Below are 1153433 nucleotides of genomic sequence, written 5' to 3'. Positions count from 1 at the left end.
CATTGCGGAGCACGGGCTCTAGGCACGCGGGCTTCAGTAGTTGTGGCACGTGGGCTCAGTAGTTGTGGCTTGCGGGCTCTAGAGTGCAGGCTCAGTAGTTGTGGCGCACGGGCTTAGTTGCTCCGTGGCATGTGGGATCTTCCTGGACCAGGGCTCAAACCCGTGTCCGCTGCATTGGCAGGTAGATTCTCAACCACCGTGCCACCAGGAGAGCCCCATGTAAGCTCTGTAAAAGCGGGGAGTTTTCTCTAACTGGTAGCAGAAGGGGAAATCAGGGAAATTAGAAACAAGAGAAGAATTTGATGCATGGTTGCTATCATGGAAGAGGGGGAAACTTAGGGTGGTCTCTAAAAGTTGAGAGCAACCCCTAGCCAACAACCCACAATGAAATGGGGACTTCAGTCCTACAACCACAAGGAACAGATTCTTCCAACAGCTGGAATCAGCTGGGAAGTGTCTTCTTCCCCAGGGCCTCCAGGAAAGAGCCCAGCCACACCAACACCTTGATTTGGGCCTGTGACACGCTAAGCAGAGAACCCAATTGAGTCTGTCCAGAGACTGTGAGATAATAGGGGGTGTTGTTTCAAGCTACTAAGTTCATGTTAATTTGCTAGGGCAGCAGTAGAAAACTAACACAGGCAAGTTGAAGATAAAGTGAGTTAAGTAGCCTGCCTGGTGCATAGTACAAAAAGAACAACTTGTAAATATGAAACTCATTCCTTCCTTTAGAGCCGCATTTCTCAAATTTTAATGTATGCCTCTATTTCCTGGGGATCTTGTTAAAACGCAGATCCGGATTCAGGAGCTCAAGGTGGGGCCTGAGATTCTACATTTCTAACAAGCTCCCAGGTGATGCGGCTGTCACTGCTCTGCGGCCCACACGTGGAGTGCAAAGCTTGGGAGCTCACTTCCGCCAGTGGATCTCAACCCTGATTACACAGTAGCATCTCCTGGGAGACCCCTAAAATGCCCAGAAGCTGGGGTCCACTTTTAATTTAACTGGTCTCAGTTGGAACAGAGGCCTCAGTTCTTACAACAAATCTCCTCTGTGCAGCCAGGGATGAGAATTATTGCCGCAGACCTGTGCTCTCGAAGGCACGGCTCCTAGACCAGCAGCAGCAGCTTCTTGTGGAAGCATGTTAGAGATGCAAATCCCCAGGCCCCTCCAGACTCAATGAATCAGAATCTCTACGTGTAGGCACAGGAATCTGTGCTTTCACTAGCTTTCCAGACGGTCCTAATGCTTCCTTAGTGTAAAAAACATTGCCTCAGGGGCTTCCCTGGTGGTGCAGTGGTTGAGAATCTGCCTGCCGATGCAGGGGACACAGGTTCGAGCCCTGGTCTGGGAAGATTCCACATGCCACGGAGCAGCCCATGAGCTCACGGGCCCGTGAGCCACAACTACTGAGCCTGCGCATCTGGAGCCTGTGCTCCACAACAAGGGAGGCCACGATAGTGAGAGGCCCGCACACCGCGATGAAGAGTGGCCCCCGCTTGCCACAACTGGAGAAAGCCCTCGCACAGAAACGAGACCCAACACAGCCAAAAATAAATAAATAATAATTAAAAACATTGCCTCAGATCAATACTCTCATTCTACAGGCGTGGAAATGAAATCCAGAGAGACTGAATGATTATCTAAGACAGAGGCTGGCACACAACAGACAGCCTGTGGGCCAAATCTGGCCACTGTCTGCTTTTGTAAATACAGTTTTATTGGAACACAGCCATGCCCATTCATGTACGTGTTGCCTGGGGCTGCTGCAGTGGCAGAGTTGAGGCGAGGCCACCAAGATGAAAATATTTACTATCTGGCCCTTTACAGAAGAAAACTTGCTGATCCCTGCTCTCATAATACATTTTAAGTTAGTGAAAGACAAGGCAGAATTCAGCTGTTTTGCAACAGTAGCTGATGCAGACTTAAAAGGAACAGAACTCCCAGATGAACGGTGACTGGGATCTGCTCCATCCCTGTGTCCACAGGGCAGGCCGGGCTCTGGGTCCTGATCCTGGGCACTGGTGTGGAGATGATCAGGGGTGGCAGGGCAGGCCCCCAGGAGAACGGGCATCATCCTGAGGAGCACTGGCCTCAGGCCAGGTCTTCACACATCTCCAGTCTGCCCTCGGCTGTGGGAGATCATGGGTTCCTTAAGCCCTCCCTAGAGGCCTCTGGCTTTCACAGCGAGCCTGGAGTTGACAGCTGGCTGATCCAAGGGTATCATTTTCTTTTATTAAGGCTTCAGTGAAGTTAAACCTAGCTGACTCTGTGATTCTTACAGCTGTCATTGCCCTCATATGGCTGTCAAAGCCCGGTCACCAATGACCACCAGGGATCACCTGCAGCCAAATGAATTAGCTGAAACTTAGCAGCTTAAAACATCACCCACTGATCATCTTCTAGCTCTGTGGGTCACAAGTCTGCGTGGTCTCAACCGGGTTCTCTGCTGGGTCTCACAGGTCCAAACCAAGGTGCTGGCAGAGCTGGAGTCCCATCTGGGGACTCCGGGGAAAACCCACGTCCAAGTTTATTTAGCTCATGGCAGCAAGGGGGACGCACAGCAGAGAACTGAGCTGAATACATGGACGGATGACGGCCAGACCACATACTGCAGTAGAACTGACCCACACCCTCCGGCAACCAGCCCAGGAAGACAAACCACAGCCCCTGAAGCGGAACAACAAGGACTTGATTAATAGCTAGCAGCTTCCTTAACTTTTGCCCACACTTCCAAGTCAGGACCAAGCAAAGAAAGCCAAATATGCTCCCCTAACCAATCACATGCATGCCCGCTTCTAGTTATCCCGCCTACAGCCTCCCCAGGCGCCCGTCGGGGCATTCTCGAAGCTTTCTCTTGTTATTCTCAATAAAGCCTCCCATTCGCTGCTTCCCACTGGGTCTGCCAAACACCAGTGATGGTGGCTGACTCCCTTCCCAGAGCAAGTTCTGGGTAGACAGTCTTTTCTTGTTCTCAGTTGGGTGTTCTTGTTTATTTCCGCAGACCCATTGGCTATCTTAGTCATGGGGAACTGAGAGGGGGCTTCTTACAGTTTTTGCCCCTGTGCTGGGTGATTCTACAGAGAGTTTGAGGAAGCAAGGGCAGTTCAAGACTAAATGGGTAAAGACTAAATCAGGATGGGTGCACAATTCACCCATCAGAATGGGTACTGGTCACCTTGGTAATTTTTAACTAGGAGGCAGGAGGTTTGAAGGTGGGATAGAGTAACAGTCAGTAAGAAGTGATAGTCTTTCATGTTAGTTGGAAGAGTGGAATGTTTAGTTATTTGGGGAGAATTGCTAGTGTCCTTGTCTCCATGTTGTCCCCGTACCATTCTAGAATGTTCTTCTCTCTGTCTTGTTCTACTACGGCCATGGAGTTGCCTTGTCTCATTATTGTTTATACCCTGTGTTGTTCATGTTCATTGGTAACATCACAGCGTCATAGCTTTCGTGGCCATTTCTCACTTTCTCATTGTTCAAGTGGCTCTCAGTCACCTAAGCCAGAGGTCAGCAAGCTCTGGCTGTAAAGGCAAGACAGTAAATATTTTAGGTTTCATGGGCCACATACACTCTCTGTAGCATATTCTTTATTTTTCATTACCCTTTAAAAGTGTGAAATCCGTTCTTACATACAAAAACAGGCCACAGGTCATAGTTTGCCAACCCCTCACCTAAGTCATCTTCCACCGGCAGCACATCTCACTCAACACAGGTGAGAACGGTAGTAGCAGGAAGCCATTGGGTACCAAGGATTATCAGCACCCCTCTTATCACCACCTCTTATCTTTATTGCTGCCTGACCTGAGTCACCCGGCTCTTCCCAGGCTGACTCTCTTAGCCTCAGTTTCCCCCAGAGCTGAGCGCAAGGATTGTACTGGGGAAGTGATCCAAGGAGTCAGAGGAGAACAAGCAAAGCGGAGAAGGGTCGAGTCCACAGGGAGACGTCTTTATAGAGTTGGAGTCGGCTGCCACTGTAGGCAACGAGCTGTCCCATTCTGCACAACCCTTGTTCCAGGGGAACAAAAGAGGACATGTTTATCCATCGGCTGCTCTTCCCCCCACCCCACCGCTCATACAACGGCTACCGCACCCGGAGATCCCCCCGCTGCACTGAGTTAACTCAGCGGGCGTGGAGCAGGTCCTAGTGGCCCCACCACGTGCCAGGGCAATGGCGAAGTCCAAGGTGCAAAGCGAGAGTCAGGTTGCTTAGTCGCACGGTAAGTGCTGTCAGGCTCACCTGCTGGAAGGTGGCTGGAACTGTGCACAACAGCTTGCCCCACAGTCGCCACAATGAAAGATGAGACCTAGAGGAGACGGAATGGTGCTCAAGAGATGACCAGCATGCCTGCTAACTCTACCCTTCCTCCAAGCCAACCACTGGATGAAAGCAGAGAGGGAAAGCTCCGTCCCCAGGTGGGACCCCCAGGAAAGTCCTTGGCAATGAGTCCAGAGGAAGTTAGACGGAGCATTCCAGAAATCCGCACCTGGTCCTAGCTACTCAAGGATCATAGACTTCTCAGCAGCCCCGGCCACTGCTGCTTGAAACTCGTCCTTACCCTGGATTCCGTGGTGCCTCTCACTCCTGGTTTTCCTCTCACCTCTCTGACTTATGCTTTCCTCTCTCTTTGTAGGCTCCTTCTCTGAATCTGAAACGTGGATGTTCCCCAGGCATCTTTCCTAGGTTCTCTTTCCTTCTCTTTCCAAATGTTCTCCTGGGGGGACCTTATATAGATGTTCATGCTTCAACTACCACCTATGGACAGACAACTCTAAAACGTATGTCACCATTTGTCAAATGGAGCACTAGGTCCCTGATCGTCAGCTCAGCTTCCACATCAGCAGCGGAGTGAAGGCATGACTCTATGTATCTGCAAGAATAGGCATGAAATGACAGCAAGAAAACCTGAACAGCCAGTAAATGTTTTCCTCTAATTAATACAGCTCCAGAGGAAGGAGGAACAGAAGCATCTTGTACTGAACAGACCCTTGGCTCTTTCAGCAACCTGTAACCTGGCTGTCTCTATCGCTGATGGCGGGCCACAGCTTCCCCTTGGGTCTTCTGTGAAATGTCTTAAGGGAGATAGTAAAAGGGATCTTTCATGGAACTTATTGAGATTTAGCTTTAGTCAGGCTTGAGCAAATAGATGGTTGCCTTTGGTGCCAGCACCCATTGAGAAATGCGTAGGAAGTTGCATATGAAAGAAGAATGCATTTTTGCTTCTTAACAAGAAAATGGTTTGGAAGAAGGAAAGAATGTGTGTGTGTGTGTGTGTGTGTGTGTGTGTGTGTGAGAGAGAGAGAGAGAGAGAGAGAGAGAGACAGCTGACAATTTGAATTACTATCATCTAAGCTGACACGGGAAATTCAGAGATGTGAAAAAGGAGGAAAGAATAAGAGTAAAAGCATCTGTAATTTTATTTTGGAAAATAAGATACACATCTATTATGGGCTGAATTGTGTCCCCAAAATTCATATGTTGAAGGCCTAACCCCAAGGACTTCAGAATGTGACTGAATTTGGAGACAGGGTCTTTAAAGAGGTAATTAGGGTCAAATGAGGTCATGAAGGTGGGCCCTAACCCAACAGGACTGGCGTCCTTATAAGAAGAGATTAGGACCCGGACAAGTGCAGAGGGAGGACCATGTGAAGACACAGGGAGAAGACGGCCATCCTCATGCCAAGAAGAGAGGACTCCGAAGAAATCAACCCTACAGACACCTTGGTCTTACACTTCCAACCTCCAGAATCACAAGGAAATGAATTTCTGTGGGTTAAGCCACCTGATCTGTGGTACCTTGTTATGGCAGCCTGAGCAGACTAATATAACACTTTATATTCATGTTCCTCAATTTCAGAAATGACCTTACTTGAGAAGACATTTCTTTTCCAGTTTGCTCCTATACAGAAAGGATTTATTCCCTTTGTCAAAGGGTTGGCTGAATGGAGTCCCCAGAAAATCTAATACTGAAAAACTCCAACTAAGACTTCCCTGTACAACTTCAGGTGTGCTGTGGGCAAGTCCTGCCTTCTCTGCCGTCTTCCCTCCCAGCCACAGTGGGGCAGGCTGGAGGCTGCTGACCTCCCACGAATCCCCCTGGGTGCGGCGGAGACTTATCATGTCTCTTTATCTGAAATAACATTCATAGCCGTGGACTTCTACGATCTGAAAACCTAACTCTTTCAACAGAGTAGATTAGAAAGGTAATGTGGGAGATGCAGGAGGGAGGGGATATGGGGATATATGTATACGTATAGCTGATTCACTTTGTTCTACAGCAGAAACTGACACACCATTGTAAAGCAATCATACTCCAATAAAGATGTTTTTTAAAAAAAAAAAAAAGAAAGGCAATGTGGAAAACGTAACAACCAATTACTTCAAGAAACTCCCCTTTCCCTTCCCCTTTTGACTTATCTCAAAATTTCAGGCAGTTTATGCACACAATCTTCCAATTTTTTAAATTAATTATAAGTGCCTGAAGGTACAGAAGCCCTGAACATTTACGAGACTACATGACCAGACAGAAACAGAAGGACTGCTGATTGTCCAACCAGGCAACGTAACTTCCCAATTATCTTCCTCAGGCAAACTGTGGATCTAAATATAACATATTGTAATCTTTGCCACTTTTCCACAGGGCTGAAGCATCAATGCTTGATCTCTTGTTTTCTCTCTTCTGCTCAAGAAAACAAGGCTGAGTGAGGGTGATCTAGATGCTTGTCAAATAAGACATTGCTCACTTAAAAGGGAAATCTTCATGGCATTACCCTGCCAGCAACAATGAGGGGAAATGGGAGGGCTTGAGTTCCTTGTGCCCCGGACACCGGGAAGGAATAACGGTTCTGAATTTAGACCCTTCAGGCAGCATCTCTAAGTGGAGGGAGATGGCTGACTCACAGGAAGCCCTAGCTTGTTATTTCAGGATGACACTAATTGACAGACAGTGGGTCCCCACTAAGCATAATGTTTATGGCAGCTGATGAGAGCCCCCGGAGCAAGCCAGAAGTGGTCCACTTTCCCGAGATGGACCCCCAGACTGTTGGGGGTGGAGGCAGGCTCCAGCAGCATCTGAATGTGGCTGACTTGTACCTCTGTGCTCGAGGGAAGACCTCCCTTCTCAGCTCAAACCCTGACCCGCAACAGCTTCCTGGAAATCTCCAAGTGCGAGTCCTGAAGGCACCTTCCTCGTGGTAGAATCCAGAGCCACTAGACCAGCATCTCCACTGCTCTGTATTCAAATAGTTCTTGACCCCCTACAGTCAAGGAAAACATTGGGGGTCTATCGAACCCCTCCACGTGGCACTCTAGCTCCTAAACGCCTCCTGGCCACCTTCCTCATGCCTGCTACCCACCTTCTCAACTTTTCTGATGCTGCATTTTGTTTCTGAACCTGTTTTTGCCCATGTGGTTTGAATTTATGTTCTAGTCTTTTGCCTCCTGTTATGGGCTAAATTGTGCCCCTCCTCAAAGCTATATGTTGAAGTCCTAACCCCCCAGTAACTCAGAATGTGACTTTATCTGGAAATGAGGTGTTTACAGAGGTAATTAAGATTAAATGAGGTCACTGAGGTGGGCCCTAATCCATCATGACATGTCCTTATGAGAAGAGGAGATTAGGACACGGACACACACAGAGGGACGACCATGTGAGGATACAGGGAGAAGGTGACCATCTGTAAGTCAATGAGAGAGGCCTCAGAAGAAACCAACCCTGCCAACATCTTGAGCCTGGACTTCCGGCCTCCAGAATGGTGAGAAAGCACAATTCTGTTGCTTAAGCCAGCCAGTCCGTGGGCCTTTTTATGGCAGACCAAGCTGACTAAGACACTTCAACAGCCTTCTAAGACATACGTTTCTATGCTTTCTTTTTTTTCTTCTCTCACTTCAACCACGGGTGAGGGACATCCTCCCCACAATGCCTTCATCCCTTGGGACCAGGGGTGGTATTCAAAATATTTAAAAACTGTTATAGCATGGGCACTTCCCAACCAGAACTGACTCCTGTTACAGCGATGGAGCCACCACTTCCATCTATTAATAAGTTATGAGTGGATCAAGGGACCCAGAGGAGGTGATGATGGTTGGGGGGTTTCAATGGCATGGGACTTGTGATGGAAGCTATTTGCCATGGAAATATTTCAGTATTTCAGTGTATCCATAACCTTAGCGCCACCCCAGCTAAACCAGCTGAGCATCAGCCTGCTTGATCTTCACAACTGAGCAGCTAGAGCTTCCTCATACTCTGTCTTCCTCTGTCATGGGAAAGAAGCACCATCATTTACACACTCAAGCAGCCTAGAAATCTCCACATCACCTAGATTCTTCCCACTTCTTTGTATCATTGGTGACCCTTTCTCACTGATCGTATTTCTGAATGTTCCCATCACCCCTGTTGAACTTCACTTCATTATCTCTCACCTGTACCATACAACGGCTTATACCTAGTTCTTCTGACTTGATCCTCTTCCACCCCATCCAATCTTGGCACTCATTCTAGAGCTAATCTGCCAAAGAATGGTTCTGATGGAATTACCTCCCTCCTCAAAAAAACAAAAACAAACAAACAATAAATAGTTCCCTGTTGTACACCAAGGAAAGTGAAAATATGCTAATTGATTTTTTCAGGATTATCCACAACCTGAGCCCAGCCCACCTTTCATTCAGTTCATTCGTTCATTCCACAAATACTCTACTGAGTGACATGTCCTGGGCTAGGCACTGGAAATCCAATCATGAATGAGATGTAGCCTCTGTCTTTGAGTTTCTTACATGCTAACAGAGTAGACAGGAAATTATAATACAGTGTGAGAAGTGCTATGAGTGGCATAAGCAGTGTGCTCCGGAACACATAGGAGGAGCGTCCAGATCAACTCACTGATGACACCTGAGCTTGTTCCCAATGGATCAGAAAAGTTGATCACTTGACCAGAGGGAAGGCAGTTGAGCATTCAAGACAGAGCGCACAGTTTTGAACAAAGGTCAAGAGCATTATCATTTTTGGTAACTGCAAAGGATTTACTAAGGTTGTATGGTAGATTTCAAGGGAAAGAATGGTAAGACCTAAAACAGGAGAGGCAAGCAGGAGCCAATTCCTGAAGGGTCTTGTGACTCATGCTAAGGGATCTGGACTCACCTGAGAGCAGTGGGAACCACTGATGGTCCACAGAAGGGACAGAACATGGTCAGACCTGCATTCTGGAAGGGTCGTGCTGGCCTCAGAGGGATGCAGGGACTGGAAGAGGACAAGACTGGAGGGCATGTGAGATGATCATGTGGGCAGATGATGAGCTCAGTATTGGACATGTTGAGTGTGAGACGGAAATGTCCAGTATGCAGGCGGAGATGTGGATCTGGAACTTAAGGGGAAGATGTGAGCTGCAGATGTAACTTGAAGAGTCATCCGTGTATAGCCACACCCATTAACCTTGTCTCCTAATATAACTTCCTAATACCCTATGCTCCAGCCACACCAGACCACTCACATTGCCCCCAAACACACTAGGCACCTCCATGCAGCTCTTCCTTTACCTGTACATTTCTTCTACAAAGAGTCACTGTTACCACTTCCTCCCCTCCTTGAGTCTTAACCTGTCAAAATTCTACTCATCTTTCAAGGCTCATCTCTATGAAGTCTTAGCAGATTCCACTATTCAGAATTCATTGCTTCCAGATTTTTTCTTTATACACACACCAAAAAAACACATCTGTCTCCCTCACTGAAATATCTGTCCCTTGAAGATGCTTATTTATCTTTCCGCCTCCTATCACAATGCCCAAAAGAGAGCAGATAAACAATATATATTTTTTAAAAAGGAGTTCCCTGGTGGTCTAGTGGTTAGGATGCAGCACTTTCACTGCCGTGGTCTGGGTTCAATCCCTGGTTGGGGAACTGAGATCCCACAAGCCACGCAGCATAGCCAAAATAAAAATAAAAAAAAAAACAAACAAAAAGCCCAATAAATTTTAGTGGAAGGCCAAGATAAGCCTGAGAAAAACAAGGATTGGTGATTTAGCCAGGGTATAGTTAGAAAAATAACCACCCTAGGTAATTCGAAAATGGAGAATTGGTCCCACAGGTAAAGGAGAAAATAAGAAGCCAAAAGGGGATAGTGAGGGAACCCAGCAATTATCTACAGCAGGAATCCTCTGCTATTCTTCAGCTTCCGGGACAGAAGCAGTGTTACCGTATCCCAGGAACTGGGCTCATCTGGTAGATGCCGGGTCTACGAGGACCTTTCAGTCTCATAGCAGAAGCTGGACTCCACCAGGAGCTAGAGCCACAGACAAGACACAGTTTCTGGTGAAGAGGTTCCCCCAAGGTAGAGAGTGGAGGGGAAATTCCCTTGATTTCTCCTTCTCTCCCACCTAATACCTCCCATAAGTATCTCCCATTGGCCAAACCAAATGGAAGCCAGTTGATGTGGGAGCTTGGGAAACACAGCCTGCAGGATCTTCCATCTGTGAGAGGATGAAGACTAAAGTAGAGGCAGAGTAGAATGGATCTGAGCACACGTAGTATAAATGGTCAGTTTCACTAATAACCAAATGGAAGTTCATTCCACAAGCTTAAGTTTAAGGGGTTTATTTTCTAATAAGGGGAAGAGATGACAATGACCTCAAAAATGTTTGCTCTCTGGGGCAATGAGCTGGGGCCTGGAATACAAAAGGAAATACATTTCACTGTTTAGCATCTTAAGATCTATAACAGGGCATATGGAAATGAAATGGAAACATAGGAGGGTAAGTAAAGGCCTAATTGTGAGGGGATATTTGAGATGGGTTTTGAAGGATACCCAGGAGTCCTCAAGTAGACAGAACATCATAAGGGCCACTAGAAAAAAATATTTTTTTAATGTTATAGGAGTTTAGAAATGAGAGAAAGTATTTCTAGCTGAAGGGCTTGGGGAAAATATCTTTACAGAGAAGTTAAAATTTTCATCTAGCCTATTTTAAGAGGTGGCAAATGAGGTGAAGGGGGAAGCAAAAGCTAAGAAGTGAGCAAAAAAATTCAGAGAAATGCTCAATTGTTCACTGGGAAGTGGTACCTCCAAATCAAGCAAGCAATTCTCCCTGGTGTTCCTTCCAGAAACAGATATTTGTGCTCACTGGCAAGCGTGGCTGAGAGAACAGTCCCAGCTCCTGTGGTCAGTCAAACCTCTAATATGGTGCCCCCAGACACCACCCAATGAGTCTAGATTACCCAGCAGGACAGACCCCAGCGGGACAGGCCCCAAAGCACATCTCCATGAGCTGTACTCTGAGGCAAAGGGACGCTGATCAGGTGGGTGTCCCCGTCTCTCTCTAAGAAGTAACTTTTGTCCTTCAAAGTTGAGCAGTGGAGACAACAGGCTTCCTCATAACTGCTTGGGAATTATGTTTTTTAATCCTTTGGAAGCTTTGAAACTTGCATCAGCCCTTTCCTTTTGCTGTCCGCACACAGCAAAAACTTCCTAAATCTAACAGCCAGAAGAAAAGCATAGAGAAACCTACAGAAGCTCTGTTTATTGTCTGATTTGAATCTTCCCTGGGAAAGATATTGCTATTATTATTCAGTTACATGATTGCTCCTTCTTAGACATATGACTACAACTAAATATATTCCATTGGTAATCGATTCGGTGGTTCTCCAGTGAAACTCACACTCAGTGTCCCTGTAAAATGTCTTTATGTATACAGAGGACTCATTTAGGGAGACAGCAGTAGAAAGGTCCAAGGTTCCTGATTTTTTTCTCTCCGATTCTCGGAGAGAATAGAGGTTCGCTGCCCTGCAAACATTGTCTAAAGGCTCTGTCAGCAGAACTGCATTTTGAATGCAGGTAACAAAAATTATTTTAGTATATTCTGCACCTGTAGCTCATTTCATCCCTAAATAATAATATTTCTATCACTTTGCTCTTACTCAAGAGCTGTAGCTCCTTTCTTCCCCCAATGAATAGACAGCTGCAGTTTTATTAGGCATGGACCTCAAAAAATATATTTGTATATTATTCCACGAGGCTAAGGTATGTTCACTCCAGGCATAATATTTCAGAGACAACTAAAATAATTATATGTGAAATGCTAGCAGAAGAATTCAAGGCTGCATGTCAAGGTACAATGAAGCAAAGACACTGTCGAAAGAACAATTGCAAAACTTAATCCTATGGTAAATATCTATCAGATCACAATTCTGTATGAAAACAGATGCACCTAGAGTTGTATGTCATGTTGAAAAGTAAGATAAATTTAAATTAAGCAAATAAAAGGGGAGGGGGCAAAGGCACATTTGGGAGATATATAGGACTCTTGGGGCTTTTGTTTGTTTTTAATGAATTGGAAAGTCAGCTGGGGAAAGAGCCACAGGTATGAAAAGAAATGTGACCAAGGTAAGAACTTTAGAAGGTAAAAGAAAGCTCTAACACAGAATATGACTTTAAAAGAAGCAAATAGTTGAATTTTTCATTGGCCAGATAAAATTACAGATCACAGATTTTAGAGAAGACTTGCTGAACAGAGTTAACTTTTGATTTTTCATTTGGGAGATGTGGTGGGGCATGGAGTTTGTGGTTGATACATACATGAACCAAGTCCAAGGTCAATGTCATCCCTAATTTTACACTCCATGTTGATGCCTGCTCCAGGAAAGACAGCAAAAACACTGAATCAAATTCAACACATGCCATTCAACAGAGACATGGCTCCTCAAACCTCTTGAGAAAGAAGAACCTCCCCCCTTTTTAATTCTCCCACTTCCTTTGCAAGCTCCTTTTTAGTCTTTCTGGTAATTAATGCCCAAATTCTGACCAGGTGAGTAGATTTCTTAAAGTCACCAAAGATTCTTTTTGATGGGAAAAGCTACAGATCACTTTTTCTTATCACATGTAGCTCATCTTAACTTAAAGTAGGGCTAAAATTCCATGCCCCTGCACTGGGGCTTCCCAACCCCTCTCACTCTGTGACAAAGCACCACACACCCACATGTCAACTCCTTCCTGAAGGATCCCCCCTTCAGGAAGGGATCCCCTACCATGGACAGTCAAAAGTTCTCACTTTAAGTTCTATGTAAGCTGGGCTTCCCTGTGGCGCAGTGGTTAAGAATCTGCCTGCCAACGCAGGGGACACGGGTTCGAGCCCTGGTCCGGGAAGATCCCACATGCCACGGAGCAACTAAGCTCATGCGCCACAACTACTGAGCCCGCGCTCTAGAGCCCATGTTCCGCAACAAGAGAAGCCACCGCAGTGAGAAGCCCATGCACCGCAATGAAGAGTAGCCCCTGCTCGCTGCAACTAGAGAAAGTCTGCGCGCAGCAATGAAGACCCAACGCAGCCATAAATAAATAAATAAATAAATAAATTTAAAATAAATAAATAAATTATATGTAAGCTTCCTCTAGCCCCTTGATATGCAAGAGTCATGAAGATATTCAAAACATGCATTCACATTTATTATCCTCAATAAAAAGCAACAATTTATCAACTCTCAACTCTTTTGTTCTCTGATCTGATCCACTAGCCTGTAACTAGTTTTTAAATGCTCAGAGACAAACTGTACCCCTGCAAGTCACACTATAGTGAGCAAATGAAATATGTAACCATAGTTTTACATAATATTCATATGAAAAGAGATGGATACATCTCTTAGAAACATAGTTTAATAGACTGTTCTAATAATACACTGGGGAATTTTAATGTATTACACAATAGCAATTCCAAATTCAATAAAAAAGAATAGTGGATACACTCTCTTGAACTAATAAGCAAAATAGAATTTAAAATTCTTTTCTTTGTGCATTTTTGTACAAGAGTTTATTTTTTCCTTCATCTCTCACAATAGGGTACAAAGAATGATAAATTGTTTGATTCTGCATAAAGCTTGAAAATAGAGTATTAACCTTAGATTGAAGTAAAGGATATCCTATAGTGTAAAAGAGCAAATTGCAGGGAAGGAATGAGACTATGTATGGTTATAAATTCTGAATACCTGTGTAATGTTATGCTCACAGGGATACCAAGTATGATGAATTAAAGTCAGGTTATTCTTCAGAAAGAGGTCCTATGTCCTTTCCCAGCCACATGGGGAATAATTTTGAAGGTATGTTAATATATGTCCCCAAATGTCCTCCATTCATAGCCAACCACCCAGTCTTTACTGTTTGCTAGATTTTATTTTAGTTTTATTTTATTGTGATATGGTTTCCTGAGTATTATCCTGAAAATTCTCATTATCACCACTGCTATCAATCCACTGCTATTAGCAAGCAAAGTAGGTTAAGTATAGGATCAACTGGATATCCACATGGAAGAAAACAATCTTGACCCCTACGTCACACCATAAGCAAAAATCAATTCCTATAGATTATAGATCCAAATGTGAAAGGTAAAATTTCAAAGTTCTAGAAGCTATCATAGGAGAATATATTTATTCTCTTGTGGGATAGCCAGGATTTCTTGAATAGGTGCTTAAACCACTAACCCTAAAGAAGAATATTTATAAATTTTGACTGTATTAAAATTAGGAATTTCTGTATATCAAAAATTGACATTAAGTAAATAAAATGCCAAAATACAAGTGGGAGAATATATTTGCAAAACATAACTGTCAAAAGATTTAAATCCGAACTTCCCTGGTGGCGCAGTGGTTAAGAATCCACCTGCCAATGCAGGTGACATGGGTTCAAGCCCTGGTCCGGGAAGATCTCACATGCCATGGAGCAACTAAGTACACATGCCACAACTACTGAGCCTGGGCTCTAGAGCCTGAGAGCCACAACTACTGAAGCCTGCACGCCTAGAGCCCGTGCTCCGCAACAAGAGAAGCCACCGCAATGAGAAGGCCTCGCATTGCAACGAAGAGTAGCCCCCGCTCGCCCCAACTAGACAAAGCCCGTGCGCAGCAACAAAGACTCAACGCAGCCAAAAAGATAAATTAAATAAATAAATGAATGAAATAAGATTTAAATCCTGTTTATTCTTACAAAGAAATATAAATAACAGAAAATTGTGCAAACGACTTAAATAGGCGCTTCACAAAAGATGGTACCCAAATTGGCAATAAAGAAGAAAAGGTGCTATGGGAATTCCCTAGTGGTCCAGTGGTTAGGACTCCGTGCTTCCACTGCCAGGGTGCCCAGGTTCAGTCCCTGGTGGGGGAACTAAGATCCTGCAAGCCGTGTGGTGCAGCCAAAAAAAAAAAGAAGAAGAAGAAGAAGAAAAGGCACTCAACCTCGTTAGTCATCAGGAAAATGAAAATTAAGGCTACAATAAGGTACCACTACACACTTGTTAGAATGAGTAAAATCTTAAAAGACTAAGAGTAGCAAATATTGGGAAGAATATAGAGTGATCGGAATTATCACTGCGTGCTGGTGGGGTCTATGAAAACTCTTATGTACTGTCTATTAAGCTGAGAGTGTATATAATAGAATTAATTTTTATTTTTTTAATTAATTTTTTATTGGAGTATAGTTGATTTATAATGTTGTATTAGTTTCAGGTGTACAGCAAAGTGATTCAGTTATACATATACATATATTCATTCTTCTTCAGATTTTCATTCTCATATAGGTCATTACAGAGTAGTGAATAGAGTTCCCTGTGCTATACAGTAGGTTCTTATTAGTTATCTATTTTATATGTAGTAGTGTGTATATGTCAATCTCAATCTCCCTAGAATTAATTTTTAAATTGTGGTTTATTCATACAATATAAACAGCAATGAAAACATGCTGCATTTAACTACACTGATGATCTCAAAAACAAAAGTAGACATAGACGTGCACACAAAATTACATATTGTATGATTCCATTTATATCATATGCAAAAACAGGCAAAACTGCCTTCGGTGTTAGAAGTCAGGATAGGGGTTACCTTTGGGAAAACAATAACTAAAAGAGAGCATGAGGAGGGCTCCTGGGTGCTAATCTTCTACCTCTTCATATAAGTTGTAAATATATAGATGCGTTCACTTTATGAAAATTCATCACACTGTGCCCTTATAGCATGGACACTTTTCTTAATGTATGCTATACCTCAATAAAAAGCTATTTTTTAAAAAAAGAATGCATGACAACTTTGTTTCCATACTTAAAATGAAGGAGGTGGATAGTGGCAACTACAGACTAATGATATTCATGTTGATTTCATGGGGGGGGGGTTAGGAAATAGAAGTGGAAATCACTTCTATAAGACACCTTTAATCAAACCTATTTTCTGGTAGACCTTTTATATGTTCCTGTAGACAGGTCGATCCTGAACAGTATTATGAAACCAAAAACCAGTCAGTTTTAAGAAAAACAATTAAATTAGTTTATTTTATACAACACGGTACAATTAACTCTACACTCCTATAATATCTTAACTCCCCAGAAGTTGACCTTAGGAGTAACCTAGACCTCCTGGGGTGTGTAGAGAATGGAGAAAGCGAAGGTACAGGCTACTTCATGCCCATCAAGTCTGTTCACTGCAAACTGAAGTCAGAGACTTTGAATATTTGGTGTATTTTCTCTACATTTCTTTTATTAGTTGCAGGATAAAGATTGATTGTCTTAGACTGGAGATAAGGGAACCCCGTAACTCACCCCTCTCTTTCTTTCAAAGAAAAAGACAGAGAACTAATAAAAAACTTAGGCAAAAGTCTTAAATAGGCACTTCACAGAAGACAGGGAGGACCGTGGCTGGAGTGTTCAGGTATTCCGGGAGAGGAGCCTGAGGGAAAAGGGCCCAGTCAATGGGAGCGGGCCCCGGCAAGATAGCAGAAACCAGAACTACTGCAAGAAAGTGCACGTAGAAATATAGTGTCTGGACTTCAGATGCTGAGAGATTTTTTCCTTCTCCATTTCTGATTTCCTTACGCTATCCTCAAGTCTCCACTGGGGATGCAGCCGCGAGAAAGCTGCTGGTGATGAGAGACAGCCAGGAACGACAGCTTGCAGGAGCTCAGCTAGTTGGACGCTGGTGGCTAGCAGAAGGGAAACTAGTGCTGCGGATCCTCAGAGGCGCACAGGGAGGGAGGGTGACTTCCCAATCACGTGGGACAGGAGCTCACATGTGACTGCCACATGGTAGATGGAAGGCGTCAGAACACCTGGCTGATGTGTATAAAGAGTCTTGCACACAGTAGGTACCAAAAGCAGGTAGCTATTATTCTGACCATCTAGATAATGCCACAAGATTGTCATGACAGCTTTCACAATACTGTTCAAAATGGAACGGTCTATAGGAACCTATACAAACTCCGTCAGAAAACAGCTTGAGGGACTTCCCTGGTGGCGCAGTGGTTAAGAATCCACCTGCCAATGCAGGGGGCACGGGTTTGATCCCTGGTCCGGGAAGATCCCACATGCCGCGGAGCAACTAAGCCCGTGCGCCACAACTACTGAGCCTGCTCTCTAGAGCCTTCAAGCCACAACTACTGAGCCCGTGAGCCACAACTACTGAAGTCCGTGTGCCCTAGAGCCTGCGCACCACAACTACTGAGCCTGCATGTTGCAACTACTGAAGCCTGCATACCTAGAGCCTGTGCTCCGCAACAAAGAGTAGCCCCTGTTCGCAGCAACTAGAGAAAGCCCACGTGCAGCAGTGAAGACCCAACGCAGCCAAAAATAAACAAATTAAAAAAAGAAAATAGTTTGAATTAAAGACATCTTATAATACAGACACGATATCATAACTAAAGAAAGGCACTGTTTGAAAAATAAGACATTAGTGCAAGAACAATGACTCTCAAGAAAGTGTGGAGGGTTTGTCAATGAGGAAAATGCTGGTAGAGATAGGAAAGAATTTCAGAGGGAGATTTACCTACAAACTGTCAGGACTGTGGAAAATTGTGTGTCACCATAGAGATGCTGCTCTGTGACTTGTTTTTCTTGCTAGTTCTTCTCTGATAGTGAGGATGCAGGTGGCAAATCAAACACCTGATGCCTTTTGCAATGTGAAACTGTCAGGAAGGAAATCTGACACATCAGCAAGGAGCATAAAATTCAAGTTTTTAGTAGATTTATTAAACTATAAAATTTCATCCAGGCCATCACAAATCCCCTACTCCACACATGGTTTATTGTTCAGTGTTAAAGGGTGGAAAATATTCATTAAGCGAGACAAGGCCATGGATGCAGGGTGAGCAGGGATATGTACAATGTATCACTTGGTGCTTAAGAGATGAACTCTCTAGGAAGCACAATGTGAGTGTAGTGTGTCTGGGGCAACTCCGGTGGGCTGACTCAGCTGTATTTAGACGAGGTCTACAAGACAGCAAAGGCAATGAGAGGTTACCAGGGAAACCAATGGAAGGACAAAGCTAGTAAGTGTGGCTAGATAATAGTGATGCTTATGACTTGTACATGAAGTATGTACATGAAAACTTGAAACATCTGGGATGGGGCCTTCTGAGTAAGTCTAGGGAAGCAGTAATTAGTAAAAGTTAAGAATAAAAAGAAAAAAAGTATTGGACTGTTACTTAGACTTTGCTCTGTTTCATTCAACAATTATTTCCTGGAAATCTTTGCAGCTGGGGTAAGCATAAGGACTTAAAAATGAATAAAATACAGTCTCCATCCTCCAGACACTAACAAGGAAGTGGGGACAGATGCAGACTTTCTGGGTGTGTAGGAAACCTAGACACAGGAGGAACGTACTTCATGCAAACCAAGTGGAATGTGATGGGAACAGAGTAAAGAGAAGCAAGCTTCCATGGCATCAACCTTCATTTTCTTTAATCAAATAGCCATAATCCATACTTGATTACAACAGGCTCAACCTGCAGGATTTAAAGCCACTCCATGGTTAAATATGCTTCCGTTCAAAATGGCATTCTGAGTGTAGACATCTGTCCTCTTTCTCCCAAGGCTCTATTAAAATGTTAAGAAAACAATCGTTTCATTTTTAAAAGTATAAGCCCACAAGATAAATAACAATGGGAGAGGGAGATAGCATAAAATAGGAGATTGAACAAGTAAACAGAAATATGCACAGAGGAGGCTGCAGCTGAGGAGGGAGCCAACCTTTCTGGGGGCCCTGAGAGCAGCTCCCTAGTCAGGTGGCAGCTGTGATGGACAGCAGCAAGGGGCAGGGGTATTAATTAAAGTTCTGTATCTGTAATGGTCAAAAACCCCAATCCCATGTAGAATGTCTGGCAGCCAGATATTCACTCATAAAGAAAATAGCAAGTGGGGGCTTCCCTGGTGGCGCAGTGGTTGAGAATCTGCCTGCTAACGCAGGGGACACAGGTTCGAGCCCTGGTCTGGGAAGATCCCACATGCCGCGGAGCAACTGGGCCCATGAGCCACAACTACTGAGCCTGCGCGTCTGGAGCCTGTGCTCCGCAACAAGAGAGGCCGCGACAGTGAGAGGCCCGCGCACCGTGATGAAGAGTGGCCCCCGCTTGCCGCAACTAGAGAAAGCCCTCGCGCAGAGACGAAGACCCAACACAGCCAAAAATAATAAAATAAATAAATAAATAAATAATTTTTTAAAAAAAAGAAAATAGCAAGTGTTTTCACCTAAAGAAATAGAAAACTATCAAGGGATAATCAAAACAGTTAATGTGGGTTTTGTCATCCCGGAGTGAAGCCCACCACATTCCAGTGTTAGGGTAACCCTTCATTTCATCACTAGGTCTCCACCATAAAAAACATCCCTGCCAATTGACAAACCCCACCAGGAAAACAGGGCGCTAGTCAGTGTTTCCATAAGGTCAATATGAATACGACTGAGAATGCAAGAATGACCAGAAAGCTAAAGGAAGCCTGCAGCATGACAGAAAACCACCATGACAAATCACATAGAAAAGATAATCCCAGAGGAAAAGGAGGTGAGCTTACACAAATTTCTGATGCATATGAAAATTGATATTAATATGAAAATTAATATGAGAATATATTACATCCAAAAAAGAAGGGGGGAGATACTATGAAAAAAGAACAATTGCTTAAAAATCATACCACTTTTTAGTTGCTTCATATTTGGACCAGGGCTACTTCTGTTTAATTTGTTTGCTTTGGAAGAGACTAAGAAAGACATGTTCAAAGGATCAGTTTGAACTTTTTTCTTAAGTTGCACGGGGGTCATGACATTGGAACCATAGGGAAGCAATGTGATCAGAAGCTACTTGATTCTCAGTTCTCAATAAGTAGTGTTTATATAATCACAGTAATGGAAGTTGTACTTATTCATTCAACAAATGTTTGTTGAGTATCTGCTATGTGCCAGGCATTGTCAAGGCACCTGGGCTAGATCAGTAAACAAGATAGGAAACAAAACGAACAAAGCATCTTCCCATCTAGAGCTACATTTTCATGGTTTAAGTGCAAGAGGAGAGTTGAGGGAGCTGAGTCGAGGGAGGCAGGCCCGTGTGTCGAGCTTTATAAGCCCTTAGAAGGACTTTGGCTTTTACCCTGAGTGAATGGGGGCCATTGCAGGGAATGGGGCCAGAGGAGTGACATGATTTTAACAAGATAGTTCAGGCTACAGCATCAGTAACAGACTAAAAGGGGCAAAGTGGAAGCAGAGACCAGTAAGGAAGCTATGACAGTTTATTGTTTTCAATCATCTATACCCAAAGCACCAGAGACTTAACCCAGACTGTAAATATCAGCAACATGGCAATATCAAAGTAAATGCAGCGCCCACGAAGTCAGGAGGTGAAGGAGGGAGGAGAATGCAGAGAAAACTGTGAGCAGGGACCACTGCTTTTCCCTTCAAGCCCTTTTGTACTCTCCTGTTTTTCAGCTGCCTTTATAAATAACGGATTTTTAAAATGTAGGTCAAAGATGCCCACTTCATTCTAGAAAGTAGTTCAGGTAAATGTCACATGATTAGATCCAAATTGCTCTTTTTCAGCATTTGGGGCAGGACTCATTCTCTAGAGTGGCTCTCCAGGTGATTTTAAAACATTTTATCACCTCTTTGCAGTAATGTGAGTGTTTTCTGTCCTCTTCATTTACACATCTGCAATTCCTAGTATTAAACAGCTGATGTTATGGTGCAAAGCAAGGACCTTGCCAGACTTAAATAAGCAGCATGACATGGTAGGAAGAAAACACAGGGATACCAGGCTCTGCCACTTAAGAGCAACGTGTTTTGGAAAACCTCCCTAAATCTCCCTGAGCACCTGTAACACAGGCAGGAAATAAATGTCAGATTTGAGCATTCAGTATGCTAATAGATGTGAAACACTTTGTCAAAGAAAAAGTGCTAAACATTTACGCTTACATAGTTAATGTTTCCTATGCCACCCACCATGACTGCATTGCACAGTGCTTCGTAAGTTCTACACATTTTACTCTTCTTTGATCCTTTATAATAACCTTTGGTGAAGGCGTGCTATTAAAGTAAAACAGAAATTACCTTGAACTTTGATCCAGGTAGGACAGGTGGCTGGGCCCATCAATCACTTTGTGATGCTTCAAATCCAGCTTCATCCTCTTCCAGTTTTAGGTAAACATAGTTTCTATAATGAATTCTTCATAGTCAAAAGAAACATTTTAGAGGACTGTACCTTATTCCATGCAAAAGTATTCTCATGCAGATGACTTTACTTTTAATCATATAACTAGGATGTTGGTCTTTATAACATGATATTTTGACATATTATTTGAAATTTAAAGGGAATTATTTCAGTTACCACGAAACATCTCTACATATGTCTTATGTCTGAGGCCCCCTACGGTCAGAATGCATAATTCATCCTTCCAACACCCTAACCATTCATGGTATCAGGTCACTGAATGTTTAGAAACCAAGCTTCCACTAGCTTGCAATCAAATAATCTTCAGGCTGGCTGACAACAGCCTATGGACTATACATACTTACAAGAAAACAGAAAAGATGGCCTCGTATTTTCCCTGAAACTTCATTATGGTGCTAACCTTTCAGCAAGAAATGGCATTTTAGAAATGCCACATGCATTTTAACTCTTGTTCCAGTTGCTAATGGCAAAGATGACCTATCAAAAAAAATAAGAGGAAAAAAGAGCATCATTAACCGTGTAATAACCTCAGTCCTTCAGGGTCATTAATATCCTATTTTTACTCAGGCCAATGTCATTTTATTTGTCAATTCACTCCAAAAAATATTACTTTCAATCGCTATCAGAGAATTGGGGTATCCCGGGAGACTTTATAAAGTCCTATAAGAATCTCACTTCCATTATATTCCTATATGTCTGTCTTTTCCTAAACTTCCTCTTGTCAGGTTGATTAGCAGGAATTGCTTCTGATTATCAATTTCTGAGCCCAAGTTCATATAGCAGACAATGAAGTATGGAGGGTTTTTTTTTTTTCTCATCCGCAAATATCTTTCCAAAACATTTTCAGAGATTCTAAATAGAGAGCAAATCTTCTTATCTGTTCTAGTTTGAAGAATCTACAAGCAAGATAATCCACCCCGCTGGACCATCCAGTTTTGGGAAGGATATAATTAGGGTAACGAAAAAGTTAAGAAAGCCTCTTGCTGAATCTTGCATAGTAGCTAAATCAACCCTGACCACTAACAGGATGGTAGTTGAAGCTTTCCATGTGGTCAACATTTGGAACTGCCAAGCATTCAAATCTAAGGCCCTAATTTTAATAAACACTCAAACAAAGGCATTCATTTTCAAAATTGTTTGTTCATCAGATACCAGTTGAGACATAAGTATTTAAGTCAAACACCACTCTAGGTGGTAGGATTAGCAGTGACCAAGAAACCACGTCATTGCCTTCATAGCACTCCCATTCCTGATGGGGCTGAGTGAGAAATAGAGTGAGGAGCTTTGGAGCGCCTGGTGTTGGGGGGATATTGCCATTTTGTACACGGTGGTTAGAAATGTCCTCTCTGATCAAAATGACTGCCTTAGTCCATTTGGGCTGCTATAACAAAAATACCATAGAGTGAGTGGGTGCCCTAAACAGCAAACATTTATTTCTCACAATTCCTGGAGGCTGGGAAGTCCAAGATCAAGGCAGATTCGGTGTCTGGTGAGGAACTGCTTCCTGGTTCAGAGACAGATGTTTTCTCCCTCTGTCCTCACATGGCAGAAGGGGGACAAGAGAGCTCTCTTGCAAGACACTAATCCCAATCCCGAGGGCTGCACTGTCATGACCTGATCACCCCCCAGAGGCCGTACCTCCGAACACCATCATCTTGGGAGTTAGGATTTCAACATAGAAATTTTTTTTAAATTTTGATTGGAGCTTAGTTGATTTACAATGTTGTATTAGTTTCAGGTGTACAGCAAAGTGAATCAGTTATACGTATACATATATCCACTCTTTTTTAGATTCTTTTCCCATATAGGCCATTACAGAGTATTGAGAAGAGTTCCCTGTGCTATACAGTAGGTCCTTATTAGTGACCTGTTTTATATATAGTAGTGTGTATATGTCAATCCCGATCACCCAGTTTATCCCTAACCCCCCTGAGCCCTGCTTTCCCCCCAGTAGCCATAAGTTTGTTTTCTACATCTGTGAGTCTACTTCTGTTTTGTAAATAAGTTCATTTGTACCATTTTTGTTTGTTTGTTTGTTTTTGGCTGCATTGGATCTTCGTTGCTGCGAGCGGGCTTTCTCTAGGTGTGGCGAGCAGGGGATACTCTTCATCGTGGTGCGTGGGTTTCTCATTGCGGTGCCTTCTCTTATTGTGGAGCATGGGCTCTAGGCACACGGGCTTCCATAGTTGCAGCACGTGGGCTCAGTAGTTCTGGCTCATGGGCTCCAGAGCGCAGGCTCAGCAGTTGTGACGCATACACTTAGTTGCTCCGCGGCACGTGAGATCTTCCTGGACCAGGGCTCGAACCCGTGTCCCCTGCATTGGCAGGCGGATTCTTAACCACTGCACCACTAGGGAAGTCCCTGTACCATTTTTTTAGATTCCACATATAAGCGATATCACATGATATTTGTCTTTCTCTGACTTACTCAGTATGACAATCTCTAGGTCCACCCATGTTGCTGCAAATGTCATTATTTCATTCTCTTTTATGGCTGAGTAATATCCCATTGTATATATGTACCATATCATCTTTATGCATTCCTCTGTCGATGGACATTTAGGTTGCTTCCATCAATATAGGAATTTTGAGGGTACACAAACATTCAGTCCTTTGCAGGCATGGAATGAACATTTATTAAACGCCTATGACATTTAATGCTAGGAACCGTGGTGGGTGCTCGACATATATTTCTCAGTTAATTCCTGGAATAGTCACGTGAGACAACTATTGGTGTCCTCCTTTTGTGAAGGAAATACATCTCAGAGATGGCAGAAAGGTAGCACAACCAGCAAATGACAGAGCCCTGATTCAGACGCAAGGTTGAGGGGCTCTGAAATCCATCTTCTTCATGCCTTTTCCCTCTAATGACAAAAGGAGAAGAATCCACCGTAATAACTGTAACTGAATGGGCCCCATATGCTGCTTCCACTGCTGCCCCTCCTGCGAGTTCTCCACGGGGCAGCCGACGGGGCCTCTTAGAGCGCGACACGTTCATCCACAGTGCCTCCCTGCTCGCCGTCCTCCAACCCTTTCCACGTGGGGCAGGAGGGGCAGCTCTCCCCACAGCCCGCAGGCCCCTCTCGTGTCACCTCCTCTTCAACCTCAGTGCTCACCCCCCTTTGCCACACTGGGCTGCTTGCTCTTCCGGGAGGGAAAAAAAAAGCCAGCCTTTCCTGTCTGCAGACCACATCACTTTCTGGAACACCTGCCCCTATGCCTTTGTGTGGCTCATCCCCTCACTTTATTTGGGTTTCTACTCCAATGCCATCTCCGCAGAAAGGTCTTCCCAAAGACCCTACCTGAACCATAGCGGCCTTGCATTCTGCAACACCTGCCCCTGCTCTATTTCTCTTCCTAGCACTGCCACCATCAGATATCAAATTACATATTTTTTGTTCATTTGTTTATTTTCTGTCTCATCCAAAAGCATAAGCCCCACGAGGTCAGGACCTCATATCTCTCCTTCATGGCTGTCTCCCAGATCCCAGAAAAGTAAACAAATGGATGGTGGATGGATGAATAAGCATACTTCCCAGCCAAGGAAATTTAAGGATGCTCTTCTGGTCTTACACCTCTGCCTCAGAGGTGTTTTGTTTTGTTTTCCAGGGCTGTTGCTAATTCTGTTCTATGTCGCCTAGTTCTTTGGGCTTTGGGAGAAAGCAGGCAAGCACCTGCTTCGTGTCTTTGCTCTTTCGTGGCACTGGCATCATCCGCAGAGGCCACCTCCACAAGTGTTTTGCACTTTTCACTGAAGCATCACTTAAGCATTCCCTTTCAGGTTCACCATGCACTCCTAGAAACTTGTTATTTCTGAATCAAAGGAGGAAACTATTTTGTTTTTTTCTGGTACTATCTTATGCCTGGATTTTTTTAAATGTTCATTGAACAATTAACTTCTTTGAAAAACTAAATAGCAACCAATTCTCAGATTAATTACTTACTCCTGTGGAAGATTTTTGATGACCTGATCCAGAAGCTACTCCTTCTTCCTTCCTCTTCCTTTTTCTTTTTCCCTGGAATGCAGACACAATGACTGGAACAGCAGCAGTCATGATGCATCCATGAAGACCAAACCATACACTAGAATATGATTGTAGGAAGGTAGAAGGAGGCTAATATGAAGGTCAGCAAATCCAACTTGCTGCCTGTTTTTATTCAGCCTACAAGAATGGTTTTTACCATTTTTTATTTTTATAATTTTTAAATGGTTGGGAGGAAATCAAAAGAAGCATAATATGTCATAGCACATAAAATTATATGAAATTAAAATTTCATTGTCCATAAATAAAGTGTTATTGGTAAGCTGCCATGCTCATTTGTTTACATTGTCTATGGCTGCTATTCACTTGTCTATTTGTATATTGTCTCTGGCTGCTTTTGCATTACAAGGGCAGAGCTGAGTGGTTGCGACAGTCTGTATGACCCACAAAGCCTAAAATACTTACTCTCTGGTCTTTTACAAAGTTTGCCAATCCCTGCTTGGATAACATCCTCGACACCTAACTTCAGACTTTTTGTTGTATAAGAAAACTAAACCCTTTACTTATGTAATTCACTATTTTTTCATATTTTTATGTCATTTGCAGGCAAAGGCCATCTAATTGGCACACAGCTAAAGGAGACTTGCTATACTGGAAGAACCACCACTTGGCTGGTGGACATTCTGCAGATGTCAGGGCTCTATTTTCCCATAATTTTCCAAGAACTTTAACTCTTTCCTTGGAATAGGCAGTGGCTGGAAGGCTAGAGAGGAGGGTAGAGGTGAAAACTTTAAAGAAAGATAAATCCCTACAGAACTTGGCAGCCAAGTGGATGTATACAGTCGAGGAGAAGGAGGTTGGTGCAGTGGAATAATAATACTTCAGTGTATTAGTTAATCTCTTGCTGCAGAAACAACATTTATTACTCATATTTCCCGTATGAGAGGGGCCCATTGGAAGCCCTGTCAGAAATTGCTTACCACACACATCAAAATTAGTATTCAAAACATTCACGGATTATCTTCACTTGGATCATCTCTGCTGTCAGTCTTGTTGAGAAAAGCCAAGAAAACGGACTTGGGACCATAACGGAATACATTCAAATGGCGCTCCCTGTGTCCCTGAGTAGAAGGTGGTGCCCATTCCCAGCTCCCTACAACACACGTATAACCCACCTCCACCCACTCCATTCCCACCTTCAGAATTCTTATCTCAGCCAAACAATGAGAACATTTCTAACCCTGTCACCTATAATCTAGATACTCTGGGGAAAGTTTTCCTTGCAGGTAGTATACCCTTTACCTTTTGTCTTAAAAACAGTTGTTGGTTTTCCCATGAGCTGAATTCGGAAATGCAGACTGGCGTTCTCCTGAGTACCTACCTGCCAATAAAGGTGACCTGAGAGTCTTTAGCTTACCCCTTCTTCCCCAGTCTCGGTCTTTCCCAGGCTCCAAACTTTCCTCCTTAGCTTTCCTCCTCCAAGAGAGGGCTCCCTCACGTCACATTCCCTCCTCCCTGTGGGAAGCACTTTCTGAAACAAAGAATCCCTCGCCAAGCCCTAAGACTGCTCAAGTGGCCACTTCTGACCAAACAGGCTTCAGGTTGGTGCTACAACCATCTGAGGTCTTGCGATTAGACTCTTTAAAATGTGTAACGCTGCTCTGATCTTGGCAGACAACAGCCCTCATTTCAATGCCCCCTACCTCTTCACTTAAGTGGACACTTCGGCTTCCCTTTGCTGGGCCCAACCAGAGTTAATCAAACCCCTGAAATGAGTCCCAGGGAGTTGGAATCATGGCATTATGCCCTGCCTGCCTATTTCACAAATTTAAAACACTGGGCTTCCAAAGAGCTAATACTGGAGGGTCTTTTAAACGCAAAGAACACTGAGGTTGGGAGGGGGCGGTTTCTGTCATCAGCCTTGAACAGCTGAAAGGGGAGCACAAGAAGGAAACATAAAGTATTTCATTTTCTCCTTTTGGCCAGATTCATGTCTGATCTAAAAGCAGAATAAACCAATAGGCTCAAAAAGAAAAATATGCACAAATGTATACATACCCAATAGTTATTCTCAACTGTTGGCAGAGCTTTTTATCTTAATTCATCTTTTTTTTAACGCAACAGTATGCGAGACCTGTCCTTCCCGGCCACCCAGGAGCAGGTCACGGGGGCAGTCACCAATGGACCAGCTTGCCTGAGAAGGTCCCCAGAGAAACAGAAACAGGAAAAAGATTTTGAGGACTGATGAGATTAAGACTTTCAAGGGAACCAAACTGTAGAGATAAATTTTACCCCCAAGTCTCAGTGGGAGAGGTGCCCCAGGAGGACAGAAGGTCTTAGCTTCCAGGTAGGGAGGATGTTGAGGGAGGGTACCCATTCTCAGGGACAGGTTTATGGTCAGGAGGGAGGGAGGCTTTTAAATATGATAGGAGAAGGAAGGAAGACCACCTCAAGGAAGTAGTCTGTTTAGAAAAAGTAATCATAAAAATAAACAAACAAATGACAGACTGAATATACAAATGGACGATGAGCAGACCCTTTATGCAAATGAACTCTGACCCACAACCTGCAGCAGCCTGTGAGGAAGCCAACCCCCCATCTACAATCAGCAGCCCGGGAAGCCAGCCTGCTGTCAGTCAGACTTGCAGAAGCCAGGTTGCCATCCCTAGTGACAATCCAGGAAGCTAAACAGTAACTTCTGTAACAATCTACCCCAAATGGCCAGGTCTTGATTAATAAATCATAGTTTCCCTAATATTCACCCCTGCTTCCACCTTCCCACCAATCAGAGAAAGCCAAACAGGCACCCTACCCAATCACATAGGGGCCCTGCCTCCGACTTAGCCCACCTCCAGCGTCCCAAGACAACAGGCTACAATCGGCGCACACGCGGGGCCTTCCCTCTTCTCCGCTGCGAAGCTCCCCCTCCCCTGCCCGCCTTTGAGTCTCTGCAAACGCAAGTGACGGTGGCTGCCCCCCTGCTGTAACAAGCTCTGAATAAATAACCTGTTTTTCTCACGTGGCTGGTCTTCTTTTATTTCCACAGAAATAGCCTGAAAGGACTCAGGTCTATTTAGGAAGCCTAATAAAAAGATCTCTAGCAAGAGCTCAGAGGACCTCCTGGATTGGGGGAAAAGCACAGTCACTTTGCCTGTAACCATAACCCACGTCTCTGTGTCCCCCGGGCCTGAGGCAGCCTCAGAAGGAAACCTAAATCAATTCAGCTCCATGAGTTCGAGTACTGGTTCCTCATCTCAGTTTAGCTCCTGGCTCTCAGTGCGGCTCTCAGTGTGTCTTTGGCAAGTCTCAAAATTCCCCAGCCCGTCCTGTAACAATTGCTTGAGTTCTGAACATTAACCTCCACAGTCTACGTACTTTATTCATTTATCCTTGTTTTCCTGTATTCCTTTAGTATCGTATTTAGTCTACGACCATCGTCTCTACACAACGCCTTCAAGAATGCTTTGCACACGGAGGCCTTCTGATCACTAATATTAACTGACCTTTAAGAAACTCTTGTCTTTATAAGGATTTGGAATAGATAACTACTGCAAATGCATAGACCTCTATTTGTTTTAACAAAGGTGAATCTAAAATTGCTTGCCGTGGTGAGCCAAGATGTCAGTACGCATTAAACTTAGGTATATGCTGGTTTAGAGTTTTAGTTAAGGAAGAACTAACTAAGGATGTAACAGATAAAACCCTAAGTCTCATGGCTTCAGAGAACACACGTTTATTTTTATCAGTAAAGCCTACTCCCAACCAGTGGGCATTTCCCCACCAAGAGGTGATTCAGGGACCTTAGGGCTCCATCATTTTCAACACCAGGTTCTCAGCGTTACCACATTTGTCTGCATCAAGCCAGAAGGGAAAGACTGTGGAACCAGGCATAGAGGTATGAATGCGATTTCTAGCACATTCTATCAGCTTCATCTCAATCATGTGGACATACCTCACTGCAAGGAAGGCTGGAAAATGTGATCTAACACTGGGCTCAGAGGGAAGAGAAGTGGGTTTGGTTAAGAGCTACCCAGTGTCTGCCTCATGTATTAGGGCAAAACATCACTTCTGTGAAGACCTCCTTGCAAATACCACTCCCCTATCCAAACACCTGGCTTAGTTTCTGGAAAATGTGCACAGGCTAAGCTCTCAACTGGATTCTTCATACATCAAAGGATACAGTCAGCTCAGCAGCTCAGCCTTCTCAAACATGAAGGACAGCTAGCAATGATGACAGCAACAAGAAAAAGCCCTGCCAATTCTCTCTGCCCTTTAAAAAATGTGCTTTAATTTTATTGCGTCTAGAAGCAGTACAGCTTTCATGAGCCAGTGAACTAGTTAATTGGCTGCAGTAATAACTGGGTCTTGGAAGGTGGCACTTAACCAAACAAATATTAAGAAACTGTGAGTCTGGAGTATGAGCTTTCATGGGTGTCACGGGTCAACATGACACCACACATGACAGTTAAAGACGAAGGAGGAAATGACATTTTAGAAAAGGGAAAACTGTGGCAATGCTTAGATTTGCCTCACATTCAGAGCCATTAAAACCAGACGGTCCTATAAAGCTGATTTTTTTGAGCTACTGTTAAAATACAAAAAAAAGGCTTTTTTTTTTTTTTTTTGCTTGACATTCTGTGTCTGCCTTTTTTCCCATTTATATATGTACATCCTGAGCACATATGATGAAAAAAGTAACTGAGATTTTGGTTCTGAAGCAGATCTTGATTTATGAGACTTATCTGCTGAGTCTAGCAAAATGATCTATGACTTCCCACGGAAATGAGATGTCAAGATGCAAAGAATGCTGCGTGCTGTCCTCAGACAGCCACAGCCTGTCTCCCAGCCTGTCCCATGGGCAACCTTCAAGGACAGTCAAGATGGGGTTCCTTCGTCAGACTGCTACATGCCAAGCTTCACGTCCATTTCTACAGGAGTAAAAGTTGGGAGCCATACTGCATTCGAATTTTCCCTGGAGTTGACCAAAATGTAAGGTCTACTTTCAGGTGATTCACTGAAAAATCAGTTATAGAATAAAAGTAGTCTGGCAATTTTTTTAAATGAAAAAAAATGGGACATGATGTATGAACCTGGCTCAAACACAGCCACCTGTTTCCCATTGTCGTTGGCTGCAAATCCGCTCTCAATTTTCTGCTTCTTGTACAGCTCCCACTGCCTCTGCCAGTGATCACAATGTACACTGTCCCTGGGCAACCTCACTTCCCTACCTTCCCGGTCCCAGACCACAGACCACTCCAGTTGAATTGCAAAGTTATTATGGCAGATATTTATAATATTTGTAATATCTAAAAAGCATGTAGGCCTATGTGGTCTCTTTCCTCTGTTTCTCTCTTACTGTTCACCACCTTGTATTACTAGTGCCTCTTCTCCCCTCCATTAGCACTGGTAAATAGTTGTTGATTAGAGTCCACTTGCTTTTCTAGTGGGTTAAGTGCAGTAAAATGAGCAAAAAAGTAGCAAACAAGGCCTCAGGGTGACATCAACAGCCTATAATGGCTTATTTTTACCTCTGATATTTTTGCAGATGATTCTGCCTGAAATTCTTCAATTTGGGGTAATGATGCTGAAAGTGTGTAATATGAGAAGTTGGGGTAGAAGCAACAGATGATGATGATGGTAACAGAAGGGTTATATGTAGATAAAAACCTAGCTCTGTGGAAATGTTGGTCGGGGCTAATAACCTAAGAGCTAAAATGAGCCTCGATTCTACGGTTCCATTAGTAAAAAGATGATGTTTTCAAATTTACTTTTAAAAAATGAAAAGAACATATCTGACAGTATATTTAGAAATGAGGGACCTGACTTCTGGGTAAAGAAAACCATTCTGGGGCTTCCCTGGTGGCGCAGTGGTTGAGAATCCGCCTGCTAATGCAGGGGACACGGGTTCGAGCCCTGGTCTGGGAAGATCCCACATGCCGCGGAGCGGCTGGGCCCGTGAGCCACAATTGCTGAGCCTGCGCGTCTGGAGCCTGTGCTCCGCAACAAGAGAGGCCACGATGGTGATAGGCCTGCGCACCGCGATGAAGAGGGGCCCCCGCTTGCCGCAACTAGAGAAAGCCCTCGCACAGAAACGAAGACCCAACGCAGCCAAAAATAAATAAATAAAAAAAATTAAAAAAAAAAAAGAAAACCATTCTGGCTGTAGCTCTCCAGGGGCACAGGGATCTTTCACCTGGAGTCATCAATCTTTTTAAGACCCCCCCCCTTTTTTTTTTTTGCATTAGATTGTTGGACCAAATGTCATGGGCTTCTGGGGCTTGATGGCATCTCTAGACATGAATCCATATTTATGTAACCATGAGGACCACTGCTACATGGTGGCCTCATGAGCGACTCATCTCTTCTTTAAAAAAAAAAAAAACAAGTTTACCCCAAGCTTTCTTTTTTTTTTTTTTTTTTTTTAATAGCTTTATTTATTTATTTTTGTCTGCGTTGGGTCTTCCTAGCTCCATGCGGGCTTTCTCTAGTTGCGGTGAGCGGGGGCTACTCTTCGTTGTGGCGCAAGGGCTTCTCATCATGATGGCTTCTCTTGTTGCAGAGCACAGGCTCTAGGCGTGTGGGCTTCAGTAGTTGTGGCACGCAGGCTCAGTCATTGTGGCTCACGGGCTCTAGAGCACAGGCTCAGTAGTTGTGGTGCTCGGGCTTAGTTGCTCCACGGCATGTGGGATCTTCCCGGACCAGTGCTCGAACCCATGTGCCCTGCATCGGCAGGCGGATTCTTAACCACTGCACCACCAGGGAAGTCCCCAAGCTTTCATTTCTTAAGGAGCTTTATGTAGAGTAATTACGGTCACAATAAAATGCTCTGGAGTAAGGGGAAAATTAGGAAGGACCTGAAATCTGTGCCAGGGGCCCCAGAAAACTTGGTTTTGTGTCTCCCCCATTCTGTGCATGGACCAAACTCACCACCTGTTAACCCCAACCCCTAGCCCCCTGGACCCTCTCTAGTCTCCAATTTTACATTGCCCCATGCTACTTCAACTAATTCCTGCCAAATAGCTCTGGAGAATGTGCAGAGCTATTTTGTAATGGACGTTCACAACCCCCTGGAATTGCTCACCTTTTAGATCTTGACTTATGTCCAACATTGTCTGGGCAGCTCTTTGACCACTTTCTCTCCATTCACCCTGAACTCCAAAGCACTGCACCATAAGACCATGGTAGCATGCCAGTGGGGTCCCCTACAGGTTGATGCAGAACTTTTATTCCTCTCTTGTCTCACAAGTATATTTATTCCCTGCTGATGTTATTGCTAATTTTTCACTCTTATCAAGACCCATGTCCACACCCACCTCCCATACTTTATCTTCTATACTGAACTTAGGTACCTCCAAGATCCTCAATATCCTATTTCCCTGCCCCTCTTATTTCTAAGGAAGAAAACTTGATGATCTTGTTAAGACCCACACTTTCTACCTTTGCCCCTGATCCCATCCTCACACCGTCTCTGGGACTTGGTTCCATCATTCCTCCTCAACTGTACTTCAAATTTCTCCCTCCTTGATAATGTAGGAGACCACGATGTGCCACCTCAAATATGCCTCTTTGGCACAAAGATTATTTTGAGAAACAAGACACAGGAGAAGCTCTGAAAACAGCATAAGTACCTTTTGTAAGAGAAATTTACATTTATAAAGGATATCTCCATTTGCAAGTGTCTCCCTCTTTGTACCAGGAAGAAAAGGATGATTCTAAATCACAAGAAAATCTTATCAACAGAGAAGAATTTCACTTAAATCTACATAACTAACCTTACCCTGTTTACTGTCACCTCCCCTTAACCAGCATCCAACACGATCTTCTTCCTTTGATTTGGCTGAAGATGGTTAAGCCTGAATTCTAAGCCATCCCTTTGAGCCATACTCATTTCCCTGAGTATCTCCCATGTATATATGAGATAAACATGTTTAAAAACTTCTGTTTGTTTTTCTCTTGTTAATCTATCGTTACAGGGTCCCCCAATGAGAACTTAGAAGGATAGAAGGAAAACTGCTTTTTTCCTCCTGTATAATATCTTTCTACTCTTGAGTTATTCCTTACCTTTAACCAAAAGGAAAAAAAGTGAATGAAATAAAAATCTTTCTCTGACCCAGTTATGCTGAAGTTGCTCTTTTTTATTCCATTTACTGCCAAACATCTTGAGCTAGACAAAAACCTTCATATCTCCTCCTTCTTCCCACCAACAGAAACTCAGAGCTCTCTTCTCTGCAAAATTGCTTTCTCAAACACCAATATACAGTTTTTTTAAATGTTCTTAGGTCACACCACCAGAATGTTGTATCACTTCATTACCTACTAAATTTTATTGCCTTTTAAAATGCCTATTGAAGAACACACATACAGGAAAATGGGTAAGTCATAGCTGAAAAGCTCAGTGAATACTGAATGTGTACAGACTGCACACGCAGCCACTATGTATCAGCACCCAGACCAAGAGACAGAACTATTACCAGAACTCTGGACTTCCTACCCATGTGCTCTAGCACCTACTGCCCCCTCCCCGCAAAAGTTAGCTGCTCTTCTGACTTCTGAAACCTCACACTGGTTTTACTGGTTTGCAAGGTTTCTATAAATGGAAATATACAGTATGTAGTCTTTTGAGTGTGTCTTCTTTCACCAAACCTTGTGGTCATATGTTTATCCATGCCCTTGTGTGTAGCTGTAGTTCATCCATCCTCAATCCTGTAAATTTCCATTGTGCAAATGTGCTACAATGTGTTATCTATTCCACTTCTGACGGGCATTTGAGTTGTTTCAAGCCTGGGGGATTTTATGAATAGGGCTCCTGTGGACATCTTTCAGTGAACATATGTACAAATTTCTGTTGAATATACATCTAGAGATGGCATTTGGGGGGCCACCGAGTATTCACACCTTTAGTTTTAATGTTATAAATATTGCCAAACCACTTCCAGAGTGGTTGTACCAATTTACACCACTACTATTACACCCCTACTAGCAGTATGTGAGCGTTCCTGTTGTTCCTTATCCTCATCAACATCTGGTATTTTTAAAAATCTTTTTCCCTTTGCAATTCTGGTGGGTGTACATCAATGATTTTAATGTATCAGACCCAGCAGCCTCATCCTCCTTCAATATTTAACACTGTAGGTGCCCTTCCTTACATCATGAACGCACTTCTTTCAGGTTCGCTTTATGCTGATCTTCATCGTCTTTCCTGCCATGTCTTGTCCCTCTGTTATCCCTCCCAGTTTGCAGCATTTTTCTTTTTTTTTCTCTACAGACTGCCTCTCTCTCTCTGATCATACTCTTTACTACAGCTTCATTTGCCAACTCTGAATATCTTAAGTCCTGATACCCTCAGACCTTGACAATTTGAGCAGTTTTCTATCATTTTATTCATTTATTCACCCGTTTGTTATTTGATCCTTTAATAATTGTTAATTGCTTATTGTGTACCAAGCACTTTGATAGGAGGTAGAGTTGGGGATTCTAATAAGAAATAGTCCTTGCCCTCTGTTACGAACTGAATTGTGTCTCCCTCAAAATTAATGTTAGAGCCATAACCCCTAATGTGACAGTATTTGGAGATAGGACCTATAAAGAGGTAATTAAGGTTAAATGAAGTCATAAGGGTGGAGCCTGGTCCTACATGACTGGTGTCCTTATAAGAAAAGGAAGAGACACCAGGGATGCTTCTGTGCATAAAGGAAAGGCCATGCGAGGGCACGGTGCAAGAAGGCAGCCACCTACAAGCAAGAAAAGAGAAGCCTCAGAGGAAACCAACCCTGCTGGCACCTGGATCTTGGACTTCTAGCCTCCGGAACTGTGAGAAAATCAATTTCTGTTGTTTAAGCCAACCAGTCTGTGGTATTTTGTTATGGCAGCCCTAGCAAACTAACACACCCTCAAACAGCTTACTATCCTGGGGAGACAAGAAGGAAATCAACATTTACAGCACTATGTGAAATACACTGTGATGGAGGTGTACGGGGATAACATGGAGGTAGAGAGAAAGCACCAGGACAAAAGGATAAGGGTAAGAAGTGACAAAAGAGGTCTTCCCTTGGAAGAGGATGCCCAAACACAGTCTAGAGAAATTAGCAGAGTTATCTGGGCAGAGGGCAGGGAAGGGTATTCCACAGAGAGGAAGCTACACCTGCAAAAGTATGGAGAGCACGGCACATACACGGAAACTAAGGAGTTCAGAATGGGCTCAGGGTAGGTGGTGAGAGAGGGCAGACTCAAAAGATGAGAATGGAAACACATATTGAAGAGGTTCCCTACCTTGTTAGGAAGTGACTGAATCAATAAATCAAGGAATCCATGAATATTTTGGGGTAATGCTGTTTAATTTACTGGAAAGATCATGACTAGGTGTTGGGGCCCAGGGCAGGCCACCCCAAACTATGCCTCAATGGCATATTATTTCGATCAAAGTTATTTAAGAAACAGCTGGTGTAAGAGGAACACTTTGACCCTCTTCTCTGCCTCCTTGCAAGCAGGAAATTAATCTTCCATGTGAAAGGTGCCCTACCTATACAAGAGGTAGAAAGATATCCTTATCACCAGAGAAAGGGAATTCAGGGCCAAGAAGTCTATGAACAAAAACCTTGTTACTTCTAATTTACTACTCAAGCCCAAACATTGCTTAAATTCCTTACTAACTAAAGCACCCAAACCTAAGTTTCTTTGTCCTGTCAAATCCTCACAGATTTATTTTTTCTTTGTATAAGAAGATATTAAAGTTGCCTGCTTTTGGTCACTCACTGAGCATTATTTTATGATCTCCCATGGACTCGAAATTAAATTAGTTTTTCTCCTATTAATCTGTCTGGTGTGTCCATTTTATTATTAGTCCAGCCACAAGAACTCAAGGATAGAAGGAGAGATTTCCCCCATCCCCGACATAAGGAATCCTATTTTAGCACCAAAACTAAGGCAGCCATATGTCCTGGGTTTTACAAGACTCTACTGATTTAAAATATTTTGCCTTATCAGACCATGTGTCAGAACACAGCCCAATTTAGGGTTAGGAAAATTTTGTTACCATAACCTTGTTCCATCCCACACACCATATTGTTTTTTCCAAATAAATGGTGACATCGTTTCTGTTTGGTATCCTGTACAGAAAATAATCCTAATTTGTGAGTTTGCAATTCATACTTATGAATATTCAAGTGCACAACTCCAGTTAAAGCCAGAGCTGAGCAAGCCTGGGCTACAGGCAACAAAAATAATCCTCCCACAGTTACATTTATTTTATTAACAGGTTACAGCCTGAAGTCCTAAGAAAAAAGAATTAATGTTTTATTATAACCTTGTCTCTAATTGAGTGGGAGGTTTTCCCCTTCTTTCATTTACTGAAGTATTAGGGATTTCGCGACTAGAATAGCAGAAACTTTAGCTACGTTGGCCAATTCAGGTGTAATTCCCATGTATCCAGGGGCTTCTTATGACTCAGTCTCTGCAGGGAATCAAATGCCAGAACCCAGTCCAATAATCAAGAGAAAATTTAAGAGGAATTCCAAGCTTTAGGCTGATCTGAGAACAATTAGCGGTTCCAAGTCACACCCCAGAGCAGTAACGTTTCTCACAAGCTTCCTTCCCCACAGCTTCTCGCATCCCGAACCTGCTCCAGTGCCTCTCCCTTGCCAAGACGCCACATTCACCTCCTCTCTCCTGCCCTACCTCTTTCTTATGGAGATTGTCTTAGTTCTTGGCTTCATTTCTGCTTGTCTTCGCCCACCCCCCCACCAACTCTCCTCCACAAAAGGACACCTAGGGCTTAACCAGGCCAGCTGGAACCCGTTCCATTTTCTTCCCATAATTTCATTCTTCTCTCTACCCATTCTCCTCTATCTACTTCATAAGCAGCCTGGGAATTGAGAGAGCAGAGGTCAAGCACTCCCTAGAGAGTGAGGAGAAGGTGAGCAAGCAATAATGAAATTTCATTTAAAATCTAGTGAGAGTATGGAATTTCCTTAAAAAAATTAAACATAGAATGTCCATATGTTCTAGCAATTCCATCTCTAGGTATATTTGGGTAAATACACCCAAAAGAATGAAAAGCAGGGACTCAAACCGGTCTTTATACACCAATGTTCATAGCAGCATTAGTCACAAGAGCCAAAAAGTAGAAGCAACCCAAGTATCCATCAACAGATGAATAGTTAATAAAATGTGGTCCATCCATACAATAGAATATTATTCAGCCTTTAAAAGGAATACAATTCTGATGCACGCTACTACTTGGATGAATCTTAAAAACATTATACTAAGTGAAATAAGCCAGACACAAAAGGACAAACACTATATGATTCCACTTATATGAGGCAGTTAGAACAGGCAAATTCATAGCGATGGAAAGTAGAATAGTGGTTGCCAGGGGTTGAAGGGAGGGGAGTACAGGGAATTGTGCAATGGGTACAGACTTTCAGTTTGGGATGATGAAAAAGCTGGGGACATGGATATAGGTGATGATTCCACAATATTTTGAATGTATTTAATGCTGCTGAATTATGCATTTAAAATGGTTAAAATGGTAAATTTTATATGATGTACACAATTTTTGAAAAGGATTTTTAAGCTCATAAGAAGGAGAGAAGAAAGGTTACTAATAGCATTCTCATCATACAGAAAAATTTTAGGTAGAAATGAACAGAGCTGTCTATTGATACCATAAAACTTCTTAATTTGATGAAACTAAGACTATTACTCACTGGATAAAATATCTGCATGATAATTGTTTTTAACCTATGACATGATGTAGCCTCCTTATTCGTAATACACTTTGTTACTGTGTTCATGATCATCGACTGACTGCTTTTTAAGGTTATTATTGTTCGTGTTTATAATATGTGTTTCCCAAGTATAACATTCTGGAAGAAGTTAGAGAGGCAATTTGAACAGAATATTTTGTGTCCATTTCCACCCATAATTGCAGAAATTCCAGCCACCCTAAAAATTTATCCCCAAATACTTCTAGGAGTCCCCAAGACTCACTTTAGTTGCACTCACAAGTACCCACGGCAACCATTTTCCTCCTCTTTTAATCTGGCTATTAGGGTGATGTCTTCAATTGCTATAGAAGCTACTGTGCCTGGGTCTACCAATTTTGTGTGTATAAGATGTCCTCTTCTGCTTCCTCTCTCTCACATGAAAGATGATCCAGCACCTTACTCATACTCATTATGTTCTCAGATAATGATTTTAAGATTTACCCATGTTGTTGCATGTATTGGTTGTTTGATCCTTTTTATCATTGAGTTGTATCCCCTTGTATACATAGACCACATTTTGTTTACCCATGGGCATATAGGTTGTTTCCAGTTTGGAACTATTACATATAAAGCTGCTATGAGCATTCATGTACAAGTTTTTGTGTAGACATAGTTTTCACTTCTCTTGGGTATATACGATGTAGTATGGGACTGAGTTATATGTTAGTGTGTATTTAACTTTTTAAGAAATTGTCAAACTGTTTCCAACTTGTCTGTGCCATCTTACATTCCTGCCAACAGTGCAGGAGTATTCCAGTTGCTCCTTATCCTCACCAACACTGGGTGTTGTCAGTCTTTTTAATTATAGCCCTTTTCTTGGGTATACAGCGGTATCCCATGTGGTTTTAATATGGATTTCACTGATGGTTAACAATGTTGAATATCTTTTTATGTGCTTATTGGTCATTCCTACATCTTCTTTTGTAAAGTATCTGTTCAAATCTCTCACCTATTTAATTTGTTGTTGGGCTGTTATATTTTATAGTTATACAGGGTTTTTTTGTTTGTTTGTTTTTATATATTCTAGGTAAAAGCCTTTTGTTTGGTATATGTGTTGCAAATATTTTCTCCCAGACTGTAACTTGACCATCACCAGTGGGCTCAATAAATCTTTGCCCTTTTTTTCTTAAGTCATTCAACTAGGTGGATACTCAAGTAATCACTGGAAGAATGCAAAGTAAGCCTGGGAAGTGTTACCAAACTTGGTAGGAGCTCCAGGTGGCTCCAGGTTTAAACAGCATCCTTCATGTTTTTATGGATGAACATTATGGAGATTATTTTCTGAAGCTTCAGTAGAAGTGCTATTGGAAAGAACATTTTCCATTCATAATATTTCCTTTTATCAGATAATGGACATAATATTATGCTGTTGAATGTGTGGGTAGACATGAAAGCTCTAGCAGATGGTTTTGACTCAGCTGTTGTCACCGTGGGGGAACACTGTGAAGAGGTAACAGTGATGGGTGGAAGGTGAAGATATGTTGATAGATTTATGAGGGAGAGAGTGTCAAAAGGGAAATAAACTAGAAATTCATCTCTTCCCAGAAAGAAAGGAAATAAAAATAACAAGCACCAAAAAAGCCACAGCTGTGGGAGGGAATCAAGCCACCAGTCACACACACACACCCACAAAAAGAGTGCGAATACAAGGATAAATGAACAGCAATCTGCTTTCTTTATTTCCTACTAAAATCATGCATGTCCTAATGGTGGATTTTGGTATATTCTAGATAATAGAAGGCACAGCTGACTATCATTCTTCCTCTGAATCCTGAAAAAGTCAGAGAAAATGTGCAAGATGAAGACTTCAGGGAAGATGAATGACACAAAACCAGTGATCAGTGAGAAACCAACCCAGGAAATCTCCCCACGTCTGCAGCCAATGTCAGCAAAGACAAAAACATTTTAAAAAATAATGATTTAGGCATAACTAGACATTTTGTAGACTCTCTGATCCCTGTTCACTTAATGCCTGGGGTTAGGCAAGGTGTTTGGATATTGGCATAGAAAGACCACGAGCTTTGGCATCAAACAGACCTGGATTCAAATTCTAGACCTAAATGTTTAAATGACTCTGTAAATTTAGTTAAATTTCCTTAAACTTAATTTATTCATCCATAAATAGGAGATAAATAATATCTATTTGATAGAATCATTGAGAGTATTAAATGAAATCACATATGCTCATTTCCTACAACAGATCTCAGTACAAACTAGACACTCATTAAATTTTAGTCATTACCCTTACCCAGCTTCTACTTGCCCTTAATAAGAATGCTATTTGGGAATTCCATGCCTTTTTTCAACATCATAAATTCTTGGGGTTGCACTCTGGCAATTGGCCAGCAAAAGCCACATTTCATAACACATCAGGAATTATCTAATTTAATGTATCCATATTTTTCCCTGGCCTTCCAGGAAACTCTAAGTTAAAAAGTAAAATCTTTGGAACTAGAGATGCTTGAGATTTGGGTACATTTATTTGCTCTTCTAAACACGGTAACAATAGCTTTAATTTTTTTTTTAAGTTGTGCTAATGTGATAGCATCAAGCTAAATACTTTGTCACAATAACCCCAAGGTGTAGGTACGATTGTTATTTCCAGTTTATATATAAGGGACTGGGTCTGAGGGGGTTAATTTTCCTACGGGTGTCTTATTTCAAAGACACCCCTGTTGTTTGTAATGTTGATAGATTTATGAGGGAGAGAGTGTCAAAAGGGAAATAAACTAGAAATTCATCTCTTCCCAGAAAGAAAGGAAATAAAAATAACAAGCACCAAAAAAGCCACAATTGCAGGAGGGAATCAAGCCACCAGTCACACACACAAAGAGTGCGAATACAAGGATAAATGAACAGCAATCTGCTTTCTTTTTTTCCTACTAAAATCATGCCTCCACTATACAGCTTCTAATTTCTGACTACTATTTTTAAAGTGTTATTATCATTGCATCTTTTACTGTGTGCTGCTCAAATTCTTTTGGGAAGTGGGAGTGGTGTCAATTATAAATAACTATTCCCAAAACAGACAAATCATCAGAAGCCCACAAACCAAAGCTAGAAAAGAAGAAGCAAACTAGGCAACCAATGAACTAGACCTGGACAATAAAACTACCAGTTTGAAAATAAAACCCATAGATATTATTCTCAACTTAATGTTCACCACCACAAGCTGTGTTATTTATGGAAAACAATACAGAACCTATGTTTCTAGCCCAAGCAGCATGTAAGGCTCCTATCAGACATCTAGGAATAAGATGATAGAAAAGGTAAAACTTGAGAAGTGAAATCAATACACAAAGTCTAGAAAGACTAACAATGTATCTGAGTCTGTGCCCTGAATATGATAGTATTTGGAAAGGCCATACGCTTTATCTGTCCTCCTACCCTGGCTGATACCAAAAACGATACTACCTCATTTCTTCAGCTTAAGACCTTGATTCCTGCCAAAATGCATAGTCCTGGGAGGGCTAACAAAGTTCCATCCATCACTGAGAACGTTGTGGTGAAAAAATTCCCTCCCTCAGAACAGAGGGAGAAAAGCAGCACAAAACTCTGTGTAATGCACATAACTACAGATAGGGAAGAACTACTTCTCAATTTTGCCTAAAGTAGGCATAAGATTGAGCTGACATTCTTCAGCCTTCAAGCTTTCCAGGAAAATAAGCTGACAGAGGGTTAAGTGTTCTTATTTACACAGAAAAATGCTGCCAATAACCTTAGATGCAGGTAGGATGGAAAGAGTTGATTTTCCTTTTTTCTTTCATGATATTTTGTTAGAAGTTTTGAAGACTGACTAGAAAGGGCAATTCTGCAATGGTGGCCACAGAAGGTATTGCATCCAACTACTCTGCTACACCTGGCTCAAAAACAAGATCACTAAATGGCAACATGAATAGACTTGAGTAAAATGTTTAAAATAAGTTTTAAATGGATTTCCTGAAAAATATGATTGCAGGAAAAAAGGGAAAAAAACATTTGAAAGAGAACATTAAACATTAATGTAACATTAGAATATATTAAAAGAATAAAATAACTGTAACATAGCTTCAGGAACTTCCACTACTGATCAGTAGATCCATGAATGAGGGGGAAAAGTTTGTTGCTTTAAGTCACTGAGAAATAGTATGGTTGTTTGTTACGCAGCATTACCAGAGCAAGAACTGATTGACAGAACTCATGGCACAAAATGATTATGGGACAAGACAGTTCCATAACTCCTGGCCTGTGGAAGCAGAGGTAGGCTCAGTAACTGATGAACCAAGGTGAAGGAAGCCATGGCTCAGAATACAAGTGGAGGACTGGCAGACTAACCAGTGAGTCTCTAGAGATTCCCCACACTCAGAGACGCTAAAGACAGCAAAATAGTGGGAGGAGACATGGAACTCAAAACGGGAGAATCAATTGAAAGACATAGGTAACTCCTTCACTCACAAGTGCAGAACTAGGTGTCTGCTTTCCATGGAGAAAGAAAGAAGGGGGGAAAGAAAGAAAAAGGAAAGGATATGGAAAGAAAGAAAAGAGAAAAACACAGATTTCTCCTTTTAAAAAACTGAATCTGGGTAAAGCTGGGGCAAATTTTGGGAGTAGGATCCTGAAATCAAACCCCTCCACATCCTGTATTAATGTATGAATGTTGCCCCAACCTACTGGCTGACTCCATGTCTGCTCAACATGAACTGAAACCTGACAGCTGACATGACCCAAATGCGGCCAACATTTTAAGGCAAACGTGAACATGGCAGATCAAAAAAAAAAAAAAAAAAAATTAACCAAAAGAAAAATGACACTGGTAAATATAAAAGCTAGTACGATTATATTTTTAGTTTGCAATTCCCCTTTTGTTTCCATTATGATTTAAAACACAAATGCACAAAACCATATTTATAAATGGATGCTGAGGGACCCACAATATATAAATATGAAATTTGTGACAACATAAAGGGAGGTACAGAGCTGGATAGGAGTAAAGTATGAAGCTAAGTTGGTATCAATTCAAACTAGATTGGTATTAACTTATGATATTAGCTGTAATTCCCACAATAATCACTAAGAAAATAGATTTTTTAAAATACAGAAAATAAAATGGAAAAAGAATCAAAATTGTTCATAAGCAAAAAATAAATAAAAAAGAAGGCAGTATTGGAGGAAATGAGGAGCAAAAAATATACGAGGTCTATTTTTTAAAATGTATAGCAAAATGCAGATGTAAGTCCTGCATCATCAGTAGTCACTTTAAATATAAATAAATTAAACTCACCAATTAAAAATCAGAGATGGCAAGATAGATTTTTAAAAATCAATCCAACTATATGCTGCTTACAAGAGACTTACTTCAGACCCAAAGATAAAAAAAAAAAAAAGTGAAAAAATAATGAAAGAATAGAAAAGATATTTCATGCAAATAGTAACCAAAAGAGAGCTGGGTGGCTATATGAATATCAGATAAAATAGATTTTAAGTTAAAGACAAAGTACATTATATACTGATAAAAGTGTCAATTAAACAAAAATATATAACAATTATACACATCTATGCACCAAATAAAAGAGTCCCAAAATATATGAAGCAAACATTGACTGAATTGAAGGAAGAAATAGTTCTAAATAATACGTGGAGACTTCAATATTTTCCACTTTCAATAATGGATAGAACATACAGACAGAAGATGAATAAGGAATTAGAGGACTTGAACAACACTATAAACCAACTAGACTCAGCAGACATATGTAGAACATTCCAATCAACAGCAGCAGAACACACAATCTTCTCAAGTGCACATGGAACGTTCCCCAAGATATACCACATGTTACATCTTAAAACAATGAATTAAAAAGATTGAAATCATCAAAGTACCCTCGCTAACCACATGGAATGAAGCTAGAAATAAATAACAGGAGGAAAACTGGAAAAGCACAAATGTATGGGAATTAAACAACACACTCTTAAACAACCAATAGGTTAAAAAAGGAATCACTAGGAAAAATAGAAAATACCTTGAGACAAATGAAAATAAAAACACAACATTCTAAAACTTATGGGATGCAGTGAAAGCAGTGCTCAGAGAAAATTTATAGCTGTAAATGCCTACATTAAACAAGAAGAAAGATCTCAAATCAACAATCTAACTTTACATCTTAAGTAACTCAGGAAAAGAAAAACAAAATAAACCTAAAGCCATAAGAAAGAAGGAAATAATAAAGATTAGGGATAAACAAAATAGAACATAGAGAAACAATAGGGAGAATCAAGGAAATAAAAAGTTGTTTTGAAAAGATCAACAAAATTGACAAACCTTTAGCTAGTCTAAGAAAAAAAGAGAGAAGATGAAAATAACTAAAATCATTAATGAAAGTGGGGACATTATTACAGAATCCTTACAGAAATTTAAAGGATTTTAAGAGAATACTATGAACAATTATATGCCAACAAATTAAGATAATCTATATAAAATTCCTAGAAACATACAAATTACCAAAACTGGCTCAAGAAGAAACAGACAATCTTAACAGATCTAGGGATCTGGTCTTAGGGAACAGAGGAGAATAAGCCCTTATTGACACGCATAGGAGAAGAAGCATGCTCCAGAAACCAGCACAGACATAAAATCCGAGGTTGGAGGTTGGAAGCAGGGCTACATAAATACCACGCTGTGAACTGAACATCGAGGAGGTTGATGGAATCAGCTCTCTGAGGTCTCCGTCACCACCCCTCTCCGGGGGCTGAATCCATCATCCTTGGTCTGAGTCTGGATCCATTACTAACGTTCTGTCAGGTGTCCTCATCTAGTGTCTATGAACCTGCTCCAGAAATATCTCACCACCCTCTTGAGAAAGCATAAACCACACATCTCATCCACCTGCAGACAAGTGTCAGTTCTACTTCCAAAGTGTGTCCAGTGGATTTTCTTTTTGCCATCTTCACTGCCAACAATGATCACCACCACCACCGCTGCCACCAAAAACATGTCTGGACTAGTGCAGAAGCGTGTTGAGGGCTGCCACCCATCCCCACTCCACATCCAGCTCCGTCTCCACTCACCACCCAGAACGATCGTTTTTTTTTTTTTTAATTTTTATTGGAGTATAGTTGATTTACAATGTTGTGTTAGTTTCAGTTGCACAGCAAAGTGAATCTGTTATACATAAACATATATCCATTCTTTTTTTGATTCTTTTCCCATATAGGCCATTACAGAGTATTGACATATACCAAAATGATCTTTTTTTTAAATAAATTTATTTACTTTTTGCTGCGTTGGGTCTTCGTTGCTGTGCGTGGGTTTTCTCTGGTTGCGGCGAGAAGGGCCTACTCTTTGTTGTGGTGCATGGGCTTCTCATTGTGGTGGCTTCTCTTGTTGTGGAGCATGGGCTCTAGGCATACGGGCTTCAGTAGTTGTGGCACGTGGGCTCAGTAGTTGTGGCTCGCGGGCTCTAGAGCGCAGGCTCAGTAGTTGTGGCCCATGGGCTTAGTTGCTCCGCGGCACGTGGGATCTTCCCGGACCAGGGATCAAACCCGTGTCCCCTGCATTGGCAGGCAGATTCTTAACCACTGGGCCACCAGGGAGGTCCCCAAAATGATCTTTAAAAATGAGTAAAATCCAATCACATCACTCTCCCGCTTGACTCCTTTCAATAGATTCCTCTTATTCCTGAAATCATCCACAATTCTTCCCACGGCTTACAAGGCTCTGCATGGTCTGGCCCCCTGTGGAGTGTTGCCCTTTTCCTTCCTGCTGTGAGGTTCTGGGTGTGTTGGTCTTCTTTTCATTCCTGTTCACCCCAGGATCTTCACACACGCTCTCCCATGCGCCTGAATGTGCATTCCTCCCGCAAGCCCCCCGCTGTGTCCTTAGCTGGCTGACTCCTTCAGGTCTCAAGTGAAAGAACACCTACTGTGGAGGGTTCTGCTACCTCTCCCTTCACCAGCTTAGGTCTTCTGCTGTCCAGTCTCTTGCTTTGTCTTGGTAACATTTAGCAGAATTATAACTAAATTGTGTTTAATTATTTACTTGACTTCCCTCTCTCCCACTAGACTGTACACTCCATGAATAAGATAGGATCTAGAGGGATTTTCAGGCTACTGATTCTTCATCCCTTAACACAGGGTTTAGAACATAGTAGATACCCCATAGATAGTTGTTGAATGAATAAATGAATGATTAAAAATTATTTCTATCCTCTCTAGAAAAAGCCTTATATTTATGGCTGAATGTCTACTACTTTTGCAAGTAAACATTTAAAATTTTAGTTTTAAGCTGCTTAGAAATCTTAATTTCTTAAAGGACAAATGAAGGCATGTCACACAATGCGTAAAGGTAGGAAATGTTAAAAATGAAGAAAAATCCCTTAAAATAAAATTCTTAAAATTCTATCTACCAGTGAATCTGCTCTAATTACAAAGCATCAGTTTGAGGCCATGACAAGGGATTTTGATGCAAGTGCTTTAATAAAGAACTTATTTAAAAAATTTTGTTACCCCAGGTAACAATATATTTTTAAATTTCAGAGCACAGTCACATCATTAAAACAAGGCTGAGGCACAAAGACATTAATAATTTGATGTGTGATTTTCAATATTCCAAGGATCTAGCTATATCATTCTGGCCAGTCACTCTCAGAATGCTACACATGTAAAGCAAAGTGGGAAGTTTCCATAGCAATGGCTTTTCACCAAGAGTATGTAAACATTACTGCTGCCTAGTTCTTCCATGGTCCAAATTTTTCTTGGTTCAGTCAGACTGCAGCTACACATTAGCCCTAAGCTATTGCAACAATAATTTTTCAGAGCAGCTCCAGAGATGGGCATGAGCCCACTGGGCTTCCACACATCTGCAGCAGCTGCCCCTTAACCACATGACATTTGCATAGTGAGGTCTATTTTTTGGAATGTTTTCATGAAAATCTGAGAGTCACCCCGAAGTCATGAAGTAGGAGTTACAGACCCTAGTCTCTCCATATGTGAAAAAAACAGACTTCAGGAGATTGAAGTGTCTTGTCCAAAGGTCCCACAACTTCACATCCGAGTCTAGAACTAGGACTTTTCAGCTTATTCACTCATTAAACTAATATGCAATGAATACCTGCTATTTCCAAGCACTGTTCTAAGTATGTATCAGTTTTTTTAAAGATAATAATGTCTGCTTTCATAAAGTTTACATTCTAGTAGAAAAATACAGGGATTTCCCTGGTGGTCTAGTGGTTAAGACTTCGCCTTCTAATGCAGAGGGTGTGGGTTCGATCCCTGGTCGGGGAGCTAGGATCCCACATGCTTTGGAGCCAAAAAACCAAAACATAAAACAGAAGCAATATTGTAACAAGTTCAATAAAGACTTTAAAAATGTCCACATCAAAAAAAAGACACTACGGGTAAAAGCTCTATCTGTACACAAAAAGCATCCTCAAACTATTCTGCATTCATACACAAAGTAAAGCAAAACTTTCAGCAACCCTAGGTTCAGGAAATAGGCTCCAGCCTGGGGAAAATCACAAGTAGCTGAGAGATCCAAAAAAGCCACGCTCAATGCATCTAAATAACCTTGTCTTTGTTTAACAACGAATTGATGCCAGTGGAATGATCATATTTTAAAACTTTTCCTATAAAAGTAACATATGCATCCCCATGTGTCAGCATAATCTCTGCTGATAACATTTCAGTGAATGACAAGTTGATTGGCCCCAATTTGAAAAGCACAGTGTATAAAAACATAATTTCAGTGTGGCCAACAATATGACAGATTCTATATTTTGCTCATACACAGAACTGGTTTGAACTGTTTGGGGAATTTTGATAGTCTGTGAATGCTTTCAGCAAAGAAAATTGGCCAGAAAGGAGAGGGAGGAAAAAGGAGGAATGGAGTTAACAACTGTTGGACAACGATTATAAGCTAGACATTATTGGAGAGAAAATGATGGGGTAAGTGATTGACTGATAAACACTGTTTTTTACAACCAAAGGAACAGCATGATATAGATGGAAAGAATATTGGCTTTGCAAGTGAAGAGTAGTGCAAATCTCAGCTTTGTCACTACTTTAGTGAGATACCAAATTATGTCATGTCTTTGACCTCCAGTTTTTACATCTGTAAAAAGAGGATAACAATAGATACTTTCTAGGTAGTTGTGACAATTGAACTAGATTTTACTTGTGTACACACACACACACAGCCTGGTTTAGTTCTAATTTCACTCTATTACAAATGGTGTATTAAGGAGGCTTCAATGTGATGTGGAAGGTATTCAGTAACGTACACACCATGGTGGTATAGACAACTAAAAAAACTCCAAAAACCCACAGGTCATTTCTGCTAAGGTGCCATGCAGGGTCTTACTGATTCAAAAACTTAGAGACTTGAAAAGATAAACATAGGTCCCTTCTCTTCTGTCCACTATATGACATCAGCCACATTGGGACCCTTTCCTGTGGTCTCCTCATTCATTTTAATGAGTTTATATAAAAAGCTGTGGCCTTGTGGGTTAAAACCCACCAAAAGAAATGTTAGAAAATAAGATATAGTAGTGAAAATGCACCTTGATAATTTGGGGAGTAGAAGACATCAATAACCTGTTAAATAATCCTTCAACAGTTTTCTATCAGTATACATCTTGCCCCCATATTAAGGAGAAACAAGGGGTCTGTTCTGTAAACTGCTGACTTGTAAGGAATTTGAATCCATTTATTACTTTCATTTTCTTCCACCTGCTGTGAATAACAGTAAGGATGAGGGCCAATTCCAAATCCTGAATCCCAAATAAAAAGTCCAAAAGAATGGATGGCATATGGAGGTTGGGGATTAAGTGGAAGTTAAGATGGCAACAAGAATAAAAACCCTGGAGAGAGAGAAAGGAGGTGGGCCAAAAATGAGGGAAGCTTGGCTTTTCTATTTGATACCATGGGGACCTTAACTTTCAAATAAGAATGCTGCCTCTAATTTGTTCTTTAAACAAGTACTGATTGGGTTTTCAGATTGGCTTTAATGTGAGAAATTCCATGGTGCTGTTAGAAGTAAAAGTGGATAGATCAGCTCCCTTTCAATTGAATTTGCCATCAGAGCCAGATGAAGATATAAAAAATAACAAGTGAGAGGGTAGGGTGAGTAATTGAATGACTTTTCTTCAAATGTTTTGTTTTGCACTAGTCTTCTCTTGCATAACAAAATCATCTCAAGAACTAGGTTTATATTAGCATCTGTATTTGGGGAATTGAAGAAAGAAAACTGAAGTGCCAAACTGCAACATACTTGCTGACAATGAAGTGCTTTCATTTTTTAAAATCTGAGCTACATAAGGCAAACCTCACTGGGGAAGGTAGGACAAATCGTGTGGGACAGGCAGACTTGCAGTGGCACAAGCCGAGAGTAGATGAGAGCTCAGGGCCACGTGCAGGCACACCTGGGAGACGCGTCATGCAGTAGGGTCAAGGTCAAGGACGAAGAGCTATGGTGCTAGTGCTGCAGCTTAACTGTGACCAGACAAGATGTTCAAACCCAGGTCTCTGCATGGAAAGGCGTCCGCCTCTGGAGCATATCCTAAATCAGCCCCCGGTCTGGAAGAGGCAAAGGGGGCTTCAGCCATCTCTGCTGTGTGTTTTAGAGGACAATCTTTGCCCTTGATGCTCTCTTCCTTGGGGTCCTCTTTTCCCGTCTCTTTGGTCCTAAGAGGACTAAGAGTCAAAGGTAAGACCAGGTGTGAACTGAGAGGAAAGGCGTCACATTTAGCAGAGATCCCAAGCCAGGAAGACTAAAGTAATCATTATAGCCTCATGTACTGCAGCCTGGAACAGCGCATGAGCAGTGTGGGAGACGCATTCAGAATCGCTGGGGGATCCCTCTTAGTAAGAAGGGCAGGGTGTACTTCTCACCTAGCAAACTGGCTACACATACACATTTCTGTGCTTCCCATGTTTTCTACCACGAACATATTATTTTGACATCACAAAACTACAATAGGTGCCATAAAAATGAAGACTAACAGCTAAAACACGTGAAATCTAAAGTATAGATACTTTAGGTTATTTACTTGGCTAACTACACTCCATAATTTCTCAGATTAGCGTCTCTCCCAGCGCTTATGGGGTTTGAACCATTCAACAAATAAATGCCACCCATCGTTCACTGTGAAATATCCATTTATCACCATTGGATGCTGGAGCAGATACAACCTATCTTAATATCAGCACATTCCTTACTATGAATCAGTTGAAAGCACTACATAGTTGCTTTTGTTTTTTTCCTCTTTAAGCAAATATTGAAAACTACTGTTTGAGTTTAAAGAGTACAGATAGGTATATACCCAAAATAATTGAAAGCAGGGTCTCAAAGATATTATTTGGGTACCCATGTTCATAGCAGCACTAGTCACAATACCCAAAAGGTAGAAGCAAACCAAATGTCCATCAGCAGATGACTGGATAAACAAATGTGGTATATCCATATAATGGAATATTATTCAGCCTTAAAAAGTTAGGAAAAACTGACACATCCTACAACCTGGATGAACCTTGAGGACATTGTACTAAGTGAAAAGTCAGTCACAGAAAGACAAATACTGTAGGATTCCACTTACATGAGGCACCTAGAGTAGTCACATTCACAGAGACAGAAAGTAGAATGGTGGTTGCCAGGGGCTGCTGGTGGGGTGGGGGAATGGAGGGTTATTGTTTAATGGGTATGGAGTTTCAGTTTTGCAAGATGAAGAGAGTTCTGGAGATCCACTGCCCAACAGTGTGAATCTACTTAACATAAATGAACTGTACACTTAAAAATGGTTAAGATAATAATTTTTATGTGTATTTTACCACAATTAAAAACAAAAAATAAATAACATGTACAGAGTATTTTTATTTATTTATTTGTTTGTTTATGGCCACACCGTGTGGCTTGTGGGATCTTAGTTCCCCAACCAGGGATCGAACCCAGGCCCTCGGCAGTGAAAGCGTGGAGTACTGACCACTGGACCACCAGGGAATTCCCCCAGAGTACAATTTATTACTCTGTTAGATGAAAGAGCTTTGAGGGAGAAGTGAAATTTCAGCAGGTAATCCTTGACAGGAGTGGGATTGAGGGCTGGAAGTTTGGGGAAGGGATTCAGAGGCAAAGGGAGCAGTATTCAGAAATCCATTTGGAATCCACTGCATGCTCCCCATGGATTCCTGACATAGTGAGGAATGGTGCTAGGACCAATGTGAGTGCATTTGTATCAGAATGCCGAATAGGTCTAGAAGGTGAGAGACCCTAGAGAGTGAGGGTCTTGAAACCAAGGGGACGACTTTGGGTACGACTGGACATGAAGGGTAAATAGTGAGCCACCATGAGGGTTGGGGAGAGAGGTGACACTGTCCGAGTAGCAGGTGAGAAAAATGCATTTGGCAGCTGCGTGAAGGATTGACTGCTGGGGAGCAAGGCTAGAAACGGAAGCCGGTGAGGAATGGGTTGTATTTATTGGTCTTGGAACATAAGCATTTCCTTGCCATTAAATTGATCTTACCACAATAAGTCACAGTATTTATGCAGCCCTACAATAAAATGGCTCAGTATTTTACAGTAAGAACTCTCCAAGGAAACTCCAATATTCAAGTTCCAACAGATGCAAAGGGGAAACACTGAAGAAAGGGAGACTCAAAAGAGAAATAAAAAATGAAGGAGAAATATAAAGACTAACAAACATGTCAGGGAAAGAATTGCAAAACCAAGTGATTTGTACTTTTAGAGACCTAGCATTCTTTCTTCAAAAATAACTGAACGATTGAACACTAAAAAAAGGTAATTTATTAACATCTCATACCTTGATGCACATTTTCTCCTAACACTCTAATGAGAAAGAACAGCGTGCACACAAAAAAAGCACAGAAGAAAGAAAGCACTGAACATTTTATGGAACAGGAAGGGTCCCATTCCCAGTGGAGTGTAGGGTACGAGTGAGTTAGGGGCAGAGGAAGGGGTGAGTGTGTGCACGCATGCGTGTGTGAGCATGTATGCAGCACACACGGCTGGTGGGTGCATATGGTGGGAAACACAGGACAGAGCCAAACGGACCCAAGGACAATGTGATGGTGCTGATTTACATATAGACTTTACTGTCAAAGACATTTGCTGGGAAGAATGAGGTCATGATTCAGTTATACATATACACTTGAAAGTAACACAACATTGTTAATCAGCTGTCCTCCAATATAAAATAAAAATTAAAAAAATAAAGAATGAGGTCATGAAAGAGCATGAACGTGGCTGAAAGTAAACCTACTTTTAAACCCCAGTTTGGGACACTTTTTTGTGCCTTAGACAGGTAGCCTCATGACGCCTCAATAAATACGTGTCTAAAACAAGATGAACACACTTAATGAAAGTGTTGAGAGGATTAGAAAAAAAGGATGTAGGGTGCCTGTAATAATGCCTGACACATAATAGGTACTGAAAAAAATAACAGTATCATGAAACTAGGATTGTATTATTTATATATACATAAAATATTGTTGCTAATGATCGTTTCAGGAAATGTACCAAGTCACATGCCTTTAAATTTACTGAGCATTTATTGTATGTCAAATGCTAGGTACTTAAGGGATATGGCCGGGTCCCTGTCCTTAAAAGCAAATGCAACCTGATACAGTCCTTTATTAAATCTGCAGAGCCTCCTATATTGATATCAAGAAGGTCAAGTGCCTGAAAATCCCAGGTGACGGAGGATGGGAGAGCCCTGGTAAGCATCCACGGCAGGACCCCAGCCAAGGTGCTGGTCAGCCTACGGGAGGGCAGCACTGCCCCCTTCTGAAGGGACGACTCGGTGACCAAGGGGTCTCAGACCTCCAGAGTCACAGCTGTGCCCCCCAGACTGTTCAGCCACAGTACATCAGAAAGTGGGGAAGCGGAGGAAGAACACAGTGTAGAGGTGTGTCATCAGGTGAGAGTGGGATAGCCAGCTGACCCAGGGAGGAAGGGCATCTGCTGGCTCTCCCTTTGCAGACACAAGCCATATCCCAAACCCACAGGGATTCCTCGCAAAAGCTAAGATCCAGAGCACTGAGGGTGCTGTGGCCAGAACAACAGGATCAATGTGAAGAATGAGTGTTTCCACCCCAAAGGCCAGCCCACATCGCTAGTTTGATCTCATGTTGCAAACAGAGATTCAGCAGTCTGCAGGGCCCATGGACTGGATGTGGACCATTTTCCTTCAGCCAACCACGTTCATGTCCCTCAGCTACACATGACCACCCCCTTCATGTCAGATGCCCTCACCTCCATCAGAGACGGTAGAACACAGACACACAGAATGACATGTGATGTCACAGTGCTGCTCAGGGGACATTACCGTTAGGTGGATTATCAAGGCAAGTCATATAAGGATGGTGAGCTTCAAAGGAAAGGACTCACAGACAAGAGGAATGGAGAGGGTCACAGGAAGGCTAGAGGGTTCGTGCAGAGGAGTTGGGGGAGAGAGAACAGAAGAGCAGGGCAGGTCTCAAAGATACAAAATGCCAGGCTCACTCTATAGACGGTGGGTTCTTTTCTGAGATGAGCATGATCAGGCAGAACGCAGAATTTGAGGAATACTCACTGGACCATTCCAACAATGAAATTATTGTCCCTCCCTTCCATCCCTTCTTCTGCTTAATTCATATCTCACTTAATAACACCACCGCCCACCAGTTTCCCTACATAGACACTTGCGAGTCATCCTTACCTCTCCTTGTCCCCGAACTCAACATCTATACAGACACTAAGTCCTACCTATACTGTCTTCTCTAAATATTTCTGAAAATCCTCTTCCCCTCGACATCCTGCTACCACCTCTATAATTCAGACCCTTATTATCTCTTGGTCATCTCGCCTCAAATTTAATGCGCCTCAGTTTATCCGCCAAGCTGATTGCTCTCAAATTCAAATATGACCATGCTATCACCTACTCACACTATTTTACCAGCTCCCCGTTGCTTGCATAAGAAAGTCCTTGGCTTGTCATATGAGACCCTTTGTGGTCTAGTACTTACTTACTTGCATCCCCTGGCTCACCTACCATTGTCTCTTCTAAACAGCTTGTTCTCCACCTTATCAAACTACCTGCCGTTCCTTGTCCCTAAAACAGGCCAGGCTGTTTCACATCTCAGGGTCTTCGCGTGTGCTGCTCCACATTCTCAGATCCCCATTCTATTCTCTGCATGTCCTTCATCCAATAATATTTACTTATTCCTGGAGGCAGGAATCCAGGCACAGGCATTACCTCTTACCTGAGGCTCTTCTGGCAGCTCAGGCTGATTTTAGAATCCCTCTTCTCTCTCTCCATGGTACACCCTACTCCTTCATTACAGCACACATCACACTGGGTGAACTGTGGACTTAGATGTCTGTTTCCCCCCTCTGGGCCATTTTATCCAGTCCTGAGTCCCCAGCACTGTGGTAGATGTTTAATAATTATATTGCATTTAATATAAGAGGAACATAAACACATTATAAAAATCTGTGCCAAACAGGGATAAAGCTTGGAACTCTCAAGATGTCATAACCTGAGCATCCCTCTGAATGGAAACTTCCAAGAGCAAAATGGAGCCATATCCTGGAGAGAAGTTTCACTGAGGCCCAGGTGACATGGCCCGTTGTGTGCAACCACTTGCAGGGTCAGATTATAAAGGTGGAAATACTTATTCTCCCAGGTATATGTGGTTTGTTTTATTCTGATTGTACTCTGATTGGGCTCAGCATGACCCCTAAGTATTTCAGTTTGGTACATACGGGAGAATTGAAGTTATCTTGCGCGTAACCCAAGATGTCTGCTCAGTATCTTTCATCCGGCCAAACTGGTGTCCCCATTGAGCCCTCTCTCCCACCTCTGCCACCAAACACTCTTCCCATCCTTGGATGTGAAAGTGCACCAGAATGTCAGGACAGATGTCCTACCAGACAGGGCTCTGAGACATCCTGCTATTCTACAGAGCCAAAGAGCTCCCTGCATTGCCTCAAGTGCTTCAACGTGAACCCAGAAAGACAAGTGGAGGGCAAACACACCACAAATGCGCACCTGTAAAAATAACCCTGTAATAACAGCCGCCCATGAGCTAGGTGGGCGCAGTAACAGATGGCTACATCTGTCTCATTTTCTAATCCCTGAGGTCGTACCTCTCTACTTTCTTTCCATATCTTTTCCTGGAACATGGTTTTGGCAGGCAGTGGGTCCCTTGGAATCAACAGTATCCTTCAAAGTCATTCCAGGATGGTATGCAATCGAAGCCAACCCACATGCTACCAAGAATCAGAAACCCAGAGTTAAAAGCATGAGTCATGCCCCAAACATGTCAGTGGCCTTGTCAGGACATTCCTACATTTTAACAAAGCACATCGGTTGATCAATGTCCCTTTTTTTTAAAGCATTTGGGCTCAGATGAAAGTCAAGAGATATGTAGGCAATGTTATTTGCTGGTTGCCAGCCAGGTGCCTGGGTGCAGACGGGCCCCGCTGTCCTAAATCCCGCTTCCGTGCTGGCTCCTACCTGCCCACCACTAGGGCACCACCTGTGGTCAGTCAGTTTCCTCATTTAGAAAAGAGTCTGGAACTCTGGATAAACATTGACTAAAGCTGATCTTCCTGATGGGTGTTCCCCAGAACAGACCACCAGTGTCCTGGCAGTTATTAACATGTGTAAACATTTTATAGTGATTTTAAAAAAATGTAAAACAGAACGTTTTCAAAATCACTCAAACTTATTTTTGAATTCTATTTTGATAACATCCTCTGTAAACTTCCTGAGTCCAGTAATTGAAAGACTATAGCATTTTAAAGTTTTATACAAGTAAAATATTTAATATGTTTCTCAGCATTTAATTTTCCTTATTATAGTTAATAGGATAAAGGAAATGTACTCAATTTCGCCAACTGAGGTTGATGCCCCCAGATCTCCTTCAGGTGACCCTAGTGTTCCATACAAATATTATCACTTTCTGTGAGTACCAAGAGATGAACAAATTTGGGAGGTAATATGCTAAGAAAACCGGGCTTAATCTGTTAGACGTTTATTGAGCACTTACTAAATATTGTTCGAGGCCTCCTAGGAGGATAAGGGTGTCAGCCCTGCCCTCACAGACCTTTCCATCTAATGAGAGAGATAACTAACTCTAATGCCTAGCAGGATACAAGGGGTGGGGATGCACTTACAGAGAACGGAGCATATGCAGAGAACTTAATAGTCTTACTTTGCTTAGTCCCCACCACTGCCCTCAGATGTGGATATTATCACCTTCCCAAATTAGGGAAATCGAGTTCCTGCGAGATTAAGTGACTTGCCCAAGTCCCCACAGAGTAAATCATTGATTCTCCGTGAGCCCAGGTCTGCCTGACTCCACATAGCCCACATTTTTTCTCTTAACTGAGCCGTGTTTCTTCTCAATAAAAGTAGTAAGAGGCTGGGGTGACTAAGCAAGAAGCAGCTCATTCCAGTGGGGTTGCCGCTGTAGGTATCAGAGAGGGAAGAGGTGGCATTTGAGCTGAGACTCGAAGGAATATGAGTTCAATAGGGAATTCATGGGGAAGAAAATGTCAGACTAAGGAAACTGAAGGCGTGTGAGGTTGTGAGCTAGCAGTTGGTGTGGTGTGGCTCTGGAGCGAAGGGAACCTGGAGGGATGGAGTGAGACACGGGGAACATGGAGGGTGGATGAGCAAAATTACCCTGCCGGCAAAGGCACAATGTGGCAGCTCTGGCATTTTCTACACAGCAACCAGGCAAAGCATGTCCATCCTCCATACCTCCTTCACGCTAGATTTAACACTACTAGTTCCCTCCTCCCTCTTTCCAAAATGTTCACCTCTTGTCCTTTCTCCCTATCCCAAGCGGACTTAATGAATGTTTGAATATCACGTCTTCCCAAAACAATTCAGTTGAGCTTGCACAGCATTTTTGTCTCCAAGCTACTCACAACATTTATCTCTAACCAGCTACAGGAGCTACTTCCAGACTCCTGGAATAGCAGCTTGGGACACTGTAACCTTTGTGCCTTTGCATGAGACATACATGGAGCCCAGATGACTTGTAAAATCCACCCAAGAGATAAGAACAGGAGTTACTTTGCTGGTTTCTGTGCGAATTCTACGTCATTATTTGTACCACTTAGTCCTTAGGAGGAACATAGTGGTGCAGATACATGGAAGAGACCATTTGCCTGTCCCACCTCCCAAAGAATGGATCAGGGGCAATGGTCCACACTTACTGTAGCCTAAATTATCCATCAGCATAATACAATGGTGATCTGGAAAAGAGGGTTTTTTTGGTGTGGTAGGAATGGAATAAGACTGTGTAGAGTTATGGTGTGAACAGGAAGAACAGGATTAGATGAAATATATATAGAAAACTGATTGGAATGAGATAAGACAGGATCTAAAAAAAACATGAGGGAGATGGTAGGTTTGGGGGGTTTATTTTTTTCAACACTGGAGAGATGTGATCATGTTTCAATACTGATGGCAAAAGCAACACGAAGGAAGATGCTGAAGCTACAGGAGCAAGGCTAATTGAGAGAGGGATGTCCCTGGGGTGGGGGGAGCCCAGTGGAGGGCATGTGCTCACCTAGGAGAAGGGAAGTCCAATTCATATTGAAATGAATGAAGGGTGTTAGAATGAATGAAGGCAAGTGTTAGAAAGAGGGGACCGTTGAGATAATTTCCATCTATCTTTTGTTTCCCAAGGTGCCAGCAGGAGCATGGGGAAACTGAGGAAACCTTGAGGCAAATACGGTGAAAGCCGGGAGAAAAGTAACTGAGGACCACCAAAGGGCTGTTGCCCTCAGCTCAGGTTAGGACCATGATCAAGGATGGGTAGTAGTTGCAATCCAAGCATTGCACGATTTTCTGCAATAATACTAAGCAGGCTGGGGCACGAGCAGGGAAACTAAATGGACAGATAAACCAAGCTTGGCCTTTTGGTGGGTGAATGGGGCAGAAGTTAGACAGCAAAGGTGTTGAGGGTATTGGCAAAAGAATTCATTCAACAGATATTTACTGAGTGACCAATAGGTGTTAAGCGTTATTCTAGGCATTAGAGACACAGTGGCAAACCAAACAGACAAGGGTTGTTGGTGGTATTATGCTGTGGAGACAAACAAGAAACAAATAGGCAAACAAGAAAACCATAACTGCTGATGGTGGAAGGAGCTCGAATGAAATGCCGTGCTGAGGAGGAGCCTGCATACTGGTGGGTTGTCCGGAAAGGGCTCTCCGAGGAGGTTGAAGTGATGACCCGTGAGGTCTAGGCAGGGTGGGGACCAAGGGAAGACTCCAGAGTCTGGAGGATAAGGAGACTGAAAGTCTTGAAGGGATCAAAGAGGATGGGACTGCTGGAAGACTGGAGAGCTGAGGTCGGAGCAGGGTATGTATTACATGGTTTCAGAGACTGAACAGTTCCTAACCAATAGCTTGAAAGGATGACATCAGGGCTCAGTAAGATTTTTCTACTTTTCTCAGAATTGCAACTTAGGTCCAAAGCTGACTACAAAAGTACTAAGAGCCCCACATTTTAAGTTCAGAGAAACTTCCAGTTATTGGGAAGCTACCTCCCCTTCAGGTTTGCTGGGAGGTATCCCTGCAAAGAGAAGAAACAAAGCACAGAGAGGCTGATGGCCTGGACATGAGCCGGCAGTCAAGTAGGAAAGGTCTGTCTTCTTTTCACCCTCACACCAAAGCCCCACTTGTCCCTGCCCAGTAGAGGGCAGAGAAGACACAGGTGCTATAGACTGAATGCTTGTGTCTCCCACAAGACACATATGTTGAAACCCTACCCCCATTGTGATGGTATTAGGAGATGGGGCCTTGGGAGAAAATTAGGATTGGATGAGGTCATGAGGGTGGAGCCCTCATAAAGGGGATTGGTGCCCTTATAAGAGTCACGAGAGAGTTTGCTTCCCCTCTGCTCTCTACCATGTAAGGATACAGTAAGATGACTGCAATCGGAAACCGGAAGAGGGTTCTCACCAGAACCTGACAGCTAACTCCCTGGTCTCAGACTTCCAGCCTCCAGACTGTGAGAAATAAATTTCTGTTGTTTATAAGCCCAACCTATTGTACTTTGTTAGGACAGCCTGAATGGACTAAGACACTGGGATTAGAGTCACAGACTGGCCTGCACTAGGTAAGAAGGAGGCCTTTAAACCATAGACAAAGATTAGAAAGGACAGGACTGGAATAAGCCTACTCTAAGACCAGAGAGTGAGCACACAGTTACGAGGGTCATGTTGAGGAAGTCTGCTCTTCAGTAATAACACTTTTGGGAGAAGAACTTGCGTTTTATGTCCATACCCTGAGTTGAGACTTGTTTTCTGGCCTCAAGACAAGGCGACCGAGGAAGGGCTTGTTTATTCATTCATTCAACACACATTTATTTAGCACATATGATGTGCTGAACTCAGCTCTCGGTGCCAAGGAGACACAGGTGAACAAGACGGGCGAATGCCTTCCTACACACGTGGACATTGTAACTGGGGTTGCAAAGTGTGCACGGCTTCAGGTCGAGAGTGATGCTGGGGACCGGGAGAAGAAGGGGCTATTCTATACAATGATCACGTGGTTCTCTGGGGCGAGGACACTCAAGCAGGGAGCAGAACAGAGTGAGGAGCGAGCATGGGGACGTCCTCCGGGGAGTTCTCCAGGCAGAGGCTGTGAGGAGAGGTGAGCTTCGCAGGGTTGGAGGATTCCAGTATGACAGGAGCAGCCCAGCAAGGGGGACATTGTGGGGGATGAGGCAGGGAGATGTGTGCATGCCTACCCCAGAGGGCTTTGGATTTCAGTCTAGTGTGATGAAAGCCCCTAGAGGGTTCTGAGGAGGACATGACATGGCAGGATACATCTTGGGGAGACTCCTCTGGTGACTGAGTGGGAAATCGACTACAGGGGCAAGAGGAGAAACAGGAAGCCAACTTATGAGGCTGTAGCGCCTCAGGTAAAAGGCAGTGGTAGCCTGGACTAGGTGGAAGCAGTAGAGGCAGAAAGTAGTCAGCTTTGGGATATATTTGGATAGTAGGTCCTACCAGGTTCCTGGTCTGTTAAGGAAGAAAAGGAGTTAAGAGCCTAGGATGAAGGGTGGATTCTACATACCTGAGATGAAAAGCTTGACAGTGAGCCCAGGGGCTCCCTGACAATGACCAGGAGGTACTGTGGAGGAGGAAAGATCTGCAGGTGACTTTGGGAGCCAGGAAGGCCCCAACCCAAATGAGAGTGTCTACTTGAGAGGAAAGGTTTCAGTGAGAGCTGGGAAATGGATGTCGCACCTGTGACTAGGTTAAGGGTGTGGGGAAGTGGTTTGCAATTAGGTAGAGGTTCCGAAGAGAACAGTGGGAAAGGTTAGGAGGGAAACAATGACATCTGGTCCAGGGAGAAGGAGGCACAAAGATACAGGAGGCTGGGACTTTGGAGAGGTGGGGAACTGGAGGAGCATTTTTCAGCCTGGATGAAAAATGTGGATGAGTCATGCACAAGATAACCAGCCTAGAAATTTCCAAAGAACTGGACCTGGAAGTCTCAGACGGATTGAGGTCTCTGATGGATTGAAGGACTTGGACTTCTCTGGAACAAGTCAGCTGCTCCTGGAAATCCTAGACCAGGTGGGCTGGCAACAGCATTGTTTGGTTCCCAGGAGCCTCACTGAGTGCTGGAAATAGCATTAGCTTCAGATGGATGGCAGGTCTTTCTGGATGGAATCCTTCACAGCTTGTCTAACTGTGAGTCCAAGGGAATGCGTGGGAAATGGTGTCATGGATTTTAAAATAACTCTAGGTGAGATGATTGTACTTTCTGTTTCCCTTGACTCAACTCCCACTCACTTCTCAATCCACAGAAATCTGATTTTCACCCATTTCATTTCACCAAAACAGCTCTGGCCAAGTTCACTAGTGGCCTCCATGTTGCTTGATCCAGTGGGCATTTTGCAGTCTTCATCCTTCCTGACATCTCAGTCCTATTGACCACACCCTTCTTCGTGAAACACTTTCTTTCTTTGGATTTTCTTTCTTTCTTTCTTTGGATTTCCACTTTCTTTCTTTGGATTTCCACAGTGACTTTCTTCCTTTGGATTTCCACAGTGACACCGCCCTCTCGTGATTGCACTCCTACTCCTCTGACCACTCATTTGCTCTGTCTCTAAAATCCTCATTTACTTAGCCTTTAAAATGTTGGGGGTCCTTAATCCTTGAATGTAGCCCCTCTCCCTTTCTTACTTTATCTATTCTCTCCAGGCCACCTTGTTCAGATGCCTAATATAATGGAGACAAGTTAAAAATGCTATAGGAGTGTTCAGAGGTGTGCATGACTAAGGCATAACCAAGGTTGCTTGACTTGGGTCATTGCTACCCAAATGATAAGTGTAACCTTGGGTGGATAACAAAGCCCAAGGAAAGTTTATGTACAGGCAGAAAAGAGAATCCCAGCTGGAACTCTGGGAAAAACTATTCATTGGGTTGGAAGATGAATAAGCACCAATAAATAAAAGTAAGTGCTGTTATCACGTGTCACAATTACCATTATTCTATAAGTTAAATTAAGTGCTTGTCCATACATTTCAAGACCTGTATTCATTACCTATGCATTAACTTTTTATTAGCATTTCCTACATTCCACCCATTGCCTTTGTCCAGAATACTCATGCCTACCTTCCATTCAGCATACCACCACGCTTTGGTTCATCAATTCAATCCGTCATCAGTCATTTTTATTGACTGCCTTTAGGATGTATGGTGATGTTTAAAGCACTGTAATCGATCTCTATCCTCAGAGATTCTGATGGAGTACTGCAATAATCCTACTACTTATTGTTGTCAGCTTTTCCATCAGCATCAATCAGAAAAGACACAAAGGAGCCATATGTTTATCAATTATTTTATCAAGGGAACAAGTATAGTAACATTACTTGCAAATGATCAACAATCATTACTGCATGAAACTAAAAAGGGTATGTTCTACTTATTAAAAATCCACAATATAGCCAACTCTCATGTATAAACAAGGCAGTTATCTACAATGTATCTCATGGCAATCCCGCTGTTAAGCTTATTGATCTGCTCTAATGAATTACCTGCTTTGTTGACATCTGCACTCTTCAAAGTTAACCACATGTTTCTTTGATAACCATTCTCTCTATTTCCATTTATTTGCAGACTGTCTGCAGTGACAATCCAGTATAAAGGGGATAACGCTCACTTTGGGACCAGAAGGCTCAGGCCCAAGCTTTGACTTGTAATTCATTCAATCATGCACAAAATCTCATTTTCCTCATCTCTGTATCTGTGTGAATAATCCTATACTTCTTCCTCACCTCCCTCCAAAAGGCAGGTGGTGAGAGTATTACTATTAGGAAAAGCTTTGGAAACCCAAACACAGCCATTACGCTTGCTCGCTGGAAAATTTAAGACTCATCTGTTCTCAATAGCTTTATGGCGTGGACTGCAAGAAACTGCCTCATCAAACAACAATCAATTCATTACGCGTATATTTGCAGAATATTAGACATACCTAGTTTCAGGTCTAAACTTGAAGATGCTTTCCACCTAATTAGATGCTCAGAATTGCCCTGGGAGATAAGGAGGGAAGGGCCTATTTTTCCCATCTTGCAAATGAGAAAAAAGGAGGCTCAAGGTTTAGCCAACTGACCAAGAGCACACAACAAGAACATGGCCAAATTAGGACTTAATCTTTCAAATTTTCTAATTCCTAGTTGCACACCCTTCTTTAACAAAAAGGAATAAAGCAGTGCATAAATCCCTTCTCAGGGCAAGGCATGACAATTTAATAGCCAGAGAAAGTTAATGTACCTCCAAAAAGATTCATTTCTCCCCTACTTATACTGAAGAGTCAGGTTTATTCAAAATCCTCACAAATTGATTTATAACAATCAGGAGAAGGCTCACTAAACTTTCTTTACACAATAAAAATAATAATACTTAGCATTCACGTATAACTTCATACTCTGTAGATACTGACAATAAGCAACTAAGAATGTATTATAACAGATTATATGTATTAATGTATTATAATAGATGGCTATTATAATTATTTCACAACACAAAACACCTAGACAGGCTTCCTTTTTATTGGATAGAGATGTTTTAAAGATCAGTCTAACAATACCACTTTAAATGTGCAGCGCTCCGAGCCTTATTCTGGTGGAATGCATTCTTAAAATCTTGCACATTTAGGGGCTTCCCTGGTGGCGCAGTGGTTAAGAATCTGCCTGCCAATGCAGGGGACACGGGTTCAAGCCCTGGTCCGGGAGGATCCCACATGCCGTGGAGCAACAAAGCCCGTGTGCCACAACTACTGAGTCTGCGCTTTAGAGCCCGCGAGCCACAACTATTGAGCCCGCGTGCCACAACTACTGAAGCCCGCACACCTAGAGCCCGTGCTCCGCAACAAGACAAGCCACTGCAGTGAGAAGCCCACGCACCACAACGAAGAGTAGCCCCCGCTCGCTGCAACTAGACAAAGCCCGCGCACAGCAACGAAGACCCAACGCAGCCAAAAATAAATAAATAAAAATCTTGCACATTTAATTTACAGTGAGCTTCCATAAATTGTTCTCCTTAGCCGTCTCACGTGATGGAGGTCGGCACACAGGCTGAAGCTTAGCTGTAGACAGACACTATACCGTGCGTTCTAGTCCTTTCCAGCATTCGACACAGAAGATTCCAAACTCTGACTAAACGCGGACAATCTCTTGGACCCAGTGAACTGAAAAGCTATCGACCCCGGTTTAAATCCTCAAGTTTTCAGGGAGAGAGAGTGATTCCAAAGCAGCTACCGTAGGAGTTTATCTGCATGGGTAAGATATTACATAGCCTGACACTACTGTGATGCTTGGGAGGTGAAGGACGGGTTGGAGACAAGAGGGTTTTGATGCGCAAAGGGGCAGAGACAGAAGGAGACTCACGTGCAAGCTCTTCATACTTGACTTGCCAGATCCTGGCTGGGCTGCCCTACTTGGTTTTTATGAGTGTTCAGTTCATTAATAAATGAAATGCAAGATCCAAGCCCACCTTTTTAATTACAAAGTGCTTCTCCCTCCCGACAATCAGACTTCTACTCATTTCAAGGCTGAAAAAAAAAAAATGTCATCATCATAATTCCTAGTAGCTTGCTCCTGTTTCCGCTTCGATAGATACCCTGTAAATGGGAAGTCACATAACAGCTTTGCATCCCGTCAAGTTGCCTCCACACAAAAACAGCTGCAATGCTTATCTAATTAAACCCCAACGCCAAACTGTGAGCTTCTGCATCAATCATTAATATTGTATTTTGGATCACTTTAAATTCTGACTGGGAGTACGCGGCTCCCCACACACTGGTCTCTGAAGGAGATTTTTCAAATAATCTTTAAGCGGCGTTGAAAAAATAAAACCAGCCACCTGCTGTTTGATGAGAGCTCCACTACCCTGCTGCACCCTGATTAGCTGTTAATACTAATTGAGAGAGGAATATTGCTTATTCCAAAATGTGAAATTTTTTTTTATTATTATGAAAAGGAAAATGCTGTTCTTCTTGCCTCGAAAATGTGGCTCCTTGCCCAAATTTTAAACAGCACCAACAGAATAGCGGTTTCTGGGTCTCTCTTCTATAGTCTGCAGAGCCATTATACTGAATCACTTCTTTTCTCTGGGGGGCCATCCACAAGTTAGTGAGCTGTGAGCTCTACGTGGGATTTGCACATGCATACCCTACATCTGGAACATGGAAATGCTCTTCACAGAGATCTGATGGCCCAGAAATATTTATGTAAATTTCTGTCCTGCTAAGGCACACGCTGATGAACTTGGGTTCAAGCTCATAAACCAAGAGGAACAGATTCCTACATCGCCATTCTAATAGACTAAAGCCAACAGGCCAAGCCAAATAGGACAATTTAGACAAAGAGAGACTGGCAAAAACCAAATGAATGTCTGCTTCCTTCTAGCATTCTAGGAAAAATACCAAGCAGCTGTGCCAAAGCATACTGCTCTTCTTTGTTAGGAAAAATACTTTGACCTACTCGAAATCAGGGGACGCAGTCACCTGGTTTAGTAAATATATATGCAAGACAGGCTTCCTCATGAGGAGCAACTGACTGCAGAAACACAACATGCACCTAGCTCAGCATAAATACAGCTTAAAAATTATAGGGCAGTAGGATGAAGCGTGGGAACCGTGAGGTTCTCGTTCCCAAAAGCCAAGAACGACTGGACCCCTGCCAGGGTACTGCCTGGCAGTAAACCACATCTGCTGCAGAGTGATGGGGAGTCTCCGGGAATACGAATAAGGGAAAGAGCACGATTCAAGAATAGCAAAAATAGAAGGAAAAGACAGAGGTCTGAGGGTGGCTTACTGCAGAGAAGAGAAGGCTAAAAGATTTAGGCACAGTTTGAAAGCCCATATGAAAGACCTTCATGAAGGGAGTAATCAGAGGTATCTCCCAAGTCTGTTGAAGATTTGGGTGCAGGGATTAGGACTGTCAATTTAACTAAGCTGAAACTACATCTCCCAGAATTCATTTGCGTGTGTGTGTGTGTGTGTGTGTGTGTGTGTGTGTGTCTGAGACTCTTGGGGGAGGGAAAGAGACATCTTGCTGGAGATTAGGAAGATGCAAGTGAAGTAGCAGCCATGCTACCGTGCAGGATTTGAAGGTCAGAGCAGGGCTGGAAGGCAGCTCTGTCGCAGCCCCTGACATTGCCGTTGACCTGCCTGCTTACCTTGTTGGCCTGAAGCAACTCTAGCTCCTGCTAAACCCGCTCCTTCAACTTCTGTGACTCTGAGGCCAGGAGAGTGTCTAGGTCACTGACAAAGGGTGCCTGCTGCTTCTGGCAGACACCGCCACCACCAAAGTGGGGGCTTAGAAGGCTGTCAGAGGCCACAGATCCCAGCCAGGACCCGTGGCTCCCAGCTGGTCCTTCTTTCCCCACTTCCCAACCGTCTCCCTCCCAGCCCCTAATCTCACCTACCCTCCTACGAGTGGCATCACCTTGGCCACGCTCAGAAAGAAGAGTACTTTTCTTTGGCCCATAATGGTTTAACTACAACATCTTAGATAACTTACCGTGCAGCTCTGTAGGGATTGGGGTGGGGTTGGGAGTCCGTCTACAACACTTTGTGAGTCATAAACAGTCTGATCCAGAGACCTCATGCTTGCTTCCTGTAAGAATATACATAATTGTTTCAGACTAACCTATTAAGTTGTAAAGCAGGGTGAAATCTCACACGCATCTCAGTTTCAGACCTAACACTGTTTACACAGATCCCCATCATGTCCACATCCTGAACCCATTCTTTGATAATGAGACAAACCAGCAGAGCAATCCCCCTTTCCCTGTTTCCTCTATTTCCTAAGCAAGGCAAAACAAGAATGTGCCAGATTCTCTGCTTCTACTAGAATGAACCCTCAGAGGTGACTGGGAAATGGAAGACTCCATCAGTTATACTTTTTCTCCTCCGTGCCATTTCTACAATCCACACGAGGAAAGAATTCTGTGTCCTTCTTCCAGAAGACTCTTTTTCAGTAACATCACTCCAGAGTAACATCACTCCTCACTAAGTGTTCTGCATCAATGCAGATTCTGAATCCAGCTTCATCACCTGTCAGCTCAGGGACCTTGCGCAACTCATTTCTGAGCCCCAGTTTCCTCACATGAAAATATGAGAGAATGTTACTTGCTCTGCCCACCTTACAGGGTGGGAGCATCAAAGGAAATGGAGTCTGTGCCCATGGTTCATAAATGTAAAGGGCTCTAGGGCCCAGCTCACTCTGGTTACTGAAAAAGATCTTGATCTAGTGAAGCAATAAATTGGGAGTCTCTACCTGATTATCATGGTATCCCCGGGGCCTGCATACCAAGGGTGAGCCTCTCAGCTGTGACAGACCCTTCTGCATCCCCATTTCAAGAGTCCATTTATTTCCCTGCCTTGTACTCTAGTTTTTTCCCACTGTAGGATAGAACCTAACCTTCAATCTCAACTAGTATGACTAGGGCCTAACCCTACTAGTTTTCCTTCAGTCTTTCTCTAGAGGACTGGATTCTGCTCCCAATATCCCCTACCTACTGGATGAGTTCTTTTCTAGGAGATGACAAATTATCCAAAATCATAATATCACACACCCACCCTTCATTTTGCTGTCTGGCCTATCTCCTTTATGGTCGGGTGACCTGCTGCTGAACTGGAACCCCACCGTCTCTTCTGATATCAAAAGTTGATAATTGCTTGTGATTTAGAAAGTTGTACTTGACTCCCAGTTGAGCACTGCGTCTTGGAGCACCCAACTGTCCTTCATGGGCCAGCATTAGAGGTAATGTCCTTTCTCACTTTCCATCCATGCATCAATTACTCTAATGGCCTTGTTCTTTACCTGTCCCGCTATCCTCACCTTTTAGTGGACAGGGTACATAATTCCTTACCCCTGGACCGGCCATGTAACTTACTTTGGCCAATGGTTGTTAGCCAGTGTAGCAGAGAGTCCCAAAAAGCACTTGCACATTGGTGTTCGCTTGCTCTTGGGCACAGCCATGACCGTGCGAACACAACCAGGCCAGCCTGCTGGAGGGCGAGAGGCATATGGACCAGGGTTAAGTTGCTCCAGTGATCAGCCAAGGCTGTCCTAGAACAACTAACAGCCAATCAACCTCCAAATATACAAGCTCACCCAAAAACAGTAGCATAGGTAATAAACACTTTATTTTAAGCCATAAAGTTTGGAGGTGCTGGATAGGTAGCACTACTATGGCAATAAATAACTGATTCAGAAGTTGGTACACAGAGTGAGGTGTTGCTATAACAAAAACCTAAAGTATGTGGCATTGGCTTTGTGACCAGGTGGTAGGTTTAGCCTAGAAAAATGGAAATGAAACTCTTGTAGGAACCTGGAAAAAATGGCAAGAAAACTGTTATAAAAGGATGGAAAATTGGTGACTCATGCTATCATAGTGGCAAACTGTAAAACGGAAGACAGAAAATGTTCCTGATGAAACTCTGGACTTTGGTAATGAAATTTCAAGGTAGAATATTGAAAGTGTCAGTTGGCTCTAGCTAGCTGGGTATAACAAAGTATTACAAGGAAAAAAATGAACTCAGAAAATAACCGGACAACTTGCAAGTTGAATTCAGAATATAGAGATGCCATTCTCTGCTAATTTGGAAACTAAAACTGTTTTTCATCTCCAGCCTTTTAAGCCAATAAAATATTCTCAAGTTAAGACATGGCCATGGGTACAGACCAAATTATGGGTGTACCCATGAGACCCTTTGTTAAGACTTCTTGGAGCATTAAGGAGATGCCTTGTAGTCCCACTAAGTTCAACAAAAGGGCTTTCAAGATTCTTAAGGACATCATCCCACAGCAATATAAAAAGCAGAAAACATCAGGGATTAAAGAGACAGAGAAGCATGTTTCTAAAGACTGTGGGCTTTGGTTTTTGACACATGGAGTACCTGAACTAAAAGGAACCAAGAGTGTTTAAAATGAAAAAAAAAAAAAAAAATTAAAAAGGCTTCTGCATACCCAACTTTCCACAAGAAGCAGGCTGAGAACATTGTTCAAAGGGTACCTCTTCCAGGGACTTCCCTGGCGGTCCAGTGGCTAAGACTCCATGCTCCCAATGCAGGGGGCCCAGGTTCAATCCCTGGTCAGGGAACTAGATCCCACATGCTGCAACTAAGAGTTCGCATGCCACAACTAAAGATCCCACGTGCTGCAACTAAGACCCCACGCAGCCAAATAAATAAATATATTTTTTAAAAAGGGTACATCTTCCACTCCCTTTTCAGCAGTGATCAAGGAGTAAAACTAAGGACATCTCAGAGGACAGAGATAAGCGTAGTAAAGAACAATGGATTGGGGAACCACCCATAAAAAGCAGAATCTAGGTCTAATCAAGGAACACTCCCCATTCCCGAGGCACATTTGGCCTTGTGACTTGCTTTGGCCAATGGGTATTAGCAGGTATATTGCAAGTAAAGTTCTGAAAAGCACTCACGCTTTGGTGCTTGCTCACTCTTGCCCTCTGCCATCCTCATGAGAAGATGCCTGGGCCAGTCTGATGGAAGGTAAGAGATGTAGGAGCAGACGGGAGCCTCCCCAGTCATCCCAGCTGAACTCATTCCAGATCAGCTGACAGCCGGGCAACCACCCCAGACGCATGAGCAGTAAATTCTAACCATGTTAAGCCTTGAGTTTCGGAGCGGTTTGTTGTCCAGCACAGTTCCCAAACCACCGATACACCACTCCTCCTGGTCCCACGTGCCTTCCCCGCAGCCACAGTCTCAATGTGCCTCTTACCTGTGGCCGCTCTGTTTATAATTTATTTTCATCAGAACCCTCACTTCTATCCTTAGTAATTTTGTTATAGATTTATGCATGCTTGATACAGAGTCCCACCTGAGCTACCTTCCTATCAATAGAGATGTTTTCTATAATCAAGGTACACCCCTCCCCACAGACTCTGTCTCGGCCACCACGTTCCAACCACGTGTCCATTCTTAGGTAACTGAAGACCTTGAGCATGCTGGTGAGACAATCTGTGTCTCATTTTCCTCATCTTTACAATGAGAATATTGGAGGATACTTAGACACAATTTACACTTATTTAGGAGTCCCTTCGTATCATGTTAAATGTGTTTTTATATGTCATTCATTGTCCTAAAACAGGACGTGGTGGATGTTGTTATTTCTATCTCACAGACGAGCAACTATGGGGTACAAAACTTTTCCAAAACTCCCAAAGTCATCGCGCAAGTGAGCAGCCGAATTAAAGTTGTCTTCGCCTTGCCAAAAGAAGAGAAAACCAGAAGTAGAACCAATAACAACAATGCCCCCCTCCACAAAAACAGAAAGAACTGCTAAGTGCTTCCATAGGAAGAAGCCCAAGCTTAATTTATTCTTCTCAGAATTAAGAATGATTTGTAATATTTGGCAGTAAGGACTATAATATGTTTGACGTTTAATAGACTTGGGAGATGTAATTAGGAACAGCCTTGCTTGGAAGTGACTGTTTTCTGTGAATCAGGAATTTTGCCTCTGGGCACTTTTTCTCCACTACTCGTAACTAAACTCTGGAGTTGGCAAACAATTCCTTTACAAGTACTGCTCTTTTCCCTGCTGGTTAATTCAACACAAGCATTTATCGATTAGTGTCCACGTGCCAGGCACTGTGCACTCACTTTGCCAGGCATGCAGTTTAGAGCCAGACAGTCTGGTATCTGAGCTTTGAAGGCCAAGAATCAAACACTTATGTCTGGCATTTTCTAATTAAGTAAACCACTTCTATGTAATGAGTGCAGGGTCTCAAAATACAATGCAACTGGTGACAAGCTGAGTGGCCTCACAGAGAAGGTGGCGTGAGCGTCCCGAGACCAGATTAGTAGTAGAGGAGATGATTCCCAAGTCTAATTTTTTCCCTCCTGTGAGGCTCCGAGCACGATGCCTGGCCCACAGCTGGCTCTTGTTTCTCCCGCTTGCTATGCCTTGGAGTCTCCTAGGGAACTCTTTAAAAACAGAGGTGCCCAACAACCCTCTCCTCCCAGGAGATGCTCATCCAGTGGATGGGGGGTGGGAGGAACTGGTCTGTAGTCTTTCAAGCCCTGCAGGTGATTCTTTACACAGTCAGGGATGAGAACCACTCAGTGTGAGCTCTATACATACTTTCAATGTATGAAAAATGGATGAGTAAATATTATTAAAGTAAATGGGTACCATACTTTTTAAAGCCATTTGGTACACTGCTGAGTACAAATTCTAAAGGCAAGAGAGGAATAGGAGAAAGTGTAGGATCAGTATTATATGTAGGGGCAACAACATATATTATAATAGGGCAAAAATCTTACTAGAAGAGGGAAGTAACATGGAGTTTCTTAGGTTGAAAATGAGGACCCTTTTAACAGCAAAACATTTCTTAGGTAAGATAGTATTTATATTTTTATAACCTTTTTATTGAGAAAATACATTTTTTAAAAAGCCTCTATAAATTTGTCAATGTTTTCAAACGATTGAATTTTATTAATTTTAAGTGTCTACTTTCATTTGAAAAATACTCATCCATACATACCCAAGACATTTTTTATTCAGCTTACAGACAATGTTTAGTGGGTATGTGGACTCAGTAAGTAAATCACTGACCCAGTGGAATTCATGGTCCACAAATCAGGAACCTCAGACACAGACCACCTCATCAGCAATGAGACTAGAAGGAAATGTTTACTTAAACTGAAGAAGAGGCAGAATTAGACTATTTACTGGTAAGGAGCATTTTAGATTTCTACATAGTGAAAAAAAAATTCACCAGGACCAAATACAAAAGTTTGGTGTTTTTTGATGAGATAAGTTACCATTTCATAGAATAAGTCATTTTAGTATACTAGAGCAAAAGAAATAAATTAGACTAGGTCCTGAGCAATAAAAAATGACACAGAGAATATCTGAGATAAATCTGTAATATTTTCTCGGAATAGGATCAAATTTAACATGAGAATATCTGGAGGGACATGACCACCGGGAGAAAAACCATTTGATTATTCAATTTTGTGAAAAGGTACTAATATAAAATAATAGCATTGGTTAAGGAAGTAATGTCAAGTGCATAGTTGAGAAAAGTAAACAACAATAACAAAAATCCCATAAGAAGCCAAAAGATTATATTTTAAAAACTTATCAAAAGTCCAGGAGAAAAATGTATACTCAAGATCAAAAAGTGGTTCTTAAATAGAAAGCATTTGTGATTGAAAGGCAAAATAGGAGAGGCTGTCATAGAAAAAGAAAAAATCATCTTATTATTGAATGGATAAGCCACTGATGCATGAAGTTCACAGAAATCACCCAGTGACAACAGAACTGTTGCTCTGCCTTTTCGTGTCTTCGTGCCTTGTCACATGGCCCTGAGCTGTTCTCAGGAAATTATTAAGTTAAAGAAGTGAACAAAGTGGTAAGGTTAGGGTTCAACAACATCCAAGGCTCATAATTCCACCTTTTTTTCCCCACATACACTTCACCATATTATTGGCCTGGTCTGGCAACAGGGCATGATTATAATCGGGGTGGGACATGACTTTACATAGGAAAGTCAGGAAAGGCTTTTTTCAGAGGTGATATTTGAGATCAGATCCTTATTATGTTCACTTTGTTTTAATATGAAGTGTATTTTTCTAGTTGTTTGAAAATTGGTGATTGAGAAGTAGTAAGACAAGATTTGCATTTCAGTCATATTCGGTGAACGAAAAAAGTTGATTAAACAGAGCTCTCATTCCCCATCTGTACCACTCACACAAGCACAGGTTACAAGTGGGTTAAAAAGTTGTATCTCTCGGGATCTCACATCAGCTCTCAGAGCAGGTGTATAGGGACATCTCTGAGCCGAAGCATTCAGTGGCAAACCAGGTTTCTCATACAACCAAGAAGCCGGTCCACTCTGTGGGCGCTGCTGTACTTCTGCCTTTCACCTTCTCTGAGCCAATGCACACTCACAATCAGACACCTGGGAACTTCTGTATGGCAAACTGACAAAGGATAATCATCTTAGTGGCTTGTAATTAAGTAGAGTGGTAATGTTGGGAAGTCAAGTTTGGCAGTACTTAAACTACAAACCACTTTTCACTCGCCTCAATTCCTGCTGATTGCTCATCGGAATGACTCCCAAAACTCTTGGGAAAGCAACAAGGAAGGTTGCAAAAAAATTCTGTATTGTTAAGGCACTCTGTAATGAACCAGTTCCTCGCCACAGCAACAGAGCTCTGCAATCCAGGAAAAAGCTTTTAATAAATGTTTTGGTAAATAATCTTCACAATGATCATTGTGTTATTGGCTAAAATGGTGTTGAATAACAAGGCCTCCCCACTAGCCAAAAGGCTTCAAAAGACAAAAAGGCACTAATTCAAAGGAGGCTGTTGTTTTTAATTCCAACATGTTTCTGAGAAATCCACTTAAACATTTGCAGCAACAATGGAAAATCTTTAAGCAGACAAATGAAAATTTTCTTCTCATTGTGCATTGAGTAGTCAAATTGCACCCAGTATCATAAAATGAAAGCAGTTTGTTGCTAGGCAATTCCATGAATAATCCCAAATCGGGTTTTAACCAGACTGATGAAAGTGCGCCCCCTTAATTTGTTTTTTCAGTAGAACACAGTTTTTGCTTGAGCAACAAAATATATGAACTGATCATATGGTAACAGAATTTTGTGTAGCAATAAATAAATCTTACCCCAACACTGACTAATGTTTAATGATCTGCATAATTATTGCTGTAATGCATGGAAATCAGATGTAAATGAGATAAAGCCTAGGCAATGATTGCACTTGGCATTATGTTAACACTGCAGGTAAAAAGTAGCTCTGGGATCAGCCTGGGAGAAGAAAGAATAGAAAGCAGCTCTGAACTGCTCCAGAAAGACCTACTAGATTCATGGACCAAATCATGGGTCTCCCTGATTTGAGAAATGGCATAACTATTGGCCTTTGTTTCCAAGGAGAACATTGAAGAAGGCATCATTCCATTGGTTTGTAGGTTTTAATATATTTGTTAAAGGTTAATCAGGTAATTGGTAGTTACATCTGATAATGAGAAACTTACACCTTTCATGTTATTTAAAAACAAAGTAGGGACTTCCCTGGTGGCGTAGTGGTTAAGAATTCACCTGCCAATGCAGGGGACACAGGTTCAATCCCTGGTCCAGGAAGATCCCACATGCCGCGGAGCAGCTAAGCCCGCGTGCCACAACTACTGAGCCCACGTGCCACAACTACTGAGCCCACGTGCCACAACTACTGAGGCCTGCGCTCTAGGGCTGTGTGCCGCAACTACTGAGCCCGTGTGCTGCAGCTACTGAAGCCCGCATGCCTAGAGCCCATGCTCTGCAACAAGAGAAGCCACCGCAATGAGAAGCCCACGCACCGCAACAGAGTACCCCTGCTCGCCGCAACTAGAGAAAGCCCACGCACAGCAACAAAGACCCAATGCAGCCAAAAATAAATAAATTTATTAAAAATAAATAAATAAATAAAAACAAAGTAAACAGATATATAATCATACTGAATTCAAAGGGAATAAAGGTGACTCTAACTGAAGTATTATCAGTATATAAGTATTTATGGTCTTAGTTTTCTTCACTATCTGTCTGCAAAGTTTATGCATTTATTTGAGGATGCAAATATGAAAAGTCACATAAACAAGTATGGAGATAAATGTTAAGGGCAGCCTTCAATCTTTAAACCAAGTATAAAGCTCTTTCAAATTTACAGTGTAATATAGTTCCTTCTACTTATATGTTTATTAAATACCTTCAATAAGCAGTTGATGGGTCAGAAATCTGCTTTTGTTGAGATTTTGCTTGCTGACGGTACAAATGAAACAGTGTGGACCATTTTGCCATTCTCCTAAAAACACAATGAAGCTTTCATCCAGGCTCTCACAGTGGCTTTTAGTTGGATTTGGGTTTTAACTCCTAATGTCTATCAGCAATAAAGGAAAACTAGAGCAGAACATTTCCAAGGATATTAGGGGATTTAATGAACAAGAATAGCATTTAAAGGAAGAGGGGGAAAGAGGAGCAAAATGAACTTTCCTATGCTTTTCCCTGTGAGAAGTACCCTTGTAATTATGCATGTATCTTAATTAAAATCGCATATTCATGTTTTACATTTTCAGTTGGCCTTGTATAATTAAAACTGCATCACATCTGATGTATCTATAATTATAGCCAAATGGTTATGTTAATGTTCATCTATTCCATGCTAAAAACCAACAAAAACCCACAAAGAACATTTCTTTAAATTGTTTCTACCAGAAATTCAATCTCCAGATATAAAAGCTCAATGACCATGTGTCTTGAAAATAAAATATCTTTGAGATCAATAGTCACAGCTTTAAGTATGAGATCCAAAAATCCTGGTGCTTGCAAAAGCATAACCCAAACTGCTTTTAAGAGATAATCTATAGAGGAAAAAAATAAAATGAATCATAGAAGGTCTAATTAAGGTCTTATAGGAGATTTCACACTAACTTAAAGGAATTAACAGGAGACAATCATATCTCCTCAGGCTACAATCTTTGAGCTTTAAACCCCCAAATCTTTCTTTCCATTAAAAAAAATTCTTGTATTACAGGATCAGTGCTGAATGTAAAAACCATGACCAAATTGAATGCCTATTATTAAATCTTTACTGAGAAATCCTTTCCTAACTTTTCCCAATAAAAGAATCACAAAAATGAAAGCACTTCAAAATATAAAGGTTTTGTGTCGGATATAGTAACACTTGACTTTGGACCTTAGGCTGCTTGGGGGGATTTCAGGTGGGAGATCACCTGGACAAACATTCAGCACTTAGGTATTCTTGTGGATTGAATTGTGTCCCCCCAAAACGATATAGAATGTAGGAGTCCTAACCTCTGGAATCTCAGAATGTGGCCTTATTTGGAAATAGGATCATTAAAGTGTAATTAGTTAAATTAAGATAACGTCGTACTGGAGTAATGTGGGCTCTTAATCCACTATGACTGGTGTCTGTATAAGAAGAAGGAAATTTGGACAAAGAGACATCCAGGGAGAAGGCCATGTGAAGATGCAGGAGAACTTTGACTGAGGAATCTGCAAGCCGAGGAACGCCAGGGATTGCCAGCCGCCACCAGAGCTAGGAGAGGAGCACAGGACAGATTCTCCCTCAGAGCCGCCACTAGAAACCAAGCCTGTCGGCACCTTGATTTCAGACATCTGGCCTCCAGAACTGTGAGAGAATAAATTTCTGTTGTTTTAAGCCACCCAGTTTGTGGTACTTTGTTAGGACAGCCCTAGGAAACTAATACAGATGTCTACGCAACTTGGAAGCTTGTCTTACCAGAATTTCAACTTGTATCCACATCCTACAAGCTGCATTAACCAACATTTTGCTTCCTTATAAATTCAAGAAAGAGTCTTGGGTTCTGGAAACCTTAGAAGCCACCTTTCTTTCCTTAGTTCTCCAGGAAACAGGCAAGAGGAAAACGTTCTCCCTGCACAGTTTATCCTCCAGTATTAAAATCACTCGCGGTACCTGCCTGAAAGGTCTCTAGGTTTGAACCCCAGGAGCCGAGACCTGGCGTTTGAGGCAGTGTAGCTGGTGTCGCTCTCCCTCACGCCGGAGGCCATAAGGTACAGCCACTCGACAGAGAAATGAGCCTAAGTGTCAGGCTGCCTTTCAGGCTCACACGTCAAGTCTGAGGGAAACTCTCTTGTGAACCGGTAAACAGAACAAAGAAAAGAAAATCTTTAAAATGAGTACCTGTTCACAGACGCTGATGCAGAAACATTTTAGACTAAGAAAGTGATTTGGAAGCACAAACCCAAAAGAACCACACACCTTGAACCTACTACACACAGATCAACATGCCGATCGCTCAGCTGGGCATCAGCACCTCTTACATTCCAAGAAATGTTCATAGATGTTTTTCTGTGGATACACAGAGGGGCTGAATGCACAAATCCACATTCCAACACAATCCTAAATAGGATGCACATAAACAGAGGCCTTGGGGAGAAGGTAGTAGGAATCACAGATTAAATTCTATAGCGTTTTTTATTTTACAGAGCATTTTCACATATATTTCCTGGTTTACTTCTCATAACAGCTCTGTTAATTCCACTATTTTAGAGATGTAGATAGTCAAAAAAAAATTAAATGACTTGCCCGTGGGCACACAAAAAGTGTAACTCACATCAGGCCTTCCAACCCACATCTCCCGATACAAATTCCCAAGAGAGAGATTCTCATTGTCCAAGGTGATAAAGTGTCCAGTCTGATTCAGTTGCCGCCTGTAGCAGACTCTCTAGGCACAGGCTTACCTGCTCTTCTTAAAATTGTTAGGTGGTCCTGTTACTGTGACATCACTTTTTTTTTTTTTTTAAACTTACTAGGTCACTGGTTTATTATAAAAAGATGTAACTCAGGAACAGCCAGATGGAAGAGATGCTTAGGGCAAGGGATGTAGGAAAGGGAGCAGAGCTTCCATGCCCTCTCCAGGCATGCCAGTCTCCCCAAATTTCCACATTTTCACTACTCTGTAACAGGTTCTGTAACACTACTTCTGATAATGTCCTTTGCAGGGAAATTTTTTCATCATCACGATCATCAACAAACAGCATTTTTCCTTGCTCAAATGAGAAAGCTTTATATTAAATTGTTTTCTTCTCAAAGTAAAATTCTAGGGATTATCTCACAGAACTGTTTCTGAAGAGGGGAACTGGGATTATGGATGGCCCTAGCCCTACCATGATTCCAGATGTCACCTGGGGTATCAGAAATATAAGAGATCTACATGATTGTATTTGACTGTCCTATAGACCATCCTATAAACCAAGAGACTCAAACTTGATTGTTCACATACCCCATAAAATTATTCGGAAAAATAATGTATCCCCTTTGCACACTTTCAAATTGACATTTATACTTCTTTCTTCATAAGCTTAAATAGTTGTAAGGAGTGTGACTTCTGGCAGATTGTAAATGCTAAAGTTTAAAAATTAAAGCTATGGCAACCTTTTAAATATATACTACGAAATCTAAGTTGCATAATGGTTTGAAAGCCACCTGTCAGTAAACAGTTGCTTCTTCTTGTTGCTTCTGACCCTGGTGACAAAGGTACCCTACAGAAGCCAGGCCCCTTCATCACAGAAGTGAACAACAAACCTGGCCCAAGAGTCAGAGAAGCTAAAAGAGCATCTGTGGGGAGGTGGAATACCTGCAGACCCAGGTGCTGCCTCACACCAAGATGAATTAGTAGATCAGGAACAATGTGCATGAAATACAAAATAGCTGTCACTTCCCATCCTAACTAGAAACATACAGGAAAGAGAATCCTGAGAGACATAGTTCAGCCTAGGCAAGTAGACACATTCCAAAGTCATCACACCATAGCCCTTGCCGGGCACGAGGAGCCAGCCCAGACATGAAGCACATGCTGCCCGCTGTACCCTGAATAATGAAGTCTTTTGTCTCTGACCCAGGAATCTTTTGTCTCCTACCAGCATCCATGAATGAAACTGTGGCAGGCTAACTTGCTAGCTTGCAGGGAAAGTAATATCTCAGACTCTTCACAGCTCTTGACACTACTATTATCAATTTAACAGAATATAAATGAGCTTTCTAAACTTTCAGAAATGTTTATATTTCCTTTCTTTTATTCATATTTCCATTACTTTTCCTTTAGATTTGAACCCTAATGTAAAAAAGTTTAATGCTTGGAAGTCTTTTATTGATCACATCATCACTCTTTATTCAACAGAAATATGTCATAGAAATTATGTTTTTAAAATTTGTTTCATTTCCTATGATTATTATGTCCTAAGTTTTAAAAATTCTTCCATATAATGTAATCATTAAAATTACTATTAGTAAACACCAGATCAAAAATGTAAATGCATTTCAAATTTTAATAAATAATAATCATTAAAAGAAAACTTTTATTGGAAATTAATCATCTATTAATGCAATACTGCTAAAAAATCAATCCATTCAGAAGCTACCATGTATATTTTTGTTAACAAGAAGTTGAAAATATTAAACATTTTATAGCATGAAGTAAGATTAAGACTGACTATACCTAGGATAAATATTTTGTAATATGATATGATAAAATAATTTTTAATCATCTAATTGAAAAACACATCCTGAATCTAAAAGAAATGGCATAAAAGTTTTGCCCAAGGGTTTTATATAATGTATTCTAAAATTTTCGGTTCTAGAAGCATTCCACTTACATTTAAAAGGTTCTGCAGAACTAACCTGTCAGGCTGTTCAAAGTTCTCTTCTTTCTAGCTAATAAAACAGACTAAGGATGAGTCCTAAGAATAGCTAAAGAGCTGCTTACAGTAAAATACATGAAAAAGGTCATTTTTAGCATTCATTATGTCTTAAAGTGCACTTTGCTTTTGCTCTCACAGAATCTTACATTCTTTGGCAGAAGGAAAGGAATGTAGGAAATGAAGTCATTAAACAAAAATTGTCATAAGTCTCACTATTCCTATATCTGAACCAGAACATCCCACCCTGGCCTAAAACACCAAATTTTACCCTCAATAGCCTAGTGATAGAGAAATACAGGAATCCTTACAGGTTTACTGACATTTATTAATATTTAAAGAGGGCCTCCCTCCCTTTGTTGGAAGCCCAAGAGGTTTGCACATTTTCAATCCTTGAATAAAATTTGGGAAGGGTTAGGGGCCTGATTCTGGCTTATCAACTGGAAGAAGGACTACCGTGAACTCAGGCAAGTCCTCCAGGAATGAGTTATAGAAGAAAGGACCTATGGAATTTAAGGATCTAAACACTGATTCCCTGAAAATTTGCCATGGCCATATACCCCTTGAAAAACATATTCCAGTTGAAACCACTTCTATGAGCGCCTTGAGCTTCTACCAAGAAGCTCCACCATTGGGCGATAAATCACAGGAGAATGAGAATAGTGGGATAGAATAGAAGAATAAAGCTGGCAAGAATGCGGCCATCTGAAGGGGTTAGGGGGTGGCTTTCAGTTGGCCAAGGGCAGCGTGAGTTGTGAGCTCCAAGGCTCCCAGGAGGTGGAAGATGGGTATACTGGCTTGGTAAAGGGGTCTAGGTGGGGTCCCAATGGCGCCCACTGCACACCCATGCCCTGGGCTAAGGGCTGAGGATGCAAACTTAAGACGAGCCCGTGCCTTCTGGATGCACTCAAACACAGGATGTATACGTGTAGATAAGTAATTCCTCTTAGATCTTTTTTTTTTTTTTTTTTTGTAAAATAGTGCCCTTTCTGTCCTGTTCTTTGAGAACACGAGTACATCTTTTATTTCATTCAGTAAACATTTGTCTGCCCACGATCAGCCCGGCACTGTGCTCAGAGCTAGGAAAAAGATTAGAAGGGAAAGCAGGTAAAAGAAGGAAGTAGGGCAGCATCCCTGTCTCAAGGAATCTTTACCATCTCCCTACCTGGCACAGTGTTCATGCCTAACCAACATTTATCAACCCTTGTTTACAGGCTTACTCATTTTTTCCTACATATTTTTTATTGTGGTTAAAATATATATAGCATAAAACTTACCACTTAAGCCATTTTTAGGTGTATGATTCTTGCTTACTCCAAAAAGCAGTGCTCTCTTCTACCAAGAGCTGGACACTTACCATGGTAATAATTGGAGTCAGATGACCCTGTCTTTGAGCTTTGGGGGAAAAAAATCCCTTAGGCTCTGGAATTCTTACTGCAAAATGAGTTTTCTGCCATGCTACCAGTTATGATTTTTTGGTACAAATATCTCAGGCATTCAACGTGTCCATGTACAGAGGGGAAAAATTAAATTACCCTTCACTGGGCTAACAACATCAGCACTGCATTCTGATCCTCTAATCTCCACACGCACTACCATCACAACGGATGGGGTTTCTGTTTGCTGAAAGAATATAAATAATTAAAATCCTGCAGGGAGCAGATTTTTGTTTACAGGGCTCCACTGTCATTCTTGTACCTGGCGGGAGTATGGCAAAATTACATGAGTTTATTAAAAAAACAAAAATTGATGGTTCCAGCTCCGTTCCTCTGTCCCATGGAATGAGATCACACAACGGCTGCACAGAAGCCAGAGCTGTCAGTATTTAAAGTGCTGTCGTTGGAATGAGTAGGGAAGCTAAATTTGGCGGAATGAGTTCTCAGATGCACAAGCTCCCCATCGTGCCCAGCACTTCCTGGACATCACCACCTCTTGGAGTTCAGATGTTCACGCTAGGAAATGTTGCCAAGCCCAACCTTAGCCCTTGTTGGATGTTCTGTTTCATCATTCCCTCCTATTTATGATCCCCCCGCATTTCTTAAGATAGAAGCTTACACTGCAGAAACAGTCTAAAGCATACCCCCTACATACAGACTGATCTCCAGATTACCAGTGCAATTGCTGCCTTTGTATACTTATGGACTGATGTGATAACTGAAAATAACTTCCATTAGCACTATAAAAACTCCAGCTGATACCAAATGAATTTCATTTGATACCAGCAGAGACAAATATTGGCTACTGAGATATTCTTTGTTCATGGTTATTTACAGTTAGCTAGAATCCATGTACAATTCAGCCAGCCAGAAGGCGCCAAATGATTTTCCTCACTCGAGGACCTTGTGTGGAAGGACTTCCACAAAAGGCTGGCTCATCTTTATTTATTGAAACATAGGGACCATTCTTGTCACACCTGGTCCACTACAATACATGGAAATGTCTAGCAATTAAATTCTTTGGCGTAAAAAAGATGTAAACAGGTGTTTGAGAGACGTGTAGTACCTGGACTCTGACATTTTCCCTCCCCATCACCATCCTGTTTTGTAAATTTTGGAAATAGTCAACTAAATGATCAGAGCATTCCCCCAAAACTCTGATTTGGGGCATTTTTAAAATGTAAATATTTCAAATGAACATGTATCACCACTAAGAATTAAGGGCGAACATTTTGTTATGTTCCCTTCAGAACTTATACATTTTTAAGAATCATCACAGATACCATTGAGGTCCCTCCTTTTGTACCCTCCCTCTCCAGGGGAAACCATTGTCTTAAAGTTGTCTGTTCATGTTGTTATACTTTTAACACATATGCATGTATCATAAACAATTTTACAAGTCTTTAAATAATATGTGTACCTATCTGTCTACAAATTGTCTTCTTCATTCAACATTAAGGATTTTTAGATTCTTTGTTGTAAATATACATGCGGTTTACCATTTTAACAATTTTAAGTGTACAATTCAGTGACATTAATCACATTCACAATGTTGTATGACCATCACCAATATCTGTTTCCAGAACTCTTTTGTCATCCCAAAGAGAAATTCTGTACCAACTAAATAATAATTCCCCATTTCTCCCTCCCCCCAGCCCCTGGCCACCACCATTCTACTTTCTATCTCCATGAATTTGCCTGCTCTAGGTAGTTTATATAAGTGGAATCATATGATATTTGTCCTTTAGTTCTGGCTTATTTCACTTAGCATCTCAACAGTATGTTTTTGAGGTTAACACATATTAATACATACTGATCTAGGTCATTTATCTTAAATATTGTATAGTATTCCACTATATTAGAGACAATAACTTATCCATAACTCTATAGATGGACATTTAAGTTTCAAATTTTTTTGCTGTAACAAAAGCAAAGTTGCAGTGAACAGGAATGATTCACTGGAAGTGGAAACGCAGGTAGGTACAACTTCAGCATTACCAGAGAGCTGCCAGGTTGCCCTGTATTGTCATTGAACTGACTTACAATCCTACCTCAGTGGATCCAAGGTCCTGCTTCCCCAAGTCCTTCCTTGCACTGACAGAATTTCATTTAATTTTTGACAGCGTTATGGATGTGAAATGGTATATCATTTTTTTAAATTGTCATTTTTCCTAATTAGTAGTGAAGCTGAGCATCTTTTCATGTTTATTAACCATTTCATGTTACCTTTCATTTGAAATATCTGCTCATAACCTGTGTGCTCTTTTATTTTTATTTTTTTTAAATTATTTATTTATTTATTTATTTATGGCTGTGTTGGGTCTTCATTTCTGTGCGAGGGCTTTCTCTAGTTGCGGCAAGTGGGGGCCTCTCTTCATCGTGGTGCACGGGCCTCTCACCATCGTGGCCTCTCTTGTTGCGGAGCACAGGCTCCAGACGTGCAGGCTCAGTAACTGTGGCTCACGGGCCCAGCCGCTCCGCGGCATGTGGGATCATCCCAGACCAGGGCTCGAACCCGTGTCCCCTGCATTGGCAGGCAGATTCTCAACCACTGCGCCACCAGGGAAGCCCCTGTGTGCTCTTTTAGAGTATTTTTTGCTTTTTTATTGATTTCTGGAGGAGACAGATACATACACTCAAACATAGAGATACCTAGACTATATAGACAGATATTCTGCATAATAATCATTTGACTGCTGTATAAACTTCAGATAACTTTGCTAAACATCCCTGTTATTTCTTTGTTTTCTAGTTCATTAATTTCTGATTCTATCTTTACTACATTTTCCCTTCTACTTTGGTTTACTCTGTTTTTCGTTGTCCTTTTTCTTGATTTGGACACATTTTTTCCAGTTTTTCTTGTTTTCTAATTTGTGCATTTAAGGCTACAAATTTCTCCCTAAGTAAATTGCTTCAGCTCACCCACAAGCATTGATAGGTCATATTTTAAAATATTTTTTAATGTCCCTGTCGCTGAGTCCTTCCTTTTTATTTCCTTCAGTAGAGGCCTGGAGGCAGTAGAGTTTCTCTTCCTGTGTAGATGTGAGTATGTCTCAATTTGCCTTAACTCTCGGATGGTCAGGATGATGCATGTTCTCCCCCGACCTCTTGAAGACAGTCTTCGGGCACCTCTTGTTGCTGCGGGGAAGCAGCTGTCAATCCATGTGCCACGTCTCTCTAAGTCATCAGCCTTCCCTCTCAGGTAGAGCATATGATGTTCTTTTTGTCTTTGATTCTTTACATGTTAATTTTGATGCATCTGGGCTGATTTATTTCATTACTCTTTTAGGACTTGGATATTCCTTAAATCTGAGAACTCAACGTGGAATATTCTCCACCATCATGTGTCTCCTCCAACCTTTCCATTTTAGGGTAGTACACAGGAGATGGGTCAAAAGAAATGAATGATGCCAGAAGTTAACTGCAATGAGTTTATTTGTATCTATAAAAACAGCCCACAAATTTATAAATAGAATGCAATTTTATACTGTGATATATCAGCATGGTGCTAACAAGATGGCACACTCATAACAAGATAATTTGAGAGATAGCCTCATCCACCAGAGGGCAGACAGCAGAAGCAAGAAGAACTACAATCCTGCAGCCTGTGGAACTAAAATCACATTCACAGAAAGATAGACAAAATGAAAAGGCAGAGGGCTATGTACCAGATGAAGGAACAAGATAAAACCCCAGAAAAACAATTAAATGAAGTGGAGATAGGCAACCTTCCAGAAAAAGAATTCAGAATAATGATAGTGAAGATGATCCAGGACCTTGGAAAAAGAATGGAGGCAAAGATCGAGAAGATGAAAGAAATGTTTAACAAAGACCTAGAAGAATTAAAGAACAAACACCTAGAAGAATTAAAGAACAAACAAACAGAGATGAACAATACAGTAACTGAAATGAAAAATACATTAGAAGGAATCAATAGCAGAATAACTGAGACAGAAGAACAGATAAGTGACCTAGACCACAGAATGGTGGAATTCACTGCTGCAGAACAGAATAAAGAGAAAAGAATGAAAAGAAATGAAGACAGCCTAAGAGACCTCTGGGACAACATTAAACGCATGAACATTTGCATTATAGGGGTCCCAGAAGGAGAAGAGAGAGAGAAAGGACCCGAGAAAATATTTCAAGAGATTATAGTCGAAAACTTCCCTAACATGGGAAAGGAAATAGCCAACCAAGTCCAGGAAGTGAAGAGAGTCCCGGGCAGGATAAACCCAAGGAGAAACATGCCAAGACACATAGTAATCACATTGACAAAAATTAAAGACAAAGAAAAATTATTAAAAGCAACAAGAGAAGAACAACAAATAACATACAAGGGAACTCCCATAAGGTTAACAGCTGATTTCTCAGCAGAAACTCTAAAACCCAGAAGGGAGTGGCACAATATATTTAAAGTGATGAAAGGGAAGAACCTACCACCAAGATTACTCTACCCGGTAAGGACCTCATTTAGATTCAACGGAGAAATCAAAAGCTTTACAGACAAGCAAAAGCTAAGAGAATTCAGCACTACTAAACCAGCTCTACAACAAATGCTAAAGGAACTTCTCTAAGTGGGAAACACAAGAGAAGAAAAGGACCTACAAAAACAAACCCAAAACAATTAAGAAAATGGTCATAGGAACATACATATCGATAATTACCTTAAATGTGAATGGATTAAATCCTCCAACCAAAAGACACAGGCTCACTGAATGGATACAAAAACAAGACCCATATATATGCTGTCTGCAGGAGACCCACTTCAGACTAGGGACACATAGAGACTGAAAGTGAGGGGATGGAAAAAGATACTCCATACAAATGGAAATCAAAAGAAGGCTGGAGTAGGAATACTCACATTAGATAAAACAGGCCAGAAAATAAAGAATATTACAAGAGACAAGGAAGGACACTACATAATGATAAAGGGATCAATCCAAGAAGAAGATATAACAATTATAAATATATATACACCCAACACAGGAGCACCTCAATACATAAGGCAAATGCTAACAGCTATAAAAGAGGAAACTGACAATAACACAATAATAGTGGAGGACTTTAACACCTCACTTACACCAATGGACAGATCATCCAGACAGAAGATTAATAAGGAAACACAAGCTTTAAATGATACAATAGACCAGATAGATTTAATTGATATTTATAGGACATTCCATCCGAAAACAGCAGATTACAATTTCTTCTCAAGTTCACATGGAATATTCTCTAGGACAGATCACATCTTGGGTCACAAATCAAGTCTTGGTAAATTTAAGAAAATTGAAATCATATCAAGCATCTTTTCCAAACACAACGCTATGAGATTAGAAATCAATTACAGGGAAAAAAACGTAAAAAACACAAACACTTGCAGGCTAAACAATATGTTACTAAACAATCAAGAGATCACTGAAGAAATAAAAAAAAAAACCTAGAGACAAATGACAATGAAAACACGACAATCCAAAACCTATGCGATGAAGCAAAAGCAGTTCTAAGAGGGAAGTTTATAGCAATACAATCCTACCTCAAGAAACAAGAAAAATCTCAAACAATCTAACCTTACACCTACAGAATGAAGAACAAACAAAACCCAAAGTTAGTACAAGGAAAGAAATCATAAAGATCACAGCAGAAATAAATGAAATAGAAACAAAGAAAACAATAGCAAAGATCAATAAAACTAAAAGCTGGTTCTTTGAGAAGATAAACATAATTAATAAAACTTTAGCCAGACTCATCAAGAAAAAGAGGGAGAGGACTCAAATCAATAAAATTAGAAATGAAAAAGAAGTTACAATGGACACCACAGAAATACAAAGCATCATAAGAGACTACTACAAGCAACACTATGCAAATAAAATGGACGACCTGGGAGAAATGGACGAATTCTTAGAAAGGTATAACCTTCCACAACTGAACCAGGAAGAAATAGAAAATATGAACATACCAATCACAAGTAATGAATTGAAACTGTGATTAAAAATCTCCCAACAAACAAAAGTCCAGGACCAGATGGCGTCACAGGTGAATTTTATCAAACATTTAGAGAACAGCTAACACCCATCCTTCTCAAACTCTTCCAAAAAATTGCAGAGGAAGGAACACTCCCAAACTCATTCTATGAGGCCACTATCACCCTGATACCAAAACCAGACAAAGATACTACAAAAATAGAAAATTACAGACCAATATCACCGATGAATATAGATGCAAAAATCCTCAACAAAATACTAGCAAACAGAATCCAACAACACATTAAAAGGATCATACACCATAATCTAGTGGAATTTATCCCAGGAATGCAAGGATTCTTCAATATACGCAAATCAATCAATGTGATACACCGTATTAATAAATTGGAGAATAAAAACCATATGATAATCTCAATAGATGCAGAAAGAGCTTTTGACAAAATTCAACACCTATTTATGATAAAAACTCTCCAGAAAGTGGGCATAGAGGGAACCTACCTCAACATAATAAAGGCCATATATGACAAAACCATAGCAAACATCATTCTCAATGGTGAAAAACTGAAAGCATTTTCTCTAAGATCAGGAACAAGCCAAGGATGTCCAATTTTGCCACTATTATTCAACACAGTTTTGGAAGTCCTAGCCATGGCAATCAGAGAAGAAAAAGAAATAAAAGGAATACAAATTGGAAGAGAAGAAGTAAAACTGTCACTGTTTGCAGATGACATGATACTATACATAGAGAATCCTAAAGATGCCACCAGAAAACTACTAGAGCTAATCAATGAATTTGGTAAAGTGGCAGGATACAAAATTAATGCACAGAAATCTCTTGCATTCCTATACACTAACAATGAAAGATCAGAAAGAGAAATTAAGGAAACAATCACATTCACCATTGCAACAAAAAGAATAATATACCTAGGAATAAACCTACCTAAGGAGGTAAAAGACCTGTATGCAGAAAACTATAAGACATTGATGAAAGAAATCAAAGATGTCACAAACAGATGGAGAGATATACCATGTTCTTGGATTAGAAGAATCAATATTGTGAAAATGACTATACTACCCAAAGCAATCTACAGATTCAATGCAATCCCTATCAAATTACCAATGTCATTTTTTACAGAACTAGAACAAAAAATCTTAAAATTTGTGTGGAGACACGAAAGACCCCAAATAGCCAAAGCAGTCTTGAGAAAGAAAAACGGAGCTGGAGGAATCAGGCTCCCAGACTTCAGACTATACTACAAAGCTACAGTAGTCAAGACAATATGGTACTGGCACAAAAACAGAAATATAGATCAATGGAATAGGATAGAAAGTCCAGAGATAAACCCACACACTTGTGGTCAATTAATCTATGACAAAGGAGACAAAGATATACAATGGAGAAAAGACAGTCTCTTCAATAAGTGGTGCTGGGAAAACTGGACAGCTACATGTAAAAGAATGAAGTTAGAACACTTCCTAACACCATACACAAAAATAAACTCCAAATGGATTAAAGACCTAAATGTAAGACCAGACGCTATAAAACTCTTAGAGGAAAACACAGGCAGAACACTCTTTGACATAAATCAATCAACAGCAAGATCCTTTTTGACCCACTGCCTAGAATAATGGAAATAAAAACAAAAATAAACAAATGGGACCTAATAAAACTTAAAAGCTTTTGCACAGCAAAGGAAACTATAAACAAGACAAAAGACAAACCTCAGAATGGGAGAAGATATTTGCAAACGAATCAACGGACAAAGGATTAATCTCCAAAATATACAAACAGCTCATGCAGCTCAATATTAAAAAAACAAACAACCTAATCAAAAAATGGGCAGAAGTCGTAAATAGACATTTCTCCAAAGAAGACATACAGATGGCCAAGAGGCACATGAAAAGCTGCTCAACATCACTAATCATTAGAGAAATGCAAATCAAAACTACAATGAGGTATCACCTCACACCAGTCAGAATGGCCATTATCAAAAAATCTACAAACAGTAAATGCTGGCAAGGGTGTGGAGAAAGGGAACCCTCTTGCACTGTTGGTGGGAATGTAAACTGATACAGCCACTATGGGGAACAGTATGGAGGTTCCTTTAAAAAACTAAAAATAGAATTACCATATGACCCAGCAATCCCACTACTGGGCATATACCCAGAGCAAACCATAATTCAAAAAGACACATGCACCCCAATGTTCATTGCAGCACTATTTACAACAGCCAGGTCATAGAAGCAACCTAAATGCCCATCAAGAGACGAATGCATAAAGAAGATGTGGTACATATATACAAAGGAATATTACTCAGCCATAAAAAGGAACGAAATTGGGTCATTTGTAGAGATGTGGATGGACCTAGAGACTGTCATACAGAGTGAAGTAAGTCAGAAAGAGAAAAACAAATATCGTACATTAACGCATATATGTGGAATCTAGAAAAATGGTACAGATGAACTGGTTTGCAAGGCAGAAATAGAGACACAGATGTAGAGAACAAACGTATGGACACCAAGGGGGGAAAGCTGGGTGGGGGGTGGGGGGCGGGGGGAAGGTGGTGGTGGGATGAATTGGGAGATTGGGATTGACATGTATACACTAATATGTATAAAACAGATAACTAATAAGAACCTGCTGTATAAAAAAATTATTTAATTTTTTAAAAAAAGATAATTTGAGGAGGTTTACTTGGAAAAGGTCTGTTTACAAAGGCCTGGGCTAGAAGGAAGGGAACCACAGGAATAGCACAGTAACCTGGGGTTAATAACCAGAGCTATTAACACACCTAGGCCAAAAGGATGAGTGAAGAAAGCAGGTACATGCAACTGGAAGGGAAGCCACCTTGATATGAGCAATGACCTTTGATTCAGGGACACAGCCAGCCTGACGTGACTTCACAGGGGGGAAGCCAGGGCTTTTAAAAATGACCTCATTCTTCTGCTCCCTCCAGTGTCAGGACAATGTTCCTGTAGGTCAGCTGTCTAGACAGAGAGCATGTGCTAGCAGAGAAAAGAGCTGCAGAAACAGGTGGAAAATATGCATTAGTGTGTTTACTGTATCTCCTAAAATAGATAAAGTTCCCTATGGATATTTGAAAAGTGTCTACTTTCTGTAAACCTGTAATCATGGAAATTAAAAGCAAATTGGTGCATCTTCTTTCTGCATTCCTGAGCACGTACAAACCCAACTTACACCTTATCATTTTAAAAAGACATTGGAAATGCTGTGCTTGTTTCGCTTCTCTATTGATCGTGGCAAGCTGTTTCTGAGAGGGCATCAAGAGACATTTAGACCTTTTGTAGAATACTATAGGTTCTTTCCATGAACTTATCTCCAAAATTTAGGGCCATTCTCCCAATCATCCACAGCATGAATAGGCTCTTTCTTCAGCTTTTGTCTTCTAGTCACGGTATGTATTCAAACAATTTTTGTTGAATAAATTAATGAATAGTTGAAAAATTCCTGATATTCTTTTCACTCTTTCTTCCAGTGGATCATCCCTGATACCCCAGAATTTCCAGCATGGCCACGTCGGAGGAGAAACCCAAGGAACCACAGAAACATATTACTTTATAAGATACTTTTGTTATTATTGTTATTACTGTGGATGAGAGAAAGGAAATTATGGACTAGTAAGTAAATTATAAATTTCCCAAGAAAGGGATAGTTTTGAATTACTCGTAGATTTCCCATTCTCAAAAAAAGTAGTAACATCCTCCTCAAAGTGTTCCTATCTGGTTAATTGATTTAGATGTCAAATGGCCTCTAAGAACCTGATCTAGGACCCTTAGACGCCTTAAATTAATAACCAAAAGATGAATAAGCAGTTGTTTTTTTCTTCTCATTATTTCCCCCAAATTTATTTTAGTGACATTCTGGAAACTCTGATTTTGAGACTGTGAAATTTGTTCAATTTCCTAAAGCCAGAAAATAATGGTATAATGTCTCATAAAAGGTAATTGGTACTTCCAAATCTCCACATACTTAATGAACTATTTGAAACTATAAAATAAAAAGACATTATGAACGGTAGAGAGATTGTGCAAATGTACAAAACTGACTCAATAGCTCATCTAAAACAGGAAGCAATTGCAAACAGCCTAATGTATTCAGCTAAGAAGCTGAAAGAGGATCTTCTCCAAAGCCTCCTGTTTAGAGGATTTCTACTCTGAACTATTTGCACATATAGGGCTCCAAGTATATTTGCACAGCACTCTTACAGATGCAGTAAGGAAAAAATAAGACACATTCCCTGTCCTCAAGGAGCTGACATCCAGGTGGTGAGACAAAACCTCCAGATACAGAGCACTAACGTAAACAAGATGTCCGGTGGCACGCAAAGATGAGTGTGGTGAACACCATATACAGCAGCCACTCAGTGGGGAGGGAGACGCTGATGGGCAAGGCGCAGTGGCCAGGAATCCAACCACCGGCAGAGTTGAGCCATGGACTCAGGGCTGAGCATGGCGCTCTGGGAAGCTGACGAGGAAACCAATGTGATGGGAACAAGAAATGTTGGAGAGTGGTGAAAAAATGTCTACAGACATTGGGACATGGCAGGAATAAGCAACCCACAGACTGGCAACACATATATCAGACAAAAGACTTATATCTGAAATACACAATGAACTCCTACAACTCAACACTAAAAAGATAAACAATCAGTGTGTTTTGAAGGGCAAAAGACTTGAACAGGTACATCAAATGACAAATGTATCTACAATGGCCAATGGTCACATGAAAAAGTGCTCAACATCATTAGTCATGAGGGAAATACAAATTAAAAGAAAAATGAAATGTCACTTGGCACCCACAGAATGGCTAAAATGAGTAAAACTGACAATACCAAGGGTTGACAAATGTTGTGAAGCAACTGGAATCCTCATGTATTGCTAACAGGAACAGAAAATGGAAAAACCAGTTTGGAAAACAGTTTGGCTGTTTCCTATAAAATTAAATACACACTTACCTTGCAACCCAGCTATTCTACTCCTGGTCATTTGCCCCTAAAAAACTGAAAACGTATGTCCAGAAAAAGATATACACACATCTGTGGCAACTTTATTAATAATAACAAAAAACTAGAAAAAAACTCAAACTTCCATCAACAGGAGAATGGATAGTGTAGATATATCTACACAATAGAATATACACAATAAGAAAGAACAAACCCTTGCACAATATGGATGAATCCCAGAAATAGTACGCTGAGAAGTCCAGAGTAGGCAGTTATTGATATTGCCCAATAGTTCAGTGATGCCTCAGGGACCCAGGCTCCTTCTCTCTTTCTGCACCACCCTTACCATCCTGACTTTCATTCTCATGATCACAAGAGAGCTGCCACAGCTCTAGACATCACATTCATGTCAAAGGGGGGAGAAAGAAGGGAAGGGCAGCACCAGCTCCATCTGTCTACTTCTTATCAGACTTTCACTTAACAGTTCTGTTTTATGGCTTTCATATGTTTTGCCAGAACTACATCACATAGCAACCCCTATGAAAGCCAGAAAGAAGAATTACCCATCTTGATTTACATCAATTTTGATTTCTCTTCTTAGAGGTAGAGGGCATATTATCACCCAGAGTAAAATCAGAGTTCTTTCAGCAAGACAGACAGGAGGAATGGATCTCCCACCAACAACTAGCAGTGTCAGCCATACAACTTCAAAGTCGAAACATATCAGTCTAAGTCCCTTGGGCCTGGGACTAGGAAGAAACAATAAGGAGATCGAATGGCCTGAGCCACATTGGAGGCACCCTCTAGGAGTCAGGGCACTTCCTCTCAGGCAGACACCAAGAAATTCATTCAATACAAAGGAAGAAAACAGTGGCATCCTCAAACAGGATATTTTGAAATACTGTAGCTGCTGAGTAATGAGAAGCAAGGACCAAGATGTGTGAAGTCCCAGTGCTATGTGTTGACATTAAGAAACAAGTTAGATTAAGGAATTTAAAGAAGGAAAAACAAGGGTGTATTAGTCAGCTGGGGCTACCATAAGAAAATGCCAGAGATTGGGCAGCTGCCACAACAGAAATTTATTTCTCACAGTTCTGGAGGCTGGAAGCCCAAGATCAAGGTACCAGCCAGTACGGTTCTTGGCGAGGACTCTCTTCCTGGCATGCAGATAGCTGCCTTCTTGCTGACACTGGCATTAGCATGCACACTCGAAGAGTGCACCATGCACTCCCAGCAACTGAGTTCTTTTCCCTCCTTCCTATAGGAGAGACTTTGCTGTTCCGAGGCAAAGCCATCAGAGCTGAACCCTCTGTGCTTCGCGAGCCATACTTTATGTTCCATACAATGAAAAAAATATAACTGCCCCTTTGTCATTGTCTCATAAGAACATGGACGCATTTTAGCTGAAACAGGTTTAATAATCTTCTAATCCAGTGGTGTCCAAACTCCCTTTAGCAGCAGAACCCTGTTTTCCAGTGAAATATTCTGCAAAGCCCCAGTAACTACAAGAGAGGAAAGCAGTGCCACTGGGCTAAAACACAGATGCAGACAATTCTCACAGCCCCCCAGGGAGGCCCTAAGTGCCTTCATGATACTCTAGATCTCAAAAGAGCCTGGTTTGCAAAGTATTTCTCTAGTCTGTTTCTGAGACTTCTTGAGCCTCTTTTGACTCCTTATACATCTTGGGGAATAGAATCAGGCCTTTCCTGTCAATCGTCAGAGTCAGGAGCCTAGTAGGGAAGACTAGGCAAGAGAATTAAGACTGAAAATTTCCCATTACCTCTTAGCTGAAATCAACTGAGAACTCTGCGTGCTAAAATAGCTGAAGGGAAAAGTAGAGCCCAACTCTCCCAGGCAGGAGATGAACATTAAAAAAATAATAAAAGTAAAATATATATGGGTGGATTACTGACTTAGATGGGGCAGGTGTGAATCCAGTTTTGAATCCTGGTTGAATGGGGTGGGGGTAAGAGGCCTGAGACCTTGTTCACTGGTCATCTGCCCATCCCTACTCAACAAAAGTGGAAGTCTCAGAAGCACCTCTACAGAACACTAAGTCTCCACAGGACACGTTTTGAAACCCATCCTTCAACACTAATGCCCATGATACTAATGGGCATAGTAAATTACGAGCAAGAAGTAATGCTTCTCAGTGGGGCTATCCAAGAGAGATCGTGCCCCAAATCAGGTTGGCCTTAGCATTCTTCACTCTTCCTTCTGCCCTCTTGTCTACTCTCAAACACAAAATACTCTCTCCTGCTGAAGAGAAAACATACCAGATGAACTTGCTTATACGAAAGTATGGGGGCATCATGGCTCACCCCATTCATGACAATTCTAGAGAGACCAGAGGAAAGAGGACAAACTTGAAAACAAGCAAATAAAGCATCTAAAGAAAAACTGAAAACACAGGGGGTAAGGAAATTCACAACCACAAGTCCCCTCAAGTCACAGCTTAGAGGAGACACCTCCTTCAATTACTAAAGTAGAGTTTAAGAAGCTGGTATGAAACAGCCTCGAGGAGACTCCATTCAAGCAGATCTCCATGCACTTATAGTTTAATCAAGAGTTTAACAAACATTTATTGAGCACCTACTATATGCAGAGCACTTTTTCAGCACTGGGGAGACAGAGATTAAGGACACTGGTCCCTTCCTTAAATGAACTCAAAAATCCAATGAAAGAAAAAAGACAAATAGTTGAAGGGAAAAGAATGTGAAGATATATTTTTAGAGAGGAAGACACTAACTCATTTGGGAAGTTGGTAGGGTGAGATATGCCTTCACAAAGGGGTAATGTTTAAGGAGAACTTTGAATAATAAATGAAAGTTCGACCACCAACTAAGAAAGAAAGTTTATTCCAGGACCCAAGACACGTGTAACTGGGAAACTTTTGAAAGCATGAGTGGCATGCTATAGTTTATTTAGATACATTACCCCAGTGGAATGTGGAACATGTATTTGGGGGTATGAAAGCAAACTTGGGTTTAAGGAGCCTGGTTAGAAAGCTGATTTAATAATACAGGCAATATATGATGGAAGTCTAGGGCAGTAGTAGAGGTGGTGGCTTTAACATATCTTTAAGCCATAAAATGGGGAGAAATTGATGACCAAGGGGGAATGGATGGAAGAGAAATTGAAAACAACTCATGCGCATCTCCTCCATCTCCCCATCACACCAAGTTGCTTTTTCCTCTATGTCACTGTCTTCATTTGCACACTATCACTCACCCAGTTCCCAAGCCAGAAACTGGAGAGACAGTCTTAATTCTTCTCTTTTCTTTATCCTGACATTCAATCAGCAAATCCTGTGGAATCAACAGCTGATTATTTCTTAAATATGGTTACTTCTTACAACCCACTTGACAATGCTGAATTTTACTTGAGTCCCGTGTTCATGTAAATCATGGATGATTAATAAGTCCCCCTACCCTGTTGTTTTCTGGGCAACAGCTTATTGCAAAGAACCCCCACCCCTTCCCCAGATGACACAGGCAAGACTCATGGACGTCCCCTTGTTTACCTATGACAAGGCTACACACAGACCCTCCAAATTCCCATTCCTTGCCTCATAAAGGATTGCTTGTCCCCACTGATCAACCAGAATAAAATGCCCATTAATATGACTTGATCAAACTTTAGTCCAGCTTCTCTCCTTCCTTTAGAGCCCTGAACTTGGATTCACCCTCGGCCTGAGTCAGCATACAGCCCCCTCCTTAAAGGTTAATCCCAAAATAGGCTGAACTCAGGGTAAACCTGATCTACTGTCCTATATCATGCCACCCTCCTTGTTCATCCCACTTGCCCACAGCTGGTTCTTTCCAGCCTTGTTCACTCCTCTCTGTAAAAGAGAAACCTTTCCTGCCTGACCTTGGAGATGCTTAAAGGTCTCAGAGCCAGAGAGTTCTCTTTATTGCAATAGCTCCCATTTCTCCCTGTTGCAATAATAATTTCCAATAAAGTCTCTCCCTCCTTAATTTGAATTTGTTTTATTTGGCACAATGCGTCACCCTTGGCCAAGTCATCATTCTCTCTCTCCTGATAGACTACATTGGACTTCAAACTGCTCTGGCCACTTCCCTTCCAGCCAACGTGTTTCATTTCCCACACTCTGCTCACAAGACTCCACAGGGCATGATCCCTGCCTACCTTTCCAGTCTCATCTCTCACTGCTCTTCCCCATGCTGGGGAAGCCATTCTAGGCTATCTCTCAACTACTTAAACATAACACACTCTCTTGTCTTTGGACCTTCCAACATGCTGATTCCCATGCCTAGCTACTCACTGTGGCCAAATAGCTATTATCTGAGCTTTGAGGTATGAGCTTTGAGGTCTCCTGATATGTAATCCCATAGCTCACTTTAATAATAGTTTGTACTCTACTAGATAGCAAACTATGCAAAGCAAGGACCATGTCTATCTTATTCACTTGTCTGTGATATCTCAGACATAGAGCTCAGTTAATATTTGTTAAGAAGATGAAGATAGAAGAATGGGTGGAGAATAAAGACAGGCCATCAGAGAGGGAAGAATGATTTCCATGAGATGAAGTAGCCATAGAGATAGGAGGAAAATCAGGAAGCCACGGTGTGTGAGAGTTTCAAGGAGGAGAAGTTGTTCAACAACAGTCTAGGACGAGAAGCCAAGTAGGGTGAGAAGTGAAAGGAGATAAATTTTGAATAGACTAAGAGATCATTGATGAACTAGGTGAAAGCTGTTTTAGTGGAGTGGTATGGAATAGAAGTCAGATGGAACTGGGTTGAAAACTGAATGAGTGATGAATTAGGAGAGGAAACTACCAAATAGAGACTGATCATTCAAAAAGAATAGATGACAAGGGCAATGGAGTGATAGGACAGTTACTGGAAGAAAAAGTCTCTTCTTTACCCCCTGCCCATCCCCATGCACTACTGCCTTGGTGTGTACAGTCCATGCATAGAGAGACCATGGTTTGAGTAGAACATGTCAGAGTGCTTATGTCAGCCTTTCTTCACATAGAAAAAGGAGTCTACCCAGCTTTCAGCTGAAAAATCTTAATTGTATGACCCCCCCCCCCCAACTCAACAACATTCGCATCACCGGAGTTCCGCAAAAGCCTATTTGTCCGGGGTTATTAGACATGTACCTTCCAGTCTTCTTCACTATCCCCTCAGCCTAAAGTAATAACACACTGGGTAACCACAAAGAGAGGAGCATTTTACTACTGTGCTGGTGCTCCTGACCCATGTAAGCTGTTGACTTCCAGGAAACCAACGGTGGGGATCCTTCTCTAATCAATAACAAGGTCAAGATATGAACCTAGACTTTTATTTCTGGTGGAATGGCCAAGTAGGTAAACTGAACGACTCTCCCAAGTGAAACCACTTTTAAAAAGGATAAAATTTGAGAAATACCTTTTTAAATGAGTTGGCCCTAGTGAAAGAATCCACAATGGCCAAAAATAAAGTAAAAGCGAGAACTGTGGCAGACAAGAAAGCCTCAAGCTAGCTCTTTCATTCGAACAGTTTCTGCTGAACTCTGATTTATTGAGTTTACACTCTGATGATTTCAGGTGTTAGAAGATTCAAGAGGAGATGAAACCTGGACTCACCAAAAAGTGGGGGAGGCCAAGAGGAGGCTCGCCACCTAAACTGAGACACCAAAGAACTACACCTTGATGGTAAAGGCAAGGAGACATAAACGGGCCAATCAGAAGAAGACATCAAGGAAATATGCATGTCTTGACATTGGTGCTTGAGAGAAGAGGGTAAAAATTTCCTTGAGAATTCGTAACCAAAAAATACCCTTTTGTAAGTCTATGATCTAATTCATAATAATTGAGAGTACAAAAAGAAGTTCTAGATTATTTCCAAGGTTGATGGTTCCAGGTTATCAATACCTGCAAGAAATAAATTGAAATCCACTCTGAAGAAAGTAAGGCTCCTTGGAAAAATGGCTGATTCTAGGGCCGGGGCAGGGATTATACAGGACGGGCCTGGAGCATCTTTTAGTCTCAGAAGGTAAGGAAGTGCTAAAAATCCCCAAATGATGGGGTCATATCAAAGGGACACAGGAACCAACCTGAAAGAATTCCCAATAGCCAAGGTTGGAACAATTTGAGCAACAATATAAGTAAGGTAATATTGGATTATAAACCCAATGTATAAAATAAATACCCATGAGTCCATATTTGTATTAATGAATGAATGAATAAATAACTGGGAAGTGGAGCATGGCTCCCCATTCCTTAAGTGTGAGCTGCACACAGTGATTTCCTTCCAAAGAATATGGTGTGGAAAGGAAGAGAAAAAGATTAACTTACAGCGGAGAAGCCTTACAAATACCACCTGAGCCAGGTGATCAAAGTTAACATCAACGGTGGTAACTCAGGTTGATAATACATCCCCTGATATGATGTGACGAGGACGGCATTTCATCTCTGTGGTCTTCCTCCTAGAGCCCCAGAGCCCCAGTCTAATCATTAGAAAAACATCAGACAAATTCCGGTTGAAGGATATTCAACAAAACATTTGATCAAAATTCTTGAAAACCATCAAGGTCATAAAAAAAAAAGGAGGGAAACTATAAGAAACTGTCAGCCAAGAGGAGCATAAGAGATGTCATGTGGTATCCAGGATGGGATCCTGGAACAGAGAAAGGTCACTAAGGATATACTAAGGAAATCTGAATAAAGTATGAACTTTAGTTGATAATAACGTATCCATATTGGCTCCTTGTGAGGAACGTCTCCTGCAAGGCTCTTCCCCACGACTTCTGCGTGGCTCACTCCTTTGCTGCTTCCACATCTCTACTCGAACATGAAGTCTTTCCTGACCACCCTATTTCAAGCAAAACCTTCTCACCGCTATTCACTATCCCTCTTCCCTGGTTAGTTTTTCTCCATCACCAATGAACTTGACACATAATTTAGAGAAACTTTGTAGTTTAAAGTCATAGACTATCAGGAACTTCACTATGTAACATTATATCAATAAGAATGAAACATTCCACTCTTGCCTAAGAATCTAAATCACTTCGACACAGGGAAGCATTCTTGATTCACAATCAATGCAGAGCTTCAGATAAGAGGCTTCTGGACTCAGTATTCCTTGTCTAACCTAACTTTGTAGAGTCCAAAGAAACAGGTCCTTGCGTTCACTTTGCAGTCTAGATCTGACAATGCTTTGAACCTAAATTCTACCCTCCCCCCATCCTATACTATCTCCATCTTTTCCTTTGTTTGTTTTGACACCTAATGATTCTTGGTGTATGGTTCCCTCATGGCAGTGGGTCAATGAACCTGATTCTGTCAGACTATAGGTCTCACAGGGAAGCTTCTAAGGTACTGGTACACAGCTATTCATTTATTATTTTTTAATTTGTACATATATATTTTGTGGCACTCACATTGAGGTTTTTTAAATTAATTTTTATTGGAGTATAGGTGATTTACAATGTTGTATTAGTTTTTGCTGTACAGCAAAGTGAATCAGTTATACATATACATATATCCACTCTTTTTTAGATTCTATTCCCATATAGGTCATTACAGAGTATTGAGTAGAGTTCCCTGTGCTATACAGTCGGTTCTCATTAGTTATCTATTTTATATATAGTATTGTGTATATGTCAATCCCAATCTCCTAATTTATCCCTCCCCCCCTTCCCCCTTGGTAACCATAAGTTTTGTTTTCTACATCTGTGACTCTATTTCTGTTTTGTAAATAGGTTCTTTTGTACCATTTTTTTAGATTCCACATATAAGTGATATCATATGATATTTGTCTTTCTCTTTCTGACTTACTTCACTCAGTATGACAATCTCTATGTCCATTCACGTTGCTGCAAATGGCATTATTTCATTCTTTTTTATGGCTGAATAATATTCCATTGTATTATGTGTGTATGTATATATATTTATTTTACATAAACCACTCACATTGAGGTCTACCTGTTAAATAAATTATGTTATCTTCATTTACTAGGAGAAGTCAAGATTAGCATAATTATGTCTCTGAGGTAGATACTCAAATAGACCTTGACATATCAAAAACTTCTAATAATTTATATTTTGTTCTCAATTCATGGAATGTCTGACTTTCCCAAAGAGTGATGCCTCTTCCTTTGCTGATGCAGTCCGACTGTGAGTGGACGAATCAAACCATTCAGTTCAGCTGCAAGGAAGCCAACATCCTCAGATGAGTGGGTTCCCTCCTCCTAGAGCCAGTGATAGGCTCTGGAAAATTGGCCCCCACCACTGCATTACTATTCCATCATGTCCTTGCCAGACGTTCTGTCAGATTGATAGGGTGCCCATCCCTCTTTATGTCTCATATTCCTTTAGTAGTCATTACACCAACCTGTCTAGGGGCCCAGACATTCTGTACTCGTTAGACACAGACGTGTCTCAGAGATAAATTACGCACATTAGATTTTTTTTATGTGACTAGTTTATTGAATCACTGTGAATGATAGTGACAACACAGTAGGGCAATCTTTTCAATGAATCACTGATTTGCTGAACATCTGTTGACTTTTAGTGAGAATTCATCATTGAATGACATAGTGTAGTTTGTCTTCTTTCTTCATGTTTTCATTAGAACTTATTGACACATCTCAACTAGAGAATTCCAAGGATTTTTTTTTCCTCCCACGAAATAAAAAGCTATTCTCCTTCAAGAAAGAATTAATAAATTTTACTATGTGTTTTAACATTTTGACTCTTTATGAAAACCTTCCGTGGGTCCCTGTTCCCTGGCTGGGATTCTTTAGAAATCCTATTTGGAAACACTATTTAGAAAGTGGTGTCACATATCTAAGTTCTTTTCAGCAGTAGCATGGTAATAACAATAATCTCTAACATTTGCTGTGTGTTTACTATGTGCCAGCTAATTTACATACCTGCATGGTCTCATTTTATCCTTACGACAACCCTGAAAATGTTGTATCCTTATCGGCTTCTGAGGGTGAGGAAATGTTGGCTGAGAGAGGCTGGGTGACCTGCTCAAGGGCACAAAGCTGAGTCAGGATATGGACCCAAGTGTGTCTGCCCCAAAGGCCTACATATCTTCCACTAAACTCAGGCTCCAGTATTGATGCTAAAGCTAATTAGCTGATAGCTAGACCTTTGGCTCGCTATGAAGAAACAGGACTCCATTTTTATTTTTCATTTTTGCCAGTCATTAGGACACTCTCAAGCATGAGGCATGCTAGGACTTCTGAAGTATGAGTCAGAGAGAACAGAGAGGAAACCAGGACCATGCTGGACGGAGGTGAACAAGCTGCCCTGGTGCAAGAAAGACGAACTTCTGTCCAGTGCTCGGTGTCAGACACACACGATGAAAGGAAGTCCAGACTCCAGCTGGAACTGGCAGAGATGAAGTGAAATCCCAAAGGGCCACGATGTGTAGTTAGCATCACAAGGCCTGCACCACGCGATGCTTTAAGTCAGAAGGGGGCACTGGGTTTCCAGGACTGCAGCTGGGGGCCATGGGAGGCTGAGGCCAGCCCCCAGGAGTGCCAACAAGAAACTGGAGAACTAGCAGGGAAAGTAAAGGATCCTGGTGCGGTGAAAGGACACGGCCAACAAGAAGCTCTCAGTGGGTACCCGGCTCCAACTGATGAACTGATGCTTCTGCTCACTTCCGCTGGTCAGAACTGGCTTAGAAAGCAGGCAGGACTAATGTCACAGATGATAGACACCTGAGAATTGAGCTGGGAGGGTGGAGGAAGACCAGGAATCGGCCTTTGGAGGGATGGATGGGGTGATTGTTTTATTGTTTAACATCTTAGAGGAGGAAAGTTTTTGAAATAGTACATCAATAAAACATTTTAGAAGTCAGTGAAGGTGGCTTGAACCTCCTCCCTCCCACAGATTGAGAGAAGATTTCATCAATTCCAAAGTAAGCAATAGCTCTCCAAATTATTTTTAATGCACAGAAATGCCCATAACAGTGAAAGTCTCCACTGACTCCCTCAATTTCTCCCATCTCCACCTGCCACGCCCCCTGCAAAAATTCAGAAGTATTAATGAAAATACTTTCTCATTTTAATGTGATATAAGTTTTAAGTCTGGAAACAAAGATACAACTATTATTGTGTTGTAAATATTAACAATTCAAAAGGCCAACCCAAAGACCATCCGGAGGATGCCCCCTGAATGCTTGGATAATAACAATTATTGATTACTGCATCATGCTTGTGCTTTTACGTGTTCTTTCATTTAATAACCACATTTTAGGAACATTCTTTCATTTACCCACCACATCTCTACAGTGGTTTAATTACTGTTTCACATTTACAGATAAGGAAACCCATGTCCAGAGAGTTTGATTGACTTGCCCAAGGTGACACAACCAGCAAGATCAAGGCTGGGTCTAAATCCCAGTTCTCTGACTCTATAGTTTATGCCTTGCTTCTCTCCACCACATTGCACTACCTCCGCCCTTCAAGAAGAAACAGAGGCCAGGTTCTGTACCCACTGCAAGCCTACTTGGTCCAAGATGGACTTTTTTCGGAGGGGGTCCATCAGGAAAACAGTGATGAAGCCCTATGATGTCGTTAAGACATAAATATGATGTGTGAGCCATAGGGATTTTGGAGCCTCAGAAAGAAAGGAGCATCCTCGATTTCAATTGTGGACCATTCACTCTGTGATCACGCTTTTCTAGTCTGGTGTGTCGTTCCTTTTTAATCTCCAAATAACTCAAAATGTCACATGTCGTAAAAGCTGTGAAATTCTGAGCCTGCCATGGAAATACGACCCCTCACGCATGTCAAAAGAAATTGGTCAAATCCAGCAGAACTTCTTCCAAGGGAAGCTTTGCATTTTTCAGCCCATTGTTTTCACCTCTGTATCAACTACACTGAACATAACATTATAGGTTAAATGGTTACTTTTACACATATTCGTTAAAGAAGCACCATTTATCTATCTGTGCATAATTCTGGGTAAAATAAATTACTCTATCTAAGACTCTCTCTATTCAAGAGTCTCTTTCCATTATATGAGATAAACTGTGAAATCTGTCGTTTTTCCATGACCATACCATAAAAATCTATTGTCCTTCTCCATGGTTTCCACCTTTCCTTCTGACTTTATAGATAAGATGGACTTTTCCCAGAATATCAATGGAGTTAGATCAGTAGCACAATTCATAATTGCATACATTTGGCCAAGGAAAAAAGCTAGAATGGAGACATGAGGGTGTTTTCCCTCTACTTAAGGCAGGTTGGCTGAGGCAGGTTGGCTGAGGATGAGGGGAAAAGATCATTGATTTACAAGATATACACTCAGATTCAACCTCAGATGTTTCCAGGAAATTCTAGAAGCCACTGGCAAATGAAAATGAAATGGTTCAGGGCACCAGCCTTTACGTCATATGAGAATGGTTTCTCCTCAATGCTACACTTAAGATTACGACTACCGGGCTTCCCTGGTGGCGCAGTGGTTGAGTCCACCTGCCAATGCAGGGGATGTGGGTTCAATCCCTGGTCCGGGAGGATCCCACGTGCCGCGGAGCGGCTGGGCCCGTGCGCCACAATTGCTGAGCCTGTGCTCTGGAGCCAGCGAGCCACAACTACTGAGCCCGCATGACACAACTACTGAAGCCCGCGCTCTGCGGCAGGAGAGGCCACCACAATGAGAAGCCCACTCACCGCAATGAAGACCCAATGCAGACAAAAATAAATAAATAAAATAAATAAATTTATTAAAAAAAAAAAAAAGATTACGACTACTACATCTCAGTTAGTTATGAAGATTTACTCACATGATGCTTTTGCCTTATCGGGGCAGTTGTGGCACAGATATGGCCCTGAGCCTGAAAAGAAAGCTCACAGTGCTCAATGATCAAAAGCTATTGATTTTGATATAAGAACTTAAATCTCTTTGTAAATATTGTGATAATGCTGAAGGTAAGTTGTCCTTTCTGCCATATCTTTTATTTACAAAGTATTTGAAACAATTAGAATCTTTATTCCCATCACCATGGGACATGAGCTGTTTACTTTCATTTACAGGAAAAGGAGATTTCCCTTAAATTCCACAGGGAAAGGAAAAAGGAGAGTCAGCAAGGTGAAGTGATTTCCAAAGTCAGAACTTGAGCTTGGATTAGGAACAGTTGTTTATCCATACAATCATTTGTCGACTGATACTCTCATTACTCTCTGTACCCAGGAGATCCTCAAAATTACATTAATCTCCAGAGTGGCGGAAACATAACAGGGTCAATTGCTAGGTGCAAAATGGGACATTGTCTCACTCCCTCCTGACTCCACAAATAAGGAAGCTGTGGCCCAGACTGGAGGAAGAGTGTCCTCCCGGCAGCTTCTTTAGCCGGGAGGGCTCCGAGGTCTTCTCCGAACTAGAGGATTCTGAAGTTATTGCAAGGGTCCCAGGGTAACAGCTAGGAGGACTATATACCCCAGTTTCCTGGAAGATCTCAGTGTACGTCTGTTGAACTTGCATAGTCATTAATAGTACCTCCTCTCATTTTCAAAAGTGAATATTGGCAAAATATTTGGACAATATACTATATAGCCACCTTAGTCATGACAGAAACCCTAATTCTATCTGGGTTTACTCTATTAAGAGATTCAAATTCTCTAAACTGTTATAAGAAAGCAGTAAAACCAATCACTATAACTAAGAAAAAATATGAAATGCTCTGCTTCATGCATTCAACAAATATGTATAAGACATAGTACTTACTTAGCCTTATAGTGAATATGAAGATGTGTAACACTATGGTCCTTGCCGTTTTTATGAGTTAAGCAAAATTTATCCTAGCTTGTAAGGTCTCATTGTCTCATGTCTGTCCTTCCTGGCTAGCTGTTCCAAAGCCCAAACTCCTGTGAGTTTGGTTTTTATTATTAGAGTTTGGATTCTCCATATTTCTGCTCATGTGACCTGATCTCTGCTATTCCTATCTTGTTCTTGATATAGTGGGAATCCCCTAAGATGGACCCTAGTGATTCTGTCTCATGGTAGACAAATCATTGTGTAATCCTCTCCCCTTGAGTGCTGGTAGACTTACCAGCTCACTTCTAAAAAGATGGGCTTCCCTGGTGGCGCAGTGATTAAGAATCCACCTGCCAATGCAGGGGACACGGGTTGGAGCCCTGGTCCAGGAAGATCCCACGTGCCGCGGAGCAACTAAGCCCGTGCGTCACAACTACTGAGCCTGCGCTCTAGAGCCCGCGAGCCACAACTACTGAGTCCGCGTGCCTAGAGCCCGTGCTCCACAACAAGAGGAGCCACCGCAATGAGAAGCCCACGCACCACAACGAAGAGTAGCCCCCGCTCGCCGCAACTAGAGAAAGCCCGCACACAGCAACGAAGACCCAATGCAGCCAAAAATAATAAAATTTTCTTTAAAAAGTCTTAAAAAAAAAAAAAAAAGAATGTGGCAGAAGTTACTGGATATCACCTGTGAGATTAGGTTGCAAAAAGACTGCTTCCATCTTGGGCACCCTCTCTTGCTCTCATTTGCTCATTCTGAGGAAACCAGCTGCTCTATGGAGAGGCTCATGAGGCAAAAAACTGAGGGAGGTCTTTGGCCAACAGCCAGCAAGAACCTAAGCCCTCACTCAGTGCAAGAGCCCATGAGAATCTAGCTGACACTTAGACTGCAGATTCTGGAGAGACCTAGAGGCAGAGACACCTAGCTAAGCTGCACAGATTCCTGACCCACAGAAATTATGAGACAGTAAATGTTCGTTGTTTTAAGATACTGAGTTTGGGGATAACTTTTTACCTAGCAACAGATAACTAATACACTTGACCTGTCTCATCCTATACCAAAGAGCTAGGCTTCTCACTATGCCAGCACTGACCTTATTCTCACTCTTAGTAGAGGCTAGTAAACAGGCAGCCCCAGTTCTACTCTGTCCTTCAAAAAGACTGGAGATGACCAAGGAAACTTCCATTGCACAGCAGACTAGTGACCATAACCTTTCCCTGTTTCTTGCAGACCCAAGATTCTGGTGCCAGTCTCTGGGCTCAGTCCAGCCTCCAGGGCTACTGGAACAATGTAGCAAATGCCTGGACCATCTCTTAGGGTCCTTCTCTTTCCTGTTTTACTTTTATAAAAAACCAGATGTAAAGCTCATCTTCTATGTTCTTTTTAGCATTCCTGAGGCAGACTGATGGCTAATTATCTTGCAAGATCAGTTCACAGAGTTTCAAATTCAATTCCCAGCAGGTTTTTAATCCTTTTTCATGAAGGTGAATAAACAGTCGCGACATTTGTATATTTCTGTGGTACTATGGTAAATACAAAACCAAGTGTGTTAGAAAGATGCCATTGTTTCCATTCAGGAGTTAACGTTCTTTTTAAAAAATAAGTAAATGAGCCCAAGGGCATATATAACAAGGAGAAAACAGTGAACAGCAAAGAGACAGCACCTCCAGAAGAGCACAGCTAGAAGGTGTATGTAGGTGTGCAAATTTTAGTGTTGGTGGGTTTCACACGAAAGACTAGACTGACTTCTACAAGGAACATTACATCTTGTCCTCCTATGAGAACAATTCTCCAAGCACGTAAAAGTGCTTCTGCATCCATTAACGCTTCATTCTGAAAAGCCTGACTATGACAGAGGGAAAAGCTGAAATCTCATCTCACCCTGAACTCATCCTACTTGTTAAAGATCAGAAAACAAAGATTTCTCTTCAGGAGAGCGCAAGGAGTACAGCTTTTATACTCTCAGGTAAGAGCAGAATTACACAGAGGCAGAGTAAGATTTCCTTTGGGGAAATGAATGTCTTTTTCCTAACAGTCATAAACAATTCTAAATACTCTGGCAGGTTGCGTATCTCATGCAAGGCCCAGACACAGAGCCACTGTGAGCCACCAACAAGAGCAGGAAGACTCAAAAGTGGTATAAAGCAGAATTCCCCTCCCTTTGCACTGTATCCCCTTGGGATAACTAAGGAAGCTCTGTCCTCAACAAAAAACTGCAGTCATCATGTGATCTTTATCAGACACAATGTGCTTGTGTTTTGAGAACAGGAAGGGTGACCTGGTCAGCTGCATAACACTCAGCTTGATTTCTTCTAGAATTCACATCCAGTGGGCAGGGCAAAGCTGAGACAGCACCATTAGGATGTGTGTCCATTTCCAAAATAGATACAGATGAGCCCCTCATCACAGTGTTTTCCAAGATCTGAGACTGGAAAGAGGCAATGGCAGACAGAATCTGAGCCTCAGAATGTTTCAAAGTTCCACCCTTAGGAAAATGAGAAAAGAAGCCAACTTGGGACCTCCATCCTCTGAGAGCGCATCACTGGTCTCAGAGATTTAGGTTTAGAACTCTGTGTCTGCAAAGGTCAGCAGGGCTAACACAGATGGCCTCTGGCCTTCCTTTAATGGGTTCTCTTCCCCCTGACTGAGGACTGCTGTTCCTTGTAGGTCATTCCTTACCTCTGTGTCCTTGATTTGCCCGGCTCAAACACATCCCCCACCCCACACCATACATACACAGACCCCAAAGCCTGTCCCAGATCCTTTTTCCTTTCCATTCAAACCCAATCAATATAAAACGTGCCCTCCACATAGCTAGTGACACAAAAGCTTCAGTGTACCAGCCCTCACTTATCATTTATACCAGGTACTGTGAAGAATCTGAGTCACTACTTCCAATTCCCAACCACCCAATTATGTTGCAATTTTTATCCAATTAATCTCTAAATAGTCTTTTGAGACAGGAAGGAGCAGTGACTCAGATCAACCAAATACCTTAAATCCATCTTTTTCATGTAGCCCTTTGCACACCGAAGCCAAAGGCAGCCGTGGCTCCATGAGCCCGCTATTGCTATCAGTTGACACTTCCAAGTTCAGCCTTAAAGAGGATGAATACAAATCGGGCACAACTCAAACTCTGACTCAGCTCCTGAAATGCCAGTTAGAAGGATTCAAACAAAGGCCACATCCCCAAAATAAACAGTACTGCAACCTTTTAGAAAAACAAATTGGCTGCATATCTTTATGGGCTGGGTTTTATCCCTTCTAGAATTCATACATCAAAGTCCTAACCCCCAAGCCTCAGCATGTGACTATGTTTGGAGATAGGGTCTTTGTACAGGTCATTAGGGTGGGCCCTAATCAATATGACTGGTGTCCTTCTGAGAAGAGGAAATCCGGACACAGGCATTGTACAGAGGGAAGATGATATAAAGACACAGGGAGAAGGCACACCTACAAGCCAAGGAGAGAGGCCAAGAACAGAGCCTTTCCTCACAGCCCTCAGAAGGAACCAACCCTGGAGACACCTTGATTTCAGACTTCTGGCCTCCAAATCTGTGAGAGAATAAATTTGTTTAAAGCACCCAGTCTGTGGTACTTCGTAATGGCAGCCCTAGCAAACTAACACAATATCCATTTCCACATTAGGAATCAGCATGGTTCCCTGGGTAGAAGTATGTCTTGGGGATCAGATAAAGCTTGGTTGGAGTTACAACACCACCACTGCCTCACTTTGTGAACCGGGGCAAGGTGCTTCACTTTTTGAGACAAGTTTCTTCATCTTTGAAATGAGGATAATAATGCCGAGCTCACTGAGCTGTTGTGAGGATTAGAGAAGACGATGCACACAGAATGCTGAGCACGTGCTAAGTGCTCAGCAACAGTGACTCAGCGTTGATGGCTGCACGAGTCCTTGACCTTGACAGACCATGAATATAAACAGCAATGACATTAAGAAAATAATCTCTCTGGATGCTGGAAATGTCAGTCTTTGTAGTTTATAAGCAGTTCAACATCAAGGGAACATGAGTCATCATGAGTTGAAGGTGTCTTGGATGAATTATGAATAGTTCTGTTGACAGCCTCATAAGTTAAATATGATACTTTCAGGAATAAATTGATGCAATGGATTCAATAAATTTTTACAACTTTTCCAAGAGATGTTGAAAACTGAGAGATAGCCTTTAATTGCAAAACTATTTAGGTCCTAAAGCCCTAGCACCTAATCCAGCCATTGTGCCTTATTAGATTGTGGTTTAGTTTACTGGATGAAATAAGATTTCTCTTTAGCTTCCTCTACCAAAAATAGAGAATTCTCTTGCCCATTAGAGGATAAGTTCTTGCCCACAACTTTTTCTTTGCCTTATGGATTTTCTGATGCTGCCTTCTTTTTACACTTTACCCAGTGCAGTCCAGCAAACAAGATAATCAAAAGACATGGAGTAAATGTTGTTAAAGGAAAAGGAAATGTCAAGACACAAACTTTCTTCAAGTGAAATCATCCGTGGTAAATGGTCCAGTGTCCTAGTGTTCATCCCCTTATCTTGGATTGCTCCATTATTTCTAGCAAGAGGACAGGACCAGGCCTAGTACAGTCTGAAATCACTCCAGTATTTCCGGGTTAAGGTTGTATTAGCTGGTTGGTGCAAACCCCCCCATTCTTCTGGTCCCTGGAGGAAGATGGTTCTTCTTCTCTCTTTTTGTCCCTTCACTCTCTCATTCATTCACCAAAATCTGTGATTACTTCTTTAGTCAGGGAGGGCTAGGATCTGCTGTCAAAAGAAACAACTCCAAAATCTTTGTGTTTTAACACAACCGAAGTTTATTTCTCCCCCTGCAAAGTCAAAGTATATCTCTAGGGCAACTGCCCACCACGTGGCAACTGAGACATCCAGGTTGCCTCTACCAACATAACACAAGGCTTCCTCAGTTGCCACGGCAAAGGAAAAACCTATCAGGGGGTGGCTTGCACTGACAGCTCAATGCTTTGACCCCAAAATGGCACATGTAACTATTGCTTGCAGCCCATTGGTTAGAACTAATTATGTGCTCTCCCAACTGCAAGAGGAGCTGGGAAACGTAGTGGAGCACGTGGATATTTGGTGAGCATTACTGTCTCTACTACAGTCTCCTACTAGATTCTAGACCTGCACTGTAATATGGTATCCAGTATGCTATCTAATATGATAGCCACTAGGCACGTATGGCCACCGGGTACTTTGTACTATGGCTGATTCAAATTGAGATGTGCTCTAAGTATAAAATACAGACTAGATTTCAAAGACTTAGTATGATAAAAAATACAAAGCATCTCATTTATAATTTTATATTGATTATATGCTAAAATGGTAGTATTTTTATATATTGGATTAAATATACTATATTATTAAAATGTATTTCACATGTTTATTTTTACTTTTTTAGTGTGGCACTAGAAAAATTTAAATTACAGATGTGGATCTCATTATATTTCTATTGCACAGCACCGTTCTAGACTCTATTCCAAGCTCTGGGGATGGAGAAATTTAAACATGGCACTGCCTCTGCTTTCAGGGTGCTCTGCAAACCCCAGGCCTTGAGTGGTACTTAACCCTTCTAATCCTCTGCTTTCTCATCTGTAAAACCTGGATCCTAACTGTTTTCCCTTCAAAGGGCTGCAGTGAGGACTAAATGAGTTCATGCATATGAAACACCATGATGGGCTCCTAGTGAGCATTCATAATTCTGAGTCATTTTTTTCTGTTGCAATTCTTACCTCTGGACAAAACAAAATACTAAAACCCTCTTCTCCTTTTTCCCATTTTATACTATTCTAGTGGTTCTGCCCTTACTCCTGTCAAGTAGCAAGAAAACTATCCTACCCACTTTTAAATGTATGGAAGAGGCATAGAGCTAAGAACACATGGGGCAAGCCTCAGTCTGCCCCACTGGGATGGGAATTTGGACCAAGCCACATGACCAAGAAGTTGACAAAAGTGTAGAAAGAGAGATTCTGGCTAAAGGAATACAAAGAGTAATTTGGAGAACATTGCCATATGTCATATTTTAATCAATCGCTTTGAATTTTGGTAGTCTTAAAGATAATACTGTTATAAGCTTAGTAAAGTTTGAATGAAAAACACAGGATTTCAGCCAACCAAGAAGAAGACAACTGCTTGGAGGAGGGAGTGTATGTGTTGGCATGGGGGTGGGGCTGTAATTAAAGATAAGGGTCAGATGGAGACACATGGGTAAGCTGGAATAAATATAATTTGGAAGCTTCCAAGCCAGCATACTTTAAATATTTGTTCACCACTTACCTGGAGGACAGAATGGGCACCAACATTGGGAGAGCAGGAGAATAGGGGCTGTAGTAGGTGGCTCTCCAGTTAGCAAAACAGTTATCCTTACAGCTAACCTAAGCCACCTCTTTTAAAGAAAGATTATATTGATACAGCCACTATGAAGAACAGTATGGAGTTTCCTCAAAAAACTAAAAATAGAACTACCATATGACCAGCAATCCCACTCTCTGGGCATATACCCAGAGAAAACCATAATTCGAAAAGATACATGCACCCCAGAGTTCATTGCAGCACTATTTACAATAGCCAGGACATGGAAGCAACCTAAATGTCCACAACAGAGGAACGGGTAAAGAAGATGTGGTACATATATACAATGGAATATTACTCAGCCATAAGAAGGAAATTGTGCCATTCGCAGAGACGTGGATGGAACTAGAGACTGTCATACAAAGTTAAGTAAGTCAGAAAGAGAAAAACAAATATCACGTATTAACACATATATATGGAATCTAGAAGAATGGTACAGATGAAACTATTTGCAAAGCAGAAATAGAAACACAGACGTAGAGAACAAATGTATGGACACCAAGGGGGGAAAGGGGGGTGGGATGACTTGGGAGATTGGGATTGACATATATACACCACTATGTATAAAATAGATAACTACTGAGAACCTCCTGTATAGCACAGCGAACTCTACTCGGTGCTCCATGGTGCCCTAAATGGGGAGGATATCCAGAAGGGAGGGGACGCATGTATACATATGGATGATTCACTTTGCCGTACAGCAGGAACCAACACAACATTGTAAAGCAACTATACTCCAATAAAACTTTAAAAATTAAAAAAAAAAAGAAAGTTTATAGCCTACTTTTGTGACTAAAGTATGCCCTTTCGGGGTCTCAATCTTACCTCCATAAGAGTATCAAATTTCCTGGGGGAAGTTCTCATAAGGAACAATTTCTAAATCTTATCACCTTTCCCATGAGGCTTTAGAACCCCATATGCTGCCTGTCTTCTCTCTTAATCCAAGGAGACTGGGTCCCAGGTCAAAGAGCAGGCTTGATGGAAGTAAATCCATGGCACAATGCACAATAAATGAACTTTAACTGGGGAGGTAGACTGTAGTAAAAAGAACTCTCAGAACTCACCTGGTATGTTGTTAGATAAAGTCTGACCAAAGTCCCCTCAAGGCCTTTTCAACCCTTGGATGATGAGGAGAAGAAAGGATACAAAGACGGTTACCCTCTAAGAAGATGGAGGTAGGGATGTGATAGGCAAGAGAGAACCATTCCAACGGGTTGATCTGGCCTGGCAGCTGCTTGCCTGGCAACCCCACAGTGGTGCTGATGCCACAGAGAGACTAAGTTGAAAAGCTTCTAGCAGTGGGGTGGTACAGGGAGTTGTGTTGAACACAGCTCTCAGACTGTGAGTTCTATGGCCTGAACTGTGCCTCCCAAAGTTCATATGTTGAAGCCCTATCCCCCAGTGTGACAGTACTGAGACAGGGCCTACAAGCAGGTAATTAATGTACAATGAGGTCATAAGGGTGGGGTCCTGATCGATAGGATTAGTGTCCTTATAAGAAACACCAGGTGGTGCAGTGGTTGAGAATCTGCCTGCCAATGCAGAGGACACGGGTTAGAGCCCTGGTCTGGGAAGATCCCACATGCCGCGGAGCAACTAGGCCCGTGAGCCACCATTACTGAGCCTGCGAGTCTGGAGCCTGTGCTCCGGAACAAGAGAGGCCGCGATAGTGAGAGGCCGCGATAGTGAGAGGCCTGCGCACCGCGATGAAGAGTGGCCCCCGCTTGCCACAACTAGAGAAAGCCCTCGCACAGAAATGAAGACACAACACAGCCAAAAATAAATACATAAATAAATAAATTTTTTTAAAAAATGTATATCAGAAACTAAACTGTTCCCCCTTTCTAGATCTCCACTCCCGCTTTAAAAAAAAAAAAAAAAGAAAAGAAAGAAAGAAACACCAGGAGCTCATGCTCTTTCCCTCCCTCTCCCTGCCATGTGAAGACACAGAGAGAAGAAGGCCATAGGCAAACCAGAAAGTGAGCCCTCACCAGACACCAAATCTGCCAGCACCTTGATCTTCAACTTCCTAGTTTCCAGGACTGTGAGAAATAAATGTTTGCTGTTTAAGCCATTCAGTCTACGGAATTTTGTTAAGGTAGCCCAAGCAGCCTAAGACAGAGTGTAAGGATTTTATTTAAAATAAGAGGTATAATTCTCCCCGTAGAAAGTAAGGGGAAAGATTCCCCTCCCTTCTATTTTCATTTACTTTAGAACCCCTAAAGCTGTAATTTCTTCTCTCTTTGAAACGTAGATAAATCCTTTTGAGAACTAGGTAGGTCTTTTGTCAGCTTTACAACCCAGAAATGCCTTTCTCAAAGACTGGGACCCATCTCTTTAAAATGTAAATGTCAAGACAGACAGCGCCCAGATCTCCCATTTTCTGTGAGCACCTGGCTCCAAGCTGTAGGAGGGATCTCATAAAGGGATGAGAAGTTTGTTTTCCCTCTATATAAGGCCAATTAGCTAACACAGATAGTCACCCCAATTACTGGATAAAGTTAGTGACAAATGGTGCTGTCAAGTCCTCTTACTTGAGAACTAGTTACTGTTTATCTTGAGAACGTGTCTGTAATGAGTTGTATCTGCTTGGCTATATAAAAGGTGAGATTACTTTCTGCTTTGCAATCTCTAAGCGGGTTGCCTGTGATGTGCATCACTTGCTGGTTTAATGCTTATTCAATAATAAAACTGGTTTCTTTCTCTACTACCTTTGTGGAGACAATTTCTGGGCTGGAGGAAGATTCTGTTCTTAATTCTATTTCCCCAACAGAGTTCAGTTCTCGGCACCCTCTCTGCAGCCTGAAAGACAACAGGCCGTGTAAGATGGAAGGACTCCAGGGAGGGTATAGGACTAGCAAATCCATTGTTAGGACTGAGCTCTGGAGATGTTTTCCATCTTCTGATTTCTCCTCTGGGCTGGCGAACCCTAGAGAAACACAAGCATTTGGTGACTACTCACTCAAAGAGTATGCAGCCACACGCTTGCCTGTACCCAAGATGATAAGAATGGTGTGTTGCTGCATTTGTGTGACCTCTGAGTCACTCAAATACCAGGTCTCAGGTTGGACCCTGGTTTCCCTCCTCCAGGGCTGTGAGTCTTAGAGATTAGCATCAGAATCACCTGAGGAATTTTTCAATCTGCAAATGTCCACTTCCCACCCCAGACCCACCAAATCAGAAACTCTGGGGATGGGGCCAGGCAATCTGGGTTTAACAAGCTCTCCAGGTTATTACACTGTTCATTAGAGCTTGAGAACCACTGCCTTAGAGCAACAGTTTAAATCTGAGGAGCTTTCAGAAGACTGATGTCTGGGTCTCACCCCCAGTGATTCTGATTTAATGGGCTTGGAGTCAACCTGCTTAAAAATTCACATGATTTTTTAAAACTACCCAGACATTTTTAATATGCAACCCAGGTTGAGAACCTCTGTCTCAGAAAGTCTACACAAATGGACTCCTCATGCATGAACCCCCTGAAATTTTGTGTAAAATTGGGTATATGTGCATATGTGTACTTTTCTGGAAGAGGATCCATATGTAACTTTCATCAAATTCCCAAAACGGGTCTGTTACCCAAAGTGTTGAATAATACGAAACAGTGCATTTTCTCTTGTTTACTTAGTAATGGGGAGACTTCATGAAGAAAGTGGTTCAAAATTTAATGAGTGCCAGAGGTGCTAATTTAATATTAATTAACCTTTTACAACCAATAACAATATGGTTTCATATATCTTAGAGCAGGGAAGGGAAAAGTGAAGATAGCTGTTACTTCATACTGGTCTCTATCATTGTCATCATTAGAATTTATTCAACATCCTAGAGAAAAGGCTACCATATGTTAGGGAAGTTAATAAAAGTAGTCTTCTTCAGGCTTCAGAGGCAATAATAGGCCTTTGACTGAACAGAGACCCTGAAAAGAGTTACATGCCAAAGTGCTAACCAGCAGAAGTCACGAAATTAGGTCTTGAGAACCAACAGATAAGGAAGGGAGTAAGTCCAGCAAGTCTTGAGAACCAGCAAAGGGAATAAGTCTCAAAGCTTCCTAGGCCCTGGGAATCTGGCCAGTTCCCGGCGATCAGCGAACACTCTGAGACTTATGATTAGAAATAAAAACATTTAACATAATAGCCAGAGCTGCACATTTGCACGTAAGCTGGTGATTATCAGCTTGCGGCTTGGCGATAAAAGCAGGATTCCTTGGGACGACACTTTGAAGTCTCACCCGTGGGGTGGGCGCACTGCCCTGAACCTTCCCAACTGGGACTCCAGATTGCTGTCCCAGGGATCTCCCAACATTGCTTGAATCTGGATGAAGTTCTCCCAAATTGCTGATGTATGCGCTTCTATCTCTTTATATATATTGCTTGTTCTCCCAACCTGGTGATGCAAATTCTCCCAGGTTGATGATGTTCCTCGTTCTCTCAATTTGGTGATAAATGTTCTCTCAAACTAGTAACATACTTGGCAATGTAAATGCTCCCAAATTGATGACGTATGTACATATATATCTATTGCTTCTCATACTGTAACCTACTACTAATATAATAAATTTCCTTATTTCTTGCTTATTGAAGTGAGGAGTGGTCATTTTACCAGTGAATCCTCTGAACCTGAAACTGAAAGTAAGTCTTTGAGCAGAACATAAATCTTTTGGCAAAACACCACACTGTGTATTTGTTTATCTCATCTGACCCCTGGCAACCCTATGAGCTGTGACAGGGCAGGTAATACGATCCTACGTATACATGAGAAATTGAGTGACTTGCTCAAGGTCACACAAGTTGTAGCAAAACAAGAACTTAAAGAAAGATATTTGTCAGTGTTTGGTCTCAACTATGAGAGACTGAATATAAAATGGATGATGAGCAGACCATGTATAAAGATAGAACTCTGACCCACAACCTGCAGCAGCTTGTGAGGAAGCCAACCCCCCATCTACAATCAACAGCCCAGGAAGCCAGCCTGCTGTCAGTCAGACTTACAAAAGCCAGGCTGCCATCTCTAGTGACAATCCAGGAAGCTAAACAATAACTTCTGCAACCATCTGCCCCAAATGGCCAGGACTTAATAACTGACAGCTTTCCTGATTGTTGACCTCACTTCCAACTTAGGGCCAACCAGAGAAAGCCAAATATGCACCCTAACCAATCACATAGGAGCCCCGCTCCTTAGCCCACCTCCAGCTTCCCAGGCCAACAGCCTACAATCAGGGCGCACCTGGAGCCTTCCCTTTTCTCTTCTGTGAAGCCCTCCTACTCCCCTGCCTGCCTTTGAATCTCTGCCAAACACAAGTGACGGTGGCTGACTCTCTTGCTGTAACAAGCTCTGAATAGCCTTTGCTGTTCTCATTGGCTTGGTCTTCATTTATTTGCACAACTATCAACCCAAGCTTGCCCTTCATAGTTTCAAAAACAAAGAATATCACTAAGAGCTAAACACTTCACACTTTCACACTGATACATGAAGAAGAAGATGATACTTTTTCAAGTTAGCCCAGACTTTTCCCAAAGAACTTTCTAAACACTCTACCAGTGTGTGGGTCAATACAGCAGCTGGATCCACGGAATAGATCCTAATCCCAAAGTGATTCCCAGAGTAAGGATCTAAATCAGATGTGAAATGAATGTCCTAGATGCCACCTCCTTCCCCCCTTCCCCTGGGGCCTTATCAATCTGACCTTCACCTTTGGACTTCACTCTAGGGTAATAGTTATTTCTTAACTATGTATAAGTTTGTTGTTGTTGTTTTTGTTGTGGTGGTGGTTGTTTTTACTTTTTTCAAAGCATTCCTTTTTTAATTTTTTTATTGTAATATAGCCAATTGACAATATTATGTTAGTTTCAGGTATATAACATAGCGATTCAGTATTTTTATAAATTACACTCCCGAAGCATTCTTTGTTATCATTCCTCTTATTGATGTGAAGTGTGTGGGGCAGAGAAATGAGAGGAAACTGATCCAAAAAGAGGTTGCATAGGTTCCTCAAGGTCACATGACCAGGGCCTAGGCCTTCCAACAAGGTTCTCTGGTTCTTTCCTGAAAACACGCAGAGCCATCCAAGGCAGAAACACGGGACACTGCTGTCTTCACATTGCCAGCCCACATCTTGCTCATGGGGCCCTCCTGCTCCCAAGGAAAGGCATCCTCTTCCCTCATTACCTGCTCACCTTGTCCCCAGGGAGCCTGGAATAAGTTTCTTTCACAACCTCTTAATGACACAGTGGGGTTGGGGAAGAACATTGCTGAGTCATTTCCAGCCAAAGGAAGGTGTTATTTATAGCAGTCTGCACAAACCAACTGTGGTATTAGCTGAAATGCCTTCCTTCTGGCACAAGATAAGTACCAGGCTAATTGTCACCTGTACCCTTTAAAACAGCTCACTAAGCATATATAGGCTGCTAATTGCCTCCTTCAACTTTTCCCATCTCTCTTCGCTGGACATAATCGGGTTCCTTAGCCTCTCCCAAATGGGTTGCATTTCATACAACCTCAGAGGTTTCTTCTTCCAATATAGTTTAAGTCAATATGGTGCATTCTTGGCAAAGGATGACTATGGGGGAAAACAGAAATCTGCAGTATTCCCATCAATGTACGGTCTGTATATGTTTACTTTATAACTGTCATTTGACCCTCCTCCCTGCGTTTCTACCTTTCAGCCTTTCACACTGCTTCCTTTCCCTTGCACATTATCCTCCACTGTGATCCCAGGTATTTCATCTTTCCCACGTACCAAATGGAAGTTGACTCCAGGGAGGCGGGACTCATTTATTGTTCTTGAGCTTCACATCAAAGTGTCTAGTTGAGATTTATGTGCCAGAGCACAGGTTAAAATGAGCAACAAGATAGATGTTCCTTGACATTGACTGAGTTCTAATTACACACTGTCTTGCATTTTACCCAGAGAGACCATAAACCAAGTTACTACCATATCTTCCCTTTATATTACAGCCCTATTAGTCATCACTGAGTCAGTGCCGAAAGAATTTGGTTGAATCAATGTCTTTATTATATAGTACACCCAGTTCCCAGTATTTGGAAAATAACCCTGTGTGATTTTTCTAAGGTTCTCACACATTCCCATTTTCTTTCTTTGCTTGTTCTTAGATCTGCAGCAGTAAATAATAAGTTTAAATTTTCTCTTTCTCCAACTGACTCATTTCATCTAGCATAATACCCTAAAGGTCCATCCATGTTGTCACAAATGGCAAGATTTCATCTTTTTTATGGCTGAGTAGTATTCCATTGTATATACCACATTTTATTTATCTATTTACCCCTTGATGGGCACTTAGGTTGTTTCCATATCTCGGCTATTATAAGTAATGCTGTGATGAACATAGGGCCAGATAATTAAAAACTTTTTTTTCTAATTAAAAAATAAATAAATTTTCTCTCACATTTAACTCTTACTAATAAGAAATATTATCAAAAGTCTTATGTTTGAAATTTGGAGTAGACATATATACGTATATAAAACTTTACTTGAGATTTCAAACATAGCTAAATGCTTGAAATTTCCATTACTACACTTGTACACAAATATTACAAACTTAAAGAGTATGAAAATTAAAAGAGGAAATGATCATTGAAGTGATATTTTACCTTGGCCATGGGACAGATTAATGTTTGAGGTCTTTAAATGTTAAGATAAAGTGTTTAAAGGAGATAACATGAAATCTGTAGGACACCACATACGGAATGATATTATTTGCTCTGTAATGGAGCTTATTGATGCATGGAAAAATACTTTCACTCTTTACTTTTCACTCTCTTTCTGAAATTTTACAAATGGGTGTAGTTATATTCCAAAAAAACTTTCTTTACAAAAACAGGCAGCAGGCTGGATTTGGCCCAGGGGCTATAATTTATCAACCCTTGGTCTAAACCAATACTGTAGCCACTAACCACATGTGGCTATTTACATTTAAATTAATAAAATTTAAAACTCCTTTCCCTGGTTGCACATGCCACATTTCAAGTGCCCAATGACCACATGCAGCCAGTGGCTGCCATATTGGACAGCACAGATATAGAACATGTCCATCATCACAGAATAAACTCATCTCCCAAGATATTCAAACTACATTAGAATTCTTTCGATAAGAGTGAAAAAAAAGCATTTTATTCCCTAAGATACTAAATCCGAGTCATTTTTTACACTTTCTCAATATGAATGATTTAGAATAGTGTCAAGTCATGTGAAAGCTTCATATTCTGCACAAAATTGCCATGGTGTGATTTTAAGCAACATTTTAATTTTCACCAGAGACAAGGTGTTAAAAAGCATGTTGGGGGCTTCCCTGGTGGCGCAGTGGTTGAGAATCTGCCTGCCAATGCAGGGGACACGGGCTCGAGCCCTGGTCTGGGAAGATCCCACATGCCGCGGAGCAACTAGGCCTGTGAGCCACAACTACTGAGCCTGTGCGTCTGGAGCCTGTGCTCCACAACAAGAGAGGCCGCGACAGTGAGAGGCCCACGCACCGCAATGAAGAGTGGCCCCCGCTCACCGCAACTAGAGAAAGCCCTTGCACAGAAACGAAGACCCAACACAGCCATAAATAAATAAATTAATTAATTTTTTTAAAAAAAGCATGTTGGAATTTTATTTAGGAAATTTAAGAATGGAAAACCAAAACTATCTATACAATAAAGATTATAGAGTTGGCCTTCTGAGGAAACTGAAGTTTGAAATACAGTAATTTTTTAAAAAACCAAAAATCTGACATCATCATGTCTAGGAAATGTTTCATTTAAAACTACCATCTGGTTCCAAAAGCATTTGAAAGGAACTTTGTCCAAGTTTTACTTCCTAGCACTTCTACCCAAGAGCTTGTTCTGGTTTCCTTAGGAATCAAGGATGGAAGCAAGATGGAACAGGGCCAACTCCTTTTTAAAACTGTGAGTCGTAAGAGGCTCCAGCTGATGACAAGGAAGCTTGCAAAGCTACACAGGACACAAAGAATAAGGGGAAGGACTTTAAGAGAAAATAACATCATAGCATTTCCTGTGCATGAGCTGACATTTTTCCCGTGCATTTCTTGGTGAGTTAGGTGGACATACTTCTTATTGCCCACCTGTAATTCCCTTTATAGAGGGAGAATTCACATTCCAGCAAAAACAGAAATTCAGAACCAATGGCTTGAGAGCAGCTCAAGTTCATCCACTCCCCTAGCAGCCAAATGAAGTTAGTCTCCTCAGCAGCCCATTTGAAAAGGGGTACATAGGCAGGCGGCCACAGCAGCAGCAATCAGCATTTGTGCTCAAAAAAAGCATGACTGCCAACTACAGAAGGGAGGATCAATTGTGGGGAGCAAGGCAGTTTGTTTTTCACTTTGAAGCCCACACCATGTCAAGAAACCAGTGAGAAATGTGTTCAGTTAACCCTGGCACAGGTAGGGCGGGGGGCAATAGTCTCCTTCCAAACTGCATAATTTTATAATTAAAGATCGGGGTGGCCAAAATAAATAGAATGACATTAATCAAGGCTTAAAAATACCAGTGTACAAATCAGTCTCTTCCCTTTCAAAGAAACTTAGACAGCTTCCAAAGGGCATCACCTTGTGCAAATGACATCCTGTATCCTAACTGTTTAACTAGCTCAGGTATCAAAAGGCTGTTCTGGCTCCGCGGGGAATCCCAACACCACAAACAACAAGCCGGGAAACGGCAACAGCTACCTCTGCGTGATTACGGTCATAGAACAAGCCAGGAAACGGCGACAGCTGCCTCTGCGTGATTACGGTCGCATTCCCTACGACAGTCATCATTCCCAGTCCTTCATCAAGCCCTCTTTTTCTCCGACTCATTTTCCCTTTATAAACATGGCCAAAGTGTGAGTGTCCTCGTGGGAATTTTCTGGGATTTGATGCGGTTTCCGGAGACATGCTTTGAAGATGAAGGCAGTGAATTTCACATGAACAAGCAAAAGTGAGTTGTGGTTCCCTAAGGCTGTGCTTCTCAAACTTTAAAGGGATGCACATCACCTGGGAACCCTGTTAAAATTCTGATTCTGGAGGCTTGGGTGAGGCCTGAGGTTCGGTATTTCTAACCGTCTCCTAGGTGACGGTGATGCAGCTGGTCCACTGAGGACACTTGGGCAGCAAAGCTAAGTAGCACATTAATTTTCCATGATCAAAGAATGATCTTTAGGTGTGGGATTAATAGAGGGTATTACTCTTTAAATGCAGAATTGGAAAATGCTAGAGTGAGATGGGACCTAAGAGTTATCTAAGATAAACTTTTTTTTTTTTTTTTGGCCATGCCATGTGGCTTGCAGGATCTTAGTTTCCTGACCAAGGATCGAACCTGTGCCCCCTGCAATAGAAGCACGGAGTCTTAACCATTGGACCACCAAGGAATAGCCAAACTCTTCATTTTTAAAGGATGTTAAGGTACTCACCCAGAGTCTCACCATAGAGTAATGAGAGACGCTGAGTCTGGCTTCCTTTTAACAGACACGATAGCACAGATCCCAAGTGCTGCACAGCAGGACGAGTGTGTGCTGTGACAGAGGGGAGTGGAGGGGGGCCGAGAAGGGAGAGGAGAAGGGGAGAGCATCTTATTCCTCACCCATCTGCATAAATGAGTTAGATAAAAAAGAGCCTGGTCCACAGCTTTAAGAACCATTGAAAACAGTTCTCAGGCTAGCTAGGTTCCCATAAAATTAATCAACCCTCAAAGATTGTATCATTTCTACCACACTTTTCCTTGTAAGCAATACTATCACATTGTGAAAAAGCAGGTAAGGTGATGTGGATCCCATGCTCACTGTCTAGTAAAAGTCTCATTTCGCTCCACTAAAGAGGAAAGAAACCGACTTGCACTAACACCTACTCTGTACCTAACACACTGCTAGTTTCTTTATGTATGGGTATCCCATTTAATTCTTGCAACAAATCTGTAAAATGGATAGAATTATCCCTGTTTTTTAGATGAGAAAAGTGAATTTGAAAATGACTAAGTACCAAGTCCGTGGTAAAACAGCTAGTAAGCAGCTTAGCTAAGATTCAAATTCATGGCCGCCTTCCCCAAACCCTGAGCTATATTTTTGTTTTCAAGCCTAAAATCATATCAGGCCCATAGCTTAAGTCAACCTATAATTAGCCTCCAAATTTATACAGGCCTACCTCGGAGATACTGCAGGTTTGGTTCCAGACAGCTGCAATAAAATAAATAGTGCAATAAAGCAAATTACACGAATATTTTGGTTTCCCAGTGCATATAAAAGTTATGTTTACACTATACTGTAGTCTATTAAATGCACAATAGCATTATGTCTTTAAAAAAAAGTACATACCTTAACTAAAAAATACTTTATTGCTAAAAAATGTTAGTCATAATCTGAGACTTCAGTGAGTCATAGTAGTAACATCAAAAATCACTGATCACAGATCACCAAAACAAATATAATAATGAAAACGTTTGAAAAATTGCAGGAAATTACCAAAATGTGACAGAGTAACACAAAGTGAGCAAATGCTGTTGGAAAAATGGTGCCAATAGACTTGCTTGACACAGGGTTGCCAAAAACCTTCAATTTGTAGAAAACATAGCATCTTCAAAGTGCAATAAAATAAAGTTTAATAAAATGAGGTATGCCTGTATATGTTCCATTCTAAAAAGCTAGAGTTATTTCTAAAAGAAACTTCCTGTCCCACACTTCATCAGCTGTTGGACCTAGGCTTTTAATAACAAGTAACCCAATTTCATCTTTCCAACTCTCCAGCCCATGAAAGTTCCCTACACACTTGAGTGCTTAAATACCTTTTTGTAATGGGCAATAAGAACTTTAAGCTCACCAAGAACCACCATCAAAACTGATGAATAAATCAATTTCTAGAGTCCACTCAATCATGATAGGTGGGTGTAAAAGGACAAGAGAACAGGAAGCATTGCATGTCTGAAAATGCAAGGCCCTCAATGAGAAAAGCATTCAACAGTATGAATGATTTCCAAGAGACAGTGTCTGGTAATAACAATGGTGACTATGCATTAGCTTGTATCATCTGAGAGCTTAAATAGATCATTCTGATTAAAGTCTATCCACAGATGAAAAGTTATCTCCTACCTGGCCCTTTAAAACATTCTCCAGTAGAAGTGTAACCGAGCAGAACCCTATGAGGCCTTCCCAGAATAGACCCCCACCGCCTGCCTTTTGTCTGTAGAAAAACTTTAATCAAAGAATAAATTTAATCGGAGAAGTGAGAAAATGCAGAGAGAAAGGAAAACTGTCAAGCAAGACAAAATAATGATACTTTAGCCATTAAACAAAATCAGGGACTTTTAGTCCTTCCTCAAGGACTATAGATAATATTCTGAGCCATGGCCTTTGAGCTGTTTTGCAGATACTGAAACCCCCAGCAGGTGGAACAAGTTAACTGTATGCTGCCGACAAGCATGTAGACCACAGACCAGTTGGAACCAGAAGGTTGATGATGCTGACTCCCAATTACCTCACCACCAACCAATCAGAAGAATGTCCATGAGCTGATCACGCCCTGCTCCTTGAACACTACAAGACTTGTCACTACCCCCTCCATGGCAGGACACAGTTTTGAGGGCATTAGCCCGCTGTGGCCCCCTTTGCCTGGCAAAACAATAAAGCTATTCTTTTCCACTTCACCAAAAACTCTGCCTCGGCATTTCTATTTGGCACCGGTGAACAGAAGCACAGAGAAATAGGGAGAATTGAGGCTCATAGGGGGACTGGGTCAGCTTCCTCCAGGCAGGAAGGGTAATAGCCCATCAGTGAAATCAGGATTCTAAGCCTCAGGTGGGGTCTCTGAAGGACCAGAGGAGGAGGTCATCCATTAACTAACTTTTTTTTTCCTTTAGGATCTTCAGTACATAGATTTTAATCAATCATACCTCTGTGTTGAGGGCATATTATAATAGTTATTTCGTGTAGGAAATAACTTGTTTTTTCCTGTTTGATCCCCAACCCTCATTCCTATTTTTCTCCCCCGACAGGCTTCCAATGTGATTTGTTTGATATGCATCTTTGAATAATTTTATAGATGAATCTGTCTCAGTCAGCTCAGGCTGCCATACAGTGGTTCAAACAACAGAAGTTTATTTTCTCACAGTGCTAGAGGCTGGAAGTCCAAGATCAAGGTGCCAGTATGGTTGGTTTCTGATGAGAGCTCTCTTACTCTCTTACAGATGGTCATCTTGCCATGTCCTCGTATGGCAGAGAGAGAGAAAGCTCTCCAGTGTCTCTTCTTATAAGGGCACTAATCCCATCATGAGGGCCCCAGCCTCATGACCTCACCTAAACCTAATGACCTCCCAAAGACCCCACCTCCAAATGCCAACACACATGGGGTTAGGACTTCAAAATAAGAGTTGGGTTGGGGGACACAATTGGTCCATAGCCAGATGCAAATTAAAATTTGTATAAATTATACTGTTCTCTTTTTTTTAAACAAATATTCCCCAAAGAACATGCCCTGCTTACTGCTGCCCAGGGAGCAGTTTTAGCCATTTTACTTGGGCAGAATATGCTTGAATAGAAGCAGAGAAAGGTTGCTTCAGGAATGGAGAAGAGAAGGGGGCCAGGGGAATTAATTTCTCTCTATTGGCAGTTTTGCCTGATCCTTGGTGTCTTCCCTCCTGGACACAGCACTGGAAAGCCAGAGGTGGATACAGGTGAAAATTTTGCCCACAATCCACACATAAAATTCAGGCATGACAAACTGTCATAACAGATTGATTTTATGCCATCTAGCTCTTCTTTTAAAAATTTTTACACTTTTAATATTCACAGCATGAGAGCTACTTCTTTTTACTTAAATAAAATTCCATTATAAAGATTCAGGCCATAATTACCCAGGAAACTGTGTGAGAATGATCTAAGACCTGGAGTCTTAGACTAGAGCTTTATTGTGAAACAGACCGTCACTGAGATAATGGAACAGAAATGTGAACGATGTGTAACCATTTATTTTTCTATTGCCTGGAGGACATCCAAACCAAGGAAGGTAGGCTTCTGAGGTTAGATGTGCACCAGTGGGTCTCACACTTGAGTTGGCATCAGAAGCCCCCAGACGGTGTGTTAAGTTTGGGCCCATCTTCAGACGTGCTGACTCGGAAGGTCTGGGGCTGGGCCCAGGGATCTGCATTTCTCATAAATTCCTACTTGATGCTGATGCTGCTGATCCAAGGCTCTTACTTTGAGAATCCCTGTTCTGTCAAGATGCAGATGCACTGAAAGGTTAGAAAATGGACTGGGATTCCCAACTGAATCTTTGTGTTTAGACAGTAGATATAAAACATATGATTATTTTTATCATGCCCATGTGTGTCTCCTTGTTTTTTAAGTCCTTGTGATTCTCTAGATATATATTTGGAGCACAACTTTTACCCAGTACCCAAGAAAACCTATAATGGGGTATTTAAATAATCTTGTGCCCTCAATTTTTGTCTAGTTGATCTGCCAGGTTCTGAGAAAGGGGTATTAAAATCTCTCACTATGAATGTAGATTTTCAGTTTATTCCTTTGCTTTATTTATATTTCAAAACTATGATGAAAATTATAAATTGCTTTATGATTCTTCTATTTTCCTGGTAGGTGTTTTATTAATATAATTCATCTTTTCTTTTTCCTTCTCAATGCTTTTACCCTTGAGTTATATTTTGTCATTTTAACATTGTTACTCCTGTTTTCTTTTTATTAACATTTGCCTGGCATATAATTTTCCTTCCCTTTACTTTCAAACTTCCTGCACCATTTGGTTTTATATTTGTCTCTTTTAAACAGCTCATAATGGGATTTTTAAATTCAATTCTGAGAATCTGTGTCGTTCACATAGATTGTTATTCCTGACATGCTTTTACTTTCTGCTATCCTGTTTGGGTTTTCTGTTTAATGTGCACCTTTTTAACTTTTTTCTTTCCCCTGTCTCTTACTGGTAAAAATTTCCGTATTCTATTTTTCTCCTCTAATTACTTGGAAATTAAATCTATTACTTACTCTTTAAATAGTTACCTTAAAATTTTTAACATGTACCTTTAAGCATATTTTCCAATGCTTTCCAAAAATTAATTAATTTTTTTATTCAAGATATATTCAATGCCTACTTACTCTGTATGAGGCACTGTCCTGGAAGCATGGATTCTGCAAAGCATGACATGGACAATAATCTCATGGAATGTACATTTGAGTGGGAGTAGAAAGATAATAAAGATGGCCTGTGGGTATTTACAGTCCAGCAAGGAGACCAGTGACAAAGAAAGAGGGCAGTGGGAGGTGAGGTCAGGAAGGTGATTGGGGCCAGGTCACAAACGGCCACGTGGGTCAGAGTGAGGACCTGGGCTTTTGCATTAAGTGAGTTTGGAGCCATCGGAGGGTCCTGATCAGAGGAGAGAAACCCTCTGACCTGGGCTTAAGCAAGGTCAACTCTGGCTGCAGTGCTGAAAATCTAATGAAGGGAAGCAAAGCGAGAAACAGGAAGCTATTGAAAAAATCAGGTGAAATATAATGGTGGCTTGGACCAGAGGAGTGGCCAAGGTGGTGAAAAGTAGTCAAATTCTGACTATATTTTAGAGGTAAGGGCCAAAAATAAAGTTTGCTGGGAAACCAGATTGTCTAGGAGTAAAAGAGAGGAAGACAAAGACTTTCTGTGACCTAACTAGTCAGGGTCCCCTGAGCCTTCAGACCCCAGTCTTCGTCTCTGTCCTTGGCCCATTTAGCCCAGTTTTATCAAGAATTCTGCTAGGTTGGTTTAGTGAAAATCTCCCACCTTTGATATCTGTATGGACTGAATGACTGTCCCTCCCCCAAAATGCATGTGTTGAAATCTAATCCCTAATGTGGTGGTACATAATTAAGACATGAGGGTAGAACCCTCATGAATGGCGTTAGTGCCCTTAAAAGAGTCAGGAGCGAGCTTGCTTCCTCTCTGTCGGCTCCCTCCACCACGTGAGGATACGAGGAGAAGCTGGCAGTCTGCAATCCACAAGCGAGCTCTCACCAGAGCTCAACCGTGCCAGCACCCTCATCTTGGACCTCCAGCCTCCAGAACTGTGGGGAATACATTTCTGTTGTTTATCAGCCACCCGATCTATGGTGTTTTGTGATAGCAGCCTGAACTAAGACTTATCACCCTCACCTACCTTCAGCAAGAATACTGTTGAGTTGATCTAGCATGAATCCCCCTAGCCTTGATGTTTCCTCTTAGAACTTTCCATCCACTGACCACCCCCCACACACCTCCACTCTGCCCTTTGGCTATAAATTCCCACTTTTCCTTGTTGTATTCAGAGTTGAGCACAATCTCTCTCTCCTCTACTGCAAATCCCATTACAATAGTCCCGCCCCCCCCCCCCAATAAAGTCTGTCTTATCAACTTTAGCAAGTGTCTGAATAATGTTTTCTCTAACCAGAATAACACTAGAATGTTTCGTCTGAAGACTGAAGGACTGGCATTGCCATTAACGGGAGGAAGAACCTCTTATTGAAGGGCAGGTTGGGAAATATTGGGAGGTAAGTTCAGAACATGTTAAGTCTGAGAAATCTCTTACACATCCAAGTGAGATGGAAAGTGTGCAGTTATAGAGAAGGGACTGCAGGCTATGGGACGCAGCAGGGCTAGAGATAAGCATTCAAGAGTGCTCAGCGCAGGGGTGGCATTTGCTGACACAAACGTGGAGGCATCCAGGAGGCAAGCAGTGTGGAGAGAAACGAGAAGGTTCTAAGAACTGAGCTTTGGGACAGTGTACATTCAGAGGTCAGCAAGAGAAGCCAGGGGAAAACTTAAAAGCATAAGAAAACAGTCAGAATAATAGGGGGGAAATCCGTGAGCGCATGTCCTGGAAGCCAGGTAAAAACAGTGACCTATCTATGAAAAGGTGAAGTACGATGAGACCAGAGATGGACCGTTGGATTTAGGAATGTCACCAAGATCCGTGGAGACATTCATAAGATCAGTTCAGTAGAGACAAAAACCTGTTTGGATTGTTTTCTAGAGAGAATGAGAGGAGAGAGATTGGAGGCAATTATAGACATATTTCCAAGGGTTTGGCTGCAAAGAAGGGAGGCCATTGGTGGCCACTGTCAGACCAGGGGAAATTCTTTTTTAAGATGGGGAAAAGAGTAACATGTCTGTATGTTGATGGCAAAGATCTGATTGAGAGGAAATAATCCATGCTTGCAAGAAGAGAGAGAAAAGAAATAATGAAGAGAAGGTAGACTATATAGACATATCCCCTTGGAATATATTTGTCGAAAACACCAGATCATTTATTCCATAAAGTTTCCCACAGTCTGGATGTTGGTTGTTGCATTTCCATGTATAGTTTAGAATGGTGGTTTCTCAGCATAACTCTTTAAATAGCAAAACTCTCTCTTTAAAAAAAAAATACGATGTGAGTGATATTCACAGTCGATAAACTGTAGGAAGGCACAGCTTTCATGTTGAGGTGCGGCAGGTTGGGAGAGCCCAGATGTGCCCACTCACGTGCGACCCCTCGGGCCACACCAGAACCAAGGGCTGCACCGCAGTTGCTGTGAGGGCTTCGGTATGAACTAATCTGGGGTGGAGAACCAGTAGATAAGCACGGATTTCTGTTCAAAGTGAGATTTTGAACATCTCCACTTGTTTATGGCATTGAGCTGGAATGAGATCAAAATATTATTTCTTGAAATAAACAGAATGCAGATTTTCCACTTAAAGCTACTGCCGTGACTAGAGATTATTTTCTGTAGAGAAGAATCATAAGTAACCATCCTGTTTTGGATTTGTATCCCTCTTTGCATTTTGAGAGTTTTCACAGACATGATATCATTAAATCCTAACTGCCAAACTCCTGATAGCAAAGCTGAGGCTCTGAAAGGTCAAAGGCCATTATCACACAGCTAATAAATGGGATTTTTCCATATAATGTTCTCTTCTTTGGCTGTCGAGAAAACTGTACTGACCACAAACATTAATAGGGTTTCTTGTGCTTTAAGTCGTTTTGCAGAAGTGGCGATGCATCCGTGCTCAGACATTCCGTTTCCTTAATGATTAAGGGGACATGTTCTCCAGATGACAGTGCAGAACCAGAGGAACAAGCTGTGGCTACTGAACTAAGCAAGATTAACCAGGTCCGAACGCGGCCCCTTCAGGGCACTCTCACTAACTGAGCAAGGTCTGGGGAACCTTCTAATTCTAATTAAAATTAGAGAGGGGGTGTTTTTCTTGCTTGTTGTCCATTCCAGGCAGGACGCAGAAACCATTTTACCATGTGTCATGTTGTCTCTGATTAGAGAATGCATAGATTCTGTTGAAACACAGCTTCGGGGTTTCTTAGAACAGTAATGAAACAGAAGGATATCAGCATGTCAAAAAGGAGAGAATTCCACAGGAACATTTCTGTACAGAAACAGAGACCTTATTCAGAACTATGGGTTTCTTGTCTTCTCCAGACTTAACAGTAATGACTTATGTGCCATCAGGAGCTAAGTTATTTTCACACCCTCATATTAAGAAGCAGAAAGTTCATAAATATTTACTAGATAGTTGCCTGTGACATATAACTTCTTCTGTCCCCATAAATTATAAAATGTGTTCACATTTTATACGTCATTGGGGGGAGAAAAGTGTAGGAAAACAATAGACAAAATAGGTCAGTGAAATGGCTAGCCCCACTTTGGTGGGCTGTCTGATTCTTTTCCCTGACAAAACCCCACTATGGAGAGAGAAAGATTCTCAAAGCTCTGGAAGGCAGTAGCTTAAATGAAAGCTCCACATTCCAAGATGAAACTGATCAATCCAAGTGACTTCCTAACTCGGAGTTCTCACACTAACAAAAGTTCAAATAATTAACCACTGAATACTGTTCCCTAACGTAAGCTTCTAAACTGGGCATCAAGTCACATTTTCCAGCTTCCCTTCTGATACTGAAATCTTCACATTGATTTTCTTCTCCTTTTCTCTTGTATCCCCTACATTCTAAACTCATTTTGATTACCTCAAATAATCAAAATAACCTCAAATGATAAATAATAATCAAATAATGACGAAAATCTTAGGCCATTTAAGGACATACTGCCATGATGCCACACCCCCAGAGACAGAGCACATAGGTTAAAAACTGGTGGTTCGCTGTTCAAATCTGTCCTACAAACATGTATTATCTATGCCACAAAGTGTTTTAAAATTTTTAGTTGATTACTAAAATTTACAAATTGGAGGATTTCTAATGATTTTATGGTGCAACTTAAAAATGTGGAAAATCTGGCAATACTAGGGTCACTGATTCTCTTGGTGTTTCCATGTTGTCACAGTTCTCACCACTCCCTATTGTCCTTACACTCAGTCTATTTCACTTTATAGGCATTTGAGCTTACAATCTCTTTCCAAATGTAATCCCTACCCAAATGCACCCCCTTCAATAACAGAGGAACCTCTAAGATAAATTTTAAAATCACATTTTCTTGTTCTATTTAATTATTCATTGATTCATTCCAATATTGGCATGCCAATGCTAGCCACTGAGGCTACAAAAATGATTAGAACCTCTGTGGATGCTATTTTATATATCTAGTACAATGGCTAACATCCCCAAAAACCTAATACCACCAAATGCTGATGAGGATGCAGAGCAACAGAAACTCTCACTCATTCCTAGTGGAAATTCAAAGTGGTACAGTCCTTGGGAAGACAGTTGAGCAGTTTCTTTTGTGTCCCCTCACAATTCATATGTTGAAACCCTACCCTGCCAATGTGGTTAGTATTAGGAGCTGGGGGCTTTGGGAGGTGATTACGATTGGATGAGGTCACGTGGGTAATCTCATGAAGAAGATTAGTTCCCTTATAAGAGTCACAAGAGAGCTTGCTTCCCTTCTCTGTTCTCCATCACGTGAGGATACCGAGAAGTCAGCAAACCTGGAGGAGGGCCCTCACCAGAACTCGACTGTGCTGGCTCCTGGTCTCAGACTCCCAGCCCCCAGACCGTAAGAAATGCATTTTCATTGTCTATAGACCCCACCTATGATGCTTTGTTAGAGTGGCCTGAACTAAGATCCATGCAACTGTTTGGAGCAGCTTTATTCATTAAAAAATGCACAAAACTAGAAATAATCAAGATGCCCTTCAGTAGTAAATGGATAAACTGTGATACGTGCATAAAATGGATTATTAAGTGATAAAAAGGAACAAGTTATTACATACACGACATGAATCTTAAATGTATTTTGCAAAAGAAAAAGAAAAACTAGTCTGAAAGGTTATATAGATATACTTGACATTGTAGAAGAGGAAAAACTCTAAGGACAGAAAACAGATCGGCGATTGCAGGGTTTTGAAGAGGGGGCAGGGGGGGCAGTGTTTGCCTAGTTGGAAGCACAGAGCACTTTTTAGGGTCATATAACTAATCTGTATGGTACAGTAGTGGTAGACACATGATGACATGAATTTGTCGGACCCATAAACTTTATAGTACAAAGAGTGAATCTTAGTGCAAGAAAGTAGGAAAAAAAAAAAGACTTAGGTGGTCAGGCCATCCCAGGATGGAACAGAGACAAAAGAACCTAACTTTACTACGAATGTATGAAATAACTTCAGTACGGAGGTGGTAGGAAAAAGGTGCCGACCTAAGTAACTTTGGAAATGAGTAGAGGTTGCAGGACTAAATTAGGTAAAAGGAAGTTTACATAAGCACAGTACTCGAACTGATAAAGTTCTCCCATCGGGGAAGAGGTTAACAATTTTGAAGCCATCATAGATAGATAGATAGATAGATAGATAGATAGATAGATAGGTAGGTAGGTAGGTAGATAGATAGATGATAGATAGATAGATAGGCAGACAGATTTTGGAATTGAACAATTAAGTAAATGGATGGCAGATGGTGGGAGCCAGATTTTTCACTACTGGAGTGGGAGATTACGGACAAGCAAAAGAAGACTAGAGTGATCCAGGTAGTAATGGATTTGAGTTCAAGAACATCAGTATGACTTCATGTTTAGCTTAATTTAGATACAGAAGGATACATATAGAAATATTTATAGATATACGTATACACATGAGTTAGTCTACGTGCATATATCTTCTTGCTCTCTCAGCTGGGAAGGGCTGGAAGCAGTGACACCCCAGTAGCAATGAGCACTCCTAGGGCCACCTATTAGCTTCTAATACCACTGTCCAATAAAAGGAACCAGGGCTCCTTGAAGAACTGGCTGATTCCAGGGCTGGGATGGGGATTACATAGGATAAGTCTGGAGCATCTTGTAGTGCCAGAAAGTCAGGAAGTGCCCAAAAAAAAAAAAAAAAGATGGGATTATGTAAAAGGGACACAGGAGCCAACCTGAAAGAGCTCCCTATGGCCACAGCTAGAAGAATTTGAGCAACAAAATAATTTAGTACTGGATTACAACTCAATGTATAAAATAAATATGCACGAATCCATACTGATATAAATGACTGACTAAATAAATAAATGGGGAAGAAGAGAGATATCTCCCACACAGAAGAATCCCAAATAATTTATGTAGATACTCCCCCATCAAGGAGGTTGAGTGTGGGCTGCACTTAGTGACTTGCTTCCAACAAGTAGAGAAAAGCAAGTGGGGAAAAGAAGTACAGTGGAGAATCCTGGCAAATACTACCTGAGACAAATGATGAAGGTTGATATCATGTGATAAGTCATGTTGATAGCATGTGACATGTCCCCTTGATCTGATGTGATGAGAATGACACTATACCTCTGTTGTCCTCCCCAAAACAAAACACCAAACAAACAAACAGTTTAACTATGAGAAAATAACATCAGACAAAGCCAACACAAGGGACCGTCTACAAAATACCTGACTAGTACTCCTCAAACTGCCAAGGACCTGAAAAACAAGAAAGTCAGAAACTGTCACAGACCAGAGGAGGCTCAGGAGACATGCTGACTAAATGCAATGTGGTTTCCTAGACTGGAACCCAGAACAGACCATGGACGTTAAGGGAAGCCTGGTGAAATGTGAATAAAGGCTGGAGTTTCATTAATAATATCTACCAAGTTTGGTTCCTTATTTGTGACAACTGTATCATGATAATGTAAGATAATAACAATATCTTACTGAAACCGGGTGAGGGGTACATAGGAATTCTCTGTACTGTCTCTGAAAATCTACCTCTCTACTATCTTTGAAAGCCTATCTCTGTGCTATCTATAAACCTAAAATTATTCTGAAGTTAAAAGTCTACTGTATAACCTTCCAAGACTGAACCAGGAAGAAACAAAAAAAATGAACAGACCAATCACAAGTAATGAAATTGAAACTGTGATTAAAAATCTTCCAACAAACAAAAGTCCAGGACCAGATGGCTTCACAGGTGAATTCTATCAAACATTTAGAGAAGAGCTAACACCTATCCTTCTCAAACTCTTCCAAAAAATTGCAGAGGAAGGAACACTCCCAAACTCATTCTATGAGGCCACCATCACCCTGATACCAAAACCAGACAAAGACACTACAAAAAAAGAAAATTACAGACCAATATCACTGATGAATATAGATGCAAAAATCCTCAACAAAATACTAGCAAACAGAATCCAACAACACATTAAAAGGATCATACACCACGATCAAGTGGGATTTATCCCAGAGATGCAAGGATTCTTCAATATACGCAAATGAATCAATGTGATACACCATATTAACAAATTGAAGAATAAAAACCATATGATCATCTCAATAGATGCAGAAAAAGCTTTTGACAAAATCCAACACCAATTTCTGATAAAAACTCTCCAGAAAGTGGGCATAGAGGGAACCTACCTCAACATAATAAAGGCCATATATGACAAACCCACAGCAAACATCATTCTCAATGGTGAAAAACTGAAAGCATTTCCTCTAAGATCAGGAACGAGACAAGGATGTCCACTCTCACCACTATTATTCAACATAGTTCTGGAAGTCCTAGCCACGGCAATCAGAGAAGAAAAAGAAATAAAAGGAATACAAATTGGAAAAGAAGAAGTAAAACTGTCACTGTTTGCGGATGACATGATACTATACATAGAGAATCCTAAAACTGCCACCAGAAAACTGCTAGAGCTAATTAATGAATATGGTAACGTTGCAGGATACAAAATTAATGCACAGAAATCTCTTGCATTCCTATACACTAATGATGAAAAATCTGAAAGAGAAATTATGGAAACACTCCCATTTACCATTGCAACAAAAAGAATAAAATACCTAGGAATAAACCTACCTAGGGAGACAAAAGACCTGTATGCAGAAAACTATAAGACACTGATGAAAGAAATTAAAGATGATACCAACAGATGGAGAGATATACCATGTTCTTGGATTGGAAGAATCAACATTGTGAAAATGAGTATACTACCCAAAGCAATCTACAGATTCAATGCAATCCCTATCAAATTACCAATGGCATTTTTTACGGAGCTAGAACAAATCATCTTAAAATTTGTATGGAGACACAAAAGACCCCGAATAGCCAAAGCAGTCTTGAGGCAAAAAAAACGGAGCTGGAGGAATCAGACTCCCTGACTTCAGACTATACTACAAAGCTACAGTAATCAAGACAATATGGTACTGGCACCAAAACAGAAACATAGATCAATGGAACAAGATAGAAAGCCCAGAGATTAACCCACGCACCTATGGTCAACTAATCTATGACAAAGGAGGCAAAGATATACAATGGAGAAAAGACAGTCTCTTCAGTAAGTGGTGCTGGGAAAACTGGACAGCTACATGTAAAAGAATGAAATTAGAATACTCCCTAACACCATACACAAAAATAAACTCAAAATGGATTAGAGACCTAAATATAAGACTAGACACTATAGAACTCTTAGAGGAAAACATAGGAAGAACACTCTTTGACATAAATCACAGCAAGATCTTTTTTGATCCACCTCCTAGAGTAATGGAAATAAAAACAAAAATAAACAAATGGGACCTAATGAAACTTCAAAGCTTTTGCACAGCAAAGGAAACCATAAACAAGACGAAAAGACAACCCTCAGAATGGGAGAAAATATTTGCAAACGAATCAACGGACAAAGGATTAATCTCCAAAATATATAAACAGCTCATTCAGCTCAATATTAAAGAAACAAACACCCCAATCCAAAAATGGGCAGAAGACCTAAATAGACATTTCTCCAAAGAAGACATACAGACGGCCACGAAGCACATGAAAAGCTGCTCAACATCACTAATTATTAGAGAAATGCAAATCAAAACTACAATGAGGTATCACCTCACTCCTGTTAGAATGGGCATCATCAGAAAATCTACAAACAACAAATGCTGGAGAAGGTGTGGAGAAAAGGGAACCCTCTTGCACTGTTGGTGGGAATGTAAATTGATACAGCCACTATGGAGAACAATATGGAGGTTCCTTAAAAAACTAAAAATAGAATTACCATATGACCCTGCAATCCCACTACTGGGCATATACCCAGAGAAAACCGTAATTCAAAAAGACACATGCACCCGAATGTTCATTGCAGCACTATTTACAATAGCCAGGTCATGGAAGCAACCTAAATGCCCATCAAGAGACGAATGGATAAAGAAGATGTGGTACATATATACAATGGAATATTACTCAGCCATAAAAAGGAACGAAATTGAGTCATTTGTTGAGAAGTGGATGGATCTAGAGACTGTCATACAGAGTGAAGTAAGTCAGAAAGAGAAAAACAAATATCGTATATTAATGCATGTATGTGGAACCTAGAAAAATGGTACAGATGAGCTGGTTTGCAGGGCAGAAGTTGAGACACAGATGTAGAGAATGGACATATGGACACCAAGGGGGGAAAACTGCGGTGGGGTGGGGATGGTGGTGTGCTGAACTGGGCGATTGGGATTGACATGTATACACTGATGTGTATAAAATTGATGCCTAATAAGAACCTGCAGTATAAAAAAACAAACGAACAAAACAACTAATACTAACCTTTCATTGGGTTATTTTTATGGAAATATGTTAATATAAATGTTTCAGACATTACATGAAATTTCTAAAAATCTAAAAAAATATATATATATATATCATGATCTTCAACTTCAAGTCACTGCAATTTAACAAATGTTGCAGTGCTTACTACATGCAAGGCACTGTGCTAGCTGGTTAACTTCCCTCCTCCCCCACTCTCAGTGTTGTCAGACATGTGTCAGACATGGTCCTTTTAAAAATCCATTGTTGCTTTTCACTTGCCTCTCAGAGAGTATTAAAGATATGAATCGTGAAAAAAAAAAAAAAAAAGAAGACACTGATTTTCTGAGACAAACCTCTTGTACAAAATAAATTGAGAGAGAATAAATCTCTATATAAAAATGATTGTACACACACACACTTATATGCCCACAAACACATATTTACCTTTCATTTTAAACGAATCACTAGGAAAATAAGGGTTGAAGGAAAAGTTCCTTGCTCCTTTACAAGGTAGGCAAATCAACATAGGGTAAAAATAATACCCCAAGTCACCTAATCTATTTTGGAATAGTAAAACCAAAAGAGATGAAGAATCAGTTTTATCTTGGGGAAGTTGTTTCTGATTTTAAAATGTAAGCACAATACACATGATGATAAAATGGACTTCTCAACTCAGAATAAATGAACTTTTATGAGTGTACATAACTCTAAAGTAATGATAATGAAGTAATTCAAATAAAGGGAAGGTTGGTGTGTGAGATGTCTCCAAAATTTTTCATAATATTTGGTTTTCCCTTTACTTAGGACTTCTTTTAAACAAGGCGAAAACTTAAGGTTTTCTGGCCTGTTTTGGACAAGTTGTTATGAATTTTAGCATCTCATCTTTAAATCTCTATTCTTGATCTCCAAATGTTTCCCTCGATTACAGTGTACAGTAATAAACAACTGCTACTCTCTGCTTGTTCCCACCCACTTGTACAAGTAAGTCTGTAGTATTTCAGGACCTCTGATTTGGTTTTCAAGAGGCTTTTTCTTGTCACTGGCTCTCCTCCATTTCTGCTGACCCAGGCTTCCAAGAGTGTGAGGGATAACGGGATACACTCTCTGAAGAGTTTGATGCCGCTCTTTTTATTTGTTTTGCTCATCACTGTATTAAAAACATAAAATTCTAACTGAGTAAATTTGAAGATCGAATTGGCTTTATTCAATGATTTATGAATCGGGCAGCATCCCATTGAGCAAGTAGAAAGGAGCTCTGCGGAGCTGTAAAAAATGCAAGAACTTTACAGGCAGGAGGGGGCAGAAAAGGGAAGTTTCTAGCTAAGAGTGGATTGTTTCAGGCAGGGTCACCTTCCTTTTGGGGGAAGGTGGGGGGTCACACCTCTAGTGCTGACCAGGTAATTCCAGATCTATTGGTGAAAGGTCCCATTCCTGAGAGAGGCTGAAACTGCAATTAGGTTAACTATTAAGTCTTGGTTTGCTGACGTGGGACTTAGCACAAGTGACTCCATTTGGGGTTTGTTGTTTCTTTACTAACAACTGTATCTCATTCCTAGCTCTTAACCCCAGTACCTAGATACTTGCTGGTGAATGGATGACCAGACCATTGAATTCAGAATTTCAGAGAAGTTCTTTATAATGAGAGACAGGCAGAGAAATGGCAGTTCTACCACCCAGTAAGTTTTGAACTCTTGCAGGTCTGATGCCCAAATCAAGCGTGGGAACGTGAACAGTGAGACTGAGTGAAAACACAGCAGTTCTTTGTGTTTCTGTTAGAGAAACAGTGGTGGGAGACAGAGGACAAAGGAAGGAGACACAGGACTGGAGTGACCTCAGCTGGGGGCGGGGTTTCACAGTGTTGGGTGCTGCAGAGAGGTAGTCAGCAGGAGCACGGGCTGTGTACGTCATCAGAGGCATTTTTTATTTTATTTTATTGTTTTTATTGACATATAGTTGATTAACAATCTTGTGCCAATCTGCTGTATGGCAAAGTGACTCAGTTATACACATATAGACATTCTTTATATTCTTTTCCATTACAGTTTATCACAGGATACTGACTCTAGTTCCCTGTGCTGTAGAGTAGGACCCTGTTGTTTATCCCTCCTATATATAATAGTTTACATCTGCTAATGCCACACTCCCAGCCCTTCCTTCTCCCACCCCCCTCCTCCTTGGCAACCACAAGTCTGTTCTCTATGTCTGTGAGTCTGTTGCTGTTTCATAGATAGGTTCATTTGTGCCATACTTTAGATTCCACATGTAAGTGGTATCACATGGTATTTGTCTTTCTCTTTCTGACTTACTTCACTTGATAATCTCTAGTTGCATCCATGTTGCTGCAGTCATCAAAGGCATTTTAGAAGAGGCTCTGCTTGCCATAGCTTCTGGCAGCGTTGCTTCCTACAGTGGAAAGAAGAATGTTGTTGATGGGAATTCCCAAAGTTAGGCTAAAGTGGGGGTGAAGTAACTTTTCTAGGTGAAGAGGTGATCTTCTTTTTTTTTTTTGATTTGTATGTGTGTGTTTTATTATATATTAGTCTCTTAAATCAAATAGAAGACAAAAAGTGGAGCTACAAACCAAAGTTACAACAGTACTAGCTTTTCTCGTCGCCCATCTGTCTACTTTTACCAGAGGTCTTTATTTCTTCATAAGGCTTTGAGCTACTGTCCAGGGTCCTTGACTCCAACCTGAAGAACTCCCTGTGGCAGGCAGGTCTGGTGGTTAAGAACTCTCTCAACTCTTGATTAACTGGAAATGTCTTGATTTCTCCCTCATTTTCGAAGGAAAGTTTTGCTAGATATAGGATTCTTGGTTGACGGTTTCTTTCCTTCAACACTTCAAGTACATTGAGTCATGCCATCTGGCCTCCGAGGCTCCTGATGAGAAATCTGCTCAATGACCTTCCTGGCAAACCTTCTCTCAGCTTCATAGACTTTCATAATGTACCGTATCATGTCTTATGCAACAGAACATTTTGTATAGTATCGTGAAGTCAGTTAAGTTGTAACGTTATTTTGAGACCAGAATTTAAGGAAAAGGAATTGAACATTTCAAGTGTAGACATTATGAGGTCTTTAAAATTATTACACACTTTCAAACTAGAAATAAAAAGGCCACTGAAGTATCCTGCAGATTTTTATTTATAACAAAGTGAATACCAATATCTAATAACACATGTAAAGAAAAATTTCTTTGGGATCCTTTTTCCTAAGTGTAAAGGGGCCTTGAACTCAAAAAGTGAGAAAACCACTGTGGTGTATCCCCAGCGGTGATGGGTCCATTTCTTGCTCTGACCTCAGAGTGCACCATTGTGATGTACTTCACAAAGCCCTATGAAAGAGAAAGGTGGGCCCAGGTTTTTGGTCCTTAGAGCCCAGGAAGCTGCTTTTGGTGACCTGACGGCCTTGGACCTACAGTTAGCTTGTGTTTTCCTTGTTTCTGCCATTTTGTTGATTTTCGTTTCTCCTTTCTCTACTCTTTTTTATTTGTGTCATTGTTCTTTCTACAGTTAGCATAGTGAGTATTGTTGGTATAGTTAATACTTGATTAGCATAGTTAGTGTAGTTAGTACTCGTTAGCGCTGTTGGTACAGTTAGCGTAGTTAGCGTTGTTAGTAGAGACAGCACACTTAGCCCTGTTAGTACAGTTAGCATTGTTAGTTAGCGTAGTTAGCGTTGCTAGGTAGTGCTGTCAGTCAGTGTAGTTAGCAGATCACCAGGATGCAGGGCCTCACAGCCAAATCTGCTGGCAAGAAGGCTCATATTGATGACTTCCAGATCCTCCACACCATTGGTGAAGGCACCTTCGGTAAAGTGAAGTTGGCCCGGCACATTCTGACCGGGACACAGGTGGCTGTGAAGGTCATAAAGAAAAGGCGTCAGAGCTTCTCAAGTGTCCAGGCACTTTTCCGGGAACTGTGCAGTCTGAAGGCTCTGAATCACCCCAATATTGTAAAACTGCTGGGGGTGATTGACACGGAGGAGACAGTTTTTCTAGTGATGGAGTACCTCAGTGGGGGGGACATGTACCGCTACTTGAAGATCCATGGCCGTATGACAGAGGCGCAGGCCCGCGGCCCGTTCCGGCAGCTGCTCTCCGCCCTGCAGCACTGCCACCGGAGGGGCATCGTGCACCGGGACCTGAAGCCACCGAGCCTCCTCTTTGATTCCAAGATGAATATCAAACTTACAGACTTTGGCTTCAGCAACAAGTGTGATGACATTTTCCAACTGGACACGATCTGCGGCACACCCCCTTATGCTGCCCCGGAACTCTTCCTGGGGCAGAGCTCCAGCGGCCCTGCGGTGGACGTGTGGAGCTTGGGAGTAGTGCTGTACACCATGGTAACTGGGTCCCGGCCCTTTGTGGGAAAAGACTTCCAGGAGCTGAGGAAGAAAATCCTACAAGGGCAGTACCCCATCCCACCTTATCTGTCTTTGAAGATAAGGGATCTGTTACAAAAAATGATTGCCCTCAACCCCAGTGACAGAGGCACCTTACCTGACCTCATGAGGCATCCATGGGTCAACATGGGCCAGAAGGAGCCACTCCAGCCACCCTGTGAAGAGGACCTGGAGGTGACAATGGTGAGGACTCCGGGCTTGACTTGCGACCAGATCCAGGACACTGGGACAGGCAGTGTGAGCTCCAAGAAACCCAAGGTGGAGGTCTCCATCATAACTCTGAAGCCCTTCTCTTGCGGGGACCTCTGTGGCAGTGAACTTGAGCCTTCTCCGAGCCCTGTGGTGTCCTCCCTGCAAACCAGGTGGCTCTACCACAGAAAAAGTGTGCAGCTGCAGGAAGACCAGCAGGCAGGGCAGAAGAGCGGTGAGTCTGCCTGTCCCCCACCCAGCCTGGAGGCGAGGACTGCCACCCCCAGCCCAGCCCCCCAGTGTGGCACTGGGACATCCACCTCCAGCAGCAGCAGCAGGATTGGAGCCCCAGAGGGAAGCAGCTGCCCCCTGGGTGTGTCCAACACTGGAAGGTCCTCCCACGCTGGGCAGCCTGAGAGTGTGTCCTCATCCACTGTCTCTGGCCAGAGCCAGAAAAAGCAAGGGGTGGCTCGGAGAATCTGGACCTTTATTTTGAAACATCTTTGTTGCAAGCTGCCCAGCAAGAGGCGTCATAATAAAGTGAGCCCATGTGAACCCCATGGAAGACCGAGGCAGGAAGGTCAGGCCGCCGCGCTCCCTGGGGCCCGGTGCAGGGGAAGAGGAGTGCGTTCTCTGCACGGCCTTCAGAAGCATCGTATCCAAGACCCTGGCCAGCTCAGAGGATGGTCCGGAGCAGGCCGGGCGACCGAAAGCGAGGCCACCGTGGCTGCAGGTCTGCCCCTCAACCCCCACCTGGGTGAAACTTGAGAGACTGGACTGTCATTCCTGGGGCACGTCTCCCCTCCCCTACTCTTCTGTCTTCCGTGTTGGTGGGGGAGGGGGATAGTTCTTGTTCCAAGAACTCCTTGGTTCTTCCAATTCTAGTTAATAAACTTGATGCTCCAGAAAAAAAAAAAAAAAAAGTCTACTTAAAGCAAACAAACAAAAAGAAATCTTGAGAACTTTTCCGATCTAGAAGGCGACATATTTCTTCTGCTTAGAACACTACACCCCTGGTAAACTCTTAATTCTTCCTGCAGATCTCAGCTTAAGCTATTCCTACACCCTGAACTGGGTCCCTTCTTTGTTACTTCTCATACAGTCCTTTTCTCATTATTCCCAGCAATTATGCCACTGTATTTTTATCTGGGGAACACTGGTTAAAATCTGTCTTCCATGAGGACAGATACTGTGTCTGTTTTGCTCCCCACTGCATTATCGCAATACCTAGCAGAGAACGTAGCACACAGCTGATGCACAATAAGTAGTTTTGGAAAGAAAGGAGGAAGAAGGGAGGAAGAGGGTGATGGAGAAAAAGAGGAGGAGAGAGAAGGAAGAGGGGGGGATATGCATTATGATAGAGCAACTATCATAAGATGAGGCAAATCAGACTGGGCAAGTGGAAAGTGAGTGATGGGCAGATAGGGCACAGAGGACTTTTAGGACACTGCAAATACTCTGTAAGGTATTCTGATGGTGGATACAGGTCATTATACGTTTGTCAAAACACGTGGAAGATACAATATAAAGAGTGAACTTTAATATAAATTATGGACTTGAGTGATAACAAAGTGGCAAGTAAGTTCTTTGATTTTAAAAATTTGCCGCCCCAAAATGTCTCTCTGGCATGTGGATTATTCTGCACTGAAAACAATCAAGGCCCAAAAGACTCAGGAAGAAACTTTGACCTTCCCTCTAACTGCCTAAAAGAATGTAGATAGAGGACCTATCCCAGGAAGGGAACTGTCACCATAGACAACTATAATGTAAACCAGGTAAGGTAGACCAGGAGGAACCTAGCAAAGTCTGTTTGTTAGAATTCCTCCCATTGTCTCTGCAGCGCCCAGGCAAACATTTGCTCTTCCATCTCCCATGTGAATTGCCTTCCTCCTCTTGAAGTCCCAAACCACTACGCCCAACATCCTCTTTTGTGTTTAGCTGAAGATGGTATTTAAGGTGAAGGTTTTGGCCATTTTGGTGAGTTACTCAGTTCTTCTGGGTCTCTCCCATGTATACATGTTATTAAACTTTTGTTCTATTTTCTCCTGGTAATCTGTCTCATGTCAATTTAATGCTTAGTCCAGCCAGAAGAACCTAGAAGGGTAGATGAAAATTTCTTCCCCCCAACAGTAACAAACATACCACTGTGGTGGGAGGTTTGGTACCGGGGAAGGCTATGCATGTGTGAGGACAGGGGGTATTTGGGAACTCTCTGTATCTTCCTCTCAATTTCTCTGTAAACCTAAAACTGTTCTAAAAAATAAAGTTGATTAAAAATGCAATTAACTTTCCAAAATATGAGCTATATGTTTTATAACATTTATACAAATGGACATATACATTTCGTATTTGTATACAAGTATACGTTCTTACACACATAAAACATTTCACACACATATATAAAACATGCGTACAAAGTCTCCTTTCCAAAAGATCACCATTGGACAGTTGTTTTTGCTTCTTTGTTTTTGTTTTCTTTTGTTTACTTTTTGCCCTCTAAAAACAACATTGCAAACTCCAGGTCCAATGCACTGATGAAATCCATAGTTTGCCTGAAATACAATCTTTTATTTTAAGCCATGCCCATTTTTTTAATCGTTTTACATATTTCCTATGTGTCTCTAAAAACATATTTTATACCACCTTGCTATTAAATCTTTAACAGATACAGTTCAACAACATCCAGGGGCAGAAAGGGACGCACTGACTCGTAGGCGATAAAAATTCACAGTAAAGCCACAGATGTAGCAGAGTGAGAACTGCCACACCAGCAGGAACTGGAGATAAAAGAGGATTACACGTGATGAAATGTAGTAACTGACAGAAGTCACCGAAAAATACCAGATGGATGTCACTGCTCTGTATATCTCTAATGAGCCTGTAGACTTTATTGAGTATCACTATAGGCTCACTTTTAGTATTTTATTGAGTGTAATTGAAGTTTATTGGTATGCTATTTTTGCCCAGTTTAGATGTGACCGTAAAAAATACCGTTTGATATACTTGTGTCTCCATAGAAATCTTGGGTTTCTTGCTTAAAATGAAAGCTCATAGTAATAACTGCCATAATATTTATTCCTCTTCCTCCATCAGACCTTTACATAGACTATGAACAGTAACTGCTCCAGATAGCACTGAAGTTGCAGGGATATTTTCAGGAGCGATTGGCACATAAAAGATCAGACGTGCAATTTTGGATACTACCAAGGGAGACAAAGGATTTTTATGTCGAAGGTAAAAGAAAACAAATTTATATGCTGAAATGAGTTGCCATAGGTGGTGCGGTTCTCTATTAGTTATCATGAGTTTATTTCCCATTTAGTTTTCAATATAGGAAGAGGATAAAAATAACTGTCCGTCTGAGCTAGAATATTTATTCTGTAAACACAGAAGCCTCAGATATCAACAAAAGACCTCTCAGCATAATAAGCAAAGGGCATTTCCCTCCACAACAAACATATTAAATTAAGCTGGAAATAATGCGTGTGAAAATGATTGCTTCTCAGAGCAGCAAAGAAAAACTCTCTGTGGGAATTCCAGGTACAGCTTGGATCATATCACAGTTGAGTTCGTATAAACCGATAAGAAGCTGCTCTAAGCCCCAGGTCAAAGGGCCATGTGACTTGACTGTATTTTCACAAGCTGAAAACCAAATTTCCTTATTAAGGAAAACACCTGAATTCTGAACTCTGGTGAGGTGCTTGGAGTAAAGTAAAGCTGACAAAGCGATGTGTGGTCTAGGCCTTGGGACCTAAGGCTTCCCAGAGGCAACAGGCAGGGAACGGAACTCCCAGCTGAGGGAGGCTTTCCTTTTCCCCACCCCCTTCCTCCCTCCAACCCACAGACACATATGCCAGCCGCGCTGGTGCGCCCCGCAGGCCCCACCCAACACACTTTTTCCGCGAACTGCACCTTCAGTGCTGAGAGCAACGTGCCAACATTGGCTCAAGTCTGGACGGCGCCTCAACCTACACTTCCAGCCCTGCTGCAGCGTTGCTCAGAAGGCTTGGTCCGTGGGCCACCTTTATGGGACCCTCTGGAGGATTCGTTAAAATTCCAGATGATTCCACACCACACCATTGAACTGAATCAGAATCTCAGGAATCTCTGCATTTTTAATAAGCTCCCAGGGGAAGCTCATTTACAGAAAAGTATAAGAAGTATTGACTTAGAGTTTCAAAGACCTGCTTCTGGACAGAACAGAAACCAAGTAAAGGGTGAGTGGGTACAACATTACAAGAAGGAGAAATCTTCTCGATGTATGGTGCCTAACTTTGTATTTGGCATGTAGTAGGCTCTTGATAAGTCAAATGCATGCATGAATAAAGAAAAGAACAAATTCAAATGAATAAAAGATTCACTCCTTTCATGTAGGCATCAATGAATGTATTTTCACAAATTATGTTAAACATGTCTGCACCTACTTCTTATCTATTTGGGGGAAAATTAATTCAAATGTGTAAGCAGTTTGCTATTCTGAAAATGAGATAGCCACGGGTTGGCCCAGAAACTCTGTAGAGCTGGCTGGATTGGAACAACCAGCCAGAGGGTGAGAAGAAGAAAGCAAGAGAGACGTGCTGAAGCCTTGAGTGACTCCGCACGCCGGAGGCTGTCTGCACACAAAAACCCCCAGGTGGGCAACATGTCTTCTCCCCTTGTTTTCTACCACCTCATGGTCTTGATTATGAAACAAGCCTCATAACACATCCATGGGCATATTCCCGTTTTGCAAGTATCACAGAGTTCAGAGCATTACACCGAGAACCACAACAACAAGCCATATGCTATTACTGTTATTGTTACGCACGGGCATATCTTTCCCATCTGGCGTGTCTGTCTCTTTTCCCTGTTCACCCTCCTCTTCCCGTATACAGGTTTTCAACATGTAATCTGGATTTCAGTTTGGGACCGGGGGCTGTGTACAGCAAACGTCAAATTTGTTTTTGTTTTTTGTTTTCCCCTTAGGAATCAAAGCACATTCATTCAACAAAAGGGTTGAGCACTGACTTGGGGCCAGGTTCTATGTTAGGCTCTGCAGGTATCAGTCCTTGCCCTCTAAGAGTCCTTCCTAGTCATGGGAGATGTTAGGGGCTGAATTGTGTCCCCCTAAAATCCACAAGTTGAAGTCCTAACCCCCAGTACCTCAGAATCTATTTGGAAATAGAGTTTTTAAAGAGATGATTAAATTAAATTGAGGGCATGGGGGTGGGCCCTAATCCAATATGACAGGTGCCCTTATAAGAAGAGGAAATATGGACACAGACATACACAGAGGGAAGAGCACGTGAGGACACAGGGAGAAGATGGTCGTCTACAAGCCAGGGAGAGAGACCTCAGTGGAAACCAGCCCTGCCGACACCTTGATCTCAGACTTCCAGCCTCCAGAACGGTGAGGATATAAATTTCCCTTGTTTAAGCGCCCAGTCTGTGGTACCTTGTTACAGCAGCCACAGCAAACTCATACAGGGAAAAACACAAACACAAGAAACAGCCAGTCTTTCCTTCCATTCCCACTGTGACTAGGTTTGCAAGGCCTGAATAAGGAATTGTGCCTTCTCTCTCCTGTGGCCCTTGCCGAGAACAGCAGCAAATCCATATAACATCCGAACGCTCCGAGGGAAGGGCTCCCTGTCTTAACCAAACCCAACCCTTCACCTTCACCTCTGTGGAGTGGGAATCAGAAGTGCTGGATAATTACCCAGCTTGTGCCTTAAATCCTTCTGGGGAATGGAATTGCTCCTTTCAAGGAAGGTTCAGTTATAGAACAAAAGGCAGAATCTTAGCAGTTCCAGAGCCTGAGGCTTTTGCCTGCAACATCTGGTGTCCCCACTGCAGACGGTGGCACAGAGCACCCCTAGACTGGCTAGTGTGAGTAGCTTGACATCATTCATCACAAGGACTACAAATGCAAGCTTGAGGGTGCGACTCACTAACGGGGTACTCGGGAGAAAAACATCACACGCGCGTGGGCTTCAGGTATCCACTAAAGACGCGATTCAAGGAGAAGCCGTTGTGGTTGTGCGCACTGTCTTCTCCACGGAAGCATGTCAACGGGAGCCTGGAGCCACTTGTGGTCAAGCCACCCAGGCTCGGAGAGTGGACAGCACACAGGCGCTGGTTCAGACAAACCCAGGTTCAAATATGCTTGAGAAGAACACGTAATATCTCTGACTGTTGAGTTTCCTGACTTGTAAACTGGGATTGTTAAGAGGCTCTGGGGAGTTTAGACCTTCAGAGTCTCAAAGAAGAGAAGTGACGAGACCACATTACAGGCATGAATGCTTCCGTGTTCATCTCATACGGCTGCCAGAATGAAGTACCACAAACTGGGTGGCGTGCAACAAGAGAGATTCACTGTCTCACAGTTCTGCAGCCTAGAAGTCTGAAATCAAGGTCCCTCTGAAGCTCTGGGTAGAATCCTTCCCTACCTCTTCCGGGTTCCCATGGGGTCCGTAAATCCCTGGTGCTCCCTGGCTCACAGCTGCATCCCTCTAAGCTCTACCTCTAGCATCACGTGGCCTTCTCCCTGTGCATCTTCGCTCCATCTTTTTATAAGAACACCAGTCCCACTGGATTGAGCACCTACCCTGCCCCATCACAGCCTCATTTAACTGATTACATTTGCAATGACCCTACTTCCAAAGAAGGTCACATTCTGAGGTTCTGGAGCTTAGGACTTCAACATACCTTTCTGGGGGGCACAATTCAGCCCACAACAGCCTATTTCAAACATATCCAGTGTGATGTACTAGAAAGAGAAATGGCCCCCTCAGCAGGACACTCACCACAGGACCCTCAGCCAGGATTTCCGGACTCACACGCACAGCCGGCATCACAGGCAAATAAGGAAGATTGCTCAACATGACCTGAGACAGCAGCAAGCCTGACCTGAACCCAAGCCTCATTTCATTGTTTTCTCTTTGTTCTTCCACGACGAGACCATAACGAGTTAATTTAACATCTCCCTGACGTTTAGAGTGATTCTCTTGGGCAAAGGAAGTGCTTCCATTTCAGGGTGACTGGGACGCCTTGTCTAGTCGGCCATTTCGTGGCCAGAAGAGCAGCTGGCGCCACCCACCTAACACAGTACCTGGATCAAACTCTATGTTTGAATTAAAAACAAAAAACTAATTAGAACTTTTTCACAAGGAGAATCATAGCTATTAAATGTATTATCTCATTTAACCATCACTAAAGAATCATAGCTATTAAATGTATTATCTCATTTAACCATCACTAAAGAATCATAGCTATTAAATGTATTATCTCATTTAACCATCAGATATTTCAGTCCAAGGACAGAGAAAGGAAGATGGTATGACTTACCAAAATTTACATTTCTAGAAGTATTGTTTATATACATAAATAATATATAAATTTATTATTATTTATATCGCTATTATGTATATTTATATAGTTTATTATATAATATATAATATATAAAAATATATAAATAGTATATAGCACTTATATATTATATAATATATAACAAATAATATATTTATATTGATAATTATTTTATTATTATTTATATTTTTTAAATGAGGTATAGTTGATATACAATATTATATAAATTACAGGTGTAAACATAGTGATTTACAATTTTTAATGGTTATACTCCATTTACAGTTATTATAAAATATTAGCTATATTCCCTGTGTTGTACATATCTTTGTAGCTTATTTTATACATAATATTTTGTACCTCTTAACCTACCTCCTTCCCCTATCCTGCCCCTACTCCCTTCCTCTCCCCACTGGTAACCACTAGTTTGTTCTCTTTATCTGTGAGTATGCTTCTTTTCTGTTACTTATTTAACTTAGCATAATGCCCTCCAAGTCCATCCACGTTGTTGCAATAGCAAAATTTCATTCTTTTTTATGGCTAAGTAATATATATATATATACACACACACCACATCTTCTCTCTCCATTCCTCTGTTGATGGACACTTAGGTTGCTTCCATATCTTGGCTTGTAAATAATGCTGCTATGAACATTGGAGTGCATGTATCTTTATAAAAATATATATATTTATATTATATATATATATATATATATATTTTTTTTTAACAGTTTTTAGAAATGAGGAAACCTAACTGGAAACACACGAAAGGAGAGTCTTCCTATTTGCAACAAGCTGCACTAAAAACTGAACAGATCTTTAACAATACCTTCAGTTCACCAAATTAGTGAGTTAATTATGTCAACTCCCCCTTCTATTCCAGGTAACTACAGAATCCACTTTGGGTACTTGGAGCCAAGGTTAATTACCCCCAAAGGTCAGCAGCTGTGGCATCAGCCTTTGGACGACAAGTCTACCTACAGTTAATTAGGACTTAGGGACTGAGAAAAAGTCAAGTGGGCCCACCCAATCCTTGAATGGGGTTGATTCACAAACTGCCCCATTTCAGCAGCACTGGGTCCCTCTGACGCTGGCAGGCCATCCTCAGGAGTCACACACACAGACCTCAGAACCCACAGACTGGCCGGTCACAGCCACAAAGATCTTGTCATGTATAATGCTGGAGACCAAAATCTGTGTTGCTGGTCCTGAGTGCAAGGTTCTGTGGGTTGCCATTCTTAAGAGTTGTCACAGGATACAGATCATGATGATATGAAATTATTATTATTATCATTATCATTTATAATTCTCTTCAGGGTCAACTTGTCGCTTAAAGCACTTAAGCACTTATTCATTCAACAGTATTTGTGGGGTGCCTGCTCTTTTTCAGGGACTGGAATTGGAAAGTCTCTCCACTTATCCTGACAGCAGTGTGTGTTGAGCACTCAGTGCCAGGCACCTTGATCTGCGCTGGATTTGGGGAATCAAAGGCTTGGCTACTGCACTTGTGGGGCTCACATTCTCGGGGGGCGGTGGGAAATGTGCCTTCCCACCGCTGGTTTCCATGAGGAAACCACACCGCAAACACTCCTGGCCTCCTGATCCGCTACTAACCCCTTCCCAAACAGGCGGAAGGACTTAGCCGGTTGGTTTGGTTCAAGCCTCCATTGTGTGGAGCTAATTCAAAGATTCCATGCAGGCGGAGGAGAGTGGGATCTGCCCTCTTTCTTCTCCACCTGGATCAGCAGGAACAGCCCTCTAGTTGAGTGCAGACGCTCTAAAGACTCTTCCTCCCACGAGGGCGGCCCAAGGGCTCAACTGAGGGAAAGGAAGGTGCACACCCATCTGGGCACAGACATTAACCTACACCTTCCAGCCCTACATCCCAGCCTCCATCGGTGACAATGGTGATACTTCAGTTTTCCCTTCATAATGCTTTGTACCATATTTTCCAGCAAATCCAAAACTTAGATGAAGATGGGGTTGTGTAATAGATTCCCTCAAAGATACCAACAGCATCTGAATAGAGGAAATAGATGGGAAAAAAAAGTAAGCCAACACCTAATTATACAGTCACTAATTGTGTAATCTGGCACGTGCCTTGCCTTCAAGGACCTTACAATCTATTAGGGAAAATAAGACATGAGTACACGGGGTTTTAATAAATAACACACCGCGGCACTAAAGACACAGAAAGTGCTATAGGACTGACAGAGAGAAAGCCAGGCATGAAATTTACACAGAAACCAAATCACATGATCAGCCAGCCCCCTTTTGGTGTGTGCTTCTTTGGCAACGCCTATATGTCTTCTGTGACAATGTCACTCAGGATTTATAACAATGAAGGTGCCAGGATAACTCTGTGTTCCCTGATGAATCCTGGCACCATTGTGGCTTCTTGTATTATCTTGCTTCTTGGATTCAACAGAATTTGTTTTGATTATTCCTTGATAATTCATGTCATAATACAATAATTAAAACTTCACAGTTTCAGCTTTTCCCTTCCTCAGCTTTTAATCTCACAGCTTATAAAAGAAAATGTTTGCAGCTTTCGAGAATTACAGGAAAATACATGCCAAAGAGCATGCAACTTCATTGCAACAAATTGGGTGAAAAAGAGGGAGAAGAGAGTTTGAAATAATAGGACAAAGAAGAAGCTGAAATTTAGGAGATTGGAGGGAGTCACAGATAAAACTGGTGGCCCTGCCTTCAAAATTTTCGTTATCGCTGTAATAAGGACAGTCTTTATGTGGACCACTCAGCCTATGACGGGTCTAATTCCAGAGGGCTCTCTGACCAAATCCTTCTGTTCTGTAGAGAGGGAAATGGTGTGTGGGCTTGATCTACTTCTCAGAAGCATCTTGGGCTCAGCCTGAGAGATCTCGACTTTTTTCTGCTCCCTTCTAGCTTGTCAACTCTGGGTACCAGACTGGTTACACCAACGCCCTCCTAAGTGAAGAGCATGCCATGTATTTCGAGCTCCCTTGGCTTTAAAAAGATACATCACCAAGACCTCACCACTGTGGTCCTGCTTCTCACAGTGCTCTGCCTTATTAGGGAACTTCCTAATGGAGTCGACGAGTGTGTCACACCTAAAAAGAGGCAGAGAGACAAGGGCACCTGGCGTGGATGCCATCAACTGTCCCCACCAGCCCACAGTCGTATTTGTCAGCCCGGCCTGCTCCCACGTGCAGATATGCACCCACACTCTTGCGCGCTCACAGCCCCGCACCCCGGGCCACAGCTGGTTAGACTAGGGGTAGGCAGTGGATGCAGGCCAGGGCAGGGTCCCCTCTCTGAGAATTTGGAATTGAGGGGTCCAAGGAGCGACAGAGACAGACACAGACGGGCTTTGAGGCTAGATCCGTACTTGGGAGATGTCAGTGGCCTCCGGCTTTGCTTGCTCCATAGAGCAGCACGGAGAGCCAGTCGGCCCAGAGAAAAGAATGAAGAACAAACCACAGAGAAACAGAGACCAAGAGGTGAGCAAGAATATGCCCTGGAATTTTAGTGGAATTCCTGGTTCCTGTAATGATCGTTTCTGAAACCCAGCCCATCCCTGACCTTAAGTTCTATGACCCATACCTGCCTGTTGCTAAAAGATAAACCGAGGCATATTAAAAAGTTTAAGAGATTATATGAGCAAAAATCATTTCAGGCAGCGCCAACCTGGTTAGGAGGGCTCCACCATCAGGAACTGGGGCAAAGCAAAGCAAGGAAATGATTGATTGGCTGGAGCTTAAAGCCTCGTTGGCTGTTTGTGATTGGTTGTCCTTAGGTTTCGATTTTGTAACCTTTAGGCGTTTACAGGCTTCACGGATTCTGGTTTGCTTACGAGGCCACCACACACAGCATTAGAGCCATCTCAGCCTAATGGGCTCCTTGTTTAATTAATTTAACACTGTGCTCTTATGATAAATTCCTCTTTTTTTATGTAAGTTGTTTTGTTACTTGAAACCCAGAAACCAATACAGTGCAGAGCTGTTGTAACAAGTCCCTGGGCATGTAAGTTGTAGCAGAAGTCATCATGAACAGTGATGCCTCGATTGTGTGTGAGGTCACTCTCCCTGCGAACTCTCTGGGATACCTGAATAGTGCCCGCACGCCTCTCACTTTACATCAACGTTCTCCGGCCCCAACCCGAGCGCCTCCAGCCCCTCCTGGAAAGCACGGCTCGTAGCTGTTGGCTGGGATGTGCCCAGTCACTCCTGTCGCCATGAAGATAATGGACAGGGACAGTGCAACTCAGATAAAAACTCGAGGCTCAGCAGCGTCCAGCCCAGAACATCAAACACAATGGCAGTCGTTTACATCAGTCACAAGTGGCTCCACTTAACAGCCTTTTTGAAGAAAAAAAAGGAGAAAAGAGCATTCTTGTTGCTGCATTGAAAAGTGTGAAAATGATCATTTGTATAACACAGCTTCTGCCTTGAACACTGAGATGCCCACAATGTAAATGGAGATCAAAATAGCGGCCGGCAAACAAATAATGCAAAAGTGTCTCAAGAAGAACACCCAGGGTTTCGTTTTCAGATTTATTTAAAAGGCTCACGGGTTGCAAGCATCCTTTCTTTCTCATTTCCAAAGGGTTTGTCATGCCTGTCCTGTGCCAGTGTGACTGAGCTGGGTCTCCAGTGCCCTTCTTTAAAGCATGCATAAAGCAGAGGTGCCCAGGGCAGGCCCAGAGCACCAGACCCAGCTGCCACAGTCCTGGAATGCAGGCCACCGTGGGCCGCAGGGCGATGAAAGCCCAGCATCAGGCATCTCCAATGCTTTGATTTTCAAGAACAGCTTGACACCCATAGCAACGTGGCTAACGTGAAAAACACAAGATAAAAACATTCCATTTAATTAAAAGCTCACAGTTCAATGGTAGTATAATTATTACAAGTGCATTTTATGGCTGTCTGCATTCATTTTGGGTACATAAATTAATATGCAAATTACCAGCCCCTCTCGCGTTCTTAAGAAGTTCCCCTGTCAGTCTTTTCTCCTCCGACATGTCAGTTGCATAAAGCGTGGCTTTTTAAATGCAAAGTAAAATTCACATTTATGGTTCTTCTGAAATCTCCCTATGCCGGCGAGCTTTGCTTTAGATGAGGAGTGTTGAATTAACAGAGCACACCTCTCTCTGAAGGCCTTCAGGACCACAGAGAGGAGGCCGAGACACGCATGGCCTTCTGACTAATCAGGGTGAGAGACTATTTTCCATCTCAAGGACCACCTATCAAGGTATTTGTGGTTCTCCATTCATCCCTTCAAGGACTTTGTTATGGGAAAATATTGTTCTGATGTACAAAAAAGCAAATTCCCAAACCATAGACAGATGAATTTAATATTATTCACCGGGAAATCCTGTAACGAATTACTTAACAGATGGTCTGTAGGTATTTAGAAAATACTTTGCACACGGGCAGCAGACGCTTAGAAATGGTGTGGGCTCTCAGAACACGATGTGCCCAACTGACCTCATTTCCCTCTTTGAGAGAGTTACTAAAATGGCTTAGCAGCAACATTCCATAAGCGTATCTCACTGTGAATAAGGCTTTCAGAAAAATCTTTCGTGACTTCCTAGTAGACATATACAGAAGACGAACCAGCTGTCTGAACAGTCGCATCCGTTTTTCTTGGGCTACCAGAGACTAAAAGGTGGGACTTACAGGTGAGCTCTGATTCTAGGCTTGGTACCGTTTCATCAGTATCTCTACAGTTGGCCTGAATAAAGTGAAGGAAACCAGAATATGTCACCCCACAATATGCCTCTCTGACATAAGAATTATTTTGAGCTGAAGGCAATTAAGAAGCTGCAATCACGGAAAAAGTTTCCTGCCCTTCCCCTATTTGCTAAAAGCAGGACATAAGTTTACAAAGGGGTCCCTCCTCCCCTCTCTCAGGAAGGACAAAAGCTAATCTAATCTAGACCCTCATCAGCCTGGAGATGGCACCAGAGGAATCTGCATAACAAACTTTACCAACTAGCCTTGATCTACCATTAGTTTTCCCTGCTTCTGACTTCCCTGGGGCCACAAGGTCCTTTTCCTTTGTCTTGTTGCTTTTCTAAAACTTATTGTTCCTATACTAAGATGCTATAGAAACTCAAGTTCTAAACAAACCTTTGAGTTACTCATCTCTGGTCACTCCATGTGTTACATGGGCAGTGCACATGTTAAGAAACCTCTGTTCATTTTTCTTTTAATCTGAAAGTCTCATTTAAAGGGCCCCAGCTGGAGAACCTAAGACGGGTAGAGGAAGAGATTTTTTCCTCCCCTACAAAAGTCAGAGAAAATATGCTTGAATGATGTATAAGTGTCTCAATACTAGAAGGGACAACTAATGTACTCTTTGTCAGAATTAAAACTCCTGAAGTAAAAACATCTCAGGAGACTTAGCCTATTCAATGAAAAAATTCACTTTTGAAGAACAAGAATGACTCAGTTCATTTGAAAAAAAAAAAAAAAAAAAAAAGTTTTGGCTTCCAGTGAATCCAAGAGTGCCTGTTAGCTTGACATGGATGAATAAATAATGATAACAGATTTCATTAAATAAGAATTATAGAAAATAAGCTAAATGAGGGCAAGGGCTTGGTCTTTCTCACCGCCAATGCCAAGAACAGTGACAAGCACATAGTATGTACTCAATATTTATTGGATAAATAACATATTTTCCATCCAGCTTTTAAAATTATAAATAGAATTTACATTGATTGTAGAAAATTTGGAAAGCATAGAAAAGCACAAAGAAGAAATAAAAAATTACCGAGTCCTGAGATAATCTCTCTTAATATCTTAGTATAGTTCCTTCAATTCTTTTCTCTATGCACTTTTCACATGGTCTAAATAAACAATTTTCTATCATAGCTTATTTACATTATAAAAAATTATTTTCTAAATCTCTAAAATCTTCATAAATGCAATTTATATAACTATATAACAGTCCAATTTGTAGATGTACCACCACTAACTGTTGGCTATTGAGATCGTTTAAAATGCTTTATATATTTAAAAGATGCTGGGGAAAGTACCCCTGTGTGTGAAGGTTTTCTGTTTCAGAATGCATGAAAACTTCGCTGCCGTTAGAGATCTCCAAAAGTAAATAGAGTTCCCTTATGAAAATAGCCAAGAAGGCAATCGTTCCTCCTAAAATACAATGCCTGCCAGGAAAAGTGACAGAGAAGACAGTTAACTTGCGTGAAGCATGAGCTTTGGACAGATTTCTGTCTGATTTTGGCTCTGCTGTAAACCAGCTCTGTACCAAGTTTTCTTGCAGCCAAGGCTCAGTTTCCCGTTCTGTAAAATGGGAGTGATAACATGGACTTTGCTGCATTGCTGTGAAGGAAAAAGGGAAATATTGCCTAAAGTCCAGATGTAATAACTTAGGACATGGTGGCTGTTATTGTAAACGTGGACATGACTATCCAAGCTTCAAGCGTCTGTTAACAGAGTTCTGTAACTTTGCTCCCTGGAACACATAACCAGTCACTGTTGGCCAGAAAGTTCCTCCAACTGAACAACGAGAAAGCTTTGAGAGCAAGCTCATTTTTTAGAGGGCATTAAATTCATACCACATGTGCCTCTCCTAACAGTCCCCTGCTACCTTCCATGGTACAGTGTTCCATCTTTGCCTTAAATTTTTTCCAGAAGATTCCAGAACATTTGTTATTAATCTATATCAGTGGCTAATAATTCTATTCAACAACAACAACAAAAACAGTGAGGCTTTCCTCCTTTCTCTAGAATCTAAAGCAGTATTACTGTGGTTTACGTGAACTATAGGGGGAGAAAAATCATTTTCCTTCTACCCTTCTGAGTTCTTGGCTGAGACCCCCTATAGTAAAAGATTAACAAGAGAAAAACAGATTGAAGCTTATTAACATGTATACCTCATGTACACATGACAGAGACCCAGAAAAACTCAGTAACTCCCCAAGATGGTTCAAGCCACCACCTTAAACACCATCTTCAGCTAAAGACAAAAAAAAGAAGGGAAGAGGAGAGGCCAGTAAGGGGAGGTGACCAGGAAAAGCACATTTAAATCTAAACTTTTCTCCTTTTATAAGAGTATCTTAGATTTAGAGCCATTCTTCTCTTCCTGGTACAGAGAGCTATACTCTCACAAATGAAATTTTCCTTTACAAAGGTAACTTCTATTCTATCTTCAGAACTCCTCCTATGTCTGCTGCTTTTCAAAAATAATCAGCTCGAAATAATCCTTATGCCAGAGAGTTATATTTTGGTGTGGCATATTCTGCTTCAGAACAACAGGTGGGACTGCTAAATATCCAAGTAGATGTTGTTGAGGAATGGCTGATTACCAAATTCATATCTCTTCCTACAATCAAAAAAAATTTTTACTATATCCTTATATTTTCTTCTACCAAACTTTCATTTCCCAAGTTTTTCCTTCTGTTCAATATTTCTTTCTGAAGAAACTACCTACAAGTATTGCTTCCTCCATCAAATAATCAAGGTAAATACTGGATACATTATTCCATGAAGGATCCACTTCCCCTGCCCAACCCGATTTCACATTCTTTCTTCAAACCTAGGTCTTAATATAAAGTGTCCCTATGTGGTAAGCTGAATAATGGTCCCCAAAGATGCCTACATCCTAATCCCTAGAACGTTTGTATAGTACCTTATATGGCAAAAGGGACTTTGCAGATGTGATTAAGTTAAGGATCTTGAGATGGAGGATTATCCTGGATTATCCTGGTGGGCTCTAAATGTAATCACAAGGGTCCATTTAAGAGGGAGGTAAGAGGGTCACAGAAGGATGTGACAACAGAACATGAGGATCAGTATGAGGGAGGGGTCATGCATCAAAGAATACAGGTGGCCTCCAGAAGCTGGAGATGGCACAGAAACAGATTCTCCCCTGGAGCCTCCAGAAGGAACCAGAATTGTTGACACCCGACTGTACCCCAGTGAGACTGATTTTGGACTTCTGGCCTCCAGAACTATTAAGAGAATACATCTGCATTGCTTTATAACACTAAGTTTGTAGTAATTTGTCACAATAACAATGGGAAACTAATAATCCTCTTTGACTATCTATTATCCTTCTTCCAGAAAATCTTTACTTCATTACCTATGTCCTGTCATCTTCTTTTGTCAACCTTATGAACAAATTACTTCTATAGGGAAAAGAAATTCTCCAATACCACTGGTATTAATTTAAATAATTATCGTAATAATTTTTCTTGTAATGGTTTTAAAACACAAAAAATATTGAAGTATAAATTCCTTGTGCTTATAGCTCTAAGACAACTTTCCAACCAAAATAAATTTACAAAGTAATTACAAATAAAACTACAACACCAATAAAATTTTTCAAAACTCATTAATGTGATGGATGATGTTTACTGAGAGCAAATCATCAACTTTGAGGTTAAGAGAAGAAAGATGCACACATGCCTTTGGGTTTCACTTATTCTGGAACCTCTTGACTTTAAGCAAGATGGATCATCATTGAAGATTTCACTGTTACCTCTGTTGTTATTTTTCCTTTCCAGCACTAAACTGAAAAATAACCCTGATCCATTTTATTGATGGGTCTGACAATGTCATAGTACCTTTGAAAACAAAATACTGGAATCTTCTACTATGTTATTTAAAGGAAAAAATTCATAATTTCACATTTAATACTATAATTGTTGCTAATCAATTATTGAAAAGAAGTATGTACACATTCAGGATCACAGCAACATCAATCAATACTTTAACATGTTGGTTCTTTCATGTTGAGCAGCTACACGCCATATGTTAATTCAACCTTCACTTTTTTATATTTGAACTCCTACAAATCCCTTTTTCATCCAGTGTCTTAGCACATTTTTTGGCTTATGTTTAGTACAAATATGATGGCAAGTAGAAAAACAAACACAGGCCTGAAATTTCTAGGCAGTACCCAATTAAAAGATAGTCATGCAGGTCGCCCAGCTTGCCATCAAATAAATAGAAGTGAGAATATAAAGAAGGGAACATTTCATAAAACTCATGGACCCTGGAGAATGTAACTATAAGTCCCAGGGGCCAGAGAAGCCATTTTGGAAATTTTTAATCTAGCCTTTTCTCATTTCTCTACCTTCTTTTTTCCTCTCCTCCAGTTGCTGTAATTATTTTGTTCCCATACATTTCCTTTCCTTCCTTAAGGTGGCCCAATACGTTTTACTTCCCTCTCTCTTGCCTAATGGAAAATCCCACAGGTATTAATCTCCCACCTGGAAGTCCTTCCCTCCTCATGGCTGGCAGAGCCCACGCCTCCTGGATGAGCTGAGGAGTGTAATAAGCCAGAAGCCGCCTACTAGTGACTTCAGTGAGCATCATTCCAATTTCGTCTCTCAGCAGGTGCACGGATGATACGTTTTTCACGGTGTTCCTTCCACTTCAGTTGCTTACACGGCATTCGAATGACTTACACCACATTATTACCTGACCATGTGGTTCTAAATACACTGACCCCTTGTCCAGGGACTTCCACAGGCGTGACAGTGAACATCTGCTGGTCTCTCCTCACCCTGGATATCAGTTGGAGCACCTTGTGAGAGAATCCATGGCTGGAACACAGCAGCTACATGTGCATCAGGCCTGGGACATCAGCCTCACCCCACTCCATCCAGACAGCTGTGCTCTATCTCCCGAACAAAACAGCTGGAGACTAGGTGGTGACCATTTTTACTCAATTAATATGACTGCTAATGTAGCTGTTTCAGAAAAGAATTTTGAAAACACCCAAATAGTGCAAGCATACTGTCACACATTTTAGAACCTGAACAAAACTACTCAATGCCAAATACTCAAAATAAATATTCGGTTGACTTCAGGTAGAGAAAGCTTCAGACTCATTGAATGTCTTCCACTTTGCGTTTGAAACGACTGCATCCTTGTTCCCGAGTCTTCATCCCTCCCTGGGTCCTTGAATTTTGTCTTGTGACTACAGTTTTTTCTACTGGAGGCAAAGTTTATTCCTTGTCCTGCCAAAGTTAGGTTAGGCTATGGGATTTGTTCCAGCCAATGGAATGTGGGTGGAAGTGACAGTGCAAGTCCTGAGCCAAGGCCTTAAGAGGAATTTCATGTTTCTGCTCCCCTTTGTAGACGCTTCCAACTTCTACCATGAGACAAATATGCCCCAGCTACCCTGCTTCTCCAGAAAATCCAGAGACAGGAGACCTGCCAAGCCCACCTGAGCCCAGGTTAGATCAAATAAACCCCATCTGTTAGGGGCTGGATTGTGGCTCTTCACATTTCATATGTTGAAGTCCTAATCCCTAGTACCTCGCAATGTGACTGTATTTGGAGATAGGGTCTTTAAAAAGAGGTCATTAAAGTCAAACGAGGCTTTAGGAGTTGGCCCTAATCCAGTATGACTGGTGCCCTTATAATCAAGGGAGATTAGGACACACCCGTGTGCACACACAGAGGAAAGACCATGTGAAGACACAGCAGGAAGGTGGCCACCAGCAAGCCGAGGAGAGAGACCTCGGAAGAAACTAAAGCTGCTGACACACTGATCTTGGACTTCCAGCCTCCAGAACCCTGAGAACATAAATTTCTGTTTAAGCCATTCAGTCTGTGCTTATTTGTTATGGCAGCCCTAGCAAACAAATACACACCGCCCAATTCATAGACACCTGAGTGAGAGTAAGTGATTATTGTTTGGAGCCATTGAGTTTGTAAGTGGTGTGTTACCAGTATCACTGTGGCCATAGCTAACCATTATATAGATTTCCAATTTTCATCCACAGTATGGTGTCTTGCAGTCACAGTATAAATGCTATGACTGTATAACACAAAACCAAAGTTCCTGGAGGGCAGGGACCATCTTCCATTTGGCTTAGTGCCTTATACCCAGGACAAGGCCTAGCACAGAACAGGCACTTCACAAATGATGGTGGAGTGAATGGACAGGCGAGGAACAAGGGAGTGTACAAATAAATGAATAGATGCTGCCCCTGCATAAACGGAAAACAACCATCAAGGAAATATGAGAGATGAAAGGTACTCCCAGTTCTGAAAATTTAAGGGCAAAAACTGGCATGTGTTTTAAAGTCGATGTGCAAAAAATAGAAAGGGGTATTGTTTGCTTATTTGTTTGGGAGGGTTTCTTCCCCACTCTGTCCATGAAACTGCATGTTCACTTTTTGTTTCTGTTTAGTCCTTTTAAGTGCTGTATCTCTGGAACAAAAGATTATCTAAGAAGCAAGTTAGCCATTTATCAGGCAGCAACAGGGGCTGCTGCAGAGGCAGCAAGAATGTGACGTCCCTAAGAGCTGAGCACCAGATACTGAGAGCAGCTATCCGTCACCAAGGACTGCAGGATGCTGACAGCACACTTCAGTGAGAAGGGAAAGGAATGATGACAGCAAATGTTCACTGAGGCAGTGCACGTGGCTGCTGTCATTTTTTTTCATACCCGTGACTCATTTATTTTGTAAGTGGAAGTTTATACCTCTTAATCTCCCTCACCTGTTTCTCTCATATGGCTGCTGTCTTATAATAACCAAGACTGACTTCCTCTGAGTTCAACAGTTTCATAATGGTTTCATACGATTCATAACATTCCTCTCGGATATGGTTTTGAAGCAATAATCAACTTATTATTACACTCTATGGACAGAACACCTGTGTCTCTCCCCTAAATTCCTGTGTTGAAACCCTAACCCCTAAGATGATGGCATTTGGAGGTGATGCCTCTGGGAGGAAATTAGGTTTAGATGAAGCCATGAGAGTGAATTATATTATCCATAATTCGATGGAATTAATGCCCTTATAAAAAGAGGGTACACCAAGAAGAGGCCATGTGAGGACATAATCAGGAAGAGGCCCTCACCAGGCACCTGACCATGCTGGGACCCTGAACTCAACTTTCTAGCCTCCAGACTGTGGGAAATAAATGTCGCTGTGGTTTAAGCCCATTAACACCTGTCTATGATATTCTGTATAGTAGCCCAAACTGACAAAGACATTATGTGCTAATGACTGATGACAACAAACTAAAAGATAAGACAATCATAGCTTACGTTTATACTATACGGTGGGCAGTTTGGCATAGTAAAAAGTGCACAGAATTAAAACAGGTCTGTGTTCAAATTGTATCTCTACCACTTACCAGCTGTATGACTTCAAATGTTATTTTGCCTCTCTGAACTTTGATTACATATCTTTAAATGGTATAGTAATACCTGTGTTATCTGGTAGTGTGCCTGGCTTGACAAGTACTTAATAAATGAAACCTGTCTTAGGATCACTGTCTTTATTATTTGGCTTTGCTACAGAACAGAACTAATTAGCTCAGAACATTTAAACATCTATTTCACTTAAAACTCCTCAAAGTTAGAGACCAATACTCATTCAGCACATTCTTTTTTATTTCTTAACTGAGGACTTTTTTTTTTTTTTTTGCCACACTGTGCGGCTTGCGGGATCTTAGTTCCCGGGCCAGGGATCGAATCCTGGCCCGGCAGCAAGAGCGCGGAGTCCTAACCACTGGACCACCAGGGAAGTCCCTCATTCAGCATATTGTTATTGGACATACATACACACCTGTATTTTCCATAGGAAATGAGTCACTATCACTAGGGATAACTGACGATTCAGAGAATCCATTCATAGAAGGAATTTCCCTCACTGGCGGTGATAAAAACTTAAATAACTAATTTTAAAGAATGCATCCAAGATGAATATTTTGCAAGCATTGGGTAACTAATTCATTTGAGATGAAAAATAAGTTATTTACTGATTTTAGCTAAATAGCTTAGTGACATGTTTCTGAAGTTTTTGTTCCCTGGTCACATTCTCATTCTGGCTACATGACAGTATTTTCACTGGCTTCGCCATGTTCTCATGTTAAAACTGAAAGCTGTAATTAAACTTAAATTTTTCCATTTTCTTTATGGCAGAAAATATCGACATATCTTCCATCCCCACCAAGGTTGTCTTACAAGATTTTTACTACAGGGTGGGTTCTAAAACTTGCATGTAACATAAGCAATAGCAATGATTATACATTGGGAATAGGTAGTGAGGGTTTAATCAACCATTTCTGCCTTCAGATTTGCACTTTTAACTTTCTAGGAAATAAAGGAGGAAAAAAATCCTATTAACCCTCTGCGTCAGAATGTTATCCTAAGTCTATCACCTGAAAAATAGAGATCTTTTTATTTGCTATCCTCAAATTCAGGCATAATACTTAGCAATTAGAAATCTTCTGTATAATAACACTTTGTTTTCTTATTTATTTGTGTTTGTTTCTTGGAGGTATTTATGGATATTTAATAGTTTTATGTTATTTTAGATTTATATAAATGATATAAGCTCATTGCCTTCCCAAAATCAGAAAATACAGAAATTTTTAAAGAAGAAAATAACAATCACCCCAATCCACAACCCAGAATTAACCACAGTTAATATGTTGGTTTGTAGTCTTTTAGACTTTATATATTCATACACAAAAATTGATTTTTATGAAATAGTCATATTATACATGCTGCTTTGTATGTATACACACATGCTACAGTATATAGTTATATTATACATGATTTTTTCCCTTAATAATTTACTGTGGATATCTTTCCATGTCAGTAAATATAGATCTATGCCATTATTTTCAATAGCTTTATAGTATTCCACTGTATAGACCAAAGATTGGCAGACTTTTGTTTCTGTACAGACAAAAGGTGGGCAAAGTGGATCAAATTTGGCCCACTGCCTGTTTTCATATGGCCCACAAGCCAATGATGATTTTTATATTTTTAAATGGTTATTTTAAATTATCATATTAATGCCCATATAATAGCCTCAATTTTGCCTTTTGACCCCAAAGCCTAAAATATTTTTATCTAGCCCTTCAAGAAAAAGTGCTGACCCCGGTACAGGTGTATCATAATTCGCTTAGTCCATCCCAGACTGATGGATGTGTTTGGCATTTCCAGCATCTCTCTACGGTAAACACCGCTGTAGTGAACAACCTGTAGGTATACTTTTGAATGCAGGTCCAAGTTCTTTCTTAGGATAAAATCCTACTAGTGGAATTGGGGAAGCAAAGTAGCTTCGTTGTTAAAGTTATGATACACATTGCCTAACTGTCCTAGAAAAAGTTGACCTATTTAAGTTCGGTTATGGACTGAATGTTTGTTTCCCCCCAGAGTTCATATGTTGAAGCCCCAACTCTCAGTGTGATGGTATTAGAAGGTGGAGCCTTTGGGAGCACATTAGGTCATGAAAGTGGGGCCCTGGTCTGATGGGATTAATGCCCTTCTAAGAAGAGAGAGCAAGAGAAAATCTCTGCCATGTGAAGACGTGGCAGGAAGGTGGCCATTTACAAGCCCAAAAGAGAGCCCTCACCCAGAACTGAATTGGCTGGCACCTTGATCTTGGTCTTCCCAGCCTCCAGAACAGTGAAAAAATACATTTCAGCTGTTTAAGCCCCCAGTCTATGGTATTTGGTTATGGCAGCCAAGAAGACTAAGACAGACTCTCATCCACTTCTGCAATCCTATGGGGGTGAAAGAACCCCCCTTCCCCTCACTCTAGCCTACCAGGGGGGAACAGATCTTTTCAACCTTTGCCAATATGGTATGTAAACAATGATTCCACATTTTCTCTTAATTTTCATCTTCTATTACTTGTGATGTTGACTCTTAATAAGGTAGAATAACCATTAGTTCTTTTGAGAAAAATCAGCTTGTCTTTTCTGCATTTACGCATGTGGTATGGAAAACCAGTAGGCTTCCAGAGAATTGTTTCATCTCCTTGGTCTTGTCTTGTGAATAATTAGAGATCCTTCTTAATATACCCTCTTTTCCAAGATTTTAAGCATTTTGTGATTCTTCTCTGAGCCCTTTCCAGCTACTCTCTCTCCACCCACAGGTTTGTAGACAGATGTTTTTAAATGGCTTCCGTCACGTTAATTACTCCTGGCTGATGGTAAACTCTCGCAGGAAGTTCTTGGGACTGGAGGCACAGAAACACGTAGTGAGGGTGAAATGAGGTTATTTCACTGTATTTTCCATCTGAAACCAAGTCCAACAACCTAACAGCCTACTCCTCCCACTATGAGGATGCAGTCAAATTCCCCTCATACATCAGCCTTAGAACTTTTAGCCAAAAGAAAACTCAAGAGAATTTAGTCAGTATCAGCTCATTTTTATCCTTGGAAATGAAGGTGCTTCTGTTCAGAATTTTCTTCAATGCCCAAAACTATAAAAATCTCACTCTCTCTAGCTAGTGAAAAATCAGTATATTCTCCTAATCTCAGAGTTCATTTGAAAACAAATTTCCACATCAAACTACAATATGTTACTATCTAGCCTACTTGGACGACTATGGTACGTGTCTGATAGAATTCAGTAGCAATAACAATCTCCAAATTCTATTAGGAACTGTCAGTTACACCCCTCAAGTGTCACGACTTCATAGGAATATCTCCACACTAAGTATCTAATACTGCATAGAATATAAGCAGTTGCAAGAAAACAAATTTCTAACTAAACCCACCTATAATATAAAAATGGTGAATCCTGAAAGATCTTGGAAGAGAGCTTATGGAAATCAAAGTAAGCATCACCCCTTCCCACCCTCACTGGGAATTTCATTTACCCACACCAGGAAAGCTAAACCTGAAAAATCAATAGATAACTAATTAGTAGTCATTACCTGTCTGCTGTGCTTGAAAAACCAACCAGAATTTAGATGAGAAACACTGGGAGATTTCACACTGGTGCTTTAACTTCAAATGAGGCCACATTAAAGACTGGGCTATTTTCAGAGTATTAAAGAAAGCTGCACCAGGTTATTTGTGTTTGGTTTGGTTGGCTGATTGGTTTGCTTTATTTTTATTCAGTATATATGTTGTTCATTTACTAATCCATTCAACAGACATTTTTTTTAAGTAACAAGATTAAAAGCCTCTGTATGCTTGCATGCAAGCCCCCTGGGACATGTGCAATTGACCCCTCCTGCTTTAGCAGCCACCTCCCCACTTTCTCTCTAGAAACTCTGTAGCAGAAGTATGATGTATCTGAAAGAGAAAGACAACTTGTCAAATGCTTGAAAAATGTAGAAGGAGGAAATCAAAGAAAAGGCTGGAAAACCTAAGCTCTCAGTTTCTTCATCTGTAAAATGGGAATGTCAGTATTTATGTTTTAGATGTACCATGAAGATAAAATGAATTATTACATGTGGGGTTCATAGAACAGTGGCATGTGGTAAGTACTCAATAAATGTTAGCTATTCTTTTTTTTTTTTTTTTTTTTTGGCTCAAATTTTGAGTCAGGTACTATACATGGTGCTGGGAAATACAAACATAAGTCACAATTATTGACTATATGTTGCTTACGGTCTAGAGCAGGAAGACATTCAAGTAAATTACATATTACAGCCCCGTGTGATACCATTCAATAAGAACACTACATCCCAGACTCAGTGCTAAATGCTTTACGTGAATTATCCTACTGAATTCAATTATCTTATTAAACTTATCTTTATCTTTTAAATTCAATTATTATCCCCATTTTACAGATAAGGAAGCTGAGCCTCCGAGAGATTACCCACAGTACTCTAAGGGATACAAAATGCCATGTCAGGGACAAAACAAATACGAGAACTCAGGTCTATATGGACACAATGCCTACACATGCTCTCTTAACGTCATGCTCTACCTCCTTGAGCAGGTGACACTGGGTAAACAGAGTCCTGAAGACATGCAGCTGTGGGTCCAAATGAAAGGATGGAGAGAAGATCCCATGGCAGACACACAGCCATGGGAGTCCAGGGGGTAGAACTCCTATCTTGCTCTGAGTCAATTTACTAATTAGCATTGGAGGGTTCAAAATATTCCTAAAGATTTTGAAGTCTAAATAATCTCTCCATCTGTAAAATAATGATTTTGTGAGCATGACATGGGGCAAGGAATGCTGGCCCAAGGGTCGGAAGAACAGAATTCACATCCTAGCTCATTCCCTACTTTGTTCTCTGAACTCTAGCGATTGTATCTGTTTGAGCCTTTGGGTGCATCGCCTGAGAAATGAAGAAGCTGGACTAGATGACTCCTAGGATTCCCTCCAGCTCTAACACTCTCTCTTCTCTATTTCATGGCTCTGTGTGGGCAGGATGTGTTCAATCAATTATCCTTCTGAGTCTAGACAATTCTCTTAACTCTGATTCCTAAGACACCCACATACACCTCCACTTCCAACTCCATTTACTCTTTGAGCCATTTCATTGGCCATTTCTTCTTTTTTAACTTTGGGCCCCATATTAGATTCCCAATGCTGCTGTTAGAAATTAACACAAACTCTGTGCCTTAAAACAACACACGTTTATTACCTCACAGTTCTGTAGTTCAGAAGTTGAAATGGGTTTTACTGGGCTGAGGTCAAGGTGTTGACAGAGAGGCCTCCCTTTCTGGCGGCTCTAGGGGAGGATTCTAAAAGCTGCCCACATGCCTTCTTGCTCCATCATCCAAGCCAGCAAAAGCCATGGCCACCTCTCTGGTTCTCTTCCGCCTTCCCCTTCCCTTTCTAAAGGCACGTGTGATTACATTGAGCCTGCTTGGATAATCCAGAGTAATCTCCCTAGTTTAAGGTCAGCTGATGAGCAAACTTAATTGCACCTGCAACCTTAACTCCTCTTTGCCACAGAACGGTTCCAAGGATAGGGAAGAAGACATCTCTGAGGCCGTTACTCTGCCTACCCCAGGACCCTTTATCCTTCAGAGTCTCTGTGTTACTTTCAGCCAGTTTGGATGACACAGTAGTAGCTGTGTAAGTGGCAGCTGCCAGGGATGTACTACCTGGACATCTGAGGTAAGCTGCCGCCTACCTCCACACCTGTCCCTGAAGTTCACTGCCACCCTTTGATGGGAGAATATGAAAGACCGCCATGCTTTAAGGATGGAAACTAAAAGCGACCCAAGGATTACTTGGCTCGGTCGCAGGTGCCACACTCCTCAGTCTCCTTCTTTCCCATCACACCCCGAACAGTCCCAGCACTTTGCTAGGGCCTCATTCCCACAATGTCTTGCTCTCAGCTAGGCGTCATCAAAGCCATTATTTGCCTATATATTATTGAAGCTTAAACCAATATGTTAATAAAGAAAAGCCCTAGAAAACTAAAAAACCCCTATAAGAACCACAGGAATGAAACGAAAGAAGATCTTTTAGGTAAGGTACCCTACCTATAGGGTTACAATATAAAATGCCCAGTTAAACTTGAACCTCAGGTTAACAACAAATTATTTTTTAGTATAAGTAGATTTCAAATATTTGATGGAATTACTTAAACTAAAAAAAATTATTTGTTGCTTATCTGAAATTGACATTTAACTGGGTGCCTTGCATTTTCATTAGCTAAAGCTAGCAACCCCATCTATCTGAACCTCTTCAAATGATAGTATCTTACCTCCATATTCCTTCTCGCCAAAGGCTAGATATATTTCCAGGGTTCACTGTTCCCTAGTCCAGTAGAGAACTACATCATACAGATCCAAAAATATGATAATAATTGTTACCAGAAAAGTTTAAAGCTACTGTATGGCAATCATTTTTCCTGCATTGTTTCCACACAGATGTGTTATAACCCTCCAATCAGTCCCATAAGGAGGAAATTCAGTCCTGGAGAGTATCTTACCTTTTGTTACCCAGCTACTTAAAATGCAGGCTGAGAGTTCAAACCTGGGTCCTCCGGCTTCCAGACACTAATGCCATCTCGCCCCGGGAGCCACAGCTTCTGCTCCGTCACATGTTTCCTTGGTTTTGCCATCCACACATTTTAATTCTCTTCACCAGAGCCTTCTTTCTCTGGCACTAATAAAGCCATATTTGACTGTTGTCAAACTTGAGATAAATGTACACGTGGGTCCCAGACAGGAAAAGATGAAAAGCGCAACTGAACTACAGGACCGCAGCGAATACCTTCTGCTGTCACATAGCACAGTAGCTTAGCTATTCCTGCATTGGTAGCTTTTTCTGTATTTCTGTTTTTAAAGTCTGAGGCATATCGTTAGCTAGGCTATATCTTTGACTAAGTTGACAGGATCAACTTTTATTTAATCCCATTCAATACTGGATGTGCTCCAAAGCCTACCTTTGATTATCTGGACTAAAGGAGGGTATTGCAAAATGCAAGGCAAGGCAAAAATTAAATTTCCCTTCAGAATCTATTTCCACACTTAACATTCTGTCTACCACTGTGAAGCAGTGAGCCAGAGATTCCCTCACCTGAATTCTGTCTGGCTCTGCCCCACACACCCCCAGCCCTCCCTGCTTGACTCTTCACAACCCCAGGCTAAGAACAGCTACCGTATGCTCTGGTCTTCCCCCAAGACACAGGGGTGGGGTGAGCTTTTGGTCTCCAGAGGGCTGCCCTATTAGGGCACAGCTGAAAACAACAGCTTCATCTTTCAGGACTATAGATCCAGGTCTACTAGCAAGTTCAAGTGCCTCCAAGTGATGAAAGAGCTATAACTCCTTGCCTATCGTTGAATTATCAATAAAAACCATTTATCCCTTCTTTTCTCCAATTCCGCAGGTGCTGGGAGAACAAGATACACTATATATTATCTCTGCCCTCCAGGGACTCATAGTCTGGAGAAGAATTAGAATAACAAAATACAATGTAATATGAATGGCTTTAAAAAAGTGGTACATACATACAATGAAATATGTATTTGGCCTTAAAAATAATGAAATTCTGTTATATGCTACAACATGGATGAACCTTGAAAACATTATGCTAAGTGAAATAAACCAGACACAAAAGGACAAATACTGTATTATTCCACTTATGTAATGTGATTAGAATAGTCAAATTCATAAAGACAGAAAGTAGAAGGGGTGAGGGGGAAGTGAGGAGTTATCGTTTAGTGCGTATGGAGTTTCATTTGGGAATGCTAAAAAAAGTTCTGGAAATGGATAGTGGTGATGATTTCACAACATTGTGAATGTACTTAATGCCACTGAATTGTACTCTTAAAAATGGTTAAAATGGGGACTTCCCTAGTGGTCCAGTGGGTAAGACTCTGCACTCCCAATGCAGGGGGCCCAGGTTAGATCCCTGGTCAGGGAACTAGATCCCACATGCATGCCGCAACTAAGAGTCTGCATGCCGCAACAAAGATCCCACTTGCTGCAACTAAGACCCAGTGCAGCCTAAATAAATAAATAAATAAATATTTTTTAAATGGTCAAAATGATTAATCTTACGCTACCTATATTTTGCTACAGTAAAACTCTCACCAACCTGAAAATTTCCTCTTAAGGTAACCAGAAGGCTTACAAAAAACTAAAGTCTGATTATTTCCTTGCCAAAAAAGAAAAAAGTGCTATAGCAGATACATTTTATAATTACCAAAAAAAAAAAAAATCACCTGAATATATAAATAAAAGCAGGCTGGCTGCTTAATTCAGTAGGAGGCCAGTATGATTTTGCTTTATAACATTCAAAGCATAGGAAAGAGTATCTTTCATTTAGGAAACTAGATAGCATATGACTCAGCTACAAGCTGCTACAGTGGGATGGAAATTAAGTCTCATTTTTGCGAGGGGTAGGAAGAAGAAGCTTTCTTGAGATGTTACAAGAGTCTCAGGGAGTTAGTCATGTCCCTCAAGGAAATCTATCAGAGGTCATAGCTCGGCTGTTTTCCCTAGGACATGGACTCCCTTCACACCTAACTCAGCCACTAGTGTTCAGTCCCCAGTAATCTACATAGTGACCCCTCTCCCCAGTTCTTGTTATCATTGATCAGGGTTTTTCCAAAAAAATTATACATAATATAGCGGTACTTGTGATCTATATATTTCTAAATTGTTCCATCTTAGATTTCATTGGCAAACAACATGTAGAACAATAAACATGAAAGTGTCGCTTTCCTTGTGAAAACTAGATATGAAATATGAAAAGAAAAACTCCATATTGTTATTTAATGCCAGTTTGAGTTAGATTTTGAAAATATCTTGAGCCATAATAAAGGGACTGCCTGTACAAGAGTATTCCCCTTTTACTGTATTCCTTTGCACATCATATGCAAGATATGGGCTTATGCTACTCAGCATCAAAACACCAGGCTCAGCTGTCAATACATGTGAAGGTGATATTTGCAAATGGTAAGGCAGAATTAGGATACATTCCTTTAAAAGTATCTTTGAGCATGTTACTAAGAATAAGAAGTATAACAAAAGACCACTTTAAATACCACACAAAGAAATACAAACTCTATTAATACTGAATTCTTGCAAAGCAAGGCCAAGGAACCTGGGACTTTTGGTAGCTAGACAAGACTGACCTTGGCTTCAGTGATTTAAAAACAAAGAGAAGATTATTGGCGATAAAAGCAGGTTCTCCTAGGTAAAGCTGTCTGCCCTTTTCGGGAATCGACAGTATTGTGCATTCCTCCTACAGTTTTCATTTTATCAACTTGCCTAACATTGTTTTCTTATTTGTAACGTGTTGAAAATACTGTCCTGTTACGGTTGATTTTATTAAAAGTCAGAGAGAAGGATATAAAGTGATTAATACAACTGATTATAAAATGCTTTACAAAGCATCATAGATTTTATTTTCCAAGTAATTAATTCAAAACATTTTACTGAAATGCTAAATGGCCTGGAAGAAGCAGCATCTTACTAATCAATGGATATATACCTTAATCTGAGTTTCCCAGAGAGCATTCTGTTTCCCACATAAGATATGTATATGTTCAGGTCCCTGGAGTTACATCCCCAAATTAACAACCTGAAAATTATGTGACCATTTCTCAGGAATGAGCATCACACTCTGATATCAATTCTGAAAGTACACTTGCCATGTACCCTAAAAAGATCTTCTACCCCAGCGGTAAATCATAGTAATACTCTGCTGCTGATAATGCCCATAATGTCAGCATCAATCAAGATTATTTGTTGCAGGCAAATATTTGCTGCAGAAACGATCTCTGATTTAAGTAGGAACAGCATGACTGAAAAAGTATTGAGAAAATCACAAAATTACTGGAAGGCTATAGAATGGCATTGTCCAATAAAATTTTCTACAGTGATGGGACATGTTCTATATTCTTACTGTCCGATACACATGTAGCTATCGAGCACTTGAAATGTGGCTGGTGCACATTAAACAAAAATTAACTGTAGTTAATTTAAATTAATTTATATAGCTATGTGTGACTTGCATATATCATATTGGACAGTCCTGCTGCAAAACTAGGAACCAATGTGGGTAGGCAGAAGCCACCACAGCTAAATCCCTCCCTAAAAACTAAGGCAATGAGGACTCATTTCCCCACAAGACAATGCAGCCCAGGACATGGAATACAGCCACTGTAACTTCTAGAAACCAATGCTGCTTCTCCTGGGACAATCTGCCACATTGGAACCACTGTGATCCCAGTATCTTTGTACAGGATGGAGGCATCATGTTGGTTAAGTCTGGGTTAAGGGCCCACTTCCTTCCTCTCACAGAGGAAAGAAAGCAAGTATCTGGCATTCAACGCTTCCATAGTGGAAGACAACTTGGCATAACCCTTAGCCACTTTTTTCACCAAGATTTATAAGGTAGGGCACTCCTCTAACACAGAAATGGGATCCAGATGCTAGACCGCCAAGCAAAAGTGACAAGTGTCCACTGTGTCAGCCTTTTGGTTGTCTAAGATCATCATACACTCTTCTTCTTTGGTAACATTTGTTGAGAGCTCATCAAGCCTAAAATTGTTCTAAAAACTTTACAAGAGTAAACAGATTTAATTCTCACAACAGTCTTAGGAGGTAATGTAGTAGGTTAAGTAACAGCCACCCGAAGACATCAGTCCTAATCCCTGGAACCCTTAAATGGTACCTTATAAGGAAAAGGGGTCTTTGTAGATGTGAGTAAATTAAGGATCTTGGTATGGGGCAATTATCGGGGATTATCCTATCCAATCACACGTGTCTTTATAAGAGTGAGGCACAGGGAAACTTAACTCACTCAGAAGAGGAGAGGGGCAGGATTGGAGTGATATAGACTGAAGCCCAGGAACGCCAGCCGCCACCAAAAGCCAGAGGAGTCAGAAAGGATTCTCCCCGCGAGACTCTGACGGGAGGAGCGTGGCCCTGCTGACACTGTGGTCTCAGACTTCAGGATCTGAAGTATCAGGCAGGGGTTAGTCACACTCAAGCAAGGACAAGACTCTACTAGTGATGCCTGGGTCTCCGTGTTTTGTGTCACGTGATCCCACCTCTTGCCCCAGCCATGTCCACTCTCAGAGGTGGGCATCTGACCAGAGACTGGACAGGGACAAATGACACAGTCTAAAGTGAAATAATGAGCTGAGACCCTCGAATTCCCCCTCTTTGACACTTAGGAAACGTGGAGAATTGGGGCCAATTCAGAGGGAGCTAAAGCCGCAAGGGAATGAGCGGGGGCAGGGCAGCCATGATGGGCCCAATTCAAGCTGGAGTCAAGAGAAGGCACAAGCTGTAACTAAGCTGGGACAGTCAGGCTTGGTGGAAAGGAGGAAGCTGACGGGCGGTAGAGCAGAAATGCCTGGAGAAAGAACTATGCGGTCGTGAGAACCGTTAAGACAGCGGGTCCTTCAAGCTGCCTTCAATTCCAAATGTGTTCCTATAATAAACACCCTTTTCATGAAGTAACTCAAGGGAGTCTCTTGGAACTCATATTCCCACCTAAAACAGTAGATCCTCATGCCAGGAACTCCTCCCACCCTGTTATTTGGGCCGGATATGCCTGGGGTGGGGATGGGGAACTTCCAGCTGAAGGTTGGGTGGCCCTAATTTCAAGGCCAGAGTTAAGAAGTTGAGATTGAAGCAGCTAAGTTCCATTCTCATTATTCAGAGATTCCGTACTTGCAAATTCACCTACTCACTGAAATGTGTTTGTAACCCCCAAATCAACACTCAAGGCACTTTCACGATCATTTGTGGACATGCTCAGAGCAGCAAAAATTCAAGTCGCCTGGCGTGCACATTCCCAGTGGAGGTGGAACAAGGGGATGCTCTGCCTTCTTATTTCAGGTCAGGCTGTAAACAGGTGTCCTTTTCACTGTATAGTCAAAGCCACTTGTCTCACATCTTTGTGTTTTTTCTTGGTGGTTTCACCATTTTAAACGGCCCCCAACTGCAGCACTGAAGTACTGCTTACAGAGAAGATGTGTTCGGTAAGGTTTTTTCAGGTGTGAGTTATAGTCTTTCAACAGAAACACACATAAAACAAGGTTATGTGTTGACCAGTTGACAAAAGCGTTGTGACCAGAGACTCATAGGAACTTAGCTCTGTATTTCCCCTGGGCACAGTGGTGAAGTACTCACTAACTCAGTGTTTTCAGTGACCACAGAACAAAACTGCCCTGAATACAGAGAATTGACTCTATATTTTGTTAATATCTGGATGGGAAATGACCAGGTCAGTCATAGTCACAGATACCCAGTATACAGTAAGTATGTAGTAAATATTGTTTGAATAAAGGAAGAAACAAATTAATTCATTCACTAAAGATCAAAGCAGCCAATAGCTTGTGTCAGAAATTTTCTTTGCTTTTGGGAATTAGTTCTGAAACAATGGCAATGAGTATCACCTACATAAGGGTGATCACACAGGGTTTTTAAAATTACATCCTATTAACTGCCACCACTGATGCAAAAACTCCCAAACTGTACTCAGCACTCTCCTTTCTACAAATGTTTGACAGCGTTTCACAGCCAATGCATAAGCCCCAGAGCAGCGCTTGCTGCTAAGCATTGTTGCCTGTAGAGGGAGAAACTGACATGGTGAGTCTAATGTGCTTGTCTGAGGTCAGCAGTAACACAGGAGGACGGATTTGAAGCTCCTGGTGTGTGTGTCGTAACCCTTAGCCAGTATTCACTTCTTCAAAGTGAAGTCAATTTCCAAAGAGAATTACTTCACCTCCATATAACTGGAGGTGTCACTATAACCAGAATTGCAATTTTAGTGCTTCTGTGTTGGGGCAATTTGGGACTTAAATTTTACTTCATTATGTTTCATTATAAACATTTCCACTGTCAAAACAGAGTTCAGTTGGCAGTCTTTGCCCAGAAGCATCTCAGAACTAATTTAGCATGAGGAATTGAAAGCTGTCTTCCTCCAGCCTTGTTTTCTAGGTCGCCCTGGAAGCCACATGGAACAGGAGGACGGAGGGGCACTGCATTCACAGCTCCCGGCGTTCACTTTAATCTTCTCCCCAGCGCAATTATCTTACTAGGCACTGAAAAATCTATTACCCGAATTTACAGCAGCTCTGGAGTCATAAGACAGCACAAATTGTTCCCATTTTGATTGGAAACATAAATTGCAGTCACTTCAGAAGGAAGCTCCACATTGGAAGCCCTTGTCAACCAGAGTGATTTTCATTGGGAAAGAAAGCTGGTCACAGAGGATGGCTGGGGAAGGAAATGTTTCTAAGGTATCATGGTTCCTATCATAGGTAAGGCTGAATGTATTCACTGAGCAGGCTTCAAGGAACATCACCAAATGTAAATTTAGAGGGATTAATAAATGACTCATATATTGTATGTCATGTTCATATTAGCCATAATGAAACAGATTGCAAACACTGAGTAAAGTCATCAGCACAATATCTGTCATGCCCAGAGAAGCCAAAAATAATATTATAGTTCTCTCCTCAATTTTAAACATGAGCATTAAATCACAGTTTATGCTAAAAGATTAAGCACACATTAGCCTCTTCCGGGGCATATGGATTGGGGGAAGGAGGAAAAACAACGAGAGAAGTAAATGCCTGCAGCCTTATAGGAAGACAGATTTCAGAGTAAGCCATGGAGGCCGTGTAGAGCAGTAGAAGGAGCACTGAAATAAGACTATGAAGACCAAGGCTTGAGCATCTCTCCGCCTATCGTAAATGGCTATGCCCTTTAAGACCAGCCACTTAGATTTTCTGGCTCTCAATTCTGTCTTCAGTGAAATGAGGACAATTAAAAACTTCCCTCTCTATGAAACAGAGTTAGGAAATGCTGTGAAACCATGTCCAAGTTTTTCAGAAGTCTGTATATTACCTGCATATGACATTTAAAGGTGGGAGGAAAGTACCCCAGTGTTCATAGCAGCACTATTTTACAACAGCCAAGATATGAAAGCAACCTAAGTGTCCATCGACAGATGAATGGATACAGAAGATGTGGTATATATTTACAATGGAACACTACTCAGCCATTAAAATGAATGCAATTTTGCCATTCACAGCAACATGGATGGACTTGGAGAGCATTATGCTAAGTGAAATAAGTCAGACAGAGAAAGATAAATACTGTATGATATCATTTATATGTGGAATCTAAAAAATACAACAAACTAGTGAATATAACAAAAAAGAAGCAGACTCACAGATATAGATAACAAACTAGTGATTACCAGGGGTGTGGGGGAGGGGAAATTTAGGGGTGGCAGAGTGGGAAGTACAAATTATTGAGTGTAAGACAGGCTACAGGGGTGTATTATACAACACGGGGAATATAGCCAATATTTTTGTAATAACTGTAAATGGAGTGTAACCTTTAACAATTGTAAAAAAATAAAATAAAAACTTAAAGGTTGGAGGAAAGTTATCTAATGAAAATTTGGATTTTTTATAAATGTAAATGTTCATAAAGGGATTGTTGGCTCTGATACTCTCTCTATCCCCAGTCAAGGCAACTGTGCAGGAAGAAATTCAGTCAAGACACTCAAATTACTTTCCCAGCCCTGCTACTAACTAGCTCTGAAGTTTGAGCATGTCACAGACTTTTTGGATATGAATTTACTCATCTGTAAAATGAAGTAACTGCACTAGGTGGTTTCTAAGGCCCTTTCCAGAAAGTTCTAAGATTTTATGGAGGACTTTTTCCATCGGCTGTTCTGAGTAACAGATACTTCCAATCTCTTCCTATGTTCATGGGTCTTGTCCATTCTAACTTTCTTGGAAATAACACTGCCCTAAATAGTTTTTGGGCAGAAAGGGGACCACTGAAAGCAAAAGAATGAATTTCCTTTCTTCTCCATTTCTGAGGTCCCATTAAAATTTGTAGGAGTTGGAAATGGGATGATTAGGTTTAGGATTCCCGATATCTTGATAGGAAGAGGGTATTTGGAAGGAAAGTTGACTTTGCCAAGTATTACAAACTCCTGAAAGTGATGATATCTGAGCTGAGTGCTTCTATGAAGCAGGTTCAATAAAAGCAAATCGATTGGGCAAAGCAGGCTTCTACGGCTGAGAAAAGAGGGTACAGCGATCAGAGTACAAAAGCTGCCCAGACTTCAATAACGTATTGTTAACTGGCATAATCTTCTGAGAAAGTGTGAGCCCTCAAATTAACAGCACTGAATTGAGCCTAATAACTACATTGCATGACATCCTCTCCCCTCCTCAATCAATACTTAATTTTCTCACATGGCCCTCAGCCTCCCACAAGCTTTTATTATGTTTTGCAAGCAACAGCATTGACCGTGGGGTGTGCCAGTCACCTTCAACCTTAAAATCCCCAAACAGCCAAGTGTGTCTGGAAACATTCCCCAGACAAATAGAGGCTAAAATCTATACCCAGAAAAAAAAATTTTTTTCCTACAATATTCACTTCATATTGTGTCAGATGTGTCAGATCTTCATCATACAGTAAGCCTAGAATGATTAAGATTTGGAAATCAGCCTGTGCTTTTAGAAGTAACTTTAAGAGACTTTGCTTGAGGTCACAGAAGTCGAATCAGCAAACTCACACTCTGAGGTTGCATTTTGCTGTCTAAACTTCACATTCCACAATCCTGGAGCTTCAGTCACTGAAACTCAGCCAGTCTTGGGGGAAAATGACTTTTTCCATTTCAATTAACAAAGATTACTCCGGCGTGTGACGATGGGATTAACTTTGAATCTTTGGGGACTTCAATATTTTGTTCTAGCATGTCAATGTTGTATATTACATAGGAGAGCTACATTTTAAGGTAAGGGGAGAATTTCTCAAAATAAATCATCTTCTCTCTATTTACTCATTTAATTCATAAATGAAGCACTGAGTTGACATTTATTCACAAGGCAAAAAAACCTTAAAGAGACACCTCAAGTTCCATTACATCCTCCAAAATGTTCTATGGTTAACTCTATAATAAAATGTTGCCATTCCTAGCATCTGTATTAGATTTGTATTAGGTTTCTGTTGTTAACAAATTACCACAAACTTGTCCACATCCAGCAGGAAATAAGTGCATCTTTGTCTGAACATTTCAGGAATAATTCTTGAGATTCACTATGATTAGACTGGCTTAGGTCTCATCATGTCCTCTGAACCAGTGTCTGGGACCAAACCAGTCTCTGATTGGTTTAACCTATGTCCTCTGTTCCACCTCCAGAGCAAGACAGAAAGCAAGGCTCTTTTATTAAAGTAAGCATAAATGGATATCAGGCAGCAAAAATGTTGTGCAACTGTCCACTATATCATTATATTTGAATGTTTTCATCAGTTTTGTTGTAAAGGGATGAGAGTACGTTATGTTCTTTTGGGTTTTTAAATAAATTTATTTATTTATTTATTTTTGGCTGTGTTGGGTCTTTGCTGCTGCGTGCGGGCTTTCTCCAGTTGCAGCGAGCGGGCTCTACTCTTCATCGCGGTGCATGGGCTTCTCATTGCGGTGGCTTCTCTTGTTGTGGAGCACGGGCTCTAGGCACGCGGGCTTCAGTAGTTGTGGCACACAGGCTCAGTAGTTGTGGCTCGCAGGCTCTAGAGCGCAGGCTCAGTAGTTGTGGCACAGGGGCTTAGCTGCTCCGCGGCATGTGGGATCTTCCCGGACCAGGGCTAGAACCCGTGTCCCCTGTGTTGGCAGGCAGATTCTTAACCACTGCCACCAGGGAAGTACCGAGAGTATGTTGTATTCTTAACTACTACCCCACTGTTGGATATATTAGGTTATTTCTAGTGTCTTGCTATTCAAAAATAGTCACCCAAACAGCCACTTTGCCCTGGAATATTCATTGTATTTGAGAAAATTTTCCTAAAATATATTTGCAGGAGCAGAACTACTGAGTCAAATACAATAAGCATTTTTAAGGCTCTGAATACATATTGCCAAAGTTCCTTCCAGCAAGCATATATCCCTTTACACTTTTGCTAACATTCTGAAAGAATTTCCACTTCAATGCCTTCTTACCAACATGAAGCATACTCATCTTCCTCCATCTGTGCCAGTGGGATAGACTCAAAGAAGACACAGAGAGAGCTTGATAAAATCAGCACATCTGATCACGCAACCTTCCTGCATATAAGATTTCAGTAACTCCCCATGGCCTTGAGGACCTAAGTCCAAACAACTCCTTAGAATGGCACAGAGTGAAGTAAGCCAGAAAGAGAAAAACAAATATCGTATATGAATGCATATATGTGGAATCTAGAAAAATGGTAAGATGAACCTACTTGCAGGGCAGGAATAGAGACGTAGACATAGGGAACGGACTTGTGGACACAGTGGGGGATGGGAGGGTGGGACGAATTGGGAGATTAGGATTGACATATATACACTACCATGAGTAAAATAGCTAGCTGGCGGGAACAGGCTTTAAAGCACAGGAAGCTCAGCTCTGTGCTCTGTGACGACCTAGATGGGTGGGATGGGGGGTGGGAGGGAGGTCCAAGAAGGAGCGGATATAGATATACATACAGCTGATTCACTTCATTGTACAGCAGAAACTAACACAACAATGTAAAGCAATTATACTCCAATGGAAAAAAAAAAAAAAGAATGGCACACAAGGCCTTCTAATGGTCTCTCCACCTCCCCCACCCCCTGTACCCCGCCCCCTGCTGTTGCTTCCCAACCCACCCCGGCAGACTGAACGACTTAGAGTTCCTCAGTAGCCTTGGTTTATGTTTCTGTTCATATTTCTGTCTTTGCGTATACTCTTCCCTTCTCTACCTGTCATTCTATTTCCACCTTGTACATACCATCTGATCTCAGCCTCAACCACACAGTATTGCATCAGCCCTTTACATGGCCCCTTCCCATAAAAAATATCTCCTTTCCCTTTTTTACAGTAAAACAGAGTCTTTATCCATTTTTGTATATCTAGGCCCTAGCACAGTGTCTGGCACCAAAATAAGACATAAAGTAAATAACCATTGAATAAATGACAGGCGGTAACGGAAAGAGAATGGATATTGACAGAAGAAAGTGGGAAGAAAACTGGTATTATAAGAAGCAAATTCAAATTTGACCTCTGTGATTTCGAACACAATACTTAACCTCTCTGAGCTTCATTTCATTATGTGACATGAGGCTAATCCTTACCATCGTATCTTCTTCACAGTATTAAAGATCATATTGAGTGTATCAATATGCTATATGACTATCAGATGTACAACAAATAATAAAATAAAAAATATTCTTGGGACTTCCCTGGCAGTCCAGTGGTTAAGAATCTGTGCTTCCAACGCAGGGGGCGTGGGTTCATATTCTTGGTAGGGGAACTAAGATCTCACATGCCACATGGCCAAGGGAAAAAAAAGAGAAGGGAGTACAATTATGTTGTGGATGAAGGAATAAAACTTAAAAATATATATATATATAAATATATATATACACACATATGTATATATATTCTTTAGGATTTTAGGAAGCACTGGCTCTGCAACCCTTCATTAGAAGCCTGTCTCAATGTTTTATCCCCTTCATAGACCTCAAACAATGAGATGGGAAAATAAAAAGTATATAGGAATAAGTTAACCAGACAGACTACATTCTGGAGGTTCTAAGATGGACTCCAATTACCCAGTATTGAAGCAAATCTAGAGTTGCAGTGGACACAGCTGCTGGAACCCATTAGCCCAACATGTTGTTGGAGCTGAAATGGCCCAAAGGATGTTTAACATGATCAGGACCAGAACTGCACAGAAAACAGAACCCACAATCATCATCAATGCAGCCAACCTAGTGATGATGTCTCCCGCCTCACAGGAGATAAAATTGGGAAAAAAGCAGAAAAGGGCAAGTAAGTGATAACAGAAACAGAGCAACATCCAAGAAGGAAAAAGATTCATTCAGGAAGATGAATTGGCTGGAAGTCTCTGACACACACCCCTACCTACCGACAGGCCTGGCTCCAGCCACGATAAGAGAAAACACAGAATTATACGGAAGAATGAATCTGCAGATTATGCATATAGTTGCCGACTGGCGGGGTTTGGCCCTTCGGCTGGTATACGCTGACCCTGGCACTGAAGAGAGACTGCATTCACAGCTTCTGGGAAATAGAGGCTGGTTTCAATAGCCGCTGTCACTTCCCATAAGTCGCACCCAAAGATCTGCCACATGTACCTAGACGGGGCTGCCTCATCTTCCGGCAGATGAGGGCCTGGAGCTTGTGGACATTACAGGCAACCGAGGAGGATTAATTAGACCGTGTCTCCAAAGCACTTGGAGTTCCTTGGAGGGAGGCCTTTTAATTATAGTATTGGCCAGGAGCAAGTGGGAAAATAGAAAGGGAAATAATATCAATTTTGTCAGGAGTACAAAAGAATAGTCTCCATTTGGATCATTTTCTTGCCTCAAGTAATGCATCTGTGTTTTCCCACCTTCTTATTCTAGAACTCAGAGTTTTTTTGTTTTTTTTTTTGGTCTGCATCGGGCCTTCGTTGCTGCACGCGGGCTTTCTCTAGTTGCGGCGAGCGGGGGCTACTCTTCATTGCACTGCACGGGCTTCTCGTTGCGGTGGCTTCTCTTGTTGTGGAGCACGGGCTCTAGGCACGTGGGCTTCAGTAGTTGTGGCACGTGGGCTCAGTAGTTGCGGCTCACGGGCTCTAAAGCGCAGGCTCAGTAGTTGTGGCGCACGGGCTTAGTTGCTCTGCGGCATGTGGGATCTTCCCGGACCAGGGCTCGAACCTGTGTCCCCTGCATTAGCAGGCGGATTCTTAACCACTGCGCCACCAAAGAAGCCCTGAACCCAGATATTTCTTAAATAAGACACATTAATCTTATGTCTCCATTTTCTTGTAGGGTGTGCTGTACTATTCTTTTCATTGATATTATTCAGACACATTATTCAGCTCAATTCATTTTTGAAAACTGCCTTTTAAAGAAAGAGAGATGCTTCTTTTTTCTGCCTATTTTGAATTGTATATAAAATGAAGAGCAAGAGAATATTTACACTAACTTGGTTGCAGGATTTGGTTAGAAATGTAATTTGTTTGTGAATTAATTCTATTTTCAGAAGTAAACATCAGTTACTACCACCTGAAAGAGGCACACAACACAGTTTAAATTTCTAGGAAATTTAGCTGTACTTCAAAATTCAGATAAGAAAGCCAAACAGGGCTTTCTAGTTGTAATACCTTTAACAGGTCCAATCCCACCTGCACAAAAAACTGGTTTAAAAAGTTCATATTTATGGGCTTCCATGGTGGCGTAGTGGTTGAGAATTTGCCTGCCAATGCAGGGGACACGGGTTCGAGCCCTGGTCTGGGAAGATCCCACGTGCCACGGAGCAACTAGGCCCATGAGCCACAACTACTGAGCCTGCGCGTCTGGAGCCTGTGCCCCACAACAAGAGAGGCCACAATAGTGAATGGCCCGTGCACCGCGATGAAGAGTGGCCCCTGCTTGCCGCAACTAGAGAAAGCCCTCACACGAAACGAAGACCCAACACAGCCAAAAATAAATAAATAAATAAATAAATAAATAAATAATCCTTAAAAGAAAAAAAGTTCATATTTATGTACCTTCCACAAAAGATTGAAATAATCAGCATTCGGGCTCATGCAGGTATTTGTGCATTTAATCATTTGCATTTGGGAAGTGGGAGGTTTGACTTTGTTCCATTATAATTTTATTAATCATTTAGGATTAATTATTTCAATTAATGATATGAAGGAGTTCGATTTGGTGACTTAGGAATAGAGGAAAGATTCTCTAGCATCTACATACTTGTGTTCTAATTTTAATAAGTTGAAAAAGAATTTGGATTGGTGGGTCCTACCCTGGCACGATGGGATATGGACGCAGAAAGCAGCATAGACTCTAGGTGGACATACTAGAAGATTAGGGTTGAAATGACAGGGGCTCATGGACTTGCAGGTTTGCACAGAGCTTGGCACAGACATGCCCCTCATTCTTTGCAATCTGTTAAGGCAGGAAAACGAATGCAGGCTTCTCCTACCCTGCCCTCCTCCAGGGAAACTAGGAGAAAGTGGAGGAATGAAAGTGGACTTTGGAAGGAAAGAGAAGCCCAGGGTACAGTCACTTAGCTCACCAGTTCAAAGGCATTTCACCTGTGAGTCTGACCACTTGAGTGGAGGATGACCTTCTTGATAACTAAATTGCAGCCAGCTGGCTTCAGGCATCAAATGCCCTTTCCTGTGGTGCCTAGAAAGCCCTGCCTGCACGTTAGTAGCCATACAACAAACTACGGATGCCTACTTAGGGCTTACACCCCAGCAGGCATGCCCAAAGCCAGGTTGGGGCATCCTTCCAACAGCTACAAGTTCTGCTCAGTGTGCTCTTTTCCCAGCACTATGCAATGCAACACAGAAATGTTTTTATCCTTTTTAAAAATATATATGTTTGTTTATTTGGCTGTGCCGGGTCCTAGTTGCGACATGCGGGATCCAGAAATGTTTTTATCCTTAAATAGAGAGGAAGCAACCCGAGCCAGGGAATTTAAACCATTTGCCCTATCAATAAATAGAACTGAAATCTCCACAGGTCAGGTATTTGGTTGCTCTTGCCGTAATTGCTTCAGTGTCAGTCCTTCTATGAAGCTTCCCAGAGCCATTGTCAGGCCCTCACGGTCATCCGTCCCACCTGGTTCCCTGGATCAAGGGCATATAAGACTGGACTGGATGATTCCCAACTGTAGATCATCTTTTTCATTTGCATTATGATTTCTTCTTTGATCCACTGAGCTATTTAGATGGGTGGTTCAATTTCTAAATGTATGGGGATTTTTCAATTTAATCTTCTTACTACTGATGTCTAACTTAATTACACTGAGGAAAGAGAATGTAGTCTGAATAATACCAGTTCTTTGAAAGTGGCTGATACTTGCTGAAGGCCTACTATATGGTCTATTTTTGTAAATGTTCCATGTGTGCTTGCAAAGAATGCACCTTGGGACTGAATTTTACATACGTTCAATAAATCAAGAATGGTAACTGTGTTATGCAAATCTTCTTTGCCATTTTTTAGTCTGCTTGGTATAACAATAATTGAGAGAGACGTGTTGAAATCTCCCACTGTGCTGATGCATTTGTCAGTTCTTCAGTTTAGTCCTGTCAATTTTGATTTATATATTTGAAAGATATTTTATTATGTGTATACACATTTAAAATATTAAATCTTCCTAGTGAATTAAATATTTGTCATTAAGAAGTGATGACACTGGGCTTCCCTGGTGGCGCAGTGGTTGAGAGTCTGCCTGCTGACGCAGGGGACACAGGTTCGAGTCCTGGTCTGGGAAGATCCCACATGCCGCAGAGCAACTAAGCCCGTGAGCCACAACTACTGAGCCTGCACGTCTGGAGCCTGTGCTCCGCAACGAGGGAGGCCGCGATAGTGAGAGGCCCGCGCACCGCAATGAAGAGTGGCCCCCGCTTGCCGCAACTGGAGAAAGCCCTCGCACAGAAAGGAAGACCAACATAGCAATCAATCAATCAATCAATCAATCTTTAAAAAAAAAAAAGAAGTAATGACACTAATAATTCACTAATAATGACTTTTACCTCATAGTCTATTTTGTTTGATAATAATCTGGCTGTTCAGCAGTCTTTCTAATTGTATTTGACAGGAATGTATTTTTTCACCCTCTTTCAACCTTTCTGTTCTTATAAATGTGTTTTGTGAAAACATCATAGTGCTAGATTTGTTTTGGGTTTTCTTTCCCATCTGACTGTTTTTCTGACAATCTTTTAAGTTGTAAGTCCAGTTTATTTCTTGTTTTTGAGATTAATGAAATACTTGAACTTGCCATCTTACTTTTTAATTTTTATTTGTCTCTCCCTTCCTATGCATCATTTAGTCTGCTTCTGTACCTTTCAATGCCTCTTTTTTCTTCTTTTTTGGTCTTCATTTTGAATTGACAGAGGATTTTTGTTTGTCTTCATACCACTTTTCCATTTATCACCTTTACGAGCTTGGAAATTAAAGCATCCTAAACCTATTCTTTTAGTGATTCCTTTGAAATTGTACTATGTATATTTAACTTAACAAAAGTCTAATAATAGATTATATCTTAACCTCTTTGCCAAAAATACAAGGACTTCAGGGCAGATTTACTATCTTTTCCCTAATATCATTAACAACCTTTTAGTTGACAAGTACTTTCATTCTGGGTCATTTTTAAGGACAAAAATTAATCATTATTCACTTATCTAGAAACACTTTGCGTAAATTTACCATTTTACTGGCTCACCGTTCCTTTTTACCTTGTAATCCTTCTGCAATCATTTTTCTTCTTCCTGAAATATACTTTTCAGAGGGTTGTTTAATGCTAACTTAGTGGTGGTAAATCCTATGCATTTTTATCTGAAAATCTCTTTACTTCTCTCTCACTTTTAAAAGATTATTTTGCTAGGTACAGAATTCTAAGATGACATTTATTTTCTCTCATGAAGATGTTATTCTACTATCTTCTGTATTCTATCATGGCCTTTGGGACATCTACTCTCTGTCTGTCTTTATTAATGATCTATCTTTTTCTCTGCCAACTTTAAAGTCTTCTCTTTGGCATTAGTATCTGAAGTTTCATTAATCTGTGTCTGGAAATGGAATCTATATTTTCATCTCTTTCAACATTCTGGAAAATTCTCAGCAATTATCTCTTCAAATATTGTTTTATCCACTCTTCCCTTTCTTCCTAGAATCTCTTAGACTTGTTGTATTACTTCTCATTCTATTCTCCCTCTTAAATTTCCTGCCATATTTTCCATCTCCTTTCTCTGTGTGTATACTGAGTAATTTCTTCAAACATATCTACCAGTAATATTCTCTTTACGTGTGTCAAGCTCACTGTTCCTTTATCCCACTGAAGTTTTTCTTTTTTCTCCCAACAATTATAGTCTTCATTTTTAGAAGTTCTATTTTGTTTTTCCCTGAATCTCCCTGATCATTCCTGATGTCTCCTATTGCTTCCTCTGAGTGGTAAGGGTTAATGTGTCCAAAGCAGATTCCCTGAAAGCTGGCCTCCTAGAAAACGACTTGGCTGCCTGAAAAGTTCCGTGGAAACCAGCCACCAGCTCATTGCTTAAGGCAATCAATCCTAGTCAGCCTCAAAGTTTGGCCTGTAGCCCTCTGACCATGCCAGGGGATGGGCTACACTTCCTCATCCATGAACACTGAGTTGACAGTCCAGCTCTGGAGCCAAAGTTCTGCCACATCATATTGCTACTGTATCCCTTCCCAAAGCATGCAGCTTAAAGCCCCCCAGCCCAAGGTCAGGGTCCTTCTTGTGATGTCTGGCTCTGTGCTACCCTTAATCTATGCATTTTACCCAATAAACACAGCTGCAATGAGACAATGCCAAGTCTTCAGGTCAGCTGCGCTCCAGCTGCTGGCCCTCAGTTTGGTACCCACTCATAGGTCAAGATGCTGCTGTTGGCATTTGCTCCCCTGATAACCCTTTTCCTCCTGCTAACTTACTACTCAGAGTCACTCACAGTTTGCTCCTTTGGGGAAAGCAGGGAGAGAAAATCCCCTCCATCCTCCAAGCTAAGCAATTCTTCAAAAAGTAGGTCTTACTTAGACTCTTATTTAGAATTGTTTTTCAGTAGGAAGATCCCCCCAGAGTATCTCAGCCTCATACTGGTAGAACAGAAGTCTAGGGAACACCTTAAAATTCATTCTAGTTGTGAAGCCTGACATGCAGCGGTGGTCCCAATATGGCACCCATCAGATCTTCTGTCTCTACTTAGCATACCCACCTTGTCCCCCACATACACTGACTTTACAGCAAAACCAAAGCCAGAGGTTGGCTTCAGCACCCTCCCCTCCATCTCTGACATCCATTTCTCAAAGTTTCTCAGGTGCTGGTGAGACTGCTGGGAAAATTCTAGGATCTAAAATATTGTTGGAAGCTGTTGTTCTCAACCCTGCCTGCAGGTTAGAATCATGGGGGAGCTTGTTTTTTTTTTTTTTTTTTGACGTGGACCATTTTTAAAGTCTCTATCGAATTTGTTACAACACTGTTTCTGTTTTATGTTTTGGTTTTTTAGCCATGAGGCATATGGGATCTTAGCTCCCCGACCAGGGATCGAACCCACACCCCCTGCATTGGACAGCGAAGTCTTAACTCCTGGACCACCAGGGAAGTCCCCATGGGGGGAGCTTTTAAATATCCCAGTGCCCAGGCAGCACCCCTGATCAATTGCATCATGATCTATGTGTGTGGGACCCACGCATCAGCACTTGGATGCAAAGATAAATAATTCACAGTGCTGGTCCTAGATGAGCTCCTCCACCAGAGGAGGACACAGATAAGCAGACTAGCAAAATAATGTGACCTAGGCCATATACGAGAGCTGAAGGAGATCAGAAAATGCCATCCCAAAACATGTCACTTTGGCATATGGATTATTTTGAGTTGAAGTCATTTGAAAATAAACAGGTGCAGAAAGAAGCCTTCTTAGAACTTCCCTTATCTGAATAAAAGCAGAAATTTCTGAGAAGTGAGGACTGCCATAAATCTCTTTTCCCTGGAGTTTTACCACCAGCAAGAAGATGGAAAGTCAGCTGCAAGATAAGTCTGCACAAACAACCCTTACTAAAATAATCCTTATCTTCCATTAGTTTCCCCATACATTTACCTTCCCATAATTTACCATCCCTAGAAGCCCAAATCCCCCTTCCCTTTGTGCAGTCACTTCTCCACAATTTATTGCCCTTTGTTAAGATGGTATATAAGCTTCTGAGTCTAACCACTTTTTTGGGTTTTTACTTTTTTCTTGTGAAGCCCCAATGCAAGTAAAAATGTTAACAACAATTTTAAAAAATATGTCTTTTCTCTTGTTAATATGCCCTTTGTTGATTTAATTTTCAGGCCCTCAATCACTGAACATGAGAAAGTAGAAGAAATATTTTTCCTCCCCTACAGAACTGTGTATATGTATTAAGAGCAGAGAAAAAGGAGTCATTATTTCTATGAAAGGATGAGGGGAGAAAGGTCAGAGCCAGATTCACAGGGGAGGGAGGAGAGGCCCGTGCTGTCTCTTGAAGATAAAATAGAAGTTTGCCAAGTGGAAAGAATTCCAGGCAGAGGGCACAGCAAAATACAGAGGCATGAAAGAGCAGAATGCCTCAGGAAGCATCAAGCATTTCACTATGGCTACAGAATGTGGTATATATTGGAAAGCCTCTTAGAAAGATATGAAAGTCGTGATCAGAAAGCTCAGACTTTATTCAGAAGGCAATGGAGAAATACTGATGGATCAAAAACAGTAAGGGACTTGCTTGCATTTGCATTTTAGGAAGATGTAAGGCGATAACACCCCTGCTACTGTCCATGTTGCTCTTGTCACGAGACCAAACTCTCATCTTTGAATGTAGTTTTATGCTGAGACTGCAGGGCCAGGCCACACCCTGCTAGGTGAGGGGGTGCCGTTACTCAGAAGGAAGTGCACTCCCAGTCTCACTCCTCTTGAGAAGACTGAGATTCCAGGCCAGGAATTAAGGACTTAGGAGTTTATTGTGAGGTCAAAGGGAAAGGAGATCCCTAGACATGCTTGAAGAACTCGCTGCCTGAAGAGGAAAGAGGTCTCTGCCCTGGTTCAGGAGCACAGAAGCCAGCAGGGAGCACCACAGGTCTCACCAGGTCACTGAGCATCTCCAGTAACCAGTACAAAATGGCTCCTTGTATTGTCATCCCCTGTTGTTCTCATAAAGAGAACAGGTTTTTTAAGTGCTGACATGTCAGTCCCGGTCTCAGCTGTGAGATGGAAAATTAAACAAAGGGTCCACATCCCGAAGTGGCGGAGGGAAAGCGAGCTGTGGACGTAGCAGAGGTAGCAGCCATGACTGATGGCAGCCCCCGGGAGAGGCGGCATATGAAGTCCAGATAACACTCCCCTCTGCCCCCAGGAGCCTCTCCCACCGTTCACTAGGCGGATTGGAGTGTCACTTTATTAAGAAAGCTCAGGGGTCTTCAGAGTAGGGCTATGGACAACAAGGGACAAGCCTGGAGTCAGGAAACTCCATTAGGAAGATCCACACCCAGTTAAGAAATGATGATGACCTAAGACAGTGAGCATGGAGAGGAAGGAGAAGACACACTTAGGAGGTAGACTCCACAGGGCATAATGAAATGGGCCAGATGCCAGGAGCGCAGGGGAGAGTGATGATCTTGCAAACTAGGATCAAGGGAGCATGCATGGGAAGCAGCAGGAAAAGCTCCTGAAGAGAGTGGAAGGAAATGACTGACGCAGCATTTTCTGGTCCATAGTACCAACCTTAAAAAATGTGGGGCTTCCCTGGTGGCGCAGTGGTTGAGAATCTGCCTGCCGATGCAGGGGACACGGGTTGGAGCCCTGGTCTGGGAAGATCCCACATGCCGCGGAGCAACTGGGCCCGTGAGCCACAACTACTGAGCCTGCGCGTCTGGAGCCTGTGCTCCGCAACAAGAGAGGCCACGATAGTGAGAGGCCCCCGCTTGCCGCAACTAGAGAAAGCCCTCGCACAGAAACGAAGACCCAACACAGCCAAAAATAAATAAATAATTTTTAAAAAAAAATGTGACGGGGTGCAGATTTGGCAGGAAATACAGGAGCCCACTCCTCTGAATGATGAGGACAAAAGTCATGCCCATATTTATATCTGCCAGGGCCCAGCTTGCTGCAGAATACATGTTTAATAGACAAACAGAAGAAAAGGGCACTTTATATTTAATGGAAACATATCAGTGCAGCAACAGTGAGCCTGCTGCCTGACAAGAGCCAGGACCCAAATCAGTCTTGCTCCCAATCCTGCGTTCTTTCCACCATCCAGTGCACTGGGGGCATTCAGTTTGGGTTTTGTTTTTGTTCTTGCTTTTCCAGTTTTTTTTTTTTTTAACTGGGGATGGTCTCAATTTTGTTTAATCGGCGCTGTTCTCCTAATGAGGGCCATATGCCACATGGCAAACAAGGTATATGCGTAAGGAAACTGAAGCTCAGAGGGGCCAAGTGTCACACAGCTAAGCAGGGTATGAACCTGAACTCACACCCTCACCTGTCCTGTTCCAAGCCCATGTTCTTTCCACTGTGAAAGGCAGGTTCAACTCCTGCCTTGCTGAGCTTCTACTAGTCACTGTGTCAGCCTTGATTTCCTTGTCTGCAGTGCCTGCCTCACAGTGCTGGGCATGCACACAAAGACCGTGGTGCAGCCTCCGGTCCAGAGTAAGTGTGCCAACCCGTTGGTGCTCGTGGGAGGCGGAATACTGGCCTCCAAAGACCACAGTCCTAATCCCCAGAACCTGTGGCTGTGCTGGGTTACATGGTAAAAGGGACTTTGCAGATGTGGCAAATTAAGGACCTTGGGATGGACCTGGATGATCCTAGATTATCCAGGTGAGCCCAGTGTAATCACGAGAGTCCTTAAAAGTAGAACAGGGAGGAAGAAGTAAGGCATAGAGTTGAGGGAGAGAGTGAACGATCACTGAGTGAGTTGCCAGGGACCCTTCCTCACAGAGGTTTGGACAGGCCATCAGGTCAGGCTCAATGTGAGTAGCCGAGGATGCAGGAGAAACTGAGGTAAGCAAACAGCACAGGTACATGGTGTGAGGACATCCCTCCAGCTAGGAAGACAGCATCTATCATTGAAACCGCCAGCCCATGGGTCCCAGGTTCTCTTTAGTTCAGCCCACACAGCGAAGCACTTTTTTTTTTTGCCTCAAAACAAAAGGATTTAGTAACAGAAAAAATGTCTCCACAGTTAAGTGTCTGTCAAAATTTTAGAATTATCAAAACTGTGCAAATGCTCAAATCAATGACATACACTAAGCTAGTAAAACTTGTCTTTGTAGCTGCAAACTGAAAAAGTCACCCACTTATATTTATGATCACACAAACCACCTAATTTTCTCAAGGTTCAACTTAAAGCAACATTTAATAGACGAGTTCAAAAAGGAACACATGCTTTGTTTTAACACAGCTGTGCTCAGACGTCTCCATTATGTCCTCAGAAACCATCCTGGACTAAGCCAATTCAAAAAATACAGTTCACACACACACAAAAAACAACTACAGTTCAAAGCAGCATCACACTAGCCGCCTGAAGGTATCCTTGGAGATACTGGAGCGCTTCTGCTTGAGGCTTGTGCTCACCACTGAGGGAACCCTTCCTGGACAGGCAAGAAGCGCTTTTTATTTTTAATTAGCTGCCAAAGTTAAAAATTGGAAGATTTCATGTAAAACTCCAGGCAGGCTGTCAACACAGGCTCACATTCCACGAAACAAGAGTGAGCTGGAGAGCAGAGGCTCCCTTTTACAGAGACTATCGCCCAGTACCCACCTGTACACCTGCCTGGCCCCAGAGGCTTGAGGGCTCAGCCCCGATGCTGGAAGCCATGGAAGTGGTGAAGAGTGGCCAGGAGGGGGCAGCTGAAAGCCAGACTGTGGGGTGTTTCAGTCGCCCACTGAGTAGTCAGGAGACACTGGTATTGCCTCCTGTTCTCGTACCTTTCATAAAATGTGACTGGAAATCAAGAAACGGGAGCGGTGGGGAGCACAGTAGAGATCTCCACTCTGTAAGTGGCTGAGAGGCAGTAAATGCCTTTGGAAAAAGCAGGGCCCAGTTTACCTGTAGGAGGCCAAGCTGGCCCAGCCCCTTTCCTTCTGTTCTAGGCTGGGAGGGCCCCATTAGAGGTTACTGCTCAGTAAACCCATCCTCCAACCTACACACACAGCACGTGCTGTCAGGGGTGGAACTGTGTCCTCCAAAATTCATATGTTGAAGTTCTTACGCCCAGTACCTCAGAATGTGCCCTTACTCAGAGTTAGGGTCTTTACAGAAGTAACCAGGTTACAATGAGTTCATCAGAGCAGGTCCTGATCCCACGTGACTGGCATCCCTATAGAAGAGAGAGATTTGGAGACAGACCCTCATATAGGGAGAATGCTGTGAACACGAAACCAGCCACCCACAAGCCAGGAAGAGAGGCCTGAACAGATTCTCCCATACAGCCTTAAAAGAAACGACACCTTGATCTCAAACCTCTGGAGCCAGGAGACAATACATTTCTATGGTTTATATAGAAGTTCAATAATTCTGGCTCCAGGACCCATGTTTATTACCTCTATCTAGCTTTTCACTGTGCCCTCATGCCCCTTCCCAGGCTGTCAAGAGCTAGCCAGCTTCCCAAGGGCTGATGACATATTTTTTTTAAAGTTCAACTGAGGAAGAGTGTAGTTGTCATTCGTGCTGCTCACCAAATATTTCTAATTCTCCACTCTTCCAGGGGGCCTGGAGCACCACACGTCCCAGCTCCCAGAGAAGTCAGGCAAAAAAAAAAAAGGTCAGGCATGACCACATGACTGGATGGGGACAGTGAAATCGGAGCAGAGGTTTCCTGCATCATTTCCAGGAGGAAGGGTTAAAGGGCCCGTGCACATGTCCCTACACCCCTTTTTCCCACCGTGGTGGCCTTGGAAACACATGTTGAGATGGATAGGGTCTCCGGGTAGCCCAACAGTGTGAATGGACTTAATGCCACTGAACTGTACATCTGTAAATGGTTAAGATGATAAATTTCATCTTACATGTATTTTGCCACAATTAAATAAAAAAAAAAAAACAAGGTAGGTCCCTGTATGACTACAATCAGCAAAGCTCCCTGGACCGTTAGCATGAGCTAGAAATAAACTTCTGTTGGTTAAACCACTGAGATTTGGGGATTGCTTGCAATCTTGCTGCATTTTACTGAACACAGAGTAGATTTAGCTTCTGTAATTCCTCTTGAAAACTCTAGTATTTAACCACAGTTAAAACTCTTACTCTTAAATAGTAGTTTAATTCTACTGTTTATTAGAGTTACTACAAATAACATACTTAAGAATGAGAATAGCGGTTTTTGGTTTCAATACTTTCTGATAGCATTTTTGTTAGATTTTTAAATCACTCCAACAACAAAAAGTAGAGGTAAAACGCTACCCTAACATCAAGGCTTAAACCTACATTGCAATCTAATGGTTACAAAACTCTTTCACCTGTGTTTGTCATGTGCCCCACTAAACAACCTGAGCTAGGAATCATGCCTTCTTACCCCCAACCAACAGCTGAGAACACTGAGGTCCAGAGGGACCAGGAGGTGACAGAAGTAGGACAAGAACCCAAGTTCAAGGGGCCAAGGGCTTCCCTCTCCGTGCCTCACTAATTAGGAGCACTGCAGAGACTATGTTTCCGTCCCATTTCTAAACAGCAGTGCCCTATAGTTAAGACAATATAGCCAGCAATAAGAACTAAAAGTACCTTAATCCAAATTATAGCAATATCTTGCAAAGCTTAGCATAGCATTACAAACAGCTCATTGAACCAAGGCAGTTTGTTTGCAGGGTAAGCAAGCAGATTCTCCGACTACAGCAGTGCAGCTGGCAATAGCAGGCGCTGAGATAAAGGATGAGGTGGGGAGTAAGGGGAGCTCATTTAGCAATAAGCAGTAGACTCTAATGAAATTGCATTTTGGCCCTATCATCATCCTTCTGAGAAAATTCCCCTCAAGGTTTTCCATTTGAATCCTGGGCATATTTATGAAGATCAAAGTAATGGCTTTTCAAAATTAATTACGTGAATTTGTAGCTCAACAACATTGAGTGGAAGGCGGGTGTTGTACCCCATGCCTTGTTACAGCTGTACATCACACACATCAAAAGCCCAGGACGCTCGTGAGAGCATGTTCCCTGCTACATCAAGCCCCAAGCAGCCGGGACAGACGGTGGAAAGAGTGCACAAGATCAGTCCCCAAAGTTGTTGTGACAGCTTAATTGTATTACAGCGCTCGGATAATTCCCATTTATTTGGCTTTTTCCTCTGAGCGAATGCTGGCCCCCCAAGCACAGCTATTACCAAGAGAATTAAGATTCACAACTCTGATGGTTCCTCTTGCTCCCTCTAATACCAGCCCTGCTCAAAAGTCCTGGTAATTGTTCCTCGGCCATCAGACTTCCCCCCAGCCTTCGGCATGCTGAGACCCAACAGCAGCTAACTAATTGCAATTAAAATCTGCCACGTGAGTGGAAGAGAATAACATAAATTAATCAGTACATTAGCAGAATTACATTTAAATGTTCAAGTGTGCATTCAACATAGTGGGACATTTTAAATTATAAAGCAAAGTACTTCATTATGGATGCTGATATTTTAATGAGGAAATGTGATGTTTGGTTAAATAGGAGTACAATATAGAGACTTCCTTAAAATTAGCATCAATGATGCATTTTTAATTCAAAAGACAAGTTGTGGTCTGTATAATTCCTGCATATCAATGTGGAAAAATTGCCTGGAGCTGTGGAAACAGTTGAACATCTCATTCTCTGAAGACTTAATAATTTCAGCTGTACTAACTAGCACTTTATGTAAATTGTCAGATAAATCACAGCAATAAATACAGGTTTTAGAAGAACAGAACAGTATGCCTATCCTTAATTTATTCAATCATCAATTCATGTACGCTGAAGCTAAGGGATATGAAAGATTAAACGTTTCAGGCGGAAAAAAAGAAAAGAAAGGAAAAGAGGAGAAAATGTCTTTGATAGCCATATGGAAGGAGACTCCAGAGTAAAGGTCCCATCCAATTTTACAAAAATCTTGCATATTAAAATCACTCTATGATGCACCTAAATATAAAAGATGGGTTACAATTTTACTGTTTGCTTTCAAGTACACACAGTCAAAGCTTAGTAATCAACATATACACCGGAGTTTTAAAAAGACTTCCTTATAAAATCATTATCGTATTTAATTGCATAAAACATAGAATTTAGGCAATGCACATATATTTAAAGGACTGTGTCAGGTCGTCTTTATAATTTGTATGTATCACTTGAAGCTCACAATGTCGGAGGCACAGATCCAAGGATAAATGATAGAAGCTGCCAGACACTTGGCTTGCTAGTCCTGTCACTGGTTAGAGATGGGGCAAGCCAAAATGGGATTTTTGTCTTCTCCAGGACTGGCCTCTGATTTTATTAGCTGTGAGATGAATTCTTGCCGGTTTCTGTGATATATCAAACCCAGGGCAGAGCAGGATTTTGGCTGCGCCGCGCAGCTTGCGGAATCTTAGTTCCCTGACCAGGGATTGAACCTAGGCCCCCAAGCAGTGGAAGTGCCGAGTCCTAACCACTGGACCGCCAGGGAAGTCCCAGAGCGTGTTTTAACAACAAAGAATACACACAGGACCATGCCATTTACTGTATACAAGTATCCAAGCAAATACAGACCAGAAATGGACATCACAAATAAGCAATGCCAAACACAGACCAAATGAAAATGCAAATAAAACCCGTCTTCCATGATATCCATTCTTAGCGTTGGAATCACTGCCCACTCCCCATCTAAGCCCCACTCATGATTCTCTGTTAAAATTGCCTTATTAAGCATGATTTTGCTTCTCTTTCGCAAAGAACAGCAGGTGCTAGCTGGCTCCTTCCTTGGGTTTCAGGAGAGTTTTTCTCTTTCCAAAGCAATCTTTCTCCTTAAACAAAAGGCTTTCCTGAGTGTAATCACTCCTGTGGTTGACTTTCCTTATGATAATGTCATCATTTTGCCCCAGCTGACAGGAAGCCACCTTCTCCCAGGTAAGTTAGAGCACAGCTCAGCAACCTGACATTTATAAATACACCAGCTCACTTAGAAGCACAACCACTGACAATGTTGGATTTTACCTGAGCCCAGAGATCCTGGAAAACAGTGAAGGTTAATAAATCCCCACACTCTTTGGCTTACTGCGAAGCACTCCCCTTCCTCACGACTTAGATAAGACTCATGAATGCCTCCCTTGATTTCCTAGGACAAGGCCACAGACCCTTCAATTCCAACAGTTGGCCTCATATAAGACTAGCTGAACTGCTTGTGCCCAATGATAAAAATGCTTTTTAACCAAACTTTGGATAAGCTTCACTCCCTCCTCCAGGCCCAGAATGTTGGCCCATCCTTGGCCTGAGCAGCAGACGGCCCCTCCGGAGAACTGGCTGGCCTCTGGGTCAGATATTCTCTGATCCATTATCCCATCACTTCCCCAACACCCGATCCTTCTAACCTTGATTACTCCTCTCTGTAAGAGAAAAAACCTTTTTGCCTAACTCTTGCGACACAGACCTTACGGTTATAGCATTCCCCCTGCCCCCCACTCCTGCACTCCTTTGGAATAAAGTCTCTCCCTACTAAGTACAGACTTGTGTTTTATTTGACATCAATAGCCAGTGGTGTCTAAGTGCCTCAGCCGCATGCAAAGAAGTCTCATTCTATTCCACGTGAATTATGAGTACTAAACCTCAGAATGAACCGAGGCTACTGGAAATTACTACACACAATGGGATGTTCTTAGGTACTATGAGAGTTAAAAGCTCATTATTTTTGTTGACCTGCAAACACAGCAGCCAACCTTTTACACCAGTCTCCGCTCACAACAGCCTGAGTCTAGTCTGAACAAAGAATTAGAAAGGAGTGAGTGTGTCTGCCATTCCACAGCTCCCATCAGGATAAGAGTGAATCCTGAATAGTTGGAAGGAAAGTAGGCACAGTGGGACTTTGTATATTAATATGGCAAAGCTCCGAAGCAGGTGTAGGAACAATGATGGTTACAAAAGCTATCATTTCTTTATGGTCTTAGGTCTACTAATTAAAGTGTTAGTTATGAAACTTGCACTTGTGTCTGCATTCATAGATATGTCTATAAATCATGTTTCTTTTATTTTTATATTCCACAAATATATATATAGAAATATTCTCAGGAAAAAAAATAATCATATTAGGGCACATAATTTCCTCAGTCTACTAATTAGAATGGAGTATTTCATCTCCTCCAGAAATAGCCAAAAGTGAAACCAAAAACGAAATGGAAACCAAAGCTAAGAATGCTTTCCATATAGTAAGCTGGAAGTTGGCTGTGTCCACTGGTTTGGGCTTAATAACGTGATACCATTTTCCCATGAGTCTGTATTTATTGTGAATTCCATTTTTCACCAAGGGCAAGAAATGATATTGAGCAAAGGCAAAATTTTAAAAAGATAAGTTCTGGTGACATTTATCTTTTCTCATCTTTCCAGTAGAAATGTTGTACCATATACACCATTTTAATAATCCAAAACAAAGCCCTGTGTGGTAAAATAAACAAAGAAACAAAGAGAAAAAAGCCACTGGATTCTATTTTCAGGGCCCATGGGAATGACAAAAGAGGTATGACAACACTTCAGAACATAGTAAAAAGTTTGTTACCGAGAGCAAAAACTAGGCAGATGGTGAATGAGAATCATATACATAAATTAAAAGTTTTTTGTTGTGTGGAGCTTCATTTCAAGTTAAACTTCTCAATAATTAAAGTCCTCTTTACTGTAAACATTTTTGTGAACAGAGCGATATTCACTTTCTCCTCACCCTTTTTCCTTAGTGGGGTAGGCAGTTGGATGCAGAGAGGAAGATAAAAGCTCTTTGACGCAGCCCAAGATCAGGAGAAAGATTTGGGAAATATGTAGTTTCACTCACCCAGGCAACAAAATTTTATAAAAAGATCCCAAATAATCCACAGAAGCACAAAGTTCTGTCGACTTTCAGGACCCTGATTCTAGCTCACCCCCTGCCCTGATGGTAGTCACCAATTCCATTTTTTTGACTAAGCTGGTTCTGTTTGCACGCAAGAGTCTTTAACACATACCTGCTGCATGATTATTTACTGTACTAACTACTACCTAGCGCTTTCTATATGCCAGGCACTCAAAGTGCTCTTGGTACACAACCAACCAAAGGGAGGACTGACCGTTCCTGTTCTACAGACGGGGTATCTGAGGCTTAAAGAGGTTAAGTAAACTGTCCGAAGTCACTCACCTATGAAGAAAGGGAGTAAGGACATAGACTCGGGACCACCTGGATCTTAATCACTCTGCTACCCAGCTTCCCAGGACAGCAGGCCCAGGTCTTGCACCTGCACCTCATGGATGTATAGAAGGTGCACTTCTTCACTGGTTTCCCTACACTCCCTTGTCTCAGCTTCCATAGCTGACTAACCCAGCATAACACACACACACAGAATAACACAGTGTTGATAAGGTTGCAGTTTTGTCTTGGATTAGGATCAGCTTTATTTCTTTGGGTTGACAGTCCACCTCTGCAGTAACTCACTGTGTATAGTTTAGCTATCAGAGGACACTATTTCCCCCTCTTTTTGCAACTTCTTGCTCAAAATACCTTAAGGTCGTTTCCTTTTGTCCTCTATAACAGTGACATGGGAGAAACAACACAACTGCAGAAAGATTAATGTGCTTACAGTAAGCTGGGTATTATAAAATCGAACTGTACCCACCCCCCCAAAAGACATGTCCTAATACCCCGCACCTATGAATGTGATCTTCCTTGGACATAGTGTCCTTTCTGATGCAATTAGTTAAAATGAAGTCATAACGAGTAGGTGGGCCTTGAATCCAATATAACTAGCATCCTTATAAGAGGAGGAGAGTGCCATGTGAGGACAGAGACACACAGGGAGAAGACAGCCATGGGAAGACAGAGGCAGATGTTGGAGTGATGCTGCCACCAGCTGAGGAATTCACAGGGCTACCAGAAGCCAGAAGAGGCAAGGAAGCATCCTCCCCTACAGCTTTCAGAGAGAGTATGGCCCTCTGACACCTTGACTTCAGACTCCAGAACTATGCCTCCAGAACTGTGACAGAATAAACGTTTGTTGTTTTAAGCCACAAAATTTGTGATACTTTGCTAGGACATCCCTAGGAAACTAATACACAGGGTGACTTAGAAAGGCTGGACGCAGGTACATTAGTTTGGAGGCTTTTGAATTTGACAGTCCCTACGTGAGATGAGAGGCACCAAGCTCTGGGCCAAGGTGGTTATGGGCAGTGAGAATAGAAAATTTATTGACTAAGAGGAGCCCCACCCATTAAATCATCAAGAAAAAACTCTGCTTTAATAACTATTCAAATAGAAATTGGCAAGAGCAAGCACTTGAGTTAAGAATGCCCTGGAAGTCAAACTGGAGAGTCACTGCAATTGCTGTCTACCAGCAAAGATAAAGACATAGTGCATTTATTTGATTTCTGCTCACAAATTAGACAAAGCATGAGAATTTGATAAAATTTAAAACCTAAAGAAATAGAATAAGGGCTTCCCTGGTGACGCAGTGGTTGAGAATCTGCCTGCCAATGCAGGGGACACGGGTTCGAGCCCTGGTCTGGGAAGATCCCACATGCCGCGGAGCAACTAGGCCCGTGAGCCACAACTACTGAGCCTGCGCATCTGGAGCCTGTGCTCCGCAACAAGAGAGGCCACGATAGTGAGAGGCCTGTGCACCGTGATGAAGAGTGGCCCCCGCTCGCCGCAACTAGAGAAAGCCCTCGCACAGAAACGAAGACCCAACACAGCCAAAAATAAATAAATAAATAAATAAATAAATAAATAAATTTATAAAAAAAAAAAGAAATAGAATTGGAGGAATTAGATAATATAATCCAAAATTCTTATAAATGGGGGAAGAAAATAAGACCCTGAGGAGTTGGGTCTCATAAAGTTTACAGACCTAGATGGACACAGAGCCAAGTGGCCTCCAACCCCAAGTGCAATGCTGATTCTTAACAAGCATGAAGAGGGGACCTGGGAAGCCTGACATCAGCAAGATGGCAAAACAGGAGATTCCAGCCCTCATACCCCCACAGAAACATCAATTTTGACAACCATCCAGAGACATACTTCTGTGAGAACCTGGGAGTCCAGCGGAGAGGTTCCAAAGCCCTGTTTAAGCAAAAAATTCACAGAAATAGAATAAACGATCCTAAAATTCATAAGGAACCACAAAAGACCCTGATAGCCAAAGCAACCTTGAGAAAGAACAAAGATGGAGACATCACACTTCCTGATTTCAAATAATATTACAAAGTTGTTGTAATCAAAACAGTAATGGTACTGGCATAAAAACAGAAACATAGACCAATGGAACAGAATATAGAGCCTAGAAATAACCCTATGCATACAGAGTCAACTAGTCAGCAAGGGTGCCAAGAATACACAGTGGAGAAAAGATAATCTCTTTGTGTCTCTTTGCTGTTGGGAAAACTGGACAGCCACATGCAAGAGAATGAAACTGGACCTTTATCTTACACCATACACAAAAATCAACTCAAAATGAACTTAAGACTTAAATGTAAGACCTAAAGTCATAAAACTCCTAAAAGAAAACCTCCTTGACAATCGTCTCAGCAATAATTTTTTTGCATATGACACCAAAAGCACAGGCAACAAAAGCAAAAATCAGCAAGTGGGACTACACCAAACTACAAAGCTTTGGCACAGCAAACAATCAACAAAATGAAAAGGCATGGGAGAAAATACTCACAAACCATATATCTGATAAAGGGTTGACATCCAAAATATATAAGGAACCCATACAACTCAATAGCTAATAATAATAATAACAGTAATAATAATAACAATAATTTCATATAAAATTGGGCAAAGGAACCAAATATACATTTTTCCAAAGAAGACATACAAATGGCCAACAAATACATGAAAAGGCGCTCAGCATCACCAATCATCAGGGAAATGCAAATCAAAACCAAAATTAGATATCACCTCACACCTGTTAGATGGCTATTATTTAAAAAAAAAGATAACAAGTATTGGAAAGGATATGGAGAAATAATGCGGTACGCTATTGGTGGGAATGTAAATTGGTACAGCCATTATGGAAAACAGTATGGAGGGTCCTCAAAAAAATAAAAACAAAACTACCATATGACCCAGCCATCTCCCTTCTGGGTATTTAATCCAAAGAAACTGAAATCAGGATCTCGAACAGACACCTGCACTCCTATGTTTATTGCAGCATTATTCGTAGTAGCCAAGATATGGGAACAACCTAAATGTCCATTAATGGATGAATAGATTAAGAAAATGTGGTATATACATGCAATGTAATATTATTCAGTCTTTAAAAAGGAAATTCTGCCGTTTGTAGCAACATGAATGGACCCGGAGGACATCATGCTAAGTGAAATAAGCCAGACACAAAAAGACAAATACTGTATGATCTCACTTATATGTGGAATCTAAAATAGTCAAACCCACAGAGGCAGAGAGTAGGAGGATACCTACTAGGAGTTGCAGGGGAGAGGTAAATGGGTAGATGTTGGTCTATATATACAAAGTTTTAATTATGCAAAAAGAATAAGTTCTGGATATCTAATATGTAGCATGGTGACTACAGGTATACTTGAAATATGCTAACAGGGTAGATTTTAAGTGTTTGCACCACAAAAAAAAAAAAAAAGGTAACTATGTGAGGTGATGGATATTCACTAACTCACTAACTTCTCTGAAGTGATTATTTCACAATATATAGATATATCAAATCATCAGGTTATACGCCTTAAATATATGCAATGAGAACAAAAACAGGAAGAGACTTTACAGACAGAAGTACAGCAGGGTAAACCACCAAATCTTACCTGGTGGGGTGGAACTTCTAGAACTTCCTCACTTTCCTGATCACAGGAGGGGTGGGGATGGAATAACTCAAGAGGAAAATGTGAGAGTATTTTTCTTCCTTTGGGATGGGGGAGGGGGTTGATTCTCACCATATTTTCAGGGAAGGTAGTAACACCTGTGTTTCTAACATTGTTTAAAATGTAGGTTTTATTATTATTCAGATATGAGGAGGCCAACAGACCAGGAGATGATTATCACTGAAGAGATAGTTTGTTATACTTACAGAACCCAAGGTTGGGGCGGGGGGGGGGGGTGAACATCCCATGGCGCGAGGCCATTCGGGGAAGAACTAGGGTTGGGCAGGGCATAACGAAGTCGGTACGTATAGCAATCATGTTGCTTTAGGAATAAATGAAGGATAAGCTTACTACATAAAATAAAATCCAAACAATTCTCTTCGGTTAGTGTAAATTGCAAATAGTTCCGATAATTCTGGTAATAAAATGACGTGCGCGCCGAACCCTGTTACGGTCACCATTCTAATGCATGTAGCATTTTAAATCTCCTTCCTTGTAACTTTCAGAGAGCGCCATCTTATTCTTGTGTATTTTTGATGGTATTATCACAGATAAAGACAAATTATATTACATATTGCTGAAACTTGGTAAGTAGAAATATATCAGCTGTAATTACATAGGCTCTGTGGAGAAAAATGTGGTTTCTGTGGGAAGGAACATGCAAGGCAAGGTAAGTGGGTTTCGGCTTGGCGGGTTTGAATAGTTTTCGCAGGCTCTGGGGTGCAGGGCTGTCTCCGGTTGTCCGGTACCGGCCCTGGGTGACAGGCAAACTGACAGTGGCCCCGACTGTAAGAGCTCAACAGAGGACATGGCCAGGGGCACGGGCTCTGCAGTGATTGGTCTGCATGTGAAAGGTACACTCACACGTGTCATTAGCTCTCTCTAGCAAGCGGCTAATCCCTCCAGGGCCAGCAAGCAAGGCCGCTTGCTTAGCAAATTACAGAAAATAAAAAGGCAGGATTAATACAAACTGTCGCCGGCAAAGCCTATTAACAATTCTCGGGAAATAAAAGTGGAATCTGGGTAATAAAATAAAGTCTAACCTTTTTCTTTTCCTTCGAGTTGAGTTTCGTTGCTCACAGGGGGCCGCACGCCGAGGCCTCGCCCCGGGCCCTTCAGGCCGCAGTTGCCGGTGCAAAAATGGCTGCGCACGCACCTCAGCTGGGCGGGCCGTGGGCAGAGAGGCTGCGCGGGGCGCCCAGCGCCTGCGCCCCGCCCCGCGAGAACCCCGCCCCCTCCCCGCTGCCGAGATCCCTATAAAGCAGCCCCACCCACTGCCTGCTGGGTAGGACTTGTGCTCTAGAGCGCGAGCTCGCGCCTGTCCATTTTCTGGCCAGAGGAGGAAGCTCCCCTTTGCTTCTGACCCAAATTCGGGCTCATTCTGTTGGCTTGAATGACACCAGGCAAGAGAACCCTTATTGGGGACTGACTTGGGATCGGTAACAAAACATCTAAGCCCTTGCTGGTGGGCCCTCAGGAATGAACTGTTTTGTCAGCCGACCTGAAAACGGAAGGATAGGACCCTGAGGGATGGGGAGGCGGGGTGATGAAGAGTCAGGAAAGGAGGAAGGGTCTTGAATCTTTGGAAACTAGATACTTCAGCCCTATCCTGAGAACGCTCTGGGGAGCTGTAAGAGCCAGAACCTGTGGACGAGGACAGGTGGGCAGGGCGGGGAATCTTGCGGGAGACTAGCACCCTTGGGAATAAGTAAGAATGCCCAAACAATCAGGGTTGGCATCCTCCAATTTTTAAATAACTCAGCAGTAACGTGAGAGGCGATCTGTTTACCAAGTCAACCATCTGAGGAGTATCGGGTCAAAAAGAGTAACTCAATTCCCCATATCATCAGGTACAATTAAACCTAGATTATTAATATGAATGTTTTCATCATTATAGACCTATCAGGATGGTTCAGAGCAGTCACATATTGATATGTAAAGGTTGGCCTATTAACTACTAACAAATTAATTTTTAAGATTTTTTTTTCCCCTCAATTTAAAATTCCCTTGTATTTAAAATATTCCTTACTGGTTAGGTAAGAAAATCCTGGAGAATTGTCAGTGTCCTTGATGACATAAAGGTTTTTGCCCTCAGGATAATCAATCATTCCAAAATAGTCAGATGCTATGTTCCCATGCTGGTTACTAAGAACTCCCACGTGGCACAAAGAACTCGTCAGAACACTGTGCTAAGGGACCTGACTAACCTTTAGCCTGGCTTCTACCTGTATAATGCTATATCCCTAAAGGTGACCCCAGCCCTCCACGCTGCGTTTTCCTTCAAGAAAACACAATGCTGCTAAACTGAAAAATGTACATTGTCCCAACCCACATTGCTAAATCATTACTAGTAATTCTCCACTTACTCTCCTTCTGCAATTTTCCATTTCCCCATCTCCCTCCTAGTCCCTTTTTGTTCCCTCCTTTTCACTTCCCCACAGACCCCACTTCCCCTACTCTCTTTAAAAACCTCAGTCACCTTGTCTTAATTGGAGTTGAGCTCAGTTGACACTGCCGTCTCTCTTCCCTACTGCTGTCATCTGAATAAGAGCTATCTTGCTGGGTCTTCCCTGGCGGTCCAGTGGTTAAGACTCCGTAATTCCAACGCAGGGGCACAGGTTCAATCCCTGGTCGGGGAACTAAGATCTCACATGCTGTGCAGCCAAAAAAATAAAAAGCTGTCTTGCCACTAGCATTGAGCATCCAGGGCTGGTTTTCTTTGACATTGCTGGAATAAATTAACCAGAATCATTCAGTCTCATCACCAAAATGTGGCTCCCTTTTTCCCTTATGCCCCTGCTATAAGCGACAGATCAAGCATGGAACCTTCTGGCAGAAATATCAGAAGAATGATAGCCTCAGGAGAGCACTGTTCCAGATATTCATGAGGCCATGACATCACTGTGAGGTGATGTCTCCACCTACCAGACTGTCCCTGGGACCAAGATAGGATTCCCAGCACTCCTATAGCCCAGCAGCAGGCAACTCTGTGACAGCCAACTGCTGACCCAAGATCTAGCAGAACATGAATCAACTGTGTAGGACTAACTGGAACTGAAAAGTGTAGTTTAATTGTGGTCAGTGTCCTTTTTCTCACAGCTGTTGACCAGAAACAAATAGACTGCCAGATATTTCTCTGGCAAAGTTGAGTTTATTTGGGATCAGCGGAGAATTGCAATTCAGGGTCTGCAACCCCTGTGAGCTGTGTTCAAGTCCCCTGCACAGCAAGGGAAGGAGAACTCTTTTATAGAGGGGAAAAGGAAGTTGGGAGGGCTCTAGTAAACAAAGAGTCCATGGCTTTTCATTGGCTGAAGCCCTGCCAGGGAAAAAGGAGTCTTCATTCTACTTATAGGGGTTGGGCCTTATCTTTGCAGGGTGTCAGAGCTCCCCCTTCTGGTCTCCCAACTCTATCTAATCTGTTTAATTAATTTTTTAATAAACAGATGTCTGTTTATTAATTTTTTACATAGCCACAGGATAAAACGCTTTTCTTTCACCTTGCTCTATCTTTTCTTTCTAGTATTTAGCAGGCTAATCTTGTGCAAGCTGCAAGAAAACACTCATTGAAAGGTATGTTGCTCCAAATATCTCTTCAGAATTCAGAGGAAATACTGTATGAGAAATCCTAGTATAAGTTATAGGCTAATAAACTAACAAGAGAACTTAAGGATGATGAGTCTGTAGTCCCTGCACTGAGTCCCTTTATTTCTCATGGCAATGTCGTTATTTACACAGGTGCAATAAAAATCTATCTTTGTAATGATAAAATTGGATAAACCAAATTTAACCATTCCAGAAATGTCTTATTTAAATCTCATTTAATTGGGTATGACCAGCCCATTATTAAGAAAAAAAAACAAGGACTGTACTTCACGTGTGGAAATGATGCCTGCAAAAACCGTGAGGGAAACTGCCTAAGGCCTCCTCTCTGATTTATGGGGTCCCAGCCTTAAAGGAATTCAAGACTTGCCCTTCCTGGCAGGCTAGGACAGGCAAACATGCTGTTATGGACTGAGTGTTTGTGTCCTCAAATTCATATGTTGACATCCTAATCTTCAATGTGATGTTATTAGGAGGTGGGGGTCTTTGGGAGGTGATTAGGCCATGAAGGTGGAGCCCTCATGAATGGGATTAGTGCCTTTATTAAAGGGACCTCAGAGAGCTCCCTCATCCCTTCCGCCATGTGAGGACACAGTGAGAAGACAGTAGTATGAACCAGAAAGCAAGCCCTAACCAGACACCCGATGTGCAGGCACTTTGATCTTGGATTTCCCAGACTCCAGAACTGTGAGAAATTTCTGTTGTTTATTAAGCCACACTGTTCGTGGTAGTCATTATAGCAGCCTGAACAGTCTAAGACACATGGGATCTCAGAGAAAGAAGATAAACTTTACAGCTACAGGTGCTGCAGGAGACACCCAGTTAGCATTCTTGGTTCCTAGACTGAAAATAGATGAACAGTAAAGCAATACAGAGTACTTCTGGCATAATGAAAGTGATCAAAAATATGACTTCAAGGGCTTTGTAAAGGACACAGATTCATTCTTTAACCTGTTGACGAAAAGTTAGTATATCTAGGAATTGGAAAATTTTATTTGAGCCGAATTTGAGGATTATAGCCCGGGAAGAGCATCTCAGAAAGCTCTGAGAACTGTTCCACTGGTTAGAAATGAAGGAACAGTTATATAAGTTTTTTGAAACAAAGGACTGTACCTCAGATGACGTATTATTGACAGTTTACATAATCCAAATCTAAGCGTCATCCTGGTGGGTCATGAGACCTCTTACAAGATCAAGAAGGAATGTTGTTTTTTTTTTTTTAATTAATTTATTTATTTATTTATTTTTGGCTGTGTTGGGTCTTCGTTTCCGTGCGAGGGCTTTCTCTAGTTGCGGCAAGCGGGGGCCACCTTTCATCGCGGTGCGCGGGCCTCTCACTATCGCGGCCTCTTGTTGCAGAGCACAGGCTCCAGACGCGCAGGCTCAGTAGTTGTGGCTCATGGGCCCAGTTGCTCTGCGGCATGTGGGATCTTCCCAGACCAGGGCTCGAACCCGTGTTCCCTGCATTGGCAGGCGGATTCTCAATCACTGCGCCACCAGGGAAGCCCGAAGGAATGTTATTTTTAAGGAGCATCTTGTTAATGCTGGGAAAATGTTGCTCTTTATGGTTAAGCAGGTATTCCTGCTGATGGAGGAGGTCTGGTCGATGCACAATGCAGATACATGATGCACAGTGTGGGGAGAAAGGAGGCCAAAAGGCAGGGAAGGATTTTTATATCTAAATTTTTCTTGTCTTGCCATAAAATATGAATTTTATTTCACAAACCATAACATCCAAGCTTAAGACAAGCAGGTCTTAATGTAATTATCATCTCTTCTTTTTTGTTCGTAGGTCAGTTAAGCCATCCAAATAGAACAAAACATCAAGTTTAATGGTCTTCTATCAGAAAATCTAGAACAGACACATTTGGTCAAATTTATACCATCAGGGTAGAATTTGATCATAAGGGGACTTGAAAAAATGAAACTGACATTCTTTTCCTTAGCTTATCTCTCTGTCTGATACAAGAAGACCACAACTACCACAGCTCAGGAAAGATTTACATTTTTAAAAGCCATGCATTCCCTGAGATAAGCCTTGAATTACAGGGCCATTCTGAAGCCTTGCAGAGATAAACTCTGATCCTGTTTCCTATTGTCAGAGACAAGACTTTCAATCAAAACAGAACTGTCAACTGCTACAAAATAATTTGAACTATAAATACAACCTTCTCTCTTTATTCTGGGAGTCCAGTTGCTCTGAAAGCTTGACTATGTGATGAAAAAATTGTCTGAGTGGAGTTTTTTATTAGGGACAGAGTGGATAGATTTCTTTAGAAAATAAATAATTTTTTTAAATGAGTGGGAGGGCTAAAACCAACTAAAGGTAACTGCCCCGCCGTCATCCACAACAACTAAAACATGGTTCGTAGAGCCTTTATTGTAACGGGTAAAGAAAATCAAAGTTGGACGGTAAAGCAGTAAAAACAGATTTTACTCAGGAAATATCGCAGTGGGGGAAAGAGACCTCATTATAGAACTTGCTCGATTCCAAATAAAGCAGAGATCAGCGGGGATTTACAGCGAAGGAGCAGGGTGGAGGGTCAGTAGACGGGAAATTACTGAGAGAAAAGCACCAGGGACAGAAGGGGATTCGGGTCAAAAAGACCTAACAGGACTCTTGCTGAAGGCAGATGGGGTGATCTGACACCCCCTGTGGCATGGTGGAGGATGAGGAAATTCGGCCAGATACCCAGGGTGATCAGGGACGAAGGGTGGGAGATTCTTGCTAGACTGACCTAGCAAGGTGCTTGCTACAACTGGCCTCTGCCGGACAAGGCCCAACAGTAGGACTGAGTCAAAAAAGGGCTAAGAGGGGACTGTCTAGAGTTTGGTCAAGGAGAGAGTCTTTGTCAGTTGCCGAGGGGCCGTCCTGGCGATTGTCCTCAAGGTTTATATAGTCTAGACACGAGTTACCCTGACGACAGAACCTCCCCAACTTGGGAATTTCTGCCGCCTTGACCGTGAAAGGTCACACAGAACTCTGTAACTGTCGGTGCCTGGCTTTGGGTCCGTGGTGGGTACAGGTGGGCTCAGTCAAGGGAAGTTGAAGCTTCCTGGAGAGGGAGCCATGGCCAGGAGAGAAAGAAAGGAAATGGGGAGGGGGCGGGGAGGGCCAGGCTGGAGGAGCTGGTGCAGGGATTCGAGAAGTCAGGAGGAGTGACAGGAGTGTGTCGGTAGCCACCAGCTCACGCACCTTCTCTGCTATTAAAGCTCATCCAAGGGACCCTTAAGCTCCAAAGACAACCTTCTGCGGGGCAGAATTCCCCTTCTAATTCAGCAAAACAATTCCAGGGAGAAGGGACACCCCAGGAGGCCAAACCACAGATGGGCTTCCTGCCTCCTCTGTCCGACCCGATTTTGACCTTGAAGGCCAGCTGGCCAGCGTGGTAACCAGTAGTGCTGCCTTGAGCCTAGCAAGGGGCGGACACGCTGGGCAGCGTGTCCCCGGCCAGCTCCTCGAAGTGCTGGCCTCCACCCCGCAGCGACTCACCATCAGTACCCCGCAGAAACCGCAGATGGACCCAGCACACGCCCCTAAGTCAGTACTCGAGAGAAACTCGCTTTTTTCCTGAGACAAGCGGCGAGCTGAATGCTCAGACACAAAGAAGTGAAGCACCGGATACCATCTCTTCTCAGCTGCTTGGCAAACAGAATGCAGCCGCTGAAGGCCAGGTGTCTTAAAAAGGTACTCAGGCCTCAAGACTTCACCATTAGCCATTTCGGAGTGCAAGGGATACTTTCAAACAGAAGGTGATTGGCCCCGGGCTGCCTGACTTCCTCTCATTGAATCTTGACATGGGTTAAAACTGGCAAACTGATCAAAAAGACGATTGATTGTTACTAGCTCATGTTTATCGAGTGCTGCCATGGGAAAAACTGACCAGGACTTAGTATAGAGAGACTTGTTCAAAAGGATTATTGCAAGGAAGGAAAAGGTACTGTGGCAAAAGGGGGATGGGTATAGCTGTGACCGCAAGCCTGTAAGCGTCTCAAAATCAAGCAGAAAAAAGAGGTTTCTTGGTAAGGTGCGGGAGAGATGAGCAGAATCTTTGGAGAGGAATCTAAGCAAGCAAGGGGAAGTGGCCAGCGGGGTCTGACCAGAAGGGGTCTGGCTGTGCTCAGCTGATTCCCAGGAAACACTGATAAGGGGAAACAGTCCACCGCTCCTGCTAGAGGGCCAGCAGAGTTCAGGGGCCTATAGGAAAGAGAGGGGGCTGACCAAAATTTGGCAAAGACAAAGCAGAGGGTAAGAAAGGGGCAGCTGTGTGCTTCCTAAGGGCAGTGGGCTAACATTCCCACGAAGAAGGTGCTGCTCTCCTTTTTCCCATTTTGCAGAGGGAAACCGATTCTGAAAGTTCAAGCAATTTCCCCAGAGTCACACAGCTAATAAAGTCCATGTAACTCTTGTTACCCAAAGGGAGTAATATAAATAGGATATTTGGAGGGTAATATGGAGGAATTGGACCTTTTCTTTCATTTCACTTCCTCTGTAATGTTCAACACATGTTTGGGGGCGAATAGAGTGAATGAAGAGGCGGAGGGGCTACAATTCTACCAATCCACCCTCACTTAATCCCATGAGTCTTTTCATAACTGGTGTCGTACATCCTATGCTTTTGCTCTCCTAAATCTGAAACTAACTGAGCTTTGACTGAGCTTTTTCTCCCCGAGTTGCCTACTAAGCTGCACCGGGACACCCCAGAACCATCACGGGAAGACGGAGCCAAGGGCATTGACCACGTCGACACGTCTTTCTCATGAGCTTTCCCAGGGAGTGGGGAGAGGGATCAGGAGTTGCTCCCTGCCAGGTCCACCCTCCTGAGTTTTATGCACCCGGACGGTGGATGCCCTGACCATGTAGCTTCAGCCACAGTGACTTTTACACTCTTACTGTGCACTTAAAAATCCAGATGTGCCTGTCTTGGGGCCAGGCCACCCATGTCACTGCCAACACTGCGTGAAGCTCCTCAGACAGGCACCTCCATCCTTCCCTGCCCTGGGGGAGGCTGGCCTCTTCCCCATGAGACCCCAGCAGTCTCTCAGCTGTCTCAAGACCTCCATGATTCATGACGCTGAAACTGAGCGCACCTCCCCTCAGCTGCGTGGAATAAGTACAAACCTCTGTGCAGGGTTGGCCATGAAGAAATTCGATTTCTTTGGGGTCTACACATACACAAAACCTCAGTTTTGGTTCCTGAAAGTCTGGCACCCAGAGAGGGACAACACCCTTAAGGGACGAAATCAGAATTATCAAGTCTTATCCACTAGCTCCTTTCAAAAGGAATCCCACATCCAGAAGGGAGTGTTTCCCAACAGGCTGCACACACCTTCTAGCACTTTCCGAGCTCCTCCTTCCACAAATGCCCCATGAGGCTCCTTGAGTTATGGTCCCTCCCCAGCCACCTCACGTCCACAAGATCAGGCAGTTGTATACGAATGAGACTCAGAGACTCTGGGTTGCAAACGGATGCAAATCTACCTGAATTCTGGCTTGACCAAAAAAACAGGAATGTTAATAATACCTGTTCATAAGTGGCTATAAATTCCATGAGGTTGGGACCAGATCCACCTGGTTCACCATTGTATCAACAGCACCACACAATGTGCCCTGAACCTGCTAACAATTAATGTGCATTTGTTGAGTGAGTAAAAGAACGGAGGAATGAAGCAATGCTGCCTCGTTAGGTTTTTGTGAATATCAGTTAAGATCCCGTATAATTTGTAAACAACACTTCTCTGCAAATAGCAGCTAAAAATAAATTCGCTGTTATCGTTACTCTCAGAGGTCTGTACTGTAGGCATGGTTTATTACAAAAATTAAAATGAACCATATTTATTGTAGAAATCATTCCCCAGAAAGAGCACATTTTTCTCAAATGTTAAAAATGGAAGAAATTCCTAATCTTGAAAGGCTCAATATTTAAGCCACTTGCATATGATAATAAATAAACACATTTTATACTGAAGACATAAATACCATGTGCAAAGAATTAACAGTGAAATTAAAAGTATTTTCAATCTTTAGAATCAGTGCAGAGAAATAAAAATAATAAATGTCTTACAAATAAGCATCTGGCCATGTTTCTTCTCCTCTGAACAACACATACACAAACACACCCCACACACAAGTAATAAAAGAAGGTCTGTTAGCCATTGTTAGATGCTATAAGCTGGGAAGCTAAATTGTTATTCCGGAATGGAGGGAGAAATTGCTAGAAGCAGCAAATGATGGCTAGAATTAGGCATCTCCCAGAACATTCCCAGAAACAAGCCTTCCTGTGGTGTGATGGGGAGAAAATTTACTGATGACTTGGGGTGTCCAGAAGTAGCCATTATAAAATGTAACTAAAGTAAATTAAGTTGTCATCATAACTATGACACATAGGAAACTAGGGACCCTGAAAAGTCAGGTTTCTCTAACGCATAAGAAATGTCACCATACAAAAGGAGTGCTGGGGCTTAGAATTTGTCAGCATTTTTGCTGCACAGTCCCGGAAGGAAAACACTGCCTGATGGACACAAGGAAGGTAGCTCTGTAATAAAGTGGAAGAAGAAAGCCTCAAGCAGCCAATAGAATTCTCCACCTCGACTTGTACTGATTCAGTAAGCAACTCTCTGGAGAGTGATTTCCTTCACCAGACACCTCAGCACTGGGAGAGTGCCCTAGATTTTTCTCCCTTCATGCTATCAGGGTTTTCTCCTGGGGCCTTACGCTTCACGTGTAACAGGAGAAATTATCGTGTCCACATTCTCCTCCCTGAACAGACCACGTGGCCACGGCCTGGGAGCCAAGGAACAGAGGCCGCCAACTGGCAGACAGCCAGAGCCACTCAAGGGCGGCTCGTGTCTCACCCTGTACTTTCTGGAAGGAAAACGTCTCTTCTCTACATTCATCCTGCACCAGCTGGTGTAAGAAGTCAGATCTGGAGTTGTTCCCAGATCAAAGGAGTTGCTTGTTGTAGCCTTGGGAGTGGGAGCAGTTGTGTGTGTGTGTGTGTGTGTGTGTGTGTGTGTGTGTGTTTTCCTCAGTTCCGAGTCGCTTGCCAGGGCGCTGACAAACACACAATTTGCCTTCTTTGGCAGCTCAGCCTTGCTGAGATCACAGACTGAGGACAGTCTTCATTCAAAGCGAAAGTAGATTTCTCTCTGTTAAATGCTTAGGTGAGAGGTATTTCTGTTTAATTACAATAATTTCTGATTTCCAGCATACAGGCTTCAAACCATAGCAGAAGGCGACTTCAACTTGTAGGAAGTCTCAAACGTAAACAGATTGGGTTCTCAAATTTTGAGAGTCAGTCATTTGAAATTCCTCACAGGAATTTAATGTAAACCAGTACATGGAACGTACGTGGCGACAGAAGCATCTTCTAGCTTTGGAGTCATCTGGCCGAGAAATGGGCTTTCTTAGGAGGGATGGATTTCTCGTCAACAGAAGAATGGGCCACCACCCTGGCAAGCTCCAAGGTTCCTTCTCCAAGGTGTTTCAAGTATTACTTTTCTAGATACCTTGTACATATATTTAGAATTAAAAAAAATAAACGCTCATATGATTTCAGTCATCAAACAAAAAAATAAATAAACAAATAAAATGGAAATGGAAACCATTCTTGAATTACCTTGACTGCTAGTGCTTGAGGGAAAACAGTTTAGTTAAATACAGGTGGGACAGCATGGAGACGTTTGTGGATCTTCCAGTGAAACTTAGAGAAACGCTGTCCAACTTTCAAGATACAAGTCCAGCACTTTGTCACATGACCCCTCTCCCTCAGTGCAGATGTCTCGATAGCCTTAGTTTTGAGCCCTGACTGCGGGGACCCCAGCCCATAAATGGCTGTGCCCTCTGCACATGTCATAGGGCTTTACCCTCTAAGGGTCAACAGCTCTGCCCATAATCTTCATTAGACAGGGATCATGTATCTAAGTCAGCAGGAGAATGAGGTCCTCTTTTTTCCAAAATGGCTAATGAAATAACTCGCATAGACACAAACCCCTTACCATTATAAATAAATAAATAAATAAGAACTGAGAATGTAATGCAATGATGGCACTTTATTGATAACCTTGTCTGGCCCAGTTATTGAGCAGGGAATTGTTGAGAGAAAAATATTGACATGTTGTGAACAAAACAGATTTGTCACAGAATCATGTCCTGGAAAGGAGCTCAGAAATCACCCAGTTCATGTCCTGCATATATACCCCTTCCTAAACAGTTGTTGTCTAGTGCCACTTGTTGCTACTCTTATTGCTATTGTGAGGTTATTATTTGTTTTAAGGCTCATCTCTTCCCTGGAAAGAAAAGTGCCATAGTTCTTTCTCTGGTTCCACTTTCTTGCTCTGTCTCCATTTCCCATGCTCCAGATTCCCAACTTGGGGAAGCTGAAATAATCATTACACTCTGTTTTACTCCTATGTGTTCAGATCATAAAAGACAGACACACTATAGCCTTTGATACTTGACTTCCATCATAGCCCTATCAAGTTACCTCTTCTGCACAGCTTGATACAAAGCTAAACTGTGTATATTTCACGTCAGTCAGATGGAATTTGGAAGAAAATAAATGTTCACGAAGATTATATCACTTTGGTGATCCAGTAATAAGGGAGGAATAAAATATTTGCTTTCGGTCTTCTGAGAATTACATCATTGTGAACTAAGATGGAATGGCATAAAATATGTATTGAAATTATACCTCCAAAAAACATTTCATTGAAACATTTCCCTTGAATATGATCTCCCAGCCATAGTGAGAAGAGGTTCTAGGCAAAGTATAACCCGAAGGGCCAAATCCTACCAGAGGTCTGTTTTTGTACAGCCTGCAAGCTAAGAATGGTTTTTACATTTATAACCAGTTATAAAATAAACAAAGAAGAACATGAGACAGAGACCATATAAATAAATAAAACAGCAAAGCCTAAAATATTTACTATCTGGCCCCTCTACAGAAAAAGTTTGTCAAGCCCTGAACTAGACTATCATAGAATAAAGATGTAACCAAAATCCCCTCTGCTATAGGTAAAGTTGACGCCATTCACATTTCCAAATTGAAAAATTGAAGCAAATCACTTAAACAGATTAGGTGAAAGGAGTAATAAGAGATAGTATATATAATAATTAGCCATTGACCCTATTTGTTCTTGTCATATTGAGAGTTGGTAAGTTGCACCTAAAAAGATGCTTTTTTGCTATAATAGAGGAGGGGGGAGTCCCCCCGCACTGCACCAACAGCCAGCATATATTCCTCACTCATCCTGGTACTAGTGATTCTGTGGTCACTACTACACTTAGAGAAAACAGCCCCGTCACCTGGCTGATGCCTTGTCTACAAGCAAGCATCCCAGATGGTAGGGACAATCCCTGTGCTCCTGTGAAAGCCCCAGCCTCCAGAGACTCCATATACCAGGAGGGCTAGATCTGTAGCCATTTGCCTGCTTATTTGCTCTGATCAGAAAAGTTAATAAAACTTCTCTTGTCTCCCTAAAGGCCAAACCATGACATCTGGGAATAGGCACCAGAGTTAGCTCCAAAGGTGCTGGGGGAGGCTAGAGTGTTATCTTCCTGAGCATAAAATCAAGTCACACACAGCTGCCCGGCTCCAGGGGGGATTTTATTTACACACCTAAAGGCTGGAGTTAGGTTAGGATTAAGGACAGCTGCTTCCTTCCCCTTTATAAGCAGCGATGAATCATTTGTCCTCCCCTCTCATCTATGGAGTGTCCACTACTCATGTAGGAAAAATCCCCATTGGCTCTCACATGTAGCCCAGAGGAGAGCACTGGTACAAGGGGCCAACACATTTATTATTTACTGAGCGGTAATAAATCTCTCCAATCCAGAAGACCACATGTGTGTATTCAGAATAAAATTAACAGAGATGAATATTAGAAACCCAACAGACCCTTTTAATTGTGTCTGTTGGTCATTTTACTTCGAGTTTTCGCTAGAATGAGTCCAAAATGCACCATTAGATATTAGATATTTACTTGGCCAGAGATCCCAGTGCAAAGATGTCTGTGAAACATAATAGATCTAAAGCTTTCCTATCCCATTGTAAAGAATCTTTTTTTCTCTAAGTTTCCAAGGAGATTTCTAACATAAAGATTAATACAATATCAATAATCCTGACAACAATAGGTATAAATTTTTTTTTATTTCTTAAATATGCTGGAACATGGTATGTTCCAGCCCTTCCCAGTCAGCTGGGAAAGGTCAAAACTATTGAAAGCTATAAAAACAGAGACATGGGAATCTGCAGGCTAAACTTCCACTGGAAAAATGTCGTAACCTACGGCTTTTTAAATGTTATTTTGTTTTATTTTTAGATCAATGTTTTCCTTTCCTTGGGGGAAATTAAAAACTGATAATAAATAAGTAATTAATTACAGAAATGTTATCTAGAGTTGCCTTGTGCCCCTCCAATGGAAAAAAAAAATCCTATGAAACACAAAGCGATAGTTTGGGGGTTTTGTTTGTTTGTTGTCTGCTTGGTATTGGCCTGAAAGTAGCAATGAAGGTTTTCATATGTTGTCTCAAGCTGATGTTGTCTTTGAGTCCCTGTTAGTTTTCTCAAAGGCAGTCAGGACCAAAATCCCTTAGTCCTTCAAGTGTGTCCAGTCACCTCAAACTCCCCAAACAAAGCTGATAGATGAAAGCAGCTTCCTTGTTCCTAAGACAACTAGGATCTTTCTGAAACTGAAATGAATTCTCAACTCCTTCCTTCCTGAAGCCTTCAGTGTCTGAGGATAATTTTGGAAAGCCATCTCTGCACCAGGTCTTGTTAGCTATACTACTTCTAATCCCCAGAACTGGATGAGGTAGTTATTGTTATTCTTGTCTTACAGATAAGAAAGCTGAGGGTAAATAACACAAAGCCATCAATGACTAAAAGAGTGAACTAAGACTGGGACAAATGGCCTAAGTCCAAAGCCCAGACCTTTTCTTCCATGTCTCTGGTTTGGAAGTCTCACGGTCAAATATTATCTGGGGAAATCAGGTGAGAGGTTTATTGGTTTGGTTAGTTTGTTTATAAGGATAATTAATCGGTGAAACATCAATAATACAGCCATTCAAAATTTGGGAAGTTCTCACATATAAGGTCACTTGCTTTATAACAAAACAACAACTGCAGGGCAACAGTGATGGAACAATAAATGGGGTGGGACAGTTGGATAGCCACATGGAAAAAAAAAGTGAATCTGTTCCTCCTACCTCACACCATATAGAAAAATCCTTCCCAGGTAGATCTAAATGTGAAAAGTAAAACAATATGTTTATAAAAGATGAAATAGAAGAATAATTTATTGCCTCAAGGTAGGAAAATTTTTCTTTAAAACGACACAAAAGGTACTAACCTTAAAATAAAAGCTGTATTAACAAAAAGACAGACATCAAAAAATACAAACTGTCAAAGTGTTGAATAGAGGCTCTTCACAAGAGAATATTCAAGTGGCTAATAAACATATTAAAAGGAGTTTAACTTCATTAGTCATCAGGGAAATTGCAATGTAATACCATTTCACATCTGCCAGAAGAGCTGATTTAATAGATCAAAATATTGAAAGCTGGCAAAAATGTGGAGCCACTTGAACATCTGTATATTGCTGGTAAAGTGTAAATTGGTACAATTGAAACAGGAGGGAAGGGGGCAGGGCACGACCTTTAAAATAATGACATGGCCATAGCACATGACAAAAACTGGTTAGAGGACTTCGCTGGTGGCACAGCGGTTAAGAATCCTCCTGCCAATGCAGGGGACATGGGTTCAATCCCTGGTCTGGGAAGATTCCCACATGCCACTGAGCAACTAAGCCCTTGCACCATAACTACTGAGCCTGCGCTCTAGAGCCCACGTGCTGCAACTACCGAGCCCGTGTGCCACAGCTACTGAGCCCGCGTGCTGCAACTACTGAAGCCCGTGCACCTAGAGCCTGTGCTCCACAACAAGAAAAGCCACCGCAATGAGAAGCCCATGCACCGCAACAAAGAGTAGCCCCCACCCGCCACAACTAGAGAAAAGCCCGCGCGCAGCAACAAAGACCCAATGCAGCCAAAAAAAAAAAAAAAGAAAAAGAAAAAAATAACTGGTTAGAACCAACTAGGTCCAAGATGGTGGAAGATTCGACTTCCAGTGGACCTTGAGCCTCATATAATACATTAGCATCTAAATGACAAACCCACCAGCACCATGACAGTTCTGAGGCTAACTATAAAAGGTCAAAAAGTGGGCAGTGGCCCAATTCCTAGAAATCCCTGACCCTTCCCACAAAATAGTTGGAATAATCTTCCCACTCATTAGCCTATGAAATTACTCAGCCCATAAAAACTAACCAAGCTGTATTTCAGGGCCTCTCACCTTCTGAGATGGCCCACACTATGTCTGTAGAGTGTGTTTCTCTCTAAATAAATCCACTTCTTACTTATCACTTTGTCTCTCACTGAATTCTTTCTGTGATGAGATGTCAAGAACCTGAGCTTCATTAAGTCCTGAGACAAGGTATGTGATCTCAATTAAAAGACCATGGGTTCAAGTCGCAATCTAGGTTCTGGCCAGGTTCGAGTCCTGGCGCATGAGTTCACATCCCAATCTGGGTTGCACGCCTTCACGATCTCTTGGAAAACTGTTAATGTCCATCACTAGTGAACCTCTGCATATGACACAACAATTCCACTCCTAAATCTATCCCATGGAAATATATACATAACACCACACAATACGTGTACAAGGAGGTTCATAGCAGGGCTGTTCTAAGGGCCTAAAACTGAAAACCCCCCAAGTATCTGCCAGCAGTAGAACAGGAAAGTACATTTTGGTATAGTCATACAACAGAATATTATACAGCAATGAAAAAAGAATGAATTACATACAACAACATGATTGAATCTCATAGACATAATCTTAAGCAAACACACAAAAAACATAATTTTGTATGATTCTATTTACGTGAAGTTTTAAAACAGGCAAAACTAATTTGTGGTATTGGCATTAGGATTTTGATTACATTTAGAAAAGAAGGTGAGAGTAAATGAGGAGGGGGGCTTCTAGCGTTCTAGGAATGTCCAATTTCTTGATTTGGGTGGTAGTTACAAGGGTACATTCACTTTGTGAAGCTTCCCCAAGTTATACACTTATAATGTGTGCACTTTTTGATAGATGTTTTATTCTTCCAAAAAAAATTTATTAGAAACAAAGGAGAGAAAATTGTTAACCAGAAGTGGACAAATTATAAATAGAAAGGGGGGCTTCCCTGGTGGCGCAGTGGTTGAGAATCTGCCTGCCAGTGCAGGGGACACGGGTTCGAGCCCTGGTCTGGGAGGATCCCGCATGCCGCGGAGCAACTAGGCCCGTGAGCCACAATTACTGAGCCTGCGCGTCTGGAGCCTGTGCTCCGCAACAAGAGAGGCCGCGATAGTGAGAGGCCCGCGCACCGCGATGAAGAGTGGCCCCCGCTCGCCGCAGCTAGGGAAAGCCCTCTCACAGAAACGAAGACTCAACACAGCCAAAAATAAAAAATAATTAATTAACTAATTTAAAAATAATAATAAATAAATAAATAGAAAGGGGCAAGAGAGAGAGCAAACAAAGGACAAGGGAGGTGAGGACAGATGCAAAGAAATCACTGTGACCCTGGAGAGATTAGCTTCATGAGACTGACAAAATCAAGCATCACTGTCAGGGAGCTAAGGAAGGGGAAGGGAGGAAGGAAATAGAGGAGGTGGTGAAGATTGTTCAGGAGAGAAAATAAAGCAGAAGGTGATGTTTAAAGATAAAAACCAAGTGTGTCTGAAAGCATAGAAGATGAAGGTTCAAAAGCACCAGTAAAAGGAGAATGAAGGAACTAAGGGGTGAATGAATGGATAAATGAATGATCACTTATTGAGGGCTTCCTCTGTATCAGACACTGCTATTAGGGAATTTCAATTAAAAAAGAAAAGGACAGAAGGTAGAAGAGAAGAAAAGAGAAGAGCAGTTTTGTTCCCTGAAATGGTCAGGCTGCAGCCTGAACCGATGACACTTCCAGCATCCATCACATCCACAGCTAGTGCGTCACCTAAAGTCAAACTTGTCACCACATGTAAGGCAAAAACAGTCTTCTCCATAAGAAGCACAAGACAGACCAGCAGCCTTTGAGGTAGCTTGGTGCAAACTCCTTTCATAAGGGCTGCGTTCGTTTGCTAGGGCTGCTGTTACAAAGTACCCCAAATTGTGTGTATAAAACAACAGAAATGTATTGTCACAGAGTTCTAGAGGCTCAACGACCGAAATCAAGGTGTCAGCAGGGCTTGCTCTGTCTGGTGGCTCCAGGGAAGAATCCTTCCTTACCTCTTTCAGCTTCCAGTGTCTGCCAGAATCCTTGACCCTCCTGGGCATGCAGAAGCCACTCCAATCATAAGAGCATCTTCTCCTGCAAGTAGATAAGGTAGGGGGTCCCCAGAGGAAAAGAACTAGACAGAGCTTTTTGACATAAGAGAAGCCATTTTTGGCCTAAGCCATTTTGTGATCTAAGCCTGGCCATGATGCTTGTCCTTGAACAGGTCTCGGTAATTAATTAGCTTAGGAGAACAAAAGAATGCAGAAACGAACAACTGTTATCAGGCAAAAGAAGTAACAAGAGCAAAGATAATATATATCATTGTAAAGACTCCCAGTTCTGTTTCAATGGTAAAGATTTGCCTGAAGCTCTCAACCACCAGGTCCACTGGAACCTGAGGAATGATAATGTTGACGCTTTCTGAACCTTGGGGCTTTCAGTCAACTTAAAGCTTGGACTCTGTCAACCTTTGCCCCAATGCTATGCTGAATTCTTCTCTGCTCAAGCCCCTTCATGAATATGCATGGACCCTTAGCTTAAAACTTCAGTTTTGCTGTTTAAGGAGAGACTGCTTTGGGAAAGATCCTCAGCATTCTCCTTACTTGCTCTAAGTAATAAATCCTTCCTTCTCCTGCTCTTTGGCTTGGTTGTGTCTTTTGGCTCGACACCCAAGAGGCAAACCCAGTTTTGGGGGTAACACTCTCTCATGCTTGTGCTTATGTAATGGAAATCTTGTACATGTATTTTGTATTGTGTAGTTTTTGCCTTGAAAACATAAGAAAATTAAGTTAATCATGCATGAAATATGATAAACAGAGTATCTGCCACAGCGAACACTCAATCACTTGTCCTAACCATAATTGGTACAAATGGTATTTTACATTGCTCTCCTCATGCTACTATAAATGCCTGTTTTATTTTAGACACGCTCAATAAATGTTTCTCTCGCTAACTCAATTACAGAGCCCATGTAAATGAAATCAAAAGCAACTTGGATTTGTTGTTTTCCTAAGAACTGTGTAGCAGGATCCTCTGATATTTGTAGCCTGTACGTTTTTAATTAATTGCAATCAAGATAAACAGAAAACTCAATCAGGAATCAGCCTCTAAGAACAAAACAGGAAGCTATTTGAGCTGCTGTGGATGACTGCATGGGTGGTCTGATGAAGCCATGTCCACAAATCCAACAGAAAACATTCAAAGGAAAATCAAGAATCAGTTTCAAAGGATGCACGCACCTGCACTGTTATTTCGTCTACAAACTCTGAAAGAGAGCTCGGCATCTCCCAAAGCTTGTGTCAGAAGGAGAGTGAAGAGGAAACAGGAAATGCCAGAGGGAGATGGACCATTTCTCTGTGTCAGGTGTCATCTTAGCTGAATTCAGGAGGACACAGCAATTTGTTTTTCATATATAGCATTTTAAAAATTTATTTATTCATTTATTTTTTTTTTGGCTGTGTTGGGTCTTGGTTTCTGCGCATGGGCTTTCTCTAGTTGCGGCGAGCGGGGGCTACTCTTCCTTGCAGTGTGCGGGCCTCTCAGTGCGGTGGCTTCTCTTATTGTGGAGCACGAGCTCTAGGCGCGCAGGCTTCAGTAGTTGCGGTATGTGGGCTCAGTAGTTGTGGCCCATGGGCTTAGTTGCTCCGTGGCATGTGGGATCTTCCCAGACCAGGGCTCGAAACCCCTGTCCCCTGCATTGGCAGGCGGATTCTCAACCACTGCGCCACCAGGGAAGTCCAGGACAGAGCAATCCAAGAAAAAGAAACAGCAAGAAGCAAATAGTTTAAAAAGAAGAAGAAGAATTTCACCGGATTTTAATTTGCTCAGACAAGGTGTTCCTTCCTTTGCTCACTGCTCACTGGAATGGAACGTAAGGGGTCCATCTTGGAGCTTCCCTGTCTTCTTGTTTCTAATCCTTTATTCAGTTTGTAAATAGGACCATATTCCTCAAACACTATAATTCTTCCCACTGAGACAGGAGGGAAGGGGACAGGGCGCAACCATCAAAAGAATGACACAGCTGTTAAGGATACAACAAAAACTGGTTAGAACCTACTAGACCCCATTCTCTCTCATGTCCCATTCTCCTGCAATGCCATTTGTCTTTTTTAAACCAAATTGAATTGTAAATTCATGAAATAAAAATTCATTTTCTAAGGCAATTCAAGGAAAATTTGAACATAAAAATGTTTCTCTGCCCTTGGCCTCCTCTCTCCCCTCTGCTGTGCATTGAATATTTGCATTTTGCATCGACCAGACCTCCCCATTGGCAGATACACCTGCTCAGCCATAAAGAACAACATTCTCCTAGCATCAACAAGATAACTCCCTAGGAGGTAACCTTCCTGCTTAATCTCGTAAGGGACCACAGTGACCCATGACCCACTACTCGCTTTGTACAAATAGACCCGGACTGTGTAAACTGTCAATAATACATCATTGAACGTACAGCCCACTGTCTCAAAACCTTATATAACTGTGCTTTGACGTGTAACGGGTGGAACAGTTCTCAGAGCTTTCTGAGAGCCTCTTCCCGGGGTTATAATCCTCAATTTGGCTAGAATAAAATGCTCTATTTCTTTCTTAGATCAACTGATTAATTCTTTTGTACAAAATCAGCTCAAATCTCCTATTAATAAGTAGCATCATGTTAATAACCTTGGAGGCTGCCCAATGAGCGGTGCTTCCCCAGCTGTAGCCAGTTCTCTGGCTGCTGCCTTTCTTCTGGTTCTGGCAGAACAAGCCCCAGCCTATCAATAGGACCTTTCCTCACCCTCAGTCCCCTGTACCCATTCGATCCTATCTCTACCTCCCAAGGGACGCAAGTCATCCCCCACAGGACCTCAAAATACTTTTTTTGTTTAGTGAATAGCAAATGGCAGAACGCTGCGTGTACTATGATCTCATTTTCATAATAAATTTTTTTCAATAGATAATCAAGTATGTGTTAAAAATTTGCAGGGCTTTTGTACAACACAATGGGAAGGCATGGTAACATGGGAAACTTTCACTTTCGTTCGTGATATTTAAACTTCATATATATTTATACATCTGTCATCTTTAAAATAAAGATCAATTTTTCTAAGACAACCTCTTCTGATTACTCTTTTTTAACACTATTCACTCTCATCATTTCTGTAATGTTTTTGACAGCTGGATATCTTTGCCACTGTTTAAATGTATATAGTTATGCATATATTTTTCCTTCTTTCTTTTTTTTTTCTATCTGTTATTGTCCTCTCTCCTCCCTTATATTAAAAATCTCCTTAAGATTAATGTAAATTTTATATCAGATAATAGATGAGATTGCCTACAATCAAGAGACATGAATGCCTCTTTTAATACTCCCTAGAACCCAGTTCATGGTAGACACTCTGTTGAATAACTAAATGATGAGTGAGTATGTGTAGTAATGAAGGAATCACACCAGCCCTTGGACCTATGTAAAACCTGCTTTAATATTCATTTTTTTCATCAGCAGTTGTGCATTTTCTCCAAAATATATATAACATGTGTTAAATTATATAAGCCCCAGTAATTCTCGAAAACCTTCTTCTCTTTGTTTACAGCTGCCAACAAATTTACCAAAGGCAGATTTTCTTACCAACAATTTCAGTCACTCCTGACGACTGGTCAAAAACCCAGGACCCTTTTCAAAAGATCAAGAGATGTGGCGATTTAAGAATTGCCGTGCTATTGCAAACTCAGCCAGGGTCAATAGTGATGGATTCCACTTAGCTTTCTCAGGTTGGATGAAACAAGATTTTACAGCTTTTTATTATCACCTGCTTTTCCAGCCTGGTATTTGTCTATCAACATTTAATTGTACTTCCAGTGGCTGGAGACAAACCATCTTTTCTTCTTTCCAAATAAGAATTTGTAGGGGTTTTCTAGTCCCATTTGCCACCAAGTGCTCATCAGAAGATGAACATCCTAGCGGGAGGTCAATGATAACGAAGGAAAAAAAGAGTTCAGCTCCCGGGCCCAGTGATGGAACCAGCAGAGGACCTTACCCAGCTCAAGTTGCCATGGCAAACCACCTAATGAAAAAATGCTTCCATTCTGAACTCATCACTAGAGGGTGATTAGAATGTAAATAATGGTGAGATATGTAGGTGATAACATTTTTCTATTAAAAGAAATACGATGCAAAGCACATTCCCTTTGATTAGTCACCTGCAGTAGGTGTGGCTACTGTTTATCCCACACCGAAGCCCTGAAGCCTTTTACAAAACCTACTGTTTTCCATCGGATCTTTCTGTAAACTCCCATTATATTGCATAAAAAATATGCAATAATTAAGGCAATTTAAAATTTAAATGGTTTTGGGGGCAAGTAGAGTGAAGTCTGTCATTTTTCTCACTGTAGGGTATGCATAGTGTATGGGTAAGCATCTGTTCTCAGTAATTCCTCCCATTCAATTACACCACATTTGGAAACTGCAGGGAGATGCAAGGCATCGCTTGAATCACAATTTATCTTTTTTAAAAATTTAATTTATTTATTCACATAAAATTCAGGATATGTATCCCTAACCAAAAGTTGGAATTTTACATTTTCCATTCCCATCTATAAAATGCCCCCAGTATTGAAAACCACAAGGCCCATTGCGGTAACACAGCCCTCTTGTTAAACACAGCTTTTGCCTTCTGGATTACCTGCACACCTACCACAGGAACTCATCTCCTGCATTGGGAAAAGTCACACTGTAACTTCATTTTGGCATTGAGATGAGGTGAGCAGGGTGAACAGGGGCATCAGCACGCTGAATAATCCAAAGAAAAAGAGCTCGGTGTGTTTGGGGCACTCATTTATGTCTTTGTGCATGTGTTCATTTGATAAGCATTGCCTGAGCACCTAGTATAACTGTCATCTGTAGAGTAGGACTGGGTGTGTCAATTAAGCCTTATACACTTGGCCAAAGGCAAGAGGCTACCTTCTCAAAGTTTATCGTCATTCTCTTTGTCCATGACCTCACAACAGGTAATAAATCTCATCCTGTAACTCTACCTACATACTGCCACTGATGCTACAAAATAAGGTTTAGTTCAGTGACCTAATTCTCTCCAAGGATGCAGCCGTGAGTCACTGCTAGCATCAAGTCACATTTGTGAGAACTACAAAATCGCACCCTCTGAATGAATAAATTACAAAAGCCACTCCTTTCTCAGGATTTTAGCGCCCACCTTCCCCCTCCACCAAGCTACTTTGACCACGTGCTATCTGCACACTGCAGAGGGATGATGGTTCCTTCCCACTAGTCCAGATCTGACCCCACCTGCCCCAGCAGAAGCCATTTCCTGCATATCCTGTATCTCTGGGGACTAATGCTACCTTGACTGCTCAACCCAATCCCTGACTTCTTGTGGCTGCCACACCCCCTTCCTCCTTGGTCTAAAACTGTCCCTGGCTTCCCAGGTGTCTTCTGAAAGGCGTCTTGGTTGATCCTTACAACTGTTCTCAGTGGATTCCTCCTCCTTTTTGAGAGACCCTCCATACCCCAAAATGCCTTGAGGTTTTCTTGCAGGAAAGAGAGTGGGGTGCGAGAGGATGGTCATAACCCAGGTCTTGGTCAAGTCCCTGGGACGGCTGCCAAGTGTGTGTTCTTGGCTTTGCACAGGAAAGGATTCAAGAGTGAGCCATAGTAAAGTGAAAGGTTTATTCAGGGAGAAACAGAGTGTGGGCCATCTCAGAAGGAGAGAGAGGCACCAGGGTACGGGGTGGTCAGTTTTAATAGGGGTGGGTAATTTCGTAGGCTAATGAGTGGGAGGAGTATTCCAGCTATTTTGGGGAAGGGGTGGGGATTTCCAGGAATTGGGCCACTGCCCACTTTTTGGCCTTTTATGGTCCGCCTTGGAACTGTCATGGAACCTGTGGGTGTGTCATTTAGCTTGCTGATGTGTTACAATGAGCATATATTGAGGCTCAAGGTCTAGTGGAAGTCAATCGTCCGCCATCTTGGACCTAGTTGGTTCTAACCAGTTTATGTTGTGTCCTTGGGCTATGTCATTCTTTTAAAGGTTGGGCCCTGCTCCCTTCCTGTCTCAGTTTAACAGTGCAAGTGCCCTTGATTCTTTACATAGCTCACAGGATGCCTGCCTCACCCCAAACCTATACTTCTTCTAACTCTACTGATGGAAGGTAGAGCACCCCATCTCCACACCTGACAGAAGTGTGATACAAAACAAAACCCCACCGGAATTAGCCTATGGAGACCGAATGGTCATTATGCTAAGAGCATGGGCTTGAGAAACCTGGAGGAAGATGGTGGTTTGAGTGTGTGTCTCAGATCCCTCTCCATCTCAACTCCAGAGCAACACAACACCAGTCAAGCTGGAAGAGTCTGGAGGGTGCACTGGAGGCCATGGGTTCCCCCAACATCTCTGAAAGAGAGATGTCTCTTCTCCTTGGTGTCTGGGGAGACCCAAGGAGCCTGTAGCTGAATAGAAGGGGAGTTTAGCAACTCGAAGTGGGGTATTCCCTAGGCGCCAGAGCCTGGATTGTTTTCAGGGAAGTTCTTTATCTGCCCATTTGTAGCACAGGTTCTGGAAGAATGTGCGCATTCCTGTTGACCATGAAAGCTGAGGTGATTTGCTAAGTCCTTCTCTGGGGAAGGCTGTCACTTGAATCACTCTCAGAGAGACATTGCAACGTTCTAGTTTTGTTCATAGAGGGATCACCAGCTTGACACTGTTCAGGAGGCCTCGACATCCTGACCAGTGTGAGTGCTGAAGGAACAACCAAAGTGAGCAGGTTAAAAATATACAAATTTGTATCTAAAAGGTCCCAGTAACCTAGGAAAGGGAGAGAGAAAGCCAGGGAAGAAGGCCAGGTCATGGAATATCTGGATAGGGGCTCCCACTGGAGGAGAACTAGGGAAGATCCAGAGGATAACTTTGAACAGATGACTGATAGGAAACCCAAGGAGATTTAAGTAGAATACCTGAAATACATTCTGGAAGTTTAAGAGAGAAAAAAGAAAACTTGATGCTATGGACTGAATTGTACCTCTCCACCACCCCCCTCAAAAAAAATTTATGTTGAAGCCCTCACCCACAATGTGACAGTATTTGGAGATGGGGTCTTTGGGAGCTAATTAAGTTTAGATGAGGTTATGAGGGTGGGGCCCTCATGATGGGAGTAGTGCCCTTAGAAGAAGAGATATCAGAGAGCTGAGCTCCCTCTCTCCCTCTCTCCCTCTCTCTCTCTCCCCCTCTCTCCTCCCCCACCCCCATGTGAGGACACAGAGAGAAGGCAGTCTTCTACAAGCCAGGAAGACAGCTCTCACCAGAACCCAACCATGCTGGCCCTTGATCTTGGACTTCCAGCCTCCCAATGTGTGAGAAAATAAACTCCTGTTGTTTAACAGCCCCCCCCCACCACCACCCACCCAGCCTAAGGTATTTTGTTGTGGTAGCCTGAGCTAATTAAGACACTTGACATCTTTATTTTAAAATTCAATATATGAATTGGAAAAGAAGATGATCATGGCTGGGAACCAAATTAATGGTCCACAAGATCAAGAACTCATAACCCAAAGCAAAAACACAATGAGATGAAATCCCAAGGGAAAACACGAGGTTCAGAGGAGCAATCAGGCCTTGATATCACTCAGATCTCAAGGCAAATGCATATTTTCACACTTGCAAGGATATATACCATCAATGTTCCCTAGCCAATGAAAATAGGAAGTACTTACCCAAATGCCAATTGACTGAGATCACACACCCCAAGAGAGGAAAAGATGAGGGGAGAGGAAATGGTAGTGAGCAATGATTCTTTCAATTGATAGCTACACTAAATGGATAGTGTTAGTGTGTCAGGGAATCTATACTATGAATGGCACAGCAGAAAACTTCACGTAGAAGGGATATGCTTAATGGAAATACAAGGACAACTTTTAAAATATTGTAACAGGAGAGTGTAACATACATCTTTCAGAATTTGACAAATCAAGCAGAGAAAAATCAATAATAATAGAGAGGACCTGAATAATATAATCAACAAGAACAATTTAATAAGTATAGAGAACTGTGCTTTCCAGAGAATACAACTTTTCTCTTGTATCCATATTACAAAAATTAATCATGTGCTTAACCACAAAGAAAACCTCCCCAAAGTAGAAATCTCACAAGCCATATTCTTGGTTCCTACTCTAACAAAATGAGAAATAAGCAATAAGAAGATGATCCCAAAACTTACATTATTAGAATTAAGGAACACTCCCTTAATCAATCTTTTATCAAAAGCATATCAAAATTTGTTTGCAGCTTACCTGGAAATGCATCCGAAAACTAAGCAAGATTGATGGATGGACAGAGGAATGCGTAGTTGGGTGCATATGTGGTCCAATAAATAAAGCAAAATGTTCATTGTAGAATTTGGTCGTGATGTTCACTGTATGATTCTTTCAACTTCTCTGTATGTTTGAGCCGTTCTGTAATAAAATATTGGAAGAAATGTATAAAAAACTAAAATAAACAATCATCTAGAAAGTACTGAAAGGAAGGTTTTATACCAAAACCATAGCTTAAAATGTTTTTTTCTAAATAATGTGATCCCCTTATTTATTATTTAAAGGGGTTCATTTGTTTTCTTTCCAAATATTTTTATCAAGTAGGTACTATGTGCCAGGCATTTTCCGAAGAGCTTACATGTACTAACTCATTTAATCTTCACAACACCCCATTTTACAGAGCAGAAAACTAAGGTACAGAGAGTTTAAGTAACTTGCCCAAGGTCACACAGCTTATAAATGGCAAAACCAGGCTTTGAACAAAAGCAGCTAGTGTTCAGTCCATGTACTTAATCACTGCATTAGATTGTCTCCTCTAAGTTTTTCAAATTAAGAAAATAGATTAAAATTGTTCAAAAACAGAGCTAAAAGGATTGATTTAAAAAGATAAAAGCTGAAATAAATCAACTATACTACAATTAAAAAATAATAAAAATAAGGACATTTCATCAATTTAAAAAAGATAAAAGCTGAAATTAATTAAATAAATATTATGGAAAAAAGATAAAAACTAAAACGTTATTTAAATAGATTTCTAAAATAGAAAATCGCTAGAAAGCATAATTACCAAAAAAGAGAAAGCTAATATATAATTCTTAGAAATGAATAAGTCAATTTTACTACAGGTGTGGAGTAAATTAAAATATCAGAAAATATTAGCTGCCCTTTATAGTAATAAATTTGAATATCTAAAAGCAAATTAGTATAACAAAAGTCAATCAGTAATAAAGAGAACACCTAAACAGACCAATAATGAGAGATTACATTAGAATATTAAAGTGCTCCTATTTAAAAAGGCACTTGGGGCTTCCCTGGTGGCGCAGTGGTTGAGAACCTGCCTGCTAATGCAGGGGACACGGGTTCGAGCCCTGGTCTGGGAAGATCCCACATGCCGTGGAGCAACTGGGCCCGTGAGCCACAACTACTGAGCCTGCGCGTCTGGAGCCTGTGCTCCGCAACAAGAGGCTGCGACAGTGAGAGGCCTGCGCACCGCAATGAAGAGTGGCCCCCGCTCGCCACAACTGGAGAAAGCCCTCGCACAGAAATGAAGACCCAACACAGCCAAAAATAAATAAATTTAAAAAAAAAAAAAAAAAGGCACTTGGTCCATTTGGTTTTCTTGCTGCTCTCAAACTTTTGAATAAAAGTAAATTTTTTCCTTTTTGGCCACGCTGTGCGGCTTACAGTATGTTAGTTCCTCGACCAGGGACTGAACCCGGACCACGGCAGTGAAAGCACCAAGTCCTAACCACTGGACTGCCAAGGAACTCCCAAAAGTAAACTTTTATTTCTTAGTCTTTTCTAGGTCTTTGAAAAAGATGGAAGATAACCTTAATATAAGTTTCAGAGAACTATGCAAACAGTATGTTTGTTCCATTTTCATAAAAGTGAACAAAAATGTAAACATTACTCATGGTTATATATTTTGTTCAGGCATAAAAAGTATTGTGAACAGTGACAAACCAGGTTGCTAGAGTTGTTTATTTCAAGAGGATGAAAATTGGGAGGGGTGGAAGTTAAAATGGACTTTGAAGTCAGCCAAACCCGAATTTGGGTCCCAGCTCTGCCATCTACTCCTTGTGTGACCTCATTCATTTGTGTAACCTCTGTCTTCATAAAGGGCTTATAGTGATCAATTAACATAATGCATTTAAAAGCCTGATCCATATATGGTAGTAAAGAAACTCTGGCTATCAGAGCTAGAATTCCCTTTTCCTCCTAATGTGCTCGTCGTAGCAGTAAGAAGTGAATGTCTGTGTCACCCAGGTTCACACCTCTAAATGTCAGCTATATCCTGAAATTCATATTCTGCATGTTTCAAAAGGCACATAGGCTTTCTAAAGTTTCCTACATGGTGCCATTAACTTGCAAATTTCCAAACCATGTCACTGAGACCCAAAACTAATGGGGGGTTGGTTCCACAAGATCTAAATGGGACTCATGGAGGAGGGTTGCCATCAAACAGAATATGCCTGTTTCCAGTTCTGCAAAAATCCGTCCCCATGAATCTGCAAAGAGAGAAAATCTGGTTAACTGCCCCCTTTCTATCATTTTTAGAGATGTGGGGTACAAGTCCTGGCCACCACAATCACAAGGTCTATTTAGGTATACTTCTTCCCCAGTGATGGACTGAATTTTGTTCCCCCCCAAAATTTTATATGTTGAAATCCTAATCTTCAGGGTGATGGTATTAGGAGGTGGGGCCTTCGGGGAGTGATTAGATCGTGAGGGTGGAGTCTGCATGATGGGATTGGTCCTATAAAAGAGGTTCCCACAGAGCACTCTCGAAACTTCCAGGTGAGGTTATAGCAAAAGACTGCCATCTAGGAAGCAGGCTCTCTTGCCAGACACCAAATAGTCTGGCGCCTTGATCTCAGACTTCTGAGCCTCCAGAACTGTGAGAAATACTGGGTTTTTGTTGTTCTTGTTGTTTGTTTGTTTATAGGCCACCAGTCTATGGGATTCTGTTAGAGCAGCCCAAACGGACAAAGGCACCCACTAAAGACCATGCCTCCACCCAGACATCAAAGGCCAGTGAGGCTTTACAAATACACCTTCACAACTCTCACCAAAGACAATCAAATGTGAAGCACAACTTAATATTTGGTAGAACACAAATGCCTTGCACGCATGCGTACTTCTAACACACGATATATTGGAAACTCAGAGTGTAAAAGAACTGGAGGGAGTTGGTGATAAGCTAAAGGCACATCTTCTAGGGGAAATGCTTCTGGAAACAGTTTTGTCCCGGAAATATGGGCCCTCTCTCCAAATGCCAAATAAACTGAGGAGATGAACCATATAATTCAGGGTTCCCAATTACTTTCACTAGAAGGAAATATCCTGCTGATTGGGCAAAAGTGTTTTCTGTGAGTTGAATAATGTGGGTAATTTCCTTAACTCTATTCCATTTTGCCCATTTCCATGCCATCCAATCAGCAACATGTGATCTCACTTAAGCGTCAAGTCCATTGCAGTGCAAAGGTTGTCTTCTCTCCACACAAATCAGCTCCGAATGATCATGAATGGCACGTTGCTGCTGCGGGGAGCCTGCAGTACTGGAAAGCAGCCAGCAGCTGTCACAGATGCCACAACAGCTCGTGGTCCTCGGTCAATGCCTGTTCCACAGACCCTTAACTTCGGGGACGCGCCATTCGTCCCGGCACCAGCTGGCACGGTGACAGGTCTGTCTGTGGAGGGGTCTTCGCTAGCACCATCCTCTCGGCAGGGTTTTGGAGCATGAGGTTCTGCAGATACTCATCTTTCACTTCAGGACATGTCATCCTGCTAAATGAAGAAGCCCAACCCCCTTTGGGGTTCCCTGGATCTCCAGCACAGAGGGACACATGTACCGTCACCTTCAACGGCTCCACCCGGCCTTGTGAACAGCTGTTGTCCAGCAGCAGAAGCAGCCTGATTGCCTGCACCCCGCTCACGGTGGCCGTAGGGGTCACGGCCCCCCATGCCACTAGGTGAAAGGTCTTGCGACCCCCTACAGCTTGAGACCATCAGCAAAGGCAGCAAAGAGACGCGCGCCCAGTGAGGAAGCAAAGGGCGCAGCGCTGACATGAAGTACCGCTGAGGAAAATGAAAAACGATGTTTCGCTGACCTCAGCCCAACCCTCTGTCCATTGTCTTGGAGGCGTTCCAAGCTTGCAGGCTTCAGAGGAAGCCCTGGCAGAGGCCAAATGGGCTCTGTGTGCTCAGAAGTTCATCAAGGTCTCTCCTTGCAGTCCCAGGCCCACGCAAGGAGCGGTGGGGCTACAGGGAGGTTCCAGGGTGAGGGATGCAGGGGCCGGGGAGTGAGTGAGGGGGAGAATGGAGATGTTGCAGGAAGGGGACCCCTTCCAGGGCCCGAGAGTGGGCTCTTGTCTAACACTCGGAAATGAATTGTCCGAGGAGACACATGTGCTGACAAAGCAAGAGACTTTATGGGGAAGGGGCGCCTGGGGGCGGGGAGCAGCAGGGTTAGGGAACCCTGGAGAACTGCTCTGCCACGTGGCTCGCAGTCTCGGGTTTTACGGTAATTGGGTTAGCTTCCGGTTGTCTCTGGCCAATCACTCTGATTCAGGGTCCTTCCTGGTGGCACGCATCACTCAGCCAAGATGGATTCCAGCGAGGAGGATTCTGGGATGTTGGTAAGACATATGGACTGGGGTCTCCTCTCTCCTTTTGACCTTTCCCGAATTCTTCCGGTTGGTGGTAGCTTGTTAGTTCCACATCCCTTACCAGGACCTCCTGTTGTAAGATAACTCATGCAAGTGGTTACTACGGTGCCTGGCCAGGGTGGGCGGTTTTGGTCAGTGGTTCCCCTAACAGAGTGGGGTGTAGGCTGAGAAGAGGCAGCGCTGTACCTTTTTAGACCTCCAGGCAGGCTGTAGATGGGAGAGGGGAGCGGGTGACATGCAGGATGACGGAAGCCAAAGGAGAGTCAGAAAATATGCTATGTGTCATTTATTTTTGCCCAAGTTCCAGCGGGGTAGCAGCCTAGAAGCTCACAGAGGGCTGCAGACTTGCTCCTTCGCACCAGAACCCAGTAGGCATGGTTTGATTTACAGTTGAAAAGGTAGCAGAAGAAAGGATTTGCCTTTTTTTTTTTTAACAACAACAACAAAAAACGGGTTTTCTAAATCTCTGTTCAAAGCAAAGAGCCTGAGGCAGGGAATGAGAAACACATTGATCTGAAATCAAACCACCATAATGGCTATCTTTGGGCAGCTGTGTGTGAGTGTGTGTATATTTGTGTGTGTGTGTGTGAGTCTGTGTGTGTGTGTAGCCTGGAGGTAAGTAGGGACAGGATGTTATTTGTGTTGGATAAGATAATTTTCAGATATTCTTTGCAGGGGTAAGAGGGAATCTTTGTTTCACATGTGGGTGAATTTCTTGCTTTCATAACGTGAAATGCCAGCACCTTGCTACCCAGATCCCGTAAATTTGAGCAAGATTCACTGACATGACCTGTGAGGGCTACTGCTCCCCTCCGCTCTCACCCCAGCCCACCCGGTCTCTGGCAGCACTGTGTTAAGAAAAACAAGCATAGACCTAAGGAGGTACACAGGCCAATTCATAACCACTGCAAAAGTTGGGTGATTAACCCAAACTCCTGGTCCTCACATAGAGTCTATTCACTGAAGTTTAGAAATGGGTCTAAAAGTTGTACTCTGCACCATGCTAGGTTCTAGATATATAATAGTAAACACGAGTGACGAGATACTTCCCCTCATGCAGGCTGTGGTCTAGCTGGGGAGAAAGACTTTATACAAATGAATATGGGATTTAAAATGTGGATAGCCAAACAGAGAAAGTTAAATACCATATGATATCGCATATATGTGGAATCTAAAAAAAAAGATATAAATGAACTTATTTACAAAACAGAAATAGACCCACAGACACAGAAAACAAACTTATGGTTACCAAAGGGGAAAGGGCGGGGGGAAGGATAAATTAGGAGATCGGGATTAACAGATACACACTACTATATATAAAATAGATAAACAACAAGGACCTACTGTATAGCACAGGGAATTAGACTCAATATTTTGTAATAGTGTATAAGGGAAAAGAATCTGAACAAGAATATAAATGTATATGACTGAATCACTGTGCTGTACACCAGAAACTAACACAACATTGTATTTCAACTATATGTCAATAAAATAAACTTTTTAAATGTAATTTAAAAAAAAATTTTTTTTAATGTAGATAAATGTGTTGAAGAAAAAGTGCAGGACACTTTGAGAAAGATTTGTATGAGAACTTTGTTTAGGTTGTGAGGCCCACAAAGGCTGAGGCCTAAATAATAAGGAGCCAGCCAGGCAAAAGGGGTGGGAAGGGTGGTCCTGGCAGAGGGCACAGCATGAGCAAAGGTCTTGAGGTAGGAAGGAGATTGGAGAATTTGAGGAACTGTAAGAAAGGAAGAGTAGAAGGAGATAGAGACGTAGAGGTAAAGAGAGGCCAGATCACATAGGGCCCTTTAGTCATGGTACCATTTTTGTATTTTGAAAATAGTAGCTTCACAGTGAAAAAAACCTGACAGACACCATGTTGACCAAATAATAAAAGTTAACACCAGCAGTGGCATATAGAGTCATTCTACACCTCCTGGTAGGATGTGCTGAGAAGGGGACAACGTCATTTCTCTGATATTCTAGCCAAAGCCTGCATAATCTGCATTAATTATGAAGAAACATCAGGCAAACTCAAAATGAAGGGCATTCTACAAGACAAGTGGCCCATAATTTTCAAAAATGTCAAGGTCATGAAAGACAAAGATTGAGGAACTCTTCCAGATGAAAGGAGACTAAAGAGATAAGAGCACTAACTGTGTGATCCTAGATCCCAAAAACGAGGTTGGTGGGCCAATTGGTGACAATCGACTAAGGTCTACATATTCGAGAACACTATTGTGACGATGTTAATTTTCTGATTTTGACAGCTGGACTGTGGTTTTGTAAGATGTTAACATTTGGAGACGGGACTTCCCTGGTGGTGCAGTGGTTAAGAGTCCACCTGCCAATGCAGGGAACATGGGTTCGAGCCCTGGTCCGGGAAGATCCCACATGCCACAGAGCAACTAAGCCTGTGCACCACAATTACTGAGCCTGCGCTCTAGAGCCCGCGAGCCACAACTACTGAGACCGCATGCCACAGCTACTGAAGCCTGTGCACCTGGAGCCCGTGCTCTGCAACAAGAGAAGCCACCACACTGAGAGGCCCGTGCACCACAGCAAAGAGTAGCCCCCGCTCACCTCAACTAGAGAAAGCCCGCGCACAGCAACGAAGACCCAACGCAGCCAAAAATAATTAATTAATTAATTAATTAGTTTCTTTTAAAAATTGGGGGAAGCTGGGAGAAGTGCCTATAGGAATTATTTGTACTATTTTTGCAAGTATTCTTTAAGTCTGAAATTATTTCAAAGTGAAAATTAAAAAATAAATTGAAAGAAATGTTTAAAAAATTTTTTTTAAGTTTTAGATTTCAAGGGAATGTTTAGGTTTTTAAACATTGTCTGACCAGTGCATGGGAAATGGACTGGGGGCAGGACCACAAGGAGGTGGTCATGGTGCCAGGAATTTTGAGTAAATGGCATCAATTTCCTCAGCTGTCAAATGAGAGGGTCCAGCTATCTGTATTTACAAGGCAGGTTCACGACTTACCTGCATTGGAGTCACCTGGGGAACTTCAGACCTTCAGATCCCTGGGGCCCACCCCTTCATGCTGATCAGCAAGAGAATAGTGGTGTCTTGGTCAACTCCAGCTGCTCTAACAAACTACCACAGATGCAGGGGCTTAAACAACAGACATTTTCTTCTCATAGTTCTGAGGCTGAGAAGTCCAAGATCAAGGGTCCTGGTGAGAGCCCTCCTCCTGGCTTGTAGACGGCCACCTTCTCGCTGTGTTCTCACTTGGCAGAGAGAGAGTTCTGGAGCCCCTCCTCTTCTTATAAGGGCACCAGACCTATCAGATTAGGGCCCCACCCTTATGTCCTCATTTAACCTTATCTCCTTATAGGCCCTATTGTTACCCAAGAACTGGGTTCCCCTCTTGGTGGGTGTCAAGCCAAAAGACACAACCAAGCCAAAGATCGGGAGAAGGATTTACTCCTTGCAGCAAGTAAGGAGAACACCGGGGATCTTTCCCAAAGCAGAGTATCCCTGAACATCGAAATTGGGGAAGTTTTAAGCTAAGGGTCCATGCATATTCATGAAAGGGCTTGAGCAGAGGAAAATTCAGCATAGCACTGGGGCAAAGGTCGACAGAGTCCAAGTCTTGGCTGATTGAAGTCAGGAGGGTCAACATCATCATTCCATCCTCCACGTGGGTGGGGGCCTGAGTTCCTGCAGAACTCAAAGATATATTAGTATGTCTATCCCTTGAGGAGGCACTAGACTCTGCTTTATCACTGCACTGTTGTTTGACTGCCTTCTCTCCATTCCTGCACTTCTTCGTTCCCTCAAGTTTGTTGATTACTGAGACCTGTTCAAGGCCAAGCATTGTGGCCAGGCTTAGATCACAAAATGGCTTAGGACAAAATGGCTTCTCTTATGTCGAAGAAAGCCATTCCTGGTTGTCTTTCTCTGGGGACCCCCTGACCTATCTGCTTACTCTATCTTCAAATACAGTCACATCGTAGGGGTTAGAGCTTCAACATATGAATTTGGGGGTAGGAGGGATACACTTCAGTCAATAGCACATGGAGCCTGGGAACCTGTCATTTTGTGTTAGAAACTTTCCCGGGAAATTCTGATGTTCCTCTGAGATTGGCACCTGGTGGCTCTGGGTTGGGGAATTCTGTAATTCCCCACCTTCATCCCCACTGTGAGCGCTGCAGGCCCTTGTGGGCTGCTTGCTGTGCCTCATAACCCATCTTGCTCAGTCCGCTGCATTTCGTCAGAGCGCACAGTGTGGCTCCAGGCTCTGCCGCCACCCTCCTGCTCACCAGCCATGTGAACCTGGGAAGGTCACTTCCTTCTCGTGGCCTCAGTTTCCTCATCTGAATAGTGAGGGCATTGCACAGTTGATCTCTTCAAGATCCCTATGTGCTATAAAACTCTGATCCCTGAGACTAATGTTCCAGAGGCTTCCATTAGGCCCAATTCAGGGGTTAGCAGAGAATCTTAAAAAGCACTCAGGATCCCTCACCCCATGGTAACTAAGAATATTCTATCTCCCATGCAAAATCCACCCTCTCCAAAAAAAAAAAAAGAGCCTCTGGCATATTACCACCTTGTAAAATCTAGGTATCAGGGAAACCTCAAAACAGGAGTTTCCCCCTTGTTTTGAAGCGTTACATGTCAGCGGTCCTTACCCAGAGTCAAAAATCCTCCTCTGCATTGAGTTCAGGTCTTACGTTTCTCTGGCCTCCCAGGCTCATGGATTTGCTGCCCTAAACAAAGAACGGTGCTCCTCCACAACACCCCACAGCCTACTGTGTTGGACAGGGAACATGGGGAAGGATATTTAACCATTTTAACAGCGTGGATAAGTGATACCTAAGACATACAGTACCCATGTCAGAATGCCAAGAGGGGCTGAGCGGCGAGCGGAGCTAGTCTCTGCTTTTGCCGCCTCTGTCCAGCTTAAGCATTGCCTCATCCAGGAAAGCCTTCTCTGAACCACTCCTGTCTACACGATCTTCCCCTTCTATAAATTATTGTGGCATTTACGATCCCTGATCATCGTCCCTCCCGTCTTCGAAGCCCAGAGAAGCTAAGACCATGCGGGTTTTGCACAGCACTGAATCCCCGGTGTCCTACAGATTGCCTGGCCCAGAGTGAGTGCACAATAAATATTTGTGAGGTAAGTGGATGAGCCATTTTTACCTGAGGGACCCGCCTCCTGTTTCAGTCTGTTTCAGGGACCGTGTTTTCATGTCTCCTTCCTAAGACAGGCATAGTCCCTTCCCTTTTTTTTCTTTTTATCCCCAACACCTGCAAAGAGCCTGGTCCATTGGAAGCACTCCACAAACGCTCCCGTGGAGGAATGGAGAGTTAGAGCGAACTAGCGGTGAGCACTGAAGGGGGACACCTCAGCGGAGGTCTCCGGCGGAACTGAGAAGAGGCGCTGGAATGCGGAGAGCGGACACCCACCAACACGCAGCACCCAGACGGCCTGGGCTGGTGAGGGCTCAATGGCATGGCCAAACTGGAGCTTCTAACAGAAGAGTTTATTGGACAGATTAAGCAGGTGCCTCTTGGGCCCGCATCACCTCGGATTCCTGCTGCAGCTGCGGACAGCAGTTCTGAGCCACTTTCACTCCATTTACTGTTTTCCCAGAGTCTTCAGTCTCACCCCACACCTCTCTGAGAACTGGAAAGGGGCCCACTTTGTCCATCTCCATGCAGAGCATATGGCAGTTCTGGGGAAAGTTCTCCACCTCCGGGGCAGCCCAGGATGGGAGCCGCAGAAGAGATGCTTCTCCAAGACCATCCTCGGGTGGACAGTTTTCTCCAGGTCCTCGGAAGGGCCGGTAGGACTGCGTCCAGGTGCCCACAGCAGCGACCAGCCCAGTAATCTTCCCTCCTACTGACTTCTCCTCCTCTTTCACTCTCCCTGGCCCCTCACTTCTACTCTTTGACTTGGAAAATGAGTAGGTTTAGACAGACAGAAGAGAGCACATCTTAAGCAGAAAGAAAGGCAGAGTGGAGGCAAAAAGGGAGGGAGGCTAGAAAGACAAAGGACGAGAGACATCACTGTTTGCTGTAGTTACGTGCGAGATTCAGGGTGGAGCCTGTAACCCAGATCATGGGACAAATGAATGCAGGTACCAGACCCACACTGGTTATCAAACGCTGTAAATGTGGCAGGAGGGGTGGGGAAGAAGAAGATCACAAAACAGCCTAGACACGTGTGTGTGAGGGAGCAACGCTGGCAGAGAAAGTCACCAACATGGGTCCTCTCCTGTTTCAGAATGTGAAGCTGCATCGCCAAAGCTGTTCATCGCACAGCTTGCAGCTTTCCAATCCGCTCCGCGTTGGCTTGATCAGTCCCCAATAAGAAGACCACTGTGCCACCCTCATGTACCAGGACATAAATATGTAAGCAGTTTGATATTAGCATAAATTAGCAGCGATAGCCTGGAAATGCTTCACCTAACACCAGGAAAGGCTGATGGAATTGTGCATCTTTTTCCTGTCGCAGGAGTAGTCAAGAATCATGCATAATGTAAAAGCACAGAGTGCAGCTGGTAGCAACAGGCTGCATCACAGGAGGTTATTTCAACTTGTTTTTTTTTTTTTTTTTTTTTTTTTAATTTATTTATTTATTTATTTATTTTTGGCTGTGTTGGGTCTTCGTTTCTGTGTGAGGGCTTTCTTTGGTTGTGGCGAGCGGGGGCCACTCTTCATCGCGGTCGCGGGCCTCTCACTGTCGCGGCCTCTCTTGTTGTGGAGCACAGGCTCCAGACGCGCAGGACCAGTAGTTGTGGCTCACGGGCCCAGTTGCTCCGCGGCATGTGGGATCTTCCCAGACCAGGGCTCGAACCCGTGTCCCCTGCATTGGCAGGCAGATTCTCAACCACTGCGCCACCAGGGAAGCCCTCAACTTGTTTTTATGATCATGAAGGACTACCTTTCAATCAGGGCCCCAAAGCGTATACTATCCTACAGCCCCGGGGTGGTGCGGAATCGTAATACACAACAGTAAATACCCATCCCGCTCAGAGGCCCCAAAGCTGGGCTCTTTATTGATGTTCAGTCCATATTTATAGAGTCTAGGACTGCAGCAACATAAAGCAGGTTGCCACCTGACCAGCTGTGAGGCTGATTCGGACGCGTGGACGAGAGCTGGCAGAGAGCTGCTCAGCCCAGGAAAGCCGAAATTGTTCAGACCCGGAAGAGACGAGCCACAGCTGAGGAAACCCTGTTTCATGGTGTCAGCTCACCTCCTGGTCCTAGAGCTTCCGTGGGTTAGAGCATCTCCGAGGAAAAGTGAGGAAAATCCCAGCGGGCTCCCCCGTGTAGCCTGTTGTTTATTGCCCTCCTTTTCTCAACCGCTAGGGGTTTGGGGTTCTTTTTCCCCAACAGCTTTATTGGGATATAAATCACATCCCATACAACTCACACCTTTAAAGTGTATAATTGAATGTGTTTTGGTATATTATTCATTTTTTTAACTTGTGGTAAAATTTATATATAACGAAATCTGTCATTTTAATCATTTGGGGTAGAATAATTTTTATTGTGGTAAAATACACATACAATTTGCTATTTTAACCATTTTAAGGCATACAGTTCTCTGCCATTAAGTACAATTCAAATTGTTTAACCATCACCACCATCCATCTCCAGAACTTTTCATCACCCCAGACATAAACTCTCTACTCATTAAGCAATAACTCAGCATTCTCCCCTCTTCCCCCCAGACCCCGGTAACCTTGAATCTATTTTCTGTCTCTATGAATTTGGCTGTTCTAGATATTTCATGTGAGTGGAATCATGCAATATTTGTCTTTTCGTGTCTGGCTTATTTGACATAGCATAATATCGTCAAGGTTCAGCCATGTTGTAGCATGAATTAAAATTTCATTCCTAATAATGCCATTTGCAGCACATGGATAGACCTAGAGATTATCATACTAAGTGAAGTAAATCAAATACAAATATCATATGACATCACTTATATGTGGAATCTAAAAAAATGATACAAATGAACTTATTTACAAAACAGAAACAGACTCACAGACTTTGAAAACAAACTTACGGTTACCAAAGGGAAAAGGGGGGAGGGATAAATTAGGAATGTGGAATTAACAGATACACACTACTATATATATAATAGATAAAAAACAAGGACCTACTCTATAGCAAAGGGAACTATATTCAATATCTTGTAATACCCTATAAAGGAAAAGAATCTGAAAAAGAATATATACATGTATATATGTATGTGTGTGTGTATCTGAATCACTTTGCTGTACACTAACACAACATTGTAAATCAACTATCCTTCAATTTTTTAAAATTCATTCCTCTTTATAGCTGAATAACACTCCATAATATGTATGTACCACATTTTGTTCATCTATTTATTTGTTGGTGGATACTTCAGTTATTTCCACCTTTTACCTGCTGTGAATATTGCTGCTATGAACACTGGCCTTCAAGAATCTGTGTGAGTCCCTTATCAATTCTTTTGGGTATGTACCTAAAAGTGGAATTGCTGGATCATACGTTAATTTATCTTTTTGAGGAACCACCAATCTGTTTTCATCCATAGCATCTGTACCATTTTACACTCCCACCAGCAATATATGAGGGTTCCAATAGACTTCTTATTCTCTGTTTGTTTGTTTTTAAATTATAGCCATCCTGGTAGTTGTAAAGTGGTTTCTTGTGGTTTTGATTTTCGTTTTTCTGATGACTGGTGATATTGACCATCTTTTCATGTACTTATTGGCCATTTGTATAGCTTTCTTTGGAGAAATGTGGTATTAGTTTGCTAGGACAGCCATAACCAAATGCCAAAGACAGGGTGGCTTAAACAACAGAAGTTTATTCTCTCACAGTTCTGGAGGCTGGAAGTCCAAGATCAAGGTGTCAGCAGGTTTGGTTTTTCTGAGGCCTCTCACTAAGGCTTGTAGACGGCCACCTTCTCTCACCTTCACATGGACTTTCTTATGTGCCTGTCTGTGGCCTAATCCTCTTGTAAGGACACCAGTCCTATTGCATTGGGGCTCACCCCGATGACCTCATTTAACCTTAATCACCTCTTTATAGACCCCTATCCCCAAATACTGTCACATTACGAGGAACTGGGAGTTATGCCAACATATTCATGCAGGAGAAGGGGGGACACAACTCAGCCCATAGCAGGTAACAAATGTCTCCTTAAATCCTTTGCCCATTTTTTAAAATTGGGTTGTAACCACTGAGATTCAATGTTGAATGTGTGGTTTAATTTTTATTTCAGAGGGGTGAAGGTGGGGTTAGGAAAAGAGAGAGAAAAGTGATTACTAGGTTTTTAATCTCAAAATTTTTTTCATTTGATCAGATCTAAGCACACTCACACTGTCCCAAAGGACATATGTCTCCTTCTCTCCATAGAGCTTCAACCATACTAGCACTAAAATAATGCAATACTATCCATCAGCGGTAAGCAAAAAATCACTATATTATGCCTCAGTCATATAGTATATCAGTTTTCAAATGCCTGCTAGACTGTAAATTACTTGAAGGCAAGCATTATTTTGTACTTAACTTTGATTCTGGCTCCACGTTTGTTGAGTAAGTCATAGTCCCAGGCCATAACAACATTTTTTTCATGTAATAAACACAATAACGCATGTGGTAGGTATTATTACTCCCATTCCACAGATGAGGAAATAGGGGCTCAGAGAAGTCAAGCAGCTTGCCAAGGGACACACAGTAAGCAGCAGAAGGAAAAGGTGTGCCTGGATCTAGCCAACTCTTCTTTCCACTCTACTATGATTCCTTTCTCCATAAAGGTGGAAATAAAATATAAGTGAACTGTAAGTGAGAAGCATTTATTCCAATGAGATTTCTGACTGAGCTGAGCCCATCTCCAAAAGGTAAATGTTTGCCTTTTAGAAGATATCATTGTCTGTCTTCACAAAGGTTTTTCTTCCTTTCCTTACTCCCTAAATTTTTATTTTAGGCCTTGCTAAAATCAAGGAGAATCACATCTCTGGGTTAGCTTTGCCTACCAAAGGGGCTTAACAAAATAATGGGTCCTAAATAGTTGTGCAGTGTGTTAAAAAACAGTCTCCTGTCTTCGGTGGTAGAAAAACACAACTGTCTAATCAGGCCAATTTCTCCATATTGCTTCAATTTCGTACATTCACTGACAAGAATCCTCTTAGTATTGATACCATAAGCCAAACTTATTTTTTGAACTAAAGTTTTCTAATGTCAATCATAAAGGAGTATGTTTTAATTTCTTATGTACATATGAATTAAATAAATATTATATTAATAAACAAGAACTCAATTTCAATCAATATGCTTTATTCATGGTAATTGTAGTAAAGATAGAGGATTTTTTTTTAAATAAAAAATGATAGGATGGAGGGCAAAAGGTTATGAGATGAAAGTTTTAATACACCAAGAAATTGAAAATAGTCAACGATTATTGTACTTTTTAAGAAGTCTCAATCTAAGACAATGATAACATTCACAAATTATCCACACTGGTTTCAGCCCTCTGCTGGTGAGATGAATTTCTTTTTTTGCAAACATCCAAGTAGGCCTGGGCTTTTCTTGGTAAAGGAATAAGAAGCTTTTGCAGACAAGTCACAGCCCTCTCCCAGGGTGCTACGGAGCTGCTTCACACAGGGAAGTGTCTGACCTCTTTATGTCCCCCATGGTGGTGACCTGAGCCATGGTGAATCCAATCAGCACTCTCATCTCCTCTGATGAGGTCTAATGGGCAGCCCTTCTCCAATGGCTCCATTAACCATCAGTCACCGAAATTGTTAGACAAAGGAGAAATCCATCTAAGGAATTTTGCAAATGTTACATGTTCTTCCCTTGCTGAGATAGTTTTCTTTTGAGGAAGGGCATACAGAACCTTGTGGTCACTTGTTTAATAGAGTTTGTTCATTCCATCTTTTTTTTCTTTAAGGGGAAAAAAATAATCGCATGTATAGAACATGTCAATGAAGTCCTTGGTTCATAAAGAAGAATCTGACCAAGGAAATCCCAGAACATCTTTTTATGTCTATATGTGTTTTTATTTTGTGCTTTGCTTTACTTTATGTTGCCAACATGCTAGCTGCTCCATGGGGCATAATCCACTATAGCACACAGTGGGGAATGTCAGGAAGACACATTACACTCTCAGTGCCAGAAAGATCTCTTGGTAGCATGTAGCCAGCTCTGATTGATTGGGGTCATATACTCTGGACAGTTTTATAGACCAAATCACACATAATCTATCAAAATCATCTGGTTCTTAGTTTTCTATAGTTCTTCTGGTGAGGGTTCAGTAACCAGCAGGGTAAGATTAACTTCTCTGATCGAGTTGGACAATTGCTCGTAGTGCTAGATTCAAAGTCTGGCTTCATGTGTGGGCTTCTAAGAACAGGGATTCTAGAGCAATCCTAAAAACTGGTTTGGGCTGGGCAGTCAAGCAGTCCCCGTGGTTCTTATTTTCTTACCCTAGTTTCAACCAGTGGTGTGCTGATAAATGTTCAACAGCTCTCAAAAAAACATGCAGATATATGTACAAAAATCTACTGCCTTTTAAAAATGTATCTGTTTTAAAAGATGTGTAACACACAATGTACAAATGATAAAGTATACAGTATTCTTCATCGTAAATTCCATCTAGTCGACTGATTCTCAGAACGCTTTCCTTGATCTTTTTCCAAACTCTCGTATCTCTAGTCAACCCACGCTTGCAGCTGATAAATGATGTAATTTTGACAAGAATGTTGGTTGATATTTTTGTTTCCATTAACAAGTAAGGTGAAACAATGAAGATGTCGAAGGTTCACCTGATCGTCAACAACACGATCAGCTTCTTTGCTGAATCAGATCATTTTCTCATGCTGGAAGAATAATAGTTCCTCAAATTTTTGAGCTATTCACAATGTAACGGTCACGGATGTGACAGTCTTAAAGTTTACTCTGCATTATTAATATTTTCCCCATCTCATCCTAAGTCTAGACAGTCATTAAACCAATAAATCAAGCCCTACCTTGTAGCAGTTGTCAACTTGCATGGCAGATTTCAAGCTATGAAAGTGACATTGAACGTGGATTTGGGGAGAGAAGCACAGTAGCACACGATCATATGCTATTTGTATCACATAAACACAATAGATGTCAATAACCTCAAACGTTAGGTAGTAAAATAAGTTGGAAGTGATGAGTTTTTCTTAATACAATTGATTTAATGATAAATATATATAATTTAATTTTTAATAATGGCTCTGTTTAACAACTGATTCTTGGGACTTCCCTGGTGGTGCCGTAGTTAGGGCTCCGCACTCCCACTGCAGGGGCACGGGTTCGATCCCTGGCTGGGGAACTAAGATCCCACATGCCGCAGAGCCCAGCTGAAAAAAAAAAAAAATGGTTCTCAAAATTTCTGAATTTAACAATCAGCTCCTGCAAGCTGGTAGCAGCCAGATCCCTCACACCACTGTACCCAACCCTCAAGAGATTAGGTTGTAATACCAACATTGGGAATGCTTTAAACTACAGGTAACAGTATCTGGCTAAGTGTGGAGCATGTAGCTCCATGAGGGTAAGGATCTTTGTTCACTGATGTCTTTAAAGTACTTTAAAGTGCTGAGCATATTATCGATGCTCAACAGACATTACTGAGTTAAATTTATTGAAATAACAGAAGCATTTAGTTATCACACATAGTGAGAAGTCTAGATACAGGTGGTTCCAGAGCTGATTCATCCAGGGCACTGGGTCAACCACTCTGTGAGGTTCTGGTCTTTTCCTTATGGCTGGCAAGGTGGCTGCTACAGCCCATCAGACTCTCACAACACAATGTTGAAGGAAGGAAGCAGCCCCAACCAGGCCATGAGAGACATCTCCTCCAGTGCTTTCCTGTTTTCTCAAGTAGATAGAACACGATCTGCAGCAAGGAGGCTGGGAATGCCAGCAACCCTCTTTTTAGACTCTGTGATGGGCGGTGGATAAAGAAAATTAAGGTCAGGTATCGTTATGACAGCCAAATAATTTCCTTGGTTTCCTGCCAGACCAATTCAATGCAAGGAATCAAGCAGTACAAATATTTACTTTGGTTCAGGTGTCTTGTGAATAAGGTATAATCATTACTCTGGAATTTTCTGTCTTAATTGAGTTCCTTGAAGTATTGTTTTAAAGTAAAATCTATGATGATTCTTCCTTTTGAAGGACATTTAGGAAGACTAAGTTTTATGTACAATTTGACTAAACAAGGTCTGTATCAGATTATCGCAAGTCAGATTCCTGGTATAATAAACACAACTACAAAGAAAAAAAAAAAACTCCCTTGTAAAAAGTCACTAGTCCATAGAACATTCCAACAAAACACAATAAATACAATAAAATTCCACAGGGAATTTAGACAGTTCTTTGGAGCATACTTCCCTGGGTTTTGATCCACATTAGTATTATTAACAAAGAGAGCAACTGAAAACCATTCACACACGAAATGTTTGTATTCAAGCAACCCTCAAATATTTTAAGGAGCCTCCTTCCACCTAATTTTCAGAGTCCAAGGAAACAGAGGCAGCTGACTTGGGGCTCCCAAGGCTGTCGGGACAGATTCTGGTCACCGAAGAAGATTCTTTCCCATCTGTCACTGTCCAGACACATCTGTGGCAGAGAGAGTCCCTCAGTTCAGGGAAAGGCAGCAAATAAATGTCAGAAATAATAGCGTCTGGGGTTGACTCTTTTCAGACTCAGAAAAGAATCACAGGACTTAGAACTGCAGCAGACTCTAGAGAGAATGTTTTTCACTTATATCTGAAACTGTGTTCTCCAAGGTCAGTTCATTCTGGGAAATGGTTTTATACAGAAGAAAAGTGGGGTTTTTTAACTGAGACTTTTCAGGGGACTTGTGTGCTGTAAATCTCAAAACAAAACAACCATAATACCTAGATTTTCCAAACATGATGTAAGCATGGAACAATCTCCCTTTGTTTTGAAATGAGCATGTTTTTAAATTTTTTAAATTTAATTATGGTAAAATATATATAACATAACATTTACCGTTTTAACCATTTCAAGTGTACAGTTCAGTAAAGTATATTCACATTTTATGCAACCGACTTCCAGGACTTTTCCATCTCGCAAAACTGAAACTTTATATCCATTAAACAGCAACTCCCTACTTTCCCTCAACACCTGATAACCATCATTCTGCTTTGTTTCTATGAATTTGATTTTTCTAGGTACCTCATGTAAGTGAAATAATACAGTATTTGTCCTTTTGTGTCTGGCTTACTTCACTTAGGATAATGTCCTCAAGGTTCATCCATGTTGTAGCATGTGTCAGAATTTACTTCCTTTTTAAGCCTGAATAATATTCTCTTGTATGCATATACCACATTTTGTTTATCCATTCATCCATTGATGGACATCTGGTTTGTTGCCACCTCTTGCCTATTATGAATCATGCTACTAAGAACCAAGGTGTGCAAATACCCAAGAACCTGCTTTAAATTCTTTTGGATATATATCCAGAAGTGGAAATTCTGGATGTCGAAGTTCTATTTTTAATTTTCTAAGGAGTTGTCATACAGTTTTCCATAGCAGCTTTGCCATTTGACTTTCCATCAGCAATGCTCAAGGGTGGAGCCCCTTTTTCAAAGAACTCTTAACATGGAACAAAGTTGGGAAACACCTGTCTCATCCAAAGCCATCATTTTGCAAATGAAGAAATGGAAACACAAGAGGTAAAGGCTTTATGCAATAGGACACAACTCTTTGATAGTGAGTCAGCCAGAGGCTCAGCCAGGAACATGGAGCACTCAGATGAAATTATGGAGAGAGTTTAATGTAGGAATTATTTACAGAGTTATGGGCATCCTTGAGGGACCAGCAATGAATAGGAAGACACCCAGGAGGAACAGTGAGAAGCAGTTCCCACCCCTCACCCACAGAGGAAGAGGGAGGAAATGATGTAACTGAGCCCAGGGAGACCTGCCATCATGAGGTACGGCAGTCACCTCCAGAGTCACGGCACTGACAGACAGGGAGAGAAATACCCCAGCCACTCTCTCCTCCAGCCCATCATCTCCAGCCAGTTCCTCCACTGGCCAAACCTAAGCAGAAGCCAGATGGCAGGAGGACTGAATAGGTAGGGTCAGTCCTCAGGGCCAGGAGGGGAGCAGAGAAGAATAAGGAAGAAAAAGGGTGAAAGAAGGGAGGATGGGTATTGGGTAGAAAATCCACAGTGTCTGACACAGAGGGCATCACAGGTGATTTTTTTATTGTAGAAAATTGAAAGATTGGAATGTTCAGGCTGTTATAAAAAATGAAGAAAAAAAAAAAAACAACCAATAATCTCATTCCCCACAGATATCTAAGCTAACATTTTTGTCTCTAGTGTCTAGTGTACGGCAAGGTACTTGAGGTTTTAGGTTGGGTTTGTTTTCAGGGCTGTGCAGTGGCAGCTCCAGAACCTCTCCCCAGGAGGGGCCACGTGGCTAAAGGGGGGCTAGGAATGAACCTCGATGCCATGCTTGCACCAAGCACGCTGGTTTTAATCAGATTGTATGTTTATTTGGGGGCCGTTCTGGGGCAGCTGATAGCACTATCTTTTTTCTACTATTCTGAAGACATTTCTAATACTTCTAGCATCTGCAGAGATGCTGTTTTTACTTAGATGGCATGTTTATTTTGGGTAGGTCTCAGGAGGAAGATTATGACATACGTGGTAGGCAAAACTCCCCTACTCAAGCCTCCTCTTGACAATGCTGTCGAAGAGCTAATATGGGGCTTCCTGGGGAAGAGAGGGAATATATTTACATGTGGAAGGAAGATGAATTGTTGTGGCCAAAGGGCAGCCTCTGCCAGATGGTGTTTTCCAAACACTGCCACCACAAAGTGTTCTATCGCAAGCGTTCTTCGTACAATGTTTCCTCCCATGGTGGGTGGGTCAGTCCCCTCCCCTTTGACCACCTTTACCAATATAGTAAGTGCACCTTGTGACTTCCAAGCCTTGACAACGCCATACATTCCTGCCTTGAGAGGCTGGTGCTTGGAACCCAGGCACCGTGCTGTGAGGAAGCCCAAACTAGCCCCTGCGGAGAGATGCTATGAAAAGGACAAGTATAGGTGTCTGTCTTAATAACTTAGCTGAGATCCTACCTGACGGCCAGCACCAACCACCAAACATGTTACTGAAGATGCTGCCACATGATCCTAGCCCCTGGCCTTGGGTTACCTTATCCATAGCCTCCAACCTTCCCAGCTGAGCATCTAGGCATCATGGAGCAAAGACAAGCCATCCCTGTTTTTCCTGTCCAAATTCCTGATCCACAGAATCTGTGAACACTATAGAATGGTTATTTTACACCACTGAGTTTTGTGGTTTGTTACAAGGCCATAGAAACTGGAACAAATAAGATTGAAAACTACGTATTTTATTCTCTGGATTTTTCCTTGCCCACTCCAGGGAAGCCTTTGTGTTCCCTTTCCATAGAAGTAGACTTTTCTGGAACCCTATCACTCTTCTGCAGATTAGATCCTGAGTATGGAAAGGAAGGAAAATGAGTGTCTGGGGGGGGGGGGGGGGGAGGGGCGGTTTTGTAGAAGGAATGAAAAAAAAAATAAGGGTGAGTCCCCTAAACTAGAAAACTAGAGCAGGGACAAAGGCTGGAACTTACAGCCCAGCACCACCAAGTCCCCCATAATGACCACGGAAGGTGGCCAGACCTCGGGGGGAAGTCTGATGTCGTGCACGGAGAGACCGGGCCCCAGGCACAGGGCACAGCCTTGGCAAGATCTCTCAAGCGGTACAGAAGTAGCAGAAGGAGAAGTGGGCTTCTCAGGGGTAGCCAGGGCGGACCCAAGATCAGCTCCCAGAATAACTATCTCTGCATACGACACCCCCCCAGGACGTTGCTGTATAATGAAGTTACCCCAAAATGACTGAATGAGTTTTTTGCCTACCAGATAACATGGTGGCTTGAAGTTTAATTTGATACAAAGAAAATGTTTTATGACAGACTGTCAATCCCTCCTATATGAAATTCATAGAAATTAGACATTAAAAAGTAAACAAGTAAACACATAGTCATGATGGAAAAGAAAGGAAACTCCAGATCAACCAGAAACTGCGAAGAAAGTAGGCAAGAATAGATTAAAGAGGAAAAAGGGGGCTTCCCTGGTGGCGCAGTGGTTGAGAATCTGCCTGCCAATGCAGGGGACACGGGTTCGAGCCCTGGTCTGGGAAGATCCCACATGCCGCGGAGCAACTGGGCCCGTGAGCCACAACTACTGAGCCTGCGCGTCTGGAGCCTGTGCCCCGCAACAAGAGAGGCCGCGACAGTGAGAGGCCCGCGCACCGCGATGAAGAGTGGCCCCCCCTTGCTGCAACTAGAGAAAGCCCTCGCACAGAAGCGAAGACCCAACACAGCCATAAATAAATAAATAAATACTTAAAAAAAAAAAAAGTTAAGGATGTACCTCACATATCTTAAAAAAAAAAAAAAAGAGGAAAAAGTACAGCCCAGGATGAAGGCGGAAGAGTTCTGCTGAAAGCCCAAAGGGTCCCCCAGACGGAGAGGGTGTGGAATCCAGCAGAAGGAAGAAGCAGCTCAGAGCCACCAAGATTTGAAGAGCAGGCAGGTCAGCCCTGAGCATCGCACCTCTTCCCTGGGCGAGGCAGCGGGCAGCAATGGTGGGGTCCTCCCCCCACAAGGCGGTGGGCACAGGAACTCTGGGAGCAAGAGGTGTGTAGTGTCCGGTGTGTCTTAAAGACCATCTTACCCTGACGTATCACAGAAGCCTCTGCCCCGCTCACTAAAAACAGCGCGTACAAGCCCAGTGGCGGTCCTCACACCCCTTCAGCCAATCTGCATAAATTGTTACAGATTTTGTAACAGGGGATCTTAATATTAAGGCACATAATCCAGAATCAAATATTTGGGGAGAACCAACATCATAGGATAGAGGCGGGGGAAATGAATAGAAAAAGGAGAACTAAAGAAGCAGACTGAATAGTGCCATCACTGAAGTTTGTTTGTTTGTTTGTTTTAGACAACTATATCAAGGTTGAAGGAAATAGTGCAGATGAAAGAATACAGAAAGAACCAATAAAAGCTACTAGGCATTAAAATTATAGTTACTGGAGTTGAAAACTTAATATGATGGGTAAAAAAAAAAAAAACAGAATGGGCACAGCTGAGGAGCAAATCAATCGGAAAATGGAGCCACAGAATTTGCTCAAAAGGCAAGATTAAGAGGGTTGTTGAATAAATCTAGCTCCAGCATCCATATAATAGGAATTACAAGAGCCTAGAGAAAATAAAATTAAAGAAATAATTGATTAGAAATTTAGAGAACTGAACCAAGACATGAGGTCTCTGAAAAAAACTCATTACCCAGCAGGATAAATTTTTAATTAATCAGACACAGCTGAGACTAGAGAACAGTTCATTGTATCCACATAGCTTAACTATTGGGACCAAGAACTAAGACCACCTGTTCCAGCATGACTTATTTGTTCCAGGAAATCCTTGCCCAGAAAGATAAGGCTGTAAATCAACAAATAATTGCTGTTTACCTCAGGAAGTTCCTGAAAACCAAATTGTCTGGGCAAATGGCTTGTACATTTGGGCAAACAGTTTTTCCTCTCTGGATAATAGTGTCTACACCTGAGCAAACAGCTCATTTATCAAACAATTTACATATCAATTCTTGCTTTGAGCTTCACTGTGTCCACCAAACCTAAACTAATAGTTAGGAGCTTTGCCCAGTCCCAATCAGTTCCCCGCCTTGAAAGTCCTGCCCTAAATCCCTAAATCACATGAACTCTGACCCCCCAAATGCTGTAAATAACTCCCCCTGACTGTCTCCTTCCAAGACATTGCTCAGATCCTCTCAAGGTGATGGTCTCTTACTGCAGTAGGTTTAATAACCATCTTTGCTTTATCAAAAAGTTACTTTCAATAGACAATTTGTGGGAGTTGGCAGTTGAAAATCCATGGAGAAACTTCATTAAAATAAAAGAGAACCCTAAAAACCTTCTAGAGAGGAATAAACTAGTTATCTGTAAGGAAAAAGAATCTGGTTTTTCTGGCAACAACAGTGGATACAGGGAGACATTGGAAGAATTCTCTTCAATTTCTAAAGGAAAATAACTTGGAACCTAAAATTCTGTATCCAGATTCTATATCCTTTAAAACTGAGATCAGCAAACTATGGCCAGTGGACCAGACACCTGTTTTTATAAATAAACTTTTATTGGAACATGGCCATACCTATTCATTTATGTGTTGTCTTTATATATATAGTCTAGGGCTGCTTTTGCACTAAATGGCAGAGTTGAGTAGTTGTAACAGACCTTATGGCCTGCAAACCTAAAATACTTATTTGGACCATTAAAAAAAGGTTCCTGGGCTTCCCTGGTGGCGCAGTGGTTGGGAGTCTGCCTGCCGATGCAGGGGACACGGGTTCGAGCCCTGGTCTGGGAAGATCCCACATGCCACGGAGCAACTGGGCCCGTGAGCCACAATTACTGAGCCTGCGCGTCTGGAGCCTGTGCTCCGCAACAAGAGAGGCCGCGATGGTGAGAGGCCCGCGCACCGCGATGAAGAGTGGTCCCCACTTGCCACAACTAGAGAAAGCCCTCGCACAGAAAACGAAGACCCAACACAGTCATAAATAAATAAATAAATAAATAAAAGAACGTGAATTTCTTTAAAAAAAAAAAAAAAAAAAAGGTTCCTGACAACTTCTTTCACATAAAGACATTTACAGATATAAGATCTCAAATTTTGCTACCCAATGACCTTCCTTGGAAGAATCACTATGAAAATTATGGGGGTGGGGAGAAGGGAGGAAGAGGTGAAATTTATAAAGGAACAAGTCACAAACACAGAAGTAAAATTTATTGTTACATTTTTAAAAGTATTAAAAAACCGGGAATTCCCTGGCGGTCCAGTGGTTAGGACTCCGAGCTTCCACTGCAGGGGGCACGGGTTCGATCCCTGGTCAGGGAACTAAGATCCCGCATGCTGTGCAGCATGGCAAAAAAAAAAGTATTAAATAATTAAGTTTTAAATAAAACGTCCCATACAGCGTGAAATTCCATGGAGGCAGGTGACATTGCAAGTAGGGGGACTAAAAAGGACAAAAAAGTTCTTATCTTTTTGGTGGGAGGGAGGAGGGTAGAGGATAAATATAATTCCAAAGTTTATTAATTCTTCATTATTTCTAGATAATTATTCATTCTAGACAATGTTAAATACTTATGGGTAAGTAGTAGAAGATTGGATGTAAGATGTATACATTTCCAAAAGGAAAAATGAAAAAAAAAATGCTGATTAGCTCAGTAAAAGGCAACTAGACAGCATAGTAAGAGAAACACAAGTTAAGACAGCAGGAATAAACCCAAACATATCAGTGAAATCAGTAAGTATTGATTACACTGGTGCTTTTAGTTCAACTTCCTATTTATTACATGCATAATTTGTGGCTGGCATTATTATAGACACTAGATAGACAAATAACAGCTCTCATGAAGCTTATGTTCCACTAAAGAAACAGACGGTAAACCAATACGTATGTAATATAATCTCAGATATAAGTGCTATTTTAAAAAGGAAATAAATCACAGTAAAGGGCTGGAGAGTGATTTAAGTTGGTCACCTTGGAGGCTACTGCATCAGTCCAGGCAATATGTGATGGGGGCTCAATTAGGGTGGTATTTGTAGAAGCAATGGCAAGTGATAGAATGGGGGCAGGGGTGGCTAAAGAGAAAGATGAGAGGATTTGCTGATGGAATCTATAAGAAGTGGGGGAGGAGTCAGGGTTTATTACAAGGAACATTCAGTTTTGTGTTAAAACACATTCAGACAAGCATATAATCAACTATATTTAGTTTACAATAGAAATGCTGCAAACGCCACGGGGATCTCACCCACGCCCCTTTTCAGCTGGTGCGTCCACCCCACTGCTGTGAGTGTTGGTTCTCAGGCTGCCCCCCTTCCCTGGGGAACTGCTGACGGCAGCTGCCTCACCTGGGTGGTTATCCAACCAAAAAACCCTCCAGGTGCCAAACAAAAGAGACTTCTCCAAAGATCAGATGCCACACACACATGCATACGTACACACACACACACACACACACACATGCACACCATAGGGCCCCCTGGCTTTCCTGCATTGTACACATTTCTGTTAACTGTTCTCTTGTAAGAAAGTAAGAATTTTGAGCCTTGTTGGGGCATTCTGAATTTCGATAGGGAGTGGAAAGTCACGGTGAGAATAAAACATTTCCTATCTATGATGCCGCTAATATCCCAGACCATGGTCAAAGGATGTTTTGGGCTTGAAGGAGAGTTCTCAGGAAAGCAAAGCAGAGAGCTTTGTGAGAAATATTGGATGCAAAAAATGGCTTTTTTCCTTATTTTTAAATGTAAGCAATTCCTTTCAGCTGCTCTCAATACCCGTGACTAGGATATTTTAGCAGCTAGAAAGAAAAACATCCAAATAGTGAAAGCTGCAAGTGCTGTGATTTTTTTTTTTAATGTAACTGGATTTTTTCTGGATTTTCAACATGTTTCTGACAAAATTCACAACTGAAGTTTTACGTGATTTCTTGCAGATCGAGGCAGTTACAAAATTTCATGAAATCATACTATGAAATTTTTATTCCAACTATAGTCACTCCTCATACTAGTTTATATTTAGTTTTCTTTAAAATTCTCTAGTTCCTATTAAAAGAAATAAAAATGAAATTGATGCTGCACCCTATCTCATTTTAGCAATAGATTATAATCAACTATCAGATTCCCTTCCTATTGCTGCTGTAACAAATTTCCACAAATTTAGTGGCTTAAAACAATGCCAATTTGGGGGCTTCCCTGGTGGCTCAGTGGTTAAGAATCCGCCTGCCAATGCAGGGGACACAGGTTCGAGCCCTGGTTGGGGAAGATCCCACATGCCGCGGAGCAACTAAGCCCGTGTGCCGCAACTACTGAGCCTGCCCTCTAGAGCCCGTGAGCCACAACTACTGAGCCCATGTGCCACAACTACTGAAGCCTGCAAGCCTAGAGCCTGTGCTCCGCAACAAAAGAAGCCACCACAATGAGAAGTCTGCACACCGCAACGAAGAGTAGCCCCCGCTCGCCGCAACTAAAGAAAGCCCGCGCAGCAACAAACACCCAACTCAGCCAAAAATAAATAAATTAAAATTAATTAATTAATTAAAAAAAAAAAAACAAGGCCAATTTATCCTCTTACAGTTCTAGAAGTCAGAAGTTCAAAATGGGTCTCACAGCGTTAAAATCTAGGTATCAGCAGAGATGAGGTCCTTCTTGAGGCTCTAAGAGAGAATCTGTTTCCTTGCCTTTTCCAGCTTCTAAAGACTGTCCATATCCCTTGACTCGTGGCCCAATCCTTTATCTTCAAAGCCAGCATCATTCGGTAAAGTCCTTCTCACGCTGCCGTCTCTCTGGTTCTCTCTTCTGCCTCCTTACTCCACTTATCATGAGCTTTGTGATTACACCGGGCCCACCTGGGTAATCCAGGATCATCTCCCCTACTCAGAGTCAACTGATTACAAATTTAACTTCTGAAACCTTAATTCCCCTTTACCATGTAACCTAGCATATGCACAGGTTCTGGAGATTAAGAGTGGCCATCTGTGGGTAGCCGTTATTCTGACAATCCAACTACTAAGAAACAACCCAAACAAAATGGAGTTTATGTTTAACAATTATTTATCAAACTCTGTAATATATTGTTGCTTTGATCAATTGTGTTCTAATTTAAATTATAACTAAATACAGAATAAACTTCTCATCAGTAAGAGCCTGATAGAGGAAACAAGATTTTCAATCAGTAGGCATAATTGTATTGCAAACATGTATAATAGGGTGAGCAATAAAGACTCTCAAGCATAAAATTGTATTATTTTAGGATAAAATTTGGTGGGAGAGTGAAATAGAAATGCAAATCAAGGAGAAAGAGGAAATACAGGTGTTCCCAGTGTTTCAGAACGGTTTGTGTATGTGTTTGTAAAGGATGATGGTGTATATCAAATCATGATGACATTTAGGTTCCATTGGATATAGTTAAAAGTGTAATTAATAGGTTTCCTTTAAAATGTTGATACAGTTGAACCTCGAAAACTAATGTTAATAATGTATATGTGTCAATCCCAGTCTCCCAGTTCTTCTACCTAATGCACTGTGGTAACCTAAATGGGAGGGAAGTCCAAAAGGGAGGGGATCTCTGTATGGGTATGGCCGATCCATTTTGTTGTGCAGTGGAGGCTAACACAACATTGTAAAGCAGCCATACTCCAATACAAATTAAAAATAATAATACTAATAATGTTAAACAAAAGTTATCTTCTTTTGCAAGTTTGAGCCATCTTTAGGATGTGTGATGCCACCCTTAGGATGTGTGATGCCACAGTCAAGGTTTTATCAGCATTTTTTTCTGAAAACTCCCCAGTGCAGCTTTCAAATGGGATATAGAAGAGACATCTCTTGTTTTCTAAAAGGCTGTATCAAGGAAAGCAGATGGTAGCTGAACGAGTCCTTCCCTTCTCAACCCGATGTTTTATTTTACTAGCTGGTTTCCTGGAAGGGTGTTAACTAATCGCAAGAGAATTAGACCCAGGACAATTAAGCTTGAGAAAGAAGAGTAACCACAAGTAGAACTGATTCTTTTGCCATCAGGTACAAATGCTATTTCCGTGTGCTAATATGACTGATTATCCTGCCACCCACCGGGATCGAGGCAGCCGAGTTAGAAGTCCCTGAGCCTGCAGAGAATTCTGCCATCCTGAGTGCTGTCCTCTCCTGCTCTTGGCTAGTGTCTCTGCCTCCTGGCCCTGGATTCACAGATGTCCTCAACCCACAGATTCAGTCCCATACCCCCGTGTCCCCCAACCCAACCCCACCATCAAGCGAGACTGGATTCACCACCCTGTGCTATGGACTGAAAGTGTCCCCCCAAATTCATCTGTTGAAGCCAAAATTCCCAAAGTGATGGTATTTGGAGGTGGAGCCTTCGGGGGTGCCCCTCATGATGGGATTAATGTCCTTATAAAGGAGATGAACAGACAACAGACCCAATCTCTCTCCCTCTCTCTCTCTCTGCTATGTGAAGATACAGCAACAAGACAGCCATCTGTGAATGAGGAAGAGAATTCTTACCAGAACCTGATATGCTGGCCCCCTGAACTTGGACTTCCAGCCTCCAGAACTGTGAGAAATAAATTTCTGTTGTGTAAGCCCCCCAGTCTGTTGTATTTTTGTTATAACAGCCCACATTTACTAAGGCACCTCTAGCCTTATATTCATAGTCTATCGCTGCTGTAACAAATTACTGCAAATTTAGCGGCTTAAAACAATACAAATGTATTCGCTCCAGGAATTCTGGGTGGGCTCAGCTATTTCTCTGCTCTGGGTCGAAGCAGGCCAAAACCGACGTGCTGGCCTGCCTGAGGGCTCTCTCATCTGGCTGCCCCAGGGGAGAATCTGCTTTTAGGCTCATTGAGGATGTTGGCAGCATTCAGGTCCGTGCAGCTATAGGACTGAGGTCTCTTTCCAGAAACCTCTCTCGTCTGCCTAAGGCCACCTGCATTCCTCGTCACGTTTCCCCCTCCGTCTTCAACCCAGCAATGACACATGGAGTTCTGCTCACACATGGAGTTTCTCTGACCTCTCCTGATGCCCTTTCTCTTGGACTCCAGCTAGAGAAAGTGCTTTCAGGGGTCATGTGACCACATTGGTTTCCCCCACGCCTATCCCCTTTGATCCAGGATGTCAACTAGAAATCTTTATTACATCTTCATGGCTCTTTTTGCCATATAATGTAACTTCACAGGCTCCAGGAATTAGGGTGTGGACATCTTTGGGGAGACCACTGTCTACCACCAAACCCCGAGATTCTTTTTGCTGCCGAGCAGATCCAGAGCAAGCCCTCTGCATACAAGAAAGCCTTCCTGTGCTGGACCAAGCCTTGGAATTCACCTCCTGCCTTGAGTCCTTAATCTGACCCATCGTCCTGCCAAGGGCTCATGTCTCCTCCTTACAACGTGAACACCCATCTGAGAAGCTGGCTCTTCTCCCTCCTCCCAAGGAGCTCGCCTATAGGCTAGTGTTGTGCTACAGCTGAACAGCACTCCAGGAACTGACTGCCACCCCCTAAAATCTTCCATCCTGGTCAACTGGCCTCTGCCATGCCCTGCCCCCAGGATCTGGTACCAACAATTGCCAGAATCATACCTCAGCCTCCATTCCCTCCCCACTACAGCCACAGCTGGTGGCAGGAGAACAGGAACAATTATGGGTAACAAAGTTTCAGGTCACCTATGTAAGGCATAAATCAGGACCGGTTAGTTTTTCTGTTGGAAATCCAGTCCAATATTTTTCATGAAATCACATTTCGTAATTTGTAGATGTAGGTGATATGTTCCCCTAAATCTTGCCTGTTTTGCAACATTTGTCCCCCAAAAGAAATACGTTCCAGCTCTCTTTTCTCTAAGCCCAGGCAACATAAACACACCAAGAATTCCTGTAATAAAGATTTAATGTTTCCCCACCTCCTCATCATTTCTACTTTGCTTTCTACTGCTACTCAATGCATTTCCCTGAGGAAACTTCTTACTTCTTATTGGTAACTTCTTACCCAATTCACAAACAGAATCTTGACACCAAGAACAGGTGCAAAATCTGTCGTAAGAAAAAGGGAGAGAAAGAGCAAAGAAATCTGCCCACAACGGGAAACTGGTGTGCTTCTCGACACCACCTAGCACCTGGTGGATGGATAACAGAACTATCTCCCCTACTTGGTCTCCATCTGCCCAAGACATGAGTGTTTCCATACACACAGTCCACCCTGAACTTGTACACACACACAATGTGAGGTGATGTGTAAGTATTGCTTCTATGGTCGCTTTGTTTTTGTTTACTTCATGTAAGTATCATGTTCATACATGAATCAGAGTCCACAAACGCAGGTGCAAGAAACACCCCATCTTGATATCAATCAGCCTGATTTCTGATTCCAATGCCAACAACGCAAGGCTGGTAGAAAATGTAACATCAACCACTTTCAGAGTTTCCAGACGGTTCCCTGGAGCTATCAAAATGTTATAGAGGTTTGTCATGCTTCCCTGACCAGCCCTCTGCGCAAGCTTCGGGTGGTTCACACAGGTTATGGCTGAGACATCCTCGTCTCCCTGCAATGCCAGGCAGGTCCATGGGGCTCTGCTGCTGCCGTCCACATGTGGGATTCCACCTGCCCACGTGAGCTGTGTAGACGCCGTCACTTCCCCCTTGGGTCCTCCAGTGCCTCCAGGTACTTCCAGGGAAGCTATAACCAGCACCCCCCTCCTCAAAGCCCCCCAGGCTCCCCGCTCTTCTTACCAAACTCTTTCTAATCCATGGTGTGAAGTGTCTCAGATGGACCGGGGGACCCTCCACCATACCTCTCCCTCCTGATTCTCCATAGTATCAGATCTCCAAGCAGAACCCTCTTATTGGAGGTTCCCCCCAGGGATGGACAGCCTTATCTCCTCAATGAGTTTACATTTTGGAAACAAATCAGTCAACAAGCCTGCTCTAGACAGGGAACATCAGCGTCTACTGCCTGTTGGAATAAGGGGGATAAAGGGAAAAAACTGGGCTGAAAAACCATAATTATCTCAAAATGCCGTTTAGCCAATAGTAATGAAAACACTGTCTTTGTCACCCAAACCACAGTTTGCGCTCACCTCCAACAGAGAGTTCCTGAAGTCTAGTTGAGCCCCCGCCAGCTGCAGTGATTCAAGTTTGTCATCGAGTCCTGAGCTAGGAGGGCGGATCAAAGCCGTAGCCGCCAGGATTACTCTTTCCCTTTGGAGGTCAAACAGCATCTCTTCCCTTCGTGAAAAGTCTACACGTTACTTTAGCATTAGTGTCCAAGAATTTAAAAGAGAAATTATTTAGGAATGTATGGGTGTTTTCAGCTGGTTGCTGCAACTTTGCTTTCCCAACTTTCTCCACCAGGATGAATTACTCTTTCCTTTATTCCCACACAGTGCGAAATTTGTAGGTATTTTTGGCACTTACTTTATTCTGCCTTCTCTCTGTGGAAATAAATGAAGACCACCCAAATGGGAAGAGGCAAAGACTGTTTATTCAGCACTTGCTGTGGCAAGGAGTCAGCCAGCGTCGCTTGTGTTTGGCAGAGACTCAAGGGCAGGCAGGGAAGGGGGAGAGCTTCATAGAGGAGACAAGGGAAGGCTCCACCTGGGCCCTGATTGGAGGCTACTGGCCTGCGGAAGCTGGGGGCGGGCCACCTAGGAACAGGGCCTCTATGTGATTGGTTAGGTTCATATCTGGCTTTCTCTGATTGGTGGGAAGGTGGAAGCAGAGACAAAAAAATTAGGGAAACTGTCAGATATTAATCAAGCCCTGGCCATTTGGGGCTGGTCACTATAAGGGTTACTGTTTGGCTTCCTGGACTGGTTGCTAGGGATAGCGGTCTTACTTCCTACAAGTCTAACTTACAGGTAGCAGCTGGCTTTCTGAGCCAGTTACTGTAGATAGTGGACTGGTTTCCCGGACTGGTTGCTGCAGATTTGGGGTCAGAATGTTATTTTTATAAATTTTACGCCATAGGTCTGGCCATTGTCCCTTTGTATATTGTGTCTCAGCTATTAGAGCTGGCTATTTCTATTCATGATGATAAGCTCCTTGAGGATAGAGATGAAGTCTTTGTATTTCCATGCACAGGGTCTATGACACACATATTTTGAAAATAAAATTGAATCCATACCTCTTTGTGGAAGTAAACTGAATACATTTCATTTTCCCAAGTACAGTCATTGGGTTTACTTTTCCCTTTAGCATGAAATTCTAAATAGACAGTATTGCACTAATTTCCATTTAAAGCAAGTCTCCCCCCACATGCTAAGTCTCCAAACTCCACTTATGACCAATCTGCCCTCAATTACAGCTCTATCCTTTCATCATCTTCCTATGTCTTCCCTGGGCTGGATTCTGTCTAAATTAAGGCAACAGGCCCTGAGATGTTGGGTGTGTCCATCAGCATTTTATTGTTATTAGGAAATCGAAGTGTGTCTACCTTTCCCACATTGGCTTAAAAACGAGATGCATTTGTATTGAACCAACACTTTCCAGGTATAATTTTTTTCTGGAACATATTTTCATTAAACTACACATTTTCATGTTTCAGTTTTGATTGCCTATGTGGGACTTACGTACCCTCTCTGAGCAAAGTGAGATAGGATGGTTTCAGGGACAGAAGAGGTGTTTCAGAGATTTTTAACATTTTTTCTCTTTATTTTTCCACATAGATATCCACGCCAGAAACCTGGGAGGAATCCTAGTCTCTCTCCCCTCCCTCATTACCCACATCCAGGCATCAAATTCTGCCATTTTTACCTAAATATTTCAAACAGTTCCCTTCTCTTTCTTCCCACTGCCACTGCCTTAGCATGGCAGGCAGCCCTCAGCCTCATCCTAGACGGCTGTAAATGCATCCTGGCTGGGCCCCTGACTCCAATCTACTTGCCACACTGGCAAAGAGGATTCTTCTACAATGAAAATCTAGGCACATCACTACTCTGCCTATAGCCTATAGTGGTTCCCCACCGCCTGCCAAATAAACCAAAATTTTGGCCATGGTCTTGGTGATTGGCACCCAATGACCCTTCTTTGGTCTCTTCACATCCCCAGAAGCACCCAACTTCAGCCACATGGGACTGAGTGCTGTTCTCTGAAAGGACACAGATTCTCTTGCTCACTTGCCTTTGTACATCACTTCTATTCTACTTCATAATTCAGATTAATGACTAGTCTTCCTGACCCCCCTTTCCCCAACACTGAGTTCTATGTGTTTTTTAGTTCCTAGTGCTTTGCAAAGTCCCTAAGGCAGAAGAGGCAGTCACTATAGGTATTTCTTTGATATATAAATAATAAATGAATCCGTAATTCACTATCATCTTATCACCTAAAGCAGGAACTCATCAGACATCTTTCCTCCGACTCCCCTAACTTTCCGATCCCCATCCAATCGCACCTCGAAAATTATGCCTGTCCTCGAAAGATCTGCCCTGATTTGTAGCATTTTCCAATTTCTATAGTGTAAATTCTCTCACCCAGGACCAGCTACATAATTTCTAGGGCCAAGTACAAAATTAAAATGTAGGGTTACTTGTTTAAAAATGATTCAGAATTTCAAGACAGCGTCAAGAGAGCATTAAACCAAGCGCAGGGCTCTGTGCAAATACACAGGCTGTACGTCCATGAAGCCCCTGCTATGGCCAATTTCAAATGACCAATGTGACATCACCGAACTCAGAGTTGGGAGATATGTACGATCAGCTTGTGCACAGGTGAGCTCTTTCTTGAACACCACTGCCTTCAGGGTACCTTAGCATCACATAAAAGGCCTTCCGTTCCTATCTCTACAGCCCCATCTTCCGGTCCCTGCCTCACCTTCCCATTGAGTCACAATGACCTGCCTGTGGCTCCTCCCATCCACCATGTTTTTTCATGCTACATTATTTTGTTCATGCTGTTTCCTCTGACTGCCATTCCTTCTCCCCCTCCTCCTTCCCAAATTCTTCATCTACGTGGCTCCAGTTCATCCTTCAATGCTCAGTTCAGACAGAAGCTTTCTTCTCTGGAAAGCTTGCCCTGAAATCTTATGAACCAGGAGATTCTTCGAGAACAAGAGGTCAGTCTGTTACACATTTCTCCCCCTGCAAAAGGAACGGTAAGAATCAGACCACCTTTGTTTATATTTCAAAAAGTGAGTATAACTGCCAAATGTGAAATAGATAGCTAGAGGGAAGCAGCCGCATAGCACAGGGAGATCAGCTCGGTGCTTTGCAACCACCTAGAGGGGTGGGATAGGGAGGGTGGGAGGGAGACGCAAGAGGGAGGGGATATGGGGATATATGTATTCATAAAGCTGATTCACTTTGTTATACAGCAGCAACTAACACAACAATGTAAAGCAATTATAGTCTGATAAAGATGTTAAAAAATTAATTAGTTAGTTTAATTTTTTAAAAGTGAGTGTATTTTGTCATAAAATGTACCAGGAACCACAGATAACTTTGAAGAAATCCTTCTTGCTGGTGGTAATGAATTTTCCCAGGTGAGAGGATGAAGAATGCCTGATTGGTGTTCCCTCAGCTTGGTATGATCACTCAGATAACTAGGTTCTCTCCCCATCTCTCTCGCTCTCTCTATTTGAGGTAAAATTCACATACATAAAATTCACCATTTTGAAGAGTACAGTTCAGTAGCATTTAGTACATACACTTGTGTGCACCATCACTTCTATCCAGTTCCAGAACATTTTCATCACCCCAAAAGGCAACTCCATACCTACTAAGCAGTCACTCTCCATTCCCCACTCCCCAGTCGCAGGCAACTACCAAGCTGCTTTCTATCTCTTTGGATTTATCTATTCTGGATATTTCATATCAATGGAATCATACAGTATGTCAATATGTGATCTTTTGTGTCTGGCTTCTTTCCCTTAGCATCAAGTTTTCAAGGTTCATCCACATTGCAGCCTGTGTTAGCGCTTCATTCCTTTGTATGGCTGAGTACTAGTCACTGCGCGGATAGACCACATCAGTGTAGCCATTCATCTGGTGATGGGCATTTCCGTTGTTCCCACCTCCTGGCTTCTATGAATAATGCTGCAACAAGTTTCTGTGTGGACATGTTTTCATTTCTCTTGGGTGTATACCTAGGAGTGGAATTGCTGGGTCATAGGCTTATTCTATATCTAACTTTTTGAGGAATCTTCTCTCTTTCAAAAGGAGTGCCCAATCCAGTTGAAACACGCAGGTAAGGAGGGAGACCTGGAATGGGCTTTCCAGTGAACTCCGAGTGCTCCCTCCTCTCTGCAGCCGAGTGAGACCTCTGGGTACCCATTTCACTCTGTAACCTCGACCAGCCTACAAGTCCCTCTCGGGCAGGGGCCACACTTCATTTCTTCATGTGTGTAAGCCGAGTGTTTAGTGTTTAGCACTATGTCTAGCACATAAGAGTTGATGAGTCTAAATCAATTCATGAATAATTAAACTAATTAAAGCATCATTCCTTCCGAGGTTTGGTCCTCGTTTTCTAACACAAGATTCTTCCTCAGATTTCCCACAGAGAGCTGCTGCCAGGGCACAGCACCATCATCCAACAGGAGGAACGAGTAAATTTGGATAGAAATAAACCCCGGATGCCCTGACAACGATGGTGATAGCTCCACTTTGTACCTTTAACTTGGGTTTAAATTAAAAGTGAGCGCCTTTGAGAATTTCCCATTTCTTAGTACCAGGGCTCATTGTCTTAAGCAAAATACAGCCTCAGATAACACTGACACTAAAGTGCAGTATTGTTTGTGTCTGTAAGAAAAATGATTTCAGTGATACGCTGGTTATCTTGTGTCTTTATTGCTCAGAATTTCTGGGTCTGCAAATTCACCCATTCTGCTTCTGCAGAATGATGAGTGTACCAAAGGACCGTGAAGAAGGCCACAGTTAACTTTTTAAATATGCAGGAAACTCAGCCCTACTGTTAACTGTAACCATTTAACAGCTCAATTCTCACAGCTGACTGCTGGGTTGGCATTAGGTGTTATCTAAATGCAGTGCCTGCCACTCAAGAACCTAGAAAAGAAGCCAACACACGGCTCTGTGTAACTTGCTGTCATTGCAATGAGATCTCTTCTTTTTCCCCCCCTGTAAATTCTCCCTTGATGTTGAAGAACTGAGGCTAAAAATGATCAAACACCAATTAAACCATAGCGATCCAAGAATTAGGCAAGATGATGACTTGGAAAGGACTGTCTGCTCCCGAAAGATAAATCAAGAAGCATGCAAGGGAAAGAAATCTTAATTCCAGATTAAAACGTGTGACTTCAGTGTGGCAGACCATAATCAGAGACCAAATTCACCATTTCTTTCTAAGTCAGCCCTTCTTTCCGAGTTTCCCATTTCTGTACCCGGCACCCCGTCTCCCCACACACCGAGACTCGGGACTTGGCATCAGTTTTGACGCCTTCGCCTCTCTTGTCCTCAGAGTCAGTTTCCGTATCATGCCAACACAGCCTCCCGAATCCCGCCCGTGGGTCCCTATCCCTCCCTCCTGCTGCCACATCCTACAAACCTATTTGAAGCCTTCGGTAACCCAGGATTATTAAAATAGCCTTCGAGCTGGCTTATTGCCTCCAAATTCCCTCCACTCTGACTTCTTTATTAATCCCCTTCATACACAGGCTGATTCAGAGCTGAGAAGCTGCTAATGACCCCCCATCCCCTGCGGGATAAACCACTCCTGCCTTGCCTGACGTTCAAGGCCCTCTGCCCTGACTCACCTTTCTTCTCTGAAGTTAAAGCGAGCTATTTCTCTTCCCCACACGCATTCCTACCATCTTAGGTGGGGTTCCCCAGGGCCCCTGAGATGAGGAGTCATGTGCCGGTGACTTATTGAGGAAGCTAGACGGCGGAGGGGATGAAGTCAAGAAGGGGGGTGATTTCTGACCCAGGGGAGCAGAGGCAGCCCAGGCCTGACCTGGGCAGGGAAGTCTAGAGTTTAAATTAAGCCTCAGAGGCTAAGTTTGCTGGAGCCTCCTGCTCTCGCAGTAGCCAGCTGTTGGCGAAGGGCTGGGTGGATGGGGGAGGGAAGATGAGCGCTTACCCCCCCTCCCCCGGCGCTCGGGGAACTCTGCGTGAGGAAGCAAATCTGGCTCCAGCAGTCCGAGGGCAGGCCTCTCAGGGTCACAGGGGCAGAGCTGCTGGAAGCAAAGCACACCAAAGTTTGTATAGAGGGTGGGAGTGGGGTGGAAGAAGAGGGAAGGTACAGGGACCTAGAGGATTTGGGTGAATGGTGACAGTCTGCCTCACCCACTTCCCTGCCTGGAGTCTCACTCAGGTCACCAGGAAAGACCTTCTCAACTCCACTTGCCCCAATCCTGACCAGTTTCACAGCCCAGCTCGAAAACGTCAACAAGCCTTCCCAGCTAACACACACACACACACACACACGCACGCACGCACGCGCACGCGAAGGAGGTGGGCCCGGCCAACCCTGGTGCGTCAGCCAAGTGAACAAGGCACAGAGCGTTCCCAGTCCCAGCCCAGAGGTGGTGGGCGTCTGGGACATAAGGGGGAGCAGGCAGCCCAGCAGGTGTCCTTATTAGAAAAGGAAACTTGGACACAAAAAGAGACACCACAGGGCAGAAATAAAGTCACGGATGTAGAGAATGGACTTGAGGACACGGGGTGGATGGGGAAGCTGGGACGAAGTGAGAGAGTAGCACTGACATATATACACTACCAAATGTAAAACAGATAGCTAGTGGGAAGCAGCCGCATAGCACAGGGAGATCAGCTCGGTGCTTTGTGACCACCTAGAGGGGTGGGATAGGGAGGGTGGGAGGGAGGCTCAAGAGGGAGGAGATATGGGGATATATGTATACATATAGCTGATTCACTTTGTTATAAAGCAGCAACTAACACAGCAATGTAAAGCAATTATACTCCAATAAAGATATATTTAAAAAAAAAAAACAGAACCCGAGAGAGAGACACCAGAGTTGTGCACAAAGATCACAGGAGGACACAGCAATCTGCAGCCATCTGCAAGCCACAGAGAGTGGTCTCAGAAGAAACCAAACAGGCGACACCGTAATCTCAGACTTCCAGCCTCCAGAGCTGTGAGAAAATAAATGCCTGTTGTTTAAGCCACCCAGACTGTTGTATTTTGCTATGGCAGCCCCAGGAACCTAACGGACCAGCCTTTCTTACCCGCCTCAGAGTTGGCTCACAACCTGCAGGAGTTGGTTTGAAATGTGTGCCCACAATATGACTGTCTTCATTTTCCCACCTAGGATGCCAGAAATCAGGGCGGTAAAGTCCACTAATATCCCTTTATGTGGGAGAGGCACACAGGAGAACAGACCATCCGTCAACCACAGAGATAATACACTGGTGTCCATTAAGATCTGAGCCTAAGCCCCCGCTCTTGTGTGACTGAGGGAAGACAGCAGATACCAGAGGCATTGGCTCTTCCAGATGAGAAGCTGGCTCAGCTTGATAACGTGTATACGTCAGCACTTAAACGCATCAGCTCTGATGGTTGATCTAATGGGGATCACACAAGTATTAGGCACCAGTGATGTACTGTCAGTTGCAAACCCCACCGTCGATAAAGGCAGGACCCACTGGAGGAAATATAAAATGGGTGAGATACAGTTGACAGATTTTATATGAGTTTTGTTGCCAAAGTTAAGAGCTACAATCCTTTTCTACTTATTTGGAAATATACTGCTGCACGTTATGGAAATCTGATAACATTCTGGCAGGTCTTATGAAAGTGATTGAATAATATTTGCTTCATTGGATTAATTGCCTGCTATAATTATCTGGAGAATGTCTTCATCCTTATCTCCCTTCTTTCTTCTCAGCTCTTTCCTTCCAGAGTGTTTACCAGTGGGTGGTATGTTCGAGATTATAGGACACTGGGTGAGTGGGAGAGGGGAACAATTACTGAGACACTCGTCACTCTAAGGACATTTGCCTAAGCTCCTTCCCTTCCTCTGTACACCTCTGGGCCCCTGGGACCCACCTCCAAGGAAGCCAGCATCACCTCTGGGAGAGACATAGGGTTTGATTTGCAGCTGGAGATGAAGGGGAGGCCAGTCTGGGGTAGAAGTGCCTGAGGATGGAGGATACAGACGTGTGGACAAAAGGGGAAAGTTTTAGAATGGGGAGGAGAAGCTTAATCAGAGGACAGGAGAAAGAAGAGTTGTGGGTTGAATTGTGACCACCCCCAAAAAACCCATGTTGAAGTCCTAACCCCCGTTCCTGTGAAGGTGACCTTATTTGGAAATAGGGTCTTTGCTGACGTCATCAAGTAAAGATGAGGTTATACTGGAGTAGGGTGGGTCCTAATCCAACGTGACTGGTGTCCTTATAAGAAGAGGAACATTTGGATACAGATTGACACAGAGGGAAGACAGCCATGAGAAGGTGGAGGCAGAGACTGGAGTGATGCTGCCACAAGCCGAGGAAAGCCTGGAGCCACCAGAAGGTGGAAGAGGCAAGGATGGATTCTCCCCTAGAGGCTTCAGAAGGAGCATGATCTGCCAGTACCTTGATTTTGGACTTCTGGCCTCCAAAACCACAAGAGAATAAATTTCTATTGTTTTTAGCCCCCAGTTTGTGATACTTTGTTACCATGGCCCTAGGAAACAGATACAAGGAAAGTGTGTAAAGAAAGGAGTTTCCTAAAGGCGCATACTTCTATCATGCCTGATACATTGGGAAGACTCAGTAAATGTGTTTGAATTAACAAAGTAGAACGAGAGTTACTGGGATTGTACACAAGGTGTTGAGAACAAAAATGGGAGAGGAAATAAAGTGAGAACCAATTTCATATATCTTTTATTTATTCCCCGTTGGCTAGCTCAGTGCCTTGCAGAAAATAGGTGTTTAACAAATGTGTTAATCAACTGATGAATTCATTTCCATCATCATCTAACGCTTATTCATGGACTCTGTGTGCACAGTTCTGCAGTGAGGTAATTTGTTTTTCGGAATTAGAACAGCGATTGATCTGAAAAAAATGACTGGACATCTCATCATTGATAATTTTATCTCCTCATGCTGTACAAACGGATGAAGGAAAGGAGAACCAGGAGTCAGGAAAAGAGGAAGAAGAGGAGGAAAGAGACGGGAGAGGATGGAAAAGGAGAAGGAAGAGAAGGAGAAGTTGTTTCAGCCTTGAATGTAGGAGAAGTGGTGAGCGTAGCTTACTCATGGTTCATTGGTAGAGAAAATTTCACTCACCACAATCTTCCTTCAAGAGAGAACTGACTTTATTTGGAAGAATGCCTCAGTAAGTTCCTACCCACTGAGAACCTGGCTCAGCAGACGTAAAGTTTTCAGAGCAGGGAAAGATATTTTAAACGAGACCAGAGGAGGAATTTTGCCAGTTTGCCTCTTGAAAGGAAGAGAAGTGATGGTGGTGGTGGGGAGGAGGACTAGAGATGGGGAGAGGATGGGTGAGGGCCACGAGGGATGAGGGATAAACTCAGGGATTGGACGGCTGCTTCCAGTATGTATTGCTCTCTAACAATCCCCCCAAGTCTGGACCCACCTGGGTGTTTCTTTTGCCCCACATGATGTGATCTGGGTCTGAAGGCATCTAGGAGTTCAACTGACATCTTAGCCAAATTCATAAGTTCATTAGATAGTTTTTTCCATTTTCACATCATCACAGGCAGCTGGGGCTGCAAACACGTGGGTCCTCAACTAGACTGGAATATCCAAGATGGCGCACTCACATGGCTGGCAGCGGATGCTGGCCGTTTGATTGGGGGTTCAAATGGGCACATGTTGTCTGGAGCTTCTCACATCATGGTGGCTGGGTTTCAAGAGGGGACATCCCAAGGACAAGCATTCTAAGAGAGAAGAAGCAGAAGCCACCAGTCCTCAGAGAAACCGACACTGCTTAATTTCTACTGCATTCTCTTGGTTAAACCATCACCAGGCCAGCCCAGATTCAAGGGGAGGAGAAATAAACCCCATCTTCTAACAGGATGGGAAGTGACAAAGAATTTGTTGCCACCTTTAATTTTAACTGCAGGCAGCTGATGAGGCTTTTAAAAACAGGAACGTAGTCTATGCCCATTAAACTTGTTTGCTTTGCTTCAATATGAATTTATCTCCAGTCTTCTTCAGGAATGTGCATTGTTTATAAAAAACTTTGTGTGAGTGGATTTTTTAAACTAAACATATATTGACTTCTACCTCTATATTAATGTGGGATAAAATAGATACAGCCAGAGTTAATGCAGAAAAACAGAGGCAGAAAGGACCATAAGAACATATGTCCCTGATAATTCAACGGAAGTTAATATGTTCTCTACCACTTATAAATAAATATAGATATAACAGTATTATCTTAAGTCACGGAAATAGTCATTATGAATAATAAAAATAGAAATACTTGAAATAGGGGATCTTAGGGAGTAGAACTGGATCCCAAGATGAGACAAAAGACATATGAATTTTAAATTCTTAATTAGTAATATTTTTGAAACAAAATTAAACTTCTCCTGCTTATCAAACTAACAAAGATTAAATATATTGACAAAACCAGTTTGGGCAAGAGATGGAGAAATAGACTTTTAAGGACTATTGCAGGAAACAAATGGATATAACTTTTCTAGAAATGTTTTTGCAAAATGTTTGCATATTTTTACTAGCAATCCCACTTCAAGGAATTTACCTTAATATAATAATTTCAAAAATGTTAAAAATGTAGGCACAAAGATATTTAGCGTTGTTTATATGGATGAAAATCGGAAGCAACCGACGTGGCCTTCAATAGGGAACTAATTAAGTAAATTATGGTACAGATAACCTGATGATCTCCAACCACCATAAGTGATTTCTAGATCTAGATCTACAGAAATGCAAAGATGTCTACGACAAATTATTGAGCAATGATGTCAGTTGCAGAACATGTATAGTATACATTTATGTAAAACTGTGTACATATACTTGCAAGGGTCTATATGCACCAATGTGACCACCGTTGTGAGGTAGAATTTCTAGTGTTTTCTCTCTTTATTTTTCTGCTTTATATTAAATATTTTGAACATAAAGTAGCATTTTTAAGCATAAAGCTAATTTTGAAAAGAGCTAACAAAACAGCAACAATAACAGCCTTTACAACTCAGATTGTACCTAAACCTTTTGTATATCAGCTACGCAGGAAAGATGACAGCATCTCTGCCTTTTATAAAACAAATGCTATAAAGAAAAACACAAAGTGCACTTTGGCAAATGACAAAAGAAAACTAACAGCTTGTGTGTCATCGTTTGTTCTGAATGAGATCATTCTACCCAGTTCTCTTGAATGTTTTTCCACAAATAAGAGTAACACAGTTGTAGGTGGAAAGCCAGAGTTTTCATAACAAGAAGGGAAAAAAGAAAGATTCACTTACCTAGGGGTGTCTTATAGTAAGATGAAAATTAGGCAAGTCACTGAATGCCTTGTAACTGGTTGAGCTATTTTATCAACCTGGAGAAAACCAAGGTCATTATCCCTTTTATTCTTCTAATTTCTTGCTTGTGCCATTACCTCCCCTATTACTCCGAAATGTCATTATCTCCTTCTGGAAAGCTTCTGCATACGTGCCATCTCAGTGCAAAGAATTCAAAGTTGAATTGCTCAGCCCCCAAGGACCAGGCAGAGGAAAACCTGAGTTTTGCAGATAAAGCCCAGCACCATCTCTCTGGGGCCACCATGCCTGATAGATGCCCAGTTGGCAGTTATGGCTTCTTGGTCTTGGACACAGTTGTACCCCACACCCACACCTGGACCTTAGGTGACATCACATTTAATTCAACCACATGCTCAGCCATTTCTCCAGCATGACTCTTGGCTGGAACAGTTAGATTTGGGAAACCTGCAAATATTTAAGTCTGTGCTGAACCTAGTTTACCAGCCCAGATATCTTCCCTCACCAGTAGATCAATATAGATAGATAGATAGATAGATAGATAGATAGATAGATAGATAGATAGACAGAATGATGAATGGATAGATAAATGAGTTCCCATCTGAGTCCTAGGTGGCCTTTCCCATCAACTGACTTCAGCTGGGTTGGGGCCATTTTGATTCATCAGAAAAAGCCTCAAGAACATGGAATCTCAATAGTGAAAGTATAGGAAATGAGTCTCAATCCCTTTCCTCTCAAATCTACCCACCTTCTAATTCAGTAATCATCTCTGCCAACTAGAGATGTTGTTTGTTTTTGGAACGAAGTCTAAAAAAGCTCCTGTTAAATTATGCCGGAATCTTCCCCCAGGATAAATGATTCCTATTCATCTAACATTTGTATCACTAAGAGGGGACTTTGAAGTGACTCCCTTCCCCACCCACCAAAAAAATCTGCTCTAAAGAGACTTGCTACATAGGCTAACCTAGATGAATGCTAGTAAGTTCTCTGTTATAAAATCCTTAATTCTGCCTAACTGGACATCCTATTTAAGCTTTCACTTAAACAAAAAAAGGAGGGCAGGGAAGCTGCGTGTATAACGTAAAATCCCCTCCCCTGTTTTTAATGTGTGCCAAGACTGACTCTCTTGAATCTGACTAAATAATTCCAGGGACATGTTACACACCAAAACAGCTCATGAAAATGATTTCTCCCCAAATAGTAAGGTCACTGAGTGACCTGAGACCTGCACTGGACATGAAGCCTTTGCATCATTACATTCAAGTATTCTTATTTTATCTCTACCTTATTCCTCTGTTAGACACATACTTAGTATCTTTCCTTTGTATTTTATGAATAAATATAGAGATAGTTACAGCTGGTGACTAACATTGAAATACACAAGACATCAGTGGAGAGACTAGAAAAGTAAGTGACTGCCACAGTTGAGAAATCTTTAAAACTTGGAAATAAGGTTCAAAAGTAGGTGGCATATCCTTTTACTGTCCTAATGGGTGTACTGGCTTGAATAGCATCCCCTCTATCCTTCCCAAAGTCACGCACTTTCCAGAACCTCAGAATGACCTTGTTTGGAAATAGGGTCTTTTCAGATGGAATTAGTTAAGATGAGGTCATGCTGGAGTAGGGTGGGCCCTAAATCCAATATGACTGGAGTCCTAATAAGAGAGGACACCAGGGAAGACACACAGGGAAGAACACCACATTATGACAGAGGCAGAGAGGCGATGTGTCTACAAGCCAAGCAACACCAAGGATTGCCAGCCATCACCAGCAGCTAGAGGAGAAGTGTGGATTCTCCCTCACAGCCTCCAGAAAGAACCAACGCTGGTGACACTTTGATTTCAGACTTCTATTCTCTTGAACTGTGAGAGAATAAATTTTATGTGGTTTTAAGCCACCCAGTTTGTGGTAATTTGTTACAGCAGCTCTAAGAAGCTAATACACTGGGGCATTGTTTAACAGGCTTGTCCACATATTAACTTTTTTAGAGGACTGTCACTGTATTTGCTTCTTCTACTTACTATTAGGTAAGGGCTCTAATCTCTGTGAAGTTACGTTAACCTGTAGACCTTGTCCAGTGGAGATGCAAATCATTTCTGTCTGGTAAAAAAGATAACCCTAAAGGTTACAATTTTATTGCCTTGAAGGACATTAACTAGTTTTGTCTCAAACTCAGCAAAGTTATATCAGAATGTTTTATATATATATGTGTTATATCTGGTGGAGATAATTCTTATTCCTCTAATTCTTGTTGAACTGGTTTTACCATGTCTCTAGTTGCCTCATCAAAAGGTTGAATAAACTCTTTAACACTTCTTCATTCTTTACATGCATGGTAGTCATGTTTTCAACTTTTGGGAAATTATTCTTTAACAGCACCAGAACTGTTAAGATCAAAACACCCTTCTGAGGTCATCTGATTCAATATCCTTCTGAATGCTGGAAAGAATTCCTTCCTCAGTACATTTGTCACAGACTTGTTCAGCCTATGCTTGAAGGGAACTGGGGAACTCATGATTGTTTGAAATGAATGGGGAAATGAAAATCATGGGGAACTCATGATTGTTTTTAGGTAACCTGTTCTATTATTAGATATTCACTATTAGAAAGTTAATTCTTAAACTGAGACAAAATGTCCTTCCAACTTTTACCCACTAGTTTACATTGTGCTTAACTAAGCACAGAATCTGACAGGCCTTGGGATATTTAAGCTCCTACCCTCCTTGGTATTTTCTCCCCCAGGCTAAACATACTTAGATCCCTATGTGCACTAGAGGTAATTCTACTGAATTTGGAAGTTCAACAAACATTTCTGAGTTTCTACTGTGTTAGGCCCTGAGAACATAGAAAGGGAATCAGATACCATCCAACTCATAGAGAAAACACTATATTTATGAAGAACAAATAAAGAATTTGTAAGAACAATTAATAGGTTGGAAAGATTCTCACAACTTTGTGGAGGACCCAAAGGAAGATATGATTCATTCTTCCTGGGGGTTTGAGAAAGGCAGACTTCACAAAGAAAGTACTCCTTGAACTAGGTCCTGAAGGTTACGTGGGAAGTCTCCAGGAGGTCAAGTTATGATGGACATCCCAGACGAAGGTAGAAAGTAGTATGAACAGAAAAGCCAGGAGAAAATCTTCAAATAATCACAAGGTATTAGAGTGCCCTCCAAATTCCATGAGAGCTACAAAAATATAAATGTAATTCATAAAAAATAAACAATAATCACAGAAACGTAGCCCATTACTAAAAATGTAAGCAGGAGGGTGGTGGTCTGCACAAGGACCATAAAACTTGAGCTGAAGAGCAAGAATTTGACAACCCAAAGAAAGGGGAGCAGATTGGGAAGATCCTAGTATTTTGCAGGGGAAAAGCAAAATATGAAGAAGCAGTAATCAAATGGGAGGCAGTCCTGTGTAATGATTCAAAACATGGGATCTGGTGTCATGCTGTCCAGTGCAAAGCCCAGCTCTGCTCCGTAATTTCCACGTGACTTTGAGCAAACTACTTAACATCTCTAAGATTCAACTTCCCCATCCATAAAATCAAGTAATAAGAGAACACTCCAAGGGGATATTAGGTTCATATAAAATAATCCATGAAAGTGTGTATCATGGTCCTGACACATACTAAGCTGTCAGTGAGGATTAACTGTTATTATTGTTAATTATTACTTTATCATAATATTTATTTTAAATAGAGATTTAAGGTGAGACAGTTGGGATTAAGAGAAGAGAATAAGATGCTGGAAGAGGGTAAAGAAGAAAAGGCTGAGGAGATAAAGATGCAGGTTTTGAGGAGTTTTTATAATTCTTGGTTGATCTACACTCCAGGCCGTGTAGGGGCGAGAGAGTGAACTGATAAATCTTGACCTGTTCCTGGCCAAGCTGCCTGACCTCAAATCCCAGCTCTGCCACATCCAGCTGTTACACTCTCTGTGCCTCAATGCCCACATCTATATAAAGGGGGTAGTAATAGTAGGTCTACCTTATAAAGTGTTGTATAGGCCAAATGAATTTATATATACAACATGCTTAGGACAGTACTAGCACAGAGCAAGCTGTACATGTTACTGTTTATTTCCTTTTCTGATATCACACTGCTTTCTCCAATTGTTTCAAGACACAGTTTAGATTCAAATATAACCACATAGGCTACACAAGCTCAGTTGCTTAATTTTTGATTACACACCTAGTGTTGAAAACGTACATTAAAAATGAAAATTTATGGAAATACCATGTGAAATACGAAGCTTTTTAAAAAATATGATGCTTTAAGATCAAGCAGATGAAACCATTTGTCATTCTTCCCAAAGCATTTTTATAAATATAAAAATACCAAAAAATATCTACACTAGGCAAATATTGACTGACCTACAAAAGTTCTCACCACCTCTTACAAAAATCAGGGAATTCTAAAAATAGAAATGATCATGGGTCTCTTGAAAAGAGGAACACTAAGGAGAAATAAAGAAAGGTGGCAGTTAATTTAAGGAGAGAGCAGATAGATAGCTAACTTGTTAACTTGGGAGAACAGGTCAAAATATAAGATGTTTCCAAAAAATCAGACAATACACAAATGGGAAGTTTATGTTATTTAGCAACATTAAATATTTTTTAGCTCAAGGGGAAAAAAGTATCTATTCCAACCTGTCTCTGGATTAAATTTTTTCTTAGTTTTCCAGAGACCATGATCTATATCACATATTATTTATTTTTTTCTCCTTTAACTTCAGCCTTTCCCTCTCTTCTGGTTCTTACTTCTCAGCATACAAGCAAATTAAAATCTTTTACATGTTAAAAATAAAATTCTCGGGACCTCCATGGCGGTCCAGTGGTTAAGACTCTGTGCTTCCACTGCAGGCGGTGCGGGTTTCATCCCTGGCTGGGGAACTAAGGTCCCACATGCCCTGCCGCACGGCCAAAAAAAATCTCCCTTGATACTCTATGCCCTTCCAAGGGCCATCTGGTAAAACACACTGACGGTATCCAACCAACATTTATTCCCCCCAATAGAACCCCTAAATTGCCAGCCATACACTTTCCCCCATCCCCCATTGTTTAGGGAAAGAAGACTGCATTACAGCTAAGCCCTGATTGGTCCACACTGGTCCTCTTCCTTTTACCAGTGAATGGCTTAGGCGTGGGTATGTGCCCAGGATCTCTGCTAGGCAGTTTCTAGGAAAAATTTCCTCCCTCCTAAAAATGAGTCATCCTAGGAGAAGGTTCCTTCCTGCTTCTAGATGTAGTCACTCCAAATAAGATGCCAGCACTGAGAGAGCCGTTTAATACCATGAAGGGAACTAGACAGTCATCACAGCAGGAAGCAGAGCAAAGACATGGAAAGAAACCGGGTCCCTGATGAATGAGCCAGCCTGGAACAAACCACCTCTGTTTTTCTTGTTAGGAACACAGTAAATTCCTTTATTGTTATGCCAATTTAGTTGAGATTTTCAGTTGTTTGTTCATGAAGATATCTTACTTGATACACACCTTTTCTTCCCCTTTTAGGTAAACTTCTCAGAAGTAGTAACATATACTCACCATCTCCATTTCCTCTCCAGTCCTGCATTCTTCACTCCATGCAATCTGCTTTTTTCCTGACCCTAAAGGGCCTGTTGCACAGTCTGCAATGTCCTCTTGGCCAAATTTGAAGGACATTTCTTAGCTCCCACCTCACTGACCAATTTGGCACTATTATTACCCTCCTTCTTGAAGTTCTCTGCTCTTGGATTCCATGGCCAGACTTGTTCATAGTTTAGGCCCAGTTCAGTCAAAGAATCCTATTCTCTATTGTGGAGTCTTTCCTCGCCTGACCCTCAAATGCTGGCCTCCTGGGCAGTAAAGGATTAACCTTGTACATGGGAAGAAAGGTTTGGCCCTTACCCTGTTCCTGGGAGGTAACCTCAGACTTTGGAATATCCCGTCTGATAAGAATGTCTTTGTTTACCAAGGACATTGGCATGCTGTGTAGTCTATGCTAACAATATGATGTGGGACCACGTGGAATCCGCTTGATATCTGGAGAGACTGGAAATTCACATCAGCCATGCAGGTGGACAGCCATGCCTACTGACAAACCTCCAATAAAAACTTTGAACACCAAGGCTTGAGTGAGCTTCTCTGGTTGACAGCTCTTCAGGTGTGTTGTCACACATCGTTGCTGGGAGAACTAAGTGCCATCCACATGACCCTGCAGGGAGAGGACAACTGGGAGTTTGTGCCTGTGTCTCCTGGACCCTGTCACAGGCACCTAGTTCCGTTGCTGGTTTCCATCTGTATCCTTTGCCATAATAAACTGTAACTGTGACAATAACAGTTTGCTTACTTCTGTGAGTCTGTCTAGTGATTCACTGAAGCTGAAGGTGTTCTTGGAGGCCCCCAGGCACACCTCCCACAGGCCTGTGCTTAGTTTCTTCTACTGCGCATGCCCTCTCTGGGTAACTGCATACATGGGGGCAGCTTCAAATGCTCTTAAATCTACAATGGTGGCCCAGACCCCTCCCCTGAGTTGTAGACCAAAATAGCCAGCCACCTCCTATACATCTCCCTGATGGCTCACAGGAGTCTCAAATTCGGCTTATGCCAACCAGCCGCTTGTCCACATCCCCAAACTGCCTCCGTCTGTACTGGCTTAGTGAACAGCCCCACCGTCTACCCAACTGTCAGTTAAAAATCTATGTGGAGGGCTTCCCTGGTGGCGCAGTGGATATGAATCTGCCTGCCAATACAGGGGACACGGGTTCAATCCCTAGTCCAGGAAGATCCCACATGCCGTGGAGCAACTAAGCCCGTGCGCCACAACTACTGAGCCTGCGCTCTAGAGCCCGCGAGCCACAACTACTGAAGCCCACGCGCAACAGCTACTGAAGCCCGTGTACCTAGAGCCCGTGCTCTGCAACAAGAGAAGCCACCACAATGAGAAGCCTGCGCGCCGCATCGAAGAGTAGCCCCCACTTGCCGCAACTAGAGAAAGCCCGCGTACAGCAATGAAGACCCAACACAGCCAAAAAATAAATAAATAAAATAAAATAAATTTTTTTAATTTTTTAATTAAAAAAAAAATCTATGTGGAAATCATCCTAGACTTCCCTTTCTACTTTGCTTCCTATACCTAATCAATCACTAAGCACTGTTGGTTGTACTTACTAAATATTTCCCAATCTCCTTCTCTTTATCTCCAAAAATTTATTTTCTTAAGTATCACTTTTCCCATGGACTATCGCAGTTAACTGCTTAGATCTCTTCCTGCCTCTAGTTTTACCCCATTATAATCCATTTTTTTAACACTGCTGTCAGAGTGGTCTTTCTAAAAACATAAATAAGGTCACGTCATTTCCTGTTTATTAACCTTTCCATTGTGTTTCACTACCTTTAGGGTGAAATACAAACTCCTTACAAGGCACTCAAGGCTTTTCTTCTTTGACTTCCCCTATTTATATTGGTCAGAATAAACAAGGTTATGCTGCAGTAACAAACAATCCCAAAATCTCAGTGGCTCAACAGATGACAGTGTGTGCATCTCTCCATGCTACAAGTCCATCCCAGGTGGAAAGAGAACCTTGCATGTTTTATTTCTCAGGGACCCAGACTAATGGAGACTTTACATTGACATATGTTTCCGCGATCACCTCAACAGTAAGAATGACTTGTGGCAAACTCACATTGATCTTACATCCTCCACTCAGAAGCAACACATGTCTCCTCTGTGTAACACATATTTCTTCTGCCTACATTTCATTGGCCAAAACAGGTCACATGGGCTATAACTATCTGCAAAGAGGACAGAGACCAGCAATCCTACTAAGTGTCTGGGAAGCAGAGAGCTGAAACTATTTGGCAATTTGTATTGATCGCTACTCCATTACCTGTTCATACTCACTTATTACCAGTCCCTCAGGTAAGCCCTGTACACCAAGGCAACCAGACACTTATAGTTCTATACATGTATCACACATTTTCATATCTCTGTATTTTTTTTTTAGTCTAAACATTTGTTTAGGATGCCCTTGGAATTTATCTGACTCATTGATAACTATTAATCTTTCAAGAACCAACATAGGTATCAGCTCCTTTGAGAAATATCCCTTAACTTAGAGTTTCTCAAAGTATCTGTGGTGGAGACTTAGGTTTTTATTTCCAGTCAATCATGAACCAATACTTTTTAAAAATACAGTAAAAATAAATTACAAGAAAATAAAAGTTAAGCAAAGACACAGAAAATATAAGCCCAAATTTGTTATTAATAAATTCTGCAGGCATTATCAAATTATTACAAAGTTTCTGATGACTCACAATGTCTATGCTTATCTCACAACTGTGTTTCCTGTGTCAGGAACTGTGTTTCTGAGTGACACTGCTCTAACACATGGCCTGTTTTCTCCCTTTCTCCAACCCTACCCATGGGGCCTTGGGCACACTCACAACTCCTTAAGCATACTTCTGTCAGACCCTCATTAAACTTGATTGTAGCTGTTGGCTTATTTATCTATTTCCTCTGTAATTGTTACCTCCTTGGGGTCATGAACCATTTGGCTCTGAAACCTCAGGATCCAGGAGAGTAACCAGCAGATAACTGTCATTCAGCACATTTTTGTTAAATGAATAAAGAGGTAAATAAATAATTAGCCCACCATTTAAGAAAATCTTATTTCATATAGACAAGAGTACTACTCTCTTGGAATCTGCAAGGTAAAAAAAAAAGAAAATTTATTTAAGCTTAAGAGTGAAATAAAGTCAAATAAAGGTGATTCATTAAAGAACACACCTGTTTTAAATATTGAAGCAATGCAATTTGCCACAACTTGAGTTGAAAGAAATGGCAGAGTTTATTCGTAGGAAAAGATGGTTGTGTTCATTACATTTTACTGAAGAACATGGAAATGTCAATGTAAAAAAATATGGTGTAGTTTCAAGTGACGAGGAGGGAGAGAGTTAGTGGGTAAAACATCCTAATATCTGGAAGTTCCAGGCTGCGGATGAACCACAAGTGAAGTACAGGATTACCTATAGGATGCGAAACAATGTGGTACAAGGCTTATTATAGGAGCCTGCCTGCCCGCACATACTTTCTCCACCCACTCGCCAGGTGGTTCCACTCTCCTACTTGCCTTGAAATGCCCCCATTGGCCATCCTCTGCTTTCGCTGTGGCAGTCACTGTTAAGTGCATGTATGTTACCCAGGGGTGGTGGGAACAGGCTGAGTTGGGTAAGAATGAAATGCCTTTGTCCCTTCTCAGTGCAAATGTCAAAAGGTGTTGGAGGGAGATGGGCCATTTGAGCCTTTTGGGGGATAACTACCCTCAGCTGGTTTGGTTACGGATCGTGACGGGTGGAGCTGAGATGTTTTGGCTTCTGCGAAGTCTTGGGGCTCTGAAGTGTGTACACGTGGGGTGCCTTGCCATTTGTGTCCATGGAGCCCTCTGGAGCTGTGCAGGGCACAGCTCTCACAGGTGTACACAGTGTCACTTGATTTGGGCGACTCTTGATGAGCTCCCCTTGACCCCGGGAAAAGCGTGAGAGTAAAGAGACTCTAAGGCTTCTTTCCTGCTTGCCAGTTAGAAGTTCCATCAAGGAACAGCGTGTGCACTGGATAGAAACTACAACCCTCACGATACACCAGCCAGAGACTAAAGTGTGGCAGCTGGGCAAGGGACCCACAACACCTGTCCTCAAAAAAGTATGTGGTTACCCCCCAAAAGGCTCAGATGGCTCATCTCCTCCAACAACTGTTGACATCTGCAGCTGAGAAGGGAGAAAGGAAGCAGGCATGGGGGGAGAAAGATGATGTTTACCATCTTCTGTGTTCTTGTTCTTCACAGCCCCAAGTATCAGTCTTGTTAGGGATTTCAGGGGTTCTCTAAATCTCCAGCATCTCTCAGTCTTGGCTCCACTGAGAAATGCACTAGCTATTTGACCCTGGACCTCTGTGCTTCTTTTTCCTATAGAGGAGGATAATGATATTTACTTGGTAGAACTTTTGTGAGAATTTAAAAAAATAACATATGCAAAGGGTCTAGCACAGTCCCTGGCACACACTAAGTGCTTTCTGTGAGTGATGGTGACCCCAGAGATCCTGTCCAAGGGGCTGAGGCCAAGGGGTGGGTGTCAGTGTATGGTCCAGCAGCAGGGAGATAGTCTCTGCACCTAATACTTCTTATTAAACCATACATTGTGGAAGGCAGAATCAGCACCATATTTACCTTTATATTCTCCCCAGAGCCTGCCCCTGTGCTCAGCACATAGTATGATATCATTTTGATCACAGCTCGCTCAGCAGTTTATGGATCAAAACACCCCTGGATTAAGTCAGGAGATTCCAGTTCTAACTCCAGCATTGCCAATAACATGCAGAATGACTTTCAGAAATGTACTTCTCTCTGAGAGACTCTGTTGACTGTCTGCTATGTGGTGGGCATGGCAGCTGCAGGGGGTACAGTCGTTAAGACAGATGTGGTCCTTGCCTCCATGGAAATCTAATGATGGAGATAGACTCGGTATAATGATCACATGGTTAGTTAGTTACAACTGTGATAAGAACTATGAGAGTATATTCAGAGGGACCTAAGGATGTTTGGAGAGAGAATTCAGGGAAGACTCTTCCGAGAAACTGACATTTGAGCAGAGACCCAGGTATGAATTAGAGTTAGTTGTGTCACGGAAGCGAGCAGGAAAGGAGCAGAGCACACTGTAGGACTATACAAGGCCAAGGTGGCTGAGCTTAGGAAATAAAGGTGACAGGAGCAGCAGGCAAGGGGCCAGGTCGGGCAGCAGCATCTGGGGCTTCAATCTAAGAGCAGTGGGAGCAGTCACGTGACCAGCGTGGCCACAGTGAGAGTGAATTGTCCTGGGGGTAGGCAGTAAGGAGTGCACTGTCTACAGTGAATTGAAAGACAATAGTAAAACTAAGTAGAACCTTTAATTTTCACCATGCACTGGCAATTCTATGTCAATCAGTAGTGTGTTAGTAAATGCTTAACAACTGGTTCTCTGGGGAAAATAAAAATGTATGTCTATATATACACATGTGTGTATTATAAATATTACAAATGTTTATGTTATAAATGACATACAGGATTTTAGTACACAGTTTACAGGTAACGATAAAATATGCAAATACTTTCCTGCAAATTCCACATGGTAGATGGATTCTCACGGAATGCTTTTGTTGATTTTTGTTAAAGGCTTATATCTGTATCCAACCAATGCTTGTAATGCAACCACGATTTCACAAATGGAATTGCATCTCAATCTGCCCTTTTCCCAATACATTTATTGTCATTAAGTCTGATATGTGAGGGACCACCCTAGCAGTCCAGTGGTTAAGACTGCACGCTCCCAATGCAGGGGGCTCGGGTTTGATCCCTGGTCCGGGAACTGAGATCCCACGTGCCACGTGGCACAGCCAGGAAAAAAAAAATCTGATGTGTGATCAGCTCGACTATTTTCCCCTCAGTCGTCAGATGATGAACTGGCACCTGACGCTGAAGCCTCGGCTTCCCCAGCGTGGTGCAGTCACAGGGATGGCAGGAGCGGGCACCTGCGTCCGAAAGGGACGTGTCCAAGGGAGCCATTTCCAGGCCTGCTGGTCAGGAGCCCTCCCTGAGGATGTTGTCAGAGTGAACGCTGACTCCACAGCCTAACAAACACCACAGGTGTGGGAGGGGGAGGGGGAGGCTTAAAACCACAGAACTGTACTTCTCCCAGTTCTGGAGCTTCGAAATCCCAGTGTTGGCAGGCCTGGGCTCCCCCTTCCCAGCCTCTGGTGGTGGCTGGTGTTCCTTGGCTTGTAGCTGCACCACTGCTGCCCCTGCCTCCGTCACACGGCTGCCTTCTCCTGTGACTTCAGGTTGTCTTCCCTCTGTCTCTCTGTGTCCAAATTCCCCCTTTTGATAAGGACACCAGCCGTATTAGATGGGGCCCACCAAATGACCTTATCTAAGCTTGATTATCTCTCTAAAGACCCTATTTCCAAAAGAGGTCACCTTCTGATGTGCTGGGGGTTTGGACTTCAATATATCATATCTGATATGTGATCAGCTCAACCATGTCTCACCCTTGTACAAATTAAACCCATTAAACTAAAATCTTTTCATGTCAGCACTAAGTGCAGTAGTGTGTTAGTAAATTAAGTTTAATCTGCATTATTATTTCCGCCATCACTTTCTTTAGTCTAGCAAAAAAGACAATCAGCAAAACATCAAATCAAGCTCCGATTTGCATTTGCCAATTTCCACAGTGTAAATACTCCCACAGTGGCCAACTGCAATCTACCAATGTGACATCACTGAATGTGGGTTACAAAGACACACACAGTAGCACAGCACTGAACGCAGCAGTGGAAATGGAAAGAAGTGTTCATGTTTGACAGACATGTAGCAAGTAGAATCTTGGTGACTTGTTAACATGCCAAGGGTGAGTGCAGAATTGGGGAACTACTGGACCCATCACTATGACAGGGAGACCTGAAGAGGAGCAAGCAGTGAGAGCACACGTCGCATTTTGCATGTGCTCCATGCGAGGTTCTTGTGACAACCAAGTGGAGAAGCTGAGTGCTCCATGCGAGGTTCTTGTGACAACCAAGTGGAGAAGCTGAATAGGAAGCTAGATACTCGGGTTGGGTTTGGAGCTCAGAGAAGTCAGGATCCGAATTGCAAATTTGGAAGATACTCATTGAAATGGTGGTGGTGTGTTAAATCATGCAGGGAAAAGCTGTGGCTTGTGAGGAAAGGGCCAAGACCTTTAAAATATGTCATTTGGAGGTTATCAAGAAGCAGATAAGCAAGCCAAGGAGACTGGGGAAAAACAGGATGCAGAGTACCGCTCTCACCAAAAGTGTTCTAAGGAGGAAGAATGAACTTTGCTAAAAGATCAGGTAAAATGAAGTAGGAGAGTGTCCTTTGTATTTAGTGATTGGGGGTGTTATTGGAGACTATAGCCAAGGCAGTTTCAGTGGAATGTGGAAAGCAAGTGAATGCGAGTTGGGAAGCTAGAAAAGTGTGGGCAACCTTTCAACAACTTCAGCTATGGAAAGTAGAAGCAAGGCGGGGGGGGCAGCTGGAAGGGTACGTGGAGGAGAGAGGAAGGCTTGGGGCTGATAAATGCCCATGATACGGATCCAGTCGAGAGGGAGATACTGAGCTTAGATCGGACTCTGTGATACTGGGGGAAAAGGCGGGATGGGGGGAGGGTTCGGAATCCGTGTTTTTAGGAGTAGCTTTGTAGGTTTGGCGGTGGAAAGTGGGGAAAGTTTCCCTTTTTCTTGAAGCAGGAGACAGAGTAATCTACTAAGAATGGGGGTTATGAAATGCGCGGAGTGGCAATGCCGTTGGGAGTGGAAGTTTAGGACACAGTGACTTGGTGAATGGTCGATGGATGGATGGCGGATCTGGCCAGGTGAAGGGCCACAGCAGGGTTCGTCGGTCAGCAGGAGAATGAAGACCAGGGCCGTGGAACAGGATCTGCTAAAAACAAAAGCCCGGGCAGCAGGACCTTGGATGGAAGAACGCAGTTTCAGTTCTTTCCTGAGAGGCAGAAAGTGGAGACACACACTTGAAACAACTCCTCCCAGACAGGAAGAAGTCTAGAGTTCTGGTCGTTACGACCCAGCTCCTTTTCCTGCAGGGACCCTGCAGCACCTCCGCCGAGCGCCACCGACAGCGCGAGGACCGCGAGACAGGCCAGGAATAGGCTCCTGCGCGGCGGACAGCAGGAGGGAGGGAGATGCGCCCGCGGCACCCCGCTCGGGCCCGCTCCCGCAGCACGCCTGCCGGGGCCAGGCTGGGGCCGCCCCTTCCCGCCGCGGCCCCGCCCCCGCCCGGGCTCCGCGCCCAGGGCTCCGCGCCCAGAACTCCGCTTCCTCCTCGACCACCGAGTCAGTCTGTCCCTGCGACTCCTCCACCGCGACTAGCGCCCTCTGGCCTGACGTCACCGGCGCGCCCACCAATGACCTGAAGAGGGACCGGCGGCGGCGTGAAAGTGACGGCAGAAGCAGCCAATGGCCGCGAGGAGGGGGCGGGCCGAGGCGGGAGTGTGAGAGTGAGCGCCAGTACGCGTGGGGAGTTGAGGACTGTGCGGGAGGCGCGGGGCGCCGCGGGCGGGGGGCGGAGAGCGGGGGAGCGGCGCGGGAGGTCCCTCCCCCTGCCCGGCTCCGGGCTGGTACCGAGAGCCGCCGGACTTTCAGCGCCGGGGAGGGAGATGTGGCCGCCGCTCGGGCTCCTAGCAGGTAACGCGCGGGGCGGCCCCTGCAGGGCCGAGCGCGGCCGAGTACCGCGGGGCGAGCGGAGTTGGGTGCGGAGCGGACGCGGGGTCCTTCCTCGCTGCCGCCGCGCCCCGAGCCCCGCGGTCCGGCCCGGGCCGGGCGGCTACGCTGCTGGAGGAGTTGGCTCCGGGACCCGGGCTGTGGCCGGGGCCGGGGTCACCGGGGATGCGGGCCCCGTCGCCATGCGCCCGGGTGTAAGCAGCACGCGGGACAAAGGGCGCGGCGTGGAGAGTGCACGCTCCGCCTGCCCGCGCCCCTGCGTTCTCATCGCCGCCCCTGCTCGCTCCAGCAGCGTGGCGCTCCGTCGACCCCGGGTGCACGGGCGCCTTTGGCGTGTCCCCGGAGCGGCCACCGGGCCGCGGGGCCCCGCGCCACCCCGCGCCTGGCCGCCAGCTGGCCGCAGTGCGGGCGGTGGCTGGGCGCAGGCGGGCCGCTCGGCCGCCTGCTCTGGGTTAAAGGCGGCTCCCCTGCAGCGCCGCGAGTGCCAGCCACTCGGCGCTGGCTACCGGGCAGAGCGGCGTGCCCTGGGTCGGGGCGCCCGGAACCACCGAGCTGCCCCTTCTCTGCGCGGGCTTGGAATTTGGGGAAGCAGAGCAGGTGGCGTAACCGCCGTCTCACCTCCAGCGAACTCCGCGGGGCTTCTGGTCTTGTTGATGTTGTGACTGTAGGCTGTGTGTATTTTCTTTTTTTTTTTAACCACACACAAGAGAAGGGAGGAGTTAGAGGAAAGATCTAGCCGGAGCACTGTGAATCGTGCCACACTGCTCTTTCTCTCGGAGAGCAGATGGATGGGGAGAATTTCTTGAGAAACAGTGAACAGTGAGGACTGACTGGATCCCCTCCCTGTCCCCTCTTCCCGCAGTCCCGACCGTGCCTGGCGCGCCCCAGATGGAGGTGGGGTAAAGTGACACCGGCCGACTTAGATGGGAAAATGGCTACAAGCTAGCAAGCTGGAAACTTTCTGGGACAGTGGAACTGTGAATGTCAAACCTCCGCAGTCATTCTTGCTATTGGCAGGCATGGCCCTCATGTGTTACTGAATTAAGAAACTGGGAAGGCAAGCACAAGAGGAAGATACCTCGAGTAGCATTGTGTTCAGCGCTGCGTGGTGGAGAGCGGTAGAGATGATTGTCTCCCGTGCCTTGGGGGCCCCAGGAGAGGAGCAGCCAACTCAGGTCTCCACATGCTGGGCCGGAAACGGCTGTGTTCTTTATTCTGATTTCCAGAGGCACTGTCTCATCTCAGCCTGGCAGAGGGCAACTGGTGTGTGGGTGGATTGTTACTGATGAGGTAGAAAGGCTAGCCTGATGCGAGAAGGCCCTTCAGTGTAGGGGGAAGAATATTCTTTAGTAGGTGGCTGCTGATTTTTCCATGGATCACTTAGGTTTGATCTGCCGTCCTCTTTACTGCAGTCCAGGCTGCTGTGTCAGCTGTCACCAGGTCCCCAGGGTTCTCAGCTCAGTGACTGATGTTTGTTTGCTTTTGAGAGGTGGCATAGGATCCCTGTTCAAGGTCTTTTTGACCTTTTCATTGATGATCGGTTAATTTGTTTTAACCCCCTGAACATAGAGGCTTGATATAAGGAGTTTGAGAAATTGAGAATAAAGAGACTTCTGCTTCGTTCCAAGTCCAACTACTCATAGGCGCTAGTCAAGTCTCAACACAGTGGGAGATCGATACAGGAGTCAGATAGGAATCAGAACGCCAGCATTGTCACTGGTAAAACTGGCTGGAGCTCTGCTTGGGCTGAGCCTGAGGCCACTCTGTTGCTCCCTTATTCTCAGTTCGTAAGGCAAACTTACTATCCACCTGGGGCTCCTGGGCAGGACATCCCCTGGAGAAGGGGAATGGGGCCATGCCTCCCAGGGCCCATCCGGAGAGAAACAGAACGTGTGCCTTCCTGGTTCATGGCCTGGATACAAAAAAGGTGGAGGGGACCCGTCTCCCTCCATGTACCACCTCATGCCGGCAGGGCTGCTTTTACCTGAGCACCAAGCCTGGCTGGGAACATTGCAGAAAAAAGGCCATCTACTGTTGGAGGAAGAGGATCAGGGTGTACAGCTGTGCACTTTATGCAGGACATACAGATGCCTGGCCAGGGAAGCAGTGCACCGGGTCTGCCCAAAAGAAGGGTGCCCTTTTCTCAGTTGTATCAGGTCACCTGATGGGCTACTGCTGGCCTTGGTTGGTTAGCGCATCTTCAGGAATGGCAACACTGGTGATCCCAAGACAGGAGGTCAGGGGCTGGTCACTTGGTACTAATCTCTCCAAAATGATTACAGTCATGGGAGCTAATTGTTTCCACATATGCTTTTATTTAATCCTTAGCACAACCTGCTGGAGTCAGTAGTGATACCCTATTGTGCTGATGAGGAATGGATCCTTAGAGAGACTAGGTAGCTCAAGGTCATGCCAGTAGCCAGTCCAAATCTGTGTGCCTCCAGAGCCTGTGCTCTCAACCACTGGGCTGGACCGAGGTTCCTAACGCACTGTACCTGTATCGCATTTGCTAATCCACAATGTTTTCCGAACCATCCTCCTATACCCATTAACAATCACGCCTGAAGTGGAAAGGGCATTTGTGAGTGTTCTCAGGGGCAGCAGAGATGTGAGAATCTTGGCGACCAGGGGAGGGACGCAGCAATGAGGAGGGAAGAGCCAGCCGGGATGGGGACGGGACAGATGCTAGTCTTCCTAATCTCCCTGCCAGAGAAGAGGGGGCGCTCATTCTGAGATTGCCTCACCCATTCTGTTGACTCCCCCAGGAGTCCAGGCCTGGCCCCCCCGGGCACCCCAGATGTTCGGATCTGTAGTCTGCCTTCCGTCTGCCTCGGCTGTTGCCTGAGTACCAAAGCGATTGGTGTGTGTTACAAACAATCTGAGCTGAAAAGGGAGGCTCAGCAACTAATTTAGGAGCACAAATTATTTCCTGACCCAGTATTCTTCCTGGAGGGCCATTTGAACCTCACAGAACCGTTTGTGAAACACTATTCAAATATTTGGGCCTGAAGCAGATAACATCAAGATGAGTTATGGGACCGTTTATCAGCTCACAGCTCTGTTTTGCATTTAAAATTGATAAAGAGTATTTGCTTTCCTTCACATTCACTCTGTAAATCAAAGAACGCTTTTATTCCCTCCATGTTAAGTCAGGGTAACTTCCTAACTATTCAGTCCTTTTCACTTATTTATTTTAGTTTTAGTAGCAGGGGTAATTTCTTTCGCTGAAATGTACACACAGTGGTTGGGGCCTGTGTCCCCTGTGACCTCTGTCGTGTTTGCAAGTGTGATTTGGATTTGACCAGTGGTTTATCCTTTCAGTGAAAAAGAAAAGGAAAAAAAAAAAAGCAGCAGATAGTGGCTGGAATATTCCTCCCGCCCCCCCGCACTTGCTGAGAGCATGAGTTACATCAGGTGGAGAAGCTCTAGGGCCCAGTGCCGAGACAGTTGCAGAGCCTTTCATTTCCGGATTGTAAACTTGAACCGCTTTCCAGCACCTGTGACCTCGGATGGCCTCTTGGGCTGACTTCTTATTGATTCCATAATCTGGGGTATTTCCTTGGAGACCTGTAAACAAATACAGTTGACCCTTGAACAACACGGTTTTGAACTGCGTGGGTGCACTTATATGCAGATTATTTTCCGTAGCAAAGACTACAGTACTAAAAACAAACAAAACAGAACCGCAGGGGTCGTGGGTTTGATCCCTGGTCTGGGAACTAAGATCCTGCATGCCCCATGGCGAGGATAAAACATAAAAAAAGGCTACATTACTATAAGATCTGTGGTTAATTGAGTCCCCGGATGGGGAGGAACCACAGATACGAACTTATAATAAGTTATACATAGATTTTTCAACTGCGAGGAGGGTCAGTGCCCCTTACGCCTGAGTTGTTCAAGGGTCAGCTGTACATCTAAACTGCCTCTCCAATCAAGGGGCCTGGGGTTTTCTTCCATCTCAGCATGAAGGAGTGGGGCCCTGCTCCCTTACTGGGGAAGATGAGAGCCTCAGTACCAGTACACCAAATACTCCAGGGGATTCTCAAAAGAGAATAGTTCTGTGCCTGTGTTTTCTCCCTCTTTGAAGAAAGTACTAGTAATAACAGGTAACCTTCCCTCAGCGTTCATTAAACCCAGGCAGTGTTTCTAAGCACTCTAGGTGGGTGTGTTGCTTAACCTTCATGACGACCATGTAAGGGGGGGGCCCAGTTATCGTCCCCATTTTAGAGGTGAGGAAACTGAGGCCCAGAGAGGTGAAGTAACTTGGCCAAAGTTACACAGGATTGGAACCTCTAAGCAGTTTGACCCAGACGTGATCCTGGTAGAACCAAAGGAAGTGCCTATTGAGGATGTGGAGAATGGGGACAGATGCAGTGTGATTGGAGGGGAGGGGGAGTTTGATATTTGTTTGGGCAAGTTCCAAGTCAGGAAGCTGTTAGGCAACTCTCACTGCTGGAAAGTTCTTTTGGTTTGCAAAGTACACAGGAAGTGGACTCTTAAGGATAGATGGCACACACAAGGCCACAGAACTAAGAAATGGCAAGGCTGAGAAACGAAATTTCTGGCTTTAACATATGCCCCTTTGAAGGAAAAGTTAAAAGAAGTGTCTGTTTTTAACTTCACTCCTTCACCAATATTGGAGGTCGTGTCCTCACCTGGAATAGCTCCCCCTGTTCTCCTTTAGGGTACAGTTCATCCTTCTGGAATGATGCTGTCCCCAGCCAGTCAGTCTGCAGTGTGCCCTCCTTCCTCTGTCTGTCCCCTGTGTGGGAACCACGGTAATGTGCCCTGCGACCTCACCTCTATTAACTCTCTCTCTCCCAGATTATCATTTAACTGGCAGGAGTGTCTGTGTTCTGCAGATAGACTGTAAGCTCTTTCAGAATCAGGACCATGCTTCACGCACACACACGAACACACACAATGTGCTAAGACCCAACAATGAATATTTATTGATTTTTCTTGGTTGGAAGAAGCAAGATGGTAACTTTTTTTTTTAACTTTGTAAACTGGTTCAAGGACTATAAAAATGATTTGCCTTATGGGACTGATAAACATAGGATTCCCTTAAATCAGTGTTTCTCAAGGATAATCCAGCATCAGAAGCCCAAGGACTTCTGACTTGGTAGGTTGTATTTGGGCCCAGGAGAATCTACATGTGTCCCACGTGATTTTTCTGTCCACTCGAGTTTTGAAACCATGATGTAAAGCTGTTAATGATCACATCCTATAAACTCACAGCATAAATGAATGAGACTATCTAGCTCTTTTTCACTTGAGGTAAACATGTCTACTGTATAAACATTCCTAACAAGGCATTGATGAATATTTATGTCGTGTCACTTTTCTTGCAGGTTTCTAGCCAGCATAATGCTGGAGCGAGAGGCCGGCGGCCCGCAGTTTTCAGGATGGCCGAGTGGGATGCCAGTTTGGATCACATCATTCCGTCTTCTGTTCTTCCTCCTCTCTGGGCTAAGTTACTTGTGGGATTTGTTTCCCTCGTGTGTTTCGCACGTAGCTACGATGGAGACTTTGTCTTTGACGACTCTGAAGCGATCGTTAACAATAAGGTTAGTATCTTAACGTCTCTTTGGTAAACTGACATTAACCACGTGCCTACGTCCCTGCGTGATGCTCTGCGTCGGTGTTGAATGATTCTCTACTGAACTTCGGCTGAGCCTTTGCCTGGGCCCCCATCGTGCTCTGGATTTCCCATCTCTTTTAGAGAGCATCTCCTTGATTTAGGGCCCCTTTTATCACTGGCAGCAGGGTCTCCAAGCTCTGCCTAACCTCAAGCTTTACCCTGGCTGTGTGCCCTACATGAGGCCCCAGTCCACGCACGTATCAGAGAGACCATTATTCTAAGATGACAAGGCCAGGGTTTTGCAGGGCATTGCAGACTATTTCAGGTTTTGTGACAGATTTCCAGAACTCTAGGCCAGAACAGTCGCCCCTTACACACACACACACACATCATGCATTTTTCCCCTGCCGAAGGTGCATCCGCAGCAGCAGGCAGCGAGCTGGCTTCTTTGTCCTTCGCTGAGAGCATCAGGACAGCCTGCTGACAGCTGCGGAGGACCAGGATCTTGCTGCCCGCAGAAGCTGCAGTTCCTGCTCATGTTTCATGTTTGGAGACTCAGGTTTGCTGAGTTTGCAAAATCCCAGCCACTTTTGCTCACCAGTAGACGCAGGGAAAATGATATTCTCCTTCACTCGCTGACTAGAGGAAGGGAAGAAGAAATAGGTTTGTGGGAAGGGGAGAAAAAAGGTTTCAGCGAGCTAAAAGAAAATCAGAACAAGAAACTTGGAGGCAGGGAGAGCCCAGAGGAGAAAGAATGTGGAAACAGCACAGGTTAGAGCCTTTGTGACCATCTCACCACTCAGCAGATATTCTGTGCGAAGAGAACTTGAAGGAATTTACTAATCTCTTTCTCTAGTAGATGAAATTGTAGCATCTCTTTGTAACACTGTCCTTAAATGCTCCTAAAAAGTTTGAAGTCATGGATTTCCCAAATTCGGAAAGAGTCGTTTTCATATTGAAAGTGTTGAGAAAAATTCTCTACGTAACAAACAGGTGTTCTGTGGGGCGGGGAAGAGAGGGTAAGGGGTAAGGAGATCGCTGTTTTGCAGATATTTTATTTGTAACATACTCTAAATGATTTTCTGATTTTCTCGATTTCCACGGCAGACTCCAGCCTTGTTGATGTTTATTTTGAATCCAAGTTCTTCACTTGTAATTTCCCTCAAGTTCACCCAGCAGTTTACTGCAGATGTTTCTGTTTCAGTTCTTTTTGAAACAGTGCTTAAAACAAAAAGAAGTAAGTGTGTAGCTCTAAGCAACTATGTCACATGGGTGGCTTAATAGCTACAGAATTGCTTTTCTAACAGGGATATGAGGCTATGCCTTTATTTTTAAAATTCCATTTGGTGAGAGTTTCTTGACTCTTCCACTCTTATAAAGTAGAGGATATATGAAGTGTTAACGCAGGACCCATGTCGAAGAACTTTGGTGAGCGAGGCAGGGGAGACAGGAGCTGTGTCGTACATCAGATGCCCAGGTATGAGGTTGTAATTCTCTTTCTTCTGCGAGGAAAGGCAGATGAAGCCATTTTGTGGCCCTACCGCACATTGTCTTGGCAGTGTTTTCTAGAGCATCACACTGTGCCCCTTTGTTAACTTGCTAGCCCCCTTTTTTGCCTTTCCTGTTTAATGAAAGGCCCTCCTCTGTTCATTGGCACCATGCCTACGGTAATGTGAAACAGGCTGTTACTGGATTTTATTGGTGTTGAAGACTGTTTTCCAGATGCTTCCTTGTAGTGTTGAGTTGCCTTTTTTCATCGAGATGATGATTTTCTTTGAGACCGCGGAGTTAGCAAGAATTTGAGACACGACACATCTTTTCCATAAATCATTAGGAGGAAAAATTGACCTTTCTTCCTGTGGCGTGCCTTGCTGTGTGTAGGCTACACCTAATCAAATATTTAGAGCTTTGCTGGTGTTCATTTTCTGCTCAAATGGAGGGAAAGATCTTCTGCTCAATTCCTTCACAACTGAGCAGGTACTTCTGGGACAATGCAAAAGTACACGGACTTCCAACATGGTCCTGGAGTAAACTAAGTTAATGGGTGGATCCCACGACCTTCGTGAAATATCGAATCAACTCTTAGAGGGAGGTCCAGACACTCAAGGCCTCTGAAGCTGATACCCAACGGAAGTGAAATTCACCCTCAAAGTGGGTGTCAGGTGACCAGCTCACCTCTGCTGCCTGTCCCCAAGCTTTTCCCTTTGGGTCATTAAGCTCCTAAGTAACAAATACTCACTGAATGCCACTGTGTGTCCTGGACACCGGTTGCTCTCTTGGACTGGCCATGATGTGACACACTTCTTCCATTTGGGGCCTTCTCCATCTTCAAATACTTGTGAGCCGCAAAGCCTGTCCAGTTTGGATGCAGACCCAGGCGAAGGGGCTCCTATCAGATACGCCCGCCTGTTGGAGGCAGGAGCTCGTCCTACAGAGACGAGGCGTCTGCGGGCAGCCGGGCAGCCTCAGCAAGGTGTTCGGCGGTCTGATTTGTTGGTGCCCTTCTGGCTGCACAGCCCCAAACTAGGTCTTCCAGCCCACCTGGGAGTCGTTGGGCCTTGTGATCTTTTTTAAGGCATTCCTTTTTTCACTTAAGTTACTCAGTTGTTTTGGTTGCTGCAGCGAAGAATCTTGACTGCTACACCCTGCGGTGCTTATTACATCATAATTTCTAGATCCTAAAATATTCCTATTTAATTGTGCTGTGCAGAGAAAATTAACATTCAGTTTTGATACCTACTCCCAGTGCCTTTCTTGTTAAACGCAGTTTAAGTCATCTAGTTTCATACTTAAGTGTAAAAAAAACAAAAGATTCATTTTAAAGTATCTGTAGTTCAGTACCAAATTAAACTACCCTATATGGTAGGTATCATTTTAACATATTTAGTAATTTTTTTCCTTAAAAATTAGATGGAAATTGTTTTTTTCTGTAATTTTACTATCTGCTTAGCTCACGATCAAAAATGGGAAACTTTAAAATCTATATGCTTACTCTTATGTTTGAACTGGGATATTTTTGGTAAATTACCTTAACGTATTGGGTATGAGAGAGGGTAATAGTGATCTCACTTAGCTATATGGTCCATTCATGGCGTTCCGCGTGGATTGAGCACCTTCTGTGTACTCCCACCAAACGCAGGGAAGCCCAGGCCTCGAGGAGCCTCAGTCCAGTGGGGCAGACAGATAGGGGTCACATGATGATAAACCGCCCTGCAGCAGGTGCTGTGAGGACAGGCGCGAGATGCCCCAAAGGGAAGGGAATCGCGTCAGCTCAAGAAGGTCGTAGCCCAGTGGCCGAGATACAAAGGGCGGAAGGAGCTGAGCTGTGGGGAGCCGAGGGGTGACCGTCTGGGCAGAGACCTGTGCGCGCACAGCCTTGAGGTGGGTGGCAGCGGGAGTCGCGTGGGGACCAGACGAAGGCCAGGAGCAGAGCACAGAGTGTGCAAGATGAGCCTGCAGAATTCAGCAGGAGCCAGGGCACCGCACACTGGCGTCCGTGTCAGGACGTCGGCTTTGTCCTGGAAGGGGAGGGTGGGTGGGGTGACACGATTTGCATTTCGGAGGGATTACTGGAGAGCAGGCAGAGGGCGCAGCGCACCCGCGAGGAGGCCTGTCTGGGTCCTGGGTGAGGATGACGGTGGCTTGACCCAGGACTGGTGGGAGAGACGGAGAAGAGAGGACTTCCGCCCAGGGTGAGGGAGGAGCCCTGATCCCTCTTCTGGTGTGTTCCCGCAGGACCTCCGAGCAGAAACGCCCCTCGGGGACCTGTGGCATCACGACTTCTGGGGCAATCGGCTGAGCAGCAACACCAGCCACAAGTCCTACCGACCCCTCACGGTGCTGACTTTCAGGTGAGGTGCGACAGGACGGCTGTGTGGGAGGGGCACCCAAGGCCTGTGCGTGACGTTGTACCAGGTGGTATGTGACAGGGGTCCTGGGTCAGTGGTCCGGAGGGACGCATAAGCCACTCACTACATGAGTCTCCAAGAAATACATGCTAATTGCAGCCATTAGGAGTTAGGTTGCAGGAGGACGGCGAGAATGTGCCTGAGGAAGCATCGCTTTAGGGTGATGCCGCTTTGGCGGGGCGGACACTGACGGTGGAACCACACCGAGAAGTTTAGCCTGGGTCTGGGCAGGGATAACTCGGTGAAGTGGTCCATGTTTTTGCACAGTTCTTGGAGGTGGGACCCTTTGTGAGTTAATACTGAGGAAACAATATGTCAAGGCAACATGTAGCGTCTGATGAAATTGTGATTTTTTTTTTTCATTATGAAAAACTAAGGTATAAATCCTCCTCCTGTGACCACATCAATATGCAAAAACAAAATGAAGCTTAAAACAGTCTCCCCAGCCCCCATTAATCAGGGAGCCATTTGCATTAAATAGATTTGTTCGTCTCACAAAAGTTCCCATGCGTAGCTGTTTCTTGGATGCGTTAGATACCTGTGTGTAGATCTCTCAAAGAAGCATGGAAATGATGAATTGGAACCACTGGTGATTGAAAAGCAACAGGAATAAGAATCCCTGATTATAAGGAAGTAGCTCCATTGTCTGGAAGGCTGGTGGACAAACTGTCAAGGAGTATTTGCGGGGGGTGGGGACCGGGTGGGGTGGGGGAATCAGCAAGTCACATGACTATCTTAAATCCAGGTCCCTGTGGGGTAGCCTGAGTAATGTGTGGTCTGTTATATCTTCCTGGGAGACAGTCTTGCCTTTATCGCACCTAAAAAACTGTCTAGCTTTCCTTTCGCGTTTCCTCTCCAAGTATTTTCTGTCCCACTCCTCTGAGATGCCTTTATCTTACATTTTCCGCTCTGCAGTTAATTATGTTCTTACCTCTTCTTCAACCTTCTTAGCTTGACAGGCATTATTTATCTTGACGCTACTTTTATCAAACTTGCACACTTTCTCTTCTCCCTTTAGTATTTTCATGCACCAGGGTTTTCCTCCAGCTGGTTCGCATTTTGTTTCGCGTGCTTCTGGACCGCTGGTGTGAACACCCTTCTTTCACTGCAGGATGAACTACTATTTGTCGGGAGGCTTCCATCCCGTGAGTTTCCACGTGGTCAACATCCTCCTGCACAGCGGCGTCTCCATCCTCTTGGTGGACGTCTTCTCCGTGCTCTTTGGGGGCCTGCAGTACACGAGTAAGGGCCGGAGGCTAAACCTGGCCCCCAGGTCGTCCCTGCTGGCTGCCCTGCTGTTTGCTGTGCACCCGGTGCACACCGAGTGTGTAAGTATCGTCCGCCCACCACCCCGCCTCTGCACTGGTGTAAGGAGAACAGGCTGTCCACGTATCGGCTCGTTCCCTAAAACAGGCTTCCCTCGGATACTCGTATGGCTGTAGAAAGCCCAAGCTTTCAGACATTTGGAACGATGATTTGTAGGGCCAACAGGTCCCTCTTAGGGCAAACACAGGGTCCCCTATGGGCGAAGACTGTATAATGACCGTGTGGTATGATCTCTGGTGATACTTTCTGTTTCCTTATATGACCACATTGTGAAGGTATGAATGTTGAGTCTTGCCCAGCTTTGGGGTCTAAAAACCAGAGTCTGAGATTACTTTTCTTCCAGGTTGGGTCTGATGCAATTTTCCGATGTTAGCGGAGAGCTTTATAACTTCCTAAATACTTTCTCATACTTAATATGATTGTCACCAAAACCCCGTGGGATCAGCGGGGGCAGCCTAACAATTTCCACTTTATAGAAGAGGAAGCAGCCTGGGGGGACAAATTCAGGACTTACCCAGGTCAGTCACGTAGCTGGTGGATGCAGGGATAGAACTTAAGATCTGGTCATCCGAGCCCGAGCCCAGGAGAGGCCAGCATGCTTTGCGTTGACCTGGAAGGCGGGTCCCCGCATCCTGTTGGGACTTGCTCGTGAATTCTCCCCACCTGGCTTCTCAGCCCATGTAGACAGGCAGCTCCTGCTTTGAATCCGTTGAGCTGCTGCTGAATGTGTTCGGTGCAAACTCTGTTGGGATTTAACCAAACACTTGTGAGGTTTTCAGGAACCACCCTACCCCACTGCCATGGAACCCTTTGAAAATGTAAGTCAGCGTGTTTGATTTTAGTTCTTCGTTCTGGAAGTGTGAAGTACCTAGTATAAAATACCACATGGACCCTCTTGCTTCTCCACAATAGATTCCTGCGTTCCGTATGTATTTAAATACCTGCATTTTGACCAGTTGCATTGAGCATCTTGAAGTCAGTCTCAAAATATTGGGCGGAATTCCTGCCTTTAGCATCTGATTTTGTTAGTATTGTTAAACTGTCTGTTCTTTGGTATTAAAAGGATTGCAGGATTGTTCTCACAACCTCCTTCTAATATCTTACTACTTGAAAACTTTTTTAAAAGTCTCATAATTTTTTTACTTCAGCAAATTCAGAGGACTTAAGGGATTGGGAACTGTTGTAAGATAAATACCTATCGATAGATAGATAGATAGATAGATTTGTGATCAAATTAGAATTTGTTTCCATGAAAGTTCTCTTTATGGTCTAAATGATAGTGTTGTGCACATTGATCAGAAATAAGGGAATTTCTGTCAAAAATACTGGTTTACTGTTTTGGTCCTTGTCTAATTTTGTGTAATCTTAAAAGCAAAATGAAATAGTTGAGTTGTTAACCAAAGAAATGTTTCTAAAATTCTGCTTTTGAATATGAGAAGTTAGTTTATAGAAAAATTTGAAATGCCAACAAGTATAACTGGATGTGTGCAAACACACACACACACACACACACACACACACACCCCAGCTAAATGCAATGTGGGAACATGTTAACCCAAGGGAGGTCCAGCTACAGGAGAGAAGGGAATATTTGAAAAATGTCTTCATCTCTCCTCTCCCTCCTTTCCATGAAAGCCATTCAAACTCAAATTGCAAGAAAAAGTTATGGGTCATGGAAAAATAGCATGTCTAAAACAGATCATTTGTATGTTCACCTTTCCTCGTTTTGGCAAATAGTCAGTATTTGACTGACTGTTTCATCTTCGCTATGCCCCGCTGTTATTTCCCACTCTACGTTTAACCCACTTTAACAGCGAGCAAAAACCAGGCCCACCCACGGAAACCCTGGAAGGAGAGTTGCTCAGAGCTTTCTGGGCCAGTACTGAGGAAGCACCCTGTGCTCTGGGCTGTGGGTTGGATCACCAAGGGAGGGAGAAGAGCTAAGAGAGGGGGTTTCCTTGCCCCTTGTCTGTTTAGAGACCAGGATGGAGGCCCCAGGGAGTTCCCTGAGGACACCAGTGTTACTGTAGGTTTTCCTTTTCCACCAAGCATTGGTGAACATTTCAAATCGCTTGAATTCGGGTGTCAAAGAGGGAAGCTTGGGTCTCCTTAATAACCCTGCCCATCCAATGAACCCAGAGTTTAACACTGAAGGAATTAGATGGTGAAACATTCCCCCTTTCCCCTTCCCCTCATTCCTTCTATGGCAGATTGTTCCCTGTGGGGAAACGCCACCACCTCCTGCTGTACAGATTCTCGGAGTTGCAATGACTTCTCTAGAAAACTCTGATGTGAGTGCTTCAGGTTATTTGTAAGAAAAAAAAATAGCCTTTGTAAATAACTTTGCCTGAAAAGACATATTATGCAAATATCGGAAAAGAAAAATAAAATCTCTGCGTACCCATGCCCATTCCCCAAACAGTTAAACTCAGTGCCTCCTTGGGTAGCCTTTAAAATTTTTTTTCTATGAAATCTCTCTTTAATTACTATGCCAAAAATTCATTGAAGGACTAAATACTCTTTACTCTGAAACACTTGCCATACTTTTTAAAACTTGTTTTTCTTCATGTCAGACGATGTGACGTACATTGCTTAAGACTTGGGAGTATCTTCAGTTAGCCAAAGGCAGACTATTTGCTTTAAAAATGAGTTTATGATGTTTAAAGTTCATTTTAGTGGGAGTCTTTTTTTTTTTTTTTTGAGGTTTAGCTGATTTACAATATTATATACGTTAGTGGGAGTCTTTAATGTACCTCAGCCACTCAGATAACAAGTGGTTCAGGCTGGCCTTTTTGGCCCCTATTCCTGGTATTTATCCAAACCACTTCCCTCCCCCTCACTCAGTTCAAGAAACCTGGTTCCCTGACCCTCCATATCCCCCAGCCCCTGCTTCCTCGACCCCCTTGCTCTAGGACCTTTTTAGATATACTTCTCTGGGTTGGCTTTGCTCACTTCATCCTCTGAAAGGCTTTGGGATTCCCCGCCATCCTCAGGGCCTGTAGAGAGCCACAGCTCCCACCTATCTCTGGTCCTGATGGGAGGCCCAGAGCACCAGCCCCTCCCTCCATCACTCACCCCGGGGCTGCAGAGCCCGTACCTGCTTCACCCTGAGCTGCTGTGTCCTCTGTCCGCTGCTTTCCGCCCCCCTGCCTCCTCCCAGTGTTTACAGAAGCATCTTTGGGATTCACACAGCAACGGACAGCGACCCAGCACCCACTGTGTGCCCAGCTCTGTGTTGGGTCTCGCTGCATCCCCGATTTCACTGTGTCTCTGAGTGAGTGAGTTACAGGCCAGAGGATTCCAGAAGTCTGATTACATATTCACTGCCTTCATGAAGTAATTGTACCGTTTAACCCTCTGGCATGCTGGCATACTTGGCCCAGATCTGTTCAACCTTTGTTTGTCCTTAGCTTCCTTCCCGGGAGGTTGTTTCATGTGCGTGGCATTCACAGGTTGGACTCAGCTGTCAATCTTCTTAGCAATTGCATGACACCCTGGGCTGCCACGTGCCCCTCTGTCAGCAGTTCACCATCGGAATGGATGATTGCCTCAGAACGTCCTATCTAACCAGCGTAGCAGGAAACTGCTCCTAAAAGGCATTCCTTTTAGCTATTGCTTGTAGACGCACCTGGGAATCGTATGTAAATATAGTAATTTTCATATTCATTGTATACTCTCTCATCTCCATTTGTAGGATAGTCTTTACTCTGTGTCTGACTTATCATATATCTCACTTTAAGAAAAAATGAACTTCCCAGCCATTAAAGCGATACCTAGAGAATCACAGTGAAGGGTTTGACATATGTCCCATCCAGGTGCTAGTTAGTCAAGAATGCCACGTAATCTAGACCAATACTCAGGAGTGGAATTCTGGGTCTTTCGTTGCCATGAAAATCTGGAAAGCAATTATTGGAGTGATCAGCTTCAAAGAAATGAAGCACAGATTTTATATTGCTTCATTGTCACTAAGGTGGAGAAGAGAAGGGCAGTCGTCAGATGTAGAAAATGAGGGGGTGGGGAAGAAATGGTAGAAGTTGTATTCTTTTTTTCATCTTACTCATCAACCACTTTTGAAGCGTTCTGCTTTCCAGGTTAACCCACTTCATTGGTTTTGGTCTGAAGGGAGGAAGAGATGGCAGAGGCAGCTTTGAACGTTATCCCTGTGTCTTATTCTCTTTGCCTGATGACTTGTAACATGGACTTCCCACCTTTCCTTCATGTTTCCAATCAAGGTTTCTTTTTTAAATATCGTGCCCTTTGAGCTGCTACCATTTTCCAGTTGAAAATCCACCGTGGGGACCTGATCAGAGCAGAGGCCTCTGGAGCTGCGGGCGCAGCGTGCTGAGTGACGGGCTTTCACTGCCCGTGGGCATCGCTGGCTGCGTGTGGCCCACGAAAGAACCTTCCCTGGGTTCGAGCCAACCCAGCCTTCCTGTGGAAGTGGCTGACCCAAGTCCTAGACCAAAAATGAAAAGAAAATCAGTTGTCAGATCAGACCACAGGGAAGCGTCACAGTTGCAGGGATTGTTTTAATAGATGGCCGAGTCTGATAAGGTTTTCGTTTTCTATTTCTAAGGAATTTTTTTTGTATTTCCAAGGTTTTGTTTAAATGTTTTTTACATACATATTTTCTTCTGCCCCTTCTTTTAAGGTTGCTGCTGTTGTCGGCTGTGCAGACCTCCTGGCTGCCCTGTTTTTTCTGTTATCTTTCCTTGGCTACTGTAAAGCACTTAAAGAAAGTAAGCATGACATTTTGCCTTCTTAATTTTGCATCTTCTTCGTGTTTCTGTCCTGCTGAGCAGTGTTCTAACAGATGGGAAAATGTCGGTTTATATAAGTTTATCACTTTGAGGGAATGTGGGTCAAAGATGTCAGCTCTTTTTAGTGATGTCTGTAACTCCATTGCTTTCTTAATAACACAAAGGCTTGTGCTTCGATGTTCACCATATTCAGGGAGCACCTTGTTGGGTACTGAAACCCAGAGCTTCTGCTCTTGGTGCTGAAGCGGTTGTGATTGATTTTTGTGGTTTTTATTTCCAGCAAAATTGAAGGGGGAGGGAAAAAAACTTATGATTTTTTTTTTTTTTAAATTAAAACCTGTTGGCGAAAAACCTTGAAAAATGGTAAAATGTGTAGCTATGAATATGCACCTGAACTGTGAGGTTCTTATTTTTTCATTGTTGCGTCATTGATACTTACAGAGAAAGTCGTTGTTGGAAACAACAGAGTTGACATGACCAGTTGTGCGTGTGTGGAGGGGAGGGGAATTGCCTGGTCATTAGTAGCAGTGCAGCCGTGCACTGATAGAGTTCTAGGAGAATCCCTGTATAGCTCTACTCATCTGGGTTCTGATTCCCTCCAAGTCAGATCATACCTTCCAGATTGCTCTGTAGTGGAAATTGGATACAGTATATTCAGCTTACATAGCATTTGTACATGCTGGCCCCAGCAACGGTGTTATGCATTCAACTTCTGTTATAAAGTCAGTTCCTGACTGTAGAACTCTCTTTATATGTCACAGTCAATTTACATTTGGGGGGAAGAGGGGAAGAAAAGGGGAAGTGAGAGGGATGATCCCCGTGGAATGCTCAGGCAGGGCCGTTTCAGCGGACGCTGGTGTACTTAGGTTTCCGTGAGTCTCTTCCACAGTATTTCTCAAAGCTTAGGTTCAGTCCCCTGCCAGGCCTTGATGTTATTGTTCACGTACTAATGCTTGTACTTGGATTCCTCCGGTAAACTGATGTCTTATTCATAAGGAAGGGCAGACCACTCCTTCAGGATTTTGTGTCTGCTGGGGCTGGTGAAGTGGGGTCACTCAGGGTTGGTGAACAGGGGCCCATGAGCCAAATCCAGCTCCCAAGCTGACAATGATTTTTTCCGGTTTTAAATGATTGGGGGTAAAAATCCCACAAGAATAGTGTTTGGTGACATATTAAAAGTTACATGAAATTCACATTTCAGTGTCTATATATGAAGTTTTATTGGAACATAGGCGCATCCATTTGTTTTTGCAGAGTTAGGAGTTTCAGCAGAGACCTCCTGGCCTGTAGAGCCTAAAGTACTTACTGCCCTGTCCTTTGCAAAGTTTGCCAGCCCCTGGGACATGACAGACAGGTAACTGTCACCATCCTAGTGCTTCCAAAAGGTTTTTTAGTAAAGAGTAATAGGGAGTTTCCAGCAGGAAGTTTTTTTACTTATGAAGGTAGATGTTTGCTGTTAATATAATAGTTGCCATTTATTGACTATCTACTGGCACATGTGTGTGTGTGTATATTTTTCTCATTTAATTATGTTACAGTCTTTAAGATAGGTTGACTTACTTTCCCTGTTTTTCAGATGTAAGACTCAGAGTTTATGTAACTTACCCAGTATCACACAGCTATTTATGGCAGAACTGGGTTCACCTTTGAGTCTTAACTCACTTCAAAGCCTGCGCCAACTACATTGTATTCTTCTGCTTCCCTGTACTCAAGGGACCAGCGAGGCAAGCCTGTCAAAACAATCATGAAAAATAAACAGGAGGTCCATTCAGTTCTGTTAACAAATTGTTAAAATGTTAGGTGTGATAGTGCATCGAACGTATGTGTTAAAAACAATCCCTTTCGGGCTTCCCTGGTGGTGCAGTGGTTGAGAATCTGCCTGCCAATGCAAGGGACACGGGTTCGAGCCCTGGTCTGGGAAGATCCCACGTGCCGCGGAGCAACTGGGCCTGTGAGCCACAACTACTGAGCCTGCACGTCTGGGGCCTGTGCTCCGCAACAAGAGAGGCCGCGATAGTGAGAGACCCGCGCACCGCGATGAAGAGTGGCCCCCACTCGCTGCAAATAGAGAAAGCCCTAGCACAGAAACGACCCAACACAGCCAAAAATTAAAAAAAATAAAAATAAAAAAAAAAAAAACCAATCCCTTTCTTGTAAAGACACATGCTGAAATATTTATGGATGAAATGGTATAAAGTCTGGGATTTGTCTCAAAATAATCTGAGAGGAAGCAGGAAGCTTGTTGGCATTTAGTTGAAGCCAGACTGGTCAGGAGTCAATGTTGAAGCTGAGTGATGGAGACATGAGTTCCTATATCAGCATCTCTACTTATATATGTTTTTTCTTCTTCACGAAAGGTGTTTTTTAAAAAGAGCAATAGATAACTTTTAACCCTTTATGTTTTTTCTACAAAAAGACTTAGGCAGGACTGCAAACTCTTCTAGGACAGGCTATACTGTTTTGATGTTCTGGGTATTCATAGTTATATACCTAGAACATCTGTATGAAACTATCCATAGTTTCCAAGGGTAGATTGGGAAGCGCCCCTCCTCCATCCTGTCCTGTACAGGTGAACACAGGGCTCAGGTTGTATATCTCAAAGTACCTGTTCCCTCAAACCTGCAACTCTACTAAGACACAGTGCGAGGGTGACTCCAGTAGGCCCACACCTCCATGCTCACTCAGGACTGGGTCATACCTACCCACTCCCCAACCTCTTTTATTATTATTATTTTATCATACCACCACTTTTTCCTGTGACTCATCATTTTTCTGATATGGCAGACAGTTTGGGGACAGCTAAATAGAACATCTTCAAGAACAGAAAATAGTGGGAGTAACTTTTCTTCCCAAGACTGAAAGTTAACTTAGCAATAAGGCATGTCCAGCTCTTCTGGGGTTGGGATCTCCCCACCTGTGATGATTGTAAAACTCCCAAGAGACACACAGCCCCCAGGGATCTGGGGGTGGGAGATGGGGATTGCACCAGCCCCAGCCATTTCCATAGGTAATGGGAGTGGGAGCGGGTTCATTTACTTCTCACCATCGTATTCATTACGAACAGTGGTATTGTTTGCATTGTTATGGGGGGGGGGTTTGCATTTTATTTTATGTATTTGTATTGTTATATTGTGTTCTTAAGATGGCAATTAAATCTGAATTTGCTGTTAGGTAGGATAACAACTTATCAGTAGTTGTATTTTTCTTGAAGAAAATTAAAAATTAAGTCTGTTGGCTTTTCTCATAGACATCTCAAAAGTTTGGTGCAGTATCATTTTATTAATTTTAACATATCTTCCCTTAAAGTAACTACTCCCTTATTCTGAATGGATTTCAAAGAAATCAAAAGAGCTTTTTGAAGAACGTACTACATGTTGATAGATTCAGCGTTCGAACACACATCATTTAGGAGATGTAATACAATTTCTCACTACTTCTAAAGGTTGCTCTTATTGAAATGATGGAAAAATTATCAGAAGACTAAAAATTCTTCTAGCAAGTGAACTGATGCATTTATTAGCCTCCTTTAATGGAGTGTCCTCACAGGATGGCGAAAGACTACAGACATGTTATATTCTTTCCCTGGATCCTTTTGCTAACCTTTTCTGTGTTCCAGTTCACAAATGTACATATTCTGAACTATGTGTCTCTTTTTCATTCGTTTGTAAATTATAAAATTATTTCCAAGAGCCAGCCACACAAAAGATAGATTTTTAAAATAAGGCCTTTGGAAACTGATACCAAAGGAAAAAGTGCTTAATATATGATGTTTTTTCAGTTAATACTTTGATTCAGGAGAAATTGGTGAAGTATATTTTAGTACTAATGGAACTCTAGTATATTAACTCTTAGTAGCGATATAACCTTTCTTTTTTGGTCTGGTAACATTCTTTTAACATTTATAGCATGTTTACTTTTAAATTGGAAAGAGATTTTGTAAAGAGATTGTTATAGGCCTTTAATGTTAAGTACGTAAATGTTTTCGAGAAAGCTCACCTGGAAATACTTAATGTTTGCACACCTGTGGCAGTGGTAGGCACGGCTTTTGTGGAAAGCCTTTAAGAATATGAATAGATTTTCATTTGGTTGAGTTACTTGGAACAGTAAGAAGATGCATAGATCGATTAGGAAGCCTTTGAAGAAGCCTCTCCGTTGACCTCTTGTTTACAGGCTGTCCCACCTTCCCGTGCACTTGAACCCCCTTTAAGAAAAGGAAAGAGTCAATTAAAGTGGGACCAAGGAACCCACCTCCAGACTGGTACCGCCCTTTGCCCTCACCCGCAGCTTGTTTAGTCTTTGGAAAATGCAAAGCTACAGGAGGTTACCTGTCTGCACACAGCCAGGCCTCAGTGTCTTGCCCTGGAAAGTTATTATTGGCTGTGGACTTTTGTGTCTTCTCTGTCCTCTGACTGTGTTCACCTGCCCACGCAGGCTTTGAGTTGCAGATCATAATCGTTCTTTCTTGGGAGTTTAAAGTTGATGGAGGAGAACAGCCATCCCTCAACTGCACTCTCTAGCGTTTGAGTTGCTTTTCACTGTTATTTCCAGTGCCCACTCACTGTTTCCACATCACAGACTATCAAGGCAACGGTTGAATTCTGTCTCCCAAGTTCATTGCTGGTCTTGAGGCACAGAGTGACCTGGTTCTTTTTTTTTTTTTTTTTTTAATTAGGGTATAGTCGATTTACAATGTTGTGTTAGTTTCAGGCATACAGCAAAGTGAATCAGTTATGCATATACATCTATGCACTCTTTTGTTGATTCTTTTCCCACATAGGCCATTACAGAGTACTGAGTAGAGTTTCCTGTGCTATACAGTAGATCCTTATTAGTTATCTATTTTATATATAGTAGTGTTTATATGTTGATCCCAGTTCTTCCAATTTATCCCTCCCCCTTTACCCCCTGGTAATCATAAGTTTATTTTCTACATCTGTAACTCTATTTCTGTTTTGTAGATAAGTTCATCTCACCCTTTTTTTAGACTCCACATATAAGTGATATCATATGGTATTTGTCTTTCTCTGTCTGACTTACTGCACTCAGTATGACAATCTCCAGGTCCATCCATGTTGCTGCAAATGGCATTAGTTCCTTCTTTTTCATGGCTGAGTAATATTCCATTGTATATATGTACCACATCTTCTTTATCCATTCCTCTATTAATGGACATTTAAGTTGCTTCCATGTCCTGCCTATTGTAAATAGTGCTGCAGTGAACGTTGGGGTGCATGTATCTTTTCGAATTATGGTTTTCTCTGGATATATGCCCAGGAGTGGGATTGCTGGGTCATATGCCTGATTCTTGAGAGAGAGAGACTTAGATTCAGTTACTATCCAGCTTGGGGGAAGCTGGCTAGTAACTCACTAGCCACACCTCAAGCACTTCTCTGTCCCCTCCTGACAAGGTCCTGTGCCCTGAGCCCCACCTGCTGTAACCTCAGGGCAGCAGAGCAGGGCAGGACACTGGGACCTGATGCCCAGCCCTGTCCCCCTTGCTCCGCTCAGCCGGGCAGCACCGAACAGCCCCTCCACTCTGCCAGCCTCCTCCCTCCGCTCCCCAACTCCGAAATCCCCCTTTGTCTCAATACCCTGGAACCACTGCTAAAGTCCGGTAGCACCTTTCCTGGTCTCTGTGGATAGTCACTGTGTTTCAGCAACTCTTCTGTGTTTTAGATTTTCCGTCCTCTTTCAACAGGCTTAGAACAGAGACTACTTCTTTTATAGAGAACAACTCTCTGGAATAATTCTTAAACATCATGTTAATGTTCAACTTCATAAATATGGGGGCTGAGAGTCCTTTTTTAAGCTGAGCAAGGGCTTCAAAACTAATAATACCTTCACAGAGAAGAAGCAGTAATAACCCTACCCATTCATGATAAGACACTTGTTTCTGATTCTGTTCTAGAATCACATAGAGGCTTATCAGTTTGGGTCATTCATTCTTTTACCAATGATGAATCAAACATTAAGGGCATCCTGTACCAGGCCCTGTGTCAGAGATGTAGTTTTTGCCCTAGAAGGGCTTAGAGCTCAGTGTATTTGGATTGAAAGGGAGTGTCCATTATTCAGAGTGCTCAAGGAGAAGAGTGCTCTGGTTCTCCATTCCTCCCTGTTCTCTTTTCCTCCCTGTGACCACCTCAGAGCAAGCACTCAATAAGTATCCCCTTCTCTTCTTAGTGCATTTATGCAGAATTGATGGCTATAACCTGGGGACTGCCGATTTCTTTTTTTTGTTTGTTTGCCGTGGAATGTACATTTTATTATTTTTTTCTTTTTTATGGAGATATAATTGACATATAATATTGTATTAGTTTTAGGTGTAAAACATAATGACTCGATATATGTACATATTGTGAAATGATCACCACAATAAGTCTAGCTAACATCCATCACCACACATAGTTACAGAACTTCTTGTCTTCTGATGAGAACTTTTAAGATCTACTCTCTTAGCATCTTTCATATGTACAATACAGTATTGTTAACTATAGTCACCATGCTGTACATTACATCCCCAGGACTCATTATTTATCGTGCAACTGGAAGTTTGTACCTTTTGACCGTTTTCACCCATTTCACACTGCTCCCCCATCTGTTCTCTGTATCTGTGAGTTCAGTTTTCTGTTTTTGTTTTTTTTTTTTAAGATTCCACATGTATGTTAGATCATACAGTATTTGCCTTTCTCTGTTTAACTTATCTCACTTAGCATAATGCCCTCAAGGTCTACCCATGTTGTCGCAAATGGCAAGGTTTCTTTCTTTTTACGGCTGAGTAATATTCCATTGTGTGTGTGTGTGTGTGTGTGTGTGTGTGTGTGTACATATTTTCTCTATTTATTCATCTGTCTATAGACACATTGTTTTTGTGTCTTGCCTGTTGTAAATAATGCTGCAACGAACATGGGGATCTAGATATCTTTTCGAAGTAGTGATTTTGTTTCCTTAGGGTCAATACCCAGAAGTGGAATTGCTGGATCATATGGTAGTTCCGTATTAAAATGCTAATTTCTCTTATCTACTCTCTATTAAATTTCCTTCAGTGCAGTAAAGCAGGACCCTTGATACTAATGAACATTCAGGTGTATATATTTTCATTTGGACTTTGAGATACCCTATGAAATAGTCACACGTCTTTATTTTCTGCTGTCTCGTCAGTGTGGGTTGTACAAAAAGCCAAGGGCAAACACGTGTCATGGCAGCAATGAGTCCTCACCCCAGCTACTCGGGTCGCCCACATGTTTGTAAGTGTGCAGCTGAGAATCAAAACTTTTTTGTGGTAGAAGTTCAGTCCGGTACTTATTGGATACAAATAATAATAAACGCTGTTTATTGTTTAAACTTACGTTTAAAGTGACCTGGTCTTTGTTCTTTTTGGATCTGAACATAAATTGAAAGAAAGGTCTAGCATTCATTACTCATAAACTTGAAGTTTAAGAAAGGGTTTTTACAGAAGAACAGATTTAGTATTTTTTATAAGGGAACAAAAAATTGAGTGCTCTGAAATTAATGATTTAACTAGTTAGAAAGCTCTTTCAGAGGATACGTTTCTTTTTGATAACCTCATTAGCTTTCTTTATAGATGCAGTGTCTGTATTATAAAGCTCTGGACAATTTTTAACTGCCTGAGTTTATTAACAAGCAATTCTGTGCTAACCTCTGGAATCCTAGCATTTTTAGAGAGTGAAAAAAAAAAATCTCATGTAACATTTCTGTCGGCCTCTTTTTTTTTCCTTTTTTTGGTGCTTACATAGAATATCTCCAAGCAAGATCTTTTAGAACAGAATCTTTTTTTAAATAAGAAGATATCCTTATAAAGAAAGGATAATTATTCTTTAAAAAAATAAAGAAAGAAAAACACTAAATCAGATGAAGTTGATGGTGCACTGGTTATTTTTTCTGAATGCCCGAAACAAAAAGTATTATTCTAATGATAAGACATCCTATCAACATTTCTCTCTCTGTTAAAGCCTAGTACATATTTTGGATTGGAAACAGGTAATCTCTTTGCACGATAAACTTGATAGAATAGCCAGAAACAATTTCTTTTATAAACTAATACCTTAAAATATTGTTTCATGGGAGTTCGGACGATGAAGAGAAATTTCATTAGTCTCATTTATAGTGGGAAGGAGAGAATCTTTTCAAGAGGGGAAGGAATTTGCTACAAACCTAGAATAACCATTTTAAATTCTAAACTATTATGAAACACAAGATCTCAAATCTCTGTTCTAAGTTCTTAAACTTTATTTGTTGTGTTGCTCTCCTTACCATAGTTCAGGCAGCTAAAACAGGATAACTCTTGACTCTTGGGGTCTCATTTCCTCCTGTTTTCCACTGGGATTCAAGACATGTTTTTCTTTGACTTAGAATTACACAGCTTAAAAGAAATTCGGGCAATCGTGTAACTCACATAGTCTAGGACACTTGTTTTTAGATTTGGGGTCGTTGCCATCTGAATTGTGACATCAGTATTCATGTGTGTTCTCTTTTCTCTCTTTCATGTTTCGTGGTTCGTACATTGCTCGATTCTCCCAAAACGGTCCTGTATTTTAGGACGGCAGTGTCTGACTCCTCTCATTCTGCGGGTGGACGCACTGCTTGGTTGGCTCCCAGTTTTGGAACGAGAATCTGATGCTCATTGTGTCGCTCTGGCAGAGGGAGTTGGGGCCACCTGTCAGGGCGGAGTGATTCCCCCACACACACACCATGCCGTGCCAGTTTTAAGGCAGCAGAGATGCCAGGCATCAAGTGGTGAAGAGGGTAGCTCCTACAATGTGATGCTTTTTTCTGAAAGAAGAGCCTCCCACTTGAAAGCAGTGCCAAATCCGAGGCGCCGTGCTTCATTAAATTGATCACATCTGTTGGCACTTGTGGGTGTTGGCACTGACAAGTGTCTTTCTGTTAGTGCATGTGGGTGTTTTATTTTCCCCCCCTGTGCTCCTTCCCCCACCCCCATCCCCACTGCCTATTAGCCTTTGCCTCCCTTTACCTAAGTGATTGGATTATCTCAGGTAACAGAGACATATACTGAAACAAAGAAAACACTTTCTAAACCAGTCTTTATTAAGTTCTGGATTATAAAGTGTTGATGTTTGCAAATGCTGCACAATTATCCTAGTTGTGTTCTTAAGTGATGAGAGTTGTTGCATGGTGTAATAGCTTTTTAGGGTTTTTAAAAAAATTTCCTCTCCTGGGTCATTGGTGCTTAAAATTTAGCAGACTGGATGGAGATGAGATGGAGAACTCTGTCTGAGCCTGAGATGCTTACACAGAGCTATGCACCAGTTCGAATTCCCTATTTGGGGAAGACTTTTTTGAATAAAAATAATTCATAAATGCAACTGCACTGGAGGCGATATCTGCCTCTTAGGATTTATTTTTACTGTTTTTAACAGTTAATTCTAAATTTAAAACTAAAATAATCAGTTTCTCTTATGCCTTTTTAATATTACTTATGTAATTTTTAAAAAATAATTTATTTTAGGGAATGCCCTGGCAGTCCAGTGGTTAGGACTCCACACACTCACTGCCGAGGGCCCGGGTTCAATCCCTGGTCGGGGAACTAAGTTCCCACAAGCTGTGCGGTGCGGCCAAAAAAATTAAAGTAAAATAAATAAGTTTAAAAAATAATAATTTATTTTGAAAAAGAGTCTCTTACATGATGGAGATTCTTCCATTGTGAGGGGGTTCAAAGACTAAATTAAAAGTGAAAAGACGACTTCTGGCTGTATTTGTTCACATTAGCAAATTAATAACTTTTTGCTATTAAATTCCATCTCATAATTGCCTTTAAAATATAGTAATATAATAAGGCTTCTAATAGACATGGAAATAAATGAAACCATTGACTCAACAAATATTTACTGAGTGCCAACTGTATGCAAGGTGGCTTCCTGTTATGTTTCAGTTGCCTTATTAAAATGCTCAAAGTTGGGAATAAAAGAGTAGCTTGCATTAGTTATTAAGTAAAAACATACAAAAACACAAGTCCAAATTTATCTAGATTAGCTGTATATATTGGCAATTATTAGCGTTAGTCACCTTGACAAATTAATACTCAAAGAAAATCTTAATTTGGGGAATTACATGGGTAAAACTGTGCTAGAGGGGGTCTTATTACCAGAAGTCTGCTAGGCTGGTCTGTCCCCAAACTCAGGACCACTTTCCCAGTTGATTAATTTTTATGAGGCCTTTCTTGATTGCCCCCAGTACTAGAAACACTTTATCAATGCTGTGTAGGTTGGCCTTGGTTTATCATGCACCTATATACAACACATTTGTAAAGAGAACCCCTTTGATTTATATGAAATAGTTTAAAACTACAGTTAGCTCTTGAACAACATGGGTGTGAACTGCACGGGTGCACTTGTAGGTGGATTTTTTTCTATACGCACTTCGGTACTACAGGACTGGAAGTTGGTTGAATCCGCGGATGTAGAACCTCGGATACCGAGGAACATGGGGCGCCGACTGTGAAGTTATACCGAGGTGTCGGGCCCTGAATCTCCAATTCAGGAGTCATCTGTATTAGTTTTACCCAGTTTGGATTGTGGGAAAACTGAAGTGTGTGTGCATGCTTAGTCTTATGACTCCTGGTAACATATCAAGTGCTAATCTGGTAGGGATTGGGGGAGAAAGAATTGGATTTAAATAGGCAGCTAATTTCGTATTTTCCGAGTTTTTCAAAGGCAGACTTGGAATGCAAACACAGCTGTGCAGATCATTTCTTATATGAGCTGGGTCTCAGCACATGGTGTAAACAGTGCTGTGCAATAGGAAATACAGTGTGAGCCATTCAGGTCATAACAAGATTTCTACTGGCCACATTATAAAAAGAAACAGGTTAGATGAATTTTAACAATACATTTTTAGCCCGATATATCAAAAATATTATAATTTCAGCATGTAATCAGTGTACAAATGATGAAATGTTTAACATTCTTTTTTTCATACGGAGTCTTCAAAATCAGGTGTGTGTTTGACCCTTCCAACACATCTCAATAAGTAAGAGGTAAATTTCAGGTGCTCAGTAACTGCCATGCCTCCTCTTGGACAGCGGTGGTCTAGAATTTGGTTTTCTGAATGTGAAGCCATCACTGGGTTTATAACTGATCCCTGAAATTGCCACTGTTGAGAAGTGACACTCATATTTAATAAACACTGAAACTGAAGAAACTTCTCTAGCAAAGAATCATCTTCATCTTTCGCACGTTTCCACACTGGACATGTTTGAACAAAATCAGAAGTATAAGAGAAAATGAAAGAGTAGGGCTGTCCCAGAAGAGCTGTGATAAAGATTTGAGAGTTGGAGGGAGTCTGAGTCCCTTATAGAAATTTGGGATTTGAGAAGTGTGGTGAAATTATGGGGTGAGATTAGGGAGAAGGCTATCAATGAACCTGAAGGTTGTGTTTTTTATATGTTATTTTTCTGTATTCAGTGAAATCTCTGATTTAGCCAACTAAGGAGAAATCCATTTTAAATTCCAGACAAGTGGAACGTGAGCCCATCACTTTCACAGCCCTGTAGTAATCTAACTTTGCGTTAATGCAGTGCTTTCAAGAGCAGTCCTTTGGGTGTTTTAATGGAGGAACTGGGAATTTTTTTCCAATCCAAAACCACTGGTCCGTGGGGGGGAAATTAATCCCTCTTACAGTCAAGTAAAACACAAGCTAATTCAGTTTTTCTAGGAAGAAATGTAAAATAATCAAGGGACTTGCTTTTAATGTTAAGAACAGGGAACATTACATTGGGAAATCATATTATGTTTCCTTAAGAGGTATGAACACAGATTGTGGGAGTAGAAGCTTAAAAAATCAAATCCAGGTAAAGGGGCGAGGAAGGGAGAAGTCCATTTGGTTTTTTTTTTTTTTTTTTTGGCCGCACTGCACAGCTTGCAGGATTTTAGTTCCCCGACCAGGGATCGAACCCATGCCCCCTGCAGTGGAAGCGCAGAGTCCCAACCACTGGACCACCAGGCAAGTCCCTCCGTTTGGTTTCTAGTGAACTACTGAACCTAACGCTTGGTGGACATGCAAACAAATGGCTGAGGTCAGCCTACAACGCCATCTCCCATGCAGGGAGGTGTGGAGCCGGTAGGGGCATAGGAGCTAGGGTTGGGGTGTCTTTTACCCTGTGGAGGAGACTCCATGGTAATTAATGGGTTTGTTTAAGGGTTCTATTTGCATATAAACTGCTGATATGAGAAAATCCTGGAAGTGGTTGGATGCAGACTCAGGACGACGTGTTACCAGAGGAAGGGCTAAGTGAACACATGTACGCCAGGGTGGAGAGGACAAGCCTTACGCTGTCACCCTCCATCCGTCACTGTCGTATGTCAGAAGGCATGGGCGTACCCATGCTCTGGCGTGGTGCATTGTGAGTGTCATCACCTCTGCTTTGCCAGCTGGACCCTTGTGCTCACCTGCTAAAACACGTGAGGCCTTTCTTGAAATCATATCCTAAAAGGAATTACTAATACGTTAGCTTGGGTTATTTTGGCCATTTTTTTTTTTTTTTTTTTTTTTTTTAAGCCTTGGTGTCTATGAACACTTGTCTGCTAATGATTGCTACCAAATGCCCAAAGAAAATAATAAATTCCTGGGACTTGCCTGGCGGTCCAGTGGTTAAGACTCCGCGCTTCCAATGCAGGGAGTGCAGGTTCGATCCCTGATCGGGGAGCTAAGATCCCACATGCCAAGCGGCGGGGCCAAAAAATAATAATAAATTCCAATAAATATGTAAACACCCCGGCACAGTCACGTCTAATGTAACAGGGCTCTGTTGTTGTGGTTCGTAACTGTGATCTCTTGGTGTTACATATAAAACGTAATTAATTTCTACAAGTGAAATTATCCGTAGTTTGCTTGATGGAACTAAATGTTCCGATATACAGTGGTTTGCGATAAAGCGAACTTGGCTCCCAGGCACCGTGCCACCTGGGCTGTTGGAGGGGCACCGCTCTAGGGCAGCAGGAGCTGGGGGGAGGCTGGCGTGGGCTCGCTCTAAGAAAGCGTGTTACGCGACCCAAAGTTAAAACCGAAATGGGCTGTCATGGGAAGTGACACCCATCACTGACGTTCCTGAAGTCAAGGCCCCGTGGCCCCCTGCTGGCAACGTCTTGGAAGGGATTCCGGCCTTCCCATCACTGCAAGGGAGATTATAGGCACAACCTCCAAGAGCGCTCCAGCTATTCCTACACTGTGGTTCTGTGATTCGTCAGTTCCTTGCCCCTTCCGGTAGATAATCAGGTGCTGCGGATTCTGGAGCTTGGAAGAGTTGCTCCAAAGAGCCAGGCCTGGTGCCCGGGATGCAACGGTGAGCAAGCTTCCCATCTAGGGTGTATGAACACAGATTGTGGGATGGGAACACAGATTCCCATCTTTGACCTTTAGCATCAGAATCACCTGGGGGGCTGGTTCAAAGGCTTACAGCTGGGCTCCACCCTCGAGTTTCTGAGTCCGAGGTTCTGGGTGGGGCCTGAGAGTCTGCCTTTCTTACAAGATCTCAGGGCAGGTCCATGGACCACATGCTGTGAGTGGCACTGGTTTAGTGCCATGGTCTCAACTGGGCGTGGTCCCCTCCCACCCCCCAGGACATCTGGCAAAGCCTGACATTTTTGCTTGCCACCACTGAGGGCCAGAAGTGCTACTGGCATCTCATGGGTAGAAACAAGGGAGGCTCTAAACATCCTACAATGCAGAGAATTGACCCACCCAAATGTCAGCAGTGCCAAGGGTGAGAAACCCCATCTGGGGAAAATACAGAAAAATCAAGCATTTGCAATAAAGTGTGAGAAGAACGTAGTGATTGATTGTGCTGAGGGCAGTTTAGGTGCTACGCTGGGCCTAACTTAATCTAGGGGGTCAGTTAGGGGCACCGGGGTGTGTGAGACAGACCCTGCTCTTGGGCAGTCAGGCGTGCACACAGTAGGACCACTTGCTGTTGTTCTAACTGTGAATAAAGCCCAGTGAACTGGGAAGGGAGGCTGCCCAGGAGAGTGGGGGTGGGTCGCACAGCCTAAGTGACCTTTGGCAGCTGAATAAGACGGCAGGATTCTGCCAGGAACGTTCTAGCCTAAGAGAGTGGAATGTGCAAAGCCCAGTGAGCAGGTTGACCCGTGTACCTGGAATATAGACCCAGGGAACCCGGAGAGAGGCTGTGTCGCCCACCAGCAAGGCCTTAAATGCCATTCTCAGCATTGAGACCCCTTTATCATGTCAGCAGCAGGAAGGATTGGAAAGGCTTACAGCAAGAGTGTTCGTTGTGTTTTATGGGACAGTGGATTCCAAATCAGTGAGGCTTTCTTGTTTGTTGATCATTTGGCCTGGTGAAAAGCCTTCTGGTGCCTCAACTATGCAGCCAAATAAAACTTTTCTGTATTCTATTAATTCTGCCTGTTTGTACATTAAATTTGGAAGTTTGACATACGGAGAGTCCCAAGAAAAGCTGAAAAGGTCAGAAAATGTTGGCCTTTGTGTCCTTTTGCTTGACTTCCGAATCTCTCCAGCCATCATAGCCTGTTTGTGGCTAGGACATTTTCCCCGCCAGCCTACTGGGCCCTTGGCAGCATGGGGTTCAGTCCTGTTCACAGTTTGTTGAGAGTCCAGGGGGCTCGGCTGGATGCAGACCCTCGATATGTTGAGAGGAGTCTCCACCCACACGTAGAAAGTTCAAGGCTAGCAGCACTTCCCAACCCAGACCCCACAGCTGTTTCAGGACAGGGAGCCCAGGACTTTCATCCTGGGGTTTTGCTGACGATTCTTACGTATTCACTTCACTCAGGATCTGCATCTCACACACACACACACACACACACACACCCCTTAATTGTTGGTTTCTTGCTCAAGCAATTTAATGAGAACCAAGGTGCATCTTTTCACTGAATAACAAGCTTGGCACATTTTGGTGACAGGGTGACAGATCAGCCACCCCCTTTGCATCAAAGCCCCGTTGGAAGACCCTCTCCCTCAAACCTGGGGTGGTTTTGCTGATTCATGTGCAACAAACACTGAATGCTTTCTGGGGTCCTGGCACTATACCAAGTGATTTTTTTTTAATGTGTAGTTTTTAGTATGGTTTTTAATACATGCACATAGTTAAGAAAATTTAGACAGTAGGAAACATTACCCGGTGAAAAGTAAGACTTCCTCCCTCTCCTACCTGAATTTTTCTTCTTAAAACTGTTCAGAAACTACTGTAGTTAGTTTCATGTGTGTTCTCCAGAGATATGTTTTGCATTTACAAGCATATATATGTAACTTTTAACACAAGAGGCCAGGTATTTCTATATATTTTTTCTCTCTCAAGTAGGGGATATATAGGTAATGTTGCCTCCATTTTATTGATGAAGTCACTGAGACAGTTAGTAAAAGTAACTTGCTCAAGGTTACTTGGTAAATGGCAGAGCTGAAATTTAGACCAGGAGTTCCGGTTTTAAGCAGAGGTGACCCAAGATTGATGGGCACTTCCTCCAAGCAGGTTCACTTTGCCCTACCTCAAACTTAGGCGTGTTTTTAATTTTCATTTTATTTTTTTAATTAATTTTTTAAATTGAGGTATAGTTGATTTACAACGTGTTGATTTCTGCTGTACAGCAAAGTGATTCAGTTATACATATATATACATTCTTTAATATTTTCCATTATGGTTTATCATGGGATATTGAATATAGTTCCCTGTGCTATACAGTAGGACCTTGTTGTTTATCCATCCTATATATAAAAGCTTACATCTGCTCACCCCAGCCTCCCACTGCATCCCTCCCCCAACCTCCTCTCCCTTGGCAACCACCAGTCTGTTTTCTATGTCCATGATTCTGTTTCTGTTTCATAGATAGGTTCATTTGTGTCATATTTTAGATTCCATATATAGGTGATAACATATGGTGTTTGTCTTTCTCTTTCTTTCTTTCTTTTTTTAAAATTTTATTTATTTATTTATTTATGGCTGCGTTGGGTCTTCCTTGCTGCATGCGGGCTTTTCTCTAGTTGCGGTGAGCGGGAGCTACTCTTCATTGCGGTGCGTGAGCTTCTCATTGCAGTGGCTTCTCTTGTTGTGGAGCACGGCCTCTAGGCATGCGGGCTTCAGTAGTTGTGGCACATGGGCTCAGTAGTTGTGGCTTACGGCTGTAGAGCACAGGCTCAGTAGTTGTGGCATGCGGGCTCAGTAGTTGTGGCGCATGGGCTTAGTTGCTCCGCAGCATGTGGGATCTTCCCGGACCAGGGCTCGAACCCGTGTCCCCCGCATTGGCAGGTGGATTCTTAACCACTGCGCCACCAGGGAAGTCCCATGTCTTTCTCTTTCTGACTTACTTCACTTAGTATGATAATCTCTAGGTCCATCCATGTTGCTGCAAATGGGATTATTTCGTTCTTTTTTATGGCTGAGTAATATTGTGTATATTACTCAATATACTGTGTATATTGTGTATATACATTGTGTATATATACCACATCTTCTTTATCCATTCATCTGTCAGTGGACATTTAGCTTATTTCCATGTCTTGGCTGTTGTGAATAGTGCTGCTATGAACATAGGGGTGCTAAACTTAGGTCTTTTTTAAATGTTTGTTCACCATCTACCTCGATGAGGAGGTGAGGGTGTCACAAAGGAACAGAGAGGAGCATCACATATGCCCTTTCTTCTCCTCCTGAGCAGTTCAGCTCTGGCCCCCAACTTGCATCCACCAGACACCCGCCAGTGGATAGCAGACCCTCCCTCCTCAGAAGGCCATTTAGGGACCATCAGTTATTACTGGAGCTCAGCCCCACCCAAGCTGCTTACTACAGCGGTCACATTTCTGGTGATGCTTTGGCTTCCCATTGATGCTTGAGTGTCCATGCATGTGGGCTCAGTGGTCCTGCATCCTGCATCCTTCAGAGCTATTCCACGATGGTAGCAGAGCAGACGTTCCTAAGCCACCAGGTGTTCAGAGAGCCCAGACTCCACCCGGAAGGGGTAGACACTCTCAGAGCAGTGCTGGACTCCAACCCCGGGAGTTGTCGAGATTCTCAGAGCAGATTGGGGATTCCCGTCGCCCCCTGTTGTGACAGCAGCAGCGACTGCTGGGTCCTGTGCAACCAGATGCAGTGCATACACCCCCAGTGGGAGTTCTCGGCACGCCCTGTCAGAATGGCCTGTTAGGTGACTGGCCAGGTGGGAAGAAGGAACTTGCCCCCTGGGGACTCTGCCTTGAGATGTCTTTGTGGCCAGGACTGCATTACAGTGCCTCCCCAAGGCTCTGGGCACCTGCCGGGGTCCCCTTGAGAAGGGGATGTGTGTGCCATGTAGAGGGTGCTGTCTAACCAGAAATGTGGGTCTACCACACTCACCCACAGAGCAATACTGTCCGAAGACCAAACTGTTTTTAAATTGTGGCTGTTGAAGGTGCATGCTTAGAATTTTAGTTGCAGGTGTTAGCAAGACTGAGCTATGTCGCATGACTTTTGTATTTGTCATTTCTCCTGATTGGCAGCTAACAAGGAGGGGACGCATTCCACGTTCTGGGTGTTGCTAAGTATCCTTCTGGGAGCAGTGGCCATGCTGTGCAAAGAGCAAGGGATCACTGTGCTGGTAAGACCCGAGGTGCCCTCGGGGCCTGTCTCCCTACACCCCCTTTCCCTCCCGTAAGGACATTTTGGGCTGCCCTGCCCCTGTGACCTCCTCTACTGCACCCCGTTACCGGCCTTCAGTCCTACACCGTTCTGGACCAGTTAATTACCTGTGCTGTCATGCTCCTGGCGGTTTGCGTGGGAGTTGACTATCTCAGTCGCCTCTCATTGGAGCTGGTGGACACGGAGTGGGGACAGTTCCTGAAGAGCGGTGAGTAGCCCTCTTGGAGAGGTCCTAGGGAAAAGAGAAGCAAGACTGCTGTGGCTTTTCTGGGGTGCTCTCATGTTTCGGCAGTCCTAAATAAAGCAGTGTTCTAAATACAGCAGTGTTCTGACCCCACCCCTGGTCCCGATTTGCTCCTGGTCCCGATGAAACATGCATTGATGTGCGTTATGTTATACCCAGCTTCAACCGGAAACATCAGAGAGGAGAGGGCTCTGAAGAGTCCAGGCATGCGCCTCCTGTGTCCGATCTAAGTTGAAGCCCCAAAAAGAGAGAGGCATTGAAATGCACTCTCCTTTTTCTCCATTCTAGCCAGTTTCCCACCTTACATTATTAGAGGGAAACTGAGACATTAGGGATGTGCACGGACGTAGAGAAATGGAAAACAGAGATGTGGGGTGTGTATGGCTCGTATCGGAAGCTGTGGGAAAGAAAGAGCGGTCCGAGCTCTTTGGGGTTTGATACCAGCCGAGGCAAAGATCAGTGGTTTTACTGGGCTTGGTTTGTAAGATTAAGGTTAGCCGGCTAGGAAATGGCATAGAATTACTGTGCAAAGATACTTGAATTTCATGAGTTATTTTTTAAAAGTTTGCTCTAAACCAGTGTTTCTCAACCTTGGCAGCACTGGTATTTGGGGATGAATCATTCTTTCTTTGGGGCGTGTCCTGTGTATCATAGGCTATGTTCCTGGTCTCTACCCACTAGATGCCAGAAGGACACCCACCCTCAGTTGTGACAACCTAAAATGTCTCCAGACATTGCCAGACACCCCCTGGTGGGAGGGGGAGGACAAAATCAACCTGCGAGAAGCACCGCCGTAAACCCGTGCTTGTCTCAAAGTGTGGGTTTTGAGGGCCAGTAACAACTGCACCATCCGGGAAGGTGTTAGAAATTTACAGTCTCAGACCCCACCCCAGGCCTGCTGAATCAGAATCTCCCCTTAACAAGGCCCCCAGATGACTCCTACGTCCATCCGTGTTTGAGAAGCACTAGAAAAGTAGGTTGAATTTACATGAATAAAGATACGGTGAAATTGAGCAGCTTTCAAAAAAATCTGACTAGAATGTGGACATTTCGATGATGAATTTCAACGAGAAGGAGGAGGGAGTGCCAAACTCGTGTTTGGCTCAGTCCTCGTGACAACATGACCCCGTCATCCCTGGGTGACTGTCCTATAGCTCCCAAGCGGAAAAACAAGTGGTATAAGAAGACAGCACAGCTCAACAGGGAGCTTCTGCCTTCTAGAAAGTGGTTCAGACCCAGGCAGAAATGGCCCTCTGTGACCCACTAAAATCATTCATCGCATGGGTGGATAAAATCAGGATTCTGTGAAGTGATTAACCCAGCACTGGCCTGTGTATTGGATAATTAATGGCTCCCAGCATTTATGGGAGGGGGTTAAGTAGGGGTGCCACCCTTGCTCTGAAAACCACAAATTACCACTGGCTTCTGATGATTTATGATCTTCTTTGCCACGAAGCCCCATACTAAAAAGAGCCCTGTCATTGAGGGACAGCTTGAACCGTCTACGCAGTGTATGTTCTGACCGCTTTACCTGCTTCCGGCAGGGAGTTTGGCCACATGACGTTGCTTGCAGTGGCCACATTTGTAGGAAGTCCACTACAGGGTAGAGAGTAGAGTCCAAGGCCAGATGAGCCTGCAGCCTGTGAGCGTAGGTGTCATAGCTTCAAGAGCAGCCATCCCCTGCTAGGAAGGAACTATCGTGATGCTACGGGAAGCCGTTAGCGTCAGTGGAGCTGCGGTATCACACCCCCAAGGGCCAGTGGCTCCACATCATTGGAGTTATTTGTCATCCCCCTAAAAGTTGTGGGCAGAGGTGGCTGTCCTCCACACAGTGGGGTCAGGCTGGCCGAGGCTCTGCCGTCTTCAGGGTGTGGTTTCCAGTGTCACTCTGAATATCTCCATCATCTCTGCCACAGCTGGACAGGAAACCGAGGGGGGCCGGGTGCCCCAGTCTGTGCCCAAACCTCCAAGATGGCACGTTATCACTTCTGCCCGCATCCCATAGGCTGGAACTCAGTCACGTGACCATGCTTTCCCGCAGGGCTGGCTGCGTGCCCAGCAGGAAGGGGGACCTAGCGGACAACCAGGAGTGTGAACCTTGGAGGTCTCCGGAGCCCCACCGGAGGCTCTACGTTCTGCTCCCACTCGTCCATGGCATTTGCCCAAATCAGGCAGCACCTGGGGTTCCGGAAGTGTAATTACTTACTTGGCGGGATTTTCAAGGTTGATGACTGCCTTTATGTTCTTAGGCATGACCACTGCACAGGTGTTGGCTCTTACAACTAAGGGACTCTTCTATAGTAAAGAAAAAAATGGAAGAGGGGCCTCTGCAGAACTTCTCCTGGGAACCCCAAAGGTCTAGCTCTCCTGCATCTTATAGTACTCTTACATGCAGACTAACAGGGATTTACTAGATAATAGATTTGATATAATACATGAGCTCATTTCATAGGAACGATAGGATTTTTTGGTTTTGTTTTTAGAGCTAAAGAGGTCATCTGCGATGATCTAATCCAGGACATTTCTTGTCTAGATTCAGCAATAAAATTGTGACGGATAATTGTTATCTAATCAGAGTTAGGCTGTCCCATTGCTGATTCCTTGCTTTGCTCCCTTAGGGTTTGAATGCCATCTTTGACATCTTGGTGATAGGCAAATTAAATGTTCTGGAAATGGTCCGGAAGGTACTACGTAAGGACAAATCATTAGAGGTGAGTATCTGCTTTTGTCTCCAGCCCAGATGTGGAAAGTGTCAAGTACCAGTGGATTTAAAATGCCATTTTCAAAGTATTTCTTGCGACTTTGAATTCTAAAATAGCCAGCCCTTTAAAGCACGGTGTCAGTGCGGTTCAGCCAGAACTTGCTGCACCTTTGTACCTGGCATGGCTACACTTTTATCTGAAAACTCTGTGACGTCAGGGGCCTTGCGGTGTCCTTTCAGAACACTGGCGTGCTGAGGACTGAGGGCCTCCTCTTCAGAATGAGTCTCCTGGCCTTGGGGGGAACAGGGGTGCTCTACGTGCGCTGGAAGATCATGGGCACCGGCCCGCCGGCCTTCACCGAGGTCGACAACCCTGCCTCCTTCGCCAGTAGCGTGCTGGTCAGGGTGAGTCCTGAGTCTGCCCTCCGATGGGTCCTCTTCTTTGCCCACCAGATTCCCAGCTCTCCTCCTCCCTCCCTCCCCAGCACCCACAAAAGCTCCCATAAGCAGAACACCTCCACGTGTGTTTCCTCTCACCGAGGATGTTCTAGGATGGAACCAGGTTTCTATTAGGGCATTGAGAAGGTATAAACCCTTTGTATTTCCTTTCTAAACAAAATTAAAGAGGAGTGGTTTAGAAAATGTCAGATTTCTTGCCAGCCTCCTTAAATTGTCCCCTAACCCCATCACTTTCGTTATAAAGGAAATTGACATGGCGGGGTTAAGATAAAATATAACCAGATTGGCAGTATCTTTTTTTTTTTTTTTTTTTTTTTCTGGCCACACCTTGCAGCTCGTGGGATCTTAGTTCCCCGACCAGGGATCAAACCCGTGCCCCCTGCAATGGAAACATGTAGTCCTGACCACCTCCTGTGGTCTCTTTAAAAGTCTATGGTGTCCAGACTTTCTTGGAAAGGTTTGCTTTTTCTGAAGGCAAGGGTATCTTAGCTGTGCTTTCAGAGGCAGAAATCAAGGACCGTAGGACCCTATACTTATGTTGTCAGGCACATGGGTGACCCCTGGGCCTCAGATTTCCTGGGTCACAAACTTCGGGCATCAGTGAGTAATCAGGACATAGTGTCACCAGAAATATAACAAATGTATAGCAGAGTCTGGTGGCTTTGCTATATATTTTTTTTTAATTTATTTTATTTTTGGCTGCATTGGGTCTTTGTTGCTGCATGCAGGCTTTCTCTAGCTGCCGTGAACAGGGGCCACTCTTCGCTGCGGTGCACGGGCTTCTCATTGCGGGGCTTCTTATTGCGGAGCACAGACTTTAGGCGCACGGGCTCAGTAGTTGTGGCTTGCGGGTTCTACAGCGCAGGCTCAGTAGTTTTGGCGCACGGGCTTAGTTGCTTCGCGGCATGTGGGATCTTCCCAGACCAGGGCTCGAGCCCGTGTCCCCTGCATTGGCAGGCGGATTCTCAACCACTGCGCCACCAGGGAAGCCCTTTGCTGTATTTTTATCTGTTAAAAATCTCAATGCATTTAGTAAACTGCAAACTACAGCCCGTGCCCAGTGTAGAACGTGGCAACATCTTATTTTATACAGCTGCTCTCCTTGAGCAGAAACACATGGATGCCTCCAAAGTGAAGCTAGGATATATATATTTTTTTCCAAGTTCAGTATCAAATAAATGTTTGTTTTTCTTTTGACTGACAGGCCGTAAACTATAATTACTACTATTCCTTGAATGCCTGGTTGCTGCTGTGCCCCTGGTGGCTGTGTTTTGATTGGTCAATGGGCTGCATCCCCCTCATTAAGTCAGCCGGGGACTGGAGGGCAGTTGCTCTAGCAGCACTCTGGTTCTGCCTAATTGGCCTGATACGCCAAGCCCTGTGCTCCGAAGACAGCCACAAGAGACGGTAAGCGGCCCAGCTGAATTTTAACTTCCACACGGGGTGGAGTCAGAGCATTTTGCTAAATCCAGCACTGATCATCTTAACGATTTTGTGGAAGTAATATCTAAGGACCTTTATTTCAAATACATGTTTATGGCCAGGATGAGTTGTACCCGTTTGGAATCCATGGCTGGCTTCAACTAGCGGGGAGTGAACTTGGGGGGGGGCTGCAGATGACTGCTTTCTCTCTCCCTCCCTCTTTCCCCGTGAAGCAGCATTTTGAGATCCTTTTCGCTGTAGGTGGTAAAGAGTAATTTATGGTCAGAACTGAGAGTGTAATTGATGTGTGTTGTGCCCATTATTTCACAATTCTGCTTCAGAAAACCCTAGTGGATGCTACAGTGATTCCTCCTCTTGTTATTTGGTACAAAATAAATTGCCACCCCAAAGAGCCTATTCTTTCTCACACCCCAGAAAAGGGAAAAAAAGGTTATTGAGAGAATAATTGGGAGAAAAACAAATGTGTTTTATGAGAAAGAAAACTATTTAAGATGATTTCCTTTAAGCGTAAGTGCTGATGGAATTAGATTAGTAATTTCTCAAAATAAATTCAGTTTTAAGTTTTACCTGTGGCTTAAATGGGTACGTAATTCTAAAGGGCGACAAACCATAGTCCCAATCCACTATACACGTGCAATAGGATTTTTCTAGTACTACAGGCACAGGGTCTGGGAAGGAGCCACCAAATTTGACCTGGCTTCTTTTTTTTGTTTGTTTTTTAATTTTATTGAAGTATAGTTGAGTTACAATGTTATGTTAATTTCTGCTGTACAGCAAAGTGATTCAGTTATACATATTCTTTTTCATATTCTTTGCCATTATGGTTTATCGCAGGATATTGAATATAGTTCCCTGTGCTGTACAGTAGGACCTTGTTGTTTGACCTTGCTTCTTAATTCATCCTCTTACATCTGTGGGAGATTTGGAATGATTGCCTACTTCCAAAAGTGTTCGTTGCTCTTGGCTTTCTTTTTTTTTTTTTTTTTTTTTTAAACATCTTTGTTGAAGTATAATTGCCTTACAATGGTTTGGCTTTCTTTTTACTTGACTGAAATTTATGCCATAGCACCCGAAAATGGTATTAGTTTATTTCAGATTTCATGAAATTTAAACCAGTTAAGTAGCATTACTTCTGTTAAGTTTGGCGGGGAGGGGGGACTAAATTGGTCTAATTGGGACCAATATCCATTGAGCTATTCAATGCCTACACAGTTTAAGGTATAGTTAGGAGCAGGTGCATTCATAGGCCTCGCAAAGTAATCATTCTAACTTTATTCATATGAATTTTGTGACTTGTAAGTTTTATCCTTATGCTTGACGTGAAGTGCCTTAGTAAGATTTTTATATCTTATCCTAATGCTGCCTGGTTAGACCCTCTCTACTGATGCCATTTCCCAGTTGCTGGCATGAAAAAAAAGGGGGGGGGCCTTTATCGTGAATTTAATGTTAAGGAGGACATTTTTCTTGAACAGTCTAGAAGTAACCATTTTAATTCTCATCTTCCAGGATCCTCACACTGGGCCTGGGATTTCTCATCATCCCATTTCTTCCTGCGAGTAACCTGTTCTTCCGAGTGGGCTTCGTGGTGGCAGAGAGGGTCCTGTACCTCCCCAGTGCTGGGTACTGCATGCTGCTGACGTTCGGATTTGGAGTTCTCAGTAAACATACTAAGAAAAAGGTATCGGCCCAGAGCGGTGGTGCCATTCCTGACCAAGACGATGGGTGGATTTTACTAATGACATTTCCCATGTCCCTCTCTTCTTAAGAAACTGATTGCTGCTTTCGTCCTGGGGATTTTATTCATAAACACGCTGAGATGCGTGATTCGCAGCGGCGCGTGGCGGAGTGAGGAACAGCTTTTCAGAAGCGCCCTGTCTGTGTGTCCTCTCAATGCCAAGGTATGTGGGCTGCCATGTTTTAACTTCGACAGCTGAGTAAGGAGAATGTTTACCTTCACGTGGAATCCGGCATATGACCTTGATCATATACTTGGGGTTTTTCTTTTTTTTTTAATGATTTTGACAAAATTTATTAAAATTGCACTTAGCCAAAATAATACAAAAGAAATCATTAAAACCAGACAACGTCAGTGAAACAGCAGATTACCTAAACAAGTTTTTACTCATCTTCCAGTTGGTCCAAATCATGGATTAAAGTGGTGGCAGGGAAGGTAACTCCACATATCTAGTCTGGGGTCCGGGGAGGCCCACAGTCGAACCATCTATAGCACACTTTTCAAAACACGTGCTCCGGCCTCCTGAAAGCTATAACTGGAAGATGATAATACCTGTGAGTGGACAGCAGTTCAGTTCAGGAAGTTTAAAGGACCCTGTGGGGTGTTCAGTAGCACACATTTCTATCACCTGTGGCTTCTCTACTTGGGATTCTTTTTGCCAGATTAGGTAAAAATAAATGTACAGACTTTAAAATTGGCAGTGTTTTTGTTGACACAGTCTGGTACGAGTTTGTTTCACTTGTATCCTTGATGAATTCAGTCTCTTCACTTACCCAGCTGCGCCTCTTTGGGCAGAGGGGCGGGGGGATTGGTGGGGGAGGGACACGGGACGACAGTGCCTATCTCCTGGGTTTGTTGTGAGGCTTTAATGAAATGTGGCCTCTGAAGTGCCCTGACATGGTACTTAGAACATAGTAGGTGATCCAGAAATGTTTGCTTTCATAGGCTCCTTTTAGTTTTGGTTGTGCCATTAAATGAAAAGAAGGGAATGATATTTGCTCAAAATGGGAGACCAAGGAGTTAGGTTAGAAGAATTCTGTTAGGATAGATCATTATTATTATTAAATAATGGTCCCGTTCTCCTTTGGTGTCATCAGAATTGGAGCTTTCTAGGATGCTTAATTGTGATGGGGGAGTGGGGGGAGGATAAAAACTCCATGGAATTCTGTCTCATTTCCACATTCTATATTTAAGAGAAAAACGGTGATTTCAGGCAAAATTATATGAAGAAATCTAATGAATAGTTGATGTCTTATTGTGACCGTGGAGTGAGGGATAGTATAAAAGGTGCTGACTCCTTGTTTGTCTTTTCTTTGATTTAAAAAAAACCTTGTTCGTGTTTTATAGTTAGAGGCTGAGATAAAAGAGTGAATTATTTCAAGCTTTTATTGTTAATTTGATTTGCTGACCTAGCCATTTATTTTATGCTATTAAAAATAAATTGCCTGTGATTTAATTTCATAATGTTAATAGATTTGCTTTATTTTTACTTTTCTGTTTGAATGGCAGTAATTACCCCTTCTATTTATATAGTTCTTCCCCAGAAGGAACTCAGATTTCTTTGTAGAGGCTCTATCATTAATCTCCATTATCCTCCCTCGAAGGTTGTCACAGAGAGGTTATTTTCTTTAATTTTCCAAATGAAAAAGGCATGGAAAGATGGAGCTGACTTCATCTAAGTTAGTAACTTAGGTGGTAGATAGAGGCCTGGTATAGTGCTGTGCCCAGGTTACCCTAGTAAATGAGGGGGGATGGGACATATGTGATGTTTGAGCCTATATGTCTGCCTTATGATTTCATATGTCATAGGCTAGAAAACACAGGGGGTGTGCAGATGGTCATGCACATAATCATATGTCTGTGTGTGTGGTTTTCTCTTTTAAATTTACGACATACATACAAGACCTCATCTTCAGAATGGGCCCAGTAGTGATAAGCCTTTCCAAGAACATTTTTCAGTGGTGCCATTCAGTATGAGCAAGATAGGTTTCTTTTTTTGTTTTTTACTTTCCACTATAAACTGAAGTATAATAAAGTTCTCTTTACTTCCTTTTTCGGGATGGGGGGAGCTAGGTTGATTTCAGGGAAGAGATCTCATTTAGAAAGACACTGGTTTCATTCAACTGTATTGCAGGAGATACATTTTCTGCACTCATTTCCACTTTACATTCACTGACTATTAAGTAAGCAATTGGCACCTGGCTGTCAGTTAGTCCCAGATTTACAAATGAGACTCAGTGCTGTGCCTGGTCTGCATTTGAATTATACCCACAGTGCCTTGCATATGGTAGGAACTCGGTATTAGTGACTGAATTGAGACAATAGAAATTAAATTCCTACTATGGATGAGACACCAAGTATCTGATTGTATTTGCAGCCATTCTTAGTTTTTGAGGCTTGAAAGTGTGTGACACTTTGTATCAACCCTGGGATACAATTCTAAATTATTTTAACAATGAAAGGGATCATATACTACAATGATCATATACCACATCCTTTCCTTAAGGATGAGCCAGGATGGGTTATAGGATTTTTATGTGTTTAAAACATTTTAAGTTTAACATGAAGTTTTAACAGGAAATTTGAAACAAACTGGTTTTAGCGTTGCTGTTGAATGTACCTCCTTCCCTTATGGATGCTTTCACTTCGTTTGCATTTACATATCCTTGGGTTGCAATGGTGGGTTTTCTCAGTGGCTTCTGTGCTGGTTTGTTGCCTCAGCATATGAATCACAAAGGCAGGAGGGAAAGTTCAAGGATAAGTAGGCTTTTTCAATCCTTTACATTCCCGGGAAACAAAAATCACTCATTCTTTAAACTCTATTTTAGGTAAACTGTTTCGTAGGGGTTTGCTTTGGTTTTTCACAATGGGTTATCTAGGCAGCTGTTTTCTTTTCAAATACTTCCCTCCGTGTCACCCATAGGATAAGGCTGGCCTCTAGGTAAACCTGTTTACCAGTCTTAATTATGGACAGCTTGTCTTCTAGGGGGCTATCCAATTTTTAACTAGTTCCATTGAATTCACTGCAGTCTGATTTTGCAAAGCAACCCTCCGCCCTCCCCTGATCTCCTGGTCGGTGGCGTCGGGTCTAACAGAACAGCGGCTCTACTGCAGAGGGCAGTTCAGCTCTTTGTCTGAGCTTTTTATTGAGAAAACAGAATTTCCCCGTAACAAAGGAAAACAGCAGGAGCTCAGGGGCGGAAGAGGCAGGAGCTGTGTTGAAGTCTGCGTAGAAGCTGTGTTTGTATTCTGGGGACCACAGGCACATACGTCCTCACTCACAGGTTGGAGTCTCCAGATTCGGTCCCTTTGTGTGTGGGGCGTGAGGGAGTGGGTAAACACTTCCAGACTGGGGCTGGGGGAGGCACAAAATCAACCCACTTAGAGCCCACTTTTCAAAACCCACGATCGAGCCATAGCATTAACTAGTCTCCTGCAAGCTATAACATAAAGACGGTAACACCTACAGGTGGACAATAATTTGGTTTAGGAAGTTTAAATTATACAGGGTGTGCTGCGCAATATTATACATTTCTATCGCCTGTGATTTCCCCGTTTGTGATTCCTTTTGTCCGATGAGGTAAAAATGGATGTGTAGACTTTAAAATTGACAGTTAAAAAACAAATCTTGGGCTTCCCTGGTGGTGCAGTGGATAAGAATCCGCCTGCCAATGCAGTGGACACGGTGGGGTTCGAGCCCTGGTCCGGGAAGATCCCATATCCTGCGGAGCAGCTAAGCCTGTGCGCCACAACTCCTGAGCCTGCACTCTAGAGCCCGCGAGCCACGACTACTGAGCCCACGTGCCACAACTGCTGAAGCCATTGCATCTAGAGCCCGTGCTCTGCAATAAGAGAAGCCTGCACACCGCAACAGAGTAGCCCCCACTCGCCGCAACTAGAGAAAGCCCGGGCGCAGCAACAAGGACCCAACGCAGCCAAAGATAAATAAATTAATTAATTTTTTAAAAAAAATCTCTGTTACATAGTGCTTAAAGAATGTCGCAGTGCTCTATACCCTTCCAGAAATATCAGTAGTTTTGAAGACGTGCTATCACTGTAGGTTAAGATTGATAAGGCAGGATGTGATTATTCTTTTAAAAGGGGTTTTGAATGTTCAGATATAATGCTACTTGATTGTGCTCAAACCATTATTGTGATTCACCATGTGTCGGTCTGCTAGGGCTGCCGTAACAAAATACAATGGACTGGCTGACTTAAACAACAGAGTTTTATTTTCTCCCGGCTCTGGAGGCCAGAAGTCCAGGGTCAAGGCATCAGAAGAGCTGGTTTCTCCTGTGGCCTCTCTCCTTGGCTCGCAGATGGCCACCTTCTTGCTATGTCCTCACACAGCCTTTCATCTGTGTGCAGGCATCTCTGGTGTTCTCTGTGTGTCCAAATTTCCTTCTCTTATAAGACCATCAGTCAGATTGGATCAGGGCCCCGAAGACCCCCATCTTTCAATACAGTCACATTCTGGGGTGCTGGGGTCTAGGACTTCAACATATGAATTTTGGGGTCACAGTGCAGCCCTTAACACCCAAAAGAAACATTATTTTACCTTAAAAAAATAATAGGTGGGGTAAATGAGTGGGTCTAGAAATTGTCTTGAGCAGCCCGGCCCCATTTTCACCCAGCACCTTGATAAATGGGTGTGATATAGTGAGAAGAAACACAGGCTTTGGAGCCTGGGTTCAAATCTAGTACCACAACCTAGGGCAAGACACTTAATGATGCCGAAGCAGTCCCTCAGTACCTGCCAGCCGCTGCTGTTAGTTATTATTAGTCACCCTGCACACACCCAACTGAATGAATTTCTGAAACATCATCTCCTCTGAGATTGCTGTTGCCCTTTACACTGTAAGCCTCCAAGAGGAGCTTGATGATTGGTAAATACTTCTGGTAATAGTCCTCATGAGTCCGTGCAGTTCTGCTGCCCTGGGCTCTTTGCTGCCTCAGTGTTCCTCAGATCCCCCCACTTCTTCACCACCACCCAGCTCCGTCCACCATCCTCGCTCTTGGGGCCGCAGCTACAGGCTCTCCCTGGACCCCCAGCATTGGCTTTTTCCTGACTCACGTGAGTTTCCCAGTGTGACTTACTTTACATAAACCTAAATCTGATTCTGACCCTCTGCCACCCTCCTACCCCTCGCTTTTGTTATGGGATGAATTGTGCCCCCCACCCCCCGCCGCCAAGATGTGTTCAAGTCCTAAGCCCTGTTTATTTGGGAAGGGGGGTCCTTGCAGATGTCATTCAGATGTAAGTTAAGATGAGGTTATACTGGAATAGGGCGGACCGTTAATCTGCTATGACTGGTGTCCTTGTGAGAGAGAGCAGAGACACGGACACACAGCGGGGAGAGGGCCACGTGAAGACAGAGGCAGATTCGAGTGCTGCAGCCGCAGAGCAAGGTACACCAAGGATGGCCGGCCACGGTCGGAAGATGAGAGAAGCGTGGAAGTTTTCCTCAGAGCCTCCAGTGGGAACCAGCCTTGCTGCTGCTAATTTCTGCCTCCAGAACTACGGCGGAATACATTTCTGTTGTCTCTAAGCCCCCAGCTTGTGGTCCTTTGTTACCGCAGCCCTAGGAAACTCAGGCACTTGCAGACCCCGCACTGGCCTCCCACTTCTCTTGGGGCAAAGACTAAACGGGACCCAACGCCTCTCGGGGTTCCCTGTGTAGCCTGGTCTCCCCTGCCCTCTGCGCTCAGCGACGCCAGGCTGCCTGTAGCTGCTCCACCAAACGTACCAGGCTTCCTCTAGGCCAGGGACCCTGCCCCTTGCTGCTGCACCTGGGACGCTCGCTCCACTGCAGCCCCTTTACCGGGTGATCCCCATTCCGGTCTCTGCCGCAAGGCCCTTTATAGGACAGCCTTCCTGACACTCAACCAGGTGCCGTCCTCAGACTCACCTTCCTCCAGAGCCCCGGCCCCTTCGAGTGACACATTTACTAATGAGGGCATCTGACTCCCATCCAGGGCTCAGGAGGCAGGGGTCTGAATGGTTTGCCCACCATTGTATCTGTAGCTGCCGACTTGGTGCCTGGGATGCGGTCGTTATTACCTAAAGGAATGAGGGAGGGAGAATTTGATTAGTGTAAAGTGGAACGATAGTATTGCTACAGAAGAAAGGTGTCATACAAGAAAGTGCTGTATTTGTTTAAAATACAGAATCGTCATTGTTTCCTCACATGCACGTGTGGTTGGACTTTGCCACTCAGCCCTAGTGGGTGCAGGTGTGTGAGAAGGAGGGAGAGTCAGGGTTTCACGGTAAAAACCAGCCCAGCTTCCTAACTTTCCAGTTTTCTCTGTTGAGTTCTTTGGTCAGTATCCTGCTGTCACACTTTAGTGTTACCATCTGCTCGTCACCTCCCTTCCCTCGAATCTTTTCTTACAGGGCAAGGCACTAGAGCACCAGCAAGCTCGGCCCAGCCTCTGTAGGGGTTTAGCTGAAGTTCTGCAGGGGCTTGTTTTTTATACCATTATCTTTTGCTTTCATCTAGAACGCATACTAGGCATCCCAGGTCTGAACAAAGAAGTCTGGCAGCTGATGGCCGATTTTTCTCTCTCTTTTCAGGTTCACTACAACGTGGGCAAAAACCTGGCTGATAAAGGCAATCAGACAGCTGCCATTAGATACTACCGGGAAGCTGTGAGGTACTGCAAGCGTCCTGTCTCACGGAAGAAATGCCGTCTTTACAGTACACGTGTCTTATTTTAACTTTCTAGCGTTAAAAACCTGTCCCCATGAGGACCCCAACTTTAAGATAAATTTGCCAACTCCTGAGAGTTTAGTGAAGACTACAGGCTTGGTTTCTCTCTCCACTTCCAGATTAAATCCGAAGTACGTTCATGCCATGAATAATCTGGGAAATATCTTAAAAGAAAGGAATGAGCTCCAGGAAGCAGAGGAGCTGCTGTCTTTGGCCGTACAGATACAGTAAGCGTTGTTTCATAATCATGCTCATGGCATGGAAATGCGCTCCGGCGTTCTGGGAGCTCAGCCGTTCTTTTCCTTGTTTATCTTCCAGGCCAGACTTTGCTGCCGCGTGGATGAATTTAGGCATCGTGCAGAACAGCCTGAAACGGTTCCAGGCTGCCGAGCAAAGTTACCGGATGGCGATCAAACACAGGAGGAAATACCCAGATTGTTACTACAACCTCGGGCGTTTGGTAAGCACGTGGTGCCCTGTGGCTGCGGAAGAAAAGCTTGGTTTTGTTTCTTTCTTTATAGTAAAGTGAGAAGAGCAGCACCCATTCTATTCCTCTACAGCTTATGAAGTTCTTGCACATACTTTTATCTCAGTTGAAGGTAGCTATTTGATTTCCTCCTATGTAGTTTTTTTTTTTGTTTTTTTTTTTTAATTTTTATTATTTATTTATTTATTTATGGCTGTGTTGGGTCTTCGTTTCTGTGCGAGGGCTTTCTCTAGTTGCGGCGAGCGGGGGGCCACTCTTCATCGCGGTGTGCGAGCCTCTCACTCTCACGGCCTCTCTTGTTGCGGAGCACAGGCTCCAGACGCGCAGGCTCAGTAGTTGTGGCTCACGGGCCGAGTTGCTCCGCGGCATGTGGGATCTTCCCAGACCAGGGCTCGAACCCGTGTCCCTTGCATTGGCAGGCAGATTCTCAACCACTGCGCCACCAGGGAAGCCCTATGTAGTTTTTTTTAGCTCTAATTAGAGAGCAAGCCAACTTGAATTAGCCAAGTTTAAGAGATCATAAAGGCAACAGGTTAAACTAAGGAATAAATTACAATTTTTAAACTCCCTTTGTGCCCTGTAAAACAGTATTCCAAGGGGTTACTTCCTGATAAACACTGGTCTCTCTGTTTTTAAAACACCAATTGAATAAAAACTGAAATTTAAAAAAAGCAAACCCATAATGTGACTTCTGAGCTTTCCTCTTCTGCTGCCTCAAGGGACTGTTCCTGCATTTTTACAGGTAACTATCCCCCCATAAAAGAAAGCTCAGGAGCCCACAAAAGGGCTTTGAGATTATTCAATGGAAATAGAACATAATGTATTCCGTAGAGACTTTCTCTTTTTGGTCACTAACAGGATATTTATAAAGCTGTTATTGCTCTTGACTCTTTTTTTTAAAATATAGTTTCTTTCTTCAAATAAATAATACAGCAGTAGCTCATACAGTAAGTTCAATAATCTTAAAATCTGAAAGCATGGGGCTTCCCTGGTGGCACAGTGGTTAAAAATCCACCTGCCAGTGCAGAGGACATGGGTTCGAGCCCTGGTCCGGGAAGATCCCACATGCTGCAGAGCAACTAAGCCCGTGCGCCACAACTACTGAGCCCACGTGCCACAACTACTGAAGCCCGTGCGCCTAGAGCCCATGCTCTGCAACAAGAGAAGCCACCGCAATGAGAAGCCTGCGCACCACAACGAAGAGTAGCCCCGCTCGCTGCAACTAGAGAAAGCCCGTGGGCAGCAACAGAGACCCAACGCAGCCAAAAATAAAATTAATTAATTAAAAAAAAAATCTGAAAGCATATATTGCTAATGATAGTGAAATAGATTTTGTTATCATTTCTGAAAGGCCTCCATGAGGACTCACAGCTTAATTATTAAAGCTCTTGCTTTCCTTAATAAAGAAAATAAGCGCACACCCAAAAAATGGTAGTTCTGTGAGGTGATGGAGGTGGTAACGAGAAAAACAGTTTATTAACGTGTGCAGCGGGCAGACAAGTGGGGTAACTCAAAGGGATGGTTAGAACTTGGGCTTATGTAGCATCTTAGCAGAGAACTATACATTTGTAGAGAAATGACAAGACAAAGAAAGAGGTTTCAGGCTTCCAAGCTGACGAACTGTGGGAAGGTAAATATATGGGGGAAACCTCACATATATAATGAAGTGAGGTGTGTTTGTGTAGGTTCGTCTTCTCCATAGCCATAAAACTTCCCCAGGAGGGGAGGCCGTCCTCCTTTCTCAGAAGTTTCTGCTTTTAGTCAGATCAGGGAAGCTCCAGGAAAGCTGCTTTCTGCATCTGTTGACTCTCAAATGCCTTCAGTGCAATAATCTTTATGCCAAAATGGTATATTTGGGGTGGCATGTTTGGGTCCTCTATCTTGTTTTCTTGGAGTAGGGGAGAGACAGTAAAACTCCACTGTAATAATATCAGTAGAGACCAGAAAATCCAGTCACACACAGAGCAGGGTGGGTCCCTGCAAAGTTAATGAAGTGAGAATGGGGTCTGGGAACAAATTGGGTATTATCCAAATACTTGCATTGGTGGTGATTGCAGGGATTACTGTTTCTATTTACTGTGTCTATACTAGGACTTGCGTGACATATTATACTTGAGATCCACACAAATTCTTCTTTCATTCTTTTTTTAAAATTTTTTTGGAGGCAGCTCTTTTTTCAGGGTATTGTTTGTGAAGTGAGTGTATCTGCCTGGAGCCCTCGGTTATACTTTAAAGCTCTAATACTTAGCGGTCTTCTTCCTTCCCCCAGTAGCTGCCTGTCACTGCAATTCCTTGGGGTTTGGAAAATTGAGAATTAATGCTAAATGAGCCAAGTTACATCCAAAGAAACGAAGATAGAATGCAAAATAGAGGATTTTAACATGTGCTCCAGGCCCTGGAACTCATCCCCACTCTCACTTAGAAGATCACCTGTAGTATTGACTATATTGAGACCTTGTACTGTTCTCTGTGTACTGTTTACTAATTATGCTACCGTGAAGTAATCTTTCTGTGTTCCCTCCTGCCAGCTGTTCTTGCTTATTTAAAGATTTTGCTCTCCTTTGTTGTTCAGTTATCCAGCTTTTGCCTGCTTGACAGCTTAAAAGCATTAAGAGCTTAATCTTTAACAGCTCAACCAGTATATTTTTATATCGGCAAATAATAGGAACTTAATAACTGAAGAGTTTCTTTTTTGAAAAAATCTTCCTTAGTCACTCTTCAGTAGTGGGAGACAGAAATGTGTTTTGATTTCTGGATACAGGAAAGAAGGGACTATAATGAACTTCTCTTGTGATGTAGGAAATTGGGAAGAGCTGGATTATTTGGGACACATTACTGACATTAGAAAATTATGGTAATAGTGACTGGAGACAGTTCATTTTGCAAGGACTAATTGCATCAGGCAGGATCCATTCAGGAAAACCAAAACCATGCTAAGTATGTTTTTTTAAAATAATCTCTTTTTTTTTAATATTTATTTGTTTATTTATTTTGGTTGCACTGGGTCTTAGTTGTGGCATGTGGGATCTTTTAGTTGCGGCATGCAAACTCTTAGTTGCAGAGTTTGCAACTCTGCATGCATGCGGGATCTAGTTCCCCAACCAGTGATCGAACCCCGGCCCCCTGAATTGGGAGCACAGAGTCTTACCCACTGGACCACCAGGGAATTCCCCGTGCTAAGTATTTTAAATAGAGAAGATTCAGTACAAGGAATGGGTTAGACAGTTGTTGGAAGAACACACATGGAAAGGTGACATTAACTCAGAGAGTAAAAGGAAACCCTCTAGGGTTAAGGGAACAAATGGAACGAAGTGATGCCACCAGAATTTAAGAGCTCAGAGAAGGCACCACATCTCAGGAGGTACCATCACCTCAAGGCTGAGATTGTGACAGAAGGACCACAGTCCAGCCCTGGGACTGTGGAGGGAGGGGACATGGCCACTGTAGAGGCACTGCCAAGGACAAGGAAAGAGAGAGCGAGGATGGGGGGAAAGCGCTACTCCCTCTTCCAACTGTCTGATCATCACCTGTGACTTCTATTGGCAGAGAGACTTAACGGGCCAAGTAGCAAAGCACCATGGGAAATGTAGTTTGCAGAGCATAGAAGGATGAGCATAGGACTAATAGGTAAATAACATGCTTATTACCTGTCCACTTTCAGAATGGGTAGTTCTTGCTAAATCACCATTTTTCTCTGTTTCCCTTAAAGTGCTTGTTCACTTTGTATAGATGGTATAAAAGGTAAAGTTCAAGGCAAAATAGGAGTAAGTGTTACCGGGTTCAGGCTGGTGTTGTTCTTCAATAAATAGTAATGAAAAATAATAATAAATAATAAAATATGTAAAGAATGTTTTTGTTGTGTAAACGAAGTTATGTTGGTTTTCCTGGGTGCCTTTGAAAGAATGTCACCACAGATCGTGTCCACATGACTCAAATACCTGTCACTTGCTGGAGAGAACTGGCTGAGAAATCAATGGAACATCAAATATAAAGAGACAATTAAATGTTGGTATAATTAGGCATCCTAAATTATTTTAAGTCTTTGAACTTTACATATTTCCTCATTTAAGGGCTAAAATATCGTAACTTGAGTTTCTGAGTCTCATGGGAAATTCCGACATCTTTAGCAAATGGATATTCACAAATGTTTCCGTAATTCCTAATTCCTTAAACCTTTCTTTTTCTTGCGTGCTGTGCCACCTGTTTGCTGTGTGTGGGGTCATGGGGCAAGTCACAATGTTTCTGTTGTCTAATGAAAAGACAGACTTGACAGTAAGTAAGGAAATAGCCTTAAACTCTGATAAATTGTAATTGTGTGTACTTTTTTGCAGAGTTAAAGGAACCGTGTTCGTTCAGATGAGATGTGCATTTGAACTGAGTTGAAGAGGGCAAGAGGGTCACCTGTTAAACAATCCATCACTTTCCCCCTCTGTGTGCTTTTATTAACTATGCAGATTGACAGCCAGCCATTTCATATTCTGTTATCGATGTTAACATTCCCTCTCAAAAGAAAGCAACAGATCATTCTCTCCTTCCTGAAGGAGGCAAACAGGCTCCAAATTGCCAAAGAGGTTTACATTTACCGCTTAAGACTTTTCCAACCAGTTCATAAAGTATGTCTGATAGACTCACAGTTTTATAGGAAGCTTAGATGTAGGCAGGAAGACCATTCTTCACAAGGTGAATTTGGCCCATAGAGCTTTTAATCACATTAAATATTTTGTTGACCATTTTAAATAATATCTTATCAAAGATAGCCTATGTGAAATCTTTCTGGAAAAATACTAAGGATTAGGTTTTTTCCTTAACCTCTCTTCAGTAGTCTGAAACATGCTTTGACACCTGGAATCACTAAATTACGGGTTATAGTTAAAAGGTTGTAGGCTCAGGAGCTAGGCCACCTGGTCCCAGGCCCTGCTCTCCCATTTCTAGATATGGCATTTTGGGCACATTACTTCCTTTCTCTGTGCCTCAGTTATTTACTTCATCTGTAAAATGGGGATAGTTCTCCTTCACTGAGATTGTTGGGAGGGCTAAATGAGTTAATATGAAAAATTAGACGCTCGATAAATACAAGTTCGGTTCGGTTTGGTTGGGGGTTTGGTTTGGTTATATCTTGGAGAAAGAAAACAAAAAAAAGAACTGGAATATTGACTGGGGGTGTCCCTGCTTTGTGTTCAGTATGCAGATCTCAATCGTCACGTGGACGCGCTGAACGCGTGGAGGAATGCTACCGTGCTGAAGCCAGAGCACAGCCTGGCCTGGAACAACATGATCATCCTCCTTGATAACACAGGTGTGGAGAAGCGATTCGGTCAGTCCACGGTGTAGTGCCCTTGGGTAATTAGGAAATACATGCTTGTGCTTTTTTTTTTCCCTAGTGTGCGTTAGAGTTGTTTTTTTTTTAATTAATATGGGGTTCAATATTTTACATGACAAATCTGTGTGTACTTCTAGAGTATGGAGTTTCCTTTGACATATTGCAATATGCATGTTTGGGAAGGTGACACTTCGCTTAGAGTTGGTGTTGAGTAACGGGGGCAGGTGTGCACTAACATCTCATTTCTCCTGAAGCCTGTCATCTGGCACTGGCCATCACCTAGCATGCTGGAGGTACCTGGAAGTAAGTAAGAATGGCTTCTGGGCTTATGAAATGGATGGTGCTAGGTCCATGCTCTGAAGTTCATGGACGGTACTCAAAGGAGGTGCTCTCAAACCTACACTCACAGATTCTTATTTTCGATATAATGGTAATAAATTTGGTGACCTGGTTTCTTAGCCCAAGCGAGACTCAATCAATTAGAAGTTTCTCTGTTCCCTTACTTTTAAAAATCCAGTCATTCCATAGGAAATGATAGTTTTCATTTGGCAGAATTTAAAGCTAGTAAGCCATCTACTCAGTGTGGAGGGAGATATGCATCTTGTTCCTAATGAAAGTGTAGAATGTGAGCTTCAATACTATAAATATTCAGTTATTAAACTGTTGCTGTGATATTCTTATTCTGCAGACTTGTTTTCTCTGATTTGGGTATAACTGGTATCTGGGGGAAATTAAAATTAGATTTTACGTGCTTTGACAGAATTTAATCAAAAGCTGTTGGTATGTTATGTCGGAATTGTGCTGGACTGCAGTGGCTTTGCAACTGATAGGTCGTGTGTGTGTGTTGAGTGTTGTGTATGTGTGTGTGTATTACATGTTCTACATTGATCTTCTTAAGTGGTTTATTCATAATCATTGTACATAATGCACATAAGCCCTGTTAATTAGAGAGAGAGACTAAAATACTAGTACAATGCGAACATGTTTTTTAAGTTTTCCATTTTTCACTCACAGGTAATTTAGCCCAAGCCGAAGCTGTTGGAAGAGAGGCACTGGAATTAATACCTAATGACCACTCTCTGATGTTCTCCTTGGCAAACGTGCTGGGAAAGTCCCAGAAATACAAGGTGTGTGAACTGCAGGCCGTGATTTCTTACAGTGAATGCCGGCATCTGACAGGAGCCATCAATGTAACGTCTGCCCAGTTAAATTCAGAATTAGGCCCAACCAGTGGTAGCTGCGTACCGGTGTGGCTCGGTCAGTTTGCTTTGAGAAGTTGCCCAAGAGATGAATTTGTGGACTCAGACTCCACGTGCTTTCTGGTCAGAATTCACCAGCATCGCTCAAACGTGGGAGGGGAGGAGAAGCCAAAAAAATCCTAGCAGATGCCCCAGCTCCTGGCATGGGGCTGTGATTCTGTCCCTGGCGCTGGGGCTCGTCCTCTTCTGCCCAAAAGGAGTACCAGCCCGTGGAGAATATAGGGTGGGTTCTCGCTGCTTCCAAGTTTTTCCTCACCTACAGGAAGTTACAGGTCATCTGCAAAGCCCTAGAAGTTTCTGACCAACCACAGGATACTGCATCTGGCCTCTAACTAACTGGGGTCCCAGGGTGGGCCAGGAGTAGACCGTGAATCAGAAGGCACGTAACTCCCTGGATGCTGAAGGGGACTCTGTTCCTAATAGCACTGATCTCAGATTTTAGTTTGTGTATCAGAACCACCGAGGGAGCCTGTGAGAATACAGAGGCCCGTATTTCTCCACGTGGCTCCGTGGGGGAAGGTCAGGGAGTATGCATTCTAACCAGCATCCCGGCTTCCTAGCACAGATGTTACAGAAAACACACTTTTAGAAGCAGTGTCTTCGTCCTTTCATGAGAGAAATATTTCCTTTTTGAATCAGGGGACATATCTGATTTTGATCACATTCGGCCTAATAGTGATTAATTCATACTTCTCCTGTTCGGCTCATTATATATCATTATCAGCATAATTTTCTATAACAATACAGTAGTAAGATGTCTCATGCATTTCTATCCTTTTTGAATTGAATAATCAGGGAGTTTAATAGCATCAGAGTACATTTTTGAATTTCTAGATTTTGCCCCCAGATAACCTTTTGAGGGGGTTCGTTTTATTTTTTACAGACCTACTTGTGTAGAGGGGAGGGAGGTGAGGTGTGTGGGTTCCTTTCTAATGACTTTCCAGCCATCTGTCAGCCTGGGACGGGGGGGAGTGTCCAGTGACCATCCTTGAGATGCAGCTTATGTGATCATGTGCTGATTTTTCTATCATCCCACAGCTTCTAAACTGGAATTCCTAGTAAGGTGACGGAACCTGGGGTTGATTTGGGTTCCAGTTCACAGTGGTGTTTTGTGTGTTTTTTTTCCCAGATAAAGTAGAAAATACTCCATAAAGCAGAATGGAGAAATGGGTTTCCTGTTTCTCTACACATTTTGCATCCTAACTGTCTAGGCCAGGGTGTTGAGCCTAAGATAAGGAAACAGAGGGTGAAATCTGAAATAAGGAACTTAACTTTGGGCACTGGGCGGGGACGCTTGGATGAAGAGGTGACGTGGTGGTGACTTACAGGGGTGGAGCAAGCAGACCTTCCAGCTGGGCCACCGTGCCCATGAGGACAGGTGTCTGCAGTCTGTGCAACTCCCTTTCCACCTAGGCATTTGCTGTTTTAGATGATCACTAACTCTTGGTCAGTGTCCTTAGTGAGCCTGGAGCCTCCTTGAGGTCAGAGTCTTAAGTCCCATTTTTGTGTCTCCTTTGCTGCTCCACCCCTCCCCAACCGCTGGGCATTTTGTAAGTGCCCAGTGCACCACTGTGAAATGATGGAACCCGTCCCACATTCGGTTCCGGAACGTTCAGGCTTCCGGAATCTCTTTTGAGACTTTGATGTGAGCATTCTCATTACATCCAGGTGATTATGGGGCACCTTTTTATCCGAGCAGCCCTTTTACCCAAGAGCCATCACTTAACCACTCCTCAGTTTATTCTTCTGTGAAATGGAGATGGTGCTCAGAAAGAAATGCACAAGAAGGTAATTTTTAACTATGAAACATTGTATACATGTATACATACACAGCAATAATTTTAGTCTAGTGATTATTTAATGAAACTCTAAGGATCATTAAAATCCATTAGCATTTATAATGCCCATTGCCATTTAATTTCCAAAAGTGATGTTTTTCAGTGGTGAACGTTGCCTCTCGTGCTGATTCTCTCTGCATCACCTGTTCCACGGGCCCTGTAGTTTAAGAGCAGATTACGTTTAGAGAGCAGTTTCCCCAACTCCAGACATTTATGTCATACCCTTACGAATTTTTTTTTTTTGGCCACATCTAGATACTACTTATTATTCACTTGATATATTTCTTTAAATAGATTTTAAACACAAATGGTAATTAAAGTGGAAACATGCTATCTTTACTAGAAATATAAGGTAACTGAAAACAGAATAATTTTACTAAATCTCAGGTAGGTACTATTACTGGCCAAGGCTCTGAGCCTGAGGGTGAACCCTCAGTTAGCCTCAAAGGGAGATTGGCAGGTGTTTGGGGGTGACCCCAAACCACCACCAAATGGAGACTTTGTCTCAACTGAACTGGAAGAAAGGAAGGTGAATTGAAGAGGGAGCTATTCTTGCTATGTGACTCGTGGTTTCAACTTCACGTTGGACCACCCACGTTCCCTTCCCAACCAGAGTGGTCTGCAGGGTGTTCCTTGTGAAAGGCTGTCTGGGAGAATAGATGTGGGTTTAAGGATGCTGCAACCCCGGCGGCCGGCGTGGCTGAAACGACCTCCGACTGCCCAGTCCTCGCCGCCTAGACAGAAAGACCCTCACTTGCTCCTTTGCGAGGCCTTGCTCTGTCCCATGTGTTAAACCCCAGTCATACACATTTTGTCTAACACACTTTAGAAAATAATATGTTATTTTACCTGTCTGTTGATGAAAAACAATCCCTGATTTTAAAGGTGAGTTTATTTATTTGTTCCTTGGCATAAGTCAGCTCGTTACCTGGGTCTTGAAGCATCCTTGAACCTCCACAGAAGATCAGTTTATGAATAGTTCATCGCTTCCCGGAACAGGGCCATTAAAAAGCCTGATTTAATAGGTGAGCATTTCATGGGCTTTGAATACCTGCGGGCATTCGTGTTCTAACGAGGCCTCCAGCCTGTCCTGCCTCCCAGGAGCCACTGAAGCATCCCCTCAGGACTGTCCCAATGTTACCCAAGATGGAGCACGTCTAACCCACACTCACGGTGCCCCACAAACCCACTCTCCCTCCTGACGCCCCTTCTTTTTTCATGACGCCCCTTCCTTTTTCAATGTGCCATTGTTTTTCTGTCTTCCAGGCTTGGAAACTTTTTTATTTTTTTTGGCCACGCTTTGAGGCTTGTGGGATCTTAGTTCCCCGATCAGGGATCGAACCCGTGCCCCCAGCATTGGAAGCATGGCGTCTTAACCACTGGACCGCCAGGGAAGTCCGCAGGCTTGGAAACTTTGAGTCCTTTTTTTCTTCCCTCATTACCTCCCTGATCTCATACCCACTCCTTCCCACCAGCCTTGCCTTGCCAAGACCTACAGCCCCTAAACAGGCTGTAAGCCCTCACCCCCGTACCATTGCCCACTCTCCTAAACCCCACTACATCCTCCAAACCTGACTCTGACTGCACATCGTCCTGAACGATGTCCACACTTGTGGGCGCTTGAGAAATAAGTTAAATGAATCAAAAAATGAATTTAGCATCCCCTAGAGAACTCCTAACTTGCCTTTTATCTCTGCATCTGTCGTCTCCAGATAACACTGCTTCATTTGCATGTGGAGGAGCATTTTAAAGTAGATTGAGGTTCCCCAGCCTTTCCATTTCTTATATTTGAGGTTTTAAATGGAAACATTTGAAAATCATCAGAAAGAGCACAACTACAAATCTACACAATCCGTTTGCTTTTTGGTTTGTTTGCATCGTTTTCATTTCTGTTTCCAGCACACCTAACACAGCAGGAAAACTTAGACTTCCTTGAAGGAGTTTTCTCTCCCGAAACTCGGAATGTAGACCCTGACTTTGAACTGAGTTCTGAGAGTGACGTTTGCTGACATCCTGCGTGTAATCCTGACATCTTCCTTCATTCCCTCACAGACCACATTTCTAAAATACAGATTTTTCTCTGCCAGCTCTGTCTAAAAGGTTGTGGTGTCAGAGATGTTTGCCCAGCCAGCACAAGGCAAAGGAAACGGGTCTCCCTGCACTTTATAAAACATGTGATCCTGGATATGGGAGGCCCCCTGGGAGAAGCTCATGTAGGGCACAGGTAGAAGGTAAAGACCTGTCCCCAAACCCCCAGCCTTGGTTGGTGAAGCTGAGCCTATGACCCTGATTAAAGCATGAGTGGCCCTTTAGGGCCACGAATGTAGATGGTGTGACAGTCACCCCCGGCAGCTGTCGCCGAGAACAATGAGGCATCTTTATTTTTCAACATTATGGTAAAAAGGGGCCATGCAGTCGGCCATGGTCCCACAGTGAGCAGGCGAGAAAACACGTGGCCGTGTTTCTCAGTGGCTGGGTTGGGAGTGAATACTGTATGGGGGAAATGCAAGTCTCTACGAGAATCGGCTCCGCGCTTCAGGGGCATTCGGTCACGCTCACGTACAGTCCTGCGGTGGCTGAGGTGACAGGTGGCTGTTTCTCCCTCATCCTCTCTGCTCATTTCCTGCAGCTGAATGGGCGGCTTCTGGTCGCTGAGGGGGGGGGGGTGCATTCTTAGGGGGGGTTACACAGGCCCCACCTCCTGCCTTGAGAATCCTAGAAATGAGCTCACCGATGCTGACCAGAAATGACATTTGCGTGGCTGTCCTCAGCGGCCCAGCACTTTCCTGCTTGACCTTTGCTCATCCTCCCCTGCACCCTGAACTGAGCTACTTGCCTAAAGTTGCAGAATTCCCGCCACTTCAGGGAGGCAGGTGGCAGAGTCATTAGCATATTCATCCCCTCTGCGGCCACCGTCCCCTGACTGCTGCCCCGTCACCTTTGCCCAGTCGCACACTGCCCCGATGGGTCATCCTTCCAAGCCTCTTCTCAACAGCGTGTGGCCCTGCTGGGCCTCCCGAATGTCTCCGGAAGAAGGGTTTGGTGGAGCAAAACATGCACGTTCAAAGTTTGAAAACCGTAGGCGATAAAACTGCATAAAACTTCTGCGTCGTGTGGAGTACCTTATTTTTTTATGTATTTCGTTTTTTAGGAATCTGAAGCTTTATTCCTCAAAGCAATTAAAGCTCATCCAAATACTGCAAGTTACCATGGCAATTTGGGTAAGGAAATTTTTCAATTTGAATCATATCGAAATTCTATGTAATTTTAATGAAACAGGTGCATTTCTGTAAAATCACTGTTGGGAGAGTTGTTTTTCAAATCGAACCCGTATTGGCCTTTATAATCTGGTTCTAAAATATGGCATTTTAAGGAAATTATCACATTAATAAGGTAGCTAAATAACAGTCATATTTACAAATCTTAATTGCATGATCAGAACAACTCCTAAAATCCCCCACTAGTTAATCGCCTTCTGATGTTAAAACTCAGATTTTCTTTCTTTGAGTGAAGGGCCCTAGACAGTTAAACTGAGAAGTACTTTGGAAGTTTGCAGTCTGACGTGTGTCCTTTTGCCTCTTCTGTAGTGGACCTTCCTTATCTAGCCTGGTCTTCCCTGCATTCTTATGTTCTGTGTCTTGGCTAAGAATGAATTCACAATGACTTATTACCTAGAATTCCTTTCTTTCATTTTTGACATCTCAATAATTCAGATTTTTAGAACATAGCGTGTTGATGTTTGGAAGGCTCAGTCATGTGAATATTTTTTCGCCACATCTCTTCCCTGTAGACTCTGTAGCTTCTCCTTGGAAAAGTGATGAAGCATCAGTGGTTGCTGTACTGCCCACGTAGAAAGATAGTTTTACTTAGAGAATCATTGTAATAGTCAGAGGCTTACCATTCTAATGAGTAGATTTCTTGGGACTTCCCATGTGGTCCAGTGGTAAAGAATCCGCCTTACAATGCAGGGGACTCTGGTTCGATCCCTGGTCAGGGAACTAGGATCCCACATGCCACGGGGGCAACTACGCCTGCACCCCACAACTACTGAGCTCGCGCACCTCAACTAGAGCCCACGCGCTCTGGAACCCGTGCGCCACAACTACAAAGCCCATGCGTCCCGGAGCCTGCACGCCACAACTAGAGAAGAGAGAACCCGCACGCCACAACTAGAGAGAAGCCCACACGCCTCAACGAAAGATCCCGCATGCCTCAATGAAGATCCCGCGTGCCGCAACTAAGACCCGATGCAGGCAAAAAAAAAAAAAAAAGTAGATTTCTTTAACTATCATTTTAAAATGGTCAGATCTTGACGTTAGAGCCCTGAATTCCAGCTGGCAACAAACAAGCTATTATTTTGCTGAAAGGTATAGGAGACTCTTTGTCAAAGTAAATGGCTGGTCTCCTATGTGGTCAGAGCGCTAAGCAGTGCTGGAGCCCAGCCCTGTGCAGGCTGGCTTTCGGGAAGTTTCCTGGCAGCATCAAGAAACTTAGTGTAGGGCTTCCCTGGTGGCGCAGTGGTTGAGAATCTGCCTGCCAATGCAGGGGACACGGGTTCGAGCCCTGGTCTGGGAAGATCCCACATGCCACGGAGCAACTGGGCCCGTGAGCCACAACTACTGAGCCTGTGCGTCTGGAGCCTGTGCTCCCCAACAAGAGAGGCCCCGATAGTGAGAGGCCCGCGCACCGCGATGAAGAGTGGCCCCCGCTCACCGCAACTAGAGAAAGCCCTCGCACAGAAACGAAGACCCAACACAGCCAAAAATAAATAAATAAATTTAAAAAAAAAAAAAAAAAAAAGAAACTTAGTGTACTCTTCCTTTTGCTTCTTTATGTAACAATGTTGCCATAGGGAGATGGATCACGCCTAATGATATGAAGAACCCTGGGAGTAACTGGGGGTGGTTAAACAGACAGTCACCAGGGAGTGTGATTACAATAAATAAAGTTGGCAGTACAAACAATATTGTTTTAAACAATGATTTTTGAAAACTGCTTGCAGAGGTTCTGTAATACTTCTTTGTACAAGTGGTTGGGAATACCACAAGTTATTCAGAAGCATTTCCAGTGAAATTGATCTCTTGCTATTTCAGCTGTGCTTTATCATCGCTGGGGACATCTAGACTTGGCCAAAAAACACTATGAGATCTCTCTGCGGCTTGACCCAATGGCATCAGGAACTAAGGAGAATTATGGTCTTCTAAGAAGAAAGCTGGAACAAATGCAAAAGAAGAACGTCTGAGCCTTTTTCCTTCATTTTTTGAGTTTGTGTGTGTGTGTGTGCATGAGGCAGATCATTAATATCATGTGCTTACATTTAACCATTTAAAAGTCTTACGTGTTGTTTATTTTATCATTTTTTTTCTATGAAAACAAAGACATGCAAAAAGATTACAGCACCAGCAATATACTCTTGAATGCTTGATGTGGTTTTTGCATTGAAATTGTATTTTTTCAGACAACTCAAACATAAATTCTAAAATTCCAAGGATGAAGTCTTTTTTAATTAAAAAGAAAAAAAGAAAAAAATTACCTTGAGCGACTTACAGCAGAATTAAACCTGCATTTGGGATGTGAGTTGTGTTGTTGTAAAGACTCATATTATTAAACTTGGATTGTGAACAAGAAATGACAAACTGATTCCTACAATTTATATAAATATCTAATGTGTCTGTATATTAGAATTTTTATTTAATGACAAGAAAGAGTAAATTAAGATTTTTTTTTAATCTTTTTTTTTCCAAACAATGTGCTATGAACATCATTTGTAAGGAAATATTTATTTGTATTTTTTTTTGAATGGGGCAAATAATTGAATGAAGAATGGAAATTTTAACATCTAGTGTATTTACACTTTTTCCCTAGGAAGAAATTCACTCCTGCAATATTTTTTGGATTCTTCAACTTGTGCTGTTTCATAACATAGGAAATTATGTAGTATCCTACATAAACTGTCACTATTAATAGAAAATTAAAGCCATGCTTTAGGCAAAAGTAGGCAGCCTGATGTCTTTATTTTTGTTACATCCAGTATTAAGAGGGCTACACACCTCTATGTAAGTTGTTTTTTTGTGTTTTTTGACTGGAAAGCAGTTTTCCATTTAGTTTCATGGAACCATAGTCATTACTATATCCAAAAAATGCAAGAGGTAAATTTTCTCCCAAAAGGAACCACATTTGGGGAGTTTGTGATATTTTTAAGAATTGGATTATTTATCCTGTTTTATTGGGTCAGAATAATCATGTTCGTTTTGTTTTATTCTCCTATATATGCTGTTGACCTAATGATTTATGCAATCTCTGTCATTTCTTATGCAGTAAAATTATTACAGAAACCGGTATACAAGTGTCATAGTGCCTCCTATTACTCATCTATTAAGATGATTTTCAAGTTATTTGACTCTGTCCTCTTTCCCTTAAAATGAAATCAAAGTGACTGATTCATCCTTTCTAGAATGTGGCTTCTATTTGGTTTTAGGGACCATTTAATAGAATCGCACTGTGGAGTCCTCCAGGTTCTAAAATATGGGCTGAGTAGATCCCACATGGAGATGAATTTGATTCTCTACACTGACTTTGTGGGGGGCCGGGGGCAGACCTGCGTAGAGTTGTAAATCAGTAATTGTAACCTACAGTGGTTGAGATACTTCAGAAAAGAAAGTGCTGTGTTTTAAACAGTTCAGAAATGGTCCCCCAACAACAGTAACAATTTATAGAGCTCTTAGGGGCAGGAGCTGCCTTATTCTTATTTATGTTCCTACAGCACTTAGCTTGGCAGATAATAGAGGTACTATATGCTTGTTGACTTTTTTTTTTTAAGCAAATTTCTCTCTTTGAAACAGTGCTTATCTTTTGAGAATGAAGAAAAAAATATTTCTGGTAAAAGCCCCTTCAGGATTTTTTTTTTTTTTCTTTCTTTTTGTACTGATACTAAAACTTGAGTGTCAAATGAAGACATGCAAATCTGGGACCACTGCCTGCAGAACGAATCCCCTTAGCTTTCACTGCTCCCTCTCAGGATTTCCGTCACAGCTGCCTTCTGTCCAGAGAAAACAGTCCTTCACTTGACTGATATTTCAGGGCGTCTTTTATCTCGGCCGATTTTGGAAGTGCGCCATGCTCTTCCTCTTTTCTTCCTTCTTTTTTCCATCTTAAGCAGCCACCCTGTAATTTATTTCTTGGGTTTCCTTTCTAACGAGACTGAAGTGGAAATCTGTCTCCCAGTTCCCCTCTTATTTGGTATTTTTTTCTAAACTTTGTTTTTGTTGCTAATCACGGTAGGGGATTGGGTTTGGGGTGGGGTGTCAGAACAAACATAGGGATTGTTGCCATTCTGGGAAATCTGAGAGTCAGAATCATCCTCCTTCACCTCCCTGATAGCGAACATCACGAAACCCTGGAATGTGGTTTGGGGTTATTTTTTGTTTGTTTATCTGCTACATTTCTTCCCTGTTTAGATGCACTCTTACATTTCTTAAAAATTCCACCCTATAGATGTAGCCTACTATGCCCTCACAGGGCTCTTCGGGGTTCTGATTCTACCACATTTCTTAAGCATGGTCTTTACATTTTATTTCAAATTACTGAGTTTAAATATCGTACAGAATAGAAGACCAAGCCCCACAGCAAAGCATTGGACGTCTGTGTTCACATTCACACCTATCAGCTTGGACTTTGGGGTGAGAAAACATAGATTTGGGTCTTGGCTCTAGTGCTTTGATGTCATAGGCAGGTCACTTAGCATTGCATAAGTTCCAGTTTCCCATCTGTGAAATGGACATGATAAGACATAAGACCTCCCTCTCAGTAATGAGGTACTTGGCTAAGAACTTGCCTCAATAAATGATAGACTAGACTTTTGGAGGAAGGTATAGATTTTGCAGCAGACAGGTTTGACCTTAAATGCATTCATTCCCTCATTCAACAAATATTAAGTGGCAGATACTCTCCCAGGTACTGGGAATACAGTGATGAGGGAAGTGGACATGGCCCCTGGCCCTCATGCAGCAGACAGTGCAGTGAGAAACAGTAATTGTCAGTCATATAATTAATAACTGAAGCGGGAGACTGGGTCTAGCCTGAAGAGTCAGGAAAGGGTTCCCTGAGAAGGTGACTTTTGAACTGAGATTTGATAAGCAGAGAGGAAGATCACTCTAGGCCAGTGGTTCTCAACAGGGGAGATTTTGACCCCCAGGGGACAGTTGGCAATGCCTGGAGATCTTTTTGGCTGTCACAAGTGATGGGGGTGGGAAGATGCTACTGTACACCTTACAAAGCACAGGACAACCCCCTACAAAAAAGAATGATCTGGCCCCAAATGCCAGTAGTGCTGATGTTGAGAAAACCTGGACTGCACACAAAGAAGAAACAGCATATGCAAAGGGCCTGTGGTGAGAAAGCTAAAGTACTTGGTGAACAAAGTCCAAGGGAGAGGGGGAGGGGTGCTTGATGGAGTTGGTAAAGGTGACGAGGTCCAGACCATGCCAGGGTTTGCAGACCACACGGTCTTTATCTTAAACCACGGGAGGATTCAAAATGAAGGAAATTATCAGATCTATGTTTTGAAAAGATCACTTTGGCTGTTGGTGGGGAAGGAATTGGAGGGAGGCAAAGAAGACGTGACAGATCAGTAAAGAGACCATTGCACGTATCCAGGGTAGAGATGAAGGTGGCTTGGTGTAGACAAGAGGCAGTCAAGTTGATGAAATGTAGACTGACCTGAGAAATACATAGGAATCAATTGGTGATGGATAGGAGGTGGATCGGTAAGGGGATGAGACCCATTGTTTCATCATCCAGATAGATCAGTGCCATTGAGAGGGAGAGGCTGGCGATAAACTGGAGAGGGAATAAGGTCCTTGAGAAGAAAGGAAGGGATGGGACCCAAAATCAAGTGGAATTTGACCCTAGCAAAGAGAAAATAAAGCCCCTGTATGCTACAAGGTCTAGATGGGGACAGATGTGGACATATTGGTCTTTACTTCTCATCTTTGTCCCTAAGGCTTTCCTAAGTGGACTAGTCAGATGCCCTTCTGAAGACTGGATACAGTATGCCTATCACAATTACGTGGTTACCAAATAGCCATAGCTGATGAGGGAAAATAGTCTTCTCTATAGACTAATTAAAGCCAATAAATGTTGAAAGAATGGCAATTAGAAAATCATCCCTTTTTTTTTGTCTCCAATGAATTAATTGATTCAGGCAAAGATCAGCAGTGAATAAAATTATTAGATGGAAGATCAGTGAAGAGCTTTTTAGTGGAAGGGACAGAATCTGTGTGATTTTGTCACATGTAGATTTGTGAGGTCACCACAGTCAAGATACAGAACTGTCCCATCCCAAGGATCCCTTGTACTACTTTTACGCTATTACCTTTTTCAAAATATCTCGTTGGGCACAGACTGTGCAATGGCAGTGTGCTAGCTGCTGGGGATATGATGAAAAATGAAAACATGATTCCTGCCCCGTGGAGCTTGCCATCCAGGTTACCTCATCCTTGTTGTGTGCCCAGGTTGGGCATGCTGGTGTAGACTCGGGGACCGAGCATTGTTACCAGCCCCCATTTCCAGGGGACTCCTGGAGAGTCATCAGGCCCCCCGTGACTCATTCACATCTTTATATTTGCAGCTGTTCCAGGGTCACAGGTTGTCAGGACATTTCTTTCCTTCTCCTGTGTTCAAAGTTCTCCATTAGTTGGTGAATCTCTTTTTTCCTGGAGGCAGTGAAACATCAAATCAAGTTTTCTATTTCATAGGAACAGATATTGGTTCAATTGCCTCTACCTTCTCCTTTGGGCCTCATATTTATCGTAAAAACTTCACCAGGCACCCGGGGGAAATAAGTTATATTGAGACATAAACACCATTGAAGAGTCAGCTGTAAAGACAAGGGGAATCTGGAATGTTCTTGCCATGTTGACCCAAATAGAAGGATCCCAAGTGTTGAGTAACCCTGATTTTCAGTAAAGTGAGACATTTCATGTTACTTGAAATATTCATTAATAAATACCAAATATAATTATAGAATGCTACAGCCTCATTTTAAAATCACACAGAGTCTTGTCTTAATCTCTCATGCCTTTAAAATTCTACCAAGAAGATATTGATTTGGCTATGGCCTCTTTTCAGATAATGTTCCTCACAAAATGAAAATCAGAAGCTGGTTTCTAGTTCAAAGGAAGAGAAACAAAGGCCCCGTGTGGGACAGTTTGGTTGGGATGAAGGAGACAAGAAAATACAATGGAGGAGACAGGAGCCGAGAGAACGCTGTCAAACATTAAGGTTTTTCCCTTGTTCTTCTCTCATATTCCAATCTCTTTTCTTTAAATGTACAGGAATTACAGTTTATATTGATATTAACATGAGCTGTTTCTGAGCAAGAAGAAGTGAGGAGGAGAGAGACTCTTCACCTTCTACTTTGCAAATCGCTGCATTATTTGAAATAATTTTTTTTTTTTCTAAAGCAAGGAACATGTGCGACATCACAGAGAAATCTTTCTTCAAGAGAGCCATGGATGGGTTCGTAATAAAGCTGTGATAAGGCGCATTGGTGGAAAGGAGACACCATGTGGGAAACTCAGGTAACCAAATGTAGTCACTAAAGCGCTTTGCCCAGCAGGTGGGAGATACACTGGGGAGCCTGTGTCTCCAGAGGCATGCTGAGTGAAAAGAACTCGGGAGGCCTCATTGCTCAGACTGTTGGCTGAACTACAAGTGTGCAAGGCACACTCTTTCCTGAAGCATGCCTTTAACTCCTCACGAAACTCTGTATGCTGTGTGACTCTCTTGGTGGTCGTCTGGAAATAACTGGCATTTGGGGGGCATAAAGCTTGAATGTGAAAGGAAAATCTGCGTTCCACCCAGGCGGGAACCTCGTTCTTCCTCCATTTACCAGACCTTAGGCAAGTGTAGCGGGTTGGATAGTGTCCCCCCCCCCCAAAATTCATGTCCACCCAGAACTTCAGAATGTGACTGTATTTGGAAATCAGGTGTTACACATCTAATTAGTTAAGGGTCTTGAGAGGAAACCATCCTGGCTTTAGGGTGGGCCCGAAATCAATGATTGGTGTTTTCTAAGAAGAGGAGAGGATACACAGAGGCACACAGAGAAAACAAGGCCATGAGAAGGTGGAGGCGGAGACTGGAGTGATGCTGCCACAAGCCAAGGAACGCCAGGAGCCACCAGAAGCTGGAAGAGGCAAGGAAGGATCCTCCCCTAGAGCCTTCGAAGGAGTGTGGCCCCGCCAGCACCCTGACTTCAGACCCCTGGCCTCCAGAACAACATTTCTGTCATTAAAGCCACCCAGTCTGTGGCCATGCCTGGCCCCCCTAGGGATCCAGTTAGAGCAAGTAACTTAGTCTTTTAGCAGCTCAGAACCTCATCTGTAAAATGGGGCATAATACTACCTTTTTCACAGACTTACTGGAAAGTTTAAATGAGAAAAGGTATGTAAAGCCCTAGACCCGTGCTTGGCACATAATACTATTCAATAAATAATTGAAGGAGGAATAACCCTCACTTTTCTTGAGGTTTTTAATCCTGTAATTAAATGACCCAGAAACAATCTCAGGTTTATATTTTTATCACTTGTGTTCTAAGTCTGATTAGTTCTATCAATACAAGTACTTTAAACCTGTTACACTGTTTATCAAAACTGCCTTGAGTGTCCTGCATTTCTAATCATTTTGTTTTTAAATATGTGGTATTTTTCCAGGGCCAATAAAGCTTTCAGCTTCCTACTTGTGTTTGAGAAAACATTTTCCCTGTAGATTTAAATTGCAGTTTTATCCATCATTTAAAAACAGTTCTGGGGCTTCCCTGGTGGCGCAGTGGTTGAGAATCTGCCTGCCAATGCAGGGGACACGGGTTCGAGCCCTGGTCTGGGAAGATCCCACATGCCGCGGAGCAGCTGGGCCCGTGAGCCACAACTACTGAGCCTGCGCGTCTGGAGCCTGTGCTCCACAACAAGAGAGGCCGCGATAATGAGAGGCCCGCGCACCGCGATGAAGAGTGGCCCCCACTTGCCACAACTAGAGAAAGCCCTTGCACAGAAACGAAGACCCAAAACAGCCATAAAAATAAATAAATTTAAAAAAAAAACAGTTCTATATCAGCAGTTACGTTTCAATAGCATTAATTTTGCTGAACAGACTTGAGATGTGTCTTGAAAATTTTCAAAACTGCTCATTTCTAGAACTTTCTGATAATGTATATGGATGACAGCTTTTATAGTACTTAGTCTAGGAATCTGCAGACATCAGCAAGCAAGGTGATAAGGTGGAAAGAACAGAGACCAGGAGTGTGAGATCTACCCTAGGGCCAGCTTCACTGCCATAAGTCATTTTTTTAAGCTTCAACAATTCAATTAGATACAAACACTTCCAATCCTGTCATTAGTTACCAGGACCCTGGAATGAGTCACCTAATTACTGCATGCCTCAGTCGCTTCTAATAAAAATAATGGTGGTGGTGGTTGCTTTTGCTGTTAATTTCTCCTCCATGAAATGAGAGAGTTGGACTAAACCAGTGTTCTTCAAATATCCTTAGATGCTTAACCTTTTTAAAAACAAAAACCAAAAAAAACCTAAATCTTGTACAGAAGTCCACTATAAAAATTTGCAAAGTGACCTTCTTTGGGTGCTTATATAAACCCTCATTAAAAAAATCTGTTGTGTAATGTAAGAATGTTTGAAATTCGAGCACTCTTGTGGAAACAAAATACTGTGAAGCTTTCTAGTCCTGATATATTCTGGTAAGGTAAAAAGTCCCTCAGACTGACAAAAGTCCAATTCTGCTCCGCCATTCATCAGGCTGACATAGCACAGATTAAGGCAGCTGGGAAGTGAACAGGAAACCACATTTCTCCCATAGACACACTGAAGTTGTAATGTGTCAAGGAACCCACTTCTAAGGGCGACTGCTGCTTTATTACTCTTGGAGAAACCTTCTGGAAGAGCACTGTCAGAAATGTTGCTGTTTGAAATCATCAGGAAGAATGAGACATCCTGCTCTACCTGGAGGGTCCAAGTCACTTTGACATGACAAGCAGCCTCAGTTTCCAACCCACGTGCAGAACTTCATTTAAAGCATTTCTGGATACACCCATTCACGTCTATCAAAACTTTTAGTCTCTAAGTACATAAGCCCCTGGGTCTGTTCTGCTGTCCAGACCTGATACTGACCATTGGCACGCATCCCTCTTTTGCCTTCAGCCTGTAAAAACACTATTACCTTTAAATTCCTCCCCCCCTCCCCCCAAACCTCCTAACTGCATCTTTGTTTGGTGAGGCATCTCAGGGCTCCGTGGGTGTGTGGTCTCCCCCATGGCAACGAGCCAATAAATCGGACTTTGTCCAATGATGGTTTTGTACTGGAGATATTTGATTGGGCTAAGACAGGGCACAGCTAACCTTGTGAGCTTGGTCAGGCCATCCAACCTCTTTACCTCATCTGTAAAGTGGAGGAAATTCTCTACCTGGCCTTTATTGTGCAATGCAGGTGTATGGATCAAATGGGATCATGTATGTGAGAGCTCTTCATGGGTAGAACCATACGTACGGCGTTATCCATTGGAACTAGCACTTTGAACAAAGAGTTTCCAAAATAGAATTATTAGTGCAGATGACACACATTTCAGCACATGTGACCCAGCTACCTTGTTTTAGCCCTTATGTTATAGAGCATGAGTTTCAGGTTCAGCTGGATATGGACACTCTTATTTCCTGGCAGCATGTCTTTGAGTGGGTTATTGAACCTCATGGAGCCAATTCCTATGTAGACTAGGAATGATAATATCTGCTTCATACTATGGCTCAAAGGGTAACGTGAGGGAAGAGTCATACTGTACCAGGCACATAGGAGCATTCAATATGTGTTCATTTCCTGCATCGACGGCTCAAGGGAATCAGGCCACGTTTCCCCTTGTAATGTCCACGTTGCCAGGCACCAGGCAACCATTATTTCCTTTAAAAAAATTGCTGTTTGGAGAGCAGGACCAAATAACTTGATTCTGGCTTTAAGCAGAACAATGGCAGCAATGGTACAGGGTTAGAGATTGGTTTGTGGCCTCTTTGCAATGTAATTAGCTTCCTCCATGGTGGATGGCATATTTCAGTTATCGTCCTATTTGTGATAAGGGATTTATTCACCAAAACAATCTCACATAGTGCTTTACTCTGGTCTTTGCTTGTTATTCCAAAAACTACAGAAGGTAGGCAAGAAGAGCATAAACCATCTCAACCGCAATTGCTTGGAAAATTCCGTCGCCTTTTTAGACAAGATATTGCCTATCTTTTGTGGAGAAAAGGTCAATGCCTTATTTTTAAATATCTGACAGCAGCGCACATCATCTTTAAAACAATAATTTCAGAAATACCAGGATTGCATTTAACGTGAATGAACTTAGCTTCATGAGGTTGGTTTTCTCCTCTCATTAATTTCTTTGCCGTGGAAATTGTTTAGCAGTGAGACCTGTTGTACTAAGTAAAATAACTCAACAGAATGACAAGGAAAAAACAACTCTGCCACTTTCAAATTTAACAACAAATTTTTAGAACCTGGTTTAGAAAATGGAAGCAAGGAATCCCATTATTTGCAGAATTTTTTTATTCTATTTTGTTACATACAAATTTTCTAAATTATCCTGATTAATGGATCCTATGTTGATTTTTTGTCAAGTTCATATTGATTTACCTAGGGGAAAGGATCAAAAAATAAAGTTCAATGAAATAAATATTATTGAATACCTACTCTGGATACCATGGTGGGAAGTGCTGGAAACATCCAAAGGAGACAGGTCTGACCTCATGGAACTCAGTCCAGGAGGGAGGCAGTCATAAATCAACTATCACAGAACGAAGAGGCAGGGATTATAATGGTGCTGGAGCAAAAGACTACGGAGCAGCGTAGACAAACTTTTTCTGTAAAAGGGCAGAGAGAAAATATTTTAGGCTTTGCAGGCCACCTTGTCTCAGTGGCGGCTACTCAGCTCTGCTGCTATCACAAAAAGCAGCCATAGAGAGACTTCCCTGGTGGCGCAGTGTTTAAGAATCTGCCTGCCAACACAGGTGACATGGGTTCGGGCCCTGGTCCGGGAAGATCCCACGTGCCGCGGAGCCTGTGCGCCACAACTACTGAGCCTGCGCTCTAGAGCCTGCGAGCCACAACTACCGAAGCCCGCGTGCCACAACTACTGAGCCTGCACTCTAGAGCCCACGAGCCACAATTGCTGAGCCCGCATGCCTAGAGCCTGTGCTTCGCAACAAGAGAAGCCACCGCAGTGAGAAGCCCACACACTGCAAAGAAGAGTAGCCCCCGCTCACCGCAACTAGAGAAACCCTGCGTGCAGCAATGAAGACCCAACACAACCAAAAATAGGTAAATAAATTAATTAATTTTTAAAAAAAGAGAAAAGATTGTCGTTTATTAAAAAAAAAAGGCCATAGATAACCCATAAATGAGTCAGCATGACTGTATTTTCAGTAAAACTTTATAGACACTGAAATTTGAATCTCATATAATTTTCATGTGTCATGAAGTTTTATTTCTTCTTCGGATTGTTTTCAAGCACTTAAAAATGTAAAACTCATTCTTAGCTTACAAAAACAAGTGGTGGGCTGGATTTAGTTTGCAGGTTATTTAGGGCCAAAGATGATTATTTGTAATAATTTACTAGAATAATTTGATAATATTTCAGTAGATTTTAGAGTGTTATCCAGTTAGACTTCAAACTCTGTATATAGCACCCTGGTTCTGTTGCTTATTTCACATTATAAGCATCTTTTCAAGAGATGCAGAAGACATTTTCCCATCAATTGTGTGGTCCTTGCAATTCTGGAGACATGTGGGAGGGGTAACAAGGAGATGAGGTCGGCTTCTTTTGCATAATACTAAGTAGCAGTGCATTCAGTCAAATATAAATTAGGCATCTAACACCAAAGTCTAGAAAACAGAGCTTGGCAATTACCTGCTGGTATTTAGAAAACAAAAATGGCCAAACTGGTTAATTCCACTGAAAGACAATTTGTTAGTCTAAATCCTTTGAGTTGATAAAGGAAATGTTTGTGCCCGAGCTTTGAACCCAGGCATAGCATTTTGCCAGCTGCCTGACCTTGAGCCTGGAGGGTATGGGAGACTGTGGACCCCAGAGCAACAGACCAGAAAAACAGCTGATGGCGGGCTGAAACGTTTTCGGTGAGGGACTCACCTATACCATTTGCGTGCAACTGACAGCCTCCATGAGTCAGCTCAGTTCCTAAAACCCACCAGCGTAGTTGGCTTGCTAAGGGCTCCTGTGTAACCCACCAAACCTAAACTGAAGCCAAGACTTGTCTACACTGACCAATCAGTTTCCTTGAGAAACTGTGACTTTTTTTCTAACACAGTGTTGTAGGTCAATTACACTTCAAAAGCAAACAAAAGAACATACAAACAAACAGTGAAATATGGGTCAGATTTGTAGTTACGGGGGGGTGGAAGGTGGGGCGATTGGATGAAAGCAGTTAAAAGGTACTGCAAACTTCAGGTTGTAAGATAGGTACTAGGGATGTAATGGACAACATGATAAATATAATTAACACTGCTGTATGCTATATATGAAAGTTGTTAAGTAAATCCTAAGAGTTCTCATCACACAAAAAATTTTTTTCTATTTCTTTAATTGTATCTATATAAGATGATGGATGTTCACTAACCTTATTGTGATAATCATTTCATGATATATATGTCAAATCATTATGCTGTACACCTTAAACTTATACAGCTCTCTAAGTCCATTATATCTCAATAAAACTGGGAAAAAATTAATTACCATTATAAAAAAAAAAAGAAGTACTTGTTAAAGTGTATTTCTTTCACTGGGCCCACCCCCAGAGTTGCTTATTCAGAAGGTCTGGGGTGTGGCCTGTGAGTTCGCATTTCTAAATTTCCAGGTGCTGCTAATGCAGCCCATCTGGGACCACATTTTGAAAATTACTACCATATTTGTCTGTGGGTTATTTTTTGACAGTTAAACTGAAGATCTCATCCCACAGAGCCTAATCTATGTCGGATCAGACTCTCCCAGCCTTATCTGGCACTAAATGCACTTTAACACTCACCTTATTACCATCTTTAATTTTCCTTTACTGAAGGAGTTATTTATTCATGTATTTTCCTCACACTTTCTTTTGCTGACATGATCTTCCTCCCTCAAAGAAAAAGAATAAATACATAAAATGGAAACATTCTGCCCTTTGAAAAAAAATTAAGATGCTACTGCAACTCTTTAAAAATAGTATGTTAAAAATACACACCAGACAAGATTTTTAATAAATTTAAATTTAATCATGAGCTTCCCCAAACAAGAAAGAACTCTGTGAAAATTATGGTTTATGAATCTGATCTTTTAGATTCTTTAGGAAAATCTGTTCAAAACACAGCCACATCAGCATTACTGGAAATGTTTGAATAGAAACCAGATTGTAAAAACCACATGGATCCAGCCCACATACGTGAGAAAGTGGAAAGGCAGACAGTGAGTAAGGGGGATTATTGCTACTCCAACGATGAGTACTTGTGAGGGGGAGGAGCAGAAGGGCCCCCCCCCCACCTCTCTATGCCATTCTTGTCATCTGGGTCCCCAAAGTAGCATTGCTTAAGCCCAGAATGAACACAGTCTCTAGAAAAAATTCTCCTTCAGCTTTTGGTCTTTACTCCTCTAATTTCTGGGGCTCAAATTCAGTCCTAGGATCCAGGAACAGACGGTAGGTCATTACTTACATTGTCCCCTACAACCACAGTTTTAACTGAAAATGGAGAATTGGTAAATAAGTGGCAGTATCAAGACTATATGATTATCTGTATCCAGTATGGTATCAGCGCTGAGTGTGGATGCTGGAGTGTGAGGCCTTGGTCATCACCTTGTGCATCTGCCTTACGGGATGCATCCCCAGGTGTTGGCTCATTTCTAAGCGTGTGAGTGTGTGTGTGTATATATCTGACGCGGTGTGTCTCCAGGTGTATCGGGGTCCAACATGGACTCAAAAGGCTGACCCTGGACGCCCCGGTGGGACGCGTTAGAGCGTGGGCGCCCTTCTGGCTCCCGGCGTGTGCCCAGGTGTGCGCGCGGCCCGCGCCGGCAGGTACACGGTCCCTCCTCCAGGGGGCGCCGCCGGGGGCGGCCTCCCGGGGCGGCTGCGCCAGCCTCGGCCAGGATTTCCGCTCCGCCGCCCGAGTCCCGTCTCCCCGACGGCGCCGCGCTCCGAGGCAGGTGAGGCGCTGGGCTCGGGCCGAGCCGGGGCCCCTGTCCCCGCCCCCGCCGCGAGGGTGCCCTAGAGCCCCCGGGGACTCGGGGTATTGCCGCCGGCGCGTCGCGCCAGGGCAGAGTCGGTGGCCCGCGTGAGTCGGCGAGGGAGGGGGGGGAATGGAGCGGGGAGGGACGGCGTTGGGGGGCCGAGGGGCGGGGGCAGAGCCTGGGCTGTGAAGGGACGCGGGCGCCTGCGGGACCAGCTGGAAGGGAGGGGATACGGGGCCGCTACGCGCGTCCACACGTTGCTCCGCGCAGCGCGGACGCCACCGCCAGAACGACGCGGGGCAGGAAGAGTTGGGAACTGCCTTCAGGTGTGCGCGCTGCCCCTTCCCAGTAAGGAAGAAGCGATGACCATTTAGAAGGTAGTTGTAAAAGGATCTCGCAGTATAATGAGGCTGACGCTTTAGAGAGATTCTGTTTTGAACTGGAGATTCTTGTTTGCGAGGAGACCAGAAGCTGCAAAAGAAAAAAAACAAAGAACTTCTGGCGTTTGTCAGTTTCTGAGCTCAGGTTTCTTTGGAGCCGGTAGTGACACAGCTGAGTTTTTGGAGAAATTTCTCTTACTGTCTTGATTACGAAATATGGTTATTGAGCTTTCACTCTGTTGGCCGAAGAGAGCACCGCAGCTGCACTGGAAACCCTAAATAGGTGCACGGTTTTTTGAACACAACTTTCTGACTCCAGGCTGTTAATATTGAACTGATAAGAAAATAAGACTTGTGGCCACGTCTTCTCAAAGCAGGTTATTAATTTTGCTCAATGTCCCAGGGAGAAATCCTGTATTAAAAGCTAAAGTGTCTCTCTAAGGGTGTGGAGAAAAGGGAACCCTCTTGCACTGTTGGTGCGAATGTAAATTGATACAGCCACTATGGAGAACAGTGTGGAGGTTCCTTAAAAAACTAAAAATAGGGGCTTCCTTGGTGGCGCAGTGGTTGAGAATCTGCCTGCCAATGCAGGGGACATGGGTTCGAGCCCTGGTCTGGGAAGATCCCACATGCCGCGGAGCAGCTGGGCCCGTGAGCCACAATTACTGAGCCTGCGCGTCTGGAGCCTGTGCTCCGCAACAAGAGAGGCCGCGATAGTGAGAGGCCCGCGCACCGCGATGAAGAGTGGCCCCCGCTCTCCGCAACTAGAGAAAGCCCTCGCACAGAAACGAAGACCCAACACAGCTAAAAATAAATAAATAAATAAATTTATTTAAAAAAAAAAAAAACTAAAAATAGAACTACCATATGACCCAGCAATCCCAGTACTGGGCATATACCCTGAGAAAACCATAATTCAAAAAGAGTCATGTACCACAATGTTCATTGCAGCTCTATTTACAATAGCCAGGACATGGAAGCAACCTAAGTGTCCATCAGCAGATGAATGGATAAAGAAGATGTGGCACATATATACAATGGAATATTACTCAGCCATAAAAAAATGAAATTGAGTTATTTGTAGTGAGGTGGATGGACCTAGAACCTGTCATACAGAGTGAAGTAAGTCAGAAAGAGAAAAACAAATACCATATGCTAACACATATATGGAATCTTAAAAAAAAAAAATGGTTCTGAAGAACCTAGGGGCAGGACAGGAATAAAGAGACAGACGTAGAGAATGGACTTGAGGACGCGGGGAGGGGGAAGGGGAAGCTGGGACGAAGTGAGAGAGTGGCATGGACATATATACACTACCAAATGTAAAATAGATAGCTAGTGGGAAGCAGCCGCATAGCACAGGGAGATCAGTTCGGTGTTTTGTGACCACCTAGAGGGGTGGGATGGGGTGGGTGGGAGAGAGATGCAAGAGGGAGGAGATATGGGGATATACGTATGTGTATAGCTGATTCATTTTGTTATAAAGCAGAAACTAACACACCATTGTAAAGTAATTATATGCCAATAAAGATGTTAAAAAAAACCCCAAAAAACTGAAGGGCCTCTAAATCAGTTGGATTGACCAATATAAAGAGTAGATCTTTTTTTTTAATATATAAATTTATTTATTTATTTATTTTTGGCTGTGTTGGTTCTTCATTGCTGCACGCGGGCTTTCTCTGGTTGTGGCGAATGGGGGCTATTCTTCATTGTGGTGCGCGGGCTTCTCATTGCGGTGGCTTCTCTTGTTGCGGAGCACGGGCTCTAGGCACGCATGCTTCAGTAGTTGTGGCACATGGGCTCAGTAGTTGTGGCTCGTGGGCTCTAGAGCGCAGGCTCAGTAGTTGTGGCTCATGGGCTTAGTTGCTCCACGGCATGTGGGATCTTCCTGGACCCAGGCTCGAACCCATATTCCCTGCATTGGTAGGTGGATTCTTAACCACTGTGCCACCAGGGAAGCCCAAGAGTAGGTGTTACACACACGTTTTTTGTTTGTTTGTTTGTTTGTTTGTTTTATGGACTGAGTGTTTGTATCTTCCCCCCAAATGTTGAAGCCCTAACTCCCAATGTGATAGTATTTGGAAGTGGTGCCTTTGGGAGGATAATCAGGTATAGATGGGATCATGAGTGTGGAGTCCTCACGATAGAATTAATGATTTTTTTTTTAAATTTTATTTATTTATTTATTTATGGCTGTGTTGGGTCTTCGTTTCTGTGCGAGGGCTTTCTCTAGTTGCGGAGAGCGGGGGCCACTCTTCATCGCGGTGCGCGGGCCTCTCACTATCGCGGCCTCTCTTGTTGTGGAGCACAGGCTCCAGACGCGCAGGCTCAGTAGTTGTGGCTCACGTGCCTAGTTGCTCCGCGGCATGTGGGATCCTCCCAGACCAGGGCTCGAACCCGTGTCCCCTGCATTAGCAGGCAGACTCCCAACCACTGCGCCACTAGGGAAGCCCACACACACGTTTTTATGTACTTTTTCCTGTAATTGAAGACATTCTCCCTGGTCTCAATTAATTGAAATGCTAATATGGAGAGCCCCCGCAGGTTGCCCACATTTTCCCAAAATGCCTTGTTTTCCTGAACTGACTCCCAGGAGACGCCAGAAGTTCCTGAATAAGCAGCCTGCCCGGGTAGAGAGCATTTGTATTTCAAACGCAGAGTTTGCAAAGGTAAATTAATTTCTAATTGGTGGACCTTTGTACAGAAGTGTTTTAGACTAGCTGACCTCGAAAACAAGGGTGCTGACGATTAGCAGTAGTCCTAGAGAAGGTGGTTATTCATGCTGGCCTTAGGTAGCCGGCAGCGGGAAGTATATAGAATAGAGCAGGGATAGAAACCGGTACTGTTTAAGTTTTTTAATTACCTGTTCATTTCCCTCTTATTTTATGTAGTAAGATATCTTGAACGTTCCAATCTGGGTCAGCTCTTCCAAGTGGAGTCATTGAAGGGCTTTGTACCCACAGTCAGCTGGGCCTTTCCGAGGGGGTAGGGCAACCCCTGCAGGCGGGCGTGGAGGTGAGTGCTGCAGTGTTTGCAGACGGACTGGTCCCAAGGAAGGTGATAATAGGAGGACAAAGTTCAAGTGCTCTTAGCAGTCTTTTCTAGAACCTTCTCCATCCGGAGGTAAACCTTAGATTAGAGATTTTATTAAGAGAGTGTTGGTTAAACAGGGCCAGCGTCTTGTTTAACAGGAATTTGGTCTTTAATTGAAGGTCTCTCTGGTCAGTGAAACTGCTCAGGGCAAGTCAGCCTTCCCTCGGTTGGATCTGAGAGCTGTGTAGGCAGAGCTTACACTGTGAAAGGTGTTATTATTACCCTCCCTCCCCCCCACCCCGCCACACACAATGGGTTTACAGAGAAGACCAAGTTACTAGAAGTCTCGGGGTTTGTATGGCATCATGAGGTAATAGACATGGTCAATAGCTAAAATGTTAAGAAGGATGAAGCATAATAAATGCCCAAGGGCAGTTGGAGCCCAGGGAGATGAATTCCCTCCAGAGGACTTGGGGAGGTCACGTTTGGGCTTTACCTTGGGCCCAGAGTAGAATTTTTATAGGCAGAGGAGTGGAATGGGGGCGGGCATTCCTGGTGGTGGATACCTGGAGCAAGGTAAGAAGCTTAAAAGGTAACCATTGTGAGAGAGACGGGCGAAACCCTGTAAGGAGGGTGGGAGGCCTGCCTAGAGAGGCTGTCTGGAGATAAATTCTTTTTGATCAAAGCTCTTGATTTTTTTCCCCCCTTTTTATTAAAGCAAATATAAAAGTAAAGGGAATAGTATAATGAACTTCCATATATCCATCAAATAGATTTAACAGTTGGTTAAAACGATTTCTCTTTTTGGCCATATCTGCTTTATCTTCTTGTTGAAGCAGTTTAAATTGCAGATAACAATATTCACCCCTAAAAAAAAAAAAAAAAAAAACAATATTCACCCCTAAGCAGTGTGGTGCGCACCTCCAGAAAAGGGCATTTTCTTGGATAAGCATAATACTATTGTCACCTCCTAATCAGATTGACAATAATTCCTTAATGTTTTCTAAAACCCCGTCCACAGATTTCCTTGATTGCCTCAGAAACGCACTTTTACTGTTGGTTTGTGTGAATCAGAATGGGCCACACATGTGTTGAGTATCTGTTGTCTCTTAATCCAGGACAGGGGGTTGGCAAGCTTAATGAAAAGGGCCAGTTAACTAACTCTTTAGGCTTTTCAGGCCATGTGGGCTCCATTGCAGCTACTCAGCTGTGTTGTCCGACAGAAGCAGCCGTGGCTGATACGAACGTGAATGAGCATGGCTGTGTTCCAATAAAATTTTGCTTTCAAAGTTTTTTTGTTTTAAACTCCACCAGCAGGCAGCAGTTATCCGAGGGCCAAAGTGTGCTGACCCTGGTCTCGAGCAGTGATTTACTGGTATTGCTCGGTTGGCTATGGGTGGCTCTCATTCTGGATTTATTCAGCTTTCTGTATAGTGTGGTTTAGCTTGTTCCTCTGTCCCCTGTATCTCCTGTAAACTGGAAGGTAGATCTAAAGGCTTAATTAGAGTCAGAGTCACCATTCATGGCAAGTATACTTCAGATGTGGTTTGGTGGTTCGAATTTTTTTTTTTAATAAATTTATGGCTTCAAAAGACTCGGAAACCCCCATTCAGGAAGCTCCATATTCCTAAAATAAGCTTTGCCTGATGGCTGAAGATATGCTTTCTTTCCGTTCTCATTTTCCTTACTTGAAGGAGAGGACGTAGCTGCTATTTCTCAAGAAAGTCCAGAACTTTGAACCCCTGTGTGAGCTTACTGCTCTTTTGGGCATCCTGCAGCCCCTCGGGCTGGTGGGTCACGTTTTTGCACTGAATGGCGGTTCCTTCCATGGCCCACCCGCAAGGTCTGAGATGCCATCCAAGGGGCTGGGTGAAGTGCTCTTGTCTTTTAAGCCCCTCGTCTCTTAAACACTCGGCTTTCTTCACTCATCTTCCTCTTCCTCTCACCCCTGGCAGGACTGAGAACTGGATACTTGTCCGTGGGCTTCTGGTCACGCTGTGAGGCGGGACGGCTTCTGGTGTCCTGTTCAGAAGGATTCTGAGGTCAAACGCTTTTCAGACTCAGACTCACTGTGATGTGAGATTCCAGGGCAACACGGTTTTGAAGAACAAGCTTACAGGTGAGAATTGTTTTTTCCTCTGTTCTGGAGTGTTTGCTGTTCCTAAACTGTAGAGCACCAGAGGAAGTATGTTGATAAGAGTGTCAGTTGGAAGTCCTGTCTTTTTGTCTTTTAGGAATATTAGGGGAACTGTCTGTTCTTCCCTGAACACATTTTTCCAGATAATGTGCCTTTGGTCTTTTTCTTACTGATTTGTAAGAATTCTTTATACACTGGGGGTGCTATTCTTTTGTCATATATGTTACAACTACTTCCCCATTTTTTTTTTTTTACTTTGTTTACAGTACTTATACTCTGCAGAAACATTTAATTTTAACATAGGGAAAAAAATGTCAGTCTCCCCTTTACAGTTTCCTTGTTTTGTGTTTTGCTTAGAAAGACCTGCCCATTTCAAGATCTTTTTTTAAAAGTCTGTGTTAACAGAGATAAATGACGAAAACTAGGAACATGTGATTCTGAAAAAGAAGGATACTGAAGGGGGCTCTTTATACCAAAGAGTATAATATTTTGGCTTTAAGATGGGCCCTACATTGATAAGTCTTGAAGTTGGGAGATGGGTATTGGGGGAATCATTATATCATTATTTCTGTATATATTTGACTTCCCAAAATAAAAAAGTTTTCTGAAAAAAAAGAATAGTAGGTGGAAAAGCCATTTTGTCCCATTCATTCATATTCAGCAACTATTATCTACTGTGTGCTGAATACTGGGAGTATTTTGTTAATAAAGGCACAAGATCTCGGAACTTATATTTCTCACATAAGAGGCAGATGTTAATGTCATGGTTGAGGACACAACTCCTGTGTCAGACTGCCTGGCTTCAAAACCTGGCTCTGCCACGTACTGGCTGGGTGATTTGGAACTTTTTAATTTAAAACATGCGGGATAATGATCGTGTCTACCTGATAGGGTTTTGGGGAGGCTCGAATGGGAAAACGCACGAAAATTCCTTTGCATGGTACTTAGCATTTAGTAAATGCTCAAGCGTAAACTCTGAGGAAGAGAATACGGTAACTTCAGTCGAGCCAGGACCACGGGAGAGGAGCAGCTGCTGAGAGATGTATGGAGTGGGGTCATGACCTCGCCTGGGCTGCCTGAGTAGGGTTGGGAGAACTGTTCAGAGGAGCAGACTTTCGAGTGGAGATGTGAGACGTGGAAAACACGTCTTTTAATCAAAAGTGCCTTCCTTTGTGGCGGAATGAGGAGGGCAAGGTGACAGCAGAGAAAGGGCCCAGGCGAGGGCTTGGCGACTGGAGGAAGCAGGTTTGACTTTGTCTTAGTTTCCTGGTGCTGCCAGAGCAAGTGCCACCAACTCCACGGCCTGAAACCACCCAGATTGATTGTCCTGTTCTTCAGACCAGGAGTCCAGCTGGGTGTCACTGGGCTGAAATCAGCGGCTGTGTCCCCTCCTGGAGGCTCTAGAGGAGAATGTGTTTTCTCGACTCTGCATCTCCCACTTGAGGGGGAGCACCGCTGCGTCCCTCGGACACCCCCTCCCGCCCCAGGCCCCGCCCGCTCACAGGTCCCCGCACCCAGCCAGGAGAGCGGCTGGGTAGTTTTGGTGATGTAACTGCTCTATATGGTTACAGGAATCAATCAACTTTAAAACTCATAGAATTATACAACAAAAAAGGTCATTTTACTTTATATAAATTCAAATAATAATAATAATAAAGAATGAAACCATGAGAGCATGCAACTATTGTAAAACACTGAGTTAAAAATAGAAGGTAGACATAAGAGCATTCTGAATTAAGCTAAGATGGCACAATCCACTATTATTATTAAAAGAGACTTCAGCAAGATACAAACCAAAGACAATGAAAGAGCTTTGTTTTGATCTTGCTTTGAAAAAATCAGCCGCACAGGCTATTTTAGACAACTGGGGAAATACGAATACAGCATATTAGGGATTTTTTGTTCATTGTTAGGTAGGATTGTAGTTATTTAAAAACCTAAACTTTTGGGCTTCCCTGGTGGTGCAGTGGTTAAGAATCCACCTGCCAATGCAGGGAACACAGGTTCAAGCCCTTGTCCGGGAAGATCCCACATGCCACAGAGCAACTAAGCCCGTGCGCCACAACTACTGTGCACCACAACTACTGAGCCTGTGCTCTAGAGCCCGCGAGCCACAACTACTGAAACCTGCGCTCCCTAGAGCCCATGCTCTGCAACAAGAGAAGCCACCGCAATGAGAAGCCCACGCACCACAATGAAGAGTAGCTTCCACTTGCCGTAACTAGAGAAAGCCCGCGCGCAGCAACGAAGACCCAATGCAGCCAAAAATTAATAATAAATAAATAAATAAATTTATTTTGAAAAACAGAAATAAAAACTAAACTTTTAAGTAAAATTCAGTACCAAAATATTTAGGGGTGAAATGACATAGTTTTAGGTATTTGCTTCAGAATTCTCCAAAAGCAAGCAAACGAACAAAAACTCAAAAAACAAAGAAAGGAGGGCAAATGGAACAGGTATGGCAAAGCCAGGATGGTGCATGGATCCTGATGCTGTGTGAGTACACAAGGGCTTACTGTGCTCTGCTTTTGAGAAGGGCTGGAAATGTTTATAATGACAAGAAAAAAAACCCCAGTGACTTATTCTTTATAAATGCTCCCAAGAATGCCATCTAACTGTTCTTTATTCATTTAGAAGAGGTACTAATTTCCCCTCACAGCTTTTATTAGGCTTTTATAATCTGCATCTAACTTTACAGAAAATCAAATCAAGGGAGAAAGAGTAATTCAAAGCAGTTGTGATTCTTCTCAAAAATAAGGGCTAAAAGAATGCTTTTCAAAACTCATTTAATGCTCATAAATTATTAAGACCATCATGAGATGTAGAAATATTAATAATTTTCATTAATTTGTCTGCTGTATCCTCCTAAGTGCAGATGACAATGGCAGGAAGGGGTAATTAATGCTCAAATATTTTAAATAAATTGAATAAGTTACTGAATTAAATTTATTTTATATATCTTATAAATATTTTTGGTTTTCTGGTGATGTTCTACATTTAAATATGTTAAATATTCTATATTGGAAAATAAGTAAATTAAAACCAGATTATTTTATATAGATAAGGTCTTTCTTGAATCTCACCAGTTGACACATCATAGTTGGCAGAGGATTACAGAATAGTGTCTGGGTACATGATCCATTTTGCGGTGATCCGTTGTATCACTGCGTACATACGTATCTTGTGCGTGTCTCCTTCCTGTTTTACCGTTAGTGTCGTAATTGCTCTTCCCGTCAGTTTTGTGCTGGCTTACATTGATGGGTGAATAGTTAATGACATGAGAGCAAATGGACATAAGCAGAGAGTAATTTCTTTGAATGCCTTTTAGCTGTGGTGAACACTGTTGTAGTTTAAAAATGGACTGCTTCCATATGTCTGAGGCAGTAGAAAAAGCTTGCGTTTCAATCCCTTTTTCCTTATTAAAGCATGTCGAGCTCAAGGAAGAAAACCATTTGAAATTTGTGAAATAAAGCTCATACATCTCCCTTTGGATGATTTAGGGACCATGGTCACTGGTCACTCTTGCTTGAAAGCGTGGAGTTGACTCCTGGACTAATTACCAGTATGTCCCTGCTGTTGTCGTCACCTCACTGCTAGCATTAGGTGAAACTGTGAGGTCTCAGCGTGGACAAGGCCATTGCTGAGGGAGGGCCTGTCTTTAAATTCAAGTCTCACCCATTAGCTGCTGTGGTTTGAGCTTCCAGTGGGTAGTATTATCGTTTAAAAAGAGTGGACATTACTGTCATCTAATTGGAAGAATGGTGTCCATATAGGTTTTGCTTTGTGACTAGAACCTCTCTGCTTTTGCTCCTGAAAAGTTGCTGAAGGGTTAGACCTATTGACAGACCTTCCCTTGTGACACAGGGCATCAGAAAGAAAAGCCGAGCCTGACAGAGGAAGGGAGATTGAGGACAGGTGGCCGGGTGGGCTTGAGGTTGCTGTGGTCTAAAGCCTTGGAGGCCAAATACTAGGAAAATTCGGTTCAAAATGTAAACAAAAGGCATGGGTTTCTGTGGTTAAGTCATTTTTGGTTTAAAACTAGCATATGGGGACTTCCCTGGTGGCACAGTGGTTAAGAATCCGCCTGCCAATGCAGGTGACGCGAGTTTGATCCCTGGTCCGGGAAGATCCCACATGCCGCGGAGCAACTAAGCCCGTGCGCCACAACTATGGACCCCGTGCGCCGCAACTACTGAAGCCCGTGTGCCGCAACTACTGAAGCCCGTGTGCCTAGAGCCCGTGCTCCGCAACAAGAGAAGCCACGGCAATGAGAAGCCTGTGCACTGTAACGAAGAGTAGCCCCTGCTCCCCACAACTAGAGAAAGCCCGCGCACAGCAACGAAGACCCAACGTAGCCAAAAAAAAAACAAAACACTAATATGAATTGACCCTTACATCAATTAGGATTGGAATAAGTCAAAAATACTGAAGGATTAGTAAGGATGTTGCCTCCATTGGACCCAAGTCTTTGTTTTAAGAGTTGTTACAGATGTTCTTTAAATTTGATGCTTGTTGACATTCATTAAGTCTTAGGTATATTTTTTTTGGAGGAGGGTTGGAGGAAGGCATAATGGAAATGTATCGGGGCTTTAAGTCCAGGGTTTGGAACAGCAGGCTAATACACCTGCTGCCCCCTGGTGGCAGCGTATTAAATAGTGCAGTTCAGAGGTGAGGAATTCTGGAGGGCTAAAGTCCACTGTATTGATAGAAGTGGATTGTAGAGGGAGCCAGGAGATGGTTTCTCTTTCCAGCTCTTCTCATAATTTCTACCTGTAGTTATGATCTTAGGCAAATAATTTAGTTCGGTTAAAGTCTAGATTTCACTTCATTCTACTTTAAAATGTAATTTCTAAAATTTCTTCCTATTTTAACATCTTAAAATTCTCCAATAGTAATGGCAAATAATATGTAGTGAAAGATATCAAGCTCCACTTTTTCCTTTACCAGCTGAATTTTAAAAAATCCGAGATATTTATTTAAGAAAGCAGACTCCAGAGCAACTCCTCAAACTTAATACGGATTTGGCTCTGGACCGCAGGCTGCACGGATCTATCTGCAGCACGGTCCATAATGAATCAGCATGATGACCCTGCGTTATTATGAGCGCCTACAAGGTGCATCATTTAAAACTTAATTTTCTTATATTTAATAGTGGTTAAAAAACCCATAAAATTTACCATCATTTTCAGTGTACAGTTCAGTAGTGTTAAGTGTAGTCACATTGTTGTACAACAGATCTCCAGAACTATTTCATCCTGCAAAACTGCAACTCTGTACCCACTAAACGACAACTCCCCATTCCTTTCTCTCTGCAGCCCTCGGCAACCATCATTCTTCTTTGTCTCTGTGTATTTGATGACTCTGGGTACCTGGTATAAGTGGAATCACACAGTATGTCTTTTTGTGATTCACTTATTTCACTTAGTATAATGTCCTCAAGGTTCATCCATGTTGTAGCATGTGCCAGGAGTCCTTTCCTTTTTAAGGCTGAATATCAAACGTAGAGACCACATTTTGTTTATTTGTTCATCTGTTGATGGACACTTGGGTGGCTTCCACCTCTTAGCTATTATAATATTATTATAATTATTTTTATAATTATATATTACTAATGCAGAGAGGGTTTATTTATACAATTTCTTTTCTGTGTATAAAAGGTCAAACTTCATTATAAAGAACACCATTCAACCGCGCTAGATAACTAGGATATGGCTTTTTGTATGGATAAGTTAAAAAGGAACTAACGTCTGTTGGACACAAGCTCTGTGCCAGGCACTTATATATCTGTGATACATTCTAGTGTTTAGTCCTTATAATAATTCTGTAATTTACCCTGTCTCAGAAGGGGACCAGTACTTACTAAAATCACCACGTGCCAGAATTTTGATATACATTACCTCATATAATCCTCATACGTCAGTCCTTGAGGTGGGCATTATTATCCCCTTTTTTAAAAAATATTTATTTATTTATTTGGTTGCACTGGGTCTTAGTTCCAGCAGGTGGGCTCCTTAGTTGCGGCTTGTGGGCTCCTTAATTGCGGCATGCAAGCTCTTAGTTGCAGCATGCATGTGGGATCTAGTTCCCTGACCAGGGATTGAACACGGACCCCCTGCATTGGGAGCGCAGAGTCTTATGCACCGCACCACGAGGGAAGTCCCTATCCCCATTTTTTAGGTGATGTTAACTGAGGTTCAGAGGGATGAACCACCTTGAACAAGGTTACACCACTAAAGGCAGCAGGGTTTCACCTGACTTGGAAATGAAACACGTCCAGTTCAAAAGCATGTGTCCTTCAGCCTACACCCTGCTCTCCCGCTGCCCGGAGTAACACCTACACCTGTGATCCGAAGGGTGTGGGAACAGTATCAAGAAATTACACTGCTGTCCTAATTTATAAGTAGAGAAACTTCTGTAGTGTCTTCCCATTAAATAAACAGCCCTTTGGGTTTTCTTTGCAGAGATTCAGGTGAATCTGAATCTGAAACACAACCAGCCTGGCCTCCCGGCTGATTTTGTAGTCTCCCTAGGACTTCCAAAAGAGTGGCTCTCATGTCCAGTGCCCCCATTCCTGAGGTTATTTTTCTCTTTCTCTCTTTGGCTTGGTGGGGAGCCGGGACCGTTTTCGCTGCTCTGAGCTGCCACCTCTCTTGAATGCCGTGGTGTTTGGGGCTGGAGCTTTGATCTGCTCCCTGCATGGTGTTTTCACACAGGGAGGGGGTCCTCGACTGTCCTTGTAGATGGTGGTTTTCTTGGGGACTCAGCAAACTCTTGGAGAGGCCCAGTGCAGCATTTCCTCACGTAGGGGAATACACAGATACAGATGCGTAAGTGAACAACTGGCAAGTTTGATGGTAAATGAGATTTTTACATAGTTTCAAAGTATCTCCTTATGAAATTTTCATCAACTCGTGTCACGCGGGGCTTGGGGGAGAATAACTTCACCGTGAAGCTGGGAGTGGCCTGGCAGTCACCACTTTCTCTGGGTGACCGGAGTGAACGTCATCAGTGATGGGACAGATTGGAGTCATGTGCCATCCAGTAGGCAGTGAGAAGAACACAGCATCATTTCCAGAAGATTCCCGCTGAAGATGGGTGACCTGAATCTAACCATGAGGCAAAGCCGGAAAAAAAACAAGTTGAGGAACAGAAACAGATGGCCTGAAATCATTAAAAGCATGAAAATCAAAGTCAAAGAAAGACTGAAGGATTGTTTCAGTTTGGAGGAGATTGAAGGACAAGACGAGGAATGCAGTTGGGATTCTGCACGGGGTCCTTCGCTATAAAGAACATCATTGGACAAGCGACAGAACTTGAAAGGGGTCTGAGAGAAGGTGGTCAAGTGCCTGTGCTGATGTCCTGCTGTTGAGGGCTGTGGCGTGGGTGTATGAGGGGGTCCTGGTGGGAAACGGACATGAACACGTGGCGGGAGGGGCATCAGGTTGGCAGCTCTCTGAGCAAACGTCTCCTGGATGCCCGCCCCTTCCCTTGTCCGAGGGCTGAAGGCTGAGTGTCTGGGCCTCCTAGAAGATGGGGAGACAGACCTGGGTGGCCCTGCGACGAAGGCAAAGGGGCTGTCTGTTCTGGGGTCAGTTCTGCCCCCAAGGGAGGGTGTTTGAGGTGACCTGGCAACGTTGCAGGCCGAGTGGGATTTTGCACCTTGAGGCCTGAGGAGTGGCCTGAGGCAGTGGCAGCCTCGTGAGCAGAGGGGGGCCCAGGTCGCACCCCCAGGGCAGTGTGAGGCCCGGCCTGGATGAGGCGGGGAGAGACGGGTCTGGACGGTGAGCCAGCACGAAGAGCCTTGGGCTTGACCCTTTGGATGTGTTACCTGTAGCTGCGGAACAAATCACCCCAGCATCAGTGGCTGCAAACAACAGACACCCTCCCACGGCTGGGGGCTGAGACTCTGAGAGCCGCCTCACTGGGTGCCTCTGGCCCGGGCTGGTGGAGCTGGGGTCTCCGGGGGCTAAATTGGGGGCATCTGAGCTCGCTCACGTGACAGCCAGCAGGCCTTGGGTCCTCTCCGTCTGTCTTGGGAGACTCTAGCTCCCCTCCACGTGGCAACGCTTCTGCGTACTTCTGCTAATTTGACCTTGTTGCGGAGCCTGTGAGGCAGGCAAGATGGGAGTTTGCTCCCAGTGAGGCTGAGTGAGGCCACCCAGGGGCTGCCCTGGACCCAGTCCCTTTGAAGCCCACTGCCGTACACGGCCTGGAAGACGCCCCAGGCAGCAAGGCTCCGGTTCCGCTGTCCTCTCAGCACAGGGAGCCTCTGGAGGGTGGGTGGTTCCGCTGCCTTCTCAGCGCAGGGAGGGTGATCTTTTGAGCAGAACTAATAATTTTTTATTTGTTGTTTATGTCATTCAAAATAACTCTACTACCTGTGGCCTGAATGTTTGTGTCCCCCCAAGGTTCATATGTTGAAATCCTAACCTCCAGTGTGATGGTTATTTGGATCTTGGGCCTTAAGGAGGTGATTATGTCATGAGGTTGGAGCCCTTATGTATGGGATTAGTGCCCTTATAAAGGGACCCCAGAGAGCTCCCTGGCCCCTTCTGCCAGGTTGAGGACACAGTGAGAAGATGCCCTCTGTGAACCAGAAGGTGGGCCCTCACTGAACACTGAATCTGCTGGTGCCTTCTTCTCAGACTTCTCAGCCTCCAGAACTGTGAGAAATAAATGTTTGTGGTTTATAAGTCATTCCGTTGATGGTAATTTTGTTATAGCAGCCCGAGCAGACTAAGACAAACTCCATTTGTTGGGTGCCTGCACGTGGAAGGCTCCGTGCTGGGTGCTTTCCTGTGCTGTCTCGGGGTGCCACCCTTCTCCGTGAAGTACGGCTGAGCGATTGGGCAGAGAAGGAGATGACAGAGGCCCAGAGGTTCTGTCATCTGCCAGCGTCGCTGCCCAGGCCTGTCTGATCCCGAAGCCAGTCACCCCCTGGCACCGCTTCTGCCACCTGGGGCCCCAGGTGGAGGTGTGAAGAGCATCCCCGGGCAGCACCGTGGCCGAGTTCTTCTAAGTAAGGGGATGTTGACACACAGATTTGCTTTTCTTTTGACAATAGCAAAAGAGGACCACATGGAGAATGTTTGGCCTGCACTGTGCACGTTTCAAAATCACATTGTTCGGGTGTTCGTATCACCAGGAAAGAGAGGCCTCGTGTCTCAGAAGAGCCCTCAGTGGCAAGACAGGCTCTAAACTGGGTCAGAAATGGGAGCAATGAGGCAAGAGGTGGGTCTTACCTCTTAATAACAATCAGGAATAAGCAGCTCACTGGGGCAGTTTGTAACTAATAGGGAACTTTTGCGTGTATGAGAAAATGAAAACCAGTAAAACAGAGTTCACGGAAGTTTAGATAATTAATGGTGAGTTCAAGGAAGTTTAGATAAACAATGGCGAGTTAATAAGAGAAATGTAACTTGAAATACTGAAACTGAGAGATTAAAGTGTCCCGGGAATATTGACGTTTAATGAGACAGGTGAGTATAGCCAAGGGCTCACCAATGAGTGTGGAGTCGAAAGTCAGGGAGGAAAGAGAGGACTGTTTCTTGGGACTGGGTAGATGAGACCATGCGTGACTGATGGGGTCTGGGGGCGTGTGCTTGGGATGAAATGACCCCCACGCTGCCGAGCCCTGGAGGAGATGGGGAAGGGGTGCAGCCTGGGCCGTGGAGATATTCTGGATATCAAAGATTTCTCCACATACACATCAGTCTTGCTAGATCACATTTCCTGGTTCTTTAGAAAATAACTTGGTTGTACTTTAGGACACTCAGTCCCAGGACCACACTTAAACATAAACAGAAAACTTGGACAGGAGTCTAGCAAAACAAAGATCTATTATGTGAAATGGAAATGCCTATAACAAACAGAACCAAAAACACAGGCAAGCCAAAGGGATCTAACGGGGTCAAGTGATGCTGGCAGGTGAGGTGGATGTGAGTCTTTAACTGGGAGGGTCATCTGGGGAGAACAGTAGGGACAGGCGATGGTCAGCAGGACTTGCAGGTTCTTGCTTGATGTCCTGGGGACATTTTCTTCCTGAGGGCCTGACTGAGGAAGGGGTTTTCACCCAGCTGGGAAGTGCGATGCCACACAGGCTGGAACTTGACTCCAGGGTGATTCACATTGTCTCTGGAAATGGACTTCAGTGAAGCTCCCCTGGGTAGAAGCTAAAAGAGAAAAGGCTTCTCAGCCATCTTCATTCAAATTGGAGCAGAGAGGAATGAGTGAGTCACTTTGGCAAAGAAAAGGCCTAAAGTTTATGGAGTGCGAACGTTTTACAAGAAGCAAGTAAAATCATGGTGGATAAAAGGACTTTGTTCAAATGCTGATGTTTGATAGGCCTTTTAAAAAAATAGATAGGCTTTATTGATTTGCGTGTGATAAAATATGCCCATTTAATATTTCAAGTTTAATGAATTTTTAAAAATTTCAATGAGTGTTTATAAATGTACATACTCATGGAATCACCACCATAATCAGATACGGAACATTTCCATCCACCCAGAAAGTACCTCATGCCCCTTTGCGTCAGTTTTCTCTCCCCTCTGCCCAGCCCCCAGCAGGTGCAGCTCTGTTTTCTGTCGCTGTGATTTGCTTTTTCCAGAATGTCATTGGAATCATATGGCATGTGGTCTTATGTGTCTGGCTTCTTTCACTCAGCATATGCGTTTAAGATTTATGCATATTATTATATCTACATCCCTCAATTTGTCTATGGATTCTCAAGTTTATGGACATTTGGGTTGTTTCTAACTATCGCCTATTGTGAATAGAACTGCTATAAACATTCAGGTATAGGTCTTTATGTGAATATATGAAATCATTTGTGGCAGGTGTATTCCCAGGAGTGAGATTGCTAGGTTATATGGTAAATATATGTTTAACTTTTAAGATTGTCTTCTAAAGCTGCTGCACCATTTTGCATTCCCAGAAGCCATGTTATAAGAGTTTCAGTTACCCTACATCCTTGCCGCCAACACTTGATATTAGCAGTATTTTCAATTCTGCCCATTCTAGTAGGTGCATGATGGTATACTTTGTGGTTTTTATTTTCATTTCCCTAATGATGATGTTGAGCATCGTTTCGGGTGCTTACTTGAGATTCATGTATTGTTGGTAAAGTGTCTGTTTAAATCTTTTGCCCATTTTTAATTGGGTTGTTTTGCTTCTTCCTGAGTTTTAGGAGTTCTTTGTATATTCTGGATACAAGTCATTTATCAGATATGTAGTATTTGTTTTGCAGATAGTTTCTCCCAGTCTGTGTTTACCTTTTCATGTAATCATGGGTACCTTTTGAGAGCAGACGTTTCTGATTTTGATGAAGTCCACCTTATCCATGTGTTCTTTTTATTTACTTTTTGTTTCCTAATAAAAGGTTTTTCTTCTAGAATTTTAGCTCTTGCAATTGGATACATTTTGAGTTTATTTAAGTATATTTATATGGTGTGAGATAAGAGTTGTAGTTCTTTTTTTTTTTTTGTATATGGGTATCCTATTTTTCATCACCATTTGTTTCAAAGACTGTCCATTCACCTTGAATTACTTTGGCACTTTTATCAGAAACAATTGGCCATACAAGTGTGGGTCTACCTCTGGACTCTATTCTGTTCCATTGATTTATTTTTACCAGTTATTTTTATTGAGATATAAATCACATACCATAAAATTCACCATATCAAAGTGTACAATTCATTGGTTTTTAGTATGTTCACAAGATTGTGCAACCACCAGCACTACCTAATTGTACATTTTCATCACCCCCAAAAGAATATTTCGTTGATTTTTTTCCAGCTTTGTTGAGATAGAATTGACATATAACATTTTATAAGTTTAAGGTATAATGTGTTGATCTGATACACTTATATATTGCAATATGACTACCATCTTAGTGTCAGCTAACACGTTTATCGTGTCACTTAATTACATTTCTTTTTTGTGGTGACATTTAAGATCTACTCTCTCAACAACTTTCAAGTATATAATACAGTGTTGTTAACTATATTCACAATGCTGTGTGTTACATCTCCAGAACTTATTTGTCTTCCAACTGGACATTTATATCCTTTGACCAACATCTCCCCATTTCTCCCAACCCCCCAGCCCCTGGTAACCACCATTCTACTCACTGTTTCTACAAGGTTGGCTTTTTAAAATTCCACATATAAGTGAGATCATACAGTATTTGTCTTTTCTCTGTCTTATTTCACTTAGCATAACGTCCTTAAGGTCCATGCATGTTGTTGCAAATGGCAGGATTTCTTCTTTCTCATGGCTGAATAATATTACACACACACACACACACACACACACACACACACACACAACCTTCTTTATCTGTTCATCTGTTGACAGACACTTAGGTTGTTTCCATATCTTGGCTGTTGTGAAAAATGCTGCAATGAACATGGGAGTGCAGGTATTTCTTCACTATCCTGTCTTCACTTCCTTTGCATATTTACCCAGAAGTGGAATTACTGGATCATATGGTAGTTCTATTTTTGACTTTTTGAGGAGGCTCCGTATTGTTTTCCATAGTGGCTGCACCAATGTACATTCCTACCAACAGTGCACAAGGGTTCCCTTCTCTCCACATCCTCACTTGTTATCTCTTCTTGATGACAGCCAATCTAACAGGTGTGAGGTGATATCTCATTATGGTTTTGATTTGCATTTCCCTGATGATTAGTGATGTTGAGCACCTTTTCGTGTACCTGTTGGCCATCTGTATGCCTTTGGAAAAATGTCTATTCAGTTCCTCTGCCCATTTAAAAATTGGATTTTTGTTGTTGTTGAGTTGTATACGTTCTTTATATATTTTGAATATTAATCCCTTATCAGATATATAGTTTGCAAATATTTTCTCCCCTTCCATAGGTTGCCTTTTCATTCTGTTGACTGTTTCTTTTGCTGTACAGAAGCTTTTTAGTTTGATGTAGTTCCACTTAACTGATTTTTGCTTTTGTTGCTTGTGCTTTTGGTGTCCTATCTAAAAAATTGTTGCCAAGACCAGCATCAAGGAGTTTTTTCCCTGTGTTTTCTTGTAGGAGTTTTACAGTTTCAGGTCTTACGTTTAAGTCTTTAATCCATTTCAAGTTGATTTTTGTGAGTAGTGTAAGATAAGGGTCCAATATTATTTTTCTGCTTGTGATTATCCAGTTTTCCTAACACCATTTATTGAAGAGACTGTCCTTTCCCAGTTGTGTATTCTTGGCTCCCTGTCAGTATTACTTGACCATATATGCTGGGATTTATTTCTGGGCTCTCAACTGTGTTCCATTTGTCTTTGTGCTTATTTTTATGCCACTACCATACTGTTTTAATTACTGTAGCTTTGTAGTATAGTTTGAAATCAGGCAGTGTGATGCCTCCAGTTTTGTTCTTCTTTCTCAGGACTGCTTTGACTACTTGGGGTCTTTTGTGGTTCCATACAAGTTTTAGGATTTTTTTTCTATTTCTGTGAAAAATGCCATTGGGATTTTGATAGGGATTCCATTGAATCTACACATAGCTTTGGAAAGAGTGGACTCTTATGTCTGTTGTGATCCTGTGTATTTCTGTGGAATCAGTTATAATGTCTTCTCTTTCATTTTATTTACTAGAGTCTTCTCTCTTTTTTTCTTAGTCCAGCTAAAGGTTTGTCAATTTTATCTTTTAGAAAAACAGGTTTTAACTTTTGTTGTTCTATTATTTTTCTGGCCTCTATTTTATTTATTTTTGCTCTGATCTTTGTTATTCCTTTTTTCTTCCAACTTTGGGCTTAATTTGTTTTTCTTTTCCTCATTCCTTGAGGTGTAGAGTTAGTTGTTACTATAGGTATTTATCACTGTAAACCTAAAACTGCTTTTGCAGTATCCCATAGATTTTGGTATGTTGTTTCCATTTTCATTTGCTTGAAGATTTAAAATTTTTTTCTTTTGATTTCTTCTTTGACTAACTGGTTGTTCAAGAGTGTATTGCTTAATTTCCACATATTTATAAATTTTTCCAGGTTTTGTCTTGTTGTTGCTTTCTAGTTTCATACCACTGTGGTCAGAAAAGATACTTGCTATGATTTCAGTCTTCTTAAATTTGCTAAGACTGGTTTTGTGACCTAACATATAATCTATCCTAAAGAAAGTTCCATGCGTGCTTGAGAAGATCGTATATTCTGCCACTGTTGGATGGAATGTTCTATAAATGTTTGTTAGGTACATTTGGTTGAATCTATGGTTCAAGTCCAATGCTTCCTTGTTGATTTTCTGTCTGCATGATCTATCCATTGATGAAAGTAGGGTATGGAAGTCACCTACTATTGTGGTTTTGTCTGTTTCACCATTCAGATCTGTTCCTATTTGCTTAACATATTTAAGTGCTCCCATGTTGGGTGCATATCTTTTTCCATCCCTTCACTTTGAGCTTATGTGTGTCCTTAAAGCTGAAGTGAATCTCTTGTAGGCAGCATATAGTTGGGTCTCGTTTTTTTTAATCCCATCCAGGCACTCCATGTCTTTTGATTGGAAAATGCAATCTACATTTTAGGTAATTGTTGGTAGGTAAGCACTTACTAATGCCATCTTATTGTTTTCTGGCATGTTTTATAGTTCCCTTGTTTCTTTCTTCCTTTCTTGCTGCCTTTCTATGGTGGTATGCTCCAATTCCTTTCTCTTTATACTTTTTGAATTTACTGTAGGTTTTTGCTTGTGGTTACCATGGGACTCACATAAAACATCTTATAGATGTAACAGTCTATTAGTACTCTGCCCTTTAACCTTTGTACCACAGTTAAGTGGTTACACCATATTATAGTATTAGAGTGTTCTAAATTTGGCTATGTATTTACTTTTACCAGTGTATTGTATATTTTCATGTGTTTTCATGCTACTGATTAGAGTCTGTTCGTTTCAGCTTGAAGAACTAAAGCATTTCTAATAAGGCAGGTCTAGTGATGAATTCTCTCAGCTTTTGGCTGTTTGTCTGGGTAATTCCTTATTTTCCCTTCATTTCTTTTCTTTTCTTTTTTTTTTTAAAGAATTTATTTATTTATTTATTTTAGGCTGCGTTGGGTCTTCGCTGCTGCGTGTGGGCTTTCTCTAGTTGCAGTGAGCGGGGGCTACTCTTCGTTGCAGTGCGTGTGCTTCTCATTGCGGTGGCTTCTCTTGTTGTGGAGCACGGGCTCTAGGCGCGCAGGCTTCAGTAGTTGTGGTACGTGGACTCAGTAGTTGTGGCTCGCAGGCTCTAGAGCACAGGCTCAGTAGTTGTGGCACATGAGCTTAGCTGCTCCGTGGCATGTGGGATCTTCCCGGACCAGCGCTCGAACCTGTGTCCCCTGCATTGGCAGGCAGATTCTTAACCACTGTGCCACCAGCGAAGTCCTCTCTTCAATTCTGAAGGATAGCTTTGCCAGATAGGGTATTCTTCATTGGCAGGTTTTTTTTTTTTCTTTTCAGCACTTTGAATATATTATTCCACGCTCTCCTGGCCTGTAAGGTTTCTGATGAGAAATACACTGATAGCTTAATGGGTATTCCTTTATAGATTACAGTCTCCTTTTGCTGCTTTTAGGATTTTCACTTTGTCTTTGATTTTTGACAGTTTCATATAGTGTGTCTTAGAGAAGATCATTTTGGATTGAAATAATGGGGTGATCTACATATTTATGAATGTGGATGTCCAGATTTTTTCCCCAGGTTTGGGAAGTTCTCAGCCATTATTTCTTTAAGTAAGTTTTCTACCTCCTTCTCCCTCTCTTCTCTTTCTGGAACTCCAGTAATTCATATATCAGTTCTTTTGATGGTGTCCCATAATTCACCTAGGCTCTCTTCTCTGTTTTTCATTCTTTCCTCTTTATTCTCCTCTCACTGGGTTATTTCAAAGTTCCTATCTAACTCACAGATTCTTTCTTCTGTGTGGTCTGTTCTGCTGTTGGTACTGTCTGTTGCAGTTTTCACTTCTTTCTTCGAGTTCTTCAGCTCCAGAATTTCTCTTTGGTTCTTTTTTATAATTTCTGTCTCTCTGTTAATTTTCTCATCTTGTATGCATATTGTTTTCCTGATTTCAATTTTTTGAATTGCCTTTCTGGGTTTTCTTGTAGCTCAGGTTTCCTCAGAACAATTATTTTTCATTCTTTATTGAGTAAATTGTAGATCTCCATGTATTTGGATTTGGTTACTGGGAAATTATTGTGATCCTTTGGTGATGTCACATTTCCTTGATTTTTCATGTTCCTTAGAGTTTGTGTTCCTGTTTTCATATTTGGGGTAGTAGTCACTTCCTCCAGTCTTTCCTAACTGCCCAGGAGAGGTTCTGAAGCTTCCTCACACCTTGTATGAATACACCTGCTCCACACCTCCTGCATTCCTTTATGGCAGAATTCTTAGGCTTGTGTGTCTTCTCCTGATCTTACAACACACTAGGCTGGCCTAGTCGATAGCCTCTCGTTTTCACAAAATAGGTGCTGCAGCTCAAGTTGGTGTTTTCTCCCTAGCCTTATACCACATCTCGCTCTCAGGAGCATGTAAAGGGAGCTAGCCTGAGAGTGGGAGGAGGTGTGGGTGAGGCACGCAGGGTGCTGAGGGTGCCCGCAGGCCAGTTGGGAGGATCCTTGAGTGAGGCTTCCCCAGGGCTTGTGGACAGGCTTCCTGAGGCAGTCCACGATGTGGACAGCAGTTAATGACCTCCGAGAATCTAATCGGCTCTTCTTCCCATCTGCTCCCTGCCTCCAGTCATGGAGCCCCTGATTTAATACTCTGGATTCTGTGAGAGAGAAATGAGCCTCTTTGGCAGCGTCCCTACAGCTGGGGAAGCTGGGTGCTCACTCACCCTCTCCCTTTTCCCCGGGGGAGAAATCATGGGCCGAGAAGGTCTTGTTTAGCCATAAGTGTTCCACCTTGGGGGCGGGGTGATGCTGGCATAGTCAAGCTGTTCCTCTTACCTGACCAGTGTGTCCAAATACATTTTTTTCTGCTCTGGTGGAGTGCTGGAACCTCTCTTCTGGAAACCTGGATTACACCAGGGCTCTCTCATCCGTGGGTGACTGGCCAGGTCAGTGTTCTCCAGGTGCTCCGAGATGGCGGCTGAGAGGGGCTGGAGCCACTCACAGGTTCCTGCTGGTTCCACAGCCCCTATTACCTGATGTGCAGGTGGGCAAGACTCCACCTGAGTCCCTTGGCGAATGGCGCTGGATCCCACAGCTCCCACAGAGGTGCTTTTGTTTGTGGATGGATGCTAATTTTTGTTGTTGGCGGGGGGGACAAAATCGAGGGACATCTTGTGACTCAGTACAACGTTGATCTTGATGTCTGTAATTTCTCTAATTCCACAGTCTTCTATGTACAGCTCTATAGTAAATATTGAAATACAAGCTTTGTTCAGCTTTTTCAATATTGTTTTCGCTATTCTGTTTGCTACTTTGAGCTTTTATATACATTTTAGAATCAGCTCATCAATTTCTACCAAAACAAAAAACAAAAAAAACCCCAGAACCTATTGTGACTTTCATTAAGATTATGTTGAATCTATAATTCAATTTGGGGAGAATTATCATTTTTACAGTATTGAGTTCTGATCCATGAAAACATGGTATATCTCTCCACTTGTTATATATTTAATTTCTCTCAACAATGTTTTAAATTTTTAGCTACAGGTCATGAACATATTTTGTTAATGTCCATAAGTATTTCAGATTTTTTGGTGCTATTGCAAATGATACTGGATTTTTAAATTTCAAGTTCCCACTTTTTAATATATTTTATATTTTAAAATATACTAGTTCTCTGGTAGTATATAGAAATACAGTTGATTTTCACATATTGACCTTGTAGCCTAAGACTCTGCTATATATTCACTTATTAGTTCCAGTAGCTTTTTTGTCAGTTTTTTAGGATTTTCTGTACAATCATGTCAATTGCAAACAAAGATAGTTTTATTTCTTCCTCAAGTGTATGCCTTGTATTCTTTTCTTCTTTATTACCCTGGCTAGGCTGCAGTATCCCATGTTGAATAGAAGTAGGAAGAGTGAAATCACTGCCTTGTTTCCAGTCTGAAGGGGGAAGTGTTTGATTATGCACCGTTAAAAAGGGTGTTAGGTGCAGGTTTTTCATAGATGCTGTTTATCAGATTTGAGGAAGTTCTCTTCTATTCCTAGTTTGCTGGTAATTTTTATCATGAATTGTTGAATTTTGTCAAATAACTTGTCCCGCATCTATTGAGATCATTGTAAGGTTTTCTGTTCGAATCTGTTAATATGGTGATTCATTGATTAGTTTTGAAATATTAAACTTACATTCCTCGGATGAAACAGTCCTTGGTACTGATGTATCATCCTTTTTATGTATTGCTGGATTTGATTTGCTAATATTTATTTGTTCAGGACTTTTTTGCATTTATGTTCGTAAGAGGTATCTGGCCTGTAGTTTTCTTTTCTATGAATGTCTTTATTTGGTTTTGTTATCAGGGTAATATTGACCTCATAAAAGGAGTTGTGAAGTGTTCCTTCCTCTTCTGCTTTCTGGGAAAGTTTATTTAATATTGGCATTATTTATTCCTTAAATGTTTGGTAGAATTCACCAGTGAAGCCATCTGCCTCTCTGAGTAAAAGTTATAGAAAAGTTATAGTTATTTTTTCTTTAGTGAGCTTTGGTAGTTTGTGCCTTTAAAGGAATTTTTCCACTTTAAGTTGTAAAACTTACTGGTATAAAGTTGTTCACTGTATTCCCTTATTACCCTTTAATGTTTGTAATATGTATATCGATGTCCCGTCTTTGATTTCTTATGTTGGCAATTCATATTTTCTCTCTTTTTTGGCAAGGCGCATAAAAGTAGAGCAACTAGTACAATGATTCTCATGTATCTATCACCCAGAGTCAATAATGATCAACATTTTGCCACATATGCTTCATTAATCCTTTTTTTTTTTTACTTGAATATTTTATTTATTTATTTTTAAAAGCTGCTTTATTTTTTTTCATTTGTTTTTGTTTCTTTGGCTGCATTGGGTCTTTGTTGTGGTGCGTGGGCTTCTCATTGCAGTGGCTTCTCTTGTGGAGCATGGGCTGTAGGCACATGGGCTTCAGTAGTTGCAGCACGCAGGCCCTAGAGTGCGCGGGCTTCATTAGTTGTGGCGCGTGGGCTCAGTAGTTGCGGCGTGCGGACTCTAGAGCGCAGGCTCAGTAGTTGTGGCATATGGGCTTAGTTGCTCTGTGGCAGGTGGAATCCTCCTGGACCAGGGATCCAATCCATGCCCACTCTGTTGGCAGGTGGATTCTTAACCCCTGCGCCACCAGACAAGTCCCTACTTGAAGTGTTTTAAAGTCCTACACATTATATTTCACAACCCCCAGATACTTCCATATGCATCTCTTAAAAGTAAGGTTTATTTATTTTTTTAATAGAACCATATGCCATTATCCATTCCTAAAAATATTAACTGTGATTCCTTGGTGTCATCTTTTACCTAGGCATATGCCTGTAGGATTTTCCTGATTGTCTCAGAAATGTCATTTTATAGTTGATATGTTCAAATCAGAATCCACACAAGGTCCACACCTTACCCAGGGCTGTTATGTATCTTAGGTCTCTTAATCCGGGGCAGATCACCCTTACTTTTATTTTTTATTTTTTTAAATTTATTTTTATTAATTTATTAATTTATTTTGGCTGCATTGGGTCTTCATTGCTGCGCACAGGCTTTCTCTAGTTGTGGCGAGCAGGGTCTACTCTTCGTCGTGGTGTGTGGGCTTCTCATTGCGGTGGCTTCTCTTGTTGTGGAGCATGAGCTCTAGACATGCGGGCGTCAGTAGTTGTGGCACGCAGGCTCAGTAGTTGTGGCTTGCGGCCCTGGCGCGCAGCCTTCAGTAGTTGTGGCGCACGGGCTTAGTTGCTCCGCGGCATGTGGGATCTTCCCGGACCAGGGATGGAACCCGTGTCCCCTGCATTGGCAGGCGGATTCTTAACCACTGCGCCACCAGGGAAGTTCCACCCTTACTTTCAAAAAAATTTCTCCCACAGAATGTTTCACATTCTGGGTGTATCTGTTTGCTCCCAGTTGGTATCATTTGACTCTTCCATGATAGGAGTTTCTTCAAGCTGAGAGTAACTGTGATATGCCTTCGAGCCTCTGTCCCCCTGGGGATCCTTCCTTAGCTCTTATGCCCTGGAGGGGTGTGGAGTAGGGGCACCTCCCATTTCACGGCCTGGGGAACACCTGCTTCTCCGTCCAGCTCAGGCCAGGCCACTTCTATGAAGCCTGGGTCTCCCTCACCTCTGACCTCCACTACCTTATGTGTAGCACTGAATTATGTATCTTTGTCTTGTACGCTGTGGTTTCCTGTGTGTTTTAAGTCTTGTCCTCGCAAATCTGTTCTCTGTTACTGTATGTGTTCTTTAAATGTAATGTAATATTTTATGAAAGCATAACGCATCAGAGAAGTGTAGAAATCAGATAGCTTGGTGGATTTTCATAATTGGAGCACAGCTATGCACCCAGCCCCTAGATCCGGCGTCCTCATGTCCTTCCAGGCATCGCTTTCCTCCCAGCGGTAACCTCTGTCCTGACGTCCAGCAGCAGAGATTAGTCGGGCTGTGATTTACCTCCGTGTAAATACAGTCATGGGAGTTCCCCGGCGGTCCAGTGGTTAGGACTTGGCGGTTTCACTGCCACGGGCCTGGGTTCAATCCCTGGTCGGGGAACTAAGATCCCGCCAGCCTCAACGGCACAGCCAAAAAAATTAATTCATTTTTTTTTTAAAGTAAATATATAATCACTCAGTATGTGCTGTTTTTGTCTGACTCTCACTCAGCATTGCTTTGAGGTTTATGCGTGTTGTTACACAGAACAACTTTGTCTGTTCTCATTGCTGTAGCGTTTTTCTCAAGTTTACCGCTGTTCATTAGCCCACTTTACTGTTGAGGGACATTTAGGTAGTGTCTAGTTTTGGGCCATTCTAAATGGTACTGATCGGAATATTCTCATAAGTGTCTTTTTGGTGAAACTGTGTCCGCGTTTCTGCGGCACCTCTGCCTGGAGTGGAGCTGCCGGGTCGCTGGGTCCGCAGAGGCTTAGCTTTTATAGATGCCGCCAAATGGTCTTCCACTGCGGTTGCACTAATCATTTTTTAAAACACAAAATCTTACCCTGTCACTTCCCAGGCTTACCTGCTACCCTTCATTACCCCCATCACATGGAGTTGAAATCCAGAGTCCCAGCCTCCCTCCTTGGCCCCTTCTCCAGTGCTCCCGGCCCCCAGGGGTGCCCAGCTGTCCCCGCGACTCAGGCACCCCGACCCGTGCCTGCCTGTTGCCTGTATCTCCTGGAAGACTCTGCTCTTCAGGACGTGTGATGCCCTGCTTCCCTGTACATGTCTCCTCCTCCCCCAGCCCCCTGCCCACAGTTTGTCTTATAATCATCTTTTAGTGTATCCGCCTCCTCAGGCCACGGCTCCGTAAAAACAAGGGCTGTTTTGTTTATCATCGTGTTCCTGGCGCCTAGCACAATGCCTGGCCCAAGCAGTTGCTCAGAAACTACTGAATGAGTGGATGAATGAATAACCTTCAACTAGCCTGGAAGTACTGAACACTGGGCAGATGACAGTAACAGAAACCTGGCGGCTGGTGGGTCACTCCTCGCCTTACGAAAACTTTAAACCTGGCTTTGGTCTGTAAGCGGAAAAGAGCAGGGCTTAAAGCACAGCCCCTCCCCCAGGAGTGGCGACAGGTGGGGAGCCGCAACGCAGTTTATCATCTTTCACATTTCACAGCCGTCATCTGCTATGAACGCCAATGAGAGCTTCAGTATTTCTGCCACTAAGAAATGGCGGCAATGTGTGTTTCTCCTAGTTGGCCGCAGCATGTATTGGGAGGAGTTGTAGAGATTTGGGATTAAGCATTGACTTTAAATCCAGGCCCTTCCATTTAATAGCTGTGCTGTTCTGGTTAAATAACTCTTCTGAGCTCCAGTTTCTATGTGTGAAATGGGACAATAATATGTACCTTGTGGGGCTGCTGGAGGATTGGCGAGTTCTCAGAGATCCATGGACAGTCCCCATACGACGAAGTTTCTTCCCTTCTCCCGGGGCAATAGGTGAAAATAACAAACTGCGCTTCAGCCAGTTTCTGCTGGGCTGGGTCTTCCCTGAAGATCTGGGCGGAGCTGGATTGCACTGGCAGCTCTCCTTTTTCGTGGAGGAGAAGGGGCTCAGCCTGCAGCTTGGGTAGAGAGCGGATAGGAGGACAGGACCCCTCAGCTGCGGGGGGCGGGGGCCAAGCGGCTGCAGAGCTCTGTCTCAGGCCCCCAGGGGGACACCGGGCCGGGAAACACCTCCTTTCCTCTTGGGTGCTAGCACCTGGGGAGGAGGTGTAGCCCCCTGGGCAGTGTGGTCCCGGTGAGTTAGGGACCAGTGCTCTGGAGAATTGTCTTTAGTCCAAGATGGGTGAGCAGGAGGGGAGAGAGAAATTCCTTAACTCAAAAATAATTGAAATCATTACTGACTGTATTGAAACAGTTTACGTGGATTTTGAAGGATCAGCTCCCCGCTGCCTCTGCACCAGGTCCTCACTGGACAGCAGAGCCCGGGTCCCGGTTCTTGGGGGCCCATTCAGAGGACCGGCAGAGAGTGCATTGTTTTTAGGGGCTTCAACTAGGACTTTGGTAACCCTTAGACAGTTTTGTGAAGCATGGCCCTCTGGGGGGATTGCTCTTTTCCTCTTTTGGGAGGAATACCTGAGATATCAGGGAAATCTAGAAATACCAGCACAGGAGGGGAAGAAGATTCAGCTCATCCCACTGACCACGGGCTGGACCCACGACAGATGGGGCTGGAGAGAAGAGAGCGCTGATTTTCTTGCCCTTGGCTGACATTGCTTTGTTTGGTTTTTTTTTTTTTTTTTTTTTTTTAGGAAACTATTTTTATTTAGTTATTTATTTATTTTTGGCTGCATTGGATCTTTGTTGCTGCGTGCGGGCTTTCTCTAGTTGTGACGAGCGGGGGCTACTCTTCATTGTGGTGCATGGGCTTCTCATTGCAGTGGCTTCTCTTGTTGTGGAGCACAGGCTCTAGGTGCGCGGGTTTCAGTAGTTTTGGAACCTGGGCTCAGCAGTTGTGGCTCGTGGGCTCTAGAGCGCAGGCTCAATAGTTGTGGCACACGGGCTTAGTTGCTCTGTGGCATGTGGGATCTTCCCGGACCAGGGCTCGAACCTGTGTCCCCTGCATTGGCAGGTGGATTCTTAACCACTGCACCACCAGGGAAGCCTGCTTTGTTTGTTTTTATATAAGAAAGTTGTTTGGTAACTAAAGTGCTCGGGCTATTCGATTAGGAAAACGGCTGAATAAACCCAGTGGAGGTTCCCTGAGTCCTTCTCTTTATTATGATCGAAAGAACACTGTAAACTTAATTAAAAAAAAGAAAATCCCCATGATGAAAAACAGTTCTGTTGTTTTTGAAACAAGTTTGAAAAAGTGATTAAACTGAATGTAGCAGCGTCTTTTCTCTGATGACCACAAAGCGCTAACAAGGGATTTTTACATTTTAACTGGATTTTGCTCTCCTAGGAGTGGACCTCGTGTTGTCTTTTAAGTGCTTTTCAGAAGCCAAGTATAGACCAAATTGGGCTTTTTAGTAATATTTCGGGTCCTGGGATCCGCCCCCAAACACCAGAGGCCGAGGTGTGTGAAGCCGGGGAAGGCTGGTGTCGGCCTCCAGCCGGTCCCAGTAGCTTTTAAGGTAGGTTTTTGCTTTGCTTGTTTGGGTGGGGATATAGTTTCTAAGAGGGTTGGATTCACTTGGTTCAGCACATCCAGTTCCTTCATAAGCCCCAGTCACTCCAACAAAATATATTTTTCTGGGAATTTTGGACTCAAAGTATTCTGACTTCCGTCAGCGAGCAGTGACCAGCTTCATGTTCAGGACTCACGGGAATGTGAGTAAATGGATCCACTTTATGTAAAGTATTTAAAAGCATGTTCAAATGGAATATTACTCAGCCATAAAAAGAAACGAAACTGAGTTATTTGTAGTGAGGTGGATGGACCTAGAGTCTGTCCTACAGAGTGAAGTAAGTCAGAAAGAGAAAAACAAATACCGTATGCTAACACATATATATGGAATCTAAAAAAAAAAAAAAATTATTCTGAAGAACCTAGGGGCAGGACAGGAATAAAGATGCAGACATAGAAAATGGACTTGAGGACACGGGGAGGGGGAAGGGTAAGCTGGGACGAAGTGAGAGAGTGGCATTGACATATCTACACTCCCAAATGTAAAATAGATAGCTAGTGGGAAGCAGCCGCATAGCACAGGGAGATCAGCTCGGTGCTTTATGCCACCTAGAGGGGTGGGATAGGGAGGGTGGGAGGGAGATGCAAGAGGGAGGGGATATATGTATACGTATAGCTGATTCACTGTGTTCTACAGCAGAAACTAACCACTGTAAAGCAATTATACTCCAATAAAGGTGTTAGAAAAATAAATAAAAAATAAAACTATGTTCAGCAACATGCCCTTAAGTTCCTCCCTGACTCCCTTTTTACTTGTAATTCAGAGTTTTAACTTCTCTCTCAGCTGTTTTAGTTGAATTTTACTTGGGTTACAAAAGCACTGAAAGGATTTGAATGCTTTGGGAACACTTAATTAATCAAAAAACCCATCAGGCTTAATTTTGAGTTCTGTGTTTTCATTTTTTAAAAGGGGTCTTTTTAAAAAAGTCTTTAAAACTGGAGTTACGTGTGTGTTGGGAGTGGTTCCTCCTTCGGGCGCTCTGAGGAAGGCGTTGACTTTTCTAGGTTCGCACTCCTCTTGCCCACCTGACTGCCTCTAGGTAGCCAATGTCTTGTTAGAGAACTTAAGCTGCTTTTTAATAATAATCTTAGCAAAAGGTAATTCTGAAGGTGAATCTGTTATCGCTACCGCAAGCATTGAGTCCTGGATTCCAGAGCCCCTGGAAACAGAGTTCGGGTTGTTCCTGATTTGCTGGGGCCGGCAGTGCCGACCAGCTGGGGGCCCTGTGCTGGTGGTTTCTGAGCGGTGCTCGGGGTTCCCTTTGTAGTGGAGGTGCTGTCCCGGGCTTTGGGGTTTGACATCTTGCAGTCGTATTTGGCGGTCATCTGCCAGAGCCTTCCCAACTAATTCATTCTGTCCCACAGCGTTGGCCCCTGGCTGGCTCTCGACGGTAGCCGAGCTCCTGTTGCCCACATCTCCCACCACCTGCTGTGGCCTTGCCCCCTTGGCCTGGGTGAGGCAGGCCCCTGCGAGGTTGGCAGTGGCCTGGCTTTGACCTTTGATCCCTCTTGTTCCTCCAAAGCTATGAAATACTACATTAAATACAGGGGGCCTAGCCTAGCCGGGGCCTTACCTGCATTTGTAACTATTTTATTCACTTTCGGGTAGGCCTGACTTCTAAAATGGTTATCCAGGAGTTGTTGAAGTGGGTGTATTTCTCTTCTTTCTAGGACATTTTGTTAGCCAACAACCTAGGAGGTAATAGCTTTGTGTGATATTTTCTAATTGTTCTGTGCTGCTTCTAACTTAAAGTTGCGTTCCCAAACTCCCATTTCTCACCTAGGAAAGCAAAAGAGTCAAATAAAAATCATTTTAAGTTAAACAGTTCAGCCTTAAAATGTTTCTGAAAGACGAAACCTTTTAAATTGTCCACTAATGGGTAGTCATTCCCGTTCCCTCCACTGCTTTCTGCCTGAGTTGTCTTCAAGAGGAAAAAAAAAGATCTTTGGGGGGCATACCACGTAGGGTGGGAGTTACCTGCCTTCACCCAGACCTGCTGGCCCTTCAGCGCCCTGCAGAGGGGGTGTGGCTGGGGGCAGACCTAGATTCCTGGCTCTTCCCCATTGACTTGCTCCAGGCAGAATAAACATGCTTTGAGCAACTGCCGGCAAGCAAGTTAAAAGATGCTCCTCTAGCAGGCCTGCAAAAAATATTCTAAAAGGCAAACCATTTGCTGCATTTCCTCGGAGCCAACTGTGGGAAGTGTCTGCTTGGTCAGCAGCCAGTGCAGACGGGCCCTGGGTGGCTGGTGACAGCTGGCGAGGCCCGATCTTAACCCCATTCCCCGCCCCTCGGAGGCCCCTGCCTCCTGGGCCACACCTAGGACTTCTCTGCCTTTCCACTGCCCTCCTTCCAGGAACCCAGGTAACAGTCACAGAGAAGTCTGTCTGGTTTCATTGTATGTTGGGTTCCAGAAAATAATTGAGTTTAAGGGAGGCCACTACAAAGCTGTTTTAGAAATACTTTGGAAATACTCAGATGATGGTGGAAATCGAAATGAAAGATGCTAAGTTTCTGCTGCTGACTAGGGATTGTGAAGTGTGTTGAACTCAGATAAAAATGTAAACTGGTAATAATTACGGAGTGAGTAGCCTACGGATTGCCTTCTTTCCATGATCCCATTTAATCTTTTTTTTAGCTCAACTTTCTTTGATGTGTGATTTACACACAAGAAAACTCACATTAAGTACAGCTGTGGAACTACTGCCCTAATGGAGATAAGAATGCCCCCCATCCCATACTGGCTGGTCTGAGCACTGCCCCTAGAGGTTGGTTTTGCAGGATCCGGATGGTGGCCTTCTGTCGGGCATGGATGCTTACCGCTGCCCCTGCTCCCGGGAAGGCTGGGGGGCAGCGCCGGCCCCAGTCATGGTCCGAGTCCAGAGCACTTCGCCCTCCCTGGCCCCCGCATCCGTGTCTAGGCATCTGAAGGAAGTGCCGGCGGAGCCACAGGACTGAATGTGACCTCCATCGATTTGCACCCTGAGCAGTATCTGAACCTGCGGTTTTTGTGACAGAGAAATTGAGAGATTCCAAACAGGCTGAAGGCCTGCAGGACCTCTTTGGGAATCTGGACTGAGAGGGAGATCCCTTGGTTTACTGCAGCAAGTATTTATTAAGTGGCTACTGCATGCACTGAACTGTGCTGGCTGACGTGGAGGATGTGAAATGAAGAGAAGGTTAGGCCCCCCACCCTTGAGGAGCTTTGTGGTTCCAAGAAACAGTTTAGAAAGAATGATTCCAGGCAAGACAAAGTGCAAAGTGAAAATGCGGGGTCCCTTGGTCAGAAGGCAGGAGAAGGTACTGTTAAAATTCCTGAAGTAGGAAGCCTTTTCCTTTCTTCAGTCTCTCTTGACTTGTCACGGTGTTTTTCAGTTGCTATTTTATTATTTATTATTTTATTTATATTTTATTTAATTTTATATTATTATTTATTGTTATACTACATTCTCAGCCTTGAGTTTTTCATTTACCTTTATGTTGCACAACTTCAGTTTTAAGTTTAAATGCAAACATAGGAACATTTGACTCGTATGTATGACAGTATTTTGTAACTTGTGCAGGCCTATGTACTTTATTCTTGCGAGAACTGGAAGCTCTGCTCAAAACTGTCTCAACTGTACTGATTTCCCTTGTTGACATGTGCCAACTCTACCAACACTGTCCGCCTTCGGCGCCTGGTGCTGGAGCGGAGACTGCGGACGGGGACCCGGGGGCTCTGCGGGTCGCCCTTGCCCCCCATGTGTGTCTCGTGTGTGTGGCTGGCCTGTTGGGAGAGGCACCCAAGGAAGGAAGGAGAGGGTAGAGTTTCTGGCCTGCTGGTGTGTCTATGAACGCCGTTGCGTCCTTCCTGCGGTCAGAGCCGGTTCTGCTTGGAATGGAAAGGTGGCCTCTCCCGGCTGTGCCAGGCGTCTATGTAGCGCGCGCCTCGGCCTCGCTCGGAGTCTCGCTGATCCCACCGGTCGTGGGTCCGCCGGGTCCTGTGCTCCTGGGTCGTGGAGAACACGGTGAGCCGCTGGGGCTGCACGGACCTCCTCTGCTGGCGAGTAGGCGCTCGTGCCCTCATCAGACATCTCTTACACAGCACGCGTCCAGATACGATTGCTAACCGTCCCGGGATCGGGGCCGCTTCTGGGTGCTCATTCCCCGGGCGGGCTACCCTGGTGTGTGCCCCGCGCCCGCGCAACACCTGTGGGCACCTTAGGGACGAGGATGGCAATGGAACCTGGTGGGGGGCGTTCCCGGGCCGTGGCTGCGGGGGGCCCTTCGGGGCTGGGAGTTGTTCCTGTTCTGCGTCTGCGCAGGAGGCAGGAGGCAGGAGGCAGGAGAGGACGCCTCCTCCTGGAGCCGGTGGAGCCCCTGCAGGGCCGGGAGGGGTGTGAAGGCAGGTCTTCAGCCTGGCCATCTGTGTACGTCGTTTCATCTCCTAGTTTCCCCGTCTGTAAAATGGACAGCGGTGGGGAGTGAGGCGACCTCGCTTTGAGTGTTAATTTGAGAGCGTAAGCGAAGCATCTGTCATCTAACACGGTAAAAATGCCCTCGGTCCTGGTGGTGGCGTAATTCATATTTTCCCCTCTGAGCCGCAGGTGGAGCCCGGCTTCCTGAAGCCACGCCCACCGGGCAGGTGGGCTCTCGGTGATGAGGGCTGTTCCGGGGGTCCGACTCGCGAGGACACGAGTGGTGCTGTCTCGGCCGCGCCTCCGCTCCAGCCGCCCGCTCCCCATCCCCCCCCCGTCCCCTCGGCGCTGGGCCTGTCCGGCTGCTGCTGGCGGACCTCAGAGTGCGCCTGGCGGCGGCGGACCATCACGTCTCCCTTGTGGTCACTGTATGTTTAAAAGCTGGCAACACAGTGGCCTTTAAAATGGTGTGGCATTAAAAGTTTTCTTTTTCTTCAAAGAATTTCTGGCGTGGGCAAAGCGTAAAAGCCCGCGGGCCGCTTGCCAGGCAGCACTCCGAGGCCCCGTGGGGCATCAGGACCGGGACGCGCCGCTTGTCCTCACGGACCCGCGAAGGCTCGGAGTCTGGCGGGCGACTGCGAGTGTGGACCCAGCCTCTGCATTTCAGAGGCGCTGCGTCGCCCGGGCCGCTGGGCTCACGTCAGAAGGGTGTCCTGCCACACACGTTTCTGGGGTCCCCAGCGGGGCGGCGGGCAGGAAGTCCTAGCGGCTGCTGCAAAGGCGGCAGCGCGAGGCGGGGCATCAAAGCGGCCGCAGGACACGCGGCCTCCCTGGCAGCGCCCGGCCCGGGGGAGGCTGACCGAGCTCCAGGGCGGAGGTCGAGGCGGCTTGTTTTTTCACCTGTTTCCTACAGCCCTGGAAACCTCTGAAGAATGACCGAGTAACTAGAGCAGACACTCAGGCGTCTCTCCGGGGACAGGAACGTTCCAGTAGGAAGGGAGGGCGGTTCCTATACAAGGAGAAACGAGCACACATCACACGTGCCTTTTACCGACGTTCGGCGGCCCTGAGTAACGTCTGCTGAGGCCGTGCCCGGGCCAGTGGCCACACGAGGTCCAGGGCAGCGCGTGGCTTTGCTGAAGCTGGCCCTCGCTGTGACAGGGGCCGTCACGGGTTGGGCGGGAGCCAACTTTGACCCACGATGTTGAACGAGAAAAGCTCCTCGTACAGCAGGCAGGCGGGGAGGCAGAGATGCGGGGCTGCTGGGCGTCCAGCCAGGGGCGGGTGGCAGAGCCGTAACTCGGCGAGACCACAGCCGGCCGTTTCACCTGTCTTTTCTAGCACAGCCTATCCTCTACAGCAGGCAGGCAGTGTTCACGGCTTAAGGATTTATCACTTAGAGAAAACAGTAAAATCTGTATGTCATCATTTCCAGCTGTCTAGCATTTCCTCCTGTCATTAAATATTAATACAGGATGAATATTTTGTGGAGACACCTTTTTTCATTTTTAAAGGTTGTTTTCACGGTAGAAGCTGGTGTCCATTTAAATCCTTTGGCACCTGGTATGTGTGTGTGTTTCTAAATATGGTCCCAGTGTGTGCAATAGTTAATTTGTAAACTAGCAGATTAAACTCTGAAATTAAGTCCTGCCTTTTACACTCTTGCCACCAGGTGGCTAAGAAAAAATATTAAGCAGGAAAACCCCAATAATTATGCGAAGGACTGATAATGACTTTCAATTTCTGCTTCAGCGATGAAATATGAAACTCTAGATGGACTGTTTGTTTCAGTAAGAAAGCTGCTGAATAAGTGACAGAGGCATTTCAAGCAGTGCCAGGCCAGATGGACATTTCCATGAGTGTTTTTGTTTTCTTAAATATTGACAATGTTAAACTAACCAAATTTTGCTGAAATAAAACTTTTTGAGACTCTCTCTGAGCCTGTTCCACCTCTGGGCTGACCCCTGGATGTCCACATTATTCCTAACTAGTTGGGTTTGAGACAAGGGTTCAGCTTTTGGGCTTTAAGACTCCCAAGGGGGAGGGTGACTAAGTCCTGATCACAGCAGGGCCTCCCAATCAGGAAAGTTGCTTGCAAAGGCATCACTTGAGTTCATTTAGAATCAGTTCTAAAACCCAAAAGTAAAATGCATCAAGTTGAATGTTTATATATCTTGTATGTCTCTTCCATAGATTCTTTTATTAATGATAAGATATTATAGGGAAATCTGTGCATGGGGGGTGGTGACATAATAGGGTGGAAATGCTTTTAGGCTTCTCTTCATGGAATGCACCTATTAAAGACAGCACCACGTGGCAGAAACTGTACCCCCCACCCCGTCCCATGTTGCTACGGCATCTTGAGACGGTGGATCTTGTCCAGTGAATTCAAAACCCAGTTTTGAATACAAAAACCAGTTTCCTCGCCGGTGCTCATGTGGCCACTCAACTTCTGTGCGTTCCACTTTGCCCTTCAGTTCTCTAATTTATTAACTTTGACAAGTAACCTCTTGGTTGTACATGATTTTATTCACAATTCATTTTTCTGACTCAAAGTGAACATGAGTGCCTTAATCCTCTAATGGGAATTAATTGCTTGTTTCAGTGCTTAACTCTGATCCTTTCTCAATCCCCACAGGGATGAGGCTCTTCCTGAAGGATCTGTGTTTGTTGTTCAAAACGCAATCGGAAAGGTAATGATGTTTTTCTTGTGAAAGGAGCCAGAAATGCAGAATATTAGTTTTCTTTTTTTATTACATAAGTAGTATTCTCAAACTATTATTATAAAGGATAAAATTCAGTAGATAAAATGTAGAAAACTATAATTTGGTCATTCTATCAGGCTACATTATTTCCTAGAAAAGTTTAAATTTTTATTGCCAGGTTTTGTTTTGTTTTTTTTTAATGGAAATAAGTTATCTTCTGTGGAAGAAAGTTACTGAACTGATTTTCTACAGAGGAGTTGGAATCAACACCCTGTGGCTTAACCATGATCATTTCTATGTAATATCAATCAATCAATCACCTTCCCAGGTATTTGCTTTGGCTCTGAAAAATTAAGGCCACAACTAATGCTTGATATGGCTTGATTCCCTCTCCCATTTATTATGTAGAATATTCTTTTTTGTTTTATTTATAAGGGTCTTCCTTGAAAAGAATATAAGCTAGTAGATATATAAGATCTTGATAAAGGAAGGAGTTGGGGTGGAGAACTTAGGCGGGAACAGGGTCAAGGGGAAAAGGGAATTAATTAACCTTCATCGGGTCCTGAGGCCTGGCCCACAGTTGGCAGTCAGTAGTGATTAGCTCTTAGGGAGACAGGATGAATGCAGTTTTAAAGAACAGACATAGAAGTTCAGAGAGAGAGTTTAAATAACGTTCCCAGAGACCCACAGTTGTTGTTTGTTAGGTGGTGGAGGTGAGAATTTGATTCAGGCCTGTCATCGTACCACAGTGTCCTTCTTTACACTTACCGTGTGTGTATTATGCCCTTTAATGGCCATCTGGCCCAGTGATGTTCCCTGCAGGGGCTGGCCTGACCTGACCATCAGTGTCCTAGAACAGGCCGACCTGGGAGCATCTACTTCACATTAAAGCAGAGATGGAACCGCTCCTGATGGTCACTCTTCAAGTTGCTCTGGAAAAGCCCAAATGGCTCACCTACAGCTGTTTCTATCCATTATTTATTGACTCAAGTACTTGCATTTTATCCAAGACTCCAACCATAACCCACTGCCGTGGAAGGAACTACCACATGGCAGGAGGAGAATGGGGTGGAAGACAGACTGTAATGTATGAGCCTCAGAAGGTAGCACTCCCTTCTGCAGTGGCAGTGCTACCCTCTCGTAGCCTGGCCCAGAGGTGTTGTGTGTCAGGAGGGGCCCAGTGTGTTTGTTTCTGGCCTGAGTGAATCACAGGCATATTTTGAGTTAGCCCTGGCTGTGGTCTGAGCGGATCTGGCCAATGCAATAGTCTTTTCACATGTTCTGATGGCTGTGACCTTCACAGCAGCCCTTGGAAATCAGCTGAACGTGACGTACAAGGAACAGGAGTATAGGGCAATAAGGAACTCGAAAAAGAAAAACTAAACCCAAAGCTAGCAGAGGAAGGAAATAATACAGATGAGAACAGAGATGAACAGAGAAAAATCAATGAAACCAAGAGTTGATTTTCTTAAAAGAGCCACAAACTTTTTTAGCTAGATTAACTAAGAAAAAAAAGAAGATGCAAATAACTAAAATCAAAAATGAAAGCAAGAACATTAAAACCCATTTTACAAAAATATAAAGGATTGTAAGAGAATACTGTGAACAATTTTATGGCAACAAATTGGTAACCTAAATGAAATGGATAAATTCCTAGAAACACACACCTTACTTACTAAGACTGAATCATGATGAAATAAATAGAAAATCTGAACAGACCTATATATAACGAGTAAGAAGATTGACTCACTCAGTAATCAAAAGTCTCTCCACAATGAAAATTCCAGAACCAGATGGCTTCACTGGTGAATTCTACCAAAAACATGTAAAGAGAATGAGCATGAGTTCTCAAACTCTTCCCAAAAATTTAAAAGGAGGGAACACTTCCAAACTCATTCAGTGAGGCCAGCACAACCCTGATAACCGAAGCCAGAAGAAGACACTATAAGAAAAGTACAGACTAATCTCTCAGATGAAGATTGATGCAAAAATTCTAAACAAAATACTAGCAAAGAGAATTCAATAACACATTAAAAGGATTATATACCATGACCAAGGAAGATTTATTCTTGGAATGCAACGATGGTTCAACATATGAAAATCAGTCAATATAGTACACTACTTTAACAGAATGAAGGAAAAAAAACTATCATCTCAATTGATACAGAAAATCATTTGACAAGATTCAACACCACTTCATGGTAAAAACACTTAAACTAGGAATAGAAGGAAATTATCTCAGCCTAATAAAGGCTGTATATGACAAGCCCATAGCTAACATCACACTTAATGGTGAAAAAGCGTTATAGATAGGGATGTTTGCTTTTACCACTTTTATTCAATATAGTGATAAAAGTTATACATGGACAATCAGGCAAGAAAAAGTAATAAAAGACATCCAAATTGGAAAGGAAGAAGTAGGATTCTGTCTGTTCACATGATCTTATGTAGAAAATCCTAACGTTTCCACAAGAAAACTATTAAAACTAGTAAATAAATTCAGCAAAGTTGCAGGGTACAAAATCAGTGTACAAAAATCAGTTGCATTTCAATACGTTAATGATGAACAATCCAAAAAAATTTTTTTAAACAATTCCACTTACAATAACATCAAAAAGAATAAAATACTTAGGAAACTTAACCAAGGAGACAAAAGACTTGTACACTGAAAACTACAAAACACTGTTGAAAGAAATTAAATAGAAAGACCTCTTCATGGATTGGAAGACTTAATATTGTTACGATGTCAGTACTACCTAAACAGATTTAATGCTATTCTTGTCAAAATTCCCAATAGTGTTTTTCTTTCAGAAAGAAAAAAAAAAAAAAAAATCCATCCTGAAATTCATATGGAATTTCAAGGGACCCCAAGTGAGCAAAGCAATCTTGAGGAAAAAACAAAAAACAAAGTTGGAGGTCTCATATGTCCTGATTTCAAAACATACTGCAAAGCTACAGCAATCAAAACAGCATGATATTGACATTAAGACAGACAGATAGGGCTTCCCTGGTGGCGCAGTGGTTGAGAGTCTGCCTGCCGATGCAGGGGACACGGGTTCGAGCCCTGGTCTGGGAGGATCCCACATGCCGCGGAGCGACTAGGCCCGTGAGCCACAACTGCTGAGCCTGCGCGTCCGGAGCCTGTGCTCCGCAATGGGAGAGGCTGTGACAGTGAGAGGCCCGCGCACCGCGATGAGGAGTGGCCCCCGCTCGCCGCAACTGGAGAGGGCCCTCGCACAGAAACGAAGACCCAACGCAGCCATAAATAAATAAATAAATAAAATTTAAAAAAAAAATTAAAAAAAAAAAAGACAGATATGTAGATCAATTGAACACAACAGAGAATGCAGAAATAACCCAGAAATAGATCCTTAGATATATGGTCAAATGATTTTTGACGAAGGTGGAAAGACCAACAGGGAACAGACAGTCTTTTCAACAATTGGAAAACTAGATATTTATATGCAAAATAATGAAGTTGGGCCCTTACTTTACACCATATACAAAGATTAACTCCACATGGATAAAAGTGCTCAACATAAGAGCTAAAACTATAAAACTCTTAGGAGAAGACACAGGGCAAAAGCTTCATGACACTGGGCTTGGCAAAGGTTTCTTGGCTATGCCACCAGAATCACAGGCAATAAAAGCAAAAATTGGGTGACATCAAAATTTAAAACTTCTGTGCAGCAAAAAACACAATCAACAGAGTAAAAAGGCAACCTCAACCTATGAAATGGAAGAAGATATTTGCAAATCATATATCTAATAAGAGGTTAATGTCCAGAAGATACAGAGAACTCCAGTAACTCAACAAAGAAAAAAAAAATCTGATTAAAAAACAAACAGGCAACGGGGCTTCCCTGGTGGCACAGTGGTTAAGAATCCTCCTGCCGGGGCTCCCCTGGTGGCACAGTGGTTGAGAATCTGCCTGCCAGTGCAGGGGACACGGGTTCGAGCCCTGGTCTGGGAAGATCCCACATGCCGCGGAGCAACTAGGCCCGTGAGCCACAACTACTGAGCCTGCGCGTCTGGAGCCTGTGCTCCACAACAAGAGAGGCCGCGATAGTGAGGCCCGCGCACCGTGATGAAGAGTGGCCCCCGCTTGCCACAACTAGAGAAAGCCCTAGCACAGAAACGAAGACCCAACATAGCAATCAATCAATCAATCAATTAAAAAAAAAAAAGAGGGCTCACCAAAAGCAATCCATCCCCTTACAGTGAAAGACTCGTCCTCAAATACAATTTCTCTCATAAAAAAAAAAAGAATCCTCCTCCCAATGCAGGGGACATGGGTTCTAGCCCTGGTCAGGGAACTAGATCCCACATGCATGCCACAACTAAGAGTTTTCATTGCCACAACTGAGGAGCCAGTGAGCCGCAACTGAAGGAGCTGGCGAGCCACAACTAAGGAGCCCCACCTGCTGCAACTAAGACCCAGCGCAACCAAAATAAATTTAAAAAACAAAACAACAACAAAAGAAAAAGCAGGCAAAGGACTTGAAGAGACATTTCTCCAAAGAAGATATGCAATGGCCAACATGAAAAGATGTTCAACATCACTAATCATTACAGAAATGCAAATTAAGACTCACAATGAAGCAAAATGAAAAGACAACCCACAGCATGGGAGAAAATATTTGCAATCGAAGTGACCAACAAGGGAATTAATCTCCAAAATATACAAACAGCTCACGCAGCTCAATATCAAAAAAACCCGATCAAAAAATGGGCAGAAGACCTAAATAGACACTTCTCCAAAGGAGACATACAGGTAGCCAAAAAGCACATGAAACAATGCTCAACGTCGGTAATCATTAGGGAAATGCAAATCAAAACTATTATGAGGTATCACCTCACACAGGTCAGAATGGCCATCATCAAAAAGTCTACAAATAATAAATGCTGGAGAGGGTGTGGAGAAAAGGGAACCCCCTTACACTGCTGGCAGGAATGTAAATTGGTACGACCACTATGGAGAACAGTATGGAGGGTCCTTAAAAGCTAAAAATAGAACTACCATATGATCCAGCAATCCCACTCCTGGGCATATATCCAGAGAAAACCGTAATTCAAAAAGATACATGCACCCCAATGTTCATTGCAGCACTATTTACAATAGCCAAGACATGAAAGCAACCTAAATGTCCATCGACAGAGGAATGGATAAAGAAGATGTGGTATGTATATACAATGGAATATTACTCAGCCATGAAAAAAAGAATGAAATAATGCCATTTGCAGCAACATGGATGGACCAAGAGATGATCATACTAAGTGAAGTAAATCAGAAAGAGAAAGACATATATAATATCACTCATGTGGACTCTCATTTAAAAAAATGATACAAATGAACTTATTTACAAAACAGAAACAAACAGACTCACAGATTTCAAAAACATTATGGTTAGCAAAGGGGAAACAGGGGGTGGGGAGGGATAAATTAGGAGCATGGGATTAACATATACACACTACTATATATAAAATAGATAACCAACAAGGACCTACTGTATAGCACAGGGAACTCTCCTCAATATTCTGTAATAACCTATATGGGTAAAAAATCTGAAAAAGAATGAATATATGAATATGTATAACTCAATCACTTTGCTGTACACCTGAAACTAACACAACATTGTAAATCAACTATACTCCAATAAAAAACAAAACAAAAAACCCACAGTGAAATAGCACCTCACACCCTTTAGGATGGCCACTATTAAAAAAAAAGGAGAGAGAGGGAGAAGGGAGGAAGGGAGGAAATAACAAGTACTGGTGAGGACGTGGAGAAATTGGAACCCTTGTGCACTGCAGGTGGCAGTGTAAACTGGCCGTCAGCAGCCTCTCTGGCCCCCAGAGTTGCTACATGACTGGCTTTCTCTTGGCGACACACTCCCGTCGCCGGCACCCTAATGAACTCTTCCCACCACCCGTCTAAGCGAGCAGCTCCCGAGGCGCCGCTCCTTCCCGTCCCACCTCGAGCCTCCAGAAGGACACAGCGGCCGAGCCGGGGGCCCCGTGGTGCGGTGGTGGGAGGAACAGGCTCCTTTATCCCCGCTCTGTCCCGAAAGGCCACCCCCCCCCCCCCCCGCCGACCCATGAAGACAACAGATGGGAGAGGGTGACGAGATTCCGGAAGATAGATAGAACAGAGAGACGAGTGCTGGCCGACTCAGCAGCCTCGAGACACCGGAAACCTAAATCCCTGCTGGAGAGCCCGCCAGCCGGCGCCCCGGACGCCAGAGAAGCTCCCACTGCCGCCCTGTAGGCGTGTGGGGGCGGGGTGAGGGGTGGAAAAGGGGGAGGCGGCCATCCGAGCGGGGAGCAGAGAGACCCCGACCATCCCTCTGCCCAGCAGGGCAAGGGTGGGTTACTGTCCAGAGAGGCTTAGCGGGAGGCCTGGTGTCGGGAGGACCAGGCCCAGCCGACGGTGCGGGCGAGGGGCCCCCTAAAGATGGGGAGGGAGTGGAGTCCACGTCCCGTGGATTCCGTTATCCGGCCCCCACGCCGGGCCGGCCAGTCGACAGGCTCCCCCTCACACAGCTTCCTGCATCGTGTCCCACTTTCCACGTGAAAGGCCAGCCAAGGATACTGAGACGCTTGAAGAAAACCTCTAAAAGAAGCATAAAACAGAAGAGAGGAATTTTGGAGAAATAGAGGCAATAATGGGAAAGATAAAAACTTAAAACCCCTCCAAATTCATGATAATTAATATCTTCCCGAAGAGGAGAGATGGTATTATGTTGAGAAAGAACAGGACGCTAACGAAACGAGGGAACAGGAAAAAGATCGTGGAAATAAATATGGTGGCGAAAATATTCTTCAAAATAATAGAAGTGTTGGGAAGATAGTAGACTACCAAGAGAAAATTGGGAGATTGATCCAGGATATGCAACATCTGAGTTCTGGAGACCCAGAAAGAGAACAGGAAGGAAGGAGAGGGAAGAAAATTCCTAGGACCCAAGATAATGAGTCTTCAGATGGAAGTTTCTGGCACAATGAATGAAAAAAATCCCACGTGGAGACTCCTCATTATAGAACCTCCCAATCCAAGGGCGAAAAGAAGACCCTAGGAGCCTCCAGAGAAGAACCTGAGTCCCGTTCAAAGGGTTGTGGGTCCCAATGGCCCTGGAGACGTCTCAGCATGAACGGGGGCATCAGAAGACAAGGGAGAAACGCCTTCAAAATTCTGGAAGAAGGCAGTTAGAAATCTCCACCTAGTTACACTGTTAATTGAGGTTGGGAAGGAAAGAACGAGCTTCAGTAACATGAGGGAGTCAACCAAGAAGGGGCCGTGGGACCCAGGGACAGGGCTCTGGGAGAAGCGTGGGACGCACCACAGACCAGGCTGGAGCACGAGGGGCGCCGGGAGCCACAGCTCCAGGGAGGAACGGAAGCCGCGGGGGGTCAGGGCTGGAAGGGTTCTTCAGGTGCCTTCAGAAAACATGAGGCCGGAGGGCTGTCAGAGGAACTGGAGCAAAGCGCAAAAAAGGCCGAAGCAATTTTCAATTCCAAAAAAAACAAGAAGTTGTCCAAGAAAGGAAATTAATCATAGTACATACACTGTGTGCCTTATCTGAGAACAGTGTCTACACAGTTCTAATGCTGAACTGAATATGGATTTGACCAAAAATTGCGATGTGAGCCTATCGGAGGAATGTGGGGCGAGAGGCAGGCGCTAGGCTCTACAGCAGGAACGCCTGACGCAGCCTTACCGAGCGGGCGGGACCTGCCCGGGCGTCAACTCCTGCACCACCACAGCAGTCCTCCAGGCAGGTGGCTGTCTACCTCCTCTTGACAGTCCAGGAAGCCAGAGCACAGAGAGGTTAAGTTGTTTGCCTAAAGTCACACAGCTAGTAAGTGGCAGAGCCAGGATTTCAACCCAGGGAAGTTGGTTCTAAAGTCTGTGCTTTAAACCGCTGTGCTCACCTGTTTTGGGTAGGAAGGCAGACAATTTAAAACATCGGTAAGCAGCGGTATATAACCAACAACGTGGAGACAAATACCAAATGCAACAACAGTTCAGGGGCTTAAACGGGTCTCTTCAAGGGAGTGGGAATGGGTAGGGATTTTATCTTCTTTGTAAAGTTATTTGACTTTATCTTACAGACACGTGTTGCTGTAAAATCTAATCAAAGGGTGGGGACACGAGAACACCAGGGATCAGGAGAGCGACGCGACACCGCCAGTGTCGACTGCTCTGGCCCAGCTGTGCGGCCTCAGTCCTCACCGACACGACACTCGGCCTCGAGGGACTGGGCAGTTTCCCCGCTCTCTCTCCACTCTTCACGTTCTGGTAGCGAACAAGGCAAGCAGTGGTTTACAGAACATGCACCGCGAAGAGAGCCAACCAGGGTGACAGAGGCCAGAGGGCTGGGGTGGGTGCCGCTCAGGGAGGGTGTCACCTGGGAAGGGAGGCGAGGGCTCACGGCCACAGGCCCCGACGGGCCGAGCCCTGGAGAGTGTGCGGCCAGGCCCCTGGGGGCTGCACGGGGACAGGCCGGAGGGACCAGGCAGCGGGCCCACCAGGGTTCTGGGGGACGGTCCTGGCGAGGGTGGGAGCCATGCATCCTGCTTCGACCTGGAGTTGTTACTGCCAGAACGTGCTGGAAGGCGGATACAGGTGTGGGAGAGGGAAGGCGGGGCTGGCTGGGCTCCCTCCCGCCCTAGGTCCCCGTCTGTCTCTCCAGCCTCCCAGGCATGCCCGCCCCCAGCAGCAGTGGGCCTGCCTCCTCCTCGGCCCCTGCACCTCCGAGTCCAGGCTCTCCTCGTTCACATCTTGACTTGCATACCTGGGCAGCTGCCGCTCAAGCCCCATCACTCCGGTCTGCCCTTCCTCCGCCGTCAGTCACTGCAACGAGAGCTCCCATCCCGTCTCTGTCCTGCTCAAGGCTGGCGGCTGAGACCGAGGCGGCAGAGAGGAAGGGTGGGCCCGAGTGGGCAGCTGTGGGGCGCCGCCCATCCTCCCCGGACGCCCTGAAGAGGTGGGGCGAGGCCCAGACCCCCAGACCAGCCCGTGTTTGCTGGGAAGAAAGTCGAGTCCTGTGAGTTAAGTGTGACTTCTCCAAGGGCCACTTGGCCATGTGACTGGTGGCAGAGCCCTCTTGGCACACCGGGGCCATGTCCCTCGGGGTCTGAAGGGCTGGGGGCAAGCGGGGCAGCTAGATGCCAGGCTTGGAAGAGGGGCCCAGACATTTAACTTTTCGTTTCCATCTTTGTTTGAGTCACTCTTACACAAATCACTTCGGTCGGTTATGTAATAATCTGTGGCCCAGACCCAGGAAGGGGGGTAAATATTTACCTTCTCTCTCTCTGGAGCCACAGTCGGTCGCTGTGCTGAGTCACAGTGAGTCACAGGGAGGCAGTGTCACCCTCTAGGACCTTGAAGAAGGAAGGAACACAGAAAGGTGCAGGTAACTGTTCTGCTGCGTCTTCCCGGCGCCAGAATGTAAATTTAGTGCTGAAACCGGAATTCTCTTTGGTAGCCGATGACAGGTGATTATTCATGTATATAGATATACACATATATACACATATATACGTTTCTATTTGCTTATCGTTTTTACTTTTCTGTAATATTTACTGTTTAAAGTCATCTTAAAGAGATTGAAAACTAACTGCTCTGCGAAACCGCGGTTCTACAGGGCTTGCTGCCACGACAGGCTGCCTCATCTGACACGAGTCGCTCTTCCTGGAACCCTACCTGGAAAGGGTGTCTGGTCGGGAGTGGGGGCCCGGGGCGAGGCCGCCCGTTTCCCCTCCGCGCGGGACCTGTGCGTCCGTCCTCGCTCGCTCGCAGCTCCCGGCCGCATGGCCCACGTGTTCGTGTACGGGACCCTGAAGACGGGCCAGCCCAACCACCGGGTCCTGCTGGAGGGCGCCCACGGTCGCGCAGCCTTCCGGGGCTGGGGTCGCACGGTCGAGCCATACCCGCTGGTGATCGCGGGGCAGCGCAACGTCCCGCGGCTGCTGAACCTGCCGGGCCGGGGGCGCCGAGTGGCTGGGGAGGTCTACGCCGTGGACGAGCAGATGCTGCGCTTCCTGGACGAGTTCGAAGGCTGCCCGGACATGTACCAGCGCACCCGGGTGACAGTCGCTGTCGAGGGGGCGGGCGGGACCCTGCAGTGCTTCGTGTACACCACGGCCACGTACCCGCCCGAGTGGGTCCACCTCCCATACCACGACGATTACGACTCGCAGGGGGAGCACGGGCTTCGCTACAGTCCGCGGTGAAGCAGATGAGAAGCGCGAGGGGAGCGGCCGCCCGAGGACCGAGAGCCTGGTGGTTGGAAGACGGCCTCGCTGGGTCCGCACTCGCTGAACGCAAAAGCCCGAGAACACCCTCTGAAATAAAATTCTTTGGGGGGGGGGGAGGGCCGGGGTGGGGGAGTGTCTTCTTCGGTGGCAGCCGATTTCCCAAATAATTTTGACATGACTGATAACAAGATTGTTTCCTGAAATCTGTCTTGCTGATGCTGCTTTATCGCTTGCTGCTTAAAGAGCATCATGGGCTTGAACATACTGGATGAGAAGAACTCAGGATTTTAATTCCCCTAAATGACATTTTGAAAACGCACGTTATGCTTTTCTTATGTTTTTGTTTTTTGTTTTTTGCTTTGCTTTGCTTTAGTCTGAAGATAACATTTAAAATGAATATAAAGACTTTGTGTGGCAGCTAGATTTTAACAGCCCTGCGGTATCAGTTCTGTCTGACCTGTAGCACTGAGAAATTTTTTTAAAGCTGATTTTAGACATCTCAATGTAATAAAAGAACCTCAAGAAAAACACGCTGTATTTTAGAGTACTTCTGAATATATATAACATCATTCTTCATAATTTTCAGATCAGGCTTATACAGAGATTATTAAAGATCACTTAACCTAGATGTTTTGGGAAATCAAATATAAAAGTATTGGTGCTATTGTTGGCCCTCTTTTTGAGTCTACTTATTTGGTAGAAGGTTCTTTTCATTCTCATCTAGCAAAATAGCAAGCGCCCACTTGCTGGCAGAGCAGCTGAACACCCCAGTTTCAGACGGAAGCTCACGGGAGCGCAGGGCAAGGCGCGGTTCCTGCCCCCACAAGGGAGCAGCGTTTGGGGGCGGGCCTTTCAGAGAAGAACCAACACATTAGTAATTTGTTCTTCAGGCCTGACAGAAAGCTTCGCTTCCAAATACAAACAGCACCTAGAATAATTTTAGCAAGGCACGAAGTACCAATTACTACCCACCTCCACCCGATAATCTGTCAGGGTTAGAGTCAAATCAGCGCACGACTCTGCCTCTGCATCCTTACCAGCAAATGTACGAAATGTATCCTACGAATTTCAGAGCCAGGTGAAAACGCAGCTGCTGGTCCCGAGTAACCTCGTTCTCCATTGGGAGAGGCCACTCGCTCTTCAACTTAACGGTAGACTGTGATCTTTAACTGCATCTGGCACAAAAGCATGATCGTGATTTTTAGCCCTTTTTTCTTAATTGGAAACTTGCTTCACAAAAACACAGCAAGGCGAGGATGGGTGTCAGCTGATGAGCTGTGGCAGCCCCGCCCACCATCACTGGGCCGGGGGAGCCCCAAGTGGTACCCGCGCCGGTGCCCTGGGACGGGGAGGGGGGTCGCCCCTGGGGACTCGGGGTCCACGCTCACCGTTAGAGCCACACAGGAGGGATTTCCATTTCCAGGGCCGTCATCTGCGCTGTCTGGGCTTCGAGAGGTTATGAACTACCAGAAGCAAGAGTTAGGTCCTCAAGTAGGATGAAGCAGGTAATCAGGTTACAAAGTGGCAAATGCTAACTTAATGAAACTGAGGGCCAAGAACTGGGATTTATATAAATTTTTAAGAAGGATCCCAATGAAACGCTAGTATTTAAAGTCTACTGGCACAGCCCATAGCCTCTTATGTACATTGTCTTCATTCAAAAAAAGGGCAAACTAATATTTAGACAAATGCTCAGTTTTATTGATTTAATTTAGACACTAGGAAATCTCACAGCAGAAGTACAAATCATATGTACAAGTATTTATATCAATAAAAATTTCCATTGGTGATTTTTTGGCAAATGTTGGTTTTGACTGTATGTGGAATAAATATGACCATGTAAAATCTGCTACACAGGGGTGTTCCTGCAAAACGCTTGAATAAATTGAGTGTGAAAGAATAATAATACAAATGGCTAATTAAATTGGGTGATGACTGAAAGGCTATAAATACTTCATTCCAGTTCCACGAGCAGATCTCCTTCTGCAACTGTGTCTCCAGCTTTACAATGCACCGATTTCACCTTGAATTCAAAAAAAGAAGGGAGAGTAAGAATTATTAACTAGACCAGGAGGAAGCAATCTCGTCATCCATTTCTGGAAATGAAGGGACAGCCTGGCGGGCTTTGGAGCACAGAACACTCGGAGGTATAGGGCGTCCATCAGAGGGGACCTCGAGCACAGGGACGTCCTCGCCGCGGGCTGTGACTCACCACCTTCCCCTCTTTATCTCTGTCGGTCCTAAAAGCCGCTGGTCATTTGTGCTGTCCTTTGCACAGGGTGCCCTCGGGGGTCTCAGCTGGCAGTGATGATGCTGGATGAGTCCCCACACCCGGGGGAGTTAATGGTGTACTTAGTGTTAAACAAACAAACCGACCAACCCACTCACAATTATACAAGAGTCAAAACAGGTACTAATTAACAGGAGAAATTCCCTAGCCTGACCGGAAGCCTCCTTCTGAAGGGAAATGAAATTCCTCCGAGCACGAGCGCGTGGTCTTGCTGGCGCGACGTGGAACAGGCACTGGGCTCCCGTGACGCTGCCTCCGTGCCCTTTCATTCCACGGATTTCTCCCGATTTTAGTCAACTTCTGCTTTCCCAAATTTGTGTTCACTTTTAAAACTAGAGACAGTCATTTGACTTGGAAGTTCTTGCTGGGGCATGAAGGTGAATGATGGGTTGGAAGTTAATTGGCCGTCTGGGCAAGCGGCAAACGGGAAAAGTGCCAGAGACGTGGGGTTGGGTGCCCTGGCCTGTGTCCCCGCGGCTCTGCCATGAGCTAGCAGCGGCGAGAAGGGCCTTCTCCCCCAGAGCTCCAGCCCGGGGTCTCTCGGGACGAAGAGAACCTGTGCAGTGACCCTTGAAAGGCCTCGTTCCACAGGAGCTATTTGCACTGAAGTGGCTGCTTTTTATGATCTGAAGCCACCGGTGTTTTTATAGGATGTATCTGTCATGATGCTGCGATTCCAGAGTGGAGGACCTGCTTCCACCGTGAACGGGCCCCGGGAGGAAAACGGGCCTCTCAAAGCAGAAACTGCCAGCCCCAGGCTCAGGGGCCCGCTGCTCCTCGCCCTGTGGGGCAGGGCCAACGTGCGAGTTCACCCAGAGCCCATCACCACCCTGACAGCAGCAGGGCCTCCCCAGCAGACAGGCCACGCGGACGGGCAGGCTCCTGGCTCCTTCAGGGAGCTGAGGCCACGTTCACTGTGGCGCCAGTGCCTCAGTCCAGCACACGGGCCGCTGGTGTGCATCTGATGTATATTCTGGGTCCCCCAAACGAGGCCAAGTGCTCACCACAGAGGGGAAAGCGCGTGACAGTGATGCAGCGTAAATGCTGACTAATCCCAAGCGACAAACAGAACAATTTTTACAAGAGCAGAAACCAACACTTTCTTGTTCATTTGTTCTTAAAGGGTCATCAGGTATGGAAAGCAGGATTCCCCCGAAGCCGCAGAGCATGCCAATCTCCTCTCCCAAACCCCGAGGAGACTGGGTGCAGCCGTCTGATGCCCCTCCGGCCTGGTCACACGCCGGGCCTCTGCCCTCCTCCTGGCTGGGGCTGGACTGGGGCGTCCCCCTCGGCCTGTTCTCTGAACATCAGTTTCATTTCCTTTGGGGGAGGCAACTGGAGGCTGCGTCTCTCTGATGCAGACTTCACTGGCAGCTGACAGTACCTTCTGCCAGGACACCCACTGTCCCCACGGCTCAGTCGCGCCTTCCAGGACACAGCCAGCCTACGCTGCTGTCCTCACCCCACCCGACCTGCCCCGCCTCTCCTCGCTCCACCGTGCGGTACTTTCAAACCAAACCATCCTTCAGAAAAGGATCATTCTGCTACAAGTGGTGTCTTTCTAGTCGCAGAAAGAATAATGAAGTTATTGCTTAAAAGGACTTTTCTATTTTCTTCAATGAGAAAATTCATTTAAGAAGTTTTACTCTTAACAGATATCAGTACTAATACATCTTTTTTTCCTCCCTAAATCGTTAAGTTCCACGTGTGGATGTGGGTCTTTCAGCTCCTTTTGTCTTGTTTTTTTTTTTTTTTTTAATTTATTATCTATTTATCTATTTTTGGCTGCACTGGGTCCTCGTTGTGGTATGCAGGATCTTTAGTTGCGGCATGCGGGCTCTTAGTTGCGGCATGTAAGCAGGATCTAGTTCCCCAACCGGGGATCGAACCCGGGCCTCCCGCACTGGGAGCACAGAGTCTTACCCACTGGACCACCAGGGAAGTCCCCCTTTCAGCTCGTCTTGATCTAAAAGTGAATTGTTCTCTTTGTGAAGAAATTATCTTGAAGAGTTGCATTAATTTTTGCAATCTCTAAAACCATTTCCTGCTGTGTCACCTAAGTCTCAGATAACTAACTGCCTCTAAGACAGATGTAAACATTAAAAATTAAAGACCCCTTAATTCGAAAGACATTAAGGTGAAGAACAACTGTTCTTCGACTCCCTGGATGTCACACAGACTCTCCTGGAAGGCCTGCAGGTCACGTGGATGCAGAACGTAGGGCGCCCCGATCGCAGCGCCCTCGTCCGCAGGAGGGAGAGGCTGGGAGAGACCCCCTCCGCCGTCCCCCTCAGGCCCCAACCGTCCAAGATTCAAAGGTGGAGGTTCTGCTTCCTGTCACGGCGGCCTGGGCTGGTGGGACCCTGGGGGCATACCTTGCCAGTTTTCCCAGCTGTCATACTGTTCTGCATCTTCATGGCTTCAATCACACAAATTTCCTGACCTTCTGCTACCTGGAAAATGAACAAAAAGTGGACAGAAGTTTTCAAAGCATTTGAATTTTGCAACAATGTTCAAGAGTGAGGCCATTAAGATAATCTTTTTGTCAAATGCTCTGAAATATAATCCAAACAGCAGCAACAGCCTCTAATACTTCATATTCCAAGTACATCTTTGGGGGACCGCAGAGAAAGGCCATTCCCTCTATTCAAGTCCTTGTTAGAAAAACATCCCTGATATTGGAGGTTTTGGGCGCTGCTTGTGGGCCCTCCCCGGGAATCTCTGAATCTGCCTCTGCCACAGAGCTGTGGCAGAAATGGAATGCCTTCCACTTACGTGAAACGTCCAGGATTAGCACGTCTCTACGGACAGAAAGATCTGTGGTTTCCAGGGGCAGAGGGAAGGGGGGAGTGCTTGCGGGTGGGTGCAGGGGTTCTCTGGGGGTGATGAAGTGCTCTAAGATTGACTGTGGCGATGGGTGCACAATTCTGTGAACAGACAAAAACCACTGAAGTGCACGCGTTAAAGGGGTGATTGTATCGTATTGCGAACTTTATCTCAGTAAAGCTGTTAGCAAACAATGGAGTTTCTGTCTGCAGCCCTGGGGGGCTGGGAACCACAGCCAAGCACCCAGGCCGTGGGGACCACTCTCCCAGCCTTTGCACGACTTGCCAAGGACTGACAACCAGGTGGCTCCCAGAAAGTGCCTTCAGGGAGTGATTTCTGGAGCTCCACCCATTCCTTGCAAGGAAGCTGGCAGCTCCCAGGGGCACTGGCTCAAGCTTCGTGCTCAGCTGTTTTGCCTTCCGGGGTGAGGGAAATCCAGGCAGAGCTGGGTATAAATCCCCTGGGGTTAAACCTGGGCCTCCCACCCAGGAGTCAGCTGTGACTAAAGGCCCTTCTATCTATTCTCCTTTCTCTGCCCTTGATGGGTAAGCACCAAGGAGCTGGGCTTGCATTTTTCTCCCATCTTTGTGAAAAGGGCCTTGCAGTCTTTGAAATGGGAGAGTTGAATTTCCTGGGGCACCCGGCTGTGTGGGGTGCTGGTGGGCCTCCTGGCGTGGGGCTCCTGGACCCTTGTGCTCATCCAGCATTGCAGAAGTGCCTGGAGAATCTTCTTTCCTGAAATCCCCAGATGATCTCCAAGCCCCCCTCCCGGCCCCCCGTGGGGCACAAGCTGCCTCGCTGGCATCAGGACCGCCTGAGCCCTATGCGTTCCTCTCCTCTGCTGATCAGGTGGTGGGCTGCTTTTTCCTGGCACAGAAATATAGGAAGAGAGGGGATGCCAAAGCTTCGGTGCTGGCACGGAGGCGACACTGCGCTGGAGAGTTGGGCACACACGCCGCGCTCGCGGCCCGCTGTGACTCACCGTCACCTGGCACCTGCATTCCAGAGAGCGGAGAACTAACTTGCTAGGGTCGCTCTTCAACATGCAGAGGGAGAGCAGTGAGGGAGGCTCCAGGGCAACGCGGGGCCCAGCTGGGGTGTCCAAACAGCCAGCCCTCAAGGCGTCATTTCCGAGCCTTTTTCTCTCTTTTCAGAGGCAGGCAGGGACCAGGCAAGATGAGAGGAGGGCACGTCCCCAGAAGTAGCGCCTGCCATGTAGCTCCACACGCAAAATGCTGGCGGGCCCGGGGCACGGCTCTCAGGCAAGAGGCTGAGGGTCCAGAGCCGGCCTCACGCAGCAGCAGCCCCACCCAGAGACGGGCATCCCGGCATCAGGGCCCGTGGCTCTCTGGGAAATGGATCTGATAGTCAGCCACGGAAATTCCATCCAACAGTCAGTGATCGGCTCTGGGAACTCCTTCCTCACCGACGGACCGGTGCCCGCAGTGGGCGGCTGCGTGCGTTCGCCTCGCCCCCTCCCCCAGCCGGGCTTCCTGCGCTGGCGTCTGAGCGCCCAGGGCCCGTCTGACCAGCCCCAGCCCCGCGGGCTCCTCTCGGGCGGGCGTGAGCTTGCCCTCCTGCAGCTGCTCGGCCCACTGCTCGGCACCGCTGGCCAGAACGCTCTGCGGGATCTTTACGTAAGTGAATTCGCAGTTAAGGCGACTGTGAAAAGGAAACGAATGAAGCTGGGAGATTTCCAGTGGTCACTAAGGGGGCGGAGACCAAACTGACAAAGATGCCCATAAGAAACGGGCGGAAGGACGGCCGGGCCCCGGGCCACAGCCCCACTCCAGGCCCGAGCTGGCCGGGCTGGAGGTGAGTGAGAGCAGGGCCCGAGAGCCTGGGAGCAGCGGGAGACGGACGTGAAACTTCTGGGGCTCCACTGTCGCTGTCCAGTGACCGCCTTCCCCGGCAGCTCTGCGTGCTTGTGGTGAGGGTGATCTGCAAAGAGGTGACACGCAGGCAACTGCGAGTGGTCGGTCCCCAATCATCCATCAGAAAAACAAAACCTATGGTTTAGCCGGAGATAATCCGGGAGACGTGGGAAAGTCCCCCAGGTAAAACACCCCCTTCTCTCAGACTGTGTCACTCTGGCAATTTGATTAAAAGGGCTTCAGAGAAAGTGCCTGCGGATTGGAAGTGCCAACCTGCTGCCAGACGGGCAGCGCTGGCTGCCCTGAATCTGGGACCATCCTCATGGCTCTGTCGTCCTTTTCTTTCCTGTTTCTTCTCCCTGGTTTCTTGCCCTGTTTCTGCTGGTCTCTACTTATATTATTTGGTGGAAATTTAAGTAATTCATTTCTCTTTCTCCGTTCACTCACAGCAATCTGCTTTGTAGTTTGTTTTTGCTCATTCGTCCCTAAAAGAGAAAAAACTCTTGGAAGTTGATCCTTGATGTTCCACCAAATAGTGAGACACATTTCGGTCAGCAGAGACATGTTATACGCGCACGCACGCAAACACATATACACACATGAACTTGACCTAAATTCAAGCGATTTCATTCCTCAAAAACCGAAGTCAGGGAAGCAAACACAGTACACACTGTACGTCAAAGAACACAGACGGGGCTGTAACTGGGGGCTGCTCCACCACCCTGCTGGGCCCCCGAGGGCCGCAGTTCCAACAATAACCCGGACAAAAATGACACAGGCCTCTCACCTCAACAATCTGGAAGCCTCCTGGTCCAGAGGTGCCTGCCCCCTCCCCTGCCCTCCCCGAGCTCCGGAAGGCACTGGAAACACCGCCTGGATTCCCCCGTGTGCTCAGAAAGCGGGGACATTAACTGGGTGAGCAGAGAGGGCGCCTCCACGGCCAAGTCTCCCTCGGACGGCGCGCACCCAGGGTGCAGCCACTGCAGGGCTTGTGGGCGCACACTTCCCCAACGCTCTGCTGAATCATCGCGTGACGACTTAATGATTGTGACAGGATGTCTCCAACATCGGGCTTACAAAATGGTCACAAGCCTCGCAAGTCTCTCTGATAAACCTACTCAGCCTGATGTACTTCTCCGCTCCCTGTCTAATTGGTGTAAAGTTTGGAGGTCTGAATCCTGTATCTTTCATCCGGCTTATTGCGTCCTCTCCTTTGACATGGGGTCAAGGTTCACATTCGCATCTGATTATCGGAGCGCACTCATTAAGCGGGAGCCTGCCTTGCCCCGAAATGAGTAAGCTGGGGAGAAACCTCAGCCCATTTACTCAGCGGACTTTAGCATGCTTGGGAGGCCTGAATGTCACCCGGCACAGCTCTGTGCTGCGGAGTTTCAGACATCCCCAGCTGATGATTAATTGCGAGTGATGGGAAATAAAATCCAGCAAAGCCAGCTGCTTGCCACGGTCGGCAAAATGGCTCTGATGGATACAGGCTGCCAATTTTCCAGTTTTACTGGCAAGTCTTCCAAGTGTAATTAAGGGAAGTTATAAATGATATGGAAATCTATCAAGTTCCATTTATTTTCAGAGGACTCTTTCCCCAGAGACTTTTATCTTCAAGCTTACATTCTGCTTTGTTGTGCTAATGATTTAAACCACTTCTTATTTCTGATTAAAGCCCCCAATATCCTCTACCAAGTTTGCTTTACTCCTTCCCCAGAGATTAAAAGACACAGAACCTTCTCCAGCACATGTCCCTCTGGGACAACATGCTAAGGCTGGGACACATTTGGCAACTTGTATAGTTCAAACTGCAAATGCATGAAGAAAGCCCCAAGAAGGTGCACGAAGAGAAAGAGAAAGAGAAGAGAAGGGGGGGGGGGAGAAAGATCTCCACCAAACATAAAAGGAAGTCCCCAAAGTACAGACTTGAAAGCTGTGCTCAGGACCAGATATTCATCAGAAGGTGGTGTAGCTCACTAATGTTATTTGATTTGGAATAAAAGCATGAAAATGATGGCAAAGGCCTAAAATTGGAGATGTAAAGGATGACTGCACAGTATTCCATTTCTCAATTTCATCCTTCAGAGCCACAAAATGGGGGTGATACAGTGACGGGATGAGATTTACAGTAACAGCTGTGGTCTTCCCACACAAGGGAGGCCCTTCTAATGGGCTAAGGTCTGTTTTGAACAGACGGGGAGAAACAAAACAAGGTTCCCTGTTAAGAGTGTGCAGTCATATTTCTGATAAAGAAAATGTTTATGGGAGTCAGATTTCCTCCAAGACAGTCCCTAACCCTCTTTTGTCGTCCACAACCAGGGCTGTTTTAAAGGTGTTGTCCTTTAGATACAGGGAAGAGGCCATAAACGGCATGGAGGGTTTTCCCCCGTAAGCCTACTCTCTAGCAACTGTAAAGGATGTACAGGAAACTGTGCCAGTGGCATCTGGCTTTCTACTGTGCTGAACATTCATACAAAAGACAGGTTCATCAGTCATTGGAGTATCTGGATAAAAAATGAGCTCCTGATGGATGGTATTTTGAGCTTACCTGCTGCTAGTACATTACCAGAGAAACACAGGTTTTGAAACCCACATGACATTAGAAACTGCAGACCATGAAATACGACACGTGCAGGAGCACATAATGTACGCCAGATTATACAAAATAATAAATAAGCTATTTAAACCCTCTGCCTAAAATTGGGCCCACTGCAAGGAACCCTGGGTCACTTCTACACAGGCCAATTAATGCACAGCATCTGCTGTATAGAAGCCGGGCATGAAGCACTTCCGAATGATTTCAGCAATTAAAAGAGAACTGTTTCCTGCCTGTTCAGACAGCAACTGTTTCAATGCAAGAGTGAGCACCAAATCACTGTGCAGCTGAAAAATTAAGTCCCCTTTTTTGGGGAAGAGGGGTGGGTGGGAGGGAGAATTTTTATGGAAAAAGGAGCCTCCTTTTGTTGTCCTACATTCTGTGTTTTCTGCCAGATTAGACAGAAGGCTCGGAGGGTGCAGCGGCCCGCCGCAGTCTCCCCTTCTGCTGCGCCGGCCACCCGAAAGCGGGGATCAATATCAACCCTGCTGCCGACTCCACACAAGTGAAAATCCTTCAGTTACGTTTTTTAAGGTTGTGCTACTTAGAACACAGGTGCCTGAATGCAATGCATCTTAAGGCCCTTAGATCTGAAGAAAGACGCCGTTAACAGCCACAAGGAAAAGGCACCTCGGATTTGGTTAAAAGGCACTGGCGAGGATCTGAGTATAATAACTTCCTCTTCCTGAGCCGGTAAGATAGGCTGGTTAATATCCCCTGATACTTCCTGAAGAAGAAACATGCGTTCCCATCCCAAGATCTTCGTGTAAAGAGGGTGGGAGAAGAGGCCCCGGGAGACAGGGCAGTATGTAAGCAGTGATGGAAGGAACCATCATCGGATTACAAAGAAAAGAGAGGGCAGGTGACAGAAACGCTGCCAAGCCCCTCATCCGCCGCGTAAGGCCTCCCTGAGCGGGTCTGATCACCAGCGACTCACTCGGGAGGGTGCTGCTGGGGCCTCCTCAGCCCCGCCCCCCCCACCCCCACCCCGGGGCTTCCTCCCTGGATGTGCATTGGGCGTCAGAGCCGGGAGCCGGGAGCCGAGAGGCTCGGGGAGAGAACACAGAGAGGCGGCCAGTATAAAACGAGCCCAGTTTTTCCGAAAATTCCTTAAAATGAAGAAAATTACTACTCCGTACCACCCTCTAAGTTAGCTCAAAACTGGAGCCAGAACCTCTAAGTTACAAAGAGAACCAGTTAAAACTGATGTCATTTATTGTACCTTTAACAAATCAGTCTGGATCCTCGACCTCTGTGAAGTAGGCTGCTTTAAAGGACTCAGTGAAATAATGATTTTTTTAATTTATTAATTTTTTTTTTTTTTTTTTTAAGCAAAAAGGTGAGAGGAGATATTTTGAATCTTGTTAAGGCTGGGGACTGTCATCTTCAACAGTGTTTAAAACAAAGATAACATACCCTCTAATTCCAAGTAGATCCTCCCTTCAAAAATAAAATCAAATGCCAAACTTGTAGAAGACTTGCCTACAATATTTATTGATTGATCTATAAAAATATTTTATCTTATACTGATAATTATCATTAAGTTAAACTGTAAAAATTCCCAAATTGTTACCACCAACAAAAATTAATCATAACATTCAAAAATAAATGTCATCTGGAAAAGATAAAAAGGCCAAATTCAGGATAGCCATTACCTCTGAAGAGGGCAGGACAGGAATTCTCCTGGGGAGAGGCCACGGGGCAAGTTCACCATATAAGCAATGTTTTATTGTTAAATAAAATCTGAAGCAAATATGGTAAAGGTGAGCAGAGAGCATATGAGTACTTGTATTATTCTCTACAACTTTCTGTATGTTTGTAATATTTCATAACTTAAAGTTTAAAAATGTTACATAATGAATGCATGAAGCTATATACCTGCTTTGGAATACAGTCTGAGGTGTGGGTGAAAAACTGGCACCTTGTCAAATAAACCATTTGAATAACCACTGCTATAAAATATGGAAATTTAATCACTGCAATTACTTCACGAGTGTAAATCAAGGCATCCAGAAACTGGAAAATCTATCAAACAGCCGAGCCAGGACCTCTGCCAGGGAAAGATGCAGCTACTGATACTGGGCCGCGTGAAGCCCCCGGGTCACTGGCAGACAAGCACCTCAGGAAGGCCCCACCCGGCCCTTCCCATGGGGAAGACCTAAGGGCAAGGGAGGCTTCAAATCCTGCTTCTTCCAGAAATGAAAAGAAAGGTCTCATGCCAAGTTTATTCTCAATTTCCCCTACATCAGCTGTAAGCTCAGTTACAGACGGTTTAGGGACAAAGGGCAGGTGTGAATATCGTTCTCTGAAACAGGGCACCTGTGTCTCCAGAGCGGTGGTGTCCCCCTGCCTGGAGGCCTCTCCCCAAAGGAGCACGTGCACGGAGGAATATCAATCGGGGCAAAATCTGGGTGGTTCTCCCAGAAATCATTACACAGCTTCTGTTCTCCTTGGTACACTTTTATAGCATATACCACTTTTGCCTAAGACATTGTTCATGAGAACAGCAATCTCGAACAGCTAATTACCCTTCTGCTAAAGACCAATTCCGTCATCAAGCGGATCTTCCTCATCTTAGCCCCGCAAAAATACTCCAAATTCTGTCTTACTAACATCAAACGGACTAAGTGGTAAGAAAAAGCAGCAACAGGTACTTAATATCCATCTATTATTTTACCTGGTCTTACAAACTAATAACTCACAATGTAATAATTAAGAAAGAAGGAAATGTAAACGGGTATACAGCCTGCTTCTGGTTCATGTCTCACTTAATTTGTGATGTTATTAAGTAAGATGAATATTTCTGATGCAAAGCTGAGATGACTGCACAATCTAAACGTAACTAGAAACCATCTTAATTAAATGCAATATTAAAATATCCCCACGGGTTGCCTCATTTTTATTTTTTGTTTTGTTTCTGATATCAAAGTCAAAACGAAAATTGTGCCACAAACTCAGCAGCTGTAAGTCTAATGCTGGGAAAGAAATGTATTCAGCATTATTCTGAAAGAATATAGATTTTTAATATTTTTGTTCAAGGAATCATAAAGATAGAAGTTTAAAAACTTAATACACGTTATTTTTTAAATGCTAACTTTGATTATAGAAGTGCCCCTGGTTTATGATATTATTAAATGTACAGAAAAATAGGTAGTTTTCAAACTGAAATGAAAATCAGTTATTGTAAAAATATTTTCAGAAGGCAGACAAAAAAGGCACATAGGAAAGGCATATAAAAGTCATTCTTGGCAACTGTTTCCTGAATTACATGTGTGATTCTAGATGTTCTCAATCCACTCCGACGTCACTTCTTTCTGGTTTGCGTGCTTGTATGCATTTTACTGCTTATGAACTGGCATCCCCTCCCGACATACTCAAAAAGGTTATTACACAATCATTTCAGAAATGATTTTCCTACCACATTTAATGTTAAATAGCAGGCAACAGACACTGAAAAAGTATTAGCGATGTTTGCTGGGTGAACTTGAAACAAGCACTTAGAGTAAAACCCAGCTTCTGAGCTGAGAGGGAGGGGGGGCCTCTGCCCACAAAGCTCTCTGAGCACACTGGCCGATTCCAAATGGCCACCTCGGATTATTTCGTCCTGAGCTTCTGAAGCTCTGTTAACGCTATTTACTTCGCAGAGCAGATCTGTCCTTCATTGTCTATGACACTTCTGTGGAGCAGGTTATCGCCAGGCTCACCATTGTAAGATTTGTCAAGTTTTACTTATGCTAAATATAAAAATTACAGATAACTGGGATTTAAACTATAAAAAATAACATTACAAAGAAAAATAGAATACTTGTAGGCCCTTAGCTGTGTTTTTGGTCCTTGTTTTCCTTGAAAATACACAGAGATGACTGATTCCGTTATCTTCCTACTGATAAGAGTGGAACCTGGCTCAGCTAGTGTTATTGCTAAGGACAAGACAACACGCCCTACAGTGTTAAAATAATCTTAAACCGCAAAACTTAAAAGCTACAAGTGTTATTTTCTTATAATGGCCTCAAGTATGTGCCGTGCCTTAGGTCCAAGGAAATTTTCGAGTGTTTTAATTACACAAGGCAGATTTAACTCTAGAAGTTGTTGTAAGAGCCGACGATTAAACATCCCACCCCCTGCTTTTGGTTTAGCTATTAGCAGTTTGGGACACTTTTCACAAATAATAACTCAAGGGAAAATACTGTCTTATCAAAACACAATGGTACAGAATATGGAAGGAAGTTCTGCCAGGACCAAAAGTGGCACTGGAAGCTGGAGAGAGGAATGAAAGCAGGCCTTCCGTGACCAGCCCAGGCACATGCGTGTGCAGAGCATTTATTTTACAAGGAAGGGGACCCGGAGACCAGGAGGCGGTTCAGCAACCCGCCCCCCAACCCCCCACGGTGTGCTCTGACTTTAGAGAAATACATAAAATAGAGGCCCCAGTTCCTTCTCAAATCAAACCAGTCTTGAATACCCACGTTTAATTATCAGTGGTGGTTTCCAACATCTGAGCTCCCCCCATGAACCAAGGACTAACACCACACTGTTCCATTTCACCAAAATGCCTAGCTTTCCCACGTTAACTTATTAACCGGGAAATGGAAAGTACGAAGGCTCAGCCCTTCTGGTATCTGGAGCAGCTGCTGGCAACAAGGAGGCTGCAGGCCCCCTGCTCTCCGGGGAGGGGAGACGACAGCCTGAACTGCCCCCTCGAGCTCCCAGCAGGGGCTGCCACCCCCTCCTCCTCCCTCCTCTCAGGTTCTGTCTGACTCAGGTGTTGGAAAAGTGAGGATTTCAGGGAAATGTATATTTTTCTTTTTCTAAGCACAAATGTGATTTTATAATTAAAGCCACGCAGTTAGGACCGACAAGCTCAGGATGGCTGTACACAGCCTCTTGTGGCTTCTAGAATAAGCTTAAGGAGGAAAATGGAAAAAAACAACAAAAACCCCTCCCGCTGTTTACCAACCTACACTTCTAGTCACTAGGAGATTGTCCTGACTGCTCTGGTAATGTAGTGAGTGTAGACATTCTTAACGTCAAGGCCAAGGGGCTGTCTTCTCAGGGCCCTAATCCTTCAGAACCAAGAGATACAAGACAAACCCCTCCCCGACATTCAACACAGAATCTTCATTAAGCATCGCCTCTCCCAAATCCTTAACACTGGCGTGTTTGACAATCTTAATGAGTGTTTTCTTCCAGCAATGTCAATGCTTTCAAAGTAAGCCTGACAATTCACAGCTCCTGAACCTCTTTTATGCTCTTCTAGAAAAGCTGGTAGTTGTTCCGTTTCTATAGCATCAGGTAAAGCAACTGTTGAGTCAGTTTTCCAACTTCACATATCAGTTTCAGGGCTAATCATTTAAACAACTGAAACTGATCATTTTTTCTTAATATTCATCTACTGTAAGTACTTTTCTAGAAGCTAATGCCAACCAACTACATGAGTTTTCCTCAACGTTATTTTACTTACGTTAATAAAGAAATACAGAGGCAGTTTTAATGTAGTATTTATAGGAAAATATATAAACTCCTGTGACATAACTGAAATACAAAATGGGATCACCGTATCATCCATTAAAGACTGTCTTGTTTGGATGTTATCTTCCGGCACATAAACAAAAATGTGGGGACTTAAGCGCTCCCTAGAAACCTTCTGGTTACATCTTTGTCTTCTATTTACTTTTGCTGCTGATCAATAGATTTCTATCTATGCGCTGCTACAGTGAATGTATCCTTTTGTCCATAGCGTGCTACCTTGAGACTGAACATGTGAGGAAATATTAACATTGCGTTGATTTGTGCCTTGATGTCACAAGGTCAAGATGAAAAAATTCAAACTGTGATCCTAAATTTTATTTCGGAAGTGCTCTGGTGCTGTACAGATTACGGAATTCACTTTCCTTAGTACCCTTCCTATTTATTCCAGAATACGTGCAAAAAATTCCCCCATCGGGGCATCATTTCTTGGCATGACTTCTCTAAGGATGCTTAAACCACAGAGAGCTAGAGAGTAAACAGAAATTTTAAATGAAACGCTTCCTGAACACTAAATTTGCCAAAAAAACAATGAATCTGGCCTTATTTCTGTTCCAGTCCCCGGTCATTTGGGAGGAGAGGCACTCAGAGATATTGTTACTAACCTAACTCAGATGTGAAACTGTTGGACAAAGAATGCACAAAAGCTCCTCTGCTGTTTTGTGGGGTAGTATGACTCAAGAACGAGATCCTGCTTCAGTCTGCAACAGCCCCGAGACACACACACAGACACACAGACACACACAGAATTACGGTCCTTACCAGGTCCCCAGGCTTGACAGAGACGGCCACCACCACGCCAGGCATTGGGGAGCGCAGAATACTGCTTGTGTCCTCAGCCGCTTTTTCCAGCATAAATTTGTTCAATTCTGCGGCGAGTTTGGTTAGGATATGCACCTTGTACTTAAAGGGAAAAGAAAGTGAGATTAAATGATGAACTTTTCCTCAAATGTAGCATTCATTCAAAATCAGTTTTTAGCTTTTAAATTACACCATCTCTCATGGTTTTTCATGATTGTACACAAAAGCAAAATATATTAGTTTGTTCCTGCCATATGTTGTGAGCCAGTTGTTTAAGAAATTTCTTGAAAGTAGAACTACTCCGGTAATTAATTAGTGATAAATAGTAATCATCCTGTATCTTTTAAGAAAAACACCTCAAAACTTTATAAAGGAAACAGTGAGAATTTCCTTGTATTCCCTTCACCACTTAGAAACTTATCCCAATTGACACAAATTCCGCAGCTGGGCCAGCCCACGGGAGAAAGGGGTGCTGCCAGCAGACACCGGTAGGTGGCAGCAGACAGCCGTGTCAAACTGCCTGCTCCCCGCAAGACAGCGGCTGGACTATGTATCAGTAAGTTAAGACAAAGGGTTTTGGTGTTCATTTTGGGCAAAATAATATTTAAAAATGCACATTTTTTCCAGTGACATAAAATGTTATGTTCACGATTGAAAAAGTTAGCTTTTCTTTTTAGGCACAACACTACGTGGTCTTTCCAATGTAACAAGATGGTTAGAGTTGATAGAGATGAAATATAATGTGAATATCCTCTGCACTAAGAGGCAATAATTCTAGATTTTAAAACCACTGAAAGAAACATGATCTGCAGGGCTTCCCTGGTGGCGCAGTGGTTAAGAATCCGCCTGCCAACGCAGGGGACACGGGTTCGAGCCCTGGCCTGGGAAGATCCCACATGCCGCGGAGCAACTGAGCCCGTGCGCCACAACTACTGAGCCTGCGCTCTAGAGCCCGCGAGCCACAACTACTGAAGCCTGCGCGCCTAGGGCCTGTGCTCCGCAGCAAGGACAAGCCACCACAATGAGAAGCCCCCGCTCGCCGCAACTAGAGAAAGCCCATGCACAGCAAAGACCCAACGCAGCCAAAAATAAATAAATTTTAAAAATAAAAATAAATTAAAAAAAAAAAAAAAAAGATCTGCACAGCCCAGAACTTTAACGGCACATTTTGTAGGTGGCTCTCAAATAATGGGGGGTACATTAAACGCAGTTCAGCCAAACAGAACATTTCTAATAAAGGGAATTTCTGCCTGGCGGGAAAAATCCTAGATCTCTGTGAATGAACACATGAGCCACCGTTTGCTCTGTTCAAACAGAAACAAAATAACATGGCCGGAGGAAGTGTTACCTGGTGAAGTTGGAACCACCACCTGAAGATTTTCAAATTTCTACCAAAGTGCGTTTCCCCGGGGGAAGACAGATGCAGTATCCGGGCAGCTCCATTTTGTTCGGAAAAAGCTGCTGTAACTCAAAGCCTCCTGTGGGCATCGTGATGGCAGGGAGGCACCAGCAAAATGGAATCACCCTTAACTCTGTCCAGGGGCGGTGAAATCTCTTAAGTGTGCTCTCTACGGGGCCTGTTTCAAAAGGCGTGGCGGGAGGGCCCACAGAAGAGCTTCGATGGCCTCAGTTCCAAGCAGGTTTGCGACACCGTGACAGGTTGAATAATAACATCTTTTGCATGTTTCTTTACTCCTGAGTGTGTGTTTTGCAATCAAGAAGTACAAGTGTCTGCCAGTTTCTGAAGGATATGATCCTTAAGTGAAATTACAGTGCAAATAAAAGCTTTTTGCTCCTATTAAAATTCATCTGAGTCGTAAGTGGTGAGGGAAAAAAGCAAGGAGAGTGCATTCTGCTGTCAGTCTAATAAACATTCTGGGCAGAGGGGCTATTTATCAACGACGAATTGTACCTCAAAGTCCTTCATTAAATCTATGGGAGGGGGGGGGGCTACAGGGAGAGGGGAGAATATAATGGTACCAAATCGCACAGTTTTAGTATCTGTGCTCTGTCTGCCTTGGAGAAGAAAATCCAACATCACTAGAAGCATCGGGGTCAACAAAAAAAAGTCCCTTTTCTGGCTGGCGCCATCCTGTGCGGCTCCCCCTCGTGACTGCTCAGCGCTGGGCCCAGTTGGCTCGTTCTCCCCGGAGCGAACAGATCTTTTTTCTTCTTGTTTTTTCGCACAATTTGACTTCAACATGTGAACTCAGGGAAAGTATCTTTCTACACTGAGGACAATGAGACTTATCACATTTCACCACAGTGGATATACCCTTAAAAACTAATTTTAGCTATATCACAAACAAGCCTTAATATAAATAAAATGCTAAGACTGTCCCAAGCTCCAGGTCTCCCCAGAAATGACAAGATCCTGACTAAAACTGGATCCTTTTACTATTTTTATAATTTTCATATCTTTGTGGATTCCTTTCTCTGTAGGACTCCTGCTTTGCTTGGAAAGAGATGTAAAAGAGTCACAAAACTCAATGCCTTTAGATGCAGTCTTTGTTACTGATGAGATGTCCCTTTTCCTTTTGTATTTGTTTATTGTTCTTAAATCTGTTTGGGGGATAAGCGACTTATTGTAATCACAAGTAAAAAATAACAGCGGCGTAAGTGCCTCAGGAGAGGCCCTGTTGCACATAGTTGGCTGAGACATGACCTTTCTGAATATAAAAAGAGGCGGCAGAGAGAAGGTTCTCCTTTTAAGACTACCTTTGATGTTGTCCTGGCCTTCAGCGTGCCCACACAAACACGGCTTCTGGAAACAACCCCTTGGCTGGCGGTGCAGTGGGGCACGGGGCGCAGGCCAGGATGGGAGCTGAGCAGAGAGCAGCATATGGGCCCATCAGAGTGAACTGCCTGGTGAGAACCGTAAAAGCTTTTCGATGCCCCAGAAAAGAAGTCATTTAAGAATGTACACTAGGGCTTTCAGAGCTTATGATCAAAACTGCTATTTATTGGTTCCTCTGACTTCTAAGGGGGCACGGGCAGAGCAGCCGACGGGGTGAGAGATTTCAGGAAAATGCCCCGTGACCTGTGCAGACTTTGATTTTATGCTAAATATTTGAATATTCCTCATGGGCTCCACAGAACTTTCCTGGAGAGTTTTGATTTTCAGTTGTTGTTGTTATTGTTTTCAAGCAGAGAGACCACCAACTCGATGTTTTGGGGGTGGGAGGCCAAGATGTTAAAGGCTCGTTGACGGGACAGAGAAGCACGATCCTGGGAGAAGCCGGAAGGTTCTCCCTCTGCAAGGTCTGGAGAAAGGTCAGCAAGCAGGATTCGAGCCTGCTTGCTGGGGGGGCCGGAAGCTGAGCTGCTCCCGGGCTCATGAGGATGGAACCTCACCCTGGGGGTGGAGGGAGGTGCTCTCCAAACCACAGTCAAATTGTTAAGTTCTTGAAAACACACCTCGCAGTGTAAGCTGGAGCAGAGGACGGGTGCTCCCCGGGCGCCAGCTCCTCAACCCACGGGGCACCGCAGGCGGGAGAGAGGCCCCACCTGATAACCTAACTCTGGTCAAGTGACCCCAGCGCCGGCTCCTAAGCAAATTAATTTTGTGGTGTCTGCAATGTAAAACCATGTCTGACAAGAAAATTTCTCCCAAAAAGTTCAAAAGAAAGAGAGAAAAATCATACCAGACGTAAAAAGGATCAGGAAGAAAACCACAAGAGATGGACAGTTAAAAGGAACGCAATGGAATTGTTATAAAAATGAGCATACAGCTCTTAACAGGGAACCTGACCACGGGGAAAAGGTGGGGGGGCAGAGCCGGGCGGCTGCTGGCAGAGGAGAGGGCCAGTCCTGGTTCTGGGGGGAGAGCTGGCTCTTTAACCAGACTCGGTTAACGAAAACATCCTGCCAGCGGGCATGCCCAGCCGTGCCCTGCACACGCCCCACTCGGCGCCCCGGGCAGCAAAGAGCCCTCATGGCGGACACGCGGCCCTCAGATGGTCACACGACACACCGTCCTGCTGGTGTCCGTGTTAGTTTAGCACATGCATCTCCTCATGGGGCTTAAATCCCTGCTTCTCCCCAAGGCCTCCAGATCCACCGGCGGTGTAACACACCCCACGTGCTCACGTGCTTGTTAGACTCAGGGGTCTGGGGGCCCCTCCAAGAGGAGTGCGTCCAGTTTGTTTATGTATTTTTTCAGTCGCGATTTCAGAGCCTCTCCTGTCCTTCCTCGTAAAGTAGGCTCAGCTCTGGTTTTCTTCCCTACGTCTTTCTCCCCATAATGAGGAGCATACACATGTACAGCTGACGCACTGCTCATGCTTTTTCACATCGACTGTGGGCCCGCTCAGCCAACACGGACTCAAGGATAAATGATGAAGCTTCACTGTCAATTACTTTTCATCAATTATCTTAACATCCTGAAGCACTGGCCTTAGACTGTACTTCGACCTTCACTAAGTAAGGTGGCAAAAACATTTCTTCCAATACAAGGATCTCTTCTCATTCAAAGTTTTACACCTTCTGCCCCAAGGGTCTCCAACCCTTAAGCTGTGTCTTCATTTCCACCACATGGCAGTGAGAGCTAACACTCAGATGCTCCTCTAAAAGTCTACTTTCCTGACTCTGAGCCAGAGGTAAACTGTCAATGTTTTTAAAGTGACAGAAACGACTAGATGCAAAAATGAGGATGCATCTTTGAAAACATCGGTGTTTCAGAAAAATAGGGGGAAAAAAAAAAAAACCCCACAAGATATAAAGCATTTAGGTGGAATTAGAACTGTAATTCAACCTTGTTTTCCTTTCCTACAGTCTTCGTGGGATACATAATTAACACTGGCGGAAGAACAAAGCGAGGGTTCCAAGCCAGGCAAAATACATTCCCCCTCTACTTCAGCATCAGGCCCTACAAAACCAAACCAACAGAAATGTTCACGGAACAATACTGAAAGCACACAGAATTAAAGCTGGAGCTGTCCTGCTGGAGGTACACCCAGGCGAAGAAGGGGGAACGAACAGACAGCAGTTAGAGCGCCTGGCACCGCCGCAGTCACCGGGGCAGCCTGTTAGCATAACGCTGTGACAGCTCCATCGGTACGGTCTCAAGGTAGCTGTCAATCAAGGATGCATCATTTAATCCAGCAGCACTCGGAGGACTCTCTCCGACAACCCACATGACAGCATATCTACAGCTCTATTTATATCAGCACCCAGTTGTGTTTACAATGCTGTTGTAATTAGAAAAGATGCAACAGGCAGCAATATTATTGAGATCTCCATTTTGCAGTACTGCCCTGTAAAGTGTGATCTTGCTTCACAGAGTCATGCTAAATGACAAAAGGCTATTTTCTTCCATCTCCCAGCTCAGACAGCACTTCATTTGCAGCTATCTATAATTAGATTAATGGTGTAGTGCAGTACAAAGCAGGCCCACTTCACATCAGATAGCATATGAATTAGGACAAACACTGATTTCAATTCCAGGCAGAGAAAGCAATGACTGGGGTATTTAGCATACCCTTTATGGTGGAATGAGATGTTAATTGTGTACCATTACCTCTAAACTGCTTGCTTGTTGTATAAATCACTGTGCTAATTGATGCAGAGATAGAAATGTAGCCACAGGCAAGAAAGCAAAGGAATGAGGGCTGAAGATGGTGGATAAAGGATTATCGAGTAAAACCATATGGAGATGAGGTTCCTTTGAAACCTCTCCTTTCTGCCCATGAACAGGATCTCTTAAAAGTACAGAAGAACTCTTGAATCAGGAAAGAAAATTTAATTTTTCGCATTTCTTTTTAAAAACACAAATTTCTTTTAAAAGTTCCTAGCTGCCAGAAATCCAAATAAGAGGCAGGTGGAATTAATCTGAATATACGCTTATAAAAATACGGAACGCGTAGTTTTCAAATAGTTGGAGCACCCTAACAGGGCTTCTGGATCATCGGTTACTAAGTAACACTTGGAAACTACCTGAAGCAGATGTTTCTCTGTTACACATCCACAGGGCAAAAATAAGTTTTTCCCAAGACTTGAGGTTGTTCTTGTAGACCAAAACAAAATACAAAACAAACCTGTGCTGGTTTAGGAGTATGAAAATGAAACTGCACAACTCAGATGGGACTTGAAACCACGGTCTTTTACTTGAGATCACACATCTCGTCTCAGGACTTAATGAAGCTCAGGTTCTTTAAGTCTCATCGCAGAAAGAATTCAGTGAGAGACAAAGTGATAGGTAAGAAGTGGATTTATTACATTATAAAGCAACTATACTCCAATAAAGATGTTAAAGAAAAAAAGAGAGAGGTGGATTTATTTAGAGAGATACACATTCCATAGACAGGATGCAGTCCGTCTCAAAAGGCAAGAATGGCCTTGGGAGAAACACACTCCACAGACAGAGCGTGGGCCATCTCAGAAGGAGAAAGGCCCCGAAATATGGGGTGGTCAGTTTTTATGGGCTGGGTAATTTCATAGGCTAATGAGTGGGAGGATTATTCGGGGGAAGGGGCGGAGACTTCCAGGAGGTGGGCCACCGCCCACTTTTTTATCTTTGATGGTGGGCCTCAAAACTGCCATGGTGCTGGTGGGCGTGTGGTTTTAGCATGCTAATGTATTACGATGAGCGTATAATGAGGTTTAAGGATTTACTGGAAGTCCAATCTTCTGCCATCTTGGACCTAGTTGGTTCTAACCAGTTTTTGTCATGTCCTATGTCTGTGTCTCATTCTTTTAAAGGTTGTACCCTGCCCCCTTCCCTCCCATTTCAATAAGATTTTAATGATGTAGAAGCATTTACTGAGGATGTGAAGCCAACAGAAGAGAACCATTTTTATCTGCCATTGAAACAATGGTAATGCCATCACCAAAACACTCAAATCCGACTACTGCAGTTCATGATTTCACATCGATAGGGAGGAACGAGAAAGGAGATCTGTATTCTTGTTTTTTCTTTTTTTCCCTAAAACTAGCAAAAAATAATAAACAAAGGCACATAATAATTTAAAATGCTGCTCCTTCCTTGTTAAAATGTCCCATTCAGCCATGCAACAGCTCTTATCGGGGTAAAATGAGCATCTCAGAAGCACAAATACAGACACCAAATGCTATACTCGAGAAGTCCAGCTGTTAAAGATCCATAGATAAACGTGCTCTTCGGAAGCTCATGTGTTCACAATTTTTTTTAATAGCAAAGCAACAATAAGGCGCAAATTACTGCTGTGCACTTTTTCACAAATTCAGCTGCTTAGTAATTAGCACCGTTATAACAAAACTTTATTATAGTAAAGTTAATAGTTCAAATTCTCAACTTGATAGTAACAGTTAATATATCCATCTATTGCAAATGCACATTTAAGAAATACTATATACGGTTTAGCCTTGTGAAATACAAATACCGTATTAACGTGCAAGACAATAAAACAAGGTCCCAAGAAACTAGAACGTCTTGTTCAAGTTATCACCTCTGCAACTTGGGGGGAAAAGTCCGGCAGCTCCTTGGTTGGGGGCAACAGAACACCTGTATTGCAACTGCAAAGTCAACAGTTTAAGGTCTGGGTCATAATGCTAAATAATACTTAAAAAAAAAAAAAAAAAAAAAAAAAAAAAAAAAAGCAACTCTGAAGAAACATCAAGGGCCCTTGAAATGGAAACAAATGCCAGCAAAGTAAAGAGAGTGAGCTACCCTGACATAAGGCCTCCCAAGCGTGCAGCAAGGTGACAGAAATGGAAACGCACTGAAGGAAAGCTCTGGAAGCAGGGTAAGGGCCCGCTCCTGATCATTAATCACTTGCTTAGACCACTTAAACCAGAGCAGCCCAGCCTACAGCAAAACTCCGACACACCCCTCACTTGTGGGTCAGCCATGCTGGTGTTAACAGGAGAAGATATATGGCTTCTGATATTGCGTCCCAGTTCCTCAGCATTTGCTCCCTTTAATCGAAAAAGGCAGTTAAACACAAAGTAAATCATTCAGTTAGGTTAGCCGTTTAAGGACATGCAATTGACACTGTCAATATGCTGCAGTGACATAATGTGTCACTTTCAACACGTCCAACTACATTTATGAATCAATCTAGCCTCAAGGTTTCATTTTTTAACTGCTAAGTTGGTTCTTGAACTTCAATGCGCCACAAGGAGCCTCGACGGCAGTAAGGAACAATCTCATTAAGGACAGTGTTTGAGGGAAGAATCACAAAAATAGAGATGGGAGGAACATTCTAACAAAATAAAACAACAAAAATGCATGAAGTCCATTTCAGCAACTCACCTTTCAAAATGCTGGCTAAAAAGGGAAAGGTTTCCAGAAAAAAACTTAAGGCTAATATCAAAACCTTCAATGAAATGAGTTAGTAAGTTTGTGTACATCTCCAGCTAGTTCCTAAAATACAACATACTCTGGAGAGGGGATGTTGGTCAACAATGCAAAAATCTAACCTAATTTTTCTTATTGTGTGTTTTAATCACAAGGGTCCTTCCAATTCTAATATCCTAAGATAAGCAACTTTCCTTTTTTAACAATAGTGCTGAAAATTAAATTGAAATTAATTAAATATTAAACATTAAATCCAGCACTTAATAATAGGATTTATTTCCTCAGTTGGGCTCCACTGAGGTTACTTTCCTTGGAATTTGAAACACTTGTGTCTTAATACAAACTCAAAAATGATGGAAAAGAAAAAAAGCTACTGTATGGGGAGCCAGCCCCACTCCCAGTCTGCAGGGAAGGGGAGCTTGGAGAGCAAGTCATCAGCGGGTTCCTGAAGGAGTCTGTTAATGGGGCAACTTCCCTGGAGCTGGGCGCCGTGGGACGCTGTGTGCAGGTGTGCCCTGATAAAGGCACCCAGCCTCTGCTTTGCCCAGGTGCCCACAAGCTGTCTAACATATGCCACAAAGGTAATTTGCTGGGATAAGTGGCACTTTCCCATCCACAAAGGCAAGTCCATTGACAATGCACTGTACAGAACTCACAAAATAGAACATGTGCGTTCTGTTCGATCAGGAGCCTCCGTGACACGTTATGACTATAATGAGTCATTTCTTTCTATTCTACACAAGAAAAATATTATAGATCTTTGAAAGCCTTGTGCTCAAATAAAACCAGCTAACATCTATTAACATTACAGGCTGTTTCTATTCTGCATCCTGAATTGCTTTATGTAATTACGAGTTTATAAGGTATTTGGTAAGCCAGTTAAGAAGGTGCCTTTTTAAAGCACTGTATAATTTGGGGTACAACGAAACGTTCTCTTGAAAATCTATAATTAGGGCAGCATCAGCTTACAAAGAAGTACAGGAAATGTTATAAAAACACAATTATGTAAATAAGCACACAGGTAGGGAAGTGTACCATTTTGCTATGTCCCCACCCCTCTTCTCTTCTCCTCTTCTCTGTGAATTATTCTTTGCTCATCTCAAGTTAAAGTAATGCTGTCTACAGGGTGCAGAATAAGCAAACTCTGGGGAAGAGACTTTGGGGAGCTTGGCCTTCCCTTGCAAGTTCTTCAGTGCTGAGTCGGAGCACCAGAGGCCTGGGAAGTGTGCCAATGCCAGGAACTCTTCAACAATGCTTTGACTTTACAAGGATTTTTTAAATGATAAAATATTTTTGCTATTACGTATTCACTGAAGAAACTCAGAATCTAATACACCAAAATGCTGGCTTACATGGGTCAGAAATGCAGAAACTAAAACATGTAAAGATAAAGCAAACAAAGCTCAAGAAGACAGTACTACCATGTAGTAAACTGTTGACCAAGAAGATCAAAGCAGAAAACAACTAAAGAGAATTATAGCATGCCTCCCCAAAATATGCCCCTTTTGGTGAAAGGACTGTTTTGAGCTGAAAGCAATTAGCTCTCTATCCTCTCCTTCCTGTCTAAAAGTTGGACATAAATGTCCTCTGTAAAGGTGTCTCCCTCTCCCACACCAGGAGAAGAACCACTCCAAAGACAACTCTTATCACCTGAGAGGACTCTTCTCTGCATAATAAACCTTACTAAACAGCCTTTTTTAAATCACACATTTCCTAGTTATCTTCTCACAACTTACCCTACCCCAGAAGCCCCAAACCCCTTTGTCTAACCTCTTCTCCACACTGTATTGCCCTTTGTTGAGATGGTATACAGCCCCAAATTCTCACTGCCTCAAGCGACATTTCTTTATGAACTCCCATGTATATGTAATATAATCTACTTTTTCCCCTCTTGTTAATCTGCTTTGTTAGTTTAATTTACAAGGCTCTAGGCACTGAATGTAAGAAGACAGAAGAGAAAGTTTTCCTTCCCTACACAGTCCCGCAACCACTGGTCCAAATTACTGGGAATGATCTCTATCAGGGGATCTCTATTGCTTAGCAATTTTACAGCTTAGAATTCTGACATATCTTAGAAAATTTAACCAGGGCTACTAAATGGACTTCTGACGCGCTACATATTGTGCATTACAAAGAACATACAACACTGAAGGTAGATGAGACCTGAAAAGCCACGTGCCAATCGAGGGAACAGGAGGTATGGCTGTCACATTGGAAATGGCAAAAGTGAAAAACACAAGTCTTCGAAGCCAAATGACCTGAGTCTGACATCACCTTTTGGCCTACTGACGTAACTCCTCAGAACAAATTTCTTCATTTCTAAAATCAAGATAATAATTAAATGATTAAATCAACAAAGATTTGCAAAGTAACTAGGAAATGCCTGACAGTAACTATTCACCAAATATTATTTCCTGTCTCCTTCTCAAACATCTCAGATTGTCATCGTGGATCAGTAACTTCTAACTGTTATAGTTCTAGCTCTGTGGTTCCACATTTGGGAACAAATAGATTCAATTTTGCAAACACCACCTCTGACCCTAAGATCAAAGAAAGTAAGTTGGTTTTGGTATTAAGAGAGCTTCTAGATGAGGCAGTGCAGGACTCTGGGGTTATCCTTGCCTTAGAGACTTAAAGAGGTGCGTGGTGAACTGGAGAAACAGTTTGGTTCATTCACTCAAAAACATTTGTCAAGCATACCTGGGCAACATGAGTATACAAGATAAACAGGGGAAAAAATGGCTCCTGACCTCAAACACCATAATCTGGCCAGAGAGAAAAGACATTCATGAATGACACAATATAAATATAAATACAAATATAAATATAAATGAGTCCTACAAAGGATGTGATCAATATGAGGTAGGCTTTTTGATTTTAGCCCCGCTCTTAAAGAAATCCTCCCAGGTTGGGATTCAGGGGAGAACAATGATTTAACTTTTAGGAGCTGGAGTCAGATACTTAAGACTTCTAACTCGCTCACCTAGGAGCCTGGAAACAGAACTTAAACTTTCTACATCTTGAATTCCTTGTTTATAAACTGCGGATCGTAATAGTGCCTACTACAAAAGGTTGTTGTGAGAAACAACCAATTGCTCACTGAAGAAATCGAACAGGAAACCAGAAAGTACCTAGAGACAAATGAATATTAAAACACGATGATCTAAAACCTATGGGACGCAGCAAAAAGCAGTTCTAAGAGGGAAGTTTATAGCAATACAAGCTTACCTCAGGAAACAAGAAGAATCGCAAACAACCTACCTAACCTTACACCCAAAGGAACTAGAGTAAGAAGAGCAAACAAACCCAAAGTTAGTAGGAGGAAAGAAATCATAAAGATCAGAGCAGAAATAAATGAAACAGAAACTAAAAAACAATAGAAAAGATCAATAAAACTAAAAGCTGGTTCTCTGGAAAGATAAACAAAATGGATAAACCTTTAGCCAGACCCACCAAGAAAAAAGGGAGAGGGCCCAAATCAATAAAATCATAAACGAAAAAGGAGAAGTTACAACCAACACCACAGAAATGCAAAGGATCGTAAGAGAATATGACGAACAACTATCCACATATGCCAATAGAATGGACCACCTAGAAGAAATGGACATATTCTTAGAAAGGGACAAGACTGAACCAGGAAGAAATAGAAAATATGAGCATACCAAGCACAAGGCATGAAATTGAATCAGTAATTTTAAAACTCTCAACAAGCAAAAGTCCAAGACCAGACGGCTTCACAGGAGAATTCTACCAAACACTTAGAGCAGAGTTAACACCTATCCTTTTCAAACTCTTCCAAAAGGCTGTTATGAGGATTCAGTGAATTCTTTTATGAGGAATGCTCAAAACACAGGAAATGCCACATTAGTATTTAATAGCCATTATTACTACTGTTTTTGTTGTTTTTATTATTAATACATGTCTACAGATAGAGGGGAAATTAAGTAAAAGGGAAAAGAACTAACATCTTTTTCATACTCTGCTCAGAATATTTCTGGCCACCAAATGTGTGAGCATTCCCCCCCTCCCCCGCAAAGCAATTCTCCAGCTCTCTTTGAATGCCAACTGGGTGTCCCTACAATTCAATTCAGTTCTGATGCTATGATTCCGCAGGTTAAGGGCTCAGTCTCATGAGCCTGCCCCCCACTTCAGACACCAATTGCAAGTCCAGGTTGTCACCTGTGCTTCTGACAGACTGGCTATAAACTGGAGGTTCCCACAACCCTCTCCTTTGTTTTGATAATTTGTCAGAATGGCCCACCGAACTCAAAAAACAGTTTACTTCCTGGATTACTGGTTTATTATAAAAAGGATACAAAGGAACAGCCAGATGCGAGATGCCTAGGGCAAAGCAGGGGGAAGAGGTACAGAATGTCCATATGCCTCTGCAGGTGTGTCCTCTCCCGGCACCTCCACGTGTTCACCAATCCAGAAGCTCTCCAAACCCCTTCGGTTAAGAGAGGTTTTAAACGGAGGCTTCATTACACAGACACGGGTGGATTAAATCACTGGACATCAGTGATAAAGTCAACTTCCAGCCTCTCTCCCCTCCCCGAGGTTGGGGGTGAGGCTCAAAGCTCCAACTCTTCAATCACCGGGCTGGTTCCCTGCCCACCAGCCCCTCCACCTCAGGGGCTTCTCAAAAGTCACCTCATTAACCTAAGCTCCGGTGTGGCTGAGAGGGGCTCCTTATAAATAACAAGAGGGGCTCCTTCTACCTTTATCACTCATTTCACTTAGGAAATTCCAAGGGTTTTAGGAGCTCTGTGCCAGGAATGGGACAAAGACCAAATACATACTTCTTATTTATATCACAATATCTCAAAAGTCAGAATTCAGACGCCAGAATTCTTGCGCATGTTCCCTGGGAAGACACTGGAGGCTGCTCTGGGTAGGTCTAGAATTAATGAAAACACAAGGACCTACATCTCTCTCAAAGAGCACATATCTCACAAATACACAGCTTATTAATCCTTCAGGGAAATTCACTTGGAATTTCCTCTGATAAAATTGTCAGCCTAAGAATTTGGCCTTCTATTCAATCCTCCTGAGTTCTCTCCTGACCAGAAACTTTACCCTACCTATGCTGATCCGACTACCAAAATCTTTCCCCAGACTTTGGGTCTGTGTTTCTAATTCCACATGGCAGGGGAAGTCATATTTGAGGAACTTGAGATTTACTAGGAAAAGAGAACTGGGGACTCAGTGAACCTTGAAAGCTCTTATAAAATTTAAGATGTATTTTACGGACTTAACAACAGTTACAGGCTGGCTGTACAAGTCCTACAATATAAGAGGTGTGCAGAACAAGCTTACAATCCCCTCTCTCCTCCAGTCTCACTCCCCAGAAGTCACAGTAATAATTTGTGTTGAGAAATCTACTCACATAAATCTATAAAAACATAAACATTCACATCCATGTTTATAAATGCTTTTACACTGGGTAAAATACAACAGTGACGTCAGCCTATCTGAAAAGGGGGAAATCCATGATGTTTTGCCATTTGCCATCCTTGACTCACTCTATAAACTTTTAAACACAAGGATGTTTAAGACAGAAAGAACTTTAGGTCACTTCTTTTCACGTGCTTAGTTCATCTGAAGCAGAGGGAAAATCCCCAACCCCCTCTGTAACACACAAACTCGGCCCTGGACAACTCCAGAATGTCTCCGAAGAGCCCCAACTGGCCCCGTCAGGCCCTCTTACCCAGGGCTCAGCTCCCTTGTCCCCAAGAATTACAAACCCAGTTGTAAATATGACCTGAAGGCCCTGGGGGTGCTCCCCGCTCGGCTTCTCCGACCCTTCCCGACGCCGCACGGACAAATCACGCATTCTGCCAACTGTTCTACCTCCCTCTCCTTTTCTCAAAGTTGTTTCCTTTTTTTCTAATGACCCCCAACAGCGTGACTTGTTATCTGTATACAACAGATAACTGTGCCTGGTTGCAATGACTCCATGATAATTTCTCGGAGGTCTCCGTCCTTCACCCGCATAAAAGTGCGCATTGTCTCAAATACTAATGTTCATACTAATCATCATAAAGTTCTCTTAAATTTACAAATTGTCACCACTCAGTGATTCAGAGTCCGGAAGGCCAGAAATGCCAAAAGCAATCACCAAGAGCTTTAGTCATAGAAGTTAAGATCTTTTCCCTGTGGACTAATTTGTAAGTGATAGCTATCTAATCAAATTGAAAAAGGTCTACCTAACTTTTACCATTACTGTTAAATAATGCTACACAGTAGCTGCGAAATAACGCTAGAAATACTTCACTTGTATAATCTGGAGACCAGGAGTACTGAATCTCAGATATTCTTTGCTGACCTGCAGTTCTTTGCTCTGGGTTGCAAATACTGGAAAGAGAGAGTCCCAGGAAGATGGGACGGGATGGCTGCCGTCGAGCAGCCTCACTCCATGGCATCTAGCTTAGTGAAGCCATCCTGAATCAGGTTCTGGGCCTCCGTTACACAGGCTTAGAAACCACACTTCCTCCAATAAGCTTAGAATGGATCATTCTCAGCTAGACGGATTCACTGTCAAGCTCACAAGAAACTGATGTGTAAACCATCTTACGAATTTACAAGATGGTTGTACAGAAATATAGTTATAAAGGGAACTAGCACACCCCCTAACTGTAGTGTGGGTACATAAATTATGGTCAGTGGTTGTTGGATAAATATGGAATGAGCAGAAGGGGCATCAGCTGATCAAAGGCAATGCTTTCCACTAAGTTAGCTTGAGCAGTGGTTTTCAAATGAGAAGCATCAAAACTCACCTGGAGGGCTCGTTAAAACCCAGAGTGCTGGGCCCCACCTCCAGAGTTTCCAATTCAGGACTGGGTTGGAGCTTGCATTTCTAACAGGTTCCCAGGAGCCACACTTGGAGAAGCATGGACGCAAGACACCTTTCTCCATTACTGGAACAGCCTTTCTAATGGGACTATCTTAGACCATTTGGGCTGCTGTAACAGAATACTATATGTATGGCTCATGGCTCATGGCTCATAAACGATAGACACTGGTTTCTCACTGTCCTGGGGGTTGGGAATCCAAGATCAAGGCACTGGCAGATCTGGGGTCTGGTGAGACCCACTTCCTGGTTCACAGATGGCCATCTTTTTGCTGTGTCCTCATAATGGTAGAAGGGGCAAGGGATCCCTCTGGGGTCCCTTTTATAAAGCACTAATCCCATTCATGTCCTAGTCAACTCCAAAATGCTCCACTTCCAAATACCATCACATTGGAAGTTAGGTTTCAACATATGAACTTTGGTGGGGAGGCAATCATTCTGTTTATAGCAGGGACCTTAGTTCATGTCCACTGAGAAGCCTTTCTCTCCCTAGACTCAGCTGAACTAGGGAGAACTACACTGCTTCTTTGACTCTTGCTCTAGCTAGAAAAATCTTCTAACATATTCTTTCTTCATAAAACTGGGGTTCAGTTTCTGACTTTGTGTGGTCTATGATTGTCACCTCACTTTCTAGTCTCATTTCCTCAACCAACAGAAGGGGGAGAATATTGCTTGTCTTATAGAATTTTTTTTAAATTGTGTAAGAAAACTTACACGTCTATTTTAAGATTTGAATGAGATAACGTATGTGAATTATCTGGCACAATTCCCAGCACACAAAGTGCCCCGTGAATGGTAACTACTGCCATGACTCTTGTCATGAAGTGAACTGTATCTCCCCAAAATCTACATGTTGAAGTCCCTAACCCCCAATGTGATTATATGTGGAGACAGGGCCTTTAAGGAGGTAATTAAGGTTAAATGAGGTCATAAGGGCGGGGCTCAATGCAATAGGACTGGTGCCCTTATAAGAAGAGGAAGAAACACAAGGAGTGCACCCACACAGAGGAAAGACCATGTGAGGACCCAGGGAAAAGGACAGCCATCTGCAAGCCAAGGAGAGGCCTCAGAAGAAACTGAAACCCAGCAGGACCCTGCAGGGCCCTCCTGAGTACAAAAGCCCCTCTGTGTTCCCTGTTTCTTGTCTGCAGAAAAAGGCTTTAGGGACTTCCCTGGCACTCCAGTGGTTAAGCCTCCATGCTTCCAACGCAAGGGGAGTGGGTTTGATCCCTGGTGGGGGAACTAAGATCCCACATGCTGCGTGGGTGGCCAAGAAAATTTTAAAAAAGAAAAGAAAAAGAAAAAGGAAAAGGCTTTAGTCTCCTACAACTTCTCTGAGTTCCAAAGAACAGACTCAGTTACTAATAAGGGAAGCAAGGGAATGCAGAAACAAAGGAAAAGCAGTCAAGCAAAAAACGTAATGATAGCTTAAACAATAGTTCAGCAATAAAACAGAGTCCTAGTTCCTCCTCAAGGGATACACACAACAATCTGATGCATATCTTTGAGTTGTTCTGCAAAAACTAAGACCCCCCCCCCCACCCAGGTGGAGGATGGTGACTACCTGCTGACCCTGACCCCAGGCTGGTGGAAACCAGAAGGTTGATTATTAAGATTCCTGAAACATCACCCTGTTACCTCACCACCAACCAATCAAAAAAAAGTCCACAAGCTTCAACCCTCACCCCAAGTGCTGCCTTTAAAAACCCTCCCGAAAGCCATCGAGGAGTTCAGGTCTTTTGAGCGTTAGCTACCCATTCTTCTTGCTCGGCACAGTGCAATAAACGCTGTACTTTCCTTCACCACAACCCGGTGTCCGTAGACTGGCTTTGCTGTGTGGTGGGGGAGTGGACCCGAGTTCAGTTCGGTAACAAAAACAAACCTGCCGACACCCTGATCTTGGACTTCCAGACTCCAGAACTGTGAGAAAATAAATTTCTGCTATTTAAGCCACCCAGTCTGTGGTCCTTGGTTATTGCGGTCTGAGCTGACTAATAACCCTGTTCACGGAAGGAACGTCTTTAATGTAGCTTTTGCATGTATTCAGTCTTGCCTATTTGATGTTTCAAAGTTTTGGTGTCTACAGTTTCTATCTCGTTAATTTTTCTTTGACCTCAGTGTTGCTGTCCCTGAGTTAGACCGTATACATTATTAGAAGGGTGAGATTAGGAAAAGAAACACGTTAATATAGGTGGAAGGACTCTCTGGTTCCATAAGTAACCTTCTGAGGTTGGAGAACAGCACTGGGCTCAAAGTATCTCCTGGAGAGGGGTTCTCTTTAGATGAGCACACATTTTAGATGGACTGAAACCAGGCATAACTGCCCAACATCTGGGCAGCTGGGGCAGTATTCATTTGATCTCTTGGTTTATTGAAAACTATGGGGAAGCTAAAAAGTCGTAGAAAAGTTGGCAAGGTAACTTCAAATGCAATGCATATGTTATTGAACAAACTTATTAAGTACAAAACCCTTGAAAAGAAGCTTTAATATTAAAAAAATTACAATATACCCAAAGGAGAATTCCATCTAGTCTCAACAAATGACAACAAATGTAGTGCTAGATCACTGTTGCCTTTGGTCTGGCATCTGCAAGAGAAAATTATACACTGAACAAGGTTGACTTTTAACTTTCAACCTTTCTACAACCTTACTAGAATATGGAGAGTCCAGTAACTCCATTTGTTTTAAAATTAATCACCTCAATCTGAAAAAGTCCCCAGGAGAAAATGGATTGAACCAGAATTGTTTAGATCTTCTCCTGGACAGGACTCCATTCTTGCCAAATTTCTTACTTTGGTTAACTTCAGAGGTGATTTGAGACCCAGACTGATCTGAAGATGGGTTTCAAATATTGTCTATCTTATTTTTAAAAAATGAATCTGTTATTCATTCCCCCTGAATGACAGAAGCATGATTTAAATGAATATTCCTTCAAAACTCTTCATTAGAGACTCTTAACTTGGGGAGACAATAAAGTACTAGCACCTCTAGTAAACTCTCAGGCCACCTGTGATTCAGAAACACACAAAATATTTTTTCCTGGCTTCTTCTGTGTTGTTTTGAAAATCATCATCTGTGAAAGAAAAAACTTTTTTAAAACGTCAAATATATTTAAAATTTGTTTACATCAGGAAGTATGACACAGTTCACATGAGCTTTGGTCTTATCTTTGTCGACATGATGGGCCAACGTGCTACTCTGCGGCAAAGTACTCGGCAGTGGAAGTGTGGAAGCCGGAGTGTCAGCCCCCTTGGGAACCCTGGCCACTGCGCTCTACCGGGAGAAAGCACAGCACAAAAGGCTGGAACCAACTTTACTAAAATGCTACTTGTCCCAATACGAAAGTCTGTCTTGAGGCATCCTGGATGCCTTGCCTATCATCCTGCCAAATAAAAGAGGTCACCTAGTACTAGAGAGCTGAGGATAAAGCTGAGTGGCCTAGAAATAGTGATGCCTGGGCCAGGAAAAAAAAAAAAAAAAAAAAAAGGAACAGTTTCTCTGTCAAACGTTGGAAGTCATCATTATCAGAACTACAACTATTTTACTAATATCTTATATCCCAAGGGATGGATAGATAAACCATCTATTTCAGCCCAACATCCCAATAGGACGATGACCCATCTCCCAGGGCGATAAGCTCTAGTGTCTCCAGTATGTGAACACTGATGCTGACAAAGGAAAAAATCTTATTTTCTAAGCCTCTTTTGGGAAGAGCAAAGGCTACTGATATTTTAGAACCGGTGAAGCAGTTCCAAGCTGAGCAGTGGAAGCAAACTCAGTGTTCTATGCACAGACTTTGCACCTCTGATTTCTACCTGTGACCAGTGGAGTCCTCCCCGTCATCCCAACTCGTGGTTTTCCACACGTCATGAAGTGACAACAATCACTTTGCCCACAATGCCAGTGGAAGCCTTGCTGGCTGTCGCTGCCGAGTTCTCAGAAGCAGAGAAGTGAGTCAGCGCCCTGTTGAAAGCTTTCAGCAAGGTGTGGGGCAAAAGACATTTTTCTCTACCGCAAAGAAGTGTGCCAACATCACAGAGCTGGGTCTTCAAACTGCTCCCACCCCAGAAACACCACTGTGAAACAGTTCAACAGGGAGGAGTTATACTTTTCAAACGTACTTAAAGAGTACAGCTGGCGATGGAACATTACTCAGCCATAAACAGGAACGGAGCGCTGATATATGGCACAACACGCGAACCGCAAAAAAAGATTATGCCAAGGGAAGGAAACCCAGCACAAAAAGTCACATATTATATGATTCCCTTTATATGAAACATCTAGAGTAGGGTGTTCCAGAGAGAGAAGGCAGGATAGTGGTCACCAGAGTCTGGGGAGAGAGGGAAATGAGGAGTGATTGCTTAGAGGGTACAGAGTACCCTTTGGGAGCACTTTGGGATAAAAAATGCATCGGGAATAGATAGAGATGACACCACTGCTCGTGTGCTAAATGCCACAGAATGGTACATTTTTAAATGGCTAATGGTTAATTTTATGTTACGTGAATTTGAACTCAATTTTTAAAACAGAATACATTTGGCCACATGAACACTGTAACACTTTCCTTTTAAGGCTCTTTAGTTATGAGTATGAATGCTGCTGATTTGAGGCTGGCCTCTCTCTTTTTTAGTGTCTTCTCCAATAGACAGTAATAACCTCCACAAGGTAGAGATCACAGTGTCTGGTACATAGAAGACACCAATTTTGCAGATGATAAAAGAAGAGAATCTATAATCTTTGGGCCAAGCTACACACGAGTCCATGAGAGCCAGAGGAGGCAAAAAAGTGGCCAGCTATGAAAAGTTCCAATGATGAAGAATCAAATTCCATGAGCCTCAAACGTGACAATTTCCCTTAGAGAAATTTATGGGGTCTTGGAAACCTCAAGGAATTCTTTTGAAAATTTATTTCTGCCTAGACATCACTGAAATTTAGACAGAGGTTCATACTCTATTTTTCTTGCCGACAGTATCACTAATGTTCACCTTGCAAAGATGACCTCACTGATAGGAGAACAGAGGAAACGTCTTGGTATGAATTTAATTTGAAGACTCTTAGAGAGTCAGTTTGTTGACAGGAGCCTGGAAAAGTCCTGGCCGCTTTCACTGTATCTGCTGCCTCTTGCCTGGGTAAGTCAGCATGTGTTGCCACTAAAGTTTAAAAAAAAAAAAAAATTTAATAGACTGAGTGTCAGAGAAGAGAGAGAGGCTACACTGCTTTACCATTTCACAATTTTAACTTCTTATTCAAGCTAAAGGATAGCCGGCTTCTCAGATATATACTTCAAAACCAAAATCAGGTTAATTTTTTGTTTCATTTGCACAATTTTTCATATTTTTATTTTCATTAATTTTTACACTCAAAAAATGAGAGAAAAACGTGACAATTCTTGGCAAAGATAATGTTTATCTTCTATGAAAAGAAAATTGATTTCCAGGGCAATAAAATAAATTGTACATCTGAATGATACAGCTTCTGTGACTATCGAATACTGTGATTCCTCCCCCCGCCCCCGAGGCCCCATCTTTCTGCTATTTTTGGCTCTGTGTAAATTAGGGGAGAGAGGACTATGAAATTCAGAGACAAAAGAGACCCCACAAATCCTGAGAGACAAAGAGCACCGCCTCTGCTTCCAGCTTCCCATGAGACCTTGTGCCCTCAGATTTCCATCCTGGGAATTTCATGGTCTGAGAATTCAATCCTAGAACTCAAGTTGCCAACCCTTGTAGTTTCCTGAACACACTGTGCAGTTTCATGGCTCCATGGCCGTGTCTGTGGTATCATATCCTTCTAGAATATTCTCCCCATTTTCCTTTGCTTGCCTGACTCACAATCATTCCTTAAGCCTCAGTCAAGGTGTCATCAAGTCAGGAGCCTTCCCCAAATTCCACTTATTGGCTCCTATGTCACCCTGGCTAACGGTCGGTCTTATCTACCATATTATGTTGAAATTACCAGTTTAGGTGTCTGTCTCCTTTACCAGACAGACAGAAAAAGGAGAAGCAGTCATTTTACAGTGGAGAAACCAAGCACCACCTTAACCAAGTCATCAGAGAAATGGCACCAGTAACGGGGAGACAGAAACATGCTCTTCCTCCTGATGTGATATACTGAGACGGACACAGCATCTCTTCCATGCCCTCCCTGCCAAAAATGTGTAACCTAATGTGATGATGAGGGAACAACAGACAACTCTAAATTGAGGGACATGTGACAGAATAACTGGCCTGTCTTTAAAAGCGTAGAGATCATCAAAGACAAAGAAAGACTGAAGAACTGTTCCAGACTAAAGGAGACTAAAAGGACATGAAAACTGAATGCAATGTGATTCTGAATTAGATCCTGGACCAGGAAAAAAAAATTTTTTTTTCTCTTGCTATAAAAGACATCAGTAGAAAAACCAGAAAACTTTGAAAGGCTTACAGGTTAGACAATGGTACTGTAGCAATGTTAATTTCCTGCTCTGTGATTATACAAGGGAATAGTTGTCCTCTCATTAGAAAATACCCACTTAAGTGTTGCTAGCAACTTACTGAAATGGTTCAGAGAAAAACAATCATACAGAGAGAGTGAGAGAACACGATAAAGCAACCACGATAACATGTTAACATCTGAGAAATCGATGAAATTAGATGGACATTCTTTGGACTATTTTCGCAACTTTTTCTAGAAGTCTTAAGTTATATCAAAGTAAGTTTAAAAAATTTTAAAGCATAAAAATCTAAAGAAAATTTTCCTTTTAGATGAGAAGAATAAACTACAGGACTAGAAAAGTACATGTTATGTTCAGGGTAGATAAGAAAATCTGCAGTAGTTACTTTTAAAGTGAAAGCAGTGGTTACACAGGGTGCTAACCGGAAGTTGGCACAATTCCAGGTCACTGACACTCTCTCCCAAATTAACCCAACAAACTGGACAGCAGAGCAGTAAAAGATATTATCTTTACTGTGCAGTCACAAATGAGAAGCAAGACCACTGTGAATAATGCTGAGCAATCTACCTGCTTTACAAATAAATATTTTTCTCAGAGACTTAACCAACTAAAAAAACCCATCTCTGCCTTAAAGGCAACCATCCTACAAACACCCTACACAAAATATAAGGGACAACACGTTGTACCAGGATTACAACTGGTGTAATGTAATGTAATACAATGTCTGTGGATGCTCTCTGCCAGCAGTGGTACCACCTCTAGGGGGCTGGTCATTTCAGAGAGTTAGCATTTTCTATCACAAGATGAACTGTACTAGCTACAGGGCTGTGAAACATGGAAGAGTAAGACTTCCATGAAGAGTAAGACTTTGTATCTGCCATCAGGAAGTTTGCCCTGACATTTGGGGAAGATGCACATGTAGAGGTAAGTTGTGGAACCAGGCATAACGTAGAGACTAGGGAGGGCTGTGGGAACTGCCAGGAATCACAAGGGAGCTCTCTATAAACACCCCAAAGAAGGGAAAGAAATCGATTTATTGGCCCAGACCAGACACAGAAGACAGATTCCAACCCAACACAGGGAAACAATTTCTAACAGAGTCCTCCAGCAATTGAATGGGTGGCCTTGTGAAGCAGCAAGCCTTTTCACCACTGACTACATTCAAGTATACCCAAGATTTCCTCTTCAGGTACTACAAGGATATAGATTCTTACGTCATCTAGGCCCAATCTAGAAACGCCGAAGGTCGGGTTTCTCAATGGTAGCATCCAGGGCCTACCCACCAGATGTCATAGCCCCCACCTCCAGGTTTGACCGCCAAAACTGTCTCCAGACATTGCCACGTGTCCCGGGAGTAAAACTGCCCCCAGCTGAGGCACTCCTAACAGCAAACTTCTCTGCGTCTGTGTGTTAAGAAAATGAAATACTACAGAAATTCAGAGGGAAGGGCCTAAGGTAGTCAGAGGAAGACTCGTGGGGAAGATCGGATTTGCGATAAGCCTTGGAGTAAAACAATTCCAAAGCAGGGCAGAGGTAACAGTGAGCTTTCTTGGACAGGGATGGTATGATTCAGGTGTGCAGGAGGTAGGAGAGGACAGACTGTCATGGGATCATTAAGAAGCCAGTTGGCCAAGTAGAAAAGTTCAACAGTAGATAAGGCTAGAAGTATCCGTAATGTTGTGATGCGTTGAAGGAATTTCCAATCTAAAGTCAAGGTTGCTTAGGTTGGCATCTTGACCTATCCACATCACAGGAAAGTCAACGTTGAACGCAGTCCTGGAAGAGGCAATGTTCTGAGAGAAGGATGGGGTTCTGGAGAGTCAGGGAACTCACCATACCATCCACTCCTGTTTAACCGTTTGCTTTCTCACCTGCCATTGCTCTCTGAATGACAGAGAACTTGACTCTCATTTTAAAGTCACCTTTGAAGAGAAGCTGAAAGCAAGCAAGTGGGGGGCTGGGGGAGGAGGAGAATAGCACTCTCCAGGCACGGGACTGAAGGGCATCATGTTTCCTGAAAGACGGCAGAATGGTTAACATCCTGAAATATTCAAGCAACACTCATGCCCGGAAGGCTGGGGTTTGCACACGTGTGGATGACCAATACCTTCAGCTTTTATTCTGATTGGTTCTAAATATCCAAACCCGGACCACAAGAGCGTTTCCTCAAGTTACACTGGGAGCGTGAGACAGCTGGGGTTGCGGTGCTGAAACCACGCCCCACAGAGTTAACGGAAGCTGAAGGCTAACGGGGACTCGAGCTTGTCTTGCACAGCAACAGACAGGGGAACGGCTTCTTGAAACCCTCCTGCTTGTAAACTGCCTTCCCTGATGAAGTGCACTTTCGTTACTTTTCCTTTCTTTTCTTCCCTCTCTTTCGTCGCATACCTTCCCAGCTTCAGGGAGCCCACGTGTTTTACAGGAACTGGGAGTCAGCTCACCTTTCCCGCCGCCACTCACCTTTCTCCAGGCCTACGACCACCCTGCGTACCCCAGAAACGTCCCAACCTCCTCGCCTTCAGGGAGGCGGATCTGAGACTTGTTCTCCTGTCTCCTCGCTTGGCTGCCTTGTGACTAAACTCTTTCTGGGCTGCAAACCCGGGCGTCTCAGCATTTGGCTTGCTGTGCGTCGGGCAAACACACCTGGTTCAGTAACAGCATCTGTAGGGGGCGGCAGGGTTTGATCAAGGCGAGCGTTAGCCTTAAGAACCACGTTACCTTTGAGTGGGTTAGTTCTCTCCTTGGTCTGTGGCTCACATGTACTGAGAAGGGCTCTGGAAAGGCTCTGTTCAGAGGGGCTGGTGGAATCTTGAAGGCTCTAAAAGGGATATTTCTAGTCTACTGCCTCTGGACGGGCGCTGGCTGGCGGTGCAGGAGGGCAGGCCTCCAAGGCACCCTGTGTCCATCCAAGAGGCTTCTGGAGGTCCAAGAATGCCAGGAGAGTCCCCACCCACAGTGAGAAGTTCAAGCGGGCTGGCCCTAGGGCCACTTCAGTTGTGCGCCCCACTGCGTGAGACAGCAGACACCGTTCTGCTGACTCCACCGTTTTTGGCTGTTACTGAGGAGCAGGACCACCTCCTCTCCAAGCAAATGAACCTTTTCTAAGTAACTCTTCCCCTGCATTCCGAAAAACTTCTGAAGTGGGACCTCCAATTGACCTTTGCCCAGGTTCTTGATGGGTTCTAATTCTGCATCCCTCTTTGGTGTCATCTACTGCTTCCGCTTCGTCTTTTGGGAGGGATGAGAAGCCAACTCACCTTTATGCAGACTCGTATTCACTAAAATATTTTGATTTTAAAAAACAGAGGAAAAGACACCAAAATATTTACATTTAGATTAGAGGAGCTTTAAAATGAAAGCGTTACAAATGCAACTGAGTCTGTACAAATGGAGCGCTTTCAATCCGGGCCTCCGGCTGAGCCAGCTGCTGAACTGCAGGCACCCTTCTCCAGGGCTAAGGAGAGTTACGAGGAGGGTAAGCGTGGCCATTACTTCACAACTGAGTTAACCTCTATCCCAAGGGCAACATTTTGCAGCAGTCTGCAGTGAGTCAGTACTTTCTTTTCAGTCTTTTTTTTTTTTTCTTCTATTTGGGTAAATCACCCTTTCCATTTTTGCCTGTGACTAGAGGCATAAGAACAAAGTTTGGGTCTGCTTCTTGCTGTTGTGGTAGCTGTCTACTTTTTAAAAGGTAGAAATGGAAACAGCAGAGTCACGTGATGTTAATTCATTCGAACTAAAAGTTACAAAATGATCGACAAATAAGGTGCACGCACACAAAACAGGCCGCGATGCCACTGCAAAGGTGACTGCAAACCTCACTTTTCGGACGGTGGTTAGTGGTGATGATTACAAGTTACTCTCACAGCATAAGTTTCCTTCCCCTAGAACTAGGGATATTTGCTTGCCAAGAATACTCTGGTGCAGTCTGGGCCAAGCACACAAAACAGACCCATCGCAAGAGTGATCATTTCTCACAACGTTTGAGGTTGTATAGACAAGGGCTTCTCAAAGTAGGGTCCCCTGACCAGCAGCATCAGCGAGAACTTGTTGGAAGTGCAGATTTGGGGGCCTCACCCCAGTCAGAAGGAACCAGGAATTCGGAGGGTGGGCCCGGCTGTCTGCGTCCTAACAAGCCCTTCAGGTGATTCTGATGTGCAAGTGCTCAGGTCTGCAGTGGCTCAGAGGGCCCCGGCTCCTGACAGCCTGGGCTCTCTCTGCCTCACTTTCTTCACCAGTATAACTGAGATGATGGTAGTAACCTATCTTACAGGATTGCCACGAGGAGTAAAGTAGTTAATAAATATAAAATGTTTATAGTGATTGCCTGGGGCTGGCGGTGGGAGCAGAGGTTGGCTGCAAACAGGCAGAAAGGAACTTTGGGGGTGATGGAAATCTTCTAAAACTAGATTGTGGTGACAGCTGCACAACTCTATAAATTTGCTAAAAATCCGTAGCTTGTAACTTACAAGGGTAAACGTTAGTGTCTGTAAAGTGTACTTCGAAAAAACTTTAAAATGTTTAGAAGAGTACCTAGTTCCTAGTAATCAGATGACGGCTCTTATCATTTAAGCTATTCAAACAGACTTATCAAACTATACATGTTCTACACCAAGGGGGGAAAGCAGCGGTGGGGGGGGGGGGGGACTGGGAGACTGGGATTGACATATATACACTAATATGTATAAAATGGATAACTAATAAGAACCTGCTGCATAAAAAAATAAAATTCAAAAAAAAAATTATCCATGTTCTAAAAGGCACTAATCTCCCTTCAAAGTGTGAGGGTCTTATTCTGCCTTAATGTCTTGTAAGGGATCTGTGCTGTTGCCTGTGACTGATTCAAAAAGTAAATTAGGCCTCTGGCAATCATGCTTATTATGAAGATTTTACAGATGGATAAAATGATAGTAATATCGCAGAAATATATCAATGGCAAACTGATATGTAACCAATCCCAATATAGTCCTCCACAGATATCACTTTCCTTTTAAAAAAAACTGCAAGTATATATTTGCTCTAATTCATAATTGCTATCTCTATTTCAATAAACAACGACTTATAAACTGTACTGACTACGATACAGGCAAGAGACGTGGTGGAAGACAAAATACAGAAAGTGACAGAAGTGGCCTTGGATAAGAGCTTAGAGAACAACCATATTTTAGTGCCAAATCTATATATAAGCGGGTATTTAATAATATGTATTGATTTGGTTAACAACTGACAATGTTGAATCTTCCCCGAGCCCTGTGCTCCCGGAAGAGAAGAACAGTTACAGAACCCTCCACTCCTTGGCATCTGACAAACGGCTAAGGGCAAAGAGCCACTCCCCCACGTGAAGTCACGCGAGACCCACGGTTCGCTCCTCCTCGTGAGTCCCACAGGGCTTGCAATGCTCCTGTGGACCTGCCTCTGTACCACACAAGCCCTTCCTTGCCTTTGAGACATTCCTCATTAGTAACCATTCTCCCTCTTGCAATTGCCTGAATAAAATTATCTTCTTGACTGTCCGGTGCATTTTGTTTTGGCACAATAAATATAATGAACAAGTCTGGCTGTTGGTTAACAAAGTTATTCGACACTTGATGTTTTACAATATTTTAAAATATATACAATATGCACACACATACGTATACCTATATTAGCTTTTTAATTGCATGTCTTAACGCCAGAGTACAAAACGGAGAGAGTAACGTTAATTTGCACATACAACTACCTACAACTAATCATCTAGGGCAGAGATGGACACACTTTTTCTATAAAGGGCCAGACAGACAGTAAATATTTTAGGCTTTGCATGTCATACTGTGTCTGTCTAAACTACTCAGCTCTGCCACAGTGTGAAAGCAGCCACAGAGAAATCATAAACGAATGGCTGTGACGATGTTCCAGTAAAACTTTATTTACAAAAGCAAGTGGTGGGCTGTAGTTTGCTCCCATCCAGAGCAGTGCCTCCCAAAGGTATTCCAAGGAATACTACTTTTAGGGCTTGTTAATAGGTAATACGAAAAAAATTAAAGATGGGGATACGGAAGTCACACATGGCAAAACAGATTTGGGAAAATCTGGGAAGCAGGTTTCTTTACTACAGCACTTTTCAACGACTTAAAAATGCTAATGTGCACTGTGAATCCCCAGAAAGATCCCTCGCAAAAATTTTCAACACCTTAAATCAGAGTTATTATTTCTTAAGAGTATTTTAAAAAATCTATAGAATCATTAGTAAGCCAATACATATACATATGTATTTTTTCAAATACTAATTATATTTTTAAAGTACTTACAGATTTGAAACATTTGGGTGGGGTCACCTTTCTGCAATGTATTATATAATTTCTACTTATAGAAGTATCAATATAATATAGAGAACATAGTTTATTCTAATTGAGACAAGTTCCCATAAATCCTGCTACTGTGCTTCCTATAAGATTATACTGTAGTTTTGTGGGGGGCTTTTTGGTGGGGAGAGGGGTCTCCTTCTCCAAGTCATTGGAGTTTCAGCTATAATTTCTGTTCTCAGTCCTTTCTGCCATCCTGCTTCCTTCAATTCCTAATTTAAAAGGTCCCAAGGCAGCATCTCCTATGTTTTCTACAAAACTAGTTTTAGGAAAGGGCTAATACACACCCAATGAATAAAAGGATTCAGTGGCCGAAATAAGTTTGAGAAATACTGCATTCCATATTCCCTTTTGGAGACTCAAACTGATTATCAGTTTAGTACTGAGAAGTCCTGAAGTAAAAAACATTGTTTAACTGAACCTAGCGTTTCCCAAATTTATCTGAAATAGAATATCTTTTTTTGTAGTGCTACTATTTACACTGCTTGGCAAAAATTGTCCTAAACACACACACACACACACACAGACCGATCAGCTAATGGAAATTCTTAGAATTCTAGGTAAGAGTCGATAAAGTGATGAACTAAATGACACCTCATCCAGTGATTCTCAAGTTTTTTCCAGGTATTCCCGGTAAGAAAAAAATCCATGGTGAGATACTTCCAGATACCAGAAATCTGGAGTGTTACTGTATTAAAGAAATGTGGTTTTTTCCTTTTACCTCCTTAGTAATAACACTGCTTTTTAACCAAGTTCACACGGTTATGCCCCCTTAATTTATTCTATTATATGGGTAAACATAATTATTTGTAGTTTGTAGCCTCTTTGTCTTATTTTCATTGTTTTCTTCCTCAAGAATCAGTATTTTTCATGTCAGCTACTTTTCATCATAGGATTTCTGTACCTTGAAATGTTTGTCAAACATGCTGAACATATAACCAATATATGTTCATTATTTTTTAAAAAAACAGACGTTCCCAGAAGAGCGTGATAAAGATTCTATCCAAACTGAACAACTCTTAATATTCCTGGATTCAATCTTCCAAGTTTGGGTTTTCAAAACAAAATATCCAACACATATAATTTTAACCTTTTTTTTCTATGTCATAGTCTAGTTCATATTGTATCTTTCCATGTTAATACTGACCTACTCATAATATTAATGGCTACATATTAGTATTCTACCATATGGAATACCATAATTTCTTTAATCAAACCCCTGTTGATGGACAGTCTGGTAGTTTGTAATGATTTTGCTAATGTAAGTATCACGGACAAATATCTTTGGGAACTCATCCACTTAGTTCTCATGGTGGGCTTCAATCTTGGGACCTTTCCCATCAGAGTCGTCCTAGGTGGCAGCCCACAGCATCACGTAAGCCCCACCTCCCATCCCTGGTATTGGCTGATGGGATTAAAAGTCAGCAAGCCTTGGATTATCCAGTGATCCACCAAACATCTAGGTGAGAAAAGATGAGATGGGCCAATCAGAGTCTCTCTCTCAGGAATGAAGCAGTTTCCAGGGAGCGTATGACTTAGAGGACGGCTGATGAGTCTGTGACAGGGGATGATCTGCCATACGCAGTCCTCAGTTAAAAGGCAGAAACTGTAGCCAGTAGAGGAAGGGAAAGCCTCTTATAGAAGTATCAATCAGAGGATTATTGATTATGGATTGGGCCTGTGTTTCTGCATTAGCCACTTTGTCCTTTAAAGCCCTGGCTAGCGGGGCCACCTCTTGGAGGCAGACCTGGGGGGAGGGGGGAACTGTCACATTAATGGTGGTGCACAGAGTGAGAAGATTCAGGAGCTGCGTTTTCTTTTTTTTTTTAACATCCTTATTGGAGTATAACTGCTTTACAATGCTGTGTCAGTTTCTGCTGTATAACAAAGTGAATCAGCTATACATATACATATATCCCCATATCTCCTCCCTCTTGCGTCTCCCTCCCACCCTCCCTGTCCCACCCCTCTAGGTGGTCACAAAGCACTGAGCTGATCTCCCTGTGCTATGCGGCTGCTTCCCACTAGCTATCTGTTTTACATTTGGTAGTATATATAAGTCCATGCCACTCTCTCACTTCGTCCCAGCTTCCCCTTACCCCTCCCTGTGTCCTCAAGTCCATTCTCTACATCTGGGTCCCTATTCCAGGAGCTGCTTTTGATGAGCTTCTGGATCCCAGCTTTGCCATCGGAGAGCCCTCAGGCCAAGTCCTGTTTCCGGTACAGGCTATGTGACCCTGGAAGACTACTTAACATCTGTACGTTTCAAGTCCTTCATTTCAAAAGCAAATAGTTAACAGTATTTACCTCATGAGAAGATTAAATGAGGAGGCAGTCCGAAATGCCTCATATATATGGTGTGCTCAATATATGTCAGCGCTCATGATTACAGTATTATTATTTGATCTGAGAAAACCACCAGTGAATGCATTCCCTTGGGCCTGGACGACTGGCCATTTCCAAAGGTCTCTGTACACATACCCTGGTAATAAGTTTAGGAAACTTGAATGAATCTCCTGAAAGCCAAAGAACCTACCTAAAACAATTCCTGAAGATAAATTCCTAGAGTTGGGATTGTCAGGCTGAAGAGGAGTATAAACTGCCTTGGATAAACTCCTATTACAAGTTACTCTCATGCTGGACATTGGTGTGAACTGCTCCTCTGAAGGACTGACCCACGGATTACTAACTAGGAACGCTTGAACCCAGGACCTGAAGATTTGTAAATGACTGTTGTTACCATATGGTTATCTGTGTTCAAGTTCAATATGGGGCTCAGGAGCCACAACTAGAAACTGACAGAGCACCCCACCTTCCCACCAGAGGTGCCAGAGAGCTGGTTCTGGGTAAAGACTCAAGGATACAAAGGATGGGAGGGAAAGAGGTGGCTCCGCTAGCCAGGGCTTTAAAGAACAACGTGGCTAATGCAGAAACACAGGCCCAATCCATAAACCCCTTCCACTACCGCGTGAGCGCAATGGGGTGGGGCAGTTTCTCCCTCCCACACACCCACTCTCTCCCTCCTCCCCCCCCACCCCCATTCACCCCTTAGCCCCCCTCTGCTTAGAGGGCTAGATCTTAGAGCAATGCATTCTCTTCAGCTTTGAGCAGAGAGAGAGAGAGACAGAGAGACAGAGAGACAGAGAGACAGAGAGTAAGAGGCAAGAATAGGAATGGAAGGGGGAGTAAGCCAGTGTGAAACTGTCTCAAGTCTATATATCTTAGAATGGCCCTAGGTCCTATCACTGAGTCAATACTGAGCGATAAAAAATAAACAAAACAAAATCATACCCAACAAGAATTTACAGTAGTGATTTTACAGAGATATTCACCAGAATCACTGTGGGAGCCTCTTCAAAATGGATTCAGCCAGGTTCCACCCAGACCCAAAATACTGCTGGGTTAAAACTTATAGGGAAAAGAAACAATAGTGTTTTCTGAGTTCCAGTAGTTTATTTTGAGTTCCATCTGTCTATCTGCTATCTGGTAATATCTGGAAGAAACTGATATTAATAGTGGACTCTCAAATTCTACATATGCCAAATATATCTACAGGAAGAAAAAGAAAAATTCAAACATCTCCAATGATCTTTGTAACCTCAGGCTTTTATCTCAAGGATATTGAACACAGTGTTTAGAAGTTTAGAATGGGAGTACAGGAGTGATCACAATACATCAAAAACTTTACGTACATTTTGATGAGTTTTTCTAGTCCTTCCTTAGTAAATTTAGTTTTCTATTTTTGGAGGACATAATCACGTGCATACTGCTTACAGCGTCTGAGCACTTTCCTTAAGATGCGTCAAAGTGTCAAGGGCTTCGGGAGAGCCTCGATCAGTTCCTGCAGACCACTGTGTACTTGCTATTGACTTAAAAGAGGGCCACAGTTCTTACAGTTTCAGCGTTAGGATCATAAACACAAATGACCACCTGAGACCACAGAGGACCGGATATGAGCTACTTATAGTAAAACTGAACCAGAAACAAGAATAGCAGGAAAGCTGCCTATTTTCTTGTAGTGAAGTCCTTTGAAGTAAACTATTTATTAAACATTACATTACAGTGTTCAAGACAAAAATCTTTGAAGGCAGGTTATCCTACTCTGCACAGTGGCCCACTGCTAACGAATTGCTTCCTTTTCCTTTTAGATTTTGTTTTTCCATTTGTGAAACTGAAACCTGGATTGTTTTCTTCCATCTATGAAACTAGCTGGCACCAAGCACCACTTCTGGCAATGATGTCAATCTATAGAAAGGGCATTAAAAACATACACCAACCCGTCACCTTCTCACCATCACAATGTAAGAAGATGAGCTCATCAAGAAGTTGTTATATAAATATAAAATAGGTAACTAGTAATACTCTGTAATGACTATATGGGAAAAGAATCTAAAAAAAGAGTGTATATATGTATATGTATAACTGATTCACTTTGCTATACACCTGAAACTAACACAACATTGGAAGTCAACTGTACTCCAATCAAAATATTTTTAAAAGATTAAATATGAGGAAGAAAATCACAGAAGAAAACAAAAACAAAAACAAAAAAGAAGTTGTTACATAAAGTTCAGCACCCTAACATAAAACTAGGTTACAAGAAATGATGAAATAAAAGGAATAAGAATTCAAACAATAGGATATTTTAAAATTTAAAAGCAAAACTTATCTACTGCATTTCCTATTTCAAAACTATAGATGAATATGACTTCTTTCAACTAGCATTTTTCTACTTCTCAATAAAGCCCCCTAGATATACTAATAACAGTTGCATCTTAAAGAAATATTCAAAAGAAGAGCAAAAGGGCAATATAGTCTATTTTTCCAAACCAATCATTAACTTAAGAATCTTTGCCCTTAATCAACTATACTCTAATATAAAATGAAATTTTTTAAAAAAAAGAATCTTTGCCTGGAGAAGGAGTACTGGGAAGTGAAACTCCCATCGGGCCAACACCTGTGCAAATACATTCCGGATGCAATGGTCCGGCCCTGGCCGTTCATGGACAGTGTCTCTAGCTCAGCACGTGCTAAGGAGAAAAGGACATCGGCATTGCTGGACATGTGACTGGGTCTGTCTCAACGTGGCGGGAACAACGGGAAGCTTTGTAAAATCTAGAAATACATCAAAGGGCTAATGCAGATTAAGCTCTGCTCCTTTTTTTCCTGAAAGGCTCACTTTTGTTCCTAATATAAAGACTTAGATGGTATTTCTTTAGATCATAAAGCAAGTTGTACTTTTAATGATGGATTAAAAATTATAAAAGTAAAAGATGGCTTGTTCTCCCCTGTTCTTTCTTTCTTTCTTTTTTTTTTTTCCCCCTTTTTAAGTGATGAATGCAGAAAAAGACCAGTCTGGGCCAAATTTATCTCTTGCTGACCTTCAGGGATGTTGAGTAAGCCAAGCACGATGTTAGTACAAAGTTAAATTTGGGTAATTTAGTCACCTTTTTGCTAATTCCATTATTAGACACATTAGGTAATAAATTTAAAAAAGCACCTATGGTATACTCAGCTTTAAAAATAGTATGAATCTTCACTCTAAATTAGTGTAAAGTAAAATACACTGTGCTTACACTGGTCTTTTAAAATAGAAAAGCTTGTTATAGCAATAGAATAACTATTACTAAATGGATTAACACTTTCACAAAGGAGAACAGAGCCCACTGGGCTCCCTACACAGCCTGCCGCCCTACAAACTTCCCTAGATCTGCACCCATTGTCAGCTCCGTCCCCCCAGCCAGAGAGGTAGCACTCTTCCTGTTCACCTTGGGTACTCAGGACTCCTGGCCTGTCCCTCCCCCGCTTCACTGGGACCCTGCTTCATCCGCTGTACTCTTTTTTTCCTCCCAACTGGCTCCTTCTCCTCAGCCTGAGAACAAGCTTGAGTCTCCCCTGACTCCTCGTCCCTTCTGGGCCCCCCTTTCCCTGCGGCAGGCCTGCCCCAGTCGTCACCAGCACCCGCCGCTCTCGCCAAGTCTGCTGCAGGGCGCCGTCACCCCGCCGCTCTACCCAGCTGTCGACTAGCTGAGGCAGCCACGCACAAGATATTCAGGGAAAAAGACTGTGTTATAGAAATGTTCATATCAGAATGAAGAAACAGAAAACAAGTCCCACTGAGTGAGTTACAGGCTGTAGATCTAAATTAGTTGCCCTTGGGAAACAGCTGTGGCAACTAGAAAGTTCCCAGGATCATGTCTCATAAAGGCGAATAAAACTTTATTCTTGGCTATGAAATATATTTCCACAATACTAGTTAAATTTACTGAGTGATTACTTTGTGCCAGGAACTACACTAAGTGCCTCGCCCGCATTCTCTCATTTAATTCTCACAACAGCCAATGAAGGAGATGCTGTTATTATTACTCTTATTTTACAGACCAGGAAACTGGTCTTAGAGAGAGTCAATAAAACTAAGATCAAATAGCCAATCAATAAGTGTCTGCCTGACTTTAAAACGTAGGTGCCCTCAATCACCGCCCGGTAAATTACCTTTTAAAAAACAGACTTTTAGAACAGTTTTTTAGGTTTAAGCAAAATTAAGCAAAAGATAGAATTTCCTATATACCCCTTCCCCTACACATGTATGACCTCCCTCACTATCAACATGTAAATTACTTTTTGTGCACAAACAGAAGGGGTATACATAATTGAAGTAACAGATATAGAAGCCAACATGAAATTTAAGAAAGGAAGCAAGATCTTTACATTCGTGGAAAGAGACTTAAGACAACAGAATGAAAAAATGGCTCTTAACTTTAAAAAGGGAGAATAAAGTGACCAACATCAGAATCCAAAGGCTTCACTCCCCCTTACGGGACTTCCCTGCCCCACCCCCAACAGGGTACACTGAGAACTGACCTCAGGGTCCTCCAGTTTCGCTACGAGGAGCTACGAAAGGTGATTTTTGTGGACATGCCAATATTCACTTACTACACTGTATACACCAGCTGGTTGCCATTGGATACCTATTTGTGATTCACACTTCTGTCCTATTGAAATTGGTCCACTTCCCTAGTACCTAGAACATGGTTTGGCACATAAGAGCACCCAACAAAAACTTGTTGAGTGAATGAATGAATGAACGAGGAAATGGATCACAAATTTCCACAGCTGTGCAAAATAACAGTGCAAAATAACAGTGCAACATAGACAAGGACTTTTTCCTCCAAGCTTCTGCTAATTTCGAACTAGTGACTTGGAAAGATACTTAATATGTTTTTTCCTTCTACACAATATTAGTGCTAATTAAATACAGTGTCAGTTATTACAGCCCTTACAAACACATGTAGGTGGTCTACAGAACAAGATTAATACCTAAATGACTAAAGAATTAAAGCACTGGTATTTGAAGGTTTGACAAATATTTTCACTATCTGAGTTTCCAAAGCAAAACATCAGTTCACAGGCAACAAGAGGGGAATGCTCAGGTATGTGCAAAAAATATTATTAGTTGGTTTAAATCTCAAAATGTTACAAGATGCCTATTAAAAAATTATACCAACAGCATTAACTTCCTCTTTGATGCTGGATATTCTTTTTTCCTCTCTTTATGTAATGACCTTCCTGCACAGTATGTGCTACCATTAAAAAAAAACAAAAACAAAGCCTAGGGGAAATAAAAGGAACTGCTTGCTTAATATAAAAAACATTTTATTTGAAGAACAGTCAGCAATGTAACAGAAAACATATAATAATTAAAATTATATGCTTTGTTGTTTTGTTAGGGGTTAAGTTTGTTTTAATAAACAAAACAACTAATACACACTTTTGGATACTTTTGCATTTATCATGAGTTCTAGGGAAAAGGAGGAATCCTGCATAGAAAATATTTTAAAATGAGTCCTGTCCGCATACCTACTAGGTGGTTAGAATCAAAAAGACATTAGATGCCAACTAGACTTACTATGGTGACCATTTAACAATACATACCAAAACTGAATCATTACGTTGTACACCTGAAACTAGTATAATGTTATATATCAATTATATTCCAAAAAACACAAAAAGACAGTAACACATGTTGGCAAGGATGTGGAGAAATTAAATAACTCATACATTGCTGAGGGGAGTGTAAAATGGTGTAGCTGCTTTGGAAAAGTCTAGCAGCTCCTCAGAAAGTGAAACACAGCATTGCCACATGACCCAGAAATCCCACTCGTAGGTATACACTCAAGAAAAATGAAAACATACATCCACACAAAAACATATATAAAGGAATGTTCATAGCAGCATAATGGGTTGGCCAAAAATTTCGTTCGGGTTTTTCGACGTCACGGACTTTTTGGCCAATGCGATATATAATAGCTTATAAGACAAACAATTCAGATGTCCATTCTGAAGGAAAAATTGTGGTATATCCATAAAATGGAATATTATTTTGCAAAAAAAAATGAATGAAGTACTGATGCTACAACATGGATGAATCTTTGAAAACATGCTAAGTGAAAGAAGCCAGTCACAAAAGACCACATAGTACATGATTCTGTTTATATGAAATGTCCATAACAGGTAAATATACAGAGACAGAGAGTAAATTAGTGGCTGCCAGGGGTTGACAGGATTGAAGGAAATGGGGAATGCCTGCTAATGGGTTTGGGGCTTCTTTTCGGGGTGATGAAAGTGTTCTAAACTGACTGTGGTGATGGGTGCATAGCTCTGTGAATAGACTAAAACATACTGAATTGTATTCTTGGAACAATGGGTAAATTGTGTGGAATGGGAATTATATCTCAATAAAACCGTTGTGTGTGTGTGTGTGTGTGTGTGTGTGTGTGTGTTTTAAAGGCTTCAGAGGCAGCCATTTGAAAATTCTCTATAAATCAAGCACCTATATTCCAGCCAGAGGCAAAAGGTACAATTGGACACACAGGAGAAGAAAATAGTAAACATGCAAAATATCTACAAAAGCAACAACAAAAGTAGCAATGTTGCAATAAATGTAAGTATTTGCTCCTAAGGGCAAATATTTAGAATTATGTAGCAAGCAGGATGTTGACAATTCCAGTCAAAAATAACTACTTTTTACACATATAAAATAACAATGTGAGTCTGTACCTTGGAAATTCCACTTAGAAGTCAAATGAACTTATTTGCATTTGAAATTGAAGAACAAAAGAGGTTTCGTTTCTAACAGTTTTGACCTATTTTAGACAGATATTTATTAAATATTTATTAAAATGCTTTAGCTTGAAATACTATAGGCACCAGAAAGCAAACAAATATGAGCAATTCAATTCTATACCTTCTGTTCAATAAAACTCGCTTCTCCATGGCAGGTGGTACAGAGAACACTACCCAGGGGGTTAATCAAAATTCCCTTAGAATAATTGAAAAGCATCTGCATTTTTTTCCCCAGAAACCACAAAAAAGTCACAGTAAGCAGAACATTCAATCTTGATTATTAGCACTAAGCCTGTAGCAGCACAATGTGCTGTCCCCAGAAATCAAGTGACAGGACACAATAGCAGTATGTGATAAGCCAGTGATGTCTGCCCGCATGAGACTCAAGGAAATTTTTTAAAAATCAAAATCAAAAGATAGACAATGATAATAAGTTGCACATGTGATGCTCTGCTACTGCTGCAAAGCCAACTGCACATTGTGACAAATGTAATCATTCTCAGAGCAGGAACGGTGCCAGGAAAGACCTTGGAGGTCACCGACCTCGACCTTTCATTTTACAACAAAGAAAACAGGTTTAGGAAGGTCACACAACCAGTTTAAAAGCATTACTGGGGCTAGAAATGAGATCTTTCAGGGCTCTTTCTGTAAAAAAAAAAAAAAAAAAAAAGAAATTTTCTGAGGATATATACTACAGAGGGTGTTACCAAAGAAATGGAAGATTCTTAGGAACTTCTGAGAGCCGTGCTGGTAAAACTCCACACAGAAGTGCTATACCAACCACCTATGAAAAGTGCACGACCACAGAGTTTTGGGGACACTCAAAATTTAAATCCACGTGATGTGCACGTCAGCCCGAGGGAAGCAGAACTACATTCTATACCGTATAGGTCCGTGATGAGGGTTTGGGTAGCTGCAGCCTGACTGACCGCGCGGGTCCTTTCTGCAGGAAGATGACAGTAGCGCCAAGGCACAGAAAAGGGAGACGGCAAGGAGGAGGGCCCCAGAGGGTGTTCTGGATGAAGGTTAGAAGTGATCTGCAGGTTTCAGCACAGCATAGGTACACTCAGTCTCCCTTCGCTCTTGTTAGCATGTAACCCAGACCAGCTCTAAAATTATTCTGACTAACTAGCTTCCTAATTATTCTAGTACCACCATTCAGTCAACATTCTGGAGGGCAGATTTAAAGATCTGGTCACTGGAAGAAATCTTCCTCACCTCAAATTAATATAAACGCACTCTGGTTTAGACATCAGTCTTCATGAGTTTAGTTACCGGACATCAGTTCCCTTGATTCTGTTACCAGGTTCTCTGTGTATTAATCATGGTTTTTTAAAATTTTCTGTATACCTCGGGGGCCTTACAGGCCTGAGAGAGCCTGTCCCCCCAGGGCCAGCTAACTCCTAAAGACAGTGACGCTCTCATAGGCAACCAGCCACCCCTTTTATCTAACTCACACACCAAGCCATGGTTTCCTGCCCCAAATCACCCTAAGGCCAGGGACCAGACAACTAGAGACCACCCCTAGAGCCCAAAGCCTACCAACATTATTCAAACTAGCCAATCCTAAACGGTTTACCCTGCCCTACTTGGCCTTTCCTGCAGAAACCCCAGTAAAGGCTCCCACCCATGCTTTCCCCTCATTCCTTTTGTGCTTCCTGACCAGCCTGGCGCTTTCCCAGTGGCCCTGTGTGGCATGGGGGACCCCCTTCTCTTAGGAGATGTAAGTAATAAATTCTTTCAGTAGCATTAACCTCTCTGTGTTGGCACTAAGTCACCTTTATAAATTAAAATCCTGCAGGTACATTTCAGAACCCCTTGCCAAGTGAAGACCAGGCCAGCAGACCCACTGAGGGCCACGATACAGACTGCACGGAGTGGAGGTGGAGGGAAGTTATCAATGAGGGTTGAGGCCACCACTCTCACCTCCTCACAACCTGGCCTTCAAACCACAAGAGCTGCCAGTTGGAAGATACAGGCTTTGTCAAAAGCTCAGACACGCTGTGTGCACACGTGGATCACACAGCATGTATTTATATAGGTTTATTTTCAACAAATTGATAAACTGATACAACAATATCTAATTGATCTTTTACTCTAAGTAGCTGTGGCATTAACAAAGATGATCCAACAAGAAAACTCTACTGATGGGCGAGCGTGAACTATAAAAACTTTGTTCTTTTTGAAAAGAAACGTAGGTACAATCGAGAATATAAAAAACCAGTATCAAAGCCCTTTGGATCATAACTGCAGACACTGATTAAGAGAAAACTTCATTTATAAAATTGATATATTGGTCAAAATTTTGTGAAGACACAAATGCACACAAAAGAGAGTCATCAATATTAGGAAAAAATAGTAAAACAATATATATGACATACATGTACATGGGGCCCAGTTCTTCCTCTAGTATAATCGAGACGCCTGCGGTTCCTTGAGTTTACAAAGTAAGGCTTCATGAGATAACACAGAACAAACAGGGTGGAATAGCTGTGGACTCCTCATCCAGGGGCATGCTAAGGGTAAGTCTGCAGAGTGTTAGAGAGCTTTGTGAAGGGCTGAGGAGATGGTCACAGATGTTTATATGCCCTTCCATAACTACTGTCTGGACAAAGACCCTTTGGCACTACTGACATTTTAAGTCAGATAATTCTTTTGTAGGGGGCTGTCTTATTTATTGTAGGATGTTTCAGAAGCCTCCTTGGTTGGTGATGCTCGCGATAAATTTAACAAAATTTGCCCATTAAATTCCAGTAGCAGCCCGCCACTTCTAACAACCAAAATGTCTCCAGACACTGTCAAAGGTCCCCCAGGGAGCAGAATCAGGCGGGTTGAGAACCACTGGTTTAGACTTGCAATGCTGCAAAATATCGCCAGGCATTATATTTCAAAACCCACCTGCGTTATTCCTAAAATCCTTCAAGAGGACTCAAAGTTTGGTTGAATAAAGTAGCGGAGAGTAGAGAAACAGAGGTTAAATACTTAAACTAGAACAATTAATCTTTCACGACACATGTTAACATGTATTCCACACCCCAATCACCTTAAGTGTCAGCTAAGGTCATCTTACATTCTCATTGAGAGGAAAGGCTTTATATCAAATGTATATCAAATTACCATTTTAATCTATTTTTAATATCTACAATAATTACTTGGATAAAGATTACCTTTTCTAAGAGAAAGCCCCCGCCCTCGGCCACAATATGAAAGTAATTCACAAGGGGAAGCTGAGGGACACAGACCTTCAACACTAGCTGTTAGGTGGCTGGGCTCTAAGTTCAAACACAGAAGAAGAGGAGGGTTAGTCCCCCCACCTCCGCACAAGCTGCTCTCCACCAGGTAATCAGGAATCATACGGAAGTGCGAAGGGCCACGGGAGGACCTAAATCCCAACCACGCACGTGCTGGTGTGAGGAAGCCAAGGTGTGCCGCCAGGTCCAGGCATGACACTACGGCTGCCCTCACCGTACGAGCCATTCTGACAAATCACAGCCGAGGCATCGCCTCATCCGTGAGGTGGGGGGCAGGCTGATGATCTCAACGGCTGTGGGAAGCAAACGAGGTGACCAGCCGAAAGCAGGAGGCTTGCTGCAGGCGCTCGGGGCTCGTTGTCTCCCGGCCACCCCTGTTTTAAAGTCCACTCTGCCGAACAGCTGAGACAGGAGAGGGGTGGTCTGAGCTCTAGGACACAGTGGACTCCAAGGGTGACTGTTTGTTAGAACTTACACATGAATTATCTCCCCACCCTTAAACTAGGCAGGGCTTCCATTTCACACAAGGTCACTGGGCGGTTTCACGTGTCCCCTGATGCTTGGTAATTACCTAGGTAATTAACACTGATACCTTAGTCATTACCTCAGCTGTCCCCCACAATCTTGAGAATTTACACCATACAAAACATATGCCAGCCTGGGAAAGTTGCCTCTCAGAATACGCACCTGAGCTACTAATGACTACTGGACTTCCCACGCCTTGCCAGGCGTCCTGCCATATACCTCCCACGCACAGGGAAAGTGCCACAGAATACCACGGAGCTAGGCAATTAAATGTTAGCTGAAAAAGAACAGAAAAGTACTTCTTCACCGATGCCGCTGTGAGGTGATGCACGAAACGTACTCTACCTGATGCATCTCACCAGGACAATGACAGGCAAAGTGGAGCCCATGGAAGAGCAGTGGCTTCTACGATCGGGTAGTAACTGTACACTCGCTGTGGACTCAGGATGGGAGGGTCTCATGTGAACAATAACAGTACGGCTATTCCAATGGTTAAAAGGATCCGAATAAACAGAATGCAATTACACAAACTAGAACTTGGCCTACCTTTCAGGAATGGCTGTCCAGAACAGATCTGATTTATGATCCAATATGAGGAAGACTAAGAACAAGTAACCCACACAGCCAGTAGTTAAGCATGTTCCTAAGTCAAATCAAGCATCAGGCTAGCTAAAGTTCACTGTTATTTTCTTTGCGTAAGGCATCTGAGTAGGTCGGGGTGTATAATAAGCACGTATATGTAAGACCTCGTAAGCTTCAGGCCACTGAGAAGTATCACATTTGTTCTAGAGAGCTCATCTCTAGAACATTATATTTATTAGTGAAATGAGAAAAGAAAACTCTGAAATCCCAACTACGACATATAGTCTAGGCCAGTGGTTCTCACCTAGGGATGATTTTGCCCCCTCCCTATTCCCAGGGCCATTTGGCAATGTCTGGAGACAATTGTGGTTGTTATATCTGGGGAGGTGTTCTGGCCTCTAGTGGGTAGAAGCCAGGGAGGCTGCTAAACGTTCCACAGTGCACAGAGCAGTCTCCCACAACAAAAAATTATCCATTTCAGAATGTCACTATTGACAAGACTGAAAAACACTGATCTAGGCCCAAAATAAAAATTGTCACTGTCCTGTGGGTCTAAGACTTGGAATAATTCGGACTAAATCTAAAAGACTGCAGTGGATAAGTAAACTTAAAAGATACAGTTGATGATACTATGGATTTAATTATACTTTAGGTCCTATCATGTCCCTACCTGATTAAAAAATATGTATTATGAACACATAATCAATTATTTCAAATAATCAAATGCTTGTCCTATCCTCTTACTATAACAAGAAACAACCACAACATTGTTCCTATGCTCGACTCATAAGACCAGTAATACAATGTAGTTTTTGGTATCAATTTCCTAAACTAGATACTAATTCTACATTAAGTGTGAAAATATACTCCAAATCCTAGTCCTGGGCTACTTTAAACTGATTTTTACAAATGCAGATCCTTAGGCCCTACTCAAACCTAGGGAATCAGCTTCACTGGAACCCGGGGATTTGCATTTTCAGCAAGTTTTCCAGGTGATTCTTACACATGCTCATGTTTGAGAACCACTGTCTGACTTGGCTTCCATGAGAAAGAGCTGCCATTTCCACATCATTCTCACCATAAGGTAAATAACAACAATCAATTAATTTTATGTATGAAAGATCAGCAATACGTAGTACTACACCACAATGGCCTTAAATGGTTTTCCTAAACTAAAATCCTTTCAAAGTGAGGCTGGTTTATGAAGTCCCATAAGCACCATCATAACAGGTCCTATATCAAAAGTATGCTGCCTTTCAAACACAAGACACCAAAGCCGAGGCTGTTCTTGGTGAACTTCATTACGCTTCAAGGAAGCAGATGTTCTTAAGCAACTTGCTGCCACAGGTGCAGGTTTAAATACGTGCTTCATATTTAGCATTCAATGACAAATGGTATGCTAACTGTGTGAGGCGGTCAGAAATCATAGGATGAACAAAAATTAGATTTTCCAAATAAAACAGAAGTATTTTCCTTCTGAATATTTTGATAGATTGCCTACCAAGTGTGATCTCAGTTGAGATTACAATTTCAGATGACAGCATGTCTCCAAAGCAAGCAAGAAAAAGGAGGAAAAAAGCGAGGTAAAATGATTGCAAAGGGAGAGTGTATTCCTTATTTTCAGGGGCTATAATAATAGTTGAGCCACTGTATGCTAAGTTCCTACTATTTTCAAACATTTTACCAACATTTTCTTATTCAACCATTACCAATTCCATGAAAGTAGATATTTTGCTGATGAGAAAATTGAGGACCAGAAAGGTTAAGTAACTTGTTCAAATTCACAAAGCTGGTAAGTGGGAGATATAAGATTCAAACACAAGAAATCAAGCTTTATTTAGTATACCTCCCCCAAACCCCTCACCTCAAAATTCACTAACATCCTGGTAGTTTACAGAAATTTCTTGTGAACATATAACTGAGTAACTGCAAATACTTTAAATTGACAACATTTCAAAGAGTGTTGTGTGTGTAATTTTTACAACTACCTCTAAGATGCTATATGGCCTATCTTGGAAACTGAATGGAATCAAACAAGAATTCTAAAATCCTAAAGCATCGCACAAATGTAAGGCGTTCTGTTATTCATTAAAATCAATTTTAGTTTGAGGATCTTTGGCAGACGGCAGCAGGATTTTGAGATACTATGAAATAATTAGAGACACCCTAGGATACTGTGAAATCATGATTGAGGTTGCACTAAATTGGTTTCAATAGCCACACATAATAGAAATGATTTGGACAATAGATAATGTCATTTTAAAATGATTATATTAGAGACGCTAGATGCCTCCCCCGGATGTGGGCATTGCCCAGGGGTCCATTCTGGGCCTGTCCTTTCACCATCCCCTCGGGCGACTTCACCTACTGCAGGCTTCAGATATCACCTCTTCATGCCCACAAAGTACCCGCTGACATGCTCACCCTTCATCATTTTCCTTGTCTTTCCCTTACATCATAGAGGTCCCTCTGGCATTTCAAACTTAAAATGGTCAAAACCCAATTCATTATCTATTCCACCTTTCCTCTCGTGTAATCCTTCCTTCCCTTCCTCCTCTCTTGCTCCCACAGTTATCTGCATCGTTTATCACATCTAGAAACCTCAGTATCATCTTCAATTCTGCCTGATATATAAAACTAGACTCTGGGTCCTTAAGAGGAGACTCTCAAATGGACCTCTTCTTTATTTGCTCACTCTCTCAAGATCTCTTTAAAATCAAGACAAAACAAAATACACCTCAGGTGATACTGAGATTCTCTTCTTTCAAAGTCTAAAGAGTAGAGTCTAATCTCCTTAGCATGGTCCTGCAACACCCAGCTCCTGCCATTCTAGTTTCATCTCCCACACAGACCTTTGCCACCTGCCTGCCACCCTCACTAGCCAACCTGCTCTTCCTTAAACCCACGGGCAACCTCATGCTTCTCACCCTTCATTTGTTCCCTGTGCTTTCTCCACCATTATCACAGAGCAGTTTCTGAACATGCTGTCTCAGGGACTCTGCAGATGCTGTTCCCTTCTATCTGAAATGCCCTTCCCTGCCTGCAAATTCTATTCATCCTTAGGGTCTAAGCATGAGCCGGACATATTCACCGGGGAGCTTTTCGCAATTCCCCCATCTCCTTTCTCCAAGCCCCGGAATACCTCTCCTTCATACAGACGTCTATTATCACTCTCATCACACTCGTATTTCTATATCCTCAGTTGACAGCGGGTCACTGCTGGCAGAGATGTCTTTTTCCTGTGGATTGCCAGAACTCAATGTCATCACATGATCGATGCTCAATCAATGGGAGGTGACCGACTACCATGACTACCAATAAATGCCAAGCTTTATGTATGCTCATTAAAAAATGTAATGACTAACAGGATATGAAATGTAGATTCTTATTCAAAGAGCTATGCCCTATGGTCTATACTTTATCTACTGATACAAACAGCTTTTGTATCAGAAGGGAAAAAGTAAAGCTAAGAGATCTATAATTTCCTCTGTCGGCACGTTAGCCTCTGCATAACCCATCTCAGCACTTACGCATGATACTGGTTTGTCTGCGTTTCCCGGCAGCCAGTGTGCTATTGAAGAACAGAGGCCAAGTCACATTCATCTGTCACACTTCCTAGCATGTAGCGGAGCAGGCAGTCCACAATTTCTTTTAAATTTGTGTTCAAAATGCATCACACAATGGGATATTAACAACTGCACTTTCAAATTATATTAGCCGATTTCAAAAGGCTAGAAAGTAAACTTATAGTCTAAAAGTTAATGCTTAAGTTGGTCACAGGATACACAGAACATACGTTACCACGAAAACAATGTTCAAGATTAAGACTGCATATAGAGCCCATCTCATAAAACCTTATTTTACCCACATTTTTAGCTGACATTTTGAATATTGGAGGGAAATGCTGGATGGGATGCTATAGATTTGTTTTCTTCTGAGCATGATAAAATGCATTAAAAAAAAACCAGAGAGACTTCCTCAACCCTCCACAAAACGTCTAGCTTGTGGTCACCACCTGCTTTCTATGGCTGGAGGGGAAGAGGGTCAGGAATAAGGACCGCTTGACCCAGTGGGGATGGAGCCCTGTGTGTACAGGGTGGAAGTGCTTGTCTGATGAAGGCTCTGGGGTTCTATGCTAGACACTTCCCAGTCCCCTCTCTTTTCCCCATCCAAGGAAATTGGGACCAGTGCAGCTTGGGTTAAGTGGGGCAAGTCCCAGGGTTAATTCAGTCAGATATCCTGCCAAGGGGTAAGCACACAGGGAAATAGGCCCCCGGGTGCTGCAAAGGCTAGGACATGGGACCAGCATGCAAGAAATCCCAATAAGCCATCGTGCCCCTCCTGAAACCCCAGTGATACAGAGAAAGGGTGGAACAGAGAAGGGAGAAAAAGGCAAATGAAGACTAGAGATGAGTCAGACATGTAAAGAGAGGGATTTATAAGGTACAGAAGACCAAAGAAGTTCTCTGGATGTTTATTTTTCGAAGACAATAATAACTGAAAACGCATGACATAATTTACCTCTCAAAAGAGTACTGGTAAAGAAAAACAATAACAAACCTAGTTCTTTTCATTTTCCAATTATTTGGATTTTTAACAAATGGGAGTTTACTCTATTAAAATTCCATATGCATAAGTGAGTTTTCAGAAAAAGTAAAACTTCTTGATGATGTTCCTATATCTATAAATATGAATGATGCAGATTTTTGGGTCCTATGATATCAGATGACAAGACTCAGCCCAAGCTTCAGCTCTTGCTAATTAAACAAATCAATTAAGAGACTACAGTTGCAACTGTGTAGCTGCTGTTCTATAGTAGCAATAACAACCCCAGGGGGAGGTCTTTTACTACATTAAAATGCTGTCCTCCACAACTCCATCTGATATTATTAGAAACAGTTATTTGTGTCTTGCTGTCATAATAGTAGCAAAGGCAAATTATGGAAATATGCAGACCAGAATGGTCCCAGTATGAGATCAGGTTGGGTTTTCAGCCTCCAAGGGAACAATTGCTGAAATTCCGAAGTTCCCCCAAGTTCTTTAATGGAACTGATAAATCTATAAGCACAGCATCCGTTTAGAAACTAGGTACGGGTCACATATTTACATACTTTCCTGCTAAGCTGATACAATTCAACTAGATGAATTATCATATTAAGTTTACCCTCCTGAGTTAAACTGATGGAGTTCAAGATTGTTTTCGATGGTTGTCATTAATCGCTGTTACTTCGTGAATGCTTACTTTGAAATCTAATTGTGCTAGTGTAACAAGGGTCATATTAATACCATTCTTAATGGTAAATCTTTGTAAAACATGTTTGTTCTACAGATATTGTTACTCAAGCTTTCAAGGCTAATAAGAAATAAAGTATATTTATTATCAATAAAAACTTAATTTAAAATGTACAATTTGAGATTTAAACTAGCTTTAAGAACTTCAGCATGATTTGGTTTCATTAAGATCTCTGGCTAAGCTTCAAAGGCGTATAATTTGACAGTTTCTCAAGAGTCCTTGGGTAAATGCCAAAAGCACAGCTATGAAGAATCTGCTCAAAGTAGTCTAAGCTTATTCTCTCTTTCGGGCAATAGGTATTGTTTTCACAAGAAAAAAAAAATTCCGTCTTACTGAGATATATGTTTGTCTTAATATTACGGCGTTTTAAAGATAATGGAACTTTAAAAAATTAAATATAAACAATGATTGCAATACAAGATTTGGAATAAAACGGTAACTTCTGCATTCTTCAAGTTGTAACAAAATATTCTTCCTTATTGTGAAGCACAGTTCAAGTAAGGAAGTCGGGTTGCATAAAATACTGGATCTCTTCCACTTCTCTGTGAGCTTATACTATCTGACATACACAAACTCACTGCTTCACCAAAAAACATGCAAACAAAACAAACCCGGACAATTTACTATTTGAAATAGGCACAGATATCCTGGAAAAGTTCTGGGGTATGTAGCTCTACCAACTAAGTGTATACTGTGAACTAAATGTTTGTGTCCCCCCCAAATTCATACGTTGAACTCCAATCCCCAATATGACGGTATTTGGAGGTGCCACCTTTGGGAGGTAATTAGGCTTGGATGAGGCCATGAGTGAGGCCTGGCAGGAGAGAGGCAAATGACGAGGCCCTGAGGCCTGTGCCCGACACGTTTGAAGAAGAGCAACAAGGTCGGCTGAGTTGATGTATATTTTAGAAGGACCACTTTAACTGCTACATCAATGATAAAGCAGGGAGCAGGGGTGGAGGTGGGAAGACTGGCAGCTGCAAGACTCTGGTCAGGATGGGGGGCAGTGGGAGTGGTGGACAGAAGAGGGGAATCAAGGAAAAGACAAGGCTTCAGCTTATGCTGCCGTTTTCTGAGATAGGAAAAACTGCCTGGAGAAATTTTATGTTGGTTTGGTTTCTTTGCAGGTTGTGGCTATCAAGAACTCAGTTTTCAGTATCTGAGCCCTGAGAAATCTACTGGAATCCAAGGAGAGATATCAAGCGGCAGAGACAGTATAAGTGCCCCTTCTAGCATGAACACAGAGGTACAGAAAAACCTTCACGTAATATAATTCCAGGTAGCTGTGAAAAAGAATGACATGGATCTTTCTGTAATGGCTTAGAAAGATATCCACAATTTATTCTTGCATGAAAAGATGTATAAATCTATCTCTGGAAGCATATGTCTATTGTCAAAAACTTAAATACCTCTAGGGAATAAAATGAATACTTCCGTGATGGTTAATTTTATGTGTCAACTTGGCTAGGCAATAGTATTCAAATATTTGGCCAAACATTATTCTAGATGTTTCTACGAAGGTATTTTTTTAGATGAGATTAACACTTAATTCAGTAGACTTTGAGTAAAGCAGATGACCCTCTAATAATATGGGTGGGCTCATTCACTCAGTTGAAGAAAAAGGACTGACCTCCCAAGCAAGAGGGAATCCTTCAAGCACACTGACTTTGTACTTGAACTGCAACTCTTCCCTGGTCTACCCTGCAGGTTTTGGACTTGCATCCACAATCACGTGAACCAATTGTTTAAAATCACTCAATCAATCAATCTCTCTCTCTGTAATATATAAAAATATAATACACACACACATCCTGTTGGTTCTGTTTCTTTGGAGAACACGAATACAATTTCTTATGACATGCATTTAAATAATATTTAAATTTTCTAATTAAAAAAATAAGCATGTGTAGTACTTATTAATCAGAAAAACAAGAATAACCACAAGCCTCAGGAGCAATACTTAAAATTTACATCACGTCGGGCAGGTGCCTATACATATACTTTAATATGTAAACTTTACTACACCTCTATACATATACAAAGCACGCAGTAAATGCACATTAGCATTAATATCCTTCCCATCTCAATAGCTGCAAAATCACTCTTCTTTTGATCTAAGCCACAGGTCTGTCCTCTGATATTCTCAACACACGGACCTAACAGAAATACCCAGTGTGAATTTACAACCTGAACAAGGTACCCAAAGGACATGAACAGACATTTTACAGATTATAAATGATACCTAGCAAGTGAATACATGGAGAAATATTCAAATATAATAGCAATAAGCAGAGAAAAGCTAATTAAAACAATAAGGTACCTTTTCAACAAATTATTTTGAAAATTATAACTAATACTGCTAATATGATAATTATAAACCTATAAGTAAAAATAATAACTATAAATTAAATTTATTTTCACTGGGTAGAGTTAAATAATTTTGAAATTATGATTCAATTTCATTAGAAATGTGGACTCGAAAGCACCTAATAAAAAAAGCTAGAAGGAAAACTGAGCAAAAACAAAACAAAACAAAAACAGAACAGAACAGCAAGGTCACGATTTTCTTTGTTTTTTGGCCATGCCGGGCATCTTGTGGGATCTCAGTTCCCTGAACAGGGATGGAACCCCGGCCCTCGGCAATGAGAGCGCAGAGTATTAACCACTGGACCACCAGGGAATTCCCAAGGTCACTATTTTCAAAAGCATCTTTTTAAAATATGTTCTTATTTTTATTAAAAATGGGGAGAAAGGCTCCAGTGAAAAAAGTACTTAAAAGACTCAACAAACTACAGATACTTTTAAAAACCATTTTGTCTCTAATAAGAAATAGCTAAAATTACTCTATCATGGAATCTTTTCCCACACGTTTCTTATACAAAGACATCTCATTTAACAGCAAAACAAAACCATGATGAAGCCAAGTTCAAACACATGGGTTATATAACTAGATGATCACTTTTTCTCTCTGTAAATTAAGAGAATATACAAAATAATAATTCTTTCATACTTACCACGGTACCAAGAAACTGAATGCTCATGTTGCCACCTGCTTCTCGAGAAAGACACTGGGGGAAAAAAAAGAGAGGTATAAAATGAATTTTCATGCATACAAAAACATGTACATGAATGTTCATAGCAGCATTATTCCTAATAGCTGAATAACCCAAATGTCCATCAACTGATAAATGGATAAACAAAATATGGTATATTCATACAGTGGAATATTATTTGGCCATAAAAAGGAATGAAGTACTGATACATGCTACAACAGAAGTCAGTCACAAAGGAGCACATATTATATGATTCCATTTAACATGAAATGTCCAGAAGAGGCAAATCCATAGGGATAGAAGTCAACTGCTGTAGTTTGGCTCTTCTTTGCAGGAAAACTCTCAGCCACCCAGAAGACTTCCAGGTCATCAGTAACTCCTCAGGCCCCAGCTAGCACAGGCTACAGGTATTATCTTAGTCTGCTGCCTAAGAATATACCATATATCACATCTTTTCACCAATATAGATTACTTTATATGACTTTGTCAAAAAAAGGACAAGAATTTTCTGATGACCCAAAGAGTTAGGGGGAATAAAAATCGAAAGTTGGAGCTTCATGGGCCTGTTGGCAATTAAGGAATGGAAGTAATGAAGGTGCACATAAACTCTGGTGTGTCCTACTTAAAAAAGAAACACGTTCCTAACTCTAGAGCAGGAGGCCGGGTGGGAGAGACTGCCAATGCCAAGTTCAGAACGGTAAGAAAAGGTAGTGGATTCCATGGATGCATTTTTTTTAAAATTTATTTTATTTATTTATTTACTTTTGGCTGCGTTGGGTCTTCATTGCTGCACGCGGCTTTCTCTAGTTGCGGCGAGCGGGGGCTACTCTTCGTTGTGGGGCGCGGGCTTCCCATTGCGGTGGCTTCTCTTGTTGTGGAGCTTGGGCTCTAGGCACGTGGGCTTCAGTAGTTGTGGCACATGGGCTCAGTAGCTGTGGCTCACGGGCTCTAGAGCGCAGGCTCAGTAGTTGTGGTGCACGGGCTTAGTTGCTCCGCAGCATGTGGGATCTTCCCGGACCGACCAGGGCTTGAAATCGTGTCCCCTGCATTGGCAGGCGGATTCTTAACCACTGCGCCACCAGGGAAGACCTGCATTTTTTTTTTTTTTAAATACATGTTACATTTTTTTATTTTTGTTTTTAAAATTTTATTTATTTGTTTGTTTGGCTGCGTCGGGTCTTAGTTGCAGCATGTAGGATCTTAGTTGCCCGACCAGGGATCGAACCCAAGTCCCCTGCACTGGAAGGGGGATTCTTAACCACTGGACCAGCAGGGAAGTTCCCATGGATGCATTTAAGTTGTCCAGGAAAGAGAAGATGCCCTAAGCCTTCTTCAGATTGCTCAGGGAAAAGCTAGACCTGGTGCCTGGATAAAAGACATCTGTGGGGGGATTGCCTGGTGGTCCAGTGGTTAGGACTCGGGGAGGGGAGGAGAGGGGAGGGAAGGGGAGGGAAGGATTTGAATGGTGGTTGATTGGGGAAAGGACGGTTGGGAGGATACGGGGAATGATTTGCTAATTCATATGAGGTTTCTTTTGGGGGGCATGAAAATGTTCTAAAATTGATTGTGGTGATGACTGCACAACTCTGTGAAGAGACTAAAAAACACTGAATTGTACACTTTGGGTGAATTGTATGATATGTGAATTATACCTCAATAAAGTTGTTATAAAAACGAGTTAGCGGGCTTCCCTGGTGGTGCAGTGGTTGAGAATCCGCCTGCCAATGCAGGGGACACGGGTTCGAGCCCTGGTCTGGGAAGATCCCACATGCCGCAGAGCAGCTGGGCCCGTGAGCCACAACTACTGAGCCTGCGCGTCTGGAGCCTGTGCTCCGCAAGAAGAGAGGCCGCGATAGTGACCCGCGCACCGCGATGAAGAGTGGCCCCCGCTTGCCGCAACTAGAGAAAGCCCTCGCACAGAAACGAAGACCCAACACAGCCAAAAATAAATAAATTAATTAATTAAAAAAAAAATGAGTTAGCATTTGTTTAAAATAACAATAAGAACAATGCAATTCTTCTATGTCCAGAGAGTAGTAAAAAAAATAATCTCTATGTTATGCATTTATTTGTAAATAAATTATGTTCAAAGTGAATACAATATTATTTATGCATATCTTCCTTATTTGAATTTTACTTTACTAAAAATGGATGATTAAATAGTACACTGGAAGTAAATTATACTTTTTCAGATAATTCTCACTTATAAAATTCCTCTCGTTATTCCTAACCTGTTCTTCAAAATTCTTCCTTTCCTGTGCTAATCAGAGAGGGCTCAGTGGCTTCAAAGACTACACAAATAAATTAAGCAGTTCTAACGAAGCAGCTATGATATTTTTTGTAAGTTCTCCGATGTAGCCCTGGAGAAAGTATTAGTAGTCTCCACTCAACTGCATGCCATGAACTAATTCTAGACGTATCCTAACTGTATTCTTTTTAAAGAAGTGGAGGTTTACCAACTCTGATCTTTATGATCACTAAAGTCACAGAACCCAGACTAAACCTCTAGAATTCAGGCTGAACCCCTGGTTCCTTGACTGAGGGAAGTCAAATCAATAAGAAGAAAAGCAGTTTAATACACAATGATACCAAAATGTTTACCCCTACCTGCAAATACTGCCAAGTGACTTGAGTAACCTGACTGGCGTACTCAAGGTGGTGTGATATAGAGTAGAAAATTCACAGTCAGTATTTTTATCCAATAATTTCACTTCTAAGAATTTATCTTAAGGAAAAAAGTCATGAGTGGGCAGAAAAATAAAGCTATGAAAATGTCATCACAGTGTAGTTTACAGAATCTAAAAATTTCAAGCAATCTAAATGATGAAGAAAAGTGGGGCTTCCCTGGTGGTCCAGCAGTTAAGAATCCGCACTCCCAATGCAGGGGGCGCAGGTTTGATGCCTGGTCAGAGAACTAGATCCTGCATGCCGCAACAAAGAAAGATCCCGCACATGGCAACGAAGATTGCACGTGCTGCAACTAAGGCCCGGCGCAGCCAATAAATAAATATTTTTTAAAAAGTAAATAAATGATGAAGAAAAGAAACCGGTTAAATAAATTATGGTATACCCATACAGCCATTTAAAAATTTTAGCGACATGAAAAATGTGTATGGTATATTTCTAAATGCAAAAAGAAAGAACAATATGTTCAGAATAAATCTTGTTTAAAAATTCTATACATTATAGATAAAACTCTAGAATAAATAATACACATTAAACAGTTAACTGTTATTTCTGGGTGGAAGATATTAGTTGACTTTTCATTTTAGCTTATCTGTTATTCCTATTATGCACATGCATAACTTAAGGCAAAAAGAGATATAACACAGGATGGAATAAAATAGATTCTTTCCCTCAGTGGGGAAGAGATTAACAATTGAGGCTTGAATCCTAGGTTCTGATGCTGGCACTTGTACTTTAAGTCACCCGGCTAGCCAACCATCCGTCCAACAGCTATGCACTGAGTACTGCTAGCTGAATTAAGACTCACCTCCCAGGAGACCAAAGGAAAGAACAGAATTCTACAATAAATTATAATTCAATATGATAAAGCCATAGTACAAAACATACAGAGTGTTACAGGATAAGAAGGCAGACCAGCTAAGTGTCCAGAAAGATTAAGGAAGATGTGAGATAGACAGAAGAGATGGGTATTAAAAAATGAGCGGGAATTCTCCAAATGGGAAGCAAAAGAGAAACTTTAGGTCTGATGGGACAGTTTGTGCAAATTTCAGATTAAGAAAATGCATGGTGAGTTTAAGGAATGGTAAGTAGTTCAGCATGGCCAGAGATAGGTTTGGCTGATGGAGGGAAGTACCAAGAAAGGAAACTGAGAAGTAATTACAGAGCCAGGTCACATCTTGCCCAGAGGGAATGCAAACTTTACAAAGTTCTTATAGTTAAGAATGGGAAGTGACATGCTTATGTTTCAGAAGGACTGACGGCCTGAGTTAAGGTTGAAGCTATATAGAAATGTGGGGGGACCGGACTGGAAGGACAAGGAAAATGCTACTGCAATCGCTCAGGAAGGAGGACTCGAGGACTGAGCGAGCACAGCAGTAGAACTAAACCTGATTCAGTGACAGAACTTCAGAATTTGGAGGGCAAACAGATCTGAAGATCTACATTTTGTTTATGGGGAAACTAAAGGTGCAGGAATGTAAAATGCAATTTGCCTACCTCGCAGGGGGAGAGCGAGATTCCCAACCCAAGTATTTTGACTGTACAGGATAGAATATCTCTACACTGTCTTAGACTAGGTCATCAATTAGATGGTGAGTTCCTTAAGGGCAAGGACCATTTCTTGTACTTCCTCCTTAATCCCACAAACATATAAGTCAGTGCTGCAGAAATGGAAATGTAAGGTCCATCTTCACCAAGAATTCTTAAGTTTTCCATATTATGACAGATAAGAGTGACTTTCGTATTTCTCACTCTTCGTCTAGCAGAAGTTTTAGCTGGGGGAGAATTAGAAGTGTAGCTGTCAAGAAATCAGGGAAAGGAACAGTGCAGAACAATTTAGATTGTGGGTAGGCAGCCCAACAACCTGATGAATTCTACGCTGCTGAGGTTTTCAGAGTAGTGAGGAGAAAACCTCGGTTGAAGCATCCCCGTGACTACCAGACCAGGACCTCATCCCAGCAGTGGTTAAACTTTCCCTCCTCAGAAGCCTGTCGCAGGAGAGCCACAGGATCCAGGCCATATTTCCCAGTAAAGAATCAGCAGAGTCAATCACCTTTATACTACAGCAGTAGACCCAATCACAACAATGCTTCAGAATGAGAAAACTTCTGACTGAAAAGTGAGGCTACTGGATTCTGGTAAGATGACACTGGTGGCATAGTGTCTGAACCCTCCCCAGAAACACTGAAAAGGCCTCACAGCAACAAGCACCCCCAGCACCCCAACTGTTATCTACAAATAATACCATTTCCGCCTCAAAGAAATCAAGGCTTCTTGGAAAAATGGCTGAACCCAGGTCTGGGGCAGAAATGAGGCTTCTATATCTTGTCATATCAGAAAGCAAGGGAGCTATCAAAGACTGTGGTCACGTCAAAAAGACGCAAGAACCAACTTGAAGAAACTCCCTCTGGCCAAAGATGGGATAATCTGACAATCAATAAGGATGTTAACTGCAATGGAATAAAACATATCGAGTATGTTTAAACCTGGTGAGTTCAAAATGGATACCAAAAGCAAAAACAATACCCCAACTGAGTCACTTTTGAAGAATGATACGGAACTCACTCTTTGAGAACTGGTAAATAAAAGGAAAGGATCAAACATTAATTTTATCTTTCCTAGGCAAATACTCCTGGGTAACCTAAGAAGTAGCTGAGGTGGAGTTTCTCTTTAAAGTATTGTTCCAGGTAATAAATGACGAAAGAGTGGCAAAATTAGAATATTATCATTTTGTAAATCTTAATGAATTTATTGACCTAAACTTGAACATCAACAGAGGATGACCAGACAGTATGGCCTCTTAGGGAGGCACTCCACACCACTCATGGCTCAGTCTTGCCAAAGATAATGGCACCTGAATCTGATTACATCTTTAAGATCCAAGTGCCAGTTTACAGGAAACAGAGGACAAAGCACGTTGCACTACACTACTGGGATGCAATCAGCTAAATCCTGGCAACACACAACTCTACAGGACAAATGACTCAGTTTCTTCAATAAACAAAACACAAAGAATAAAAAAAGTTTCCACAGATATTTCTCTCAAGCTAGCCCACTTCTTCTCCTTCAAAGCAAGATACCTTGACAAGCTATCTTCACGGTCTCCACTTCTTCACTTTTCATTCACATTTAAACCTACACCCATCTGGCTTTTGTCCCCACTAATTTTCTGTAGTCATTGTTGTCAAGGTCATCTACAATTTCCATCTTGCCGTATCTATTGGTCAGCTCTGTCTTCATCTCATTCACCTACACTATAGACGGTTGACGATGCCCTTTCTCAAACACCTCTTTCACGGGCTTCACGGATATCTCATGCTCCGTGTTCTTCTCCCGCCTCCTTGGCAGCTCTTTCTTAGCCTCGTTTGCCAGCTTTGCCTCTGCATTCAATTTCTAACTGCTGGAGTGCCCCAGGACCCAGGCCTCAGCCCTCTTCTCTTTCCATCTATGTTCTTCCTCTGTGCGCTCTCATCCAGGATCCATGCTTCTCCCTCCATTCCCTGATACTTACTTTTAAAAGGTTTACTTCATGGAAGTCTAATTTATGTACCAAAAACCCAGCATTCTATTTAAAGTATAGAATTCTATAACTTTTGATGGTTCTACAAAACCACCACCACAATCAAGATACAGAACATTTCCATCACCTCCAAAAGATGCTTCCAACCCTTCTGCAGGCCAGCCCCGGTCCCTGCCTAGAGGCAACCACTGATCTGCTGTCTAATAAATGCGTTCCTTTTTTCCCCAAATGGATATTTAGTTCTGTCTGCCAGCACCATTTGTTTGAGAGAATTTTCTACTAAATTCCTTGGTGCTTTTGCCAAAAACCAATTGACCATTCTTATCTGGATCTTATTTCTAGACTCTATCATGTTCTGCTGATCTGCATGTCTATCTACCAATACCACACTGTCTTGATACTGCTGTCCCATAGTCTTGAAATCAGGTCATATAAATCCTAAAACTTTGTGTTTCTTTTTAAAAATTGCTTTGGCTCTTATGATTTTCAATTAATGGAACTTTTATTGTGTTAAAAAATAATAAACTTTACCACTTTAACCATTTTAAGTATACTGTTCAGTAGTGTTAAGTGTATTTACATTGCTGTGAAATAGATCTCCAGAACTTTCTTCATCTTGCAGATCTGAAACTCCATACCCACTGAACAAGAACTCCCCTCCTTCCCCTCCCCCAAGGCCCTAGTCACTACCATTCTTCTTTCTATTTCTATTAATTCGACTACTTTAGTAGGTGCTTTAGATACCTCATACAAGTGGATTCACATAGTATTTGTCTTTTGGGGACTGGCTTATTTCACTTAGCATAATGTCCTCAAGGTTCATCCATGTTGTAGCATGTGACAGGATTTCTTGCCTTTTTACGGCTGAATCATATTTCACTGCATGTATGTACCACAGTTTGTTTATTCATCCATCCATCGATGGACATTTTGGTTGCTTGGCTCCTGTGAATAATGCTGCAATGAACATGGGTGCATAAATATCTCTTCAAGACCCTACTTTCAATTCTTTTGGATATATATTACAATATCTAGAAGTGGGATTGCTGGATCATATGGTAGGTACTATTCTTGATTTTTTGAGGACCCTCCATACTGTTTTCCATAGCAGGTGCACCATTTTGTAATTCTACCAAAAGTGCACACAGGTTCCAGTTTTTCCACATTCTCAGCAACACTTGTTATTTTCTGTTTTTTGTTTTTTGACAGTACTCATCCTAACGGGTATGAGGTGATATCTCACTGTGGTTTCTGACTTGCACTTCTCTTTCGATTAGTGATGTCAAGCATCTTTTCATATGCATGCTGCCCATTTGTGTATCATCATTGGAGAAATGTCTATTCAAGGCCTTTGTCCACTTTTTAATCAGGTTATTTAATTTTTTGTTGTTAAGGTGCAAGAGTTCTTTATATATTCTGGATATTAACCCCTTATTAGATGTATGACTTCCAGATATTTCTCCCATTTCACAGGATGCCTCTTCACTCTGTTGTGTCCTTTGATACACAAAGTTTTTAAGTCTGATGTAGTCCAATTTGTCTATGTTTGCTTTTGTGCCTATGATTTTGGTGTTATATCCAAGAAATCACTGTCAAGTCCAAAGTCATGAAGCTTTTTGCTTACATTTTCTTTTAGAAGTTTTATAGTTTTAGGTGTTGCGTTTAGGTCTTTAATCCACTTTGAGTTAATTTTTGTATCTAGTTTAAGATAAGGGTCCAACTTTAATCTTTTGTATGTGGCAGATCCATGCTTTTAGAGAAAATCTATATGAATATGACTATCAAATTTATGTTTTCAACTCCCATTTGTCTTCTGAGTTCAAGACTCATATAGTCAACTGTTAACTGGACATCAACACTTGGATATTTAATGCACATATTAAACCTACCAAGTCCAAACAGAATTCTTTTTTTTTTTTTTTAATTTATTTATTTTTTTATGGCTGTGTTGGGTCCTCGTTTCCATGCAAGGGCTCTCTCCAGTTGCAGCAAGCGGGGGCCACTCTTCATCGCGGTGCGCAGGCCTCTCACCGTCGCGGCCTCTTCCGTTGCGGAGCACAGGCTCCAGACGCACAGGCTCAGCAATTGTGGCTCACGGGCCTAGCCGCTCCGCAGCATGTGGGATCCTCCCAGACCAGGGCTCGAACCCGTGTCCCCTGCACTGGCAGGCAGACTCCCAACCACTGCACTACCAGGGAAGCCCCAAAACAGAATTCTTGATCTGCCTCCCCAAACCTGCTTCTCCCCTAGCTTTCCCATCTCAGTAAATATTACCATCATTCACTCACTTTTAATTCTTTAATTTCCTTCATACCCAGTATCTAATCCACCTGCCAATCTTTTCCGTCTTCCCTCAAAAATATATGTCAAGTTGTTAGGGGAACCACTGACCAAAACCGCCCACCCTGGCCAGGCAAGATAGTAACCACTTGCATGAGTTATCTTACAACAGAGGGTCCTGGTAAGAAATGTGGAACTGACAAGCTACTACCAACCAGAAGAATTCAGGAAAGGTCAAAAGGAGAGAGGAGACGCCAGTCCCTATGTCCTACCAACCTCCCAGAATCCTCCTCGCTGGAATCCATCTTGGCTGAGTGACACGTGCCGCCAGGAAGGACCCTGAGTCCGAATGTTTGGCCAGAGACAACCCAGAAACTAACCCCATGACCATAAAACCCGAGACCGCGAGCCACGTGGCACAGCAGTTCTCCTGGGTTCCCTTACCCTGCTGCTCTCCGCCCCCAGGCACCCCTTCCCCATAAAGTCTCTTGCTTTGTCAGCACGTGTGTCTCCTCAGACAATTCATTTCTGAGTATTAGACAAGAGCCCACTCTCAGGCCCTGAAAGGGGTCCCCTTCCTGCAACAAAATTAGTTCACTTCAAGCCATCTCCATTGCTACCATCTTAGTCTAAGCCAAATGTTGGCAATTTTTTTTCCCCAAAGGGCCAGATTTTGCTAGATTCTTCTCTTGATATTTGCCTTTAGCATAACATACTGTAGTTTAATCACTTCCAGTTGAAGGTTGAGTGGAAGATCCTCAATTGCAGTTATACAGATTTTGAAATATGGAAATTTCTTTTGCTTTTATAAAAATGCTGCTGGAACTGTAGTCCACTTCTTGCTTTAATCTTTTGACAGCCTAGGAAGTATAAAAAGCAGCTTGCCATTAGTTGTGACTCAAACATTATTTGTCAAAATGACTTTACCACAGTATGCATCTTGCACGTAAATGTTGTTTTGCCTTGCAATTTCCGGTTGACTTCATTAAGAAACATCATCAAGTCTGCGACACAAGCTAATTTTCAAAGCCATTCAATGTTTGACGTTCCATAATAGTGGTTGAGGACAGTTCTTTTTTGTTCAGAAAAATTTCAATCTTGGTCCTGCGTCAAAAAAATCTCAACAAACTCCTAAGCTACTGAACTGCTGTGTGATAGGGGCAAATCAGGGCACTAAGCTTCTATGTACAATAAAAACTCCAAAAGCAGCCACGGACAGATGAAAATGAATAAATGCGGCTGTGTTCTGGTAAAACTCCATTTACAGACCTGAAATTTGAATCTCATATACTTTTCATGTGTCATGAAACATTCTTCTTCCTTTAATTTTTTCCAGCCATTTAAAATGTAATACTTGCAAACTTTAAAAAACCAGTCAACTTGTGAGCAGTACAAAGACTGGCAGTGGGCTGGATCTGGCCGGCTCCTCATCTAAACCATCACCAGCACCTCTCGTGAGGATGACTGCAATGATCATACAAACGACTTCCCTGTCTCCACCACTGGCCCCCTAGGGTCCATCCCTCCTCACAGCAGTAATTTTAAATCACATCATACCATTCTTCTACTCTAACCCTTCAAAAGCTTCGCAATAGGAATCGAATAAAAACCAAATTCCCTGGCCTACAAAGACCCTATATGACCTGGTCCCGGCCTATCTTTGTCCACTCTCCTTGAGTGTCCACTCAAGGAGACACTGGCCTTCCTCCTGGCTTCCACACAACCCAAACGTGTTCCTGTCTCAGGGCCTTTGCACGTGCCATTCCTTCTACTTGGGACTTTCCTCCCCCAGATTTGTGCATGGCTTCCTCCTACTCCTCACAGGTCGCAACTCAATGTTAGCTATTCAGAGAGGACTTCCTAACCCTACCTAAAGCTACTTCCTCCTAATTGCCTTCTATGAATTATCCTGTTAAATTACCTTTTTAACATGGTCACGTGTTTGGTATCTACATCCCCCTGCTGCAGTGTAAGTCTTGGTCATTGCTGTATCTCCAGAGTCTAGAACACTGCCTAGGTCGTATCAGAATTGCCTTCTATGTAAGAGACATTAAAAAAATATAACAGTTCCTTTTCCTTACCCTAAGTGGGTTGGACTGATTCCAAGGCAAACAGAAGTAATTTTGCAATATGTAAAATGGAAACAGGTTTAGAAACGTTTTTTTCACATTAAAGACACAATTAAAGTGTAACAGTGAATACGTAAACCATAGATATAAGTACCAATAAGTTACCCTTAACTTTGCATTCAATCTAAAGCAGGTTAAAATTACGTACATAATGAGTATCAGATATTCCCCCACCACAGCTACCACAGTCCGTATATGTGCACTGAAAGAAAGAAAGAACCCAAACCTGACATATCTCAGCAATAAGGATTGATGTAATAGAAAACAGGGAAATAAAATTCCATTCAAAACTGGAATTTACTTCTACACAGGAAACAGGAATACACACTTTTCCCACAGTCTAGGATTAAGACAATTCAGTTTTAGAATCCACGAAGAACAAAGTACTCAATGCCTACAATGAGTCTGAGGTATGCCAAAAACAAATACGAACTGGCCCCTTGATAAGCTAATAGCAAAAAGCAAAATAAAATAAAAATTAAGACTTTCATTTTCATGAAACATATTCTGTCCTAAAATATTTTACCCCCTTTTCTATTTTAAGTGGCACTTCACAGCTAAAGTAAAACGTCCTTCTTTTCTTATTCTGATAGTCTGCTCCAACATTTACAAAATATACTTCATTTTTTCTTTCTTTAAGGAAAAAAGTACTTAGGAAGACTTTGTTAACAAAACAATTTCAACATTTGTTAGAATCAAATTCATACAAAGATTGCTCACTCAAAAAAAGCAAAAACATTCACAAAATTTTAAAATGTTCCAAAAATATCTTCCTAAGATAATAAAATCAAAGGCAATTTCACCTTTAAAAGTAATCTCACTGAACAGTATGAGGAAGAAACAGTAATAGTTTTCTTTTTTCCCTCACTGATTTCCGACTTGATAATATGTTTTAAAGGCCATTACTATGGGGTTTGTCTTATCGGACTGCAGTGCAGTTGCTTGTATTATTTTCCATGTTTTCCATAATCAGTGTTTATACTATTCAAAATCCTCTTCTTCTGGCAGCTACTAAAACATAATTTTCTAGTTAACAGAGAGTAGAGGAGAAAAAGTATGTGTGTGTGGGGAGGGGATACAGAAAGACATTTTCCCATTATATTAAATTTTTAAAAGCAACTCCAAATCATAAAACATATGCCACTAGAGACAAGAAAATGGCTAAGCTTCTAGACTACACTACAAAAGCAGGTAGACTTGCATCAAAATTAATATTTTAAATTATAGTTGTAAATACATCCCAGCTGTTAAATAGTGATTAAATATTTTGAAGCATAGTGAAAGGAGTTATTTCTGTTCTACTGGTGGGCTTGTTTCTAAGATGTGTAACTATAATTGATGTTTTCAGGAATGTGAAAAGGAGATGGTTAATAATTACTCTTTCATTTCCTACTTCGTTAGAAAAAAAATACCATCCTCTACTTCTTCTAAGTTGTACATTTATATATCCTATACATCCTAAATAGATGGTTTCCTATTACATTTGATGAGTCTAGAGTAATCACATGCATATAGGACAAAACAGCTAGTTACTGCTAAGGGGGTGGGGGCGGTGAGGAGAAACGTCGGAAAAACATGGGATACATTTATTTGGGGACTGAAAACGTAAGATGATTACTTCCAAATCCACTTTTTTTTTTTCTTTTTTTTTTGTACTGGCAAAGTATAAGCAAAAATGTAAGTCGCTTCATTTAATTTTCTACTTAAAATATTATTAACATATTTATTTTAGCATCTATACACATACATTTATTAGGATTAAAACTAAACTTTGCTCTCAGAAGTTGTGGGAGTTATTTTAATCTGAAAAACAGAAAAAAGAAAATAACATTTTAAACTTCTCTCCTGAAGTGGTGAGGAAATCCATTCATTTTCTTCAAAAACAGAAAATCAAGGTTAAATTTTAAAAATCTATTCAAATTCCGTGTGGACAAGCATTTGCAAATATATCACAGATACACATTCCACAAACGTTAACATCTCCTCTATTATATTCATGTGCTTGTATAATATTCTATTTTACAAAGGCCCACTGAGCATTTTAAGTTATCATGTTATATAATCTATTTAACACTGCAATCAATTCACAAGTAATCCATTTAATCTGGTATTCTGTAGTAAATAACATGAGATTCATGTGACACTATTCCAAATTTGTCTGCTTTAACACAGAAAATTAGTTCCACTTAGTTGAATACCAATGACCTATTCAATGCAGAATGCGATAGTGCTGCAATCAGCTTTGTACTGTTATTTATAATAAATTTATCTTCTCTTGAAAATATTTAAGCAAGAATATGAGAAATAAAAAGAAAAAAGCCTTCAAAGGTACACCACGAATAGCTTCACATCACACAAATGCGGAAATTGTTAGACCTTAGCAGGATCTCAAGATATTTTCAAAAGTATTTAGCTACTCTTCAGGCCTGTGGACAACCTGCTGTGAGCAGGTGGAGAGAAGAAATCATGCCACACAAAGAAACAGGCCAATAGCAGTTAGTCGGCTCTGCTTGCAAATGTTCAAACAACGTGACTATGCAAAATGAAAATCCAGCATGTAAAACGCTAACGAGAAACAGTATATTAAATCCCAGCAGACAAATTACATTGTAAGAAACCGAAAACTATTTGAGTTGTTCACAGTAAAATTAAAGAGTCTCTTCAAGGTTAAAATAAATTTACTTCACAGGAATACAGTCATAGGAATAATAAAAAAGTTCTATTCATCCAGCACATTCCATAGTTGGAAGGTGCTTGGATGTGTGAAGAAAAGCAGTGTTAAGAAAGCAGTGAGCTTAACACGTATGGAACAGCAAAACCTTTTGTTTTGTTTCAACACTTTAGTTACATGCTCCAGATAGGAAATCACTCCACTTTTTAAAAATAGTTCTAATTTCTGTTAAGCTTCTAAGTTAAAATTTTACAAGGTTGTCACCTAGATGAGAAATTCACCTTCTGTTTTAAAATGAATTTAATTCATCTGTTTCTAATTTTAAATGATAAAAACCAAAACTGTGGCTGACACACGGGGGGGGGGGCCTTTTTCTTCTGTAAACACTGTCTGACTCACAAAAGGTTCTGCTGGTGAGCCACCTAACTAGCCACTCACGGCCAGTAAGAACCTGAAACGGGACGAGTGCAACTGAGAAACTAAATTTATAATTTCATTTAATTTTAAACACAGACGTAGCATAATGTACTTTCCCTTTTAAACACAACTTCATTGTTTTGGTACATTCCACTTTAATCGTTCCATTACTTATGTTATTGTTGTCATATACGCGTCAGGAGTATGTTTCATTTCCGGTATCACACTAATAATTTGTGTTTCGTGTAGAAATGCTAACCTTTTGGATACAGTGGGTTAAATAAACTGGATTGGAAAAATCAATTTCACTAGTGCTTACTTTCTTAACGTGGGGACTAAGAAACTTAAAGTGCAAATATGGCTCATATTAGATTTCTATTGGACAACCTGTTTCATTCCACAACTTTTTAAATTGGTAATGTGGAAATCAGAATTTATCTTTCCACAAAAGAATGAGAAAAGATTGTTAGTTTCTCAGATTATACCATTAAGACACATTTAATAAGTGCCATTACTGAGGGACTCTACATATGCAATGAAAACAGTAGGAATGTGCTGGTATATAACCAACAATAAAAATATAAATAAATATAAAATACTATCATTTTATTTTCCTTGAATGATAATATTTGAGGGAAAATGGTTTCATTATTAGATGAAGAAATAGATTAAAAACTTTAAAAAATTCTAAAGAAGGCCTTTTAGTATCTTCAAGAGTTTTCAAGGTTTATATCCCCAGTTCTTTATTATAAATTATTTCATTTCAAAATATATGACCTCTTCCCCCAGTCAGATAAATACATCACTAGCTCTATACTTAAACTTATTAATAATGACTAGAATTTGTGTCCAAGAGTATGATTTTCTTGAAGAGAAAAAGACGTAAAGCAGCTCGCACATATACTAGAGTAAGAGATGGTGTGAAGTAGACTCAACTGAGCCGTGAATAATCAGTGCCACTGGGGGAAAGAGAGTGCAAACAAGGTGTGCACACACCTTGCGAAGGCGGAAATGAGGAACAGCCTGAGGTGGACCCTTTTCAATACCTACCAATACCTATCGATACGTGGTACTGTTAGCCTTCAGCAGCTCAGGTGCTCCCACAGCAAATGAAGGCAAACAGGAAAGCCATGTGCTTGACTGGAAAGAGTCGTGCTACATAAGCAAGAGACTTCTGTGGGCAGGTCCTTGGGAGCCCTCTTGTCTCTCTTTGCTCTCAAAGGAGCTGCAGTGATTCTGTAAATGTAGAGATCAACCAGCCATGTTACCTAATAGAGCATGGATTTTGCGAATGTTGGAAAATCAGGAATTAAAGAGAATTGATGAAACGGCTAGGAAGGCTATCTGATGAACATAGCTTAATTTGACGACGGCTTAGGAGAAACAAAATCTAAATCTTAAAATGAAGGTATAGATAAGGCAGATTTATTTCTGAGATTACAAAAATGCAAGATGACTATCGGTTCATCCACCCACTCAGCCATTCATCCAGTTATTGAGCTTCTGCATGGGCCAGGAACTCAGCAAGACAGTGGAAATTCAAGGTCAAATAAAAACTGAAACAGGTAATTTAGATCAATTAAAAGAATTTAGTAATTTATAAATGCATTATCCAAATAATGTACATGCCAAAATACAATTTATTTTTAAAGAAATTAATGGATAATATTAAGCTCGTGAGGCTTACCAATGAAAACCGGGAAAGTGAACAGACAAATGTAATCTGATTGGATAAATAGGAAGCTAATTACTAAAACAAAGGTAATGCTTCCTCCCCAAGTAATTTCATCCTCTAATCAGATAAAGGTTTTAAGTGCTACTTTCCATGTGGTCACAGAGATTCAGCAATAAAACTAAATAGGAACTAAATACCCACATATCCTTAAGTAAGATGCTAGACCAAGCCACCTACTAGGACATGCTAAGAAACTATGAAACCAACAAGAGAACATGAAAGACGTTAAAAACTAATTAGAGGAGGTGGAATTCTTAAGCTAAGAAATCAAGGTTGAACACTTTACACCAAGTGAAAGGAATTCATGAGAATGATTTGATTTTCTATATCTCCTGGATTGTGAGGGACACCTAGGGAAGATAAGCAATGCTTTTGGTGACAGAGAGAGAAGATTTTGGTGAGGCAAGGATTTATAACTATTTCTTGTGGCCCGGATGTGGATCATGGAAAAGAGACCCAGGCTGGGTCATTATGGGAGACCCTGCCTATCAAGAGAAACAGGAATCAGGAAAAGACAGAGCAGGCATTAAGGGTTCTACAGGTGAGGAATTCTCCCAAACCCACAAAAATGTCCTAGAAGACACAAGCCAGCTTTGGACATCTGTCATTCCCCAAAAGAATGCATACCAGATTATATCTGCCCTGGCCAACCTAGCTCCTCCAGCAGTGTGCCACTCATTCTTACACCACACTGCAACCCTGGAGAGACCCCAGATAGCAGGTGGGAGGTGGAAGAGGATATAAAGCAAGAAAGAAGAAAGCAACGCTCTTGTCTTCCCTATAAACATTCCTCAGACTGAGAAATTTTACCAGTTTTTACCAGGAGAGGTTTTACCAGTCTTGACATTACAATGAACTAGACTTTTAAACACACTCTCTGCCAAATAGACTATGACTTGCTTACTACCTGGTAGCAAGTTTACAAACTGTGAGAATTGTACATGCGTTTATGCAGGGGAGGAAAGAATTGTAAGGCAATTATACTCCCCCCACCCACCCGACAAAAAAAAAGAATAAGTTGAGAGAATGAGTTTGAAAGAACAGTTGTAAGAAAGTTGCTACTACTGGCACTAAAAAAGCTCCATTTATCAGTTTTACACAGTAAAACTGATAAAGAAATGGCAAGTATTGGGAAGTACCCTGAATGCTTTCTCAATAAGTATCCAAAAATATCCTGTTCCACAATGAGATACCACTTCATATCCATTAGGTTAGCTATTACAAAAACAAGAGCAGTAGCCAGAAAATATCAAGTGTTGGTGAAAATGTGGAGAAATTAGAATCCTTGTGTGTTGCTGGTAGGAATGTAAAATGGTGCAGCTGCTGTTAAAAACAAAATGGAGGTTCTTCAAAAAATTAAACTAGAATTACTATATGACCCAGCAATTCCACTCGTGTGTATACACCCCAAAGAACTAAAAGCATGGACTAGAAGAGGTATTTGCACACCCACATTCATAGCAACATGATTCACAACAGCCGAAAGGTAAGAACAACCCAAATGTCCATCAACAGATGAATGGATAAATAAAAGGAAAGAAATTTTGACACATGCCACAACACAGATAAACCTTAAAGATATTATGCTAAGTGAAATAAGCCAGTCGCAAACGTATAAATACTACATGAATCCACTTACATGAGGTACCTAAGGTAGTCAAATTCATAGGGACAGTTGCCAAGCACTGCGGGGAGGGGGGAATAGGGAGTTAGTGTTTAATGGGAACAGAGGTTCAGTTTGGGATGAGAAAAAAGTTCTAGAGATGGACAGGGGTGATGGTTGCACAACAGTGTGAATGTACTTAATGTCACTGAACTATACACCTAAAATTGGTTAAAATGGTAAATTTCAGATTTTTAAATTTATGTATATTTTACCACAATTTAAAAAATCCTGTTAAGGTTTCAAAATAGTGTTGAAGGAAGAAAAATCTAATTAAAGTGCAGCAGATTTAATCCCAGATTGGCATAGAACTCTGAATTTCTATCCTTTTTTCCTGCTTCTAGAAATTGGTAGATGATGGGTGGCTTGGTATGTAAAAGCACAGAATGCAGGGTTCACTTTCAAAACCTTGCTTTTAAGAGGATAACCACCTAACAACGATAGGGAAGGCCATAAAAACCTATTAGAAAAAAATGTTTAAATGGTCAAAGCAGAGGACCAGTGTTCGTTGGAGACAGAATTTTGAGCTTGCTATGGTACCCCACTGAACGCATAGAGAATTCAACAAATTGTGTCAAGTTTAATCAGCAACTTCTCCCAAACCCAACCCCCTCATTTCTGTATACTGCCAGCACCCCAGTTTAGGGTCCATTACCTCATGAGTGAAGTAATAGGAAATATCTTCTAAATGAACTCCTTTCCCACTTCCCCCTTCAATTCCTTAACCCCTCTTTTATTATAAAGACACCCTAACCTCCCACAACAGCATTTTTTTTTTCTTGGCTCAACAGCATTTTGATGGACATTACTTTCCTCTACAAAAAAGTTTCAATGACATCTCCATTGGTGATTGAAAAGCATAGACTCCTTAACCTCCTATTCATAACTTGGCTCCTCCAATCTGTTTTCCATGCTTAGCTCACATTATTTCCCTATTTGAATGATTCCCAATCTACCTCCCATTTCATGAACATGCTTTTCTAAGGTGTATCTCAAATATCATCTGAGACCCTGGGCCTGCAAAACACACACAAACTCACACACACACACACACACACACACACACACACACACACACACACCTCTTTAAGTGGCTAGGGATTCCCCAGAGATAAATGACAAATGAAAGTAATCGACAGACAGCTCATGAAAGCAAATATAGTGACCAGAACTTCATATTAAGGAAAAAGTCACCTTTTTGTTTACAATTAATTGAGAAACATTTCACAGAAACAATAAGCCTTTTAAAGAATTTTGGGGTTGGAAAGGTGAGAAGGTGGCAAACTAGTAAGGGAAAGAAGAGCAGGGTTGTAAGTAGTGGCACAACTGGTTATCCATATTTTAAAAACTAAACCTGGATCTTTCTTAACTCACACCATATGCAATATTCAATCCCAGAAGGATTAAGGGTTTAAATGTGAAAAAGCACAACATAAAAGGTTTAAAAGAAAATAGAGCCAAGTATCTTTATGAGCTTGAGAGTAGAAGAGGACTGTTTAAACAAATACAAAATACACAAACCATAAAGGAAAAGACTGAAAATTCTCATATGGAATCTCAGATTTAAAACTTCACCTGTATAACTTAAAAAGGGAAAAATACAAGCTACAAACTGGGAGAAGTTGTTTGTAACACATATAACTGACAGAGGCTCAGGACACACAATATGAAGAACATTTATGAACCAGTAAGAAAAAGACAAACAATCCAATAAAAAATTGGGCAAAAGCCATGAACAGGTATTTTGCAGAAGAGAAAACAGGACTGTCAATAAATATATTTTTTAAATGCTCCTTGTCATTACTAATCCAGGAAATAAAGTATACTTTAAAACCACTGAGAGAGATTATTTAAACCCACCAGTCAGGAAAAACTTAAGTCATTTGGATACTAAGGGTTCATAGGACATGAAGAAAAACTGGTAAGGGCACAGATTCCTGGCTTCAAATTCTGGCTCTTCCATTTACTAGCAGAATGCCTTGGGCAAGCAATTTAGCCTCTGTAAGCCTCAGTTTCTCCAACTACAAAATGAGAAATAATACTAGCACGTACTTTATTGACTTGCTGTGAGGATTAAATAAATTAATGCAAAGAAGCGCTTAGAAGAGTCAGTTCCCAGCATAGCAAGCATACAATAAAGTCAGCTCGTTGTTCATACTGCTAATGTCACCGTCTTCATCACTACTGGTAGCATGTAAATTGGTACAACCGCATAGGGAAAACCATTCGGCAACACCGTGTAGGGTTAAGGGTGCATATTACCTAAACCCAGCCATTCTACTGGCATATTCCTTGAAGAAACACTTATTTCAAGAGGAAACACGTAGTAGAAAAATGTTCACAGAAGCATTGTTTGTGATAACAAAATAAATAAAACAAATGTCTACCTAGGGGAAAAAGAATAAACAAATTGTGTTATATTAACATGATTTAATAACATATAGCATGGAAATAAACTAAACTACATTCATTAACATAGACCAAACTCAAAAACATAGCACTGGAGGAAAAAGCAACTTAGAGAAGCATAGAGAGTATGGTGCCATTTATATCAAGTTCAAGAACACGAGTAACTAAATAATACAGTTTACAGTTTTACTCTATATGTAAATCTCCGTAAGGAAAAGGAAGTGCTAAGTTTAAAAATCGGGATGGTGGTTACCTCCAGGGGCGGGAGGAAGGAGGATTTACTCAGCGGATGCACAGAGGAAAGTCAATAGCATTGGTAAGGTTTCCTTGTTTAATCTGGATGGTGGGTGAACAGACTCATTAAGTTATTCTTTACCTCTTATAAGACTAATACATGTTACTTCGTGTATATCAACTGTTGCAATAATAAAAAGTTTAAATGTATATACAAAAATCCAAGGAAAAAAGAACAGGAGTTATTACTGTAAAATCGTTTTGAAAAACACCTGTGGTAATAACAATCCCATAGTTCTTCTCTGAATTTACCATAAACAAGGGCAAGAGAAATATAAACAAACACATTTTCATAGCTATTTGCTTGGAGGTAATGAGCTGAAACTCTTGGGCAATGCAGCCTAGGAAGTCAGCATAGAGACAAAAGGAGTTAGGAATAAACACTGAAGATCTATTCATGCTTCAGGGCAGGTGCAAGAGAAATCAGCAAAGATCACCGTGAGGCCACCAGTTCTTTCTGTCCTGTGGTTCTTTCAGACCCCTTCCTCACAGTGCTCTTCATCCTGACTATTGCTAATATTTTCCAGGCAAAATGATTTCCCATTTTTCTGATACCTCCTAGTTCCTCTCTTTGCCTCCAATCTCACTCTTCTTCGATCCATTCTCCACAATGGAACCGAAAAAAGCTCTTTCTAAACTCCAATTCTGTTCACACCATCACTTCCTTAGTTATAACTCTTCCATGGGTCCCGCTGGCCTAAGAATAAAGCAGAATCTATACTATGTAACTGACAAGTCTTCAAACGACTTGGCTCCTACTTAAGTCACTTTGCTCTTCACTCCCAGCTTATCTTCTGATCACAAAAGGTTAAAGCAGTGGTTCTCAAACTGTGGCCCCTACAGCATCAGCACTACCTAGGAACTTAGAAATGCATGCCTAGCCCAGACCTACTAACTCAGAGTAAACTCCGCAGGTGGGTCCAACAATCTGAGTTTTAACAAATCTTCTAGTTGATTCTGAAGCGCACTAAATAAAGTCTGAGCAGCACTGGTTTACAGCACAAATGAGAGGTAAGTTAGTATCCGAAGAACTCTATGGGAAAATTGAAAAGTACTGTACAGCACAGTGGCTAGAAGCACACACCCTGGGGTCACAGTGCCAGGGTTCAAATTTCTGCTCAGCTTCTCCCTGGTTTTGTAATCACAGGGAAATTACTTAGCTTGCCTTAGCATAGTGTAGTGGCTGACAGATCCTACAGCAAGGCTGCTTGGATTTCAATCTTGGCTCTATCCCCCATTAGCTACGTGACCCTGAGCAAGTCACCTACTATCTCTGAGCCTCAGCTACCTCATTTACAAAAGTATAAATAATAGCACCTGCTTCATATAGTTGTTGTGAAGATGAAATGAGTTAATATACGTACTATACTTAGAATTGTACCTGATACACATTAAGCACTATTTATTATTATTATAATTATTATTAATTTCACAGGGACCACATTATATTTTGGAGATAAAGAGAGTCAACACTGAGTGCTAATGCCTACAGAAAGGAAGTAAAACTCATCTGTTCTGATGAGGAAAATTTTTCCTCATCTTTTATTAAGTAAGTGACTTTTTCTTTTTCTTTTTTCCCCAGTATACCATTCAACTCTCTGAGTTTACTTTTTTCTGACGACGCAGCACTTAACTGGAAGCAATGACCTCCCCCAAAGAGTCCCGGGGTCTGCCCTGAGTGCCGTTTGTTTCACAATAATACTTCTTTTTTAAGCAAAGCACTTATAAGAATGAAAAGAGATTTACTGAGCATTATCCCTATGCTAGTGAAAGTATTTCTGGGGATTATTCCAAATACATACCCAGTGTTAATTTACCTAGAAACTCTACATGTAAAAGTGCTATTAAGACACCCATCTGCACAGTCATTAAGAACACTGAAAATAACATGATACAAAGATTTGGAAAGTAGAACTTTGTATCTCTCTCTCCTCACTACCAAGAGGTCCTACTATGGCCCCCAGACCAAAACACATGAATGTCAGCCACAGTACATCCAGTGCAGAGTACATTCTATTAACATAAACAAGTGTAACAAAACCATGTTTTCTGAAGACATAATAACTGGATCTCAGTGATATGAAATTATGCAGTGAAATTTTTCCAAGGGTCTCCAAGTGTTTAACCTCATACTTTGAACATGAAAGAAAATATGAGAGAGAGAAAATATACTGGAGCAAGTCACAAAACCAAAGTCAAAATAAAGGGTTCATTACTGAGAGTTCAATGCTTCTTGTGACCATAAAGGTAATATACTAAATTGAACCCTGAAAATTAGTTTAGTAATTAATATTTATTGAGATTCTGGAATCCTCTGCCCCACGGTTTCTAATAGAAGTATACATGAACCTGGTGTACAGTAATCTTTAAATGTGATTTTCTTGATTTCTCTAGGCTTAAAAAATCAGTTTCCTGTGTAAAATCAACTTAAGGGAATGTGAAAAGATTTTCATAGAAAAAAAAGAATGAGCATTTAATGCTACGGAGAGTTTAGGATTTTTATCTGCATGTGAGAGCCACATGTTCTGTGCTGTTTTGTTTTGCTTTTCCTGGACCTCAACTATGTGGTGAGGTAAAGGAATTTTGGCAGAACCTCTTTTCATGATTTTCTACTTTCAAATGAAGGACACTGCTTACAAAGAACATTCAATCAACTCTGGATTTCAAGGCACCTCCTCAATACAACAGATTTTATATTGGGGGGAAAAGAAAGGTTAACAAATTAAGATTACTTAATTTTTAAAAGGCATTGAGGGACTTCCCTGGTGGCACAGTGGTTAAGAATCTGCCTGCCAATGCAGGGGACACGGGTTCAAGCCCTGGTCTGGGAAGATCCCACATGCCGCGGAGCAACTTAAGCCCATGCGCCACAACTACTGAGCCTGTGCTCTAGAGCCCGCGAGCCACAACTGCTGAGCCCGTGTGCCACAACTACTGAGCCCGTGTGCCACAACTACTGAAGCCCGCACGCCTAGAGCCTGTGCTCCAGAACAAGAGAGGCCACCACAATGAGAAGCCCGTGCACCGCAACTAGAGAAAGCCCGCGCACAGCAACGAAGATCCAACACGGCCAAAAAATAAATAAATAAAATAACTAATTAATTGATTTTAAAAGGCATCGATGTGCTATGGCAAGTCAACCCGAACAGCTCTGCTTCTGCTGATTTAATACCACACAATTTCAATTACAGAGGAAAGAAAGGTAACAAAGTAAGTCATATTTTACAACTAAAAACCCACAATGGCAACTAAACTTCCGATATTTTTAGAAAAGCACGCAGGATGCTTTATAACAAAGTATAATACATAACCTTCCCAGACTGCCTGAAAAAGGAACACATTGATTCCTCAGAATAGGACTTAACTCAAGATCCTCTAAAATAAGAAAAAATGTTTTCAACTATAAAATGTATGAGGTGGATAAAATGTAGGTTTTCCGTACTCTATCTGTACGTATTAACCACACAGGCATTGGTAAGGAGTTTGGACTTGATGGAGCCCTCTAAGTACCTCACCAGAACATTTACCTGTATCATCCTCTGGGTGCCATCAACGTTGACAGACAATAAGGGTGAAGCCAGGTTCCACGTGCCGGTCACATTTAGTTTCGACTCATCAACTTCCACCTGTTGTGACACCAAATAAGACTGTTACCATGAAGAAAGACAGGAAACTGATCTCAAGTTCACTGCTGCATACAAAGCAGCAGCCATTTTAAACAGATGGCTCCCCAAACAAACTGTCATGTTTACTGCTCTCGCCATGAAAGACAGGGTCCAACGAGAGTCTTCTCAGCCATCTCTGGGGAGAGGTGAGGACCTGGGCACAGCTGTCTCTGGGTACTGAGGTTTCAAGTGATTTCCAGTAAGTAACAAGCAGCCTTCTAAGCCTAACCCTATCCGGCGTGCTACATTTACTGCAATTAGACGAGTAATGCATATAAATGCCAGTGACATTTTGCGACCCACACAACAGGGCTTGCACATAATATCCTCTCCAAGGACCGACAAAGAACTTTTTCTGTGTTAATTTTAATGAAGGACTATGCATTGTTATCTTAATTAAACAGAAGCTTTAATTAGGCAAAAGTCTTTGGCGTTGTTGAATATCAAGTCTATTTGAACTTTGCAAACTTCTGTCCTATTTTTGTCCATCATAAATGACTGACTTCATCCAGTCAGCATTCATGAAGTTACCCCCAAAAGCCCATAATCTTTTAAAACAGATATTCTTAACAGAAAAATTTTATTATCCAAATAAATAAAAGTAATTGAAAGAAAAAAACCCTCAAAGCTAACTTAAAAGTACCATTCCTTACTTCTTCCTTTTCATTCACTCATTTGCTAACTCTTCAATATGAGAGGTAAGCGAAAAAAACACTACTTTAAGTCTACAGTAAACAACCTAACAAAGAGAGATTTAAGTTTGCTGAAGTTTCAAAATAAACCTGTAGCACAGCCAAGATACATGATCCCTAACAATTCTTTCACTATCAATTCTCTTAAGAGATACTCATTCACTAAAATCAAAGACACACAGACTTAACACTGTTTAGAAGAATACGTGTGTACCTATATATTTAAATGTGTATGTCTGGATAGGTATTTATGTATATATACTTCCCCAAAGATATGTTATCGGCTATGTACTGAAGTATCTATCAGGACATATATCACACACTGACTTGCGTTTCTGGGTTTAGTGGCCTCTCTGTACCCACAGTACAGTCCGGTTACTGGGAAGGAAAAACAATGGCTTTGGAATCACACTGACTTGGGTCTCACTTGACATTGCTGCTTTATCAAGTGAAAGTTGTTTACTAAGTTGGAGTATTTAACCTCTCTGAGCTTCAGTTTCCAAACCATAACACAGTAAAAATAGCTATCTGAGAGGGGGGTGCTCTAAAGATTAAATAAGTTAACATATGAAAGTCTCTACCAATATGCCTGTCATGGTAGGTCCTAAATATTTTCTCTCTTCCCCTGTCTCTAGTAATTTTACTGTCCTACCTTTAAACTAGTTTTAAAAATAAGGTCAGATAATCATACTATCTCATAGATTACTTACTATTAAAATACTACATGATAAAGATCTGAGAAGCAGAAACGGCTATAGTTTTGATTGAAGCAGCACTGATACATTTTAAATGATCCTATTTAGCCCTCCCCCCCCCCCAAATTAAGTATCTCCTTATGCAATGAAAGAGTTCCAAAAGAAGCTCTTAGCAGGTAGAGTTTTACAAATATTAAATGCTAAAAAGATCTTCTAAAACTGAAATATTGCTTTAAAATGCTTCTAAATTTAAAAGTTTTAAAAAGCTCAATAATCAATTATAAAAGAAAGAAAAGTTTTATTTGTTAAAAAAGTTAGAGGTTGTAAAGAAAGATTTTGAATGATAACCATTTAAAATTTGTAATTTGATATTAATTTCCAATCAACAGGGCTGACAATGAAACCGTAATTGCTATCTTTGGGGCACATGAAGGGGAACTGAGGAAAGAATCTAATCTACTCAAATCACGTTAGAGGAAGAACCAAGTTGTTACACCCTGAAATAAACCATTTTTATGAATGTCAAAACAAAGTGTGATATATCCATACGGTGGAATATTATTTGGCAATTTAAAAAGGATGAAATACTAACACATGCTACAACATAGATGAACCTTGAAAACGTGGTAACTGCAAGAAGACAGTCACAGAGGACCACAGATTATATAGTTCCACTTATAGGAAATCCAGAATAGAAAAATCTGGAAGAGACAGAAAGCAAACCAGCAGCTGTGTTAAGCAGGAGTGGGGAGGGGAATGGACTGGGGCGGGGGAGGTTGAGGGGTGATGGCTATGGGTAATAGGCTTTCTTGTTGGACATGATGAAACTGTTCTAAAATTGACTGTGGTGATGGTCGCACAACTCTGTGAATAAACTACACTCTACTGAATTATACTCAAATGGGTAAATTACACGGTATGTGAATTATATCTCAATAAAGCTGTTAAGAAATAAGTAACAGGGGCTTCCCTGGTGGCGCAGTGGTTGAGAATCTGCCTGCCAATGCAGGGGCCACGGGTTCGAGCCCTGGTCTGGGAAGATCCCACATGCCGCAGAGCAGCTGGGCCCGTGAGCCGCAATTACTGAGCCTGCGTGTCTGGAGCCTGTGCTCCGCAACAAGAGAGGCCGAGACAGTGAGAGGCCCGCGCACCGCGATGAAGAGTGGCCCCCACTTGCCGCAACTAGAGAAAGCCCTCGCACAGAAACGAAGACCCAACACAGCCAAAAATAATAAATAAATAAATATTTAAAAAAAAAAAAAAAAAAAAAGAAATAAGTAACAAATGAAAACATGGGGGGTGGACTTTACTTTTTCAAAAACCAGAAGCATTACTTTATGAGAAATTAAAGAAGACCTAAAAAATGGAGACATATATCATGTTCACGAATTAGAAGAGTTTTAGTGCTATTAAGATATAATTTCTCTCCCAAATTGATCCATATATTCAATGTAATTCCAATCGAAATCACAGTAGACTTTTTTTTTTCGGTAGAATTGATAAGCTGATTCTAAAATACATACAGAAAAGCAAAGGATATAGGGTAGTGAAGACAATTTTGAAAAATAAGCAAATTTGGAGAACTCATGCCACTTGATTTTAAGACTCCCCATAAAGCTACAGTAATCAAGACACTGGTGTAAGAACAGACATATTCATTAACAGAACAAACTTGAGAGTTCAGAGACCCACATATAAATGCCTAGTTGATTTTCAAAAAAGGTGCCAAGACATTAAATAAAGTATAGTTTATCAACAACAATTGAACATTCATATGTAAAAAAATAAACCCTGGTCCTTACCCCATACCATTAAAAAGAAAAATCAATTCAAAACAATTAAAACTAAATGCAAAGCCTAAAACTAAAAAACTTTTGGAAAACATGAGAGAAAATTTTTATGACTTAGGGCCAGGCAAAGATTTCTTAGGATACAAAAAATGCAAATCTTATGAGAAAAAATAGATGAATTTAACTTCATCAAAATTACAAACTTCTGTTTGAAAGACACTTTTAAGAAAAGGAAAGTCAAGCCACAGGTTGTGAAAAAATATATGCAAAATAATGGACTTGTATCCAAAATATATAAAGAACTTATAACACAATAACAAAACCAACTCATGGGGCTTCCCTGGTGGCGCAGTGGTTGAGAATCTGCCTGCCAATGCAGGGGACACGGGTTCGAGCCCTGGTCTGGGAAGATCCCACATGCCGCGGAGCAACTGGGCCCGTGAGCCACAACTACTGAGCCTGAGCATCTGGAGCCTGTGCTCCGCAACAAGAGAGGCCGCAAGAGTGAGAGGCCCGCGCACCGCGATGAAGAGTGGCCCCCACTCGCCGCAACTGGAGAAAGCCCTCACACAGAAACGAAGACCCAACACAGCCAAAAATAAAAATAATAAATAAATAATAAATTTTTAAAAAATTTAAAAAAAAAAACTCATTTTTTTTTTAATGGACGAAAGATTTGAATCGACACTTCATCAAAGAAGAGAGACGGATGACAAGCACATGAAAAGATGCTCAAAATAATGAAATGGGCATTAGGGAAAGGCAAATTAAAGTGATAATGAAACAGTGTTCCACATCCACTAGAGTGGCTAAAATTAAACAGAGTGGTAATACTAGGAGCTGGTAAACATGTGGAGCAATTGAAACTTTCATACATTGCTGGTAGGAATGCAAAATAGTAGACCCACTTTAGAAAACCCCAGAGAATTGAAAGGATATGTACACACAAAGACCTATACATGAAAGCTCATAGAAGCTTGTTTATGATAGCAGAATATATATAGCACAATGTTTACATCAGCCTCAAACTGGAAAAAACCCAAAAGTCCAAATGAACTGAATAATGGAAAAACAAATATGGTATATCCACACAATGATTTGTAACTAGCAATAAGCATCTCAAAAACATTATGCTAAGTGAAAGAAGGCTGACACAAAAGAATACACACTGTGTGATCCCATGTATATGACATTATATGGCAGAAATCAGACCAGTGGTTGGTAGGAGCCAAGGGTAGGAGGGTGACTGACTAGGAAGGGGCATGAGGGAAATTTTTGGGGTGATGGAAATGTCCTAAATCTTGATACTGGTGGTGATTACACAACTATATATTTCGTCAAAACTCAACCAAACCACACAATTAAAAAGAGTAAATTTTATACAGATTATACCTCAATAAATCTGACTTTTAAAAAATGAAAACAAAAGGAAAAACCATACCTCTTCAAAAACTGAAAACAATATTTTTGAACTACCTTTGATTTATCTTCCTTTCCTGATAAATCGATTTCTCTCCCTGTATCCTCTGCTACTGGATGAGTGGATGTGAATGTTACCTTGGCAAGAAGGACAGAACGCAAGTTCCTTCCAGACAGAAACATGAAAATTAAATTACATGAAGGAAAGACAGAAGATGGAGAGATCACAGTAGCCCCATTTCCTCTTTTTCATGGATCCTTGGGAACAGGTATGGGGTGGCAGTAGAGAGAGATGGTATTCTGACTGGTATCAAGTACCCTAAAAATATCTGGGCTAGAGGTCTACTTCTGGAACATAGTGGGAATAACAGTATAGCACTGATGGAGAAACAGGCTGGAAAGATGACCCCAGTACATCACAGTAGTAGGAATCTAAAAGTTTCTACCTGTCCTACTGAGATGACTAGAGAGAGTCTGGGTCAGGATAAAGACCACATAGAACTGGGGACTCCATGACTGAAGGCAAATAGTAACCAGGACTATGGGTAGCAGTAGCCTCTTTGATGACAAATAGGATCAACAGTCACCGGTCCAGGTCCTTGCAGCAAAGCCTTGCAAGGACACTGTGGGTCTGAGTTCTCTGTCCCACCTCCATGGTTATGAGACCAATGTGACCGCATCCCCAAAGGCCCCTCTCACATTCACCCAGAATCCACACCTTAGTGGAAGGGGGGAGGGAGGGGAAGAAACCTGAAGTACTATAGTACCTGAAAGAAACTAGTTAAACCAAAAGAGACCAAGATCCTGCTTATTACCAAGTTTTTCTTGCCCCTCGCCCCCTACTAAAGATCATATGTGATTAAAAAAACAAACAAACTACATTTCCTTATACACCTGGTAAGTAATGAGTCTAAATTTGCAACTTCACTATATAACTGAAGAGATGGCTCCAAATCCTAAGCTATGAAACATATCTGCAAATTTTAAATGAGGAAAGAGAACATGCTGAAAGCCATCACATGCCTTGTCAGGCCTCAAGCAATAAACAGATTTCTAAACAACAAAAACAAACAACAAGACAAAACTCCCATAGTTCTGAACAGTAGATGCAATGATTCTACTGATGCTATCATTAGATGAGTGGAAGCTAGATGTAAGTATAAGCCGTAGGAGAGGTAGGGAATGTCTCTTTAAACCACAGTTTAATACCATAAAAAAGATGGGGGCAGACCACTGAAGAATTCTTGTTACTATGCCATACATATTGTTTACACCTAACTCTTCAGCCAAGGGGACTGAAGCAGCAGATGCAGAGTGTAAGTAGCATTTCACTATTACGACACTGAGAACCTGACATAAAGAACCACCCTATCTTTTCAATGCCAAAACTAATGGGAAATGAAATCTAGGGCAAAGGAAATAACAGATATGGTGAGAGGGTATTAGGGTAACAAGCCTGACAAGGAAAAGCTGTAGGCTGCTCATGCTTATAACCAACCACTTACCTTACTGCAACATAAATAATAATCAGAAAACAATCAATGCTGAATCTTCGCATACAATTCTCAAAAAAAAATTTGTAAAAAGACAAAGGTAAATAAAGAGCATGTAACACAAGAACTCCTCAAAGAAACACAGGAAGAGTTCAGATAAATAATTCTCCAAAGTCTCAAAGACAACCATAGGAAACGTGACCCTTCTTTAAAAAAATGAGCTCAAAGAAGAAAAACAAAGGTTCAAAGAAGAGATTGAACAACAACAGAAGGAAATGAAAATCAAGCTGGCAGAACTCAGAAAAAAATGAAGAGAAAAATAACATTATAGAGATAAAAGCCACATTAAGAAGCACTAAAAATAGAATAAATGTGACTAAAAAGAAAGAAAAGGACATACAGAAATCATATAAAACAAAGTGGAAAAGACCAACAATATAAAAACAATTTATAGAGAAGACAATAGATATGGAGGAGGGAGAAATGGGATCCAAAGTATATACAAATTCTCCTTCGAAAATGCTATAAAGAAAGAACAGGCAATTCCCTGGCAGTCCAGAGGTTAGGACTCAGTGCTTTCACTGCTGAGGGTCTGGGTTCAATCCCTGGTTGGGAGAACTAAGATCCCACAAGCTGTGTGGCACGGTCCAAAAAAAAAGGAAAGAAAGAAAGAAGAGTAAATGTAGATTAATTTAGGGTAAAGCTTTGCAAAATAAATAAAACCTTGAATTTATAGATCATGATGATTATGGAACTTTAAGAATAAGGAAAGAATTATGTGGCTATTTAGGCAAAAATAAGAAATCACGCACAAGCAAGGAAAAAACTCAGGTCAGCCTAACTTCTCAAGAGCAACACTGATACAGAAGACCACAGAGCAATGTGGTATAAGTACGAAAAAAAGAAAATGTTGCCCCCCAACATTCTCTTTTTATACCCAGCCAAGCTGTCCTTAATGTGTATCATATAAACATAACCTGCAGCATATAAGAACCTAGTGTCCCTTCTTTAAAAATGAGGCATCTCTATACATACGGATATGAAACCATCCCCAAGAAAATACAGAATACTATATAAAATATGCTATCATTTATTAAGGAAAAACCCTTTAAGTGTGTGTTTTAAATGCATAGAATATCGCTGGACAAATGTATAAGAGGAGCAGAGTGGCTGAGGGACAGGGATGGAAGGGAAGCTTGCTTTTCACTGCAAACCCACTCACACTTTTTGAATTTTATATATATATAAAATTGTATATGTATATGTATTTTATAAAAATTTTTTTAAGTAAGGAGAAGTGTAAGTGCCTAATTCCTCTTTCATTATAGCATACAATCAATACCTACTTTATATCTTTCACTAATAGCACACAATAAATAGTAGCTGTTGTTTTAAAACTTCATTTTGGTTAGCAATACTCTTTTCAGTTTCTCTGGTTGTAGATTTACTGATTTCATCTACAACACCCAAGTTGACAACACATTTCAGACAATCTCTCTTTCTCAACTCTCATTCTCATCTGAAAATGAGGGAGTTAAACCAGCAATGGTGAGTATCTCTTCCAGGTCTCAAATTCTACAGTTTGATGGCTGCAAAGCCCTTTTATTTAAGATATATTTAGAGAGTTAATTTCTGATATGGCAAATTCTAGTACAGGAAAGGGATTTTTGTTTTGCTCAAAGACCTCTGTTTGAGGTTGGAAGTTTTTAAGATCCTTCCTTTAATAGGCAATAAAAGTTAACAAATTAAGTAAAATTCAGTGTGGGGATAAGAGAGACCAAGAGTGAAGTGATAAATGACATAAAACTCTGGGACTCAAATAAAATTTCACACCTTTCAAGGCAGACAATATTGTGGAACTGTTCTAGCACCATGAAAACACTATAATATTTTAAATTATTTTAAAACTCTGTATTTAAAAAACAATCCAAAGACTCAACATCTCTATTTAGAAACACTAACTCAAACATAAAGATTTTACGTCTTTAAACACGCATAGGACTCAAGTGCACAACTTTACATTAATTATCATCTAATACTGACCCACACTCTTGGCAGATGACCTCCTCTTCTCTTTGCCAAAACCGGCCATGAGACGTAAGTCCTGTTATTTTCATGCATCATCAACCATCTTCTTTCCTCTACTGACATTCACACACTGGCCGCTTCCCCTCTGTTTTCAAGCACACGCAGGATTCCCATATTTTCCAAGCACGTGCACTTGGCCCACTATGCCCTACAACCACCAAACTATTTATTTTCCTCTTCTCTCTGACAGGTTCTAGAATAAGTTGCTCCGTACCTACTTTCTTACCACGTACCTTTCCCCTTAACCTTCTACAATCTGGCTGCTAAAACTGTATTCTGAAAGGTCACAAATCTTCTTCAGCAATTTTTATACTCTCTTCTTATCCTCATTACTCTTTACTTCTCAGCAGGAAGGAAGACCTCTCTAAGGAGGTGATCTTTAAGCTAAGATCTGAAGGGTGAGTGGGAGTTAACATGGTAGTGGTAGGTGGGAATATCCAGAGAGAATATCATGTAGAAAAAAAATCCCTGAGGCAAGAAAGAGCTTAGCTTATTTGAAACCAGTGTGCAGAAGACAGGAAACCAAGGAGAACATGGCACTCAGAGAGAGGACGGAACAGTGGGAAACACTAAAGGATTCCAACTGGAGAGTGACATCATTAGCTTTGTATTTTTAAAAGACCGTTCTGGCTACAGCTTGGAGAATGTATTAGGTGAAACAAAAATAAAAATTATGGGGACCAGGTCTAGACTACTGGTAGTGGAGAGAAGTAGGATATTCAGGAGTAATATAAACTGGGGAAGGAAACTGGGAACTGGGAACACAGAGGTCAAGATATGAAATAGTCACTGAGGAAAAGGGAGAAGAGTGACCTTTTGGAAAAACAGCAAAACTGCCACACAGGGTTCAAAGCACAGCTGCAGTGAGACATTGTGCCCAGGTAATGGTATGGACCATCCTCCAGCAATGCTCAGGTACGTTGTTTGAGATGGGCATGAAGAAAGCAAGAGGTTGAGTTCATTTGAGCTTGGTACTGATGGAAGAATGAAGGGGTTGAAGAAGTTAAGGGTATTTGTTAAGTGAATGACTACAATTATAGGCCAGGGAATCTAAGCTGGATAAATGATAGGAAAACGGGAGTGGATTCATGAATGGAGGGAAAACATAAGGACTAATGGTTGTGTTGAGGCAGAGAGACAGACCATGAACTGACTGCGAGGCTTCAGCTGCAGGGGGAGGGGTGCAGGGGAGGGAATGTGAAGGTTGACAAGAGGAAGGGGAGGTGGCGATGCAGACCAATGAAAGTGAGCTTCAAAGAACAAGGGTTTTATAAGAGGGAGGGGAACAGTTATCTAGAGCGACACGAGGAGAAAAACATTCCCAACTCCTGTCTCTGAGGTGCATGCAGTATGACAGCAAATCTCCCACCAGGTTTCTTTCTGTTAAGGCAAGTTAAGAGGCGGAACATTCAGAGAAAAGGCTGAGAATCCAGGGGACTTTGTTGATGACAAAGCAAGAGATACAGAAGGCACAGTGGAAAAAGGTTAAGAGCAAGTAGAGAGATTATGCCGAAGAGCATAGGAAATAGGTTTAGGAGTAACAGATGACTCAAGAGGCTTTCAAACTGCCCAGCTTCTCTCCGTCTGCACCACTACCGCCTTACCCAAACCTGCCACCATCTCACACCTGGACTACTGAGAAAGACACGTCTTCCCACATATATTCTTCCATATCTACAATTGGTTCCCCTCACCATAAGCAGAATAATCATAAAACTAATCATTTACAACATCAGAGATAAAGGGGAAATAAAGACAATGTGAGAACATCCAAATGGAGGTCCTGCCAGCTTTTGAAAAGTGTAAACTCTAAAAAGACATGTACTACTGTAATCTTTAGTATAAGGACACCACATTTCACACCATTCTGTAATCATTTCAAGATTAAATTCTATTTAAAATATTGACATTATAAATTTGAATCAATCAGAGCAAGGCTGTGGTGGGTGGAATTCATGAAATTCATCTCAACATGCTCTATTTTCTGATAACTTTCCCCTGGCTTAATCAAAGAGATCAGTTTAGACGAAAATTATTCAAAATAAGAATATTTATGATGTTTGAAACAACTGTTCAAAAACACAATTTCCTTCCTATTTCAAGAAAGCATTTTCTCATATTTAACAATCTACCTGTAACTTTGTATGCCATTAAAAGCATTTAACTGTATTTGTGGTACAAACAATGTTGATGTGGAATATTTTCCATGAGCTGTTTGGAACATTCAATTTTCCTACCTACGTAATCATAAGGGAAAAAGAAAGTACACACCCTAAATTAATCTGACATTTGAGAGAGATTACTTACATCCTTTACCATTAAAAAACAAAAAAGGCACTTCCTCAGAGATACCTCATGACACAGTTATAGCTTCTATTGGAGCAGGCACCTGTTAAACAATTTTTTTCAACATTAGGAATGTAAAACTTACAAAACAAAATATTTGCCAAAAAGCATTTCCAAAAATAATAAAAATTGGGGACAATGCAGGCTGTAAGAAGTGTTTTTGATTCACCATACGAGTCTTCTTTTTTGTTATACACAAATTCTAAATTCTTTTTTTTGTCATCAAATGTTAAGATGATTAGCATTGCGTAGAATTAAATCTAAGATAAAAATCAAGGTATTCGACTAGTTTAAAAAGACTTTGATCGAATATCTTGCTTCTATTTCTGAAAACGATACCAAGGATGAAAAAGACTTGCTTGTTAATCAAGCCATAACTAATTTTCAGAAAGGAATAACTAGTTCCTGCACCTTTAATAGGCTTTCAGAGTTTACCTTAAAAATAATTAATCTGCACAAAAAATGGAAAAAGATCTGCAGTTTTCTGATTTGACTATAAAGCTGGAAAGGATCCTGGAAATAATATATATATTTCATATATAAGGAAATTATAGAGCCATATAAATTATATAAGTTATAGAAGCAATTATCTTGCAATTCTCCTCAGAGTATATCACTTAAATCCACATGTCAAAAGCAAAAGTAACAAATGTTAAATCTAAATACTAAGATATAGTACTTGTACATAGTAGTCACTCAGTGCATATTTTACCTTGAAAGAAAAGAAGACTGTTTTAGAGATAAAGATATTTATTGGTTCTTTTGGTTCTTATCTCTTTAACTATTGCTAACAAAAATATGATAATTAGATGTATATCGAACAGATGAGGTATATTCACACTCCCCAGTAACAAAGGAATCTGTATGTCATGCAGTTAATTAAAGTGGGATATTATCACCACCTAACATTACCATAGTTCACTGACTTCTACATAAACTGCTGTTGGATATGTAGAATACAAATATACTTTTTAAAAAAATTCTAAAAGTTAAGATATTGACAATAAGAAGCACATAATTTTCCTATTATTTATATCTAATAACTTTGCTAAGTTATTTGCCTCAACATTTACTTCTCAGGTAAACTATAAGAAAAATAACTCAAATATTTTATTCTATTATAATAATGAATAATTCTTAATATTTTAATATGAACTATAACACAGTCTTACATCTTAATATAACACAAAGAGAGTAGGTTTCCTTTATCCTGTTCTTCTATTTACTAAAATACTTTATTATTCCAGAACACAGTTATGATACCTCTCGTGCCCTTCTAGAGAGAAATGAGAAAACTTGTTTTCTGAAAACAAAAGGAGACAACCATTTTTCATAAGTTTCTTCTTTATCACTATCACCTCGGAAACAGTCTTTTACTTCTCTCCCAAATATATATGTAATAATGACAAAAACATCAAGAGGAATTAGACATAAGGATGGTGAAGGTCTGCTAATCTGTCACAAAAGCTTATATTAAGTATGCATGTGTTATAAATGTAATTAAATATATCTCAAAGGATGTGAAATGCAAAGACAAATTTTAGGTACTGATCTACAATCAGCCAGGTTGACTAGTTTCTGTTTAATTATCGCCTCATTAATTGATCAGTAACAACTTGGATTTCAGTTGGATGGTTTTTAAAAAATTCTACATTACTTTGCCCACAGTTTAATTATAGTCGTACTTTCTTTTGTATTGGTGTGAAAAGGTCATTCTCTGCAGATAATACTGTAAATTTTATCAGCTTAATGAATAACTCTAGGTGGATGAGCTTAACATAAGGAGCAACTGAAGCTGCCTTTACTTCACCTACCAAATCTACCAAATCATGATGGAATCCTGTGTTTTCTATGTAGTATTGTTGTCGATAGTCAGAATGCTTGCATCTGAACCTCAGCTCCACACAAGTTACCCAATTATTCATGTCTGTTTCTTCATATGTAAAATCTCTTCTCATAGAGTGGTTGAGGAAAAAAGTCAAGCACTTAGAACAGTATCTGGCACACAATAAGTCCTAAATAAATTCTATTTGTTGTTGCTAGTTCAATTTACTGGTACCATGTACTCTTCCCACAATAATGATTATTCTCAATCTATTTTTCTCCTTTTCCAAGCATACCTACTTTTGCTTGTTCTTAATACCTCCTCCATTATTTAGCCTTTTAATTTCATCTGATTTCTATCAGCATTTATTTTGCATTTCATATGTATTTTGCTACCACAGACATCCCCTGATAAAATCCCATTATCTAAGCTGGTGGTTCACCACCACAGAACCCGCCCATGAACTAAGCAGGCTAGGAGACTTTACGACAATGTCTAAGTCTTCCCACTCCTAAATTCCTATACACTGCAATTGTGACATGCTATTTCTAAATCTTACCTACATTATATAATATCTATCTGTGACTGTTTAACATTCTAGTATTATCCTTAGACACACAGTTTGTCCTAATATACTATTTCTCCTGGCCCAAAACAAATATATTTGGTATTCTGTTTTCCATGTTCCTACCTACCAAAGATTATTCAGCAGTTCTGTCCTCTCTTCACAGCCTCTGCGGCCTTCAGTGACATTATTCCTAATAGATATACTAAGATATTTTTTATCTCTTTTTTTACAGTGTAATACCAGTAACATATATTTGATAGTTTTATGTTTGTATCTTAAAATTATAGTAGCAAATTTACTCCCCCAAAATTAGTATACATTTTATGTCCTTAAAACTTTTCATGAGGTACAAATCTAATAACAGAATGTTTTATAAGGATGAACAATAAAATAACTTCTCTCCTTTTTTTTCTTATCATGGTTTATACCAGTTTCTTTGATAGGTAAAGGTCAGATTCATGAACTGACACCCAAGACCTACATATCAAAGCCATTCACTGAATAAGCTAACAATCAGCCTTTTACTCTGCAAGTATCCATTATATCTCAAGGAAGACCCTGGTAAAAATCTAACTGTCTATTAAATTGATTATAATAAACAATGCATTTGCAAAGAGTCAATAAGGCAGCTTATCAGCTCTATAAACCACTGGCATAACCCTACTGGTAAGTAAGGTTAACAGAGTTACCAATATTCCTTCATTGGTCCTAACAGGAAATAGGAAAAAGGTGCAATCAAGTTCTACCATTATAATGAATGGCCTGGGAAAGTATTTTTTAAGTTGTTCCTTTTCTGTGAAATAAGTTCAAATATACATAATAATTATAGCAATAGTATATTAAGCTTAGATTCCCCAGTTGTTAATTTTTTTGTCAGTAAAGAGTAAGTGTTATGATGTTTCATTGCCCTTTAATACTCTTAAGTAGGAGGATGCTCTCTGTCCACAAGCACAGTACAACCAGCAAAATCAGGAAGTCAATATTGATCCAATATTACTACTGAATCCACAAACCCTATTCAAATATTGCCAATTGCCCCAATAATGACCTTTATGGTATGTCCAGCTTCTAATTTAGGTTCCTGCATTTAGTTGTCAAGCCTCTCTCTCTCTCTCTCTCCCCCCGCCGCTCCCCCCCCACAGCCTTTTTTTTTTTTTTTGCAGGTCTTTAAAATAACATTCATTTTTGTCAAGTCTCTTTGGTCTCTGTCCATCTGGAACATTTCCTTGAATTTGGTTTGTCTTTCATGAGCTTGACCTTTTTGAAGAATAGGGACCAGTTACTTTGTGGAGCATCTCTCAATTTGGAAGAATGCTTCCTCGTGTTAATTTTTACCAGGACCACTACAGAAGTGATGTTGTATTTTATTTAGCATCATACCAGGAGACACATGATGTCAACCTGTCCCATTACCAATGAGGTGACTCTGTCACTGATTGAGATGGTTTCTGCCAAGTCTGTCCACGGTAACATTAAGCACTTAGTAAATGCATCCAGGTCTGTTTCTATATCTACCTATAAAAAAATCCTGAGTTCACACTGATCCCTCTGATTCCAATCCTAGTCTCCCCGATTCTACATTTGTATCTCTCTTCTCTGACAGTGAAAACCAGCTTTCCATTATCCACCTGACAATAAGTTTGCTACTTTTGTCTTTCTCAGTTTGTCCAACATACACATGTATCTTCTTTTCCTAAATATATTTCAGGTGCTTCAACTTTTAAAAGGTCAACTGATTTGATACTGATGTGAAATTTAAAAAGAAATAGGTTTCCCTTTGGATAAAAAAGGAACAGTGTACTAGGTGCAGACACAGGTTTGCAAATTTAGGACACTGGAAGATCTTCTGCAACACAACAAACCTTAAAAAAAAAAAAAGCATCGATTTGTAGAATATGCGGTATCTGCCTTAAAATACTCCAGGTAAATTTTTAAAAGGTGAGCAAGGCTAGGTAAAACAAAAATGGTGCATGGTACTCATTGTACTATTCTCTCAATTTTGTGTATACTTTTAATTTTCCATAAAAAGTTAAAGAAAATAGATCTTCAGGTCAGGCCAACTATTTGGACGGTCCTGCTTGGTACCAAAGAATTCCAGGCCACACTGTCAATTAATCAAGCCAACGTGGCCACAGGGAGAGAAGGTTTACAGACTGAGTCATGTCACAAGTGGGGCTGACAAAAGCTGACTCATTCTGAAAAATACTCCATCCACTAAGTTTGACTTGGCTTGGCCCTTTCTCCTCCCACTATTGCTGACATCTCACTAGTCTACCTCCCCAAATTCTGTTATCAACTACTAGGCTAAATACAAACTCTTTTCCTTTCTTTCTTTTCCTGCTCTCAACCCATCCAAACAGAAAACCTTCCCAAAGCCCTATCACCTGTCTTCTACAATTCTATTTATTTCCACTAACCAGTCAATAATGTGGCTTTATTGTGTCTTATGAGTTTTCTCAGCTCAAAATCTTACTTGGCTTCTGGTTGCTTAATAAATACAATTTTAACTTCTCAATGTGGCCCTCAAGGTCTTGTGCACTAATGGTCTCCATCTAGCGACCTATCATTCCAGTTTTTCTCCCCTCTTTCTCTTACATTCAACAAACGTGCACAAACCCTATTCCCTGATCTTTATTCCCACTATTTCCTAAACTTGGAACAGTCAGCTCAGCCTAACAGATGTCTACCGTCTATTCATTACCTATGATATTAAGTTCTTTATTGTGTCAGTTTGCTCTTGATTTTCTGCTCCATCCCCCCTGAAGCCAGCTACATCATCTCTAGTCCTCTGCTAAACTGGACAGTATCTTTCCTTTTTTTTGGAATTTCTATAACATTTTATATTTCTATATACTTATCAAATTATGCCTTATGTCACAATCATTAGTGCACTGATCCCAACACCTCCCAACCAACCTCACGAAGGCTGGTTGATGTCTTGTTCCTTCATGTCCCTCACGAAGAGCCTAGCACAGTGCTTTGATGGTGAAGATCAGTGTGCCCTAGATGAGTACCTGTTGTATTAAAAATTATCTAATTCCGGGAGATAGAAAATCTTTTATTTTCATGATTACAGAATTACTGGAAAGCTCCCAAAGCTATGTTTTTAACTTAAATAGCACAACATAAAGCAGATAAAAGCATAATGACTTGCTTTCATACTCTTACTACATGTCATACAGATAAGTGGCTTTTATTTTAGACTGTTGACCACTGACAATATAATTCTGATTCAAAACACCCAAGACAGCTTTTGGTAAGACCAATAAAGTAACTTTTAAGTAAAAATATGTTTAGTCACAATGTCCTATAAAGTGTTGATAATACCTGTATTTAAAAAATCCATATGTGCTTATAATAGCAGATTACAGTTATCCAACAACATAAAGGACTCCATCAGCCCTCTGATGAAACAAAATCTACAAAGGATCTAGTATTTCAGAGGTGAACACCCCAAACCTTACTCGCAGGTACGCATCCAAGCACGTTTAACAGAGATCATTTAGAGGCAGACAGACAGTTTCAAAACAAAATTTAAATGCTATTTAAAATTCTATCCCGTTCACTTTCATGTCCACACAAATAAAATCATCCATTCAAATTGTTAGATAAATCCTTTTAATTCTGATGATTACAAACAAAGTAAGACCATTCTATTATTTGTAAAACTATGCTCCCAAACAGAAAAGGAGAGTAAGCCTGGCACTTTTCCAGGAGCCTTGAAAAAGGCCAGGGCTAATATAATACATCAGTTCTGGTAGCAGTTACTAGACATAATACATCTATCATGGCCATACTAAAAGCTAACAAGGAAAGGGATGAATGGAGAACAATCGAGAATAGTACAGGAGATTAATGAGCAAACAACATTCATTCCTCCAGAGCTACAAACTAAAAAAGAAATAGTGAAATTGTTTTTACATTTTAATTCCTTAGAAAGCTATTAAAAATCTAAAATATTTCAAGCAATGCTACTTTGAAATAAGGATCAACCCAAATCAATCCTCTGGACAGCCCAAAAGCATGGAAAAAGAAGCAATAGTCTAAAAATTTATCTTGGCTTCTCCACTTCTTACTAGTCTAGAATTAACATCTTAAACACCTTCTAAAAAGTTTGTTTACTTGATTGTAATAAATCTCAAGGGAACTTTGATTAAAAGCAGAGTACAAAATTTATATAAACTACTCATCTATGTAATAACCAGTAGACAGAAGGAAGGGTGACAGTGACTGTTTTCAGCCCTTAACTTTCAAGCTGAAGCCTCTAGCAAGCTTCTCTCCCTAGATACTCCTTTGCAAAAGGGACCTCTGAGTGAATGAAACAAGACTCAACTCTACTTTTTAACACAGGTAATTCTAAATCATTTGGAGGTGGAGAGGGGACCAAAAACACATAGAAATACCTACAGGAGCAAACATAAGGCAAACAAGAGTCACAACACCTCCTAACTCACATAAAGAAAAACACTTTCTTTATGGAAAGTATTTCTACTGAAGGAAAATACATCATTATCTCTAGGACAAAAATGCTAAGATCAATCATTACACAACCCTACAATTGTTAATACTCTGTGAGGGGTGGTCCTCATACAGACAGAACAGGCACAAAGACCCACCCCAGTGATTAAAAATTCCATCCGGGAGTCATTCCTTTCGATTAAGGAAGTGTCTTTAGAAAGCTCCTGTTATAATCACACTGCCTAGAAATTAACTCATTTGTGCATGAGCACACAGATGAGTTTATTAGGTTATGTAGCTCTCACTTCAGATGACTCATTTTTGATAAAAGGAATCAGGAAAAAATTTTAAAACAGGTACCAGGATGGAACTGGCCAAATACAGAAGACCTTATAATAGTAGGGGGTAAGGTCACTGGGCATATGAAACCAACCAACAAACAAGCACCCTTCTGTAGCGGAAAATTTCAAACATATGCAGAAACAGCTAGAATAGCTTAATAAACCTCTATGGTTCCATCACCCAAGTTTAAAACTTATCCACTTAAAGCCAATCTTGTTTCATCTATATCCCCAATGATTTGCCCACCTGCTCCAAGACCATTTAGAAGCAAATCCCAGACTTCTTGTTTCATCCATAAACTCAATGAATATGTTTTATTAACTTTAGCCTAAAGTACTGACACTCATCAAGCTTCTGGCAAAAAAAATCAATCAAAAAATTACTTTAATATTCAGTCATAATAGTTATCTCCTTTTTATTCCACACATATACTTTGGTTTCTTTGAGCCCTGGAAGGTGGGTGGGGAGAGGTGGGAAGTGGGTAATGGAGCAGAGAGCTGTAAAAGGTTACCTGAAGAACAATCAGTAATCACACACACACTGCATATTTTGCTTTCTATAATTTCTGTTCATTGAAGGATGAGGTCAGAATGAAGTGTTCCTGTTAGTCTGGGTCACAAAAGTAATTCAAGATGCATATAAAAATGCTTATTATCATTCAAGTTCTCTAAATCCATTCAACCATTCAGCCCTTTGCTTTCTGATAAGACTGCCAACAACTATGCCAATTAGTGTCAATTGCGATGTTAGATTTTGTAATATTTGCACCTGCCTACCAGTTAGTTTAGTGGGCAGAAAGGACTGACGGTTACAAGTTTCAGCAACACCAAACCCTAACTGTTTTTGTGTTAACATTTGCAAGTCTACAAATTCACCAATCCGCTTTTTAAAAAAACACATATTTTGCATATTAGCTTCGGGAGAGGATTTCTTCTTTTACAGGGCGAGGGCAGGTTTAGCCACTACATTGTGAACTATAACAGTAATAATAATTTTTAAAATCCTGAAGTTTTATAAGTAGGGACAATCTAATTTATAAGAAACTTAGTGAATTATACATTTACTTCAAAGTTTCACTAATGCTAAATTCATGGATTTCATTTGACAAACACGATTAATTTTTTAAAAACCACCTATTCATATTTTGAATCAGATGTTTCTCATTTTAGAACAAGATTTTTGGTTAAAATTTCTCTTTTAGAATTTGTAAGCCAAAAATTAAAGCACATATAAAAGAGCAAAGTATATTTAACATGAAAGAAATCATGAACATCTGGAATTTGATCTTAATATCTTTGTACTAATTAATGTGTATATTTCATCCTTTTTAAATTTTGAATAATTGTCCCTAATTTAAAAACATGAAATACTTTTGAAATACCCAAAACAAAACACAGTCGTTAATTTATCCTCAGATCAAAATGCTTCACTTTGGTTTATTATAATTAATAACAACAGTATTTTTTTTAATTTCACAATTGAAGCGAATTGCATGTAGCTGATGAAAGCTACTGGAAGTAATGTAGTGGTTAAAGGCAAAGTGCATTACTAAAGAGAAATAAAAAGTTGCATGTCAATATCTAAAAGTATGGGAGATGTATACAACGTACCACATTCTATCTAGTGTCATTACTTAAACTGCTGCTTCTCCTCAGCAATCTATTCTCCAGCTCTAGCAAGCAGAATAAATGGTCATTTTACCTGCCAAATTTGGCACAAAAAAGGACAAGCAACTTCATTAACAGAACAATGCTTTCAATATGATGTTTTTCCTTTTTCCAACCAGTGCCAAGCAGTAGAACAATTCAAATCAAGAAATCTAAGCAAAATTACCTCCTCTTGTTGAAGTTTTACTGCTTGAATAAGCAAATGATACATACGGAGTGCTAGCAAGAATATCCTCCTGGTAAATTACTATATTTCTTGTATTGCAGCTTAACTCCAAGCTGGTATGCTAAACTCAACAAAAAAGAAACACCTCTCCACTGAGGTAAAGTTTTTAATGCATGGTGTGGTGTGGTGTGGATATGTAATTTAAAACCCAACGGAATAGATGAAACCTAAAAGATTGATTTAGATCAAACTTTAGGTCGCAACATCCATCAGTGTACCTAAACCAGTATGTGGAAGGAAACGAAACAGATCTTTCTTCAATCTTTGATAAGTTAAACCAATGGAAAACACCCACCACCAGCAACCTTGCCAGTCACCACTGCTCTCACACTTCACTGGTGTTTTCGGTAGCTGGCTATAAACAAAATCATAAATTCTTCTAAACTTGGTTTCAAATCTGATCATAAAAACAATAAGCAACAACAATTCCTCTATTAATCAAGCTGGACCTGTATGATTAAAGAGATATATTTAAGCTAGTTCTCAAGTAGCCATCATTAGATTTTAAAAGCTAAACATAAGTACTTTTTGTCTAATTGGGTGAATTTACTAGCCACTCACAAGTTTGTCCATGGCTATTTACAACAGAGGATTGTGCTTTGTTTAATCTCCAGCTGGTTTCCTTACTCTTGTTCCATAAGAAACCGTACATTGCACATCTAAACATACTCAGCATGTTTTATAAAAAGCCAAGTAACAAAATTAGGCAAGCACAATATAAATCCATCATCATGCTGGCATGGCAATAGGCTAAGAGCAAATCCATCCACACAATATGCACCCAAAGTCATTTGCACTAAATCTGAAAATTTCAAGCAATACCTACTTTTGTGAGATTTAAACACTGAGTTAGAAACAAGAGGCATGATTTATTTTGTAATTCTACCTTAGAAATAAAGTGCCTTTAAAAAAGAAAACAATACATAGAAAATCCTAAAGATGCCACCAGAAAACTACCAGAACTAATCAATGAATTTGGTAAAGTTGCAGGATACAAAACCAATGCAGAGAAATCTCTTGCATTCCTATACACTAACAATGAAAGATCAGAAAGAGAAATTAAGGAAATAATCCCACTTACCATCACCACAAAAAAAAATAAAATACCTAGGAATAAACCTACCTAAGGAGGCAAAAGACCTGTACTCAGAAAACTATAAAACACTGATGAAAGAAATCAAAGATAACATAAACAGATGGAGAGATATACCATGCTCCCGGATTGGGCGAAATCAATATTGTAAAAATGACTATACTACCCAAAGCAATCTACAGGTTCAATGCAATCCCTATCAAATTACCAATGGCATTTTTCACAGAACTAGAACAAGAAATTTTACAATTTGTATGGAAACACAAAAGACTCTGAAGAGCCAAAGCAATCTTAAAAAAGAAAAACGGAGCTGGAGGAATAAGGCTCCCTGACCTCAGACTATACTACAGAGCTACAGTAATCAGAACAGTATGGTACTGGCACAAAAACAGAAATATAGATCAATGAAAAAGGATAGAAAGCCCAGAGATAAACCCACGCACCTTATCTTTGACAAAGGAGGCAAGAATATACAATGGAGAAAAGACAGCCTCTTCAATGAGTGGTGCTGGGAAAAACGGTAGATACATGTAAAAGAATGAAATTAGAACACACCCTAACAGCATACGCAAAAATACACTTCTAAATAACATACACAATACATAACATACACAATAATAAACTCCTTAAAGACCTAAATATAAGGCCAGACACTATAAAACTCTTAGAGGAAAACATATGGAGAACACTCTATGACATAAATCACAGCAAGATGCTTTTTGACCCACCTCCTAGAGTAAGGGAAATAAAAACAAAAATAAACAAATGGGACCTAATGAAACTTAAAAGCTTTTGCACAGCAAAGGAAACCATAAACAAGACCAAAAGACAACCCTCAGAATGGGAGAAAATATTTGCAAATGAAGCAACTGACACAGGATTAATCTCCCAAATAGACAAGCAGCTCATGCAGCTCAATATCAAAAAAACAAACAACCCAATTCAAAAATGGGCAGAAGACCTAAATAGACATTTCTCCAAAGAAGACATACAGATGGCCAACAAATACATGAAAAGATGCTCAACATCACCAATCATTAGAGAAATGCAAATCAAAACTACAATGAGGTATCATCTCACACTGTTCAGAATGGCCATCATCAAAAAACTAGAAACCATAAATGCTGGAGAGAGTGTGGAGAAAAGGGAAACCTTCCCGCACTGTTGGTGGGAATGTAAATTGGTAGAGCCACTATGGAGAACAGTATGGAGGTTCCTTAAAAAACTAAAAATAGAACTACCATACGACCCAGCAATCCCACTACTGGGCATATACCCTGAGAAAACCATAATTCAAACAGACACATGGACCCCAGTGTTCACTGCAGCACTATTTACAATAGCCAGGACATGGAAGCAACCTAAATGTCCATCAACAGATGAATGGATAAAGAAGATGTGGCACATATATACAATGGAATATTACTCAGCCATAAAAAGGAATGAAATTGAGTTATTTGTAGTGAGGTGGATGGACCTAGAGTCTGTCATATGGAGTGAAGTAAGTCAGAAAGAGAAAAACAAATACCATATGCTAACACATATATATGGAATTTAAAAAAGCGGTACTGATGAACCCAGTGGCAGGGCAGGAATAAAGATGCAGACGTAGAGAACAGACTTGAGGGCACAGGCAGGGAGGGGAGGCTGGGATGAAGTGACAGAGTAACATTGACATTTATACACTACCAAATGTAAAATGGATGGCTAGTGGGAAGCTGCTGCATAGCACAAAAGATCAACTCGATGCTTTGTGACGACTAGAGGGATGGGATAGGGAGGTGGGAGGGAGGCTCAAGAGGGAGGGGATATGGGGATATATGTATACACATAGCTGATTCACTTTGTTGTACAGCAGAAAGGAACACAACATTGTAAAGCATTTATACTCCAATAAAGATGTGAAAAAGAAAGGGAAGAAAGAAAGGAAAGGAAAGGAAAGGAAAGGAAAGGAAAGGAAAGGAAGGAAGGAAAGAGAGAGAGAGAAAGAAAGAAAGAAAGGAAGAAGGAAAGGAAGGAAGGAAAGAAAGAAAGAGAGAGAGAGAGAAAGCAACACTGAAACAGACTAGAAACTCCAGTAATGGTAATATCCAGATTATGAATGCCCCTTGATGTTCTTTGCAGCCAAGTTTTTGCCACTTGTTCAGAAAAAATGAGTCAAAATCAAAGAAAGGGAACATGCACTGAGTGGCTAACATCTAGCAGATATTTTAATAAACATTAAACTCACTGAATCCTCAGAGTAATCCTACAATGGGGATGTTATTAACCACATTTTATAGATGCCAAATCTGAGGTTCAGAGAAGTTAAAATAACTGCTCAGGGTTCCACGGTTAGCAAAGAAGCATATCCAACCCTAGGTCGATCTGACTACCTCAACTGAGCCAGTTTAGATATTTGTTGGTAAATTCATTTGGAGGGAAAATACAATAACAAAGGTCAATATCTTATTGCAAAGCATTGTCACTGTAATAATTGGTGTGGTAATTCCATGATGCCTGGAGTTTTTAACAACGGGTAGAGCATCCATGGATAAGAGAAAGGCTTTGAAAGAAGGGACAGATCCCCCATAGAGCCTGATCCGCCAGCCCTGCCCCTTTAACAGTGAAGATGCGCCTGATAGTGGGGGAAGGAGGAACTGCAGACCCCGTGGGATTTCAAACCACAGCCGGGTCCCAAGGGCAGCAAGAGGGAGGGGAAGGCAAGCGCAGTGACTGGCTCACTGAACAAAATTTCCCAAAGTGAACGGCGAGAGGCGGAGATTACCTCTGTAGCTACTCTCCAGGTATTCTGCGGTGGCCTCAAAAAGGGCCTCATAAAATAAATGAAGACTATAATTCTAAGCAAAGAATATTAGAATCTTAGAAAATTAATTGATACCCACAAGCCTCGCCAAAGTATGTGTGTACGTTTTTAGTCTTATTTTTCAAACTTTCCACAAATTTTTCACAGAATAGAAAGCACTGCTTGCAAAAAGCTACTTTAGATTCTTTTGAAAAGCAAAATGTCTATATTTAAGGGGGAAGGGAGATGGTTTCTTGAGTACCTACTAAATGCCAGCCACTGTACTAGAGACTTTACATATATTATCTTATTTGATTTTAACAAAACCCTGGGGACTATTATCCCTATTTTATAGATGAGGAAGATGAAGACTCAGAAAAGATAACTAACTGCTACTGGTTTGACAGTCAGCAGTCTCAGGGCTGCTATTTACACTCAAATCCATTTGACTCAAGGCCTTTATGTTTTCCTCTGTACCAGCATTTATATAAAATACTATTATGGCAGTGGCTCAGAGAGGTTAAGTAATTTTTCCAAAGGTTAAGGACTGTATGTCTTCAAAAACTGTTGTTTTAAATACAATGTTACATTATTGTTTCTCTACCACCCCCTTACCTAGCCCCAAACAAAACCCTGTTAGTAAATGCAGACAGTTAATTTTTACATCATTTTTAAAACCGAAGATAATGGAGGAAGAATATGATTGCCTATGTCCCTGTATCCAATGTGATGGATGTTTCTTTTTTATAAGACAGCCCAGTCTGAAAAATAGAAAATGGGATAACTGTAATATGTTACTTATTATCTTCAAATACTAGAAGTAGGGTTCCCTAACAAATGGTCTTGGAAATTTATATAAAAAATAATTCAAAAATGTTCTGTCCTTTGTATTTGAGATTTTCTATCTCCACCAAGATTTGTAAGAAACAAAAACACTGCGAAACCACGTAACACCGTACTAAAGACCGAACTATTAAAAGAACTCCTGGAGTAAATCACATCCATAAAATTGTTTAAAATTATAATATTTTCATAAATGTAACAAGATATTCCTGAGCCACATGTCCATAATTCTCCCAACACGAGGATTTCCACAATATAGTCACAAGTCACAAAACATACATAATCAAGAACACAGATCAATTCCCAACAGTATGTTGGCCCTTTCAGTGAAATCTCTTTCTGACTTATTGTGAGCATGGATCAAAATATTTTTTTAAGAACTGGTTTTAAGCCTTTGTCTATCTTTTTCACATATCTTCAGTGGTGGAACATGCCTGACCTTTGAGTTTTAGAAACTGGCACAGTTATACAGAACTGAGTCTGGTGAATAAGATGGGAAAGATCACTTATGGCTTTCACAAGGCAGAAACATAAGCCTGAGACTCTACAGATTCTTGGATGGAATACTGAAACAAGACACCAAAAGAATTTGTGGGATATGTATTTTTCAGTGCGATGTATGGCTTTGGGACAATTTTAAGCTTCAACAGTCTAATTTAACTCGGTCTTTCCGTTAAAAGGAAAGAGGAATAAGAAGTTAAAGAGTATCTTTTAGGATTTTTATACAAATCAGGATGTTGGAGCAAGAGAAGCTTTTAGAGATGCAAAACCTGTGCCCATGAGTGAATAGCCCCCAAACCCCCTGAAGCACTTCATCCTAAATACAATGAATGACCAGGATTCTGGGAGAGATTACAACCCCCTGAAATGTAATTAGAATTGTGGGCATGGGCGATAAAAGCTGCCTTGATGATGAAGCATGCCAGACCCTCAGACACACTAACTGGAAAACAGAAGAAAGTGCATTATTTTCAGGGTAAATTCAAGTAGCTCTTCTAATAAAATGTGAATGTTTATGGATAATTTTTTTAGAAAACAGTAGTAGTAGGATACATTTTTTTTAATATATAATTTTACTGTAGAGAATATGTTTTCATTCTTTCAACATATTTACTGAAAGCATACCATGAGCTTACACTGCAGGCAGAGTAAATCAAAATTACAATTACTATGAATTACAGCAACTCTAGTTAGTTGATTAGCTCTGCTTTTGTGGTTAATATTATAAGCTTCTAAATCAAACACCTGCCCTATTAACATATTCAGTACTGGTTTTCACCTTACACTGCATTCAGACTTCGGGTTTAGAGAATTTATTCCACAAGTCTATGCCACATTTTCAGTCCACACCTCTCCTAAGCAAAATATGCAAACACACAGCTGCTCTAATAGTCTGACAGAGCAAGATCTACTCCACAGACCTCTGACTTCCACCAATAACCAGCAATGATACAAAAGGACCCTCGTGAAGAAAGCTATGTTTTCTTAATAATAACAGTTGTATAAACATAAGGTCTTCTCAGTTAAAGGGAAACCAACATCAAAAAGCAGTAAAACATAGAACCCTAAACCCCTCTTTCTTTGAAGAAACCCGTTTGAAGCGAGGTGTTTCTAGTTATGGGTGAATGAAATGAGAATTCAGCTGCAACAAACGGACATCCAGTCCTATGAAGGACTAATTAAATCCATCTGAGAAGCTGCATCTAAAACTGCCTCACATGTTTCAAAGTATGCACCAGTCTGCCTTTTGCAAAGCCATCAAAACCTTCAGCCACAAATGACGCACATCGAGGCTCTACAACGATGCTGTTTTTATGGACTACAAAGCTCCATAAAAGGAATGTTAAGAGTTTACACTATTTCATTACTGAAAAATCAGAGTTAGGGCAGAACACGTTTACTTATCACTATCTGAAATTTCTCTCTGGCTTCCAACTCTAGTTTTGTGGATCTTCTCCAAGATCTCAAAAATAAAACAGGAGATGCATCAGTATTTAAAGTGCTTCATATACTTATTGAGCAGAAGTGGTTAAAAAAATTAACACAAGAATTAACCACAGTTGCACAGTTAACCTTTTTCTTTCTGATACATAAACCCAGGATTTTGATGTTCTGTTCAATCTTGAGTAGTTAATAAAAGCCAGGAGAAGGAGCGCAAAACTTAAAAAACTCATTGGTTTGACAAAATATTCCATTTAGTAACCATTATTTGGCCTATGAAGTGGTAGAAAAAAAGTTACATTCAGAACTTGGAATATTACCCCAACAGAATGAAACAGTCTTAATGTCTATGTCTATCTTACCAAGCCTTTCAAACCTTCTATAATTGGTTTTGGGGAGCTCATATAATCATATTGAGGAATCACATTTTTTTAAGTTGTATCATAAATATATATATATATATATATTCTTTTTTCTTAAGGAACACTATTAGATGTGACAGTAGGCAACAAGCTCCCTAAATAGGACAAAGTCAATACTTCAATTCTTTTTCAATATATTATAGAGATAAAACTAACACCATCTGCCTAATTGCTAAACTTAGAGTTTCTTCCCATTGCAGAGAGCTCAATATAAAGAGAAGGACTGGCCATCAGGAAACCCAGGACTTCTGGCTTTGCTCTCTTTAATCACTGAGCAACCCTGGATGAGGCACTCAATCCCCCAGGCCTAGTGTGTCCTCTGCTTTTCCACAAGGAGTTGGCCTAGGGGAGCCAAATTCTAATCACTCCTAAAATTCTGTAATTTTTCTTTTTTCTTCAAACATGAACTCATGAAAATACTAAATAGATTCTGTTCGGAATCCTATGTACAGTTATTCACACCACAGACACATACTAACCCCCCAGTTCTCTGCTACCTTCTTTGTCCCAAGAAAATTCTGGGCATACCACAGCAATTTAGAAAATTAACTCCAACTCGAAGATGTCAGTTCAGAGGAAATTTCACAGCAGAGAAAAAATTCCTGGAAACAAATACACACTGCTACATTACTGACAGAGAAAAACAACAGTTTAGAAAGAAATACATCTTTTTTTCTCTAAATACTGGTAATATGAAGTGGGTTGTTGTTTTTTTTTAGGTAGCAACAAAAAAATTTTAAAGGCATTTTCTCTCTACCAAGAAGAACATGATTTCAACCTCTTAGAGGGTAAATTTAAGGAGCAGAGCCAATCTGATTAGTTTCAATTGTGCTCTTAGAAAAAGTTAACCATTAAAGCAAACTCAATATTATACTTGGTCATAGGTAAAAATCAGCACCTTGAATGATACCAAGAGATTAATCAACAGTGGAAACTACAGGTGTAATGACTTCCTGTGAGAAAAAGGAAATAGTGTTAATATGGCATATTATTTTAACAGGAGGGCAACTGGTCCATTCAAATATGTTACCTGCCTACTTAAATCCTGTAACCTATTATTCATATTAGCATTTTACTTTGTCTTTTACTAAGAGTGAGGAATCTGAAGTACTGTAAGAATGTATCATTCAACACCTTCTTGTATCCTAACAAATGTTTAGCAGTTTTATAAATCTAAATGTATTTCAGTTTTTGATTTTTCCTCAAAAATGATTAGGTAACATTCTCTAAAAATGTACTTCACACTGATAAAGTTAGAATGCAACTCTTATCAGAACAAGTTAACATCTTAAGTTCAAGTGAACTTTACTAATAACTTCATTGAAAATTTAATGAAATATAAAATTCAAAGAAATATGTTTCAGTGTAAAGATTTTCAAAACTTTCAACCAAAATAGGCAGTGGATATTTATCCTGCATTTAACCTACTCATAAAAGTGTTTTGTTTCTTCAAAAGCACACTACTGGTATACCAAGCAACTTTCTTTTTAACAAAAATTAATGTTTTTCAAACCAACTGGTATCTCGCAAGGAGGTGCACAATAAGACTGCCACCTCCCATCCTCTAAAGGAGGGGCGCAGTCACGTGACCTGCTTTCACCAATGGAACGTGAGCGGAAGGATGCTGGCTGAAGCTCTAAGAACCAGCCATGACTCCCTGTGCTCATCCTTCTCCTTTGTCAGGGCGACTAGCAACACGGCAGCCTGAGGCTCCTAGAAAGGATGCACCCCAGTAGACACACAACGGACATCTAACGTGTGTAAGAAACAAACTTTTGGTGTTTTAAGCCCCTGCAATATTAGGGTGATTGTTACTTGCAGGATATCCTAGCCAACTCCAAATGATAAATGAAGCTGTGTTTTGAGTCACGTTACATCAGTAATGTGGGTTTTTCTTCTTTCCACCAAAGTCCTATGTGAGGGGAAAAAAAAAAAAAAAACTAATGGTATATTAAGATTCATTTGAACCTGTAACTAATGTCAGTAACGTTAAATTGATCCTTTAGAAAATGATCTTTTACAAAACATCTGATCTGATCATTCCTAGCTCTCGTGGCAGACTAAAGATTGACAATTAAAACTCAGTTTGCAAATCAAAAATTGACTTTTACTGCTAATAACATTTAAAGAACCGAAAAGATTTTTCAGCCTATTTATTGCACAGATGAGTACTGTATTTACAAAAAGAATAAAACTGATTATTTTTTTAAGGTCAAACCCAACTTTCTGCACTGTGGTCAAGTTCTAGAGTGTGGAGGACACCACATTCACTGCAAGCAAGCTGTCACCACTCAGCTCATTCTCCCATCCGTCCCACAGTCCCACCGTAGGAGGCGTTCCTCCCTCTCCCTTTTCCTCCCTTCTCCTCCCTCCCTCCCTTCCTCCCTCCCTTTCTTCTTCCCCTCCTCCCATCCCCCTCACTCAACAAATACTTCCTGAGAAGTACAAGGCATAAACAACAAGACAAGGTCCCCATCCTTATAAAGCTTATATTTTAGTGTGAAGAGATGGAAATTAATCAAGTGGGCAAAGAAATAAAGAAAATATAAAGTTTATGATAAATGCAATGAAGGAATTAAACACTATCATATGATAGCAAGTAACTAAGGGGTCACTTTAGAGACCTAAGATCTGTTCCTGCTCCTCAGGTAAAAACAACAATGAAGACAAAACAAAACAGTAACCATAACCAAAAAACCTCTCAACTTCACCAGAAACAGTAAGAGAATCTGATTTCAAACATGAGTTTACTAAAAATATGACACAAATTTATTCATTCATAACAGTGATCAAGGTACAGAGTCTATTAATTCTCACAAGACATCAATTTAAGCCCAATTCAGGCTTTCTAAAAATCTGTCAATCAATAGTATTCTCTAGACCATACTTATAAACTGCTCTGGTAAGAAATGGCTAGAATAACAAACAACTCAGAACATTATTACCACACAATAAATGCTGTGTAGCTGACTACATTTTAAATCTCTCTACTATCCATCCATTTTTTTCCCACTGCCATAATAACCATACTTGAGGTTACTAGTACCTCCTACTTGCATTCTGCCTCAGTAGACGCTAACAGGTCTCCTTCACTCTGCACTCCTCCAAGCTATTCTGCATAATGCAGGCAGATTGATCTTTCTCACAGGCAACTCTGATCAGTTTCCTGAGGGAAGGTCTCGTCTGGTTCTCCCTGCCCTCCAGATAAATCCAGACCACTGAACGTGGCTCACAGATTTCCACATCGTCAGGTCTCTGCTTACTTCATTACGGCCTTTTCCTTCACGTATCTCCTCTCACCACCCTCCCTCCCTGCCGCCAGGTCCCCTCCTTCAAGCTTTCCACATCCCAGTCGCATATCAATGCTCCCAGTTCCTCAGACACCTCACACAATCTTTTAGCCCTTTTTATACTTTGCACATCTGTTTTCAAACTCTGACCCCCACCTACCCCACCCTCCACCCGCCTTCTGTAGGACCCAGCTTGGCCTTTACACTTCCGCCCTAAGGCTGCACACGGCCACCTCCACATCCAGGTTAGGGCTCCCCCAGGTGTTCTCCGCAGTGCCCGCCTCCCCCTGTCATCACTCACTCATTGTTCTACCTGACACAGCCTTTGTCCTTGCCACCCTCCACAGGTGACAAATTCTACAAGGAGTCGGACAAGGAGTCATCTCTCCTGATTACTATTGATTCTCCAGGACCTATGTCATTTGAGGTACTTAATAAACAGCTATTAAACCATGTTACAACTAAATGGTAAACGTATAGTGGCTACAAATATTTTGAAATTCATCGAATGGTCGAGTCACTCAGCAAAGGCACCTTAACTGTTTGCTTCACCATTCACTGTATTTATAAATAAGTTTGAGGGGCCAATAATATTAGGCCAAAATGAATAAAATAACTTTCAATAAATTTCTGTGGTAGAAATTTTACCAGTGCCCATAACAGACTACTAGACTACTATGGATTATTTATAAGGGCTTATAAAATTGAACTGAACTCAACCTGAATATCTGGTGTCAACACTGAAAGTTCTATTCCAAATAAAATTCTTCAGAAAGTGGCTGAAACAAGGCGATAATACTAAAAATCGCTTGAAGTCTTAATTATAGTGTTTGCCAACCCTAATACGATAACAACTGATACCATTTAGTGATTTTCATTTCCAAAGTAGCTGGCTTTTATAACTTATTTTTCTCTTCATTTAGTCACATAAGAAGTTACTTGACTCTTGAGCACACCATGACTGAGTCATTCAAGAGGGCACAGGTGCAACTGTGCACCCAATCAGACAAGCAATTTTCCAGATTACACGAGCAGGAGCCTCACCTCTTTATGAAATGCAGTCCTATGGTTCAAAAGAGCATTACCAGACCCACTGAACAAGGTGGCATTTAAAAAGTAAACAGATCAAGCTGTGCAAGGTTACTCTTCAGCCCTGATTTTTCTACAACCTCGTTTATCTGAACCCTTCCTATCAGACATCAAGCTGATCTGGATGAGTTTGCTTTGAAAGGATGTTCTTGGGAGTTCCCTGGTGGTCCAGCGGTTGGGGTTTGGCGCTTTCACCGCTGTGGCCCGGGTTCAATCCCTGGTCGGGGAACTGAGATCCCGCGAGACACGCAGAGCAGCCCACACCCCCCACCCCCCGCCAAAAAAAAGAGGATATTCTTTAACCTGAGGTAAAGAAGTCACATTGAAAAGCAAGTTACTTTTGGACCTTCTTCCTGAAACCAAGAGGAAGGAAGAATAATTCCATTCTACCAGTGATGTTTCAGGACCAATGAAGTTGCTATGAATTCTGGGACACTGAGCAAAACTTCTGGAATGAGCTCTCACTACCTTTTGCTATTTAGCAAAACATACACGTCTCTAACTCTTCTATGTAGTCATCTCTCTGGCTAGTTTATAGACCTAAAGAAGGAAAAATGAGAGGCTACTGGAGGGGTGTCCAAATCTACTCTGACTCAACTTCTTTTCTCTCACCCATGGTACACTCCTTTCTTTGCTTTTTCCAGTTTCTTAATTCAGATTAGATCAACCTCTTAACACAGCCTATTAAGTGATCTCCAGCAACTACCTCCAAGCTCAGCGTGCTAGCTAAAGGAGTTTCAGTAATTGCACTTGAGGTGCTCATATGTGTAACACCAGAGTTCTTTACTCAATGAGCCAGCTGCTCATCTACTTCCCGGGATGGCCCAAGCATTGCAGAAGTTTCGTGGTAGGTGACTAAAATTCCATTATTTCAATAGTCTCATATCTTCCAGACCCTTCCACTGCAAAGTTTTGAAACCCCTTTTTTTGGGGGGGAGCGGGTATTCGGTAATACACATACAGGGTTCAAAATTCAAAAAGTACTAACAAGACATCTATTAATAGTATATGGTATGTATCCTTCTTACTTCTGTCACGGGGTCGGCCATCCAGCTCCCAATTCAAAGGCAACCACAATTATTAGTTTCTTGTGATTCCTTCCAAAGAATTGTATACACATAACAAGCATAAATACATATTCTTTTTTACACAAATAAAAGTATACTGCTTCTGTCACTTAATATATCAGCATATACGGAACATTCAGATCCTTTTTAATGGCTATACAGTAGTTCAAGAATATGGATGTAGAACACCCACTGGACGCTGGCAGAAGACGTCAGACCTCCCAAAAGGCAAGAAAATCCCCACGTACTTGGCTGTGTGGACGAAAGGCTCTAGGTGCTCCAGCCAGGCATCAGGGCTATGCCTCGGAGGTGGGAGAGCCAACTTCAGGACACTGGTCCACAAGAGACCTCCCAGCTCCACGTAACACCAAACGGCGAAAATCCCTCAGAGATCTCCATCTCAACATCAAGACCCAGCTTCACTCAACGACCAGCAAGCTACAGTGCTGGACACCCTACGCCAAACAACTAGCAAGACAGGAACACAGCCCCATCCATTAGCAGAGAGGCTGCCTAAAATCATAATAAGGCCACAGACACCCCAAATCACACCACCAGACGTGGACGTGCCCACCAGAAAGACAAGATCCAACCTAATCCACCAGAACACAGGCACTAGTCCCCTCCACCAGGAAGCCTACACAACCCACAGAACCAACCTTAGCCACTGGGGACAGATACCAAAAACAACGGGAACTACGAACCTGCAGCCTGTGAAAAGGAGACCCCAAACACAGTAAGATAAGCAAAATGAGAAGACAAAAAACCACACAGCAGGTGAAGGAGCAGGGTCAAAACACACCAGACCTAACAAATGAAGAGGAAATAAGCAGTCTACCTGAAAAAGAATTCAGAATAATGATAGTAAAGATGATCCAAAATCTTGGAAATAGAATAGACAAAATGCAAGAAACATTTAACAAGGATGTAGAAGAACTAAAGAGGAACCAAGCAATGATGAAAAACACAATAAATGAAATTAAAAATACTCTAGACGGGATCAATAGCAGAATAACTGAGGCAGAAGAACGGATAAGTGACCTGGAAGATAAAATAGTGGAAATAACTACTGCAGAGCAGAATAAAGAAAAAAGAAGGAAAAGAACTGAGGACAGTCTCAGAGACATCTGGGACAACATTAAACGCACCAACATTCGAATTATAGGGGTCCCAGAAGAAGAAGAGAAAAAGAAAGGGACTGAGAAAATATTTGAAGAGATTATAGTTGAAAACGTCCCTAATATGGGAAAGGAAATAGTCAATCAAGTCCTGGAAGCACAGAGAGTCCCACACAGGATAAATCCAAGGAGAAACATGCCAAGACACATATTAATCAAACTATCAAAAATTAAATATAAAGAAAACATATTAAAAGCAGCAAGGGAAAAACAACAAATAACACACAAGGGCATCCCCATAAGGTTAACATCTGATCTTTCAGCAGAAACTCTGCAAGCCAGGAGTGGCAGGATATACTTAAAGTCATGAAGGAGAAAAACCTACAACCAAGGTTACTCTACCCAGCAAGGATCTCATTCAGATTTGACAGAGAAATTAAAACCTTTACAGACAAGCAAAAGCTGAGAGAGTTCAGCACCACCAAACCAGCTTTACAACAAATGCTAAAGGAACTTCTCTAGGCAAGAAACACAAGAGAAGGAAAACACCTACAATAACAAACATAAAATATTTAAGAAAATGGGAATGGGAACATACATATCGATAATTACCTTAAATGTAAATGGATTAAATGCTCCCACCAAAAGACATAGACTGGCTGAATGGATACCACAGCAAGACCCATATATATGCTGTCTACAAGAGACCCACCTCAGACCTAGAGACACATACAGACTGAAAGTGAGGGGATGGAAAAATATATTCCATGCAAATGGAAATCAAAAGAAAGCTGGAGTAGCAATTCTCATATCAGACAAAATAGACTTTAAAATAAAGACTACTACAAGAGACAAAGAAGGACACTATATAATAATCAAGGGACTGATCCAAGAAGAAGATATAACACTTGTAAATATTTATGCGCCCAACATAGGAGCACCTCAGTACATAAGGCAAATACTAACAGCCATAAAAGGGGAAATCGACAGTAACACAATCATAGTAGGGGACTTTAACACCCCACTTTCACCAAGGGACAGATCATCCAAAATGCAAATAAATAAGGAAACACAAGCTTTAAATGATACATTAAACAAGATGGACTTAATTGATATTTATAGGACATTCCACCCAAAAATAACAGAATACACATTTTTCTCAAGTGCTCATGGAACATTCTCCAGGATAGATCATATCTTGGGTCACAAATCAAGCCTTGGTAAATTTAAGAAAATTGAAATCGTATCAAGTATCTTTTCCGACCACAACGCTATGAGACTAGATATCAATTACAGGAAAAGATCTGTAAAAAATACAAACACATGGAGGCTACACAATACACTACTTAATAACGAAGTGATCACTGAAGAAATCAAAGGGGAAATCAAAAAATACCTAGAAACAAATGACAATGGAGACACGACGACCCAAAACCTATGGGATGCAGCAAAAGCAGTGCTAAGAGGGAAGTTTATAGCAATACAAGCCTACCTCAAGAAACAGGAAACATCTCGAATAAACAACCTAAACTTGCACCTAAAGCAATTAGAGAAAGAAGAACAAAAAAACCCCAAAGCTAGCAAAAGGAAAGAAATCATAAAGATCAGATCAGAAATAAATGAAATAGAAACAAAGGAAACAATAGCAAAGATCAATAAAACTAAGAGCTGGTTGTTTGAGAAGATAAACAAAATTGATAAGCCATTAGCCAGACTCATCAAGAAAAAGAGGGAGAGGACTCAAATCAATAAAATTAGAAATGAAAAAGGAGAAATTACAACAGACACTGCAGAAATACAAAGCATCCTAAGAGACTACTACAAGCAACTCTGTGCCAATAAAATGGATAACCTGGAGGAAATGGACAAATTCTTAGAAAGGTTTAACCTTCCAAGACTGTACCAGGAAGAAATAGAAAATATGAACAGACCAATCACAAGCACTGAAATTGAAACTGTGATTAAAAATCTTCCAACAAACAAAAGCCCAGGACCAGATGGCTTCACAGGCGAATTCTATCAAACATTTAGAGAAGAGCTAACACCTATCCTTCTCAAACTCTTCCAAAATATTGCAGAGGGAGGAACACTCCCCAACTCATTCTACGAGGCCACCATCACCCTGATACCAAAACCAGACAAAGATGTCACAAAGAAAGAAAACTACAGGCCAATATCACTGATGAACATAGATGCAAAAATCCTCAACAAAATACTAGCAAACAGAATCCAACAGCACATTAAAAGGATTATACACCATGATCAAGTGGGGTTTATTCCAGGAATGCAAGGATTCTTCAATATACGCAAATCAATCAACGTGATACATCATATTAACAAATTGAAGGAGAAAAACCATATGATCATCTCAATAGATAATGCAGAGAAAGCTTTCGACAAAATTCAACACCCATTTATGATAAAAGCCCTGCAGAAAGTAGGCATAGAGGGAACTTTCCTCAACATAATAAAGGCCATATATGACAAACCCACAGCCAACATTGTCCTCAATGGTGAAAAACTGAAACCATTTCCACTAAGATCAGGAACAAGACAAGGTTGCCACTCTCACCACTATTATTCAACATAGTTTTGGAAGTGTTAGCCACAGCAATCAGAGAAGACAAAGAAATAAAAGGAATCCAAATCGGAAAAGAAGTAAAGCTGTCACTGTTTGCAGATGACATGATACTATACATAGAGAATCCTAAAACTGCCACCAGAAAACTACTAGAGCTAATCAATGAATTTCATAAAGTAGCAGGATACAAAATTAATGCACAGAAATCTCTTGCATTCCTATATACTAATGATGAAAAATCTGAAAGTGAAATTAAGAAAACACTCCCGTTTACCATTGCAACAAAAAGAATAAAATATCTAGGAATAAACCTACCTAAGGAGACAAAAGACCTGTATGCAGAAAATTATAGGACACTGATGAAAGAAATTAAAGATGATACAAATAGATGGAGACATATACCATGTTCTTGGATTGGAAGAATCAACATTGTGAAAATGACTCTACTACCAAAAGCAATCTACAGATTCAATGCAATCCCTATCAAACTACCACTGGCATTTTTCACAGAACTAGAACAAAAAATTTCACAATTTGTATGGAGACACAAAAGACCCCGAATAGCCAAAGCAATCTTGAGAAAGAAAAATGGAGCTGGAGGAATCAGGCTCCCTGACTTCAGACTATATTACAAAGCTACAGTAATCAAGACAGTTTGGTACTGGCACAAAAACAGAAATATAGATCAATGGAACAGGATAGAAAGCCCAGAGATAAACCCACGCACATATGGTCACCTTATCTTTGATAAAGGAGGCAAGCATATACAGTGGAGAAAAGACAGCCTCTTCAATAAGTGGTGCTGGGAAAATTGGACAGGTACATGTAAAAGTATGAAATTAGAACACTCCCTGACACCATACACAAAAATAAACTCAAAATGGATTAAAGACCTAAGTGTAAGGCCAGACACTATCAAACTCTTAGAGGAAAACATAGGCAGAACACTCTATGACATAAATCACAGCAAGATCCTTTTTGACCCACCTCCTAGAGAAATGGAAATAAGAACACAAATAAACAAATGGGACCTAATGAAACTTAAAAGCTTTTGCACAGCAAAGGAAACCATAAACAAGACCAAAAGACAACCCTCAGAATGGGAGAAAATATTTGCAAATGAAGCAACTGACAAAGGATTAATCTCCAAGATTTACAAGCAGCTCATGCAGCTCAGTAACAAAAAAACAAACAACCCAATCCAAAAATGGGCAAAAGACCTAAATAGACATTTCTCCAAAGAAGATATACAGATGGCCAACAGACACATGAAAGAATACTCAACATCATTAATCATTAGAGAAATGCAAATCAAAACTACAATGAGGTATCATCTCACACCGGTCAGAATGGCCATCATCAAAAAATCTAGAAACAATAAATGCTGGAGAGGGTGTGGAGGAAAGGGAACACTCTTGCACTGTTGGTGGGAATGTAAATTGATACAGCCACTATGGAGAACAGTATGGAGGTTCCTTAAAAAACTACAAATAGAACTACCATACGACCCAGCAATCCCACTACTGGGCATATACCCTGAGAAAACCATAATTCAAAAAGAGTCATGTCCCAAAATGTTCATTGCAGCTCTATTTACAATAGCCAGGACATGGAAGCAACCTAAGTGTCCATCATCGGATGAATGGATAAAGAAGATGTGGCACATATATACAATGGAATATTACTCAGCCATAAAAAGAAATGAAATGGAGGTATTTGTAATGAGGTGGATGGAGTTAGAGTCTGTCATACAGAGTGAAGTAAGTCAGAAAGAGAAAAACAAATACAGTATGCTAACACATATATATGGAATCTAAGGAAAAAAAAAAAAAGGTCATGAAGAACCTAGTGGCAAGATGGGAATAAAGACACAGACCTACTAAAGAATGGACTTGAGGATATGGGGAGGGGGAGGGGTGAGATGTGACAGGATGAGAGAGTGTCATGGACATATATACACTACCAAATGTAAAATAGATAGCTAGTGGGAAGCATCCGCATAGCACAGGGAGATCAGCACGGTGCTTTGTGACCGCCTGGGGGGGTGGGATGCGGAGGGTGGGAGGGAGGGAGATGCGGGAGAGAGGAGATATGGGAACGTGTGTATATGTGTAGCTGATTCACTTTGTTATAAAGCAGAAACTAACACACCATTGTGAAGCAATTATACTTCAATAAAGATGTTTTAAAAATAAATAAATAAATTGAAAAAAAAAAAGAATATGGATGTACTTACATACACCATAAGTATGTACTATACTTATTTAATTATCCCATTTTGATGGGCATTTCAGTTGTCTCCAGTCTTCTGCTGTTACACACAATACCGCTATGAACATACTTGTGTATCTCCCACATGTGAACATATCCTGTAGTATAAATTCACTGTCAAATTGCTCTCCATGGAGGCTTTTATCAATTTATACACCTACCAATAATATATGTGGGCCTATTTTCCTACAACCTAATAAAATTAGAAATTATCAAAATTTTCATGTTTGTCAAAATGTAGGTGGAAAATAGTATTTTAACTTGAATTTCTCTGTGTAGTTTAGCACATTTTGTCATTGTGCAGGAGCCATTTATATTTCCTTTGCTACAAGTCATCTTTGAACATTTTTTACCTGGGTGGTTAGTATTTTTCATATTGATTTGTAAGAGTTCTTTATACACTAAGAACATTCCCCTTTTGTCACTAAAATAAGCTACAAACTTTCCCTCTGGTCTGCTGACTTCTGTATTGGCTTTACTTATGATGGTTTTATATTTTTAGCAGAAAAATTTAACTTTTGTTTAGCATTACCTTGACTTATTTCTCAGTAATTTTTTTCTCAAATGGACAATTTAATCAAGAAAACAAATGTTTTTGCCAAAGTGAAAGAATTCCATTTTTATACAATATTATGTGTTTCCATTAAAAAAATCCATTAACAGAAAATATTTTCCTCAAATAGGATAATATTTTTTGTTGCTTTGTCTAGGACAGCTTTAAAAACTGGGGGGAAAAAGGTCCAAGTGAAAAAATTACCTAATAAGAGAAGGAGTTTACATGATCATAACACTGAATTACTGTCACAAGAAAAAAAAAATGAAATAAATGTTTTAAATATAAAATATTGCATAACTTTGAAAACTTGCTTCAATTTTCTTACATTTATCATGTACTATAAGTAAATTTTCTAAACAGGATTATAGTCTTTTATTATAAGCCTCTAACAGTACTATGGTATTCATTTTATTATTATTATTTTTGCCGCTCTGTGTGGCATGCGGGATATTAGTTCCCCAACCAAGGATTGAACCCTTGTCTCCTGCAGTGGAAGTGCGGAGTCCTAACCACTGGACCGTCAGGGAATTCCCCACTCTGGTATTCATTTTAAAATGCTACTATAAAAATGTTCTTTTCTTTTTCTGTTTGCCTACTGTACACTTAAGCCATAGATAAATTTTTTTATTAAAAAGTCTACCATAGGGCTTCCCTGGTGGCGCAGTGGTTGAGAGTCTGCCTGCCAATGCAGGGGACACGGGTTCAAGCCCTGGTCTGGGAGGATCCCACATGCTGCAGAGCAACTGGGCCCATGAGCCACAACTGCTGAGCCTGCGCATCTGGAGCCTATGCTCCGCAACAAGAGAGGCCGCGACAGTGAGAGGCCCACGCATCGCGATGAGGAGTGGCCCCCACTCGCCGCAACTGGAGAAGGCCCTCGCACAGAAACGAAGACCCAACACAGCCAAAAAATAAACAAATTAATTAATTAATTTTAAAAAAAAGTTAAGGGAAAATATTTCTTAAAAAGAAAAAAAAAAGTCTACCATAGATATAAATGTAATAGTTATCTGACTTTGTTTGCTATTGTCCTTTTTATGTTCAAGAATTAGAGTCTATTCTAAAAATTGACCATAGAGGCAAAAGGAGAGATATAATAATGTTTTTTCCCTAAGAAGGGTATTTGAAAATTATTTCTTTAAAAGAACAACCATGATTCTTACCATGTCCCTATACAAATTCCAGTAACTGCATGATTTAGCATTACTCTCTACAAATGGGATGAAAGAAACAGATTATGACGTACAATGCAGGTATAAACTCTACTGAAGATACATTTAAGGTTCTTTTCATTAATATTTGAAAACATAAAGAAAATGTTAATTTGTGCACAAGATTATTTATTGGTATACGCTAAGTTCATTTAATTCTTCATCTTTATGAAAATGTTACATAAAAATACTTAAATAGCTCTACCTAAAACCACAATTTCAAAATGTTCTCTAAATATCAAAACAAACTCTGGTGGAATGTTTTCTTAGTCAAGAAATCTAGAACAAAATGCATGGTGGTAGAACAAATGGGAAAGGGTTGGCTATATTAGAGAAAGAAAAACCTCAAACAATGCGTATATAATTATTTCTTATTATGCATCCATATGTAATTATTATTTTTTATTCTTATGTTCATCACCATATTCTTTCTTTGAGAAGAAAAATAAAGGTTGGTAATTTCAATAATATGACTACTACAAAACATTTCCCTCCCTCCACCACAAGCATCTAAAGTTGAGACAATTTTACATCAACCAAAATGAACATTATTAAAAAAATGAAAGCACAAACAAAATCTTTTAGATGCAAAAAATCTTACCTATTTCAAACCTTGTATGTCTCTAAAAAATTATTACTTGGACAAGACTGTAAAATCACCACTAAAAATCAGTATTTTGAATTTTAACATAATTTGAAAAATACGTTAACATCTACAAGAGGTAATAAGATACTAAAAATGCTTTCTGACAGTTACTCTTAACCAGTATCTCTAACTGTATACTTTGTAAAACTGAACATTGTGGGTGTAATACTGTGTGATTTATTCATGTCCTTGCAGTGCCTTCTATGCTTCCTTTAAATGGTATGACTTGAGCCTCAATGTTCAGCAATCACAAAGAAAATTCCGCTTATCATGTGACAAAACTGTTCTGGCTAGAAGTAAGTGTATTATTCCTTATATTAACAAAGATTTATCCACAGTCTGACAGAGCTAATTTTCCATGTCAGTGCTACTATTTCTCAGAATTTTCTCTAGCAAAACTACTTTGTAAAGTTAGATACAGAGAGGTACTAGTTCACAGGCCTTGGAATCATACTGATCTGCGTTTAATCTTAGATTCTACACTCCCAAGCTGTGTGACTTCAGCTACCTTACTTAGTATTTCTGAACCTCAGTTTCCAACTCTTCTGTAAACTAAGGCTAATAACATCTACCTTGTGGCTTACCACTATCTCATTTACAACAACAAACGTAAAGTGTTTACCACAGAGCTTGAGACAAGGAACATACTCAATAGAATAGACCAGAGTAATCAGTTGCCTCAAGAAAATACCTTTGAATAGGCTAAAGTAAGTATCAAAAACAATAATACAACTACAAGACAGGGAAATCCTTTTCTCACTCTACTATTTCTGGAAAATAACAATAAAGAAAGTAAATACTCCCATAATTAAAAACTAAAATTATCTATAAAAGATGTCTGATTTTTCAACAAGCTTTGCTCTCCCATGCCACCATGACGTCCCAATGTTCTTCCTCACCTTCTTATACTCTGATTTAGAGGCAAGTCCTGGCTTATGTATAAATCATGTTCTAAATGGTTATTCATTAGTCATCTCTGCCATCTAGAACTTCTTCATCTCCCCCTACATCTTTCCTTTCCCCCAGGCAGTTGAGTCCTTAGCTCTCTCTTTCTCACGGATTTAATTAGTTGAAGGCACCTCCATTAAAGCATTTATCTCTGTATTTTAATCACTTTCAACTCTCCTTTACCATCATAAGTAGAGACTGTTTACGTGGATATCTCTAAGGGAAACTGCCATTAATTCATCTTTTCCCCCCCAAACGCAATACCATGTTCATATTAGCAAATTTTCACTGCTTCCTTGGGATGGATTTCTAGATGTAGAATTAGTAGACTGGAGAATATCAATGTTATCAAATTATTTTCAGAAAGGGTAAACAAACATATACTCCTATTTAATTTGTCTTTTAGTTGCTGGCATCTAGCCCGATAACTATTATTTGGAAAAATTATTATTTGAAATATTATTTAAAAGGTAAAATACATCCACCACAGTAACAAGGATATAAATAAGTCTAAAAATACTTACTTAAATATTCATGATAAAATACTCATGATGGAACTGAGTCAAGGTTCTGGATAACCCAGGTGTTTAACCTTTTGAGGAAATGCGAGATTGTTTTCCAAAGTGGTTGCACCATTTTACACTCCCACCAACAGTGTATGAGGGCTCCAATTTCTCTACATCTTCATCCGTATTTGTTATTAACTGACTTTCTTATTATAGCCATTCTAGTGGGTGTGAGGTGATATCTCATTGTGGTTTTGATTTGCATTTCCCTGATGACTAATGATTTTGAACACCTGTGCATTTGCTTATTGGCAACTGGATATATTCTTTCAGAAATGTCTGTTTAGGTTCTCTGCCCATTTTTATATTGGGTTGTCTTTATTATTAAGTTTTAAGTGTTCTTTAAGTACTTTAAATACAAGTGCTTCACTTGATATATGATTTGCAAATATTTTTTCCCATTCTGTGGTTTGTCTTTTCAATTTCTTGTTAGTATCCTTTGAAGCAAAGTTTTACATTTTGACAAAGATCAATTTATCTATTTTTTTCTTTTATTGCTTATGCTTTTGGTGTCAAATAAGAAACCAATGCCACATGCAAGGTCATGAAGATGTACCCCTATGTTTTCTTCTAGAGTTTTCTTGCTCTATTTACATCATTTATCCATTTGGGGTTAATTATTATGTTTTTTTTTTTGGCTGTGTTGGGTCTTAGTTGCACCACGCAGGATCTTCATTGAAGCATGCGGGATCTTTCGTTGCGGCACGCGGGCTTCTCTCTAGTTGTGGCATGCGGGTTTTCTCTTCTCTAGTTGTGGCGTGCGGGCTCCAGAGCACGTGGGCTCTTTAGTTTGTGGCAAGCGGGCTCTCTCGTTGAGGTGCGCGAGCTCAGTAGTTGTGGCGTGCGGGTTCAGCTGTGCCCCGCGGCATGTGGGATCTTAGTTCCCTAACCAGGGGTTGAACCCGCATTGGAAGGCGGATTCTTTACCACTGGACCACCAGGGAAGTCCCTTGGGTTAATTTTTTTATATTAACTCACTACGAGGTAGGGACCCAACTTCATTCTTCTACATATGGATACCCAATTGTTCCAGCACCATTTGTTGAAAAGATTATTCTTTCCCCACTGAATTATTTTGGCACCTTCGTCAAAAATCACTTGACCATACATTTATGGATTTGCTTCTGGATTCTCATTTTTATTCTACTGATCTGTATGTTTCTTTATGCAAATACTACACTGTCTTGATTTCAAGACAATTTTGTAATAAGTTTTGAAAGGGGGAACTAAGTTCTCCAACTTTGTTCTTTTTTTCAAGATTATTTTGGCTATTCTGGATTCCTTACATTCCTATTTGAATGTTAATAGTATCACCTTGTCAATTTCTGACAAAAATAAAGCTTGGATTCTGATAGGAATTACACTGAATCTGTAGACCAATTTGGGAAGTACTGCCATCTTAATATTTGTCATTTAATTCATGAATATGAAATGATCTTTATTTATTTGGATCTTAATTTTTTTCAATAGTTTGTAGTTTTCACAGTATAGGTTTTGTATTTCTTTTGTTAAATTTACTCCTAAGCATTTTATTCTTTTGATGCTCTTGTTAATGAAATGGTTTTCATAATTTTATTTTTGGATGGTTCATTGAAAGTGCACAGAAATACACTTGATTTTTATATATTTATTTTGTATCCTGTACCCTTGCTAAATTTGTTTACTATTTGTAGTAGTTTCTTAATGGGTTTCGTAGAATTTTCGACATACAACAACATATAATCTGCAGAGATTTTTTTAATAATATTCAGCAATTATAGTTGGTTTGCTGCTGTTCCAGAAGTGAATCTTTGCCATTTAACTTTTTTTTTTTTTAATTTATTTTTGGCTGCATTGGATCTTCGTTGCTGTGCACAGGCTTTCTCTCTAGTTGCTGAGAGCAGGGGCTACTCTTCATTGCGGTGTGCGGGCTTCTCATTGCGGTGGCTTCTCTTGTTGCGGAGCATGGGCTCTAGGCGTGCGGGCTTCAGTAGTTGTGGCACACGGGCTCAGTAGCTGTGGATTGCGGGCTCTAGAGTGCAGGCTCATTAGTTGTGGCGCACGGGCTTAGCTGCTCCGCGGCATGTGGGATCTTCCAGGGCCAGGGATTGAACCCGTGTCCCCTGCATTGGCAGGCAGATTTTTAACCACTGCACCACCAGAGAAGTCTCGCCATTTAACTTCTAATATAAATTTTATCAATACAAAACTTACTTGAAATTGAAAGAATGAAAGGATTGTGACTGTAATTTAAAATGGTAGCGAAGTTTTATGCCTATCAAAAAGTTAGCTTTTGACCTTTATTATAAGAAGCAAAAAAAAAAAAAAAACAACACATTTAGGAAAATAAACCGAAAGAGTTTTTAAAAAACCAAAGTATTATTTTCCTTGACCTTAATACTAAATGTTATTTTAGATCATTTAGATTTTTCTTTATAACCATTAGCACAAAAATTACATTGATATGCCAAAATTCAATAATCTAAAGATTCTGATTATTCTTAAGAAGCAGTTTACAAGGTCTGTAGAAAAATGTCTATCAGTGGATCACTGTAACAAAGAATATCTAATTCAATATCTAGGATCATATATAACTTTTTCCTAGTTTATTAGTAGTTAACAGGAAATATTGGACAAAAATCTTTTTTCAGTGCATGTACAGTGCTCATTTTTTCATCTTTGGGAAGGCCAAATTCCTAAGCTAATTTTCTTCACATCAAGAGTACTCTGACATTTTTCTTCAAAGTGAATTGTCTTCAATATGAATTTAGTCCATCATCTTTAAGATAAACACATTAATCTTTTCTTTTATCCTGAACTATTTTGAGCAGTTTTGTGTTATGCAGAATAAAAGAGAAGTGGAAAACATCTTGGGAATCCAGAAGGGAACCATGAAAATATTATAGATAAAAAATCAATTTGTTTTTTACATTTATGAGTTTATCATCTTAATAAGCTAAATAATATTTCAACTTTATATTTACCAGGTCGTATACTTCTTAATTCTGCTATTCATTCTGACACTTGTATTCAGAGTTAGAATAAAAACCTAAAACACATAAAATACTTTATCTTCTACTACTTCTTCACTGCTTTCTTTATTTCCCCAAATTTTCATCCTCCCTACTTTAAAATTTTTTTCACTAAAATACTAATTTGCATTGGCTTGTATCAAATTTGTAATGAATTCTGACAAAAGGTGTCAGAATTTTCTTCCTTTTAAAGGCTAAATAACATTTCATTTTATGATATAACATATTTTATTTACCCATTCACTTGTCACTGGACCCTTGGGTTGCTTCCACCTCTTGGCTGTTGTGAATAAGGCTGCTAAACATGAGTGTACAAATATCTCTTCAAGACCCTGCTTTCAAGTTTTTGGATAAACACCTAGCAGTGGAATTGCTGGATCATATGATAGTTCTATTTTTAATTTTTTTGAAGAACCACAATACTGTCTTCCACAGCAGCTGCACCAAGAGTGCACAAGCGTTCCAGTTTCTCTCCTCTTCACCAGCACTTATTATTTTCTGGAGGTTTTTTTTTTTTTTTCCCCTTCTTTTTTTAATGGTGGCCATCCTAACTGCTGTGAGTTATCTCCAATTATAGTTTTGATTTGTGTTTCCTTAATGGTTAGCAATGTTGAGCATCTTTTCATGTGCTTGTTGGTCATGTCTATATCTTCTTTGGAGAAATGTCTATTCAAGTCCGTTGCCCATTTTTATATCAGGTTGTTTCTTCAGCTGTTGAGTTCTTTCTATATTCTGAATAATATGGAAATATATCACATATATGCAAATATTTTCTCCCATTCCACGGACTGCCTTTTCACTTGTTGACTTTGATGCACAAAAGTTTTAAATTTTGATGTAGTCTAACTTATCTATTTTTCTTTTGCTGCCTATGCTTTTGATGTCATACCCAAGAAATTATCATCAAATCCAACATCATGAGGCTTTTCCCCTATTTTCGTCTAAGAGTTTTACAGCTTTAGCTTTTACATTTAGGTCTTTAATACATTTTGAGTTAATTTTGCATGAGGTGTAAGGTAAGGGTCCAACTTCATTCTTTTGCATGTGGATATCCACTTTTCCCAGTACTATTTGTTGAAAAGACTGTCCTTTCCTTATGGAATGGTCTTGGCACTCCTGTCAAAAATCACTTGATTATAGGGACTTCCCTGGTGGCACAGTGGTTAAGAATCTGCCTGCCAATGCAGAGGACAAGGGTTCGAGCCCTGGTCTGGGAAGATCCCACATTCCGCAGAGCAACTAAGCCTGTGCGCCACAACTACTGAGCCTGCGCTCTAGAGCTGGTGCCCCACAACAAAAGAAGCCACCGCAATGAGAAGCCCTCGCACCGCAACAAAGAGTAGCCCCCGCTCGCCACAACTAGAGAAAAGCCCGCGCACAGCAACAAAAACCCAATGCAGCCAAAAATAATAAATAAGTAAATAAATAAATTTATTTTTAAAAAATCACTTGATTATATATCCAAAGGTTTATTTCTGGCTCTCAATTCTATTCTATTGGTCTATGTGTCTGTCTTACTAGTGTACCACAGTTTTGATTACTGCAGTTTTGTAATAAATTTTGAAATCAGGAAGTGTGAGCTCTCCAACTTTGTTCTTCTTTTTCAAAATTGTTTTAACTATTTGGGGTCCCTTGAGATTCCATATGAATTACTGGATTTTTCTTCTATTTCTGCAAAAAATCAGTTGGGATTTTGATAGGGATGACACTGAATCTGTAGATCGCTTTGGATAGTATTAACATTATAGCAACATTAAGTCTTCCAATCCATGAACCTGAGATGGCTTTCCATTTATTTGTGTCCTCTTTAATTTCTTTCAGCAACATTTTGTTGTTTCCAGTGTACAAGTCTTTGTCCTCTACGTCTTCAGTTTATTCCTAAGTAATCTTATTCTTTTTGGTGCTATTGTAAATTGAACTGTTTTTGCTTTGTGTATTTTTAAATCTTACATAAATGGTATCATTAAGTATATATATTTTTCACAATTTTCTTTTTCACTATTATTATGGTACATGAAATATTTCACTATTATTATGGCACACTGAAGTGTAACAACATGTACAAGAAAGACACATGATACCTTCAGGACAGCTGTCACCGCTGGGGAGGAAGAGGCAGATGGGATGATGTAAAGAAGAGATTTAGCTGTATCTAGGGGTGTTTTTCTGTTGTAATAGGAGACCTATATAGCAGATTTGTACATTTGCTACATTTTCCTCATTTGAAATACCTTATAATTTTTAAAAAAATTTTAATAAAAGAACTTTAGAAAACGTGAACACATTACTGTGAGGTAAACAAATACGTACTACCTCTTGGGTCATTAACCTGGACTGTCACCTCCAGGCTGATTAATTTTCTGTTGATGTGGCAGAGGGTGACACTATTCAGCTTGTCTCCTTTCATAATACTGAGGTCAAATGAAGCTCAGTCCAAATACAGTTAGGAAAAAGGGATATACTATCAGTAATACTCCATTTTTATTAGGTTTGATGCTTCTGATAGTAGCTAAGCCAATACACACAGGAAGTAGTTTTTGATATTATATATCAAGGTGGATATTTTCCAGGGAAATTCTTAATGCATTAATTTTGATGTGTTTTTTAAATAAACCTACTTTCTTCATGAGCTAAAAAGTAAAACAGGGGGTAATTCTACAGGAAAAATTCAAAAGACACCATTTGAGCTGTCAAGCCAATGGTCTCTACTAGCTTTCCAACACGGAATCTGAAACAAGCACAAGAAAATAACAGCTCTAAGAAGTAATCTGGGCAGTTTTCTTATTAAGGCAAGGCACTGCTTAGAGAAACACTGTATCAGAGTATCAGATTAAGAATAACACTTCAGGGCTTCCCTGGTGGCGCAGTGGTTGAGAATCTGCCTGCTAATTCAGGGGACACGGGTTCGAGCCCTGGTCTGGGAAGATCCCACATGCCACGGAGCAACTAGGCCCGTGAGCCACAACTACTGAGCCTGCGCGTCTGGAGCCTGTGCTCCGCAACAAGAGAGGCCGCGATAGTGAGAGGCCCGCGCGCCGCGATGAAGAGTGGCCCCCACCTGCCGCAACTAGAGAAAGCCCTCGCACAGAAACGAAGACCCAACACAGCCAAAAGTAAAATAAATAAATAAATTAAATTTAAAAAAAAAAAAAGAATAACACTTCAGTGGTGACTCAGTACAGAACTGAAAATTATGCTAAAGTCTACATTTTTGTAGAGTTAACCTTCCCTGAGGAAAATGCTACACTATAATATTTTTTACTATTCAATACATGTAATTTGTTATTCAACCTGATGTACAGTTAAGTGTCCACTTACAAAGCTATTTTTTAAAATAATCAGATAGAAAGGAGGAACATAAAGAATCACATAAATTCATACAAACTATATCATAAGACCATTGTTTATCATAGTTTTCGTTTTAAGACAGTTGTGGGAAATATCTTTTAGTAACAAATGCTTTAGCAATTTTGGCATACAGAATGAATCACAAAATTTAAAGACAACCAAGGAGACCACCCTTAATTCAGGAATTAATCTCATTTACTTGTGACTCTGACGACCACATAGAATGTCACCTTCTCCAGTGTAACAGCCTCATACTTAGCTAGCACACATTAGGTATGTAATAAGTATGTGCTGAATAAATGAACTCTCATTAATTCTTGATGCAGTATTTTCTACCTGGGATCAAGAATCTGCCGTATACTTCAAGCCTCTCTGGGTGTTGTTTCAATGAAATTATATTATTTTGATTTTCATATCCTGTTTAAATCTTTTGATGAAAAGTCGTTTTCCCCCCAGTAAAATGACATCTCAATGCAACTTAGCCATGAGAGGAGAAATGTAGATTAATATTCATTATACTAACTTATATACTATATATAATGAACATATAATATTCATTATACTAACTATATAACTATATAGCAGCTTCTGTGGGTTCATGCTGAAAGTAAAAAAGGACCCAAGTTATAATAGTAACTCTTGGGACTTCCCTGGCGGTCCAGTGGTTAGGACTCGGCACTTTCACTGCTGGGGCCCGGGTTCAGTCCCTGCGGGGAACTAATATCCCACAAGCCGTGTGGCATGCATGCATGCATGAATGAATGAACGAATGAACGAATAAATAAATAACAGTAACTCTTCATGGTATTTTTCTGGCAATCTTAAGCCACAGAATTTAAACACGTCATTCATACCACAGAAGATCAATCTTAAACTAAAGCAGTTCTGTCATGGATACTATCCAAGGGGTTTAAGTTCTTCTAAACAAAAGGAATGTCACTGTCAGGTAAATTTAGCCTAAAGAATGTCTCACAACATGAAATCTCAAGAAAATGTTATATGAGGCTTCAGATTACTTGTTTTAAAAGAAACACAGCTACCATACATTTGGAATTATCATTAAAGATGCTCTTCTCTATAACAAAGGCAAAAGTGTTATTCTCAATAACAAAAGAAAAATCAGGTGTCAGGAAGTGGGTTTAGAATGTGGCTAAGTCTGGGAATACATTTCCTCTTTAACATAAGAGACAAAAACTTCCATTTACGTTCAGCTTCCTAAAGAAGATGAAACAGATACATAGCTATGTCACAGATTCAAAAGATGAGACTCATGGAACGTGTTAAAAATTGTTTTAAATATTCACAGGTAATTTCAAGATTATCAAAAATAAAAAAAATAAAACTCACAGAGAATGTTGGCCCACTGTTGGATGCTACGACATTATAAACTTCATCATGCAGTTTTATTGAGAGCTCCCAGTTGGCCACTTGTGGTTTTACAATAGGCACTCTGAAGTAGAAAGAAAAGAAAAAGAGTTAATAATTTTATATTATTCTCTCTCAGTAAACTGATTTTCCTCTGACATTAAGTGTACAGAGTAAAACCGCCAAACCCTGCATTTCAGAACATTTTATTTCACAAGGTTCTATCCTTGGAAAAAAGCTTTAAGATGGAAACTAGAGAGATTAAAAACAAAAAAGCACACACACACACACACACACACACACACAGAGAGAGCGACACTCCAAAGACAACAGCAGTCATTCTGAAATAACTGTGGTATCATCACCTCGTCTATGAATTTGAGCTGCTTAATTTTGACAGTCCTTCAAAAATTAACCTTCTTTAAGCAATGTTAATTTCTTTTCAATATTTGGTCATTGTTCAAGACCGTTTTTAAAACCTTACAATGCTAATCTTTTCTTTTCTTCCAGGTTGAGTTATAATTCGTATGCAAAAAACTGCACATGTATACAATTTGATGCATTTGGACATATTTATTCACTCATGTTACCATCACCACAATCAAGGTAATAAATATATCCATCACCTCCAAAAGTTTCCTTGTGCCCAACTGTTTTGTTTCAGTTTCTTGTTTGTTTGTTTGTCTGGGTGAGAAAACAACATCAGTGATGCTAGTCTTAACACACAGGTCTTTTCTTGTGAATGATCAATATTACGTGCTCCAGAAAAATGGGGACAAGCAGCCAGAGACAAAAAACATTTTTGGAATACAAATGTTTCTCCCCAGTTTTATTTTTTTAATTTTTTTTTTATTTTTGGCTGTGTTGGGTCTTCGTTTCTGTGTGAGGGCTTTCTCTAGTTGTGGCGAGCGGGGGCCACTCTTCATCGCGGTGCGCGGGCCTCTCACTATCATGGCCTCTCTTGTTGCGGAGCACAGGCTCCAGATGCACAGGCTCGGTAGTTGTGGCTCACGGGCCCAGCTGCTCCGTGGCATGTGGGATCTCCCCAGACCAGAGCTCGAACCCGTGTCCCCTGCATTGGCAGGCAGATTCTCAACCACTGCACCACCAGGGAAGCCCCCAAATTTTTAAAGTAACAAAATTTTAATGATTTCTGAATTAACCTAATTTAAGTATGGCATATTTACATTATTTATAGTTGTGAAGTAATATTGACTAAGCACTAAACATGTAGTATCAAGACTCTGGCTTAATTCTTAGTTCTAAAAAAATGTTGCAGGCTACGTTTTAATTTAACACCCCCCTGAATTTCAAAGGAGCCTCTGTGTAGTCAATAAAAAAAAAGTCATAGTCAAAAAAAAAATTATGATTAGAATCAAATCACCTCTAGTCACGATGTCTAACGGAGGATGATTAATAAATTTAGGTGAATATTTGTATTCAGCACACTACTTACTGAATTATTTTCTGAAGATGAAGAAAATGTTTTTAATACTACACCGATAAAAATTAAAGTTTAAAAAAATGCATAAACAAATCAAGACTAATGCACACCGTAGGCCTGGAAGATTCTTTTTTGGCAATCTGAAGAGGATCGTTTCAGAGGACAGAGCTTCACGCACGAAAGCTTGAAAGAACAACAGGGGAGGAGAGAGGAGGGAGAGGAGGAGCGGGGAGAGAGAGAGAGAAGGCACATGGGGCGGAGAGGAGGGAAAGGAGGAGGGTGACTCCGCGATCCAGCGTGGCCTCTGTTGGCATCTTGTCCACAGGGCATCTGTTTGTTCATGTTTGTCTCCCCCATTGGCCTGTGGGCTCCTAAAAGCCCAAGATCATGCCTTATTTTATATCCTCAAGCCTCAGCACAGGCTGGGGAGAAAGGGCTGAGGGGGAAAGTGGGAAAGAAGCAGTGGAGCATCCACTAGGTGCCAAGCCCCTCACAGGAGATGCCGTGTCTCCCCAGGGACACGGCGTGAGCCTCGAGCTCCCAGGCTCCCCCCGGCGGCCTGGGACGGTGTGCACGACCTCACTACGCTCACCTGGTTCAGCTTCAAATGAGCTGAACGCCCCATCCGCTCAGGAGTGCTGCGACGACAGAAACCACCTCACAGCTAGGTTACTGTGCAGCCTGCCTTCCTGGACTCCGCTATCCTCGGTAATTAGATCACGCTCCTGCGCAAGACTGTTCCACGGTTTTCTATTTTACATCAGGTTAAACCTTAATTAATCAACCTATCATTCAAGTTTCCTAAAGAATAAGTCCCCACTCTCTGCATTTAATTTTATTTCTGATTATTCTCTGACTTGTATATCTAGTTGGGCCAAGGCCTGAAATTCCTTCACAAACCAAACTGAGCCAAGCTGACATGAGCGGGAGAACCAAGCACAGTGGTTACAAACTCAGGCGCGAGTGACTTGCCCAAGTTGGTAGAAAACCCAGCTCTGTCATTAATCAGCTCTGATCTTGAGCAGAAGTCTGTTTCCTTATGTATAACATTAAGATATAATAGCGTCTGCATCATAGTGATGTATTGAGGATAAAATTAAATAATGCATATAAGTGTTCATTTTTATTATGATGATTAGTCCCAACTCTAGGCCTATACTCTTGTTTTCCCCCATAACTGAAATCCCATTAAGGAAACTTTAAATTCCTTCTCTCTGCTTCTCAAACTAACAGATTTTTCAAAAAGAATATTTATCTTCCTCACCTAATTATAGTACAAACTTCAGTGATCTCCTTTCTACTTAACCTCTAGTATACGCTTAATACTTTTCACAATTCAGTGGCCCAATAAGTCTTTCAAGCAAATGTGGAGCCCAATTTCCCAAGAGGCTTCTTGGGAAGTTGTTGATCCTGACATCCTGTTCGAAAGCAGAACACATTTTCCCACAGAAAGCAATCTTACAGATGGTGGCGAGATGTAGTCGCCACTCTTTGGAACCTAACTACTATTTATTTTTCCACTGTTTTATTTTGATCCACATCTGTTTCATATGTTTTAGAACCTGCCCCAAGAGGACCTGTAGAGAGCGCATAGGCTCTTCTGAGTTGAAATGCTTAGGTCTAATCTCAGCCCGTTCTCTTACTAGCTTTGTACCAGGAGCTCATTCAATCCTTTTGAACCAAAATTTCCACACCTGTAAATTAAGGATCAGAGCAGAGTTGGTGAGGCAACAGGGGAAAGCTGCTGCTGCTTCTGAGCATACGACTCCTGAAGCAGCACTTTTCTAACCATATAGAAAGAGGCTTCTCTGTGAAAGCAAGACCTTGAGACACCAAGAAAAGAGGGACAAACTGTGGAATCTCTTTATATGAGTTCACTCTTCTACAAACAAAGTTTGCTAAGATTCCTTCTGGCTTTACATAAGTTTGAAAGTAGTTTGTTTTGTTTTGTTTTTGAATAAAATGGATGGGGTTGGGCATATATGCCCAATATAAATATCAATAAGCTCTACAATAGAAATAAACTATAACTATAAAGATAATAATACGTATCAACCTGAAAGTATATGTGCTCTATTTCTGCAAAATTATTGAAACCAGATTAACAAGAATTACTTCGAAGCAATGAAATTAACTCCACCAGCACAAACATGTCTATAATGATAATAATTACCTAAAGTTATATTTTAAATTTTAAAAAAGAATCATATTTCTTCACTAAATCCAAAACAGTCTCAAAGAAGATTTTATGAACAACTCTCTGAAAGGGGGGGGGAGGGGTGGGAGTCTTGGAGCTTTACTCAACTCACTGTAGTAATGATATACAGAAAAGAGCCCCCTCGTCTGAAGTGTGTGTCTAGTTAAAGAGGCTGATATCTGATCAAAAATTTCATCTATGTGACTTATTAGTTAACTGGAAAGCTGATACCATTTAAGCTACTACTTCAAAAACAAACAAACAAACCAGTAAAAAGGAATTCACATAAACAGCTACTCACAAAGTAAATCAAATAACAGCTCTTACCCAGACCTGTCCACTTTGATTATCGTCAGCCAAAATGAATATGCTCAATTAAACTAAATTTTTCTACATTTTATGGTAAAAAGCTGTCAGCTGATTGTCACAACTGTTAATGCTAATACATTTCAACTTATTGGAATACTTTACTCAAAAAGGTGCAAGGAATACTAACTCAAGTATGTTGCTATTGCATGTCATTTGTTAAAGCAGATTCTGTGTAAACATAACTAACAGCATCTTTAGTTATCAAGGATTATAAGCATCTCAAAACCGTAGTATCAGACACTCAGAAATGCTGGTTTACAGTTGTGCCATTACCTATTTAGGAGTGAAATACTGAGTTAAAACAATGTTAGTGGTCAAAGAATCATTAAGCAATCCTTCATCATAACTTTCACAGTGGGTGGTCTGTAAAATGATCAAGAATAATATGCTGCATTCCACGGCTGCAGAGGTCAGCTTCTGCATACAAATCTTTGCAGGAAGAAAAAGGCCTTCAGAAAAGTGGGCCATTCATCTGCACCAAGTTCAGAGAATTTCCAGCACGGTGAAAAGATATGTTATGCAAGCACATAGATGTATTCAGTGGGGGTAGACAGAACCAGCTACATGGAGACTACAAAGGAGCCCTCCCATGGCTCATGAATAAGTCGAGGAAATGATCAGAAAAAAAAGGAGAGAGATGTTTAGACAGATGGCCCACTTAAAATGCCTGAGACAGGGCATAAGCAATTTTAATGAAACTTTAGATCTAGCATATGAATTGCGTCTTATTTCCTCCAGAAAAAAAAAAAAAAAAAACCCAAAGAAGACAAAAATTCAACAATTTGCTGAAAAACCCACTTTTAGCAAGTTGGGGTGGAGGAAGAGTTTTATTAGTGTGATAAATTCACATAAAATTCTTCACAAAGCCATCAGCTATCAAAATGAATATACAAAGCATGGAATGAACAGATTAAAAGAATTTTAAACAGAAGTCTACTGCCAAACCAAACAAAAATCTAAGCCTTATTATGTGAGAACTTACAACACTCCAACATTAAAGTTCACTGCAGAAGAAAGATAAAAGCAGCATTTTCAGAGAAACTCTTCAAAGCTAGAACTTGTTACAGTGGAGGAATAGACTTCTGACTGTATGCAGTTTAAAATGTGTACATTAGAATGTAGGAGACTGTGTAGAAGAATGTGTATCACAAAATAGTGCTAGAAAGAGTTAAGGAACGTTACCAAGTCTGGAGTCTTAGCATTACACAAATGACACCTGAATCTAGAAATGGAGAGTATGACTTATAATCTTAAACACATTTTAATATTATGCAAAGCCTATTTTCTTCTTCCACCAATAAGGGTTTATGGTTCTCAATTTGAACTTTGGGCACAACTAGTGAAGAAAGGCAATGATGGTGGTGATTAACCATCACCCCTGCAGGCCCTCATGTCTGACTGATTGATCACTGACCACAAAAGCTACATGACCTTTACAAGTTACTATACTCCTTGTGCCTCAGTTTCCTTATCAGTAAGACAAAGACAATAAGAATACTTAATTCACATGTTGATTAAATGAAATAAAAGGTATAAAATGGTTAGACTGGTGCTTGGCACATAAAGGCTAAATAAGAGACACTATCATCATTATCATAATTTGGTGCAATAATATCTGAAGTCCGCCTCTATTATTTCAACAACTTGTTGTTCAACATTAACATACAATTTACATACAGTGAAATTCAGAAACCTTAAGTTCCATCATTTATCTTCCCCACAACAGCTCAACAATAGCGTCACATAAACAAACTTCAAAAATATGCATTCTCGTGTGTGGTTTTTGCCCGCTATAATTCTTCTGAGGTTCATTCAAGTTGGATCATTCATTCTTTTTCGATTGTGGAGCAGTACTCTACTGTATAATACAAGCATACTAAAATGCGTTCACCCTTTTGTTGATGGGCATTTGGGTTGTTTCCAGTTTGTGACTCTTATGAACAAAGCCGCTATAAACATTCTTTGTACAAGTCTTTTTTGAGGACTTACGTTTTCATTTCTTGTGGGTAAAAAATCTAGGAGTGGAAGTTCTACCGTGAACGTATGTTTACTTTTACAAAAACTGCCAAACTGTTTTCCAAAGTATTAAAACATACTTATACTCCCATCAGCAATGGAGTTTGCTCCACAGCCTTGCCACCATGTGCTGGTGTTAGTCTTTCTACTTCTAGCCAGACTGGGGGCTGAGAAACCACATCTCTTCATAGTTTAATATGCATTTCCCTTAGGACTAATAATGTTGAACACCTACACGTTAGTGCTTATTGGCCACTTGTACTCAAGTTTTTGCCCATTTTGTATTAGGATGTTGGCCTTATTATTACTGATTTGCAGGAGCTCTTTACTTCAGATAGAAAGCCTTTGTCAGATTTATGTATTATTAATATGTTCTCCCCCTCTGTGGCTTGCTTATTAATTTTCTTAAAAAATCTTACCTTCAGGAGAATTTTTAATTAAAAAATTAATTTTTACTCTTTTACAGCAGTTTAAGGTTTTCAGAAAACTTCAGCAGGAAGTACAAAGATTTTCCCAAACATACCCTCACTCACCCCACCCCGACACAGTATCCCTGTTAATTAACATCCTGCATTAGTGCAGTACATCTGTTACAACTGATGAACCAAAGCTGATACATTATTATTATTAACTAACGCCCACAGGGATCACTGTTTGTGTTGTACATTCTAGGGTCTGAACAAAGGTATAAGGACATGTATCTACCATTAAAGTATCATACAGAATAGATTCCCTGCCCTAAAAAATCCCGTGCTCTACCTATTCAACCTCCCGTCCTCACCCCCGCCAAATCCCTGACAACCACTGATCTTTACTGTCTCCACAGTTTTGCCTTTTCCAGAATGTTGTACAGCTAGAATCATACGGAACATAGCCTTTTCAGATTGGCTTCTTTTCATTTAGTATTATGCATTTAAGGTTCCATGTCTTTTGTAATTACAGAAGAAATATTCTTAAAGAAAACGCCATCATGCTAGAAGAAAGATACAATGATGTCTCATTTTAATTTCTAAAATTTGAACTTCTATTACACCATCAGGAAAATAAATTCTTAAATATAAAATATATAATAATTTTTTAAAACTGTAAACAGCTTTAGTGACATAAAATTCACACATCATAAATTTAACTCACCTGAAGTGTACAATGCATTGGTTTTTGGTATATTCACGGAGTTGTGTATCCACCACCACAACCAATTTTAAAACATTTTCATAACCCCAAAAGGAAACTTTGGACCCATTAGCGGTCATTTCACATTTCCCCCTCTAGCCTATGCAGTCCTATGCAGCTACTAATGTACACTCTATTTCTACACTTTGCTTATTCTAGACATTTCATATATAATGAATCATAAAATTTGTAGTCTCTTGTGCCTGTCTTATTTCATTTAGCATAGTGTTTTCAAATTTCACTCATGTTGCATGAAGTATCTCATTTATTTTTATTACTGAATAATATTCCATTCTATAAATACACCACATTTCATTTAACATTATATATCTATTAATCACTTCATGGACGTTAGGGTTGTTTCCACTGCCTGCTTATTATGAAAAATGCCCACTATGAACATTTGTATACAACATTTGTGTGGACATATGGGTTAATCTCCCTCGGGTATATACAGCTGAGAGTGGAAGAGCTGGGTCATGTGATGCTGTCTTACATTTTGAGAAACTGCCAAATTATTTCCAGGTTTGCATCATTTTACTCATAAATTTCCACCAGGAATGTATAAGTGTCCCAATTTCTCCACATCATCAGCAACACTTTGTTATTGTCTTTTTGATTATAGTCAGCCTAGTGTATGGAAAGCGGTATCTCATTTTGATTTTGATTTGCATTTCCCTAATAACTAGTGATGCTGAGCATCTTTTCATGGGCTTGTTCAGCATTTGTATATCTTCGCTGGAAAAATTTCTATTCATTCCTTTGCCCATTTTTTAATTGGGTTGTCTTTTTTATTACTGAGTTATAAGAATTCTTTATATATTCTAGACAAAAATCTCTTATCAAATATATGATTTGCAAGTATTTTCCTCCATTCTGTAGGCTGTCTTTTCACTTACTTGATGGCTGTCCTTTAAAACACAAAAGCTCTTAATTTTGATTAAATACAATTTATCTATTTTTTTTCTTTTGTTGCTTATGCATTTGGCTCTTACATAAGAAATCACTGACTAACCAAAAGTAATAAAGATTAACTCCTATGTTTCCTTCTAAGAGTTTTGTAGTTTAGCTCTTAGTTTCATGCTTTTTTTTTTTTTTAAAGATTTATTGATTGATTGATTGATTGATTGCTATGTTGGGTCTTCGTTTCTGTGCTAGGGCTTTCTCTAGCTGCGGCAAGTGGGGGCCACTCTTCATCGCGGTGCGCGGGCCTCTCACTATCGCGGCCTCTCTTGTTGCGGAGCACAGGCTCCAGACGCGCAGGCTCAGCAGTTGTGGTTCACGGGCCCAGTTGCTCCACGGCATGTGGGATCCTCCCAGACCAGGGAACGAACCCGTGTCCCCTGCATTAGCAGGCAGATTCTCAACCACTGCGCCACCAGGGAAGCCCTTCATGCTTTTTTTTAAAGCTCATTTTTGTGCACAGTGTAGGGAGGGATCCAACTTCAATTTCTGACATGGAGATATCCAGCTACCCCAGCAGCATTTATTGAAAACAATTATTCTTTACCCATTGGATTGTCTTCATAACACTTGTTGAAATCAACTGATCATACTGTTAACAATTTATTTCTGGACTCTTAGTTCTATTCCATTGATCAACACATCTACTATCCTATGCCAGTACCACACTGTCTTGATTACTGTAACTTTGTACTAAGTTTTGAAATCGGGAAGTATGAGTCCCCCAGCTTTGTTCTTCTTTTTCGAGATTGTTTTGGTTATGCTGAATCTCTTGCATTTTCGTACAAATTTTGGAATATGATTATTTCTGCAGAAAAACACAGCTGGGGTTTAATAGGGATTGCATCAAATCTGTATGTCATTAATATTAGGTCCTCTGATCTGTGAATGTGGGATGCTAACCCATTTATTTAAATTGTCTTTATTTCAACCATTGTTTTGTAGTTTTCGGTACACAAGTCTTACACTTTTTTTAAAAAAAATTTGTGCTTAAGTACTGTATTCTTTTTGGTGTTTTTGTAAAATAAAATTGTTTTGTTAATTTTATTTTTGGTTTGTAACACCGCTATTGCAAAAAAATAAAATCGATATTTACATATCATTCTTATATTCCACAACCTTGCAAAAGTCATTTATTAGTTCTAATAGGTTTTTTTGTGAATTCCTTAAGATTTTCTACATACAAGATCATGTCACCTGCAAACAGAGGTAGTTTTACTTCTTCCCCATCTTGATACCTTTAATTCTTCTTGCCAAACTGCCCAAGCTAGGAACTCGAGTACAATGTTGAAAAAACTAACAGCAAACTTCCTTGTCTTATTCCTGACCTTAGCAGAAAAAACATTCAGTTGTATACCACTAAATATGATGTTAGCTGTGGATTTTTTGTAGATGGCCTTCATTAGGTTGAGGAAGTTCCCTTCTATTCCTAATTGGATTTGAGTGTTTTGGTTTTTTGTTTTTTTTTTTTACTAGATTTATTGATTTATTTTGGCTGCGTTGGGTCTTCGTTGTTGCATACAGGCTTTCTCTCTAGTTGTGGCGAGCGGGGGCTACCCTTCGTTGCAGTGCACAGGCTTCTCACTGCGGTAGCTTCTCTTGCTGCGGAGCACGGGCTCTAGGCACACGGGCTTCAGTAGTTGCGGCACATGGGCTCAGTAGTTGTGGCTTGCAGGCTCTAGAGCACAGGCTCAGTAGTTGTGGCTCACGGGCTCTAGAGCACAGGCTCAGTAGTTGTGACGCACGGGCTTCGTTGCTCCACGGCACGTGGGATCTTCCCAGACCAGGGCTCGAACCTGTGTCCCCTGCATTGGCAGGCGGATTCTTAACCACTGCACACCAGGGAAGTCCCTGGTTGAGTGTTTTTATCATGAAAGGCTGCTGGATTTTGCCAAACATTTTTCCTGCATTTATTGAGATAATCCTGTGATTTTTCCCCTTTACTCTATTAACATGATTTATCACATTGACTGATTTTTGGATGTTAAACCAACTGTGTATACTAGGATAAAACTCACTTGGTTATGGTATATAATCATTTTATATATTCATGAATTTAGTTTGCTAGTATTCTGTTGAGGATTTTTTGCATTAATATATATGAGGGATATTGGTCTTCAGTTTTCTTTTAACATCTTTATCTGGATTTGGTATCATGGTAATACTGGCCTTGGAGAATGAGCTGCAAATTTTATCCTTCTTTTCTATTTTTGGAAGAGTTTGTGAAAGATTAGTATTAATTAATTTCTTTCTAAATACTTCACTGAATTCACCAGTGAAGCCATCTAGTCCTGGGTTCTTCTTTCTGGGAAGTTTTGTAATGACTAATTCAATCTCTTTCAGGTCTATTCAGATTTTCTATTTCCTCTTGAGTTAGTGTCAGTAGCTTGCATCTTTCTACAAATTTCTCCATTTTATCTAAGTTGGCATGCAATTGTTCACATTATTTCCTTATAATCCTTTTAATTTCTGTAAGGTCTGTATGTATAATCCCTATTTCATTACTGATTTTAGCTATTTGAGTCTCTTTCTCTCTTGGCCAGTCTACCTAAAAGTTTGTCATTTCTGCTGATCTTCCCAAGGACCAAATTCTGCTTTTACTGATCTCCTCTATTGTTGTTCTATTCTCTATTTCATTTATTTCCTCTCTGATCTTTAGTATTTTCTTCCCTCTGCTTGCTTTGGGTTTAGTTTGCTCTTCTTTTCCTATTTTCCTAAAGTGGAAGATGAGGTGACTGATATGAGATCTTCTTTTTTAATATGTGTTTACAGTTCTAAATTTCCCCCTAACCACTGCTTTAGATGCATCCCGTAAGTTTTGAATGTTCTGATCTTGTTTTAATTCATTTCAAAGTATTTTATAATTTCTTTGTGATTTCTTCTTCATTCTATTAGTTATTTAGGAGTGAATTATTTAATTTCCACAAATTTGTGAATTTCCCAAATTTCCTTTTTTGTTGATTTCTAATTTCATTCAACTGTGGTTGGAGAACATACTTTGTAAGATTTCAATCTCATTGAATTTATCAAGGCTTGTTCTGTGGCCTAGCATATGACATGGTTTACCCTGGAAAACGTTACCCTTGCACTTGAGAAGTTGCGTGTTCTCCAGTTGAATGTATTGTTCTAAATAGATAACTATTAGATCTATTTGGTTTATAGTGTTGTACAAGTCTTCTACTTCCTTGTTGATCGTGTCTAGTTGTTCTATCCATTATTGAAAGTGGAGTATTAAAATCTCCAACTATTATTGTTGAATCGTTAATTTCTCCTTTCAGTTGTCTCAGTTTTGCTTCATGTATTTGGGGATTGCATTATTGGGTAACATATATGCTCAAAATCATTATAGCTTTCTCAAGGATTGATTGTTTTATCATTATAAAATATCCCTCTGTCTCCAGTAACAATTTCTTAAAATTATGTTGACTGATATTAGTATTATTAATAATAATTATACTAGTATTACAAACATAGTATGTCTGATAACTCTCTCCTTTTACCTTCAGCTACTGTGTCTTTGAGTCAAAGTATATCTATTGTAGAAAGCATATAATTTGGACTTCCCTGGTGGCGCAGTGGTTAAGAAAGCATATAATTTGATCTTTTTTTTTTTTTAGCATCTTTATTGGAGTATAATTGCTTTACAATGGTGTGTTAGTTTCTGCTTTATAACAAAGTGAATCAGCTATTGATCTTGTTTTTTATCCCCTATACCAATATCTGCCCTTGACTGGAGTGCTTATTCTATTTATTGATACATTAAATTAAGCAGGATTTATTTTTTGCTCATTAAGCAGGATTTATTTTTTGCTTTTACTTTTACTTTTTGCTTTCTATCTCATATCTTTTTTGTTCTTCTATTCCTCCATTACTGCCTTCTTTTGTTTAAATAGATATTTCCTAGTGTACCAATTTAATTCCCTTGATGGTTCATATACTATTTTCAAAAGCTATTTTCTTAGTGGTTACCTTAGGGATTACAATTAGCACCTTAGATTTAACCACCATAGTTTGGATTAATGCTAACTTAATTGCAAAAGCATATAGAAAATTTGCTCTGATATAGCTTTGTTTTCCCTACCGTTTGTCTTCCTGTTGTTATACAAGTTATATCTGTACATATTGTGCGCCTATCAACTTAGAATTATAATTATTGCATTATGCAGTTGTCTTTTAAAGCAGAAAGAAAACAAAAAGATATTACAAACTAAAAATACGTTTATATTGTCTTTTATATTTACTGATGTAGTAATCTTTAACCAGTGCTCTTTTTTTTTTTTTTTTGGAGGGTTTTCATTTTTGTTTTTAATGACTAATCTTGCTTTTTGTCACTTGGTAACCAGTGCTCTTTTTAATTCACATGTATTTAACAGTTTCCGTTTAATGTCCTTTCATTTCACCCTGAAGAACTTCCTTTCATAGTTCCTGTTGGATAGGTCTGGTAGCATTGGATTCTCTTGGGTTTTGTTCAGAATGTCTTAATGTCTCCTTCATGTTTAAAAGATAGTTTTGCTGGATATAGCGTTCTTTGTTGACATTCTTTTTTTTTTTTTAATTCTTCAGCACTTTATATATACCATCCCATTCTCTTCTGGACAACCTGGTGATGTCCAGAAGAGAATGGGAGCTCTTAACCTTATTAAGGATCCCGTTTACATGATGAGCCATTTTTCTCATGCTGCTTTTAAGATTCTTTTTGGTTTTTGACAGTTTGACTATGCTCTGTGTAGGTGTAGATATCTTTGAGCTTATTCTACGTTGGAGCTTATTAAGCGTTTTGAATGTGCAGATTAATGTTTTTCATCAGATTTGGGATGTTTTCAGTCACGCTTTCTTTAAATATTCTTTCTGCTCCTTTATCTTTCTTCTCTTCTGCTTCTGGGACTCTCAGCATGCATGTTGGTATATCTGATGGTGTCCTAAAGATGTCTGAGGCTCTGTTCATTTTTCTTCAGTTTTCTTTCTGTTCCTCACACTGGATAATCTCAATTGATACGTCTTCAAATTTGCTGATTGCTTCTTCTGCCGTTCAAATCTACTGTTGAGTTCCTCAGTGCATTTTTTCACTGTGGGCACTGTACTTTCATCTCTAGAATTTTTATTTGCTTTTTTAAAAAAAATCATTTCTCTCTTTTATTGATATTTTCTATTTAGTGAGATATGGTTGCCCTACTTTCCCTTAATTCTTCATATCGGATTTCCTTCAGTCCTTTCAACATATTTTTAACAGGTTATTAAAGATCACTGTATAATAAGTACAACATTTGGGCCCCTCTCGGGCAGTTTCTATTGACTTTTTATCCTGTGAATGGGACATATTTGCATGTTTCTTTACATGTCTTGTAATTTTTTTATTGAAAATGGGCCATTTAGATAATGTGGCACACCTGCAAATGATATTCTCGTCCCCTCACCAGGACAATCTGGACTTTTCCTCTAGCCGTTTTCAGAGTTGATCATTATCTGTTTAATGTCTACATATCTCATTCTATTTTAAGCTTCCTAAAGGGCAGAAACTGTTTTATTATTACTCTAAGCCCAAGCATCTTATCACAAGGAGTACTATTTGTTACCTTTGGAACAATCTAATAACTCTAATTCTAAAGGTAGAAAGTTATCATTAAAATACATATTCAGGAAATTACTCTAATGACAGAAAGTGACCTTTGTAAAGTAGATGATCAGGATATTGGTCATCTAAACCAATGTTATCTAGATTCAGGGCTGTTAGTTACATATGAACATTCAAGGTATGAAATTAGTCTGACACACCGTGAGAAAACAGAAATCCCAAAGAGCACTAAATCATAAAAAACTTTTTAAAAAAGTAAACTACAAAAGTGGTTTAAAAGAAAAAAATAGGCAGCTTAATTCAGAGTTTATCCTACAGATTAATGTGAAAACTTCAGTGATTGTAATAATGGAATATAAGGATACTTAAATAGCTACTAACGTTAACATCTTTTAAAAATAACAATGTTTTCAAACAACATGGGTTACTAGTCTCTGCCTTTCCTTTTCTTACACATTTCTTTATATTTCTCAGAATATTCCAAATTTCATAAAATTTATTCACAGAACAAATTTTACTGAAACTATTATTTGGGATAAAGATGAAAAGGTAGCTCTGTAAGTAGAAATTCAAATCTATTCAAATCAAAGAATCAAGATGTAAACATAATGCATTTTCAACTTTCACTAATATATAATACACACACAGAAAAAAACATTTTACTGAAAAATCATGTAATGTCTTCAAAAGATATATTTCTCCATTTGCACCAATTCCATTACTCTTGCATTTTTACTTAAATCAGAATCTCTCTAAACCACCTTTAAAGCTTTTTTTGAAACAAGGCTGAACATAAATATACAAATATTCCTCCATTACCTACAGCAAATTGCCTTACACAGATCAGCTCACTTGGATTTTTAATAATAATTTTTGAATTATGTAAATTAATCATTTGACATTTTATTATGAATGCAGTGATAGTGTTGATTTAGTTTCAATTCCAAAATCAAGGATTTCATTATCCTATAAAACATATCCAGAGTTCAAAGTATTTAAGGGGGGGTTAAACAAAATACAAACATTTAATGCAATATTAAGCATGTGAAATAAAAACTTGATGGCCTAAAGAAAGCATGCTATGCTGTTACCCTGGTGACAGGTTAAAAAAGGGATTGTGAGCTGAATAGCTGTATGATATGAAATTAAAATGTTTCACATTGAACAATCCAAAATGAATTGGGAAAGGTTAGAGTAGAGGAGAGAGAAATCAATTCTCCAATGGCAATGGGTGAATGGGAAAGAAGTATGAATAGGATTTGCCAGTGGGGTGCAACAGCTGCCAAATATCCTGCAGCCAAAGAATTACAATAATACTGATGAAGTGTGCAAGAGCTTTTGGAATCATTGCGGGGAACAGAGAAATTCTCCTTCAATAATGAGGTTATTCAGTCTTCCATTCAGCTCTTATAGGAGAATTAAAAAAAAAAAAAAAAAGAAAGAAAGAAAAATATTTTAAAATGTAATATTTAGCAAAAAGTGTATAAATATGACATCCACTTAATCAATATTTTGCACTTAGTCTCAGATAGGTTTCTAAAGCGTCCAAGACACAGTCATATTAAGTAACTGAAAATATTATAACAGAGATATTAAAAAGTAAGGCTAGCGTAAAGGATGATGACTGAATTGACATTTTCTTCCCTCTTGGTGCTTTTAGGGGACTCACTTGCTTAAATGAAAGTAGATATTTCCAGAAGCATAGTATAGCTATGTATATTCGTGAGCATACACCCAAAGTACTGTTGTTAATTACATACTTAGTTATCAGAACATCAATTTCATTGTCATAATGAAGTAGCTTATCTGAGAACATAAATGAAACAAGTATGATATAAAAGTTGTCATTTGTTGTCACAGATGGTATAAATGTGTTAATAATTTGGTATGTCCTTTTAAATTCAGAAATACTTAAGTAAAAGAGTCAATATGCACTGTCCAACAGTACTTGCTCTTCCTTGGGAATTACTTTCACATGGCTATTTTTTTCTATGTTTCTCTCCCCAGTTATATTTCATTGATTATGATCATATTTCAAAACCTTAAACTTTTATCATCTAACTGAAAACTTAATAATGGGTGAATGAATTATAAATCTAAAACCAGGAAACAACATTCTTTTTTAACAGCAGGGAAAAAAAAAACAAACACAGATAATTGCATCTGTCAGGTAAAAATCAGTAAAAAATTGATTCTCCATTTTATCAGGAAGCCAGATGAGGAAAGAAAATACTATACAAATGTAGACACAATGACTGCAGTTCAGGTGGCTGTACTTTCCCATTCTGCTACTGTGACTAGAAGAGTTAAACTGATGACAGGCTATGTAGCCAGTCAAGATACTAGATAATATATATGTTCTACTCAGTAGGAGCTCAAAGTGGTGGTTGTACACTGACTCCACACACCCAAAGTAATCCTCCACAAAAGTGAACGCTACGTTTTTAAAAACTTTTCAGACTGAAGTCTTTTCATCAGTATTATCACAGGCCATAGTGAAGGTGTTCCATTTCCTAAGTCTTTAACCTCTGCTCAAATATCAAGAGAGAAAATAGAGGGTTTAAGTAGAAACCAGAAAGTAAAAAGGTCAGCCTCATGCAATCCCATTAGGATCAGAGCTGAAAAAGATTTCAGGAGGACTCATCCAATCCAACACTGCCATTTCTCAGAGGAGGAAACTGAAGTCAAAAGTTGAAGCATTTTGCACAAAGACTTTACCACCTTGATACTTAGTAGTGGTGCTGGGACCAAAATCCTGACTCCTGACACCTTACTCGGTGCTGGTCCCACTGCACCACACCAAATACTGTGACATTTCAGTGCCAGATGAAGCAGCCAAAAGAACCAAAGATGATACAATTTTCCTAGCCTGAATGACTGAATAGAAGGACTGCCATAAATAAAAGAAGCTACACAGAATTCTGTGTACACATCTACAGTGTTGAATAGACGTGGGGTGCACCATCCCACTCTGCACTGCCAGGGACCACCAATATCACATAGCCTAATGCAAATTAATTCGCAGATTTATCAATCCTATATGAGCAAGATTTTCCATTGTATGTTAATTTTTTTTAAGTACTAATGTTGCACAGTCCTGGAAAACCACTTTTTCAAAAACCAATACAGAGAAATGTGGACAACATAATGGTACGTAAAAAGAAAAAAAAAAAAAAAGACACTCTTTCAAAGAGAATGGTCCATTTTCTGTAGAATCTAAATAATACATTAACTATATATGTACATAAATATAGAAACCCTAAGAGTTGCCAGTACTTGCAGTCTCCGATTTCTCTCTTCCCATGTTTTCTTGAACTCTCATCAATTCAACTTTAACGACCACGTCCCACTCAACATTCCTGAAAACTGCTTGTCAAGGTCTCCTATGACCTCCACATTGAGAAATTCAATGGTCAACGGTCATTCTCATATGTGACATATTTCAGTTGAACACTCTTTTCTTCTCTTGGTTCTCTGAACTCCACCTCCGCCTACTTTTCCATCTATCTCCTCTGCCGTTCCTTCTCAGTCTCCTTTGCTGGATCTGCCTGATCTTCCTGACTTGTTAATGTGGGGTATCCCAGGGCAGGCCCAGGACCTCTGCTCCCAACTGGTCTCCCAGCTTCCACTGTCACCCCTTTTGAGGCATTTACAGCAATGCAGGCACAATGATCTTGTTATTACATATGTCACATCAAGCTCTGCTTTGCTCAAGACCCTGCAAGGGCTCCCCATTCCTAGAAGACCACCTAACACAACTCCATCTCTACTACTCTATGGCTTCCTCCCTCCTCTCAAATTGCATTTGCCTCCTTGCCATTTCTCAAACAGGCCGACATACTTGACCTCAGGTGCTTTTTACATTAGCTGTCTCCTCTGATTAGAAGGTCCTTCCTGCAGATATTCACATGACTCACTCCTTTCCTCCTTCAGGTCTTTGCTCTAATGTGAATCCTCCCATCCTGCTAATCCATCCTGCCATCCACTTCCCTGCAATCCAAAGTAAATCTACAACTAGCCCACCATCCACCCCAGGATGTTCTATATCCCTTCCCTGTTTTGTTTTTCACCAAAGTATTTATCATCATTTGATGTATTACTACATCTGTTTTGTCTGTCTACCTTCTACTTAAATGTAAGCTCTATGGGGGCAGGATATTTTTTTAATCATTTTGTTCCCTGCTAAATTCTCTAAATTTTCTAACTCAATTCTTATAATGATCAATAGGTAATTTTAAAAGACGTGATTATATTTAATATCCGTATCTGATTTTCTTATTCAGTAAGGAATGGGAGGCTACATATTTAATGTAAGAAGAAAGATTTCAAACCAATAGCTGACGTACCCATTGACGCGGAAACACTCAAGGCATTCGAGTTACTCAGGAATAAAACGAGTATGTATCATTGCCACTACCCTTAAAATAGAATCTTTGTCATCAGAGATTTTAGAAAAAGAAAATTAGGGAGGGACAGCTAAAAGTTAATGAGCATCATGTGAAGTATTTTATCTCATTTGACACTGACAAACACTCTTTAAGAACCGCTATTATCTCCATATTACAGGTGAGGAAACTAAGTCCAAGAGAGGCAAAATAATTTATCCTAAAATAGTAGCTAGGGATCAGCAAAACCAGGGAGAAATCTAAGTCTATGGAACAAAAGCCTGTGCCCTTAAACGTGAAACTATAGTGGTAGTTCTAGCCAGTAGAACAGGACAAGCAAAATAAATATTGGGTTGGCCAAAAAGTTCGCTCAGGTTTTTCCATAAGCTCTTATGGAAAAACCCGAACAAACTTTTTCGCCATCCCATACAAAGGAAGGCAGGGAGTTATTATTAGAAAATGTAATGGTCACTTTAGTTGATCGCTCAACATCTATTTCACACCAGAAAATCAGTCCCAGACAAACATGATAATCCAATTCCCTTTGCAGTGACTGGTTTAGGATTGGGATGAGTTCTCTCTGGTCAACGAGAACTGAGAAGTAGCTGGTTGGGTAACACTTGGGAGAGATTTCCTCACTTCTCAGAGACAGACACAATCTGGATTTGACTCCTGAAACTTCTACAGCTATCCTGCTATCACAGCCTTCTGACAAAGCACAGAAGAAAGCAAGGCTGAGGAGCTACAGAGAAGCGACGTCAGCAGATGCACTTCCGGAGCCTTGTCCTCTCCGTTCTCCGAGCCTCCTGTTCAACAAAGATGTGTCGGTTTGAATAAGGGTTTCTGTTACTTGTACACAAAAGCACCCAAGTGATTCAGGAGGTTATATGATTGCCCTTTTTGAAATCAAGTAAAAAGTTATTACAATGGCAGAGGTGGACCTGAACCAGAGTAAAGTAAGAGGAGGGTCGAAGATCAGAAAGGTGAATCCTGACCAGTGAACAACATTTGGATCTAAGGAAAACAGGCATTTTGACCAAAATTAAATGAAAGATTACTGAAAGAAACTAAATTTTTTTCTTTACAAGATTTTCCTCCAATCATTAGCAGTTAGTGAAACAAATTATTATACCAAACCACAATGCCAACAAAATAATTTTAGCTTCAAATAACATGAGCAATTGTTTAACACAACTTTTAATGATTCATTTCTGTCAATAAAAGTGTTTAGGAAAAGAATGATTACAAAGAAAAATAACTCCATGCTAAGACAGTATATGTATTTATGTAAAAACTTAATTCACTTCATTTACAGTCAAAGAAAAATTGCTACTGTTTCTGACATTAACTGTTCTCTTTTTCTAAAATACACTATCTTTTTACTATCCAAATACTATGGGTACATATTATTAAAATTTTTTCCAAGTCATAAATGATGAAAGCGTAAAACCCACGGAGAAATTGGGAAAATAAGACCAGCAGCCAAAACAAGCAGCACAAAGGAAGTGCTGCAGGCTACTGGGTTTGGAAGCAGAAGAGTACATGAGCACACCCATGACACAGCAACATGCAGCCACACCCGGAGGCTGACTTTGGACTCCATTCCCCAGGCAATAATGAAAACATGACTGTGAAGCCAAAATGTGAAGAGCCAACCACTTTACACCAGCTCTGGTGTCAGGGACCTCTTCAGCAAATAAGCAAAAATAGCTTCGATTCACTTTTGCCTAAACAAGATTACGCTCTGTCGAAAAAGACCAGTATATTTTGTTAAACGTTATAGGTCTCTGGTGGTAGCAACTTTACAGTAAACTGGCCTACTAGATAAACGATAAGTTCAATAGAAAGTAAATGTACCGGGCTTCCCTGGTGGAGCAGTGGTTGAGGATCTGCCTGCCAATGCAGGGGACACGGGTTCGAGCCCTGGTCTGGGAAGATCCCACATGCCGCGGAGCAACTGGGCCCGTGAGCCACAACTACTGAGCCTGAGCGTCTGGAGCCTCTGCTCCGCAACAAGAGAGGCCGCAAGAGTGAGAGGCCCGTGCACCGCGATGAAGAGTGGCCACCACTCGCCGCAATTGGAGAAAGCCCTCACACAGAAACGAAGACCCAACACAGCCAAAAATAAAAATAATAAATAAATAATAAATTAAAAATTAAAAAAAAAAAAAAGAAATGTACCAAAAATAAAATAATTGTTAGTTACATAGGTAATACATGCACAATTATCTACATAACTGCATATTTTATGAATCTAACTTTTTTCTAAGTTCTAAAGGGTAATGAGTTCAACAGTAATATAAGAGGAGGAGGATTCTAGGAAGATGACAGAATAGGAAGCACCAAGAATCTCTCTCCCCACCCAGGCAACAGTCACGCTGGCAGAATCCGTCTGATAGAACTCTTGTGGAACCTTCAGAAGAAGGCTTGGGGGTAACTGTGCTAACCTGTGGTCCACTTCAGCTCTGGCACAGCAGCAGCTCCCCGTCCCCCACCCCCCGCCTCCTGGGCGCAGCTGTGGGTGTGTTCACTGGAGCAGCCCGCACACAGCTTGTGGAAGCCAGGGTGGGCGGAAGAGAACCCTGCCCTCCAAATACTAGGGATCTGTGCTCCGACTGCTAACTGCTGCTTCTGACCACAGAGGTGCAGACAGAAAGGCAGGCAGCCAGCTACTGCACCTCCCTCGTTGCCGCAAGCCCCTCCTCCTCTGACTGGAGCGACTTCCAGGAGATTTAAGGGTCTAGTGCTTCCCTAACCACCCCCCCCCTTCATTTTTCTCCCCCCCTTTCAGGAGCTAGGCCTTAAAGGCTAAGACATTCAAAAACAACTGCATATACAAGGAGAATTGGAAAGTGACTGCACACGCCCGTGGAAAGTCTAGGAAAAGACCAGAGAACACCTTAAGTTTACACCTCAGGCTGATCATTGGCACGGAGGCAGCCTACGATAATCAGAGAAACAAAAATGATAAACAAAGACAATAACATAAACCACTAAACCCTGGGGAAGGAGGAGAATCTGATTTCCAAAGTTACCACATCATTGGATTGAAATGTCCAGTGTTCAACCAAAAAATCGGAAGTCATACAAATAAACAAGAAAGTATGGCCTACTCAAAGGAAAAAAAAGAAAAATCAACAGAACATATCCCTAAAAAAAAGACCTAATGGCAGATATTTTAGACAAAGACTTTAAAACAACTATCTTAAAGATGCTAAAAGAACTAAAGGAAGATGTGGAGAAAGTCAAGAAAACAATGTGTAAACAAAATAAAAATATCAATAAAAAGACAGAAAACCTAAAAAGAAATGAAATTCTGGAGCTGAAAAGCACAATAATTGAAATGAAAAACTCACTAGAGTAATTCAAAGGCAGATCTGAGCAGACAGAAGGAAAAAATCAGTCAACATGAAGACAGGACAATAGAATTATCAAGTCCGAAGAACAGAAAGAAAAAAGATCAAAGTAAAGTGAACAGAGCCTAAGGGTCCTGTGGCGATACCATCAAGTGGACCAACGTAAACATCGTGAAAGTCCTAGAAAGAGAAAGAGAAAGGGGCAAAGAGAATACTTGAAGAAATAATAACCAAAAAATTCCCAAATTTGATGATAGACATGAACATAAACATTCAAAAAGCTCAACAAACTCCAGATAAGATGAACTCAAAGACCCACACCAAGACACACAGTCAAACCTTCAAAAGCTGAAGACAGAATCTTGAACGAGAGGAACGAATTTTCAAGTACAAATAAGATTATCAGCAGATTTCTCATCAGAAACTCTGCAGGCCAGAGGCAGTGGGCTGATATATTCAAAGTGCTAAAAGAAAAAAAACCGTCAACCAAGAATCCTAAATCCAGCAAAAACGTCCTTCAAAAGTGAGGCAGGGGCTTCCCTGGTGGTGCAGTGGTTGAGAATCTGCCTGCCAATGCAGGGGACACGGGTTCGAGCCCTGGTCTGGGAAGATCCCACATGCCACAGAGCAACTAGGCCCATGAGCCACAACTACTGAGCCTGCGCGTCTGGAGCCTGTGCTCCGCAACAAGAGAGGGCGCGATAGTGAGAGGCCCGCGCACCGCGATGAAGAGTGGCCCCCACTTGCTGCAACTAGAGAAAGCCCTCTCACAGAAACGAAGACCCAACACAGCAATCAATCAATCAATCAATCAATCAATAAGTGAGGCAGAAGTTAACACCTTCCCAGATAAACAAAAGCTGAAGGTGTTTGTGACAACTAGACCTGCCCTGCAAAAAATGCTAAAGGAAGTCCAGCAGGGTGGAATGAAAGGACACTAGACAGTAGTAAGAAACCACATGAAGAAATAAGTATCTCAGTAAAGACAAATACGTATATCATAAAAGCTAGTATTATTATAACAATAGCTTGTAACTCCACTTTTTGTTCTCTATATGCTTTAAGGGTCTAATGCATTTTAAACATTATTAAAATGAAAGCTAGTGTCATCTTAACTTTGTTTTGTTTTCTACATAATTTAGGAGACTAATGCATTTAAAATAATTATTGGTTTATAGTTTTGGACATAGACTGTATAAAGGTGTAATTCTGTGATGTCAACACCTGCACCGAGGCAATCGCTGATCTTTTTTCTGTCTTTTATACTTCCATCCTTCCTAGAAATTACAAATAAATGAAACTGTACATTATATAGTCTTCTCTAACTGGTTTCTTTCTCTTAGCATGATTTTCTTTTTAGGTTTATGCATGTAGATGCACGTATCAGTACTGCATTTCTTTTTATTGCTAAATAGTATTCCACCGTATGGATATACCACATTTATTCTTCTACTCACCACTTGATGTACATTATTCTACCAGGTGTGCGGTGGTGTAGCACTGTGATTTTAGTTTGTATTTTTCTAATGATTAATGATGTTAAACCTCTTTTCATGGACTTATTCGCCATTCACATAACTTCTTTGAAAAAGAGTCTACGCCAAATCTTCTATTTTTTTTAATTCGGTTGTTTGGCTTATTTTTGAGTTGTAAGAATTATTTATACATTATACATTCAAGTCCTTTATTGGACATGTATCTCTGAATACATTCTGCCATTTGTTATACTGTTTTATAATATTCTTGATGGTGTTTTTAAGAGCAGTTATTTTGCATATATTTTAAATTCACTATAATAGAAATTTTAAACGTGCTTTCAAAGACTAGTGAATAAAGAGAAGAAATAGTCACAACGTAATATGAAATTTTAAAAAGTAAAATTCAAATGACATTTCCAATATGACTAATTATGTAGGGTATATACACTACAAGTATGGATATATATAAACATACACACATATACACTTGGAAAGGAATATATTAAAATGTTGAAAGTGGTTATTGCAGGATTACAGGAAATTTTTATTCTTTTATTTTTTAAAACTTCTTCAGATTCTTACCAATGTTAAGTCAGCACTCCCTGAAAATAACCTGAATACACTGCTTAAAGATCAAACCAGTTCATCATTAGCTATACTCAGGACTTCTGAAATAGTCAAGATCCAAGTAACACCTGAAGGTAAAGGAATAAAGATATGAATACTGTATTTACCAAAAAAATAATAACAATATTATTCATACAAGGTATGATTCTGGCTTTAAAGCAAAAGCTTAGATCTCTCCTACACACACATCACTCCAAAACAGCACTGTCCAACAAAGCTTGATGGAAATACAACAGCGATGATGGAAAGGTTCTTTCTGTTACCCAATACAGTAGCGACTGACCACAGTACAGTAGCAGCTATGGAGCACTGCAAGTGTGGGTAGTGACTATACTGACACTGACATTGAAATGTGACTGAGAAACTGAGTTTTTAATTTAATTTTAATTCAAATAGGCACACATGGCTAGTGGCTTCCACATTGGGGAGCACGACTTTAGGGGGAAAACAAACAAACCAACCAGATTCCTGGCTCTACTGATCATTTTCCTCCTCCTTCCATTCATTCAGTAATTTACAGAAATTCAATATCCTCTCATCTCTCCCTAGACAGTCACCAAATTAACTTCAAAAAAAGATGGTACATTAAGCTTTTTGTACTTTCCCTTGAGGATAAGAACAAATGAAAAGTACTGGTTACTTGGGATTCATCCCAAGTTCACAAGAATGGTTCAACATATGCAAATCAATCAATGTGATACACCACATAAAAAAAAGACAAAAAACACGTGATCATCTCAATAGATACAGAAAAAAGCATTTGACAAAATTCAACATCCATTCATGATAAAAACTCTTACCAAAATGGGTATAGATGGAACATATCTCAACATAATAAAAGCTATTTATGATAAACCCACAGCCAATATAGTACTCAACGGTGAAAAGCTTAAGGCCTTCCCACTAAAATCTGGAATAAGACAAGGATGCCCACTCTTGCCTCTTCTATTCAACATAGAATTGTAAGTCCTAGCCACAGCAATCAGACAAGAAAAAGAAATAAAACGTATCCAAATCGGAAGGGAAGAGGTAAAACTGTCCTTATATGCAGATGACATGATACTATTTTATATATATATAGAAAACCCTAAAGACTCCACACAACAACTACTAGAACTGATAAACGAATTCAGCAAGGAAGCAGGATACAAGATTAACATACAGAAATCGGTTGCATTTCTTTACACTAACAATGAAATATCAGAAAGGGAATGTAAAAAGACACTATCTTATAAAAATCACACTCCCCAAAATAAAATGCTTAGGAATAAACCTGACCAAGGAGGTGAAAGACTTATACACTGAGAACTATAAAACATTAACAAAGTAAACTGAAGATGAATCAAAGAAATGGAAAGACATCCCATGACCTTGAATTGGAAGAATTAATATTGTTAAAATGGCCATACTACCCAAAGCAATCTACAGATTTAATGGGATCCCTATCAATTTACTCATGATATTTTTCACAGAACTAGAACAAATAATCCTAAAATTTATATGGAACCATAAAAGATCCAGAGAATTGCCAAAGCAATCCTGAAGAAAAAGAACAAAGCAGGAGGCATAACCCTCCCAGACTTCAGACACTACTGCAAAAGCTACAGTAATCAAAATGGTGTGGTATTGGCACACAAACAGACATATGGATCAATAGAACAGGATAGAGAGCCCAGAAATAAACCCACACACCTACAGCCAATTAATCTTTGACAAAGGAGGCAAGAATATACAATGGAAAAAAGAAGAATCTTCAGCCAGTGGTGTCGGGAAAGTTGGACAGCCGCATGTAAATCAGTGAAGTTAGAACACACCCTCACACCATACACAAAAATAAACTCAAAATGGCTTAAGGACTTAAACATAAGACATGACACCATAAAACTCCTAGAAGAGATCGCAGGCAAAACATTCTCTGACATAAATCATAGCAGTGTTTTCTTAGGTCAGTCTCCTAAGGCAATAGAAATAAAAACAGAAATAAAAAACGGGACCTAATCAAACTTACAAGCTTTTGCACAGCAAAGGAAATCATAAACAAAACGAAAAGACAACCTACAGAATGGCAGATGTTTGCAAACTATGCGACCGACAAGGGCTTAATTTCCAAAATATACAAACAGCTCATACAGCTCAACAACATCAACAACAAAAAAACAAACAACCCAATCGAAAAATGAGCAGAAGACCTAAATAGACATTTCTCCAAAGAAGAAATACAGACGGCCAATAAGCACAGAAAAAGATGTTCAATGTCACTAACTGTTAGAGAAGTGCAAATCAAAACTACAATGAGGTACCACCTCACACCGGTCAGAATGGCCATCGTTAAAAAGTCTACAAATAACAAATGCTGGAGAGGGTGTGGAGAAAAGGGAACCCTCCTACACTGTTGATGGGAATGTAAGTTGGTGCAGCCATTATGGAAAACAGTATGGAGGTTCCACAGAAAACTAACAACAGAACTACCATATGATCCAGCAATCTCACTCCTGGGCATATATCCAGACAAAACTCTTATTCAAAAAGATACATGCTCCCTCCCCTATGTTCACAGCAGCACTATTCACAATATCCGAGACATGGAAACAAGCTAAATGTCCACTGACAGATGAATGGATAGATGCAGATTTGCAGCAACTTGGATGCAACTAGAGATTATCACACTAAGTGAAGTAAGTCAGAAAAAGAAAGACAAATACCATATGATACCACTTATATGTGGAATTTAAAATATGACACAAATGAACCTACTTATGAAACAGAAACAGACTCATAAACATAAAGAACAGACTTGTGGTTGCCAAGGGGGAGGGGGCTGGGGAGGGATGGAGTGGGAGGTTGGGGTGAGCAGGTGTAAGCTTTTATATACAGGATGGATAAACAACAAGGTCCTACTCTCTAGCACAGGAACTGTATTCAATATCCTATAATGGAAAAGAACATTTAAAAAAAGAATGTATATATATGTATAACTAAATCACTTTGCGGTACCACAGAAATTATCACAACGTTGTACATCAACTATATACTCCAATAAAAATTTTAAAAAAGAGAAGTACCGGTTACTCAGAGATTTTCTGAGTAAAACCACATTAGCCATGAATATATAGCCTGAGACCCATTTAGTTTTCCTTCTACCTAATTCTTCAGGAGTAACCTGAGTTTCTGATCTGTGCTCTTCAGAGCTGCTCGGTCACCTGCCATCTTTTTTCTAATCTTTATTCTTCCTCTTGAGGAAAAGTAAAAAGAAAGGAAAAGGACTTGACGTAACACAATTTTATCAACTGCCTCTCTAGCAAGTAATGGACTATACTTGCTAAGCAGGATTACTCTAGCAAGTGCACAGACATTCATAATAAATAATCCTGTCACTCAGAAGCATGAATGTCACAACGATTTTGTTTTTACTTGCCCTGGTATAAAGCATGTTTTCCCTTTTGCTCAGGTTATTAGGAAGCTAAAAGGTACACTTAGGGCTCACACATAACTAACTCAACCTGTTGTTAATTCTTTCTTATAGCTTATAAACAAGTTTCTTACATACATATTTTTAACTGTTCAGGTTATTTCCTAAAGTTTAGTACTATAACACTTCTCAAAACATTTTTCCAGATTAACAGAGTAAGAAAACAAAAGTAATAAATACAAATTACTTGAACAGATTTCCTAAAAGGTTTCAGAGTACTTTCTCCAATAATGTCCAAACTTTTCTGCTCATTTATTCTGTTTTAAATGATCTCACATACCTTGAATTTTCATCTTCTTGAAAACGATGTGCTCTTAATTGGGATGCCACAAACAAGGATGAAGCTATTGCCAATAACTGGTTTCTCTCATTCTCTGTTAACTGGTGTCCTGAGTGAAATCAATCAGTCAGTCAATCAATCACACGCATAATGCTAACATCTATGCTTCTATATTACAGAATTATTAGTCACTCAAACAAGTATTTTATCAAGCATCTCTTATGGAGCTAGTATTGTACCAGACACTGGGCTGTGCCAGAGGGAAAGGAGGGAGCAAGATGGTTCAAATAAAACAAAGACTCCTGCTCACTGGAAGTTTATAGTCTAATTTGGGAAACAAGATATTAAACAGATGCACAGAACAAAACAACTGCAAATAAGAAAACTACTCACAGAGATCTCTAGGAAAAACTTAGGGCTCCTCATATCTGCTTCTCCTTATCACTCCCCACCCCAAATTTTACTTCTAAGGAGAGAGAGGATAACATGAGGAAAAGGAGTGTTGCTGGTCAAGGACAGTGGCTGGGCCATGTTTTCTAATGTGAAGGACTAAAAGAAAATAAATATGTGATTCTCTTGCCTCTATACTTACAGTCAGGGTTTGAATCCCAGTCAATCAACCAAACAACCAATCGATTTCTCTCTCCCTCTTTAATTCACTCTTCTTACCGTAATACAGCTGGACCTGGGGGCAGTGGTCTAGCCTGACAAGCCCGGGGAAGACTCCCTGGTCTGGCTGAGTGTGGTGCAGCGGGGAAATCTGCTCTATGTGCATAATAATTCCTCAAGAAGTGTGTGAGCCAAGGCAGAACTGGATACCCCAGGGTCTGCCAGCTAACACATCCCCCTGAGTGCTCTGTAATCTCACCACAACTTCTAACACTATTTATTTACCACCACGCTATGTACAGGTAATAGAGTTTATGAGATGGTACAGGACGGGCACTTTGAGTGCTGGGTCATCAGCCCTAAGACGCTGCTTGTACAATTCAACAAAGAAAAAACGATCAGGTAGTTATTTAAATTTATCGGAAAGAAATGAAGTAATTTCAACACTATGTCTTAAAAAATTATTCAGAACAGAAATAAGACTAAAAATATTCACAACTAGAACATAAGGACTTTCCAGATCGGCAGCACATTTTTCTACGGAGAGGCGTTCCATGCAAATGAAAGGCGCAGTGTTTCATGACGCTGAAGGGAAAGGAAAGCCCCAGTAACCCATTCTTCGAGACAAACCTAGGAGCACCATAAACTATAACACCAGTGTGGGACGCCTCGTTGGTCTGGGAATTCAGTAACAGAACCCTCAATGGCCTAATAAACCACATTCCTACAGGCTTTGAAAAGTTCCTAATCATCCCCAACACTTAAGCAGTGATGGAAACATTCCATATGCTTCCATAATAAACTACCCTACATGAAGATTACAGAAATTTGGTCTTGGTCTTCTCAAAAACATACCATCTATACAAGAGCGGTTCTCAAAGTATGGCCTGGGGATTACTGGGAGTCCCCAAGAGCCCTCTGGGGGTTCTGCAAGGTCAAAACTATCTTCGTAATAATGCTAAGATTTATTTGCTTTTCTCCCTCTCATTTTTTCAGGAGTATACTGTGGAGATTCCCTGATCCAAGAGATATGACGTGTGATGACATCACTACTCTGATGTCAACATATAATGGATTTACTATTGTTACTCTGAAAATGAATTAACAATTATTTTTAAAGTTCCTAAATTTTAATTTACAATATAGCAAGTATATAACCACAAAAGCTCTTTGCAGTATAAAGAGGAGCAGTGCTTCTCAAACCTCACTGTGCATCAGAATCGCCTGGATTAAAGCACAGATTCCCGAGCTCTACCTGCAGAGAATGACGGGTAGTAAGTCTGAGGTGGGACCCAGTAACTTGCATTTCCAAGAAGCTCCAGAGTGCTGCTGAAGCTACATTTCTACGGATCTCACTGTGAACAGAAGTGGTTTAGACTCATGTTTATCAAACTGTGAAATACAAACCACTTAGTAGTTCATGAAACCAGTTCAGTGGGTCAGACCAGCAAAACAAGTTATGAGAGCACTTTGCTCATACTGTTTTTCACGAGTGTGTGTATCCTAAGTCATGCTGTAATATATATTTACTACAGTGGTTCACAAAGTTGTCACTTCTCTAGACACATCTGCACAACATGTATCGCCAACAGAAAAAAAGGCAAAACATTGGAATCCTTTAAACTGTAAAATGCTAAATCCGTGTTTCATTTGTCTAACAAATTATTAGATGTACTGACTCAGACAATATTAAGGAGAATCCCAAATAAAATCGAACATCATCACATCTCACAGGCAAATTGATACAATGCATGGCAACTTTAACCCTTTTACTGATACTGGAACAGATTCTCAAATTTTACCAATGGCTAATTCTCAATAAATTTGTCTGATATAAGCATGCTAAAGACTTCTTGTCTTCTACAATTGAACTAAATTTGTTTCTACAATTTTTTAAAGAATCTCAGGTAATTGTAATAGGGAAGTACTGCAAATATCGTCTACTCTATATCCTCCATGCAGTGTGGGTGTCTCTTCTACTGCAATGTTGGACAGATCGCTATATATGACCTACAGAACCCCTACAATATAGGAAAATGAAAAGTTCTTACAAGGATTTCTAAATCATTAGCCAGTCACTTCTCATACTGAGTTAGACTGTTTCTTTGTGATTTCCACCCATCGATCTGACTTTTCTAATCTAAAGTAACACTGAATAATTCTATTCCCTCCTACACTTGTACATCACCAATCTACACTGCAGTTACACATCCTGAAACTCGTTAAATAAAAGAACTATTATATCCGGACCACTCCTGGAGTACTCTGGCCATGTCAGAAGAGGGGTATTCAGGTCCAAAAAGGCAATGCATCAGAGATTCTATCATAACCAAGGATATCTTATCCTTTATATTGTACTTTTTATATGTAGAGGCTTTGCAGTATGTTTTAATATATAGAAGCCAATTTTCCTCTTTACTTTTCATAATCTCCTTGGCTGTTCTTGGAAATCTATGATTACATATAAGCTTTTAAATCGCTTGTGTAGTAAGCCTTGTGAATCTAACTGGAATTATATAAAATCTGTGTATTAATCTGGGAAAGACTGGCACTCATATATACTGAGTCCCCCCAAAAAATAACTGATTTTTTCCCCCATGTTTTCAGACTGTGTTTCTTGTTCCTTGACAAGATTTTATAGTTGTCTCCATACAGGTTCTATGTCTTTCCTATTAAATTTTCTCTACAGTCTTATAAGATATTACAGTTAATAAGAAAAGGTTTGGTTTTCTCCATTTTCATACCAAGCTAGCTCTCACACAAAAAAAGAGTCACTGACTTGGCATACTGTTGCATTCAGCCACCTTGCCAAATTTGCTTATTAAGTCTAGAAGTTTTTAGTAGGATCTTCTGGGTTTTCTAGGAATATAATCATATCTGGAAAAAAAAAAAAAAAGACTTTGTCTCTTCTTTTAAAAATATTTATACCAACTACTTCCTTTTTTTCCTTTTTTATCCTCTAAAACAATATTTAATAATAATGGTAATTTTATAGTAGACCTCATTTTGTTCCTGATTTTAAGGGAAATGACTTTAGCATTTCATCATGCAAAATGAAGCTTTTTATTAGCTTTCAGTAAGTAGCCTTTTAATCAAATTTAATCAGTTTACTTTTTGTTTTATTAGAAATGGGTTATTAGAAAAGAGTTTCATTAGAAATGGCTACTGAATTTTTATCAAATACCTTTCTAACATCTATTTTTTTTATAAGCCATCAGGAGTTTTGATTTTATTTTAACTGCAATGGATACCCATTAACAGAGGTGGGGTTTTTTTTTTTAAACTTTGAGGTATAATTTGCATATAATAAATGCATCCATTTTAAGTGAACAGTTCAGTGAATTTTGACAAATGTATATGCCCACATAAACACCACAATCTATACAGAATTTTCCATCACCCTAAAATGTTCCCTTGCACCTCTTCCCAGTCAACATCCCTGTCTCTGCTTTCCCTCTGTGGCCCCAGGTTACTAGATTCTTTTCTAGTTTCATAAAAATGGAGAAACATTTCATAATGTTTCTGGGATTCATCCATGCTGTTGAATGACTCAGTAGTCTGTTCCATGTTAATGCTGAGTAGTACTCCCCAGCATGGGTATACCGCCATTTGTTTAGCCATTCACTCACTGAGGGCTTCCAAAGTAAGGGAGAAGGTTTGATTTGGTTCTAAAAGTTAACCTTAGCTGCTGAATGAAGAATAAATTGGAATGTGCAATGGCAGCAGTAAGGAAGCCAATGAAGAGGCTCTTCTGAGTTCAGGCAAAAGTACAGCAGCCCAGGCTAGCTTGGTGTTGAGTCAGTCACTCTTACATTCAATTTCTGCTCTAGGCGAATAAGCTGAGGCGAGCGCACTTCATTTATGTTTCTGAGCAGGTTCTCACCTGTAAAACGCTGCAGAGTTGCTAGGAGGGGAGCTGAGAATGCACGCTGCCTGCTAACTCACTGGAATGTAAGTCCCGTGAGGGCAGCAAGTTCTTTTGCTGACTGATAAATCCTAAGCATCTAGGAGTTTGGGACCTAAATGAGTGTATTTAAATTCTTCCTGTCCTTTTGTCAAATGTGAATGTAAACTAAGAGAGCTGTACAATTCGACACCTGTTTTTCACCTCTGCCAACCCTGGTTGGGAAGATTCACAGGCATGACTCTGGGCGTCCGTAGGAGGCAGAAGAGGTTGAGAACCTCCAGCCTTGCACATACAACAGATGCAGCCAAAACCGCTCTCGCAGCTGAGGTCTTCAACAGGTGAAGGTCTAAGGTTTCTCAAACCCACCTCTTGACCTTGAGAGCATTAAAGCTTAAAACCCCTTCTGCAATGTCAGCGAGTCAGGGAGCAGGGGATCTCTGGTGAAGACATGGCTGGAAAAAGGTGCGTCTCTTGGTTTTAGAAAGCCTTTGGCTTTTTAAAAATAATTTCACCTCTAGAGCTTAAACTACTGCCTTTGATGTAGTGGGTTCAGCAAATATTTGCAACTGAAAGGAGAAAAACTTCTTCCTCACAATTAACGCTCACCTTCTTAACCTTTCAGGGGGATAATTTCAAACAAAGCCCAAAGCCCTAAACGATGTCTATGGTCTCCATTCCAGTGGTTACTGGAGGTCAACCCCCTGTGGCAGCACCTCTGTGACATGCCTCTGTAAACCTCATGCTATTACCCACCCTCCTTTGCATGACCCAGTTTCTAAGAAGCCAGATCTGTGTTCTCCTAAGTGGTTTTAGTCCTACTGTCTATTTTTAATACTCATTTGGTGGTTCCTTTTAAATCTAGTGTAGTATGAAACATTTTTGATAGGTGTCCTGATACTGATCTGTGCATGCTCTCTCTTTGTGGGATGCAGCTTTGTTGACCATTGGCTTCATGGGTAGGGTAATCTGGTGGGATCATTTTGTTGGGGGAATCTTTGGGTAATCTCTCTAAGGGCTGCTTAGATTTCTCAGAGAAAGATATTCTACTATTGTGCCTGTGCCTGTCTGCCTGCCAGCACTCTGGGAACCAAGTGGAGAACAGGGCTGGGAGCAGCAGGTGTCACCACATTATGTCCATATTCACTTGATCCTCTGCCAACTCTGCCTGGTGTCACTCAGTACAAAGACTGTTTTGTTCTCTACAGGGAAGAACCTCCAAGGTTTTGCCAGGGTGGAGGAGACAGTGTCACCCTGCTTTGAAGAATGAAGGAGGTGATATGGAGAAAATCTTCCAGAGATTTTAGACCAATATTCCCTCCTTTGGGAGTTTTCCAAGTTACTGGAACTAATAATTACTGAGACTTCTGAAGGGTTCCACAGTGACAAAGAGCTACTTCTCAGTTTTTCATATTGTCAGCTTAGGATTCAACATTTTTAGGTTGCTAAGTCAGTTAAGAATCACTCTTCAGGGGCTTCCCTGGTGGCGCAGTGGTTGGGAGTCTGCCTGCTAATGCAGGGGACACGGGTTCGAGCCCTGCTCTGGGAGGATCCCGCATGCTGCGGAGCAACTAGGCCTGTGAGCCACAAGTACTGAGCCTGCGCGTCTGGAGCCTGTGCTCCTCAATGAGAGAGGCCACGATGATGAGAGGCCCGCGCACCGCGATGAAGAGTGGCCCCCGCTTGCCGCAACTAGAGAAAGCCCTAGCACAGAAAAGAAGACCCAACATAGCAATCAATCAATAAATCTTTAAAAAAAAAAAAAAAATCACTCTTCAGCTTTACATTTTCTAAAATCATCTCTCTTTTTTCCTTGTGGGCTTGTGTCTTTAAAAAACTCAATTTAGGGGGTTTTGGGATGAGGAAAAAGGTGTATATTTAAGCTATCATCTTAACCACAAATTGGTTAAAGTATTTTCTTCAGTAATTTCCTCAAAATGGGTATATGTGATGGTACATCTCTGAACTTTTACTTTAAAATCTCTCTTTTCACATTGACACATGAGGGATATCTTAGTTGGGTATAGTACTCTTGGAACAAGTTCTTTCCTATGGAACAGATACTCAGTTTAAGGTTCTCTAATCTCCAGTTTATAGAGCCTGAAGATGATTTCATTCTACATTCTTTGCATATAGCTTTTTTCTCCCTAGAAGCTTTAAAAAGTTTTTTGTTCTTGATATGCCTAGAATAGTTACTCTTTTTCATTAATCCTGTCTGAAACTCAGTGAGTCTTTCCAACAACATCTCAAGTCTTTCTTAAGAACAGTTGGAAAAAAAAAAAAAAAAACTCCCTTATTATTTATTTTAAAATTAACCTTTCCTTGTCGATTTTATTTCATGCAACTCTTACTATTTACACATACAATCTCTTGGCACTTCTCTCTACATCTCTCATCATTTCGCACATTTCATTCTCTCTACCTTTCTGCTACATATTTTGAGATACTTCTTCCATGTATTTTTTTTGGGTCACTATAATTTTGTTCTTAGCAGTCCTTTCACTTTGCTGAAATGTTTCATATCTAAAACTCACAGTTTTTTGTACTCCTCTAACACCTTTAAGTGTTCTCACAATTTTTCAGTCAGTGCAGTCATCTGCCTCCCATACCTGCAGGTCTAAAACTGAGTACTTCCTGTCTTCAGGGATTCTTCTAGGTCTCCCTCCCTAGATAGGTAATCTTCTTCCTTTGTATGCAAATGACTCTGTTTGCTCCCAATAGTCAGGTCAAAGTATAGGCAGTGGTTTGCTGGTAAATGTTTAATAACCAACTGGGGTGTGAAGGAACAAGTGCGGTAGTGTGCAGCATTTGCCAATTTCCTTACTGTAAGTACTTTCTCCAAGGCTGATTTCAAACCACCAACATCACATCAAAGAAGATGGATTAGGAAGAGATACACACAGTGGCTCTCCTGAGGCAGTATGACAACCCCTGCACCTACGGAAGAGAGTCCTTGGAGAGGTGTTTCAATAGTCTACACTACCTCATCCTTGAAGCCATCCTTGATTCCCCAAATTGCAACTAGTTTCTTTTTTCTCCGCTCCAAGACACTTTGCTTATATCTTCTTCACCTTAGCACCTCTTTTATTCTGTCCTGTAGTGTAGTTAGTTCTTTACATGTTTATTTCCCTAATGATATAACCACTTTAAGGACAGGGAAAATATATTATTTCTCTTTCATTTTCTTCTAGAGAAGAAATTATTTGTTGAATGATTTTAATGACTGAATTTTTAAAGGCAACACTTCAGTCACATATTTACCACTTTTAAAGGTACAGAAATACGTGACTAAATTCAAAGGGAAAAAATAAAGAGAAGTGTAATTAATAGTAGACTTCTTGTGCTAAATCAAAGTTGTCTAAACATTCTGCAACGAAGAGAAAGATAATTCTAATGATTTCTTTTGATGGGGCTGGTGGTTCAAGTGTAGCAAGGCAACAGAGAAGTAAGTCTAAAATGTCCATTCTAGGCTAACTGAAATTATACTTCTTAAAATATCTTCTTCTTCAATTTTCCCTTTATTTCAAAATCAAAATATCTACTTCTCCATTTTCCATTTATTTTTCAGAATCAAAGGAAAATACCTTTTCAACATCAGCATCTAATAAGTTGACATGAAGAATAAATTCTTGTGTATTCTATTTTTAAATTTTAGACACAATCGTTTCAAAGTTCAGTCTAAGAGACTTTAGTAACACTGTCCTAGTCTACAAATAAACTTGGGATAATATACATATATAATAAAAGAGTTTAATGCAGTCATAAAAACAGGCACTTGCCTATGAATAGTGTCTAGGATAGCTGGACAGATGGGAAGCAGATGGGTAATCCCAAAGGGGCAAAATGACTCAGCCTCAAACATATGGATAAGATCCTGGATTAACTTCAGTTGCCACTTCCTGCTGTCTCTTTCAGGCACATATATCAAACAATCAAAGATGATACAGTTTAATATATCTAAGACCTGCTCTGGGGAAAAATCGGGAAGGAGAAATACAGTAATCTGAAGAAGAAGAACAAGAGGTAGTAGCCATTCAGAGAAGAAAGAACTGACATGAAAATAATATGAAGGAATAAAATAAGCAGTAGACATTAAGAATGGCAAATATAGGTGTGTACTTTTAAACTGTCATATCGTACATATTGAACAGACAATATGACACATACAGCATACTCTGAAAACTTCTGTGGTTTATGAATTTGAATCCTAGCACAACTGAATGAGTACTGAAACAGAAGTTGAAACCACTAAGTTAAACACTAAGTTTAATTTCTGGCTTTATTATATTACTGGTCACTTAGCCTTATCAGTCTTTCTGGGCTTTGGTTTCCTCACATGTAAAATGAAGGATGAGATTAAAAATTGCTAAAGGCCTTCTAACAACTTATAACAATTTAAAAATTGTTATGCGTAAGAAACAGAATTATGGTGTCTGTGCTGATAATTGCCTGCCAAAAAAGAAATGTAATACATTAAGTTTATTACAGCAAACTGCAATATTCGGTTTTAAGAAAATTTCTGAGTTCTCTTGAGAATTTGGAACATTTTCAATTGCTGCTAAATGTATAGCACATAGTACCCAACTCCAATTAGAAATTTTAAATGCTCCATTTTCTTTTCCATGGTAATGGGATATAATACCAAATATGTATAAACACATGTATAAATGTGTGTATGTATATATAAATACCCATGCACACATACAATATGTGTGTTCTAAAGGTTCCCTTAAGTTTTGACCTGTTGTCTCCTTCTGCCTACTGTTTCATGTAAGCCAGGCAGACACAAAAGCACATGGAAATCTGAGTCCACTTCACAACTGACAATAACTTTTAATTAAAACTCTGGAAAGGACAAGAAGCCGAAATGTTAGGATAAAAATAAAACCAATTTGTAATCTGGACACATGTACAGTTAAGGAAAAATAGTCAAGGTAATACCTTCTCACCCATACTATGAACAAGATTCTTTTCCCTTACTAAAAACCATTGAATTGTACACTTTTAATTGTATGGTATGTGACTCATATCTCAGTAAAGCCATGATAAAAATAAAAAGAATCATCTAAATCAAAAAAAAAAAAGATTCTTTTCCTTAATTCAACAAATATTTATTTAATGTCTGTTTTAGTTGCTAGTGATACAATAAAAAGCAATAACATTAAGTGGTTCCTGGCTTCATGAAACCAACAGATATTAATGAAATAATCACACAAGAACAAAAGTGTAATCATGTTAAGGTTGTAATTTATATTTTTAAAAATTCAAAAGTTCAGGAAAAAGAACCTGATGATTCATTAGTCTCTGTTTTAAGTTTGTAAATAAAAATAGAACACATTCTTTATTTTTCTTGGTACTAATGATAAAGCCCTGTAACACTAAAGTTGTGAAAGAACAATCAAATCAGTAATCTCCAGTTATTCTTATGAAAACTCTGTATTATAAATTCTGATGTAATAAGTTGCTTTGTAAATGTATTCAGTGAAGCTGACCTGAATCTATATACGGCTCCTAAAATGAAGGAGTCGTTTTATATACTAAAACACTTTAAGTGGATATAAAGAACACTTAAAATTTGTGAGAGAAGACCTAATCTTCATATGTCCCCAAGTTCATTAGAAACATATGTAGAGCCTTTCACGTGAGTAACATTTCTGGTAAGTCTCATGTTAAGTCCTGTCAGTGTCTTAATACCACGTTAACCATGTTTTCAATGCTCACTCAAGGGTTTTCTCTGTCTCTCACTTAATGAGCCATTTTTCTACTACCTGGAAACACTCACTGATAACTTTGCAGTGCTAAGTTTCACAGTCCACTCACTAATTTATTCAAAACTCATGTTTCAGAATAAAGCCATCATCTTCTTAGACATCCCCATTTTCATTAATAGGAATAGCACCTAGTAGTCTGAAATTTTCCATGCTAATTTTCATAAAGATACAGTTTTAATATTAAAGAAGAGTTCCTGTATATACTTCTATCAGCGAGGAATACAAACCTGTATTGACTTTCAGAAACACAACATTCCACATACTAGCTGAATTTCTCACTCAACAAAATTACAGATTATTACACATTCATGAGTCACTCATGAATACTCAAAATCATGAATGTCTATAGTCTAGGATACTCTAAGTATATCAATAAATCAAGTACAATATAGGCCCAAGGCCCTAATTTCAGAATAAAGTATATACTGTAATAAAGTATAAAAAATAATAACTTTAATACACTAAAATACTTCAATATATACAAACCTTTAAAGCCATCAGGATACACATCAGAAAGAAATTTAGTGTTGATGTCTCCTTTCACAAAGCGTGAGTTGATTATCACCTCTCGAAGTAATGCAATATTATGTGTAACACCTAAAAATAAAATGATAACAGGCTGAATTAAAAACAATGCGTCTGTTAAAAATCTAATTCCTATTATCTGGAGAAATTTATCATCAGTGTCCTATGGCCTAGCAAAAAACCATGCAAGATTACTTACCTCCTTGATTTCAACTGACAACAAAAAATGTCTGAACTTGAGGCAGCAATAAAACTCTGAATGCAAATTTTAGAAATTCAATGGAGAAATCAATGTCTTTTCAATAAATGTTAGAACTACTAGATACACATTTGGGAAAAACAGAAAATGAACCTCAACCCTAACTCACAGCATACATAAAAATTGACTCAAATTGGGTCACAAACCTAAAACTGTAAGACTTATAGAAGGAAATCAGGAGAAAAATCTGTTACCTTGAGGTAGGGAACAGATTCTTAGATAGTACAAAACCCATGAACCATGAAAAGAATATCAACAAATTATACTCCATCAAAATTTAACAGTCTGCTCTTCAAAGGATGTAATAAAGAAAATGAAATGGTAAGCCACAGAGAAAATATTCACAACACAAAATAAAGAACTTGTATCTGGTATATATAAAGAATGCTAACAATATAATAATAAGATGACAAGCAAACCAGGTGAAAAAAGATAGGCAAAAGATCTTAGGAGACATTTCACAAAATATATACAAATGGCCAGTAAGCACAGGAAAAGATGTTCAACATCACTGTCAAAGAAATACAATGAGATATACCCAAACACCAATTTAAGTGGTTAAAGGTTAAAAGACAGATAATACTAAGTGTCGGCAAGAATGTGGAACAAGTGGAACTGTCACCACCTGTGTGGGTGACAGGGAATAAATTGGTACATTTTACAGTTTACTTACACTTTGGACTGTCTGGCAGTTTCTTTAAAAGTTAAACATATACTCACCATATGATTCAGACAATTCACTCCTAAGTATTTACCCAAGTTAAAACAAAAGCATATGCCTATACAAACACTTACACACAGAGGTTAACAGCTTTATTTGCAAAGTCAAAAACTGGAAACAATCTAAATGTCCATCAAGAGTGAATGGATTAACAAAATGTGGTTTGTCCATATAGTGGAAATCTACTCAGCAATAAAAGGAAGTGAGTCCCCCAATACACACAACAAGGATGAATCTCAAAATATTATGCTGAATTAAAGAAGCAAGACCAGAAGCAATGCATACTGAATGCAACCTACAGAAAGTGGATCATGTGGTTGCATTAGGACAGGGTTGGAGAGAGGGTGGAGAGGCAAAGGCCATGAGGAAACTTTGGGAGATGACAAAAATGGTCAGTATTTTGATTGTGGTGATGGTTTCATAGGTGTATACATGCATATGTCAAAACTCATCAAACTGAATACTTTAAATATGAGAAGTTTATTATATGTCAAGTATACTTCAAAATAAGTACAGAAGGAGAAGGAGGGCTGGGGCGGGGGGCGGGGGGCGGTGGGACGGGAGGGGAGGAGGGAAAGGGAGAGGACAAAGAGGACGAGAAGAAGAAAAAAGCCTGTGATCAAGTAGGAAAAACTGAGCCTAGTACACAATGACTATTCCAAAGTAAAGTTTAAATAAGTAACTACCACAAGAGGGATATGAATGGTATGAGGAGGATTCTGTGATATAGAAAGACTTTATGAAGGAAGTAGATTACAAAGATATTAAATAAGAGTAAAAGGTAAAGCGAAGAGGCATCTCAAAACCAGGGAAAGCAGGAATTAGAGTAGGTGTCCACTGGAAGGGTGACTGGAGCATAAGAGAGCTGAAGTTGAAGTAAACAGAGAGGTTTGCTAATTCCTTCCAATTCTTTAACCCACTCTTGCATAGTTCTAATTTGTACCACTATACTTCATAACAAACCTAGAAAGCCTGATTCTGTTGTTGCTTGTTCTTGATCTGATTCAAGTCTTACAGAATCCTCACTTATACAAGAATGATTACAAAGTAAGCAAAGAATCACTCAGGTTCAAGCACCTCATCTACCTCTCACCTTGAGTAAGCTATTTAAACTCCCGAAGTTTTAGTTTCCTCATTTGTGAAATGGTGATAATAATAGTCTAGTTAGTATGATTGTCATGAGGTACAAATGAAATAATGTTTAACACAATGCCAAGCACTCAAATAGGTGCATTACTATTACTGTGCTCATTATTATCCTTTTATATATGAGAATAAATATAGAGCAGAAGACAACATGTAATAAACAAACATCAGACAGAAGCTGTACAGCATCCTAAGCCTCAGCACTGACCTACCTACCTAACCTCTAGTTAATATTCTGTAAGAATGCAGCTCCACAAATTTAAGCTTATCGCTATTTCCATCTGGAGGGGGTATCCATCCTATAAGGCAAGGAAGGATCAGCGAACTATGGCTTGCGGGTCAAATCATAAATAAGGTTTTATTGAAACCCAGCAGTGTCTATATACGGTTGTCTTCATGCTAAACAGTAGAGCCCAGTAGTTGCAACAGAGACCATGTGACCCACAAAGTCTAAGATATTTATTCTCTGGCCCTTTACCAAAAGTTTGCCCACATCTGCTGCGAAGTTTTAACAACGTTGATGTTCTGAGCAGATTAATCTCTCTGTCTCTCAACATTTTCTCCACACCTACTACTCATGCAGGAGTTAGATATCACAGGAAGGAACAAGAAAGCAAACAGTATGGTACATGCTTTGGGGGAACTTTCAGTAACCAGTTATAGAATATTACAAGGCAAAAGGAGACAAAAATAAGAAAACTGTGATCCAGAGACACTGAATCATTCATCTTATGTTTAGTACAATATAAGTTACAACAGTAACATATGTAAAAAAAAAAACTTTTTTTAAACAGAAGTATATTGTGACAGACTGCAGGTTTCCTCTAAAATTTGCTTTTTATTTTTTCCACAATAGAATCTTAGCTGAACAAAAGACCACCCAGACGCAGACTCCATTTCCCCATCTATCTTATAGCTAGACATGGCAAACCAATTCCTAGACAAGAGACTACAGTTAAAGTGATGTATCTGACTCCAGCCTCACTTACATGAAAAAAAGAACTGCCAGAACTTCCTTTCCTTCCCTTTTCCTAAGGGCTTCCTGATACAGCAGGAACTCAGCTTTGGCAATGCGGATGAAGAGGAGCAACAGGGTCAGTGTGCGGATGAGCAGAGGGGGAAAGAGACAGATGTGTGTGTATCTCCTGAAATGACCACAGGAAACTAACTTGCCCCATCAGCACAGACCAGCCAGATTGTTAAGGGAGAAGTGACTAAATTTCTATCTTATTTATACCACTGGATTTAAGAATCTTTGTTACAGCAGGTTACCCTGTACCCTAATGTGTACACATGGGGGAGAAGGTCATACTTTTTGATACGACTTCCTACCTCTGAGCCAACAAAGGTTAACAACTTAATACAGCCTTCCAGGCATTTTTCTATGCATCCCTTTGTACTAGACCATACCAACAACCATATGGAAAATTCTTAGCATCTCTCTTCCTGACTCAGAAGACATTACGTGTCTAAAATTTTATAAAATCCAATTTTCAATCTATTCAAACTACTTCAAAACATTTAGAGAAAGTTCCAAAATTCAAATTTTAATGCTATTCCTTTAGCTACACAAATATTCCATGGGAGAAGTTATCCTAGACAATGATCTAATAAATATCTTTCCCAGCACATGCCCAGGAGAAACGCATAGTTATCCCAACCTTGCGTTGTGGATAACGACTTGGCCCATATTCAATAACTAACGTTTTGAAGGACTTTTGTAATTATGTACATTTCTATGAGGAATTACTGAAAGGTATAAAAACTTCTGATTGCATCAATATATCCAACAAATCATTGCAAAAGTTGACATTTACCTATATTATAGGTGATATTTTGATAGACAAAAATGAAGAGCAATTAATTAAAAGCAAAGTGTTAGGATGCTTAGAAAGACAAACTAGGTAGGCAAGAATTTAAATAGAATATTCCTTGAAAAGAGTTCAGGCTATAAAAGGGAAATGAATCCCTCTGTCATATGTTTTACAAACAGACAAAACTAAACCACTTTAGAAGAAGAAAAGAGTTACAACTTGCCAGAGAGATTTATATGCATAGTAAATGACAGATGTGGTGTTCCAAGAAGAGGAAAGTATTTGTGACTTACACAAACTTTCCTGGCTGGGAAAGAAAATAGAGAAAGATGCAGAAGGACACAAAGATGGGTAATATTAGGGAGGAACTTAAAGTATCTAAGACCTTTCATTGTGGTAAAAAGTAAGTGGATACCACCAGGTATTTCTATGAAGAGGATTGAAAGAAGGACACCATGGCCAAAGCGTATGAGCAAAGAGAACGGTGCACCGGAAAAGTCAAACAGGGGCATTCAGGGTCTGACAGCCATGCAAAGATTTCACTTTACCTTGAGAGCACCCAGAGTGGTTGAAATAGGGTAGACATGACTAGATTTGTGCACTCCAGGAATCTCTGGCTGCTACTGCAAAAGGGATTGGGAAGAGTCAAGACCGAAGATGGGAAAAAGCAAGCTGACAATTGCAGGAGACATGTTGAAAAATGGTCAGGCCTCAGACCACAGCTAGGGAGTGGACAACACAGAAGGAGAAAAGCAGCCAGAGTTGAAAGATATTTGGGAGGCAGACAGGGCTTGGTGATTCAGTGGACGTAAGGATGGGGGAGGTGAGTCAAGGGCCAACATCCAAACTTCTGGCTCTGCAACATCATAGAAGATGGTATTTACAGAAAAGGAATAGGTTGAAAGGAAAAAACCTGATGCATCTTTTGCAAGTTAAATTAGAGATGCCTGTGAGATGAGATTGATAATGTCTAAACGATCAGAGTTCAGACTAGCACGCAGATTAGAATGTGTATACATCAGAATATAGAGGTCACGGAGGTGGGCAATCACATGAAGGAGTCCAGAACAGAATGTGAAACACAGAAATGCAAGACAAATCCAGCAATGTGTTAATTATCTGCATATAGTAACTGAAGTTTTGGAAAACATAAGATCCTAAAGGAGGGACTGGACAGGATGAATGTTAGAAGATCAAGGTGCTGCTATAATTTTACTTCCAAAATACAATGTTCTTATGTACAAATTAACGATTCAGAATGTTTCAATTTATAAGCTTTTTTGCGTAAACAGTAAATAACTTAGAAAGACGACACTCTAATCCTCAGGATTTCTGTCCTTTCTTCCTCCAGTTAAATAAAAATAATACTGTTCACTTTACATGCACCATATTCTGTATTTAAACTCTACTGGCTTTCCTGTTACAGCCTAACGCTGGTATAAATTGCCTTGCTCTCTGTGTGGCCAATGCCAGAATAGTTGGCATCGGACTCTGTCTTCAGTAAAATACAACATAACTTTCAGAAATAGTTAATGATAATTTGAACAAAAATAAGATTATTTTCTGATGCCAGTGATCAATTCATGACCATGACATCCAAAAAATTTAAATGCATGCAGTTTTACAGGATAAATGATGTTCTACTTTAATTCCATATTCAAAGTTGAAAAAGAGGTGATTTTAGAAAATGTAACTCAAAAGAATCATAAGCAAATATTAATTTACATTTTGGACATCAAAGAACAGAGATGCTCAAGCACACAAACGAAGCATGGACTTTTAAAAATCTTTCTACTTCAATAGTAAATACAGCATGAAAATACAGACTTTTACCTTGCTAAATAGTGTTTCAGGAATAAAATTAATACACAAGAGCATTTTCCCTTTAACGTTCTCTGAGTAAAATATTACATATTACTATGCAATGTTATATATTACTAGTCATTATCTATTATTCTTTCCTAAGGACCGTAAGGTAAAACAATGGCTAATGGCAGACAACCAAAATCTAGATCCCTCAACTGACTGCTCCAAAAACTACTGTAAATTAATTAATTCTAAAGCCAAATAAGGGAATAATCAAAAATTATTTTATATCTAAAAGCTCAAAAGATCAGATAAATGATAAAAAGCATTGAACTGTTAAAAGATATCCTACATATCTGAAAGTTACCATTTTGTATTTAGTTTACTTTCCATGTTTCAGTTAAGACAACGCTATTATATAAATTGATCTTGTTCAAACAATAAGCAGATAGTAGAGGTACTCTCAGGTTTAGTTTGTAACTTTTACGATATTATTAATCACATACTCATAAAAATTATGACTCTGAGATTTGGACTGGGAATTGAGGATGACCTCTGCCAAAGTTCATGAGGTTCCAGCTGTATGGGAAATCACGACCAGGCCACAGAAGAGAGGACCCCTAGGAGCAGCTTTCTCCTGACTACCTGCTGGTTCCAAAACACTGGCCAGACATTAGCTGCACACACTGCCAGGATCAAACAGAGGCCAAAAGCCACTGCGTATTTCATGGGGACTCAGAAATTAACTTTAACCAAATTACATTTTTGCTCTAAAGAATCTTTATCTTAACAAAAGCTCACAATCAGCTTGGGAAAAAAGAAAAAATCATTTGAACAACTAAACAGTTATCAAACTAAACAGTAAACTGTCCACTTTCTGTTCTTCATAAAACAACTTTTTAACCCCTCTGTCCTTTAGAATTAGTCAGATGAATGATATTTAAGTACAAATCACAAATGCTTCTCTGTTTTTATTCCTTGAAGGTTAGCTTTGGGAGGAGGGAAGCACGTCGCTCCTCTTCACTTATTTTTTAAAACTTTTCATTTTGGAGTATTTTCAGAATTACAGAAAATTCACAAAAACAGTACAAAGAGTTACTGTATGTCCTTTACCCAGATTCTCCAAATGTTAATATCTGACCACATTTCTTTGCTTTGTCATTGTCTCTTTCTCTCTCTTATGTAAACACACACACAATTTTTTTTCTTAAATATTTGAGGGTAAGTTGCAGATAAGATGCACTTTACCTCTAAATACTTCAGTGTACATTTCCTAAAACCAAGCTGAGTCTCTTCTGTAATCGCAGTACAATGACCAGATCAAAAAATTAACACTGATAGTAGTATCATTATCTAGTCTACAGACCTTATTCAAATTTCACCAGTTGTCCTATTTATGACCTTTACTACAAAAGGAAAACTTTTTTTCTGGTCCAGGAACTAATCCAGGATCACACGTTGCATTTAGTTGTCATGTGTCCTTAGTTTCCTTTGATGTAGATAAGTTGATCCATTTTTTTGTTTTTTGACCTTGACATTTTGAAGAGTACAACCCATTTATATTGTACACTTTCTTTCAGTATGGTTTGTCTGTTTCCTCGTGATTATATTCATGTTACACATTTTTTGGCAAGAATATCACAGAAAGAATGTGTACTTTTCAGTGCATCATATCAAGAGGTGCATGATATTGATTTGTCCCATTACCAGTGATATTAATTTTAATCATTTGGGTAGGTTGCTAGGTTTCTCCATTTTAAAGGTACTATTTGTCCCATTGTAATTAATTAGTTATCAGCTGAGGCGATATTATGAAACTAAGCAAATACCTGTCTCTCATCATAACTTTCATCCACTAATTTTAGCATCAATCATTGATGATTCTTACCCAAACAATTTGGTGTTTGCCAAGTACTGATTTTTCTACACTTGTTAGTTTAAAATCTACTGTAAGGAAGAGCTGTGAGCTCCACCCTCATGTATCTTTCTTACCTATTTGTATCAGTATAAATTCATGGACTTATATTTTATTTCATGGGTTTTAATCTATTGCTAGCATTATTCATTTTGTTGCTGAGGTTTTTCCCAGATTGGCCAGCAGAAGCCCCTGAAAGCTGGTTCCTGTGTCTTTTTGACACATCACCATTTTTTGAACACTTGATTACGTTCTTGTATAAGATCTTTCAGGCTCACCTTATACTCTTCCTGAAAGGAGCCGTTCTGTCCAGGAGTGCAGGTTCCATTTATGGGGGGTGGTACTGAGAAAACCAGACCCGGGCGCTTAGTGTGCTCCTCGCTCTGGGTGTCAGTGCTGCTGTGACCTCTCAGCAGGACAGCAGTTCTCAATCATTTGGCATGACTGTCCCCTCACGGGACATACGGCAATGTCTGGAAGTATGTGGTTGTCACAACTGAGGCGAGGCTGCTGTCATTTCGTGGGTAGAGGCCAAGGGTGTTGCTAAACACCCTACAATGCACAGGACAGGACAGCACTCCCCACAGCAAAGGTGTGTCTACCCCAGACGTCAATGGTGCTGCAGTTGAGAAATCCTGAGCTAGAGGGCATGTGTATGTGTGTACACACACACAATTACAAATGCGGTAACATACAGTTATATATTTATCTTTCAATCTAGGTTAAGAAGTATGAATTCACACTGAACTTCCAATTCAACACCATGGGGTTCATTCCACACTTTTCCATTCCCATATCTGTAACTCCTTTCTCTGACAGTGAGAAACTTGGCTCTTCTTATCCACCATACATGTGTTTATTTCCTCAGTCCCAGAATATACATAAACTGGTTTCAGAACTGCTAACCGATGAACTAGGAAAAACAAACCTACTAACTAGAGTTTAATATTTGTTTATACATATTTTATCTCTGCCTTGAGGGTATCCAGTAAAAATACTATTAAAAGTTATTTAGATTAGCTTTTTTTGTCCCCCTCCTTCAGCATGATTGTATTATTCATATAGTCCTGTCCATTTGTTTGTATTCCATTTTGAGTTTTTTCCACCGGAACATTAATGATTTTATTTATTTATTTTTAAATATTAAAATGGATCTAAAAGTCAGAAATATACAAAAATGTATAATCAAAGAAGTCTTTCTCTTTCATCCCATGTACTGTTTCCCATCCCCCAATCATTTCCACCAGATCGTCCCTCCACCTCCTATAGGTATGCCATTTTATTAGTTCTGGTCTTGTGTACGTGTGTGTGCTTCCAAAAATGAGCAGATACATGGATATATTCTTATTTCTCCTAGTTGTCTGCCAATATCTATTTTCCTTTCCTTCAATAAGAGAAATGCTACACTCTACCTGAGGATATGGCCACCTTGTATCAACTACATCTCCCATTTTCCGAGCATCTAGGTATGACCACCTAGACTAACCACCAATAGGACAAGAGCAGAAATAAAGGGTGCTTTCTAGGTTATGCTCTGAAAAACAGTGAGCGTGAACTCCCCTGTCCCTGCTCTCTTCCTGCTGAGGCTGGATGATGGGCATGAAAGCAGCCACTTTGGGCCCCCAAATGAAAACCATCTGCTGTGAATGTGTGAGTCACCCTATTGGCCCTTGACAACCCCTTTCTCAACTGTTACATGGAAGAGAAATTAAACTGTGTCTTTCTTAGGTCACTGTATTTTTTGATTCTCACTGTCACAACTGCTTAGACTAGCTTAACTATGAAAGGTCTTCAGGTGGGAAGAAGACGGTGCATACCAGTAAATGAAGACAACAGTCAAGCAGGAAAAAAGGGGGCCTGAGAGAAAGTGGTATAAATCAGACTGCAGAGTCCATGCAGAGGCAATGGGAAGACACTAAAGCAGGGAAGTGATCACTGGCTTTGTACTTTAGAAAGATTATTCTGTGCATACTGAAGAATGGATTGATGTAGTAAAGAGTACTTGCAGAGAACCCAATCAGGAAGCTACTGCACTCATCCATGATATAGATAGTGTTGGCTTGGGACTACAGGGCCAGAGGAAAATAAATAGACTCAAAAGTTAACTAGATGAAGTGTATAGACCCAGCCCCCTCAGAATGCCTTTGAGACCACTTTTCTGAGCCCAAGTGCTCACTGCCGTTACTTCAGGGACTCTGCATCCGTTACCAGAAGTACAAGCTTCCCTGCCCATCCTCGGAACCTCAGATAACTCAACCACCTCCTCCCTCCCCAAACACCTGCTCCCTCTTTTCCAGGCCTTTCCACAATACCTTCTGAGAGCGCGCTCCATGATCAGTTGGGTCTACCACAGATCCGGCATCTTCATGGGACATTCCACTCACCTCCTTCCCTCACCTGAAATACTCAACGCCCTCAAGGACCTCACTTCTCCAGCAACCCTCACTGCCACTTACAAAACATTACCTCTTCTAATCCTTAGAAAAACTTCCGTTTCCTTGAGGTTTATTTTCTCTGCTCAGGAAAACCTTCTCCAATTCTCTGTCATCTATCAACATCCTTGCACAGTGCAATATTCTCTAAAGAATTTATGTTACCCAACTCATGACCTTCCCTCTGCTCCTAACTCGTATCACCCATGTGGATGAGCCACACAACATTATCTCGGCTCCGTTCTTAGGATCTCATGTCAAATAATCTGTTCTTCCACTTTAGCCACCTGGTCCCATAATCACACCCTGAAATCACCTAATGTTCAGTAACTGCACCACTTTCAAAATCACCAATTCAAAATACATCACTTTCCAACGGCAATCCCCATCTTTCCAGCTTATTTCCCAAGTGCCTTCTCTGGGCCAATACTGAAACTTCCAATCTAGAATGTGAGACATTCTATATGTCAACTGCCCCTGACTCTTCTGAAGAGTTAATGTTAAGACATACAAAGAGGGCAAGAAAATAAAGAGACATAACCAATATAAACTTTGATTGGACCATGCTGGGGCTAAAAAGCAGGTAAAAAACACACTGTGGGGAACAACTGGGGAAATTCCAATATGGACAGTACATTAGATGATATTATGAGATTGCTGCTAATTTCCTTTGGTGAGATAATGGTATTGTGGTTTTGGAGGAACATAATCTTACCCTTAAGATGCATTCTGAAGTATTTAGGAGTGATATGTCATAACGTCTGAAACTTTCTGTCAAATAGTTCAGGAAAAAAAACAGGAGAGAAGGGTGAAGGGGAGGGAGAAGACAAAGAAAGGAAGAGATGGAGAAAAAAAGCAAATGTAGAAAAGCTTAACAATTCATCTAGATGAAGAGTGTGCCAATGTGTAAAGTACTATCCATTCATCTTTTCCCTAGGTTTGAAAATGCCTAAAATTAAAAAGTCTGGGGGCTATGTATCAAGAACCACCTCCCGCTTTTGAGCTAAAAAAATAATATAAATTTCAATATGATGTGTATATATCCACGCCTTTCTCTGTGCTCATCCAAACATAACTAAAAATACTTTAGGACAAGAAGGTTTTAACTAAAAGCTTGCATTACTCTCCAAACTGCTTTTCTACTTTAATAATACATACAGACATGACTTCCAGTCACAGCTGCGCAGTATTTTATCACGAAGATATGTCCATTTGGTGGACACTGCGGCTGGTCAGAATTATGGCTACTACAAACAAGGCTGCTGTAAATGTCCTGTAAACAGCATCTCACAATTCAGTCTTTTAACACTATAGGGTAGATTCCCAAAAACTGAACAGCTAGGTGAAAGGACATGTACTTTTAACACCTAGTGCCAGTTTATCTTCCCCGAAGACAGCAGCAGGTCATACTTCAGAGATGCCTGAGTGTGCCCATCACCTTTACTTCACCAGCATGGTAAGTTACCAGTCTTTTTAAAAATGCTGCTCCTCTGGAGGAGTCGTTTTAAGGAAGCACAAGTAAAATATTCTCAAAAGAGTCACCTATGAGTCCTAAAGCAGTACTCACATTACTTTCAAAGGACAAAAAGGGAGAGGTGTGAAAAGAAAGATACCCTCTCCACCTCTGAATTCCCACTATACTTTTTTCACTCCACTATTATGGCACCTATGAATTTATATTACACTTATCTTATGTATTTTCCATACCAGGTATACTAGAAACTCTTTGAAATAAAGATAGTATCTCTCACTCATTCATTCACTCATTCAACAAATATTTATTAATCACCTACCATGTATCAGGAACTGCTAAGCACCAGTAATACACAAATAAACAAGATAAACACCATCACTGCCCTCATGTACCTAATACTCTTATGGGATAATCCAACATTTAGCAATTAATTATACAACTAATGCTTTAATTACAGTGATGGTAAATGCTTTGAATAAGCAGTAGAACGGGGTGCAATGAAAGCGTATAACTCAGCACACAGTACTGGGAATGGCCTAAAATGGGCTTTCAATATGGCTTATCCGTGGTTTAATAAATTTCACATAACACCAACTGATTGACAATGATTTATGACATACAGTTTTTAAACCTGTGGTTTTGCAACTGTAATGAGAGAGGGAGAAAAGAAGATGGGAACTAAAGTTACTGAACTCCACAAGGCAGTACTGTTGCCAAGCCCTTCTACATACCGAACCTCATTTAATCCTCACCACTAATTTATAAGGCAGAGACTTACACTCTATCTCGTAAATGTGGAGTGTGAGATTCAGAGACACATAGTTACTAAATGGCATCCAGGACAGGATATGAATCCAGGCCTGTCTGATTTCTTTCTATTCTATCACAGTAAATCAAAGGTAGAAATTTCAGACCAAGCCTGGAAAAATCTATCTGCACAGTAAAATATATTTTGCTTTACACATGATACATTTAAAGTTAGGAGAATAATAGCAAGCCTACTTTGTATTTAAGTCACTTAATTAAAAAATATAGTGACTTGTGTACTTATACATAAAGTATAATAAGTAAATTAGTGGAAAACACGTTCATTTAAAAAAAAATACATGAAGGTGTATTCTGTAAATATAAAAGAATATTCCTTTCAGAAGCCAGACACAGTAGAAGAAAAACTTTTAGGTGGGACCAATGCTAATTTAATATTTTGACAAACTGCCCATATGCCATGCCACTATGTTATACCAAATCAAAGTTTAATAGAGATATGATACGACAAAGTATTCTTACCCAGATTGACTATCTCAGATTCATGAATTTACCATTCAAGCTCATTAGAATGAAACCTAAATTAACCACCATCTAATAATTCAACAACCACAATAAAAAATTCAATGATAGGGCGGCGGCGGCGGGGGCTGGTCGGGGGAACATATAGAAAACTCTTACAAATACTTTAAAGGCCTCTGGGAATAATCTTGCCAAGTACCTTGTTTATGTCTATGTATGTATAGTTAAACACACACACACACCCCCCCACACACCCGCATTAGATGTGTGTTCCAAACATGCATGAGAATAATTTTGTGGCAATATTATTTCTGTAGGGCAACAGACCTCTCAAGGCCTACTTAACCAATGTACAGCTAAAATATGCATCTGCTGCTGATGGTAGAACACAGCAGAGTTATAAAACCAGAAAATACTCTACCGTTTAGGCTAAAAAGGAGCTAGAGAAATAGCCAGAAAGAATATGAAGGGAAATTTTCAAATTCTTAGAGACTCTGGATGTTAATGGTACTTCTTAAAATTACACCTAGGTTCACTAGAAAGCTTTCCTTTCGTGGATGGAGGTGAATCACTAGCACATGAGATTAGATACAATCACCATCACTAGTTAACAGATGGGAAGAAAAGAGGGTGACAGTAAAAGGGAAGGGAGGGAAGAAAGTTCTCCTGACCTAACAAAAGAAAAGCTGGAAGAGAAAACATGACGACAAGTGAGGATTGCATGACTTATCTACCAACAGATGAAAATTAGCAGGGCAAGGTAGATGTGTAAAAACAGTCACTAAATTGTCCTGGGCCGCTATTGTACAGTTGTCCGAACTGTCCACTGCACAAAGGAAGTTGGTCAAAGGGGCAAAGTAAGGGTTTGGCATGCTCCACTGCTAAGCTGGGCTCCCTGTCTCAGGGCTAGAGTCATCCAGAGAACACAGCACTTTTTCTAATTCACACGAAGTTGCAGTCGCTTGTCAAGACTTTCGACCTACGGGCTGTATGCACTCAAAAGGAGGCTCTTTGAAATTGCAGAAAAGCTCCATGTGGGCTTGAGACGGGCTGTGTAGTCATATTCCACCGCCATCCCACCCCTTCGGCCTCCAAAATATAGCCTCCCAGCCTCACTGCTATATTCAGTGAGCCACCAGAAAAGAGCCAAACTCTACAGCCGGTCTTTCTTACGGATGTTCTTAGACCCACACTATTCATTCACAATTCAAAGTGAACTTATATTTCACACTTCAAATTTGATATTAAACTCCATTATTCTGAAGCTGATGATAATTTATGTTGGGCTAAAGTAAAACGATCTTTTCATTACTAATGAAAGTTGCTAATAAAATTTATACTGCAATTTACTCCTTAAGGGAAATAAGTATAACTTTAATTATTTAAATTTAATGGCTCCTCCTAATACCATTATCACTACACACCCTAAAGGCCTGTAGGATCACACTTTGTTACACATTAGAATTATCCTGTATGCACGTGAGGTAAGAAAATTGCATTTGCTAGAAAATATTTTATAGTTTGCTCTAATTCAAAGAAGCAAAGAGCCATTCCCTCTACTCTCAAAGTAGTCAAATGTGGGTCACTATGGTTTAAATCTCCATACATTTTTAAGTTTCATACTTCAAAACTATACAAACAAAAAAACAAAGACAATAATAGAGCAAATTGGCTGTCAAGCTGCACTAGACAATAAAAGACTCCAGAATGAAGAGTCTATAAAATACTAAATGCTCATCCAGGGAAAGTCATAAATCATAAGTTTAATTAAGTAACTTAATTTCAGATGTATATGGAAAGTATACGATTGCTACAGAAAATGAAATACCTATTCTTAATTAGTATGTCAGTTTAATTCAAGTTTTTATTTCTATTTAAACGCATAGTAAGCAAATGTTCTATCGAATTCTCTAATTAATAAATCTTCAAGCTGTTTTCTAGACCTGGACTCAATGTATAATAACATGACCTCAAATGTTTGTTTTTACCTCGAATAACATAATTATCCAGTGCATCTTCCATTCTTTTCAGTGCTTCCCTTCTATCAGAACCATATGTGATTAGCTAAAAGCAAGCAAACAAACAAAACAGTTTATATAGATACAGATCAATCTATCTATCTATAAGTCAAACATTTCATCCTAGTAAAAACTAAAATATTTCATAACAGATTTCCAAAATATATTTTGAAATTTCACAGTGGTTCAGTTTTTAGTACAAACTATGTCAATTAAGATTTTTTTAAAGTAAACAAATATTAGAATCAAGCTATTTCAGACTTTTCTCCGAGATTTCACTATCACAGAAAAGAGCTATTTGAGGCAAACCAAAATGTAACAAAAACAAGCATATAAAAATTTAAGAGGAAAGATACCAAAATTGTGAACATTGAGGATGGGATATAAACATCTGGGATAGTGGAGGATTAGGCAAAATTTGTTTTTTCTCTCCCTTCAAATATGACTCCCTGAATAGCTAATTTTACACATAATATAGCACAGAAGCAAAGGGTTCTTGTATTAGAAAAACAGAAAGATCTTACTGTTCTATATGATTTTGTGCCTATTTATATGTGTTAGACCTTTTATAAATTAGCAGTAAGAACTATTCGTAAAGTATTTTTCTGGTTACTATGTTAGTCCATCTATAGTTTCCAATTTTTTAGTACATTTAATTAGCTGTTCAATATCAAGCCAGGTTGAAAATTAATTTGCAGGCCATTTTTCTGAACAGAAATGTATTCATCTAAAAATGGAACCCTATATCTATAATATTTTATTGTATTTTTTATTTTTTAATTAAATAGTATTTCTCTAACAAACAAAATACCTAAAGTTCACTTTAACAATATTAGTATAAAAACTTAAGTGAAAAAAAAAATGAAAAAATGGGTTGTTTACTACAACTACAGAAAAAAGTACACTTGGAAGAAAGAAAAATCTTAAGAAATAGGGCTTGGGAATTCCCTGGTGGTCCAGTGGTTAGGACTCCGAGCTTTCACTGCTGAGGCCTGGGTTCAATCCCTAGTCAGGAAACCTAAGATCCCGCAAGCCACTCGTCATGGTCAAAAAAAAAAAAAAAGAAAGAAAAAGAAATAGGGGTTTTGGTAAAGAAGTCATCCTTCAATACAGGTCTATCACTTTAGAAAAAAAAGGATATTCTAAATAAAATCCAGTTTCAACCACTACAGTAAGAATTTTACACTTTATAAGATCGTAAGATTTGAAAATGCCAAAAGATCTAAAATTTTAAGTAGACTGGTTAATTTATTCTGGAAAGTCAAATTTCAAAAAGGGAGCAAAAAGACATCTTATAGTCTTACACAAAATTTAAGTATCTTAAATCTACATAAATTAATTAGTAATTCATAAAAACTGAAGAGAAAAGGTGAAAAGTCCTCTAACAAACACAGCCTATCACCTCAACTCCTTGACATCACCTGCATTCATACTTTCATCTTGGACAATGTTCACTGGCCAGAAAGCAATGTAACTCCTCCCTGCAGTGGACTGGGTTGGTGCCACTGGTTAGCTAAGCTTGTTACTGTGGCGGCTGGGGTGATGGGGTGATGGGCTAATTTCACTGGGGAGGAGGGAGTGTTGCCAACTAACATGATGTCGAAATTTCTCTTAAGAGAAAGAAAAGCTGCTCAGCTTTCACTTTTCCATCAGTGGCCATCATTATTTGTTTAATTATAGCACATGATTCAGATAAAGTACCCATCCCAGACTTTTTTTTTTCCCCAGACTTTTAAATTATATATGTCCATTGTCTCTTCAGAGGAAAACTGAAAGAAACCATTAAGAAGTCGAACTAACTTTTGAAATCATTGGATCATAATAAATGCTAATATCACTTCCTGGCTGGATGCCACTATCAACGCGGACCTGGGAGGAAGAAAGAAAAGAAAAGAAAGTTCATATTGTGAAGCTATCTTTCTAACAACAAATTTAATTTCCACGAAGCAGATGGATAATTTCAGTCTCAAATAACATTTCAGCTTCCAGTAAGTAGAAAAACAACCTAAAAATATAGAGACCAGACTATCTTGATCTGTTATTATACAGTACAACACATATTTTTTTGTTCTCCCACTAAACGAAGGAACTAAGAAAGAGCAAAAAAAAAACCCAAACAAACAAACAAACAAAACTTTATACATCACTTTCGTGGGATGTGTTTGTAGCTATTTGACGGTGTCTTCCAACTGAAGGAGAGCATGAACGACGCCCCTTCTAATCACACTGCCCACTCTACTCTTCCGAGAGCTCCAGTGCGGACCCCAGTCAAGCCGTGCAGCAGGACCCGGGAGCTCTGCTCATCAGCTCCATAGGAACACTGGTCCTGTGGCTTTCATGTCTGTAACACTTTCCTTTCTTGCCTCACCCTCTCAACTGTAAAACGCGGTTTTTTTCTGTTACTGTTAGTCCCCTGAGACCTTAATGTTTATACAGCTTTTCTCATGGCTTTCCTTTGTAAGGACACAGCCCCAATTAAAGTTCTGATTTTGTGATTTTCACGGGGAAAAAAAAAATAGCACAAGTTCAAAATATTCTTTTGAAGAACCTGATTGCTGTTAACCAGCCAACAACTTAGTCAGTACATCGCTGATTCTTGTTTTCATCTCCCTGTTTGATACCAGCAGTAAGGCACAGAGGTTAGCCATGTAAAACTTTAAAATGAGCAGTTGCTGAGGATGAAATATTTATTAAATTATTGTGCTTAAGTTTTGGAATCTGAAGTATTTAAAAGCTAATCAAAATAGTTAAGATAGTCCAGCATGTCCTAGGGGGTTTGAGGATAGAAGAATTTAATGGAAGCTGCTAGAACAGCAGGACTTTGGTGCCCAACATGGTAAAGGGGCGGGAAGAGAAGAGCAAAGCTCACATAGCTCTTCACCTGTGGGAAGAAGCCTCCCTAATAAACAGCAGCTCATCTGTCTGCAGCAAGGCAGAAAAAGGTCAACACAGCGGCTGTTAAGCCTTTAATATTTTAATTTAGGCAATTATCAAGGGACCACATGTAGAACCTCTTGTCTAGGGTATCCACATGAGGGTTCGATGATGGCTTTATTATACGATGACATCAAAAGATAAGCCACAGTTTCATTCTCGTAAAAAAAAATCATACTGTTATCCTCTTTGTAAGGTTTTAGAAGATAACATTATCACATACCCAGAGTGCTTTTATTTCTGTATTTGCAAACAACTCATGAAATAATATGGATATTTATATTTGCATTCACATTCATATATGAAAATCTTCATTCTAAATGAAAATCATTCAGCACACTTAAAACATATATTTGGCTTTCTATTTTCTGAAAACACACTTCAGGACATCAACTGAAGTTCTATGAAATTCACAGTGTTTATAAAAACTATAAAAGAATTAATGGGGCAGCTGTGAAAGCAATAATATCAAAATCTACCTCCTAGACACATTTAAATTGCCCCAAAATGACAACTGGTGATCAAGTTACATAACAGAAAAGACAGCTCTGAACTTGCATTTTTTTCATTGTAGTAGCAAAAAGTTAAAGAGCTAATTTTACCACCATGTATTATTTAAAACCATAGCATGCTTGCTAAAGCTGTGTTTAAAACTGAGATTGGTACAAGTTCTAAAACTTTTGACTTAAAACATATGCTACTATTTGCTACATAAACTGCTGCAAAGCTAGTGTGGAACTTTGATGTTCAACCCACTAGTAAAATAACAGACAATAAAGAATATTTTTTACATTCTCCTATAGTAACTTAAAACTTTAGTTACCTTGAATAACATCACCCTAAAAGTTAAGTTACCTAGGGCTCTTAGATATAACTACGTCTTTGTTATTTAATAAAATTATCATCACAGAAGGTATGTCTTTTTAATTTAAAAATATATACGGTAAAATAAAGATGTATTAAATATAATCAACACATATCTTTGTATAAGCAAATCAACATTTCCAATTTAAAACTGTAACAAAGCATGAAAACTCTGACTTACAATTTACTGTCTATGCAGCTTTTTCCAAATGATAATCAGAATTCAAAAAAATGTCTAACAATGAATTAAAATTAAGTCTCCATTCCTCCACTGAAACAAAGCCTATACCAAAAAATATATTTTAGCTTTTGCACTAAAAGCTTTAAGAATAAAGTCAAGTGGAATTGTAACCAAATTTCTAAGCAGAAAAAAACTGCAGTCTGAAAATAACAAATTTACAAAATATAGTGATCAAAGATAAGAAAATCTTCATCTTTGCCACATAAGCAAATAGGAGGCTTAGAGAAGAACGTGAAAAACACAAACCAGAAGTTAACTCTGAAGTATGTATTCTTGTGATCAAAAACGGTTAAGAGCTGCAAAGGATCTCCTGAGTTAAAACTAATCTAGTTTAAGAAGGCAAGGAAGAAAAACTACCACCACCACCACCACCACCCAAGCACCTGTGTATGAGTCTCAAACCATTGCTCAGAAACCTCGGGCATAATTTAAATGTCTTTCTTCACACAGTGGACCCTGTGAAACTATCAGCCAGCTCCCACCCTTCATTCTTGATTCACCTCTCCCCCTCAGCACAACTCCCAGCCCGCCATGTCTACCTGACAAGTGACAGCCCAATCTGATTAAATGCTTCCAAGGGAGGAGACTCATGGGCCTCCATGACAGGCCAAAAGTGATCACCATGGAGATACATAATTACAGCTGTCAGCGCATCTACTGTCCTGCTGACATCAATTTGATTGCTCCCAGCAATAATGATAGACAAAGCTTAGTGTGCACTCTCCCGCACCCAATCACTTTATCTATTCCTTGGTCCATTTAGCTGACATGCAACATTCACACAAGCAAATAACAGCAGTAAGCAGAACATTTAAGGCATTTTAATTGTTTTTTCTTTCTATGGATGGCTCACAACTGCAAATGTTATTACATAAAGCTCCTGCTGCAGCATTAATTGAAGAAAGATTTGGTGGGACAAAGACTGTAGGGGGTACAGTTTGTCCATTATCACTTGTACTTTCAACAGGTCTCACGTTTGAAAATTGCAAATTGCAAAAACTTGCGAGGGCAAAATGTTTGACATCCTGTTAGCTATTACAACATGGTGAAAACTTCTAACAACTAGAGTAATCATTATGAATTCTTATTTAATACTTTTTTGTTTGATTAAAAAAATGTTTAGATATGTCCCTATGATACTTGTTTTCTCATCTGCTATTTAACGTCACATAATGCCTGTTAAATCTTTACAATTTTTCTTCTGCCTTCAGGCTTTGAACACAGCATGGAGTCTCCGAGCCTAGAAAGGGTCAAGTCCCTTTAGAAAGCACATGGGCAAAAACAATTTAAAAAGTGAAATAAATCATATATCCAATAACATCTTCAAATTTAGAATTCTTCCTGTAATCTTTCACCATCTTCATGCCAGTAATCAAACTGAATAATCATATTCACAGATGGTACAGCCTTGTCATCCACTAGCTAACATAATGTCATATATATACGCACTTACTACCTTGATTAAGATAAAGGGTATGTCCTTGTTCTTTTCATGCAACAAGAACTATTTAAAGAACAGCTATTAAACACAGAAGAAGTATAAATACAGTGGACAGCGGTCGCCTTTCTTTAAGTGGTGTACACAATACGTACTTCTTAAAGGCTTTGACACTTCATAGAAAGAGGTACACTTTGTTTTCCTTAATCCATTTAGATTAACGAGCTGATTCTGTGCTTGATTTCTTGACATCTGACTATACAGGGAAGCAGGATTAGATTTATTGAAAAGATTAAATTGTAACACGGAAATGTCATTTCCCATTCTTAAGATTCCATGAATCTTCTTCATTATGACTTTCAAAAGAACTGGGAACACTGTAAGCTATCATTTATTTAGAAGTCAGATGTCTCCAGACTTCCCCTGTTAGGTGAATTCTGACTTTCCTGAACATCATACAGTACAAAATATGAAAAAACAAAAAACTGTGATTCCCCATGAATTTCACTTGTCATCCAATTTACACCCTTTGGTGTTGACATGCTTTAACATAAAAGTGTGACATAAATCAAGATTTTTTAACCCCTCACTTGATATTACAGCTTAATGACTTACACCAGGTAGATGTATTGGTTCTTGGTACTGAGACAATCTCCCAATAGACGGTAAACCAAAAGACTTGTAGGGGTCCTGAAAGTTCAAAGGACAGGAAGCACAGTCTTTGAAATATAAATCAGCACAAGTAAGGTTAAATATTTATACAGTGAAGAAGCATTTATAGGCCTATTTACCAAATCACAGATTTCAGAATATTACTGTCTTATCCTCACTCTAGACAACTTAGAAATGTATTTAAAAATCAAACAGAACTGTAAGCAGAATTTAGCCTGACCTTGATCATACTTTATTGAAATTGGTAAAATTCCAACTTTCTATAATCTTCTTAGAATGCCTTGGGCAAAAATAAAATAACCTAGGAGCTACATCAAAACATACTCAAGTTCAGAACAACAAATGTAGTGCACTAAAGATATTTGTTTTTCTTACTCTCAAACCAGCTCACATATGGTAAAATTTGAGCATTTTAGTTCTTCAAACAAAGGCCTGAAAAGTAACTTCGAATGTGCTACTAGATATATGCTCCATTTATAAATATCTTAGATCAGAATAAATAGTAAGTTCAGTGTTATAACAATAGGAAAGAAAAGAATACCACTTAAAATATAATATAACCAAGCCATAGATATTTCTCAAGATCCTTAAAAAAATTTCAAAAAAACTTCCAGAATTTTTAAACACAGATACTACTAATTTGTTTTTTATTTTACAGATAGGCTTCGATGTCTAAAAGTAAAAGATGGTATAAATGTTTCCTTGCATTTTTGTTTTAACCATTTGAAAAAAAGCATTTTCAGATGTTGACTGCTTTACCTGATTAATTATAAAATAAAATTAAAGTATTAAACTGAGAGTTTTTGAGTTAAATCCATAATTAAAACTATGAATTGAAGCTTTGCAATTTAAATTTTAGTTGTTATTTTTACATAATCATAAGAGATAAAATTATTAGGGAAAAACTGTTGGAAAAAATTTAAACACTGAATTAACAACTGATGTATAACTAAGGTAGCTCTTTAAAACACACACACACAAACACACACACACACACACACACACACACAGAGAAACAAATGCCCCTTTTCATTTCGAATGTGGTTTGAAAATAAGCAAAAACAAAAACCATGGTCCATTCAAACACAACAATATTTAACTAATGCTTTCTTGTTCCTTAAAATGATTAGTAGCTATTCCTCCAACCAGAAAAAAACACATGAAAATTAATTAAACTCAATTCTTTAAAACTATTTTGAGTTACGTTAAAATGATCTAACCTTTTTTTCTGGTTCATTTATGGATTACATAATCAAATACTTGACACAAGTTATAAAACCCTAAGTTTACCTTGTGCTTAGCTATATGTGGTCCCATAACTCAGGACACAACCACCATCCTTCCTCCCAACATCATTCATTTTACCTCGGCATAAACCCGACATTCAACTGCCCAGCCGCTGATGGGAATATCAGCTTGTTTGTGCCTGAGAGGGTAACCCTTGGCAACACGGATCATTTCTTGGACTAGGTCCAGGCCAGTAATGCATTCTGTGACAGGATGCTCAACCTGCAAGGCCAAGATGTGCCAGTCAATAGTTGTAGGAAAAGGTAAATAAACAGAAATAAGAACAATGTCAACAATTTCTGGGTAAAATGAGGTTAATTATATTTAATATTTAATCATATTTGACTATTTTTTTAAATTTTTATTTTATTTTATTTTTCGGCTGCGCTGGGTCTTAGTTGTGGCACGCGGGATCTTTAGTCGTGGCATGCATACTTCTTAGCTGCGGCACACATGCAGGATCTAGTTCCCAGACCAGGAATCAAATCCGGGCCCCGTGCATTGGGAGCGCACTGGATTGGTGGTCTTACCCACTGGACCACCAAGGAAGTTCCCATATTTAACTTTAAAATGATCTAAGAGAATAAAATTAAAGAATCAACACCATATAGTACAAAGCTGGGTAAGAAAAATGACACCCCAAAATTATCTGTAAACTATCTGTACTACTTTTCCCAGTTTTTATTTAGATGTGGTCCAACAATGTTTAACACTTTTAATTTTGAGACTAATTCTTACCTGAAAATTACATATTTAGCTACAATCCTCAATGTGGCTGATAATTAACCTATTCTGCTACACTTAGCATGGCATCTATAGAGGCGGCTTATGATTTTCCAAAGCACTGGTCTCGCCTGAGTTTCACCAACTTGCATGCTTTCACTAACCTGTCCTGACAAGCAACCAGACTAGCGTACTCTTACATCAATGCGGCGTAGCAGAAACGAGCAGATGGGTCCTGCAGGTTGTTCTCCCTCCAGACCTACGTGGGGAGTGCTTAGCATGCACCGTAACAAAACGGAGCCAGTGAAATCACGGCTCTCTCAGCAAACTGCTGATAACTACTCTGGACGATGCTGTCATGGGGATCCCTGGCCTTCCACACTAGCACACGGGATACACATATACAAAAACACGCAGAGACATACAGGGATACTAACAGACATACACATCCTTATAAATCTGATCGACTGCTTACAAGATCCTAAACTTAACTGAGCTAAAATAAAGCCACTTTGGCACTGGTAAAGAGTAGATAATCTGTCTGTCATGCAAAACCTTGAATACGTTTTGAAAATTTAAATTAAATTTTGGCCACATCTGCTGCTTTGATACCAATTTCTTTTCTCATAAAAACTACGCATGTTCTAAATGCACTTCACAATAGTTTCTTTATCATGACATGTCATATTTCATACACTCTGACACGGGAAAAGGTCAATGAACAAACGAATTGTCTTCCCATCTTCAACTACGCTAATTGAAGGACAGGACTTAGTCATTATAATAATCTTGAAGCTTATCATAAGCAGACAATGCCATGGTCTTTTAAAAAAAAAAGCTTTGTAAAAATAAACAGATGGCATCCATAATTAGCTCTGTGTGTGTTATGAGTTTGTTTACAGTTTCAACAACATTTTAAGACATTTTGACATAATTTTAATGACAAATCATGACTAAAATAAGCATTGACCCTTTGTAAAATAAATGTGACACTAAGTAAAGATCTTATTAGATAGTTTAGAATATATCAATATATTTTTGGGAGCAAACTATGGTTTTGAGAGAAACAAGATTTTTTAATTTATTTATTTATTTTATCTTTTCGCTGCGTTGCAGCGAGCGGGGGCTACTCTTCGTTGCGGTGTGCGGGCTTCTCATTGCAGTGGCTTCTCTTGTTGTGGAGCACGGGCTCTAGGAGCACGGGCTCTAGGAGTAGTTGTGGCACGCGGGCTCAGTAGTTGTGGCGCACGGGCTTAGCTGCTCAGTGGCACGTGGGATCTTCCCGGACCAGGGCTCGAACCTGTGTCCCCTGCATTGGCAGGCAGATTCTTAGCCACCAGGGAAGTCCCAAAAAACAAGATTCTATATGATAAATATAATAAGAAAGGAACGAATGTAAAGCCCCTCTATTAGTGCTAGAAACAAATTTCATGTGAGAAAGCATCTTACCACTATAACTATTCAAGAGCTGAACCTACTATGTGCCCAAGGGCTCTATATCAGTACTATCCACATATCTTTGTTAAGTGAGAAAACATTTTTAAAAGCTCAGAGAATGATTTAATTTCATCCTTCTACGTCTAGTGCCCAGAAAAGTACATACTATATAGTAGACAAATAAATATACATTGAATGAACGAGCAGCAAATCCAGAGTCACACCTATAGTAAGTGGTAGAGGCAGGGTTGGAATTTATGTCACTCCAGAGGCGATATGACCTTCCTGTTCTTCCTCGTGGAAAAATGTATATGAAAGAACGTAGTTAACATAAACAGCTATATAATTATGAGCTGCTGTCTTTTACAAAATACATTATTACAAAGTCTAAAGATGTGGTCAGTCAAAAATTCATTGTAAGGCTCTCTTTCACCTTAGAAGACCTCCCTATAATGTATAGGAAAAAAAAGTTTATTAGACCTGTATTGAATAGAATCTAAAAATGGACCCACTTTAATCCAACTTAGAGTTACATAACAGTAACACAACATTTTACAATCTTAATTAGTGAGCTGCAAGTATTTCAAAATAAAATAAGTAGATAACTAAAATAATAACTAGCTGCTAAAGGCAAAATCATTAAAGAATTTTTAAAAAAATATCCACTTAGGTTCAAGTATTGTTAAAGTATACAAAATAGTCTGACATACCTGAATTTTTCAGGTAACAGTAATATGTCTTTTTAAAGTAAAACAATTTTAAACATTTTTGAAAGAAATCTTTCTAAATACATTTTAATAGAATTCTGAAGTTATTTAACAGGATGTGTGAAACATTTCCTTTAGACCCTGTATTATTATTATCATCATCAGGAATCTCGTAAATGTAACACTGACTAAATAACCATGTCTATCCCCCATCCCTGAGAATTTAGGCATAGTTTGCCTGTGCAAGTTAAACTCAACACTTAAGAGATAAGGGCAGGGGCTTCCCTGGTGGCGCAGTGGTTGAGAATCTGCCTGCCGATGCAGGGGACACGGGTTCGAGCCCTGGTCTGGGAGGATCCCACATGCCGCGGAGCAACTAGGCCCGTGAGCCACAACTACTGAGCCTGCGCGTCTGGAGCCTGTGCTCCGCGACAAGAGAGGCTGCGATAGTGAGAGGCCCGCGCACCGCGATGAAGACTGGCCCCCACTTGCCACAAGTGGAGAAAGCCCTCGCACAGAAACGAAGACCCAACACAACCAAAAATAAATAAATAAATAAACAATAATTAAAATTTAAAAAAAAAAAAAAAGAGATAAGGGCAGAGGTTACAAAGAGACAAAATGGCTGACAGGCCAAAATATAATTCAATGAATGATTTTAAAATATCATTAAAATACTATCCTCTAGCCCTTGAATAAAAATCTAGTGTTTAAAGACAAAAGGCCAGGGATACCCCGTTCTTGCCTGGAGAACCTACCCCTGCAGGACTCTGAGGCCCAAAAGTCAACCCAGGAAGAAGAATGAAAGGCCTGGAAGCTTCTGAAATGCAGAGATATAAAAAAATGACTGTGAACCCTCTGAGCACACAGCCTGTTGTCCCTTATTTATCCTCAGATATTCCAAATGTTTCCCTTGTTTATCCACGGAAAATAAAACTAGTGAACTGCGAAAAAAAGAAAGAAAGAAAAGGAAAGGAGAAAGGAAGGGAGGGAGGTAAGATCAATGGAAAGTAAAGGTGGCTAACTGGAACAAAAGGTTATAAAAAGAAAAAAAAGCTCAAAGATTGGCCTCTGGTAAGCCAACAAGTTTACCTCGTCCAACCTAGAAGAAAAAACTACCTCTGAAAGTATGATGCTAATAAACATCTATTCTGAGGGCTATTATGTGGGGGGAGGCAGTGGGGGGACAAGGTTTCTGAGCAACTTCTCTCTGGGAAACACTGAGTTAACTGAAGTTAAACAGGTTCATTTAAGAAAAGACTCCTCAGACTCATTAATCTGTGAATATGCCTCGGGACTCTAGGAGGAGGCTGTATAGCACTTATGTCACCACGCACCTTCTTCTGCAGACTATCTTTATGGACTGAGACTTCCACAGGACACACGTTTAGTGTGTCTAAAGGTTCAAAACACAAATATTCAAAATACAAAACTCAATTCCCTTATGTGACTCTGTCCTCACCAAACAAATTTTTGGTCTTCATATATGATTTCCCTATTCAACAGAAATGTGTGCTAGTTCCAAGAAACATATGAAAGAGGGATCCACCAGATAGTATGATTGTGCATTAGAGATTAATATATTGACATTCTAGTATATAAATCTTGTGATTTAGTCAGCAAAAGTAATACCTAGCCATAGAGAGAGAGAGAGAGAGGCAAGACATACACATACAAGCCAAAAAAAGAGTAAGCCATCCCATCCAAGTTAGAATTCCTGAATCCTCAAAGGCAAATTATTGAATGGGATATATTCATCAAGTCAGTGCTACTCTGCAGGTTCTATTAGTAGCTTATAAATCAGTTTGTACTAGCAATGCCCCTATCGCACCATGAATCTTTTGTTCAAACAGATACAAACAACTACAATCATCAAATGCCTTATTATGATACATAATCACACTCAAGATCTAGAATGAGTATGTACAGTTCTATACACCTACATTAGATGGTCACAGTCAGCCAGCTTTTTATAGATCTATTTGCTATTTTAATTTAGTCTTCTTAGTCACCATCAAACTGTCACTATTGTCAGTGTTTGTGTAGACCTCTTGCCACTCTCTTACTAATTTGTTGCTTCAAATGTATTTCTCAAAAAAATAAATAACTGAGCTTATCAAATGCAATGGTGAGGTAAACTAGGTTTTGATTCACCTGAGTTTTGATGTATCAAATTTCAATAGTAATAAATTTAGAAAAGCTAAATCTTTCTGGCATTGTGTCGTCATTATCTACCTTCTGATTCTAAAAGTTAAAATCGTAAATTCTGCCACTGCCACTGTAGTCTTTAGCCTTATTCCTCCTTAAATACAAACTAGGAAGTATCTAAAACTAATGAAGGAGAGAATGAGATATGCCCAGAGCCTCAAAGTATCTCCCTATAAGATACCTTCATTAATGACAAGGGGAGAAACACTCACACTACGGTGGGGAAATGCAAGAGATGCCACCTTTTCTTTTTTTTTTAATTGGAGTTTAGTTGCCTTACAATGTTGGGTTAGTTTCTGCTGTGCAGCAAAGTGAATCAGCTATACGTATACATATTATCTACTCTTTTTTAGATTTTCTTTCCATTTAGGTCACCACAGAGCACTGAGTAGAGTTCGCTGTGCTACACAGTAGGTTATCATTAGTTATCTATTTTACACATAATAGTGTATACATGTCAATCTCAGTCTCCCAATTCATCCCACCCACCCCTTCCCCGCTTGGTAACCATAAGTTCGTAAGAGATGCCACGTTAACCAAGCCAAAATTACCAGTAATGGGATAAACAGACATCGCATGCCTCCTATATGGTGCTCAGGGAAGAACAATAGCATTTCTGTAGTATTCTTGCCAAAAATGCAAAGCCTGAATACAATCAAGAGAAAAAAGACAAATGCAAAATGCAGGACACTCTAGAAAATAAATGGCCTGTGCTCATAAAAAAATGTAAAGATCATACTTGACCAAAAAAAAAAAAAAAAAAAACGACTAAGGAACCGTTCCAGATGGAGAGAGACTAAAGAGGCATGACAAGTAAATGTAACATAGGATCCTGAACCAGAAAAATGTTGTATTTTACTATAAAAGACAATAGTGAACAACTGGTGAAATGTGAATATGATCTATAGACTGGATGATAGTAATATGTCAATGTTAATATTCTGATGTTGATAATGGTACTGTGGTAATGTATAAGAATTTTCTTGTTTTTAGGGGTAAAGAGGCACCAGGCCTGCAATTTACTCTGAAATGTATCAGGTAAAGAAGATAGACACAGAGAAACAAAGACGCAGATATAGATACAAGGATAAAGCAAATGTAAATGTTAGTAAAGGGTGTTCAGAAATTCTTTGTAATGTTTTGCAGTTCTTCTGGACATCTGAAATAACTCCAAAATAAAAATTAATAAAAATTAAAGCAATGTCACTAGAATTTTTGTTTTTATATTACAAAACATTATTAAAATAAAGATATCTGACTTGATCAACATTATTTTCTCTTCAATCAGAACCCTCTCATTGTGCTAAATAAAAATAATCAACAACAGATAATTTGTTCAATGTGTTTTCGCTAACTTAAACTTCTAAATACTTTATTGTGTTGACGACCTAATAATTCTAAAGATTTTAAGAATGGGTAACTAGATAACAGGCAAGTATTCCTCGAGGAGAAGATGATTCAGGCAAATTTTAATTACACACTAAAGTTAACTTCAAATGAAAATTAACACTGAGGCAAGTTTAAAAGAGGAGAAAGTCCCAAAAAGTGTGGAGAGAAGTCAGATCAATGAAATTATGTGTTACCTTGGCCATTACAGAGAAGGAGGGTGATGAAAAGTATTCAAGGTTCCTTGAATGGAGGGTAATTGTTTTTCAGGTGGTAAGTGGAGGTCCAACTGCTTAGTCAAAGCAGAAGCTGTCCCTAAAAGCAGAAGACCCATGTACATACCATAACTAACATCTCTATGACACTGAAATTTACCAAATCCCTCCAAATGCACAAACTTGTTCCCTATTCCACTGTCATTTTACAGACAAGGTGCAAGAGATACTCGCAAGGGGTAGAAGGTAAGTAAATATTAAGAATTTTCTAATATTCAAATAATGTTATTTTAAATTAATGTAATTTAAAGTAACTTCTTTATTAAATATGTCTAAACAAGATATTACAAAGACTTAGTTTGCGAAAGCCATCTTTTGTAAGCAGAACTTGTTTAATTCAACTCAGCAAAGCAGTACAGGTATGATTACCTGTTGAAATGTGAGGAAACTGTCCTGTTATATAAAATCAGGTTTCATAATGGTATTTGGCATAATAGGTCTTTTTCGTTTGTTGTTATTCTGGCCTGAAAGGATAACTGATGTCATTATTTTTGGTTTTGCTCTTTCAGTTCAGAGAGATTCTTTGTCCAGAACAGAATCTAACATATACCTATTAAAATTCTGAAACTCTACCTCCTGAGAATACAGGGTTTCAAAATAAAGATCTAAAGTTATTAGATTTTGATCCACAGGACTCAAAGATAAAAAGCATGTTGGGAAATAGGCCCCAACACACCATCCCTGTAAACTCACCTTGAAAATAATGGCTATATTCAAGAGTGGCAGTGAAAACTCAACAGTTTCTATTATAGAGCTTCCCTGTTGACCCCAACACAAATAGTCAGATGAAGAAAGGATAAGAGAACTGTTAGGCACTGAACTGCATCTCCTCTGCCCAATTCATATCTTTAAGTCCTAACCCTTAGTACCTCAGAATATGACTGTGTTTGGAGATACGGTCTTTAAAGAGGCAATTAAGTTAAAATAAGGTCATTAGGGTGGCCCCTAACCCAACATGACTGATGCTCTTATAAGAAGAGATTAGGACACAGACAACACACAGCACAGAAAAAAAGACCATGTGAAGACACAAGAAGACGACGTCCATCTGCAGGCCAAAGAGAAAGGCCTCCAGAAGAAACCCATCCTGCCGACACCACGATTTTAGACTTCTGTCTCCAGAAGTGTAAGAAAATAAATGTTGTTTTAGCCATCCAGTCTGTGGTAACTTGTCAAGATAGCCCTAAAAAACTAATACAGGAACAAATTTGAAAAGTTAAAATCTAGATAAGAATCCAGAACTCAAAGACACCAAAATAGTCTATAAAATGCTTTAAAACAAAAAACTAATGAAAAATGCCTGACAAGTTTAACTATTCATATCCATATAACAAAAACTTCTTTCCTTCAACTTTCTAAAAAGACTCAATAAACATTAAGTGAAAGTATAACATGCCCTTCGTTATATTCTCTTTCCTAGGAGAGTAACTTCAAGTATTCCAGAACATCCCAGTTCTGGCTAACTCTAGCCCGTCTGAGAATCCTGGCCTCTATGACTTTAAATATAATCAAAATGTCAACTTCCGTCCAGATCTAAAATATCACTTCTGGCAAGAATGGAATTTTACAAATTAATTACAAATCCATTTCCCTATAATTTCTCTTATTTCCACCAACTATTCTTTCAGTCAAACACCCCAATTCATAAAAGACCAAACTCTTTCAGTATTTTTTAAATTTAAAACTGCTCTGAAATTAGAATACAATATTTGTTCAGTTACAGTCGATTCTCAGAAATCAGAATTTAGGTTGCAATAATTTTTATTCTTTTAATAAAAGAAACAGCAAAGGATAAGAATCAAGACGCTAAAAAAGTGTTTCTAAAGCCCTCCTGGAATGTAAGGTTCCATACGATACAGGACTCTCTGACGGAAGCTCTGGTGGGACGTGGGGATACGCAGCCTCCGCAGAATTTCCACAGTTCTGTTGTACTTTTCTTCCACAACACAAGCAGATTCCTCCTCCACTGCAGCAGTCGGTATAAGCCACTGACTAAGGTCTAACAAAAGGGGTACAATTTAGCTCTCTGTTCTCAAAATGGGGGAACAGCCAGCAGACCACATTTGGGCATTTAATTACTTTAAGACTTTACTCCTTTCTATTTGGGAGTTTTCTAGGTTTTTTGATCTTTGTAGACTATAAAAAGACTGCTCTTCCAAAAAGATAACATCTAAAAATTGCCTAGATTTGGAAATTAACAATTATACACACACACAATTTGGAACGATATATTCAAGGTCCTAATATTAATCTTAGCACAAAAGCCTAAGCAGAAATAGTTTATCAATGTAACACTTTTATCAGTTCATTTTTAGAAGAAAGAGTTCCATATCCATTTCTCTCCTACACTCTTACACAAACACCTTTACAATGAAAAGGAAGCTTCTTTCAAAGCAGTATTTCCACTACATTTGTTCATTTGTAACAATAATTTTTCAGTCAACTGACAAAAGAATAATAAGAGAAAGTTATTATTAACTAATTTGTGGCTCAGTTTGCCATCTGAAAAAAAAATGACTACTGACAGGGTTTATTAATTATAATGACAACAGTAATAGTAAACGTGTTGGGACTTCCCTGGCGGCGCAGTGGTTAAGAATCCACCTGCCAATGCAGGGGACACGGGTTCGAGCCCTGGTCTGGGAAGATCCCACATGCTGCAGAGCAACTAAGCCCCTGCGCCACAACTACTGAGCCTGAGCTCTAGAGCCCGCGAGCCACAACTACTGACCCCGCGTGCCACAACTACTGAAGCCCATGCACCTAGAGCCCATGCTCCGTAGCAAGAGAAGCCACCGCAACAAGAAGCCCACGCACTGCAAAGAAGAGTAGCCCCCGCTCGATGCAACTCCAGAAAACCCACACGCAGCAACGAAGACCCAACACAGCCAAACATAAATAAATAAATAATTAATTAAAAAAATAGTAAACGTGTTAACCAATGTTTAACAAACATAGCGTGCAGGATGTTACTGGTAAGATTCTTACAGTTAGGAAGAAAATGAGTGCTTGGTATAAACCAGGCACTATTCTGAGCATTTAGATGTATTAATTCATTTAATGCTCACAATCCTATAAAGCCAGTGCTATATTACTGTCACTTTACAGATGACGGAAATGAAGCATAGAGAAGCTAAGGAACTTGCTTACAGACACACAGCTAGGAAGGAGCAGAGTTAGGATTTACTTGTACTAAGTGAAAATAGTGGATGTTTGCAATTTACGGAAAAAATGATTAAATGAGTCCCCGTTAGTCTACTACAACTGTTCTGAACCATTTTAGGGTCTAGAACCTCACCAAATTTCTCCCTAGAAAAGTGTGTATCCAATTTCAGAGGGTCCACGGACTCCCCTACAACTCATTAAAGAGTCCAGATAACCCAGGTTAGATGTTTCTGCTTTGGAAAGATGGCAATTCCAACATGGCTCACTCCCTCCCCACAGTCTCTATTTCCCCAGACTCAGGGAGCTGCTGAGGATAGGTGAAGTGCAAAGATTTGGGGCAAAGTGACAGCCAACAACAGGTAATAGGCTCTTCTCTCTCGTGGGCTGGGCAAGACTGAGAGACTAGCTTCAGAGAACTCCAGGGAAGAATGAGAAAGGCACAGGTCACGGAGACAGCTTGGCCTGCAGACATCCACGGACCCTGGAGAGAAACTCAATAAAGGCTCCAGAAGAGTCCCTGGTCTCTTCACCAAAGAGTCCAAGTAGTCAATAAACGATAGCTGGATTCTGTCCTTGAGACAAGGGGAATGCTAGGAGACATATGCTCTTGCTGTCCTCAGGAGTAGATATGGTTCTATCTGCAACCACTTGAAGAACTACTGCCCCTAGAATATTACATCAAAAGACGTCAGTACTGAGCACCCAAGACAACCACAGTAGACGGTGTACCCCACTGAAAAAGGATAAACATTCGGAATAACGATCATATATGTCAAGTGAAATAGAGCGGCTGAGGGACAGAAAAAAAAATTTATCCAAAAAACAGTAAGGGCACTTAGAAACTTCGAGAGTAGCAATATAAGCACACACACACTCCTTTATGCAATTAGACTTTCTGGGATAAAATAACATAATTTCCCAATTATGCAATTCAGTCAATTACTTAGAAGATGATCACTGCTTGAACCTGAATTAGTAGCCTGGAAGGAGAACATAAAGAATAATATCAAGAAACAGAACACAAATACAAAATGAGAGTAATCATGAGGGAAAACATATGAGCCCTAGAGGGCTTGTCCACAATACCTAACGGGCAAATAACAGGAGTCACCAAAGGAGAAAACTAACAAATGAGGAGAGGAAATAGTTACCAGAAGAAATTTCCCCTGAAATGAAGAGACACTTGAATCTGTACAACTGAAAAGGGCACATGGAGTAAAAGGCAGAGTTGATGGATATAAACATATACCTAGGCATGTAGGCATGTGAAGAAGAAAAAAAAAATTTCTGAATTCCAATATTTAAGAGAAAGTTGGGCCACCTTTCAGACAGCAAGAATACGTTACCTACAATGGAAGAGGAATCAGAATGACATCAGACTTAACCCTAGAGGCTAGAACACAGGAGAATGTAAAAACTACAAAAGACTAGAACAGAAACTCAAGAATCCTATACTCAATCAAAATATCATTCCTCTTTCACGGCTAAAGAAATATATTTGAGGATGGGGCATTTCAGAGCATATCATTCACATACTCCAGCTGAGGAAATTATATGAAAAAACTTTCTAAACAAACAAATGAACTAGGGAAGAAATCTTAAGGAGAAAGACAGAGAAGCTACAGTAAATGAGAGACATGCCTAGGGGGTGTGTACATAGAAGCTAAAGGGACTCTGGAAAAAGAATAGATAAACTACAAGGGAAAGTAACATATAGCCTAGAAGTATGAAATTATCTCAGAGACTCTTTACTGCTGGAAAGTCGAGAGAACCAGTTATATCATCTTTACAAATACTAATGGAGAAAATGTCTACCTGAAAAGGAGGATGAACATAAATACAATTTTAAAGGACAGAAAATCTCCAATTTATCAATGGGAAGCAATAGGAATAATTAGCAATTTAATTCAAGCAACAAATAGAAAAAAGAAAAAAAACTGGAATATTATTTATAAAACACAAGTAAAGATGAAATAAAATCAAGTATTTAAAATCAGAAGGGGACTTCCCTGGTGGCGCAGTGGTTGAGAGTCTGCCTGCCAATGCAGGGGACGCGGGTTCGAGCCCTGGTCTGGGAAGATCCCACATGCCGCGGAGCGGCTGGGCCCGTGAGCCACAATTGCTGAGCCTGCGCGTCTGGAGCCTGTGCTCCGCAACAAGAGAGGCCGCGATAGTGAGAGGCCCGCGCACCGCGATGAAGAGTGGCCCCCGCTTGCCGCAACTAGAGAAAGCCCTCGCACAGAAACGAAGACCCAACACAGCCATGAATAGATAAATAATACATAAATAAATAACTTTAAAATCAGAAGGACTAAAATTTCATACTGAAAGAAAGAGTGTCAGACTGGGTTTTTCAAAAAAAACTTACGGAACAATTAAAGCAAGTGATACAGAACAGGCAAATAAAACAAAAAAAAGCAGGACACAGACATAGAAAACAAATTTATGGTTACCAAAGGGGAAGGTGAGGAGGGATAAATCAGGAGAATGGAATTAACATATATACACTACTATATATAAAACAGGTAAACTACAAGGACCTATTGTACAGCACAGAGAACTATACTCAATATTCTGTAATAATCTATAAGGAAAAGAATCTGGGGTTTCCCTGGTGGCGCAGTGGTTGAGAGTCTGCCTGCCAATGCAGGGGATACGGGTTCGAGCCCTGGTCTGGGAAGATCCCACATGCCGCGGAGCAACTGGGCCCGTGAGCCACAATTACTGAGCCTGCGCGTCTGGAGCCTGTGCTCCGCAACAAGAGAGGCCGCAATGGTGAGAGGCCCACGCACCGCAATGAAGAGTGGCCCCACTTGCCACAGCTGGAGAAGGCCCTCGCACAGAAACGAAGACCCAACACAGCCATAAATAAAATAAATAAATAATTTTTTTTAAAAAATCTGAAAAAACATATATATATATATATGTATATATACATATATATAAATAAAAAACTGAATCACTGTGCTGTACATCTGAAACTAACATGACATTGTAAATCAGCTACATTTCAATTTTTAAAAAAATTTTTAATAAAAAATAAAGTCAAAAAAATTTTTAACTGGGATTGACATATATACACTAATATGTATAATATAGATAACTAATAAGAACCTGCTGTATAAAAAAATAAAATAAAATTCAAAAAAAATTTTTTAATAAAAAAAAAAAGTAGGAAATGCAACATGATATGAGTCAGGGTGGAATTTAAGATTAAACCCCTTAAACAAGATAAAGATATTATGTCATGATAAAAGGCAAACAGTAAGCCATTTCCTTACTGTATTTATATTACTCTCTTCCTACCTTCCAACTCCTGAACACCCTCTACTACCACTGTCTTGGGATGTTTTTTCCTAAAAGAAAAGGGGAGTATAGAGCCAAAAGGGAGGTGCTTCCATTACAGGTGAAGTTAGATCAGGTAAGATGTAGCAGTGATTTAAACTCCAGGAATATGAAGAATAAATTCTAGTGCCCAGATAGTTGGGAAGGGCTCAGACAAGTATAGGAGCAACACTGGCTAAAATGGGGAGCAAAGGTTGCCTTCGGAGTTTAGACCCAGGGAGGTCTTCACTTTTGCCTAAACTCAGTTTGCCATGAAAATTCCAAAGAGAGCAGACGTTTGGATTTGCCCTCCTTTGGGCATCTGCCTGACTATGATTAGTGTGTGAGTGTATAACGTGTTCATGAGTGAGGGTTTCGTCGAGCCGAGTGGGTAGGTGTATTGTCCGTATTTGTGTTTACTTTTTTTTTTTCTGATCTCATTTGTTCAGATTTTTTAACCTCTTGTGTTTTCGAGAGCCGCTCATGCCCCACCCCCACCTTTGTCTTTGCAGTATTCAAAAGTTATTTTTTTCCCATCAACTATATGCTGGCTAGAACAAGAGTTATTTCTGCTAGGCAGCATCTTACCCCCAGAGCTCTCCAGCTCTTCTGCCTAACAGCTTTAAATCGGAGATTGAAGAGTCAGTTTTTCCAAACCACCCGTTTTCCACGTTAGCTTGCGAGGCCTTTTCAATTCTTTTTGACTCCATGCGCCTCTGCTACACTGAGATAGGACACAGTTATGGTTACGGTATCACCAATTCTAGAGACGAAGGGGAAAAGGTGCACCAGGGCCCACCTAGCAGACAGGTTAGGTTGCTGCTGGGAGGTGGGGTGTCACTGTCCCCTTTGCACAGGCAGGCTGTTTCCAGGACCCCTCAGAAACTGGTCCCCACTCCTCTCCAGGGCTCTTCTCATCCCTCTATTTACATGCATGTGTGTGTATTTTCCCTGTGACACCGGCAGTGACAGTAATTTCCCACCCAGAGAGAAGCTTGTGGTCCATGATGCTCCAAGAATGAATTTCCAAGTATTTGCCAGTGGAGGTGCAGAAGCTGTGACAAGAGTGAGTCAGTGCTGCACTTTCAGAGCAACTGTCTACTGCAGTAATAAATGGAAAATATCAGCAAAAAAAAAAAAAAAACACACAGGCAAACAGTAATAAACCTATACTGTACATATTAAATTACTTTGTAGATATATATGTAAACATTATTACAAGTGCAAGGAAAACTGAGAGATGTATACTGAAGTAGTTATGGATGAAATTATTTAATGTCTGACATTTGTGTTAAAATACTCCAGCTATAAGGAGTAAAAGCAAGGAAAAGGAGGCATACATACAGGAAACAATACTGGCCAAGTAAACATGAAGTGAGGTAACAGATTCAGGGGCCTTTACCATACCACTCTCGCTATTCTTTATTTTTTTTTTTTAACGTATTTATTTATTTTGGGCTGTGTTAGGTCTTCGTTGCTGCACGCAGGCTTTCTCTACTTGCGGCGAGCGGGGACTACTCTTCGTTGCGGTGTGCAGGCTTCTCATTGCAGTGGCTTCTCTTGTTGCGGAGCACGGGCTCTAGGCGTGCAGGCTTCAGTAGTTGTGGCACGCAGGCTCAGTAGTTGTGGCTCGCAGGCTCTAAAGCACAGGCTCAGCACAGGCTTAGTTGCTCTGCGGCATGTGCGATCCTCCCAGACCAGGGCTTGAACCCGTGTCCCCTGCATTGGCAGGTGGCTTCTTAACCACTGTACCACCAGGGAAGTCCCAGCTCTCACTATTCTTGAGTACTTTTATATGTTTGAAAATCACCATGAAGAAAAGAGAGAAAGACAGACAAATGGAGGAAGGGAAAGAGGAAAAGAAAAATGAAAAAGGAAAGGAAACAAACAGGGAAAGAATCAAGAAAAGAAATGCAAGGATGTCATGGTGCAAGAATTTTTAGGGCAGTGAAACTACTCTGCATGATTCTGTAATGAGGACACATGCAGTTATACGTGTCACAACCCATAGACTGTGCAATCCAAAGAGTAAACCCTAATGTAAACTATGAGCCTTTGTTAACAATACCATATTAATGCAAGATGTTAATAATAGGGAAAACTGGCAGTTGGGGGTGGAAGGTGGAGTGAGCAAAGGGGTATATGGGAGCTGACTGTACTTACTACTCATTTTTCGGTAAAACTAAAACTGCTCTAAAAAATAAAATCTTATTTTTTAATAAATTATGAAAAACTTTATATATCTAAGATATCCTTGCATTTCTTTCTAAATAAAATAGATCCAATTTTTAAAAAAAGAGACAAAAGATATAGAGGAAGTGAATAAAACAATCAATAACCTTCAATAACATTGGTTTTTCTTTTGCTTTTTTTTGTGACCTTGGGCAAGTTAATAACCTTGATTTTTTAATAGATATTACCTCATAAAATACTGAAGGTCTATCACAGAAGGGTCTAGAAAGATCTTTAAAGGCCTACCACTGAGAATGATACCAGCATCAAATGGATTCACATCTAAGTCTGAATTTTTAAAGAACAGATAATGCCTATTATTAACTAAACCCCAGAAAAAGAATACTCCCACAGTTAGCTTCGAAAAAATACATGTAACTTTACTACTCAAATCTGGTAAAGACAGTATTTTAAAAAGAAATAAAAATCGAAATATTTATATTCACAAAATCCAGCAAAATACCAAAAGGAAAATCACGATGTCTAATTAAAATATATTCCAGGAATATAAAGGAAATGTATCAGAAGAGTCTATAATGTTAATAAATTAAAAGATAAAAGGGCCAGTTCTTTCCTTATCAGTAGTAATTGGTAGATAATTACGAATTTTGACCACAACTAGGGACAAAGAGGAGATCTTACAAGCCTTTAGAAGGAGAGAAAAATTTTAAATGATCAATAATCGGATGCATCTCAATATCAAGAATAGAAATTAAAAGAAAGCAATATAAGGCCTTCAAAAAGTTAATGAAAAATTATTTCCAATCCAGAATTATATACGCAAAATTCTAAAAGAAAACTTAGGAAAAAACTGCGACCTTAGGTCAGGCAAAGATTTCTCAGGAACTACATCAAAAGCACAATCCATAAGTTAAAAACTTGGTAAATTGGGCTTCATCAAAATTAAAAATTTTTGTGCTTCAAATGACATCATTAAGAAAATAAAAACAGGAGAGGACCTTCAAGATGGCGGAGGAGTAAGATCTGGAGATCAGGTTCCTCCCCACAAATACATCAAAAATATAACTACATGTGGAACAACTTCTACAGAACACCTACTGAACACTGGCAGAAGACCTCAGACTTCCCAAAAGGCCAGAAACTCCGCACGTACATGGCCGTGTGTCTGACAGAGTCTTGGTGCTCCCACCAGGTGTCAGGCCTGAGCCTCTTAGGTGGGAGAGCCGAGTTCAGGACGTTTGTCCACCAGAGACCTCCCGGCCCCACATAATATCAACCAGTGAAAGTTCTCCCAGAGATCTCCATCTCAATGTTAAGAGCCAGCGCCACTCAACGACCAGTAAGCTCCAGCACTGGACACTCCATGCCAAACAACTAGCAAGACAGGAATTATACCCCACCCATTAGCAGAGAGGCTGCCTAAAATAATAATAAGGTCAGAGACACCCACAAACACACCACCAGATGCGGTCCTGCCCACCAGAAAGACAAGATCCAGCCTCATCCACCAGAACACAGGCACCAGGCCCCTCCACCAGGAAGCCTACACAACCCATTGAACCAACCTTACCCACTGGGGGCAGACACCAAAAACAACGGGAACTACGAACCTGCAGCCTGTGAAAAGGAGACCCCAAACACAGTAAGTTAAGCAAAATGAGAAGACAGAGAAATACACAGCAGATGAAGGAACAAGGTATAAACCGACCAGACCAAACAAATGAAGAGGAAATAGGCAGTCTACCTGAAAAGAATTCAGAGTAATGATGGTAAAGATGATCCAAAATCTTGGAAATAGAATGGAGAAAATACAAGAAATGTTTAACAAGGACCTAGAAGAACTAAAGAGCAAATAAACAATGATGAACAACACAGTAAACGAAATTAAAAATTCTCTAGAAGGAATCAGTAGCAGAATAACTGAGGCAGAAGAACGGATAAGTGACCTGGAAGATAAAATAGTGGAAATAACTACTGTAGAGTAGAATAAAGGAAAAAAAAATGAAAAGAATTGAGGACAGTCTCAGACACCTCTGGGACAACATTAAACGCACCAACATTCGAATTATAGGGGTCCCAGAAGAAGAACAGAAAAAGAAAGGGACTGGGAAAATATTTGAAGAGATTATAGTTGAAAACTTCCCTAACATGGGAAAGGAAATAGTTAATCAAGTCCAGGAAGCACAGAGAGACCCATACAGGATAAATCCAAGGATAAACACGCCAAGACACATATTAATCAAACTATCAAAAATTAAGTACAAAGAAAAAATATTAAAAGCAGCAAGGGAAAAGCAACAAATAACATACAACGGAATCCCCATAAGGTTAACAGCTGATTTTTCAGCAGAAACTCTCCAAGCCAGAAGGGAGTGGCAGGACATATTTAAAGTGATGAAGGGGAAAAACCTACAACCAAGATTACTCTACCCAGCAAGGATCTCATTCAGATTTGACAGAGAAATTAAAACCTTTACAGACAAGCAAAAGCTGAGAGAGTTCAGCACCACCAAACCAGCTTTACAACAAATGCTAAAGGAAGTTCTCTAGGCAGGAAACACAAGAGAAGGAAAAGACCTACAATAACAAACCCAAAACAATTAAGAAAATGGTAATAAGAACATACATATTGATAATTACCCTAAATGTAAATGGATTAAATGCTGCAACCAAAAGACACAGGCTGGCTGAATGGATACAAAAACAAGACCCGTATATATGCTGTCTACAAGAGACCCCACTTCAGACCTAGGGACACATACAGACTGAAAGTGAGGGGATGGAAAAAGATATTCCATGCAAATGGAAATCACAAGAAAGCGGGAGTAGCAATTCTCATATCAGACAAAACAGACTTTAAAACAAAGACTATTACAAGAGACAAAGAAGGAAACTACATAATGATCAAGGGATCAATCCAAGAAGAAGATATAACAATTGTAAATATTTCTGCACCCAACATAGGAGCACATCAATACATAAGGCAAATACTAACAGCCATAAAAGGGGAAATCGACAGTAACACAATCATAGTAGGAGACTTTAACACCCCACGTTCACCAAGGGATAGATCATCCAAAATGAAAATAAATAAGGAAACACAAGCTTTAAATAATACATTAAACAAGATGGACTTAATTGATATTTATAGGACATTCCATCCAGAAACAACAGAATACACTTTCTTCTCAGGTGCTCATGGAACATTCTCCAGGATAGATCATATCTTGGGTCAAAAATCAAGCCTTGGTAAATTTAAGAAAATTGAAATCATATCAAGTATCTTTTCAGACCACAACACTATGAGACTAGATATCAATTACAGGAAAAAATGTGTAAAAAATACAAACACATGGAGTCTAAACAATACACTACTAAATAACCAAGAGATCACTGAAGAAATCAAAGAGGAAATCAAAAAATACCTAGAAACAAATGACAATGAAAACACGACGACCCAAAACCTATGGGATGCAGCAAAAGCAGTTCTAAGAGGGAAGTTTATAGCAATACAATCCTACCTTAAGAAACAAGAAACATCTCAAATAAACAACCTAACCTTACACCTAAAGCAATTACAGAAAGAAAAAAAAAAACCCCAAAGTTAGCAGAAGGAAAGAAATCATAAAGATTAGATCAGAAATAAATGAAAAAGAAATGAAGGCAAAAGATCAATAAAACTAAAAGCTGGTTCTTTGAGAAGATAAACAAAATTGATACACCGTTAGCCAGACTCATCAAGAAAAAAAGGGAGAAGACTCAAATCAATAGAATTAGAAATGAAAAAGGAGAAATAACAACTGACACTGCAGAAATACAAAGGATCATGAGAGAGTACTACAAGCAACTATATGCCAATAAAATGGACAACCTGGAAGAAATGGACAAATTCTTAGAAATGCACAACCTTCCAAGACTGAACCAGGAAGAAATAGAAAATATGAACAGACCAATCACAAGCACTGAAATTGAAACTGTGATTAAAAATCTTCCAACAAACAAAAGCCCAGGACCAGATGGCTTCAGAGGCAAATTCTATCAAACATTTAGAGAAGATCTAACACCTATCCTTCTCAAACTCTTCCAAAATATAGCAGAGGGAGGAACACTCCCAAACTCATTCTACGAGGCCACCATCACCCTGATACCAAAACCAGACAAAGATGTCACAAAGAAAGAAAACTACAGGCCAGTATCACTGATGAACACAGATGCAAAAATCCTCAACAAAATACTGGCAAACAGAATTCAACAGCACATTAAAAGGATCATACACCATGATCAAGTGTGGTTTATCCCAGGAATGCAAGGATTCTTCAATATATGCAAATCAATCAATGTGATACACCATATTAACAAATTGAAGGAGAAAAACCATATGATCGGACTTCCCTGGTGGCGCAGTGGTTGAGAGTCTGCCTGCCAATGCAGGGGACACGGGTTCGAGCCCTGGTCTGGGAAGATCCCACATGCCACGGAGCAACTAGGCCCGTGAGCCACAATTACTGAGCCTGCGCGTCTGGAGCCTGTGCTCCGCAACAAGAGAGGCCGTGATAACGAGAGGCCCGCACACCGCGATGAAGAGTAGCCCCCACTTGCCGCAACTAGAGAAAGCCCTCACACAGAAACGAAGACCCAACACAGCCATAAATAAATAAATAAATAAAATTTTTTAAAAAAATAATAATAATCACTTAAAAAAAAAAAACAAAACCATATGATCATCTCAATAGATGCAGAGAAAGCTTTCGACAAAATTCAACACCCATTTATGATAAAAACCCTCCAGAAAGTAGACATAGAGGGAACTTTCCTCAACATAATAAAGGCCATATATGACAAACCCACAGCCAACATCGTCCTCAGTGGTGAAAAACTGAAACCATTTCCAGTAAGATCAGTAACAACACAAGGTTGCCCACTCTCACCACTATTATTCAACATCGTTTTGGAAGTTTTAGCCACAGCAATCAGAAAAGAAAAAGAAATAAAAGGAATCCAAATCGGAAAAGAAGAGGTAAAGCTGTCACTGTTTGCAGATGACATGATGCTATACATAGAGAATCCTAAAGATGCTACCAGAAAACTACTAGACCTAATCAATGAATTTGGTAAAGTAGCAGGATACAAAATTAATGCACAGAAATCTCTTGCATTCCTATACACTAATGATGAAAAATCTGAAAGTGAAATTAAGAAAACACTCCCATTTACCACTGCAACAAAAAGAATAAAAAGCTAGGAATAAATCTACTTAAGGAGACAAAAGACCTGTATGCAGAAAATTATAAGACACCGATGAAAGAAATTAAAGATGATACAAATAGATGGAGACATATACCATGTTCTTGGATTGGAAGAATCAACAGTGTGAAAATGACTATACTACCCAAAGCAATCTACAGATTCAATGCAACCCCTATCAAACTACCACTGGCATTTTTCACAGAACTAGAACAAAAAACCTCACAATTTGTATGGAAACACAAACGACCCCAAATAGCCAAAGCAATCTTGAGGAAGAAAAACAGAGCTGGAGGAATCAGGCTCCCTGACTTCAGACTGTACTACAAAGCTGCAGTAATCAAGACAGTATGGTACTGGCACAAAAACAGAAACATAGATCAATGGAACAAGATAGAAAGCCCAGAGATAAACCCACACACCTATGGTCAACTAATCTATGACAAAGGAGGCAAGGCTATACAATGGAGAAAAGACAGCCTCTTCCATAAGTGATGCTGGGAAAACTGGACAGCTACATGTAAAGGAATGAAATTAGAACACTCCCTAACACCATACACAAAAATGAACTCAAAACGGATTAAAGACCTAAATGTAAGGCCAGACACTATAAAACTCTTAGAGGAAAACATAGGCAGAACACTCCATGACATAAAGCACAGCAAGATCCTTTTTGACCCACCTCCTAGAGAAATGGAAATAAAAACAAAAATAAACAAATGGGACCTAATGAAACTTAAAAGCTTTTGCACAGCAAAGGAAACCATAAACAAGACCAAAAGACAACCCTCAGAATGGGAGAAAATATTTGCAAATGAAGCAACTGACAAAGGATTAATCTCCAAAATTTACAAGCAGCTCATGCAGCTCAATATCAAAAAAACAAACAACCCAATCCAAAAATGGGCAGAAGACCTCAACAGACATTTCTCCAAAGAAGATACACAGATTGCCAACAAACACATGAAAGAACGCTTAACATCATTAATCATTAGAGAAATGCAAATCAAAACTACAATGAGATATCATCTCACACCGGTCAGAATGGCCATCATCAAAAAATCTACAAACAATAAATGCTGGAGAGGGTGTGGAGAAAAGGGAACCCTCTTGCACTGCTGGTGGGAATGTAAATTGATACAGCCACTATAGAGAACAGTATGGAGGTTCCTTAAAAAACTAAAACTGGAACTACCATACAACCCAGCAATCCCACTACTGGGCATATACCCTGAGAAAACCATAATTCAAAAAGAGTCATGTACCACAATGTTCATTTCAGCTCTATTTACAGTAGCCAGGACATGGAAGCAACCTAAGTGTCCATCAACAGATGAATGGATAAAGAAGATGTGGCACATATATACAATGGAATATTACTCAGCCATAAAAAGGAATGAAATTGAGTTATTTGTATAGTGAGGTGGATGGACCTAGAGTCTGTCATACAGAGTGAAGTAAGTCAGAAAGAGAAAAACAAATACCATATGCTAACACATATATATGGAACCTAAGGGGAAAAAAAAATGGTCATGAAGAACCTAGGGGCAAGACGGGAATAAAGATGCAGAACTACTAGAGAATGGAGTTGACGATATGGGGAGGGGGAAGGGTAAGCTGGGACAAAGTGAGAGAGTGGCATGGACATATATATATACCACCAAATGTAAAACAGATAGCTAGTGGGAAGCAGCCGCATAACACAGGGACATCAGCTCAGTGCTTTGTGATCACCTAGAGGGGTAGGATAGGAAGGGTGGGAGGGAGACGCAAGAGGGAGGAGATATGGGGATATATGTATATGTATAGCTGATTCACTTTGATATAAAGCAGAAACTAACACACCACTGTAAAGCAATGATACTCCAACAAAGATGTTAAAAAAAAAAAAAACCCAAAAACTTCACATGGAAAAGTAAGAGTAATAAGAAAGACTATTCCTACTGGATGCTGTATTATAATAAAAAGATATAACATCTAAAATAGTGTGGTACCAGCATGTGAATAAACAGAAAGGTTAAAAAAAGAAAATAGTAAACATCTGCATACATATGAGAATTTAGTACATAATGAAAATGACTTCTAATTAATGTTGAAAAGAATGATTATTCAATAATGGCTGTGACAAACGGGTAGCCATTTGAAAACAATAAAATAAAATAAATTCCAGATGAAGTGAAAATTTCACCAAGGAAGATGAAATTAGTACTAAAAGAAACCATGGAAGAAAAATGTTTCAATTATAATTGAATAGGAAAAGTCTAAGTATATCACAACATCAGAAATGATAAAGAGATTTAGAAATTCAACTGCAAAATTTAAAAATAAAATTTTCTCCCTAGGAAGAAAAAACATATACGAAGTCAAAAAGACAGGCAACAGGTGAGACAAAAGTAGCCACAAACCATATCTGTATATTGTATATCTACATTTCATTTGTTAATCCTGCCATGAAACAAACACAGTTTCCGGACTGGAGAAGGAAGCAACTGTTTACTCACAGAGCACTTTCACACCATTTCTCACACCCCAATTCCCCATGGGTCTAACGTCCCTGTGCGTGCAGGGGGTTGTGCACCTATCACAGGGGCGGAACCCCAAAAATATTTATCTCAGAGCTTATATAAGAGTTGCTGGGGACTTCCCTGGTGGCGCAGTGAGTAAGAATCTGCCTGTCAATGTAGGGGAGACGGGTTCGAGCCCTGGTCCAGGAAGATCCCACATGCCACGGAGCAACTAAGCCCGTGAGCCACAACTACTGAGCCCGTGCGCCTACAGCTCATGTTCCGCAACAAAGAGAAGCCACCGCAATGAGAAGCCCACGCACCGCAACAAAGAGTAGCCCCCACTCACCACAACGAGAGAAAGCCCATGCACAGCAACGAAGACCCAACACAGCCAAATATAAATAAATAAATAAATAAATTTTTTTAAAAAAAGAGTTCCTGGCATGTCTGCCCTTCTTCATCTCTGGAGAGAGAGCAAACTTGCTCTGAGAAGTAAACAAATCCTTCTGGGGAGAGAGGGGGAAGGCCTCTATTTACCAATCTGGAATGTCAACAAATGGCTCTGGGGAAAGATAAGACTTTCACTCTAGCACTCTATCTTTAAAGCTGTTATCAATTAATCAGGTGCCAGAGGTCTTTGGTTGGAAAGCCCTCACTCTTTAAAAATGGGAAAATATTCATCGAGCAGTGCTTCCTGATGATATCACAAATGGCTAACTTCCTGAAAAAATAAAAACATCTATAAGTCAATAAGAAAACCCAAAGGGCACAGGAAATGTAAAGGAATCTATGAAGAAAAATTCATCCTCACTCATAATAAGAAAAATGAAAATGTGACACATTTTCCACTACCATACAAAGATCCAAAGGCAAAACTTGCCTTTTGGCCAGGCAAGTTCTTCTATAAAAGGCAACTTGATAATACTTCACTAAATTATAAAAGGACATATCACTTTCCAGGCAATTCTACTTTCACATGTGCAAAATGATGACGTATAGGGTCTTTCAATAATTGCACTATTTGCTAGAGCAGAATACTGCAAAAATTATCACTAGGAAACTAATGGAATTATATGACTGTACATCCATACGACTGAATATTAAAAATCACAAAAATGAAGCAGATAATGCTTTAAATTAGGTATGGAATACTACAAAAGATATATTTTTAAGTAAAACAAAAGGTTGCCTCTACAGGAAAAATACATGGTTGTGGTAACAAAAATGTGGTATGGGAAGTTGTTTTTCCAATGTATACCCTTCTGAACAATTTAGATTTTCTTTTAACCAAGTATTACCAATTCTTAGTATTTCAACTCAATAAAGTAGGAAACTAAAGTTATTCAAGCAAAATTACATATCATTTATTTCATTAAAGTAACATTTTAATAAAATTGTATTTTTTGGTAAAGTATCCATCTATCTATCCATCTTTCAAATGAAGACAGAAGGAAACAGGTGAGCATGGGGGGATACATATGCGCACTCCTACTAGAAGAAATGAACAGAGACCATTCCAAGCAAAGGGGTAACATGATAAAAGGCACACAGAGGTCAAACTGAATTCAGGGAAAAGAAAGGAGAGATTAAGGCCACAGAGAAAAGGGACTTGTAATGCAAAAGCATTTGAATTTTATCTTTCAGCAAAAGCAAACAATGACTTTAAAAACAAACATATATGGGGATAGCATAGATAATCCTAATACATAAATTCTGACCAGACTGAGAACAAAACCAGTATTTATGCACCAAACCTGGTGACTTTCTCAGTGTTTCTCTTTAAGGAGAAACAGTATTTATTTCAAATATCGCTCTTAAGAAAATCTAGCAAAGTGAAGATGCTACTGACATTTCTGTTACCAGGAAAAAATGTACAAGTACTAAAGCTTGAAAAAGTGACAGTTCAATCAGGAAAGCTCAAGGAAAAAAAAAAAAAACAAAGAAAATTATAGCTCCCCAGGCTCAAACTGAAACACTAAATAGAGATAACATATATCTTAGAAGATAAACAATTTGGTGAATGTGCCTTAAGTATTATAATTTAAGGTTAGCAAAGAAATTTGAAACAGAAAATCTACTATTAAAAGGACATTTGAATTGTTTAAACAACATCAGAAAGACGTCATTGAAATATCTAAGAATGTCTTTCTGAATACTATGAAATCCAAGATCCTTTTTTCATGCTCCCATTCAGTTTCACCCTCCACCACCAAATATCCCTCCATCACACAGATGCTTCTTAAAAAAAACAAAATTTATTTGTCTGGTAACTGACAAGATTACTGCCACTGGAAGCAAATGCAAGAGAGAAAAGAGATACTGTTACACATTAAATGGGAGACAAATTATAAAAGTGCTATTCAACAGCATAAAATTAGGTACTATGAGATCTAATATGATAAAATTCTTTATGAATTTCATTTTTTTCCTGAAATTCATTTATAATCTTTTTTGAGGGTACTGAACATAATATTTCCTGGCAAGCCATCCATGAAACAAACTATAAACGTAGGTACCTAAATGATTTAGACTCCCTACACAGAATTATTTGATAATAAATATCAACTTTCAGAAGTCTTATACCAAAAACAACCATGGGTCAAACTTAAAAAAACTTACAGGCTGAGATAAATGAGCCAGAAACAAATAAAAAATAAATAGATTGAAAAAAAATTAGAACGTAGTAACAAAGTGCCCTAAACAAACACTGGTTATTAATTTTGCAAATTCTGTTAAGTACCCCAACTAAACCATCTAGTATTGTGCCTTGAATAAAATAAAAATATACTGTAGTCACTTCAAATTGCGTTCAGAATCGTATTACAAGCTATTAGTCTCATCATGACATAATAGTCTCCATTTTAATCAAAAACATGATTTCCCAGCTAATTATCTAATTAGACATTTTCATTATAAAGACATATTTTTAATCAAAATCAAATTAATCTTTAAAAAGCAAAATTCTGCCATTTCTAAAGATGTTCACAAGAATAGAGTACAAGCTAAATAAGTTATTTCAAGCAAGAGTATCGTAAGTTTTGAGCAAAAACTACTGAGGTTAATACCTATACAAACTATAAATATGTATTACCATTGGTCTCAAAATGCATCTAGATACATAAATTCTGCCACAGTAAATGAAAATCAGTCTCATGGTATAATCTCATAAGCACAATGTTGAGAAAAGAAACCAAATATAAAAATCATACAATATGATCCCACTGATTTAAAGTTTAAATAAGAAACAGGCAAAATTAATTCTATTTCCTAGGTGTGCATAAATAAAAGAAAGAACTATCCAGAAATATAAGGAGATGTTTAGAATTCAGTCAGAATAGTAAATAAGAAGATGGAGGCGGAATCACTGAGAAGGGGAAGAAGTTGAGGGGCGGGGGTAAGAAGCGCTGGGCATTTTGGTACTTCCCGATCCTACTGAGGCTTACGTGAACTCTTGCTTTTAATAATTTTTTCAACTACACATTTGTATTCTATGTAATGTTCTGTATGTGTGTGTTAGTTTACAATTTAAATCAAAGAAAAGGGGGAAGAAGGAAGGAAATAAAGCCACTAGTGAGTTACAGCACCAGTGGCTTCCAGAGACCTTGACTGAAACTGAGGAAGCATGTCCCTAAAGTCAAGTTCCGGGGCAGCCGCTTGATTTCTCAACCTCATAACTGTGGCAGAGGTGTCAGTTCCTCTAGAAGCCAGGTTGGGTGGTACAGTTCTGAGAGTCATTACTGCAAGTTCACTCTAGATACCCTTCCTTCCTCCATCCCTTCCAATGATTGGTAAGCCCTTAATCCCTTTCTATTTATCATATCTAGAGTAGTTTCTCTTATCAGCACATGAACCCTAACTAATGCACTTCATCAAGAAAGTTCAAGAAAAAAAAAAAAAAAAGGAATTTCCAATATGAAGTATTAACAGTAACAAAGCAGAAGGGCTAGACACTGACCATTAACCTGATACTTACCTGTCATTTACAACAGATTTCTTAGCACAAGCATAAAAACTAAATATTTAACACTTTAAGGAGTTGATTTTTAGCTTTTATAACACAAAAAGGGGTGGTGAAGAAGGGAAAAGTATAGAGGCGTGAAGAGGAATGAAAACCAGAGTTTCTGTTACCTGGAGTCTCGTATTCATTTCCAAGAAATAAAAATTCTTTTTTGAGTCCACAAGGAATTCTACGGTTCCAGCAGAAGAATAATTTACTGCTTTGGCAAGGGCTACAGCTTGTTCTCCCATTGCTCTTCGAGTCTCAGAATCCAGAAAAAGGCTGCAAATAAGAAAGAGTAATTTCCTTCATTTTGAACAAAAATTAAGTAACCTTTTGTGTGCATTACATAAAAATTTTCTTAACGTTTACTCAGATATGATCATCTGTATCAACTTAAGATTTCATATTATATGCTTTACATATGCTTATAATGTATGCTTATTGTGTTATTAAGCATAACATTTAAATAAATCAACTTAATATTTTTATAAAACATTTGAACTTTCCACACTACACTGCAACTTCAATCAATCTATAAAATATACAGTTACTTTAGCACAAGTAGTTGTTTTCTACGAGTAAAATTTAACATATGTATTCATTTCTCCAAGTAAGATTGGAAGTCGTGCCCTATGGAGAAAACGTGTATTAGGTGAGCTTCCTTCAGGCAAGCATTATAGCACTGCTGGCCAAGACGGTGAGTTCAATGTTAATGAATCAATAGTATATATTAAAATAAGGTGTCTTTCAACAGAAACACATACAAAACAAGGTTATGTATTGATCGGTTGATGAAAATGCTCTGACCAGAGGCTCACAGAAACTTAATTCTGTATCTCCCCTGGGAGCAATGCTTCAGTATTTATTAATTCAGTATTCACAGTGACTTTATAAAACATAACTACCACAGGACTTCCCTGGTGGTGCAGTGGTTAAGAATCCGCCTGCCAGTGCAGGGGACACAATTTCAAGCTCTGGTCCAGGAAGATCCCACGTGCCGCAGAGCAACTAAACCCATGTGCCCCAACTACTGAGCCTGCGCTCTACAGCCCGCGAGCCGCAACTACTGAGCCCACGTGCCACAACTACTGAAGTCCTCATGCCTAGAGCCTGTGCTCCACAACAAGAGAAGCCACCACAATGAGAAGCCCGTGCACTGCAACAAAGAGTGGCCCCTGCTCGCCACAACTAGAGAAAGCCCGCATGCAGCAATGAAGACCCAACACAGCCAAAAATAAATTAATTAATTAAAAAAAAACATAACTACCACAAATAACAAGAATCCACTGTACATCTAATAAATCCTCAAAACTTTTATTTCACAATAAAAAAGCACCTTCCAGCAGGCAAGTAAAGGGTTTCAATGAACCCTGAAAAGAATATTATCAAATCATTTCTGCATTTTCACATATTTTGCTTCTATGCAAAAAAGGCTCTGAGAAATAAAACACTGACTACTTTTCTATTTGTGGATTAAAATTATTCTCAAATGTGTAAGATTTAGATGACATTTCATGAACTTTTTATTATGGAAGAGTATAATGAACTTGCACATACCTGCTTCCCATATGTAACAATTATTACTACATAGCTGTTCTTGTTTTGTCTATGCTGCATGTCCACTTTTCTACCAGCCCCACCCCCCCCCCTTTTTTTTTTTTTTGGCTGTGCCACGCAGCTTATGGGATCTCAGTTCCCCGACCGGGGACTGAACCCAGGCCACAGCAGTGAAAGCCCAGAATCCTAACCACTAGGCCATCAGGGAACTTCTCCATTTTTTTTTTTTTTTTAAAACAAATCCCAAATTAGGTATCGCTTCTTCCATAAAAAAGACTTCCATATCTGTTTCTATAAGTACTCTTTTATAACATAATCACACTTTTAAAATTAACAAGAGCTCCTTAATAGCTTTAATATCCAGTTAGTATTCAAATTTCCTGGATTATCTCATAAATATCTTTTTAGAGCTAATATCTTTGAATCAGGATCCAAATAAGATCTAGCCACTGCATTTGACTGGTTTTTACATCTTTATGATTCTTTTAACTTGTAATGCCCTCTTCTTTTTTTAAGCCAAGGATCTGGTCATTTTCCTGTCTCATTCCTCTACATGCAATGTCCACAAGGTCTTTTAACATCCATATTCCATTTCTATTTCTTGTAAACTGCTGATTAGATCTAGAGCCTTGAATAGATTCAGGTTTGACTGGCTGAGGGCGAGGCAAGGATACTTCACAGGTGGGAAGTGGACTTCATACTGTCTCCCTGTCGATGACATTAGGATTCATCATTGGATTCGGATGTTACGAATCTTATCTACCTATTATAAATAACAGTTCTGCATTAACCTAACAAATACAGGCATAGATGACATTTCAACAATAATGGCTGACAAAATTAATGCAACCAAAAAGAAAAAAAAGGAAATGCAACTAAAGATTAACATCGTAACATTTGGATAATCTCAAGCACAGGTGAGTAAAACTATTTTTGTCCTGTCTGGTCTTATTCTTTCCCTTGTCATAAACTCTGCTAGTGATACTCAGAGCTGCAAGCAAGCTCACCACTGCACTCAAAGCACAGAGGGAGATTCTTACTCCAGGAATTGAAAACTGCATATTCCATTTATTTTAATATTTCACAACACACAAATACATATCAAGTCACTATTAACCATCGGTTCTAGTTTTTTTTCCTACTGCTTTAAGTTTTCCTTGGATTTTTCTCTAAATTAATAGATGAGATGTTCATATGAAAAACTTACATTTCTAGAGAAAGAAAGGAAACAAATAAAAATCATGATTCAAGGTTCCCAGTCTGTGAAAGATTTCTATCCCAGGTAAGACTTGAGTGGATTTCGAATAAAAAGAGAAAGTTAATTATATTGGAAATGTTAAGGCAAGAAGATAAGAAAACATAAGACTGCAAAAGTGGTATGTCAGAGACTATTACTGTTCTACCATCATCCCGTCCCCTTTTTCCATTCAACTAGCTGGGCACACGGTTACTTCGGGAAAACAGACATATCCCAGACTCCCTAGAAAAGTACCTAACTTCGGATCACTGCCAAGTCAACAACACCGGCAGGTTCAAAGACTCTTCCTAAAGACACAGAACGTTCCTTTTGGTTCTCTTCTTCCATTCGTCTTACATCCTGGTTCTGGGCCAAGAGATAAAGGGCTACACCCCATGTAGGCCACAAAGGGCTGTTCTTCACAACATGGTGAAGGTGAGAAAGATTCTGACAGGTTCATGTTTTGGGGGAGGAAATCAGGGTATGAAGATGGACAAATGAAGGTTGAGATGCCCATTAGATATCAAAATGTAGGTGTTGCGCAGACTGTTGGATATTTAAATCTATAATTTGAGGGAGATATAGGATTTGATTTTTACCAATACTCCGTGATTTAAAAAATCCACTCATATTCAGACCTAATCTTTTCAGAAATCACACACGCACATTTTTTCAAGGCACACTGGCTAGGCTGATTAAGCTACAATTGGTTATATTCCTTAATGTCTGGTTACTAAAAATACCAATGAACACTCAACTGGGGATTTTTAAGAACTAAGAGGAAACCAGAATATATATAAATACCAACCTAGCGTCAAAGTAGAAACAAAGCTCCATGAAATTGCTACACCAAACACATGACAGGTGGCTTGGAGAAGTGCCCAAAGTAGTTCTGATGAATCAAGGAATCTCTAAGAACCATGCCCCAAAAGCCTCTTCATGGTAGGATAAACTCGGGAAATTCAGGATCAACTTTATGAAACTTTTGCCAACCGGAGAGCCCAGAAAGTAGGTATCCCAGAAATTCCACGTGCTCAGACACACCAACAGGGTCGAGGCTACCTAGAAGACTATGGGAGTCAGAGTGGGTTATCACCCCACTTTTTCCTCTAATAAAACCCCAACTTCTTGTTCAAGTATTCTCTCACTTTCATGCACTGAAGTACTGAGAAAGATCAAGTGGCAAATTCTTAATTATAGAAATATACATTAAGACCACTTCAAACTAAAAACCTTCTACACAGCCAAGGAAACTATCAACAAAATGAAAAGGTAACCTACTGAATAGAAGAAAATATTTGCAAATCATATGTCTGATAAGGGGTTAGTACTCAATATACATAAAGAATTCATACAACCCAGTAACAGGAAAAAAATCTGATTCTAAAATGGGCAAAAGATCTAAAAAGACACTTTTCCAAAGAAAACACACAGATCGCCAACAGGTACATGAAAAGGTGCTCAACATCACTGATCATCAGGGAAATGTACATCAAAACCACAATGAGATATCACCTCACACCTGCTAGGATGGCTATTATCAGAAAGACAAGAAATAACAAGTGTTGGCAGGGATGTGAAGACAAGGGAACCCTTGTGCACTGCTGGTAGGAATGTAAGTTGGTGCAGCCATTCTGGAAAACAGTATGGAAGTTACTTTAAAAGTTAAAAACAGAACTACCATACGATCCAGCAATTCCACTTCTGGGTATTTATCCGAAGAAAACAAAAACACAAACTTGAAAAGAAACATGCACCCCCATGTTCACTGCAGCATTATTTACAATAGCCAAGACATGGAAACAACCTAAGTGTCCACTGCTGTATGGATGAAGCAATGTGGTATATATATATGTATGTGTATTATATATATGTATACACACACACACACACATACACACATGCAGTGGAATATTATTCAACCATAAAAAAGAATGAAACCTTGGGAATCCCCTGGCAGGCCAGTGGTTAGGACTCCGGGCTTTCACTGCCAAGCGTGCAGGTTCGATCCCTGGTCAAGGAACTAAGATCCTACAAGCTGCACAGCCAAAAAAAAAAAAAACCCAAAAAACAAAAAAGGAATGAAATCTCGCCATTTGTGACAACATGGATGGACTTTGAGGGCATTATGCTAACTGCAATAAGTCAGACAGAGAAAGACAAACACTGTATGATCTCACTTATACGTGGAATCTTAAAAAAAAAAAAAAACAAAAAAAACAAGCTCATAGATGCAGAAATCAGATTGACGGTTGAGGGGGAGGGGGACATAAACGGTACAAACTTCCAATTATAAATAAGTCGTGGAGATGTAATGTACAGCATGGTGACTATAGATGATAATACTGTATTGCCTATTTGACAGTTGCTAAGAGAGTAGATCTTAAAAGTTCTCATTACAAAAAAAAAAATTCTGTAACTATATATGGTGATGGATGTTAATTAGACTTCCTATGGTGATTTCACAATATATACAAATATCGAATTGTTATATTGTAAACCTTAAACTAATATAGTTGACCCCTGAACAACACAGGTTTGAACTGTGAGGATCCACTTACACTTTTCAATACTAAATATTACAGAACTACAAGATCCAAGGTCAGCTGACTGCAGATACAGAGGAACCACATATACAGAGGGCCTACGTTAAAAGCTGTACGTGGATTTTCAATTGCATGGAGGGTCGGCACCCTTAACAACTGTGCTGTTCAAGAGATAATTATGTGTCAATTACACCTCAATAAGGAAAATTTTTAATATATACACACTAATAGATTCTACTATTACTAGTAAAGCAATTTTAGCTAATAAAATGGGAAAGAAATATATGAAATACATAAAAATCAGACTACTATGAAGTTTCCTTGGGAGAAGCTCTTACCTTGGTGCTTCCTCTACCACCTTCTGATTTCTTCGCTGAATTGAGCACTCTCTTTCATTGAGCCACAAGGCATTCCCATGTTTATCACCTAAAACCTGAAAGAGCAATAATACCACTTGAAAAATTACAGAGCCATCTCCATAGCATATGTGCCCAATTAACATTTTCTCCATGCAACACCCCTTGGATTTTAATACTCCAACCTCGTAAAACATATGTACCTCTCAAATACAGTCTTCTTTTGGTTGACATTAGTGGAGGAAAATTTTATATTTACCACTCCAAAACTCAACTGAACATTTTTATTAAAGACTTGAGGAAAAAATTCTCATCTTACATTTCCAATACACTGGGTAAAATATCAGAATCAATTGTACCAATTTTGTGAGGGACAATGAGTATCAATAAAGGGAATATAGTCTAGATTTCGGTGGCACGTAGGAGAGCCACAAGTATTATTACAAACATCTGTTTGTTGTTAATATTATCATGTCTGTTGATCAGGAAATGCTATTTCATTTGCAACCAGTATGTAGTCTGTTACTTATATATGGATATTTTTACTGTGCTTTATTTTTGTTATAAGAAACTGGTAAAAGGTCCGGGGTTAATATATAACATTATGCTTTTTCCCATTTGTAATAATGGGAAATAAACTGGAGTTTTTAATTTTAATAAAAATATATCCCAAATACTGAATGGGACATACTTTTACTTTAAAAAAAAAAAAAATCACTGTTTATCTGAAATTCAAATTTAACATATATCTTATTAGCTAAATCTGGGAACAGTAAAACATGCTCTTTATTAATGTTTTTGCATAGAATATTTGATCTTCAGAAACAGATTAATCTATTTTCATGATTAAGGAGTAGACGCATATTATTGAACGCATATATTTAAGTTCACGGAGGTAAAAGCTCTTCTAGAAGCCAAAAACAAGGCACTAATTTAAGCTCCAAACAGCTATGCCACCTCTCTGGGCAAGTCACTGTTTTCCCATGCATTATAAATAGTAGATAATATCATCTTAATATTTTATATGGCTGCTGAAAACATCAAATCAAAAGAGAACATGGTTTAACAAGTATAATAAACTATACAATGAACAGTTAATAAATGACTGCAAGGTTAATTTTTAGGAATAAAACCTACCTAAACCTCAAGAATGCTTCCAAACAAAGGAAAACATTACAGTAATGAAATGCCAGTAAGTTGGAATTTTATTTCTAAGACTCAAAGGTGACTGCATGAAGTACATCTAGAACTATTTTTAAACGTTAAATTTATTCTACCTTCTTTTTTATTCTAATTGACGTGGAAGTGAAAGTAGACTTAGTCTCCAAGAAATACAGCCACAATAACCAAGAATTCTTCGAAACATTTTCAACTGTAAAATATTAGATTCAAATATACACAGAATCAAGTTTGTTTTTCCCTGAAGTCTGTGTAACTGTGCCGCGCAGCTTGTGGGATCTTAGTTCCCAGACCAGGGATTGAACCCAGGCCATGGCAGTGAAAGCGCCAAGTCCTAACCACTGGACAACCAGGGAATTCTATTAATCAAATGAAGAGACAAAGTAACCAGAAAACATTATAAATAAAAAGTGCTTGTAAGGGAAGTTAATACTTAAACACATCATGAGTTTTTTAAACTTTTAATATAGCCCTTTACAGATATGCACGTACTGAATACGGAAAGATCTCCCAGATATATTGCTTACTGAAAAAGCTTTATCGTAATAGACTGCTCCACATAATGGCAAGCCCTTTAACATCCGTGGATCCAGCCCATAAAATGCCATCAGTGCCCTGGTTTAAACCACACAGAGCTGTGCCATTCCTACTGCCTGTACACAGTTTCAGCACGAGAAAGAACACAGTATGTGATAGCTCATGTGAAAAACAATAGTTGATATACATGTATATACTTCACAGACTATGGCAGGATATTCAAAAAACAGTAACAGTGCCCGCTTCTAGGGATAGAAACCAGGGGACTTGGAGACAAGGGTGAAAGAAGGCTTACTTTTCATTGAATACCCTTCATCATGTGCACAAATTATTTAACATTAATTAATTAAAACTGAAGAAAATAAGTAAAAAACCTTCCAAGTGTAGATCAGATATGGGAAACATCTGTGTTGCCTATTTAAGTTACTGGGAGATATTTTCACCTAAGTTTAAAAATATCGGCTAGAATATACACCATGGTTAATTAAAATAAACTAAAAGCTTATGTAGAAATATAACTATTTAAAACAACTGAACAAACATTTACTGAGTATTAGTAATGTGAAGGACACTGCCTGGTTGCTAGGGACAACAAATGAATAAGATCCAGCCTCTGCCCTCAAGGACTTCCTCGTCTACGAGGAAAGTCTGATAGCTAAAGATAAAATGGCATAAGTGGTCTTCGAATAGCACAAATAAGTGCTAGATGGGGAATACAGAAAAGGGAGGGAAATTAATTTTGCCTCTAGGATCTTACAGGAAGGGTAGCCCAAATACCTCCCCTAAATTATAGACTTAAATATCCAACAGTCTACTCAACACCTACATTTTGATATCTAATGGGCATCTCCACCTTCATTGGTCCATCTTCATACCCTGATTTCCTCCCCCAAAACATGCACCTCTCACAGTCTTTCCCTTCTCAGTAAGACAGTCCCATTCTTACAATTCACCAGGCCAAAAGCCTAAAACTATCTTTGATGCCTTATTTTTTTCTTATACATCACATCCGATCTTTAGAAAATCTGGTCTACCTTCACAAAATATCCAGAATTCAATCACATCTCACCACCTCCACCACACGCTGGCCCAAGGTGCTACCCTCTCCCACTAGAATTATTACAAAACCCTCCAAAGGGACCTCTCAGCTTGAATTTCTGGGTTTCAATTGCTAAGAACCATTGAATACTGTGTGCCTCCCTTTTTCTACCTTGTTGAATAGGGGGTATTCGTTGCAGTGTCATATCCTTTTCTCATCATTGTATTTTTGATAAGTGAGTGTCACACTGTCTTTAAATACAGAGATCTTCACATCACAAAAACTGCTCTTGAGAAACCATACACAAAAAGCCTCATCCATACCTGAACCAAGTTTGAATATGAGATTCTGGTTTTGGAAGGAAGGTAGGTATATTCTGCCTATGGAAGGACATGATCATTGGGGGCCACAGAAAGGGTTGTGATAACTAGTATCCAAAAACAGCCCTGAATATAACAAACCACGGTATGCACACATAAGCACTTATGGCAATGATTCTAGGCTGGCCAAGTGACTTGCAAAATGCAACAAAAGTGATCCTGTGCCACCTAAACTTTAAAAGGCAGAATGGCTACTTCACATAGCTCTGATACTCAATATAGAAGTCTGGATATCCTGACAGAAATTCCACATGGAGAAGTCATGTGGACATGCCCCAAGAATGAATAGAGAGAGAAAGAGAGAGGCCCAGCTGTCCCATGTCTTGGCTGACCTCATCTTCAAGTCAATCCTCCAAGGCACTAACATTGGATGTTCCAAACCAGTCAAGCCCCAACGTGACTACTGCCCCAGTGGACAGACACCTAGTGAGGCAAAAGATGTGTCCAGCTGAACCCAATCAACCCACAGAATAAGAAATAGTTAAATGTTGTGTAGTTTTTTTATTGTGGCAAAATATAGGTAAAATTTACCATTGTAACCATTTTTAAGTGTACAACTCAGTGGCATTAAATAAGTACATTCACATTGTTGTACAACCTTAAATGTTTCAAATCACTGCATTTTGGGATGGTTAATCACTCAGCAATAGATAACCAAAACACAAAAAATAAACAAGTGGATTTAAAAAGGACACTGGATACAAGATTAATACATAAAATTCAATTGTTGCTACATATAAGCAACAATCAACAGGCAAATGAAATTTAGAAAATAACATTTATAATAGTGTCAAAACTTATCAGACATCCAGGAATAAATCTAATGAAAGACAGATAAAACCTCTACACTCAAAACTACAAAAAAATGCTGAGAGAAATTAAAGATACAAATACATGAAGAGATATTCTAGTTCATGGCTTAGAAAACTCAATATTGTTAAGATGTTAATTCTCCCCAGAATAATCTCTAGATTCAATATAATCCAAATCCCATCTGATGTGGGGGGAGGGTGGGAGTGTAGGTAGAAGGTAGAGACAGATTGACAAGACAACGTCTAAAGGTTACATGGAAACTCAAAGAATCTAAAAAAAGCCAACATTATCTGAAGAAAAACAATGAATTTAGAGCACTTACAGTACCAGATTTTTAGACTTACTACAAAACCAAAACAAGACAGTGACCAAATGTCACTTAATTTACAGCAAATGTACACCACTATAAATGATGCTGGAAAAATTGGGTATGAGAATGTAAGAAAATTTACTTTGACTCCATCTCACACCAAACAAACAAACAAAAAATTCAAAGAGAGTAACAGGCCTAAATACCAAACCTAAAACAATAAAGCTCCTAACTTGGGTATGCAAATTGGACTTAAACTGGACTTCAACAAAATTGAGAACTTCTATTCCTTGAAAAACATTATTAATAAAGTGAATAAGTAAGTCGCAGATGGGGGGAAGATATGCTGTGTGTGTGTGTGTGTGTGTGTGTGTGTGTGTGGTGAAGGACTCATAATCAAAATAGATATAGAACCCTGAACACTCAATAATTCTAAAAAATCTAATTTGAAAAAGGGGGGCAAAGGTGAGACTTGAGCAGTCGCTTCACAAAATAAGATATCCAGTTTTGGTCAATCAACTTATAAAAACATGCTCAGCATCAATATTCATCAGGGAAATGCAAATTAAAACAGAGATACTATTACATGTCCAATAAAATGGCTAAACATTAAAAAACTGAGAACACCAAATGTTGGAAAAGATGGCTGAACTGGAAACATTCATGTATCATGGGCAGGAGTATATGTTATTGATAGAACAACCACAGTATCTATTAGAATTAAACATAACCTGACCATGTAATCCAACAATCCCTCTCCTCAGTATATGCGAAAGTATGTATGTTCATAAAAAGACATAGCAGTTTATTCATAATATCAAAAAAACGGAAACAACCTAAAGGTTCACCATCAGAAAAATGGATAAATTGCAGGTTATTCAAATAATGGAACACCACAGAGCAATTTTTGAGCGAATGATAATGCACAGCCTCATGAACCTCAGATACGATGTTGTGTGAAAGAAGCCAACACAAGCAAGTATGTATCGTATGATTCCACTTACATGCAGTTCAAGAACAAACAAAAACAATCTATGGTATGAGATGTCAGAACAGCAGTTAATTTTGGTGGCCAAGGAGAAGGACTGACTGGAAGTGGTATGAAAGAATCTTCTGATATAACAGAAATGATCCATGTACAGATCTGGATGGTTGTTACACTGTTACACAGTTACACATGTGTATAAATAAATTTTTATTAAACTGTACGCTTAGGTGGACTTCACTGTATATGTGATATTTCAATTTAGAATATCTAAAAACAAAAACTAACAAACAAAACAAAATCTGCTAGCCTCAGAAAGAAATACATTATGTTCAATGTTTTAAAAATATAAATGGATTATATGTTTGCAATTTGTTTTTTCCACTCTGGAAGATTTGAGGATCTACATGAAGATTTCCTAACTAAAAATAATATCTATGTAAAGTGATAATTAAACTTAGAAAACACAATGACAAAATCTAAGACTTTGTTTTATTATGCCCCATCAGAAGTCACAAGGGCAGCAAATAACCTTTTATTTAATTTTCTGGAACTCTATCCACACAAAATTAAGAAAAAAATAATAATACTTTCATTTCAATATGATTTCTAATCTGATATTTATATTTTATCAATTTCAATTGTTACATATCAATTCATAGCCACAATGTGTAAAATTAGCAAAAGGCATTTCTGACAGAAAAATGAAAATTTCGGTAGACTTTCCTTCTTCATCTGTGTTTTACTTCAGAAAAAAACATTTTCTTTTGCTGAAAGCCACACCTCCACAACCACTTTAACAGATGGATTACAATCTTAATCTGAGTAGAAGAAATGATTTATTCATCTCTATCCAATAGCAGAACGCCTGTCACAATAAGCCACACAGACATCTGTGAACCGAAATGATAACAAGAGTCCAGGTCAGGCACTTTTCTTTTAAAAATGCCCCAAAGTGGCCCAGTATCAGAAGGGGACTGAGTGCGCCTCTAGGTAGAATATATTCGGCCTGGAAGGACATCTTGTGACTATTGCTTTCTGGAGCTGGCTTCTGTATCATTCCCCATCCAATCAACATTCTGGCACTTGAAAAAAGGATACCAGACTCCAAAGGGAGGCGATCAACTTATGTACATTCTCTATTTCATACTTATTCGAACATACCAGAGCTTTCACAATCACTCTAAATGTAAGAAAGGATGTGTTTCTAATAGGAGTAAGCAATATTATTTTAAAGTTATAATAATTCAAAAGCATCTTAAAATGTACCAACCTGGACTTCTATATGACGAGGGTTATCAATAAATTTTTCCATTAGTAGCCTATCATCACCAAAACTAGAAGCAGCTTCTTGAGATGAAAATCTAAAACCATCCCTGTAAAGAAAAACGGAACAGTCAAATGAACACAAAACAAATACAGCCCTCGATATAAAAGAAAACTAATTAAAGGTTTATTTGTGCTTACTTCTGAACAAAGCAGAGAAAAATTCACTTAATATACAAATAACTCAATTAATTTTGGTTGAACAACTCTTCTACTCACTAGCTCTGTGACTCTGGGTGAATGCTTTAATTTCCCTGATCCTAGATTTTTATAGAAACAGGAACACCAATACTTATTTCACCAACTGTTAAAAATGAGGTATTTTTAATAAACCATACAAATCATATAAAATTTCATTTCTTTGACCTTACTATACCTTAATTCCACTAATAAAAATATATAAAAATGCATATCCATTTGACTCGAAAGTCAGAAGATGCACACAAAAATGTAAAGGACCTAGACAACTGTACAACTGGGGCAAAGCCACAGCAAATATACTCAGTAAGAACACAAAAGGAAGGTCCTCAAGAAGACTCCCTGATATTTTAAATACACAACTTTAAAAGCAATGACCTCCCACACATCCATACAGATCATCACAATTTTATCTGCTTTAAAATTGTTCAAAAATAATAATTAAAAAAGTTCAATTTTTTTAAATAAAAATATGAATTTAATTATTGCTTTGTATATTTTATTTCCAAACTATAATTTAAACATTATCATTATTAAAATATGCTTACTAAAGTCATACACTTTGAAATGAGTTCACTCAGTCTATTAAAAACTCAAACTTGCTTACCTAACGCTAACTAGGGTATGTTATATTCCATTCATTGATATACTTAAGAGTATAAAATTTAATTCCTTTTATATGTAATTAATAGTTTCTTAATCTTCAGATCAAATACCTGTATTTAATGTTTAACATTAAAATTCTTTTAATCCTTTCATTTGCAAACACTCCATCTGGCAATATTAGAAATAACTATCTCATTTGTTTGTGTGCTTGGAAAATACAACATTGCAAGTAAACACAGACTAGAAGGATAAATTTGAAAACATATTGCAAAAATTTCTATTTCTCAGCATTCTCAGAGAAAAGGTATCACGTTTTCTTAGTCCTCCATTACTCCCTTGATTTTAGGGAATCGAGTTCAGATCTCAGACTACAAACCTCGAAGAAACGAAAGCACAATGAACCACTGTTTTCAATACCATATAACCAACTTTTTATTAGGTGGGATACAATGATTCACAAGGAGAAAACATAGTACTTTACAGTTTGTCTCTGCTCTAATGACTTTAAAGTTTTCATTTTGCATTTAAATCAAAAATACCAAAAATTTTAAAACTCAAAGTCACCCAAATAAATTATCATGTTTGAAAGCATTACCAACATGTTTTGGAGCTCATGGAAAACTGCATTTAGATCATTTGTAGCACTCAGTAATACATTCATTCAATAAATACTTACTACTCATGAAACTATGTGCCTGGTGCATATATATATGTGATGGAAATACAAAATTAAAACAGAAACTGCCCTCACAACACCTAAAGTCTAGTGGGGTTACTCCAAAATGTAGACATGATCAATTTTCCATTTATGCGATAACATTTCATTTAAATTGGGATAAGGCAGCAATTCCACTACTGGCATATACCCTGAGAAAACCGTAATTCAGAAAGAGTCATGTACCACAATGTTCACTGCAGCTCTATTTACAATAGCCAGGACATGGAAGCAACCTAAGTGTCCATTGACAGATGAATGGATAAAGAAGACGTGGCACATATATATACAATGGAATATTACTCAGCCATAAAAAGAAACGAAAAAAACAAATACCATATGCTAACACATATATATGGAATCTAAAAAAAAAAAAAAAAAAATGGTTCTGAAGAACCTAGGGGTAGGACAGGAATAAAGATGCAGACGTAGAGAATGGACTTGAGGACACAGGCAGGGGGAAGGGTAAACTGGGACGAAGTGAGAGAGTGGCATGGACATATATACACTACCAAATGTAAAATCGATAGCTAGTGGGAAGCAGCCGCATGGCATAGGGAGATCAGCTCGGTGCTTTGTGTCCACCTAGAGGGGTGGGATAGGGAGGGTGGGAGGGACACCCAAGAGGGAGGAGATATGGGGATATATGTATATGTATAGCTGATTCACTTTGTTACACAGCAGAAACTAACAAACCATTGTAAAGCAATTATACTCTAAAAATAAATAAATAGGGATAAGGAAAAGAAAGCCAGAGATTATTATGAAAATATCTGAGTCTACTTTCAACAACCTCCATGACTCTTACCCTAATTTATTATACAATACAACAAACACTATACTTTTTAAAATCTTTCAGATGTCCTAAAGATTCTAAGATAAGTATAGATGCTACTTCCCTGAAGATGTTACAAGAGGGACACACTCCTTAAGATACAAGAATAAAGCAAAATTATAAAGCAGAAACTAACACACCATTGTAAAGCAATTATACTCCAATAGAGATGTTAAAAAAAAAAAAAAAAAGAATAAAGCAATTAATGGCTACTAAGTTTTCCATCTGAAGAATGTTAAAATTTTTGTGGATTATGTACAAAAATTTCTTCCTCAAGGGAGGAAGGAGTAAATGCAGTGCAGCAGATATTAACAGTTGGTGACACCCGAAGACAAATATCTGGGTGTTTTCTGGACTGTTCTCTCAATTCTTCCAAAGTTTTGATTTTTTCCAAATTAACAGAGGATAGACAGCAAATTTTTTAAATGAGGGTCCTGTATCATTATATCAAATAATGTTATACTTTTGTTAATTTCAGCAAAGTTTTAGAGATGGCTTATTTATCAAGTTGAAAAGAGTAATTTTAGGTAGAAAATGGTTTATGTATGCATTTTTACTAATTATATGAAAATATTTTGAAACAATGTGACATTTACTGACCAAGAAAGGGTTAACTTATTTACCAAAGATGCCCAATATATGAATAGATACAGCGATTTCCGAAAACACTGAATTCTAAATTAAAATCCATTGGTTAAAAGCAGCATAGCAAATCTCACTGCCAAGAAACTGAAGAGTAATCCTACCATAAAAGAATATGTTACTGAGAGTAGCCCAGGAGAAATGACTGATAAATATGAGATCCTAAGAACAATAATGAAAAGTAAGTGCTAAGGCTTTCAGTGAAATGGCTATATAAGTGCCATATAAAAGGGGAAAACACTGATAAAAATTAGAGTTCACAAAATACACATCTCTTAAAAAACCATTAAGTTGTGTTTAACATCTTTATTATCTCATTCTTTACTATAAATAGACTGTAGCAGACTGTCTTTTCCAAACATGGCCACAACAGCATCTCCCATTCCATATGCTCTTCTAAGAAACTTGCCACTCCTTCACAAGGAACTGAAGTCTAATGCCCCTCCCCTTGAATTCAGGTAGAATTTGTGCTCACTGGTAATCAACAAAATATGGTGAAGGCAAGCTGTGTGACTTCTGAGACTGGATCATGAAAAGTGATACAGCTTCCACTTGGATTTGAAACAAATACTCTTGGACCCCTGGGTCACTATGTAAGAAGTCTAAAGTCACCATCCCGTGAGGAAGCCCAACCAACCCATGGAGACGTCCACTAACTCACAGGGGTTACAAATAAAGCACAAGAGACAGCTTCAACACCTGAACTTCAAAAGTCAAATAAGACGAATTATGTGGTAAAAATGGGGCTAAGTATGCCTCCTACCCTTATGCCTGCTTCCACCCACACACAACAACTAGCCAGCCCAACTTCAAACATTTCACATAGTCAACCAATGCTCTGCAAGTCTCCACTATCAAAAGGAACCACGCCAGGCAGAGTTCCAGAGAGAGGTTAAGAAGCAGACCATTCTTCAATTAAGCATTCTTCAATTCTGAAGATAAACGCCCTCACTCTGACCTTAACTTCTCGGCATTTCCCAAGAAATTTTCAAGTAAATTAGTGTTGCACCATATCCATTTAATTCTTATAAATCAACACTAAGGCCAAAGAGAGAATAAGAGCAAACAAATAAGATAACTTAAACAGGGCCTGCAAGTCATCCTCAAGTACTCAAACTCTATATCCAATCACTCAGAAAATCCTGTTGCCTCTACTTTCAGAATTAAACTCTTTCTTACCACTTCCACCATTACACTGGTGGAAGCCACCATCACCATTATTTTGCGTGGATTATTTCAACAGCCTCCCAACTGGTTTCCCTGACTCTAGAGTTCATGATTCTGTCCCCTGTTAAGTCTATTGCCAAGAGAGTAACCAGAGTGATCCTTAACTTAAAACTTAAGTCACAAAATCTTGACAATTGGTAAATCTGGATGATACGTATATAGAAGTTCATTGTATTCTTCTACATCTTTGTACATTTGAAAATTTTTATAATTCAAAACATGTAAATAATGTTAGGAGTTTGTTGAAGTTCCATGATTGTGACTTGTCTACTGAAACCCTCCAGTAGCCCCCCATCTCACTAAGAATGGCCTACAAGGTCCTAGACAAACGGCTCCCCATCTCCTTCTACTCCTCCCCCTGCCCCCACCAGCTGGCCAGCCCCGGATCTCTCCAGACACGCTACTGCGTCACTGCCTCCACACTTGCTCTTCCCTTGCCTGGATCCTAATCCCCGCACTCTTCCCTCCTCGCTCAAATGTGCCTTCTCAGTGAGGACAGCCCTGATAATCCTGTTTAGAATGGGAATTCCCTCCAGCACTCCCCATATCTCTTCCTTTCCTCCTTTACTTTTCTTATACTGCTTATCACCTTCCACAACAGGATATGATTTACTTTGATCTTGTTCATTGTTTGTCTCTTCCTACCAGAATGGGTTTCTGAACCTTGTTTATGTCGTGGATGCCTTTGGCAGTCTCATGCAGCATAGGAACCTCTTGTCAAAATAAGGTTCAACGTGATTTAAAATGTAGAAACGAATATGCATAGGATTGCATAAGAAACAAAATATATTGAAATACAGGTATCAAAATGTTTTTTAAAAACAAATTTGGGATATCATGCACTTGGTTCTTTATTCGTTATAAGCTCCAACAACAAGTCTCACAATCACTGTAACTTAGAGATACCTGCAACAATGTAATGTGATAATATAAGCGATCTCCTAAAGGGTGAAAAGTCCCACAGATACTACTACTATCGTAGCTTGTCTATATTGGAGGAAACACTAAATTCCAGTTAGAGGCTAGTGAAAGAAATATGTACTTTTTTTCCTTATCCAGGTGCACGAACGTCCCTGAACTTTACGGGTCTGTGAATCCAAAGGTTAAGAACTCCTGATCCAGTTATATACTGGATATAGAGGAACAGAGAGAGAGAACTGCATAGAGGAGTGGATTATTTTGTCTGTTTCTGTTCATTGCTGTATTCCTGGAACCTTACTAAAACACTGCCTGTCACACAGGAGGCTCTCAGTATCAAATATCTCAATAACAAGTATCACCAATCCATGCAATGAGTTTATTTATGCTGGGTAAGTGTAAGATGGGAGAGGAGAATCTGACGTTACCTCAGTCAGTATCTGGTATCAGTGCCACACTGAACGTGAGAGTGGGGCTGAAAGGTCTGTATTGGGCACATATTATCACCCCACCTCTAACACACAACCAAAGAAACAATGGTGTCCTGAGACAACTGTCTTCTAGAGTTAAAACTATCTGTACAAGTCTGCAGTGTGGTGTCTTCCCCTCAGATTTTAAAGGGTAATATATTGCCTCTAAGAGAGTTTTACCTTGTATGTTCACTTTAGAACCTAATTTCTGAATTAGATTTGTACTGGATGACTTTCACACCAACTCCAGATTTCTCTCTTTCAGAGATTTCAGGGAATAGGAAGAAAGGGAAAAGAAAGGGAGAAAACAGAACTAACCATTTGGAAGATCAAATTACTTTTGGGTAGAGAAAGGGCAGGAAAGGCAACATTAACGATAATAATTCAGTGATTTTTTAAATTCCCCTCCTTCAAAAAATGACATAAATCTCTCTTGCTGCCAAACCTTGAAGTATGTGATACAAATCTGAATAGAGTCCCTTGAAACCTGCTTGTACTAGGCAGTTGTTCAAAAAAATTATTTTCTAATCCCCATGATGTTATCAATACATTAGGTTTTTAAATTTTTGTTTTAAAAGTTTCTTTTGATTTCTGAAACTACTACTAAGAAAGTGTTCTAAATTCATAAGAGTGCACTGCATATAAAGGACATACAATAATTTCAAATTCAAAATGAAATATATTTCACACTATAAAGTTATAATAGTAGTTCACTATTTTTATAGACAAAGGGAAGCAAATGCATACTAATACATAAACAGATAAAATTATGACTGCTTTCAAATATATACGGTTCAAATCTTTGATCACATTCAGAATTACATAGCCAAACGTCAGTAATTTTTGCCTAGAAGACAAAATCATGACTATAATTTTCAAAAATACACTGTAAAAAAAAGATAATCCTTTATTAATGTTTAAGAAGGTAAAAACCTTTTGATAATAGGATAATCATCATCAAAATATAAATAAGAAACTTTTCTGCATAATTTCAATTTTTCCCATCTAGAAGAGTAAAAATTAGATGATTATTATAACTATTCCATTATGCTTTTGGTATCTGTTTACTTGTCAGTTTAATAAAACTCTAGTAACTGCAATTTTCATCAAAAGTGTATTTTGGACAGAATCTCACCTGGTCTCTTCATCATCCCAAGCGATTCGCATGCCTTTCCCACCACCACCTGCTGAGGCCTTGATCATGACAGGGTAGCCTAACAGCAGGGAAGAATTAGACAGAAGTTCAGACTTTGATCATTTGGATGCATGAACATGACAACTGACCACATGTTCGATAACACAGAAGACAATAACTAATTTATTTAAAAGTTCCTTTCTTTAGAGTCAGGAAAATAACATCAGTGTAATGATCTTACATATATTTTTTAAATGAGTGTGATCATATTAAAAGAAAAAGACTATGTGTATCAATAAATATAACATTTTCCCCAATAATGAAATAAAAAGCTAAGAAAACATAATTTGACAGTGGATTCCAAAAATGGAAATAGATACAGTGTTAATTAACCAAGGACGTAAGAAACAACTTTTATAGCATTAAGGACACACGCGCACGCACGCACACACACCCACAGGCACACACGCATTCTTTTGATTCCCCAAAACTGCTGTTTGCATACATAACAAATTAAATTCCCTTTTTTTCAAAAGTAATGGTTTACAGGTACTTGAGGTATTTTCATCTGAAAAATCACAGGGAACCCCTGTAGCTTTTATCTGCAAGAACTGACATGACGGCTTTGGGAAAAATCAAGCCATGGCTGCTATATTATGACTGGAGCAGAAGATGCAGAGCTCGCTGGTATCAGTGGAGAAGCTACGGCACTACTCCACTCAGGCCACAGGCAATGAAATACCTAGACTTAGGGAATATTATGAAAATACAAAGTCAGGCCCAAAACAAAGGACAGTTCCAGCCAAAGTTTTATAAGAGAAAATTAATAAAATTGTTGTTAGTAAAGAGGATTGCGTATTTAGAGTAGTTATTATAAAGTAAAATTTCTGACAGCATGAGTCATCTACAATGATTTATCAAGAAAAGCTGTGAAGTCTCTTTGTTTAGAGGTTCTCCGACAATACGGTGGAGATACTCATGTCTGAGACCACTTGTTTATGATCTTTTCTGAGGAAAGAAGAGGTCAGTGAGCCCTTAAAGGACTCTTCCTGGCCTGTGATGCTCTAATAGCACTACACTCTAGCTATAGGATCTTCCCGAAAAGGGAAGACAGGGCCAAATGTCACAGACCTTTGACCCCTAAACCACAAAACATCACTCTTAACTTCAACTTAGTTAAAATGGCACTTGCTTCCTAAGTGATTCATAAGTAATTAAATTTTTAAAATTCTGATGTTGGTTACATTTATGTGAGATAGACTTATGTGGGACAGCATTTTAAAAGCAATACTAAGTGCAGTAAGAACAAGAAAGATGAACATGGTATTTTCACACTGGGAGCCTTATAATCTAGGAAGAAAGAGGGAAAGTACCCAAATAATTCTCTCAATGGGAATTCAGAAAAGAATCACAGGGAGGTAAGAGAAAAGGGATTAAGAAGAGCATATTATAGATAGGGCCACTGATATAAGGCTATGAAGGATGAGCAGGATATGAACATGTTAGGCAGGAATAGCAGAAACAGAGGTGGGGGAAGCACAGGACAGGTTTAAGAAAGGACTGAAACAATTTGAAGTACACAGAGTATCTGCAGGATGGCAGAGGAAAAGAGAACTGAAAACATAAACTGGGAGCACATTACGCTACACACTCTTGCGTGCTACAGATCCTGCTTGAGAGCAATAAGAACGGTGTTTGGGGGCTTCCCTGGTGGCGCAGTGGTTGAGAATCTGCCTGCCAATGCAGGCGACACGGGTTCGAGCCCTGGTCTGGGAAGATCCCACATGCCGCGGAGCAACTAGGCCCGTGAGCCACAATTACTGAGCCTGCGCGTCTGGAGCCTGTGCTCCGCAGCAAGAGAGGCCGCGATAGCGAGAGGCCCGCGCACTGCGATGAAGAGTGGCCCCCGCTTGCCACAACTAGAGAAAGCCCTCACACAGAAACGAAGACCCAACACAGCCATAAATAAATAAATAAAAATTTAAAAAAAAAAAAAAAAAGAACGGTGTTTGTCTTGTGCAGTGCTGCAGTATCACATAAAGGAATTAGACTGAGATCAGTAAAGAAGAATTAGCTTGTTTTTGAGCAGTGAAGAAACAATATCTAAAAATTAGAAACGAGCATGCCTGAGAAATCCTTTTAAAAACAACTTAAGGTCTTTTTTATCCCCAAAAAACATGTCATCAATTCACCATCAAAAACTCGTTATCCATGTGAACAGGAAACCACGAGAGGTAGGATATCCACATCCCATATCTCTACTATTTTCAGTTCCCACTGAGGATTAGGAAATTTGCAGTTATTCTGATTCCAGTATTAATCTCATGTTAGTCATTTATTCATCTATGGACCCTGGACTATATAGGGATTTGTAAGGTTCAAAATAAGATTGGGAAGTTGTCCTTGGTAACAAGGAACTAGGATGGCAAAACAAAACACATAAAATAATTGGTCAATGAGAAACTATTGTATGTTCAGAAAAGGTGAGAAATTGTCAGGCAACAGGGCAATACATAATAAGACAACTGCAATATGGTCCTTCCAAAGGAGTCAATGCAGCGTTAGGCCTGTGAACACACATAGCCCAGAAGAGAAGACTCCCTGACAAAAATTTAACAAGCCAAATATTAAACAACTGGGAGAGAGGGAGAAACTGGTAGAAGTTAGGGACATTACAGTCACGAACTCAATATAATTTCTGAGCTATAATTGAAAATAATATAATAGTAAGGTATTCTACTCAATTTCTTATGCCAAGTAAGTCATTAAATTTCAGACAGTACATATTTTTATGCTGTCACCATGCCATGGAGAAATGAGATCTAGCTATTTGGAAAGCAGGGAAAAGAATATTCTACACAGATGATATCAAATAATATCAAAAAGCCCAGTCTGTCATCCCTACTTTCTTATTGTGCCTGTGGCTCTAACTAGGGTAAAGCCATGGGGTGCCAGGAACTGGACAAAAAAGGAAAAAAAAAAAGATTCAGTGAAAAGTTGACATGCCCGGAAAAATCAGAAATGATCAAGTTGATGGCTATTGCTTCCTCTCTTTTCCCAGCCTGGGTATGAAATATCCACTAAAGTTCTCTCACATTTTTTTTTTTAATCCATTGGAGGACTTACTCCTCTGTTCAACTTTTGTCTAGAACACATTTCTTTAATTTTATATTCTTCAGTTGACATATGTTTGAAACAGAACAACCTTCCTTATCATAACAAAACAAAATGCTTCAAGGTTTTAAAAGGAGACGAAACTCCTGGTATGATAAGATGGCTTAAAAAAAAAAAAAAAAAAAAAGATCACTTTGGCTGCTCTGCAAGGTATGAAATGAAAAAGGGTGAAGATGGGAGAAAGGAGACTGATTAGGAAGCTTTGTGGTGGTCCAGGAGAGAGTGAGCTGTAAGCTGGACTTGGCTGTAGATACAGAGAGAGAGAGAGAAAGACAGAGACTTGAAGGTTGTTTTACAGGTAGTCAGCATGACGTGTTGATAGTTAGGATATGGATGACAGGGGAATGAAGGAAGCCTCTAGGAGCTTAGGTGCTTTCCCATTTAGTGACCGTTATGGATTCCAAGTCTAAAGAAACAATTTTTCTTGACCAACTAATAGCACCATGTTGAGCTACACAAGACACACACTACATAACCCCCCCCCACCCAACCCCCTTCAAGCAAAACCTGCTCCTATACAGGGTGGCATAAACTGATAACTTAAAGGCTGATGAAATGACATCTTAATGATATAAAAATCATGAGTCATATAATAATCTTAGGTAGTTTTTTCACCTACAGTTTCTTGAATAAAAATTTCATAGAATATAATGACTGATGGAGAAGGAAAAGTAAAAAGAAGGGAAAAGTGAAATATTTCTTGGGAAATGTCCTAATTCATAATTTGGTAGCACTAACCAGAAATCTCGCACGGGTCAAACAGAAGGTGTGTTTTTTTTTGTTTTTTTTTTGGCCTTCTTTTTAAAACAATTAGGGGACGTCCCTGGTGGCACAGTGGTTAAGAATACACCTGCCAATGCAGGGGACACGGGTTTGAGACCTGGTCCGGGAGGATCCCACATGCCGCAGAGCAACTAAGCCCGTGCGCCACAACTACTGAGCCTGTGCTCTAGAGCCTGCGAGCCATGACTACTGAGCCTGAGTACCACAACTACTGAAGCTCGCACACCTAGAGCCCATGCTCCGCAACAAGAGAAGCCACCGCAATGAGAAGCCCGCGCAGCGCATTGAAGAGTAGCCCCCGCTCGCCGCAACTAGAGAAAGCCCGCGCACAGCAACAAAGACCGCGCACAGCAACAAAGACCCAGCGCAGCCAAAAATAAATAAATTAATTAATTATTTTTAAAAAACCATTAGGAAACACTTATACAAGGTCTTTATTTCCCTAAAGAAAAGGTTCAAAGCAAAAGGAAATAAAAGTTGTTTCAGAGAGTAAAACAGTCCTCTACATGGGCGGAACAGGCTCTCATAATGGAACGTCAGAAGAGAAAACCAAAAAATCAGGGGGGAAAAAGCCTAAGACAGACAGGAAGGAAATCCCCAGATGAAAATGATAAATACAAGTATTATGCATTATATCAATATTTGTTATATTCCTTTACTCTCCTTTAATGTAAAACAGTTCACTTACCTTTTGGGGTTGGGGGAGGGGGATTTTTGAAAAATCCAAGGTGGGACTTCCCTGGCAGCGCAGTGGTTAAGAATCTGCCTGCCAATACAGGCGACACGGGTTCGAGCCCTGGTCTGGGAAGATCCCACATGCCGCGGAGCAACTAAGCTCGTGCGCTACGACTACTGAGCCTGCGCTCTAGAGCCCGTGAGCCACAACTACTGAGCCTGCGTGCTGCAACTACTGAAGCCCACGTGCCTAGAGCCCGTGCGCCGCAACAAGAGAAGCCACCGCAATGAGAAGCCCGCACACCACAATGAAGAGTAGTCCCCACTCGCCACAACTAGAGAAAGCCTGCACATAGCAACAAAGACCCAATGCAGCCAAAAATAAATAAATAAATAAAATTTTTAAAAAAAGAAAAAGAAAAATCCAAGGTGGTTTTTGTATAGAGTGGTCCACAATTTGAATTTACCTGATTGTTTTCTCATTATTAGAGTCAGAATTTTTTTTTAATTTAATACTACACAGTTGATGCTATACTCTCATTCTTAAATTACACAAGCAAAGAAAAAAAAAAGTCCATTTGTCCTTTTTCTCACAAAGTTAGGTTTGATTACTTGATTAAGATGGTGTCCATTAAATTTCCTCATGAAATAACATTTCCATTTGCAATTAACAAATGATCTGTAGACTGGAAACTTGGAAACTGTGACTATCCTATACTCAATATTTCAACCAATAGTAATAATAAACATTAATGATTCTTGCTTTAACTAATTTCTACATTGTTTGAAGTAAAATGAGTTTAAAAAATGAAGATACAGTTTTTTTGCCTTCCTCAGTATTGCTTCTCCAGTAGCTAAAAGAGTGCCTGAAGAATAGCATGCAAAATAATAATCACTAAGTAAATGTACTAATTAATTTCAGTAGTTGCACATCATTTATTTTTACTGATGTGATATATTTCATGGTATAAGCATACTGAAGCATTATTCATTCTACTGTGAATGAACATTCAGATCTATACACACAATGCTCCCGTGAATATTTTTGCAGGTGTTGCTTGGAATACTGTGCAAGAGGTTCCTGGAGTGTATGTCTAGGAGTACAACTGCTGGATGGTATGCAACTCTTATGAAGTCTTTATTTTTAAAAAGTCCAATTTCTCCAATTTTATCTCCATTATCACTGTACTTATACAAACTACCAAATCTCTTCACAGGACTCCTATAGTAGCCTCCTAACAGAGCTCCCTACCAGTACAATTGGTCCCATCAAACTACAAAGAGGTCAGCAAAATTTCCTTTATATATATATATATATATATATATATATATAAAAATATATATAAAATAAATAAATATAGGATCACCTCTCTCTCCTGTCTAAAACGCTAAGGGTTTACATGGATGAATAAGCCATACATGTAAGAACTACAGATGTATAATGAAATAGAAACTATGAACTCACAGATAGGAAATATAGAAGGTAAAAAGAGATAGCCTAACATATACTTGTTGAATCAGAATACCAAAAAAAAGGTATGTTAGACTTGCCCTAAGAAAGCTTTAAAAAAAAGCCTAAAAGGTATTAATCTGAACATCAATTAACTTATCTATCAAGCAAAATAAACTTGAACATCTTTCAAATAGAAATAAGAAAATCCAAACACAATATTTAACATTCACAATGTCTACAGTCCAATAAAAAATTAAGAGACATGTTTGGAGGCAAAATGTGATCCACACAGAAGGAAAACAGTCAACAGAAACAAACCCAGAAATGAAGAACCTTAAAACAGCTATTACAATCCTATTATAGACAGCAACAGTCAGCTCTACCCACCACCAGAGCCTCCCATCAAGCCTCTTAGATAGCCTCAACCACTAGAGGGCAGACAACAGAAGCAAGAAAAACTATAATCCTGCAGCCTGTGGACCAAAAACCACAGTTACAGAAAGATAGAGAAGATGAAAAGGCAGAGGGCTATGTACCAGATGAAGGAACAAGAAAAAACCCCAGAAAAACAACTAAATGAAGTGGAGATAGGCAACCTTCCAGAAAAAGAATTCAGAATAATGATAGTGAAGATGATCCAGGACCTCGGAATAAGAATGGAGGCAAAGATTGAGAAGATGCAAGAAATGATTAACAAAGACCTAGAAGAATTAAAGAACAAACAAACAGAGATGAACAATACAATAACTGAAATGAAAACTACACTAGAAGGAATCAATAGCAGAATAACTGAGGCAGAAGAACGGATAAGTGACCTGGAAGACAGAATGATGGAATTCACTGCTGCGGAACAGACTAAAGAAAAAAGAATGAAAAGAAATGAAGACAGCCTAAGAGACCTCTGGGACAACATTAAACGCAACAACATTCGCATTATAGGGGTCCCAGAAGGAGAAGAGAGAGAGAAAGGACCAGAGAAAATATTTGAAGAGATTATAGTCGAAAACTTCCCTAACATGGGAAAGGAAATAGCCACCCAAGTCCAGGAAGCGCAGAGAGTCCCATACAGGATAAACCCAAGGAGAAACACGCCGAGACACATAGTAATCAAAGTGGCAAAAATTAAAGACAAAGAAAACTTATTGAAAGCAGCAAGGGAAAAACGACAAATAACATACAAGGGAACTCCCATAAGGTTAACAGCTGATTTCTCAGCAGAAACTCTACAAGCCAGAAGGGAGTGGCATGATATACTTAAAGTGATGAAAGGGAAGAACCTACAACCAAGATTACTCTACCCGGCAAGGATCTCATTTAGATTTGATGGAGAAATCAAAAGCTTTACAGACAAGCAAAAGCTAAGAGAATTCAGCACCACCAAACCAGCTCTACAACAAATGCTAAAGGAACTTCTCTAAGTGGGAAACACAAGAGAAGAAAAGGACCTACAAAAACAAACCCAAAACAATTAAGAAAATGGTCATAGGAACATACATATCGATTATTACCTTAAACGTGAATGGATTAAATGCCCCAACCAAAAGACATAGACTGGCTGAATGGATACAAAAACAAGACCCATATATATGCTGTCTACAAGAGACCCACTTTAGACCTAGGGACACATACAGACTGAAAGTGAGGGGATGGAAAAAGATATTCCATGCAAATGGAAATCAAAAGAAAGCTGGAGTAGCTATACTCATATCAGATAAAATAGACTTTAAAATAAAGAATGTTACAAGAGACAAGGAAGGACACTACATAATGATCCAGGGATCAATCCAAGAAGAAGATATAACAATTATAAATATATATGCACCCAACATAGGAGCACCTCAATACATAAGGCAACTGCTAACAGCTCTAAAAGAGGAAATCGACAGTAACACAATAATAGTGGGGGACTTTAACACCTCACTTACACCAATGGACAGATCATCCAAAATGAAAATAAATAAGGAAACAGAAGCTTTAAATGACACAATAGACCAGATAGATTTAATTGATATATATCGGACATTCCATCCAAAAACAGCAGATTACACGTTCTTCTCAAGTGCGCACGGAACATTCTCCAAGATAGATCACATCTTGGGTCACAAATCAAGCCTCAGTAAATTTAAGAAAATTGAAATCATATCAAGCATCTTTTCTGACCACAACGCTATGAGATTAGAAATGAATTACAGGGAAAAAAACGTAAAAAGGACAAACACATGGAGGCTAAACAATACGTTACTAAATAACCAAGAGATCACTGAAGAAATCAAAGAGGAAATCAAAAAATACCTAGAGACAAATGACAATGAAAACACGACGACCCAAAACCTATGGGATGCAGCAAAAGCAGTTCTAAGAGGGAAGTTTATAGCTATACAAGCCTACCTAAAGAAACAAGAAAAAGCTCAAGTAAACAATCTAACCTTACACCTCAAGAAACTAGAGAAAGAAGAACAAACAAAACCCAAAGTTAGCAGAAGGAAAGAAATCATAAAGATCAGAGCGGAAATAAATGAAATAGAAACAAAGAAAACAATAGCAAAGATCAATAAAACTAAAAGTTGGTTCTTTGAGAAGATAAACAAAATTGATAAGCCATTAGCCAGACTCATCAAGAAAAAGAGGGAGAGGACTCAAATCAATAAAATCAGAAATGAAAAAGGAGAAGTTACAACAGACACCGCAGAAATACAAAGCATCCTAAGAGACTACTACAAGCAACTTTATGCCAATAAAATGGACAACCTGGAAGAAATGGACAAATTCTTAGAAAGGTATAACCTTCCAAGACTGAACCAGGAAGAAACAGAAAATATGAACAGACCAATCACAAGTAATGAAATTGAAACTGTGATTAAAAATCTTCCAACAAACAAAAGTCCAGGACCAGATGGCTTCACAGGTGAATTCTATCAAACATTTAGAGAAGAGCTAACACCCATCCTTCTCAAACTCTTCCAAAAAATTGCAGAGGAAGGAACACTCCCAAACTCATTCTATGAGGCCACCATCACCCTGATACCAAAACCAGACAAAGACACTACAAAAAAAGAAAATTACAGACCAATATCACTGATGAATATAGATGCAAAAATCCTCAACAAAATACTAGCAAACAGAATCCAACAACACATTAAAAGGATCATACACCACGATCAAGTGGGATTTATCCCAGGGATGCAAGGATTCTTCAATATACGCAAATCAATCAATGTGATACACCATATTAACAAATTGAAGAATAAAAACCATATGATCGGGCTTCCCTGGTGGCGCAGTGGCTGAGAATCTGCCTGCTAATGCAGGGGACACGGGTTCGAGCCCTGGTCTGGGAAGATCCCACATGCCGCGGAGCAACTAGGCCCGTGAGCCACAACTACTGAGCCTGTGCGTCTGGAGCCTGTGCTCCGCAACAAGAGAGGTCACGATAGTGAGAGGCCCGCGCACCGCGATGAAGAGTGGCGCCCGCTTGCCGCAACTAGAGAAAGCCCTCGCACAGAAACGAAGACCCAACACAGCCAAAACTAAATTAATTAATTAATTTAAAAAAAAAAAAAAAAAACCATATGATCATCTCAATAGATGCAGAAAAAGCTTTTGACAAAATTCAACACCCATTTCTGATAAAAACTCTCCAGAAAGTGGGCATAGAGGGAACCTACCTCAACATAATAAAGGCCATATATGACAAACCCACAGCAAACATCATTCTCAATGGTGAAAAACTGAAAGCATTTCCTCTAAGATCAGGAACGAGACAAGGATGTCCACTCTCACCACTATTATTCAACATAGTTTTGGAAGTCCTAGCCACGGCAATCAGAGAAGAAAAAGAAATAAAAGGAATACAAATTGGAAAAGAAGAAGTAAAACTGTCACTGTTTGCGGATGACATGATACTATACATAGAGAATCCTAAAACTGCCACCAGAAAACTGCTAGAGCTAATTAATGAATATGGTAAAGTTGCAGGATACAAAATTAATGCACAGAAATCTCTTGCATTCCTATACACTAATGATGAAAAATCTGAAAGAGAAATTATGGAAACACTCCCATTTACCATTGCAACAAAAAGAATAAAATACCTAGGAATAAACCTACCTAGGGAGACAAAAGACCTGTATGCAGAAAACTATAAGACACTGATGAAAGAAATTAAAGATGATACCAACAGATGGAGAGATATACCATGTTCTTGGATTGGAAGAATCAACATTGTGAAAATGAGTATACTACCCAAAGCAATCTACAGATTCAATGCAATCCCTATCAAATTACCAATGGCATTTTTTACGGAGCTAGAACAAATCATCTTAAAATTTGTATGGAGACACAAAAGACCCCGAATAGGCAAAGCAGTCTTGAGGCAAAAAAATGGAGCTGGAGGAATCAGACTCCCTGACTTCAGACTATACTACAAAGCTACAGTAATCAAGACAATATGGTACTGGCACAAAAACAGAAACATAGATCAATGGAACAAGATAGAAAGCCCAGAGATTAACCCACGCACCTATGGTCAACTAATCTATGACAAAGGAGGCAAAGATATACAATGGAGAAAAGACAGTCTCTTCAATAAGTGGTGCTGGGCAAACTGGACAGCTACATGTAAAAGAATGAAATTAGAATACTCCCTAACACCATACACAAAAATAAACTCAAAATGGATTAGAGACCTAAATATAAGACTGGACACTATAAAACTCTTAGAGGAAAACATAGGAAGAACACTCTTTGACATAAATCACAGCAAGATCTTTTTTGATCCACCTCCTAGAGTAATGGAAATAAAAACAAAAATAAACAAGTGGGACCTAATGAAACTTCAAAGCTTTTGCACAGCAAAGGAAACCATAAACAAGACGAAAAGACAACCCTCAGAATGGGAGAAAATATTTGCAAATGAATCCACGGACAAAGGATTAATCTCCAAAATATATAAACAGCTCATTCAGCTCAATATCAAAGAAATAAACACCCCAATCCAAAAATGGGCAGAAGACCTAAATAGACATTTCTCCAAAGAAGACATACAGATGGCCACGAAGCACATGAAAAGATGCTCAACATCAGTAATTATTAGAGAAATGCAAATCAAAACTACAATGAGGTATCACCTCACTCCTGTTAGAATGGGCATCATCAGAAAATCTACAAACAACAAATGCTGGAGAGGGTGTGGTGAAAAGGGAACCCTCTTGCACTGTTGGTGGGAATGTAAATTGATACAGCCACTATGGAGAACAATATGGAGGTTCCTTAAAAAACTAAAAATAGAATTACCATATGACCCAGCAATCCCACTACTGGGCATATACCCAGAGAAAACCGTAATTCAAAAAGACACATGCACCCGAATGTTCATTGCAGCACTATTTACAATAGCCAGGTCATGGAAGCAACCTAAATGCCCATCAACAGACGAATGGATAAAGAAGATGTGGTACATATATACAATGGAATATTACTCAGCCATAAAAAGGAACGAAATTGAGTCATTTGTTGAGACGTGGATGGATCTAGAGACTGTCATACAGAGTGAAGTAAGTCAGAAAGAGAAAAACAAATATCGTATATTAATGCATGTATGCAGAACCTAGAAAAATGGTACAGATGAGCCAGTTTGCAGGGCAGAAGTTGAGACACAGATGTAGAGAATGGACATATGGACACCAAGGGGGGAAAACTGCGGTGGGGTGGGGATGGTGGTGTGCTGAATTGGGCGATTGGGATTGACATGTATACACTGATGTGTATAAAACTGATGCCTAATAAGAACCTGCAGTATAAAAAAAAAACAAAAAACAAACAAACAAAAAAAAAAAATCCTATTATAAATTACAGTCATTACAAACACTGTAAGCATGGGAACGGAGTTAAAGGAAAAATGATCATGATGAGGAGAGAAATAGAAAATATTTAGAAATTAAAAATGGAATATCCAGGTTTAAAAATAAAATGACTGAAAAGAAAAATGCAACAATGTATAGAAAGAATTATACCATGACCAAATGGGATTTATTCCAGGTATGCAAGGCTAGTTCCACGTTCAAAAACCAGTTAATCTACCTCATCAATAGGTTAAAGAAGAAAAACTATATGACCATATCAGCAGATGCAGAAAAGGCATTTCACAAAATCCAACAGCCATTGAGTTCAGCAAACTAGGAATAGAAGGAAACTTCTTAGACTTCATAAAGAACATCTACGAAATACCTACAGCTAACCTCATTCTTAATGGTGAGAATCGAGATGCTTTCCCCCTAAGATCAGGAACAAGGTAAGGACGTCCTTTCTTACCACTCCTGTTCAGTATCTTACTACAGGACCTACCTTATGCAATAAGACAAGAAAAAGGTAAACAAATTGGGAAGAAAGAAATACAACTTCATTAGCAGGAAATAAAACTGTCTATGAAGAAAATCTCGAAGAATCAACAACGACCACCACCAAAAAAAATCTTCTAAAACTAATGTGATTATAGCCAAGTTGCAGGATACAAGGTTAACGTACAAAAGTTAACTGCATTCCCAAATACCAGCAATTAAAACCTGAAATTAAAAACACCACACCATTTACATTAGCCCCCTCCAAAATAAAATACTTAGGCATAAGTCTAACAAAATATGTACAGTATCTATATGTGGAAAACTACAAAATGCTGATAAATGAAATTAAGGAAGATCTAAATAAATGGAGAAAGATTCCACGTGCATGGATAGGAAGACTCAATATTGTTGAGATAACCAATTCTCCCCCAAAATGATCTATAGATTCAACGCGATCCTAACCAAAATCCCAGCAAGTTATTTTGTGTATATCAACAAAAAGATTTTAACATTTATATAGAAAAGCAAGAGACTCATAATGGCCAACACAATATTAAAAGAGGGTAACACATGTGAAAGACTGACATTACCCAACTTCAAGACTTACTATAAAGCTAAGTAATAAAATCACCATGATATTGGTAAAAGTACAGGCAAATCAATCAATGGAATAGCATAAAAAGCCTAGAAATAAACCCACACAAATACAGTCAACTGATCCTTGACAAGAAAGCAAAAGCAGCTCAATGGAGAAAGGACAGTCTCTTCAACAAATGGTACTAGAACAACTGGACATCCATAGGCAAAAAAATGAATCTAGACACAGTCCTTATACATTTCACAAAAGTTAACTCAAAGTAGATTGTAGACCCAACTATACAATGCTAAACAATAAAATGTCTAGAAAATAAATAAGAGAAAATCTAGGTGACCTTTGGTTTGGCGATAAGTTTTTACAAACAACACCAAAAGTACAATCCATGAAAGAAAAACACTGATAAATTGGACTTTATTAAAATTAAACACTTCTGCTCTGCAAAAACACTCTTAAGAGAATGCAGACCCAAGTCACAGCCTAAGAGAAAATATTTGTAAAACATATCTGATAAAGAATTTATATCTAAAATATACAGGGCTCTTAAAACTCAAAAATAATAACCCAATTAAAAAATGAGTAAAAAATTTGGACACCTTAACAAAGAAGATAGACAGATGGCAAATAAGCATATGAAAAGATGTTCAACATCCTATGCCATCAGGGAAATGCAAATTGAAACAACAATGAGATACTACTACACACCTATTAGAATGGCTAATATCCAAAATACTGATAACACCAAATGCTATCAAAGATGCAGAGCAACAGGAAACTTACTCCTGGATGGTGGGAATGCAAAGTGATCCTACCTAAAGCTAAATATAGTCTTACCATGTGACCCAGCAGTTGTAGTCCTAGATACTTACGCAACTGAGTTGAAAATTTATGCCCACACAAAAACTTGTGCACAAATGTTTATAGCACCTCTATTCATAATCGCCAAAACCTAGAAACAACCAAGATATGCCCAACTTGAGACAACTATAAAAGACCAACCAATATGCAGAATTCTCTCTAGGATTAGCTAAGGCCTTTGCTGAGTCTGCATCTCAACTCAACTCAACCTCTCCTTCGATCCAGTTTCTTTCACTCCCTCACATGTGTTGGTCCCAAAAATATTCCCCAATAAAATTCCAGTCTGCTTCTAAGACAGGTATCTAATCTGTGGCAGAGGAGCACATTTGGAAGGCTATTACAGTGATCTAGGCAAGAGATGACACTAGCTTAAACAAAGACAACAGTAGGATAAATGGAGAAAGCTGATGAATTCAAGATTTAGGAAATGCTGACAATGATATGCAAATTGCAAAACCACATAACGCAATATAATAGTGAATGCTGAGCCACAGAGAAAGCCTCACTGCTAATCAAAATCGAGACCCCTCTACTTCCTGCCTCTGTGATCCAATCCATTTCAGATGGCAAAGAACAGAACTCCTCCCCACCCCACAATCTTACCAATGGGAAGTAAACATGTAGGATAAAGAAAAAGTAGGGGCTTCCCTGGTGGCGCAGTGGTTGAGAATCTGCCTGCCAATGCAGGGGACACGGGTTCGAGCCCTGGTCTGGGAAGATCCCACATGCCGCGGAGCAACTAGGCCCGGGAGCCACAACTACTGAGCCTGCGCGTCTGGAGCCTGTGCTCCGCAACAAGAGAGGCCGCGATAGTGAGAGGCCCGCGCACCGCGATGAAGAGTGGCCCCTGCTCGCCACAACTAGAGAAAGCCCTCGTACAGAAACGAAGACCCAACACAGCCAAAAATAAATAAATAAATAAATAAATCAAAATTTAAAAAATAATAATAATAATAAAAAGAAAAAGTAAATTTTTGTTGTTTAAGGTCACAGGGGAAGGGCAATAAAAGTATGAAATACTGGAGCTCTGATAAACTAATGACAATTGCATAGACTCAAATAAAATTTAGCACATTACTAAGTTTTCCGAGGAAATGTAATTCAAAATCTACTAGGCAATTTGGCTGTCATGCAACACTTGGCTACACTGAAAAGTTCATATTGTGAATACAAAGAGATAGTTCCAAGCAATTTGGGAAAATAAATTCCATCATCAATGTATTTCCCATGTTGTGTTTATTTGGTCATAATTTTCCACTTTTTACTGTTGTCTTTTAATTACAAATTAGTTATATAGTTCATTTAGTTTTATCATTATCAATTTAGTTTTGGTATATCTTTGGTTTAGCACACTTCAGACTGAGGTGATGCATATTTGTATCTATCTGCGGTCTATAATTATCCAGTAGCTAGAATGTAAACATATATGTGTTGCAGTCCAACTATGAATTATTCCTATCTACTACTACCACAGATACACACAACCTCTAAAAAAAGGTATGTGTAGATGATATTTATTATCACTGAGTTTTTACCACTGGAAAATGAAAAAGGGTGAAGTGGGCACAGGATATTTTGTCTTTCCTAAGATAGCCATGCACACATAAATACATAAATAACTATATAAATACACTGAGTTTAAATAAGAATGAACTAATATTATACACATAAAGATATAATCAAGCTGTGTTATAAGAAAGTAAACCAATACATAACAGTACTTTGTTTTAATATGGCAAAGAAAGGCAATTACATTTTTTTGGGAAAAACTGATCTGGTGGTCTACCTATTTCCCTCTACTCGGACAAATAAAAAATACTAGATCCCTAACTCTGATCCAGGGATCAGAAATCAAGCACGCATCAGTGTATAGATTAGAGCAGAATGGGTTCACAGACAGAAAGTTTCCAAACAAAAACCAGTCTTAATGTCTTCACATTAGTGTCCGAACACTATGCAGAGCCTTTTGCAATAGAGTAATAGAAAAAAGAAAAGGCATGCAAGAACGAACTACAATAAAACAAAGAGAGAGAGGCAGTGGAAACAAATATGACATGGTAAAATACAGAGCGAGAACTTGTGAAATCATGCTTAAACCCAAAATGTGTATACTGGCGTAATAAAAGAAAATGTAAGTACCCAACTGACAATGGGAAAGAAAGAAGGGACACGGAATACACGTTCCCAACTCCCAAGGACTATCATTCTAACCTCAAATGACTGCATTACTTCAATAATAGGAAAACTGCAAAATAAAAACCTCATTCTTTAATGAATTTTACAAAGAATACTTTAACACCATGTTCTTCAACCTTAGGCATTTCTTAATAAAGCTCATAAATAAATAAATAAATAAATAAATAAATTAGTTAGTTAGTTAGTTAGTTAGTTAGTAAATGTGTCTTCTACTGAGGACCAAATTGGAAAATGAATTAACATTACCTAAGATTATGAAAAAGGTATAAATTGTAATATCTTTTCAAAGGCTTCCTCAATATATCTTTAACCACAAAGTCACATATTACATGTGAAAAGTTTTCTAAGCAGCATGAAATAAATAAAGGAAATAAAAGATTTCAGGGCTTAGCTAAGTATTTCTATCCCTCTTTAGCATGAACAATTTGTTCTTCTATATTAAAAAAAAAAAAGAGCAACCTTTTTTTAACGTTATACCATGCCAAAAGGAAGATGAGAAGAAGAGGCAAAGGACAAGGAAAAAAATAGCCAGGGCAGAGAAGAAAAGACAAAGCAATTCCTATACACTTATCAGAGACAGAGGCCAAGGCATATGTGAAAGCATAACTTGCAAAGAACGTTAAGATGTCACGTCAACAGTTAGTGTGAAGGCAATAAGGTACAGGAAAAGACTCTCATACATTTGAATCTTAGATTCCTAAAAACTTCCTTTAGTCCTGCCTAGTGAATCCAAGGACAGCCTATATGAATTGATGAGCTATAGTCATTAACAACCACATACTAAATTTACTTGAATAATTCTAGATTTTTTTTTTAGTTATCTATTTGCTGAGAGTTTATCATGGTTTACTTAATATTCCTATTCTTCCCAGGCATCTCCATTACAAAACTGGAGATTAAGGAAAAACACTGAGAAAATTATTGTCAAATCATGATCTATGAATACTATGAAAAAAAAAAACTTTAAAATGTGACTACTTAACTTCATTTCCATACTTATATATAAATTTCTATTTTGATTCATTCACTGAATAACCATTTGCTCAATATATACTATGTGATGATCATTGTCTTAAATACAAGAAATACAAAGGAAACTAACCCATGGTCAATTTTACCATAAAATAGTAACCAGATGAACATAAAGCAAACATTTGCAAAGACAGAATTTACTTAATGGAGGGAGCCCCACACTATTTTAAGAGAAGAGCAACCCATCAAGATAATTCAGTAAAAGGGGCAGGCGGATACTTCCACATCAAACTAAGTCCCAGGAATATTGTTGGACAAGGAACATACTTTATGAGATACTGTTCTGGTTTGATACTATTTTCTCCTTTCCTTTAAATATCCTTCATAACTCAATCATTCACTCTTTCACTCTTCCTTTTAATAGAGAATTACTTGAGAAAAATATGTATTCTATTGTTGGGTAGAGTGTTCTATATATACATATAATCTATAAGGTCTCATTTGTTTAAAGTGTTAAGATCTCTACTTCCTTATTGATCTTCTCTGTAGATATCCTACCCATTATTTAAATTGTACTACTGAAGTCCCCACCTATTATTGTAGAACTATCTATTTCTCCTTTCAATTCTGTCAATGTTTACCTCATATATTTTGCATCTCTGCTGTTTGGTGCATATATGTTTATAATAGTCAATATGTTTAAAATAATCAATGTATAATGTCTTTGTCTCTTATGACAGTTTTAGACTTAGTCTGTTTTGTCTGATATTAGTATAGCCACCCCAGCTCTCTTTTGATTACTATTTGCATGGGGTATCTTTTTCCATCCTTTCGCTTTTAATGTATTTCTGTCTCTGGATCTAAAGTGAGTTTCTCATAGACAGCAAATAGTTGGATCATGTTTTTTATCCATTCTGCCAATGTCTGGCACAGTGAGATACCATTTCACACATACTAGGATGGCCATAATATTTTTTAAAAAAAGAAATAAAAAAGAAAATAACAAGTATTGGCAAGGATGTGAAGAAACTGGAAACCTCATACATTGCTAGTAGGAATGTAAAATGATTCAGCCACTGTGGAAAACAGTTTGGAGGTGCCTCAAAAAGTTAAACATAGATTTACCATATAAACCAGCAATTCCACAACTAGGTACATACCAAAATAATCGAAAACAGGTACGCAAACATATACCTGTATATGCATATTCACAGCAGCACTATCTACAATAGTCAATAGCTGGAAACAACCCAATGTCCATCCGCAGGTGAACGGATAAACAAAATGTGGTATAAACACACAACGGAATATTATTTGGTCATAAAAGGAATGAAGTACTGATATATGGTAAAACATGGATGAACTTCGAAAACATAAAAGACACAAAAGGTCACATGTTTTATGATTCCATTTATATGAAATATCCAGAATAGGTAAATCCATAGAAACAGAAAGTAAATTGGTGATTGTCAGGGGCCAGGAAATAAGGAGTGAATGTTAATGGACAGAGAGTTTCTTTTAGGGGTAATGAAAGTGTTCTGGAATTAGCCTGTGGTGATAGTTCATTAATCCTGTGCATATACTAAAAAACACTGAATTGTACACTTTGAAAGGCCAGATTTTATACTATTTAAATTTTATCTCAATTTTTAAAAATCCAATAATCAGTATAAAAATTTAGAACAGGTTGTCTCTAAATCTGAGGGGGTGATACTGACATGGAAGGAGTATGAGGGAACTTTCTGGGGTGACAGTAATGTCCAACGTCTTAGTGGGGTTTTGGGTTACACAGGGTGGGTATGCATATATCAAAATCAGCAAATATACACTTCAGACCTGTTCATGTTACTGTATATAAATTTTGCCTCAAGATAACCAAATTGTATACAAATACTGAATTAAGTTAAAGACATCTATGTTGAAGTATTTAGTGGGATGCATACTGATATTTGCAATGCACTTTGAAATGCACCAAAATTAAAATGGATTAACCAATGGATAGATAAGCGATAAAGCAAATCTAGCAAAAGATTAATAGTGGAGTATTGGTGTTGGGTATATAGGTATACACTGTAAAAGTCTTTAAAAATGTTGTATGATTGAAAATTTTCAAAGTAACACATTGAGGAAAAAGTTAACAAACAAGAAAAATATCCAAAAGGCATGAGTACTTTGCAGAAATTTGGAATATGGTTATAAAACAGAATTACTGAGTGGTAATGTTAGAGTGTCTGCTCTTGAAAACATGACATTTAAGCCAAGATATGAAAGGCTACAAGGAGCCATCTATGTGAAGATATCAGCAAGAGTATTCCAGGCTTCCTACCCCACCCCCAAAAGTCTTATTCTAAGGCCCTGAAGTTTGATGTAATCAAGAAAGCCAGTGTAGGGACTTCCCTGGTGGCACAGTGGTTAAGAATCCGCCTGCCAACGCAGGGGACACGGGTTCGAGCCCTGGTCCGGGAAGATCCCACATGCCGTGGAGCAACTAAGCCCGTGCACCACAGCTACTGAGCCTGCGCTCTAGCGCCCACGAGCCACAACTACTGAGCTAGCGCTCTAGAGCCCGCGAGCCACAACTACTGAAGCCCGTGCACCTAGAGCCCGTGCTTCGCAACAAGAGAAGCCACAAGGAGTAGCCCTCGCTCGCCACAACTAGAGAAAACCCACGTGCAGCAACGAAGACCCAACGCAGCCAAAAATAAATTAAATAAATAAATAAATAAATAAAAAGAAAGCCAGTGTGACTGAAGTATGGTAGGCAAGGAAGGGAGTAGTATAAAATGAGATTGGAGAGAAAGGCAGGTGTCAAATCATTTGGGGCTTGTAGTCACAGTAAGGAATTTTAATTTTATCTAAGTGCAAGGGAAAGTCATTAACAGGTTTAAGGCTGGGATCAATTGGGTGGGATGAGATGGGGTGTGTCCTTATTATTTAGAGTTTTAAAATATCACACTGACTGCTATGTGAAGAATGGCTTTGAAGTGTTTAAGAAAAGAAGTAGGAAAACTATTATCATAGTCCCTGCAAGAACAATGGTAGTTTGGAGGAGAGTGTTGGTAGTCAAGATAGTGAGTAGTGAATATGGGAGATATTCTGAATGAAGACTTGACAGTATCTATTGATAGACTGACAATAGGATGACAGGGGAAAAGGCACCAGGATAGATCTTGGGTTTTAGCTTTAGCCACTGAGTGAATGGAGTGACATCTACCGAGATGTAGAAACCGTGGGAGAAGCAGGTTTGGAGTATGGTGGATCTGAGGATCAAAAAAATTTTTCTTAAATTGGGTATGATTTGTGACTGTAAGGAAGACAGGCAGAAGAAAAGAAAACAATCAGAATAATCTGGAAGTTGTTAAAGAACAGGGTTTAGATTTACAAATTCTTTTCCTTTTAAGAATCAATTTTGTCTTGATTGTATTAAGGACCTTTGATCCAGTAAAAAGCTCAAACTTTAATGCAAATCAAGCTTACTGATTGCTGTTGCCTATCTCTGGGGTTAAAGATAAACTGGGGATCAATAGCCCTGTATCTTTAAACTTGAGAGGTCAAAAGGAAAAAATCAGGAGTGAGAATGAGGGAGACAAGGAAGACCAAAAAACAAGTACATAGAAGTAACATATTAAGTCTTAACTGTCTCTCACCCTGTCAATAAGGGGCTGTCTGATTCTTAAATTCCACATATAACATGATTAAGTGCCTTATACTATTTTACACAAAGCAGTAACTCAAATTTTAGCTCTCAACCTCTAATACCATTAGTTTTCCAAAGTATATTGAAAAATCCATGCTCTTTGGAGCTAAATGACCCTAAATTTAAAGTAGCCCACCACTCAGTAGCTCTGTGACCTTGAGCAAATTACTTACCATTTCTAATCCTTAGTTTCTTAAATGTAAATGAAAATAATTAACCCAATAATTAGCATTAGAAATAACATTCACAAAGTGCCTGCTACATGGAAAAAGTGCTCCATAAACAAGAGCTACTATTATGCAAAAGGCACCTAATTCATCAATGCTCAACGCGGTAGTTTCCTCCTCCGGCAGCCCAGATCCCTGTTTCCAGAAAGAAGTACAGATGTGAGAGAGAAGGGAACCACAGAAAAGACAATCAATTTCATTTTCACCATGTAACACAGAAAGAAGTAAAACAGAGAAATCTGTGAATAGGCATGACAAATGGACCATCCGCAACCTACAAATGGATAGGTTCAAAGGTTGATTATAATTCAGTTGTTTAGAAATGGGAACATATTTTCCCAGGGAATCAATGTTCAATTCAACTCTTAGACAAACTCACAAGAAGTCATCAAAATCATAATGTAGTTAAAATGTGATATATCTCAATAAAATTAGCAGAAAAGTGATGAATCAACCAAACAATACAGAAAACCAAGTAACTTTAATAATATGTAATTTAACTTATTTTAGAAGCTGGCACTTGAGGGAAAAGGTTTTATGGGAGGTTTCAGTAGTGATTCAGAGGGGGTTTTCAGGGAAATTTCAAAAGCTTTATAAGGCTGATGACCCTGGTTCTTTATTATGTTTTACTTCACCTCAAATTTTATGGCTTCCCTTTCTTTCAGCATAAGCAAAACACTAGCACTCTTATACTTAATAGCCATGATTGCGATCATTCATTTCACGAATGAGAAAGAGCAACTGGGGAAGAACTAGAGGAAAGACAGGAAAGAAGAAGGACCATAACGGATGTGCCCAAATATAAAGAAAAGAGCCTTCAATTGAATTAGATAAACTCAGTAAGTAAAAAACTGAAGCGGGTTGAGGGTGGTTAAGTACAGCACTAAAATAGTAAGGGAGGAAAGAGCCAAGTGATGAGAACTGGTCAGAGTCCCACCATGATTCACTGGTTATTTTAAAGGTCACAATTTTTTTTTTTTCCTTAAAGTGGAAGACAAGACATGAAAGAGCAAGCAAAGCAACCTGCCATTTATACAAAGGGAATTCTCAAGAGTTGAAGATTCATAATTCAAATTGTGACACACCAACGGAATTCAAGATTTTCTCCTAACCCCTTTTTATTTCTCTAAATTCCTCCAAATATTCTGTTCTTTTTATGTAGATACTATTGTGATAATAGTATTATTATGTCCTGTTATATAGATAATAATAATATCTAAACTAGAACGAGAAAGATGACTTTTGACATTTACAAGTACACAACAGAATAAAATTATTTTAGGAAAGTCTCCTCAAAAGCCAACAGACATGTTATAGTCTCTTAGGCTATGAGGAATGCAGTGATTTCAAACCACAGAGAGAAGCTTTTGATTTTCTTAAAGATATAAACCAAAAATCAGTTCCATGAAATCCAACCTATATTCAGAACCTAGCAAATCTTCCTGAGAAGTACTGAGATGCTTTTTGATGCTTTCTGAAGCCTGAAGAAATGATTAATGAAGAGATGTTACAGTCAGATAAAATAAGATTTTCTAGGGCCTGGTCTTAAGTCCAGGACCTATATCAGTCAAATCAGCCAAAGTAAATGCTCTCCAAATGAATAAAATAATTCTAAATAATCAGAGAAAACAGGACTAAAGAAATGTTAATGTGGGATGCTGAAAAGCTTGGCCCCATCAGTGCAGGAATGCTAAGATGCTGTGAATTCCTAACTACCAAGCATTGTCTAATTTCTCTCATCTACCTACAAATATTTGTCAAATGTAAACAAATATGAACTGATTAATAAAACTGTAAAGTTATTTAATAGCATTGCTAATCTATGATAACAGTATGCCCATGCATTTTCTTAATTAACAGGTACTGAAAATACAATACTTGTCAAGAGTGCCAGGAATATTTTTGAAAATAGAAAGTCAGGAAGCACTGCCCCAGTATAATTATACATACAACAGGCAAGTAAAACAGTCATTAATATGTCCTTCAGTTTACCTTTTACTCCAATTTAGAATATTCTGTTCTCATTTCTCACATTGTATTTTCTCTTTCCTAGCAAGATTTTTAAGTTGATACTTAAATTCTTAGGAAAAGGTAAAAACTTGAAGAGCCTTGTCAAATACGAAATCTTCATGTTAATCATGTATGTCCTTTAGTAAGTTGCATTCAACTACATATATATAAATTTACATTACATCCAATCTCAAGAACTATTAAGACAATTCCTTCTTTTAATTAGCCAGTGATTTTCTCTTACAAAGGAACTATAATTAAGGTCAAATTACTCTTTAAAGTTCCCTTTAATAATAGAATATGGTAATTCCGCTGATAAATTCTTCCAGAGGAACAAGTAATCAGAAACCTGAAACTATTAAACTATTATTTGCTCCACGGGAATTACGTATTACATGTTTACTCAACCATATCTGCTAAAAGACATAGAAATCCTACCAAAGTTAATTTAAGAACTTACCAATTTCCCTTGCAATTCTGACAGCTTCATCTGCATCCTGTAAAAGCAGGAAATGAGACCCAACATTAAGCCCATCAACCATTGCACAATGTCTTTAGGGCAGTCATATATTGCACTACTGTCTCCTCCGATTCATTTAATGTTCAATTTTACAACCTTCTCTTTTTATTCAGAGAAATGTAAAATTAATACCATAAGTGGAAAGTAAATTCTACCTCATCATTATTATATTAAGAAACTCAAAGCAGTTTGAAATGAGCTGGCAGGAAGCACTACCAGAATTGCCAAATGATTTGGTGCCGTTGCTGGAATTTAACGGCAGAATCTAGATGTTTACAATCAATACTGAACCATAAATCAGATCATTAAAGCTTGTCCACAGCCAGCTTGTTTCTGTCTCTGATATTTATATGTCATGTTTTCCTTGATTCTGTCAGCAGGGGGAGTTGATTCTCTATTGTTTGGGAGGAGATCAACAGATTTTCCAGAAACAAAAAAGTAAATTCCTAGTATCTATAGGAATTGCCAATTGTTCCCCTCAAAAAATTCCTTTAGTAATCTCCATTACTTTTTCTTTTTGCTTTTTTATTTCATCCATTTCTGGGGTACATATTTTATCTTTACCAGTTACATCTTGTTAACATAAATTAAAACCTGAAATTCAATGAACCATCTAGTGGGGGGAAAACTTCCAAAAAGCCAAAGAAAGAAAAGGCATTCTAAAACAGTACAAGGTAACACTGTAAATCAACTATACTTCTATAAAAAAATTTAAAAATAAAAATAAATAAAACAGCACAAGGTAAAAGTTTATGAATGTAAGGATTACTTACTGCTAAATATCAACCAATGCCACTGAATGGACCAAAACGTCCCTTGAATCTAAACCATTTCATTGATCATTAATTCTCACCTAACAGGTCCAACACAGGACACTCCTGATACGTTTCCCCCAGATAACAGTAAAGAGAAAGCTGAAAAGATCTTAAATCCAAGTAAATCCTAGTAAATTTAACTTTTTAAATAATTCAGTGACATAAAGTAAACTATCACAGGGAATGACAATAATGTTTTGAAACCAGTAGCTGGTAAGAATGCCTGAATTTTTAGAAAATAACTTTAAAATATCAAAGTAAAGGTTGGTATTTTTTAAGCTTTTAAGCTAATACTTTAAAAATGTAGAGTAACCATGTCAGAATCCTCCCCCAAAATGGGAGGGCGGGGGATGTTTATAACTGCTTCATTCATGTCTAATAAAAAAAAAAAAAATCTTCCTTAAAAGTCTTCAGTACCTAATAACATCCCCTGAATAAGGAGGTTGGCAGGGGAAGTTGTCAGAAAAATTTAATTTCCTTTCATTAGCCAGTCTGCTCCACAAATAGGTGCTTGTTAAGTTCAAAGCAGTCCTGTAAGCAACATCAGTTTTAAGTCTTTTTTTTTTTTTTTTTTAACTCCAAGCAGTCACATCTGCTAATGAGATTTTCCAAATAACAATTGTTTTCAAGTCAGAGATAAATCTATACTTCCCATTCTACCCCCGCAAAAAATCAACGTTTACTGCTTTATTACACCTTGCTGTTTTCAGTGACCTTACATTCTCCAAATTTTAGCTTAAAGGGATAAAAATCCATGAAAAGGGTCATTTAATAATGTTAGTGGTTTCCACACATTGAGTTTGAAGGTTCTTTGTTCAAGCCAGTGACAGTTATTGGAGAATACTTCCCCTTAATAGCCTCTCTGTCAGGAAGTGTTAAACCTGCCAAATGCGGACAATTAGTGCCTCGCGAACAAAATACAGGAAGAGTGCTGGCTGATGGAGACTGGATTATAAGAAGCCTAGAAGGAAACTTTTAACATGTCTTTTCTTTCAAACGTGTAATAGTATATTTGCAAAAGATATTCAGAGAGAAAAAACCCTGCTATCTAAAAGGTTCATTACCTGAGAGAACAAACAGGCAATGTTAGTTCATTAGTAATATTTTAATACGTATTTATATATACATATTATGGATGGACTGTGTACAGAGAGAGATATGTTTACACAAAGCAAAACTTCTAAAAATTCTTTAGCTGCTACAAATCCAACACTTTTATAAACTGCCATAAAACAATCTTGTGTTTTAACTAATCAGTATGCTTAAGTTTTCTTACTATGAAAAGCAAATTCTACTAAATGACCTTCCAAGTAAAATCAAACTGTCTTTAAAATTAATTTTTCACTTGTCATTCATTCATCCCAAAATATTTAATTGCGCACATATTATGTACTAGACATTAAAATCCTCTAGTATCAGTTTCAACAATAAACTATTAAGTACACCTAGCTCCAATATGTTCTTTCAGCACATATACAAAACTACTTTCAAAGAGATAAAAGGGTCCTATATATCGGGGTTGGCCAAAAAGTTCGTCCGGGTTTTGCCGCACAATGTTACAGAAAAACCCGAATGAACTTTTTGGCCAGCCTAATAGCTCCAAATTCAATGGCACTGACACATCCCACAGTGTAACCTCCCTGTAGGGCTATAGGTAGAAAAAATTTTTGTAGTAAAAAAAAAAAACTGAACCAACAAGAAAAAGACCAACAATCATCTGACGAGGAAAGGATTGCAGGAAAGTATTAAGCTATATAATTCTAAAACAGCAGTTCAAGAAATGGAGAAAGAGGAAAGAAGCCAACAGAACCAGTAACCATTTCTTTTACTCCTCTATTTCAGCACAGCTTACATTAAGTGAGCTCTGTCATCCAACCGAAGAATAAAACAGTAAAAAATTCTGTTTTACAGAGAGTATGACGGGAGAGGTAGGTGATGTTGCTATAACCAAATAAGTAGATCACAACAGTGTAAAAAGGAGCTAAAAAAATTGGATGCTTTTTCTTCAGGTCCAGTTTATCTGTTAATGGTCTGTAGCAGCCACCTGTGAGGCAGCAAAGCCCAGCAGCTAAGAGCACAGATACTGGAGCCCAAAGGCATGGGCTCCAATGCTGGCTCAGTGACAGTGAACGCATTACCTACCAGTATGCCTCTATGGAATTAGGTTTCCTCATCTGTAAGATGGACATAATATCTCACAGGGTTATTAAGAAGATGAAATTAGTAACAGCTGAAACGCACTAGAACAGAGTCTGGCAAATAGTAAAGCACTCAGTTAAGGTTGGCAATATGTGATAAAATGGGCAGCCCGCACCCCCAACTATCAAGTTTGTTCCTTTCCTGCCTGCCCTTGGTTGTCCTATCCTGTGGTCATCACTCATTCTCTGAACCTGTATGATACAGAACTAATACTGGCACTACAATACTGCAAAAATGTGCACTTGTACCTCCAGTGCCCTTCACTGGATCAGATGATCCGAGTACTCTTTACAGCTGGTAAGCAGGGTTCTTCTTGGGCAGGGAAGGGAAGTAAAATCTATAACAAAGGCAGGCAAATTCAAATAGTCCTCCCTGGTGTTAAACACCCAATTTATTTCTACAGTGACGGTAGTGTCCAATACTGGCTCCACCACCCACGATTCAGACCACACCTCTCCCTTCTCACTTGCTACATACAGCCTACTTACCAACCCCGAATTCTGCACTCACTGGATGAGAGTCCTGCTACTCATCAGTATGGGAAGCTACTTAGGAGTTTACTTTCCTCAGCTGGTTCTGAACAAATCAGTGACTGTTTCTGAAGAAAACAAAAAAATCATTGCTTCAAGACACTATGGACATGGGACTTCCCTGGCGGCCCAGGGGTTAAGGCTTCGCCTTCCAGTGCAGGGGGTGCAGGTTCAATCCCTGGTCGGAAGCTAAGATCCCACATGCCTCGTGGCCAAAAAAACAAAACATAAAACAGAAGCAATATTGTAACAAGTTCAATAAAGACTTTAAAAATGGCCCACATAAAAAAAAAAAAAAAAAAAGACACTATGGGTAAAAGCTCTATCTGTACACAAAAAGCATCCTCAAACTATTCTGCATTCATATACAAAGTAAAGCAAAACTTTCAACAATCCTGGGTTCAGGAGATAGGTTCCAGCTGATTCTATTTTCCAGATAATTCCAAGTCAAACCGAAGACTCTTTCTGTTTAATTTATTGATATTTTCGAACCTAAGATTTAGTACACGTTTCTCTTATTGTAAAACAGCATAGTAAACATAACCGAACCCTTTTTCAAAAATATAAAGCCTTAAAGCCTTTGAAGCATCATCAGGAAAGTTATTCTCGGTTTAGCAGGGAAAAAGGATACTGATGTCTAATATTGTACTTTTTAATTACTAGGACACAGCTTTCTGATTTTTTGGTTTTTTAAATGATTCCCTTCTCACTAGTTTTTTGTTGTTATTATCTGGCTCTTTCTGCTAAAGCAAAAGTGCAGTGTTTAAAATCTGGCTAATCAGGTGATAAAAACAATTACTACTTTAAACCTACACTGCATAATTTATAAACCTCATTCAAATATACTACCACACTCTGCTCTGAGATGTAAATATTACTATTCTCTCTTACAGAACAAGAGAAACTCAGAGAAGTCTAATAAATTTCTGGTACACTGGTAGGTAATTAGAACCAAATGCAGCAATTTAATCATTGCTGATTCCTCCCTCTGCTTCACACCTGACATCTAACAGATCACAAAATCTTACAGATTCCACTTCCAGTGTCTCCCCACAACATCTACTTTGCTCCATCCTAATACTTTATCTTAGGCCCCTAACATTTATTGTCTGGGTTAAAAGAAGAGCATTCTAATTTGTCTACCAACCTCAAGTTTTGCACTGCTCCAATCCATTTTCCACATCACAATCAAAATAAGTTTTCTAATTCCACAAGTTTTATCATGTTAACTCTTCTGCATGAAACCATTCAGAGGCTCCCAAAGCCACAAAAATAACCTCCACGTCCAGATGCATAGCATTCAAAGTCATACATATCTGGATCCTAATTCTCTCTCCAGCCCTGTCTAACTACAGCCCCTCACACTTGCATACCTGCAGTTTGCTAAAGCTCCCATGGTCTCCCAGCTCCAAGCTTTTACAAGGTATTTTCACTGACCATAATGCTGCGTCTCCATCAATTCCCCTCACTTTTTAGCTAACTCACTACTACTTTAGATAACTTCAGGTTATCACTTAAATATCCTTCCATTGGAAGTTCTGCCATGACGCCCTTAAACTAGGTTAGGTGCCCCTCCTACATGGGCCAATACACTCTGAGCTTCACATTATTAAAATGTATTAAATTGCCTGTCTATCTGCAGGTCTCCCTAAGGGCACTTGAAGCTCTTTGAAATCAGGGTCTTCGGCTTGTTATTTCTCGCTAAACAAGTGGGCTGGGATTCCAACCCTGTCTTCCAACAGCTTCAGATGAACACTCTTCATTCATTCTGCTCTCAAGTTCCTGAGATCAAGTTAATAAGATACTGAAGAAAATGAAAGGCAAATACTTCATACCAGATGACTACTTGAATACTTGACTACTTTAAATGACACTTTAAAACAACATTAGTTTCTCTCTAATGAAAAGGGTGACTCAAGAACAAGACAAAAGGAAACCGTTCCAGAAGACTCCTTAAGTACTACACACAACGTTTTAAAGGAATGTGGGAAACCATCTCCATATAACGTCCAAATAACATTCAAAATAATCAAATGGAAAAGGAACAAATGTTTTAAGGAGAAATATAACAAACTGAAACCACATTAATTTACTCAAGTACTTAAAGGAAAAAAAGTAGACTATAGTTTCCAAGAAAAAGAATTGCTTTAAAAATACCACAGATCAATGGGAGAAAAAAAAAAAAAAAAGTATGGATTTTTAAAAGATGGAATTATCTATAATTAGCACATATAGTCTTCCAATGCAAAAGTATTGCTTAATGCAGTTGCTAAAACCACAAGGTATTCCAAAAATTTACACTATTTATCTGCATCAGCAAACCTCTATCTGCATAGATAAAAAAGCAATCTTTTACACCTAACAAAACTAAACTACAAAATGTGAAAAGTAGTGTAGTTCCAAATGAATGTGGAATTACTATACAAGGTTTCTAAAATAACCAAATTTAAAAGAAAATAAAATATGTACAGTCTCTTATATCAGAAATAATTTAAAGCAAACTAGAAATAAAACTAGTATTAACATCTGTCTGAAAAACAAAGGGGCATTCCTTAAAATTATTTTTAAATGCTTATCTGAAAACTATATCCTACAGGTTCAGTTGTGGTTTAACAAATTAATTCAGACAAGAGGTGTTAGAAACTGTATACCATACTTAAGTTAACACAGGTAACGAGAATCTATCATCATTTGAGAGTGTAACAGGATCTTAAAAATCACCTAAGGCATACAAGGAGACAACACTGACAAGACAGTGGATTTATTTTCTTTGACTTTCTACTTTTCCCTATTTTCCAAATTAACCGAGGTTGGAAATTCAAATGCAGATTGTCAAATGGCAGCCTCCCTGAAAAGACAACCAAAAAAACCTGTTGATCAAGCAAAACCAAGTTTACTACCTACTACAGTAAAGGATACCATCACTTTGAGGCAATCTTGGAGGTTCCACTGGAATCAGTTCAAGACCTACTAAAAGCCACAGTTCAAGATCCTAGCTTCAAAAACTGCAGTGCTCCTCTGATGCTCACTGAGCCCCCCACGCTCAGGGGTCTCCCCAACCACAATGGTGAGAAAAATCTCACATTGGGGAGAGCTCCAAAAAATCCTCAACATTTTTTGTTCTGAGTCCATAAGACAAAGTTCATATGGAAGAAGACAAGCATAGGACCTATAAGTTCATGTTCATGTGCCCTCCAGGAGCCAGTGACTTCAGAAGGTTTCAAGGGTATCCAAATAGGACAAAATTTGCCTTTAAACCCATATTAAAACCTTGAAAACTTTCCCCTGTCTTGACTCATTTTTTTGTCCATGGGAGTCTGGGTCTGGAAGAGATCTCCCCTCCAAATACTAAACCACCAAGGCACTGCACATTCTCAGGTCTGCAGTTAGAGATGGCCAACCATGACTTGGTAAGCCACTACAAGACTTTCGTAAACAGGTTTGTCTCAGGCTGCCTGCGCTGTAAGTCAGACTACTCCTCAAATGTATTAAATTTGTAACTCAAATTCATGTTCTTATCTTTCTAGATGGTATAATTTCACCAAGGATAATTTAGAATTATAACAGACTCTTTCATAAGCTTTTGGTATGAATGATTCATCTGAGAGGCGCACCTTAGGGAAAAACAGGGAAGCAAACTCTCAAACACCTAGTGTTCTGCATTACTAGGTGCAGAATAAACTAATGGCCTTACAGATAAAATTAGATGCTCCCGCTCCAGAAATTAATATCGGTCTTTTGATAAAGACACCTGCAGATTTTGCAACCAGAAGTAACAATGAGTAAACAATTGTTTTGTATTAGCCAAGAAAATGAGGGAAAAAAATATAATAGGCTATGTTCCAAAAGCGAATCAAGTACCCATTTCAGCCATCAACTCAAAAGGAGAGATTTCACTAATTATTACTTACTGATACTGGTGGTACACTATCAAACTTAAATCCCTCCATCTTTACAGACGCTCCCTCTCAGCATCAACAAATTACTCAGATAATGGTTATCTCTAATATTCCTCACATTTCCCACATCCCAGCCCCCAACTGTCACCTTTGAACCTCTATTCAAGGAACATTCCTTCCTCCTATGAGACACTATACACACTGACTTCATAAGAAAGGATCTACAATGCAAATAGAATTTCCAGATCAAATGCTCTCCTAATGACTTTGTCCTTGAACTCCTGAGGACTCTGCTACTAATCATCAAGACAGAATTAATTTGGACTCTGACTCATCACTACCCTTGTGACTAAATCAAGCCCAAACTGACGATCTCAAGAAGGCCAGATTTCTTGCTCGGAAAAAAAAAAAAAAAAATACAACTATACCGGCAGAAGTATTAGGGCTGAATAGACCAAGGTTCATAAAACCACTACCCAAACTCTCTAAAACGAGAATGTAAAGAAGGACTAAAACCCAATAGTTGACAGCCTGATAAAGAAAAGACTTGTCATACTCTGCTCAGGGCCTTTCAACGCAGCAATCAAGGTATGGGCCAGACTGCATTTGTATTTGGAGGCTCAACTGGGGACAAATCCAAGTTCATTCAGGTGACTGGCAGAATTTATTTCCTTGAGGCTGTATGACTGAGGCCCCCACCGTTTTGCTGGCTCTCGAATGGAGATCATCTTTACTTAGATCCTCAGAAGCTGTCTACAGTTCACTGCCATGTGGGTTTCCTCAATATGGCTGCTCTCTTCATCAAGCCAGCACCTAGAATCTGTTCTCTAGTCTCCTAAAATGGAGTCTTTTATAATAAAACATAATCACAGGAGTGACACTCAATTACTTTGCCCTATTAATGTAAGTGAACGTAGTGATATTCCATCACCTTTGCCATATAATGTAACTTAATTAAGGGAGTGACATGCCATCACCCTTTACCATCGTCTCTTAGTTAGAGAAGCGAATCACAGGTTTTACCCAAACTGAAGAGGAGTGGATTACACAAAGGCTTGGATGCCGCCGGGAAGTTCCTCAAAACGTTAAGCGCAGACTTTTCATCTGACCCAGCAACTCTACTCCTGAGTATATACCCAAAAGAACCTAAAACAGGGATTCAAACAACAGGTATCCTACCCTCCAGCGTTCCCTCTCCCCGTTCCCTATCTTATGTTTCTTATTTATTATTTGTCTCCTTTTTCTATAGCACAAGCTCAATGAGGGCAGGAATATTTTTTTGTTTTGGTCTGCTTTGATCCCTACTATATCCACAGCACTTCAAACAATGTTAGACAAACAGTGTGCACTTGTTAAATATTTACTGAATAGATGAGTAAACAAATAATTTTAAATGTGGTAAGTGAAGTACAGGGTATTAAGGGAAAATTCAGTAGAGGGCCTAATCTAATACATAGAGTCAAGGAATGCCTCTGTGAGAAATGTATGTTTAAGCCAAGACCTAAACTATGTGTAGAAGACAGTCAGGAGTGAAGACCGAAGCAGAATCAACACACGTGTCAGAATTAAGAACAGAAGTTTCAAAAATCTGAAAGATGTCATATATGGCTGGTACATCCAGTGCAAAGGGTAAGCTGGCACAGTATCAGTCTGAAGAGAGAAACAAAGGCCAGCTATTCAAAGGATTTAAATGAGTAGTCATTCAAGAGTTTTTAAACACAGGTATGTGATCAAATCTGGATTTCTGAAACATCACTCAAGCTTTAGTGTCGAAATTTAACTGGACGGGACCAAGACCAAGACTGGCTACAAGGGGACTTCCCTGGTGGTCCAGTGGCTAGGACTCCACGCTCCCAGTGCAAGGGGCCCGGGTTCGATCCCTGGTCAGGGAACTAGATCCCACATGCCGCAATTAAGAGTTCGCATGCCGCAACTAAAGATCCCGCGTGCCCTGACTAGGACTCGGTGCAGCCAAATAAATAAATATTTAAAAAATAAAAATAAAAAAGACTGGCTACAGGGAAAGCAATTAGAAGGCTGGTGAAGTAATCCAGACTATATCATGTTAGTTGGAACTTGGAGTTAGTGTGAGGAAAAAAATAAAAGTAATAGATCAGAAAGATATTTAAGTGAATTCTCTGTAGCAGTATTTATTAGGAACTCCAAGTTTCTAGTTTGTGAAATGGTGTGGAAAGTGCCAGCATCTTCTCAGGCAGGAAAGGAAAAAATGAGAAGTTTACAGCAGGAGTCAGCAAACATTTTCTGAACAGGCCAGGTAGTAAATATTCCAGACTTTGTGGGTCTCTGACACAATTACTCAACTCAGCCATTACCATGGAAAAGCAGCCATGGACAACATATAAAGGAAAGAGCATGGCTGTGTTCCAATAAAATTTTATTTACAAAAACAGGAGTGCATGGAGCCACAGAACGCCAATCCCTGGCTAGACAGAAAATGATGAGCAGCTTCAACTTGTGACTTGTACGGTGCCTCAAAGGCATCAGGCAGACGTGTTTAAGAAGCAACTGGATATGCAGTTCTAAGGCAATATCTAGAACAGATATACAGGTTTGAGATGTGTAGCCATAAAAATAAGTTATATTGCTTAGAATGAGTCTGTCCAATAAGAGAAAACCCATAATGAAACCAACATTTAAGGGACAAAGGTAGGAAGAATAATCAGCATGAAAACTAAGAAGCAGCATTTAAACCAGCCAGAAACACGAAAACAAAACTGGAACTGAGTAATGTGCCAGAAGTGAGTATTTCCAGAAGGAAAGAGTAACCAAGAGACTGAAATGCTTTGAAGAGACTGACAAGACCAGGATTAAAAATTACACACTGGATTTCATGAGAGGGAGAGGTTGCTAGTAGCCTTTTCAAGAGAAATTTCGGTGGGAATGAGGAAAGAAGCCAGATGTAGACTAACGATAAGGGGGAAAGTGTGGAAATGAAAGCAAGTGAGGACTATTCTTCTAAGACGTTTGGCTGTGAAAGGAAAGAGAACTAAGGTGGCAGCTGTGGAGTGACAAGAGGCTACTGTGCTCTCTGAAGAGGAGGAACACATATTTCTTTCCACTAAACTGGAAGCACCGTGGTGTGAGGGACCACGGGTTTCTTTTATCATCAGATGCTTCCCACTTAGCTCAGGGATCAGTAGATTTTTGACTGACTGAGCATTTTTAATAGCAATAATAATGGAAAGGCATTAAAAGACAAGGAGAATTTTAAGACACAGAAGAGAGGAAAGATAATGAGTGAAGACTGTAGCCCATGAAGTCTATAAAGGGTATATCTGGAGCATAAGAGGAAGAATTGGCTTTACAGAGGATGGGGAACATCTATTCTTTGTAAGATGAGAGAAGAAAAAAAAATGGATGAATACATATTGAGGTAAATATAGGTAAATATGGGCAAGAAGCTGAGGATATTTACTAACCAGGGGCCATGCTTGCTAACTGTCCTGTAATTCATGAAATAATCCAGCACAATGAAGAACTGCCCAGCCCAGAAGGTACAATAAGAAACACTGAGATGAAGAGTTCCTGCAGACTAATTCAAATCACAAGGTTCTAGTCTACATAGGGACTCTTTTCTCATGAGAAAAAAAATGAATAATTTTTCCTCGGCAGTGGGGAGGAGCGCAGAGAGGAAGGGGAGACACATACTCCAATTTCTGCGTTTCTTCCTTAGAAGACTTCAGCTGCAAAAGCGGCTTGCTGGTTGAGGAGCTGTGCTTGGGATCTATAGTGACACACAGCTATACCAAACAAGTTTACAATTCACATTTTATGCATATGGACAGAAGCTCACCATAAAGATACAGAGAACATCATAATGTTTCAAACATTAAATATATACCACCAACAAATGAAATCCACACATCTAACAGCACATTTTTATATCACCAAGTTTTTTCCTACGAAAGTAAAAGTCAACACTGATCGTTAAATACAATGCTTCAGGGGCTTCTTGCTCTTTCTAACTTACGCCATTCAAAATAATCCAAGTGTAAACAACATTGATTTTTTTAATCTATACATGAATATTTTAAAAAGCAAAAACTGCATTTTATCTTACACTTTTGACAAAATGTCTGACTTCAGGACATGTACTATAAAGATTAGAGTAAAACAGTTTCTCACCTTGACCACTCCATCAAAGCCAGGGATTGTGTTAACCTTTGCGTTCTTAGCTAATAATTTGCTTTCAATCTTGTCACCCATGGCTTGAATAGCATGTGTATCAGGTCCAATGAAGATGACATCTTCTGCTGCCTGTGAAGAAATGCCAGGAGAAACTTATAACAAAAACATTTCAGTGCTTGATATGGAGTCACAATTTTATAAAAAGAAAAACCCATATGTATATTTACTAGTTACTCACAGACCAAGAACAACTTAAAAGCAAGCATTTGAGCCAATATATTACAATATATAATACTGTGTTGCATATAGTATATGTGAACAAAGATATATGAAAGTCAGGTCAAAGAAAAATAACTAGAAGTAATGAAGAACTCTTTCTTGATATTAACAGTATTCTTTGGAAAAGCAACTTCTATGGTGTTGTAGTTATATCTAGTATTCTGCCACCCAATCTAAACAGTAAGTTCACCTTTAAAAATGCCTTATAAATCTTTGTATTCTCAATACCCGGCAGCACAGTGCCTAGTTTAACACGCCAACTTTGTGCCAGGCTTTAAGCTAAGTGTAGGGGATAACATGGATGAAAACCACAGAATATCAACTAATTCAAGGGAACATGAAGCAGATCACCAGCACCTCAGAGAAATAGACAAAATAAAGTAGGCAATGTTGACATCCTTGTGACTATAAGAAATGAGTAAAGAGTACAGTGGGAATTTACCAGGTAGAGTTATGATTTCAATCAAAACTAGTCTAGGGGCTTCCCTGGTGGCGCAGTGGTTGAGAATCTGCCTGCCAATGCAGGGGACACGGGTTCGAGCCCTGGTCCGGGAAGATCCCACATGCCGCGGAGCAAATGGGCCCGTGAGCCACAATTACTGAGCCTGCGCATCTGGAGCCTGTGCTCCGCAACAAGAGAGGCCGCGATAGTGAGAGGCCCGCGCACCGCGATGAAGAGTGGCCCCCGCTTGCCACAACTGGAGAAAGCCCTCGTACAGAAACGAAGATCCAACACAGCCATAAATAAATAAAATTAAAAAAAAAAAAAAAAAAAACTAGTCTATATAAATCACAATTAGTTCCCCAGCAATGGGTCCACCTCTCTGTCTATATGATATTAAAGTAAACAAAGTGCTAATGGAAACTAATTAGGGACAGAAAAAAATACCGATGGAGTTAGTGCCACTGTAGGGCATGGTCTAGAGAAGTAAAAAGGGGGTTTGCTGAGGTAAAGAATGAGGTCACATTAGGTAAAGAACGGAGGTTAACTATGAAAAAGGAAAAATTAGATTGTATGCAGGGCATCATCAGAGTAAGGTACCTAACTGTTGATTCTCCCATGACCTTTGGTCAGGGTCAGTATAACGAATAAATCATATAATTTATATCTCATATTCTATCTACTGGCACTGCTGCCTGAAAAGACTCTCGGCTTTAGAAGGGAGCTTCATTCTCCTTATGAGAATATCATCCAGAGTAGCTATTGCAGTGTGGTGTTTGGATTGCTCTCAGCCATTGTGAGCAAAGAGGATTAAACCCACCCAGAGCAGGAGGTGGAAGTAGAGCAGGGACACAACAAGAGGAATATATGAAGAGATAAATATTTGGGAGATATGACAGTTTCAACTTTATACATGCTGAGGTGAGATGCCTGTGGGATAGTCAAGTGCCCATGTTCAGGAGACAGACAGAGAGGTCCAGAGGTTAGAAGATAGGTCCAGGCTGAGATACGGATTTTTAAAGGCATCAAATAAAGGACGGAATTAAAAATTGTAGATGATATCATTCAGATAAAATGTACAGAAAAGCCAATGCCTTTAAACTCAGGATGTATACTTTCCCTCCTGCCCAGAAGCAAGACAGAAGAAAGGGGAATTTTTAGATTGAGTTTAAAGCCTCCTTTCTTTGTGTGACAAGGGGGTAATAACCACCCTGCAAGTTTGATCGAAGCACTGAATAAATAATAATATAAAACACCAAGCTGAGTGCCACAACTGTTAGTCCTTGTCCTCTACCCAGAAGTCCTGATAAAAAGAGAACACTAGAATAATAAGACAGCTAGGTCCACAGGACCCCAAAATACGTTATAGGAACCCAAATACCAACACTTACCAGTGTTACAATAACAGAATGCTAGATAAGAAACCTCTTCGGCCATAACAGATGCTCATTAAGTACCTCTCCATCAAATGTTTGTATGTAGTTTTAACAGAACATCATTTTCTTTAAAAAAAAAAAAAAAAAATTTTATGTGAAACCCCCAAAATGTAAAGCACATAAAAAATGGAACTGCTCTGTAAGAGGGGAAAGTGGTAGTAGGACTACACCTCCACATACTCTGTGTCTCTAGCTGGATAAACTAGTCATTTTGGACCAGAGCAACAATCGTACTCACTTCTCTTTATCCCAAACCTACAACCCAATAAACACTAAGTCAAGAGGAAACAATCATGTTTTAACTATCAATTGTCTTTCCATATTCTCATTTTACTTGCTAAGATGGAGGAATTTTTATCATAAATGATGTTTTAAATACCACTATGCCAGGCAGATGTAATCAAGGAATCAGAATGCCTACACAAAGAGTTGAAGAAATAACATTAATGAGAACATCCAAAATACATTATGATCATACAGTAAAACTTCTGATTAACAAGAGCCCAACGACCAGGAACCACTGATTAACCAGACTTTTTTCATGCATTCTAATTTGAGGAAAATTACTCACCCCAAAATGCGAAATTACCAAGAAAGAGAGCTCACATCAAGCATTTAGTGACTATTCTTTCTCCCATCCAACACAAAGAAAAATAGCCAGTAGTACACTGAGTAACTACTCAAACAGATGTTTCAATAAACTAACTTCCTTTCTATCTTTATCTTTTTTATGTTTTGGTAGTACTCCCTGGGTTAGCCTTTAAATGTAATTAAGGCAAATTAAGAAAGCAGTATCATAGCTCTGACTCCCTTAATTCTTTGACCAAAAAAGCAAGGATAAGACAGTATGGTAATTGCAAAGTGATGAAGCATGTTTCAAAAGTCCTGAGTTCTTGACCAGAGTGATTTGTGTGACTTAGAACTTAAGGCCAAAATTTATGCACTAATAACCTTTCAATACTCTACCGTTAACCCTGTATCTTTTGCTACCCATTTTCCCTAATCACCAGTAAGTCTCTTTGGCATGCCAAAGCCAAAAGTAAATAAAATTTACTTCTCAAACTATGCTTTTCAAGGAACTTGTAAATTTACCATGAATGATAAATATAATACCTAAATACAGGTAAATGTATAATGGTCGTGAAAAAAGCAGGAATTTTTTCATCATCACTGGAAGCACTTTTGTAGTGATACCTAAGAAAGAAATTACAAAAAGCTGAAATCACTGCTCTAAGACTGGAGGAAAAAAAAAAGATTGTTTTCACTTTCTAAATTCCGTGATTTTATGGTTCTGGTCATATTTTGATAAAAGAATGGGGAAAAGAGTTGGGTTTGAGCAATGTGTTAGGGAAACAGAGATTTAATTTACAACAGGCTTTATGTTGCAAATGCAGAAATAATCATCATCTGTAAAAATTAAAATGTATGATACATAATTCATTCTTAGAAATACCATGACAGTTAGTAAAGTGCTAAGCTATGAATCCAGTTTGTTTGTTTTTTTTTTTAATGTATACATTTTAGGTTCATAAAGAATTACTACTTGGATAACTGTAAAACTAAGGTCAGACAGACATGAGCCATAGCCATGGAAAAACTGCTGAACTGCCTGAAGGACCTAGACTCTGGACGTTAATTTTTATTCCGTGATAAAAGAAAAAAGAATTTCTAGTAGAAAAGGCCAGTTTCAGGACTGGTGCAGAGAAGTTAGCACATGAGATAAAAAACTGAGTCAGTGAGAAAGCTTTCAAAAATTAATACAGTTATCTCAAAAGCACATATTAGTGCTACCCACTGAATGTGTTGATAACAATATGAGTATCAAAAAGAATAAAAGAAATTACAAGGTTAATTCATCTTTTCAAGACCTCGAATAAATCTTTTCCTGCTATCCCTGTTCAAGTATTTGAACTTCTCAGACATGTATCACTGATTTTAAAAAATATATAGCTCTTTAAAAAGCAACATAGAGGAAAACTAATTTCACACATAAAACTAAGCAAAATAAAAGTGTCAAGGTAAAATCCCATACACTGTTTTTATAAGAAAAAAATAAGAACTAGAAAAACATCCACGGAGGGAAAAAAGCACAAGAAAGACATGCTAACACAGCAGATCAAACTGTCACCTATTATTTCAAAACGAGCTGAAAGACATTTTAAAATAAGAAAACATGAAATAAGATATCAGAATTAGAAATGTTCTGAAATGAGGTGATAGACCTAAGGATAGAATTAGAAATGCAAAAGAAAATAATTTTGGGGCTTCCTTGGTGGCGCAGTGGTTGAGAGTCTGCCTGCTAATGCAGGGGACACGGGTTCGCACCCTGGCCTGGGAGGATCCCACATGCCGCGGAGCAACTAGGCCCATGAGCCACAACTACTGAGCCTGCGCGTCTGGAGCCTGTGCTCCGCAACAAGAGAGGCCACAACAGTGAGAGGCCCGCGCACCGCGATGAAGAGTAGCCCCCGCTTGCCACAACTACAGGAAGCCCTAGCACAGAAACGAAGACCCAACATAGTAATCAATCAATCAATAAATAAATCTTTAAAAAAAAAATAAATAAATAATAATAATAATAATTTTGGAAGTGAAGACTAAACTAGAGGGAAAATAAGAGTGAATAAAGAAAACAAATAATGCCTTACAAGAGATAGTCAAAGGAAGAAACTTTTTAAAAATGTAAATATAAAAAAAAGAAATATTTTCTAAAATGCAAGAGAAAATGGCAAATACTAAAGATAAACAAAGAACATCCAACATACGGATAAGAGGAGTCTTTGGCCTGGTGTGGGGGGGTGGGCGGGGACTAAAACAAAGAAAAAATACTAAAAACCATAACTCAAGCAAACTTTCTTAAAACTGAAAATACATAGTAAACATACTACAGCACACCTGAAAAATTCAACCCAGAATGAACAGTACCATGATACATTCCAGCAATACTACTTAAGGAAAAAAAAAAAAGAATACGTGACTTGTACAAAAGAAAAGTTTAAATTCTCACCAGACTGGGGCTTCCCTGGTGGCGCAGTGGTTAAGAATCCACCTGCCAAAAAAAAAAAAAAAAAAAAGAATCCATCTGCCAATGCAGGGGACACAGGTTCGAGCACTGGTCCTAAGCCCGTGCGCCACAACTACTGAACCTGAGCTCTAGAGCCCATGAGCCACAACTACTGAGCCTGCGTGCCACAACTACTGAAGCCCATGCTCTGCAACAGGAGAAGCCACTGCAATGAGAAGCCCGCGCACCACAATGAAGAGTAGCCCCTGCTCGCCGCAACTAGAGAAAGCCCATGCGCAGGAACAAAGACCCAACGCAGCCAGAAATAAATAAATGAAATAAATAAAACAAACAAACAAACAAAGAAACCAATGCATCTTAGAAAGGTGGCTGATTAAAAGCCTGAAGCAAGAAATGTAAAACATGAGCCTAGAATATCTTGTCAGATCAGAGAGCAAGGACTCTATAAAAGATTATGAGGGTCAAGTCCAAAAGACCATGAGCCAACTTAGGTCCCCCTGGCCAAAGAGGGACAACTTGAGCTTCACTAGTAACTCCAACAGATTTAAACCTACAAAATACGTTTAAATCTATGACTTCATAACGATACTTTTAAAAAGAACTGGTTAACTGGTTAACCAATTTATTACCTCAAAAACTAGTAAATAAAGATAAAGAATTATACACTCATCTTGCTCTTTCTATATGAATTACACCACTAGGAAACCAAACAACAAATGAGGGGAAGAGTCTCTTTATAAATATATTCCAATTAATTAATGAAAAAGATGTCAGAATTAAAATATCACCACTTTGCAATCTAATGAAGCAATAGCTATAGACAGTAAGCTTCAAAGGCTGCTTAGATCTTAAAAAGCAGTAACAAGACATGTGCCTCCTACAGTCTTGGTCAAAGGAATTGAAACCTAAGTCTGATCCCCATCTCTGAAGCCAGTTTGACAATCTGCAGGAAATGCCAAGAATGGAGGGAAATGCAGAACTGCACCATGATTATGCAATCAGCTAAGTCAAGACTGAGAGACACTCTACAGGTCAAACAGCCCAAGCTTCTTCGACAGATAAACTGTAGGGAAGAGAAATGTACGTGAGGAGAACCTATGGATTGAGAGAAATTTAGAGGACATATGAGAGGTGAAAATAAATGGGCAAGACAAATCACAGTGTCCAGGGATGCACACTTGGACCATAAAATTATTTTAAAATGCATGAAAATGATTACTGTATAAGTCAAAGTAGTGGATACACCCGGGGAGAGACCAGAGGTTAGGATTGAGATGGGTCACACGGACCGGCCTTCTGGGATTCAGGGCAAATGTCTCATGACTGAACCTACGTAATGGCTACAAGATTCCTCTCCTCACGCAAGCTCACACTGGTTCTGCATAGTTTTTTTCTGTATCTGTCTCTTCTTCTACAATAAAAACTTTGAAAACATTCTCAGAGTAGCCGCCAGCTTAGAGGAGTAAAACCAACGCCTAGACCAGGAGCAGCCACAGCAGCAGCACCCACAGCCAGGGAGGCGTTTCTCAGGCCGGTTTGCTAACCTCTTCAGGGGACTTTTTTGGCTTTTTTTTTTTAAAAAAAAGACAGAGAGAAAAAGAAAGTGCATTCTCACGTTTGGCTGGGATGCTTCAGTAGATGGTCATTTTGTACAAAGTGAAGCCTGACGAAGTGGTAACAACTACTGCCACTATAGGTTAAATGTGAAAACTATAAAGTACAAAACATCACCTTTGCTGGCTTAACCGGACAGCATCCAGCCTCTGCAGCATCACTACTTCCAAAACACTCAGATTTTGCTCTTTGTATGAGGTCCAAGAAGAGCTCATGAGGATGGTGGCGGAAGGGTTGATCTGGGATTCCGTCTGACTAGTGTCTGTTTGCAAAGAAAAAAGATCTTCCTGTTGCCATGAGCACTGCTGAAATCACAGGTGAGCTTGGACTGCATTCTCTGAGCAACAGAAGCTGGTCCATCAGGCCACCTGTGGCAGTGGAGGAGGACTGCACTGCTGTCCAATCCGTGACGAAACCAGAAACCCTCAGGGAGAACTCATCTTCCTCCTGCTTTCCGCCTCCCCTTTCACTGCCTCCCCTTAACTCGCCTGTGGCACGCTGCGCTCACTGTGGACTGAGTGCCTGAAGCTGTATTTCAATTACACTTTTGGTCACAGTGTATTACACTATACTGTAAATGTGACAGATGCAACACCTGCAAACTGATTTCTTATTTCATGTAAATAGTCTTTGCTTCCAATGAGACCACTTCTGGTATTTGATACAATATTACTCAGCCCTTTTTTCTTTTTTTTTTTTTTTTTTTAAGTTAAAAACAAAAAACTCAGTTCAGTCCCAAGAAGGAATTTCAGCCAAGTTGGCACTTGGGCTCTAACAAGTTACTGTGTAAAAGAGGGAAGGCTCCTCCTCTCAGCTTATGACATCAGGGTTGAACCCTGTTTTGGTGGTTAGCTTTTAACCTGCACTCAGTGTACTTTTCAAAATAATGATTAGAAATAAAAGATAAGGACAACATTTGAACACACAGAAGGGAGAAATATTCCTAGTGTAGTTTCCATGGTCATCAGTAAATACCAGTCGGCTGGGTCTTTACCCCAAGATTGGGTACAAGGTACGGACGAGCACTTACTGGAAGCCCCAGGCTGTGCAGTGGGCACGATTAGAGAAGACCAGAATATGAACCCTAATTCATTTTCCTCAACACTGACTGTGGGGCATCCACAAAGGGAGGTACAGGACAACCCTAGCAGAAGGTGCCATCAGCCTCCAACCCCCTACATATATAGGAGGCATTTTCCTTAAGTGCTAGTCTGCTCCTTGCAAATTAAGAACCCAACTTATGTGACTCACTGGGATGAGAACCTTAAGGAACTTGACTGTTGTGGAGGAAGGGTAGTGGAAGGGAGACAAAGATTCTTTAAAATTCTAAACATAAATTTATAAACCAGCACCGCTTTTCAATTTGTTTGGGATGCTAATTGCAAGATCGATTGAAATCTAATGACATGCTTACAAACTGCATTTGACTTATGGTACACTGTACATGCTGTGAGTTAGTTTAACCAAAGGAATCTGTGTCTTTCTCTGTCAGTATTACTAGTATCTGGATTTCATTCAGTCTAATGTATATTCTGTATTAAGTGTCCACTTGGCACAATGCACTCAAGTAATATTATTACTTCCAGATGATAGCCACGCACAATATTCAGTTAGAGAAACAGTTTCCACACTGTAACAATGGGCAGAAGTCAGGTTTTCTAGTGAAGGAATATCGTTAAATATAAAACCTTGTTTTTCACGCACAGGAAGTGAACAATACAGCAATAGGACACCTTCCATTTCTAATATTTGACAGCAGAATGATTTTCATTTCTATTTTTCAGCTATTATTAAGTCAAAAAAGTTAAATTTTTTTTATTAAATGTTCTGGGTTTCTGACAAAGGTACTTAGGGCAAAGAAGAGGTTTTTGGTACTTATTAATTTAATAGAAACCATTTAAATAAACAAACTATAAATCTCAATATCTTTGTACTTTTGGGGTAAGCTTTTCAAGCTCATGTGGAAAATAGTTTACTTTTAAAACTTCTAGTTACTGTAGTCTATGTTAATTCTGTAAATGTTCTTTCCCTTTTAAAAGACTAAGATTGAAGTTTGTTAGTGTTTGCCATTTTTGTGTGCGTATCTGATTTCTTTTTATTTCCCTGTAATCAGCACTGATACCTATTTCCCGAGTCTCCTTGACTGCTAAGAAGAAAGAGGCTGGGCGTTCAGCTTCCACATTCTACACTCTTTGTGCAGATCAGGACACTAAAAAGAGATGAGTTAACAGAAACCTGAGTGGGCTGTTAACCTTTTTTTTTTCTTCGGGAAATGTAGATGCAATAACATTTCCAGCTGAAAGACTCAGATTCTAAGTTCCTAATGTTTAAGAATGCAAATGAAGTATTCTGTCTTTTCTGTGCCTGGAGGTGTTCTGTGAGAAAACAGAAAGAGGTTTCTAGGATTAGTTCCACAGATTTCCTTTATCATGTAAAATCTTAGACTGGCTGCACTGGCAAGAATCAAAGAAAAGCAATACCGAAGATACCCAGAGAAAATGAATTCAATAACTTCTTTAGCAGTAACACTGAGAAAATTAGAGTTAACTAAAAAGTCAGCCTTTTGGATAAATTTTAGCCTTCCTCCTTTAAAGAGATTCTAGTTTTAATATTAGAACATTTAAAAAATATATATTAGCAAAATACTGATGATCAAGTCAATGACACTAAATTTTCTTGGATGAAATTGTTAAGTTTATCACTCAGCCACCTGGCATTTTCAAGAAGTTAAGCTTATTTTTGCTTTGTAATACAATAGTAATAATGCTTTAATTAAAGATGCAAGTACAGCTGTGAACTTCTTGTTGAATTTCCATATAGATTGATCTTCTTACTTGATGTTTGAAATATGTAAATAGGATTTTATGTTGAAATGTTTTTTAAAAAATAAAATTTGAATATATAAAAATTTAAATTTGTTTATATAAAATTATTTATGTAAAACCTTGAACTCTTTTAATAATTTCAATTGGATTGAACAAAGTATGACATTCATGATTCGAGGTCCCAATGATCTAAAACCCACAAGGAATTCTATTTCAAATACAATAATTATATAAGGTTTAATGCATACTGAACGGGGCTACCTGTGGGAATGCGTTTGTGTTCCAGTAATTCTAATAAATGTTACTGTAAAACAAAATTTTTTTTAAAAGATGTAGGCACAAATGTTAAAGTATTTCTTCTAGATGTATTTTTTAAGAGGGTAAGATAAGAAGCTTCATATTTAAATATGGTTGTGTATTGCTAAGGTTCTCCTTATATAAACTGGTCATAGGAATTAGTTATAAAGTTGTAATTTCCTTCTTTTGCACTTCCCATAAAATACTTTTAATTTGATACCTCAACAATTTGGATATTAAAAATGAGTTGTTTTCATTTCTCCCTGATCCAATTATTTTTATTGTTTCATGAATACTAAAATTAATTGTTACTTTCTGATGGAAAACTAATTTTTCCAGTTCAATTTTGGAATATACCTTATAACAACTATGGAACTAGATGAGCGACTTAATAATGCCTCAATTAGCATGAGGGGATGTGAATGCAGATGCCCCCTGACTCACCTTCCTGTTCCTTCCTCACAGTCCATTAACATTGACTGCTAGTCGTAAGCTGGTAAACTGGTGGAAGGCTAGAGATCTTGTGTTTAGTCCAAACAATGGATAGTAACTTTAATTTTTAAACGTTTAAAATTGGTCTGGGATGTTATCTGAATTATGTACTCTTTCTATTTCCTTTGATAATATGAATTTTTTTAAAACTTGCTACAAGTAGAAGTCCTTCCACACTCTGTGCTTAATTTACTGCTTTCTGGAACACATCAAGTTCTCGATACCACCGCTGGATGGAAATCAGAGTCATATGGTTTGAATAAAGCATGCTCTACCTACAGTTGGGATATTCTTTTTTGTTAGCACATTTAATTGCTGTGCTCTAGTACAGCCTACATTATAAAGCTTATTTCAAATAACGAATGGAATGCTAAAAAAGCAGAGATCATGATTTCCAGTTAATTGCCTCGAGCAGCTAAGTAATTCCTCACACTACTCAGCACCAGTCCAACAGGCCAACCTGCTACTTTCACCCTTTATTTTGGTTATTAACAAGGATGCAATGAAGTGAAAGTGACAATAAGATGTAGTGGAATGACCCAAGTAGAGACTGATTTATCTCTAGGTAGGAAACATTTTTTTTTTAAAGTTTGAAGGGAGTAAAAGAACAAGGAATGCATTAATACTAACAAGAACAACAATATGTATTTTACTTACTTATTTAGCACCATCTAAAAGGCACTGTAGTAAGGCTCACTCTACCCTAAAAACCATTTTATACATAGATAAACATTTCAGTCATCGGGTTCTAGTTGGTTTACAAAGTTAGAAAGTCTTCAATTTATTCTAGAATTACACAGTAAAATATCTTAACTAACATTCTACAGTTTTTAAAGTTTCTTTTTAATTTTTTTAATTGAGGTACAGTTGATTTACATTATATTACTTTCAGGTGTACAACACAGTGATTCAAAATTCTTACAGATTATACTCCATTTATAGTTATTATAAAATATTGCCTATATTTCCTATGCTATAAAATATATCCTTTTAGCTAGCTTACTTATTTTATATATAGTACTTTGTACCCCTATTTTGCCCCTCTCCTGTTTCCTCTCCCCACTGGTAATCACTAGTTTGTTCTCTCTATCTGTGAGTCTCTTTCTTTTTTGTTATATTCACTAGTTTTTTAGATTCCACATAGAAGTGATAATATACAGTATTTGTCTTTCTCTCTCTGACTTACTTCACTAAGCATCATATCCTCCAGGTCCATCCATGTTGCTGCAAATGGAAAAACTGCATTCTTTTTTATGGCTGAGTGGTATTCTACTGAATATCTGCACCACATCTTCCATATCCATTCATCTGTTGATGGACACTTAGGTTGCTTCCATATCTTGGCTACCGTAAATAATGCTTCTATGAACACTGGGGTGTATTATCTTTTCCAATTAGTGTTTTTTAATCATTTTTCCTCAAAAAAAAAAAAAAAATGGGGCTACAAAACCAGCAGGACATAAATAGTCATTTCTACTTAACATGTCAGTAAAACTAGGAATTGAGAGATGAAATCAAATGCCCCCCACACTTAAACAGGTAAAGTGATAGAGATAAGATAAGACCCAAACCAGTGGTTTTATCTGCAGCTCTGCTGCCTTCTCATGCCCCAGGTTCAGGTGGCACGCGCTGACCACTGGGAAGTGTCATACATAAGTCTGCCTGACACAGTCCCAGGACACACCTATTACCTCAGCACCCATCTGACTAGTGCCTCTTTTCACTCTCCAAAGCATGCTTGTTTGGACAGACCTGGTTTCTGAATGCAAAGAGTTTACAGTCTAGTAGAACAAACAACACATACCAAACAATAAAAACAATAAATGGTAGAGAGTAGTAAATGCACTAAAAGAGGTTAAAAAAAAAAAAAATCAGGCACTGTGAACAGAGTCCAACAGAGGAATCAAGGAAGGCGTCACAAAAAGGGTAGCATTTGAAGGAAAAAAGACAACTAGGATTTGAAAAGGCAGCATGGAAAAACAAACATTTAAATATTCAGGAAAACAGTCTGTAAAAGGTTCCATGATCTTCAGAGAATCATGATGAAGCTACACACAACCAGTGTTCATCCTAAAGGGTCTCCTCCCCTTCTCTCAAGCCTTACAGCAACCAGACCTCAACTGCGTACTGCTTCAGTACACAGGTAAAGCCATGCATTCACTCTACAAACACCTGCTAAGCACCCACTCTGCGTCAGGCACCGTGTCAGGTCTAGGGAAAGAATGATGCACACGACGAAGATGCACCACTGCCCTCTTTTAGTTGACAAACCAACTGGGAAGGCAGGACACAACAAGCAATTAAAGTCACAAGAAAGCATGGGTGCTGTGACAGAGCAGTACAGTAGTATACTCTGGGAAACTAATGGTACTTAGGATAAAGCATACATGGATGGAAACTGTCAGCCAAATCAACGTAAGTTTATTGCAATGATACCTCTACATATGAAGTGGCAATATTTCAATCACCAACTGCATAAACAATAAAAGACGAGGGGATTCTTTCCAGAGATTCCCTCCCCTTTGCATCAGAGAATTTTTCCCTTCTGTTCACATTAAATTTTGCTACAATTTTAACATGCTCAAATCACCTGATATGTCTGTCTTTCTCAGAAAGTCCAACCAGGGCCTTTCTAACCTGCTAGATAAATGAGACTTGAGAATGCAGTCTTCTCCCTTCAATTCAAGCCTTGTAACTGATGAGGGCGAAAATGTACATCATATATAATAGATGAGGCATCATTTTATATCAACTACCGATAAGCATAAACATTAATTTCAGCAAAATCATCTTCTTAAAATGTTTTACCAGCCTGTGCGACTCCCTTGAAATGTACGCTATCACCACCTTACGTAGCCTTTTGAAGTTTTCAAGTTATGACTGACACCACCTATAAACCCCTCACCTCCCATGGCTCTTGAATCGTATAAAACAACTGTCAAGCAGGGTTTTAAATTATATTCTTGTATTAAAAAAAGGCAGGAATTAGAAGCAGCAGAGTGTAATGGTTAAGAGCAGGAGGCTGCCTAAACTCCAATTCTACCATAAACTACCTGGGTGGCCTTGGACAAGTTTCTTAACTCCTCTGTGCCTCAGTTTCTGTATCTGTGAGGATTAAATGAATTAATATATGCAAAGCACCTGGGACAGAGGGGACCCTAATGAGCTGCTGTCTAGCTGTGAAGGGATTCAGGAGGCACAGCTGGCTGTGGCTGTGACTGGTGAGGACTCCCCGCCCGCCTTCCCGTGTGCAGGGGTTCAATGCATTCCAGGAGCCTTGTTCCTGAGAAGGCAGCCCTTCCTGAAGAGGCTAAACCTACTTCTTCCCCACACCTTTCATCTCCTCCTCTCAACTGGCTCCTTCCTCTCACCCTAAAACCCTGCTTGCCTGTAGACTTGCTCATCCTTCCATCACATGGCTAAAGTTGGGGCAAGCAAGCAAGCCACGGCTCTCAAAGGAGAAAAGATGTCGCTCGGACAAAATGTTAAATGCCCGCACAATCACAGCAGGCAGCCAGCCAGCCTCTGGTAACAGAAGTTACAGAGGGGCAAGCACAGATAGTGCTGGAAGGCAGGCAGAAATCAAACTACTGTGCATGCCAGCTTGAGGAATACAGGCTCTACAGACAACAGTAAGCCACTGAAGGATTCTGAAGTACTTCAGGAAGATCAGTCTGGCCCCAGTACTGACCAGGCTCGCTCCAAGGAGGAAAGATTGAGAGGAAGTGATCAGTGGTCCAGGAGAAAGACATGAGTGAGGAAGCAATATGACAGCAGTGGGAATTCAGCAGAGAGAAAAGCAGTGAGAAAAGCTGCAGTAATACTAATTAATAGTACACCTGGCAATGGATTTAGGGAGAAAGACTGAATTAGGAAGTGCAAGGGAGGGGAATGGTCAAAGTTGACTATAAGATTTGCAGACCAGAAAACAATTCAAACAGAAAACCGAAAAGCAGGTTCTGTTACAAGGATAAGTTCCACTTTGCACATAAGTGACCTGTTAGCAGGACAACCAGAGGAGACTTCCATGGGAGACACTCTGACATGGAGCTGGAAATGTCTTCAGTAAAAAAGCAGACACCAAACCAAATACAATTTCTTGGGATAAACTACCCTGCACTTGAAACCTTAAGAAGTTTATGATATCACATTTACCTGTATAATCACTACGGTGATGAGCTGTGAAGTACTTCTGAGAGATTTTAAATAGTTTACTCATGTTATTACTACCTTAAACACTTCACTTCCAAATCAAAAAGGGCTTTTGGAGTACTACTGTTCATGCTCTGTGGCTTAGAATGCTTTTCAGTTTCAAAAGCTCAATTTTGACACAGCAGTTACTCTACTTGACCAAAGACTTCAACTCTGATTTAATAATGCTATTTAATAACAAATAAACTTCAAAAGTCTTTTTGAATTTTTTGGCTTCAATATCCACACTAGAAATTGCATAAAGAGAATACTGGAAGTCAGCAGAACACATAAACGAGCCATCAAAGATGAACTCCATGATCTGGGATGACGTGCCGAGGCATTATCACAGAATACTAAGGCCCACCCACCATACCAGTCAGAAAACAGCACTCTGATGCTATAATATTAATCCGCCATAGGCCATTTCCAACTATCCTAAGAGGAGTCTAGCCTCTAGTTAGACAGCACTCTGATGCTATAATATTAATCCACCATAGGCCATTTTCAACTATCCTAAGAGGAGGCTAGACTCTAGTTAAGACCTACCAAGAAATAAAAGTAATTTGAAGTAAGTCTTCTATCTTCTTTAGGTTACCTATAATAAAGCCCTAAAGACATTCAGTCCTTTTCCCATATGGTTGTCCAGTCTAGTAAAGAATTTTCAAATTAACAACAGTGGAAACTGATTTCAGGGTTTTTTGGATAAGAGGACAGCACAGAAATGATCTTAGGCTGAAAAAGGCATAATTTTATGGGTTTAAAATAAAAACCATACAGTACTGGAAAACAAAAAATTATAATCCTTGTTGGTACTACTAAACGGTCAAGATATATGCAAAGTAATTGTTTTAAACTCATTCATCGACAAATTTCTAAATAAAATTTAAAAAGTTATTTAAAATAATTTAAATCTATTTTCAACAACTCGGGATGATGTCACAGGTCATCCAGAGACGACATACAATATATTATCCCCACCTCGTGGTCAGCTTCATGAAAATGAACACACTAAAAATAGCAACAATCCCTGTACCTTTCTAAAAACCTCTCCTACCATTTATTTCACAGATTTGACTTGTATTTCCAAGAATTCCTTCTTCCCATGTTACTCTCAACATGAAAAGACATAATTCTTATTTATTCCTACATGTTTACCCTCTTTGGCTAATTTTTTATCACAGAAGATAATACCTAATCCATAAATTTAAACATTAACAATCAATAGGTATTAATTTATTATATACCCACAGAACGGGGTATTTTTAAATCTCTGTGTGTTTCAATTTTACATCTGTTAGGTTGCCAAATCCTGCACCACTATATTGGGGGTTGGGAGAGTGAATCCCTTGCCTCTTCTACAGCATAATTCAAATTTTGGGGGAAAACCAGAAAGTTTATAAATCTAATCCAACACTAATATTTACATATGTTACTATATTTTACATATATTTTATCAGTGTGATTAATTCTCACTTATCCACAAAAATTTTTTAATTCTGAAAGCAATTCCTCCACAGCATTTCTGAATTAATTGCCCACATTCTCAACTGATATGCACTAAAGGGAATGTAAATCTAATGTTATTGAATATAATTACTAATCACTTCTTGGCCTTTAGGTTAAGATCAAGTAAATATAATCAGTAGGCCCTATACATTTAAACTATACGACACATTCTCAGATTACTTGTATGTTGTCCCTATCTATCTTTTATCTTCCATGTTACTACACCCTGCCCCCATGTATTAGCAGAAATAACTGTACCATGTGCTTTTTTATTCACAATGTCACACAGAGTCTCTTTCTAGTGGCTCTAACCACATGTGTGCTTATGAACAAGATAGTGAAATGTGTATTAAACTAAATATATTCATACAGATGTGTAGCTGTTTCAAACACCATACTTTGACCATAGAGTAGTCAATCTCCGTCCAAGTACAATAAAAAGGAACATTTGTAAATAGTTGAAAAAAATATATTTCATGACATGTTAAAAATCACATAAAATTCTAGTTTTAGTGTTCATAAATAAAGTTTTATTGAAATACAGCCATACCCATTATGTTCACTTACCTATACTTGAGGGCTGTTTTCATGCTACAACTGCAGAGTTATATAGTTAACAACTGAGTTGAATACTTCTGACGGTATGGCCTGCAAAGTCTAAAATATTTATTACCTGGCCCTTTACAGAAAAAGTTTGCCAAACACTGGGCTATATGATAAAACGGTTTAAAATTCTAGTGATTATACGCATGAGCAACAGCTGAATAGCCATCTTAGCAAAGATAACAGAAGTGATTTCTGTATTTATAAACATCTGCCTACTTTGAATTTAGGGTATCAAATCTATCCCATGAATGGCCCAAAAATAGAGCTAGACAATCCACCTCTTACCCATTTATTTGCTTATTAAGCAAATATATATGAGCCAGATATTGTTCGAGGCACTGAGGAAACAGGACGATCACAAGGGTGGGGGGGTGGGAAACTCCTGTGGTTGTGTAGGTTACATTCCAGTGGGAGAGAAAGACAGACAAAATAAAGTATGTATCAGGCTGAAGTAAATACTTTAGAGAAAAATAAATTAGGAAATGGGAATTGAGAGTGTGAGGTGATAGGAGAATAATAACTAGCAATTTTAGTTACGATAGTCAGGGTAGGCATCTTTGAGAAAATGACTTTGAACGGCCTAAAGAAGGCACATCTGGAGATTCTGTGTTCTAGGCAAAGAAACTAGCAGGTGAAAAGGCCCTGAGGTTGTAAGCATACCTTACCTCAAGGAAGAGGTAAAATACAGTAAGCAAGAGAGCAAAATACTTAGGTCAGAAAGGGGGATGGGGACTTAAAGGGCTGGTTCTTACTCTGAATGAAATGAGAAGCTATTAAATGTACTTTGTTGCTTGGTTTTCGGCAGAGAAGCTGATATTTGACTTACTTGTCCAGGAATCACTCTGACTGGGTTTTGAGAATACTCTAGAGGGACATAAACATGGAAGCTTGGAGATCAAGTAGGAAACTAATTTGATGATGCAGATGAGAGATGCTGGCAGCTGGAATAAACGGCAGCACTGACAGTAGTGAGAAGTGATCAGATTCTAAATTAATTTTGAAGGTAGAGCCAAGAAAATTAATCCCCTTCCTGAGAAAGTCTTCCCCTTTTTTTTAATCTCCATTCTTCTCCCCAATCACCTTCTCTATGTAAACACACTCCTATTTTCAAGAACCACTTCAAATGCCACCTTCTTCATGAGACTTTTCTAGACACTCCTCCCCCATCAAAAGTAAGCACTTCATTCTCTGACTTCCCCACAAGGCCATCTCTGACTCTCATGAGTTAAACTCCTCCCTAGGTCTCCTCCCTGTTGTATCTCCTCTCTATAAACTTCTTCAGGGTAGTGAATCTGCTTCATCTTTGTATTCACTGGTATCTGCCACATCAAGAGATATACACCAAACAATCAAATTAGATAAGTTCTAAGTTTCCTCTTGGAAAGCTCAAAAAGTCCATGATTTTCTTCTCTATGTGTACTTTATAACTCCAATGATCCCACAATTATGAAACTCAGCTTTACAGGGGCACAGAGTTTTTATGACAGGAGTAAATTCCTAGTGAGGAAACCAATAGCTATACAAATACAAAACACTCTTCTTCACTAATCCTTTCATACACACCCACACCCCTCTTATTAGAAATTAGACAACTGTCTCTCCAGCTATACCCAACCCCCAAACTACCAGAGTTAAGCATTACCTTCAGGCAGCACCTACACGAGACATACTTTGATTGCTGCGATGACCACACTGCCCTATAATTATGTGGTATAATAGACATTTTGTGGAAAAGTTAGCCAGCCCGCAACTCTGTGAGCTGCACTTTTCCCAACCACAGCAAAAGACCTCTCAACTGCAGCCCTTTTGGGGTTTTGTTTGTTTGCTTGCTTGTTTGTTTTGGCCGCACCACACGGCATGTGGGATCTTAGTTCCCCGACCAGGGATCGAACCCGCGCCCCCTCTGGTGGAATTAACCACTGGACCCCAGGGAAGTCCCTGCAGCCCTTTTGCAGGATGTGATCTGGCTCCCTGAACACAGATGACTGTAGCAAAAAAGCAGCTAACCCAAACTCGATCTATCGCAGTCCCTTTCCCAGGAATGGGGACCAAGAGAAAAAAGAGGCTTTCCTCTTTTCAGGAGGCCAGACCTAAAACACATAAGCTCAGGGGGTATGGAGTCAGTATGTTCCACGGGACCACTGGAGCAGAGAAGCAGAGGATGAAAGTGGACAGGCTTGCTGAAAGATTTCAAAGAATGAAGCATAAACACAGAGCAAAAAGACCTGACAGCTGGCTAGTCTCTGTTTCCAATAGCCTCCTCAAGCCTCCCTATCTTTTCACTCTTGGAATCCTCAAAACACCCATGTATAATATGCACAAAGTTCTAGCTGCCCAGCAACATCGTTAAAGCAACTCATAGCCTTGACATTGTTTTCCTTACTTACTAACATAAGGGTTTAAGGCTTTAAGCTCTGGTTCTAAAAGTTTTAACTGAGTAGTAACAACAGAGTGTTCTTTCAGTCCCCAAGACCAATACAACGGACAGTCACAGAAGGAATCAAAATCTAATACCCATAAATAAGTTTCCTGGAAAAGCAAGTTCTGTGCCCTACTTTATTTTTTAACTAAGTTTCTCAGTGTCTAGCACAGTGGGATAAGAAAACTTTTCAATAAATGTCTGATAAAGAACAGAAGACTGTCAACCCACTAAACATCCCAACTCTCCCCGCCCCTAGCACACACCCCCTCCAACACCAACAGAAATTCTTCTGAAAGTACTGATACATCTCCCAATTCTGGGTTTCTCTGCCATTCTCTCAGACCTGTCCCATTCTGTAAATCAGCTCTGCCCTTGGCTAGCTATCCTCACAGTCACAAAATGGCTGCCAGCAGCACCAAGCCCTCTCACTCACAAAAGGGTGGGCGTGGGGGGCCGATGTGGAGCTTGAGCACCAAAGCCTCTCTAATGAATGAGAAAGTTTCTCTCCTAGGAATCCCAAAAAAAGCCTCGCATTCTGTTTCAGCGGTCCAAACTGGCTTAAGCCCTCACTGAGTCATCCTTGAATAATAATTGTCAGAAGAGATAACATGATTATAACTGGCTTAAACAAATCACCAGTGGTGGAAAGAATGTCAGAGAGGCAAACTGTCCACTGGAACGTGAGTATACGTGTGCACACGTGCATGCCTACCAGATACAAGCATTCACTGAAGCCTATTTGCTTGGTATAACCATCACCTGCTAGCCAGACAAAAAGTTAAAGAAGCTTACCAGTAATTAACACTTGGCGGAAAGATATCAAAGGAGACAGAATTTCGAGTGGCCACCTTAAACTGGGATACCATATATTATTCCCTTTGTATCCACACCTTCCCCCTAACTGTTCTCAAGACTTGAAGGGTGAAATGTTACCATGTACAGCCTTACTAGAGTGTTTTTCAAGACTGAATAATCGAGACTTAGGGAAATAAACCATTGTGAGAAGAGGAATGATTCTTGGTATCAGATTAATCTCTAAGTAAGGGCAGGATTTACTGAAAAGCAGATGATTTGCGAAGTACAAATCAGAAGATAGCTTTGTGTCCTAAGAACTGTAGGACATAACTAAGGAGTGAAGATTTCTATAGGAAGGCCAGCATGAGACTTTTAACTTCTTCTAAGGCATTGTTTCTTATTACATGTAGTTTGCATTTTTCTACTCCTGTTATCATAACTGCTTTTAATTACATAATTCTTCAGTCTGATACGCATTCTTGTTATAGTTAATATAGAAATACATCACATTACGGCACTACATGCTTAAAATTCCCCCCAGTGGTTCCCCAAGGCTGCTGAAATTAAAATCCCAGCTTCTTACAATGGCCCTCGCTGATCTGCCCTGAGCCTATCTTTCCAGCCGCATCCTGCACCACACACCTCCTCGTTCATCGTTCTCCTGCCACGCCAGCTTCCCTCTATCACAAGCTCGTCTTCCTGCCTCAGAACATCTCCACCTGCTCACTCCCTCTGCCGGGGGAGGGTTCACCGCACAGCCTCACGTGCTGGCTGCTGCGCCGCCTCCTCCCCCTCCAGTTACTTCAGTTCCAACGTCACACCTTCCCCGCCCCCGAGCACCACCCACAACCCCGCCACACGCATCCCCATCTGCACCCCCCCCCCCCCGAGCACCACCCACAACCCCGCCACACGCCCGCGCCCGCACACCCTGGGCCAGGGCCCTTCTACAGATGACCGCCTCTGGGTCAGACACTAATCCCCGATCCAATCAGTCGTCAACAGAGTGACAGGCTCACGTGATAAAGAAAGCTTGGTAATTTAAACAGCAACTACAAGCAATGAGGCGAAGAGAAGCAAGAATGTAAGGAACAAGTCAAGTATTAGTGACCAAACTGAGCTGAAAACACAGAAATGATTAACAAGTCAAGCCTACCATGATCTGTTTCCTAAAAGATCGTGAGAGTATTTAGGGGCAAAAAAGTAAATTATTACCCCAATTCAAGTACTAGCCATAGGCTTTAGTCTTCTTTCCAGTAAAATACATGTATCAACTATTTCCCTCATTCCCTAATGAGAGCACAAGCACGAAAGGATGACACAGAAGCCACTTTGAGCACCTCTAGAGAATGCATACCTGAGGTAATATTATTCATCAGTATATAAATCACATTTACTAATAATATCAAAGTTATTTACAGAAGCAATAATTGTTTTAGGATACTTCAAGGTACAAATATTTATCTTTATTATTGTTTTGTAAAATTCAAGATAAAAAAAGATCATACAAACCAGAATTTAACAGTGAAAAAAATATGGTTAAATGTTGTGTCTAAATTATTTTTTTAAAAGAAACAGGCATTAAAACAGGATTCAAAGAAAGAAAGATATCATAGAAAACAGTAATTCTGTATCTGAAAAGAAAAACCCCTTAGCATTTGCCCAGAAGACACTGCCTGAACCTCCCATCCATCCTTCTAAATTTGGGGAGTCTTAAGAAATCCTGTGTCAGCAATCAAAGCCAGTGCTGTAACCCAACTATAGCAATCCACTTTCAAAATTCTTAAAAAACCCATTTGGGGTTTGTCGGTAGGAGGTAAATTAAAGCCTTATGTATTGAGAAGCAAATAATTTGAAAAATGTACAGGGGCAATGAACCCTGAGGTTATCAGGCATCGAAATGACTATAAAAGTGTTTTGTATAGTTTAGCAAGAAGATCTAAATTTTCTATTTTTCATCTATTTTCTAAAAATGTGTAAGAACTGTTAAACTTGGCCCTTGGGCTTAAAATGCTACTTATCAACTGTTAATTTACCTAAGCATCTTTTCTAGTTTTCAAGTTGAAATAAAATCTATACGACATCCAAGTAACTGAACAGGACAGATTTTTCTGAATCAAATTAAACAATGCAATGATTTTCTGGTAGCAAAAATACATTACTACATAAAACATTTATCAGGTATTCTTAAGTGGACAATAAAAAAGAAACCTGAATTAAACTGAAGTCTAGTAATATTAAGGAACTAATCTCAGAAATGTTGCTACAAGTCCTAACCACTTTCAAAACAGAATTCTACCTCCAATATACAGATCTATTCAAATAGGAAAAGGAAAAAATCCACTTTCATATTAACGATTAGGCAAAAAAAAAAAAAAAAAAAAAAATCATCTTCGTAGTTGAATTTTTAAAGACACTTTCTATAAAGAGACTACTTAGTACCATGCTGAAATTTTCAGTAACTAGAAATTTTAAATGTAGTCAGTCAGTATGATGGGAATATTTTCTTTGGTCTCTTTCAGGTCTGAGAATGTCTGAAGTCTTGAGTTATTTTTACATGCTCTTCTTGAAGGAACTGATTTCTCTACCCTTAAGTTTTATATCTTAAAATGTTTGAGAAATGGTAAAAACAGAAATAATCAATTTTCTTTTTCAAAAGGGGGGGTCCATGCAAGGTTACCTTTGTCAAGAGTATGTATAAGAGAATACCATCTTAAAGCTCATTTTTAGATTTTTTTTCCATTGTTTTACTATAAAGAATTTAACAAAGAAGTTTACTAGATAAATAACAGACTTGAGAAACAGAAGACTTCTACAACGCCTTACCCGACCCCAAGTCAACTAGTCCAAGCATCACTAAAACTAGTTAAATGCTAATTATACAAGAGGCAATTTGCCAGTAATTGAAAAAAGCCTACGAAATTAACAAATGAATACTATCTGACACAAGAAAGCTGGCAATGGTTATAGAGGCTTTTTTGCCTTCTAAAACCAGAATCAGAACTCAAGACGATTAATCAACATTTTAACACTTCCCATCTGTAAGCTCAAGGTAGTGCTTACTGTCACTTGACAAGTTGCTTAGCATTGCAAAATTTGATAATTCATGTCTTACTGAATTTTTACTGACTTGGAAGAAAATAAAACACCAATTAAAAGCAGATGTCACCTTTAATTCTAACTGGCTGACAAAGTTCTAATTTTTTTACCCAGTGCTGAGACAGAACGCCTGTAGATGACAGTTTGGACAGTTAAATATTTAAAGTCACTGATATCCCCCCACAAATTTGCAAGTGATTTTCCAGAACTTAATCCCATGGGGCTTTTTTATCTGGCAAACATCCAAAAGGAATAGTTCCAAGTAGACATCTAGAAGGTAAATTTATTGTTACATTTTTGCAAAGGCTACAAATACTGATCAGAACATTACTAAGCTAATATCCTCAAGATTCCCAGCTTTATCTTCATAAACATAAAAAATTTTCCAAAAACCACATTGCTCCATGTTGCTCCTCTATTAAAATCTAGCTTAAAAAAACACAGAAAACAAAAAACTAATAAAAAGATTTAATAAACTGTGCTTAACATACATTCATGTTTAAATGATCCAAGGGCTAAATCATATCCAACTGAACTTATCATAACATAATAACAATCTGATTTGAGTATTGATATTTTTCAATGTCTTTCAATACTGTATTGTTAGTCATAAATTCACTCACTTTTGCTTCTACTGAATTCTGAACAAAACTTCTTAAATTCAATGTTTTGAAAAACACCACAAAAATAAATAAGTAGACAGACAGATGACCATACTAACACCCAACTGACAACATTAATATCTACTTTCTTGCAATAAACCCAAATTTCCATATATATGTAAATAAACTTAAAATGTATACAGAATTACAACATTATTAACCTTCTAAAGATAGCTAGGCTAGTGTTTCCTAATGCTACTGTTTCCATGCATAAAGTAACTTAGAATAAAATCCTGAGGTCTAAAAATGCTTCATTATAATACAATAGGTTTTTCTACAAGAAGAAAACTTCTGGATTTTCCCAAACATCCCAATTTCAAAGACACTATAATAAGAGTCCCGGCCCAATGTCCAGCAACACTGACCACAGCCTCCACGGACTACCCCTGAATGATCTAAGCGAGCTTTCAAAAGCCAGAACAAGCTGCTACCAATCAGGCAAAGAGGGAAAATGAATCCCAGAAGGAATCACCACAGAGATCCCAGTCATAATAACAGGGTCCCTAGGAGCTGTAAAGGCCTAGCAAGGCTTTGCTTGCGTCTACTCTTTACATAACAATCAGACTTGGCTTAGCAGTCAGAAGGGGTAAAGGAACCAGGTTGATCCTCTATTGTTCACTTCCTAGGTCTAAGAGAGTATTTGCACTTTAACAGAAAGTCTGTCATGAAAGAAGAATTTGAGGAAGATGAAATGGAAAGGTGGTCACAAAAAGGGGATTTAAGGGAGTGGCCTACCTGTGACAACTTTTGTAGACCTAATCTTTGCATTTCCATCCTGCTTCATGCATTGCTAATCAGAGATCCACTGGAAGCTTCAGAACCAACTGAAAGGCCTGGCAGGGTATTTGGCTTTCCATTCTTCTACTCTGTTTATTCCCAATATATATTCATCACGCTTAGAAACAACTCTTGAACAAGGGCAGCCACTCAGCAATGAAATGTAAATTACTGACATGTGCTGAAACCTGGACTTGCCACCACTAATGAGCACATTAAAGGAAAAATGCTCACTAGATGACTGCAACCTTTTTACTGAACCCTGTTGTGCATGGAAAGCCGCAATTCAACATCAATTAAAAGAGCTAGCTGCAAAACAGTAACAGAGCAGCCCTGTCACCACTTTTAATACCTCAGAGACCAAAAAGCTAAGACAAACATGAAATTTTTACACTTCATCGACTAAAAATGTTGTGCAAAACATTATCGTAAATGTGGTCCACTGCGGTTAAGATTTGTGAATCATTATTTCAGTCTCTTAAGAGTGAAGAAAATAAGATCTCTGGTGGTTTAAAAAAAATCAACAAGGTATTAATCTATTGCTTTATTCATTAATGCAGTCAACAAATTCTAAACTTAGTGATCTAAAACTCACCAGAGACTTGGCAAGACTAAAACTTATATAAAGCTTGTCAAGAAAAAAATTATAAACCATAAACTAATGATTTAGATCTCAAAATATGCAAAATATTTGGTTTATATGAGCAGGGGCTCATATATATAGAGGCAAAGACTATTATTCATCATAATCTAATCTGCAATTTAAAATGGAAAATTCTGAAATAAAATGTGAACAGACACCTAGTAGCTATTACTAACTTTTAAAATATAATTTTCACAGTTAAAATAAATTTTTAATCAAAATTTCAAAGTAAATGTGGCAATAGAATGAATGAATAAAGGTATCATTAGTTAATTTACTATTAAGTTATTGTGTGACAAATATTTTTCCAAAGAATACTATAATACAAGTCAGCACTCATAGTATTAACATGTTTGAATATAATTTTATCTTTCTTTGATGACCTAAAAAGCATAGCAGATTCTTAAATGCCCTAAAAAATTAATAGCAACAAATACTGTACGACAATGTTAAAAATCTGGTTATTTTCTCTTTGTGGTTTCTGGCTAAATTTAAGTTTTCTATATAATGCTGTGCAGTTAAACTCCAGCTTTTTAGAACCCTCAGGGCTTGAAAACACAACAGGCTTTAATCAAAAGAACTGATAACCTACTAGTATGTGATTAGGAAAATCATTTTATTTCTGATTCGGTTTCTTCATCTAAAATTTAGAGATAATGATACTGCAGAATATACACAGATGGGGGGAGCACATGTGAAACCACTTTTCATACTATTTGACAATCCCCTAAACAAGAGATTCATTAGTTCACTAGGAACCCAAGACCTCATCCCTCCCCTATCAGAAACCCATTTAACAAAGTCTTCTCTCTTATTCAGAAGTATACTTGCCTATCCATCAGGAATCCAGGAGCTTTGACTTTCTTTTTCCTTGAAGAAAATGTACACTTGTCCAGGTGATTTCCTCAGAGGATATAAGTATGTGTCTACCTTCTACAGGAGATATACTTCGGCATTACTGGTTACTTTCTGACACCTCAGAAGGATTATTTTATCTTCTATCTCTTCTTATTCCTTATTTGATATCTTTTAGTATCTGTAGTTCCTCATCCCCACTGCTGTTTTTAACCTCTACCAAATTCTGTTATTGCTACCAAGACCCATACACGCCACTCACTAGAACTGTACTGGTCAAGGCATCAGAAAAGGGAGGCCTCTACCACGTGTGTCCCTGGTGGCTGAAGCAGCTGCCACATGCTGACTCACCCAGGACAGACAGCCACACCTCAGACTCCATGCAGACTACTGCCGCTGCTCTCCACTGTTCTCTTCTTTTTTCCTATGTGCTTTTCTTCTTATTTCAACTGCTTCTTTTCCTCACTTCCAGCTTTTAGGGGGAAAAGCTTAACTTTTGCAGACAACTCTTTATACAATACCTATATCAAGAGGTCTAACAAATTATAATTATAAAATTATATAGTTATAGTCTGCCGGGAAAAAATAATGACGGGTGAGAAAAAAAAAAAAAAGAGTTGAAAACTTCTTAAGGTTTTATTTTGTTTTGCTCTACAACGCGTTGTACGATCTCTTCTTCAGAGGCAGTACAGCCCAGAAAATAGGAGTACAGGCGATGCCTGGGTTCAAATCCTTGCCCAGGCACTAAGAGCTGTGTAAGCAACTTGCTTAAACCCAACTTCCTTTTGCTTCTTACGCTTATAAAGTAAAGACAGTACTAGCCACCTGTAGGGCTATTATGAAAAGCAAATGAGTTAGGTACATGTACAGTGCTTGGAACAGTGCCTTGGCACACAGTAAATACTCAAAAAAGTTAACAATTTCCTGAAGGTAGAAATCTCATCAATTTATATCATGGTCACAATCAACCTTGCTGCTTATACTCTTATCTAAACTCACATTTCCTGTTTGTCTTTCTCTACTATTCACTTTTAAAATTGCTTTTGCTTTTAAATGGTGTGATAAAGAATGATAATAGCAGGAATGATGACAAAAATCACAGAGAGTCTTTATACACTATACTAATAAGTACAGGCACAAACTAAAACTCCAAAGCATAAAGACGGCAAAACAAATTTACCATTATATATATACGGAAGACATCAGACTTCCCTGGCAGTCCAGTGGTTAAAACTCCACGCCTCCACTGCAGGAGTCGCAGGTTTGATCCCTGGTTGGGGAACCAAGATCCCACATGCCACACAGCACAGACAATCAATCAATCAAGACAGAGCCACATTATACTAAAAGTCATATACAGAAATCCAATATATGATTTTCTTTCATGCAAAAGGAATTAACAGGAAATAATAGATCCTAACAAATACTTGTTAATTTTTTTAAGCAATAAAAATATATTTCAAATTAGCTTGGTGTGAACAGCAAAGAGGTTAAGCCTCTTTCTAAAAGTCTGTCTCATTTGTTTGGAAATGTATGTAAGCGATTCCATTAAAACTGAAGAATTGGGACTTCCCTGGTGGCGCAGTGGTTAAGAATCCACCTGCCCATGCAGGGGACATGGGTTCGATCCCTGGTCCGGGAAGATCCCACATACCGCAGAGCAACTAAGCCCGTGCACCACAACTACTGAGCCTGTGGCTCTAGAGCCCACGAGCCACAACTACTGAGCCCACGCACCACAACTACTGAAGACTGCGTACACTACAGTCCATGTGCCACAACTACTGCACCCATGCACTGCAACTACTGAAGCCCGCGTGCTCTAGGGCCCACGTGCTGCAACTACTGAAGCCCGTGCACCTAGAGCCCATGCTCTGCAACAAGAGAAGCCACCGCAATGAGAAGACCGTGCACTGCAATGAAGAGTAGCCCCCGCTCACCGCAACTAGAGAAAGCCCGCATGCAGCAATGAAGACCCAATGCAGCCAAAAATAAAAATAAAGTGGTTAATTGAAAAAAAGCAAAAACTGAAGAATTATTAACGACTGGTAAAATGGTAAATAACAGGAATTCAGAAATGAGTTAAGTAAAGGTCCTTGACTGACATCTAACTAATTATAAAGCCAGAAAAGGATGTGGTAGTGGGTTGGGAAGGGCAGTCAGAGAAGTCTTGCTCTTTCTTCCTAGAATGCTCTTCTCCCATGAAGTCCCAGTTTACCGGTCACCTTCTCAGAGAGGTTTTTTTGGTACCACTTTATCTAAAGAGGCCACCCATTCACCTTCTGGCACAGTGTTTCTCAAACTTTTTGGGACCAGAATCTCTTTACAGTTTTAAAAAAACTGACGATCTCAGAGAGCTTTTGCTTATGTGTGTTATATCTATCAATATTTACCACATTAAAATGAAGAAAATGTTTAAATATTTATTATTTTTAAAAGAATAAACCCATTTAAATTTAACAATTAGAATTAACAAATAAATGAGTAAGAGTGGAAATGTTTTATATTTTTTGCAAATCTCTACCATCCGGCTTAATAGAACACAGCTGGATTCTCCTATCTGGTTCTGCATTCAATCTGTTGTGATAACATACATCATGTAGCCGCTGAAAAACTCTACTGCACAATCGTGAGAGAATGAGGGGGAAACTATTTTGAAAACAGTTTTTACTTGGCAGAGTCTGTGAAAGAGTCTCAGGGATCCCCACATGCCAATACTCTATTGCATCATCCACTTGTGTTTTCTTTATAGCACTCATCATGATCTGAGTCTGTTGGCTAATTCATTTGCTATATGCCTCCCTGTACTAGAAAATAACCCCATGAAAACTCAGATTTTTGTCGTGTTCACCCTGAATATATGTAGTATCTAGAACAGTGATCGGCACCTTGGCACTCATGCCAGAAAGTATGAGGTAAACCTCCTATGTAAATGAAATGGTCTCTCTTCCATTTTCATAATCCATCCAAAAATAATCCACATAGATTCTTAACCTTGCTAGGTAAACTCACTTGAGTTCACCTGTTTGGTTCCTTGCAATTAGAAATCATATATGCCCATCAGCTGAAGCGGCTCATCCTACTGTACTACATCATTCTTCCAAACTGTGCCAAGTGTTAACGGATATTCTGTGAAGGGAGGGAATTAACGGTCTAATGAAGTAACATGACAAAGTAAGGACTTCTCAAATTTTTCTTCTATTGTAAACAAAACACAATGAATCAAAATGTGATTATTTCTTTGGGCAGTTTATCTGTCTTGGAGATAATTTTCTTTATCTACTTTAATCCAAACACACATCATAAGAACAGAGCATGGTAAGAGCTCTTTGAGAAATGCAGTTCTATGTAATAGTCTTCGCAGAAGTAGCCTATCATCATAAGATATAAAGCATAAATACTTTAATGGGATACCTAGAATAATAAAAGTTACTTTTTATTGCTCTAGATTAAGCCCTTTTAACAAGTGGATTTTTCTTTTTTGCAACCGATATTACACAGGAGGGAGTTTCTTATGTACCTCCCCTCTAGTCTAATAACCAGTTTATACACATGAGAAGGATACTTCTCATGACTCTGTGATGGCCATGCTTGCGCCAACATGAGATAAACCAAAACGAGCTAGAAAAACTTAATGTTTTTAGATACCATACTTTGACTTTAATTTGGTGTCTACTCTATTAATCTTAAAGGATAAAGACAAAACATTGTTCTATTTCTTCTGCTCATGAAAATATCAAGTATAATTAATGAAGAAGACTAAAAGCAGACATTTTGGTAACAAAGGAACATTCCAAAGACAAAGACTGAAATCCCCTCATACTGGATGTGAAGAAGAGCTTTAATGTCTCCCGCGTTTAATATGTTCTCCAAGACAATCAAGTTAACACTGAACCCATTATATACTGTATGATATTCCAGCCTCTCGGAACAATATAAGATTAAAAAACAAAACAAAACAAAACTATTTCTTCTGAGCTTAATGTATTTCCTTTCATGGATTTCTTTTAATGAAAAGCTTCAAACATAAGCAAAAGTAGACAGACGATATAATAAATTCCCAGTTATTCATCACCCAGATTCAATTATTTTAAAACTGATATTAAATTTGTATTTCAGCAATACTGTAACCAAGTTAGCCTTCTAAATATCATGCCATTGTACAATTAATAATATCAAACACTGAGCTAATACGTGATACCCTAGTGAAATACACTGACATTTTATATATAACATATAAATATATAACTCATTCTGTCTATACACTCAATATATTTTATATAAATTGTGGCATTCTAATCAACAGCAGCATCTATCATTTACCATCAAAACATTTCCTTATAAATAAAGTATAACGGTTAAGAAATGTAACATAATTTTTATCTAATGATATGTTATTTCTCTTAACAACTGTATTCCACAACCAACTACTACGTGAAAGACTGAATAAAAAGCTAAGAAAATGCACACATCAGCAAATACACCCTAAGAACGTTGGGAAGTACACACATACACAAGAAAGGAATACTCTCTGCTAATGCAAATTAGCATATCACACATTGTATTCAATATGGTACTTCAGAAACTTTGTAACAATATCTTTAAATAAGGTCCAGTCCAAAAACAAAGCCCCAGAAATGATCTCATTATTTCTGCCTCTTTGCCCATTTTAGGTAGCGTGCACTTAAAAGCGTAATTTTAGAATGTATCTGGGGCAGTAAGAATCATTAAATATATGTAACCGTGATAATTAATATCACTTCATTTAATCCAACAAAATCCTCAATCTATTACCTTTATTAGAACAACAACAACAACAATCTTTCCTACTAAATTCGAAGCGTAAATGGATAAAAATAAATTTTAAGAGATTACAAAGTTATTATAAGTTAAAAATAGCATTACAACATTAAAACACAGAGAGGTTACTCAAAGTGCCCCTCCTACATTTATTTCCAGAATTCCAAATTTTAATTCAGCAACTTCTCTCATCTAATGAAGAGTTAACTAGCATGTACTGAAAGGCTGCTGAGTGATACAGAAGAATTTGAAAGTATAATTTCCACCTCCTACTCGCGTACAAGTTGGGTGACAATCAACAGATAAACAAGATGTGGTATATCCATACAGCAGACTATTATTCAGCCTTAAAAAGGAAGGAAATTCTGACACATGCTACAACATGGATGGAGTTTGAGGACATCATGCTAAGTGAAATAAGCCAGTCACAAAAGTACACATGTTGTATGATTCCACTTATGAGTTACCCAGAGTAGTTAAATTCAGAGACAAAGTATAACAGACATTACCAGGAGGTGTGGGTAGGGGAAACAGAATGTTACTATTTAATGGGTACAGAGTTTCATTTCTGGATGATGAAAGAATTCTGGAGATGAATAGTAGTGACAGTTATACATTGTATCAATAAATGTACTTAATGCCACTAAACTGTACACTTAAAAATGGATAAAAGGGTAAATTTTATGTTATGATTTACCACATTTAAACATAATAAAAAATAAACTTAAAAATAAATTCTTCTACATAACCTAAAAATGGACCAAAATAAAAAACAATATTAATTTCAACTGAATGATATTTGGGTCATTAATGAAGGAAATATCTTAACCCATTTCAAACATGTTTAAAGGAAAACTTATGACTTTTTCCATGGAATTTATAATATATGCAGATGAAATACATATGACAACTCTTAACACAGAGGATGGAGATAGAGAGAGAGGGAAAGTGGGCTACATGACTGCAAAATTTCTACATTGCACATAAAATGGTATAATACTAAGTTCAAGTAGACCATACAAAGTTAAGGATGTATATTGTAATCCCTAGGAAAACCACTAAAAAATGTAAAAGATAGATCCAGTAGATAAATTTAAATGGAATTCCAACAATTAAAATAATCCAAAGAAGATAGTAAAGGAAAGCAGAAGGAAAAACGAGGAGACAACCTGAAAACAGACAAAAAAAGGGTAAACATAAGTCCAGTCACATCAGTAATTTATTAAATGGTAATAGATTCTACTGAAATTGCACACTGGTGACAGTTACCTAACTTGAATAAACAAAAAAAATCAGACTTTTACATTATAAAAGGGTGTTATGATGTAAATTGTATCTCAGAAAAAGCTGTTATTAAAGAAAATAAACTAAGGCAACCCAAAAAGCTTAAAAGACCAAACACCACAATTAAAAAATACAGATTATCAGAATGATTAAAAAAGCATGACCCTCCAAAAATGGACAGAAGACCTAAATAGACACTTCTCCAAAGAAGATATACAGATTGACAACAAACACATAAAAAGGATGCTCAACATCACTAATCATTAGAGAAATGCAAATCAAAACTACAATAAGGTATCACCTCACACCAGTCAGAATGGACATCATCAAAAAATCTACAAACAATAAATGCTGGAGAGGGTGTGGAGAAAAGGGAACCCTCTTGCACTGTTGGTGGGAATGTAAATTGATACAGCCACTATGGAGAACAGTATGGAGGTTCCTTAAAAAACTAAAAATAGAACTACCATATGACCCAGCAATCCCACTACTGGGCATATACCCTGAGAAAACCATAATTCAAAAACAGTCATGTACCACAATGTTCACTGCAGCTCTATTTACAATAGCCAGGACACAGAAGCAACCTAAGTGTCCATCGACAGATGAATGGATAAAGAAGATGTGGCACATATATACAATGGAATATTACTCAGCCATAAAGAGAAACAAAATTGAGTTATTTGTAGTGAGGTGGATGGACCTAGAGTCTGTCATACAGAGTGAAGTCAGAAAGAGAAAAACAAATACCATATGCTAACACATATGTATGGAACCTAGAAAAACAAAAAAAAAAGGTTCTGAAGAACACAGGGGCAGGATAGGAATAAAGACACAGACGTAGAGAATGGACTTGACACGGGGAGGGTGAAGGGTAAGCTGGGATGAAGTGAGAGAGTGGCATGGACATATATACACTACCAAATGTAAAATCGATAGCTAGTGGGAAGCAGCGGCATAGCACAGGGAGATCAGCTCGGTGCTTTATGCCACCTAGAGGGGTAGGATAGGGAGGGTGGGAGGGAGAAGCAAGAGGGAGGAGATATGGGGATATATGTATATGTATAGCTGATTCACTTTGATATAAAGCAGAAACTAACACACCACTGTAAAGCAATTATACTCTAATAAAGATGTTAAAAAAAAAAAAAAAAAAGAAGCATGACCCGACTACATGCTGGCTGCGGGAGACATGTTTTCAATATAAAGACTCAGATGGAGAAAAACAAATCCTGCCAACAGTAAGCGTAAGACACTTGAGAGTCTTCAGAGTGAAACATTAAGCAACTTGTCCAAGATCACAGGGATATGAAGTGGCAGAGCAAGAATTTTAACTCTGACTCCAGACTGTGCTAATAACTGCAGGGGAGAGAAAGAAGAGGTAGAAGGAAAGCTCGAGTATAAAATTCAAACTATTTTAACCTCAAGCAAAGCGCAGAAAATCCCAGCCTCATCAAATCCCAGATTCTTAACCTTCCTATTGAAATCACCCACCAAACCCCACAACTCTAAATGTATCTGCCTTATCTACATCCTTAAAGACTCCCTAAAAATAGATTTTTCTTTTTCAGGTATCCACTTTAGAGCATTTCTACTCAGCATCATCTTCAAATTCTTCAACAAACAGTCTAGAAGCTGAACTCTAATCCAACATGTTCTCAAACATCTCAAAGGACATTCTGTTATGATAAGGGTTTTATGAAGCTTGTTTCATAGATATTCATTAAGCCTTTTGAACATGACATATTTAAAGTCATAATTTAAAACATATTACAAAATTGCTGTCAAAAGGATAGAGTCACCAAATTTCTCCTCTAAATTCAGGGAGACATTACTAATTCAACATAAGAATATCCCAGAGAGGAAAAAGGCATCAGTGACTCTTCTGTAGCTCTACCAGCTCACTCAAGTATTGTACTTTACCTATAAAGTCAGCAAAACCAAGTGAAGACAGTTACTTTCACTGGCATCCAAGATCACAAGACCAAAAAAAACAGAAGAAATATTCTGTTTTTAGACCTTAACAATAGTACACCAATAAGGGGGAAAAAGGGAGCAGAAAGAGAACAACTTCCACCAACAGTAAAAAAAAAAAAAAAAAAAAAAAAAAAATTGGTGCCAGCCAAAGCTATCAATTAAAAACAAAACAAAACGAAACACTAACAATCCAGTCTAGTTCCAATTCATCTTAGAAGTAGTTTGGAACATTAACTGAGCATGGGATTTATAGTCAAAGACTTTTGTAAGAAACTATACTCTCATTTTCTAGCTGTGTGACATTGGGCAAGGCATTTATTCTGAGATTGTTCTCTCTTCTATAAATCATAATATACCACAGATTGTCATAAAGATTAAATAAGAATGTTGCAAGTGTATCTGCAGGTAGGTGTTCCACACCTATTTTTAAGAGCCTGGGGAAGGGAAGAAAAGTTCTGTGCCACTTTTCTTATGAACAAACAAAATCCTACTTCAGCAAATAAGAGTACCCTGTATAACAAATCTATAGCAAATTCTAGCAGGCAAACACACACGCATGCGTGCACTCCAGAAGAATATAAATTTGGTAGCAGTGGTAGTCTCTAGGAATTTAAACTGGGGGCTGGGGTCAGAGGTTCACAGATGGAAGAAACCTTATTTTTCAATGTATGCATGTGACTTAAGTTTCTTAAGATTTTACATTCTCAAATTTTTTTCACTTTAACATAATAAAATCAAAGACCTGTGTCCAAAATGGAAATTCTAATAATGTTAATGGTAAGAATATCTATGTAGTTAAAACTAGATGTCTACAAAATACAGTGTAGTATTAACCTTTCTTAAGCCACGACATATATGTCACACACAAAACATACTTCCAAGGAGCTACCTAGATCACAGCCTATGTAGATAAAATAAGAGTTATAAACAACTTTGGGCTTGCAAGATCTACACCTCTTTTTTTTTTTTCCCTACTCAAAAAAAAACTTTTTCTGCAAATATGAGTGAACAGGGTATCATATTGTTTTAAATTCACTCTAAACTATTTTAAGAACAAAAATATTGTTAAATAAAATCATTAGCAAACTTGCTAACTTCATAATTTTAGTATCAGTTGCCAAGTACTGAAAGCACATTTCACAACTCTAACACACCATGGATTACAACCTCACAACAGAAGACCAATGACCTAGCAAAAGGCTTTCTTCAAATTTCTATCTACACAACCTGATCATGTGCTGCCTCTGTTATTATGAAGTGCGGGAACAGATTTCTATGGCCTTTTTGGCTAAGTTCCCTACAGTTATTTGGTTTTCACTGTTTGGTTTCTCACTCTTTCCAACTAAGCAAACCAGGGTACAGTATTTTTTTTAAGTGCTCTGTACTTATGGTCAGCCAACCTAGGTCAAGTCCTGATTCTATTACTTACCAATACAGTGTGATTGTTGGCAAGTCACTGCACCTGAGTCTCAGTTTTCTTTTTGTTAAATCGTTGCATGAATTAAATGAAATCATATATGTCAAAGTATTTTGTAAACTACATTATCATATGTGTGTGTATAGGAATATAATATTATCAGATTATTAATCTCAACAGGAAAAAAAAATCTAAACTCACAAAATACACATGAAAACTATCAGACTAATTTCCCCAAAATGCTAATTTTAACTATCTCATTCACAAAAAAAACAAACAAACAAAAAAACCCCACAACTCTTCAGTAGCTCTCCCCATCTACTAAAGTAATAATTATTAACTAACACCTGTAATGATAAGGTGATTTGCCTGGCAATGCCAGACTCTGTGCTAAGTTCTTTATACATGTTGTTTCTAACTTTCACAACAACCCTACAGGGTAGGTGTCATTCTCTTCATTTTAAAGATGAAAAATCTTCAGCTATTTCCCAATTTCGCTATTACAAACAACCTTACAATGAACATTTTTAAAGTACATCTTTGTAGGTGAAATTCTTAAGAGTGGAGCTGTTGAGTCAAAGAATATATACATTTTAAATTTTGGTAATACCAGCAAATTTCTGGAACAAAAGAAAAAGAAAAAAGGGGGCTGAAATAATTTACACTCCCAAGAACAAGACACTTCCTGTACACTTGTCTACACTGGATGTTACAGCTATTTTTTAAAAGTTTGGTGAATCCAATGGATAAAAAAACATCTCATTATTGTTTTTGAAGTAGTTACATTCCTTACCTTGCTAAAAAGTCTCCAACAAAAGGAGATAAAAAATACAATCATCAAACCTCAACTGCTTCCCACAGTTCCCTTCTCCACCCTCAATGGTGAGCATTCTGGATAGAACACACTATCTGTATGCATATATACACATACCTTCTAAATACATGGATAAGACCCATACATGAAACACAAATTATTAAATCTAACATAAATTTCTCATAAAGGTAACTACTGTAACTTATGATGCTGTGTTGCATTAAAATATGATATAACATGAAAAAACATACACATAAGAACCAGAAAGATAACTAAAAACACTATGAAATCTCTTTAAATCTCATTTAATCTTTAAACCGCTTTTTCCAGGGGCAGATAGTTTAACTTTCCAAACCTCTTTCGTAAACTCCAAAAGAATTTCTTTTCTTAACCCTAACAGTCCTCACAGCCTTCCACCACTGTTCCTTTACTGCTCAGAATACAAGGAGCCCAGGGGGGGAATACAGAATGAAAAACATTTTGGAAATAAAATGTTTGCTCAGCATATTAAAATTACTGAAAATTACTATTCTTTATGAGGATTATTTGTAGCTTTGTATTTTCCATTAATTATTTAAGCAAAAACAAACAAGACATGATTTTGTTTAAATCATGTACAGTAGGGATTCTATATAATCTGATCCCATTTCGTGTAAATTAAGTGTAAAGAATAATTAGTCTTGTAAAGAAAACATATAAAGTTTAGAATGCTTTTAACATTTGGCTTATGGTATTTTCTAAAGCAAATAAATAGCACAAACTCAGAAAAAAATTCAAGAAATCATCTTACTCAAAGCTGTTAACTAGAAACAATATACCAGATGATAAGGCACAAATAGTTTTTCTATAAACAAAGTAAATATTATGCTGATCTTTGAACAGCAATTTAAAAAAACAAAACAAAACAGAACCAGAAATTAATGGGGGGGAAAAACCTCCACATTTGATTACATTTCAAACATAAGTTACAGCATACATAAGTTACAGTAAAAGGAACTCCACAGTATTAAACTTAAAAAATTTCTTTTCCAGACTTCCCTGGTGGAGCAGTGGTTGAGAATCTGCCTGCCAATGCAGGGGACACAGGTTCGAGCCCTGGTCCGGGGAGATCCCGCAAGCCGCGGAGTAACTAAGCCCGTGCGCCACAACTACTGAGGCTGCGCTCTAGAGCCCGCACGCCTAGAGCCCGTGCACCGCAACTAGAGAAAGCCCGAGCGCAGCAATGAAGATCAACTGGCAGCCAAAAATAAAATAAATAAACTTTAAAAAAAATTTTTTCCATATTCTGCTCATCTTTCTTGCCAAAAGTTGCTGCCAACATAGTAATCTATTACCACTATCTTAGAAATCAGCTTCTAAGAATATTCCCAGTTTGAGACAATAACAATCAAATTTCAATGGTTCATCACCATCCACACAAACAATGTTGATATGCATAACAAAATCTGTATGCAATTTTATTTCACTGTGTTATTTTTATGGAACTCACCAGCTATAGCCAGATATTTCAAAAGGTGCATTTTAAATGGCACACTCCAATGGGAAAAGTTTTTAAGCTAGGAAAATTATATCCCAAATAAGAATCTTGCCATGATGCACAAAAAGAGAAGGTTAGTTATCACCAGCTACATATTTTCATGGTGAATAAAAACACACGGCACTACCGCTTTCTAGTTACAAAACAGTCCCTTCTGTGACAGGAGAAAAGTTTTCTTGCAGGTTATTGTTCCACAATTCTTAATCTAATAATATTTACTTAATCTTTCCATAACATTCATTGAACTCACTACGTAGAAATCATTAGGATATAAAACAAAAGGGAAACAAAGAATGAGACGACCAAGTCTCTTACCTTAAGAACAGATTAAAATACAGAAACAATTTTTATATAATATGGAAGGTGGTATGCCAGATAAGAAAAAAAAATTTTTTTTAATGCTCTAGAAGACAGAGAAAAGAGATTACTTCTCACCAGAAGAACATGGAAAACTATCCTGGTAGGGGTAACATGAACTGTGCTTTTAAGAATAGACAGTAGTAAGAAATGTGGGACCAAGGGACAGGTGTGACCACTGAGGAGAGCGATGGAAAAGATAGAACAGGAGAGAACCAGCCACGTTTGGGAATAGCATGCAGTCTGGTTTGCCTAAGGCATAGCATTGATAAAGGAAAATGGAGGAGATAAAATTAGAAAAGCAAATGAGAAAGGAAGGTAGTCATACATTTTATACCCCTTTCTCTAACATGAAACCCCTGACGGCACAATCTTATCTTCATTTACGGAGAATTTGCACTTCTTCATAATATTTTTTTCCCTGAAGTCATTTGTGTACCTGACTTATTTTCCACAACATGACTGTGAGCTCCTCATGAGCAAAACACACATCCAATTCATTTTTATATCCTTCTCAACTGCCTTGAACATAGATATCAAATAAGCCCTTTTTAATGACTGAATAAATGCATGAATAAATATACTTGCCATATAATTTCACTTCTCCCAGACTCAGATATTCATCTATACCAGGAGCCGGCAAACTTTTTCTATAAAGGGCCATACAGTGAATATTTACTTACAGGCCATTCGGTCTCTGCTATAGCTACACAGCTCTGCTGTTTGAGAGCAAAAGCAGCCACAGACAACAGGTTAAGTGAACAAGCAGGGCTGTGTGCCAATAAAACTTAATTTACAAAAACAGGCGGCAGCTGCATTTGGCCCATGGACCACAGTTTAGAGACTCCTCACCTATACAAACTTAAATATATTATATTGTACAAATACATTTAAAATTTATTATATTCGAATCATTTTCTTACATAATGACAGAACCTCAGCCAAAATTTCAAACTAGAAGATAACAAAAAGAGGTATAAACAGGAAAATGTGGATATACTGCACAAAACCTGGTAAATCTGGACCTTTGGATACTTACATGCCGCGGAGGAACTAGGCCCGTGAGCCACAACTACTGAGCCTGCGCGTCTGGAGCCTGTGCTCCGCAACAAGAGAGGCCGCGATAGTGAGAGGCCCGCGCACCGCGATGAAGAGTGGCCCCCGCTCGCCGCAACTAGGGAAAGCCCTCTCACAGAAACGAAGACCCAACACAGCCAAAATTAAATTAATTATTTATTTATTTATTTATTTAAAAAAGAATAAAGAATTTTAAAAAAAAGAATTGTCCAAATTAAATTTATGAATTTTAAGTGAAAATTTCGTCTTGAAAATGGTAATTGCATTCAGAAATAATTTTGAATCCATGGAAGAACAAAATATAAGCATATCACAGAAACAAAGTATAACATATTAAAATATTAAGTTAACTTAATACCTGAGATAATTGATCTAATGAGCTTTTCGAAACATTATCAATATCATATTTTAGTACCTGAAAACTGAGGTTTCAGTACCATCTTGAATGTAGTTATAAATACACCTGGAAAATCAGTTTAATAGCAAATATAGGGTCATGTACCTAGTCAGGATGGTGATATCAGGAGGATACTCCTATCATAAAAAAAAGAAAAAAATTTCCCAAAATAGACGCAGTAGTAAGATTTGATATTAAATGCCATAATATGCAATAAAAGGGAAAAAACAGAATCTTACTTCTGGCTTCACATTCCATGCTCATGGTAAATAATTAATGAATCACTGGACTCCCTGACGTATTTAGCTAAAAGTCTGAAATGTTTAATTTTAAAAGTCAAAGTCCACACAACATGTTATAAACTAGGTATCATTCATTAGGTGTAATGGTGATTTTACAACTTTTCCATTGTCACGCTTCAAATCAAGACTTAGGTTACAGAATAAAAGTCTGCACTTTTCCCAAACTATTTTCAAAGAATCGTTGGGTCAATGAAAAGTCTATAAGTCACCACAACCCACATTTACAAAAGCAACACCATTACACTGCTTTCTGAAATATAAGTTAACAGTTTCTGGTTCCTTATAAACTTACCAAACATTTGGCAAATTCTTTATTTTCTGAAAGAAATCCATAACCTGGATGTACCTTAGAAATGAAAACAAAAAGCACTTTCAGTTTTACCAATTTGCAAAACCTTTACAGTAAGCAAGACAGAAAGAGCGTTAACGTGTTTATTGTTCAAGGGCCCTGGAGTAAGGTTACTTACTCTTAACATACTGATGAGCTCTAACGCAGTTCTCCTGAGTTCAGACCCAAACGCCACGAGATCGCCTACTGTATGCTCACTTGCAGCACGCTACCTGTCTCAACCACAGTCAGGGCCTTCTCCCGTCCCACCTGCCTGTCCGCCTGCACTTGGCTATGCACTTCAACCCAACCCAAACTCTCCCCACTTTTTCTGAGACTAACTTCGGCTCTAAGTTTGCAGAATTTTCTAACAGCTTGTGGGTCAAAGAATTATGTTAAAGGAAACCTTTCACAAGATGGATGAAAAACTCTTATTTCCCCTTTCTTTAGAGAACCAGGAACTGCTACTTTCCCAAACCCTGGCTACTAAGCCAATGAACATATTTTATTCCTGACAATATTAATATATTCAGCCACTACCCAATGAACAGTTTTTGTCAAACCTAACTAAAACAGAAGTTTGGTTTTACCTTTCCATCATTCTCTGAATTTATTTTTCTTCTAATATCTACTCTTCTTTCCCTCCTCATCCCACTCAGCCCGTCACAACCACTTCACGCTCTCCTCTCTCACAAGCCACGTTGCAACAATTTAAATTCTACCATCCTGTTCTAACCAAGTAACTTTTGACCAAACATAAATTTAGCCACCCTATTATCAGTCAGTATTGAATATATTTCTAGGAAAATAATTCTGCTATAAGTCAAATTTCTAAATGAGTCAATATCATAATCTAATTTAGAAGTATCTACACATTTGAGATTTTTTTAAATGCCAGACTAAGCTTTATGAACACGGTGCAGAGTAATTTACACTACTACATCACAGGAAAAGAGTTTCACTCCAACAGTTTCATTTCGTATAAACATTCAACTAAAGATTGTATTCTGATAATCTATAGTTAAAAGGTTTTACCTTCATTAACTCTGCTAGTAAACTGCAACATCTATAATATGGGTTCATGAATTCAGTTTTTTATTTAAACATGCATCTTACTAAAACATTTCTTTCAAAAGAAATGTGAACACTAACTGAAGCACTCCAGGCTAACTGCTGGTGTTGGCTGCTTCCATCCAATTTTAGAGATAACTCTACATAGTTTTTTTTAACATTACATGTAATTAGTTCTCTGATAAAAACATACACACACACACACACACAAACAACAACAATAACAAAACACTATTCCTGATGTCAGAACCCAGTTTTTTCCTTGGATTCCACTCCAAACAGGATTGGGGGTGGGGAGAATTACTGATTTCTCCATGTAAATTATGTATATTCCATTGACACTATCAAACTAAAATAATTACCAATTGCATCATTTTTATTTCTGGAAGTATAACGAGGCACACATAATTTTTAAATGATTAAAATAGAATTTAAAACAGGGTCTTTTGGATCCTGTTTATAATACAGATTTTTTTAATACTCTTATTACACTGAAAGGGTTAAGTCTCAAAATTAATTGGGATTTCTTTTTTTTTTTTTCCCCTAGCAAATTTGGAAATGAACTGAAACTGCTCCCTGGTGTGAAAGCTGAATCCAGCAGCCACCTGCAGGATCAGTAACCAACACTGCCAGACGCTACAAAGCCTCTGATTTCCAGTAGCGAATTCGGCCACGTTTAACTCGTGTGACATGAACTGCAACAGCATTTTCAATCATTCTTTCTTATTTTTTTTTTTTTAAATACAAACTCTAGTGTTCTGCTCACTACACATGAAACAGCTGCAGTGGACAGATTCATTCAGACTCACAGCTTGGGCCCCGGTTTTCTTAATGGCTTCCATGATGGCATCCATGTTGAGGTAGCTTTTACTGGTGGGAGCTGGGCCAACACAGACCGCCTCATCCGCCATTTTCACGTGAACCTGAAGAGACAAATCTCTGCATTAACAGATCCTCCCAGCAAAGAGAACTGTCTTCATCTGCGAGTATACACAAAATTGCAAATCGGAGTGTTTCCCATATCATTTTTGTAGTCAGCTCTCTCTCTGAATATGCACTAAGAAATTACAATGTAACAAATAAGCCCAGGAGTTATATTAACCATGATTTCATTTATTACAAGCCTAATCCACTGTCTAACCAGATAATTTCCATAATATTCCGTGCCAATTTGATTAAGTAAAATCACAGCAAACAACTTGAGCGTCCTATTCAGTTCATCTGTACGTAAACTTTATACCAAAAACTACTCTGTTACACGTAGCCAGGGTAGCCCCATATTTTCCTAACAAGCACTCATGCGCAGTTCTAAGCAAGCTCCCCAGGAAGTGGGGATAATCAGAGAAACTGAATGAAGAAGGGATGTGGTGAGTGTCCCTGCACAGCATTAGGTCAGCACCAGGCACAAACTAAAGCCCAGGACTAAAGGGTTCAGTATCACTACACATGAGCCAGAAAATCTTGAGAATCGTTTAAATACTCTTAACATTGGATCCTCACCCATTTTAACCTTTATTCCTAAAAGAACCGATATGTGCATTCAGTTCTAAACCTACTCCTAATTCAGGAATATATGCTCCATTTTTCAGACTACTTACTACACAATGTTTCAAATCTATTTTTGCTTAAGAAAGGCTAGGCATTCAATACAGAATAAACTGCTTACTTCTAAAAGAAATCTATTCTTTTAAAATGATGAAAGGGATTCATGTATTTTTGAAACAGCTTTTCCTAACAGTTTCCCAGTGTAAGTTTAAGTAAATTTAAACTCCATTTAAATTTATTTTACAAGGCATACATTAAAAACTGGAACACATTCATATATCTGGACATGTATGACCCTCCTCCAAAAAGTCTAAGGTGGAAAATACTCTTGAGTATTGCTAAGTTATATTCTTCAGCTGTAAAGTAGTTTTTAAAGAAGCACTTTGTTTTAAATGAGGTCTATCAAAAAAAAAAAAAAAATCAAGTCATCTTTTAGAAAGCTCAGAGTTCTTTTTACCTAGTCAATAAATATTTTCAAACTAAGTAAAAAATTATATTGTGTATTGAAAGGTTAAAGATACCTGCTACCCAAGGGATTAATAGATCAATATCTTAATATAAAAGACTCAAATCTATGCAGTTTAATTTCTTTAATAACATCCAACGAAAGGCAGCCAAGCTCGCAAAAGGATCCTAAATATTCCCATGTTCAAAGCAAGGCTCTCCTTTGTATCTTGCTTATTCCCAACTTCAAGTTGCTCTTCTCCCCTCAGACCAGAATGCCCCCTCTTCTACTGCCCTCTGCCCAGTTCAGCAATTTTTTACAACAGCAATTTTGTTTTTGTAATTGTGGTTGTGGGTTTTTTCTATAAGAAAGAAATTGAATACTGAACAATCCTTTGAAAAAAATGCATTAGTCAGGTGGGGATAAAGTATTTAAAGTTAAACCCACACTTACTCTGTATATTTTATTTCCCACCAGGTACTACCTATTATTAAAGATGCATTTAAAGTTCCACTTCTACCACTGGGTCTTCAGATGAATCTCCTTTAATCTGAACTCCAGTAGTACCAGGTGCAAATTCTGGCATTTAATCGCATCCTGCCCAGTAATGTCATTTTGACTGCTTTACAGATTATGTCTGTTACAATTTATACACTCTCCTTTTCCAGATCATAAGGTCCTGCAAGGCAGAAGTTGTGTCTTAAATTCCTTTTCTTAAAAAAATCTCTCCCACAGTTTTATTGCTACAAGCTTTTAAATTCATAGATATACTTGGATGACAGTTTATTTAATAATTTTCATTGTTAAGCCACTGTCTTTGAGGTAAAAAGCTACACTAAATTAAATCTCCAATCTTAGCAATACATATGGCAACTGAGGGTTGTACGTGGTGGGGAGGGGGATTAAAATATATACACATGCATCCCTGTATCCAAATTTTCTATAATAAATAGGCATCAAAAAGTTAAAAAGGAGGGGAATCCTAATAATATTTTGACTTATTTACTTCCAGTCTTTTCTCTAAATATACTTTTGTAACCAAACTGCATATATAATTTTGCATCCTTTTGTTTTTTAAACTATCATCATAATAGGCATTTTTCCTATGTTATCACAAACTCTTTGTAAACATACTGAGAATCTAGCTCAGAGCCTAACATTTTAGCAGATCATTAATATTGTTTGAATAAACATTCAAATAAATACATCAAAAGCAGGTCAAAACTGCTTAGGGACTTTACAAAGAAAGGCAAAACATGCTGTTTCTAAAGGGGTTGGTTGGTTTCCTTTCTTTCTCAGAAACAAACCTTACTTTAGGGTAGAAGCCTATATTAACATCTCAAGCCCACAGTCTAGCACAGGGTCAGTACTAGCAAAAATGCTTGGCAAAGCCATTTGAAAGAAAAAACTAGAACCCTCTGCTGCCTTAGTTCCCAAGGAGATACTTCTGAGTCAACCACGAAAGGATAGTTTAAAAAAACTTTTGAAACTCAATTTCAATTTTGTTATTGTTGTAGAGTTTAGGAGAGGCAGAGTGATAGCTGAGAAAGGGTTTGGAGTGTGGTTTTAGCTTAGGAGAAACTTGAACAAATGCCTCTGGGAAGAAATCTACGGAAACTAAGGAGCTAGAAACACCCGAGAGATGAAATCATTTCCAGTATTTCTGACAAGCGAGCAGCGGCAGAGCTAAGAGGTATTGGGAGGCAACAGATGGGGGGGAGGGATAGAGCCCATCTCTCCCACACACACACACAATAAATACAAGCTAGTATTTAAAAAGGGGGTAAAAAAGAGAAAGAAAAGAAGGAAAGGGGGAGGGAGCGAGGGAGGCAAAGACAGAAAGAAAGACAGGAAACAGAGAAAGAAAAAAGAGACGGAAGGAAGGCAAGCAAGCCTGTTATGAACTCCAAGACAAGCTCCCAAAGCCCCCACTCCCCACGCCCTGTGCTGCCTGAAGCTCTTCTCTACAGAAATTCTCGAGCCACAACTGCAGAGAAAGCAGCAGGGGTAGGATCAAATTTATCAGACACTTGTGTGTTGTAAGTAAGTTCATGTCATTGGGATCAGAAAGTGCAATGTACAACTTCCAAATTATCTACAACTTAAACACAAGCACATTTCTCTAAATTTTGACCGTGTTCTTTCCCTTGACCTGGAACATAAATATTGCAGCAACCAAATTCAACTATGCAAACTAAGGTAATCCCTAGGGCAGGGGACAGCAAACTATAGTGAAGGCCAAATCCAGCCCAGTGTCTGTTTTTGTACATGAAATTTTATTGGAACACAGCCATACTTATTTACTTATTGCCCACGGCTTCTTTTGTGCTACAATGGTAGAGTTGAATAGTACAGTCCACAAAACCTAGTTTACTATTGGGCCTTTAGAGGAAAAGTTTGACCACCCATGCCCTAGGGCGAGGGTCCCAACCCTCAGGCCACACAGCAGGAGGTGAGCAGCCGGCAAGCTAGCGAAACTTCATCTGTATTTACAGCTGCTCCCCAGCACTCGAATTACCACCTGAGATCCGCCTCCTGTCAGCATTCTGATGAGTTGTATAATTATTTCATTATATATTACAATGTAATAATAATAAAGTGTACAATAAATGTAATGCGCTTGAATCATCCCAAAACCATCCCCCACCCCACCCCAGTCCAAGGAAGAACTATCTTCCACGAAACTGGTCCCTGGTGCCAAAAAGGTTAGGGACTGCTACCCTAGGCGATGGCAGAGCAACAAAACACTGGGAATCAGAGTCCCTGGCTGTCCTTTGAAATAGACTGGCCTCCCTAACCTAAAATGGCCAGATGTTATGTAAGAGAACATTTGAAAGTCATCCTATTTGAACCACTGTATTGCGTAACATCAATATCTATTACTTGTAATAACATAATATAATCACTACCACAAAAACTGACTCAATTCTTATTAATGAGACGAAGCACATCAGTGAAATGCAAGTAGTAACTGCACTAGAACAGGGCATGTCAATCTGAGAATTTATGAGAATCAGAGAGGGAAATAATTGGTAGTTTTACACTTTTCGCAGAGACAGTTCACCACAGGGCCCGAGCACCCCGAACATCCTTGCTGAGTGCTCCAAACAGCAAAGTCTAAACCATCCCTTGATCCTGAGCTGCTTCTGTAACTAGTCACGTTGGCAACAAAGACAGAAAAGCAACCATAGTGTGACTATTATATACTCGCTTCCTGAGGGAGGGGCACTAGTTTGTTTGCTACTTTGCTACAAAAAGGTGCTGAATCCTTGGCTCTAGCTAGCAAAAATTTTGTGCTCACATCATGTGAGCAAGGCACTAACTGCCTTTTTTTTCAAACTCTATTTGCAAAAGCGTCCATATAGCCAACAGTCCTAGAAGAGTAGGGTAGTGTCTCACTCTGGAGCAAGAGGCAGGGGTGCTAAGAGCCCGTCAGAAAAGATTCATTATGTAAGAAGAACCTTAAAGCTCAGGGTTCTTGTCCTATGATGCAAACCACTGCATGTGCAGGTATCACCTGACCCTCTTCGTATCACCTGTGGGAACTGGGACTTGGGGAATCAGGGTAAAATTGCTGATACTCTGGGGGAAGGGATAAATTGGAAGATTGGGATTGACAATATACACACTACTATATATAAAATAGATAACTAATAAGAACCTACTGTATAGCACAGGGAACTCTACTCAATACTCTGTAATGGCCTATATGGGAAAAGAATCTAAAAAAAGAGTGGATATATGTATACGTATAACTGATTCACTTTGCTGTACACCTGAACCTAACACAACACTGTAAATCAACTAAGTTCCAATAAAAAATTTTTTTAAATGCTGATACTCTGATCTTGCTACGGCTGTGAGTAATAAACTGTTCTTCATCACTGACCCAGCAGTCTTGTATCTTCTACCAGCACCCATGAAACAGGGAGAGGCTAACTTGTTAGCTTACAGGTAAAGCTTCAGACCCTTCACAGTTCTTGACAGCCCTGTGTTCCTTAACTGTGACACACCCACTGTATTTGCTGCTGCTCAGTAGACCAATCACATCCCCCTGTGGGACTCACGATGCTACTGTGCCATGCCCCTACTACGAGCTTTGCTGAGAGCAGGAAACGGTCTTCCTTTGGTCACTGAAGTCCTGCTGTCCTCCTTCGGCATCGATGGAGTTGTGACAGATTTAACCCTTGCCACCTTCTACGACATGGGGTACTTCCCTGACACACAACTCTTCTAGGGTTTTTTATTGTTGTTTATTTGTGTTTGGTTTGTGGGCGGTGAGGAGAAGAAAATAAGAATAAATGTCATAACTTGGAAAGTTAAAAAGAAAAATCACTGATATTGGTTGGTATCTGTCATGGCAAATGCTGCAGGTGAGCTCACTAAATGATATTCCAGCACTCCTTTCTATCCTGCTTCCCTCCACTATCAAGGGCAGAAAGCAAAAAAGAACATTTCCCAGACTTCTTGGCAGTCAGGGCACATATATGTGACCTCGGTTCCACCAGTCAGGCACACTCAAAGAAGTGAGAGCAACGTGAGGCAGGACCCCTGCCGGCAGATAACATCTCATTGACAAACATGGAACTAAAGGTGTCAGTTCTTCTAGGACAGCTCTAGAAGAACTTCTGGGTCAATCCCAGAACATCACAATTGCCAGCAATGGTCAGTAGTGGAAGTGGGGTTTGTTCTGTAACAGACTCATTTTGCCTCCCGGGGTTATCCATATCTTTTGGCCCTTCTGGAGATTCTGAGAGCTACCTTATATGCATTAGAACTAGGATCAGAAAACTTTCTCTTTAAAGGGCCACACTGTAAATATTTTCAGTTTTGTAGAATACAGTCTCTATCAAAACCACTCAACTCTGCCTTTGTAGCACAAAAACAGCCATAGACAATACAACACCAAATGGCCACGGCTGTGTTTCAATAAAGCTTTATTTACAGAAACATGCACTGGGCCAGATTTAGCCCATGGGCCATGGTTCCCCAACCCCTACCTTAGAAATGCTTTTCAGTCCAAATTAGTATGTCAGTCAGTTCACCAGGAATAAAGTGGCACATTCAAACATGTTTGGCTGAAAATAACAAAGACGTGAGCAGAGTTAAAGGACCAACAGAGGATGGCAAGGTTTCCAGGGACTAACAACAGTGGGAAGCCATGGCCACTGTGGTCATGAAGGGGCTCAGAGTGGGAAGAACACAGACAGCTGGGGAGCATGGGTGACCCAACAGTTTACTACCACCCTAGAAGGTTGTGGCCACCGCGAGAACTGCAGCAAGGCAAGGAAGTGGAGGTGGGATAAACAGCCTGATCTGCTGCTCATGTCTTCAAATAGCCAACCCGAGGCAGAGGTCAAGGAAGCTCAAGAGATATACTCCACAGATGTCAGCCTCCTGAAGACTGATCCATAAAAGAAAACATTTGATAAATTAGAGTTAATTAAAATTTAAAACTTTTGTTCTTCAAAGACACCGTTAATCACAATGTGATACCACTTCCCACCTGCTAGGATGTCTGTAATCAAAAAGACAGATATATCTGACAAGCATTGGTGAGAATGAGGAGAAATTTGAACGCTCATACGCTGCTAGTGGGAATGTAAAATGGTACAACTCCTTTGGGAAACAGCCTGTTAGTACCTAAAAAGTTCAGTAGTTATCAAATGATGCGGCAATTCCACTCCTAAGTATATACCCAAGAGAAATGATAATATATGTCCATACAAAGACATATACACAATTGTTCATAACAGCCTTATTCATAGTAATCAAAAACTGGAAACAACCCAAACGCCCAGCAGCTGGTAAACGGACAAAATGTGTTCTGTTCATATAACAGAATATTACTCAGCCAAAAAAAGGCAACAAACTGATACATGCAACAACATAAATCAATCTCAAAAACATTATTCTAAGTGAAAGAAGCCAGACACAAAAGACCAAATATTATATAATTCCATGTATTTGAATTTTTAGAAAATGCAAAACTATAGACAGAAAGCAGATCAGTGGCTACCTAGGTGAAGGTGGGAACAAGAGTGACTGCGGAGGGACACAAGACACCTTTCTGGGTGATGGCTATGTTCTAAAACTGAACAGTGGTGAGCGTTGCACAACTCTAAAAATACACTATAACTCAATATGCAAACTGTAACTCAATAAAACTGTTAAATAAAAATCAGGAAGTTTCATATAAAAATTTTAAATCCACTGTGCTGTGAGGTCTATATGAGACACTCCTGGCACACAGCACAGTGTTATATGCTATTAATGTTTGATTAATGGCTCTAACCAATAAAGAGAAAGTTAGGATTCACCTGACAAAGAAGATTCCTAAGATAGAAGCCAACTGAGAAGGGCACTCTAGCAGTACACACAGTGTATCAAATGCATGGAGGCCCGAAAGGGACTAGAAAATGGTAAGGAAGCAATAAGCATCAAAACAGAAGAGACAGCCACCAGTGCTGTGTGCTATAGACAGACCAAAGAAGGTGGGGATTTAGCTATTGGATCGAATGAACCAGATCTCTGGCAACTTTGGGGACCAACTTAGTAGAATAACAGAAATAGAAGCCAGACTTCCCTGGGTTGAACAGCAAATTCGAAGCAAGAAAAGAAAGAAAAACCGAAGACTAGTCTTTCATGTGGTTTAATCATAATGCTAGGAAATGCTGGGGAATGCAAGAATATTTTACTTTATTTTCTCTATAAGTGTTGGTAAAGCATAGTACACATACAAGGTATTCAATAAAACTTTCTGATGCAGACTGATACAACTTTTCAGAGAGATATCCTCAGGGAAATACCTAACAGACGTGTGTATGCCTAGCTCACAAACCTGACTAGAAGTCCCCAGGATGAAAACAAAACCACCGTCAGCAGCCAAGCACACGGCCATGAAAACAAAAGACAACCTGGAAAGAGATCCTAGAAAATTTACAGAGATTCAGTGGAAAAAGTTCTGGAGATGGATGGTGGTGATGGCTGCACAACACTGTAAATGTACTTAATGCCACTGAATTGTACACTTAAAAATTAGTAAAGTGGTAAAGTCTACGTTATGTAATTTTACAATTTAAAAAAAAAACTATATAGCTTATCACAATTTCCAGACTATCACTGACAAGCAATTGTGATAAAACAGTTTCAGAAATTAATTATATAGTTATAGTTATATATATATATGTGTGTGTGTATATATATATATATGGTACCACTTAAGCACTTAAGAAAAATTGTAACAAGGGAAGAAGAACACAAAACAAAAGAAACAAGAAAATACCAATAATGAGAGTATGGGCACAGCTCTAGCTTGTAATCATTTTCTACTTACTAAAGAAAAGCTATCACACATTCACTCAAGGCTCTAGTCATGAAGGCTTAAATATAGTTATGTATTTCTGAATACAGATTTATGAAACAATGGCAGAGTGAGATTCTAGAATAGGATTAAGAAATATTTCCACTGTAATCAGTGTATTTTTTTTAAAAAGTGTTTCCAAACCATATGAATAGTTAAATGCCAGTTCTAATAATTTAAATACAAATAGCCACCAATGTCATGAGATATTGAAAACTACTAGAGCCTGGCCAGCACTACCATTGCTCATTATGTGCCACTAATTGATAATACTACACATAAAAGTGAGTCATCTAGATGTTGTTTTTTATTTTATTTTAATTACCCAAGTAATGTAAGAATATACACTAGCTTGAGAGAAAATTTAAGTTTAAGCAATACAGATAACCCCTACTTCTCACCCCCTTAAAGGCCTCCCAGTCCCACTTCCTACCCTAAAAGAAATTATCAACTGTTTTGTATGCATCCTTTCAGACTTACCTAAATATTTTCATATGCCTAGTAGACATAAAAGTGTACAGTTTCAGGGACTTCCCTGGTGGCACAGTGGTTAAGAATCGCCTGCCAATGCAGGGGACACGGGTTGGAGCCCTGGTTCGGGAAGATCCCACATGCCGCGGAGCAACTAAGCCCATGAGCCACAACTACTGAGCCTGCACTCTAGAGCCCGCGAGCCACAACTGCTGAGCCCACGTGCCACAACTACTGAAGCCCGCGCGCCTAGAGCCCGTGCTCTGCAACAAGAAAAGCCACCGCAGTGAGAAGCCCACGCACCACAACGAAGAGTAGCCCCCGCTCGCCGCAACTAGAGAAAGCCCACGCACAGCAACGAAGACCCAATGCAGCCAAATAAATAAATTAATTAAAAAAAAAAAAAAAGTGTATGGTTTTGTATTGTGCTTAAGATTTTCTTCCCATAAATTTTATCACACTACATATTATTCTTGAAACTTGCTTAACTGCTACATAACATTCCTGGTAACCTGGGTAAACCATAACATATTTAACCTTTACTCCAATAATGGATATTGCTTCCAATTTGCAGATGTTACAAGCTGCAATAAGATTCCCTGAACATGTCAACCTGTATGCATGTATATATTTCTGTGAGAAAAATATTTGGAAGCATAAAGGCTATAAACTACATGCTTAAAAGCTTATGTCTATTAACACGTCCAGCAGAGATGAATATCCCCACACCACACCATCACTGAACATGTCTAATTTTATATCTAATGAAAAATGATTCCTTACTAGTTTTTTACTTTGCATTTCTCTAATTATTAGTGCCTCTGGGCATATTTTCATGTTTGTAAGCTATTTGTATTTCTTCTTTTGACCACTGACCATTTTTTAATTTCACACAGGAGAGATCTTAGCAAAGGTATCTTTTGGTTTCTTTCTTTTTTTTAATTACACATAATACCAAAACACTGTTATTGTTCAAACTAAAGCTAACAACTCTACTGACCATCCCTCCATCCCCATTACCTTTTCTCCCTCCGGTAATCACTTCTCAAGTGAGTACGCGTTCTTAGACCTTTGTCTATACCAGGGGATCTCAACAGGGAGCAACTTTGCTCTGCAGCGCCCAGTTGGCAACGTCTGGAGACAGTTTTGCTTGTCACAACTGTGGGATGCAGGGATGCTACTGGGGTCTAGTGGGTAGAGGACAAATACTTCGAAACATTCTACAATGAGCAAGACACCCACCTATAAAAAAGAATTACTTAATCCAAAACGCCAATAGGGTCACAGTTGAGAACACCTGGTCTGTGCTTTTATGTGATGTATGTAACTATAAAAACATAAAATATTTTGTGTGGGGTTTTTTTAAACATTAATAGTATTTTTATATCATATAAGTCATTCTACAAGTTCTTTTTCGATCTTTAATATGTCTTAGAGATGCTGTCAATATGTAGAGATCTACCTCATTATTTTTTAATTACTAAAGAATTCCAAGATATGGCCCTACCAGTTTGCCAACCATTTCCCTGCTGATGGACACTTAGCATGGAGGAATCACCCAGCTGGATGATCATAATGACGTTTCCTAACCAGACATCCTGTCAATTGCCCCAGGTCCCCCTTCCTGCTCTGGATCTTTCTCTTCTGGAGCTGCTCCCTTCTTTTACAGCCATCCTCTCCTGTCTATGTTATAGACTGAGGTTTTCTATTGAACGATCCCATCTGCTACCTTTTAGAAATTCCTCATCATTTCCAGCACTATACTCCCCACTCTGTTTTACACCAAAATTCTGGTTTGTTATTTTTCTTTTGGATTTTTCTTTTTAACAGTTTCTTTTCCCTGGGAATTTGGGACGGGAAGATGAAGTCTGACTCATCCCACCAGCCTGAATTAGAAGTCAGGAACTTTAAAATTTTGTAATTTTTTACCACAGAAAATACAGCGTGTATATTTTAATTAAAAAATCAAAACTAATGATCAATATAGTTTTCCAAATGAAACAGTTAAAATTATTTTTAAGACTGTCATGAAAAAATATCAACAAATCCTTACAGAGAATCTAATTTGGAATAAAAATAGGTATGTGAACACGATCATACAGTTCCTAAACTACTACAGCCACAAATGCAACCTGGCTACAGGTAACACACGTTACCATTCCTCTATTCATGCATCCTAATGTTGGGTATCTTTTTCATAGCATCCATTCTACCAGGTATCTGGGCATTCCTAGGAACTCCAAACTCTGGCTTTCTAACCTCAGATTCTGTTTCCCAAATTATCCAATATTGCTGCTGGGCTCACAAAGGACATGAAAACCCTCGATTTACAGTGTATGACTGGTTGGTTTCTCACCAAAGAGCTTCAGATGAATATTAAAATAGCAAAATCAACCATCCCAATGCTCTTCTTTCTGAAAATTCCTGGTACTCTACAGTTAGCTCCCTTACATGAAGCAGCGATCACCAAAAGCAGTTAAGGAGCTTAAAAAAGTTTTCACTAGCACAGTCATTCTCAATAAGCAGGGAGAAGATACATGAAGCCATCAAAAAACCTGGGAAACGTTTTTATTTTCTCTCTAAAAATAAATACTCTTCCTTCTCACCAACTCCCAAAAAAGAACACTCTTCTTTACCAGACGACTGGATGAGTACTTTGAAGGAGATTCAAAAACAACTTTGATTTCTCCTTATTCCAAGCCTAATACTTAACCTTGATAGTTACAGATCCAAAGTGATTTTGCCATTCATTGAATTCACCTGCGACTCCATGACTGGGCCCAGCTACCAGGAACAGAACGAAAGCTGAGAAGTGCTTCTCTGGGGACTTAGTCTAGAGACTATGAGAAACAAACTCAGATAAACAGAGCAAAGGTATCAGGAATGAAGCAAAGATGGGTCTCTCATCTTCTACCTTCCTTGGAATTGAAACACCATGTAAGGTGGAGAATGAGAATCAAAAAGGGGGGAAAGCACATCAATGTGTCGGGGGACATGAAGTTACCTGCTAAGTTGAGGAAGGACCCATCTCCTGAGGCTCTGCCCCTTACAGCGAGCCTGGCACAGTCTGTTAGGCCAGAGGCGAACATCATCAGATAAAAGTCCACGCATGTAACTTCAGTGAGCTTACCAGCTGCACAGAAGTACTGTAACAGAGCGGGGCAGTGCGCAGCCCTTTGCTGCGCACCTATCAAGGGCGGACGTTGCTGGGCGCCCTTAGCAACCCATTACCAGGCAACGGTTATGGATACAGGAGCGGTTAGAGGTCCCGCTCAGCCACCGGTCGGAACCGCAGTGGGCCCCTCCCCCAAGGGAGCAACTGTCAATGAGCTGCCATTAGTGGGCTATTCAGCCAATGGTCGGCAGAGCGGTGATCGTCAGGTGGAGAGTGAGGTAAGAGGCGGATCCCGGCCTTCTCCCTGGGGCCCTCCAGCTCACCTGGCCTCTGCGACCTAACGGCGGCAGCCGTCTGCCTGGGACGCAGTCTGCAGGACGTGGCCCCCGCCCTTTGGGCCGCCTGAGGAGCCTGAGGGCCAGTTGGGTCCTGGGCGCCTGGCTCCCTCGGTGACGACGGCTGGGCGGGCTCTGGGGACCCGGCCCTGAGGGCGCCGCCAGCTGAGATCTGCCTCTCCGGCCAGGCCTGGGCACTGGCGGGAGGACCCAGCCTGGGTGCTGGATGAACGCTCCGGGGCAGGGTAACCGGCCCCTGCAGGGATCCCCTCCTCTTAGCCAGGACCTGGACCTCGGCGGGTGAAAGTTGTGCCTTGGGACCTTGCCCATTTCTTGTCAGAACAGAGAGTAACATTTGTTTGGTGGAGATTTACAGGAACGTCGTTACCTGACCATGCCTGACCTCAAGAGCAAAGGATCCGACACCAAGAAGTCTGCAACAACCAACCACACCCGTCCCTCACCTTTCCTATAAAAGGGCTTTGCTGAAAACTTTCGGGGAGTTTGGGGCTTTTAAGGCACGAGCCACCCATCTCCTTGCACGGCCCTGCAACATACATTTCTCTGTTCCAAACTCCGATGTTTTGGTATTGTTTGGCCTCACTGTGCCTCGGGCACACAGACTTGCGTTTTCAGTAACAGTACTAGGGTACAGACGTTAGCTTGTAGAAAGGCTCATTTCATCTCACAGAGATTTCAGGATGAATTAGGTCTTTACTTTTGGAAAAGATATGTGACAGGATGCTGTAAAGACAGGTGAAAAGGTACCCAACCTGGCAGGAGCAATGGGCAAGGAAAAAACATAAATGATTTAATAAGGCTGCAAGTTACTTGGCTTTTATTTCAAAATATAACTTTTCTCCAAATCCAGATGTCTGGCTGGCTTAGGAAAGAACACTTGGTGCAGCTGTCGGCATGCCCCTTTTGTATGAAAGAGTAAATAAATGTATTCAAATTAAAAGGAACGTCTGGAGAACACAAGGTAGAAAAACCTTGTGGCAGCTGGCTCTCTGGACAGAAAGAACTACAGGAAAAGCTGTCCCACCAAAAGAAAAACTGTATATAATTAAAAGACCAGGAAAATGAGTATCTGAGTATTATTTCCAAAACTCAAAGTAATGAAACATTTTCCCCACAACATCAGCTCCTAATTCCATTTATACAGTACTGGTCCCCACTTTCCAATCTCTTTTCTAATTCAGCTATTTTATGTTCCACCCACCATATCCGTTTACCATTAAGTAAACCCTGAACACTTCCCTGACTCAGTCCAACATTAATCAGAGGTGCTCTGCTACAGCAGGGTATAAAGAGATGATAAATCACAGTGCCCTCCCCTCTAGGAGTTCAGTCTCGTGAAAAAGACAGACTTGTATACCAACTGCAATAAAAATAAACAAGAGTATGTATAAACTGCTAATGCAGAAAATGGTTTCACAAAGAATCAGTTATTAAAGTATAAAACTGGATTTCTAATCAATGGAAAAAAGTGAGAAGGGAACTACCAACAGAGAAATCATGGAATGTAAAAGGCCCCAGCCTATTAAGAAATTAGTGAAATGGCTTGAAACCAAGGTGGATAAGGAGACACTAATACGAGAGGATGGCGGAAGAGAATGGTCAACTATAAGGAAAACCAGCGTGAAGGGAATCTTGAATGCCACAGTAGTTTGGGCTTTAACCAGGAAGTCAGTGGTTCTCAATGCTTACCTCCCATGAAAAGAAGATAATGGATCATGTGAGGAATGCTATATTCCATCGTAAACAGCAGCTTAATATCCATTGCTGCAGTTGGGCCACTCCAAGCAATTAGCTGCAAACATTCTCTTCTGTCTCCCAAGACTCTCACACGAAGCTTAACAAGTAGTGCTGTTGACAATGAAAACATTTCTTTTCCTCTGATGTTACCTAACCAAACTTTTCCCATAATATAGGATACACAACGTAATATATAGGATACAAAAACCCATTCGGATATATCAAAATCCTTCTCACACTTTAATTTTTGAAAAACACCACTGGTCATTCTAATTTCAGGTAAAATGGAGTAAGCATATTCCATTCTGTTTGTCCCACTGAATGCAGCTATGAAATCTGAACAGAATACATTAATCAACTATTTGTGAACTCTGAAAAGTACATAGCAGCAGGCAGATGGAGGAAGAACAGAATTCAAATTACCATGAACCAGTGGCGAGTTCGGCGTTTTCCTCTCCTCCATGATCCCTCTGCCTGATCAACAATCTGATACCCACTAGGCAATGGGGTGCTGACAGAGAAGCCCTGTATTTCTGACTCCAGAAGCAGAAAAGGGAGCTCCTAAGAGTTAGAACACTACAGAAATCTCCCAGGGTTTTTTTGTGTTTTTCACTCCATTCTTTTGTGCCCCAGCTCCCAAGTAATTCCATGGCTGCAGTAGCGATGGTAAAAATGGGGGCCTACAGGAGCCAAAACAGTCATAGAAGGAACAATCTTCTCTAATCAATGAAACTGTGGCCCCAAGAGGATGGGTAAATTTCCACTGCTTTCTTTCTTTGTCACGTAAGAACACATATGCATTTGGTCTCTGCCACCAGTTCCTGACACAAGCTCCTAAAACGCTTGTCATTTCCTGATGATAGGGGTGCTAGGAGCATCTTTTGTTCTAATATTTGGTCTTTGACCCCAGTTCCTGACAAGAGCTTCTAAGACCCTTGGAATCTCCGGAGTGCTAAGAGTGTCTTTTTGTATGCTAATGAGATGACTGGTGGCTGGAAGCCCCTAGATAGCTGCAGGATGGGGGCTGGTCACCAAAATAACCAAGACTCCATTAGAGGGTTGGAACTTTCAGTTCCATCCCCTGAACTCAGGAGAGAGGGGAGGGGAAAGAGGTTGAGTTAATCACTGATGATCAAAGACTTAACCAACCATGCCCACATAATGGAGACTCCATGAAAGCTCTACCCAACAGGGTTTGGAGAGCTCTGGGTTGCTGAGCACTTCCACATGCCAGAAAGGTGGCACACCCCAACTCCATGGGACAGAAGTTCCTGTGCTCAGGACCCTTCCAGACCTTGCCCTATATACCTCTTCAATTAGCTGTTCATTTGTATCTTTTATAATATCATTTATAGTAAACCAGTAAATATTAAGTAAAGTGTTTGCCTGAGTTCTGTGGGTAATTATAGACTGAGGAGGGGGTTACGGAAACCCCTGATTTACAGCTGGTTGGTGAAAAGTACAGATGACAACCTAGTACTTGAGACCAGCATCTGAAATGAGGGCAGTCTGTGGATGTGACCCTTTAACCCATGGAATCTGAGTTAACCGCAGGTAGTTAGTGTTAGAATTGAATTAAATTGTAGGACACCCAGCTGGTGTCCAGAGAGTTGGAAAACTGGTTGTTAGTATGAGAAAGAATCCTACACATTTGGTGTCAGCAGCATTGTGAGTAAACAGTTTTCTTTAGGTCCCTCCGTAATCTCCATACCTGGCCACAGTGTGTGCAGCAGTGCAAGGTAACTAAATTCCCAGCCTTTTAAACAAGAGGAAAGAGAAGGGAAGGCCAAAGGAATAAGAGGAGATAATAGGAGAAGCTAGCATGGAAAAGTGACTCAGTAAAGTTGTTTATGAACTCCTAGGCTCATTCTTAGGTTGGGCATGTATAGACATGATCCTAGTAAGCAGACCGAAGAACTTAAAAACTGAACAAAGAGACCACATATCTCAGACTGACCAGTGGGTTATATACATGTGAGACAGTATGAATAGCATTACAAAAACCCACAGCACACAGAAAAAGGATAAGAACATGCACTCTGAAGCCAACCATGTCAACTGCTGCTAAAACAAAAATATCAACATTCTCCAAAGGATTCAAGCAACATTCACAGTCTCGTAATATTCAAAATATAAACCAAAATTACTTTGCACACCAAGAAGCAGGTAAATCTTAACTCTTAAAGGAAAAAATCAACAGACTCCAAGGCCAAGATGACAAAATTGTCACAATTATCTGACAAAGACTTTACGGAAGCTATTATAAAAATATTCTGGCAAGCAACTGTGAACACTCTTAGAACAAATGAAAAACTAGAAAAGTATCAGAAAACAGAATTTCTAAAAAGAAATCCATGAAAAAACTTTAGAATTGAAATATACAACCAATTTTTTTTTTTAAACTTAATGGATGGGCTCAAAAGCAGAGGAAAGAATCAACAGACTTGAAGGTAAATTAAAAGAAATTATCCAATCTGAGTCAGAAAGAACAGAGATTGGAAAAAATTAACAAAGCTTCAAGGAACTATGGAACAATCACAAAAGGTCTAATATACATGTTACCAGAGAAAAAGAAGAAAAAAATAGCATGGTGCTAAGAAAATATTTTTAAGAAATAATGGCTAAAAATTCCCTAACTTTGTTAAAGACATAAACCTACAGATTCAGGAACCTCAAAGAATCCCAAACAGGATAACAACAGAAATTGACGACCAAACACATATAATCAAACCACTGAAAACTAAAGACAAAGAAAAAATTCTGAAAGCAAAGAAAAACAACACATTAACTATAGGGGAACTCAGAAGCTAGAGAGACCAGAAAGAAGTGTTCAATATTTTTAAACTGCTAGAAGAAAGAAGTGTCAACCCAAAATTCTATATGCAAACACAATATCGGAATGAAGGTGAAATAAAGACATTCTCAGATGAAGGAAAGCTAAGAGAATTAACTGCCAGCAAATCAGCTCTACAAGAAGTGCTAAAGGAAGTTCTTCAAAGAGAAAGGAAATGACATTAGAAACTTGGAACATCAGGAATGAAGGATTAGCAACAGAAATGGTAAATATCTGGGTGAACATAATAAACAATTTTCCCCCTCTTAGTTCTTTAAAATATGTTTGATTATTGAAAGTAAAAATCTTAACAATGTCTGACGCAGTTTTCAATGTATGTAGATAAAATACATAAGAAAACCATAACATAAAGGGAAAGAATAAAGATACCTATATGGTAGAAAGATTTCTACATTCCAACTGAGGTGGGAAAACATGGATTCTAAATAGATTATGAAAACCCTGCTGGCGCAGTGGTTAAGAATCCGCCTGCCAATGCAGGGGACACAGGTTCGATCCCTGGTCCGGGAAGATCCCACATGCCACGGAGCAACTAAGCCCGGGCACCACAACTACTGAGCCTGCACTCTAGAGCCTGCGAGCCACAACTACTGAGCCCACGTGCTGCAACTACTGAAGCCCACGCACCTATAGCCTGTGCTCCACAACAAGAAGCCACCACAATGAGAAGCCCACGCACCACGACAAAGAGTAGCCCCCACTTGCCATAACTAGAGAAAGCCTATGCACATCAAGGAAGACCCAAAACAGCCAAATAAATAAATAGGAAAAAAAGAATGTATATTGTAATCCATAGAGTAACCATTAAAAAAAAAACTAAACAAGATATAGTCAGCAACACAACAGAGGAACTAAAAAGGAATACTAAAAAAGGTTCAAATAACACAAAAGATGACACAAGATGGGTAAAAGGAACAAAAACTAGATGGAAAAATAGGAAATAATAAAATGGCAGCCTGAGACCCAAACATATCAATAATTAATCATAAGGGTCTAAATACACAAATTAAAAGATACAGTCAAATGGTTTCTTTAATATGACCAAACTATATGCTGCCTGCAAGAAATTCACTTTAAATATAACGATATAGGTAGTTTAAAAGTAAGATAGCGGGGGGAAAAATACCATGCAACATTCAACGAAAGAAGGCTGGAATGCTGGTATTAGTATCAGACAAAGCAGACTTCGGAGCAAAGAAATTTACAAGTGATAAAGAAGACTATTACATGATAACGAGGGTGAATCTGACAAAAAGATATAATAATTCTTAATATGTAGGTACCTAAAAACAGTGCTGGAGAAACAAACACCCAATTATTGTTGGAGATTCCAACACGCTTCTCTCAATAACAAACTAGTAGTAGAAAATTAGCATGAATAGAGAGAAACTGGACAATACTATCAATCATCTGTATCCAATTGACATTTATACACTACTGCATCCAACAGAAGATGAAACAATCTTTTCAAGGACACATGAAACAGTCACCAAGATAAACTATACCTATATCATGAAACAAACCTTAACGCACTGAAAAGAAACAAAACAAATGTGTTCTCTGGCCATAAAGAAATTAAACTGGAAATCAGTAACAGATAACAGAAAAATCTCCAAACGCTTGAAAATTAAACAATTGTAAATAACTCATGAATAAAACAGGAAAATTAGAAAATATTTTGAACAAAAGTGAAAATACCATATATCAAAAGTTATTAGATGTACCTAAAGCAGTGCTTACAGAGGAAAATTATAGCATTAAATGTTATATACTAAAATACATCTCAAATCAGCCATCTAAGCTCCCACCTTAACAAATCAGAAAAAGAAGAGGGAAAAAAACTCTGAAGCAAATAGTAAGAAGAAAATAATAAAGAACAGATATCAATGCAATTGAAAGGAGAAACACAATAGGAAAAAATCAAACATAAAGCTAGTTCTTCAAAAATATCAATAAAATTGATAAACCTCAAGCAAGACTAACAAAAAGAAAAGAGAAGATACAAGTCATTATCAATATCAGAAATGAAAGACGGATTATCACTACAGACTACACAGACATCAAAAGGATAATAAAGAAATTCCAAGAACAACTCCATGCATATAAACTGGACAACTCAGGTGAAATAAACCAATTCCTTGAAAACAACATACTAAGAAAACACACTCAACATGAAATAGATACCTGAATAATACTATAACTACTGAAGAAAACAAATTCATAGTTTAAAATCTTCTGAATAAGAAATCTCCAGGCTCAGTTGATTTCACTGGAAAATTCTACCAAATATTTAAAGAAATGAAACCAATTCTATACATGCTCATCCAGAAAAAGAAATGAGAAGGAACGTTTCCCAGTTCATTTTGTAAGGCCAGCATTATCCTGATACCAAAGAGAATACACAAAGAGAAAACTGCAGACCAAGATCCCTCATACCAATGATGAAAAAACTAGTAATAAAATATTAAGAAATCTAATCTAAAGGTAAGACTTGAGGAACATTGGCTGTCAAGTTGGAAATAATTGTTTGGTACAATCAGAAAAAGATTTCCCTAAGGATAGTTCGAGGGTGATTTTAATGGGTTTAAAGTAATCTGAAGTAGCTGGTTCTGATTACCAGTTTTTTATTTTTTCTAAGAATAATACACCACAATCAAGCAGGGTTTATGCCCAAAACACAAGATTGGTTCAATATTTAAAAACCAGCCACTCAATGTAAAATATCATATTACAATCAAAAGAAAAAAATACACATAATCATGTCAATTGATTCAGAAAAAGCATTCATGATGAAAAAAAAAAACTCTTAGAAAACCAGAAGTAGACAGGATCTTCCTCACCCTGATAAAGGGCATCTACAAAAATCTACAACTAACACCAAACTTAACACTGACCGACTGAATGCTTTTCCACTAGATTGGAAAATATGCACTATCACCACTCTTATACCAAATCATAATGTAGAGTTCCCAGCCAGTGCAATAGGGAAAGAAAAAGAAATGAGGCATACAGATCATAAAAGAAGAAATAAAACTGTTACTGTTCACACACAACATAATCATCTTCATAAAAATCCAAAGGGATCTACCAAAAACCTCCTAGAACTAGTGAGTTTAGCAAAATCACAAGATACAAGATCAACATGTAAACATTAATCACGCATCTACTATTAGCAATGTACACTGGAAACCTAAATTTTAAAAACAAAACATTTTAGGAACCTCACAAAAAAATGAAATACTTAGGTATAAAATCTAACAAAATATGTACAGGATCTGCATGCTGAAAACTACAAATGCTGATAAAAGAAATCAAAGGAGACCTAAATAAAATAAGAGACCTCCCATGTTCATGGATAGAAAGCCTCATCATAGTAAAGAAGTCAATTCTCCCCAAACTGATACAATTACAATCAAAATTCCAGAAGGATTTTTAGTAAATATAGACAAAATTCTAAAATTTATTTGGGAAAGCATAGAAACTAGACTAGCTAAAACAATTCTGGATAAAAAAGAATAAAGCTGGAGGAATCCAATTTTAACACTGATGATAAAACTACAGTAATCAAGACAATGTAGTATTACCAAATGGACAGACAGATACAGATCAATGGACTAGAAAATAGAGTCCAGAAACAGAATCATACAAGTCACTAATTGATTTTCCACACAGGTACAAAAGCAATACAATAGGGAAATGACAGTCCTTTAGTCCTTTCAACAAATGGTTGGAACAACTCAACATCTATATGCAAACAAAACAACATGAACATAGATGCAAAAATCCTCAACAACATACTAGCAAATTGAATCCAACAATGTATTTTAAAAAATTATACACCACAACCAAGTGGGATTTACCCTAGGCATGCAAGACTGGTTGAACATTCGAAAATCAATTAATGTAATCTATCATATCAACAAGCTAAAAAAAAGAAAAATCACATGATCATATCAATGAAAGCAGGAAAAGCATTTGACAAAATCCAACACCTGTTCATAATAAAGAACTCTCAGTAAACTAGAAATAAAGGGGACTTTCTCAAATTGATAGACTATCTACGAAAAACCTATAGCTAACATCATATTTACTGATGAGAAACTCTAAACATTCCCATTAAGATCAGAAACAAGGCAAGGATGTTCCCTTACCACTGCTTTTCAGCATCATACTGGAAGTCTCAGCCAATGCAATAAGACAAGGAAATAAAAAGTATACAGATTGGGAAGGAACATATAAAACTATCTTTGTTCACAGATGACATGATCATCTAATAGCAAGAATGCAGGATACAAGATTAATACAGCAAAGTCAATTTGTTTTCCTATATACCAACAATGAACAAGTGGAATTTGAAATTTGAAACACAATACCATTTACATTAGCACCCAAAAAATGAAATACTTAGGGACAGGTCTAATAAAATATGTACAAGATCTGTATGAGGAATACTACAAAACTCTGATGAAATCAAAGAAAAACTAAATAAATGGAGAGAGATTCTATCTCCATGGATAAGCTCAATATTGTCAAGATGTCAGTTCTTCCCAATTTGATCTATAAATTCAATGCAATCAAAATCCCACCAAGTTATTTTGTGAATATCAACAAACCTATTCTAAAGTTTATATGAGAGGCTAAAGACCACAAGAGCCAATACAACACTGAAAAAGAACAAAGTTGGAATATTAACACTCAACATCAAGACTTATTATAAAGCTACAGTAAGCAAGACAGTGTGATAATCAGCAAAAGAACAGACAACTAGATCAATGAAACAGAATTGAGGACCCATAAATATACCCCCATAAACAGAGACAACTGATCTTCGACAAAAGAGAAAAAGCAATACAATGGAGCAAAGATAGCCTTTTCAACAAATGGCGCTGGCATAACTGAACATCCACATGCAAAAAAATTATAATCTAGACACAGACCTTACACCCTTTACAAATATTAGCTCGAAATGGTCCATGGACCTAAATGTGAAACACAAAACTATAAAACTCCTAGAAGATAACAAAGGAGAAATCCTAGATGACCTTGGGTATGGCAATAACTTTTTAGATAAACACCACCAAAGGCACAGTCCATGAAAGAAAGAATAAGCTAGACTTTATTAAAATTAAAAACTTCCCTGCAAAAGACAATGTCAAGAGAATTAGAAGACAAGCCACAGACTGAAAGAAAATATATGCAAATGACACATCTGTTAAAGGACTATTATCCAAAATATACAAAGAACTCTTAAACTCACCAATAAGAAAACAAACAACTCAATTAAAAAATGAGCCCAAGACCTTAACAGATACCTCACCAAAGAAGATATACAGATGGCAAATAAGCACTTGGAAAGATACTCCACATCACATATCAGGAAAATGCTAATTAAAACAACAAGATACCACCACACACCTATTAGAATGACCAAAATCCAGAACACTGACAACATCGAATGCTGATGAGAATGTGGAACAACAGGAACTCTCATTTACTGCCACTGGGAATGCAAAATGGTACAGCTACTTCGGAAGATAGTTTGGTGATTTGTTACAAAACTAAACATGGGGGCTTCCCTGGTGGCGCAGTGGTTGAGAATCTGCCTGCCAATGCAGGGGACACGGGTTCGAGCCCTGGTCTGGGAGGATCCCACATGCCGCGGAGAGACTAGGCCCGTGAGCCACAATTGCTGAGCCTGCGCGTCTGGAGCCTGTGCTCCTCAACAAGAGAGGCCGCGATAGTGAGAGGCCCGCGCACCACGATGAAGAGTGGCCCCCACTTGCCCCAACTAGAGGAAGCCCTCGCACAGAGACGAAGACCCAACACAGCCATAAATAAATAAATAAATAAAATTAAAAAAAAAAAAAAACTAAACATGATCTTACCATATGATCTGGCAATCACACTCCCATGTCCACACAGAAACCTACACACAGATGTTTATAACAGCTTTATTCATAATTGCCAAAAGCAAACAAGATGTCCTTCGGTAGGTGAATGAATGAATAAACTGTAGTAATCTAAACAACAGAATTATTGTTCAGCACTAAAAAGAAATGAGCTATCAAGCTATGAAAAGACATAGAGAAACCTTAAATTCATACTACTAAGTGAAAGAAGCCAATCTGAAAAAGCTACATACTGTACGATTCCAATTATATGACATTCTGGAAAAGGCAAAACTATGGAGACAGTAAAAAGGCCGCTGGTTGTCAGGGTTTGGGGAGATGGCAAGGGATGAACAGGCAGAGCACAGAGGATTTTTAGAGCAGTGAAAATACTCTGTATCATACTGTAATGATGGATACATGTCATTATACATTTGCCTAAACCTATATAGAACGTACAACACCAAGAGTGAACCCTAATGTAAACTACGGACTTTGGGTAATTATGTCAATGTAAGCTCATTCACTTGCAATATATGCACTACTCTTATGGTAGATGTTGATAATGAAGAGGCCATGCACGTGTGGAGACAGGGGGTGTATAGGAAATCTCTATACTTTCCTCTCAATTTTGCTATGAACCTAAAACTGCTCTTTAAAAAAAAAGTATTTAGAAAAAAGTACATGTGAAAGCATTTCTTATCAAGAGGAAAAATTACATGAAACCCTTCACAAATAGGTTTGTGTAGTTTTGAAACTGTTCTCCCCTATAAAGACCATCCCTGCTGAGTTTCATCAGCGTAGCCTAGGGATCTGTAATACTTAATTGAAATAGCTCGCTGAAGTTACTTTGCTATATTTAATTATAAATTCCCTTTTACTAAAATATCTAGCAACCATTTAGGGAATACATTATAGATCTGGAAACTAAACTAATATATGATTAATTCACAGGAAGACTTGGAAGGCACTAAACAGTTGTTTACAAAATAAGACATTTAAAAATACTATCTGTATCAGTTTTACCTGTACTCTCTCCCACATAGAAAGACATGGTTCCTGCCCTTTGTCCGACGCCTACAAGCTTCCACTGACAGACCACACCTCACTCCCAGTATCTAGACAGTGCTTTGCAATAAACATATTGAATGGATGTATGACTGAAGATGGCAGTAATAGAATTTATCTGAATTGGAGCCTCTCTTCCTTAGGATAGGCTTTGACTCAAAGAAATTGATATATCATATATAAATCTACTACTGCCATTCAGACAGCCTTATATCTTCCTGAAGATGCCTCCTGGACTCCTCCTTTTGCTACTCCAAATTGGCAGTTGCCGTTGTGACAACCGAGAAAAGAGGAGAAGCAAGTACCAAAAGAAGCTGTCCCAAGTAGGGTCAATGCACTGGCTGTTGCTAGAGATAGCTAGCAAATGAATGCCTACACAAGCTGAGCAGTGTTGATTCACAAATTAGGAACCAATCCATTGGATTGGCTCAGGACCTTTGCACACACTGCACCATCTGTCTAGCTGACTGCCTAGCTAATAGTTGACTCTCATCTCTCAGGTCTCACCTTACATTTTACCCCCTTCAAAGAATTTCCCTGACCACCATTATTCTCTCTCAGCAACTAGTCTGTTTCCTTCATAACACTTACCACAATTTGTAATTATTTGTTTGCATATTTTCTTATTTTATATCTGTCTCTACCACTAGACTCTAAGTGCCATGAGAGCAAAAATCATGTTTCTCAGGCTTCCCTGGTGGCGCAGTGGTTAAGAATCTGCCTGCCAATGCAGGGGACACGGGTTCGAGCCCTGGTCTGGGAAGATCCCACATGCCGCGGAGCGACTAAGCCCATGAGCCACAACTATTGAGCCTGCGCGTCTGGAGCCTGTGCTCCGCAACGGGAGAGGCGGCGACGGTGAGAGGCCCGCACACCGTGATGAACAGTGGCCCCCCGCTCGCCGCAACTGGAGAAAGCCCTCGCACAGAAACGAAGACCCAACACAGCCAAAAATAAATATAAATAAATAAATTTCTGAAAAAATAAAAAAAATCATGCTTCTCCTGGTCACTATTCTAATTTCAACGACTAGCATAGCATCTGGCCCACAACAGGCACTAATAAACAGTGGCCTTCAAGGTAATAAACCTGACTTTCTCTGGGGGAGGAAAGGGACTTTTTCATACACTTAGCATGGGAAGCAATATGCTACAATGGAAAGAGTACAATTTGGGAACCACACATAATTAGAACCTCAGCTCCATTGCTTACCTAGCTAAATGATCTTTGATGACCTATTTTATATCTTGAAGCCCCAATTTTCTCAAAACGATGACAGTAATACTTCCCTTACATAATCACTCTGATTCTCTAGTATACTGTAGATATGCAATAAGTGACAGCTATTAGTACTTCTTAAAATGATCATCTTTCCACCACTAAGAGGACTTAAATGAGACTATAACAGAAACAAGTCAAGTCAAAGTCTTATAAACACGGCAATATGAAAAATACTATATTTATAAAGGTGAGCTGTATTTTCAAACCTTGTATTTAACATACGCTTTTTCAGTAAGACTACAGAACTTCTAAACCTACTTCAGTAGATGTTTAGAGAAAACTAAGTCCATGTTTAGGTATTTTTTCATACCATCGGGTACTAACTACATGGAAACACAAAATGTTCTTTTTCAAACCATGCTGTTTAAAGTCACCAGGAATTTTCAAAAACACAAAAACAAAAGATAAACTCACAATATTTCACAGTGTTTTGTTTTTAAACTTTTAGTATCAGTAAAAGGATAAAGGTCTTACTAACAAAAATTAAAGACTTAGGGACACCCTTTTCATTTTACAAATGAAAATTTTCACAAGTCACTTCCCACAGATTAAAAATTGGAATGTTTTTATTAAACAGCAAGTATACAAACATATATACGAATAAAATAATTCATACCTAAAGATACTGATATAAATCCTTTTCTTTCCTGCCCAAATGTAATTTCTGCCTTGCTGCTAAATACTCACAGTCCTTCCTTACTGGAACGACTGGTTTATCTTTAACTCCACAGAGCTTAAACTATCAGTCTTTTAAGAAGCTTTGACAGGTTTTGACGATTTAACCTGCTGAGCTCACAGCACCCAAGGGAGGGTCTTGGTTGCAAGTTTTATTTCTAATACAGCTGACCACTGATACCGACTCCACAGATAATGGATTTCAATAACCACCACCCACAGGTTAACACCTCAAGTAGTACCCATAATATTGCTTTAATTAAGTTAATACATGAAGGTCACAGTTTGGTAGAAAGTTTTATTAAATTTGGCAGTGCTTACAATAAAAAAAAAAAAAAAAAAGGAACTGTATGTGTTCATCTGTACAGTAACTATCAATTTGCCTATAGATGTAATCCAGTTTGCTCATAGATTTATACTGCATTTCAATTTATTTTCTAAAAGGAACTCAATTTATTAGTTCCATTTCCCCAAAATATGTACATTTCTAGCATTTCTAACCAGTAGTTTCTCTAACCATGCTGGGCACAGAATGGGTCTACCTGGCACAAAGAGGCCACCCACTAGTGCAAAAAAAGATTCCTACCACTACCATGCCCACCCCCTGATTTTGGAGCATTGTGATGGTAGAAAAGATTAATGCTTTGATTTGTCTTGTGTCTAATGATTAGCTTTATGTGTTAAATATTAATGCCTTTCTGACAGAATGAAATTATTTTTTCATTTTGAAAAATAAAGATATATAAAATTTGTTTTTGAACCTAAACACTTTATGCAGTAGAAAACAAGCCAAAGAGTCTTTTTACGACAAATATTATGAAAAGGCAAAGCAAACAAATGTTTAAATGAATCTGAAATTAAAGGTTCACTCTAAAGTGTTAAAATGAGATACTGTATTTTAATACACAAATCGCAGAGTCAGCGGGGTTGATACATTTTTCTATTTTTTATATGTAGTATTAGGTAATTTGAGGTTATTTTAGAGAAAAGCAAAAAAATGGTGGCTGGATTTATATATATTGAACTCAGCAATAATTGTATTTTTTAAATACACAACCTGACAGGCACTATGGTAGATAATAATGAATCAGCATGGGAGCCATTTAATATACTTCTTGATTAACTCATTGCCTGTCCACTTTGCACACAGACATGCTTACATGTCATAATCGTCATAATTCCCATCATCCCCACTGCTAACACTCAAGCTCCCTGATTAGTGCACAACTCCCAGACGAGCCATTGCTAATGCTAAATAATTCTCTTCAGCCTCCTGCTACTATTCTGCAGGATCTCCAATTAAATATAATGTCCCTGATGAGCCATATTAATGTGAACAAATTCCTACCAGGAATCCTATCTTATTCCATTTTCCCCAAAAATGTAGAGAAAGTAATTTAGCCAAGCCAAAGATAATCAAAACATTTTAAACTGATATAGTATAATGTCTCGGCAAAATATGTTTTTCCAAAGACAATAAAAGAAAAAGGGTGGAAAAAGTAACGTCTAAACATGTTAAATGCTTTCTTCTCCTGATTAATTTGTTCTTCACTGAAAAGTCTAGTGTTTTAAATATGCACAGGTAGATACATTGCCTTCTTAATCCAAAAAGGTTACTAAAAGCTAAGTTTTATGAGAAAAGTGAGCAGTAGCAAGTTTTAAAGCAAATATGCCATTTGAAAACCCTTTAATTATCTAATTACCAGAACTCCAAGGTCCATAATCACATTAATGAAACCAATTCTTCCTTCCCATTAAATGCAGTATTACAGTCACTATCAGAGGCTTTGCCATGGAATTTTATGTTGCTGATAAGAAAACTTCATCTTGAACAATGACAACTATAAGTATTTTTTCCAAGAATGAATTAAGAATCTTACAGATTTTCTAATGCAATCTAAAAGACTGGGAAGGCTTCTGATCTAATTAAGACTAACTAGGAAACATGGACTATGACGGCCACCATCTTAAAATATTCTGTACTTGTAAAAGCAATTTAAGAAAATGGTATTTAAATATACCATCTCAACTACACACATACATATAACAAAAGGTCACCTGGTTTTTCAGTTACCACCCCCAAAAAGTTTTACAAACTTGACTCTGGTCATTTATTCCTATTTGAGGATTAATAATTACATTAGCTGAAAATAAGTCCATTAACAAATTTTGTGAAGTAATTTTTTATAAATTAAGAACTTTAACTCCTTTTCAAATTAAAAAAAAGGTTGAAAAATATCCTGAAAAGTAAATCATGTAAATGAGAAAAGGTAAATGGTTTTGACACTTAAATTGCTTTCAACTCTATGTACACCTAGGATAAAAGTGAAGATATTCTAACAAAAATATAAATAGATAAGTTTATTAAAAGATATATATATGAAAAGATATAAAATAGATAATTTAACAACCCCATAAAATTTTTAAAAGGTTTTCCCTAAGGTCTTTTATACCTTCGCCTACATTAATGTATTCCATCTCCATTTACCTGATCATTACCCTCCAGTTTGTTCAGCTGGAACCAACATACACTAATTACATAGACATCACGAAGTCCTATTTGTCCTCAGTACCTCCCCAGACAGCGGGGAAATCATATCAAGGGTAGGCATGCTAAGTGATGATTCCCCCCACCTTACTGTCAATCATCCCAGAGTGCTCACAGCAAACCCCACTCAACCTCATTACTGAATCCTAAGGGTAAGACTACAATACTCACCAGGAATCCTACTTCAAACAGCAGGCTGCCTGGCCAAGATGTGAGTCACAATGACTACTTCCCTGATTTTAGGTTTTGGTGTTAATGCAGTAAATACCAAGTATTTCTCATTTCAATCCAATGTTACTATACACAGACAAAGCAACAAAATATTGCTAAGTTCAATTTAGGAGTCCAGCTAGGAAATACAGTCAAAGGTTGAAGTACAGAATCATTTAATCTCATTTTAAAAAAAAAATCAAAACCCTAACTTCAGAGGTTTAAAACAAATATAACAATATTTTGCTACTTCTTATGGAAAGGCTTATTAGTCTTTTTACTTGAAAACACACATACATACATAAAGTAAGTTATCATAAAAGTAAATAAAGTTATCTAACAAGTATTTTGAGAAGTACAAACACAACAATCTCTAAATTCTCATAATTATTTGTTCCCACTATTCACCAAACTAATGAAGTAAGACCTACCTTCCCATTTAAAAAGTCCCAGTCACCAAAACCATCAAACATTTCTCATTCCTTATTATTTCTTAACTTCTCTGGGACTACCTAAAATCACAGTACATTAGTAGGCATAAAACCCGACAATCCACCTGTCCAGCCTTCTAAGTCAATATAATATTAAAAAGGTCCTCTTAAACAAATAAAATCTCCCACATCAGCCCTCTACCTAAAATCTAATGAATTTATTTCATAAATGTGTCTCTTCTTGCTCCAAAATTTTATGTAATGGTCCTAATAATTTTCACTTTATAAGGTATTACAATTTTTTTTTTTTTGGCCGCACTGTGCGGCATGCACCATCTTAGTTCCCTGACCAGGGATCGAACCCATGCTCTGTGCAGCGAAAGCGTGGAGTCTTAACCACTGGGTCGCCAGGGGAGTCCCCAATATTTTTTAATATCTGTTAGTACAGTTCCCTCTTCAATTTTCCTCAAAATTGTCTAGGCCATTCTTGCATATTTACTCCTCTGTCAATCCCCCCCACCACTGTTACATTATTACATTTATTAGGATTTAACACAAAAACGCAGATCTAGAAATAACTAGCATTTACAATATTGTTTCCTTATATAAAAATAAGAAGTCCTCATATAAGTCGTACAAATTCATTTTAAATTCATATCATAAAGTGTTTTATCTTTGCCACTACTTCCATGAGGTTAAATATTTTTAAGTTGTATTTTCTATCTTGTTGATATTTAGGAAAGCTACAGATTTCTTTGTATTTATTTTTTAACTACCACAGAGACTTTTCTTACTGTTTCTAAAGAGTTGTTCAGTTGCCGGTATAACTAGAAACTCGATACAATCTTATAATTTCTGCCTTTCCTGTCCACCATTTTATAACTCTTGCCTAATTGCATTGCCGAGCACTCCTAGGACGCTATTAAATACTAGTGGTGATAGTAAATATAAGGGTCTTCATCCTGACTTTCATGAGAATGCTTCCTATGAGGTATGACCTTTTCATTCTGGGAGGGCAGTATTTATTTAATCCTGTTTTGTTTTTTGTTTTTTTTTTAAATAAATTTATTTATTTTATTTATTTTTGGCTGCATTGGGTCTTCATTGCTGCGCGCGGGCTTTCTCTAGTTGCGGCGAGCGGGGGCTCCTCTTCGTTGCAGTGCGTGGGCTTCTCATTGCGGTGGCTTCTCTTGTTGTGGAGCACGGGCTCTAGGTGCGCGGGCTCAGTAGTTGTGGCACACGGGCTTAGTTGCTCCGCAGCATGTGGGATCTTCCCAGACCAGGGCTCGAACCCATGTCCCTTGCATCGGTAGGCGGATTCTTAACCACAGCACCACCAGGGAAGTCCCTAATCCTGTTTTACTAAGGATTTTACAAGGAGAAGACAATGAAGTTCTTTTACGTGACATCTAGGCTTCCATCAAGATGATCATATAGTTTTCCTCCACTAACCTACTAGTATATTTAATTAAATTAATAGTGTCTAATATTGAACCATACTGAAATGTCACGAATACACCCTGCGTGAATGCAGCATATTACTTAAATAAATTTTATTCTATTTCCTATTACTCAGAATTCTTCTATCAATATATAATTAGTCATTGTAATTTTATTTTTTGCTTACTATCTTTGCCCAGATTTTGATTTCTGAGTTACTATGCTGGTTTCATAAAAAGAAATGGAAATCTATTTTTCTTTCTCTAAGTCTAGAGCAATTTAAATAGTGTCAAAATTTCTTGCTTCCTGAAAATTTCAAAGAATCCTTGCGAGAATCTCTAGGCCTGGACATTCAGAGTCTTTTAGTCAATTATTTCCTACCTTATTCAGGTGCTTTCATGCACAGAGTTGCAGGCCTATACATAATTATTTGTCACCAGTTTTGTAAACTGAGCAAAACAAAATAACTATCTAACATTTTTTAAAGGCTTTTAAAACCAGGTTAAACCCCACTTTCAATAATGGATAGAACAACCAGAAGATCAGCCAGGAAACAGATGACTTAAATATCCCTATGAGCCAACCAGTCCTGAAAGACATCTGTAGAACACTCCACCCAGCAGCAGCAGAATACACATTCTTAAGTTCACATGGAACGTTCTCCAGGACAGATCATATGCTAGTCCATAAAACAAACATCAAAAAATTTTAAAGGATAGAAACAGTAGAAAACACATTCTCTGACCAAAAAAGAAGGAAATTAGAAATCAGTAATAGAAAGAAACTTGGGAAACTCATAAATATGTGGAATTAAACAACAAACTCCTAAATAACAAGTGGGTCAAAGAAGAAATCACAAGGGCAACCAGAAATTACTTTCAGAAATGAAAATGAAGATACAATATGTCAAAACAGGGAATGCAGCTAAAACAATAGAGAAAAATGAACAAACACCTATATTAAAACGACCTCAAAACAACCTAGTTTTCTACTTTAAGAAACTATTTTTTAAAAGAGCAAACTAAACCCACAGCAATCAGAATGAAGGAAACAAAAACTAGTGTAAATAGAAATGAAGTAGAGAATTTAAAAAGAGAGAAATCAGTGAGACCAAAAGTTGGTTCTTTGAAAAGGTCAATGAAACGGAAAACCATTAGCTAAAATGACAAAGAAAAAATGAAAAAACTCAAATAACTAAAACCAGGAATGAAAGAGACATTACTGCCAGCCTTATAAAAATAAAAAGATAAAGAAATACTATAAACAATCACATAACAATAAATGATAAGATGAAATGGACAAGTTCCTAGAAAGACAAACTATAGACACTAACTCAGGAAGAAATAGAAAATCTCAATAAATCTACAAGAGACTGAATTAGTAATCAAACAACTACCCACAGAGAAAAGCTCAGACCCAGATGGCTTCACTGGTGAACTCCACCAAACATTTAAGGAATAATACCAATTCTTCACAAACTCTTCCAAAACAACAGAAGATGAGAGAACACTTCCCATCTTATACTATGAGGCCAGTATCACTCTGATACCAAAAACAAAGACATCAAACGAAAAGAAATCTATAGACCAACATCTCTTATAAACATGGATGAAAAATTCTCTACAAAACACCAGCAAACTGAATCCAGCAATATACACAAAGGACTATACATCATGACCAAGTGTGATTTATCCCAGGAATGCAAGGCTAGTTTAACATCCAAAAATTAATTAATTAATGTAATATACCATATCAATGGAATAAAGGATAAAAACCACATTATCACCTCAGTAGACACAGCAAAAGCATTTGAAAAAAATCCAACACCCAATCATGACAAAAACTCTCAACAAACTAGGAACAGCAGGGCACTTCCTCAACCTAATAATGGGAATTTATGAAAATCCCAGAGCCTAAATCAAACTTAGTTGTGGAATACTGAATGTTTTCCCCCTAAGACGAGGAACAAAATAGGATGTCTGCTCTCACCACTCCTTTTCAGTATCATTCTGGAAATTAAAGCCAGGGAAATCAGGCAAGACCATGAAATAAAAAGCATCCAGTTAGAAAAGAAAGAAGTAAACCTATCTCTCTTTACACATGACATGATCTTCTAGAGAGAATCCTAAGGAATCTATTATATTTCTTAAAACTATTAGAACTAGTAAGTTCAGCAAGGTTGTAAGACACAAAATCACTATAAAAAAATCAACTGTATTACTATACACCTGCAATTAACAATAAAAATTGAAATTAAGAAATTGCAATTCTAGGGAATTCCCTGGAGGTCCAGTGGTTAGGACACCACGCTTCCACTGCAGGGGGCACAGGTTCGATACCTGGTTAGGGAACGAAGATCCTGCAAGCCGCATGGTGCGGCCAAAAAAAAAAAAAAATGAGAATAAAATTGCAATTCTAATAGCCTCAGGAATAATATTAAACTACTTAGGAATAAATATAGCAAAGTCAGTGCAAAACTTATACTCTGAAAACTACAAAACATTGTTGAAAGAAATTAAAGCAACGTAAATAAGTGGAACAACATCAAATGGAATATCCATGCTCATGTATAGGAGGACTTAAAAATGTCGAGATAAAGATATTTCTCAAACTGATCTACAGATAAAACACAATGCCTATCACAATCCCAGCAGGATACAGTTTTCCACTAGGACCATTTTCCCCTCATAAACCATTCTCCACAAATCTTTTCAAAGAATAATAAGGGCCTGGAGAATGACACATAAAAGACAATTCATGACTTGATAAGAGGCTTAACCTCTATTTTGCTCTCTCTGGCCCTGACCATTTCCCACTGGAGTACTTTACACTGCTTGTTGACTCTGGCCTCATCCCCTGGATGCAGTTGCACTAATCTCATCAATACGTATGAACTGTTTTCTTGGGTAAAGCCTGACTTCGAGACTGCTCTGGGTTAGTCTTCTCAAAGAAAGCAAGAGAACTTCCTCAACAGAGAATAAGATATCATACTATTTTAAGACAATCCAATAATAAGCAAACTAGACTGATAACTGCAAACCCTTCCTAGAAGCACCTAAAAATCCCAGATTAAATATAACCAACTTCTTTAAATGAACAGTTTGGCTTACAAGAAACCACAAGCAATCCCTAGGGATCAAAAACGAAGAAGCAGCTAAATTAAGCCAGACAGTATCCACTAGAGCCGATACCACTAATCTTGGAGAGTATAAGTAGGGATCTGAATAACCTAGAGAACTGAGTTTTAACTCTCAGAGAAAGGAACCATGTGTGAGCTGAAGATTTGAAGGAAAACTCCTACATAAGGCCATGTTGCTCAAAGGTTACATCCTCAGGACTTCCCTGGTGCTCCAGTGGCTAAGACTCCACGCTCCCAGTGCAGGGGGTCCGGGTTCGATCCCTGGTTGGGGAGCTAGATCCCACATGGCACAACAAAGACTACATCCTCAGTGAAGGGGGGTGGGGTTTAAATAATCTACTAAATAGGTAGAAGACACACTTATTATCAGCTGTGCTTCAAAGTAAAGGAAAAAGTCTCCTCAGGAAATTAGAAACCATGGGCCTGTCTAACAGAGGGAGGGAGGGAGGGAGGGAGGGAGGGAGGGTGTGTGTGTGTGTGTGTGTGTGTGTGTGTGTGTGTGTGTGTGTGTGTGTGTGTGTGTGTGTGTGTGTGTGTGTGTGTGTGTAGTTTCATCTTGTTTTGACCCATCCTCATAATTCAGCAACCTTCGTGCCAAGAAATTAATATAAAAATTAGTCAGTGATACCCTGGACAACCCAAACCATGCGGAGTTCAACAATAAAGATACCAAATATGTGGTCACAAGACAAAATCTACATATGTGAGGAAACAATCCATTGTGAGGAAGAGTCAGAAATAGAAATAGATGCGTAAGATCTTGAAGTAAAATAACAAAACGATAGAACCTTTAAAATAAGTATGCTATAAATAAGACACGAAAGGACTAAAATACGTAAGAAAAAAGACAAAACAAAAATCAGGCAGGGAATTTCCTGGCAGTCCAGGGGTTAGTACTCCGCACTTTCACTGCCAAGGGCGCAGGCTCAATCCCTGGTCAGGGAACTAAGATCCCGCAAGCCACATGGCGCAGCCAAAAATAAAAATAAAATGTGCTTTAAAAAAAAAACCAGGCAGATTCAAAAAGGAGCCATAGACCCAACAGATTCCTCAAAAGACAGCAAAGATGACAAATGCAACCAAAGTAATCACAGTGTCAGGCAATTTTCATTGGTGAATGCAAAAATGTTAGATGAGAAGTTGTTGTGGGACAAACCTGCATGTGGATTCAACGACTCACCCCCCCAAAATTAATTTTAAAAGGGGGGGGGGAATGCACCATTTTAATGGAAGGGACCAATGGAAGAAAACTGCATAATCGTCTTTAAAAGTCAACTTTTTCCCATTCAACATTCATTGTTTGCAAGTTACTTGGCTTTCCTTCTTTGTGTGACTTACCACTTAATAGTTGTAATAACTGTTAGTCTTCTTCCCCTGCTTAACTGCTTAAAAATTAGTTGCTTTTAACATAAAATTAACAGTTTTCACAATCAACTGTTGCAGTATTTTCCTACTATAATAGTATTTACATTTCAATTTATGAAATTAACACATGAAGCATGTAAGATTTTTTTACTCCAAGTAACACTGAAAATGCTCACCTCTTGAAAATCAATATTGAAACATTTATAATACATCTGAATAGCATGCCTTGTTCATAATACCGATATTATACAGTTCATTAGATATGATGGTAACCTTTGTGATCACATGTTAAAGAAGCAAAATATGCTGTTAGAGGAATTCACCTTTTTGTCTTTCTTGAGGCTGAAGCAGAAACCAAATAGCAAATCCGGCCCTATTTCTAAGGCTTAAATCAAACTTTGAACATTCTAACCATCATTATTATCCTGCTTTTACTTATAGTATCTTTCTAGAAACCGACTTACAGGAGGTCATATAAAGAGGAAGCTTTGACCAAGCATGCATTGCTTGCTTCCCATCGTGGGGCCTGGCAAATCTTATTTTAAACTATATATCATAATCTCTGGTTAAAAAAAAAAAAAAAGTGGCTAAAAGTCTTTAAAATATAAAAACTACCACCTCTGCTTCAGGAAGGATAAATGACAAAGACTTAAAACTCAAACCAACTCTTTTGAAACCAGTTTTGCCAAAGTCTGGAAAGTGACTGTCCACAAAGCTAGAAATGTAACAGTGAGAAAAGTTAGTCATGCTCTTTGGAGCAACAGCTTACAGAAGTAGATTATTCTGTAATACCACACTGAAATATAAACAAATAGGAAAAAGCTGAAATATAAATAATTTTGGCTATATGCCAACAGTCACCTCTGTGAGAAGCATAGAGAATTAACTATACTGTGATATGAAAAAAAAAATTACAAGTGAAAGGTTGTTGTTAGGCTTGAAATAAAAAGTGATTGTCCACAATTCAAACATTTTTCTCTCTCAATTTACCCATGAATGAAAACACAGCCTGAGCTAATACACTGAAAAATAAACACAAGATGAGAAGAGTGAATTTTAAATCTACTATTAGCTTGACGGTAACAAACTTTTTTCTGAAGGAGCTTTACTATTGGTAAATGCCTTAGTTTACCAATCACAAATGACATTAAAGCAACAGTTTTCTCATTATTTCATGAACATTTTGTGAGGAATATAAACTACTGAAACTATCACAGTTAAAACAGATTATTAGTAAAGAAACCAGAAACTAATATTCAAAAAAAATCAAACAGTATATATGCAAAACAAGTTTTTTTAACTGCTTAATTACTTTTAAAGTAAAGGATAAATCTTTTAAATGTACCAGCCAAATAAACTAGATAATATAAATACTTAACCTTTATTCTGGGGAAATTAGAGTAGCTTACAATCATTTCCATTTTGTTTTTTAAAAAAGGAAGAGAGTCACAATAAGACAACAGGAACAACATACTTCTAGATAAAATTTTAAAATCACAAAGACTGAAAAGTCTTTGCATTAAATTACTATACGATAAAAGCTGACATTACCAATAGGTCCTGTTATCAGAAGTTGTGTGAAAGAATGAAAAACAGTAACTTATATCAAAGTACAACTACTTACATTTCATTCCATACAGTTCCAATAATTCATACACTTTTCCCATGGAATTTTTTTCTACTCATTCATAGTTTATTACTGCTAAAAATGCCTGTTTTGATAAAAATCCCCAATAAAATTATATATCAGTCACTGCTTTACGCTATACCTTCTTTTGTTCATGCCAATTAGCATTAGCCTATCTTTCATTTATCTAACTTTCAGCTGCACATGGTAAAGCATTTAAGAAGGTTAAACAATTACAGCATCCCGAGTGACACTGGAGTTATCCTGTGCGGACATGTGCTCCCATAAGGCAGCATTGTATAAACATTTCATTAGGGCTTCCCTGGTGGCACAGTGGTTAAGAATCCACCTGCCAATGCAGGGGACCGGGTTCGAGCCCTGGTCGGGGAAGATCCCACATGCCGCGGAGCAACTAAGCCCGTGCGCCACAACTACTGAGCCTGCGCTCTAGAGCCCGCAAGCCACAACTAATGAAGCCTGCACGCTTAGAGCCCATGCTCCACAACAAGAGAAGCCACCGCAATGAGAAGCCCGCGCACCACAACAAAGAATAGCCCCCGCTCACAGCAACTAGAGAAAGCCCGCGCTCAGTAACAAAGACACAACTCAGCCAAAAATAAATAAAAGAAAATAAATTTAAAAAAAAAAAAAAAACATTTCATTAATCTTTGAATCTTTCTCATGCTTTGCTTAAATGTACTTGGTGACCAGAATCAGTTTACCAAATTTTTATTCTATTCTAGGCTTTTAAAGCCTCGAAAATAAAAGAGTTAAGACACATATTGAAGACATTATGATGTTCCCATTTTGCTTAATACAAGAGTGACTAATTAAACAGGTATTTTTTTTAATTGTGTACCTTTTCAGGCCAACAAAAAAAACCCTACATCTTTCACTTTTTTTCTATTTGATCCAAAATAAGGTCCTGATTCAAACAAAGCAAATATACTTACAGAACTAGCATCAACATCACTGTGGATGGCAACCGTCTTAATGCCCATCTTCTTGCAAGTTTTAATAACCTATATTAAAGTACATTAATGTTATCTATTAACAGTAATTCATATTTAAAGGGATTTAATAATAATAAAATTCACAGAGTAAAACGGAAAATAAGATTAAAATTCCACTCACCCTACATGCAATTTCTCCTCTATTAGCAACAAGAATTTTATCAAAAGTCTGAAAAGAGAAAAACACGTAAGAAATTGTCACTCTCGCTTTGGGACCAGAAAACACCAAGCTTTTCCACAATTACCATTGGGCATGATCCTAATAAACATTATTTCCTATAGTAGTATTAAATACTATACATATGTTATTTACAACCAGGCTGCTACTAAACTCATCTGGTAGGATCTGGCGTTGTAATTATCCTGTTAAAGCATCAATTGACTAGGTTAGATAATTCATAAGGGGACTAAATTCTCTTGCCAAAAGATAATCTTCAAATGATACTTCAGAATACTAAGAAACTTTAGAAAAAATTGCTTGAGAATTTACTTGATTATTTTCTAAATTCAGGGAAATTCTGTTATGTTTATCAAAGGGAAGTCTGATATAATTTATATGCTATCTCTTTGGGATTGGGCCACAGCATTAAATGATACTTTTGATAAATGAGAACAGATACTATTTATGCTTATTTCCAAAGATTCCCAGACAAAGCAGGTTATGCTATTTGAGTACAATGTTAAGTTTGAATAACCACCAAATTTTGAAACAGCTGAGGCCATATAACAGAAAAAGAAGTTCCATTCTGTGTGGGGCTAGAGACCTAAATTTTAAGCCCAGCTTTGGCATTAATGATCTATTTGACTCTAAGCAAATCAATCTCTGTAGATTGAAATCTCTTGATTTCCACATATATTAATTGATAACATTCTAATGGGAAACTACTTAACAAGGTTCTCTCCCTACTCTAAAACTGTACAGGGTAATCCTTTTAAAGAAATGCACACAAACAATTATAAGTAATTTGGATGCAACACATTTTAGTACACAACGATTGCTAGGTTAGTGAATTGTTACACGTTAAATGGAACTATTTTTTAAAGTTTTAGTTATAGTTCTAAAAGAAAAGTTAAAGTTATATATGATCTTAAAAGTACTCATATAACTTAAAGCTATATTTTAACCCAACAGGTAATCACAGAATCTCAGAACTGGAATAGGCCTTTAAAGTCTTGATTTAACCTTTGTATCACACATGGCTTATTCCACCAAACTGAGACAAGCCTCTACCTTAAAACTGGTAAATTCCTAATTTGATAGAATCCTGAGTCATTCAGAGCCTTGAGCAGATGGGCCCTTAAAATATCCTAATCTCACCTCAGGCGTGAGGCTATAAAATCATCTGCCTTTCTATTCTCATCTGCTCATGGTAAATTCCTGTTAAACAATAAGCATATTCTAAGAAAAAAAATGTTCATACTTCCTTGAACTGCATTTTAAAATGTGAATTTTTATTAAGTATTAAACACACTACATCTGATAAAAGCAGCACAAACACTGGAAGTTACACATTAAGCAACTGTTACAGTAAATATAACAAATTACTGACATCATAATATTACAGGGAGTACAAATTCCACCCTAATTCCTATCCAAGAAGCAGAATAATGGTTAAAAGCCAGTCTGGAGCCAAACTGTCCAGGTTGGAATCCCAACACTACCACGTGCTCTTCTGTAGACAAGTCGTCCTCCTGAACCCTCATTTCCTGGTACGTAAAATGAGAGTAAGAATAGCACCTGCCACAAGAGGTTGCAGGAATATGATTAACACCCTTAAAGTGTTTAGAGTAGTGCCTAGCACATAATATATACTCAGTAGGTGTTAGCTAGAGTATTGTTATTCGCTCCTTTGGGCCACAAACCAGATCACAAACCCAGGAGTGTGATTCCAACAGGGATAAATCTGTACCAAAATGAACACTGCACCTCACACATTTCTATTCATCTCTGTTCAGGGCTTGTGATGGTTAGTTTTATGTGCAACGTGATTGGTCCACAGGGTGTTCAGACTACACGTTTTCTCTGTGGGCGTGTTTCTAGATGAGACTAACGTTGAATCAGTGGACTCGGTAAAGCAGACAGCCCTCCCCAACGTGGGTGGGCACCATCCAGTCCACTGAGGGCCTGACAGACTAAAAAGTGGAGGAAGGGAGGATTAGCTCTGCCTGCCGGATTGAGCTGGAACACTGGTCTTCTCCTAGCCTTGGACTGGGACGTACACCATCAGCTCCCCTGGTTCCCAGACCTTTGGACCTGGACTAGAATTTCAGTACCAGCTTTCCTGGGTCTCCAGCTTGCCACAGCAGATTGTGGTGGGACTTCTCAGCCTCCATAATTATGTGAGCCGATAAAAAAATCTCCCTATGTCTCCTACTGGTTCTGTTTCTCTGAAGAACCCTAATACAGGACTATTAATGGATTACCAATTAGTACACAAGCTCAATAACGCTAATATCAATTAATCTTCCATACCTAAGATTTTCTTTTAACTAAGTAACAGATGAATATGGTTCAGAATTTAGAAGGTACACAAGGGGACACACTGTAGGGACACCTAGGCCCTTGCCCCAAAGGCAACTACTACTAGTTTCCTGAATATTCTTCCAGGTAGGCTATGCATATAAAAGAATACATATACAAATAATTTTTTTAATTAGCCTTTGTTTTTTTTTTTTTTGGCTGCGCCATGCTTCATGCGGGATCTTACTTCCCCGAACCAGGGATCAAACCCGCGCCTCCTGCAGTGGAAGCGTGGAATCTTAACCACTGGACCGCCAGGGAAGTCCCCATACAAATAAAGTTAAACCAACTTTTTTGGGGGGAGAGCCGCACCATGTGGCTTGTGGGATCTTAGTTCCCAAACCAGGGATTGAACCTGGGCTGCTGGCAATAAGAGCACGGAGTCTTAACCACTGGACCGCCAGGGAATTCCCTAAACCAATCTCTCCCTCTACATCAACAATTACAGGTAAACATCAAGTGCATTCGATAACTTCAGTGTACAATATGGCACAATCACAACAAAATGTGTTAAGCACTACAACACAGCTGTGTTAAGTGCAGCAAAGGGAGAGAGTGAACAGCATGCATTAAGGCAGGGACACTGAAAGCAGACAGTAGCACCGAAAAACTACAAGTAATTTTTAAGACAGCTCAAGCACAAAACAAGTATGGGGGCACTGTGGCAAATAAAGCTGGGGTAAAAAGGCCGGATTAAGGAAGGACCTTCTTTCATTTCATTTCATCTCGTTCATGTCATTTAAAGACCTGGGACTTTATCCTGTATCTGGAGAGCCGTATATAAGACACTCCGAAGATACTCTAAGGGGAAAAACAAAAACAACTTTAAGCCAGGAACCTGAATCCTTGAAGCCAGGGGGCTTTCAGGTACCATGAGAGATAAAGAACTTTTGCAGCAGCTGTTTGTTTTTTAAATTTTTTATTTTTTTACAATTTTTAAAGGTTACTTTCCATTTACAGTTGTTACAAAATATTGGCTATATTCCCTGTGTTGTACGATACATCCTTGAGCCTGGTTGGGTACTGAGATAAACTACTGGGTACTGAGGTACCCAATGGTCTGTACCTCCCACTGCTGCACCCCTATGTTGCCCCACACACAGGTACCACTACTTTGTTCTCTGTATCTGTGAGTCTGCTTCTTTTACGTTATGTTCACTAGTTTGTTGTATCTTTTAGATTCCACATATAAGTGATATCATATAGTATTTGTCTTTCTCTGTCTGACTTATTTCACTCAGCAAAATGCCCTCCAAGTCCATCCATGTTGCTGCAAATGGTCAATTCTCATTCCTTTTTATGGCTGAGCAGTATTCCATTGTGTACATGTACCACATCTTCCTTATCCATTCGTCTGGTGATGGACACTTAGGTTGTTTCCACGTCTTGACAACTGTAAATAATGCTGCTATGAACACGGGGGTGTGTAGCAACTGTTCTATACCTTTGCTATTGCTGCCATGGGGTAAAAACCACACTGGAAGTTTCATGAGAATTTTTTTAAGTTATTTTCTTTTAATCCGTTCTCTCTCTACCTCTCCTTCCTTTTTTCCCTTCCCTATGTTTAGATCATAGCTGGCATCTAAAACCACCAAGGACACCTCTCTCCATTCAGGGACCAAGAGAAGGGCTGAGCTGGCCTGTTCCACCGGGTACTTGGAGGAATGACGGCAGAACTCTAGACCCCGAGTCACTCACCGAGCACTTCCGAGAAGGAGTACAGCACAGTGGGTAAACCCACCAGCTCAGGAGAAAGACAGACTTGCGTTTACACCCAGCTTACACTTACTATTGTGGGTTTTGAGCTTCAGTTTCCAAATGTACAAAACTGAATGAACAAAACAGTTAAGGATAATATTAAGCAGCTGACATTTGGGGCACATGCTTTCTATATGCCAGGTACTGTGGCAAATCCCTTCTGCGTACTAACTCATTAATCCTCGTTAAGAGTCCTATGAGGTCAGTTTTGATAAAATCCCAATTTTAAAATGAGAAAACTGAGGCTTGATGAGGCATAATCACTTGCCTAAGTCACCGGCAAAGTTAACTAGCAGTAAAGCCAGAGTTCACACCTGGGTATTTTTGTCAAAACACACCATGATGCGACATAATCAGAGTATAATGGTGCAAGTTTTAAACACTGTATTATCAATGCCAGGACTTCCCTGGGATCCAGTGGTTAAGACTCCGTGCTTCCAATGCAGGGGGCATGGGTTCAATCCCTGGTCGGGGAACTAAGATCCCTCATGCCTTGTGGCACGGCCAAAACATAAAAAATAATAAAATAAAATAAAATACATTAAAGTTAATTTCACCTGTTTCTTTTTAATGTGGCTATTAGAAAATATAACATTACATATGCCCTACAATTGTGTCCACATTATATTTCTTTTGAACTGCAGTGATATACACCCTTTTTTCCCCGAGGCTCCAGATTCTTTTGATTAGTTTTGCATACGTCAACAGACAATTTAGAACACTATTTCATTCTCAGATAATCATTCATATTAGTTCTACTTTTAATGACATTCAACTTGAACCATCTCTACTTAACCACGTGTCTCACCTCCAATCACCATTCTAGTTCCTTTATCTCTCCTCTTACAAGCCTCAAACATGATCATATATCAAGATTTTAACTGGAATTTCCCTGTCCCAAAATTTACAATACCCATAATTACCTTCACTCAAAATGAATCTTACAAATATTAAGTAAATGAAAAAAAAAACCCAATAGTTTAATCGAAATCTCTCAACTGCCTAGTCTAAGAAAGAATGTTGTATTAGTGATCCTGCTGAAAACAAGGGCAACACATTGTAAATTTATTCGATTTGTGGTATAGGTAAAAATACAAAATTTAAAGACTCAGGTTGTGGCTCACAGTGAAAAAAGGAACAAAGATTGAGCACTTATAAAACCTATGATGTAGAGCAATAAATAATTACACAGCATCAATAAAATGTAATCTGCCCAGTGAACATAACATGGAGACAACAAAGTAAAACCATTATAACTTAGCTGTTAAAAGTATTTTTTAAATACTTACTTTTTCATTAGAATCATATCCCGCTGAACAGAGACTACGAGACACCACTAAATGCCGTCTTGAATAATGTGGAACATGCTACCAAAAGAAAAAAGAGAAAGTGAAATAAACTACAGATACTTGAATGAACTTTATTTTTCAAGTTCATTCATTTTCAAGTAAATATTTTTCAGGGTAATTCTTCCAGTATGCTTCTAGCTACAGTGTTTCATCAATCAATATATGTAGTTCTAAGCAACATACCATAACTATAGAAGGTAAATCATAACTAGACACATCCCCTTGGCACACATGAGGAAACCAAAGGCATCAAAACAATCTCCAAAAAGTATAATAAGAGTCAATGGGTCAAGTAAAATTAGAAGAAAGGTCTTTCTGATCATGCAGACTGATATGGCAGGATCAGAATGTCACATACCACGCAGAACTTTATACAACATAAAACAAGCGACTTGGCCTTCAAAGAGCTTCAATTTTAACAGTGGCCAGAAAATAACAAAATATTATTTTTTATTTGCTAATGTCTTAAACATGATTTCTTATTTTACTTATTCTGGTATAAACATGGTTTGGCAGATAAAAATGAAAAGGTAATACTAATAATCAAGTTCACTTCTAATTCATTACCATAAATGTTTGTGGAAAAAGTGTATCTTAAGCCTTTAAAACATTAAGAATAATCACTAATAAAGGTTATAGCCAAAGTTTAAGAAAATAATTTAGCCAGTAGTCACTGATGAAGGTAGACCAAGAAAAAAAAGGCGGGGGGGGGGACTTCCCTGGTGGTCCAGTGGTTAAGAATCCACCTGCCAATGCAGGGGACACAGGTTCGATCCCTGGTCCAGGAAGATCCCACGTGCTGAGAGGCAACTAAGCCCGTGCGCCACAACTACTGAGCCTGTGCTCTAGAGCCTGTGAGCCACAACTACTGAAGCCCACGTGCTCTGAGGACCTCGTGCCGCAACTACTGAGCCCATGTGCTGCAACTTCTGAAGCCCGCACGCCTACAGCCCATGCTCTGCACAAAGAGAAGCCACCGCAATGAGAAGCCCGCGCATCTCAAGGAAGAGTAGCCCCTGCTCGTTGCAACTAAAGACCCCACGAGCAGCAACCAACATCCAACGCAGCCAAAAAAAAGGGGGGTGGGACGGGGGCAAAAGGCAACAGGTACTACGTCGGAGAATTTTCTAAGAGCATAACTCAAATAGGAAGCAAAAAATTTTTATAGCAACATTTTAAAATGAAAAAGATGTATACAGTTATTTTTTTAGAAGTATCAAGCCCCAAATTACAAAATGTAATCTTTATGCAAAAGTGAAGGTAACAGATACGAAACATACACTTTACAAAACAAAACCTGCATTACCAAGTAAAAAGGACTGGTGATGAACAATGAACTGAGAATGGGAAGAAAACTGACTTTATTACTGTGTCTCTTTCACAGACCAAAACTCACTCACATAGTCATGCAAGCATCCCTGTGAGTTAAAGAGTATTAGTCCCAATTTTAAAAATGAGAAAACTGAGTCTCAAGAATTTTAATTTTTCAAGTCACAAGGGCTAGGCTGTAAGGGTAACAAGATTTAAGCACAGGTCTATTAAAAGCATTCTTAAGTTTTTTATTTTGAGATAATACAAGTGGTGGCACTTCCCACATTAACACTAACATCTGTGCAAAGATATGATTTAGGGTAAAAAACAATCTACCAAGGGGGTCTCACCACTCCTATGTGTTCAAATAAAAATTCAGTCTTCCACTGCCCTCAGCAGAATAGCTATAATCTGCCAACTTTACTCTCATATCAAACTTAATAGGATAAAGATAATACTCCCTCCCCTAAAAATCATATCTTGTGTTTACAGCCTCAGCCAATGCAGAAAGCAAACTCTAAATATAAAGAAAAGCAAAACCTACCTGGGAATTTCTCACATTTATTCTGCTGCAAGGTAGCGCTAGGATATTTACACAAGAAAGTAAATAGCATACCAGCTTCCTATCAATTTTATAAAATGAAACAAAACAGTTTACAGTTTTACAAATTTTTCCTAATATCATAAGGCACATAATGGTCTGTTGTAGGAACATGTCAACATATCCTTTTACAAAAGGCAAAATCATACATGTGTCTTTAGTCACTAACAAATAAAGGGCGTAACTGATTCCTGATGGCAAAAAACAAATGTGAGTCTTCCAGAGACAAAACACAATCTGGGGTAGACATTTTAGGTATTCTAATTAGCTTTGGAGAGAGAGAATAAACAGTGATGTTTATGTCTGGGGAAGGGAACATTTCCCAGAATACCGCCTGGGAAAGAGCTCTGGGAGAAGAAATCAAGGAACCTGAGTTCTAACCCTAGCTCAGCTGACACTATTTCTAGGACACCGGCAAACCACTTTAACTCCTCTGCCCTCTACTGAGAAATGAAAGCTCAGATGAGTTTTCTGTAAGGTCCCTACTAACCTACACCACTATTATTCAAAAAACAAGAGCTTAGTACAGGGATTCTAACGTGTGCAAGCATCGGACAATTATGAAGGATATGCAGTTAATCCAAACTGAACATGTGGGCCAAGAGGATGGTGACACGGATCTCACTGCTGAACTGCTCCGAGAGCAACAAACGCTGAGCTATTTGGTGGAAATAGAGCTAATTTCAGAGATTTAAATAAATATGAATTAAGCATTAAGTTTCTAGAATACCTTTGGGAATAAAAACCTCAGGACTCTATCTCATCAGATGGTCTCATGAAAAATGGACTAAGCTAAACTTGGTCCCAACAGAACAGTTTCTAACCTAGAACAATTCAAGCTCTGAGAAATGTTTGGGTCAGCTGACTCAATGTAATACACATTTACTTTCAGGAAACTACCAATAACATAAAACTCAAAAATGTCTATACCACACAGTTCTTAAAACTAAATCAACTCTTACAAATTACACCTGACCAAAATGTAGGAGAAGAACTAGCACTACACCTAACTGATCAAATTGGAGTTTTTTAAATCTTTTTATTACTATTTTTAAATAGTTGGTTCTGAAGATCTAACAGATTATATTTTACCACCATTATCAAAAAAAGAAAGCATACAGCTTGTACACATATGAATTTGTGATAATGTGGCCCCAAAATTAAAAAAACATAGATGCCCCTAGTTAGCCAAGGAACTAGAAGTAGACATGGTACAAGCAATCAGAACAAACTACTGAGGAAAAACAAGAGTTTGGGCCATTCCCACAGCAAGCCCAAACTGGTTTGCAGTCAGCCCCACAATGGCTCTCTTGTGTTCCTGTTTACTTCTGGCAGACCTTCACAGAAGTTCAAAGTTATAAAGAACACAAGTCAAAAATCAGATAATTTTGTAGAGCTACAACATAATTTTTTTTTTTTTTTTTTAATACAAGGGACAAGTTAGTAGAACTCTGCTAATCTGGACCTCTACATAGCATTTTTAATGTTCATTATTTTTCTTAAGCATATAAAAAACTGGCTACAAGCCCAGTCCAAAATTCTTTTAAGATACTTCCTAGAGCAAGCGTTCGAAGGAGAAACTTTAATCAACTCTATTTATAAGGACTATTTAGCCTATGACAGCTAAAAGGAGAAAGGTCAGTGTATGCAAAATGACTTCCCAATAATGTACTGCATTGGTTCTCTTCTGCAAGAATAAAGATTTCCTATATTTTCCACACTTAGGAAAGAAATGCCAGCTAACAAAGTGGCACGTGGGAAGTAGCACGACCTTCAGAGCCACAAGACCTGGGTCAACTCTTAGCTCCACTGCTTCATAGGTATGAAACGTTGAGCAAATAATTTCTATGGACTCCAGCTCCCATCTATAAAATGTAGAAGATGACACCTCCCTTGCTTTCCTACAGGGCTGCTAAAAAAAAAAAAAAAAAAAAATCAAGCCTTTATAAATGGTAAAGCACCAAGAAAATGGAAGATATTACACAAAAACTAAATCCAATTATGCAGCTGTAGCTTTCTTTCTTAAAATTATACCAGGCCAGGGATTCCCTGGTGGCGCAGCGGTTAAGAATCCGCCTGCCAATGCAGGGGACACGAGTTCGAGCCCTGGTCCGGGAGGATCCCACATGCCGCGGAGCAACTAAGCCCGTGCGCCACAACTACTGAGCCTGCGCTCTAGAGCCTGCGAGCCACAACTACTGAAGCCCGCGTGCTAGAGCCCGTGCAGAAGCCACTGCAATGTGAAGCCCGCACACTGCAACGAAGAGTAGCCCCCGCTCGCTGCAACCAGAGAAAGCCTGCGGGCAGCAATGAAGACCCGCTGCAACTAGAGAAAGCCCGCAGACAGCAATGAAGACGCAATGCACCCACAAAAAACCAAACAAATAAATAAATGAATGAATAAATGAATAAATAAATACAACCAGGCCATTTGGGATTTCCCATAAAAGTAATAATACGGTAATTAAGAGCTGTGATCTAGACTCAGATTCAGACCCTGGTTCAAATGCTGGCTCTGACATTTCTTAAACATAATTTTCCTCACATATAAACTGGGCATAAAAACTACTGATCTAGGACATAAGGCTGCCATGAGGATTAAATGAGAATGTGTAAAACGCCTAGCACAGTTTTGCATATGTTCAAGTATGCATACAGTAACTGTTAACCAAAAAAAGGGGTACAGCTTTTACACAAACTGTTCACATGCCTTCCGGCCACTGCCAACAAGGACTGCCCTTTTCTAACTAGGAGACCACCTACTTTCACATTCTGGATGTGGCCTCAGGTGGCAGCCCAAACTGGTAAATCCACTAGACTCATGTTTAAAGAAGAACTTAAACACTAATCCTGCCAAACCAAAAGTATTCCTGTTAACATAACCACAGCGGCATTCAAGTGTATAATACTAAAACAATTCTGTTGACAGGTTAATTCATTATCAGGATGCATGCTATTGGGGTTGGCCAAAAAGTTCATTCGGGTTTTACTGTGTTACGGAAAACCCCGAACAAACTTTTTGGCCAACCAATACTTCAAAGAAACCATCCTCAAAATTGGGGATTAATGGAGCCATAAGATGCTCTTACCAAGTAAAAGTAAATATTTGATAGTGCTTCATCTTCAAAACTTCCAGGCGAAGGTCCTCTCTTCCACATTTCATGACATAGAGCTGGGACGCACCAGGAAAATATTTCTTTCAGCATTTTAACAGAACCACAGTGACCAGAAAAAACGCCCTTTAAAAACACTGCCGGAAGTCAGGCTTTTTCACTTAAGTGCAGCTTTTCCTTCACAGACACTGACTAGTTAGCCTTCAGGACCTCACTAGCCATCCCAATCGTCAACTGTCTGCCAAGACCTTCTGTTACAAGCTAGGCTGAATACCTAATATTTGAGAGAGATGATCAAATCTCAAGATTCATGTCAATTACTTCTCAATAAAACTGGGGGAATAAAACTCAAGATTCTCCAGCTCTGCCTCCATAGTAAAAGCTGGAACACCAGAGAACTATATACGTCAACTTTAAAACTTCCTCATTCCACTACAGCTCCCCAACCAGGCCGTTCCTCCCACCCCACCTGTAGCAGATGTTGTTGGTGTCATCCAGAACCTGTTCACCAGGCGGTGAAGGCCCCCAGTTGGCGTACTCTGGGTGTACTCTGTACATGTATCCTACTCATGGCTCACACCTGCTCCCTAGTTTGCCCCATTTGCCTCAACTAGACAGGAGTTCTCCATCAAGCCTGGGAGCTACATCCCTCCCAGCCCACAGCCAACGACTGACTCACACAGGGTTCAAAAGGCTGCCCCCGCCCCTCATCTCAAGGTGGGTCCAATTTAGTATTGCAATCTGTGCGTTAGTGCTGGCTGTCCAATATGGCAGCCACTAGCCACAGGCAGCTTCTGAGCACTTGAAATATGCCAGTCCAAATTCCAGTGTGCTCCAAGTGTAACATACACACCAGATTTGAAGACTTAATTCCAAAAACAAACAACAAAGAAAACCTTGTTAATTTTTTACATTTACATATTGAAATATTTTAAAGATACTGGGTCAAATAAAATACATTAATATTTAACCTTTTAAAAAAATTTTTAATGTGAGTGCTAGAAAATATTAAATTACATTTGCAGCTCACATTTCATTTTTATTGCACAGGGCTGAACTAGAGCAGTGCTTCTCAAACCTGACTGTGCATCAGTATCACCTGGAGAAGGGCTTGTTAAAACAGATGGCTGGGCTCTGACCCCAGATTTTCAAACCTGGCAGGTCTACGGTGGAGCTAGAAGATGTGCATTCCTAACAAGTACCCAGATAATGCTGCTGTCGCAGCCGGCTGGAGTCCCCTGCTTTGAGAACCACTGCTCCAGGGCTCCCCTGTGGGATGAAACTGAATCCAGTTTCCATCTGAAGCCCCTTCATTGCTTAGATTATTTTCCCCTGCTCTAGCCTGGTTTCTTCATTCTTCTCAACTACTACCACCTGCACAAAATCCCTCTTCAGGCTCTGCTTCTAGGAAACCTAACCATCCCACTGGATAGAACTGTTCTTACACACTATAACTTTCACAAAGTGCCAGATTAATAGCAACCAATGAGATGTGAACTATCACTGCATCTTTTGTAAAACAGTAACAAAGAACTTTTTTATCGGATTGTTAGTTGCCCTTATATAATGAATTCTACACAGTCAGTGCTAGGACAAGGTTTGTTTATCCTGATTAACGAACGTTCCTTACTGTAGAGAAGCCTAACCCTCTTTTCCGTAACTGCTATGAAGCTCAGACTAGGTTTTGTCCCCCGAGATGTATAAATCTGACCTTTCTCATTTTTACTAAGTTTGTTAATATGGTATAAGTAAGAGTGTTGAAGTCAGATCTGAGTTTGAATCCTAGATCTATTGCTTAATTGTTGTGTAACCTTGGGCAAGTTACTTAACCTCAGCTGTAAAAATGAGAATCATCTGTAGGTTGTTTGATAATTAAACGCTAACACAGCTTTCCTCCCCCTCTTTTGCCATTTTCAGCAACCCCAGAATCATCTACCAACCTGAGAACGTGGTTTCTAACTCCTGCTCCTTTCCCATACCCATTACATGATCCCACAAACAACAAATAAAATCACCACCCCTCTGTATTTCATAAATTCAATCAATTTATTTTAATGTAACTACTGTCTTGATCTTCCCTCCTAAGCTTCAGCCTTCCGCATCTCTAAAACACTATCACATCCAGGGGCTTAAGTCAAGGACTTAAGAATCATTCTTTTTTTTTTTTTCAATTGAGATATAATTCACATACCAAAAATTCATTCTTTTAAAGTATACAACTCAGTGGTTTTCAGTATATTCACAAGGTTGTGGAACTGTCACCACTATCTGACTCCAGGACAGTTTTTCTTCACCCCAAAAAGATACCCCTCAGTTGTTAGCGTCTCCTCCCTCATCCCTCTCCCTAGACCCTGGCAACCACTAATCTACTTTCTGTCTCTGTGGCTCTGCCTATTCTGGACATTTCACACTAATGGAATCATACAATATGTGGCCCTTCGTGTCTACCTTTCAAAGGTCCTTGATTCCTCTCTTTCCTTTTACCCCCCTTCTAACCCAACATCAAGTACTATTGGTTCTAGCTCCAAAATATATCCCAAGTCTTACCAGTTCTCACCAACTCCAGTGCTACCACCCTAGCACAAGTTACCATGATGTTACCAGCTTGAACTTCTACAACAGTCTCCTGACTGGTCTCCCAGCTCCTACTCTTCTTCCCCTTCCCAGCCCCAACTAGGATATTCTCCACACAGCAGAGTGGTCTTTCCAAAACATAAATCCAACTTGCTTAAAACCCTCCAATGGACTCCCATTATTGGGATAAATTCTGAATACAAGCCCCTACATGACTGTCCTGTCTACCTTCATTCCCCCCTCATTCACTGTGCTCCAACCAGTGGCCATGTCGACCCCCTTGATCACACCAAACACAATCTCACCTCAGAGCTGTTGCCTTGGCCTTCCTTTGGAAGGCTAGTCCCCCAGGTCATCACATGGTGGGCTGGGTCGGTTTTCTGATCAAATACCACATTCTTAGAAATATCTCCTCTCTTTTCCTTAGGTAACAACCCCCCAACACCACTACCACTTTTTATCCCATTATTCTATTTTTTTTTTCCTTTCAGCACTTACCACTCTTTGAACTTACATATTTATGTGAATACTGTCAGTCTCCTTTAGTCAAATATAACCACAATGAGGGCAGAAATGTTCACTATTATATCCACAGCACTAAACAGTATCTGGCACAAAGTAGGTGTAGTGGGTTGAAATGGTGGACTCCAAGATGATGTGTCCGTGTCCTAGAACCTGTGACTGTAACCCTTTATTTTTTTCTTTTTTTTCTTTTTTTTTTTGGAAAAAAGGGTCTTTGCAGATATATTTAAGTAAAAGATCTCAGATAGATCATCCTGGATCCTGCCAATCCCTAAATCCACTGACAAGTGTCCTTATAAATGAAAGAAGAGGATGCACAGGGAGAAGGAAAAGAAGGCCAGGCTTCTGAAGAGAGAGGCTGAGAGAGACTGCAGTGATACGGCCACAAGCCAAGGAACAAGTGGAGCCACCAGAGGCAAGGAAGGATTCTTCACTAGAGCCCTCGGAGGGCCCACGGCCCTGCTGACATCCTAATTTCAGACTTCTGGCCTCCACAGAACTGTGCCTCAATTTCTTCATCTGTAAATGGGGATTATATGGCTGTTGTGAGGACTGAATAAATTAATTCAAGCAAAGCACCAGAACAGTATCTAGGACACAAACCTCAAAATCTAGACTTGGTCAAATCCCTCCATTTTATTTTCTTCTATATAGCACCAGGACCTCTCCCGTAATAGCATTTTACACTTGTCTCCTTAACAGACTAAAATTTCTAAAAGAGAAATTATATTCATTTCACAGAGATGGAACACAGGAAGTAGAGAAAGACTTGCTAAAAAAAAAACAGCTGAAAGGAAGAAGCGGAGGCCCAAAGAGGTGACTTATTTAATATACCAAACTTCATCCGTGTTGACTCCAAAGCCTATGCCTTCCCACCACACCATGCTGCCTCCTACGCATCAATAAATGCATTCAGAGTTTTGCAACTGCAAGTGGAGTGGCCAAAAAAGATTAAAAGATTAAAGAACACTAAAGATTAAGAAACAATAAATTGTGTGCCCACACAAACTTTGGGTTTTTTGAGAGTGGGCATTCTAAAGTTGCCACTAAGCTAATGTACCTGCAGACTTACTTTCACTTCCATGTTCAGCTCTAGCGCCCACATTTCACACCTGGGCCTAAGCTCCCTCCTCTTTAAAAGAGTAGGATGGGCCAAATCATCTCTAACGTGTCTTTCAATTCTAAAAGTTCAATGACAATAAATCAAGTTACGGGCCTATTTTTTTTAAAGGAAGATAACAGGTGGTTTTCAGAGAAACTTTTAAATAATCTGTTCAAGTCACTTAAACTCTGTTAATAAAGTAAGCTAGGGAGTCTTCGTTTAGAAATTACAAAAGACTCCATGTTGAAGAGAAAAAGTGTTAAGAGCCACACACAAACACTCCAACGTATAAGTCATGGCTGCCACCATGAAAACCCTAGAACATACAGTGCAGAGATGTGTTTAGAACAGCACAAACATCACGCTAACCACTACAGAGAAGAGAAAAACTCACAAGATGCATATACAGTATATAATGTGATGTAATACAATTAAAATAGGCTCTCAACTCAAGCAAAGGTAGTAGCAATCCTGACATCTTATACTTTAAAAGGTGAGACAAACTCAAAACCCTAACTCTACTTGAGCAGCAATTTAGTGTCCCTTCAAAGCAGGAAGGCAAAAAAAAATGGAAACGATAAGGACCCTTAAAAATAAACCTGGAAAGCTCAAGACAAGCCAAAACCTCATGGCCCAAGAGCGGGAGCACGGGAAATGCACGTACATTACAGCCAGCTGGCTGTCAGCCGCTCCCGAGAAAGCAGAAAACTCACGCCTACAGGCTCCTTGGGCCGCTCGGCCCTCCATGATACTCGGAGTAACAGCTGCGGCGAGGGACGCCGGCTCTGCCCCGCTCCAGGGCGAACTCCGGAGGGAGAGAGAGTTAGGGGCGCGGTCCGACGCGGAACCCGGAGCCGGGTGTCGGCCGGGCACCTACGGAGCGCTCTCCGCAGCACCGGCCACCGCCTGGCGGTGCGGGGCTGGGAGCCCAGTGAGGCCCAGGCCCACGGGGAGTCCCGGCGCTCCTCACCTTCAGGGTCCATAGCGCCGCGCTCCGCAACAGCGGCTGCGGCCACCGCCGTCCACGCCGTCCTGCTGTGACCAGCGCTGCCTCCCCGACCCAGAGCCCCGCCATTGTTGCCCCTGCAGACCGGAGCTCCGCTGACCTCTCACCCCGCGGAAGGGGGCGGAGAAGAGTAGCGCCTAGGCTTCGGCCAATCACGAGCCGGGGATCCGTGGCCCCGCCCCCTACTGCGGGGAAGGGAGGGACCGGGAGCGGGACTCGCCCAACCGCGGGAGCCGGGAGCCTGGCCGCTGGGCAAGCGCGTGCTGGGCCCGGAGGGAGGCTGGCCGAGCGGCCCGCCAGGAGCCAGCTGGGGGCTGCCGGCCCGACACTATCCCGGGAATGAGCGAGGCAGGGAGGACACGCGTGTGTTCTGGCGGCGGTTGATCCGCGCCTGCTTGGGGTAAAGCCCGTATTGCGCCAGCTTCCACTTAGCAACCTACACGCAGTGCGGCCAGCGAACGTCAGTGAGGTACCTCCGCCCCTTGACCACCCCTCAGCCCAGGGCCACCCTACCGTCTCGAGTGTCCTAAGTTCCAGGCAGGTACCCAAATTAAGATCCTGTATGTTTGAAGGCGTAAGTTGCAAAGCGCCAAACCAAGGTAAGGTTTTGGACAAATGTAACATAGAAAACGCTCTAGGTCTAGAAGTCAGAGATCCCAGCTCAAGCCCTACCTCTTCTGCATATTACTAACATCTGCGTGTCAGAGGAATTAGCCATAACCAAAGTCAGTTTCTGTTGCTTGCAAGTAGGCACCCTTATTAATACAACTACTAAGGGCTAGACCTTGTTAGATGCCGCAAATCTTGTCTCTTAATCTTTACAAGAACCCTATTGGCCTATACATTTCCCATTTTGAGAAACTGAATTTATAGAGAGGAAAAGCCACTCAGCTAGTAAGTAGTGAAACTAGGGTTTGAACCCAGGTCTGGCTGTCTTCAGGGACTGGACTTTTGTTTTATTATGGACAGTTTTTAACAGACACAAAAGAGAGAAAATAGTCCTATGATCACCCAGGCACCCATCACACAGCTTCAACAAATCAACATTTTGTCAATCTTGTTTCATCTATTCCCCCTGCTTATTTTTTGCTGGAGTATTCTGAAGCAAATCTCACACATCAGGTCTTCTCACCTATATATACGACAGCATCAGGGGCTCTCTCTTAACTATTTTGCTTCTCGTACAGAGTCACCTTGAGACAGTTAACAAAGCTAGGAATGACACAGAATGTCTTACAACATGGCAAATGCCAAAAGAGATACAAACTGTTTAAGGATAGCTGAGAGGTGACACTTAATGGAATTTTAAAATGTAAGCAGGAACTTGCATGACACACAATATAAAAAATTATATCAGTTTCACAGGATTTCTCACTTAGGTATCTAAGGCTGGGCTCATTTCCTACCCAGGAAACCTGCTTTTCTTTTTTCTTTTTTTCTTTTCCTTCCTCCCATTTTTACCCTTTGGAGTGATTCTCCTTAGATCCTATCTGTTTTGTCTTATAGAAGTTATTTTCTTGAACAGCAGTTGTGGCAGAAACTAATTGTTCCATAATATCTATTCTCCACTCCTTTCTTTAGTAAAAGAGCTCCTGAGCTTTAGCTGAGCACACGGCCACCCAGCTAAAGGCTGCAGTATCCACCCTCCCTAACAACAAGGTGTGGACATGTGACTAAGGTGTGCTTTATGGAATGTAAGAATTGTGCCCTTAAAGAGCAGAGGCATGCCTTCCATTTCCTCTTCCCTCCTTCCTGAAAGAAGACATACTGGTGGGTGCTGGAGCAACCATCTTAACTCGTGAGATAGGAGCCCCATGTTGAAAATAGCAGAGCAATAAGATAGGAGGAGCCAAGGTCCCCTACTCTGTGGAATCATCTTATCAGTCTTCTACTGCTTAATGCATGCACTGTTATGTGACAGAGAAATAAACTTTTATCTTGTTTAAATCACTGTTATTTCTGTCTTTACTATAGCAGCCAAAACTGTATCCTAATCAACTCACAAGTGAGGTACTGACAAAATGAAACCTGATATATGTGGTGATAACTTAATGGTGACCACCCCAATATAGCAAACCAGAATCTGAAAGCTGATGACCCCTGTTATGCCATGGTACCTCTTTAGTAAAATGCCTGCTTTCAAAGCCTGGGACAATATTGTTTTTGCTTTCTTTGATATAGCCTCTAATTCTAATACTGTGTTTTCAAGGGAATATAATTGCCAGTTTTGAGCTGAACAGTTCTACCTTCTCCAAGCTATGCCACACATTTTGGGATGTTTATATCATCTCCAAAACCCACTTCCTGTTACCGATGTCTGAAAATAGTTGCTTCATGTATTTTGTCCAATTTTCTATTTATGTATAGTGGGAGGGAACCAGCTACTCCATCTAGAACCAGTGTGGAACCAGTCACTCTGCCTTTGCTAGAAATAATAAATCTTCTCTCAGAATTCTGAAAACATTTTACATAATCTTCTAGCTTCCAGAGTTGCTCTTGAGAAGTCAGATGCCAATCTCCCCTGTGATCCCCCGTATCCTGTTACAAGATACTGCCCTACTGGTGCATGGTGTGAATGGAGCCGAGGGAAGCTGGGGTGTAAATCAGGGAATCATGAGCAGTCACATGAGCAATAAATAGCAAGACTGCACTCCACCTAGAGACCCTGAACTTTGAGCTACATACATATATTTGGCTCTCCCTGAGTTGGGAGCACTTACAGACTAGGTAAACCGGAGTGGAAATTATGTTTCCCCAAACCCTCTGCCCTATATGGTTCCTGGTTAGAGTTAACCAAAAGAGGACCCTGTAAGATATTTAGAAAGCAGGAGTGGGGGCTTCCCTGGTGGCGCAGTGGTTACGAGTCCTCCTGCCATGCGGGGCGCGGGTTCGAGCCCTGGTCCAGGAAGATCCCACATGCCACAGAGCAACTAAGTCAGTGCACCACAACTACTGAGCCTGCGCTCTAGAGCCCACGAGCCACAACTACTGAGCATGCATGCCACAACTACTGAAGCCTGAGCGCCTAGAGCCCGTGCTCCACAAGAGAAGCCACCACAGTGAGAAGCCCACTCATCTCAATGAAGGGTAGCCCCCACTCACCACAGCTAGAGAAAGCCCACATGCAGCAACGAAGACCCAATGCAGCTGAAAATAAAATAAATAAATAAGTTTACATATAAAAAAAAAAAACTACAATGAGGTATATCACCTCACACCAGTCAGAATGGCCATTATCAAAAAGTCTACAAACAATAAATGCTGGAGAGGGTGTGGAGAAAAGGGAACCCTCCTGCACTGTTGGTGGGAATGTAAATTGATACAGCCACTATGGAGAACAGTATGGAGGTTCCTTAAAAAAACTAAAAACAGAACTAACATATGACCCAGCAATCCCACTCCTAGGCATATACCCACAGAAAACCATAATTCAAAAAGATACATGCACCCCAATGTTCATTGCAGCATTATTTATAATAGCCAGGACATGGAAGCAATCTAAATGTCCATCAACAGAGGAATGGATAAAGAAGATGTGATACATATATACAATGGAGTATTACTCAGCCATAAAAAAGAACAAAATAATGCCATTTGCAGCAACATGGATGGACAATCTCTAGAGATTGTCATACTGAGTGAAGTAAGTCAGACAAAGAAAGATAAATAACATATGATATCACTTATATATGGAATCTAAAAAAAAAGGTACAAATGAACTAATTTACAAAACAGAAGTAGAATCACGGATGTAGAAAACAAACTTATGGTTACCAGGGGATAAGGGGGGGAGGAATAAATTGGAAGATTGGGACTGACACATACACACTACTATATATAAAATAGAAAACTAATAAGAACCTGCTGTATAGCACAGGGAACTCTACTCAATATTCTGTAATGGCCTATATGGAAAAAGAGTCTAAAAAAATAGAGTGGGTATATGTATATGTGTAACTGTTTCACTTTGCTGTACACCTGAAACTAACATAACATTGTAAATCAACTATACTCCAATAAAAATTTTTTTTTAAAAATACGTATAAAGGGCATTACTGGGGACAATTAACTAAATTTACATGTAACTGGATTAGATAATTGGGTTTTTCTATGCTAAATTTCCTGCTTTTGATCCTTGTACTGGGGTAATGTAAGAGAATGTCCTTGTTCCTAAAAATATATACTTTGAAGTATTAAGAAAAAAAAAAAAAAAGAAAGGTAGATAAGTGGATATTCTAGGTAAAGGACTTAGAAGCAGAATGAATAGCACGTGTACGATAGTGAGCTGTGGGTCCAGCAGCATGCTTTTGTATCACAAATGGTATGACTTCAGCAAAGGAAGCATTTACAGACAAAACTGAAGGAATAGGAAAGGGCCAGATCCTGAAGAAAGTAAATATTATACTATAGAGTCGGGGGTTTTTATCTTCGAGGCCAGAAATCACACTGTGGCACAATAATGGGCCACATATGGCACAAGGCTAAGTTTGGTTTTAGCCCTGGGTGTGTGTGTGTGTTAAACTGAGTTAGTTAACTATATTCAAAATATGGCAGCTTTCACATAAAATTCCAAATTTTATACTTCTCTTGAGAGATCAAAATATTTAACAATGCAGGGATTCCCCAAAAACACTCAAAGGCATCTCCCTTTGCCCACCAGGTCCTTTACTCATCCTCATTAGCTGCTTGTGTTTTGGGGTTTTTTTGTTTGTTTGTTTTTAAATTTTTATTGGGATATAGCTGATTTATAATGTTGTGTTAGTTTCCGGTATACAGCAAAGTGAATCAGTTATACATATACATATATCCACTCTTCTTTTTTTTTTAGATCCTTTTCCCATATAGGCCATTACAGAATATTGAGTAGAGTTCCCTGTGCTACACAGTAGGTCCTTATTAGTTATCTATTTTATACATAACTGCTTGTGTTTTTTATCGATGTTCTTTGAGGTAAGAAACCTGAAGCATCTTAATCCAGGAAGTGATACTGTAGGTGCATTTTAGAAAGTATTGTGCATCATTCTAGAACTAGAGAAAAGTATCCACATGAATAAATCTCACAAATATAAGATGAAGCAAAAAACAAAACAAAAAATAAGTAAAAGGAAAACAAGCTGCAGAAGAATACATAGTTTGATACTACTTTTATAAAAGCTTTAAGATATGTGAAACAATCTCATATTATTGAAGACCACATACATAAATAATAAAGGATGAAATAATGTATGCGAATGCTGGTCTATGAATTTGAGAGACAGGTTGCCCTTCTTGAGGGAGGCTGTATTCATTTCCTAGGGCTATCACAACAAAATACCATAGACTGGTAGCTTAAACAACAGAGCTTTTTTTCCTCACAGTTCTGGAGGCTAGAAGTCCAAGATGAAGGTGTTGGCCAATTCAGTTTGGGGAGAGAGGTCTCTTCCTGGCTTGTAGACAGCTGCCTTCTCATTGTGTTTTCACATGGCCTTTCCTCCATGAATGTGTGCACAAGGAAGAAGAGAGAGAGCTCTCTGGTGTCTCTTCTTATAAGGTCACTAATCCTATCAGTTCAGGGTCCCACCCTTATGACTTCATCTAACCTTTAATTACTTCCATAAAGGTCCTGTTTCCAAATACAATCACACTGAGGGATTAGGGCTTCAACACATGAATTTGGGAGAAGTCCATAACACTTTCCCATGAGGGGTCACACAGAGCATACTCTTCCCCCAGCAATGAAAATGCATATGTGCAATGTTTCTGCCCAGGGAAGACTACTAAAGACTCAGTGATCAACGTTTTTATTGGGAGGGCTAGTCATGTAGGTACTCTCTGCCTAGCACATACCAAAACTCCAGATTCCCAGAAAGAAAGCAGGCATTCCACATAAATTATTGAACATTGTACATTGTTTGCACAGTCTGAGTATAGTGGGCCACCCTTATCAGTGGGGAATAGTGGGAACACTCCCAAAATCCAGCCAAGGCCAACCCTGCAAGCAGGCCCTTCTAAAGATAGTCACTTCAGGTTTGCTATGTTAACTTATGCACACTTACCAATGACCTCCTCAGCTCTGCTTCATTGCTCCCATCTCATGAATAAAGATTACTGAGATAACCCAATTGCTAAGCACTGAAACTGGTTCAATAACTGTCAACAAATTATTTTGTTTCTAGGTTTCAATACCATTATCAATCAAGGACAATCATAGTACACTTTATGACTTTAAAAAGTCCCTGGAGATTCGTCGATGTCCTTACTGTCCAGAACATGTTCTCTCCCAAGGTAATCATTGATTATACCCTTCTAAGTTAATTGTGTGTCATATTTCCAGAGAGGACCGCACCCTCTTCCATTCCTGAAGTGCTGATTAACACAGCAGGTAAGCTCTCCAGTCTTATTACCATAGCCCAGATAGTTTGGCGACCATCTTAATTCTACAGTGGGGGTGGAAACACTTTAAAGCATAGTCAAGGATATTTCTAGAGTGTATCCTACCTGCCTGCAACAAAATCCTGGCCAAACTGTAAAGATAGAAAAGAGAATAGAGGGCTTCCCTGGTGGCACAGTGGTTAAGAATCTGCCTGCCAATGCAAGGGACACAGGTTCGAGCCCTGGTCAGGGAATATCCCACATGCCGCGGAGCAACTAAGCCTGTGCACCACAACTACTGAGCCTGTGCTCTAGAGCCCATGAGACACAACTACTGAGCCCGCGTGCCACAACTACTGAAGCCCACGTGCCTAGAGCCCATGCTCTGCAACAAGAGAAGCCACCACAATGAGAAGCCCGCGCACCGCAACAAAGAGTAGCCCCCGCTCACCGCAACTAGAGAAAGCCCACACGCGGCAACGAAGACCCAACACAGCCAAAAATAGATGAATAAAATAAAAAAAATTTTTTAATTAATAAAAAAAACTAATTCCCCATTTTCCCCTCCCCCACCAGCCCCGGCAACCACCATTCTACTCTGTCTCTATGAATTTGACTATTCTAGGTATCTCATGTAAGTGGAATCAATATACAATTGTATCAACAGATGTGAGTAGCTTTTCCAAAACATCCTTCAGAACAACCCTATTCACTCTTTAAAACTCAGAAGCTTCATCTTCTGAAAGAGACATCAGAAAAAGACTGCCCTTGACGGCAGTGGAAAGGACCTTACAGGCACTATTAACAACTAACACAACAGTTAAAGTCTGTGGCTTCGATCCTTGTACCCTTGTTTGTTAATGAAGGAGAAATAAATCCCTCTTGAATCAAGAAGACTGTTCCTGCCAGAGACTTCAACCTGAGAATTCTTAGGAATCCTCCAGAAGCAGAAAACAGCCTTCACTCAAGACTATCAACAAAGTAATGATTGTATGAAGGAGACAGCCCAAGACATGGAGAGTCAAGGAGCTGGTGCTATATATTGTTACACTTCAATCTCTATGCAAGATTTCTTAATGTTCCTAGATATTTTCCTTCACCTTTGTTGGTTTAAGGTTCTGAATTGTTGAGTACGTCTTAACTATGGTATCTGTAAGCAACAGTTTGCTGGAGCCAGATAGAACCAGCTTAGGAGAATCAATTGTTAAATTGTCAGGAATCTTGCCAGACAGTTGTTAAATTCCTGGTAGCTTGAAATCAGCCTATGGAAATATTTACACAATGGAAATCAGAAAACACTACAAATCATGGCCCTGCTCACTCCCGCTCTCCCAGAGAATCTGCTGTTAAACATTTATCAACACACCACTGCCTAAAGGGCACCTATCCTTGATGTTGCCCCTTGGATCCTTAGTCACTGCTAGGCATATGTCCAATACTGGCTACACTCTGCTTATGACATGGCTAAAATATACAATTAAACCAACTGTTGAGTTTGTATTCACTTTCCTTTGGGGACCACCCAGCTTCACTTGGTATCAGTTCCTAGGTATCATATGGTTCCCTAGGTAACTGGACTTAACCACTAAGTGACTTTTTAGATGGCAAACACCTCAGTAGGCCAGACAACAAGAAATCTGAAACTCAGAACTTCCCTAGCGGTTCAGTGGTTAAGACCCTGTGCTTCCATTGCAGATGGCACGGGTTCAATCCCTGGTTGGGGAACTAAGATCCCACATGCCAAGGTGCAGCCAGAAAAAAAGAAAAAGAAGAAAAAAGAAATCTGAAACTCTTATCACATTGTACTAGAAAGGGAGATTCCTATCTCCATCTGTGGACCTTTCATGGGTGCTAGTCTTAGCAACTAAATTTTCATAGTAACAGGGTTTTAAAAAGAAGTAAGAAACAGATGGTGTATATTCAGAGGTTATCTCACCTTTACACACCTTATGAGATTGGCACACCACTTAAGCTCAACCCTGAGCTCTTTTGCTTTAGATCTAGCTCATGATTTCTCTACTATAAATTTAGTCACTGGTGCTGGACCAATCTTGATGAGTGACACCATCACTCAAGGCGGTGAACACTTACTTCCCATGAAAATTTTGGGCTGAAAACTAGCTGTCAGTTCCTCTCACACCTTGTGTGGCTCCAAAGCAGGACGTTTCTTATTAGAGGGAGATGGGAAGATGCAGAACATTTCTCAATCTTGTCTGGGAAAGGTGGGCCGCACGGCTTGTCAGCACAAGCCTGGGCAACTTGGCACCAGCCTGTGTGTTTAATTTCTGTCATTAGAATACTAACATTCCCACACACGTGGAGTGATCCCAGTTGTTCATTTCTAGGCACAAGCTGCCCTCACTCTGAGAGCTTAAATGTATCGACCTTCTGGAATTTAAATTATAATAGAAAGGCTTTTCTCATGTCCAGGTTATAAAGAAATGGACATATGTTTTTTTCTTAAACTTATATTTTCATTTTTGTACATCGAAATAACTCACCTTTTTGGAGTACATTTTAATGTTAATTAAAGGGAACATAAATCCAAATACGTACTTTTTTCAAATGACTCTCCAGTCATGTTAACACCATTTTCAACTTTAAGTTAAACCTTTCCCTCAATGATTTAAGGTGCTACCTCTGTCATATGCTAAATTTCCATGTGGACTTGGAACTATTTCCATTGGTTTGTCTATCTAGTCAGGCATCAACACCACAATGTTTTAATTATAGGGTCTATAATATTTTTTTAGTATGTGATAAGGCCAGCCCCCTCTCATTGCTCTTCCTTTTGAAGACCTTCATAGGTATTCCTGCTTATTTATTTTTCCATTTGAAGTTTAGGATCCAGTGCCAGGAAAAGCTTTGCTGATATCTTTTTGGGGAATTACGTTAAATTTATATATTAACCTGAGGAGGTCTGACTTATTTATGATGCTGAATGGTCCTATCCAAGAACAAGGAATGTGTCTATTTTTGTTTAATCCTACTTTTGTGATTTTTCAGGACTGATTCAAAACCTTCCTCATATAGGCTTTGTGCATAATCTTTTCAAAGCACAGTGATCCCCTTCTCTATGTGACTAGGTCAGTTGAATATGACTAGTCATATCAGCAACTCTTCTCTTTGAGGTGAGGCAATGGGCTGACAGAGAGGGAAGCAGAAGAGCAAACACCTTCTACGTCCTACTTTCCCTGATGTTAATTCCACTAACTCCACTGAGGGTTTGCATATGTGTACGTTGCTGGCTGTGCTGTTATACAGAACTCACTGGAACCCTGTCTTTAGTGAGCTTTACTGGACAATATGGCTGTGCAGAATGCAAGATGGGAAGTAGACTAGAGTGAATTTTTGGATCTAGTGTATAACAGGGCTTTGGAGTTAAGCTATTTTACGCTCAATTCAGAAACTTCTGAAGAGACACCTCATCTGCCCAATGACCTGATTCCAGAAAGAGTGAAAGGAGAAACATCAAGCGTCCGGAAAATGGTTTCCCAAAGGTGAAAGCAGGACTTCCCTGATAACTGTGTTAGCTGCCTCTCCTGTGAGAGAGAGCTGTACTCCAGGTTAACCCTAGGCATGCTTTAAAACCTACTAGCATAACAGAGTATATAAAATAAGGAAGTATAGGAGGAAAGGAAAAAGCCAATTTCTTTCTTCAAATCCTTCCAGCTCCTCTCAGCTCAGAGAACAAAGGGGTTTATTATGTAGGACCAGAAGCAATCTTGTGTTAATAGGTTCAGCCATCTCTTTGGTGGCACAATCATCTTAGCCACTATAGGACCCTTGAGTTTCCCACAGATTGGCAAAAAAATAAAAGGTCTCCTCTTCCAAAATGTTTCCACTGCTTTGAATCTTTCCTAATACCCTTATTCTATCTTAAAATGTACCAGAACATTCATAAAATGGGGAACTATGTACCTGTAAAAAGAAATGAGGAAAATTTCTACATACAACAGTGGAATGATTGCCAGGATATATTGCTGAGAGAAAAAAATCAAGGTAGATAAACTATGTAAGGTTGTTAGCATTTATCTAAGAAAAGAGAACTATAGATACATGGAGACTTCCCTGGCAGTCCAGTGGTTAAGACGTTGCCTTCCAATGCAGGGGGTGCGGGTTCGATCCCTGGTTGGGGAGCTAAGGTCCCACATGCCTCGCAGCCAAAAAACCAAAACATAAAACAGAAGCAATATTGTAACAAATTCCATAAAGACTTAAAAATGGTCCACATCAAAAAAAATCTTAAAAAAAAAAAAAGAGAACTACAGATACAGATACATAGATATGTTTATATTAATAACAAAAAATGGAGATGGTCCACAGCCCTTGTCTCTACTCCTGCCAGCCTGGTCAGCTCATGCCTGGAGATCCTGTAGCTCCACTGCACCATGTGCGGCATCTGGACTCTTTGGTAGTGATGACTGTTCCTCTGATCAGTGTCTGAGTGATATGAAGATTGCACACAAAGGTCCAGATAGACACATTTCATCTTTAGAATGTCAATGTCTATACCAACTGCTGCTTTGGATTTCACTGGTTGGCAGTAGTTGAACAACTGTTTGGAATGAAGCTAATATGAGCAAAGAAATACCCTTAATTGTGGGTCTGTTACAATGGTGAGATCTATAACCACAAGGAGATACAACACCATTTTAAATTTGATCACCAGACCAAAGCAGATGGTGAGATAATCCTTCATCTTTATGACAAAGGAGGAACTGAGCAAACGATCTGTCTGTTAGATGGGGTGTATGCATTTATTTTATTGGATGCTACCAATAAGAGAGTGTTCCTAGGCAGAGAGACACCTATGCAGTCAGACCTTTCCTTACAGCCATGATAGAAGATGGATTTTTGGCTGTGTGTTCAGAAGCTAAAGGTCTTGTTAATTTGACACACACTACAACTCCTTTTTCAAAGTGGAGCCTTTTTTTCCAGCACACTCTAAAGTTTTGCATTTAAAGCCAAATGGCAAATTTGCATCAGTGGAAATGAACACTGTAGAGATGAACTTCTGTCTGCCCTCTATAACACTGTAGAGAAACTATTCCCAGGTTTTGAGATAGAAATTATGAAGAAAGGGCTTCCCTGGTGGCACAGTGGTTAAGAATGCGCCTGCCAATGCAGGGGACACAGGTTCGAGCCCTGGTCCGGGAAGATCCCACATGCCATGGAGCAACTAAGCCCGTGCACCACGACTACTGAGCCTGCGCTCTAGAGCCCACGAGCCACAACTACTGAAGCCTGTGCACCTGGAGCTGGTGCTCCACAACAAGAGAAGCCACCGCAATGCGAAGCCCACGCACCACAACGAAGAGTAGCCCCCGCTCACCGCAACTAGAGAAAGCCCACACGCAGCAACGAAAACCCAACGCAGCCAAAAATAAATAAATTTTAAAAAAAGAAAATAAATTATGAAGAAAGGTGAGGAGAATTGGAGAGAGCAAGTATGGACAACTCTTTTAAGGACTTTTGCTATAAAGGAGAGTGAGAAATAGAAGAGAGATATTACAGCATGTACAGATATGCATATGCTATAAATGATCCAGTAGACAGGAGAAAAACTGATGATTCAAGAGACAGGGAACATCCTTAAACTGAAACTCAAACAACGTATACATGCTGTGATTCCACTGGAATAAAGTAATTAATGTTTGTCTAGCGAAACAGATTTATTCATGTTATTTTTTCTACTTCATATACATGCATACTTCTGGATCCTTTTTGACAATGTTACTAAGAAATGTTTGATGACAGACAGAAGGATTGGATGCTTTTAATTAGGGGACTTGGATTCCAGCTTGGCTGCTGTCGCCGTGTTGAAGCAGCTAAAAGTGACCCAAGTATAGTACGCTCCAGACATTTGCAATTGTCATGGAAGACAGTCTCAATTTACTGGCTGCTAGAAAGGTGGCAAATCATATGGGGAGGGAATATCATGAAGTCTTTTTTAACTCTTAGTAAGGCATTCGGGTCCTGGACGAAGTCATATTTTACTTGGAAACTTATGACATTACAACAGTCCATGCTTCAGTAGGTATGTATTTAATTTCCAAGTACATTTGGAAGAGCACAGATACCACAGTGATCTTCTCTGGAGAAGGTTCAGACAAACTTACACAGGGATACAAATATTTTCACAAAAATTTCTTCTAAAAAAGCCAAGGAACAGAGTAAGAGACATCTGAAAGAACTCTGATGTTCTCCACACAGATCAAACTACTGCTGCCCATGGCCTTGAACTGAGGATCCCATTCCTGGATCATTGATTTTCTTACTATTACTTGTCTCTGCCACCAGAAATGATAACACCAAAGAATGGGATAGAAAATATCTCCTGAGAGAGATATTTAAGTACTCTAGTCTGATATGTAAAGAGATTCTCTGGTGAGCAAAAAAAAAAATCCTTCCGTGATGGGATAGCCTCAGTTAAGAATTTCTGGTTTAGGATTTTACAGAAATATACTGAACATCAGGTTGATGATGCAATGGATGGCAACTACAGGAAAAACATGTCCCTTCAGTACTCCTAAAACTAAAGACAGCTATTAGTATCATCAAATCTTTGAATGTCACTACTCAGGCCAGGCTGAGAGGCTGACTAATTCCTGGATGCCAAAGTAGATCAATGCCACTGACCCTTCTGCCTGCACTTTGACCCATTACAAGTCAGCTGACAAAGCTTAGGCACTCTCTAAGCTATAGACTGAAAGTGTTTCTTCTTCTTCTTGTGAAGGGTAGCAAGTTTGGGGGCAGTGGGTAGAAGTAGCAGTGAGGGTCAACCACCCAGACTTACTTGGGCATAAAAAAAATGAAAGTCTCAAACCTAAAAAGCAAAGGAAAAATAAATCATAAAATTAAAAAGAAATGGTTACCAATGGGGTGGAAGAAGGAATAGGATGCAGGAGACAGAGAGAGAAGCCAGACATGTTTTGCATACTTGACTTTGAAACTATGTAAATATTTTACATAGATCTAAAACAAAATTAAATTTTAGAAATCTCTAAGTATCCAAAGCAAAATGAAACAAATAAAATCAGTTAGTGACCTCTTAACTACTAAATCCAATGCCTTGCTTCAGGGCACACTCAATTTATCTTTGACATTGTTGACCATTGACTCATTATTACAATTCTCTTCCTTTTTGGCTTTTCTGAGACCAGTCTCCCCTGGTTTACCTTACAAGTCTCTGATTTCACTTCTCAATATCCCTCACTGGGCCCTCTTCTTCTACCTGTCCTTTCAATATAGGTAGTTCCCATTCTCAATTTACTTTTTTTAAATCTACTGCCCACTCCCAGCAGTAAAACACTCCCCTGGCTTCTATTAGACACATTTACATCAAATGATTACGAGAAAATAAACAAGATCAATATGAGTTCATCTACTATAGGGAAATACTGTCATGGGAGATTCAATTTCAAGGGAACTGCTCTAACAGTTTCTTTGAGTAAGCTGTTTCGCCCATCTACTAAATTCCTGTCCATTCCTCAAAACCCACCTCCCTCAGATATTACCTTCTCTGTGAAGCCTTCTTAGATTTGTCTGGCCAAAATTAATTATTATTTCCTCTTCACTCTGATAACGTAAAATCTCTCATGATATTTATTATATTGTGACATATATCTGTGGGTATGTGTTCTCCAATGCCTAGACTATAAACTTTTGAAAGCAGTGAAACTGGGTATATTGTGCTAAGAAAGTAGGAAAAAAGAGAAGACTAAAATGAGGAAAAGAGAACAGAGTTGGAAGAACGGAGTTGAGCCCACAAGGAATCAAAGGGAAAGTCAGCTAATTTTCTTCCCCAAGAGTAAAATATAGGATAGTAGGATCTCCAACAGAGACACCAATTTAAAAGTGAATTATATACTGAAGAGTCAAGAAATTCAAGGAATCTAAGACTGAGATTTGCTAATTTCTGACCAACTGACAGAAGTTTTATTGATAAAGCAAAAGGAGAAAATCCATACTTAACCAGTTAGCACAAAGTTACCTTAACAGAATCTAATAAGCCACAGAACGATTCTTTTTTAAATATATTACAGAAGATGGTGGTGATAGTGATGTAGTTTTTATCTCCCAAATCCACCCAAACAGACAAACTAGGGCAACAAAACTAAAAAGCATTAAACAACACCTACAACAAAACTAAGTGACAAGCTATGCCCACAAACACCAAAATAGAAGTGGTTAGGAAAAAAACATGAGAAGCCACAAGAGCTGCATAATATCAGTATTTGTGAGGGAGGAAGCAGATAGAAGCAAGGGTATCTTATAAGCTTGAGAAAATGGAAACAGCAAAAATCAGCAATAGGACAGAATAAAGGCTCAAAATGAGAGAAACTGCAGGGAGTAGAACCCAAATTGACCAATTCAGGGACGTGAGGGCAAAGGTAAAAGAAGGTCCAGATAAAAAGTGAAGCCAAGAGATCTCAGAAAGTACAAGGCAATATTTTTGAACACTCTGTAAAAACAATAGAAAAGGGAGCTTTACACATGAAGCTAGAAAAGTTATCTTGACTAATTCCTCCCATCTAAAAGTTTGGACAGGGACTTCCCTGGTGGTCCAGTGGGTAAGACTCCACGCTCCCAATGCAGGGGGCCTGGGTTTGATCCCTGGTGGGGGAACTAGATCCTGCATGCATGCCACAACTAAGAGTCTGCATGCTGCAACTAAGAAGTCCGCATGCCACAACTAAGAAGTCTGCATGCTGCAACTAAGAAGTCCGCATGCTGCAACTAAGACCTGGCACAGCCAAAAATAGATAAATAAATATTTCAAAAATAAAAAAATAAAAATTTGGGCAAATTAATTCCACATGAAAATTAATAACAAAAAGGGAAGCAATCAAATCTCAAAGTTATTATGAGGAAAAAGATGTTAGGGTAACATCAATAACATTCCTAAAGACAATAAAAGCAAAGCTTAAAACATGTCCACAAAACAGATGAAAACCACAAAGTAATAATTCAAAATGAGCTAAATCAAATTAACAAAATAACAGAAGATTTGAGAGAATAGCACAAATAAAAATTAGAAAAACTAAAAATGAGATGATAGAATTCAGGAAAGAACAACAAACATAACAAAAAAATATATCTTCAGAAATTAAGATTACATTAGAAGTAGTATAAAAGCAAATTTCAAAAAAAAAGAAGGCTTATAAGAAATAGAAGGTGAAATAAGAAAAAAATGTTAAATCAAAAAGAAATTAAGAAAGTGATTTTAAAAGACTTGAGAAAAAGTGGCAGATAAGATGGTCATAGAGGGAGACCCCAAAGAAGAAAACCAAAGCAGGAGAGAACAAATACTAAAATACTAAAAACACTACTTATTTTATTTACTTTTTTTTTTGGCTGCACAGTGCGGCCTGCAGGATCTTAGTTCCCTGACCAGGGACTGAACCCAGGCCATGGCAGTAAAAGCACCGAATCCTAAGCATTGAACCACCAGGGAATTCCCTAAAAACACTATTTCAAGAAAACTTTCCAAATGAGAAAAAAATGACTTGAAGTTATATATTGAAACTTCATATATAAGTTTCTTACACATGCAGTATATGTATAAGTAAGAAAATCAGCTAGGAACAACCAACTCCAAGATACAATTTACTAAAATTACTAAATGTGTAAGAAAAAAATATACTGAGCACCCAGGTGAAAATATGTCCGGGACTTACTTCATAATAATCTGGAGTTGAGGACAGTGGGTGGGAGGGTAACTGAAACAGGACTAACCATGAGTTGATAACTGTTGAAGATGGACAGAAAATGCGAGTTCACTATACTATTCTGTATGCTTCTGTGTATGTTTAAGGTTTTTCATGGAGTATGAATGAACTATCGCTACCCACACAATAAGGAATAAATCTCACAAATATTGGGCTGAACAGAAGAAGCCAGGTAAAAGTGAGAGTACAGTGGGATCTTATTTATATTAGGTTTAAAAAAGGCAAAACAAATCTATGATGTTAGAAGTCAGGATAGCGGTTACCCCTGGGGGAATAATAACTGAGAGGGGGCCAAAGGAGGATTCTGCTATACTGAAAATATTCTCTTTTTGATCTGGGCATTGGTTACATAGATGTGTCTGCTTTGTTAAAATTCAACAAATTGTACACTTACCACTTAAAGTCCTTTTGTCCTTTTCTATATGAATACTGTACTTCCTAAAAAGGTTTTTTGACTTGCAAAATTAAAAGTAAAAATGAGTAAATAACAACTATTTGTTGTATATTCTAAGAAAGCTTATTTCTATACTCATCTTCAGTGGATACCCTTACAAGACAGTTTTACTACTAATGATATACCCAACTCTCTGACAATAAAAACAAGTGAGCATATACCCAAACCCAGATACTGAAAGAAAGTAAAGTTAACCAGGACCTTCAGCCTCTTGAATGAATCAGTATTTCACCACAATATCTAACAAGTAGTGAAACTGACTGCTATATATACATACACACAGAGATGCTGCTCAACATTGAAATGCCTCAAGCAGTGCTCAGTCCACAAAGCCTACTCTGGTCTATCAATAACACTGCAGCAGTTTGACTTACCATATTTGACCAACTTGACTAACCAGAATAGACAAAAACATATTGTACAACATATGTAACCTTATTCTTCAAGGCATTGCGGGACAATCGTATAAAGTGTTGATGAACACACTCTGCCTTTGTGAAAGAAGATACATACACCCTCTCACCAATACAACATATAAGCTGGACAAGATAAAAAATTTTTTTAAAAAGCTGGACAAGATATACCAACCTGAGCCACATTCGGACTAGATACAGTCCTTGTTTAATATAGAAATAAAATCCATTGCATGAACTTCCTTAACTTTTAACCTCAAATACATTACTTTGCCCAAATCAAACAGCCTTCATTCTGGATACACACTCAAAATACTGGAAGCAGAATCTCAAAAAGATATTTGCACACACATGTTCACAGCAGCATTATTCACATAGCTAATAAGTAGAAGCAATCCAAATGTCTATCAATGGATGAATGGATAAACAAAATGTGGTATATACATACAACAGAATATTATTCAGTTTTTTTAAAGAATCCTGTCTCAAGTTATGACATGGGTGCCCTTGAGGACATTATGCTAAGTGAAATAAGCCAGCCACAAAAGAACAAATACTGTATGAGGGACTAGGGTCTAGGCAAATGGACAGTCATTGTTTAATGAGTATAGAGTTTCAGTTCTGGAGGTCCATTACCCAACAATGTGAGTATACATAACACTATTAAACTGAACACTTGAATATGGTAGAGATAGTAAATTTTATGTTGTTTTTTTACCACAAATTAAAAAAATGTTTAATGTTTTCAAATGAAATCTAAAGGAATATGTCATATGCAGGCTTGAGTCTTAAGAACTAATAAAGAGAGTTATTCAAGCTGAAAGAACATGATCTCAGATGAAAGAATAGAACTGCTGGAAGAGATAAAGAGATAAAACATATCCCTAAATTTAAATATGTTAAGGTTCAGAGGTTAAGTATAAGCAAATGTTGATTGCTTAAAACAACAACAATAAAATCTGTGGAACTTAAAACGCATGAAGTAAAATGACAAAAAGCAGGAAGAGGTAAATGAAGTAGACTGTTATAAGATTCTTGTATTCTTCAAAGTACTAACTTAAGTAGACTATACTAAGTCAAGGATGTACACTGTAATTTCTAGAGTGACCACTAAAAGAGTAATAAAAAGTTATTAGTAAAAAGAGAATATGGGACTTCCTTGGTGGCGCAGTGGTTAAGAATCCACCTGCCAATGCAAGGGACACAGGTTCAATCACTGGTCTGGGAAGATCCCACATGCCATGGAGCAACGAAGCTCATGTGCCACAACTACTGAATCTGCGCTCTAGAGCCCGCGTGCCACAACTATTCAGCCCACGTGCCATAATTACTGAAGCCCACGTGCTCTAGGGCCCGTATGCCACAACTACTGAGCCTGCATGCTTCAACTACTGAAAGAGCCTGTGCTCCGCAACAAGAGAAGCCACCACAATGAGAGAAGCCTGCACACCGCAACGAAGAATAGCCCCCGCTCGCCACAACTAGAGAAAGCCCGCACACAGCAACGAAGACCCAACACAGCCAAAAAATAATTTAAAAAGAGAGAGAATAGAAAAGGGATTAATACAAATATTTCATTCATGTAAAGGAAGGAAGGCAAGAAAGTAGAAACAAGGAGACAAAAAACAGAAAGAATCAATAGAAAACCAAGGAATAAACCCCATAAAATGAATAGACTTAGGGACTTCCCTGGTGGTCCCGTGGTTAAGAATCGGCCTTCCAATGCAGGGGATGTGGGTTCGAGCCCTGGTGGGGAAACTAAGATCCCACATGCTGAGGGGTAACTAAGCCCGTGTGCTCTAGAGCCCAAATGCCACAACTAGAGAGAAGCTCGCGCACTGCAACGAAGAGTCTGTGTGCGGCAACTAAGACCCGATGCAGCCAAAAAAATTAATTTTTTAAAAAATGAATAGACTTAAACTCAATTATAATAGTAACTATGTTATTTGTAAAAGGACTGTATAGTCCAATTCAAAGATGAAGATTTCAGATTGGATAAAAATATACCATATGCTATTTACAAGTTAAGTTTAAATATGAAAACATAGGTTGAAAGAAAAAGTATGAAAAAAGCATGCAAACACCAGCTAAAATAAAGCTGGTATAGTCATATTAATATCTGACAAGTAGACTTTTTTTAATCATGAAAGTGATTTTATTTAACTGATTATAAATAAAATAAAAACATATAAAAGGAATAGTCTAAAAATCAGAGTTATAACCTATTCAGTGAAAGGTCTTTTAAAAAGCTAAGTCGTTCTCTTTTTCAGGATTCATAAACAAATATAATTGAATACGTGTAAAATATATTGTACAACATATAAAGAACTTTATCTATAGAAATGGCTGTACTCTTTTTCTTTCACTTTTACAAACCCATTTTTCTGTGGTTACAAAATTGATTTCCAATCATGATATGGATCAGCCAGATGAGAAAAATATATTTTTTTTCCTTCTTTTTATTTTGAGATATGACAAGCAGACTTTAAGGCAAAAAATATTACTGAAGATAAAGAGGGATGCTAGTGATGATAAAAGTACCAATTTGAATGAATATATAATAAACCTAATTTCTATTCACTGATAGAAATCCTTTATTAAATGTTTTGTTTTCTCCCAACTATTAGCTAGTCTGAAGTTTGTTTTTTTTTAAAATAACAGCTTCATTGAATTTTAATTCACATACCATCCAATTTACCTATTTTAAGTGTACAAATCAAAGTGCTTTAGTATATTCACAGACTTGTGCGATCATCACAATCAATTTCAGAACATTTTCATCACCCCCTAAAAAAACCTTGTGCCCATTAGCAGTCATGCACACACCCCACTCCAATCTCTAATCCTAGGTATCCACTGATCTATTTTCTCTGTATATTTGCCTCTTACGGACATTCCCTGTAAGTGCAATCATATAATATGTGGTGCTTTGTGATCTGGCTGTTTTATCCAATTACAACATCAGGCTCAAAGTCCAATTTTTGTGATCTATATCAGATCCAGTGCAGCTCCTTTGATGTGGCTGCTCAAGACCCATAAACTAAAATCATCTGCCTCACGCACACCCAACATGCAATGGTGAGAAACGGAAAGGATAACCATAATAAAGAGTCCCATCATATAGGAGAAGAGTGGGAGACACATGACAGTTACTTGTTCACAGCACTTTTGTAATTCAGCTAGGCAATGTTGCCAGGATCTTCTACTCTGGTGGCAGAGACTGTTCCTTGATTAGGATCCTGTTTGTCTCCTTAGGAGTGGCTCCTAGTCTATTGTTCTATACTGCCCTTGGCTATATAGATTCAAATCCTGGTCAGATCCTCCCCAAGGAAACAGACGTAAGTGTGTGTCCCTGTGCTACTTCCCCATCCCCCTTCAACCTCTCATCTGCTCAGTGGCCCCCAAACCCTCATCTCTTTTAAGATTCTTATTAAGCAAACTCTCCTGGGATATTCATGCTATCAGAAAAGTAGGCAAACTAAATTGCTTATCGTCTGTAACATTTACTATTTAGAACAGGATTCACACACACACTTTCAAAACACCAGAAAAATAGGAGAGTAGCTATATAGGCTATATAGTAAACCACATAACTCAGAAGGCAGCTTAGAACACCCATGGTAAGTGGTAGTTGAAGAATCCTGAATATCCTGTGCAGTTGGAGCCCAGTTAAAACCTATCGTAATTTACTTCCTAGAATAATCACACTGGGTCTTCCCTCAAAGCCATTTTTTAAAAACGATGGGAGAAACTGAGAAACACCATTCAATTCAAGTCCTACAGCACCCTCACTTACATTCCACAATATTCATTTGGCGTTTAAAAAGAAAAACGTTTCTCTCACCCTACCTCTCCACCTGGCTCTCCTTTCTTCTCATCTCCGGCTTTGTCTTCTACTATGAAGCAGCAACACATTTCAGCTCCCCAATGACAGCTTCCCCAATTAAAATTATAACCACTGCATTGAACAAGCAAGATTCAAGGGATGAAATTAGAAGGTAATTTTATTTGTGTTCATTGTGTCCTCTTAAATTTTTTTTCCAGAAATGACCTTAAATATATGAAAAGATACACACCTTCTCTCCTAATAAGAAAGATGCAAATTAAAATTACATTGAGATGCCATTTCTCACCTACCAAACTGGCAGAATTCCAGAAGTTTAAAATGCATTGTTATTGAATCTGTGGGAAAACAAGCACTCTCATACATTGCTGGTGGGATTTATAAGGGTACAACTTCTATGGAGGGTCTTTTAGAAATATTTACCAAAACTGCAAATGCATTCACCCTTGATCTAGAAATTCCACTTTTAGAAATGAGTCCCACCGATATACCTGTGTATGTAACCTGTACATGTACAAATTTACACACACACACACGGTTTTTCATTGCATCACTGTCTGTAATAGTGAAAGATTGTATAAAATCCAAGCATCCAGCAGTAGGGAACAGGTTAAATAAACCATGGTACATCTACCATGAACTCTAGAATATTAGGTAGCTGTAAAGAGAATGAGGAAGAGCTCTATGTACTGATATATATCAATAGAAAGATCTCCAGGATATATTGTAAACTTTTTAAAAAAAAGCAAATGCAAGGGGACTTCACAGAACCTATCCAGGAAACCATCCTTCTACCTAAACAACTACAGAACCAGCAGGAACTGTCTAAAGGTAAATATTTTGGAACTCTGGAGTTCAGTCAAACACTTGCAACATTTGTAGCAGAGCTTGACAAAGAGGTTGGTAAATTTTGGTGCATTTTAACCATTTGCATAACAGCCATCATGCCTCAGCCCCACAGCAGGCAGCCTTGCATACAACAGCCCACATCCCAGGGGACATCTTCATGGCATTAGATTTGACAATGATTTGTTGGATGTGATACCAAAAGCACAGGCAAAATTAAGCATTTGTACATCAAAGTACACTACTGAGAAAGTGAAAAGACAACCCACAGAATGGGAAAAAATATTTGCAAATTATATATCTGATAAGGGGTTAATATCCAGAATATATAAAGAACTCCTGCAACTCAACAACACAAAACAACCCAATTCAAAAATGGAGAAAGAACTAGAATAGACATTTCTCCAGAGAAGACAAACAAGTGGCCAAAAGGCACGTGAAAAGGCACATCATTAGTCATTAGGAAATGCAAATCAAAACTACAATGAGGGCTTCCCTGGTGGCGCAGTGGTTAAGAATCCACCTGTCAATGCAGGGGACACGGGTTCAAGCCCTGGTCCTGGAAGATCCCACATGCCGCGGAGCAACTAAGCCCGTGCGCCACAACTACTGAGCCTGCGCTCTAGAGCCTAAGAGCCACAACTACTGAAGCCCATGCACCTAGAGCCCATGCTCCGCAACAAGAGAAGCCACCGCAATGAGAAGCCCACTCACCGCAACTAAGAGCAGCCCAAATAAAATAAATTTTTTTAAAAAGATTATTAAAAAAACTACAATGATATACCACTTCACACACATTAGGATGGCTATTATCAAAAACAAACAAACAGAAAATAAGTGTTGGATGTGGAGAAACTGGAACTCTCCTGCATTGCCGGTGGGAATGTAAACTGCTACAGCCACTGTGAGAAACAGCTTGGCAGTTCCTCAAAAAGGTAAATATAGAATTACCATATGATCCATCAACTCTACTGCTAGGTATATACCCCAAAGAAGTGAAAACAGAGACTACAACAGATATTTGTACACCCATGTTGATAGCAGCATTATTCACAAGAGCCAAAAGGTAGAAAAGAACCAAATGTCCATCAACAGATCAATGCACAAACAAAATATGGTATATACATAAAATGGTGTATTATTCAGCCTTAAAAAGGAAATTCTGACACATGCTACAACGTGGATGAAACTTGAGAACATTATGCTAAATGAAATAAGCCAATCACAAAAAGAGAAATACTGGATGTGGAGAAATTGAAACCCTCCTGCATGGCTGGTGAGAATGTAAGATGGTGCAGCCACTGTAAAAGAACAGCTTGGTGGTTCCTCAAAAAGGTAAACATGCAGTTACCATATGATCCAGCCATTCTACTTCTAGGTTAAAATGGTAAATTTTATATTATGTATGTTTTACAGCAATTTTAAAAAAGAAAGAAAAGTTCTGAAAGGTATGCTCCATTTTTTGTAAGAAACAGGAGTATGAGATTCATATTTGCTTATATTTGCATAAAGAAATACTGGAACAATAAACACATAAAAATGTTTACCTGTAAGAGGAGAATGGCAATTGAGTAGAGGGGGACAGATGTGAGAAGAATATTTCTTAGTGTACTCTCTTCATATCATTTTATTTACTGAAGTATAGTTGATTTACAATATTGTGTTAGTTTCTGGTGTACAGCAAAGCGATTCAGTTATACATTTACATGTATTTTTTCAGATTCTTTTCCATTATAAGTTATTATGAGATATTGAATATAGTTACCTGTAAAATAACGTATAGTAGAGTGTATCTGTTAATCCCAAACTCCTAATTTATCCCTCCCCCCTTTCCCCTTTGGTAACCATAAGTTTCTTTTCTATGTCTGTGAGTCTGTTCCTGTTTTGGCAATAAGTTCATTTGTATCATTTTTTTAGATTTCACATGTAAGTGATATCATTTGATATTTCTCTCTCTCTGACTTGACTTCAATTATTATGATAAACTCTAGGTCCATCCATGTTGCTGCAAATGGCATTATTTCATTCTTTTTTATGGCTAATATTCCATTGTATATACTGTATATACCACTTCTTCTTTATCCATTCATCTGTCAATGGACACTTAGGTTGCTTCCATGTCTTGGCTATTGTAAATAGTGCTGCTATGAACACTGGAGTGTATCTTTTCGAATTAGAGTTTTGGTCTTTTATGGATATATGCCCAGGAATGGGATTGCTGGATCATATGGTAACTCTATTTTTAGTTTTTTAAGGAACCTCCATGATGTTCTCCATAGTGGCTGTACCCTATTCATATCACTTTTATTTTAAATCATGTAATGTATTACCTATTCAAAAATGAATAGATTTTTCCAACAAATAAATTTTATTCAGAAACATTCTTCCCTGCCCCTCAATGAAAACTAAAGCAGTCACAATTTTTTTGATCATTCTTACATAATTAAAGGTCCTGTAGTTACTTTAAATCACAAACGTAGTCTCGATTCCATTTTATTTATTTATTTATTTATTTATTTATTTGGCTGCGTTGGGTCTTCGTCACTGTGCACAGACTTTCTCTAGTTGCAGCGAGCGGGGGCTTTTCTTCGTTGCAGTGCGCAGGCTTCTCATTGTGATGGCTCCTCCTGTTGCGGAGCACTGGCTCTAGGCACACGGGTTCAGTAGTTGCAGCATGTGGGCTCAGCAGTTGTGGTGCACGGGCCCAGCCGCTCCACGGCATGTGGGATCTTCCCCGACCAGGGAACGAACCTGTGTCCCCTACATTGGCAGGCGGACTCCTAACCACTGGGCCACCAGGGAAGTCCCTCAATTCCATTTTAAATAAAAATGTTTGATCCCATAAAATAATGAGAGTTTCAAAGTTAATGCAATGGTAGATCTTATCCTGTCCCACAGATGACCTCTGCCGTGGGTACACCCCTTTCAATGACAGAGGAAAGCATGGCCCTCTTTCCCCTCCTTAAGTGTCTACCCTTCCTCACTGGGATTTTACTAACCTTCCTATCTGACCCACCCCACTCCACCCGGAGGGGAGGAAATGTCATTTTACCAGTAAAGTCATGAGATGGTTTCACACTTTCTGTCCTTGCAGATAGTTAAAGCTCTTTCCCTTCAGAGGCTCTTCATGGGTTCTTAGGAGATACCACCCACAAGTCGTTGGATTTTCACCTGCAGTTCCCTTGACCTGAAAGGAGGCACTCTATTCCAAGTAATTTATTCACTCCTAACCACTAGAAATTCCATGGGACCCTGCCAACTCCTCCTCTGTGAGCCTGCTCACCCTTCCGTGGCCTTTAGGTCAGATTATGCAATGACCCCAACAGGCTCTCTTCACATCTCATTCACGGGGAATACTTGTGTGCTGATTGTCTAACAAACTCTGTAAGACCAGGTTGATTCCAATCTACTAGGTACTCTCCTTGCTCCACTTCCAAGCAGCAAGCCAGCTCTTCCCTTGATCTCTAGATTTCCTTAAAAGGAGGCAGACATCAGTGAGCTGTGAGCTGATAACTTCAGAGGACACACATTAAGCTTTCCAAGTGGCCTCTCTCTTTTGACTTGAGGTGAGGGGGATATCACATGCCTATTTCTTTCCGTTGAGAACGGAGCAGGGTTCAACACTCACCAAGAGCTCTCTCCAAAGAAATCCTTAAAAAAAATTCCTCTCCCTTATAGTGGAGAAACTGCAACACCTTCGACAAATTATCAAAATTAATGTAACCAATGAGAGCCAGATAGATACGCACCTCAAGATGTGATAACTCTGAGAAAAATACATCATTTGTGTAGCATTTTGACTAGGGATCATAAACAGTATAATCACGAGAAAACAGTAAACAATCTCAAAATGAGAACTGTTCTCTTAAAATAAAATAAAAAATTGTTACAGTATTCTTCAAAACTATCATTGCTATAAAAGACAAAGAAAGGCTCAGGAACTGTTCAGATGAAAGAGACTAAAGAAACAATCAAATGCAATACGTATACTGCAACCTCTAGTGGAGGAAAAAACAAATGCTATAAAGGACATTATTAAGTCAATTGACAAATTGTATAGCAGATGGTAGATTATTTTAAAGTGCTGTTTCAATGTTAAAAATTTCCTGAAGTTAATAACTGTACTGCGGTTATGTAACAGAATGTCCTTTTCTTCAGGAAATATACAATGAAGCATCTGGAGACAAAGGGGCATGATGTCTGCACCTTATTCTTAATTAATTTGGAAAAAAATAGAGAGGAATAATAAATCTCTCCTTAACAAAAAATCAAGTAATGTAAAATGTTAACAGTAGGTGAATCTGGATAAAAGGTAAACAGGTGTTTTTTTGTACGATTCTTGTAACTTTTCTGTAAGTTTGAAAGTATTTCCAAATAAAAAGCTTTTTATTTTTTAAAAAATTGCTCTCTCTTTTAAGTCTCCAACAACAGAACTCATTTGCATCCCTGTTAAAGGTAAAGGGATCAAGAGTCATAGATCTGATTTTTAACAGATCTTTCTTTATAATCATTTTAATGTAAAAAATAGCACACAAATAGAAGAGTATTATTATGAAAACCCGGTTTGAAAAATAATAACACAAACACCTGTGCGACTAGGACATAGCTTATAAAACAGAACACTGTCAACATTTTTAGGAGCTCCCTCACCTACAGTGTGCCTTTTCCCAATCACACCTCCATCATTCCACTCCAGGTAATCACTATCCTGAATTTTGTGATAATTGTTCTTTTCCTCATGTTTTACCACAAATGTACGTAAAGCTTTACAGTGTATAATTTAAATATGCCTCTTTTACATTTTAAGCAAATGCAACATACTATGGTCTGAATTTTGTGTCCCCTCCCAAAATTCCTATGTTGAAACCTAGCCCCTGAGGTGATGGCATTAGGAGGTGGGGCTTCTGGAAGGTGATTAGGTCATGAGTGTAGAACCCTCATGAATAGGATTACTGATGTTTTAAAAGAGATCCCCAGAGCTCCCTAAGCCCTTCTACCATGTGAGGATATTAAGTCTACAACCAGAAGCCGGCTCTTACCCAACCATGCTGGTACCCTAACCTTGGACTTCCAGCCTCCAGAGCTGTGAGGAGTAAATTTCTGCTGTTTACAAGCCACCAATCTAAGGTATTTTGTTACAGCAGCCTGAATGGACTGAGACTAAATGGATAATATTTAGTTTTCTGTGACTTGCTTTTTTCACTCAATATTAAATTTTTGAGATTCATTCTTACTAATGAGTACAGCTAAGATTCATTAATTTTCATTGCTATAAAACAGATCAATGTATGACTATACCATAATTTCTTTAACCAGCTTACTATTGATGAACCTGGTGCTGCTTCTATGTTTTTGTCATTCTTAAATAATATTGCTGTTCCAATTGGATTGTTCTTGGACCATTTTTTTAAATAACCATCTTTTCTGCCCACTGCTTTGCAGTACCCTTACTGTCTATATATCTGTGGGGTCTGATTCTGGATTCTCTATTCTGTTCCACTGGTCTATTTCTCTATTCCCATGTCAGTTCGACACTGTCTCAACTACTATACCTACAGAGTAAATTTTAAGATCTGGTAGCAACCTTACTATTTTTCTTTAGGAATGTCTTGGTACTCTTGGATCTTTGCTCCTTCGTATCAGTTATAGATTCAGCATCTCAAATTCAAAGAAAAAAATCTGTTGGGGAACTGGAATTTCAATGACTCTTTGGGCAGAATTAGCTTTCTTACAATATTGAGTCTTGCCTACCCACATAAAATAGCTCTACATTTTAGATCTCTTGAATAAACTCTTTTCATTTTTCTAAGGTAGTTCATAACTTTGGGTGTTAAAATAAATGGAGTTTTTAAAAAATCATATTTCTAATAGATTTTTTCCTAGTGTTTAACTGTAATTGAGTTTTTAATAGTGCTTTTGTATCCAGTGACCTTGCTAAACATTCTTATTTATGCTAATAATTCATCTGTTGATTATTTAGCTTTTCTATATTGACAATCAGATCATTTATAAAAATGTTGGTTTCTTCTTTGTAAATATTACACCTTCTTTTTCTTCTCACATTACTTGAGAATAACCCTCAATACAAAATCTGAATGGAAATGATGATTTGGGGCATCTCCGTCTTATTCAATAAAAGAAATGTTAACATTTCACAATCAAGTATATTTGCTGTTGTTTTTTGGAGATGGGCTTTATCAGGTTATGGGGGTTACTTTATGTTCCTAGCTTGTTAAGAGCGTTCGCTTTTTCTTTTTCTGCATTTAAGATGATCATATGGTTTTCATTCTTTATTCTCTTAATCTAATAAATTATATATATTAATTGTAATAAAATGGATTCTTGAATGTTAAACTAACTTGCATTTCTGGGATGAATCCAATTTGGTCATGATGTATTTATCATTTTTATTCAACAGTGGATTCAATTTGCTAAGATCTTACCTAGGATTTATAAATGAGATGTACCTATAAGTTTCTTTTTTTTTTTGGCCACACCACACAGCATGCAGGATCTTAGTTCCCCGATCAGGGACTGAACCTGCACCCTCTGCAGTGGAGTCTTAACCACTGGACCGCCAGGGAAGTCCCCTATAAGTTTCTTTTCTTGTACTATCTTTGTTAGCTTTTGGTGTTGCTCTAAGTCAATCTCTTTCATAAAGAATAATGAAAATTTCATAAAGAAACATTACTGACAGTGACAATAAATAAGATCCCTTATATTAAAATAATTACTCTCGGGCTTCCCTGGTGGCGCAGTGGTTAAGAATCTGCCTGCCGATGCAAGGGACACGGGTTTGAGCCCTGGCCTGGGAAGATCCCACGTACCGTGGAGCAACTAAGCCCATGCGCCACAACTACTGAGCCTGCGCTCTAGAGCCCGCGAGCCACAACTACTGAGCCCACGTGCCACAACTACTGAAGCCTGCGTGCCTAGAGCCCATGGTCCGCAACAAGAGAAACCACGACAATGAGAAGCCAGTGTACCACAGCGAAGAGTAGCCCCCGCTCACCACAACTAGAGAAAGCCTGAGCACAGCAACGAAGACCCAACACAGCCAAAAATAAATAAATAAATAAATTTATTAAAAAAAAAGAAATTACTCTCACCATCTTCCTACCACCCCCTTTCTTATATCCTCTTCTCATTTATGAGTAAAAGAATAATGATATATAGTGTCACATCTTTTTCTTCAAGTTTTCATATTTTGTAGAAATTGAGCAAGTATAGGAAAAATATAAATAATGATTGATAGAATTAAATACTTAAGTTACAATTCCTAATTTCTAATCAAGCTAGCTACCTAAAACAGTTTGCTTACTAATAAGGAGTAAAAATTATACTTTGGAAATAAATCATGTTCTATAATTTTCCACTGAATTTGTTTTAAAATAAATAAATAAATAAATAAATTTATTTTTGGCTGCATTGGGTCTTCGTTGTTGCACGCAGGCTTCCCCTAGTTGCGGTGAGCGGGGGCTACTCTTTGTTGCGGTGCACGGGCTTCTCATTGTGGTGGCTTCTCTTGTTGCAGAGCACGGGCTCTAGGCGCGTGGGCTTCGGTAGTTGTGGCGCATGGGATAAGCAGTTCCGCGGCCTGTGGGATCTTCCCGGACCAGGGATCGAACCCATGTCCCCTGCACTGGCAGGCGGATTCTTAACCACTGCGCCACCAGGGAAGTCCTCCATTGAATTCTTTATAATTGTTTCTTAATACCATGTCAAGCCAACAGCTGCTATGTTATTCCACTTAGAAAGATATGTTAATGAATAAGCATGAAAAATAATTTTAAGAAATACTGATAGGAAAAAAATTAAAAATAAAAGCAAAGACCTATGTATTTTGCTGCTTCCTCCAAAAATGTAACTACAGCTGCTGAAAGCATTCATGTACTAGCTTCAGAGTACAGGAGAGGAAAGTTGGACTTGAAGTAATTCCGTATTAGTTAAGTACAAACAAAACTGTTGATTCAGTTCTCAACAGGGAAGGGCAATGTCCTTGGCCCAGGAGTTCAAAACCTAAACCAAATGCTGTATAAACTACCAAATGACAATTTGAATGAAAATAAGGTAATTATGTTCTAATCTTTTAAGAATAGGAACCTAAAATAAATGTGTAAAAACTTTACCTCTTATTACCTTATCTTGAAACTGTGGAACATTGTTTTCTGAGATTGCTATTTTAAAAGTTATAAAAGCAATATTAAATCTCTGAGTTAAAAATATACAGTGTAGTTATTTAGGCATCAGTTCTCATACTCTGGATCCTTCCACATGTCACATGGCTACATGATATTCCCAAGTCATGGATTTTGCCGTTTGATCTCTGATGTACCTTGAAGATATTTCAGGGCTCCAGAAGCTAGGCAGTTCTCTGAATACACTAAGTATACACATGAAGCAGCTCAAATGTACAAGTGCTTCCATCAACAATCACTTCAAAGGTCATTAATAACTTACAGGTGTGAGAGTGGAAATGCCCTCTGCACTCCCCTGCCCCTTCTTGAACTCTGGCTACTCTCTCTGGGCCATTTCTGTAACAGTGAATTCTTAACTTGATATTTCTCTTTCTCCATTTTCTCTTCTCTGGCCCTGGGGCTTTTACGATGACATTCCAAAATCTTCTAGGAAACACAAAAGCAGACAAAAATGCTTCAATTAATTCTAGGGGTTTTCTCATCCTTATTTTATTAGTTTCTTGAGAGTAGAGGAAAACAATTTAAATCCTTCTGGAGAAGACATCTAAAAAGAAATGGAAAGACAGAACAGGTGGGTAGAAAAATCTGCCTGGCTTGAAACATGGGAATATTCTGATGGAATCTAACATCTGCTTGGTTTCTACCATTGCTGAAGATAGGCTCTAAAACTTTACTAGCATCTCCAAAAAGGTCAATGAACTGTGTATGAGAGAGAAGCTTAATTACTCATCTAAATCAAAGTTTCTGAACAGTGAAATTATTCACATTCTGGACCAGAACCTCTTTGTGGGGGCTTCCTGTGCATTGTAGGGTGCACAGCAGCATCCTTGGCCTCTACCCACTCGGTGCCAGTAGCACGTACCCCTCCCAATTATGACAACCAAAAATATCTCCAGACACTGACAAACGTCCCCTGAGGGCAAAATCAACTCTAGATCAGTTGAGAACCACTGATCTAGATGGAGGTGTCTTCTGATCTTGAGCCTACGAATATGAATCAACTCCACATCAGGGCAAGCCAGATAAGGCAGTTAAGTGCATGCTTACTCAATGCATGAAGGGATATTTGCACAGTGCTGAAGCATCACTCCACAGATTACCTGTAACAACAACGGAGAAAATGATAGAGAGAACTGGCAATCACCACCTTAACCAAGTGACCAAATGTCGCATCACTAATAATGGGACAAGCTGACATTATATATTTAACCTAAATCTAATCAAGCCTCTAGACTTAACATCAAGTTTATAGAAAAGAAAAGGGATAGAACAGGTTAAGTGACACCGTGAGGAAACAATCAGATAAACACAGAATGTGAGACATACTATAAGAAAAGTAGGGCTTCCCTGGTGGCGCAGTGGTTGAGAATCTGCCTGCCAATGCAGGGGACACGGGTTCGAGCCCTGGTCTGGGAAGATCCCACATGCCGCGGAGCGACTAGGCCCGTGAGCCACAATTGCTGAGCCTGCGCGTCTGGAGCCTGTGCTCCGCAACAACAGAGGCCGTGACAGTGAGAGGCCCGCACACCGCGATGAAGAGTGGCCCCCACTTGCCGCAACTAGAGAAAGCCCTCGCACAGAAACGAAGACCCAACACAGCCATAAAGAAAGAAAGAAAGAAAGAAAGAAAGAAAGAAAGAAAGAAAGAAAGAAAGAAAGAAAAGAAAAGAAAAGTAGCCTATGGGCTTCCCTGGTGGCGCAGTGGTTAAGAATCCGCCTGCCAATGCAGGGGACACGGGTTCGAGCCCTGGTCCGGGAAGATCCCACATGCCGCGGAGCAACTAAGCCCATGCGTCACAACTACTGAGCCTGCGCTCTAGAGCCCGTGAGCCACCTGAGCTCGTGTGCCACAACTACTGAAGCCCGTGCTCCGCAACAAGAGAAGCCACCACAATGAGGAGCCCGCACACAGCAATGAAGACCCAACGCAGCCAAAAATAACTAAATTAAAAAAAAAAAAAAAAAAGAAAAGTAGCCTGGACTGTTTAAAAACTTAATATAATAAAAAGAAAATTAAAAGTGAGGGACTACTCTACATTTTAAAAAAAAATAACTAAAGAGACATAACAATGTGGAATCTTTCACTATATCTTTTTTTAAAGCTATAAAAGACATTTGTTGAAACAATTAGAGAAATCTGAATATTAACTGAATATCAGATGGTACCTAAGTTGTAATAATGGTAATATATTTATACTGGAGAATATCCTCATTCTTAGCAGGTTCATGCTGACACTTTAGGAGTGAAATTTCATGATGTCACACAGCACAGCCAAATATGTTTGAAATTTTTCAAAATAAAAGATTGGGGAAAAACAAACAACCCAATCAAAAAATGGGCAGAAGACCTAAATAGATACTTCTCCAAAGAAGACATACAGATGGCCAATAGGCACATAAAAAAATGCTCAGTGTTGCTAATTATCAGAGAAATGCAAATCAAAACTACAATGAGGTACCACCTCACACTGGTCAGAATGGCCATCACTAAACAGTCTACAAATAACAAATGCTGGAGAGGGTGTGGAGAAAAGGGAACCCTCCTAAACTGTTGGTGGGAATGTAAATTAGTACAGCCACTATGGAAAACAGTATAAAGGTTCCCCAGAAAACTAAAAACAGAATTACCATATGATTCAGTAATCCCACTCCTGGGCGTATACCCAAACAAAACTATAATTCAAAAAGATACACACACCCCTATGTTCACAGCAGCACTATTCACAGTAGCCAAGACAAGGAAACAACCTAAATGTCCATCAACAGATGAAAGGATAAAGAAGATGTAGTACACATGTACCACAATGTTCACTGCAGCTCTATTTACAATAGCCAGGACATGGAAGCAACCTAAGTGTCCATCAACAGATGAATGGATAAAGAAGGTGTAGCACATATATACAATGGAATATTACTCAGACATAAAAAGAAACGAAATTGAGTTATTTGTAGTGAGGTGGATGGACTTAGAGTCTGTCATACAGAGTGAAATAAGTCAGAAAGAGAAAAAATACCGTATGCTAACACATATATATGGAATCTAAAAAAAAAAACAAAATGGTTATGAAGAGCCTAGGGGCAAGACAGGAATAAAGACGCAGACATAGAGAATGGACTTGAGGACACAGGGAGGGGAAAGGGTAAGCTGGGACGAAGTGAGAGAGTGGCATGGACTTATATATACTACCAAATGTAAAATAGATAGCTAGTGGGAAGCAGCCGCATGGCACAGGGAGATCAGCTCGGTGCTTTGTGAGCACCTCGAGGGGTGGGACAGGGAGGGTGGGAGGGAGACACAAGAGGGAGGAGATGTGGGGATATATGTATATGTATAGCTGATTCACTTTGTTATAAAGCAGAAACTAACACACCATTGTAAAGCAATTATACTCCAATAAAGATGTTAAAAAAAAGAAAAAAAGATGTGGTACATATAAACAATGGAATACTACTCAGCCATAAAAAAGAATGAAATAATGCCATTTGCATCAACATGGATGGACCCAGAGATTATCACACTAAGTGAAGTAAATCAGAAAGAGAAAGACAAATACCATATGATATCACTTATATGTGGAATCTAAGATACAACACAAATGAACTTATCTACGAAATAGACTCACCGACATAGAGAACAGACTTGTGGTTGCCAAGGGGGAGGGAGGTTGGAGGAGGGATGGATTGGGAGTTTGGGATTAGCAGATGTAAACTATCATATATAGAATGGATAAACAACAAGGTCCTACTGTATAGCACAGGGAACTATATTCAATATCCTGTAATAAACCACAATGGAAAGGAATATGAAAAAGTATATATATATATGTATAACTGAATCACTCTGCTGTACAACAGAAATTAACACAACATTGTAAATCAACTACACTTCAATAAAATAAAAAATTTTTTTAAAGATTAGGGGAAAACAAAAGATAAAAGCATGGTTTTCCAGACAGGGCTAAACCAAAAACTAACGCATAGGTAAAACTATCTCTTAGATAAAGCTCGCATTTGAGATCTTTCACCCTAATACCAAGCCCCAAGCAGTCAAGTGCTTTCATGTGGCTCCTTAGTTGCCCAAGGACCCACTCCTAGAACATATTGTGGCCCATGATTGTGACATTGCCCAACCCCCCAGTTTCCAACAGAACTTTCCTGAGTATTCCATGAAACTAATGAACAAAACTTTAGATTCTAAAGTATATTAAATTATAAATGGATAATTATCTGCATTAGCAGTTTACACATTTACATTTTAACTAGGAACCACTGAACATAACCCCTTAGTTGAGGTCAAGGACTCAAATTAGAAACTTCAGGCACTTTGGTGGCAGGCCAGTGGCTCACAGCCTCCTTAAAAGTTAAGCCTTATAAAAATCTGTCTAGAAAAAAAAGCTGTCTAGTTCATGAGGTCTTATTTTTACTACATATTTTCCTGATTCAAAAACCAAAATAATACAAAACAATTCACTGAGAAGTCTCAGCTACTTCTCCAGTCCCCCTCATACTCATTTTCTATGCTTCAATCCAGTATTTATTTATGTGACATAAGCAAAATGTATTTTCTCCCTTATAAAAAAGGTAGAATAATATATAAACTTTTCAGCTCCTTTCTTTTTTCACTTTTCAATATATCCTAGAGATCTCTATACATACCAGTACAATGAGATCTTTCTCATTCTCTTTTACAGCTGCATTATATTGTATTTTGTAGATACCCCATTGTCTATTTAACCAGTCCCTTATTACCAGACACTTGCATTGTTTCCAATCTTTGGCTATTTGTTATGAGCAATGATATCCTAATACACGCAGATGTTATCTGTAGGATAGATTCCTAGAAGTGGAAATGCTAGGTCAAAGGGTGTGGTAGACAGAATAGGGGCCCCCCAAAGCTGTGGACATCCTAACCCCAGGAAACTGCTACCTTACATTCAAAAGGAACTCTATAAATATGACTAAGTTAAGGACCTCCTTACTTTCACCCCGAATTATGGGTGAGTGGATGTAATCACAGGGGTCCTCATAAGAGGGAGCCGGGTCAGAGAAGAGAGAAGCTGCTACACTACTGCCTTTGAAGATGGAAGAAGGGACCATGAACCCAGAAATGTAGATGGCCTCCAGAGACTAGAAAAGGACAGGGAAACAAATACTCCCCTAGAGACTCCAGAAAGAACGGTAGCCCTATGGACCCATTTTACATTTATGACCTCCAGAATTGTAAAATAATAAATCTGGGTTATTTTAAGCCACTAAGTTTGTGGTATTTTGTTACATATTGTATTTTGTTATAGTAGCAATCGGAAACTAATACAAAAGGTAGATACAATGTAAATTTTCTATATATTACCAAATCCTCTCCATAAAGTTCGTACATTTTTGTACTTCTACCAGCAATGTGCCTATTTTTCCACTATCTCTCCAACAAAATATTGTATCAAACTTTTGAATTTTTGCCCATATAATAGGTGAGAAATTATTTATCTCAGTAGTTTTAATTCTCCAGTGAAGCTGACTTAAAAGATTTCTTTTGCTGAAACTATCTGTTAAAATATTTTCTACCTATCAACGAAGCAGAAACAGACGCACAGACATAGAGAACAGACTTGTGGTTGCCAAGGGGCGGAAAGGAGGGATAGACTGGGAGTTTGGGGTTAGTAGATACAAACTATTACATATAGAATGGATGGACAACAAGGTCCTACTGTATAGCACAGGGAACTACATCCAATGTCCTGGGATGAACCATAATGGAAAAGAATATAAAAATGAATGTATATATATATATATATGTATAACTGAGTCACTTTGCTGTACAGCAGAAATTAAAACAACATTGTAAATCAACTATACTTCGATAAAAATTTTTTTAATGAAAATAATAAAATATTTTCTACATTTTTCTCCTGGGTTGTTACTTTTTTAGATGTTTTTCTAAAAACTCTTTATATTTTATGGATCTTACTTCTTTGTAATATGAATTACAAATATTTTTCCCACTTGATCTTTTGTCTTTTTACATTGCTTATGGTATTTATTGTCCTGCTTAAGTCTTTATTATTTGAATTTATTTTTACTTAATGTTTAAAGTTTTCCTCATATATGTTTCCATATTCAAAAGATTTCAGCATGGCCTGTTTTAGTATATCAATAATCCATTAAGACTGTCTCCTAATCTCAAGGGCCAAGTGTAGTGGTTGACTTGTTTACCTTTCTTATTTCTGCACAGATACTTCAAATGGAAGAAAATTCCAGTGTGAGAAATACACAGAAGATGGCAAAAGAAAATTCCAAGTAATCTAACACAATTTTTAGCAATGCTTTACTGCTTTACTTAAATTCATTAAAATAAAAGAATTTAAAAATCCATAAATTTGCTGAGAGAATTACAAAGTATCACATGAATACGTTTTTTATCCCAAGTGTATTCTTTTGAATTTTATTTTTGAGAAATCTATCCCTGTATTTATAGCAAAATATTCTTTCTCTTTTTTTTTAATTTTTGAGCTTTCTTCTTATTTTTTAAATTATTTTTTACATTCTTTTTTTTTACATTATTTTCCATTACGTTTATCACAGGATATTGAATATAGTTCCCTGTGCTATACATTAGGACCTTGTTGTTTAAGACATCCTTTCTCTTAATGAAAATGAATTAAGAACCATTTCTGGATCACAATGAAGCAACAACATGTAACTGAGTTACTACTAATTAGGATGGAAATGTAAGCATCTTAAAAAATGGAAGCTGCATAACTTAGGTAATCTTGCACAAAAACTATTTTAAGTTTGTTTACAATTTAAACATTGTTGGAGACAGGAAAATATTGTGTTTACTTTTTATACTATGTTGCTTTCAAGTTTAAGTTTTCCAAAGAATGTTTATATAGTTGTGGGATTTTAAAAATTGTTTTGATGATAAAGTTATATACCTATGTATAAATAAAATTTAAAAAAACTCTTTTTGTTGTTCTTGGGAGTGAGCCTATGTTAGCCTTTGCATTTGGGCCTATTTTTACTACTTAGAGTCTACTGAATGTTGGCCACCGGGTACTGAGACCAGAAAAAGAGGGCATGATCCCTAACACAAGAAGCTGCAGCAAGCATCTCATCCACTCCTGTGATGTCAATGGCCATAAAGTGACTTTGAAGTCTGTGACCTGCCTCCTTAGCAGATGTGTACTTCCAGTTGCCTTCTTGATATCTCCACTAGGATATTCCCAAAGAACTAAAATATGAATTTTAATAGCCCTAAGCTGAATGCATCATCTTCTCTTCCAAAATCCACAGCTCCTTCTGAATTCTATTTCAATTAGTGATCATTCTTTCATCTTCTGTCTCATCAATTTTATCTTGCACTCTTCTACTTTTTCACCCTAAATTAGCTGTTAAGCACTCTTTTTTTTATTGAAGTATAGTTGATTTATGATGCTGCATTAGTTTCAGCTGTATAGCAAAGTGATTCAGAGATATATATATAATTTATAACCTTATAGGTTATTACAAAATATTGAATATAGTCCCCTGTGCTATACAGTATGTCCTTGTTTATCTATTTTATATATAGTCATGTGTATCTGTTAATCCCAAATTCCTAATTTATTCCTCCCCCTTCCCTTTCCCCTTTGGTAACCATAAGTTTGTTTTCTATGTTTGTGATTTTTGAATCTTCCTATGAAATGCATTTCAAGATCATAACAGTTTACAATTATTGTATTTCTCTAATATTGTAAAATCTTTTAATTGTAAGTTATTTCAAACATATAGAAAAATATCAGAAAATTAAATGATACCTAAAGATATTATTATTTTGCCATATTTGATTCATATCAACTTTTTTTAAAAAAGGAAAGAATGTTACAGATTTTTTGGTCACGTCACATGCAGGATCCCCGACCAGGGATCAAACCCATGCCCCCTGCATTGGAAGCACAGAGTCTTAACCACTCTTCCCTGGACCGCCAGGGAAGTCTCCACAACTGAAGTCTTACCTTACCTGTGCCCTCTTTACCTCCAGAGAGATAACCACTATCTTTTTTTTTTTTAATTTGGAGTATAGTTGATTTAAGATGTTGTGTTAGTTTCTGCTGTACAGCAAAGTGAATCAGTTATACATATACATATATCCACTCTTTTTAAAATTCTTCCCCCATATAGGTCATTTCAGAATATTGAGAAGAGTTCCGTGTTATACAGTAGGTCCTTATTAGTTATCTATTTTATATATAGTAGTGTATATATGTCAATCCCAATCCCCCCTGGTAACCATAAGTTTGATAACCACTATCTTAAAGTTAGTGTGTATTCTTCTCATGCTTGTTTTTTGCTTTTACATATTCACTACTGTTTTATGTTTTAGAAATTTATATAAATAATACACTCCATGTATCATTCTGAAACCTACTTTTTTCATATGTATGTCTGAGATCCATGTTGATCATATAGATGCAGTTCATTCATTTTAAATGCTGTATGGTGGCCCACTGTATGAATAAACCACAATTTATGTCCTCATTTTCCTGTTGAGTGACAGATTATTTCCTGTATTTGCTATTATTGATATAAATAGTGATGCAATGAAATCCTTGAATATGTCTCCTTGCATAGATATGTAAAAATTTCTTTAGAGCAGACATTTTTGTATCAGAACTTAGCTAGAACTTAGTCACATGGCCACACCTACCTGCAAGAGAGGATGAGAAATGCAGTCCATGGACCTGGCTAAAAATTAGGGTTTCTATTTCTAAGGAAGAAGGGAAAAACAGATAATGGCACTGTGGTAAGCAACTAGCAACCAGCAGCTGATGCTATTTTAAGTATTTCCAAATGTCTTTGAAAACTTCAGAGGTTATTCCAATTTATATTCCCATCAACAATGAGTAAGAGTTCCAATTTCCCCATATGTTCTCCAATAACTTGGGCTATCAAATATATTAATTTACCAATCTGAGGGACATGAAATATTAGTATCTCCCTGTTGTTTTAATTTGCATTTCCCTGATTACTACCAAGCATAAACATCATTAACCATTCTAGTTTCCTATTCTGTGAAATGACTGTTTAATCATTTTTCTATTTGGTTGCCTGCTCATTTCTTATTGTAGAAGTCTACATATATTCTTGATACAAATTTGCTTTGAAAATAATTTCTACCAGTCTTTAGTTTCAGTATTCCATTTTTTTTTTTTTTTTTTTTTTTTTATATTTGGCTGTGTTGGGTCTTCGCTTCTGTGCGAGGGCTTTCTCTAGTTGCGTCAAGCGGGGGCCACTCTTCATCGCAGTGTGCAGGCCTCTCACTATCGCGGCCTCTCTTGTTGCGGAGCACAGGCTCCAGACGCGCAGGCTCAGTAGTTGTGGCTCACGGGCCCAGCTGCTCCGCGGCATGTGGGATCTTCCCAGACCAGGGACTGAACCTGTGTCCCCTGCATTGGCAGATGGATTCTTATTCACTGCTCCACCAGGGAAGCCCTTAATTAATTAATTAACTTATTTATTTATTTTTGGCTGTATTGGGTCTTCATTGCTCCTCGCAGGCTTTCTCTAGTTGAGGTTAGCGGGGGCTACTCTTTGTCACAGCGCGTGGGCTTCTCATCGCGGTGGCTTCTCTTCATTGCGGCGCAGTGGCTCTAGGCGCACGGGCTTCAGTACTTGTGGCATGTGGGCTCAGTAGTTGTGGCTCACGGGCTCTAGAGTGCAGGCTCAGTAGCTGTGGTGCACAGGCTTAGTTGCTCCGCGGCATGTGGGATCTCCCCGGACCAGGGCTCGAACCCATGTCCCCTGCATTGGCAGGCGGATTCTTAACCACCAGGGAAGCCCCTGAGAAATTGCTAATTTTAATATCGCTATTGCAGAGATTTCCAGCTATCCACCAAATTCCATTCTCTCTCTTCCACAATAATGGTGGGAGCTAGATACGTCTACTCAGCTAAGCTATATTTCCCAGCCTCCCTTGCAGCTTGGTGATTAAGTTCCCAGCACTGGAATGTACCTGTTAGTAATGTGTGCTGCTTCTGGGTATAAGCCTTAAAATAATGGACGTGTGTTTGATCACTGTCTCTTCACCTTCCTTCACACTGTCATGTTAAAGTTAAAATCCAGAGCAACTTAAGAATCCGCCTGCCAATGCAGGGAACACAGGTTCAATCCCTGGTCCTGGAAGATCCCACACGCTGCGGAGCAACTAAGCCCGTGCGCCACAACTACTGAGCCTGTGCTCTGGAGCCCGCGAGCCACAACTACTGAGCCCACGTGCCACAACTACTGAAGCCCATGCGCCTAGAGCCCATGCTCTGCAGCAAGAGAAGCCACCACAATGAGAAGCCCGCGCACCACAACGAAGAGTAGCCCCCACTTGCCACAACTAGAGAAAGTCCGTGCGCAGCAGCGAAGACCCAGCGCAGCCGTAAATAAATAAATAAATAAATAAATAAATTTATTTATTTATTTATTTATTTAAAAAATCCAGAGTAACCTTGCAAGCTATATGTTGAGGATAACAAAGCTACCCAACTAGTCTGGGTCTCTGTGAGAGTTTCATGGAGCAAAGCCTATCTACCTACTCTGAACTATTACATCAAAGAGAAATTAATTTCTGTCTTATTAGCTGCTGCATTTGGGGTATTTTTTTTTTTTTTTTTTTTTTTTTTTTTTTTACAGATACTTGGCCAAATATGCCAAATATGTTTAAGAAGGATTTCTTAGATGACAAACAAATAGTAATTATTTTAGGCTGACTTTTCTTTGTGTCTAGTATAAAAAGTCCCTTTTGAGATCATAAAAATCTTTGGAAAAAATACAGGAGAATATCTTTAAGTTTTTCTTTTCAAATACAGGCTTTAATACTGAAATGTGGTTTGTGTATAGGTGAGATAAAGATTTATATTTTTATATGAGATTGGCCAGTTGTTTCAGCACTGTTTATTGAATATTCCATCCCATTGATTTATAATCACCTCTGTCATATACCAAATTATCATTGACACATGACTGTCTTCTGTTCCACTGGTCTGTGCTTATAACCTTGTGCCAGTGTCACACTACTATGATTACTAAAACTTTATACTATATCTTGATATTTGGCTGGATAAATCTCTCACTATTTTTCAAAATTATATTGGCAATTCTTGACATTTTACTCTTGCATTTGAGTTTTAACATTCACCTATCAAATTACACACACACATACACATATACAACTATTAGGATTTATAACAGAACTGCACTGAATGCATGAACTGACACAGGAAGAAATTACATCTTTACAAAATTGAGTCTTCCCATTCATGAGCATGTTATATCTCTGTAATACACACACTTTTATAATTTTCTCCATAAAGATCCTCAACATCTTTTTTTAGATATATTCCAAGGCCCCTTAGGTTTTTGGTCATTTCATATGGTATTTTTTAAATTGCATTTTCAACTTGTTTGTTGTTGGCATATGGGAATGCTGTCAGTCTTTTTTATATTTACCCTATAACCTATAATTTTTCTGAATTCTCATTAATTTTAATGTCTTGGTTGTATAAGATTTTTTATACAGGCAGTCATAGTGAATGATAACAACTTTAATTTTCTTTTTTAGTCTTCATGTTTTTCATTCCTTTTCTTTTCTTATTGCCCTGGATAGACTCTTCAGTAAAATGTAGAACAGAAGTTGTGAGATTAGCATCTTTGTCTTGTTCCTGACTTAAAGGGGAACGCTTTCTAATGCTTACTCTGAGTTTTACGGGATACTCTTTAATCACATTAATAGAATTCCTTTATTATTCCTACTTGGATAAACTTACAAGTATGTTTTAAATTTTATCAAAGCTTTTTTCTGAATCTTTTGAGATGATCATATCATTTTCTTCCTCTAATTTGTAAATGTGGTAGATTATATCATTTTTTTATAATATTACCCCCAAGCTTTTATTTTTTTATTTATTTTTAATTTTATTTATTTTTTTGGCTGCGTTGGGTCTTTGTTGCTACGCGCAGGCTTTCTCTAGTTGTGGCGAGCAGAAGCTACTCTTACTTCGGTGCATGGGTTTCTCATTGCAGTGGCTTCTCATGGAGCGTGGGCTCTAGGCGTGCGGGCTCAGTAGTTGTGGCTCGCGGGCTCTAGAGCTCAGGTTCAGTAGCTGTGGCGCAGAGGCTTAGTTGTTCCACGGCATATGGGATCTTCCTGGACCAGGGATCGAACCCATGTCCCCTGCATTGGCAGGCGGATCCCTAACCACTGCACCACCAGGGAAGCCCCAGATTATATCATTAAATTTTTTACTTGTAAGACCATCCTTGAATTCCTGAGATAAATCCTCCTTAATTAAGACTGTGGTTTTTATACATGACACATTTGATCTGCTCATGTTTTATTTAGGATTTCTGCATTATAAACATAGAGTGAAACTAGATCACAATTTTTCTTTCTCTTACTATCCTTGTTAAATTTTACCACCCTCATCAAATGAGTTGGGAAACTTGCCTTCTTTTTTTAAATTTTATTAAACTGTGGGTATAAAATAGGAGTTATCTGTTCCTTGAAGGTTAAAAATCATTATGAGCCTTAAAGGTTTAAAAGCATTATCAGCCTGGTGTGTTTTACTATGGAAATTTTTAAAATAAATAATTACATTTGTTTAATGGTTGTATGTTCATTTAGGTCTTCTATTTCTTCTTAAAGCAATGACTCAGATAAAGACTACATTAGGCTCCAGTACAATACTGAACAGAACTGGTGAGAGCTGGCATCCTTATCTTGTTTCCAAACTCACGGGGAAAATATTCAGTCTTTTCCTTTGAGTATTATGTTAGCTGTGGTTTTTTTGTAGATGTTTTTTCTCTAGTTGAGAAAGATGACGTCTACGTTTACTGAGTTTTTATCATGAACTACGCATATTTATTTTCTATATCATATTCTCTCAGTTGTGTTCCCATGATATTTTTAAACACCCTAAATTAGTCATTATCATCATTATTTTATGAATACTTGTTTCAATATTCCCACATATTGATGATCCTCTTCTTTATGTACCGTTTCTTCTTGCTGTCTACTCCCTCCTTCTAGGTTTAACAGACTTCTTCCTCCTGTACCTCCTATAACTTTTATTATGATTATCAAAGATGAGTGGTAAATTCCCACACTTTTTTGTCTGAAAAAATTTTTATTTAGTCCTCACTTTTAAATAATAGTTCAGTTGGGTATGGCATTCTGAGTTATAGTTACTTTCTCTCAGCCCTTTCAAAATATTATTCCTTTATCTTCAGATATCTCTTGTTAATGTTGAGAAGTCTGCTACTAGCTTAAATGTTGTTTCCTTGTATATAATCTTTTACAGTTTCTGATGTTACCTCATTCATCTTTGAACACCCTAAAACAAGTTATTGGCATTTCTTCTTCTTTCAATCGCATACTTTAGTATTACTTACCTCATATTATTTAGTCATTTTACATAATTGCCTTAACTTCCCCAATATAGAACAAGCTACCTGATGCTGTACTAAATGCTATACGTCTTTTCCTATATAAAGAAGCACCATGGGACTTCCCTGGTGGCACAGTGGTTAAGAATCCACCTGCCAGGGCTTCCCTGGTGGCGCAGTGGTTGAGGGTCTGCCTGCCAATGCAGGAGACACGGGTTTGAGCCCTGGTCTGGGAGGGTCCCACATGCCGCGGAGCGGCTGGGCCCGTGAGCCACAATTACTGAGCCTGCACGTCTGGAGCCTGCGCTCCGTGGCAAGGGGGGCCGCGATGGTGGGAGGCCCACGCACCACGATGAAGAGTGGCCCCCACTTGCCGAAACTGGAGAAAGCCCTCGCACAAAAAAAAAAAAAACGAAGACCCAACACAGCCATAAATAAATAAATAAATAAATAAATAAATAAATAAATAAAATTAAAAAAAAAAAAAAAAAGAATCCACCTGCCAATGCAGGGGACACAGGTTTGAGCCCTGGTCCGGGAAGATCCCACATGCCACGGAGCAACTAAGCCCGTGTGCCACAACTACTGAGCCTGTGCTCTAAAACCCGTGAGCCACAACTACTGAAGCCCATGAGCCACAACTACTGAAGCTCACGTGCCTAGAGCCTGTGCTCTGCAACAAGAGAAGCCACCGCAGTGAGAAGCCCGCACACCACAACGAAGAGTAGCCCCGCTCGCCTCAACTAGAGAAAGCCCGCGCGCAGCAACAAAGACCCAATGCAGCCAAAAATAAATAAATTAATTAATTAAATTATATATATATATATATATATATATATATATATAAAAAGAAGCACCATGCTCTCTTATGGAATGGGGAGTGGCACATTAAAAAAAAAAAAGATCAAAATGCCCTGAGTTTAGCAACAAAAGCTTGTCAAGAAAGATATCAATCTGTTGACAATTGGCTAATGTTTAAGTACAAACAGCAAATGAGTAAATAACCTATGCACTGACTATTCTGTGCACAATTTATTGTTTGGCTTTCAACAGATGGGTAGCATTCTTATTAAAAATTGTTTAGGGGCTTCCCTGGTGGCGCAGTGGTTGAGAATCCGCCTGCCAATGCAGGGGACACGGGTTCAAGCCCTGGTCTGGGAAGATCCCACATGCCGCGGAGCAACTAGGCCCGTGAGCCACAGCTACTGAGCCTGCGCATCTGGAGCCTGTGCTCCGCAACAAGAGAGGCCGCGACAGTGAGAGGCCCGCGCACCGCGATGAAGAGTGGCCCCCGCTCGCCGCAACTAGAGAAAGCCCTCGCACAGAAACGAAGATCCAACACAGCCAAAAATAAATTAATTAATTAATTTTTTTAAAAAAATTTTGTTTAAACATCAAAAATGTATTCATTAAGCTCAGCAAAGATTTCGTCTGCCAATATGGTAATTTATAGTGTGTATATAGATCTGACTCTAAGTGAATTTACTGTGAAGGGGAATAGTCCCGACTATTTCTAAACATACAATCTAAGCTGTTTCCATCACTGGGGTTCAAACATATCTGAGTAATTTTGAAAGAACAGGAAAACAACCACCTTAAATCTATTCACATGAAAGACTGAGAAGCCTCCTGGGAGTAAACTTATTATCTTAAGCAAAGAGAAGATTAGGTAGCTTGATCTTGAAACAAAGTCTTGGTGCCTAGAGGAGACATAATTGTGAATGTACCATAGTTCCTGAGATTAGGCATTATCCCTAGTTCAGACCACTGTGGGTTCAAATCTAGGTTCTAAGGAGACAGAGGGCTATAAATAAAAATGAAAATACCTTGTTCTATTAAAACCACTGACAGAATACATTGTAGACCATTTTGGAACTCTCTTACAGAGTATATCACAGATAATCAACAATTGCAGAGCTTTGGCATCTCCATATTACCAGTACATTCATCACCAGCTGTATCCAAAAGAAGCAGCTACAATGCACACAGAAGAGATGCCTGACAAGAGGGACAACACCCAGCAAAACTAGCAACCAAAAGGCATGAAAAAACCACAGAAGAAGGTAAATCTTTGGAAAATGGATTAAAAACATAAAATACTATTAAGTACTAAATCTGGCAGCTTACCAGACTTGTTCTGAAAATACCTACAATATCTCTTGAGCACCCTAGAAAAATTTGGATGGAATTTTACCAGATGCATACAGCGCAAGGAGCAGGGTTATTTTAACAATATGGTCAAGGTATGAGAGACAGGCATGCAGCCTCAAATTGAGAATGTCAGGGGACTACTATCTGGGAAGGTAAATTTGTAACCTATTCCTCAAATCTGCAATGCAGTTGATTTTTGTCAATCACACTCACTATGATATGATATTTTAAAATTAAGGGCTTCCCTGGTGGTGCAGTGGTTGAGAATGCGCCTGCCAATGCAGGGGACACGGGTTCGAGCCCTGGTCTGGGAAGATCCCACGTGCCGCGGAGCAACTGGGCCCGTGAGCCACAGCTACTGAGCCTGCGCGTCTGGAGCCTGTGCTCCGCGACAAGAGAGGCCGCGATAGTGAGAGGCCCGCGCACCGCGATGAGGAGTGGCCCCCGCTTGCCACAACTAGAGAAAGCCCTCGCACAGAAACGAAGACCCAACACAGCCAAAAATAAATAAATAAATTTAAAATTAAGATACTTCTGACTTTACGAAAACATTTGAGTATTTTAATAACTGAAAATTCCTACTTTTTCCCATAGTTTACACTTTTTTTTTTTTTTTGGTTGTGCCGCACAGCATGTGGCATCTTAGTTCCCCCACCAGGGATCAAACCCGTGCCCCCTGCAGTGGAAGCAGGGAGTCTTAACCACTGGACCACCAGGGAAGTTCCAGTTTACACATGTTAACAGCTAGAAATAGAATGTCCACAGAAATCTTTCACAGAACGACAACCAAGATGAAAGATGTCACCCAAGGAAGTAAAGTATGGGAGTGGGGGGGTAACTCTAAAGTGTAATCCCAAAAAATAAATAAATAGAGTGTAATCCAATTTCAAAACAATATATGTCTTTTTACTATCAAATAGTACTTTGGACTCACCTTCCTCAGAGGTTCTCAGATCGTGTTAGGGTAACATCTTTTCCCAGCTTTTCTAAGTAAGAGAATGAATACAAAAACTTAAATGATTTACTAGCCCAGATCCCAAGTTAAAGCCCAGACCTCATCTCTCCTACTGTCTTTTCTGCCAGAAGCAGTACTAACCCTCTTTCCAACAAAGAGGGTGGGAGATGCCATAGCAATGTCACAGCAGCAGCAGAAACTTTGAATATGAGGAGGCTGAGAGGAAACGACAGAAAGGTGACTCCCAAATACTGAGTTGAGTATTAACCCTGTATTATACACACTCTGCAGACCAGCTGAACTTCTTTCGTGGGCTGGACAAAGGCATTTCTAGACAGGGCTGAGTGCAGACTCAAAGTGAGTAAGCTAAGAAAGGGAAAGGGCTCCAGGAGGTGCCCAATAATCTCGGAGTAGTTTCCTTTCTACAACTCCGCAGCCAAAAATAACCCAACAGTGAAAGGGAGCTACGCCAAGTACTTCAAGTATCAGTTAAATTTCCTCCTCTTCTTTATGAATTTGTATTATTTATTAGACACTTGACACATGTTTAAACACTTACATAGCTCTTCCGTTTCAGGAACTATGGCTTGTTCAGCTGAAGGGGGAAAAAAAGCATATAATGAGGGAGTTAACAAGGGCTATTTTTTTACAACATTCTTTAAAAACTGAAAAACCTCTTTAAACACCAGGAACACCTTAAATAATTCACTCTAGGCCTGCGGCGCCCATGATGTGGACGCTTCCCTCTCGGTTCCCTGTCTGGCCACGTGCTCACCGGATTTCGGCCCAGACGGTGGGCATGACGGGCGGCGCGTGCAGCCACGTGGGGCCTCGAGGCCTCCTCGCCGCCGTCCCCGCGTTGGGGGCCCACGGTGGGTCGGCACGCCCCGGGGAGGTCGGACCCCGGAAGGCGGGCCAGCGCCCTTTGACCTCGGACGCGCAGGACGCCAGGAGCAGGCGGAAATGGGCCCCAGGCCCGTCGCGGCCCTTCGCGGCCTGGAGGCAGCGGCTCCGAGGCTGCCGGGCGGGCCTGGTGGGCGGCTGGGGGAGTCAAACGGTGCCCGAGGTGCTCTGTCGCCGGCCCTACCCCGGGGACTTGTCCGACCGCTGTGGAGGATCCGGGAGGCCACAGCCTCGGGCCCCCAGCCCCTTCTCCCTTGGCGGGCGGGAAACGGCGCCCTACGGAGAAAGGGTCCACGCAGAGGCCCTGGAGGCGCCCGTCGGCCAGCTTGGCGGACCTTTGGCCTTCGTGGCCGCTGTGGTGCGGGGGGAAGGTGAACGCGAGCTGCGTTCTCTCAAGTCCCGCGCACTCCCGTGGGGGAGGGGGAGGGGGGAGGGGCGGGAATTGGGAAGCGGGGACTGAGGGCCCGGCCGGGAGGAAGGAGTGCGAAACACGGCCACCGAGCGCGTCCGGGACTGCGCCGGCTGCGGGGGCGAAGGGACGCACCTGCCTCCGCCCACCTGGGCCCCGAGGCCGCTGCCGCTGCAGAGCCATCCTCGCGGACGTCGCCGGGGACCGGTACCCGGAACCTCGCGGCCCTCGAGTGCTCCCCTCCCTGGGGGCGACCCGAGTACCCTTGACCGAGCCCCGCTCCCCAGGGCTGAGAGAGTTTGACGCTCCCAAGGAGCGAGTCTCAATGCAGGAATTCCTCCTGCCTTGCTTCCAGAGTTGAAACCCCGGAGGCCGTCGGTTCTGCAAAGAGGAGCAGTCGGGCGCGCAAGCAGCTGATGAAAATAATTGTCCTCGCACACAACCCTGCGGCCAGGGGCGCGTGCGCGCGCTCGCGCACACGCGCGCGCACACACACACACACACACACACACACACACCTTGCCTCATCTAGCTGCCCAACCTTAGTATTCCGGGCATGCGGTTTTCAACAACTTGCTTGACACAATAACAAAGACATTTAAATGCCAGGACGCAGACTTCACTTTTTAACCTGCTGAGAGAAGCTACTTTCAAAGCTTCCCCACCGCGAATAAACTGACAAAAAATATGGGGTGCACTTATAAATTAAACACCTTACTCTGAAAGCAGCGTGCGTTAATCAGGTTTCTAAGGCAATAGCCATCTCTGTCTTTTCCTATTCACCCAAATAATGCCCCAAGAAGGAACCCCTTTACCCAAGAGAGAGCTGGGGAAAAAAAAAAAAAAAAAAAAAAGAATTATACCCACTGCTAGTAAAAATCATCTTAAATCAATAGAGCACCACTTGAACTTGAGTTTCCATTGTTTCACTGAATCATCAATGTTTTTAATTAAACAGCTACCCTTTCTGTTAAAACATTACATAAAAGGGTTAGGTTTCTACTTTTGTTGAGGCAGCTGGCGTTTGTTGGCTGTTGTGTTTGAGCAACAGACTGTTCAATAGAAGCGAGAAATAGCTCAACGCGCTCTTAATAGACCTGTTTCAACAATGTACCTTGAAAAGGAATACATTGTGTTATTGTGTTAGTTTGCTACAAACCTATTAAAAGAAAAATAGCATCCATCAGGTCTAACAAAACGCATTTGTATTATATGCACTTATCTGCTTCAAATACACTTCTTGGCACAATGTCTAGAATTCAACTAGATCACCAAGAGCTGTATGGAAGAACACATACCAGTTAGGTAATGATACACGGGCTAAAAATAATAATAAAGGAAGGTCTAAACAGACGGTAATTGCCACTTTTGTTTGTTTATCATGAGAAATGCGGGCAACCCTACTTCAATTGAAAATATCTTGCAGAAGCATGGATTCCTATGACAAAAACAATTTTAAAAAAATTTCCAGCGTAGGAATATTGATTCAGATCCCATATTTGGAACGAATCTGATACACTTTCGATAGTAATTTGTTTCAGAGAAGGATTCAGGGCAGAAGTGATGCATTTTAAAAGCAGAATTAAATAGCGCAAAGAGCTGGGTTCTTTAGGGAAATGTGTGAAACAAACAAATCGAAAGCAAGGGTTTCAGCCAAGAGGTTGGGGAGCAACGCTGTCTGGCAGTAAGAAAGGAGGTGCTTCTCGAAAGTGCTCTCTTTAAAATGATTTTTAACTTATTTTATTGTATTTTAAACACAGAACGAAACTTGAAGCAAAGAAAGAAATAGGCGGCTTTGCCACTATGGACAGAAACTATGGTATGTTTCAGGGAGGGCTGACACTTGGACCACAGATCTTCGGGAACAGAGCCGCAAATGATGAAGCTAATTTAGCTCTGAGATCCGCTTAGTGGAAAATACACCCAAAGTAGCATCTGTCAGAGGGAGACATCTTTTGCTCCCACAAAAGGCAATCGATTTCGTTTCCAACCTCAGAGTGCCCAACATTCACTTTCAAGGGCAAAAATGTTTGGGGCACGAGAGAATAGTATACTGTCTACAATTGAACTCAATTGTCCATAAAAGAGAACTTACATAGATTACAATAGCACGCTTTGAGAGATGTCTATGTTAACAAATAGATGAAACAATATTCTGCCCAATGAAGTCAATTGTGTTTTACATTTCTGAATTAGTTAATTATCAGGTGAAGATTTAGAAAAATGTCATGCTGGAACTTTAGATGACAGTTTTACCATATTGTGAAATAGCTATATTAGACTTTTCTAGAAGGCATTTGAAGTCAAATAGCTGATATGACTGCTCTCCACAGTTAAGATAATCTTTTCCTCAAGAAGGGTGTGTGTATGCATGTGCTGGGAGGTAGCTGAGATGTGTTTGATGTATACTTTACGACTTTTCACTGATAATGTCTCCTCTCTAGACCAAATCAATTTTTGAATTAATTCCCTTGAATTTAAAAAATGGAAATGAAATCATAAATCCCAAATTGCATGTTATGAAATTAGTTTCTCATAAGATTGACAGAAGAGTTGACACTTTCAAGGTGAGATTTTTTGATGTATCAAATAATCTACCAAAGATGAAAGAAGTTCACAATAAATTGGTTTGGCCATGATATGAAATATTGTTACTAAGCCTTTCTAAAAAGTCTTTGATTTTTAATTTATAACTTTTAGAAATGTTTGTGTGACAGAAGTTAAGCTATCTAGGGGAAATATTCAATGATTTTAATTTGAAGAGAGTGTTCAAACAAAGAATCACCAAAGAGATCACTTGAAAACCCAGCAGAGGAAGAAATGTATTTTAGAGGAAGACTGTAATTTGATTCCTTGTTTTATTATTGGTCTTGAAAATCCTTGATTCTCCACTCTTGCAAAGAATTTTCAATAATATATGAATGCTAAATATTTTTATCTCTTTATCTAAAGTAAAAAAAAAATCCAAATAGTATGTACTATAATTTGCCTCCCCTTGAAGAATAGGAAGAAGACCATATGTAGATTATGTTCTATATGCCCCCCCTGAAATCTCCCTCGAAAGAGACCTTTAGACTATTAATTTATTCTCACTCATATCTAGAAAAGTTTTAACCAGTCAAATCTTTTTAAAAAATCTTTACTGCCATTCATCCTAAGCAGCATCTAATTTGAAAGATTCTGTAAAGTATAAGTTTCAAAGGATCTTCTCTTTTCAGTTTCTCGGTCTGCCTTAGGTAGGTAAATGAATATCATTTCAGATTTCCTTTTAGTTTCTCTTGCCCTTTAGCTCAGAAGTATGGGAAGTAAGAGAGGTTAATATTTTTTAAACATTTCTGCCACACGGAATTATTTCAATGCCATTCTCTAGTGTTGTGTCTGAAAAACGGGTGGCCGAGCCCGCTGCCTGCAGCGCCAGACATTCAGCCGGATCCACCCCTGGGCACAGTCGTCAGAGGGAAAAGATTCAGCTTCCAAACTTGATTAAAAACAGCCTAACAGTCTCTGCCCCGCTAAAGAACTGTGAGGCTTGAGAAGCTGAGTAAACTGCCTAGGAGCAGAGGTGGCTGAGGTCTAGATCCCTTTCAGATGGTTATTGAGAGAAGCTCAAAAAAAAAAAAAAAAAAGGCAGTAGATCAGTAGATAGTGGGCTGCAGAAGGACAACTTGTCCTCCTAGATCCGAAGTTGAAATCGACTTTACACAATTTAGGTGCTGACAAAGAGCGATTCTACCTTGTAATGTTTCACCTTAATTTGAAGGGAGAAAGGAAACACATGCACATACCAAAGACCTACTGAGATGCTGGGGAAATGTTAACCTGTTTCTGAGCTACTTTTTTTTTTTTTTTTTGCTTCCTTTTGGCAAATACTTCAAAATATCCTTCTCCCCCTGAAGATATATTCTGCGGGATACAATTAACAGAAAAATACCAAGATGGAAAACTGAAAGAGAAATGAGGAGTGTATAGGTTGGTGAATAAAATAGATGTCTGTCAGCATCTTCTTAAGAATATGTTGTCCTCGTTGTTTTTGCATGTGACATTTTTACAGTGAAAAACTAAAGACATCCAAACAGGAGTCCAAATATCAAGAGAAGTGGGAGGTTTCCTGATGTGTTTCAATAGTAAAATGAAAATTGTGTCTGTGTGTGCCTACGTGTTCTCCTTCGATTTGAAATTTTTTCCAGAACGTGGTGCAATTTGTTACTTTTTTTTTTTTTTTTTTGTGGGCACAGGAGGAGGAAAATATGATACATTTGGGGATTTTTCAGTAGTGCTGTGTTTAGTTTTAATTTTCCTGTATTTTAAAATAAACACTTTGACCAAAGCATGTTTGATCTCTGCAAGAAGGAAATATACATTGTGAAGGAATGTGCAGCGGTTGGGTATGAAAATGGGGTTGTGACTCACAGCTGCAGGCAGAAAAAAAAGGCGTCATGGTGTCAGCCAGAGGTGTTCAGTCTAATAATTCAAGCTGTAAACTGTATCCCCTAAAATTACCTACATAATAAATCATTGTGTGAAGAAAAAAAAGTTTGGACTGAAAAGTGTAAGTGAAACAGAATCCTCAGGAGACTTCAATGCTGGGACCTATTGGCAATGATGTGAAATATGGGTTTATTTTGTCCAAAACTTTAAGAATCAGAACAATACTGGAAATTATTCTAGTAGAGCTGATTTTTTTTCTTTTTGCCTTGGGTTTCAACACATTTTTACATAGTCTGTTACAGAAATGGGTTGCACTTTTTCTCCTCTCCTGATCACACAGCCAAAGCTGCTTTATGGGATTTCCAGTCAATTTATACAGCTTCAAGAGAAAACTCAATTCAAGAACGGCTTTATTTTCAGAAAAATAGTATTACTAAGTTATCAAATACATATCAAGAATGGAGGCAGAAATCTTTCTGGAAATTACCTTAGGTTCCTGTCTCAGATTTCACTGTTGCTTATAGGTAGCAAATAAAATATCACTTTTATGTAATCTGGTCAATTCACTTGCCTAGGAGTTCACTGCAAATTGAAACACTTAGGCACTGTGCTTGGGAAAGCCAGTGTCAAATTCTGGAGACTTGAGAAACGGGAAACTTTGGGATGGAATGCACCCGTTTGGAGTAAAAAGGAGCTCAGTGCCTGGAGAAAAGACGCAATTGTCAAGAGGAAGTTTAAAGGCCAAGGACAGACGAAGTCTTTGAAACAATGAGGGTGAGGAAGTCAAGAAGCAGACTCACCAAAACCACATTGAAACAATTAATTTTATAGTCTCCCCTACATTTCCAGAATTAGTGAGCAGAGAAGCGCCACACTGGGAACGTGAGCTGTGAGCTCTAGCGTGCACACCGGCCCTGCGAGAGGGAGAAAGTCAAGTTGACACGGGTCTCTTTCGCCTGGGCATTTCAAATGAAAATATAAGGAGGAGGGCGGAGAGAGAAGGAAACAAAACGAAGCTCGAAAATACTGACTCCGAAGTCTGCAATAAAGATTAACTGGAAAAAAAGGAAGTCCATAGCAATTAAAACTCCTACCCCGGCTCATTAGTATTCATGACCTTATGTCCAGCTTTTCTGTTTATCTTTCTCCCAGGATCAATATCGAAGCAGCGTGGGCCTGGGAGGAGCCCAAGCCGGGCCCCGCGTGCGCCCGACCTTTCGCGCCCTCCCTACAGGTCAAAGCATCTTCAGAACCGCCCGGCCAACGCCCGCGCCCATGCTCATTAAAGCCACCATTCATCTGCCAGCGGGGAGAGGGAGGGGGAACAGGCCCGGGGCGGTGGTGGGGGGTGGAATGGGCAAACAGACCCAACTGACTCCAAAGAGTTTCGAGAAACCGCACGCGGCCACACCAACCACCGTGGGCCCAGTGGGCCAGGAGTAAGAAAAGAAAAAGGATGAGCCGCGGCTGCAGCAAGAGTCCCAGCGCGGCTTCTGGCCAGGCCCTTGCTGGCTCGGCCTGGTTCCAGACCCCAGATTTTGTTAGGGGGAGGCAACATATAAGAGCCACCTTCATGTCCCCCCCCCCAAAGAGAACCCCACGCCCTTCCCAGCCCAAAGTGGTCTGGAGCCTCCCCAGGCTTCCGCCGACGTCTGAGAAGCCACCCAGTGTCAGAGCCTTAACTACAACTGTTATCTTTGAAACTATTATTATTATTATTATTATTATTATTATTTCTATCCCCCACCTTCTCTAGGGGCGCTGCGCTCCGCAGGACCACCGGCTTGGCCTCAGGGACAGAAAAAAAAACTGGCTTCGGAGGTTAGGCAAGGAAGAGGCTGAGGCAGGGGTTGGAGAGGTGCGGTGTGTGCGTGCCGGGGGACAGTCAGCTCCTCCTGGTTTAACTGAGAGATGCGGCGCGACCTCCACCCACCCGCACCCGGGGGTCAGAGGGTGCGCGGGCAGGCCGGACGGTCTGGCCCATCACGTTCCCAGGGAAGTGGGCCTGAGGGACCCCCGACTGTGGGTAGCTCCCACCCAACTTCATTTCACGCTGGTGGCCACCTGCCCCAAATCTCTGCGGCTCAGGTCCACCCCACCCACGCGAGCCCGTGGCTGGGGGATGGCGGAGGAGGTGAACATGTGTATGTGTGTGTGACTCGGTCTGTGTGTGTGTGCACGCACGCGAGGGAAGAGGCGTCCCCAGCTCCCGCCTGGCGGCTGCGCTGAACCTCATCCCGAATAAGGGGCAGGCGGGATGCCAGATGCGGGGCGAGGGCGGGACGCAGGGCTGGAGACGAAGCGAAGTGTCACCTCTTCAAAAGCTCGTCGGCCCCTGGGAACAAAAGGGAAACTTGGGAGGGCGAAGAGGGAGCCCCGGCACGGACCTTTCCCCGACAGGGCCCTGGGGGGCGGGGCGGGAGTGGGAGGACCCGAGCCCCACGTACCCCGCCCGAGATCTGGGTTGTGGCCGCGCAGGGGCGGGGCGGGGCGTGGACGCTGCGGCCCCAGTCGCCCCACAGCCTTGACCGTGAACTCGAATCCTCGGGCTGCCCTGGTTATGGTTTACAGGAGCTCTCATTGGTAACACCCCGTTCAGATTGCCAGCGCTGCCTTTTCGTTCTCAGGCGCCCAGCTGGTCGGGCCTGAGGGTTTATGCCAGATCACCCGATTCAGTCTGGAAGGATCTGGATTCTTCCCTAAAATAAAAACCCAGCAGCAATCTGTTGGAGGCCCGCGGTGGGGTTGGGGGTAGAGAAGAGGGCGACATTTCTCAGGCCCTGTTCTGAGCTGCCAGTTAAAAATAGAACCCATTCATTGCGGTCTGCTGGGGGTAGCAGTGGGCCGAGGCGCTGCAAGTTTCTGTGGAACGAGAGCGATATCAGACTGTAATCAATCAATCCACAAGTCTTTCTTTATTGAACGCCTACTTTGGATCCCGAGGGTCGCTTTCCGGGCCACGTGTCCGTTTAAGTGAAAACGCATCCAGTGGTTCAGCCAAGTCTTGGTGGGATGTTATTCTGAGGCCTTTATTTCTTAGCTCTTGGTCGCAGGCCTAGCGCTCCCTTTGGGTTATTTCGGTGGCGTTATGTGGGGGAAGGTAGGACCCGAGTCCCTAGTGAATAGTCGGTGGGTCCCCTCGAGTCCCACCATGCCACCGGTGCGCTCACCAGGGACCTACCAGAATCCCCTCCCCACCCCACTCCTGCCGACCTGGGCGGGCAACCGGTCGCCTGGAAAGCCCAGGCCTTCCTAGCCAACCCCAGGTTGCAAGAGAACAGCGGGGAGCACAGGGAAACCCGAACCTCCGGTCCAGCCTATGATCTGCCCTTGATCTCAGAGTTTTGTGCGGAAAATACACCACTCGAGACTGAAAACATCCGTCTGAAAAAGAGACAAAGGGACCAGGGGGTGGGGAGGAGGAGGAAGAGAGAAGATGCCAGCAGAAAGGAAAGGGGCTGGGACAGCGTGGGATAGCGGGGTGCTGGGCCTGTGACCTGTTTCCTTTCTGCGCGTCCCGACGGGCCTCTGCCCTAGCAGCCTCCCCTTGCTCGCGCCCGGAGCAGAACCGAGCCTCTGCTCCCGGAGTGACCTTCTCCCCCGCCTGCCCGGGGCTTCAGGGGGCATCACTGAACCGGGAGATACTGATACCGATGCTAGTTATCATTGTGGTCATTAATAATGCAGTGAGGATCACGATAATTAATAATAATAATAATGATGGGCCTCCCGAGGGGGCTCCAGCTGCCTCCAGATAAAGCGACTCTCGCGTTGAGGGGAGTTATTTGGTGGTGGATGGAGCGGAGCGGAAAGGGAGCGAGCTTGCGAGTTCTGAAGTTCAAGTTGACAGCGTTGACCTGCAGGAACAGTCTCCAGGCCCGGCAGTCGGCCTCCCTGCGGGCGGCGAACCACAGCGCAGCTCTGGATCCCCTGACGGAGGCGGAAACTGGCCTCAGTTTGGTGGTTCTGGAGGCAAGGCAGGGGCAGGTTAGATTCGGGTCCCTATAGGCGGGGGAGGGGAGACGCCTGCACCGCCCACTCCCAGGCCCAGGTACCTCGAGGCCGCGCGGGACCTTGGGCCGCCTGCCTCCCCGCGCGCGTCTAAGTTGAGGCGTCCTGACATCTCTGATGCTCTCACACCTTCGCCATCTCCCTCTCCCCCATCCTGTCTCCGGGAACGCGCAGGGCCGAAGTGAAAGGCGGAGACCGGGCCACACGGTCAGGTCCGTGACTTGTTTGGACAAAGCGGCGGGACGCAAGGGCTGCAGAACGGGGAGAGATTTCGCTGCAAAGCTGCTCCCACCCGCCCCCTCACACCCTGGGGTGGCCTAGGAGGCCGCTCCCGGGCTGTAGGCCCCCTCACGCCAGGCCCCTTCCCCGTTTTATTTCCTGCTCACAACCAGGAGCAGCGCCCCCGGACCTAAAAGGCCCCCGGCAGCTCTCCGACGTTCACATCTGGAAAGCGATCCCGCCGACGCAAGGCTGTGACAGCGTCCTCTTCTTGCAGCCTTCCTTCTTCCCCCAAATGAGAAGAAAAGCCCCCAGGCCTTGAGTTGATACTAAAATCACACCCCCACCCCCCACCCCACGCTTCTGATCTTCTCCTTGGGTTCGGGAGGTTGTCTCAAAGCCAATAATTTCCACCAAAAAACAAAAAAAGTTTAAAACATTTAGAATAGACCATCTCATTCTTGCACAGGTTATGTCAAACATTTAATCAGATTCCTGCGCCCTCTCCCCCGGGGGCGGGGGACGTTGGAAAACTGTACACGTTTTCCTCACAGCTTATAATGTGTTCATTTAAATCTCCCAAGGATCAGTAACATATGCCACTTATTTGAATAATTTTCCTTAATATTATTAGGGGTTATAAATTTGATTTTAATAAGGGATTGATTGCTTCAGGAGCTGGCGCTTAGGCAGTTTGCTGGACCGCTGGGGAGGGCTGGCCCGGCGGCGAATGTCACCCTCTGGGACACACACACAGCCCCCAAGCTAAAGTCTTTCCCTCCCCATTGAATGGGTAGCATGGCCTCCGGGAGGTCAGGGTTGCCCTTCTCCCCAAGCAGCCCTCCAGCCTAGCCTGCCGGTCCCTGCGGCTCAGTCCAGGGCCAGAGGGGAAGGAGAGAAGCGCCGGCCGCCGCAGCCAGTCGCGCCATCGGCCTCCGCCAGGAGAGCCCTGCACGCCGCTAGGCAGTCCTATGGGGGTGTCGCCGCTGACGTCCAAACCTTTTCACCACTGGGGGGTGACTCCGGGACTGCCAGGGCCTCTCTGAGCAACACCAGTACTCAGGAAGTTCTGGAAATGTCTTGATGGCTCAGGGATTTAAAAACAAATTCCCTCATTCCTACCCTTTGATTATTAAAATTATTTTCCCTTTCTTCCTTAGAGCATCTTGTTTGAAAACTCTGTTAAACTCTTGCAGGGTAGGGGAGTGAGGCTGCAAACCTTAGAGAAAGCTGGTGGTCCGTCCCTTGCCTCACTCACTTCCACCTGGCCATTTTCGTCTTTGTAGCTTATTCTATTTGATTTCACTGAATTCTTGAAGAGGTTCTCTTTTCATCTGGGGCCGATGGTTTGTTGCTTTCCTAAATCAAAATGCAGTCTATTTGTCACCTTCCTCCCTTGAACATCGTGCTTATTGGTGAGCAGCGGCTGGGCAGATAAGCAGGATTTCTTGAGCAAGCTCTCTGTTTAAAATTTCAAGAAAAAAACTTTTAGTAGAAAGGGGCCCTTAAACTATAATCATTGAGCCAAGTTCAAAAACAAAGTACTCAGCTCAGTTTTAAACGTGCAATTAAAAATAACTGTACCTCAGCTTTTCAGAGGGAGGGAAAGGAAAGGGGGCAGGGAAGAGGGAAAACAAAGAATAAGGAAATGTTTAGTGCTCTTAAATCCAGTCCAAATAGCTGAAAGAAAGGCATTCCCTCAGATAATGGAGCCATTAGAAACCCTGAAGGTTCCTGCCGCCATTCCTTACAGGGGATTTCCAAAAATTTAATTCACTCTCAGCTACGACACAAAGGACAGAGAAAATAATTTTGAGACTTTCTGCCAAAGGGGTAGTTTGGCCCAGTTTCTAGCATACACCTTCCTCCCCAGAATGCGAGGTGGTGCCTCCCATTCAATCAGGCAGCTGATCCAGACCCATGTCAGTCCTCAGCTGCCTCCCCCCCCATTTCCTTAAATAAGTTTGCTAGAAAAAAACAGTATGTTCATGCAGTTTCAACACATTTTATTATATTTCTGTATGCATTACTCTCAAAACATATCACAAGAAATGATCAAACCACTTAAAACCTTCAAATAAAAAATCTGAAACAGTTTATGCCCACAATTGTACATATTTATAGTTAAGAAACATTCTTTATAAATATTGTTTCCTCTGTAGCAAGTTAATACCATAATTTAATTACAAATGGATAAATATGGTAACAGGTATTTACAGAAGGAAGGGTGTTATTACGGAAAAAACTAACGGCACGACGTTTATTCCCACCCCCCCCCACCAAAATCTTTCATACAGGAACTAACAAATTGAACTTGCAAACGCACTAAAACATCACATGTAAACCCAGCTAACAGAAAAATACATTCACAAGCGTTGGTGGTGGTGATGTGTGTGTGAGTGCTGTGGATCAGCATGTTGAAGAAACAGAAGGGAGACTTTGGCACGGCTTGTTTTTTCCAGTCTATAGTTGCATGAAGTTTACAATCAGGTTGCCTCATAAAAAGGAACACAATATTCAATACCACAATACAAAATAAACCATTTTCTTCCACATTACTTAAAAAGAAACCGGGGAAACTAAAAAAGAGAAAAGAAAAAGCCCATCACTTGGGGAAGGGAAGGGAAGAAAGGCATGAGGAACGCAATCCAGAGAATTACAAATGGACAAACTTCTATACACCAAGAAGCCATTAAAACCACCTTGGAGAAGGAAGGAGGAGCCCGCTATGTACACGGTTTGTCAGAAGCCTGGGAAAGGGGTGGGAAGGAAAGCGCGCATGGGGGAAGGCATGGGGGGTTTGGTTCAATTTTTTTATGGGTTTTTTTATTTTTTATTTCTTATTTTATATTTTTAGCTTCAGAGACTCCGGAAGGGATCTTTTTGCTTTTCATGCCTAGATTAGATTTAGAAAAAAAAAAAAAAAAACTTTAAAAAATCCTTCTGCTGGTAAAATCGTTTTCATCATCATAAAAATCAGATTCATAATTTTAACAACACGGTCACAGGGTGCCCTGGGCGCTCGCCACCGGAGGGTCGCCGCGCCAGGGTGGGGACCGGGAGAGGGAGAGAGGCCCCGGCCTCTCACACGTACCATTCATTGAAGTTGGAGGAGAGGCCGCTGTGGCCTCCGGCCGTCCCACTGCCCCCGCCAGAGCCGCCGCCGCCGCCGCCCCCGCCCGCCCCGCCGCCGCCTCCGCTGCCCCCGCCGCCGCCTCCACCGGAGCCTCCGCCCGCACTGCCGCCGCCCGAGCCTCCGCCCCGATGCACCGCGGACACCGCCGCCGCCGCTGCCGCTGCCGCTGCTGCAGCCGCTGCCGCCGCCGGGGAGAGGTTGGAGCTGCTCTGGGGCTCGGCGCTGGGGGACACCAGCCCCGGGGGCGTGGACGACTCGTAGCCGGAGCTGGCGGCAGGGGAGGACTCGGAGCCCTGCGGGGAGGACTCATGGACCTTCAAGACAAAAGCCGGGAGGGGAGACCAAAGGGGACTGGGTGTGAGTGCAGCTGCTGTGGGGCCGGGCCTCCGGGAGGAGCACCCCCAGAAATGCCCCCCCGCGGCCCCGGGGAACCCTCGCCTTCCCGGGCCGACCACCTCGCCCTCCTCCCGGCCTCCCCGGTGGTACCTTCATGTGTTTCCGCAGCGAGCTGGGGTGCGTGTAGGACTTGTCGCACATCTTGCACAGATAGGGCTTATCGGAGGTGTGGACGTGCATATGCTTCTTCCTGTCGCTGCTGTTGGCGAAGCGCCGGTCGCAGCCCTCGAACTCACACTGGAAAGGCTTCTCCCCTGTGGACACGAACATGGGCACTTGCTGCCGACGCCCAGAGCCCCCCCCCCCCGGGACCCCCACCCACCCCGGAGGGGGCCAGGCCTCCGGGAGGAGGAAAGAGGGGCGATAAGGGCCTGGCTTCCTTAAACAAGGCGGATCCCTTCTGTGGCAGAACCAAGACGAAATTAACTGCCTTCCCACCTGACAGTCGTGCTCATTAATTTCGTATTTTACTTTTCTTCCAGGCTGACCCGCATTTCCTCAAATTTATGACGAGTGTGGGGTAGCACCCCACCCCTGCCTGCCTTTCTATAGGGCTTCTTGGATTCGCAGCTTCTAACGAGTTCGTCTCGCCCTGGAGAAGCTGTTATTATGACAAAATATTTGGGGCATTATCAGAATCACACAGGCTGCTGGGCTGCTGTCGGCTTCTCTCTGGGGCCAGTAGGCAATTACGTTTGGAGTTGCTGTGTGTTGTTTGGGGACTGTGCTGTGGATAGCGACTGAGCCAGTATTTTTCGTCCAAAATTCTGCAAATTGAATTAACCATAATTCTAGGCTCACTTCCAGTCTTTTTAAAGAGAAGTTGGGAAAGAGATAAATATCAGACGTACGGCAGCACCTGGCGATTGCAGAGAGGCACAGGCTGGGCTGTGGGTGTGGGGGGATCAGCAAACGCTTTCAGAATCTCCCTGTTTAATTTTCTGGCGGTCCCTGCATCCTGTTGCCAGAATTCCAAATGCTTGGAGTCATTTAGAGGTGTGAGAACTCAAACATTGTTCCACTTGGAAAGGGGGCCATTTAACGTTAAATTCCATTAGCACCTAAATTGTTTTTTAAAGACATCCGCTCAGACGCAGGACACGAAAGCGAGCATTTCATGCAAATAGATTTCTCAAATTTTAAACCTTGTTAAAAGCTTGTCTCGCACCTCGGCTCCCTCCCTTCCCGGAAGAGAACAATAGGCCGCTGGCGCATCCCCACTTCGGAGTAAATATTGACGGGGGAAGTTGCTAAAACATTTGGCTTTCCTTTAGGAAATCGTCTGGCACGATTTCGGCTGGGACCTGGTCATAGATGAATAATCTATGAGGCGAGAGGCGCGTTCTTTCTCGGCTCCCTCTTCTCACGCGATTGCCCCGCGGGGCCTCGCTGCCCCGGGCTCTTGCTGACCCGGTTGTCGGTCCAAGTTTGGAATCGCAAACCCTCTGATGCCCATTAGAGAATTTCACAAACTGCTGCGAATCCACCGTAAAGCCCCGCGACCCACCTCGAGATGGGCTTTAAAAACGAGAAATGCTTTACAGCTTCGGCTCACACCAGGCTCATTTTTAATGGGAAACAGTCCGGGTAAGGACGTTTGGACCCCGAGTAAAAGAAGTGGGAAAACACACAAACCACTCAAACGCAGACACACACCCGGAGCAGAAAAGCACATTCAGACAAGCTGGCAGAATCCTCTCTAGGCTCGATTCCCGGGCACCAAGTTGGAGAGCAGTTTTATTTTGTGCGTTCTATTTAGGACGGAAATTATTAACCGGGGCCGAGCAGAGACGAAGCAACTGCATCACCCAAAGCATACCTTTGATGTTACCGTGATCATTTAAAGCTCAATTTCCGCACATGGAAAAACCCAACCCAATAATATTCTTTCATTCTCCAACAAAAACAAGCTGCTGGCTCTCTCGCACACACAAAAACATCTCCCATCCCAGGGCAGGGGCTGGCGGTCGGCGCGTTTCTCCCAGCCAACCAACCACGGCCTCTCTTCCCCTCTGCGCCCCGTCCCTGTCCCGACCCCTGGTTACCTGTGTGGGTCCTTTTGTGGATCTTGAGGTTCTCGGAACGCGCGAAGACCTTGCCGCAGCCCGGGAAGGGGCAGGGGAAGGGCTTCTCGCCGGTGTGCACGCGGATGTGGTTGACCAGTTTGTATTTGGCCTTGAAGGGCTTGCCCTCGCGCGGACACTCTTCCCAGAAGCAGACGTGGTTGCTCTGCTCCGGGCCGCCGACGTGCTCCACGGAGACGTGGGTCACCAGCTCGTGCATGGTGCTGAAAGTTTTGTTGCAGCTCTTCTTGGGGTTGCTCAGCTGCTCCGGGTCGATCCACTTGCAGATGAGCTCCTGCTTGATGCACTGCTGCCGCATGTAGCGGAAAAAGGCACCAGGGTGGTGGTGGTGGTGATGGTGGTGGGCGGCGGCCGCTGCCATGTTCATACCCATGTTCATATTCATGGGGCCGTATTGGTTGTGGAGCTGCGCCGCCGAGTAGGGGTCGGTCCGCGGGCTGGCCACCTGGCGGTACTGATCCGAGCGCCCGAACACCTCGCCGGGCAGCCCGAGGCGCATCTGCCCGTTGAGCACATTCTGCGAGCCGTGCGGCCCGTGCTGCTCCGGGAGGCCGGGAAAGAGGAGGTGGCCCTGCGCGTCCGAGTGCGCGTGGTGCAGGCCGCCAGCTCCCGGCCCGAACAGCCCATGCTGCCCGCCGCCCGGCGCCGAGTCGCCGAAGCCGCGGCTGCGGAACAGGAAGTCCCGGGTGGAGTTGAAGGGCGGCCCAGAGTAGGAGCCGACATGCGCGGCATGGGGCCCGAGCGCGGCGGCGGCCGCGGCGGCCGCGGCGGAGCCGGGGTAGGCGCCGGGGCCCTGCGACGTGAACGCCGAGCTCTGGCCGGGGGACAACTCGTGCGCGCCCGGGTTGAGCTTGAAGGCGCCCATGTGCGCGGCCGCCGAGTCCACGAAGCCGTTCTGCGCCGCCGCCAAGCTCAGTTCGCGGTCCTGCATCTCCGCGGCCGCCGCCGCCGCCGCGGCGGCCGAGTGGTGATGGTGGCGCGCGAAGCTGCCCACCCCGATGGCCGGGAACTGCGGCCCCGCATCCAGGAGCATGGCCAGCGCGTCTGCCCTCCCCGCCGGCCCCGGCGAGCCCCGCGCCTCCTCGGCTCCAACTCCCGCCCCGCGCGCAGTACGTTCAGCGGCCGCCCAGCTCCGAGCGCAGGCGGCGGAGGTGGTGGCGGCTTCAGCCCCGGGAGCCGCGCTCTTGCGCCCGCCGCCTCCGCCGCCGCCTGGATCTGCCTCGGGCGGCCAGGCGCGGAGCGAAAGCGCGGAGAGGAAGAGGAGGAGGCGGCGGCGGCGGAGGCGCGGGAGGAGGAGGAGGTGGTGGAGAAGAGTCCAAAGCCAGGCGGAGAACCAAAGTGTATTAAAGGAGCTGCGGCGGGGGCGGGCAGGGCAGGGGAGGACGGGCGGGAGGAGGGAGCGGGAGGGAGGTGTGGGGAACTGAGCAGAGAGGGGGGTCGACGGGGGGCGAACGCAGCGCAGCGGCCCCCACCCCTGCGCGCACTCGCGCGCGCACGCACTCACTCGCTCGCACGCCCGGCGGCCCCGGGGCCCGGCAGCGCCAAGCCGCGCCTGCAGAATGAAATCACAGCAGCCGCGGGACCAAGGTGCCGGACTGCGGCGGCCGTGCGCGGGCCAGGCAGGCTGGCGAGGCGAGGACCGAGGCGACCTCCGCGCTCAGCGCCCCGGCCCGGCGCGCCCGCGGCTCCACCTGACCGCGGCGGGGGAGCTGGGGCGGCGGACGGAGGCCGGGCGCCCTCTCTGCGGCGCGCTCTGTCGGCTGCTCCTTCCCCCGCGGCCCTAGCCGCGCCACCCCGTGCGCGGCGGGTATTGTTCGGCTCCGCGGCCGCGGTATTTAGCCCTCCTCGTCCTCCGCGCTTGGCATTGGCTGCGCCTCGTGTAGTAAACTGGCAGCGGCCACGAATTCCCCCAGATGAAGGAAGCTGCCGCGCCACTCCCTCTTTCTTTAAGTTGTGCGGGAGGAGGCGGGGGAGGAGGGGAGGAGGAGGGAAGGGGGCTGTGGGAGGGGAGAAGGCAAGCAGAGGGAGGGGAGGAGGGGAGGCTGGGCTGAAAAACAATAACAACAATAAAAAAGTGTTCTCTAGCTCGCTCCCTCCCTCTCGCCGGTCGGCCCGGGGCACTGGACCCGGAGCGGGCGGCCGCACCCGCGAGGACTCAGCGGAGTGCGCAGCCCGAGCAAACGCGAAGAGGCCGAAGTAGGTTTACCGCTTTCGGCTGCGGTGGACTCCGTTCGCCACCGCCTCCGCCTCTGTTTATTTCAGTGGGCGCCAAAGCCGCAGCCTTTTATTTTTTATTTTTTGTCTCCTCCTTTTCCTCTCCCCTCCCCCCTCGCCCCCGCGCCTCCCGCCCGGGTCTCCCTCCTTCCCTCCGGCTTCAGGCCGGGCCTCCCGCTCACACCGCCCCTTTAACGGCGGCTCCCGCCCCGCCCGCCCTCCCGGCGCCGCCATTGGCCGCTGAGGCCCCGTCAATCCGGCGCCCCCGCCCCGCGGCCGGTCCGCCCCTCCTCCCCAGCGCCCCTCCAGCTCCCCTCCAGCTCCCCGCCTCCCCGGCTGCTGCTGTTGGTGGCAGCCCGCCGGGTCTGCCAGCCTGCCGCTCTTCACCCGCGCTCCTGGCGCTGCGGCTCCTCGGCCGGCCGGCCGCGGCGCTCCCCGGAGCCGGGCGGCCCGCATCGCACGGGCCTGGGCCGCGGGGTCACAGCGCCCTTGGCTGGGCCCGAAGGGGACGGCACCCTGCGCTCGCGCCCTTCGGTAGAGGCCACCGATTCCCCGGGGACCCGAACCGCTCCCGGCGGGCACCTAAAGCGGGCACCCCTGGTTGCTCGAGAACCTGGCTAGCAACCAGGCCTCGGAGCGGGAGGTTCTGCGCGCCGGGCCGCTGCAGACCCGGGCCTCCCGCCCCGCCCTCCCCCGCCCCTGGAGGGCGCCGCGGGGAGCGGCCCGGGGGCCGGTCTCCTGCCCGGTTGGCACGCTCCTTGTCCGCGCCCATCCCCCCAACACACACTTTGTCAACTTGTTCTGTGGTGTTGAAAACACAGGTGCGGGATGGAGGGCCTAGAGAAAGCCAGGCGTGCCCCTTCCTCCCACCCTCCGGACACTCACCCAGACGCCGCCCCCTCCCCGGCCGCGGCCCCCAGCCGGAGCTCGGCGCGCTCCGCTCCCCCCGCCGCTCGCGTCCTCCTCTGATTACGGCTGTAAACACTGGGCAGCGGCCCCTGCGAGGGAGGTGGTTGTTTGGAAGTGGTTTAAAGACGGTGTCACCCTCGGGTGGATGCCCAGATGCCCGGGCCTCTGCCACGGTAGGGGGAGAGGTGTGGGGACGCCCTGGGCGCGCGGCCAGGCAAGGCTCAGGCTGCAGTTTGGCCGAGGGTCAGGCTCAGAGCCTCCAGAGAAGAAATCTCCATACCGGTAGGGCTTAAACCTTCTAGAAGACATTTATCAGCCCTTCTCCAGGAGCGGGGACCAACCCCCGAGGCGGTGGCGGGCCCGAGGCTGCTCCCTGTGCTGCGCGGGGCCTGCCTCGCGGCCCCGGGGCTCCGGCCATCCCCCAGGTCCCCGGTTGGCCGCTGCGGACATTTCCTGTGCCGCCGCTGAAAGCTTGCGCCCCGGAGGTAACCGGAGAGGGCCCGGCGGGCCCGGAGGCTGCGGAGGTGTGAATGGAAGGCCTGAGGCCAGCGCCTTCGCCTAGCTAGCGTGGGCAACTGCTTTTTTATTTATTTTTTCCTTTAAACAAATCTCCGGGAGTTGAAATAAAATTCAAGTGAGAGAAAATAATCCACACGCATTTCAAAATTTCATGTTGAAATGCAATCAACAAAAACGCGGGAAGACAACTCTAGCCGGCGATCGCTGGCCGAACCGGGCTCTCCCGCGCCGGCACAGGCAGCCTCTCCCGGCTGGAGCGGATCTCTCTCTGAAGGTCGGAGCGGGCCGCAGCCCCTCGCATAAGGGGCCCTATGCCCTCCCGCTGTCCCCCTTCCCTGCCTAGAGGGGGGTGGGAGAGAAGGAAGGAGGCCGGGGCATCTTGTCTGAAAGCCTGCGAGTTTGCCTGAAAGCTGGGAATTCTCGATTTCTCTAAAGGGAGGAAATGTTCCTCTTCTCCACACACCTCTCTCTATGTCGCGGGGAGGGGGAGGCAAATGCCAAACTGCCCTCCTAAGCGGAGAGGGACCTGAGAGACAGAGACGGAGACGGAGACGGACTCCAGGCAGGAAGGCTGCCCTGCTACAGTGAATCTATAAAATTGCCCAGTGCACAGCCTTTCACACTTGCTTATTTTATTCATCAATATGTACGGCGGGGGAACTGGAAAAGCTTACTCCAAAAGTGTTTCCAAAAGAAAATATTCTCTTAGAGACTGGTCGTGAGAATAGCGATCTTGCACATCTCCAAACCTCACTTCCCTTCCTTCTCCCAAGCCATCAGACTTCTTCAAGTTCTCCTCCCTCCGCACTTTCTCGCCCCCGCTGCGCGCCTCTGCCCCTCTCCTCTCCGCCCCATTCTCTCCTTTCGCTTCTATTCCGCTTTGCAGCGCCCGTTTCGGGCCGACGCCGCTGGGCGCTCGCTGGCGCTGGGTCCGGGGCCCGCGCGGCCGGGTGGTGGGGCGGAAAGCTAATTCCCGCCGGAGACCCTGCGGGCTGGGCCCTCCTGGCTATTCTTTCCGGGCTCCAGTTCTCCTCCCTCTGCACGACACGGAGGAGCTGAGCCAAGTTCAAAGTCACGTCGCCGTCCCCTCTTAGAAGCGCTTTATTTCTCTACAAACCGCAAAACACCTTTGCCTCAAGACACAGTTTTGTTGTTTTTTTAAAAGGAAGGAAAGGGGAGAGAGAGAAAGCAAGAGAGTGAGACAGAGAGAGAGAGAGAGAGAGAGAGAGAGAGAAAGGAAAAAAAAAAACCTGCAAAGGCTTTCAGAGTCATTGCCTCAAAAGTACATTTGCGCTCCTTGGCCGAAGGAAAAAAAGCGGCCAAGCTGAGTTCCGCATCCTGTGAGTGAATTCAGTTTTTCAACAGGTTTCTAGAACGGCCCGCCGTGTCGGGGTCAGACCCTCGGGACCCACAACTGTCCCCATCGGGCAAACATGTGCCCTCTTTGTAAGTTTTGCAAAATTGTTCTTTGGAGATCTCACAGACCCTGCGCCGGGCTAGGCCAGCGAGACTCTAGGCTTTGCTGCATGTGGATGGCCCTGTATGGCGGGCCCCTGGGTGCCAGGGCTGGCGTCCCTTTCCCGGCAAGTGGAGAGAATGACAGTGTAATAGAGAATTAGGGTTGTCTTCAAAAAAACAGAAAATCCCAGCAAATACCCAGGCACTCATTCACTGAACACCTTGTTGCGGTTTGTGGGCCTCTGTAAAGGGTTGACTATGATGAGTATTTTGTGTACATATACATACAAACAATGCAAATGCACACACAATATACTCACACACACACACACAGGTGTATCTCATTGGCCAGGAGAAACCAAAAACAAACAAGCAAACAAAAGTGATCTTTGAATTGGAAAGCAGAAACACTCGGTGACCATACCACTCAAACTTTTAATTTTCCTCTTAAGGACTTAAGGAAAGGGATGGAAATGGGGGAAGAGATGGGAGGGAAAAAATGTGGAATCAGCTGTCTATATACACTGGACAAAAAAAAAAAAAAAAGGATTTCACAGGATTTCAGCACTATCCTCTGTATCACAGACTCATAAATTCAACAAGATCATCAACAGGATATTAAGTTGCAGGTCACCTTTGATTCAGCCTCTCAGTCACTCCTGGGCTGGGCGACCCCTGACCCATGAAGGACCACATGTGTGGTGGGGGACACCCCTCCCCTGTAAAACTCACCTAGAACAAAAGATCTTTGTCCGAGGTTTAAAGAAGTGTAATGTAAAAGAAGGGGAAATCTGTAAGGTAAAAGAAAGGGAAATCGTGAAAATCTCAGCCAATGTTGTAACTTTTAAATACCATTTTTAAGAAGGGGGAGATTTAGTGGAGGTGGAGATTTAGGATAAGGCCCTCTCTAGTCTGCTAAAAGAACTTCTTTCTACAGTTAAAATTTACTGTTCTGTAACTGGGCTTATAAAAAGTGTCTATATAAAATAAATGCTCACTAGCAGTTTAGTGATAGGGATGCAAATGTTTGTGTATTTGTCATTAGGGACTCAGAAAAAAATAGAAGCCAACATTTCTAGGTGACAGTGGTTGGTTGTGCTTTTGCAAAAGTAAGAGGACTAACTGTCCTTACTTTGTCTCCTTTCCTGATGGGAGAGTTTCTACTGCTGTAAAACAAAGCAAAAACAAAAACAACCCCCAAAACAGAAGACATTAGCTTACTTCAATGTGTTTAATTATTTTGAGGGCCGTTATCCTTTGGGCTCCCAGGAAAACTACATCCAGGGAGGCTGAATACCGGTGACAGGCGAGCAGCTTTCCAATAAACTGCAGTATTATTGCAATAGACTTTGTAATACAATTTATGCTGTCATTCATAAATAACAATGCCATATGTCAACCATATTGCTTACACCAGTAAATCCGTCAACGTGTCACTATTTGATTTATCTCAACAGCTTCTTCAAATATTGAAGTATAGATATTGGAAGGGGTATGGAATGGGGAGAAACTACCCACAAAATTTGAGATTAAAAATAAAAGCACAACCTCTCCTCCTTTATCCCCCATCCAAAAACATTCTAAAGGATAAAGCATGATGGGGAGGAGAAGCATATCTTGGAGCCAACATAAAGAAATATTGGGTGGTTATACGAACTGTGAACACGTAAGGGGGTTTCTGCTTCCTGTGTGGACCTTCTAGGCATTTTTAAAAAGACAACAATTAGACATTTCCCAAGAAATTACCAATCTTAATTGTTGAACGTGGGTCAGAGGCCATTCTCCAACAACCCCCATCCCTGAGGGTAAAAATGATTGATAACCAAATGATAATATTTGATGACAGGTCAATTTTACTCAACTTATTTTTTCGTAGTGGGGAAGTGAAGAGAGCCATAATTTTTCAAGGGCTTTTAAGCACTAAGGTCAGGTGGAAATGGGATGAGTCCAATTCTTGAGTGTCCAAAACAAACGAACAAACAAACCCCAACGTTTCAATTACGGTCACATAACCCAAGCTTCTGGGTTTTTTTGTTTTGCTTTGTTTTTAATCCTCATTAAGTCCATGTTCATGGGACAGGGATCAAAAACTTTATCAAGAAGCACATTTTTGGTTACTCTTAGCCTCACACATAGCCGTGGAGTCTGAGGATTCAGCTCGGGCTGAGAAGGGCGGGAAACAGAGGCAACCCTCCGAGAAGCTCTCAGAGAGCTGAGAATTGCGCGGTGCTTCCTGGCACCCAAAGCCCCAGGGCTGGGTCGCATGTCCCACGAGGTCAGGTCACCAGTGGTGAGGGCTAGACGGTGGGGATCTGGTCCCTGCCGAGTGCAAGCCGGGCAGGTGGCCGGGTACCTCATTGCCTAGTCGCCACCTGGCGAGCTTGATTTGGGAAAAAGCCCTTGAACCCAAAGCCCTCATCACTTCCGGCCATGTCAAAGCTCAACTAAAATGCAGTTTTTGTGGGCCCCTTTGCTCACCTCGCCCCGGCTTTAGAGAGAACTCACCACTCCCTCTTTCATTGTCAGCTGATTACCCTCCTCCTCCCAGTTGAGCACCCACTGGAGCCCTCGGGCTGGACTACAAAAGTCCTCTGATCCCTCAGGTGACTCGGGGCACCCTCTCCGCCCTTGAACCTGCCTCTGGAGCAGCCCAGATGGCACAAGGCTCTCCAAACCTGCCGGGCACCCTCTGCAAGGAGGCCGCCCTTGCGGAAACCACGCGGGACGGGCGAGCCGTAAAGCAATTGCAAAGGCAATAAAAGGCAGCTCGGTGGGTCCCCCAGCTCCTTTCTTGTCCACCTCACTGTCCCCAGCGTACCCCCTCCCCCCGCCTGCCGAAACAATCAAACAAAGGCTCAAAAGCCAGGAAATGTCCAATTCACTTCCCTTAGAGTTTATTAATTGCCCACACCCATCGCAAGGAAACTTGGCTGTGTTCAGGGACGAACGGAGGGCACCGGGGAGCCGCAGACCCACCTCAGCGCAGCGGGAAGCCGTGAGCGCCGGCCAGGGCATCCCCAGAGACCGGGCTCTGCCGCCTCCTGGCAGCGGAGCGCGGCGTGGCCGCCGGGTTCGGGCCGGCTCGGCGTTTACTGTCCCTCCCCACCCTCTTCCCGCCTTTGTTTGGGGCCGGGAGCCGGTTGGGGTTCGGGGTGCAGCAGAGAAGGCCGGAAATCGATGTTCCCCCAGGAGCACCTGTCGACCCCACAAAGGGCGTTTCCACGGATTGTCACGTTGCTGCCCCACATAAGCACCTCCGCTGCAGAAGTGCAGACAAGGGCATGGGTTTTGAGGATCCGCCCTAACGACCAGCACCACCGCGGAAATACGGGGCTAAATCCACAGGAGAACTGGCATAACGACTTCTACAGCCCCCTGCTTTAAAAAAAACAAAAAACCAAAAAAAAAAAAAACAAAACCCACACTACTGTTTATTATTTTCTTCAACGTCCTGGAAACTGTTGGTATTCACTTAGGAAGTGTGACACAGTTATTGGGTCCTTAGAAACTCGGGATGTTAAGGGGTTTTGATTTGGCTCCCAAATGGCTTGAAAAAGAACCAGCGCACCTGGGGTCAGGCGGGTCATCACAATAACAAAAAGCGCGTCTACAAAATAAAAAGCTCTTTTATAAAGAAAGGCAATCCGGAAATCCACTGCGAGCCTTCCTGATGACCATCTAGCTAGGCCTATTCTCAGGTTTAATTGGCAGGCGGTTTATTGGCGCCTTATTGGTGTTGATTGAAATTTTGCTCCCAGTTCTTTCTTTTAAGAATTAGCATCTCAAGTCGATTACCTGAGTCAATTATCTTTTTAGGGTCGGAGTTTGGTCATAAATTTGCAAATATTCATTAAACACACTTTGTAAATCTCTCTCTTTCTAATCGCTACTCAAATCTCTAACATTTCCTTAAAAAGTCTTTCTTTTTTAAAGCTTCCATAAAAAGAAATTGATCAGGGAGCTATATTTGAATTAAGACATATTAAATAGATGACAGATACATATCACGCTGTGTTTAACAAGAGTTGTACAAGGAGGCGGGTTCCAGATTCCGCACGGCTCTGCTGCACCATTATTCACATTTTTACAGCCTTTCCTTCATGCCTTCACCCATTAAACCATTAAATTTCAGCAATTCAATAAAACAAAGCAGTTATAATTTTGAGGAAAAGCTATTTTGAAGGAGGTGGAGGTACCCATTTTACTGCACAATAAAAATGCTCAACAGTGTATATTAAAGGCTAGGTTGGGTTTATTTTCTTCTTTCTTTATTCATTCTTTCTGTTTTGTTTTGTTTTCAACTTATAACCTGCAGGATTGAACGCAAAGCTGCCATTATGGAAGTATTGATGATTATTGCTAAAAAATTCAAATAAAGGAAATATTTGAAATGTTCTGAGAGGAAATGAAGACAGTGGTGACAATTCCACATATGATGCTTTCTCCATAAAGCATTCATAGAGATGACACAGTCCTCCTTCCACCTTGCCTAGGTGGCTTGAGACCTTTTAAGTCTTTGAAAATTGTGGAAGGACTCTTCCTCTCCAAATACAGATGTGGATTTTGTCACTGTTGTTTATTAAAAACTTTTCGTTGTTTTTGCACTCATGCCTCTCTTATTTCCCCGTATTTGAGCTTCATTGAAACTAAAAGAAAATGCCCATTTGAAATTTGATTGTACTATTTTCTTTGTTTGCTTGTCAGTTTTATAAGAGAAATGACATTCCCAAGGCTCACAGGGAAATTCCTTGTTAAACATTGTTAGCACCAGTGTAAATGGGCTATCGAATCAGCTCTTTTGAAAATAATTCTTACCACTTCTCAGGACAATCTCGCAGATGATGGCTTTATGTAGTCTTTAAAAAAAAAAAAAAAAAAAAAAACTTGGACAGCAAACGAATTAAGTTGGTAACATGTTTTACTGTATCCCAAAGGGGAAAAAAAAAAAACACTTTTTAGTCATTATCCTTTTTTTTTCCAAATAATTTTATTTAGGGCAGCAAAATAAAAATTAAAAACCCTGAGCTTAATTTTTGAGCATCATGGAACATGGCAAAATTTTAAGGTGTTTTCTTGTTAAAGCTGAAGTGACACTGGGGCAGTAAGGACCCTAAAGTGTGAGGGATGTCACATTTCTCCCCCCCCCCAAAGTGATGCAAGGACCTATTTCTCTTTTTAAAAAGATTTGATAGCAACTCGCTTGAAAGGGATGGGGCTCACTTTTTTTTTTGAAGTCAGTTTTTATGGTTTTCAAGTAAAACATCTCTCCTGCTAGATGAGCTTATTAGAAAATAACAGGATAAAAGGTCATTCTATCAGCATATAAATCGCAAAGATACTGATCCAATAAAATGATTATTTTATTGGATCAATTCTAACTTGTGGTCCTTTCAAAGAAACTGAGGCACCCATGTGGAGTGCGTTCTGGACCGGAAGGAGAACTGCTTAAAGGATATCGTTTATTTAGCCGCTTCCCTCTGGAGAGATGCTGTTTGGCCTGCCCTGCCACTGTTATCTCCGAGAAGCAAAGTTAGAATCGCTGCCCGATGTTTTTTGCCCCCGGTAGATCTAATTGGAAGTGGCAGATCTAGAACCGATGAGCAGTGAGATTACACTTCGAGCCAACTCCTTTGAACCATGTTGAAAAGGATTCCATGAGCTAAAAAGTCGAGGTAAAACGGTTCCTTCTGGGAAAGATTTATTTTGACTTCACCTGGTGTTTTGCAACCAATAGGATTTTAATATCCTTCCTCATTCCGTCTACTGTCTGTGCGCCCTCTGTGAGCGCTCGGCAGATTGACTGTCCTTCCCAAATAAGAAGTTTCTAGCACCACCTCTACGAGTAGGGTGACGGGCATACATCTGCTCACCCTCCTCCCCCGTCAGCAGCTCGGAGCTCTTCCAAGGGAAGGGACGCTGCGTGCAGTGAGCGAAGGCTTTTGAATTGGGGGGCTCCCCCCGCCTTTTGCTCCCCGGGGGGTCCCCAGCCCAGAGCCTCCAGGCGCCCTTCGGCCGCGTGCCGGCGCACGTTCACCGCAAGGCGCGTCATGGGAACGCGGGGCGCTGCGCGCGCAGGCCCAGCGCAAACTTTCTGCAAGTGCAACTTGGGAATCCCCGGGGAGGCGGGGACGCAGGGCTCCGGGAGAGGAAGGGGCGCGAAGCGAAAGCGAAGGCGGCCGCGAGCACAGGGGCGGATGCCCGCTGAGCCTGAAAGGGAGCCAATCGGTCAGCCGCGGCTGCTGCCAATCACGCGGCTCCCTCCAATCCCACCCTTGCTATTTCCAAAATCTCGGTCCCACTGCGCAGCTCAAATGTGGTGTTCGCTCTGCCAATCGCTGGAGGACAGAGTGGGAACGGGAATAAGCAGAGTTAGGAGGCCAGGACAAAGAAGTTAAAGAGCGCCTAACATATACATGTTTCTGAAGGCGGGCAGAGGGAAAAAAGTCCCCCCAGTGAGGGTCTATGAGTCTGATTGTGTAGTTCTGATGGAGACCCCTTTGAGCAAGAGGAACCCGCCAGCGCTGAGATTAGCGGATTTGGCAACGGCTCAGGCCAGGCCACTTCAGAATATGACAGGCTTCCCGGCGCTGGCCAGCGCGCCCGCCCACTCCCAACTCCGCGCCGCAGCCGGGCACCTCCGCCCTCGGGACCTGGGCGCTGACCCCGGCGTGGCCATCACTCCGCTCGGACCCGAGCACATGGCCCAGGCGAGCGCGCTCGGCCTCAGCCCTCCCTCCCAGGCGCTCCCGGCACAGCCCGATGCCCCAGCGGCCACCGCCCGCGCTGCAGCCTCCGTCACGCACCCGGGCGCCGGCACCTACCCTGGCGGCGGGGGTAGCGGTAGCGTGCAGTCTTCCGCGCCCGCGCCCCCGCCCCCAGCCCCTCCTCTTCCTCCCTCCCCTTCACCCCCTCCCCCTCCTCCTGGCCTCTCGGGCTACACCACCACCAACAGTGGCGGCGGCGGCAGCAGCGGCAAAGGCCACAGCAGGGACTTCGTCCTCCGGAGGGACCTTTCCGCCACGGCCCCCGCGGCGGCCATGCACGGGGCCCCGCTCGGAGGGGAGCAGCGGTCCGGCACCGGCTCCCCCCAGCACTCGGCCCCGCCTCCCCACTCGGCCGGCATGTTCATCTCGGCCAGCGGCACCTACGCTGGCCCGGACGGCAGCGGCGGCGGGGGCCCGGCGCTCTTTCCCTCGCTGCACGACACGCCGGGAGGCCCCGGCGGCCACCCGCACCCGCTCAACGGCCAGATGCGCCTGGGGCTGGCGGCAGCGGCGGCAGCCGCGGCGGCTGAGCTGTACGGCCGCGGGGAGCCGCCCTTCGCGCCGCGCTCAGGGGATGCGCACTACGGTGCGGTGGCGGCCGCTGCAGCCGCCGCCCTGCATGGCTACGGAGCAGTGAACTTAAACCTGAACCTGGCGGCGGCGGCTGCTGCCGCGGCGGCCGGACCCGGGCCCCACCTGCAACACCACGCGCCGCCCCCGGCGCCGCCACCGCCGCCCGCGCCCGCGCAGCACCCGCACCAGCACCACCCCCACCTCCCAGGGGCGGCCGGGGCCTTCCTGCGCTACATGCGGCAGCCAATCAAGCAGGAGCTCATCTGCAAGTGGATCGACCCCGAGGAGCTGGCCGGGCCGTCGCCGCCCCCGCCCCCGGCCGGCGGCGCCAAGCCCTGCTCCAAAACTTTCGGCACCATGCACGAGCTGGTGAACCACGTCACGGTGGAGCACGTGGGCGGCCCCGAGCAAAGCAGCCACGTCTGCTTCTGGGAGGACTGTCCGCGCGAGGGCAAGCCCTTCAAGGCCAAATACAAGCTCATCAACCACATCCGCGTGCACACCGGCGAGAAGCCCTTCCCCTGCCCCTTCCCGGGCTGCGGCAAGGTCTTCGCGCGCTCCGAGAACCTCAAGATCCACAAGCGCACTCATACAGGTGGGTGTCTGTCCCCGGCCGCGCCGCCGCCGCCGCCTCCCGCGCCGCCGCCGCTTCTGCCGCTGCTTCTCTTCCTCCTCCTCCTGCTCGCCTTAATTTTTTCCTCTTTCTGCTGCTTCTCTTCGCATACGTATAACCCGGACATGTGACTTCTTTTTTTTCTCTCCCCCCTTTTTTTCTATGAATAAGTAATTCGATAGCACACACAGGCCCCGCGCTGGGTTCCCACACGGTGGAGTCTCCAGCGCTCCCGCAGCCCCTCCGCCGGGACCGGCAACGCGCTCCAGCCGCCGCCGCCGCCGCCCCGGAGCAGAAGCAGCCGCCGCCGGAGCAGGAAGGCGCCCAGGACGGTCGGCAGCCCCCTTCCGCCCGGCCCCGGGAACTTGGGGAGGGCGATGGGGAAGGAGGGCCGGAGCCGCCCCGGCGGCTCTTCCGTCCCCATCGGATGTCAGGCCCCGCGCGGTCGCCGTGCTCCAAAGAGCGGGCGTGCGAGGGCCGCGTGGGATTTGCTGCGGTATTGGGGCCGCGAGGCCCAGCTCGGTGTGGCCCCTCCTGGAGGGGAGAGGGGGCCCTGTCCCTCCGGGGCGGGGTGCAAAATGCGAAAGTAATGCGCCCTCGGGCTCCCGGGGACCTTCCCCCTACACACACGTACACACACTCGCCCACCTTTACACACCCCACAGTACACCTTCACGTGCACACACACATCACACGAACAACTTCACACACCCATATACCCTCATACACCCCTCCCTCATCGCTGGGATGTCCCTATGTCCTGATGACACAATCATACTCATTTACACACCTTCATATACACCTGTACTCACACGCGCTGTCACACAGTTTATCACACATGCCCTAGAGGGTGCTGGAGAAATTGGGTTCTGTCCTTTGAAGGAAGGTTCTCCTTGGAGGAGGACAGGGCGAGCTGCAGAGTCTCCCGCGGTCGTTGGGGCCTCCCCCCCCGTGGGACTTGGGAGGAGCCCCCGGCACCCTGGGGGGCCCTCCCGCCCCCACCCCGAGCCCTGCCGTAGGGGGGTGCCACGGCCGCGGCCTGGGGCGTGGCGCGGCGTCTGTGGGCCGTGTGCCCCTTGGAACGGACGAGCGTGCTGGGCAGAAACGCTGATGAGCGCGAGCGCAGTCGGGATTTATAGGGACAGACAATATTACCCCTCGGAGGACACTTAAGTAACTAGAGTTTACATTCAGTAATTACTTGGCTGATTTATCGGCGCGGCGACGACGAGGAGGCAGCCGCCGGGCGTGGGCCGCAACGCCTGGCCAGCGGCCGGGGCCGAGGCCACTGGCGGGGGGCGGGGGGGGTGAGGGGGATCTGCGTGGGAAGCCGGGTCCGGGGGCCCGAGGCTGGAGCCCCGGGCCTTGCTTCTGTCGCCGGTACCTGACAGGCCTCCTGCGGACTGGCCCGCTGACCGGCTGGGAGCGCGTTTTCCCCCGAGTTCCGTTTGCCAGCCCCTTTCTTTTCTAATCGGGATCAGTCCGACTTAATGATTTTGCCAAAAGGAAGCGTCCCGCAAGACTCTCGGTAAAAACTCTCTGGCCCGCTAAGCCAGCTGCTGGCCCCCGTGCCCAGCACTTGCCGACGGGACAGGGGCCTGGGGCTGTGAGCGGGGCGCGCGGGGCGCGGGAAGTGAAGTCGCCCCCAAAGGGAACCCCTAAAAGTGGAGCCCGCGACCTCTGGCCCTTCCCGCATTTCCAGGCCTCGGAGGGGAGTGGATCTTCCCTTGGCGGGCAGGGGGGCTGCCCAGAGCTGAGGGCCGTTTCCGCCCGGGTCAGGCAAGGAACTGGAAATTGACTGCGCGGCAGCTGACCGGGTGTCGGCTCTCCGGCCCCCGGGGATAGGCAGCCTCCCGCCCCCCTCGAGGGCGGGCCCCAAGGCGGCGTGCGCGCGTGCTGCCGGGGGCGGAGACCCGGGCGCCGAGGGAACCCGGGGCTGTTTTGTTTTCGGGTTCCTTGTGCGCAAGGTTGCATTCCCGCCTGGCTCGCGGCGGCTGCGTGGGCCTCGCCGGGTCCCTCGGGCAGGGATGCGAGCGCTCTGGCGTTGATGCTCAGACCCGCGTCGGGGGTTTTGGGCCGTTCCTGGGCCGCTAAGCTACTGAGCACTGTGTCCAGAGAAAGGCCAGGCCGGACTCCCTGCCCCATCACAACGCTCTCCCTTTTTGGGGGTTACCCGGGATCCCAGAACGGCTTGATCAAAGGGAATAATCCCCGGCCACTCCTGAAGGCCCATTTCCTGACCCACGTGCCCCCAATTCCATTTATAACCTTCCTCTGGGCTGGACTCGAGTTCTCACACGTAGCTTCCTTCACTCTCTAAAACTCTGTAAGTAGTTAAATTCTGACGTGATCCCTCTGTCAGAATCTGAAGTGTAAACACTAGGGTCTCTCACCCTTTCTAGGCAGGGAGAATTTGCTAACTGCCCCCCTCCCCATACGTAGGCCCCCCCCTGAATAAAATAGGCAATTCTATCACCCTTTCCATTTTTTTCTACTTTCTTCTTCCATGTCTCCTTTATCCCTGCATTTCTACCTTTCTTTCCACTCCGTATCTGCCTTTTCTGGGTCTGATTCTTAATGCTTCTCTTTAAACATGTGCAGTGGTGGAGCCAGCAATGTCCAAGCCGTTTATTCTGCACGATCCGAGATACTTAGCTTGTGCAGAAACATGAGAAGTCTAAAAAGCAACATTGCACATTTGCATAGGGTGAATAAAATTACTTAAACCTCCATGTTGAAGAAAAGCTGATTATAATTGTTTTTGGAAGAACGCTACATTAAATTAGTATTATCCAACTTAAAGTGGAATGTAGAAATCAGGACAGATAACCAGTGTTTTGATAAAACTCGATTAACTGTTTTTGTTGCAGCCTCTCTACAGAGAGTTTTTAAAGGTTGTGATTATCATTGCATTATGTTGTGTTTTTCCCTCTCTTTATGGCCCAAGGCAGGAGGTATATTAAATAATATAAATATATTATAAATATTAAATGATAATATTTAATTTTGTTTTTAAACAATATTTCCAGGTAGTATAAGTTATATTCCAGGCATCTGAATACTTTCAGATGTGCTAACGTACTCTGGCATTGAAGCAGTTAGCATTGATGAAATTAAAAAAGAGGAAATTACACTGAAATATTTGTACAGGAAAGTCCACCACAGAAATTTATGTACACTAAGCTGTCTTAATAGTTGTTTGGCTTTTTAAAAAATAGTCAAAAACCAAGGAAAAGACCATACCTTGTGTGTCACCAGAGTAGCTGCTGAAATGTAGAGAAATTCAACTATTTTTAAAATCATTTAAAGATAAGGAATATATTTATTATACCACAATATGTATGAGATAACATGTTCAGTTATGGACTCAAATACATCAAGTTCATGGATACTAAGGTGAGGGGGAAAATTCATACTGTTACCTGCTGTCTTCCTGTTTCTGCTTTTTAATACCGAGGTGTAGTGTGGCTGAATATCTTGTCTTACTGAGCATTTCTACTGCCTGGACCTGGGGGCTTGTGTTGAAAGGCCCTGTGCTCCTGGGGTGGATAGGGCAGCTTAAAGGGGCAATGGGCCCAAAGACTCTGGTAAACAGTTGATCTTTTTTGATTATTAAACAATGTTAGAATAAGAAGTCTGCTTATGCCATCAGGGGATGCCAGGTTCTGGCTGAGGCTTGTAGTCTTTATTAACGTTTGTTAAGGTTCTGTTCCTCTAGGGTCTCAACTGCCCAGCAAGTTGTGAGGAAAGCTGGTAGAACGAAGAGGGCAACAGCCTATTCTCTGCCCAGCTAGGCTTGTAAAAAATCTAGTGGTGGGATCATGTTTTTCACAGATGTCTTTATTTCTGGAGAGAACAGGATTTTGGTGTATTTCCTTTCCTTTCCCATCAGTGAAATCCTGGGGAACACTCTGAAACAAAATGCCATTATTATAATTTTACTGCATCACCCCCAGTTTACTTTTAATTGAGAATGCGTGTTTATCTTTTTTCTCTTTTTCTTACGGTCTTCACCCAAGCTGTGGCTTTGCAAGTATTTTATCAGCATTTATCTTGACAGGGGATCGGCTTGAATTTTTGTGTGTATAGACCCTGAGGGGAACAAGGATGTGGGAATCTGGGTCCTAGCTGGATTTCAGTGTTAGAGCCTGGACCATGCTCTAGCCATTCTCATCTCGACCCCTATGGTACTTCGGGGTTGACATCCAGCCTCTAGCAAGCCCAGGTCCAAGAAGAGCCTCCAGGCCAGGGGACACCAGGCCCATCCCCCCAGTATCCCTTCCCTGTTGCATCCTGGAACATGGGAATTAGGAGTTAGGCTGGGAGTTGGTCTTCAAGAGGATGGGAAGATGCACCCTCATGTCTGCTCTAAGATTTCTCTCTCAAGTGAGAGGTCTCTGAAAAGCACTTGTTAACCTTTCCTATGTTTTATTGCAGGGGAAAAGCCTTTCAAATGTGAATTTGATGGCTGTGACAGGAAGTTTGCCAACAGCAGTGACCGAAAGAAACATTCCCACGTCCACACCAGCGACAAGCCCTACTACTGCAAGATCCGAGGCTGTGACAAATCCTACACCCACCCGAGCTCGCTGAGGAAGCACATGAAGATTCACTGCAAGTCCCCACCACCCTCTCCAGGAGCCCTGGGCTACTCATCGGTGGGGACTCCAGTGGGTGCCCCCTTGTCCCCTGTGCTGGACCCAGCCAGGAGTTGCTCGAGCACTCTGTCCCCTCAAGTGACCAACCTCAATGAGTGGTACGTTTGCCAGCCCAGTGGGGTCCCCAGTCACCTCCACACCCCTTCCAGCAGTGGAACCACTTCTGAGTCTGACGATGAGGAGATGTACCGGAACTCTGAAGGCGTGCGGACCATACATTAGATTTTATTAGTAATAATAATAATAAGTACAATAATAAGTGGGAGCCCTTGGACCGTATCCTAACCTGAGACAATGCCGAGGCTGAGACAAACTCGTGACTCAGACTTGCCACCGGGTCTAATTAGCCCTATTTATTCAGTATGAAACCCTATGGTGTTTGTACATTTAATTAATTTAATTAAGATATTTGGGTTTTTTTTTTTTCTTCCCCTTAGAAAACAAACAAAAAAACCCAACCAAGCTGGACTTGTGTGTTGCAGGGGCACAGGACTGAGAGCAGATTGTACCATGGAAAATGAATGGAGAGATTAGTGAATCGAGACACACACTGTCAATGCCATATATATAGTTTTTACAAGGGTGAGAGAAAGAGCGTTAAGTCAGAACTCAACGCAGCACCAAGGCCCTTTGCATTTCCTGGAGTGCCTCACGAACGCCTTTGACACCATCATGGGCTTCTCTGGAGCCTCTCTGCCTCCTGCTTGGGCCCTAATTCTGCAAAGGCCTCTTGATTGTAAACCACACACTTGCTGCATTGCCAACAGATCTTGGACTGTACCTGTGTCCAAAAATATTTGTAAAAACCCTTTAAGTTCTAATACTTGTAATTTTTAATTTCCACTCTTTTATTACTGATCTCACCTTAACACTGTATTTTTATACAGGATTATTTCTTCAGTACCCTGCTTGTATGATTTTTTTTTTTTTAAAAGATGCAGCAACCTAGTACATCTCCATATATTGTGCTACCATGATTGTTCCAGCAACAGTGGAGAGAAGAAAAAGCTGCTGCGGTAGACAACTGTGAAACTGTGATATTTTATAAAATAGAAGAAATTCAAGTGCTTGCTTTTTCCTCTTTTTTTTTTAATCTGGAATCTCAGAGCCTGCCTCTTTACTCTGTCCAAACTTCTTGTGTAATAAAGAGATTATGTTTTAGATCATAAGTTCTTTGGGATGCCAAAATTAACAGGCAAGTGTAAGGAGGTGTGATGTTGGCAACATGCCTATTTTTTGGGGAAGGCTGTTGTTTTACAAACAGGGCAATCTCTCTTTTATACTGTTGTATCGACCTTTTAAAAAATCTTTATTTTTCAGTGCCGGAAATTGCATTTTAATGCATTTTCTTCCACCTGAGCACGCGGAACTCTGTCCCACTTGCAAATGACAGTGTATGATTTACATTAAAAAAGGGGAGGGAGTTGCTATACATATTAAAATTTTTAAAAGGTTTATAGTTACCACCAAACACTGATGAATGTGTGACCTTTGCCAGAGCTGTCAAGCTAGAACAAAAAAGGTCAAGGACCTAGGACAGTAACTCTTAGTCAATTTATTTTCGGTTGGTACAACACATCTCGTGTGCAAAACGCAGTCCATCATAAACATCATACAGATATACTAAAGAGCACTAATTTATCCTCAGAGACCCTGAAGACACCCCCTTCCCAGGGTTTGTAGAAATTTGTTTTGTGTGCTGTGAGTGGTTGATGTACTCTTGTCGTTGTTAATAACTTGTATGTGAACACTATTTGTACAGTTGAATTAATTTATTTTCAGACATCATCCTTTTTTTTTCCTGGAAGAGTTCAAAGCACACCAAAGAATTATATTATACATTTTGGTGAAAGATTGTCATTTATGATCTACGATTTATTTTAAAAAAAGGAAAGAAAATGGGAAAGTATATTTTTAAGCTTACTTGAATGAACAACGTAATGTGAAAACCAGGACTCTTCCTGCATGTCTCTTTTGCATTGTGTTGATGAGATTATATATAGTTTATAGATATATTCTATTACTAGTACAGTGCATGGTGCTGTCACTTTGAAAGCCTTTCAATGTTGTCTTCAGATTGTTACGGTGAATATGAAACATGCAGACCCTCCTTTATAAAGAAAAAGACCATAAAACTTGAATATAAAATAATTCTACATTTTAAAAGTTTATTTGATTTTCATATTATTCACTTTCAAAGCTCTTTCAAATAGACAAAATAAGATGAGGTGTGAACTTTGGGGGGATAATTTATGTATCGTAAACTTATTCGAACAAAATATTCCTGATTTATAATTTGTTTTATTTATACAACTTTTTCAATGGCAGTTTGCACTATTCTTTATTATGCTACAGGTTTATTTATTATGAAACAAAGGAATATGTATTTTATGTATTTTGCCATGCATTGGTTAACTCTCTGCCACAGATTTATTGGTTCCTGATACACCTAAAATAAAAACTTAAAATGTGTACCTCCAATAGAAAGCAAGAATGATTATGAAGTAAAAAATTTAATAAAGGGTATTCTTCATATGTATTGCTTACGTTTTACGTGATGGCACATCTCTGCCATTCTCTTCCAGACAGAACAGGTTGCTCATGTAGTAATCAGAAGGTTCTCTTCCCTTGATCTCTATTTCTTCACCCTCCCCAAGCAATGAAATATTTTAACAGCTTGGTCTAATTTACAATCTAATCTAGAAAGTACAGTATATTTATGAAGACTAAGCCCTGCAGGTTGCACAGAACAGTAGCATAAATCTTAGGGGTTACTGCATTCATTTGTTAAGATTAGTAATATCCTTAGTGATCCTAATCAGTGGAGAGCTGAAAAGCAAATTTTAGTATTTCTTTGCTGCCCAGCCTCTAAAGAAAAAGGGTGAAAAAGAACGAGGAAAAGATAGAGAAAGGGACAGTGAGACGTTTCCAGACACAAAGAAGATGAAAGCAGAATCAAGAGCTAAGATGGGTATGGAGTTAAACACATCCTGAGTGAAGTTGTGTAGTGGGCATCAAACACCTCGTGTATCAGGTGATAGGATCAGAACCCAATTTTACTGTGGTTTATTTGGAAGTTGAGTGGAGATAAGTAACTTAGCATTTTGGGGCAGGTGTTAAGGAGAAATGAGCTTCATGGCAGCAAAATGCCCAAGCGGCTTAAAGTAATGCGATTGGCTATCCACATAAACAAGGCTGAACACTTGCTTGTTTTTAGGTTGGCTGATACAAAGCTGATAAAAGGCAAGTAGTTAAAAACAACTGGTAGTGATGTCAATAAACAGTTCTCCAAAGGGTTATAGCGATTTTTTAAAGTCAGGTTTGTTAAATGTATTAAAGGTGAAACAGGTTGCAAAGGGTTGTTTGAAGCCAGGTGACAATAACCAGCACACGAAGGAGAAAAACACGCATAAATGAAGGCCCCCATCAATGGGAAAACTTAGAGCTCTCTAATGAAGATTCTCGTGAAAAGAAGGGTGACACAAAGCCACCAAGACATGAATCATTCATGGGAAATATAAAAGATAAAAGATATCTGACAATGAGCAGAACCTTGTATAGAGTGTATAAAACAAGTTTCCCCTTCTTATTTTCTGCTTTAAAACGCACAATCTCCCACTCCCAGCGTTCTCTGTCCAGTCTATAGAGTTAAAATTGACCACTGCTCGTCCTGCGCCACTTCAAAGTAATTTAGTCCAGAACGGAAGGCTTGGCGCTTGGACAATCTTCATGGTGTGTTAAGATTTCTATGGCAATTGGCAAGCAAGACGTTCCCATCTGAATATGTCTCAAAGAAAGCCACTTATTGACACTAAGTTGGCTATCATCAAAGACTTCATCTTCCTAGGCAAAACGTGGCCCTTGGGGCCCTTGCAAACACTGTTTAAATCATCTACCTTTGTTTTCCAGGCTAGGAGGATCTCCAAACACATGATTATTTGTAGTTTATGTATATTTTCCCCCATTCAGGATGTTCTTTGGTAAAACTAATGCTCCTAAAATCTAAAGTATTGAGAAAGAGCTTGAGGGTGGGAATTATATTCTTTTAAGGAGTTGGAGATGGCCACCCAAGAGGGATAACCCTGGAGACAGGAAAAGAGGAGGCCCAAACTCCTTGAAAGCTAAGGCCCAATTATCTGTGACATTGCAGTTTTGCCATTTATATCTTGTATTTTGTGGAAGCTTTTGGAAACCACAGTGGTTCTGTCTCTCTCTCTATCTCCCTGTCTCCCTATGTATCTGTCTGTCTGTCTGTCTATCTATCTATCTATCTATCTATCTGCCTATCTCTTCCTCTGTGAAAGGGGACAAGAGATGTTCACCTGAAGTATTTGTTATTCCAGTTTGGCTAGGAAGTACTACTGTGGAGGGGGCTGCGGAGACAAACTGATTTCTCAAGTGACCACTTTAAGTCAGAGGAAAGGAAAGCTGAACACGGGAAACAAAACAATCCAGACACGTAGTAATGCTTTCAGCCTGTCACATCACACTGCCCGCTGGCCCAAACACCCACCCGTAGTCTACCAAAATAGACTCATGGCCAGGAAACCCACCCTTCCAGGGCTGTAGGGTTGGCGAAGGAGGCCCACGGTGAGACGGCCATGGGGTTGCCAGCACACTTGCCCTCCAGTGAACAAAAACTCACAGCAACTCATACTCTGTCACCCCCACCCCTACGCCCACGCACAAACACTCAGGAGCACACATTCACACGCACCGCGAGTGCGTAATCAGGCACGGAGAAGTTCAAAGGCGTGTTCTTTGAAATTCAAAGTACTGCTTTTATGGTACATCCACACGGAGCGTAGGCATTGCTATGGCAATGGGCAGGGCCAGGGGAGTCTCTGGCAGAGGGTCCGCAGTGATTCGAGACACTCTATTAAGATACAGTTGCAGTGACCTTTCCTTTCACGCCAAGTTAGCTCAGTCGATTCTCACCTGATCAGAAATATATATTACATATCACATTACATAGATGTAATACTATATGTATTACGTGCAATACATGTGTATGTCCTTCCATCCACTTTTTGTTAAGATTCCCCCTCAGAACCTCCCAGCTTGAGAGAAAGGAGAAAGAATGACGAGAGGAGGAGAGAAAGGCGAGTGGGGATGGGGGTCAGTGATGTCAGAAGAGGGGGGAGAGGGGCAGGAGCGCCCCAGCCCCAGCTCCTCTTCCTTCTCTCCCCACCTAAGTACTTTTATTTGCAGAGCGATTGTTCTTTGTTTATTTAATACAAGTACTGTGTGAATGGTGAAAAATAAACACGATGAAAAATAACCAAACAGATGATTCCTCCGAGTGAAAAAGCCCGGACTTAATAAAAGTGCGAAGCAGTCACCGCTGAATGAGAAACCCTTTGAAGTGGAACTTATTATAGGAGGAATACTTTGGGGTTGCCTTAACGACGCCGCTGAATCGAACGCGCTCGCCTTTGTCAGCGATTTGTTCTCCTTTGCTGGGGTGCCCGGAGAAATTACTTACATGGGCTGCCTTAACATGCAGCCTGCAAATCAGTAACTTTGCAGCTCAGACTTGCAGACGCCACTCGGCAACGGACAAAAAGAAGTCAGGGGGAAACGCACCAAGCTTTCACGCCGAGTCTCCGGGGATGGGGGAGCATGGGCGTGTTGGGGACGGCAGATAAGAAGTTGTCTTACAACTGGTCCCCCCGCCCCTCACCGGGGCTCCCCACCCGCACGCCGACCCGCGAGCCTGGGTCGGGGCCTCGGCCGCCCGGCTTCTCTCGGAGGTAGGGGAGGTTCCGGCCTCTCAAGGGCCCTCCAGTGAGGGGCGCTCTTCCGTGCGCTGGCCGGGCGCGGGACGTTCCCAGCAGCCCCGGCCATATTTAATAAGGGTCGTTTATCACCCAGGCGCTTTGAAGGGTCGCCTCCAGCCCTGTGCCCATTAGAAAGGCGGAGGTGACATTTAAACTCCGTTTTCAAGGATCGCGGGGGGATTTCCATGAAAAGGCAACTCGTTTGTCTTATGAGCCTGGAAACAACTCCCTTCTCGCTCCTTTTGACCACATGGCATAACTCAAAAACAATAGTTCAAAAGTGAAATGGCATCGTGGTGTTCACTCGGAGACAGGCCCCCATCTAGCACCAGAGAAAAGAGGTAGTCCGCAAGACAATGTGCTTTTTGTGTCCGACTCTGTCACAAGGACTGTGTTGTTTGCTTTGGGGGCTGCGCCTGTTATACTTGCCTGAAAGTGCTTGTGTTAAACAAGAGTTATAAGTCATCCAAAACAACAAACATTTTGATTTTCTTTGCCTAAAGGGCTTTCCCTGGCTATGGGCACCGTGAAAAAATAATGTCCTTGCTGAGAAAGGAACACCAGTAGTAGCATTAGAAGCGGGCGCATTAAATATTGAATGACACGGGGAAAAAGAGCTTGTCGAGGGGCACTCAGCCTTAAAGTCTTTCTTCAACTTTGTCTTCGGTGGCTGCTGGACTAGTTAAGATGGTATTAATTAAGGCAGCTTCGGATGCCGCCGAGCCCGCCGGCCCCTCGGCCGCGCTCGGTCAATGGGCCTGTGTCCCTGCTCTCTGCTCACGCGTTGGCTGAGCCGAGTGCAAATGTCACTTCTCATTTGGAGGCTGAAGAGAAGGGCCCATCCTACATTAAGGGCAGCAGGGATGCAGGCAGCAGCAGGCGTTAAAGAAATACCAGGGGCTGTGGTGAGGGGAGGGGAGGCGGGAACAAAATGGGAACATCTGCCCTGGGCCGGGGAGGAGAGCCCGCCGCCGGCGTGCACTGCTTTTGGCACATTTTGGATAGTGTTGTTTAGCAAACAAGGGCCACGCGGGACTCGCTGGGCTGGAACACCCACCCGCTCTCGTCTGCTCCTGGCGTGGGGGCAATTTAAACCCCAGCCCTGCAAAAATCTATTAGGTAGTCTGGCGGGGCGTTATTTTACAAAGGGAGTAGCTTCTACAAAGAAAGACAAAGGCTTGGCGCAAACCGGCTTCTTTCCTGGCTTCCTCCAACCCCCTAATGTCCCTTCACAGATCACAAATAAAGCCCATAGGGCCTCAGCCAAGAACCTCCCATCCAATTTTACAGACGGTGAAACTGAGACCTCAGGCAAGACTCAAGAGATTTTTGTCAGTTTCCCGGGGCGAAGAGTGGGAAGTTGAGACCTTCACTGAGACTGAAGACCCAGACAGGGGTGGAGCTCTGTTTAAGGGTGCCAACAACCACGCCAAAAGATCCCCTTCTCCCCAATGCCAAGCATTTGATTCAAAATCAAATGGAAGTTGGTTTCAGCAGCTGGAAATTCCTAACATTAAAAAAAAAAAAAAAAAAAAGGAATGAAGCTTACTGCCAACTAACTGTGGCATAAATGCAATGCATGCTTTAAGAAACTCTCTGCTAACTATCAATTCTTGATGAGGAGAGACAAGACTTGGCTGGGTAGAAGGGTGCAGAATACGCTGGCAGATTGATTTCTGCAGCCAGAATCCCCCATGGGAGCCCTTGTCTCCTGGTGTGGAGTTCCAGATGGACATGGGCCTTCTCTTATCACAAGGTCCCTTGGAGGTGGGGAGAAACGCAGTCAAATGCTGTTTCCTCTGTGTGTGTGTGTGTGTGTGTGTGTGTGTGTGTGTGTGAGAGAGAGAGAGAGAGAGAGAGAGAGAGAGAGACAGAGACAGAGAGAGAGAGAGAGACAGAGAGAGAGAGAGCGAGATTGATTTTGACCCTTGCTGCCCCTACAGGGGTTTAGCACCCTTAACTCTAGATTCATTTGCATGTCTGATTCTCCTTCTCAGGATGTGTCCCCTCAAGGCTCCCTGGGCCTCCTGGATAAGGAGAGGTCACATTTCCCACCGAGAGCCATCCTGCAGGAGAAGCAGTTCCGGCCGGGCGAGGCTCTGTTAAGACAGGGGTTGGGGGTGGGTAGCTCGAATCTGTCTGACTAGAGACTCGGGCCTGCGGCCTACACCCTCCGCCCCATTGGGAGCTGGAGGTGTCGCTCTAGGGTGGGGAACCGCCTGGCAGGGTCTGGACGCTGGCCGAGGTGGGCGGTGGGGAGAAGAGAAGGCTGTGCCAGAACGACCCCCGGCCCCTCCGGCAGCAGGTCTGCAAAACCTAAGACTGGCGCTCACATGCTCAGCCGCTGACCTGGGTGATCTTTCTTGCCTCTCTTTCTTCGGTCCCTTTCTCCCTGCCTCTACTACTTCTTTGCACGAACAGGCCCCAGGTCAGGGTAAGGGATGCAAAAACATGGCGTTTTGGCCCGGAACACACTGTCCAGCGCGCGCGCGCACACAGAGACACACACGCTCAACTCACCCCCCCCCCGCGCGCCCCCGCCCCAGCCCGTGCACTGGGCACACGCCCGGGCTCCAGGCACCTTGCCAAGAGCGCGCGAGCACCCTGCGTGGCACACTGGCTGAAGTTCCTGCACGAAGTGGCGGGGGTGGGGTGAGGAGGGGGGTGGGAGGCGGTGGACGCCGCCGACTGCTGGCGGGGCGCACAAGTTCAGTGCTCAACTTCCCGCTCTTAACGAGACCCGGGATCCCTTTGGAGAGGCCCTCGGGAGCTGGCGGCGGGGCTGGGAGTGGCGTGGGTAAGCTGGCCGGCGCGGGGCGCGGGCGGCGGGGCAAGAGGGCGCGACAGGAGGAGGGCGCGAGGGTGCCCGCGGCCGGCCGGGCGCTCCAAGAAGTCAGCGCGAGCAGCTGTGACTTCACCTATTAGCCCCGATGTCTTTCCGCGGAGCCTGGTGGAGTTAAACAGCCCACAATGGGCGCTCTGGGGCGCCTCCAGCCTGACCTCCACCCGGGTTTAATAGTTTCATAGGAACTTCATTAAATCAATTACTTAGTGAGCACATCATCATTTATTTGTAATTAGCAGCGAGGAGCGCGTTCTCTCCCCCAAGCCCGCGGCCCGGGTCCCAGCGGGGTTGGCGGAGTTGTGCAAGCACTTTTGTTTGCTCGAGTGTTGACTCCCGGCATTATTCGGCCCCGGTAATCTTTACGTCTTAATCTAGCATTCAGGGGGCGAAGGGAAAACAAACAGGGCGCAGGCCAGAGGCCAGCCCTGCGGTCCCAGCCGCGCGCGCGCAGCACGGCCCTCGCTCGGCGCGCAGGGCGCGTCTCCACGGCCCCCTCTCCTCCGGGCAGAGAGGGCAAGGGGCACCACGAGGGCAGCGGCGATAGAGGGGAATGAGCCAGGCCAGGGGACTCGGGAGGAAAGTGGCGAAGGAAGAGGAAGTGAAGGAGCGAAAAGAGCGAAGCCGGAGCAGGAAAGCATGTCCCGCAAAGCGAGCACAGAAAGAAAACGTCCAGGCTCGTGCGCGTGTGCCGGCGGCGTCGGAGGGGAAGCGCGTGTGTGCGTACGCAGGATGTGCGTGAAATCACATCCATTTCAGCTGCCAGGAGCTGGGCGGAGAGAGGGGAGCGCGAACAGGAGGTGCCGGCCTGGCGTGCGCGGAGGCAGCTCGATGGGTGTCCGGGACTGCAAAAGTGCTTTCATTTGGGGACTGCAGCCGCGGGCGCAGCTCCACCGCGGCCCACAAATTACGAGCGAGTGGTTAGCGAGCTGGGGGAGTTGCTGAAAGCCAGGCCAGAACCTGCGCGTGCGGAGCGACGCGAGTAATGGCCCCGCGAGGAGTCGTGATTCCTTTCGAGTGTAATCATCTTTCCCTACACGCCGCAGCGCCGGCCAAGAACCCGGTGGGTCGTAGGAGTCTCGGCTCCCGGGGCTGGAAACGCGGACGACGCGTCCTTGCCCCAGCGCAGGGATTTCCGCTCCCAGTTGGAGAAGTCCCTCCGGCACAGGAAACGCTCAACTTCTGCGCGAGATCCCAGCGCAGGAAATGGGGGGCGGAGGAGGCGAGGGGTCACTGATGATCCGGCTCCGGTTCTCAGGAGCCGGCGAGTGTGCACAGCTGTGAGGTTAGGAACAGGCCCATGGGACCCCCTCTCCCCTCCACCCCAGGAGTGGGCTTCCAGAAGAAACAGTGATCCCAGAGGGTCCTTGAGGCTAGTCTCCTAGGTGGACCTCGTATCTGTGAACTTTTGAGGAGAGGGTCTTGAATTTCTCCACTGGTTTTTGTGGCCAGGCCTGTTTGATTCAGGATGATATTTGGAGGCTATGAATGTGTGAAGGTTACCTTCTTGATTCAGTGTTTGGAGTGTTCGCACTCTAGTGGGCCCGGAGAGAGCTTGGTGCATCAGTGGGTGGCAGCATGGTGACAGGATCTGTGCTGGGGTTGGGGTGGGGAGGGAGGGTTGAGGCGTGGCCCCAGGGCCTGGCTGTCGTTGTGTTCCTGGGAGTGGCAGCTTTGTTTGCCTGGGACCCTGAGGTGGGCTCTCCTGAGGCCTCCGGTTGGGTGAGCCTGTACCCATGACATTGCCTTGAGTTTCAGAGACCCCACTGAGACCCCCCAGCTGCTGCTGACCTACCCTGGATTGTCTGAGAACTTGGGGTCAGCCTGAAAAACAGGAAGTGGATCCAGAGAAGGACCATCTACTGGCAGGGCAACCATCTGGGAGAAGCACCTTTAAAAATACAAAAGCACTTTGCAACTTTGCACACTTCTCCCCACCCCTAAAGTGATATATGCTGAAGTAGTTAAAATGGTCAGGCTTCCAGAAGGATTACCAGCAAAAGCAAGTATGTCTGCATAACGCGAAACACAACTTTCTCAAATATCTCTCCAAACACTGTAAACACCAGCACGCCTTAGAGTCTGTTGTACGTGTTTCTGCTTTGACATAATGAATACCTATGCATGTTACATGTATATTTGATCGTCCAAGACTGTACACACACACAGTTACAGCATATTTAAATCCAACCTTGCAAATGATCGGGGGGGGGGGGGGGCCTACCCATCCTGGACCTAGCCAAATTTAGGGCAGCCTTGAAGGAAGCAGAACTGAGAAAGACTCCCTTTAAAATAACAGTAAAATGGAATTCACCCCTGACTTCTCTCTCCGCTTCTCCCCCTCAACCTCGCGGCGACCCGCCCCTTCCCACAGCTTCAACAATGTTTAATAAAATAGCATCATAGGGAGAAAACAGGCAAGTCAGGCAAGCATTTTATGAACTGGCAGGGAGTTTCGTGAAATGGCTGATTTAGAAAATCTAGATGTTGGCTGCAAAGTTTTCTTACAGATAAGCAGGTTCGGCATCTCTCTCCCTGCTTTGAGTCCTAACAGCTTTGAACCCATTAGCTGGCTGCCATCTCAGACTCTGTTCTGCTTCTGCCTTTGCTGGGCCGCATGTCCCCGGCACCCACCCTGCCCAAGCCCCCCCTCCACAGTGGAAGCCCTGTGCTCTGCTCCCCACCTCCTTCCAGTGGGGCTTCCCCGTCAGGAGGTGTGGGACCCTTCTAGCCCACTCCCCTTACTTGTCAGGGGTCCTTGCCACTGGGCCCATCAGCCTGAAAATGAATAGGCATCTGCTCACATTTCTGTCCTGTCTCTGTGGAGGGTTCTGAACAGCCTTCGCCCTCACCAGCTGCAGGTTGCCTCTTCCGGACCTGCAAGGAGAAGCAGGCCGGGCATGACGGACTGTAGACACAAAGCTGACCAAAGCCTGCGTGATGGACCCAGGAGCTCTCAGCAGCCTGGTCTGGGGTAATGACGTGTAAGGGAAATTTAAGGGAGGGCCAGGGGAGACTTGGAATGGGAGGAATTATGCCAACGTTTGTCTCGTTTTAGGGGCGAGGGCAAAGGTTTGACCACTCTGGCTTTTCTTAAATAAACTGACCCCAAAGTGCAAGCGTTAGAAAACCGGTGACCTAGGTCGAGCGGCTGCTGTGTTACTGAGAGAAACTTCTAGGTAGGCACGGGCACTCCTTTCTGCCTTCAGACCCAACCGCACGGGTGGTTCCCTGCTTGTATCCGTGAGGGGCAAAATCATGAAGCGATTCCAGGCAAGTGCCTCTCAGGAGGGAGCAACGCCAGACGACAGAGAGGCAAGCGCAGGCAAACGCTGCAGCCCTCCCCACCTTCTTCCCCTAACTTCGACTCTCTAGACCTTTCTGGCCACCCCATAAATCAGAGGGCTGGGGTGGTCCAGAGGCAGAAAAGTGCCTTGAAAGCACTGTAGTGTCCTTGGCCACTGGCAAGGAGATTGGAGTGTTGGTTTAGATTCCTCCGATCTGAATAATGCCTGTTAGGAAGGAGCAGAGAAATGATATCATGAAAAATCTCCTTCTTGGTTCTTACATTCCTTTAATGGGAAGGTTTCCCTGGGCTGCATGCCTGTCTGGAGAACTGTAGACACAAAACTTCCCATTTCTTTAAGAGCAAAGGAAGCCCAGCTCGCATCCTGGGGGAGCCAGAGGCAACCTCCCTCTGAGGCCCTGGGGAGGCTGCCCTGGGCCCTGGGCAGGGGACATGAGTAGGAGCGGGGGGGAGGGGGAGTCGTAGAGAACTCTGATGTCCATTACTCACATGCTTTTCTCTATTTAAAAAATTCTGAGGACTTCCCTGGTGGGCCAGGGGTTAAGACTCCACATTTCCACTGCGGGCGGTGCAGGTTCAATCCCTGGTGGGGGAACTAAGATCCCACATACCGCGCAGCCAAAAAAAAAAAACCATAAAAAATTCTGGTAATTTTTTGTGTCCGCGCTGTGGGATCTTAGTTCCCCGACCAGGGATCGAATCCATGCCCCCTGCAGTGGAAGTGAGGAGTCTTAACCACTGGACCGCCAGGGAAGTCCCTGAACCACTTTTAATTATACAGTTTTGTGGCATTACGTACATTCACATTTTTGTGCAGCTGTCACCACCATCCATTTCCATAACTTTTTCATCTTCCCAAACAGACCCTGTACCCATTAAACACTAACTCCCCATCCCCACTCCAGCCACTGCTAACCTCTATTTTACTTTGTCTCTATGAATTTGACTACTCTAGGTACCTCATATAAGTAATCATACAATGTTTGTCTGTGTCTGGCTTATTTCACTGAGCATAATGTCCTCAGAGTTCAACCATGTTGTAGCATGCATTAGAACACCATTCGTTTTTATGGCTGAATAATATTCCAGTGCGTGGCTATATAACATTTTGGTTATCTGTTTATCTGTCAGTGGACCTTTGGTGTGTTTCCACCTTTCGGTTACTGTGAATACTGCTGCTAGGAGCACGGGTGCCCACCCATGCTTTTATATGTACCCATGTACCTATATATTTTTTTGTGAACCGATGTAAAACACTTTAAACTAAAGGGGGAGCTTCAGCCAAGAATTTAGAATATCCGATTTCTCACTTGGATCTGGCTCTCTGAGGTCAACGAAGTGCAGGTGGATTTCAAGGGAGAGCCAAAGCATTGTTTTCCAGTTCCATGGTATTCCCAGCTGTATTTGCACACGTGTGTGTGTGTGTGTCCGGCCCTACCCAGCGCTGCTGCTTCAGAGGAACTATTAACACATTAATATTATCAATAGCAGGCAGTGCCTGAGCCATTAGGGATTTATGAAAACATCTGAAGCAAGTCGTTTCAAAGCGCTGATTTGTTTTATAGTCAGTATTACATTTTATGACAGGCTCTTTTGCCAGCAAAATGAGCGTATAAGCATCATACGCAGCTCAGTAGACGGAAACCGCTGCCCTGTGCTGCCCTGCAAATTTGTGTTCCAGATCCCTTGGGAAGCTTCTGCAGTTTGCAGACAAACACTGACCCTTTGCTGAAGGGTCAGCCCAGAACCAGATAGCGAGTGTGGGCACCCCCCCCTTACATTTTTAGCTGTAGAAAAACTACGGCTCCTTTTCCTTTCTGTCATTTTCCTCACACCTAGAGCACAAGAAGCAAGCCAGTATCCAGCAGACCAAGGCCAAACATCTTCCTGGCCGCTTCTGCTTTTCTGTCGCGGTTGTTTTCCCTCCTGATTTGCCAGAGTTTCCCAAGGTAATTTCTCTAGCTCTGGGGAAGTAGTCTCAGCCCCGCTTAGAACGGGGGTGACCAAGGAGGGGGGGCAAGCAGGTCCCTTGGAGGAGACGGATGTGTGTTTCTCAGCGCCCCACTCAAACCTGCAGCCCACCCCCAAGGGCAACCAAAGGAGGAGGCGGCGGTGTGTGGTCGAGGAGGGGGTGGGCTGCGGGAGAGGGGGGAGGGGCAGCGGGGCCGCGCAGGGAGCGGGCACACCCACCCTCCCTCCGCCCCCGCCCCCAAGCTGGGACCTGGGGGTCCCCTCGCGGCGGCCCCCCTCTGGGACGGGAGGGAGCACCCGGAAGTTCCTTCCCCACGCTCCCAGGGAGCGGGGTTTGTAAGATTTACAGCAGCTGTTTAACATCTCCCTACCTAGTCATTAAACGCGGAAGGGAGAAAATTAAAATGGCAAAGTAGGATGAAATAAAAGGCGTCTTTTCCTGTAAAGAGACAACACCTAATTAGGGAGTATTTGAATCCCACAGAAATGCAGACGCTCATGGGTGACGTAAAACTTCTCCTTTTAAACCAGGAACAAAACCCAGAAAATTGGGGACCCGGCCCAAAGGTAGGCAGTCCCTTAAAACGACAAGCTCCTTCCTCTCACGCCTTTTGCCTGGCTTCCCCCTGCCCTCCTCTTCCACAGCCCTGGGGGAGGAGGAGACTCAGACGACGCCGTGGAGTTAAAGTTTCTGGGGGCAGCGCCCAGCCCGGAGCCGGTTCCCTCCCCCAGGGCTCTCAGGCCTGACCCAGTTCCGTCCCGGTTTCCCTCTTTTGTCGCCTCCCGACTCTGTCTCATTGTTTTGTTTTGTTTTGCAACTTTTTCTCTAGCTTCCCCGTCTTTTAGGGGAACCCGCCCCCATCTTCTGTTTCCCTCAACCTCCCGGAGCTTCGAGAGAAGTACCTTCTGCCTTTTTCTCCTGGCTCTTATCTGGTTCTTGATTAGATAACAGAAGCTTTGCTCCCCTTCCGCGCGGTTCCACAGCTCAGCCCACTGGGTGTGGGCCCCTGATCCCACCGGAAGCCTGGCTTTGACCTTTGCTCTCCGCTGCCTGCTGCCAATGCTTAAGGACTCTCCTGCCGCACCTGCCCCGAATCAAACTCAGTGAGCTTAAGGGGTGCTCAGCCGCAGGGATCTGGAAGGAGCTGCCTTAGCTCAGCCAGGAAACCTGCCTTCTGCCTCCGTTTTGCTCCCACGGGCTTTCCGGGAGGAAGCAAACGCAGGGAGCGCTCACTGGCCAGGACGGAGTTCTTCCCATAGTGGCTGCTCAGTTCCTCCGCTCTCCGGGTAGTTAGTTATTCTTCTAGGAGAGTGTCTTACTGTTTAGTCCTATGATTCAGGAGAAAGAAAAGACAGCTATGGGGAGGCTTAAGAAAATATGGATCAATGTGTCTTGAAATGTCTACAAGTTAAAGAGATTCTTAGTCACACCTCACCCCAAGTTTGCCTCTCTGGGATTATTTTAGGATTTTGATAGTTTAAATTTTCCCCAACATCACAATGCATAGGACAGAGCCAGAGGTGCCCAGATTCCTGCTTATTAGACTAAACAGTAAAAGGAAATCATTTTTTCCTTTCAAGAAGGAAGGAGAGGCTATTTTGTTGGCATTTCCCTTTGGGGATGGATCCTCTGTCTGGCTTTGCCTTTTAAAAGGGTAGACTCAGATCCCACCAAGGTGGAGTGTAATATGGATAGAAGCAGTGTCTGGTCCTCCCTGATCTGCTGCAGAAACATTTGTGTGTCCGCCTTTGCTGGGGTCCGGGAATGCAGCCCTCGTAGCTTCCTACCTTCTCTTTTCTTTTCTGAAACATGTAGGTAGAAAGAGTTTTTTTAAAGTTCTTTAATTCTTTTCTTCTACATTAAAATGCATTGCATATACTATTTCTGAGTAAAACCTTGGGTGGTGTTTTTAGAAAAAGGATCATAGTAATAAAAATATTTTACATCAGTGTTTTGTATCTACCTAACACTCTTTAAGCCTTGCACATGTTTTAATTGATTTGATTCACGTACTACTTCTCTAAAGTAGAGTGGGGAGGCTTCGTTATTCTCATTTCGGGGGTGAGTAAATTGACTCAGAAGGTTAAGCTCACACAGTAGTAAGTGTAGAGCCAAAATGAGTTCAAGTCCATTTTTTTTTTTTAACCAAAGCATAATGGACAGAAATAAAAAAATAGAAAGAAAGTGATATGGTGATTTGGTGACCAGATCTCTCACAGTTTCTGATATAATAGGGTCAGTGGATGAGCATGGTTCCATCCATTGCTCTCCTTCAAAAAAGCACCCTTCTTTACACAGATGGGTGAACAGAAAAAAATGGATGTTTGCCCGACCTTATTCCTAAGCAACACTCCAGCCATGGTGCATCTCCTTTGATGTACAATATGATCTTTCCACTGAGAAGGCTCTCATCATCTTTTCCATTGAAATTCACATTATCTCAAAAGTCAGCCCTTCCATCATCCCTGTCTCTAGTCCTGTATGATCACTCCTTTTTTTGAATACTAGTAGCCAGACCTAGTGACCTCTGTAGCCATGTGCTTTACTTAATATAACTCATTTAAATCCACAGCAAGGCTATGAAGCAGATGCTTTCATTATCTGCATGTAACAGATGAGGAAACTGAAGCACAGAGAGATTAAGAAGCGAGTTGAAAGTGACATGGCTGGAAATAGCTGAGCTGGGATTCAAACCTCTCTAGTCTGGGCTCCAGAGTCCTTCCTGACTCTTATATGATGCTGCCTTTCAACCATTATACTGTTAGGCATCGTGCATACGTTATCTCACAAGGCAACGCGTGCACTTCATCACATGATGCTGTACCATCTCCCTGTAGCGTGTGTCCTATTCTGCCTGAGGAGTGTAAAAGCACATTTTTCTCCTTCTTACACCATTGTAAGCTGCTTGAGTGGGATGGCTGTGCTCATCAGTTTTAAATGTCCTGTAGTACCTATTGCTTATACAGTGTACATACTTGATACTCACACGTATTTTTGGAATCAAGCTTAATCAACTGGAAAATGGTTTGTTCTCCAAGTATTCACTGAGTACCAACTATGCAAGAAGCCCTATTAGGCCCTGGTGAGCAAGTCAGAGAAGATTCTTCCTCTTAAGAAACTTAATTTTAGCGGGGGAAACAGATGATAAACAAACAGATAAAATAAGAAAACTATCAAGTAGTACATTTAGAAAATTAAAATGGGCTCTGATAGAGAGTGACAGGAGTAGAGGTACTACTTCAGGATGGGTGATCAGAAAGATCTCTAGGAAAATAAGATCTGAGGTGGGCCATGAATGCCAAGGAGTGAGCCATGCAGAGAGCAGAGGAAGGGCATTCTGGGTGAAGGGAATAGCTTGTGCAAAGGCCCTGAGGCAGGAAGGAGATTAGTGCCTACTTTCTTTGACAACTTGCAGGATTTCTGAACCTCAGCACTTGTCTTAGTCAGCTTGGGCTAGTATAGCAAAATAACAAATATTTATGGTGGCTTAAACAACAAATAGTTACTTCCCATAATTTGAAGGCTGAGAAGTCCAAGATCAAGGTGCTGGCACATTTGGTATCTGTGGAAGGCCTCTTCTTGATTGTAGACTGCAACCTTCTCGCTGTGTCTTCACATGGCAGAGAGAGTCTCCTCCTCTTCTTTATGGGAACTAATTTCATCATGGGGCCCCACCTTCATGACCTCATTTAAACCTAATTAAACCTCAAAGGCCCTACCCCCAAATATCATCACACTGGGGATTAGGGCTTCAACATACGAATTTGGGGGCACACAAATATTCAGTCCATAGCAGTACTATTGACATTTTGGGCCAGATAATTCTTTGGGGGCTTTCCTGTGTCTTGTGGGACTTTTAGGAGCATCCCGGTACCCCCCAGCCTGTACATGTTAGATGCCAGTAGTAACCTCCTTCTCTCTAAAATGTGGCAATCAAAATGTCTCCAGACATTGCCAAGTGTCCCTTGAGGCAAAATCACCCCTGGCTGAGAACCACTGAGTTAGAGGACCAGAAGGATGGCTAGAGTAGCTAGAACACAGTGAATGAGATGGAATGTGGTTCGTGAGGCTGGAGAGATGCAGCCTGGACTCAGATCATGTAACGAGTTTAGATGTTATTGGAGGTTCAGTGAAAGCCGTTGGAGGGGTTTAAGCTGGAGCATGGAATGATGTAATTTATTTTGGGGGGGAGAGGGAGGAGGCAAGAAGGAAGCTGAAGATCCTGGGATCAAGCTATCGCAGTGGTCTAGGTGATGCGGGAATGGAGATGGAGAAAAGTGGACAGATTCGGGGTATGTTTCAGATGAACAGTTGACAGCACTTGCCAAATCAACAGTGAGAGGTGAGGGAGAGAAGGATCAAGGAAATGACTAATGATTTGAGTCCAGTGACAGGGTGGGTAATGGTGCCATTTGAAAGGCCTTAGCTGGGCCTTGGGACAGAAGGTTTGGGACAGAAAGTCATTCATGTGGAGGTGCCTGCTAGGCAGGAGGATGTAAAAATCTGGAGACCCAGGGAGGGGTTGGAGATGTGGGTATGGGAATTTGGGGCATGTTGATCTTCATAAATAAGTATTTAAACCACATGACTGAATGAGATCACCTAGGGGTACTGTATGAGTCGACAAGAGAAGGACGGCCAGAACAGAGTCCTGGAGACATTTTAGCAGGCAGAGGAGGAACCAGAGAAAGATCCAGATGGAACTCTCTGTGAGGTAGGAAAGGACGGTGCCATGGAAGTCAGGAGTGTATCAAGAAGGCTGAGTGGTCGTTTGATTGGATGACATAGAGCTCATCCGTGTCTTCTCTATGGACAGTCCCTGTGGATATGGAAGGATGGACGGCTGATTGGGTGGGTGAGGTGAGGAGAGAGTGACCTAGAAACTTTCAAGGGGATGGCTGTGAAGGGAGCAGAGTATAGGCAGTAGCAGGTGAGGGACCAGGGTCACAGGCGTTTTCTCAAGATAAGAGATGGTGGAACATGTTTGTGTGCTGGTACCAGTGGTCTGGGGGTGGGGGGTTGGTTAGGGGGAGACAGAGAAAGGCCGAAAAAGGTTGATGGCTTGGGAGCAAGAGAGAATCCTGCAGGAAGAAAGTCCTTGAGTGGGATCCGAGCCCAAGTTGGGGGGCTGGGTTTTTTAAAAAATTTTACTGTGGTAAAATAGTTATGATATTTGCCATTTTAGCTATTTTAAGTGTATACTTCAGTGCTATTAATTATATTCACAACATTGTACAGCTAGATTGTACTATTTCCAAACGTTTTCGTCACCCCAAACCAAAACTCTAACCATTAAGCGATAATTCCCTAGTCCTTTCACCCCAGAGAGGACTTTTTGATAAGAGCAGGACATTTCATCCCCAATAACAGGAGAGAAGGTGCAGAATGTGGCTAGTGGTAGGGGTGTTGATGGGAAGATAAGAGGTTTCTATCAGATGGCTTGCATTTTCTCATTGAAGCTTGAGGGTGAGGAAAGGCATAAGAGTGTAGGAGGAGACAGAAGCAAGTGTGAAACAGTCATTTGGAGAGTGGGAAAGTGAAAAAGCCAGGGAAGTATTGGGTTGGCCAAAAGGTTCATTTGTTTTTTTCCGTAAGATGGCTCTAATAGCGCTTAGTTGTCCTTAATTTCTTTTGAAACAAGTGTATTAGATTGTATTGTGACAGCTGTCATATCAGCGTGCATTTAAAAAAAGAACTTATCAAAATTGGTGAATTTTTGTGTAGCATTTTTAATATTGAGGGTGGAAGAAAAAAAGCAACATTTTCAACATATTATGCTTTATTATTTCAAGAAAAGTAAAAACGCAACTGAAATGCAAAAAAAGATTTGTGCAGTGTACGGAGAAGGTGCTGTGACTGACTGAAGGTGTCAAAAGTGGTTTACAAAGTTTCATGCTGGAGATTTCTCGCTGGACGATGCTCCGTGGTCGGGTAGACCAGTTGAAGTTGATAGCGATCAAATTGAGACATTAATTGAGAAAAATCAACGTTATACCACGCGGAAGATAGCCGACATACTCAAAATATCCAAATCAAGTGTTGAAAATCATTTGCACCACCTTGGTTGTGTGAATCGCTTTGATGTTTGGGTTCCACATAAATTAAGTGAAAAAAACCTTCTTGACCGTATTTCCACATGTGATTCTCTACTGAAACAGAACGAAAACGTTTCGTTTTTAAAACAAGTTGTGACAGGCGATGAAAAGTGGATACTGTACAATAATGTGGAATGGAAGAGACTGTGGGGCAAGCGAAATGAACCACCACCAACCACACCAAAGGCCGGTCTTCATACAAAGAAGGTGATGTTGTGTATACGGTGGGATTGGAAGGGAGGCCTCTATTATGAACTCATTCCAGAAAACCAAACGATTAATTCCAACAAGTACTGCTCCCAATTAGACCAACTGAAAGCAGCACTTGACAAAAAACATCCGGTATTAGTCAACAGAAAACGCATAATCTTCCATCAGGATAACCCAAGACCGCATGTTTCTTTGATGACCAGGCAAAAACTGTTACAGCTTGGCTGGGAAGTTCGGATTCATCCACCATATTCACCAGACATTGCACCTTTGGATTTCCATTTATTTCGGTCTTTACAAAATTCTCTTAATGGAAAAAATTTCAATTCCCTGGAAGACTGTAAAAGGCACCTGGAACAGTTCTTTGCTCAAAAAGATAAAAAGTTTTGGGAAGATGGAATTATGAAGTTGCCTGAAAAATGGCAGAAGGTAGTGGAACAAAATGGTGAATATGTTGTTCAATAAAGTTCTTGGTGAAAATGAAAAGTGTGTCTTTTACTTTTAGTTAAAACCCAAAGAAACTTTTTGGCCAACCCAATATATTAGGATTGATGGCCTGTGTCAAATGTCCTCTTTCTATTTGTGTACTTGAAATTGAAGTGACACCAGCCAACAACATTGAGTGTGTTTTTAACTTTTTATTGTGGTAAAATGTACATGACACAAAACTTACTGGTTTAACCATTTTCAAGTGCACAGTTTGGTGGCATTAAGTCCATTCAAATTGTTGTGCAGCCATCACCACCATCCTTCTCCAGAACTTGTTCATTGTTCCAAACTGAAACTCTGCAACCATGAACTGGTAACTCCTGATGTCCCCTCCTCCCAGCCCCTGGGAACCACAGGGGGAGTCTTTCTCCCCAGCAATGTTTGGGTGTAGACATGGAGGGGCGGACACAGGCTTGGTGAGGGAGAGGGGAGCAAGGGTGTTAGTGGTGCTTGTGAGGTAGGGGTTACAGTGGGGGACCGTGTAACTCAGGCTCCATGAGCCAGTGGGATGGAGGGGGTCATGAAGAGTGACCGATGGTGTCTTTGGAGCCCCAAAGATGGTGCTGTCTTCTTTCTCTTCCTTCCTCATGATGCTGCAGACGGCAGGAGTCAAACCTCATTTCAAATTTATTAACTAATATGGTTCCCTGTTGCTCTTCTCATCCTGAAGAATGTTCTACAGGAGAGCCCAAAATGGCCACTCGAGTCACCTGGCATGATCCCCTCCCCTTACATGCCACAGGTCCCTAGGATACACACACCCAATTAGGTAAGAGAAGAGGCATATGGTGTTAATTTGGGGAAAAAGGTACATTTTCTATGAATAGCATAGCTATGTGAACAGACAGGCTGACAGGTGATCCCACTTTATCCCATCACACAATATGGGCATCCACACTGTGAAAACCCCCAAAGCTTCAGGAACTTGCAAACGTCCTCCTTGCGTTCTGCATCTCAGCCCTTGCTCTTCCCTTCAAAACTGAAGTAGAGGTGGAAAGGCCCTTTCTCAAACCCTGTGGGCTGTCTACTCAGAAATTTCCTCTGAACTTGCCTCTTTGGTGCTGTTCATATTTGGGGCTGGGCTATTTTCTGCATTGTCGATGAAATCGTCTCTTCTTCATAGTACGCTGGTCATCCTTCTGGTGATTGTGTTTTCTGATTTTGTCCATACATTTTTTTGGGGGGGGGTATAAATTCTATTCCTGAAAGAGACACTTGCACTGTGTATAAGGCTACACCTTAGAGGGGAGCGTTGGTCCAGGCCCCTCCCACAGTACAGACATCCTGAGGAGAAGGCAGAAAGCCACAGGGGGTGGGTTTTTCCATAACGGAAAAAGCCGAGGCAGGTCACATCTTATGTGGTGACACTGGGTTAACTGTTTGATAGATAAGCTTAATCTCATGTAGAGTTATGTTTCCAGTAATACTACCATGTTGGACAGTGGAGCTTGTAGTACATACCAACTTACTAATCAGTTACAAGCTTCTCAATTAACATAACATAATTTTAATTAGATTTACTCAGTATCCAAATGATTATGATTGTCTTTGGCTGTGAGTTATAGGAACCTGAATAACCAGGGCTACACAGGTGAGGGGTTTATGTTTCTCCCATAACAGGAAGGGCAGTGGTAGGCAGTGGAGGACTGGAAATGGACATGGATAAAGAGCAAAGGGCAAACAAAAAGATCTGCAAAGTCAAAATGGTACAACTCCCATGGCAGAGAAGTTGGCAAGATAGAGCACAATTATATATGTTATTACCCTTCAACCCAACAATCCCATGTCTAGGAATTTACCCCAAATGGGATCAGACATAAATAGAAAATGACTCATGCATAAGATTATTCACTGTGGCATTACTGATGATTGAAAAAACCCAAATGTCCATCAATAAGTCACTGCTTGGATAATTCATAATATAGCCACACAGTCAAACACTATGCAGTAAAAAAGAAATGAGGAAGCACTACACATACAGCTATGGAGTGATCTCCAAGATTCAAGAATATGAAATTAAAAAAAAGAACAAGGGGAACAACATAGATATAGACATATTGATATATATCCTATTATGTAAAAGAGTAAGGAAAGAAATACACATACATTTGCTTATATTTGCAAGGGAAACAAACAAACACATCTACATCTAAGGGGGGGAAGGAACAGGTGTGGGAGACAAAGATGGAGGTGAGACCACTGTGAATGTACCTTATTTCATACTCTTGACTTTCAAATCATGTAAACAGGTCTTCATATCCCAAAACTAAAATAAAAAAGCATTTAAGAAAAGAAGGCTAGGGCTTCCCTGGTGGCACAGTGGTTGAGAATCTGCCTGCTAATGTAGAGGACATGGGTTCGAGCCCTGGTCTGGGAAGATCCCACATGCCGTGGAGCAACTAGGCCCGTGAGCCACAACTACTGAGCCTGCGCGTCTGGAGCCTGTGCTCCGCAACAAGAGAGGCTGCGATAGTGAGAGGCCCGCGCACCGCGATGAAGAGTGGCTCCCACTTGCCGCAACTAGAGAAAGCCCTCGCACAGAAACGAAGACCCAACACAGCCAAAAATAAATAAATAAATTAATTAAAAAAAAAAAAAAAAAAGAAGCCTCACCTGGACATTTTCTCTTTCATTTCCTTGACTAGAATTGGGTCACATGGCCACACCCAGCTGCCAGGGCATGTGGGAGGTGAATATTTTACTAGGCAGGTGACCATCCAAACCCAATCAGGATTTGGTAAGAGAGGAAGAAGGGGAGGGGACTAGACCTTGGGCAGCAACCATGCAGGGTTGGCCCTAGCTACTTCATGTGCCAGAGGATATTGCCCAGACTGGAAACATCTGTGACTGTGACTGCTTCAGGTCTGAGGAGGGCCAGCACTGACTGGACCTCCACCACGTGCAGCTGTACTGGTGGCTCCACATGGACCTTCTTGCCTCATTTCTTACTTTCAAGCCAGGTAGGGTGAGAATGTTCATGTTTTGTTATTTTACATGTAGCTGTCCAGCTTTCCCAGCACCACTTATTGAAGAGACCATAAGAGACTACTACGAAAAACTATATACCAATACAATGGACAACTTAGAAGAAAAGAGATACCATGTTCTTGGATTGGAGAATCAATATTGTTAAAATGACCACACTACCTAAGGCAATCTATAGATTCAGTGCAATCCCTATCAAAATACCAATGGCATTTTTCCCAGAACTAGAACAAAAAAATTTTTAATTTGTGTGGAAACACAAAAGACCCTGAATAGCCAAAGCAATCTTGAGAAAGAAGAACGGAGAGGGAGGAATCACACTCCCTGACTTCAGACTATACTACAAAACTACAGTAATTGAAACAGTTTGGTACTGGCACAAAAACAGACACATAGATCAATGGAACAGGATAGAAAGCCCAGAAATAAACCCACACACTTATGGTCAATTAATCTATGACAAAGGAGACAAGAATATACAATGGAGAAAAGGCAGTCTCTTCAGTAAGTGGTGCTGGGAAAACTGGACAGCTACATGTAAAAGAATGAAATTAGAACATTCTCTAACATAATTTACAAAAATAAACTCAAAATGGATTAAAGACCTAAATGTAAGACCAGCTACTATAAAACTTCTAGAGTAAAACATAGGCAGAACACTCTCTGACATAAATCGCAGTGATATTTTTTTGGATCCATATCCTAAAGTAAAGGAAATAAAAGCAAAAATAAATAAATGGGACCTAATTAAACTTAAAAGGTTTTGCACAACAAAGGAAACCACTGACAAAATGAAAAGACAACCTACTGAATGGGAGAAAATATTTGCAAATGATATGACCAATAAGAGATTAATATCCAACATATAGAAGCAGCTCATACAACTCAACATGGAAAAATCAAACAACCCAATTTAAAAATGGGCAGAAGAACTGAATAGACATTTTTCCAAAGAGGAAAGGTAGATGGCCAACAGGCACACGGAAAGATGCTCAACATCACTAATCATCAGGGAAATGCAAATCAAAACCACAATGAGGTATCACCTCACACATGTCACAATGGCTATCATCAAAAAGAACACAAATAACGAATGTTGGTGAGGATGTGGAGAAACGGGAACCCTCGTACATTGTTGGTGGAAATGTAAATTGGTACAGACACTGTGGAAAACAGTATGGAGGTTTCTCAGAAAACTAAAAATAGGACTATCACATGACCCAGCAACCCAGCAATTCTACTCCTGGGTATATATCAAATAAAACTCTAAAACACTAATTTGAAAAGATATATACACCCCAATATTCATAGTAGCATTATTTACAATTGCCAAGATATGGAAGCAACCTAAGTGTCCATCAACAGATGACTGGATAAACAAAATGAGATGTATCCATACAATGGAATATTATTCAGCCTTAAAAAGGAAGGAAATTCTGACACATGTTACAACAGGGATAAACCTTGAGGACATTATGCTCGGTGAAATAAGCCAGACGCAAAAGGACAAATATTGTGGATTCCACTGAAATGAAGTACCTAGGGTAGTCAAATTCATAGGGACAGGAAGTAGAAGAGAGGTTATCAGGGCTGGGGGGAGAGTGGGATGGGGAGTTAGTGTTTAATGGGCGCAGAGTTTCAGTTTGGGATGATGAAAAGGTTCTGGAAATGGATGGTGGTGATGGCACAGAAGACTGTGAATGTACTTAATGCCACTGAAACAGACTCTTAAAAATGGTTAAAATAGTAAAATTTATAATATGTACATTTTACCATAATTTTAAAAAAAGTATTGTTGTGAGCAGGATAATGTCTATAACAGGATGAAAAATAATTTGTCCTCCAGGGACAATTGGCAATGCCTGAAAACATTTTTTCACTTAAAATAAAAAAAATTTAATAGACTTTATTTTTCAGAGAAGTTTTAGGCTCACAGCACAGTTGAGGGGAAAGTACCGAGGGTTCTCCTATTACCCTCTGCCCTCCCCCACTACCAACAGCCTACACGGGGCTGGCTGGCGTATTTGTTGTAACTAACGAACCAACACTGGCACATCACTATCACCCCAAGTCCCCAGGGCAGGGGACTTACTTTAGGGTTCACTCTTGGTGTTGTACATTCTATGGATTAGGACAATTGTATAATGACACATATCCACCATTATGGTATCATTCAGGATAGTTTCACTGCTCTAGAAATCCTCTGTGCTCTACCTTTCCGTCCCTCTCTCCTCCCCTAAGTCTTTTCACTGACTCCTGGTGATATTTTTGGTTGTCACAGCGGGGGGTGGAGGTGCTACTGGTATCGCGTGTGTAGAGGCCAGGGATGCTGCTAGACGTCCTACCAGGCATGGAACAGCCTCACGACAAAGAATTATCTGGCTCAAAATGGCAACAGTACCAAGGCTGAGAAATCCTATTACAGAAGCTGAGCAAGAATCTCTTTAATCCATGACTACGTGGGGTACGTAGTAGATACTCAGTAAATACTAAATAAATAAAGGACGTGTTTGAACAACCCAGAGAGAGCTACTCCTGAGTATACATAACATCCAGAAGAACAAAGGGAAACATCACCTGTTAAATTCAGGTCCTGTGGTTGTTCAGTTTGATGCAGTGGGCTGGCAAGGAGAGGGCATTTTGACAAGAAGAACATGCCGTTTTCTTTCAGGGCCACACCTGGAGATACCATGTGCTGTGTGTGATAGAGTTTGTGCAAATATGCTTGGTAGTCCGTCGGCATTAGGTATGAGTCCTATGACTATTGGGGAACAGCTGGGTCTGTACTGTTTTCTCTGTAAGACAGAGGAATCCTGTGTACGTATTTAGCACAGAAGCAGCACTTTTCTCCTTTGTTTTATGAAGCATCCAAGAGATTCAGAAATGAAGAAAGGCAAGGGGTGGCAAGTTTCTAAACACCACTTGAAAGTGCATTTTTTTTTGTCTCCGGAGAGTTTTTAATACAATATATTGAACTGTCAGAGAGATAACAGAAGCGAGAGACTTTTGATATTTAGTTTGAAACAAAGCATAGAGACATGAGATTCAAATCTAACCAAGGGAGGGATTTCAAAAGAGAAACTGGGCCGCATTTCCTGGTTTTCACTCTCATATATCAAATGAAGCCCATTCTAAGTAACTGCTGCCAGCCTGGCACCTCTGCTGTACCAGGGGACCGGGTACTTTAATGCCACAAGTCCTTCCTTCGGAGGCCCCGTTACCTTTGTTGCGTTTAGTGCCATCCTCAGGGGAAATGAGCCTCACTCGGACATGGTCGAGGGTGTTTTCTGTATTCCGAAGTTGGTCTGCGTGCTGCGTCCCACACTTGCCTTGATAATACGGAGTCCCTTCTCAGCCTCGTCTTCTGCACGTGTGATGTAGATGTGGCTGCAGGACAGGAGCAGGGCGGGTTGCTCAAGTCCATGCCAAGAAGAGGAAGATTCCACCTGAGCACCGGGAGCTCACAGCTCAGCAAGGGAGACCTGTATGCGGATGAACTGTGTGAACCACGTGAAAACATGCTGATTTTTCTACTGGAGTATTTTCAAAGTGCTCTGGGAACACTGACGGTGGGGCAACCCTGCCTGGGCATCAGAGTATGCTTCAGAGAGGAGGGGACTTTTAGTCTGGGTCTTAAAGGTTGACTAAGAATGGAAACAGGGGAGAGCAGGGGAACATTCCAGGAAGAAGGAGCACAGATGAAAATCCAAGGGGTTGTAAATGGGACCATTGTGTTTGAGGGTAAGATGGTCCATGGGATGGGGGTTGGGGACCTAGTGGCAGATAATGAAGCAGAGGAGTAAGTTGGAGCTTGACTGTGGGAGACGGTCATTAAAATGCAAAGCTAACGGTCAGGGATGCACAGTTGCACAACTCCAGGGGGCACTATTCACACTACAGCCTGAGTGAATGGTGCCCTGGAGTTGGGGCACACAGAGCCCGTGTGGCTGTACCCATCGGCTCAGCGAATTGTTGCTGAGTGATTACTTCTAGACGGTACACTGACAGCTCTGTATATTTTATCTTATTTGATTCTCACTACACCATGAGGAAAGTGCTATTTCCATTCCCAGTTTACAGATGCGAACCTGAGGCACACACAGGTAAGCTTGTGCGGCTATGAAGCGGTGGAATTGGGATTTTAATCCAGGCAGTTTGCTTCTAAATCCAAGGCAGAATGCTTCCCAAGTTTTGTCACTTACGGCACTCACAGGAAGTGATGTTCTATGACACAAGAGGGTAAATGACAAAGCTGCTCACCATCTGAAGTGCACTCCTGTGTCCCAGGCTGCATCCTGACTGACCTGACGGCTGAGGACATGCCCAGGGTCATGGCACACCAGTGACCCATTTCCGCAGTACCCCTGGGCAGCAGGTGGATCTCAGACCTAGGGAGTACACCTGAGGTCACTTTTCCAGCCCAATTCTAGTTATAATTAAGCTCTCAAATGGGGCATAGGGAAAAAAAAAAAAAACACTTTGCTTCAGGGTTCTAGATGGTTGGCTCTCGGTTTTGTAGTTGTAGAGATCAAGGGCAAAATGGTTGTGGAAAAAGCCTGGGCTCTGGAGACAGACAAATCAGGTCTTTATTACATGACCCTGGACAAGGTATTTGCTCTCTCTGAGCCTCAGTTTCTCTTGATGAAAAGGCTAGAGTAAATAGGCACTTCACTGACCTGTATTAAGTGCAGTAGCTTCTGTAAAGCAGCTGGCACCAGCCCTCTGTAAAGGCCAGCCTCCTTCTCTCCTTCCTCTCCTCCCTCCAACCCCGATATTTCTGACTGGGAACTACAGTGAAGCCATGCTGCAGGGCAGTGGTTTGCGGAGAGCCAGGCAGTAGCCATCTATCAGCAAAACCACTTGTCATGATTGATGGGGACTTTGCTGGTGACATCACCCTTCAGAACTCCTTTCTTGTGAAAGTACTCCTGAGTTTTGTTGGTAGAAGTTTATAGCTGTCAAAACTGTCCATGAAAACAAATGAGAAAACTGTCCCACTCTTGTTTCCACTTTTTCCACACTTGCTGTGGTCATCTTGATAATTGTTTAAATATCTGCATTTATTTTACTGTGATTAAAAAACATATAACAGGAAATCTACCATCTTGATCACTTTTAATTGTACATTTCACTAGTATATTCACATTGCTGTAAAACAGATCTTCAGAACTTTTTATCTTGCCGATCTGAAAATCTGTACCCATGGAACAGCAACTCTCCCCTCCTAGTCCCTACCACCTTCATCATTTTATTTTTCAAAAGACAATTCAGTTTCCTGATAAGATGAACATTCTGCACTGCCAGTCTAGCAAGTTGCTTTTGAAATTATGACTAGATTAAATACTCCTGTGTATTTATTTACTGATCATAATTACTGGGTCTTTTTTTAAAATTAGTATTCAGAGGAGACTGACGATCAGTGATACTACTTGAAGACACATATATCTCACATAACAACCAAATCTTTTTTATTCCCTAATAGTTGATTTATCCCACATTCATCCAGTTGTCTGAAAGTATCCTAGGTTTTACAAGTTCCCTAAAAGGCCTGTTTACTGAGTTTGAGTTACAGATCAGGCAAAGTGCGAGTAAAGGTTGAGTTAGTAGAAAACCACAAGCACGTGGACTGTTTTCTGCCTTTGAGAAAAACAATCCCCCCTCACCCCCCAGCACAGTGTGGAACTTACCTGTGAAATCCTTGGGGAATGAAAACAACATGGTACCTCTTGTTGGATTTAGTCCCTTGCCCTAAGAAGGGGCTCATGCGATGCCTGTGCTAATCAATAAAAGACAGAAGGACTCTGGGTGAGCAGAAAGGAAGTACTGAGGACCGACAGTCAAGGGGTGTTTTTCAGATTCTGCAAAATCGGGTTTGTAAAGTTCATTATTGTCTATCTGGTTCTGGCCAGTTCACAGAATATCAACGATGAAAGGCCCCTTTTCCCAAGTAAATTGCACCAGGAAGTAGAAATCAGCCCACAACAAATGAGTTCTCTGGAAGAGGCCTGGTACATCTGGTTGGGGCACGTCTGCCTTATTTGGGTGCGATCAGGCAGCAGGCTAACACTTCTATTTTCTTGTGTGTGCGTTTGTGCGCACGTGCACGCGCGCACCTATTTCTCATCCCACGTCTTGTTTCCTCCACGGATGGGTTCGGAGATGCTCAGCTGGCAGTAACGACGCTCCCTTCCTTTGGGACACGTTTCTGAGCTGGTGTGTCGCTGGGCCCTTGCCCGAAGATAAGAATCTACTTTCCTTGGCCATTCAGGCCTCTGTTTCTTGGACCAGAAGCAGTGTTTGTCTTTCTGCCAGTGGGCATTTATTCATGTTAACCGGTGGGATTTTTCTGGATCCCACACCCTGACAGTAGACTTTGGCTTCACTCCCAAGCAAGCCTCCACCTCCCTCCTCTGCCAGCTGCCTCAGTTGCCTGGTCTCTGCTCCCACTACTCAGCAAGCTGCACCCCACACCTCCTTCCTACACCCCCTTCCTCTTCACCTGGAGTCTAATCTCTATAACTTGTGTTTCCTCACTTTGGTTCCCCTGTTCATGGCAGAAATTCAGGATCTGGGCAGACACTTGAAAGTGTTTCAGTGACCACAAGTCATGCAGCCTTCCTCTGCTTGGTACTTTCTGTGCTTACCCAAGGGACAATTAATAATAAATCAATGAAATGTGTTTCAATAATTCTCTTGCCTTATATCCTCAAAGACGGCTCTCAGGGAGGTATAAGGAAGCGGCAGCCTTCAGAATTTCTTCTGTCCTGCATCTTCAAACAGTTGGCGTTGATTAGTGGCTGTAAAGAGTCAAGGGGGTTAGAACTATGGAAGGGGGAAGGCTGAAAGGAAACCTGGAGCTGCTAGGTTCAGTTCAGTATATTCTGTGCTGGTTCGGCGCAAGACTCGAATGTTCCCCAGGTATACAGCTGCCAGAGCAAATAAGGAGTGTCAGCGGTGGAGAAGGAGAAGGAGGAGACAAGGAGGCCCATAAAGGGAGCAAGCACTGGGTGTCTGCTGGGTCACGATGGGAGAGAGAGGGCCATTGAACCACAGCAGTTTTCATACTTCTGTCATTAAGAAAATATATGAGCTTCAACTAAAACATGGCAGGGGAAGCAAGATGCCTCTTTAGTGATGAACTCTGAAGGAAGAACCAAAGCAACCGTGAGGCCCCGACCACAGGCCCGAGGCAGGACCAGGAAAGGATGAGCAGACTCAGCTAGAGCTGGCGGTTGGGGAGCTGGGGGAAGCTGTGGACACAGCCCGCCCTGGCGTGGCCACAGGAGGAGGTCACGGGAGAAGGCCATCCTGGAAGCAAGTGGAATTCTTCCAAAGCTTTCCACTTTCATCCTTTTGCATAATCAGATTTATGTTTCTCTTCTTGTCATATTCTCTCCAGCCTATTTCTAGATGTTAATCATGGGTAATTCCCGTTTTCATTGCATCAGAGTTGGTTATAAAGTGCCCCGTCCGTGACCTCCCTGGCCGGCTTCCTGGGGTAGACAGCTGGGGTGAACAAGACATACTCCCCTGTTCTGCTGGCTCGAGATGGGGACCCTGGTGGGTTCTGACTGGTGGACTTACGATGTCCAAAAGGAACATCATCAGTAGGCGCGCTCCACAAGTGGAGATTATGGTGATTGCTGTTGCAGGGGAATAAAATTCTGTGCACTTGATGTAGCATTGAGGGAACCTGGAGTACTCTATTTGTATGGTACTTGTTAATAACATCCAGTCCAGTAGGTTCTGTGGGCTGAAACATCCCTAAAGCCATGGGTGAAGACCCATGCATATTGCTGCCCTATAGTTTATGGCAGTGACGTGGGGACATGTTCTTAACAATGATCCACATTAGGCAGGAGAGCGTTTCCTGAGTTCTGATTCAGAACACCAAGTCTGGTGGGGCCCTGACATCTTCAAGCCCTAGATGGTTCTCCAACTCACCTCATGATCCAGGTTCTGAAGAAGGTGGCGGTGGTGGGGTCCTGATGAGGAAGTGTGTTTTGAAGCAGTAAGGGTCGAGCTTCCTTTTGATTCCACGCTGCTTCAGGAGCTACATCAGTTAGCGCAAGGTGAATTCTGTTACCTGTCTGCATATGTGGACAAACACAAAGTTCATTGTCCTCTCATTAAAACGTACTATTATGATTACTACCTACGGTTAATTAAGTGCTTATTGTTTATCAGGCTTTATACACACACGTACCGTACTGAGTGCTTTATCTGATGGTCTCACTCATTCCTGAAAGAGCTCCATTAGCTAGGAATGCGATTACCATATCCCCATTTTACAAGCGAGGAAACAGAGGCTTAGCGGTTTCACGGCTCATCATGGGATAAGTGGCAGAACGAGCATTTGAACCCCAGTTCTGTCTGATTCCAAAGCCCACATTCCGCACTACAAAGTGACACTGCCTCTCACTTTAAGTCTTTGGGTTTGAGTGATTTATCTTCTTCACGTCCAGCGTGGTCTCCAATAACCATCTCTCTAGACCTCTCATTCCTGTTGCCGAAACACTGGCCAGGCTCCTCTTCTGCTCAGAATTAATGATGGTAGGTGGCTGGGGTGACATCCGGGTGGCCTCCCATGGTGAGTTCCCCATCCAAACCAAATGGCGAGATCAAGCCCTTTGGGGGTGTCATTTCCTCACCCCTCTAAAAGTAATTCAGTTGTTTCTGCTTGTCAAATGCTTCTGTTTCCTCACTAAGCCCGTGTTAGTAATTGGGATATGTCAGTATGAATGGATTTACTGTGTTCCAACAGCTGCCGAGGCCCAGGCACATGCCCCACACATGGCAGCCACAGGAGCGGGCGGGGGGCCAGCCGACAACCGGGATCCCCGAAATTGCACGCAGGCCCTGAGGCTGGAGACAGGATGCTGAGGAGAAACCGTCCTTCTGATGTTCGGATGTCTGCCCCGACCCCGGCAAAATGATGAGGATACTTTGTGTGCGGTGAGGAGACAGCCCTATAAAACATGTCGTCTCCGAGGTGTGGCTCTTCCCCGCTCGGAACGGAGCCCATCTGTCCAACAGTGTCTGAAATAACACCGCCGGCCAGCAAAGGAGTGTCCATTGTCACATGCGCATTTGGACGGCAGGTAGTCCACATGGGCCCCTGTAATTCAAGTCACAACAGCCTCTTCCGTGACAGGGAGGCGGGGACTGAAAGTGGTAGTTGTGATTCCGACAACCAGGAGGATTGTTTTTCTAAGATTTTCTGCCAGTGGCCGTTGAGGATTCTTTGTGTGCGGCACCTACGGGATACCTCAAAATTTAGGCAGCTATCAGATTCCAAATTAAACACCTAGTGCCCCTGGCGTGCTGGAGAGGCAGGCTGGTCCTGCGGATCTGTGTGTGGGAAAGGCCAGAAGTTGATTGTGCTGGGTGCTTTTATATGGAAATCCTCCTAACAGGCTTTCGCAGGATCGCAAATTAGATGCTAGGGTCTGAAGCTAGCAGGCCAGTGGAGCTGTTGTTTAAAAACGCAGAAATAGTCGGCTTTGAACCTCGGGTCTCAGAATTTTCTAGAATGGGCTATTGTGATCCAGTCACGTGGGGATTTTCTTACCGCTTTAACACACATTGGGGCCTGGAGCTGACATCTGGCCTTTTGTCACTTCTTTTTCAGAGGTGAGCAGCGGTCAGATTGTAGCAAACATTTTCTCCTTTCCCCTAAATATTAACATCAGTGAGGGAGAGAATCGAGATGGTGTCATCCATGATTGAGGTTTAGGAAAGAATTCTCATGAACATGGGCTGTGAATCAGTACAGTTTCATATCCTGAACCTGCATCTCTCCTGCTTTGGGACCTTGGGCAAATTACTTAGCAACCTCAAGCCTCAGCTTTTTCTTCTATAAAATGGGGATAAGCGTTAACAAGAAGAACTAACTTGTTAGATTGTTGTGTGAATTAAAATGACATGATTGGGCTTCCCTGGTGGCACAGTGGTTAAGAATCCAGCTGCCGATGCAGGGGACACGGGTTTGAGCCCTGGTCCGGGAAGATCCCACACGCCACGGAGCAACTAAGCCCGTGTACCACAACTACTGAGCCTGCGCCCTAGAGCCCACGAGCCACAACTACTGAGCCCATGTGCCACAACTACTGAAGCCCACGTGCCTAGAGCCCGTGCTCCGCAACAAGAGAAGCCACCGCAATAAGAAGCCCATGCACTGCAATGAAGAGTAGCCCTGGCTTGCTGCAACTAGAGAAAGCCCGCGCGCAGCAACGAAGACCCAAAAAATAAATAAGTAGATAAATAAATAAATAAATAAATAAATAAATAAAATGACATGATTGGGAATTCCCTGGTGGTCCAGTGGATAGGACTCGGCGCTTTCACTGCCTTGGGCCTGGGTTCGATCCCTGGTGGGGGAACGAAGATCCTGCAAGCTGCATGTCAAAGAAAAAAAAAAAAAAAAGGACATGATTAACAAAACGTTTAGCATAGTACCTGGCACGTTATCAGCACTTACTATATTACTAGGGTGTTGTCTAAAGATGAAGATGGAAATTGAGTTTTGATGTTTCTTTTTGTTCCCTTATCCCTCTTGGGGGAGTGTAAGGTTTACTCTTGGGTTTTGGTAGGGGCCAGGATTTGAGCACCACAGAAAGGCAGAAGGCCAAGCCACTCGAGGTCAGTTCGTAGAAGCACAGGCACAGACACTGGGGGCATGAGGCAGCAGCCCCAGCCTTGGAATCTCCCGTTCACCTTCTTTCTGTCCTCTCCTGAATGCACCCCTCGTACATGTCTCTACTTCCCAGCTTCCCTTCACTTTGAGTCTTAGTACCTGCGTTTCTCACCACCTGAAGCTTTACTAGAAAATCTAAAAGGCTTGATTCATCCTTGTTCTAGATGGCAAGTAGCTTCAGTCTAAATGTGCCAAGTGGGATTTAGAAAATAAAACGAGGATTTTGGAGAATGTAAGTATTTGTCCTTTCCACATTTATGAGCATATTCTATGTCATGTGGCTGTGGCAGTTGATGGGGACACAGGTGATGGAGGCACTCACTCCCCCCACTCTCTAGGAGTCTGTTGTGTGGCGTAGAAGCCAATGGATGTGGACAGTTTAAATGTGCCAGGTGCTATAATGCAGATCGTCCACCGTCGGGGCAGGGGCAGGCAGGGGCAGTTGGGGGGTGGCTCAGGGAAGGCTTCAAAGCGGAGGTGACACCCAGCTCACTCAACTTGGCTACAGCACGAAATAACTGGGGTTTGAAAGGCGTCAAAGTCCAGAACCCACCATGCTATTCTATATATGGAATTGTTTCTCTACTTAATTTTCCTATTGTGTGTTTATATTTTAAGAGAGAAATATATCAGAAAATGAAAGGCCACTAGCCGGGGTTCCAGGTGTCCCTTCGTTATGCTGGATCTCAGGCGAGAGCTGTTGGGTTACGTGTTTCCCTATAGCTTCTCCCTCCCGGGACTGTTGGGGGATTTGCAAATTGATGCTCTTGAAGCTTTAAAAGGCTTGCATCGAAAAACCATATTAAGTTAGTATCAAGTAGAAAGCATTTCTTATTTACTTAGAGGTGGTCGAACAACAGAAGTATATGTGAAAGCAGCTTTAGCTCTTAGATTGATCAAAAAGAAAATGAAAAGATGTTAAAACGTTATACTTTAAACTCATGAGTAAACAAAAAATACTGTGTTTTACCCCCAAGTGTATTCATCTCTCCCTTTGAAAGTTAGTGCACACTTAAGGTTAGTGAATAATAACTAGTAAATCTACTGTTATAATGGCTGCAGATGGGAGTAGAGCATTTCATTTTCTTAAACTCAGCAAATATGTTAAAAACAAGATTAAATTTTTTTGCATTTTGTATATCTACACGTTATTTTATTCTTAAAAAGAAAAAGCGATATTTTCTATGTTTTTTATTTTAGGGATCCATCACATAGTTTTTTTGTAACTCCTGATATTGTCTAAAAAAAAAATAGGTTTTAAAATGACTGCTGGTGATTTTCAGGCATTTATTCAAGTATTTCCCTCTGTTTCTAAAATACATAGAAAAGTGATACAACTGCTTTCTTAAAGGATTTACCAGGGATTATAGCCTTCAAGTAAAGGGATCCTGAATTCAGTCTGGTTGTCAGTTTGATTAAGAAGGAAGTAGCTCATCTTGGTATAAACATTCTTGAACAACGCTCTGTGACAGTCTGGCCAGGAGCACACGGTGGGAGAAGCCTTCTCACTATAGTTGGAAATATTCTAAGAATAATTAATTTATTTTAGAATTAGAGGTGGTAGGTTTTAAGAAAAGACTTCTTTGTGGGCTTGAGACTTTCCTTGGGTAGCAAAGTGAAATCTGCACACCTGGGGCTCTGCGATGGTGAGTGTGTGGACTCTTCCCATCCCTCCCGGAATCCTCCACCTCACATTCCTTACTTTATCCTACGTAACCTCCCCGTCAGTAACATTACACTTACATATTTAAGAAACATGCGCTTACAGTTCCTTATGGATTCGCAGCAATTTCTGTCCTCTCAGAAGTAAGGTATCTTTGAAATGATGTATTGACAAGAAAGTTATGGGTGAGGGATGTGTCTAGATCAGGTGGTTCAGGTAAGAAGGGAGGAAGAAAGTTTTGAAGATGTTAGAAACCGTTGTTGACGTTTTGGGCTGTCAACTTGGCTAACTGGTAAAAAGAAGGTGATAGTTTCATTCTCTAGTAGGAATGTGAGGTGGGCTGGAAGAATATTTAAGAATTAGGTGATCAAAATGTTGAAATTGTCAGGTGAGGTACAGCAGACAGTTGCAAGATTTTGTTGAAGTCATTCATATGAAAGTCAGAATCATAAATTAATTCTAAGTGAATGGCATACTTCTTAGTTTACCGAAATTATGAAATTAGTGATAGTAAAACAATGTGATCTGAGCGTTAGGTAATGAGACTGGACTGACCGTGGATGGCTCGTCCGGTCTGGGACATGAGGACTTTTGTGTGTTTTCGACTAGGCAGGGGAAGGCTTGGACAGTCACGCTAGTTTGGGATGCTTTGTGTCAGCCAGCAGTCATGGGAATTTGCCTGCCCTGTTTGTTATGTTTGAGTTTGAATTTGGCTATATATGGGTTCTGTGTAAGATTTTAATGTCTTACTTGGTTGGAAAGAATCTTTGCATGAGAGCGCTTTTGAGGAATATTGGTAACGAAGCTGGGAGCCATTTAGGGAACTGGCATACGAGCTACTACAGGAAAGGGTCAGATGCGTGGGATTAGCAAAAGGAGTAGCCCAGGAAATGGGGAAACGAGCTGGTCTCACTTACCACCATGTGGCCGGCAAAGCAAATTCCAAGCTGTGTGTGCCAGGGAGAATTCTCAGGAAGAGGAGACGACCACACCACTTTCTTTCCTGGCAAAGGATATGAAGTGCAGATTATACCACAGGTGGCCAAATCAATGCCAAGCTTCCCTCTGGATAATTAAGGCCATGGAGATGAAGGAAGAGATGCACAGTACAAAGATGGTGGATGGGATAAAAGTGAAAATTTACTGTAGTGCTTCCAACATTTTATCCACTGTGGCACACAGAGAAAATAATATTTTTATAGTGACTGGGCAGCTCTTGGCAGGAGATGACCAGCTTGGAAGCTCCAGCCATGCTTGGCCCTGTCCAGTCACCCAAGGGCTGAGGCGATCAGAGGCTCAAGCACACACCTGAAACCAATTCTTGCACATTGACTGGGGAAATTCTGGTCTAGTGAACATTGTGATTGCATCGTTACAAGATGGAGGTCATGGAGCCCTTTGAGAATCTGATGAAATTTATGGGCCCTCACCCCTCACCCGAAGGACCATTATGTACATACACATAGAATTTTACTCACAATTTCAAGGGATTCATGGAAGTGCTCAAGTCTACTTCTGGACCTCAGGATAAGAACCCTTGCTTTAGGTAATTAATCAAAGAAAGGATGTTGATGAAGAAATGGAGGCGAAGTCATATGGATAAATTCAGCAACTCGGATAAAAAAATCCATCTAAAGAAGGATAGAATCACAGACTCTATCTAAAGGGGTTCTCAAAGACCCTTTCTATAAAGCTCTGGCTTTGGAAATGGTTAAAAGGCTGGGGACACCAAGCAGAAAATATACAGGTCAGGTAATTAGATCCAAACAATTGAGCAAATTGCAATGGTTGAGCAGATTGCTTAGCTCCATGTTGTCTACTTTTTAAAGGTATTAGTGCTAACTTGGTCAGGGTAATTATTTGATAAATGGTCAGCTCAGTGGCACAAGTTTAACTTCTGAATCCTTCCCTTCTAAACCATTTTCAAAAGGAACCTGCTCTAATTCCCTCAGTATGCATGGTGGAATGGGCAGGCCCTGGTGAAGCAGGCTCTTGCAAGTTTAGCAGGGGCTACTTGGGCACTTATTGCCCCAAGGGCTCTGCTGCTTGGTTTGTAATCAATTGTTCTGATTGACTCAGCTTCACTTGCCCAACTAAGCCCCATGCACCCTCAAAGCGCCTAGAGTCCTATGATGACAGGTACTCAAAACAAGCCATTCAGGGCTAAATGCCTTACCAATTATTTCAGAAACAAAATAAAAATCAGATCTCAAAAGACTAAGTGGTGAGGAAGGGATGGAGTGTCAGCTTTACCTTGAATAATGTAGGACTTCTGTTAGTTTAATCTCAGGTCTCACATCACGTGAAAAGTTGTCTCTTTGCAAAATATAGGCTGGAGGGAAATTTTGCCAGTGTCATGCTCTGGTGAGTTAATATGCATTGCAACCGTTTTATAACAGATTATTTACCAACGGGAACAGAATGCCTTGGCATGAGATGCCTTTAAGAGAGCAGTTCTATTGCACTAGCTAATTCCATATTTCAAAATCATTTCCACACACCTCCTAGTTCTTGTAGGTTCTCTCAAACTCTTCCCTCTACTGGTGAAATGAAAGAACTGACTACTAGGTGAGATTATGTTGCCCTCTGGTGTCTGCCAACCCAAAAGAAAGAGCTAGAACTCAAGAAGGGGATAAGAAGTAGAAGTAAGATAGAAACAAGACACTCCATACCATGAGGAAGATGGAGGGATGGGGAGGGAAGGGAAGGGAGAGAGAAGAAGGGAGATGTGCCTGACATGGATCTTCTTGCTGGTGAATGACAGGTTTTCAACTCACCATTCTGGCTGAGGAAGAGAGTGATTGCCAGGGCTCTCGGCCTGATCAACCTGGAGCCTTTCTGATCTGTGATGGAAGAGCAGGTTCATGGAGGGAGGGGGCTTGGCTTTTCTCTTTGGAGAACCAATGGGGAAGAAAACTGGGTGATGGCTATCCATCAGAATTGCAGATTGCCTATCTGAGGACCCATCTCTTGTTGAGATGGAGACTGAGATTTCCATCCCTTTTAGGAATCTCCACCAATACCCCTAAAGGGGGGCAGGGCCTCACTGTCTAGCCCTTCAGTATATGCCTGGGCATGAGGGCCTTGGCTTTGGTGGTGGGATGGTGGCAGTACCACTGGTCCTTGGGGTTCCTCCTTACCCCTGCTATTCCCTCTGGCCCCATTGTCAGGGTTTGCCCACTCGATGGTTGTGCTTGCCAGGGCACATGAGCAGGGTCTGGTTCGCTCTGCCTATTAAATCTTGAATCATTTTTGGATGCATCTGTCTTGTTCTTGACTTTTGATGCTCTATACAGGGACAGGTATTATGTCTTCTTGCTGCAAACTGGAAAGTCAGTGGAATACTGTTGATGACTTTTGCTTATAGAAACAATTGATGACTATTCAAAGAAATCAATGGAAGCCTGGAGCAAAAATGTGGGCAAAGTTTGGGCAGAGGTATGGGGAGGTCAAGCATTCCATCTTTGCTCAAGACTAGAGGAGATAATGGAGCCATGGAAAGGGATCCTTTGGGCAGCAGAGCCCTATAGGGAACAAGGAAAGGACTAGGGATGCTTGGTTACTTGCAAAGAGGCAGGAAGTGAGGCAAAGGAGGGAAGTGAAGTTGGGAGAAGGGGGCACCATCACATGTAAGTTCTTTTTGTATATTGACTTCCTTCCTTCCTTCCTTCCTCCCTCCCTCTCTCCCTCCTTCCTTCCTTCATTTTTTAGAATTTCTTGGCTGCACCGCACGGCATGCAGGATCTTAGTTCCCCGACCAGGGATCAAATCCAAGCCCCCTGCAGTGGAAGCGCAAGTCTTAACCACTGGACCACCAGGGAAGTCTCTCTCCTGGGATCTTTAAATCCTGGTTTAAAAGACAGTAAAGCTAGGACTTCTGATGTATTCCTCAGGCTGACAGAACTCTTGAGTGAGAGAGGGATAATAGTCTGGCTCTTAGCACCCAGTTAATTCAAGACATTATTGAGTGAGTGGATGAAATATTATAACTCACTTTATTATTGGTTTTCAAATAGAGGGCATATATGGATGGTTAGTTAAGAAGAGAAGAAGGGAAACAGATTATAATTTTTTCCCACTCTATGACCATGTAAGAAATTCAGGTTGGTGCTAATTAGAGTCACGGAAACTATGAAAGACTAGAAAATACAAGGGAGGTTTAGAGGAAAAAAAGAAAGCCAATGGAATAATTTTCAAAAATAGCTAATTCATAGATTTGCAAATTATTTTAATTTATTAAATCATTATGCAACTGAAACAGAAGTAGGCATAATAATAGTAGTTTCCCCAAGCTCTTATCTATAGAAAGGTAATATGTGGTGGCAGGGGATTGGGTCAGGAACCCTACTGGGCACTTCCTGCTTCTACCCCCAGCTATTTTCCCCACAGGTGGGACAGCTTAGATGAATGCATATGAATACCTAGGGTTGGCTTTTAGGGCAAAGAAGCTGCAAAAGGACACTCTGAGCCCTACGTGGCGTGTGTGTGAGATCCCACCCATTTTACCTCACTGCCTTCCAGGTGGCTGTGCCTTTGAACTTGGGCTCCTTGAGTTCCCATTCACCTCAACCCACTTCCCTTGCATTTGCTCCCTCAGAGAAGGTGGCTTAGTTTATTCTACTCTAGCACTGGTTGTACCAGTAACCTGCATGCTCTTTTCTAGAAAAAGATTTGGTGAGACTCATCGTATTCAGACTAGGTTGTTCCTTAAGAAATCAGTTCGTTTTGGCTTTGTTTTGTCAAAATACGAGCTACAGCGAACTGGATCAATCGTTTTGCTAAATCCTCCCGCACCCCACCCTTTCTTCCTTTTTAAGTCAAAGCTGTTTTGGATTACCCAAGCAACAGAATGATTTACAAAATGAAAGAGAGGGACAATCTATTCTAACGGATGGAAGGCAGTAAAAAATATTTATGTGTGCCTGGCCGATGCGGACTTCTGGAAAGCGTTCGCTTATGAACTGAAAGCTAGGGAAACGAAAGACGAAAATCAGCCCTCGGGGTTCTAATTTCGAGCGCACACCTTCTTAGGAAAAAACAACCTTCATTTCTTGGTTCCAGATTCTGCATTTGTCAAACAAAATTATTAGCCTGGACGCCTCTGTTGGTGGTGCTGTGCAGAGTTGTAGTTGATTTCTATGAGGCTGATTCTCAGAACTGGGGCTTGGAGGTGGCAGTGGAGAGAGGGGGGCTGGGGGCTGGGGGCTGGGGGCTGGGGGATGGGATGGGTAAATCCTTAAAAGGCAATAATCCTGTCAGTTTCCTGGGCCAGGGGTTGGGGGAGGGTGGTCTCTTAAATTTGAACTCTTCCTAGGCCCCATCTTTTCCTCTATATTCTTTCCTCACTCAAATAATAATGAGCTTGTGAAGAAAAATATTTTTTAAATTAAAAAACAGCAGACAGTTATATATGCCCGTCTCATCCTCCTGCTGGCACCTTCCACCTCCCAGGGCTGGGCTGGGCGTGCAGGAGATTTAGGGCTGTCAGGGTCGGAAAACCCGCTTGCACCCTGGCTGATGAATCAGTAGTAAAGCTTGGCTCTGTAACATTTGTATGGAAAATGCAATGTTTGCACAATAAAGCTCTCCAGATTTTTAAGCTGTAAGAGTGAAGCCAGTTTACAACCAACAGGTTTCCCTCGTTGCCATTACCGCAAATAGCATCTTACTTCGGCAAAATGGTGGCAGCCAGCAGGAGGTCCAACAATGCAGATTTTAATCAGAAAATTTAATTTTATATACAATTCAGTTTGTGCACGGTGAGAAATGTTTCTCACGGCATGAACTTTCAGGACTCGGCTCTGAGCAAAAGGAGTTTCAATTTATGTAACGCCTTTCTCAGCACACAATACCCCGAAGCACTTCCTGGTAATATAAGGCTCGCGCTGCTGCTGCAGACGTCTCTCTTAAAATTACCCGGGATATTTATTTGGAGCAATTAAAAGAAGCGGCTGCATTCCCCCCAAATCCATGTTTACTGTAGATATTAAATTAGCCAAGATTTCAGTGCCCAGTGGCTGCATTGGGCTCTCTGCCTTGATGAGCTCCCTCGTAAGGCACCTGTCCACCTGCGCTCACTCTGTTTGCCAGTTGACTTGTAAACTCTCGAAAGAGAAGCCTGAATTGAAAATCTTGACAGAGCCTTTAAGAGAAGGGCCCTGGAGGAGTTGCCTCTCAGGCTGGGCCCAGGAAGAGTGGTGGGTACAGGGAGGAGAGGAGGGTCACAGGCTGTCCCGTGAATGACCAAGAGACGCCGGCCCTTGACTCACTTGCTGGACTTGAACATGGGTTGGGTCCAAAAGGTGCAAGGCCGCTTTTTCGGGGTCGGGGGTGGGATGGGAGCAGGACCTGTTCCTCTGGGTGACGGCGAGGGATGTCACACACATACTCGGTAAGACAAGGCAGAGGGAGACAGCCAAGGCTTCTCAGGGAACAACCCTCTCACTTGAAGAGGAGACAGGAACTCATAACTGAGTCGTCCATACCGAGGTCCAGCTGGGAGGAGGTAATGAGAGCGGCTCCAGAAATAGGGGGTCTTAGCCCTGAGTGAGGAGGTGGAGAAGGCAGACAGGAGGGACTGTCCCTGTGGTCTCATCCTGGGCCGTGTGCAAGGCCCCCTCTCTGCTTATGGGAGTAATGTAAACCCCCCAGTGCCCCCTCCCATCGTTTCCTAAGAGGGTCTGAGACGGAGTCCCTGTGCACACCTCAGGCGTCCCTCACTCCCCATTCCTCACCACTCCTACCCCGCTGGCCTTCACCTATTCCCGGCTGTCGGAGCCCATATGACCTTGAGTTCATTGACAGTTGAGTGGGGGCCCTGGTGCCTTAGACAGGAGCACCCCAGCCCTGTTCTATGTTATGCAGGACCCTGGGGGTGAAGTCACGAAGGTGCTGTGCCTGGCTGGCGGGAAGACGGCACCTACCTTTCACCGAGAGCCCACTCCAGCTGGGGCCACTCACATGCATGATCACATTCAATCCTCACGAGAATCTTGAGGGAGGTTCTATTTACCAAGAAGGAATCGGTGGCTCAGAGAGGGGTTAAGTTACTTGCTTAGCTGAGGTCACAGAGTTAGCCAGTGGCCGTGGACCCACAAGGGAGGGCAGAGTAGAACCGGCTCAACTGGTGATCTCTCAGGAGTGAGGGCTGGCAGGCCACTGTGGGAGCTGGACTTCAGTCCTGGGAGAAGGGCTGTCACACTGTGCCTCTGGCAGCAGGGCGACAGGAAGGCCGCCCAGTGTGTCCAGTGAGAAAAATGACCCTGAGGCTGACCCAAAGGTAAGGTTTAGGCCAGAGACACGGAGACACAGAGACTGGCACTGGTTTACAGTCACTGCCTGGGGCCCTGTTTGGAAATAATTCTGAGCCTGATTCTAGACTCAGTTGGAAAGGATTCTGAGGTTGATTAGCCATGTCTGCCCTGGACCAAGGATAAGGGAGTAGTGGTTATTTAGAATGAATTTGCAATCCTCATCTAGGTGTCTCTTGGCTTTGAGAATTTTTTTCTTTTGGCTAAATGCTCATTATTTTCCACAAACAGACAGGAATCTTACCTTTCCTTCCCTGATTAACCCGAGTCCACAGTTTTGGAGTTATGTTTGGTCACAAGTCCTATCTGGGGAGAATCATCAGGCATGCACAAAGAGAAAGCCAAACAGAGTTCTTAATGAGAGTTTAAAATTCAGAGAACACAGGAAAGATTTATTTGTATTTGATATTTAGTACAAGCTTGGCACTATCCTGAGTTTTACAGATATTAACTCATTTACTCCTCATAACATCCCTATACGATAGGTCCCAGTATTAACCTCATTTTACAAATGGGACAGTTAAAGGCCAGAGAGGCTAAGCAACTTGTCCAAAGTCACACAGCTTTGTGAACTCAAGCAGTCTGATGCCAGAGTCTACATGATTAAATTATACCGTGCTGCCTCTCTATCAAGTCCATATTTCTGGTTTGCTTTCCTGGTGGTATTGTGCCTTGTGCTTCGTGTTTGTTTTCCAGATTAGACTGTGAACTTTGAAGGAAGGGATTACATTTTACTGTGTATAAGTACCTGACACATAGGAGGAGCTGAAACATGACTACATGAAACATTAGTGGTATGATTTTAGGAATCAATCACATTGTATTTGAGTCGTTTTCTATTTGTGTGTCTAGCTCCACTACGAGAGTGAGCTTCTAGGAGTGGGACTCTGAGGTATTTGTTTCTATATCCCCACTATCTAACACAATATAGAAGAAACCCTGTCTCATTGGTTCATCAATTCATTAATTCATTCAACAAAAATTTATTAAGAACAAGTACCATGCTCAGTGCTAGGGATGAAGAAAGTAGATAAAATTTCTGTCTCTGTGGTTTGATTCCAACCTCACAAGAATAGAGAAAAATGATGCTGACATTCTTTAAATTTGACACATTTGTCTATTTTTGCCAAAAATAATACTAGATTATTTGTCATCGCAACTTATCAATTCCCTCCTTTCCATAGTATGTGATGAAGTCAAGTTGCAAACAGTTATTTTATTCCTATTTTATTCACCAGGAGCATTGGTGGCCCACATTAGTCAGATCTAATATTTAAAGGTAAGAGAAAACCCTTTTGGTGTAGAGCCAATGGAAGAATTATTGGGTTCCCACAATGTGAGGTAGGGCTGTTTCATCCCCTTTTGTTATATAAAAAGCTTCAAGCATTATTAAGTGATGACAGAGAGTGCACTTGGCTTCTGGTATTTCTTTGAAGGCTTGCCTGTAGCATGCTGCTTGGAAGCAGGAATGATTCCACAAATGGTCAGGGAGCCACCCTGCAAACCGCCCTTCGCACCAGGTCCAGGTGTGTAAACAGAGCAGATGGGCCCTCCACCCTGGGAGAGGGAATTCCGAGGCTGGACAGCTGGAGTGGAGAATCACAGAGTTCAGGATCTCTTTTCCCTCCAACCGAGGCAGTATCTCAAAAATTCCCTCATCCACTTTTCTAATTCTCTGAGGCTGCTAACCGCATCAAGATCTCTCCTTATGGAGAAGGAGCAGGTTTTCCCCCAGAACACACAGGGAGTAAGTGGCAGAGGGGGCACTGGAAATCAGGTTACTTTCATGCCAATGCTGGGCGCAGCCCACGACCCGACACAGCCAAGCTTGTCCTTCCTGTGATAAGAAGTGACCGTGGTGCCCAAGGCAGAAGGAGTCCTTGGAAGCCGGTGCCTGAGTCCTGGCAGCAGGAGGTTTCAGATCATATGAAAACTTCCTGCCGGGGCCTCTCTACTCAGGGCCTACTAGGTTTAACTGTAGAACGATCAAAAGCAGTGTTTCAAACATAGATTTTGTTTATAATTAGCTCTAAATTAGTTTTAAAAATTTTGATATATATTTAATGAAAAATTTGGAAACACAAAACTGTACAAAGAAGACAAAATGAAAATCACCAGTAGTCTCGACATCCAAACACAGTAATTGCTAACATTTTGGTGTATTTTCTTCTGTTGTTATTTCTTTTTAACATGGTTGTAATCACATTATAATAGTCATAGAAGCTAACATTTGTTGAGGGCCCTGATGTGTCAGGTACTCATCTTTATATGCGTTAACTCAATTAAGTCTCATAACAATTCTATGAGATAGGTGCCACTATTACCCCCATTTCACAGATAATAAAACTGAGGCACAGAGAGGCTAGTTCCTTGCCCAAGATTACTCAAAAGTAAGCAGTAGAGGCCAGACAGTCCAGCTCCAGACTCTACATATACAGCTTGGTATCTGGAGGATTTTTTTGGAATTTTTTTTCTCTTTGATTTTTTAAAAATTAATTTATTTTATTTTTTTACTTATTTCTTGTTTGACCACATTGGGTCTTTGTTGCTGCGCGCGGGCTTTCTCTAGTTGTGGCGAGCGGGGGCTACTCTTTGTTGGGGTGCACAGGCTTCTCATTGTGGTGGCTTCTCTTGCTGCAGAGCAAGCGCTCTAGGTGCGTGGGCTTCAGTACTTGTGGCACACGGGCTCAGCAGTTGTGGCTTGCGGGCTCTAGAGTGCAGGCTCAGTAGTTGTGGCACACAGGCTTAGTTGCTCCGTGGCATGTGGGTTCTTCCCGGACCAGGGATTGAACCCATGTCCCCTGCATTGGCAGGTGGATCCTTAACCACTGCGCCACCAGGGAAGTCCAGTATCTGTTTTTGAACAAACCTTTTTCTTATTTTCTTCAGAAACACAAGCTTTAAGCGTCTGCCTAATATTCCATCATGGTTTCCACGGTTTTCATGCCTCTCTAATTTAAATGATGCAACTGTGAGTTGTGTTTGTGAATGAGGCTTTTTCTGTATTTAGGATCACAGAATTTCCCAGATCCAGACGTAAAAGGCACAGGTAAATGACAATAAGTCTGTGGACACTCATTGCCAAATATTTTCCAGGAGGACTACCTAGCCTCACTGCCATCAGCCTTGTGAGTGCTGGGCCTTGGAGGTTATCACTCAAAAAATGATTTAGTTTGACAGTCAAAAAGCTTATTGCTTTAAATTTTCTCTGGTCCAATTTCTGACTACTCTTGTAATAATGAACTTCCGCTCTCATCCAAATTCTAATTTTTGCCTAGACTTATTTTCCTCACTTCTAGTCATCCTTACTTAAAACAACAATAAAATTAAATGGTAACACACATTTTTCTGATTACAAAACTTATAAATGTCCATTTTAGAAAATACGGATAATCCAAAATCCCATCTAGTTACATTTACTTATTTTATCGTTCATCTTATTTCTTGGCTATCACAGTGATGTGGGTTCACTGTAGCCAATTTGGAATGTACAGAAAAGAGTAAAGGAGCAGAAAGTGAAATAACTAAGCAGGGGCAAACTTTTCAGCAGTTCTTGCCATTAAAATTTTTATAAACTTTTTTTTTTTAATGGGAATCTACCTCTAAGATACTTTATTCGTTTTTTTTTTTGGTCTCAGGCCTGGAGCTATGATGTTGGTTAATTTTCATGTTTGTTGTAAAGGATAAGGAAGAGTAATTAGAACAGGATGCAGGGCGGGGGTGGGGCGGGAGAACCAGAATAAGAAAGGCTTTAGCCACCCACCTGCTTTCCCTTCTGATGGAGCTACTGGACACAGGGGCCTCAGGGCCACCCCAGGGTTACCCTCATAGCCCATCACTACCACAGTGACGTCACTCACCGCAGGCACACAACAGAAGCTCAATTAGTATCTGCTGGAGGAGTGAATTAATGAACGTATTCTTATGTAGGTATGACCTATATTAACTTACCGTCTCCTAGTAACTCTACAGCTTTAATCATTGCATCTCAGCATTCCTTTTGTTAAAAAAAAGAAAAAGAAAAAAGGTTTGCATCTGTGATCCCAGGTCCTGGCCTTATTAGGATCCTAGAGGATCGGCCAAACAGAGGTCTTTCAGCCCAAGGCAAATAATTGAGATCAAAGCTTCCTGGATCTCTCCCGGGAGGTCCTTGGCCCTCCAGTCAAAGTGACTGGAGCTCTCCTTTTCCCTTCGTGATCTGCAAGCACGCCATCCCGCCATCCGCCATCCCTGATGGGGAAGGGGGAGAAGGAGGCAGCTGAGGAGGAGCGGGAAAGGTGAGGGAGGTGCTGTTCTTGAGGGAGGGGGGTGAGGGCAAGCGTTTACCAAGCTGGCTCAAAGGCCCGCGGTGCCCCCAGCTGAGGCTTCTTACCAGAAGGAGCCCTTGCTCTCAGCGTGGCCCCCCTTTGCTCTCCTGAGGCCGTCAGAAGTGATAGCTAAGCTCAATTCTGCCTTCGTGGGGCTGTCATTCTCACTCGGATGAGTTGTTATTTGATGTCTCTTTGCTTCTGTTTTTATAAAAATGGTACAATGTAAAGCTCTAAGGTTCATCTGTTTTGTGATTGTCAGATGACACTAGGAGAAATACTGCTTTTTGCCTATATATTTTAAATATATGTAAGAAAAATAAATTTGCAGAATATTAGTCAAGAAGCATGACACTGCCACTGCAAAGGGCAAACTTAAATGAATTTTCAGGAAGGGCAGCCATCTACACAAGTATACCTTATTTTAAAAATTAAATGTGAGACATTTCAAGGCTGTGATTATTCCAACCTATTCTGTGATCAGTGAGGGATGTGAATGTGTATAAAATTAGAAAGTGTATCATGTGGGAAGAATCAGTCAACTATTTTACAATTCATGTGGCCCAAAACATAATTATGGAAACTTAATTAAGTTTGCTTTGTAAAGTTTAGCATGGCCAGGAGTTCCCAAATGATGTTACAGTATTGTACTTTAGACAGTTCTAATGTAAAAGCCATCCTGCATCTTTCAGAGTTCTGTTTGGTTGTTTCTCTTTTTAATCTGCAAAATGATGGGTTAGACTAGAGTATTTACTAAATGTTCGCCAGGTACTTCTAATTTGCAGCCAGGGTCCAGATCGTTGGCCTAGACGATCTCAAAAGTCCTTCTCTGGCACCAAAATGCTGTGGTATCTATAATTTTAAATTTTAAATCAAAATAAATAAGAAAATCAGATTCACCTAGCAGATAATTCTGCTTAAAAACATCTTCCTAAATTCAGAGGTCTCAGAAGTCCTACAATGAAACTTACTTCATAAGTGGCCCAACCCTCATGAAATATTTTGGACAGAGCTTATGAATTTGGAAAGTTTATGTTCGTTCCACATTCCAATATTCCTATATGAGTTTTAAGTCAATACCAAAAAAATTATTTTTCACCTTTGAGAGTCAAGATGTGGTTGAAGTTTTTGATTTCCAGGTGGAAATCAGAAGGCTTGAATGAAAATGTTTATGGATAAAGAGAGGTGAGAAATGAAGATATTGAATCTTTGCCATTAGCTTGGGATGACAACTCCGTGTGTGTGTGTGTGTGTGTGTGTGTGTGTGTGTTCGCACATGAGCCTCTGCTGGGATCTGGGAGGAACAGCTGATGTTGTGGGAATATCTCATAGAAACTATAGGGACAGATGGTGGCAGACTGCAGCCATGGGACCAGCATGCTACTGATTTCAACCTAGGAACCCTTCTTATTGAAGACTATGTCCCCAGTACCATCAAGTTTTAAAATGTAGTTGAACTGGAGATGGTTTTTATTTTCTTGTTATGAAACCCGGGCTCCCACATTCTGGACTCAAATGACTATATTCCATGTCTACTCAAGAACAGTATCTGTGGCAAAGAGATGTGAGGTTGAAGCCTCTCCAGGAATAAGTCAGGAAACAGAATGATCCAAGTTTGGTATTTAGATTAGAAATACAAGTGGAAGAAGTAAGGTTACCATCAGAAATGTGCATTTCTAAAGATATTCATTTGAAAGTTTTGAAAAAAGTAAAGCTCATGCCCTGGGGCTCTTGGGAGTATGTACAAAATACAATAATTAAATTAAGTCCAGCAGTTAAAATTCCTCATAAAAAGAAAAAGCTGGAGTGCTTCCCAATGGGGAATGCTTGACTTAAAAGAAAGGTTTTACTCTGTGGCCTGAAGGTCAACAAACTGGGACTCTGTGGGAATGTATAAAATTTCTTAAAGGGGTTCTCCGGTCTTTGTTTTGTTGAAAGAAAATAAAAGAGCAAAAAGGGACAAGTTTTGAAAATTCAAAAAATGAAGGTGCTGTCCTAAAATCATCATGATTTTTATAAACGCAGCACTAGAGGCTATGAAAACACGCTCTTTTCTGAGTACTAATGCAACACATATGCTCTTTGAGAAGGAAGGGAAAAGGCCAATGGCGCCTTTTGAACAAACTGTTTTCAAATGTGCTCATTTCCAGAGGCAGTGCATGCAAATCCACGACCCATTCATTTGCTACTTATTTTGAAAATATTCACCTTAAATATTGTCATAAATATATGTCACAGTTTAAAATTCCTTAGGTGATACAAAGACTGATTGTTTTTTAAAAAGGTCTTTATGAAGCAAAGTTGAAAGAAATGATTTTGGGGGGGTCACATCCTCAGTAATCTTAAATGGAACGTTTATCATAATTTGAAAATACCTGTTTTTATAAATAATCATTTATTGTTACCTTTCTGGTAACGTCCTCCCCCGAAATAAAGTTAAGAAAAGGATAGAAATGAAATTTTATATCCTTAAACTTTGTTATGTGTAAGCATCATTCTGGGTTCCTACGTGAGTTTCAGGCTGCACACTCAAATGACTTCTCCTAAAACATAAAGAACCAATAACCAGTTTGCCAGGTCCTCATCTTCTTTATCGCTTAAATAGAATCTGAATGTTGGCTCTGCATTAAGACAGCATGATCAAATGTAGGACATTAGAAATAGCAGCTGTGGCAGCAATATTTAATTTACTGAATAATTAGCAGCCTCGCTGACATTTCTCCGTTGATTCCCAAAGTACAGCATTAGCTGTCCTCTGCACTCAGGCGCTCTGCAGTAAAATGGGCCAGTAAACTTCCTGTGCCAAGTTCACAGTAAATGAAGGACTACGCAGCTTCCTGCAAGCAGCTCACAGCTTAAGACACTAGATTTACTTCCAAAACACAGAAAAAACATTAGAAATGTACATTTTTACCCACTTTTGTTTTCTTTCCTACATTTGTTAATTTTTTTTTTTTGGTTTGGGAATTGCGAGGAAAGGAAGGAAGGTAAAATTATAAGAAAAAGGAAACGGGAAATGGAAGCAGGACAGTAGCCGGAGGAGGGACTATATGGAATGAGAAGTGATGCAGAGAATGATGGAGGCCATGAGGGTAGGGCCGCAGGAGTGGGGAGGGTACAAGAGGAGGCGTGGGGAATGAACCCGGCTCTGTCCTTGAGTCTGCGTCCTGCTCCTTCATCCCTCCACTGGAACGCCTTTCCTCATGCCACCTACGACACTCTCCATGGCCACTAGGCCATTCCCCCCCAGTGCGCCATCCTGCAAAATGTGCGAGGGACTGTTTGTTTAGTCTGAGGGGCAGAGAGGGGGGCATGAAGGCCTACCTCGAGGTTGGACTTGCCTGGTTGCCCAGCTCCCCGGCTGCACCGGATGACCGGCTGTTTGAACTGTGATGAGTTCACGTGCCCTTGCCAGGGTCAGGCACTGTCTCTGAGGCAGGCAGCTGTTGAAAAAGAGGCTTCAGCTATTTTCCTGTTGCTTCAAAAAACTCATCTAGAGCTTCCTTCGTCGGGAACTTAATGTGAAGCTATAATCTGGGGAGTTCTCGGGTGTGCAACTGTGTGGTTTAGTGGTTTCATTTCCAGACTTTAGTTGAAGTCTTGGTTTTGCCAGCTGTGTGACCTTGAGCAAGTGCACTAAAAGGGCCAATATTTGCACAAATCTGGGAGGCAAGATGTCTGATGGAGGAACAGACGTCTCAGGGCCTAATTGTAATGAACACACCTTTAGCGAGTTCTTGCGGGGGGGTGGCGGTTGGGGGTGGGATGGGGGTGGGGAGTGAGAGGTGAGCAGGAGAGGGATCTGGGGTACATGGCAATGTCCACTGTTCAGGGCCTCCACACTGCTGTGGGACACACCACACACAAAGTACTACAATAGAAATCTGATCCAATGCAATGGAAGGACTGGGAGAGGGCCAGCAAGCTGTCTCTGGGTAGTTGGGAAGACTTCACAGAAGTGGTCTTCAAGTTGTGTCTTGGAAAATGGTTAGGAGTTTGCTGGGTATGATGGAGAGGGAGGGATTACAGCTTGTGTAGAGCCTTTGCACAGGAGTGTCAGGCCCTGCAGCCGGGCACAGTCCACCTGCCCCGTGGCCAGGGCCCCTGGGGGAGGCGATGTGTCGCTGGGCTGGTGAGGAAATGCCAGCGAGGCTCCTGGTGGCCGGAGCTCCCTCACAGCACACTGGGAAAAGCATCACAGAGCTCCCCTGGAAGATGTTGCATGAATCCCAGTCCCTGGAAATCCCACGGAGGAAACAGATGTGCTCCTCTCCTCATCTGGGAGTTTGGGTTATTAACACAGTTTTCCCAGAGATTCTAAGCCAGAAGTTCATGTTGGTTTTATGTTCTTCCTTCCATGGAACTCAAGAGCCCATTAAAAAAAAACAACAACAACAAAAATAAGCCAGATGCCTAGAGTGGATAGCCTTCTGAAGGAACTCTCCACCACAAAGCTATCTGAAATGGAATGCTCGTTTTCTCTTGATTCCTTTACTGTGTCTGAATAACTAAGGCAATTTGATTCATTGTTTAAAAAAACAAAACCCAGCCAAACCAGCTATGTGGCATGATGTAGACAACAAACAAACATTCCCCCCACCCCCGCAGCAAAACAGTTTCTTTTCCCTGAATTTCTCCCCTTTAGCTAGGTATTTTAACATCACAATATAGTCACTGTTTGGTCTCTTTTGTTTTCATAAGATGGGGTTTTCAGTATATCAACTCTCTTATTTATGTAATGAAGGGAATCTGGAAAGTTCCTTCCAGGGCTTAGACTAATCCCTGGGACCATGTCCAGTTTTCTATACGTCTACATGCTGCACACAGTGTGAGAGAGAAACTGATTTTGACTGAGAAGTCTGACATTGTTGCAGGATTCCCCCTCGGTCAATAGGTAGGCACAGGTGATTTGAGAGTGGGTTGTTTTCTATTCTTCCTGGTGACACGAAGCTTTGTCTTTGACTCAGGTTTGGCAGTTATATTCCACCAAGAAGTGTGGTCCCTCTGCCCTTCCGGAATGCCCATCCTGATTCCTGAATGAGAGCTCACATTGGAGAAAACCACCTCGAGTTGGCCAAAATCTGCCCTAAGACTGAGCACAGCTTTCCAATTCCCTGTGTCTGGCCGAGGGCAGAATGGGGCCAGGACCCAGTGTGTTTGATCCTTTAGCAAATCTGACAGGCTGTTTACAAACATACAGAAGGGCTGACTTCGTTCCTCAGACCTCAGGCAGGACTCTAGTTTCAGGACTGCAGCCTGAAGGAACTCACAGGGACCAAAAGAATTGGGGAGGAGATGAAATAGTTGAAAAAAGTGGCTGGTTTTCAAAGCATATGGCGAGTTTTTCAAACGCTTTAAATTCTTAATTCGCTCCTCTCCTGTTACTGTCGCTATAGTAGCCAGTGGCACTTCTTTTTGTTTTGACATTTGACATTATTTTACGCCTTTGCTCCTCCTTTCACTTCACACAAGGGCATTTTAATTTTAAAAGAAAAGTGCATCCGGAACCAGTCCTACCGCTTTCCGACTAGCTGTCTGGCATCCAGTCGGGCTCAACAGATGTTTGTTGAATGAATAAACGAATGCATGAAGTGATTCTCTCTAAAAAGTTCCGAGAAATCTTTACTTTTAGCAAAGTTTGGGTTTGTCTTCTGTAAACTCGGGATTATCACTTAAAATATCCTCTGTGGATTTGATAGGAAAATAGGCAAAGTTAGAGTCTTTTGAAGAAACTCCACTAAAAAGCTATCTGAAATGGAATGTTCATTTTTCTCTCGATTCTAAAACCGTGCTTGAATAACGAGGGCAATTCCACTGAATGACTGAAAAGCAAGGGGACCCGGATCCTCCGCAGGTCCCCTGGCCAGAGATCGGCTCCGAGCAGGACAGGCTAAGGGCGCCGGGATCGGGTCAGGGAAACCAGGACCCGCGAGATGCGCCTGGCGCTGCCAGGTCCCCCAGGGCCTCGTCCCGGCGCCTGGCCGCGGCGCCGACTTCGGAGGAAGACACAGGGGCCGGCCGGTCCCCAGGGCGGGCGCGAGGGCCCCGCGCAGGTGTCGGGTCTGTGCGCGGGGTGTGCGGGGCCTGGGAGACCCGAGAGAGACGTTATTGTTACACTGTAACGAGTCTGATTAACATGCTCCTGACACTTTCTCTTAGTTTCTCGGGCTCCTAGCAACAGCGCACAAAGGCGCGGGATTGTCCCGGGCTCCGCGGGGACACGGGGCAGCCTTTGATCTGCCACCATTACAGCGGGGCTGCGCGACAGGCTCGCAGGCTCCGGGCGGCCCGCGGTCCCGGCCCACTGCGCGCCCCGGCCCCGCCCGACGGTCGCAGCTCCGGGAGCGGCCGCCGCGCGGGACCGGGGCCACGGGGCGCACTGGCCGGGCCCCGCCGGTCTTCGCGTCGGGGCGCCCCCGACCTCAGCCTTCGGGAAGCGCCGGCGCTGGGGACGCGGACTCGGCGTGTCCTGGCCCGGCGGGCCACGTCCTTCCGACGGGGCGCGCGGTCCCCGAGATCGCCGGCCCTCCCCGTCGCAAGAAGTAAACAGTAAAACCGAGCGGGTCGCTTACAGCCGAAGAACACAAAAATTAAAAAAAGACAGGCGTGAGCGACAAACAAATCCCGAAAGATTTTGTAAAACATTTTAAAAATTTAAAAAAATCTGCAGGCTTCAGCCCGTTTAGCTGAAACTGGGCTCGATCGGCAGCAAACCACCAAAAGGCGCTAAGGATGATTTCGGTTCCTTCCTACAAATCACTTTCTTTTCGTCGTTGGCAATTCTTATAGATTCATAAGGAAATATATTGCCAAATAATCGCTGGAATTTAAACAAACTCACCACCACCACCCGTCACAGAACACTAAAAAGCTGCCCGGTCCCACCGCGCAGGCTTTCTGGTACTAAGGTATTTGAAAGTAATTTATTCTCCATTTGTTCGCTCTCTTAACCCCCCATCCCACCCCGATTTAAAATAAAGCGCGGAAAGAAAGACCAAGGTTTTAACATTTAAATGTTGAGGTCGGCTGATTACTTTCCCCCTAAGTTGCAATGTGAAAACCTGCCGGGGGGGCGGGGGGGAGGGTGTCAGGGCTGGGAGGACAGTGTCCCCCAGCCTGGGACGCAAGCTTTGCGGTTACAGACCGGTTCGGTGACCCTCCGCAGCACCAATATGCACAAGATCCTGCTGTTAATCTCAGAACCCGTTTTGTACCTTCAACTGCCTTCCAAGTATTATACTAGAGGTAAAAATCAAAATCAAAACGGAAGACATTTAGCCTTCCAAGCTAACCAGAAACCACAGAAGCAGAATGCCCTTCAAATAAAAAAGCACGTATTAACTCTTCTCTTAAGACATCATTAGAAAATTCATCGTCCCTATTGAAGGTCAGTTTCCAGAACTGCCTAAGAACTATTAGGGGCTGGGATGTTCATCATAATATTTTAGGAGAGAAAAGAAAAGAAAAAAAAAAAAAAACCTACACGGTCTATTCCATTTATGCAGCAAAATATGCCAGGCAACGAGTTACTTTCAAATTCAAATTGGAGGCGGCAAGTCTTCGTTGTTGAAGACACTTTTCCCAGTCAGTCCCTGGAGGAGAGGATGTCAGGGCAGTTAGCGGTTCAATACTTGTAAATCTGAAGGGAACCGCACCCAGATGCGGGAGGACTTCCCAACTTGCGCTCAGGGATAGTGCCTGACTCCGGACTCTGCTGGAGTTCCCCTCGCCATTTCAATAAAACATGATTGTACTGATATAATCCTCTACACATTAAAATGAGGTTGTCACAGATTGTCATTAAGACCTCAGTAAAACAATGAAGACATTATTGGGAACCCCCCCCTCAGGCAAGGTATTAGGGAATAAAACAATCTACACCACTCGGGTCCTATTGAGATTAATGAAAAAATTATGCCAAAAAAATCTCAATTTCATTTTCCCGTGACGGGGCTTTGCATACATACAGTCAGTCTTGCCTTACACCTGATGATTTATTAAACTAATCTGTAGTGATCACCACTGATGTTCTCAACTCAATCTTGTCCTGGCTCATTTTCTAAGTAATTGTTTCTCATTAGTTCTGATAATGTTTTAATAGTGTTATCCATAATTTAGCCCCCAAGAATTAATAACAGGGGGGTAATATGGTGAAGCAGCTTGTGATGAGCTACACAAAATATAAACAGGTATAGTTTTTAATTAATCAGATTACTGCAAGGTTCTCTTCTTGTAGTCAGTCCATTCCTAGCTGGGAGGAATTCCCCGGGTTGGGCACTGTCACATACCAAGTGGGGTCAGCTCACCCAGCCCTCCCTCCCACCCTCCCTGTATTACCTTCACCCACCCGAGGCACCAAAGAGATGTGGGTGGGAAAAGTGGGGATACCTCTTGTCTCCCAACATCTCCTTGCCTTTGTTCCTCAAGGAATGAGGCATGATGGATCTCTGACTCTTGACTAAACCCTCTTCTGGGTCCCTCTTGGAGGGTCTGTGCTCAGAGAGTGGGACCTTGGTCCAGATTTTTGGCTCTAGTGTGTCCCAGTGTCATGATCCTATCATAATTGGGACCCTGGGGTTATGAGGAAGATGATAAATCTGACACTCAGGGAGACTTAAACAACAAGGTGGTTTTGTTGGAACAAAGTGTGGTTTGAGATAAAGGGCGTGGTGACCAGTCCAACAGGGTTGGAAATCTAGGAACCTGTGAACCCGTTGGTGATGAGGGTGGGGAAGACCTAGTCAGGTCCAGGCTCTCAGGGCCCCCTGGAGACCTTGCTGAGAGGATTGCTCTTCCCGAGGTCCGCATGCCTTCACCCTGGCATCTGGGGTCCCTAAGAGTGGAGGGCTTGGCTCTCAGTGAGCCCCAGGCTCGAGGAGGTCCATCTATAGGGTTTGGGGGTTGCCTGTGTAACAGGGGTGGAGACTAGAGCGTCTTCCTTTCATCCTGTCAAAACCCGAGGTGGGGTTATCTGGACCAACACATGAGGATGGGCAGGACGGCAGAGTTGAAGTGGGGGCTGCCTGTAGGGAAGTATGAAGAAAGGCTTTTATTATCGTCTTTTGTTTAAGACGGGTCCTGCCTATGCTTCCAACACCCTGAGGGTGTCAAAATGAGAGGAGTCTTCCCTCTGCCTTCCGAGCGGTCCTCCTGTGTTTGTGTGCTGAGCGGTGGGGTCCGGCTGCGCGGGCACCTATGGTCCTGGTTTACCCGGCGGGCACAGCTGCGCAGTGGGTTGTGGGGATGGCTTCTCCTGTAACTGCTGCCCACTGTCACTGTCCGCAGTCCTGAAGCCCAGTTTGGCTGGAGGCCAGTCATCTCCCAAGTTGGCTGAGACACTGTCTTCCTCCTTCCAGCCCCTCCGAGTGAGGACGAGGCAGGCTCCCACCTTTCTTTCCAGCTAACTCTGGAGCAGCACCGGGTGACAAGTGCTCTCGAGGGGTTAGGGGGGTGCGATGCCCAGGGTAGGCAGGACCCCAGCGCAGCACATCCCATCTCAGTTAAGAGCTGCCTCGTCGGATCCCATGTTTGAGAATGTTAGTTGGTGTCTCAAAGCATGTGTTTCCCAGAACTGCCCAGCCTGGATCAGGTTCCTTTGCATGCCTGTCGGAACTGCCCTGCACTGGTGGTGGATGTCGTATGACCGTATGTGGGCCTCTCCCACTTTGCTTTGGTTCCATGATGCCTTTCCTTGTATATAACCTTCAGCCCTCCTCCCCTCTTGGGCTTCCTGGAGGAACTGGAAGGGGTAGGGGAAAGTAGACCCCTGGGTGGGGCACATGGTAGGGGCCACATAGGAAATAAACAAAAAGGGCGTAGGAGGAGGTGAAAAATGAAAATAAAAAACAACTGTTTTCTATTTACGAATTTAAATAAACAGAACAGCCTTCCCTGCGGTGTTTGTCTAAGAGTAGCAGCTTTGCTGCTGTGTAGGTCACGAAAAGGTTGGTGTAGAGTTTAAAACTTCCCATTCTGTTAATTTCTTAAAGAACAGTCGTCCAGAGTCTCCACACAAAAGCTCATGATTTAATGAGGAGCAGAAACAAAATCTCTGATTGTTGGTGTTTCAAATTTCATTGGCGTCCTCTGGCAAACACAAGTTGATCCTTCGCAGCTTCAATACCCTTCAGCCTTCAATATAAGAGCACATGCTGAATAGGGAAGAATGGCTGGTTGTTATGTTTATTTACCCTTACTACAAGCTGGGTTAACCTCTTCAAAACAGCTTTACTAAGCCCGTTAACCACACCACCCATATGACCTGTAGCAGCATCTCTAATGTGATGCAAATCTCACAGGGGACCATATGCACCAGCTCTGTGGCTTTGTGTCTTCTTAGAGGCTACAAGTTTATTGCTGAGGGGGCCCTGTCCCAGCCATACATTTACAGGGGGGAAATGGCCTCAATGGCAAACAGTTAAACAGGGAAATAAAGGGAAAGAATGGATGGTCTTGTGTTTCTGCACATTTATTTTTTAATTGCTGGTAACTGTTGACCCAAAGCATTCACCCAGGATGAGGGCTTTCATAGTGATCACCTAGCAGTCCAAGGATAGGGATATTTCATTTTTTGGGGGGGTAGGTGGAGGTTAAAGTAATCAGTTTTGAAGATTTATTTTTAGAAGATATCTATATAAACCAGTATGGTACTTAATCAACTTTTCTATGCCATCTCTGTTGTTTTATCAGATTACTAGTGAAATAAACACCAACCCTTCATTGAGTTATTATTTTTTAAAAGGTTGGCCTTTCTTAAAATTATTTCTGGTGTCGAGTGAACAATGCACAATGTGGGAAACATCTAACGTGAGCAGGGTGAAGGGAGTATACGTATTTGGGAAAGATCTGTTTCACTAAAGACCGAACTTCCCCTGGAGCAGCCCATCTCTCCCCACTATTTTATCTCCCTGTGAAATCATAAGTCCGTACTTGTAACACACTCATGAACAATAAAATCATAAGCTTGGAACCCAAAAGAAGAAAGTTCATTTTTAGAGGAATAACTGGCCAGTGAGATAACCAAAAAAAAAAAAAAAAATGTGATTAACATGAACTGTAAATGAAGAAAGGCTCCCATCTGGCATACTAACAAGTTGCCTTGAGTATTATGGCTTGTCTTTAAGGAACCCACTGTATATGTTCAGCCCACCTGATGAGAGCTTCATTTAGCAGATCAATTTTTCCTTGATGGATATGGCAAGCCTAACAATGTTCTGGGCCTGCTTCAGTAATGGCATGTCGATCACACTCCCTCGGAAAGTAAAGGCTCCCTGCAAGACAGAGAATACAAACTTCCTGAAAGAATGCTCGGAAATTACAGGCTTCCTTTCTGCACACACTTGTACAACAAGAACGTTTTAGATTCCACCTGAATTATACTGACTTTCCTACCCAACTTTTGAGAAAGCCAAAGTAAATTACAGGGGAAAGATTTCTTTTTTCCTCCTAAAGAGGAAAAAGAAAACACTTCAGCATTTTAATGGAGAGGAAAAACATCAGGCACAAGGTATTGGAAACTGCTCATTTAACTCTTGAAATCAAGCAGAAAACAAGGGCGGAAGGAAAATGTAAATACTTCCTTATATACTTTTTGAAATATTGCAGAGAACTGTGAAAACAGTAATATGCTCTGGCAACTGATTACTGTTTGAATAAATAATTGTATGATCAGGTTAAAGGAAGAATGCTTCCTTCTTCTTGTAACGTAATTGAGGGGTAACACTATCACATGATGAGAAAATGTAAGGTAGGATTATACTGAGTAAAAAGAGATTCTTCTGTCGGTACACACTTTTGCAGAAAAGGATTACAGTGACAGGGGACATGAATCTGTAACAAAGAAATCATAGGTCTGTTGAATGGTGAGCCTGGAAAGAACCTGAAATCTCCTGATTTATACCCATTTTACAGATTCACTTTTTAAAAACTTCTGCAAAAACTCATTGAATGTGTCATGTGATCTCAGTGCTGTTCTAGATGAGGACTCTGATGCCCAGAGTAGTTAAGTGATTCTCCAAGGTCACTTAACTAGGAAAAGTTAGAGCTGGGGCTAGTACTTGGGTCTCAGAACCTCAAGCCTTCATTAGAGACTCCCACATTATGATGGTAGGGTAGTTTCTTTAGTGCCTCAGAAAAAGAAGAATTAAATGGACAGAAGCAGTATGAATCTGAAATTAATGTCTTGTTATTCATGTTCTTTTAATCACTTCTTTTTGCTGTTTTCAATTACAGCTCTTCTTAATTCCCCTTCTTTCTACCTGTTGGTAAGGATGCTGGTGTGAGTGGGGAGCAGGTGGTCTTTTGAGACCTGAAGGTGGGTTGGAGCAATTACAATCCTTGATGATGGTCCATTTGTATATATTGCCATCCATTTCTGGATTTTACAAGTACCACCTCTCAACAGTCAATGTTGTCATTATTCAGGACTTCTGGGATGGTCTCCTGGGCTCGCTGGAAACCCTCATCTCTTATAATAACATAGAGTTATACACAGAATGGAGGTTAAAAACATTGGCAGGGAATCCTTAGCAGTGACTTTGAAATTTGTTTTTTAATCAAGAGAGATTTAAAAGTCATTAGGATTAGAATTCTCACCAGTGCTTAGCCTTCTCAGCCCTAGAATGATAAATCGGATTCATATGAACACCTGTGTTGCCTAAAATCCTATACCGTTAAGTCATTTTCCAATCTGCCCATTTTACTATTTATACTCCCAGATTGGTCTGTGCCTAATTTCATTCAACCTAGAGCTAATTTTGGTTGTCTCTGTGACCATGATGAATTTTATGAATTTGGTTAGAAGTTCTAAGGATATTCTGTGGGTTAGCATGACATGTGAAATCAGGGCATGGGACTCATGCTGTTTTACAAGGCAAGAGTCTAGTTTTCTTATTGGAGTATATGATGAAGACCAAAGGCCTCCTGGTTATCCGTCCACCACGTGGATTCTGGCCCTGTAAAACAGCACATGTGTCCTGCTAAAGCTTAAATAATAGGCTAATAATAATAGAGATGAAATTAGCCTAGATGCACATGAAATCAAAATGATGCACAGAGAATCAAGATGACTTGGCTTTGGGTCTATGCCATGTTCCCTGAATCCGCTTTGGATTCCACATGCACATCAAAGATGCAAAATATTTCATGTAGTTTTTCACGACAGGGAAATCATTTCTTTCTTTTATGTGGCAGATTTTGCTTGACTTCCTTTGTTAAGCTTAAGCTGGAAAACAAAAGTTAACATTTTTGTTCTTTGTTTCCTTCATCTCTGCAAATTGAGGATTTTAGTGTTAAGAATCAAGACTTCCTAATATGAATATCCTCCTGTTTTCACATGGACCTAGAATATGGTTGGTTTTTTAACATATGGATCTACATGTGAAATGTGAACAGTCTGTTGGTCAGGATTTGGAAGAATGCAGATTGTCAAAAGCTACCTAGATTTGTGGGGAGGGTTTGAAACATTCCTTAATGTGTGATCATAGATAAGTTTTGGTTTCACAGCTCAGTGCGTTTCTGAGAAACTGGTGTACCATTTTGAAAAGAAGAGGGAACTTCCATCAGCTTGAAGATTCGGAATATAATTTGGTTTAAAATGCCTCTAAGTAGTAACTCATTCATGGTTAAAAGCCTTAACAACCATGACTACAACAATAATAGCTATAATTTCTTGAGCAGTTGCTAGCCCCAGGACTGTGCCTGGTCTTTGACATGTTTTATTTCAGGTAATGCTTGTAAAAACACTGTGAGGTAGATACCATGACCCATCCCCATTAACAAACTGTTTTTTTTTTCTTTTCAATTGTAGTAAAAACACATAACATAAATTCACCATCTTAACCATTTTAAAGCATATGAATCTGTAGTGTTAGATTCACACTATTGCGCAACAGATCTCCAGAACTTTTTCATCTTGCAAAAGTGGAATTCAGTACCATTAGACAACTACTCTCCATTCCCCCTCCTCCATCCCCTGGCAATGAGTATGTATTCATCTGTTTCTATGAGTATATATCCATCCCCATATTATAACTGAGGAAACTGAGGCACAAAGAAACTTGTACGAGTCTGCCCTGTAGCTCGCTAAGTATAGAACTGGTATAAAACCTAGCTCTATTTGATCCAAAGTGTGCGCTCCAGGCTTATGCCCTGGGCTTGTAGATTGTTCTCCGAGTGGGTTGCCTGGCCGCCTGAATCAGAATCATCTAATGGGGAGGTGGCTTGTTAAAATGCAGATTCTTGGGCTCCATCCTATAAGGTTTCATGCAGAAGGTCTGGGCGTTGGCCAGGAACCTTCTGATGATTCTAATGCACATTGAACTTTGAGAAGCTCTGTGTTTTAGCTCTCCTGGGTAGAAATGGTTAGGCTGGCTTTTAAATGGGTACAACTCTATCCCTGCTCTCAAGGAGCCTACAGTTTGCAGGAGGAGACACGGAAGAAAAGAAGCAGGTGCCATAAAACGCAACAAGAATTAGAGAATAAGCCAGTGTTATGAATAGGGAGATCAGAGGCCTGAAAAGGCTGCCCTTCTTACCAATCAGGACCATGTTTGCCATTTCACACTGTTGACTTAGACATGATATTGTGTACCTAGTTCATGTCATGCATTTCCCGCTAGAGTTGTCATGGGGCTCCACCTCCGTGCACAACGGGCTTTTATTCAGCAATTACCTATTGAGTTATCTGTTGTAATAAATCACTAGTCAGCCACTTTGGCACCTCTTACTATACACATGTCTATGGCTTCAGCCTCCTGGAAATGAAGAGCAGTATCACCTTAGCATAGGTGTTATCTGTATAGGAAGGAAAACAATTACTTATTGGGCTGTACTTTTTCTAACATCTGGGTCATTGCCTGGTGGTAAGATAGGCACAGAAATAACATGAACTTTATCAGACCCTGAAGTTCTTCAATGGGGGAGAATCTGACTTACAATTTGATGGCAAAAGGACTGGTGATCATGATGGTGGTGATGACAAGAGTAGTCACATCTATGGGAAATATTCATATATTTTACATTTCTGGCACTTAGCACTTGAGAATTTTTTTCTGTAGAGTACTAAAAGAGTACTTTTCTGGCACCCATAAATTGATCTAATCCTTTCCCTACTCATTATATTTTCAAATAACTTCTCTGGGCATTCAAGGAGCTCTCTCTGGCACATTCCCATGATGATGTTGCTCTGTCAGAATTAATGATAATATTTGAGCACAGCTGCTATACGCCTTCTTTTTCAGAGTGACACTTTATTTCTTCCTCTATGATGCTAAGTCTTATGCCCAATGAATTATTTACCTCATTACAGTTCCCAGTGAATTCCTAAAACTTTTAGTCAGTGTTGGCCACTATGGAATTTGTCTTTAGGACCCTGGTTGTGCCCTCTTCTTGCTAAACTCTCTCAGGCCCAACCCTGACTTCCCATCACATAGCTCTTCCTTACTCCCAAAGTTAATTGCTCCTTGATACCCCTCAAAATGGGGAAAATGATGCTCACAGAGACACAAATGGGCACTGTTTCATTCTTTCTTTCCTGTTTTTCAACCTATCACACTTGGAGTCCTTGGACAGGCCCTAGTATGGCCTTGGTCCCCTCACAATTTGGCTAAGGGGTAAGGATTTAAGTTTGGTTGCCAGGCACCCAAAGCCCAGTGGGGAGGCTGCCTGGTTCCCAGGCTGGCCAGCAGAGGTCTTGCTGAGAGACTGCTGGGACACCTTCCTAATGGGGACCGTGATGTTATTTTTCTAAAATATCAGGTAAGATCATCCATTTGCTTAAACCTTGCTTTGGCTCCCTTTGGACTTACAAAATCAAGTGCAATCTCCTTAGCTGGGGGCCCAGGGCTCCCCACGGTGAGACCAGGCCCTGCCTCTGCTCTCAGCTTAGTCTCCTGCCAGTCTACACACACACACACACACACACACACACACACACACACACACACACACAAACCGCTGCACCTCTCCCACAGGCTCTGCTCTCTGCTCTGATGGTCCTTTCCCTGTCTGTCCGGCAAACTGCTCCTTATGCTTCAAGACGTCAGAAGATGTCATGTCCGTGAAGCATTTTTAGACTTCCCTGGTTGGGCTCATTTCTCTCCTTCTTTCCCTTACACGTCCTCCTGTAACAACATTTGTCACACTCTACTGTAATTATTTGTTTACGTCGCTGTCTTTCTCACTATGTTGGGAAGCCCTTGAGGACAGGGTCTCACATATCTTTGAATCCCCAGAATCCAGCACCCAAAACATGGTTCTGAGTGAAGCTTGTTTCTTTTGTGGGGCCTGAGCTGGGTGACTGAGGGGACAATGACTTGGGAAGACAGAATCACTCTTACCTTTCTGTTCTCCTATACCTGCAAGTGTCTTTCTGTGCCACTTGATCTTTCCCTGGTCTGGTAATACTCCCTGGTCAGTTGGCCAACACTTGCTGAGCCTCCAGTAGGACACAGGGACTGACCTAAGCAAATGTGATGTTGGGTTGGGGTCAGGTTAACTCATGCAAATGACTTAATGGTTGAAGTGCAAGTGAGTCTATCTGTAAGTGGTGCTTAAGGAATTAGACGCTGCAGAGAGAAAGAGCCATCAAAATGGGGTGGTTTGGCCTCGGAGGGGCTTTGGGGAACAGTACTTTATTTATTTATTTAGCTGCACCGCATAGCGTGTGTGATCTTAGTTCCCCAACCAGGGATTGAACCCGGGCCCTCAGGAGTGAACGTGTGGAGTCCTAACCACTGGACCACCAGGGAATTCCCAAGGGAACAGGTACTTTTAAAGTCAGCTTTAGAAGGTGAGAGATGCCAAATGAAGGTCAAGAGAGGGGCAGGGGAAACAGAGCAGTGTATCCATATGTGCGAGTGGGGTTGGCCTTCTGTGTTCGACAAGAGCCCCCTGTACTTCTGGTCATCAGGGACTCAATAGATCAAGCAAAATGAAGGACCACAGTATGAGTTACTGGATCTGTCTGTTGATGAAGGGGTTTCTCTAGGGCCTGAGGAAAGGGAGCCTAATCTAGCCTCAATGAGAGCAATCTGGAAGAGGGACAGCAGACTTTCCTCACGACAAAGCACACAGGACTCAGTCCCTGCTTGATGCAGCCAGACTGGAACCCACAGGGCTCCCTCTGTTCTTGCTCCCTGCCCTGGTGGACCCAAGGGGGCCCTGGACCCTGAGGGGGAGCAAATGGAACCACTTGTTTCCTTTCCTTTATTCTGGGTAATTTTTTCTCTGTTCTAGAGTAGTCTGGGGATCCAACAATCTGATTTACAGATACAAAAACTGCAGTTCAGTTATTAGTTCATCTTTTTAAAGGAACTTATGAGTAGGATAGGACTGGAATCTTGGGTTTTTCACCCCAAATCTCAAACTCTTCCCACTAATCAGTATACCTCAAAGCATGTCTGGTAACCATGGTACATAAGATGATTATAGAAAAAATTAATATCAAAAAATTTTAATATATATTATTTTACATATACTATATTTAAAAAATTTATTTTGATGTGATTTATAAAAAATAAATAGCATATCTAAACTGTTATTTCAGAGATATTATTACTTAGAATGAGGCTGAAAAAATTAATATATATAGGTAAGGCCCAGATAAGCAAGTATGTGAAAATGCAATTTTAATAACTGGCTTGGGAACAACTGAAGTGCAACGTGCTTCCATCCTGAGTTTCCACTTGGACGCTTTTACTATAATTATTATGATGGCAGAAATACCAAAGGATATTTTCAGTGAGAAAAAATTCAATAATAAAAATGTGAATGACATTTTAAGTCCTCAAAAAACCCAAAGCATTTGTAAGAAGGATTAAAGGAGGTGACATTTGATCTTTGTGCTTCTGAATATCAGTAACCCTTTGTTTTATGGATAAACCATCTTTTAAAACTGCCATTGAGAGTAAAAGAATACTATTGAGGACTTGGGGAATAGAGAACATGTTTTTCTTTTTTTAACACTTTAAATTGTAGTGATAATTTGATAGGTATTTTAATATTTTGAATTAAAATTCAATAGTCGTTCACTCTATGACCAGAGAATTTACAGATGTTAATATATCTCTACTTGAAATTTCTAAAAGCTCAACTGAAGTCATTCAACATGGGCAATTCACATTGGGCTAATCTGTCTTTACTACTAGCACTGAAATTCTGACAGGTGATATTCCATGGCCTTTGAAGGGGTGGCCCTTTAAATGATTCATAAGAATGTAACAGTTGAAATATTTGAAGGGGGTTTGTTTTGTGCCTGAGTGGGGAATATAGTGACAATTCGGGCCTATTGAACTGCTTCAACAGGATCCCTTCAGCCCCTGCCTCAGAGCACAGCCTCTGAGGGGGTGTCGGGTGCTGGGTATCTTGCATCCTGGGCAGCCTGTTGGATTTATTTTCCAAGTTCTGAAAGGTGGAAAAGCCTGGAGAAGCTCCCTCCTTATCCCTCCCATCCCTCCCCCTGTCTTTCCCCTGTGGCTCTCTGGCTTGAAAAAAGAGCACAGAACCCTCCATGGAGAACGGGATGGAGGGTCCTGTATGCCCCCCAGTGCAGTTCCAGCTGCCAGGTCAGTGCTGCCTGAGAGGGCGTGGGGAATCACCGGTCCAAGCGGCCCCTCTGTATTTAATTCTTTTAAATCCATTTAAAAGAATTTAAAAACTTATCAGCCAGAGGAGATAGGAATCAGATGCAGGTGACCAGCAGTTGGGAGCACGGCTATGCCGGAGGCAGTGGTGAAACAGGATAGTTTTCAGCAGACGGTGAGCAGGAAAAGGAAGACTACTAGCGAAGACAAATGGCCTGACATGTTTATAAAAAGAGGAAATTCTTTGGAACATGGCACCTGAGTGGATGTAAAATGAAGGGACATCATTAACATCTTGCTTTTTAAAAAGGAAGCATGAAATTATTTAGCTTTAGCTCTACACAGGAAATAGAAACACTCATGTGTTGGACATTGGTAAGATTAATTTGGGACTTTACCAATAGTTTTAGGAAGCTGGAGGAGTAAAGAAGAATTAGTAGAAGATTTGGAAGATGAAGTTGGCAGGGAAGATGGAGGTGGCTGAACAGTAGGGAGGAGAGCTGAGGTGAATGTTTAGGTCAATTATCTTAATATGTGACCAGTCCTGAGTTGTCTACTTGCCCAGATGGAGGGTCTCAGTGGACCAGAGCATCCTTACTTCACAAACGGATAGGGAGACCAAAGGTGCCTTCTGTTTTTAAAATTCTTCTCAGAACCCACTAAATGTAGGCAACAGGATTTATCTTTTAAAATATTCAGGCAAAATGATCAGACAGGAATAGACAAGTCTTTATTTTAAATATCTTTTGATAAGGAAATCTGGAAAAATCAGGCCAAGTATGCCACATGGAAAGCTACCTACCGAGGTGAAACAATTGGATTTATAAGCATATTGCAATCTAAAGGAGTTTCCACATTTGCTAGCAAACTAAACGTTGTGCTTAATTTTCTGTTTTTTTAATAGCTTTATTGAGGTATAATTTGCATACCATAAACTTCACCCATTGTTAAGTGTATAATTCATTGACTTTTACTAATTACATAGAGTTCTGCAACTATCACCTCTCAGATTTTTTTTGAAACTAGAAATCTTGGAAAATATTTTATTTTTAATCCTGAGATAAATGTGTAAATACTTGCATTTAATTCAGAATATTTTATGTCAAATTTAAGCTGATATTGCCTATGAGAAAAGCAGAGAATGAGGGCCTTTTTATAGCAGCTTGCAGCTAAGACCAATAATATTAGACTTCTATTTTAAATGCTGTAGCCTTATTCTTTCTTTGGAAAATATATCTAAATGAACTAACATTAACTAGAAGGCACTTTAAACTTTAAACATTTACTAAAATACAACTGATGAACAATAACTGATGAAATAATTGGTGAAAATTTTTCTTTCAACTTTTCTAGAAGGGAAAAAAGGTCAGTATCATATATAGTGTTAAAAAGTAAAACGAATAATTTCTTTTTAGCACTGTCAGAAATTTAGAAACCAGTTAGCTAAATAGTATTTACTAAATGTGTATCGTGTACCTATTTCCATCCAAGATGCTGCAGGGAGATCTGTGATAGAAAGAATTCTTTACTCTCTGGGGTAGTGGTGAGAAATTCCCCCACTTTTTTTTTTTCATTGAGGTCCACTAACCTAAAATGGAAAAAAAAGAGAATTCTAGAAACTCTTGATTTATATTTCTTAGTAAAGTAAAAGCTCCATTTGACTGCTTTTAATATAAAAAGAATTACAAAATTCTTTAATAAGTACCACAAAATATTAAAAGAAAGCTCTGAACTTCTCTCTTATAATCAGTTGAAGGAGAGAAGGCACGGGGTAGTGGCGGGGTATGGAGGTGATGTGGTGAGAAAGGAAGAGAGATATAAGGAAAAAGAGGAAACAAAAAAGAATCCATGGAAAGAGGAACGGGGAAGGAACAGGAAGGACATATACAGAAACACACATGCAGACCCACACATCCTAAGAGGGAGAAATACCGTAAGAGGAGAAGAGAGAGAAAGATGTCCAAGGAGTAAAACCATCCTTTCATGGCCCTTATTTGGCTCTTGCTATTAAAGGCACTGAAAGGCATGGTGTGTTTTTTGCAACCACAGGTGTAACTGAGAACAGGACTTTGGGAACTTGTCCTTTGAGATAAAACTGAGCTCGGGGCCAGATACGGCCTCTTTGCCAAAGGCCCCCGGTCTTGCTCTGAGAGTTTCCAACCTACCTTAGGAGATTGAATGACTAATAAAACAGAATGAGGTTTGCAGTGATCAGAGCCAAGAAGTCTTTCTGGGGCAGGGCAGTGGACAAGCGCAGGGTTCAGAACTGAGAAGGAGGGAGCGATGTGGGGAATAATAGCTAGGAAGGTTGGGAAGGTACAGGGATACTCTCTGCTCTTTCCTTCCTCATCAGTTTCTGCTCATGCAAAAAAAAAAAAAAAAAAAAAGTGCATGAGTAAGAAAAAGATTCTAATCTGAACTAATGAAATTCACATTTTGTTTGTGACTGAATACTTTTAAAGCTCTATCTCGTTTTGGTCATTAGCATGCAGATTCATTGTGACTGAACTGAAACCAGATTTAAGCTATGTTCTTATCTTTATTTACAAAGTGAGCCCCAAATTCTGGTCAGGTCTCTATCACCATCTTGGCTGTGAGTGACCTTGGGTAACTTCCAAACCCAAGATGGGTCTCAGTGTATTTTATAAGTTGTAAACCGAAGGGATTTAACTAGAATATTTCTGAGATTTCATCTAACAGAATTACATTTTTTAAAATTGAAATTGAGCAAGAAAAAAATCCTGAAACATATAAACCAGAATACAAGTATTTTGATTAAAATATCCTTCAGAATGTGTTATAAATTAAGGATGAAACAAACAACTTTAAAAATTATCAGATTTAACCTACATACAAAATCTCTTATCCTCTAATACTAAATCAGCCACTTGCCACTAAGCCTATGTGAAATAGGATATGATCAGCAGTAAAACCGTACTGCCTTGCTTTAAATGTTTAGAAATCTGCAATTTGTTGTTAATCAAATCAACCTTAAAGTCACCATTGGCAGACTATCAACTCTTCTAAGAACTTGACTTTTTAAAGTCAAAATTATGGGATATAGTTCTAAAGATTTTCAATGAACAAGGAAATAAATGGAGAAATGCAATAACTAAGCATCTCAAAAGTAGAGTGATGTCCCTTCCTCTTTCATTTTCACTGGCAATCACTCAGTTCTGATTTTAGCATTTCTGCTTACAAATAAAGGGGGCAAAGCTGTAGGCAGTGGGATGCATGAGTGTGGGAGGGCACACTGTTGTCTATTAGTGGAATCAACCCCTTCCTTTGACAAAGACAACAACCAAATCTTTGGATGGTTTATTTTATCTGCGTGAAAGAGTGGCAGTGGGATTTCTGGCACTTGAATAAGCGGAAACAATATTTTTGGCTAGAGAGACTTCTGAGTTCTCTCAGGGAGCCTTCTAGAAGGCCATCTGGACCAAACAGTATTTCTTTTGTAAAGCCTTGCATTTGGAAACACAAACGAAAGGTGTCTGAGCCGTAATCAGATACCTATGAAAATAATTTGCTTTCAATATTGGGGAGGGGGAATTATTCTTTGTAATTTTCTAGACGAAAAGACTTACATGAGGGAAAAAAACCTCTTTTTTCTTTCTTTATTAAGATATAAGTTCCCAATTTATATTCCTATAGGGGATTTGCTTATTAATATAAACATATTAATCTGCATTATTGCTCTCTCTTGAGTGAAGTTAGGATGTTTCAGTTATGTGTGTTGTTTATAGTTGTTATGTCAGCTAGTGACCTTATTTTTGACCTTTATAATTATTAGTGGAACCTAGTAGATTTTAAAGGTGGACACTTTCCCTTCCTCGGTTTTTAGCCAGCTTGAGAAGCTATAATGAACAAAAAATATTGAAAAATTTAAACAAAATCCTTCCAAAACCAAATAAAGCATTTACAGATTTACTATGAATAGAGTGCTTAGAATACTGAAAATGAAGCAAAGCTATATTGGTAGCCAGACACTGCAGAAATATGAATATTCTAGCAAAGTACCTTTAAAGATCGATCTCATGTAATACATGTTGCTATTCTTAATACCTTTTGCTATTTTTTCATATTTTTCTGTTAGAGCCTCTATTTGAAAAGAAATGGTAAATTCTAAATGTAGGATCTCCTGGGATTATCAATCATTTTAAAAAAGCAACCGACTATTTCCTTTAGCTGTCATTTTTGCCTAAGAAGTGATGAATTTAGCACTGAGTTTATAATATAGATGTGAAAAAATACTCAGTAGCATACATATATGAATGTATATATATATATATATATAGTATAAATATGTATATGTATTTATTTATATACAAATTACAATTTTATTGATATCAACTAATATTAACTAATTATTTGCTTGGGATGATTTCATTTCAATTATCTAATTTCATACTAGATACAGTTCTTAGTTGATAACAAAAGAAGTGTTAAAATCATATTTTAAACAATACTAAATTCAGTTCTGAATGGAGAATTTTCAAATATTAGAATCATTGTTATTATGAAAAAAATGACATCAAAAATGAAATTAACTTTTAAGAAAATACTTTACAAATTTAAAACAAATCACATGGCAGTGATTTATCCTGGCTAAAATATTTCACCAAATAATTTGAGACTAAAATAGTTAATGACATGCAGGTTGTATCTCAAATTATATTTTTCTGGAAGGATGAAAGAAAGAATCAAGTGTGATTAATAGTGTGGATATATACCTCACAACTGGTGTCAGCTAAAGTAGAAATATTTTAGCTTATGGGAATTAAAATAGGAGCACAGAGTATGTGGAATGTTTAAACTTTTTCCAACAGATTTTAATGAGTCCCTAATATCAATCTATAGCCCTAATTCTTATGATGGGGACTGTCATGCCAGACAAAATTTTTTAGCCTGAAAATAAATATCTTTAGTTTCCTGAAACAAAGCAGTCACAAGTATCATTACCTGCCAAACAGAGACAGATTATATGAGCAGATTGTTATTTTTTATTATTTTTTAATGTAAAGTATTTTTTAGCCAACATTAGACTAAGGGCATCAAACTTTATTTCCTTAGAACTTTTAATTAATATAGAACAAAAAAAATTCCCGTGATACTAAAGACTAAACCCCAATAATTTATCTACTTGTGATCTAAGTATTCTCATGAAGTTTGTTATTTTGAATAATAATATTATTATCACTATAGAAAATACAAATGACCCAGCACTAACTGTGAACTTCAGCTATACCTTTCATCTTAGGGCAGAATATAATTTAAGATGGGAGCAGGAAGTAGAGAAAAGCAATGATACATAATTTTGCCTTCTTGGGTCATTTCTACTTGAAAGCATTACTTGAATGAAATTTTCATCAGAGGGCGAAAAAAGGTCTTTTAGAAATTTATAAATATCTCACTAGGACACAAACCATCAGTTTCCCATCGTTGAGAGAGTCACCTGTGCTTTGGACAAAGTATCCGAGGGTTTATGTTTTCATCAGTGAGTCACATTTGAAATAAAACAGATTAGATGTTTGTTGGAAGCAATATTTTATACAACTGAGCGACCTATTTATACTAAATCTTTACAAACAGAACCTACATTATTTAAACCCCAAGACCCCTCAAGACCCAGAGTCACCTACCTGCAGACCCAATTTTTGTGACCAGCCAATTTATAGGCAAGGTGAAAGAAACATGCGGATTGGATAAAATAACCATATGTCCCCACTGGAAGCCCCATTACTTGAATCATTTAAACCTTGCTGGACAAAGCACCAGGAGAATTTGCTGTAGGAAACAAACCTACACGAATGGGGCAGGGAAGAAGTGACCTAATAGTGAGCCTCCCTTCTGCTCTAATTTCTATGGTTCTGTGTTAAGAAAAGCTATTCTACCACACTGTTGTGAAAGCATATGTCCCAACAAGAGGGCATTTCTTATTTAAAAAAAAAACAAAAAAACAGTTCAGAATTTAACATCTAAGTTGCCGTCATCAAAAGGCAAGGACACTTTAGGGCAATTTTCCCTGGGAATAGCACTTTCAAGATAAAATGGAAAAGTGTTTTTCCCTCATTCAAGAACTTAAATGCTGGTAAAAGAGTGTGTTTCTAGTTTGAATTTTCTTTGCTGACTACGGAAACTTAGGTAACTTCTTCCACACCTCTAGCTGCTTATAATGCCAGTGGCGCCCTTTGATTTTATCCAATGTGAAACCCAGTGTAGACAGTTCAAGAAGGCAGTGTTGGCCCAGACTGGAACTCTACTTGGTCTGCCGTTTGGATGGTCCCCATCCTGCCTCAGTTTACTTCAGTAGGAAGTATTTATCAGGTACATATCCTTAGCTGGCATAAGGCACACACAGAGGTACAGAACATTTAGTGAGTGTGTGCACAGGCAAGCATGCAGGAGAGGGGAGTGGATGGAGTTATTTGCATGTATAAATGTAAAAGTATATGGCTCTTCTCTCTAGATAAGGATCTATATTTATTCATGGAGGATCTGGATTTTGGGATCAAGATATAGAAGTGGACATAAAACATAATGTCAACTGAAAAAATCTTTTTACCCACTGCAATATGTTTCTTTTGATAGTCACTACTGATTTGAAACGAAAGGTTGCTGTTTATCCCGAAACTGCTATAGTCCAAATGGGATGTCTCCAGTGTCATATATTCCGTCTTTTGATTTTAAGTGCAAGTTTGTGCAAAGATGAGCCTGAAAGTGTGTGAGGGTGAGCATGCGAGCATGGCTGGAGCTGAAGGCAGGTAATGAGAGGGAGGGAGTGACCCACTTGATATTGTTACCTACTTTCGAAAGCCCTGGGATTTTTAGGTGTTTTTACTGCCAGTGAAAAGTGTAAGCCACACTTCTCACACTGATGTCACCGGTTCACCACTGAAAACCAATTTTGTTCTTTTTTTTTTGTAGGGGGTACTGTTTAACATTTAGAACCTTCATAATGTTTCAACATTCTTTCTCCCCTAAGTACTTTTGCATTACGGGCATCAAAACTTCACTCCTTATGTAAGTGACAAGGCTAGGTTTAGATACAACCTCTAGGATGGATTTATAAATGCAACTTTCCCCCCATCCTCTTAAAAAGAGGCAAACGGTATTATTGCAAATAACCTTTAAGATAATTAACTGACAATGCTGCAACTAGCATAAAATCTTCCTTCAGGCGACACCTAATTTAAGTGTTACTGGCACAAAGTGGAGACAGATTGTGCATCACCACTGCAATATTTACATAGCAGAAACCCACAGAGCAGGAAACGCGAGGCTCAATGATGCACTAAATTAGGAACAACCATACTCCAGTGTTAATTTGCTTTCCATTCTATCCAAATCTCAGGTCCAGAAATTGGTACTAACACATATACAACCTCCCACTCTTAAATGACTAAACCGGAGGAGATTTTTGTACTTTTTTCCCCCCAAATTAAAATAACTTGAAATTTATTTCTTCTCTCCACAAGAACCATTTGATCAAACTGTGTTTATTTCATTACAACTTGTTCTCATTCTGATCTAAAATTATTTTCATATGAATGCTGCATCAGGTCTGTAGAGTAAAACTAAACAGACTTCTATTTTCTCAAAGGCTGCCAATATAGTTTATGAAAAGAATAAAATGAGAGACTTGAGATCCAGTGAGTGAAATATTTAGGAACGTGGAAGGGCAAATTTACCTTAAGTGAATTTCTCAGTGATAAATGTTGTCCCCCCTAAGCCCACACATATCCTCCTCCTCAAAATACGAGTTTTTAAAAACCACTCAAACAATATATATTTTTTCATTCTTCCCCACAGTATTTTAAACGCCAGTTTCACCAATGTTTCAAGGCATTAACAAAACATTTACCTTTCCTAATTGTTGATGTTCTTCAAAGGCAGCAATCAGTTCTTCCGCCCACTTAATTTTTTCAGGGGAAGGAGAAAACTGCTCCTGGACCACTGCAATTTGGTTAGGGTGTATCACCTGCTTACCTACACAAAGATTAATAACACCGGAAACACAAAACAACAAACAGATGTTCAAACAAAATGTCTCAACCACGCCAGTCTCCTGAATGCCTTACAGTCTGTATGTAAAATAACTAATTATTTTTAGAACTTTTTAAAAAGAAAATAACACAATCAGGCAGGCTTTTCCAGAATACCACATAAGAACAAATACAACAATGGGAGTAATTGTGTTTCCGATCCTATAGAAATGCCACCTTAGAGCAGATAATCTCTCATTTTTAGTTACAGGTGGATTGACCAGGCAGCACGTTGAATAACTGCTTTGGCTGGAACTTTAAAAGGATAATGTCTGCAAATTAAAGTGATTATTTTAAGTTAAAGTAGAAAAAAATTACATGTTAATTCTTTCCAATTCTGCAAGTTGTCTTTTGCTTATTCTGTACCATTATCCCATCTTCCATGATTTCTTTTAAAAGTGGTCTGTTGGTTTTCATAAAGCTTACAGAAGCAGACATTACAACTATATTAATATCAATAGTGTCTTACAATAATACATTCAATTTTCTTTCTTTTAGATGAATTTAGTGTATCCCTTCTAACCACTAATAGAAAATTGGATTTCAATGAAAAAAATTTTATTCAGTATAGCAAAACAGAAGGCAGATTTGAACACTGTGATCTCTAGATTACTCCATTTAAAAATGTTTAAATAAAAAATTACATAAAGTTTCTCTAACCAAAAAAAAAAACCCCTCAGATTTTCCCTTTTTGCTTATGGAATGAAGATTGGATATTTCTCCTTTACACAGATGCTTAGACACCCCAGAAGAAATCTTATTTCTGTAGTAATGGTTTTAAAAAAGCTTTAGAAAGGAATCTTAAATTAAAACATTATACAAAGATAAGAGTCACAGGATTCTATGAAATCATGTAGTCATTAAAAAAACAATTTAAAAATCAGGGAAGAGTGGAATCTAATCAGGTCATTGATAAAATGCAACATAATTTAATGTTATAATAATGATGAGATTATATTTTATTATATGATAAAATTATAGACATATTTGGTTCTTTAAAAATGAATGTACACTTAATGATAATTTACTCTGCTAAGTATATTTGTTGGCATATCAATTTGCTTTGCTTTTGAAATAGCAGCTTTAACATATAGCCAGTACAAATTATATCCGTGATGTTTTATAAAAGGTCCATTCCTGTTACTGTCATTATTCTGTCAAATAGAAAAAAGAACAATGTTTCTAAAAAAATTTTAGTATTTCATGAAAAAGAGTTTAAGTAAATAAATATAACAATATCTTTTCTTTACAGTAGCATAATTAAAACATCCTCATGTTGCTATTTCATTATCTGTCAGCATACTAATAAAACATTAAAATCCTATATAAATAAAGATGCTTTAAATTATTTGAGGAATAATTTCTGGGAACAAATAACATCAATTATGACAAATGAGACTTTTTTTCAATAGTAGATATTGAAATTATATTTAAGTAATCTAACAGTTGTTACAATATTATTAATAAAGGATGTCAGTTCTGGTAGTCATTTTGTACTAATTGTTAGTCCTGAATTTTATAATTTATGTACATAATTTACACTGATGTGTAAAAAGCCAGATTTCATGGGAACTTCTTGGTACAGACACTATAAATTGAGAAGCAAAACATAAACTATTTACAATGCTGTGAAACTAATGATGGCTTTTAAGTAGCCATATTTTGGTACTGAGGCTAATTTTAAGATATGTGTTAGGTTTTAGAAATTTATGAACCTCCATATGTGAAGTTATCTTTCGTCAAATCTTATATATCCCAACAACTGAACATCAGACTTTAATGCCATGTGGGAGCAAAGCAAATATTTTATACAGAAGAGTTGTTATTGACAAGTTACTGAGAGGGTGCAAAATTGGAAGACATTAAAATTTATGACCATGAAATCCTTTTTACAGTACCACTTGATATATCGTGCTTTAAATCAATACCTGTCAAGTCTTTTAGGTAACTGTATGATGGTGTCATTTTTGTCTTCTACAAAAGATTGCAAAAAAGAAGAAAACCTATAGTGCTTCATATTTATAATCTTTCTTCTCAGCATGTAGTACTGGAATAACTGTGATGACTAAGTCGGCTGTTAAAGCTTTATTCCAAGATTTATTTTCGGTTTCTTTTTATAAAAATAATTCCTAAAGTTAATAGTCATTTATACAGCCAATGCATTGATTTAAAATCAATTTACATGGATTGCGGCCCCATGAAACAATGATTACAGAAAAGAAACTGTAACCAGCTGTTTGTTACATGGCTAAGTTGCAAAAAAACTGCAACTCATTAAAAAATATCTAATTTTAAAAAGTCGAGAAAATCCTTATTAGCACAGATCCTTATCAGTGTTATGGATAACATAATACTTTATTGAATTTTAAAACTTTCAACCACTTGCTTCAGATAGGGTGTGTAGCTCTCCTTTTTTCTTCCCCTCCTTCCTTCCCTCCCCTTTCTTTCCTTCCTTCTTTCCTTCCTTTTCTCCCTTCTTGTGCAAAGCCCAAAGTATGGCAATTAAATGACAAATAATTAGGACAAGCAGATCGTGAGTGGTCTAAAATACTCATTAAAGCATTTATTGTTTAAAAATACTACAAATAATCTATCTTATTATCAGACTAATTACCTTTTCTTGGTGTATAGAAATATAATTGGGACAATAAAGACCTTCTTTCTAAAAATTACAAAATGGCTCTGAAGTTTAGCTTCCTACTTTAGTGACTTGTTCACTTGAATATATAATGGGCACTGTACCCTCCGTGCCTCCTCATTCTCTCCCCTCTCCCTCCCACTTCCATTTTTTTTTGTGATTTAATACTCCCTGTTGTTGAGAAACAATAGTGCCAAGTCCGTAAGCTCCTCATGCTGAGTTGGGCACAGTCTAGAAATTTAAATCTGATTTGCAATAACTTGTCTTCTACGATTGAATTAGGGACCAATTTAATTCAGTCCTGTCTCTTGGAGAAACTCTCAAACTCCCTTATAAGTTCTGGAGCAAACATTTACCCCAGAGGAAGCAGGGGACACCCAGGTTATCCCGAGAGATGGTGAGAGAGGCCCCCATCAATTTAGTGTTTTCTATTTTTTATTGTATTAGTGCCCATTTCAGAGCAACATCTGGCTGCTTGGCAGCCAAAGCCACATATTTTAGACCAACAACATCGGGGTCTATTAGATAGATTTCATGGAGTTTTTCTCCAACTTTTCCATTTGGGCCACATCCTAACAGGTCGTTGGAAAGAGGCAGGTGTCACAGGCACAGAGACAAGGACGACGCCAGGAATTCAGTGGAGGGACTCTTTCTTTCTCAGTCACTATTAAATGTAGGAAGGATTCATTTATTAATAGTTCAGATGACTGAGAAATATTTCTCTCTAATAGACATTTATTTATTTATTTAACAAATTGGGGGAATCACATTTTAACTCTTTATGTTAAAAACACAAACACAAAGGTCAGAGCTTTACTTAATTCTACTATAACACTAAAATGGTTTCTACAGTCTTTCAATTTCACTTTGGGTTAAATTAACATCCACGAAGGTATCTTTAACATTGAAGGTCACTTTATGAAATGTTTCTTTCATTGACCTCTAAATGAACACATTTCAAAAATATTTACAAAAGGAATAGCATGGATGCTTGTCTCTTTTCCTTATTTTTTGGGTGCATCTCTGATCAGGATATCCTTAGAACTTGCAGCAGGAGAACAAATAAGAATAAAAGAGCTTATGGTGTTTTTTACCCATGGTTGTGTACGTGTGTGTGTGTGTGTGTGTGCAACTGCTGACATGTGTTTGTGTATAGAATCCTATTGTGGTTTTTCAAAAAATAGATTTCTGTTGCAAAAATACAATTTTCGGCTGCTCCCTGGGCTCCTGGGTATCTGAGCGATTGGGCACACCAATCAACAGATATCTGCCTGTTCTCCAGGACAGGATTTCGAGGACCCGCTGATCTTAGTGCCAGCCAATGCCCATAGGTGTCACCAGGTGCACAGACACTTACTGGGAGGTGGGAGAGTAAGGAGGGGGTTGAAGTGCCAGAAGAATAAAAGGCTAGTTATGAGTTTAAAAAAAAAAAAAAAAAAGAAGATACCACTAAATTTTTTTCAGAAATAAATTAATATTTTGAATATTTGAGGAAATTTTTTTCTCCCCATCAACTCAAATTCTTACGGCAGTTCCCTCAAAAACATTTCTAAAATGGCCTTATCCCTCCCCTCGTGTCAGCAAAAACTGCAACAAAATACTTAAGAGGACAGAAAAAACTGGTAAGTAATATTAGGAGAAACTAAAACGAGTGCTTTGTTTTTTGACTTGTGGAGCCAAAGACAAACATGACAATTTGTTTGGCAGGTTCTGGTCCTGGATAACTTTTTCATGTTTCAAATAGTGGAATAAGTGTATGAGACACCTGGCTACATTAGAAACACCAGTTCCTGGTTAAATTTCTGTTTTTCTGGAATGTTTGCTTAATCTAGATACTGCTTTCTAAGATATTATCAAGAATCATACCAGTAAATCCCATTGCAGCTCCTTCTCTCGACTGCTTGAGAAGCCCCTCTCCATCCTGGAAGTCGATGTACACCAGGTCTATGGCCTGCAGACCGAAGGCCTTTGCTACAACAATAATCTTTTGTCGGGCGTAGAGAATATCTTGGGTCTCCTTACTACTTGTTGCACCTGAAAACAGAATGTTGACCGAGAAAGGAGACGTTAACTTTGGAAACTGGATCTAGATATCTATTATAAAAACGCCGTTTGTAAAGACATCTCTATTTTCCTGGGGATTTCTCCCTAGCGAAATGATGATTCAAATATAAATGAAGAGAGGGCTATGTGGAGGCAGAGTTAAATCTCACATGTATCTCTTTATATTGCAAGGCATCTTTTCGTGTAATTACTTGCACGTGCATTAAGAAAAGCCCCCTTCCCTATCTCAGGAGCTAGACACAAATGACTTGATAGGTCACAAAGGACTCCCGGTGTATTTTTTCCTTCTTGCCATTGCTCAGAAAGTGTCAGTCCAAAGATAGCACCACAAAAGGTAGCCAAACAGCTGTGCGTGGAAATAGTTAACTTCCGTCACTGAGCACAGAATTCGTGTGCTGTGGTTGTAATGCCATGTCATAACAGGTTCTGAGCCAAATACTGCAGCTTCAGGGTGTGGATGGAGAACTTGGGGAAACGAAAGGACACTCATTTTGAGGGAGGCAGAAAGTGTCCACTGAGCTGTTGGATACACAAAAGTCTCCTGGAAAGACTGGTTCCTCTTTTTCCCCCAGGAGGGGGGTAACTGTCACTGTTTATATTTGGACCATATCACTGCTCAGGGAAAGCTCTCGTATTCAGGTCACTGGGAGTGGTGTTCTGAAAACACTTTGTGGCCTTGGCCTCTTTTCTAGATGCACTCACAGCCTCTAGTTAGTTATACATGCACCCAGACCAAAGACATAGTGCCCAAGGGATGGGGAAGATCAGTGAAAACAAGCATACTATCTCAATAAATATTTCATAATAAAGGGGTTCTGAAATATATTTTAGGGGGAATTTAAGATCTATTTTAAATTTTTATATACTTCATTTAATGTAGAAAATGATTCATCAAAGCAATGTGAAACTGCCTTAAATTTGTGTTAGAAGCCTAGACAGCCGTCAGACTGATGGGAAAACAACACATTTAAGCAACAGAGAGGCTGTTCACATAATGTAGTTATTATGAACACAGTAGACGTCATATATGCCTGAACATGTCTGAGGCTACGACAGGCTTTTTATTAGTTATTTTATAAATGAATGGAAGTGATGATGTAGTGTTCTGGAAGAAGGACAGCTATGAGGTGCCCTAAATTATCAGGAAGTATTGCTCATTCAGCTGAAAAACCATTGTCATGGTTGGCAAATATATATTGTTATGTAAATGCCCATTCTTGAAGGAGCAAAGAAAAAATATATACACATATGCACAGAGAGAATGAGAAGAGAAGCATGTCTTTGACACCTATGCTGGCTCGAAAGTCTTCTCCTCCAAAAACGACTGCATCTAGAAAAAGACCCACTTGAGGCCCGTTCTTCAGTGCTTCTTCACACACTGCCTGTAAAAGAGCAGAACAGAACCAGAGCTCACAGAAATGCACCCATTAGAGAGAAGAAGCATGGTATATTTCAGTAACAGAAAGGTCCACCTCTTAACACAGTTTAGCTGAAAGCAGTCCTGAAAATGCAGCCCCAATTCACCCCTTTCAAAAGGTATTTAATATTGTCCAAAGTAAGTATGTTGCATATATTTGCTTTGCTTAATGGATTATATTAATATAGTTAGTATATATTAATAGTTACAATGTTCAAGTTTTAGTTCATCCACTCTCTAGAGAAACTTTCAAGTTAACTCATTTTGATTGGACTGTAAGTTATTTCTGTTCTTCCAAAATTTGTTTTTGCTTTAAGAGACCCTCCAACAATAAACATAAAACCACAGGAGAAAAGGAAAGAATTTAAAAATCAAGCTAATTGGATTATTTGCATTGGGATCAAGATTTCTTAGTAAATGGTCTCAGGATTAAAGACAAACAATACAAAAATCTACAACTCCAGAGGGGAAAATAAAAATGCAATAAGTCATCCAAGATGTATGAATAAGCAACTTGGACATTTCTCTGTGAAATTAAATATGAGTAACAGTCATCTTCGACAGGACTGTGGTGCTGCAAAGGTGGAGAGAAAGCATGCTAACATATGTGAGTGGGGAGGACATGAGAACCGGTGAGGACACTGTTGATTAATTTCAGGGGCTGTGAGTGCTTCTAAGTGTATTATGAATAAAATGGCAAACCAGCGCTTAAAATGAAATCACTGTATGAATCTAGTTGCATCTAAGAAATATGCGTTGACTATATTCTCAGAATTCTAGGGCAGGCTGGAAGGACTCGTGCTTAGTGGTGTAAACATGCTGATCACGAGGCCTGAAGCAGCTCCCCAAACATTTGCACTCTGCCCCTCCTGCATAGGCCAGTAGGTCTCTCAAAGTTTCCTCTTGGAGCATTTGCTCACATATTATCTCTCCAGTACAGTTCAACTATCTTTTTTTTGTTTTTGTTTTTAGGTATTTCTTCTCTACTGCCCTCGGGGATGGGGTGCTACAGTGATGTTCACAGGTCAGGTGGAACGTGAGGCGTATTTTGGAAAACAATGTAAATGGCCACTGATAAAGAGGAAGAAACAAGCCAGCTATGAATTCGTTAAGGCAAATAGTTTAATGCAGCCATACAATGGTGAAAATGCTTGGCTCAGCTAATCTTCCTGAATGTATTTTAGGAGATATTTTATGTTCTAATGTGGCAAACTGAAATAATATAGTACAAATTAGTCTGTATACTAACTCAAAAATAGTAATCTTATGTATTAGACATTATAGATTATGTTGCTACAAAGAGGCCTGATAATTTCCCAATAAAAGGCAATTGTTACAAAAGAATAATTGAAAGTTAATTCATAAGGGTGACAAATGTTCATGTACATTTATTCTATAAATGTAATAATTCACAGCAAAAATTTATATAGTGATTATTTAATTAAAATTAATGCCAGGAATATATAAATATTTCATGTAAATATTTAGGACTGGGAAGTTTTTCCTTGCTACTGTGTCTATTTCTCTGTTTTCTAAGATGCTCGCAACCTGGTTTTGGTTATTACAGATAACAAATGGTGCTCAAGGTTTACTTTGCTTATAAATCTTTCTAGAAAAATATTTTAAGTAGATGTTAAAATTGAAAACAAAAGTTCTCTTTAGGTAATAAATAAAATACTAACTTACTAGCCACATTATGGTTTTCTTACCTTAAAATTGAGTAAACCCATTGCAGTTTCCACAAAAGGGATTAAATTCATAGGTTGTTCAAGTTTTCGGCCTTGTAAGTAGAATGAAAATTTGTCTGAAAACTAGAATAAAAAGTGTCATAGGTGACTAGTGGGGGAAAAAAATGTACAATCATTGAACTGTAGAATAGAAGTAGTATTTAAGTCTTTGAACTGAGGAAGTAATATCCCAGCCTCTTTCATCCACACAAAGAATAAAAAAAAAAAAAAAAAAAAGGGAAAAAACAGAGGAAAGACCAAAGAGAAAAGGTAACAAAGTTCCTAGCAAACTAAATAGTAAAACCCCAAGCATTAAAAATTGTTTTTTTTTCTGAAGGAGCCATTTGAGGCCTAGGAGTTAAGAAGTGGAAGGAGAGATTCTCAAGTTTAAATGCTTTCCTTGAAAAGGTTTTTACTTAAGGCCTCTCGCTTTCCCTTCGTTCAGTGCATGTGGCAGGCCCCTAAAACAATGAAGGCTTGCTCTACCTGCCATTCTGGTTTTGTTTCGGACCCCGCACAGACATCGGTGTAACTGTTCAGCAGCTTTCTACGTGGAATCCATATTATTCATTATAGCAACACTACCCTTTGTTCGGAGGTTTTTCTTCATAATTTTTTAGCTTACCTAGGAAGACCTTAAAAAGGAAGTTTAATTCTTTGAAGACCAAAGCTCGCCAATTTTTTCCATGAGACCAGTTCACAGCTAGCTCTGTGCTGCCAGTGGGGTAGCCCAAATTCCAAAATCTATCATCTGGAAACATACAAAAGCTCTTGCACAGATCTCCCCCCCACCCCTTTCAAAGGGGGAAAAAAAAAAAAAAAAACCCCACCACACTCTAAATTGTAAATCTATTATGTCTATCTAGATCTAATAAGATGTGGGGAGATAAAAAAAAAAACACACAGGTACGAAAAAGCTATTTTTGTAAATAAAGATAAAAACATATATATCCATTTTAAATTTAAGGAATATTCAGCCATTAATGGATATCAAAGGAAAAGGGAATTTTAATCATCTCTCCATTCAGTCTCAGTTGGGTAAATCATATCTAAGAGATTTGCATAAATATAAACCATCAAAGACTTTTCATCTTCAAAGGGGGTTTCAAGACCCTATAAGCTTTGTACTGTAATCATCGCAGGTCACCACCCTGCAGGAATAGGGCTGCTATGGCAACATAAAAAAACTAATGCTTGAGGCTTAGCATAATATTCTGACTAATAGAAAGGAAACTCATTTTAAAGGCTGGCAGCCTATTTACCAGAAGCAGGATTAGAGGTGTTATTTCCCCTTTTAGCTGCCCCCCCACAACTGCCCATGCAGCACCTCCCTCCCCAACCAAAAAAAATCTAATCACTGGGATCTTTAAAAAGCTTTTGAGCGATTTGCAGAAACTTTACAATTAGGCTAAAATAAATCACAGCTTTCAGTGATGAAGAATTATTCCCAGTTGCTCCCACTGCCCCTCCCTTCCTCCACACCATGATCATCACCTCCTTAGCAACTTTACAAGGGAAGGAATAACTCAACCAAAATAGCAAGAAGGAAGAGAAGCCTACAGTTTCAGGGGACAAAGTGTACAGTATTCCACGAAAATGAAAATAAAGCCTAATTTATGGCACATTTAAGCTAGAAAATGGGTGGTAAAATATTAGTGATTTTGGTGTTACCTGTGCACTGGAGAAATTTTGTTTTTCTTGTTAAAAAAAAAAAGAAAAACTTGCAATGTTACTTGCCCCATTCTTTGTGATAATGGTTATAACCACAAAAACTGCAGAGTTGAAAACTAGGTAAATCCTTTACAATATATTCCCTGTTCCTAGTGAGAAAAATCTCTAATGCCTTTTGTTTTTACGCCAATAGGGGCATTTAAAAATTAAATATTCTAGCCCATCCTCCTCCTCCTCCTCCCCTTCTTTCTTAAAAAATTGCATTAAGTACTAACACAAAAGGTAACTAGTGGAGAAGTTTCAATTAATTTTTTTCAAAAGGCGACGATTAAATGTTTCCGGCCTGGTAAAGTGTTCATTTCAGCGAGGTGGAGGGGACTGGGGGCGTGGGGGGAGGAAAAGAAGGGGGAAGATCACAAAGAGATTGGGGAGGAGATGAAGTAGCCGGGCTCAGCAATTCTTTCAGTTCCAGTGCACACCCGGCAACGTGCTGGGAGAATGCGCCCTGTCCGGGATTTGTGGGAGAATTGTCCCGCCACAAAGGAGGTCCAGTCACGCTTGTTACCGCCCAATAAGCCGTGCCAGTCAAACAAGAACCCACACTAGCGACAAAAGGCCAGCGAGAGATTCTCACACAAAAGAAAACAAGGAAGCCCATCTTTCAGTTGTGCATCAGGCTCTGGGTTTTATGCTTCACATAAATACAAACGGAGAGGAAAAAATAAACAGCCCAAAAGACTTCTGTTAACTAGAAATCCTATTTAGATTTCGGTATGTTCCTCACATCCAAGGATTTAAAACAGCGAACAGAGGCCTTAGCTGAAGGCCAGGGTGAGCCCTCCCCTCTCAAATGAGGGGTAATAACGGTGATAAATAGGCATTAACTATGAAACCAAAAGGGAACAGTGACTTCAGATTCTATTTCAATCAACTTAAGACACATACGAATGGGGTAGGAACTCTTGAGGACATTAACCTGCTATCACTAGGATCTCCCAGCTCCTGAGGGGTGACCTTGCTGAGAAGAGCTCCAGTTTTGAAAGTAAATATGGGCCCTTGAACGGAGGTCTTCAGGAAGACACCAATGCAGAGTTGACGGACAGAAAAATAATGGTAGCTACATGTGTAATTCTAAACTTTCTAGTAGCTACATTATAAGAGTAAGATGAAACAGATGGTGAATTTAATTTTAATAAGAGGTTTATTCAACCCAATATATCTGAAATATTATCATTTCAACATGTAATCAACATAAAAATTATTGAGAACATTCTTTTTTCGGGGGTGGGGGGCGCCAGGGAGGGTGCTATGAAGTCTTCAAAGTCCCGTGTATCTTACAGCGCATCTCAATTTGGACTGGCCACATTTCAAGTGCTCCGTAGCCACATGTGGCAGGCAGCCATGGCACTGGAAAGCACAGAGCCGACATAGCTACATGCACTGAAAAGGTGAGCAATGTATTTGGGTGCCACAACTAGAACTTGGCGTATTGCTACAGTTGAAGCCACAGCCTTAGGGATCACCCTAGATGTGGCATCAAAATCACCACTGTCCACACGCCCTTACCATGCTTCCAGCACCTGGGTGCCACGGGCCCTCCTCTCAGGAGTGGCACAGTGGAACCGTACTGTATTCGGCAGAGATCTGCAGAATCACAGCAGCCCCTAAATAAAATCTAGCCTCACCCTCCAACCTCCACCCCACTTTAACAATTAAAACAATCATAGTATAATTAGGCCCATTTCAAAGTTTTCTTAAGGAATTTGACATGCCAGGGGTTTATTGGCTGAAAAGTCTGTCATGAAACAAACACACCTGTCAGCAATTTAAAAAGGATGAACTAGAAAACTGTTCAGGAAATAATATCTGTGCTAATTAAAACCACTAGTTAAAAGCTTCCTGTCTCTTCCTACAGTTGCCCTAAGGAGTGACCTTTTCCTCTCCTCCTCTAGGTTCATTTTTTCCTTTGCAGCTAATGTGCTTTCACTGTCTCTGATGACTTCAAATGAATCTGCCTAAGAGGTATGCAATCACTGCTCTTCCAGGTGGAGGGTTAGGGCCTGGCCGGTGTCGTCTCGGTAAGCTGGTTTCCAGGGGCTGCTCTGGAGGAGGCTGATCTGTCTAAAGCACAGATCTGTTAAGGCAGCAGGAGCATCATTTCAAGCGCAGAGCTGTTCCAGTGAACACTTACGGCAAAGCCAGGTTCTCCTCGTATGCAGGAAATGGTCTTTGGGGCCTGCTCCTTTTTCTCAGTTCCCTTTCTCTCTGCTCTGTGTATGCATTTTCAAAACCTACAGCACCCAAATCCTTCCTTTCTGCTACTCCTTGTTAGCCTCTCCTGAGTCTTTAATTAAAGCAAAGCATGAGCTACTCACCCACTGGATTTCTTCAGGATCTTCTACCTTCGGGAGCATCAGGCTGGAAGGAAGGACCCGGGACTGCAGGAGGGCCTGCAGGTCTTCTTCGGCCAGACCACTGGACACTGAGTTGATTCTTACACACTTTTCAGTTGGGCCCAGATCAAAGTCTTCAAGAGTTTTTACTATTCTCAATCGAGCTTCATCCTGTAAGTGTAGATAAAATGTATCTCCTAAGTTTATTTATCATTGAGAAGAAACACAAACTGTCTATGAAACTCTTACGTGGATTGAGAGTCTGAGCACCATTACGACGTCTACTATGTCCACCAAATAACTGGTATTTGAAATGAGTTGTCCAATCTGATGGGCAAGTGACTGATTTCCAGACTTCATTCCAGATGACTATAGCAGAGATGAGAGCCATTGTAATGCACGATGGTGAAAGAGTGGTCTAAATAGTGGTCTCAGGACTTCCCTGGTGGCACAGTGGTTAAGAATCCATCTGCCAATGCAGGGGACATGGGTTTGATCCCTGGTCCTGGAAGATCCCACATGGCGCGGAGCAGCTAAGCCCGTGCGCCACAACTACTGAGCCTGCGCTCTAGAGCCTGCGAGCCACAACTACTGAGCCCACATACCACAACTACTGCAGCCTGTGCGCCTAGAGCCTGTGCTCCGCAACAAGAGAAGCCTGTGCACTGCAACGAAGAGTAGCCCCCGCTCGCTGCAACTAGAGAAAGCCCGTGTACAGCCATGAAGACCCAACGCAGCCAAAAATAAACTAATAAATTTATAAATAAATAAATAAATAGTGTTCTCATTTTGTGCATTAGCATTACTTTCCCATTGGAAAGGTAAAATAATTAATAGGTAACATTTATTGAGCATTTACTAAGCACCAGGCATGGTGCTACGTGCTCTACCTGCATTTTCTCATTTAATAAATACAAGAAACTAGATAACTTATGGATTAATGGTAGTCTTGACTGCCAACATATTCACATTAGGGAAAAAAATAAGGATTTGTTTTTCTCTTTCCACATGCGTCATGTTTTTTTTATTCACTTAAAAATTTTTTTGCAACTGAGTTGAATCTTAACATTCAATTAAGAAGGCACTCACAGGAAAATGACACGTCACACTACAAAAAAGCTCCAGCTTATTCAGATGGAAGGCAGTAATATCACTAAGAAATCCCTTCATGAAGTGGTAGACAAATACATTTTTTTCTTTGATTTGGCAGGCTTTGCTCCACAGTTAAGAAAAGCTGAAAGGGTGAAAGTCTGCTTCGGTATTTGAATTGTCCCCAGAAAAACTGTATAAAACCAAACATGTTATTTATTGGCTTTGAGTTGGGGTGATGAAGGGGGGATAGGGGTTGGGGAGAGAGGAGTGCACTGGGGGCGTGGGGGCCGGAATCAAGGGAAAGAAAGCCCTTGGGGTCATTACTTCCTGCCAATTTCAGTTTCAAAACCAAATTCCTCCAACTTGCCAACAGCCCTCAACAAATTCTCATTGTCAGAATGAACACTTATCAAAAGTAGTTTCATTTGGGAAGGGTTTTTATGATACTAATAAAACTTTAAAGCTTCTCACTGCTGATGAATGTAGTTTGAAAAAAAAAAAAGGTCTTAACAATATATGGCCATTTGGATAGCAATAGTTATCTAGGAAAATAATAAACCAAAGCAGAGAGAAAAAAGAATTATTTGAGCCAATATTGAGTCGAAGTCCAATCAAGGAGACAAGCCAAGACAGTAGATTTAAACCAGGCGGATGTAGGTCTACGACCGGGTGGAAGCAGGGAAGGTCTCCAAATGTGGTCTGAGTTAAACAGTGTGAGGAAACCAGCTTAGAGCTGTCAAGTCGGATGGACGCAGAGTACATAGGAGCAGTTTGAGACAGCTCTGTGGAGTCCTGATTTACTGAGCTCTGACTGCCAATAATTACGCCAAGCTTAGACAAAAGCAAGAGAGAGCTCACGCCAGCTAAAGTGAGGAAGGATGCAGCCGACAGTGGCTTGGTTCCACGCCGTGCTGTGTGCTGTCCCACAGCAATAAAATGCATCCGCTTGCTCTGTCCTGCCCTCTTGCTGCAGCCACAGGATAGGAAGATCCTGAAGGTGAAGGTCAGAAGTCAACTCAGTAGTATGGTTCCAAGGCCATCGACAGCTGTCGAGAGAAATGCTTCCTGTGTGTGTTGAGATCCATGGCCTCAGGGAACCTAAGATGTGCCATGCTCCATGCAGCCTGGCACAGCTACAAACCCGGGATGGCTTCAGCTCAGAAAAGTTTCAACTTCCAGGTTTCCTCTCAAGGGCAGGTCGGGCTTGTAAAGGGTATGCTGGGACAAAGTGAATGGAAAATGGAAGGGAACTAACTAGATCGTTTGGGCTGAAGTGCATTTTAACACTTGAGGTATTTGAGGGACTTCCCTGGTGGCGCAGTGGTTAAGAATCCGCCTGTCAATGCAGCGGACACGGGGTCGAGCCCTGGTCCGGGAAGATCCCACATGCCGTGGAGCAACTAAGTCCGCAAGCCACAGCTACTGAACCCGCGTGCCTAGAGCCCGAGCTCCGCAACAAGAGAAGCCACCACAATGAGAAGCCCGCGCACTGCAACGAAGAGTAGCCCCTGCTCGCCGCAACTAGAGAAAGCCCGCGCACAGCAACGAAGACCCAACGCAGCCAAGAATAATTAAATAAATAAATAAATTTATTAAAAAAACAAAAAACAAAAAACTTGAGTTATCTGAATCATCATCTCCATCCTCTAGTTTAATCTGCATGTGCGCTCAAGGACGCAGGATCCCTGGCAACGTCAGCTTCCTAAATTGTTAATGTTGGTGTCAAACAAAATCTGACCTCTAAGCTCTTTAGTTGTTTCACTTGGATTCGAAGGGGACTGTTTGTTCAAAGCTCATGTTCTAAACCTGTTTGTGATTTTTATGTAAAGTCAGATTGCCATGGTTTCAGCACATTCTGGTTTACTTAGTAAAATTCAGCCCTTGTGAAATTGGCTGCAAATGAAGTACCCCATTCCAATTTTAGGCATAATCTGATTAGTACTTTTCATGCTGTAATAATGAGCAGTGACTACTCAGCATTTTATTAGACTTTTTTTCCTCTTTCTGGCTCAGAATTAAAACCAAGCTCTTTCCACTTCATCATTCTGTACCTTTCCAGAAAAAGATGATGGCTTTGGAGGTATATTGCCATACAACACCCTTATTAACGGGCTGTTGCTTGTGACAATTTACATAAGTGAAGTGTGCATCCCTCCGCTGTGTATCCCAAAATATCCAACAACTTCACTGAATTTACACCAACCAACAAGCATGTTGATTTTTTTTTCTTTTTGGTATTTTAATGGTGAAATATGTTACTGTGCTAGCAAACACACCCATGCCATCTGTTGGGTGAGAGGAAGGCAGTTTCTAAGAACAATTAAATTTAGTTCTGGGTCTTCAGCTAGAGAGAACCACAGTCCACCAGTGGTGAAAAGAAAGAAATTCTGTTCATGCTGTTCTCTCTCTCACACAGGCCTTACCTCTTGCTACCGTGTCTCCTACATCTCTCTCATCTCCATCACCTCGCTCCCTTCACACTTTCATTCTCTTTCTCTCTCTTTTTCTTTGGCTCCTGTTTGGCCCTGACCATCCTTCCAAGTGCCATCTCATTAGGGGGATTAGTAAGACTCGGCCTGGCAGACACCACCTTCTCAGAAGGGCTATCCGGGTGATCTGCTGAGATTATTGGGAGGTAAATGCTCCCTGGAGAAAGAAGGAAAAGGAAATGAAGGCAAAAAGAGGCCACTCAAAAACAACCTTTATTGGGGGGTGGGGTGGTCTTACATTCTGGAAGCAAAACAGGTTGTTCAAAATGAAGTTTAGAAGGAACTGCACTCTAAATGTGTTAACACTGCAGGACAGCCTTGGTAATAAGCATTTCTCAGTGTAGGATGAACTTGTCCTCCTAAAATCTGACAACCTGAAAAGAGGGAATAATGAATGTAAGGCCTTCCTCAACAGTTACATGAGATTTTTGCAGAGACTAATTACCTTTGTGTGTTTGTAGCATGTTTGATTCCAGAGGTGGGCTCTGCAAAGGCCACAAAGAAAGTTGGCACAGGTCAGACTCTTCACAGGCCCTGGTCCTAAAAGGTGGTGTTACCAAAGTTCCCACATTCAACTGATATTTTGTGCCATGGGCTGCTCAGTGCAGTGGACCAGTGGCTAATAAACTTGTCCTTATACATAAGCCACCGTATTATGTGATTCTGTCTGGGCCAGGAACCAAGGTGTGCTATGATTTCAGAGACTGGGTTCTTATCACCTGGGGAAGAGACATGCTCTGCTGACGTAAGAAAGCGGATAAATCAACCATCACCGAGACCTGCAGACTCTGAAATTAAAGGAGAAAATATGCGTGCCGTTGGTTCAATTGGCACCCATTAAAGCTAATAACTAATCAGCCTTGCAAGTTTCTAGCTCAGAATGATCAAATCTGCAAAGAAAACAACATCCGTCCACTTTTACACTCCAGTGGAAGAGGTGGTCCCTCGCGGCGGGGCGGCACAGTCTCGCCATCTGGAGAATAAATCGAGTGTGAAGTACAGTATAGTTTGGGACCAAGCTCCGTGGCAGCAGCTCAGCAGTCAGTTCATTAGTTCCAAACTTCCAGGGATTAGAGCGGCATCAATTCTACTGTCGGATAGGAAGAGACAGACAGGATACGAGATTCAAGGAGGATTGTGACAACCAGGAGGAGCCCCTTGGGCTTATTTATAAAACTACGAAGTATAAACATACCCAAATAAGTGTCTTAAATAATAGCATGATTACAGTTTCATAACATCTGAATTAACACCTTTCTCTTCTTCCACCTCCACCCCGAAACCTTGTATGTTAATAACATATAATGTTTTCAGATGAAATCACCGAGACGACCCTGAATGCAACAGGAGCAGTGAGAAAGCTGTGCGGCTGAAACAAGACTTGGGAGTTAAGAAATACGGAATATTTTCTAGGCTCTGGGGAGATGCATAACCTTTGCGATTTTTAAAAATGAGCAATTACTATTTTCATCCTACAAAAGGCAAAGTGCCATGCCACATACTCAAAAACACTAGTGAATTTTGTCTTTTCTGAATTTGTCCATCTCACCTCACTTCGATTTCATCTAATTCATAAAATGATGTCATAAGCATGGATTGGAATGGACAAAAGGCCCTGATATTGGCATCTACATAAAATGATTTTTTTTGAAAATTTTGAGATCGTTTGGTTTAAAATTAAAAGTTCTGATGTATTGTTCCATTTAAGGATCTCCTTTTTCATATAAGTTCTTTTCATACACTAATATTAAAAAACAGAAGTGCCTGTGACAAAGTCATCATTAGAAAATTACTGTATTTTTCTTACAAATGTATAAAATGTATTATAATCACAGAGACTGCTGCAGTGACTGCATTAGAAAAAAAGCCAAATTCTCATTGATTATTACAACCTGGTAGTGTTTCTTTAGGTAAGATGGTAGTGTTGAGTTTTCTAGCACCCCAAAAATTTTGGTTTGCCTGTTTTGTTTTTTTTTTAACCTTTGTTTTTTTTGGCTGCACCACGTGTGGCATGCAGGATCTTAGTTCTCAGACCGGGGATTGAACCCATGCCCCCCTGCAATGGTAGCACAGAGTCTTAACCACTGGACCACCAGGAAGTCCCTTGGTTTGCCTGTTTTTGAAAAAAGAAAATCTACAGCAATATTGAACATACCATGAGTTAACTGGTTAAAATTTCATTCATCAATAACACCAAAAGCACCAGTAACAAAAGAAAAAATAAACTGAACTTCATGAAAAATTTAAAACGTTGTGCATCAAAAGATACTTTCAACAGAGTAAAAAGGCAACCCACAGAATGGGAGAAAATATTTGCAAATCATATGTCTGATAAAGGAATATATATTCAGAACATATATAGAACTTCTAAAACTCAGCACCAAAAAAACAAACAACACAATTCAAAAATGGGCAGAGGACTTGAACAGACATTTCTCCTAAGAAGATATAAAAATGGACAATGAGCACATGAAAAGATGTTCAGTATCATTAATCATTAGGGAAATGTAAATCAAAACTACGAGACACCACTTAATACCCATTAGGATGGCTACTATCAAAAAAACAGAAAAAAACAAGGGTTGGAGAGGATGTGGAGAAATTGGAACCCTTGTGCACTGCTGGTGGGAATGTAAAATGGTGCAGCCGCTATAGAAAATAGCATGGCAGTTCCTCAAAAAATTAAAAATAGGACTTCTCTGGTGGCGCAGTGGTTAAGAATCTGCCTGCCAGTGCAGGGGACACGGGTTCGAGCCCTGGTCAGGGAAGATCCCACATGCCGCGGAGCAACTAAGCCCGTGCGCTGCAACTACTGGGTCTGCGCTCTAGAGCCCACGAGCCATAACTACTGAGCCTGCGCTCTAGAGCCTGCGTGCCAAAACTACTGAAGTCCGCGCACCTAGAGCCCGTGCTCCATCACAAGGAAGGCACCTCAATGAGAAGCCCGCACACCACAACAAAGAGTAGCCCCGCCCGCCGCAACTAGGGAAAGCCCGCGTGCAACAACGAAGACCCAACGCAGCCAAAATAAATAAATAAGTAAAATAAATTTATTAAAAAAAATTAAAAATAGAATTAACATATGATGCAGCAATTCCACTTCTGGGTATATACCCAAAAGCGCTGAAAGCAGGTCTTGAAGAAATTATTTGTACACCCATTTTTATAGCAGCATTATTCACAGTAGCTAAAATGTGTAAGCAAACCAAGTGTCCACTGACAGAAGAATGGATAAGTAAAATGTGTTAAATACGTGCAACGGAATACTGTTCAGGTTTAAAAAGGAAGGAAATTCTGACACATGCTACAACATGGATAAACCTGCTGTGCTAAGTGAAGACATTATGCTAAGTGAAATAAGCCAGTTACAAAAGGACAACAATGTGAATATATTTAATAACCACTTAATGGTACACTTAAAAATGGCTAAGATGGTAGATTTTATATTTTATCACAATAAAAAATGAGGAAAATGTTCATTTATTGATTTCATCCCACAAGTTATCACACTCTAGGCATTCTGTTTACTCTGAAACCGCAGATTTTGGTAGAGCAAAGTTTCTGATACGCTAATTATGAAAGATCCTTTAAAACTCAGGTTTATTAAAATGCCAAACCAGCTTTCATTCAAAGGACTAAGAAGGCTCAGGATGTGTATGGTTGGATACACTGGCATACAAGTACAAGTAGCTCTTTGAGTCTCTGTTTTCAATTCTTTTGGGTATATACCTAGGAGTAGAATTGCTGGGCCATTTAGTAATTCTATGTTTAGCTTTTTGAAGAACTGCCAAACTGTTTTCCAAAGTGGTTGTACCACATTTTACATTTCCCACCAACACTGTATCAGAGTTCCAAACTTTTCCACACTCTTGCCAACACTTGTTATTTTTCATTTTATTTGTTTTTGATAATAGCCATCCCAGTGGGTGTGATATGGTATCTCGTTGTGGTTTTGATTTGCATTTCTCTAACGATTAATGATGCTGAGCATCTTTCTATGTGCTTACTGGCCATCAGTATACAGATCTTCCTTGACTTATGATGGAGTCATGTCCCGATAAACCCACTGTAAGCTGAAAATATCATAAGCTGAAAATGCATTTATACACCTAACCTACTGAACATCATAGCTCAGCCTAGCCTACCTTAAATGTGCTCTGAACACATATTAGCTTACAATTGGGCAAAGTCATCTAAACATGAATATCTCATGTAATTTATTGACTACTGTCCTAAAAGTGAAAAACTGAATGGTTGTCTGGGTAGAGAAGGCTTGCCAGTGCATCGATTGTTGACCCTCGTGATCGCATTGCTGACTGGGAGCTGTGGTTCACTGCTGCTGCCCAGCATCACGAGACAGGATCGGACCACATATCACTAGACCAGGAAAAGATCAAAATTCAATATTCAAAGTATGGTTTCTACCGAATGCATACTGCTTTCGCACCATCATAAAGCTGAACCATTGTAAGTCAGGGACCATCTGTACCTTCTTTGGAGAAATGTCTATTCTAGTCCTAAATTTAAAAAAATGGGTTGTTTGTCTTTTGGTTGTTGGGTTATGAGTGTTCTTTATATATTCTAGATATTTAATCCGTATCAGATATATATGATTCACCAATATTTTCTCCCCTTCTGTAGGTTGTCATTTCCCTTTTTTTTTTTTGGCCACACCATGCAGCTCGTGGCATCTTAGTTCCCCAACCAGGGATTGAACCTGCATCCGCGGCAATGAAAGCACAGAGTCTTAACCACTGTACCACCGGGGAATTCCCTGTCATTTCACTGTCTTGATAGTGTCCTATGATGCACAAAAGTTATAATTTTGCTGAAGTCCAATTTATCTATTTTTTCTTTGGTAGCTTGTGCTTTTGTTATCATTTTGAGATCATTGCCTAATCCAACGTTATGAAGACTTACACCTATGTCTTCTTCTACTAGTTTTATAGTTTTAATTCTAACAACATTTAGGCTCTTGATATATTTCTGGTCTACTAAGTTGTAAACAATAGGGAGGCTTGTGATATTTTTATTTTGTGGTTTCAGTCTTCATCTCTCAACAAAATACAATGAAAATTCCCTGGGAAGAGGAAACTCAAGTGGAAAGAAAGGGCTTACTTCCATCAGCCTCTTCACTCAGCTCCGCCCTCACCCCTGACTGGTGAGTGGCTGGTGTTTAGCCTTCCTGTTGCCAACGCCCTACCCATCACCTCCCCCCCATGCTCTTCCTCTTTTACTTTGCCCTTTCCCCATCTGCTCCTAATGGATTTTCCTCAACTATATACGACAGGTCTTGTGTTGTTGTGGGTTTTTTTCTGAGGACCTTGCCAGGCTACCCCATGAGCCTCTGAGGGACCTCAAACCCAAACCTATAGGGAACTGGGAGCTACTCCTGAGAAGATGTCCTGCATGGGCATAGCTGCCCATGTTTTTTACATTTCTTGTTAACTTTATGATTTCACAGTGAGGCTTTGAGGTACACTTTGCACACAGCTCTTTGCAAACACAAAGTATTTGCTTACTAAAGGCTTGCATTGCCCTTCCCAAAGCCAATAACGACCACCACGCTCAGATTGGACTGGAGCTCCGGAGTCTGCAAGTTCATGGCTCTCTCCACTCATTATTTTCATTGTTCTCACTCATTGCTTGTTCTCAGCCTCAGAGGAGTAATGTTATTTCTGTGTTCTAGCAGGGCACAAGAAGCCATGAGATCTGTTCCAAGTGGGATGATCTGAGTGAGGAAGGGGTGCTATGGCTGCTCTCTCCTGGGGGGTAGGGGGTGGGCAGGAGCCATGGCTCCATGATGGGAGGGATCCAGAGGAAAACTGAACAGTGTCATCACTCATGAGGTGTTTTATGTACTGAAAACCAAATTTCCAGATACTTGAAAACATTTAGATAACAGATAGGATTCGTCCTTTTTTAAAAAAGAGTGTTGGTGATTCTGAAAAGAAAATTTTCTGAATACTATTCTCACATTCTGCCTGATGTTCCTGGTCTGGTGCAATTAAAATTTTTTAACAAGTAGGAGAGGGCTCAATCAAATGTTATCCACCATGCCCGGTGGTGGGGACAGGTGTGGAGGAGAGGGAACGATATATAAATCCTTTATATTGACATATGAATCAATAGAGGAATGTATCATCTAGCTGGGGCGACGCAACGCCCGTAGGATGAGAATTGAAGTAACAGTTCAAGTCAGTGGAACAGACTTGAGGGGACTTAGAGGCAGGAGGGGGCACGGCAGGCTGAGCTGGGAGGCAGGAAACTGAGGATTTCAGTAGGTGCAGAGGAGGGAGGGGCACCCAGCAGAGAGCTGGTAAAGGGCGAAGGGCAGAGGTGGGAATAATGAGTGAATCAAAAGGCAGATGGGGGGCTTCCCTGGTGGCGCAGTGGTTGAGAATCTGCCTGCCAATGCAGGGGACGCGGGTTCGAGCCCTGGTCTGGGAAGATCCCACATGCTGCTGAGCAACTGGGCTCGTGAGCCACAACTACTGAGCCTGCGCGTCTGGAGCCTGTGCTCCGCAACAAGAGAGGCCGCGATAGTGAGAGGCCCGCGCACCGCGATGAAGAGTGGCCCCCACTTGCCACAACTAGAGAAAGCTCTTGCACAGAAACGAAGACCCAACACAGCCAAAAATAAAAAATAATAAATAAATAAATAATTAAAAAAAAAAAAAAAAAGGCAGATGGTCAGTATCTATGAGGTTAGGGAGGGAAGGTGCTGGCGCCCGGAGACGGACAGAAAGGAGATTCCCAAGCGGGCAGGAGAGAGCCCATGATTTAGGAGGCCCTGTTCCGTTGGGGGAGGAAAGGGTGATGGGGGAAGTGGGACAAGAATCACAGTTCACTTGAGGAAGCAGCTTCCACATCGGAAGCTGCCTGTTGCCCGGGCCGGACTGCAGGAAGGTCCACCCCGCAGCCCTTAGAGCACGAAGTGGAGAAGGTCCCTGCTTGAGTCAGCCCTGCCCGTGGGCAACTTCCCCATCCCCCGAGAATGCTTTTATCCAGAGATGGCCTCTAGTCCCAAAGCTACTTTAAAAAAAAATAATAATAAAATAAAATAATTTATTTATTTATTTTATGGCTGCGTTGGGTCTTCGTTGCTGCACGCGGGCTCTCTCTAGTTGCGGTGAGTGGGAGCTAGTCTTCGTTGCAGTGCGCGGGCTTCTCATTGCTGTGAAAGCTAATCTTTTTGTCTGGAATGGGTGTTTGTACGCGGGTCTCGAATCTGGGGGGTTCACAGTACCATATCTTGAAAGCCCTTGAAAGCGAAAATGGAAAGAACACGTGGAGTGGGAAGGATACCCCACGCCCCTACCCGCGCCTTCTAATTGGTCTCCCTCTGCCCTGGCCCTCCGACAGCGGAGAAGACGGCTCCCTTCCCACCTGGTGCAAAGCACAGCCGCAATCAAAGCTGCCCTCGCCCTCTCAACCCGCTCTATTTGTGTTTGGCGACTTCTCTGGGCTAGAGGAGGTAATGAACTGTTTTGGTTTAAAAGCCCTCCTGCTGGGTTGCAGTCTGCGTGGGAGAATAATAGTAAACAAGCGAAAGGGAACTGTGTCATCAAAGGACTCTGCACCTGCCCTTCTTCATTGTAGGGTGCGAACCTTGCCATGTGCCACAGGTGGCATGGGGTACCCACACAGGGCGGGGCCGCGGGCCTTTCATTCTTCTTTAACAACAAATCAAGAGTGATTGGTTCATAATTTAATGAGACAGCCTTGCCATGGTTCCAGATACGTGTCAGGTAACAGCCGTGTCATCTGTATCCTGGCCTGAGCAGTTTTACTGTGATGCCTGCCACATATTTTGGCTGATGACTTCCTTTACCTCTCAAGCCAACAGTGAGATACATTGCTAGAAATGGATCCAAATGGTCTTAATGTAAATATAAAGAACCAGTTTTTTCTTTGAAGCCAAAGCTGCTTCACTTCTTTGGTGGAAAACATTTGTTTCCCTTCCCATCACCAAATTTTGGAGGCAAGTTGGCTGCTTCTCTCTGAGGCTGCGCTAAGGTAGGTTATGAAGGAGCCCGGCTGCACCCACGTTTGTTGCCGCTGGGAAATTCCTGTCTGTGCGCCAAGTGCTTCAACAACACTTCGCTAAGGTGCTGACACAAAGAATCTTGTCTCCTTAAGTAGGAGGTTATAAAAGCTTACAGATAGAAGTATAAATGTCTAATGATAAGGCACAAACAACCTTGCAATTAAACGAACCAAGCTAACAGGAATTTGAGCTAGCTGCAGGCTCAAGGCCTTGACTTCTATTCTGGGCAGGAAGCTTTACCCTGGGACAGAAGAGCATCCCAAACAGGATTCTTTCCATTCCTTAGTGTTAATTAGTCTTCCTGGCAACCATGAATGAAGAAATCAGGTAACTGAATAAGCCCTGTGATGGCAGAAACAATGTAAAGAAGTATTTCTTGCAGCACATTAAACTGGATCATTATTTTCACAAACTGCTTTTAAGGTAGGTGAGGCTTTACAGCTAAAAGGAATTTTAAAATTCCCCGCACAATATTACCTGTTGGTTCTACCTTCGTATATTTTGATTTCTGTTGCCCAAATATACACTCACAGCCTCATTTTATAGTAGCTGATCATTTATTTTTCATGGTTTGTCGTTGTTTGTCTTGCTTCCTAGCTATTTCCCAAAGAAAGTGAATTAAAAAAGACTGTTTCTTTTAGGTGGCAAATGTATAAGTATTTTAAAGGGTAGAACTTTTCCACCTTATTCCTTATACATTTTATTTTATTCTAAAATCAACGAGGAAGGGAATTCCCTGGTGGTCCAATGGTTAGGACTCCGTGCTTTCACTGATGGGGCCCGGGTTCGATCCCTGATCGGGGAACTAAGATCCCGCAAGCCACGTGGCACGGCCAAAAAAAATCAACGAGGAAAGGGAAAGAAAAATATAACGTGTAAAATGGAAGAATGGAGGATGATGATAGCCATCAGAACATTCTATTTTAAAAAAGGCAGATTCTGCCCTTTGAGAACTAAGCTTTGGTTACAGCAAAGAGTGCTTCTCAAGGACCAGGCCATGTGGACGTTTCTCTCTGCTGACTACCACATCTTACGCCATAATTCCTCTGAAAATGGGTACCGTGGAGAAAGTGGCAGAGCCCAGAGTCATCTTTACTAGCTCACGGATACCAGATCTTCTATAATTAAATGTTTTCCTCGAGAAAATACTAATAAAACAATGCAATGGCTGGCACCACACTTGGTTTTCATTGCATTTGACACCTTTTCCTCTTGCCAGCTCTTCATGTTGACTTTCTCCTCGGCTTCATTCTTTCACTGGTGCCAGGCAGGCTCACTGCAGAACCACTTGGGTTTTCTTCCCTCTTTTTGCGCCCAGTAAATTTTCATAAAGCATTTAACGTGAGAACAAGCAGGTTAATTTGCTGTGCCGGTGAGCCAGGCTCTCGGAAGGCTTCCCTGCAACACTGCCGTGTTCTGGCGTCAGGGTCAGAGGTTTTCGTCCCAGTGGCGAGGACGCTTACCAGAGCCTTCTCCGCGCGGACACCAGGTGTGATTTAGCATAACGGGCTGTGCGGATGCTCAGTGGCTCCTCTAACCCAGGCGTCAGAACCAAGTCACTCTTTGCTCTTCATGCAAGGTGAAGATGAAAAGTCTCCTGGGCTAGAAGTTCTGCCAGGAAAGGCTTCTGGACGTTGAAGAAATGGAAAATCACCCCATCTTGCAACAAACACCTGGTTTCAGGAACATGAAGTTCTTCTTCATGATATCAGTACCTGTTAAAATCCCCGGTCATATCACAGTGCTATTTTCCTCTAATGACAGGTAGGCAGTGAGAACCAAAGATTTTTTTCATATATAAAGAGAATATGCAAAAAACAGAAATAAGGAAATTTAAAAACTCACTGAATCCAGCCTTTGATTTATACCTAGTCAGTTGACATTGACTTTGAATGCTGATGCTCTAGGTGTCAGCCCTCATAGATAATGAAGGTGACTGAGGAAGACTCTCAGGGAAGAAGCCAAGCTTGGTGGCCAGCACAGTGTAGGTCCCAGGGATGAGAAAAGCAAGCTCCCTGCAGATGGCAAGCATAGTGACCCTCGAGAAAAGGGCAGGCTCAAAGAAGAGGCAAAGGTTGCCTCACAGGGAGAGTGGCTGAAGTCACACAGAAGATGATTTTAGGACAAGCTTAGCAAACACAACTGCTGGAATTACCAGCCTTTTTGTCCAGACCACTGCCACGGGGCAATTTAATGTGCAGCGACGTACAGTTAGTTAATAGAGAGGACCAATGCGTCCCAATGCCGAGCAATATGGTTTTAGAATGAAGTCTATGTGCTCAGACATTCAAAATCACCTGAAAACGATGATGTATGTGCATACACAGTTCAAAGGGCTTGTCTCTCATGTGCCATCACAGCAGCCCTGAGGTGTAGACAGGGCAGGTATTATTATCCATGTTTGCTTGAAGAACGTGGGGGTTATAAGACTCATCCAGGGATCCCACAGCCAGTCAGCAGTCGAGATGAGGAAGAACTCATGTGTCAGGCTCCCAGTCTTGTGCTCTGTCTGCAGAACCCCTCTTTGCATATCTTACAGAGTCTCTGATTTACCCAATAGCCTATAATAAACTATTTGTTTTCTGCTTAAACTCAGTAGAGCAGATTCTGTGGTTGGTTACCAGGAACCCTGGCCGATATGGGGATCATATACACATGCATTATGTCATGTCTTTTTCACACAACAGGTAGGAAATACCTTTATGTAGGGGATAATCTATGTAATCATTTGTAATGACTGCAGAGTATTCTATTGCATGGATATGCCATAATTTAATCAATCCCCTAATGATTAAGATTTAAATTTTCTCCAATTTTTTTGCTATTAATTCATTCATTTTGTTCAACAGATATTTACTAAATACTCTTCACGTGCCAGGTACTATTTTAGGTAATGGAGATAACAGCTCCCTGACTACACAGAACTTACATTCCAGTCAGAAAACAACTAATAAACAAGTAAACCAATAAACAAATGCAGACTATGAAACGATTTAGTATGAGAACAGAATTTAATAATGGGAGAGTGATGGGGGGGAGGTGCTTGAGATAGGGTAGCAAAACAGCTTCTTTGAGGATGTGACATTTGCTCTGATGCCTAAAAGATTATATACACAAAGCTGTAATGAATATCTGAGAACATTCATCTTAGAGCACTCGTCTGAATACTCCCTTAAGCTAAATCCTAGAAGTACAAATGCAAAGTCAAATCACATGCTCATTTAGGCGCCAAAAGAATGGCCATGAGGGACCTCCCTGGTGGCACAGTGGATAAGAATCCACCTGCCAATGCAGGGGACACGGGTTCAACGCTGGTCTGGGAGGATCCCACATGCCGCGGAGCAACTAAGCCCGTGCGCCACAACTACAGAGCCTGTGCTCTAGAGCCCGTGAGCCACAACTACGGAGCCCGCGTGCCACAATTACTGAAGCCCACGCACCTAAGCCCGTGCTCTGCAACAAAGAGAAGCCACTGCAATCAGAAGCCCGTGCACCGCAACGAAGAGTAGCCCCTGCTCGCCGCAACTAGAGAAAGCCTGTGTGCAGCAACGAAGACCCAACGCAGCCAAAAATAAATAAAAAATTAAATCTTAAAAGAAAAACAAAACAAAACACATTCTCCATAAACGTTTAAAAAAAAAAAAAAAGAATGGCCATGAAATTTCAACTCTCACAGCCTCCTTCTAAACCGGCTCTGAATCTAGCAAGTCTAGGTTCCAGTCCCAACTGGGCCAGTGACTGGCTGTCTAAGAGACTGGATAATCTGCTATCCACTGCACATCACTGCACCTCAGTGTCCTCATCTGAAAAATGGGGACAATAAAAGTGCCTGACTCAGGAATTGATGAGGATTGAAAATGGTGTAACATAAGTGGTTAACAATGTTAGATTTAAAAAAATACATACTCATTTAAACATGTATACTAAAATTGCTTTTTAAAAAAGGGGTGTACAAATTTATTATTATTTTTAGTATTTATTTATTTAGGCTGCGCTGGGTCTTAGTTGCGGCACATGGGATCTTCATTTCGGCACGTGGGATCTTTTAGTTGCAGCATGTGGACTCTTAGTTGCGGCATGCATGTGAGATCTAGTTCCCCGACCGGGGATTGAACCCAGGCCCCCTGCAGTGGGAGCGTGGAGCCTTGGCCACTGGACCATCAGGGAAGTCCTGGGGTGTACGAATTTAAACTCCCATTTCCTGGTGCCCACCCACCTGGGGTTGGTTCTGAGCTCATACTAGCTTGACCTGTTTTCCGGAACCCAGCGCCCACCCACCAGGACTGTAACCCCATGAGGACAGGGATGGTAGCTTGTGGCTCTCATGTCCCTAGTGCCCAAACCACAGGAAAACTCAGGGGGCTGGTCTCCTGGCACTGAGGAGAGTCCCCAGAGAAGTCAATATACTCACAGATAGTGGGATAGCCTGCCTATTAAATCCTACACCTTTCATTTTAGATGACATCAGATCTTAAATATCCAAAGTCTTCTTTCCTACAGGCGCCATGGCCTTCTGTTTGCTGGATTCTTCAGGAGGGCAGGTAGGTCTAGTGTGCTCACCACTGCTTGATAAAAAACCACAGAGAGCAACCTGCTGAATGTTTTCGTTTCAACATAGAAACCCCAAACCCGGAATCTTGAATTGGTGCCTTGTCAGGAATGGAAGGCCACAGGTTGCAGACGGCAAATGACTCACTGCCATCTGAAAAGGTCTATGCTGTTGGTACAAAACGTGACCACATTCCATTTCTTCCTTTGTCCATCTGCTGCTGTTGTGGTCTAGGAGTGATGATGATTTTAAAGATTCAAATTTGGACTGTGTGTAAGCTGATTTCTCAAGCCACATCAAATATGGTTTGGCAATAAGCACTACTTTGGTGCTGTTTGACTAAGAAGGTAGTCAAGCACACGAAGGTTTCTGTCCTTTTTCAGGCTGTATGCACATGTCACCTTGTTGAACGGAGGTGGCGGTGATTAAGGTGGCTAGCCACACAGCTGACTCACAAGAAGGCTGGTAAGAAGTTTTGGTTGATTACGATGTTGGACTAACTCTTTATCCACTCAGTGTGCTTAACAACATGGCTTCCATTGTCGTCTTCTTAAATCCAGCCATTCTTAATACCAATTTTTCAGTTTTTCAAAAGGGTGTTAAGAACGTTTGATGTTTAATAACATAGTAACATGGAAGATTACCATATTTCATAAAAGTCAGGCTTCGACTTCTTCCAAAGCCAAACAACATACGTATTCAGAATTATTTTCTTGGCAACTCACTTTTAACTGCTATGGAAAATATGCCACAAACGGTAGCATTCCTGAGATAAAAATTCGATGTGTTTGGGGCCTGAAAAATTGGTTTCTGAGTTTCTTTCTGGCTTTAACATTCATCATTCTCTGTATAGCCCTACTCTGGTCAACTGTCCAAGAGAACCCCCTCCTTCCAATAGTACAAATACGTACCCTTATTACTTCCTTTTGGATAGAAATAATAACGTACTGCTGGCCTAATATTTTAATGGTACAAAAATGCAAAATATCTAATATTTGAGTATTCTTTGGTTTTAAATATAAAAGCTTACAATCTTTGTCATTTTAGATGGAATAAGTTTTTTAAAAGTTAGCTTAAATTTATTATTTACCTTTATAAATACATTTAATATATAATTATTTATCCATAATCAAAGAACAGATAATGCCTACCTATCTTTAAACTGCATTGAAGAAGCATTAACAGGGACTTCCCTGGTGGCACAGTGGTTAAGAATCTGCCTGCTAGTGCAGGGGACATGGGTTCGAGCCCCGGTCTGGGAAGATCCCACGTGCCACAGAGCAACTAAGCCTGTGCACCACAACTACTGAGCCTGCGCTCTAGAACCCACGAACCACAACTACTGAGCCCACGTGCCACAACTACTGAAGCCCGTGCACCTAGACTACTGAAGCCCGTGCACCTAGAACCTGTGCTCCTCAACAAGAGAAGCCTGCACACCACAACAAAGGGTAGCCCTGTTAGCCACAACTAGAGAAAGCCCGTGAGCAGCAATGAAGGCCCAACACAGCCAAAAATAAATAAATAAATTTATAAAAGAAAAGGAAGCATTAACAGATATAAAAGCACTAGGATTTTGAGGACTTCAAACGAGTTGATTTGGAGGAGTGCAAATCAGACATGTCAAGTAAAAAAACCAATATGTGCCATTTTCAAGATCCATTTTTCATTTATAGTTAAGAAACTATATGACAAACCTTTTTAAGTATTTAGCAATGTACTTCTCTGCTCTTCTTGATATTTGGCTTCCTTGAGTGGATTGGTTTGGGTGGGGCTGAGACAGGTATTTTTCAAGGCTCTCTTGGTGATTCTGATGGACAGTCAGGGTTGAGAACCCTCTCCTAAAGGCACACGCACATGCCTTGCCTGCTGGACAAGCAGCCCTCAAGGCACAGATGAAGAAAAGGCTGCTGGGGAAGAGGAACCCAGCAGCCCCTTAGCATTTGCCAGAAATCTGCAAGTAGCGTTTTATTTATCACATAAATCCTTACAAGCTAGCTCCATTTCACTATGTGACATACCTACTTGAGACACTGTTGGAAAATACTGTTGCTGAAGCAAACTGGAATCATGATACAGGCACACCTCAGAGAGACTGCGGGTTCGGTTCCAGACCACCACGATAAAGTGAATACTGCAGTAAAGCGAGTTGCATGAACTTTTTGGTTTCCTAGTGCATATAAAAGCTATGTTTACACTATACTGTAATCTATTAAGTGTGCAATAGCATTATGTCTAAAAAATGTAAATATGTTAATTAAGAATACTTTATTGCTAAAAAATGCTAACCATTGATCTGACAACACAGGGTTGCCACAAACCTTCACTTTGTAAAAAATGCAGTATCTGTGAAACGCAGTAAAGCAAAACACAATAAAATGCCTTTATTTTTTGCTATTATAGTTGGTGACTGATACCCTGATCCTTATTCTCCTGTTCCCACTTGTGAGCTGAATGGGGGAATCACATGACAGTTGAACAGGAAGAGAATCATAAGCATTAAAGTGGGAGACCATTGAGGCCAACCCCTCATCTTACAGCTAAGCAAATTAAGGACCACAGAAATGAATAATCCTCCCATCACCACCATCTTGGAAGACTTTAATTCTAATGGCATTTTTTTCTCACTATAAATGAAATATATACTCTATGGAAAAATTAGATATAGGAAAGTACATGTATGTATTTTAACAGATACTTGAAATCCATTTCACTGTCACACCATAACGTCATCATTTGGAGCACTGGAGCTGGGCTGTACAATACATAATCTAAGGCCACCACTCCTAAGTCCCAACTGCCTGCTTCCTTCATTTTCTTTCTTTTTTTTTAAAAATATTTTTATTTATTTATTTTGGCTGCTCTGGGTCTTAGTTGCAGCACGTGGGACCTTTTTTAGTAGTGGCATGCGGCATCTAGTTTCCTGACCAGGGATCTAACCTGGGCCCCCTGCATTGGGAGCACGGAGTCTTAACCACTGGACCACCAGGGAAGTCCCTTCCTTCATTTTCTTAATAAATTGTCACTCGACACTAGTTGAGTCCATTCTTCATGCTCCTCCGTTTGGCTCAGGCCTATTTTTTCCTGGCCTAACCTGCTACCTTCGTGGGCTGTAGCTTCTGGAATGTTCTGAATTCTCTTGTATCAACACCCATTCCCTGGAACACTGTTCATTCCATTCATCGTAACTGTTGCTTCTTGGCTTTGCCCTGCTGACTCTGTCTCACTACTCCCTCAAGGGAAGGAAAGGACGTACACCCTGTTTGCAGGGCCAGGAGTAGAGGGGGGCATCCTCTTCATCCCACCGCCAGCTCCTTGTCACTGCCCCCCCCGCCTTGTCCAACACTCCCCCCACTGAACTCCATGCAATCCAGTTGCATCACCCTTTCAAATCCCCATCATGCTCATCAGTGGAAGCTTCTCCACATCCCTCCAGTGGAAATCCATTCTCCAATACCTATCCTGATGACTCAGATACACTTTGATCCCACCTTTCTCAAAGCTAAATCCCTAAATTCTCAAGCCTGGAAACCACTCTCTCCAGTTTGCCTTCACACATTTCTAAGTCCTGGACACCTGGGGTGGGGGTCAGGTCACCCTCAGATTTTCTTGGCTGTCTACCACCTAACCTGGACTTCATGGTTAACTGTTCCAACTGCTGCCTTCACAAGCACCCTCGATTCTTGTTCCCCTTTAACTTTTTTTCACTCTTGTTTGGGTCCGGGGTTTGGTTTATCAGGGGGAAGATGCATTCATCATTCACTCATTTGTTCAACTACTCAAGTATGTTAGGTACTGTACTAGGTCCTGGGGATATAAAAATGTGTCCTTCTTAGGAATGAGCCTTGAGGATGTTGTGCTATGTAAAGTAAGCCGGTCACAGAAAGATAAATGTGTCAAAGTGTATGAATCCACTTACATGAGGTACCTAGAGTAGTCAAGTTCATAGAGACAGGAAGTAGGATGATGATTGCCAGGGGCTGGGGGGAGGGGGAAATGGGGGAGTTGTTGTTTAATGGGTACTTTCAGTTTTGCAAGATGAAAACATTCTGGAGATTGGCTGTACAATGTCAGTATTCTTAATACTACTAAACTGTATACTTAGAAATGGTTAAGATGGTAAAATTTATGTTACGTGTTTTTTTTTTACCATAATTAAAAATATATTTTTTTAAGTGCACCAGTCTTGCAATAAACAAATGAAAAATTGCGATGTAGGGTGATGTATGTATAACAGGGAAGGCATCACATGGTGGTTGTGCAGGGGTGTGCCAAGACTGCTAATGGCCCCAGCACTCATTCTCCCCTCTTCCTTTGATTTGAGCAGGGCACATGGTTTACCTTTGAAAGCCTGCATGTCCCAGCCACACTGGCAGCTAGGATGTGAATGGAACCGAAGTGGTGTGCGAAACGTTGAACCTCTTAGAAGGAAGCCACTTGCCCTCCACTCTCTCTTCTCCCATCTCACAGGCTGAAACTCAAACGTGGTATGAAGAGAGTCTCAGCTACGCCCTATTACTCAGGGCATCAGAGTAATAGGTAGAAGCAACATGGGTCTCTGGATGACCTCAAGGAGGAGGGCTGCTTACCTGCCTGGACTACCCGCCTGCCTCTGAACTGTTAGGTGAGAGAGAAATAAACTTCATTCAGTTTGAGCCACTCTAGCTTTGGGTCTTTCTGCTGTAGTAGCTGAGCCCGTACACTAACAAAAAAGGAGGTCAACTGCACGTGGAGGATGGGGGTGATGGTGAGAGTGGAGTATGCAGTAGGGGCAAGAAGACTGTCTGGGAAGATAATATAAAGATAGGCTCTGCTACCAAGTCCTGCCTTCTAGCTTCTGAGCCCTGGGCACTGATCAGCAATCCTTTTACCGGTCCAGGATAATTCTGTTTCTCACTTCTCTGTGTGTGTGTTAGGAACTGGGGGGTGTCTTCTAACAAAGGAGGGAGGAGACCCAGGAGGAACCACAGGTGAAATTTTGGGGTGTGTGTGTAGATGATAAGTTGGATTTTAGATGTGTTTGTTTAGCGCCTCAATGAATAATACCTCTTGACCATCAAGGTTCTGAACCAACAGAACAATAAGGTAAAAGAGTCAGCAGGGGGAGATTTAAAACATCTCCTTTATTTCTGATAAGAGCTGGGTTAGGGACACAGTTTAGTGAAAGAGTTGTGCTGGCTTTCTAATACTGAACCCTGGATTTGGATTGGCCATTATGCAGTTATGGCAGTAGCTCAAAGATTCTGATATAACATAACATTTAGGGTTTACTTAATCATTCTATCCCTTTAAATGATAAGAACTGGTAGAATAAAGAAATATAAATTATTTAACTAAATATATAAACTTTTCCATTAACATATAATGGTTATATAATGCATTCTTTCATTTTTAAATTTCCCACCCTTCCTCTCTCCCATCCTTCCTTCCTTTTTTCTTTTCTTCTCTCTCTCTCTCTTTTTTTTTTTTGGTTTTAACAGATTTAATATGACATACCCCACATGCAGCTGGCTGTTGGTCTCCATTGGTGGTCAAATGGAGCCATTATTGACATTCTGCTCCCACTCTCTAACTAGAAAAACCAAAAGTTATTGTGAAACCCACACTCCTAATTCTTTTTTTTTTTTTTTTAAACATCTTTATTGAAGTATAATTGCCTTACAATGGTGTGTTAGCTTCTGCTTTATAACAAAGTTAATCAGTTATACATATACAATATATTCCCATATCTCTTCCCTCTTGCATCTCCCTCCCTCCCACCCTCCCCATCCCACCCCTCTAGGTGGTCACAAAGCACCGAGCTGATCTCCCTGTGCTATGCGGCTGCTTCCCACTAGCTATCTATTTTACATTTGGTAGTGTATATATGTCCATGACACTCTCTCACCCTGTCACATCTCACCCCACCCCCTCCCCGTATCCTCAAGTCCATTCTCTAGTAGGTCTGTGTCTTTATTCCCGTCTTGCCACTAGGTTCTTCATGGCTTTTTTTTTTCCTTAGATCCCATATATATGTGTTAGCATACTGTATTTGTTTTTCTCTTTCTGACTTACTTCACTCTGTATGACAGACTCTAACTCCATCCACCTCATTACAAATACCTCCATTTCATTTCTTTTTATGGCTGAGTAATATTCCATTGTATATATGTGCCACATCTTCTTTATCCATTCATCTGTCGATGGACATTTAGGTTGCTTCCATGTCCTGGCTATTGTAAATAGAGCTGCAATGAACATTTTGGTACATGACTCTTTTTGAACTATGGTTTTCTCAGGGTATATGCCCAGTAGTGGGATTGCTGGATCGTATGGTAGTTCTATTTGTAGTTTTTTAAGGAACCTCCATACTGTTCTCCATAGTGGCTGTATCAATTTACATTCCCACCAACAGTGCAAGAGAGTTCCCTTTCCTCCACACCCTCTCCAGCATTTATTGTTTCTAGATTTTTTGATGATGGCCATTCTGACCGGCCACACTCCTAATTCTGATTGTGACCAGTGGTAAACGGCTGGCTTGCCCAGTCCACTTAGGGGATGGGTTCTTGAGCTCCCCTGGAAGATAACTTTAGGACTAGAGAAGTCTGTCTGACAATAAACTTCCTTTCCAGGGTATTTCTCAGTTTTGATACATAAGTCTGAACACACCGGCTCACATCCATCTCTGTACAGTTACCCCTGTCAGTTTTTGCCACCATCTACTGAAATGACCTGTCTACGTGTTGGTTTCTTCTACCTGGTGAGCATATTGTACCTACTTAATAAATGTTTATTGAACTGAATAATTAAAAAAGAAGTAGAAGTAAGGTAACAGTGGGGTCTAAGGTGGGTTCTTTCAAGAGATCACCTTAAGGTGTGGAAGGAGAAACCAGTGGTATGAACCAGCGGTTGGCACCATGGGAATAGAGAAATGTCAGGAAGATCCAAGACCAGTACAAGGTAAGTGCTTTCATAGTTTTCCTACTGGAAGTCAACCATCAAAGCTAAGTTGCAAAACTGGATTATAAAAAACAAACAAGCATACAATGTGCTGTTATTTAAAAATCATTTGTTTGGAAATAAATAAATCCAATATTGTCACAAACACTGTAAGCTGTTCACCCTCAATTGTTAGCTAGCGAGTTGATTAACATCATATTCTAAATTTGAAATGAAAACTATATTGGAAAACAGTTTTTAAAAGATGTACTGAGACAGAACTCTGAGAACAGGCCAACAAATTCAGGCCAAAAGACCAGCTAGTCGACTGTTTGATAAATGTATAATAAAACAGCAGAATTTTATTGATACTATTACTCTGTGAAGCTGAAACACCCTAAAACAGAAAGGCTAATGAAGAGGGTGGATCTGGTACAGAAATGAAGATACCAAAACAAAGCTGGGGATGGAGGAATGAAGCCCTTTTCTCTGATAGTGGGGTGTTTCCTTCTAACAAAAAATTTAAAAAAACGGTGGTTCATTCAAAGGATGTTATTTATGGACAGCCATTACGTGAGCAAAAAATGTTTATTTCAAAAGAGATCCAATATTCAGAATAATATTATTAATATGTTTTAAGTCAGCATTCTTTGATTTTTATTATTAGTAAGACTGACCATGATGTTACTAGAAAAGGAGATATCGGAGTTCCCAATTAATGTCCATCCTTTGAAATATAGTCCTCTGAAGTGTATTAGTTTCTTAAGGCTGCCATAAGCAATTATCACAAACTTGGCTGCTTAAAACAATGGAGATTTATTCTCTCACAGCTCTGAAGACCAGAAGAGTTTGAAATCAAGGGGTCAACAGGGCTGTGCTCCCTCCCTAGAGAACCCTTCCTTGCTTGTCCCAGCTTCTGTGGGCTGTCGGCATCCCCTGTGGCTGCATCGCTCTAATCTCTTCTCTGTGTCTCTTTTAAGAATACTTGTCCTTGGACTTAAGGCCCATCTGGGTGATCTAGGATGACCTCATCTTGACATCCTAACTACATCTAGAAGGACCCTTTTCCACATAAGGTTGCATTTATAGGTTCTGGGAATTAAGATGTGGACACATGGTTTGTGAAGCCACCAATCAATCCACTACGGGAAGCATATTCCATGAACAGTGGAGTAAAAGGTTCTTCAAAAGAGCTACTACAAAATAGTGTGTTAATGAAGATGAGTTCTCCCTTTTCCTTCCTTCCCTCTTAAATTCTACATTAAAGGTCATAGTGCTGTCTGGCGCCATATTCAGCCTTCCCATTCATTCTGTGCATCAGTGCCTGTTCTTGTCCTTTTTGCTTTTCACCTTCTCTGAAAGGGCACCTGTTAAGGGGAAGAGGAAGACAGTATTTCTGAATCACTGTCTTTAGGATGTCTGCTTGGTTTAATTCTTTCCACCAAGAACGCCGACTTTTAAATTTAGGCCTAGTAGATATCATTCAAAGAATGCATTTTTAGATGATTGGCTAAGATTTAGAATCATAAAAACATACAATTTTAGGGCTGAAGAAAGTTCAGCAATTATCTAGTCATTTTAGAAACAAGGAGAGAAAAAGTTCCAGGGAGATCAATAAATCACTGAGGGCTTCCTTGGTGGCGCAGTGGTTGAGGGTCCGCCTGCCAATGCGGGGGACGCGGGTTCGGGCCCTGGTCCGGGGGGATCCCACGTGCCGCAGAGCAACTAAGCTCCTGCGCCACAGCTGCTGGGCCTGCGCTCTGGAGCCCGTGAGCCACAACTACTGAGCCCGCGTGCCACGGCTGCTGGGGTCCGTGCGCCTGGAGCCCGTGCTCTGCAGCGGGGGAGGCCACAGCAGTGAGAAGCCCGTGCACTGCAACAGGGAGTGGCCCTCGCTCGCCGCAGCTGGGGGTAGCCCGCGCGCAGCAACGAAGACCCAACGCAGCCAAAAATAAATAAATTAAATAAATAAATAAAAATTTTAAAAAATAATAAATAAATAAATAAATCGCTGAAAGTCATCAATGTGATGGGGGTAGAGCCAAGACTATAAATGAAGTCTCCTGATGCCTATTTAGGCACTTTTTCACTCTGTCACACACAATACAGAATGTCACACAAAGCTCTCTCCTCCACGGATTACTCAAGATGTTGACCTCATTGGTGCCACCCAATGAGAGAATCAACCTTCTATGGACTGAATGTTTGTTTCCCTAAGATTCATATATTGAAGCTCTAACCCCCAAATGTGACGGTATTTGGAGGATGGGGGTTTGGGGGGTAATTAGGTCATTAGGGTAGAGCTCTTGAATGGGATTAGTGCCCTCATAAGAAGAGACACAAGAGAGATGCTTTCCCCCATGTGTAGGCACAGAAAGGAGGCAGCCATCTACGAACCAGGAAGAGGGCTCTCATCAGGAACCAAATCGTCCTGAGTGTGTGTGTGGGCAGAGCTTGCATACTCAGGTGAGTGAATGACTGACGGTATCTGAAAGGCCGCGAGGCTTTGATCCAGGTTTCACATTAGGGTGTTGTTTGGGACAAAGGTCACCTAGTTCAACTCTTGATTCTTCACTATACCCTTAGGAGAAAGGTAAAGTACCTGGAGTTAATGTCCCCACTTAGGAGTGTTTCTTAACTTGTCAGATGTCATCATTTGAGTCAAAAGCACCTATTGGCCTAGAAAATAAGTCTCCTCAATTCCTCTTTAGCACTCAACTCTAAGATGAAGCAGGATTCCAAGGTCAACAACCCAAGCTGTGCTTTTTTTTTTATTAAAGCTCATCATTGCCCATAAAATGAAGTATATCTCTGGGGAATAGTAAAGCCGTCAACTAGCTACTTGTAAATGAGAGAGGCATTTTCTGGTTGACACAGTGAGCAAAAAAGACCCAGATGGTGGATCCTTTTGGCATAGACTTATCTGCTCCGGCTGTCTAATACATTTCTTCGCTGTGTTAATTCTTGCATCAGAACCGTCATGGCAGTTTGCTTATTTACAAGGAAGACAAAAATGGAAAGATTTTTGTCTGTAGGATTCTTGCCTTCCTCCTTCAACACTGGGGTGGCCTGTTCACTGCAGGGGGCAACTGAAATGACCTGGATCCTTTGGTGAAAAATTTCAAAGCTCTGTCCCATGTAAGATTGAATATAATCCCTTCCTCATGAAACAGGAAAGGGGATTAGACTTTTGGGGATGTGGTTATGTTACCTCGGCTGGACCTAATGCCTGATGAAGGTTCAGAATTTATTTTAAAATGGGTTTTGGCTGCTTGGATAGAGCATGTTGCATTACTGCTGGCTGGAGAGTGAGTCCCGCAGGCTTTCGGCCCTGTCTTCTTTCATGAGGAATCCCTGCCAATCCAGGATCCGTGAACTGCTTCTGCCATCCGATCTCTAATTTAGCGTGTGTACAAAGCCAGTTTTTGGACACCATGATGGAGCCTGGCACCTCTGCAGCCCACCATGCTTGCAGTGCTCACAGTGAAATAAGTAGCTAGAAAAATATATGCCATGAAAAGGCTTTTTAAATTCACAGATAAATTGTCTATGTATTATATATGTATACGTGTCTCTCTCCTGCTTTTTTTTTTTAATTTTTTAAATTATTATTATTTATTTTATTTTATTTATTTATGGCTGTGTTGGGTCTTCATTTCTGTGCAAGGGCTTTCTCTAGTTGTGGCAAGCGGGGGCCACTCTTCATCGTGGTGCGCGGGTCCCTCACTATCGCGGCCTCTCTTGTTGCGGAGCACAGGCTCCAGACGCACAGGCTCAGCAATTGTGGCTCACGGGCCCAGTTGCTCCGTGGCATGTGGGATCTTCCCAGGCCAGGGCTCGAACCCGTGTCCCCTGCATTGGCAGGCAGACTCTCAACCACTGCGCCACCAGGGAAGCCCTCTCCTGCTTTTTGAACATAAACTTCCCCCATGCCTTTCCTTGTAGTTATTTCATTTAGATTTTCAATCTGGGATGCACTTAGCAATAGCCAACACTGACAAAGATAAAACCCTGCTCCCCACAGAGAACATCTGATTTTTAAAACGTAGAAATGCTGCTCGTTACAAAATAGGACATTTCCCTTTTAATTAGTTTCAAAATACACCCAAATAATTTGCAACTAGGAAATGATACCATTTTAGAGTACTTAAAAATAATTCCCACGCAAGCAAAACCAATTTGATGAGAGGCACAAGCTAGTGAAACCTTCAGTTTTGAGATAAATTCAACTGCTTCTTTGGGGACAGCTGTCACAACCATGGGAACATTCACGTAACCCTCTGGCTTTGATTGTTGCTTTCTCTCAGAAAACCCATGTCTAAGGTGTACTGAAATAGTTGGGAACAAGTGCTAATTGAGGCTCGAGTGCACCCATCCATCTTTGCTGAAAATGTGGATCTTCCTGCCTCCCTCCCTTCTATAGATTTTCTTGCCAATCATCTAGTTTTCTAACAGTTCTTCAAAAGAGACTAGGTAGCCACAAAAGCTCTATGGTGTCACGTCATGCTATCTTTGAAAATAAATACATGTATTGTGCTCTCTCACCTTGCAATGCACTGGCTCTGAGTCCTCAGAAGGGTGCCCATCAGGAGGGGCATTTTGACTTTTCCCTGTGCATAAATGAAATCAAATCTCTGAACAAAAGGGAGGGGAAAATGATGTGATTTTCTGATGTGTGTTTCTTCCAATGCTTAGATTGTGACAATGGCCAACTTTTTGACTCCTTTGGTAAATGAGATCCCTGCTCTCTCGGCCAGGTGAGCCATCGCTGATAGGTTTGCTTACATGGGATGAACGAACCCTCTCAAACCATACCCAGACCTAACCTGCTATGGCTTCTGTTGGTTAAAAATGAATCTGAGCCCTGCCTGTATACATATAAATATTTCAGGAGCTTGGCTGATGGCGAGCTTTGCACGACCATGCAGAAGCCAAACCTGATTGCCCTGGCCCGCCTGGTACGGCGCCCCCCAGGTGGCAGGGGCTGAGAGCGGGCCGTGCAGTTGGCGGGGGTGGACGTGAGGGCCTACAGTCATTCTGAGCAGCCCCTGGGCTGATTAGTGACAAGGGCTGACAGGCTCCTATGGGGAGGTCCTGTCCAGTTTCTTTCTGTGGCAGCGATGATGGGCCATGCATGGGGTCCTGAGGCAGAGACTGGGTACTTTCTTGTGAGACTGTGACTACATTCCTCATCAACAAGGCCACACTCACGGTCTCTTTGGAAGCCCTTGGCTCGCTGGAGGATTACCATCAAGAGACGTCTGCTCAGCAGGGCCAGGTTCTTTCCCCACCCCTCAAGGGCCAGCATGGTGCCTCCATGTGGCTTCACCCAAGCCAGAGGGAAGGGCAGGGCACCAGGTCTGGGAATTAGAAAGGGCGATCGTTATGTGTATACGGAACAGTCATGGACAGTTGGAAAGGCTTACACGTAACCCCACTGGGAATGGCTTAAAACTGAAGCCTGTGATAAATGACTCACAGAACCCAGACCCTGACTAGTATGCCTGGGAATGGCGAGAGGTGAGGCTCCTAACATCTGTGATTCTCAGAGTTCAAATGACTGGAATGTATGTAAAGGATTCCAGGACTGGTCCTGCAAACAAAAATAACTCTTTAAACAGGGAAGAATTTTTCACTCCTGAGTGATCCTGAAACCTTAAAATATGAGATTATCACCTTTCAAGTTTAGTGTCAAAGGAAAGACTACTTCATTGTAATATAAAGCTTACAACTTCAGTCCCACTGTCTTAGCACCCAGAGACAACTGCCACCTCATTGGCATACTGAGGTTCCTTACTGATGGGTATGTGTTCAAGTGGGGAGACCAACTAGGTGAATAGTTAGAGACTATAAAGTTGTAAGAACTAAGGCAGATATGGGATTCAAATGCAGATATTTTGAACTTATAACTTTTGATAAGGTAAAATCAATAAGGGTTTTAAAAATGTACTTCAGTTATATCAAAGATTACTAGATTTTAAGATCAGAGTTGGATTATAATTTGGGATTAATTTACATGGTTTGTTGTTTTAGTAATGCAGTTGATTTTCCTAGTGTAAAGAAAACACTTTGTACCCTGGACCACTGAGAGTTGGGTTTATAATAGAGACAAAAAAAAAAAAGGCAAACTCTGGATAGAGAGAAGCTGTATCAGTCAGGGCTCTCCAGAGACACAGAACCAAAAGAAGATAGATAGATAGATAGATAGACAGATAGATTTATTTTAAAGCATTAGCTCAAAAGATGACAAGTGAAAATCCATAAGGCAAGCTGGGGGGCTGGAAACTTGGGCAGAAGTTGACGTTGTAGTCCTAAGGCAGAACTTCTTTTCCAGGAAACCTTAATTGTTGCTTCTAAGGTCTGCAACTGATTGGATGAGGCCCACCTATATTACCCAGGGTAATCTAATTTCTATAAAGGTAATGTAATTTATGTAATTTATGTAAAGCCCACCTATATTACCCAGGGTAATCTAACTTATGTAAAGTCTAACTTATGTAATTTATCTAATTTATGATTGCAGATGTTAACCACATCTACAAAACATATTCCTAGCAACATCTAGATTAGTGTTTGATTAAATAACTGGGTACTATAGCTTAGCCAAGTTGACACATAAAGCAGATCATCACAGTAGCTTTCTTCAAAACTGTGAAAAAATAATAGCTGTCTTCAGTCCATGAAGATTCAGCCTTCTTTCTCACTTTTGGAAGGGTCCAAGCCACAACCCATCACTTGAGGCATGATACTCTAGTGATCTACTGTCTTCCTCATCAGATACCCATTGGAAGAGGGCTGCAGGTCCTGAGCCTTGTACAGACGGTGTGCAGACAGGGGACTGGCAAACAAACCGAAATGGAGGGGAGGAAGATCCACCTATTTTATGGTTTCCATTCTACTAGTTCTACTAGCGTTCTACTAGTGTCTCTGGAGCAATTCTTCCAACTACAGCCAATACACAAATGGTTGTCTGCCCACTGACCGGTTCCTGGTACATGCTCTCCATCACCATCGTTCTCAAATAGTCACTCAGTATGCCCTTTGACCATGATGTGCTCTTAACACGTGAGATTATGAACGTATTGCACTGGGTCAATAAGTCATGGGTGTTCTCATCCCAGAGGATCATAAGCTTCCTTCCCTGCTAATTATACTCTAAGTCTTTCCTGTCATAATTTTTATATTTATAAAATACTTTAAACACAAAACATCCTTCATCTAAGAGGACTAAATCAAAAGAAAAAAAAAACCTTGGAATACGAATGCATCCTTTTGACCTCTGAGGTCAGATAATGATAAGTAACATTTACACGGTACTTTATCATTTATAAAGTGCTTTCACGTACACTTATTTTATTTTTATCCTTGCAGCAACCTTGGGAGGTAGATGGTATTATCACCATTGTACAGATGATGGCTCCAAGGCTCAGAGAGGTTAACAGACTTTCCTGATGTCATACAGCCATCAGGCTGCTAAGCAGGGACAGGGGCTGCAATCTTCTGATCCTAGCTCCACACTTGGCTGCCTAGACTACTTTGGGGCTTGTTGCTGGTGACCAGCTTAACTCTCAAACCTTAGTTTACGAAGTTACATAAATGTGGCCAGAATCTGACTGCCCATTAAATCATGAAGTGGCTATCTACTATGGAAAACCTTCGCTGGAGGTAGTGTTCCCACATATGGCCAGGTACCTTTCCCCTCCCCGTGTCTTACTCGGGTGCAGAGAGCTCTATTGGAAATCAGTGGGAGGCCTGCACAATGAAGAGCAGGGAATGAGAAGCAGGATGCGAATCTCTTTCATACAGTGGAAACTTACATTCTAACAAATAATTAAGAAAAAATCTGAGGTCGTTTCCTCAGCTGATCATCACCGGCAGAGCCAACTTTGGATTAAACACTTCTGCTCAGTGGTTTTGACATTCTCAGTCAGGCATATCTTTTTTTTTTCCTATAAATTTATTTATTTATTTAATTTATTTTTTGGCTGCGTTGGGTCTTCGTTGCTGTGCACGGGCTTTCTCTAGTTGTGGCGAGCAGGGGCTACTCATCGTTGCGGTGCGTGGGCTTCTCATTGCGGTGGCTTCTCTTGTTGCGGAGCACGGGCTCTAGGCGCGCGGGCTTCAGTAGCTGTGGCACGTGGGCTCTAGAGCTCAGGCTCAGTAGTTGTGGCGCACGGGCTTAGTTGCTCCGCGGCATGTGGGATCTTCCCAGAGCAGGGCTCGAACCCGTGTCCCCTGCATTGGCAGGCGGATTCTTAACCACTGAGCCACCAGGGAAGTCCAGTCAGGCATATCGTGATGAAATCAGAGATGCAGAAAATATTTTTTGATGGAGTTCAGGGACAAAACAGCTAGAAGGGAAGCCAATTCTGTGTGCAAACTTGTGCAGACAGAGATAAAGAGGAAAAGTGAAAGCAAGAGAATAAGAAGTGTGTGCTTGTGTGAGTGTGTACGTATAAATGAAGATGAAAGCAAGTGACAGAAGAGGAAAGGCGAAGCTGGGGTGATGCTAATTAATTAGACTTTAAGATCTTGGCAGCAAGAGGTGTGTTTATAAACAATCTTCACTAAAACATACCTTTCCAACTATTAACTGTTTTATTTGCCAGAAAAAGACTCTAATTATTCTGTGCTTGTTTCAATCCAAAAGTGGAGAAAGAAATATTAATAAGTAAACATAGCCATTCTCATGCTATAATATATATCTCTGCACAGAGGTTAATGTTTCGAATGCTCAATTAATAAAGTGAGTCCAATTCAAACTATTTTACAAAAAAAGATTAAGTGGGGGGCTATTAGTCTGAAGGCTTGAAAATAGTGGAAAAGAAAAACTAGACCAAAGATATAAGAAATAATAGAATGTTAACCACTTAGGAATCTCTTAATAACATGCTTATACTAAGTCACCAGCAAGTCAACTAGTTTTCCTCTTAGGATTTAGGTCTAGAAAAGTCTGATCTATGAGGATAGAATAAAGACCTGCAGACATGCCAAATCTTTTAAAAAAATTATCTCCCATGTATCCCTTCTGAGGCAGTTAATAATGGATATACTCCATTAAAATGAGGGAACAAACCAAGAAAGAAAAAGACATGAGATCCAGTAAACAGAATATCCAACTCAGGAATTAAATCAAAGGACTTCCCAGATAGGAAGGGAAGCTCCCAGATAACAATTTAGTGAGTAACCAGCACAAGACTGGAGTGGTAGACGGCAACTCTGTTGGAGAGTTTGGGACGGAATTAGTGAGAGAGATGTAGAAAATAAAGCAAATTCAATAGGTGAAAGGATAAACAAACTGTGGTACACTCATACAATGCAATACTATTCAGCAATAAAAAGAAAAGCTATCAAACCACAAAAAGACATGAAGGAAACTTAAATGCATATTGCTAAGTGAAAGGAGCCAGTCTGATTCCAACTATATGACATTCTGGAGAATGCGAAACTATGGAGACAGTAAAACGATCAGTGGTTCCCAGGGGTTCACTGGGAGCAGGATGAACAGACCAGAAGGGATTTTTAGGGTAATAAAACTATTCTGTATGATACTGTAATTGTGGATAAATGATATTATGCAGTTGTCAAAACCCATAAACTGTACAACACAAAGAGTGAATCCTAATGTAATCTATGGACTTCAGGGGCTTCCCTGGTGGCGCAGTGGTTAAGAATCCATCTGCCAATGCAGGGGACATGGGTTCGAGCCCCGCTCTGGGAAGATCCCACATGCCGCAGAGCAACTAAGCCTGTGCGCCACGGCTACTGAGCCTGCGCTCTAGAGCCCACGAGCCACAACTACTGAGCCCGTGTACCACAACTACTGAAGCCCACGCACCTAGAGCCCATGCTCTGCAACAAGAGAAGCCAATGCAATGAGAAGCCCATGCACCACAATGAAAAGTAGCCCCTGCTTGCCACAACTAGAGAAAGCCCACACGCAGGAACGAAGACCCAACACAGCCAAAAATAAATAAATTTTTAAAAATACTCTGGAAAAAAAATCTATGGACTTTAGTTAATAAATTTTAAAGATTAAATAAATAAAACCAAAGCAATTATTAATTTCAGGAAAAAGAAAGCAAATATAATCACAGTAAGCCATATGACTCAGTTGTGAAAATACTTAGACACATTAAGTAAACATTGAATATTGATATGATCCTAAAATATTTTATATTTATAGTGGAAAAATGTGGATAAGGGAGAGGAGTGAGAGAGCTCAATCCTTATCTTACATAAAAAGAGGTCACTAGATAATATATAAAATTGAAACATCAAGAAATAATAGTATAAACATGCTATTTAGAAAAAGCAAGAAAGTGAAAAAAGTTGAAAGTAGTTCATTCTAGGGAGCAAGACTTGGGGAGGGGCAGGAAAGTCTGATTTTCTCTAAGAGCTTTATCACAACAAAAAGGAAACCCATAAATCAGCTATGTTTCCCTGACCCCTCAGCACTCTGAGGCACAATTATGTAGTGGGTAGGGCACCATATTAATAAGGTCAGAGCTATGACCTCTCTCTCTGAGCATATGGACCATACCTTACTCCTCAGCTCACTGCAGACATGTACCTTGTCTGAATGGAAACTGGGCTAGAGCACGTGGACAAATCAGAACAAATCCATGATCACCACTTACTAAGGCCCACTGGTCTGATCTGTCAGCATGTTGCACTTGATCTTGTTGAGAATGGCTCTTTTAAGAGGCACCAAACCTGCCCCTGTCAAGGCACCAACACAGATGAAGACATTCAACTTCCATGAGTTAGTCTCAGCCTTGCTTCTGAATCATTTTCTTGACTCTGATCCTGTCCTAGTTTTAAGCCTCCCAGCCGCCAGTCCTGTTGTTTTGCTCTCCTGTTTACAGTCTTACCTACTCATTTGGACTTGATGGTGTGGGTACCATATTCGTGTAATAAACCACCCCAAAACCTAGTGGCTTACAACCACAACCATTTTATTTGCTCAAGATTCTGTGGGTCAGAATTTGCCCTGGCCCACCCCAGGTGGTTCTTCTGCTGGTTCCACTGGGGTTTGTTTATGTGCATCCAGTTATCTGGTGGCTTGACTGGGGCTGGATGATCTAAGATGGCCCCACTCACCTGTCTGATTATTAGTATTAGTGCAGGCTATCATTAGGGCCATACGTCTCCAGCAGGGAGCCAGGGATCCATCATGAGGTGGCAGAGTTCCAGAAGGGCAAGCCCCAATATGTTCCCCTGACCAAGGCAAGCCACATGGCCCAAACCAGAATCAATGCAGGAGGGAACTACGCAATGGTGTGTATATGGGAGGTTTGAATCACTAGGGTCTACCACAGACACTTTCCCCACTTATGCTCTGGCTTCCTGCTTGGTCTCCAGCCTGCAGGTCTCAAAAGGAATATTTCCAGGAAATGGATGTGCCATTTTTTCTGTCTAAGAAGACTGTAAGCTCACTAGGGATTTATTTTTCACTCCTTCATAACCCATCCATAGTAGAATACAAAGGCAGTGTGCTTTCTTTTCTTTTTTTTTGTTTTTGAAGTTATTTTATTTCATTTATTTTTGACTGCATTGGGTCTTTGTTGCTGTGCGTGGGCTTTCTCTAGTTGTGGCGAGCGGGGGCTACTCTTCGTTGCGGTGTGCGGGCTTCTCATTGCAGTGGCTTCTCTTGTTGTGGAGCACGGGCTCTAGGCACACGGGCTTCAGTAGTTGTGGCATGTGGGCTCAATAGTTGTGGCACGTGGCTCAGTAGTTGTGGCTCGTGGGCTCTAGAGCGCAGGCTCAGTAGTTGTGGCACACGGGCTTAGTTGCTCCGCGGCATGTGGGATCTTCCCGGACCAGGGCTTGAACCCGTGTCCCCTGCATTGGCAGGCGGATTCTTAACCACTGCGCCACCAGGGAAGTCCAGCAGTGTGCTTTCTATGAGGGGAACCAGGTTGTTGTGAGCCTGAGGTCAATGCCACTGGGCTAGGCCATACCTAGGAGAGCGGGGGGAGAGGAAGGGTCTACACACATGCAGTGCCTTGGTGCTGTCTTGTAACACACACAAAAATTCCTTGGCTATGCCCTTTAGGGAGCACAACAAGCCTGATTTTCCATAGAAAATGAAAATTATTGATATGCTCATCCAAAAACAGGAGAAATTTTGGATAAACGGTATCTGTTCATTCATTTATTCACAGAATAATGTGAATTAAACCAATTCAGTACCAGGTACAGTGTTTGATGCTGGGCATCCAAAGATGAATACATTATAGTTCCTGTCTTTAAGATGCTCAGAGCCTAGTAAGGGATACGGATAAATATAGATACCCTTCAACACCCAAAATCTAATCCATTCCTTGAAAATGGCCAGATAGCAAGTTTTTGGATGGCAAGAGCTTATATTCCATCATTATGAATGGAACAAAAAGTATGATGTTCTCAGCCCACCCAAAAACCTTCAGAAAACATTTTTAACAGTTTAATTGCCGGGACTTCCCTGGTGGTCCAGTGGTTAAGACTCCGAGCTTCCACTGCAGGAGGTGAGGGTTCGATCCCTGGTCCGGGAACTAAGATCCCACATGCTGCGTGGGACGGCCAAAAAAAACCCACCCAGTTTAACTGCCCATATAACAACCCACCAAGTATTTTCTACATAATGTAAAAGATTTAAAACACTGATTATAATTATTTAACAATGAATGAGCACTCATGGGTGTATTTGTTACAGTACATGAGACTGTATAGTAGTGGATACAACTTATGTTTTCCTTCTATGCCATATTAAACATGTATGGTAATGTACATAAACAATGTAACTACATGCTAAGGAACCTCTCTTGGAAGACAATAACATGAGATGGATTGGACATTAGTGATAACACACCCGTTTAAATGACATGCAGTGTGATCCCAGCGGGGATACAGCTGAACACGCTCTGATCCTCTGATCTGAATCCATACAAAACCTAAATTTTTTGCCAGTACACACATACAAACCCATGTTGCAATTTTGATCAAGATGGTGAATGCTGTGTTAAAAGTTTCTGCAAGTTGTTATAGTGACTACTCCAACGGTGAGAGTTGAGCTAGTATAGGAGGTTTTTTTTTTGTTTGTTTTGTTTTTTTTAGTACAGGAGTTTTGTACTAATATTGAGACTGTGAAACAATGTGACAATGTATAGAGTTACATGATGGAAGGAGGAAACAAACTGAACACAGATGAAAACAGCTAGGCATATTATGTGTGCATATGGGCAAGGTAAACAAAGTATATTGAAGAAGCACATCTACCGTTACTGTGAAAAAATTCTGAATGATTTTTTCCATTTCTCTTATTCTATTATTGCTGTTATATTGTTGTTTTTGCAGTTAAGACACGACTTTTAAAATGTGGGCATGTGCAAAAATAATGGATGCAAATATAAGTGTGAGAGCCCGTGAATGCAACCTCTCACCCCACCCCCACCATGGTCTTCGGAGCCTGGTTAGACCATGGCAAGTGGAGGAGGTCCAACACTCAGGAAAGATCACCTGGATCAGGTCTGCTTTAGGGAAGCTGGGATTCTCTGCAACCAGCAGCTACTGAATGCACATGTCAAAATTTGTATATATTAAATACAAGTATCTTGCTTTGCATAGTAGGTGGCTGAGGGTGTATTACATTTTTGTAATTTAAATTATACTTAAAGAAACACAAGGGGAGCTCAGTATTTAAAAGTCCCTTGCAGAGAATTCTTTTGATGAGTAAAAATTTCTTTCACTTTAGTGGTTACCCCCCTGATTTAACGGTTTTGATAAGCTGGATTTTCTCAAAGCCGGGTATAACAGCAGCATCTCACACTCGTTTTAGACAATTACGGGACATCAGCTTGATGGAATATTAAGCAGTCATTAACATTTATAATTATGAAAACTGTGGCGATGTGGAAAAATGCTTGTGGTGTGTTAAGTGAAAAAGAGCTAAATATAAAATTATATTTAAACCATTACTGCAACTGAGTAAAAATGCATGGGGAAGAACACAGAATAAAGAAAGTATTTTTACACACATCACGTTTTGATCTCAAGGGGATTAAGTGGAGCTTTTCAAAAAGCAAATTCTACCTTTCAGCTATAGAAACTGAAGAGGGTAGACCTCACATTTTAGCGGTGTGAGCTGCTATAACAGACACCCACAGTCACAGGGGCTTAACCCACCAGTAGTTCCTTTCCTATTCATGTCAAAACTAGTCTGTGGTGGGGTGGAGTTGCGAGGCTGTGTCTTCAGGGACCCAGCCCGTCAGTGGCTCTCATCTTAACCCACAACGTCCAAAGTCTTTCTCTGGCTATTAACAGTCAACAAGGAGAAAGAACATTGAGGATAGAGAAAAGTTTTTGTGGGTGAGGGATGGAAGTATACATCACTTCCACCCACATTCTGTGGGTCAAACTTTAATCACATGGCAATATGTAAATGCACAGGAGGCTCAAAAATATCATCTGTGTGCCAGGAGGAAGCAGAAGCAGGTTTTGGTGAACAGCTGGCTGATCTCTACCACACAAATACTCACATCTAACAAGAGGTAGGGCAAGAACTGGAAACCCAGGTCTTTCTAGCTTAGCTCAGTACTTACATTTTTATCTCTCATTCATATTCTCTCTCTCTCTCTCTCTCACTCTCTCACACACACACACACACACACACATGCACTAAAGATAAAGATTTACGTGTGGAAATCTAAACAGAAGACAGCTGTTCTACATTTAAGTACAACCAATATACAATCTAATTCTTTTTAGGAAACACATTACATTCTCAATGAAAATCATCCCTGGGAAGGAAATACCAGGTATAAATCCAGGTTCTTGAGCAAGAGAATTTGGCTAAGAGCTGACTTGGCTGAGAAAGAATAAACAAATGCCTACATAATTACACGGCCCTTATATTTCCAGTGTCACTCACATCTCTGCTTAAGCATTATCCCATTGTCGATAGGTAGGAAGAAAATCAAATCCTACCTGTCGCATACATTAAGAGACCCCCTACCACTTCCCATGAAATCCCAGCCAGAAGGCACTAGAAAAGTGTTGGCATATTTATCTTCTTTGAGGCCTGTTTTTACTCGGCTCTTGCCCAACTTTTCAGATCTCCTCCACTGTGGTTGTGACCAACAAAAGGAAGGACACAGACATCGGGAGATATTTTCAAGCAAAAACAGCTTACACAGCACATTAAAATATTATTTTGGGGTTACATCCTGAAAAACAGGTATCTGTCCCAAATTTGGCATTTTTGATGTTAAATGTTTTCATTTGGTGAAAAATCAGTTCAAACCAGGACAAATTATGAGATCTTATTGGAACTGGGTGAGGCTTGGTGAGTGTTGTTTGTGTCAAACATCTAAGTTACAGCCAGAGCTTAAATTGGACAATGAGAAAAATAAAATTGCTATTTTATATTTCTTTGTCCCCTGCCAAGACTAACCAGTACAATGCTCTGAACATTTAGGCACTTGGTAAATACTGAGCTAATCATTATAAACATCATTATTATGTTATGCTGTTTGACTATAGTTGAGAAACTACTAAAGTAAGAATGGATAATTGCATCTATAGTAAATGCTGCCAGGCTACTCTGCTTATAGGCCTGCTCTGAACTTAGTAAGGTTCACTCATTCCCTCATCCACACCACACACCCACCCTCCCCCACACACACCCACCCATACACACCATCTACACACACAAACACATCACCCCCCCAGAGACGCAACACACACACATGCCTCTACACACCCATCCACACACACACATGCCTCTACACACCCATCCACACACACAAATTCTATCTTGCTGCTTGCAGGGTTTCAGGTCCCTTTTGGGATTGTGACTTCTGTCCTTTATTCTTGGGAATGCTGCTCCTGACAATCGTTCCATGGGGTGATCCTAAGTGTCCTGGTGAGCAATTGGGTCTGAAGTGCCACCCCAAGAGGCAGAGTAGGATGACCCAGGCTGGGTATGCTGCCCAGGGGCCACTAGAGAAACCTGTGCTTCAGGAGCCCCACCCTGGCTCACTCTTTCCCAACTTTTTATTGCAATGTTTGAAAGAAGAAACCTTGCTTTTGGGATAAAGGAACGTCTAGGAGGCTCAATTCCCATGCTCTGAGTTCAGTCTCTGTTTCTAACTCTAAGACCTGGGTGAGTTCCTTACTTTTCCAATGGGTTTGCCAGCCCTTGAACCAGGACTTGCAGTAATCCATAAAATCTACATGGTGAGGAGGGAGGAAAGGGTAACTTAAGAGCTGGTGTCAGAATTCTTCAGGGAGAAAACTGTCATAAAAAATTTTTATTTTAATAATTGCCTTTAATAAAATTAGTATAGAAAGGCTAAGGGTAGAAAGAACTATTTCTGTTTGTTTAAAAACAAATAAACAAAAACTGGTTGGGCCATTTGCTAGTGGAAAGAGCCCTCAGGGCAAGGCTGGGATGGACTAGAAGTGAGACAAAGAAAACCAAATTTCTCTGCAAAATAAAGAAGAATAGACAGGTTCTAGCAGTTTGAAAAGGAAGCGGGGAGGGAGTAGGAAAGGTGGTGGGACTTTGGTCCCTACTATGGCCTATGGATTTTTCTGTTTTAGGAAGTTTTGTGCTATAATATGATTCCCAGGCACTGGAGGACTTGGGGACAGCAAAGTGGCTGTCATCTAGTGTCAGGTAAGATATGTTGAGCACTTACTGTGGGCCAGGCACTAGGTTATGCAGTTGACATGCACATTCTGATTTAATCTTCAAACCCACTCTGTGATAAGCCTGCCGCTATCTCCACTTTACAGAGGAGGACATGGAGGCTTGATGAGGGACAGACACCCAGTAAGTCAGAGTCCAAATCTGAGTTTGACTGATTCCAAAATCCATCCTATTTATTAGTCACTAGAGCATACTGTCCTCATGAACACTGAAGACTATAGCACTAAGCTATGGAGCAGAAATTATTTGTGGTTTACTAATTAAGGGTGATAAAAGCATCCTGGAAATGCAAAGCACTAAATAAATACTAGTATCACTGTCCTTGAGCTTGACCACTGACATCTGAAGGAAGCACTGTCATCTAAAATGGAAACATGACAAGCCAGTAAGGGCTTATTAATGTCACATGAAAATGATATAAATACTCATGTTTGCATTCCACTGGATATTTACATTCTGAAGACCATCTTCTCAGGCACTGGACTCCCATTAAAGTCAGGATCATTTGCAAATCCAGTAGAAAATACAGACATATCACTTCATTTTTTTCTGAGACAATAAGAAGAAAAGTGGTGCACCATTTTGGCGCAGATCCGTAAAGCAGAAATCATGGTGCCTCTACCACTCCTGCTTCAAAAAGAAGAAATTATAGCCTTTCATTCTCCAAGCAGCATGTAACTAAGGTTTAGATGAGTGAACAGATGCATGCAAAAATCAGCCACGCGCATAGAAAACATTCATTTTCACAATCTGGTAAATCTGCTAGGTATGCATGAAACGGAGCCAAATTGATTTCAGCAGAATGCAATGTCACAGCCTCGGCATGACAAGGATCCTCCTCAGCCTCACTCATTGCCAGGCCTGTTATCATCCAGGGTCCTGGGTGTATTGATCACCCAGCACCAAGGGTCTGTGAATAGTCCCATAAATGGTGGCATGATTTGCCCAACCCCAGTTGACTGGCTGTGTTATTTCCATCCCTAGTAATGGACTGGAACATGCAACCGTGTTCTTGCTTTTCCCTCTTTGAGGCCTTATCTGAGCTTCTTGCTACCCAGCTCCTTATCCCTCTTGTAGGTAGTTCATGGATTTATGGAATATAAAAACACAAAGTGTCCTTAGGGATCATCTTGTCCAAGTCTTTCATTTTATGGATGAGATCCAGGGAGGAGAAAAGTCTTGCCCAAGGCCACATGGGTCATTAATAATGGCCCAGGCACCTTCTGACTCCCAAACCCATGCTTTTTTCACCACATGCTGTCTCCATTGAAATTTGGACTCAGACTATGTAAGAGTAAATTTCTGCAATTCCATCAACCCCAAACATCTATATGGCTATTAAATATTTATAGTGCAAAGGGCTCTATTTAGTCTGCCCTTGGATTTCCTGATTATCTACTAGACCACAAGTCCTCAAACCCATAACAATACAAGTTTACAATCCCTCATTAGAAAACCTGGGAGACAAAGGTATTTTATTTTATTTTTTTTTAAGGTTTGTTATAAACATTTTATTCAACAGATAACATTTATCTGGCAACTAATAGGTGTCCATTCTTGTGTTAGTTTTCAAGGAAATGGAAACACAATAGACTTTCTCAAAGGTATGAATGAAGAATTTTAGAATGAAGAATTTTTTGGAAAGGCAAAAGGCTACTCAGGCAGTTTATCTGACATCACCCCACCCGGAAACCTGGAGCAAAATGCAGGACTAGTCACATCCCCTTAGGGGATGGAGTCGACAAATCACCGTACATCAGTTTAGGGCAGGTTTTGCTGCCAAGTGGGTCAGCTAAAAACTTATAATAAAATTTTTGGCTTTCAGAGCTCTTTGGATTTTGGAAATGTGGATAAAGGATTGTGGATTCATACTCTCCTCCTCACACAAGTGGCCTTAAATAAGTATCATGGACCAGTCGGATAGTATCACTTTATCAATAAAAGGGTTGAATTTTCTTGGCCAGACTTCGGTTTCTCTGTAGATTTCAGTTACGCCAGTTGCCTCTCAGTTATAGCCCAGATAGAAAATGGAATGGCCCGACACTGGCCAGACCTCAGGGAACTTGGGTTCAGAAGCTGACTGCCCTGTTCCAGCTGGGATCACCAGAGGGGCAGGCACGTTACGAGGCAGCTGGGGCGGCCGTGCGGGGACTGGCAGCGGCACCTGTCCTCTTGGGCTTCGGTAAGAGCAGCGCAGAGTGGACCTGCCACCAGGTCCCCAACGGGCAGCTGATCGCGCCTCCATCTCTGGGCTTTCTTGGGCTCCAGCCACTTCTCAGCTCCCTCCTTCTCATCAGATGGGCAGGTTTCCAGAGCTGTCAGATTTTCTTCTGCCCAAGTTAACAGGGACATTGATTTTGGAGGAAGGGAGGCCCTTCCTCCCCCAGCCCATCCTTCCCTCGCTCCTGGCTTAGCCACGCCAGCTCTGTGGCATTGTCCGGTTTTATTAGTACTGCCTGGCTGAGGCCTCCTTTCCCAGGTGGCGCCTGTGATTTCCAGCTCCTCTCCACTTGGCATGTCAACGTGCACTTCTGGTCTCCCACGGAGAGCCTGCTTACCTGGATAATGGGCACTTGACCCCCTGGTTTCCAAAGTGGGCTTCTGTACCAACGCAGGGCTTGCATCTGTTTTTATTGTTTTCTGGACTGTTGCCAAGAGGGAGTCCTGTAAATGTGACCTTGCTTGGCTGGCTTTGGGATTGATGGAAATCAGATCACTTTGGGGGTTCTAATGGGCCTGGAAGGAGGGCTTCTGGAGTGGCACAGGAGGTCTACTGCGTTTGTGAGAAAGCCCTTTGCTTCTTCAGAACTGAACATGGCTTTCCTAAAATCTGCCATCTGGCATAGAATTGTAGGCCACTGTTTCTTTGAGGAATTTCCCCACAGAGACAGGAGGATGGAATTTTACTTAGAAAACTGTAAAAATCTTCTAAGAAAAAGAACGCATTTCTGCCTTTTGGAGCAGAGAGAGCAGATAGGTTTGGAGGGGAAGGAGGGAAGGAGGGAGGGAAGGAAGGAGGAAGGGAAGGAAGGAAGGAAGGAGGGAGGGAGAGGGAGGAGAAAGGAGGGGAGGGAGGGGAATCCTGTCTCCCACGTCTTCTGTATCCCTCATCACCTCATTTCTTCCCGCTGACCATTGTGATGGCGTGCGGATGGCCTCCCCATCCACCCCGGCCCGGCTCCAGTCCACTCCACCGCATTCAGAATAGTATTCTGTAAGACACCCATCTCTGCTGCTTAAAACCCTCAGTGGCCTTCCACTGTCCGTAGAATACATGTGTAGTCCTGGCTGTGGCACCTGGCCCTGCATCACCCAGCTCATGCCGCCTGTCTGGCCTCATCCTGCATGACTCCTGGGCTCTGGGCACTCCAGCCACACGACCTTTTCACAGGCTTCTTGCTGCTCCTGGGCCTTTGCATGTGCCTCTCCTCTTGCCCACAGGCTTTCCGCTACACTTCCCCCTGTATCCCACCCTTAGTCAAGTTATCGCCTTTGGATCCTAGTTCAAATGTCATTTCCATAAGGACTCCTTCTCTCCAGCCTGGAGTCCCGTTTTATACCCTCATAGCAGTTGTACTTTGTCTTCCCATCATCTATCACATTTATCACAACTGCACATAAACTGCGGTGGCCATCGGACCGATGTCTGTCCCTCTCTCCAGCGCACAAGCTCTGTGAGCGGAGGGACTGCATTTTCTTTGCTCACCTCCAGCACTAGCAATCTCTTGCCAGATAGTGGTTTCTCAATAATTGCTTGATGAGTTACCGAGTGAATCATTTTTCTAGCTGGTATGCCTACCTTCACCAACTATGCTATGCCTATCTAAGAGGAAAGCTCCCACGTTACTCCAGCACACAGTGGAAACTTCCAGTTGCCAGCAATTTGGGCAGGGGTCATTCCTGAGGGTCTGAATGATGAGCCTGTGTCTCTTACTCCCTGGGGGCTACACCCAGCTCCATGCCTCTCTCCGGAAGCTCCAAGGGCCCCGTCTCACGGCACGCTGGTGTGTCTTCCCTGAATTTCCGTGTAGTCCAAGAGGAGCATGTCACGTTGGTAATAACGTCAGTAAACTCTGAAGCTGCCAAGGAGCACAGCAAGCGAAGGCCAAGAGGAAGCCGGCAGAGCCTTAAACACGCAAGCCCTGGAAATCGTCTCATTACCAGAGGTGCCAGCCATCACACCCTGGATGGAAGGGCATAATTGCTGAAAACAACTTATCACTAACAGTGTGACAGCCAAGGGACTATAGCCGCCCCTTTCTTCACTTCATGATCTGTCCCACCACGAGGGGAAAGGTGCCAGGAGAGGACACCATGCATGACGACACAGCTCCTGACTCAGAGAAGGGACTCCCCTCAACTTTCACAAGATGCTTTGGGAGCCCTCTCTTTGTTACCAAGCTTGAATCCTTGATGCTTTTATCCAAATGCAGTGCCTCTGGACTCCAAAGATGTGATCACCAGCTCAGCATGGCAGAGGACAGTTTTCTGTGTGACACTGGCCATTCAAGGAAGGGAGTCTCACAAAAGTAACCTTTTTCTTTCTCGGGAGAGCACTTGGGCAAATACGGATTGGGTACCCATTATGTAGACACTACTGCATAAGGTCCTTAGGGGGAAAATAAAAATAACAATGGTCCTCATAATTTCTTTGCTCAATTATTTTTGTTATATAATGTATTTATGGCAATCCATTAAATTAAGTGGATGGCTTCATCCAGCAAACATCTGCATAGATATCAAAACAGAAGTTGTTGCAGGTATCTGGGAATTATGTGTGTACAAAATTAACAAGCATAGCACCTGGATAAATTCAAACATATCTTTTCCCCATAAGCCACCTCCTTCAACCATCTGTTGAGTGCCTTTTTTATGCCTGGAGCCGTACGAAGTGTTTAGGACACAAACATGGTTGTGGCCTCAAGGAGTTTGTGTACTAGTAGAAGAAACCCACATACAAATCAGCAACTATGCTGTGGAGTAGAGTTCTAGAATTGGAGCAGTCATTATAAATTTTTTAAATGTCTGAGGGCAGCTTTTGTGCACAGAAAAGACCATGTAGGTTACTTTGGTTTTAAAAATTACCAGCTTAAAACATCTATCTTCCTTAGGCCTTTGTGTTCAGCCTACAATATTATTAGTCTGTTTATAAAGAAAATGGATTAATCCAAGTTGAAGAGATTTAAATAAGTTCAAGTCTCAACTGGTGCCATTTACAGCTTTATTAAATTCCCTTAAACTTTAAAACCTGTATTTATGAATTTAATATATTTCTTTTTAAGTGCTTCAAATGCTTGACCTAACAAGCAAAACCTTCCCAAATACTTCAACAGTGCTTGTAAATCTTAAATTACTGATAATGTCTGTGTGGACTGATGTTTCCTATAGACCAAAGATGACCTCCAGGCACACAAAAGCCCAGGTGATTCTTTCTTTGCCAAGAGGATCCTGAGCCCTCTTATGGTTGCTACGACAATGGGGAATTTCCAGTTCCTATCCTTTGGATAGAGTTGGTTTTCTTGAATCTAAATTACAATCTAACCTAATTCTTTCCTCTCCTTTGAGTTGTAACCTTCTCCCCCAAGTTGCTGTTAACTTTTTTCAACTAACCTCTTTTCATGTTCTTCATATTCTTGGTTGAGTCCTAGTTTTTTTTTCTTTAAAAAAATATTTTGGGCTTCCCTGGTGGTGCAGTGGTTAAGAATCTGCCTGCCAATGCAGGGGACACGGGTTCGAGCCCTGGTCTGGGAAGATCCCACATGCCGCGGAGCGACTAAGCCCGTGAGCCACAACTACTGAACCTGCGTGTCTGGAGCCTGTGCTCCGCAACGGGAGAGGCCGCGATGGTGAGAGGCCCGCGCACCGCGATGAAGAGTGGTCCCCGCTCTCCACAACTGGAGAAAGCCCTCGCACAGAAACGAAGACCCAACACAGACAAAAATAAATATAAAACATAAAAAAAATTAAAAAACATTTTATTGTGGTAAAATATACCTAACATAAAATTTATCATTTTAACCCTTTTTAATATTTTACTGGTATTAAGTAAGTTCTCATGGTTGTGCAACCATCACCACCATCCATCTCCAGAACTTTTCTCATCTTCCCATACTGAAACTCTGTACCCATTAAATAATAATTTTCTATTCCATCCTCCCCCTAGCCCCTGGCAACCACCATTCTACTTCCTGTCTCTATGAATTTGACTACTCTAGGTGCCTCATATAAGTGGAATCATACAGTCATTTGTCCCTGGTGACTGGCCCATTTCACTTAGTATAATATCTTTAAAATTCATACATGCTGAGCAAGTGTCAGAATTCCCTTCCTTTTTAAAGGCTGAATACTATTCCACTGTATGGCTACACCACATTTTGTTTATTTATCTGTCATGGACACTTGGGTTACTGCTACAGTTTGGCTATTATGAATCATGCTGCTGTGAACATGGGTGTGCTGGGTTCTAGTTCTTATAGATACTTTAATGCTACCCAACTGGATTTCGCATCAGATCAGACCTTTGTGGCTTAGTCATACTCATGCTGGGGCATGAGCCTAACTCTCGGGAGCCCAGAGGAGAAGCACCTAAATCAGAGTGGAATCTTACAGCTACTAAGAGTCAGAATCTTTATGAAAATAATGGGTCTGGACTCAAGGTGAAAATATGGAAAATTAAAAACAAAAACAAAGGAGACAAAAAGAAAGAATGAGAAATAAGCATGCAAGAAAAGGAATTTCTTTCTACTATAAAAATATACATTGCAGTATATCTTCAAATACATGAATAATGACTAACATGCAGGTGAGTTATGTAGTCGATAGTATAGGCCTTGGAATCACTTGGTGGTCTTGGGGCAAGTTGTCAAACTTCTTTCAAGTCTCAGTAAGAAAGCTTATATAAAGTGCCTGTCGAGTACTAGGTGCTAAAGAGACATGGACAGGACCTTCTGCCCCCTCTTGCTCTGTCTGAGGAGAAACAGCCAGATGTAGTTTGCAACTGCAACAGTGGAGCCCGAACTGGCTGGGGGTGAGGAGGCTCCTTTTTCCCTCGAACATCCTTGCAAGTAGGGTAACTCTACCTCAACAATCCTGGGCGAATGCCAGCTCTAATGGGAAGCATTCATTAGAAGCACAGGGCAGCTAAAATGGGGTCTCTGTACATCCTTCCAACTCTGCATTTCCACTGTTTACCATCCACCCACTTAACATAAGAATGCAGACACAGACATCTGGAGTGAAAACTCTGTTTAGCCAGATCAGATCATGCCCATGTGTGAACACGATGGCAGGGCTGGACCTGCACAACTCCACCACCTTACCTCTGACTCCCAGCAGCTCAATCACCCAAAGGTGAGAGGTAATGGGGAAAAAAAAAAAAAAGAAATAGAAGATTATAAAGACGAAGAGAAGGAAATTAGGTAGGGGGATGACTTGAAGTAATAAGAACAAAGACGTTTAATATTAATTGAGCATATTCTATGTGCCAAACACTGTACTAAACTGATTCATATACATTACCTCATTTAATCTTTGCAATAATCCACTGAGGTAGGTACTATTATTGTTTCTGTTTTTAAGAATGAAAAATCTGAGGCTTAATGAAATTAAATATAACTTGCCCAAGATTAAGAAGTAACACAGGTGAAAACTGAATCCATCTTTGCTTCTGGCACCTAATGTCTTCATTTTAATGCAAAACTGCTAAAGTCACTCAATAGATAACTGGGCAAAGGGTGTAAAGAAACAAAATATAGGAAATTCCCTGGCGGTCCAGTGGTTAAGACTCTGTGCTTTCACTGCCGTGGTCTGAGTTCAATCCCTGGTTGGGGAACTAAGATCCCACAAGCTGCTAGGCATGGCCAAAAAAAAAAAAAAAAAGAAAAGAAACAAAATACATGTGGAAATACACCTACTAAACACATGAAAACCATGCAAGTAATTTTTAAAAAAGCAACAATAAAGCATAATTTTACATGTACTAAAAATAGTAAAACAAAGTTAAAAGTAATACTTAATGTGGAGACATTGGTACACTCCAATACTGCTGTTGAAAATGTATTATTAATCTTTGAAAAGTAATTTTTTATATATCCCCCTGTAAAATAATTTGACAATATATAACAAAAGCCATAAAAATGTTTCTACCCATTGATCTGGTAATCCTAGTCCTAGAAAGATATTATAAAGAAATGTCTTTAAAAAAAAAAAAAAGTCTAAGAAGGAAAAAGTTATATAGATGAAACCCTTTATTGCTAAAATTATAAAATTTTAAGTTATATAATAATTATACAATAAAATTATATAATAACTATATTATAAACTACAGTGAAAAACTGGAGACAATCTAAGTTTTCAGTAGTAGGGGAATGGTTAACTTAATTGAAATGTAACCACTTGATGCATATACACATCTATTAAAATAATAAATACAAAGATTTTTGTAGCAATAAAAAAGCAGAGTATAAAATTATAACTATTCAATCATGTAAAAATTATGGCTTCAAATGGGCAAAGCCTGAAAAAGAACAGGGAAGTATTGGATGGAATTTTGTGTGAGACTGGTGGATTCAAAATGATTTCTTCCCTTTTAAAAATACTCTTTATGGCTGTTAAAAGTAACAAAAATTAAAAATTTGAAGTAGTTGACAAGAATTGTCCATAAAAATAAGGGTACCTGCTGGGTTGTTTTGATGATTAAATAAGTTAATGGTTGCAAAAGCTCCTAGAAATAGTCCCTGCAGGCACTCAGTAGGGTCTCCCTCCCAGCCCTCCCTGCCTCACCCCTCCCTCTTTCCAGCTTTAGTATCCTGAGGTTGTAGGATCAACACTGGTCTCACAGTACCTCTGTACTCTCTCTTCCTCAGTATGAGCGCTTCTTTTGCTTTTTTATTGCTTTTATCTATGACTTCCAGAGCTCAATAGGATCTAGACACTTAACACTTTCTAATTCTCTCATCAAAATAAACTTGTTATTTTCTCCTTGGTTAATATATGGTTTTTGTTTGTTTGTTTGTTTTTTAAGCATATAGTATTAACCGACTGGCAGTTCTCCCAAAAATTAAACATAGAGTTACCATATGATCCAGGATTTCCACTTCTGGGTATATATCCAAAAGAAGTAAAAGCAAGGACTTGAACAGATATTTGTACACCCATGTTCGTAGCAGCATTATTCACAATAGCCAAAAGCTGGAACAACCCATGTCCAATGACAGATGAGTGGATAAACAGAATGTGGTATATACATACAATGGGATATTATTCCAGCCTTAAAAAGGAAGGAAATTCTGATACATGCTACAACATAGACAAACCTTGAAGACATCATGCTAAGTGAAATAAGCCAGTCACAAAAGGACAAATACAGTATGAATACACTCATATGAGGTGCCTAGAATAGACAAATTCAGAAACACAAAGTAGAACTGTGGATAGCAAGGGCTCGGGGGAAAGGAGAATAGGGAATTATTGTTTAATAGGCACAGCCTTTCAGTTTGGGATGATAAAAAAGTTCTGGAGATGGATGGTGGTGACGGCTGCACAAAACTGTGAATGTACTTAATGCCACTGAATGTACACTTAAAAATGAGTAAAATGGTAAATTTTATGTTATGCATACTTAACCAAAATTCTAAAAAGGTATATGGTATTAATATCCCTCCTAGATAATGTATTAACAACTTACCAAGCACTATACGTATTGAGATCTTACCAAGTACATTATGGAGGCAATGCCTTAGGTGAAAGATGAGGAAAATGGGAAAATTTCAGGTGTTGTGGCATGCGAGACAGAAAGACTATAGAGCAGGTAGGCCTTTAAGTTCCCTAAAAACTGCACTGCAGAGCCCAAATCTCATTACCCTGTCTGTGTGTACAGGATCACTCTGGCTGTCAATGGAGCATGGGAAATAAACATTCGAGGTGAGAGGTGAGTTTGAAGGATGAGGTGGAGGTGGTGGTCATGGGGCCAGCAGAGGAGGGATCAGAAAAACCACAGGAACAGCAAAACCTGAATCCACCTGCTAGAGCTCAAACAAGAGTCTCATCGAACAGTTCAATGTCAAATCCAGATCTTTGCAAGAGCCCTTGGGGACCGGGTGGCCCAAGCTCCTGCCTGGGGCTCCTGATGAACGGGTGCTCAGGCAGGCCTCTGCTTTGTTGATGGGCACTCGCTCTCCCCCATTTACTCACTGTTCATTCTTCCATGGTTCTTTCTCCCACTGAAGGAAAATCTATATTCAAGTCATTCGCTGATGGGATCTGTCCTCGTTCTGCCCCCTGAAGCAGTGAAGAACATTTCCATTCCCTCTTCTCTTTGAAGTCTTTTCTGGTTTCAAGTCTTCTCTTTTTCAGAATTAATAACATCCTCAGTGTCTTCGACTGTTCCTTGTCCTCTAGACTATGGCTTCAAGACCTGAACTCCAGCCTTTGTGTGTGGACTGACCAGTACTTTTACCTTCCTTCAGTAGGACATGTTCTCCAATTAGGGCTGCTCTAGAACCCACTATAATTATGACTGTGAATGTCTGACTCCCGTGCTAGATTGTAAACTACTTGACAGTTCATGTGCAAAGGACCTGGGAGATTATTTATTTCAGTGTTAGTTCAACCCATTGGACCCCCAAGATCAACGCATGAAACATCTCCTAAATGGAAAATAAATAACAATTGTTGAGTACTTAACCTGTCTTAGGCACTCTGGTAGATGTTTTACATACATAATTTCATTTAATCCACACATTAACTCCACGTTAGAAGTATTACTTTCTCCACCACGTTTATTAAGGTAGTCAGTCTGAAGTTCACACCAATAAGAATCAAACCCGGGGTGGGATAGGGAGAGTGGGAGGGAAATGCAAGAGGGAGGGATATGGGGATATATGTATACGTATAGCTGATTCACTTTGTTATACAGCAGAAACTAACACAACATTGTAAAGCAATTATACTCCAATAAAGTTGTTAAAAAAAAAAAAAAAGAATCAAACCCAATGCATTGGACGCCAAAGCCCATAGCCTTTCCACAACGGTTCCATTTCAGTTAGGATACATTAGGCTGCAGAGAATAGAAAACCCAATTCAGATTGGCTCAAGTAAACACTAAGGACAGTTATGTGACAAGAGTCAAAGGTGGGGGAGCTTCTGGGTTGGCAAAGCCAACAGCTCAACAATGTCAAGGATGCCTGTTTCTTCTGTACCCCCTTTGCCACCCACAATGTTGTCTTTGTTCTAAGGCAGACTGTCCTTAGTAGTAACTGCTGTGACATGCTCCTTTGTCATCGTTAGCAAGAAAGAAAGACTGATTCTCTTTTAAGAGGAAGGAAAACTTTACTAGAAACCTTCAGCAAGCCATTCCACACATCTCACTGGTGAAGAGCAGTAGTGGCTGGCAAGGGGAATTAATTACCCTTCACTGGCCTAGTCAGACTTAGTCCTTGAGTCAGGATGGGTTCCCCGAACTCATTTCCTGATGCTCAAGGTCAGGGAAGGGGAGTCCACCACAGTTGTACCACTCCCACCTCCACTGAGAGCAACAAAGTAGCACGTGTGGGCACAGTGCTGGCCGCTAGGGATCCAGACTCAATTCCTGCCCTCATGGGGCTTCCAGTCTATAGCAAAAGATAAGCACTGTACAGGCATTACAGAGGCGATGAATGGTACAGAAGGGGAAGTACATATAGCACAGGTAGAACACAGAGCCAGGGAAATCACTGAGTCTCAGTGGTCCTGGAAGCCCTCTGAGGACCGATGCTCCCAGTGAGGCTCAGAGGATGCTGGGCAGAAGGAAGAGCACAGGTGAAGGCTGGAGTGGAGAATAAATTGTACAATGCTAACACTAGACCTTAAGTCCATGACACACCTCCCAGCCAGAGACCAATCGTTTGTTCAGTTACTCGTTCATGCATGCATTCATTTCACGAGTATCTACCTGCAGCAGGTGAGAACATATGGACATCACTGGCAAAAAGGACTTACCTGAGAGATGATTAGTCTGTGAATGAGCCAAGCCTTACACTTTCCCCCTCATTCTCATTACCCATCTACTGTTTATTTGATCTTCCCCTAGAGTCTGCCCCCAAAAAAGGTGAATTTCAAACCACAGGTAGTACATTTTGCTATCTCTAATGTTTGGGGAGAAGGAGAAGAGGAGGAGGCGGAGGAGGAAAGAAAGAAAGAAAGAGAAAAAGAAAGGAAAGCAGGAAGGAAGGGAGGAAAAATTTGGAATCATTAAGTTAAAATATGGTTTTAAGATTGTAAGTAAATTTCAGTGATTTATGTTCTCTTATTAGGTGTTTATGAATAGGCCCATTAGCTTCTGATTTCAATCTCAGCATGTACACAAAGTGATAGTATCAGTAAGAACACAAACTGAAGGAGAAAAGGCATAAGTTGCTTGACACCAGAATTTGGGAAACAAAGCATATAAATTCCATTTAGCTTTTCTAAGAAACATTCTATTCAGGATAGCAGTAACTTTTACTTCAAGGAGAATTCTTTCTTTATATTACTTTCTTTTCCAAAACTTTTGGCTCTTTCCAAATCAATCAATAACCATCAGGATGTAGCATTCAGTCTGATTAAAAAAAAAATCCCACTGCCTACTGCACTGTCAATAAAGAAGGCCTGAGAACAGTATGGTTCTTGCCATGAGGCTATCTATATATTTTTTCATTTATTTTGGTGGTAGAAACTTCACTTGGACAATGATGTATAACTCACACATTGTGAGTATTTGATAAATATCAAAATAATAAGAATAGGCAGGGTGAAAAGGGAAAACACGCAGGTCACATTTAAAGGTCTTTAATCAACCTTCCTCACAGCATGAGCTCAGATGCCTAGAGGCCAGGAGACCAGGGCACTCCAGCAGGGCCAAGTGCAGCTCCAGGCCTAGGCTGAGGGCGATGGTGATTAGTCTTTAACCAAGCCCAGCCTACCCTCTGCCCCTTACTTCCTTCCTCAGAGCTAGCCGCTCCTTCTCCTACAGGGCCTGCTCTGATGAAACCTTTTTCTCAGGATAGGAGCTGATAAACTTATTCTATCAGTTAAGACTCTCTGAAGCAAGGGGCAGAGAACTGCCTCCACTACTGGCTTCTGCCAAAGGGGATTTTAATGGCTCAGGTGAGTGCTTTCGGGTCAGAGATTTTGCTCAGCGCCCGCTGGAATTAGGCTCAAGGAACATCCTCAGGGCCGGCTTCCTCCCTGCCTCTCAGTCCTGACTTCTCAGGACTTGATTTTCTGCTCCATGTGGTAAACTCTGGGCACTCTGAGCTTCCCAGGCAGGATGGCTGCAGCAGCACCGTTTCCAACTCTGCTCAAGCAAGGTCCAGAGAGAAAGAACCTCAGCCCTTTCTCCCATGGAAATTTCGAGATTCACCCTGACTGGACTGGCTAATGTCACGTGTCCTGGCCTGAGTCAATCACCATGGCCAGCGTAGTGTCACTGATTGGTTAATCTTGAACCCCAGACTCCTTGGGGCCTGAAACCACACCTAGATGACCTGGGCTGGAATAGAAATCAGTAGCTGACCTCTGAAGAAGGAAAAATAGATGCTCAGTGGTAAACCACAAATGTCCTCTACACCTGTTCACATTCTTCCCAGGAGTATTTCCACTCTGGCAGGAGACAAAGCCTTCAAACAAAAGAGCCTCAAAAGGCTCTTTAATCACGGAGTTTCCAGTGCTCTACTGGGGAAGGCCTTGTGGGTGGCGCTGCTTCTTCACCCTGCCAAGCCACCTGCCCTGGTGTGTGCCCAGGGACACCAGGCCTCTCTTCCAGCATAAACAAACGTATGACACGACTGCTTCGCGTGTAAACCTCTACCAGAAAACCAGCGTGTTGACATACACGTAATTATCCCCATTAGTACATGAGATGGATATGCACAGATTATCTACCTCGATACCTAAAGTGATTGATACCCATGTGATTATCTGCCATGAAGACACGCCCTTCCCTGCTTCTAATGCAATTACCTTCCTCCATATAGATGGAATTGATGCCCACATGATGACTTGCTTCAGAGACACACGTGATTGATGCCCGTGCAATTATCTAACACAATGATATGCCATTGATTGATACCCATGTGATTATCTGCTAAGATGATACCCGTGCAAATGAAAATTGGCAAGACCTGCCAGCTCTAATAATAACCCTCACCAGCAAGCCAAAACCAATGGCTAAGACTTAAGGAAGTTTCTTCTTTAAAAATAAAAAAGCCACCCATACACTGTCGTGTGTGTGTGTGTGTGTGTGTATGAGAGAGAGAGAGATCCATCTTTTTGTGGTGTTTAAAGTAAAACTTGGAATAGGACTATAAAAATAAAATAAATGTCAAGGTCCTTCCCAGCTCTAAAACTGTCAGATTCTAGGGTCTAACAGTAACTGAAAAAATGTTATTGATTTCACAAAGTAGCAAAATATTTCTTCCACCACCAATTTGTGTTTTAATTCATGGACTTTGGTTTCTAGTGACTTTTTTGCCCTTTGGTGACCATATAAGGAAACCAGGAGTAGGGAATTACTGATGCAAATAATTATCTACAGCTGAAGCTGGGGCGCCGACATGGAAATCAGCAAGGCCACATTTCCAATTCCAGAGCGCGTGCCAGTATTATAGACAAGGCCACACTCAGCTTTACTTCCCAGCCTCCACTGCTCTTCTTAAAAAGAAACAGTCTAAGTAATAGCATGTTTGGTCATTTATCTTGTTCCCTTTTCCCAATTCGCTGTTCTGACTTTTGAGAAAAGCATGTAATATCCCCATAGCATTTGATGATTTTGTTATTGTCAAAAAATGCTAATCCATGAAGAGAACCTTCCTGGGTAATGTTAATTCAGCTGCCTGTTTTATAATAGGATTATGTTTTCCAGGATTTAAAAATCCCACTTGTTAGCTACCAAATGACTTCTACAACAACTATAAAATCTAATTTAATCCCTATTGGCATTAACGAAATAGCTGAGGTACAATTTATGTCTAACTACACTTAACACCCTACAACCTCCAATAAATATGTAACACTGCTTTTGAAGTTATAAAGGAAACTGTTCAGTGGGATAACCAGAGTCTCGTGGGTCCAATCATGCAATATCTCTAAGGCAGAACAAATGTTGTTTACATACAGTAAGGATTATGGGGAAAGCTTATTTAAACAGATTAATCGATGTTTACATGTATTAATGCTCCCTTTTCCATCATGCAAATTCAAGTTAAAATGATCTTCATTTCTCTCATTTGAAAATAATTATAGGGGGGAGTCAACTACTTGGTCTCTTACCATTTAGTTTAAGAACCTAATTAGGTTAGAATAAATTCAGAATAGAGCACCACACCAAACTCGAGGTAGAAGGCTAATATTATATTTCACTTAACTAAGGGGGAAGGCATTTTCTGGAGGATGGGTGAAGATAAGGGAAAGGGAGGGGGCCCCAAAATGATCCTGTGGGCCAGACAGAATAGTAAGCAGATTCCCTTTTGTCTTTGGCTGTTCATCCTGTATCATCCTCTCTTCACAAATGGAATAGAGTTGGCATTAAAGGGCCTTCTGGGAATGTACAATTCAAGTGCGGTGAAACAGAGACATATTTCTTCTCCGGCCCCTACCCACCCCCTCCTTCTTCAGACAGGTGACTATCAAGAAGCTTATGGTAGGCCAGATGGGAAAAGAGATGCGCGGGCAAATATTGTTTCAAGATGAAGGAGAGGAAAACAAGGAGGCTGACATGTAACATATCAAAGACTATCCAGGCACTGGGAAGTTGAACATGAATCTCAGGGCAGCCCAACCTCTTTAAAGATGCAAATTGCAGTCAAACACAGAAAACAGTAGGGTTCTGTTTATCCTTTCACAAAGGGTGCAAACTGCTAATCAGGCTCCATTGCTGGGCTGGCCACTTTGTTTATCAATAAACAGGAAGACAGTTAGACTATAATTTTCCTGCCTAGTACTGGTAGCCAAAAGGAAATGCTGGCAGCTTGGTAGTACTGAGTTCCAGTTGCATCAAAACCCAATTATTATTGTAATAATGTATGGGTGTTTGCAAGTTGCACAGGCGTGCTACACATGTCCCCAGAATCACGTGAAACATATTGGCAGAGAACGAGCTTGGTGATACACGGACTAAGGGGAGCTGTCAAAATAGGCTGGTCCTCCAAGGGCTCAGCTGTGGAGTGTTGTTTAGAAACACACACGCTGGAGTTAACATGGCAGATATGGAAGTCTTCTACATGTTAATACAACACAACAAAAACATGGCTTGACTAAAATCAAACAACACATAGACTCTGAAATGGGAAATTTGATTGGAAAATGCTATAATTGCCACTACAAGCTCTGTTACCACAGAATACTTGTACACCCTTTAAAAGAGATGTTCAGAGTTATTTTCATGTCAGTGGAGCTCCCTTCCTAAGAACCTACAAGATCCCAAATCTAAAATATAGTGCAAGATCCCAAATCTAACATGTAATAAAAATTTAATCATACGTGTGCTTAGGCATTCGAATTGCCCAAATCATGACCTTAGTTCTTTGTTTCATTTTGTCTGTATAGACGCACTATGAAATTAAGATACACTCCAAGCTTCATATAGCTTCCAAATAGGGCATAACAAATACAAAATACAAAGGGACTATAATTTCCACAACACAATGTTTCTACTAATGTTGAAATAATACATGGGCAAATAATAGTTTATCATTATATTGACCACATGTAACTCACTTATTCATCAAATGTTTCCTGAGCACCTACAATGTACCAGGCACTATGGTAAGCTGTGGGGTATACAATGGCACCCTCTTCACAATGCTGACAGTCTAGCAGGGAAGCGGACACAGGACAAGTCATTACATTAAGGTGTGATGACTGTTATAACAGGGTAGGTGAGCACCCAAGCAATCCTTACTCTGTGTCTGACTCTCCAAGGTACCAAAGCACAGCTACCTACCCTGGCAACTCGAGGTAGGGGACTGTGGCTCAATTCTGCTTGGGCAATACTTGGACAAGTGAAAATCTGGCAGGTTCTGTATGGCTCTGTTAATAAGTTTCATCAGCAAGTGTAGTGGCCAAAAGTGCATCATAGGGTATGAACTGCCTGGCTTCCCTACTTGTTAGCTGTGTGCCCTTGGGCAAGTTTGTTAACCTCTCTGTATTCCATTCTCCTTGTAAGTCAATGGGGATAATAATAGCACCTCTTTCACAGAGTTTCTGAGAGCATGAAATAAGTTACTCCAGGCAAAGCAGTTAGAAATAGTGCTGATACACAGAAAGTACTATGTACTCACTAAATGTTCCCCAGTATTGGTCTTGGACCATCTTCAGCACCATGGTCAGCTCCAAGAGGCCTGGTCCTCTTTGGAAGGGCAGAGCTGGAAAGAATGAATTGTGGGAAACTGCCTTCGGCCCAGGAATGGGTCAAAAGTCAAGGAGGCCGTTGTCATCCAGACCACTCAGGAGGAGGTGTGATAATGCCTGTCCCCCATCTGACCCTCAAAGTTGAAGATGTATATATGCAGTATGTCTCCTGGGGAAATACGGAAAAACCCAGTCATGGCTCTCAGTCCAGAGAGCCATGACTGCCCTAACCACTGGGAGTTCTGGATCTGGTTCTCCCTAACCTTCTTATGACTGCAAACTTGGGCACTTCACATCCACTTCAAACTTGCTTTGCTCTCACAGACTACTTGGAATAGTTTTTTCATTTATTGGCCCTGTCTACTCTGCCTTCTCCCATGCATCTATCCATCCACAGCTCTAGGGAAGAGAAGCTCTTGAAACCCCCTGTGCTGTGAAAACCTGCACCAGTTGGGCCAGACCATCAGCCTTCCCCTGCTAGTAGGGAAGGGGGATTAGATGGTATGGATAAAAGGCTTAGTGGAACAGCCTACTGGTGCTCAACCCTAGCTTCACTCTCCTATGCTGTACTGGAAAAGCTTGAGGAGTCTTTCAGAAGCTCATGTTTATCTGAGGCCAGCCCCTTGGCTCATCTTTCTCTTTTGGTTTTTGCTCTTCTGACCGGTGTCTAGGAAGGTGTTTTTGGTCTTGTTATCTGGAGCTAATCAATACTTTGCCCAAGAATATGCTGCTGCTTAGACTAGATCTGGCTGGGAATTCAGAGCACAAGTGCTAACTTTTGGAGGTTAATTTTTGATCAGTGAATGGCTAGTGCAGTTGCATCAAATGGGAAAAAATTGCAAAAACATATCTGAAACAGACACCATACCTTTAAGTAGAAGGCAGGCTATGCCTTGCGTTAATTCATGACTTGGTACTTGCCCCTGACTAATCCACACTTTCATTTTCTTTTCCCTTTAAAACACCATCTTTCCTAACCTACAGAGCAAGTACAGAATAAGAATTAAACTATCACCACCCTGAGAAGCTCTGATGTACTTGAAAATATCTGGCAAAAGTAGGATATTATTTCTTTTTTAAAAAATTTTATTGAAGTATAGTTGATTTACAATGTTGTGTTAATTTCTGCTGTACAGCAAAGTGACTCAGTTATACATATATACATTCTTTTTCATATTCTTTTCCATTCTGGTTTACCACAGGATATTGAATATAGCTCCCTGTGCTATACAGTAGGACCTTGTTGTTTATCCATCCTATATATACCAGTTTGGATCTGCTAATCCCAAGCTCTCAGTCCTTCCCTCCCTCCCCCTTGGCAACCACAAGTCTGCTCTCTATGTCTGTGAGTCTGTTTCTGTTTGGCAGATATGTTCATTTGTGTCGTATTTTAGATTCTACATATAAGTGATATATAGTATTTGTCTCTTTTTCTGACTTACTTTGCTTAGTATGATAATCTCTAGGTCCATCCATGTTGCTGCAAATGGCATTATTTCACTCTTTTTTATGGCTGAGTAATATTCCATTGTATATATCTATCACATCTTCTTTATCCATTCATCTGTCAATGGACATTCAGGTGTTTCCATGTCTTGGCTATTGTAAGCAGTGCTGCTATGAACATAGGGGTGCATGTATCTTTTTGAATTAGAGTTTTGTCTGGGTATATGCCCAGGAGTGGAATTGCTGGATCATATGGCAACTCTATTTTTAGCTTTTTGAGGAACCTCTATACTCTTTTCCATATTGGCTGCACAAATTTACATTCCTACCAACAGTGTAAGAGGGTTTCCTTTGCTCCACACCCTCTCCAACATTTATTATTTGTAGACTTTTTAATGATGCCCATTCTGACAGGTGTGAGGTGGTACCTCATTGTAGTTTTGATTTGCATTTCTCTAATAATTAGTGATGATGAGCACCTTTCCATGTGCCCATTGGCCATCTGTATGTCTTTGAAGAAATGTCTGTTTAGGTCTTCTGCCCACTTTTTGATCGGGTTGTTTGGTTTTTTTTGTTATTGAGTTGTATGAGCTGTTTGTATATTTTGGAAATTAAGCCCTTGTTGGTTGCATCACTTGCAAATATTTTCTCCGGGTCCATAGGTTGTCTTTCTGTTTTGTTTATGGTTTCTTTGGCTGTACAGAACCTTGTAAGTTTGATTAGGTCCCATTTGTTTATTTTTGATTTTATTTCTATTGCCTTGGGATACTGACCTAAGGAAACATTGGTACAATTTACGTCAGAGAATGTTTTGCCTATATTCTCTTCTAAGAGTTTTATGGTGTCATGTCCTATATTTAAGTCTTTAAGCCATTTTGAGCTTATTTTTGTGTATGGTGTGAAGGTATGTTCTAACTTCATTGATTTACATGTGGTTGTCCAACTTTTCCAATACCACTTGCTTTAGAGACTATCTTTTCGCCATTGTATATGCTTACCTCCTTTGTTGAAGATTAATTATCCATAGATGTGTGGGGATATTATTTCCTAATTGTCTCTCTAAATCAGAATTTTAAATTCTGCCTTAAAATATACCCACTAGGGGCATTCACTTTGTTATACAGCAGACACTAACACAACATTGTCAAGCAATTATACTCCAATAAAGGTGTTAAAATATATATATATATCTCCACTAATTTATTATTGAAAACATGGTGGTATTTAATACTTTGGTATGAACTGTGGCCCCTTAAATAAGAAAACTTGAAAAAAACACTATTCTTTGATATCAAGCATGTTACACTGCAAGATTTCATGCTGTATCCCCTTTATTTTGGTGGTGGCTATATGTACTTGGTTCTTTAGTCACAGAGATTTAGCAAACTGAAACCTCTTGGGCTTATTTTGTGAAAATCACCTCTGGTCCCCTGTTTAAAAAGAACAGATTTTAATTGGTAACCAAAGTTGAAATAAGCAAGTTTACTGGTTTTCACTATAGTCTCCAAGCTATTTCTTAGTTCATTTCAGAGGAAATGGCTATAGTTTCCACTTTTATAAAGTTTCAGTTCATTTAAGCTGAGTTCCTTTCTTTCACCCTTAATTTTGAGCTGGACCTCAACCATCTGTTTCATTGCCTAGGCCTGGCCTTTCCATAGTCAGGTATATCATGTTATAGATTATACTCAGTCTTACTTAGATTCCTAGAAATTGCTGGAAAAGATATTACTGGCAACTTGAAGCCTGCATCTCTTTGTAAAGATATTTTGCTGAGCTTATTAAATGGAAATTGCTGGCTATTATGACCCTAGTAGAGATATTTGAATCCTTGCACTAAGAAGATGCCCGTTTGAAGAACAAAACGAGGGAGAAAGAGGTGGGTTTTTGTTGTTGTTTTTTACCATTACTCCACAAAAGGGAAAGCCTATTTATGCTTGGGTATGAAGAGATTAATAAAAGACTGAAAACATTTTACTGCTCTTATGAAAACTTGGATAGGTTTTTCTATCAGAAGCTTTAAGGATCAAAAAGAATTTACAGAGTTCCTAAGCACAGTTCAGCTCTCCATACTGTTCCCACAAGACTCAAAGACACCCCAGTTCCTAGTGAAGAAATCTCCCAAGCTCTCAAGTCTTTTTTAATAAAAGCAAGGTCCCTGGGAGAGGAGCCTTCCCATCCTAATTTCACTCCCCTACTGAAGAGGAGTTAGCTCCCCACGCCCTGTATACATTTAATCATTCATTGCACATCAGTTAGCTTTCTGCCTGTTGGGAGAATACACCTCCTCGCTACTCTACTAATTTATTTCAACTAAAGTGACAGCACAGGAGTATTTAAAATTTAACCAAGTGGGGACTTCCCTGGTGGTGCAGTGGTTAAGAATCCACCTGCCAGTGCAGGGGACACGGGTTCAAGCCCTGGTCCGGGAAGATCCCACATGCCGCGGAGCAACTAAGCCCGTGCGCCACAACTACTGAGCCCGTGTGCTGCAACTACTGAAGTCCGCGCTCCTAGAGCCCACACTGGGCAACAGGAGAAGCCCGTGCACCACAACTAGAGAAAGCCCACGCGCAGCAACGAAGACCCAACGCAGCCAATAAATTAATTAATTAATTTTAAAAAAAAGATAAAAAAAAAATTCAACCAAGTGGATTTGTGTATGTGTATGGTAAGCGTAAGTGGTAGTTTAGCATCTACATACTTGTGTGTGTGTGTGCGCACACGCGTGCACAAAAGGAAGCCAAATGAGAGAGCACAAATTAGAGAGAATACATAAGCTCAGGGTAGAAAAAAAGTTTACATCTGTGTGGCAATTAAAGGCATTACAGGGACTTCCCTGGTGGTCCAGTGGTTAAGACTTTGCCTTCCAGTGCAGGGGATGCGGGTTCGATCCCTGGTCAGGGAGCTAAGATCCCACATGCCTCATGGCCAAAAAACCAAAACATAAAACAGAAGCATTATTGTAACAAATTCAATAAAGACTTTAAAAATGGTCCACATCAAAAAAACTTTAAAACAAAACAAAACAAAACAAAACAAGGCATTACAGGGGCTTCCCTGGTGGCACAGTGGTTGAGAATCTGCCTGCTAATGTAGGGGACACGGGTTTGAGCCCTGGTCTGGGAGGATCCCACATGCCGCGGAGCAACTAAGCCCGTGCGTCACAACTACTGAGCCTGCGTGTCTGGAGCCTGTGCTCCACAACAAGAGAGGCCGCGGTAGTGAGAGGCCCACGCACCGCGATGAAGAGTGGCCCCCGGTCGCCGCAACTACAGAAAGCCCTCGCACAAAAACGAGGACCCAACACAGCCAAAAATAAATTAAAAAAAAAAAAAAGATAATTGGTGACCTCTGAAAAAAGAAACAAATATATATATATATAAAAAAGGCATTACAGAGGAACTCAAGAGTTAACTGGTTTAAAATGATGAGTGTCAGGAAATCTATTTACATTAATTGAAGATTAATGATAAGCCAACAACCTTGACTGACATTTCGTGTTTCTTAATGAGCAACTCACACTTGCAAATGCGATGACTCCCGGGTTCTGCAGAGTCTGACAGGTAACTATAGGAGTTCCTGGTATGAATTACTGTTTATGAAGAGTACTTAGAAAGTGGCTTATTGTGGAGTACAAAGCCGTACTCCCCTCATCTCTGCGGTGTTGCTTCCAACTGTCTCTCCACAACCACAATCCTTTGGTCCTTACGTATGTCCTGGTATCCAGGATGGGTGGAGGGAGCTGGAGCAATCAAAGAACATGGCCCAGTGAGGGTGATCCTGTGGGGTTTCTGAAGCACCGACTATTGCTTAGAAGGCAAATAGCTTCGCCTTGCTTTTCATGATAGAGGGCAGCTTTGACAAGATGGCCTAGGTCCTGGCAGCCCTAGGTCCTCTGCATGCAGAGCAGGTTGTAGGGAAGGTAGCTGCTGCTCCAACCCCCCACCGACCAGGGGCTCCCCTCCACTGCTGAGGGCACCTCTCCTCAGACACCCCAGTCCCAGCCCCGGGCCATCCTTCTCCCTCTGTTTACCATAAATGAGAACAGCATTGTACATGGGGTTGCTCAGGACCCAGACCCCAGCCCAGTGCTTCTTTGCTCTGAGCTGCGGCAGGGGAATGCCTTCACAGTGTTGGCCACCTTCCTCCATCCTTTTGTTACTCCCTTTCTGTCAAGTACCCAGCACAGAAATGCAAAGTAAAAACCTATTGCTTAGCTGCTTAAGAAAGATAATTTTCTCTTTGTTTTCCTTAGGAAAAACATAAGTAAGATCTTTCTATAGCTGTTTCTAGCCCCCTAGTGTTAAGAAACCTTTGAGGGAGCTTGAAAGAAAAAGTGGTATTTTGCTGTCTCTAGAGTCTTTTCTTTGTCTACCATAGTTGAGGGAGAAGGTTAAAAAAATAGCAAAACTTGCAAACTCCATGACATTTAGAGCAAAAACCTATCTGTGCCAGCATATTACCCTGAGAGTCAGGAATCTAAAGTACGAATCAATACCAGTAAACCCTGGCATTGTAAGCAATCATCAGTGACTTGAACTGATGCATCAGACTCTTGGCCAGGGGTACAGCTAAGACAATTGCTATTTAGGTATTTACGAAATATTCATACAACACTTGTTATGTGCCAGGCACTGCTCTAATCACTTTACAAATACCCACTTAATATAATTCTGTTGTGGTAGATACTATTGTTACCATTATTACCTTTATTTTACAGAAGATGAAACTGAGGCACAGAGAGGTGGGGTCATTTGTCCAAGGTCACACGGTTAGGACAAGATGATGTCAGAATCCAGACACCAGAATCCGACAGTCTGGCTCCAGTCTATGTTCTTGACCATCAAAGTTATGTTCCTCTACTTGAAAGAGACATCTTAAGACACATGCTAAATATCCATTCTCCTAAATTTTCTAAGCTTTATTTTTTTTTAAATGACGCCTGCTTTTTTCTTTTTTTAAAGCAATATTTCTATAGCAGTTGCAAGTTTACAAAATGCTTTTCTATTTGAGCCTCACAGCTGGCCTGGTGGTGGGTCATGTAGGTTTCATTATCACCAATCTCATGGGACAGAGAAAGAAACAGAGGCTCATGAGATTACAGAACTCAAGTTCCCTGGGTAGACAGTGTTAAAACTGGGAAATTTAAATGAGCCATCTGTTGTCAAACCCTCTACCCTTTCCACTGAACCGGGTTGCTGGTCTCAAGTCAAGGTGCCCGTGAGTGACATCCCAGATTTTACTAGCTTAAGTTCCCTTAGAAAAGCCTTCCTTGAACCACAATTCAGAGCTCCTCCTTTGGCTTCCGGAAGGATAAATGTAAGACACTAATTACCTTAAATTCCAAATATACTCCTGCTCTTTACAAATCAAATTAGGAAAAAATCAGACTATGTATAAGTTGCTTCTGGTCTTCAGAGGGGAACCTTCTCTCAGGAACTATTAGAGGGTGTCCTCACCCAAACAGGGAACCATACCCAGATATAAAGAGTCACAGAATCCAGAAAACAGGATATCCAACCCAACAGAGAGGCAAAGGGAATTCCCAGGGTGGTGGGAAGGGAGAGTTCAGGATTCCAATTGTGCTGCAGGCCTGAAGGACAAGTAGTTCAGACTTGAGGGGATCTGAAGAGTCAAGGAGAGATTTCTCCAAGAAGATGAAACTAATAAAATACCAGATGCTTCTAAACATATTAAGAGATTTAGACAATTAGTGAAGATGTGGGTGTTGAATTAGCGACAACTGAATAGAAAAATAAACCAGGGGAAGAAACAGATAATTATGAACTCCAGGAAAAACAACAGGCTGGCAGAAAAGGAAAGGAGGGGACTTCCCTGGCGGTCCAGTGGCTAAGACTCTGAGTTTCCAAAGCAGGGGGCGCAGGTTTGATCCCTGGTCGGGGAACTAAGATCCCACATGCCGCACTGCACGGCCAAAAAAAAAAAAAAAAAAAAGAAAAGGTGATCAGTTTATTACTATGTGACTCAACTCTAATACTTTTTACACTGAATACCAATCTCATCAAAGTTACATATAATTGTACTGGGACAAGTGAAGGATGGGAAAGGTTCACATGTAATGGGGACAGGGTGGTAGCAGGAGGGAGAGATAACTCCCACAGCAGGGAGTCAATATCGTGCCTGAAGTTGAGAAAATAATTCAAAAAGTGTATTATTTAGAGATATGGGAATAAATGCCACAAGAATAAGCTAGAAGAGATAAAAGGGATTATCTCTGGAGAAGGGAATGGAATAATGATTAGGGGCTGCTTTATTTCACAACGATTTGACTCTATATGTAAAAATAAATTTTACACTAATTTTTTAAAGTTTATAATTTAAAAATTTGAAAGGATGGGTACTTTACTTTTGGCAATATGGCAGACTACATTCTCTGAAGGGCCGACAGCTATAAAATAGATACATTGCAACAAAAGTACTTTTTAATGCATTGCTGGGTTCATTAAGAACATAAGGACCAATGTAAAACAACAACAACAACAAAAAAATGAATTCTGATTTATGAGGAGTCAGAAAAATAAGAAAGCTAGGAACCAAATACCTATATCGACCTGGTAGCAGGATACTAGCCTGAGATCACTGCAAAGCTGAGGAGAATAAACAAAGACTCCAGATTAATACTATCCCTGACTCCAAGCAGAAGCAAATACAAACTCTCTTTAGAGGAAAATCTTCCTACTCTTGGATTCCCTTGGGATTCCCAAGAAATAATGCCAATCAACATGGGTTCCCAAGAAATAACTGGCCCTTGGGATTCCCAAGAAATAATTCCAATCAATATGGGTTCATACCATGAGTATGAGTCATTGAATAACAAAAAGCAATTTAGATGCAAAAATATTGAAATTATCAGATTCAGAATGTACCAAACAGATATGAAAAAGAATCAAATGGAAGTTCTAGATATGAAAAATATAATCATTAAAATTAAAAACTCAGAGGATGGGTTACATAAATTAGACACAACTGATGGGCAATTAGAAAAATGTTGATTAGATATGAAGAACTAACCCAGAATGTGGCAGAGAGAGACAAGGAGATCGAAAACATGAAAAGATAGTAAAAGACAAGGAGGATAAAACAAACATTTCCTAATATGTCTACTTGGCATCTCTGAAGGAAAGAACAGAAATGATGGACTAGAAGTGATATCTGAAGTGCTAATAGTAGAAATTTTATAGAACTGATAAAAGACATGAGCACACAAATACACAAAAAAAAACACTTACACCAAGCAAAAGGAAAGAAGGGGGAAAAGGAGGTAAGGAGGCATACATCAATAACTATTCAATATTTTAGCAAAACTTCAGTACACCAAAGACAAAAGATCTTCAGCACAGCCAAAGAAATGACAAATAACCTAGTTTTTAGATTTAACAATGGAGTTCTCAGTAGCACTAATAGTAACCAGAAGGCAATGAAATAATATCTTCAAAGTCCTGAGAGCAAATAACTGTCAATCTAAACTTGTCTACCCAGGCAAACAATGAAGACATTTCAAATAAACAAAAACTATGAGAGTTTACTATCAACAAACCTTCGCTATAGAGAAATTCTGAAGGGTGAACACCAGGAGAAAGAAAGATAACCCCAGAAAGAAGGTCTGAGATACACGAAGGAATAAATGATCAGAGAAAGTGGTAAAATATGTAGCTTAATCTAAATTAACAACTGTACATATAAAATAGTGATATAGTAACAATGTAAAATTCATGGGATTAAAAAGAGATAACTGAAATGTTCCTTAAAAATAATATAAATTGGCGAGGGAGATGATTGAATTTAAATCTTTCTAAAATTCTTGTTTTGTCCAGGAAGAAGACACAGGTTAATTTTAGGCTTTGCTAAGTATACTTGGTAAAATTTCAGGAGTAACCGATAAAAATTAGAAACACAGCCATAACTTCTAAACTAAGAGAGGAAAAAATGGACTAAGGAAATAAATCAAAAAAGTCAAATAATCTTTAAAAGGCAAGAAAAATTAGAAAAAGAGGGAATTCCCTGGCAGTCCAGTGGTTAGGACTCTGCACTTTCACTGCCATGGGCCTGGGTTCAATCCCTGGTCATGCAACTAAGATCCCATAAGCTGCGTGGTGTGGCCCCCCCAAAAAAAGAAAAGAAACATAGAACAGGTGAGAAAAATGGGTCAAATATAATGGCATATTTAAATCTAAATTTATTAGTAACTATATTAGAAGTAAGTGGGTTAATGTTCCAGTTAAAAGACACAGATTGTCTACATGAATATAAAACTTTTAAAACAATAGGAGACATATTTAAATCATAAAGATATGGAAAAGTTGAAAGAAAAGGCTGAAAACAGTATACTGGGCAAATACTGATCAAAAGAAAGCTGCTGGGGACTTCCCTGGTGGCTCAGTGATTAAGAATCTGCCTGCCAATGCTGGGGACACGGGTTCGATGACTGGTCTGGGAAGATCCCACATGCCGCGGAGCAACTAAGCCCGTGCGCCACAACTACTAAGGCTGCGCTCTAGAGCCTGTGAGCCACAACTACTGAGCCCACGTGCCACAACTACTGAAGGCCATGCACCTAGAGACCTTGTTCTGCAACAAGAGAAGCCACCGCAATGAGAAGCCCGCGCACTGCAACGAAGAGTAGCCCCCGCTCGCCGCAACTAGAGAAAGCCCGTGCGCAGCAACAAAGACCCAATGCAGCCTAAAAAAAAAAAAGAAAGAAACCTGGTGTATTCTTATCAGATCACATAAACTTTAAAGAAAAAAAGCGGGCTTCCCTGGTGGTGCAGTGGTAAAGAATCCGCCTGCCAATGCAGGGGACACGGGTTCGAGCCCTGGTCCAGGAAGATCTCACATGCCGTGGAGCAGCTAAGCCCCTGCGCCACAACTACTGAGACTGCACTCTAAAGCCCGTGAGCCACAACTACTGAGCCCACGTGTCACAACTACTGAAGCCCGCATGCCTAGAGTCCGTGCTTCACAGCAAGAGAAGCCACTACAATGAGAAGCCCACACACTGCCACGAGGAGTAGCCCCCGCTCTCTGCAACTGGAGAAAGCCCGCACGCAGCAACGAAGACCCAACGCAGCCAAAAATAAATAAATAAATAAATAAATTTATTTTAAAAAAGACTAAAATATAATGAAAACAAAGCAGTGTTGTTAAAAATAATAATAAAATAAAAAAATAAAGAAAAAAGCATTACAGGGGATGAAGAGGGTCAGGCATAATAATAGATAATTCAATATACGTGGAGGATCTAATAATTTTAAATTTGTATACAGCTTATAACATAGGCTCAAACTATCAGCAGCAAAAATTGATAGAACTACAGGGAGAAATTGGTGAATTCTCCATTGGAGGGTAACTTTCAACTAGCCTCTTAATTATTAATATATCAAGCAGATGAAAATTATTAAAGATTTAGCTATTGGAACAATATAATTAACAGGTTTGGTCTAACGGAAAATACATAGAACTCTGCATCTAGTAAACAGACAATATACATTCTTATTAAGTATACATGAAACATTTACAAAAATGGCTCATGTAATAGGTCATAAAGCAGAACTCAATAAGTTTCCAAAAATCAGCATCATTCAGATCACATTCTCTAACTATCATGCAACCAACCTTGAGGTCAGCAACAAAAGAATAAATTAAAAACCTCATATACACTTAGAAATTTAAAACTTCTAAGTCCCTTCTACTCAAACTGTGGTCTGTGGGCCACTCTTTATCCACAAACTCTCACCATGACCATGCCACCAGGAGGTTAGTACAAAATAGGGAACATGGGTTTAGAAACCTCTATAGCACTTGACATTGCTGCAATACCCAAGCAGCATTTAATTTTTAGAGCAATTCATTTTTATTGTATTTTATACAAGTATTGGTCCACAATAGTTTAGAATTTTTTTAAAAAATGAAACAAAGTAACAACAACAAATAAAAATAACCAGACTGGTTCTTCACCACAGAGAGTTTGGGAAGCCTCTGTATCTCACGGCTCAAGTAAGAGATCAAAACAGAGATTAAAAAAATATGTAGAACCAAATGATAATAAAAAGTATGCATTCTTATAGACCTATCTTGTTAGATTACAATTTATTTTTTTTGCCTGTCTCTCCACCAACCTTTGACTCCTCTGGGTTGGGGACCATGCAACCATCTTTGTTCTCCTCCTGCTTGCCATGGTGCCTGGTTGAGTAGGTACTCAATATTTAGTTAAATATTGAGTATTAAAAAATTTACATATTTAAACTTAAATATTAAATAAATTTAAATATTTACTCAACTAAAATAGCAGCTCTGGAGCCCTGCCTCTATCTATTTTACTCCTACCTTCTTGGCCTCACCCCGTGTTATGGAGATTTCACCAGAAATCTGTGCATTACTTGGCTTATTTTCACTGTGTCCCAGCAAGCAGTGGCTTAGACAGCCCTGTATCTCCTCATGCATTTAACAATGAAAAGGAGATGATAAGAGGGTAGTGGAGATGATCTTTTCATCATCCATGCTTGGAAAGGTGAGCTGGTAGCGCCATCCTTGACATGAAGGAGCCGCTTAAACACAAATTGGATTAACAGGACAGGATTAGAGCCTGCTGGAAGGTATTATATACTTATAAACTGCTCTGTGGAAGCTCCTCTTGTTTTCATTACAAGCCCATACTCCACAGAGTCAGTTAAATGAAATACGGAATTAGTCAATTACTAAAAAAGAAATGAAATATCTAAAATGAAGTGACTAAGTTTTAATAATGCCAAGAAAATTGAATTAGGCAATAATAGTTCAGTTTAGCAAAACCATAACTAGATCATTTGAAATGACAGTTTTAACATGGTAAGAAATAAACTCACTGAAAATGTTTTCTATTCTATCTTCTCCATCAAGAGGAATAATATTCAAACAAAAATATGATTAACAGGTGACTTCAAGAAAAGAAAAATAATATGAGTTACGTGAGAAGTTTCAGACTTATCTGGACATTTCAAATGAATTGAAGTCCCTAGGTTTAAATGCATTAAAATCCCAAGACACTGAAAGAATCTGCAAATGTGAACACGGCACTCCTGTCGGTAAACTTTGAGAAACTACGGAGTATACAAAGGTGACAAAAGATAAAGAGAAGCCAAGGCACTAACGTTCCGAGAAAGGAGGAAAATGTGAGTTATGTATGGAATATGCCAACAGGTGAACTTGAGGCTGATTCCTGGCAAAAATTCTAAGAGGTTCAAATCTGCCATTTAATGACCCTGGACAAAACTTTGCTATAAGGAGTAAATGAGATAGTTAAAGCATTTATTATAGCACCTCTTACATAGAAAACTCTCGGTAGATGGTAGCTATTACCATTTTCGTCTCTCCAGCACTTCAAAGCAAAGGTGGTAACAACTAGGTAGTACTGACGGGTTCTTCAAGATTAAGTCTCATCTAACTAACCTCATTTTTCTGGCAAGGTGGAGGTATGTGGAGAGAGAAGGTAGTGCTAGACCATGTAAACCAGGAAGGTGTCTTCATTTTGAAATGGCATTAGATGAAGTCTCTTATACTATTCTTGTGAAAAGTCTGGATTTTAGGAGAGTTAGGTGACTGAATAACCATATTCACAGAACTGCTTCATGAACTTGACCTCTCCATGCTTGTTTCCTTATCTGTAGAAGGAGTATTACTTACTTGGTTGTTATACAAATTAAAGCCCTTAGAACAGTGCCTGGCATTTAGTCACCATTATATAAATGTTGGTTAAGTGAACTTGAACAGAAGTTTCTAGTGGCATGCTTGCACAGCACTTGGCTCCAACCTCTTCAACATTTCTATCAGAAACTTGTTAAATTTTTCTAGTGTGCTGGGCAAATTCTCAGATGGTATAAATGTTGGATGATGAAATCAAAATCCAAAAAGACATTGACAGGCTAGGGCTATGAAATGAAATATATGAGATAAAATTAGGGGAAAAAGTGTTTTATAAGTACTAGCCTGGCTTGCCAGAACTCTCTGTGGATAAGAAAGGGAAATTTGGTTGACTCCAAGTTCAGCATACGTAAAACAGTGTGTCTGGCAATTAACGCAGTGGTTAAGAATCCGTCTTGCAATGCAGGGGACGCCGGTTTGACCCCTGGTCAGGGAACTAAGATCCCACATGCCGTGGGGCAACTAAGCCCACGAGCCACGACTATTGAGCTCATGTGCCACAAACTACAGAGCTCGCGCACCACAACTAGAGAGGAGCCCACGCATTGCAACGAAAGATCCCGTGTGCCACAACTACAACCTGACGCAGCCAAATAAATAAATAAATAAAAATAAATAAAGAAATTAATTTAAAAAGAGAGAGAACTGCAGTGCTCTGTCTGAACAAAGACACTGTCTGGACATAGATGCCAAGATGGCGGGCACAACTTGTCCATCATAAACTCTTCTCTCCCCTGCCCCTCCTTAGGTTCCTCCTCAGTAGTGGCTCCGGGTATAAGGATGGGCTTCAGAACACAGATAAACAGTAAGGAAATATGAGGCAGGAATGAACCATATTTCGAACTCATCTGGGTAGCAGGAAACATCCTCAGGTGGGAATAGGAAGATAGCCTCAAGGTTTGTGAAGAAATACAGTTAGAAGTTTATCAGGGCACCTAATGGCTCACTGTGCTACAAGCTAAAATAAATTCCCCTCTAATCATGATTACTACAGGATTTATCTAATCTATTCCCTATAGGAAATCAAGCTACTCCAGGCATTTTATCAAGCTTATTCCTTGTAATAATCCCTATCCCTGACAAAAGAAGATTTTGTCATCCCACAGTACAGATAAAAAATTGAGGCAAAGAAGTCAAGTGAATTGCCCTGGGTCACACAAAACTAGAATTACAATTTAGTATCTAATCTTAGAGTGCACTACATGAGTTTTGGAAGGGAGCATCCTGGAATCATATTATGTCCTTCAAGAAAAGCCCTGTTTACCTTAATCTCTGAGAAAGAAGATGAATTGCACTTTCCTTGGTGCATCCCAAAGATGTTGAGTAGACGCTTTAGATTCCACATGTTTATTCTAATCCCTTCCCAAACACTTGTAAAGCCTTGGTTTGACCATTAGAAAGATGTTGTAAATTAACTTAAAAAAAAAAATAAGGCAAATATTTGTTTGCTAGAATCTCCAAGGAAAGCGATTAATCAAGAAAGTTGTATAGGACAACCACGCTATTTCAGACCACCTAGGAAAAGAAACTATCCAAATAGATATAAATCCAGACGGCCAGCTCCTTCTGTGCCACCAGCCCCACAATCCATTCCCAGCCCAACCTCATTGTCCAGGGACTGGATAGATGAAGGTTGAGGGAAAGCATGTGTTTAATTTAAAAAGTTCCATGCAAACATCAGTTATTGTTAAAATAATTTATGTATTTCACCCAATTATTGAACAAATCTTTGCTCATTATAAAAACCTAGAAAAAGAAGTTAGGCAAACCAAAATGAAACAAAAAGCATCCACTATGCTACCACCCAGTAAGAACCTTTTGTACCTATTTACAAATTGGGTATTTTCTACGACTCATTTCTCTGATCAGGCCATGAGAAAATCAACCAAAAGCTGCAACCTTAAGGTTCTGTGTGTAGTTTCTCTTTAATTAAGGAGGGAAAATGGTGACTCATCCATTGAAGTCTATCTTTTCTTTTATTGGCACTTGTCCCAGAAGAGATAAGGCCACTACACAATATACCTGGCAGTAAAAAAAAGAGATAAATTCCTAATTCCATCTTACTGGTCTGAAAAATTTACACCACAATTCTAGGATTAAGTCATTTACCCAAACCAGCAAATATCACAGCCAAAATGGATTGAGTGTCTATCTCTCTCTCTTTTTTTTTAAGTGTGTATCTCTTTATCTATACACACACCATAGTCACATATACTGAAGGCCATGATTTTAAATATATCTTGGCTGGATTCTTCCTGTCTCTTGGAGAAAAGAAACATACACATTCAGAACCCACACAAGGGCTGGTCAAGAACACGTCGATAATCAGAAAAAGGTGAGTACAGTAGACTCTTTCCAAATAGTGAGCAGTGCTACCAGGAGAGCACCAAATTTCAATTCATTTCCTTTTTCCATCATAAGGAAAAATCATGCCATTTACCTTTTTGTTCACAGCCACACCATCCTCACAGTCGAGGACTGCACAATCCACATTCAGAGAGGGAATCTTCTTAATTTTCTTTTCATCATTTCCAGGTACATAGAGCACTGCCCTTCGGGGAATGTATTTGTGATTGGGTGAGGAACTGTACCCAAGCCTGGACACATCAGCTGCCAGAGATGCTTTCCTGCAGAAGACATAATTAGAATTAGTCCAGAATAGGATTCATTTATAAATTTTTGAAAAACCTTATTTTAATACAAAATTAAAATAGAAAACATGGATAATTTTTTTAACTTCTGGCAGAACATAATCACACATAACAACTAGGAAAACAATAACAACAGAAATAATCAAGCAACAGAATGTCATTTTGGCTGAGGTTTAAAAAATATATAATGCTGTTTACTGACACAATCTTCTGAGAAAAGAAGGAGGGTGTAGCTATCTCTTCTTGGAAAAACACTTCCAGCATTAGTATGCTGTCCAGATAGCATCCAGGGAGAAAAAAGTTAAGAAATTTACATCCAAAAGGCCCTAAAGAACAATACTATCTACTATTATATGAAAGTAAAAAGTAGAAAATGAACAATCTATGTAAACAAAGTCTATGGCTCTCTCCCTGACAATGAATCTTTTTGAGTAGACAAATAAGTGATTCAAGTTCAATGTTAACAACAGACAAGGCTGGCTGGCTACTTCTTAAGTCAGCAAAGACCATTATTAGCTCTGTAATTATGGGCAACTTGATTGCTGGAAACTTCAGATTCTTCATCTGTAAAAATAATACTCATGTTGCAGGTTGCTGAGAAAATTAAGTTAAAGGAAATAATGCACATGAAGCGATCAGCCGGAGCCTGGGGGTTATTAGCTTGATGTGGTAGGTGGGTGTAGCGGGAATGGCAGCCACTGCTGCTGTTCTTAACGGAGAAACTCTAGCTGTCAGTAGCCCTGCCTGCTCGTAAACTCTGCTCTCTCCCCACTTCTCCTATTGTACTAAGTTTAGCCTCATTCCCATTTCCTGTGGAAATAAGAGGAGTTGGCCAGAAGCTCCCTTGGCTCACCGCAGCCCTCTCCCCTAACCTGGTCCATAGTTTGGTCCCGTGAAAACCATGTTTTAGCCCATAACACACGGCAAAGGAAGATGAAATCAGCTTTCACAATCAAGACCAGTTACATAATTTGAAGCACCCTGTGTAAAATAAAAGTGCAGAGCCCTTGTTCAAAATTTATTGGGAATTTCAAGATGGCAACAGAAAAACATCACACAAAGCACCAGACCCTTCTAAGCATAGGGCCATCTGTGACTGTGCAGGTCACACATCCATGAAACCAGCCCTGCCATAACAGATGGAGCTATACGTCATGAAAATCCTAGTTAAAGAAAGGTGAAAGCCCCAGCAAACTTGGTAACACCCTAATGTTTTACCCCCCCCAGGGTAAACAGCATGATCCTTTCAAAAATATGCCAGCTGTATTCTTCATGAAAGCTCTTGACATTTAGCAGTTATCCTCCGTTAGTGCCATCAAATATTTTACACAGTTGTAACATTTTCCCATGATTAGTGTGCCTTGTGACAATGTATCTCAAGAAAAAATCAGCATCTTTTTGGTGGCCTATCAATTTTGTTAAGGGCTCCCTCATTCTTTCTTGAAGCTAACCTTAATAAAATCTAAAATGTGAGTCGAAGTCTTATTTTTGCATAACATAAGCATTGTGCTATGTGAGATATGGTGACATATAGATGGGTTTTAAAAGTATACATATATTACAAGACATTTATCTAATATTGATATAAAATATAGTATGGACAGATAATTGAAGAATTCCCGAAGTATCTGTCATCGTTTTATATTGATTAAAAATATCTGATTTATCTTAAAAAAGAGAAAATATAATGATGTAATAGCAACAACCACATTTTACTTATTCGTACTGGAAACCAGAATTTGCAACATATCCATTTCCTTTAAAATCGTAAAAATGAAATTAAAAGATGAAAATTTTATTTACCAAGAAATGCTTAGGGCAAAATCACTCCTCATGAGGATTTGTTGTAACTGCACATGTAAAAGCCAAAGACACCTTCATTTCATGAAAACTGAGATTTCCTACATGCGAAATAGCTTCTGACTGCCAATTTGGATCCGGCCACTGTGATCTCCAAGCCACACCACCTGAATCTCAAAGCCTGAGCCACTCAGACATGGCTGACAGGTCATACCACTGTCACATGTTAAGCACTAGAGCAAATCATTCCTAGGATGTTTATATATGATGTGTAATTTTTTAAAACATGATCATTTAAAAAATTTTCTGCCACTCGTAAAGATGTTTCTGATTTCCCAGATAAAGTCTCCTATAATCATTGAAACATTATTTTCCTCTTATATCCCCTGCTCAAAAACTGTCAACAGCTCCCCATTATCTACAGGATTAAAGCTCAGTCTCAGCTGAGAGCCCTTTTCTCAATTTATAGTCCACTATTCCCATGTTGCAACTATCCACCCTCGGAAAATTAGATTATGACTGTCCACAATATGCTGTATTGTTTCCATTGTACCTTTGCTTCTGCTCGAAAAGTATTTCCCCTAGGTTTATTTGAAACTTACAGATCTTTCTAGCTTCAAGGTTTATTTGAAACTTACAGATCTTTCTAGCTTCGTTCAATGTCCACCTGACTGCCGAGTCTCTTTTGACCATTCATCTTTAGACTCTCTCATCTTTAAAAACAGCATTTATCACTGGTAACCAAACCAGAACCAGCAAAGGATTGGCTCTGCCATCATGGCTAAAGTTAATCCAGGGGCACATGCATTCTGGAAAACCAATGGACGCTACAAATCAAGACACTTAAAAAAGTTTCCTGCTTTTTGACCCAGTAATTTCAAGTAATTTGACCCAATTCCTTTTGGGAATTGCTATAGATAAAATGTGTCCCCCCCCAAAATTCATATGTTGAAAGATAATCCCCAATATGATGGTATTTGGAGGTGGGGCATTTGGGAGGTGACTAAGTCACGAGGGCAGAACCTAGGAGAATAATGTCCTTATAAAAGAGACACCAGAGAGCTCCCTAGTCCCTTCTGCCATGGGAGGACATAGTGAAAAGGCTGACATTTATGAACCAGGAAGTACATTCTTATCAGACACTGAATCTTCCAGAGCATTGATCTTGGACTCCCCAGCCTCCAGAATTGTGAGAAATAAATTTCTGTTGTTTATAAGCCACCCAGTCTATGCTATTCTGTTACAGCAGCCCAAATGGATTAAGACAGGAATCTATCTTAAGAAAATGATCAGGAATAAAACTAGGTATATATAATATTAAGAACTGAAAATAACCTTTAGGTCCAACAGTGGAATAAATTACAGTACCTACATTCAATGGAATATTACACCATCATTAAAAATTGTGTTTATAAAAATATTTAATTAAGTGAAGATTGTTATTTTTAAACAGGATATAACATTACATATGCAATAACATCTCAACTTTATAAAAAATGCAAAGAAAAATATCTGGAAGGAAATACATCAAAATGTGATTAGGGATGTCTCTGAACTGTAGAATTTGGGATTAAGACTTCTCTGCTTCCAGGGACTTCTCTGGTGGCGCAGTGGTTAAGAATCCGCCTGGCAACGCAGGGGACACAGGGGACACGGGTTCGAGCCCTGGTCCGGGAAGATCCCACATGCTGTGGAGCACCTAAGTCCATGAGCCACAACTACTGAGACTGCGCTCTAGAACCCACAAGCCACAACTACTGAAGCCCGTGTGCCTAGAGCCACAACTACTGAGCCTGCATGCTGCAACTACTGAAGCCCGCGTGCCTAGAGCCTGTGCTCTGCAACAAGAGAAGCTACCGCGTTGAGAAGCCCGTGCACCGCAATGAAGAGTAGCTCCCACTCGACACAACTAGAGAAAGCCCGCATGCAGCAACAAAGACCCGATGCAGCCAAAAATAAATAAACAAATAAAAGATTTTTCTGCTTCTGCACAGTTTTTTCCTATTTTGCACATTTACCAGAAAAAGTGTCACTCTTTTTAAAAAATCCTTTTATAATAGGCTTAAAACAAACCAATAAAATCACTTGAAAGGTCTCAAGTGGCAGCATAATATGGTGGAGAGTGTAAGAACCACCTATATGAAATGGCTGATATCTAACCATTTTGGCCTACAAAAATGCTAATTTTATGTGGTTCACGCCAATATTGTGACTGGCAGTCAGAAGATGGGGTGAGAAGCAAGCAAGAAATGTCAACTTCCTCTTAGGTGAGAAGCAACATAATAGCTATCTCATACCGCGGAGAGCTCACCACAGGCAGTAAAGCAGTATGTACGTCCATAGCTACTATGATCATCTGACACCTGTCACCCACGTGTGATGCTGGTCCGTGTAGACCGGCATCAGGAATCTTGTTGGATACAAGTGCCCTCAACTAGATCACAAACTCGCCGAGGGAGGGGAGGTCTTACGTCTCCCCCACGTTGCTTACCACAGGGTCTTGCGCACAAGAGCACAGAATTCCTGTTACCTCGTTACCCAACCAAAGCCAGCTGTCCAGAAGTGGGTATGTAAGACTGATCTGCCACCACAATGTCCTTATTCTTCTTGGGCAAGAGTCAAGTTTTAGTGGTGATTACAGGTAGGAGGTCATTTTTATTCCCTCTCTCCTTTGCCATCCTGGAAGCTTTAACCCAACCCATGACCTGTTGCTTCTCCTTTGTTTATCTCCTCCTTCCTGTAAACACAGATGACGTCCTAGTTTGGGGCCTCGTTCACCTTTACCGAGATGACTGTGGAAACCTCTTATTTATCCTCACTGCCTCCACTTTGTTCTCTTGTTCATACATTCAGTGAGCACTTAGGAAGCATGCATTGGGTGACCTGCGCAGGGTCTCCACTAGCACACCTGGCAGGTCCCTTTGTGCAAATTAGAAAAAGGTGTCCCCTCGAGCCTGCCAGCAGGTGGAAGGGCAAAGAGGTGCCTCCTGCTCCTGAGGCGGCAACTTTGATGCGTAGAGGAGAGTTGAAGCTCAGCCCCACGCGTGGCCTCTGTAGGCACCCTGAGCAGGGCACACCCCGTACAACCGACCGCATGAGACTGCCCTGACCCGCACTGTGCTGAGCACTGCGGGGAGGCGGCCCAAAAGATACAGGTCAAGTCCGGAAGGTCCAGGGAGGAACACCCAGAGGATGGCCCGCAAGCAGCTCAGGAAGGCTAAAGGCCTGTACAGAATGAAGCTTCAGGGAGAAAGATCAAAGGTAGCAAGACTGTTTGGAATACTAAGGAGGAGAAAGGTGTAGAGGGGGTTTGGGCTTCAGGTCCTGTTGCAGACTCTGAGGTCCCCGAGGGGGCTGTCACTGGGCAGATGGCAGGAGCCCGTCGTGGCTTCCCCAAGCCCCCCTCCTCCCGTACTGCTGGCATGTCCTCTCCTTCCCCCATCTCCGGCTGTTTCAAAATCTGTTCCCTACTTGAGTTGTGTTCAGCACTGACTACTGCGTATGAATACAATTGCAGAAGGTGCAAGATCTAACTTATTTTATTTTATCTTACATATTTGGAGTTAGGGCCTCTTGATAGTCAACATGTAAATATATTCAAACAATATGCAAAGCAGGGGCGTAAGATGAGTTGAAAAAAATCTGGTAGCCTTATGGTGAGTTCTCTCTACAGAGGGAACTTTTTTTAGATAAGACATCCCTTGGCAGGTCCAGGGGTTCTTCTGGCTGGAGGGGTTCCCTCCTGGCCTTGTTTTGGTCTTCTCCCTTTCCTCCTCCACCTGATACCATTTATTAACCATTTATACCACAGGAGGCAGAGCTAGTCCCTAATACTGCTGGGGTTCTCCACCTGGGATTCAATATCACCACCACCTGGGGAGCTTTTAAAACTTGTCAATTCTGGACCCCACCCAGTGCAATCAAATTAAATTCACTGGTAATAGGGCCCAGGCTCAGTATATATTTTTTCTTTTTTTTTTTTTTAGCTCTCTAGGTTCTTGCCACTTAAGTGAGATGTTGCTATAGACCAGCACCATTGGTCTCTTATCTGTTCTCATGTGAGACTCTCCCATGTCTCATGGGAGCATCTACCATCACCATGTGGGAACTTGTTAGAAATGCAGAGTCTAAGGCCCCCACCCCAGTCCCACTGAATCAGAAGCTGCATATTAACAAATCTCCAGGGGATGCTTATCTCATGAAAGTTTGAGAATGCTGTTCTAGGCTGACTCAAACTCAGGGGCATAGTGGAATCACCTGGGGAGCTTTCAAATATGCTGATGCTAAAGCTCAGTCACAGAAATTCTGAAGTCACTGGCCTAGGGCAAGGCTGAGGCTCTGGAACTTAAAAGCCCCCTAGGTGATTCAGATGTATAACCAAGTTGAAGGACCACTGTACTAGATGATCCCAATGTGTAGCCATTGCCCTGATGCAGGAAATTTTGCTCCAACGAAAACTTCTCTTAAGTGAGTCATGTGTTACTATTATATACAAGTAGATGCTATGAAAGTAATAATAAAGTCATAACTGAAAATGCAGCAAACTTGGAAAAAAATCCATGTTTAAGGAAAAGTCTTTCTGATAAAAAAAACTGACAAACTGCTAACAATATTTGAAATCGCAGCAATAATTAACTAAGCTAACGTCCATTTGAGGATCTGCCATTTGGTATGTGACTTCTCATCCAAGCTAGTGGTTTCTTTACTTAGCTGATAGCTAGTACAGAAGTCTCTACTTTGGCTGCACATTACAATCACCTGGAGAACTTAGAAAAAGATAAAAACCTCAGGGCACACTCCAGCCCAATTAAATCAGAGCCTTGTGGTGAGTCGCAGGCATCAGTGTTTCTTGAAAGCTTCAAGGGAGACTCCAAGGTGCAGCCAAGGATGAGAACCTCTGCACCATGGTTTCAAAGTACCACCAAAGTGTCTTACTGGTCCTAGAAAGGATCTGGGATTGCTGGACTTTAAAAGTTGCCAGCACGTAATCCTACCATATTTAGGCAGGGGAGCTGGGTACCAATTATGCAACTTCCCGCTAATGAAGTGACTGGGAACGATAACTTTGAGAGGAACGGCAGTTTTCCTTGCTTGGAAACCATGGCGCTGTACATGCCCACCCACTGGATCAGTAGCCATCATGGCAGGGTTTGCAAGTGGGTGGGGAGAGGGCGAACACCAAGAAGTCCTTGCTGAGCCTGTAGTTCAAACTGGATTCTTAGATCAAGTCCACAGTGAACAGAAGGAAGTCTGCTAATTTCCAACTGCTTGAGGGTCCGAACCTCAAGCTCCCAGGAGGCAGAGTGAGCAAGGACAGGGCATGTGAAGTAAAGGAAGTCCCTGCCAGTAGCAGGGACTAAGCTCTTCAGATGCTGAGAGAAGCTTGTGGGGGGAAAGCATGAGTGATGAAACGGGAATATTCTGCCTGGCCTCCCACTCTTTAGGAACTTTCTATTTGTCTTCTGCAGTGAGGGATATATTGGGTTAGCCAAAAAGGTAGTTCAGGTTTTTCGTAAGATGTTACGGAAAAACCCAAACAAACTTTTTGGCCAACCCAATAGCTCCAGGGCTAGAAAATGCTCTACCCTTACCCAACTTAGTTTCTCATGACCGGTGAGCCCTGAGGTTAACAAAATAGTTGCATCAGAGGAGTTTTGCTGAAGCCAGTACTAGTGCCTCAGATTCGGGTATTACACTGCTGAATCTTATCCATTTATGTATTTTCCAAAAAGTCACATTTCCCCTTAGGTGGAGGCAGTGTAACTTAAATTTACAGCTTTCACAAAAACCACATGATCATCTCAGTAGATGTAGAAAAAAGCATTTGACAAAATCTTTTATGATTAAAACAGTCAACAAACTAGATTTGAAGGGGAACCCACAAATCTTGAGAAAGGACTAAATTGAAGGCAGTACAAACAGAATCTCAATTTAACAAATATCAATCCATCTAGCCTCTCGTTGGCTGAGAACTCTCCAGTGCTCCAGCAAAGTGTCCAACCTCATGCTGTTTTGCTTTTGAAGTTCTAATGAATTCATATTCCAGGAAGAGGCCTGTATATCAGACACTTTTACAAATGCTGACCCAACTCACGGTTGGCTTACTTAACAAATCTATTTTTATTTAGGTGAAATGTATTTATATAGCAATTGGAGTTTTAAAAATAGCAACGGGGTATTAATGTTAACTCATATTTAGTTCTTGTTAGAAAATCTGACAGGCTTTTCAAAATACATTGGTGAGGGACTTCCCTGGTGACGCAGCGGTTAAGAATCTGCCTGCCAATGCAGGGGACACGGGTTCAATCCCTGGTCCGGGAAGACCCCACATGCCACGGAGCAACTAAGCCCGTGTGCCACAACTACTGAGCCTGCGCTCTAGAGCCCGCGAGCCACAACTGCTGAGCCCACGTGCCACAACTATTGAAGCCCGCGCACCGAGAGCCCGTGCTCCGCAACAAGAGAAGCCGCCGCAGTGAGAAGCCCGCGCACCGCAACGAAGAGTAGCTCCCGCTCGCCGCAACTAGAGAAAGCCCGTGCGCAGCAACAAAGACCCAACGCAGCCAAAAATAAATAAAATTTTAAAAATATATACATTGGTAAGTTGGGGAAGGGAGGATTTTATGTCAGCACACACAGGTCAGGAACCAGGGCGTGTTGGCTAGATGCTGCTTTCAACACCAGATCTGATTCTAGTTTTCACTAGGTAACAAGTGATCACTAGGGGGTCAGATCCTTGGGAAGAGCACAAAGATAAACGAAGTCCCTGCAATTCTCAGGCGGTGACCACTCAGCCCTTGTCAGGTGGCTGAGGCACTGAGGGGCCAGAGTCCGTGCAGAGATGGGGAGAACGTGACCACATGGAGTGGGGAGCACAGGGGGCTTGGGGTATGGATCGGCCACTGCAGACCAAGTGCTTCCCGTGTCCTGGGAACCACCATGTGGGGTCACACTGCCGCCTCCCTAGGAAGCAAGGGCTATAGGAACTTGGCATTAGGAGAACTTCTATCATATTCAGTGAGAGGGGACCTAGCCCTGTGCTCAGGGGGCTGAAGTGGATTCTCCTCCAGGTCTCCCTCTCCTCCCATCTTAAGTAAGAGGTACCCTTTCCCAGGGCCTCACAGCACCAGGCACTGAGGACCTGCACCACCTCTGGTGAGGCAGCCAACAGGCACCAGCAGGGGCTGGAGTTAGACCTGCTCTCCTAAGCCTGAGGTCAGGTTCGCAGGGGCGAGGGCTGGGAACCTGCACGGCCAGTGCAGCACGGCCCCTGGGGACCCCCCCGTGGCAGGATGCCTGGGTTTGCTTCTCAGGATCCTGCTGCCTGGCCTGGCTCTTGTGGTGGTCAGCATCACACTGGCGGCTACAGCACCTGGGAGCATTCCCACTGCTTAAAAACTTCTGCTCCTCAGCTGTAACCCCCAAGTAGCCAACATACAAGTCTGAGTTTGCCACACCCCCCGGTGATTCAATGCTGGCCACGCCCTGTGGGGGCAGATGCTCAGCTGGGCTGGTTCCCCTGCCCTCAAGCTACCAGCCCAGATTCTACTCCTCTCCTCTGGCCCAGGCAGCTGAGGCTCCAGAGGGCCCCAGCGCGGGGTTCCACCCAAGTTACAACCAATGCAGATAGAGAAGGAGCTTGCCAGAGCCCAGGCAAACATCCAAATCCAGGGCTTGGGAAGGCAGGTGGGACTGAGGGTGGAGGCCTCAGCTGATCTCTCTTCACAAGCAGCAGAGCTCACTGAAGCCAAGGCCAGGGGGTATATGCTGTACAAGGTCCAGGGACCCTAACTGAGGACTCCACATCTTAGCCTTGACGCTGATACTTGGCTCTGAGATGCTCTTGCCTCGCCCAGGGATGACCTTCAGCCAGCACCATATGCTGGAGGGCTCAGATGGAAACAGGGAAGGCCAAGGAACGTCCAAGTTGTTCCCCTTGTCACATTCATGCTATCACTCCATACACAAAAATGTACTGATCCTGTAAGTTCTGGGCCTAATACTTTTTTTGAATTATCTAAATGGCAGTCCAGACTTAACCAAGTGCAGAAAAGAACTTGATTCAGGACTTTTCATGATGTCACTCAAATTCAAAACTGAGTTGAAAAGCAATTGTAACTACAATAATGATTTAGGCAGCACAATTAATTCTAAATCATTTTAGTAAATAATACCATGATGGTTAATTTTACGTGTCAACTTGACCAGGCCACAAGGTGCCCAGACATTTGGTAAAACATTATTCTAGGTGTGTCTGTGAAGATATATCTGGATGAGATTAACATGTGAATCAGCAGACTGAGTAAAGCAGACTGCCTTCCCTAATGTGGGTGGGCCTCATCCAATCAGTTGAAGATACCAAATAGGCCAATAGTCCCCTGAGTAAAAAAGGAACTAACTCCTCCTGCCTGATAGCCTTCCAGATTTTCCTGCCTTGAGACTTGAACTGAAACATTGGTTCTTCCTGGTTCTCAAGCTTGCCAGCCTTTGGACTGGAACTTACACCAATGGCTCTCCTGGGTCCCCAGCTTCCTGACTGCAGCTCTTAGGACTTGTCGGCCTCCATAATCATGTGGGTCTTATTGCCCTTATACTACATCTCTTATATATATCACACACACACACACACACACACACACACACACACACACACACAGACATACCCTATTGGTCTGTTTCTCTGGAGAACCCTGATGAAGACAACGCCTAGACATTACTTACTAGATAGTTAACACATATCAGGGCCTAGCTGCGTGCTCTCCACACACCTCTGCACCGCCTCTCCCCATCCTGACCCAACACGGGTGTATGTGCAGCTCTCAGCACCATGCCGCCCAGCACATAGAGGGACTGGACCCGAGAGCGGAATGAAGGAAAGGATGGACTCAGGGCTAGATGGGCGGTGGGCTGGCAAGCATTTAAGGAGAGAGGGCCACATGTGTCCATTAGCCTCTGTCCTCAGAGGGCTAAAAGGGATAGTGGGCGTGATCATGGTTATGCTCTTCACAGACTTCCCTAGACTGTCTTCACAAAGGGTTGTACTAACTTATTTTGCCACCAGCGGGGCATGAGGGTGCCTAGCTGGCCATGTGCTCATGCACAGCCCTTTGCACTCTTTACACCAAGGTTTTGGACATTCCAGGAAAAGAGGCATGATATAGTGAGTGAAGGTGCCCATGGAAAGGGGCTGGAGATCCGAAACGCTGGGTAAAGGTTTATAACGGCCTTATTTGAGCAATGATGAAACAATCTATGGATCGTGTTAAACCTTCAAGATCAGTATTTCCCACCTTGAGCTGATCTGTATTCTATCATTTTACACCTCTGCTGGTCAAATTTTTTTTTTTACTGTGGTAAAATACACATAACATAAAATTTACCATTTTAACCATTTTTATGCATACGATTCAGTGGCATTAAATACATCCCCACTGCTGTGTAACCATCACCACCATCCATCTCCAGAACTGTTCATCAACCCGCCCATTCCCTCTCCCCCGCAGCCCCTGGAAACCACTATTCTATTGTACTTTCTGTCCCTATGAATTTGAATGCCCTAGGTACCTCATGTAAGTGAGATCATACAGTATTTGTCCTTTTGTGACTGGCTTATTTCACTTAGCATAATGTCCACAAGGTTCATCCATGTTGTAGCATATGTGAGATTCTCCTTCCTTTTTAAAGGTTGAATAATACTCCATTACATGTATGTACCACATTTTGTCTACCCATTCATCCACTGATGGATACGGATTATTTCCACCTTTTGACTATTGTGAATGATGCTGCTATGAACAAATATCTCTTCAAAACCCTGCTTTCAATTCTTTTGGGTACATCCCAGAAGTGGAACTGCTGGATCATATGGTTTTTTGAGGGAAAACCATACTTCTTTCTATAGCGGCTGTATCACTTTACATTTCCACTCAAACATTATTTTAAAATATTTTCTGCTGCATTCAAGTCCAGTTACCACTAAAGGGATGTTTTTGAACCAAAAAAAAAAAAGAATCATCTTTTATGTGCCCTTGCCCTTTAGAAACCGCCTCCACAAATTCTAACAAATTTTGCTAAATTCCCATTTGTTTATAAACATAAAAAATAATAAGAAAACAAATAAATCATTTTGAAATAATACATCAATAAATTGCTATTTAGGACACCACACAGAAATGATACGGCCCTTTTGTTTTGTTCTGTTTGTTTGTTTTTCCTGGGGCTATCTCTACCGTGCCCATGGCAGCTCCAAGAGCAGGTTAGCACTGTGGAGCAAGGAAGTAGGGAAAGATGGGGGACAGGAGTTAGGGCGGGCCCTGTGTGGGGATGTAGGGCCCCTGCGTCCCTCTGGGATCTGAGTCTACATGGCTCGGGCAGAGGCTGGCGAGTGCCTCCGTGGAAGCGGTACTTTCTGGCTGGCTTGAGGCTGACGTATGTGGCCTTCATTTCCTCAGCCTCAGGGTCCCGCACATCTTTGAATCGCTCCCCTTCGGTGCTCGCTACCTGGTTGTCGATGCACTGGATCAGCTTCTTGGGAGCCTCCTTAGGAGCCATAGGCCGGCGAATCTTCTGATCCTCTGCGCTATCCACCATCATGTACTTCTTCCTGCAGGATGAAGGACTTCAGCTCATCCTTTTGGGGGCCTCTGAGGCGCCTGGGCAGGTCCTGGTTGGGGCCATCCCAGGCTGGAGGCCTTTCCTCCTTCCCCTCTACCAGCATCTGCACAGCTTCTTCCAAGTCCCCTCGAGCTCTGGCCAACACCCATTGAGCCTGCTCCACCGAACAGGGAAGGAACACCTCCAGAAGTACGTCCACCCCCGGCAGCAGCTCCTCCTCAGCGCCGGATGCCTCTTCTTGGGTGTCCCGAGCAGCAGTCGGAGAAGACATCGTCTCTTCTTTGAACCGCTGCAGAGGCTCTGGGGCGATAGATACCTGACCTTGGACCTCAGAGTTCTGTGGTTGCAGGTTCTCTTTGTTCCTGGCACCACTCAACTGCCCTGAGAGCCTCTGCATCATTTCCCCTCTTGTACCCCTTGGGATGTGGGAAAAGCTAGGCACATAGGCCTCCATCATCTCAGTGAAGGCCTCCATATCGAAATTCTCCTCCGATGGGCCTGAGGGGCCCAGGTCCTCAAGGACCCCGAGCACACAGAAGATGACCTCATCCCAGCTGCTGAGGTCAGCCTCTGGGAGGTGCGTCTGAACAAAGGTAAGGAGGGCTGCACAGACACCCCTCTCCAGCTCCATGCCCTCTCCCCTTCTGCTCCGTCGGGCGCCGCCGGCGACTCGTCCCGCGCGGTGCAGGTCTCATCCCACAGCCCCACCAATGAGCGATATGGCCCTTTAAAAGTTCTCTTAAAGCAATTTTGACTCTAAGAGCTGATAAAGGTTGAAAATAAAAATTTCTCACAGAAGATTATGCACAAATCCTGATTCTTAAAGGACTCCTGTAGTTGGGGCTGCACCTTCGATCCTTCGAGGGAGCTGGAGGAGCATGACTGTACTCTCACTGCCTACTCCCTATGCTGGGAACGTACGTACCGGGAAAACCGAGCTCTCTGTCGTAAGGCCCATGGTCTGACCTTGTATGGCAATTCTGATGCTCACAGAAGAATCTGTGGGACTAGAATAAAGAGCCCATTCATCTATCCTTTCCTATACACCCCCCAAGTGACAGTAAAATTCACCTACAAATTCCAGCCACGCTTACGACTATTGATAACTAGGTATTTACACCAGCATCTGTAATAATTGAGGCCTACGTATGTTCTCAGTTTGCTAAGTTCCCAACTGCCCAGAGAGATTCCTTCCCTATTTTGAAGAACCATGTCTCAGTTACTATGGCAACAGGGCAAGGAGAAGTGGGGAGCTTTCCATGGGCACAAGAGCAAAAGAACAGCTATTTGTCCTCCCACTGGCAGAACAGGGCCATTCGTGAGATTAGCATGTGGTACAAACACAAACAAGCATGCAGTCCGCTTCAGAAAAGCCAAGAACATTTTCAGGGCAAACTCTCTCACAAAGCAATTATATCACACCTTAATCAAGTGCTCCATTTTGTACTGAAAGGAAGAGATACTCTTTTGTGTCCAAAGCAGACACACACAGGATAGCAGTTTGTGGTCCGCTGTAGATTCACTTCGAAGGAAGGAGTCAGGGTACAGGATGGGGAAGACCCACGGGCTGTGGGCCGGCCTTTCGGCCATTGTGGGGTGCCATGGAGAAGGAGGGATACTGGTGAGGGACTTCCCTCCTGGCCTATACTTGCCATGGAAACCCCAGGAAAAGAGGTGAGTGTCAAATAAGGGACAGATTTATCAGAAATAGAGAAAAAAGCAGAACCCTTATTTTTGTTCACTTCGGTAAAATTTGTGTAATGCTGTTTCAGTACAGATCTCTTCCTCCTCAGACCATCTAAATACCAAAGGGCAAAAACAAGTGACCCAGTAATGGAACTCTTTTTTTCATATAGAATGAGAAAGCAAACAAACATCCATATCAAAAATTACTCATTATCCTAATAAGTGAAATAAGCCAGACACACAAGGACTAATACTGTACGATTCCACTCCTGTGAGGTACCTAGAGTAGTCAATTCGTAGAGACAGGAAGTATTATAGAATGGTGAGGGGGAAGGGGGAGGAGAATTACCGTTTAGTGGGTACAGAGTTTCAGTTCGGGAAGATGAAAAAGTTCTGGAAATGGACGGTGGTGATGATTGCTCAACAGTGAGAATGTACTTAATGCCATTGAACAATAAGCTTTAAATAGTTAAAATAGTAAATTGTATGTTATGCATATTTTACCACAGTGAAAAAAATTTAAAGTTAACAAATCTCTTTCCCTTGTTATATCCATGCTATTGTTTCATAAACACAAATGTACTGATCAAATTCAGTACGGATCATGCATTCAGTAAATACCAAGTCCACCACGAGCTGGCCCTTAGGCCAAGGGTTGAGCAAACACAGACAAGAAGCCATGTGTCCAGCAGACCCTGGCTGGTCACTGAATCCACTTCTTTGGCCACAGAACTGTAGTTCTCCAAATAGGTGCATGGGTGCGTTAAGTCCCAAGAACAGGGAAAACCCTGTACAACTGGGTGACCATTAATGGGTCCCGAAGAAGAGAGCAAGTTTTCCACGAAAACAGAGATCCACGTTTATATCTCGAATGGATTAGTCCTTATAAATAAATGTGGCCACAGCACCACTCTGCCCCGTGGCACTTCGCTGCGCGGTAGCACTTCTAAGGGCAACGCTGCCATTTTTCCGAAAGGCAAATGAAGAGGAGTTTGATACAAGCTAAGGCCGAGTCAGCCCAGCAGACGATAAGGAGGAAGACAAGGGCAGGGGTATTTGAGAGGAGGTGAGGGAGAGGAAGAGAATGAGGAAAAGAAAGGGAGAGAGGAGAAAGGATGGGTCCTGAAGGAAAGCAGGCGGGTAAGAAAGTGGGAGGGAGGGAAGGAAGGCGGAGGTGAGGGCCAAGAGGGAGAGTGGGGGATGGGACGAGAGGAGAGGAGCTTTGTTTTGCTGCAAAGCTCCTTGATTCCGGTTGAAGAGGGGATGACAATAGAGCATGTGCCTGCTAGTGGCATTCACCATAATCCCACTTTCTTGCTCTACTTTTGGTGAGAAGAGGAGGAGGAGAGGTTTTATCTGAATGGAAAACTGGAGGGATTTTATTCCCCCACCCCACCCCCGGAGTGACACTGAGGTCAAGAGGGAAACCTGCACTCCTTCACTGAACACGTTTAAGAACACAATGTGATTAGCATCTCTTCTGTTTCTGGGCTGCTTCAACCTGGGCCTCCTGGAAACACAAAGAAGGCTAAGGATGTTGTTTATCAATAGTTAACTGAGTTAATGTCGCTGAGAACTGCAGGAATGATGCTCAGGACCCTCTACCCATAGTGATTTTTTTAAAGTTAATTAATTAATTAATTTTTGGCTGCGTTGGGTCTTCATTGCTGGGTGCGGGCTTTCTTTAGTTGGGGCAAGCGGGGGCTACTCTTCGTTGCGGTGCGTGGGCTTCTCATTGTGGTGGCTTTTCTTGTTGCGGAGCACGGGCTCTAGGCGTGCTGGCTTCCGTAGTTGTGGCACACGAGCTCAGTAGTTGTGACTCGCGGGCTCTAGAGCACAGGCTCAGGAGTTGTGGCGCACGGGCTTAGTTGCTCCACGGCATGTGGGATTTTCCCGGACCAGGGCTCAAACCCATGTCCCCTGCGTTGGCAGGCGGATTCTTTATTTTATATTTATTTATTTTATTTTTGGCTGTGTTGGGTCTTTGCCGCTGGGTGCAGGCTTTCTCTAGTTCTGCGAGCAGGGGCCACCCCTCGTTGCGGTGTGCTGGCTTCTCATTGCGGTGTGCTGGCTTCTCATTGCGGTGGCCTCTCTTGTTGCAGAGCATGGGCTCTAGGCGCGCGGGCTCAGTAGTTGTGGCTCGTGGGCTCTAGAGCGCAGGCTCAGTAGTTGTGGTGCATGGGCTTAGCTGCTCCGCGGCATGTGGGATCTTCCCAGACCAGGGATCAAACCCGTGTCGCCTGCACTGGCAAGCGGCGTCTTAACCACTGCGCCACCAGGGAAGTCCCCATAGCAATTTGATAAATGCATTTCCCAGTGTTGGGAACGATGAGAGGAAGCACCTGTGAAGTACAGAACGTGGGAGCTTTCGGTAAATTGTAATTAAAACCTAAAGGACATGCCAGTCGACTTCTCTTAGCCTCTGTAGAGACGATTGGGGGTTTTGGATGGTGAAATTCTGAGTGCAAGGAACCAACAGCTTACTTGTTCCACTCCTGGCCATAACTGAGCACCCAGAGCAGAGCCTTATGTTTGGATTGTTCACTGCTGGCATTCCTGCCTAAGAAGATCTGATTCTAAGACAAGTTGCAGAAAAGACAATATTTAGTAGTTAATGTAGTAAAACAGCCAATGGAGAGTATAGGAAATATTATCACCACAGCCCCACCAGAAAATTTCACACAAAAAAAGACCATTCACAAAAGTTCTCCATTTAGAGATTCCATTAGTACTGGGTTATCTTAGCTCAAAAAATAATAAATTTAAAGCTGAGATGACTAATTCCTGGCTTGGGCAGAACTTTAGAGGTAACTGAGCAAATGTGAACTAGAAAGATCAATCTCTCCTTAACTTTTTTTTAAGGTCACGAAAGAAGACTGTCAACCTGACAGATGTAACCATGGATTCTTTTACAGAGTCCTTCAAAAGCTCAAAGGCTGCTAAATGTGTCAAATTATGCATCTCCCCCATGACCGGGTTCTTTGATATGAAAGTAATCATGGGAGAATTTTTTTTTCCTCCAGAAAAATGGATCTGCAATTTTGAGAAAACAGTTCTCTCCACGTCTTATTTATTTTATTTTTTTGGTAGCTGTCATGAAAATCATCTAGGTTAACGGAATCTTCGTTTTCTCCCTAGACTCTCTCAAAAATTCCTTTCAAGTGTCAGTCGCAATGAAATGAGGCCAAAATGTTACACAGCTTAGAATTTTGATATTTTGTTAGCTATAGTCCTTTGATTACCCTGATATGTAGATTTGGGGAAATTTTAATATTGATCTCTCTCTAGCACTGAATAATTTTTAGAAAAAACACAGTCTGAGTCTAATTGCCAGACCCATACCACACACACGAAAGCTGTGAATACAAGCTGTGATCACGAATCACGTGTATGTGGCTTTGACTGTGTGGGACCCACAATAAGATTAAGATTGTTTTTTTCCTTCTTAATTATTCAGAGCTAAGTGTGATGAAAATTAAAACTAAACATATGGATGTGATCATGAAGGCTTTCTCTAACATAGTTTTTTTTTTAAAGTATGTTTAATGTGCTACAGGCACTAACTCCTTTAAATATTTAAGGCAAGACTTCCTAGAACTTCTAATTTTAGGGGAGCTTAAGATTTTTTTCTTATTCAATGCCACACTTAGCAATGCACCAGCCAAAGTGCAAAACAGCCTCTTTTTCCTTTATATTTAGTTCTTAAAAAACCCACTCTTACTGAATATGTATTGTTACTTAGTTTTCTGTGGAATGAACTGGTCAGACTCAGAGAGTAACACTTTTATTGTAAATACACAGGGAATAAAATGAAAAATTAAGAGGTGAATCCTTTCCACAAGCTGTATGTCCATGACAATCTATGTTATGGTTTATTTTTGACTTGATTCAGGGTTTTCTATGATAATGGAAAGAGAGATGGAATAGGTTATCCAGAGAACAAGATAACCAGACAATTTTTTGCATGTGTCTTTGTAATGTATTAACTAATTTTAAAAGCTAATTTAATCTTATTTCTATCTGGAGTAACACCGATATTTGTCTTCCTTTGGTATGTGCAACTGATATGCTAAGAAATAGGTGGCTCGGAAGTCTGTTGGGTGACAAGGACAGACCACTTGAGATTGAAAAGTTGTTGTAGGTTATCATGGTACCATATGGACAATCTCCAAATGGTCCTTCCTCTGACTCTGGTTTCAGAAATGCAAACAGGGGACAGAGGAGCTCTGAGCTACAAGTTAGGAGGCCTGAAACATCCATGCGTAGATAGACTGACGTTGGATTTCAGCTTCTGCCTGCCTGGCACATTTCCCTGGCACCCTGGTTCCGTGCTTCCGTCTCACATGTCCTTTCTTTCCATTCCCATTTGCGCCTCCCAAATCTCTCACTGACTCCACATTTAGCTGAGCTCACATTTCTTTGCTAACCCCAAACTCCTAGATGCACTTCCAGGGGGAATTCAACTGCCATCCATCACTCTAAATTGGTCCTCACCCTGACAGTCACTTCTGTCTTCCTCCTGGTTCTGCTCACTTAGCTAAGGTTAGGCTGGAGGGCTTAGCAGCATGCTGACTGTCCGTATTGGCCAACCAGCTCCCAGTTAGTTTATGTTTGACTAAGTTACCCTTGCCAGGTCTCTGTGACTATAGTACAAGTGCTGAATACAAGAGGCTCTATTTTGGTTCAAAAACCAAATAATAGAGCAAACTCTGTAGTAGTTCTCCATGGCATCCAGCATTTTAAAGAAAACAGAGCAAAGGAGCAAAACCTAAGAACTCAGTTTATCTCATTCCCAGCAAGATCAGTAGACTGCAATAACAGCCCAAAGGCAGGAAAAACCATACGATATTAAATTACAAAATACCAACATTTACATAGTAATTCCCACTAATTAAGAAAGAAAGATATAAGTTGTTTGTTATAAACATCACCAGGTCTTGAGCAAACACCAAGAGCTCACCACAGAGCCAAACCAAGCATTTGTCTAATCAGAGCCACTTTCCAAAGCGTTTTATTGGTACAGCTGCAGAGCGCACATTTTATCACACATGCTAATAATCCCAGTTATGGTGCCTACATTTTAATCATTTGTTCTGGGCTTGTTTCTCAAACAATTAGCACTAATGAATGGTCAGAATACCTCGGATCATATATGTCTAATTGCAGTCAAGAGCGGTTCTGGTCTGCATGTACATTTCAATTTACCTCTGGGGATAATGTTTGTTAATTGTATTTCTTTATATGCAAGCTAAGAAAAAGGCAGCTCCCGCAAAAAAGGGACTAAGTGTTCTCCTCTTTCCCTTTGTTCCCACAAGAAGCTAAAGTCACTTCAAGAGGCACTTAATCCCATCATCCGCGGTTACAATTGCCTTGCAGCATCAATCAAAAAGAATCTGAAGTAAAATGATGCAGCTATATTGTGTAATTAAAAGCAATTCAGGTAGTTATTGCTTGGGGCCCTTTATGGGTCCAAATACTTAAAATGGCCCTGCAGGGATCCTAAACACTGTAGTGTTTTAAATTTGGTCAGTAATAAAATCTGGAGAAAAAAAAAAAAAAAATCTGGAGAAAAGGAAAGAATATGCAAAAAAGAAAAAAAAAAACCCAAAAGACCTCAAACAGCAAAAAAAGCCCGCTAGCCTCTCCTAGTGCGAATTGTAAAGCAAAAGACCAGGGAGAGCAAAAGCCTGAAGTGAAAAAACCCATGACTCGCAACTACAAAGTGAAATAAACGTAGAAAAAAAGGAAGGAGAAAAAGAAAACAATTGATGTTTTCCAAATTCAACAGTCCCTGTCCCAATCCAACTTTTGCACTTAAGAAAAAAGAGTGTCATAATGTTGGCTGGGTCTCTTCAACCTGAAATGAAACAGCCTTGTACGACCTATATTATAAAAAATAGAGGCTGTGTGAAAATCCAAACTTATTAAGAAAATAAAGTAAATTTATGGTATGTTTAATGCCACAGTTACTTATAAAGGCAAGATGTGAAAAGTACTTTTTAAAAGTTTGGTACAGTTTTTTTAAAGTGATTTACTTAAATCATTTTTAAAAATTAAATGCTTTGGCTTTTAAGGCTTCATATATGGCTTTTTAAGCCAACAAGAGTTTAGCACAGTATTTTCTGTTGTGTGCTTTTAACAAAGAGCCATCCTTGACAGGAGGCTGGGAAAATGCATAATTCTCTGGTTTTGATTCTTGGCTAAAATATTTTTAAGTAAAAACACAACTCCTCAACAGATGTAAGACTAGATGTTAAAATAACAATGTGTGTTTAAGTTTTATCATTAATTCCCCTTTTATAATAAAAATGGGAAAGGCGGCTTCCTGTTGATTTACGAAAGGATTTCAGGGAAAAATGCTAAGCGTGTGCCAGAGTGAGCTATTGGACGCTAAGGAACTTTTTATGAAAGACACCAGTTTACTGCCAGGATAAGGTGCATTCTGGAAGCAGATGACTAGTGAAAATACTCCATATCACTAGAATACAGCACTTCGCAGCAGCCTCTATAAATACTTTCTAAAATACAGCTTAGTGGCAAATGTTAATTGTGGCCTGAAAAGTATTATGTGTGAGCATGTGAGGGTCATAAGATTTAACATTCAAATCACAAAATGACTGTCAGGTGAGATAGCCAACAACAGTTCATTTAAACACAGAATTGACCTCATTTTCCACACAAATATTCTAGTAATTTAAGTGAGTGCAAAAGCCTACAGCTGAAAAATGCAAAAGTACTCCCTCAAAGTTTAACCTTATACGAACTACTGATACAAAATGGCAGAATGGAACCAATCGTGTTTCATTCTTTAACAGAACCAAACTATAAAAAAATCTGTCATTTAAAAAAAAAATCTGCTGACCATGCTTCTTCCATTATATTGATCATAGTGTTAGGGATACTATATATGCTCAAGCGGTTTTGTGTCGTAAGTACTTCCTATAAACTTAAACCTATTTATTATTATTCAGCGTCCAGTCATCAAGCATCCGTTCAAAATCATTACCCTCAATGGGTGGGGAGTGGGGTCTGACATCCCCCCACTGCAGTATTCTCATCATCCTTACCTTCTAGCCCTTGTGAGGCACCACACTCCGTGGGACTAAGAAGAGCAAGTGGGTGACAGAAGTGCCCTGGGATTACTTGAGCTTGATTCCCTGTCTCTCCACCACCACCACCACCAAAGTGCCCAGATAATTTACTTCATGATCAGGTACCGGTGCTTCTTTGCCACGACTGTGCTGCCCTACCTGAAGGCCAGGCACCAAGCTGAAAAAAACCCCTCTATTTTGGATCCACCAAAGTATCTGTTCATGTCCTACAGTTTTTATTTCACTAGCCTTTGGATTTAGATAGGCAGGTACTTATTCTTAGGGAAAGGAAGTGTAAACTTTTAACAAGGGACATTTTAGGAACACCCAAAACTGCACTAAGTAAGAAGGAGAAAAACAGATCAATGATAATGAATTGCAGGCAAAAGTCTGTACTGCGATCTGTCTCCTGTAACAATTCCCAGACAGGCGCTTATCAATATCCTATTTCTTTCCTCCCGCGCCCCAGGTCTCCTCACTGCTCCCCTGTCCCGGATGCTCCCCTGGAATTCCCCGTGGATGGTGCCCACCACAAGCTGCCAGGAGCAGCCCTACAACCGGCCCCTTCTATTCCTGCCATTGATCCAGCTGTGTGCATGCTGGCTAAATGCTGCCAGGTCAAGCTGGAGAACAGGACTTGAAAATTCAGTGCTAATTACTCTGATTACAATCTGTGTCTCAAGCAGCCAGAGCCTCTGGGAAGCTGTCTACATGCGACCTGTCTCTGAATCAAAAATCTCAGTTTGAGAGATGTAGAATCTATACCTGAGGACTTTTCAGCTTGTTAAGTTATAATATGGGCGTCAAGTCGTTCATGATACCTTCTCCCGAAGCATATGACTAAGGCAAGCCCAGAACATGGAATGTACAAGACAGATGCAGAGGGGAAAGGATCAAACAGAACCCAGGTAGCCACAAAAATTGCAAACGCCAGCCCTGCAACATGATGCTCAGATGGCGATTTTCTTGAGATGACTTGAGACCCTTTGAACTCAATGAAGGAGTGAGTAGGGGCTTAAGGGAACATGCTCCCAGGCGTCCTCGGTCCGCAAAGAGCCAGAGCCAGCTTGTCGTGAGAACCTTGAACTTCTCAGGATCCATGCCAGTTGCGTATTTACCACTGAGCTCCCAAAGGCAGATGTACTAGAGTCAGAGAAAGTGATTTCATGAATATGTTTATATGACATAAAGAATCCAAAAAACGTTGATGCGAGAGAATGCTAAGATACCAGTTTGTTTTCCTGGGCTCACCAGCGTTTCTTTACATAAATTTGAATCATTTGGAAATAGGCTGGGGAGCAAGGCAGCTAGTTTTACTCGGGAGTACATGGCTCATTTTCCTTTCTTCACAGACTATGTGCAGATATGCTTGTCCCTGACCAAGTTTATATAAATAGAGTTCTTCCCGGGGCATGAAAATTAGAACAGAATTAATTGCTCTGAATCATCATGCAGAATTCTAAAGGGATTTCTATTCTCACAGTGACATCACAATGCTAGGTTTCCAGACGCTGCCAAAGAGTTGAGTGTGATTTCGCCTCTAACCCATCACGGGGGCCCTTCTGCAGCTGGCGGGCACCACACAGGCTTTCTGATATGTGCCCAAAGCAAGGATTCTGAGGAAGAGAGGCTTTTCAGGGGACAATTTGGCGCTAAGTGGAGTCCCAAGACAGTAGGCAAAACCTGAACTGTCATTTTGAGCCTGGCCTGAATTGGCCAACACACGTCAAACACCACAGGGCCTTTATGAAAATATGACTTCAAATATTTTTCTTTCCTCCCCTCATTTCCTCCTTTCAAGTACTTAGTTCACAAGGTGTGTCTGTTATGTGTGTTTATTTGAAAATGAAACTGCTTTTAAAGGGCTCAGTTGTTTTACATCAAGAACCTTGAAAATAGAAGATAAAAATTTCAGTATGAACCCATTCTACAGAATACCATTATTTGATGACTTATTTAAATTATTTGCTGACTACTCAATCTAAATACAATTTTGAAAATAGAAGTGATTGTATGTTTTAAAATTTTGGTAACTTCAAATGGTAATTTTTCTCTTTTTAAGAATTAAATGAAATCACAGTGTTAGCTTACCAAAACAAACAATTCCTGCATTTAAAAAAAACTTACTGAGCTCCATGTCAGGCGCTCCTGCCACTCAAAGTGAACAATCTTGTAAGTCAAAACTTTTGGATACCTTAAGTTTTCATTTTTTTGTTTTTTCTGTGTACAACGAGAGAGCCAGCAAATCTCCTTAGTCTGTTTCTGAATCTGGGTCTATGGGTCCGAATCTCTGGGTCTGTTTAGTTGGGAATAAGAACTTGGCCCTTTGCTTAATTTCCAAAATGTACAACAGCTCATACAGCTCAGTATCAAAAAAACCAAGCAACCCAGTTGAAAAATGGGCAGAAGACCTAAATAGACATTTCTCCAAAGAAGAAATACAGATGGCCAACAGGCACATGAAAAGATGCTCAACATCCCTAATTATTAGAGAAATGCGAATCAAAACTACAACGAGGTATCACCTCACACAGGTCAGAATGGCCATCATCAAAAAGTCTACAGATAATAAATGCTGGAGAGGATATGGAGAAAGGGAACCCTCCTACACTGTTGGTGGGAATGTAAATTGGTGCAACCACTATGGAAAACAGCATGGAGATTCCTTAAAAAACTAAAAATAGAGTTACCATATGATCCAGCAATCTCACTCCTGGGTATATATCTGGAGAAAACTCTAATTCAAAAAGATACATGCACCCCAATGTTCATTGCCGCACTATTTACAATAGCCAAGACATGAAAGCAACCTAACTGTCCATCAACAGATGAATGGATAAAGAAGATGTGGTACATATATATAATGGAATATTAGCCATAAAAAAGAACGACATAATGCCATTTGCAGCAACATCGATGGACCTAGAGATTACCATGCTATGTAAAGTAAGTCAGAGACAAATATTGTATGGTATCACTTATATGTGGAATCTAAAAAAAAATGATACAAATGAACTTACTGACAAAACAGAAACAGACTCACAGACATAGAAAACAAATTTATGATTACCAAAGGGGAAGGCGGGAGGGGAGGGATAAATTAGGAGTATGGGATTAATAGATACACACCACTATACATAAAATAAACAACAAGGATTTATTGTATAGCACATGGAACTATATTCAGTATCTTATAATAAACTAAAATGGAAAAGAATCTGAAAAAGAATACACACACACACGCACACACACACACACAACTGAATCACTTTGCAGTACAACAGAAACTAACACTACATTGTAAGTCAACTATACTTCAATAAAAAATAAAAAAGAACTCGGCCCTTTGGCTTGTGGACACTAGTACAAGTTGACTAGCATCCAGCAAGGCCTGGAGTGGGGCCACGCTCCTGGGTGTGGACCACCTTGCTTACCATCTTCCTTCCTGGTTAATTGTAGGGACCATCCAAGTCATCATCACTGGGTTTCTCAATGGCCAAGAAACCCTTACATTTGTTCCTTTTCTCAGACAAATTCTTCTAACAACCGTCTGCCCTACGCCATACCACAGGCATAATCTGTCCCCTGCAGGCTGAAAAACAGCTCACTCTACAAGCCCACTAAATAGAAAATGCACCAAAAATAGGCTGTGATCAATACAAATATGTACAAGGAAGACTGCTCCAAAAATAATTTCAATTTTATACAATTGATTTGTTCTTTCAAGGAGCCCTTAATTTACTCAATCCCTGATTGAGTTGTTACATGAATCAGGAAGGATTAACTATGAAGATAAAGGCAGATATTTCAATCAGGGAATACCCGCGATGGTTTAATTAAAGAATTTTTGCATCTCACTTACAGAACATTGCTGCTTAAGTATGGCATGGCATTTATTTAAAATGTCCCAGAGGCAATTAAGCCCTTGATTAACAATAAAATTTTCTTCCTTAACTTCATTCTCAATTACCATGAAGCTCATTTCTCATTGCCTGGAACTTCCAGCACGTGGTACTCATGGCTTTAACTTGCATGTGATTCCACATAAGCCACCTAAAAAGGTTAGAAGGAATTGAGGTACACAGGAACTAGCCTCTTCTAAAAGTTGGAAGTCTTACTTGTTTTGCAGTTTGCTCACTCATCTCCTTCAGCTTGCAGCCTAGCCACGTCCATGTATGTGTGACGACTCCACTCCAAGTTATGGGAGGAACAAGGGGATGTGGTGACCAGGACACAATTCCTAACTCTGAGAGTTCAGTTTTTCTTTAACTCAGAGCAGATCTGGATCTGGTGACACCTTAAGCGTATCACTTAACCTCTCAGTCTCAGATTCAGATTCTGAGTTGAATGTAATAATAGGATTGTTGTGAGAAGTCTAATGAAATGATGCACGTGACACACCTGATAAAGTGCCTTGCACACAGGAAGTCCAATCAATAATAGCTCCTACTATTAAGGATAGGACACCCCTCTTCCTCTTCCCTGACCTCTGTGAGCTAGTCAGGTGGGTCTGGAACAGAGGGTCGCCTAGGATTCACATACGCACACAGACAGATGGTGGGAGGCACTCTGTCACACCCGGGAAACACGCCTACCAAGGGGACTGGGGAGCCCGCTTCCATGCTAAGGGTCGGCACCACAGAAAATAAAGAAGCCAGATTTATGTCTCCTCTCTGATGCCCCCCAAGTCTTCACAACTTAATAGCTGGATAAGCGATCTACACATTTTGACTTATCTGTGAATTTGTCATCAGCTCTACGAGAGTGTTTCATGATTATCTATGTACATTAATCTACGTCTGAAAAGAGAGAAGAATCAAAAGGGTTTTGCCATTCATTTTATTTTAACGTTATACAAATTTTTATTCAGTAATTCACTGATTCAACAAATAGATATTGGACGTGTAAGCCAGGCAGGGATATCCAAATAGGGAGGAGAGAATCAGCCTTGGGGGAAGTCGAGGTCTAGCTGGGGAGACTGGGGTCTCTAAGGCAAGAGGGCAAATTCTAACTCTAGTTGGAAAACAGTGGGAGGGGCGATTCTGAGAAGGCTTCTCAGAGGTGGTGACAACAGATGGGGCCTTGGAAGGAGGAGGACAAACTCCAGAGGCAAAAAGTGCATTGTGGACGCAGTATAATGAGGAAGATTGAGACCATCTCCTCAAGTATCACCAGTGACTTTCTTTCTTTGCAAATGCCATGCCTACCTCTAATTCTTATCTGTTGCCCTCCTGCATGTGGGGGATTTCCCCATGCTGGGGTATAAACACCAGCTATTTGAAATACCAAGACAATGTCCTTTTTCCAATCCTGTACTCTGTCACAGATGGTGACCAAAACAGTGACACTCAATATCCTAAAATTTTGTGACCTAAAAAAAACTCCCAGACTTCCCTGGTGGCGCAGTGGTTAAGAATCCACCTGCCAATGCAGGGGACACGGGTTCGATCCCTGGTCCGGGAAGATCCCACATGCCGCGGAGCAACTAAGCCCGTGCGCCACAACTACTGAGCCTGCGCTCTAGAGCCCGCGAGCCACAGCTACTGAGCCCGTGAGCCACAACTACTGAAGCCTGCGCGACTAGAGCCCGTGCTCTGCAACAAGAGAAGCCACCGCAATGAGAAGCCCGCGCGCTGCAACGAAGAGTAGGCCCCACTCGCCGCAACTAGAGAAAGCCCGTGCGCCGCAACGAAGACCCAACGCAGCCAAAAATAAATAAATTTAAAAAATAAATTTATATTAAAAAAAACTCCCTTTTTTACTCTTCAGTAACATTTATTTATGCTTTTAAAATCATCTTTGAAATATATAGGACTTAAGTAATAATTCTTCTCAAGTAGATAGGGTGTTCCTTTAAAATCAGAATCATGTTGAAAGGAGATACAACCAGATTATATTGTGCATTACCTGAAGCTTACGAGAGCATTATTTAGGAACTTCCAGTATACAAAGGACAGTATGTTTGTACACAGATACAAAATGTTAAAATGAAAGGCACCAGGACTCATACACACTAAGGCAAACAAACTTAAGTTCTCAATGGTAGTCTTTGTTCTTTTTTTTTCTTTTTAACATCTATTGAGTCCTTTACTTGCATTATCTCACTTAATCCTTCCCAAAATCCTACAAAATAAGTACTATTATTGCCATCTATTTTACATCGGGCAACACAGGTTTATTTTATTCTGTAACCTTAAATTTTCAAACAGGCAGCAGCTGACACTATTATGCCACATTTCACAACTGATACCAGTTTTTTCAGGGCACTGCACAAGCCAAAGAATATAAACTCCATCCATACTGGCTTCACGCTTAAAAAAGAAAATTGAAATAGAGATTTAGGCAAATAATGACAGTAAAGATGCCTTTTTTTCTCTTCAAAATTTTCTTTATGTGACAGTTTAGAACAGGACTCAGCAAGCTTTATCTGAAAGGGCCAGATAGTAAATTATTTCAGACTTGTGAGCTGAGAGACAAACTCAAGGATATTATACAGGAACTTGTGTAACAAGAGGGAACACAAATTTCCACATACTTGGTAATGACAAAATTTAAAATTAAATTGCGTACAATTTTTTTGTAATACAGTTCTACTCACAAGAAGAATAGCACTCCTTTTGGGGGGATAGCATCTCGCTTAATTGGAGTTCAAAGGTAATGTTCCCTATTCTCAATTCATTCATCTGGAAAAACCATTCTTAGTTCGAGAGCTGCACAAAAATAGGTGGCAGGCAGAATTTGGCTCTGGGACCCTGGTTTAGAATATTTCTCTAAGGCTAGAGCCACAGACAACTTCATTTACCCTGGAGACCCAGAGTTTCACAGACACAGGGCCCAAGTCACAGAGGAGTACCCATCTTTGAATCACAGGCCAGTGTACTAGTCCTGATTATTATTCAGAGACATCAACAAGCAGAAAGCTTCCAGGGCTCCTGGCTCCCTTCCCATGGGATTCTCATTTTTTTATATCACTTGTTAACTTGGGAGGTTTGAAGTCGCTGCCACACCTACTAGTTTGTGCTGAACTAAAGAAAAGTAAGTTTGGTGTAAATCACGAAAAGCAACTGTATATTCTCCTCTATTTGTGGCATTTTAAAAAAAATCTCAGTTTCTCTTATTCCCCTTATCCTGACACCAATAAGTTTCTTTTTTGGCAAAGTTTTAACAGATCAGTTTTGTGTTCCTAAGTATATCCAGCATTTCACCCTCCTTTTAAATACAAAACCCAGAAACTTAGTCTTCTGTGGGCTCCCTGCTCTTTGTGCGACCACAGGGTAGGGGTGGGGGAGGACAGGGGAAAGAGGTGAAGAAGGAAGATACTGGCTCACAAAAGTCCAGAGAGTATTTGACTAAAAAAATATAGAGCAGGGTGGAAGAGATGAATCAGAAATCCCACAAACAGAGGAGGTTATTTTTTTCTTTTAAAAGATTAAGGATTGCAGGTTTTCATGCTTACTCAGATGGAACAAGAAAATATTTCAACCTCTTTGCCTCATTCAGTTTGGGTATGAACAAAATAAAGGTCAGGCACATTCAAAACATCCATTATAATTTTCTTATTCCCTTTAAGATGATGAGACAACTGGTGAGAGATTCGGGATTACACTCCACTCAGTGAACGATCATGGGGAAGGAAAGTGGGAAGCACCCCCAAAACTCAAAGGGGGCCGGAACTGGTACTGCTCTTCCCTGCCTTTCACGGTGACAGACATTCTAGGTAAAGCCTCCTCGCCATTGCGAGTTAAATTCCAGTTCTAGCATCAAGCCGGATACTCTGATTCCAGTTGTTCAGAACGAACAGGGAAGTGCACACAGCTGTTTTATACAAGTGTCCAAAGGAGCATGAGCCGTTTCTTTTGAGGAGAGGAACCATATTTTCCAAATTAGTCCAACTTGTGGTTGACAGGCTGAACGCCCATTTATCTCCAGCTATAAGGAACGCGTGCTCCTGATGACTAATCATGCCTTCCAGGAAGCAGTTCACCACCACTGTGTTGTACACTGGGAGTGCACAAGAGAAAACGCAAGGGAAATAGACAAATGAGGAGAGGGAGGAAGTGAAGGCAGTAATTTTGACAATAAAGTGGAAAGGGTTTCAAGGGTTCAAATTACAACAGGGTCCGTTCAATTCAGCTTGAGCAGCCCTCCTTGTCTACACGGATAAGTCTGTTGATTTGCCTGTTAGCGCCAACTCCCCAGTGATTAAAATTTCTTCAAGATCTCCTCTTCTTTAACCAACCCTACTGCACAGTACATCACTGAGACTCCAAGATCTTAAAAAATAAATCTAAATAACTGGTCACAATGAGAAGGAAGAACAGAAGGTAATATCTGAGAGGGGGAAACAGAGACAGAGAACTGACTTTAAGAATCATGATTTTAGGGAGTCGTGATTGTAGGAAGCACTCTTTTTGCTGACCCTGGCACCATACCTTGTACATAATGTATGCTAATTAAACATATAAATGAGTAAAAAAAGAATGTAAAAGCCAAAAATCTTAAACTAGCTTTATATAAATATCTGTTCCTTAATCATGTAGTAGTGATAATAATTATTTGTAAAGAATTTTAAAAATTAGAAGAGCAAGTAGAATCACACTGCTTACCTACCAACCAGTATACTGCATTAACCATGAAAATGAAAACAGTGATACAGTCAGGAAATTGCGAAGGAAGTCGATGTATTCATATTTTTAAATATCTTTGAGTGAAGTATAAAGTTGTCCTGTAGAAACTGAAGGTGGGGTGCAGGTAAAGAATGCCTCTTTTACTACACACTGTGTTTTTATATTTTAGCTCTATTTTTAAGCTCTCAAGATATTTATAGCACTTATTTAATGGCTATGTTCTCAGAGATCAAGAAAGGGGGTACAGGTTTTATTTAAAACTCACTTAAAATAGCAAAATTACAAAACAGTGATTCAGTATCATAATCCTCCTGTGGACATAGATTAAAATACACAGGAAACCGATTTCTCTCTGAAAAGTGAAGAAAGAAAAGACCTCTTTAAGACGCTGCTATACAATGACAAAATCCTGAAAACAATTTGGTCTGAAAGATGTAGGCGTCTTTCCATAATATAATGCATCCAGAAAAGAGGAAAAAGAAAGAAAAAAAGAAAAAACCGAATATATACTACCAACAAAAACAAAGCCCCTGCAGAATATACTGCAAAAGTCCAAAGCTTCTGATACTATTCATGCAAGCATACCTATACTTCCTGTGTTTGAAAATGTGCCAACCCCTTAGCCTCCAATGCAGAAGTAAGTGACAGTTTTACTAAAGAATTGAGTACAGATTCCTGAAATGCTAAAGCAATGTGAAACCATTTTGTTGTGGAGTTTGTTATTCCGTTTCCTTCTTAGCTAGAAAACAAAGAAGTCGGAAGTGACAGCACAGGCCTTCTGAATATCAGAAGACTCCTAGGTTTCCCCCTCGCCATCAGGCAGTATGGCCACTGTCCATGTTTTCCCACACTCTATACATTAAATGTGTCCATTAGAACTCTCCTGCTAACCCTCCCCCACCTCGCAACCTGTACCTTCTCCCACTTCTGAAACCAGTACATGGCCTTCTCCATCACCCACCACATTGCAAATTGCAATATTTCTGTTCTTTCAGTGGAATCATCAGTGGTTTGATGCTTTGAGGCATTCTTTCATTTTTAAAAGCAAGCTAGAGAGTCATTTATTCTGCTGTTAGGCTTTTTATTTAAGTAAAGAAATTAAAGTCATCTTCAGCTTAGAAGCAAGGTTTGCTAGCCCTATTTTGACCATACCAATCCTTATAACTTTTCCGCCCATGTTTACGTTTCTTTATAGAGTGCAACCTGCCTATATTGACAAAGTACAGAGTATAAAACCCTCAATGCCCCTCCCTGAAGCCCTCCTAATGAAGCTCTGTCTAGGGCTCCTGGGGGCTCCTCTCACAGACTGGGGCTGGGCTGCCTCCCTCCCAGCCACGGTTTCCATGATCCTCGCCACTGTGGTGTCCACCCCAGGCGTCCCACAGAATCATCTTGGGCTGCTTTGCTGCTCTCTCCGGGGCCTCTGGGGCCCTTGTCCGGCCAGCCCCCCTGTACACCACTGCTCAGAGGCGGCCCTGGGCCTGAGTCTCACTGTGTCTCCACCTGCAGATGGACCCACCTTGCCCCTCCTCTTGGGCCTAGCTTGGCGTGTCCTGAGGAAAGACGAAGGGCAAGTACTTGAGGTGGCAGTCCCAGTTCTCACTAGCAAAGAGGTCAGCGAGGCAGCCAAATGCTTTCTGCCCAGACTTGGCCAGTGCTGGGGCTGCCCCCACTAAGGCCCATTTTCTGTGCCTCCTGCCTGCCACTGGGCCTGCCACGCCGTCCTTGCACTTGTAGGCTGTGGTGGTGATCATTTCTACCACATCTGCTAGTCAAATTTTAAAAGGCAAACTCAGATGTCGAATGATGTCCGTTAACACAGGAACGTAAGGCCTCAGCCGCCCAACTGAGAGGCTGGTTTCCTGAGTGTCTGCAGGTGTACCTTGAGATCCACAGCTACAGTGACAAGCCCTTGGAGAGATGGGGCCCTAAAGCACCTGTCACCCTCCAGCCAGTGGTCGGTCTCGTAACGGCACTAACAACAGTAACGCAGCACTGATTGCGGGTGAGGAGTCGGGACAGTCACACCCTTGAAACACTCAAGTACAGGCTGAAAGTGGCCCAGGATGTGGTGCTCCTCTTTCTCTCTTCCTAAACTTTATCCACACAAGAAAATCTCACTTTGCTAACTGACAGAGAAAGAAAAAGAATCTTTCAATGGCTCTTCAGTACCTCACCAATGGGCCACCTGTACTGTCTCTGGTCCCCGCTGGAGGAGGGAAGGAGTGATGAAGTACCTTCTGGCCCCTCTTTCCCCCATTCCCATTTATGTACATTTCCAAAGCCCACCAAACTCTGAAGATATTCAGCCCCCAAAAGACCTAGGTGTCCAAAAGTACACACCTTACCAGCTGAAACTATGCCTCAGAGACATAGATGGCAAGCACCACCAACCACCACTTCCCGTGTCCTTTCCTTCCACCTAATTGATACTCAAGCAGATGACTGATAAAGGAGTCCAACCTAAAAGGTCGTAGAAGACAGGTTTAGGAACTGACTTATAAGTAGAGGCCCTTTTGGCTAAGATCCCATATACACTATCTCCACAGAAACAGCTGAGTACATTTGCTAGTCACCGACAGTGTATAAGGCACACTGCACCACGCAGGCACACCGCAGCACGCACGCGCACCACAGCACACACGCACAGCCTCCCCCACTTAGGGCTCACACGCTGGAAAGACGAGACATCGGGCAGAAGCATTCTTTTCAGCGCTACCTGTTTTGAGCTTATGATGAGAGAGAACTTTTAATGCAGACCTTCATCCTAATCTACAGGAAGAAGACAATTGGATGGTCCTTGACATTATGCTTTCTCAAGCTCTGAAACAGCAAGGCCCCGTAGAACTTCCAGAACATAATTATGCAGAAAGTTTTCAGCATTACAAAGCAGAAGCAACAACTGTCTTGGACATTTCAAAAAAACTGCTGTTTTAAATCAAGTATTAAGAAAGACCCAAATTATACTGAATGGGTTTTCAGGAATACTCACCAAACACAGTAAAAGCGGTATAATGGGATCTGTAAGATTACTTCTAACATTCTCTGTAAATAAAGACCAAAAGGTATCATTTTCTGTGAGATCTATTATAAGGTAAAAGGACAATTTTCTTAAGCTAGCACTTTGTATAGTTGGCCGTGGGAGAGAAAACTAGGGATTTTTTAAGCCCAGATCTGTTACTTGCCTATGTTTCAAAGGAAATGGTTCATTTGCTACGTGGCCTACTCTTGCTACTTTCTGGATCCTAGACCTGACCTGAGGGTGGTTTGGCAGAGGCTGAAATGTGCTTCTGTTCATCCTTTTTTCACTTGGTGTCAGAAGACAAGGTGCCCAGACAACCACAATCCTCCGATTTTATTAGAGACCTTCCACCCTGCCTCCCCGCTGAGACCTTTATCTGAAAAAGAACCTTCAGCCCAGGAAGAAACGTGGCGACAGGCTTGATTTTGTTGAGGAGATTAAGGCTGTGGCCTCTTTCTTCTCAGCAGTCACCATGCTGATTTTGTGAAAAAAGTAACAATGGAAGATTTCCACTGTAGGGAAATATTTAAAATATCTGCAATTATGCTTCAAATAAACAAATGAGGCAGGTATTCCCTGGATCTAAAAAAATCTTTGAGGTATTTTCCACAAGAATGAGGTGCTAAATATACATCCTTGCTCTCTTTTTGGTGGCACAGAGAGAGAACGACCAGATAATTTCCCGGCCCCTGAGTGTGCATGACGGGAATGAGAATGTAAATGCTGAGGCCCCGGGGATACCTATTTCTTAGGAATAAGGGAGTGGGATTCCCAGAGGATTCCACATGGGACAAGCCAGGTGCTGGATGCTTTACCACATTCAGAGAACTTAATTCACACACCAAGCCCTGAGCCCTTGCCTTTCAGTCAAGGAAAAGTAAGTGACAGCTTGTGTCCTTTCCATGACACCATTCTGCCTCCCTGGCTCTCTCTAGTTTCAAATCTGGAAAAATCTATCAATCATGCAACTTCAGTTAGCATTCCAAGAACTACTCAGGTCAGGCCTGAGTGATCTATTCATAGACAGGCTTCACCCTCACAAAGAGTTAAAGCTGATTATCAGAACTAGTATACTTAGGGGTTTCCAATATTTATACTAATCACTGTAAATATAAATAAAAAAACAATTACATTGACAATTATAATAATGGTGATACAACACTATGAGCCTGGTATACAGTAGCTGTTTAATAAATAATATTTGATGAATGAACAGGTATGTCTTTGGGTTCCTAATCTGGGAACAGTACCAAAAAAGAATCAACGAGAAGTCTAACATCTTATTCATTTCAAAATGATTTTTAAAACTCTTATGATTGGCTATTAAACCATTAGCAGGAAAGCAGTAATTATCATGAAACATACTCTAAAATTAGTTCTGAAATCTTACCTTAACTTGTTTACATAAACATGTCTCACATATAAATGCATTAAAATAAACCCAACTACCCCTCTATCAAATAAAAAAGCAAAGAACAAAAAACCAAGTGCTTCAACTGGAAAAGAAGCAATTCTATCTACCCATACCCAAAACTATCTTCTTAAGTCAGGACTGTTAACCTACTGCCTTCACACGCATGTGCAGTGGCTGAATTCTGTCCTGTTAAGGACAGAAAGCAGCAGCCCTAAGAACCGACCCAACTATCTAGTGAGTAAACCACAAAGGAAAGGGGATTTACACAATCACAACAACGTTCCCCTGGGAGCCGTCCCAGTCCATCGGAACCCAAATCTAACTTTGCAGTGGCACCTAAATGCATGGACGCCTAATAGACTTTGCATTTGCAATAAAGTAAATTGTATACCTTTCCAAAATTAGCTTATAAAATACAATAACTATGTGATTAAGTTTTTAACTAAGTGCTTTAAATACATCCTAACCTGTTTCTAGATGGCAACAGCCACTGGGTTTCTACAGCACAGGACTCAAACGTTCCCTCGTATCCCTGATGGCCTCTCAACAAAGTTGGTAAATAAAAGAAAGCAAATGACAAGAGAATCCAGTTTCCTACCTGACCTGACCAGCCCAGGGCTAATCTTCAACTCTCCCACAGCAGCCTCAGTGAAAGCACATACTGGTGGCCCTCACTTTGTCCCTTTCTTGCTTTTGTTTCCTTTGAGAGCCATGCCTGAAACTTCCCCAAGCTGTGAGTTTCTGAGTAAGAGGCAGATCCAGTACCTTTAAAAAAGTTCACCATGGTAAATCACCATCATACTTACTGTTAGTTCTTTCCTTCTGTTACATCAAGATTTCTTTCTGCCACCAACCTGAGAGCAGGCTCTTCCCTGAGCCAAGATCTCAGATACCGGTCATGCTTAAAGACCGACCCTGCTCATCAAAGATTAGAGAGCGGTCTGCAGCATTCACTTCTCTTCACCATAGCCAAGTAGGCCCGATAAATGCTAATACTCAGCATGATGCGTCAAGAACTTTAAGCCTCAGCAATGGCTAAGCAGAAAGTATCACAAATTTACTGAAATTATCTGTGGCACAAAAGAAAAGAGAAGGAATTAAAGTCTCTCTCTTAATGCAATGCTTGACTGAACTACTCCAATCCCTTTTTAAACAGGATACTGGTGGCAAGTGACCCTGATGGCAGGCCCTAGTGAGATACACAAGGAACACTTGTTCTATTTTTCTCTTTTATGACCTCATTAAGGAGGATTTTGAAGATTGTTCCTGAATATGAGAACAAAGTGTCTTAAGACATCTCTAGCTTTTTATGTCTTTAGCCTTTTACTGCTGACATGGCCTTTGGGTCTGTGTTTATAACTAGGTACAGTTACGCTCACACTCATCTCCCCCCCGCAAAACAAGAATCAAGCAAGGTGATCTGGCTGAAAACAGCCAGAGCTGCACACCTCTAGATGCAGAGATGTGCTAGTTTCTTACACTGGAAAGTTCTGCCAAGACCTACTTGGGATCCACTCTTTTTTCATCTCCTCCGAGTTGTAGCTGCCATTAATTAGCTCTGGCGGCTGTTTTGAGGCTCTTACCAAGGGAGGGTGCAGGCTGCCAAATCTGCTAGTGTGAAAATAGTCCACCGCCAGCAACATTTTTCTGAGTGTTTGTTGACTCCACGCTTCACTTTAATATGGGAGATTATATTTTACGATCAGAAACAAACAAACAGATTTATAACCAAAGACTTGAAAGGAGGCAAACAGGGAAAAAGCCAGCCAAGGACTGAGCCTAAATGTAGTATTTTTATTGACTTCTTGGAAACCAAATAACCTGGCATATTAGTGTGTGCATTTTGCAACAGACATTCAGCCCCATTGTACTACTTAGAAGAGAATAAAAAGAAACCCTACTGCTTGAAACCCAGCGGAACATCCCCACAACAGGGCACAACTGTTCCCTCATGCATGAATGGGAAGGAGATGAAAGAAAAGATGGACTTCTGAGGTACAGCAAAAAACAAAGACAACAAAAGTGCTGATCATGAGGGAATGACACAACTTGCTGCAGCAAAAGGGATGAGAGAAAGGAACTCAGACAATGGTGGGACAGCTAAGTGACACGTAGGAGAATTGAAAAATCTACAGAAGTGTCATTTCTCTCCACCCTTGATGAAAAACAATTAAATGTTGGTACATCTGTCATAAAAAAGATCACTGAAACCTGTTACCATCATTATGTATGGTAAACTCAATTGCCCAAACTGTAACTCTCCAATTAAACATTGCCACCTCTGTTTCTCACCCTTGCTAAAATGAAAAGTTTTAACTTCTATGATGCTTTACAACATCTGAATATGTTGAAACAAATTATAAAGGCTGAGGGGTACTGAGAATGTGTATGTACACATGTATGTGTACACAGAGGTTTAAAACACCCTGTGTAAAAGATGGGCTTTAGGAAATTGGTATATAAACTCAGCTTTTGTTTATAAATATTTTCCTCTTGACTCACACTATAATTATGGAGATATTTGCTCTAAATTTTGGATTGGTTTTCATCTAGTAGCAGCTCCAAATATTTTGGCATTAAGTTTCTTTGCTCTCAAACCCCACTACCAAGAAGATATTGTTTGTAAACACTTAATATGAATGAAAGAAGCTCATGATTTAATGCCACTTTTAGGTAAATGCAGTCATGTGTAAGGAATGGGAATAATTACTTTTTGATGTTTCTGTTTTTCTTAAACAGAGGCACACCTGTCCACACTTCACTAATGTTGAGCCCTGCTAATGAAGTGTTCAGTGAGAAAATCCCATCAACCAAAGACATTAAAAAACCACCATATGAAGTCTGCATGAGATGTTTATTGCTCCAGAAGTCCACCAGCCTGGGAAAGTCACACTGCTTTTAAGTGAGCTCCTGAGCGTTATTCCTTGCTTGATAACGTGCAACCCCTCACGAAACCCAAAAAGCAGTTATTGACCCTGTCAGAATGCCTGATTAATGGATAAACGCTGTAATTGATTAGCAGAGAAGTGTGAATTAAAACAGGGCACGGCATCAATAACCAGCTTCTAACAAAGGTGGTTGACGTAAAATGTGAAACAAGAGCCTGCGGCTATATCTCATCAAAGGCAAGCTTTTCTTAAAAACAGGGGAGAGAAAGGGAAATAAACAGGCCTAGTGTCCTGCTCCCTGTGATTCTTTAATCTTTCCTCCTGGTGAGGATGCCGAGTGGAGCCACCAGAGAATGGTATGGGAACTCACTGTTCGCCCACTTTCAGTCCACCTTCGGATATCAAGCAGTATGAAGCAGTTAAACGTCTCCATTGTTCCAAGACTTAAAGAAAAAGCACGTAAGAAGTCCTATTCTCTCTTCATTTTGTTTGCTTGGAACTCTCTTCACTTATGTCCTCATAGAAAAATAAACTCTGCTTGCTCCGGTGCCCCTGGAGAGGTAGAATGTTGCTTCCATCTGCTTCTGGACATGAAAAATAAATTCATTCATTCACTCAGTCAGTCAGTCAGTCAGTCAGTCAGTCAGTCAGTCATCTAGCACCTGGTACGGACCAGTTATTCCTCTGAGCTGGGGAGTACAGAGATGAATAGGTTTATGGTAAGCTGAGTGGATGCAGACCCCACTCCTACTTAAAAACACACAGAAATATTGGAAAAACTAAAGCAAAAGTTAAAAAAAAGAAAGGTTTAACATATAGCTGAGCTTGAAAGAAAAAGGAAAAGGAAATCTTCAAGTACTGAAACAAAGCAAGAACGCCAGGGCCAGAGTTCCTGGAGCTGATGCTGTGTCTACAGAGGGGTATCAGCCCTGGAACAAAGACTAGGGGCCGGAGTGTCAATACCCACGTGGGACACAAGACACCAACTTGGGCTTGTGCAAGGTGAAGGAACGGAACAAAACTGGACCCCTTTAAAAGCTATCTAATCCATGAATAGGGAACTGGAAGAATTATGCCCACAAAGAAACAGCAAGGCAGCCTGAGGTCTGGCTTGGGCTCTGTGAAAATAAATAAACCTTTTGTATGAGTCATCCAAACCATGATCCTGTGTTAAGAGCAAGTGCGGGCGTTAAGTTTATACCACCTAGATGGGTTTGAAGTCACAGATAGAGAAGTTAAAATTAAAAACTTGAGTTCAAGACTCTAAAACAACTGAGTCTTGGTTTGCAGAAGAAAAATGCTAAGCAGTGCTGCAAGAATGTATCCACAGTCCAGGGCACATGGACTCCCAGAGGCAAAAACAACCCCTACTGAAGATGAGCTCACAATACCGTCCCAACCATGTCAGGAAACAAACCACCAGGTGGGAGGGTCACTAAGCACAACATAAGGGTGAATAGGTACCTGAGAACTAGAAATAAGTGAAAATTTCAGAAGGAATATGAAATATGTAAGTTTGAAGTTATTAAAGTGACACAGGAAGGAATAGTAACCATGGAAAGGTTAGGACAGTATTGGAAATAAAAATTAATTTGAAAGAATCAAATAGCATTTTTAAAAGGAAAATATATAGTCACAAAATTAATTAGTAAGTAAAACAGTAGATTAGACATGCCTGAAAAAAGAATCAGTGAACTATAGGATGGATGAAAAGAAACTACACAGAGTGGTTTCTGTGCCACCACATGGCACAGAGAGGTAGGTGATGGAAGTCATGAAGTTAGGAAACAAGATGGGCAGAATGAGACATTACAATAAATGTCTAAGAGAGAAAGGAAAGAATGAGGATTCACAACTGAGAAGTTTTCAGAAGTGAAAGGAATATTTAAGTTCTCAGATGAAAGAAACAGAGTCACAAGTTAACTAAGTAAACAGAAAAGACTGATGACTCACGAAGAGAGAACAATTTTGCTGCACAATATAATGTTCCTAGGCAGCAAAATAAACCCTAAAATAATGGAACAATATTTTCAAAGTATTGAAGGAAAATAACCTTCAGCCTTGAATTCAACTAAGTTGTCATTCAAGATAGGGTCAAAATACATACATTTTCCAGACAAACAAAGGCTGAAAGAAGTTATCTTTACTGAGAGAAGTGACCAAATGTATATTACATAATAAAAGAAACTGAATCGAGAAGCAATAATAATGTTGTCTCATTTAAACAAAGTACTAAAAAAAAAATCAACAACAAATAAAGTACTAGACTTTGATAACATACTAGACAGAGAACATGAAAGATATGAGGTGGATATCAGAGCTAAAATATTCTACAACACTTTGTTCAGAAGGAGAATAGAGATATTATCAGTTAACTTCAGGCTTTGTTAAATCAAATATGCATATTAAAATTATAAAATAATCACCAAAAGAAAAAAATTGAATATATAACTTCCAAATCAATGTGGATTAAGGATGTTAATATTAAACAAGATAGAAATTAAGGCAAACCCCCCCCCCAAAACCCCACCTAGGAATAAAGAATATCATTATCTAATGATGAAAAGAACATTTTATCAAAAAGAAATAATATTCTTCAAACTGTAGGCATCTGAAATAAATGCAAAAATTACCAGAATTACAGAAGTAATTGACAAATTCACAACCAGAGGCAGAAATTGATAGGTCTAAAAGACAAAAATTTAATAAGAATATACAAGATTTGAACATCATGTTAATAATCACTAGCTAATGGACATACAAAGAATTCCTCACTGAATTATTAGAAAATACACATTTTTTCAAGTAGACATGGAATATATACAAAACATGACCACTTACAAGGCCATAAAGGAAGTCTCAGGAAATACTAGTCAATTTTGTACAAATGGAATTCTCCAACCACAGTGCAGTAAAGTCAGAAGTCAATACTTCTGAAAACTTAGACACGTATTTTTAAATAATTCATGGATCAAAAAAATATAATTAAGAGGAAATATTTAAAATATGTGAAAATGAAACATTACATATCTAAATCCAGGGATACACTAAGAACTAAGGTAGCTCTTAGGGGGCAATTTATAAGTTTAAATGTATATACTAGAAACGAAAGAGTAAAATATTAATGAATTCGTTTTTCTACTCAGGAAAAAAATTTTTTTAAAGAGCAAAAGACAATCCTAGGAAAGTAGAAAGAATAATAAAAATACGAGTGAAAATTAATGAACTAGTTAACAAAGTAGAAGGAAGGTCATCAAAATCAAAAAAGATTCTTTGAAAAGATAAATAAAATAGGCAACCTCTGGCAAAATCAAGAAAATATTAGGAATAAAAAGAAACTAAAACTATAGATGCAGAAGAGATTGAAAATAAGAAGAGAATGCTAGGAACAATATTGTGGCAAGAAATTTGAAAACAGATAATAAAATAATTTTCTAAATAAATATAAGTAACCAAAAGTGATTTAATAAGAACTAAGAAATCTGAAGAGATCATATGCTACTAAACATATTGAATTAGTAGTCAAGATACACACACACACACACACACACACACACACACACACACACAGTACAGATAATTCCTAATAAGTTTTGAAAAGCCTTTAAGAAACAGATAATTCATAACTATACAAATTGCCCTAGAGAACAGAATATGAGGGAAAGTTCCTCAAATAATTATTCCCAATTTATTTTGAAGAGAGCATAAAAACCAAAGAAGGCAAAAACAAGAAAAGAAAATTATAGGCCTGTCTCACTTATAACATAAATGCAAAATTCCTGAATTTTAACAAACAAAATCCAGAAAATGGAAAAAAATTGTTTTATATCAGTAATGCAAGGATGATTTAACATTAGAAAACATATTGGTATAGTTCATTATATTAACAAGTTGGAGAAAAGTCTTTTGAACATCTCAAAAAATGTAGGAAAAGCATTTGACAAAATTCAATAATCTAATAATTTTTGTGCATCCAAAGACAATTTCAACAGAGCAAAAAGACAACCCACAGAATGGGAGAAAATATTTGCAAATCATATGTCTGATAAGGGATTAACATCCAAAATATACAGAGAACTCCTAAAACTCAGTAACAAAAAACAAACAACATGATTCAAAAATGGTCAAAGAACTTAAACAGACATTTCTCCAAAGAAGATACACACATGGCCAGTAGCACATGAAAAGATGGTCAACATCACTGACCATTAGGGAAATGCAAATCAAACTACTGATATAATACAATGGGATACTACCTCATACCCGTTAGAATGGCTACTATCAAAAAAACAGAAAATAACAAATGTTGGCGAGGATGCGGAGAAATTAGAACCCTTGTTCACTGCTAGTAAAAATGTAAAGCCACTATAGAAAACAGTACGGTGATTCCTCAAAAATTAAAAATAGAATTACCATGTGATGGAGCAATTCCACTTCTGGGTATACACCAAAAAGCACTGAAAGCAGGGTCTTGAAGAGATATTTATACTCCCTTGTTTATAACAGCATTATTCACAATAGCTAAAATGTGGAAGCAACCCACATGTATATTATGGATGGATGGATAAGCAAAACATGGTATATACATACAGTGGAATATTATTCAGATTTTAAAAGGATGGAAATTCTTACATATGCTACAACATGGATGAAACTTGAGGACATTATGCTAAGTGAAATAAACCAGTTACAACAAGACAAATATGCTATGATTCCACTTATATGGCATACTTAGAGTAGTCAAAATGAAAGAGATAAAAAGTGGGGCTTCCCTGGTGGTGCAGTGGTTGAGAGTCTGCCTGCCAATGCAGGGGACACGGGTTCGAGCCCTGGTCTGGGAAGATCCCACATGCCGCGGAGCAACTGGGCCCGTGAGCCACAACTGCTGAACCTGCGCGTCTGGAGCCTGTGCTCCGCAACGAGAGAGGCCGCAATAGTGAGAGGCCCGCACACCACAATGAAGAGTGGTCCCCGCTTGCCGCAACTGGAGAGAGCCCTCCCACAGAAACGAGGACCCAACACAGCCAAAAATAAATAAAAGTAAAAAAAAAAAAAAAAAAAAAAAAAGATTCTAGATTGTACCAAGGATGTTGTTAAAAAAAAAAAGTTGTAAATGCTCTTTATTAAAAAAAAAAAAAGTTATTCAACCCCAAATATTTAAAAAAAAAAAAAAAAAGTGGACTGGTGGCGGCCAGGAGCCACAGAAGGGGGAATGGGGAGTTGTTTAATGGGTACAGAGTTTCACTTTTACAAGCTGAAAAGAGCTATGGGGATGGATGGTGGTATGGTCATAATTCACAAAATTATGAATGTATTTAATACCACTAAATTGTACACTTAAAAATGGTTAAAATGGGGACCTCCCTGGTGGTGCAGTGGTTAAGAATCTGCCTGCCAATGCAGGGGACATGGGTTCAAGCCCTGGTCCGGGAAGATCCCACATGCCACGGAGCAACTATGCCCGTGTGCCAGAACTACTGAGCCTGTGCTCTAGAGCCCACGAGCCACAACTACTGAGCCCGCGAGCCACAACTACTGAAGCCCGCGCGCCTAGAGCCCGTGCTCCGCAACAAGAGAAGCCACCACAATGAGAAGCCCACGCACCGCAACGAACAGTAGCCCCCGCTCACTGCAACTAGAGAAAGCCCGTGCACAGCAACGAAGACCCAATGCAGCCAAAAATAAATAACTATTAAATAAATAAAATAAATATATATATTTTTAAATGGTTAAAATGGTAAATTTTATGTTATATTTTACCATAATAAAACAAAATTAGGGAAAATGGTCAATAATCATTCATTGTTTTTTTAAAAAACTAATAAAAGTTCATAAAGTTGGCTGGATACTAGATCAAAATACTCAAAAGCAGAAACATGGCAGATGAACATGTGTTTATCTCCACTTCCTTTCAAAAACCCACATTAAAGTGGGGAGGAGTATGAAGCCACAGAAACAGATGTAATGGAAGAGAGATGTCAACAAATTTGGAGAATGGAAAGTGAATCAACAGGTGGAAAAGCTAACTGCTAACTGCCCACAGCACTGGGGCCAAAGAAGTGTGGCAGGTCCAAAAGAATGAAGCTTCTCTCCACAACAGAACTCTGCAAAAGCTTAGGAACTGAGGTTCCTGGTGCCTCTGAAGGCAAGGATGTGGGTCTGAACAAAGGATTGTTTATACTGTATAAAGGGCAATAAGACCCTCCCCCTACTAACATCCTCAATCCAATAGTCAAAGGAAGTAACTCTCTCTGGAGAAAATGAACCAGAACAGCTTCCAACTTGCGGATGCAAAACACAGCAATGCGGAGGACTTAATCAAGGAGCTGAAAATTGGGACTAAGTGAAAGTCAGCACATAGAATGGTGAGGATTCCCCAGGCCTTGTCCCCTTGGCTTCCAGAATGCTGGCAGCCAAGTTTCATCCCCGGAGACCGGAAGCTGGAGGATTCCTCTCTAAGAAACAGAGGGCCTACAGACACTGATATCTGGCAATCCCCTGGTGAAGGTGTCAGATCCCTATCTGATAACCCTGCAGTGAGGTCGGATCAATTAGCATGCATAATGAACTCTCCAGCGATTTCTAAGTTCCTCATTCTTAAATATGGACTGATAACCACAGATCACCAGACATTTGATGAAAGCCGTTAACATGAAAGATAAAGACTAAAACAAACAACCAAGCAGAGCACTCAAGAAAACTCTGAGTACAGAAAAACTCTAAATCTTGTATTATTTCATAAAAATTTAAATTTACATTAAAATAAAAATCAAGCAGCATTCCCATACACCAGCAACAATCAAGCACAGATTTTGTTTAAAGCAACACAAGTCCTGTCTTCGTGGCATTCAAATTTTAGTTGGATTGAGAGACATGCAAAGAGATAAATCACAACACAACATTGTAAGTGCTAAAAACAAGCCATTATTTAGACCCAAAAATCAGGAAAATGTTTTCGAGAAACCTAATGAAGTCAGTTTGGTATATACAAAATTTGAGGAGCCGTGCAAACATCCCAAGTTGAAGGAAGATTCTGAGACCATCATAAATGAAAAGGATGTCATCATCGAGGGGAATAACTTAGAGAGAGAAGGACACCCTGGGCAGGATCGTGACTTTAGTGCTCAAAGAAGGATGTAAAAACCCTTCTGGAAAACCAAGACGGAATGTTCAGTCAGAAGAAATTCCAGGGAGATGAGTATCCTTGATGCAGGGAGAGAGAGGAGAGAGTTCTGGGAAGTGGAGCATGTAACAGCACCAAGAGCCGGAGAGAGTCAACTAGTATGTGAATTAAAAAACGGGGCCTTGGAGGGACTTCCCTGGCGGTCCAGTGGTTGAGACTCAGCACTTCCAATGCAGGGGACTCGGGTTCGATCCCTGGTCGGGGAACTAGGATCCCACATGCTGTGCAGGGCGGCCAGAAAAAAAAAAACAAACGGGGCCTTGGAATTGGCCATTCTGAAGGCATTTGAGACCTAAGAGGACAGTTTCAGAGTCAGAGGGATGAATATGTTCCTAGCAAGCTGAGAAGTCAGGGTGACTTAGTGGGAACTGACGAAGGTGGACACAGACCTCTTCAAGAAGTTAGGCATCAAGAGAAGTTGGGAGACACATCAACAGCTTGAAGATGTGGACACAAAGGAAAGTTTATGTTTTATACTCAGCTCTCCTACCTGTGGATTCTGCATCCAAGGATTCAACCAACTTCAGATCAAAAATATTTGGAAAAAAAATTCCAGAAAGTTCCAAAAATCAAAACCTGAATTTGCCACAAGCTGACAACTATTTACATAGCATTTACATTGTATTGGGTGTTATAAGTAATCTAGAGATGATTTAAAGTATAATATAGGGAGAATGTGCATAGGTTATATGCAAATACTATACCATTTTATATAAGGGACTTGAGCATCCACGGATTTTTGGTATCCTCGGGGTTCCTGGAACCAAAAATGACTGTACTTCATTTTTTTTTTTTTTTTGTACTTCATTTTTGATAAAGATATGTGTAGAATATCTTTGCAGGCTGTGGGGAAGGATTGCACAAAGGGGCAAGGAGGAAAAGATGAGGAGAAAGAGGGACTGAATTTGTGTACCAAGATTCTCCAAGGAGATGGAAGAAATGAGGAGGGGCCGACACAGGAGAGGAAGGATGACCCCTTCTCATTTGAGAAACTTAAGGAGGCAGGAAGAAGGTTCCTTTCCAAGTGGAGGGGTACGAGATGGAGAGAGGCGAGCTGCTTGAGTCAATGGGTGCACTTCTGGAGACCAACGATTACTCTTTTTTTTTTTTTTTGGCCGCACAGTTTGCAGGATCTTAGTTCCCCGACTAGGGATTGAACCCTCGCCCTGCGGCATGAAAGCGTGGAATCCTAACCACTGGACTACCAGGGAAGCCCCTGAGTAATCCCTGATTAGTCTTTTTTAAAAAAAGGATATTTAAATGACAGGGAAATTGAGATGAACCATGGAGAAACTGAACAATCAAGGAGATAGATTTTATATATTCTGTGGTAGCAGGAAAACTGGTTGGGAGCTATGTGACAGTACAGATGAGAAGAGGCAAATCAAAAGGGTGGTGAGGAGACAGGGCTGGAGGTGGCGAGTTCACAGGTCACTGTACAGCACGTGAAAGGAGAGTGTAGGAAAAGGGCAAAGAAAGGAACTGGGAAAACTGAGGGAGTTTAGAAAAGCAACATCCCTGGAAAGATAACTCCCTCCTTCACCTCTTTCCCCTGCCTGGGTAAAAATTCACAAATTCCCTCATGTCCTATGTTGACTTCATAAGTCTCAATGACAAAGACCACTGACAAAAATGCTGTGCAGTGTAAATAATAACAGCTTTATTACTGCCCTAGCTCCACTGGGGCAGAGAAAAGCAGCAGACGGTCTCCGGGAAGAACAAATGTTAGTGCTGCCCAGTCCAGAATGCAACCCACCACATTGCTCTGGGCCTCTGGAGGGGAAGAAGAACACTGTCCGATCTCACGTTTCTTAAAAACAAACAAACAAAGAAAAACCCAAGCCACCAATTTAGAGATAGGTAAGCGTGAAGTCAGCTACAGAAATGCAGTAAGAGGGCTCTCTCCTCCACTAGATCTTTCATCTTGCTTCATTTCATACAGCTGCTCATCTGCATTTCCTTTTTATTGAAAGAACACAACATAAAAGCCTACAAATAAACTCTTACCTCTCATCAAGAGTTTGGGATTGGGGCAATCTCTAGGAGTTAACAATTTATAAGGGGTTGTGATCTTTCAAAGAAAGAAAAATCCAGCCGAGAAGGTGAGAAATGTGATAAGAGAGAAAAGAAACTTTTCAACTACAGCTTTTTAAAAACAGACATAGGAATGAAGGGCAGGGAAATTTTCTTAAACACTTGTTCTTGCTAGGAATTTTTTTTGCATGCTCTTTCAAGAGAAAGAAAGAAAAGGAAAAAATACAAGCTGCAAAGGAGCAAATGTATTTCCCATGGGCCAGAAAATAGAGGCTGGTTCTCAGATCAATGAGAAACATGGTGGGCAGGGGATGACAACATCAGCTGTATTCATTAGCTACGGCTGCCATAATGAAGTTCTACAAGCAAAGTGGCTTACACAGTTCCAGAGGCTGGAAGTCTGAAATCAAGGCAATGTTGGTTCAGAAGTCTGAAATCCAAGGAGGGAAGGACTTGTTCCAGGCCTCTCTCCTTGGATTACAGATGGCCATCTTCTTCCCATCTCTCTTCACATTGTCTTCCCTCTATGCACGTCTATTTTTGTGTCCAAATTTCCTCTTTATTTAAGGACACCAGTCATATTGGATCAGGGTCCCCCTAATCTTAAATTAAGATTAGTTAAGATAACATCATCTTAACTAATTTCATCTACAACAACCATACTTTCAAATAAGGTCACATTCTGAGTATTGGGACCTCAATACATGCATTTTGAGGAGGAAGATAATTCAACTCATAACAACAGGTAGTATTTATTGGGTTCTTACTGGGTGCCAGGCACTGTGCAATGCACATTTCATGTAATTCTCTGAAACTATTATCCCCATTTTATAAATAAGGAAGATTGGGCACAGAGAAATTAAGTAATTTACCCAAGATCAAACAGCTGGTAATTAACAAAGTTAAGATTTCAGAACCTGGTCCAAGGGAGTCCGATGTGCTAAGTGCTACCCTTTACTCTGTATTTAATAAGACAGTGTTTCACCCATTCAGAAATCTTTGTGATAGAATCAATACATAAATGCCCAAGAGAATGAATGAAGTACATGAATGGGGAATGAACATGTTGATGGGTGGCTGAGAATTTCTACACAGTAAAGTAGGGCCATTGCCCAAAGCACCCATCAGGTCTCCAGCAGTATCCTTAGGTCCAGGGTGGACGCTAAGTGGCACGTGGCAAGGAGCACACAGGCTGTGGAGTCCGACAGAACGTGTTTAGTGGCAGGAGACACACGCATTAGTGATTTGTGTGTGTCCAATTTTAATGAAACAATTCTGAAATGATTTTTGAACGTAAGGGAAATGATGAGATTTGAGGAGCTAGCCTGGGAAAAACACAATCTGGGCAACTACACAAATCACCAGGCTTTATCAACTCCCTAATACAAAGTCAACTGTCATTTTAGCAGCAACGAGATTAACTGCCGTTACGAAGAGAACTTTCTTTAGCAACTAGTGTTTCAAACTTTTAAATCTGTTTTATTATAGATCATATAGAAAAAAAACAGTTGAAAGAGAAATACTTTAAATAGTATAATATATGCCTGGCTCCAACAGCCACTTAACTCACTAAGAACAAAGATGTAAATCAGCCTATGAAAGTCTCCCAGATCCTCTGAGCCTCTCATCCTGTCTTGGGGGCTAACTGTGACGTATGTGTTTAAAATCAAATTTCAAAATATGCATTTTTCCAAGAATCTGCCTCTAAATGTAGCCACCTTCCCCTTCTGGCACTTTGCTGAAGGAATGGAGATCTGCTCCAGTGCTGGAGGGAAAATAAATCTGTGACTAATTTAATGACATGTTATCTAACATAACAGCACAAGAGATTTGAACTTGACTGTACATGACTATCCCTTTTCCAACTGTTTTTATGCCGAATACCCAAGAAAGGTGCAATTACTCCATATCACCTTCCACACAATGATACTCTATTGATAAGCTTTTATCTCAGAAATACAGGACACAGTAATCCAAAACTACTAAGAAACCAAAAGCCATCTCTACCATATGCAGCCCCCGTGCCTCACCCACAAGAGCCTCATAATAACTGGAGCCATTCAATGAGGGACCTCTCAGGATGCAAACCAGGCAAGAGACCTGGAGGGTGGTAGACAAAGTTTTGAAATGGTTTTATATTTTGCTCCTCTGGGTGTATTTGGCTCAGGAGCACATTGTATCTTTTCCAGTGGCCTTGCCTTCATTGTGTTTTTGTTCTTTTAATTGTGGTAAAGTACACATAACATACAATTTACCATTTTAACCATTTCTATTTGTACGGTTCTGTGGCATTAAGTACATTCTCACTGTTGTGTAAATGTCACCACCATTCATCTTCAGAACTTTTATCATCATCCCAAACTGAAACTCTGTACCTGTTAAACGCTAACTTCCCGTTCTCCACTTCCTCCAGCCCCTGGTAACCATTATTCTGTGTACTGTTTCTATGAGTTTCACTACTTTTGGTACCTCATGTAAGTAAATAGAATCATATAGTATTTGTCCTTTTCCATCTGGCCTATTTCAATTAGCATAATGTTTTAAGGTTCATCCATGTTGTAGCCTGTGTCAGTACTTCCTTCCTTTTTTAGGCTAAATAATATTCCACTGTATGGATATACTACATTTTCTTTATCCATTCATCCATCGATGGACATGTGGGTTGCTTCCACCTTTTGACTATTGTGAATAATGCTGCTATGAACCTGAGTGTGCAAATATCTGTTCCAGTCCCCGCTTCCAATTCTTTTGGGTACATTAGGGTATACACCCAGAAGAGGAGTTGCTGGATCATATGGAATTCTATGTTTAATGCCTTCACTGTATTTTTCTTACAAACATGGTAAATGTTGTAAACAGACGCATCCTTGCAGTGTGTGCTGAGGTTTCTAAACGCCCTAGATAACTGACAGTCACCTCCGAGTTCTTTGAGTCTGGCTGTGTATAAAATGCTAAAGGAGATAAAAGACTAAGCCTAGGACCCCTACACAGGATAATCTGTGCAGATGAAAAAAGTCTGTCTGTCGACAACTGAGCACTTAATAATCTAGGAAAATGAAATATTCTACTGTAGTGTGCTACTTCCTTTTACATTCATTTCGGTAATTTAAATAACAGATATTTATTGAGTGCTGACTGTCATACAGTCCCCAAACCTGGGGTGTGGCCCTCTCCCTTCTGGGATTGTCTGCACATTGCTGAACACCCAGGGCATAGGAGGTACTCAACATGTTGGTTGGTTTCCCTGTTCACGTGTCATAATGTGAACACATAAAGTATCAAAGAAAGAAATGCACTGAATTAGACAAACAAATTAGTAAATGGATATGATCATTATTTAAGTCCTACTTACATCCAAATTAGTTTACAATCATGATTTAGATTTATAGGAAGTCAACCTATGCCAGTTGAGCTATTTTAAAACTCACAACTGGACTTTAAATGTTCCGAGAACATTTCTATAACTGAGTCATTGGACCTCCAAAAAGAAAATGAAACCATCACAGTAATATGAATATATCTTTCCTTATTCTTCCCTGAAATGTGTCAGATAAAGCAGTGGTCCCCAACCTTTTTGGCACCGGGGACCGGTTTCGTGGAAGACAATTTTTTCACAGACTCGGGGGTGGGAAACGGTTCAGGCGGTAACGCGAGTGATGGGGAGCAATGGGGAGCGGCAGATGAAGCTTTGCTCGCTTGGCCGCCGCTCACCTGCTGCTGTGCGGCCCGGTTTCTAACAGGCTGCGGACCAGTACTGGTCTGCAGCCCGGAGGTTGGGGACCCCTGAGATAAAGGAAAAAGACATCTGAAGGCTTGGAGGGAATGGATGGCACACTTCACAGAGAAGGAGAGGAAAGATCCGAATGTCATTAACAGCATAAACAAGGCTAACTTGCTTAATGAAGGCTTGAGTACTGACATAAATAACATCCACAGACGCTTTTCTCCTTTACAGCAACTGCTTTCTCTAGATGTCATTGACCAGTGTAAACACAGGAGTATTTCTACATACACAAGTTTTGGTTTTGTTCTGTAAATGCAGAATTTACAGAATGTATAAGCATTCTACATATCTTTATGCATGCTATACATTATGATACATGCACAAGTTTATAAAAGTAGGAAAGTTCCCAACTAGTGGATGGAAGAAGACTAAGGCCAAATTCTCCATTCTACCCTAAACCCAGAAGATGAGTTTTCAAGGAAAAAAACAAATGCTTTATACAAAAGGGAAAAAATACAAACACACACACAGAGGGAGAGATCTTTCTGAATATATCTCCTATGTGGAGAAAGAACATATATATGAAACAAATGCAATCCAAAGAGATCCATACATTAAAAACAAGAGTTGAGAGGTAGGAAGGAAAAAAAAAAAATCACCTGACTTCATACTAAGAGGCTATGGTCAATTAAACAGAGGATGCACTATGGAGATGGTGGCCCAGGAAATAAAGGATGAAATGGAAACACAAACTGGGTGTTACGGCAACCCACGAAATAACAGAGTTTAGAACTACTGGTGTTTGTGTGATAGTCTGAATCCAGTGAAATTTTCATTTCAACTAGATTACCTGAGGTGGCCTTTTAAGAGAAAGTGCCCTTTTCTGTTGAAAAGGTATTGTATTCACATGGTTCCAGGAGGGTACCAAAGAGTTCACAGTGAAAATCTTCCTCTCACCCAGCCTTCCCTCTTTCCCCAGGTCCTCCGTGTAGCCAGTCAACGTTACCAGCATCTTGTGTAACCGGAGCAAAGTGTTTATATGTACATTCAGAAGACCTAGAGGCAGCTCCAGATGCCCAAAGTAAATGAGATGGAGCCACAAGTGGATATTTTCTAGGGAGCATTTTAATCTTTTCCCCCATCCCCCTTCTTTAAGGCAGGAAACTCAAGGCTCTCAGAATATTGTTTTCTTCTGAACTCACAGGGAATTCTGCATGAGGCTTTGTTTTCCAATGGTGAGCCAATTTTTTTAAAAGCCCCAAATAAGTAAATTAAGTTAAAAAGCAGATTAAAAAGACAGATGTGATGAAGATGGTGCCTAACATATAATGGAAAATCAATAAGTAGCTGTTGAATGAATGTGAAAGTGGCTCTAAAATCTAACATACCTGGGTTCAAATGTTGGCTGCCACTTACTGGGGGTGTGACTGAGTCTTGCTTCACTCCTTTGATAAAATGGGGATAAACACACATAGCTGCTGTTATGTTTTTGGAATTAGATGAGACAATATATGTGAAGTGGTGAGAATTCCCAATATGCATTAAGTGTTCCATAAAAGGCTGCTATCCTTATTGCTGCCATAAGCTACTCATGACCTCTAACTACTTTTGGTCACAGAGATGATTTGGAGATTTGGTCCCCCCCAAGGACACCCAAGGCTGTCACCGAAACACCTCTAAGCTTGTACCATGCTGGGGTGAAGTGACAATCGACACGGGCTTATGGCTGTCTTACATCATCCTCTGCAACATCACTGAAGCAATGTCAACTTCCTCTGTACCCAGAAGGGAAAATTCACACTCCCAAACTGACACCAACAAAGGAATCTTGACAATCAGGGCGGCGGGGGGGGGGGGGGGGGAATCCAACTTTCCCATAATGAACAGTAAATCACTTGTTTTAAAGTTCATTCGTGCTGTGCTCAGAGACAAGAGAATAGATTGACAGGGTCCCACAAATACCTTAACACCAAAAAGAAGAGCATTAAAATGTTGATTCTTGAGGCATTACCTTTATCACTGTGGCAAATATACATTTGGATTCACTGAAGCCTTGGTCTAAAGGCCATCCATAAAATGCAAAAAGCCATGACCGGCCATGTCTTCAAGCATCACAGTGTGAAAAAGAATATAGAGGCCTCTGCACCCTCAGCTACTGGGTAAAAGTTGTCTGTTGTGATACTTTGTAGCACAAGGGCTGTCACAGCATTGAACAGCAAAGGAGTCACAACTCCAGACTTTACAACACCAGTACGACCAACTGCAGGACTGTCCTCATTTTCCTACATCATGGGTCCCGTGCCCAACAAGGGGTGTTTACAAGTAGCTATTTAGCACCTTCCTCGCAATATTTTTACACCGTGTTCTTGCCTTTCCTGTGGAGAAGTGAGGAAAATACATTTTCTCTTCTGTGCCAAAATTTAAAATAGGAAAATGTAATCACATTAGGGTTGGTTATTTTTAATGGCAATGTTTAAAATCTCCTCTGTGTCAATGATGAAGAAAAAAATCTTACTCCTTAAAATGACTCTTTCATAGAACATCAGGGTTAGTTTGTGAGTGGCACGTTTTAAAAACATTTAATCAGTGATCTGAATATATGTCAACACCTTCTGGCGGTGTGCTATAAAATGTGAACCTTGTCAACAGCAACAGAAAAAGGTGACACACTTGGGACACAGAGCTTTTATGCTGACACACAGTAATAATATAATTTTAAAATTTATCATCTGTTTAGCTGCAAGCAACAACAATTAATCTTTTTGACAATTCATACAATGCTTTAAATGACACCTGGGAAGAAAAACAACGCATTCTAATTTTTACTTTCATTGTCTTCCAGGGCTTCATAGCTACAAATGCGTATAAAACCACACACAATAAATTTTGTGATTAAGATTAAAATGTTAGCAAAAAATATTTCCCTTGTCACCTCATGCCCCTCCTTGCCTCAGTTAATAAAATTACTTAACATGAGAACCATAAGTGAGAGCGAGTCCCAGAGGAAGTGTGGGCCACCGAGGGTTCATTTCTGTCACGTCAAATGACATTTTATTCCCAAATCATTTAACCTACAACTTTGCATGACTATTTATAGCCTGAATGGATTCTGGTGGGGGCCCAGAAATGACACTAATCCCTCTACTAGAAACTCCATCAGGGCATGACAATCCCAAGCCCATCTAATACCAACAATATAAAAAATACAGCCAGGCAAATTGTCTTCAAAATGTTCAGAAGCATGTGAATATATACATGTTGTATGGATTGCTGTTTGTGTGTCCTGTGAAGCTTCATGGAATTTAGTGCTAGATTACATTAACATCCTTAATTAATCTCTTTCCTATTATACATTAAACCAAAACATTTTTCCTAATACACCTGCTCACCCAGTGCCCTGCTAACCCTGAGATTTAAAAGCCTGTGGGTTAAAGCAAAGGCAATATCAGCACAAAAGAGGGCTGATGTTACTCTCATTAGTAAATCACAAGCTTGTGACATCTGCAGGTGAAATGAAATGGGAAGGTAGTTGCAAACCACCCCACTGTCCACACACTTCTTTCAACCAGCCTTCCAAGACTCTGATTGTACCCATTTGACAGATAAGGAAACCCGAGTGCTGCAACTCTAACTCAGGGATTCACCAAAGCCACATCCAAATCCCAGGTGTTTTCTATTGTCACACACCCTAAACTACAGCTAAGACTGAAAAATAAGAAAGTAGCTCAAAGAGCTTGGCCAAATGGGTTCAGGCACTGAAGTACATGGCCCATGCTTTGGAAAAGTATTGGTCGCAGAAATATATGGAAAAATATGAGTTCTGCTGCAAAGCATAGAGAAGATAGGGTCAGAGGAAGATGTAGGTCATGATATATAGGCATGCACGTTTGTGGAAAAAAATAGAGGGTTGAGTATGTATAGCTCTTTGTCTACAGATATTTTCTTCTTTTCTGATCTTTGTTTTCATTCTTTTCTTTTTCCTTCTTTCCCAAGTCTGGCCCTCCTAGGAAGTGATCAAATTGAGTTTTACCACGTGCCATGTGTCTTTTATGCAGATTAGGACCTGAGTAGTGGATTTTAATTCCAGTGTTTCCTAATGAATGATCAATATTACATGATTTTAAAATTTTTTTATTTATTTATTTTTGCCTGCGTTGGGTCTTCGTTGCTGCGCGCAGGCTTTCTCTAGTTGCGGACAGCGGGGGCTACTCATCGTTGCGGTGTGCGGGCTTCTCATTGTGGTGGCTTCTCTTGCTGCGGAGCACGGGCTCTAGGCGCGTGGGCTTCAGTAGTTGTGGCACGCGGGCTCTAGAGCACCGGCTCAGTAGTTTTGGCGCACGGGCTTAGTTGCTCTGCGGCATGTGGGATGTGGGATCTTCCCGGACCAGGGCTCGAACCCACGTCCCCTGCAGGTGGATTCTTAACCACTGCGCCACCAGGGAAGTCCCAATATTCGTGATTTTGAGGCCAGACTTCTATATGCCCCACAACTTTGTCTACATGTTTCTTAGAAAAAAATTGCAAATTCTTTTTCAGAAAAGATTTCCAGAGGAGAGTTTGCCATTCTACGTCGCATGTCAGACTTTCTCTAATGGCTATGCTGACTTGGGGACCATTACTCTAAATGTATATTTTGAGCCTTTAAGCAAAAACTTTATAAAGGTTTCCTTCATCCTTTGTTAATTACCGATGAACTGATCCCTCACATGACATGTCCCCAGTGTGTCCCTCTCTGTCTGAGCTCTAACAAGCTGCTTGTGTAGCATTTGAAACAGTAGCAGGAACTTTTAATTATGGACACGTTATTTTGAAAGGCAGAATTCTGGAATGAATTCTAGATCTGTGAGAGGGCTGTAGCATACCCGAGCCACTCCATTCTCACTGTGGGGACCAGGAACCTGAGACAGAGGGCTTGGAGAATTTGCTGACATCTGTGATCCTCATCTCCTGACGTCTGTCCAATTTCCTCTCAGTGCTTAACCATTTTCCTAGCCCTAAAAGGCATAAAAATTACTTTCCCACCGAGGAGTTCTTTCCCCAACTATCAAAGAGGGAAAAAATCCCCCATACTTAATCAATTGATATACAAGTTTCCTTTTAATTATAGCTAGTGTTAATATTTAAGTCTCAGGCCTGAAACAGACCTCTCCAGCTAGTGGGAAAGGCCATAGAACATACACAAGAGAACAACTCTTAAAATGTGTTTAATTACAGGGAGCCCCTCACAGCATGGAACCGGAGCACAGGGATCTCAGAAAGCAATTTTCCACTTAGACTGTGCTCCTCAGCTAATTAAAAAACCAAGCGGGCCAGCAATCTGGACAAGGAGACGATGCACACTCCGCACGTTACAACACAGGTAAAGGTATGTGTGAGCCTAAATGGAAATGAGAGCTGCAGGAACCCAAATGTGAAAAACAGCCATTTATAGCAGTGGCCCTGACGGATGGGTACGTGCCTGACTGGCGAATGACATACTGCCCTCTTACTTCGTGGCTGAGACACGGGAACGCTCCGGCCATCTGCTGCATCTGCAGAGATCCCCAACTCAGAGGAGGAGAAGAGGAACACACGCTTCAGGTGCAGCTGGAACGCACATGCTTCCTGCTGACATGGGCTCTTGGCATGGCCAGGATTTCAGGTTTGAGCCCTCAATGACTGATATTTCCCCCCAACTGTCTGATCAGGTTTCCCAGGTTTTTGCAGGAATCTGTTTGTTTGGGGGATGGGAGACATATAAGGGAGGGAGGGTACAGAGTGGTCACTGACTTTCCAAAGAGCTCAATTCTACTCTATTGAAATGCCTCACAGATGAAGGAAGGAGGTTCCAGAGATTTGGTGCAGGTTTGCGCCAACCATAAATCCTGCTCAGCTTCCTTCCATTGACAGTTTATTGCATTAACATTTCTTTTGTGCCGGCTGCTGCTGGGAAGCTGTTGTAAATTTGGGCAATTACAACTTTTGTTCCATCTGTCCCTCCCCTCCTCCGTAGGCAGTGTAACATCAAAGGTGGCCCATTCAGCAGAGGCTGGCTCTGTCTCTTAGATCCAACCTGAAATAGATGTTATTAGAAAGAGCAGGCTCTGAGTGAAAGGTAGCAGGATAAATCATGAAGATGCTGCTCTGGCCTTCTGAGAAAGTCTTAAAATAAGCTTTCTTAAACCCCCTGCACAAGCTCCCAAGTCAAAGCCTGGGTAGGCATTTGAGGGCCTCCTTGTCCAAATCCCCCTAAAGTAGATGTGTGAACCATGTCAAACAGGGGCGTGCCCCTGAATGTCAAGGTTTCCAGCCCTGCCTCTGCTTGGGTTTCAGTGGTGCTTAAAATAATCTCTCTCAAAGTATCTGCATAAACTGGAGTGGGTCCTAACTACTGCTGTGGGGCTGAGGCAGCCTGGAGAAATCCCAAGAGCCTGGTGAGGCCCCCGCAGCAGATAAGAAGGGTCAGCAACCAGCTGGAAAGCTTGATGGACAATACGGAGCTGCCTATATTCCTGACAAGCTGTCACTTGTTACAGGGAAGAGAGAGAGTGTGTATATGTCTCAGGGGTGTTGGGAATTTCACCGGTCAGTTTCATTCTCAAGAACTTTCTAAGAACCTACTATGTCCCTTGATGGGTGCTGGACTGGGAGGGTGGCGTTCAAAGATGAACAAGAACAACCCTTGTCTCAAGAAACTTAAAACCTAGTGGAGGAGATAGGCCTAATGATAACTGACTATAAGTTGCTTCATAATGAGCTTCATAGCACAGTCACAAAATGGTATGCATTCCAGTTCTTCAAAATGTTAAACACAGAGTTACCATATGACTCAGCAATTCTACTCCTAGGTGTACCCAAGAGAAATGAAAATGTATGTCTACAATGTCCACTGATGTTCATAGCAGCATTATTTGTAACAGCCAAAAAGTGGAAATAACCCACATGTCCATGATGGATGAATGGATAAATACAATGTAGTATATTCCTACAATGGGACATCATAAAAGGGAATGAAATGTTGATCCATGCTACAACAGGGATAAACCTGAAAAACATGACGCTACAGTGAAAGAAGCCAGACACAGAAGGGCAAAGCTATACGATTACAATTATATGAAATGTCCAGAATAGGCAAATCTAAAGATTCGGAAAGTAGATCAGGGGTTTCCAAGGGAAGGAAAGAGGGGAACGTGACTGCTAATGGGTGTGGGTTTCTTTTCGGGGAGAGGAAAATGTTCTGGGATTAGGTAGGTAGTAGTGATCACTGCATAACTTCGTGAATAGACTAAAAAATTTTCAATCATACATTTTAAGAGGGTGAATTTTATAGTATTTGAATGATATCTCATTTAAAACTTTTTTTTTGTTGGTCGCGCCTCACGGCTTGCGGGATCTTTGTTCCCCGACCAGGAATTGAACCCCGGCCCTCGGCAGTGAAAACGCGGAGTCCTAACCACTGTACTGCCAGGGAATTCCCAAAACTTATTTTAAAATGCTATGGACCATTGTAAAGCAATTATACTCCAATAAAGATGTTAAAAAAAAATGCTATGGGAGGTTAGGATTGGAAGTAATGTGACTAAGGGAACAGGGCTGTTATATACACCTCCTCTGCTTGTATTAAGAACACAGTATGGATTCTAAGCACTTTGTTAACATGAAAGAATGAAGGAAGAAAATAAGTAACTGGATTCATTGCTCACTTGGATACCTCCTGGCTATGAAGAATGGACACTGAGTTTCTACTTTCTGAATTATTATTACTGCGATACAGTCCATAGAAATAACATTCTAAAAACATAGGGATTTGGAGCTCTCTGTGCAGTGCGAGTTTCAGGTTTTGAGGATTCTAGAAACTCCTGTCTGTGTTCCCACCACCCCATGGGCTCTGTTTTCATCATCATGTGGAACAGCTGGTATTTATTTGTCTTTTAAGTGATTTGACGGCAGCAACTATACCTTTTATCCCTAGCCAGCAGTATGTAGAAGGGACTCAACAGGTGATTGTGGAAGGAAGGAAGGAAGGGAGGGAGGGAGGGAGGAAAGGAGGGAGAGAGAGAAGGAGTCACTATTTGCTTATAATGAGCTTATAGTCTAATTCTTTGAGCTTTCTTTTTATTTATTTATTTGTTTGTTTATTTATTTATTTTTGGCTGTGTTGGGTCTTCGTTGCTGCACGCGGGCTTTCTCTAGTTGCGGCGAGCAGGGGCTACTCTTCGTTGCGGTGCACGTGCTTCTCATTGCAGTGTCTTCTCTTGTTGCAGAGCATGGGCTCGTGGCACGCGGGCTCAGTTGTTGGGGCTCGCTGGCTCTAGAGTGCAGGCTCAGTAGTTGTGGCGCACAGGCTTAGTTGCTCCGCGGCATGTGGGATCTTCCTGGACCAGGGCTTGAACCCGTGTTCCCTGCATTGGCAGGTGGATTCTTAAGCACTGTGCCACCAGGGAAGTCCTCTTCAGGCTTTCTTATTTCTCCATTTTCTAATCAGGAGGTGTTATTGCACTAAAATTTTTTTGGTATTCTAATGCTATTTTTATACATCAGAAGTGGTCAAACAGTGGCAAATTCTTATGGGTCAATCTAATACATAGTCACAAGAAACCATCATTTTGGTCCTATTTCATTACACGAAATGTGTTTTAAATTTGGGGCTCTGAAAGCTCCTTAAGGAACACCAACTGACAGGCAAGGGGGAGGGTCTCTGATCCCCGACTATCTCTTCCAAAAAAATAAATCAGAGTGTCTATATAAGGGTTGGTTTGAACTAAAGATCTAAAGACATGTGTCTAAAAATTAGTTCATACAACTTACTTACAAGTCTAGATCAACTTAGTTATTCACTAAGAAAATGACCCTCAGGTCAAGGAAGCAAGGAGTAATGCTTCAGCTTTTTGCTTTCAGTTCATTTGAAAACCATAGTGCTTACAAATTTTCATCCTGTCTACCAACAGGGCATCTAAGGAGAGGCATCTACAGAAGAGGCAACCATGTTGGAAATTCTGCATGGGGCAGTGATAGTGGGTTAGAAACTCAAAGCAGTAATCCAAGGGTTAATCAAGAGAGAGACTAAATCCAGAAAGCGCTGTTAACCCAAGCCTTTCTGTAGTGTCTATACCGCTCTGCTGCCTCTAACCAAATAGGACACTGTAGGTCTCAGTATGACAGAAAGCTTTTGTTGAAGTAGGAGGTTGACAGCTATTTGTGAGGAGGGGTTTTTGTTTACTTGTTTGTTATTCAAATAACTTTTCCCCCTGTGGAAATTCAAAAGGAAAATGGCAGAAGTATGTAATTAATGGTTTTTTAAAATAGATGGGATCCCCCTCCCCGTTGAACTGAAAGTATGCATTGAAAAGGAATCCACCCTACTAAATGGTAAATTCTCATGTGTAAGTTTGATATTAATTCCTTCAAAAGAGTTGTGCTTGCAAGTCAGGTAAATGACAGGAGGGTCTGTCTAAGCATCAACATCCTCTGAAGGGCAGCTGCTCAGGAACATTCTCAGATCATAATGACAAACAGAACTGGAACACTGATGATATTTGATCAATTCGTGACGGGGGAGTCACCTAGTTCTCTCTTCTCCAAGCTGTGTGGTATTAATGTGCTTCCTAAAATACCTTCAAAATTATTTTTTAAAAAAGTGCATGCCGTGGGAGGTGGCGGCGTTGGGGGCGGGAAGGTGGTGATGGGGGGGAGGGGGCTGGAGACAAGGGAAGATTCCAGAAAGGAAAAACCTACAATAAAAACTACCTTTTTGTTTTTTTAAGATTCCTTTTAATTGGCTCTTAAAGCAAAGACAGAAGCTGAAAACATTCCATGTAAATAAACGGCAAAGAACTCCAAATGCTTAGCAGACCAGAACACAGGAAAGAGCTTGCTTGGTACCGCCAGGCATGACTGGCTTTAGTGGATTTAACAATAAAAAAGAGGACGGTGCCGAATGACCAAACTACATGTGAACTTCCCTTCCAGCAAGAAAAGTGGTTAACACTTTCCACTGGGGGTGGGGGAAGGGTCCAGAGAGATAAATTCTACTTAACACAACAATGTGGATAGCATTTAGGCCACATGCAAATTTCATCTGCAGGGCTTTGCAAATGGAATGCAATTTACTGCTCAGAGGATGTAACCTATTTGAGTTAGAGAGCTAATTAATAAAACCTTCAAAAAAGAATGCAGAGTTAAGTGCCATCCATCTCCTGGGCTATTTCAACTTGGTTCTTTACATTTGCTGTTAAACAAAATTCCAAATATTGTTATAGCAAATCATGTTTTAGATATCTTATGAAAAGGCAAGTTAGGTTTTGGTCAAATTTAAGCCTCTTTGAAAAACACTTGGTAAGTTGAAGCTGCTTTTCTCCTCTGAACTTGTTCTGTGATGGATACAATTTTCAACAACTATAAAAGTTTCAAGTCATGTCACATCTAGAAAGTAATAGTAAATAAATGTAGCTGTTCATAAATGGTGCTAGATCTTTTTTGCAGTTACTGAAGTTGAAATAATTGAGTACAATCTTCAAAAAGCATACTCTCACAGATACAGTTGGGCACATGGGATGTAAACTATACTCCTTCCTTGCTGTGTGAATCACGGAATTAAAGATAGAAATGATTTTTATCTCCAGTTTTCCTCTTGACTTTTTCTTCCCTAAAGGACACCTGTGCTAGATAATTTTTGTTTTTCAGTTATAACAAGGGAAGTTTGAGTCTGATTATTCCTTTGGGACAACCTGTCAATGATTGCGAGGATACAATTCAAAATGTCCTGCAAATAATGCACTCATGGCTCATTCTTGATTCTGTTTCCCCCTGAAGCTTGCTGAAGGAAAGCACGATGCTTCTTCATTCTGTCTTGGTATATGTGCTTCTGAATCCTGAAATTCAGAATGAACTATGACCACTTTTCAATAACTAGGCTTAAAAATTCAAAGACTTTATAAGAGGATGTTGAGTAGAAGAAGATACTTTATGAATCTGTATTAAGCCCCAAGGACTAGATCCTAAGACCTCCTACATTTTAGCCAGAGTGTACTTGCTAAGGATGGGAGGGGCAATGCTTGGGGTGTGAGGCTTATTTTATGGAGAGTCCTTCAAACCCTGAGTGGGCAGACCTGGAAAATGCAGGTCTTACCTTGGCCACAGTCCCAAAGGTACATCTGTACCACTGGCTTTTGTCAGGATGAATGATGGTATTGAGTCATTTCAGGAAAGCAACTCATCTGCCAAAATATGACTGCCAAGATATTTGGAATAATGTAATTTAGCACTTCAATGTAATTTTACTTCCTGAATTTACAAATAAAGAAAAAGTTGCCTCTGGCCATTATAGCTTTTGCTCTGTGCTTTAATATCCAGGAACAGCTATTTTCACCATACTCCATTCCGTATAGAAGCTGGAAGAGATATATTGAGCATATTTCTTCTCTCTTTATGTCACCACTTCCTCATTCTCAGTTCACTTCTCATTCTTCTAGTAATGCCAAGCTTGTACACTTAAAAATTTTTTTGAAAAAAGAAAAGCTTCAGGAATGATATCATTAGCAAATGCAAATATGCTAATTCGCATAAAAAGATAATGCTTTAAAAGTCCAACCTGTCATATGTAAAATTATTGTAATGACATATTCAAGAAGAATCTGGAGATACGCTGCCAAGAAGGCAACACATTTAAGGCAATCTTATTACAAAGTATATGAAATCACAGACTGTAATATCCTGCAACTATCTGAATTTTAAAAGCTCAGTTTACAAATATATACCAATATTTTTCTCACTTTTAATCACTCCCCCACTGTTTTAGCATAAGAGCTAAAATAACCTAAAACGGCCCTCTAAAACACACACAGCAAGTCTGTTACACAGATCTAGAAAACAAAAAAATGTATGAAGGAAAGAATGTCTTAAATAATCTGAAACAGAGTAGCAAAAAAATGTGTGGTTTCTAGGTTTCAGCTACTAATAAAGAATTTCCTGGGAGAATTTTACTTTAAAGCAACTCTAGATGAAAATGCATATAATTAAGGGAAAGACTATTGCTTCAAACAGATTGACTGTCTTTAACAAGTTTCTCTCTTTCTAGCTACTCAGATATGCTATATTTCCTAATTATCACCTTTTAAGGGCCATCTGGGCCCATTCCTCCCCATCAGGGGGCAATTCCATTTGCATTGTTCCTGGGTTTAGTCATGATCAAGTAGTCTGGTGGTAAAGTTCATTAGAAATTAGAACAGAAGCAGTCAACCCAACACAGTAAACCAAGTATCTGATACTCAGGCACCCACAGTAGAGATGATAAGCACTTCATACCTATTCTCACATAACTAACAAGTCTTCCATGTGCATTTTATCAAATTGCTTAAAGAAACATTCAGCTAGTCCCTGACCAGGTGTGTAATAAAATTTGATTAAGTCTCCTCATACTGCAAAATATTTCTCAATTAAGGCAACATAACTATAGTCCCTTATGTCTTTTGGTTCAAAAGTCTATTAAAAACCCTTTTAATGATTCCCTCATTTAGCCTACCATTCACAAGCAGTATACTACTTCCTTCCTGTAGAGAACACACAAGAATTATCCTAATTGTATTTTCTGTGAAATGAATGCACATTTCTGAGAAAGCATATCCAACCCACAGACCGACACTGATGGGTATAGGTTCCAAAGACATTCCCTTTTGTCCTAATCAATAGATCATCCTATACGTTCACACGCTCTTTACAAACATGTTTGTGTGCCAAAGGCAAGCTTGGCCCCTGGATATGCTAGATGGTTAGGCAGCTGCCCTACAGCAGGGCTGATTGGAAACGGCGTGGCTAATTCAAGGCAGCCACACATGAGGGTTCCCTGCTTCATACCTCTTAAGGTCAGATACATAAAACCCAGGAAATAGTTACTGCCTCATCTTGCAATTGCTAAGCCTGGCTTGCAATGGCCATCTTAATCCGAAATGCCAGCCTGTTGAGATCGAGAAGGAGCACTCCCTGCTGAGACCCACAGCCCCATCGGGCTACACCTTAGTCTTGCAAATGAAGACAGCTGCAGCAGGCCCTAATCTATGCAAGGCAGGTGTAGCCCTGGGGCTCTCCGAAAGTGACCCTAGGAGCTCTTAGGGCTGTGAAGTGAAGAAGTTACTGTTATAAAAAGAACTATTTCATAGCCTCTCATTATCGAGGTTACTATGCTTTTTAAAAGAACAATGGCTTATTTCCTCCCATTTGTACCTTGATTTTCTCCTCTGCCTGTCTGAAATTCCCTTATTTAGACAGTCCCTAATTCTGAGCCCAGCTGGGACACTTCAAATTGGTGGCATACCTCACCCTTAACCGATGCTATTCATTCAATGCTATGCTGAAAAATTGGTCCTATGTCAAGTTGTCCATTTTTAAAACCTATCCTAAAATCTACTCTCCATACATTAGTAGAGATTTCAGGAGAAAATTATACCTATAGGATCTTCCTGAGATCCAATAATGAATAAAAATAATTCAATATTGCTTCGTAAAAAGAATCTACAGCAAAACATAGCACCACTGAAACTGAGCCAACAATAATTAACTCAAGAAGTCATCACTGAGTTCCCCCATTTCCTCTCTTACCCTCCCTTCTCTCTCTCTCTCTCTTTCTATGAATGGGTTAAAACAAATATATCTAGGTCTGAAGCCAGTTCCTGGTCTCCAGTCTCCCCCCAGGAGCTGAGGAAACAGAACTCCAGGGCTGTTTCTGCCTTAAGAGGGACTGGGGTGCACCTGGAGAGTGCTTGGCCGGGTCACCAGCAAGGCCACCAGCTGAGTCTGTGCCAGGTCACTGAGCCAGCGTATGTGGAGGGTTCCTGGCAGAAAGGGGACTCAGCAAACCTTAAAGCTTCTCCTCTGTGAAGACCGCCCCTCCCCATCTGAAGGACTGAAGTTTTTGCTGAGATGATGCTTAAGTTCTGTAGGTTTCAACAGAAGAGGTGATTGAAAACCCAACACCTTGTATGTGATTACTATACTGAAAGTTGGTCATCAAACGTCATTTTTAATAGTATTACTTTAAGGCATGCTTTAAAAATCTGGGAGCTCATATATGAATTTTGAAGTAAAGATGATAAATACTTTTAAACATTAGGATTTTCTTGGAGAATTATTTTAGAACTTTATCAGTTCTACTATATTTTCCTACCCTTCACTTTTGGAATACACATAATAGGCTTTACCCCCCCCAATTCCTATAGAACTGCTGAGTCTTTAAAAAAGTATAAAATTTGAAACAAGTGCAGAAAGCCTGTAAATGTGCCAGAAATACCGGGCTACACTTCCACACCCATTACTTCTAACAATTTCACAAGAAGGAGCACATTTTCATGAGTTGTCTGATGTTTTAGCAACAAGACTCCTATGGGCTTTAATGGAAGTCACACAGCTAAAACTCCATGTACCACTTTGAAAATTTAAGAGTAATTGCAAAGTCCCCCTTAGAGGGTCATAGAAATATTAAAAACCAAAGTATTTTGCTAAGAACTCCAATTATGCCTGAAGGCTTACATCAGATTTTATAAATGATTGGTCACATATATAATGTACCTAATACTGTTTTATTGGCTGGTTGTTTTCTTTATAAAAGAGGGTCTTTGTGAAGTCCTGTCTGAAAGGGAACATACAATACAGTGAACTGCAGATCTGGTGTTCACTTAAACCCATGGCTCAATCTTACAGGGGAGGTGTGTGTGAGAAATAAATGGACTTGGGAACATTTTATCTTGCTATTTATAGACTCAGAGGGGATCATTTAGTTTGCTATTCCATCAGGCTGATAGATTTTCAGGAAATACATTAAACTGTTGAACAAACCCAGTCTGCTGCCCTGGTGAACGTTCATCCTAATAATCCGTTTTGACTGGCTGAGTCAGTACGACTGACCCCCTGCATGTGATACAGTGGCAGCCTTTGTCTGAGGATCCTTGTCATAAGTAGAACTTCTGACTTCTTTCCAGAATCATGCACAAGAAGTTTTATTAATTTGGGGGAAGAATCCAACATTTCTACTTTCATTTTTAAAAATAATATCAAACTAACAGAAAAGCTGCAAGGATAGCACAAAAAATTCCTGAATACCCCTTACCCAGATTCACCAGTTGCTAACATTTTGCCACAACTGCTTTATCATGACTGCCCCTCTCTACTGGTTGATTGACTGATGTTCATATATTATGCATATGTTTAGTTTTTCTTCTGAACCATTCGTGAGTTGTATTCATTGTGCCCTCTTACCCCTAAATACTCCCCCAAACCAAGGACACTCTCCTACACAACTGCACTATAATGTTCAAAATCAAGAAATACAACACTGGTACAGTGCTGTTATCTACTCTACAGACCTTATTTAAATCTCATAAATTGTCCCAATAATGTAATATATGTCCATTTTTTCTGGTCCATGATCCAACCCCAAATCACTGATTTTATTTAGTTTTCATGCCACTTTAGACTCAGTAAACTGCAATACTACATCCTTCTGAAAGACTTTGTTCACAGACAAATGACTCCTCTCATAATCCCTTCATGTTATGGCTCTGGTCCAAAATAGTCACAAGGGAAAAATCAAAATTTATAGAAAAATGTGTAATTTTTATCTTCCTTTAATGGGATAAGAAAGAGCATGTAGGATTGGCCACGCTAAGACATCATGAAAAATGTGACACATTTTCACAACTAAGCTGTTTATTTGGTTCTAGCCTGATACCAATATGACTAAAGTTTCAGGCTAGTGAGAGAAATACAAGTGGTCTAGACCCTTAAGCTCAACAGCATCCCATGCCTGTGCTGCTGCTCAGAGAGAAGGCTGGATATGGAGCACAGGTATTCCACAGGTACGCAGTAGTGGCACCAGAGAACACACACCAAATTCCTCTTCTACCCTGATGGAATCATCATCATTCAGTGATGGAAGCACATTGGGTAACTCAAGACCTTACTTAGGTATAAAACAAACGAGTTTTTCTACTAATCGTGACAAACTCTAGGTGTGGGATTTTGGGGTAAGAGATTTGGTCTGTTACTGACCAGCTCCTGTCAATTATTTTTGAAGGTCTCATGAAAAATTGCCTTTTATACGACTAGGTCAACTTAGGTATCATTCTTTTATTTTAATGGGACAGGAGTATCTGTCAGGCAACGGATATACCATCCCTACTAATGACCACTTCATGAGGCTATGTTATGCAGCTTCTAACTTTATTCACAAAATACTTCACATGGAATCTATGAAATGGGAATGCGTTTTCCTGCAAGGGTGCACTGCGTCCTCAGACCTGCAGGCATGAGTGCAGAGAAGTGTCAGTACAATGCGTGCCCTGGAAGTCAAAGGTGGCATCAGATATTCTCTTGTACATGTGCGGAGGAAGACAATGCTTTTAACGAATGCCTCCCGTTTGTTGTTACAGGCACTGCCGTATTGAAATTCTCCCATTAGTAGACCAACTTCTACTGCCATTACCCATAAAAACACCAGCCAGTGAAAGCTACTCTATACCAGTTTGCTTTCAGCCAAAGTCTTGAATACAAAAGCTTCCAGCACAAATATTGAAAAATGCAAACTGGGCATCCTAAATTTTTATATTAAATATTGCCCCAAGAATAAAACATGGTCATTTAGATGTTGTTATTTAAATTCTAAGTATGCGTGCTAGAGAGTAATATACACTGCTCTTTGGAATGCTGTTTCTCACACCAGGACCTAGTGGGCCAAATATTTTCTTTGAATGAAGTTTAACAACAGGCTCCTGGAAATCTGAGGGCAGCTGCTGAATTTTGTATATAATTAATGACTAGAGGAATCCATAGTTAAAAACATTTCTTCCGGGTGGGATAGGGAGGGTGGGAGGGAGGGAGATGCAAGAGGGAAGAGATATGGGGACATATGTATATGTATAACTGATTCACTTTGTTAAAAAGCAGAAACTAACACACCATTGCAAAGCAATTATACTCCAATAAAGATGTTAAAAAAAAAACCAGAAAAACATTTCTTCCCATTTCTAATAGACATTTCCTTCTCCCTCTTCCTCTCACGTTTTGTAAACAGTAGAATTACGGTTTATATAAAGTGGATTGTGGTTACTCATTACATGACACTTGGACAGATGTGTCCTTTGCAGATATATAACAGGTCTGTGCTTCACTACTCCCCAACACAATTACTTGTATCTCCATCTGAGGAGCTCTAAGAGTGATTCAAAAGGTAAAAAGAAAGTCCCAGCACAGTGGACATCTGAATAACACTCTGGTAAACAGAAACACAGATCCACCAAGTGAGGAAGATGTAAGCGGAATACCCCAAAAGACCACATTGTTAGAGAGGAGTTCTGGGCCATTAAAGAGCATTTCTTCAGGCCTAAAAAAAGTGCAGTTCCCCCTTCATAACATGTATCCAAGGCAGAGTCTAATTAGCTCTACAATTTAGGCCACAAAGCTTTTTTTTTTCTAAAGGAGCAGTGTATCAGCAATATAAGCAGTTTAAATATTATGAATGAGAAAAACCAATCACTGCACACATACATGCTTGGTTTTTCACTGCATGGAACAAGGATCGCACTTAGTAGGTCCTCATTAGATGTGTGGTAATGCTGGGAGAATTATCCTGTACTTTCCATTTTTAAAGAGTTAACCTACATAAAAATATCAAGAGAGTGAAATATTTCACACTAACGCTTACTGCCTACCTTTTCGTTAATTATACAACAGATGATTCTAACGAAGCTGCTCTGGGAGTCTCCTAAAACAAAAAGGATAATAATACTTTCCTAATTTTGGTTTGGTTCTAGAAAAGGCAAATTGGTACATAATTAACAATTTGTTGGTGCAAATTTATCTGCATCTTTTAATTGGTGTTAATTAGATTAGGACTAAAATTTCTTTAATCCTCTATCTTGCCTTTTTTGATGCAAACTAATTTTCTCAGCTGGATGTCAAAGTTTCCCATTAATTACACTTTTGTAACTGGAGCTTCTTCAACCACGAAGACTCAAACATATAGAACAACAGCAGTTTTCAGAAGGCCTAGGGACCAGCCTTTTGGGGAAAATAAGGAATGGTGAGAATTGACACTTTGGAGATAACCAGTGAATTCACCCAGATTCACTGGTGAAGCAAGGCTTCCACAATTAGCAAATCATGGTCTGTCTGATGAGAGCCTCCAGCATTTGGTGGCTGTAAATAACATCCTGTAATGTAACTCTGCCACACAATGCAGATGTTAGAGCAAAACAACAGTGACAAAATGTTTAGCCTTACAGTGAAGAAGATAATCTGCTTTTAAATGCCAAGGATAACAATATGCTGCCTTTTACCCTATTACCTAGGAGCCATTCCTAATACTGGTAGAACCATTTCCGATGGAAAACAAACACAAATGTACACCATCTTAGGTGAATTAAGTTCCACATTTCATATGGCTTCCTCTAAATATTGTAACCCTTCTACTATGGTTAACATGTCAGGGGGAAAGCCACAAAATACATTCAATATCTTTTATGACAAGGTGACCGGAAATAAAATTTTATGTAGTTAAGGATTTTTGATAGTTCTTTATCCATCGCATTCCTCTCACTATGCAGCAGTGATGAGTGAAACCTGATGAGTACTGCAAAAAAAGGCTATAAAACATTTTATGTACAAATAAAAACAGTAGCCATCAAGTTTTGCTATGATGTCCGAGTAGATATTCAGCATGAAAACATGATAAAACAACTGTAAACTGATTGTGATCAAATACAATTACAATGACTTGTCTCCAGTGAATGACATGAACTGAACACAGTCACAGACTTCTCCAAAATTACTTTGGGCAAAGAACCAAGAGAACACTATATCCTTTCTTCACTAAAGGCATTTTGCCAAATAAATCGCAAACACACAAGCTTTAATAACCACTGCCAAAAAAGCACTTGGGAACTCATTATGGAAATGTTTAAAACCACACACACACACACACACATATACATGCATGTGCACATGCACACACATGCAATCATATTTGATAAAACTCTTTCATATTAATATAATTCCACTGAAAAGCCACATGTTTGAGATTTTTAATTGGTGCTCCCCTGAAGTAAATCCAAGGACTGATAGGCAATTACAAGTCTTTTTTCCTCTCCTCAAAGTCAATGTATTTGGCTGCCTTTCCTGGCATCTTTATTTTGGTGATGCTGTAAGAAGATCTACTTGAAGATTTTTACGCAGCTAAAAGTAAACAATGACCTGGATTCTGAAATAACCTTATTTTTTCAATAAGCCAATGCAGGTAGATTCTCTCCCTCACTCTCTGCCCCTTTTGATGAGGTTTAAATACAGTATTATGTTTCAAAACAGAACAAAGAAAAATATCCATTCATTGAGCACTGCAGTAACTCAAAGTAACTATGGCCGGAACAGCTCTAGGAACTTAGGGACCAGGAAAAGACAGAGAACAGCATGCATTCTAGGTCCTCCTTTTTAACCCTGTCTCATTTCTTGACCTCTTGCCCTGAAATGTTGGCAGTACTGATATAAACTAATTATTAATATTAGCAAGAAAGTAGAAATCTAATTCCACTCCTAAGAATATACCCCAGAAAACACATGTCCACACAAAAACTTGTATTCAAACATTTAGCAGTATTACTCACAATGGCTAAAAAGCAGAAACAACCCGAACGTCCATTAACTGACCAATGGTATTTACAAAGTGGTCTATCCATACAACAGAATATTTTTCAGCCATAAAAAGAAGTACTGGGGCCTCCCTGGTGGCGCAGTGGTTAAGAATCCGCCTGCCAATGCAGGGGACACGGGTTCGAGCCCTGGTCCGGGAAGATCCCACGTGCCTCGGAGCAACTAAGCCCATGAACCGCTACTACTGAGCCTGTGCTCTAGAGCCCGCAAGCCACAACTACTGAAGCCCGTGTGCCTAGAGCCCATGCTCTGCAATGAGAGAAGCCACCGCAGTGAGAAGCCCGCGCACCACAACGAAGAGTAGCCCCTGCTTGCTGAAACTAGAGAAAGCCCGCGTGCAGCAACAAGGACCCAACGCAGCCAAAAATAAATAAATAAATAAATAAATACATTTTTTTAAAAAGTACTGATATTGATACATGCTAGAATACAGATGAACCTTGAAAACATTATGCTAAGGAAGCCACTCACAAAAGACCGTATAACATGACTCCACTTATATGAAATCCAGAAGAGGCAAATCTATAGAAACAGAAAGTAAATTTGTGGATGCCTAGGACTGAGAGGTTGCAAAAGCAATGACTACAAACAGGTATGAGGTTTCTTTTTGGGCTGATGAAAATATTTTAAAATTGACTGTGGTGGTGGTTGTACAACTCTGTGAATAGAGTAAAAACCACTGAACTGTGCACTTTAAGTGGGTAAACTGTATGATATGTAAGTTATATTTCAATAAAGCTATTATACATATATTTTTAAAAGTAGAGATCACTACGTTTGGGTCCCTTTAACGCGTGTTCCAGTAGAAGCTTCAGGGTCAACCATAAAGATTGATGAGTGCTCCAAATACACTTTTATTTAAACTTTGTCCTCCCCTGAAGAGGAAGGAAATTAGGAAAAATCCATACTTCCTCCAAATTTGCTCTTGTTGAGGCCACCAATGAGCTCCCCACCAATGCTGCTAAATTCAGAGGCCAATTTTCAGTTCCCAAATTACGTGACTCACCAGCTACATCTGGCACAATCACCACCCTCACCCCATCTTTTTTTTAATACTTTATTTATTTATTTATTTTTAATTTATTTGGCTCTGCCAGGTCTTAGTTGCAGCACATGGGATTTTTAGTTGTGGCATGCAAACTCTTAGTTGCAGCACGTGGGATCTAGTTCCCCGACCAGGGATCGAAACTGCGCCCCCTGCATTGGGAGTGGGGAGTCTTAGCCACTGGACCACCAGGGAAGTCCCTCACCCCATCTTGATATATTGTTTTCATTTGATTTCCAGGACACACAACCCTTGGTTATCATCCTATCTCACTGCTTGTTATTTCTCCATCTCCTCTGCTGGATACTCCCTCTCACCTCCCCCTAACCCTGCCCCTTAATGAGTGTCTCACCAGGGTCTGCAGCCTTGCGCTCACTCCCAAAGTGACCCCACCCAGTCTTACTGCTTTAAATACCACCTCTATGCTAGCAACTTGCACATGTAGATCTCCAGTCCAGGCCTCATTCCAAATGCTAGACTCCTATATTCAACTGCTGTCTTGGCATCTCCACCTGGATTTCTAATACATAATCTCAGATTCAGCATGTCCAAAGCTAAACTCCTGATCTCTCCCCCTCTCCCTGCCCCCAAACCCAAGAAAACCATGCTCCATCTAGAGCCTCTCCCATCTCACTTGAGGGCAACTCTTTCCTTCCAATCACTCAAGCCAAAAATCTGATAGTCATCCTTGTCTCCTCTTTTATTTCCAACTGAGAAACATTCAACCCACCAGGAAATCTTACTGGTTCTGTTTCGGAGTATATCCAAACTACAACTCACCACTTCCCACTCTGGTTTGAGCCACCATCAGCTCTCACCTGGCTCAAGGCAACCATCTTCTGACTGGTCTCCCTGCTTCTACCCTTGTCCCCTACAGTCATTCTCAACACAGGTTCCAGAGGCATCAGTTTAAAATATGAGTCCTACCATGTCTCTCCTTTGCTCAACAACCTGTGATGGTTTCCTCTTCACTGTGAGTAAAGGTGAAAATCCTTACAATGATCTGGCCCCCGCTACCTCTCTCATCTCATCTCCTCCTGCTTTTTACCCCTTTCACTCCACCAGCCTCCAGGCAACCTTGCTACCCTTGGACACACAGGGCTGTTTCCTTTGCCTAGCGCACTCTCCTCCAGATATATGCATATATATGATACGTAAGTCCCTCACTCCTTCAAACCTCTGCTAGCATTTCACCTTCTCAATGGGGCTTATCCTTATCCCCTATTTTTCATTATTATTATTATTATTATTATTATTATTTTGGCCATGTCTTGTGGCTTGCGGGATCTTAGTTCCCCAAGCAGGGATCGAACCCTAGCCCTTCCACAGTGAAAGCACGGAGTCCTAACCACTGGACCGCCAGGGAATTCTTACCACCCTATTTTAAATGGCAAACTGACTCCCAACCCCACCCCTACCCATTTCCTTTGCTCTGCTGCAACTTTTCTTTCACCATCTTCTAAAATTCTCCATGATCTACCTATTTACTATTTCTGTTGTTTGTTGTCAGGCTGCTAAAACACAAGTTCTGGGAGGGTGTATCTTTGTTCTGTCCACTGTTGGATCTCAAGTACCTGAACATGGTAGTTCCTCAATACATATTCGTTGGATGAATGAATGACTGCTGAAAATCCTACTGGACCCATCACCTGCCAACATTTGTTTAATGGTGACTTTATGAGTTAAGGGCATAAAATTTTGTTACACAGAATGTTAAACAAAACAACAGTGGGGAAAACTGAGGTAAAGAGTTATTGCTGTTGTTTAATATTTATTATAGCCCTAAAACATGCTAGGTAACACAGAGGAGACTCTCTCAACTCCATGAGTCTTCAATGAAATTGTGGATGTTGAGATATTTACAGTCGTGTAGCAAATGAAAATTCACAGGTAAAGGAGGAGAATGTGGTATAGGTCTCATAAGAGCTTAAGTACCAGCATTTGGAGCAGAGAGGAAGGAGCAGATTAGAGAGATGTCCATCTGACTTGGTCTTTGAGGTGTTCAAAGGTTTTTTTGTGTGTGGGTTGTTTTCTTGTGTGTGGATTGTTTTCTTGTTTGGCCGCACCGTGCAGCTTGCAGGATCTTAGTTCCCCAGCCACGGATCGAACCCGGGCCCCTGGCAGTGACAGCGCCGAGTCCTGACCACTGGACCACCAGGGAATTCCCTGTTCAGAGTTGTACGGTGGTGCTTCTCCCTGCAGTGATATGTAAGATGGTCCTGAAATAGAGAGAGGGTCTGAAAATAGCCCATGCTGTAACAGGAGAAAAGTTAAAGTGACCTATTTTGTTTGTTAACACTGGTCTTGTAAGCAAAATGCGTTGCTGAGTTTAGAAAAAAGAACACATTGATGTTACAGTTTGCAATTTTAGAAATGTTATATGAAATTATCCAATGAGACTGTGGAAGCACTGTCATATCCTAAGTCAAAATTTTATCCATTCAAAAACTTATTGTTACGGCATTTTCTGATTAAGACTAAAAAAACTCGCAAAGCAAAAGATCCAAAGTAGTCACTTACGGTGTATTTGCTTTTTCTTGAGAAGGGCTTTAACAGGGACTAGTAATAACATAGTTATTACTAACAACAATATTCATAATAATAAGAATAGCTAACAGCTAATAATAATACAGCTCTATATTAAAGAGCTCTCTCACCTTCTAAAAGACATGAGACAGATTCAACACTCAAGCATCACCCAGGAGGCCTGCAGCGCCTGCTCAGAGGTGACAGCTCCAACAAGCAGCATCTCATCATCCCTGTGCTCACAACTGCAGCTAGCACAGTGGAACTTGGAGTTAAAATTAAAACAATAGGGACTTCCCCGGTGGCGCAGTGGTTGAGAATCTGCCTGCCAATGCGGGGGACACGGGTTCGAGCCCTGGTCTGGGAAGATCCCGCATGCCGCGGAGCAGCTGAGCCCCTGCTCCACAACTGCTGAGCAACCCCCACTCTCCACAACTAGAGAAAGCCCGCACACAGCAACAAAGACCCAGTACAGCCAAAAATAAATAAATAAAAAAAAATTTTAAAAAAAATTTAAAAAATAAAAACAGTAGTAACTGATTATGATTTATATACTTCTGGACCTTCAGCACAGCTTGCATTTTTTTTCTAAGCATATTTTTTCCTTTTTTCTTTTTTTCATATTTTTTCTCTTTTAATTACAAAAAGTCCATATCATGTCCCAATACTAGGTCAAAAGGAGAGCAGGAATTCACCCAGGCTACTCAGGAACCCCTGTGGTCTGTGCTGGGTAATACCAGCCCACACATGAACATCTTTGAGTTTTGCACTAGCTCATTATAAAGTTCTCATTTATTCAATATGATTCTTTAGAATACACTTCCGGGCAAACTTTAATGTTGCCCAGAAGTTTCATTTTTGTATACAAATATCGTTTAAAAAGATGAGGAGCCCCACAGAATGTGAAGGATTGAATAAAACAATAATGCTTATCATCTTAAACCCCAATGTATCTGTTCTGATCAGTAAACTTTGAATCCCAAATCTATTTTCTTTTGCTGCGCTGTGCGGCATGTGGGACCTTAGTTCCCCAACCAGGGATCAAACCTGTGCCCCCTGCAGTGGGAGTGCAGAGGCTTAACCACTGGACCACCAGGGAAGTCCCCCAAATCTAAATGTACTAAATTGCTTTCATTATGATTACTCCCAATACTAATTACAATAAATTATGATTAATAGTTATATGACTGAGTTCTAACCATATGCCAGGCAATGATCTTAGGAGTTTAGATACACAGTCTCATTTGACCATGATAATGGTATCCTCATTTTTCATAGGAGAGAACTGAGACTCAGAAAAACCAAATAACTTCCTTGGGGTCACAGAACAACAAATATGGTGACAGGATACTAACCTCCAGGGCCTATGCTCTTAACCATTAAGCTCTCCTGCCACCAAATTAACACCAGGAAGTGAAGGAATGTGCATTAACCACTACAAGGTCACAATATAAATTACTAAAAGTTTGCATACTAAGTTGCTCAGGTTTGATTTATTTGTTCAGTAGTATTTGTTGAGCACTTACTATGTGCCAGCTATTCTACTAGACACTGGAAGAATACAGTATGACAGGATCCTTGGCCTGGAGGCTGCAGGCCTGTGTGGGAGTCTTCCAAAGGGCATGAGCTGAGAACCGAAGGTGAAGGAGAGGAGGTGAGCTGAGGAGTGTGCACTTGTGGTGGGTGGGTGGCATGATTCCGGAGATGAGCCCAGGCAGGAGTCTCTCACCCATGGCTTCCACCTACCAGATTGGGTCCCTGTCACCTACTGATAGGACTTCCACAATAATTTCCTAACTTAAGTTTGCTGCTTCCAGTCTTTCCCAGTCTTGCCTCCACCAAGCCCTTGAATTTACCTTGCCCACTGCCATGGATTAATCTTCCTAAAATGTGATCATACCTGTCCCTAGTTTGAAAATTTTTAGAGGCTCCTCCCAGCTCAGACCTAACTCCCTTGTCTTGGTAGTCCAAAGTCCTTCATTAAGTCTCCCATCCTTCATTAAGGGTGGGGCTGATAGATGCCTGTTTTTAGAGCATGTGTCTAGAAACTGTGAACAAGTTATAGTTCAGGAAGTAATAAACTGCCATGGGAAACTCCACATACAATGATTTGGATAGTGAGAACTTTTAAAGTATCATTTATACCCAGGGTAATTTCTAACAGATCTTTCACTAAAATTAAATAATAGAATGAGAAAACATGCCTATAAGGAAACCTAACAGATTGACTAAGACCAAACCTGTCTTGCAGTTCCAGGAACTGTGACTCTAATCCTAAGATGTGTACTGTGTGGGGTGAGGAATACTGTTTATATCTCAGCTGCAACGGCTTTTAAAAGCTAAAAATAGGGACTTCTATGTGGAATGAAAAAGCAACTTTATAAAATCCATGCAGTTAAAGGCTGGCTCTCAGTGAACTAGGAAATCTTTCAGAAGTAAAGAAAACTATAATTTTAAAACATCACCCAACTTTACATTTCCTATTTGGCCAACTGGGGCTGCTGGCGATACCCAACCTTTTTAAGGCTTATGACCCGCCCCCCCATTCTTAAAGGATACTGTAAAAAGAGCCTGTGGATTTTTTGCAAATGGCTAGAGAAGGCTCTAGAAGGAAGGAAGGAAGGAAGGACAACTTCCATGTTCTTCACAGTATCTTGGGCCCTTAATGCGTCACTCCCTGTTCAAAGCTGAGGCCCTATGAAAGCACCAGTGGTTCTGCCTGGTACTGAGGACACCTCCGGGGGCTCCACCTTCTGCCCTCCGCCCGGAACCAGCATTGCCCAGCTCCCTGGTGCTTTGAGCCCAGCTTCTGTCCCTCCAGTTCTTCACCTAGATTAACACCTTGATTTGGCTGTACCACAGCCTTTGAGTTTGGTTTTATCCCTTAATCCTATTTCACGGATTGGCTCCAGTACCTTGAACCTGGCCAGGTCACCCTCAGCCCACCCCTCCGGAAGGAAGCCCGGCTGGGGTTGCTGTGCCGGCCTCATGTCCACACCTTGAGGAAGTTCAGTCACAGGCAATGGAGAGCGGTAGGTTTCCTCTTTCTTCTACCTACCAAACACATCTGTCTACTCCAAATGGCCAACAGTTCATTAACAGTGAAATTTTATCTTTGCTCCTCATTTTTTCATACTTATTTGGCAAGCATTATTGAAAAATAATGGGCAACAGCTTTATTTCTCAGATGGCCACAGAATTCTTCAAATTATATATACACACACATTACATACATATCCTTTTGTTCTGAAACAGACCATTTGCCAACTGGTGTATTAGGGAGACTTTAGTCTTTAGAGGAAACAGGTGAACGTGGAATGAGTTGATTGGTAAGATTTACAAGAAAATGTGTGACTATTAGGAATATCTACTCTAGTCAAAAAGGTAAAAAATTAGCTTTTTAGATAATACCAAATACATTATATAACTTCACAAAAATAATTTTTAATGTGGGTGTTAATTGTTTCCACTAAAATGTTCAATTTTATTCTGTAAACACCCAAAGACTACCTAGGAAATTGAGGCTGACACACAACACACATACACACAAAATTGTGTCTTACTGATCACTATTGAATCCTAAACCTGTTACAGAATAAGATGCAGGGCAGCCTCTCCAGGCTTCCAGAGGCAGTTTACCGTCTATAAAAAGCAATATCCTTTAAGCAGGACTATACTGCAATCCATTCCATAATCTGGCTGTGTGTGTGTGTGTGTGTGAGAGAGAGACAGAGACAGAGACAGAGACAGAGACAGAGACAGAGACAGAGACAGAGACGGGGGTGGAGGGTGGAAGAAACAGTGACAGTGGCAAGATTACAGTAGATTTAAGATGAAAACAATGGATTATGTGCTCCATGTTCCTCCTTCCACTCTGTTCAGAACTTATCTAGCTTCACACCCATGGGATGATTACATGCGGGGGGTTAGTTACAAGTGTCAGCTCTAGTATATCCTGGCAGAGCAATGACTTCTGACAAACCCTGAATCCTAAAGCTTCCAAAACAAAACCTCCCAACACAACTTCCTTCTCTGTTTGCTTTGAGGTCTACACGAAGGTCATTAATTTAGGTTGGAAACCCTCCAAGCAGAATTCTGACATGTCTTCAGTGTGCAGATACTCAGTTGGGGTACAGGACATTGGGACACCACCCCCATGTGCTCTGCTACATTCAAGGGTGAGATGCACTGGCCTCCCACGAGACCCCCAAGTACAGGCAGCATCATGTGACAAACAGGAAAACCACCACGGAGCAGCCTGAAGATCATCAAGAACATCCTTAAAGTCGGCAGGTCATTTTAAATTTTGTTAATATAGGTGGGTCTGGTGGCTTCTGGGGGCAATGGAAATTTTCACATTAATGGTGTGAATTTTGCACCATATTTTGACACCTGCTACATCTGATTCAAATGCAAAAACAACAACAACAACAAAAAAAACCTGAGTCTGCATAATGAAAAGCTATTCATTTTTCTGTTTCCTGTCCCAGCAGGAATAGAAAGCAATTCCAAGCCACTCTGCAATATATCCAAGGTTAAAGATTTTGGAGGGAGGAGCCTGCCAGCATCTCATGTCCCAAATCACTGAAGCATTTCAGTAGACTAACTGATTCAAAATAATAAAGAAAGAAGAAAGAAGAGAAATCCTGTGAGATTTGTGAAAGTTCTGGTGCAGAACAGGTTCTTTCTAGAACCATCTCAGGGCAGCTCATCATGTTGGACCCGACCTCTGGAGTCTGCTCCAAGTCACACTACCAGAGCCCCTCCGATTCAGTGAGGGTCGACTGCTCAAAGCCACCCTAGTGTGGTCACAGTCAGCACTCGGCCCCTGGGGAGGTCTCGGCTTGCCAATGCAAGAGTTCTCTGGGTGACAATCTATTTATCTCCACTCCCCCATACCCTTCCTAAATGTCCGTCCCCTCTTCCCTTAATCCCCATTGCTACTATTCTCTATGTGGCCTTCTCAGCCTGCTGCCTAGAAAATGTTCCAGAGTCCAAGGTCCCTCAGGCCTCCTGCCTGGAGTTCCTCGGAGCAGGTAGCCCTGAATTGGGAGGTCTCTTCTTTCTTCTCATCCTCAGCTTCTCCAAATGAAGCCCACAATAAATCCCTCCCCAGACATATCTTGGAAATGATTAATCTCTCAGATTAACCGAATGGGCTCAAATATAAAAATATTTTTAAAAAACAGTAGGGTCGTTAAAGAGTGACAGATTTAAGCGCCATCTGGGCTCGCTGGTCAGGGTGGCGCGAATTCCATCAAACGGCTGAACGGTGCACGATCTGGGAATCCCATCTGTTTTATTTAACATGAATCAGTCCAACAGTTTGGCCATTTTGATGTTAGAGTTGTTTAAAGAAAACCCCAGACGTATAATACCAATAGTTTTTCCTCCTTTAAACTTCTAGAATGCAAATTACATGCTTGATTATCACAATTAAAGAAATGAAGCTTGATTTGATTCTAAGAGCAGCCCTAGTGAAATTCTAAATAGATTTTTTTTTTTCATAAAATGATTATTTTCCCAGTTTTACTTTTTTTAAACCTTTGGGACCATATGTGGAGAATTTTCTTAGGGTTATCATATGAAAGTTTACTTTAATAATTTTTTTTCACTGAAAACTATACTGATAAGATTTTGGATCTTGTAGAATAGCAAATTTTGGGGTCTCATTTCTCATTTTAATTTTTCCTTCTCTGCTCCCCTCAACGAAAATATTTTTAATGAAAATAATATGAAAGTATTATAATGAAAAGTAATCAAGAATATCACTTAGACAATTTTAGTTATTCTTAATAAACATGTATTTATTTATTTTTTAAACAAAGTCTTTTCCTAGTTTTTATAAATTGCTTTTAACCTTAAGCACTTTGGAGTGCTTCCCTGTCTTGCTGTGCTATAATAATTCTTAGAAACCCTAATCAGATTTTCCTGTGCCCAATAACATAGTTCTGTTTCTGAACGGTAGCAGTAAATTGTCCCAAAACGAATACTCTGGCTACTTAGTCTTTAACAAGCAGGGGGAAAATATTATTATTAAGAGTAAATATATTTTGCCTGTTTTGAGATCTCATAAGAAAAAAATCATACTGTCAACTACAAATCAAACTATCCTTTAATTGGAAAATACTCTTCTGCTGTGACATTGTGATTATAACCTCTATCTTTAAAAATATGGGGATAATTTTCCTATTTTTTTTATTTTATTATTATGCTATAACATAGCATACTATGGTATCTTACATGTGAAACACATGAAAACAAAGCAATCATACATCAAAAAATCACATAGCTGTGCATTAAAAGGGGGATTGCACATTATCACATGATTTTATTCCTGCTTTTTATCATCTTTTATAGCTATGATGTGGAAGTAAAATAAATTCTTCAGTCCTAGATTTATGGTTTTTAGTCATTTTACATACCAAATATATTTCCTAAAACACAGAATCCTCTGGAAATATAAAGTTGGCACTATGTGGTATGTTACAAGTATGTGCATTTACTGTTTCCTCATCTATAAAACCAGGATAATAATATCTTCCTGTAGAACTCTTTCAAGGATTATACTTAATCATGTTTGTAAAAGTACATTAAAAATTCTAAAGTGCTGTGCAAATGTAAGGTATCATTAGTAATCATAATAACAATAATTCCATATTCTTATGGAACAAAAACTACTAAAAAATAAAACATCCTTTCTCTAAATCTCCTTTATGATTAAATAAAGAAGCACATTTATATGAATTGTTTCTAAAGTAGCATTTTACAATTGGCTTTAAAGTACCCACTTCAGGGAATTACAAAGAGTCAGAGAAAAAATTTCCTACAATTGACATGTTTTTAAATGCAGAAGCAAACAGTCAAATTGTCATAAACTTTATTTGTATCCTTTACTTTCCTAAAAGTTGCTGTGGCGAATTCAGAATTCTAAAAAGCACATGAAAACTTTTATCCGAGGGGACTGGCCCCAGAGCTGAATCAGGATTTATCTCGCTAAACATCAGTGGTCAAGAGTTAAAATCCATTTAGGTAACTGATGAAGGCAAATGTTGGGACCACAGATGTTTTCTCCTTTTCCTTCAAGTTTATAAAATCACAAACAGAGAAGAAGAGAATTTTTTGGAGGATAAATGCTATTTACAAAGTCTTTAAGGAGAAAAATTCTGATTACTAAAATTTCAGTAAATTTGCAGTCTCATCCCTCCCTGCATCACCTGAAACAAAAGAAATGGGTCCCAGCAACGGACCCAGTGTATTCTTCCCCTTCCCCTATGGGGACCAAGGCTGGCTGTGCTCCTGGAATAGCAGTAGCGAATGGGATCCATCCGAACCCAGCTTTCGTGACACTGGAGCAGCTCAGGTTGTCCCTGTGAGATGCCAGCTGGCTTCTGCACAAAGGTGTTGAGCTTTGTTTGTTGTTAATCCCTTTGGCTTTCTCAGTATCCCCAGGTCATGCAGACACGCAGTGGACACTTCTATCAGGTGGCCACAGTACTGAGGTCTGGTCCCCATGACCGTGTGGTGCTCACATCCCTAGGCATATCCCCAACTCCAGGGCCTGGAGCACTCACTCAGCGAGCATACCCAAAAAGAGCTCAGTTACACTTGGTTGTGAGCTGGTTCTGCTACCCAGCAGCGGAGTATGAGGACACACTAGGCCATGGGATGGGGGGTGGGCAGCAGTGACTGCTTCAGGTAAAAATGACAAGCAGTTACAGTCGTGGGAGAACTACCACAGTGACATTCTTCCTTGGCCAGGTACAATGACCTTAATGAGGCAGCGCACATTCAAAGATGCCAACCAGAAAATGTTATTATTGATATTTTATACCCACTCATGTGGCTAGTATCAAACAAAGCCCTGTTTGCTCCAGTTTCATACAGACACACAATTTGCTTGCTCCAGTTCAATCAAAGGATGCCATTTCTAGGGCTTATGAAGTAGAAGAAAATATTCCCCTTGGGGTTCACCTAAGTAGCACGATGTGAGCTAAGAGAAGTGGTAAGCCTGTGCTGCCTAGTTTTCTTCTAGCACACTCTGACAAAATAATCATATTTTGAAACCGTAAGTCATTTAAATGTATCTCATTCCCCATATCTGGATGTATCTGAGTAATTTTATTTAACCTTGGTTGAAAGAAAGTGCTGTGTCCTGCATCCAGCCTGAGATGTTCTTTTCTTTGTACCAACAGTGATCGCCTCGGATCTCAGCGCTGTATTTTGAGCCACTGAACAGTGGCCTCTTTAAAAGTAATGTAAACCAAAAAAGCACATTACAAGAAAGAACAACAGCAATAAATAAGTGCTTGTGCGACCTAAAAAATACCTAATTCTCAATCATGTCTCATTATCCCTTACCAAAACTAGTGTAATGTGCAGTGAGACAGGGAAATACTTTATAAATGTGCTGTACTTTATACGTTATTAAGTCAGATGGTGGCAAAAGGTAAAATGGTAGGATCCATTTGTCAGGTTATCCCATAAATCTGTACTTTTAAATGGGACAATCTGTCAAATTAGCAATACGAATGAAAAAATAAGCCTTCTCCTAAAAAAATCTTTATTTTCTACTCATTATGACCATTGCCTGACAAAAACAATGTTTTAAACACTTAGAAAATATAAATCTATTTTTCAAAGAATAATTACAACAAAACAAGACAAATGGCCTACCGTCAGTAGCTAATGATTCTCTCTGGTCGAAAGTAGCTATGGGGAAGAGACACTAGAAGAAATTTAGAATCTACTTTGGCTCAAGATAATTGATGAAATTCTATTCCCCTTTGTTTTAAGAAAAACTGTTAGTAGCTGTATCAGACTTTTAAAAATGATTTTGAGTGCTAACATCTAGTCAAATTATTAAAAATCACACAACACAATTAAATCTGTGCTGAGATGTATCTTAAATAATCCCAAACTTCCAAAACTCCTGTGTCTTTGGTAAAAGCATCATAAAGTACGCGACAACCACAGTAAACCTCTTTAAAGTGACAAAATAGCAAGGAAAGGTCAGGGAGCCAAGCAGGTCAACAAAGTTCTTCTTCCCCGTTTGGGGTCATTCTTCCCTCCAGCACTGACTGGTCTCCCCGTAAATTCCACATTAGCTCCTCCCATCAGCGGCAGCAGAAACACTTGAACTGCCTTCTCTCTCCACAAAAGTTTAGTTTGCTGATTGGGCATGAAACAAAGGGAAGACAGCAGGGGTACAGTTTATAAGGGGGCAGGCGAGGTTGACAGGCTATTGTGCTCTGGAGGCATCCACAAGCTGTTAATTCTATTTTAACATCGTTAATAAGACTGTTAACACATCAGACTTTGTTTAAAGACCTTGAAAACATCAACAAACTATTAAACGACCCACCTGAAATAAAATAGTATCCACTTTGTAAGTATCAAAATCATACTTTTTAAAAAAAATCCTTAAGATGAAAAGACTAAAGAAAGGAAAAAGGAAATTTATTACTGTAAAATGTGTGCAAGGACCCCAAATTCTTATGTTTAATACTCTTGAAACATTCTTTTTTATTTTGACATCATCTTCGATCTATGGATTTTCCAAATAAGGAAGTTACATCAAAACACAGTCAATTCCTTGTGCATATGCAAAAAGGGATTAAAAACACAGGCTTAACTAAATATTTTAAATGAATAATTAGTCTTTCAGATTAACAGCAGTTAATTTTGCAATAGAATAGAAAAATGTTTTGATCTCAGTCTTTAAAGAATTAGGAAAACACTCCATTATATCTGTAAGGTCAGTTTTTGTATACCTTCATGTCCAACTAAAAAACTGCTGAGTAATTTCAGTAAGAGTGAAAAGCTCCAATTCATGACTTAAGGAAAATAAAATTTTCTAAAAATTATTTTATTTTTCCCTCTTTTTCTTCACTTAGCTTAATTTTAGAAATTAAGACTATTCAAAATGAAAAGTATTATGCTTAAAATCAAGGAGACTAAATAAGCAGTAATCTATATTCAAAAATAAATATTTGTAAAGAAGAAATTTTCATTTGAATTTTTTGGTGTAAATTCATTTTTCAGTGTCAAACTTTTTCAATTAAAATAGCATATTTCTTATGGGATAGTCTACTAAAATTATTATAATTGACATTTAACTATCTTTTCATTCAAAGCAAAACAGCCCAAAATATATAGCAAATAATTTGTAGTAATTTTAAAAACAATTTTTAGACACTGTATCTATCTGAAACCTAATGACAGAAAAAATTTAAAGCATTCTGGATGTGGCTTAAAGTACTGATTTTCCACCACACTGTAATACAAAATATGTAGGTGTTAATTTTAAATATCCTTGTCTGTGATTTAAAAGAACAATTATTTCATACTCTTGCCAGTATGGGAGAGAAAAATAAAAAAGCATGAAAAATTATGATAGTATTAAATTATGGAGAAGGGATATACAGCTTTTAGAAGAGAGCAGAGAATGCTCAGCAATATTTAAGTATTTTGACTCTTTTGAGTGCTGCTGTTTGTTGGTGGGCTTGGGTCGGGGGAGACAGTGAACGAAAAGACGGTAGAGAATAATCACAAACAAGGACATTAATACGAGAATACAAACGTGTAAACTCTGGGCAAACGCTGAGGTAACTCTAAATGCATCTTCGTGCTGAACGCTTGTACGTATGACAGTGTGCTCTCAACAGGTCACAGGACCAATGCACAGAGGCTGCTGTGTACAAGGCGTGGCGACTTCGAGTGACACAGTCTGGGAAAGCATCAGTCACCACACATTTTGAAAAGTGGAAATCGAGGCAGTAACCCTGAATGATGACCGACGGAGAAATAATATTTGGCTGCCACTGTTCAATCGCCCTTCCCAAATACAATGCCGTGCTTATTTCTCCGGCTTCTCTCATGTTTCAGACACACATATTTCAATCCAAGTGTTTCAGTTGCCATAACAACTTCATAAATTTGTTTTCAGATGTCCCTTTTAATCACATCATTTACAAAAAGCTGGATGGGTCAGGACAGTGCCTCAATTTATTCCATTCACACCTGGCTCCTGAGGAGTCTCTGTATTTGTTCCTTTTCTCTAAGAAGCTCAAACACCTGAAAATAATGTCACTATTCCTCTCTCTCCATAGGCAAAGGAGATTTTAAAAATAATCTGTTTGTGTGTGGCCTTATTTTCAAGTTTTTAAAACCCAGGCGACATAATGCCCAGGAATCATCCTCTGGTTCATGAAGTACTGGGACTGCGGTCGCTACCCAGTGGTGTACAGCAGGGCCCTACGCACAGAGCGGCCGCTTTATTTCCAGATATCAATTATTTATGCCACCAAACAGGTTTCTGATAGAATCTTTAGCAATTTTAATTGGCTTCTGGTGACGACTACTACTACCTAGTACCTTTAAAATATTATCTACCTTATGATGGGAAAATGAAACTATGCTAATTTATAACAGTTCCAATGGCATGCATTAATTTTTTAAACACTCTGGGATATTTTTGGATTTTGTTCCAATAAAGAATAAGGCATAATATCCCTGGCACCATTAAATAAATGACTTTTGCCAACATCAACAACCAAACAATGGAAAACAAGACTCCACCAACAAACAGAGAGGGGGTGTCAAAAAATTCGGCTGGGCTTTTTGCATATGTAGTGAAACCGAAGGCACTTCCCCAGAAGGTATTGAAATGCACAGATAAGAACACAAAAGGCCCTGAAGTGGTTTTGAGGGTCACAATTTGCTATTAAACACAGCAGATGGAAACATGTGAAAGTCCACTTAAGGATACTCAAGTGTAAAATAAAAAACGAGAGTAACAGACAAGTTAGGGCAATCTGACGATTCTAGAGTTTTATTTTTAATTGCACTCTCAGTTTGTTAGAACAGAAATACATAAATTTAAACTTAGAGGAATGAGTTGGAGGGGGAAAACACTCTTTATAACCCCATCTGTTGAAAATTAAGATGCATGGTGTATGGTATGCAACTAAGTACCAGAAAAAAGTAAATATTGGTTATATTTAGGGAAGAGTATAAGAACAGATGTTATATAAAAAGTTAGACCTTTTACTTCAAAAAATACTATACATGACTAGTTCTTTGCCACTGGGGGAAAAAACCTCTTTTAATTATGTAAAGAGCGAAGAGAAGGTAGGATTCTTTACCTTTGAATACTAAATTAGGAAACAGCAGCATCAAAGGCAGGCTTGATCTGTTCTGCCTGAAAAATTAATAGGCTTGACAAGTCTTCTACAATAGCTTCTCGGGTTGCAAAAAAAGAGGCTCTAGTGACACCAACAGTCCCGGGAACAAAATGCAGCTGTGATGGAGGGTTTGGGGCTGGGGGAGGGCTTTTTTGTTTGTTCGGGAGTTCTGGTTTGTTTTTCTTTCCTCCCAACGGTAAAGGCTTCCGCCACAACCCCATGGAGGATCTGCCCGGGGCTCTCCCCCCTTCCACCAGCTTCTCTCTCCCTCCTTCCCTACACAGCCAGCGCCCCGATGCCCGTCGGAGAGAAGGCCTGAGCTACAAGAGGGCCTGGCTGGGGGGCCGGCCACCCTAACCCCGCAGTTTCAAAGGGCAGGGAGTTGAAAGGAGGGGAGGACCGCGAGAGGGGCAGGGATGCTGAGGAAAGACATCAATTCAGCATTCCTCAGTGGCTTCAGATCTTCACACTTGTTTTCTTTCCCCCTCTTCCCTCCTGGAAGGGTGAGGCGGGAACCAGCACTTCAAAGGGGAAGCCTTCTCGGTGCTTGCGTGGAAGGACGCGTTAGCTAGCTCTGGCTCTTCCCACCAGCGTGATTAACATTAGAGGTTGTTATTGTTTTTGACAAAAATTATCTCTCTTAAAGAAAACCACCTTTCATCTCCTGAGTCGCTTGCTGATGAAGCTGTTGGTGTCAGAGAGGGTGGGGAGGGTGACAGCACAATAGCCGGGCCCTCGCTCAGTCCCCTTCAGAAAAATGTAGGGAACACCTCTGTAGAGCAGGGGCACCCAGGCGGCCTGCTGCTCGCACATCAATCCTCATCTTTTGTCCACCACCTCTCTGCACCCCACTCCTGTGGTATGGAGTAGGGAGGGCCGGCAGGGGCCAGAGCTTAAACGGAAAGGGGAGGGACGGAAAAAGATTGCCAATTCAATAGTAGGAAACCAACCGTATGGGGCAGGATGAGGCGGGCGCACAGACTTGGGCTCCCCGTCTGGGACTGAGAGGAAACATGGAGGTTCAAGGCAAGTGCCTCCTGATGAAACAGACTTGGCTTAGTTACTGGGAAACGCTGATAAAGAAACTAGCTGAAGACGACTATTTAAAGGTGAAGGAAAGCAGAGCTGCTTAAAGCACTCAATAACAAATCTTAATTGCTCAAAACAAAGCAGCTGAGTTTCAAGAGTGCTTAGGAGGCCTTTCAGCTGTAACTTGCGGCACAAAGCCCGTGCCATATTATCTTAAAAAAAAAAGATTTTCAGGATCAAGGAACCAGTTAGAACTTTACCTTTTTTTAAGGGTTTAATTTTTTTTCTATCTCCGCTCCCCTCCCACAATTAAGTCAAAATTTAGATAATGTTACTACGATTTAACTACAAGCCATTATTTTACTGCCCTTTTAAAAGCAAATATAAGGAAAAGAGACCCACGTGCCTTAATCCTAAAAAGCTCAAAATCTGGACTGAAAGGAAGAAAACATTCCTGAACAATTATATAGAAAGTCAAGAAGGATTTTTGAAAGAGTTATCAAAAGACAATATTTGTATAGATTTTGAGCATTAGCAGCTAGCCTGACACAGCAAAACCATTGTATTTTCCACTAGTTTTGTTTGGCTATATACAGCTGTGTTTTCACAGATGCAAAGCCATGTGTCTCCACCAAAAGGTCCAGCCTTCCCTTCAGATGTGAATGCAGATCAAAGGTTCAAACGCAGAAATACAAGATCCTTTTCCCTTTGGAACATGTTTTTATTTTTCTGCAGTGGCTGCAAACCAGAATTTCCATCTGTTGTCCTTCTGCGGTGCACAGGTTAACCTTAACAGTGGGGCTCAGAGCACTGTTATCTCAGCTAAGAAGTGCACAGATGAATCATGTCTGCATGGACGCCCCGAACGCGCCCCAAGATGTCCACGCAGCTGAGACAGAGCTGAACCAGGCAGTAGCAGAATCCATAATATTTGACAGATAGAAATTAGTTTCCTTATTTCTTTAAATATCAGAGCAGATTATACAATTTTAAGATGGGGTTTAGCTTTTATACAACATGCACCTTTATAAAGATAACAATATCAACTGATTTCCTGCTTATCCCTTCTCCCTCCTGTCCCCAGATATTTTGCATTTGAATCTCAGCTTATGGGAAAATTCTCCAAGAAGAGAAAATAATTTCATAAAATAACTTGCTAATCTTAAGTGATTTTTTATTTCAGTACAAGTTACTAACCCATAATTTTTAACGGAAATGTTTTAAACATTTCTTTCACCTATTACCTTTTCTTTCCCCTCAATTTCTCCTTGAGAAATTGAAATAACTCCTTCCAAATAACTCCTTTCCCCTCAATTTCCATTCCTTTTATTGAACACACCCTCAGAATGACTGAAGAGAAACAACTTTCCCTCTGTTAAGTACTCCAAAAATAGATTTACTGCCATGTAAACATGTGCTTAGGAAAACAGTAAAAATACAGCACTGCAGCTAAAAAGGTGGGAGGCTTTTAAGGTATTTTTGGCAGGTTTTTAGACAGACGGAGAGACTTATCTACCTATCTGTAGAAGATCAAGAGAGGCTAGAGGGAGGCATGGATGGAGATGGCACATACAAAGCTTTGGCTAGTCCCTAGAGAGATTTTATAAAAGCCCAAAGTGGAAAATGGCATGGACCAGTCCTAACACTAATGTGTGAGTGCCATCTAGTGGTCTGCCTAAAACTGCACCCTAGTCTACCTACACCTAGAAACACTCCGTCCTGTCTGTGGCTCCCGACTTGCTTCCCTGCTCCACTTTGGCTCATTCCAGCATGCCCAACCCTCCTGCCCAATAACTGTAGTTTTTCTGCCCTAATATAAACCAACAAACAAGAAGAAAACAAACAATAAGAGGGATGATCCCAAAGGTTGGAGGGGTCTACCAAAAGCAAACTGTGTTGTCACAGGTGTCCCCCCAGGGCTACTTCCAAGCCACGTGGGGAAGCTTAAAGGGGCTGTTTCCACATAAGGAATTGTTGTGACCACACTTGAAGGACCAGACCAAATAAACAGGGAGTCTGTTGTCTACACAGGCACACTCTCTGGTGTCAGTGTATCAATCTTCTGGAGGGAAACAGCTGTATGACTGGACATCAATATTCCTCCGCAGGTACTGAGAGGCAGAGAAAGAGAGGTCATCTGTTACAGCTAAAAAGTCCCTATGCCAACTATCACTTTCCAGCTCAAGTGACTCAGAAAGGTGAAGACGCCCCAACCCCAGGTGGCCCAGGGAAACTAGAACTCATCATCCCCTCCTGTTCTGAGAAGGGGTCGCCAAGAGGAGGGTAGACAGCTCACGAAAGAATAAGGGGGGCACCCATGTTTCCTGCAGACAGAGCTGGAGCGAGGCCCCTGCCAGGGCACACGGAGACTCACAGAGCTTAGTAAAGTGAGAGACTGATTTTCCTTAGATGACCCACCTCACCTCTTCTCCCCTCCTCTTTCACTTTAATAATATAAGGTTACGTCACACACACTGTGCTCACGGCCCACACGTGGTATTAAGCTCTTTCAATCTTATCTCACCGAATCCTCACAAAAACTCTCTGAAATCCTCCCCATGTCACAGAGGAGGAAACTGGACTAGAGAGAAGTGTTGCCAGCTCACCACCAGCACGTGGCAGCACTGGATCAAGGGTGGCGGTCTGGCTCTAGGCTGTGCTGCCTTCACAGGAGCACCTTTTCCCTCTGAAAGAAAACATGGGCACTTAAAGCTTTCAGCGGCTCAAGAGGCTGCTTAGGGACTAACAGGGTCGGCTGTCAGATATGCAGGGTGAGGGCTACCGGGTAGTAAGTGCTCTCCAGCTGTGTGACCTTGGGCGAGCCATGTAATATCAGAGCATGAGTTTGTCCATCGATAAAATGGGGATGTGCTATCTGCCTGTCCGCCTCAGAGGAGTTGCTGGAAATGCGATGAGATCGTGTGTGGACGAGCTCTGTGAAGAGTCAGGTCCAGTGGAACGGAAGTGGTATCACCTTCATCATGTGGGACCATCCCTGCTACCTGACGTAAAAACAGGGAGGGCTGTGCCACAAACTGACCACAGAAGCAAGGCCGACGACTTCCACGCTTCACATACTTATTTTGATTTAAAGTTCCATGGAGGACAGACACCTCCCCCACCCCCTGTGTGTCGTTTACTGGGATGAGAGAGGACGCCACCCCAGTTATGCCACGGCCCAAAGGGCAAACCTGGAATTAGGAAGCTTGTCTCATGAATGATAATGAGAAACAACAGTGCTGATATTAATCCTACTGGACAAACGCAGTGGTTACTAGCTCAAGCATGCTTCCTTGCAGTGCCCCTCACCCCTTGGGCCACCAGAGGCCTCATCCTGCAGGACCTACACATGTTCCTGGAGGCCCAGGAGAAGGGGGGATGCCCAGAGCCGACTCTCCTGTCCCAGTCACAACAGGCCGCTGTCCTGGCTTCATTCTGCGAGTCACACACCCAGAAGAGCACATACTATCCTGACGGTAACAAGATGCAACACTGCAGCACTCGCCATACTCCCATGGGTTCTTTTCCCCTTCCAGCTTTCCTGATATAATTGACATATAATACTGTGTACGTTTAAGGTGCACAATGTAATCATTTGATATACACATATATTGCAGAATGATTACCACAGTAAGGTTGGTTAACACATCCATCACTTCACATAATTACTATTTTTGTGTGCGTGGTAAGAACACTTAAGATCTACTTAGGCCTGGCAAGGAGAAGGGTTCTCGAGACAGATCAGACATTACACAGAAAGAATGGGCTTTGGAGTGGGTCTGAGCCAGTATCTGGTTCCGCCAAGCATCCGTGTGTGATCCTAGCAAGACACTTAACTCTCTGGGCTTGTACTCATCCAGTATGAAACGGGGATGACAACAGCTATCCTGAAGGGCTGGAATCAGACTTAAATGAGATGATGTATTCACGAAGCTCAGAGCCAACCTAGGAGTGGGACTCAGTGCATAGTCAGTGATTGACAGAAAGGAGGGAGGGGATCGCCAAGGGATGATGGTGGTGTGCATTGCCATGGGAGCTACATACCGAACGGACTCAAAGCACTGTCCACACTGCCCCTGCCCACGCTCAACAGGCCAGCTGAGCACAGCTGAATGCTTAAGAACACATTAAGGTTCTGAAGCCGGGCAGACCCAGGCATACGGGTTGAGCTTCTCTACCTGTTCTCTCAGTAACCTTGGCCAAGTTTCTAGAGCTCTGTAAACATGTTTTCTAATCTGTAGAGTGGGGCTGATAACAGAACCAAGGTTATAGGACTGTTCTGAGGCATAAAAGTAGGTAAAGCACCGAGTACAGGTCTGGAACACGTGTGGCAGTGTGAGGTTTGAGATATTAACCATTGGGTTTGACCCTATAGGATTAAAATCAGCATGTGTGTGGACATGCTGCATGTGTGTGGACACGCCAGTGTGTTCGTCCAAGTCCTGCATGTGTGTGGACAGTCCTGCATGTGTGTGGACACGCCAGTGTGTTCGTCCAAGCTCCACGGCTCGCCCTCCAGTCCCACCCCACCCTTCAACTACCCCTCGCGCGTGGGGCTCAAATGCTGCTACTGACACTGTCTGTCCCCTAGGATGGACCACCTATCGATGCCCAGCTAACGAGGACATTTCCCAGTCTCTCCGACGTCTGGGTGTATTCCCAGGAGGATGTCCTGGTTGATGAGGTGTGGTCGGAGTGGGCAGAACTATGGAATCCCCTAAAAGGAAGGAGTGCATCCTCCTACTTCCCATGTGATGGGCCGGGTCTGAGCAGCCTTCTTAGGTAAGATGTATGCCGTGTGCTGAGGATGCAAGAGCCACAGGATAAAAGGAACCTGGGTCCTCACTGAGCCACCATATGAGCCCTCTACCACCTGCCCACAGTTTAAGTGAGAGACGAAACTATCTTTGATAAAGGCATCGTATTTTCGGGCCTTTTTGGTCACAACACCCAAACCTGTATCCTGACTTGTATACTAATTACTGGATGCATCTGAATGAAATGGGCACCTACCCCATTGTGTCTAGCGTATTATCACTTGACTCAATCTAATTTTGAGCAGGAGAAGGAACAAGTAAACCAAAGCTATCCTGTTGATCCACTCGGACATTGGACCACTGTGGGATAAAATATCTGGAAAACAGATGGAAAGCCAAGAAAAGGAGAAAATAATCATAGCAGGTTCACGTGTGGTGTTTTAAATTTTTCAAATAGATGTAGGTAATTGAGGAGGTATTTTAAAATGAAACAATTATTTCATTTGATCATTAAACATTGACGAATGAACACCATTACCTTCAGGTGAGTAATCTGAGGCACAGACACTTGCCCAGGAGACACTTGCCCAGTGAGTAACTTTAAGTCCAGATTCCAAGCTTCCTAAGTGCTCCCTCCCAGAGATGATTTTCTTTCTTTCATCCATTTTTGTCCCTAGATTATCAGCCTCATGACAGACTCGTCAGTGTCCCGTCACTTAATCCTGCTCTTTTAAAACAGCACATCCATCACGATACTTGCATTCTGAAACATCTACAGGTGTTCCTAGTTGCCTACAAAGCAACATCTAAAATCCTTAGCCTAGAGGTCCAGGCTCTCTAAACTTGACCCAAACGTGACTTTCTGATCTCATTTCCCACCACTCCCTCAACACACCTCTGCCTTCAACTGGCTTGTCTTTTCCCAGCACAAGGCACACCTTCCTGCCTTCGTGATTGTGCTGACACAATTCCACCTCCCCAGTGTTATCCCCCTTCTACCATGTGTGTTCAAAGCCTACTCATCCTGGAAATGTTATTTTGTCGCCACTTGCTGGTCATCTTTCAGGTTGTGTCTCCCCTCCAGCTCGAGACTGCAACTCCTCCCACCTTTCTATCAGCCACCCCAGGTGGCCGGCACAGTCCTTCCCACTGTTTCAGTTGATTGATTTACAAGGAGAAACAAGCTTCAGGGGCATCTTAGCCTCCAGGGCCCAGCCAAGAACCGACTGTCCCCACACAGAGGCATCTGAGAAGCTTCGCCCTCGAGTGTGGGGATGAGAGAGGACGTGACCCCACTGAGCAGTGCGAGGGGTACTGCGGGCTCCCACACTGCCTTTTCTCACCTCACCCACGCTGCTTCCTCCACCCTGCACCCACAGTTTCCACTTCTGGCTAATTGATGCTGGCTAGCAGGGGCTGTGTTATCATCCCTTCCCAGGGGTATATGCATTTTAATAGAACTTCCCTCTTTGGGGAAGAAAGGCTTGCTCAGAATCCGTAGCAAGTCACACCAGCAAGGCCAGTCTGGGTGCTCAAATGCTAGAAATGGAAGTCAGTCCCGTGCAAACGCTTATTGGCTACTGACTGCCCCAAGATCCACTCCACCTCTTGAGAATTTGCCTCATCCTGCCTATAGCTTACAGTCTGCTGGAATTATCATCAAGGCGCCCAGCTCTCTCAGAGCCAAATGGTGGACACAGACCAAGCAGACACTCCCTTCCTGGAGTTTGCATTTTGTGCCGGCAGCACATCCATTCTGGTGGCTGAGCTAGGACAAGATGGAAGAGTGATGCTAATGCCAAGATGCCTAAGCTGCCTTCCCACCGATTTTGTGAGTGTCCCCATACCCTTCCAATAAATCCCCCTTTTGCCTAAAAGAGTATTTGTATTTCATTATTTGTTCCTTAAGAATTTTTGTTGCCTAAAAGAGCCAGATTCAATCTATTGATTAACCAAGAATCTTTTTTTTAAATTAGTTTTTATTGGTGTATAGCTGATTTACAATGTTGTGTTAGTTTCTGTTGTACAGCAAAGTGAATCAGTTATACATATACATATATCCACTCTTTTTTAGATTCCTTTCCCATATAGGTCATTACAGAGTATTGAGTAGAGTTCCTTGTGCTATACAGTAGGTCCTTATTAGTTAATTATTTTATATATAGTAGTGTGTATATGTCAATCCCAATCTCCCAATTTATTCCTCCCCTCCCTATCCCCCTTGGTAACCATAAGTTTTTAACCAAGAATCTTAACTGACTGAAAGTCACAACCCAGAATTCCATTTCATTCAAAAAAATATTTATTCAGTTCTTGCCATGTACTCAGCACCAAGACAGGTGCCTGTTTGAAAGCAGATACAGGACTCTCTCTACCCTCCAGGAGGTTTAATTTGATATGGGGGACAGGATAGGGTGCAAAGAACAACAATTACACATGAGCAAAGCCATAGGGATGCAGAGGAAGGGTGTCTGTTAGCCAGGGTGGGTGTGGGTGATCGGTAAGACTTCATAAGAGCAAAGTGATATTTGATCTGCAAAATTTCACCAGGGAGAGAATGGGGAGAAGGACCCTGCAGGCAGAAGGAACAGCATGAGCAATGTCAAGGAGATGGAAAAGAGCGAGGGTGTCTCATTACAGTAAGAATTTTAATGCGACTATAGGATCAGATACAAGGGTGGGAAGGAGATAATTCTGGAAAGGTGATTTTGGGTCAGGGTGTAAAGGACACAGTATGGCCATGTAAGGTCTTCAGTCTTCAGTGTTGGGAGCTATTGGAACTTTTAGAGAGTAGAGCAATGAGCTTTGTATTTAGAAAGCTCCTTCTGGAAGATGGAGGGGATGGAGGAGGGACCAGCAAGAGGGAGACAAGAAGGGGCCAGGACGTAAGCGAGGAGGGGATGGCGGGAGCTATGGCGAAGATATGAAGAATCAAAGGGCTTGGATGGAATCAAGGATAACTCCAAAGATTTCAGCCACAAAACATGGAAATGTGACTTCAGAGCCATGGCCTTGAGTGGTGCAATGACCAGGGTAACACACCTAACACAGAGACCTCCCCGCTTACCTTACTCCCCAGAAGAGCACATTTACCTTTGGCCAAATCAAGATTCAATCTCACCCCTGAATGAGCATTTAGTGATAAAGTTTCTGTCTCCTAGGCAGACAGAAGCGGTAAGAGTGCAGGAACACCTGATGTTTCTAACACTGTTTTCTATTCCCCCCTTCAAAAATATTTTTTCATGAAGACTCACAGAACATTTAACACATAAGTCCTTCATCACTGTTTCAAAATTTCCCCACCCTTCATGTCCTTTAACAGCAAATAAATTAAGATTTGCCAAAGAAACTGTGACATTGTAAAGGTACATCTCACTGAAGTCTGCCTAATTGTTACGTTTGTTTGGCTTTTTGACACAATTTTTAAGGTGCTTATATTCTTCACGGAACTACACCTGGACTATCATATGAAAAATGGGTGCCAATTCAAAGTATTTTGGCTAAAACCAGTTCCCGCACATCATTGTCTTATGCTAGAAGTGAGCTGGCATGAACAACAAAGGGTTGCTATTAATAGTAGAACACAGAACGCAAGCAGAAAACTTCAGTGAAATTTTGTTTTTTAAAACCTACTGTTTAGTGCCCAGAAAAGGGACAGACCGTGCAGCATCTGTGCTGGGCGGATATGGAACTAATAAACCATTGCTGTTTTTACTACACATAGGCAGAATATCATAGTACATCCAAAGCCGAACATTTGCTGTCCGAGAAAAATGATTTATGTTCCAGGGCTTTTCTTTCACTTGATATGAAAGTTTATGCGCATTTAGGCATCCGAAATGATTTTATTAATTTAACTCTCCTGTAATCATTAACAGTTTTTTTTTTAATTTGAGAGGGGTTACATTTATGAATGAAATATTACTATAAACATATATACATCCTTATGTTCAAACGTAAAACATCAATTTCAAAGTCTGATTTGCAGATGTAAAGCCATATAACACATAAGATTGGGCTGGAAAAAAATGATGCTTTGATGCATGTAAAAAAAATGACTAGTTTTGGGACTTCCCTGGTGGTGCTGTGGTTAAGAATCCGCCTGCCAATGCAGGCGACACGGGTTCGAGCCCTGGTCCGGGAAGATCCCACATGCCACGGAGCAACTAAGCCTGTGCGTCACAACTACTGAAGCCCGTGAGCCACAACTACTGAAGCCCACGAGCCACAACTACTGAAGCCCACACCTGGAGCCCGTGCTCCGCAACAAGAGTAGCCACTGCAGTGAGAAGCCCACTCACCGCAACAGAGTAGCCCCTGCTCACAGCAACTGGAGAAAGCCTGTGCGCAGCAACGAGGACCCAATGCAGCCAAGATTAAATAATAAATAAATTTTAAAAAATGACTAGTTTTTAGAAAACTACTAGTGAAGCTAGATGGCTAACTTTCTACTATCAGTCCAAGAAAGCCGTAAGAAAAGCGTATCTTCTTACTGAATTAATTTTATCGGAATATCAAAGCAAGTTTATAAAAGACTCTAAACATCGATGACAGTACAATATCCTTCCTCAATAAATAACTACCCAAGGCTGATTTCTTAAGCCTTAGGCACACTTGGCCGTCCTATCTGCTCTGGAATACATTAATGTAATAAAAAGGCGCTTCTAAATAGTAACACAGGCAGTTCCACTAATCAGATTATCATCATAATGTACTGACAATGAGAGAAGTCACAGAAAACAAGGACTGACAGAATACTGTTTCAGAATTCAAAGAACAATGGACTACTTATTTTGGCATTCCATAATCATTTTACCTACACACTCTTTTAGAAAACTGGTAAAATTCAGGAAGCAGAACCTAGAGGGCTAATATATATTTGGAGTCTTCTGAACAGTCAATGGCGTTCAGATTTTTGTCCTAGGACTTGAAAAGTTAAAGGCATGGTCCTGCCAATTGTGAGATGCCCTCTCCAACACAGACCACCCACAACTGCGGATTTTCCATCTGGTGAACAAAACAGGCAGCTCCCTAATTATTTTTAAAAAGGATTTTTTCCCCCCTAACATACTTTCTTTATTTGTCTGTGACCTGGAACTTAATGGAAAACCTGGTGTATGCCAACTTCATTTCTTCTAATGAAACATCCTATTTTATTGTTTTAACTGGGTTTTTTCAAAAACTCTAAGATAGAAATTATCACCCCAGAGCTAACACACCAAATCACCAAGACAATTCCAATGAACAACTGTTTTCTCTGAACAGAGAGTATCTTGTTTAAATATTAACCACTGAAGTTTTCGCTTACAATCAACATGATGAAAATAGGAGGGAAATTATTTTCAATCGTTTTCAACTGGGCACCCATACTGCTAATGTCAAAATCTATGGCTTTTCCAACAAGATGGCCACCTCTGCCAAAAGCATGTTCAGAAATGCCAACTGTAATTAAAATCTGGCACCTGTCTTGGGCACCAAATTTGCTTCTAATATCTCCATGTTGAAATGTGTCTCAGCTTTGAGAGGACGTTAAGATGCTTCTTGCTCTCTGCCCTTCGGAAAAACACTCGAGTGGAAAAATTGACGGCTGTTTTCCCAAAAATTACATTTTTACATCTTAACTATCCTAAATCTTCTCTGCTTTCTTTCCCTGAATCTGTTTGTTTAATTAGTCCCAAGAGAATCAGCATACATTCCCTTCACACATTTTTTTTTTTTAAATAAACCTCAGAAAAAATGGGCAGTGAAATGAGTTCTTCCTAGTATGGAGTTGTGCTTGGGGGTGGCAGTGTGGCATGGATAGATTTCACAAGGGTTTAGATACTATGGAATTGGGAGGCTATAGAAGCGGTGGGGGGGGTAGGGTGCTTCTCTAAGAAGGTTTTTCAGATACCAGAGCAATAAATCTTTTTTTTTTTTTTTTTTTTAAATTAGTTTATTTATTTATTTATGGCTGTGTTGGGTCTTCGTTTCTGTGCTAGGGCCCTCTCCAGTTGCGGCAAGCGGGGGCCACTCCTCATCGCGGTGCGCGGGCCTCTCACCATCGCGGCCTCTCCCGCCGCGGAGCACAGGCTCCAGACGCGCAGGCTCAGCAATTGTGGCTCACGGGCCCAGCCGCTCCGCGGCACGTGGGATCTTCCCAGACCAGGGCCCGAACCCGTGTCCCCTGCATTAGCAGGCAGATTCTCAACCACTGCGCCACCAGGGAAGCCCAGAGCAATAAATCTTGATGTGATGTGCAATGTCCTCTCTAACTGTTGTCTATGGACAAGCCTGTGCCCCAACTATTGTTTTGTTGAGCTGGGGCCCTAGAATCTAAGGTTTTTGTTCTTTAAACAATCCATAAGGGCTTCCCTGGTGGCGCAGTGGTTGAGAAATCTGCCTGCCAATGCAGGGGACACGGGGTCTGGGAAGATCCCACATGCCGTGGAGCAACTAGGCCCGTGAGCCACAATTACTGAGCCTGCGCATCTGGAGCCTGTGCTCTGCAACGAGAGGCCGCGATAGTGAGAGGCCCGCGCACCACAATGAAGAGTGGTCCCCACTTACCGCAACTAGAGAAAGCCCTCGCACAGAAACGAAGACCCAACACAGCCATAAATAAATAAACAAATAAATTTTAAAAAATTAAAAAAAAAAAAAGAATCCATAGCATTTCCCAAAAAGAAAATCCCTTCTCTCTTACAAGCCTTTCACACGCTGGACACCTGGCTCCACTTAGGTGAGGCCAGAGTGGTCCTCAGGCCCAGCTGAACTTTGGAAACTTAAATCTATTGCACAGCTTGGCCCCAACAAGCCCAGTGGACAAAACGCCAGAGTGTGAGATGGCCCAAAAGCAGGCTGGTGCCCGCCTTGCTCACCATCAGAGCCCAGGGCCTAGCAGGGTGCCTCCCATGGAGAGGGTGCTCCATAAACACTACGAAAAGAAGAGTGGGCGGATCCCATGTGAGCACATCTATGTAAAGACCACCTTATACTAAGACACTATAAGGTCACTTTGGCTTCAATAGTAAAAGGAAACTGATGAAGTGGATTGTAAACCCTTCAAGTGCTAGAAGATGCGCTTCTACCAAGACTCGTTAGGGGGCGCAGACACACAGATGTTCTGACTTTGAAACTTGCCAGCCTCCCTCCTCGGCTGACTGTCAGCAATGCTATGCACCCCAGGGGCCCCTTGAGTTCCTGTAACACCTCACTCTTCATCAGAAGTGAGAAAGGGGTAAGGAAGCACGATAGACCACTTAAGGTACAAACAGATTTTACTATTAAATAAAGCAGAAAGTATATAAAAGCAGAGCCTAATTTATGACAAGGCTATGCTCAAAAAGACTCATCAAATCCTTAAAAAAAAACTCACCAAGAAGTTGCTTCTTTGGAACTGCAAATGAATTTTTCCCGATGGAAAAGATGTTACAAAGGATGGTCAGGCACTCAGGAGAGCTCATAAAAGCCCATTTAACCCCACAGTGTTCTAGAGTGCTGGTTTAACTACACCCAACCACTCTGCAAAGGTGTGCTTATGGGACGAGAATGATGAGTTTCAACTAGGGAACTCCACAGCCGCAGGAACAAAGATACCAGGACACGGCTCGCAGCCTATGAATGCCCCATACTCCCTTAAACAAAGCCATCTCCGGGGATCAGAAATTCCACTAAGGCAGCATTTTTCAACAAAAATTTTTTACTGCAATGCACAGGAAAAAACGTTTTATGTGGAAAGCCCATAAACACACACATCCACCACATATTAAAAGAAATAAAAGTTTTATAAAACAAAACTTCGGGCTTCCCTGGTGGCGCAGTGGTTGAGAATCTGCCTGCCAATGCAGGGGACACGGGTTCGAGCCCTGGTCTGGGAAGATCCCACATGCCGCGGAGCAACTCGGCCCGTGAGCCACAATTACTGAGCCTGCGCGTCTGGAGCCTGTGCTCCGCAACAAGAGAGGCCGCGATAGTGAGAGGCCCGCGCACCGCGATGAAGAGTGGCCCCCGCTTGCCGCAACTAGAGAAAGCCCTCTCACAGAAACAAAGACCCAACACAGCCAAAAATAAATAAATAAATAAATAAAATTAAAAAAAAAAAATCAGCAAAAAGCATAGTATGTCAATTGGGGTTGTATCAACTGCAAACAATGTATGATTGTAGGCTTACATTGATGATCTGAGAAAAGACTCCCAGCAGGATTGAAGGAGAAAACTCCATAGAAAAAAATTATATATTTGTTGTTTGGCTATATGGTTTATAAAGCCAACCAATGAAAATCCTATGTTAGACAGACAATAAACGTGAAACAAAGTAAAACTAGGCACGTATTCTTGTTGAGTCCTCCCATAAGGGGAACATTTTTAGGAGATGGATCGGCATGAGCAGTTGGGTCTGCACTGCCCACCATATATTCATATACATACATGTGTGTATTTACGTATCTATGTCTACGTCTGGGTACGTGCATACTTATTTCCAGAGCAGTAACAATCGTACAGCCCTGAAGACAAAATAGCAGGGGGCACTGCCCATTAAGTTATCGGTTCCAGGCCTTCGCTTCCTAATTGACAACTTCAGGGCTACTTTCCTCACTTGTCAACTTCAAACCCACACTCAATTTTTCCTTTTAGATGATGCTGCATCTGTAATACAGCAGTGTTTCTGAATATTGCAGCATGTCTGCTAGGAATATTTCTTCGGAAGTACAGCTTAATAAAGGGTGGAAAGGGAGGAAACCTGCTAAATGTTTTTCACATCTATCAACAACTCAAAAGAACACTGTGGGGAAAAAAACGTATTTTTATGCTTAAAATATTTTCCACTAGCCTTAGCAATAATTCAAGCTATTTAAAGCAAGTAGATATGGATTTAAATAAAACATAAAAGGGTATTTGATACAACCAAAAATACCTTCAGCCTAACACGGTGAAGCTAGTGAAACATTAAAGATGACATTTTATGTCAATTCACATACAAAAACCATAGTGAAATATATATGGCTCCAAACTAAGTGATTTTTAAAACCCATAATGAGACGAGCAAAGTATTAAATAGTTTAGTATGCAACTGTCCAGTCTATTAAATTGCCTTGTTTGAAAAAATAAAATAATTGTTTTAAGTTGATAGGTGCTTTAAGCATTATTTTCATGATTAAAAGAACACCAAAAATAAATGAACAAATTCAAATTTTACTTTTATATTATCAAAAGCTAGATTAAAATCACATCATTCTGTTTAATTAAACACTACAGTACATAGAAAATATAAATTTTCAACTAAGTATACATCAATCACATGCCTGGAATTTTCCCAGATAATTTCATTTTTAAATACTTTGTTCAATTAGCCACTTCCATAAATGTATTCAAATCACGTGTTCAAACTGTGTATACTAATTTGTGGTTCTAAAAATACAGTCACCTTGTGTAGGCTAAAAGGATAGGTTTTATGGTTTGTTTTTTTTTCTTTCCTTTTTTGCTTTTCATTTGTTATATATAAATGCAAAACCATTGCTAAACCATTGGGGCACTCCTTTAAGAATGATTCTAAAAACATGTTCTAGAACTGGATTTGGTCAAGTATTTATTGTTATGGTTACCAATATTTATGAAACAATGTACGATTAAAGCATAGTAATTTCTGCATATTTAGAGGCTTAATGCTCCGTACTGCCACTGTGACCATAATGGAGTGGGTTAGGACATGGAGAGAATCCAGAACCATTCATATTTTCCTATTCGCCAGCAGAACTATCATTTCATCTGTACACTAGCCAAGAAAATAAGATCCAAGGCACACTGTACACAACAAAGTTAACCATAAATGTCCTCTTTTAAACTTTGCCCCTTAGAATCAGACATCCTTCTCAAGAGTGTGGGGAGGCAGCAGTGCCCAAACAACTCTAGTGAGAGGAATGGGCTCAGACCACAGGGTGTCCAGGCCCATGGGGATAGCTTACACTAGCCAGGCAGAGCTGGTTGACACACCGTGCTCAGAGCGTGTTTGCGGCCCTTTCTAGCCCAGACATTTGCTGACACTGCATCAGCTGAAGCTCAGCCAGTCCCAGCAGATACTGTCTCTGTTTTCATGCGTCATAGCTAACAGGTAATCTTTTCTTTAGATCACTCAATCAGTATTTTCCTAACAGGATTTTAAGACCTTGGTAAAATCTAATAGTCCTATTTAGCCATACGTTTAACGACCTGTAGCAAGGGTGAGCAATGGAGAATGGTTAAGCTATACCTATAGTAAAGCATTTGTCAAAGCTGGGGTTAGTGTTTTGCTTGGGGAGGTTAAATTGCTTCTTCAAAGATACAATCTGAGGAGTTTCTGCTGAAAATATGCATAAAGCTCCAAATTTCACGTTACATGAAATTCCACAGAGTTAATGATAATCACTCCTTTAACTTAGCAAGCCTATTCTCTTAAAGTTCAAATTTATTGTCAAGAGTTCAATTCAACAACACTGCTGTCTCAAGGAATACAGTCTAATAAGAGGGAGACATCTTATCAGGTAGATTCAATACAATCCAAAGTGTTGGAAGAATAACAGCTATAACAGGTACCATGCTAAGCTCTTTATATTATCTTTATTCCTTCTGTTTCAGCAAAATAAATAATAGTACTGCCACCATACAGATGAGGAAACTGAGGTTGGGGGATATTAAATAACTTGCCTGAGCTCAGATAGCCAAGAGACTGAAGGACAAGAATTGAAACCAAATCTGTCCAACACCAGACCCTGTCATTATCCCTCTCCAAGGTGGGTCAAGGAGAAGTCACAGGCTTCTGCACGACCTCTCCAAGAGTAGGACAGAAGCATTAACAGGAGTTATGGGAGTAGAGAGGACCACTTGGTCCAGCTTGGTAGGGAATAAGTAAGGCTTCTAGACAAGATATTTCTTTTTTTTTTTTTTTTCCACAAAACTGGTTTTATTTATTTTATTTTTTTGACCGTGCCACAGCATGTGGGATCTTAGTTCCCCGACCAGGGATTGAACCCATGCCCCCTGCAGTGGAAGCGTAGTCTTTAACCACTGGACCACCAGGAAGTCCCTAGACAAGGTATTTCTGAGGTGAGAATAATTTTCTGTGTGAAGACAAGAAGGGAAAACAAGAATAAGGAATAACAGGAGAAGGCCAGGAGTGAAAGTGTGGTAAAGAACTGGAAACAGTACGGCTGGAACCTAAAGTGTGGGAGATAAGGCTGGACATGAGGTAGGGGCTGAACTAGGAAAGCCTTGTGTTAAGGAACGTGGACTTCATCCTGTAAACAATGGGAAAGTGCCCATTCAGCCCTTGGGGAGGCAGGGTAGATCATGGAAATAATGACAGAGAGAAGAGACAGATTTGAGAAGTATTTAGGTCAACTGGCAGAGCCTGGTAACTACATGTATCTGGGGTTGTTAAAAAGGTGAGTCAAGGAGAAGTCACAGGCTTCTGGCTTGGGTGACAGCACAAGTGATGGTACCATTACCACCTGAGATGCAGAACCCAGGAGCAGAGGGAGCCCTGGGGCCCTAATATCAGCCACTCACATGTGAGAAAGCATTAAGCCAGATTGTGTGTGGGGATGGCAGTGTTAAAGAAAGAATTTTTGAGCAAGAACTGCTTCTCTGGAGTTTTCCCCTGAGTGAGAGGGGAAGTCCAGGGATGAAGAAGAAGATGCCAGAAATGGAAAACAATGTCAAAGGCCAGAGAACACTATCTGACAACCCCATCACAGCCTTAGTCAAATGACAGTGTCCTGTTGACAGAGCAAGAAAGAAATCCAGAATCCTGACTCCTAGTCTATATTTTCTTCATTTCTGTCAAACTCCTTATAAGGAAGAGAGAGAGATTATTTTCCCACCTCATACCAAGTATCTCTATTTTTTCCCAACTATTTCAAGACATTTTAAAATTTACTTTTTAAAAATAAAAGTGATACATACACATTAAAAAAACATTCAAAACAAAACTTTAGTCTCCCTTTTCATACTCTAAGCCCTCAATCTCTTTCTCTATCTGTTCATTCATTGTGCCTATATTTTCCATTAAGTTCTTGAACACACTTATGATAGATAGTCCTTGTCTGATAATTGCAACATGTGGGTGATCTTGAGTTTGGCTTCAATTAACTGCTCCCCCCATTTTTTCATCTATGTAGTGACTGTTCCCAGTTTTATGGATATAATTGACATATTATATTAGTTTAAGGTGTACAACAGAATGATCTGATATATGTTACATAGTGATTTTTGAAAGGGCATTAGGCATTATGATTAATATGTTGTAGAGACTCTGGATTCTGCATATTTCTCTGAAGAGTGATTTTTTTATTCTAGCAGACAGTTAACTTTGCTGAACACAAACAACAAACCCTGTCTCCCCTACAATGGGCAGTAGCTAAGATCTCTGCTCAGTTCTTTCATCTTTCAGCTTCTGCTTTTTCACCAGTTCCCTTGGGATCTTCCCTCCACACATACAGTTTAGTGGCTAGCTAAGGATTTGTGCCATTTTGTATAGAGATTGTGGGGTTTACCCCCTTTGTAGCTTCCTCCCCTCTGGGATTTCCCTCCTAATTTTCTGGCTGCTCTGCCAGTCTCCATCTCTCCCTTCTAACACCTCAATATAGTAAGGCTGTGGCTTTTTGCCACTTAAGTTAGGTGGATTTGGGAGTGCCTGTAGGTAAAAAGCCACAAACTTGCAAACTTTACCCACTGTAGTTTGTCTTTCAAGGGTAGATTCTCTTCCAGTTTCTGCCTGATTTTGTTTCCTCTCTAGTGCCTTAAAATGAGTTAGTTTTAAAAAATACTTTGTGAATATTATAAATGTTATCTACAGGGGGGATCAAAGCAATCAAGCTACTCCACCATTCATGGAAACTATCTTATTCTTTTTAATAGCTACATCATTACTATGGTATGACTATATCATAATTTATTTAACAAATCCCCAATTTATGGGCATTTTATTAATATATTAGTATCTGTTTTGGTAACAGTAAAAGAATCCTTCTTTCCAGAGGTGTCCAGACTAGCTGGCTGAAATGTAGTGGTTCAGCAAACAGGCTTCAGAAACAGGCATTTGGCTCCTGATCCATCCTTTAGTAGGTTTGTAAATCTGGGTAACTTGCCTAACTTCCCTGAATCTCACTTTCTTCATCTGTAAAACAGCTAAAAAATATTTAGCTAAATATCATACTTTCCTCATGATAATATTAATGTATAAAAGCATAATCCTTGCATATAGAAAGAGCTCAATAGAGTGTAGTCCTCCCCAAGAATAAGAACTGGATCCAGAAGAAGGCAGAGATGGGGTCAAGATAAAGAGTACAGTCCACTGGGGACAAGAGAGCTCAGCTGGGATGGGCGGTCGTAGAGGAAGGTGAAAGAAAAGAGAAGAGAAGAAAAAAGGGAGGCCAAAAATAATATGTCTTTGTTCAAGGTAAGATTCCATCAAACACTATCTTGTTCAAAACTCTTTGGTCAACACTTGCAGAAGGCCCTGCCTACAACCCTTCCACTTTAGAACTTCTCTGAACTTTCTGGGCTCCTACCAGCCTGATGCATGAATTATTACTAGGAATTCTTTTCAGAGACTGTACTAACCATCAGCCTTCCTAAAGCCTCTCCCAAACCCAGGAAGACCATCCTCACAAATACATTAATGCTTGTACTACAAGTGGCTCCAAGAGTACAGAAAAGGGAGGAGGCATAAAAGAAGCAGATGGCTTTGAAAGAGGCACTGCATGATTTATCAGGACAATATCCCCCATTTTCCCTCTCGGAAAAGCGTTGCTTAAGTAGGCCACGTGATAGTTAAACAAGGAGTGTCCCAAGCTGCTTCTGCAGGAGAGGATGGCAGTGTGTAGCCAGCATGCAAGCATGTTTCTGCTTGATGGGAATAACCCACTTCCAGCTTGGGCCCCACCTCACAGTGATGTGGACCACAGGGGCAGCAAGCAAGGCTACCTAAGTAGAGAAGCCACATCCAAACAACTCCAGGCACCTCTCAGGGCCAGTGGGGTTGAGCAGAGCCTTTCTGCCACATCATTGGAGAAGACTACCTGCTGACTTGTAACAGGTACATGAGCAGAGGTTACCTTCAAATGAATAAACACCAGCTCCAAGCAGAAAGGCACATACTAGAACATTCTGAGATCCTCAAAAGAGGATCAGCATAAAATCTCCTTGGGAAAGGAAGAAGTCTTCAAAAGAAACCGGGCTTAAAACAGGAACTCTAAGCAACGGGAACCTGGGGCCCAGCGGGAGCAGTGGTTTCTCAAGATAATACTGATCTCTTGGCGTGGAGCCACCTCACTGCAGCCCAATCCCATCTGTGTCCTCTGGAAAGAACTGGACCTTGATACGGAGGATGGAAATATTACTGAGAGCCTACAATTTCCACTGTGATAGTCCCTCTGGGTCACCCATGGAAATCAGAGAAAGAGACAGCAAGAGGGCTGCAGAAGGACCTGAGGCTCTCACCGCAACAAGACCTGAGAGCAGGAGGGCATCGCTGAGCATCAGGGACAGCTCTGACCAGACTGGGGGCAATTCAGGTAACATATCTTACTCTTGGAGGAGGGTAGGCGCGGGGACTTGGAACACTGAGATTTAAACAGTCACATTTGTACTGGTTAGGAGGCAAAGCCTGGAGCACCCTTGGTCACACACATTACGCCCAGGTGGACTCTGTAGACCTTTCTTGATCTACAGATCGTTGAATTCTCACCTAATCTGCTTTTCTTCATCGTTTCAGTTAAAGAACTACTCTTAGGATAATTAGCAGAGATTCTGAAGCTGGGCTGGCCCGCTGTGAGGGCCATTTGTCATTCCCACAGGCAGCCAAGAACCTGAATCCTGTCTCCATGTTGAAACTCTCCACCTTATGAGTCAATGGAAGCTGGAAATGCTTCCCCATTCTCCCAGCGCCAAGGGCTCTGCCTGTCACACACACCTGCCCCAGCCTGGGAATTCAGAGTCAATCACACAAAGATGCAGGAACTGTGCAGGAGTAGCTGTTTCAAGGTAAAACCCCCATATTAGCTGTGACACAACCATCATCAGAGCCAACATTTATTTTCAAACTAACAAAAGTATTCGGTTTTACTTGTTCCACTTATAGCAGGGCCCCCTTCCTCCCCACCCTCATTCACAAAGGCAGAATAAGAAAATACAATATCACAGTAACAAGTAGGAAATAACTGGCCACTGTCTTGGCCTTTTACAGTTAGATGTTTCATGGGATTTGCCCACGACACTTAAAGGCACATTTGTGATTCTGATAACCCAAGACTTTAAACTGTATTACAGACTGATTACCTTCCAGAGCCTAAAGCTAAGGTTTACAAGCCTGTTCTGCCTTCCTGCAGACCCTCCATGCTTATAAATGACACCTTCCAGTGTCTTAAAGTATGAGAGGTAGCTAGCCCCAAATTCTCAGGCTGCTAATGGTTTCACATAAAATGAGCTCCTACAATTTTATTACCATCCTGGTGTGAATTCACAGGTGAGGGGCCACCAGGGAAAAGATGAGGATATGTCTCTCACTCCTGGCCTCCTGACTTTTCCAACTTTTCCACTAGATGTTTCAAATGATTTCTTTAACTCCCAAGGCTGCTGACTAAGCCAAAGCGGCTCTACTATGTTACTTAGAGAAAGCAGGAGTAAGTCATCAAGTCCCTCTGGAGAGACAGGGAATACAAATTCATATCCTACCTTACACTTGTAAAGCTGATAAGGCAACTGATCCAATATATTTTGACTTAGATACACATTTAGTGGGTATCAGTCAATTTGCATGTTAAGAAGTAACTACTGGAAAATGTTAAATTTCACATTTCAATCAGATAAGCCAGACATCGGTTCAGTATACATCATATATGATACAGTATCTCTCAACACAAAGATTACTATACTTAGAAAAGTGATCATGTTAGCATACAAGTGAAAAAGTCCTGATGGGTTCTGTAAACTGCACGATTCAGTACCTCTGCATTCATATGAAGTTTTAACAACACTCAACATGCCAAATACAGCACTGATGAGCCGCTTTTGAAAGAAACCTTTAAAACAGAAAATACATGAAATTCACATGTTCAGATATATCTAACTTTGTATGACTATTTCTTACCTTTGAAAGTGACTTATGACAGACTAAATAGATAAATGGATAGATGGTAGATCTAAGAATATTTACATTATTTCTCCTAGAGGAATCAAAAAAACTAAAAACCATACAATTAAAAATAATTTTTCAGTTTTCAAAAGCAGTTGACCAATAAATAATGAATACCTAGTGGTAGGGGCAGCGGATGTTTCTCAGTGTCTTTTAAAAATAGAAAAGGTAAATTAACTTTTAAATGTCTAAATGTGAAAACAGTTCAGTATGGCAGGCTCTAACTACTTTTAAAACTTCTTAAAAATTTCAAATTCAAATAAAACAAAATTCCACCAAATGGCTTATATATAAAAAAGCCTTCAAAAAACAGCTGAACTTAAAATTCACACACAAAAAGCTTTCCTTTTTAAGGCCAAAATTCTTCTAAGATCATTTGTCATATGCTTAGAAGTGGTGAAAACCAAACCAGCTGCCAAGAATTATTTACTCTGTAGCACAGACAACTAAGGATGTAACTAACACCCACTAAGTGACCTGCAGAGAAAATAGAAGGTTAATTTATTCTGCATGCTTTCCATTTTACTTTCTCTTAAAATAATACTCATCACCATATTCAACTCTTTCTTCATGCATTTTATCCTAATCAAAAATAGAGGCGAAGGAACACAGGGGAAAAAAAGTGGGAGTGGCAAGAAGCAAACAGATCGGGATTTCTCAGTCAGAAATTTAAGATGAACCCTTTCATTAAGAATAAATCTATGGGGCTTTCCTGGTGGCACAGTGGTTAAGAATCTGCCTGCCAATGCAGGGGACACGGGTTCGAGCCCTGGTCTGGGAAGATCCCACATGCCGCGGAGCAACTAGGCCCGTGAGCCACAATTACTGAGCCTGCGCGTCTGGAGCCTGTGCTCCGCAACAAGAGAGGCCACGATAGTGAGAGGCCCGCGCACCGCGATGAAGAGTGGCCCCCACTTGCCTCAACTAGAGAAAGCCCTCGCACAGAAACGAAGACCCAACACAGCCATAAATAAATAAATAAATAAATAAATTTAATAGTGGCCCCCACTTGCCACAACTAGAGAAAGCCCTCGCACAGAAACGGAGACCCAACACAACCATAAATTAATTAATTAAAAAAAAAAAAAAAAAAGAATGCTTCTGTTTAAAAAAAAAAATGAAATTTCCTCTGGTTCTCTCAAAAAAAAAAAAAAGAATAAATCTATGATAAAGTACATCATGACTACTTTTTTCCTCTCAAAAATGTAGGATTAAAAACTGTAATTATTATAACATCTACGATATTCTCAACATATTTTTATATACATAGTAGCTTTTGGATCTTTCTAGATTCAAAAGCACCAGCCGAAACACAGAGCCAGAGTGAATGCAGTGAACCGAGCCCATGCCAGGTAAGCCAGAACTGTAGACAGCCCTGCAAGTGTAGTGACGACAGGGCCGGTTTGTTAGTCCTGAAAATATATAAGTTCTTTGTAACTGAAGCTCTGGAATGGCATCTGTCTTAAATTACATCCACCTGGGATTGCATTTCAACAATCAATATAGAAGATAACTGGAACTTGAAAACCTCACTTTTTTGGTAACTGACATTTAAACTGTTTGAAGTTTCTCATTAAGGTCTCTTAAGAAATTAACTACAGATGTTGGAAACTAAGTGTACAGTACTCAGAGAAATGAAGTCACCTGAAGTCTCCAAATAACGAGAAGTATTTAAAGACAGTAAATGCATTGGAAAGAAAGGATGGACGGGCCTGCCCCACAGGCTGAGTTTCATCACTTTTTCTCTCTTCCAATTAGGTTTCCCAGCACATTTTGAATGTAATTAAAAGAAAAGAGAGAGGCAAGAGGTTGAAATGACATGGGACTACCACTTAGACCAGAGTACAGAGTGAAGAACTAACTTGAGATGGAGGCTGACAGAGATTTAACATCTCCACTGCCTTCCGGTTACCAACACAACGTACATCTGAAATCCTGGTAGGACCTTAGAAGCCCTTCACAGCCTGACCCTAACTGACCTGCTCAGCTTCATGTCCAGCCCCTCTGCCACAAGGCACCCCACACTCCACACTGACCCACTCCTAAGTCCCCTGCTCTGCTCTGCACATGCAGTTCCCTCGGCCAGGAATGCCCTTCTCCTGTCATCTTTTCAGATCTGCTCAGAGGTCCATTTCCCTGTGAATAGACCCCATGCCCTATGAAAGTCACTCACCCTCCTCTATTCCCACGTAAACTATACACTTCTTAGAACAGAGCCCACATCTTACATGAAATGCACCAAATAAAGGACCTCCAGGTGCCTGCCACGGAAAAGACCTTCCGGAAATTTTCTCCCATTCCCCCTTCTTAGCTGCGGCCTAGGACTTAGTAGGGGCATAATTCTCCTTCTTTTCAGGAGAATGTATAAATGAATGACTGAATAATAAAAATAGATGTGTTATAGGGACTTTTACTTAAGAAGACCATTGATATGTTCTAGAACTTTCTGTTGAAAAAAATTGTTCTATGAAGGAAAATACTTTCCCCATTTACCTGCATAATAAAATCAGTGAGTCCTGCAAGAAAGTGCTTTTGTCCTCACTAAAATAAAAATCAAATTTAAAAACATCAAGAGAGAGAGAAAACCACATCAAGCAGTAAACTATATGGTTGTGAAGATAAAAAGATAAGCTTCTCATCCCTCATTAACAACAATCCTGAAAATACTAACATTTTTACTAATTCCTCAAAAACAGTACACTAATTAGTAAAAGGCACCTGTGTCAACAGTCCTATTTCCATTTTTAAAAGTTGTTTCTTCAGCTGATACCTGGGGTCCTCACTTAGCACATGACACGTTTGCGGAGCCTAACCGCTCGTCACCGCTGGTCACTGGCTAGCTGCTAACGCTTAGCAGTTCCCACACACAACAGAATGTGTGGAGCCATCCAGCTGGTTTCAGAAACTTGCTAGTTAGTAGTCCACCCAGGCGCTGCACAGAGACAGGAATTAGGAAAGGTGGTAACTTTTCCTCAAGGAGTGTACAGCTCGATGGGCCTCAGATGAGCAGAAGAGTTCCCGAATGGGGGATTCTGCCCCAAATCAACCCGTGGGTTCCTTAATTCCTGAAGGAGAAGACATGAGACTTCTCCAATAGCAGCTCAGTAATTCCAATGTTGGCGAGAAGGGGGTCCATGCTCTCTGCAACACCTCACTCTAGTATGACACCCCAGGGTGTCTGGGGTGGAGGTAGTGGAATGATGAGGGGTAGGGAAGAAGCAAAAGCAGAAAAGATTTCTGAATGAAAGAAATATTGTTTCGGATCCTGCTAAGCTTCCTCCATTGAGCTGAAAGACCATGACTTTATTTAATACACCTTCCAGATGCTGAGTTGAGGAAAAGAAATGTGTTCCGCAGGTGAGAAATTCTAAAATAAACAGAATGTACCTGGGGCAGAAACACTGGCTGGGGAGGTGCTTTTGACCACATAGACTTGGACTGTACCAGGTTCTCCCAGTGACACCTCTGTGTTGGGGTACAGCCACGTACTGCCATTAAAATCTCATCTTCCCCTCCCCACACTCATGCTGGTAAATGAAAAATGTAGACAAGCATGTACAGAAGACACCCACTTTATGCTTTCGAAAACTCTTTCCCAAAAAGAGAATATTGAGGAATCTGAAAACAGCCCTGGACTGTGTTCAAAAACTCAAGCCAAGAAACAAACTTCAGATCTGACATCTTAAATTAGCAGGAATGTTTAGACAAATCTATAATCGAGGAAAACATACATACACCCACACTCACAGCAAAAAAGTTTGCCTTTCCACCCTCTCATGTCAAGTGGATAATTAGTCATGAATTCTGTTTACTGTGACCATATGATGATTTTTCTCAACCAGGTATTTTTTAATAAATACCTACTATGTGTCAGACACTGTGCTGGGCACAGGCTCAAAGGGGTGGACGTGGAGATTCCCATCTCGTGGAAGAGACCAAACATAAGAGGGAAATGCACCCGTTCACATCTCGTGACTAAACTGTGTGATGAGGAACAAGATGCCTTGAGGGAGGAAATGGGGGTGGGAGGATATGTCTTAGACAGTGGAGCTGAGGTGGATGAAGAGGGGCTTTATGTATCTATCTTGTTTCTTTTTTTCTTACATCCACTGTTTATCGGTGTTATGAGCCAGCACTCATTTCATTTAATTTTAACCACACTCTGTGGTATCACGAGCCCCCTTTACAGATGAGGGACCTGGAAGGAGCTGGCTAGTAAGTGGCGGGGCCAGGGCCCTGGCTCAGCTCTGTGTGATCTTGGGAAAGTGTCTGAACCCCAATGATCCTCAAAGCCCATCGTCTTTGCCCTCCTTGCTTAAGGAAGCAAGAGAAGGCCTATGATGCTGGGGTGAGTAGAGTGTGTGAGAAGGGTGGAAGTAAGTGAAATGCAAGACATAGAAGGGGTGAGACCAGACACGCCCTGGAGGGCCACGGGAGGGAGCTTTAAGGATGCTAAGCAGGGAAGTGAGATGAACCAATTAGTGTATTTAAAAATAGTTTGCGGACTTCCCTGGTGGTCCAGTGGTTAAGAATTCGCCTTCCAATACAGGGAATGCAGGTTCGATCCCTGGTCAGGCAACTAAGATCCCACATGCCACGGGGCAACTAAGCCCGCACACCACAACTACTGAGCCCGCGTGCCTCAACTAGAGAGCCCACGAGCTGCGAACTACAGAGCCCACATGCTCTGGAACCCGTGCACCACGACTAGAGAGAAAACCCGCATGCCACAACGAGAAGCCTGCGCACCACAATAGAAGATCCCATGTGCTGCAACTAAGACCCGACAGAGCCAAAAAATAAAATTAAATAAATAAACAAAATTAATTAAAAAAAAAAAAAGTTGTCTGGGAAAAGTGAATAGTTTTCAAAAAAAAAAAATAGTTTGGAGGACACCACGAGACGCCACTTCACACCCACTAGGATGGCGACAATAAAAACAATAGAAAATAACAAGTGTTGGCAGGGACGCAGAGAAATTGGAACCCTTGTGCATCGCCAGTGGAACCGGTGCAGCCACTGTGGGAAACAGTTTGGTGCTTGCTCAAAAAGTTAAACATAGATTTACCATATGACCCAGCAATTATATTCTTAGGTATACCCCCAAAAGAATGGAGAACAAGTACTCAAATACTTCTGCATGAATGTTCACAACAGCACCACTCACAGTTGTCAAAAGGTAAAAACAACCCAAATGTCCATCTACTGATGAACGGATAAACAGAATAAAGTATATACCTACAATAGAATACTATTCAGTCATAAAGGGGAACGGAATACAGGTACATGTTACAACATGGATGAATCTTGAAAACATTGTGCTAGGTGAAAGAAGCCAGTCACAAAAGGCCATATATTGCATAACTCCATTTATATGAAATATCCAGAATAGGTAGAAAACAGACTAGTGGTTGCCAGGGGCTGGGAGGAGTGGAAACAGGCAGTGACTACTAACAGGTACAGGGTTTTCCTTGGGGTGATGAAAACTAAATAGAGGTTATAGTTGTACAACATTGTAAATGTACTAAATTGTACACTTTAAAATGGTTAATTTTATATTATGCAAGTTTTACTTCAATTTTTTAAAATGGGTTGGAGGGGTATAAGTGGATGTAAAAGACCCCCTTCACAGTGGTCCAGATGAGAGATGACCACTAGGATGGTGGCATTGGAGACAAAGAGAAAGGGACAGAACCACGAAATATTTTTGGAGGCAGACCCAACAAGTCTTGATAACAGAATATATATCCTAATATCTATGCAGGTGGCATGTAACATGGGAGGTGATGAGGGAGGTGAGGCAGGCAGCTCATCAGACAGCTACTCCGAGAACTCAAACCTGAAGCTAGGAGAGTGGGTATGGTAAGCAGAATAATGGCCCCCAAAGACATCCATGGCCTATCCCCTGGAACCTGGGAATATGGTAGGTTACATGGCAAGGTGGAATTAAGGTTGCCAATCAGCTGACCTTGAGATTGAGATTAGCCTGGATCATCCAGGTAGGCTCAATATAAACACAAGCATCCTTATAAGTGGGACAGGGAGGCAGAAGTGAGAAAACCAGAAAAAGGGCAGCATGAGAAGAATGTGACCCACTGTTGCTGGCTCTGAAGATGGAGGAAGGGGCCATGAGCCAAAGAATATGGGAACTTTTAGAAGCCGGAAAAGGGAACGGATTCTCCTTTCATGCCTCCAGAAAGGAATGCAGCTCTGCTGACACCTTGGTTTCAGCCCATTGAGACCCATTTCAGACTTCTGACTTCCAGAAGTTTAAAATAATAAATCTGTGTTGTTTTAAGCCACTAGGTTTGTGGTAATCTGTTACGGCAGCAATAGGAAACTAATAGGGTGGGGAAGAGTTGACAACTGAAGGAGAGAATCAACAGACCTGGCAACAGATGTGGTATGGGTAGGAAAGGGAGATGAGAGCATCAAAGATGACTAGGAGTTTGATCCTAGATAACCTTAATGAAGGGAAAAGGTGGAAAGAGCCATCAGAAGGGGTTGGCCTTCAGAGGGAAGGGGCAGATGGCTGTTGTCTGAGAGGTCTGGGGAAGGACGACTTCTAGGAGGAAGTGGCATTTGTAACGGGCCCTGAGGTGAGAGGCATGAGGAAGGGTGTGAGCCAATCAGAGAGGGGAGAGGGATGGGGGGGTGTGAAGAAGGATGAGCATTCTGGCTAAATGCCACAAGGTGAGCAGTGCTGCGAGAAACACTGGAAAGGTGGGTGATGGATGAGGTGGCCTGTGCTGCCACACTAAGGGGTCCAGACTTCACGCAGCAGACAGTTGGAAGATATAAGGGAATTTATGCTGTGTATGGGGGTGGGTAACAGGATTGGAGGCCAGCTTTAGGAAGCTAAGTAAGAAGTGGGTGCATGAGTATGAGCGTGAGGTCAGGGGTTCCTAAAGGTTAGGCTTCTCCCCAGTCTCAGGCGTGTCACCAGACCCCTGGTAAATCCCAGACTGTTCTGTAGCACAGGGAGAGACTGACGACCCGAACTTACAGCATGGACCTTCGACTAGAGGATGGGGGGTGGGAGGGGCACCACAAGCCTCTCTGACGTCCACATTTGCTTTCCTGGTAGAGGAGAAATTCTCTTTACGGGACAAATCCTTTGCAGGTGAGGCATTTGCAGAAGACATTCGTTCAAATGTACAACATTTGGGTGGGGCTACACACATGACATTTGCACATCCTGGTTTTCTCAGAGTCTCTGGGCATCACTAGGTGAACGGCTGACCATGGGACCTAAGAACACTGTGCTTCAAGCACTGGGGCATTTGTGGGGCAGCCTGAGGGTTCCAGGAGGGCAGGAGGAAACTGGAAGCGGACAGCATACAAGCAAAAATCACGTCTCTACTTTCCGAGTCATTCTTGCAGATAACGCTAATTTAGGACATCCACCTCTTCTTACTCCTGAGTTCTTCTAGGTTCTGTATTCCCACTATACCCCAATTACTTCAGAATCATAGCCCCTCTGTACTGCGGCAGTCAGCAGCCACTTGATTGAGGGCTTGAACAGAGCACCTGGCAGAGGTCCCTACTGCAGAGAGAGAGAGAGAAACGGTGAAGACACCTCCTGACCTGAGGATATGAAGGATGAGGATGAATAACACACGAACAAAAATCCCCCAAGATGGCAGGAGGGAGGAGTGTAAATCAACCGGATGCAGGCTGTGCCCATAAATTTGGGGGAAGCAAAACTTTTATTATCTTCAATCTCTGAAGTCAAATTGAGCTGAAATGGACCAAAATAACCCAAAGCTCAAAAAGCCATATATTTTATATTTCTGAATTCTCCAAAGTCCTCTTGCTTTAGGTCAATAATTCCTTCCTAGATTATGGAATGTCAGTGGGCAGGAGGCATCTAGTCCACCCTCCTTGTTTTAATTGTGAGAAAAAGGCTCAGTTTAGACAAGGGCCTTGAACAAGGTCAAGGGCTAACTGTGGCGTCAGCACTGGACTGCAACCCCAGAGCATCTATCCAGGATCTTCCTGCTCAGAGCAGAGAGTCAGTAATTTGATCTTGGGAACTGTTTTTTCTTTTTTGACATTTGTAAAAAAAAACCTGAATAGCACCAATAAGGGATATTAAACCAACTCTGATTTTTAGGAGCTTGAATAAGTTTCTACTTTAATCTGAACTAAAAGTATTTTGTGAAGGCAGAAATCACCCACTGGTATGATTTAAAGATGTTATCATTGTTTCAAAGGAATCCACTTTAGACTCAAAACCTTAACATCATGTTTCTGTGCTCTATATAAAACATGCACTAACAATAGCCAAAGGGTGGCAACAACCCAAAGATCCACTGATGGATGAATAAACAAAATGTGGTATAGACATATAATAAAATATTATCCAGCCTTAAAAAGAAAAGACATTCTGATTCCCTACAATATGGGTGAACCTTGAGGACATTATACTAAGTGAAATAAGCCAGACAAAAGACAAATATCGCCTGATTCCACTTCTATGAAAATACAGAATAGCCATTCATAAAGACAGAAAGGAGAATAGTGGTTACTGGGGACTGGAGGTAGGGGAATGGGCAATTACTGTTTAATGGGAACAGGGTTTCAGTCTGGGATGAGGAAAAGGTTCTGGAGATGGATGGTGGTGATAGTTGTAAAAAAAAAGGTAAATGTACTTAATGCCACTGAACTGTATACTTAAAAGTGGTTAAAATGGTAAATATATGTATACTTTATGATAATAAAAAAGGCACTAATCTCCAGATACAGTACCTTTCATTCAGCAAATCTATATTGGACACTTATCGCATGCCAGGCACTGCTTCATGGCCAAGGTATATAGCAATGGGATAAACAGACCAAGTCCGTGTGCTCATGAATATGGGGGCTGCGGATGGGGTGCAGACAACCAATAAATAGATAAACATACAGTACGGCAGGTGGAAATGAGTGCAATGGAAAAAAACAGTAGGCAGAGTGAGGTGGAGCGAGTGTAGCACGTTAAGGGGGTGTGTGCTTTGTTGTACAGGGTGGTCAGGAAAGACCTCTCCGGTGGGTGACATTTGAGCAGAGACGTAAAGGGACAGAGTGCTGCAGGCTGAGAACACAACCGTGAGCAGGAGGCCGGTATAGCTGGAAGGGGCAAGAGGAGGGAAGAGGTAATAATGAGGGCCAGAGCACAGAGCTACTTCTTAAATGTCTCACAAACTGTGCAAGGGGCCATTTATAGGTCAGTACAGAAATATGCCCTCACATCTAGCTGTCTTTCATTTGTGTTAAAACAAACAGGAAAACCAATTCTCCTGCCTTAGTATACTAAGATGCATGCACCTAAGGAGACAATTTACATCTTCCATTGCTAGAGCGCCCTCCAGTGTTTCTATATGAAAACAGCATCTGGCATGGATTCTTTTTTTTTTTTTTAACATCTTTATTGGAGTATAATTGCTTTACAATGGTGTGTTAGTTTCTGCTTTATAACAAAGTGAATCAGCTATATGTATACATATATCCCCGTATCTCCTCCTTCTTGCGTCTCCCTCCCACCCTCCCTATCCCACCCCTCTAGGTGGACACAAAGCACTGAGCTGATCTCCCTGTGCTATGCAGCTGCTTCCCACTAGCTATTTATTTTACATTTGGTCGTGTATATATGTCCATGCCACTCTTTCACTTCGTCCCAGCTTCCCCTACCCCTTCCCCGTGTCCTCAAGTCCATTCTCTACGCCTGTGTCTTTTTTCCTGTCCTGTCCCTAGGTTCTTCAGAACCTTTTTGGTTTTTTTTTTAGATTCCATATATATGTGTTAGCATATGGTATTTGTTTTTCTCTTTCTGACTTACTTCACTCTGTATGACAGACTCTAGGTCCATCCACCTCACTACAAATAACTCAATTTCGTTTCTTTTTATGGCTGAGTAATATTCCATTGTATATATGTGCCACATCTTCTTTATCCATTCATCTGTCAATGGACACTTAGGTAGCTTCCATGTCCTGGCTATTGTAAATAGTGCTGCAATGAACACTGTGGTACATGACTCTTTTTGAATTATGGTTTTCTCAGGGTATATGCCCAGTAGTGGGATTGCTGGGTCGTATGGTAGTTCTATTTTTAGTTTTTTAAGGAACCTCCATACTGTTCTCCACAGTGGCTGTATCAGTTTACATTCCCACCAACAGTGCAAGAGGGTTCCCTTTTCTCCACACCCTCTCCAGCATTTACTGTTAGTAGATTTTTTGATGATGGCCCTTCTGACTGGTGTGAGGTGATACCTCATTGTAGTTTTGATTTGCATTTCTCTAATGATTAGTGATGCTGAGCATTCTTTCATGGGTTTGTTGGCAATCTGTATATCTTCTTTGGAGAAATGTCTATTTAGGTCTTCTGCCCATTTTTGGATTGGGTTGTTTGTTTTTTTTGATATTGAGCTGCATGAGCTGCTTATAAATTTTGGAGATTAATCCTTTGTCAGTTGCTTCATTTGCAAATATTTTCTCCCACTCTGAGGGTTGTCTTTTCGTCTTATGGTTTCCTTTGCTGTGCAAAAGCTTTTAAGTTTCATCAGGTCCCATTTGTTTATTTTTGTTTTTATTTCCTTTTCTCTAGGAGGTGGGTCAAAAAGGATCTTGCTGTGATGTGTCACAGAGTGTTCTGCCTATGTTTTCCTCTAAGAGTTTTATAGTGTCTTACATTTAGGTCTTTAATCCATTTTGAGTTTATTTTTGTGTATGGTGTTCGGGAGTGTTCTAATTTCATTCTTTTACATGTAGCTGTCCAGTTTTCCCAGCACCACTTATTGAAGAGGCTGTCTTTTCTCCATTGTATATTTTTGCCTCCTTTATCAAAAATAAGGTGACCATATGTGCATGGGTTTATCTCTGGGCTTTCTATCCTGTTCCATTGATCAATATTTCTGTTTTTGTGCCAGTACCATACTGTCTTGATGACTGTAGCTTTGTAGTATAGTCTGAAGTCTGGGAGCCTGATTCCTCCAGCTCCGTTTTTCTTTCTCAAGATTGCTTTGGCTATTCGGGGTCTTTTGTGTTTCCATACAAATTGTGAAATTTTTTGTTCTAGTTCTGTGAAAAATGCCATTGGTAGTTTGATAGGGATTGCACTGAATCTGTAAATTGCTTTGGGTAGTAAAGTCATTTTCACAATGTTGATTCTTCCAATCCAAGAACATGGTATATTTCTCCATCTGCTTGTATCATCTTTAATTTCTTTCATCAGTGTCTCATAGTTTTCTGCATACAGGTCTTTTGTCTCCTTAGGTAGGTTTATTCCTAGGTATTTTATTCTTTTTGTTGCAGTGGTAAATGGGAGTGTTTCCTTAATTTCTCTTTCAGATTTTTCATCATTAGTGTATAGGAATGCAAGAGATTTCTGTGCATTAATTTTGTATCCTGCTACTTTACCAAATTCATTGATTAGCTCTAGTAGTTTTCTGATTGAGTCTTTAGGATTCTCTACGTATAGTATCATGTCATCAGCAAACAGGGACAGCTTTACTTCTTTTCCAATTTGGATTCCTTTTATTTCTTTTTCTTCTCTGACTGCTGTGGCTAAAACTTCCAAAACTACGTTGAATAACAGTGGTGAGAGTGGACAACCTTGTCTTGTTCCTGATCTTAGTGGAAATGGTTTCAGTTTTTCAGCACTGAGAACGATTTTGGCTGTGGGTTTGTCATATATGGCCTTTATTGTGTTGAGGTAAGTTCCCTCTATGCCTACTTTCTGGAGAGTTTTTATAATAAATGGGTGTTGAATTTTGTTGAAAGCTTTTTCTGCATCTATTGAGATGATCATATGGTTTTTCTCCTTCAATTTGTTAATATGGTGTATCACATTGATTGATTTGCATATATTGAAGAATCCTTGCATTCCTGGGATAAACGTCACTTGATCATGGTGTATGATCCTTTTAATGTGGCACAGATTCCTTTCCCCCCCTAAATTTTGGTATTTGGCCAAAAAGTAAAGTGGGTATATCATCCTTCTCACAAAGAATACTGTGAGATTAAGTAAGAAGACAAGTCAAGTGTAAGTGCTTTAAAATAAGCCTGCACTACTTGTAAAGTGGTACAACGTATACATATGCATGCAATTATGTTTTTAAATGACCATATAAATTTTAAAAAGGTTCATATTTTTTAAATATACAATTTTTTAATATTCATTTTATTTATTTATCTTTGGCTGCGTTGGATCTTCGTTGCTGTGCGCGGGCTTTCTCTAGTTGCGTCGAGCAGGGGCTACTCTTCGTTGCGGTGCACAGGCTTCTCACTTTGGTGGCTTCTCTTGCTGCGGAGCATGGGCTCTAGGCGCGCAGGCTTCAGTAGTTGTGGCACATGGGCTTAGGTGCTCCGTGGCATGTGGGATCTTCCCAGACCAGGGCTCGAACCTGTGTCCCCTGCATTGCCAGGCGGATTCTTAACCATGCACCATCAGGGAAGTCCCAATATACAATTTTTTAGCAATGTAGAACTTTCATCTCAAAGGCAAACAGAGTCTACCACCAAATTGTAACCCTAATTTTACTGGGGGCGGCAAGGAGGACAATAAAGTACAAAGTGCTGTCTTTAAATTTTTTCAGTATTCTGGGGTTCTGAGTATTAATATTTGAAAAGTGTCCTGCAAATACTTACATAGCACTTTGGTCACTCTGCCTTCTCAGTCAGAATACAGCATGGGGGACTTCCTTGGTGGCACAGTGGATAAGACTCTGCACTCCCAATGCAGGGGGCCTAGGTTCGATCCCTGGTCAGGGAACTAGATCTTACATGCATGCCACAACTAAGAGTTCACATGCCACAATTAAGGAGCCTGAGAGCCACAAATAAGGAGCCCACCTGCCACAACTAAGACCCCACGCAACCAAATAAATAAATAAATATTGAAAAAAAAAGAATACAGCATGAGGAAACAGTTCAGACAGACTTGTCCATACCAAGCATACTATTAAAATGGAATCCTTACTTTCTCATGGAAATTGGCTTTGATTCCTTTATTATGAAATCAGGCACTTTTGTCAATCTCCTAGCCTAAGAGGAAGATGTTACACGTGGCATAGTTTTGAAGAGAACTTGTAGAAGTAAAATTACATGGCTGTTTACAGAAACACCTGTAGGCTGGGTCAGTATGACAGCTGAGGCCACATAGTGAAAAGCCGCTAGTGGCTGACAGCCAGGAGATGGGGTTCTTTCTAGGCCTGGCACCGCCAGCTATGTGACCAGCAAAACAAGACAGTCTGTGCTTATTTTACTGTGCATGGGCCTGCTGACGCCAAGGAAAAGAGGTAAGTAAGCCTTTAAAAGGCATACTGCAATCCAGGTATCTATCACCATTTCTGGAGGGCAATTTGACAACAAGCATCAAAAGGCTTAAAATCTTTGACCCAGCAAGTTCACATATAGAAAATTACCTCCAAGGACTTAAGTAAGGGTAGCCACAGAGACCTGGATATAGGGATATTTATCTCTGCATTTCCCAAGGGAAAAAAAAACCCAAACTTGGAAATAAACCCAAAGAACAACTGTGGTTATATACAAACAAATATATATGTGATAGCTGAGGAACAATAGTGAACATCAATGCTCAGAGATTAGGTTAACATCCTAAAATTTAACCAAAACATAAAATCAAAGCAACTAAATAAAAAGCCATCTTAAGTCTGGCTTATAGTTGGAGAAGGAAGGAAGGGAGGGAGGAAGGAAGGAGAAAATGAGACAAAGGAGGGAAAGAAGGAAGGAAGGAAAGAAGAAGGAAGGAAGGAATCTCAATTCTGCGGCCCACTGATTGTCTACATCATTCAAATGAGTTATTTAACTGATAAGCTATATTCAAGTAAAAACATGAAATAAATTAAACCTTTATGAATTATAATGGATTTAAATTCATACCCAAGTGACCTATAGGAAAACACAAATACTATTTCCTTGAAATTTTCTTTATTGATTAATAAAGTTCTAAACTTAACCTGTCAAGATCATGAGCAATGCATAAGGGAATAAATAAGAAACATGTAACAACAGAACACAACCCAGTTGCACTCAGAGGCAAGAAAGCATATTGTTTCTTACAATTAACAACTCTTCCAATCTTACGAATATTAATCAAACCCACCAATAACCACTCCCCAAGGAGCCCAGCTTTCTTCTCCCTGTCTTCCTAAAATCTTAGCCACAAAAAAAAAAAAAAAAAAAAAAATCTTAGCCACATGCACCTGCAGACTTCCCCACAGGGAGTCATGCATAAAATGGCAGCTCCTACAGAGTGGCCACTGTAACATTTAGTTAAGAAAACTGTGACCAAAGACTGTTTTCAGAAATTACATCAATCAAAACATGGCTGTTGCAAAGCCATCACTGGAGAAAATAACCACTTCAGGGAAGTGCCAACGCTGAGTGGTGTCAGCCACTCTGGATGCTACCTCATTTGACCATGTATGATGTCCTCCACCGGGCTTAACTACAACCAAGCATATGCGTCACCTTCTAACCTCAAATGTAATTTCAGAGAATACTCCATCCTCAATGCACCACTATGGAGTATTTCTAGAAGAATGAAGTGTTTATGCCACTCAAACATTCTGCAAAGCAGGGGCACTCAGGAGAGTTCCCTGAGAGGGCAGAGACTTTGGTGGCTACAGTTATTCAGGGTAGAATAGAGAAAAGCACATGTGATGAAACTGTCCTCAACTCCCTTCTGGATCATGGGCCCCGGGGAGCAGCGGGTAAAGGCTTTTCAGTTCATCTTCGGGTCCCAGCCTTTCCTCCCCACCCTCGGTCTCTCCCTGGGGCTACCCAATATCCTTCCTCCCAGCCTGCGCCCACACAGATGGTTCTAGTTCACAGTGAAACTCTCTAACAGGGCAATGGTACAATGGGAGTAGAAGCCCTCCACAGCTGGTATGGATCCACAAGCGAACCTTATGCTGTTCCACAGGCTTGGTACAGCCTTGCTGGCACACAGCCCCTTGCTGCGAATTTCCCTACAGCTACATCTTCTCCAGGAGGCACCACCCACATGCATGTGCATCTTCCAGTTCAGGCCTAGCTACCACTTTTAGTTCTTGCTCACCAGCTTGGCTACTGCCCACTAGTTTTGGCTCTAGTTTTACCTCATTTCCCACCAACTCCTCCGTCCAGCCCACAGGCATGTCCCCTGCCTCCAGGCTACTCCTGGTCTATATACCGCTTTATGGTATTTCCTATTTCCTCAGAGTCTCCTCTATCTTTCTCTTCTCTTCAGCCCTGCTCCTAGCAGAGGCTCTTCTTTCTCCGTGAAAACATTCTGAATACTCTATCCCATCCCATTCTCTTAGGAAGCCATTCTAGAAGGCTCTAGCTCCAATTCTTGAATCTCTGGTCTACCATCTTAGATTATCTTTACTCCATTCTTCAGCCCTTCATTTCTCTATCTCTAGAGTAAATAACCATCCTGGTTTGCCTGGAACAGAGGGGCTTCCAGGAACGTGGGACCTTCAGCGCTAAAACCAGGACAGTCCTGGGCAAGTTGAGACAGTTGGTCCCCCTACCTCCCCGGACTACTTAAAGTTACTTTCTGCCTCATAACCAAAAACATGATTTTTGTTTACAGCATCCCATTTAGCTTCTCACCATGCATTTGGGCAACTCAAGTCTATTTCTAATGATGTCAACAAACATTTAAAAATACCTAACACTTCACATTGACCTTTTAATACCAATTCAAGTGACAAAGTACACATATTCTTATTCTGAGTTCTTTTCAAAATGATCATTCTAAAATTTCTCAGTTCTTTTTAACCCCTGACTCCTCTTTAGCATTCTTTCTATAAAGATTTCTTCCCTTTCTCTCTCACTGCTTTCATTCTTCTCTGCCCTACAATTTCTCCCCTCTGCACCCTTCTTCTCCCATTTCCATCCTCCATTTGGATGGCATTAAAAGGTCAAATTAAACCCAAAGTAAGCTGAAGATAGGAAATAATAAAGATAAGAACAGAAATCAATGAAATAGAAAACAGAAAAAATAGGAAAAATCTATAAAACCAAAAGATAGTTCAAGAAGATCAATAAACTGATAAAACTCTAGCCAGACTGACCAAGTAAAAAGGAGAGACAAAAGAATTACAAATACCAAGGAAAGAGAGCAAGTCACTACTGACAATATGAACATTAAAAGGATGATAGCAAAAAAAAAAAAAAAAAAGGATGATAGGGCTGGAGGTGGGAGTGAGGGTTAACTGCAAATGGGCTCGAGATAATTTGGGGGATGGCAGAAATTTGGGGGTGATCTAAAACTGGATCGTGGTGATGGGTTGCACAACTCTACAAATTTACTAATGATTATTTAATTAACACTTACAAAGGATGAATTTTATGGTGTGTAAATTATACCTCTATAAAGCTGTAAGAAAAAGGATAAGGGACAATCATAACTCTATGCCCATGAATTTGACCACTTAGATGAAATGGACAAACTCTTTGAAAGACACAAACTACCAATGCTCACTCAAGAAGAATTAGATAACCTGAGTAGCCTTTTATCTATGAAAGAAATTGAATTTGTAGTTTAAAATTTTTTCCACAATGAAAACTCCAGGCAAAAACATTTATGGAAAAAACATTACCAACCTGATCAAAGGCAATTTAGAATATCAGTAGCCATTATGAGGAACATTTGAAATCTTCAAACTTAATTTCCTTAAAACCAAATTGGACTACAATAGTTCAAAGTTTTCCAGAACTGAGTGGAATGCTTATTTCGATTGGTATTTTGAGGCTTTCCAATGATATCAGGAATCTAAAATTGCCTCTCGGTAAAATAAGGTTTTAAGACTGAGGCAAAGGATTAAAGAAAGATAAAATGGCTGCTGAAGTCTCAGGCTCTTCTTGGGCTTCTTTGTCTCAGACTCCACCTCTGATGCCATCTTCCTCCTTCTCTTCTACATCACCTATGCCTCCTCTATACCCTCAATTCTCCCATACTAATTCTCTTGCCAAACTTCCCCTTTTCTCTGAAACTCTCCCCACTCCCTTTTCCTCTGAACTTCTCAGAATTTATCCTTTTAAAATTAAGTCTTCTGAGGGTCCAGAGGCTAAATCCTTAATTTCTTATTCTCCCTGGACTAAGGGTGAACTGCGAGCCATAGTCAAAGATTCTCCTAAAGTAACCAAAGATCCTCACAGGTTTGTTGAAGAATTTAATATAGTCATTCAAACTTATCAAACTTTTTTCCTGACTTATATTGGCCGGTTCATATGCTTGTTGATGAAGGCCAGGCTCAGCTTTGGATGAAAACCACTAACTGGAAAAGTCCTGAAAGGTCTCTAGAATTACAACTGGGAGACCAGCCCACTAACTTCTTATACAATCAGGCTCAGGCAATCACGAGATGACTTCATCAAGCAATCCCTAGGGCTTTTCCAAAGCCTGTTCATTGGAACAAAATTCAGGCTTGCACACAAAAATCTGAGAACCTGTTCATGATTATTACAATCAACTTCAGATTGTTTTCAAAGAAAATTCTGGTCTTCTTTCAGATGTTGCTCCACCCAGGTAGCTTTTAACTCCATGTTTATTAATGGGCTGAACTGGGACCTTCCCTTGAAGTAAAAAGGACCAGGTTGGAATGGGAAACTGTGTCCATTCCAGATTTAGTTAATCTGGCAAAACAGATCTTTCCTACCCTAGATGAGTCACCTCCAAGGAAGACCACCAAAGTTCTTAATCTTCAGCTCTAGCAAATGAAAGCTCCCAGAGAAAATGAAAACCCTCCTGTTTTCTCCTGTTATTGTAAAAAGCTAAGACACTGAAAAAGAGACTGTTACAAATTTAAGTGCTTTAGGCAACTCTGGCCCTCTAACCAACCTTTCTGGAAGAGATTTTGAGGGGTCTATTTGAATTTTGATGGGAGGTGCACTGTGAATTTTGCCAACATCAGTTGGAGATTTTGCCCATAAGGAAGTGGTAGCTGATTCAATGGGGACAAACAATCAGTGTTTCCAGAAACTGCTCTAGTACCGTCAGAGATGGAACAAATAAAAGATGTCAAAGGGTCATTTAATTCACCTGGTAGGTCACTTTGATGACTATTGTCAAACTGCAGTTTGCCCAAACCCAGTTTCGATGTTTAGAGCATCTGATATCAGAACAAGGGCTAAACCTAGATCCAGATAGACTTTATGGTATCTTAAGTTTCCCAAAACCCAAAACTAAGTGCCAAATGTGAGGTTTACTCAGGCTAGTTAGTTACTGCCAAAATTGGGATTCCAAATTTCTCTCTTATGGCCAAACCTCTATATGTTTTACTCAACAATAATAACCCTGACCCATTTTTATGGGATGAACTGAATGACATAGACTTCAAGGCCTTAAAGGAGGGTATGATGAACCCACCTGCCCTTGGGCACACCCATTATAGATTCCCCTTTTCTTTTTTTGTATATGAAAAGGAAGGGAACACCCTTGGCGTACTCACCCAAAAACATGGGGACCACCATTGACACACAAGGTATAATAGCCAGCAACTGGGCCCTGTGGCACAGGGATACTCCCCTTGCCTTAGAGCCATTACAGTCACTGCCCTCTTGCTTAAGACCACCAAGAAAATTGTTGTGGGATCCCCTTTAACCATTTTTGTACCTCATGCAGTAGAAGCTCTCCTGAATTCCCACCATACTCAACATTTCTCAGCCAGACATCTCACCTCCCCTGAAGTCCTCTCATTACCTGCCCCTCACATAACTCTTTTACACTGTAATAACCTTAACTCAACTACTCTTCTCCCCTCCACCACGGAAAGAGTTCCTCACCACTGCTTAACTCTGACGGACCACTTCCTGACTCCTCACAATGATCTACAGGAAATTTCATTGGGTAACACTGACTTCTCACAGTTCACTGATGGTTCTTTTTCTTAAAGGTGATGAAGGCAAATGTTGTGCTGGGTATGCTATTACTACTCCTTTTGATGTTGTTGAGGTAGCATCTTTATGGCTACTTTGGCCCAACAGGCTGACTTATATTCCCTTACACATGCTTGTGATTTAGCCAAGGATAAAACTGCCAATATTTAAACTGATAGTAGATATGATTTTTGGAGTAACTCGTGATTTTGGAATGTTGTGGAAGCAACACGGCTTCCTTATTTCCATTGGAAGTAAAAATTTAAATGGCCCCTATGTTCAAGAATTATTAAAAAAAAAAAAAAGAATTATTGAATACAGTACTCTTACCAGCTGCTTTAGCTATTATTAAGGTTCTGGGACATTCTAAGCTTGATTCTCTGGAAGCTAGGGTAAATCACTTTGCTGATAATTCTGCAAGGAATGCTGCCTTTAAAAGGACCACCAGCATCCAAACTTCTGTCATGATCCAAAGGGATATTTCACCAAATGATAATTTAGAAAAACTGGCTAGAGAAGCCCAACAATTGGCCTCAGAAAAGAAAAAACAAAATTGGAAATTCAATAATTGTTGTTTTGATAAAAAGAGAAAGCTCAGGTTTGGACCAAACAACAACCCAGTCCTACCAGACACAGTAAAATTCCCACTCTTCACCACCATACATTCATTAAACCACTGGTCTACTGACAAAATGACAGCCTTCATGAATCAATATTGGTGGGGAAACATTAAGAAGGCCACAAAAAGTGCCTACCTCACTTGTCCCATTGTCCAAAGTACAATCCAGGGAAGTTGTTCGTGTTGCTCCCAGACATTTTAAACTGTTTAATGAACCATCTGAGGTCTGGCAAATGAATTTTATACAATTTATTCCATCTAGTGGAATATGTCATGACCTATGTTTTAGTCATGACCTATATGTTTACACACTGGACTGAAGCTTTCCCTTGCAGACAGGGAACTCCTCTCAAACTTCATAGTGATTGAGGAATCCATTTTTACTGGCCAGGCACTTACAAAGTATGTGCTGCTTGTCTGGTTTTATAACACTTTCACTGTACTTCTGACCCTCAATCCTCTAGTTTAGTTAAACAGACTAACGGCATTATTAAGACTCAATTGGCAAAATTTGTAGAGACCCTCCAAATACTTTGGCCAAAAGCATTGCCATTGGTCCTTCTAAAACTCAGATCCATCCCTTTTGGAACTCATAAACTCTCACCCTTTGAAACAGTCACAGGATGCCCAATACACTTGGCTCCTGCTTCTTTTGACGCACAACTGATAAAAGGAGAGACACTCCAATATTGCAAAGGCTAACTGGTACTATTAAAAGTAACCATGTTTTGGTAGAGCAATCTTTTCACAGTGTGCCCTCAGGAAATGAAGACCTTAAGCATCACACATTGCAACCTGGAGATTTCATCTATTGGAAAAGACACCTCCAGAAGAACTTTCTTCAATCTCACTGGAAAGACCCCTATCAAATACTGTTAACCAACCCTTGTGCCACCAAACCCCAAGAAACAGACTCCTGTATTCATGTGACACACCTAAAGAAAGCACCAAATTCTGACTGGAACCGAATGTCACCTGGTGACCTGAAAGTAAAGATTTCCCAGAATTGAAGCAGATGCTAACTGATCAGACAGCTTTCCCAAGAAATCTGTACCAGGCCTTTTCAAAGTTTGTTGCCAAACCTTTGATGACGTAACACTTCAGATGATCTCCAATGTCTACGACCTTGTTAACACAGAGACTTCAGATAAAAAGTGCCTGAGAGCTCCCCCTCCGGCCCCTCCTTGTTACTGGAATGTGACCTTAATAGGTTCCCAATCAGTGCACTTTCCCTACAACATGAAACACTATACGTAGGGAAGGTCCTTCCAGACACTGCAGCACAAAAAGCTGCTGAAACGAGAAAACCTGACTTGATCAGCAATGCTTTCTGAGAAAAATCTTGATCAAAAGGTGGAAATATGAAAAATTAATTAAACAGAAACCTTAATTACATAGAGTTGGGAAACTAGAAGGGGGTACTCTCATCACCTGGCACCACTGCAGAGCCCAAGAGGAAGAAGAAGACTGCTCTTTCCTGCCAAGGACTCAATAAATGAAAAGCCATGGACTCTGCTTACTACGGCCCTCCCAACTTCCTTTCCTTCTCTATAAAAGGATTCTCCTTCCCTTGTCATGCAGGAAGTTGAACATGTATTGCCATGGTTGCTGACCCTGAATTGCAATTCTCTGCTCATCCCAAATAAACCCATTTCTGCTAGAGAACTATCTGGCAGTCTATTTGCTTCAGGTCAACAACCCTTTCCCCAGTTTGGTGGTAGCCTTGAAAACCAACAGCTAAAACTACAGTGAAAACCAGCAGCCTGGCAGCCACTGGAGGGGGCAGGGCAGGACTGGAGCTCTTTCAAAGCTACACTCCCAGAGGACTGCCACTACTTGACCTGTCTGGTGGTTCCCTGGAAGACCCCACTGACCTGACTCAGAGTTGAACAGTGGTAACAGCATTTTCCCCAAAGTCATTTTTCAAAAACCATCAGAAGCAATTATTTAAGATCACAGCTACCTGAGATAGTAGATAACAGTTGGGGTAAACAACAGGTTAAAAAACAGCTTAAACAGAAAAGCTGGAGAATGAGATATCCATAGAGTTTGAAAAGCTCTGACATATTCCTGGGAATCTAAAAGTCTATGCATATGTGTAGGGCAGTTGATGGCAGATCCACCTTACAAGAAATACTAATGGAAGCTCTTCAGGCTGAAAGTAATCCCAAACAATAATTCAAATTCATACACATACACAAAGAGCAATGGTAAAGGTAACTGTGTAATTATAAAACACTGTTTAATTGCATACTTCTGTTCCTTTCTTCTCTTGTCTAATTTTAAAAGCAACTATATAAAAAAAATTATATAATTGTATTGTTAGGCCTATAACATTTAGAAACCTAATATATTTGCCAGTAACAATACAAAGGAGGTGGGTAGGAGCAAAGATGTACTGGGTTAAAGAAATGGCACCAGATGGTAAATCAAATCCACAGGAACATTTGAAAAGAACCAGGAACAGTAAATAAGAAGATTACTATAACAAATACTATAAAGTAAGTGTGTGTTTGTGTGTGTGTGTACTTGCATCTCCTTCTCCTAGTTTCTTTAAAAGACATAAAATTATATAAATGATAACTACAAGCCAAAGCAATCTTGAGAAAGAAAAACAGAGCTGGAGGAGACTCCCTGACTTTAGACTATACTACAAAGCTACAGTAATCAAGACAGTATGGTACTGGCACAAAAACAGAAATATAGATCAATGGAACAGGATAGAAAGCCCAGAGATAAACCCATGCACATACAGTCACCTATCTTTGATAAAGGAGGCAAGAGTATACAATGGAGAAAAGCTTCTCCAATAAGTGGTGCTGGGAAAACTGGACAGCTACATGTAAAAGAATGAAATTAGAACACTCCCGAACACCATACACAAAAATAAACTCAAAATGGATTAAAGACCTAAATGTAAGACACTATAAAACTCTTAGAGGAAAACATAGGCAGAACACTCTGTGACATAAATCACAGCAAGATCCTTTTTGACCCACCTCCTAGAGAAAGGGAAATAAAAACAAAAATAAACAAATGGGACCTAATGAAACTTAAAAGCTTTTGTACAGCAAAGGAAACCATAAAAAAGACAAAAAGACAACCCTCAGAATGCGAGACAATATTTGCAAATGAAGCAACTGACAAAGGATTAATCTCCAAAATTTATAAGCAGCTCATGCAGCTCAATATCAAAAAAAAACAAACAACCCAATCCAAAAATGGGCAGAAGACCTAAATAGACATTTCTCCAAAGAAGATATACAGATTGCCAACAAACCCATGAAAGAATGCTCAACATCACTAATCATTAGAGAAATGCAAATCAAAACTACAATGAGGTATCACCTCACACCAGTCAGAATGGTCATCATCAAAAAATCTACTAACAGTAAATGCTGGAGAGGGTGTGGAGAAAAGGGAACCCTCTTGCACTGTTGGTGGGAATGTAAACTGATACAGCCACTATGGAGAACAGTATGGAGGTTCCTTAAAAAACTACAAATAGAACTACCATACGACCCAGCAATCCCACTACTGGGCATATACCCTGAGAAAACCATAATTCAAAAAGAGTCATGTACCACAGTGTTCATTGCAGCACTATTTACAATAGCCAGGACATGGAAGCTACCTAAGTGTCCATCGACAGATGAATGGATAAAGAAGATGTGGCACATATATACAATGGAATATTACTCAGCCATAAAAAGAAACGAAATTGAGTTATTTGTAGTGAGGTGGATGGACCTAGAGTCTGTCATACAGAGTGAAGTAAGTCAGAAAGAGAAAAACAAATACCATATGCTAACACATATATATGGAATCTAAAAAAAAAAAAAAAAAAGGTTCTGAAGAACCTAGGGACAGGACAGGAAAAAAGACGCAGACATAGAGAATGGACTTGAGAACATGGGGAGGGGGAAGGGTAAGCTGGGATGAAGTGAGAGAGTAGCACTGACATATATACACTACCAAATGTAAAACAGACAGCTAGTGGGAAGCAGCCGCATAGCACAGGGAGACCAGCTCGGTGCTTTGTGACCACCTAGAGGGGTGAGATAGGGAGGGTGGGAGGGAGACGCAAGAGAGAGGGGATATGGGGATATATATATACATGTAGCTGATTCACTTTAGCTGTTTCTGTTATACAGCAGAAACTAACATAAAAATGTAAAGCAATTATACCCCAATAAAAATGTTAAAAAAATGATAACTACAACAAAGTATCACTGGATTTGTAACATATATAAATATAATATGTATAACAATAATATCATAAAAAAGAAGAAAAGGGAATAGAACTATATAGATATAACATTTCTCCATCTTCTGGAATTTAGTATAAATCAAAAGTAGATTCTGATAAGTTAAGATGTATATGGTAACATATTATACATACAATGAAATATCCAGCCATAGGAAGGAATGGAGTTCTAATACATGCTACACCATGGAAGACTCTTGAAAACACTATGCTAAGTGAAATAAGCCAGAAACAAAAGGACAAATATTGCATGATTCCACTTCTATGAAATACCTAAAATAGGCAAATTCAGAGACACAAAAAGTAGATTAGAGAATACCAGGTGCTAGGAAGGAGGAGTTATTGCTTAATGGGTACAGAGTTTGTTTGGAGTGACGAAAAAATCAGGGGGATAGTGAATATGATAATGCCACTAAACTGTACACTTAAAATGGTTAAGATGGCAAAGTTTATGTTATACATATTTTACCACAATTTTTTTTAAAAGATGCATATGGTAAGCCTTAGAGCAACCACTAAAAAAAAAAAAAGTAGAAAAAATCATTAAAGAAATAAAAAGTATTACATAAGAAAATATTCACTTAATGCAAAAGAAAGCAGTAGAAAAGGAACAGAGAAACAAAAAAGACATGAGACATATAGAAACCAATACCAAATAAACACATTACAAGAAAGGAAAAGTACAGACCAATGTCACTCATGAATATAGATGTAAAACCCTCAAAATATTTTGCAAATCAAATCCAACAATGTATAAAAAGAATTATATGCCATGACTAAGTGGGATTTATGCCAGGTATACAAGGCTGGTCCAATATTCAGAAATCAATTAATGTATATGCCACATCAACAGGCTAAAGAAGAAAAATCATATGATCATATCAATTGATTACAGAAAAAGAACCTGACAAAATTCAACACTGATTCACGTTAAAAAAAAAAAAACAACCTCAGTAAATAGGGAATAAAAAAGTTCTACAAAACACCTACAACTAACATCAGACTTAACAGTGGAAACTGGATGCTTTCCCTAAGATCGGGAACAAGGCAAGAATGCTTCCTCTCATCACTCCTATTTAACATGCTACTAAAACCACTAGCTAGTGCAACTAGACAAGAAAAGGGAAAAGAGAATCTTACCGTATGATGAATATATGAAACAACTTCACTGAAGGGGATGGAAGAAAAAGGTGCTAACCTAAGTAACTGTGGAAATGAGTGGAACCTATAAGACTAAAGGGAAAGGAACTACACCTAAGCACTGCACTCTAGTTGATAAAGCTTTTTTCCCATGGAGTATGGTCTAACAAGTCAGATACTGCTACATGTGTATGCTGAAACTGAATAACTGAGTAACTGGATGGCGCATGGTGGGAGCCAGGTTTCTCACTGGGGGAGTGAAAATTTACAAACAAGCAAGGTGAAGAGGCTAGAATGATTCTATGGTTACATCAGAAATATTTCTAGATGTGTATTTATGCATGGGTTACTATTCACACATATTTCTTTGAGGATTTAAAAGACATCCCTAGCAATAGCACACCTACCTATGGGCAGTTATGTCCCCCCAACTTGAGGACAGGGTATTTATATAAACTGAGAAGTGGCAACAGAGAGCTGCAAGGCTGGAGACAGGATAGGCGGGGAAGCATCAGGGACAGCAAGAGAGGCAATTGTTGGAGGGTCGGGAAGAGGTTTCAGCACCTGCCTATCAGCAATGTTGCTGATACTCTAAAAACAGAAGAAAAAAGCCAACCGAAGCCAGTCCACTGGCCTGAAGCTGAAGTGCAACACAACTGGGATAGAAATTAAGGCATGTCTAGGCAGACTTTTCTAAGTTGACCTTGGGCACATTTACTTTTCCCATCCCCACATGTGCTGAAGGCGCCAGGACCCACAGGATTTAACTTGGGGTGTAGGCTCTGGGAAGGGCCCTGCATGAAAGCCTGCTGCCATGGCCTTGGTGGGGTGTGCAGGCGTGCTGAGAATGAGCCAGTGTGCTAAGGGAGATGACGAGCATTATGAGCTGGGCCCCAAGAGCCTTAGAAGTAGGTGACTGGGTGTGGTCACTTGACCCATTGTTGAACAGGCCACAGAAGCTGGCCCCTTCACAGGCCAGGAAAGGACTTTCTGGAAGGGTCTGGGTAGACCCCTTCAGGGGCTCACCTCTGGCTCCAGGGGTGAGCTCCGGTGTCCAGGGACATTACCAGGCCCAGATGTAGGAAATGGGAAGGTGGGATGCATAAAACCAGGTGGGCCCTGGTATGGGACACCAGTGAGTCAGGAAGCACCGAGCAAGCAGATGTAAAAAAGTTCCAGACCAGGGCTTCCCTGGTGGCGCAGTGGTTGAGAATGTGCCTGCCAATGCAGGGGACACGGGTTCGGGCCCTGGTCTGGGAAGATCCCACATGCCGCGGAGCAACTAAGCCCGTGAGCCACAATTACTGAGCCTGCGCATCTGGAGCCTGTGCTCCGCAACAAGAGAGGCCGCGATAGTGAGAGGCCCGCGCACCACGATGAAGAGTGGCCCCCGCTTGCCATAACTGGAGAAAGCCCCCTCGCACAGAAACGAAGACCCAACACAGCCATAAATTTAAAAAAAAAAAAAAAAAAAAAAAGTTCCAGACCAGGAGCCACTGACTTGGTTTCTGAACCCAACTCTGCCATTCTCCGCTTTGAGAGTCACTTAGCCTCTCCTAGCCTCAGTTTCCTCATCTTTATGAACGACTCACCCAGCTTCTTCACATGGTGATCAGCGAACAGAATGCGATACCGTATGTGCATGTAGTTGGCAAACAAGCAAGTCTCAACCAGCGGTTCTCAAAGTGTGATCTGGGGACACCTGGGGGTGGGGGCGGGGTGCCCCGAGACCCTTTGAGAGGGTCTGCGAGCTCTTCCCTTTTCCAAATAGATTGTGCATGAGCCTGGAATTTCCTGGCAAACTTCCTCCAAGACAGCTGATATGAGACTCCAATGGTCCTTAATTAAACTGAAGAGATTTTCAAACATATAAAACCATGCCACTTTTTTTTAAATAGTTATTTTCATTATAGATGTCATTTGCGTTAAATTTGAATGGATTTGTTATTTTTAAATGAATATTTAAAATTTTTGTTTTAATTCCTCATACCGTTAAAATCAACAGATACAAGCAAAAGCTCTTCGGGGTCCTCAATAATTTCTCAGCCCGTAAAGGGGTCCTGAGACCAGACAGTTTGGGAACCGCTGTGCCCAACAACAGCGGAGGCGAGCCGCCTCTCAGCAGCCTCTCAGCATCCTCTGAGAGGCTGACTCCAGGCCCCCTTTTATAAAACACGCATACGTTCACGGTTTCCACGTGTGGGGACGCTAGTTTTGTTTTCTGGGTCTCAGAGATCCAACGCTTGTACCCATTTCCCCGGCTCAAGCAAGGGCCCTCCCACAGGGAGGCACGGACAGTGTGGGGCGACCCTCGCGGGGCGTCGGCGACCTTGGCAGAGGTCGAGCCCGCGCGCGCGCGGGAGGCGCACGGTGCTCCCGGCCGGCGGGAGTTCCCGCCAGTGGGCGAGAAGGCCGCGCCTGCGCGGCGCTGAGCCGGGTACCGACCCACGGCGAGCCTGGCCGGGTGGCGGGGGACTGGGGACGTGCACTCACAGCCTCGGCAGCGCCGCTGCCGCCGCTCCGCGCGCCGCCCTCCTCAGCAGACGCACCGCCATCTTGTCTGCGCGTGGGCGCCGCCCCCGCCATGTCCGTCTCCGCTTCGTCCCGCCCCTGTCGCCACGCCCCCACGCCGCCGCGTCCCGCCTAGAGCCCGTCTCCACGCCCCGCCCCGTCCCCGCAAGCCACGCCCCCCTGCTTTTGCGCACCTGCCCCCTCCGGCTGTCAGAACTTCCAGGCTGTAACGCGAGGCAGAGCAGAGAGTCCGAATGGGTGGATTTTTGGGTGACTGAATCCAACCCTTCCCCGTGCTTCTGGGTTTTTAGGGCGGGTTTTGAGAGACCTTGCATTTTCCCAGCCAGACGTGGCCAGATTTTCTAGGGATTTCTTTACTGTTTT

The 1153433-nt window shown here is 41.3% G+C and overlaps 7 protein-coding genes, 1 long non-coding RNA gene and 2 pseudogenes across 18 annotated transcripts; 5 read left to right on the top strand and 5 right to left on the bottom strand.

Moving 5' to 3' along the window:
* Positions 1–282456: 282456 nt before the first annotated feature.
* TMTC4 (transmembrane O-mannosyltransferase targeting cadherins 4) lies at positions 282457–344462 on the top strand. 3 transcript variants are annotated; one of them, XM_059903034.1, is made up of 19 exons: positions 282549–282702; positions 283601–283913; positions 288093–288308; positions 292058–292173; positions 293342–293558; positions 298208–298295; positions 315795–315892; positions 318796–318888; positions 319119–319283; positions 320542–320744; positions 322287–322458; positions 322547–322678; positions 329090–329169; positions 329345–329452; positions 329544–329685; positions 334894–335008; positions 336047–336159; positions 341281–341350; positions 343223–344462. In XM_059903034.1, the coding sequence occupies exons 2-19, from the start codon at positions 283863–283865 to the stop codon at positions 343369–343371; spliced, it is 2328 nt and encodes a 775-aa protein (XP_059759017.1). In that variant the 5' UTR covers positions 282549–282702; positions 283601–283862; the 3' UTR covers positions 343372–344462. The 3 variants fall into 3 exon arrangements, with proteins under 3 accessions (XP_059759019.1, XP_059759017.1, XP_059759018.1); XM_059903036.1 differs by lacking the exons at positions 282549–282702; positions 283601–283913 and adding an exon at positions 282457–282525; XM_059903035.1 differs by lacking the exon at positions 283601–283913 and having other exon boundaries at positions 282550–282702.
* Positions 344463–356300: 11838 nt separating this feature from the next.
* On the top strand, positions 356301–403592 carry GGACT (gamma-glutamylamine cyclotransferase). 5 transcript variants are annotated; one of them, XM_059903331.1, is made up of 5 exons: positions 361897–361933; positions 392741–392795; positions 400917–401115; positions 401608–401851; positions 402452–403592. In XM_059903331.1, the coding sequence occupies exon 5, from the start codon at positions 402618–402620 to the stop codon at positions 403038–403040; it is 423 nt and encodes a 140-aa protein (XP_059759314.1). In that variant the 5' UTR covers positions 361897–361933; positions 392741–392795; positions 400917–401115; positions 401608–401851; positions 402452–402617; the 3' UTR covers positions 403041–403592. The 5 variants fall into 5 exon arrangements, with proteins under 5 accessions (XP_059759312.1, XP_059759313.1, XP_059759314.1 ...); XM_059903329.1 differs by lacking the exons at positions 400917–401115; positions 401608–401851 and adding an exon at positions 356301–356377 and having other exon boundaries at positions 361770–361933; XM_059903330.1 differs by lacking the exons at positions 400917–401115; positions 401608–401851 and adding an exon at positions 356389–356505 and having other exon boundaries at positions 361770–361933.
* Positions 403593–404760: 1168 nt separating this feature from the next.
* PCCA (propionyl-CoA carboxylase subunit alpha) lies at positions 404761–779510 on the bottom strand. The gene is made up of 24 exons (XM_059903326.1): positions 779374–779510; positions 769121–769198; positions 763674–763721; positions 763493–763561; positions 725791–725904; positions 723875–723928; positions 683649–683780; positions 672000–672036; positions 648562–648640; positions 641763–641865; positions 635229–635323; positions 629679–629829; positions 602460–602603; positions 601038–601112; positions 596746–596814; positions 594916–594991; positions 580035–580145; positions 569265–569373; positions 541918–542020; positions 492038–492136; positions 468669–468722; positions 418942–419082; positions 407730–407807; positions 404761–405087 (listed from the first exon to the last, which is right to left on the bottom strand). The coding sequence occupies exons 1-24, from the start codon at positions 779476–779478 to the stop codon at positions 405019–405021; spliced, it is 2193 nt and encodes a 730-aa protein (XP_059759309.1). The 5' UTR covers positions 779479–779510; the 3' UTR covers positions 404761–405018.
* On the top strand, positions 468977–470121 carry LOC132352704 (large ribosomal subunit protein uL29m-like; annotated as a pseudogene).
* Positions 779511–790151: 10641 nt separating the features above from the next.
* LOC132352400 (asparagine synthetase [glutamine-hydrolyzing]-like) lies at positions 790152–792450 on the top strand (annotated as a pseudogene).
* Positions 792451–838816: 46366 nt separating this feature from the next.
* On the bottom strand, positions 838817–842657 carry ZIC2 (Zic family member 2). Its single transcript, XM_059903432.1, has 3 exons — positions 841310–842657; positions 839355–839518; positions 838817–839182 (listed from the first exon to the last, which is right to left on the bottom strand). The coding sequence occupies exons 1-3, from the start codon at positions 842379–842381 to the stop codon at positions 838817–838819; spliced, it is 1602 nt and encodes a 533-aa protein (XP_059759415.1). The 5' UTR covers positions 842382–842657.
* A 10204-nt stretch (positions 842658–852861) lies between these two features.
* Positions 852862–859278, top strand: ZIC5 (Zic family member 5). Its single transcript, XM_059903016.1, has 2 exons — positions 852862–854380; positions 858836–859278. The coding sequence occupies exons 1-2, from the start codon at positions 852862–852864 to the stop codon at positions 859276–859278; spliced, it is 1962 nt and encodes a 653-aa protein (XP_059758999.1).
* Positions 859279–885581: 26303 nt separating this feature from the next.
* LOC132352757 (uncharacterized) lies at positions 885582–888511 on the bottom strand. Its single transcript, XR_009498854.1, has 3 exons — positions 888424–888511; positions 886997–887124; positions 885582–886218 (listed from the first exon to the last, which is right to left on the bottom strand). It is a non-coding gene; the product is annotated as an uncharacterized LOC132352757 (long non-coding RNA).
* Positions 888512–892925: 4414 nt separating this feature from the next.
* On the bottom strand, positions 892926–1153136 carry CLYBL (citramalyl-CoA lyase). Of its 5 annotated transcripts, XR_009498853.1 has the most exons (11): positions 1153032–1153136; positions 1017987–1018173; positions 945231–945419; positions 941167–941268; positions 939329–939422; positions 937843–938010; positions 933158–933282; positions 917862–917982; positions 910037–910155; positions 896013–896098; positions 892926–893133 (listed from the first exon to the last, which is right to left on the bottom strand). XR_009498853.1 is itself a non-coding variant. In XM_059903436.1 (9 exons), the coding sequence occupies exons 1-8, from the start codon at positions 1153091–1153093 to the stop codon at positions 917878–917880; spliced, it is 1032 nt and encodes a 343-aa protein (XP_059759419.1). In that variant the 5' UTR covers positions 1153094–1153136; the 3' UTR covers positions 910036–910155; positions 917862–917877. The 5 variants fall into 5 exon arrangements, 4 of the variants coding, with proteins under 4 accessions (XP_059759419.1, XP_059759418.1, XP_059759417.1 ...); XM_059903436.1 differs by lacking the exons at positions 892926–893133; positions 896013–896098 and having other exon boundaries at positions 910036–910155; XM_059903435.1 differs by lacking the exons at positions 892926–893133; positions 896013–896098; positions 910037–910155 and adding an exon at positions 916719–916863.
* LOC132352703 (CUE domain-containing protein 2-like) lies at positions 1027087–1031242 on the bottom strand. Its single transcript, XM_059903396.1, is given in 3 exon segments — positions 1027087–1027409; positions 1030359–1030599; positions 1030601–1031242. Coding segments are annotated over 3 exon segments (1206 nt in total).
* Positions 1153137–1153433: the final 297 nt, after the last annotated feature.

This window comes from Balaenoptera ricei, chromosome 18 (assembly GCF_028023285.1).
Source record: "Balaenoptera ricei isolate mBalRic1 chromosome 18, mBalRic1.hap2, whole genome shotgun sequence".
NCBI classification, from domain to species: domain Eukaryota; kingdom Metazoa; phylum Chordata; class Mammalia; order Artiodactyla; family Balaenopteridae; genus Balaenoptera; species Balaenoptera ricei.
The sequence above is the reverse complement of the archived record's forward strand: the minus strand, read 5'-3'. Positions and strand labels throughout refer to the sequence as shown.

What these genes read in the sequence shown, in the direction of transcription:
- ZIC2 (XM_059903432.1), bottom strand. Translation starts at nt 842,381, where the DNA reads ATGCTCCTGGATGCGGGGCCGCAGTTCCCGGCCATCGGGGTGGGCAGC. An exon ending in CCACAAAAGGACCCACACAG is followed by an intron (nt 839,519 to 841,309) that starts GTAACCAGGGGT and finishes TCGTGTCCACAG; the next exon opens with GGGAGAAGCCTTTCCAGTGT. An exon ending in CGCTGCGGAAACACATGAAG is followed by an intron (nt 839,183 to 839,354) that starts GTACCACCGGGG and finishes TTTGTCTTGAAG; the next exon opens with GTCCATGAGTCCTCCCCGCA.
- TMTC4 (XM_059903034.1), top strand. Translation starts at nt 283,863, where the DNA reads ATGATTGTCTCCCGTGCCTTGGGGGCCCCAGGAGAGGAGCAGCCAACT. An exon ending in AGCAAGGGATCACTGTGCTG is followed by an intron (nt 315,893 to 318,795) that starts GTAAGACCCGAG and finishes TTGCTCCCTTAG; the next exon opens with GGTTTGAATGCCATCTTTGA. An exon ending in TACTACCGGGAAGCTGTGAG is followed by an intron (nt 329,170 to 329,344) that starts GTACTGCAAGCG and finishes CTCCACTTCCAG; the next exon opens with ATTAAATCCGAAGTACGTTC.
- PCCA (XM_059903326.1), bottom strand. Translation starts at nt 779,478, where the DNA reads ATGGCGGGGCTCTGGGTCGGGGAGGCAGCGCTGGTCACAGCAGGACGG. An exon ending in GTGGTAGAGGAAGCACCAAG is followed by an intron (nt 629,830 to 635,228) that starts GTAAGAGCTTCT and finishes TCTTATTTGCAG; the next exon opens with CCTTTTTCTGGATTCTGAGA. An exon ending in AATGTCGGGTTTATGCCGAG is followed by an intron (nt 601,113 to 602,459) that starts GTAAAATGAATG and finishes TTGAACTTTCAG; the next exon opens with GACCCCTACAAGTCTTTTGG.
- GGACT (XM_059903328.1), top strand. Translation starts at nt 401,508, where the DNA reads ATGCCCGCCCCCAGCAGCAGTGGGCCTGCCTCCTCCTCGGCCCCTGCA. An exon ending in TGGGAAGAAAGTCGAGTCCT is followed by an intron (nt 401,852 to 402,451) that starts GTGAGTTAAGTG and finishes GCGGTTCTACAG; the next exon opens with GGCTTGCTGCCACGACAGGC.
- CLYBL (XM_059903436.1), bottom strand. Translation starts at nt 1,153,093, where the DNA reads ATGGCGGTGCGTCTGCTGAGGAGGGCGGCGCGCGGAGCGGCGGCAGCG. An exon ending in AGACTTTCGAGCCAGCATAG is followed by an intron (nt 938,011 to 939,328) that starts GTGTCAAAGACA and finishes TTCTGTTTTCAG; the next exon opens with GTGCAACAAGTAGTAAGGAG. An exon ending in AACATCAACAATTAGGAAAG is followed by an intron (nt 917,983 to 933,157) that starts GTAAATGTTTTG and finishes TCTGTCTTGCAG; the next exon opens with GGAGCCTTTACTTTCCGAGG.
- ZIC5 (XM_059903016.1), top strand. Translation starts at nt 852,862, where the DNA reads ATGTTTCTGAAGGCGGGCAGAGGGAAAAAAGTCCCCCCAGTGAGGGTC. An exon ending in CCACAAGCGCACTCATACAG is followed by an intron (nt 854,381 to 858,835) that starts GTGGGTGTCTGT and finishes GTTTTATTGCAG; the next exon opens with GGGAAAAGCCTTTCAAATGT.